The 1,150,916-nt window shown below is 42.3% G+C and overlaps 5 protein-coding genes, 2 long non-coding RNA genes, 4 other non-coding genes and 1 pseudogene across 18 annotated transcripts; 5 read left to right on the forward strand and 7 right to left on the reverse strand.

Annotated features, from left to right (window-relative positions):
* Positions 1-5,609: 5,609 nt before the first annotated feature.
* On the forward strand, positions 5,610-5,684 carry Trnas-cga. Its single transcript has one exon. It is a non-coding gene; the product is annotated as a tRNA-Ser (tRNA).
* A 94,803-nt stretch (positions 5,685-100,487) lies between these two features.
* Positions 100,488-104,429, forward strand: LOC124546774 (X-box-binding protein 1). Its single transcript, XM_047125062.1, has 4 exons — positions 100,488-100,890; positions 101,081-101,177; positions 103,582-103,916; positions 104,301-104,429. Exons 1-4 carry the CDS (start codon positions 100,628-100,630, stop codon positions 104,383-104,385), a joined length of 780 nt encoding a protein of 259 aa, XP_046981018.1. The 5' UTR covers positions 100,488-100,627; the 3' UTR covers positions 104,386-104,429.
* A 57,006-nt stretch (positions 104,430-161,435) lies between these two features.
* On the reverse strand, positions 161,436-644,004 carry LOC124613439 (leupaxin). 5 transcript variants are annotated; one of them, XM_047142165.1, is made up of 10 exons: positions 643,870-644,004; positions 319,574-319,827; positions 171,801-171,972; positions 171,560-171,680; positions 171,128-171,275; positions 170,004-170,273; positions 169,734-169,907; positions 169,404-169,634; positions 162,660-162,780; positions 161,436-162,509 (listed from the first exon to the last, which is right to left on the reverse strand). In XM_047142165.1, the coding sequence occupies exons 1-10, from the start codon at positions 643,880-643,882 to the stop codon at positions 162,364-162,366; spliced, it is 1,650 nt and encodes a 549-aa protein (XP_046998121.1). In that variant the 5' UTR covers positions 643,883-644,004; the 3' UTR covers positions 161,436-162,363. The 5 variants fall into 5 exon arrangements, with proteins under 5 accessions (XP_046998121.1, XP_046998113.1, XP_046998100.1 ...); XM_047142157.1 differs by lacking the exon at positions 643,870-644,004 and adding an exon at positions 583,792-583,919; XM_047142144.1 differs by lacking the exon at positions 643,870-644,004 and adding an exon at positions 409,055-409,544.
* Positions 204,618-205,633, forward strand: LOC124613481. Its single transcript, XR_006979636.1, has 2 exons — positions 204,618-204,936; positions 205,043-205,633. It is a non-coding gene; the product is annotated as an uncharacterized LOC124613481 (long non-coding RNA).
* Positions 331,539-331,611, reverse strand: Trnaa-agc. Its single transcript has one exon. It is a non-coding gene; the product is annotated as a tRNA-Ala (tRNA).
* On the reverse strand, positions 357,508-357,625 carry LOC124552421 (annotated as a pseudogene).
* Trnas-cga lies at positions 456,591-456,665 on the reverse strand. Its single transcript has one exon. It is a non-coding gene; the product is annotated as a tRNA-Ser (tRNA).
* Positions 644,005-644,011: 7 nt separating the features above from the next.
* Positions 644,012-683,142, forward strand: LOC124613488. Its single transcript, XR_006979637.1, has 3 exons — positions 644,012-644,230; positions 667,633-668,045; positions 682,705-683,142. It is a non-coding gene; the product is annotated as an uncharacterized LOC124613488 (long non-coding RNA).
* A 1,632-nt stretch (positions 683,143-684,774) lies between these two features.
* On the reverse strand, positions 684,775-758,710 carry LOC124613474 (RING-type E3 ubiquitin-protein ligase PPIL2). The gene is made up of 11 exons (XM_047142183.1): positions 758,562-758,710; positions 758,244-758,454; positions 757,971-758,114; positions 757,656-757,821; positions 738,272-738,408; positions 732,409-732,532; positions 731,930-732,078; positions 702,329-702,480; positions 701,925-702,114; positions 693,604-693,740; positions 684,775-685,113 (listed from the first exon to the last, which is right to left on the reverse strand). Exons 1-11 carry the CDS (start codon positions 758,591-758,593, stop codon positions 685,029-685,031), a joined length of 1,527 nt encoding a protein of 508 aa, XP_046998139.1. The 5' UTR covers positions 758,594-758,710; the 3' UTR covers positions 684,775-685,028.
* Positions 692,599-692,673, reverse strand: Trnal-caa. Its single transcript has one exon. It is a non-coding gene; the product is annotated as a tRNA-Leu (tRNA).
* A 29,327-nt stretch (positions 758,711-788,037) lies between the features above and the next one.
* LOC124594647 (probable cytochrome P450 49a1) lies at positions 788,038-930,535 on the reverse strand. The gene is made up of 11 exons (XM_047133020.1): positions 930,341-930,535; positions 905,801-905,891; positions 896,843-897,086; positions 891,685-891,801; positions 872,235-872,311; positions 859,497-859,698; positions 848,919-849,090; positions 827,574-827,743; positions 816,487-816,565; positions 792,381-792,590; positions 788,038-788,151 (listed from the first exon to the last, which is right to left on the reverse strand). Exons 1-11 carry the CDS (start codon positions 930,533-930,535, stop codon positions 788,038-788,040), a joined length of 1,671 nt encoding a protein of 556 aa, XP_046988976.1.
* A 52,871-nt stretch (positions 930,536-983,406) lies between these two features.
* On the forward strand, positions 983,407-1,030,845 carry LOC124613496 (ubiquitin-conjugating enzyme E2-24 kDa). Of its 4 annotated transcripts, none has more exons than XM_047142207.1 (6): positions 983,407-983,489; positions 984,166-984,300; positions 985,900-985,950; positions 986,021-986,153; positions 1,005,375-1,005,522; positions 1,029,008-1,030,845. In XM_047142207.1, the coding sequence occupies exons 2-6, from the start codon at positions 984,170-984,172 to the stop codon at positions 1,029,103-1,029,105; spliced, it is 561 nt and encodes a 186-aa protein (XP_046998163.1). In that variant the 5' UTR covers positions 983,407-983,489; positions 984,166-984,169; the 3' UTR covers positions 1,029,106-1,030,845. The 4 variants fall into 4 exon arrangements, with proteins under 4 accessions (XP_046998163.1, XP_046998169.1, XP_046998185.1 ...); XM_047142213.1 differs by having other exon boundaries at positions 983,436-983,525; XM_047142229.1 differs by having other exon boundaries at positions 983,464-983,485.
* The last annotated feature ends 120,071 nt before the right edge of the window (positions 1,030,846-1,150,916 follow it).

Below are 1,150,916 nucleotides of genomic sequence, written 5' to 3' on the forward strand. Positions count from 1 at the left end.
ACTTTCTTTAAAAAATTGTATAAAATGCAAAATGTATTGTTTTAAATGATTTTAAAATAAGGTACATTAGGTTACACTACAAGGTGTTTCTTTACCACTTTAAGAAGTGTTTCCTTGTGTGCCATTATTTTATAGAAGTTGTTAAACATTAAGTATCCCGTTCCGCCCCGAGTTCCCCCACATTTAAACCATTCTGAAGCTGCCCAGGTATGTTGGTGACACGACTGTGAAGAGGAAACCCGAAGGAGCAACCGTAGCTGAACCAAGACGAGGCAAATATCATATACTGACGGACAGAGACCGTCGAACATTGCCGAAGGTGATTGGAAAAAATCGCATTAAATCAGAGGAAAGAAACTGTCGTCAGTTCTAAAATGCTAACAGCAGTCCAGCTAGCACAGTGACTGTGGGTAGGGACTTAGAAAGAATGAAGTGCAATGGGCGAGCAGCTCCTCACAGGCCACACATTTCTGTAGTCAGTGCTAAGCGACAATTGTTGTCTGTAAAGAGCGACGCCACTGGGCGTCGGATGACTAGAAACGAATGAATTGGAGTCATGAATCATGCTATAACCTGTGGCTATTCGAAAGAGGGGTTTGGATTTGACGAACGCCTGTAAAACATTCCCTGCCATCACGTGTAGTGCTAATAGTGGAGGAAATGCCATTACGATAAGAGGCTGTTTTTCTTGGTTAGTGTGTGGTACTATTATTGCGCTTAAAGATACTTACATCCGGAAGTAAATGAACATACTTTTGCACCATGGTGTGCTGCGTCCAGCAGAGGGATAGTTCGGAGACGATTATTGCATGACCATGATAATACACCCTATCATATATCAGCGTCGCTAAAACAATGGTTAGTGGACAATAACATTCTTGAAATGGACTGGCCTGCCCAGAGTCCCGCCGTGAACCACATGGGATACCTGTGGGATGAGTCAGAACGTCTGCCTCTCTCCAGACCTCATCGTCCAACGCCACTACCTTCTCTGGTTTCGGCTCTTGACGAAGAACTGGCTGCCGATAGTCCAGAGACATACACACACCTCACTGAAAGCGTCCCGAACCATCTTAAAGACGAAGAGTGGAAACACCCAATATTAAAGGCCACTAATATGTGTTCGGATTCTTTTGATCGGAAGGTGTATACTAGAATAGAGAATGTAGACGAAGATGAAATGGGAGATACTACACTGCATGAAGAGTTTGACAGAGCACTGAAAGACCTGAGTCGAAACAAGGCCCCTGGAGTAGACAACATTCCATTAGAACTACTGACGGCCTTGGGAGAGCCAGTCCTGACAAAACTCTACCATCTGGTGAGCAAGATGTATGAGACAGGCGAAATACCCTCAGACTTCAAGAAGAATATAATAATTCCAATCCCAAAGAAAGCAGGTGTTGACAGATGTGAAAATTACCGAACAATCAGTTTAATAAGTCACGGATACAAAATACTAACGCGAATTCTTTACAGACGAATGGAAAAACTGGTAGAAGCCGACCTCGGGGAAGATCAGTTTGGATTCCGTAGAAATGTTGGAACACGTAAGGCAATACCGACCTTACGACTTATCTTAGAAGGAAGATTAAGGAAAGGCAAACCTACGTTTCTAGCATTTGTAGACTTAGAGAAAGCTTTTGACAATGTTGACTGGAATACACTCTTTCAAATTCTAAAAGTGGCAGGGGTAAAATACAGGGAGCGAAAGGCTATTTACAATTTGTACAGAAACCAGATGGCAGTTATAAGAGTCGAGGGGCATGAAAGGGAAGCAGTGGTTGGGAAGGGAGTGAGACAGGGTTGTAGCCTATCTCCGATGTTATTCAATCTGTATATTGAACAAGCAGTGAAGGAAACAAAAGGAAAATTCGGAGTAGGTATTAAAATCCATGGAGTAGAAATAAAAACTTAGAGGTTCGCCGATGACTGTGTAAATCTGTCAGAGACAGCAAAGGACATGGAAGAGCAGTTGAATGGAATGGACAGTGTCTTGAAAGGAGGATAATAGATGAACATCAACAAAAGCAAAAGAAGGATAATGGAATGTAGTCGAATTAAGTCGGGTGATGCTTGGGGAATTAGATTAGGAAATGAGACACTTGAAGTAGTAAAGGAGTTTTGTTATTTGGGGAGCAAAATAACTGATGATGGTCGAAGTAGAGAAGATATAAAATGTAGATTGGTAATGGCAAGGAAAGCGTTTCTGAAGAAGAGAAATTTGTTAACATTGAGTATAGATTTAAGTGTCAGGAAGTCGTTTCTGGAAGTATTTGCATGGAGTGTAGCCATGTATGGAATTGAAACATGGACGATAAATAGTTTAGACAAGAAGAGAATAGAAGCTTTCGAAATGTGGTGCTACAGAAGAATGCTGAAGATTAGATGGATAGATCACATAACTAATGAGGAGGTATTGAACAGAATTGGGGAGAAGAGGAGTTTGTGGCAACTTGACAAGAAGAAGGGACCGGTTGGTAGGACATGTTCGTAGGCATGAAGGGATAACCAATTTAGTACTGGAGGGCAGCGTGGAGGGTTAAAAATCGTAGAGGGAGACCAAGAAATGAATACAGTAAGCTGATTCAGAAGGATGTAGGTTGCAGTAAGTACTGGGAGACGAAGAACCTTGCACAGGATAGGGTAGCATGGAGAGCTGTATCAAACCAGTCTCAGGACTAAAGACCACAAGAACAACAATACTATGGTGAGAGGAGATTTACCACACAGACTTCCTAGAATACTGGTTCTACAAATCTACCCACAAAATTCCTCCAAGAACGACGTCGCCTTTCTCCAAGGCCTCCCATTTACATTGCTCGAGAATCTCTCTTACCCACACTCTTCTGAATGGGCCGTAGCGACTCATTTTTATCCTAGCAGTGTGCCAGAATCCGTTCGACGTCTGCAGTCATGCGTACTTGATGGCTCCAAACGCCGGAGAAATACTTCATAACGTAACGCTCTAGCGTCTTATAAGCGATTCCCTTTAGATATGCGTTGTACTTTCCCAATGCTTTTCCAACAAATGGTCTTTATCTCAGCTTCTGTAATATCGATTTTACGTGTTCGTACCATTTCAGGCAGTTTCTTGGTGTTATCGAAAAGTATTTAAACGATGTAACGTAATGGCGCTATCTTGTTCTTATCACCTTAAAAGAGAGCTGCCAGATATTAGCGCGAGTGGAAATTATGTCCAGGTCTTTCTGGAATTCTTTACGATCGTCCTACAACTATACTTTTCTGTAGATAATTGCATCTTCAACGAACGATCTGATAGTGACGGGTCTACCTTGATGATGCTACAAACTTTCAGGGATAATAGAGAAGGCTAGATGTATCAACCTGGAGTAACCAACACTGCTTCGGAAACAACAGAGTAAGAAGTTATAAGCGAAATCTTTCTGGTAACTCTGATAGTGAAATACATGTAACGGAACTGTTGTCGGTAAGATTGTAGGGTAGGTATTTCCGACGAGCATTTTGGTGAAGAAATTACGGTAATAACTTGGCTAATCCAATGCAGATGGCGGACTGTGTACTGGCATGAGCAGTCTTGGTGCATGGTGTCTATTCTGTAGTTTAGCGTACTGTAGACTGAAGTACTGAGGTCGACCAACTCTAGCCAAATGGAGTTTTACCCGGCGACGGAACTCGCAGACACGATTTTCCGTGTACGGACGAGTGAATTGAAGCAGCATAAAAGCAGAAAAGTTGTTTCTGGACCAAATGTCCGAGTAGAAGACATCCGGCTGATACCATGTTTGTAAGACTGTTCCAACGATTAAGTGAAACAGGGCAACTGGTACCAATGTACAACGACCGAAGAAGATAACAGACTACACGGACGCACAACTTGGAAAAAGCAGTGTTTGCTTGAGTGAACGAGGCGCCTGAAATCAGCAATCCATCAATCGCACGTGAAATGAATGTTTCGCAGAGTACTTTGAAGTGAGTATTACGGGAAATACAGCTACACCCGTACCATCCACAGAAAGTGCGTGCTATGACTGCTGCTGACTTACGTCCTTGCGCCGTGTTCAGCCAATGGTTCTTGGGGCGCCTTGCAGTCGATTTTCACTTTCCTTTGTATGGACTTTTCACGGATGAAGCCTATTTCACCAGAGACGCGATGCTAAATAGCCGCAACAGTCATGTTTGGGCCGATGAGAATCTCCACGCTACAGCTGTGCAGAGCCACAAACACCGACGAAAATCCCCAAGCAACAGTTCTGAAGAGCCATAAATACAGATTATTAATCAGTAAACTTGTAGGCAGGCGTAGTCGATGATTAGGTACTAGACCCGTTTCTTCTTCTTCCCAGCTTAAATTCACCACTGTGCACAGTGTTTATAAGAGACGTACTACTCAGGGTCCTGGAACATATCCCACTTATTCGTCAACGGTTGCGGTTCTAACTCGATGCAGCCCCACCTTACTTTGGAGTGAGAGTTCGTCGACACCTGGATCAGACATTCCCTGAAAAGCGGATTGGCAGAGGAGATCCTGTTTCGTGGCCAGTACGTTCACCTCATTCCACCCCACTTGATTTCTTCTTGTGCGGCCATGTGAAAAGTCTTGTGAAGGAGATGCCTGTCGAGACTGAAGAGAATCTTCTAGTAAGAACTCTCGCCGCTTGCAGCACTGTTCAAATGACACCGTGAATATGAGAACGGATACAGCAGAACTTTGTGAAGCAATGCCATGCCTGCATTGACGTTTGGGGACGTCATTTTGAACAATGTCGTAAAGATAGCAGCTTGTGAAACTTGTGCAGGAGAATGCAGTTCTTATTACTGTACCGTAGACAGGATTTTCGGCCACTGTAACATTAAGTTACGTGCGCTGTTACTAGTCCCTCAACAGGGGAAAGTGTATTGGATTGTGTTCAGCCGGAATTCTGTACGTCATAATCAGGGATCGGAAGTTGGGGCCCTGAGTTAGAAAGCTGCATGAGGCTAAAGCGGAACTCGAATCGATTTTCGCTTTCGCTATCGATTCGGTCGTTTCTTGACTAGGTCCCCTTACTTCAGATTTATACATTTATCTTTTGCCATCGTCCATGGAAGTTTATAACATCAGTAGGAAATCGCCCACTTAATGTTAAGGACGTCAAATCTGTTCCTTCTGACACACTTGACGCTACTTTCGTTTCTTTTGAACATTCGCTGCTCAGTATAACGTACTGGTATCTTTTATTCAACAATTTGTCGAGTAAATCGTATATCTTAGGAATAATTGGATCAAGTTTGTAATTGGATAGAAGATTTTCTAGGAAAGGGCCGCAGTCGGTCGTACGTAATGAACAGACACTGGTCAGGAAAGATGGTAGCGGCTAGCATATCACAACGAAGTATGGCGGCAATGTTAACGTTTGCGATACATACAAATGAACTGGAAGATAACGTTTGCAGCTCTCTGAGTTTGTTCGCAGACAACGCTGTTTTATGAAACTTCCTGGCAAATTAAAACTGTGTGCCCGACCGAGACTCGAACTCGGGACCTTTGCCTTTCGCGGGCAAGTGCTCTACCAACTGAGCTACCGAAGCACGACTCACGCCCGGTACTGGCAGAAGTAAAGCTGTGGGTACGGGGCGTGAATCGTGCTTCGGTAGCTCAGTTGGTAGAGCACTTGCCCGCGAAAGGCAAAGGTCCCGAGTTCGAGTCTCGGTCGGGCGCACAGTTTTAATCTGCCAGGAAGTTTCATATCAGCGCACACTCCGCTGCAGAGTGAAAATCTCATTCTGGAACGCTGTTTTATAATGGTAAGTCACGTCTTAGACCACTGTTAAGAAATGTAAGAACAGTTCCAGGTTGTAACCACTTGTTAATGTAGCGCAAATGAAGTCAATCACAAGTGTCAAGTACGTGGAATATTCAGAACAATTCCAACTGGAAGGTGCACACAACACTAGCCGTATGGAACGCAGATACCACGCCTCCCATCCTAAGGAATACCAATCAATTTAAGAAGAATATCGCTCACAAATCCCTCCTACGACCTGTGTGTGGTGTTCAGTGGTTAACCCCAACAAACTGTTTTATGTTATGGCCAATCGTAGCTGAAGTAATCCATATTTGACAATCAATCACATCCAGTTGAGTGTGAACCTTTATTTAAAGGAACATGACCGATTTAGTGATATCACTGAGAAGGCTGAGTCCCCCTGTTTCCCATATTATGGGCTTCCTGTTTTACTGAGGTATGCACACCTGACGATATGGTTTGATACCCAGAAACAGGTCGCGTCCCTGTAAAAACAGCTGGAAGCAGTTTACTTGCCGAATAAGGGTTAACACCAAGATGGGTTAACAGAAAAGAGAGAGAGAGACTCCGCAAGAACAGCGCTGTTCAGTGCTGAGAGCCTTACTCTAAAAGTCCGAGAGTCTGCGTCACAACACAAGAACAAATTACTTCTTCCGATCACATACTGTCTAACATTCTGCGTGGTGTTGTTTGTTCTATATCGTGTCTCCCTACCACTTTCGCGCAACGACGCTCTGAGCGTGTTTTTTAGGGAATTGACTAGTTTGAACCTGGGACCTGTTGCTGGTAAGGAGACGCCAGACCACACATGACATGTAGAATTCAGAAGAGTTCAGTGAGACTAGCGATGATATAACCAAATACTTAATGATTTCAGCGTCAGCTTCACCGGACTCCCTGTAAAAGAATCTTAATACTAACTAAATTTAGTGGAAGGGGTTCAAGGCTTTCCTATTTTTAGTTAGCTGGTTAAATAACGTCGAAAAAGCAGTTAAGTTTACCATTGGAAATTTTATTCTACTCACAAAACATTGTTTATAAATTGCACCATTGATAAAAGGAAATGTTTTAATACAGGATGGTAAAAACCAACTGCGTTCAACAAAAATGTGAACGAGTATTCCCTGAATGAGTTTCCAAGTTCTAAAATGGATCGAAGGATGACCTATGCCATATCACATCTATAATCTAGGTTTAAATTAAGTTTCACAAAAGAGAAAACTATCAAAATGGTCTACAGAGACCCTCAATTATCTTTAATTACTTATCTAACTTGTCGTAAATTACAGTGGTTGATGTGGCTTCTCAATAACTATATAACAGAAAAATCATCGCGTTTCAGATTTTTACTTCAAGTGGCAAATGTGAACACCATGAGCTTTAATTGACGATCGACACTAGTATTACACAAAAAGGGGGTGTAACAGATGGGACTTCTGCAGTTCTGAGTGAAGCTTTATCCGCTGTTATGCGGCATCGCGTGCGTTCATTATCTTGTCGGTGTTCGTCAGGGGGCGGCGGACAGCACAGCTCCGCTCACCTCGCCGTCTCGGAAGCAACTCTCTCCTAACTTTTCCTTACTACAATTTACCGAAGTTGGTTTAAAAAAACTATCTGGCTGTGTTTTCATCTGACCGATCAGGGTCTCAATGTTAACAGTAAGCTCCGCCGACAAAAATTTTGTCTATCCAATGAGAAGCGTTATACTTTTCGTGGTGGGGCAATGTTTTTAAAGTTTGCAACGTAACAGAGACGCGAAAAAGTCTCACGCCAAAATTGCAGCTGGTGTGGTCCTTTTAGCGTTATCGTAAGATTTATACTGTTCTTCTGGAGGGCTCTATCTTTTAACATGGGCTGGGGGGTGGTTCTGACGTAACAGAGACGCGAAAGAGTCTCACGCTAAAACTTGCGGGTGGTGTAGCCCTTTTTGTGTTATCGTAAGATCTATACTGTTCTTCTGGAGGGCTCTAGCTTTTAACATTGGCTGGGGGGTGGTCCTGACGTAACAGAGACGCGAAAGAGTCTCACGCTAAAACTTGCGGGTGGTGTGGTCCTAGCGGTTAGCTGGCGACGTGGGTGTCCGTCCGTCCCTTCTCGTAGGGCCTTCCAGCTTAACACGGTTCTGCTCTCGGCTTCTGTTCTCGTTCCTCCCCTCGGAACTGCGTCTGTCTCACGGTGGGAAGGTATGACATGCATTTAGGCATTCTTGTGTTAGTCTGTAGTATTCCATTTGCTCACTCGTTGCTCGTATTACTTTGGTTAATTTAATGTCACGATTTATTCGGAGCTATGTGACATACTACTGGTTTTGCTTATCATGTCAGGGTTTTCATGGAAGGTGTTGGATTTGCTGACACCTTACAACTGGCCTGACTATTTCTCTCTTCTTATTTTATTGCTGTCGTACCATATGATTCTCATCACATTTTTAGCCTTCTCATTTTCACTAATACCAATCTCCTAGGTAGAAGGAGCCTCAGAGGGTCAGCGGGGATCTCACGAGTCCTGAAAGACTTCTAGCCTGCTTTTTGACCTACATGCCGGCCCGGTTCATATACCTTTTACCTCTGTTTAAATTATTGTTCATCTCTCTCATCAACATCATTTTCGATAGCCCAGTTCACCACTGCTACGTACTATTACAATTCGATCAAATTTCTGGCTGACGACGCTAACTCCAGATAGACGATCTCTTGAACAAGGGACTGGTGACTACGCTGCTCCGTCGGCTAAGCCCTCCAGAGTACCAACAGTCAACCAACCAGCCTACCAAGGAACCAAGCTACACTACTGGCAATTAAAATTGCTACACCAAGAACAAATTCAGATGACAAACGGGTATTCATTGCACAAATATGTTATACTAAAACTGACATGTGATTACATTTTCACGCAATTTGAGTGCATAGATCCTGAGAAATCAGTACCCAGAACAACCACCTCTGGCCGTAATAACGGCCTTGATACTCCTGGGCATTGAGTCAAACAGAGCTTGGATGGCATGTACAGGTACAGCTCCCCGTGCAGCTTCAACACGATATCACAGTTCATCAAGAGTAGTTACTGGCGTATTGTGACGAGCCAGTTGTTCGGCCACCATTGACCAGACGTTTTCAATTGGTGAGAGATCTGGAGAATGTGCTGGCCAGGGCAGCACAGCATCCAGAAAGGATGGACCTGCAACATGCAGTCGTGCATTATCCTGCTGAAATGTAGGGTCCGCACGGATCGAATGAAGGGTAGAGCACAGGTCGTAACACATCTGAAATGTAACTTCCACTGTTCAAAGTGCCGTCAGTGCGGACAAGAGGTGACCGAGACATGTAACCAATGGCACTCCATACCATCATGCCGGGTGATACGCCAGTATGGCGATGACGAATATACGCTTCCAATGTGCGTTCACCGCGATGTCGCCAAACACGGATGCGACCATCATGATGCTGTAAACAGAACCTGTATTCATCCGAAAAAACGACGTTTTATCATTCATGCGCCCAGGTTCGTCGTTGAGTACACCATCGCAGGCGCTCCTGTCTGTGATGCAGCGTCAAGGGTAACCGCAGCCATTGTCTCCGAGCTGATAGTCCGTGCTGCTGCAAACGTCGTCGAACTGTTCGTGCAGATGGTTGTTGTCTTGTAAACGTCCCCATCTGTTGACTTAGGGACCGAGACGTGGCTGCACGATCCGTTACAGCCATGCGGATAAGATGCCTGTCATCTCGACTGCTAGTGATACGAGGCCGTTAGGATCCAGCACGGCGTTCCGTATTACCCTCCTGAACCCACCGATTCCATATTCTGCTAACAGTCATTGGATCTCGACCAACGCGAGCAGCAATGTCGCGATACGATAAACCGCAATCGCGATAGGCTACAATCCGACCTTTATCAAAGTCGGAAACGTGATGGTACGCATTTCTACTTCTCACACGAGGCATCACAACAACGTTTCACCAGGCAACGCCGGTCAACTGCTGTTTGTGCATGAGAAATCCTTTGGAAACTTTCCTCATGTCAGCACGTTGTAGGTGACATAACCGGTGCCAACCTTGTGTGAATGCTCTGGATAGTTAATCATTTGCATATCACAGCATCTTCTTCCTGTCGGTTAAATTTCGCATCTGTAGCATGTCATCTTCGTGGTGTAGCAATTTTAATGGCCAGTAGTGTACTTCGTCCAGCATATATTTCGCAAAGTGACCACGAGGTAAAATCAGATAAATACAGGATTATCTCGACAATAAAATAGTGATTATTTTCTTCCTGCGTACCATACTCACATGAAGTATGATGGAAGGAACTTTACTCAAGTCCACTGTATACACACATCGTGTAGTGGCCAATAAAGTCCAGATATAGATGTAGAGCAGGTATTCCTATATCTCAGCTCGGAGGGGAAGGGGGAGAACTTCCGCACCTGTCTATGCAGCTAAGCTTGGTTACATATACTGTGACCAAAAATTTACATTATCAGAGAGAGGAAATATGTTCCTGATTAGTCGGTGGACAAGTCAGACCCGGAAGAGCTTCGACACTTTCTAGGAGAGCAGGCCTACAATCTTAGAAAATCAACATTGTCGGATGGTTTATATACACTCCTGGAAATGGAAAAAAGAACACATTGACATCGGTGTGTCAGACCCACCATACTTGCTCCGGACACTGCGAGAGGGCTGTACAAGCAATGATCACACGCACGGCACAGCGGACACACCAGGAACCGCGGTGTTGGCCGTCGAATGGCGCTAGCTGCGCAGCATTTGTGCACCGCCGCCGTCAGTGTCAGCCAGTTTGCCGTGGCATACGGAGCTCCATCGCAGTCTTTAACACTGGTAGCATGCCGCGACAGCGTGGACGTGAACCGTATGTGCAGTTGACGGACTTTGAGCGAGGGCGTATAGTGGGCATGCGGGAGGCCGGGTGGACGTACCGCCGAATTGCTCAACACGTGGGGCGTGAGGTCTCCACAGTACATCGATGTTGTCGCCAGTGGTCGGCGGAAGGTGCACGTGCCCGTCGACCTGGAACCGGACCGCAGCGACGCACGGATGCACGCCAAGACCGTAGGATCCTACACAGTGCCGTAGGGGACCGCACCGCCACTTCCCAGCAAATTAGGGACACTGTTGCTCCTGGGGTATCGGCGAGGACCATTCGCAACCGTCTCCATGAAGCTGGGCTACGGTCCCGCACACCGTTAGGCCGTCTTCCGCTCACGCCCCAACATCGTGCAGCCCGCCTCCAGTGGTGTCGCGACAGGCGTGAATCGAGGGACGAGTGGAGACGTGTCGTCTTCAGCGATGAGAGTCGCTTCTGCCTTGGTGCCAATGATGGTCGTATGCGTGTTTGGCGCCGTGCAGGTGAGCGCCACAATCAGGACTGCATACGACCGAGGCACACAGGGCCAACACCCGGCATTATGATGTGGGGAGCGATCTCCTACACTGGCCGTACACCACTGGTGATCGTCGAGGGGACACTGAATAGTGCACGGTACATCCAAACCGTCATCGAACCCATCGTCCTACCATTCCTAGACCGGCAAGGGAACTTGCTGTTCCAACAGGACAATGCACGTCCGCATGTATCCCGTGCCACCCAACGTGCTCTAGAAGGTGTAAGTCAACTACCCTGGCCAGCAAGATCTCCGGATCTGTCCCCCATTGAGCATGTTTGGGACTGGATGAAGCGTCGTCTCACGCGGTCTGCACGTCCAGCACGAACGCTGGTCCAACTGAGGCGCCAGGTGGAAATGGCATGGCAAGCCATTCCACAGGACTACATCCGGCATCTCTACGATCGTCTCCATGGGAGAATAGCAGCCTGCATTGCTGCGAAAGGTGGATATACACTGTACTAGTGCCGACATTGTGCATGCTCTGTTGCCTGTGTCTATGTGCCTGTGGTTCTGTCAGTGTGATCATGTGATGTATCTGACCCCAGGAATGTGTCAATAAAGTTTCCCCTTCCTGGGACAATGAATTCACGGTGTTCTTATTTCAATTTCCAGGAGTGTATTAAGAGAAGTAAGTTACTCATCTGGAGACCTAAATATCAGCAAAGGAAAGGCTCGAGAAGCTATTCTCGGTGACACGCATCAGAGTAATGGCCTTCTAAGTCTGTGGCAATCGGACGCTGGCAATCCACTTGAAAAGCAACTTATCTTTCCGTAAAAAACTGTCCTTATCGGGATAATTTAAGTACTTGAGATCAGATATAGACATGAAAGATCTCCACAGAATGTGCACATGGTCGCCAGAAGAATTATCCTGACGTAGACTTCGTCTGAGATGTTTTCTAAGAGAAAATGCACGGTATATGTGTTTATACAGGACGAACATTAATAAAACGGACAAACCACAGGGATGGATTCCTGACTGGAAATGGATCAAAATAGGTCCATCGACATGTATACGGAAATAGACGGTGTGCGTGCAAAACAACATATTGCAACAACAACAAAACGTCCCAGAACACAGTACAGAGCTCCATAGTTTCCACGTCACAACAGATGTTGCAGCTGACAGGGATAACAGCTGTTGCTATGCAGGATACACATAATCGTACTGTGGCTTACACCACGTTGGCGGATCTCTTGAATGGAGCTTGTACTACGTCTCAATATGCTGTAAAACCTGGTACTCTAAACCCGATGTACGCACAGTCTGCCGCCTATTTGCACGTCTGTCTGAAAGGACCCATGATCACACAAACGCCCAGAAAGGGCTTGAAATGTTGTGTGGTGTGGATGGTATCTGTGAAGGTACTTGTTTTGGTATAGCCGTTCTGCCTCTTGACCGTTTCCATCCGTTTGGCCGCACACAAACACCATCTCAGCTTATTCTCGACATGGACACGGGACCATTCTGCTGCTTACATTAGGCTGCAACAGCTACAACACACAAGGAACACGCGGCAAATAGTAAGAAGAACCTTCATACGTCAGTGCCTTCTACCTTGGCAACGATGCACTTCCGGACGCATGTTCATTGCACCTTTTTTCCTCCACTTACAGTCGGGACCCGTCCCAGCAGTTTGTCAGTTTTATTAAGTTCACTCTGCATAAATAGTTTGTATTCTTACGGCTATTATACATTAAAATACACGGACTGCAGTTGGAATCCGCTCCTAATGTAGAATGTCTCCGTGATGACGATACAATTTTCAGAAGTGGTGAAATAGGAAATATGTGCCAGCGTGAGATACAGTCAGAAAACGAGTGATTCATAAGTGATAAGAAAATATCAAATCTACTACTGCTCTGCTGACGATGACAAAAATCAAAGTAGACATTTAACTGCCCAAACTGTTGCATTCATAATATTTGTAAGGTTTCCTATCTTGTATTCATCCATTACATTGTTGCGCAAAGTTCTGTCATACCTCTTAGAACAATCCAGTTTTGTTCCAGCAACGTCACAAGCAACGGGAATTCTTGCCAGGACATCCCCTTCAATCTCACCATGTGTTTTACGTACGGGACACTTCCAAGAACTCAAGTTCAGTCAGATTAGGGGAACTAGCTGGTCACCTTTCAGATACCGTCTGACACAGGTGTTCACGGGCAAGATGCGAAGATTGAGCTGGGGCACCATTAGGTTGCAACCAAATACATTCAGATATATCGAACAACTTGGAGGGTGTCTCCATCCGAAACAGTGCATAGTGGTGCAGTTAAGCGGGATGCAAGCAGTTTCGGACCCTTTAACCGATTACTAGCTGTGCCCAGTCATAAGTCCCTTGCAAATCTGTGTCGACGGCTCTTCACAAATCTAGCGTGGGGATGCTTTGCGGACCATAGAGAACTAATGCGAGTATTAGGCATTCCGCCTCCGGTGAGACACGCTTCATCCAAGAAACATACATATGAAACAAGCGAGGATAGACCGTACAACGCTGCAACACCCATTGGCTCAACACGTCTGACTTTAGCAGGAGCTAAAGCTTACACTTTCAGTGAAGGGTAGTGGTGTAACTGCTGTTCTCGTATTATACCCAACATCCATACATGTCCAAATGATGGACTGCTGATGAAAGGCCCTACAGCCACATGAGCTAGCAGTGCTTCTTCAGGAGCGGAAGCCTGAACTGTTCGTTGTCGTCCGTCGTCTTTGTATTGATTCTCTTCATCATTGGAACAGTTCCAGACATGTCTCCCGTGTAAGTATTTGGTCCAATAAAACCTACAATTTCAATTAAATCACCTGTACACGGAAATCACTTCTGCTACTTCCGTAACCAGTTACAGTGCTATTTTACTAGCGCTATTCAGCTGTCCACTTCACTTGTAGACACAGACACTGGTCATTCAGACTTTTATATCAGTGTAGACGTCGTTCCATTTGCAGCGCATAAATCGAGTATCTTGGCTCCACGGCTCATGATATACGCCTACATGGTGGACGGTCTACCTACTCCCTAACGTTAATTTACTGCCCAGCACAAGCAACTAACCGTAGGACCTCATATTTCGCGGCAGTGTTATCTGTACCTCGTTTGCCTTTGTAGCTTTCTAGTCAGTCGTTACTGAATGAACGTTCCGTAGCTCAGATTAATACATTTGCTCTCCTCCGCCGTCCTTAAAAGCATGTGTCACTGTAATGAAAATGTCCTATATAGCTAACGGATAAAAATTTCCCAAAAGAATATCTCTTGTACATTCGGCCCACTCGTAGTCGCACCCAGATTTATATAAGTAGAGACTGGGAGTCTTCAGAGCTATAGAATACCAACTTTGATTCGCAAATCTCTACTTTGTAAGCTGTGTCACTTGAACACTGACATCTCTTCACCTCAGTTAAGGTAGAATTATTTCTAGCGTGGTACCGAGAGTGACGTTACCATACTGTTGAAAGTTATGAAGGTGATGCACTTTGCTGCAAGTCAGATGAAACCAGTTGTTACACTACTGGCCATTAAAATTGCTACACCAAGAAGAAATTCAGATGATAAACGGGTATTCATTGCACAAATATATTATACTACAACTGACACGTGATTACATTTTCACGCAATTTGGGTCCATAGATCCTGAGAAATCAGTACCCAGAACAACCACTTCTAGCCGTAATAACGGCCTTGATACGACTGGGCATTGAGTCAAACAGAGCTCGGATGGCGTGTACAGGTACAGCTGCCCATGCAGCTTCAACACGATACCACAGTTCATCGAGAGTAGTGACTGGCGTATTGTGACGAGCCAGTTGTTCGGCCACCATTGACCAGACGTTTTCAATTGGTGAGAGATCTGGAGAATCTGCTGGCCAGGGCAGCAGTCGAACATTTTCTGTATCCAGAAAGGTCCTACAGGACCTGCAACATGCGGTCGTGCATTATCCTACTGAAATGTAGGGTTTCGCAGGGATCGAATGAAGGATAGAGCCACGGGTCGTAACACATCTGAAATGTAACGACCACTGTTCAAAGTGCCGTCAGTGCGAACAAGAGGTGACCGAGACGTGTAACCAATGGCACCCCATACCATCACGCCGGGTGATATGCCCGTATAGCAATGACGAATACACGCTTCCAATGTGTGTTCACCGCAATGATGCCAAACACGGATGCGACCATCATGATGCTGTAAACAGAAGCTGGATTCATCCGAAATAATGACGTTTTGCTATTCGTGCACCCAGGTTCATCGCTGAGTACACCATCACAGGCGCTCCTGTCTGTGATGCAGGGTCACGGGTAACCGCAGCCATTGTCTCCGAGCTGATAGTCCATGCTGCTGCAAACGTCTTCTAACTGTTCGTGCAGATGGTTGTTGTCTTGCAAACGTACCAATCTCTTGACTCAGGGACCGAGACGTGGCTGCACGACCCGCTACAGCCATGCGGATAAGATGCCTGTCATCTCGACTGCTAGTGATACGAGGCCGTTTGGATCCAGCACTGCGTTCCGTATTACCCTCCTGAACCCACCGATTCCATATGCTGCTAACAGTCATTGGATCTCGACCAACGCGAGCAGCAATGTCACGATACGATAAACCACAATCGCGATAGGCTACAATCCGACCTTTATCAAAGTCGGAAACGTGATGGTACGCATTTCTGCTTCTCACACGAGGCATCACAACAACGTTTCACCAGGCAACGCCGGTCAACTGCTGTTTGTGTATGAGAAATCGGTTGGAAACTTTCCTCATGTCAGCACGTTTTAGGTGTCGACACCGGCGCCAACCTTGTGTGAATACTCTGAAAAGCTAATCATTTGCATATCACAGCATCTTCTTCCTGTCGGTTAAATTTCGCGTCCGTAGCTCGTCATCTTCGTGGTGGAACAATTTTAATGGCCAGCAGTGTACATACAGTGTGAGTCCAGTTAATACGCCACATTCGGAAAGTGAAATTACTAGTAAGACAAAGCAAAACGAGTCATGTTAAAATATACAACATTCTGTTAGTGAAACTTACTGAGATGTTCTGATAGTAATATAATTTCCTTACAGGCTTGAAGTTAAAACCAATTTCAGAAAATATAGTCTGATTTGAGTATTATGCAAACCGCTTTATGCGGAGGAGTAACAGAGCAAGCAACATTGTTGAGAAGTATAACTATTATCCATCTAGAATCTCGAATTGTCAGTCCATTCTATGATCAAAAAATCGCAGTACTTAGTTAAATCAACTCTTTAAGAAATATTCACAAAATATTTTTTCTCCATGACACCAAACGCATGGTGTGTGCAGCCTTAAATTACAGACACTCCCTTGCCCCTGGTGCGCAGTCGTTATTCTTGCTTCCCAAGTAGGTGTATCACACATACTAAAAGTAAACCCAATGCTAAGCTTTAAATACACGCAAACTGCGGCCAATAGTGATAAAGTGTGTCCCCCATGTTCAGAGTTTCTTTTCCCATCTTACAAAGTTCACAATGTATAGTATACAAAACACGTAAATAGATTGAATACGAAATTTAAAAAGACAAATAAGAAAACAGTGAATAAAACAGTCCCCATTGTAATAATATTAAAATGAAAATCGCGACTACACACCAGTGGTTCGCAACTAAGAGACCATTAACTCTGAGTGCAATCAGATATTAACTGGTCACCCCTTCTTCACCCCGCCCCCCCCCCTCCAATACCATCACCATTAGTGCCTAACTATAATTTACAATCTAAAACAATTCTCTTTAAACACATTCATTTTTTAAATAAATTATATTTAGTTTTTGTATGTGTTTTATTAAACCATGAACAAATGAGTCAGTGAGACAACTGGTACTGTTTGTTTCTAACAAGCGTTTTTCATAAAATGATGTAACAATTTCAGTGCATCGCGAATGCTACCTACAATTCGCTCTCATAAAAAAAAAAGCTAACTATCCACACTGAAGGTTGGCACTTGTTACAAGTGTCCTCTGCATCATACCTCTCCTTAGCGACTTGCTTCACCGTCACCCTGTACACCCATTTAAAATCAACCAAATTAAAATTTGTGTATTATACTTAGACCTACAGTTTGTAAATCACTTCATTGCTGGACTTCTTACTTCTGAACTGGCAAAAGCTGGAAAACTTAAGGCTGCAAATGCTTCGTGTCTGACAACATTAATAATAATACAGTGCAGGCCATAGAACAATGCAGTAGCCGTTAAATACACTGAAGGAAAAAAAATCGCAACTCCGAGAAGGAGTTGTGCGACATGAAAGAAAGTTGGTAGGCGAGTTTCTACATCTCAAAAATGATGTCTATTCAGTTTTCGCGTCAGTCGCGCAAATTTGAGGATGCAAAGCAGGTTTGCTTTAAATACACGCTATAACGGTCGTGAGCGTTACTTACGTTTGAGATTGGACGTGGTGAATTGATGTTTGTCAGCGACAATGACGCCATTATCAACATCTCACTCAGCTTGAACGAGGTCGTGTAATAGGGCTACGAGAAAGTCGATGTTCCTTCTATGATACTGCAGAAAGACGTGGCAGGAATGTAGCCATTGTACATCATTACTGGCAGCGGTGGTTACGAGACTGTACAGTCCGAAGAAAACCGGGCTCCAGACGTCCATGTGCCACTACCGAGAGGGAAGACCATCGTGTTCGGCGCATGGCTCCGGCGCATTGAACTGCATCTGCAGCAGTAATTGGAGCAGCAGTTGGCACTGCAGTGACACAACGAACTGTTGCAAGTTGGTTACTTGAAGGACACCTCCGAACCTGACCCCACACCGCCGCCGTTTGCGACTTCAGTGGCGTCAAGCTAAAGCTCAGTGGAGGGCAGGGTGGATGACAGCTTTCTGTTCTGATGAAAACTGGTTCTGCCTCAGTGCCACTGATGGTCGTGCGTTGGTTAGAGAGAATTGTACGTCAGTCTGGTGATTTGTCCTGTTGTGCTGCCATTCATGAACAGCTTTGCAGGATGTGTTTTCCAACAGGATAATGCTCGGTCACATATCGCTGTTGTAACCCAATAAGCTCCACAGAGTGTCGACATGTCGCCAGGACCTGCTCGATCACCAGACGTGTCTCCTAGCTACCACACATGGGACATCAGCAGATGACAGCTCCAGCGTCATCCTCAAACACCATTAACCGTCTCTGTATTGACCGACCATGTGCAAGGGGCATGGAACACAATCGCACAAACTGAATAATGAAGACATTTCTAGTCTATTGCAGGAACTACCTACATCTCGGAGAAAGTATTTCGACAAAATAGTTAAGCATATGTGACGCATATGTCTCAGTTTTGTTGTCATAGCTGCATGGTACTAAAAATTTGTGTTATGGGTGGACTATATGAGAATGTAGGAAAGATGATGTTCATACATTCGTCTCAAAAGCTGTAACCTCTACCACTGTGTCGTGCGTTGATGCTAGAACCGTATTTCAAACAAATGCAATTACTCATAGTTACGTAATTAATATTACAGTCTTACGAAATAGTGATAATAGTAATGATCCTTTAAAACAGTTTAGTTTCATGACCTAAATGCAACTGAAATCTTTAGCTTTTACGCCTTAAAAAATTACATGTTACCCCTCAGGGTGTAATTATCCCCAGGATGAGAATCTACATCTACATCTACATCCGTACTCCGCAAGCCACCTGACCGTGTGTGGCGGAGGGTACCTTGAGTACCTCTATCGGTTCTCCCTTCTATTCCAATCTCATATTGTTCATGGGAAGAAAGATTGTCAGTATGCCTCTGTGTGGGCTCTAATCTCTCTGATTTTATCCTCATTGTCTCTCCGCGAGATATACGTAAGAGGGAGCAATATACTGCTTGACTCCTCGGTGAAGGTATGTTCTCGAAACTTCAACAAAAGCCCGTACCGAGCTACTGAGCGTCTCTCTTGCAGAGTCTTTCTCTGGAGTTCATCTTTCATCTCCGTAACGTTTTCGCGATTACTAAATGATCCTGTAACGAAGCGCGCTGCTCTGCGTTGGATCTTCTCTATCTCGTCTATCAACCCTATCTGATGCGGATCCCACACCCGTGAGTATTCAAGCAGTGAGCGAGCAAGTGTACTGTAACCTACTTCCTATGTTTTAGGACTGCATTTCCTTAGGATTCCTCCAATGAATCTCAGTCTGGCATCTGCTTTACCGACGATCAACTTTATACGATCATTCCATTTTAAATCACTCCTAATGCCTACTCCCAGATAATTTATGGAATTAACTGCTTCCATATCTGTATATTGAGCAAGCAGTAAAGGAAACAAAAGAAAAATTCGGAGTAGGTATTAAAATTCATGGAGAAGAAGTAAAAACTTTGAGGTTCGCGGATGACATTGTAATTCTGTCAGAGACAGCAAAGGACTTGGAAGAGCAGTTGAATGGAATGGACAGTGTCTTGAAAGGAAGATATGAGATGAACATCAACAAAAGCAAAACGAGGATAATGGAATGTAGTCAAATTAAGTCGGGTGATGCTGAGGGAATTAGATTAGGAAATGAGACACTTAAAGTAGTAAAGGAGTTTTGCTATTTAGGGAGTAAAATAACCGATGATGGTCGAAGTAGAGAGGATATAAAATGTAGACTGGCAATGGCAAGGAAAGCGTTTCTCAAGAAGAGAAATTTGTTAACATCGAGTATAGATTTAAGTGTCAGGAAGTCGTTTCTGAAAGTATTTGTATGGAGTGTAGCCATGTATGGAAGTGAAACATGGACGATAACTAGTTTGGACAAGAAGAGAATAGAAGCTTTCGAAATGTGGTGCTACAGAAGAATGCTGAAGATAAGGTGGGTAGATCACGTAACTAATGAGGAGGTATTGAATAGGATTGGGGAGAAGAGGAGTTTGTGGCACAACTTGACTAGAAGAAGGGATCGGTTGGTAGGACATGTTTTGAGGCATCGAGGGATCACAAATTTAGCATTGGGGGGCACCGTGGAGGTTAAAAATCGAAGAGGGAGACCAAGAGATGAATACACTAAGCAGATTCAGAAGGATGTAGGTTGCAGTACGTACTGGGAGATGAAGAAGCTTGCACAGGATAGAGTAGCATGGAGAGCTGCATCAAACCAGTCTCAGGACTGAAGACCACAACAACAACAACTTCTTACAGTTGCTGACCTGCTATATTGTAGCTAAATGATGAAGGATCTTTCTTTCTGTGTATTCGCAGCACATTACACTTGTCTACATTGAGGTTCAATTGCCATTCCCTGCACGATGCGTCAATTCGATGCAGATCATCCTGCATTTCAGTAGAAATTTCCACTGTTACAACCTCTCGATATACTACAGCATCATCCGCAAAAAGCCTCAGTGAACTTCCGATGTTATTCATCATTTATATATATTGTGAACCGCAACGGTCCTACGACACTCCCCTGCGGCACACCTGAAATCACTCTTACTGCGGAAGACTTCTCTCCATTGAGAGTGACATGCTGCGTTCTGTTATCTAGGAACTCTTCCATCCAATCACACAATTGGTCTGATAGTCCATATGTTCTTACTTCGTTCATTAAACGACTGTGGGGAATTGTATCAATCGCCTTGCGGAAGTCAAGAAACACGGCATCTACCATGGAATCCATGTCTATGGCCCTCTTGAGTCTCGTGGACGAATAGCGCGAGCTGGGTTTCACATGATCGTCTTTTTCGAAACCCATGCTTATTCCTACAGAGTAGATTTCTAGTCTCCAGAAAAGTCATTATACTCGAACATAATACGTGTTCCAAAATGCTGCAACTGATCGACGTTAGAAATATAGGTCTATAGTTCTGCACATCTGTTCGACGTCCCTTCTTGAAAACGGGGATGACCTGTGCCCTTTTCCAATCTTTTGGAATGCTAAGCTCTTCTAGAGACCTACGGTACACCGCTGCAAGAAGGGGGGCAAGTTCCTTCGCGTACTCTGTGTAAAATCAAACTGGTATCTCATCGGATCCAGCGGCCTTTCCTCTTTTGAGCGATTTTAATTGTTAGAGAAAGAACTACAGTGCAGTCTTCCTCTGTGAAACAGAATCACTGCTATAGACTAAAGCAAGCAATTTTTTCCTGATTTTTTTGGTCGCTGCTCCAACCGACAGCATGTCGGAAATTTGTAATCTTGAATTATGACGACAGATTGAACACATTCTTGTCGTCCGTAGTGCACCGTGGTGAAGTAGCGTCTAGTTATAGACAAGAGTACGCCCAATAGGCTATTAAAATCGCACATTTCTTAACAATAATAAAAGAATGAATCACATGTCAATATTTGGCTGCCCTGTGATCCTTTAGATACTCAGACGGAAAGGCGTAAGCGGTGGAACAAGAGTAAATGACGGACGGTGGTATCGGAAAGCTCGTGCAGGCAACACCGCCGAGAATTAATGAGGGAGATAAGGCGGGCTAATGCAGTACAGGATAACGCGTGCCGCCGGCGGAGGCAGCCACAGATAACGGCGGCGAGCCCCCAACACGAGGCAAACTCACAGCGGGCAGCCAGCGGCACTCGGCACGTGGCCGCCAGCTCGCCGTGTTCACGCTGACAGGCACGGAGCCGTTCAGTTCTGCCTTTGCTTCCGTTTCTTCAATTATTTACCAAATCAACAAATATACGAGGGTCACTCCAAAAGAAATGCACACTATTACTATAAAAAACAGTTTTCATTCTGCATGAAAGTTTTACAGTGTGTAGATACATCCTTCCCGTTTGTTTTCAAACTTAGTTCAACCTGTTCCCGTGAGTGGCGCCGTCACAGCATGTCTTCTAGATGGCTGCTCACTTGACGTTCGTCAGAAGCAACGTGCTGTCATAGAATTCCTGTGCTGTGGAAACGAGACAGTGGGAAACATCCGCAAGAGGTTGAAAAAGGTTTATGGAGATGCTACTGTCGATCGCAGTACAGTTAGTCGGTGGGCAAGCAGGTTACGAGATGAAAGCGGGCACGGCAGTATTGAGGATTGTTCTCGCAGCGGCAGGCCTCGTACTGCACACACTCCAGACAATGTGCAGAGAGGTAACAAATTAGTGACTGCTGACAGACGCATCACAGTGAACGAATTGTCACGCTACATTGGGATAGGGGAAGGAAGTGTTTGCAGAATACTGAAAGTGTTGGCGTTAAAAAAGGTTTGTGCCAGCTGGGTTCCCAGGATGTTGACAGCAGCTCACAAGGAAACAAGAAAAACGGTATGCAGCGAACTTTTGTAACAGTACGAGAATGGTGGAGATGAATTTCTTGGAAGAACTGTGACAGGTGATGAAACATGGCTCCATCATTTTTCACCAGAGACGAAGAGGCAATCAATGGAGTGGCATCATGCAAATTCACCCAAGAAAAAAAATTCAAGACCAGACCTTCTGCTGGAAAAGTTATGGCTATAGTGTTTTTCGATTCCGAAGGACTCTTGCTTGTGGACATCATGCCAAGGGGAACCACCAAAAATTCTGATGCATATGTGACGACCATGAATAAAGCTTGACTGAGTCGTATTCGACCACATCGGCAAAAGCAGGATGTTTTGCTGTTGCACGACAATTCATGGCCACATGTCAGTCAAAAAACCGTGGAAGCAATCACAAAACTCGGATGGACAACACTGAAACACCCGCCTTACAGTCCTGACCTGGCTCCATGTGACTATCATCTCTTTGGGAAACTGAAAGACTCTCTTCATGGAATAAGGTTTGAAGATGATGACTCCCTTGTGCACACTACCAAACAGTGGCTCCAACAGGTTGGTCAAGAATTTTACCGTGCGGGTATACAGGCGCTGGTTCCAAGATGGCGTAAGGCAGTTGAGAGGGATGGAAATTATGTGGAGAAATGAAAATATTGTTCCTAAATAATGTGTCTACACACTGTAAAACTTTCAAACATGTAGAATAAAAGATGGAATTTAAAAAAAATAGTGTGTACATCTTTTGGAATGACCTTGTATATTTCTTTCTTTACAGCGTTAAAATGTGCAAGGCTAGCCCTATCAGGCCATCATCCATTATTCAAGAACAGAGCAGTATGATAGCTAGAATCAATTCCGTATTACAGCGCTGTTGGGTTAAGTTATAATTTTTGCCAATTTCTTCAAATTGACAGGAAAGTAATCACTCTTGTTCGTCTTCATTTTCTCCTTTGTGTTGTTTCACAAAACGTATTATGTAAAGTGTACACTGAGGTGAGATACGTCCTAATATCGTGTCGGACCTGCTTCTACCCGGCCTAGTGCAACAACTTGACGTGACATGGACTCAACAAGTCGTTGGAAACCCCTGCAGAAGTACTGAGTCATGCTGCGTCTATACTGTCGATAATTGCGAAAGCGTTGCCAGTGGAGGATGTTGTGTACTAACTAATACTTCTGTTATGTCCCATAAATGTTCGATGGCATTCATGTCGGGTGATCTGGGCGGCCGAATCATTTGCCTGAACTATCCGGAATGTTCTTCGACCAATCGTGAACAACTGTGGGTCGCTGACTTGTTGCATTGTCATCCATAAAAACTGTTTGGGAACATGAAGTCCATGATGGCTGAAAATGGTCTCCAAGTGACCGAACATAGCCGTTTCGAGTCAATGATCGGTTCAGTTGGCCTGAAGGACCCAGTCCATTCCATGTATACACAGCCCACACCATTATGCAGCCACCACCAACTTGCACAGTGCCTTGTTGACAAGTTCGGTCCCTGGCTTCGTGGGCCTTCGCCGTCAGCTCTTATCAACTGAAATCGGGACTCACCCGAACAGGCCACGTTTTTCCAGCCGTCTAGGGTCCAACCAATATGGTCACAAACCCAGGAGAGGCGATGCCGTGCTATTAGCAAAGGCACTCGCGTCGGTCGTCTGCTGCCATAGCTCACTAACGGCATATTTCGGTGCACTCTCCTAACTAATACGATCGTCGTACATCCCTCATTCATCTCTGTGGTTACTCCACTAAGTGTTGCTTATCTGTTAGGACTGACAACTACACTCAAACGCCGCTGCCCTCGTTCGTTAAGTGAAGGCCGTCGGTCGCTGCGTTGTCCGTGGTGAGAGGTAATGCCTGAAATATGGTATTCCCGGCACACTCTTGACGCTGTAGATCTCGAAATATTGAATTGCCTAACGATTTCCGAAATGGAATGTCCCATGCGTCTAGCTCCAACTAACACCAACTACTACTCCGCGTTCAAAGACTGTTAATTCCTGTCGTGCGGCCGTAATCACGTCGGAAGCCTTTTCACATGAATCACCGGAGTACAAATGACAGCTCCGCCAATGCACTGCCCTTATATACGTTGTGTACGCGGTACTACTGCCACCTTCATATGTGCGTAGCGCTATCCAATGGCTTCAGTCACCTCAGTGTATGTGCGGCAGCACTCAAAAATTTGGTGCAGAGCATAAACGTAAGAAAAGATGCGCAACACATAAGGAACAACAACTAAATATCCCCATTAATGCACGAACATGGGAAAGGCTAACGAAAGGCTTACCCAGCTGGAAAAAAAGGACAATAAATATTTATGATACATGTGACTAACAATCATACAAAAATACTAAATTTCGGACCAATAAAACCACGTTACCCTAAAAAAAAAGGGTGTTGAATTATTCTATCTTAAAACAGAAAAAGATCTTGCTTCGAGACGTTAGAACGGATACATATCTGATCTCTCTCTCTCTGAGGAATTAATCGCAACGTTTTCTTCGAAGCGTGCTCGAATACACCTTACTTCTGCGACACACTTTTAGATCACTTTAAGAAATGATTTTCTTCCAAGAATTTCACGTTAATGCCAAATTAATTAAACAGTCAAACCAAGAAAAAAGGTTTCTATAGTGTAGTGGGAAAGCATTCGACATCCTGTGCATGAAATGATTGGACAAAATCAGCTTACTATCTACGATTAGGAATGCTTCGGATTAAGATGTAATATTTTCTCAGATTATGAATGACTTTTGGGTTCAAATGGTTCAAATGGCTCTGAGCACTATGCGACTTAACTTCTGAGGTCATCAGTCGCCTAGAACTTAGAACTAATTAAACCTAACTAACCTAAGGACATCACACACATCCATGCCCGAGGCAGGATTCGAACCTGCGACCGTAGCGGTCACGCGGTTCCAGACTGAAGCGCCTTTAACCGCACGGCCACACCGGCCGGCTGACTTTTGGGAACAACTGAAATTCGTAGCAGCCAAAATTGCTGCTGATTTACTCGGAATAGTGTATCGAATAGAGCGAAAGATAAGACAATTGTCATCACAAATGTGCACTGGAACCTGGGTAGTCGGTTGACAGTGTCATTAGTATTACAACCAGTTTTCCCAGTTTTGCAGAAGCGTATCACCATCAGCTTTCCGGTGCCGCACTATCAAAAAAGACGAGTGTATAGTTTACCTGAATTTTTCAAGAGAACTTCTTCTTCAACCTATCCGCAAAAAAAAAAAAAAAAAAAAAAACCAATAGCAGGGCCATCCTCTCAAAGGGCCTCCGTGCATAAATATGCATGCATCCACGCTGCAACAGCTGTTGGAACGGAAGCCCGGCCCAGTAGGGAGTGTGTTGCAACAGACTGTCACTCACTCTCCCGTGAAGCTCCAGGCTATAAAAAGAACCGCATCCGTCACCTAATGCGTGGACGCCGGAAGAAAGACCCCTCTGTATCACAAAAATAAACCAAAGGCTGCGTAGTCCGAACTCGGTATTACATAAATATGGCACTCCAGAAATCTCTAACATCAAGCTGGGTGGAAAATTCATTCGAAGTCCTTTTACAATATCAGAAAATTTCATTTAATTCTTTGTAAAACAGACGGTTATATATATAATTGTTTCAGTGACGCAAGTGTCTTTGTTTTCGATCAGGATCATGGCGAAACACTTGCTGAATTTGAGAGATGATAGCAAAACCTGTAGAAAATGTGCTATTGACGTTTAAAACTTTTAAAAACTCCATAGAATACCCATCTGAGTAACTAACGCAGTTCCCGTGATTACAACAGAATCCACGTCCGCAATGCTTAATCAGTTATTTGAACAAGACACTCTAAATTGTGTAAAAGGAAGATCTAGAAATGAATAATTCCGTTCCTGTTTTTCCAGTACATAAAAACTGTGAATTCTAATTCAGATTTTTGTACCAAAATTTAATATCATAGCAATTAACAATTCTGACTTCCTGGAAGCAAGCGTGTCTGTGATTTATGCCATTGTGAATTTTTAACAAAACAGTATCTTATAACGTGAACTACTCTCTTTTACACTGCAAGTTACAAATCTACTTAATCGTGACAGTCTTCTGACGTAGTTTATGTTGCATTTAACAAAATGTAAGCAAAGGATAGTTATAATACCACTTTCAGAAAATTATTTAACAGCTTGGAGAAAGATATTGCGAGGATAGCTACGAGGCTTCATTTTTGGTCCAGTCCTGTCTTTTTTATATATATAATTTGCTCTGAAATATAAAGCAATTCTGTTTTCTGTAAAAACACCTGTTTACTTAAAGAGAATGAAACTATAGCTCAAATTCTCACATCTACAGTGATAATGAGATTCAGGTTAATGTTGCAAAGACACAACTACCGCAAATTAAGACCAAACAATCAAAATTAGAAGGCTGAGCACACAGGATACACTCAGAAATAAAATTATCATGGTCTTTATGTACATAATACCTGGCAAAATAATTAAATGGTTTTCCGATTGCAATGACTATGGAAATGGAAATGCCGTGTGGCTAAGGCCCCCAGTCGGGTAGACAGTTCGCCGGGTGCAAGTCTTTCGAGTTGACGCCACTTCGGCGACTTGCGCGTCGATGGTGATGAAATGATGACTATATGGACAACACAACACCCAGTCCCTGAGCGGAGAAAATCCCCGACCCAGCCGGGAATCGAACCCGGGCCGTTAGGTATGACAATTCGTCGGGCAGACCACTCAGCTACCGGGGGCTCAATGAAAATATTAAATCATGATCGAAATTAGATGGCTGCGTACTGATGACACAGTCGAAAAAACTTGTCATTGTCTTCATATGCACGCAACCTGCCAAAAGATTGAAGCAATAGTCTTATTTGCAACGACAACACTGTTCTGTGCATCTGAAAATGACACAGGAAAGGTAATCAACATCTACTTCTGAGGTAATTAAAATTATTTAAGTATACTATTAACGTTACGTAGTACAATTATTTTGAATATGTATAACACGAAGACTCATGCTGACACTGTTTAGAGGTAGAGATGTGTTTACTATTCTCTCTCTTTATATTCATGAACACTTTGCTTTAACAAATAACAATCAAGAAATATTTGCAGGAAATATTTTGAACTTGTGACAAATACAAAAAAGTTAGTTACATGTTCCATAGATCATCTTCACGGTTGGCCGGCCGGTGTGGACGAGCGGTTCTAGGCGCTACAGCCTGGAACCGCGCGACCGCTGCGGTCGCAAGTTCGAATCCTGCCTCGGGCATGGCTGTGTGTGATGTCCTTAGGTTAGTTAGGTTTAAGTAGTTCTAAGTTCTAGAGGACTGATGACCTTAAAAGTTAAGTCCCGTAGTGCTCAGAGCCATTTGAACCATTTCTTCACGATAAATGTATTTGCGTGGATCGTGTCATCTGGATAAACATAGAACCCAAAAAAATTAGAAAAATATTTTTATGGCTACATGCTTGCCATTTTCAGGATTTGTTGTCTCTGTAAATGGCTAATTAATTCTACATAAGAATTCCTCTGTGGTGTAAGGGTTATCAAGGAGAAACATCATTAACCTACATTAATTCTGAACACACTTCCGCTATCGGTCGGGCAGTTAACTTCCATACATAGAATGTTAATAGCTACATGTCTCACTGCTTTTTTTGAAAACGTTAGATGCGTTAAAGGATAATGCAGATCCCTTTTTCTTCTAGTTTCGTTTTTGTGAATTTATCTGTTACTCTCCAACTAAGATGAATCGTTGATAAATTTCATAAGCAAATAAAAGTGCACTGCGGCTACTTGTTATTATACGAAACTAAGAGAAGGTGGGATGTTTTTAACAGCACAAAGATGGAAGAGCTGTGTTTTTCCATGTTTAAAGCGAGCTCATTTGTGCAAAACCAATAAATAACTTTCACAAAACCATATTTTACTATTTTCCCTGTTGATGCATCTAGTAGCACTAGCAATCAGGACCAACTTCTCCTGTGTCAAATAAAATGATAGATCATTACGGATGATGCGGAGCCCTTCTTTGTACTACACAAACAGCCTAGAGTAACTTTCTGTGCACTCTCTCTTAAATAAGAACTTAACCACGTAGGTTCTGAACTATGTATCCCACAAAAACTTTGTCAATTGCATTTGATAAGACATAGAAGATCTCAAGTGGCGATATTTTAGCATTTAAAATTTTGTTAAATATTCGGTAAAAGACAAATAGCTGTCTCCATAGAGGGCTCTTCTGATATCCGAACTGTGATTTTCTGTGTATTCTGTTACTACCGGCTGTTTATAATCAAAGTGCAGCTACTCACCGACGTCCAGTATGGGTTGAAGTAGGGTATTTGTTTTCTGAAAATCGTCGTAAATGGTTAATTATGTCATTTTATGCTCATAACATGCTTTTTTTCCTTCTTGAATTTCAGTATTCTTTCGTAAAAACGGAAATGAAATTCATTTAATTTGAAAGCCCGCTAAAACGCTCCATTCGAGCCATGTAATGCCTGTGATGTCACTGGTTAGCTCACTGGTCCCACTGTCATAAAGCAAATTCACATTAATGGTTTGTTTTGGAACTTACGTTTAGGAAAATGGAACACAAATTGTGTGTAGTACTACACTGTGCAAATACCAACATAAAAACTCTTGAAAAAATGTTTTTGAGGTTTCAGATAATGAGAAAAGTGCGTGAAAATTGGGTACACAGTACTGGCGGCCGCGCGGGATTGGCCGAGCCGTCTCAGGCGCTGCACTCATGGACTGTGCGGCTGGTCCTTGCGGAGGTTCGAATCCTCCCTCGGAGATGGCTGTGTGTGTTCGTCCTTAGGATAATTTAGGTTAAATAGTGTGTAAGTTTTGGGACTTATGACCTTAGCAGTTAAGTCCCATAAGATTTCACAGACATTTGAACATCTTTTTTTTCTTTTTTTTTTTTTTTTTTTTTTTTTTTTTTTTTTTTTTGTACCGGCAAAATGCCACCACGTCGATGCCTAAGTTCGCTTACTTAATTAAAAATGTCTTACTCTCTAAAGTTAACATTAATTTACCTCCGAGATACGCTTTCCCACAGTTACAAAGAAGGATAGCGTCCGTCGACGAAATTTAACTGTTAGTAAAACTTATCGTTATCTGGTCACTTGTACATCATTGGTAGCTCTGTTAATGGAGCGCTGGACTGTCATCTATTACATGTACATAACTATACGTCGCTCGTTCGAATCTCCCCTGCAAAAATATCTGAACTTATTTAGAAAACAAGCCGATTCTCCTTTCAAATGAAAACCAAATCACAATAACAAAACTTCACCACACAGATTAGAAACAGAGCGCTATTGCGTTTCCTTGTCGTTTACGTGCACTTACATTTGCAATAGCTGTTCACACGCGTCACGTTCAGAAAGATATCTTCTAGTTAATGTGACCACACACTTTTTACTCTATTAGAAACAATGTTTATATTATCTTCTTGCTGTCCAGCTAGGATCCTTATTGTTTAAGCTTTTGAAGTTTCATCGTTTACATAAGATGAAGTTCAGTCTGTTTCAACCGCTGACGTTAGCTTACACTAACAAACGGCACTGCCCTTACGTTTGTCTTCCTTTCATGTTGTACACGGTTTATACGTATCTCTCCAAACACAAAACCTCATCGTCTTAACACCTCACTGTGCAGTGGGAGTATAGTGAATCTTCACTACTAGCAATACTTTTCAAAAAAAGATAGTTGTTTGTAAGCAAAGTAGATTCATTTATCCTCAGCTGTACATTTCTCAGATCACTGCAAGGTTAATGTGAAGCTATACACAATACATCCCACCATCGAAATAACTGCTACAATGAGTTCTTGCTAACGCTATTTTCGTATTTCGTGTAAAACATTTAAAAATTTATGATCGTTTTAGGATTCGAACCCGTGTTCTTCTTATCTAAACTCTTTGCAGGAAAAGTGCGGAAAAACCTAGTAACACAGGTATAGCTTTGTCTTACTCTTAGTCTATGACGTCACCAGAGCTTCAGCCAATAACAGAGCGTTTTCGCTCACGTGGCCAAATTCCGATGTTTAATGTTTTTTTTTTTAACTTTAATTATATAAAATAAGAAATATTTTGTGAGAATATTGACCGTAAATGCGATTTGAATGTTATAATCATTCAGAATAACGACAATCCGAACCATATCTCTAACATAGGAAAATAGTGAATATCGTTTGGCAGCGAAACTTGGTATATATATATTAATGCGGAACCGATTTACGCCGGTAAAAATTAGTTCCTATTTTGGCCACCAGGTGCAAATATGGCGCTGTACAGCTTCTCGTCGACATCTCTGATGCTCAAATTGAACAGATTGTGCAATTTTGATGTAATCAACATTATGTGTTTCTGTTTGATCTTTTCTGCCCACATCCTGTTCTTAATCCATTACATATGGAAACATTTCTATACGTTACTTTTGCAGTCATACCGCCAAATTAGCACCTGCTAGCCAAAATTCGAACTAACTGTTTTCCACCGTAAATCGGTTCCGCATTAATGCACTGGAAAACCTACCAAGTTTCGCTGCCATAAGATAATTACACCTCACACTGGACCTCTGTGAATAGCTGCACTTCAATTGTAACCACCCAGCACACAGGTCGGTAACAGTCTTGGAGTACATCACCTCTTCAAAAATTTTAGAAAATTATGCAAGGAGTGGTAGTATTCGGGAGTGAACGACATCTGTGGAGTCATCTTTCTTATAGAGATGCCTAACAACAGCAAATTGTAATATGTCTGGTAGAACATCCTGACTAATGACGCAATAAGTATGTGACATAGACTTTACATATTACAGGGCAGAACTTTTTGTATCTACTTGGAGATATTATGCACCCCATTTGAACTTCTATTCCTTAAAGTCATGATGATCTTCCTTACTTCAGAAAGGTATGTAAAGGTAATTTTTATTTCACTACATCTCCTCTGTATCGCTTCTTCAGTCTAATGTTTTGCTTTCTGTTTTGAACTATTTGCATCAGTGTTCTCATTTATTTTAAAAAAGAAATTATTAAAAATATATGGTGCGCAGGAAATCTCTGGTACTTTCACATATATGTCATCCTCTAATACTCCGTACTGATTCGATTTTACTGTCTGATCTGTTAATTTCAAACTAGATATGCAATCCTGGACTTTTTGTACAACGTTTCTTAATGTGTTACAGTACAGTTTATAACACGAAAGTATTTCTGGATCATTACGTGTTCCAGCTATTTTGTACATACTCCCTTTTCGTTGTGAAAATACTCTGACACCTTTAGTGATCCAAGATTACTTTAATGACATTCCAGTACCGCATTTAATTGTCTTTTTAGGAAAACTACTTTAAAAAATCATTATAGAGTCATTAAGAAATATGTTGATTTTAGGGCCAATATTAGGCTCATTTTTAAGCTTTCTTTAAAATCTTCAGTTGATTTGTAAATAATCAAGAGTCAATACTTCCTTTGAGTGTTTCTGAGCTCCACATGGGGCCAAGTTACGTATTAATGACTAACTATGCATCATGATCTGATAATCTGTTTGCCACAGGGTAGGCATGGGTTTGCTTAACTTCTGCTTGTTGAAGGAACAAATTATCTACACGATCATTACTATATTGAGCGACTTCAGTAAGGAATTAATTCGAAATAAATTCAGTTAGCTATAGATGTTCAATCTATTAGTGGCATGAGAAAATTTGTTCCAGACTGGGACTCGAACCCCGATTTCCCGCTTACCGCAAGCCGTTGCCTTAACAACGTCAGCTATCCGTGGACGCTTCCTGGACCGAGCCCAGCTTCCGAACTTGCGACGATGTCTACATTCCTATACCATAATCCCCTACATTCATCGCTTAATGCTCACAGCTATGCTCTGTATTTCCGCATCAGTGAAAACGAGATTATGAGAAACTGACATGTTGACATTATCGTCTTGTGCCCGCCATGTAATATTTACTTGCATGTGTGGATGAACAGACATTAATGATGATTGGCACACCTCTGAAATTAACTGAAAATAAATTCAATGAATGAGTATATTTTGGCATCAGCTGTGTTAGGTGTAGACGTATTACCTATTAGTGGCATATGAAAACTTGTGCTGGAGCAGGACTCAAACCCGGATTTCCCGCGTATCGCAAGCGGTCACCTCAACCACTTCGGCTATCCGTGCACGATTCACGGACAACCGAACAGTGGTCATACGGAAATCTAGATCGATCGGAAGGCATGCACTGACATCTGAAGATGTTAAGGCGACCGCTAGCAATAAATGGAAAATCCGGATTCGATTCCCGATCAGGCAAAAATTTTCATGTCTCAGTAATAGGTAGTACACCTATACCTAACACAATTGATGCCAAGACAGTCACATTCAGCGAATTTATTTCGAATTATTTTCGGACGGCTGTCACTCGTCATTAATGTCTGTCCATCCAGATTTGCAAGAAAATCCAGTAGAGACAGTCATTGCTAGTACTATATAAGTGACTAAAGCGCTTCTAGATCACTTTTCAGTTCCTTGAAAAAATTCACTCAAAAATCACCACAAATTTAAAATTCCTTCCTCCTGCTTGGTAGACAACATAATAAAACATCAAAATTTTTCAAGATGTTCCAGTTACCCAGTGGGAAACTGTATACTGCAACATTCAGAAATACTACCTATCTTATTATTAACTCACATGCTTCTATATACTGATCAGTTACTACTTTCTTGTATTATATACCCTTTTTATGAATGTTACAACTGGTTTATCCACTTGCTGCATGAATACGCAGGTAATTTATCACCACTTAACTTAGGAATTTAATGTTTCTACTCCACAGGTTAAAACTTTATTTCCAGACTCCGCAGAAAATAACCATGAGTATCCATAACAAATTCAAAGGGAGAAACTTCAACGAAGTCAATTTGTGTTGATAAAAAATTATTCTCTATTCCTGCGCATAAATGTTATTATTCGCTAGATCAGTTTTTTTTGGGAGTGATGATGAGACTATCGTCACAGAATAAAATAGAAATCTTCTGTGGCAGTTGTCAATTAACACTGTATCTAAATTTCAGTTCTTACGTTTAAAAATAATGTAAATTATCACATTATGCATCTTGCTGTTTGAACTTTATGAGTCTGCTCCTCATGAAATCGTTGGTTTAAATTTATATGTAGCGAGAGAATAAAATTCTTATTCTACTTCTGTTCAGATTGCTTTCTCAATTGTACAGAATCTTTGCGGAATTCTTCTCCTTTCTTTAAATAATGTAGAATCAGAAATATTTTGAAGTGGAGGAGTTGGGATTTCATCTGGTGCGACTTACGTGAGAAGTAACAGTTCAGTTTCGATTAATTTGCCTTGAAATGAGCCGTCAAAAGGTTGTGCAAATAGGGAAAAACTGTCCTTCAGAAACCGCCTTCTGCTTTCCATACAAATCGTTTAATCGTATCACGTAACTTTCTCGAAAGTCAGCGGTTCAGAGGTCATGGCCACTGATAACTGGTGATTACTCCAACAGTCTCATTATATCTGGACTGTTCGTCCTTGACTGGTATACAGACACATAGCGCAACTCAACCACGTGTCAGGATCAGCATGAGGTATAACATTTTGTGCTCATGAGAGACTTCTTAGCATCTCGTTTTTTTTTTTTAATGCTACACGTTATTATTAAAAGGTAGACTACCTGCTTCCTGTTTTATGAAGATCAAGGAAACGTGCGACTCGAAGGTTGGGCAGTTAACAGAAGGGTAGAAGTAGAAATCTGATCTCTGGTCTGTGATAGAACACTACTGACAAATTTTTATCTTACAATGGCACGAAAGAAAGGTGGTGTAAGGCGTTCCATGTGTAGCCAGGCGAAAGTGTCTCCGTGGTTCGATGTTTTCAAAAGTTGATGATGTATCAAAAAGTCAGCCGCAAGGAATTTTCATGTCAGTGTCAGGTACAACTAAAGAATACATGTGACAAGTATTCGTCTCAGAAAATAATACGAATATTTTATAAACAGAAACGACATAGGTAGAAACTAAATAATAGAAGACTAGAGATCCCTGTAGTGGTAGAGTAATTATAAGTACTTACCTGTAGTGTTGAAACAATAGCTGCAAAAATGTAAAATATGAAATTAGGACCCACTAATGTATTTAGGTAGTGGGTTAACATGTATAAGTACAATAATTGAATAAAGAATTTTTTTAAAATACAAAAAAACAGAAACGATACAGATGCTCGTGAGTAACTTGTCATTAAGAAGAAAACAAACACGCTCTGAAACACAAATTGTTCAGCAGAACTACTTGTACGCATTATTTACGTTTTATACAACAGATACTAATGTTCAAAATGGCTACTTTTACAGTAAGACAGAAATGTCATCTATATGAAGAAGTAACGTAACTGAAAGATAAATATCGTTTATTAATGACTCGACACAGAATCAATGCCTGATTTTTCGTTTATTTTGACAATTGCAAGCGGTATGGAGTCATTTAAAAAAATTAGTAATAGTCGACCTATGGTCAAAGTAAGTAAATTACCCTGTAAATAACTATGGAAATTATTCTGCTATACCCACATATAAAGCACGCGATACACTATACATTATATGGCGGACGATATCTTATACCACCATTAGCCACTCGTGAATAACAACGACAAAAGTATGTGGCTCCGTACGTGTCCGAATTTCTCTTTATCCAATTCTTATGATCTCCAAGTGAGATATGATATCGAGACAGAAAAACTGTTGCACAGTCTACCTTAAAACTCCGGTTCCCTGTATCTAAATAACAGGAATTTATGAAAACAATATCACCTTTCTTCTATGTTCAAAATGTTTCAAATGGCTCTGAGCACTATGGGATTTAACTGCTGAGGTCATCAGTCCCCTAGAACTTAGAATTACTTAAACCTAACTAACCTAAGAACGTCACACACCTCCATGCCCGCGGCAGGATTCGAACCTGCGACCGTAGCGGTCGCGCGGTTCCAGACTGTAGCGCCTAGAACCGCTCGGCCACCCCGGCCGGCTTCTTCTAGGTATTCCCATTTTAGTACCATGAGCTTCTCTGCGGCACTTTCGTATACAGACCTGTTACGATCATTGCCGCACGGCTCTGAATTCATTTGATATCTTCTCTTATTCTTACTTAATAAGAACTCCAAACACTGGAACAGGACTCTACTATAGACCGCACTGGTGCCTTGTATGTGGTTTGCTTTCTCTTATCTGCGAGAATCATTCAGTATTTATCTACGATTAAAAAGACCTGACGTTAAGTACATCAAGTGAAAATACTGTCTAAGTCGTTCTACATTTCCTTACGACCACTTAAAAAACAGAGAGAGAGAGAGAGAGAATCTAGGTGTTTCATTCAAGTAGTTATTTCGTGCTGACTGTTTGGGAGAAATCTCTCTTACTCTATAACTGCCATAAGGTTAATACTTACAATATATTCTGGGATCCTGCAACAGGAGACGTTAAGGGTATCGGCAGGCAACTCAATGGATCCGACCCTTTGTCGTCCTTACAGACACTAGTGACCGGTGCTCTTTTTTAATAACGACGATCTGTTCGAAATCATGGAGGTTTTCCACAGATATGAGCTAAAGAGTCTTATTACCCAGTGAATTCAGGGTAAAAAGTAATGAGAATTCCATTAAGTGCATGGGATCTGGGTCCCTTGGAGTAGCTGCAGTTGGTTTCCACTAACGGGTGAATTCAAGGAGGTCCTACAGAAAGATGTTCACAGAACTGGATCTGCTAATTTCTACTTCTCAGTACATTTATTTCTTAATGAAATTTGTCATAAACAACATGTGTGTCTTAAAAAAAAACAAGCCACTTCACGTAATACCAGGAACAAGGACAATTTACCTAAAAATTAAGATAACTTACTTCGGTCGAGAAAGGTGTCCATTATTAAGGGACACACAGTTTCAATTAAGCTTAGTACTAACGAAATGCAGTTTAAGCGGAGCTCAAAGAATTTCTTAGCAGCCAACTCTTCTAATCGACTGACGAATTTCTTACCAGCTGCAGCTGTCGTAAATATCAATAATAGTATCACATAAACCGAGTTATACGTAATATTTGATTTCTGCACCTCTTCATGTCACTAATGCTACCTGTATAAGTGTAACATCTCACATGCTTTACGCGTTCCACCGTGTGTCGGGACTACATTTGCAAAGATTTTTAAAAAAATTAAAGCAAAAATTCAGTGATTAATCTCGGCCTGAGATTACCTACAGATAAGATGAAATGCACATGTCTGCCTACTTTCTTATGTTTCTATCTTCCGAGTGGAAGACGAGAACTATAAATCATTGGACTCGAATACCAGCCTTAATTAGCAGTCTGTAGAAAGCGAAAGCGTAACAGAGGTTCTTATCCGTCATTAGGTAAAGCAAACGCCCCCATTATAACAATTAATTATCAGTCCTAATAGTCATAACTGTGAACGAATCTGAAACAAACTAAGAAGTTTTTACACCACCTACTCGAACATATTGTGCGAGTTTACAAAAGGAAAAAAAATAAGGTACATTTAATATTTTATTCTTTATTTTCGTGAATTTTAAGTTTTGTTCCCATATCCCGTGCAACTCCGCAGTAATTTTTTTTGTGTGATCTACTCCATGTTTAATTGTCTTTCCATTCTGGATCGTAGAGGATAATCCGTTATTGTGCGCGAAGGGACTCGTATATAACAAAGCCATATAAACTAATTTCGTTTTAATGTTGCGTTGCTAAAATATCTAGCAATTATCTTACGCACTTTAGTGTAAATACATTTCAATGTTTATGATAAGCACTGTATTAAACTGTAAATGAAAAAGTATACCTAATTTTTTATATATATATAAATTGCGTGCACTTTGGATCGTTGGGTTGGAGAGGGGGACATTTTCATGTTAGTTATTTTATAAATATACATTAGATATTTCGTTTTTCTGACATGTTCCATATCTTCGATGATCTCGTAAAGCTTTGCGCCCGTACAATGAGCAGTGTATCTGATATGATCTTATCTAAAGTAGGAACAGAACCCCCAAAGATTTCCTGAAGGATTTGACTGAGTCTTGTCGTCGGCTATAACGACAGTTCTTCTTACGACAGCATGAACTTCAATTAAATTATATCTGACAGGTGCTGTTTATCAGCTTGCTCATGCAAAGACGGAAATTTGGCCACCAGTTTTGTCGTTTTGTCTTAGAGCACGCGGTAGACACACATCCGGATCTTTTAATCTCGTTAATGAACGAAAATGTCAAAAATGTCATATGATTGTTGAATGATCACAGTTTATCACATTTGACAATACTCGGATGCACTGAGTGTATCATCACAAAGCGGTTAAACGGTCTTCCAAGCCCATAGATCCTCCTGAGTGTGAAGAATCAGTCATGCGAAAAGGAGCCTCCTTGAAATGAAAATACTATTTTCCTGCCATAGCAATCTCCCCACACACAGAAGTTTCCAGCCACTAATGCCCCTGTATTGTATAACGCGCCACTCTACTTTCTATGTCCACAACAGCTGGTACTAATCTGAAATGTGCGAAAACTCAGTATGTAACCTTAAACTTCAAATAAAAATTGAGAGTCAATAAGTACTCTCGTCGCAAATAGTTTGCCTAAATAACAAAGAATAACGCAACGCACTTATGCATCAAAACAATACACCCTAAGACCAAAAAAGGACGTACTGCGGAGGAACCACCCATGTGGGACGGAAATCTGTAGATGTATGTACACATATAGATAAAAAAATTATTTCAGTTTCAGAACAGTTGGCTCATTTATTCTATAGAAACAGCTTCACTAATTGAGCAAGTCAATTACGCGTTGGTCCACGTCTGTTCCTTATCCAAGCAGTTATTTGGATCGCATTGATTGACAGATCTGTTGGATGTCCTCCTGAGTAATATCGCGTCAAATTCTGCGCATCTGAGGAGTTAGATCGTCAAAATCCTGAACTGGTTGGAGGGCCCTGTCCATAATGCTCCAAACTTTCTCAATTGAAGAGAGATCCGACGACCTTGCTTGTCAGCGTCTGGTTTGGCAAGCACTAAGACAACGCTCGCCGTGTGCACGATCTTGCTGAAATGTAGGCCCAGCTCGGCTTGCCATGAAGGGCAACATAACAGGACTTGAATGCCGTCGGCGCACAGCTTTGATGTAATGGCGCCGCGGATAATAATCAACAGCATCCCGTTGTGAAAAGAATGGCACACCAGACCATCACTCCTGGTTGCCGGGCCGTATGGAGGGGCAAGAGTGAAGTTGGTATCCCACCACTGTCTGAGACGTCTCCAGACAAGTCTTCGGCCTGGAATCTCATTGACGGGAACAGAATGAGTTCGGCTTTGAATTGAGCCCCGATGATATCGAAGACCTGTCTGCAGACGGCCCGAACAGCTTGTGGCGTGTCGTAGAGTATTTTTCTATTTCAGCAAGACTACAAGAAAACCAGTTACTTATTATTAACGTAACATGAGGTTTTATTCAGTTACTGCTTTTCCCGGCTGTGATTGTTATTTTGTTAAAGAAATCTCCACCTAGGAACGTTTAGCAATATTGTCTGTCAAGCAGTGTAAATGGCACTAAGTTCATGCACAAAAATGATCATACATAACCAGCAAACAAGCTAAATGTATGATAAGTAATCTCAACTATACAAGAGTAATGATGATTAGCAATCTTCAGTGCTGTTGCATAATAGCCTCATTACTAGTTGTAGATCGTCTACCGAATTTACCGCTACTTTCATTCGAGGTGGCAACACTTTTCTTTAAGAGAAATGAACAGTTTTGTCACACAATATCACACGCACACAACACTAATGTATTTTGTCCTGTCAAAATACTTTAAAAAAGTCGTTATGAAATACAGGCTTTCATACATCAGCAAATAATAATTGGTATCACGTAAGATGCTGTTTGCATTGACATAAGTTCACTATATTTAGGGATTATTCAGAATCTAAGCGGAATTTATTACCTCAGAGAGGGTTCTGGGCCACCAATACACAATAATGACCAACAACATTTATGTCTGTTTAAAAATTCACTTTAAAACTGCCGCTGCAATATTTCACTAAGATGGCGCCTAACATAAGAGAATCACTTATCGATTCTCCTTCAGACACTCTTTTACTACTAACGAATAAGATATATTAAATCTTTTTTGTACGTTCACTATATGCATTACTATTTAAAAATATTTTTCAATGTTATTCGCTTATTATTCAGCATTTACCAATAAACCGCTCTGTAGATCAATAGCGCTAATGGATGCGCTCCATTATAGCTGATCAGAAAACTTGACGTTTATACAGAACGAGAATCGTAAGGAAATAAAACCCCAAATAAAGAAGGTTCATTTCAATGACACATCAACTCTATTTTTCAAATATTAAATTAACAACGTAATACAGTTTTTTACAGACCTCTGTGTTACGAGACATCAATCACATCCGATCAGAACAAGAAGAACAACAAGAAGGATTATTCTAAAAGACTCATAGATAACATAAGACGGAGATTTTCATTATCTTTTTCCATGGGTATTGTCTGAGATTTCTTACAGAATACTAAATTATGCAATTGACAATAATTATTTATTATTTTAGTAACGATGAAGTCCTTCTTATTGATATCACGAGAATGTTCATTCAGATTCCACACACAATGATATCGCAAATATTTTTCTGAATAAAATACAGGCATGGATATTACAAGCGGGAGGATACCAACCTAACTATCGCCTACCATACGACCCGACAACCAGCAGTGATGTTCTGCGGTGTTTCATAGCAGGACCCCTGTGGTTGTCCTCCGTGACATCCTTACAGTACAGCGGTACGGCTACGATATTTTAGGTCCCGTTTTGTTGCCCTTCATGGCAAGCCATCGTGAGCTTACATTTCAGTAAGATGATGCCGACCCGCACACGGCGAGAGTTTCTACTGCTTGTCATCGTGCTTGCCAGACCGTACTTGAGCCAGCAGGACCGCCGGATCTCTCGCCAATTGAGAATGTTTTGAGCAGGTTCCTCCAACCAGACCGAGATTTCGACGATCTAACGCGCCAATTGGACAGAATCTGGCACCATACCCCTCAGGAACCCACCCAACAACTCTACCAATCAGTGCAAAGCCGAATAACTGCTTGCATAATGGCCGGATGTGGACCAACACGGATTTACTTGCTCAGTTGTGAAGCTCTTTCTCTTGAATAAACCAAACAATTTTTTAGAAATTATAATCTTTTGTTTGTCTGTGCATGTTCGTAACATTTACCGATTTCCGTCCGATTCGGATAATTCCTTCGTGGTGAGTGGTTTTTTCTTCTTTTTGTTGTTGTTGTTGTTCTTCGTCTTCTTCTTCTTAGAGTGCATATCAGTACCTCAAAATGGTTCAAATGGCTCTGAGCACTATGGGACTTAACATCTGTGGTCATCAGTCCCCTCGAACTTAGAACTACTTAAACCTAACTAACCTAAGGACATCACATACACCCATGCCCGAGGCAGGATTCGAACCTGCGACCGTAGCGGTCACGCGATTCCAGACTGAAGCGCCTATAACCGCACGGCCACAACGGCCGGCCATATCAGTACCTACCATTGCCAAGAGAGTAACTGTACAGTGGAACATTCTGCAAAAAGGACACAGCATGGAATATCAGTGCTTGTTTACTTATGTCCTCACGATACATGACAATATAGCTGAATACTCGTTGCTAGTTGCAGTGCAGAAATGCTGCCTAAAACCGGGCACCACGAATGCCGTGTCACACTCTGCTGTTTCTTAATATAACATTTAAATCTACGGAACGGTGGGACTGAAACATAGTGGCAACCGTTGTTCATGAGACTAACCGCATTCCAAGTGGGTAGTACCGACAGTCGCCAAGTTGGTGGAAAAGGGCTAGGACACTAATACATTCAACAGACTGGGCTAGCACTGTCGTCACTCACGCTGTGCTCCATGCAGAGTCTAATTATCACTTAAAACATGTCCATATGTTACAGATTTTAATAAAGAAAACCCAGTGACGATGGCACAAAGGTGCTGAAACATATTTGGGTCTGTATGAGAAAACAATGTTTTGCGTAACAGGGGGTTCTTGTAGCCGGTAATTTAATCCATATGCACAGCCAACGAAGGGCTGCAAAACAATGATGAATAAGTTTGTGATCAATAAATAGCGTCGGTCTGGACTAGCTTTCCTCATGTTCGTCCCAATCCCATATGTGGTGAAAACGGCTTTACAAATAGCTGACTGATCACAGCTATATTTTTGAAATATTGGAATTATAGTAATCCTATTTATCACGAAAATAAGATGAATAGCATTGTATTGTATGTTAACTGGGGACCTAGAAACGACGGAGAGGCTCCGTCCCCGCCGCAGCTGCAGTGGTCTATAACCTCACGACAACTACCACAGTCCACTTCACCCTTCCGCCGGCCCACGCCAAACCCAGGGTTATTGTGCGGTTCGGCCCCGGTGGACCCCCCAGGGGACGTCTCACATCAGACGAGTATAACCCCTATGTTTGCGTGATAGAGCAATGGTGGTGTACGCGTACGTGGAGAACTTGCTCGCGCAGCAATCGCCGACATAGTGTAGCTTAGGCGGAATAAGGGGAACCAGCCCGCTTTGGCCGAGGCAGATGGAAAACCGCCTAAAAACCATCCACAGACTGGCCGGTTCACCGGACCTCGACTCGAATCCGCCGGGCGGATTCGTGCCGGGGACCAGGCGCTCCTTCCCGCCCGGAAAGCCTTGCGTTAGACCGCACGGCCAACCGGGCGGAGATGAATAGCATACATAAACACGCTATCGCTGCGGCAGGTAGTATTTACCGAGAACACGAAGAAAGGAAGGAGGATCAGGGTTTAACGTCCCGTCGACAACGAGGTAATTAGATACGGAGCATACGCTCAGATTGGGGAGGGATGGCGGTATCAATTTCCAAGGAAACTTCTAAGGACAACGCGAAACAGAACTGCAAAATCACGAGGCACAGAGAACGAACAGCCGGTGTAATGGCGCGGACACCGCTTCAAAAGTGTCTTCCTGGACTAAGGATGTCGCGGAAAGTGGCCTTTCCGTAGTCTAGGAGTTGTTCCGAGAATTAATCGTTCACTCTGCTGTACTTCTCCAATATACTTTTAATTTGTGTGCAGATGATGTATCGTGATAGTGGATGCAGAAGACTTAGAGCTACACACATACAACTTACCTAATAACAAACAGACTGATGAACCAGAACGTTATGACCACTGTCCACCATGAGCTTAAATGCCGCCTGGTGAAGCATCTGGCATGTGACGCGACAGGGAAGAACTCTGTCACATCAACATGACCATCTGTCAGAAGTCTGAATAGCCCCCTCCGCAGCGCGGGCCGCTGCAGGAGAGTCAGTGAGGTACCGACAGGAATGTGCAGCAATGCCGACACTATTGCCGCGGCCAGTAGCGCTAGGTTGAGGATCTATGGAGCGAACAGTCTGATCGAGGTGGTCCCACAGATTCTCGACTGGGTTTAAAATGACGACTAGGGCACAGTAAACTCATGCTGGTGCCTTTCAAACCACGCACTTACGCTGCGAACTGTGCGACACGTTTCATTGTCCTGCTGGTAGATGCCATCGTGCTGAGGAGAAACAAAGTGCATGTGGAGGTGAACATGGTCCCCAACGGTAGATGCGTAATTATGTTGATCCATTGTGCCTTCCACAATAACAATATCACTCAGAGAATGTCTCCGGCCACAACCCTTCTGACGATTGTTGTAGGGTGTTTCGTTTCAGATGTTTCACGATGTACACGCCAATTGCCATCTGTCGGATGGAGCATAAAATGTGATTCATCTGAACAGGCCACCTGCTGCCACACGCTGCACATTTAGTTGCGGTATTGGCTGGCTCTGAGCACTATCGGACTTAACATCTATGGTCATCAGTCCCCTAGAACTTAGAACTACTTAAACCTAACTAACCTAAGGACAGCGCAGTTGCGGTATTGGCGAGAAAATTTCTGCCTACGTCGCCGATGAGTAGCAGTCAGGATGGATGTATGAACCAGGCGCCCATACGCAGCAACGTTCGCTGAAGGGTCGTTAAGAGGACATTGTTAGCAGTCCGCTGGTTCATCTGGGGGTCAGTTGCTCAATAGTTGCACGTCTATTCGCCCGTACACATTTATGCAGCTGTTGTTCATCCCTGTTATCTATGACCCATGATCACACAGTTGCCTCGGCGCCGGTTTTGAATAGCGCCATTTTGCCGCCACGCGAACAATTTACAAACTTAACCGCTTCGGAAACGCTTCCACCCTTGGTCAGTAAGCGAATGATCATGGCCTTTTGGATGCAGATACATCTCCCCGTTTCCGCATTACGATAACGACTGCATTGTTCTCCTCTTCTCCCCAACAGGTTTTATACACTAATCAGCCAGACCGTTATGACCATCTACCTAGTTGCAGGTATGTCCACTTTTGGCACGGATGACAGCGTCGACGCATCGTCGCATGGATGCAATGAGGCCTCGGTAGGCAGCTGAAGAGAGTTGGCGCCACCTGTGCACACCCGCCACTACATTCCCGTAAATTCCCGGGTGGGGGCGATAAGGTCTGACGCCGATTTCAATCACATCGCAGATGACATCGATCGAGTTCATATCTGATGAGAGTGGTGTGTGTATGTGTGCATGGAGGGTGGGGGGGGGGGTGGGGGGGGGGGGGGGGAGGCCGGCACATCAACTGGAACTCGCCATTGTGTGACTTGTACGAGCTCTACAGGACCCAAGGATGCCCACGCGAATGTTCCTCAGGGCATAATAGAGCAGCCGCCAGCTTTCTCCATCCCACAGCGCAGGTGTGAAAGAGCTCTTCCCCTGGAAAACGACGGATTTGCGCCTTCCCATCGGCATGATGAAAAAGAGGTCGTGATTCATCAGAACACGTAGTGCTCTGCCACTGCGCCAACGTCCAGCGCCGATAATAAAATACCCATTCGAGTCGCAATTGCCGATGTTGTGGTGTTAAAAGTGGCACATGCACGGGTCTTCGGGAGCGGAGGTTCATCGCTAGGAGTTTTCGGTGCACTGTGTGTTCAAACACTCTTTTACTGGGCACAGCCATAGTTCGCCGCCTGTCCTATTTTAACGGTCTGTCAGCTTACGACGCCCGACATCTGTAATAAGGGTAGGCCGCCCAACACCACGACATCTGGACGTGGTTCCACTTTGGTTTCGCCACGTGTTGCGGACGCTCATCACAGCACTTCTCGAACACCCGACAAGTCGTGCCGAGCCCCCGGGCCATACAATCTGCCCTCGGAAAAACTCAGATAGATCGCGCACCTTCCCCATTCGAACAGCATGCTGACTGATACTACAGGGTGGCGCATGAAATGTGTTACCAATTCTTTCTTTCAAAATTTGCGACGCACATTAGATATCCCGCTAGGATCTCTACAGCAGTACTAGCAGAGCTTGGAAAAACAAATGAGTTACGAAATGATGAGTAATTCACGATACTGCCACTAGGAGACTAGTAAGCGGCAATGGCTGACAATGGAAGACTGACGACACAGCAATGATCGGCAATTGTGTTACTTTTTCATGAAACGAAAAGCCTGGTTGTGACTCAGAGGCGTTTTTGACAACACTTTAACACACGATGGGTCCCTTGCAAGAAGACCATTCACAGGTTGTACGATAAATTTGTACAGGAAGGAACAGTATTGGAAGCGAAACGACCTCGGCCTAAGCCTGTTTGTTCGCCGGAGAATATTGAAGCGGTACGAGTTGATGTATAGAGAAGTCCCGGGAAATCGTGTAGAAAGGCAGCAGTGCAACTGGAAATATCCAGGCGCTCCGTTCAACGCATTCTTAAAAATGACCTCCATATGTACCCATACAAGATGACCTGTGCACAGAAGCTCACTGAAGAAAACAAACAGCAGAGACTACTGTTTGCTCAGTGGGCGGAGGATAGGGAAGAAACTCTCAACAACGTTTGGTTTTCAGACGAGGCGCATTTTCATTTAGACGGTGTGGTTAACAAACAAAACGTACGCTTTTGGGCCACTGAAAACCCACAAGTTCTTCATGAATGACAACATTATGCTCCGAGGATTACATCGTGGGCAGCAATTTCCAGTCACAGACTTATTGGACCCTTTTTTTTTTTTTTTTTTGAAGAAACTGTGAACAGCGAGCGTTATTTGAGCATGCTTCGCAATAGCTTCATTCCACAGCTTCTTGCTACTGCCTTGCCCTTCAACACGCAGTGGTTCATGCAAGATGGAGCAAGGCCACATACTGCAAACACTGTGTTGGAGTTTTTACACGAGCATTTCGATATGCGGATCATTTCACTCAGATTTCCAGGTCGCTTCAATGACGGACAAAATTGCCCCCCCTCCCCCCCCCCCCCCCCCCAGTAGTCCAGACCTCAATACATGTGACTTTCTTTGGGGGTACCTAAAGGAAAAAATTTTCCCGAAACGTCCACGTGATTTAATGGAGCTCAGAAGACTTATTCTTCAAGCTTGCAGTGAAATTACGGAAGACATGTGCTGTAGGGTAATCACTAACTTCAGTGTTCGTTTGAAGGAAGTTAGGAAACGAAATGGTGGACATATTGAGCATGTACTGAGTTAGAATAAATCTCCATGGACGGCTCTTCATTGTAGTATATGTTCCTTTCAGATTGTATTGACAATAAAGTTTATATTCAAAAACAAAATGGTAACACGTTTCGTGCGCCACCCTGTATATACACTATGCGTGTGTCTAAATAGCAGTCATTCCTTTCCAGGTGACGCTGCTATCGCCTCGACGGGTTTATATAGATAGTAGTTCGATGGTCATAATGTTCTGGCTGGTCAGTGTATACCTTCCATTGTTAGCGCTGTCACGTGCCGTCTGTAAATGGTTATTGCACGTTGACGTCGAAACGTCGAACATAGGCACTGGTCACATTAATGTGAATTGACCATGTATATTAGCGATGTAAGTGGAGCAGAGACGATTAAGGAATCATTCTAGCGACGCCACAGGCCGAAAAGAAGGAGAGACACTGTCATAAGCTACTTACACTATGTGATCAAAAGTATCCGGATACCTGGCTGAAAACGACTTACAAGTTCGTGGCGTCCTCCATCGGTAATGCTGGAATTCAATATGGTGTTGGCCCACCCTTAGTCTTCATGACAGCTTCCACTCTCGCAGGCATACGTTCAATCAGGTGCTGTAAGATTTCTTGGAGAATGGCAGCTCATTCTCCACGGAGTGCTGCACTGAGGAGATGTATCGATATCGGTCAGTGAGCCCTGGCACGAAGCTGGCGTTCCGAAACATCGCAAAGGTGTTGTATAGGATTCAGGTCAGGACTCTGCGCAGACCAGTCCATTATAGGGATGTTACTGTCGTGTAACCATTCCGCCACATGTCGTGCATAAGGAACAGGTGCTCGATCGCGTTGGAAGATGCAATCGCCATCCCCTAATTGCTCTGCAACAGTGGGAAGCAACGTCAATCTAGGCCTGTGCTGTGATAGTGCCACGCAAAACAACAAGGGGTGCACTCCCCCACCATGAGAAACACGACCACACCATAACACCACCGCCGCCGAATTTTATTGTTGGCACTACACACGCTGACAGATGACGTTCGCCGGCCGGTGTTACCAAGCGGTTCTAGGCGCTTCAGTCTGGAAGCACGCGACCGCTACGGTCGCAGGTTCAAATCCTGCCTGGGGATGGATTGTATGATGTCCTTAGGTTAGTTAGGTTTAAGTAGTTCTAAGTCCTAGGGGACTGATGACCTCTGATGTTAAGTCTCATAGTGGTCAGAGCCATTTTCTTTTTAGATGACGTTCACTGGGCATTCGCCATACCCACATCTTGCCATCGGATGGCCACATTGTGTACTGTGATTCGTCACTCCACACAACGTTTTTCCACTGTTCAATCGTTCAATGTTTACGCTCCTTACACCAAGCGAGCCGTTGTTTGGCATTTACCGGCGTGATGTGTGGCTTACGAGCAGGTGCTCGACTATGAAATCCAAGTTTTCTCACCTCTTGCCTAATCGTCAAAGTACTTTCAGTGGGCCCTGATGCAGTTTGGAATTAATCTGTGATGGTCTGGATAGATGTCTGCCTATTACACATTACGACCCTCTTCAACTGTCGGTGGTCTCTGTCAGTAAACAGACGAGGTCGGCCTCTACGCTTTTGTGCTGTCCGTGTCCCGTCATGTTTCCACTTCACTATCACATCGGAAACAGTGCACTAGGGAAGTTTATGAGTGTGGAAGTCTCGCGTACAGACGTATGACACAAGTGACACCCAATCACCTGACCACGTTCGAAGTCCGTGAGTTCCGCGGAGTGCCCCATTCTGCTCTCTCACGATGTCTAACGACTACTGAGGTCGCTGATATGGAGTACCTGGCAGTAGTTGGCAGCACACTGCATCTAATACAAAAAACGTATGTTTCTGGGGGCGTCCGGATACTTTTGATGAAATAGTGTTGAACCTTACGTCCCGGCGCCTCCACAGAAGCATCTCGAAAACGGTGAAACTGATCGGCTGTTTGTCTGCTACTCTTGTGAACACTTGTAGAAAGGACGGTTAGAAAATGGTTCAAATGGCTCTAAGCACCATGGGTCTTAACATCTGAGGTCAGCAGTCCCCTAGACTTAGATCTACATAACCTAAATAACCGAAGGACATCACACACATCCATGCCCGAGGCAGGATTTGAAGCTGCGACCATAGCAGCAGCGCGGTTCCAGACTGAAGCGCCTAGACTGCTCGGTCACAGCGGCCGGCTAAAGGACGGTTAGAACAACGAGTGCGACAGAGTGCTGGTTGTCCATGTTTTAGCACACAAGGTAGAGATCGGAGTCTTGCCCGCTCTAAACAGCTGGATAGGGGGCAATCTGTGGCAGATCTGACGACTCAGTACACTGCTAGTGCAGGCACAAGTGATCCGGAGCAGACCGTTCAGCGAACATTGTTGAACATGTGGCTCCGCAGCAGACAAACCCCATGTGGTCTCAAGCTGTCACAACGACTTCGCCAGTTACGATTCCATTTGATACAGGGTCATCGAGACTGGACCGTGGGTCAATGGAAACGTGTCGCCTTGTGGGATGAGCCACGCCTCAGGTCGACGGACGTGTACTGACACAACGTCATCCAGACGAACGGCTCCTCGAAATATGCAACGCGACACAGACGCAGCGAGTGTCGGCAATATTATGCTTCCAAGGCACCTGTGGTAGCAATCGTAGGCATCGTAACAGCTGTGAACTACGTGAACAGTATTACAGGCTACCTGCATTCCTTGATGCTTGATATGTTCCTCGACATGATTACAGCTTCCAGCAGGATATCTGTGTCGCAAGACCAGAATCGTGATTTGAAGAACAGGACAGTTGATCTTTTGGGCACAAAATATGCCCTGATCTGAAGCCGATGTAACATATGTGGGGCGCAGTCAGATCCGAGTCCAAAAACCACCGTCCCCTTAATTTGTGGGTTTTGCGTGACCTGTGCGTAGACACCTGACGCTACATATCGAATCCATGCCAAGAAGAATCACTGCTATATTGCGTTTCAAAGGTGGTCCAACAGACTACTATCAGGTGGCCATAACGTTCTGGTTCATTACTTTTTATCTGCTGGACTCCAGGTTCATGACTGTGAAAAATTATAAAAAAGCTTTGTCACGAACGCCACTCGACAGCTAGAGAGCATCGTCGTAACACTTCAAGCAGTTGTACTTTTAGAGAGTCAGAACTTATTAGGTTCAAAATAGTAAATAAATAAATCAAGACTGCAATTCATTAAAATTTCTTGACTAAACCCTACCAAGAAGAAGGAAACACTGGAAAAAATAAGAGGAATAATTTACATTAATGGCAAATTTTTGAGACGTTTAGAAAAAAGGCAAAGTAAGCAGACTGTCCATGATGAATTTCTTATAGACCGTGGCTGTCCTCAGTGTATCGTAAAGAAGGGAGTTATGGGTTCAATTGTAAGAGATGGTGAGAAGATTATCTATAGAAAGCAGAAATGTAGCTTTGAAAAGGAGAGTGAGGTACTCAAGAATAGATAGGAAACGAACCGTAGAAATAAGGATATCATAAAAACTTCCTGTAAGAGTAAAAGTGTATACTGGACTGGTACTCGAACCTGGGCCCTTTGCCTTTCGCGGGCAGGTGCTAACCGACTGAGCCGGCAAACACGACTTACGATCCAGGTTCGAGTATCGGTTCGGCCCGTAGTTTTAATCCGCCAGAAAGTTTCAAATTAGTGCACGTTCTGCTGCAGAGTGAAGATTCATTAAGGATATTATGTGATCCAGTGTAGGAAGATGGCTCTGAGCACTATGGGACTTAAAACATCTGAGATCATCAGTCCCTATACTTAGAACTACTTAAACCTAACTAACCTAAGGACATCACACACATCCAACCCCGAGGCAGGATTCGAACCTGCTACCGTAGCAGCAGGGCGGTTCCGGACGGAAGCGCCTAAACCGCTCGGCCACAGCGCCCGGCAACGTAGAACGAACTACGGAAGAAAGTGGACAGATCGCTTAGGTGAAGGGCATCCATTTTCTCCAAACGATAAGATGAGTGAACACATCAGCCACGAGACGAAAGTCTACGATCTCTGATACACGAAGAAAGGAAAAGAAGAGGAGCATGCAAAGGAGAACGTACTCTCAGACAATTCGCTGCCTTGATACAAATTTTCATTCATCTTCAGTCTGCATACATACGTCGTAGTTGTTTGAGACTTGAAAATGTCTCTGGAACCAAATAGTCTCATTTGATTAATGCACCTACGCCTAGGTTTCAGGCAGGATCCCCCGTTTTGTTCGATGCTGAAGAGCTATTCCAATAGCCGGCCGAAGTGGCCGAGCGGTTCTAGGCGCTACAGTCTGGAACCGCGCGACCGCTACGGTCGCATTTTCGAATCCTGCCTCGGGCATGGATGTGTGTGATGTCCTTAGGTTAGTTAGGTTTAACTAGTTCTAAGTTCTAGGGGACTGATGACCTCAGATGTTAAGTCCCATAGTGCTCAGAGCCAATTGAACCATTTTGCTATTCCAATAAAGTTGGTGAGCCTCTGCGATGCTGTTCGAGTTTAGAAGGAATACAGGTGGGCTGAGGCGTGAGTGGCAATTGGATTGGGGGGGAGGGGGGAGGCAGACGTGCTTTGTTAGTTCGTGCGGTTCTGCAAAGCCCCTGGGCCAGCGTGGCGTTGCGGTTAGCGCAACTGCCTGCTGACCAGCAGACCTGCATTTGATACCTGGCCTTGGTACAAATTTTTATTCATTGCTTCGGTCTGCATATGTACATCATAGATTTTTGAGACTTGGAAAGGTCTCTGGGACAATGTAGTTTCGTTTCAGTCTCCAGTTTTATAAATGAAAACCTTTCGTAATTCTTGCTGAAAAATTCTTTGTTGCAAATAACCAGTCGAAGTAGTGCAGTGACGAAGACACTGGAATCGATGAGGTGGGGGGGGGGAGGGAGGAGGGGGTTGGGCAGGGGGGGATTAAGGAGACGAGGCTTAAAGCACTGTCCAGTTGTGCTGACTTAAGCTTCCTATAATTTCCATAAATCAGTATTCAGAAATGCCACAATGGCTCATAAAAAGAAGTACAGCATCCTTGACTAATGGGTAGTGTTTGGTCTGCAATGACCTAGAAGTCATGGAATGTTAAACTTTAGCTGCCTTTTATCTCTTCGTCTAAAAACCTCCTTGAAAACAAAGAGCATTAAAATACCACCGAGCTCCAAACTTTGTTTATGAAATAGTTTTATTGTGAGAATAGTTCTCCTTGGTTCTACATGATCTGCGAGAAGGCACTGTTGTAGTTGCATATCTGTTGTGATGTAAAAATCAGTCTAGTACAACGTGTTGTATTGTTCTTCCTCTTATTTTCAGCGAGCTTTTATTTGAAATTTCCAGCGGCCTTGCGGCAGTGGTAACACCGGTACCCGTCAGATGACCGAAGTTAAGTGCTACAGGGCTTTGCCAGCACTTGGACAGGCCACCGTCTGGGTCTGCAGAGTGCTTTTGGCAAGCGGGCTGCACTCAGCCCTTGTGAAGCCAACTGAGGAGCCACTTGATTGAGATGTAGCGGCACTGGTCACAAAACTTACATACGGCCGGGAGAGCGGTGTGCTGACCACATGCCCCTCCACATCCGCATCCAGTGACGCCTGTGGGCTGGGCTGAGGATGACGCGGCGGCCTGTCGGTGCCGTTGGGCCTTCATGGCCTGTTCGTGAGGAGTTTAGTTTAATTCATTATTGTTTTATCTTAATGATTCATTGAACGCGTATAGTTGATTTGAAGCACATAATATGTAAAACTGACTGAAGAAGTTAACAAACGGTTTTTATTCAGCAATATATGCAGTTAACATATCTGCATATATTATAAAAATGGATATATGTGTGTGTGTGTGTGTATCTTCCATATTTCCTCCTTAACCACTGACCGAATTCAATCTAACTTGGTACACGTATCCCTTATTTTCAGGCAACAATCGCTGTTGAGGTGTGAACCACATACCTATCATATTCCATGAGCTAAGACGTCGTAAACAATGAGATGCGTGAAAAATTGCATCATGCATGACGTTTAAATTTATTACTTCTTTGCTACTAAATCTATTGGCAACACATTTTGCACACAGTAGCCACATATGTCGCTGAATGTACCTACCCAAATATATCATTGCACGCCTCATGGTTCCGGAGATATGACGTCATAAACACTGAGATGCTTGGAAAAAAGCAGCATAATGCGTGAAATTTTTATACATTTATATTTGCCACTAAGACACTCCGACAATTGAATCAGCTTAAGGAAATCCTTGACACCTAGCAGCGCATTTGACAGCTTTCAACCGCGAAACGCCAACGGCTGTACATACGTGAAAACAATAGCTTTAAAGCGCAGAGCTACGCCGAGGCGTTGCCATAGAGACGGCTACAAATTCGCGTTGTAAATACGCGAAACAGCTGTGCTCATACCGAGTCTAATGCAGGTGTTAAATAAACATTACAGAGAATTCGTTCTTTACACACAAAATTCCTTAATTTGGATACCGTACATACACATTTGTGAATTATGTATATTTCTTTGTACGACTGTTTTATAATATCAATGATATTTTCACGAATACATGTAAATGGCACAGTGGTTAGACACTGGACTCGCATTCGGTAGGACGACGGTTCAATCCCGCGTCCGGCCATCCTGATTTAGGTTTTCCGTGATTTCCCTAAATCTCTCCAGGCAAATGCCGGAATGGTTCCTTTCAAAGGGCACGGCCGATTTTCTTCCCTAATCCGATGAGACCGATGACTCGCTGTCTGGTCTCGTTCCCCAAAAAACAACCCAACAACAACAACAACAACATGTAAATGAATTTTATACTACAAACACAGTTCATTTTTTTTGTTTTGTTTTCGCTTCCAACAGAAAAATGGCAAAATGATTACTCGGACAATAGTCGGGCTGACAAAAACGACATCCTTCCAAAAGAACGCAGTGATAAGCGATGCCGTACTGGCTCACTGCCCGGACAAGGGTGACGCAACATCGGATCGAATGCAGGTCATAGCGTGCCGGCTCATCCGTGGATCGAATGCGGGCGACAGTTTGGTGTGGCTGATTACTGTCGTCTGCTGGTCGACACTCTCCGTTGTCTCCCTCGCTGTGTCTGTCTCAAAACGCAAACGCAGTTGATACGGTAAACACGAAGTTTGCCTACAGATATGGGCGTTATCTTCTTAATTTGAGTTATACTAAGCCGACACAAACAAAGTTTATGGCTGGTGTAGCTGATGCGGACGTCTTTATGTGCGTCCGGCCGAGGTATCTTTTATCTGAAAAAGGGAAAAAAACGCGATTTCGGCAGGAAATGGAGAAAAATCAATGGTCAGCAGCGACTTGTAAACAGTCGCCCCTCTAAATGAGAGGAATAGTTATTTAACTGTCACGAACAGACGTTATTCTGCATGAGCGTGCAGGCTTAATCACTAAAGTCTGATCAGGAACTTAAATTAAAAATAAAAAAAAAACGAGAAAGCAAAGAAGGAAGTGAAAGTTCCCGAAAATGGATGAGGAGCATTGACTGTAAATTGTTGCACCACTTTAGGTTTCGCTACACGAGTGCAGTATCCAGTATAGGAACTAACTGTTGCCCCTACCAATGCCGTTTTGCGCAACCTACGTTACCTAACAACATGCGCCACGCAACACCGCTCGGAACATGCTTGTATTATGAATAGATTAGAGTGCATTCCCCATCAGTTCGGAGTTTAACACATCAATTACTTCACTGTTAACTCGTTTCAATGGCGGCCGAACTCCCCCGCGTGGTACCTCCCGGCCAATAACGCCATAAGATCATTTCATTTTTTCACCTCATTTTAAGCATTAATTTCTCTCTTTGTTAGAGCAATTCAGTTGTCCTTATTGAAATTGTCTGATGCAGCCCAACAAATGTGTGAAGCCGTCATAAAGTCGATACTCCCCTGCTGCTTTACGGTATAGCAGTAATATCCATTAATCTCATGTTGCAAAGGACTGTGACCACACCTGACAGACGGTATAGCCCGTTCGCAAAATATCTATCCTTTAAATGATTTATCTACGTCTGTCTACCTTGCAACTATGTTCCTATGCCGTACCTAGTGGCTGGGTGTAACAAAGAGCGAAAGCAATTTGCATAAATACAACGTTCCACGTACTTCGAGACAGCAATTCAGTTTTAGATTTTGATGCGAAAAGAGACAGCCAGAGTTGCAGTTAAAATGAATGTTTATTTAGTCGACTAAATAAAAAAAATGGTTCAAATGGCTCTGAGCACTATGCGACTTAACTTCTGAGGTCATCAGTCGCCTAGAACTTAGAACCAATTAAACCTAACTAACCTAAGGACATCACACACATCCATGCCCGAGGCAGGATTCGAACCTGCGACCGTAGCGGCCACGCGGTTCCAGACTGAAGCGCCTTTAGCCGCACGGCCACACTGGTCGGCAAAATTCCGACTAAATAAACATTCATTTTAGTTGCAACTCTGACTGTCTCTTTTCGCGTCACAAGCTAAATTAATGCTTAAAACGAGGTAACAGTGAGGTAAATACCGTATTAAACACTGAACTGACGGAGTGTGTAACCTAATCTATTCGTAATACAAGGATGTTTCCAGTAAGGTATCAGGGTGCATGTGGTTAGAAGCTGAAGGGTGTATAAAACGACATCGGTAGGCGCACCCGAATCCCTATGTATAGTGGACTTAAATGAGACGCTAGCTCCCATATATTATTATGTTCAAACAAATTTATATAAAAAAAGAATAAAGTATCTCCAAATATGCCAACTCTCTGATGCTTATGAAGGCTGAATGTAGTTAACTATGTCCTGAAAGCCGGCCGGAGTGGCCGTGCGGTTCTAGGCGCTACAGTCTGGAGCTGAGCGACCGCTACGGTCGCAGGTTCGAATCCTGCCTCGGGCATGGATATGTATGATGTCCTTAGGTTAGTGAGGTTTAATTAGTTCTAAGTTCTAGGCGACTGATGACCTCAGAAGTTAAGTCGCATAGTGCTCAGAGCCATTTGAACCATTTTTTATGTCCTGAAAGCAAGTTCGGAAGTAATGATCCGTTGCTAACGCTTTTGTCGGCTTTAGTTCTATCACAGTCACAAATAATAATGTTGAACTTATATATCGTGTGGGTCAAAGTTTAATGTTTGCCACGAGAGACATTGTAGGGTCTTTTTTTTATTATTTTTGTAAATGGGGTGTCTGAACCACTATCGGCAATGTAGTCCGTTCTGCGTTTCCCTATTACTATTTCCCGTAACTGCCTGACGATGACTGCACGATATACTGTCGAAACATTGTGTGTTGGACAGAGAGGTGTTGCACTGGCAGATTCCATCTCGAAGTTTTCTCCAGCTGAATAGAAATCTTAATGGTCCTCAACGCAAATTATAATTCAGATTAACGGTTTCGATTGCTGATGAATATCTTCAGATCATAAAAATCTTAGCTACTACAGGCAACACATTCCTTGTTGAATATACGCTGCGGGCCGGCCGAGGTGGCCGAGCGGTTCTAGGCGCTACAGTCTGGAACCGCGCGACCTCTATGGTAGCAGGTTCGAATCCTGCTTCGGGCATGGATGTGTATGATGTTGAAATAGAAATATGAAGCGATCATTAATAATTCATTCGACAGAATAAAAATTGAAATAAAATAAAATAAAGGAGAATTTACATAGTATAACCTACCAAACGGACATATTTGGCTTGCATTCATAACTTGACGTTGATAATACATTGTTCAAGTGAGGCTAGGCGGCCAGATCTGCAATGAAATATGAGTAGAATTAAAAAGTGGTCGACATTATAATAGGGGATAAGTAGGACACCTTGTGGGCAGATGGTCAGAGCCAAAATTAAGCGGCAAGATGTCCTCTTTGTGTCGTACAAATGTAAGTAATCTTTGTTTGTCTAGGAAAGTGATACAGCACATGAATGAATTTCTTTATTCTGGTTGCAGGGCTCAAAGGGTATTTACATTTACATGTATCTTAGCATAAAAGTGACTGGTGGTGTCGTGATTACAAACTGTTGAAATAGCAATGAAATTTGATAACATTAATGTGACAATTTTGTTTTAAGCGATATACTGTAACAAGTAATACAGTTTCAATCACAGCTGCCAATCTTCTTTTTCTAGGAGTATCAGCAGTGAATATCAGTATCAAACAATGAATAATAACAAAATATACCATTTTTTCGTGACGTATTGTCTTATACAGTACGCTACAGTACATACAAGATATGTATACATGCAGTCTCTTGTTTTTCTTCATTAACGAAGGCAACCCAGAGAGAACTTCCGAATAAAATGAAAAGATAATAAGATGAGTGGTTAACATAAATCAGGAATCTTCTTATATGTACATAAGACGGATTTAGGTGCACTAGGGGACACAATAAAAACCGATGACTGTGCAGCAACCCAATATTTCTGCTTGCAGTACTTTTAGAATGCAGTTAGGGCAATTTTGAAAAGTTAGACAAATGCAAACACATCATACAACATTCTTCGAAATCCGACTACTTAACTAAAAAAGAAATAAACTATCACGTCTCATAAGTGAACATCAGTTAAGTGTAGAAATATCGATCTTCTGATACCATGTTGCGTCAGGATAACAATGATAATAATAGTAGTAATAATAATAATTGTTGTTATTATTGTGAAATATCAGTGTGATAGTTACCCATGTGGCTGCTACTGTTGTCCGGTGATCTTAGATTCATGATAATCCTTTTGAAATTTGTCGTAATTGCCGTGAACTCTGCGATTTTACGCGTCGGACCGCGCCATCGTTATTAATATCTACATATTGATAAGCCTAATGGCCCACAGCCTCGTGGGCTTTGTCCAGATAGCAAAAATCCAGATAAAATTACGTAAATTACGTTCTACACAAAATCCTGACTTCGTGTTGCCGATGTGCTTTGTCTAGAACTGGTTATTGAACAGATAATGGCTACCTTTACCCACTATTTCGAGCAGAATAAACAGGTTTTGTTTACTGTAAACCCTAGGCGGAAGCCGTATACCAGAACAGAAAGTGATACACAAAGGAGTCCAGCAAATGCAACAAATAATTCAGGAACGGGAAGTTCCAAGTGATCAATACGGCACGTAGCAACTGCCGCCCCCGTTTCCCGCCGGAGTTAACGGCCAAGAGGCGGACACAAAAAACGGAAATCTATTAGCTATATTTTTATCGTGTTCAGCAAGCATTATGTTCTTTGTTCTATCCGCGTCGTACATACACTTCAGTAAGAGTCATAGTTCAACGATGACATCTTCCTGTCGGTCTGAAGAGTGCTAAACTACGAACATCCAACACTCACGTAATAGAGAAACGTTTATTTGCTCGAATTCGATGTTAGGGCAGCAAATACATTACAGAAGTGACACCATGTCCAACAGATTTGATATACTTGGACATACATCCATTCTCGCATCTTAAGAAAATAATTGAAATAAAGCGTTTTGAGTCCCGTGTCAAGATTACGACAGCCGCAAATAATTATTTTCGCAAACCTCCTAGAATCACATTTGAGAGATAGAAATTACTAATTGGAAAAACGTTGGGCAATATGCATTAATGTAAAAGATGACTGTGCCGAAAATAAGAGTGTTTTTGGCCTAAGGATCAAAGTTTTTTACTGTCAAACAAACAAAGTTCTTCTTTGCCATGGTACATTGGCCAATTGCTGGTACTGCCTTCTGAGCAAAGACAAGGTTCTTTGTAATATTAGTTTCCAAATAAGTAATGTGGTAGTAAATGTCCATGTATTTCTGAGCTCTGATTGTTGCAATACATATTGTTCAAAAAAATGGTTCAAATGGCTCTAAGCACTATGGGACTTAAAATCTGAGGTCAACAGTCTCCTACACTTAGAACTACTTAGACCTAACTAACCTAAGGACATCACACACATCCCTACCCGAGGCAGGATTCGAACCTGCGACCGCAGCAGCAGCGCGGTTCCGGTTTGAAGCACCTAGAACCGCTCGGCCACACAGGGTTGTTACTGTAGAGGAATGTGACTGTTTGCTCTCTGCTGCAACGGAAATCTGAAGCATAGCCAAAAATTGTAGGTCTAGTACGTAATTAAACCCCGTAATAGCCTAGCATTTTACCTTCTTAGGAAGTGACGACTGTTTTCAGAACAGGAAAAGAAAGAAAAAAGTCGGAGGGCATCGGCAAGTATGTGGTACAGTCATTATAAATTAAAAAATAAGGCACGCAGAGAACAAATAGGAAATTATGCAAAACAATAGCCATACCGGCATTGAAATATCGCACTGAGACTTGACAATAGCGAAGAAAAAGAAACGACGTACAAGTTGTTTCGAAGCTTGACGGCAAAACTTCAGGAATGGATTCCTCATACTGCGTGAAGAAAAGAAGTCTAGTAAACGTGGGCTCTGAAATTCATACGTTAAGAGCTAAGAGCACTTGTTGATTTCGCCACTGAAACACATTTTTTTTATTGAACAACTTCCTGTAGCTCTTAAGGTACGCATTTTAGAGCCCATGTTTACGGTTTTTTTTCCACACTACCTCCTCCAAAAATAAAGCAAAGAGCTTGCAGTCGAACAGATGTGTTTTACAATATCGAATATGAGCAAGTGCTCTTAGCTTTTAGGATATGCATTTACGAATCCATGTTTACTAGACGTTTTTGCTTCTTGTTACATGAGGAACTCAATCTTGAAGTTTCCCCATCGTTTACTGAAACTCCCTGTATACAAACTTCTGAAATGAGATGCCTAAGAAGAATTAAAGGCAGAAGAAGGCTTTATCGACGAAAAACGAAGGTACAAGAAGGTAAATTCTTACAACTTTAGTTAAGAATATAACAACGAATTACAGGGAGAAATGGTTGGCGCCTGTGTAAAGGATGAAAACTGACAGATAACTGTTAGAGCTAGTAGACTACAAACTTCAGGGAAAACGTAATACGAGAAGACCGAGACTACATTGGGAGGATCAGGCGCTAAACTTAATTCATGACTGATGATGATGACAGTCCATTTTACATATACTCGTTGTCTTTCAACGGATATTGGGAGCTTCTTAAATGCTTCCTATGGCAGAGCTGATGCTGTTGTTTCCAGTAGTTGATAAATCCGATCAGTGTGGATCGCCATCGTTCCTAGTTGGATAAATGTTGAATTTCTTTTCTTATCGCGTCAGTTTGGTTGTATACTCAGGCTATTAACGAATTTGTTTACTCAACCTTTCAACGAATTCAGCCAACTATCAGAACTGCCTTGACGACAATGGAACTCGTTGCAATATTGAGTTTACAAACAAATCTGACGCTGTTGTTGAACCGGAAAATATTTATCAAACAAAATTACGTTGTCATGTTATAACAGTTGTTATAATTCTTATGGTTTCTTACACTTATTGTTGCTGTTCCCAAAATAAAGAGGAAATCCTAGGTCCTCTGCGGCACGGCCTCACATCATTCAACTTACATTACGTGCATCTTTAGGTCGTCCACAACACCGAGGGAATTGCTAATAATCCGACTAACCTGCAGCCATTCATATACATTGAGGTGACAAAGGTCACGGACAGCGATATGCAGAGAGGGTGGTACTACCGCGTATACAAGGCGTAAACGGGCAGTGCAAATGTTCAGATGTGCGTGTGAATTCCTAAGGGATCAAACTGCTTAGGTCATCGGTCCCTAGACTTACACACTACTTAAACAAACTTAAACTAACCTATGCTAAGAACAACACACACAACCATGCCCGTGGGATGTCTCGAAACTCCGACGGGAAGGGCCGCGCAGTCCGTGACATGACGCCCTAAACCGCGCGGCCACTCCGCGCGGCACAGGCAGTGCGCTGGGGGAGCTGTCACTTATACTCTGGTGATTCACGTGAAAATGCGTCCGTCGCGATTATGAGCGCACGACAGGAATTATAAGACTTTGAACGCAGAACGTAGTTGGAGCTTGACGCATCGGACTTTCCATTCCGGAATTCAGTATTCCGAGATCCACAGTGTAAAGAGTGTGCCGAGAATACCAAATGTTAGGCATTACCTCTCACCACGGATAAAGCAGTGGCCGGCGACCTTCACTTAACAATCGAAAGCTGCGGCGTTTGCGTAGTTATCAGTGCTAACAGACAAGCAACACTGCATGAAATAACCGCAAAAAATAATGTGCGATGTACGACGAACGCGTCTGTTAAGACAGTGCGGTGAAATTTGGCGCTAATAGACTCTGGCAGCAAAAGAACGACGCATGTGCCTTTGCTAACAGCACGACATCGCCTGCAGTGCCTCTCCCGGGCTCGTGACCGCATCGGTTGGAACCTAAACGACTGGTAAACCGTGGCCAGGTAAAATGAGTCCAGGTTTTAGTTGGTAAGAGCTGATGGTAGGATACGAGTGTGGCGTAGACCCCACGAAACCATGGATCGAAGCTGTCATCGAGGCACTTTGCAAGCTGGTGGTTTCTCCATAATGGTGTGGGCTGTTTACACGGAGTGGACTGAGTCTTCTGGTCCAACTGACAGATCACTGACTGGTAATGGCTACGTTCGGACACCATTTGCAACTATTCATAGATTTCATGTTCCCAAAGAACGATGGAATTTTTATGTATGGCAATGCGCCATGTCATCGGGTTAAAATTGTTCCCGACTGGTTTGAAGAACATTCTAGACAATTCGAGCAAATGATTTTCCACCCAGATCTCCCGACATGGATCTCATCGAACATTTATGGAACATAACCGAGAGGTCAGTTCGTGCAGAAAATCCTGACCCGGCAACACATCCGCAGTTATGGACGGCTATAGAGGCGGCAGGCCTCATCATTTCTGCAGGGGCTTCCAACGATTTATTGAGTCCATGCCACGTCGAGTTGCCGCAGTACGCCGGGCAAAAGGAGGTTCGACACAGTATTAAGTATCCCATGACCTTTGTCACCTAAGTGTACCATAACCATCGTTTGGAGGTTACTTATGTTCACATAGGGCGCTTCTAACACTGTTTTCTACAGTAGGGCACCAAGACATCAACAATATTTCGCCACAGTGGAAGAATAAAAATCGAAAACTGACGATTATGTAAAGTGCATCTTGTGAACACTCCAAGAGAGGAACGTTACAAAATGCTCTGCAAGTGGAGTCTCACTATCGAGACAGGAGTCAGGCGATGCGTGTAATGGACAAAGCAAACATTCTACTCGAAGTGGTAATACAATCAGAGATACAACTTCTGGGAAAATACGATTTACCACAGAGTAATGGATGTGGCAAGTGATATACTACGAAGTATTTTAGTGCTAACACACAGTTATGAATGCTACAACATTACATCAGTAATGACACGTGCTATGAATTAGTTAATCATATAGACGAGTTGCACCGCTGAGTGGCGATGACATAATGCAATAATTTTTGAGTTATTGTTTGTTAACATTTTTGTTTTCTTTTTAATCAGTATTGTTTCATTTAGTTTGAAGAAGTCTCGTGTATGTTTTCAGCTCTATATGCTGTAACCAATAATTTCAATAAATCCTGCATTATATGCCAAAATCTTCCTGTCTCCCTCTTCTTATACCCTCTTTCACCTCATTCCATTCCTAAATAAAAAAACTGCCTAATCTTGGATTCTAACCACTTGTTCTTCTAACTGGATCGTTCATCCTATACTGGTTTTGTAGTACCATTTGTGATACCATTCCAGATCTAATTTCAGATTCGCTCTTAATATATGTGTCATCTCCACTTACTATGTAGTTGTTGTTGTGGTCTTGAATCCTAAGATTGGTTTGATACTGCTCTCCAAGCTACTCTATCCTGCGCAAGTCTCTTCATCTCCGAATAACTATTGCAACCTACGTTCTTTTGAACCTGCTTACTGAATACGTTCTTTATCTCCCTGTATAATTTTTACCCCCCGAACTTCCCTCCAGCACTAAACTGGTGATCTCTTAATGTCTCCTATTAACCGATCCCTTCATTTAGTCCAGTTACACCACAAATTTCTTTTCTCCTCGATTCTACCCATCTAACCATTAGCAGTCTTCTGTATCAGCACATTTCAAAAGCTTCTATTCTCTTCTTGTCTAAACTGTTTATCATCCACGTTTCATTTCCGTACAAGGCTACACTTTAGGCTATCACTGAAAACACATAAATCTACATTCGATGTTAACAAATTTCTCTTCTTCAGAAGCCCTTTTCTTGTCATTGCCAGTCCACATTTTATATCCACTGTATTTCGGCCACCATCAATTAATTTGCTACCCTTGTAGCAAAACACGTTTATTGCTTTTAGTGTCTCAATTCGTATTCTAATTCCCACAGAATCGCCTGGTTCTTACTACATTCCATTACCCTAATTTTGCCTTTATTGATATTCATATCATACTTTCAACATACTGGCAATCCCGTTCAGCTGCTCTTCCAAATCCTTTGCTGTCTGTGACAGGAATACTACGTCAGTGGCAAACCTCAGAGTTTTTATTTCTTCTCACCAAGCTTTAACTCTTCTCCATTTTTTTGGGTTTCCTTTACTGACAGTTCAATGTAGAGATTGAATAACATCAGGGATGGGCTACACCCCTGTCTCACTCCCTTCTCACTCTGTCACTGCTCCCTTTCATTGTTGTGATTTCCCTAAATCGTTTCAGGCGAATGCCGAGATGGTTCCTTTGAAAGGGCACGGCCGATTTCCTTCCCAATCCTTCCCTAACCCGAGCTTGCGTTCCGTCTCTAATGACCTCGTTGTCGACGGGACGTTAAACACTAACCACCACCACCACCTTTCATTGTTTTCAACTCTTATAACAGTCGGCTGGTTTCTGTGCAAGTTGTATATAATCTTCCGCTCCTGGTATTTTACCCCTGCTACCTTCAGAATTTCAAAGAGTGTATTCCAGTCGACTCTCTCAAAAGGCTTCTCCAAATCTACAAATGCTATAAACGTTTTGCGTTTTCTCAACCTGTTTCCTAAGATAAGTCCACATATAGCTATGATGAAAAGCATCATTTTTGAAATTTCTGTCCCAAATTTAGAAAGATGCCACAGAATAGAACCCCTTCTTTTAATGAGAATAGACTATTTCACTCTTCTGTGTTTTACATTTTATTGGGTACACCTATTTTTGGTAATATTTCTTTCACAGAAACATTTGGTTTTTGCAGTTTGTTCTGTTTTTTATGAAATTTGATTTAGGACGTTATTAATCGTTTTTCTGCCGCTCCACAGTACTTTTGTCATTATTGTATTTTCTTTTAGCCTAAATCGAATAGGAAGCAACATGCCAATGACGTCTGATAGCTTCCCCAACACATTTCCCTTGTTACATACATGAAAATTAATTGATAAACTGCAGTTATGTACAAAGATTTGATTTCTTATTGCGTTTCATTATTTTTCCTCAATTCTCTTCAGAATTCATACCAGATCTACAGGGAGGATATAATTAAATTTTCGCTACTTCACAGGCCCCCCATGAAAACGAATTATCGTAAGACAATGAAGCTTTTTGGAAACATTTGTAAGGTCACGCGGAAGAGGAATAACGAATAAACGATTGAAAGATGCACATTTGAATTTCTACATGTGAGGGCAACATTGTCAGCAGCGTACCATGTTTATGTTCCAGGTGACAAACGTTGCTCATTGTAACGATCATCCGCATCCACGACAGCCTGGAACAGCATTAGAGATTGCTCTACTACTGCCCGAAACATCTCAGATGGGATGTTGGCTACCTGCTTCGCTATGCTGGCCTTCAACCTTCAACACGTGTTGGTGTCCCGTTGGTAAACCCTGTCCTTCAGGTAACCCCACATCCAGAAACCATATGGGGTCAAACCTGGTGATCTTGGTGCCCAGGCATTTGGAACGATCGGCCAATGATTTGGTTTTCTCCAAGTGTGTTGAGGAGTAACCGTGTGACCTCAAGAGGAGCTTGAGGTAGACCCCCAACGTGCATCGGAACAGTTGAGTCCAACGCACCTCTCCTCGTAGAACAGGGATCACATGTTGGCGAAGCATATCACAGTAACGAGGGCCGTTCACGTTGCATGTCGTTGGTCACTGTGGTCCGAGCTGCCCCTACATCGCCGTACCAGTACCGACGTCTAAGGGCAAGTCATCACACTAACACCGCTAAAAACCACAATGCTGCATTGCATAGTCTGGACGTCATTCTTATAAATCTGGGTGCCCGTTCGGTGAATAACTTTCCGTCTACACTGGTTGAAGTAGTGACAGTTTAATTATAACCGCCCTGTATATTTGAAATCCTTCTCTTTGTCACCCTGTCTCAGGAAAAGTATTTCTTCTTCATATCACCGTTACAAAATGTAATTTCACAATTGGCAAAAATCATTTGTTTTTGAGCCAACTGATGAAAATCTTAATTTTCAGTTCTATCTGCAATAATTACTTTGATCCATAAAACAAAAGCTTGACATGTCAAAAAGGCATAACGTAACTGTATATCGTTGTACTGAAAGTGTATGAAACTGTCTTTCTCTAAGCTGTTAATGAATATTACTGACTCTGTGTGCTCTAAGATATGTTGTACTCAAATATTTTACGGCAATTATGTTTATCATGTAGATAAGAACGAACGTTATCCGTTTTATTTTTAACAAAAGTGTTTCACCTACTGATATTAGGCGTCACCAATGGACTATAAAATAACTGATAATTGCTGAACTATAGCCTACATATTTTGATATGAGACGTGCAGTTTCCCTGGCAGCACATTTAAATTATATAACTATTTACAAGTAAAGGATTATGATGTATCACGTTACTTTCGTGTTTCCTGTTCATTCTGTAAGTCCATTGGTTATTTTGAAGGAGCTAGATGAACACAATACAGCTTTTCAATTGATAGAACGACATAGTCATGCATTTCATTGTACACCAAGTTTGTTCCTGCACATTGCATGACATTGTTGTAGGGCTGACTGAGGGATCGTCGTAATTGTAAAAGGTGACAGCGGCGTCGTGTGTTGTGTTGAGAGCGGATGCAGTAGTGGGGTCTCTCTCTCTTTCTCTCTCTCTTTCTCTCTCTCTCTTTCTCATGTACGAGTTGAGGAAGAATGGGTATAAATGTTGACAAACTATACAAAGTATGCTTATTTTCTCTCTATCGATAGCTGTTTTATTTCAAAATGATCGGTTTTGGACAATGTAGCCCATCTTCAGATCATATCTCGTAGTTACAGAGCAACCTGTTTTAACGGAATTATTAGCTCAATGTCATATACGCTGAGGATGGCTGCACGGGGACCTGAAACACCAGCTGTTCTCACAGGGCTCAAGAGTGTTGGCACTGCGTGATTTTCAAGAAAATAAAAACATTTTCCAGCAACAAGGTAAGAACTATTTGGCACACAGTATAAATAAAGCAAGAAAATGTAATCAGAATAATGGAAAAATTCTTTAATGATAAATAATGAGCTGATCAAATGTAGTCGTAAATTTTAGACACTTCCAATCATGTTTTCTTTTAGAATGGTTAAGTCACAAATAACCTATGTCTGAAAGCTTCCTTATTGGATATATCACTATCCACGAAAACCGTTCCAGAAGTAAAAAGTAGCTACTAAACACAGAAGTAAATTTTCATAACAAAACTTTCCAACACAGTGCTGTTCAAATTACTGGTTTAATCCCCACGGTAAATACCCCAAGTGTGGCATCGTCGATGAGAACGACCGACTGTGGGTGATATTGCTGTCGAGACAGCCAGCGACGCATCGACCGTGGGCCCTTAAATGAACTCACCGCCGATGGAACTACTTGATATATCAGACCACAAACGCTGGGTCGTAAGAGGTCATAAACAAGTGATATTTTCTGCTACAAATTATGTTTCACTGAAACGGATCGTAGCGTTAAGCAACGACGACTTGTTGTCAGGCCTACTGCACGCAATACCGTTTGAGCGCCAAGGAAATGAGACGAATTAAAATATTATCAGCCTGAATTGCAGCGACCTCTATCGATTCAATACCAGGAAGACGACAAGCCAAGTGTACACAGGCGCGCTGTACTTGTATTGAGGAGTCAGTCAGCACAAATGGGATAAAGCTGATTCACTTTATTTAATTAAGAACAATGTTAAAAAGTATTACGTTCGGTAAATATCCACAGTTTTTATGATGCCTGTGATTTAACTGACAAATTAGTTTTTTGATTTAAAAAAAGGGAGCAGCTTAATGTATGAAATTTGTCTACAATGGGAAACGTTTATTCATTTATCAGATGGCAATACATACACAAAGATTACAAAACTACTGCACGTCAACATTTAAGCACAGTTCTCCAGCATAAAATAACAGCTACAGGTGGATATCAAGGATTTTTATGCGGTACAAATTCTTATAAAAACGTGTTATTTGTAATGGTTACGAAATACCGGTGTGAGCTCTCTACTCGATCTGCATCATTCAGTCTGCTGAGCGGCAGATCGCTCCCCAAACGCAAATGCTTAATACAAATTACGCAACGGATCTGATTAACGCTATCAGTGAAAAACAGGGTGGACCCTGCATTGAATTCCGGATACCCGTATTACCACAATTTACTGCTTGCTAAATTCATAAAAGGGATTTGCTAGTTACAACTGAAAACCTTTGCCCAGGTAAATCCCAATATTTATTACGAACTGGCTGCGCCCGACCACACATTGCTGTGGCTCAATCTGCTTAAATGGAAAAGAAAGAAAAGTGAAAGCAATCGTTTCTAATATGTATGGGAATTGGACATACGTCCTAATCTCCTTCTCTCCTCTATTTTGCCATTCTTCTCCTCCCCTGTCTTTGTCCATCTCCTCCTCCCCCTCTCTTTGTTCTTTTTATCGTCCCTCCATCTCCTCCTTCCCTTTTTCTTTGTTCTCTTCCTCTCATCCCTCTGTCCATCTCCTCTTCCCCACCGTTCCTCTGACCCGGAGCCTTGTATATTGTTATTGCAAAGTCAGATTCTGTAGCAGTATTCTAATCATAAACCAATAAGCCATAAATACAACTTTCCTATTTGTTGACAACGTTTCACCATTTGTGTATACAGGGTGGTCCATTGATAGTGACCGGGGCAAATATCTCACAAAATAAGCATCAAACGAAAAAACTACAAAGAACGAAACTCGTCTAGCTTGAAAGGGGAAACCAGGTAGCGCTATGGTTGGCCCGCTAGATGGCGCTGCCGTAGGACAAACGGATATCAACTGCGTTTTTTAAAATAGAAACCCCCATTTTTATTACATATTCGTGTAGTGCGTAAAGAAATATGAATGTTTTAGTTGGACCACTTTTTTCGCTTTATGATAGATGGCGCTGTAATAGTCACAAACGTGTAAGTACGTGGTACCACGTAACATTCCGCCAGTACGGACGTATTTGCTTCGTGATACATGACCCGTGTTAAAATGGACCGTTTACCAATTGCGGAAATGGTCGATATCGTGTTGATGTATGGCTATTGTAATCAAAATACCCAACGGGCGTGTGCTATGTATGCTGCTCGGTATCATGGACAACATCATCCAAGTGTCCGGACCGTTCGATGGATAGTTACGTTATTTAAGGAAACCACGACCTGCAACAAATTATGATGCCCAAGTAGGTGTTTTAGCTGCTGTCGTGGCTAATCCGCACATCAGTAGCAGACAAATTGCGCGAGGATCGGGAATCTCAAAAACCTGCCACTGGGCACAAGAGAAATTACGGGACGATGACAGATTTTTTGCACGCGTTCTGTTTAGCGACGAAGCGTCATTCACCAACAGCGGTAACGGAAACCGGCATAATATGCACTACTGGGCAACAGAAAATTCACGATGGCTGCGACAAGTGGAACATGAGCGAACTTGGCGGGTTAATGTATGGTGCGGTATTATGGGAGAAAGTATAATTGGCCCCCATTTTATCGCTGGCAATATAAATGGTGCAATGTATGCTGATTTTCTACGTCATAACAGAGGAAAGTAGTCTACTTCGTCACTGCATGGCAATGTACTTCCGGCATGGTGGATGTCCGGCACATAGCTCGCGTGCGATTGAAGCGGTATTGAATAGCATGACAGGTGGGTTGGTCGTCGAAGCGACATACCATGGCCCGCACATTCACCGGATCTGATGTTCCCGGATTTCTTTCTGATCTTGGCGGGTTAATGGCGATGTACTTCCAACATGATGGATGTCCGGCACATAGCTCGCGTGCGGTTGAAGTGGTATTGAATAGCATATTTCATGACAGGTGGATTGGTCATCGAAGCACCATACCATGGCCTGCACGTTCACCGGATCTGACGTCCCCGGATTTCTTTCTGTGGGGAAAGTTGAAGGATATTTGCTATCGTGATCCACCGACAACGCCTGACAACATGCGTCAGCGCATTGTCAATGCATGTGCGAACATTACGGAAGGCGAACTACTCGCTGTTGAGAGGAATGTCGTCACACATATTGCCAAATGCATTGACGTTGACGGACGTCATTTTGAGCATTTATTGCATTAATGTGGTATTTACAGGTAATGACGCTGTAACAGCATGCGTTCTCAGAAATGATAAGTTCACAAAGGTACATGTACCACACTCGAAGAACCGAAATAAAACGTTCAAACGTACCTACGTTCTGTATTTTAATTTAAAAACCTACCTGTTACCAACTGTTCGTCTAAAATTGTGAGCCATATGTTTGTGACTATTACAGGGTCATCTATCACAAAGCGAAAAAAGTGGTCCGACTAAAACATTCATATATCTTTGCGTACTACACGAATACGCAATAAAAAATGGGGGTTCCTATTTTAAAAAACGCAGTTGATATCTGTTTGACCTATGGCAGCGCCATCTAGCGGGCCAACCATAGCGTCATCTGTTTTCCCCCTTCAAGCTAGACAAGTTTCGTTCTTTGCAGTTTTTTCGTTTGACGCTTATTTCGTGAGATATTTGATCCGGTCACGATCAATATATATATATATAGTGTTACAATGTTGAATTGGAATACGCATGTGTTTTGTATACCTATTTTTAATATACGTAATATATATTTTTTTATAAAGTGAATAATAGGGAAAAAGTGTTACAAAAAATCTCAAAAAGTTACATATATATCATATATTAAAGAAATAGGTACATAAAAACACGCCTATATCAGAATGCAACGTTGTGTCAAAGTTTCAAAGCAATCGGTCAAGAACTTTCGGAGATACACGATTTCTAACAAACGAATATTTACATTTTTTTTTATAGAGATTCTTGGTGTGCACAAATCGGTAAAGGATATTACAAAATTTCTAAAGCAGTACACACCAAAAATATCAAAGTGAAATATGTAACTAAGTTATAATAGGCAATGATATAATTATTTAACAGGGAAACGTGTTTGATGCAAATCAACATCCTGACGTACCAATACTGCAAATTATAACCGGAAAGAGAACATGACAATACATACAACTGTCCGCTTGGTCATGAAAAGTCTGCGTGAATTTACTGAAACGGTAGCAGACATTTAACTCCGTTCCGCCCTAACCAGGCGATGCCGCTAGATATTCTCACCGTTATGTACGTACGGACGACTAGAACGAGTGTTGCATTTAGATGTCTCGCCCCATTCTCTTCACCAAGTGAACTCCGTCTGTCTACTTCGTCACTAGAGATAACTGCAGGACGTCTTGGTTCTGTGACAACAGGAGCCTGCCACTGAAGAGAGTTGCGGCGAGAATGATTGCCTGCTACTAGAGTGACACTGTCTTCTCCCACGGCCTTGAAAAGAACCCGTATTCTGTGCGTCCTCTGCTCAAGAATCTACCAAAGAGCACAACTCCAATCGTTCGTTCCCTGCTCGCATACTTCCAATAATCACAGGCAAGCAGGCTACGTCAGAGCCCGTTCCGATTCCTACCTGCGGGCTTTGAGCAAGACGTCATAACAGAGGAAAGTAGGCTGCTTAGAGGCACACTTTGAAAGCAGCGGACGATATCCGCAAACAAAGAAATGCAGCATACGGTAAATTTACAATCACAATTCACGCGGTTATTTACTTAGACACGAAATATATTGAAACGAACTGAAGATAACGGAAATAAATAAGAACAAAACATAATTAGTGGAATAAATTACTGTCGTAATTTATGCGCGTAATAAAATCACAGAGAACCTTCAAATTCAATTATGGTATAGCGCCTGGTGAATTCGCAATATTGTGAAACAGCATACATTTATAATAATAACTACTAAATCCTACGGGACTACCGCGGAACAGTGAGCGGGGAGAAAGTAAGATGTAACACAACAATGAGAATATGGAATAAATAATAACATGTATTAAACAACAGCTTGAAATGTGGTAAAAGCGACAGAGAAATTTAAAAAAAAAATCAGTACACTCTTAACGGAAATTCACAAAAAGAAACATATACTGAAATTGGTAACAAGAGCTGATTCTATGCCTTAATTCTAGTTACCGATTACAAGATTTGCCGTTTTTTCACAGCAGTTTGGAGAACAATTACAAATGCATGAATCCTATTACATTTCGTAGTACACATCTGCCGGAAAAACAATGTAAATAACGATCCATGGGATTGTTGGAGTCGGTAAACTGACCAAATGTTCAAATGTGAGTGAAATCTTATGGAACTTAACTGCTAAGATCATCAGTCCCTAAGCTTACACACTACTTAACCTAAATTATCCGATGGACAAACACACACACCCATGCCCGAGGGTGGACTCGAACCTCCGCCGGGACCAGCCGCACAGTCCATGACTGCAGCGCCTTAGACCGCGCGGCTAATCCCGCGCGGCCCCGGTAACTAGAATTAACTTTTAGCATCATTTAATTAATTTTGGCAAACTGAAGGCATAATTTGGTACAAACTGTCGGCATAAGTACAGTCACAGACGGTTTCGTCACTCAGGTTGCCACATAAACGTGGGTTATTTAGTTTCATAATCAAAATATTTGTACCATGTTTACAGCTTCATTGTGATGACATGGAAATTCTTCCCAAGGGAAACAACGTAGAACTCCTGGACAGTTCTAACGTGAAAGAATTTGTGCTTTAAATGGGAATTACACTGCAGATCGATCCCTTCCATCTGCAGTTGCATAGTGTATTGTCCCTCCCATACTAGTTGCTAAAGGCCGCCATATTGAGGATACTGACGAATTTGTAAAATAAGTCCGTACTGTGGATTTCCGAGAGTAAAACTAAGAATTTTTATTCATATTATATGGAAATATAAATCAAATTTATCTAAGGTACAAGTTGTACATCATTTACGAACTATACCAATTGTCATATTCGTGGCCGCAAGGATCAGATGGATGTGTATGTAGGAGCTGTCGTCTTTAAATATCCCTATTTGGGGAAAACCTCTTTTTTCGATTTTCATTGTAATTACAGTACAGCGATGCTTCGCTGAGAACACTATACAGGCACGGTGCAGCTTCCTTGCCATCCGAAAATGTTTATGAAAGTGCTTTAAAAATTCGCGCGATCACAATTAATGATGATTTGTGTTGAAGTCTTTCTACAGCCTAGCAGCGAAACCAGCCAATACAAATAAGAACATTTGATTATCCCACAATACCATCATCTATCATACGAGAAAGTATCATTCAGAACAACAATATTTCATTATGGTTGCACTGGCCACAATTGATAACAGAATCTGGCGTATATTTAATTCATATATAGTATAGGCTCTCTTAATACAAACTTTTACATGACATGATAGCTGTCATAACTATTACCAAAAGCCGGCCGGTGTGACCGAGCGGTTCTAGGCGCTTCAGTCTGCAACCCCGCGACCGCTACGGTCGCAGGTTCGAATCCTGCCTCGGGCATGGATGTGTGTGACGTCCTTAGGTTAGTTAGGTTTAAGTAGTTCGAAGTCTAGGGGTCTGATGACCTCGGATGTTAAGTCCCATAGCGCTCAGAGCCATTTTTGATTATCAAAGACAAATTAAATATTGTACGGAAGTTATCGTAGTTCACTGTAAATGGAGTACATGTAGAATACATTAAAACATGGGCACTTCCAATTGAAATGGCAAACGTTCTCGAAAATAACTGAAAACCCGACGTTAAGTTGGCAGTGTCCTCAGATGATTAAACAGCTGTTCCTGGAATTCTTTCAGTGGCAGACTGCATTGCTGAAAATCCGCGTTTTCTTTAACGCCAGTGAATTTAGGGAAAAGTTGTCCCGTCCACAACGCGTTTTTTTTTTTTTTTCTTTCATACTTCCACTTTTACGAGGGTGGTTTGAAAAGTTCTGGGAATCACCACGAGAGGTCAGTGCTAGCGGAAAGAGTTGTTCACTTGATATTCATTGGACTGTTGCGTTTTAAAAAGTGCCACGTCATTGCTCTTGGAAGAGAGCTGTGGCGGTAGTGGAGCTGTGTTCTGTCCGCGCAGTGATTTGCGAAGACGGAAAAAATCGAGATTCGAGCAGTGATTAAGTACTTCGTAAAGAAAGGTATGAAAGCAAACTACATTCATGCCGATTTCCAGAATACACTGGGGGACTCTGCTCCTTCATATTCAACTATTGCCAAGTGGACAAATGAATTTAAACCTGGCCGGCCGCGGTGGTCGTGTGGTTCTGGCGCTGCAGTCCGGAACCGCGGGACCGCTACGGTCGCAGGTTCGAATCCTGCCTCGGGCATGGGTGTGTGTGACGTCCTTAGGTTAGTTAGGTTTAAGTAGTTCTAAGTTCTAGGGGACTTATGACCTGAGATGTTGAGTCCCATAGTGCTCAGAGCCATTTAAACTTGGTCGGGAGAGCTTAGATGATGATCCGCGCAGCGGTCGGCCAAGGTGTGTCACTACTCCAGAAATCACTGCAAAAGTGCACAAAACTGTCATGGAGAATCGCCGCCTGAAAGTGCGTGAAACTGCTCACGCTTGCCAGATGTCATCTGAAAGGGTATATCACATTTTAAGTGAAGAATTAGAAATGAAAAATTAACTGCAAGATGGATGCCGCGACGACTGGACATATCAGAACAATGTTTGGCCCATTTTAGGAGAAACGAACAAGAATATTTGCGCCGGTTTGTGACTACAGATGGAACTTGGGTGCACTACACCCCAGAGACAAAACAACAGTCAACGCAGAGGAAACATGTTGATTCTCCGCCACCAAAGAAAGCAAAGACAATTCCTTCGGCAGGAAAGGTCGTGGCATCAGTATTCTGGGATGCGAAGGGGATTCTGTTTGTAGGTCATCTCCCCACTGGGCAAACAATTAGTGGAGAGTACTCGCTAACCTTCTGGACAAATTGCAACAAAAGATACGTGGAAAAAGACCAGGTTTAGCAAAGAAGAAAGTCATCTTCCATCAAGACAATGCGTGCTCGCACACATGTGCCGTCGCCATGGCAAAATTACACGAACTAAGGTATGAACTGTTGCCACAGCCGCCTTATTCACCTGATATGGCTCCATCAGACTTCTGTCTCTTCCCAAAACTGAAAATTTTTCTTGGTGGACGAAGATTCACTTCAGACGAAGAACTGATAGCTGGAGTTAACAATTATTTTGCAGGCCTGGAGGAAGCTCATTTTCGAGATGGGATCAAAGCACTGGAACATCGTTGGACGCATGACGCATTAATCTACAAGGTAACTACATTGAAAATAAAATAAAAATCAGTGATGTAAGTACTTTTTTCCTATTCCGTTCCAAGAACTTTTCAAACCACACTCATACTATGAAATTGGAAATAAGTTCCTTCCCACCTTGCAGTGTCTTACTGACGGCAGTCTGCAGTCAACTCTATTTTGATATGCAAAGTCTGCAATCCATTCCGGATCCTGTAGTTTCCTTTCTTGCTTTCCTTTTTCCTTCATAAATTCAACAATAGCGGGTCTTAATTCGAAAACTCGTTCCAGACATATCTTTTGACTTAATCGACGTACTTTGCAGTAATATATAATGCCTCCATATTCTTCGTTCAGTTGCATCAAAACCTGTTGCACTGACGATGTAATAATGAGTGCGACTTCAGAAAATTTACTAGTTGCATCGCCAATTCCACCACGTGTTCCATGCCTGCAAATTTAACCCAAAGTGTTTTTAGTGTACAGAACAATTATCTAGTTACCTCTATGCACGCACCTCGACAAAATAACGATGACTAAATATACGGTAACTTGGATATTAGAAACCCAACTCTTCAGACTATTGTTTATTTAGGGACAATAAACTGCAGAACTTCAGGATCTGAAGATTGGCTAGTGGAGTTGAACGAAACCATATGGGTTAATTGGGACTGTGAGAAGTACGGCGAGAAACGAATAGCGAAAGAATTAAAATCAGGACATACGGTTTACCACAGAGTATCAGAGCAGAGGGGAAATTTAGGAGTGGGCTTTACGAAGGAACGAGAAAATATACAGAATATCAAGATTTGATTTAAAAATAAGCAAAATAACTTCCGTGGAAGTCACCTGTACTAATGCACCAACTTACTCAAATTCTGATGTGGCGGTAAATGATATTTACGAAGATTTACAGATAAATAAAATATTTCACGATACGATGTTTATGGGAATCGTAAATGCAAAAGGACAAAAACTGAAAACGATTGAGTGTAAAAAGATTCTTCTAGGAGAAAACACATGGAAAATAGACCTGCTGCTAACCAAATGGAACCAAAATGATATTTATATTTTGCCCAATAGTAAAATACAGTAATTGTTTAGGGTATAACAATTCCAAACCGCTTTCAAATCGCATGTGATCATAGACTCATAAGGTTCAGAGCAAAAACAGAAACATCAACAAAGAAGAGGACTCATCGGACAGGATATCAGAAATGTAAATTATTTGAGTTGGTGGAAGTGGGAACGTATACCGGATTAAATTAGTAAACAAGATCACCAACTTAGAAAATGAAGATTATGCAGACAGAAGAATGGGACCATAATTTAACAAACGTACTTAAAAAAAAAAATCTGCAGAAGCGACCATGTCAACCATTAAAGAGAACGCCAGAGTTTCAAGAAACAATAGATAGAACGTGTTCAACAGAAAAAAGTAGTCGGAAATATCGTTATCAGGATATGAGAAGATACTTTAAAATTTTTGTCAACAAATGCTTCGAAAGAAGAAGAAGAAGAATGAGAAAAAAGTTAACAAACGGCACTGTAATCACAGAGGAGAGACGATTGTGTAGCATGACCTTTTGAAGTACATACAATCAGTGTGCTTTGAACCTGTACATACAGCTAACCATAACTAGAATCAATTTTGAAAAAGTATATGAGTACGCCTAGTTCACAGAGCGTAATAAAACACAGAAGGACTCCTTGAATGATTTGTGCAAATAAACATTAGTAAACGTGGACTATTTCATTTTATACTTGTGACACACCCGTTTGTAGGCTAAAAGTCGTATAAACAGTATCCTTCAATCTGGGCGCCTTCTCCCGTAATGAAATTAAGATCATTGTTTATTTATCGTATCCAAGACATCACCATTTTACAACAACAAAAAAAAAAAAAAAAAAAAAAAAAAAAATAAAAGCCTTGTCATTTGCTTCAAATAGGTCTTGAGTCGAACACGGGTTGTTTAGTTTCCTGCAGACCAGTAGGTGTTGTGGGTCTTGCTGTTCTCCACACTCGCAGGGCTCGTCTGCACTGATGTAGCCCCATTTTTCCAAGTTTGCTCTGCATCTTCATACGCCTGTTCGTAGTAGTCAGGGCTTTCCAGGTCGTATATGGGAGTTCAGAGCCAGCTGTGGGTTCTTCCCTGGGGCTATTCCCTGGTCTTCCTGGGTCCACATTGTACCACAGCTCTTCTCGTCGTGCTCTAGGCGATAAAAGAGTTGCTTCAGTTGTTCGTAGGAAACTCTTCCTTGATTTAAGCCGGCGAGGTTGAAGATTGTATCCGAACATTGGATGCCTGGGATCTGTCTCCTGTTTATGTTTCTCGATTTCTGCGGCAGTCCTTCTTCTGATGTCTGGCGGGGCTATGGCCATGAGGTGGTACAGCTGCTTTGTGGGAGTTGGGCGGAGGCATCCTGTCACGATGCGTCCAGTCTCATTCAATGCTATATTTACTTGTTCAGCGTGGGTGGAATTTTGCCAAACGGGTGCCGAGTATTCCGCAGAGGAGAAACATAAAGCTAAAGCTGACGTGCGGAGAACTGTAGGTTGCGCTCCCCATCTGCTATTTGTTAGCTTGCGGATGATGTTGTCCCTGGCACTCACTTTCATCTTTGTGGCCAAACAGTGTTCCTTGTAGGTGAGAGCACGGTCAAGTTTAATCCCAAAATATTTTGGTGTGTCGCAGTGAGATAGATGTTGTCCCTTCCAGCTTATGTTGAGTTTCCTCCTTGCTTCCTTATTACGTAGGTGAAAAGCACAGACCTGGGTTTTTGCTGAGTTTGGCTTGAGGTGGTTATTATCATAATAGTCACCCAGCTTCTCAATCGCTAAAGTTAATTTACTTTCTACCTCTTCAAAGGTTTTTCCCTGGGTGGCAACGACTGTATAGATGAAGGAGCGAGCGTCCATGCTGATCGGTTGGCCATTGGTATAAATATTATACAGCAATGGGGCGAGGACGCTACCTTCAGGTAGGCCGTTTTTCTGGATTCGCCATCGGTTCTTCTTCGACTGCAGCGTGACAAAATACCGTCTATTCTGCAACAGGCACTGGATGAATTGCGCCAGTCGGTAGTCTTTTGTGGTGTTATATATTTTTGATACTAACTTACTGTGGTTTATGGTGTCGTAAGCTGGTGTAAGGTCGATAAAGGCTGCACCTGTAATTTGTTTCCGCTCGTATCCATCTTCTATGTACTGTGTAAGGTTGAGGATTTGTCCACAGCATGACCTTCCTCGGCGGAATCCTGCTTGCTCTTTAATTATATTCTTGTCGACATGTTCTGAGATGCGGTTAAGGATCATTCTTTCTAAGACTTTATAGAGCTGGCAAAGCAGGGAGATAGGCCGAAAATTTTTAGGGTCTGTGGGGTTTTTTCCAGGTTTTGGTATAGCTACTATATTTGCCTTCCGCCAAGTCTTGGGGATTTTCATTTCAAGAACACATTTGTTCATCATATCTAGTAACCACCGTCTGGTAACAGGTCCGAACATTTTTATTTGTTCTGGGCGTAGATCATCTAGGCCAGCGGCTTTATTAATTTTCATTATGGAGATGGAATCTTCTAATTCTTTCAGAGTAAAGGGGGTGCCTAGGTGGTCTTTTTCTTGAGTGCCTCTCTGTAGTTTCTTTCTTGGGTGCTTCCTGTTGGTTTTACCATTAAATAGATTTGCTATTTGATTTGGTGTGACCTTATACAAATTTTGTGTATTAGATGAGGGGTCATTATTGATGTTTTTAAGAAGTTGCCAGGCCTTTCGGCTATTCTGTTTCATGTCTAGGTTTGTGATTAGATTTCATTGTTCTTGAGGCTGATATGGCCTGGAGGAGTTCTTCTCCCGCCATAGTTGTTTCCTCTGAAAAAGGGTTTTCCTCGAAGAGCTGTTGGTAATGTTCCAGAAGAACCTTTGAGTTTCCGTCAAGTCCAGGGATATAACTAGTTCTGCAGACTCGGGGGATATTTCTTCGGGAGACAGTTTTAACTAATTCAATGAAATTGTCATATTTTTCCGGGCTAGCATCAAGGTTCTGCACCTCTTTGTCAAGTACTTCAGAGAATTTGTCCCATAGGGCACGTTAAAAATTAAAACGTCTTTGGAAATGGGTGGTTGCTGGTTTAACAACTGCTTCAACCAGACATAATATAGCTCGGTGCTGTGTATGTGGGAGGGGTTCTCCCACATCCTTCCTGGTTTGATGTGCTACGTTTTCACTGACAAAGATGTTATCTGGATTGTATCCACGGTTCCACCTGATGCTGTTGAAGGAATATGGAAGTTTGGGGTCGTGTATTAATTTAAGGCCAGTTGAGTCTGCCCAGGTTTCTAGGTCGTCCCCACTTTTGTCTATGTGCCTGTACCCCCAGGCTGATCCATGACAGTTGAAGTCGCCCATTACTATTTTCGTTGGTAGTGAGTTGAAGTTGGTTGGCTCACTGAATCCGAACTCCCTGCTCGGTGGCTTATATATAGACGTCACAGTGCAGGACTGTAACTCTACAGTCAAGATTTCGATGTCTTCTTGAGATGTCAGTTCTGCAGATATAATACCCAAGCCCATTTTGGCGAAGATTGCACTGCCATATTGCTCGTGTGGTCTTTCAATTACTAATTTCATTCCGTGGATCTTTGGTCTTGTATTTGTGGGGCCAATGTGGATCTCTTGGGTTAGTAAGAGATCACAGTTGTGAGTTTTACATGCTACAGCAAGTAGCACTTTTTTCTCATGAGAGAGCCCTTCAATGTTTATGGACATTATATTTAGCGCTGGCTTTGATAAAAGCCTTTATGTGGTGTCTTGGTGTTGAAAGGATTGTCCGTTAGGCACAGACCTAACGTTGCCCAGGGTACGCCCGATCGTTGTAATGATCTTCGGGGAGGCTCCTTTCGTGTACCCCATTCAAGAAGTGTCAAATTATGATATGTTGTTTTAGGAAGTGCTGGAGCCAAAAATTTTGTTTATACAAATAAAAGGAAGGCATCTGAAACTAAATGGCCATGATTTCAAACATAGTAATTTTACAAAGGATCATTTTGAAGGAGAAGTGACAGGCAAAATGATAACCTTGGAAAAATCGCAATGTAGCTCTAAGGTGCAACGAAAGTTGGGAAAAACAACAGAAGACGGAAGACCTGGATAACCCTTAGATCATACCGATGGTTTTCAAATAACAATATATCATCAACGTTAAGGGACTTCCTAAATCGAACCAACTCTCACATTAAAGTTTTAAAGTAGCTTTTTTACATCTGTACTGTTATGAGAATCGTGAAGGTGATCCGACAAAAGCTTTATGAAAACTATCAACCGTGACAGAAGGCTATTACAAAAGAGTAACGGCGGGAAAATATACACTCATCACTAACAAACATCGAGCTACAGAACGCTGCAGAAAGTACAAAGTCGTTCCACAAGTAAGACTATAAGAGTTAACGTTCTGTTGGGCTGAAGACCCTTTGAGACGGCGCTCGGCAGATCGGTTGCACAACAGCGGTGTGGCCGGGGGGGGGGGGGGGGGGGGGGGGTGGCGCGAGGAACGGGAGGGGAACAGACAAGGGACAAGGTCTACAGTGCTTAATGAAAGCGTAGAAATCTACATGACAATAGTTGTATGGAGAAGTAATCCTCGGTGTTCGTAAGCATGGGTAGGATTAATGGAGGAAACAAATAATATCCAAAGAATATCAGGGCGTTTTATCAAGAAGGTTTCTTTTAGCAAAGACGCAAGTGTTGCGGAAATGCTCGTCTAACGCCAGTGGTCGATACTACAAGTGGCTAAAGTTGAAATTCAGAGAACGCAGGTTCCAATAAGAGCGAAGTAACGTGTTTACTTGGTCCCACATATATCTCGCAGATTTCTCCATGGCGTTAAAGAAGTATTTCCCTGTAACTATCTCGAAAGGCACAGGAAAGGGAAGACTTGTGGTAGTGGAGTAAGAAGTAAATTTCATTTCATATCATAGCTCACTTCCGAAGCATAGAATATGTAGCTGGAGCTGTGGAGTTTACTGTTGCACCACCTCACTCGCTCTGGAGTCATAAGAAGAATGCTATAGCGATACGCTCATTTTTATGGGCATTTAAACCGCAATAGGTCAGAGACAGAATGTTGTGATAAACGTTTGTTTCGGTGGGACCATTAAAGTAATGTTAGAGAGACAATGGCCTATAAAGAATGTACGCCGCATACAAACCGACGTAGGCTCCACTAGCCTGTTGCAAGCCATTTCGTCAGCTCGCTATGTTCGGACTTGCGGAAGGCGTTTCAGGTTCTGCGTTAACCTTGAGGCGCTTGCCCCGGGTTGCGATGGGTTAATTGCACAACGTTTTCATTTTTGCCTTGTTTTACATATGGGCAAAAATCGGAGTGCAGTAAAACGTGATATGTCACGCCCTCGTTTCTCTAGTAGTAAGATGAGTAAAATTTGGATTAATTTCGTATGCCGAATGGAAGGGAAATGAGGGGCAGCTTTAAGCAGATTTGCTCTTCACATGGTTGTGAGACTGAATTCCTACTCCCACCAAAGAAGACACGGTAACCAAACAATACTACAAGAAAATTTCGCGGTGTAGTAATACATAGAGGGGTGGTATACAAGACCACTTAAGACGGCATCGCCATCTTGGAACGAGAAAAACAGTAGGAAATGAAAGATGTGGGAAGGAGGAGAAAGATCAAGGATTAATTTAAATAGAAGCAGAAGAGCTGCACTAGAATCATGACTATCTGCGTAGAATTAGTATTTTCATCTGTTGGCTGGTTTACATTTATCATGACTCTGTTGCGAAACGAACGATCCCAAGTAACTATAAAGAGCACAGCAAAAGTAAGGGAATGGAATCGCAACTGTGATCGTGAAACTGCGGCCTGAATAAAGTACTGGTACGGCCAGCGGTTCTCGGCTGTTATTTTATAGTAACAAACATACAGCAACTAACAGACGAGTCCAAAAACGTCAACTAAATGGTTCAAATGGCTCTGAGCACTATGGGACTTAACTTCTGAGGTCATCAGTCCCCTAGAACTTAGAACTACTTAAACCTAACTAACCTAAGGACATCACACACATCCATGCCCGAGGCAGGATTCGAACCTGCGACAGTAGCAGTCGCGCGGTTCCGGACTGCGCGCCTAGAACAACGTCTACTGACGTTAAGAGACTCTTAAGAGTGTAGTATTCCTGCTCAGTCTAAAACAGAGACAACAGTATTTTAAGATGTACTTAATTTTAAGCGAGTTTGGTGAATTCGGGTAGGAGTAAAGCAAAGTTGACCGCTTACATCAGGGGCAGCACGGCCGCTACAGGGTTACAGGATGTGACAGGCGGAATGTATTATTGTTTGTCTTCCAGTGCTAACAACTCACAGGAGTGCGCCACTCGTACTGATTAGTTGCTGCGGTATAAATTTTGACATGGAAGTAACATGTATTGGTGAATGCGCATTACACAGATGACCCTCTTCAAATGTAGTACGTATTTGTAGCAAAGAATATAAATCAAATTAAGACTGTTGTAATGCAATGGAACGAATAGAAGAAAAACGATATTCAAAACATTTATGATCGTAATTCACACTGTATGATGCATTTAAATATAGGTACAATTACAGTCTCACAACTCTGCGGTCCCTGAGGGTGGCAGCAGTGTGAAACAGAGAACAGCCGGCACGAAGTATTCCAAATTGTACCGACTTTTAACGGTCAGTTTTTCGGGGTTAGCGGCCAACTTACCGGGCTCTTACAGTAGCTAGTCTACTGCGGGGTCGCAACACATTAATTTTTGTAGCTTACCAATTAATAGTAAGATCGATATGTGTGCGACCCGAGGTGCCGCCACACAATGTCAGTATTGGCTCTTGAGCGAAAAAGCTTGACGACCACTGTGCGATATCGTTGGCATCTGTATGGAGCCAAATCCTTGATTGTATGCTAAACTGTAATATGGTAATTTCTATGAAAACGAAACTTTTCTCAAGAAATCAGCACGAATTTAAGAAGACTTCCTCGCGTGAGATGTATTTCACTATCTAGTCTCGCAGTATCTTTCAAATCGTTGACGCTGGCCAACCGGTAGATTCTGTATTTTGTGCACTCCGAGTGGCAACTGCATTTTTCCGCACTGCCTAAGAGAGAGAAGTTGGAACACCCATTCGAATTTAACGTCACGCAGATGAAGAGAAGTAGTAGAAGCTTGGTTGGAGAAGTCCACTGTTTTTTGTTGTTGTTTTCAGAGGGAACACTTTGACATTTGCCTCAAATGATCTAGAGAAAATACGGAGGACCAAATCTGGGTAGGTAATAGGATAGGTATTTGAATCTTTCTCCTCAGATGTGCCAGTCGAATGCCGTAATTACAGCTCCACCTCAGCTCGTGGGAAATGTGCGATCATATTTACTATCATCTTGAACGATAGAAATCTGTTCGTTATCGTGAGAAGCGAACGTTTTTCAGAAACAAGATGTACCTCGCGTGTGGCCCAGGACGACAAACACAGAAAACACCAAACACTGATTGAGTGCTGACGATAACGTCGCTTACATAATGCTTGTCATCTTCCAATAGCAAATGCAGAACAGCATACAACAGACCATGTCCAGATTTCCTTAGAGTATTAAAGGACATGTTAAGCGTGGATAACTGGAGTGTAATGAACAAAAATAGGAAGAAACATCCAATGGCACTCTATAGCAGCATTAATAATGAGCGTCTTGACTCGGTCACACAGTTTAAACGTTTTGCGATTATGTTACGAAGTCCTTCGAAGTAAAACGCGTAGAATTGTTTGTGGAGAGAACGAATGGAAATCCAATATTTATTCGGAGATTCCTACGAAATTGTAGCGCACGTGTCGCACATTTCTAGCGAAGTACATGTGTGTTTGAAGAGATTAGGGAACAAGGAAGTAACTTCTGCCTGCTGCGTTGTTGATAGAGACGGTAGAGTGACAATCATCGCGTTCCTAACTCAGAGGTTTCATTTCTGCGTAGTTAACAAAAGTAACACTACAGGGGCGATTAATTTTTCGGATCCTGCATGGCGCTGCTGATTACCAGTCTCAGGATTATACTCTTTAACAATCCCGCTCCAACACGTGTCCCGCCTTGACAAAGCTGCTCGAAATAGACGTTGGACTTTATCTATTCAGCAGCTCGTTTGGATCTCCATACCACACACACTAAACGAGTTCCACAGTTCTTTTTCTCTTTCTTTCCAACGTTCCACAGTACACTACAACGATACCGTAAGTCTTCAGATCGATACACATTATTTGGGCGTCCGGTTAGACCGATCATAAACTGACAAATATACCCAAAAGAATGAAAATGTCTCAGAAGCCAGAATTACGGAAACCGAAGCGATGGTTGAGGCTATCATCTGAACTGTTGACTCCAAGTAGCTCAAGGTGGACTTTTATGATGGAGCCATCAGGAGTACCCCACAAGGCGCGCTTGAGACTGTAACTACAGTAAGAGTCTGGCAGCGTGGGTCATGCAGATGGCTGTGCAACGCTGTTTCAGACATGGGACGCAGGAGTCTGAAGGACCAAGACAAGGACATGGGGTCTCAGGGTACAACAGACCAGTGTCAGCGCAACATGGACTGGAAGGAGGCGAGATTAGAGGTAAAAGTACCGTCCGTGTCGATATAAGTTACTTCAGGTAATCTGGGGAAACCACGGAAAACCTAAGGATGGTAGTTGCCCTCTCTTCCTAATAAAAGTACCATCGTTTAACCATTGCGCCACTTCGGAGCATGGTACATTGTGGAATGTATTTAGAGGCAGAGAAGAAAAATGTCGAGATGACTATGCCTCAGAGTACAATAATTAGTGATAAGGGGAGCAATAATATGTTGTTATATAATATTCTAAATCTGTAGACATGCTCTGTCAGTCACTGTGAAGTGCGAGGCAGAGGGTACTGAAGCGTTCCCCCCAGTCTCTAAATGAGCGACAGATGAGGCGTTACTCAAAGGGGCGACTAGAATAAAATTTAACAGTTTACAAATAGGACAATTTAGAATAATAGAACAACCGCGACTTGGAGCGAACCTTCATTGAAGACAGATAATTTTACTAAAAAGTGCACGATGTGAGCCGGCCGCGGTGGTCTAGCGGTTCTAGGCGCTAGGCGCTAGGCGCTCAGTCCGGAACCGCGCGACTGCTACGGTCGCAGGCTCGAATCCTGCCTCGGGCATGGATGTGTGTGATGTCCTTAGGTTAGTTAGGTTTAAGTAGTTCTAAGTCCTAGGGGACTGATGACTACAGATGTTAAGTCCCATAGTGCTCAGAGCCATTTGAACCATTTGACTCACAAGGAAGAATCAGACTGTAATGGCGCCAGTGCGTAGATTAAGGTACAGGCTTTCATGTAAAAATAAAATTATTGAGATATCTTAGCACGTCTTTTTTAAATTGCAAAACGGTACTGACTTAAAAAACACGCCTCGTATCTTTGGCAGGTTCGGACACTTAACTGTAAAGTATTTAAAACGAAAGGACGCTAAGTAATCGGAGCAATCCGCCGACAACCTCGCCTGTTCTTCCCTGTAACATGGGGAGATAACAGCATAAATGATTAGAAGATAATGTAATGGCTTGAATTAATAACGGAATCGACACAACAGATAGATTTAAATAGCTTTACGAAACTTACATCCGCTCAGATAGAGGTTCATACGATGAAAAGTGTTAGTACAAGAACCAGATAAAAGAAAATGCTGTTTCATTTATTTTCAGTGGCTCTGCATTCACCCCTTTTGCAACTTCTCGAAGTTTCGGCACGTTAAATCCATTGACTGAACATACATCAAAATCGTAGCTTCATCATTAAAATATAGTTTTCCTTTTCTACGCGTCGCTACATTATTAATTATGAGAATAAAAATTAGGGCAAAAAATAATAAAATGTTTTAGAACTTTCCATTGCCCTACATAACAGTTCTTCCCGACCGTTCCCCGTACGGAGGCCAAGAAAAACGGCTGCTTCGATGTCCCTCTGCGTGCTGTGAGTCACCTAATCTTGTCTTTGCGCTTTTTACGGGAACGTACAGAGGGGACTGCCTCATATTCCTAGACTCACTTAACACTAGCTCTTGAAAAGCCACCTCTGTAGGGCAGGTCACACGTAATGTTTTGTGAGACCCTCTGTAGGGTCATTCTTGAGTGGCGATGGGCCTCATCAGGCCGGCATGGAAGCAAGCAGCGGAAGGATTCACAAACTTCTGCTAATGGTGTAGCCTAGCTGTTTAGTAAGCACTATAATGTTTCATTAATTTGAAATTACTGGCAGAGAGAAAAATGTTTACGGGTATATTAGGGTGTTTCGTTTGAATATAGTCCGTAAATTAGTGAAATTTCTTCGTCGTGTATCTCCTGTAAGGACTTAAATTTATGGGATGACAGCGCAGATCGCGTATGGAGGCGTACAGATATTTTCCGCTCATTGTTTTGCGAGTGATTCAGGAAAAATAATGACTAATAATGGTGCAAAGTACCTTTCTACCATTCAGAGAAAAATAGCTTCCCTAGTGAAAGTTTAAAGATGGAACTAGGACGTTCTAAGCTGAAGAACCTTACCAAATTTTATTTGATGTAAGACGCTTAGTCACATGGTAAGCAGAAATGGCATAAAAAAAATTAGCGATGAGTTGCACACGTTATTCAGGTTATTCCGTATGGGTGGGGGAATGCATCTTGATGCTTTTATATACGGTAATGGCACCTGAAAGAGTGATACGACTAAATACTTTTCTTATTGTCACAAAACCGAGCGAGGTGGTGCAGTGGTTAGACACTGGACTCGCATTCGGGAGGACGACGGTTCAATCCCGCGTCCGGCCATCCTGATTTAGGTTTTCCGTGGTTTCCCTAAATCATTCCAGGCAAATACCGGGATGGTTCCTCTGAAAGGGCTCGGCCGACTTCCTTCCCTAATCCGATGAGACCGATGACCACGCTGTCTGGTCTCCTTCCCCAAACAACCAACCAACAACCAACCAACTGTCACAAAGCAGCTTTAAATCCCCCGTTGGAATATGTGTAGTAGTAGTAGTAGTAGCTTTATTCATCCGTAGATCTCTTTTTACAAGGATATAGGACATGTCAAAGTATTTACAAATTTAGATCAATTTAAAATCAGCTAATTCGTGCACACATATATTTACAGACTTCTTGTTAGAGACAATCATTAGATTTACTCCTGGTATACAATACTTTTTTTTACAAATAACTTATTAAATAATTTAATGCCACATTGTTCACTCATATCTCACTATCAGTCACTGCACACACTATACACACATTGTTTCATATCACTTCACTCACTACACACACACACACACACACACACACACACACACACACACTGGTGATCTCTGGGCCATTTTCTGTACCGCAACTTCCCATCTGCTATGCTGAAAAACTGAGTCAGCATCCCTCCATAACGAGTGAGATGTTGAGCTCAGAAAGAGGAAGAGGTGTTAGTACTGTGTTATGCATAGCTTGGAGGGTAAGTATTTCTAGAAAGTAAAAAAAAACATAAAGTGAAAGTGTTATGTGGAATGTTGGATATTTTATAATCATCATTATTATTATTTATTTATTTGTATAACATTTTTTATCAAACCCCTACTCTGTTTTATCTAAGTAATCCTTCAATGTGTAAAATGTATTGCATAACACGTACTTTTTAGCTGCCTTTTTAAATAAGTGTATTTTAGCAATTTCTTTAGTCTCTTTTGGTAATTTATTCTACAGTTTTATTCCTTGGTAGAAAATGCTGTTTTGAGTTTTATGTTTATTTTTTCTTGGTAAATGTAAGTTGAGTCTATCTCTTGTTGCATGGTCATGGACAGAGCTGTTTGTGTAGTAATAACCAATGTTATTTTTTATGTGTACAGCTGACTGGTAAATGTATTCACATGGAGCAGTTAAAATCCCCAGTGTTCTGAACAGATCTTTGCAATGAGCTCGACTAGTATTTTTGGTTATTATTCTTATAGCTCTTTTCTGGAGTTTGAAAATTGTGTTCATATTTTGTGCATTTGTTCCCCAAAAAAGAATTCCATAGCTAAGAATTGAGTGTACATATGTATAATATGTAACTAAAAGACACTGCATGTTACACACTGCTGATAGGATTCTAAGGGCATAATATGCTGATGACATTCTGTTTGCAAGTACCTTTGTGCGTTCACACCACTTCAACTGAGAATCAATACTCATTCCTAGAAATTTTGGATTTGTTACACAGTCTATAAAGGTGCCATTTGCATTTAATTTAACATTGTCATTTTTCATCTTCAAAGTGAAATTCATGGCATTAGTTTTCTTTATGTTCAATGTCACTTTATTACTTATTGACCAATCATAAACTTCCTTGAGAGTTTCATTTGCTTTCTCGGCAAGGAGTTCTCCTGTTTTCTCAGTGATTATAATATTGCTATCATTAGCATGTTCCACGCTGTATATCCTTCGACTTTCCTTCTATGAAATGAAAAGTAGTCGATGGTCTTTCGTGTACTTCATTCGCGTTTCGCGTTCAGTTTGAACGCAAAGAAGTAGAGGTTTTAAGTTATTCAGTTTCCTCCAGCAGAAGTTTCATATTGCATAACCTTAACCGCGAGAAGCGGATTTTCCGCTTCTTCTTCTGGCACGAGGTGGAACTTCCCGGCTAAAACTGGCTCCCCACCACAACCCGCAATACTTAGGCTGATTTTGATTTCGTCATTGTAAGTTCTTTCCTCGTAGTCGCCGTGGTTCGCGGGTTTATTTTGTCTGTGCAATCTTGCACGAGAGATGTCTGATTTAAATGTGGCGCTTTTCTCACAAAATGCACTGACATGTTTAGTTGTCCGTGGTAAATTTGGGAACGAGATGGAAATGTCATCTTCGCTATGTCCTACGAAAGCTTAGTGGGATCATTATTATTCGCAATACACTGTAAATTGGTCACCAATGTAAGACATAACTACAGATTTTTAAAGGATGACAGTATTAGCTATAAAGCAATGTTATCCCAAAACAAAACAAAAAATTAGTTAATAACCGATAACACACTGCATTCTTGTAAAATAGCGCTATAAGTATAGAGAAACTGATAGCTGTGCACTTGACTAAAACGTATTCTCCTTTAACGACAAAACTAATGAGACTTAAGTTTAGTCAGTGTTGTCACACAAGTATCTGCAATCGCAATACCTTTGATAAGATATGAAATTATACGGTCACATAGGTTCGTTTATGATTAAAGAAAGTGAAATGATTCTTTTAATCGGTGTGATATTAAGAAAATGCGATCAATCTACCAAGAGATTACTTATAAAACGATTGTACGGCGAATAGTGGGGAAACTGTTTAAACGTCCACATCAGGTTGAGCTGACATGGGCGATGTTCAATACAAACAAAAGTACAGAGCAATCGCTCATGTGTTTGCTTCACAGAAATGCCGAGAATTATGATCTGACAGAGATGGAAGAATGACACAGTCATCCCGCGCATAGCTGCGAAGTAACAAAAACCTGTTTACAGTGTCGGCTGGAGGAATACCTGCTGATCCCAAATACTTGACAAATCCACCATCAAGCTTCAGGCGGCAAACGAAAACAGTAAGAGTGGGTAGCGCTTCCAAAGATTGCCGTACACTGCATTTTTCTCTTCAGTGCAGTTGCGTAATATTCCTGTAAGAGTATTCCGCACAACTAGACTGCTGGAGGTGAGCTGAGGAGGCAGTGTATTTATGTGAAATTGCCAGACAAAACCACATTCGTTGTCGACTCTAAATAATAATAGCACTGTTAACGTCCAGTATCATTGACATCCTGATGTTGTAGAATCTTCGGACAAATCCTGAGCTCAAACCTAACCATGTATTTCGAAGAGAATTAACAGAATTACTTCATCCAGGCCACCCAGGATGGATGTAAAACCCAACTATGAGTAAGGGCAGCCCATTCTTCCTCAAGAGCTGAAAACAGAGAAGATAGTGATGTTGGACGCTGGAATCGCGAGCGAAATCGACGTTGTAACTCATAAAAAAATGTACTACATTTGGTTCACGTCGAGACTCTGGTGCAGGTCAGTCCATTTCAGGAATGTTACTGTTCACAGACTATTGCCTCACATATGCTTTTTTTATGACTGGGTGCATTGCCATCTTGGTACAAAAAGTCATCGTCTCTGAACTGTTCATCTACTGTAAGTAGTATACAGTGCTGTAAATTGAGTACATACAAGGTGCGACAATAAAGTAATGAGACTGATTTTCTTTGCAAGATGTGGCAACCCTGAAAGCTTGCGTAGGCACAATATCTTTGACCTTGGTCTATAAGCTGCTTCTAACCCAAGCGGCACATCGATGCAACTGCTCAGTCATGAGTTGTGCTGTAATAACTTAACACGTGTTTGTGTTTCTCTTCATGGAAATGGAACCGCATAATACTGCACAACAGTATGCCATTTCTTTTTGTGTCAAATTGGGTGAAAACGCGACGACAACTTATAGTAAGCTTCAGAAGGCTTTCGGAGAGGAGGTTATTTCAAGATCTCCAAGTTTTTCGTTGGCATAAAATGTTTGGTGAAGGCAGAACGAATGTTGAAGATGAAGACCGCAGTGGACGACCATCAGCCTCACAGACGGATGTCAACTTGGCCAGGGTGTGTGAATTCGTACGATCTGATCTAAGATTATCCGTGAAAATGATTGTACAAGAACTGAAGATCAATCGAGAAACGGTTCATAATAATAACTGAAGATCTTGGTATGAGATAGATTTGTGCAAAAATGGTCACCAAAAATCTCACACCACAACAGCGAGAAACACGGAAAAATGTTGCAGCCGATCTGTTAGAGCAAACGGAAATCAACCCAAAATTGTTGAGCCATGTTGTCACTGGTGATGAAAGTTGGTTTTTTCAGTATGATCCAGAGACAAAACGCCAAAGTTCGCAATGGTGCTCAAATGGATCAACCAGGCCAAAAAAAGCTCGCTTGTCAAAGTCAGAAGTGAAATGCGTGCTTGTTTGATTCCAAGGGAATTGTTCATAAAGAATGAACGCCTCCTGGACAAACAGTTAACCAATAGTACTACAAAGAAATGTTAGGAAGACTTCATAAGAGAGTTCTTCATGTCCGTGCCAACATTGCTGATAATTGGATTCTGCATCACGATAATGCGCCATCCCATAAAGTTCTGTCAGTACAGCAATTTTTAACCTCAAAACAAATTTCAGTACTATCACAGTCACCTTATTCACCAGATATCGCTCCGTGAGACTGTTTTCTACTTCCAAGAGTCAAAACCGCGGTCAAGGGACAGTATTTTGAAGCGACACAAGATGTCCAGAAAGCTGTGACGAGGGTCTTGGAGGATATTACAGAAGATGAGTTCCAGAAATGTTACCATCAACGGCAGAAGCGCTGGAAAAAGTGTGTGCAATCAGGAGGGAATTACTTTGAAGGAGACAACACTAAATTTGACTAAAACAGTAAGCAACATTTTTTTCACATCAGTCTCATTACTTTATTGTTGCACCTCGTACCCTTCTGTATTTATCTTTATCTGAAACGCAATCGCACCGTAACCACGAAAAACAGCACCAAACCGTAACAGTGCCTTCTCTGTACTTCACTGTTGCCACTACACATGATGTCCGAACGTTCCCCAGGCATCCGCCAAATCCAAACTCATCCATCAGATTTCCAGAGGGTACAGAGAGATTCATCACCCCGAATTACTAGTTTCCAGTCATCCACTGCCCAATGGCGTCGCTCTTTACACGACATCAAGGGTCACTTAGCACTGACTGCAGAAAAAATGGTTCAAATGGCTCTGAGCACTATGCGACTTAACTTCTGAGGTCATCAGTCCCCTAGAACTTAGAACTACTTAAACCTAACTAACCTAAGGACATCATACACATCCATGCCCGAGGCAGGATTCGAACCTGCGACCGTAGCGGTCGCGCGGTTCCAGAATGAAGCGCCTAGAACCGGCCACACCGGCCGGCCACTGACTACCGAACTACGAGGTCTATGAGGAGCTGCTCGATCATTGTACTCCATTCTTTTCAGTTTCCTACGTACACTCACTGTGCTACCTGGGCCGCTGATAACACTCTGGAAATCATGAATGAGATCTTCCACTGATTCCACGCGATTTTTTTTTTTTTTTTTTTTTTTTTTTCGCAACCATCCTCCGCGACGTTTGACCGTCTCTGACCGTCAGTACATATGGTCTGCCCGGTCTTGGTTTAGTTGTGGTTGTTCCTTCGAGTTTCTACTTCACGACCACCACATCACCTACAGCTGACCCGGTCAACTTTGAAAGAGTTGAAATGTCCCTGATGCATTTCTTACTCAGGTGACACTCAATGACTAGTCCACCTTCGAGGTCACAAACCTCTCCTGATCGATCCATTCTGCGATTATTGCTTCTCTACTGTCAACACACTACTGCCCGTCTCCTTTTATACTTGACTTCTAGTGGTCAGTTCTGCGTTACGCAGGGGTATCAAAAATGTTCAAATGTGTGTGAAATCCTAAGGGACCACACTGCCGAGGTCATCGGTCCCTAGTCTTACACACTACTAAAGCTAACTTATGCTAAGAACAACACACACACCCATGCCCGAGGGAGGACTCGAACCGCCGGCAGGAGGGGCCGCGCAATCCGTGACATGGCGCCTCAAACCGCGCGGTCACTCCTCGCGACTATGAACTATGAACACTTTTGGGCAGAAAGTGTACTACCAATTTTGAGGATATAGAAATAAGTAAGCTAACATACTTTGCACACTTTCACTCTCTGATGTCATAGGGAATAATATCTTGTGGTAACTCAACATTTAGACAAAAAGTATTCACTGCTCAAAAGAAAGTGGTTAGAATAATGTGTTGGGTTCATAGTCGCATATCTTGTAGGCATCTTTTTAAAGATTGGGATTTCTGACAACAGCCTCACAGTACATTTACTCACTAATGAAATTTGTTCTCAACAACATGGACCAGTTTAAAAACAACAGTGACATTCATGATTATAATACCAGAAAAAAGAAAGACTTACACTATCCTTTACTCAACCTATCTTTGGCACAGAAAGGAGTAAAATAAAATTTTAAGACAAGTTACCAGATGAAATAAAATGTCTGACATACAGCAAAAATAGCTTCAAACATAAACTGAAATCATATCCCCTTGACAACTCCTTCTACACCATAGATTAATTCTTGAATAGGAATAAATAAATCTATAAATATAGTATATGCATTTTGTACCATTTAAGGGAATGGGGTAAATATTAGAAATATTAATCCTTAACTATACATTGTAAAAATCTTGTTTCATATGTGCATTTATTGTGCGCTTGACACGTTCCACATCATAACGGCTACCGTACCGTGTTATTGATCAATGGAACACGCAACCAACTAACTAACTAACTATAGAAGTGCTCGCACTGATGAGATCGTGCTGTTTGCAGTCTATATTTTTCATATGGCATTTTATGACAATTTTTTTCAATATATAAAGTTACTTAAATGTGCAGTACTTCTGCTGTATCGAACGGTAAAAGAGGAAAAAATACCGAGCGTAGAAAAAATAAAGTCGTCAGAAAGTATGCCTTAGTGCGAAGCGTTTTCTCTGTGATACCGTGAAAGCACAACGGCAGTTCCTGTTTACTCCCCGCTTCCGCGAGGAGGTCACGTGTGATATGCAAACAGGAAATTGTGGTCGGAAAGAGTTAATTAGCATACTTCGGAGCAGGAACACACAAGTGTTCCCATACCGACTGTAGTGAAGGGTCACTACTACGACCAACAAGAATTACTCCAGAAAAAAAACCAGAATAATTCGGTCCAGAGCTATTCTGCATTAATTATGTCTTCTCTGGTATTAAAAGCAGTGCTTGGAATTGCATAGAAGCCTGCCGCACGTCGTTTGTCAGTAAGGCCAGGTCATCAGCGAAAGCCAGGCATGGGATACTTAGGTTGTCTGTTTGTATCCCAATCCTCAATCTGGTGTTCACTGTTAGAGGTCTGATTCATCCCCTGACGATTTTTTGCGAGACAATTGAATAATATCTAAGTAGCAATCAAAAAGTTTCCATTTGAGGATGCTGCTGCAGCGAATATGCAACATAGCAGGTACATCCGATGAGAGCATATAGCACTGACATGTAGCCAAGGGATTAGTGTAGCATTTGTGTCTTCCCAGCCTGTAAATGTGGAAACGTGAATTATGGCGCCGTTAATAGCAAATACTTCAAAATAGGATCAACGTGCTGCTATTCCTTTCTTGATTGCCACAGGACAAACACGAGTAGACATGTGCTGGAGAATGAAGAATGTGGGGCAGTACTGTTATGGAATGGCGTGCCAAGTTTCATGCGACAAGGGTTGCTGCTGCTGCTTCGTGATAACGCACATCCCCATTTCGCAAATGGTTCAAATGGCTCTGAGCACTATGGGACTTAACTTCTGAGGTCATCAGTCCCCTAGAACTTAGAACTACTTAAACCTAACTAACCTAAGGACATCACACACATCCATGCCCGAGGCAGGATTCGAACCTGCGATCGTAGCGGTCGCGCGGTTCCAGACTGTAGCGCCTAGAACCGCTCGGCCATTCCGGACGGCATTTCGCAAATGTCGTAACGCAGAAGTGGGAGACATTCGAGCACTTTCCCTATAGTGCTCTTCCCATGCGATTACCACACCTTCAATGTCTTAAAAAAGACCTTGAAGGCTGGACGGTTTCTGTCGGTCGAAAATGTGAAGCAGGCTGTTACCGACTTCCTCAAGCAGCAGAACACAGTGTTTTATCGTCAACCTGGTGCGACGGTGGGTTGGTTGTCTCAATGCTCATGGTGGTTATGCCTGCCTGGGATACCGATTCTGGACCGTACGACCTTCGAACGGGAATGTTCTGAACGTCCCATATACATGAAATACTGTCTCCTTGCCTCAACCCTGAAAGTTACGCTTTAAACATTACTTTGAAGAAAAAGGAAACTAAGGTTTAAAATTCCGTCAACAAGGTCAATAGGGAAGGTGCAGAAGCTCGGAATGTTTCACGGATAGGGAAGGAAATCGGCTTTGCCCTTTCAAAGAAACCACCCCACCATTTGCCTGGAGCAATTTAGGGAAAACATGGAAAACCTAAATCTGGATTGACGGTTGCAGATTTGAACTTTCGTCGTCTCAAATGCGATTCCAGTGTGCTAACCACTGCACCACCCCTCTCGATGCCTCTACTTTGGATTTGGTGTAGTGGAGGGTGACCTGCACCAACCTATTGAGTTTTCCGTTGGGTCCCAGTTCTCTTCGTATTCCAAAGAGAGATGTTCTGTCCATGGAGTCGAATGCGTTTTCTATCCTTGGGGTCGAATGCCATTTGGAAGTCTAGGAAGGTAGCTCCTCACTGCCTGCCGGCCGCGGTGGTCTTGCGGTTAAGGCGCTCAGTCCGGAACCGCGCGACTGCTACGGTCGCAGGTTCGAATCCAGCCTCGGGCATGGATGTGTGTGATGTCCTTAGGTTAGTTAGGTTTAAGTAGTTCTAAGTTCTATGGGACTGATGACCACAGATGTTGAGTCCCATAGTGCTCAGAGCCATTTTTGAACCTCACTGCCTGGTTCGTCTCTTACTGTGTTTGAGGATGGCCTTGAGGTTTTGTATTTGTTCAGCACAGGACCACGGTACTCTGGAACCTGTTTGATAGTCCACTGACTCATAACTTGTACTATATAGTCAACTGAAAACCTTATTTGTGCATCATAGACACTTTCGGTCACAGTATCCTCGTCCGGATCCAATCATTCCCTAATTTCATTATATCTTAGCATAAAAAGAAACACTTTTGAGAATTTACGGACGCTTGCAAACGCTTATTCTCGAGAATTTTCGTCAGTTGTGCATAACCTATATTATAGGGAATCGACGTTCATGATTTACAGTTACCGTAAATAACAAACAAATCGTGTCACATTCGTTTTCTCTTGTCACGGACATGTACATTGTCTGCAGGTAAAGTAAATTACCGCTATAGTCGAATTTGTTAGTGAACATAAAAATGTTTCTAAGAAACAGCAAATTTTGTACCAAATTTTTCTGTTGTCATGATATGTGTCTCGTTACGGCTCTTAATCGCTTCAGTTCTAAATGGCTACAAGCAATACTTGTAATAGATCAGACTCATGAATTTAAAGATAATGAGCATGCATAATTTAAAGATGTTTGTTTAGTAATCTGTAAAATATTGTACCTGTCAAAACGCAGCCCCACCGTGTATGCTGTTCTCGGGCAAAGGAAGAGTTTGTTGCTGTTCTTAAGCAGCTGGAAATAGTCCTGACAATTGTCAAGCGATTGGAAGCTGCTGCGAACGAGTGTATTGGGGGCACCAAAGATTTATGTGCCAGGGATACCAGAGGTATCTCAACTAATATCATCCATTCCTGTGGATGCTTTCTATTCCATAGAAATACAGGATCTGTCACTAGTCAGCCACTTGACTGGAAGTGGCATGTGAATGGTAGGTCTAAGTGTTCTATGAGACAAGGACAGGGAGAACTCAGGGAGTTTCACCCATCCCCCTAACCAACAAATTCGAGGGCTGTCTTCCACTGAAATCGCAACTGAGCCGATGAGACCCATTCCACGTGTTGGAAAACCTGGTGAGTCCCATGTCAAGGGAAGACAAATACAAAATGGTAGGGGGGCATTAATCGTCAGCAGTTCAGACGTGTGGCAAATAATGGTACCCCTTACGGAAATACAGGGTCCGGCATAAAAAACTCCCCGATTACAAAGTAACGTGCAGCGGACAGTAGAAGGAGCAGAGTGGTGGGGGGCGCGTCGTTAAGTAGCTGCCTACGTGCCGTTTTCAGTGTACGCCATGGCGTGGTCTGGTGAACATCGTGCCTTCGTAGTGGAAGATTTTATTCAAAATGGCGAATCGCCTATTAATACTCAACGTGCTTTTCGCGTTCGCTTTGCGCTCGGACGACGGGACCCTGTTCCCGATAAGAAAACAATTTATTCTTGGGTTGCTAACTTTCGTGAGACAGGTTCCGCATTAAAAAGGAAACCACCTGGACGACCACGGACTGCAACATGCCCCGGAAATGTTGATGCAGTTAGAGCTTCAGTTCAACAATCTCCTCGACGATCCGCTAAAAAGCATGCGGCAGCATTACGGATATCTGATCGAAGTGTGAGAAGAATCTTGCATCGAGATCTTAAAATGCATCCTTACAAACTTGTAACTACGCAGGAACTGAGTGAACGAGACTGTGGTGTCCGTGTAAGTTTGTGCCAAGACCTTCTTCGGAACATTCGTCCCAACGATATTGTGATTTTTTCTGATGAAGCACACTTTCACCTTGCCGGAACAGTGAACAGCCAAAATTGCAGGTACTGGTGTGAACACAATCCCCAAGAACTTCATCAACGACCACTTCATAGCCCTAAAGTAACAGTATGGTGTGCTGTTTACAATTCCGGAGTGATCGGTCCCTACTTTTTCGAAGAAAATGACAGGAATTTAACCGTCAACAGTGAACGCTATTGTGCCATGCTCCGCGACTTTCTCCAATCGCAACTAAGGGAGCTTTTTGGTGAAATAGAGAACGTGTGGTTCCAGCAAGATGGTGCTACAGCCCACACAGCGCGGCAGTCACTGGCATTGGTGAAGGAAATGTTTCCTGGACATGTGATCTCGTTGCGTGGAGACATTGGCTGGCCCCCACGATCGCCGGACTTAACGCCCTGTGATTTCTTTCTTTGGGGCTATTTAAAAGCAAAAGTTTATGAACAACGTCCACAATCTTTACGAGCCCTGAAAGAAGCAATTACACAAGAGGTTGAAGCTATTCCACCTGAAATGACTCAAAGAGTAATGAATAACTTCAGGGAAAGACTCAATCAGTGTGTCGACAGTGCAGGAAGCCATTTAAGGGATGTTTTATTTAAAAAGTAAGACCATAAGAGTATTTTCTAAAATGGCATAATATGTACTTTTATTTAGTATAAATAAAATTGTTCTACCTTATTTGGTTTTGTTTTTATTAGCTTTCCTTAAAGGGGAGGTTTTTCTGCCGGACCTTGTAGCAGAGAGGGATGGAAAGGAACACCATGTGCACTCAGTGTTTGTGACTGAGGACCTTATTCAAGACGTTGAAGAGGCTACTCCAGCAACCATTGAGGGAACAGGATGTAAACAACAACAGATTGTGGCACACGTTGGGGTAAACGATGCCTGTCGTCTGTCCAATGTCATACTTGGATCATTCCAGCGAATGCCAGATACGGTTGAGAGTGCCAGTCCTGCTCCTGGAGTTACAATGAAACTCACAGTCTGCTGCATTGTCCACAGATCAGATTGTGACCCCCTAGTTCTGAGTGGATGGGTTGAACCAGAGACTGCGAAGGATCTGTAACAAGTTAGGCTGTGACTTCCTAGACTAGGGCCGTAGGGTTGAAAACTGTAAGGCTCGCTAAAAGGGTCAGGTGTGCACTACACATCACAGACTGCAACTCAAGTAGCTGACTGTGTGTGGGGTGCACACAAGATCTAGTGAAATCCCCCCCCCCCCCCCCCCACACACATACACACACGCAGGTGACAGAACTAAAATCCTAACAGTTAACTGGGGAAGCTTCTGTAACAAAGCCGCGCGGGATTAGCCGAGCGGTCTCAGGCGCTGCAATCAAGGACTGTGCGGCTGGTCCCGGCGGAGGTTCCAGTCCTCCCTCGGGCATGGGTGTGTGTGTTTGTCCGTAGGATAACTTAGGTTCAGTAGCGTGTAAGCTTAAGGACTGATGATCATAGCAGTTAAGTCCCATGAGATTTCACACACATTTATATATTCAAATGTGTGTGAAATCTCATATATATATATATATATATATATATATATATATATATATATATTGTAACAAAGTTCCAGAGTTAGAAGTGCTCCTAAAAGGCAGTGAAGCTTACATAATACTAGATACAGAAAGCTTGTTAAAACTTGAAGCTGACAGCAATGAGATTTTTGGGGAAAATTTAGGTGTGCGTAAAGAGGATGGTGTATTTGTCACTGTAGACAAGCAGCTCTGATCTGCCGAAATAGAAATTGAAACTGTATGCGAGATTGTTAGCGCAACGCTATCAGGAGTTGGCAGACAATTATAACTGGATGCTTATATCGACCAACAGATTCACCTCCTGATGTAATCGAATGGTTCAAATGGCTCTAAGCACAATGGGACTTAACATCTGAGGTCATCAGTCCCCTACAACATAGAACTATTTTAACCTAACTAACCTAACATCACATACATCCATGCCTGAGGTAGGATTCGAACCTGCGGCCGTAGCGGTCGCGCGGTTCCAGGCTGAAGCGCCTGGAACCGCTCGGCCACTGTGGCCGGCTGATGTAATCGAATGTTCAGGACGTAAGTACCCCATTCATACTGAGATCATCAGATGAAACTTTCACAGTCCAGTAGTCAGATGGGATAATTACAAGGCGCCAATCTTGATCTTAGCGTGGAACAAGATGTATTTACAAATTTTTCTCTGTGGGAAATCTGTTTTAAAATTGTCACAGAGAATCATATTACCACATTAATTTTGAATTTCCCTAGAGTAAGGTTCGGTCGTTTGAAAGACACTTACGTTGCTATCAGAAGATATGTACTTCCATAAGAATTGTTTTCCTGCTTCTGACTCAGAAGCTGACACTTCATAATCTTTTACGCGACTCAGATTCAGAACAGCGACTACATACTTATACTTTTATATAAATGAAATTTCCTTTGAGTTTTGATTCTAATCTACAGAAATAGTGTGTAAGGTTAAAATCCAATATTTATCAAAGCTCAGAATACTCGTTCATTGAGCAGAGTTCATAACAACGTAAAAGTGAAACATGCTTCCACTCATTGCTAAGAAATATGTTTATCTCATCAACATCGTTAGTTCATGACTGCAAATTTTGTTGTACAATTTTTAACACCCGTTACATGCAGTCCACAGGCGCTAAGACCTGTGATTCGCCCGCCGCATAGCTTTGTTGCCACACTGTTAACAGTGCCGTAGTTTAGCGCCGGCTGAATATTCAGCGTATCCGTGCGATATCGTGTGTTCACATGTGGTTTCAGTCTTCCGTGGAACGGTGCATTGACTTGTGTTTTGATTCTCCAAGAAAGTATACAGATGAAAACGGAAATCTAGCGAATTTGTCGATTTTAGCTTTAAGTTCAAATGGCTCTGAGCACTATGGGACTTAACATCTTAGGTCATCAGTCCCCTAGAACTTAGAACTACTTAAACCTAACTAACTTAAGGACATCACACACATCCATGCCCGAGGCAGGATTCGAACCTGCGACCGTAGCAGTCCCGCGGTTCCGGACTGCAGCGCCATAACCGCACGGCCACCGCGGCCGGCTAGCCTTAAGTTAACGCGTAGAAATGTATTTATGTACTGCGGCAGATGAGAATATCCGGCGTCTAGAAAATACAGGGTGACCTTGGTGAAAAAAATAATTACTGTGACCAGAGACCTCCGTTCTTTGTCGTTTCCGCTCACTTCGTAAGAGAGCCTAATGAAGGACGAAAATTTTTAATGAAGTACAGCGACATTGTCGCAGCAAGAACGACGTTTTTTGTACAATAAACATATTGCGTCCTGAGGACGATAGTCTTATAGTATACCTGGATAAAACTTGTATTTCATAGTGCGCACAAATGTATTTTGCTTGACTTCAATGGAATTAGTGGAATGAAAACCTATAGTTACTTTTGTGTAGCGTATATCGGTGATCTGGATGATAGCTGCAGTGAAGTGACGAAGGACAGTAAGAATCCCAAATAAAAAATCTTCGGGAGGTAGGGGGTATTCTAGGTCGTATTAAGGCGAGCCGTCGGAACAAAAATCCTTGTGGCGACAAAAGTACTCGCGGGCTGCCACGCACAGTCTCCAATGTGACCAAAATTAATTTTACAGCTTTCTCGCTGTAATGGTGTACAAGGTCCAACAGAACAGAAATTCATCCGCGACAACATTTTTCGTTGCACACGAGAAACAGTTTCACACCTCTTACGGTTATTTTTATATCGGTATACTTTAATGTCTTCACTATAAAATGTATATCACATGCATCTATAAACTTTCAGAATGTTCATATTTTTTTCAGTCCGAATATGTCAGTAGGTCTATTTTATCAACAGGTTGAAATAACAAATTATTTTTCTTCCATATTTCTTGTAACGTTAATTTTGATTTTTTTCGTAGCAGCTGGCAGGTATTTTCTTTTGGAAAATACTCCACCATGAAAATACAGATGTCTAATATTGTTTTCGCAATTTTTACCAACATTTGAGATTACCACTAACTAACAATGCTGTGAGACGGTGAGATGACCTTGAAGTACCTATTTTTTTTGTGACGGCTCCTATTTTGGCGTGTTATTACGCGAAATATATAGTTTACTTGAATATAGTGACGCAACTTTGATCTCTCTTGAGAAGTGCCATTATGTGCCATCGACTCGCGTGTAGACTGCAGTTTATAGTAAATCACTGGATGACGTAACTCATTGTTTTCGCTTATGACAATCAGTTGTTCCATAGACATTGTTTGAGCATTTTAGCTGTGCGCCGTGTTCCGGGCAACTGCTTGAACTCTTGCATCAGTACATTAATGGATAATACACCTGGCACAAGGATCCCACGTGACTGTGACGTATACAGCTGGCGGAGGCACTCTGGAAGTTTCATCAGCCGGTGGGTGGGTACCGCAAGCAACGATCGAAACGCAGTAGTGTAAGCGTGGCAGTCGGTGGTGGAGGTTAGGTGTGCTGAGTGACGTTTGGCTGGGCCCAAACTTAATAGTGCTGTTTCTAGTGTATCTTTGTTTTGTGGAGTGGCTTTCTTACGAAGATGTCAGCGACACGGACAATTGTTATACCATCATTGTCAAATTGTATCGGCAAACTGCCTTCGGTAGTTGCGCCGAGAAACGTTATATGTACAAAACCAGAAGATGCGATGCTTTTCACAAATTCTTCTCCATTGACGTGCATTAGCACATTTGAAAAAATTCCACGCATTCCAACTACCAACATAAATGTGGAAGAAAAGCGACAGCCTAGCAGAAAACGAAGACTGGACCACTTAACGCTAGAAGAAAAACTTCAGCGGAAGTAAGTAGGCCTATATGAAATTAAACACAGTCTTGTTGCTATTACGGTAGTATTAATTCACGAACAAAGCTGATTAGTTTTAAAGTGAAGCCACATATTTCGTAACATGACCGTAACATTGTAAGAGGTGTATTTTGCGATGTTCTGGATTGTTCGCTTGCGTCTTATTCATGTGGTCTCCATTTTATAGGAAACTGAAAAACAGAGTTGCTGCGCAGACGTCGAGAGACAGAAAAAAGGCTAAAATGGACGAACTGGAAACAATAGTGAAAGACCTAAGAGAAAAGGTAGGTTGTTCTTAGGACAGCACTGAAAATTAGCTTCCAGAGATAACTGATTGTTCTGTTAGATGTTTGTACAGTTCTTAATGGGCTTCATACCCTTCTGTTAAAAACATGTCTGCGTAAAACATTCATTTTATAAAATGTTTGATATAATAATACTGACTTAAGTTTCCTTACGTCTATTATCAATATTCTGTTAACGTATATTGTTTGTTGTGTAGGTACGTTATTTTCTTATACCTCTGAATACACTTTTCAAATTGGATCCCTCGTGCTACGGATAAGTCGTGCCTTCACAACCATAATCTTTACCAATTTTTTTATAATTGTCCCTCTGTCTGACCCCAGTTCGGTATTTTTGTATATTTTACTGCCCCCCCCCCCCCCCACCTCGTTCAGAAACCTTGGTTGTGGTGACAAAAACTGATTGCAGTACAGTATGTAGTTCAGTGCTAAAGTAACACACTCTGATGAAGTCTCAGAATTTAGTTTCAGAACATGAATTAATTAGGTTATTCCCGTCATCCCATTCATGTCTCCATTTCTTTCCTGCCGTGATGTGAATGTCAGTGTTTTAAGTTAAATAACTTGTCACATTACTAACATTTGTTGGTGAAATTGGATAAGATTGATTTGATAAGCATAACGAATGGATCACATAGCTTTACTATGTTGAAGAAGCATATATTTATTGTCTTCAGTAAAAGGGACAGTTCACCACAAAATATTTCACTTTGAATGGAAAAATAGAGGCAGCTCATGCTACAGCATGTGTAGCGTACAAAAGGGTGACAGTTACGAATGCCATTAGAGGCAGATGGAATGAAAATATAGCCTTACTAATAAAACTTATATGCGGCAAACTAGATATGTGAAGTTTTCTAGAAAAGTTTGGCTTCTACCTTATGAAGCCATTTGTTTCACAAAAAAATTTTTTTTTACTTCTCCAGAACTCACTTCCTCTCATCTGTACCTTAAAGTTATAACTAATGAGGATCTCATAAACTGAGGGCAAGATAATCAATTGAGTTCTATGTTGACAAAAAATTGTCCTCTACGAGGAAATACTAACCTTAAGTTACATCAAAGCAGTAAAAGGGCCAGAACTTATAATGCACTACAAAGTTCCAATCAAACCCTGTGCTTACATTGGTTAAGCACTGGACTTGCATTCATGTGGAATGGGTTTTAAATCTGCTAGTCACCCAAATTTTTCACTAAACTGCAATGATTAAATATCGGAAGGATTTCTTCAGAGTGATGCTAATCAAATTAGTTCATTGTAGCCAGTCAAAGCTAGAGTTGCTTCTAATGCCATCCACATTAATGTGACACATGGTATAATAATATGCCTTCAGAATTTTCCTCTTTACTGTTAGTGGCATTGACAGTAAGGTCATAGCCACTGTCAAATTTCTATAAAGTGAAGCCACGTGTCTTTTATTAGGACATCTTGTACACCATTGGCCTGACCAGTACTTAAACTTATTCGTCAGTGGCACATACTGTGCCTGGTATACACTAAATGGGATGAGTATGACCATATCTTTAAAATACATGTACACACAATCACCACACAGTTTCTGCTGTCGGTTGTATGTGTGTAATGCAGTGTACAGAAATATGCCCTTTATCATGTACATAAAAGCTGTTTAGCAACCACCTTGCTTTAACTTTTCCAGCAATTGAAAGTTTCTAGAGTGGAAACAGATTTGGCTCTATGCCAGTTCTAAGTCTGAAAGCTGATTCTGTGTTGGTTTTACTGGCAAACTGTTGTATTTAAAATGTTTAGAGCAATAAGATAGATATAAAACTTTTACCACATGAACTGTTCCTCTTGATGGTTAAAACCTTACCAGATGGTGTAGTCATGTTTTATATGAGTTTATTTTAATATGCAGTTCATGATATACTTACATATTTGAGACGATATTGACAAGGGATTCCTGAAGACATGCATGCCTCCCTCCATAAAGTTACTCAAACGTAATTTAAAGTACATTGTAATATAAACCTAAGATCTTAAGATGAAGAACATAGGGAAAGATAAAGCTACTTACTGTTAAGATAACACACGACGTTGCAGACAGGCATAATTAAGATGCTTACACCTAAGCTTTTGGCCACAGCCTTCATCGCAAAAAGAGAAATGTCATTCATTCACACAAGCGCCCCCCCCCCTTTACACACACACACACACACACACACACACACACACACACACACACTGAGCGAGTCAATTCTGGCAACTCGTGCCAGATTCTGACTGTCTGCAACTTACCTTGTCACCTTTATGGTAAGTAGCAATCTAGCTTTTCCTGCATTATTGATATGCCTACCTACTATCCTATGTTAGACCTTAAGATAAATTATTTGAAATTCTGTCAATTTTTTTTCCTTCTTCTAGACAAACCAGTTGTCAGCACAGTGTGAGAGGTTACTTAGAGAGAATCAGCGGTTATCTGAGCAGAATGAAGAACTGCGTAGACAACAGTGTGGTTGCCAGGCGCTCGGAGTCAGCTGCAGACCTGCAGTTGCTGGACCTGCAGTGTCCACCTCCCCTCTGCCGCAGGGGCAGAGTCTGCAGCTGGCTCAGGGCCTGGGACACCTGATGACGACGCTTTTCCTGCTCTTCTCGCTGATATCTCAGATGACTACCTTACCCAGCTGGAAGAGTTGGCAAACAGTTTGTTGGGAGAAGGAGATAGTACAGTGGATGGAGAGAAGAAGGATGTCTGCAAGGTAATTTCTTGCTCAAAAATGAATTGTGAAGAATGACTTAATGTGAGGCAGCAAAAAGTTCATAAGTTAGGTTGGCCTTTGTAGATAATGGCAGAATACTAGTTGAGTTGATGAAGAGCTATCAATCTCGCATGCGAGTTGATTATGTAAAAAAGGTGGTTGCATTTTGAAAGTTGTGATAGCAGTTGTAATAGAACTTGGGCAGATAGTTACTGTATTGAAACTTGGGCAAATAGTAATCATAAGTTTCTTGTTATCTGGGGCTCAAGATGAGCTATGTTAAATGATTACCTTTATTAGGTATTGGATATAAGTATGTGTTTAGCTATTAAGACATATTGAAGTAATTTGATTTGAACTGTAAAGATATCATTTATTTTTCAGGCAAGGGAATCGGGGAAAGACAATTGTGCTGCTGAAGTGGTGGGGCAGACACCAAAAGACATGGAAACCACTGGAAGATTACTAAGTAATCCTATCCAGTCATCAGAAACACACAGTCAGTCACACAAAGAACCATCCCTTGAATTTGTGAAGAGTGAAGAAGTTGTCAGTGTACCAGAAACAGTGTATGGCACTTACGATGAATCGACTCAGACTGTAACCATTATAGTACCACATGAAGGAGGCATGCTTGTTGAAGAAGCTGTTCAAGAAGTTGTCACAACCGAAGAGGATACAGACAGTGAAATTTTGATTAATGACTGCAAAGACGAACCAGTTTCTCCCTGTTCCAGTAACTCATCTGAAGTTCTGTCGTCGGACTCCTCGTTTTATATGCAAACAGAGTCTCCAGCAGTTTGTCATACAGAAACACCATTGTCAGATTGTGGATATGAATCACTGGATTCCCCACAAAGTGAAATATCAGCCACTGAATGTGTATCAGATCTTTGGAATGAATGTTTTACAGAATTGTTTCCCAATCTCGTTTAAATTTGTCAGTCTGCATTTAATGTTAACATTAACTTATTTAAGTATTTTATGTTGTACATATAGCTTTTTGTACAGTTTGAGTCGATGATTCACATTTCATGTATTCAAGGATTTGTCTATGTGTGAATAAACTGTGTATATAAATGATGTAATTTAACTCTGTTTCTGTGCAGTGGGTTCTGGAAAGCCCTGTGCTGTGCATGGTAAAATGACCATTGTTGAAGGATGTCAGAATTCAAGAAAATGAAGTTAGTTACTTTCAGGATGCCATCACTTCGTTTCCTTGCTGTCTGAAGTCAGTCCCCCCCCCCCCCCCCCCCTGCTCTCTCTCTCTCTCTCTCTCTCTCTCTCTCTCTCTCTCTCTCTCTCTCTGTCTGTCTGTCTGTCTGTGTGTGTGTGTGTGTGTGTGTGTGTGTGTGTGTGTGTGTGTGTGTGTGTGTGTGTGTGTGTACACGCACGCTTCTTTCCACACTTAACTCACAGCAATTTGTTAGGAAGATGCAGGAATCAAAAAGTGTAAACCAAAGGAGAAAGCTCTTACTTAAGTTCTGAAGTGCTTGTGTTTGAGTGCAGGAATTTTATTTACAGTACTCTCTCTTCTTATCCTTTATATTTGCTCCTCCCTCCCAGCTCAAATTGCTTGCTAACCATTGTAAAGAGTACAACACATTTAATTTTCAGATCAGTACTGACATTTTGACTGATGTATATTTGTGTTAGTTATTCCTTCAATAACTGCTTGCATGTTTAGCAATCTTGTATGTTGTGCTTATCTGCGAATTGGCATCTGTGCCTTATGGTGAGTAGCAATCTGTCCATTTCATAATATTGTCAAACTTCAGAATCTGATGGTTATGCAATAGTCTTATATAAATCAGTGCAAGAATTTGAACTGTTGAATGCTATCTCTTTACATAAATAACATTGCTGCCAACAATTGGCAAAGGCTGTGAAAGCATTATAAATACTAGAGTAAAACAATGCACTGATGAAACAATCTTAATACAAGGCCAGGTTCGATTCACAAAGGAAAATTATACCATCGATGCAGTTCTGAAGATATGTTGTGGCATCACACAATGTCTTAAACTGTGACTGTGTAGTCACAATTTTGTATGTATAGATAATGTGGTGCAATGGATTATACTCAAAGCATGTGTGCTGCACCAGTTTGCACCACTGCTGACACTTAGATTAGTCAATCATCGAGGTTGCAAATACACCATGCAGGCCCAGATTTTTTCATGCCTGAAGCAGACGTACAGCAGTACGATATGCAGAAGTTAAGCCTCTTTTCAAGAAGGGGGAAAAAAAGATGCTGTAAAACTATTGACCCATTCCACTCTAGCCAGCTATTTTCAAAAATATTTGAAAAGGGTGTGTTTGGGTGTCGCCTTAAGCATCTGCCCATGACTAACATAATGTCAAAGTTTTTTGAGGGTCCCAATACAGAGAAGGCTGTTTACATGTACAGTGAGGATGTACTTAATTCATTAGATAACAAATCAGAGGCTACTGGCATTTTCTTTGTCCTGTCAAAAGCCTTTGACTGTGAATCTCAATATTCTCTTGAATAAATTAGAATATCGTCATGTCTGGAGTTGCTGCAGTATGTTTAGAGTCTTCTGTAACAAACTGGAAACAAAGAGTGTCATTTCAAAATCCCTGTGCAGTAAGCAATCTGTCTTCATCTGATTGGGAGTTAATTAAATGTGGTGTTCCCAAGGTTCCATCTTTGGTCTGTTGCTTTCTCCTGTGTACATTAATGACCTCTTGTCTGTTACATTGGCAGATGCTAAGTTTATTTGCAGATTATACGAACATTGAAATAAATAGCAAGTTAAGTACAGATACATAATTGGCTGATAAATTTTCACTGACATTAATAAGTGGTGTAAACCTAATTTACTGCCATTAAACTTTGAAAAGACTCACTATATGCAGTTCAGAATATGTGATTTCCATCCAGCATGCGTATGAAGACATGCAGATGGAAGAGACTGACTCTTAAATTTATGGGATTACAACTTAATAATTCAATTGGGAAGGGCGTACTACAGAATTGCTGAAGTGCCTAAACAAGTTTGTATTTTGCAATGCGAATGGTTTCAGATGTAGGAGATACAAAAATTAAAAAATGTTTACTTTCACTCTATTACATCATAGGGCTTCATATTTAGGGGTAACTTGTCAAACAAAGAAAAAGTTTTTTTTGAGTGCAAAAGCATGTAAGAAGATTCATTTGTGATGTAAATTCAAGAACATCGTGTAGAAACTTGTTCAAGGAACTGGGTATTCTAACCACTGCTTCTCAGTATATTTATTCTGTGATGAAATTTGTTGTAAATAATGTCTCAATTTTTGACCAATGGCACAATATGTGGTACCAATACTAGGAATAAAAACAATCTTCATATAGTAAAATCACTTGCCTTGGTCCAAAAAGGTGTCTAATATTCAGGAACACGCATTTTCAATAATTTGCCAGCAGTCATTAAAAACTAGGTTTCAGATAAAGCTCAGTTTTAACAGAAAACAGTTTGAAAGGGTTTTTGGTAGGCAACTCCTACAACTCTATATATGAATACCTTAATGGGATTATTACAACAGCTTAAGTAAAATTATTTGTTAGATTTCAGTTTTGAGGGCACTTTGTCACAAGTCAAGATTAGGTATTTTGTGTTGATAAATTTAGGGGTGTATAACTATGTTTCATTCTAATAGTGTGTTAATTTCGTAAATCTTAGCAGTTCCAGTTTACTGTAATGTATCCAAATAGTCAGATAATCTCGTGATAAATGACCATGGAATGGAGTATTATATTCAAAAGTTGTATGTCATACTTTTTGACTTGTTCCACACATGTGAGAATCATCTCTTTTTGGATCTATGGAATGAAAACTGGATCTAATCCAAGGGTGCAACAATCCTGCATTCATATGTACCTTATACTTTATGTATGTCAGATGTTCCCTTTCTGACGTAGTAGAAGAGAAGACTAACTCCCCATGCTGATGAAATGACGGTGCATTGTGCTAATTGTTGAGTACATCTGTACTCATATAAATAAGTTTGAACTGTAGCTCAAAGGTTTCAATATAAAACCAAATATGCAAAAAATACTCTATATTCTCCTCCTCATACTCTGTCAGAAAAATATGAAGAAGTGAATTAAGTAGTAGTGTTTCTTTGGAATTAAACAATTACTGAAAAGACTGTTAACATGTTAACTGCCACATGCTTAGTAACAGATGTTTCACCGCCACCAGGCCAAACCAAGTACGTATTGTCAGCTGTGGGGCTCTGTTGTGGCCACTTGCCCGTATGAACAACGTTAGACCAAACACTGTGGTGGAACCACAAGATTTACAATGCCATTGACTAAGTGAGAAAAGTACTTGTCCTTTGAAGGATGTTACAAAACCGAACAAGCGGTTTGAATGACCAAACTGTCATATACATATGTAATTCATTTGTTGGTGCCATCTTAGATTACATTGCACCAGTCTACAAACACTAAAGATGGTGTCTGCATAATAATAAATGGTAAGAATAACCGGAAAACTGACAGAATACCTAATGCAAGAGGCAGGACTCCTACCACAATGAAACTATGAGAAACATTTCACTTCAAAAATCAGAAAGGACAAATTCAAGCAGCAGATTTGAAGAGGTTCACTCCAACAAAAACCAACTGAATTTAATTATGCAAACTTCAAAGACCAACATCTTTGGAATCCACAAATGTGCCAGAGGTAGAAGAGACAGATAATGTAAGTCATTACCTTTGCTGAGGTTTCCTTCCGTACTATAGTGAATTCTAAGGTCAATACACTCCCATCAAAGATAGAGAAATTTTTAATGATAGGAATATTTCCTATAAACTAGAAATTATAAGAGAAAACTTACTAGAAAAGTGCAGTAATCAAGAACCTAAACATTTCAATAAATGGAGCCACTTTAAAATAACTTAATGTTATACATCAAAGGCTGATAGATTACCCATATCTCTCCTCAAGAGAATGAAGGATAAACATACAAAACTGGCATTTAAGAAGCAGGATACTTGTTGGTTAAGCATCAGGTGGTTTAGTTTTGAACATAGCATTAGTCTGCGTAATTTGCAGTGCAATAGGATTTTGAATTTTTGTGGCAAATAAGAGAGCCTCGAAATTATATAGTGGTGAAAGTGAATTCAGAACTTGAGCTGTGAACGGAGTGCTATTTACGAGTGAAATATTCTGCTTCAGTGATACGTATTAGTGTTCCAGGCAGTAGGATTAGGGAACATTAAACCAGTGATAGGATAGGTTTGCTCACTTTGTGGGTTCATTAACTGTGAACTGATGTTTAATAAACTCAGAGATGATTAAATATTTTAAATTTAAATCTTATAATTAACCTTTGCCATTGTAACTGATTTACATGTACTTTTAAGATCATGCAGATAAGTGATTAATTAAATTAAACATACCTCTGCATAATTAGATGAACGTCTGTATCACTAAGGAATTGGCAGTGTTGTGATGGTAAACAGGAAAAGTAACCATTACATTATTCTTACATTACACACTGGACTTCAACACATCCTCTGCTATGTAGAACCTTAGATAATACGAGGGTTGACTGAAAAGTAATGCCTCTACGTTCGTAATTCTTCAACTGTTGGCAGCATTGGTATGCAGCAGGTTATGGCTTGTTTTGTAGCCTCTTTACAGCTCTGGTTGGCAGGAAGCCTTAGCTTTGAACGGTTGTGTTGTTATTGTGTAAAGTATGGACCCCAGGTACTAGCTTGTTCTGTAGCCTCTTCTCTACAGCTCCAGTTGGCAGGAAGCTTTAGCATTGAACGGTTCGGTTGTTACAGTGTAAAGTATAGAACCCAGCACAGACGGTCGCTCAATGCGATTTCAGCAACGTGCAGTTAGTGATTTCTTGACATCAGAAGGTGTCACTCCAAAGGAGATTCATCAGAGAATGAAAGCAGTTTATGGTGATTGTGTTGATGTGAGTACTGTACATCATTGGGTGAGTAAGTTTAAAGATGTTGAGGCGGGAACATCTGACCGGTGTGACGAACAATGAGTTTGACGTCCTGTGACAGCAACCGCCGAGTTTCACAAGAAAAATGTTGACAGATTTATTCAGGACAATCGTCGTATCACTCAGAGAGAAATTGCAGGCACAGTTGGCATTCCACAAGAACGTGTGAGTCACATTATTACTTTGCTTAGTAAACCACACACTTCACATGCCACAACAGTAGGACTTCAAGAGACTGAATCTCACCACCGTATGGCATCCTCCATGCAGTCCACATTTAGCACCATCTGACTTCCATCTGTTCCAGATAATGAAAGACGATCTGCGGGGACATCATTATGCTTCTGATGATGTTGTTGAGAGAACTGTAAGACTGTGGTTGCAGAAACAGAGTGTCGACTTCTTCCGTGATGGCTACAGAGAACTTGTTCATCGGTTGCAGAAATGTATCCAGTTGGCTGGTGATTATGTGGAAAAGTGAATATTGCTAATTAAAGATCACATTCTAAGGATTATTACTGCATTTGATTTATTAAAATATTCCCATCCAAACCCAATCGTTTCTCACACTGGTAGAAACTAATACCAATTCTTTATTCCAGATCACAATTTCCACTGAAGAGAACAATGTGGTGCCTTACAGGAAGGAACAGCACCATCTGCAGAGGTCGAATAAATGGAAATCACCCAATACAATGCTGTGTTTATCCAGGAATCAGGCAGTTCACTGAACAAAAAATTCCTGGGTTGTTGCTATAAGCCCAAAGTTATCACTGCTGATCTTCAAAATTGCATGTCATTACCTTGTACCATGCCATAACTAGCCATCCCAAAATTTCCCTCCTCTGCTAGCCATATACATGACCATTGTCATGTACCATCTGCTGTGATGTGGTACTAGCCCTCTTCTTGCCAGCAGTCATTGCACTGTCCGTGGCTAGATATCTATGTTCGTGTGTCAGTCCCATTATTTAAATCATACTGGCAACCGACATACCACACAGCCAACTGCCTAGCAGTGACCTTCCTCTATTGTTAACTTGTCTCACAGCAAATGGATAAATAAACAAGTGGAGCAAACTTTGTGCTATACTGGCTTTCGCCAGGAACAATACAACAAATTCTTGAATAGGTCAGTATAGCATTCCACATTCCTTTCATAAAAGTAATAATTAGAACTATAATAGGAATCTTGTATTCCACATAAATGAAAAGCCTATAATAGAATGTAATGCTTAGTATGATCACTTACTTTGGAAAAGTCTCAATTGGTGATACTTTATCTTCCATAAAAATATTATATGCTAAGTAAATGAATAGCTGTTTTAGCAAATGAACATTTTGGGAGCCAAAATGTTTGCTAGCTGAATATCTCATTATTGCACAAGCAGATGACAACTCTTGTGTGTGTATTGCCTTCTCAAACATTCTGGAAATTATGCACCATTAAAGACTGGCCAGTATTTATTGACACACTGGAAACATTTTTGTATCAACAACATTTTTAATGTCTTGCCCACCATTAATGCCGCATGCCAAAAAACATCCCATATCACGGAGAAACAACATTTTAGTGTGTTATTAGAATTATCAGCATCATAAGAACTTCTACCATTGAGGGACTCAATGTTATTTCTTCCCCCCATGAGCTGTCGACCTCGCCATTGGTGGGGTGGCGTGCATGCCTCTGTGATACAGATAACCATACCATAGACACATCCACATCAGAAGAGTGTCTGTTGTGGGGCCAGACAAAGATATGATTCCTGAATCAGGACAGCAGCCTTTTCAGTAGTTGCAGGGGCAACAGTCTGGATGACTGACTGATCTGGCCTCATAACACCAACCAAAATGACATTGCTTTGTTGGTACTGTGAACAACTGAAAGCAAGGGCAAACTAGACCCATAATTTTTCCTAAGGGCAGCCATTTCTTCCAAATGGTTAAATGGTGATGGCATTCTCTTGGGTGAAATATTCCAGAGGTGAAACAGTCCTCATTCAGATCTCCACGCGGAGACTACTCAGGAGGATGTTGTCGTCATGAAAAACAAAACTGCCAGTCTGCGGATTGAAGTGTGAAATGTTAGATCCCTTAATTGGTTATTCTTACCATTTACTGCTTTACAGACACTATCTTCAGTGTTTCTTTTTCTGACATCTAGATTGGTGCAATGTAGTCTAAGATGGAACTAACGAATGACTTGAGATGTATACAACAGTTTGTTAATTCACTCCGTTTGTTCTGCTTTGTAGCACCCTTGAAAGGACAAGTACTTTCCTTGCTTAGTCAGTGGCATTGTAAATACTATGGTTCCACTACAGTGGTTGGTCTAATGTTACTCACATAGGCTAGCGGCCACAGTAGAACCCCATGCCTAACAATGTGCACCTGGCCTGGCCTGATGGTGGTGAAACATTCATCACTAAGCATGTGGCAGTTAACATTTTAACAGAGTCTTTTGAGTAATTGTTTCATTCCAAAAAAATGCTACTGCTTGATTCATGGAAGATGAATTTGCAGGCAATATTATAGAAATGGGAGAGGATGTAAATGAAAAGAAAATGGGAGACATGACACTGTGAGAAGAATTCGATTGAGCACTGAAAGACCTGAGTCCAAACAAGGCCCCAGGAGTAGATGACATTCTGTCAGACCTACTGACAGTCTTGGGAGAGTCAGCCATGACAAAACTTTCCCTCTTGGTGTGCAGAATTTATGAGACAGGTGAAATACCATCAGACTTCAGGAAGAATGTAGTAATTCCAATTTCAAAGAAAGCAGGTGCTAACAGGTGTGAATATTACTGAACTATTAGTTTAATAAGTCATGATTGCAAAATATTAACACAAATTCTGTACAGAAGAATGGAAAAACTGATAGAAGCCAACCTCAGGACAGATTAGTTTGGATTCTGAAGAAATGGGGGGACAAGCGAGGCAATACTGACCCTACAACTTATTTAGAAGATACGTTAAGGAAAGGCAAACCTATGTGTATGGCATTTGTAGACTTGGAGAAAGCTTTTTACAATGGTGACTGGAATATTTTAATTCAAATTCTTAAAGTAGCAGGTGTAAATACAAAGAGCAAAAGGCTATTTACAACTTGTACAGAAGCAAGATGGCATTAGGAGAGTCAAGGGGCTTGACAAGGAAACAGTGATTGAGAAGGAGTGAGACAAGTTTACAGCCCGTCCCTCATTTTATTCAATCTGTAACCTGAGCAAGCAGTCAAGGAAACCCAACAAAAAATTGGAGAAGGAGTTAAAGTTCAGGAAGAAGAAATAACTTCGAGGTTTGCTGATGACATTGTAATTCTATTGGAGAAAGCAAAGTACTGGGAAGGGCAGATGAATGAAATGGACAGTGATCAGCAAAAGCAAAACAAAGATAATGGAGTGTAGTCAAATTAAATCAGGTAATGCTGAGGGAATTAGATTAGGAAACGAAACGCTTAAAGTAGTGTATGAGTTTTGCTATTTGGATAGCAAAATAATTGATGATAGCTGAAATAGAGGGGATATAAAATGCTAACTGGCAATTACAAGAAAAGAATTTCTGAAGAAGAGAAATTTGCTAACACTGAATATAGATTTATGTGTTAGGTAAGCTTTTTGAAAGTACAAGGTGTACAACTTTGCTTCCGCCATTTGACGATAGGTTGCAACAATGGTAAGTAGTGATCGAAAGAAACAGATTGCAGACATCAGGCAGTTAGCTTGAACCTTGGTCAACATAACCTCATTCAAACATTAGTCGATTTGTGTCTGAATCATACAGTTGTTCTTGATTGAAAATGTTAGTTTATGAGCCTAATTCTCGTCATTTGCGGGAGGTGTTAGTGTTTTGTTTCAATATGAAGAGAACAGTGGCTGAGTCATCGAATGCTCTCAAGTATGTATGGTAAGGACGCTATTAGTGAAAGAACATATCATGAGTGGTTTCAATGCTTCAAGGTCGGTGATTTTAACGTTGTAGACCAGCATAGTGGTGGAAGAGGGAATGTTTTCGAAGATGCAGAATTGGAGACATTGCTGAATGAAGACTCACGTCAAGCTCAAGAAGAATTGGCATGATTAGTGGAAGTGACACAGCAAGCCATTTCAAAACGTCTCAAGGCTATGGGCATGATTCAGAAAGCAGGAACTTGGTTGCTGTGTGAGCTGAAACCAAGAGATGTTGAACAGCATTTGTGTGTTTGTGAACAGTTGTTTCAGAGGCAAAAACAGAAGGGATTTCTGCATCGCATGGTGACCAGGGACGGAAAACTGGTTCATTATGATAACCCTATCATTATGATATCCCGGCCATGCTTCCACGTTGGCGGCCAAATTGAATATTAATGGCGTAAGATCATGCTCTGCATTTGGTAGGACCAGCTGGGTGTCATGTACTATGAGGTGGTAAAACCAAGTGATACAATCGCAGGTGCTTGTTATGGAACGCAGTTAATGCGTTTGAGCAGAGCAATAAAAGACAAATGGCCGCAGTACAGCGAGAGGCATGATGAATTGATTGTGCAGCTCGACAATGCTCGACCCCAAGTTACAAAAGAGGTCAAACGTATTTGGAAACATTAAAATATGAAGTCCTACCCCACTCGCCGTATTCTCCAGACATTTCTCCCTCTGACTGTCACCTGTTTAGATCAATGGCGCATTGCCTGGCTGACCAACACTTCTGATCTCATCAAGAAGTCACAAATTGGATTGATTCATGGATCGCTTCAAATGATGAACAATTTTTTCGATGCAAGATTCATACACTGCCCGAAAGATGGGAGAAAGTAGTGGCCAGTGATGGAAAATACTTTGAGTGGTACATGTGTAACTAATTTGTTTCATTAAAGCCTCAAATGTTGGGGAAAAAATGGCAGAAGCAAAGTTGTACACCTTGTATGTCTATATAGTGTGGCCATGCATGCAAGCGAAACCTGGATGATAAACAGTACAGACAAGAAGAGCATAGAAGCTTTCGGAATGTGGTGTTACAGAAGAATGCTGGAGATTAGATGGGTAGATCACATACCTAATGAATATCTACTTGATATAACTGCAGAAAAAAGAAAGCTGTGGCACAACCTGACTAGAAGAAGGGATTGGTTGATAGGACATATTCTGAGACATCAGGGGATCACAAGTTTACTATTGGAAGGAAGTATGAGGGGTAAAAACTGTAGAAGGGCCAAGAGATTAATACAGTAAGTTGATTAAAAAAGATGTCATTGCAGTAGTTTTTTGCAGATGAAGAGGTCGAACTGATGACCACAAAAAGAAAATGGTTCAAATGACTCTGAGCACTATGGGTCTTAACTGTTGAGGTCATCAGTCCTCTAGAACTTAGAACTACTTAAACCTAACTAACCTAAGGACATCACACACATCCATGCCCGAGGCAGGATTCGAACCTGCAACCGTAGCGGTTTCGCGGTTCCAGACTGTAGCGCCTAGAACCACTCGGCTACCCTGGCCGGCTGACCACAACAACAACAACAACAATGATGAAACTTCCTGGCAGATTAAAACTGTGTGCCCGACCGAGACTCGAACTCGGGACCTTTGCCTTTCGCGGGCAAGTGCTCTACCATCTGAGCTTCCAAGTTTGGAAGGTAGGAGACAAGATACTGGCAGAAGTAAAGCTGTGAGGACCGGGCGTGAGTTGTGCTTCGGTAGCTCAGATGGTAGAGCACTTGCCCGCGAAAGGCAAAGGTCCCGAGTTCGAGTCTCGGTCGGGCACACAGTTTTAATCTGCCAGGAAGTTTCATATCAACGCACACTCCGCTGCAGAGTGAAAATCTCATTCTGCCAGCAACAATGTTGTTTCTTATTTCAAAAGGAAAAGTGAGTCGCAAATAGGTACAACAAAAAGACTGTTGCAAATAAAGCTCTTTGCCACTAAGGCCTACATCAACAATAGGCGACACACACACACACAGGATGGCAGTCTCAGGCAATTGAAACCACGCTGCGAGCAGCAGCATCAGAGCATGATGGGAGTGGCGACTGGTTGGAGCTAAGGAGGAGGTTGGGGTGGGGAGGGGGAGGGATATTAGGGTAGGGTGGTGGAGATTGAAGTGCTACAGGTTAGACAGGAGTTGGTGAGGAAGTAGCGGAAAAAAAAGACTGGGTGTGATGTTGGAATGGCAGTTTTTTAGTGCTGGAATGGGAACAGGGAAGGGGCTGGATGGGTGAGGACAGTGACTGATGAAGGTTGAGGCCAGGAGGATTACAGGAACGCAGGATGTATTGCAGGGAAAGTTCCCACCTGCAAAATTCAGAAAAGTTGATGTTGGTGGGAAGCAGTCATTGAAATGAACGATCATAACGTTTTGGCAGTGTGTTCTGCAAAAGTGTCACCCACTTGTTTCTTGGCCACAGTTTGTCGGTGGCCATTCATGCGGACAGACAGCTTGTTGGTTGTCATGCCCACATAGAATGGTTGCAAAAGTGATTGCAGCTTAGCTTTTAGGTCACATGACTGGTTTCACAGGTAGCCCTGCCTTTGATGGGATAGGTGATGTTTCTGACTGGACTGGAGTAGGTGATGCTGGGAGGAAATATGGGACAGGTCTTGCATCTAGGATTCTGGGTTTTTAGGAAGGATTCCTCTAGCTGGCCCATGAATAGATTGACATAGGATACTGCCATTAGGGTACCCATAGTTGTAACCCGTATTTGTTTGGAGGTAATACTTTCAAAGCAGACGTAATTGTGGGTGAGGATATAGTTGGTCATGAAAACTAGGGAGGAGGTTGTTGGTTTGGAATCCATCAAACATTGGGAAAGATATTGTTCAATCCTTTCTTTGAGGAGTGCTAGTTCTGCAGGTTCGCAGGAGAGCTTCTGTAAAGTTTGGAAGGTAGGAGATAGGTATTGGCAGAAGTAGAGCTGTGAGGACGGGGCGTGAGTCATGCTTGGGTAGCTCAATTGGTAGAGCACTTGCCCGCGAAAGGCAAAGGTCCCGAGTTCGAGTCTCGAACCGGCACACAGTTTTAATCTGCCAGGAAGTTTCATATTGTTCAATAGTGATAAGGCCATGGGCATTAGGAATGTTAGTGTAAAGGGAGATGGCATCAACAGTGATGAGTAGGGCACTGTGTGATAAAGAGACAGGAACTGTGGAGAGTCAATGAAGGAAATGATTGGTATCTTTCCAGGTTGAAGCTGTTGGTCTACAAGAGCAGAGATTCTCTCAATTGGGGCACAGTAACCAGCCACAATGGAGCGTCGTGGGTGATTAGGTTTATGGGCTTCAGGAAGCATGTAGAAGGTGCGAATGTGTGGCATGGTAGAGGTGAGTAGAGAGATGGACTCTGGGGAGAGGTTCTGGGATGGGCTTAAGAATTTGAAAAGCAACTGCAGATCCTGCTGGATTTCTGGAATAGGGTCACTGTGGCAAGGTTTGTAGGTGGAAGTACCTGATAGCTGGTGGAGTCCTTCTGCCAGGTGATCCTTGCGGTTCAAAACAACAGTGGTGGGGCCTTGGTCTGCAGGTAGGATTATAAGGTTGGGATACCTCCACTCTGATAGCTGCCACCAGTTCTATACCAAGATGTCCCTTCCATATAGCCTAGCCACCTGTGGTCATCACATCTACAGTGACAAGCGGTCCCTCTCAAACATACCGAGGGTCTCACTGAAGCATTCACAGAACGTCATTAGCCTCCCAACCTTGTACAAAAACAAACCTCCCATGCCTTATCTTTCCAGTCTCCACCACCTCCGAAAGTCCCACCGTCCGGCCACAGAGGAGCATTCCCCTCATAACTCAGTACCACCCAGAACTCGAGCAACTGAATTACATTCTCTGCCAGGATTTCGATTACCTCTCATCATTCCCTGAACTGAGAAATGTTCTGCCCATTATATTTCCCATCCGTCCCACAGTGGTATTCTGCCTTCCACCGAACCTACACAAAATACTAGTCCATCCTTACACAATCCCTGCTCCCAACCTCTTACCTCATGGCTCATATCACTGTAATAGACCTAGATGCAAGACCTGTCCCATACATCCTCCTACCACCTACTGCAGTTCGGTCACAAACATCAACTATCCCATCAAAGGCAGGGCTACCTGTGAAACCAGTCATGTGATATACAAGCTAAGCTACAACCTCTGTGCTGCATCTGTGTGGGCATGAGAACCAACAATCTGACTGCCCACACAAATGGCCACTGGCAAACTTTGGCCAAGAAACAAGTGGAGCGCCCTGTTGCTGAACATGCTACATTCCCATAATTCTCCTGGCCTCAACCTTCATTAATCACTGTCCTCAACCATCCAGCCCCTTCCCTGTTCCCATTCCAGCACTACACAGTCTCTTTATTTCTCTCCTTTTCCACTACTCCCCCCCCCTCCCCCCAACCTCTCCCCTGCCCACCGTCTAACTGCCCACCGTCTAACCTGCAGCACTTCACTGTCTGCCACCCGCACCATACTCCTCCCTGCCTCAACCTCCTCCTTACCCCAAACCAGTCGCCTCTCCCATCATGCGATGGTGCTGCTGCTCACAGTGTGGTTTCAGTTGCCTGAGACTGCAGTCTCGTGTGTGTGTGTGTGTGTGTGTGTGTGTGTGTGTGTGGTCTATTGTTGACGAAGTCCTTAATGGCCAAAGCTTTATTTGTGACAGTCTTTTGGTTGTGTCTACCTGCAACTCAGCATCACTGTTATATGGTGAGCAGCAACTTTCCTTTTCATAATATTGTTACATTCCATCCTGTGTTTTCCATTGTTTGAAAAGGGGAAGTGAGAGAGGATAAAAATCTCAAAGTGCGTATTTGTATTTTTAGATTACTTTTTTGTAAGACTCATTTAAGAAATACACATTAAAATCACAAATGATCAATCATCCTTTCTTTTCATCTAGTGGAAATTCAAATAAGGTGTCAAATCCATTAAAGAATTTTTCAGTTACTAGTGAGAACCTGTTACAAGTGCTTCGTTTTGCAGTAGTGTCTGACAACTGCTTATTTCTGTTGCTGAACTATGCAGAAGTCACTTATTTTTATTTTTTAAATTTGTACTTATTTTATGAATGTAACAAATTCTACTTTACACATACCGGAGTTACATTGGTTTGCAACTGGTTAGCTATTTATATCACGATTTTCTAGTCCTCTGGCTAAATGGTATTCAGACAAGCAAACAATATCCATTTCCACGTCTACCTCTATGTTTACACTCTGCGAGCCACCATGAGGTTTGTGACAGAGGGTACACATTTCATTCAGCATCTTTCTTTCTATAGCCCTACACTTTGTTTTACACATATTATGCAGTAATCTCTGTTTCTTTACAGTGACTGTATACCATGAAGTTTCCCTCCCATTATGAACTGGTCCGCTGTGTACATATCTATCCAGTCCATGGCCAACCATTTTTTTGAACTTGAGTCATAGTTTTTCTACATGCTCCTGCCCTGTGCTGAAAATTTCAAGTTCCTCCTTAAGACATGACACTACTGACTTTTTATCTAGTTTACTGAACATATATATCTTTCTGCTTGTTTTAGTTATTCTTTGTTCTTTGGTAATCATTGTTGCCACAACTGCATCATGGTCACTGGTATCATTTTGATGTGGACATCCTCAAATAGGTCAAGTCTATTTGACTTCATTAGACTGAATGTATTTCCATCATAGTGGGGTTCTTAACTATGTGTTTTAGGTAGTTTTCAGGGAAGGCATTTAGTAATGGTTCACAGCACGTCTTACTGTGCCCACCACTAATGGAAGTGTAATTTTCCCCATTAATTGTTGGATGATAAAAGTCTCTGCCAACAACTGCAGTATGACTGGGGAATTTGCATACAAGTGAACTGAGCTTTCTCTAAAGTTCTCAGTTACATCGGGAGTTGAGTCTGGTGGGTGATAGAAGGATCAGTTATCATTTTTGCCCACCTCTGATACTGGGTCTTGCCCAAAGAATGTCACATGTAACTTCAGTTTCTATCTCAATGGATTTGAGTTTCCTTTCTACTGTGACAAATACACTCTCTCCATTTCCCACTTGCCAACTTTCTGTACCTAACATTGTGCAAGCTTCACTGCTTTTCAAAAGTGCTTCAAACTCTGGCATTTTGTTGCCAATGCTTTGGCATTTAACCATTAGGATTTTAATACTCTCACCTGTGGGGAGCATTTCTTTCGATTTTACACTCATACTTTTGGATTTCCTACAGCTATTGTTATACATTCACTTTATTTTTTGTGGTATAGCACTAAAACTGTGTGTTGACTGCATATTTGTTGGTATGTTTTTGTATTATTCTACTTTCTTTCTACTTAATGTTTCCTGTTCCTTATTATCACAATTTTTCATTCCGGTACTTTTTTCTCCTGTTGAAATTGGTAAGGTCGAGTAATAAAACTTCCCTAAATCACTTAATATAGAATGTTCCATTGCGAAATACCTGACCAATGCCTTTCCATAATCCAAGCTCATGCTCCACCTATGATGACCTTGTCATTGGTACAATGTTAGAAACTAATCTTCCTTTCAGATTTGCAGTGAATTTGGGAGAGGGCAGGCAGATAGCCAATGTACAGTTAATAAATCCATATCTACTTCCTCCTCACTTAACTGATTCAATGTAAACATGTTTCTGAGAAGATATCCCATGTGATGTTCGTTCCAGTATAATGATGTTCCAGCTACATAGCACATCTTACTTAGAATATCTTCATCAGCACAGTTTTATAGATAAATAAAATTATTACAGGAAATTTGTTCACTTTGATTTGTATCATTGACACCAGTGCAACCATAAATTTAATTTGCAATTACAGCTTTCAAAAAATTCATTTCTAGGCCAGGGCTCCCTATCTCAAATTGATACCTTTACTCTCCTGCATCATCCCTGAAAATTTGTGTCATAATCAAAGTAGCCTTTATAATATAGCAACTCATGTTGAATATGGAATCCTGATAAGTATAATAAGCACTGTATAGTGAAATTAACTATGTGCACTTGAATGACATACTGAATTCTCTCCTCCACTGTAATTTCAAACAAATCCCTCTCTGATAACAGCTCTATGGTGGTCTCAGTTTTGCATCAGGTACATACATTTAATCATTGTCTGTTTGGTCTTTTGTTTTATTTATTTTTAAATTTCATTTTTTCATTTAATAACTTCATGCCTCTGGTGCCCATGCAGATTAAATACTTATATTGTCTTACAAACAAGTAATTTAAGATCTTTTGTCAGCCCATTTGAAATTTCCATGTCATTTAAATTCATTAAATGAGAAATAAATGTGGGAGAATGCTGCTTTTTGTTATGAGAGACAGCTGAAAGATCCTCAGATCCATACAAAACAAAATATTTGTTGTAGCATACATACATCATTTTGAACTAGATTTCCTTGCAAGAACATCCTCCCCCAGTCACAGACTTGAATTAATGGTAGTATAGTTGTTAAAACTGGCCATTGGATATATTTGTCATTTACAGGGCTGTTACAAATGATTGAAGCGATTTCATAAATTCACTGTAGCTCCATTCATTGACATATGGTCACGACACACTACAGATACGTAGAAAAACTCATAAAGTTTTGTTCGGCTGAAGCCGCGCTTCAGGTTTCTGCCGCCAGAGCGCTCGAGAGCGCAGTGAGACAAAATGGCGACAGGAGCCGAGAAAGCTTATGTCGTGCTTGAAATGCACTCACATCAGTCAGTCATAACAGTGCAATGACACTTCAGGACGAAGTTCAACAAAGATCCACCAACTGCTAACTCCATTTGGCGATGGTATGCGCAGTTTAAAGCTTCTGGATGCCTCTGTAAGGGGAAATTAACGGGTCGGCCTGCAGTGAGCGAAGAAACGGTTGAACGCGTGCGGGGAAGTTTCACGCGTAGCCCGCGGAAGTCGACGAATAAAGCAAGCAGGGAGCTAAACGTACCACAGCCGACGGTTTGGAAAATCTTACGGAAAAGGCTAAAGGAGAAGCCTTACCGTTTACAATTGCTACAAGCCCTGACACCCGATGACAAAGTCAAACGCTTTGAATTTTTGGCGCGGTTGCAACAGCTCATGGAAGAGGGTGCGTTCAGTGCGAAACTTGTTTTCAGTGATGAAGCAACATTTTTTCTTAATGGTGAAGTGAACAGACACAATGTGCCAGAACTGCGAGCTCGCATCAACGATGCTTTCGAACTCATTGATGGGCACATGCTGCGCTGAGTGTTGGAGGAACTTGATTATCAGCTTGATGTCTGCCGAATCACTAAAGGGGCACATATCGAACATTTGTGAATGCCTAAAAAAACTTTTTGAGTTTTTGTATGTGTGTGCAAAGCATTGTGAAAATATCTCAAATAATAAAGTTATTGTAGAGCTGTGAAATCGCTTCAATCATTTGTAATAACCCTGTACTTAGTCTTTTGTGCACTGTGATTTATTGATCATATCAAGGAGAAGAACATTTTTGTGGATGCATAATAAGTTACAATACACATTAACAAAGAGAAGCAGCTGTAAAAATCAAATCCTGTATGCTGCATTTGTAATTAGCACTGTCTCTAATTACATCATCATTAATGAACTGATTAACACTACTCATCCTGCATTCCTTTTTATAATTAGTTATCATTAAACTGCTACATTATATGCCTCTTCACAAAATCTAGAAGTGATCACAAAATTAATAGGAAAGCCTCTACTTTGCAGGAAAGACAAAGAAAAAGCCATGTTTTTCCCTCAATTACACTAAGTATTTTGTAGCGCCTGGAGAACTGTTACTTGTCACTTGGGCATAATGGGGTGTTACTGTGACTGGTCTTTTGAAGGTTAGGTTACTAGGCTTGTTTGGGTGGCAACTCTCTGAAGTACATGACAAATTGGTGTCCCTCCTTGACTGTCTGCCCTTTGGTCATATTTGAACATTACGACTCCAAGTTTTAAGACAATCCACCAGCTTAAGGGATTTTAATATTAATTAAATGGCGAATAGGAAAGATATTTACCCCTCCACCTTACAGTTTACCTTGCCCGAATAATATCAGTGTTGTTTGTTGTTGGAGAAAATTAGTTTTAAAACCCAAACAGAATAATTTAATTAAGAAACATTTTCAATTAATCACTTGATAGGCTCATACTCAGTATCAATCAACTCATCATCTCACCAGCAATGTGTATCTGAAATTGGATTTTCTAAATTAATTTTGTGCCACTTTCTTTCTTTGTTTCTGGCACTGGGAAGTGCAATCTTGATAGCCTCTCCATGTGCTATATTTACCCATGAAAAGTCTACAGGCTACTGCCACCCACTCCAGAATACCAATTTGGGTAACAACTGTTCTCTATGAGGAATCAGAAACCTTCACTAAGCAATACATAAATCAAAATTTATAAAAACAGTAACAAAATTGCAATTGCACATTCATGAATGAAAAATTACGAAGACAGTGAAGTTCAAATATTCTTTACACCATTTACAGTCAACAGCTACTCAGGGATGATCTCTTTACAGTTTGCACTATACAAGAAGCAAAACTTAATTCTAATTCGGAGCTGGAGCCAAGTTCCAGTGGTGGCTCTTATAACTTTGTGAGGATTTACTTTGCAAGAGAAATTTTAGATTAACAACATAAACCTTTATCAAATTTTATAGAGTCTCCATTGGTTTATGAACTTACTATCTGCCAATTCGTTCTATTCTTTGATGACAGCTTGTCCCAAGAGGGACCCTCATTACTAAACCTTAAATTACACTGGTTCTGTCAGTAGCTGTACACTATGCTTATTGAACTCTGTAGACTTTTCATGCTCCATAGACTGACTGTGCCGTGCCTGGCATGGTTGCTTATTTATTGGTTGAGAGGGCTTTAACTTTCACTTTCTGAAAAGGGATACTGTTTACTCACAACACTTCCTTCAGATAGGTGATGGGCTTGGCCATCACAGTATCATCAACTGTGTGGACTCAGCAGAGACGGGAAGGATACCAACAGGTACAAGGGTTGCCCAGAAAGTAATGCACCACATCTTTTTTCTCAGCTGAAAACAATGCTATGAATGTGAAATGTTACATATGTATTATTTGAAGTCTCCTGAGTGAGTGTGCCAAGTTTCCGTTACTTCTGACAGATTGTGTAGCTGCAGGACAGTTTCAAAATGGCGTCTGTAGGTGATGTACATTACAAGCAACATGCTGGCATTGAATTTCTCACTGCAGAGAAAGAAACTGTGGGGAATATTCACAAGCACTTGTGCAAAGTCTATGGAGTATCTGCTGTTGACAGTAGTACATTTAGTCACTGGGCATTGAGGGTGGGGTCATCAGAAGGCGGTTCAGCAGAGCTCCACAATTTGCAGCAGTCAGGGACACCATCCACAGCTGTCACACCTGACACGTTGCAGAGAGCTTCCGCTTGTTTGGGCCATTAAAGGATACCATTTGTGGGAGACATTTCAATGACAATAAGGAGGAGAGTCACACAGTGAAGCAATGGCTCCACCACCAGGACAAGAATTGGTACCAACAGGGCATACATGCCCTTGTTTTGCACTGGAGGAAGGCTATAGAATGGGATGGAGTGCAGATAAAACACCATTCTTTTGTGTGTGTAATTCTCATTACGTTCAATAAAGAATTGAAGAAAAAAATGCGGTGCATTACTTTCTTGGCAATACTCGTATTTGGTGCAACCCAGCCTCTAGACTGGGGACAGGTAGCAGCAACCAACCTTCAATCCATGGATGGGCCCACCCACACAGCCAAATGGCAGCAACTGGTTCCTGAGGATGGCCACTATCTTTAGTCATATGAGAGCTTACTACCATGGTGGTAGTCACTGTAACCCAACACTTCAGTTCCTTAGTATACTGTCTACACTTCACCTGTTGACTAGGAGGCATCCACTCACCACTAGCTGTTATCACCTGAACTAACCAGTTATTATCACTGCCTCAGTCCTGCTTTGTCTGACTGGGGGCATCTCAGAAAGACAGTCTTGTGACACAAAGCTGTGACAGTTCAGTTGCAGACCAGCCTTGATCAGGTTACAGGTTTGTTTACATTACAATTCACCTTATTTATACAAGTTATGTAACTATGTAAATTGTTCTATATTAATAATATTAATTATACAGTTGGTTACATCTAAAAACAAAGATGATGTAACTTACCAAACGAAAGCATTGGTATGTTGATAGAGACACTAACAAACACAAATACACACACAAAATTCAAGCTTTCGCAACCCACAGGAAAGAGGAAAGGAAAGGAAAAGACGAAAGGATGTGGGTTTTAAGGGAGAGGGTAAGGAGTCATTCCAATTCCAGGAGCGGAAAGACTTACCTTAGGGGGAAAAAGGGACAGGTACACACTCGCACACACACACATATCCATCCGCACATATACAGACACAAGCAGACATATGTAAAGGCAAAGAGTTTGGGCAGAGACGTCAGTCGAGGCGGAAGTACAGAGGCAAAGATGTTGTTGAATGACAGGTGAGGTATGAGCGGCGGCAACTTGAAATTAGCAGAGGTTGAGGCCTGGTGGGTAACGGGAAGAGAGGATATATTGAAGGGCAAGTTCCCATCTCTGGAGTTCTGTTAGGTTGGTGTTAGTGGGAAGTATCCAGATAACCCGGATGGTGTAACACTGTGCCAAGATGTGCTGGCCATGGACCAAGGCATGTTTAGCCACAGGGTGATCCTCATTACCAACAAACACTGTCTGCCTGTGTCCGTTCATGCGAATGGACAGTTTGTTGCTGGTGATTCCCACATAGAAAGCTTCACAGTGTAGGCAGGTCAGTTGGTAAATCACATGGGTGCTTTCACACGTGGCTCTGCCTTTGATCGTATACACCTTCCGGATTACAGGACTGGAGAAGGTGGTGGTGGGAGGGTGCATGGGACAGATTTTACACTGGGGGCAGATACAAGGGTAGGAACCAGAGGGTAGGGAAGGTGGTTTGGGGATTTCATAGGGATGAACCAAGAGGTTACGAAGGTTAAGTGGACGGCAGAAAGACACTCTTGGCGGAGTGGGGAGGATTTCATGAAGGATCGATCTCATTTCAGGGCAGGATTTGAGGAAGTCATATCCCTGCTGCAGAGCCACATTCAGAGTCTGATCCAGTCCCGGAAAGTATCCTGTCACAAGTGGGGTACTTGGGTGTTGGGGTTCTTCTGTGGGAGGTTCTGGGTTTGAGGGGATGAGGAAGTGGCTCTGGTTATTTGCTTCTGTACCAGGTTGGCATCCTTTTGTCTTTCCCTCTCCTTCCCTCTTTCCTGATGAAGCAACCGTGTGTTGCAAAAGCTTGAATTTTGTGTGTGTGTTTGCGTTTGTTAGTGTCTCTATTAACATACCAACGCTTTCGTTTGGTAAGTTACGCCATCTTTGTTTTTAGATATATTTTTCCCACATGGTATGTTTCCCTCTATTATATTCTTATATAGTTGATTGATATTTATAATTTATATAACTAATATATAATTTATAGAAATATTTGATTCAACAATGGTAATTGACACATACTTAAAAGCTACATTTTTTAGTTTAGTGGCCTTCTTCCACACATAGGCACTTCCTCATTTAGCGAGTGGCTCTCACCTTTTTGCGTTTCTATGTTTAACAGTATAAGTTTCCTTCCACTTTGACTTGTCAACTACTTCTTTGCTAATTACTGCACAATCACATAAATTCTTTCCCTGGGTAACTTTCATCCCAAAAACACTCTGGTCTCATCTCCTCAGGGTGAGATTTCATTTGAAATTTTTAAATTCCAGAATGAGAGTACTGTGGACAAAGTGCCTAAGGGATCATAAGGGTGTTTTCGTTCCATTTTAGCTGTTCAACCCTGCCCCCCCTTCCTCCCCCCCCCCCCCCATCTCTCACTCTCTCTCTCTCTCTCTCTCTCTCTCTCTCTCTCTCTGTGTGTGTGTGTGTGTGTGTGTGTGTGTGTGTGTGTGTGTGTGTGTGAGCTCTCTACCCATGGTGGCAGACATGACTTAACTTACATCTTCCTACTTTTTCTGAACTGGACTTCACTACACCCATTCAGGAGGTAGTCCTTGCTGTTCCTTCCTCTTAACATCCAGTGCCGGATGATTCCTCACTCAGCTATATGACTCCACATAAATGACAACAAGAAAATTAAACACTCTATCCTGAATAGATACACACATTGAAGCACCCAGATTAATACTCACTCTTTCTCTTTCTGTTCATTAAATCTAATATCCATATGACATATCTATTGGTCATACAAGCACGTAAGAACAAAATACTCCAAAATGACAGTAGGACATAAATCTCAAAGGGTGAAACTTATAGCTGATAAATACCTTAACATTATCAACTGTATCCAGATTGATGAATAAATATGAGTGACTGACCAGTACCTTTTTAACTATATAGGGACCATTGTAATTAGACAAAACTTGGCAATTTTCTTTTCAGTCAGGTCCAATTTGTGGTGATTTCTCACCGGCAGTAAATCACACTCCTTGGTAGTAGGTTTCTTAGTGGTTGTATCATGTTCCACCTTCCTCAAATCTTCCTTTATCCTAATCTTTCTTAAAGCCGTTACTGGTGTGGTTTGAAGATCTTCTACGGGGAAAGGGGTAGTCTTGCTGCCACTCTAACAGATGTAACTTCTGATCGTGATAGCATCAGTTCAGCCAATCTATACCCAGCGGAATTGTGAATCAGGTTGTTTATTATCTCCTTGAACTGAGGTATATATTTGACCCAATGAGGATGTTCGGTTGAACACTATAGTCAGGCCTGGTTTCCTTCTCTGAAGCAACATTCAAATGGTACACATTCATCTGGTGTATTGTTACTCCTTGCTGCCACATCTCAAGGGCCCAAGTATAAAAAGTGAAACGAGGATCATTGTCAGAAGGGGCACCTTTGGGGTTGCCTAGAGAGTCAGAGTACTTCTTAAAGTATCTCACCATAACAATGGCTGATGTGGTCCTTACTGAAAAGAACTATATATATGTGTGCACAGAGTTTCCCTCTCTCGCTATTCTAGTGTGTCCAAACATACAGCATTGCACCCAGCAAATGGTAGTACATTCATATCATCCCGCACGCTTGATCTTCGAGTACCTAGTTCTTAATAGCCAGAAGTTTGGTGTCATTCGACTAGTAGGGAGTTACATCCTGAAGCTTATGCCTCAATTCAGCATCACCCTCTATGTTCTTGACCCATAGGATATCCATTTCCTTGTTTTCCAGGGGGTCCAGATCCTCAGTGGACATTCCCAGAGGAAGATGGGGTAATGCATCTGTAACTAAGTCATCCTTGCTGAGCACATACTGGACAGTATAACTGAACTCCTGGAGAGCTAGAGCCCAGTACACTAATCTGGCATTCAGGTGCTGACAGCTGTTCAGGAATGTTAATCCCTGGTGATCAGTCACTATCATTTCCTGATGATCTAGAATCTAGATATTACTGCCAGAACCAGTGTAAACTCCAGATTACTGATGATAACTCCTTAGTCACACTGTACCTTCTTCCACAATCACTCAACATCCTACTTGCAAAGAAGACAAGTAGTGCTCTTTCTCATCCCCCTTGTCCTGCTCTTGATACAACTCTGAACCCATAGCATAGTGAAATGATAGAGGCAAGGAAGAACTTTTTGCTGAAATCAGGGTGGCAGAGTGAGGTGTCTTTTGCCAACAAATTCTCACATCTTTGTTCATGAGACTGACAAAAGGGAATGTTCTTCTTTAATAGTCCAGTCAGATTGGCACTGTTTCCAGCATTGTCATTCACAATGTCTCTGGTTTTTGGGTGAAGGAAATTGGCAGATAGTTTCCAACCTTTCTTCACCTGCACGCATACCCTTGCTACTCAAGGTATGACCTATGAAGTGTACTTCTTGACAGGCAAACCTACACTTTCCTAGTACCAAGGTCATACCAGTTCATGCCACAGCTCGTATTACACTTTGCAATGTTTTACAATGTTCTATGAAACTCTTTGAAGTGACCATTATGTCATTGTTACGTGGCATGAATCAGCTGGGCAAATCAGTACCAAAAATCAAATCCAGAGCATGAATGAAAATAGAGACACTTACATTTAGCCCCAATGGCAGAACTGTGTATTCAAAGCTCTTGCTGTTGACTATAAATACGGTATATTTCATGGACTGCTCTGAAAGTGGAATTTGCCATTATGATCAGTGATATTGAATCTGGTGAAATACTTTGCCCCCTCAAACTGAGCCAGTAAGTCCTCCACAGCCTCTGGATGATCCCTTTCAGTAACTGACACCTAATTAAGATACCTAGCATCCAAGATCAGTCTAATTCCCCCACAACCACCACTTGTTTACTGCTAATACTGCATTATTGTATGTACTATTGGAATGTTGGATAACTTCCTATTGTAATGCTTGGGGAACATTTTTTTCAATAGTGTTCTGTTTGGGCAGAGGGATGGGGTTTGGAGATGAGTAAAACTGCTCTCCTTTCTTAACTTTAGTGTGACAAGTGTGTGATGGAAGTCAACCAAGTTGGACTTGAAATACCATGGCGCATGGCCTCAATTTGAGGATAAGAATAATCTGCTGCTATAGTATCAGATTACTCCCTTCTTGAATATTCATGTATAATAGTGCCTCCTGTAGATTAAGTGTGAGAATGTCTGTCCTGTTGGGCCAGCACAGGTATCTGCTTGTCCCTCACACCCATCTCTGAACAAGTTTTGCTGGTTAAGCCTTATGGACAGTGGTTTCTCATCCCTCCCATCACAAAAAATGGTGTACAGAATGGAAGAACCATGCTGTGTTCATTTTTGCTAATATTTACTCCCGCCTTCTCACAATCGATGATAGCATCTGTGCTGCTCAGCCAATCAACAATGAGAATTATAGGTGGCTAACAACAAATTCTGACTGATACCAGATAGGTCACAGCAAAGACAATTGCAGCAATACTTGTTCAGTGACAGGTTTGGGCTGACAGTCAGTCACTGCTCTGATCTGTACCACTGTTTTACCTTGTCCTTAATTGTGGTAAAGTGAACCTTGGATATCATAGAAAAGGCTGCCAACAAATCTTCTAAGCAATTCTGTGGGCAATTCAGCTCCCTTCTCAAGTCAGTGCACACACTCAGCAGGGATGACTGGTTTGTGCTGTTAGTTTTCTAGATTGATCTCAGTGACAGCAGTGGTCATCACTGGCAGCACACTTACACTGTTGTTATGCGGGACATATGCCTGCAGTTATTTGCTTTACGATTTCATCCTATATTATTCATAAACTGTATTGACATGATGTTCCCGTTACTCTGGTTTGTCGACAAGTTGTTTCCACTTTGGTTTCGTGCTGGATGGTCACTTTCTCAACCTGACTTATTCTGATTATGACAGTGACTTGTTTGTGACTGATTGTTTGTTCCCCCTGATGGCGAGGCAATTGATGATTTCATTCCTCTTGAAAGTCATCAAGACACAACAAGACTTTGAGTGATTGCTTGGTACTAATAATGGGAGCAGTAAACAGCTACCGATATGGCCAGTCTGGCATCTGGTAACAAATTAGGGATATCATCTCCTTGGGATCTATGGGAGGCCCCAGGTGATGCACTGTTGACACCTAACAAAGGAAAAATTCATGAGTGTTCTGCTGCTGCCAGGGCTGTATGATGGGCCTTTTGTCAGAGACTGCCTAACACTGTTGACATGCCTGATTCCACTATTGGGCCAAAATCTCCCTGTTTGGCTCTGTAAAATATGCACAGTATTGTCCCATTATCTGCCACCACAGACTGTCCTTAGATATGAGATGCTGACCAAAGGCTTCCATGAATTGATGGTGACTGATACTCACAGATCCAGTGCTGCAAACTCTGTAGAAGTCCACAGGGTGAATTTTTGAATTTTAAATCTCTAGAACATTCCCAATTTGTGGATGAAAATTGGACTAAAATGTGACATGATTAAGTGTTTTTCTGGTGCAGAATTTACTAGCTCTCCCCTGAAAAAGTTTTGTAAATAAGTTCTCTCAGGAAACTTTGTTACCCTTTCCATTGTGGTGAATGTATTTATTCAAGTCGTTTCTCCTATCCCTGTAGCTACGTTAGTAGTGAGAACAAGATTTTGTGGGGCTACCACATGCTGTGCCCAAAGCTAAACTGCACAATCGCCAGCACCTGACAATGAAGCCACCTGCAGTACTATCAATTCCAGAAAATCGCCTGCACAATTAATGTTGCCACCTGAAGAGACTGCTCAAGTTGGGGAGAGCACTAGAATGTTAGGCAGCACAGGGATTTCCACATCAGAAACAGAATTCTGTCAGCCGTCTTGCACTGCAACTTATCACTAATCTTATTCACTAGTCTTACCTCTAGTTTGTCATACTATGCCTTGATCCTTTCAGTAACTCCTGACTGAATCTGTTCTAATTTTCCCTCGCTCTTCTATACTCTGTTTTCTATAGCTGAGAATAATTGTGTGTGTTCAGAAAGGATGCTACTATTTTCCCCCTCTCGCTAAGTGACTCGAGTGCTGTACCCTGTCCATATATTTGATTGGCAATGGTGATCACCTGTCTGTCTATGCCCAAAAATGTTTTGTCTATGGTATTTAATTTTGATTCAATATTCTCTCACACTTCCTTACTATCTGTAATCACTTTGACCAAGCCCTCCCTCCCCAGACTCCTAAGGTCCATAGCCTGAGCATTTAGGCAGAAAGTGTATTCATTGCTGTACACCTGAAAGGCTGCTACAAATGTCTTTTACAGTTTCTAGAGCTCAAGACTGTTGACCGACCTTGGTATTAAGTTCTGCACTTAATTTATTACTTAGAGCTTCCAATGTTGCCCATAACTCAGTGTTCTGAGATTCTAATTTAGCATCTGGAGGCTCTAAAGGTGCCTATAACTCAGCATCTGAGAACCTAATTTTGCACCTATGCCAGCCAGCAACCAACCAGACAAATTGTTGTGGACAACAGACAGTTGTAAAGTGGTACTTGCTGTTGTCTATAGTTGTTTCTGCGGTCAGCAGCATTCATTGCTGTGTGATGACTCCTTCAATGTCATCATGCTCTCTTTAAGTGACAGCAGTGGTGTTGGAAGCTGCGGGTGCAGGTATGTCGTCACCCTCAGAATGCCAGGAACACTGTAGATGCTCATCTCAGACCACTGTGGTGAGATGTCACCAACCATGGGGTGAGAAGGAACACCACCCTGGCCCACTGGGACATCAGAGTTGTCTGTCCACTCCTCTGCACAGGCAGAGTCTGGAAACACTTCTGGCCAAGACAGTAGTATCAGCTTCCACAAAGGCCAGGACTTGCAATGGCATACCACAGCATGCATCAGGCCAGTCCCTTTCATAATCAGCTGGGCCGCCAGTCCTGCTTCACAACCTCTCCCTGATAGCTACAGTGTATGGATAGGCATGCAAGAAAGAAATAACTATCTCAAGTAATTTTGGGTTGATTCAATAAATACGGTTCTCACCTGCAGTGTGATTAGTGGCGTACAGATTCCTCTTTCATTACTGCAACCAAATCGGTCAATTATGGTCAACCACAGACTAGATTGCTTTTAAAAGAGACAGAGTCTGCATGAATAATACAGCCTAGTAAATTTCGCAAAAAAGGAAACCCGGACAACTGAAGGGTCCTGTCACTATTGCCACATTCTGTAGAGACTGTAGAATTGTTAATCACTTGGACAGAACGGCGTGTTACTGTGATCAAGGCAATCAATGCAGCTGCAGTGACTGACTTTAAAGATTGATAAATACACTCACATGTTTTCCCTCTTAGAAATACAGTCATTCATCTGCTGATGTTTTGTCTTTTTTATCACAGAAGCATCCAGATTCTTCTCCATGTACTAGGTGTGTTGGTTATCTAAATATTTGTAGAGTTACTAAAAAGAAGACAGGAGAAAGTTGAAGTCAGTGATAGGCCTTTTAAGACATTATTTTGATAATATATTGTAAGCAAAAGAGAACAAAAACAGAGGTAACCATGTTATAAAAGTTACTACATTCCAGTCAAAAATATTGGCATGAATTGTGATCTCCAGTCAAGTTGTGGAGCAGGTAATATACAAGACAAATTCATAGAAAGTTTAATGATGTCAAGAACTAATCTCCTCAAAAGTGAGAGTGATTATAAAAGTATTACTTCAAACATAGTAAAAGGAAACTGTGGAAGTTTATTTCACTGCAGAGAAACTCCTAGTATGCAATGCAAGCGTGGTATTTGCTTAATGGCTTATTAGCTATCACCTTTGTTGTCACTTGTTCATGACTAGTAATCATGGGACCCTTTAGCAATAGAAGACTGCTTCTAAAGTGATGAAAAGTCAGCCTTGAACTAAGATGACTGCAACTTCCACTTAACGGCTACTCATGAAATGACACATCTAACATTTTCAAGCAACTGAATATGATGGGGGCTGAGAAATGGTCTCACAGGACTTCTGTTACCACGGGCAACTCTCATCAGTGCACTTTGAAGATACACAAAACGGTGACAGTATTCAACAGTATTGGAGGAGGAGGTGCTAACAGTTCCTGTCTCCTGGACTGGAGGTGCAAGTCAGCTGTTTGGAGACTATGGTACCGAGCGTACTTGGGTGCCATCTCTCCAAAGCACATGATGAATTGGTGTCCCTGTGTGCTCGTTTTTCCTCTGACCATATTTGAATTTAAAGGCTCCAAATTTTAAGAAACCCACCATTTTGAGGGATTTTAATATTAATTGAGTGGTGAACAGGAGAAATGTTGGTACCCTCCACCCAAAAGGCATGATAAAATTAAGGAACATTGTAATTAGTCACTTTGTAGGTTTTGTCTTCAGTATCAATCAACTCATCATCTCACCAGCAATGTGGATCTGTAATCAGATTTTCTGAATTAATTTTATATCGCTCTCTGTTTTTATTTGTGGCCCTGGTAAAAACACTTTTGGCATGTGCTGTGTCTGCCCATGAAAAGTCTGTGTGTTACAAATTGCTATTTATCTAATACTGCTTGCTTAGTATTCATGTGACTGTACATATATCAAGAAATAAATGTCATCAACATGTTGTTAGAGAATTGGATAATTTATAGAAGAATTGGCTACTAAAACATATTTTTAATTTCTTTTTGAATTTGTAGGTATATTAAATTTCTTACTTTTCATCTGCCAGCAAGTAATTAATGTACATTGCACCGGGACACAGGATCTCATTCTGAATTGCAAAAAGGAAAGCAAAGTCTCCTACAAAATATTTTTGTGTCTAACGTATTGTCATTATGTAAATCACAGTTAATCTTACATGTTAAGGATCAAATGCCATCAGTGAGTAAAAATATTGGAAAGTGAGTTTAATAATTATAAGATCTCTAATGACAAAAAGTACACAGTTATCTAATTTACACATTATGGACATTGCTCATTTTTTGAATAAATATTTTATTTACTTTAACTGCATTGCCCCAAAAAATGTTACCAAACGACAACTGGCAATGAAAATACAAAAGATAAGTTAGTATGCATGTCCTCAAGTCATCGCAATCAAATATGCCAAACTGAGTTTCTTGCTTATAATCTGATGAGCGTCAAGAAATTTTGATGTGGAATCAATAGCAGTAATAGACTGAAATTAAACGATATGGCTCCACACTAGGTGCCAAACTGTAGTAACGGATTCAAATTAAATGAAATGGCCCAACATTGGGCACCAAAACATAATACAGAGTATGGAATTCAGTTAAGAGAGGGGTATGGAGAACAACAGTTGTGTTTATTCATTTGCACAATAACATATAAATTATAAATACAAAATTCTCAAGGTCAATTTAACTGGGCATATAGGAAGGGATTATTCATTTGGTTTTACTACATGGTATCGATGGAATCAGTGGTGTGTGAGGATATAGGCAGCTGATGTAGTGACGACATGACATGTTGATGTCAAGACAGGCTGACAACAGTTGTGTGACTATTGACTGGTATTCAGTAGCTTCATCTTCACATCTCATGCATTACTCAGAGCAGATTAATCTGTGCTCTGCCTGCTGCTTCCTGTTTAACTGCTTGTGCAGTTTGTCAGCCACCCCATTTCGACAGTTAGCACTGCTCTATTTTCTGGGCAGCAGAGAATGTTAGTGTGTCCTGATGCTCATATGGTATATTATGCCTGCTGTAATTAGACTGCAGATGCAGTGTCCGAGTTATATTTGGGGGCTGAGATCAAATAGTGGATACACAGTCAAATGCCCATGGACCTGAGTATTGGACTAAATCAGGCTCAGAGTCTGAAAGTCAAAGGGAAAAGAGATTGATACACTTCCAGAATGCGAAGTCAGAATGAGGATACACATACAGGATTCAGAATCAGGGGTGACCTGAAGCATCACAATCCAAAACCAGCATGAGAATGAGCATCAGCTCCAGAGTCAGTCTCAAGATCAGAACAACTCCCTGACTGCTCCTACTCAGGAGTTGTAATCTCCTTTTCCCACTCTTATCCTTCAGGGTGCTGAATTTCTCATCATATCATATTGTCATTTGTAGGCTCAATTTGCAGCATGCCCACCCCCCTCCAGTGAATGATTGATACTGGATAATACTGCTCTGCCAGTCTTGTTTGCAGGGTGCTGACTGTTCTGATCCTATTTTGAAAAATCCCTTGCTTCTCCTTTGCAGGTGGATAGGCTTCACATTATCAGTGGCCAGCATGGTGTATCAAAGCTAGACAGCACTCTCTGCAGCTGGTCTCACACTGTCTGAAGGCATGGCGCCATCCTGTTGGCCTGTATTCCTTAGCATATTACATGTCAGATTTTCTTAAGAAACATTTATAAATATGTCCAGGCATTTGTTCTCTACAATACTGAGTTTCATGTGTGTGCAACTTAACAGCTGGTCTGTTTGTAATGGGGAGACCTTTAAGCTCTCTGCTCACATGTCCCTGGTACCCAGGAAAGCATCATTCAGGTGACAGTCAGTCTCTAAACAGGACACCCTCTCCTGATCAAATTACAGCACTTTTACACTGCACCTATACATCTTCAATGGATTTGAGAAAATTGCACAGTAACAAGGCTTGACTAAGCTGGAACTCTTTTGACCAAAATATTAGACCATTTTTGCTTGTGATTAAGATGGAAATCAAGTTATTTTATGTATAATGAAACTGGGAGGCATGTTCTTTTAAGGAAATTAAGACGGTATCTATTGTGGATAGTTTTCTGAATTTTTTAGACCCCAGTTACAAAATACTGTTGCATATTTCCTATATTTACTGACTGGTTATTAGACAGTCCTGAATATAACACAATGTAATGCAGGGGTGGTGACTGGAAGGGCATCTGGCCACCCTCTACCTCTAACATAGCCAAATTCAGATTAAAATTCTGACCCCATAAAGATATGGAATAAGGCCAGGAAATGAGGAAGAACTAAAGAATTAAGAAAATTCCAAAAATGGTGAGAGAGTATTCAAATAAATAATATATTATAGCTGTGCATGTTAGCCCACTGATATCAGTTTACTGTATGCAGCTTGCTCTGCCTGACAAGACAAGAAGCGAATAGAAGTTTTTGAAATGTGGTGCTACAGAAGGGTGCAGAAGATTAGGTGGATAGATCACGTAGCTAATGAGGAGGTACTGAACAGAATCTGGAGAAACGAAATTTGTGACACAACCTGACTAGAAGAATGGGTTGTTTGGTAGGACATATTCTAAGACATAAAGGGGCCACAAATTTAGTATTGAAGGGAAGAGTGGAGAGTAAAAATTGTAGAGGGAGACAAAGAGATGAATACAGTGAGCAGATTCAGAAGAATGATTCATATGAATTGTGTTCATCTGTAAGATTTTTGCTGTGCAAGAAACATGTAGATTCAATACCATTACTATCAATATGATGATGATGATGATGAAGATGATGCACTATTTGTTTAAATTGCGTTATTTCACAAAATAATGTAGTATAACTGTTTAAGTATTACTTAAATATGAAGTAGAGATTGAGCTGAAGGTCATATAATTATATGTATGTAAACACTCAGGTAGAAAGTACACTGAATGTGCAAGTACAATTATGCTGTTAAGGTATCGAGTACTCTAGCTGAAATCAAATTGATTAATTTAGTAATTCAGTGTTAGCACATTCTTCCATGGTCTCTAAAAATTAGTAGTGATGTTGCTTCTAACAGAATACTAAAATATTGTGTTGGCTTCATAAAATTACTCTTAAGCTTTTTTTGTAATCAGGTAATGACTCTGGGGCATATTACCTGACAGACATAAATCTGCTCTAGCAACATCCATCTATAAAACTGAAGATAAGCAAGTAGATAGTTTCGAACCCCACTCATGACAGAAATGCATTGGATCTAATGGCAACAAATAGATGGGATCTCTTCGATGATGTCCGCATTGAAATTTGTATCAGTGACAATGACGCATCTGTAGCAACAATGATCACCAAAATACAAAGAGCAACTAAAGCAAGTAGAAAGATTTGTATGTTCAGTTACAGCAATATGAAATGGATAGAGTGCTACTCACCACAAAGAGAAGGTGATGAGTGGCACACTGGTCACTCAATGCCTCCTGTATGTGGTGAGTAGCAGTCTATCTATTTTCTATTGTTGTTTTTCCATTCCAGATTTTCCATTAGATATTTAGTTAACTAGATAAAGAGGCAATTGTGATGCATCTCAATAGTGAACTTCAAACATTTAGCTTCACACAGGAGCAAGTAGAAGAACTTGGTTCAAATCGAAGAGAATAGTTGACCAAGCATTGGATAGTTGTGTATCTAGCAGAGAAGTTCACAATGGGAGGTGTCCTCTATGGCTTATGGTCACTGCAGATAAACTTCTACAGAAATAGAGCCTACTGCATAGTGGGTAGAGAAATGCTGAAGGAAACACGTTTGGCTGTCAAGAAGCCAATGCATGAAGTCTTCAGCTACTACCGTAGCAGAATATTCTCAAAACGTCTATCACAAGACGCAATGAAATTCTCACCATATGTAAGGGCTGTTAGTGGCACCAACAAAGTTAGTGTCCAGACATATATGAGTGAGACAGAAACTGATATTGAGTAGGACTAATAATGAACAAGAAAACAGGAATACTGGTACGCTACTATGAACAGCTTAGTGAAAACATATCGTAGACATGACAGACATGAAGCCAACACCCACCAAAGTAGTACAGTTTATATGCCAACTAGCTCCACAATTAATGAAGAGATTGAAGAAATGTATGATGAGATAAATTATTTAGATAGTTAAGGGTGGTATGTGGCAGAGGACTTGAATTTACAGTAAGTGAATATGGATTAGGGAAAAGGAATGAAAGAGGAAGCCACCTGACAGAATTTTCCACAGAGCATAATTTAATCATCACAAACACATGGTTTAAAATCGTGAAAGAATGTATACAGGGAAGTGACCTGGAGTTACTGGAAGATTGATTGATTATATAATGGTAAGACAGAGATTGATTGATTATATAATGGTAAGACAGAGATTTTAAAGTGTAAGACATTTCCGTGGGCAGGTTTGTTGGTTATGAACTGTTGTTTAAAACTAAAGAAATTTAAAAAAGTAGGAAATTAAGGGGATGGGCTCTGGATAAATTTGGAGCATTAGGCAACAATTAACTACAACAGGGAAAAGCAATACATTATAAGATGAATGGGTAGCTTTGAGAGATGATTTAATAAAGACAGCAGAATACCAAATATGTAAAAAGACCAGGTCTAGTATAAATCCTTGGATATCACAGGAGATAATGAATTTAACTAATGAAAGGAGAAAATATAAAAATGAAATGAAAGGCAATACAAATGTCTTAAAAATGAGATTGACAGGAAGTTCAAAATGGGTAACCAGTAATGGCTACAACACAAGAGTGAGGATATGGACGCATATATCACTAGGGGAAAGATAGATAGCACCTACAGGACAATTAAGGAGGCATTTGGAGAAAAGAGAAGCTGCTGTGTGAACACTGGTAGGAACTGAGCTCAGGGAAGATTATTTTGGATTCCAGAGAAGTGTAGGAATGTGGTGTGAGGCAATACTGAACCAACAACTTCTCTTAGAAGATAGGTTAAGGACAGACAAACTTGTGTTTATGGCATTTGTAGACTTACATAAAGCTTTTGACAATGTTGACTAAAATACACTCTTTCAAATTCTGAAGGTAGCAGGGGTAAAATACTGGGAGCAAAAGACCATTTACAACCTGCAAAGGAACCACAAGATAGTTAGAGAGTCAAGAGATGTGAAAGGGAAGCAGTGGTTGAGAAGGGAGTGAGACTTGATTGTAGCCTATCCCCAATGTAATTTAGTCTGTACACTGATCAAGCAGTAAAGAAAACCAAAGAAAAGTTTGGAGAAGGAGTTAAACTTCAGGGAGAAGATATAAAAACTTCAAAGTTTGCTGATAGCATAGTAATTCTGTCAGAGACAGCAAAGGACTTAGAAGAATGTTTGAATGGAGTGGACAGTGACTTGAAAGGAGAATATGAGAAGAACCTCAACAAAAGCAAAACTATGGTAATGGAAAGTAGTCAAATTAAATCAAGCGATGCTGAGAGAATTAGCTTACCAAATGGAACACTAAAAGTAGAAGATGAGTTTTGCAATTTGGGCATTAAAATAACATGATGGCTGAAGTAGGGAGACTATAAAATTATAGACTAGCAACAGCAAGAAAATATTTTCTGAAGAAAAGAAATTTGTTAAAATCAAATCCTGATTTAAGTGTTAGGAAGTCTTTTCTGAAGGTATTTGTCTCGAGTCTGGCCTTCTATGGGAGTGAAACGTGGACACTGAATAGTTCAGACAAGAAGAGAATAGAAACTTTTAAAATAAGGCGCTGCAGGAAAATGCTGAAGATTATAATCAAGAACAACTGCCAACAATAGTAACTTAGAATCAGATATCCTTGGCGTTGTGAAGTAGCTTAAAACACTTGAGAAAGGCAAAGCTTCCAGTCCAGACTGTATATAAGTCAAGTTCTTTTCAGCATATGCCGGTACAATAGCTCCATACTCAGCAGTAATTTCTAACTGCTCGTTCATAGAAAGGTCCATACCCTGAGCCTGGAAAGTTGGATAAGTCACACCAATACCTGAGAAAGGAAATAAAAGTAATCCTTTGAATTACAGACTTATATCACTAACATCAATTTACACTAGGATTTTGGAAGATATACTGTGCTCAAACATTATGAATCACCTTGAAGAAAACAAATTATTGGCAAATAGATGACACTGATTCAGAAAATATCATTCTCGTGAAATACAACTAGCTCTTTACCCTCAAGAAGTAATGAGTGCTATCGACAGAGGATGACAAACTTATTCCATATTTTTAGAGTTCCAGAACACTTTTGATACCATTCCTCATAAGTGTCTTCTAATTAAATTGTTCCTTATGGAGTGTTACAGTTATGTAACTGGATTCATGATTTCTTTCAGAAAGGTCACATTCTGTAATAACTGATGGAAAATCATTGAGTAGAATACAAGTAATATCTGGCATTCTGCAAGGAAGTGTTATAGATCCTCTGCTGTTCTGATCTACATAAACAATTAAGGAGGCAATCTGAGCAGTCTTCTTAGAAGGTTTGCAGATGATACTGTCATGTAATGTCATCAGATGTTCAAAACGAACTGCAAAATGATTTAGACAAGGTATCTGTATGGTCCCCCCATGAACCATGGACCTTGCCGTTGGTGGGGAGGCTTGGATGCCTCAGCGATACAGATGGCGGTACCGTAGGTGCAACCACAATGAAGGGGTATCTGTTGAGAGGCCAGACAAACATGTGGTTCCTGAAGAGGGGCAGCAGCCTTTTCGGTAGTTGCAGGGGCAACAGTCTGGATGATTGACTGATCTGGCCTTGTAACACTAACCAAAATGGTCTTGCTGTGCTGGTATTGCGAACGGGTGACAGCAAGGAGAAACTACAGCCGTAATTTATCCTGAGGGCATGCAGCATGAGCACTAAAAGGAATCCACTGTACTTCAGTTACATGATAAATCACTCAAATCTAAAAGTGTAAATTCAAATAAATATTTAAGTATTACAGTTGCAAATATAGGAAAATCCAGGATAGAATGTAACACTATTGTGAAAAGGAAAGATGCTACTCACCATATAGCAGGGATGCTGAGTCACATATAGGCACAATGAAAAGACTGTCACAAATAAAGCTTTCAGCCAGTAAGGCCTTCATCAAAAATAGATGACGGAGACACATGCACACACTCATGCAAACGCAACTCACACACACAACTGCAGTCTCAGGCAACTGAAACTACACTGTGAGCAAGAGCAGCAGTGCATGATGGGAGTGGCAACTGGGTGACAGTAAGGAGGAGGCTGGGTTGGGGAGAGAGAGGGATAGTAGGGTAGTGGTGGTGGACAGTGAAGTGCTGCAGGTCAGACGGAGGGCTGGAGAGAGGTGGGGAGGGATGGGTAGTGGAAAAGGAGAGAAGTAAAAAGACTCACTGCAATGGTGGAATGAGGGCTGTATAGTGCTGGAATGGGAACTGATAAGGGGCTGGATGGGTGAAGACAGTGGCTAATGAAAGTTGAGACCAGGCGGGTTATGGGAACAAAGGATATGTTTGGCAGCATGCTCAGAGCAGGACGGTCCACGTGTTTCTTGGCCACAGTTTGTCGGTGGCTATTCACGTGGACAGACAGCTTGTTGTTTGTCATGCCCACATAGAATGCAGCACTGTGGTGGCAGCTTAGCTTGTAGATCACATGACTGGTTTCACAGGTAGCTCTTTCTTTGATGGCATAGGTGATGTTTGTGACCAGAATGGAGTAATTGTTGGTGGGAGGATGTATGGGACAGGTCTTGCATCTAGGTCTATTACATGGGTATGAGCCATAAGGTAAGGGGCTGGGAGCAGCAGTTGTGTAGAAATGTATGAGTATATTGTGTAGGTTTGGTGAACAGCAGAATACCAGTGTGGGACAGTTGGGAAGGATAGTGAGCAGGACATTTCTCATTTCAGGGCATGATGAGAGGTAGTCAAAACCCTGGTGGAGAATGTAATTTGGTTGCTCCAGACCTGGGTGGTACTGAGTTACAAGGGGAATGCTCCTCTGTGGCCTGATGGTGTGACTTTTTGAGACAATGGGAGTCTCTAAATATATGGCACGGGAGGTTTGTTTTTGTGCAAGGTTGAGAGGATAATTACAGTTTGTGAAGGCTTCATTGAGACCCTCCATATATTTCAAGAGGGCTTGCTCATCACTGCATATGCAATGACCATGGGTGCGTAGGCTGTATGGAAGGGACTTCTTGGTGTAGAATGGGTGGCAGCTGTCAAAATGGAAGTATTGCTGGTGGTTAGTGAGTCTGATATTGACAGAGGTACTGATGTAGCCATCTTTGAGGCAGAGGTTGACATCTAGGAAGGTGACTTGTTGGGTTGAGTATAACCGGGTTAACCAAATGGGGGAGAAATTGTTGAGGTTCTGGAGGAATGTGTTTAGCGTATCCTCACCCTTGATACAGATCGCAAAGATGTCATCAGTGAATTTGAAGCAGGTGAGGGGTTTAGGCTTCTGGGTGTTTAGGAAGGATTCCTCTAGCTGGCCCATGAATAGTTTGACATGGGATGCTGCCAAGCATGTGCCCATAGCCGTACCCCAGATTTGTTTGTAGGTGATGCCTTCAAAGGAGGAGAAGCTGTGGTGAGGATATATTTGGTCATAGTGACTAGAAAGGAGATCATTGGTTTGGAATCCATTGGGCATTAGGGAGGGAAGTGTTCAATAGTGGTAAGGCCATAGGCATTAGGGATGTTGGTATAAAGGGAGGTGGCATCAGTAGTGATGAGCAGGGCACTGTTTGGTAAATGGACAGGAACTATGGAGAGTCAATGGAGGAAATGGTTGGTATCTTTTATATAGGAGGGTAGTTTCTGGGTAATAGGTTGAAGATGTTGGTCTAAGAGAGCAGAGATTCTCTTGGTGGGGCCACAGTAACCGGCCACGATGGGACATCCTGGGTGGTTTGGTTTATGGATTTCAGAAAGCATGTAGAAGTTAGGAGTGCAGAGAGTGGTAGGGGTGAGCTGAGAAATGGACTCTGGGGAGAGGTTCTGGGACAGGCCTAAGGATTTGAACAGTGGCTGGAGATCCTGCTGGATTTCTGGAATGAAGTCACTGTGGCAAGGTTTGGTAGGCGGAAGTATCTGACAACTGGTGGAGTGCTTCTGCCAGGTAATTCTTGCAGTTCAAAACAACAGTGGTGGAGCCTTTGTCTGCAGGTAGAATTATAAGGTCGAGATCAGTTCTTAGATGTTAAATCCAGTTCTTTCTGCGAATGTAAGGTTAGTTTGCATGCTGAGAGATTTGGGGAATGACAGTGAGGCAAGGTTCAAGGTTAAGAAATTCTTGAAAGTTAACAGGGGTGATTTGGGGGCAGTGGGAGTGGATCATGGTTGGATGACGGAGTGAACTGTGTTAGGCAGGGTTCAGCATTGGTCTTTGGTTGAGTCTGTTTGGTAGGGTTGGTGGCAAAAAAGTGTTTCCACTGTAGGGTCCAAGAGAAGGTCTGATCAAGTCCTGCATCACTGAATTTGGGAGTGGGGCAAAAGGTGAGGCCTCAGGAAAGGACTGATATTTCTGTGGAGCTAAGGCTTCTGGAGGAAAGGTTCATGACTATGTTATGGGTTATGGGTCTGTTTAGGTTCTGGATTCTGTGTGGTGGTGGGATGGAATTTAAGAGGGTGGGGTAAGTGTAGTAGGTCTGCAAGACAAAAAGGATTGGCGGAATCTGAACAAGTGGAGGTCATTGTGGGAAGAGGGGTGGCAGCTGCAGATGGGTAATTTGATGGTAAGGCCATTTTGGGGTATACCACGAGCCAAGAAACAACGTAGGAACATTATGTGGAACTGGGTTCTGGTTAGAGATAAGGAAACTTTTCTGTATTGATGCAGATGGAAGAAGCAAGGATCCATGGTGGTGAAAAAAATGCGAAAAATTACGTAAATAGTGTAGAATTACGTCTTAAAAAATTGGCAAAAATACACCAAAATAAATGTGAAAAATCATGAGAAGGATGAAACGGATGTAGAAGGGTGAAACAAGGTGAAATCTGGGGGAGGCAATGATAGCGAAAGGTGAAAACTCACTTAAATTGGCCTGAAGCCACAAATATATATATATATAAAAACAAAGATGATGTGACTTACCAAATGAAAGTGCTGGCAGGTCGACAGACACACAAACAAACACAAACATACACACAAAATTCAAGTTTTCGCAACAAACTGTTGCCTCATCAGGAAAGAGGGAAGGAGAGGGAAAGACGAAAGGATGTGGGTTTTAAGGGAGAGGGTAAGGAGTCATTCCAATCCCGGGAGCGGAAAGACTTACCTGAGTGTATACCCGTCCTTTTTTCCCCCTAAGGTAAGTCTTTCCGCTCCCGGGATTGGAATGACTCCTTACCCTCTCCCTTAAAACCCACATCCTTTCGTCTTTCCCTCTCCTTCCCTCTTTCCTGATGAGGCAACAGTTTGTTGCGAAAGCTTGAATTTTGTGTGTATGTTTGTGTTTGTTTGTGTGTCTGTCGACCTGCCAGCACTTTCATTTGGTAAGTCACATCATCTTTGCTTTTAGATATATATTTCCTATGTGGAATGTTTCCCTCTATTTTTTTATATATATATATAATTTTTCTGTTTTATTTATTTATTTATTTATTTATTTTTTAACTGTGGGTAGCAGGTCTGAGGGTGGAAATTGTGAAGAAGGCACATGGCAGATGTGACTGGATGAGGTGGAATTAGTGGGTGTGAACTGGGATAGAATGGAGAAAGAGTGGGGAGGGCATCATTGGATGAGATACATGATCGTGTGTCACAGAAAAGGTGTTGGAAATAACATGCGAAAATATGGGAGAGTGATGCAGGGAGAGTGAGCAATTCGAAGGTATAGGATTAATGATATTGGTGGGAGTAATGTGGCACATAAGATGCTGCACCAATAATCAGCATGCTCTTGTAGCTGTCTGTTGTGCGTAGCCAAGATGGTTGATGCTTTATGGCTCGTAAGTAGAGAGTGCAGTGCAGTTTGTAAGGTGACAAGAGAAACACAAGAAACAAGAGAAAGAAGAACAGACATGGAGTAGAGTAATGCATTAGAAAATAGTAACAAAGGAAAACAGCACTGGGTTAGAATCGAAGAAAAGCCATCAGGCAAAAATCAAACAAAGGAAAAACCAGGGTGGAATGTAACAATATTATGAAAAGGAAAGTTGCTACAGAGGAGATTCTCCTCCTAACTCAGCACCACCCAGAACTGGAGCAACTGAAAAACATTCTCCTCCAGGGTTTCGACTACCTCTCATCGTATCTTGAAAAGAAAAATGTCCTACCCACTATCCTTCCCACCGTCCACCAAACCTACACAATATACTCATCCATCCCTACAACCCCTGCTCCCAACCCCTTACCTCATGGCTCATACCTCTGCAATAGACCTTGATGGAAGACCTGTCCCATACATCCTCCCACCATCACCTACTTCACTCCGGTCACAAATATCACCTACCCCATCAAAGGCAGGGCTACCTGTGAAACCAGTTTTGTGATTTACAAGCTAAGCTGCAACCACTGTGCTGCATTCCATGTAGGCATGACAACCAACAAGCTGTCTGTCCACACGAATGGCCACCAACAAACTGTGCCTAGCAACAAGTGGACCACCCTGTTGCTGAACACGCTGCCAAACATGACATCCTTCATTTCAATGACTGCTACACAGCCTGTGCCATATAGATCCTTCCCACCAGCACCAGCTGCAATACGTCCTATGTTCCCATAACTCTCCTGGCCTCAACCTTCATTAGTCACTATCCTCACCCATCCAGCCCTTTCCCTACTCCCATTCCAGCACTATACAGCCCTCATTCCACCATTGCACCCAGTCTTCCTATTTCTCTCCTTTTCCGCTACCCCATCCCTCCCCACCTCTCCCCAGCCCTCCATCTGACGTGCAGCACTTCACTGTCCGCCACCACTACCCTACTATCCCTCCCTCTCCCCAACCCAGCCTCCTCCTTACTGGCACCCAGTCGGCACTTCCATCATGCACTGGTGCTGCTGCTCGCAGTGTGGTTTCAGTTGCCTGAGACTGCAGTTGTGTGTGTGAGTTGCATTTGCGTGAGGGTAAGTATGTGCATCTGTTGTCTATTTCTGATGAAGGCCTTACTGACTGAAAGCTTTATTTCTGACAGTCTTTTTGTTGTGCTTATCTGCTACTCAGCATATCCATTATATGCTGAGTAGCAACTTTCCTTTTCGTAATATTGTTACAGCTACAAATAACTTCAATTGGAACGATAATATAGATAACGTTGTGGGGAAAGCAAACCAGAGACTGTGATTTATTGGCAGAACAATGCAACAGGTTTACTAAAGAGACTGCTTACACTACACTTGTGCACCCTCTTCTGGAGTACTGCTGTGCAGTGCGGGATCTGCATTAAATAGGATTGTTGAAGTTCAAAGAAGGGCAGCTCATTTTTCATTATTGTCAAATAGGGGAGTGAGTGCCATGGATATGATCCCTGAATTGGGGTGTCAGTCATTAAAACAAAGGTTTTTTTGCTGCGGCAGGATCTTCTCACAAAATTTCAATCACCAACTTTCTCCTCAGTGTTAGAAAATATTTTGTTGGTGCCCACCTACAAAGGGAGAAATGATCATCATAATAAAATAAGAGAAATAAGAGATCGCATGGAATGATGAGCATGTTCATTTTTCCTGTGTGCTGTTCAAGAGTGGAATGGTAGAGAAGTATCTTGAAAGTGGTTCAATGAACCCTCTACCATTGCTGAGTAATCCTGTGGATGTAGGTGCAGATGGTTAGATTGCATAACTAATAAGGAGTGGGAAAAAGTAATTTGTGGCACAACTTAACAGAAAGAGGGATCAGTTGATAGGACACATTCTGAGACATCAAGGATCACTAATTTAGTATTGGGAGGAAGTGGGGGGGGGGGGGGGGGGGGGGGGATTAATAATTGTGGGATGAGACCAAGAGATGAATACAGTAACCAATTTCAAAAGTATGTAGGTTGCAGTAGTTATTCGGGGGTGAAGAGGCTTTCGCAGGATACAGTAGCATGGAGGCTGTGTCACACCAGTCTTCACACTAAAGACGACAACAGTAACAACACTGCAAAGATCAGTGAAATTGATATTAATGCCAGTGGCACTGAGAAACAACTGAAATCATTAAAACTGAACAAAGCTCTATGGTCTGACAAGATTAGACTAATCACAGAGAGCATAGAGGTATTTAAGTAATTATTCTTCCCATGCTCCATTCATGAAGGGTTGAGAAAAAGCTCTAACAACTATTACAATGGTAAGCAGCTGTTGCCATGTACTTCACAGCTGAGTTTGGATGTATATTTAGTTGTTCTGTCATTCTCTGACAGCTGCAACTGATCCCTGATGATATGTTTGCAATGTGGGAGTTTCAGAATGACTGTATACCATATGTCCTACTGACCAATATTTGCTGTTGTTACACTTCAGAGCAACAAAACTTCACCCTTATTGTAACCACCATCTAATCTTGTTCACCATAAATTGAGTATTTGGAGAAGACATGACAAAATGTTCATTAGATTTCAAATTAATTGAGATTCATGCATGAGACCTGTTTAAATGGAAAGTAGATGTGTTCCAATTTGGCTATAAGATGGACTTCATTATAATCCAACGAATATTTGTAAAACAGGTGTGTCCCATCAGGCAGTGTCTGTGTATAGCAAGGTACATTTTGGGTGGATGTGAAGATCTTTACGTCTTGCCCCATGGGAATGTGACTGTGAAGGTATATGGAGATGATGTCCATAATGCTGATGTGCATCACTAATTCAGCTTGAAATGCAGTGATTTCCATCAAACAAGATGACAGCAGCTCACCTAATGTGATTCTCCCCAAGGATGAATATCTTCAACACCAAGCAATTGAGCACACAGTCTGGCCAGTGTCATATCTCCTCTTGAGCTCATAGCGTAAGTCCACAATGCTTGTGGCTGGTGCACTACTGGTAGCAGCTCTCTTTCTCATATCTTTGATATCTCATACCTTTGATGAATGATACATCTGAAACAGCTCATTAAATACCATTGTAATAATATCAAGTGGTGTATTGTTGCTTCATATATCCTCTTCAGTCCCTGCATCAGGCTGGCTGGATGTTATTTCTCTATTTTGCTTTAAGTGAAATTACAGGTTTTTTTTCAACACTATAACCATGTGTTCGGTATGCTGGACATTTTATCTGCCTCCATATATATATATGTCAGTGATATTTGGTTTCTGCTGTTGGCTACACTGAGGTGTTCCACTCACTGCATCATGGCGGCTGCTGGTGGTGATCTCTCTGCAATGTCTTTCAGAAAGAAACATAATTACGAATGTCATACTCAGTTTTCTGTTATTATTTATTGTTGCTGTTGTTTGTTGTAAATAGCCCAACAAATTATGTTACATCTATGTAGTAACCTAACACCATCACTACTTCATTATTTACAAGAGTAAAGAATGAAGTCCAACCGGCTGCATAGATGGTCACAGCTTTGTTCATTTTTGATCACAGACTAATTTCCTTGACCACAGTATCTACTATAAAATATGTCTGTGCTTCTTTTTACATTGTGAGATGTATGAAATTAACTGTTCACAGTAATTATCTCATAAATATTAATTTTCAATTGCCTTTAGTAGTTCACAACTTTTTTTTCTCCCAACTTACACAGGATGAAGCAGAAATTGAAAGAGAAATGTTAAAATTAATAGAAGAGGGCAGTGATATGAGTGACATAGGGGACTTTTCAGATGAAGAAGGCCTTGACATTACTGCGAATACAAACTAATGTGTGCTTGAAGCAGGAAATGACAGTTTGTCTGAACCGGTAAACTTTACATCATTCTTTTCATTTGTTACAATATATGCCTTCTGAGATATATACTCAAAAAGCACTGAAAATAGGAAAAGATATTGAATTTATAATGTTTCATAAATTACTCAGTTTTTTAACTTTTACTTTCTTCTTCCTGGATGAAATCAAAGGCAGGAATCTATGTCCAAACACATCAGCTACAAGAAAAGGAGCTGTTGGTAAATCATAGGTCATACCTAGGCAAATGCTTTGGAATAAAATGATCTGTTACTGATTGAATAGCTTATATTGCCAAGAAGGAGTGGTCAGTGTTAGGCAGGGAACTGTAGACACAACTAAGATATTCTGAATAGTATTTTGGATGTGACACGTGACATCTCATTGCTGAGCTGACAAACATAAAAGCTCTTCCTTTAAATACAACAGCTACTGAAATTAAGAAGCTTGCGGGTGCACACATAACAACAGGTTGTTTGAAACTACCAAGACTGAAATGTATTTTCGCAGCAGATTCAATGTCCCTGCTGTAACTGTAATACCAAGGAATCATATGTTCAAATTGAGGAACTACTTGTACTTTGTAAATAATCTGAGTGTTTTTCATGAAATCAAGGTAAATAATAAATTTTGGAAAGTGCAGCCAGTTGTTGGCAGTGTTGAGAGAAAATCTTTGTCATTGGCATCTTCTATGTAGCATTCAATAGGTGAGCAAATGATTCCTTTCCATTACAAAACATCTCTTAGACAGTATGTACAGAATAAGCCAAATCCAATTGGTTAAAAGAATTTTGTGCTGACAACAGCTGATGGACTGATACTTGACTTCTTTATTTATGAGGGAACTAGCACATGGCCATCTGGGCAACCAGAGCCATAGGTCAGCTTAGGAGGTTCTGTGGTGAAGAAGCTGCTAGAGAGCAAGGTTCCCAGTGAGTATGTTGTGTATTTTGACTGATACTTCACATTCATTCCACTACTACAATACATGCTAGAAAGACAAATATATGCAGTAGGAACCATTTTAACCAGCCTTATTCCCTCTTGTCTGTCAAAATTCACTGGAGACAAGGAACTGATGAAGAGAGGTATAGGCTCCTTTGATGAGTTCATCAGAGAAGATGAGAACATTTCTATTGCTTCTACCACTAGTATAGTAAAAAGATGGGACAGAAAAGCAAAAGAATTCATTGGAGTGTCTCAACCCTAATGTATCTGTGGTTACAACAAATCAATGGAGGTGTGGCTCTATGTGGCGGAATGATTTCTTTTTATCTAATATCCATATGCACAAAGGAGTGGCCTGTATGAGTCTTCCATTTCAACAACTTGCGATTATGAACTCATGGATTAAGTACAGAAAGGATCAAGAGGCACTTGGTGCTAGCAAGAAATCAGTTATGGATCTATTATATTTTAAAATTTATATTGGAGAATCCCTGAGTTCAGCTACAACTGCAGCATGACAGAACATTTACTCTTCAGACACTGTATCTGACTCTCATGAAGTAGCTCCCTGGAAATGCACAAAGATAATTAAAGTTCCAAACAGAGATGTTAGGAAAAGTGGGAGTACATATTTGCCTCTCTGCCCAATTACAGACATAAATAAGATGCCAAAACAAGGGCTGCAGAGTAAAACCAAGTTCATATGCTCTGAGTGCAAATATATCTGTGTATCACTAATGAGAGAAAATGTTCCTTAGACTTCAACAGCTGAAAACTTATTCTGATGTTCTACAACAATTTCAGGATTATTGATCACTGTAACTGCTTTTCTTGTGTTGTACTTTTGTAATACTCTGTAAATAATGTATCTAAATGTTATATACAAGGTGTGATTGGAAAGTTTTAAGAATGGGCTTGTAATTGTAGAATGGTGGTACTTCCATGCCACTGTGATGCATCCCCTTCAAAATAGTCCCCTTCTGACTGAACACATCGACTCCAATGGTGTTTCCACTTTTGGAAACATTCCTGGAATTTGCTTTCCTGAAGTGTGTTAAGGATGCTCTGTATTTGCCTGGATGTCTTCAATCGAGTCATATCGCTTCCCTTTCAGTGAAAATCTGTTTAGGAAACAGGTAGAAGTCCACAGGGGCCAAATCAGGGGAATATGGCGGTTGTGGAAGCACAGGAATTTTGAATTTGGTCAAAAATTCAACAATGGAGAAGGCACGATGAGCCGGAGCATTGTCTTGGTGTAGCACCCAACTCCTGTCTTTCCACAATGCAGGCCTTTTCACCCGCATCTATTCGCGCAAATGCTCAAGTACACATTTGTAGTATTGCTGGTTAATTGTCTGTCCTCCAGGGGTAAATTCATGATGCACAATACCAGTAGAATCGAAAAAAATCACCAACTTTGTGTTCACCTTCGACCAACTTTGCCATGCTTTTTTTGGTCATTGTGAACCTGGAGTTTTCCACTGTGAAGAGTCCACTTTGGTTTCAAGGTTATATCCATATACCTATGATTTGTCACCTGTAATTACCCTATTTAACAAATCTGGGTCATTTTAAGTCCGATTAATCAGATCTTGGCACACTTCAAGTCAGTATTGTCTCTGGTCACTTGACAACACTTTTGGAATGAATTTTGTGGACACTTGACTGAACTGCACAGAAACTTAAATTAAGTTCATCAGCCATCTCCCTAATTGTAAGTCTATGATCAGAGTGCACTAAGTCATGAACTTTCACAACATTTTCATTCGTTTTTGAAGTGGAAGGACGGCCAGACGTGGTTCATCTTCAAATGATTTGCGGCCATTTTTAAATCTGTTGAACCAGACAAAAACATTTGACAGGCTCATACAGTTATCTCCAAAAGCTGTTTTTAATAGTTTATAAGTCTCAGAAGCTGACTTCCCAGTTTTAAAACAAAATTTCACACAAACTCGTTGCTCCATTTTTATGTCCATTTTCATGCAGACAGAATCCGGAAACAAGCCCTAACAGACCCACACTCAACCAGCTGCCACAACGAACTGAGTAAAGGAAATGCAGTCTCCTGTCAGAGGGTGTTCAAGGGCAAGGCAATGACTCACTCCCCACCCTCCGTGTGCCTGCCTGAAAAACCAGTAAGCAGCAGCGGATCCATTCTTAAAACTTTCTATTCACCATATAGTGGAGATGCTAAGTCGCTGATAGGCAGAACAAAAAGACTCTCACAGTTATAGCTTTCGGCCATTAAGGCCTTCGTCAATAATACACACACACACACACAAATGACTGCAGTCTCAGGCAACTGAAACCACACCAGTTGTGTGGTCCATCTCATCTCTGCTGCATGGTGAGTAGCAACTTTCCTTCTCATAATATTGTTACATTCCATCCTGGATTTTCCATTGTTTGATCGTGACCATGTATGATGAACAGTCAAATTGACAACCAGTGTCCAGTCAGCTGGACTTAGGTAAATCTCCAGCTGGATGAGCAGTAAGAAAAAACTACCACTACAATGCTCATGTGCTCCATGTGCCATACCCTTTTCAAAAAATATTTGAGCTAATAGAAAAATTTTGCTTAGGTCTGAAGAGGATATTGACACTTTCTACTTATGTTACTTTTCATACATCTTTTTTATAAAACTCAAACATATTATAATTTTTAATGTAATTCATTTTCCTAAGCAGTGTTTTCACATTTTGCTTATGTGGTGTCATGAATTCTACAATTTAACTACATTTCATCACATTTGCCATTTAAAATTTCAAATTGTTAAGATTTATGGAAGCCAGTGTACTTTATTGTTCTTAGATACATTATCTGTGAAAATTACCCAGAAAGATGCCAAATACACTAGCAGTTTTGTCTGGATATTAAATAAGAAATACAAGGGTTGAATTTTTTTTAAGTATGAACACCTGTGTAAACACAGCACTTAAAGAAAACCTGTCATATACTCCTGCCTTATAGTGGTCAAGAGTACCAATCTACAGACAAGAATGTAATTGTAGCAGTCTATTGCTAGCAGTGACAGCAGTCACACATTAAATAAATTGCAATGTTAAAAACATGTTGTGAGTGAGCCCTCATAATTCGAAAGATGCATGATCAGTGGGACCTACCTTGCCAAAGCTTTAGTATTGAAAGTGGTAACCACTATAGGTGCCTGTAGAAGTGTGATGTCAGCTGCAGTGACAGGGCACTCACTCATTTGACTCGCACAACTGTGGTCGAAAGTCACAGCTGACTAACAGAAACAAAAGAGCATTGAAGAAGATCGTGACCAGGAAGTGCAAGACAATAGCATCCCAGATAACATCCAAGATGACCAAACAGTGACAGAAAGCTGTGTCCTCAAAAATATCTGGCATGAACAACGTTCAGCGAACATTCACAAAACAATACAGTTTACACCATGCATTGCCTTGATACAACAAAACTGTTGCCACAGACAGACAGATTAGCCACAGACAGACAGATTAGCCACAACAATACTGGAAACTGACAGACTGATCAACAAATTGCCATTCACATCATTCCCCACTAACTGATGTGTTTGGAGAATGCCTCCAGAAGCCTATACTCTTATTGTCTTGATGTAAATATGATGGGGGTTTAGTGATGCTGTGGGGCACAATGTTAAACTCTGATCATGGCCCACATGCCATCTTGTATGAGTGAGTTATAGGGCAGGACTAGGTTGATATTCTAGATGTGTTCATCCGATACTGCAGACTGTCTTCCTTAGTGAACAATCTGTGTATCAAGACAATAATGTTCCTATATCAAGACAATAATGTTCCTATTCACACTTTCGGAACTGTCCAAGACTGGTTCAATGAACATGATGATGAAGTACAATACTTTTGATGCCCTCTCAGACCCCTGGTCTGAATATTAATGAAGCTTCTGAAGGCTAAGTTGCACATTTAATTTCCTCCTTTTCTACTTTCTCAGTTTTCAATATTTTTGAGAAAGGAATAGATACGTACTCCTGTGTGTGTTCTGCTTGATCTGTAATTCATGCTAAAGGAGGGTCAATGCTGTAGTAATAAAGGTTTTCTTTCTTTTTAGGGGTGTTCATATTATTTTGTCCAACTCATTTACTTCTCAGCATGAGAAGTATGAACTGAGTTTGGTGGTAAATGTGTTGTTTCGGATTTAGTATATTGTCAACCTGGACAATGGGGAATTTCACACATTAACTTTAATCCTTATGAAGAGGGTAAATTATTGTTAGTAATTTGGAATTCTGTAAGGCAGCTTTCTGTGGTATTAAAGTGTTAAGCTGTTTCATATCAACCAGTTATAAGGCTGTTCATTTACTGTTTTGGCTGTGCCTGTTAAGTTTACTTTGGGACTTTTATTAGTATATTTACATCATCAGTGAAGATAATAATTTTCACTCTTCTTATGCATTTGGGCTCAAATTAGAATACATAAGAGCTGTGTGGGACACTATATTTCATTTTTTATTGTAGAAGCATTGAGTTATTGGCAGGCACACAGAAAAGAATGTGCACACCTGTCGACGACTCAAAGCTTCTACTGTTTGGTGAGTGGTCTCCTTTACTCCTAAATTATTTACAATATGCACCATGTATTGAATACAATAGAACCCCTCTAATCTGACCTTGGATGGTCCATCATTCCGGTTAGTCCAACCATGCTCAGGCTCGCGAGCCTGTGCCAACTTGTCACTGACTGGACGCCTGTCGGGCCATTGGTGCGATGTCTATCGCTGTGCATATTGTTATACTGTACGTTATTGTGCAGTTTTATCCTTTGTTGGGATTAAAAAACATCATTGTTTGCTTTATTCCATGTTCTCTACAATACTTATTACTGTAGATTCATTGTGTGTACAGTTGTCTGTTTTTCAACATGTCTGGATTCAAACGTAAACACGTAACTCTTTCACTAAATGAAAAATTAGCAGTGCTACAAAGACTGGACGAAGGAGAATCACTCCAAAAAATTGGAAAGAACTGAATGTAGGTGTTACGACAATTAAGGATTGGAGGAAGAATAAGAAAGGGTACAGGGTGCACCCATCTGCAAGTGGTCGCTCATGTCGGCACCAATGATGTGTGTCGCTATGGATCAGAGGAAATCCTCTCTGGCTTCCGGCGGCTATCTGATTTGGTGAAGACTGCCAGTCTCGCTAGCGGGATGAAAGCAGAGCTCACCATCTGCAGCATCGTCGACAGGACTGACTGCGGACCATTGGTACAGAGCCGAGTGGAGGGTCTGAATCAGAGGCTGACACGGTTCTGCAACCGTGTGGGCTGCAGATTCCTCGACTTGCACCATAGCGTGGTGGGGTTTCGGATTCCGCTGGATAGGTCAGGAGTCCACTACACGCAGCAAGCGGCTACACGGGTAGCAGGGGTTGTGTGGTGTGGACTGGGCGTTTTTTTTTTAGGTTAGATGGCCTCGGGCAAGTACAGAAAGGGCAACAGCCTCAAAGGGTGCGGGGCAAAGTCAGGACATGCGGGGACCCAGCAGCAATCGGTATTGTAGTTGTAAACTGTCGAAGCTGCATTGGTGAAGTACCGGAACTTCAAGTGCTGATAGAAAGCACCGAAGCTGAAATCGTTATAGGTACAGAAAGCTGGCTGAAGCCAGAGATAAATTCTGCCGAAATTTTTACAAAGGCACAGACGGTGTTTAGAAAGGATAGATTGCGTGCAACCGGTGGTGGCGTGTTTGTTGCTGTTACTAGTAGTTTATCCTGTAGTGAAATAGAAGTGGATAGTTCCTCTGAATTATTATGGGTGGAGGTTACACTCAACAACTGAGCTAGGTTAATAATTGGCTCCTTTTACCGACCTCCCCACTCAGCAGCATTAGTGGCAGAACAACTGAGAGAAAATTTGGAATACATTTCACATAAATTTTCTCAGCATGTTATAGTCTTAGGAGGAGACTTCAATTTACCAGATATAGACTGGGACACTCAGATGTTTAGGACGGGTGGTAGGGACAGAGCATCGAGTGACATTATACTGAGTGCACTATCCGAAAATTACTTCGAGCAATTAAACAGAGAACCGACTTGTGGAGATAACATCTTGGACCTACTAATAACAAACAGACCTGAACTTTTCGACTCTGTAAGTGCAGAACAGGGAATCAGTGATCATAAGGCCGTTGCAGCATCCCTGAATATGGAAGTAAATAGGAATATAAAAAAAGGGAGGAAGGTGTATCTGTTTAGCAAGAGTAATAGAAGGCAGATTTCAGACTACCTAACAGATCAAAACGAAAATATCTGTTCCGACACTGACAATTTTGAGTGTTTATGGAAAAAGTTCAAGGCAATCGTAAAATGTGTTTTAGACAGGTACGTGCTGAGTAAAACTGTGGGGACGGGAAAATCCCACCATGGTTCAACAACAAAGTTAGGAAACTACTGCGAAAGCAAAGAGAGCTTCACTCCAAGTTTAAATGCAGCCAAAACCTCTCAGACAAACAGAAGCTAAACAATGTCAAAGTTAGCGTAAGGAGAGCTATGCGTGAAGCGTTCAGTGAATTCGAAAGTAAAATTCTATGTACCGACTTGACAGAAAATCCTAGGAAATTCTGGTCTTATGTTAAATCAGTAAGTGGCTCGAAACAGCATATCCAGACACTCTGGGATGATGATGGCATTGAAACAGAGGATGACATGCGTAAAACTGAAATACTAAACACCTTTTTCCAAATCTGTTTCACAGAGGAAGACCGCACTGCAGTTCCTTCTCTAAATCCTCGCACAAACGAAAAAATGGCTGACATCGAAATAAGTGTCCAAGGAATAGAAAAGCAACTGGAATCACTAAACAGAGGAAACTACACTGGGCCTGATGGGATACCAATTCGATTCTACACAGAGTACGCGAAAGAACTCGGCCCCCTTCTAACAGCCATGTACCACAAGTCTCTAGAGGAACGGAAGGTTCCAAATGATTGGAAAAGAGCACAGGTAGTCCCAGTCTTCAAGAAGGATCATCGAGCAGATGCGCAAAACTATAGACCTATATCTCTGATGTCGATCTGTTGTAGAATTTTAGAACGTGTTTTTTGCTCGTGTATCATGTCGTTTTTGGAAACCAAGAATCTACTCTGTAGGAGTCAATATGGATTCCGGAAACAGCGATCGTGTGAGACCCAACTTGCTTTATTTGTTCATGAGGCCCAGAAAATATTAGATACAGGCTCCCAGATAGATGCTATTTTCCTTGACTTTCGGAAGGCGTTCGATACAGTTCCACACTGTCACCTGATAAACAAAGTAAGAGCCTACGGAATATCAGACCAGCTGTGTGGCTGGATTGAAGAGTTTTTAGCAAACAGAACACAGCAGGTTGTTATCAATGGAGAGACGTCTACAGATGTTAAAGTAACCTCTGGCGTGCCACAGGGGAGTGTTATGGGACCATTGCTTTTCACAGTATATATAAATGACCTTGTAGATAGTGTCGGAAGTTCCATGCGGCTTTTAGCGGATGATGCTGTAGTATATAGAGAAGTTGCAGCATTAGAAAATTGCAGTGAAATGCAGGGAGATCTGCAGCAGATAGGCACTTGGTGCAGGGAGTGGCAACTGACCCTTAACATAGACAAATGTAATGTATTTCAAATACATAGAAAGAAGAATCCTTTATTGTACGATTATATTATAGTGGAACAAACACTGGTAGCAGTTACTTCTGTAAAATATCTGGGAGTATGCATACGGAACGATTTGAAGTGGAATGATCATATAAAATTAATTGTTGGTAAGGCAGGTACCAGGTTGAGATTCATTGGGAGAGTCCTTAGAAAATGTAGTCCATCAACAAAGGAGGTGGCTTACAAAACACTTGTTCGACCTATACTTGAGTATTGCTCATCAGTGTGGGATCCGTACCAGATCGGGTTGACGGAGGAGACAGAGAAGATCCAAAGAAGAGCGGCGCATTTCGTCACAGGGTTATTTGGTAAGCGTGACAGCGTTACCGAGATGTTTAGCAAACTCAAGTGACAGACTCTGCAAGAGAGGCGCTCTGCATCGCAGTGTAGCTTGCTCACCAGGTTTCGAGAGGGTGCGTTTCTGGATGAGATATTGAATATATTGCTTTCCCCTACTTAAACCTCCCAAGGAGAGCACGAATGTAAAATTAGAGAGATTCGAGCGTGCATGGAGGCTTTCCGACAGTCGTTCTTCTCGCGAACCATACGCGACTGGAACAGGAAAGGGAGGTAGTGCAATGGCACATAAAGTGCCCTCCGCCACACACCGTTGGGTGGCTTGTGGAGTATAAATGTAGATGTAGATGTAGCTGAAAGTCATTGAATCCTATACAGTTACGATTGATGGTGAGAACACTCTGAAGAATTGCAAAACATTAAAAAAGCCTAAACCTGAACTGCTTGATAACACATTGTGGATGTGGTTTTGTCAAGAAAGAAGGAAAGGAACTCCAATATGTGGGCCAATTCTTAAAGAAAAAGCAATAGTTTTGCACAAAAAACTGGAAGCCGAAAGGAAATTTGCTGCCAGTGAAGGCTGGTTTGAACATTGAAAAACTCGTCATGGTGTCCAATTTGTTTCTATTTCTAGTGAAAAACTATCTGCCAGTGTCGCAGCTGCTAAGGAGTTTTCTGTTAAGTTTCAAGAAATTGTAGAAGAAACTGAACTGTTACCCTGCCAAGTGTATAACATCGATGAGACAGGGCTGAACTTTAAAATGTTGCTAACAAAAATGCTCGCAGCTTCAAATGAATCCATGGTGGGAACGAAACTTATAAAAGATAGAATAACATTCATTCCTTGTAGCAATTCAGATGGTACCCACAAGATCCCCTTGTTCGTCATTGGCAAATTTAAGAAGCCAAGGGCATACAAAAATATAAACTTATCTTCCTTGCCAGTTTATTACCGCAATCAAAAATCTGCTTGGATGGACTGCGACCTTTTTAAATCCTGGTTTTTCGATGAGTTTGTGTCATCGGTCAAAAAAACACTTGAAGCAAAAAAATCTGCCTGTTCGTACTATACTGCTATTGGATAACGCACCATCACATCCATCGGAGGAAGATTTGGTGAAAGGGGACATAAAAGCTCTCTTTCTGCCTACTAATGTGACCTCACTCATCCAACCAAAGGATCAGGGTGTTATCGAATGGTTAAAAAGGCGATATCGCAGAAAGTATATCAGCTCAATCTTGGAAAAATCTGAAGGAGGTCATAACTTATTTGAGGCAATGAAATCCCTGAACATCAAAGATGCTATCTACACAATCACTGCAGCATGGGGTGAACTGAAACCTGACACACTGCGGAAACCATGGCGTAAGCTTTGGCCACAAGTTATGACTGAAAATGAGCACACCGAAGATGAGCAAAACAATGACGTACTGGAAATCGTTAAAAATCTACAACCTCTGGAGCCGAATGTCCCTGCCAATGAAGATGAAGAGTGGATCAACAAATGTGACGAAGACTGTGACCCTTTTGAAGAGCTCAATGATGACCAGATTGTTGCCGCTGTTAGCCAGGAAACTGTGAATGAGGTCTTGGACGGCGAAGACAAACCCCCCCACCTGGATTTCACACAACGATGCAAAAAATGCTTTTGACATCGCCCTTCAATACATCAAGCAGAATCCAGCTTCAACTCCAATGGACATTTTGTGGATAAAAAAATGGAGGGACACTGCAGCTAAATCTAGAATAACATCTGCTAAACAAAAACGTATCACTGACTTTTTTCCAAGTAATTTGTTTTCGTTTTTACTGTTGGTTGGTTGGTTGTTTTGGGGAAGGAGACCAGACAGCGTGGTCATCGGTCTCATCGGATTAGGGAAGGATGGGGAAGGAAGTCGGCCGTGCCCTTTCAGAGGAACCATCCCGGCATTTGCCTGGAAAGATTTAGGGAAATCATGGAAAACCTAAATCAGGATGGCCGGACGCGGGATTGAACCGTCGTCCTCCCGAATGCGAGTCCAGTGTCTAACCACTGCGCCGTTTTTACTGTAAAAACAATGCATACAGTATAATCATTTCTTAGTTTATACATACAGAAGTTTATTTCTTTGCAAAAAATTTTTTTTGTATATACAGTGCTATAAACATTTTTTAGTTTACAGTATATATCATTTATACATTATTAAGTACAGTACAGTACTGTAATTTGTTTGTCGTTTATTCTTTAAAAACCAATACATACTATAGTGTGTGTAGACTTTTTTAGTTAATATATTATTTAACACTGTATAAAAAACATCTTTTTATATTACTGTAGATGTCTTTTAGCTCTTAAATCATTTAATTTTTTGTACTAAATGTCTTTTTATATTTTTTGCAATAAATATTAGATTTTTCGGATAATCCGATCTTTTTTACGTTCCGAACATGGTCCCGGTCCCGAAGGTGACGGATTAGAGGGGTTCTACTGTATGAACTGTATTCACTATTTCAAACCTGACTTGTCCCATATTGTATGTGCAAATTAAGCACTAAATCACAATTTACAGGAGCTACACAGAAATACAAATACTAATATTGTTCATACACATTATTAAATTGCCATTTTCTTAAAAAGTTCAGTCTTTATGTAGAAATCACTCAGCGAGATCTCTTGAACTTTAGCTATGACTTGAACAATCTGACGAATGCTTTTGGCACCAAATGCCCTGCTTCTCTCAGAATAAAGCCAAATAAATGTTTTGCGGTTGACATCTACTGTCTTGGTCTTTCTTCTATATGTATGCATGCAGTATTGCTTTCTACATTTAGTCAGTTGCCCTATCTCTTGGTCTATCATCATCAAGCATGTCAATTACCCTCAGTATTTATATGTAATGATTATTAAAAATGTTCATTATTTTTTGGTAAAATATTTCTCATATTGTTTTTATTTTACAGCTGTAATTGTTAATTTCAGATATTATGTACATCAGTTTTGTTTTTTTAAATTGTTTCTAATAAGAAATAAATTCCGTTCCCTTGCTAGTCAATTAATACAATTAGAGTTAAACACCATTTGGACTAAATGCCTGGGGTACAAACAGCACATATACACAGACACAGAAAGAAGAGGTTGATCGTTTCATGTGAATATGAAAAGTAAGTCTTTATACGAAATATGATGGCAGCTAAGCTAAGAAACTATAGACTATAATAGGGAGTTCAGGCACTTAGGCTTGTGGGAAGAACTTCACGACTTTGGAGACTAGCATAAATTACTACTTGTTCCATAACTTCATAGAAGAATGTAAAAACCTTCTCTACTTAAACTGTGTTAGCCTTTAAAAAATTATTTAATCGAAATAGTTGTGTATGGAGTCCACTTTTCCTCTGAATTATATTTTGTGTGTTTGATTGAGTCTGTTGTTGTCTCTTATTATTTATTTGACAATAGATATATCCTTACTGTCACTTCACAGAAGTCACTTGCATATTTGAAGATAATTTTCATTTCTTAGTTCAACACAACATGAAGTGAGAAACAGCACAGATTTCTTTCTTCCTTTTGTCCAGTCTATTTCTTTAAGCTGAAACCCAATTTCAAAAATTACACATCCATTTTTCACACATTACTATTGCTATACTTTCTCTTAAAAGTTTAGTACATAGGAAAAAATTAGCATTATTTTGAGGTTTCTCATAAAAGGAGCAATTTAAGACACTGAATAAGATATTATATTTTTATTGTGTTCAAGTGATAGTAACAAAATATAATTTGAAGCCACTTTAAATCATAGATGTCATAAAAGAGGATAAATCATATAAAAAAAGGCAGTTTGAAAAAATTAATATGGCAAACTGGAAACACAGATACATAATGACTTATACAAAAATAAATTTGCAGAAATATCTATTACACTTAAAACCAAACAGTTCTATATTTTTAATGTATATAAACTTTATTGTATTTTCACTCACATATGAGAAAAAGAAACATGATAACAATACAGTATACCTGTGTAGCAGGAGGAAAGGGAGATGATAAACAACAAATACATTTTCACATCAACTGGCTGCTATTCTCTGTACATTCATGAGTCATACATTGTCTGAGTACTTGCACACCTCTATCAGCATTTTGTAGAAACAGGAAAAGAGGTAAAACATAAAATAAATGATGCGAGATAATATATTCTTTCCAAAAATTTCTTAGACTAGTAATACAATTCACTAACTCCTGTCTACCATAATCTTACAACTTTCATAAAAATTATAAAAATGAATTACAAAACCTTTATGTTTTCAGAAAAAAGGTAACTGAACTGCCTGCAAAATTAGATGGCTGTAATTTAAGAAGTAAACAATAAAATTATGTCCGACATATTTATATAACATAAAATGAGAAGAAGCAATGCTAAAAATCTTACTAAATGGTGCAGTGAGACCGAAAAACATATTTGTAGTTATTGGCAAGTAAAACAACATTACATTTTAGAAACGTCTATCTCTATACACATAAGAAATACAACTGGAAAAGAAAACAGATTTACACAATAATACATACAAAGAAAAACAAAGTTAAGCTTTCTGCAATTACACATTTTAAAAATAAAAATAAAAATTATTCTCTCCAGTTATTGATTTTTTAAATTTCTCAGCCAAACAACTTATCGAAACAGCTGTGGCAGTATGGTTTGTCATTTTGTTCCTTAAATGTGCCTTTATTTAGTTGCTTCAAGCAGAAGGCACACACAAAATGCTCTGGATGAAACTTGCGGAACATTGCTGTTATGCAGCGACCTGCAATGAATAGAAGAAGATATGAATTATGTCCTGTAACTCTATGAAGCTGTGATAAGTATATATTCATTATAATGATTTTGGAATGTAATAATATTTTTGCCCATGCATGTCTCTATAACTGTGAATTGTATAATACAAAATATTGACCTGTTATTGGTTTGTGGCAACCAGCGCAGAGAGAACCTCTCTTGGCATGATAGTGAGTCTCACAGTATGGTAGACCTTCATGATCAAAGAATGATCCACCATGAAATGGCTGTCGACAGTCCTGCATAAAAAACACAAAAATAATTAAATCTGATCATTCTTCATACGAAAATCATTGACACATTAAGTGTTGAACAAAAATACAGAAAATTACTGAAAATCACATTTAAAGTCTTGAAATATTAGCATTTTGTTTTAACTTTAATGCCATAAGATGTTAATAAGAACTTAGAGATGATGAAAATTTTTATAAAACATAGACAACAAAACAACAATGGTACACATAAGTATAATGTGAGACACTTCATAAAAATATTTAAACAAACTTGCAAGAAATCCTTATAACACCAGAAAAAATAGCAGTGTAATGAGACCTATGAAAACTGGTTGTGATATAATAACACTACAATAAACTATAATGCCAGGGTCTGTTCACTTATAGAAATTTATCTGACAAGAGAAGATAAGTGCCCAATAAATACTATGACAAGGCCAGTGTCATTTAAAGAATTTACAGAAGCAGTGCATATGCATTACAAGAAGTTGCAGGTACAAAGAATTTTAATGACACAGGAAGATAATTTGTGAGACAAAAATGTCCACACATTCACTTATCATTCACATACCAAAAAATTTCTTCAGGTAAGCTTCAGCCAAAAAAGGAAACCTAATTTTCATTATTCACTGCTGACAGGAGTTGTAAGTGTAACAGATGATTTCTTCTCGGGTTATCAGCCGAATGTTGGTGTCGTCTTGTCGCAACATTACAATGAGTTTCGTACCCATCATCTTCTGGTGAAGTCAGAAGACTGCGCCAGAAGATGATGGGTACAAAACTCATTGAAACGTTGCAACAAGACGACGCCACAACTCGGCTGATAATCCGTGAAGAATTCATCAGTGGAATATGCTGAGAAAGACTGCAGTTGCATATAAGTGTATCAGTAATGAAGAAACATGAAAAAAAAATATGCCGAGAAAAAATTACCCACACAGGCAAAATAAAATGTACTGATTGAGCCAAAATACTTCCCAGATAGTCATCTTGTTGTTATAAAGGGAGAAAGAAAGAGCAACTCTGACTGCAGAACACCAAACAGAATATTACCAGCCTTCATTATTGACAGATATATGCCACAACTGTTGAAAACCAACTATGTCCCTCACACCAGTCATCTAGAAGGGTCCTCAACTGATCTTTTAAAAAGCACTGACAATACAAATGTCAACTTACACACTTTATCATGTGCACACATAGTCTATTATTTAATAGGGTTTTCCAAATAGAATACAGAGAAAGAAAGAAGATTACGGTTTCATGTCCTATCAACTGATACTGTGTGTATAGTGTGCCATGACAATGTGAGAAATGAATGAATAATGAACCATTAGACTTTTACAACATTAAACAACTTCTTTGGAAAACAGTATTATACCCTAGGGACAAACTGGACGAGTTAGCATTGTTTTAAACAGACTGGCTTTATATTCAGGAAGATAGGAGTTCCATTCTTCATCCAATCACCCTGATTTAGGTCTTCTGCGGTTTCCCTAAATAACTGCAAGAAAAGAAGAGGGATGGTTCCTACTATAAGGCCATGGTCAATTACATGTCTCATCCTCATCAAATTAGACTGGCTGTGTGCCTGGATTGAAGAGTTTTTAGCAAACAGAACACAGCATGTTGTTCTCAATGGAGAGACGTCTACAAATGTTAAAGTAACCTCTGGTGCGCCACAGGGGACCATTGCTTTTCACAATATATATAAATGACCTAGTAGATAGTGTCGGAAGTTCCATGCGGCTTTTCGCGGATGATGCTGTAGTATACAGAGAAGTTGCAGCATTAGACAATTGCAGCAAAATGCAGGAAGATCTGCAGTGGATAGGCACTTGGTGCATGGAGTGACAACTGACCCTTAACATAGACAGATGTAAAGGATCCTTCTTTCTATGTATTCGCAATACATAGAAAGAAGGATCCTTTATTGTATGATTATATGATAGTGGAACGAACACTGGTAGCAGTTACTTCTGTAAAATATCTGGGAGTATGCATACGGAACGATTTGAAATGGAATGATCATATAAAATTAATTGTTGGTGAGGCAGGTACCAGGTTGAGATTCATTGGGAGAATCCATAGAAAATGTAGTCCTCCAACAAAGGAGGTGGCTTACAAAACACTCGTTCAACCTATACTTGAGTATTGCTCATCAGTGTGGGATCCGTACCAGGTCGGGTTGACAGAGGAGATAGAGAAGATCCAAGATTTCGTCACAGGGTTATTTGGTAAGCGTGATAGCATTACGGAGATGTTTAGCAAACTCAAGTGGCAGACTCTGCAAGAGAGGCGCTCTGCATCACCGTGTAGCTTGCTGTCCGGGTTTCGAGAGGGTGCGTTTCTGGACGAGGTATCGAATATATTGCTTCCCCCTATTATACCTCCCGAGGAAATCACGAATGTAAAATTAGAGAGATTCGAGCATGCATGGAGGCTTTCCGGAAGTCGTTCTTCCCGTGAACCACACGCGACCGGAACAGGAAAGGGAGGTAATGACAGTGGTACGTAAAGTGCCCTCCGCCACACAGCGTTGGGTGGCTTGCCGAGTATAAATGTAGATGTAGATGTAAGTATGCAAATGCCTGTTATATGAATTATGTTATTTTTATCATTCATAAATTGCAATACCATGACATGTTCAATATTCTTGTAAAAGTGAGCCACAAATGAATAAAACAACAAACCTAAATTTGGGTGACCGGACATGGTTTTGAACTTCCACTTTCCCTGAATGAACAGGAGGGAGCCGTAACTAGTCTATCTCATTTCTCATCTGTAGCAACCACTGAATTACTACAATGTGTCCTTAAAGTGACCCAAACCTCACTCATTGATACATCATATTCGTACTGTGCTGCCTCCAAACAACAAACTTCATCTGGACCTCATTTTATTGCCCTTAAATACTTGATGAACTTCTAACATCTGTTTATATTAGCATATAGCTACGTCCAAACATTCCTCAACGCAGTAAGTGACAACCAACAAAGTTTGAGGTTACAGCATATGTAACCCACTAGAATTTCCATCTAACACTGTTACTTGATATACACAGTGCACACTATTGTGAAATATCGAATACAGATTAGCATAAAAATTTCATAACACCACACTGCAGCATCAGTATAAATGACACTACCATTACATCACCATTCACAAATCCCACAAGACATACTAACAATAGTCTAGAATTCAGTGCATTTATCAGACAAAAACACTGCAACTATTAATTACCAAAATGTAAGTCTGCATGGTGGGCTAACATCTTGTCTCAAACATTTGCATCTACCTCTACATCTACATGACTACCTGCAATTCACACTTAAGAACCCGGCGGAGGGTTTGCTGGACCACTTTGACACTGTTTCTCTAGCACTCCATTCTCTGACAGTGCATGGGAAAAACAAACACTAAAATCTCTCCATGTGAGCTCCAGTTTCTCTTATTTGATTACAATAATCATTTCTCCTTACGTAAGTGGGTGTCAACAAAATATTTTCACATTCAGAGAAGAATGTTGGTGACTGAAATTTCATGAAAAGATCCCAGAACGAGAAAGGCCTTTATTCTAATGATTGCCAACTCACATTTCGTATCCTTGATACCCTCTCTCCTATTTCGCAATAATACAAAATGAGCTGCCCTCTCTGAATTTCTTCGATGCCCTCTGTCAATCCAGTCTGGTATGGACCCCATACTGCATGGCAACTCTCTAGCAGAGGATGGACAAGCATGGTGAAGGCAGTCTCTTTAATAGGCCTGTTGTGCCTTCTATGTGTTCCATAAATAGAACAGTGTCTTTGGTTTACCTTCCCTCAACACTATCTATGTGATTGTTCTAATTTAAGCAGTTCATAATTGTAATTCCTAGGTATTTAGTTGAATTGGCAGCTTTTAGGTTTGTACGATTTATCACGAAACCAAAATTTAATACATTCCTTTTAGTATTCTTGTGGATGACCTCACAGATTTCATTATTTAGGGCTAGTTGCCACTTTTTACACCATATAGATATCTTGTATTAATCATTTTGTGATTGGTTTTGGTCTTCGGATGACTTTACTACATCATCCGCAAACACTCTAAGAGGGATGCTCAGATTGTTTCCTATGTCAGTTATGTACATCAGGAACAGCAGAGGGCCTAAAACACTTCCTTAGGAAACACCAGATATCACTTCTGTTTTACTCCATAACTTTCTGTCAATTACTATGAATTGTGATCTTTCTGACAGGAAATCACAACAAAAATTTACAGAACTCTTCCATGGTTACCTGTACTATAACTTTAGCACATCATCAGTTATGAGGACCAGAATTATCTTTTAAGTGTGTAAAAACTTGTTTCCAAATGTAGTAAATTTACTAACAGACTGTCTCATAATTAATACTTTGTATTAGATTGACACATGAAACTGTTATGGAAGTGTGGAGTACTGCACCTCTAATTTTTCTCCCTCCTTTTTCTCTGACATTATAAAGAAGTTTAGAGGCATAAAATATCTAGAAGACATTCATCTTTACTATTTATAAATCTGTTCATAATATTTCAACATGGACTCTCTCATGCAGCAACAGACAGCACACTGTTTCAGAAAATTCTTAAACCATTACAATAATTTCACAGTCCATCTTTCAGTAAGCTGAAATAGTAGAGTTGCAGATTCATTACAGAGAATGCAAGTTGTGGCAATGCTTGCACATATACAACAATTCATTTTCATTCTCAACTTTTAGTGAAAACTCTGATGAATTACATTCAAGACTGGCAGAAGATACATTATCATATTTTTATGTAGACTTCAGCTGGACAGCAAAAGAATCATGTGGTTTACTCAAGTGATATTCAAAGAGACAAAATGCTTCAATTAAACATTTCACAAATAGTAAAGAGAGGAGAAAGAAGGAGATAGGAGAGAAAAACTCAGTAACTGTTGTTTTGGATGCAGTATTCCTCATTTTATTTATTGTTCAAGTCTGGGTGTTCTTTCTTGAACATGCGGAATTTACAACACCAAACAACAAAATTTCTATCTTGGCAACAAAAGAAATGTAATCAAAGTTTTAAAATTTTCAGTTCAATGAAGATTAAAAACTGACTACTTGTAAAATAATGATAACCTTAGCATTTCTTTCAAGTTTGTTGCTAAATACAGAATTATCATTAACTGAATCCTTCCTCTTATACAGTCTAATAGTTTCATAATCGTTTGCCATAAAGCAACTGGAGCTCACAGGATGAATATAAATATCATGTTTTGTATACAACAAGTTGCTGAATAAGACATTGATGTTTTCTGTTACTTAAATCCATAGTACAATGCCTAATATTCCCTGAGCAAAATCTCAACGTATGTTACGATATTTTAAGGTAAAAATCATTTTCCTTTTGTTTTATAAATTTTAATCACTGTATAGATGTCAAAACTGAAAACAATTTAGTGACACAGAAGATTATGAGATTATATGCAGCCTTGAAATATAGTGCTTAGTCAGTTCTTACAAGGGCATGTCCGCAACTAATGCTACCATATACACAAAGAGGAATGTTTGTCTTTCGTGACCTATTATAGTACCCCCAAAACAGATAAAAACCACTGCATGCATCTGAAGATAAGTTTTTGTTTGCTTGTTGGTCAGAGCTACGGTATGTACTGAATAGAATTTTTTCCTTGTAAACAGTAACATGCATAGCACATGCCATTACATGAGCTGCTAATTAAGTAATAAATCAATAAAAGGAATGATAATACACATGAAATTAGGTAACATGCGTGTGGCACATGGCCGTGTAACAAATAACTTGTACACGCACATGCTAGCCATAAGACTTTCTTGAATTTGTTTTGTTTATTTTTGGTTTTTATTTTGTGTTTATTTTCTTTTTAAATTCTATTTATTTTTTCTTTTCTTTTGTTTTATTTCATTTTATTTCATACAAATACATGATATCTGTGTAAGTAACTACAACATAAAACTCAGGATAAGAGATAATAGGGATACTAGGTGCCTTTCACTAAAAGAAAAAAAAATGCTGCATTCTATATGGAAAGTGAGATGACAGAGTGGTAATCAAATGATTTGTGTGTGGAGTAACGGGAACTGTTGTGTGTCAATGTATCTTCTTTTATAGTACACAAAATGTAGAAAGGAAATGGGATATTTCACTTTATTTAACTTTTTATTGGTTTCAAATAAGATGGGGGGCAAGAATGGCACTTCATATGGGTATGACATTTAGTCTTCTTCGTCATCTTCCTCATTTCCATCATCTTCAACGCCAACACATTTGGGACAGACAGGTTTTCCTTCCATTGCATAGAAAGATTTACCAGTAACTGGCTTCTTGCAATCCTAAGCATCAATAGAAAGACACATGAAAAAGAAGATACAAAATTTACATTTAATGTGCATGCACTGCAAGTTTTCCTTGCCATTCAAGTGCGCTAAAGAAAATGAGAAAATGAAAAGCTGTGAAAGGTATAAATAATAATTATGAGTATTTTCAAGCTAAACAAAGCTGTTAAATAAATGTCATTTTGATTTATGGATTACAGGAACAATAGAGCTACTGACAAAGAATTAAAGAATGAAATATTTTTATACAGGACACTATCTTACCCGGCAAACAAAACAGTCAGAATGCCACTGACTGTTCAAAGCTGAGATATAATTTTCCATGATTGGGCGATTGCAGCCACCGCACTTTGGTGCAAACATATCAAAGTAGTCATCGCGACAGTAAGGCTTTCCATCACGTTCATGAAATCCCTCCTCACCAAACTGTTTCCCACACTGAGCACAAAAGAAATGTTCAGTGTGCCATGTTTTCTCCAATGCAGTTACACATTTCTGGAAGAAAGATTACATATATATCAAATTCTTCCTTTTCTGAATATTGCACCCTTTACTCTCAACTAACTGTAATGAGACTGATTCAGTAATACTTACATCAAGAATTGGGCCATTACAGTAAGCACAACGAGGTGAAAAGAGATTGTGATAGTCAGGTTCACAATAAGGATGACCGTCTCTTTCAAAAAAGTTCCGTGTTCCAAGTTCTTGGTTACAGTGTGTACAGGTAAAGTGCTCTGGATGCCATGTCTTACCAAGAGCAGTGATAACCTGAAAAATATAGCATGTAGCATAACATAACAACATACACAGGATTTTCTTTAATTGCAAAATAGTAGTCCACAGAGCAAAAATTTAGGGACATACCTGTCCAACAATAGGTTTATCACAAGCACTGCAACATCCCTTTTGAGTCGTGTTGACCCCCTGACGGCTCATGTCTGCCTGAAGGTTTCCAAGCATAGAATCAAGTTGATTCTGTTTGGAGCTACTAACAGTTGTGGCAGAAGACGATGTCAGCTGCTGGGTATGAATCTGGGGAGAAGCTTGGGGTCCTGGAGAACTTTTTGTAGCTTTGTTTGGTTTGGCGTATGGTGAATCAGTTACTGTCTGATGCTGATGTGTGCTGGCATTGATCTGTGGAAGATATTTAATGAAATGAATTACCCATCTGATAAAGTAATTTCTAGTTAAGCTACTAGTGTTTCACATATTACAGAGAAAGACAGCCACACTCATAATTAGGCTGAACTGAACTTTCTAACTAATTTGAACAGATTTCATTTATATAAAATAATTAAAAAAGTAGCAACAATTCATTTGCAAGGCACTGCAGAATTCCTGGGAAACGGCAAAGACTGAAGTTAAATGAATTTCATCGGTGAAAAGCAGCTAAAACTTTCTGTAATATCTGAAAGCTACATGCTAGGAAGATGCCACAAGAGAGAGACCTGAGAAGGTTGCTCGTTGGGAGTGGACTGAACACTGGAGCAGAGCTGAGGGCTTGAGCTCGTGCCTCACTTCTCCTCCTCTCCCTCTTCCCCTCACCACATGGCACCCCCTCCCTACCCTCCCAGCCCCACCCATGCTTCAAACTATTTCTAGCTTTCAGCAACAACATGAGCCAAGAATGGATACGCTCACACCCACAAGAAACTGTGCATATGTGTAAAGGAGGTCACACAGGTCTCTGATAGCTGCAAAATTAATAAACACAGTACATTAATCAGTACTTTGCAGTAACTAAAGTTGTTGTAAAATTTGAGATGATTGAATTTCACAACTTAAGAGACACACTGATTAGACAACTCAGCCTCAATGAACAACATAAAGAAGCATTATTGATTTAATTAATGTAATGTGAAGACTTATGATTTTACAGTGTGTGTCTGACTCTATGTTGAGATAATTAATTCACAATGACAATAATTGACATAATTTCTACCAATTATGACAAATGTAAAAATGGAAATATAAGTTTAATAGTTCACCTTGAAATCTGCCAATGATGCCATCAGTATATCTAATTCTTTTGTGGCAGCAGATGCACCAGCACTAGATGTCTTCGGATAGTCGATATCTGTCCTGACTTCCCGAACTATCGTAGAACTTGTCTGCTGATGTGTGTCATTTACATCACTAAAAAGAAACACAAGTGAAAATCATCTTTTTTTCTACAACTTTTAATATTCTCATTCTTTTTTCTGTGAAACAGAGCAGATTAAACTTAATACAGTTAGAATATGGGACACTCTCAAAACGAAAAATAACTGCAGTCTTTGCAAAATGTTCAAGTAAGATATAGCATCATTAATTACAGCTATTTTGCTAACTTAGTTGTATTCCAACCATTCTTCTATTCTCGTTATTCATATTAATGCAACTGTGTATACAAATACACAATATTTTCTGTTCTGACATACCCATTTGGGACTACAGTATTTAGTTCATCAAGTAGGCTATCAACTGATGGTCTGACTCTAGTTTCTTGTGAGCTTGAAGGTCGTCCAGTTGGTGTTGTTGAACCATTTACTGTGCTCATATCTAGAAAGCACAAATTTTAAAGAAGTTTAATTATATTCAATATGTTATCATACTTTGACAAGGCACAAATATTCCACCATATGTAGAACAATAGGAGAATGGTACACAAATGTTGCTTACCTCTTCTTTCAGTGTAGCTTGAATAATGAGCATTGCTCAAATCTTGAAGCAGTGTGTCCAGTTCAGAAAGATTGTTATTCAGTGATGGCATTTTTGCAGGAGTGCTTTGTTGATAGGCTGTCTTACTGGTCATTACAGAATCATTAATCAGTCGCTGATTCTGATATGTCGGCTATAAAGAAGAAAAAATTATGATAACTATTTGCATAAAATTGTATAGTATGCTGAGATTACACTGATCCAAATCTTATCCGCTTGCTTTCAAAATCTAGTAATCATATTTTCAACCTAATCTTAAACTCATAAGATGAATCATGTGCACAAAAATGCATATGCTTGTAAGCAATGATTTCATAACTATTTGTCACAATGATAACTACTACAGACGAAAATTAAGTGAGTAACTTTTCCTTCATCACATTTTCCTGTCTTTATTCCATCATGTGGGCATTTCTATGTTAATTCAACAACCATACATCAAACACAAAACTCAAATCATGAAAAATAACAATAATGAGTAAATGTTCTGGTGTGCACTCCGACTGAACATATACTCTACAGTACCACATTTATTTGATAGATAATTTTTGAAACTTCAGCCATTGTCTTAGATAAATTTTCTGCATTTCCTGCCTTGAAAGACTTAAGACACTATAGAGACTGGTGTAATAATAAAATAAAGCAGTCATTAATCCAAGATTGTTTTGAATGTCACAGTGTTTTACTAGGCATAGTACTGTTGGGAGGTGGTACCTCTTTACCTTCCTCTGACCTCTGTGCTGATATACCCAGCCTGTTACATGGGAACCTAACATTCTCTTGTGGACTCCAAACTATGGTGCAACTCAGCTGTTTTCATATCAACAAACATTGGTAGAGGTGAAAGAAGTGAAAAGTGACGGATAAAAATCCTAGAATTGACCACAGATCAAACCCAAACCATTGGATTTCTGTTCTGGCACTTCACCACTGAGTCACTAAACCAATATAAATGTATAAATTCTCTTAATTCTGCAGCTATAATCTGCTATACTATACGTTTACTGTGACAGCAACAATGAAAAAAATTAATTTCACGAGTTAAACACTTATGGCTACAAGTATCAACAGAAAACTCTCATCACATAGCTTTATAAGTACCAGCAGTAATGGTTAAACTTCTAAGGTGTCTACCAATTACAGGTGGAATAGACCATGCAATTCAGAAGTACGTACTCATTGTTTTAAATAGATGCATGTAAAGTGCTGCAGGACTGCCTGTGCATAGCACTGACTGGAACACAACAGTATGCCTGTGACTATGACCAAGATGCTCTGTCACTACGCTTTGTACTCTTCAGTCTCTGATGCCATTTGTGCAGCTTGTTCATCAACAAACAGAAATGGTCTTCATGTACTCCAGTATTTAAGAAACAAAATAAATCTAAATGGAATATGGCACAGATATGCCACTTGATGGAAGACTTCCAGAGTGGCAGAGTTTCATGCATCAATGCGCCTCAAGTCAGGGCCCTAGAAACATATAATGAACTCAACAGGATGCATGATTTGTATTGTAAAACTGTTGACAGGCAACACCACTTAAATATACCACAACAATGCCATTTCCAAAGTCCATCATTTATTTTGGAATAACCATTCAAAGCAATACAAGAAGGGGGGGGGGGGGGGGGAGACATTAATCATGTAGTGAGAAAAGCATAAAATACCATGATTCATTAGGACAGTTCTGAAATATGTCAGTTTCATATGAAGTGCAAAATTCTTTTCAGTTGCATTACTGTGTAGTGTGAAGTCTGTTAGAAATCTCACATGATAAGAATGATGCAACAGACTCAGATAGTGAGCACTACAGAGGAGAGATTATGCTTTAAGCAAAAAAACTGCTCTTGTTAACTTTAGTGGAGGGTAAACCACTGGCTATGAATTGGCTACATCCGTGAAATGTAAGTTGTAAATCGGTGAATAAAGAGACTGAACTGAATTGATATTTCTTGTAACAACATAAACACTGCACATGAGCAATAAAAATTAAGTTAGAGGAAAAACAGACATATGGATGTGCACATACACATTATTTCCCCATGGTTTCTATGACTGGAGTAACATCATCTACATGTTGTACTGCTATTAATTCTGTCACAGTATGTAGACAGTTGCAGTAGATGTAGCTTATGAAGATGTCACATTTCACACTTGGTTTCTTACAGTCTGAACAGTAGTAAAGTGCTGGGAACTTCAGTTTCAGAGTGATTGAAATGAAAGGTGATGTGTCTCAAGCAGGGAGTCAAAAAAGTTTGTTACATGGTACAAAAAGAGCCTGGAAAATAATACCAACTTTGAGAAAAAATGGTTGTGGAGCTCATAATAAATTTTTATCTGATCTTCTGCTCTTTTCTTTTCAAAGTTCATCTCCTATAGAAAAAGTAAGGATGGTTAGAGTTTAGTGTCATTTCATGACACTGACCTTGCCTCACTGTGTACTCACCAGAGCACATAAGCTAAGCAATGTCAGGTGTACTTGGATGGGTAACTGTCTGGGTATGCCATGTACTTTTGCCTGCTTTCCCTTTGCCTTATGGCAAAGGGGAGGAGGGGTGTGGCGTAAAGTCCCTGATCATTGGTCTTTGCACCAATGCCCTGGATTAAATTCCTAAACTCTTTGCATCCTCTCATGAAGTGAGGGCACCTGACACTGTCAACAGTGATTTGTCCATCATCTTCGTTCTTGTACTTGTTATCATCAGCATCATCATGACCATCTTCATTATCATCATCTAGCATAAACATGAGAACACTCTACATCTACTCATTACAATCACCTAACTTACCAGATACAGTTAAAACACTCGACTCTCAACTCTGCTATGGAAAGGTGTCATTGTGCATGAAACATAGCAATTCCAATTAGGTAGATGAACCTACTCTTTGTGCTCCCAGTCGACAATGCCATGTGACTTTACTTCAGGGAGTTTTCAGCGCTGTTGTCACTAGAGATAGAGAACTAGTTCAGTTGGAGAAAGATGGGGAAGGAGTGGCCACAGCCTTTTCAGTCAGTCGTCCATAATTTGTATGAAATAATTCGTGGAAACTGCATAAAATCTAAATACGAGTGGTGAACCGTAATTTTAAAATCACTGATACCATATAACAACCCAGAGCATAACTTTATTAATAATATGAACACCCTCGTTTAAATACCACATTTTTCGAGCTTGTTTCCTGAAATATCTGCATTGCACTGAAATATAATTCTGTTTTTATCAGCTTATGGAACTCTGGCCCTGAAGGTAGGAAGAAAGATTAGGGTTTAATGTTCCGTCGACATCGAGGTCATTAGGGACAGAGCACAAGCTCGGGCTGATTCTGAGGAATGGGAAGGAAACTGGCCGCGCCCTTTCAAAGGAACCGTCCTGGCTTTCACTTTCAGTAGTACAGGGAAATCACAGAAAATCTAAATCAGGACTCTTATATACAGATTTGAACTGTCATTCTCCCGAATGCAGGTCCAGAACACTAACCAATGTAGCACCTCAGTCGGTCTCAGAGCCACCAATACGACAGCTGTTAGTATGGTGTTGCATTTATCTCCAGTCATGACAGAAGTTACAAGAGTTTTAATGAGAGAAAGCAGTTTTTGTCTGCAGCATATTGGTGCTTCATGGTGTAACGCTTTCATTTCCGTTATGGTGAACTGAGGTGACAAACTTCATGGGACAACGATATGCACATACACAGATGGCGGTAGTATCGCATACAAAAGGTATAGAAGGGCAGAGAATTAGTGGAGCTGGCATTTTTGATCAGGTACTCCATGTGAAATGGTTTCTGACGTGATTATGGGAGTTAATAGACTCTGAATGCGGAACGATGGTTGGAATTAGATGCATGGAACATTCCATTTCGGAAATAGTTAGGGAATAAAATATTCCAAGATCCACAGTGTCAAGAGTGTGCCGAGAATACCACATTTCAAGCATCACCTCTCGCTCGCCACGAACAACGCAGTGGCTGACAGTCTTCACTTAACGACCGATAGCAGTGGCATTTGTGTAAAGTTGTCAGTGCTAACAGACAAGCAACACTGCGTGAAATAACTGCTGAAATCAATTTGGAACGGATGTCGAATGTATCCGTTAGGACAGTGCGGCGAAATGTGGCGATAATGGTCTACAGCAGCAGACGACCGTCGCAAGTGCCTGTGCTAACAGGACAACATCGTCTTCAGTGCCTCTTCGGGGCTGCTGACTGTTATCGTTTGGACTTTATACACTATTGGAATTTTCTCGGGCTTCTAGGCGTGTCCAGTGGTTTAAAATCCACGAGTTATCGGCCGAGTTCTCCTCGGCCATTGTCAAGTGGTGACTGTCAAATGATTGATGCTGCTGCTGCTGCTGCCCTTATATAGTTGCGCTGTCTTCAGTGACGTCACTGGTGCTCGCTCCAGCGCCATATATGGTAATGTTTTCATTGCGCACTTGCCGTGCCCGCTTCAACCTTCCGATGGCCGGGTTCCAAGCTGTGCTTAGCTCCAGGCCGCCGTCTTTATTGAGGGTGTTGCCAGAAATTTTTAACTCGATCGCTTCTTTTATAACACTGCCCGCGTAATAACAGATGTCTCGGCAAATGCAATACGGTGAATAAGGTGAAAGGTGTCTGTATTTGGCAATGAATTGCCGCTGAGTTAAGAAATTCATTGCTAAATACAGACACCTTTCACCTTATTAGCGACCCAATCACCTTCACTATTGTTGTGACTTGGCAAGACAGCCAAGCCACTAGGAGGTGAAGCCGAAAGGTACGTGTTTAAGCTCACGCAGGCTGGCGTGAGGTCTGGAACAGTTAAAGAATTTGAGTCTAGCAAATAAAGTGCGTAGCTGTCGGAATACTTAACTTTAATCTATAATTGGTGAACATCGGTCTGACGGTACATGCATCACAAGATAAATAGCAAATGATAATGGCGCCTTGCTAGGTCGTAGCAAATGACGTAGCTGAAGGCTATGCTAACTATCGTCTCGGCAAATGAGACCGTAATTTGTCACTGAACCATCGCTAGCAAAGTCGGCTGTACAACTGGGGCGAGTGCTAGGACGTCTCTCTAGACCAGCCTTGTGGCGGCGCTCGGTCTGCAATCACTGACAGTAGCGACACGCGGGTCCGACGTATACTACCGGACCGCGGCCGATTTAAAGGCTACCACCTAGCAAGTGTGGTGTCTGGCGGTGACACCACAACCATCATTGATAAATTGGCCAGCGAGGTATCCGCCAAGGTCCTAAGAGAATATCGTAGGGAGATTGAGTAGTTAGAGAACCAATATGTGACATCACGCACCATCCCATTCTACCAGGATGCGTACTGGCCGACCGCCGTGACGATCGGGATCCGACGCACCCAGGACTAGGGGGAGGGTGCGAACACACCGATGATAGACAAAGCACACTGATTAAGACCCAGTAGCTAGAATTACCTGTAGGAAATAGTTAGTAGGATACTTTTTAAAAACCTGCAGCGATTTGCGTTAAGGCCAGGCCACTGCTAGGGGCACGCACACTGAGATTAGCTCGGTGGGCATGGCCATGAGATAGTAGGTTTATATCTTCTTACTGGCACACCTGTAACGCTGCAGGATGTAATTGTTTGTAGAGTAGGATTGAGTAGATAGCATGGTACACTAACAGTAGATCATTTAGATACCCATAGAACTAACTTCCTATCCTGTAGTTGATACTAATAATAGAAAATAGAGTTTTGGTAAATGCTGCTGAAATGTAACCTTGTATTTAATTTCGACCCACTAATGTTTTTAGGTGGTGGGTTATTTTGTATGATATTGGTTTTGATGAATAAAGATTTTTAAAAAATGCAATACGGTGTCCGTTTTCTAAAGCATGTTCCGCCACCGCTGATTTTTCAGGATACCGTGGGCGAAAACATCTCTCGAGTTCCAAACTGTAGCCTAGTCAGAGGAGTCCCGATTTCAGTTGGTAAAAGCCAATGGTAGAGTTCAAGAATGGCGCATATCTGACGAAGCCATGGACCCAAGATGTCAACAAGTCATTGTGCAAGCTAGTGGTGGCTCCATAATGCTGTGAGCTGTGTTTACATTGAATGTACTGGGTCTTCTGGTCCAACTAAACCGGTCATTGATTGGTAGTGTTTATGTTCGGCTGCTTGGACACCATTTGCAGCAATTCACGGACTTCATGTTCCCGAGGAATAAGAACATTTTGACAGTTCGAGCAAATGATACGGCCGCCCAGATTTCCCGACATGAATCCCATCGAACATTTTTGGAACATAATCGAGAGGTCAGTTCGTGTACAAAATCATGCACCGGCGGCACTTTCACAATTGTGGACGGCTACAGAGGAAGCTCGGCTCAATATTTCTGCAGGGAACTTCCAACGACTTTTCGAGTCTATGCCACGTTGCGTTGCTGCACTGCTCTAGGCTAAAGGAGGTCTGAATCGTATTAGGTGGTATCCCATGTCTTTCGTCACCTCACTGTAATGAGGTTCAAATGGCCCTGAGCACTATGGGACTTAGCTTCTGAGGTCATCAGTCCCCTAGACCTTAGAACTACTTAAACCCAACTAACTTACGGACATCACACACATCCATGCCCGAGGCAGGATTCGAACCTGCGACCGTAGCGGTCGCGCAGTTCCAGGCTGTAGCGCCTAGAACCACTCGGCCACCCCGGCCGGCTGTAATGAGGTATTGCGTTTATCAACTATCATTATGGAAGTTATACAGTTTTAATGAGAGCAATCTGTTGGTGTCACTCCAATATGTGTGATACATACTGGACTGGTGCTCGTGATGTAACATTTTCCATTCTCGTTAGTATATTTTGAGGAATAATAGAACGATTTGTTCACGATAAATGTTTTCCTTTCATTGTTTTTACAAAAAGTTAAAACTCGCGGCGGACGAGTGTGGGGCGTGAGTCGGGCCCGCGGCTGGAGCGGTCGCCCCCGCGCTCTATTTGCGTCTGCCGGGCGTCGCGCCAGCCGCCGCGGCGGCCTGTGTAACAGTACCGGCGCTGCAGCGCGTCTTCCGCGCCGGCCGGCCGGCCGGCCGGCCGCCTGCCCGTTGCATAATGTCAGCGGCCCCTCCAGGGCCGACGCCAAGAACTGGCCGACGCCGCCGCCGACGCCGCCTCCTCGCCGTAGCTACAGTTTTCTGGACCGCGGCTGACAGCGCAACAAGCCTAACGGACACACGCCGGCCACTGCGGCTCCGCAGACAGCTAAAAATGTCTTGTCCTCGACACAGCCGGTGCGAAGACAATACCGTCACGGACAGGTAAGTGCCGTAGCACGTGTCACCACGACGGTCGGATAGTAAGACGGTTACAGTGACCAGAATCCCGCGTTCGCCTTCCAGTGGTGGGAGCCGGTGAGGGAGCTTCGTACTGTCGTTCTATTCCACCAACAGAGGTGGTTCGTTCGCCGTCGCCTGTCAACGACCGTAATCACTGGTATCTACACGGGGTATCGAACCCAGGAAAGTTCCATGCGGAGCTCTGCCGTTTCAACTTAGCAAACAGGAACAAACGAAAGCGCTCACATACAGTCAGTCGGGATAGCTTCGTGCCACTTTTTACCATTTTTTGGCAATACCGGACACGAAATAGGTTGCACATCACAGCAGAAATTGTAACATTTTACATCTAAAGTTACTGAGTACTTGGGGAAGCGAAAACATACACTATGCCCTATTAGAGTAAAAATCTCTATTTTAATACTGGTACAATGTTACATTGCCACTTAGGGTAACTTTATACCAGTCTTAAAGGACTTAGTAATTTTGCTATATCTAATTCTCTGGGTAAATTTAGAACGTGCCAAAAGGAAATCAGGTGTTACTAAGAAGTGAAAACAAACAGGGTTAATTCAGTACTGCAGGTACATTTTGAAACATCAAGATGTTTGTATCGACCTGTCATTGATCAACATAAATCACTGTGGCCGGGAAGCTCTCTTCACAGCCAATGAAATTAAAGCACAATCACAACAGCTTTTAGAGCCACAGTACGACAGCTCTTAGTATGGTGTTGCATTTATCTCCCATCGTGATAGAAGTCACAAGACTTTTAATGAGAGCAAGCAGTTTTTGTCTGATACATATCGGTGCTTCATGGTTTAACAATTTCGATTTCCGTTACTATTCACTGAGACCTCATAAGAAAATGGAAAGAAAACCGAAATACTAAATTCAAATCAAAGAAGTAATAAAACTGTTACTTTAGCACGAAATCATGCAAGGTGGTGGAGTAGAAGCCACTTGAAACAAAAGTAGTATGTGGTACAAATATACCCCACTAGCAAGAAAGTTACTCTGATTGACTGTATTGCAGCACAGAGGTATCGGCTCTGTTTTCAACGTACCTACAGCGCATTTTAAGTTCTGCGAAACAGAAAAGAGTAGAGAAATACGCAGTGGCATCTTCACATTGTTAATAATTGGTACGATGATCAAACGCAGACGTACAACTTTTTCTTTCTTTCAAAAAACTGACTTTCGGAACGTGCCCACACAGCCATCTGAAAGAGTGGAAGATACAACTGCGGTTCGACGATTCGGAACATTCCTTTGGGCCAGGCAAAAGACGTACAGTTGAGAAACATGTTATCTACAACGTAGCAGCAAGAACCTCAAGCTGAAACCGCAGTGCTACTTTCGTCTGCGTTAGCAATGTAGACAGAATGTTACCATGCTCATTATGAAGCTTTAGGCTGAAATCAGTATGAGCCAAACTGAGATTATTGATACCAGAATTCGCGCCAGGATTGAGAGCAATAACACAATTTCAGTGTCGAATAATATTCACGATAGTGTTCTTTTTTTCTTTTTTTTTTTTTTAAGTCAGTTTAAAGATTTACTTTTTAATTATGGCGCTCGTATGTCAGGAATTATACTGCATCAATGCTCTAACGCCTGATATGTTATTCACACTTTCGCGATTCGCTATTCTTTACCACTTTTCCAGTACTGAACATGGTTTTTACCTCTGGCAGTACTTTGTGTACGTGGACAAAACCAAGTGGTGCTATGGTAACGATTCCATGTTGAATCGTAGGGCGCCCTGTAACTGACTGAGTAAGAGGGTCTTCGGGTTGTATACATATAACGATATTCCACCTCAAAGACGCACTACGGGTGTCACACTCTGCTGCTTTACCTTTCCTTTAATTCTCACTAGGAAACTAAATAGATTTTATTAGCAGTCCCTCGCTCTTACTGAGCGCGATGGCGCAGTAGTTAGCATAATGCACGACGGTTCAAATACGCGCCTGGCCACCCAGATTTAGGTTTTCCATTATTTCCCTAAATCGCTCCAGGGAAATGCCTGGATAGTTCCTTTGAAAGGACACGGCCGATTTCATTCCCCAGCGTTGAAGCAATCCGAGCTTCTGCTTCGTCTCTAATGACGTCGATGTCGACGTGGCACTAGACCCTGATCTTCCTTCCTTCCCTCACTCCTGTATCGTCACTATTGTAGATACTACTCGTTCCTAACGACTTGGGGCGTGGATTAAGAGAGTGAACTAGTTTCTTGGAGCAGTCACATTCGAATATTCGAAGTGCCATCCAGATTTCGCTGACTCGCTAAATCTTCAGGCTAGATGCAGCTGTTGATTTCTTTCCCTGTCCTTGTTTTATAAGCACAGTGCTGACGAGAGAGTTTCTTAACTTTCTCCCTTTCTTTTTTGTTTCCTTTTGATCTATTCTGACACGACTGTAACATCAGCCGTTTTTTTACAACTTTCTGACATTAACTGACGGAAAGGCGAGCCTTAGACGGTTCCAGCACGGAACAGACAGACCGCCGATTGCCGCACTGCAAATGATCGGAAAATATTTTCAGGAACGGTGCAGACGCTCTTTGAAACGAGTGTAAGAGGGAATAAACGGATGCAGTCTTCGTGTAATTTCTGCTCGTCGCGTAAAGAATATACAAACAACAAATAAACTACCGCCATCCGTATTGGCAACAATTGGCAAAGACGAAATTCTGACTGATAACAATTATTTGGAAGAGGGTAGGATGTGAAATGGTCGCCATTCCCTACGTCTACAGCGATATGAGAGGAAATCGTTGATGGTTCGCAGTCAGGAAACCGAGGTTCGTCTCCAATTCCTCCCGAATAGAAAATTTTCAACTCCTTTGGTTGGATATATTATCGCCTTTTCCTTCCCTAATTGTTGCGCTATCTCACAATCACAGAAGAACTGTGCAATCCAAATTAGAGACAGCTTCTCTCGTACAAATCCCCACGATTAACACACCCCTAACTTCCTTTTACACATACGTTACCTGTGTGTCTTTGACATCTTATTAACCGACAGCATTCAGATATTGACAGGATTGTAATTAAATCCCCCTCCCCCATCCCCCGTGTCTGCATTTTTTTCAAACATCTTTCCTCGGATGAAGCAAGATAGTTCTAGAGAGGTTGTCGCTCACTGTCACAGAAAGAAATATTGGTTCATTTCCATATAGGAGCGACATTCTTTTTGCAATGGAAACTAGTTGACTGACGACTAAAATATAAATATAGCCAACTTCAACATGTAATACGGGATGATACTAGCCACAGATATAAAAGTACGTTTCTGTTGTTAACTTGCCATGCACTGGTGGAACGGAGGATAAACAACACTGATTCTAACGTCACTATGATTTCGTGCCTTTCATATTATCCGAATTCCTCTGTTGCTCGTGGACAAACAAGCAGAGCAGTAGCTCTCACAATCCAGCGGAATGGAAAAGAAATCTGCTGGCGCTTATTTAAGGAATCGCCTAGCCGTTAATCTTAAGTTGTTTAGGAAACGATGCAGCACAAGCCTCATGGTGCTGGGACCGGAATAGGAGGACGGGAATTCTGGTTACGTAGAGTGTCGTATCTAAGAATTCCCTCGTAGAGATCACATACTTCAAATATGTAATGAATTACCGTTTGACTGGAAAAACGTACGAACACTGCAAGTAAGTTGAAGAGACTTATGTTGTAAAGACACTTCCGGACAGATTACGATTCTGTACTAGACCTGAACCCGAACCCAGGCGGCCGGCCGAAGTGGCCACGCGGTTCTAGGCGCTGCAGTCTGGAACCGCGACACCGCTACGGTCGCAGGTTCGAATCCTGCCTCGGGCATGGATGTGTGTGATGTCCTTAGGTCAGTTAGGTTTAACTAGTTCTAAGTATTGGGGGACTTATGACCTCAGAAGTTGAGTCCCATAGTGCTCAGAGCCATTTTGAACCGAACCCAGGCCCTTGCTTTTAAGGGCAATGATCTTACCGACCGCGGATCTCATGAGCGCCTCATGATCCGGTTAAAAAGCTTCCATCTATCAATTCCCTTCACACTGCCTTTCCTGCATACCTGAAGCCCCTAATTCGTCCGCAGCAGGAGGACGATGACGACATAATATTTGGGCCACGGACGCAAAATGGTTCAAATGGCTCTGAGCACTATGGGACTTGACATCTATGGTCATCAGTCCCCTAGAACTACTTAAACCTAACTAACCTAAGGACAGCACACAACACCCAGTCATCACGAGGCAGAGAAAATCCCTGACCCCGCCGGGAATCGAACCCGGGTACCCGGGCGTGGGAAGCGAGAACGCTACCGCACGACCACGAGCTGCGGGCCCACGGAGACAATCATGGACTCTAAATACACTCAATAGTCTCTCTCTCTCTCTCTCTCTCTCTCCTCTCTCTCTCTTTCCCCGTCCAGTACAACTCTGCAACACCTGCATCAATTTCAATCAACAGTGATTACCATCTGACATGGACCAGTACACAATTACTGTGGAAGAAGACAACCCTTATACCCTTAAGGATGAAGTGGGGGTGTGAAACTTGATGGCATGCAAAAATAATCGAAAACCGATATTAGTGTCGAGTCCATAGTTTTCTGGAATGCTTGCCTCATGAAATTTAACTCTTAAGGCTAGAGGTGGCTGTAGAAAACGGTAACACATAGCACATATCTCTGGAATACTGGAGTAAATCCTATCGAAGTTTGTACCCGCATGTCTCACTATCTCGGGAAAAATTACTTTACGACAAAACATTATATCACCTATATTTACGAGTTGGGTGTGGAGAAGTGGGTATATACACACAAATTTGGAACGCCTATGGTTATTTCAACGAAATTTTTTAAGTATATGACTCACTTTGTGGAAAAAACATACTGTTGAGGTAAGCCAATCCGAAACACCCTTAAGGATGAAATAATCACGCAACACGCTGTAATCAGATGGCAATATAACATCGCATCAGAGGATAGTATATGGATGGTGGTGGTTGTAATGAATTCAATTTATGGGGATCCCACCTTACAAGGAAAACCCACGTTCCTTACGATTTTTTGTGAAACATGAGCAGTTTCTAAATTCGTACTTGGCGCATATTGCTCACACAAGGCCACACACGGCCTGGAATGTTCATTTCATTGCAATGGCTCCTTGCTTAAAATATTCAGTCTAGTGTCTTCTATCATCTACAGGTCTGGGCACCTTGCTTTATAGAATGCACGAAAAGAAATCTGGTGACTATTCATACTTTAACGTGATGCGTGAAATACTAAGTTTTGCTTTTATTCAAAAATAATTGGCTAATATGATTTTATTTAGAACTTACGAATGAAAACACAACGATGCATGTTCTGCAACATTAATTAATGTTAAAACTTCCTGGCAGATTAAAACTGAGAGCTGGACAGGACATGGGTTCGAGTCCCGCTCCGGCACAGTTTTAATCTGCCGGGAACTGTGCATCAGAGCACACTCCGATGGAGAGTGAAAATTCATTCTGGAACTTGTTTATCTTGTTTATTGTTAACAAGGCGATCATGAGACATATCTATCTTAATGGCTTTCATTCATCGATTGTTTTATTTATTAACTATGAAACTTTTCAAGTAAGCAGCGAGCGGACGAAAATATGGCAGTGAACTTTACACCGAAATATTTGTTACTGTAAAATATTTAAAACCTACTCATAAACGAGAAATCAAGTCGATAAGTAATTCGTGATAAGGAATAGGGACGTACCTATCAAGTGAAACAGGAATTTTTATTTATTTATTGATACACCTTCCACAACCGTCCTTATAATCTATCGAGCTTGGTGCTTCAACATTCACTACGTTGCTGAGGTGACTAAAACGACTTTTAACGTTTTCGTTTCGTAACTTCAAAAAATTCTAGCTCTGACTGCAATATGACTTTTATTTATGTTTAGGGTGCGTTTCGTCTTTTATTTTAAAGGTACCTTCAACAGCTTTAGGATTTATTCGTTCGTCTTGCCAAAATCTGTTTTCCCTCTCGTGTGGCTATAGGTCAGAAGGCACAATTACAGCACATTTATGTGCCGATTTTACTTTAAGTCTGGAAGGTAAATAAATACTATATTGCGACAAGGGGAAGCGTGTAGTTATAAAACGAATATTTATATACTTGCTGCAGAAAGTGACCATACAAACGAAACTTGATCTTTAACATGATTTGGCTTTACTTACGCTTCTCTAAACTGATGAGCCAAAGTTGTATGACCACTGCCTGCCGCGGGGTTGCATGCTGCCGGATGGCGCTGAGGGCACGTGACGCGGTAAGAGAAGTATATGAGTGGAGCAGAGACAAATGGGGAATCATTCTAGCGACAATAAGTGGTGCAAATGTGAAAATCCGCCAATTTAAGCGACTCTGACAAAATACAGATTTTTGTGGCCCAGTGCCTGGGAGCGAGCATCTCGGAAACGGCGAAGCTGGTCGGTTGTTCGCATGCTACTGTCGTCAGCATCTGTGGAAAGTGGTTGAAGAATGCTGAAACCACCAGTAGGCGACAAGAAGTTGGACGTCCATACCTCATCACACAACATAGGGATCGGAGGTCTGGCCGCCCTCTAAAGCAGGATAGGCGACGATCTGTGGGAGATATGGCGATAGAGTACAGTGCTGGCGCAGGCACACCGTTCCGTGTTGAACATGGTGTTCTGCAATAGAGGACCCCTCTATGAGTTCTCACATTGATCCGACAACATCGTCAGTTATGATTACAGTGGGTACGGGATTAGTGGGTCGAATTAAGTCGGATGATGCTGAAGGAATTAGATTACGAAATGAGACACTTAAAGTAGTAAAGGAGTTTTGCTATTTGGGGAGCAAAATAACTGATGATGGTCGAAGTAGAGAGGATATAAAATGTAGACTGGAAATGGCAGGAAAGCGTTTCTGAAGAAGAGAAATTTGTTAAGATCGAGTATAGATTTAAGTGTCAGGAAGTCGTTTCTGAAAGTATTAGTATGGAGTGTAGCCATGTATGGAAGTGAAACATGGAGGATAAATAGTTTAGACAAGAAGAGAATAGAAGCTTTCGAAATGTGGTGCTACAGAAGAATGCTGAAGATTAGATGGGTAGATCACATAACTAATGAGGAGGTATTGAATAGAATTGGGGAGAAGAGGAGCTTGTGGCACAACTTGACTAGAAGAAGGGATCGGTTGGTAGGACATGTTCTGAGACATCGAGGGATCACCAATTTAGTATTGGAGGGCAGCGTGGAGGGTAAAAATCGTAGAGGGAGACCAAGAGATGAATACACTAAGCAGATTCAGAAGGATGTAGGCTACAGTAGGTACTGAGAGATGAAGAAGCTTGCACAGGATAGAGTAGCATGGAGAGCTGCATCAAACCAGTGTCTGGACTGAAGACCACAACAACAACAACAACAACAACAACAACGGGATCATCGACATTACACTGGATCAATGGAATCATGTCGCCTGGTCGGACGAATCCTGTTTATTGTTAAACTAGGTCCATGGTCGTGTCATGATACGCTATCATTCACCTTGGCTTCCAAGGCACCTGCAGTAGTAATCGAAAGCACCATGTCAGCTGTGGACTGCATGAACATTATCAGGGACCGTCTGTAACCCCTTACACTTGATGTATTCCCCAACAGCGACGTCATCTTCCAGCAGAATAACTGTGCGTTTCACAAGGCAAGAATCATGCTGCAATGGTTTGAGCAGCACGGTAGTGAAGTCACGTTGATGTCTTGGTCATCAAATTCGGTGTATCTGAATCCAACGAAAGCCAACTGGGACGGCGCCAGCTCCGCGCCCACAAACTAACCGACCATAAATTATGAGATTATCAGTGCGTAGGCGTCTGGTGCCGCAAACCTCTGGAAGCCTATCGAGTACTTGCCGTGGGGCACGCAGAATCACTGTTGAATTGCGTTCCGGATGTGACCGACACGGTTTAAGTAAGTGGTCTTAATGTTTTGGCTCATCTGTGTAAAAGAACGTTATACCTATCTACTGGGTATTAGGGAGATCGATCGCTGTTTTCCCTTTCGTGAGTTGCAGGCAGGATCGGTTATCGTCTCATCACGCAGGTGCTTTAGAGTCAATGTCAAGACAGTCCAGTACTAGTAACGTGGCGGCACGAGTAGGTGAAGAAGTGAAAGACATCTACATGTATTCTCCGCAAGCTAATGTAGAGCGCATCATACCAATCTTATCGATTTCCTTTCCTATTCCATTCGCGTATTGAGCGAGGGGAAATGACCAACTATATACCACTGTAGGTGCCCTAACATCTTATATCTTACTCTAATGATCCCAAAGCCAAATATTTGCACAGTCTACTTCGAATACAGATTCTCTAAATTTACCAATAAGGGTTTCGTGAGATCTATGTCATCTTTCTTCCAACGATTTCCACTTAAATTCCCAGAGCATTTCTGCTACACTTCTGTATGGGCTTTACTGATCTGTTCCAATCCTAGCACTGACGGCGATGAAGCATCGTGCCACACACTCCACGAGACGCCATCCTAATCAACAACTGCTCCACTGCTGCCCACAACTTGCGGAAATTGATGAGAACTATGTCCAAGGCGCATACGTGTCGGTTGATGACGTCGCAGATACGCCGAATTGGAATGAAGTGAGATGGCATGAGAGGCGACACTATCACCCTCAAATCTGAGGAGCGTTCTGACATTTCGGGAGAGCATGTATTGTCTTGGTGAGGGTACATGTTGCACGCGAATAAACACGAGCAACGGCCAATAGCTTTCTGTATCGTTCGCAATTGAGACCCTATGGAAGGTCTCTCAAAGGCAACATTTGATCAATCCCACATGAACATCACCATCACTAGAATACCTTCACTGTCCGCCAGAACGGCGCACTGTTGAGAAGTGATGTCCACCGCCTCATTTTGTTTTCGACGAACCAACGAGTTCCCATACTCTTAATCCCAGGTGACGGTGACTTCTGAGCCCCACGGCTCTGGATGATATGACCGCCACAACGGCTGTTGATGACCGCCACGGAACTAGTGAGTGTTTGATGCAGGGCGGGTCGTCTAGCTGTTGTTACTACTCGCGATAGTCGATGGTGACCGCTGTCACTTCATCGACCCCGGAAACAGGATGTCTCATGCATCGGATGCCTGCGACCTGCTCACGATAGAAAGCGCCGAAACGGCCCACGTTGCCCTAGCTGCTGTCTCCTGCCACGTGGACGGCCACGGCAAACCCTCATCACATCACCGTCGCGCGACACACCTCTGAGCGAGGAACGCCTTCTCTCTTCAACATAGTGGATATCTCCAATTATTCTTCAGTCTCCGTTTTCAGTGGTTTTTGCTCCATACAACTGCTAAGGTGCCTCATTTGTCGAAATCGGAGGCGACACTTGCCGCTGTCCGTATCAAAACATAACTGTTAGTCTTTCGCAACTACTCCGTTGTCAAGAATGCAATGGAAGAATCTGTGGATACTTGCTAAGGTTAACTTAAGTGAGCCGTAGAGTATCAACAAACGACGTTCTTACTGTAATGTAAATGGTAGAAGATAAATAGGCCAAAAACAATTCCTATCCTGGCTTGACATGTCTGTGGATTCGAAGTAGGGCGTGCAGATTATAAATATTGTGGACTGCAAATGTTACTGTGAATGGCTAAGCGTGCCCTGAAGAATGGCTAGGCTTACTTCCCATGGACTCCATCTTTTGTCTAGAGGGATTTTCAGCCAGTTTCGACCACCCTTACACTCACAGAGCGTATTTTGAAAAAGTCCCTGAAAAAGTCCCTATAGCACGCTGTAGACTGGTAGCGACGTCGCTAAGGCAAGCAAGTACAGGGTGATTATAAATAATGTGCACCTGGTCACAGAAGTCCAAAGTGGGCTGTAATTATCGTATGGCAGCGAAACTTGGTAGATACTCTAATACGTTAATGCGAAACGGACTTACGCTCAAAAAACTTGTTCAATTTTGGCCACCAGGTGCAGATTTGGCGCTGTGAATGCAAGAGAGACGTGTAGAAATGTCTCCATGTGTAATAGAATAGGAATTCGAGATGGGCAGAGAAGGTCACATAATTGAAAAAGCCATAATGTTTATTACAAACCGCCGCTCACACAATTTGTTCAGTATGAACACCGGAGACGTCGACGAGATGCTGAATCGTAAAACGATGTGATCAATAGTTGCCCGCAGCAGTTCCGGTGGAACCTGAGCAACGTGTTCCTGTACACTGGCCTTCGTATCAGAGAGAACCCGAACGTGTCCTCGGTAAACGCGTTGTTTTACGAATCCCAGAGCCAAATTCACATGGATTCAGGCGCATCTGGGAAACCACTCCAGACAACAAGCTGTCGGAAGGTTGCACTAAGCAGATCTTTCACTAGACGGCCGGGAAAAGGTGTTGCCAATCTTACCTGATAACAGTGGTTTCCATACAGTTGCGCTCTTCCAAAGCGGAAATCACATGCTGTACAAGGTGGTCTCGATAACGTGCTGAAGCCACGGCTCACCTACAGGACCCCTGGGTGTATTCTTTTCAAAGAAGAACAGACCGAGAATAAAGGTGCTTGTGAATCCACATCGCAGACTCTTCGTGCTCAACACGCGGTTCAACAGTACCCCGACTTCGCAGTTCTGTGTATTCGATGCAGCCTGTAGTGTAAAATGTGCCTCTTCACACCATACAACATTGTCCGGCCACATGTCATCAACTTCGATCCGCGCCCGAAATCGTAGTGTACGTTCAGGAACTTTGGCACAGATCGTGAGGTTTTAGCTGCTGCACAGTCTGGATCTTGTACGGGTACCAGTGCAAAACTTTCCGCACTGTTCACCACGGGATGGACAATTCTCGTGACACTGCTCGAGCACTAGCAGTACCTGGGGCGCGTGCTGCATCGTCAGTTACAGCAACAGCAACCTCGTCAATAACTTCCACCGGGATAGGACGTCTTCCTGTTCCAGTTGCCACACCAAACTCACCCGTGTATCGAATATCGTTATCACCTCCTTTAAACTATTTAATGACATCGGGCCTCTCCACAGATCTTTTTGTCGGCGATACTTTCTCAATGTTGCACTGTAACTGCTGCCGTCCACATAAAACAGTTTCATTAACAGCGCATTGTCTCTTCTCGATAGCCATACTGTTCACTCACGTTCGGCCTTGTCAAAACACAGCTCGGATGGCGTGAGGGGGTTGGTTGGTTGATTTGGGGGAGGAGAGCAAACACTGAGGTCATCGGTTCCTTCAGATTAGGGAAGGAAGTTGGCCGTGTCCTTTCAAAGAAACCATCCCAGCATTTGCCGGAAGCGATTTAGGGAAATCGCGGGAAACCTAAATCAGGATGGCTGGACGCGGGTTTGAGCCATCGACGTCCCGAGTGCGCGTCCAGTGTGCTAACGACTGTGCCACATCATTCGGTCCGGATGGCATACTGTCATACACTGTACAGCGCTGTACTTGCATCTGGTGGCCAAAACGGGAACTGTTTTTTTTTTTTTTTCAAGCGTAAATTAGTTCCGCATCAATCAGGTTTCGCTGACCTACAATAATTACTGCCCACACTGGACCGCTGTGGGTAGCTACACTTCAATATTATAACCACCTGGTATTTAGCCGGCATGTGGAATAGAAGTACTGCCGTAAAGTATCGGATAAAAATAGAGTATGTACCGACATGGTAGAACAAAACGAGAACCACGGTGTGAGGGCATGCGGCACTATGGACAGTGATTCTTCCGTTTCCATGTGTACCTTAACCTAGCAGAACCAGAGAGTAGGTTATACGACCAATGCGGGACTTATTTCTTTCACTGTACTCATCCACAGCAACACAAACAGAATAGTGTACAGCGCTGGACTGAATATGGCACAAACGCACAGCTGACATACTACCGACGACAAAACGGGGAGCCTAAACTGATATTTTGGCTGATGACAACAACCGCCAAACTAAGTGAAGTGTACGCATTCCAACTAACGACAAGGCAAGTATTATTCTACCGACAATTGCCGAGTCGGTCCGCATTCAACACGAATGAAATGTACTGAAAAAGGAGTTCCACTCGTAAAATAAATTTGTGGGAAATGATTTGGATGAAAGACAACTTGGTACACACGCTATCTAATCAAAGATAGTAAGTATCAAGTTGTCTGAGCACCTATTCGTGGTCATTAATATGATGAGCATGTGCACTGTCTTTATGACGGTTTGTGCTCTGCTGGGACGCATTCATTGACGTGTCTAAATGACTGTGGAGGAATGGTAGCCCATTCTTCTTCAAGAGTCGAAACCGAAGGTAGTGACGTTGGACGCTGGGGTCTGGAGAAAAGTCGACGTTCCAGCTCATCCCCAAGGTGGACTCAGATCGGGACTCTGGGCAGGCCGGACCATTTCTGGAATCTTGTTCTCCACAGACCATTGCAGCACACATGCTGCTTTATGACAGGGTGCATTGTCATGCTGGTAGGAACAATGATCGTCACCGACCTGTACCTCTGCTGAACACAGTACACAATGCTCTAAAACATGTTTATATCTTTATGCATTTAGAGTTCTCGTAAACAGAACAAGGGTAACACAACTGAATTGCTTGAAACATCCTCATATCCTAGCACCAGATGGCAGGTAACGTTCTCCAGACATTCGCCAGACACAGGACATAGAGTGATTAATCTCTCCACATCACTCGTTTCCAGCCATCCTTTATCCAGTGAAGTCGCTCTTTACGCCAACTCTAGCGCCGCTTATCGCACACTTCAGAAATGCGAGGCTTATGAGGAGCTGTGCCTCATTCCTTTTAACTCCCTACACACAGTCGTTACGCTAGCGGTAGCGCTTTGGAAGTCACGAGTGATTCCTCCCTCTGATCTCAAGCGACTTTTTACGGTCACCCTCGACAATGTTGGACGGCCCCCGTCCGTCAGTACACGAGGTCTGTCTGGTCTTGATGTAGCTGTCTTTGTTCCTTCGCGTTCCCGCTTCACAATCACATCACTCGTGCAGCGTCAGAAGGGGTGAACTGCCGCTTGCAAGATCCCCTCGCTCCTAAACTGATACTGTTATTACCCAGCTTAGCCGCGAGTCCGTAGAGGGTGGTATATGTGACGTACAGTATAACTGGTCAGCATTTCCACCCGGAATTTGCGAGTGTAAGTCGGTCCTTCCTTGATCCGCCTTGGTGGGTCGTGTCGTCGGATTTCCTCCTACCTGTGCGCGATGCAAAAATGGTTCAAATGGCTCTGAGCACTATGGGACTCAACTGCTGAGGTCATTAGTCCCCTAGAACTTAGAACTAGTTAAACCTAACTAACCTAAGGACATCACAAACATCCATGCCCGAGGCAGGATTCGAACCTGCGACCGTAGCGGTCCTGCGGTTCCAGACTGCAGCGCCTTTAACCGCACGGCCACTTCGGCCGGCATGCGCGGTGCAACTCTTGTAAATGTCGTCCCGTGCAGGTTCTTCATTCGCGTATCGGATGTCTCTGGCGATGGAAGCTAATTATCTGAAGCTGCTGTCGATCAACTTTGGTGTATCTATTTACTCGAAATTAACATTCAGTATGCCGTAATATCACTTTTATTCCTATTAGATCAATAATGAAACACTCATGTCACAAACTACTCGTAACCGAGAGCATGGCTACCATCGAACAAGACAGGAAGAGCTCTTAACGCCGACTGCAGACTATGGCGTGCAGTCCGTATCTCTTACTAGTTTCGTCACAGTTCGTGGATTTCCGATCAAATTCATACTTACTAAGATATGCATTTGTTAATGAACGGGTGTGAATTTTAACGAGGCAAAATTATGATAAATAGTTTTCAACATCCAGAGGCTCCTCCTAGTACTCATGTTGTCATAAATGACATTAATTATTAAATATAAATAAACAAAATCGGTGACTTTGGCGCCAAGATGGCGGTACTTCCCGTCATGTATATTTCCCAGGCTGACGCTTGTTGCTACGGTCCAGGGCCGAGCCCCACCCCACTACGCGCGACATATGGCCGCTTCGTCACCTAGCCAGCCAGCGAGGGAAATGCTCTCCGACTCATGGCCCGCTACAGACTACAGCACTTCCTAACTATCGCGAATACATCAATAAGAGACTGTAATTTATTAAAACTGGTAAAAATGTCTTCCTCACGTAAGAGGTACCTTACACGCTGTTGGATTTGTTACTCAGGCGACATCCAATCAGTAGCCCAAGTTGCCGGACACTCAGCTCTCTTGACCGACCCATACCTTTGTTTGTGCTTCTCTGCAGACAACACAATTCTCTCCGCCTCCCTTTATACCGGCGGATCCGTCTCTCATAACATCTAGTGGTCAATTTCGCTCTATACCGGCGTGTCTGGACGCTTTTAATCAGATAGTGCACTTTCAAGATTCTTGGAATATGGATAATGTGAGAAGGCATGATGAACCGAAATTTCATTTTATACAATGTATCAGCAACGTAGAAGTTTGACAGTTCAGCAGCTATGCCGGTATCTCTCAGTCTGCCTCCAACACTACTTTTTCTCAATTATAATTAATGTCTCTTACGTTAATCTACCTGCGCACGTTATCTTCTGCAGCAGCCTATTGTAAGGTTCGTTTTACGTGTATGTTATCAGGTTTTCAACTTCATTGGTGCCATCTTACTATTTTTCCGTTAATCTTTTCATCCTTTTTTTACTTAACACACCCAGCATTCTCAATAATCGCTTACATATTTGAATCTTTGTCCGCCCATACAACTTTTCCTTTGCGCGATAATTATTGCCTTAGCACAGGTCCGGCTAGCGTTTTCTCCTGCACAGTTCTTGTTCAAAGTCTTCGTTTCGTACAGCATTGCCTAGTTACCTACGTATTTCCTTCTTATTAAGCTTACCAGTTATGGATATTGTAGGACACTGTGATCGTACATTAGTTGAAGATAAATACGGATAACTGCAACTAGTAACTTCTGAAATATTTCTTTATTTCTATTAGCTAGTTTTCGATCGTTTTCAGGATCCTTTTACGGTATTAATAGCAACACCAGTACCGCCAATACCGCCGCTACAAACATGAATATGTAACTTGTGCAGCGTCACATATGAAGCAGACCATTAAAAGGCTCGAAAACTAGAAAATGGAACTAAACAAGTATTTCTTAAGTGGATGGTCGCAGTTACATGTATTCATATAGTATGAACATGAAACTAACAAACTGCAATAACGGCTTCTTGAATGGAAATGGAGGAAAAAGTACTGCAGAAACCACATAACCTGCCGTATTACCAAAGGCATATTCCAAAGAAGCCCAGGCAGAATATTCGATAGGAAGTCCAGGTACGTTCCTCCGTTGAGGCGTTGTGGAGTAATAACCAGTCCAAACATGTGCTCGCCAAGAATCCCTGTCCACACACTGATGCTGAATAGATGCTGATGAGACGCCTCGACCGTTCCCCGAGGGTTATCTGTAGCCCACAGACTACGATGGAAATGGAAATGAGCGTTTGGCGACATTGGCCGGGAGGCCCCTTGCGGGGCAGGTCCGGCCGCCTTGGTGCAGGTCTTATTACATTCGGCGCCCAATCGCGCCGGATGGGGAGAAAATCCCCGACCCAGCCGGGAATCGAACCCGGGCCCCTTAGGACGGCAGTCCGTCATGCTGACCATTCAGCTATCGGGGCGGACACAGACTACGATTATGCAGATTGATCATGCCAGTTTTGGTGAAAGTTGTTTCGGCGGTAAAGAGGACTGATGACAAAAATCCTTTAATTTTGATAGTCTGGTGCTAAAACCACCGACAAAATACTTCCCTTAGAGGGAAATCCGCTGCTGATAATTCTTGCACTCGTTGCAGATGATAGGGGTAGTTGCGGTTGTCGTCCAGGATACACACAATCGTATTGTGGCTTACACCGTGTTGGCAGGCCACTAAACGGAGTTTGTACTAGGGTTCGTCTCAGTATCCTGAAGAACTCATCCTTCAAATCAAGTGTGCACACAGTACGTCGCCTGTCTGCACTTTCGTCTGTGTGAAAGGACCCACGATCACACACAAACGCCCAAAATTGGCTTGAAATGTTGTGTGATGTGGTTGATGTCTGTGAGGGTACTTGTTTTGGTGCAGCCTTGATGCCCCTCGACGGTTTCCATCTGCTTGGCCGCACACAAACACCATCTCGATTTGTCCCCGCATGAACACCTACCGGACCATTCTGCTGCTTACAGTACGCCGCGTCAGTCACACAGCGTGCAGCAGACATGGGTCACACGGCACATGGTCACAGGAACTTCCATTCGTTAGCGCCATCTACTGCAGCAGCGATGCGCTTCCGGATACACGTTCACAGAACCTTTTTTCCTCCATTCCCAGTTAGGAAACTGTACCTGCAGTTTGTCTGTTACATTAATGGCCACCCTGCATTCAATTAATTCCTTATGTAGCGCAAATTACAAAAGCTTTGAATTTCCTCTTCTATGGTTTTACCCATTGCGCATATTTCACTGACCTCCGTTACTGTGCATGAAAAGTGCAGTTCAAAAATGTTCAAATGTGTGTGAAATCTTATAGGACTTAACTGCTAAGGTCATCAGTCCCGAAGCTTACACACTACTTAACTTAAATTATCCTAAGGACAAACACACACATCCATGCCCGAGGGAGGACTCGAACCTCCGCCGGGACCACCCGCACAGTCCATGACTGCAGCACCTGAGACCGCTCGGCTAATCCCGCGCCGCAAAAAGTGCAGTTAAGGATATCCTTAATGCCATGTCAATATTTGATATCCCTACACCACTTCTGTTAAATCTGACTTTCATGTCGCCCTTACTTCGGCCGGAAAGTGCAGCACTCATTTCTGGACGAAAAAATTGTTTCACGTCTTTTTATTAACCTCCGCCTTTGTTTGCTTTATTGCTCCTTACGCTTTTGCGTTATTATATTCAACAGCTTTTAAATTGGGTATTAGTTCGTTACAGCTGCAAGGGCTTTGTCTCCTGCGATCAGTGGTTCATATTTTCGCTGCACTTTCATTAGTGTTTGCAGTATTCACGGACCAGTAGTGTGTGCCTTCTGGATTCCCGATGAACAGAAATCTAAGCGACAGATGACCAAGTAGTAGTATGCAGATTCTTTTTAGATTTTATTACACTACTGGTCATTAAAATTGCTACACCAAAAAGAAATGCAGATGATAAACGGGTATTCATTGGACAACTATATTACACTAGAACTGACATGTGATTACATTTTCACGCAATTTGGATGCATAGATCCTGAGAAATCAGTACCCAGAACAACCACCTCTGGCCGTAATAACGGCCGTGATACGCCTGGGCATTGAGTCAAACAGAGCTTGCATGGCGTGTACAGGTACAGCTGTCCATGCAGCTTCAACACGATACCACAGTTCATCAAGAGTAGTGACTGGCGTATTGTGACGAGCCAGTTGCTCGGCCACCATTGAACAGACGTTTTCAATTGAAAAGAGATCTGGAGAATGTGGTGGCCAGGGCAGCAGTCGAACATTTTCTGTATCCAGAAAGGCCCGTGCAGGGCCTGCAACATGCAGTCGCGCATTATCCTGCTGAAATGTAGTGTTTCGCTGGGATCGAATGAAGGGTAGAGCCACGGGCCGTAACACATCTGAAATGTAACGTCCACTGTTCAAAGTGCCGTCAGTGCGAACAAGAGGTGACCGAGACGTGTAACCAATGGCAGCCCATACCGTCACGCCGGGTTATACGCCAGTATGGCGATGACGAATACACGCTTCCAATGTGCGTTCACCGCGATGTCGCCAAACACGAATGCGAACATCATGATGCTGTTAACAGAACCTGGATTCATCCGAAAAAATGACGTTTTGCCATTCGCGCACCCAGGTTCGTCGTTGAGTACAACATCGCAGGCGCTCCTGTCTCTGATGCAGCGTCAAGGGTAACCGCAGCCACGGTCTGCGAGCTGATAGTCCATGCTGCTGCAAACGTCGTCGAAATGTTCGTGCAAATGGTTGTTGTCTTGCAAACGTCCTCATCTGTTGACTCAGGGCTCGAGACGTGGCTGCACGATCCGTTACAGCCATGCGGATTAGATGCCTGTCATCTCGACCGCTAGTGATACGAGGCCGTTGGGATCCAGTACGGCGTTCCGTATTACCCTCCTGAACCCACCGATTCCATATTCTGCTAACAGCCATAGGATCTCGACCAACGCGAGCAGCTATGTCGCGATACGATAAACCGCAATCGCGGTAGGCTACAATCCGACCTGTATCAAAGTCGGAAACGTGATGGTACGCATGTCTCCTCCTTACACGAGGCATCACACCAACGTTTCACCAGGCAACGCCGGTCAACTGCTGTTTGTGTACGAGAAATCGGTTGGAAACTTTCGTCATGTCAGCGCGTTGTAGGTGTCGCCACCGGCGCCAACCTTGTGTGAATGCTTTGAAAAGCTAATCATTTGCATATCACAGCATCTTCTTCCTGTTGGTTAAATTTAGCGTTTGTAGCACGTGATTTTCGTGGTGTAGCAATTTTAATGGCCAGTAGTGTATTATTATTGTTGTAATGTAGTTATTCTATGTAGATTCCCCCCTCCCCTCCCCCCGCTTAGCGTAATTCTTAGTTATTACCACACTTTTGAAATTATGTTAAAACATTATGTGCTTTCTTCATGTCAGTTCATGTGGAACAGTCGCTCTGTTCTTTCACATAGATAACAGACTGAAAAAAAGTATTCATAAACAGGGCGGTAAGAGCGCGCAGCGGTAGCTCGCAGGTGCCTGTGTGTCCACCCCGAGACGGAGAGCCGCCACGCCCTTTCGCGGAGCGTGCGAGGCGCTGGCAGTGGCGCTTGTGCGGAACGGGGGCGAGGCGTCGTGAATTTCCGAGAAGCGGCCGTGTGGCCTGCAGACGGGCGTACGTGGGCCGCCGCCGACGGCGCGCCGCCAAAATAGAAGGGCGGCCACCGCCGCCCGCCGCTGACCACGCGCAGCTGCCTGCCTCCTCAGAGGCCGGCCGCTGGGCTATCGATACGGGTTTTCGTGAGTCTCAGTCAGCAGCAATTCTTCTGTTCTGTGCCATTCTCATCATCTCTGGATACATCGCTTGTACAAAATAATTGGAACAGACTGCTCTAAACACCGTACTTCCGCAGCTCATCTAGTAAGTATCAGGCCCAGTCAGTTCTAATTATCACCTCGAAAAAATTAAGATACGTAATCAATTTTTTGTTTGCAGCTACATGTCTGCAGTGCTGGCTCACACCGAAAGCCCCGCCACAGAGTAACCTGTGGCTCCGCGCTATAGTACTGTACCACGCTCCCTGGGCGCGCCACAACACAATGATGCAGCCCATTGAAACATGAGATGGGCTGCGAGGGTTTGTTTTGGCTCCACTAGCGGCGTGCTACGGTACTATTGCCCGCGTATTTCATTGTGTACCAGGACTACAGGCGTGCCCGTGTACCTGTAAACCACAAATTTATTACACACCTTCAATTTTTTCGAGATGATAATTACAATTTTATGACTACCCGTAGTAGTGCGCTGACACTATTTTCTGTTTTCCCTTCACACTGCAACATCTCTGCGAGTGACCTTTGAGCTGCCAGTACGTCTGTGATCTTTGTGGTGTTGGTTCAACCTAGAGCCGTGCCAGACCTTACAGATTTTCAAAAAAATGGTTCAAATGGGTCTGAGCACTATGGGACTCAACTTCTGAGGTCATTAGTCCCCTAGAACTTAGAACTACTTAAACCTAACCTAACCTAAGGACATCACACACATCCATGCCCGAGGCAGGATTCGAACGTGCGACCGTAGCGGTCTCGCGGTTCCAGACTGCAGCGCCTAGAACCGCACGGCCACTTCGACCGGCCTACAGATTTTCAATGAGGTTTCCTGTAAATCTCATGGTCACAAGGAATAAAGGAAAGCTAGGGCAGGCGCTGTTCGCATGTTCCAAGAGGATAGTTAGCCTACTCATACAGTGGAAACAAGCCACTAATGGTTTAACGAGCATGATGACCAAATTCTGGTCTCCCTGGCGTTCACACTGCTTGAATTTGACGTCTACCGTCAGCCCTGGAAAAATAAACCACACTGATGAGCCAGCCGGCCGATGTGGCCGAGCGGTTCTAGGCGCTTCAGTCTGGAACCGCGCGACCGCTACGGTCGCAGGTTCGAATCCTGCCTCGGGCATGGATGTGTGTGACGTCCTTAGGTTAGTTAGGTTTAAGTAGTTCCAAGTTCTAGGGGACTCATGAACTCAGAAGTTAAGTCCCAAAGTGCTCAGAGCCATTTGAATCATTTTGATGAGCCAAAACATTACGGCCACTGCCCATGGCGAGGCAAAATGCCACCTGGTGGCGTTGCAGACACGCGACGCGAGCAGGAAAGTACAGCAGGTGCCTCACCTAAGAGTCGTCATGCGCATTTTCTGTCGATTTTCGGAAGTTTACCTGTAGTTTCATTTTCGCAGTATGTAGCAGGAGTCAGCCCAAACAAATACTGCTCATCTCGTTTTGGTGCGATGTCAGTGCAGACGGAGAGGGTAACTTTGTTTTCCGTTACAAACAAAATGATTTTTAAAGCGGAAGTTAACATGCTTTCACTTTTCCCTGTACGTTTCACTTACAATTTAACTGGTGTATGAGGATGTCTGCTCTTCATCATTGGTTACACAAAAAACTTCTCCGACTTATAGTTTGGGGGTAAGTCTTTCAATTTCAGAAAGGAGAGAAGGTTATAATTCAACTCTCATTTGTAATCCAGTACATTAGCGATGGAGAACGTACTCTGCTCCTGTCAAACTGGGAGCCTATTCAGAGAACTATGCCGTTATTCCCCTTAAACGATTTCGAAAACGACTGAACAAATAAATCGGGAATACCTTAAGGGGATTTGAGCTGCTAACCACCCGTGCACGGGCCCGCTGTCTATCATCGCACGAAATCACTTCGGTCACATGATTTGAAAACAACCCCTCCATTTAAAAGGAAACATCACGATCTCGAGCTCATATTCTAAGGTGAAGAAAGCACACTTGCAACATATCAGTCCCAGAAATGTATCCCGCGTGAAAATTCGTAACGTTACTCTGGTAGTACTCAGTTATGACCTCCTGAAAGTCCAGCTTTTGAACTTCGCGCACCGGCTGTTTGACGCTCGCTGCGCCCCACTGCAGCCGCTTAACGGCCAAGCGCCAAGTACTGCACAGCGGAGTGACAATCAGAGCCCTTCTATTCGCGGGATTTGAAGGCGAGGGAGAGGAGGGGAGAGGTGAACACTTACGTCCAATGTGTCCTGAAATCTCGTTTGAGAAAAGTCACGTTGCTCTCCGCAAAATACAGTAATACGAGGAGGTGCCCTTACGAGGCCAACTGAGGGTTGAGAAGTAGCGGCGTGCTGACCATATGTGCCTCCAGCGACACCGATCGTCTGAGGATGCCATGACGGTCGGTCCTTCCGTTGGGCCTTCCGAGGCCTATTCGAACGGACAATAGGAGTAGGTAATACGTCAACCCCACCCACTACGTTCAATACTCGTACTGATATTCTGCTGCTATACATATGCTTAAAAATCACAATTCATCAACCCAAGTCACTGAAGAACATGAAATGAAGCTAATTATTTTCGATTTACAACTTAATGATGCCAATCAGGTTTAAGAATAGCGCACCTCCTGCAAATGTACTTCACTTCATCAGCGCCCAGCTTTAGAACCCAAGAAAATGACGCACAACAGCGATGTTAATAATTAAATAGCGCTATGGTACTTCTTTAACGACACACTAATTAATTTCATCAATGTACAATGCATTTGTGAATCGCAACATTAAAAAAATTCAAAGCAAAGAGATCTCTGGCACCAGCTACTGCATAGAAAACGCGCACTTTGACGCGCTGAACATGGCACGTTACGAGTGTCAAGATATTTCACAAACGCCGCCGTACGTAACTTCGCGCTCGGTCATTAGGCGGCTGCAGAGGGGCGGAGCGAGTGACAAACGGTGCGAGCGAAAGTTTGAAAGCTGTACTTTCTGCAGGTCATAACTGCGTACTTTCAGAAATATAGCCCAAATTTTTTCGCGGGATCGAATTCTGAGGCAGGTATCTTTTAAGTGTGCTCCTTTCTCTTTAAAATATTTGGTTAAGTTGGTGATGTTCCGTTGTTAATGATGCGGCTCCTGAAGCATATCCGTTACAGGGAAAACTTTGGGTAATACCACGAACCGAATCCACGACCTCAACATTATGAGCAATCAGCACAACTAGCAGATCACTTCAGCCCTCTAAAATCTGCTGAAATAATTTCTAACATATGTCTGGTTTAATTAATAACTCTTCCATACTGTGTTTTTCAACACTTTGTGACCTGCACTACGGTAACATTGAAATGATACAACACTACACATGGTCTTACTATCACTCTGACGACGCTTATTTGGAGTTTTCACACTAACCTTTGCTGTACTCGATATCGCTTGGGAAAGGTACAAAACTCGTGTACTTGGGCTGCAACACTAGACCTCTATGAAAGCGGAGTTTCTCTGATAGTTAAATAAGGACATTGTGCTTACGACCATTTCCAAATAAATTAAATGTCGCTTCAACAATGATAACAATTAGTACTGGCAAGGCATCATACTGTTCACAAATGCTCACCCCTTTGTTTTGCCAGTCTTCTGATTTCCTATTTATTTAACTCATATTACTTACATTGCTGTGTTCCTGTCTTTCACTGAACATATTTGTACTTCGTTCTTTCGTCGATTAATCGAGGTATTTTTTTTATGTTACTCAAGGTTTCTTCGCGATTACCTTCCTTGTATATATGTTTGTGTGTCCAAATTCTGTGACCGCCCTTTCTAGAGATGTCTATTCCTCTTCAACTGACACGGGGTCCCGTGTTCGATTCCCGGCGGGGTCAGGGATTTATATCTGCCTCGAGATGACTGGGTGTTTGTGTTGTCCTCATCATTTCATCATTATTCATGAAAGTGGCGAGATTGGACTGAGCAAAGGTTGGGAATTTGTACGGGCGCTGATAACCGCGCAGTTGAGCGCCCCACAAACCAATCATCATCATCATCATCATCGACTGAACTGCTGACTGTGGTGTTCATTATAGCAGTACCCACAGCCGAAAACTTCAGACGCTTCTTGTCATTCCTCAGTACTTCGTATCGCAATTATTTCCACATTGCTACTTTCGGACGACACTCTTAAATTCCTGCCTACTCTTCATCATCAGTAAAATGTGATCCAAATCTACACCTGCTCCTTGGTACGTCTTAAGATCCAATACCTGATTTCGGAATCACCGCCTGACCATCATATAATCCAGCTGAAATCTTTCCGTATCTCCAGGCCTTTCCTAAGTACATCTCTTCCTCTTGTGATTTTTGAACAGTGCATTCGCTATTGCTAGCCGAAATTTACTGCAGTACTCAATTAGTCTGCCTGCTTTCTCACAACTCTACTAGTGACCCCAAATTGTCTCGTAACTCTTTCTTCTGTTCCTTCCCCTAATACTGCTTTCCAATCCCCCATAATTATTGGCTGTCATCTATCTTTACGTTCTGAATTACCCATTCAATATTCTTATACATTTTCTCTATCTCTCTGTCTTCTGCTTGTGACATTGGCATAAACGCCTGATAAAAGTCTTATAGAACGCCTGTTTCCAGGATCACTGGGCTGCAGTTTTGTACGAATTTAAGTTTAAACGAGTCGACTGAAATCTTTTTTTAATGTAGTTCTTTGTTGGTGTTGGTAAACGCGATCTAAGTACGAAACCTGCACGCAATCCATTTGCAGTATCTTCATTTACACACTGCTTCCCTGTTACTCTGAGACTGTCGTCACAATAGGATCACGTCCACATTGCCCCCTAAATGGGCATGAATCTCCAACAACACTACCTCTTAGTGCGTATTAAACACACATCAGCTATTATCTTTCGCTTATATTGCAAATATTATCAAGAATGTATAAATTTGCTGCTAGGTGACGCTGCGATCAAATGCCAACACAAAAATTTCGAACTTTCGGCTTGGAGATGGGTAAAATATTATGTTTACGCGCAGTGTTGTTGGAAATATAGTATTGTAAAATCGACGAACGATATGTAACCATCCTGAATTTGTGTTCTCTATTCTTCAGAGCAATATGCTTACCGCTATATGTTCTTTAAGCCCCCTAAAATCTTCCCGGTCACAGATTCACTACATCCCAAATGCCCTGCTATTTGAAGAAGCCCCCAGCGCCTGGATAGACAAAAATAAAATGTGCCGAATGAAAGCGCCGTACTAGCTGCAGCTGGAGGGTGAAATGCAGTAGCCGTTTGTAACTATTGGATTCACAGCTTCAAGAAGGCGTAAATACATTTGGGGGAGTGATGTACTGGACGACACAAACGCCATCAGCCTTAATTTTAACCCGTCATATGCAGCTGCGAGCTGTCACAGCGATTTTAATCCGCTCCACTGGCTCACATTTCTAGCGATCGAGCCTGCTTCGAATCGGAACGGCCACAGATGATATAAATACCTCCGCGACCGTGACGGTAATAAAACGGTCAACGTAAACGGCGACGGTCCGGAGCGAATGCCTGCCGAGATTTATTTGTATGTCTCAGTGCTGCCCAGACTGGACAGCCTGCAGGCCGGGCGGAACGCTGCCTAATTGAACAACACGACCATTCAGCGCGGCGCCCCGGCGCTCTTTGTAGCGACGCGGTGTCAACACAGCAGCCCACACTGCGCCACAGTCGCAAATTGTCGGGCTATTATTGTCGCTCACCCAGTCTGCGACAACACGTTTGTCATTTCCGACTCGACAATGGGGCTGCATTAGGTTCATATGCGTACCACAGTTTCACAACGGACACCACCACAGTTTCACAACGGACTCTCACGACGCGAAGTTCCACAGTTGCAATGTTCTAATATGCACGATACAAAATGATAAAATCTGCTCTGATTATCAGCCGGGTGGTTGCGTCGTCTTGTCGCAAATTTTCAATGAGTTTTGTACCAGTTATCTTCAGACCAAGTGTCGGGATATGTTTATCACTGGAATACGACGAGAAAGCTCCCAATCACGAGGCAAAATATTTCAGTGCGTAGTCGACCACGGAGTCGCTATCGCTGTTACAGTCAAGTAAGGTTCGGTTCTAAAGTCACGGCGATGTCGAAGGCGTTAGGGCTAAACAACGAAAACCGAAAATCTGGATGAAGAGAGTAGAGGTCTGAACTCCGACACTCCCGAATATGAGTGAAATGTTTCAACTACTGCACCACCCAATCGGCACGTTTGCTATTAGAATTCACAATATGATTCCGTCTTTTAATTTGCAGGTAAAATGGAAATGATCGTCTGGCGCCATTGGCCGGGAGGCCTCTCACGGGGCAGGTCCGGCCGCCTTGGTGCAGGTCTTATTACATTCGACGCCACATTGGGCGGCCTGCGCACCGGATGGGGATGAAATGATGATGTAGACAACACAACACCCAGTCCCTGAGCGGAGAAAATCCCCGACACAGCCGGAAATCCAACCTGGGCCCTTTAGGACAGCAGTCCGTCACGCTGATCATTCTGCTATCGGGTCGGACAATTTGCAGGTGAAGGACATTGCAAGACTGAGAAGATCCAGCTATTACCACTAAGCAGACCACGACCAACTGATGCAACAGTGAAGTTAGCAAAGTTTAAATCTCTGCAGATATTAACAACGAATATCCACTGCAAGAGACAATCATGACTCTACGATCAAAGTAAGTAATTTTGAAGTTAGAATTAAACAGTTACTTCATAACTATTGTATTTCCAAACGCTGTATCAAAAAGCTCCATACATATTTGGTTTACCTACCGTTTCCAGGCTCATGGTTACTCAAGACGCTGTCTTCATAAACGCACAAGTTATGTGGATCAAGAACTGTTCGCAACAAATGTGGAAACTAGCAAGAAGATCAGCCTTCTGTTTTGTTGCTAGCCCTGGCGAGAAGATCAGCCTTCTGTTTTGGTGCTAGCACGGGCGAGTCTATCTTCCAGCAAAAAATTAAATCTGCAGAAAGCGTTAGAAAATGTGAAAATGGTAACCCTACAAAGAGCAGTTTCTGAAAGCCGTCATTCGCTGATAGAACTGGTAGAAATCAATATTTAATGCAGCCATGCAACTTTAATTCGTCAACCAAAGTGGGAAAGCAACGGGCACAGCTATTTTGAAACAGAATACTTGATAATGTACTTTCCAGAAATAATTCTGGCAACTTACCCGACCACAAAGAAGGTAAGAATGCCTTCCCCAGATAAAAGCGTCGTGTGTAGCTCAGGGATGATTCGTTGTGTGGAGGAACACCTACTCTGTTACGGCGGCAGTCTGCTAGTACATTTGAGATGATACAGCCACGTCCGTAATATGCTGTAGTACTGAGCCATTTTTATGGGTAATAAATACCAACTTTAAGTACGAAAGCACAACTCAAACGAACAAGTCCGATTTGGTCATGTTACAGCTTCAGCACTTTTACGATAATACTCTCCCTATCAGCAAACCGAACCTACTCGCTCCCTGTGTAAATAGCTCTACTGTTTATTTCTAGTACTATAAAACTATTGTCTTTCCAGCATACATAATGCTGGGAAATGGGCTGGAAGGAAGAACGAACGATTGAGGAAGGGTGGGGAAGACAATCGGTCGCGTTCCTCATCTCAGCATCTGCTTTAAGCGAGTACGCGGAAATTATATCTGAATGGCCGGACGGGAAATTTAACATCAGTTCTTGCGAATGCGAGCCCAGTGTCCCAAGTAATTCTTGAGTCAGCGGATCTTTTTAAGGTGGCTGTTTCTCCTATGAACTCACGGTAATGTCACTGTCTTCCTAGAGGACGCCCTTGGGGAAGATCAGTTTGAGGTCGGGAGAAATGTAGGGAATCGCGAGGCAATACTGACTCTACGATTTATTTTAGAAGATAGGTTGAAGAAAGGTAAACCTACGTTCATAGCATTTGTAGATTTTGAGAGTTTTGAGAGTGTGGACTAGATCAAACTCTTTGAGTACTTTAAGCAGAGATAAAATACATAGACCGAAACGTTATTTACAGCTTGTGCAGAAACCATACTGCAGTTTCGTTAGTCTAAGGACATGAAAGGGAAGCCATACTTGAAAAGTTAATGAGATAGAGTTGTCGCCTGTCCCTCGTGCTACTTAATCTTTATACTGAGCAACAGCTGAAAGAAACCAAGGAGAAATCTGGAAAGGGAATTAGAGTTCGCGGAGAAGAAATAAAAGATTTGCGGTATGCCGATGATATTATAATTCTGTCACAGCTGCTAACGACTTGGAAGAGCAGTTCAACGTTATGGATAGTGTCTTGAAAACAGCTAAGATGAATACCGATAAAGGTAAAACAAGGATAATGAAGTGTCGTTGAAGTAAATCAGATGATGCTGAGGGCCTTAGATTAGTAACTGAAAAACTAAAAGCAGTAGATGAGTACTGTTGTTTGGGCAGTAGGATAACTGATGATTGGCTGACGTTGGAAGGCGTAAAATGCAGACTGGCAATTGCAAGAAAAGTACTTCGGAATAAGAGAAGTTTGTTAATACGTAATATAAATTTAAGTGTTAGGTTTTGTGAAGGTCCTTTATCTGCAGTATAGCCTTCTATGGAAGTGAAACAAGGACGATAGATTATTCAGAAAAGAAGAAGGTACAGGCTTTTGAAATGTGGTACTGTAAAAGAAAGCTGAACAATAGATGGGTAGATCTAATAACAAATGTGAAGGTACTGAATCGAATTGGGAAAAAGGAATTTTATGGCACAAATTGACTGAAAGAACAGGAAAAACCCGTCTCCGGGCTGAAGACCACCACAAGAATAACAATAGACTCCCATCTAAGAGATAAACTTGGAATGAACCCATAACGATATCAGTTTCAGTTTCCGATTATGCACTGTAGGGAAAACTTTCCACGTGCCCAGGTCTATTTCTGATACTACTACGCTGCTTCCATCTTTAATACTTTAGTAAGAGTGTTTCTTACCCATAAGGGAAGTGCAACCTTTGGAAATAGTGTGTTATCTCTGTTCCAAGCTGTAAAATAGCTTCTAAATAAGTGGTTTGCAACTTGAGGGTAATTACCTTGTCCTGGATAAAATTAAATTTCTGAGGAGTATGCAAATAGAAACACGAGAAAGAATGAACAGTTACATTTCAGAGGTAAGGACGACGACATCACGTGACTGTTCAAGACACTGTAGGCCTATGTTGGCGACACAACTTCTGTTTTGCGAATCTGAATGGTCAGTCCATAGATATTTCTACTCGATGGCCCGACTTCTCGCTAGTCAGTTTCATATGTCTTGACAGCTCAACGACACTATCTGAACTGCGAGCATAGCTGGTATCTCGAGCTGGTATCTCGGCTGTCGGTGCCTCGTCTACGCATTCTGGACTGCCTCACGAGAAACAGAAGCAGGTGAGTAAAATATTTTGCTAGTGAAGTGGCTAGCATTCTGCAAGAAATCGATAATTTTGGCATTGCTTGGCTTCATCATAAGACAAATAACGGTATCATATCTCGTCGATAGATTGGAAGACGGGGGTGAGGAGGGGGGGGGGGGGTAGTCGTGTAATTGTTGTTTGTTTGGTGTTCGCAAAGGACGAATACGGCAAAAGGAAAGAGACTTATGTGCCAGAATAATTATTGTCAGTTTTCTTCGCAAGTTAAAGCTTCGCCAAGGCCGGGCTGAAGTTGAAAATATTTCGATGCCATCAGAGGCAATAGTGACGCTCGACGGAACCAGTGAATAATCTCTCGTCCACAGGTAAGTCGTGAGGAATAAATTTTATTGGCTACTATTTTTTTTATTCGGGAAATCGACATGTACATTCCTGAATTGTAAGACCAATTCCAGTGCAAGAAGGAATATTTTGAGATAGTGAAATCGGTGCCACAGTACAACTTCTTTGAGTTTGCGAAGATAAAACACTGAAAACAGATTCTGGTAAAACAGAACTGACATTTTGGCAAAAGGTTAGCAGCGAATATCTTTTACTATAGGAAAAGCCTTAAGAATACTTACTCCACGGGCCGGGTTTGAACGTTATTTGAAGAATATGGTACAAGTGTGGTACCATGTGTGTGAGAAACACAATGAGCTCTGAGCAAGACATTTAATGTACATTAACGAAACCAAATAGAATATGATAAAGATTGCTAGAAATAAGCAGTACCAAGCATCTCGAGACATTATTTCTTAGTTTACCGAAATACTTACAAAACGTGGGTACCTTATTTGTTAAAACGTTAATTACATATTAGTTAACTACGTAGGCTTCCGCGGCCAGTGTCACAGTGATTAAAATTCTCCTGTGTGTTGTAACACGTCATTGTATAAAAGCTTTAATTGTAAAATGTAAAACCGACGTTACGACCTAATACAACGGCATTCCGCAGAGTACGTCTTGCCATGAGGAAGGTCATTCTAATACGGTAGTAACATCAATTTTACATGAAACTTCCTGACAGATTAAAACTGTGTGCCGGACCGAGACTCGAAGTCGGGACCTTTGCATTTCGCGGGCAAGTGCTCTACCAGCTGAGCTACCCAAGCACGACTCACACCCCGTCCTCATAGCTTTACTTCTGCCAGTATCTCGTCTCCTACCTTCCAAACTTTACAGAAGTTTCATATCAGCGCACACTCCGCTGCAGAGTGAAAATCTCATTCTGGATCAATTTTACAGTTTATAATTAAAGTCATTATACATATTATTTATCTGTCGTCATTTTAAAACTAAATGAGTTCAAAAACGAAACAAAAAATTTCAGTTCAAAGTTTAGTTGGATTAACTTTTGCTGCGTTTATTGTCAAATGTCTGATTCCGTTCTGAGGTAATGGTCTCGGAAAGCTAGTAATCCACCGTTCTAGATGACTACTTTGTTTTGAAAAAAGCTACGAAAACAGCGGCTGCCGTAAAGCTTATAACAAAGTAGAATATTATTATTATCGTATAGAAGTTCAATAGACAGAAAGAATGTACTTTTCATATTCGGATATGTCACAGCAGTGCAGTGTGGAGTCGTGTATAAAAGTTGTGGCTATTAAAATTTCAGTAACTGCCTATCCAGCTCACCAACCAGAGAGTACTTATTTGTGGGGTAAGATGGCATTGTGATTAGTGAGCTGGATTCGCATAGGAGCAGGGTTCAAATTCTCTTATGCCATCCTGACTTGGAATTCCGAGCGTTCCCGAAATCCTTTTACGCAAATGCTGAAACGGTTTGTTAGAAAAACGACGCCGTCTATTCTGTGTCATATCTTTTCTTAATTTAACTTTGTGCTCCGCCACTAATATCCACTGTCGAACGGGACGTTATATTCTGAGCCTCTTCTTTTTTCCTTCGCACTGACGTCACAGGCTAGTAAAACGTTTTGAAATGAAATAAAAGAAATACGATGATGAAATTAGAGCAATAGCAATTAGAATAAATAAACACACCAAAAACGAGAAAAGACTGATACCGCTTTTAGCCGGACCGTGAAGCGTGGCAGGTACGGCACGGCACGGAGCGGAGCGATACGAGAGAGACAACCAGAACAGCCCAACTGTTGGTCCGACAAAAAGAGTTAATCTGTAACGTAGCAGTATCGTCCATGGTGGATTCGTCCGAGAAAATAATTACGAATCGGATGCAACTTGGTGACTCTTTCCTAATGGTTACCAATCTAAGATTCGGCCTGATGACTCCTTGGAAACGGGAGTGATCGGTGGATACTACTCAAGTATGATGTAAATTATTTTCTCACCGTTGTAAAAACGACTAGTACTTGGTAAAGAGTTTTGTAGTCACATACGAAGATAGATAAAAAGGACTAACAAATAAAAAAGAAATAATATTCGATGACATGAATGTATTTCAAATATCTTGATGTCTTATTCGATTTATACGAAGTTGAATGGATCCTTTGTAGTTTGTTGTATTAATGGTTTTTAAGTGTCGTTTTTGCTCTATCGTACTAGAACACATTGCGCAGACACACTAGGCAAGATGACTTAGTGCGACTTTGCAATGCTACCCTTTGGACCAGAGTTACCTAGCAAGAAAGCTCCACAGCACTTATAGTTAAATAGTTTGAAAAACACCTCATACGTATTACTGTTATCCGAATTCTTCTCTCCAGTAAAAACAACTAGAATCAATTCCTCGGCAGGTATCTGGAACGCCCAGCATTTGGTTACGTCCACTACGTGGCTCCGTCCGAAATTCTCTTACTGGAGGAAAGCAGACATATAAAAAAAAAAGACGCCCTCATACTCGCAATCAGGGACGTTAATCGTGCACAACTACCATATGTGTCACCACGGAAAGAAGCTGGTAACAATGAAAATTAGTCTGTGCGCCGTATTTCCGAAAAATCGTTTCGTTGGCTGTCTAGACTCTCGTGCCCTCGTAACCACTATAACGGTAGACGACGGTTAACATTAAATCCTTCGAGATTCTTATACAAACAGCAGCTTCATTCCTAGTATTTTCTTTCTACAGCAATCATGTTTTCAAATTTGTGTGTGTGTGTGTCCCACGCTAAGCGCTATTTTTTTTTTCTTCCAACGGATACAAATCAGTAAACCGCAACATCACAAGGCTGTCACAATACCGGTAAAGACCACAACACATCTGCGTAATCAAATGCAGGCATATTGTGTTTTACTGACGAACAAAGTAACCCATGGCGTGCAACATGATCTAACAGCCGGCCGGAATGGCCTAGCGGTTCTAGGCGCTACAGTCTGGAACCTCGCGACTGCTACGGTCGCAGGTTCGAATCCTGCCTCGGGCATGGATGTGTGTGATGTCCTCAGGTTAGTTAGGTTTAAGTAGTTCTAAGTTCTAGGGGACTGATGACCACTGCATTTAAGTCCCATAGTGCTCAGAGCCATTTTTCTATCTATCAAATAAGATTGGCCAAGAGCAGCGTTGGAACAATAACAACAAAACAGTAGTTTGAGTGTAAGGTGGAATAACATTTTTCAGGTATGTGGAGAACTATATCTCACGAAAGCTGAAATCCAAAGCGAAAATTCTCAACAGGGTAAACTAAAATTAGTATCCAAATAGAATATAATTTTTATTACCAGGGGAAAAATGCTCCTATCGGAATACAAAAAAGGTGAATATGCCCCTGCTTAAAATATCTGACTGAACAGTAGGGTACCACATGCCTCACAGTACCTTCCTCAGCATCTTTAAAAAATTTTCCAAAAATTTTACATCTGAACATATTCGCGCTCTTTTTAGCATGCAACTCACTTCTCACTCCCAAAAGGTCCCCTAATTGTAACTCGCTCGCACCCGCTAGTCCATCGCTTGACAGAGTTTAACAGAACCATACCATAGGTCATTAAAAAAAGATATAAAGTTTTCCGAAAGACTAGTGTACCCTACTAACATAAACTTGACACGTGCTGAATCGACGTTGCTACGTAAAGGATTAAGTATAATATTTCCCCCCCCCCCCCAATCAATGCAGAATTGATTAACAGCACAAGGGCGGCCGCCCAGTTTGGCCTATAGTAAAGATCTGCGAATTTTAAAGTGAACAGGGAATGCAATAAAAAAATCAAAACTGGCACACACCTTCCAAAGCTCCTTCAATGATAAGAGCTATTGACTTAGCGTCATTTGTAATTCAAATTGAAACCCCAGAAGGGGGCAATGCTGGCATTGTTTGTTATTATAAATCTTTATACAGATACACCCAATAATGACTCTGTTCGACTAATGGTAGAAAACAAAGTATCAGAAGATTGGAAAGAGGGAATGTATAAAATTAACAGGAAGATTGGAGTTAGTGCTTTCTTTTATCTTCTTTAAGTAAAATGACCATACATATCAGCAGACAAAGGGATTATCAAGGGCAACAGTTTCTCCGGAACATTGTCAGAGATTTTTATAGATGACCGAGAGAACAGATTTTTCAAGCAAACTAAGACGAAGAACTTCGCTAAGATGACGAGTGCCGTGCACAAGGAAATTTACTTCACAGTCGAGCTAGAAAAACATAAATGCACAACCGTTCTGGACCTTGTAATTGCTAACAATATTGGCAGGCACAAAAATAGCTATACACAGGAAGGCAACCTGCACTGATATGATCATAAATACTAAATTAGGTCACCCCCCAAGGAATTAGTACACCTTCTTCAAGTTACCTTTGAATGAGGACGAGAGTGGAAAGAACTTCAAGTAACTACGCAGCTATGTCATTCAAAAGTGTACAGAAATAGCAACATCGCCATGATGTACGAGAAAATTAATTGCAGAAAAAGTACTCAAATAAGGAATGCATCAGAATAATAAACAACATGCAGCATTAACATTTAGTGGTGCGCATTCTGAAAGCGCTGCCCACAGCTTCAAGAAAGTTGTCAGCACAGGCTGACAAACCGGAGGAAAGAGGTTAAGTCACATAACTGAAAAAAAAAAAAATTGCGAGAAATACGGAGACTCAGGAGTGCATAACCTAAGCTGCAACGATTGCGAAAAATTTTAGAATAAATAGGGAACAAGTTCATGATAAGGTGTGGGGTGGATTCCTACGATGGGAGTAGTAGTGTACTGACGATGCACTTAAAAACGCAACACCAAAGGTTAGCTTGGGCAAGCGAAAACTTGATAGTATTGTACAGTGTCCCGAAAGGGAATACCTTCAGCGTATTGGAGGACCCGTAAAAGTAGAGCTCCACAAACAATTTTGAACGAACAGAGTGAATTTCGCTCTAATTGCTGTCTTTGAATTTTTTCGAGAACTGCTGAGACATATGCTAACTGCGGCATAGTCTCCTGCTGTTGGTGAGCTGGGCCACCACACCTCGCCTCGCTTCTGCTGAGCAGGCGCAGCTGCCGCTGGTTGCACCCCAAGAGACCTGCCTGCCCCCTTCGATTCTGTGTACAGAGCTGACCTGACCTGGGGAGCAAGTTACTGGTTCTTCCGCTCTCCGAAATGTTTTAATTTAATACTCAGATGGTTCCCTACTTTGAAATCTGTTTTACAAGTAATCACAGCTTAGTACATTGGTCGGCTAGTTTTTAGTTCATAGCACACAGATTTTATTAATCGGACACAGGATAAGAGCAAATACAACTTCTATTATCACAACATCATGTCAAGGCAAAATGTATTTAATGCTACAGTTTATGCGGCTGCTGTATAGATATTATGGTAAAGCAGATTCATTGAATACTTGCTGTTAAATTCAGCTGAATCCCACGTGGACTAAAATTGCCGTCATTTGAAAAACTACTTTTGTGAATGCGCCATTATACTCATTTATACGGTGTTTTATAATTTGACTTTGAATGCTTGTAGTTTAAAGATGGTCCGTATTTTTTACAAGTATGAAGAAAAAACAAATAAGGCAAAATCCGCACACTAACTCAACCTCTCGGCTAGCACTTACATTACTGAAAATTTTTTGAGCCAACATGACAGCCCGCATCTCGTGGTCGTGCGGTAGCGTTCTCGCTTCCCACGCCCGGGTTCCCGGGTTCGATTCCCGGCGGGGTCAGGGATTTTCTCTGCCTCGTGATGGCTGGGTGTTGTGTGATGTCCTTAGGTTAGTTAAGTTTAAGTAGTTCTAAGTTCTAGGGGACTGATGACCATAGATGTTAAGTCCCATACTGCTCAGAGCCATTTGAACCATTTTTGAACCAACATGACAGTTGACGCTCCGATTACACATTGGTTGTATTGATAATGACAATGATTCTTTTTTTACAATACTGAGTATTGGTGAGTGAACTTTTTACAATTTTTTAACTCTATAATTTTTCAACTTTAGTGGCCTGATCATGTATAATAAAAGGCTCTCGTTCTTATAGTCCTTTAATTACAGATCTTGTGATAGCAGTAGCCGAAACGATGCTACAAGTAAACACATATATAAGCGATCTAGACGGCTTTATTCACAAAATACTCACTATGATTGCTGACTCATTCAGGAAATTTATTTTCTTTATTAATAAGGATTACGTTACAGTTCCGTTGCTTATTTTTACCCTGACAGTTTCACATTTCTTCTCACAAGACTGAGTGTTCCCCGTCGCAGATCTTCGAGAGATTAACACGTCTAGTGAGTGAACACTTTCGGGTGGAAAACTTGTTCGAACAAAGTGTGACAGCAGTTTCTTTTGATGGGAACTCTATACGAGTGCTACCACACACTGTTCGAACTAGCTGTCCGTCTAAAAGTGTTGTTAATATGCGCAAACTGGTCATTCGTGGGACACTGACTTTTTACAACTTATTAATTCAATTAACTGCTCTACTTCCATCGTCCCTGTCTCCTACGGAACACTAAATTCCACATATAAAATGTTTGGCAGAGGTGGGCAATGACTGAATCGTGTGGAGCGTTCGATCCCTACTACCTAGTGCTATATACAGTAGACGAATAATTTAGTTATGTCAAATGTACAAAATGTGCAAAACTTTAAATTGAGTTGACCGCACCGAGAAGAGATCCTGAATATGAAACGAGGGACTCCAGTTGAACCACTTCGCCAGGTCCTGCACATTAAACAACACCCCTCATTTCGAGATTAGGGGCTATATGAAATAAAATGCGCTACAGCGAGACTATGCAAATGTACCTTATCGAAAGCAGACAGCCTGTGACGCCATACAGTTGCCATAACGACGGGGCTATCACATATGCTTCGCCAAATACAAAGCGTTAGCGATTTACAAGTCTTTATACGAAGTTACACGCGGTGGCTGGCAATTGTTCCCTAAAATTTAAAATTCATCTGGAGCATGCTCTGAATGTACAGTCAACTTAACATGAACAAAACGGCTATAAATAGGGAACATAAAACCGCTTCCCCCCCCCCCCCCCCACCTCATTTTACTTCATCTGCACACATAATATGAAATTGACGGTTTATCGGGTGATCTACGTAACGGTTAGTTTTTACTGGTAATGACGGAGCTTATCAAAGTTTATCCAGTCTGTGCTTGCTTACTTTTTATTTCTCACTTCACTTTTCAGAGTCAGTCTTTGATATCCTGAAGATACACAAGTATCTTTCTCGGTTCGCCTGCTTCAGTTTTTGTCAATATAACTTGACCAAATTTCTGCTGGTAGCGACAAATATTTTAAGAACGTAGAATAACGTCTGAGGTTTTTCCCATCTTCAAATCATTGGAATTCTTTCAAGAGAAAAGTAGGCGTGATACGATGGAGAAAAGAAACTACTGAAGTGGAAAATGTGACAGAGGCGCAGAGAGAGAGAGAGAGAGAGAGAGAGAGAGAGAGAGACGTTTGGTTACTGCCAATCATATTAAAGGGTACAAGAAGACTGATTAGCGTCGATTATATTAATTTGTAGATGAACTACACGTAGTTCTGCCGAAAATACTCATTCAACGCCACAGGTCTTGTAAGGATAGACTCAAGCGGGAGCGTTGCCCCCCGATGCGTCGTCTCTAACACTTGGAAGGAACTGCACTCACTGCGGACTAGTTGGAAAATATAGCATTCAACCTCTACCTCCTTGCAACGCGACGGCTACCATATCTAACCTGGTCTGCTCCTTACGACTTCACACGCTGCTTCCTTGCACCGTCTCATACGTTTCGCAGACGCTTCTGGGGTTTAACACGAACCGTCAAAACATGAAATTTGGAGTCACCGGAGGCGACAGGAAAACGAATTGCACGCGCTGAGTACGTATTTCGTGTCGCGGCAACGTAAAGCGACACGGCTGCCAGAAACCCGAGAGCTTTTTCCGAGGATGGCTATAAATAGAATAGGGTCGTGTGAAACGAACTTCAAGGTCCCGGCGGCTCCCCGCCAACCACTGTGCATTGCAGTCCTTTGACGCTCTGCCGCGGTTCACATTCATTGTTATAGTTACCGCGCGTCGGCAGCCATCCCCCCTTAGAGCGCGAACAATCAAGTTAAATGTGTAAAACATTCGATCGATAAAAAATGTTATGGATGCATTTGTGACGATATTGATGTGCAAAGAAGCTGTGAAAGCGAGTTCGGATGGCCTTCCTCCAACTTTCTATGCTGACCAAGTCACCACGGCTGTGCCCTGTGGTGCACAGTAGGAGCACACCAGAGACACACTTTCCAAGTCATGTTCTTTTCGGTATTTACGGCGAGTGCCGACAGGGGCGTTGCATTGGAATTCCTCTGTCATCCGAATGTCGTAAACGTTCTATGCTCCTCTTGTTACTTTACATCCATGAGACTAAGGTAATTAGCGTAGCCTTTATATGGACTTTTAAGCAGAATTTTATTGATAGAGAGGAAGAATAGGAATATGGTTTCCAAAAGCCACCACAATTTGACGAAAGCCAGTGGTTTAAAACTTCAAATGTCGCAGATAACGATTTAAATTGTGCCGCTTAGGAATACAAGGAAGATGAACTATGAGGAAGTGAATAAACACTGTCGCATTATTATTTTCTAATTAATTTTCCAGAAGGATAAAGCACCGTAGCAAACACGACACCGAAATCGAGAGAGCAGATAAATTTTCACGTCAGTACAAAATACTTTGTTGAAAGCATATGGAGGTCATATGGCTTCATGCGAAAGGTTAGAGTTAGAACTCTGGATTGAAGGCGCAGCTGTTTGATTGAACTGAAGGCTCTGGCGCTAGGATATCACAACAAACTGGGAAGATATGCGCCTCACGTTAACAAAATACGCCAATAATTTTTTTCAGTAGAGACAAGCGGATATGGGGTAGCATGTTACCTCGAACCTGTAATATGTTTAATGCTAGAAAATGTTAAACCACCTGCATACAGTTTCACTAGTTATTAACAACCATCAGGCGGAGTGTGGCTCGGTTACTCTAAAATCCAAATCAAGGTGCGACTTTTCTTTCGTAGTGAGCCAGGAACTTCGGCTGATGTGAATGTTACTTTGATAGAGAAATGGCTGGGAGTGGTGGGGAGCTGTACCTAAGACCATCAGAGTTAAGCCTTGCACTTAACTATAGGTACAGCAAATGTATTTATAAAACACGAATTGTAGATTGCTTCCTTGTATAAGACAAAAAAAGTCATCATGAATTTTACGCCACCAACCGTTCCTCATTGCGGAGCAAGTACTGGTGATGAAAATTTCTTCCTCCGCCAGGATTCGAACCGAGAAACGTCAAGTCGAGCACGACGATACCTAAGTGAGTCAATGCGAAGACTGACACAGTAAGGACATTGCATGCTGTTTGCGTCTATCCAAATAAATCGACAAGTAATACGGAATGTCACTCATTACGGTAATTTTATTCGACCAAACCAGCTTCATCCAACACGACCACTTAGGCGACTTCACAAGTTTAGGGGAACAAGAACCATTTCTAATTAGTGGCTGGTTCCTACTATTTCTCCTTCATTTCCTATGCTACCTGGTCGTGATACATATAATACTTGTCAGACTCGTTCTGAATGGTCCCAAAACGACAAGAAGTCAGACTAATGGGAAATGATGGGTATGACCCCTGTAGCAGTTAGCTTGAGTTTTTCCATCAGTTTCACGTGGTTTACGTACCGAGAATGTTTTATTAGCAACATGTTATCTCTTCTGCAGGGGAAAACGGAAGGTTACATCCTCACAACATATATTTAACGGTAAATAATAAAGTAAGTTCATTTCTTTTTAAGAATACAAGTTTTCTCCCTTGCAAACAGTTGTCAGTGGATGGGTTACAACAGGGGTAGTCAACCTTCTTTTATCTACAGCCTAGTTTTCTAGCTCTGTTAGTAGTAAAACTTTCTAACCGCTCACCATTTCCACAATAATGGTGATTTATATAGTAGAGAAGCAATTCTACTTAAGAAAACTTATAAAGCAGATTTACAGCAAGATAAAGCACATAACAATAACCACTTAGCAAATACTTTCTGTCAACATTTTATGAAAACTTAATGAATTTTTTTTTAAAAAACACACCGCCTGCCGTCCACAGTGGAAGCTGGAACGCCAGCCTGAGTGGCCGTGCGGTTCTAGGCGCTACAGTCTGGAACCGAGCGACCGCTAACATCGCAGGTTCGAATCCTGCCTCGGGCATGGATGTGTGTGATGTCCTTAAGTTAGTTAGGTTTAAGTAGTTCTAAGTTCTAGGGGACTGATGACTTCAGAAGTTAAATTCTATAGTGCTCAGAGCCATTTGAACCATTCAGTTCCAGTCATTACACCAGGAAGGAGGTACACGGCTCGTGTTGTCTGTAGTTCAACCATGCCTAGACGGTCAGTACCGCGGTATGATCGCGTCCGCATTGTTACTTTGTGCCGGGAAGGGCTCTCAGCAAGGGAAGTGTCTAGGCGTCTCGGAATGAACCGAGCTATGTTGTTCGGACATGGAGGAGATACACAGAGACAGGAAATAAGTATGACATGCCTCGCTCAGGCCGCCCAAGGGCTACTACTGTAGTGGATTACCGCTACCTACCGATTATGGCTCGGAGGAACCCCGACAGCAACGCCATCGTGTTGAATAATGCTTTTCATGCATCCACAGGACGTGTTACGACTCAAACTGTGCGCATTAGGTTGCATGATGCGCAACTTCACTCACGACGTCCATGGCGAGGTCCATCTTTGCCATGCAGTGCGGTACAGATAGGCCCAAAAACATACCGAGTGGACCGCTCAGGATTGGCATCACGTTCTCTTCACTGACGAGAGTCGCATGTGCCTTCAAGCAGACAATCGTCAGAGACGCGTTTGGAGGCAACCCGGTCAGGCTGAACGCCTTAGACACACTGTCCAGCGAGTACAGCAAGGTGGAGGTTCCCTGCTGTTTTGGGGTGGCATTATGTGGGGCCGACGTACGCAGTGATGGTCATGGAAGGTGCCGTAACGGCTGTACGATACGTGAATGCCATCCTCCGACCCATACTGCAGTCTTATAGGCAGCATATTGGCGAGTCATTCGTCTTCATGGACGGCAATTTGCGCCCCCATCGTGCACATCTTGCGAATGACTTCCTTCAGGATAACGGCAGCGCTTTACTAGAGTTAGAGTGGCCAGCATGTTCTCCAGACATGAACCCTATCGAACAGCCCTGGGATAGACTGAAAAGGGCTGTTTATGGACGACGTGACCCAGCAACCACTCTGAGGGACCTACGCCGAATCGCCGTTGAGGAGTGGGACAATCTGGACCAACAGTGCCTTGATGAACTTGTGGATAGTATACCACGACGAATACAGGCATGCATCAACGCAAGAGGACGTGCTACTGTGTATTAGAGGTACCGGTGTGTACAGCAATCTGGACCACCACCTTTGAAGGTCTCGCTGTATGGTGGTAAAACATGAAATTTGTGGTTTTCATGAGCAATAAAAAGGGCGGAAATGATGTTTTTGGTGATCTCTATTCCAATTCTCTGTACAGGTTCCGGAACTCTCGGAACCGAGGTGATGCAAAACTTTTTTGATGTGTGTATAAATAAATACTGCGGAACATTAACACCTACTTTTTTATTACCGTGTAGTTCAGTTTTAATAATGTACGCGGCGATGAAATTATTAATCTCGAAACTTACCGTAGACATCTAACGCAGTAGGGTGTGAGTGCTTACGGCAAGAAAAGGTAATGTTTGTGCCAAAGTAACAGGATACTCCGCGAGGCCGACGGAGTTGGCCAGTGTGGCGCTAATGACATACAGCGGAGCACCTGCGCATGAGGCGCCAGGGGGGCAAAGCAGCGGAAGGCATGGCACAGCAGTTTGGTTCGCCGCCTGCCCGCACGCGCTGGCTACTGGCTGTGCGCCCCGCCACGGCCACTTTGCTGTGGGACGCCGAACTGTTTGTCACCAGAGCTGGCGACAGATGGAGGAGGGCAAGGGGAGCCTTTGGCAGCGGCCACTTTCTGGGTAATTCATTAGTCCACGGAAGTTTCTGACTATTCCAACCAGACTGGTGCGAAACGTCAAAGTTGACAGTACATCTGTAGCGGAAAATGTGATGCGTACGTTCCGCTCCCTGTCAAGCATGTAAGAACTTTTGTGACAGATTAATATCATGCCAGATGAGAAACTGAATACCGGCGCCAGCCTTTCGTAAGAAGCGCTCTTCCCGTCCACAAGGGTCACAGATTTAGCTCATTCGAGTCCCATAGTGCTCAGAGCCATTTTAGCTCATTCGATTGTTGTGCGTACTAAGATGCAAGAAATGCTGCTCAAGTACGATGCGCTTCAAGTATTTTCGACAAATCGAACTTCAAGGTTTTACGAGCCTGCATTCGAGAGCGCCAGGCGCCGAACGAAAAAAAAAAATGAGAGACTCGAATACAGTACAGTACAGCAATATGTCTGTCTGGCGCCTTAGAGAAGCGCATCGTACTAAGACAGCACTGTCACATAAAGCATGCACAGTGACATTGCGAGCGATGTGCAAATTCGGTGACCAGCTGCTTGTATGCATACCCTGTTACACGCTTTCTTCCACGGCATTCATATAAGGATTTAGTGGAAACAGGAACATTTAGAGCGCGGACGGTGCATCTGGAAGAGCACTGTCCACGGAAGACAGGTATTCGTCCGGAATATGAGGGGTTGGGTTGTTTTGGGGAAGGAGACCAGACAGCGAGGTCATCGGTCTCATCGGATTAGGGAAGGACGGGGAAGGAAGTCGGCCGTGCCCTTTTACAGAAACCATCCCGGCATTTGCCTGGAGCGATTTAGGGAAATCACGGAAAACCTAAATCAGGATGGCCGGACGCGAGATTGAACCGTCGTCCTCCCTAATGCAAGTCCAGTGTTTAGCCACTGCGCCACCTCGCTCTATCCGGAATATGAGGCAAGAGACTTGGACTTATGCGTTCTCGATAAGACGTATCCTTGGACACCGCACACTTGAGCCATAAATCAAGGAAAGAAATCGTGAATAGTATTCCACATGAAACTATGTGCGAGTTCGCCAACAGTGGATCACCAGAGGAAGTAACGCCTACATTACGATTAGATCTTGCAAGGGCAGAAGGAGGAAGGGAAGGGGGAAAAGAAGTCAGATTTCCGCAAATGAAAGCTTCTGTTTGCCGGGGTGTAAGTCTTAGTTATCAGTCTGTTATTATACGTGTCACTTGACAAAGTGACAGGCTTTCTCCTCAAACAGTCTGCGGAGGAGTATGTTCATGATGCAAATCACGCCATATACAAACACAACTCATCAGACAAGAGGGTAAAACGTCGTTTTTTTCTGATTCTGATATGTTGGGCAGCACCCTCTGGGACATCCACTCCGGTAAAATATGACAGACTACCTTAAGGGGAGGTTTACTATCTTTTCGTTAAAAAAATCGATTTTTTTAAAATTGCATTTTTGGATCCATAAAAGTGTTTAGAGACCCCTGAAACGGTTTTACCGAATACGGAACTGAAATGTTTGTTATTCGCGGTTGAACAAAAAATGCACCTGCCTAAAATCGGCCTTTTTCACGCACCAGTTTTTTTTTTTCTTTCTTCGGACGAGTTATTGTACCAGTGCTTGGGAGGAAACACACAAAATTCAGATGAAAGTTTGAACGCGTGGGTTTTGTAGTTAGCCCCCAAGCATTTGCATTCAGGTGCGAAGACTGTGGAGATTGCGACTTTCCTGGCAGTGAGCAGCTTCAACGAAGGCTATTCAGCAATTCTGAAGACCATGACAACGATGGACGTCACCCTGGGACTCTATTCGGCGCAGTTCGCCAAGCATTCGGACGACCACCGGATTCAAGCGGCCGAAAATCGCTTGTCACCGGCCGTAAGAGCGGCTCTGGAGAAGCGCAGGATGGCCCAGATCGAGCAGAACGCCTCTATGAGGAAGAGGAAGGACTAGTTTATGAACCCGGAATAGCAGATTGAACTCACGTTGCATAATATTTCATTTATATGTAGTGAAAACTTCAAACGCGTTTTTCTCGAAATGACTTTTTTTATCGAGCGGTATGGTAACTTCAAATCTACTGAACCGATTGGCATGATTCTTTGTTTCCGACGAAGCTAACTAAATTGTCTAAGCGTTGTCCCACTTTTATTCCGATCCATCAGCTATAAAAAAAACCAATTTTTTTCTAATGGCCGCCATTTTGTTTTCTATGGTCCAAATAACTTAAGCGAGGTACAACTTCCTAAAGAATCTTATATACTCCGCTAACGTCAACTCAATTTTGATTTCAGACGAGCCGGCTGACCTGTAACATACCGCGCGTGGAGGTCTACATCGAAATTTTGTTTCGTTCCGACGGCACTTCCGACTTTGCTCTTCGACATTTCCGGTCGAAAAAATTCCAGTTTGTAGCGGAAATATCAATAAACATTTTGACCAAATTCGACATTGATATCTATAACACATCACGAGAAAAAAATTCTCAAAGAACATGTTTTTTTCGGGCCAAAGATAGTAAACCTCCCCTTAAGGGGTGAACGCGCACACAAGACCAGTTGATAAAACCGTGCGGCAAAATTTCTGATCGCACAAAGCTAACGTCACAGATGTTGGCTGCATCCTACAATAACTGCCAAATGTTGCCTTCAGGAATCCTTCAAATTTAATGGACAATCCTTATTCACTTGTGTTCCAGTAATGCGCATTAATACACCACTTACAAGAAGGCTTATGTTAACGGTAACGGTTAGACTTTAAGACAAACGGCAGGAAAATAACGTAATCTGATCTCTGTCATCGACTCATGCGTGGTAAGTAAAATCGCATGTGGTGCTACAAAAATAATGAGTTACGCTAGAAAATAGCTCAAGAGGTGTTTTCGTGTCAAGGACGTACAGGCAATCAGAAAGCTGTGAACTGTAAAAGTAAACAATAAGTTTTCTTGGAACGTTACAAGAATTGTTGATGCAACCAAGCAATACATGGGGAATTTGGCGTTCTTCGGGCGCTTTCTAAGAGATATCATTGTAAGATCACAAGCAATAATCGCAAGATATTACGTTCTGGTTGAAGATTTTGCTTCTCACCTGCTCCGCCTTACACCACCTCCTGCCGCACATTGTGTACGGTTTCATTATGAAACAAACTCTAAGGCTGGTCTGTGCAACAGTACGGCTAAACGAAAGACTCCTACATCTACAGAGACAACTAAGTTACTAGCACTCGCAAAGACTCTTCGGCGACTTATCACGAACCAAGAGATTCGTTCCGAGGTATTCAGCAGGAGAACCACGGAAGTCGTCGTAAAATCTGTATTCTCTGTATACGTCGAAGACGACTGCTGTCGATACTGAGGTGAGTTTTTCAATTTCAGCTAAGTACCAGGAAACAACAATGGTCACCTTACGATTAGCCACGATCGCACATGCAGATGTTCACAGAAAAAGCAGAATCCAATGTGGTAAGCTGACACGCTGAGCCGGCCGTTGTGGCCGAGCCGTTCTAGGCGCTTCAATCCGGAACCGCGCTGCTGCTACGGTCGCAGGTTCGAATCCTGCCTCGGGCTTGAATGTGTGTGATGTCCTTACGTTAGTTAGGTTTAAGTAGTTCTAAGTCTAGGGGACTGATGACCTCAGATTTTAAGTCCCATAGTGCTCAGAGCCATTTGAACCATTTTTTGACACGCTGATTTACAATGCAACCATTTTCGATAAGGCACTTTCGTTGAATGCAATTTCATCGGCAACTCTCGGACGTCATATCTCCTGTTTGATGAACCGCAGTAATCATGAATGAAATAATGCCTTCTTTTCCTTAATATTGTGCCATTCCTCTGCTGAACATCTCTGAAGTATACAACATAGCCAGCAGGACTGAGGGCGGTAGACATCGGCTAAAATACCTGCTAGGTGACTGAACAGGTGGGCCGTGTCCCGCAGCTTCATTGCGAAAAGTGATTATCTCTGACGGAGCGGCGCAGTTTATTTTGGCTGGGTCGTTTATGATGTTTGGCAGTACTGCAAAGGCAGAGCATAAGCCCCACGGTCTTGGTACCAGTCACAGACTGCCGTGTAACAGGGAACAATGCGGGATCACTAAAATGTATTGGTAAGTGCTCACACGGCAATTGGTGGAATGGCACTGTATGTTCCTCACATCAGAAAACTATCCGATGACTGTGTAAATAATTCATAAATATCTGTTTATCTTAAACTTGATATCAATATGTCTTTTTACGAATTCGAAAAATACGTTGTCTGAGAAAAAGTGAAGCATCCAGAAGGAGAGGAGGAAACGAAATGAAACATCACGGGCTGAGAGGGTGTGTGATGTTATTTGAGTGATTACAAAGTCGAGTCAAATTTGCAAAGAGCTTGACAGTATGGGCCATTTATCAGTAAGAGGTTGGACCCCTCTAGCCTGGATACATGCCTGGTTCAGTTGGGAAGAGTGTCATAAAACCATTCTATCCCGTTCTGAGTCAAGATGGCCTGCGACTGTTGTAACTGGTCTTTAATAACCTGCATGTTGGCACTGGGCCGTATTTGACAACTGAGATGATCCTAAATATGTTCTATTAGGGAAAGATATGAGGACCTTCGTGGGTACGGGAGTGCTGCAACATCACGCAGACAGTTCACTGAAACAAGTGCCGTGTGTGGGCAAGCACTGTCCTGCTGAAACATGGCACCACGAAACTGTCGCATCAGAGGCAACATATGGGAACGCGGGATGTCCGTGACGTACCATTGAACAGTTTGAGTTCCCTCATCACTACCAGTGTGATGTAAAGTCATACCCAATGGCTCTCCAGACCATGACGGCAGAAGTAACACGCTGTGCCTCTCCGAAACATTGTAAGAATGGTGCCTCTGCCTAGCCCGCCGCCGTATTCGCCGTATTGTACATCGCAACGCCATTCGTCAGGAGTCCCGTTCACGGTACCACTTCAACCGCAGCCGTTCGTGTTGTGGCGTTAACGGCAGCCTACGCATTGGACGGTAACTGCCTAGTTCGCCTGTCGCTAGTCTCTGACCAACGGTGGAGGATGACACAGAATGTTGGTGGGAGTATCGGGTGTCAGGCGGAGATTTGAAGGGTTACTTTGTGCTTGGTACACAATACGATCCTGTAGACCGGAACCATGACGAGTATGTCCATCTTCACGTTTGTATGCAGTCCAACATCGTGCCACTGCCACATTCGAATGTCCCACAAATCTGGGTACTGGACGATTCGACCAGCTGGCCAAATGGAGATCCAAAATTAAAGCCTTTTCAAACTATCTCAGTATCTGAGTATGCGGCATCTCCATGTCCTTCACAGTGATCACCCAACATCTGATGCTTTCATTCCCCATATATACCCCACCAGGGAAGGTACACGAAAAAGACTGGTTGGTTGATTTGGGGGAGGGGACCAAACAGCGAGGTCATCGGTCCCTTCGGTTTAGGGAAGGGGAAGGAAAAACGGCTGTGTCCTTTCAAAAGAACCACCTCGGCATTTCCCTGACGCGATCTAGGGAAATCACGTAAAACTTAAATCAGGATGGCCGGAAGCGGGTTTGAACCGTCGTCCTCCCGAATGCGAGTCCAGTGTGCTAACCACAGCGCCACCTCGCTCGGTCTGTACAACACTAATGCACTCTGGCGGCCGCCTCTACATGTTACAGAGGACTGCATCTCTAATCATCTACATAAATGCTGATGGTGTGCATGTATACGAATTTACACTGACATTCGACTATGTCTTCTGGGTGCTTCACTTTTTCTGTAGACACGTGTATATTGGAAGAATCGTCAAGTGTAATTCGCGCAAGATGGATTCGTACTGTTCATCAGTCTTTCACCCATACGAAGTTGGATTAAAGCCAAGTTCCAAACGAGCAAGAAATACACTACTTCCTCCAGTTCCCTTTGTTTCCTGGGAGTGTCTGACGTCGGAATAAGAACGAACGAGGACGTACAGGCTTGTGGGGCGATTTAGCGCAGTGACACTTATCCTGCTCTTCTACTAAAAGAGAGATCTGCATACGCCTGAGAGGACTTGTTTGCACGTTCTTACCATAGGTAAGTAGCACTGGCAGCTTCAGGCCAATGGAGGCGGATCACAAGCTCCGCAAGACAAGGTAAGGCACTACAACGGGCATGGCCTGGTTCAAGGAACCATTCTGGCAAAGTCGTTGGAGAGTCTCAGTTTCAAGAATTGGAATTGGCCTTCTAAGAAACCAGCATGGTGTTCGTCCACAGTCATAAAGCAAAACCATATAAAACCTAACTGTCAATGGCCAGACCAATTCCTCCCTGATATGAGGACGCGTTCAACAGATTGTACCGCGCTTTTGAGTGAAATACTACGTTGGTTTTCCATACGACGATAAGGCTGATTTTTGCATAGATTTCTGTCTCACACATCACTGAAACGTGCGGCACACAACGTACTTTTTTACTGTACTATACAATAAAATATCCTCTAGTTCCAATCAGGAATGGAGCTCGGGAGCAATTATTGATTGTAAGCCTCTGCTTGAGCCCTTATTAGTCTTATCCTATCTTTATGGTCTGTAAGGAAACAATATGGCAGATTTGGACAGCATTCATAGATTTTACTCAAGAAATGTGGACGACACGGAGTTCAGGCAAAAATGAAACAAGCTTTTTGAATTATGGATCTATAGAAAAATGTTGACAATTAGATGGGTAGATGGAAGAGCTAATGAGGAAGTGCCAAATAGAATTGATTGTTTGATAAGACAGGTACTGCGGCATCAAGGAATCAGCTAGCTAATGGAAGGAAACATAAAGTTAAAAATTATAAACACAGACCAAGGCTTGAACACTGTGAGGAGATTCAAATGAATGTAGGTTGCAGCAGCTATACAAAGATGATGAGGCTTTTACATACGATAGATAGCGTGGAGACATGCGTCAAACTGGCCTTCGGATTGAACACATCAACAACAATCAAATTTTCTACGCAGTGTTTTGTAAGATAGTAAATGGAGTATGCAAAGCATTACCACCGCCTTTTTTGTAGGTACTCAAAAATTCTTGTTAGTCCATGCAACTGCATTTTCACAGTATTCTGTCAATGAGTCAGCGCATTCTATTTTCTTCCCCTTCAACTGAGCCTATGTACTCGTTTCCCTTCACATCCCTGGAAGTACAACAGAGGCTCATTACTCGATTAGTCAAAGTTTAACACATTAGTGAGCCGCAAAAAGTTACATTTCTCTCTGTTATAAGCTAGTTGCTACTCTTTGCAAAAGGCCGATGCTTTGTCAAGGTGTGAATGGCAAACACTAAAATTTTAATTGCATAACGTGTGCTCTCAGATTTTCTGTGGACATGGCAGAATGCAGCTAAAACTATCTGCAAAGGGATTAAAAGTGAAGGCACTGCACCAATCACACATGCTTCAGGCACAAAGGACTTCTTGTACAGAGCTTTACTGATTAGGTTTCTCTGTTCGTTCTGTAAATCTGTAACGAGAAGATCATAAACTGGTCTTGCTCAAAAATTCGCCAAGATGGTTACTTACACATTTTTTACGCTCCTCTTAAACAGAAATTTACTAGTGGCTAAACTTTTTATGGTTATCGACAAGTCATTGAAAATGTGTTCCTGAGTAACGAACGTCCTTTTGGCCCAAATTAAGTGATTTTAAGTATTATCCAGTGTTGTCTTATTTCTGCTACTGATTCCGTGAACTAAGATGTTGGTTGCAAAGATAAGTACATTGTTTACGACAAATTTCATTAAGGAATAAATACAGCTCGTAGCAGTATAGAGATTTTTTCTCAGAAGGATCTGTAATACGTCCCTGAATTCACACCATATACAATTAACATTAGGAACTTTCGGATTACGAAAATTAAGCTGGTGTCGATGAATTACCAAAAATATGATACATCACATTACGGAACCAAAGTAAGCAAAATAAATAAGTTCTTTTTTATTCTTACTTGATGTACGTCTGCCAAAATTAGCATAGCAAATAAAGATTTGCTTAGTCGTTTCAGTTATTTGTTTGGTATGTTCCTCCAAAGTGAATTAATTATCAAGTTGTAATCCTCTCAACTGAATCTATTATCAAGTCGTAACCCCCAAGAATTATCATGTGAACCTCTTATATCTGCGTCTCCTCATGTCTAATGCACACGGTCAGTGGAAATTTCTTGCAAGTTGTGAACTCCATATAATACGATTTTTTTTTTAAGTTTAAGACAGTAAATTGGTTAGCAAGTATTTATTTATGTCAAATAACAATTCAGTAACAACTTATTCAAAAAATATACTTGATTCGATACTTTTAGGAACTTCTGTATCGTCTGCAAACAAAAGAAACTTGTTATCGGATAATGTTGCTGACGATAGGCCATTAAGACACAGGGAAAAATAATCTTGAGGGACAACACAGGCACTAATTCCCGGTCGGCTAAAAACTTTATACGTTACTACGAAACTTTCTACTAAAGTTACAATCGTGAAGTCTTCAGTCTAACCGCACAGCTGCTTGTATATACGTTGGAATGTATTTTCGCTAACAGGAATCGATGCTATAATCAACGCTGCGTTAAGGAACATCGAGCCGACTTGTATGTATTATGCAAGGTAAAGAAAACAACCTGATCAAGGGCCAGAGCTGGAAGTGGGACGTCGAATCGAGCAAAATTTTCCTGGTTACCATGTCAGAAATACCGAGGCCTTTCTCGCGGGCCGCGGGAAATACACCGTTATGGAGCTATGAACAAATAACGACAGCCAATCAGCGAGGAACGCGCGGAAGTGTGTGCATTTAAGCTAACATTTCCCAGGTAGTATCTGTTATGCTAAAGAGTGCAGTTATTAATTAGCAGAGCTAAATAACATAATTTCAGCTAAGTAGTAAAAGCGAGGTACAGTTTAAATTCCCATCCATGACGCACATTACTTGTGATGTTATTGTTTGGACATTGCTGTTTATTGCTTGGCTATTAAGTCAACTACCCTGAAAGTACCACAGTGCCATCGATTTGTTAAGGTAATAAGCTGCACTGCAGTGACGTAGCTGACAAGTGCTACTGTAAAGCTGCAATGTTATTAACCCTAGAACAATAAAGGGATGAAAATGTTACACTGGTTCTAAACCATTATAAACTTTGATACTTCACATTTTATTCAAAGGAAGCCATAACGTATAGGTCATGAATTAGTTAATTACCATTATTAGATGACCAAAGGTATTTTACATACCAATTTAAACACAAAATGTCCTGTTTCATACCTTACTGTAATCGTAAATTTTACGAGGGTTCAGCAATCTAAGGTGAACAGTTGAAACTTAAGGACGCGTATTTGAATTCGTGCTAAAGTACTGAGAGCAAGGACGAACTTTTATTCTAATGAGTACAGTAAAACAAAGAAACGAAAACATAAATTAAATTTTAAAAATCACGTTTTGTACAGTAAATGCTCGAAACTCCTGCTACGAACACCGATACAAAATTGACAATGTCGAAGAAATGATTGACGCACCCTCTCGAAAATTGCTGGCATGTTGGGAATAATTGTGTCGGCCTCAAAACAAGTCTGCCTATCAACAAACAGCCGAATCCTCGTCGCTGATTGGTTGTCGTTGTAATTGGCCGTAGTTTCATAACGCTGAATTTCCACCTTCGACAATATGGAAAATTTTGCACGATTTGACGTCCTCTAGCGCGCTCTGATCCTGTTATTAGGTTGTTGCTCTCCGCCATGTAGAATATCATCTGAGAGTCGTAGTTAGTTAGCTATATATTCAATAGATTATTTGAACGAATTTTTTTTATCAAAATGGTATTGAATGACTCAGTTTACTGGACATGTATACATGCTTAGTGTTAACATTAATTAACAAATTATTGTTTTTAGTATACTCATGCAACTAGCTTAACTGTTTCCATTTTCTATTGGCTATCAGTTTTTAAGTATCAATTCATCAAAGGAATAGGGGTTGTCTAGGGGAAACGATTTTAAATTAGATTTAAAAGTTGCTTCGTTACGTGTCAGGCATTTTATGTTATTGGGCAAATGATCGAAAATTTTTGTTGCTGCATAGTGAAGTCCTTTCTGAATCACTGATAGCTTTAACAGTGGGTAATAATGGTCATTTTTCCCTCTAGTTTTGTGGGTAAGTAGATCACCGTTCTTGTCAAATTGCGATAGATTATTTGTGACAAATTTCATCATTGAATATATGTATTGTGACGGCGCAATTGAAATGACTAACTCCTTGAAGACGTCCGTCCGTGAACACTGCTATTATTCATACTGCTCGATTTTGTGCAATCAATACTTTCTTTCTGAATGAGACGTTACCCCAGAAAATTATTCCGTACGACACTACTCAGTGGAAAAATGAAAATATGTCACGACATTGATAAGTTTGTTTCCAGCATTAGCAATTATACGAAGATAAAAAATATTTAAACTTAATTGTTTGTGAAGCTCGGTGATGCGCTTCTTCCAGTTCAAGTTTTCATCACTACGTACATTCCAAAATTTGGAACATTCTACGCAATTTACTAACTCCTTCTCATGTGCTACATCAGTTGTTGGTATAAATATTTCCTGTACAGAACTGAATGTAAGGTAGTTTCTTTTTAAATTTAGGGACAATCCATTTTCAGGGAACCACTTAATTCTTTGAAAAATATCATTTACGAACTCTTTGTTGCTTTCTCTCTGATGGGATTTATTATAACACTAGTGTCGTCAGCAAAAAGTACCAATTTTGCTTGCTGAATGTTAAGTGGCAGGTCATTCACATATATAAGGAATAGGACCCAAAATTGAAGCCTGTGGGACTCCCTTTGTGATGTTTAGCCAGTGATTAAAATTTTCTGCCGTATGATTGCTGATTTTAGAAGCTAAGCGGTAGGTGATTCTGTCGCAGGTAGATTACCGTGTGGCAGCTCAGAATATGTTCCGGAATTTAGCTACAGGTAGGACTTTTTGTAAGTTGTATTCCAATGGCTAGGGAGGGAGCAGTTGTCTACAAATGTTGGTTCCTGCTTTCATGCGGTGTGGTCAGCTGCAATTGGACATCTCTGTCAGGAAAGTCATTATGGCGTTAGATCAGCTGCTTTGGGCGGCTACATTATTCAAATGGCTCTGAGCACTATGGGACTCAACTTCTGAGGTCATTAGTCCCCTAGAACTTAGAACTAGTTAAACCTAACTAACCTAAGGACATCACACACATCCATGCCCGAGGCAGGATTCGAACCTGCAACCGTAGCGGTCTCGTGGTTCCAGACTGCAGCGCCTAGAACCGCACGGCCACTAAGGCCGGCGGCTACATTATTAGTCATGGGTTTGGATCCTGTAGGATACTACGGGCAGATAGGTCTTCACAAGGCGTTTTATACCTCTCAATAGGAAAGGTAAGGGTAAACTGGTCAGGATGAAGGGAAAATCTTTAGGGGGGGGGGGGGGCACTCAAACTCATCGGCTAAGATCAGTGTCCAGTGACTCAACACTGAATGAAATTAAGCTTAATGAGAAGCTCAAACAGGCAGGTACTAGGGATGTTAAAATATCACAAGGTGTCCATAAAAGTACAGTGAAAAATATATACTGATATTATCACGAGAGTACCATAGAAGTACAGTGAAAAATAATGTCAGTATACTGAATCAGAATTTCATGGGATTTAAAAACAGTTTACATGAGTTTCTTGAATGAAATTTTCACTCTACAGCGGAGTGTGCGCTGTTATGAAACTTCCTGGCGGATTAAAACTGTGTGCTGGACCGAGACTCTAACTCGGGACCTTTGCCTTTCGCGGGCTAGTGGAAGGTAGGAGACGAGTTACTGGCGGAATTAAAGCTGTGAGGACGGGGCGTGAGTCGTGCTCAGTTAGATGAGCTTCTTGTTTGTTTAGAAGATTTAGAAACTAAGGGTAGAATAGATGCACTATGCTTGTCCTAACAGTATCAATATGCTAGTCCAAACATAATATAGTCACAGATATGGAAAAGGTAAGTGTAGATGGATATAAGCTTTCAGCACATGTGAGTAGAGACTCAATGAAGAGAGCAGGAACTGCCTCGAATGTTAAAATTTATCAGAGTTTGAAACATTTAGAAATTCAAAATTTTTGTTTAGAGCAACATACAGAAGAAAGTGCCTGTCAGATTAAACTAAATAGCGGCACTTTTATAATTGCAATTGTGTATAGCTCCCCAGTGCGGAATTTTCAGCTTTTTCTGAAAACCTTGAGGATTTCAATGTAGATTTTCTGAGAGTCTGACAGAAAGCATGACCCTGAAGCATTACTTGCTTCTTTCAATTTGACATCGGTTATTTATTTTTCTACCCGGGTTGTACAGGAAAGCACCATACTGACAGATAATATTTTTATAGACCAAGATAAATCTAATCAAATAAAAACTTTTATTGTTAAGAATGGTCCTTCTTATCCTGATGTGCACCTAGTTACAGTATATAACATAGCTCCACACTGTAACACAGAACAATCCTCCAAAATAGTGCATTGAAGTAAGATTTAGCAACTGCAAATTTTAGGGAAAGCTTGCAACAGTTAGACGGAGAAGAAATGTATACGAAACCTCATGCTAATTTAAAATTTCACCTGTTTCATGATACCTTTGTCAGTATATTTGAAAACAGTTACCCTAAGCAAACAGTGAAACATAACTCTAAGAAACCATCTAAAAATCCATGGCTTACTAAAGGGATAAAAAATCTTATAAACTGATCTGGGAAATGTATCTTATAGCTAGAAAAAATAATGATCCAGAAACAGTCGAACATTACAAAAACTACTGCATTGTATTAAGAAAAGTTATTAAAAAGTCCCAAAGTCTATGCATTATGTCTGAGATTAGCATCTCTGATAATAAAATTAAAACAATTTGCTTTATTGTTAAAAGGGAACAGGGCAGCCGAGAACACAGGATGACTGTATTTCCATCAAAGTCAATGAAAAGTACGATGTTACTTATAATCCGTCTTGATTGCAAAAATGTTTATTCACATGACCGGTTTCGGTTCCTGTAGGACCATCTTCAGATCTGCAATTTCGGTTACAGGAGTAACCCATCCACACACAGCAAACTCGACATGCTGTTGTGAAGGTTGCTGTGTATGAACGGGTTACTCCTGTAAACGAAATTGCAGATCTGAAGATGGCTGTAGAGGAAACGAAACCAGTAATGTGAATAAACATTTTTTCAATCGAGATGGATTATAAGTAACATTGTATAACTAGTGATTGCAGTATCCCATCAGACATTATGTCTGTTTTTGCAAAATATCAATGAAAAAAGTTTCTTAACAAAATGTCAGAAGTAGAAAATATTTCTAATAGCCATTCTTAGGTGTCGTAGAGAAAACAGGATCCAGCTGTTCATTAAAAAATGCAGGGCTGTAATGGAAGAGGCAATACCTATGCACTTTGATAAAACTGAAATGCAACCCACCCAAATTTGTTATTAATAAATGTTGTGTACATAGTTCTGTGTAGTCAGCGCGTACACAACTTTCCCACTAAAGCGCGCCCCGCTAAGCACAACAGTGCAGGCGCAGCGCTCGTCCGTCTCCACACTACGAGATGGTGCTGCCTTAGAGACGGGCCAAATTCTCCTTCCGCCGATCCGCGTATTAATATGTAACGCAGCCAATGAGATTGCTGCTAACGTAGAACTTTTTCTCCTCGCGGATCACACTCGCGCAGTGATACATGAACGTGCAAGGTATTATAACGAGTGTACAGACCTCCGAGTAGTCAGTCTGCAATTGTCTGCACCAGTCTGCATTAGTCTGTACCAGTCTATAGTCAAGTTTCAGTCTGCACCTAAGAAGCTAATCATATTCCTGTACATTGCCATGAAGATAAATGTATAGACACTTCGTCAAGTATCACAGATATGTGAGAATAAGATTAACGTACCAAGACCAAAGGAACTTCAAATTGTCAATTGTAAATAGCATCCAGAATCAAGTTAAGTAAGGTTTATGCTTGTTATTATTTTAATAAATGTGTGTGAAAATTAATCAAGTTCTGTTTAAAGTTGGTCACCGTCAATCTGCTACTCTAAGCGTGAAAGTGGCCTTTCTATCGTCTGACCTAACGGCAGAAGGTAAACACGCCACGATAACACCACGAGACATATTGCTGACACTCACCTACTTCGTTAGAGCGGCAAGTCAAATAATCTGATGGTGTATGTACCGAAGGTCTTACAGTACGCACACCACAATAAACCACCCCAATTCAAAGATAAGAGCAAAGAGCATAAGTAAAATACTAGAAGAAAGGATATATTCTGGGTTAAATCTGTCTTTGGCCCAGACAGGGGTGAATTATGTTGTCACAAAAATCTCTGGTCGTTTACCAAATAGCACTGAAGGGTAGCAATATGAAATTGTAATAAATAATAATAATAATAATAATAATAATAATAATAGTATCGTGCAGAGAAACCTTATGTTAAACTGACACGTCCTACTTCATCACGAAATGTCGTATTCACGATCTGTGGAACAAGTATTATTTTAAAGTAATGTAACTGCTTTCCCGGGCGCGTTCCCTGCCACGGCAACCACAAGACCGGAGCGACCCCGCCCCGCGGCGAGCAGCGGCAGTGCTGGCAGCGAGTCGGCTGGACGGCTGGCAGGCTCTCAGGCCGGCGCCCACAGCCCACCTCGCCGCGTTATCTATTGCCGCCGGCGCGTTATGGCGCCGCTCGCCCGTGTATTTCGGCCCGCAGATAATTCTGGTGGCCAGCGCCAGCGCTGCGCATTGAGCAACCGGTTGAGTAACTTGGTGGCCGACGCCACCATTACTGTCATCGGCCGGCCGCCGATGAACACGTCTTCCGCGGAAGGAGGTTGCCACCACACTAGCGAAATCTAGCGGTCGAGAACTTCTCTCACGGCGGCTGGCCAACACTCTGAAATCGTACTCGGGTGTAACGGGATACCCACCTCACCGTCCTACACTGCTGGCCATGAAAACAAGTACAAAGGTCAGCAAGTAACAACATTTTACAACATTTCACTTATTTATTATTTTTTCTTTCTTTTCCTTAACATACTCTCCTAGTGGAACCGCATCCTATTACTCAGTTACTCTCTCTCTGACTTTCCCTCTTTTTCCCCTGATGAGTACATATATATATATATATATATATATATACACAATTATATAGGTAGATATATAACACGATACACACATACATGAAGACTGATTCTACTTCACCACCTGACTCTAACTATATATCAAGACTTATCTTTTCTAGAGCAACATATAAGACGCAAGAATGAGATCAGTGTGCGAATCATCGAACCTCGATTGCGAGACTAAATGGACAATTGAGGGAAATAAGAGGAGCTCGCACACGTCTTCACAAAGGAAATTAAGTGTAGAGTCGTTTCGCATATGCATGATGCAATGCAGCTGATAGGAAATTGGCAAAATATTCATGCTGTTTTTCACTGTTTTTGATCTTAGAATGTTGTTCCCAAATGTAAGTCAATAACGCAAGTCCATCGTGAATTTGCCGACCGATGAGGGCGTAGACAGTATAGCCCAACAACCACACAGCAGTATTGTGTTTTGCACATGGGAAATATTTAAAATCCGGCACAATGACGCTGTCAACAATCTTTAGATCTTAATTACATATTCCCTGAGACATTTAAGTCTCTAATTTATCTACGATAACGCTGGAAGCTGAAGAAGTGAATTAAAATTTGTGCTGCGGCTGGGTCTCGCACCCAGGTCTTCTTACTTACTAGGCAGATATGCTGACCATTACACCACAACAGCATTATGGCCAACTAAGCTGCACGAACTACTCAAGTCAAATACCCTCCCTAGCACAAACTCCAATTCACATTTCCCCTTATATTGTCACTATTACCAGAGCTCTCCGACATTGGAATAGCCCCCCAGCACTGGACGTAATAGTGGCAATATAAGGGGAGATATGAATTGGAGTTTGTTGACCATAATGCTGTGATGGTGTAATGGTCAGTATATCTGCCTAGTAAGTACGAGGACCTGGGTTAGTGTCCCGGCCGCAGCACAAATTTTAATTCACTTCTCCGGCTTCCAACGTTATCGTATTTATTATTAATTTGTAGGTGGTTTGGGAGTATACAAATTGCGAAATTAAGTACAAAGAACCGCCACCTCTGGCAGTAACAACGGTTCTACGAGGATCAGTATCGAGTCGGCTGAGCCTGGATGATAGATGTGGGTAAGCCATTCCATGCGGTTTCAGCTCTATGTTCATCGATCTCAGCGACTAGCGCTTGGTGGTGTGCCAGTGTCTTGGCAACCTATGACCAGATGTTCCCAGTGGGCGTGAGGTCTCAACAATGTGCTGCCAAGAGCCACATTAGCATACCTTCTGTGTCGACGTATGTCAAGAAAGCGCGAGCAACATGAGGGCTTGTGTTATCTCGTTGAAAGATCACGTCACGGCGACTTCGAAGAGAATGTAACGCAAACTATGCGAAATACCGGTTATGCGAACCAGTGGTGATTACGTTGACTATCCAATGGCAACCCATTCCATCAAGCCAGTTGCTGATCCTGATGAAAACTTCGAATGTAATACACACAATGACAAACAAAAAACAGCGCACTACAAAGGAATTATCCAAATGGGACGGAAATCGATAGACGTGGTGTACAAGTAAAGACAAATTATTTCAGTTTTAGAAAAAAAATGTATAATTTGTTCAAGAGAAAGAGCTTCACAAATATTGAACACGTCAATAAGGCGTTGGTCCGTCTCCGGCACTTATGCAAGCAGTTATTCGGCTTGGCATTGATTGAGTTGTTGGATGTCCTCCTGAGGGATATCGTGCCAAATTCTGTCCAACAGGCACGTTAGATCGTCAAAATCCAGAGCTGGTCGGAGAGCCCTGACAGTAACGCTCCAAATGTTCTCAATTACACAGAGATTCGACAGCCTCGCTGGCCAAGGTAGGGTTCAGCAAGCGCGAAGACAAGCGGGAGAAATTGTTACGTGTGTGCGGGCATTATCTTGCTGAAATGTCAGCCCTGGAAGGCTTGCCACCAAGGGCAACAAAAAGAGGCGAAGAATATCGTCGGAGTACCACTGTTCTCTAAGTGTGGCGCGGATGACAATGAGACGATATGGCACCCCTGACCATCAGTCTCGGCTGTCGGCTGTATGACGAACGACAGGCAGGTTGGTATCACACCGTTGTCCGAGACATCTCCAGACACGTCTTCACTGGTCATCAGGGCTCAGCTGAAAACGGGACTCGTCACTGGTGACGGCTCTACTCCAGTCAATGAGATTTCAGGTTGAAGGCGTACGATCTGGAGACACACTGGACAGTGGTGTGATGCTAACCTGACTGTCGTCCAGTATACCAGCCTGATAGCCAGGAGTGATGATCTGGGGTGCCATTTCATTTCATAGCAGGACCCCTTTGGTTGTTATTCGTGGCATCACTTGCAGCACAGCGGTATGTCGACGACATTCGACGCCTCGTTTTGTTGTCCTTCATGGCAAGCCATGCTGGGCTTACATTTCAGCAAGACCATGTCCGTCCACACACGGATAAAGTTTATGCTGCTCGTTTTAGTGTTGCCAGACCCTACCTTGGCAAGCACGGTCGCTGGATCTCTCCCGAACTGAGAACGTTTGGAGCTTTATACGCAGGGCCACCCAACTGTCTAGGGATTCTCACTATCTAATGCGCCAGTTGGACAGAATTTGACACGATGTTCGTCAGGAGGACACCAAAAAACGCCAAGTCGAATAATTGTTTGGTTAAGGGTCAGAGATGGACTCACTTGCTCAATTTGTGAAGCTCTTTGTCTTGAATAAATCATCCAATTTTTCTGAAACTGTACCCATTTGTCTGTCTGGTCGCGTACATCACATCTGCCGATTTCTGTCCTATTCGGATAATTTCTTCGTGGTGTGTCGTTTTTGTTGTCTTATGAGTGTATTTTCATGCTTCTCGGAGCCTTCACACACGGGTACACGCATTGTAACGCTGTATGCAGAAGCGGCACTCATTTGACGAAGACAGTGTGGTGCCACTCCTGTGTCTGGTACTCTCGTTGGGCGCATCATCGTTCTCACGGCTCTCTCTGCTCTAATGTCAAAGGATGCCGCAACAGTGGTCGTCGTACGCACTGTCAGTGGTGATGGAGGTGTTATCAATCTGTGTAGATACTTGCCTAGGTGCAAATGTGCTGATTTTCTGATACAAGGTACATGACGTGACTGTACGATCCTGTCTCCTCGGCCGTGGAGACCGCGCGTGTTGCTCAAGCCCTGTTTACAAGCTCAAGTGACACTAGCAGCTGCTTGCGCGCCAAGAAGATACGGGCGCCATATGCAGCCCGAGTGTGAGATTTTCATGTAACGGAGTGGTTAACATTTAGTAGCGGCCCCTTGAGGTGCATACCTTAGAGGGGCGCTCAAGTCCAAGATTTGCACACAGTGCGCATAACAATGAGCAGCAAAAACCGAGACGGCTGAAAGTGTACGACGGAAATGGGGTCACCAAATAATGAGTGTTCTTGGACCAACCCTGGAGGCGGATAGTACGACTCACCTAAGCCCATCGATTCCATATTCGCACGAGTCATCGGAACCGCAACAATATCGCGGTACGATAAGCGGAAATCTTGATACCCTGTAATCTTGATACCCTGTAATCTTGTCACTGCGTAATCTTTCCCTATATACAGAATGTAGATGGCGTTATTCCTATTTCTATCGTAGCACGTAAATGCTAATCATTTGCACATCCCAGCACGTTTTTTGCATACAGTCTTCACAGGGTTGCACTTGGTTCCGTAAATCAGTTCAAGCTAATGCTACGTTGGTTCTTCCAACGAAGTCACTACCGTTTCGTCACACCACCCTCGTCGAACCCAAGCTGATACTCCGTTTCTCGTTACATAGAATACAATAGGAAGTTGAATCTTGATACTTTCTTTTTTTTTTTTTTTTTGCAACTTCAGGGCGTTTCCATTCCAGTTCACGAATGAAATTGGAAATATAAGTCCCTAACATAGCAGAACATCATAAACTGCAGTTTTTAGCTGTTTGCTACCTTAATTTCTACTAATAACACAAAAAACAATTTTTTTAATTATCGCCTCCCGCAGCACTCGTATTGGTTAGCAGGTATTGTTATTCTGTTCCACTACCACGCAACAGGACATAATCTCCGGAACAGTCTCTAAATAAAATATGAAGTTAAATGAATATTTATCCGTGCCGCACGTGCGCTTTTATGTTTGGCTCTTCGGACGCCAAGTCCAATTATTGGTTTATCTGACGCTCGTTTTCACGCGTCACTCTTCATTTATGATGGCGGATTGGACAAGCTTAGAAAAACTGTATGCCGACATCCGGGGAAAACCATGAATAGACAGCTCGCAAGGACATAGCCACGGAAGCCTTCATGATTACTATACATATTTTTTTATAGTCTGTAAGGGCTTGCTCACATTATTTCAATAAAACTCGGGAAATTGTATTATTCAGTTTGAGTACTATGTGTTATACGAATAAAATCACTGGTAAGTTATTATCTGAGACTGACGTATTTTGAAGAAAACCAGCTGGTTGTTCCAACTGTATAGCGAAACATGTCAGTAGATCGAGAAAATATTTTAAGTAATACTGAGAGTCGAAATTTGTGAGGTTACACCTTCCGAAACAGAACCAGTTTGAAGAACACATCACATAAATCGTTATTCCATGTACCCTGTGGAGACGAGTCTCTGGAATGTGTGAAGTTCTCAAGAGTGTACTCCTTATTTATTGATGCTTCTTGTCAACACTGTGATAAGCATCGCTCGGATGATCGCTTAACCAGAGGATGCAGCACACGTTAATGTCTTGTAAGGCAGAGTCGCATTAAATAGAGACTGGTTTTCAGTACCAAAAATCGTACTGTTTCATCATCCTCCTCCTCGTCCGTCCGAACAGGCTTCGGAAGGTCCAACTATACCGACCGACCGTCGCGTCATCCTAAGCCCAAAAGGGTCATCCAATCTGGATATGGACGAACAAAGGGTCAGCACACCGCTCTCCCGGCCGTTGTCAATTTTCGTGACCTGGAGCCGCTAGTTCTCAACCAAACAGCTCCCCGATTTGGCATCACAAGGACTGAGTGCATCCCGTTTGCCAACGGCACACGGCAGACGGCAACGCCTGTCGATGCTTAATCTCGGCAATCTACTGGAACTGGCGTATCTGCAGCGGCAAGGTCGTTATCACTGTCTCACGCAAAATCTACGAAATACCATCTATGTTTCTTCAACATGATACCTTACCACGCCTGTGATTGAAATAATTTAAAAAATAATTTAAATTCGATATTTAGCAGTAGGTTCCACTAATAATGCTTCAAGCAATCTGATACTATCAAAACGTTGTATAATGTAAATAACTACACTGCAACATAATCAACTTTTTGAATATTAGCGATAATTATAATCTAAATTTCTTAAGACTTTAAAACCTATTGCACGTTAACAGTCTGCTGCTTGCTACTTAGTTCTTAATCATGTCGTCATTGGAAAACTGCATTAAGGCACTGCCTTGCGTTTCTTATCCGTTCACGTAGTCGCAACTTGAAGTACCGTAATCCCACACAGTAGAAACGAAAATTATGTTCGAATCCCCGTTCAATCCAGACTTTCAGGAGATCCCCAACATGGCAATTAGTAGGGAGAGAAGCAGCTAGAAAAAGAATTAAGTTACGCAAGAAGTAAACTGCATGAAATTTTTATCTGATACTGCGATGCCTTTGGTGGTCATTACCTAGTTCACGCAGATAACAAAGGAGGAAGACAACGGCGAATCACATCGAACACGCAGCGGCCACATACGGCATGTGTTCTCGCTGTACCTGCAACGCACCACGCTAACAAGCATCCTGCATACGTTACTCTTCGTCAGGCCATCTGCAGCAGACTGCTGTGTGTCTATATCACAGATCTCTCTGTCCGAAACTCTACTCCATACATACGTAACGGGCAGATAACACAACAGCGGTGCTGTTTTATGTCTTCAAAAGCATGCAGGATACTAACTGAAAACTTCTGCCTAAGCATGAACAGTAACAAGTGAGTGCGCAACCACATTTGCCCAATTACATAGTGATTCTAAAAGTGTAATGAATGATAAAAATCATTTATAAACCAAACTAAGAGCATATATTTTTGTCAGCTTCTTTCAGTCAACAGCACAGGTGACAAGACACAAGCAGTTATTTTCTGTAATCACAAATCTATAACTGATTTCAGTCAATGGTGGCCAGACTGCAAATCCAAAGCTTCGAGGTTCGTATCCTGGTCAGTCATCAGATTTTTTTCCTGTTCTCGTCGCTTCTTCCAGCTCCGGCAATGCACTATGGTACGTACAGAATGGCCAGTTGCACCGTAGTATTGATTCTACGTTGAAATTTCGCTCTTCATATTGGACTAAGTGTCGTAAAGCATACTATGTTCGGACAGTCATTCGGGTTCACGAAAACGTTATTTTCGTCATTATATAAGATAAATAAGCTCAAGTACAACATTATTAGTTACAGTTATGTAGCTGAAGATGCAACCGAAACATTTGTGACACACACAGCTAGTAACAAAATGACAGCGAAAAATTCAAAACGTTTGTAGAAGGCGTCGTGAGGAAAAATTAAGGATAAGAACCCATGTCCGAGATCATCATCCTAGAGAATCCACCCAGCGTCGAAGCTATAGGGGTTAACGGCCTGCCTCTAGGCTACTATTGTATTCTAATCTCAGTTTTACAGTCTCCTGAACGAACACTATAAATGTTATAGTTTTATTTAAGCTATGCACGTAAAAATGTGTAGGTATAAATACTTAGGCATCACTTGGGGATGCATAACAGTTGTAGTCCTTCCCTTAATTTATCTGCTGCTCAGCACAGGCTGCACAACTACCTTTATTATTTCGGTGAGTTCAGTTCTGATGGTATAGATTAAAGAAACAATGGGGAAAGAAGAAAATGAACAGTGAATTCAAAAGTCAACGGAATACATTAGTTACATTAAACACGAGTGCACTGCTGATAATACAGGGTGTCCCAAAACGAATGACCCGATTTTAAATAGAATTATTTATAAGGAAGAAGGACTTAACAGCAACAAATTGCACACTAAATTACTCAGAAAAGACAGAAGTTTATAAAAATCTATCATACCGGGTGATCAAAAAGTCAGTATAAATTTGAAAACTTAATAAACCACGGAATAATGTAGATAGAGAGGTAAAAATTGACACAATTGCTTGGAATGACATGAAGTTTTATTAGAACAAAAAAAAGTATTGCTAGACGCGCGAAAGATCTCTTGCGCTCGTCATTTGGTGATGATCGTGTGCTCAGCCGCCACTTTCGTCATGCTTGGCCTCCCAGGTCCCCAGACCTCAGTCCGTGCGGTTATTGGCTTTGGGGCTACCTGAAGTCGCAAGGGTATCGTGATCGACCGACATCTCTAGGGATGCTGAAAGACAACATCCGACGCCAATGCCTCGCCACAACTCCGGACATGCTTTACAGTGCTGTTCACAACATTATTCCTCGACTACAGTTATTGTTGAGGAATGATGGTGGACATATTGAGCATTTCCCGTAAAGAAGATTATTTTTGCTTTGTCTTACTTTGTTATGCTAATTATTGCTATTCCGCTCGGATGAAGCGCCATCTGTCGGGACATTTTTTTAACGTTTGTATTTTTTTGGTTCTAATAAGACCCCATGTCATTAGAAGCATGTGTATCAATTTGTACCTCTCTATCTACATTAATCCGTGATTTCTTCAGTTTTCAAATTTATACTGACTTTGTGATCACCCGGTAAATGTTCAATATGTCCTCCACTGGCTGCACGGACGACATTTAGCCGATATCCGAATTCATCCCAAACTGAGCGTAAGGTGTCGTCTGTCACTGAAGCTACAGCAGCTGATAGTCTGGTTTTTAGTTCATCAATGTCACGAGGTAAGGGAGGAACGTAAACACATTGTTTAACATATCCCCACAGGAAGAAATCGCGTGGTGTCATGTCAGGGGACATAGGAAGCCAAGAGTGTAAAGCCTGGTCTCACGGTCCGGTAAGCCCTATCCAACGTTGAGGCACGTTGGCATTGAGGAAACTGCGCACATTCTTGTGCCAGTGCGGTGGTGCTCCATCTTGCTGATAGATGAAATTGTCTGAGTTTAGTTGTGGGAATAACCAGTTCTGTAGCATTGCAATATATAATAGTCCTGTTACGGTTTCTTCCTCAAAAAAGTAGGGTCCATAAACCTTGCTTTGAAAAAGAAAAACACAAAAAACATTCACTTTTTGTGAATCACGTACGTGTTCAATTGTTTCATGAGGATTTTCGAGCCCCCATATACGCACATTATGACGGTGAACCTTACCGCTAATATGGGAAATTACGTCATCGCTGAATATCAACCGTGACATAAAAGTGTCATCTTCCATGTCGTCTAAAATAGCATTGCTGAAGTCCACTCGCTTCACTTTCTCAGCATCTCGAAGAGCTTGTATCAGTTGTAACCGGTATAGTTTGAGGGCTAAACGACGCCGTAACACACGCCACACTGTCATGCGCGGTAATGCAAGTTCTCCGCTAGCACAATACGTAGAGTCGCGGGGGCTCCGCTCTAATGCTCGTCGGATTTGTTTCACTGTTTGTTCAGGAACGTGTGGCCGGCCAGGACTTTTGCCTTTACAGGGACACCCTGTTTCTTCAAACTGTTTATACCACCGTCGAATGTTCTTTGGTGATGGTTTAGCACGAAATCGAATATGAAACGCCCACTGAAGTGCGATCACTGATTGAGTACGACTAAATTCAATAACATAATACGTCTTCTGCTGCGCAGACGCTATATTGCGCGAGACTGGCTGCAAGCTCCAGGTCAGCGCTCGTAGCGACGTCTAGCCGATTTTTTCTGAAACTCTACACCATGCCGATTACATCTAGCGCTGTTTCCGTTACCTAGTGACATTTGTCTCAATATTATTACAAGTTAAAATCGGGTCATTCTCTTTGGGATACCTTGTATTATGATTGAGAAGTGCTAGAAAACTATCGACAAAGATGTTAACCTATTAATATTATACGCTGGTCTGAAAAACCTGTGGACAAAAGTAGCTTCCGCATGATGCGGGACTGTTAAATAACATAGACTGATGAAACTTCACCCATACACAGGATGAACTGCCACAGTATAGTACAGAAGACAACTGAAAGGAATCCGCAATCAGACGAACATAAATGACACTTTTACCTAAAGATAATAAATACAGTGATTCAACACGATTATGATAGCGCCTGGACATTGCAAAAAGCGGGACACGGTTCTTCGTAAGGTGTATAATCACCACGGGCAGCAGTGCACGTTCTACAACGCGCTCCCATGCTGGCCACAAGATTGGTAAGGACTTCTCCTGGAAGCGCTCGGCTGACAACTGCTGTCTGGTCGCTGGTGTTTGTGGACGTGCTGCAGTACGTCTTCCCAAGGCATTCGGCACGTGATCGATGGGATGTAAGTCGGGGGAACTGGCAGGTAGTCCATTCGCCGAATGGTTCCTTGAACTCCTCCACCGGCGCAGTGCGATGCGGTCGCACGTTGTTATTCACGAAAATGAAGCCGGGGCCGAAAGTACCCCTGAGAAGACGCATATGCGGAAGAAGTTCACTATAACGCTGACTTGCAAGTGCACCCCATGCAACATTATGCCTCCCCACACCATAAACATCTGGACCACCAAAAGATCGTTTTCGACAATTATGCACGTATCTTCACATGGGGAGAGGGGGAACAGGTAATGCGCCGAGAAACTCTGATCGACATGATCGATCTGGTGATCTAGGCATTATGGAGCGAGGAGGCTTAATATTTCATAGCCCTACTGACCTCCAAATCTTTGAACACGGTACACTCGAGGTAACTTCATTGTAATTATCTTTGGAAAAATTGTCATTCCTGTTCGTCTCAACGCGTATTTCTTTCAGTTACCTTCTGTGCTAAACTGCAGCTGTTCTTTCTATGTATGGTTCAAGTTTCATACAGATATGTTACTTGGGAATGACACACCATGCGAAAGTTACTTTCGTCCGTAAGTTGTGCGTACGGATGTACAATTTTACTGAAAACGTTCTCCAGGTCAGTAGAGATTGCTGAATTCTTTACATATAATTATGCCTGGCAATATAAGAACAGTACTGTGTTATCTTACGTGGGAAAATTGATAAACACGATTAAGACAAGCAATATTTTCTCTCCTCTTTTAGAACACACTAACTTCCATCCAGATATTTATTTTGGCCTTTTTAAATGTAAATATTGTAAGAATATACACGCAGCCACTGGTGACTGATGCTACCAAAGAACGGCTGTCGACCCACAAATTCACTTATGAGTTTTTAGTGAGCATTGAAAACTGGCACTCGAACGTGAAGTCTCTCTTACATTTCTCCTCAAACATTAGAATTAACCTGCCTCAGCCTGCCTCCAGGCCTCACTCATTGTTCAAGTACAGAGCGAGCCAGTCCAATAGTCAAAGTGGAGCAGCTTCTGAGACCGTTAAATCAAAAGATACATATTTTTTATGAACAAAAAGGAAGTTCACTCTTTATACGGAGTACAGCTGGGCGTGTCCAGGTTAGTTTGCATGGCGGCAGCTAATAACGGCGGGGCCAAGACGTGATGCTTTAGAAATGTAAGTTAGCAATGGCGGAACTGAAGTCAGCAAAGGAGTTGAGAAGGAAACACGTCGTAGTTAGTGAGTTGGTGCATAATTTCGTAGCTTTTCTCCATAAGTTTAATAAACACATCAGATACACGCAACTGAGACTTTCGTTATCAGTAGCATTTTCTCCTTCACTATTTACAACAGTCTGCCAACGCTGGTGTAACTTTTCGATTCCGTGACTGTAGAAAGTAGGTGCTTTTTAGGCGACGAACTCGTCAAGTCATATTCAGAGTGTATTTTCATCCGGTAAGGAAGTCGCTTGAAGGTTGTTGGATAGTGGTGTAACGTCTATTAGCAAAAGACATATTTTGTAGTAAAGAGAAAATATTGTGTATCATGTTTTGTCATTGTATGGAATTATGTATTTTTTTATTATTATTTATTTTAGATAATATCTGTGTCGGCGAGTACTGAAACCGCACAGACGATAAATATCATACAAAGATGAAAAAATACCACTAGTATAAATAATGCAGAACGAACATTAATTTCTCTGTCTTCTTCTTGGAGTTGTACGAGTAAGATAGCCTGTGACGTTGCAGTAAATGCTAATGTAGTCTTCTTTTGTCATGGTCAACAGATGTACGCCATTACGTAATCATTGTAAAAGGTGTGTATTAGTTAACATATTTGAATGTTTTGAATAGAGTTATTTAATGAAGCCTTGCATTATTATTTGTAGTAGCTTGCTTGTAATATTATCCCATCCTTTTGAGATATTTTCAGTTATTTAAATATTATCCGTGGTGCAGAGCTGCGCTACGAACGAACGAGCCGCTGCCGCGGCGCATTCAAACTGCATAAAAAGAAATCGATCATACCGCAAAGAAGCGGGAAGGTAATAGTGAAATAAAATCATCTCTTTCAGCTTCCGGACTTGCAGAGCAGAGCAGCAGATTTTATGATGTGTTTTGCAGGTTGACGCGGGCTGCTGATAATATATTACTAACAGTACAAAAAGAATAATTTACCTTCGTAACATAATAGGAATTTCGCTGTGCTTAGTTCTTGTCTGGCAAACCTTATAGTGAAAACGTATTTTTCTCCGACAATAGTCTCATGTTCTTGTGCTAGTCGTGGTAATTATTGGTGTTTTATTCTTAACAAAAATCCACTGCAAAATTTTGATGTTGAACAATCTTCGTGAACTGTAACATCAGTATTTCATAAAAAAGTAATTTTCATTTTCAATAACTATAAAGTAGGGAAGATATGTTGACTTTTATAGTGAGTTACAGTAATGGTAAATGTTCCTTTAACAGAAAGCCAGATACAGAACAATAAGAACCCAATATATTCAGTTTTGTTGAAAATTAATGATTATAAAGAAATTCAAGGCACAGCATTATTAAAAGGTATTTCGCGGCTCTTTTCGTATATGCGTTATTACGCAAATAATAATAATAATAATAATAATAAAACAAAGCAAAATAAGAGAAAAGAGTTTTTACGAAAAGTGAAACTGACGCGAAAGTGGCTCTGAGCACTATGGGACATAACATCTGAGGTCATCAGTCCCCTAGAACTTAGAACTACTTAAACCTAACTAACCTAAGGACATCACACACATCCATGCCCGAGGCAGGATTCGAACCTGCGACCGTAGCAGTCGCGCGGTTCCGGACTGAGCGCCTAGAACCGCTAGACCACCGCGGCCGGCCTGTTGGATAGTGAGCGGAAAAGGTGAAACTCTGAGGGCGGAAGATCAGCTGAGTAAGGTGTGTACGGAATGACTCCCCCCTATCCACCTCCTATATAGCGCTTTTGTGAGTCCAGCAGAATGCGGGCGGGCGTTATCGTGGAGTATCATCACTTCACGCAGCCTTCTGGTTGTTGTTCTTGGACTGCGTCTGCAAGACGTCTCAGTCGTTGACAATAAGTGTCAGCAGTGATGGTTACATCTCGGGGAGGAAATTCGTAGTACACCACGCCGTCACTGTTCCAACAGATGCAAAACATTATCTTTTGTGGATGCGCGCAGGTTTTTGTACGGGGAGGTGCTGCTCATTTTGGGCTCAACTATTCTCTTTTCCTTTGTGCTAGCATAAAACCATTTCTTGTCTTGTAAGAATTGAGGATAGGAATGGTCGGTGCTGTTCACGAGCCAATCGATGACGAGCAAGCAGAGATGCGTATACAGCCAACTGCTGATTTCTGTGAATTTGGTTTAGAGCATGCGGTAGCCATATACTCGATTTTTGAATCTACACCACTGCATGCAAATGTCCCACGATGATGGAATGGTCCCAGTTCATCACATCTGCCAGTTCTCGAGTACACTGATAAGGTCTTCCTGAACGTCTAGAGTCATTAATGTCCAAAGCGATTGTCGTTAAAACGAGAAAACCATTTTCTTGCCGTTCTCTGTCCAATCGCTTTACACGGAGCAAATGTTTCTGTCTGCCTAGCTGCTCTTACCCCTCTACAACATTCAAACAGAAGAATATTTTGGAAACGTAGCGATTTCTCCACTTGCCACTCCAATTTCTAGCGTACACAGCTGCAGTCACTATCTCCAAATGATAAAATGACAATACGTAAACGCAAACAAATAAAAAGTTACAATAGTTAAATAAACCCATAGCAACCGGAATACCAACATGCAAAACAAAAACGCCACGAACTCATACACCAACCCAATAAATGGATGGATGGTTGGATGGATACCGGCGCGGGAGCGCAACTGTGGCTAGGAGCCGACGCGGCCTGCAGTCAGCAAGTGATCCCCCTCCCACGATCCCTATTGGCTACGCACAGCAAGTGCATAGAGGAAAGACTGATACAAGTTCACGGTTCACGCAAACAAAGCCTCTGCCGACGCGACGATCTTACCTGTCACGTACCAAGCTATTACACTTGAACTACGCAAGAAAATATTTTGGTGGAAAATTCGAGATAGTTATTAGACTGAATAAGCGTCTTGAATATCGTACATGAAATGAGGGAAATAAGTGGATCAATGTGGATAAACCAATGAAGAGGCAATGGCAAGAAATGATGTCGCAAATGTATAATATAATCTGTACGTAATAATAGCCATCCGGGATTCATGAGATATTCATTAAATTACGTATTCAGCGTTTCCCAGCTATTTCACAGTTGTATCTGTAACAAAGCGAACAGATACTGCGACAGTTCTTATTCGAATCTACAGCTGGCAAAATAAACCGTAAAACGTGAGAAAACATGAAAATAAATTGATTCACAAGAAAAACAATATTGTGGTATTCATGGGGACTTATAGCGTAAGTTCAGAGAACTCCAATTTTTCTAAGATTGGCTTCACTTGGTAAATCCTCAAGATTACGCTTGAAAAAAGACAGCTAGAACACAAGATACATAGCGCCAGACACACTTGTAGAAAGCACGTCGACACGAGAACTGCTTCAGTGTAGTTGCATAAGGAGAAGCAAACACCGACACTAAGATGACATTCTCTGAAGACGTGGTCTCGTTCGACAGCCAGGTGTATGCATTTGGGAAATGGAATATCTGGCAACAGTAAGGGCAGGTAAGTACATACAGTAAAAGGTACAGCATGGATGCGTCCATCACCTCGTGTTTTTATTTTGCGAAGATATAAAATCAGTAAGAAACATTTTAATAAGGAAAAGTAATTCATAATGTTCTGCAAAATTATATTTATTTGATCACGAACCGGCTTTCGCCTTCTCAGGCCATCTTCAGGTGACAACTGAATGTCGCAAACAGAGATAAACATGATGTACGACTTACACAGATAGTATTAGTGCAGGAGACACAAAAACGATTAAGTATTTACATAGGAAAAATCACAATAATTACATTACCTGAAAAAGGATGTGGAGATATATATAACAAATTACGAGAAGTTAAATGAATTTACAATTTGAATCTAGTATTTGCAACGGAAACGTATTTAACTGTAGAGGGAAATGGAAACTGAGTCTGATCATTTAACACTAGGCTGGCATTCTGTGTCATGTGTTTGCTGATTTCCATTTTTCCGGTAAGTTCATCTTGCTTTTTTTGTCAGTATGTGAAACTTCACATTGTGTATCATAAGGATGATTTTCTGCAAACAATACTCGGCAAAGTCGAATCTTTCTTCCTTAACTCCCAGCTTCTCTCACGTTCACATAACCTAATAACCACAGCTCTGTCTGATTAACCAATACAAACTTTTTCACACTGCTTGCAAGTGAGTTTACATACACCAGTCTGTACCAAGTGTCGCATTTTGTTCTTAGTATGGAATACGAATTTTGATATGTTCTGGTATTATAAACTGCAGATCTGCAATTGCGAGACTAACTTTCTTGCAAGATTGTCTGAAATGTTGCTAGTATGCCGAATTTTTCACCAGGCTTTGAAACTATCAAGTGACTGCTGTTGGCAACGTACAGAAGTGGTGTAATTTTATTCATTTTCTTCTTCCGTAGAATATTATCAACTACAGCCATTGCTGAAAGTGACTTGCTTGATTGTTTGTAGTTCTGTTTGAACGGCTGCTTTGGATAATGGAACAGATATGAGGCGATGTAACATTGAATTGAAAGTTGGCTGTGCGGTTGGTGGGAGCCTGCAAGGATTACTGTATCAGTGTGTGAACATGAGAGAAGCTGGCGATTTAAGAAGAAAGATTCGACCTTTGCTGACCATCTTTTAGGAGAAAACCATCCTTATAACGTAAAAAAAAAGAGAAAGAGAGAACGAGAGAGAAAGAGAGAACAGGAAGATGACCCTACTGGAAATAATGGAAATCAACAACCACATGACACAGAATGCCAGCCTAGTCTTAAATGATCAGACCCAAATTCCATTTCCCCCAACTGTTAAATTAAGTTTTCATCACAAATGCTTGATTCAGACTGTAAATTCATTTTATTTCTTGTCAGTTGTTGTATGTATCTCCACATGAAAACCCTGTTTACCCTTTATAGTTACTGTAATATTCCCCTATGTAAATACTTTTTTTTGTATCTTCTGTGCTACCATATCTGTGTAAGTCGCACATGTTTATCTCTGTTCGCGACATCCAGTTGTCACCTGAAGACGGCCTGAGAAGCCGAAAGCCTGTTCGTGACCAAATAAATATAATTTTGCAGAACATTAGAAAGTGTTACCCATTTTTAATATTATTATCATGTTCTGCAAGCACCATCGGAAAATTCAGTTAATATTGGACACAAATTACGTACCTCCTATCGTCACAAACGTTTCACTGATACTTTCAGTCCCCGACAGAAAAAAGGGCGTAACCAGAAAGTCGCAGGTGATTAAATGTCTATGTACATAACTAACTACACATATAGACTATACACCCTTAACTGTACGATCGAATTTTTAAATTTACACAAATGATAGGTAACCTGTAATGAAAGTTCATATTAACTAGTCTAGATACGTTTCAGAGGTTTGTCTTTATCTCTGTGTGACTGTCGTGATTTTATTTCATTAGCAAGGCTCACAGCCATGAGGATCTGTGCTATATTTTCATACTGGGCTCTCTGAATCAGAATTTTACACAGTTTACGTACCAATAACGTAAACAAATTCACAGTACCAGTTTTCGTTAATCGAACAGGACAACTTCTTTCGCCGCAATTCATGAAAGGAAACGAAACTAGGGCCTGGCCATGTTTCAGCAGAGCCAGAAATTCTCATTTATTTTTAACACCTTGGCACAAAAACGGACACAAACAGAAAGTGACGCAATCAGACAGCGCAACGGGTAGAGATTATAGACAGATGGCCAGCATGATCCGAGAGAAACAATGTGCATATGTTTGCTCAACAAGGGATCTGTGTCCGCGCGACTGACCTCTATTGTCCGACATTCTGAACGAAATAAAGTAGTCTCTCGCAGGTGACGCAGCCCACGCGATTTTATTTGTGCCTTGTGGAGCAGACGTTAATTACGGCAGCTGCTGAAATGCGCAGTTCCACGAAGTTGAAATGAGCCAGCTGTGGCACAGAAGCATGCCGAACTGTTTTGTAGCCCTCCGTTATGGCCCTTCACACAAACCTAAGCCAGTCCTTGGTTGCTTATCCTGCTTTAATCCAAAATGGACAGCACAGGATACACTAAGATTACTTGCATGAAAAATTTGACACTAATCTGTGCTTCGAGAACTATGTGCTTCGAGAACTATACAAACTAATGTTTCCGCTATGCGTACATGAGGTAATATTCTAAGTTTCTTTTAAGTTTCACCTCCTAATGCTGGTGACATCACCAGAGGCTATAATGACGGATTTAATATTTCAAAAATTAAACATGTTTAGCTATCCTACTTTCTGGTTTCGGTACGTTAATGACTTTACATGACCTGACGAAGACTTAACTCCCACAATTTCTAAGTTTATTGAATGATTTTAATTTTAACGTAAAGTTCATAACGCAAAAGGAGAAGAAATGGTCAATTTCATGTTTGGATGTACAGATACTTAGAGAAAGTGACAAGACCTTAGGGCATGAAATCTATAGAAACCACACTCACTCGAAAAGATACCTTAAGTTTCAACCCCCATGCCAAGAAGAAAAGCAAAGCGTTTAAACCATTGCTGAATAGGGTTACAAGAAACCGTAAGAGAGCTCAATCATATAAGAAACAATTTCACTCCGACAGAGACGTAAATCTGGCACTACTTGGAGCTTCCAGCGAAAGAGAACCAGCTAAGGGAAAATTTTCTTTTCATTCGTAAAAACAGTCACACATTAGATCAGCATAGTGCTAGGACGACACGGTATTGACACAATGCTTAAACCGATACGAAAGGTGCATGAATATTTGAAAACTGCAAGGAACTGCACCAGCCGCTTGCTACCTCGAGTGTATACAAAATCTGTCAATTGCTATGAAGTGTACACAGGAACTACTAAGCATTAACATTCGGTTTAAAAAACACAAAGAGCGACTGGCATCCAGAAAACGTGGGAAAATTGGGAGTAGCAGATAATGCACTGGAACCCGGGAACCAGCAAACCCTGCTGCCATATAAGGTGGATAAGAGCGCTCTATCGCGCCAATCCAAGGCTCGTTCCGAAGACGGTGGAACTAGCTTGATGCTTAAGTAAGTAGCGTTTTTGTTTTGCATGTTGGTATTCCCGTTGTTGTGGGTTTGTTCATCGATTTTCAATTTTTGTTTGCAGTTCACTGTTGCTCTTTGAGTTACCGTATTCTCATTTTGTCATTCGGAAATTGCGAGTGGAGCTGTGAACGCTGGAAAATGGAGTGCAAAGTGGAAAAATCGGAACATTTTCCGACGTATTCTTCTCTTTGAGTTCAATACGGGGGTGGTAGCAGCGGAGGCAGAAACATTTGCGACATGCATGGGGATAACGCCATTGGACAGAAGACGGCAAGAAAATGGTTTTCTGCTTTTAAAGAGTATTGTTTTGACAAAAGTGACTATCCACGTTCAGGAAGACATTCGGGGTTTGATATAGAACGTTTAAACGCATTAATCCACAATGATCGACGCCAGTATACTCGAGAACTGGCAAATGTGATGAACTGGGATCGTTCCACCATCGTGCGACATTTACATGCAACGGGGAGCGTTCAAAAATTTGGTGTATGGGTACCACATTCTTCTTCTTCTTCTTTTGCTTCTGCCTTTGTCCCACAGTTTTCGCGTGGTCGGAAGGGTTACAAACGGATTTGGCATGGTTAATTGAAGGGGTGACGGGATGCGCTTCCGGCCACCACCCCCTACACCCCGGGACGGAATCAGTGTACCCCAGCTGTCTGCATCTAGTGTAAACCATGAAATAGTGCGAACGTGTTTCAAATGTCTGTGAGTCGTGTAAGTGAGGCGGGACGTGGGGACCAGCCCGGCATTCACCTAGCGGGATGTGGAAAACCGCCTAAAACCACACCCAGCCTGGCTGACCCTCGTCCTTAATCCGCCGGCAGATTCCAACCGGGGCCGGCGCGCCTACCCGAGCCCAGGAAGCAGCGCATGAGCGCACTCGGCTAAACTGTGTATGGGTACATTCTCTAAGCCAAAATCACAAAAATCAACAGGTGGCTATATATGCATCTCTGCTTGCTCGATATCAACTGGCTCGTGAACAGCACCGACCGTTCCTAACCTATATCGTTACTGGTGACAAGAAATGGTTTTAAGATAACAAAAGAAAAAGAGGAATGGTTGAGCCCTAACTAAGCAGCATCTTCCCATACAAAGACCTGCTTGCTTCCACAAAAGATAATGATATGCATCTGTTGGAACAGCGACGGTGTGGTGTACAACGAATTTCTTCCCCGAGATGTAACCATCACTGCTGGCACACTGTCAATGATTGAAACGTCTTTTGCCGGCCGCGGTGGCCGAGCGGTTCTAAGCGCTTCAGTCCGGAACCGCGCGACTGCTACGGTCGCAGGTTCGAATCCTGCCTCGGGCATGGATGTGTGTGATGTCCTTAGGTTAGTTGGGTTTAACTAGTTTTAAGTTCTAGGGGACTGATGACCTCAGATGTTAAGTCCCATAGTGCTCAGAGCCATTTGAACCATTTAAAACGTCTTGCAGACGCAGTCCAAGAACAACGTCAGGAAGGCTGCATGAAATGATGCTACTCTAGAATTACGCCCGTCCGCATTCTGCTAGATTAACAAAAACACCACACAGGAGGTGGGTAGGGGAGTCATTCCGCACCCACCTTACTCAGCTGATCTTCCGCCCTCACAGTTTCACCTTTTCCGCTCACTATCGAACAACCTACACGGAACTTCCTTTCCGGAACGAAATGCGCTCCGAAGATGGCTCGAAGAGTTTTTCGCGTTAAAACCACGTGATTTGTACATCTCGGAATCGGAAAAGCTACTCCAGCGTTGGGAGACTGTTGTAAACAGTGAAGGAGAGTACATTACTGATGACTAAAGCCTCTGATACGTGTATCTATTGTGTTTATTAAGCTTAGGGAAAAACGCTACGAACTTTTGCATCAACGCAATATCAGCATTCGGCAATGTATAGTTGCGACTGAATTCCCGCAGTTTTATGCATCACGTAATACTCCATGAGAACATGAAGATTCAGAACACGAATAACTGCAGTATATGTGCCAGAATATCACCATTAGAACACAACAGTCAGGTTTTCGGCTGTAAAACGCACACTGAATATTTCGAGTAGTCGAGAGTAAGACGCAGAAAAAAAAAAAAAATACAGAGCGGCGCTTCCAACACAGCGGTTACTAAACTAGCGGGTCTGGTTAACGCTAAGCGACAGCGACGAGACACGGGACGGCAGTTACCGCGGATGAAGGCAGAAGGCTGGGCGTCGCCAGGTTGAGTCTGTCTGAAGGCGTTCCAGCTGTCGCCGGGACGACCTTGCGCAATGTTTGTGGACGCGTCCCTAACGGCTGATGACCGAGTACGCTAATAGATGAGCTATCTCAGTCTGACGTCTATTCTTGACCGCGCGTGCATGGCATTGTCGGGCGATTTGGCATTCAGAACGGAATGGCACAAACACACACACACATCCTGAGCGACGCGAGCGATATTTTAGACGAGAAAGCCTCTGGGCACGCAAACACCCCGCCCACCGACACCGCAGCGTCCATTACTCTTCGTGTCGGTGCAACGGCTACCCTACCAAGCGACGCACACAAATCGCAGGTGGAAACACATTGCGAAGACGTTGCGGAGCTGCGAAGCACTGAGTAGCAAGTGCCAGGTCCTAGCTGTCTGCATATTAGTTCTCTTTGAAGTTGGTGAAACAAGCTAACTGAACAACTGCAACAACGGATTCCGCAACATCTTACCGATACAGATGACCGGCTGTTAAGCGATCTCTCTCCACTGCGTCAATAGACGAAGCGGAAAGCTCCCATTCACTGACTAGCAGTTTCGATCTAATGACGTTGCCTTGCAGCCATTTGAGAGAGGCCGCAGGTTGTCGGTCTACGCCATGAGATTGGCCGGAAGCCGACTCTAGTAGTGTGATCTCGCTGAGCTTTTTGTTATATTGAGATATGATGAGTCACCTAACGAGGCGGTCTCGCTTTCTGAAGGGGTGGAGTTCAAATCCATGATAACCTTGCCTCGATTAAAGCAAATGCAGGGACGATTCTCAAAGAAAGGACGCGGCCAATTTCTTTCCTTGCTTTACAGAAGATTATGCTACGTCTCCAATGACCTCGTTGTAAACTGAATTTTAGAAGTAAATCTCGTTTTTTTTTCTTCAAATACAATCCCACAAACAACAAAAACATAGGTAATTTATAAGAAAATATCAGCCTCGATTGCGGTACTGAAACCAACCTTTACCAAGGTTTCAGCCCAAGTAATTGAGCCTTCTTCAGAAGTTATACCTGAATCTATAATATGTCTAAGGGGGCATGGTTTAGAAATAAAACTAAAACAGCCAGAATAGGCGTAGTCACATTTTAAAAATGCGGTAGATAAGTATTAAGTAACGCCATACACAGCATTAACGTGAAAAGGTGCCATTTTCTGCGTTCTAGATACTGTTTAATGTGTTTGCAACAATGCATTTATTTGCACAAGAAAATGTACAGGATGTCTCTTGTAAGAGTGTAATCAGGCGCATTTTCTCTGGTGTTTCGGCATATATCTGCAATTTAGTTTTTGCAACGTGTATCTACGGTCAGCCCTGACAGATAGCGTCGGTTAAAAGCGTCCGTTTGCAAACAAAATAATTTTTAAAGAGAAATTTTAGGTGCCCATTCGTCAGAGCGGTCCCACTTAAGTGTAGTGCGATATCCCTTTCATCTACACATAGTAACAGTCGCTGCTGGAGTTGATCATTCCTTGTGTTTTACTGTTCCTGTTAACACATACCGATAAAACGAATAACGCACTACATTAATTTGTAGCCGTTCTATCGAATGGACACACAAAATTCCGATTAAAAATAATTTTGTTTGTAATGAGAAACAAACCGACGCTTCCCGTCGACGCTGGACGTCGTATGAAAGACGTGATGGGCAGTATTTGTCTGACTCCAGCTACACATGGCAAAAATAATACTACAATCATCTGCCGAAACAGCAGAGAAAATGTCCCTGACGACCCATAGGAGACACACCGTCTATATGTCTGAAACATACCTTCCCTATTCTTTCAGTTCTGAGGAGTGATGACAATTTACCACACGACCTTTGACAAGGACATCTACTATGAATTTTACTCTACCATCATCACTCGTTCCTACATTTTGCATAGTTTCGACACATAATGTCATACGGTACCACATTATGGAGTAACTCCTCATTTCAAACTAAAGTTTCTCAAATCCAAAAGTGTGTAATGAACACGATTTGAAGTATGAATTCAAGAATAATATGTAGGTGTACGCCAACTGTTGTTACTCTGGACAAATATTCAAAATAAAATTCGTTGTAAATAATAGGTCCTCCTTTTTTTCCAACCAATATTCAGTTCACAAAAGTAACGCTAGTACTAAGAAAACTTTAAAAAGACATTTAAAGGTACTTAGGTCCAAAACGTATCTTGTATTTCGGAACAAACATTTTCAATAGCCTGCTAACAAACTTTAAAAAAATGGTTCAAATGGCTCTGAGCACTATGGGACTTAACATCTTAGGTCATCAGTCCCGTAGAACTTAGACCTACTTAAACCTAACTAACCTAAGGACATCACACACATCCATGCCGGAGACAGGATTCGAACCTGCGACCGTAGCAGTCCCGCGGTTCCGGAATGCAGCGCCTAGAACCGCAAGACCACCGCGGCCGGCAAACATAAAAAACTTTAGAATACTAATGACAGTTTAAGGGATGTCAAAAAGACTTATCGCTGGCCTGAAGATTGAACTCCGTAGATGGATTTGTAATGAAGTAAATTTTACCAGTACTACGCGCTGCGTAGTATACGACCACTCACATTTTAAGAACAATAAATAAGAGTATAGGTAAGAGCACTAACATTTTTTCGTTTGATGAGGTTTCGCTAAAATAGCTTAGGAACTATTTCATACATATATTTCTGGCAATAAAAATAAGATTTTTTAAAATGGCTCTGAGCACTATGGGACTTAACATCTATGGTCATCAGTCCCATAGAACTTAGAACTACTTAAACCTAACTAACCTAAGGACAGCACACAACACCCAGTCATCACGAGGCAGAGAAAGTCCCTGACCCCGCCGGGAATCGAACCCGGGAACCCGGGCGTGGGAAGCGAGAACGCTATCGCACGACCACGAGCTGCGGACAAGATTTTTTAAAAATTGTTCCACACCGACGAGGACTTCCTTATTCTGGATTTATGAAACAAACATATGTAGCGAAACTTAGTTTCCTTGCTCGGGTCAGTGAAAAATAAGTGCTAACAGGACACGAAATGAAGGCTTCAATTTAAAAATCTGATCCTGACAGCTGTAAAGGATGAAAATTTAATTCCAGCAATGTTATAAAGGGATTAACGGAGCAGAAAACGAAAATTTTGGCAGACTTCCGAGAAGTGACAGCGCAGTGACACTGATCGTTTGAACTGATAAAGACGCGTAACTTGTAACTGCCGGTAAAAGCACCCGTGACGTTGGGATGTACATGAGGCGACGGTGGAGACAACATAATAATACTTTACGTACACTCAGACATCGCTTCTTCGATCGTTGGACATCACTAACTGCAACACGTCCTTTTATTGAAAGGTTTCTCAGCGCAATATACCAAACATAGTTTTTTTAATACTTGTACGACTTTATAGGGTTCCATTATAGTTATGACCAGCCCATCAAGTCGCATGATGCTTGACTTTAACGGTTTGTAAATTTTCGTTTCGAAGTTGGAGCTGTCAGTTAATCCATAATTATTGCGAATACTTTAGTTGTCCTTTTTATTAAACTTCACAAAAATTATACTTGACTTCCTGGTCATGAAAATGTTAATTCAGAGGGCAGTTGTGTAAACAATCTGGGCGGAAGAGGAGCAAACACAGTGTCTAGTCCTGAATTACGTGCTCCCTTTTTCTGGTTAGCGTAATGGAGCGTCCCGTGTGCAAACAAGCAACGCCAACGCAGCCAATAGCCACAGACATGTGCGTCACGCACGGTCGTTCCCCTCCACTACCTACGACTGGCTTCTAGAAGATTCTTGCCCAGCATCTTCAAAGAGGCGAGAGGCAAACGACTCCCAACTGTCACAGAAAACAATTCTCTCGACCCACAAAGTACGAAATGAGACTGTCTTCTGTCTGATCTAGATCAAAGACTGGCAATCGTCTGGTTTAGTCGTGTATAAATGAATTAACGCTACTTCGTCTCTTTTCGTGATACCACAGTATTGCATTTCCAGGCACGTCGCCATGAGTTCTTCACCAAGTGTCTTGGTTTTTTCGTTGAGCACACGTCACGCATTGCTCTACTGTTACGACGATTTCCTTTCCTTGCCTTTTCTTTTTATAACAGTACAATATTCATAATCAATTTGCATGGAATATCTTTTGAAGCTTAACTGATTAATATTTACACACTAATGCTTCGCTCGACATGTATAGCGCGCAGTACAACTCCACAGTACATATTTTAAGACGTGAGCGCTAACGAAATCACAGTAAAAATACTTTCTGAGTAGACAGTGGATGTGTCACTGAATGCAATACCGTGCCAACGAGCTGCTGTAGTAACCAACATCCTATTCATAGATACTGTGAAAACAAATCTCACACTTACAAGCTCTCAGGCTGGTTTCAAAAACAAGAGTCATAAAGGAATTCGCTGTCGACAGTTGACTCTGGGAACTCTTTACACAGAGATTTTACTGAGATCAGAACAAATTTATGTCAGATTCTCACTTCAGCTAGCGTTTACTGCCGAGTTTACGGTTTCAAAGATACGTTTCGCCACCACTTATCCGCTTAAAATTGTTTGAGAAATAAAGTTCATCCACTCAGTATACTGCGAAGTTCGTCGTGACCGCGGCTCTTGGAAAATAAAGCAGTTAATTCATTGCCATTCAATCCTAAAGTAAGGCTTTACAAGTATCGCATGAAATCAGCAGTATGAAATATTACGAAAATGCTTGCGTTGTTGACTTTAAAGTTAATGAAAGTGCAGATTTTAACAGAACTACGTTTTAGCATTTCAGCTATTGTGGTGCACAGATTTCTTAAACAAAAAGCTTCTCTTACAATCTGACAAGAAATTAGTCTTAGTGTTTTCTAACACATAATAATGTTTCGTATCACAGCGTTTTCATAAGCACGCACTCCTATGAAGGATCCATATGACTGCCTCTGTGACAGATGTCGCTATATCTTTCTGAGGTCGTAGACGCTGACTTTGAGCTGTGTGGTTCGAATCCTTGTTGGAAAAACAGAATTTGGTCGAAAAGAGCCAAAAAAGCGGTAGCGTATGCTCTCTGATTGCCAGACTGTGCGCCGTTGTGTGAAGTGAATTCTAAATCTCTGAGTGTCCTGTGCACCGAGGGCACTAGACCGGCTCGAGTAGATCGGTCCGCCGGATGTGGACATTAAGTTCGGCGCGGATCTTCATGTTACTCGAGCGGAGTAGGGGCTAGGGCAGTTGCGGAAGTGTTTGATATACCATAACAGTATTCGCCTTTTTTTGTCATCAGTATTCCGACTGGTTTGATGTGGCCCGCCACGAATTCCTCTCCCCTGCCAACCTCTTCATCTCAGAGTAGCACTTGCAATCTACGTCCTCAATTATTTTCTGGATGTATTCCAAGCTCAATCTTCCTCTCTACAGCTCCCTTTAATACCATGGAAGTTATTCCCTGGTGTCTAACAGATGTCCTATCAACTTGTCCCTTTTTCAAAAATGGTTCAATTGGCTCTGAGCACTATGGGACCTAACTTCTGAGGTCATCAGTCCCCTAGAACTTAGAACTACTTAAACCTAACTAACCTAAGGACATCACACACATCCATGCCCGAGGCAGGATTCGAACCTGCAACCGTAGCGGTCGCGCGGTTCCAGACTGCAGCGCCTAGAACCGCTCGGCCACTCTGGCCGGCTGTCCCTTTTTTTTTCCTGTCAGTGTTTTCCAAATATTCCTTTCGTCGCCGATTTTCCGGACAACCTCCTCATTCCTTACGATATCAGTCCACCTAATTTTTAACATTCTTCTATAGCACCACATTTCAAATGCTTCGCTCCCTTCTGTTCCGGAATTAGAGTCCATTTGCTTACACGCTGTACCACTCCACTCGGCTCCAATGAGGCTTAATATAAGAATAACTTACCATCCAAGCCAACATAAGTGTTCATTTGGCGACAGGCAAACTAATAATGCGTGAATGGTATTCCCAGGCTGGTCATATGCAGCCTTTTCAGGCAAATACTTCCAGATCTGGCAGATGTGTGCTGAGTTTCGCTGCCCTACTTCAGTTGCTTTGCAATGAACATGAATTGTTTTAGCGACATCAAGTATCCTTGAAGTGAGGTGATTTGAGTCCGAGTTGTAGTCCATAAGAACAATGAAGGGTAAAAAATTCAGCCTAGTCACGTTGAAAGCATCAATGTGCTGTTTGCCTTTTTTTCTTTGCCTCAACTTGCTTTGCTTTGTAAGAACAGCAGCGATGAGACCGCTTTTTTGCCTATTTTCGGCCAAATTCTGGGGGTGTACACTTCTTCCATGACAAGGATTCAAACAGGACAGCCCAGGGTCACACCCGACAACCTCAACACGATCTAGTAATATTGGACGCAGTGTAGTTATACCTATTCTTCACAGGAATCAATCTTTAGGAAAACGCTGTGATTTGATACGTTAATTATACGTTATAAAACAGGCAGGAAGACCAATTTCTCGTCTGACTAACAGAAGCAGTTCGCTTAAGATATCAGTGGATCATAATAGCTGAAGTGCTAAAATGCCCAGACCAATACCAGTGATGAAATTGTTTTTTATGCCATCAATATTAGAACCAGAAACTTCCGGGACGATAGCTACTGTGCATGTGTCCCTTTAGGAAGCTCGAATAACGAGGCCTGGTGCTGACAACACACAGAGTTGCGTCAGTGCCTAGTGTGGTACTGTGTGCGCCGTATCCTTTGCAGTATTATGTACGAAAGTTGTTTGATAAATATGCTAAAAATTAAAAAAAGTGTTTGTTCCGTAAATATTTCACCTTAAATCTAGTGTCCTTTCAGGGATATACCCTTGGTCCAGCGATCCTCCAGCTTTTTCATCGTATCGGAAAAATACGTTCCGGCAAATTCTGCAAAATACACTTTGACTGCAACTATTACCTCCTCGTTTGATGAAAATTTCTTCCTAGCAAGCCCAAGTTTCAAGTTAGGCTGTGTCCTGCGTGAGCGACAGAGGCGAGCGACATCGCGCGACAGCTTCAGGCGACATAACACAACCGCACAGGTTGCCCTACGTGAGCGACATCTGCGTCGCTGCCTGTCTCCCGCTGCAACTGGCGACGTCAGTCTTGTCGCTGCAGCACGCGCGTCACAGAGCGACAGCCACGTGTCTTCTTGGCAAAGCACTGGGGCGGACGCGACGGCAGCTATGAATTGCTTAACATCTGATTTTAAGAAAACTATTCGATGAAAATATTTGATTCTTCCGCAACCTATAGCTTGATATCTTTAGACGATATAGGTCTGAATTTATTTTCGTTATTCGCCGTAGTTACTGTGCTGCACGAAACTGAGTACATGGCTTCACGAAATTTTTAAGAATTTGCAGAGGTAAAATCACACTGTGTAGTCTTTTCGTATAGTTCATTTACGGCTATACATTACTGCGTATGAAATGTAACCAATATATCTAAATTGTATTTAAAGTTGAGACCGGAATTATCTCTTTTCATTCTTGAGATATTGGTTGTTACATCCGCGGACGGGTCGTTCGCGGTGCGTCCAAACCTTTCCTGCGCTTCGGGAATCAAGTGGTCGTAAAAATCGTCGTATCTCATAAAAGGTTCAAGATATCGGAACGACGAATTTTGGAAATGACAGCACGCAGGAAAGACTGTTTTATCATATGGCTAACACTCGATACGTTTTTGTAAACGCTTGAGTAGAGCGAAAACAAGACTCCCTATAACTTACACCATGAGGGGTTGTCCAAATTTTCATAGCCAAACAAAGGGAGAGAAACGGGTAAACGGGGTATCAAAGTGACCAGCATGAGGTCTAGTTTGGCATGAAAATATTTAACTGCTTGAAAGTAATCAAGGTAATTAACGCAAACTTAATTAATAAGCTGAGGAAAAATTGAAATATTTCACGAGAAGCTGCTGTCAAGCTGTGTAAATGAAGTGTCAAAAATTTCATCTGTTCAAGACCTAGCTATTTTGAGCATAAAAAGATACATTGGTGTGGTATTTAAATGTCAAAAAGGCTTCCTTCGAATCAAGTACTTTAGGAAGGCAAACGAGGAGTCAGTAAGATCATACTTTCTGAAATTAAAAAATGAAAGAAATCGGTCAAATATTTTATGAAATGATTTGTCTAAAAGAAATAAGTAGATCAGAGAAACGTTCTACGTGCCTTTGAATGATGCTCGAAATCATGAAGAGAAAATGAGGTGCACTAAACGTTTCCCTAATATTTTTTATTTCATATTTTTAGACAAATCATTACACACAACATTTGACTTTCTTTTCAAAAATTTTGTGAGCTTTACTTTTAGATAATATTTAGAGTAATTGAAACGCCTGGCCTTAACATTGACTGCTGATGAATTACGTTCGCAACATCAAATATCTGTAAAATTTCATGGTACATTGTAATTTATTAGGAATTAAATGTGTGTGATACACTGGGATAGGTGTAAAGATCTAGTTCTTTGACAAGACCTTAAAAATATGCTTAGCGATGCAGTGTAAACAGTATACATAAAACTTAATATACAGAACTGTAACATAAGATTGGCCTGTAATCGAATCCAGGACGTTCTCCTACCACATCACATCACAGTTATTGATGCTGCCCCCTTTTCATTTTGTTTGATATAGTTCGTTGAGTTTGGTCTGGGCAGACGTCACAAGACTTCCATTCAAGTTGATCGTTGACTCCTTGACTCAGAGAGCACGCAGCCCTCTGTACTCCTAGACCACAGATAGCCTCTGTTCAATACTGTCAATCTGAATATTTATGTTTGTTTTTAGCATAGTTAGTCACGTAATATTCATTGCTCCGCATTTATTGTCTGTTAAAAGTTCTTGATTATGTAAAAAAAAAAAAAAAACATTCGTATTTAATTCATTGATGCAATAGCCGAATGCTCCTCTGCTCATTCACGCGTATTTGAAAAATTTGTCCGGTGATCTTCGTAGTTGATGATATTTATGAAATCCTCCGTGGAGATTCCTCCCTTTGTAAATTTCATGCACAGCTTCCTTTTCGCTTTATTTTCTTAAGTAAACCTAATTCTGTAGCCTTACTCTCCAGCTACAGTATCCTACAGGTTAGGGACGCCGTTTTATAGAAACAGCTGGTTGGCTCTAAGCAAAGTAAATCTAATCTAAATCAAAGCCATCTTGTAGCGCGACATGGTCGGTCGCATGCAGGACACCGAAGCTTTTCGTCTGGTGTTGCTGCTTGTCGCTGGAGTGTCGTGTATCCATAAGTCGCTCGCTTCTGTCGCTCACGTAGGACACGGCCTTAGAGAACAGAAAGAAGTCACTTTGGACTAAGCCTGGTGTATAGGGTGGATAAGGAAACAATTCAAAGCCAAATTCATGCACTTTCTCCACTGTTATTACTGATATGTGGGATGCTACATTATCCTGGACAAAGTGCACTTTTTTGCGTGCTAACTTTGGGCTTCTTTCAGCCACCTCAAGTTTCAAACGATTCAACAATGAAGCATAATAGGGTCCAGTTATGTTCTTCATTTTTACAAGAGACCTATGAGGATTATTCCTTGGGAAACCCCGAAAACCGTGGCCATCACCTTCCCAGCTGACAAAACGGTCTTTCCCTTTTTTTGTGCACTTTCACCAGCCTTTGTCCATTGTTCTGACTGTCGTTTTGACCCTGATGAGTAATGAAGGATTCGAAGCTTCATCAACAGTCACAAATCGGCGCAAAAAGTTTTTCGCATTGTGATTAAACATCGCCAGACATTGTGTCGAAATGCGTGCGGGATGCAGTTTTGATCGATTACGAGCAATCGCGGCACCCGCCTTGCAGACAGCTTCTTCACAGTCAATTCTCCACGCACGATATTATGCACTCCCTCAGCTGAGATACCTACAGCCTAAGCAGTCTCACGACGTTTTATTCGGCGGTCTTGCATTACTGTATCATGGATATTGGCAATTGGCGAAGAGTTCTCGGGCTTCCAGCCGGGTGGCGGTGTCTTCAAACAGCGACGTTTCGACGAGTGACATACTCATCATCTTCTGGCGAAGTGCCGAGACTTTGCGGATGCATACACTCACATTTACGATATTGGCAATGTTTCCTTTGTGCTGACCTAAACTGGACGGATGAGCAAGCTTCGTCTTCGGCGCTTGTCCAACTACAATTAAATTCATTATTCCAAAAGTAAATGGAATTGAATGATGGTACAGAGTCCATGTAAACTAGTCCGCTGTGGCCGAGTGGTTCTCGGCGCTTCAGTCCGGAACCGCGCTGTTGCAACGGTCGTAGGTTCGAATCGTGCCTCGGGCATGGATGTGTGTGATGTCGTTAGGTTTAAGTAGTTCTAAATCTAGGGGACTGATGACTTCAGATGTTAAGTTCCATAGTGCTTAGAGCCATTTGAACCATTTCAACTTCATCCAATTCAGTTTTTATTTGTGCTACAGCTCAATCCTACAAATGAAAATGTTTAACACCAGCACGGAACTCGGTTTTCTCCATTTTCAATCGAAGTCAACACACTGACCAATTCAGATTAGGGATGGCGAATACCGCTGGAAAAAACCCGTTTTCGGTTATATCGTTTTTTTTTTCAACGCCAGTTTAAACGGACTATTAAAACCGCTGAAACTAATCGGTTTTTTTGTTTCAACAGAAAACGAACAAAAATGTTGATACCCTCTTTCAAGAATGATTTAGAATCAAAATATTAAACGAAATATGCAAATTAAAGAAAATTTAGTCCGCCCACCGTTCGCTGCTTTTCTCGAAGAGTGATAGGTAGGTGACTACTACAAAAAAATCAGCAGTTCTCACCTACTGATTCTAATTTTTAAGAACTCTGCTCAAAAATCGTATTTTAATCGGCGTCCATACCACTACTTTTACATTACGTATAGTCAGTATTAACAGGCGAAAACTGAGGGCGAAGAACTACTGTTTGTGTTAATTTGACTGTTTTCGAGGGCTACCAGCAGATACAGATCTGAAACTTCCTGGCATATTAAAACTGGATGTCGGACCGAGACTCGAACTCGGGACCTTTGCCTGTCGCGGCAAGTGCTCTACCAACTGAGCTACCCAAGCACGACTCATGACCCGTCCTCACAGCTTCAATTCTGCCAGTATCTCGTCTCCTAGCTTCATTCTGGATAAAGGTCTGTTATGTAGACACAGGGAGCAGATCAGCTGCTTTCTACTTTTGCTGTAATCTATGGATGAACTGCTACGTTTCAAGATTATTTTTTCTTGTATTATGTCACAAGTTGGTTATGGTTCCCCCCATTTTTAATCTTTTAATCTTTGATAACACATTTCCTAAAGTTATTGCCGGCCGGTGTGGCCGAGCGGTTCTAGGCGCTACAGTCTGGAATTGCGCGACCGCTACGGTCGCAGGTTCGAATCCTGCCTCGGGCATGCATGTGTGTGATGTCCTTAGGTTAGTTAGGTTTAAGTAGTTCCAAGTTCTAGGGTACTGATGACCTCAGAAGTTAAGTCCCATAGTGCTCAGAGCCAGCCTAAAGTTATTCCAGACTTGTGATCTAGCTATTCTGTAACACAACTGACGTCTGACGACGATAGTGAGAAGCTACTATACAGACGATACGGGTCATGTCTCGCACACTGCATGCACTCGCGTACCATCTAATAGGTCACACTACATGATAACAGGTACATAAATGTCTCAGCAAACCTGTACCAGTTCTTATGTCATACGTTTGTTGCTCGCTTCTGTCGGCATTGTTATTAAAATAGCACTGATCGCTTTTCCCTTTTTCTGTGATAAAGCGCCGGCGGCTGTGGCCGAGCTGTTCTAGGCACTGCAGTCCGCAACCGAGCGACTGCTACGGTCGCAGGTTCGAATCCTGCCTCGGGCACGTATGTGTGTGATGTCCTTAGGTTAGTTAGGTTTGAGTAGTTCTAAGTACTAGGGGACTGATGACCTCCGATGTTAAGTCCCATACTGCTCAGAGCCGTTTGAACCAGTATTTTTTGTTGTTGTTGTAATAAAGTAGTATTTCAAAGCAATTCAAGTTTTACGAATAAAATTATTTGTTCCTTAAAAACGGTTTATCTAAAAACCAAAAATTGTAGCAATCCTGCTACGGCTAATAGAGATTTCGGTTTTTTCACCCGGTTATTACGAGGATAATCCCAAAAGTAAGGTCTCCTATTTTTTTTATAAGTATATATTTTATTTCTACAATGGTTTACATCAGTATACAGTTTGAACATTTAGCTATTTTTCGACATAATCACAATTTCTGTCGATGCATTTTTGTAGACGTTGTGGCAGTTTTTGTATGCCCATGTCATACCAGATTGCCGCCATGCTGTTCAGAAAGTTATGAACCTCTTTTTTCTCCTCGTCGTCGGAGCGGAATCGCTTTCCGTCCAAATGTTCTTTTAACCTAGGGAACAGGTGACAGTCACTGGGCACCAAGTCAGGACTATAGGGTGGGTGGGTGATTATGTTCCACTGAAACTGTTGCAGGAGAGCAACGGTTTGCCGAGCGATGTGTGGACGAGCGTTGTCATGGAGAATGTGTACGCCCTTGCTCAACATTCCTGTTCTCCGATTCTGAATTGCCCGTTGGTGTTTTTTCAGAGTCTCACAGTACCTGTCAGCGTTAATTGTGGTCCCAGCGATTCAGCTCCTACAACGAGGTGAAAGAAGAGGTTCATAACTTCCTAAACAGCATGGCGGCGAGGTGGTATGACATGGGCGTACCAAAACCCTCACAGCGTCGACAAAAATGCGTCGACAGAAATGGTGATTATGTCGAAAAATAGCTAAATGTTCAAACTGTATACTGATGTAAACCATTGTAGAAATAAAATATATACTTATAAAAAAAATAGGAGACCTTACTTTTGGGATTACCCTCGTAGTAAAAAATAAAAACACCGGCTCTTCAGAACTGAAATATCGGTATCCGTTTTAACCGGTCGGTTTTTCCCACCCCTAATTCAGAACTTTACACTGGACATTGTACCAGTTGTGCCCAACATTTTAGCTTACCTGCGCCATTTTGGAAGAAGACGAGTAATTTTGGGTCGCACAAGGAAAAAAAGAAAAAAAAAGGAAAGAAAAAAACTAGATACAGAGAGAGAAACCGGGACAGACCAATGAGAGAACATCATCACGTGGCGGGAGTTTCAGACTGAAAAATATTCGCCGGCCGGAGTGGCCGAGCGGTTGTAGGCGCTACAGTCTGGAACCGCGTGACCGCTACGGTCGCAAGTTCGAATCCTGCCTCGAGCATGGATGTGTGTGATGTCCTTAGGTTAGTTAGGTTTAAGTAGTTCTAAGTTCTAGGGGACTGATGACCTTACAAGGGAACCTCCCCATTGCACCCCCCTCAGATTTAGTTATAAGCTGGCACAGAGGATAGACCTTGATAAACTGAACACAGATCAATTGAGAAAACAAGAAGAAGTTGTGTGGAACTATGAAAAAATAAGCAAAATATACAAACTGAGTAGTTCATGGGAAGATAGGCACCGTCAAGGACACTGGGAACGCAGGAGCGCCGTGGTCTCGTGGTAACGTGAGCAGCTGCGGAACGAAAGGTCCTGGGTTCAAATCTTCCATCGAGTGAAAAGTTTAATTTTTTATTTTCATTTTATGTGACAAACTCTTACGTTTTCATCACTTTTTTGGGAGTGATTATCACATCCACAAGAAAACCTAAATCGGACAAGGTAGAAGAATCTTTTTACCGCTTCGCCAAGTGTACAAGTTAGGTGGGTCGACAACATATTCCTGTCATGTGACGCACATGCCGTCACCAGTGTCATATAGAATATATCAGATGTGTTTTCCTGTGGAGGAATCGGTTGACCTATGACCTTACGATCAAATGTTTTCGGTTACCATTGCAGAGGCACGTCCTTTCGTCTACTAATCGCACGGTTTTGCGATGCGGTCGCAAAACACAGACACTAAACTTATTACAGTGAACAAAGACGTCAATGAACGAACGGACAGATAATAAGTATGCAAAAATAAAGAAATTAAAATGTTCACTCGTTGGAAGACTTGAACCAAGTACCTCTCGTTCAGCAGCTGCTCACGATACCACGGGACCACGACGCTCCTGAGCTCACTTTGTCCATGATGTTGCCTATGCGACCCGTGGACTACTCAGTTTGTATATTTTGCTTATTGTTTCACAGTTCCACACAACTTCTTCCTGTTTTCTCTATTGATCTGTGTTCAGAGTATCAAGGCCTATCCACTGTGCCAACTTATAACTAAATGTGAGGGGGGTGCGATGGGGAGGTTCCCTTGTTAGTAGTTAAGTCCCATAGTGCTCAGAGCCATTTGATCCATTTTTGATCCACCCTCGCATTCGCGTTCCTCGCGAGCAGCGTGCAGCACAGCTGCGGGCGCGCGCTCTGGGGGGAAGGCGGCGCAGCTGGCAGCCGGGGCGGCTGCGGCTGCGGCTGCGCCTGCGGTGGGCGTCGGCCGTGCGATGTGGGTCACGCGTGTTTCCACAGGACAGGTCATACTCGCCTTTAGCCAGCCCGAAATACGTCCCGCTGCCGCTCCTAAACTTAGCGCTGCGTATGCGAGGCGCGGCCGGGCTTTTACTATGGCGCTACGACACGCCCGCTAGAGCACGTCGGCACGACCCTCACGGTTCCACTTCCGCTACCAAGCTCTCATTCCAAAAAAAATTGGCCGGATACCCTTTGCACACTCCCAGAACCTGCATCTCATTTGGAGGAAAATGCCCTATGCGCTTTTTCATTAGTGCAGGGATTCCGGCTTCTAATCGAGTGACTGATTTCCATTTTATTTATTTATCCTGATCTGATTAGGGCTATCAGGCCCTCTCTTACGCCGTACCAAAGTTTCATACATACATTACCTTTTTTTATATCATAACTCTGTTGTAGTTGTTGTGGTCTTCAGTCCTGAGACTGGTTTGATGCAGCTCTCCATGCTACTCTATCCTGTGCAAGCTTCTTCATCTCCCAGTACCTACTGCAACCTACATCCTTCTGAATCTGCTTAGTGTATTCATCTCTTGGTCTCCCCCTATGATTTTTACCCTCCACGCTGCCCTCCAATACTAAATTGGTGATCCCTTGATGCCTCAGAACATGTCCTACCAACCGATCCCTTCTTCTGGTCAAGTTGTGCCACAAACTTCTCTTCTCCCCAATCCTCTTCAATACTTCCTCATTAGTTATGTGATCTACCCATCTAATCTTCAGCATTCTTCTGTAGCACCACATTTCAAAAGCTTCTATTCTCTTCTTGTCCAAACTACTTACCGTCCATGTTTCACTTCCATACATGGCTACACTCCATACAAATACTTTCAGAAATAACTTCCTGACACTTAAATCTATACTCCATGTTAACAAATTTCTCTTCTTCAGAAACGCTTTCCCTGCCATTGCCAGTCTACATTTTATATCCTCTCTACTTCGTCCATCATCAGTTATTTTGCTCCCCAAATAGCAAAACTCCTTTACTACTTTCAGTGTCTCATTTCCTAATCTAATACCCTCAGCATCACCCGACTTAACTCGACTACATTCCATTATCCTCATTTTGCTTTTGTTGATGTTCATCTTATATCCTCCTTTCAAGACACTGTCCATTCCGTTCAACTGCTCTTCCAAGTCCTTTGCTGTCTCTGACAGAATTACAATGTCATCGGCGAACCTCAAAGTTTTTATTTCTTCTCCATGGATTTTAATACCTACTCCAAATTTTTCTTTTGTTTCCTTTAATGCTTGCTCAATACAGAGATTGAATAACATCTGGGAGAGGCTACAACCCTGTCTTACTCCCTTCCCAACCACTGCTTCCCTTTCATGTCCTTCAACTCTTATAACTGCCATCTGGTTTCTGTACAAATTGTAAATAGCCTTTCGCTCCCTGTATTTTACCCCTGCCACCTTTAGAATTTGAAAGAGAGTATTCCAGTCAACATTGTCAAAAGCTTTCTCTAAGTCTACAAATGCTAGAAACGTAGGTTTGCCTTTCCTTAATCTTTCTTCTAAGATAAGTCATAACTCTAACATGACAAATAGTATTTTATGAATGCGTGGGGTCTGTGCTTTTGGAACTGTCGAAAGAACAGACATCATGCTTTCATATACTTGATCTGCCTCAATGGGCAATGAATCCACTACCTTCAGCGCGGATTCACAGTTACGCCCGACTTCCAGTGGCAATCTCAAATTAGCGAGCACGGAGGACTTGGATGGGGACTGCGGATAGGTGGCGTTAGGTGGCGATGCGGGGAGGCGTAACGAGACAGTCCGCGCAATTGCGATAAACACTGTGTCGAGGTGGCACAGTGGTTAACGCAACTTGGCTCAAATGGCTCTGAGCACTACGCGATTTCTGAGGTCATCAGTCGCCTAGAACTTAGAAGTAATTAAACCTAACTAACCTAATGACATCACACACATCCATGCCCGAGGCAGGATTCGAACCTGCGACCGTAGCAGTCACTCGGTTCCAGACCGTAGCGGTCGCAGGGCCACTCCGGCCGGCGTTAACGCAACTGCCTAGTAAGCAGGATATGCAGGGTTCGAATACGTATCCGGCACAGATTTTCACTCGTCGCCGCTGATTCCGCATAAAGCCCCTTTACTTTCTCCCCACTCTGCCTTCAGTTCACATAACAAATAGTATTCACGGATTTGATTGTCTAACAAATAAAGTGGGAGATACAGGAGAACCAGGGTGAAGAAGCAGAGACAATAACTACGGAAGTATAAAAGCCGACTATACCAATGAAAATAGAGAAATTACCAGGGCTTAGAAACGTACTAACAGAACAAGCGAGGTATGGCCCGAGTATTATGTATGAATATCTAAGCAAGAATGCAGCCGAGAAAGTACTTTCACAGCAGTCGACTGGGCGGAGAACAAGATGAAGGCCTAGGAAAGTGTGGCTAAGTTGTGTCCAAGAAGGATGGGGAGAAGAGGAATGGAAGAGGATGAGGAGGAATGGCGAGATCAAGGCGCCTGGCGACAGCTGTAGGACTCCCCGGAACAACAAAAAGAAGAGTGTCTATAGCTACAATGTTAGAAAATAATACTATGAACTAATAAAGTTAATACTGGCAGTACTTGTATTACTGCGGCTGCTAGCACTAATAGCGATAATAGCAATAAAAAATAATAATGAAGATAGTGATAGAGGCAGATACAAAAAGAATTTATAGATGCCCAACATAAATGTTTTCTGATATAGCGAGTTATGGGGAAACTAAATTCAACGAGATTGTAGCAGGTAAGAAAACGGGGAAATGAGAAAGATATGGTTGGAAAGAAGGTTGTGCACGAGTATCGAGTGTGTAGAGGGACAATTGTAATTCTTATTGTTGCTTTAGGAGAGACGTCATTAACTGTCTTCTGAAACTGGAAATGTCACTCCGTTGTCCAGTACAGTGCGGGAGATTATTCCAAGTCGGCTTCCTGCTACTGAGAAGATCTTCGAGAAAGAGGCTGAACGATAACGGGTGTTTCTGTGCTGTTGTTCATGTAAGAGTGTTAAGGTCGAAGAGAGGTATGAGCGACAGTGTTCGTTGGTAAGATCACAGAAGAGACAGAATGTACGGAAATCTCTGCCGCTGTCTGCACGCAGCCTCGTTAGCCGTGCATATGATGGTGAAATATGATCAAAGAATCGAACATCACAGGTGTTCTGTATGGTGGCACGGTTTACAAAGCGTACCTACACCCTTGCTGTGTCAGCGCACTAGCTCGTTAGAACAGGCGATAATGCTGTCACTCCAGTTCATCCGTGTCATCGGAAATCGAATGAGATGCAACTACAAGACACCCATGGGCCTCTTTTCTATGCCCAGGCAAAACCAATTATCGTCATCTGCAGCGACATATTTTATTTAATTGAAAAACCATATTGAGGCGATTATCCAAGGTCGAGCGGTTCTAGGCGCTTCAGTCCGGAACCACGCGGCTGCTTCGGTCGCAGGTTCGAATCCTGTCTCGGGCATGGATGTGTGTGATGTCCTTAGGTTAGTTAGGTTTAAGTAGTTCTAAGTCTAGGGGACTGATGACCTCAGATGTTAAGCCCCATAATGCTTAGAGCCATTTGAACCATTTTGATTATCCAAGGGTAAACAGGAAAACACTATAATTTGCTACATCCTCGGTCCCGTTCCGTTCGTGTATGGTACAGGAGAAACGTGTATATGATCGTACCGTCACGGTCATTTCGTGAGGTCTACACCACCTGACAAAAAACGTGAAGCACCCAAAAGGGGAGGATGAAACAAAAAGCAACGCCAAGGGCTGAGAGGGTATGTAATGTTATTTTTTTATTACAAAATCGAGTCAAATTTACTTGACAGTATGAGTCCACTTATCAGTATGACGTTCCACCCAGCCTGCCGGGATACATGCACTTATTCAGTTGTCAAAGCTGTCATTAGAACGTTATATCCCCTCCTGAGGCAAGATGGCTGACAGCTGTGGTAACTTGTCCTTCATGTACTAGTTGCGGACACTGGAACGAGGCCACGTCCGATCTGGTCCCACTTACGTTCTATCCATATACCCACACAGGCTCCCCATAGCTTGACGCCAGGAGTAACACCACTGCGTCTTTCCGAAACATTGTAAAAACGGGACCCCTCCCTACATCGCCGCAATACTCAGCGACAATGACCATACAGGGAAGCACAAACGTTATTCATCAACGACCAGCCGCGCGCGGTAGCCGTGCTGTCTTCGGCGCCTTGCCACGGTTCGCGCGGCTCCCCCCACCCCCTTCCCCGTCGGAGATACGAGTCCACCCTGGGGCATGGGTGTGTGTGTGTGTGTGTGTTATCGTTAGTGTAAGTTAGTTAGATTAAGTAGAGTGTAAGCCTAGGGACCGATGACCTTAGCAGTTTGGTCCCGTAGGAACTTATCACAAATTTTCAGCCGCGCGGGATTAGCCGAGCGGTCTCGGGCGCTGCAGTCATGGACTGTGCGGCTGGTCCCGGCGGAGGTTCGAGTCCTCCCTCGGGCATGGGTGTGTGTGTTTGTCCTTAGGATAATTTAGGTTAACTAGTGTGTAAGCTTAGGGACTGATGACCTTAGCAGTTAAGTCCCATAAGATTTCACACACATTTGAACATTTTTTGAACAAATTTCCAAAATTTCGAGCACAAAGAGACGCCATTCACTAGCAGTCCATGCGTCCCAGTTACGGTAGCACCCCAAACGCAGCCGTTTGTGTCGTGGTGTTAACGGCAGCTGCGTCGGTTAATTCCCTAGTACGGCTGCTGCTAGTTTTCCACCACTGGCGGTGGACGACACAGACCGCTGCAGGGAGCCCGATACTTTTTCTCGTATGAAAGGCACAGATGTGAAGGGGTTACTATGTGGTTGGTGCACAAAACGGCGACACTCTCTTGTCGTGGTCAGACGAGGTCAGTCAGAACCTCACAATCCCGCGCAGTCCAACGTGGAGCCACTTTCACTTCCTAGTGTCCGATAAATCTTGATATTGGGCATTGCACCATCTGACCAACTGGCCAAATGGAGACCCACAATAAGGACCCTTCCAAACACTACCAGGGGTTGGTAGCGTTGTCTAACCCGAGAACGCGGCATCTCCGTGTCCTTCACAGTGATCACCCAACATCTGACGCTGTTCGCGACCCTTATACACGGAAGAATTAAAGAGACTGATACACCTGCCTAATATCGTGTAAGCATTGCATTTGGGGGGGGGGGGTGTTTGGGGGGGAAGAGTCCAAACATCGTGCAGGCCCCCCGCGAGCACGCAGAAGTGCTGCAACAGGACGTGGCATGGACTCGGCTACTGTCTGAAGTAGTGCTGGAAGGAACTGAAACCATGCATCCAGCATGGCTACCCATAAATCCGTAAGAGTACGAGGGGGTAGAGATCTCTTCTGAACAGCACGTTGCAAGACATCCCATATATGCTCAACAATGTTCATGCCTGGGGAGTTTGCTGGTCAGTGGAAGTGTCTAAACTCAGAAGAGTGTTCCTCGAGCAACTCTGTATTAAATTCTGGACGTCTGAGGTGTCGCAAGTCCGTCGTAATGCACGTAATCAGACAGGATCATTACGTACGTGTCACCTGCCAGAGTCGTATCTAGACGTATCAGGAGTCCCATATCACTCCAATGGCACACGCCCCACACCTTTACAGAGCCTCCACCAGCTTGAACAGTCCCCTGCTGATATGCAGGGTCCATCGATTCATGAGGAGGTCCCCATAGTCGTACACGTCCATCCGCTCGATACAATTTGAAACGAGACTCGTTCGAACAGGCAACATGTTTCCAGTCATCAACAGTCCAATGTCGGTGTTGACAGGACCAGGCGAGGCGTAAATCTTTGTGTCGTGCAGTCATCAAGGATACACGAGCGCGTCTTCGGTGCCGAAAGCCCATATCGATGATGTTTCGTTGAATGGTTCGCACGCTGACACTTGTTGATGGCCCAGCAGTGAAATCTGCAGCAATTTGCGAAAGAGTTGCACTTCTGTGACGTTGAATGATTCTCTTCAGTCGTCGTTGGTCCCGTTCTTGCAGGGTCTTTATCCGCCCGCAGAGAAGTCGAAGATTTCATATTTTACCGAATTTCTGATATTCACGGTACACTCGTGAAATGGCCGTACGGGAAAATTCCCACTTCATCGCTAAATCGGAAATGCTGTGTCCCGTCGCTCGTGTGCCGACTATAACACCACGTTCAAAAAAGCACAAATCTTGACAACTTGCTATTGTAGCTGCAGTAGCCGACCTAACAACTACGCCACACACTTGTCTTATGTAAGTGTTACCGACCGCAGCGCCGTATTCTGCTATTTACATATCTCATTTGGCGCTTTAGTATAAATATCCTACCAAATCTGGCAACAACACTAATAAATACGGGTAACACTGATGCACTCTGGTGGCCGTCCTGCCAGTCGCAGAGAACTGCAAACCTAATCTCTTACATATCGGCTGATGGTGTGTGCTTATAATAAATTGTATTAACATCCCATCATGTCTTCTAGGTGCTTCACTTTTTTTTGCTAGGCAGCTTATATATACGTAATATGTTGCACTAATATTGCTGCTCTCGGAATTTTAACAGTGAGGCTCTACTTTATGCTTAACCCTTTTCTTACGGGGTCTGTATTAGTATAATAAAAATCCTTGTATCGCCCTCGCCCTAATGATTGAAGAAGTGGTGAGATGCAGAAATTATAGTTGAGTTTCCCTTATCTGTTCTATTACTGCTACTGAGTAAGGGCCCAAAGTTTATGATCAGTACTCACGAGCCATCGAAAACAGCTTTGTGAGTTACTTACTTTGTGACTGAATTACATCTCATTGGAAATGGTAGGCACTTCCTTTGTAAGTTGGAACGTTGCAGAGACATTTTAGAAGGATAAATAACATCGAGTAGTAGCTTTGAGTCTGTCCGTGAGGTGTGTGTGGATGGCACTATATGACTCAATTTTAACGTGATTCGTTGATTGTTGTTGATTTGTGGGAGCGGACCAAACAGCGAGGCCATCGCTCCCATCGGATTACGGCATGATGGGGAACGACGTCAGCCGTGCCCTTTCAAAGGAACCATCCCGCCACTTGCCTTGAAGCGATTTAGGGAAATTACGGAAAACCTAAATCAGTATGGCCGGACGCGGGCTTGAACAGTCGTCCTCCCGACTGCGCTCGGTTTTGATTCGCCTAACAAACCCTGAGAGAACAGGTTTTTGACAGACAGACAGACAGACAACAAAGCGATCCTATAAGAGCTGCGTTTTTACCGAATGAAGTACGAAAGCCTAAAAGATAGTTATTTTTCTCTGTCAACTCTATGCATACGAGAAAACATAAGAAGTAAAACGAAAATGACTTTTCACACCGATTAAAATGGTTCGTCAAACTGGATAAAATATATAGTGCAAATGTTATATGAGGACTCATTGTGCACATGTTGGGCGACATCTAGTCGCACTTAATTCCTGAAATATTTTTCGTTTATGCCAGTTAATTGATCCATTATCAGCTATTATGTTCTCTGAATGTCGTGTCACATTTTTCTTTTACTGCATCATAATGTGTATACTTTTTAAGAAGGTAAGGTGCTACAAACGAGCCGGTGTGAAATTGGACATCCTGGGGAATCATCGGCGGCAAGTGAGAATGCGTGCCGGACTGGGATCCGAGCCCGGCATTTCCTGTTTACTTGGCAGCTGCGTTAACCACTGTGCCATCGGGACACACATTTTGTTGCAATTGCACGACAGGCTACCTCGGCACGCCTGCCGACCTATAGTGTCCCTTTCCATATACACTCCTGGAAATTGAAATAAGAACACCGTGAATTCATTGTCCCAGGAAGGGGAAACTTTATTGACACATTCCTGGGGTCAGATACATCACATGATCACACTGACAGAACCACAGGCACATAGACACAGGCAACAGAGCATGCACAATGTCGCCACTAGTACAGTGTATATCCACCTTTCGCAGCAATGCAGGCTGCTATTCTCCCATGGAGACGATCGTAGAGATGCTGGATGTAGTCCTGTGGAACGGCTTGCCATGCCATTTCCACCTGGCGCCTCAGTTGGACCAGCGTTCGTGCTGGACGTGCAGACCGCGTGAGACGACGCTTCATCCAGTCCCAAACATGCTCAATGGGGGACAGATCCGGAGATCTTGCTGGCCAGGGTAGTTGACTTACACCTTCTAGAGCACGTTGGGTGGCACGGGATACATGCGGACGTGCATTGTCCTGTTGGAACAGCAAGTTCCCTTGCCGGTCTAGGAATGGTAGAACGATGGGTTCGATGACGGTTTGGATGTACCGTGCACTATTCAGTGTCCCCTCGACGATCACCAGTGGTGTACGGCCAGTGTAGGAGATCGCTCCCCACACCACGATGCCGGGTGTTGGCCCTGTGTGCCTCGGTCGTATGCAGTCCTGATTGTGGCGCTCACCTGCACGGCGCCAAACACGCATACGACCATCATTGGCACCAAGGCAGAAGCGACTCTCATCGCTGAAGACGACACGTCTCCATTCGTCCCTCCATTCACGCCTGTCGCGACACCACTGGAGGCGGGCTGCACGATGTTGGGGCGTGAGCGGAAGGCGGCCTAACGGTGTGCGGGACCGTAGCCCAGCTTCATGGAGACGGTTGCGAATGGTCCTCGCCGATACCCCAGGAGCAACAGTGTCCCTAATTTGCTGGGAAGTGGCGGTGCGGTCCCCTACGGCACTGCGTAGGATCCTACGGTCTTGGCGTGCATCCGTGCGTCGCTGCGGTCCGGTCCCAGGTCGACGGGCACGTGCACCTTCCGCCGACCACTGGCGACAACATCGATGTACTGTGGAGACCTCACGCCCCACGTGTTGAGCAATTCGGCGGTACGTCCACCCGGCCTCCCGCATGCCCACTATACGCCCTCGCTCAAAGTCCGTCAACTGCACATACGGTTCACGTCCACGCTGTCGCGGCATGCTACCAGTGTTAAAGACTGCGATGGAGCTCCGTATGCCACGGCAAACTGGCTGACACTGACGGCGGCGGTGCACAAATGCTGCGCAGCTAGCGCCATTCGACGGCCAACACCGCGGTTCCTGGTGTGTCCGCTGTGCCGTGCGTGTGATCATTGCTTGTACAGCCCTCTCGCAGTGTCCGGAGCAAGTATGGTGGGTCTGACACACCGGTGTCAATGTGTTCTTTTTTCCTTTTCCAGGAGTGTATTTGACATGAACAACATAAACAACGACAAAAGAACTATACATACGTAATGTTGTGTGAACTTTAATGCCTAATTTTGATACGGACAAAGTGACAAAATAACTTTAAAGACAATTTATCGAGTCTGATAATAGAAAAAAGACATTATTCTCCGTGATATAAGACCGTATGTGTAAACTAAAGAACTGAACATTATAATCTTTGTTTGAGTGCAGAAGGTACGATAGTATTGCGATAGCTTTTGTCTTGCTCTCGTTTAATTACTAGAACATAATTGATGTGTAAAAGAGTTACGAAAACATAATAAGCTAATCTGGAGTGCAGAGTAATCATTTAAGGAACCCACGCCACATTTGTTATAACGCATGAGTTTGTGTAGTATTTTTTGCAGCTGCTGCGGAGCTAGCTGAGAAAGTTGGCCGCCATTACGCGGCGCATTTAAACTTTTTATTTCCATAGGAAATACGACGAAGCCGGAGCAGAAAAACTTCTTTAAAAATACTATCAAAATTAATTAGCATCAAATCACAAGATTTATTTTATCGTAAAGTGACTATTTTCAGTGATACAATTTATTGTAGGTCAGGTGCCTCTTTGCATAAATTTTATTACGCTATTTGTAGGGAGCCTGGCGCTCATTGTCGATCAGAATTTAAAGTTTAATTTGGCAACCTGCAAATATAATATTGCTTATTTGTAATTGTTTCTTACGTGGTTTAGCCGGCCGTTGTGGCCGACGGTTCTAGGCGCTTCAGTCTGGAGCGGCGTGACCGCTACGGTCGCAGGTTCGAGTCCTGCCTCGGGCATGGATGTGTGTGATGCCCTTAGGTTAGTTAGGTTTAAGTAGTTCTAAGTTCTAGGGGGCTGATGACCACAGATGTTAAGTCCCATAGTGCTCAGAGCCATTTGAACTATCTTACGAGGTTTTATGAAAGATACCTTTACGAAATTTATAGCTGTATGAAATTTAACTTCACGGACTTAATAGAATCCTCATATAACTTATAGCAGAGTCCGCCCCCGGTAGCTGAGTGGTCATTGCGACAGAATGTCAATCGTAAGAGCCCGGGTTCGATTTCCGGCTGGATCGGAGATTTTCTCCGCTCAGGGACTGGGTGTTGTGTTGTCGTAATCATCATCATTTCATCCCCATCGACGCGCAAGTCGCCGAAGTGGCGTCACATCGAAAGACCTGCACCCGGCGAACGGTCTACCCGACGGGAGGCCCTAGTCACACGACTTATAGCAGAAAGAGACATTACAGACCGACCCACATTTCCATCTTGCGCCACTTATCCGCAGCTCCGACCGTGTCCTCCATCCTCGCAGGAAGTCGGACACAATTGTACATCTGCACTATAAGTTGTGGGTTCATTGGGCATCGAAACGAATCAATTACATGAATGAGTGGCGTCTGCTCCTTCGGACATGTCTCAAAACAACTGAGGCGAAGCATTCGTATAACGGTGTGAAACTAATAGTGCCTCACAGATTCGAATGTCTGAGCAACTCTTCATTCGTACGCAACGGACTGTGTGATAAACGTATCAGTCTGGCCACGTTAAGTTGGTAGCAGTGGATGGTGGAGAAACTGGACGTGCACCTGCCGCTGGACCTCGTCGTCAACAGCAGCACCACACGGTACGTCGGATAAAAGGCGCGAACTTAATGCGCGCAGACGCAAATAATTACCGGGGAGCGGCGAGGGGCGTACACACAAACTGCGAGGGGGGCGACGGCCAGCGAAGCCACCGGGCCGGCTAATTTTAGCGGCGGGTCGCGCTTTTAAGGCGGCGGCGCGCAGACCGCCGGCTCGGACTGTGGGCGGGCGGCGCAGCGCCGGTCAGCCGGGCGGCGCGCGACTCGCCTCGCTGCCACAGCTGTGGCGGGCGCTGCCTGCCACCAGCCGTGCCCCACGACTCCGCGCCGCTCCTTACTCTCGGCCGCTGCCCCTCGATCTGTCCTTCTGCAAGTAGACTGCGACGAAATTTACTGTTTGCCGGACCAGGACTCGAAGCCGGACATGTGCCTTTCACCGACGATTCTCTTACGGTGGGCACAGAAGGAAAGCGGTTTCTTTGCGCAGGGGTGCCCAGCGCGATGCGGCTTGAACCAGCGCTCCGGCCGGTGTGGACGAGAGGTTCTAGGCACTTCAGTCTGGAACCGCGCGACCGCTACGGTCGCAGGTTCGAATCCTACCTCGGGCATGGACGTGTGTGATGTCCTTAGGTTAGTTAGGTTTAAGCAGTTCTAAGTTCTAGGGAACTGATGGCCTCAGATGTTAAGCACCATAGTGCTCAGAGCCATTTTTTTGAACCAACGCGGAAAACAGGGTCCTGTTCTTTACTGAGGCAGCATACAACGGCAGCCGACTGGCTCTGCCTCACGCCTGCCGGCGAGCCGGAATGTACGAGACTCTTCGCCTGTCACCGGCTGATGACGCGCAGCGCTGGCAGAATAGAGGCGCGAGTCCGGCAATCTTTCTCAAACGAGTTTACAGAGACTATTCGGTAAAAAAAAAACCTAATTTTTACGTTGTACGTATTGTATTGTATTGTATGTTATCCGGGGACCTAGAAACGACGGAGAGGCTCCGTCCCCGCCGCAGCCGCAGTGGTCCACAACCCCACGACGACCACCGCAGTCCACTTCACCCCTCCGCCGCCCCACACCGAACCCAGGGTTATTGTGCCGTTCGGCCCCCGGTGGACCACCCCAGAGAACGTCTCACACCAGACGGATTGTAACCCCTATGTTTGCGTCGTAGAGTAATGGTCGTGTACGCGCACGTGGAGAACTTGTTTGCGCAGCAATCGCCGACATAGTGTAACTGAGGCGGAATAAGGCGAACCAGCCCGCATTCGCCGAGGCAGATGGAAAACCGCCTAAAAACCACCCACAGACTGGCAGGTTCACCGGGCCACGACACAAATCGGCCGGACGGATACGTGCCGGGGACCAGGCGCTCCTTACCGCCTGGAAAGCCGTGCGTTACACCGCACGTCCAACCGGCCGGGCATAATTTTTACGTTACTAACAGCTTTACATGTCAGCTTCACGGTGAAATGCCCATCATCTCCATAATTGTCATACATATTGTGATATTTTAATAAGAAACTACGTGAAATGCGCAAAGTTTGCAATGCAAAATACGAGTCGCAATGATTTTGCGTTTGGTGCATATTACACCGTATGTTGCTGCGTACGAAATTTAGCTAACATTCATCTGTCTCCCATCTCGATAACCTGCATCGTATGTAACGCGTTCACTCCCGACCGCACGCGCTCTAAAATGAAGTATTCATAACCTACCTAATATCTCCTAACCCGTTCGAGAGAACGAAACGAGATTTTGTCAAATGATAGCACACACCGAGGAGACTATTTTGCCACATGGTTCACATACGAGCTGACAGTCACATCTACGTCGATATAGCCGAAGCTATAGTTCCTCTTTATTCCTTTTTTTCTCAGTCCAGTACTGTAATTTTTAAACATTCATCGACAGGTACTGAAAATAGAATTTGTTGGTATGAAGATACACGTGACATTTCTTCTTGTATGCTACTGGAAACCGGCACAAGAGGTTTTCCTCTCATGCCGCCTATTGCTTGTTTAATAACACACCCTATTTGAAGATTCTGTCGCGATGGCTGTTGCAAAGCGAGTTTGTGCAATTTATACTGTCTTTCGGCAAAAGAAGCATAATTAAACTTGTCAATAAGAGAAATGTAGGTTCATTCATAACTGATGATGCTTCTTCAAATGAGAAATGTATAACACTTCAGACAACAATATATCGCCAATTCTGTTGCAACTTTGGCGGAATCCCGTAACCCACCGTATTTTTAATAGTCATCGACTGGAATGAAAACTTACCAAAGTATTTTCTCGCTGTTCTTCACCTGAGACATATGAAAATAATTCGCAGCAAATAGTATACCATATTTTTGTTCCTACCCCTACCCCTATTCAGAGTGAAGCAGTGAACAAAAAAAAGTGTTGAAATGTGTGTGAAATCTTATGGGACGTAACTGCTAAGGTCATCAGTCCCTAAGTTTACACACTACTTAACCTAAATTATCCTAAGGACAAATACACACACCCATGCCCGTGGGAGGACTCGAACCTCCGCCGGGACCAGCCGCACAGTCCATGACTGCAGCGCCTGAGACCGCTCGGCTAATCCCGCGCAGCGCAGTGAACTTCCTCACCACAATTATCTTCTCATGTGTTTCGACAGGTTAGCCGAGAGAGCTAATGCACTGCTTCCTGGACTCGGGTAAGCGCGCCGGCCCCGGCTCGAACCCACCCGGCGGATTAACGGCGACGGCCGGTGTGCCGGCCAGCCTGGATGTGGTTTTTAGGCGGTTTTCCACATCCCCCTAGGTGAACACCGGGCTGGTCGCCACATCCCGCCTCAGTTACACGGCTCACAGACATTTGAACACTTTCGCACTACTCCATGGATTACACTAGTCGCAGACAGTTGGGGTAGACTGATTCCGTCCCGGGGGCATGGTTTGGCGGCAGGAAGGGCACTGGCCACCCCTTCCACTAACATTGCCAAATCCGATTAACCATGTCGACCCTGCCTAACTGCGGGAAAAGGCACAAGCGAAAGAAAGAAAGTCTTTATTTATTTATGCCACGTTAAAGTTTGTTTCTTTAGCCAAACCAAAACAGATGATAAAACAACTTATTGATTATAGGCCGAAACGGAAAGTAGTTGATCATCAAAGCCACCCAGTGAGGGTGCAAATATTTTTTACCAACTTGTTTGTATAAAATTGCAAGAACAAAGTTTTGCGGTAGTTCTTATTCAGGCGCCTGCCATTCGAAGAATGACCTAATTATGTATTTCCGGCACTGCCAAGGTGCTCCTGCTGCGACAGGAGTGGGTTCACCCCTTTGTTTTGACAGTCATCTCTTGTGTTTAATTTTTGTTATGTTTTGGCCATCTGCTGTTCCCGCCAACAGCGCTTCTGAAAGGCACTGATTCATGGCAGTGCTTTACGAGTTTCTCTGCCATGGATGTTGGAAATACGGGCTAGCATGCTCAAGTTACTCGTCCTTAAGAACCAGCGTATTCGCTTCCAATCACCACCCATTTAGGAGGACTAGGGAAAGAGTGGAGCATCATCTCCAGACAAAAACCTCCTCCCCCCTCTTTCTTTTACACTAAGTCACTGCATTTTAAACCGGCGATGCAAAGTAGCTTAAACCTAGTACCTACGTGTGGCGGACCACTGAAGGGCGACAACAACAATACAAAAACCCTATATTCAGTTTTTTCCTCCGAGATATCTTGTTAGACGGTATGAAATAGTTATATCATGAATCAGATTTGCTTTTCTGTACCTCGGTTACTAATGAAGTTTGAAAGCGCATTGTTGTTTGTTTTATGAGCCGGCCGGCCAGATTGGCCGAGCGGATCTAGGTGCTACAGTCTGGAACCGCGCGACCGATACGGTCGCAGGTTCGAATCTTGCCTCGGGCATGGATGTGTGTGATGTCCTTAGGTTAGTTAGGTTTAAGTAGTTCTAAGTTCTAGGGGACTGATGACCTTGGAAGTTAAGTCCCATAGTGCTCAGAGCCATTTGAATCATTTTTATACAATAAAAGAAAGAAGTGTAGAAAGAATCTGATCTGCCACCTGTGTCTGCATGCCTTTACCTGTTTGTAGCTCTTGAAAACGGACAAATTCTTCAACCTCAGTTTTCACCTTTTAGCACTGACTTCTCTTAATGTCCAAATAGTGGTACGATCCCTGATTACAGCATGATTTTTGAACCGAGTTGCGAAACATTACAACCCATGGAGAATACTGGTGATATTTTGTAATATTCAACCACTTATAACTTTTCTAGAATACCGGCGAACAGTGGACGGACTAAGGTTTCTTTTATTTGCCTAGTTAATTTAATATTTTGATTCTCTGTACATTGAAACTGAATCAAAATGTTTCTATCTACGTTCGATTTCTACATTTATTGCACAAAATAACAAGAATAAAAAACTAAAAGTCGGCTGTTTCATAAACCGGCTATTTTGAGCGGTTTTAAGAATGAGGTTAAGCTGGTGTGGGAAAAAAAAGTAATCGAAAACCGATTGTTCCAGCGATTACCACCATTCCTACGCCTCACTTCCATGACTGCATCTGTCCAGACGTGCGTGTTGTACTAATTTACTACATCTACATCCACATATATACTCCGCAATGCACCATACGGTGCGTGGCGGAGGGTACCTCGTACCACAACTAGCATCTTCTCTCCCTGTTCCACTCCCAAGCAGAACGAGGGAAAAATGACTGTCTATATGCCTCTGGACGAGCCCTCTCTCTTATCTTTGTGGTCTTTCCGCGAAATATAAGTTGGCGGCAGTAAAATTGTACGGCAGTCAGCCTCAAATGCTGGTTCTCTAAACTTCCTCAGTAGCGATTAACGGAAAGGACGCCTCCTTTCCTCCAGAGTCTCCCACACCCGAGTTCCTGAAGCATTTCCGTAACACTCGCGTGATGATCAAACCTACCAGTAACAAATCTAGCAGCCTGCCTCTGAATTGCTTCTATGTCCTCCCTCAATCCGACCTGATAGGGATCCCAAACGCTCGAGCAGTACTCAAGAATAGGTCATATTAGTGTTTAATAAGGGGTCTCCTTTACAGATGAACCACACCTTCCCAAAATTCTACCAATGAACCGAAGACGACTATCCGCCTTCCCCACAACTGCCATCAATTACATGCTTGTCCCACATCATATCGCTCTGCAATGTTACGCCCAAATATTTAATCGACCTGACTGTGTCAAGCTCTACAATACTAAAGTAGTATTCAAACATTACGGGATTCTTTTTCCTATTCATCTTCAATAATTTACATTTGTCTATATTTAGAGTTAGCTGCCATTCTTTACACCAATCACAAATCCTGTCCAAGTCATCTTGTACCCTCCTACACTCAGTCAACGACAACACCTTCCCGTACACCACAGCATCATCGGCAAACAGCCGCACATTGCTATCCACCCTATCCAAAAGATCATTTATGTAGATAGAAAACAACAGCGGACCCACCACACTTCCCTGGGGCACTCCAGATGATACCCTCACCTCCGATGAACACTCACCATCGAGGACAACGTACTGGGTTCTATTACTTAAGAAGTCTTCGAGCCACTCACATACTTGGGAACCAATCCCATATGCTCGTACCTTAGTTAGGAGTCTGCAGTGGGGCACCGAGTCAAACGCTTTCCGGAAGCCAAGGAATATGGCATCCGTCTGATACCGTTCATATATAGTGAGTCCTGCCTCATCTAGACATTACTCGTCACCAGTAAAACGGCCCATATTTCAACAGCTATTGACTTTAGGAGTTTTTTTTTTTTCAAGTTTTGGCCAATACTGCAGTAGCTCCTCTAGGAATATGAGACAGCTCTTCTTAAACGCCCTGTGTATCTCAATGCTTCCGAAGAAAATGGTTACCGAAGTGCGAGGACAAACGTAGACCCGCTTCGGCGGGGCGTGAAATCGGCGGAGTGGCCTTGAGCCGGGCTGCGGCACGGCCGCCGCGGCGAGAATGCGGACCGAGCCGTGCGGGGGGCGGCGTGTCTGGCGCGCCCGGCGTGCCTTCGGCGGTCCGCGTGTCACCTCCTGCACGGCCCATCCGGGCCAAACAAATGCCGCTCGCTGCAGCCACGCGGGCAGCTCGCCCCGCCCCAACCCTTGCCAGCCATTAACACTGTTTGAGTCTCGGTGTGGGTCGACTGAGGGCCTACTGTCACAGCAACGAAGGACAAATACAGCTCTTTCTACACATGTGAAGCGGCACGTGGAAGGCCCATGACTCGTACCTCGATTTCCCACTTTTCACGATGGGCCGCCACGCCCCTTAAGCCGTCGGCACGCGGACCGTGCTGTCGAACGTCAACGTTGAGCGTGCCAAGTTCAACGTGTTGCTGAACGCTCAGGAACGATGCGACTTGTGCATACGGTACGTGTGCCCCAACGTGGTATACGCGATCGCAACGCACTCCAGCGGCAGTTTGAGGGATGTTTCTAGTTCGTAAATCACACTGTTTACTCAACGGATCCGCGTAAAATTCGCACGTTAGCTCTATTAAAACGCAAATTTCCTCCATCGTCCACGAAAAGGAAAATACCATGTCCAATCAATAACGACACAGGTTTATAAAAGTTCCATTACAAACAGTGCTGGGGGACTGATGACCTTCGCTGTTTAGTCCCCCTTAAACATCCCAACAACCACCACCACCACAAACAGTGCGGTACAAATCTGTAATACTTCTCCGCATAAGATAAACATTATTTCATCATTCCCACATTTTAGTAAAACCCCAAGGCCAGTCTTACTTGATCACTATTCCTACCCAGCAGCAGAATCTTTTGCAACATGTGAATTACGAAGCGTAAAAGATATCTTTATACAAGTAGCGCAAGCTGTCCTGTAGATTAAGCCAATCGAACAAAGTCACGGTTCTAGGCGCTACAGTCTGGAACTGCGCGACCGCTACGGTCGCAGGTTCGAATCCTACCTCGGGCACGGATGTGTGTAATGTTCTTAGGTTAGTTAGGTTTAAGTAGTTCTAAGTTCTAGGGGACTCATCACCTCAGATGTTATGTCCCATAGTGCTCAGAGCCATTTGAATTTTGAACAAAGTCACCCCTCAAAAAGAGGTGAACTTATATTTACATAACATCAAATATTATAGCATATACTTATATTAAACTAATAATAAAGTATCAGAACCCAACAAAAACGCGAATGTAAGGAAAAAAGTTTTGGAAGTGTTAAGACGCGAACCATCACCTTAACGGAGCCTCATTACTGGACAGAGACGCTACTTATTACGCTAATCCAACAACATGCTCCTTGTATATAATCATATTGCGTTACGCCTTGCTAAAAACGTTAATCGTAGATAATGATGTTACTAATTGAAATTTAATTATAAGAAATTATACCAAGAACAATGCGTTTTTGGTGGATCTTCAGTGTGTCGCTGCCTTCAAATAGCCGACTCTCATAATACGCAAGTTACAACAATTCTTTTGCCACGAATATGATGTTTGTCATTATTTTATGGAACGAATCACACAACTAACAGCGGGTTTTCCAGTGATTCTCAATTTGCTGGTGCTCAGGAACGGCATATATACATATAGACTTGAAATGAATGCCAATATGACGCCTCACAATTCAGTACTGAAGGCAGACGGCGTGCGTGTGACGTAGGTGGCGTTGTGTTGGTCAATGCTCAGACGCACGCTCAGAATATCTGACATGCCAGATATTGCTCTGCACGTTTGGAAAGACTCCCGAACGTGCTATTGCACGCTATGACTTCAGAAACTCGGCACGCTCAACGCTCGAATGCACGGTCCGTGTGCCGACGGCTTTAGGCATCCGAGCGCACCTCCTTGACTGGCTCCTCTTTTCTTTTTTTTTTTTTTTTTTCACTCGCTGGATCACTACAAATTTCGAAACTCTCCTGCGCACGGGTTCTCCCATACTGATCGTCCTTGTCCCAATTTTAATATATATCCATATTTAGCAATTATATACAACCACTCGCTCACAGAAAGATCCAGTCTTTACTGGAAAATTGCTCAAGTCACACCAATACCCAAAAAGGGAAGTAGGAGTAATCCGCTGAATTACAGACCTATATCACTAACGTCGATTTGCAGTAGGGTTTTGGAGCACATACTGTACTCGAACATTATGAAGTACCTCGAAGAAAACGATTTATTGACACACAGTCAGCACGGTTTCAGAAAATATCGTTCTTGTGAAACACAACTAGCTCTTTATACTCAAGAAGTAATAACTGCTAGCGACAGGAGACGTCAAATTGATTCCATATTCTTAGATTTCCAGAAAGCTTTCGAAACCGTTGCTCACAAGCGTCTTCTAACCCAACTGCGTGCCTACGGATTATCGCCTCAGTTGTGCGTCTGGATTCGTGATTTCCTGTCAGAGAGGTCACATTTCGTAGTAATAGACGGAAACTCATCGAGTAAAACAGAAGTAATATCCGGCGTTCCCCAAGGAAGTGTTATAGGCGCTCTATTGTTCCTGATCTATATTAACGACATAGGAGACAATCTGAGTAGCCGTCTTAGATGATGTTGTCATTTACCGTCTTGTAAAGTCATCAGATGATCAAAACGACTTGCAGAATGATTTAGATAAGATATCTGTATGGTGCGAAAAGTGGCAATTGGCCCTGAATAAGGGAAAGTGTGAAGTTATTCACATGAGAACTAAAAGAAATCAGCTAAATTTCGATTACACGATAAGTCACACAAATCTGAAGGCTGTAAATTCAACTAAATACTTACGGATTACAATTACAAATAACATAAATTGGAACGATCACATAGATAATATTGTGGGTAGAGCAAACCAAAGACTGTGATTCACTGGTAGAACACTTAGAAGGTGCAACAAAGAGACTGCTAACACCACGCTTGTCCGCCCTATTCTGGAGTATTGCTGAGCGGTGTGGAATCCGCATCAGGTGGGACTGACGGATGACATCGAAAAAATACAAAGAAGGGCAACTCGTTTTGTATTATAGCGAAATAGGGGAGATAGTGTCACAGACATGATACGTGAAGTGGAGTGGCAATCATTAAAACAAAGGCGACGGGATCTTCTCACGAAATTTCAGTTTTCTCCTCCGATTGTGAAAACATTCTGTTGGCACCCACCTACATAGGGAGAAATGATCATCACGATAAAATAAGAGAAATCAGGGCTCGCACAGAAAAATTTAAGTGCTCATTTTTCCCGCGTGCCGTTCGAGAGTGGAACGACAGTGAGACAGCTTGAAGGTGGTTCATTGAACCCTCTGCCAGGCACTTTATTGTGAGTAGCAGACTAATCACGTAGATGTAGATGTAGATCCCTTCAGTGGGAATTGGCCGGCCGCCGACCGCAATAGCGCTAATGGGCATCTGTAGTGTGTGGAGAATCCGGGTCTGACGGCGAGACGTGCTAAGGTCGTCCGTGCAGTTGCGACCACAACTGTGTCCGAATGGCGCAGTGGTCGGCGCGTCTGCCAAGTTAAGTGGGAGACCCTAATTCGAATCTTGGTCTGGCACTAATTTTCAACTTTCTCCATTGTTTTTATCAAACCCCACTGGCAGCTAATGTCTTTATTTCCTTTGTGTCTTGATTGATATTTATGTTCAATGATGACTGATATTTACAGAATATCTATGCTGGAAGTTTAAGCAACGAAGTTTCAAAATCGATATGAGATCTTTGCAACCAGTAACAGTGATATTAAAGACAAGATATCGGCCCTCCTTTCGTCACTTTAATGAATCTTTTTTTTTTAAACACCTCTCAAAAAATTGGTTCAAATGGCTCTGAGCACGATGGGACTTAACTTCTGAGGTCATCAGTCCCCTAGAACTTAGAGCTACTTAAACCTAACTAACCTAAGGACATCACACACATCCATGCCCGAGGCAGGATTCGAACCTGCAACCGTAGCGGTCTCGTGGTTCCAGACTGTAGCGTCTAGACCCGCTCGGCCACTCCGGCCGGCAAATACCTCTCGTAACGAAATCAGTGCACTGATTAAAGGAGCAAAAACGGCATTTGTAAGAAGAAGTCATAGATTGCGTTTTGCCCACATGCTCAATTTGGTTGCAAAAAAGTGCAATGAAAAGACTGAAAAGCTGCCTGAATTGATTGCTGCTGTAAAGAGAATTGTACTGTGGTGCATACGGAATGAAGCAGCAGAGTATTGCGCTAAGAAAACAATGAAATCTCGAACTAATTCAACAAGTATCCACTAGGCGGAATTCAACGTTCTTTACGAGTGAAACATTTCTGCAACTGCGTCCAATGATTAACAATATCTTTAATTGCCACGCTAGTCCGCCACCAATGCTAACAGCGGCAGATAATGTGTCGTTAGCAGATGGTCCTGACATTACACGGCCTATAGAAAGGCTACTCGTGAAATTTGCCTAGAAAATTATATTACAAGCAGTGCAGTAATCCCCAGCAGCTACTATGTTGAATATCAAAATGTCTGGCTTGCAACCAACTGGGGTGACCCACCCTCCTGTATTTCCTGGGATTTCCAGTATTACAGCAATTTTTATAATCCTCCTGACTCCCTTCTTGAACGCATGTTTCTTCCGTGTACTTCGCCAGTGATCATTCTTATAAGCGTTAATGGCGCGAATTAACATTCATAGTTCAAATTCCCTGGCCAATAGCTCTAAAAATTTTCGTATTATAATCGATACTATTGTCGATATATAAGCTTTTTACTGTTCGTGCTTCTATGGAAAGAAGACGGTTTCACTCCAGGGAATGCGAGGGACGAAGAAAGAATGACAACTCAAATTTCTAATATTTACATAATTAATACAATGTCATAAAGAAATATAAATATGCACCTTTAATATGCTAGTCACACACCATGATTTGACTATTGCTACTAAGTGGCAAAAAAAATCTAATGGACATTTTTACCTTAATTGGTCTAACAGTTTCTGTTAAGTAATTCACCTATGGAGTAGGAGAAGTTGGACACCAAAAGTCTTTCAATGTCTGTTTCAAGTGTGCTTTGTCTGAAACTAAGCTGTTAATGTTTACTGACAACTTATTGAAAATGTGTTTTCCTGAACAATGGACCCCATTTTTGGACCAAGGAAAGTGATTTCAAGTATTTATATTGACTGTTTTTATTCCTAGTGTTGATATTGTCTACTGAGCTATTGGTTGGAGGAAAAGGACATATTACTTACAGTGAACTTCGTTAATGAATAAATATATAGAGAAGCAGCAGTTAGTGTATCCAGCTATCTGAAGAGCTTTGGCACGCTGTTCTTGAATTTACACCACAAATGAGTCGTATCACTCGCCTTTGCGCTCTTAAAATTGTTTCTCGCTATATGGAGTTACCAGAAAATATGGTACTGTACAAGATAACAGAGTAATAATAATCAATGTATGACACATTTTTATATTTATATTTCCTTTGTCACACATTCCAAGAAAATGCGATGTTGCTGTAGCTGTGCAGGTGAAATTTACTGCGACTAAACTTCCTTAAAATCATAGAAATGTGATCAAATGTTGGCTGACCTGCAACCAATGACCTATTGGAGAGAATCTGAAGAGTAACGTCATAATAGAAATCAAAAAGTGCTTACTACCAACTGAACATGTTAACGTATTAGCCATACTGACATTGCTCGATCCTAGATTCAAGAACATATACTTTCCAAATGCATTAGCCTCTTTGAAGGCCTTCACAACCATCAAGAATTTTCTTGTAACTGTTGAAATTGCCGTCAGTAAAAAAAAATAAAGAAAAACACCTCCGACATTGCCAGCGTTTGATAGACAGTTATGAAAAGCAGGAAATGCTCTCTTTCAACAACTGAAAAGAAAAAGCTTTGTTTTTATAGATTATGTATAAAAACTAGTGTGATATGTAAAGCTAAATTTTGCTGTATTTATTACCTAACAAATACGCTGCTACGTGTACTTGTATTTTCCTTTTTAAGCCATCTCATCAATTCATCATTTACCACTGATGAAAAACATGGATGTTTTGGGCTGACTTATTATTGGCTCTACTATAGTGAAATCGAAATCAGTATTAATGATTTGCCAACATCGAACAACTGTATTCACCAACTCCAACATGTTGTCGTGATAACTTGCTCAGGTTTTAGACAGAAGCCATCAGCCTACAGTTTCCTTGCAGTTAAAGTCTGCTTGCGCGGCTGCTTCGCGCGTTAACCACACCCCATCACGTGGCATGTTTTGTTTCCTGTGTTAGTGTTGCTGCAATTCTAGGCAGCTATGGCTTTCACGCAATACCGACAGATTTTTACACCTCACGCTTGAAAAGTGGCAATAATGGTGCAAGATGTCAGAAATCTACTTTTGTACCTATCTGCAAACTGTGGATGAGAGAATTGTCCTCTACTATTCATTATTGTCGATACTTTTTCCATTTCCTATTTGTGCAGATTTTCACTAGCATTTATTCTCTGAAACTACACAGTACTAAACAGCTAACCCGGGGCACGATCCCATTTGCAGGTCCCTATCTAACTGCTTCCACTGGTAAAAAAAAATTCGTTTTCCATATTTCACGCACCTACTTACCAAGTTTAAAAAAATTAAAATGCTGTCATAATCTGTTCATTTAGAGCCATAATCTCATGTTAAAGGCTTAACACAACAAATCGAACACTACAGACACCGTGTACATATCTTGAGGCAACGTAAATCACGGCGCGCAAATGACGCAGATTATATGCGTCCAGTATTTGAGAATGAGAATACTTAGCGACTTACAACGAACTTCATAACAGCTAGCTGACAAACCCAGCATAGCCCAGGTATTCACTTCGCCAGTTTTCTATTAGAAACGGAAACAAAAAATGAACTGCTTTGGAGTGAGGAATCGAAAAAATTTCATGTCCATGTATTCATGTATACATCTTCGAAATTTTGAAACAGTCGTAAAAGAAATATGCATAACGAACAAATGTATAAATACAGCACCCAAATTAAGAAACATGATCCCGTACAGTTCCTGTACGCTGATAGAAGATGCTTCGCGTGTCTCCAACGCGATTTTGTAAACGTATATATGGCAGCACCTCTTCGCAGCTCTACAGACGGCTATCGTTTTCGCCTACAGCAGTTTGCGCTGCGCATTGAAAGCTGTCAAATGGCTGCGGGGTGTCACGGATTTCCTTAGGTTGACTTGACTGTAGGAGTGTCTCAATAGTAAAAAATGAATGTATTAAAACTTCATGCATTTTGTTTATGACATATTTCTTGAACTCTTGTTTCATACACGACATTTTCGTGTAGGTAGGTACGTTTGGCAGCATATGTATATACTGTCTGCGAAATATGCTGCGAATAGATTTAGCAGCAAAGAAGTAATACATTTAAACGTCATTCATGATGCAGCAGTTTATCACACATCTCACTATTTCTGACGTCATTTCTCTTGAATTATGATAAGTAGGTGACTCTTACCCCGACTGCGATTGTTACCTGATTGTAAGGGACATGAGTACCGTGTTTGGTTGAAATCGGCCCAGTGGTTTAGGAGGAGATGTGCAACACACACACACACACACACACACACACACACACACACACACACACACGTACGTACGTACATACATCCATTTTTATAATATGTATGGATTTCAAACCTTTACGAAACTTTCTTACTGACACTCCCTACATAATGAAGAACGGAAAAAAAATTTACCAGTAGCTAATTTTCACCGTTCATGCAATAAAACTGCAGCATCAGACATTGCTTCTTAATTTATAATCTATTTACTACTAAATCAATTCCTAACTCATTTTGCACACCCCACTGAATACTCCTGAAAAATTATATCACTGTACGACACATAGTTTGGGAGGTACGACGTTTTATACATGGGAGTTCCATTCTCTATATAATCGATGATGAGAGCTTAATGGTGGTTCTCCTGAAACAGGTGAGCAACTAAATGGGCCATCAAAAATATCTTAAATCAACTATACATTCGAATCAACGGTATTCCAGATCTCCTGCGGTACTAACTATATTTAGTATGAAATCTAGCAACGTACATTCAACTTTCCCGTCGAGATGTCATTAGAGACATGTCCACAGCCCAGTTTCACGTGCAAGTGGGAGGAATCCGGCCATGACCTTATCGAAGAAACTACCCCGATATTATACTTACATTTTCTAACGAAAACATGGAAAACCTAAATCAGAGTGGCTGGTTTGTGATTTTAACCCTGTTGCCTCCGGAATACACGCCCGATACTTCATGTATTGTACCCTTTCGCTTGGAAACGTCAACAGTATGCCAACATTCCACACTAGATTGTAAATGCATTAATCATATTCAATCATCCTTCCAGTAACCGTGCTTGAAATACTGGTTATACGAGGGTTGGAACTTTAATAGTGGCAACTATTTGCTTACAGCTCGTACAAAATAGATACATGTTTCAAAGTTTTACTGATCTTCAAACTAGTCAACAGCATTGTGTGTAACCCGTTGCCAGCGATGTGGAAGTCGTAGGATACTCTCAGCAGTGCCAGTTGTGTTGATAGTTCGAGCGGCGCTGTCTATTGCCCGACAAATTTGTAGCAGTTCTGAAGCGAATCCCGTGAAGTGTTTCCTTCAGTTTAGAAATCGAGTTGAACTCACGAGGACTTAAGTCAGAAGTGTGCAGTAGATGGTATAGCACCTAGCAGCTCCATCAATCAAACAAATCAGTAACAGATTGTACTGAACGTGCTTGAGAATTGTCCTGCAAAGGATGGTCAGGTCCAGCAGAAAGTGTCATCACTTCTGTCTCTAAGCTGGTCGTAGGTTGTGTTCCAAAAATGAAATGTCCTGATTCCAGGCCAACAGCAGGTACCTCACAGGTACATGAGTTCGCAAATACCAAAAGATGTATCTTAATGGCCGTACCTTTTGATTACAATGACTTAGAAGCTTACATTTATTACACCGCCATGGAACCATAGACCTTACTACGTGACATAAATTCTCTCTTGATCGTCTGCCCATTTCTAAGAAAAAGGGGTCTTAACAGACGGACGGACAGAAAGTCAGTCGTACAATAAATGACGAAAAAAATACTTTTTTCTTGTGATATAATTACAAATTAACACTTTCCGGATCTTTTTCCTTGTCTTGTACTGTGAAACCTTGCTTTCTGCCCTCCCAAATTTCATGATTCTAGGTCAACGCGAAGTATTCAACAGTTTCTGATGAATGAGTTTGAGAGTATCAAAATATGTGACATAAATGGCCGTATCTTTTGATTAGTATGACTTAGAAGCTCCAACTTCTTACAACTCCGAAGGACCATAGTATATGATATAAATTTCAACTTGACACCTCTACCCACAACTGAGAAAAATGGGTCCTAGCTGTCGGACGGACACACAGACAACAAAGTGATCCTGGAAAGGTTCCGTTTTCACCGACTGAGGACGGAACCCTAAAAAGCTCAGGATAAACAAAAGGGCCACAGAAAAATTAATTGAAGACTGCATCTACCAGGCAACTTGCGGTGCATACCAAGCAGTGCACAAAGGACACAACTTCTGGAACGTTATAAAAAGCGTCTTATGATCTCAGAGCACAAAAATTCTGATAGTTATTTCACAGCGCATCACAGCCTCACTATAGATAATATAAACCATACGTATAGCTTGAGGGAAATCAACCAGTAAATAAGGATAAAAGGGACTCGTCACATCTAAAAATGAATAATAAAAATGGCATGGAAGCAATATTCTCTTCATAAACCATTTTTACGGTGATACCTTCAGAACGAGCACATAATTTCAAAATATTGGCTCCATACCTCCTCATGTATATATATACGAACACACATATTTTACGATTTAGTGTCTACTCGCAAGTCGTAATAGGTTCCAACAGGATTGCTACCTGAAACTATGGTGATTCGGGTGACAACGAACAAGCAGCTGCAGTATAAAACAGCGCTTAGTTTTAATGCTGGGTTCATATTTAGAACGCACGTTAACGAAACTTCTGTCACTTTGTAACAATATAACTAGCAACGAAACGCTAATAACATGTAATATAAGAGATATGATAAAAAATGTCATGTAGGAAAGTCTTTAGATAAAATTAATACAAAATTTTCAGCAGAAAATCTATTTCGAGAACACAAGCAATGAGATATCAGTTATTCAACGGCCGGCCGGTGTGGCCGAGCGGTTCTAGGCGCTTCAGTCTGGAACCGCGCGATCGCTACGGTCGCAGGTTCGAATCCTGCCTCGGACATGGATGTGTGTGATGTCCTTAGGTTTAAGTAGTTCTAAGTTCTAGGGGACTTATGACCTCAGATGTTAAGTCCCACAGTGCTCAAAGCCAGTAATTCAACGATTCTACAAGTAGAGACCAGAGATGATGGCCAGGTAATGAAACGTGTCCGGACGAGTACAAGAACGGAAAAGAAACTGTTTCGCGAAGGCAAACCTGCAAAAATTCGGGGCAGACAATCACGCAGTGTGAAGGTGAAGTCTTGTTTCTGCAATATCTGTACGATACGGCCACGGTGAAAGGAATCTTTCAGTAACAAATTATCGGAAGTGCAACTGTACACAGTCCTTCTTTCTGGTCGGATTCGTCAATAAAAGCGAGCTCCTCGCGCTCGTTGTTTCCAGATAACAGCGAGAAATATATTCAAGAATTACACATGAGATGCGTCAACAGCTATTCTATATAAAGATGAGGAAATAATTAATGGTAAGTAGCTCTTCCTCAAGCATGCGTTACGCATATGAGGTAACTAAAGACAGCACTGTCGGAATACGGGGATATGATCGACCGATTTACTCGTTACTGCAAATGGCGTCTCGCAGGTAAGCGCGAAATGAGCGTAAGATAAGAAACGGAGAGTGAAGGAGGTCTTCGTACGCGACAAAAATCGGAAATCTCTCAAACAACAACTAGGGAAGGAGGCCGAGGGATTTTACATGCCAGTATCAAGTATCCATTCATATCAGTTACAAAAACGGGAAAAAACCTCGATGTAGCAGTGAGTGTGATTATGTCCACCCATCACCGCAAGCATGCAAGCAAACATGGCGCTATACCTTATCATTAACATGGACGCAGAGTGTTCTGTCTCCTGTATCTATCAGATCGCAAAAACTTTTGAAATTTGGCGGTACCGTCTGACGAAAAAATGTCATTATTGCCACAACACCAAGCGGAAGGACACACTTGGCTGTCTGGGGTTAGGTGACTGCTAGTGAAGTCCCATCCGATATGGACTCCAGGGAATATGCTCATAAGAACGAATACTACCAATTGTTCAGTTGCTGTATCATGTAGAAGACATACCTATCATTCACTCCGTGCGCGGTAACAGTAACAGCGGAGTCCACACATCAAAAACATGCAATAATTGGCTGAACTTTAATACACTAGAATCTGCGCTCGAAAGGCCGGCAAGTCGACAGGACTTGGATTCAATAGACTTGGTTTTAAAAGACCTACTTTTTTGTATATTTAAATGTTATCATTTATATTCCGTTTTTTATGCGTTGTTCGCATATGCTCATAAGAACGAATACTACCAATTGTTCAGTTGCTGTATCATGTAGAAGACATACCTATCATCCACTCCGTGCGCGGTAACAGTAACAGCGGAGTCCACACATCAAAAACATGCAATAATTGTTAAGAACCACATCGATATTGAGAGCGCTTGAATGCCGTTCAAATTGTAGCCGACACACTAGAGGTCGCAATCACTCCCACATCTATTGATCCACAACTGTTTCAGCAGTGAAAATTCGTAGTGCTCACATGAACAAGGAAATTGACATAATTTTCAGTTTCGTTTTAATTATTTTTATCATTGTTTTCCCAGAATGATAGGTCATTAAATCAAGTCGAAAACTACCTTTTTGTTATATTTCGACATATCTTTCAATAGTGACAAAATACTGCTCACTGTGCTATCATTTTCGCTTTTCATTTAAATATAATAAGGCCACCAACAGGAAAGTGCCTTGATTCAGTCTGCATAGAAATCCAGGAGCAAATAACTTTTAAGAATTATTTATAACAAAATCACTATAAATTTTAAGGACTTGCGACTGTAACGCCATTAAAAATTCAAAAGAATGCCTGTATGTATGCGATTCCTCATTTAATAAACATGTTATTACGTGCATATTTGATCTTGACATGTCATTCTCTGATTTAAAAAAAATCAACGAATTAGAATATGTTAGGTCGTTTTTTCGTGGCCATGTCCAAAATCAGTAATTTAATAAAATATTACGACGTGCTCGCCTTAAATTCAAACACTTTTTCTGTTTGGAAATTACCGTAAACGAACGTTGTTTCACGACGAAACAGCACCACGAAAATTATCATCACCAGATCTTATATACTGAGATGATTCGTTATTTTTTTTTAGTGACGCATTTTGCGGTATTAGTTCGGTCTCTTATAAATGCAATACGCAGAAATCCCTCGCTAAAATGCAGGAAGCAGACGCGCACATTCTATGATAGTGACAGCTTTATTCGACTACACAGTCAGATTGCGAATTGGTACTGTCTCACAGTGCAACACAATCACCTGCCCACCATACCATGACCTGGCTTTGGTTAGTTAACACCAAAGCGTAAGTACTATATTCGAAAACAAATTAAGGCATTCTCTGTTCCTCCAACAGTTTGCTGCCAAGCAGTGTACACTTCCGATGAACGGCAGAATTGCTGAGAGATTCGTCACGTATTTCGATATTCTGCAAATATCGTGGTCGTAACAGAATATATAAAGCTTCGTTTGTTGAATTTCAGACGTAAAAATTACTTTAAACAAAAGTGTACAAAGTAGAACAAAGCTAGCGTATTTATAATGCTTCACAGATTAACTACACCAAACGCGTCAGTGAACACGTCCAATATTTCAAGAAAATTGGGTTTACCGGCCTGTTGGTAAACACAACAGCCATTGTTTATGGAACAGGGAAGCACTGCTGGGACGGGGCCGGCCCGTGCCAAATCGGGAAGGTGACGCTCGGCAACCTGTTGCGAGAGAACCGCCGCTCCGCCTTCGCTCTGGCACAAGTCCAGCAGAGCTCCCTACAGCTCGCTCTGCCATCTACTCGCCACACGCGATACTACATGTATGACCGCAGTTCCAAAGTCTTCCACTAGATAGCAGATGGCTAACTCTGACCATCCTATAGCACGGGCGTACCAATGTCAAACTATTCGTCTTATAGCTCCCTAACAAAGTACAAACATGTTAATAATATATGCCTATGTGGAGTACGCAATTTGCTGCCAGTCATTGGAAGCACCACTATGAAACAAAATTCTCAAACTGTCACCTCTACAAAAACACTATTGTTTCGCAGAAAAAGAGAGGGAATATGCTCTGTAAATGCAGGTTTCAAATGACGTAGTTTGTTATATGATCAAAACCTTAACCTGAAGTTCAGAATATCAACAATTGCGACAGCACAGGCAATGTGTTGGCTGTTCTGTTGACGACGAGTACTCTGGAAGATATTCAGTTGCATTGAAAACACTCCAAAACTTTCACGATGTTGACACCCATACCTCAAAGCGCGCTTGCCAGGCGACTCATCTCGTAACTATAATAGCCAATTCATGTAGCTCACTATTCTTACTAGCCAATGGCATGCAAGTTCTACTGAAGCTTGAGAATAAACTATAGAAGAACAGTGTCCTGATTTGATAAACGCTGTCACAAGTGAATGTTTAATTGCACATGTTCTCTTTAGCACGATAACAACATTGCATAAGTAGTGCAGCTACTGTGCCCCGAATAAAAGCCGAATTCGATTTTACGACTGACAGCATTAATGTTTGGCAATCATTTACAAAAACCACACGATGTTTTCAAAGCGAGCAATAAACGGTTGATACCTGTCTAGGTACGTTGATAAATCTTTTTAAGCAGCAAGTTGATGAAGCTGGGCTTTTTTAACATACAGTTGTATCCCGACAAGACATAACATCACCAGATTTTTGTATGGCTCTCTGGAAGGTCATATATAACACTTTTCTCGGAAAATTATTGGAATGTAAATTATTATAATGTACACTTAAACTACATGTAGTAGGTAAAACAATAATATGCGTAATAGATGACGCCAAGTTAGATATATAGCATTAATAGGTACAGAATATAAACTAAGATTTGATGTAAAAATAGATGAAATTTTGTGTTTGTTGATATTCGCGAAGCTTAGAACTGGTACCGTTCTCTACTGAATAAAATACATTCCACTGTAAAATCTAGGCATCTTTGCAATGGAACAGAGGGAGAATTTAAGAGTATATTGAATGGATACCCTACTTGCAAATGGAGTTCGCGAATTTGTGGGACTAGACAAGTAATTCGGATCCACGGAGCTAGAGGTTGAAAGTGGATACTGCACTAGACGTCTGGGCAAACTCAGTATCATGGATGACTACAATTGGTAATGGGATCTATCTGTCAACCACCAGACTCACATCCTATGTTCCTGAAAACTTTAGAGGAAAAAATAAGTTTATTAGTCCCTGCTCAAAGTGTCTTCACTGGAAGAGAAAACTTCAATCATACAACTATCAACCGGGAAAATTACATTTTGGTAAGGTGTAAGTAACTTTTTTTGAGTACGTCAACATACAGATTGGTATCAGTGACCATGAAGCAGTTGTAGCAACATACAAAGTCAACTAAAACAAGTAGAAGGATTGATATGTTCAGGACACTAAATAAACAGCCAGCAGTGTAGTATCTAAACATGGGGCTCGAAACATTTAGCTTGTGGAAGGAACATGTAGAAGAATTGTGGGAAATTTGTAAGAATAGTTGACCATGCACTTATCAATACCTATTAGAACAGTTCGTGACTGGAGAGACGATTCACCGTACAAAGTCACTGTAAAGAACTTCTAAAGAAACAGTGACTACTGAATAATAGGGATAAAACAAAACATAGGGCTCCAGATAGAGAGATGCTGAATGAAACGCGTTTGGTTGTAACGAGAGAAAAGAGTGAAACCTCCAACAACTACTATAGCATAATATCATCAAAGGATTTCTCAAAAAACTCGAAGAAATTGTCAAATGTAAAGGCTGTTAGTGCTATCCAAGTTTTTGTCCAACCGCTCATGGACGAGACAGAAACTGAAACGGAGAGTAGCCAAGCAAAGGCAGAAACGCTGAACATAATATTGAAATATTACGTTACAAAGGCAAATCTAGGGGCCTTCCCCTAGTTTAATTCTCCTACCACTGCAAAGATGAGTAAAATACACATTAGTGTCAGAGACGTTGAGAAACAGCTAAAAACACTAAAATTGCGTAAGCTCCAGTGTCTGATGGAATCATTATCCGATTCTACAACGGCTGAGACAGCCCCTTTCTTTTTAATCATAATCTACTGTAGATCCCCGAAACACGAAACGGTCCCCAATAGTTTGAAGGAAGCACACAAAACCGTGCCCAGTAGTTTGAAGAAAGCACAGTTCACATCTGACTACAAAAAGGGTAGCAGAAGTGATGCACAAAACTACCGTCCAATACCTTTGACATCGGTTTCTTGTACAATCATAGAGAATATTCTGAGATCAAGAGGTGTCTCGAACGGAATGACTAATGGTGGGACAACCGACTGGTTTCAACAACCGATTGATCAGTCGTTTTTTTTTTTCGTTCAGTAGGTTTTTTCAGCCGAATGAAACAACCGAATGTAACTACACGATCCAGTCACATTAACGTGACCAGTGCCTATGTTCCACGTCAACGTGTAACAACAGCTCAAAGGGAGAATCTACATCTACATCTACGTGATTACTCTGCTATTCACAATAAAGTGTCTGGCGTAGGGTTCAATGAATCACCTTCAAGCTGTCTCTCTACCGTTCCATTCTCGAACGGCACGAGGGAAAAAAGAGCACTGAAATTTTTCTGTGCGAGCCCTGATTTCTCATAATTTATCGTGATGATCATTTATCCCTATGTAGGTGGGTGGCAACAGAATGTTTTCGCTGGCAGCACTGGTAGTGGAGGATATCTAAAGCGCGTCGGGTGAGGGAGAAGGGGTGGGGGGGGGGGGGGGGGGGGGCGGAGGGGGAGGGGACGTGGAAGACAGCGCAGTCGTCGTCGTAATGCAGAAATGGAGCGATTTGTCTGAAGTACAAAAAGGCATCATCATCCGCTGTCGAGCAAAGGGGGAAAGCGTTTCCGAAACGGCTAATTTGTAAATTGTTCGCCCGACGCCGTGGTTAAAGTATACCGCGCATGGCAAAATGGCGCCATCCAAAAGAACTTTGCCGCGTATGGGCCTCCGCAGCAGGTGGCTGGCTCATGCACCCAGGCTGACGTGACAAAGGCTGAATCTGCACGCCTGTACTGCAACTGGACGTCCACTGAGAGGTGACAGGTGGCCTTTTCATACGAATCACGTTTTATGCTGCATCGGATGGCCGTTGGTAAGTAGGGCGTGAAACATCCGAAAACAAACACACAGCAAAACCTTCAAACTGCCTACGAGCACTTCTATTTTTACGGCGGAGACAGTGGCAGTTTTGGATGCACTTGAGTTTGTCTCTAGCACTTCCTTCCCCAACATATTGATAGTATCTGACTCGCAAAGCGTTCTTAAAAACATTCAGTACAGTCGATGGAACAAAACAACCAACAGTTATATCTTGGATGTGATATATGAATATATTCGCAGCACACGCACTGACCGGACGATCCATTTGTTGTGGGTACCTTCCCACTCTGGTATCCACTATAATGATGAAGTTGATGCATTAGCCAAACAAGCGGCGACCTTAGGCACCGTCCTGGATCTGCACCTTCCTTATACAGACTACTTACGTGACGTCAAGAATCACGCAAGACAACAATGGCAGGAAATGTGGAACGTTTCTCAACAGACAAAAGGCAGTTATTACGCAGTGCTACAACCTCGGATTCCTTCACAGCCGTGGTTCATGAGGACACATCTGGACCGATCCACGATTTCTACCATCATAAGACTCCGCTTCAATCATGCCTCTTTCCCACAACATCTACATCGGATCAACGTTTACAGTTCACCAGCATGTGAGTGTGATCCTGAGTCGGAAGCTGATGTCAACCGCATCTTATTTATGTGCCCCAAATTTCTGAAGACATTGCTGAGTATGGGCTACCATCTTCCTCAATCAGCTTCTTCTCTTTTGTGTACTAAAGACGTTCGTCTATATAAAGTGATAGTTAACTTCATCAAGAGTACTGGTTACAATCTGTAGGTTTTAATGGTGTACGTAAATTATAAATATGTCTTGCTGATGAAGATATTTCAGAATTGGTGCGAATTGTAAGCCAAGACACTTTTAATTATTTTCCAATTCAATTCAATTCCATTTTTAAAACATTATGTACAAAACTGTATCAGTTAAGCTGTTTATTCTTGTAAATATGCATTTCTGTATTTGTTCATTCAATTATGTGTGCATTGTCACTATGTGTTGCCGATGGCTAAATTGAGTACACACTCAAAGGCCAAATAAACAAAAAAAAAAAAACAAAAAAAAACACAGCAACAATCGTTGTGGTCTGAGGAATGTTTTTGTCACATTCCGGGACATTCTCTGTGTGATCTTGTCATTATGGAAGGCACAACTGATCAACAAAAGTACAGTATGTTTCTATTCTCGTGGAACATGTCCACCCCTACATGCAGCTTGTTTTTCCTCGGCGCTATGGTATCTACCAGCAGGACAATGCGACGTGTCACACAGCTCCCACTGTGCTTACCATTCCGTCACCTAGCTCGGTAAAACGTTTCAAGAGTCAGCTTTAATTGATGACTCTACGAACATACTACAACTCCCCATGTACCCTTTCATGGGGATCATGAGGATAAGATTAGATACGCCACGCACATAAGGCATTTAAACAGTCATCGCCCCCTCGCTCTACAGGGTGAGTCACCTAACGTTACCGCTGGATATATTTCGTAAACCACATCAAATACTGACGAATCGATTCCACAGACCGAACGTGAGGAGAGGGGCTAGTGTAATTGGTTAATACAAACCATAAAAAAATGCACGGAAGTATGTTTTTTAACACAAACCTACGTTTTTTTAAGTGGAAACCCGTTAGTTTTGTTAGCACATCTGAAAATATAAACAAATACGTAATCAGTGCCGTTTGTTGCATTGTAAAATGTTAATTACATCCGGAGATATTGTAACCTAAAGTTGACGCTTGAGTACCACTCCTCCGCTGTTCAATCGTGTGTATCGGAGAGCACCGAATTACGTAGGGATCCAAAGGGAACGGTGATGGACCTTAGGTTCAGATGAGACTGGAACACCACATTACGTCCACATCCTAACACCTTTTTATTGGTCTTTTTCACTGACGCACATGTACATTACCATGAGGGGTGAGGTACACGTACACACGTGGTTTCCGTTTTCAATTACGGAGTGGAATAGAGTGTGTCCCACTGGAAACGCGTCGACGTATGTGGTATCAGCATGATGGTGCACCTGCACATTCCGCAATTAACACTAGGCTGACCCTTGACAGGATGTTCGACGGGCGTTTCATAGGACGTGGAGGACGCATAAATTGGCCAGCCCGTTCTCCTGATCTTACACCTCTGGACTTCTTTCTGTGGGGTACGTTAAAGAAGAATGTGTACCGTAATGTGCCTACAACCCCAGAGGATATGAAACAACGTATTGTGGCAGCCTGCGGCGACATTACACCAGATGTACTGCGGCGTATACGACATTCATTACGCCAGAGATTGCAATTATGTGCAGCAAGTGATAGCCACCACATTGAACATCTATTGGCCTGACATGTCGGGACACACTCTATTCCACTCCGTAATTGAAAACGGAAACCACGTGTGTACCTGTACCTCACCCCTCATGGTAATGTACATGTGCGTCAGTGAAAAAGACCAATAAAAAAATGTTAGCATGTGGACGTAATGTGCTGTTCCAGTCTCTTCTGTACCTAAGGTCCATCACCGTTCCCTTTGGATCCCTACGTAATTCGGTGCCATCCGATACACACGATCGAACAGCGGAGGAGTGGTACTCAAGCGTCAACTTTAGGTTACAATATCTCCGGATGTAATTAACATTTTACAATGCAACAAACGGCACTGATTACGTATTTGTTTATATGTTCAGATGTGCTAACAAAACTAACGGGGTTCCATTTAAAAAAAACGTAGGTTTGTGTTAAAGAACATGCTTCCGTGCATTTTTTTATGGTTTGTATTAACCAATTACACCAGCCCCTCTCCTCACGTTCGGTCTGTGGAATCGATTCGTCAGTATTTGATGTGGTTTACGAAATATATCCAGCGGTAATGTTAGGTGACTCACCCTGTATATGTGACTGGAACGGAAAGAACTGGTAGAATGAGAACTACCCCCTGCCATGCACTTCACAGTGGTTGTAATAGAGCATGGATGCAGATGTGGATTTCACTGTGATAGAACGTATGTCACTAAACGATGTATAATGTCTTCATGCTTTTAGCACGTTTAGCAAGGTACGAATGACTACTACAGCTCACAGACAATTATTTCGCACACATTATTAACCGTATCCTAAAACTCTTATCTTTTTGTCTGACACCACGTTGCGGAAAGATAATGATACCAGGTATGACGTCGAATGAAAACATGCGCCAACTGCTAATGCCAAAAGTAACTGTTCTGAAATCGTCCATGATGGGTTAAAATCTACGAGCAGTACTGCGTGGGATATGAAATAGACGAATCACATGAACTCAACGCTCTGAAAAACTGTCTGCAGACATACGTCAGCTAGTAGCGCACGAGGAATCAGACGGTGCCGTAACGAGAATGATTACAATGAACGTGTTCATAAAAAGACACGTTGACACAGAGAAATGCAGCATGAATTATCATGGACTTTTGATACTGAAAACAGCGTTCTAAAGTTGTTAAAAATCGAAAGTGGCACACACTCAAATGCCACATGACACTTGTTGTATCTGTTATCAGCACAGAATCTACTCGTTGAGCTGCTCCAGCGCATCGGGCACTTAAGGACTGTGTAGAAAACGTACGAGCGATAAAATGTCCATACCAAGACTGACAATTATTCGTCCAGTGATGGGCACGCGAATGCAGAGGGAAGCACTATGCGATGACTTGTCGTGTAGTCGTCTACCATCCGGACCGCCACAGCCAGGGAAGAGCAACTGGGTCAGCCAGCAGTCGTGCACCAATATGGGCCAACGAAGCAGCAGCGGCTTCCATCTTCAAACTCTTCGGTGGACAGAGAAAGCAGGACTTGGCACCGATATCTGGGCGACGGAAATCCGTATGGGCGAAAGCTAGCTTGCCTCTATCGGCGTCGTACAGCCAAATGTTAGCAATGGGTGCTGCGAAGCCTCAGCTTGAGCGGCAGTGCTTACGGATTCGGTAATTTTTACAAGAAGATTTAATTGGCAGTGTAGTACGCTTGGCGCAGTTGTAGCTGACAGTTCTTTAGCGTAGGAGGCGGAAATTTGCTTTTTGAAGCCTGTACGTAAATTATTACTCCAGAGTCACGAACACTGTAAAGTGTCTGTATGAGGAACTACGAGGGACATTTAATAATTAGACAAATTGATGTAGAAATGAAACAGTTTGTATGAGTAGTTCTGTACTTTCATAACCTTAGGTTGGCATCACTGGAATGAGCTCAGAACAGATGATGGATAAAACTTGTTTTGTTTATAACCTCATTCATTCTCACATTAGTTGGATAACATTCAGTGATTCGTTGTTTCCTTTATGAAGGTGAAAAACGGGCTAAAATCTTTTGTTGAATCATTTTGCACTACGGTGAAAGTTGTACGAAACGCGGAGACGTTAATAAGTGGGTAGAACAGATCAAAAACGGTCGAACCTCAGTGACATGTCGTTTGTGATGCCCGAGATGTCGTCTTTTGTGATTATTTAGATGATCGGCGTACAGTAAACAGTGCCTACGACATGCTATTGAACAACGTAAATCCAGCAACGAGAGAAAAACGTCGGGGACGTAAAAAAAAAAGCGTGTACTACTACACGACAATGTTCGTCCCCCTTCACACCGCTCAGCTGACCGAAGAAACCACTACACTCCAGATTTAGCTCCCTCAGATTTTCATTTGTCTGGTCCACTGCATGACGTGGAAAACTGTTCAGTAACAAAGAGGAAAGTGGATCAAACAACAAGACAAAGACTACTTTGCGTCCTTTATTAAAAAACTAGTTCATCGTTGGAATAAGTCTATTGATATCGTTGGGAATTATGTTGAGAAGTAATAAAAGCCTCATTTTGTAAAGATGTAGATCCTTTCTTACACCAATTTGTCTCTTTAATTACTGATTTACGCTGGAAAATATTGTATTCCAGTTTTGGCCACCAGGGGTAAATTTGGCGCTGTGAATGCAAGAAAGACGTGTCGAAATGTTTCCATATGTAATGGATTAGGAGCGGGATGTAGGCAGAAAAAGTCAAACAAGTTAAAAGGGCATAATGTTGACTTTATTATTAATAGCCACTTACACAAATTGTTCAATGTGACGTCTACGAGATGCTGCATCCGTAAAACGCCGTGATCAATAGTTGCCCGCAGCAGTTCAGGTGGAACCTGAGCAACGTGTTCCTGTACACTGGCCTTCAGATCAGATAGACACCGAACGTGTCCCTCGTAAAAAGTTTTCTTTTAGATATTCCCAGAGTCACATGCACGGAGATCAAGCGATCTTGCAGGCCATGCATCTGGAAAACCTCTGGAGATACCACGTTCGTGTACGGCTGCATAAAGCAGATCTTTCAAATTGCGCTGCTCCAAAGCCTGACAACCCCCTGGGGGTATTCTCTTCAAAGAAGAGTAAACAGAGAAAACGAGATGCTCATGAATCCAAGCCACAACTCATGCACGGCGAGTGCAGTGGCTCTTCGTGCACAACACGCATTTTAATGGTACCCCAAATTCGGCAGTTATGTGTATTCACTGTGTCCTGTAGTGTAAAATGTAGCTCGTCACTCCGTAGAATATTGCTCGGGCACATGTCATCAACTTCGATCAGTGTCAGAAACCGAAGAGCAAGTTCAGAACGTAGCTGCGGATCATGAGGTTTCAGTTGCTCCATAGTCTGGATCTTGTATGGGCACCAGTGTAAAACAGACTGGACAGTTTTCATGACACTCCACGAGCACCTGGGGCGCGTGATGCATCGTTAGTTACAGCAACAGCAACATCGTCAATAACTGCCAACGGGGTAGGACGCCTTCCCCTTCCGAGTGCCACACCAAGCTCACCATGTTTTCGAATTTCATTATCATCAACTTTAAACCATTTAATGACATCGGGTCTCTCCTCAGATCTTTCAGTCCGCCATACTCTCTTAATGCAGCACTTTAATTGCCGTCGATCACATAAAACAGCTTTACTAACAGTGAACGACCCCTCTCTTCGATATATAATACTGCTCTCCCACGTTATGGCTTGTCAAAGAACAGCATGAGTGTCATACCGGCATACAAACTTTCTACAGCGCCGTATTTGCACCTGGTGGCCAAATTTGGAACCAATTTTTTTCCAACGTAAGTCGGTTCAGCATTTAGGCATTAGCGTATCTAACAATTTTCGCTGCCATACGATAATTACAGCCACACTCGACCACCGTCAATACCTGCACTTTAATTCCAACCATCCGGTAAGTTCTGAGTGATTGCCAGTCTCTTTAATTTACTATATTTTTGGTCCATGTAAGTGTTAAAGAAAAATGGTAACTTGAAAGAATCGATGATCATTCACATTGCATTTTTTAAAATTATTATTGTTCCTTATCGTAGCCGCATCAAACAACGCACACGGGAGATATGACACTTCGCTTTCTTGGCACTTACAATGGTTCGTTAGGAGTATTGGAAATAAGCATGTGAAACTTCCTGGATTTATTATCATCTGAATCCGTGTCCGTTCAAATGGTTCAAATGGCTCTGAGCACTATGGGACTTAACAGCTGTGATCATCAGTCCCCTAGAACTTAGAACTACTTAAACCTAACTAGCCTAAGGACATCACACACATCCATGCCCGAGGCAGGATTCGAACCTGCGACCGTAGCAGTCGCGCGGTTCCGGACTGTGCGCCTAGAACCGCGAGACCACCGCGGCCGGCCCGTGTCCGTGGGTCTTCAGTCGGAATGAGTGACTGCCATAGGGAACACAGTATCTAACTCTCGGTATCAGAAAGGTCTTTTTCTTTCGTACGAGGAATGGAACAGGATTCCCTCACCGCTTGAAGACAGCTGAGAAGCTACGTGAAGGCTCAGATTTCGAAAGCCCACATCGACCACCAGGAATGAGCGGCAGTATGCTGACCGCTCGGCCCGTCCAGTGACACAGAGAACGACGCAGCAGTCGGTCAGCACGCCTGTGTCCTATTGGATGACAGCGCCACAGAATTTAGTTTGATATCATCCGATGATGATGATGATGACGACTGGCCCCGATAGCAGCGCGCGTTAGCACGCCGCTTCCGGGATTCGAGAAAGCGTGCCGGTCTCGGATCTAATGCGCCCCGGGGATTAACAATGAGAGCCGGTGTGCCTGCCAACCTCGACGTGGTTTTTAGGCTGTTTCCCACACCCAACTAGGTGAATACTGAGCTGGCAATCACGTCACGCCTCAGTTACACGATTCGCAAACACTTCGAACACGTTCTCAAGCTTCCACAAGGATAACAGAAGGCGCGGGATACACAAACACTGCAATGTTTGTACACTATCAACAGTTCTTCGTTTGTTCTCATTCACTATTATAATGGACACTCGTTCATAAAGGGTCCAAAAAGCTTCTGTTATTATTTTATTTTAAATATAAGCAGTTTTTCTTTACATCAGTTTTTGAAAGTTAATAACGCTGGTACAATGGCTGGCTGATAGGAGGTAAGTTTTTAAGTTTGAAGGGAGTGATCTTTTTCTCAGAAAATTCGAAAAGCTGAAGATTGCCCTGTTAACAATCGCTAAGCTTCCATTACTTTCTATTTCATCTCAATTCTAGTTGCTGAAAGGACTTGTAAAACATTTAAAACAAACAGCTGAGAGAAGATGAAATTGTCTACAAAAATGGATTATCTGTTTGGCGTAAGCTATTTTCCTTATAACAACGCATTCCTTGTTTTCTTTAGTGACACAGAAACCAGCTATCGGGGCACTTTTGTAATAATTTTCTCGTTTCCATCTTAACGCTATGTAGCCCAGATCGGGGTTTAGAAAATTAGTACGATAGGAAGAAATGCATTCAAACTGTAACTATCACAGCTCGGAAAAAAAAAATCATCGCCCTCATCACCGATGTCAGTCTTTTCCTACGTTCTTATCTCGTTAATAGTGTTAGCGTGTTCTGACATATCCCCACTTTTTACAAATTGTTTTGCTCGGTTCTTTACTTCACTTTTAATCACGTACACTGCAGTTGTTTATCTGCAGTACAAATGTTTATCCACGGCTTCAACGGTTTTTCTCTTTCAGATGATCAGGTTCAAATGGCTCTGAGTACTGTGGGACTTAACAGCTGAGGTCATCAGTCCCTAGAACTTACAACTACTTAAACCTAACTAACCTAACAACATCACACACATCCATGCCCGAGGCAGGATTCGAACCTGCGACTGTAGCGGTCGCGCGGTTCCAGACTGAACCGCCCAGAACCGCTCGGCCACATCGGTCGGCTCAGATGAACAGGAGTTATGGACACCAAATGTTTGAACTCGAAGATGTTACACATCATAATGCGAGAGGCATAAATATCACACATATGAAAAGTTACGTGGCAGCCGCAGAGATGGAGATCGAAGTAACCAATGACTTTCAATATGTTATTTGATCAAGTTTGCGAAGCTCTACGACGGTTAGAAAATAAACGGTGGAAAAAAGCATACCAAGGAAGTTACTTGACCGCATGGCTCAGGTGAAGTACACCCCAGGGCACCGATTTCAGGAAACGCAAAAAGGAAACAGCACGCAACTCCGTATCTGAGATTGCGCAAGTGGCTGCACGGGTACCAACATTCAGGGCAAGTGCACACGTTCTGTCCTTCGTCATAAGGCTATAGCAACTCTCATAGAGCATGTAAGTTTTATATTAAAATAGGTGAAAGTCTGATTACTTAAAATAGTATAAAACTTAATATTTCACATAAAAATTTGAAACTTGCCTCTGATACAGCTGCCATTCGCCGGTCCTGTAACCTACTTTATCTCTTCGCCGAATTGACAGACCTACATCGGTAAATCTAGCGGTAGCATGCGAAAACTGATTTCCCCGCTCCCCATCCCACCCCTTTCCTGCTCCTTCCCAAGACATGCTTTGCGTGAAAAGCGCGAAACAAAAGTAAAAATAGATCTTCAATAAAAAAGGATGGAACTTGATTTCCTCAAAACGACTTCTAATTGATTCAGAATTGATTTAAACAACTGTTATTGAAATGGGATGAAAATTCGCAAATTAGGTCTAGATTATGTCGCTGATTTGCTGAGGCCGAGTGGCTGAGGTAAGTAGGGTAGGTTCTGAAGGAGTCTTTCATGGACGTCATATCAAACATGAAACGCTGTTGAATCATATGTTTCGCCTTTTATGTCTTTGTCGGAACGAAACATCAGCAACCCTGCTCGCACACTTGTGTTGGACGACAACATAGTCGCCGATTCAAGGGCATAGTTTTAAGTCTGTCCATCATTTCCCAGGTAGTCTCCTGCAGACTGAACGTTTAATAGCAGACTCGTCCTCAGGCTACGCGATACCCTTTGCTAAATGAGACGTCGAGTACCAAAAGTTTACTCCTCTGTCCATCGGGGGGCCAAACATCACGATCGCTTGCCTCGGTGGCGCTACTTCCTGTCAAAAGTCGCGGGTATTTCCGGCCGGTGCGTCATCAAACGGCAGCCCACAGCAGCACAAATCCCCATATTCAGCGTACACCTACCAGGTTATTTCTTGCAGACCAACAAAAAGATATAGCTGATTTTGTGTCATACTGACGTGCTATATCGACGAAAAAAATGGCACAGTTATGTTCCGGCGTAACGACAGGCGACGGCACGGAGATGAAGAACGCAAGAGCAGAGAAGGCTGTGAGACGACGCCAGCCAGTAGCCCGCTGGCTAGGACCGCACACCACGACAGGAGCGGCCTCTAGCCGAAGAGAATATAAATGCCGCTCCTGCCAGGCTCGGCCGGGCAGTAGTATGCGCGTAATACTGCATTGCCATACAGTTGTAAGCTATGTTAAAAGTTCCAAGTCTAGCTCATCAGGAAAAGACCCTCGTAAATAAAGTACCCTCCGCCACACTGCACACAACAAAGCGAGTTAATATTACATTGTCATCCAGTTCTGAGCCACGTTGAAAGTTTCTAGCTCATCGGGAAGTTGGTTTAAAATCATTTGCAAAATTTGTACTGGAAAGTGAAGGAGACAGACAAGAGAGCGAGTTAATAAAAACAGAAGTAAACCGAGTCACATACACTCCTGGAAATGGAAAAAAGAACACATTGACACCGGTGTGTCAGACCCACCATACTTGCTCCGGACACTGCGAGAGGGCTGTACAAGCAATGATCACACGCACGGCACAGCGGACACACCAGGAACCGCGGTGTTGGCCGTCGAATGGCGCTAGCTGCGCAGCATTTGTGCACCGCCGCCGTCAGTGTCAGCCAGTTTGCCGTGGCATACGGAGCTCCATCGCAGTCTTTAACACTGGTAGCATGCCGCGACAGCGTGGACGTGAACCGTATGTGCAGTTGACGGACTTTGAGCGAGGGCGTATAGTGGGCATGCGGGAGGCCGGGTGGACGTACCGCCGAATTGCTCAACACGTGGGGCGTGAGGTCTCCACAGTACATCGATGTTGTCGCCAGTGGTCGGCGGAAGGTGCACGTGCCCGTCGACCTGGGACCGGACCGCAGCGACGCACGGATGCACGCCAAGACCGTAGGATCCTACGCAGTGCCGTAGGGGACCGCACCGCCACTTCCCAGCAAATTAGGGACACTGTTGCTCCTGGGGTATCGGCGAGGACCATTCGCAACCGTCTTCATGAAGCTGGGCTACGGTCCCGCACACCGTTAGGCCGTCTTCCGCTCACGCCCCAACATCGTGCAGCCCGCCTCCAGTGGTGTCGCGACAGGCGTGAATGGAGGGACGAATGGAGACGTGTCGTCTTCAGCGATGAGAGTCGCTTCTGCCTTGGTGCCAATGATGGTCGTATGCGTGTTTGGCGCCGTGCAGGTGAGCGCCACAATCAGGACTGCATACGACCGAGGCACACAGGGCCAACACTCGGCATCATGGTGTGGGGAGCGATCTCCTACACTGGCCGTAAACCACTGGTGATCGTCGAGGGGACACTGAATAGTGCACGGTACATCCAAACCGTCATCGAACCCATCGTTCTACCATTCCTAGACCGGCAAGGGAACTTGCTGTTCCAACAGGACAATGCACGTCCGCATGTATCCCGTGCCACCCAACGTGCTCTAGAAGGTGTAAGTCAACTACCCTGGCCAGCAAGATCTCCGGATCTGTCCCCCATTGAGCATGTTTGGGACTGGATGAAGCGTCGTCTCACGCGGTCTGCACGTCCAGCACGAACGCTGGTCCAACTGAGGCGCCAGGTGGAAATGGCATGGCAAGCCGTTCCACAGGACTACATCCAGCATCTCTACGATCGTCTCCATGGGAGAATAGCAGCCTGCATTGCTGCGAAAGGTGGATATACACTGTACTAGTGCCGACATTGTGCATGCTCTGTTGCCTGTGTCTATGTGCCTGTGGTTCTGTCAGTGTGATCATGTGATGTATCTGACCCCAGGAATGTGTCAATAAAGTTTCCCCTTCCTGGGACAATGAATTCACGGTGTTCTTATTTCAATTTCCAGGAGTGTATATGCCATATTTGATTGCAACTGCTCCAGGTGACCCTGAATTGTGCTTTCATATAACCCATTTTTACCCCCACCTTCAACCGTAGGGTTGCTTAGGGGTGGGGGGAAGGGGTTTCTTAGCGTCACAGTAATTTTTTCCAGGTTGCAAGTAATACGTGTGCCCAGTTTGGCAGAAACTGCTTAAGCCGCCGCTACAGAGGTGCACCTACTGGTATAAATACAATGAGTTGTCGCAGACTCTTTCTGTAGCGGTCGTATACACACACTGCGCCCGTAGCTACTGTGACCCAGTCTGTTAAGCACAGCCTTCGTGCAGAGATCTTGCGCTATGCTCATCGTCATCCCTTTTTCACCAACACCCCTTCGCCTATTATAGGCAAGTGGTTCTTACCGCCACACTACTGCATTGCCATCCATTTCATGTCATAGCTGATTAGGAAGTTAGTTTTAAACCAATCGCAATTTTTTTTACCGAACAGAAAGACTGACAAGAAAGCGACTTATTAAAAACGTATTACAAAAACGGAGCACCGCAATTTTGGGTCCACTGAAACACGGTTTGTGTCATTCTGACAAGTAGTGTGTATGTATGAATAACTGTGCACTTTTCCACATGTTTCTGTGGTAGACACGCTAACAAATAAATGTAGCACCTGACAGCTCTAATGTACCCCTTGGAGAAACGTAAATTCATTTCACAACAGTCGCTAACAGATGCGCTACCTCCAAATTGCGCAATGGCATTGGTTGTGAAAGATCTTGCGCCCACACAGAAGCACCACGAACGTAAACAGACTGCACAGGAAATGCCTGCTGAGACAAGTATTACCTGCTAAAGCGAACTTAATCCCGGATAGGGTGCTATCAGAGTGGTGCTTACGCTTGAGAAACAGTGAGGTATGTAGCAATGATAGACTTCAAGAGTTCTTAGCAGTGCGATGCTGTCACACGCTACCATGCCAGTGCCCCAGATAGCACAACTGAACGATGGCCGCACTTCTTTACGACGGTACTTCTAGGACAGTAGGACTGTATTAAAACAATTTTCGGGCTTACTGCAGGTCGTCGTTACCTACAGTCCACAATGTTTCGACCGGGCGCCTGCCAGTCATCTTCTGTTGAGCAATCGAAGACTGATTAAGTCTTCCCCCCTTCCCACAATTTACTACTGTGCTGTGTTTACTCAGCATGTACGTTAAGATAGTAGTGGCAGACGGACCACACTATCTTGCGGGCAGCGCCATCGGTGGAACAACTGCGGAATTCAATTGACACTGTTGTTACTTGCCATCATCGGAGTCCCTTGACGTTCTTCGATTAGAGCAAATCGTGGAAATGATGGGATTCGGTGCATTATCCAACAGGTAGCCGCTATCATGGTTCATCAGATTTTCAAGCATCCATACTTCCACCGATTCTTTAATAGTGGAGTCGGAAAATGATGTTACCTCTGGCCAAAATCAGTGTTTTATCATCATTAAATGTCCGGCGAAGATGCAGTTTTTCATCCCCTTCCCCCACCTCCTCCTTTTCCTTGAAAGGATACGGATCCTGTACACCTCCCGCAAACTCGATCCTCCTCATACGCTTGTCTCACCCATCCTCTCCCACCCCCACCCGCTGCCGCGCCTGTATTCGCTCGTCCCACCCGGTCTCCATCTCTCCTCCCTCCTTACCCTCTCCCAAGGTGGCTTCCGCCAGCTCCTCCTCCCTGATGATGTCCTCCTCCCCTCCATCTACCCCTCCTATCAACTTTGATCCTTCCCCCCCCCCACACTTCCTGTGTCCTTTCCTTTAGGCACCCTCCCTCCCTTCCTTTTCCTTTTCCTTTTCCCCTGTCCCCTCCCTCCACCCCTCTTCCCTCGGGCTTCCCTTCCCCCTTCCTCCCTACCCCGTCTCCCCTGCCCATGGCATCTATTCTCCCTCCCTCCCCCAATCCTCCTCTCTTGGCAGGTCCCCGGACTCGTACACGGTACACGGTTAGTGAACATTCGCGCGTCGGAGATCAACGCCTCGTGTTCTGTGTGTGCCGTCTTTTTGTGCTTAAGTGGTTCAGTGTTATTCGTTTTGTGCACCTACATTCACGTGTGACAATTCTCGTTTCTGTCTGTGTCCAAGTGTTTGAACAATTTTATCTTGGACTCTACGCCCGTGAACGGCACCTTGTATTTTAAAAAGTGTTTGTCTCCGTTTATATGTCCACCATGTTTTTTCTCTAAATGTCTTCATTTGTATATCTGTGTTTCTCTGCGGCCAAAGAGCGGCGTCGTATGCTGCTGCAGGCCTGCCTGTACTACAGGTTTCAAAATAACAATAAAGAAGAAAAAAAAGGATGCAGTTCTCAGTCATAGCAGAATTGGTTGGTCGCAAAAAGCGAGTGCAGCGTTTATGTCAATGCAGCGTTCTACCATGATGCGTGTGGTTTGGCCTATGTAAGCCACAAGACACTGGAAATATATTTTGTAAATTCCCGCCATCCGGAAGAACAAACCGTCCTTCACTGATCCCAGGAGGAATGAAATTTTAGATAGTGGGAGAAAAACCACTTCAACCTCAAATCTCCGGAGTTTATGACTATCTTGAATGAAATATTGCCAACAAAGGGAAGATCAAATGGTTCAAATGCCTCTAAGCACTACGGGACTTAACATCTGAGGTCATCAGTCCCCTACAGGGAAGAAAAGCTAGAGATTTTGCCAGCGTGCACTGCTCTTTATCCACTTCCTGGTTTTTGGTTTTAGCTGATAGTGTTGTGTTAATCTGCTGGCTAGAATTTCTATTTTCTCAGAACACTGTCTTTAGGTGGGCGAGTTCTTCAGGCAAACATCCGGATCTGAGACCTTGTAAGCTTCGTGTGGAAGTGTTTCAAGCCCACTCAAGAGTTTTTGACAAGTGGTGACAATTCGGCGACTGCAAATACAAATTGCTATGAGGGGGCTTTTGATACGCCGAATGCCCCAGCGAGCCATTATTATTCAGTCTAACCGAAACATCCAGGTAGGGCAGACAACCGCCTTTCTCTGCATCCACAGTATCATTCTGCCGGCAATTATTTACAGTGTAGTATGTATGACTCCATGTTTTGCCTAAACAAACCACTGGCTACTTTACTTCTGATACTTCCTTTTTCTTATGTAGTTTACCTTTTTTGAAACACACAATTTGTTGTTTATTTTGGCAAACAATTGTTCTCAGGGTCTCTCTGCTAGACCTGAAGTTCGGTGTGGCGTTCTATCACGCTGTGGTCAGGCCTATGTAAACCATAACACATTTGGTACTTCCTTGTATTGCTCATAATATCGCAGAGGCTGGTCGCGGCGGAGGTTCGAGTCCTCCCTCGGGCATGGGTGTGTGTGTGTTTGTCCTTAGGATAATTTAGGTTACGTAGCGTGTAAGCTTAGGGACTGATGACGTTAGCAGTTAAGTCCCATAGTACTCAGAGCCATTTGAACCATTTTTGAACACTTTTTTCGCACATTCTATCACCTTTTCGATCAGCGATACCGCTTCTTTCTCCTTGTCACCATCAATAAAGTTAATGACGTTAAAAGCAACAGGCCGCAGTTGCATGTATTTTCCAATACAACTTTCATTCTATGCATTGCGAGCTAAATGTAGCGCGACTGCACCAACGCTATGTGATCAAGGGTCTCCGCGCATCCCCCCGTAATGCGAAATTGACCACGAGATGCAGCGAGAGTCGGACCCGTCAGTATAAAAGGAGTCGGACAGTACTGTGGTTGTCAGCAGAGAAGCAGTAACAGCACAGTGATTCCGTGAGCAGAGCTCAGTGACTTCGACAGTCATTTTGTATCACACGAGTAAGAAGTCTATCAGCGAAATTTCAACCCTTCTAAAGCTGCCGCCGGCCGAAGTGGCCGTGCGGTTAAAGGCGCTGCAGTCTGGAACCGCAGGACCGCTACGGTCGCAGGTTCGAATCCTGCCTCGGGCATGGATGTTTGTGATGTCCTTAGGTTAGTTAGGTTTAACTAGTTCTAAGTTCTAGGGGACTCAGCAGTTGAGTCCCATAGTGCTCAGAGCCATTTGAACCATTTTTTTCTAAAGCTGCCAATTCAACTCTTAGTGATGTGATTGTACTGTGGAAAGGCGAAGGGAGAGCCATAGCTAAACCAAGACCAGACTGGCGAAGAGGGACCATGGAGCATTGCGGAGGGTGGTTGTAGAATATCGGATGAAATCAGCGGAAGGAATGACTCCAGAGTTCCAAAGTGCTACCAGCAGTCCAGCTAGCACAAGGACTGTGCCTAGGGAGCCAAACAAAATGGGGTACAACGGTCCAGCAGTTCCTCATAAGCGACACTTGAAGCGGTTCAAGAGCGACGGCACTGGACAGTGCGTGACTGGACACAAGTGATGTTTGGCGAATAGCGTAAGAAAGTGTAGTACCAACAGTGAAGTATAGAGTATGTGGCCATAGAGTTTTTTGTGGTTAGGGACTGGTCCCCTTATCGCGGTTACGAAAATGGTAAATGTGGAAGGATATAAACACATACTGCTGACTACAGAGGAACTGTTCGGAGACGATGATTGATTGTATCAGCATGCAAAGCATCGTATCATAAAGCAGCATCTGTGAGGTTTGTGAACAATAACATTCCGAAACGGACTGGCGTGTTCAGAGTGCCGACCTCAACCCAATGTAACACACTTCGGATGAGTTAGAACGTCGACTTTTCTCGAGACCCCACTCAGACACATCACTGATAGTGTTCTGAGGAGAGTTGATATGTCGTAAAGGCGAAGGATGCACACACTGCACATTAGTGTCCACTAGTATGTATCTGGAACTTCTGCTGAGATAGTGTATGGCAGAATCGGCGAAAGAAGATCCCTGACAGTTGCACGGATCTTAGCGAGACTACGTCAACCAGTCACTTAACACGATTTTCCATACTCTCTATGGCACCTCCTCAGCTTTGTTGCAGCTCTATAGATGACTACTGATTTCCCCTGCGGGCCACTGTGTTTTGCAGTTGAAAGCTGGCAATAGCGCTGCCAGTTGCCAGCGATTTTCTTTCGCTGACTCTCATAGGAGACACGTGCCCAAATTCTCACTGTGCCGGGTCTACATTTCGCTTTGTCGAGTAGCAGATGGGGAATAGAATGGAGCTGGTTCTTACCGAGAGCGGCGGCTCCGGGTGCGGCGCGGCGGCGGGCCGGTACTCAGTCGTGGTGGTGGTGACCGTTTCGCGCACGTGGTGGCCGCGGCCGCTGAGAGAGCCGTAGCCGCCGGAGGAGTGCGGGGGCGGCGTGGGGCTGGCCGAGGCGTGCGAGCCCGGATACGTGCCGCCGTGGCCGTGGCCGAGGGCAGGTCCGGGGCCGGGTGCAGGAGCGCCGCCCAGGGTCGTGTTCTGTAGGTCCGCCAGCAGCGCGTCTGCAACAAGCAGAGAGGCTCGTCAGCTGCTGCCTTACACACACACACACACACACACACACACACACACACACACACAATTAAATTTGAACCAGGCGTCCAAAGCAGACACTGTCACACACTGAAGCGCCAAAGAAACTAGTATAGACATGCGTATTCAAATACAGAGTTATGTAAACAGGCAGAATACGGCGCTGCGGTCGGCAACACCTATATAACACTACAAGTGCCTCGCGCAGTTGTTAGATCGGTTACTGCTGCTACAATGGCAGGTTATCAAGATTTAAGTAAATCTGAACGCGGTGTTATAGTTGGCGCACGAGCGATGTGATACAGCATCTTCGAGGTAGCGATGAAGTGGGGAATTTTCCGTCCGACCTTTTCACGAGTGTACTGTTAATATCAGGAATCTGGTAAAACATCAAATCTCCGACATCGCTGCGGCCGGGCGAACATCCTGCAAGAACGGGACCAACCACGGCTAAAGAGAATCGTTCAAAGTGATAGAAGTGCAACCCTTCCGCAAATTGCTGCAGCGGTTGCACGCGTACGGGGAACTAGACAACCTCATGAATACATGAACCCTGCGTGTCAGCAGGGGACTGTTGAAGCTGTTGGAGGTTCTGTAATGGTGTGGGGCGCGTGCAGTTGGAGTAATAGGGAACCCCTGATACGTTTAGATACTACTTTGACAAGTGATACGTACGTAAACATTGTCTGATCACCTGCATCAATTCATGTCCATAGTGCATTCTGACGGACGTGGCCAACTCCAGCAGGACAAAAAAATGGCTCTGAGCACTATGGGACTTAACATCTGTGGTCATCAGTCCCCTAGAACTTAGAACTACTTAAACCTAACTGACCTAAGGACGTCACATACATCCATGCCCGAGGCAGGATTCGACCCTGCGACCGTAGCAGTCGCGCGGTTCCGGACTGAGCGCCTACAACCGCTAGACCACCGCGGCCGGCTCCAGCAGGACCATGCGATACTCTACACGTCCGGAATTACTACAGAGTGGCTCCAGGAACAATCTTCTGACTTTAAACACTTCCGCTGGCCACCAAACTCCTCCGACATGGACACTATTGAGCATGTCTGGGATGCCTTGTAACGTGCTGTTCAGAAGAGATCTCTATCCCCTCGTACTTTTACAGATTTATGGACAACCTTGCAGGATTCATGGCGTCAATTCCGTCCAACACTACTTCAGACATAAGTCGAGTCCGCGCAACGTTGTGTTGCGGCACTTCTGAGAGCTCTCGTGGGCGACATCAGGCAGGTGTACCAGTTTCTGTGTACATATGAATCGGAAATGTAGAAAAGCAGTACATTATATCTACTGCCACAAATCATAAAATGTGCCATACCGAACACTGAAAATTATACGCCGCCTGCAAAAATGCAAAACTCTCAACGTCAATGTCCTTTTATTAACTACTGACGTGAGAGGTAGGTCATCATCGTAGATGTATATCATAAACTCACGCCAAACGGAACACACACGTGTCGTCACAGTAAACGGTGCCCAGAGAGTCGAACCATTACACAGTGTACGCCTCTCTGGCGGCAACTCAGGCGTGTTTTCTCGCATACAAACGATCAAGTTATGCGAATGGAACCTCCGATATATCGTCCTAAGCAACTTGAGCCTTTTGTTGCATTTCAGCACTGGTCTTCGAAGGCCCTCCACAACGAGTAAATTCCCGCTTCATCGTGTCCTGTATATCTTCAATTGGGGAGAGATCTGGACATGTTCCTGGTCAAGGTGGTGGTTGACACTACCACGAGCGCGTCGCGTCGCACCTGACATATGTGGACATGCTCTGTCCTGTGGAAAAAGCCCTTCACCTTCCAATCGACGAAATGGGCGCATCAGGGGGATAAAGCCTGCGCAGTGTAGTGAGCAATTGTTACTTTACCCAACAGCAACAGCAAATGTTCTAACTTGTGCCCCCAACCCGCATCACCACCAAGAAGGCTGTGATGGGACATGTGCGTCGTGGGCGAATGCAATCTGGAATAGGCACCTCGCCAAGTGTACACCATACACTCGTAAAGTGAATCAATACCGTACAGAGAGACTCTTCTCTCATCACTGATGAGAACAGAGCGCCATTCCACTCTCCAGTCGAGTCTATCGCGTCACCAGGGTAGCCATGATCGGCGATGTTGTGGCGTCAGTGCTAGCCTGGCCAGATTCACACGTGTTATTAGTCGTGTTACAAGCAGAACACTCCCAAAGCTTCCTGATGACACGGCAATTCGTCGCTGGATGATGTTCCGCGGGCCATCGCTGCTCACAGAAGGGTTTGTACTACGTGGACGACCATAACTTGGTCTACAGGTGTGGGAATGTTCCACAGAGACCTGTTCAAAGCAGCCAAACACCACCGATACACTGCGCCCAACATATGTAGCAATCACTTGATGCATCCTTCCGGCTCGCCGCAAGCCCACAGTGTGACCCCGTTTAAATGGCTGAAGCTGTTCAACAGAGTATGTACTCGGCGGTAGGCCATGGTTGTGTCCTAAATGAATGTTGGAAGCACTGTTCGGCTCTAAACTCAGCAAAGTTTTTGTCTGAAGAGAAAAAAATAAAGGTTGCACACACAGACCTCTTGAATGCCCTCTGATCGCCGATGACCATCGCAAATAAGTCACGAACACTATAATCCTCATGTAATCCACATATTAGACCCTTGTGCCATTTAATACACACCTTGAGGGTGTTGCATTTCTTCCGGTAGTGTAATTTAAGGAAAATGTGCGAAACACGCGATAGCAGTTGCTAATGAGAGAAAATGAGTGGTTACATAATACAGCGGAACCATCAACAGGATTATGTTTGGTAAAGATCATCATGACGAAGATACATGGTGGCATAATGAAATACAAAAATGTTTGGCATGATATAGAGTAGAATGTGCAAATAAATTTAAGATGCGCTCTGATGTCCCAACCTACTAAACCACCAGGTCGGAAATCACAACTGATTTCGAAAAAAAAAAAAAAAAAAAAAAAAAAAAAAAAAAAAAAAAAAAACAAACAACCTGTATGTCATATATCACGTAGTAAAGTCTTTCTGCAAATCCGATGATTTGTTAATCGTTAATCGACTTAAAAAATAAAAATAAGGGAATTAAAAAGCCGAGATAATATCCGAACAAATCCCATCTAGTTAATTTATTATCCCCAAATGGCGTCACATCTGCGACGATTCGAAAATAATTTCATTATATCCATTTCGATGATGAACTGCAAATAATTTAAATCGGTGTTTTATGTAGGCTAGATAACTACTTTCGCACTTTATCCGAAGTGCTGCGGCCACTGCTGTTGTTTACAGTCGGTTTTCCCGATACGACGTATGCACAAGTGCGGTCATACCAATGTTACAACGCCGTTAATGTCTAATGCTACGTTTAGTACGAAACATTGCAACAGGGGCGTAAATTCAAAAGTGATACACTGCCCTCGTTTGACTTTGTCATCATTCCGGATACTTAAGTACTGGTGAATAGTGTTTCGGTTGTGGCTCGCAAAGCCGCGCGGAGTGGCCGCGTAGTTTGAGGCGCCATGTCGCGAATGCGGGGCCCCTTCCGCCGGAGGTTAAGAGTCCTCCCTTGGGCATGGGTGTGTGCGTTGTTCTTAGTGTAGGTTAGTTTAAGTAGTGTGTAAGTCAAGGGACCGAGGACCTCAGCAGTTTGGTCCCTTAGGAATTCACACACATTTAAATGTTTCGCTCGCAAACACCATTGCCTCTCAGGGCCCTCGATTTAAAGCAGTCAGATTTTTGCTTTGATGCATTCCAGCCCTGTTGATAGTGTGAATGACCTTCGCGAACGCATTGTGGAAAGTTGTCAATGCGTTTCGAACACACCTGGGATTTTTTAACGTGCACGCCGTGATGAGGAAACATGCTGAAGTCTGTGTACACATGAATTGGGGACACGTCGAACAACTATAATGTGTTTGAGTGAATATCGGCAGTCTGCGTCCTCAGGGCTTCCATCTGCTTAGTCGTACAAAGTCGTTTCTCGGGTTTCCAGACCTAAGTTTATTAGGATTATTTGCTTGTTTCATTGTCCCGTTATGTTTTTACCTACAGCAATCACATATCTACAGAGACATGTAATTTAAACAATTTCTTCCCATATAAAATGGCTATCGCAATATTATGCATGTTTGCAGTTATGTAAATGCACCTTTCCATGGCCATGAGGTTTTATCAAAATTAAACAACCTCCCGGAAAAGCATAAACCCCTAGCTCTGGACTAAGAGTGTGCTCATTATCCGGATTGAGGTTTATCCGTGCAAAGTTGGGAGATTTAAAAAATAAAGGCAGAAGTATTCTGTTATAATTAGGAACAACATTTTCGTTTGGAATACACCATTATGCATGTGACTGAAATTTTACAACCAGAAGACCATCCCTGAAATATTTTTCTGTTGTTTTCCATTTCATCGTGAGGTAAATTTGGTGGTTCTGCCCTTGCAATTATGTTGTCAGTTTCCGGGAAATAACGCGTAAATAATGCAGTGGACTTCCAAATGTGAACTGCATCATGTTTTGTAAATACAGTAAATAGCAGTTTCCGGTATAAATATGGGTATTTTGGATTGCCCGTGTTTTCCGATTATCTGTGCAGTCGTGGGTCCGCATTAACTCTGGTAATCTGGAGATAGCTGCACATTAAATAACGGCAGAAAGCGCTGATGCACACCAGTACAAGCTGTTCCAATATGCACAAGGGAACCTCTACTTTTCTATATGCACAGACGTGTGTCCGACTGTTGTCTAAAACAAGTTGTAATCAGCGTTATATATTCCAATGCTCTTCGAGCCAAAGCGATCAGTGTCCATACCAGCAGGTAAATAGAACCGTGCAGTGCTAGGTGCAACTGGGAAGGGTCCGAAAGGAACATGTATGACACTTTGATGCCTACGTTGGCGGAAATCTGAAAAAAAAAAAAAAATACTGGACACATTGTCTGCTCCAAATATGCCAGTCTTCCGCAACAGATTTCCGTGGAAAATATTTAGAATTATCCATATTCTCAGCGACAAACAGTACCTTAAAATTTTAGAAATCATTCTTGACTGAAGCACAGCAATCGGTATAAAACTTTAAAAATCAATAAAAAAGTCTCGATCACGTTTTCAGATTTTTTATTTGTTGCCAACCGGTTTTCGGTACTTTCCTCGGACCATCTTCAGGCTTAAAGCGCCATTACGGCTGCTGGTGGCGGCAGACGGAATGAGATCCGTAAAAGTACGGTTGTCACATTCTCGTACGAAATAATATAGGAGTAAAATGCGTAACATAAGAGGGAGATAAATGAAAATGAGACACGTGAGGAAAAAAAAAAGTAAACAGTTTATTATTTTATAAGTAACAGCCATAACTGTTAAAACATTTATCCCACTGAGAGACAAGGCGATCAGCGCCTTCATGGAGAAATGAAGGCACTGCCTAACGAACCACGACAGTATCCAGGGGTGCACCTCATCGTCCGAAACGAATCGACGGTCACGAAAGCCGCTGTTCAGGGCTCCAAAAATATGGAAATCACATGTGGAGAGATCGGAACTGTATGGAGGGTGTGTAAGAGCATCGTATCGAAATTTCTGCAACGTACTCCAAACACCTGGGTCCGCCCACATGTTGCGAAGGTTGTTTCAAGTACACTGCAGGAGTTTCACTGGGAAGCCGTTACGCATATCGTGTAGGGGCCACTCGTATTACGACAGTACCACGTCAAAACGGAATCGATTCTTCCTAAACACGCAATGAACATTTGTCGAAGAACATCACTTTAGAACATTATCGTACCTTGGTTTCTCATCATAATTGATGAAATTCAGTCAAGTGTATTATTATTATTATTATTATTATTATTATTATTATTCAGACTGCCACATGGTCGAAAACCACAACAAATTGTTTAAAGGATAACATTTCTTCACATCCACAATGAGGAAAACATTATTTATAGCATCGCTGTTTACTTTCTCCTCTTCTTGTTGCGTCTTAGTTAACTTTGCTGTGCTGTGAAGATTTATTGTAATCGATAATCGGTAAATGGCCTTAGTTATCGATTACTGAAGTATTTGAAGCTAAAACTGGACAATAGTTCATGACAGAAGCAATTTCTGAGAGAGAAAAGTAGTCGTGAACCAATTTAACTTTTTTTAATTTTAAAAGAATTATATATGGTCATTAGCTTACGTGACACAGTCATCCTTCCTCCTGATTTAAAATCGGAACTGTTGCTTGATATGTGTACGGAAGCAGAAGTGGACGACTTTGAGCGAACGTTAGGAAATAACATGAAACTAAGAGGATTCGCAGTTGACAGTACTCGACTGAAGTCAGAACCCTTCTGTACACAAAATAAAGACTGGGTGCAACCAAAACAAAAGTAATGAACAGGAACAGAAAATAGAATAACAACTGACTACACATGATGCTGAAGTAACCACCGTGGAGTAAAGCTAGTTCCTCCGTCTGGGAAGCACGATTACACAATACTGTCGAAGCAATGAAGCCACAAGGAACAGGTATATGTGAAGAAATCCAACAGAGTCAACCAGGTGTCTATAATACAGGAGGCTGTAATGTAACCATGTCTCGATGACAGTACTGCGTAGACCTGATATGACGGTGAAAACACAGTCGTACCAGAAACTGGAAGATTCTGAAACGTGATGTTTAAAATTAACAGACCACTTCTAAGCAGAAAAGCGAAGTGTAACATCTCTGTAACACAAGAGGAAGCTAGGTTTGGCAGAAGAGTATCTGTAAGCTCGCCAGAGTACGACAGAGAAACTGGAATGTTGAAGCTTGAGGCACGAGAGGCTCAGCCGGCGGGGCGTTGACAGCGAAAGGCAAACATCCGGCTTCGATTGCAGGCTGTTTCACAGTAACACAGGTGACCGGGAAACTACGCTGAAGGGAGTGCGCTTGTGCCGTGCCCTGCGCACTGTCTCAGTTTGGAGCACTGAGTCCTGCCTCAAGCACGAGCCTCTGTCGCAACGGCAGGTGTCCTTCGGTAAACAGCCGGCACTGAAGCTTCGCCTCTGGTGACCTCATGCTTTGTACTCCAAAAGGAAATGCAAATGTGCGGCGATCCAAATGACAGCGCGGACATTGACCTGTGGCTGGCGGCGGTTGCGCGGGTTCTCCCGGCAAGGTAAAGAGTACGGAGGCCGCAGAAGGCAGCTGGCTACAGGCAGCAGCAGCAGCAGCAGCAGGGATCTGTCATCGCGACTGCGTGGACGCATACCTCAGCCACTACACCTGTTGCAAAGCTGTTCCAGGGTCGCGCACGCCGCCGCTGTAAGCACAGTACACTACTACCCCAGCAAAGACTCCGAGATGGACGTAGACTCCGAGGTGCACAGAAGTCACTGTATTCTATGGTCATTTCGCTGTCTGTACACTTGCCTTAAATTTTATATCATCATCATCATCATCATCATCATCATCATCATCATCACAAGTCACGGGGACCACGAAACAAGATAATTAATTTTTTTAAGTAGGGATATACAAGAAGACATACATTTAAATTTTTAAAAATAACTGGAACTGGTCTGAGCTACCAAAAAAATGGTTCAAATGACTCTGAGCACTATTGGACTTAACTGCTGTGGTCATCAGTCCCCTAGAACTTAGAACTACTTAAACCTAACCAACCTGAGGACATCACACACATCCATGCCCGAGGCAGGATTCAAACCTGCGACCGTAGCGGTCGCGGGGTTCCAGACTGTAGCGCCTAGAACCGCTCGGGCACTCTGGCCGGCGATCTGAGCTACAGATCCAAAGGTTTAATGTTCGGCCCTCCAAAGGACTCTGGTTTTTTACTGAAATTAGAGATTTCCAGTCCAGTCAGTGCTTTGCGTATCCGTATAAAGTTTCAACTTTCTCTACATTTTCCGTTAAACTTTTGCTCTCCTCAAGATCAGCAACGTGAGACCAACCTTCGGCTGATGACTGCTAAAATTTATGAAGCTTAAGAAATCCCTTTACACACACAAACACGCAAGCACGCAGGGTACTTGATTTGCTTGGCAGTCCAACATCATGAAAGAGTTCGCAAAGGAAAGAACCCTTTATTGAAATATTTTCTTTTGAGGCCTCTTCAGCAATTGGTCTATTAGTTTACATTTGTGTGGTCACCAGCAATCGAACCCAGGATCAACAAGTAGAGTGTGAACGGTACCAATTAGAGAAGTAGCGGCTTCAGGGTCTGGAAAGCCAACAGCAGCCGAGAGAGCGGTGTGCTGAACCCTGACTCTCCATACTGCATCTGAGTAACGTCATGTGACAGAGGACGACGCGGCGGCCGGTCGGCATCGGATGGTCCTCTGCCGCTGATCGTGGGGTTAAGGTTCTTTTACCCTCCTACAGGAGAATCGCCAGACTGGTGAGCCACAGGGACGGCGAGCAGGAAGACAGTGCTTAAAGCAGACACAATTCGCGAGATTAGCGATAGGATCACAGTAGCACGGAAGGGTAGCAGTGCTGGCGGTATAACTGCAGGCAATCGGGGGACCAGTACCGCAGGGGATTACGCGGGGCAGTGCTTCGGAGCGCTTAAGCGCTGCAGGGCACATTCCACAGAGCACGCCGCGCCTCTTATCATAATGTCGCCTGCGGCTCAATGACGGGGATCACAACCACCTATTCTAACGTCTGAGGTATCTACGAAGGGAGCACTCGCATTAGAATTACTCAGCTTAAAAGGTGCGAACTATGACAGTTATTTTTTGATGACACGAAATGAACAAAAAACACTGGCCGTTTTTCACGGGCACGACACTTCCTATAAGCGACCAAGCATACAATCTGCCAGAACAAAGAAAATCAGGAATAATCGGCGTAGTCATAAAGTTCGCCAAGTCGAAAAAAAAAATCCTATCTTTTTTTTCCAGGTACATGTCCAGCTCTTCCGGTACGAGGAGCCAAAACGAAATGGTGCACACCGTCTGATAAAGTGAAGTATCGCGCGGTGATTCCTTTTTCGGCAGCAGCGGAAACGTTGTAGCTGCGTCAGGCTAATCCAGTAGCCGTTTGGACTGGCCCGGCACAGTGACTTGCCCAGATCGGTCAAGGCAAAAGTCAGGACGGTTCTTACGGAAAAGACAAGGCTGATTCCTTTCCCTACTCCTCTGCAATTACAGGTCGGCCGTCTCTCACGACCTCGTGATTTTGTCGTGAAGAACCGGACATTACTGCAGCAGACAGTAACCAGCTGCATACTGTGCACAGTGCAGTGGTCTCGTGGCCGGATGGAATGGGATTCGGTTTTCTGAATTAGGTTTTTTGTACTTTTCCTAAACGGCGGTTGGTATGCGTGGGAGGTCACGACGATTCTTCTGTTTCGACACACTGACTTCGGCGTTAACACTAACTTACATCCAGAACTTGCATATTTTGTTTCCGATCTAGTCTTCACTCGTGTATTGTTCCGAAGCAAGTGGTTATAATAATACGCTACTCAGACTGTCCAGTCACTTCATACCTTTTATCAAACAAAAACACAGATTTAATATCACAGCACCAGTCGTATTTATCATTCATAACATTTAAAGTTGTTCTTTAGCAATTTACGTAAACGTCATGTGCTAAAAAGGAGTTTTCCTATCGGATATTTATTAATCTTTTATTATTAGTTTGTACTTCAATATCAGTATTTACACACTGCCTTCGTATGAAGCAAAATACGCACATTGTTTTAGAGAGGCCAGGAAACCTTGAATTTACAGGTCAACTTCACACAACAACTCTGTAGACACAACAATCGAACAGAAACACACTGAATATCATATCTGTCTCTTGCTTAGAAGTGGATTTACAAATACTAACTTCGTCCTTTTACGTTAAAAAGTGTGTGTATGTAATCAACGTGATATTCAATGTTTAGAGATCACCACTGAAAATCGTAGGTGTACTGCACACAGGGCGAAGAGAAGTGTAAAAAATGTATATTCTACATTTTCTAAGAGTCTGTCTAGGAAAGTAAAGTGCACAGTTATATGCAAGAAATTCAGCCTTGCACAAATACGTGGCCGACGGGACTTACAGACCAACGAAATTAAATGTCTGGAACGTAGTGTTAGTACTATAGTCTTACACACACATACACACACACACACACACACACACACACACACACACACACACACACACAAAGACATAATCCATAACGGCAGAATATGGAACAGAAAAAAATGAGAACGATGTTCATGGTCGTTGCCCAGATTATTACGAAAGATTGCGTAGTCCAAAATATATATTACAACGTTCCAGTATTCGTAGTATCGAAATGCGGTGGCTGTTAGCCCTGCCAGTGAGCTACTAGCGGATTCTATTGCACTGGTTCAATGAAATCGATAATGATTTTCCATCTGACGTATATAGTCGCTGTCAAGTATAAGAATTTGTCTACCATGCTGAGACGAATGGTTTTCAGCATGTGCAATAGGTTGCATCACATCAACTGTAAGGCTGAATAGCATGTATCAAAGCTCTCGCGTTTGTGATAGTCCCAGAGCACTGTGGTCTCATGTCCCATTACACGCGTACATATTATCCCAGGCTTTTTGCATGTGGAACTGCGCGAAGAATATGCTATACGGAAACTAGCCGCATATGTTACATAATTTCAAGGACAACATTATATTGAAATCTGAGAGCCCACAAGAGAAACGCTGCAAATTACTTCTCTAAACGAACCACAAGCAATTTCAGTATACTCTAAAGTAACTTTTCAAGCAACGCCAATTGTCCTCCATGTGCACGGATGCGTGTTTCTTTTTGATACGGCTTGCCGTGAATCCCTCTCTTGTGCCAACCTCTTCATCTTCATCATTTCTAACCAACGGCCTTAATTATTTGTGGATACACAATATTCCAATCTCTCACCTACAGTTTTTATCCTGTACCGCTCTTTTTCTCCGATGTCTTATCACGTTTCCTATCATTCTGTGTCTCCCTCTTGTCCATTTTTCCTTTTTATTTCATTTTCCTCTTCATTTTCCTCTCCTCGGCGCTTGTGCGAAGAACCTTATCATTTCTTATCAGTCCAACAAATTTTCAACATCTTCCTATAGCACCACGTGTCAAACGCTTCGATTCTCTTGTTTTCCGATTTGCCGACGGTCCACGAGTCACTTCCATTGAATTCTGTGCTCCAGAAGTATGCTCTCAGAAATTTCTTCCTCATATTAAGGGCCAATATTTGATACTAGTAGACTTCTTTTGGACCGTCTGTTCTAATACGCACTTTTTGTCCTCTCTGCTTCGTCCGCCATAGGTTATTTTGCTTCCAAGACAGTACAGTTCCTTAACCTAGTCTACTTTGTGGTGACCAGTTTTGGTGTTTTCTTTCCTCTCAGCGCATATTCTGTACTTAGTGGACTGTTCATTCCATTCAGTATGACCTGTAATTCTTCACAGCTTTAACTGAGGATGAAGCTTGTAACGGGTATCCTTTCACCCTGAATTTTAAAGCCACTGCTCAAGGTACCTGTTATTTCCGTCATTGCTTCTTCGATGCACAGATTGAATATTATGGATAAAATACTCCAACCCTGTCTTACATTTTTTTTACTCCGAGAACTTCGTTATTGATCATCCACTCTAATACATATTTACGACAATGATCGAAGCAGACGCAATGAATTACAATTTGTGCTGCGGCCGGGACTCGAACCCGCGTCTTCTTGCTTGCTAGGCAGAAATGCTAACCATTACACCACCGCAGTACGATGGTCAACATTGCTGCACGAACTACCTAAGCTGAATGCCCTCCCCAACACAAACTTCAATTCATGTTTCCCTTACAGATGTCACTACTGCCAGGGGTCTCCGATATTGGCAAGCACCTCAGCATTGGACGTAATGGGACGTCCTTGTACCATTGGTGATCTTATAGATCTTGTAATTAAATGTTTCTCTGAGACATTTAAGTCTCTTTATATTACCTACGATAACGATCCAAGCAGATGAAATGAATTAAAATTTGTTCTGCGGCCGGGACTCGAACCCGAGTCTCCTTGCTAGACAGAAATGCTAACCATTACACCACCGCAGTACGATTGTCAGCATTGCTACACGAACTATCTAAGGTGAACGCCCTCCCCAACACAAACTTCAATTCATTTTTCCCTTACATATTATCATTACTGCCAGGACTGTCAAGGAAATATTTAACTATAAGATCTAATACATATTGGGTATTATCCTTTCTTCTCTACATTTTCCACGTACCATCTCGAGACTTACGAACATCTTGCACCATTTTACACTGTCGAACGCTTTTTCTACGTCGACTCTGTTGTACGGTATCTGCAGCTTTAAACTAGGCAACAACAATCCTCCCCGTGCGCGTCTTCACTAATTAATATAATCGCAGATTTGTATGTTCAATGCTGCCTGAAGCACGCCTATGTTCGTCGTTTAAAAACTCATTTAAAATTTCAAATCCACGTGGCCCTCTCAGTAAGTCCCGTTTCGATGCCAGAGAGAGACTTCTGACGCGATACCTGAGAGCCTGCGGTTAGAGGTTTTACTGAACGAAAGCAGGCGATACGGGAACTCCATACATGTTAAATTTGAAACTGCGGCTAAGGACGACAACCGCACGGGCACCTTCAGAAAACTGGATGTTCCAAACCGCAAATACGCAGAAGTCGCGTAGGCTGCTCACGATGTTACGCTGGTACTAACAAAATACCTGTAATTTTAGAATACACGATCAAAAGATGCAAAGATAAACTACTGACAGCAGGATTGCCATGTGGACTACTGGGCATCAACTAACAATAGTAACGATCATATCGTCTTTGTTTAAATACTGGCGACTCTGTTCACTAATGGGTGAAGACCAGGATGGCTCACGAAACAGAGAGTCCATAATCTCTGTTGAATATCACGGATCTGGAGGAATAGCGATTCTCCTGCAGTGTCCTGGGTACACAACGGATCTCAAGAAATAACAGTGCGTACTTCACTTCATTAACGCTATGTATACCACACTAATAATTTTATACTGTTACCTCAATTTACTTCCAGATCTTTGCTTCATGCAAAACTTATGATATTTCGTCAGCAATTCGGCTATAGTAGGTATTTTAAATGATTACCAAAAACGTTACATAAATTCAAACCGAAAGGGCGAAAACAAATCCAACGGATAGGACATCAATTGAATAACAACACAAATAAACCCACTCTCTGCCTCCATTTTACACATTAAAAGGGTGGACTACAAGACTGTGCAGAGATATGAAATGTTCATAATCTTATCCGGTTTCAGATAGAAAAAAGGTTTGACAAGGTAACTTCCTACAATAAGCTTTTGACAGTTTCCACGGCACCTTATGAAGGTAACATGATTGTTAGGCGACATGTTGGATATCTTTAATAGCCTGAATTCCCCTGAATGAGAACAGATTGTGAATAATTAAAACAAAACTGGTTTGGATGAAAACCTGCAGCTACATAATGATAAAGAAAATGCCTTTCTTTCAGAACTACAATGCGCTGCGTACTCTCCAGCGTATACTCCTTATCTCTCGTTGTCTACTTGTTACCAGTTGTCACACACATAACACAAAATGTAAGAATCACAAGCTCCTGAAAGAAAACCATCGTTCAGCTTCCTAAAAGGTTTTGCAGGTATTGTAGAATACAAGCCTGAAATATGAGATGTCGCATTTCTAAATACAAATCCTTCGAATCGGTATCAATTCAGTAGTTCACGATTAAGAGAAAAGCTGTACTTTTCAGCTTGAAACGAGTAACGCTGTAGGTAAATGCGTGAGATGACTATCTTACTGCTTTCCTTCATATCACCGTTACATCTTAAGAGTCTTACTGATAACATGTGCCGGCCGCTGAGACCGAGCAGTTCTAGGCGCTTCAGTCCGGAACCGCGCTGCTGCTACGGTCGCAGGTTCGAATCCTGCCTCGGCCATGGATGTGTGTGACGTCCTTAGGTTAGTTACGTTTAAGTAGTTCTAAGTCTAGGGGATTGGTGACCTCTGATGTTAAGTCCCATAGTGCTTAGAACCATTTGAAGATAACATGTACGTTTTCTCCTGAAAACTGTAGTTATCACCGCAAGACAATGAGACACAACATGAATCTACTTTCCAGTAAAAATTTACATTCTCTTCTGATACGGAAATAATACTGATGAAACTGGTAACATATTCCCCGACACTAAAACGATGACTGTTACGGACACCACAGACGAGCGATTTACCAAGCAATTTCAACCAGTATTTCGAACGCTACTGTGTCGTGAAATTCTGCTATGGCAAGTGAACTGCTATATTTAGTAGCAATGGCAGTGCATTTCCGTATGGCTACCAAAACCAGAAAATCAGTAAACGGCAATTAAAATTGATTTGACTTGTTCTGAAATTCCTTTCTCAGTATGTGTAATGTTACAGAAAACTTCACCATGCGTGTTGTGCGAATCTTTCCAGGGTGTATTTCGCAAATAAATCTTAGTCGTCAATTCCTTTTTTATTTGGTAGTCATGTAGTTTACCTGCAAGTATTCGCGCTATGCTTTTATAATCTCGATGTATGTATAGAAATGTTAGCAAAAGCAACACTGCTGTTTCACGTAATTCTTGTTGTAAATTGGTCGAGGCAAAGTTAGATTATATGATACGAGAAGGGATTTAGCTATAGAATAACTATGTCCCATATATTTCAGTCGAAACACCGGCTTAAAATTTCCTTACTGTGTTTAGAATTTCAAAAAACTTAATAATACTTAAAGTTGTGCAACTTAAAATCAGAAGATAGAGCCGCGTGTTACGTGACTACTGCTACGAACTTCTCATGAATTTCTATATCTACGCCGCAAGCTGTCAGTCACTAAGCGCCAAAGAAACTGGTATAGGCATACGCATTCAAATACAGAAATATGTAAACAGGCAGAATACGGCACTGCGGTCGGCTACGCCTATATAATACAAAAGGTGTCTGGCGCAGTTGTTAGATCGCTTACTGCTGCTAAGTGGAAGGTTATCAAGATTTAAGTGAGTTTGAACGTCGCACGAGCGAAGGGACACAGTGTCTCCGAGGTAGCGATGAAGTGGGGATTTTCCCGTACGACCACGAGTGTACTGTGAATATCAGGAACCAGTAAAACATCAAATCTCCGACATCGCTGCGGACGGAAAAAGATCCACCAAGAACGGGACCAACGACGACTGAAGAAAATCGGTCAACGTGACACAAGTGCAACTCTTTCACAAATTTCTGCAGATTTCAATGCTGGGCCATCACCAAGTGTCAGCATGCGAACCATTCAACAAAAACGTCATCGATATGGGCTTTCGGAGCCGAAGGTACACTCTTACACCCTTGATGACTGCGCACACAAAGATTTATGCCTCGTCTGTGGCCGTCGACATCCACATTGGACTGTCGACGACTGGAAACACGTTGCTTTGTCGGGCGAGTCTCGTTTCACATTGTATCGAGCGGATGGATATGTACGGGTATGGAGACAAACTCATGAATCAATGGACTTTGCCTGTCAGCAGGGGACTGTTCAAGCTGGTGGATGCTCTCAATAGTGCGGGGCGTGTGCAACTGGAGTGTTACGGGACCCCTGATGCGTCTGTATGCGATTCTGACAGGCGACACGTACGTAAGCATCCTGTCCGATCACCTGCATTCATTCATGTCCATTGCGCATTCCGACAGACTTAGGGAATTCCAGCACGACAATGCGACACGCCACACGTCCAGAATTGCTACACAGTGGCTCCAGGAACACTCTTCTGAAATAAATGATGACTAACTGAAACCCTCAGCTGCCTACAGGTGTTGTTGATATACCTCGATGTGGACAGTTGAAAATGTGTGCCCCGACCGGGACTCGAACCCGGGATCTCCTGCTTACATGGCAGACGCTCTATCCATCTGAGCCAGCGAGGACACAGATAAATAGCGCGACTGCAGGGACTTATCCCTTGCACGCTCCCCGCGAGACTCACATTCCCAACTGTCCACAATTCTACATATGTATTATACCTTATAGACAGTTGCTCATTCACTCATTACTCGCGCACGCTTTGGCGATTCCCGTAAGAGTTTGGGCAACCTGTGCGCATTCGCACAGGCGAAGGTCAATGGCTGGGTAGCGTTTAACTATATATACAGGGTGTTACAAAAAGGTACGGAAAAACTTTCAGGAAACATTCCTCACACACAAAGAAAGAAAATATGTTATGTGGACATGTGTCCGCAAACGCTTACTTTCCATGTTAGAGCTCATTTTATTACTTCTCTTCAAATCACATTAATCATGCAATGGAAACACACAGCAACAGAACGTACCAGCGTGACTTCAAACACTTTGTTACAGGAAATGTTCAAAATGTCCTCCGTTAGCGAGGATACATGCATCCACCCTCCGTCGCATGGAATCCCTGATGCGCTGATGCAGCCCTGGAGAATGGCGCATTGTATCACAGCCGTCCACAATACGAGCGCGAAGAGTCTCTACATTTGGTACCGGGGTTGCGTAGACAAGAGCTTTCAAATGCCCCCATAAATGAAAGTCAAGAGGGTTGAGGTCAGGAGAGCGTGGAGGCCATGGAATTGGTCCGCCTCTACCAATCCATCGGTCACCGAATCTGTTGTTGAGAAGCGTACGAACACTTCGACTGAAATGTGCAGGAGCTCCATCGTGCATGAACCACATGTTGTGTCGTACTTGTAAAGGCACATGTTCTAGCAGCACAGGTAGAGTATCCCGTATGAAATCATGATAACGTGCTCCATTGACCGTAGGTGGACGACGAAACTAAAATGAGCTCTAACATGGAAATTAAGCGTTTCCGGACACATGTGCACATAACATCTTTTCTTTATTTGTGTGTGAGGAATGTTTCCTGAAAGTCTGGCCGTACCTTTTTGTAACACCTATATATATATATATATATATATATATATATATATATATATAGTAACTGTTCTCGAAAGAACAGATTACTGTTGTTGACCGTGCAGCTTTTCCCTGGAATAAATGATGACTAACTGAAACCCTCAGCTGCCGACAGGTGTTGTTGATATACCTCGACGTGGACAGTTGAAAATGTGTGCCCCGAACATCGAGGTATATCAACAACACCTGTCGGCAGCTGAGGGTTTCAGTTAGTCATCATTTATTCCAGGGAAAAGCCGCACGGTCAACAACAGTAATCTGTTCTTTCGAGAACAGTTACTGTCTTCATATACACTGCTGGCCACCGTAAATGCAACACCCTGAAGAAAGCATCCGAATCGAGTGAAATTTACACCATGAGTTTGCAGCGATGAGATATGCAACTGATTAGAATTTCAGCGCAGACGCACATCACGCGCGCCTGTGGAGCCACCTAATAGCGCCATTTAAGGCTTGGCGATTTCGACGAGTGTACGTTCGGCATGTGTGTTTACCTTGTGGTTGTTTCACAAGACGATCAGTTATGCCTCGTAGACAACAGCGCACATCTTTTGATCAAGTATCCGAGTTCGACAGAGGAAGGATAGTGACTTACCGAGATTGTGGATTATCATACAGAGAAATCGCTAGTCGTGTTGGACGAAACCAAACAACTGTAATGCGGATATGTGACCGTTGGATGCAGGGGGGTACGACGGACCGAAGTGGTCGATCGCATTCACCTCGGTGCACCACTGCACGTGCTGATAGGCAAATTGTGCGCATGGCAGTGACGGATCGCTCAGTGACATCCCGAACCATAGCACAGCACATTGCGTCTGTAACGCATCATCCAGTGTCCGCGCGTACCATTCGACGCCGTTTACAGCAGAGTGGTCTGTCCGCAAGACGTCCATTGCTTCGTCTACCATTGACGCAGAACCACAGACGTCTCCGTCGCCAATAGTGTGATGACAGACGGATGTGGACGGCAGAAAGGAATGACGTTGTCTTTACTGACGAGGCACGCTTCTGTCTGCAGCACCACGATGGTCGGATTCGAGTGTGGAGACACCGTGGAGAGAGGATGCTGGACAGCTGCATTATGCACCGCCACACTGGTCTTGCACCGGGTATTATGGTATGGGGCGGTATTGGATATTACTCTCGCACGCCTCTAGTACGCATTGCCGGTACTTTAAATAGCCGGCGCTACATATCCGAGGTGCTGGAGCCAGTTGTCCTTCCTTACCTTCAGAGCTCGGCCACAGCAATATTTCAACAGGATAATGCGTGACCACACGTGGCACGCATTGTCCAAAGGTTCTTCGTCAATAACCAGATTGAATTGCTTCCCTGGCCGGCTCGCTCTCCGGATCTTTCGCCGATAGAAAACATGTGGTCCATGGTTGCTCAACGAGTGACCCAGATTACATCCCCAGCTGCCACGCCAGATGATCTTTGGCAACGTGTGGAAGCTGCTTGGGCTGCTGTACCCCAGGAACACATCCAACGTCTCTTTGACTCAGTGCCGAGACGTGTGGTAGCGGTGATCTCCAACAATGGCGGCTACTCTGGCTATTGATTCTGGCAGGAACCACATGTCACAGACGTCTGTAAACGTAATCATTTGATACTTGGTCAACATGTTATCTACAAAATAAATTTTGTTGTGCTACCTCTTGTCTTTCTTGGTGTTGCATTTACGGTGGCCAGCAGTATATATATATATATATATATATATATATATATATATATCTTCTGAGTTTAAACACTTCCGCTGGCCATCAAACTCCCCAGACATGAACATTATTGAGCATATCTGTGGGTGCTTTGCAACGTGCTGTTCAGAAGAGTTATCCATCCCCTCTACTCTTACGGATTTATGGAATGCCCTGCAGGATTCATGGCGTCAATTCGACATCGGTCGAGTCTATGCCACGTCGTGTTGCGGCACTTCTGCGTGCTCTCGGGCGCCCTACACGATACTAGGCAGGTGTACCAGTTTCTTTGGCTCTTCGGTGTACTTATCTCCCTTAATATAAGCCGCACCTCCCGGTTCACCTCCATTATATAGTGTGAATTGAACTCCCTGAGTAATTATAAATTCTAATGTGAACTTCTTAGTCCAGGTGAGCACAGTGAAATGAAACAGAACCACGCAGTCAGACTTAATAACCACACAAACGATGCGCAGTCACTTAGCCATATTGCCACGCATGGCAGGTTCGTCGCGTGCGATTAGCAATTTGCCCACAGGAGTGCGAACAGCTAGTGATAGATCGGAGGACCTGGCGACCGTCTGCTACGCTCGGTCCCCCATGTGTGGAAGGTTTAAGGGCGCACGAAACAAGTCTCAGCGATGAAGTAGGTATATCTTGCTACACGGCAAGTACAGAGAAAGCACGGAACATAAACTGTTCGCACCAGTAGCTAATAGAGAGAGGCCTACAGCCCTCATTTCTGCGTCCTGACATCGAGGCGGCGAGGGCGGGTGAACAACTCCATCCAACGTTACGCAACGGCAATGATGACGTGGCCGGCGCGGCGGCTGCAGTGGCCTTCGTAACTGCCAGCAGCCCCATAATATACAGCGGAGTCTGGCATTACTGCAGGCCGCTGTAATGGCTGGGCCAACAGCCGAGCTCACAGGGACAACACCTGCGCCAACTAGGACGGGATCAACAAGGCGCTGGCGGGGTGTCGCGGATATCTAGGCCCATACTGCTGGCAGCCAACGGCACATCTACTGGAAAAAGCGGCCAACGAAACGCTCAACCTGAATAAAACCCTTCCGGGTGTTTGACTGGTTCAAGTTTAGTCATTCTGAAGAGGAGGCTCCAAATACGGTCGAAATGTTAAGAAGTCGTTTCTGAAGGCTTCAAATGGCTGTGAGCACTATGGGACTTAACATCTGAGGTAATCAGTCCCCTAGAACTTAGAACTACTTAAACCTAACTAACCTAAGGACATCACACACATCCATGCCCGAGGCAGAATGTTTCTGCAGGTATTTGCATGGAGTGCAGCCCATGGAAAAGAAAAACGGACGCTAAGCAGTTCAGGCAACAAGAGATTAGATGTTTTTGAGATACAGTGCCACAGAAAATGTCGAAAATCAAATGGGTAGATTCAGTTACTAACGAGGAAGTACTGACGGGGAAAAAAGAAATTTGAGGCACAAGTAAGATTAAAGAAAGGATCGTTGATAAGACATTCTGAGGCATCAAAGAAACGCCAATTTGGTACTGGAAGGAAGTGAGGGGCGGAGGGCTTAAAATTGTGGAGGGAAACCAAATCTTGAACATATTACACAGGTTCAAATGGATTTAGGCTGCATTAGTTGCGCAGAATCAAGAGGTTCAACAGCAGATTAGTGTGGAGAGCTGCATCAAACCAATCTTAGCGCTGGAGACAAAAACAACAACGACGTCACGTTCTGATCCCAAATGATTTGATTATAACTTGCATTGGTTGAGAGGTATAGACAGTAACAGAAATGGTCGACTGTCTGCATCGTTAGAGACGGAACACGAGCTCTGCTATGACGAGAAGAATGAAGCAATTCGGCCGTGTCCTTTTCAAAGGAGCCATTCCACTATCTGCGTTAAGTGATTTACAGAAACCACAAAAAAACCTACAGGGATTTCCTGTCAGAAAGGTCACAGTTCGTACTGACTGACGGAAAGTTATCGAGTAAAACAGAAAATATCTGGCGTTCCCCAACATTCTGTTATAGGCCCTCAGCTGTTCCTGAGCTACATAAACGATTTAGGAGACAATCTGAGCAACCCTCTTACATTGTTTGCAGATGGTGCTCTCATTTACCGTCTTGTTAAATCAGATGAGCAAGATGAATTGCAAAACGATTTATACAAGATATCTGTATGCTGCGAAAAGTGGCAATTGACTCTAAATAATGAAAAGTGCTCAGTCATCACATGAGTCCCACAAGGAATCCGCTAAATTTCGGTTACACGATAAATCACACAAATCTAAAGGCTGTAAATTCAATTCAATATTTACAGATTACAATTACGAATAACTTAAATTTGAACAAACACATGGACAATGTTGTGGGGAAAGCAAACCAAAGACTCTAATTTATTCGCAGAACACTTAGAAAACGTAACTGATTTACTGAAGAGACTCCCTATACTACGCTTGTACGTCCTCTTCTGAATACTGCTGTGTGGTGTGGGATCCGCATCAGACAGGATTGACGGACGACATCGTAAAAGTTCAAAGAAGGGCAGTTCGTTCTGCAGCATCGCGAAACAGGGGATAGAGCGCCACTGATATGATACGTAAATTGGGGTAGCAATCATTAAAACAAAGGCGTTTTTCGTTGCAGCAGGATCTTCCCACGAAATTTTCATCTCCAACTCTCGCCTCAGAGTGTGACAATACTTTGTTGTCGCCCACCTACATACGGAGGAATGATATCATAATAACATTAGAGAAATCGGAACTCGCACAGAAAGATTTGTGTGTTCCTTTTTCCCGCGCTGTTCGAGAGTGGAACGGTAACGAAATAGCTTGAAGGTGGTTCGATGAACCTTCTGCCAGGCATTTAACTGTGAACTACAGAATAATCATGTAGATGTAGATGTGAACCACCGACCTACTGAACGCGAATCCAGTGTATTACCACAGAGCCACCACGCTCGGTCGCTCCGAAAAATGTTGAAACATCATGATGCTGATGCTTCTCGGAAAAAGCTAAGAAACCTGAAGCGATTTTGCGTGACTACAAAGATTATATATTATGCATCCAAATTTCAGATGTTTAGATATTTATAAAATAAATATAAAACTAATACTAAAATGTAGACTTTCACGGCCGGAAATATCATGTCCATTATAATTATCCGGGCTGTTATGCCGTGGTCGGTTGATGAATTCTGTGTCAATTCCCAACGTTTCGTCTCCGACTGCGGGAGACATCTTCAAGGGGGTCCGTAGCTCGATGGAAGGTCCAACACACCCACTGGCTCGCTACTGACTGAGCTAGTGGGTGTGTTGGATCTTCCATCGAACTACGGACCCCCTTGAAGATGTCTCCTGCAGTCGGAGACGAAACGTTGGAAATTGACACAGAATTCATCAACCGACCACCGCATAATAATCCGGATAATTATAATGGACAAAATATAAAACTGTGTTGCAAGAGCTCCAAGTCGCAATGGGAGGAACTACATAATAGGTGTGCAGTTTCTTGTCTACAAAGGTGACTAGTTTCCTTCGCCGCTCTAATTCTGCCCTCAGGATTTCATTCGATAAGGACGTGTGACGACAAAGAGTGCTGTTCGATAACATTCTCTCACAAGTGCAATTCGGATTGCAAAAAAGAAGGTTTTTACAGCCAAGCGTTGTCATACCTTTCTTAAAACTCGCTTTGTGAACTGTTTTCTCCCTGTTTTAGCTATCTAGCGAGAGTCGTAAGAAAATTTATCTGCGGTACTGTCCATTGCTAACCACCACCATCTCTCTCTCTCTCTCTCTCTCTCTCTCTCTCTCTCTCTCTCTCTCTCTCTCTCTCTCTCTCTCCTCACTCACACACACACACACACACACACACACACATATTCACTGCTTAGACAATGCCAGACATGTCAAAAGCTCAGTTTACCTAATGTAAATGCCTCTCACAACTGAATACCTCCACCACGTGGCTGAAGAGAGCACTGCTACCGAGTTGGATACATTGCATCATGTGGTTTTCGACATTCTCATCTCTTGCGGGAAGCGTGCATCCATGACTCACAAGTTAAAGTGACTTTTTGCCATGCTTCGAGCTCCACTGTCTATTTCCTCCAGCCACGCTCATCCCTACGCCCTGTGACATCATGCTGTAAGGTAAACGTACGAGCCTTTTTTTTTTTTTTTTTGCCCACAACTGAACTGCTGAGTAATTCGTTCCACTGTGGCCCATATTTTCGCTATAGGAATCCGGAGGAATTCCTGTAATCAACACAATGTACACATCACTCGATTCTGGCAGCAGCGGTCTTCCCCACATTGCGGTAATCCGGAACGGAACGTGGAAAGCCGAGGGTCTCCATCACTTCGCAGATGGGGGGAGTACCCTACGCGTCAGACGGCCACAATCTGGCCGCGATCAAATGTATTAAAATAGCGCTCTCGTCCATACTGCGCTCGACTTTCACGCCGACCGCCACTACAAAGCCTGGCGACACTCCCGTTACGTGACGCGTCGAACTATTGCATTCGCGTGGCGAAGTGTAAATGACTAATACTGGTAAACGCATATCACAAACATTCATACCAGTACGAGGAAATAAATGGCATATAATCAGTATTTCTTGTTGCTGTCATGGAGCAGAAACAGCTTTCGCAGACAAGCTTCGCGAGTGAATCGTGTTCGCGCAGAATCTTGCCAACCCTTTGCTTGTCAACCCTTTGCAGTCCAAAATTATACGTTCACTGGTACTAACTGAAGCGAAACTCACGGGCAAGTTGCTGTGCACCCATTGGATGATACATTTCCAGTCTGGCTTACTCTTGGGAAGAAAAAGGCCAAACAAAATGTACTTCCAATTGCGCCACGAACAGTTGTGGGTATTCTGAGCTTCGTGTGGTTGGACGCTGTGTTATCGGAATTCAGTGTCGGCTGTGTGGAGAGGGAAGGGGCATGGCGAGCGCGTCCGCAACTTCCGTGATGTGGATTGTTGACGTTCAGCCTACCTGCGATTTGCAGCATTCGTCAACGCCGATCAGTCGTTCGTCCAAAATAAAGTTCCACAATTTACTCTACGGTGTGAACCTACATCGTCAACGACCCTTGTTGCAATGGGTACATGAGTGAGCACAGGCCATGTCGTACGGTATTCTGATACAATATGACAAGACTGTATCTTGTTGACATGAATATCCCAGTGATACTAGATACACACCAGTCTTTTATTCTGTAAAGCGCTGACGTTCCAAATACATCCTGAACCATATCTGTCAGTTTAAATGTATGTCGCATTAGAACTGCGCTTGCGTAAGCTGTAGGTGACGGCTATAATTCCGAATGAATTTGGAGCGCCTTAGAAGGCAAAAGGCTGGACATAAAGTACGATGTTTATCTGGTATCTCCGGCACAGTCATGGGTACCGATGTCAACTAGGTAGAGTCATGACACATTATATGAGAGCTATAGAAACTCTTCCACGGCAGCTGGCCTCTTTGGCCGAGCAGTTCTAGGCGCTTCAATCCGGAACCGCGCTGCTGCTGCGGTCGCAGGTTCGAATCCTGCCTCGGGCATGGCTGTGTGTGATGTCCTTAGGTTAGTTAGGTTTAAGTAGTTCTAAGTGTAGGGGACTGATAACCTCAGATGTTAAGTCCCATAGTGCTCAGAGCCATTTGAACCATCTTCCACGGCATATATCGTTTCTTCATTATCGAGTCTGTTGTCTTGGTGTGTAGATGATTAAACACATTCACATTAAGATGACTCAATACCAAAATCATCATTATTTCCAAGAAATCAATAGACTACGAATAATCCGTTGCCTCCTATTGGTAACACGTGAAATTGTTCCTCGACAAAATGCACCGACTCAAATAAGATATTTTGCAAAATGATTCAAATGGCTCTGAGCAATATGGGACTCAACATCTGAGGTCATCAGTCCCCTAGAACTTAGAATTACTTAAACCTAACTAACCTAAGGACATCACACACATCCATGCCCGAGACAGGATTCGAACCTGCGACCGTAGCGGTCACGCGGTTCCAGACTGAAGCGCCTAGAACTGCTCGGCCACAGCGGCCAGCGATATTTTGCAGCTCGAAGTTGCATCACCATCAATCGTGTACCAATAAATTGCTTGTTTTGTGCCGATTTCTAGGTGCTACTTCAGTTTCATTTCGTTCACTGGTATATTACTCGAAACTAAAAAAAACTTCACATATTTTCCATGACACAAGTTACTGATTCGCAAAGGGTGGTCAGAGACAGTCCGAAAAGCTTGTAATGGTGTTGCAGGTAAGATGCACCGAGGAATAATTGCTAAGAAAAATATTCGATACTTTGCACCGTTTCCTAGTTAATTAGCAGTGCAGTTAGGTAATTGTCCGCAGCTCGTGGTCGTGCGGTAGCGTTCTCGCTTCCCGTGCCCGGGTTCCCGTGTTCGATTCCCGGCGAGGTCAGTGATTTTCTCTGCTTCGTGATGACTGGGTGTTGTGTGATGTCCTTAGGTTAGTTAGGTTTAAGTAGTTCTAAGTTCTAGGGGACTAATGACCATAGATGTTAAGTCCCATAGTGCTCAGAGCCATTTGAACCATTTTTTTAGTTAGGTAATCAGGCCATTGTGGGCGTAAATTCAAGCGCTCCGCCACATACATTAAGTGTCGGTTGTTCTCATAGCGTAGATGATGGCGAACGAGACTGCGTTAGATCCTTGTCGCGGTTCCGTGATTTTAGGAAGCCAAATGAAGAACACGTTTGGCTGCACCATCTCTGGCAGGCCATTTTATTTCCACGCGCAGCGATCTGACTGATCAGCTTCAATGCTCATTAACTCAGAAACGGCGCAACGTATAGATTTCGTTTTTCTTAACAATTGCTTCTCAGCACAAAAAAAAAATTGGTTCAAATGGCTCTGAGCACTATGGGACTTAACATCTGTGGTCATCAGTCCCCTAGAACTTAGAACTACTTAAACCTAACTAACCTAAGGACCTCACACACACCCATGCCCGAGGCAGGATTCGAACCTGCGACCGTAGCAGTCGCGCGGTTCCGGACTGAGCGCCTAGAAGCGCTAGACCACCGCGGCCGGCTTCTCAGCACAACTTACCATGCAACAGCCTTGTAAGATTTTCAGATTTCTTCCGACAATCCTGTACAAATATACTGGGTGGACCATTTTAACCAATAATGGGGAATAAATCAGGATGGAGACGAGATACAGCAAGATGTTGTACGTAAAAGTTGTAAATGGCAAAGAGGGTCATGCATTGTTACTAATGGCCGTGACCTCGAACGTGACTTTCACTATGATTTGGAACTTAAAGTAATTTTTTTTAAACATGGAAACCCTAATATTTGATTTAAGATTTGAAAACACAAACACATTTTAAGTACAAAAAAATGTTCAAATGTGTGTGAAATCTTATGGGACTTAACTGCTAAGGTCATCAGTCCCTAAGCTTACACATTACTTTACCTAAATTATCCTAAGGACAAACGCACACACCCATGCCCGAGGGAGGATTCGAACTTGTAAGTACAGAATGACACATTATTTAAGGTCATGGCAACGTTCAGTCAAGGTCAAATACGCAAATACGTTTTTAGTTCTAGTAGGGATTAACGCGAAATTGAGGAGGGGTACAGCAAAATACAATGTTAGATCCAAAATGGAACGGGCATAAGGGCCACGTATCATTACCAGTAACCATGATTTCAGAGGTAATTATCGAAGCTCATTCGAAGTTGGAGTTTTGTTTCATGGAGACCCTATTTGTGAAGTCGGATTTGGAAAGGGGAAACAGAGATTTGAAGTTTGAGTTTTATTTAACGTGTTTATTGTCAAAAATAAATACATCACAGCGTATAAATATTGTGGCATCTGCAAGAGAGAACCACAAATAAAACGAAGATATTGATTTACAAGTCGTCTAATGAGTCCCCACGCCTCCCCTTCCTCGATATGTCCCTTCCAGTTTGTGTCTAACATTTCATTTTGTTATTTTGGTGTGTCCCTCCCCTGTTCTAGACTAATCCCAATTATAACTAAAACATATTTACTTATTTAACCTCAATTTAACTAGCCATGACATTCAACAATGTATCATATTATACAGAAAATGCCGCCCTTTCCAAACCTTGAGTAAAATGTCAGAGTTCCCACTTTAAAAAATCACTTTAACCTCAAAAGCACATTGTAAATCTCGTTCAAGGCCACTGGTAACAATGTGTAACCTCTTTGCCACCCAGACTTATATCTAAAACATTCTGCTATAGCTCACCTCCATCCCGAGTTATTCCACATTGTGGATTCAAATGGTCCACCCTGTAGGTTCACATACATCAGGGCTTATACGTTAGGGAATTATTTTTCGAATTCGTATAACTTCACAATAACTTTAGACTACTTTGCACGAGTTCCTCTTCGGGATAACAATTACTATGCACGCATTCTACACAAGGAGCGCCAGTAAGGTAGTACGCAAGATTCTACTCGTTGCATTTTAAGTTTGGATTCCCGCAAAAGACAATCACAGTGTCCTTAACTCAATCGCTTCAAATGACGAGATATAGCCGTATCAAGCTGCTGTGGCATTTAAATCATATGAGGAGCTCAGCTAGTAAATGCGCGCTTACTATACGGATACATAGAGTTTACTTACTTAAATGTGCTATATTTATCGAAACCTAAGTTGCGTTACGCACGTTTTCCAATTTACCACCTTAGTGGGCTTAAAAAGCTTTTGAGTTTTCCTGTTGATAAATGAGGGAAACACTTCTCTATAGAGGCAACCAACAAATCGCGTCACAGCCTGTTACTGGAAAAGGAAGCTCCCTCCAAGCGCTCGACAAGCGTCCTCAACCGCCTGTGAGTAGAAAGACGCCCTCAGGACGTAAGTTGGGCAGACAGAACATATTTAAACAGGTGTGACACGAATACGTGGCTCCCCAAATCACACAAGTCAGCACAACTGAGTAAGAATACTACTGACTGACTGTATGGAAGACTTGTCTACCTGAAGACGAATTAATTCTCCTTGACATGATTACGTCCACCGTGTACAGAAAAGGAACGAACGAAGAAATGCGTAAGACTTTATAAACTACAAACAAAACGCTCAAACTGAAAGTGAAAGTCACACGTACACTTGTTGCCGACAAACACAAATTCATTATTTCACAATCTGTCCGTAATTTGCTTCAGAATGACACATGGTTAATCATCTCCCTGTCGATGATCATTCTAAGACAAACAGAAAGCACAAAATTTTAGACTTGGATTCTTGTCGTGGGCTACCAGCAACAGATACTCCAGGAAAAATTATAATTAACTTTCGTCTAAATTTCATTATCATCCATACAAATAAAAATTAATGTTTCGTTGTATGTTTCCCCTTTATGCGTTCCAACACAATTCATCCGATTGCGATGAAACTTTGGTGAGTTGTTCTCTGTATGCCCACGAAGGCTCAAAAACAAAAAAGCCATAAACAATGGGATGTCACCGCGAGAAAATACCCAGACTTTCCATCTGCTATTTGAGGATGAGAACGCTTAACGATTGGCAACAAACTAAACATAATTTATAATTTCAAACCTTCACGAAAATTTTACTCGCTGACACCCCCCACAAAACGATGCATGAAGAAGAGGTACCGCTTACTGCATTTTCGGTGTATATGCCGTAAAACTGCTGCATCAGGCATGACTTTTTAATGCATTACTTCGTTACCACTAAATCTATTCGCAATATATTTTGCATACAATATCCACATACATCGCTAAATGTGCTGCCATATTTACATCACTCTACGAAATATAATTCAGAAAATATGACGTCATAAACATCGAAATGCGTGACACTACAGCATTCCGCATGACGTTTTGTTTATTACTTCTTTACTGTTAAAGCTATTCATAACACATCTGGCAAAAATAAAGTATATAAAACCACGGGCGTATTCCAATGCAACGTTGAGTTAAGATTTTAGATAAATTGGTCAAGTACTTCCCGGATTTGCGATTAGAAACATTTACATTTTCAATTCGCTTGTTCTTAATAGCAAATCTCGGAGGTATCTTTACCGATTGATTTGAAATTTCGACACAACGTTGCATTCTAATACGTGGCTCACTGATAACGCTATATTAGCATCTAAAAACAGCGATGACCGTGCGGCTAAAGGCGCTGCAGTCTGGAACCGCAAGACCGCCACGGTCGCAGGTTCGAATCCTGCCTCGGGCATGGATGTTTGTGATGTCCTTAGGTTAGTTAGGTTTAACTAGTTCTAAGTTCTAGGGGACTAATGACCTCAGCAGTTGAGTCCCATAGTGCTCAGAGCCATTTTTTTTGAACAGCGATGACAATGCCATCAATTACAGTATTCAAAACAAAATATCACGCGAGACGACAACTTATAAGTCCATCGATACTGTAATGAATTAAGACGAAGCTGTAAACTATACGACTGAATTCTTGGATTCATTTGATTTTCCAGGCGTGCCGCCGCACGTGTTGATATTAAAAATTGGGGTGGCGCGTCTCATTCTTCTCAGAAACATCAATACAACACGGCTTTGCGACGAGACCAACGAGAAGATGTGGTATTACCACGCATCCGAATGATTCTAGTAGATATGCCGTTCCAGTTCAAACGTTTGCAGGTCCCGGTGTGACTTGCACTTGCAGTAACCGCCAACAAAACGCACGAACAAACTACAAGTGTGTAGAAAAAATCTGGAAAATCCATGCTTCTCACACGGAGAACGTTACGTGGCTTGCTCACGCTTCGAGAAACCGTCTGACTTATTCGTGTACGCACCAAACGGAAAGAAAAATTCTGTGCATCCAAAAGCACTTCAATAAACAGATTATAAAACCAAATACTTTTTTTCTTTCCCTAGCGTTGCAACGCAGGTCAGGTACAATTAGTAATGAATATTATTATTAAAATTTCAACAGTTTGATGAAAGAAATATCACACCAGCTCAGCTTACAGCGTAACGGAGTGGAGGTGAACTCCTTTTACTCAAAGCGCCATACTCACTGTATTCAACAAGTTAACACTGTATACAAATCTGATACTGAATTCCATATACTTGCTTTTCAAAAAAAGAAACCATTCTGCCACGAGCAACAGAACTGAGTCTAGGGAAGTCTTTCGATTCAGCAGTACGGCAGTGTAGTCTATATTCTTTACCCCAGAGGTCTGAAGGCGAGTCTGTGCAGACACTAGAGTAGAAGGACAGGCACAGTGACGACAAAAAATGGTTCAAATGTCTCTGAGAACTACTTAAACCTAACTAACCTAAGGACATCACACACGTCCATGCCTGAGGCAGGATTCGATCCTGCGATCGTAGCAGCAGCGCGGTTCCAGATTGAAGCGCCTAGAACCGCTCGGTCACAAAGGCCGGCTGAAGAAGCAGTGAGGGACCGGAGTTCGGTCTGCGATTAGGTGACAGAATTACGGCCGATGGACAGTGGTGGCCGATGGACAATGGCGGTCGATGGGAAGAGTTATGGTCACTGGAGGGAATTATAGTCAATGGAGAATGCTGGTAGTCATTTACATAGATATCTCTATGTGTGTGTGTGTGTGTGTGTGTGTGTGTGTGTGTGTGTGTGTGTGTGTGTGTGTGTGCAAGCGAAATTTTTTAAATTTAGGGATTCGAACCTGCGACCGTAGCAGTCGCGCGGTTCCGGACTGCGCGCCTAGAACCGCGAGACCACCGCGGCCGGCCCGCATTAGGGAGTTCCTGTTAAGGTAAAGAGTACGCTGACAGATTTAGACGGAACACGCCCGTTTCGTAGCAGGAACGAGTTTGCGGATAAGCGGAAGGCGACAACGATGAAGATTGTAGAACCAGGAAGCGAGCGCAGTACTCGGTCAATAGCGGCGTGTGGCACGCCTCGGGATAGAAGGGTTGTTATCCGGCGCAGCTATCTGGCGTAGGAGGAGGAGGGGGAGGGGGAGGCGCCCTTGTCCGGGGCATGACATCAGCCGCGCCCAGGCCCAGATAACACATGCTGCAAGTGCGTGTGTCACCCGCTGCAAGAAATGTGCGAGCCGAGGCGAGCCGAGCCGAGCCGACACGTCACACCGCGTCCTGTCCTGTCGTGTCGTGTCGGTGCTTCCTGTATAACAAGGCCGGCCACGGCCCGGCGCGGCGCGCGCAGCTGCACCACACCACAGTCCACACCACACCGCAGCTGCTGCCCTCTTCTGAAGGCCGCGGCACTTTACCGGCCATCCCAAAAAAAAGTTTTCTCTCACAAAGAAAACATATTACAACACTGGGCCTTCGTTTTACCTTTTATCTGTTGTATTAAAAAAGGCAAACCTGCGTTTATAGCTTTTGTAGACTCAGAGAAAGTTTTTGACAATGTTGACTGGAATGCACTCTTCGAAATTCTTAAGGTAGCAGGGGTAAAATACAGGGATCCAAAGGCTAGACACAACTTGTACCGAAACAAGGTGACAGTTATAGGAGTCCGAGGGAATGAAAGGGATGCAGTGGTGAGACAGGGTTGTAGCCTCTGCACGATGTTATTCAATATGTACAGTACAGGAAACCAAAGAAAAATATGAAGCAGAATTAAATACAGTTCAAGGAGAAGAAATAAAAACTTTGAGACTTGCCGATCACAAAGTATTTCTGTTAGACAACGAAGGACTGGAATGTGCAGTTGGACGGAAAGGGCAGAGTCTTTAAAGTAAGATATAGGATGAACATCAACAAAAGCAAGACAAGGGCAACGGAATTTAGTCGAATTAAATCGGGCGATCCTGAGGGGATTAGATTAGGAAATTAGATATTAAAAGTGGTAGGTAGGTTTTGATATTCAGGCAGCAAATTACTGATGACGGCTGAAGTAAAGAGAGTATAAAATGTAGACTACCAATGGCAAGAAATTCTTTAACATTGAATATAGATTAAGTGCTATGAACTCTTTTCTGGAGGTTTTTGTCTGCAGTCTAGATTTGTACGTACGTCAAATGTGTAGAATAGAAGCTTTTGAAATGTGGCGCTTCAGAACCATGTTGAAACTTTTATGGGTAGATCATATAACTAATGAGAAGGTACTGAACAGAACTGGGAAGGAAAGAAATTTCTGGCATAAATCGACTAAAAGAAGGGTTCGGTTGATAAGACACATTGCGAAATATCAAGGTTCCAATGGCTCTAAGCACTATGGGACTTAACCTCTGAGGTCATCAGTCCCCCTAGAACTTAGAACTACTTAAACCTAACTTACCTAAGGACATCACACACATCCATGCCGGAGGCAGGATTCGAACCTGCGACCGCAGCAGCAGCGCGGTTCCAAACTGAGGCGCCGAGAACCGCTCGGCCACACCGGTCGGCAAACATAAAGGAATCGTCAATTTAGTACTGAAGAGAAGTGTGTGTGTGTGTGTGTGTGTGTGTGTGTGTGTGTGTGTGTACGTGCGCGCATTCCTTTTGATGTCAGATTTCTCTCATTTCACCTCCTTCCACTAAATAAATGCAAACCTAAGAACAAAAGCGAAGTCAACGAGCGCCATATTTTTGTTAGTAATGGACGGTGTTATCATGAACAAGTTTTAAGTGTATGACAGCACTGAAAAATAAATAACTATATTGATTCTGCACAATAATTAGCTCAAATTTTAGCTTAAGGGAGATGCAGCTTAAGAAACACAAGCCCCGGGGAGTGGCGGCGCGGTTTGAGGCTCCATGTCACGGACTGCGCGGCCCCTCGCGCCGGTGGCTCGAGTCCTCCCTCGGACCTGGGTGTGTGTTGTTCTTAGAATAAGTTAGTTTAAGTAGTGCGTAAGTCTAGGGACCGACGACCTCAGCAGTTTGGTCCCTTAGCAATTCACACACATTTGAACAATTTTGAAGAAACAGAACAGATCAAATAGGAGTAAATTTCAGTTTACTACGTCCTTGCTCAGAATGTGAGACATCATCCGAAGAAGAAAAATAGCAACAAACAAACGGAACTGATGTGTAAACAAAAGTTATACTAGCAGATACATATAAATACACGGGCTGAAAGGAAGAGAAAACTCAGTCTTTCCAATGCGACAATTCATTGATTTAGCCTGAAATTATGTCAGGTCACAAAATTTTAGGGTGCATAAAAAAATTACTGATGGTACAAGCGTTGCTGTAAAACTTCGACATAACTGGCATCACTTAGCCACGGATCCTGAGCGCTCTGCAAAATATGGATCCTTAGCGCTCTGCAAAATATGGAGTACACGTAAGTGTATCGACAGAAAAGTGACTCCCATTAGGAACCTGAACACGAAAGTAAGGGTAGCGCAGAGACGGATAACGCCGATAAAAGTCAGGAAGAAATTTCGCAGCGTGACAAGAACGAAAAAGAAAAGTAAGGTAATGAAGAGCCATGTTCAGTATGCCAGCTGCAGACATAGCTAGTGACGGGGTGTATTGCAAGGGAATGAAGAAGAGCAATACCCGCTTTTAACAGCAACTACTGCCAAAAACAAATATGACCATTTACCTTTTCACATAGTTCCAGTACCCCACAGCAGCCACATAGGAACAGGGGAACATTAATTTGTACATCGTTATCTCTCGCAACGGTTCAAGCAAAGTCGACCAACCAGATTAACTTTTGCGCTTAAGGAGCACGCTGTGAGTGTAACTCTACTGAAATTGACACGTTGTTTTCTATAGCATATTCATACTTAATAATGAGATTTCATTTTATCTTTTATTTTCATAGACCCTTGAATTCTGTGGACAGGTACCTCATTACACTAGTGTTAATCAGGTGAAATCCAGTTATGAAAGATTGGACCGATATAACGAGAACAAAAAAAGCACTCGTGACTGGAGACCGTTAGCTGGACGTTAATCTCAGAGCTCCGTCTTCCCTGAAGAGCTGTGGCTGTCCGTCATCGTTCAACCTACTGGCCGGCATGACTTCCTCTGCGGCAAAGTAAGAGCGATGCGAATAAAAGTGGTATTGCACGTGATGCAGAACACGTGCCACTTCCAGAGCGGTTCACAGAATAGGCATACTTGGAATCTATCAACACTACGTAAAATATTAGAACAACTGTCTTAAAAAACTGTTTTCGCTAAGAGTAATTATTTGTAAGAAATGTAGGATGAACGTGCGGCATCGTCTGTAGCGAGTACTGAAAACTATGTCCCTTAATTATATCTCGAAAAACCCCATCATCGGCCATGATTTTAAATGAGTCTCTATGGCAGAAGAACTGTCAGTTCAAGAATACCACACTATCTAACCCAGGAACATGAGGCTCTGTGTTTGGGGTTCAGTCAACATTATGTTCAACAGATTTCATTCCAGACGGGCAACATCGACATTCAACACGGTAACCGGCGAAAAAATCGTGGCTGTGACAGAAATGAGGAGAGTGACAAGCAATGGTATGCACAGCAGCAAGCAGGCACGTCGTTATAACCACAGCATCATTTAGTAGGCTAAGTTTTTGGAAAAATATACAGAGCAAGCGGAGAAGCGCAAACATGTGTCCGACCTAGTCTCACTATGGCAAGCAGGGCTGTTTACAGGGCGATCAATACCAGCCCCTCAGAAAAATAATTCGTATCGGGACAACGTTTCAAAACGTGAAATCACAGTGACAGCTGAAAATGAGAACTCGAACCTATATTTGCTGCTGATCACGAGCAGTCGCCTTAACTATAAGGCAACCTGAGTACGCCTCCAGACCTCACTCAAAACTTGCGCACTGATTTTCCTTCTATGATTTTCGATGCATCTTCACTGATTATATCTCCATCGATTCATGCATTTAATTTCAGAGCAGTTAATTTATTTCACACACACTGTGGAAGAAACTCGGTAGTAACATTCGGAAATCGTAAGTAGAAAAAGAAATAATTACGAAAGTGTGAATCAGGCATGGAACTCGGATTCGCTTTCCGGCCCGGCACACATTGTCGCTTGTTACTACATATTTATTACATTACAGGTTACGCACGTCGAGCAGTTTGTACTGGTAACATTTCATGTCATTGCACCTTCACTGAGCCGAGCGGTCTAAGGCGCTGCAGTCATGGGCTGTGCTGATGGTCCCGGCGGAGGTTCGAGTCCTCCCTCGGGCATGGGTGTGTGTCTTTGTCCTTAGGATAATTTAGCTTAAGTAGTGTGTACGCTTAGGGACTGATGACCTTAGCAATGAAGTCCCATAAGATTTCACACACATTTGAACATTTGAACCTACACTGATTTCTTTCTCATAGATTCATTCATTTCATTTCAATAGAGTTAATTCGTTTGGGGTACTTAGAATTAACCGTGTCTGGGTACGAAGTATTGCTGAACGAGTTTCCCAATGAGGATTAACATCTATTATGGAAGCCAACAAAGGGTTTGGTCTCTTACACTCTGACAGCATGTGTATCAAATTGCGACGGCATGTTGGCGTGTGATGCTTGTCGTCTGGTTGCCTGTCTTCACTTGTTACCGGTGGCAAAGTAGGTACGGACAACCTCCGTGCGTTGTTTTATTACCAGTATTATTACCAGTATACACGGCGCATGTAGAGTATCTGTAATAATTGTAATGTTCAAACCCTAGCCCATACTATAAGCCCAACTCAGTAGTGGAGGACCAAGGCTTGAATTACCGTTCCGATACGCAGATTTACGTTTTCTGTGGTTGACCAAAATCGCTTAAGGCAAATAAATGCTAGAGTGGTCTTTTTGAAAAGGACGTTGGCGATTCCTTCATCTTTCCAAACAGAGCTTGTTCTGAATTTCTGATGATCTCGTCATCGATGGGACGTTAACAATCTCCTTTCCTTTACGTCCGTTTGAAAGCTGAATGGTCCCAAGTAAGTACTCATTATTCAGATGTTGACATAAATTCTTCGTGATTATACTAACTTTTGTACCTTGTTAGTGAATCAGAAGTAAACGTTAGAAATAGTGCTACGTCTTGACGCGTAAGCCGAAAACGTGGTGATTGAACAGATTGTGATCAGTGAAAGACGGACGAGACCAACGGCAATAGTACGAGACTGACGCTGATATTAACTGAACGAATATTTGGCAAACACGAAAAGACATCAGCTTTTCACATCCCGTTCAGATCAAACCCGTAAAGAGTTCTAGACCAGGTGGACAAAGATGGGGAGGACGGAGGCTATAGCCCTTTTCAAGAAACCTCGCCAGCATTTTCCGTAAGCGATTTAGCGAAACCGCTGAAACCTCGCTAAACCAACGTGGGCGGAAAGGTCAATGATCCACGCTACAGGAAATGTTTCGACAGAAACATTTTTTCCTCAAAACGACGAAACGACCCTACTACAGTAGTACTTGCGGCATCGCAAAATAAAGACTACAACAGTGTTCATTCACTAAACAATAAAAGGAAAAATAATAATTTCATCAAGACGGTACGAAATCCGCGGTATTTCAGCATTCCTCTAACACAATAATCACCTGTTCTTCCAATTGTGCAGCGATTCATTAAAAACTAAAAGTGAACAATTATGCCACGAATGCCGGCAGTAATTTTCAAGCCTTTCTGTTTGTAATCTGACGGTCAACTCACTGAGCTACAAATGTAATCCAAGAATGACAAGAACGTTGAAACTGTGGCGGGGTTATGCCGTAGAATATTTTGAGAAACCAGGAAAAACAAAACAAGAATGTGAACAAGGCGGAAACCTTTTTCTGGGCTCAGGTGAACTGCTTCTATTTTACATTCTGAAGCGGTGGCAACGCGCGGCAAGTTCGCTCTTTGGGTTTCCTCCTTCCGCTCTCCATATCGCGGGATATGCCTGACAGGATAAGATGTGTATCGCCCGCACGTGACCAGCGGACTGCTAGCGCAGACGTCGGCAACGTCCGCCAAGCCACTGGCGAGGTGCGTGGGCTCTTCCCAGACTTCGCCTTATGGGAACGCCACGCAAGCTCTCGCGACCGTATGGTTTGCGACCGAGACAGCACAGCGAAGAACGGAACGTGCATCAGAGCTGTCCGTCAACAGACGGAACGCTCGTTCACGTCGGCGATCGCGAGGAAGATTACACGGAAATAAACTCTAAAGCGAACCGTCCGAGGAACACATGAAGTGTGCGAGAACGTAACAGTTTAGTTCTCATTTCAACCGCATCTTTCCAAAACAGCTATGTTTCCAAATCATCGCCTCTACCGCGGCGTCGCCGTTCTCTGTTCTTTACCAATATGTGACGCTGGTGAATAGATGTGTACCAACCGAGACCGAAATGCTTTTACTTTAAGATTCTGCTGATTGTACACATCTGCAGAAAGCGAAGTGTCAATGACACTGATTACGACCCACAGATGTCCTGGTCCACAGCAGGGGATGTCTTTTTTGTTTCAAAGGCTCCTAAGGACAGCTTTCGCTCCTGTAAATTCTCACCAATGAACGTGCTAAAAGTACAAGGTTGGCTTTACGACGCTAATTTAAAAGGTTGTAAGACTCATCAGGAAGTCTCTAACAGCAGCCCCAAGCAGTTTTTTTTTTTTTTTTCTTTGGCGCTGTTCAAATGAATCAGTTCAGAGTTTCTAACGAGCCTTCCCTATAAGGGCGTTTAACCAGCAACAAAAAGTGGCGATATATTAACTTATGTTCAGAGTAATATGAAATGTTCAGTCACATTTGCAAGCTAACCGAAAACTTCTTGTAAAACTACACCTATTCTTTCCAAAATTCTACCTCTCTGCAACTTGCAGTGAGGAGTCATATTTGCGGACCTGTGACCGTTTTATACGAAGTTAAGGGAAAAATTTGTGGTAAAGCTGTAACAAGCCCATTGCAATAGCACTCCGTCTTCAGGCCACAAGTGACCCATCGGGACCATCCGACCGCCGTGACATCCTGAGATGCAGAGAGGAGGGGCGTGTGGTCAGCACACCGCCCTCCCGGTCGTTATGATGGTTTTCTTTGACCAGATCCGCTACTATTCGGTGAAGTAGCTCCTCAATTGGCATCACGGGGCTGAGTGCACCCCGAAAAAACGGCAACAGCGCACGGCGGGCCGGACGGTCACCCACCCAAGTACTGGCCACGCCCGGCAGCGTTTAACTTCGGTGATCTGACGGGAACCGGTGCATCCACTGCGGCAAGGCCGTTGCTTAGCAAGCCCATAATGGAACGGAAATGATACACGACAGCAACAATTCCCAACAAATAAACCGAAATGTATACAGCGGCACCTTAACTGTGTTATAGTATGGAGATTAATAGCTTTTCTTACTGTATTCTGGGAGTTATTAATCTCACAAAATAATTATGAAACTCTAAACATACTGAGGGTAATTTGCTGGATTCCCGGGCCGACACTGTGTTCTCTACTGCTTGATCAGGGCAAGTGGCTACCACTGCCGCCCTTCGTCACGAAAGTTGATATACATCAAAATTTGATACCAATGCGCTCAAAATGTTATAACAAGAATTTCTAACCCACGTCGAACCGCACACATTATACGTCGGTTTATAACTGCAGCAGTATTCAACAACTGCGACAGCCTCGCCCAACGTGTCTGCGGAATTGCGAAGTTGTATTAATAGCAGCGGCATAAAGGATTCAGGGAAGAGCGGTACGATTTGTCAGGGTCTGTTTAGTCAGCGTGTGAGTGTCATAGAGATGATCAGCAAACTGCTGGGGAGCGCAGCCTTTATGCTCCACGGCGGCCTTAGCCACAAATTTCACAGCAGAGTGCCCACTATGCAATGCGACTAGAGAAACGTACAACTTTCGCCAACATACGAAGGTGTGCTGAAAAGAAATGCCTATGAATTTATGTGAAAACGGTTAAAGCTTTTTAAATAAAAGAAACGTTATTAACATTTTAGATTTACTCTCCATGTCTGCTGCTTTGAAGCTCTTTGCCGCTAGAGGGCTCCGAATTGGAGAGTGTGGCATAGCAGTGTAAAAGTAACTACGTCGGTGCGTGAGAAATTGCGAGCTATATAATCAAGTATGGAATTACGTCAGTGCGGGAGAAACTGTGTGCTGCGAATTCGAAGAGTCCGTCCTCACGTGGAGCACCCTCTCCTTCAGCACGACAACGCCAGACCACGCACGATCGCTGCCACATGTCCAACAATCCGACACTTTGAGTTTACTGTCATCGATCATCCTCCTCACGGTCCCTATCCGATTTTCATGTGTTTCCAAAGCTTAAAGAACACCTTTGCCGACTTCACTGGATAGTTCTGAAGCGGTGCAAGCAGATGTGAGGTTGTGGCTCCGTCAACAAAGTGAAACATTCTACCGTGACAGTATCAACAAACTGGTCTCTCGTTGGCAGAAATGTGTTCGTCGCCAGGATTACTATGTTGAGAAACAAAATTTGTAGACTTTAAGAATAAATATGTAGAATGTTAATAACGTTTGTTTTATTTAAATATCTTTAAGATTTACACATAAAATATTAGAAGGCATTATATTTCAGAACGCCCTCGTGTATCTCACGTCATGCCGGCCGGAGTGGCCGAGCGGTTCTAGGCGCTTCAATCTGGAACCGCGCGACCGCTACTGTCGCAGGTTCGAATCCTGCCTCGGGCATGGATGTGTGTGATGTCCTTAGGTTAGTTAGGTTTAAGTAGTTCTAAGTTCGAGGGGACTGATGACCTCAAAAGTTAAGTCCCATAGTGCTCAGAGCCATTTGAACCATGTCATGTAATGTGCGCAACAGTGAAATTAAAGAAATTCGGGCTCATACAGAATGATACGCTTGCTTTTCACTGTGTATAGGTACATGAGCTACTTCGATAACTTCGGAATTTGCATGAGGGTTTCGTGGGTGATACCCTGTTGTGTACAGAGAAGTCACAACGCTACAAAATTGTAGCGAAAGAAAGGAGGGTCTATGGAGGATCGACGCTTGATGCAGATAGCGCCAGTTAATCCTCAACAAAAACAAATGTAAAGCATCCATAAACAGGCAGAAACAGCCATCACCGTATGATTAAGGGATTGTAGAACGGCAACTGGAAGCAGTCAGATGCATAAAATATCTAGCAATATGTGCACAACCGGCTGCTGTGGACGAGCGGTTCTAGGCGCTTCAGTCCGTAACCGAGCTGCTGCTCCGGTCGCAGGTTCGAATCCTGCCTCGGGCATGTATGTGTGTGATGTCCGTAGGTTAGTTAGGTTTAAGTAGTTCTAATTCTATGGGACTGATGACCTCAGATGTTAAGTCCCATAGTGCTTGGAGCCATTTTTGAATATGTGCACAGAGCTGTCTGAAGTGGAACGACCACACACAGGTAATCGAAGGTAAGACAGATGAGAGAGCATGGTTCATTGAGAGAATGCTCCAAATGACTTTGGGACTTAACATCTGAGGTCATCTGTCCCCTAGACTTAGAACTACATAAACCTAACAAACCTAAGGACATCACACACATCCCTGCCCGAGGCAGGATTCGAACCTGAGACCGTAGCAGCAACGCGGTTCCCGACTGAAGCGGCTAGAACCGCTCGGCCACAGCGGCCAGAATTGAGAGAATTCTCAGGAAATATAGTCCACTCACAAAATAGGTAGCCTATAAAACGCTCGTACGGCCAATGACTACATTAAATGTATTCGCAAATGCGAATAAGGGCAACTATCAGCTGTAGAATGGAATGACGGACTGGGACTCGAACCCGGATTTCCCGCTTATCGCGAGCTCTCGCCTTACCATTTGGCTATCCGTGCACCACTCACCGCCAGTCCCAATCTTACATATGTCGTCAGCCATGCGTCTACGACCTGTATTCGTACATCCATTATGTACCGGGTGATCAAAAAGTCAGTATAAATTTGAAAACTGAATAAATCATGGAATAATGTAGACAGAGAGGTACAAATTGACACACATGCTTGGAATGATATGGGGTTTTATTAGAACCAAAATAAAATACAAAAGTTCAAAAAATGTCCGACAGATGGCGCTTCATATGATCATAATAGCAATAATTAGCATAACAAAGTAAGACAAAGCAAAGATGATGTTCTTTACAGGAAATTCTCAATATGTCCACCATCATTCCTCAACAATAGCTGTAGTCGAGGAATAATGTTGTGAACAGCACTGAAAAGCATGTCCGGAGTTTTGGTGAGGCATTGGTGTCGGATGTTGTTTTTCAGCATCCCTAGAGATGTCGGTCGATCACGATACACTTGCGACTTCAGGTAACCCCAAAGCCAATAATCGCACGGATTGAGGACTGGAGACGTGGGAGGCCTAGCATGACGAAAGCGGCGGCTGAGCACACGATCATCACCAAACGACGCGTATCTGTCGGACATTTTGTGAACTTTTTTTTTTTTGTTGTTCTAATAAAACCCCTTGTCATTCCAAGGATGTGTGTGAATTTTTACCTCTCTATCTACATTATTCCGTAGTTTATTAAGTTTTCAAATTTATACTGACTTTTTGATCACCCGGTATATTCCCGTACAGGTCACACGCAGTACTTCCAAAGAAGAGGAGCGCCTTTCGTTACAGGTTCACCTGCTAAAAGCGAAAGCGTCACCGAGATGGTCTGCCAACTTCAGTGGCAGGCGTTGCAAGAGAGGCGTTCTGCATCACAGCGTGGCTCACTGTTGAAGTTCCGAGAGCGTCCGTTCCTAGAAGAGACAACCAATACTTTGCTTCCTCCCGACTACATCTCACGAGAGAACCGCGAGGATAAAGTTAGAGAGATACGAGCTCACACGGAGGTTTATCAACAATCGTTCTTCCCGCGAGCGATTTGGGACTGGAAAACCAGAAAGCGGGAAGTGACAGTGGTACAAAAAGTGCCCTCTGTCGCACATCGTAAGGTGACGTGTAGATGTAGCGAAAGTTTTTCTTTCCGCACAACGTGAATTTCTGTCTTAATGGTTCAAATGGCTCTGAGCACTATGGGACTCAACTTCTGTGGTTATCAGTCCCCTAGAACTTAGAATTACTTAAACCTAACTAACCTAAGGACATCACACACATCCATGCCCGAGGCAGGATTCGAACCTGCGACCGTAGCAGTCCTGCGGTTCCGGACTGCGCGCCTAGAACCACTAGACCACCGCGGCCGGCTCTGTCTTAATGCATGTAAGATTTAGAGGGTAATCCCAAAAGTAAGGTCTGCTATTCCTTTTTATAAGTAAATAGACCTGTTTATTTCTACAACGGTTTACATCAGTATACAGTTTGAACATTTAGCTATTTATCGACATGATCACCGTTTCTGTCGACGCATTTTTGTAGACGCTGGGGCAGCTTTTGTACGCTCATGTCATACCAGCTCGCCGCCATGCTGTTCAGAAAGTTATGAACCTCTTCTTTCACCTCGTCGTCGGAGTTGAAACGCTTTACAGCCACATGTTCTTTTAACCTAGGGAACAGGTGATAGTCACTGGGCGCCAAGTCAGAACTATAGGGTGGATGGGTGATAATGTTCCACTGAAACTGTTGCAGGAGAGCAACGGTTTGCCGAGCGACGTGTGGGCGAGCGTTGCCATGAAGAATGTGTAAAAAAATGGTTCAAATGGCTCTGAGCACTATGGGACTCAACTGCTAAGGTCATTAGTCCCCTAGAACTTAGAACTAGTTAAACCTAACTAACCTAAGGACATAACAAACATCCATGCCCGAGGCAGGATTCGAACCTGCGACCGTAGCGGTCTTGCGGTTCCAGACTGCAGCGCCTTTAACCGCACGGCCACTTCGGCCGGCTGAAGAAGAATGTGTACACACTTGGTCAACATTCCTGTTGTGAGTTGGCCGTTGGGGTTTTTTCAGAGTCTCACAGTACCTGTCAGCGTTAATTCAGCTCCGACGGCGAGGTGAAAGAAGAGGTTCAAAACTTTCTGAACAGCATGGCGGCGAGCTGGTATGACATGGGCATACAGAAACTGCCACAGCGTCTACAAAAATGCATCGACAGAAATGGTGATTATGTCGAAAAATGTTCAAGCTGTAAAGTGATGTAAACCATTGTAGAAATAAACAGGTCTATGCACTTATAAAAAAAATAGCAGACCTTACTTTCGGGATTACCCTCTTAGTTAGGCTTGTCAAATCGGATGAGTCATGAAACTTCCTGGCAGATTAAAACTGTGTGCCGGATCGAGAGTCGAACTCGGGACCTTTGCCTTTCGCGGGCAAGTGCTCTGCTGCAGAGTGAAAATCTCATTCTGGAAACATCCCGCAGGCTGTGGCTAAGCCATGTCTCCGCAATATCCTTTCTTTCAGGAGTGCTAGTTCTGCAAGGTTCGCAGAAGAGCTTCTGTAAAGTTTGGAAGGTGGGAGACGAGGTACCGGCAGAAGTAAAGCTGTGAGGACGGGGCGTGAGTCGTGCTTGGGTAGCTCAGTTGGTAGAGCACTTGCCCGCGAAAGGCAAAGGTCCCGAGTTCGAGTCTCAGTCCGGCACATAGTTTTAATCTGCCAGGAAGTTTCATGTCGAAAAATGTTCAAGCTGTGAATTGATGTAAACCATTGTAGAAATAAACAAAATAGCTCTGAGCACTATGGCACTTAACTTCTGAGGTCATCAGTCCCCTAGAACTTAGAACTACTTAAACCTAACTAACCTAAGGACATCACACACATACATACCCGAGGCAGGATTCGAACCTGCGACCGTAGTGGTCGCGCGGTTCCAGAGTGTAGTGCCTAGAACCGCTCGGCCACCCCGGCCGGCTAGAAATAAATAGGACTATGTACTTATAAAAAAGTAGGTGACCTTACTTCGGGATTACTCTCGTAGTTACGCTTGTCAAATCGAATGAGTCATTTTCGGAAACGCTGCCTATTAGTAATCGGAAGTGTTGTTACATTTGCTGGTGGCCAGGAGAGAGACACACTTTTCAGCTGACCCACAGTTCGGAGGCAACGGTGCCTGCAGTGACTATCTAAACGCACAGAAGCGAGAGCACACGGGCCAGAGAGAGCGAGAGAGAGAGAGAACACTGGAGAAACACACCGAGGCTGAGCATGTCGTCGACGGAGACGAGGTGCACCTCCGAGTCGAAGGAGTCGCACGTGTCGAGCTGGTCGTGGTGCGGCTGCACCTCCATGGCTGGCGGCGGGCGGCGGCGGACTGGCGGCTGGCGGCGGCTCGGCGGGCAGCGCGACGCGGCGGGGCAGCGGGGCAGCGCCGGGGACGCCGCGCCTCCACGGGCTGCGCTGGGGAGGAGGACGACCGGACCCAGCCGCGCCGCGCCGCGCCGCGCTCAGCCGCAGCAGATAACGGCGTCGCGCTTCCGCGTCCCACGGAATGCGACGCGACGCGCCGCGGACGCCGTTCTTACAGGCGCGCACCACACTTGTCCGGCAGCCGTGTACACGGCATACCCTCGCAGTGCTCTCAGATTTAGCCGGTTACCGTTCTGCACGAAACGGTAGCTTCCTTCATGCTTTTCGCTCCCAGTCTCACAGGGGGACACTATCAACTTCCCTTCGCCGATTTCATTCTTACTGCGTGTGTAGGCAACACCGACTCAAAGGAAGGCCTCGGCGCTTGTTCGTGACGCCACGTCAGCTAGGCACGGCGAACGCCAGGTCTGTTGCAGGCATACTCATAATGGTGGTGTCTCCCTCCCTGACAGGGAAATGTGAAACTGTTGGCAGTAGTTGACCAACACACAGAGAGATTTCTGCAATCCATTAATTGTGCAATTCATTACACTTCTTAACAAATAGTGTACTCCTGTACTTAAATTTCCACCTGTTTTAAGGATTGACATACAAAAACAACTTTATGGTCCAGCAGCAACAGAATTCGTGGTTCTTTATCTTATTTGTAACTCTGAGGAAGTTACGTTTGTATAGGGTTGCTTTTACAAGAACCTGTGAACTTATTGGTGCTCTTCTTTAGGTATCTTGATTGACTATGGGGTGAGGAGCACTGAATGTTAATGAAACATCTTGCGATTGTACACGTTGGGGGAGGCGGTGGGGCACAGAACAAAAGGTAAAAGAGAGATACATGTTTCATCAAATACATTTTTTTTATCTTATAAAGTTTCTCCTTTCGGCTGCAAGAGGGGAATATTTATCTTTTCTAATGTGCATCTTTGAAAAAGTTTAAGCTCAGCAGTATTTTCGATGTATGAAGCTATTTTGTCTCCTGTTTAGAATTCCTGTCGTTGAAAACGACTGTAATCTAATGACTGGCAACAGTTGGACATTTACACATGTAAATTAGTTCACATTTCCAGTGACGATGTCAAACGAAAATAAATAAATAAATAAAAGAAACGAGTTCATTGTAAGGGAGTTGGGGTAAGTTTCGATAACAAAACGGATCAAGTAAATACAGTTAGTTGAATGTAAACTTTCCGAAGCTTGCAATGGGGCAAAGCGTCTTCTCATATTGATCTACGTTTCTTTCGACAGGATTCAGTAATACACAACTATGAACTTCATTTGTAGCTTTACGATAGTAAGAAAATAATTCATCTAAATAAAACTGCAGAATCCAAAACAATACCAAACATTTTGTCCAAAAATAAGAGATTTCAAGTGATACGCACGCCCAGGCGTTTCTGCCTGCAACAGACCTGTCGTTAGCGGTGCCTAGCTGACGTGACGTCACCAACAAGCGCCGAGGCCTTCCTTTGAGTCGGTGTTCGTCTAGGGCACGACTAGGACTTCAACATGTTTAAACACGGAGACGCAAAATCGAGTCAGAAAATTATAGGCGTCCTTACGCTGTATGATCTACATCTACATTTACACTCCGCAAGCCACCCAACGGTGTCTGGCGGAGGACACTTTACGTGCCACTGTCATTACCTCCCTTTCCTGTTCCAGTCGCGTATGGTTCGCGGGAAGAACGACTGCCGAAAAGCCTCCGTGCGCGCTCTAATTTCTCTAATTTTACATTCGTGTTCTCCTCGGGAGGTATAAGTAGGGGGAAGCAGTATATTCGATACCTCATCCAGAAACGCATCCTCTCGAAACCTGGCGAGCAAGCTACACCCCGATGCAGAGCGCCTCTCTTGCACAGTCCTCCATTTGAGTTTATTAAACATCTCCGTAACGCTATCACGCTTACCAAATAACCTGTGACGAAACGCGCCGCTCTTCTTTGGATCTTCTCTATCTCCTCTGTAAACCCGACCTGGTACGGATCCCTCACTGATGAGCAATACTCAAGTATAGGTCGAACGAGTGTTTTGTAAGCCAACTCCTTTGTTGATGGACTACATTTTCTAAGGACTCTCCCAATGAATCTCAACCTGCCACCCGCCTTACCATCAATTAATTTTATATGATCATTCCACTTCAAATCGTTCCGCACGCATACTCCCCGATATTTTAAAGAGGTAACTGCTACCAGTGTTTGTTCCGCTATCATACAATCATACAATAAAGGATCCTTCTTTCTATGTATTCGGAATACATCACATTTGTCTATGTTAAGGGTCAGTTGCCACTCCCTGCACCAAGTGCCTATCCGCTGCAGATCTTCCTGCATTTCGCTGCAATTTTCTAATGCTGCAACTTCTCTGTATACTACAGCATCATCCGCGAAAAGCCGCATGGAACTTCCGACACTATCAACTAGGTCAGCTCCCGTCTGAGGCTGATATCATTTTTATGTTAATAATTGGCAACCAATGCTGTACAATCGCAATAAAGTCGTGAGATGTTCAGTTGACTCTTTTACTACAACATGTTACGCGTTTCGGGACAACACAAAAACTCCTTCCTAACCAACTAGGCGTACGGCCTTGACAATGCAAAGAAAGTGTCCAATAACATACGACTATAACTGCGACACAAGCTCTGCTTCAAAACTGCTTGTGTTGCAGTTACAGTCATAAGTCACTGGACACTTTCTTTGCGTTGTCAAGGCTGTACGCCTAGTTGGTTAGGAAGGAGTTGAAGTTTGTGTCTGAAGATGGGTGTAATCCCGAAACGCGTAACATGTTCTAATAAAAGAGTCAATTGAACATCTCATGACTTTATTGCGATTGTACAGCATTGGTTGCCAATTATTAACTTACGCTGTACACTTTGTAGGGCCGCTAGTGTCCACAGAGTCAGCAGCAGAGTGAGTAAGCGCTTAATTTCACAAGCGCGAGGTCTCGCACCAATATTCGGCGCTATGCTTTGATAATGTGTGGCGACTGAGAACCGTTTATGATTGTAAAGCAAGTCTGTTCTGCAATAGGTGCATTCAAAAATTCCACGGCTATGCAAAAATTCACTACATCAGCTGTATATCGTGATAACTATTCTTTTCCATGTCTCTATGGTCAGTATCATCCTGATCCGTGCAGTGCTGCGTAGGTTACATGTTATACTTGTCACAAATGTCGATGCAATAATATAAACAAAATCACTGCACTCATTTTACTGAAAGTTCTCGTGTATCCTATCTTCATTTCCAAATTCTCCTTTTTTGATGTTAAAGATTAGGAAAGTAGTAAATGAAATATTAAATATTTATACACTGAAGCGCAAAGAAACTGGTATAGGCATCCGTATTCATTTACAGAAATATGTAAATAGGCAGAATACTGCGCTGCAGTCAGTAACACCTTTATAAGACACCAAGTACCTGGCGCAGTTGTTAGATCGGTTACTGCTGCTACAATGGCAGTTTATGAGCTACAATGGCAGGTTATCAACATTTAACGAAGTTTGAAGGTTGTGTTATAGTCGGCGCACGAGCGATGGGACACTTCATCTCCGAGGTAGCGAAGAAGTTCGGATTTTCCCGTAAGACCATTTCGCGAGTGTACCGTGAATAACAGGAATCCGGTAGAACATCAAATCTCCAACATCGCTGCGGCTGGAAAAAAGATCCTGCAAGAACAGGACCAATGACGACTGAAGAGCACCGTTCAACGTGACTGAAGTGCAGCTCTTCCGCAAATTGCTCAAGATTTTAATTTCGGGCCATCAACAATCGTCAGCGTGCGAACCATTCAACGAAACGCCATCAGTATGGGCTTTCGGAGCACAACACAAAGCTTCACGCATCGTCTGGGCCCGTCAACACGACATTGGACTGTTGATGACTGGAAACATGTTGCCTGATCGGACAAGTCTCGTTTCAAATCGTATGGAGCGGGTGAACGTGTACGGGTGTGGAGACAACCTGATGAATCAACGGACCCTGCATATCAGCAGGGGACTGTTCAATCTGGTGGAGGCTCTGTAATGGTGTGGGGCGTGTGTAGCTGTAGTGATATGGGCCCCTGATATGTCTAGGTACGACACTAACAGGTGAAACGTAAGTAAGCGTCCTGACTGATCACCTCGATCCATTCATGTCCATTGTGCATTCCGACGGACTTGGGCAATTCCAACAGGACAATGCGACGCCACACACGTCCAGAATAGCTACAGTGTGGCTCCATGAACTCCCCAGACATGAACATTACTGAGCATATCTGGGATGTCTTGCAACGTGCTGTTCGGAAGAGATCTCCTCCCCCCCCCCCCCCCCCCTTGTACTCTTTGGGATCTATGGCCAGCCCTCCAGGATTCAAGGTATCAGTTCTCTCCAGCACTACTTCAGACATTAGTTGAGTCCATGCCACGTCATGTCGCGGCACTTCTGCGAGCTCGAGGGGCCCTACACGATATTAGGTAGGTGTACCAGTTTCTTTGGTTCTTCAGTAAATTTTGCACGGTCATAATAGACCTCTTGTTGGAATTACATGAAAAAAGAAAACAAGCAGCAAGATTCGATCCAGAGACCTCCCGCTTAGGAAACTAAGTGGTTACTCGCTCAGCTGCTGACTCTGTGAACATTAGCGGCGCTACAAAGCAAACAGCTCAAGCACGCCCCACAATTTTCAAACTCGGTTTTCCCAAAATTTCTTGTTTACACATGTTGAAGTCCTAGTCCTGTCCAACACACACTGTCAATATGAATCAAATCGGCGAGGGGAAGTTCGTACGATCCCCTTGTCAGCCCAGTCCCACCCGAAATGGAACGCGAACAAATGCTAGCATGGCTTTTAGATTGTCGTCGCTTAAAAATACTGATACGAGTTAAGAAAGAGAACATCAAGATGGTGAGAAGCGTGAAGCGTTCCCCAGACCTAACTCCTCTGGACTTTTACCTGTGGTAAACACTAAAGGACGTCGTTTATCCTCAAAAGCCATGCACATTGAATGAACTTTGAGAATCCCCCGCACATTCATGTGCAAATATCCAACTGAACACGTTGCAGTCAGTAGTTCGTGCTGCAGTTCGGCGGCATCGTTTGCGTGTGGATGTTAATGGTGACCATTTCGAACATCTACAGTGATATCTTTAAGTTGGACTTCAAGCTACACTTTCACCACAAATGAGACAACTCCGTCAATTAGTTTGCAAGTTATGGACTTTTAAACAGTGGATACGTTTTTTTGGACCCCTATGTAGATTAACAAGAAGTAATTATGATACGCTATTAAGGGAGACAGATCATATTATTGCATTATTAAGTGCTACAACAGCTCAACACGCCACGTCTCACCAACGCACAGAAGCCCCCGCCTCGTCCACACACACACACACACACACACACACACACACACACAAAACAATGGCTTTAATGTTTCGGGAAGTGATACTGTATAATGAACCAGCTGAAGAAACTTTGCCTAGTACCGTACGTACAGCCCTGTCCTCTCCTAGTCATCTACGCGAACCAAAGGGAAGTACGGACAAAACAGTCACGTCTCCTCCTCTCCTCCTTCCTCCGCCGCGCGGTGCTCCACATCAGTTTACAAACAACGAAAGTAAACAAGGACGCCGTATCAGAGAGTGCTTTATCTGTTGAGACAAGCTTACGCTAAGTGCCTGAATTCCCCGAATACCAACCACCCCTTGTCTTGTCCGGGCGCTGTTCGCGGCGAGCGTTTGAAGATTCCGTGCCGGCCGGAGCGGCCGTGCGGTTCTAGGCGCTACAGTTTGGAACCGAGCGACCGCTACGGTCGCAGGTTCGAATCCTGCCACGGGCATGGATGTGTGTGATGTCCTTAGGTTAGTTAGGTTTAATTAGTTCTAAGTTCTAGGCGACTGATGACCTCAGAAGTTAAGTCGCATAGTGCTCAGAGCCATTTGAACCAGTTTTGAAGATTCTGTAGCAGCGTGTAAGAGAATTTTCCAGGACAGAGAACTCTCCCTTCGTCGTTTAATCAATCCAAATAACGCTGCGTTACTGTGTTTTTTGTGCTTATAATCACCATAAACGTTTCACTCGATACAACACTAGTAACAGCCATGATGCAAAACTGTGACGTTCAGATATGATTGGTTCGCATGAAGAGTGCGTTGATTTTGAGAAAACAGACAAAATGATGTAGGAAAAGAAGAATGTAGTCATGTAAATAGATCTCTTACAGTTGCAAGGTGGTTGGCGCGGCTGCTTCGTGTGTCTACCTCAACGAGTCACGCAACACTGTTTTGTATTCGTCTCTATGGCAACGCCTCCTCATACTTGTCGCAGGTCTACAAACTACTGTTTTTTCGCCGAATCTACGACAGCTGTCTGCATTTGGACGCCAGTGTGAAGAAGTTCGAGATAGTGCACCTGACAGTGAACTGCAGCTCCAGCATTTATTAACATCATTTCCTAAGTCTGCACATACCTTAGTTGACGCCCTTCGTTGGTTTCTCATAAAAACTGAGCGGGCAAATGTAAAATCAGTGCCGGCCGAGGTGGCCGAGCGCTTCTAGGCGCTACAGTCTGGAACCGCACGACCGCTAAAGTCGCAGGTTCGAATCCTGCCTGGGGCATGGGTCTGTTTGATGTCCTTAGGTTAGCTAGGTCTAAGTAGTTCTAAGTTCTAGGGGACTGATGACCTCAGAAGTTAAGTCCCATAGCGCTCAGAGCCAGTTGAACCATTTTGTAAAACCAGTACATCTGTAACCGACGAGCAATATAAAAGGAAGAAAGACTAGCATTTACTCTATGGTTAATACCAGCTGGAGACATTTACGTTAAAAACGTTTCGCACTTGAATAAAAAAAAATGGTTCAAATGGCTCTGAGCACTATGGGACTTAACAGCTATGGTAATCAGTCCCCTAGAACTTAGAACTACTTAAACCTAACTAACCTAAGGACATCACACAACACCCAATTATCACGACGCAGAGATAATCCCTGACCCCGCCGGGAATCGTACCCGGGAAGCACTTGAATAGCTGCTGTATCCCAGATAGTTCCTGATGTCCGTAGTGATAAGGGAAGAATTTCTATGATTTCATTGAAGCACATGTACGGAGGATAATGACAATACAGTATGATTAGTGAAATATGATAAGCATACAACCTGTCACATATGTTCTTGATAATATCTGCTATAAAGTTTGTCAGAGGGCAGATTTTTATTATTTATTCGGCTATTATATCAAAAACCTCTAAAATAGCAGTGATACATGAGGCATGTATTTAGAGATACAACGAATATCAGCAACGCAGTTGGTCATGTCTTTCACATATTTTTAATTTTGATCAGCATAATAGACACATACTCGTACTTCTTACATTCAAGTAAATTTAAAGCGCTGTTACGTTTTAATAGAAATAAATGCAAAGCTTGTGCTTATTCACTTCGTTCCTGCCTGATAGACGCATCTAATGAATTTATCGCCTTTCTCGTCTCTGAAGGTGAACCACTGAGTGCTTCGGATGTTTTTCGCCAATCGTATTTCTTTTTGATCGGCATTTAAGTTGTGCATTTTACAAGTACCTATAACATCTATATTCTGCTATCAGAAACATTACATTCTCTTCATACCACTTCATCATTCACGCAAATCGTGCAAACGACGAAAGCTTACCCCCCGAAATACAAGACGAATGCTCTTCGCCAAAGCGGAAGAGATGCTAACTTCCTTCATGATGGTTCGCTGAAAGACCAACAACCAGAGCCGGCCGGTGTGGCCGAGCGGTTCTAGGCGCTTCAGTCTAGAACCGCGCGACCGCTACGGTCGCAGGTTCGACTCCTGCCTCGGGTATGGATGTGTGTGATGTCCTTAGGTTAGCTAGGTTTAAGTAGTTCTACGTTCTAGGGGACTGATGACCTCAGATGTTAAGTCCCATAGTGCTCAGAGCCATTTGAACCAACAACCAGAGGAACACGAACGAGCACCGATTGTTTATGTTCGCTCCGATGTGAAGCATGCTTAACAGTAAGTGTTATAATAAGCCTCGACGCAGCTAGCGCGATGATGATGGTTTGAGTGGGTTATTATTATTAAAATACAGTTGCTTGTTGGACGTAAGAAAGTTATGCACTAGGTTGGGTATTGGAACTGGTGATGACACTGGAGCGCGAATACAATTAATTTCATAATAATTAAATTTCATACAATTCATGCGGAACAGCGAAATTTAACTTCAAGGTCAAGAGAATTAATGCAACAGTACAACGCAAACTATGATAACATGGAAATCGTTTACCACGTGGTATGTCATAATTTCTTGTTAAAACCCTATGCGACTGAACAATCTAACAATGGCCACACTGATGCAGTCGACCACCTCCCTGACCCACAACGACGCTCACAGCAAGCTCGATGTCTTAACTGCTGACTCAATTTAGGTCACTGTCACCAGCAAGTTGGCTGTTAGGATACTGATTTAAAAATTGTAACTTTATGTACACTAGCGCCTGCTTCACGCAGCAAGGAAAAATGTGTTTTCTGTTGCTATCTCCTTTTGATAGCTGGTGCCTAAGAACACACCGCCCAAGCATACATAACAGTAACAACAGCTGAGACGGTAATATATCGAGCTAGGCAATGAATACCTCTATTACCAAGAAGAGATTTGAAAGTGCTTGGATTTCTCTAATCTGTAAATAACTAGGCTTCTACTATATACACTCCTGGAAATTGAAATAAGAACACCGTGAATTCATTGTCCCAGGAAGGGGAAACTTTATTGACACATTCCTGGGGTCAGATACATCACATGATCACACTGACAGAACCACAGGCACATAGACACAGGCCACAGAGCATGCACAATGTCGGCACTAATACAGTGTATATCCACCTTTCGCAGCAAGGCAGGCTGCTATTCTCCCATGGAGACGATCGTAGAGATGCTGGATGTAGTCCTGTGGAACGGCTTGCCATGCCATTTCCACCTGGCGCCTCAGTTGGACCAGCGTTCGTGCTGGACGTGCAGACCGCGTGAGACGACGCTTCATCCAGTCCCAAACATGCTCAATGGGGGACAGATCCGGAGATCTTGCTGGCCAGGGTAGTTGACTTACACCTTCTAGAGCACGTTGGGTGGCACGGGATACATGCGGAAGTGCATTGTCCTGTTGGAACAGCAAGTTCCCTTGCCGGTCTAGGAATGGTAGAACGATGGGTTCGATGACGGTTTGGATGTACCGTGCACTATTCAGTGTCCCCTCGACGATCACCAGTGGTGTACGGCCAGTGTAGGAGATCGCTCCCCACACCATGATGCCGGGTGTTGGCCCTGTGTGCCTCGGTCGTATGCAGTCCTGATTGTGGCGCTCACCTGCACGGCGCCAAACACGCATACGACCATCATTGGCACCAAGGCAGAAGCGACTCTCATCGCTGAAGACGACACGTCTCCATTCGTCCCTCCATTCACGCCTGTCGCGACACCACTGGAGGCGGGCTGCACGATGTTGGGGCGTGAGCGGAAGACGGCCTAACGGTGTGCGGGACCGTAGCCCAGCTTCATGGAGACGGTTGCGAATGGTCCTCGCCGATACCCCAGGAGCAACAGTGTCCCTAATTTGCTGGGAAGTGGCGGTGCGGTCCCCTACGGCACTGCGTAGGATCCTACGGTCTTGGCGTGCATCCGTGCGTCGCTGCGGTCCGGTCCCAGGTCGACGGGCACGTGCACCTTCCGCCGACCATTGGCGACAACATCGATGTACTGTGGAGACCTCACGCCCCACGTGTTGAGCAATTCGGCGGTACGTCCACCCGGCCTCCCGCATGCCCACTATACGCCCTCGCTCAAAGTCCGTCAACTGCACATACGGTTCACGTCCACGCTGTCGCGGCATGCTACCAGTGTTAAAGACTGTGATGGAGCTCCGTATGCCACGGCAAACTGGCTGACACTGACGGCGGCGGTGCACAAATGCTGCGCAGCTAGCGCCATCCGACGGCCAACACCGCGGTTCCTGGTGTGTCCGCTGTGCCGTGCGTGTGATCATTGCTTGTACAGCCCTCTCGCAGTGTCCGGAGCAAGTATGGTGGGTCTGACACACCGGTGTCAATGTGTTCTTTTTTCCATTTCCAGGAGTGTAGTTATACATGCAGCAACATTATCAGTATCACTTTATATATTTCTTATGAAATCGTATATGCTTCTCTTGCAAAATCTAGCAAAATGGCTGTTACGAGGTTTTCACTGACTAGCATTGATAGACAACAATTATAATTTTGTACTTTTATTGCTAATGCACGGCTCTTCTTACAGACCAGCGTCGAATTAATTAAAAAGCTTAATTCCAGAAACGCGCTATATTTTATCATTTATCTACCACTCAGCAGGCGAGAAGATCCATTTGATCTTTGCTTGCATGATTGCAACATTTGTAATAAACTTCTACGCATTGCTTCAGTCAAGCAGCGCAACTGCGAGGTCCCGTGGTCGTCTCTGACGACTCGCACAAAGCGCATTGCTCAATTGCGCTGCGTCTTGGTAATTACGTCACGCACAAGGCCACTGACGTCGGTTCAGCAGGTTCGTATACAGCAAGGAGTCGTCTGTAGCATCAGACAGCCTAACTTCAGATTATGTTCTGCAGACGGAAGAGGCTTTCCTACCGTTGATAATTGCAAATAAGAGCAACGTACGGCTAAAAGAAGCAGGAAAATAGGAAAACGGTGTTAATTTAAGATTGTTAAGTAAGATCGTGACCGGGTTAATGGCTAGAAAAATTTATTTGAAGTAAAACCTATACACACACCATATATGAACAAAAGAAAAACGCAGTTACAGTTAATAATACGTCCGCCGGCCGAAGTGGCCGTGCGGTTACAGGCGCTGCAGTCTGGAACCGCAAGACCGCTACGGTCGCAGGTTCGAATCCTGCCTCGGGCATGGATGTGTGTGATGTCCTTAGGTTAGTTAGGTTTAACTAGTTCTAAGTTCTAGGGGACTAATGACCTCAGCAGTTGAGTCCCATAGTGCTCAGAGCCATTTGAACCAATAATACGTCCAGTCAGCCGCAGCATCGATAACTGCTTGGCAGCGCCCAAACCAAGCTCTCCATGTATTCACGTGGAATACACCTCCAAATGAGTCGAATTGCTGTTGACAGCTCTTTCAAAATGAACTGTGCTTGCGCCTGACGCCCCGGAAAAAGGTAAATAATCATTTTTTCCACTTTTGGAGTCACGTAACCGATTGAGCCACATTCTTCACAATCATCCACTTTTTAACCAATTTATACCATTTTACCCACTTCTGTACAAATGGCTTTGATTTCCCCATAGAAATAGTGTCTCTTCTTGTGTATCTCAGACAAGAAATCAAAGTAAACTATTGCTTTATGGACACTGCATGAAGGACAAAGGCTCCCCATATTGGGCTGTGAAAGAACTAAGGCGATATCTTTTACCATCTGTGTGTAACGCCGACCACGCTCTTACTTAACAGACTGTGCAAGGTGATGGCTACTAGCATGTGGTGTCGGTGGTGGTGGTGGTGGTGGTGGTGGTGGTGGTGGTGGCGGCGGCGGCGGCGGCGGAGGTAGCTGTAATAGTTGAAAAAAGAGACAGCATTGGTCGTATATTTTTTACTATTGCAAAATCGATTTTCTGTCACTGAGTGACCATCTTCAGTGCTATATTGTATAACTTAAATTGGGATGCACTGTTGTCACTTAACTTACGGCAATCACATAGAGTCTATGTGATTGCCGTAAGTTTAGTGACAACAGTGCATCCCAATTTAAGTTATACAATATAGCACTGAAGATGGTCACTCAGTGACACAAAATCGATTTTGCAATAGTAAAAAATATACGACCAATGCTGTCTCTTTTTTCAAGTATACCTGTTACCTGGTTGTAGTGCACAAGACAACATGGAGTCGCCAATTAATAGCTGTAATAGTGTTATTTACCACTAGACAGCTATTATAAGGATACTGGACAAGTCTTGATGTTACCATTTAGAACGAAAATAAAGAAATTCAAATATATAAAAATTTACAGTCTTACACGTTTAGAATGACAAGGATGACACAGGTAGTCGGCTGTCGCCTTCTAGTAGGAACCACCACGGCATTTGCCTGAAATAATTTAGGTAAACCACGGAAAACTTAAATTAGGATGACTGGATGAAGACTGGAGCGTCCACCGTCCCGGTTACAAAGCCACTCTGTTTAAAACAGCGCTACCTGATTCGGCCTAGTTCGCAATGTCCCTTTACAAATAAATTATTTAGTGATGATAAAAGGTTAATGCTACATTGTTCATTCATCTCATTTCCAGTCACTGCATGCACTCCATACACTTTGTTTCACAACACTATACAAACTATCAGCTGACGTCTGTTCCATTTTGTGCCTTGACATTTGCTACCTTGTAAAACTGAGTCAGCATCCCTCTATCACGACTAAAATATTGAGCTCAGAAAGAGGATAATGTATTAGTATTATATGTTGCATGACTTTGGGAGTAAGTATTTGCATAAAAGGAAACAAAAGAAAGAAAAAAAATATAGTGTGAAAGGGCTATGTAGGATGCTGGATGTTTTACTATCATTATTATTTGTGTTACTTTTTTACCAGATCCCTACTCTGTAGCTATTTAGCACGGTAAGTAACGTCACGAGACATGAATCGCATAATTTAACCCTCTTTCATCACGTTGAAGTTACTAATTTGGATAAAACCAAATTGCTTGACCAATCAGCGCAGGCAACGAAATAACACAATAATCGTGTGGGAATACCGTGGCTTACAAAAATTCATCCGGTAATGAACAACTATATCACCGTAAAGGGAAGGCTTCTTGTAAAGTGATACATGTTCGCGTGACAATGTGTGATTGAATACAGCTAGTAACGCAGCCAGCATTCGCCAACTCTGGTATGTCTTGAAATAAACATACACGGTGTATGGTCAACACCTTTAAATACCACGAACGTCTACGAGGTCAAAGCACAGAAGCGTATTGTTTTGATTTCAGGACATTATGTCAGCCTACTTTAATATGCTTTGCGGGTTGGCACGGTGACTAAACCCGCATATGGGACGGGCATTATTCTTTGCAGATATGGACCCTCAGATTTGTGACTGTGTGATACTACGCCAGTCAGAGACAATATAGGACGCCTTTACGAGCTGATCTTTCCACAATGCTGTGTGTATAACGACATGCGGACAAATGGAACCACTTAACAATATTTTTGTATGATCGTGCTTGATAATACCCAATGGAGTACGGAACGATTTTAACTAATTCCCAATGAAATATTTTTTTTACTCAAATAAAAACAGCCTCGCGACGGAAAAGGACTTCATTCAAGACACTTGATGCTGTTGCAGACCAATGCATAAGACAGACTATTCAAGGTAATTGTTAGCACAGTATTCATGCTCTCCGAACGATACCATATAACTGAACATACTTGTGCAACAACTTTCAGTCTTTGAAGTCATTACAAATGCAGAAAAAACAAAGTAGCATCATCCTCATTTAACTGCTCAGTGTGAGTGCTTATTGTGTACATCACGTCACTGATAAAGTAGTCGGTACGATAAACACGGACTTTTACATATCGTGGAAGTGTCTCATGTACAGGGAAAAAGAAAACAATCAAAATTCTTTAGCTTTTGAATGAGGTTGCTAAATCTTTGAACAGGGTACTGCTGAACCTGGAGGCCGCTGGCTCGAGCCTCTACGATGGAAAACACTTTCATCGCCAAACGGTGTCCGCCATACAACTGTTAATAAGATATGCCCTCTGGATTATATTTTTGTCTTAATGAGAAATGGCTTACACGCCTTTTATGGTCACCCAAATCCAAGAGGTGTCATCAAGCTCAGCGCCGTATTCCGTTCCTTTCAATTCCATATTCATCAGTCGCAACAAACCAACAGATCACACGATAAGTAACAGCCGGCCGGGGTGGCCGTGCGGTTCTAGGCATTTCAGTCTCGAACCGCGTGACCGCTACGGTCGCAGGTTCGAATCCTGCCTCGGGCATGGATGTGTGTGATGTGCTTAGGTTAGTTAGGTTTAAGTAGTTCTAAGTTCTAGGGGACTGATGACCACAGATGTTAAGCCCCATAGTGCACAGAGCCATAAGTAACAAGATCTTGTTACAGCCACGGAATACCTTCTTAGTTACCAACTGACCTAGCGGTTAGAAAACGCACGTCTAACTTACAGTTTCGATCTGGTTTCCATCTCACTAAATGGCAGTGCACAGATGTTACGTATGTGACGCTGATGAAGAAGTAGAGTGCACCATACTAGGATGGCTTGTTTATTACTTCTGACACAGGTTAAGTGAAATACAATTCATGCTCACTGTCATGCGTTCGACACTATTGGCAAGTATACTGGAAACACATAAACGACTAACAATAAAAAATAAAGAAAGAAATAATAAAAAAGAGATTCTTTACAGAAACAGGATAGTTCAGAGACAGGGAAAACTGCAGGCAGAGAAAAACTGTTGAACAGCTGCAACGTCACATGCAGGAATTCCGGTCCACGACCGCAGGATTAGCTAAAGCAGCCACAAATAGACATCTCGCTGCAAGTGTCTTCCGTCCTTTCCAGCGATTTTATTTTATTGAAGTCCGATGAACAGAATACGCGCCACCGACACGACTAGTGATTACGTAAGCGAGGGAACTGGGACTGCGCTGTCAGGCGCAGGAGTTCCCAGTAGGGACTGACAGTTGGAAATTCCTGTAGAGAAAACTCATCGCGAGGTGAGCGTACCCCCTGACTCACCGTGTCAACTCGTGTCCGCTTGTAGTGGGGCGTCACTGCAAGGCCGCTTACGCTTCAAGCGGCTCTGGTGGGAGTGACCATTAGCCTAATGACCGATTCTGGTCTTCGTTAGCGTTGCGTTTATGTTTCGCGAAAAGTAAGGTGTGTTAGTATAATACAAGAGATTCCATAACATACCAGATCTGTATTCTACTTCTACATCCTTCATATTCTACACAAACCACAACAATACCTAATGAAATGATGAACTTCAATAATAGTTAACACTGTCGTAATATTAACTGTAAATTGTTTCGAAAGTTTCTATATTCCTTAAAATATGTACCCCCTTGCGGCTCTCGTAATACGACACAAAGCTGAATATTTCAGTTGCGTAAGCTGTAATCACTTCTCACACATCTTTTCTACGAGCATGATTTTCGTTACTTCGTCACCCCAGTGGCTATGACAGCACAAAGCTGGCGAAATAATTGACATCTGTTCACAAAGAAACACCGGATGGTACTGAATGAGATCTCCGAACACTCAGCAGAAAAGAGGTTCGAGTTCAACGCCTGACACATCGAACGCATGATGATTAGCTCCATGTCGGAGTGATTTCCACGCTGCCTGGAGACGAATCAGCGTCTCAGAGAGAGAGAGAGAGAGAGAGAGAGAGAGAAAGAAGAAGAAGACGATAGAAACTGAGGTAAGTAACGTAGCGTCAAATAAAATAACCAATATTTATTAACTAAGGACATTCACGATATGAAGGGCATATGAGTGCGCATACTACACCGATTATGTTCTCAAAATAATGTCACACAATGAGCACAGATGCAGACATACCTCCGCTCGCTGCAGGACAGCAACCACTCGTAACACTGCGCAGCATCTTCAATGGAATGCGCTGTACTGGAGCTCGTGTGGATTCCAGCAGCTCTCGCAGTGCTTGGGGTCATATCGCGCAGACTTCCTGCTTTAATTGTCCCCATGAAAAGGAAGTCGCAAACAGACAAGTGCAGGGATCGTGAATGCCGGGTCACATTCCCGCTGCAAGACGTAATCCACCCTGGAAACACGCTGCTCGCATTCCTCGTTATTCTCTCGTTGTACACACAGTGCAGACGTCACCTAAGCGACTCGTGAATCGGAAACGTTACAGAATGGCCACGTAGTGTATCTATCGATAACTGTGTGAGCAAAAATGAGTCCAGGATCCCAAAGCAACTTCTAATACTCCGTATGATACGTTACGGACCCTTTCTTCTTCTTTTCTCATCAGTCTTCTGAATGGTTTGAAGTAGCCCTCCACTATCTCCTGTTCACACAAATCTCTTCATGTCAGAGCAGCATTTATACTCAATACCCTCAATTACATGTAGTACACATTCTAATCTCTGCCTTCCCATACAATGTTTTCCTTCTAGTGCTACGGAAATTATTTCCTGATGTCTTAACACATAAGCTATCATCATGCCCCTGCTTCTAGTTACTTTTTTCACACACTCCTTTCCTTGTTCATTCTGAAAACTTCATTTCCTATCTTTCTTACCTTGATGACTATGCACTGTCATCTCTGATTCCCGTCAGCCTAGAGTCTGCAACTGTGTCAGTTACGCCAACCGGAAATCTGCGTCTTTGGGCTTAATTACTTTCTCCATGGCGTCCGTTTACTGTTGAACGATAGTCTATACCAGTGGCTCTAATCCTGGATGTTATAGCGCTCTGGGGCGTGGTTTCACTGCTCGAGGTGGCGAAGGGAAAAAAAATGGGGCAGGAGAAGGCCGTTGTAAGGAATAGGACACTGCAGTATGGGGGCGGAGGGGAGGGTAGGAAATGGGGGTAAAGAGGAACTCCAGAGCCGAGTGTTCTACGTTTGCTTTGATATTGTTATCTTAGTTACTGACATATACGTACGTGAATTCACTTTCCCACTCGGCGTGACGCAATAGCTCTGGCAAGGAAACTCACCAAACCACCCATTTAGCAGTAGCGAAGCGTCAGTATCCAAACTGCTGATGCTGAGCGTACTGTGTGGTTTACTGTGTCTACATCAGTGGCCTCTATACAACCTGGATGTAGAAGTGTGGTCTCTGAATATAGAACTGCAGCGTGTCTGCAAATACATGGGCTTTTGCATCGTCCGCCATATTGTAGATTGGCAAACAAATTTGCATCGGTCTGCATGTGACAAAGAATTGCAGACGGATTTCTTGTTTTGAACTTTATGTCAACATATGAAGTAATACGCTTATGAGGGAGAGAAATTCAAAGGTATTTTCTTTTCGTGTTCTAGTGACATTTCCTAGCAGCCATGTTGTAGTTTGGCAAGAAACGAAATATGAGCATCTATGGCTGGCACGATAGAACGGCTGAAGTTCAACATCCAGGTAGCATAGAGATCACTGGTCTACATTCAATAACGTCTCGTCAAGCGGCACAGCCAGTGCGTTATGGGCGAATATTTTCTCGAAGTGGCTGAGAAAAGAAGTCGGCACCAGTATCCCATTGCACACTTGAAATGCGGGTTCAACCTCGCGACTAGAAAGGGTGTATTACTCTTGTGCGTTATTTGTAAAAACATCATCTTCAAATCAAGATATAAAGAATTCCACATTAAATCATCACCTTAGAAAAATACATCCTAACAAAGAGAGCAACCCAATTTTATTTTTCCAAGATTTGTATTAAAAGTTTCAGATACGCAACAGTGTAGCCAAGTTTTTCGGATAAAACAACTCTCAGCGCAGTCAAATCCCTCCTTATTTTCTATAAAGCCTCACTGCCAATAGCGAAATGTCAGAAACCAAACACTCACGATGAAATCTATTCCTTTAACTAATGACACAGTTTCTACAATAACTGACGAGACGGCCTTTGATATCCTAGAAAAAGCTTCCGATGTTTTGAAATAAACAAAATTTGTAACGTAAATTAATCAATCAGCAGCTACAGACGATACAGCACTGCTGCTAGTGGTTCATTATTAAAATTCTGCACGTGCACCATTCGAGATTGGAACAGGAAAGGGGAGGGGGGGAGGGGAGGGAGGGGGATGAGTGACAGTGGTACACACACCGTAAGGTGGCTTGCGGAATACAGATGCAGATGTAGACGTCATTCGCAGAATGAAGAGTTACCGAAGGAACCGTTGTAGAAAAACAGTCTCCTTTTTCTTAAAAAAAAAAAAAAAAAAAAAAGAGAAAACATTCCTCTTGGAAACGTACTTGCTTGAGTAACTGATGCAGCTGATCACCTACTGCTGTTCGATACCGTCGATTAATAGCAATTATAAAATTATACCTGTCATTATGATGACTCGTATTATCTTTAGACAGCTTCTCATGGCAAAAATTTTACGTAAAGGACACGCTGAATCGAAAAAGGCCGATAATGACGGACTAGACATCTGATATACAACTATCCCAGCCGTTCAAATCTTGATGTCACCACTACTGCAGAAGCTGCATTTAATACGGATGGAAGTGCCGACGCAACTGCAGCATCCTTCGGACGTACCCTTTGGACATGTGCAGCGGACGGGCATGTCGAAGAGCAGAGCGTCGGGGATTACCCGGTATTGCTTCTCCCTTTCACTCCACACTGTCTCGATTTCGCATCGGTGGAGGATGTAGAGTTGGATAGGGTTTGGGAGAGGGGGAGGGGGAGGGGGAGTGAGCAGTGTCTAGTTCAGGGCTCACTTCATCCACCACAAAGTGTTTTGTTGTGCTTGGAATTATTTTCCTCTTCCCACAATGCCGAGCTGGAAAGCGCATTGCGTCAATGCAACTGAGAAACTTTCCCCTTTCTTCAGGAAAAAAACTCCTGCTGCGACGTCATGATGGGTATTCGAACATCGTTTCATAGCTAAGACTATGGACTGCTGGACACAACACAGCGTGAACTGACATTATGTCTGTCGTGAGTTCTCTGCGAACATTTCTGCTGCAATACATGAATACTCACTGCAACGTTTGAGTACCTCAAAATATTTTCCACCTTACTAATGAAGAACGCTTCTTTCGTAGACATAGGGCAAAAAACTACATTCTAAGAATTGATATATCAAGGCTGAAAATTTGTACTTTTCGTAGACGTAGCGCAAAAAACTAGATTCTAAGAACTGATATATCGAGGCCGAAAATTTTTACCTGAACCATGAAAGAATGTTGCGTACTTAGAAGAAATATGGAACACTGAGAGGTTTCAAGTTGATTATATAATGGCAAGACAAAGATTTCGGAACCAGGATCACGGTACTGTAACTGAAGGATAAAGCTAAAGACACAGCACAAACGTAGGAAATTAAGGAGATGGGAGCTGGATAATATGAAAGGACCAGAGGTTGTTGAGTGTTTCGGAGGGAGTAGCAGGCAACGGTTGTCGGAAACGGGGAGAAAGGAATATAGTAGAAGACGAATGAGTAGCTCTGAAAGATGAAATAGTGAAGGCAACACAGGATGAAATAGGTAAAAAGGCAAGGCCTAGTAGAAATACTTCGATACCATAGGAGATACAGAGGGTTGGGTTGTTTGGGGAAGGAGACCAGACAGCGAGGTCATCGGTCTCATCGGATTAGGGAGGGGTGGGGAAGGAAGTCGGCCGTGCCCTCTGAAAGGAACCATCCCGGCATTTGCCTGGAGCGATTTAGGGAAATCACGGAAAACCTAAATCAGGATGGCCGGACGCGGGATTGAACCGTCGTCCTCCCGAATGCGAGTCCAGTGTGCTAACCACTGCGGCACCTCGCTCGGTGTGGAGATACAGAATTTCACTGTTAAGAGAAGAACATATAAAAATACAGCACACGAAGCTGGCGAAATTGAATAGAAACGTTTAAAAAATAAGACTACCAGGAAGTTCAGAACGACTAAGCACGAATGGGTACAGATCAAATGTAAGGATATAAGAACATACACCGAGTGGCAAAAGGCATGGGAAACCTCCCAATGTCGTCAACTCGACGTGCCATGGACTCCACAAGCCGCTGGAAGTGCCATGCAGAAATATTAAGTCACGCTCTCTCTATTGTCGTCCATAATTGCGAAAATGTTGCCGGTGCAGGAGCCGCCCGGGGTAGCCGCACGATCTAGGACGCTTTGGACACGGTTCGCGTGGCTCTCCTCGTCGGTTGTTCGAGTGCTCCCTCGGTGTGTGTGTTGTCCTCAGCGTAAGTTAGTTTAAGTTAGATTAAGTAGTGCGTAAGCCTAGGGACCGATGACCTCAGCAGTTTGGTCCCACAGAACTTACCACAAATTTCCCGGTGCAGGATTTTCTCCACGAACTGACCTCTCGATTGCGTCCCATTACGGGCGATCAGTGCGGCCAAATCATTCGCTCGAATTGTCCAGAATGTTCTTAAGGCCAATCGCGAACAACCGTGACCCGATGACATGGCGCATTGTTCAAAAATAAGTTCAAATGGCTCTAAGCACTATGAGACTTAACATCTGAGGTCATCAGTCCCCTAGAACTTAGAGCTACGTAAACCTAACTAACCTAAGGACATCACACACATCCATGCCCGAGGCAGGATTCCAACCTGTGAGCGTAGCAGCAGCGCGGTTCCGGGCTGACGCGCCTAGAACCGCTCGGCCACATCGGCCGGCCATGCCGCATTGTCATCTATAAAAATTCCATCGCTGTTTAGGAACATGAAGGCCATGAACGGTTGCAAATGGTCTCCAAGTAGCCGAACATCACCACTTCCAGTAAATGATCCGTTCAGTTGGACGAGACGACCCAGTCCAATAGAGACAAACACAGCCCAAAGCATTATGGAGACACCACGGCTTGCACAGTGCCATGTTGACGACTTGGGTCCATGACTTCTGGGGTCTGCACCATACTCGAACCCTACCATCAGCTCTTCCCAACTGAAATCGGCACTCATCTGACAAGGCCACGGTTTTTCAGTCGTGTAGGGTATAATCCATAAGCACAGAAGGCATTCGCGTCGGTCGTCTGCCGTCATAGACCATTAATGCCAAGTTTCGCCACGCTGTCCTAACTGATACGTTCGTCGTACGTTCCACATTAATTTCTGCGGCTATTTCACGCAGTGTGACTTGTCTGTTAGCACTGCCAGCTCTACGCAAACGATTCTGCTTTTGCTCGTTAAGTGAAGACTGTCGGCCACTACATTGTCCATGGTGAGAGGTAATGCCTAAAATGTGGTATTCTCGACACACTCTTGACTCTGTGGATCTCGGAATATTGAATTTCCCAACGATTTCCAAAATGAAAAGTGCTATGTGCCTTGCTTCAACTACATTCCACGTTCAAAATCTGTTAATTCTTCCCGCCAGCCGGGCATCGTGACTGAGCGTTTCTAGGCGCTTCACTCTGGAACCGCGCGACCGCTACGGTCGCAGGTTCGAATGCTACCTCGGGTATGGATGTGTGTTATGTCCTTAGGTTAGTTAGGTTTAAGCAGTTCTAAGTTCTAGGGGACTGATGACCTCAGATGTTAAGTCCCATAGTATTCTGAGCCATTTGAACCATTTTTTTCCTTGCGAGAGGTTCGAGTCCGCCCTCGGGCATGGGTGTATGTGTTGTTCTTAGCATAAATTAGTTTAAGTAGTGTGTAAGACTAGGGACCGATGGTCTCAGTAGTTTGATCCCTTAGGAATTCACACACATTTGAACATTTTTTCCTGTGACAGCTCCGCCAATGCACTGGCCTTCTGTATCTTCTGTACGCGATACTACTGCGATCTGTATATGTGTACATCGGTATCCCATGACTTTTCTCACCAAGTGTATGCAAGTAAAGGAACGACAGATACGGCCTATTGTGCAGTTAAAGAGACGTTTGGAGAAAAAAAAAGAGCAGTTACATTAATATCAAGAGTTCCAAAGGAAAACTAGTTAGAAACAGAAAAGGAAATCTGAAAGGTAGAATGAGTATATAGAAGGTCTGTCAAGGGAAACCAACTTCCAGACAATATTATAGAATGGGACGAGGACGTAGATGATGATAATGATGATGAGACAGGAGGTATGATACTGCGAGAAGAATATGACAGAGCACTGAAAGACCCCTCGTGTAGACGACATTCTCTCAGAACTATGGATATCCTAGGGAGAGCCAGCCATAACAAAACTGTTTCTCTTGGTGTGCCAGACGTATGAGACAGGAGAAATACCCTCAGACTTCAATAAGAATGTAGTGATTCCAATTCTAAAGAAAGAAGGTGTTGACAAGTGTGTATATCACCGAACTATCAGTTTCATATGTCATCGCTGCAAAATGCTAACACGAATTATTTACAAAAGAATGTAAAAACTGGTAGAAGCCGACGTCGGGGAAGACCAGTTTGGATTCCGGAGACATGTAGGAATACATGAGGCAACACTGATGCTACGATTTATTTTGCAAGATAGTTAAAGGAAAAGCAAACCTATGTTTACAGCCTCTGTATATTTGGAGAAAACTTTTGATAATGTAGACTGGAATACATTCTTTGAAAGTCTGAAGGCAGCAGGGGTAAAATACAGGCAGCGAAAGGTTATATATGCAATTTGTAAAGGAACCAGAAGGCTGTCATAAGGATCGAGGGTCATGAAAGGGAAGCAGTACTCGAGAAGGGAATGAGATAGGGTCGTACACTGTTCCCGATATTATTCGACCTGTACATTGAGTAAGCAGTAAAGGAAACTAAAGAAAATTTTGAAGAAGGAATTAAAATTCAGCGAGAAGAAATAAAAACTTTGAGGTTTGCCGAGATATTGTGATTCTGCCAGAGACGGCAAAGGACTTGGAATATCTGTTAAACGTAATTGACACTGTCTTGAAAGGAGGATATAAGTTGAACATTAGCAAAAGCAAAATAAGTTTAATGGACTGTAGTCGAATTAAATCAGGAGACGCTGAGGGAATTAGAATACGAAATGAGCCACTAAGAGTGGCCTAGTAGATGAGTTTTGCTATTTGGGTAGTAAAATAACTATTGCTAGCCGAAAGATATAAAATGTAGACTGGAAATCGGAAGAAAATCCTTTCGGAAGACGAGGATTTTGTTAACACTGATTATCAATTTAAGTGTTAGGAAAGTATTTGACTGGAATGTAGCCTTGTATGGAAGTGAAATGTGGGCCATAAGCAGTTCAGAGAAGAGGAGTATAGAAGCTTTTGAAATGTGGTGCTGCAGAAGAATGTTGAAGATTAAGTGGGTAGGTCATGTAACTAATGAATTACTGAATATAATTGGGACAAAATAACTTTTTGGCACAGTTTGACTTAAAGAAAGAATCGGTTGATAGGACACATTCTGAGGCATCAAGGGATCACCAATTTACTACTGGAGGGAAATACTAGGGGGGGGGGGGGGGGGAGAATTGTAGAGGGAGATCAAGAGAAGAGATGAATACAGTCATCGGGTTTAAAAGGATGTAGGTCGCAGTAGTCGGAGATGATGAGGCACGATAGAAAGACTACAACAATAACAACATGCTATCGCTGACCTGTAAGAAATAGTGCTTAATGACACTCTGCAGAAGAGTATGCAGTAACGCTTACCGCTTACTAGTTTTATATAATGGTTTTCTGTCTACGTTCAGTTGATGAAAGCGCAGCGCTTCCTTTGGGAAGCCAGATCCTCTCACACAAGCACACGAGGTCTCTCTACTGTACCGTCTGGGCGCTGGCGTGGCTACGTGCACTCTCACATGCTCTCACTGAGGAATGACGTCACTCTCACAGCAACCGCAGAGACCTTTTTTCCCCTCTGACCGTCTTGTGAGGGATGGGTTTAGTTACCGTGGTATACGCCACAGTTGTGCTAACGTACACGAGTATCACACGCTATATTCTTGTGGCAGGTCGGTAAGCTACACGACGACACAATTCAAGATCTCTCTCATTTGTGAAGTTTCAGGAAATGCCACCGACCATACAGGTAAAAATCCACGTAGCTGCGACGACAGTTGTAGAATACATACAGCCTGGACATTGCAACAGCTGCGCTAATGATAGTAATGAAAGATCAAAGCTACATTAGTAAGTTTTTAAATCTACATCAGTACCCGGCAAGTCGTAGTAAGAAACTTTGGCAGATGGAATATGAAGTATCAGTATTTTGAGGATGGTGGGTCGGAAAAAACGACATTAGGCAAGTGCTCGTTTATGTTTCGATTTCTGTAATTTTTCTGCCATGGCCCTTATGAAAAGTGTGAAGAATGACTTAACACGGGTGGCTTACACATATTTTCTCCTACTCAGGCTTCAACTATGAAGCGTTTGCTGATCGCGCGCCAGTGCAAGTGTGGTCCACCGTAGTGGCGTGGCGGTTTACTTACGCGTGAAGCCTATCTTGTAGCTGGTCATATACACACATTGTAGATGAGTTTTCGTGCAACGGGACAGCTCAAGTCTGTTGTGGATTGCTACTTCCTCTACGGATAATCGTGTTGCTGTTCTTGTCTAGCGAATGGGCTTAACTTCTAATGTACTCCCTTTCCTTGTTGTATTGCTGTATTGCAATATGCCCTGGTTTCATTTTTGTGTTTGGTCTTAAACATCAGATTTGTTCTCAGCAGGTGAAGCGTATCTAACTCTCCGTCCGAACAGGCATTGCAAGGCCCAAAGGTACCGACCGACCGCCGTGTCGTCTTCTGCTGGTAGATGTCACTGGATAAGGATTTGGAGGGGCATGAGGTCAGCAAACCGCTCTCCCGGCCGCTGTCATTCGTGACTAGAGCCGCTACTTCTCAATCAAGTAGCTCCACAGTTCTCCTCACAAGGGTACAGTACACCCTGCTTGCCAACAACGCACGGAAGACCCGGATGGCGACCCATCGCAATGCTAGCTCAGCCCAACAGCGCTTGACTTCTGTGATCCGACGGAAACCGGTGTTAACACTACGGCAAGGCCGTTGGTAAAAGAAAAAGTACAATGATTAAATGAACGCAAATCCACCCCGTCTATTTCTACCACTGCATTTACACAACCTCATCATTAACCACACACGTGTATCGACGTCTCGTAATTTAAATATGTGTTGATATGGGTGATACCTGTGGTTTTATTGCATGGTTTGAGATCTTCCCTTTTTTGAGATCTCCCCTTTCAATACGGGAAACAACTGAAATCATTCACCATCTATTGCAGCATTTTGTACTGCATTGTCAGGTGATCCCCCTGTGTACAGCTGTGCCAGTGATTTCTAGTGAGGTGCACCCATGGCAGTTGTCATTTGTGGACGTTATATGCAGCTAAGCACGTGCAATGCGACGTATTAATGTAGTGCAAGTTGCAACGGCGGTCTGTTTGATTCAAAAAGGAGGGACTTTCGGCTGTGTTGCTGCAGATGCCAATCGTCTGAACATGTCATCCACACGTTGTGGGCACGCTACTGGAGGACGAGTCAGTAGAGAAGGTGAGTTGGACAAAGTCGCCAACGCATTACAACCCGACATGAAGACCGATCTCAGAAGGGCCACTAAAGGCGCTGAGTCCGATCAGATTGTAATGAACAAATTAAGAAAAAGGACCGTGCGACCGGGGCGTCCTGTTCGAGGACACCAATTGACACGACAACGTCACGCAGCACGTCTTCAGTTCTGTCGTTCCCATGTCAACTGGCAACTTCGTCCCTGGCGAAAAGTGTTATTCAAAGACGGGTCCATAAATCCTGTAGCACAAGGTGATGGCAGTACCCATATGCGGAGACCCGTAGTGAGTGGCACCTGCCAAATGTTTCCAAGGAAATCGACAGATTTCCAAGGTTCTGTGGTGTTATGGAGAGGCTTCAGTTCAAATGGCTCAGGGCACTATGGGACTTAACTGCTGAGGTCATCAGTCACCTAGAACTTAGAACTACTTAAACCTAACTGACCTAAGGATGACATCTCGTGGAAATCGGGTTTTCTGCCGGATATCAGCGTCTTCCAAACACGATATTTCGACGTCATTACTTGACGTCTTCATCAGGTGTGACCTGATCGCCGGGAAAGTCTAAGATAACCTAAGGACATCACAAACATCCATGCCCGACGCAGGATTCGAACCTGAGACCATAGCGGTCGCGCGGTTCCAGACTATAGCGCCTAGAACCGCTCGGTCACTCCGGCTGGCGAGGCTTCAGTGTTGACAGCCATACGGGTCTTGTGTCCATGATCGCCTTACCACCAGACAGTACATCGAACACACACTGTTGACCAAGTGGTGGCTATTGCACACTGTGGTGGTCCTGAATTCCTCCTAATGCCAGGGCCCATGTGGTGAGCGTTAGCAGAGATGTTTCGCGAACCTGGACACTGATGTAATGCAACGGCCTGCGGCGAGTCCCGACCCCATCTCGCATATGTGGACATGATTGTCAGACGGGTTCGTGATCGTCCTGTTCCACCACACACTCTCCAGGAAGTTCCATGGGCACTCATTGAAAAATATGAACGGATACCACAGGGTAACCTCCATAGGCTTATCTGGAGCATGCCACGTAGGTGACAGGCACTGATAAACACCCACGGAGGGTTTACACGTTACTGAAGTTCTTAAAGTCCAATGAAAAGCACCCAGGATGATGGGATGAATGTTTGCGTCTTCGGTACCTGTCGAACATTTCAGTTCTTTTTATGAAAAAGATGAGCAAGCACTAAAGGAAACAAAAGAAAGATTCGGAGTAGGAAATAAATCCAGGAGAAGAAATAAAAACTTTAAGGTTCGCCGATAACATTGTAGTTCTGTCAGAGACAGCAAAGGACCTGGAAGAGCAGTTGACGAAATGGACAGTGTCTTGAAAAGAAGATATAAGATGAGCATAAAAAAACGAGGATAATTTAATGTATTCGAATCAAGTCGGGTGACGCTAAGGGAATTAGATTAGGAAATGAGACGCTTAAAGTAGTAAAGGAGTATTGCTATTTGCGGAGCAAAATAACTGATGATGGTCGAAGTAGAGAGGATAAAAAATGTAGACTGGCAATGGCAAGGAAAGCGTTTCTGAAGAAGAGAACTTTGTTAACATCGAGTATAGATTTAAGTGTCAGGAAGTCGTTTCTGAAAGTGTTTGCATGGAGTGTAGCCATGTATGGAAGTGAAACGTCGACGATAAATAGTTTGGACAAGAAGAGAATAGAAGCTTTAGAAATGTGGTGCTACAGAAGAATGCTGAAGATTATATGGGTAGATCACATATCTAATGAGGAGGTACTGAACAGAATTGGGGAGAAGTGGAGTTTGTGGCACAACTTGACTAGAAGAAGGGATCGCTTGGTAGGACATATTCTGAGGCAGCAAGGGATCACCAATTTAGTATTGGAGGGCAGCGTGGAGGGTAAAAATCGTAGAGGGAGATCAAGAGATGAATACACTAAACAGATTCAGAAGCATGTAGGTTGCAGTAGGTACTGGGAGATGAAGAAGCTTGCACAGGATAGAGTAGCATGGAGAGCTGCATCAAACCAGTCTCTGGACTGAAGATCGCAACAACAACAGAAGATGCATTGATGTTTCGTGTGTACTTAATTTGTGAAAGATAAAGACATAATTTGGCAACATACCCAGACCTCAATTACTGCTCAGTGGAGTACGGCAGACGCCCAAATTCAGCAGTGTATTTCAATACGAACAGCGATCACGACACAGTGTACTATCCTATCTTAAGAGCCCAGCTTATTGCTTACGCCATATCTGACTAAATTCTTCGAAGGCACCGATATTGTTATAGACTGACACACAGTCTGTTCCACTGTAAAGTGCACAATTCCGATTTTAGCTCTAGTTCAAGTGCCGAAACGTCTGGAAGCATTCAAGAGTTGTTCTGGTAATCTCCGAGATTCTACGAAATACCCTAGACCGCGCGGCACACTTTCCGGAACGCAGACGGCGCAGTATTAGCACACAAACGGTCCGTCGCTGCCCCGCCTAACCCTGCAGTCCAGGTCGTGCGAATGGCGCGCGGGTCGCGGCTCCGTCCGCGCAGTTTCCGCCGCCTCGACGCCTCGCCTGTGCAAATAACTGCAGGCCCGCCGGGGCGTCGTCGCGTCGCTCAGCGGACCCATCTCACACAAAAAGTGACGGCTGGCGGCGCGGCTCAGCGCGTGCTGAGCGACGCGTGACACACGCGGTAACGGACTGCAGAGTGCCGCTAAACAGCGTCACTTCTAAAAATTGCGCGAGCTCGCGTTTTCGGGATACCTTGCAGTACTCTGCGTACATGCCAAATGAGGACGCTCTGAATCTCATTGTCTTCGTTTGTAATGACGGCAACATTTAAACTAGCCTGCATGGGAACAGCGGCCAACGTTACTGAGTCCGTAGCACAGAGCGAGTCAAAAACAACTTAACAACTTTGGAATGATATAGAAATTTGTTCAGATAACTAGGTAGATGTGTCATTTTATAGCAAGCAGCCTCAGGTTTCACATAAAACTGCCAAGTGTCATTTTTGTTCGATGCAGCTACCGTTTGCGATGCGGCAAACATGCCACAGATATTCAATTTCTTCCCACACTCGTTGCAGCAGCTCGGGTATAACTTGTGAAACGCCGGCGCACATTCGATTTTTCAAAATGGTTCAAATGGCTCTGAGCTCTAGGGGACTTAACAACTGATGTCATCAGTCCCCTAGAACTTAGAACTACTTAAATCTAACTAACCTAAGGACATCACACACATCCATGCCCGAGGCAGGATTCGAACCTGCGACCGTAGCACTCTCGCGGTTCCGGGCTGAAGCGCCTAGAACCGCTGGGCCACCGCCGCGGCCGACTCGATTTTTTAGGTCGGCTAAATTGTTTGCTAGGGCATGAACACACACACGGTCTTTAATAAAAGAAATATAGGATTGTCAAGTCTGGGGAGCGAGGTGGTCATGCGATTGGCCCTTCACGGCCAATCCATGGACCTGAGATGCGATTACAGAGGAACCCTCGAACTTCCGTGAGGAAATGAGGTGTACACCGCCTTGTTGGTAGTAAACCATTCCATTTCGGTCATCATCATCGATCAGTAGATTAAAAAGTTTTGAATAACATCCAGATACACGATACCAGTGACCTGGTGATTTATCATGTCACAATCAACAATCAGTCTCAACAAAGTCCTTGTGCCAACAGTAAATCGTTGTTGGCCTGATCGGAGGTTCTTTAGCGTATTCTGTGCAAAATTTACGTTGAACAGTTGTTGCGGGGTTCGTTTCATAAAACCAAAACAGGCAGCGAACACATACCGCGCCAGTGAAAGTAGCCTTTTGAACTGTGCATTACGCTGGCGCTCCTGGTGGCGGAATGGGGTACTGATGATCTACGTGAATCTAACTTGAGGTTGTTCCTGGGCAACAATCATACAATAATTTTTAAATGAACACACCGCCATTTGACTGTATTGTTAATGGCGGTGCGTTCGTCAAAAATAAATAAAAACACTTGAAGTTCTTTGCTACAAAATGACATACCTACCGACTGTGTAAGCTATCTCCATAAATTTCTATATCATTCCGAAGTTGTAAAGGCCTTTTTGACTCACCCTGTATTATTAGCTTATGACACACGGATTGTTGGCTTCAGTAAATCAGTTGTTAGTTTTAATACAGCCGGCGAAAGAAGCTCGCTGATAAGTGGCAACACTAGCCAGCTTTCAACTGCGAACTGCAAATGACTGCAGGCGAAAACAGTAATCGTCTACAGAGCTGCGACAAAACTGAGGTGTTACATGGTGACGTGTAGAAAATAGCGTTACTTGATAGGTTGAAGGAGACGTACGAGCAGCCGTACCAAGCCCAATGCAACTGTCAGGGATCTCCTTTCGCCGGCTCTACTGTTGGTAGAAAGGCATGGTAATTAGCAAAACAAGTGACATTCCGCCCTGTATACTGCTTCCAGCGAGGTATTAATGCAATGACGTTCCCCTTCCATACGAATTCGCTATTGGGAAGTATCCCTACGGGGCTTTATGACAACTAACTCAATATTAGATTATATCTATGGTACATAAGGACATCTCACTAAACGCTAAATAATAGTAATCATAAACACTAATCACTCTGACATGAAGTGGTTGGCACAGGAGAGGAATTCGTGGTGGGCGCAATCAAGGCAGTCAGAAGACTGATGACTGAAAAAAGAAACCGAGCTGGATCAATAAATAACTTATTATTATTGACATTGTTCCTTATTTCTTAAGTCGTAAGATTTGATGCATTTCGGCATTATCTGATTCACTAACTTTGTAGAACGAATGTCATCAAAGCTGCCTCATCTGTAACACTACAGAAACGTGCTGGAAACCAGCTAAAAATTAACGAAATCATCGGGCTACATATCCATTGTTGGTAGTCGTGTAACTTATTTTTGAGCCTCCTTAGATTGTTTTGTAGATGTTTTTGCAGGTGCTACCTAAATTTTTAGCTCGTTTCCAGCACGTCCTCTTAGAGTTTATATACAGGGTGGTCGGAAAGAATCTGAAAAGCATGTAAAGGTGTTGCAGGTTAGGCTGTGCAGAAAAATAATTGTTAAGAAAAAAATTCAATACGCTGCACCGTTTGCGATTTCATTACCAATGAAGTTAGCCAATCAGGTCGTTACGCGCGCGGATTCAAGCGGCCCGCCAGATACAATAAATTAGTGTCAGTTGTTTTCATAGCGTAGACGATAGCGCACGAGACTACTCAGGTTTTGATTCGGGTTGGATCATTACGACCGTCCTGTACCCAATTTTTGTATCGATTTATCCGTTTTAGGAAACCAAATAAAGAAAATGTTTGACGACACCGTCTCTGGCGCTCCGCTTGCATTTGGGGACGCGGCGGCCTGATTGACTAACTTCAGTGCTAGAACTCGTAAACGGCGCAGCATGTCGAATTTTTTTCGTAACAATTATTTCTCAGCAAAACCTACCCTGAATACCTTTACCTTTCGTATAATTACACCAATATATTGCTTCCAAAATCTCGCGGAAATACGTCGGAGGTAAAATGAGAGGAGTCTCACGCACAGACTTACAGACAATTGTTCTTCCCGCACACAACTCGCTGCTGGAACAGAAAAGGGAGAAAGTGACAGTAATGCACAAACTACCCTCCGCCATACACTATAAAGAGGCTTGCGGACTATAGATGTAGATTTAGAAGAGAGGTACGTGCGACTGGCCTATCAGGTCATTATGATCACCGTCCATTCAAACTTGTAAACTCTGATTTGACTGCGAAATACGTACAGGTAAATAGTACAACGAAACAGCAAATGTCGACTGCAATGGGCACGGGATAACCGAGACTGGACCGTGCATGAGTGGAAACGTGTCGCCTTGACGTTACTTGTTATCCCCCCCCCCCCCAAACCCCCGACCCTCCATCCCCCCCCCCCCCCCGTCTATGGTCTTGTGAGGATATATCTTCATACATGCGAACAGCTGATCGAATCATGCACTGCGCCACAGACGCATACTGGTGGGTGAGTATTACACTATGGGGGTCATTCATCTGGGCTTTCATGGAATCTGTCGTAGTAAGCGAAGACATCTTGACATATGTTGACCATGTGAACCTTATGGCAGATCACCTGTATTCCTTCACACTCGATATCTTGGAGATGGCATGTTCCAGAGCGATGACTGTCCATATGACAAGGCCAGAATCGTGCTACAATGGTTTGAGAAGCCTGGTTGTGAACTCATGTTGATGCCTTGGCCACTAAATTTACCTATCTCAACCCGGAAGAATGCGCCTGAGACCCTATCGGGTACAAAATTTGCGCCAAAAAACCACCGGCCCGCGAACTTCGTGACATGTGCGTAGGCCCTGGTGCCGCATACCTCCGGAAACCTACCAGACTTGTCGAATCCATACCATGCAGGATCGCTGTTGTATTGGGTTTCAAAACTGGCCAACGCGCTATTAAACAGATGGTCATAATGTTTTGGCTCATCCATGTATGTTCCACCGTCTATGCCACAAGTGAAACCATGACGGATTTCAAGGAACAGTCGTCATATAACAAGCAGTAAACCTTTAGAGGACACATGGCACTCGTTTCTCTCATACTGGCTTCCAACAATGGTCCCAGATCTGCAGGTAATCTTGAATTTAGACTAGCGTAACAACACAGCATTCAGTTACAGTGCAGTGAGTTACGTGGTGTGTATGGTAAAGGTAAAATGCCCCAATCCGCAGCCTAGATTGAAATCATAGAGCTCTACTAGACACGGTGGTAACCCCTTAACTTGCTCCGACATTCGAAATGATTTGTCCAGCCAGTTATGAAGCAAAGCAAAGCTCCACGTTCTGGCATTGATGGGCGAATGGGAGCCAATCGATCGCCCTGTCATGCTCTGCCAATAGTGTCACTGGCTGCGGTATGGAGAGGCGTGGGGTCAGCTCAGCTGTCTCCCGATCGTAGTCGGTTTTCTTGACCTTGGAGACGCTACTTCTCACTCAAGTAGCGCCTCAGTTGGCACCTCGAGGTTGAGTCACCCTGTTACAGCCCTCCCAGCAAGGAAAAATGTCTGGCACTATCTGGAATCGAAACCGTGTCCTCCGCCTAGCAGCCAGAAGTGCTGACGACGCAGCTACGGAGGCGGACAGTTTAAAGTTGTCTCCGAACACTGGTACAACCTGACATTTTTCGCTTTCAAATAGTGTACTGGAGTGATATTTAAGTACGGTGCGAACATTCCCATTCAACCATTCCTACCGACGTTTCCCGTTACTTCCATGAAGGATTTGAATATATTTCATATCCATACCTCCGTCGAACTTGTGGCTGCTATTTTTTCCCCATTCTTGCGCAGTTTAGGCAGCGTTCTTCTTCCATTATTGACGCGGCTACATAATTCTCGGGCAGATACGATTTCCGCAATTTAGAACAGATCGAAGTGGGTCCCACTAATCCCCGCACCCAAATTCCACTACTGCTCTTAAGGTAGGACAGCGCGCACATACGACGTGCTTCCGATAAGTAACTCAAAAAGAGTAACTTAAAGGAATATTTATTTAGATAGGTAATCGTAAGACACCTCACTCTTTCTGTGGAGTAATGAACATAATTTTGTTCGGTTACTTTGCAGAGAGTTATACAACGAGTTATTAATTTTTTAAGCAGCATCTCTTTTTTTATCATGTAGCTGATGTATTGCAATCAATTACCTACAAATAAATTTAAATCTAATTTCTATTAATTTTAGTTTTCGAGCTAAAGACGTTCAAAGTTCAAGTGGTTTCATGTAACATGCTGTATGTAAATGACTATGTTCAAATGGATGTTCCGGAGCCGGAATTTTCATTTAAATGAGATATTCAAACTAGTGCTTATATTCCTGAATTCACAACGTAATGGCTGATGCAGTTCTTCGACTAGCGTATCTCGTGGCATAAGCCATGACTGTCATTGGCATCGTGTCAAATGGTTCAAATGGCTCTGAGCACTATGGGACTTAACTTCTGATGTCATCGGTCCCCTAGAACTTAGAACTACTTAAACCTAGCTAACCTAAGTACATCACACACGTCCACGCCCGAGGCAGGAGTCGAACCTGCGACCGTAGCGGTCGCGTGGTTCCAGACTGTAGCGCCTAGAACCGCACGGCCTCCCCAGCCGGCGGCATCGTGTCGGCATTCGCCGAGCGTCAGCAACATATCAGTGTGTTCGATGGATCTGTATGCCATGTTTATTTCACGTCAATATCCGTGGCAAACCGAGCCTCGTTTGTTTGTGTATTTCGCCCTGCCCTGTATACAACAGTGTAAATATTCATTCAACAATCTAAGGGAACACGACTTCAAACAGCGCATCGAGGAAACTTATCGCTCCGTGACAGAAGCAACAACTTTACATCTCGTCCGGAGGTCGTTTAGAACGCGTACTGACCTGTGCATTGAGTAAAATGGCCACTCGTTTGAATATCTCACTTAAATGAACATTCCGCCTCGGGGACATCCAGACAGTTATGTAAAGCATGCTGCATCCGTATCTCTAATCTTCTGAACGTTTCTAGCTCCCTAAGTAAAATTGACAGAAATGAAATGATTCGCACACAGTTGGTTTAAATACATCAGCTACGTGATAGGAAAAAGATGCTGTATTTAAAAATAACTCATTGTTGTTACTCTCTTACGTTCACCTAACTAAATAAATATTTATTTCATTTATTATTTTGTACCTTACAGAGAAAAATACCTTATCTGCAATACCCTGCATAATTAAGCGGGCAAGTTCTCTGCGCTTTGAAGAACCACGAATGCGAGAAATGAGTTTTAATTCTCGTTTTCAACTCCTGTTTGGATCTGCTCTCCCTAATATTTATACTCTCGTGAGTAACTTGAGAAGAATACATACAGACTCTTATATACCACGAAACAGCGTCGGCGACAAGAAAAACAAAGACAAGCATTCAAGCACAAGAAAATTGTGCAACGACAAAATGATGAAATGGACAGTCGGGAAATTAAGAGTTTACTGTCCCATCGGCGGTAAGGTCATTAGAGATGGGTGAAATGAACAGATTGCATTTACTGAAATGTCTTTGGTACAGAACTTCTATATTATAGCTAGTTTTAAAGTACTTTCTGAATAAAATTTCATTATCTTTTTTTAAAGACATTTTCGTTCCTCTCCTGTCGGGGTAGTTAAGATAATGCTTTTCGATGGCTGAATTTTTTTGTAACAAATTGTCGTACAAATGTCTTCAGCTCAAAACCGCCACACTACTACAATATTGCTTTTGACGTATTGCAGGGAGCGAGCAAGAGAAAATCAGAGGTTGCTAGTTGCAGAGTATGGCGGTATGGGCAGTTCTGGATAAGTGGCAGAGTTCAGGTATCGAACAAGTAAAAGTTACTAAAAGTAGTAATTATCGACGTTGGCTACTGCCTGTGGCGCCTTTCAAGCCCTGTAGTTGCCAACACAAAATGTTACATACCAAACAGAAGTTGCGAAATAGCATTATCCACAGAATGTCTTCTATATTCTTTATGTTTCGAAACGTCCGCACAAAATCTAACGCTCTGTTTTATCGCCTACATCTGTAACACTACCGTGACTCTTCTACATCAGTTTTCTAATGGTTCAAATGGCTCTGAGCACTATGGGATTTAACGTCGGAGGTCATCAGCCCCCTAGAACTTAGAACTACTTAAACCTAACTAACCTAAGGACATGGATGTGTGTGATGTCCGTAGGTTAGTTAGGTTTAAGTAGTTCTAAGTTCTAGGGGACTGATGACCTCAGGGGTTTTTTTTTTTTTTTTTACTCCGGCCGGCTCTACGCCAGTTTTCGCTCGGCAACAAAATGTGCCATAAAATTCCTGGGATGTGTCCTCTTCTTCCTCTGACCTCCTCAAGCTGTCTTTAGCAATAAAACGGTCATTATTCTTCTGCAACACTATTGTCTCGTGATGGTTGTGCACTACACACATTTGCACACGCGAATGAAGCGTCCAGAATTCCCTAGTAAGACAAACACGGACGGCAGATCACAAGGTCGTGAACCGTACACGTCAAGAAACGTTTCGGTCTGCTATCAAACTGGAAACGTTTCGGTCTGCTATCAAACTGTCTTTATAAGCCATCCAACCGTTAACACCGTAAAATGGAGCAAACCGGTCGAAGGAATGTACAAGGCAACTCGGCGCCACACAGCCCGCAGCACTGCAAGAATGTGCCCGCTTCGCCTAGTGCGCTGCGACGGCCGAGGCGCGTACGCGCACACACAGATGTGATTGTGCTGGCTGTGCAGAGCACAGCGGCAGCAGGTGTTGCGACCTTGCCGCCGCCTCCGCAGCGGTGGCTGGGCTGTGCCGTGTGCTGTGCTATGCTGTGGCCGTGCGTACTCTTGAGCAACGGGCCGGCCCACGCCTTATAAATAAACATGCGGCCGGCGCACGGCGCAGACCACCCTAGCGCTCGGGCGCGTCCCCTCCGCGATATCTACGTCAGCCCTCGCGCGCTCGCAGAGGCCATTCTGGACAAAGTACGGTATGCGCTTACGATGCAAAACAAGGCCGAGATAAAGTACTTCGTGGAATTTTCTTGCTCCTCTATTATGAGACCCGACTTCAGAGCACCACGGCCGTGTTGTAGTCTACACTGAAGGGTTTAAGTAAAAGAACAGGTTAAACCGTCTCGAGTTTACCCTGAATGTTTACGCAAGAGACTGCTGCCAAATAAGTCTCCGTAGTCGATGCAGAATTAAACATGATCACGAAGGCACTGGAGCGGATGACGTGTAATCACGCGATGGCGTTCCGCATCTGCTCCGATCACCTACACTGAAGCGCCAAAGAAACTGGTATAGGCATGAGTACTCATATACAGAGATATCTAATTAGGCAAAATACGGCGCTCTGGTCGCCAACGCCTATGTAAGACAACAAGTACCAAAAAAATGTTCAAATGTGTGAGAAATCTTGTGGGACTTAACTGCTAAGGTCATCAGTGCCTAAGCTTACACACTACTTAATCTAAATTATCCTAAGGACAAACACACACACCCATGCCCGAGGGAGGATTCGAACCTCCGCCAGGACCAGCCGCACAGTCCATGACTGCAGCGCCTTAGACCGCAACAAGTATCTGGCGCAGTTGTTAGATCGCTTACTGCTGCTACAATGGCAGGTTATCAATATTTAAGTGAGTTTAAACGTGATGTTATAGTCGACGCACGAGCGATGGGACACACCATCTCCGAGATACTGATGAAATGGGGATTTTCCCGTACGACCATTTCACGAGTGTACCGTGAATATCAGGAATCCCGTAAGAGATCCAATCTCTGACATAGCTACGTTCAGAAGAAGACCCCGCAAGAACGGGACCAACGACGACTGAAGAGAATCGTTCATCGTGATAGAAGTGCAACCCTTCCGCAAATTGCTGCAGATTTCAATGCTGGGCCATCAACAAGTGTCAGAACCATCCAAGGAAACGACATCGATATGGACTTTCGGAGCCGAAGGCCCACTCGTGTATTCTTGATGACTGCACGACACAAAGCTTTACGCCTCACCTGGGTACGTCAACACCGACATTGGACTGTTCATGACTGGAAACATGTTGCTTGGTCGGACGAGTCTCGTTTCAAATTCTATCGAGCGGATGGACGTGTACAGGTATGGAGACAACCTCATGAATCCATGGACCCTGCATGTCACCACGGGCTGCTGAAGCCAGTGGAGCCTCTGTAATGGTGTGGGGCGTGTGCAGTTGGAATGATATTGGACCCCTGATACGTCTAGATACGACCCTGACAGGTGACACGTACGTAAGCATCATGTCTGATCACCTGCATCCGTTCATGCCCACTGTGCATTCCGACAGACATGGGCAATTCCACCAGGACAATGCGACACCCCACACGTCCAGAATAGCTACACAGTGGCCCCAGGAACACTCTTCTGAGTTTAAACATCACGCTGGCCACCAAACACCAACATTATTGAGCGTATCTGGAATGTGTTGCAACTTGCTGGTCAGATCAAATCTCCACCCATTCGCACACTTACGAATTTATGGATACCCCTGCAGGGTTCATGGTGTCAATTTCCATCAGCACTACTTCAGACATTAGTCATGTCCATGACACGTCCTGTTGCGGCACTTCCGGGTGCTCGCGGGGGCCCTACACGACATGAGGCAATTATACCAGTTTCTTTGGCTCTTCAGTGTAACAGGCCGGGTAAATAAAATCAAGGATCGGACGAAGGTGAGTGTATGTGCAGTGGCGTAAGCAGAGTAAGTGGCGGCCAGGGCAATCAACGAGTATCGACGAGTATACCGCCCCCCCCCCCCCCCCATTCCCGACATCTCCCTATTTTTTGGGTTCCGTATCTCAACCGGTAAAAACGGAGCCCTTATAGGATAATTTTGTAGGCCGTCTGTCTATCCGTCTATTAAGACTCATATCTCTTAGGAACAAGTAGAGGTATCAAGTTGAAATTTGTGCCAAATACTAACGTCTACGGTCTCTTTGAGGTGAAAGAACTTTAAGCTTCTAAGCTAATGCAATCAAGCTCGTTTATTCATTTACTGACATCAACAATACTTTGCAATAACGTAAAAGATACACATTTATATACTTTTTTATGAGGTAGTTCGAAACATCATAGCACACAATCCAAAGTCGCATTTCTTGCAACAATAACGCCATTCCGTTGTCCTTTCTTTACCGATTATGGAAAGCCGTAACAGAAAACAACAAACGCAAAATAGACTTTTTACACTTTCGATGAGTTGGCCCAACTGGGACGACGAAAGCGGCCTCGTGTGCAAGCCGAAAACGAGGAAGAATGGTCTCTGCACTAGGGAGAAGTAGATCTTATGGAACTGTTGTTCAACACAGTCCAATCACCCTTCCATACGTCTCTGACCTCTTTCCAATATCGTGGCATCAATTGTCTCCCAGAGCACGCACGCCGGTTTATACCCTAGTAACACCACTCCCCATCTACTCTTGAAACAAAAACCGTAAAGCTGTACAAAGCAGAATACTGGTTTGAATACCGAAATTGTTTTACTGGGCGTGGTCCTATAGCCTTCATCAAACCTTTAAACCGAGTGCAAACCCAGTTATAGGGAGTACCTACAATTCAATATCAATGCAGTACTAAGGTGTAACCTGGATTTTTTCACTGGTAGACCAATGCCAGAGGTAAAAGAAGTGGAGTGTAGCAGGAAAAAATCCTTGGACTGAGGGATCATCTGACATCGGGCTTTCGAATTTGCAGTCTCACACTTTCCCTCTTTGCCGCCAAGCCACCTATTCCACACATGTACCTCACAGAAAAGCAAATGCAAAATATTCAGGTTTGCTACTCTTCTTCCCCAACAAACGCAGGGAAAGACTTTGTCTATCTGTTGTGCGCCATGGCATCCGGGATTTCGTTGAATGTAATTGGGGCACTGTACCACGACGTATTTTATTGCTATCCTCAGTGATCCCGCTGTTGACCTAGTCATCCAGTATTGGTTGAGGGAAGGGTGACACCGAGTACTGCCCAAGCCGCGATCGACTATTATGTGGCTCTTTCTGATCACTATGGCCGGACGAGCTTGTTATAACCTGGCTTCTGTCTGGACACTGATTAATTTTTGTTGTATGGGGTTCACAGTCATAGAAAACTTTTAAGAGACATAGTCGTCGCTTTTGACTATTAAAATTATTTATTTACGTATAATATCCGTTGTTGCAGGTACAGCCTTCAACCATTTTTACGTCGAACATAGCGAAAATTTTGTGCATTTTAAAAGGCTGAATCGTTATAAGGTATGAATTTTCGTTCTTTCGAACAGAAAGCTTAACGACCAGGAAACTGTTTCGCCAAAATTTGCACAACAACATCTTTCGATCAGGCCGCTGTCAAACACCTCTCAACGATGCGAGGAGTCGCCGGAAACGACACGTGGTTCGGATTTCAAGTTAAACTCTCGGTCCCATTTCCCCGGTTGGATAACTGGGGTACGTCAGGGACACACAAATCGCGAAGTGGCGTCCAATTGAAAGACTCGCACCAGGCCAGTGAGCCACACGAGATTATTACTGCCGCTGTATTACTGCATAGAGACAGGACGGAAGCTCGCAGTATTCTCCACAGCACCATCCCCAATACTCCGCTACCGTTGTCAAAAAAACAAATGTAAGATGTTGATATCGAGGCGACAGCTAACTTCCACTTGCCATAATCTAAGTAATTCAGTATTGTTATTTCATTGTTGATTTACTTTCCAATACTACATCTAACGGGCTACATATCAAATCAGCAACTTCTGCGCGATCAGTGGTAACAATACAGTGATATTTTGCAAAAGAAATGTTGTGTGCGGATCAAATTCTATCCAAATTCAAGGCAACGGATGCTATTAAAATGTTTGTACTACGATATTTCAGAAAGGTGTAAGACTCGCAAGTAGGAAAATGTAAGGATTAAAAGGAAAGAAATCAGATATATGCTCTCGGTCAACAAAGAAACTGCTTCGGCAGCTATTGGATAAAATGTTGACAACGAAGTATTTACACCGACAAAAATGTAGTGCCACAAGCGAGGAAGACGTTGCTATTGCGAAGCTACTTTCAAGTAACAATCCATAATTTTTTTGAACTAAATGTTCGCGTTTAACTCTTGCAGCCGCTAAAGATGCATCAATACAAAAGGAACTTATATGCTCTTCTCTCCTGCACGTCACGGAATCACAATGTGAACGTTGTGTCGTTACGGAGTATGGTAGAGTTACGTACTCGGTAGTAGTTCTGCTTCGAAAGCACGCAATGCAAACATTAATTTCTACGTCATATTCTTCACAACCTAAGAACCTTGGTTTCTGATGTGTTAGTGCAGAACAAAATGCTTTTGTTTCCTTTTGGTGTTGCGTCTCCGCGTCGTCATGGCTATAAGAGAAGCTGATTTAGTTTATTGGACCACACTGCAATGAGGTAATGTTTATTTACGGTTATACGACGCTGTTTATAACACAACATATAAGCAAAACTGAGATCAAAACGGAATATGTGTGTTAGGTGTGGACTTCTCAGAGGTTGACTGGTACATCGATACCTGGCGGATCGGATAACCTCGTCCAACACCTGCAGTACGTGGTCGCTCGATGATTTTTCTTTTGCAGAGCTTAAGAATTTATGCGCATTTCTAGGCGCGCGCGCTGCTGTGTGTGTGTGTGTGTGTGTGTGTGTGTGTGTGTGTGTGTGTGTGTGTAGCACAAAATTACGTCAAATTAATAAAGCTGAATCACAGCGCCAACATTCTGATTGCGAATTCAACTTATATTTGTAATTGTAAGTCGCTTTTTACAGTGCTGTCAGGTTAAAATTGCTAGGCCACTTTCTTTTTCAATAATTCACGATTTTCAGGAGGAGCAGATACCAATCCTAAGGTTATCAGATGCTATACCGCTTCTGCTAGTATCTCAGGAAGAAGACTCACTGAAAGGAATGTACCCACCCCTAGCACAGAATATGGTGATGTGATGAAGAGCATTTAAAACGGGAGAGACGAATTTTTAACATAAAAACTGGGAACGACACTGTAATGGAAGAAGTGTACGAATTCTGCTATCTAGGAAGTAAGGTTACACTGGATGGCCGACGCAAAGAAGGTATCAGAAATACATCACCACAGGCGAAGGAAGTCTTCTTCATTAAAAAGCTATACTGACGTCAAGACATTGACATGAAGAAGGGAAATTTCTGAAAGTGTACATCTAAATAAAGCATTATTTGGAAGTGAAGTGGGGAGCGTCGGAAGATCTAAGGGGGAAAAAACTGGACGCATTTGACAGGTTGCGCTATCTAAGAACGTTAGAAATTACGTGGAGTGATAAAGTACTGAAAAGAAGAGGTTAAAAGAAGTCTATGGAAGACCAAGGAGAAGGATCAAGTTAATGGGACGTCTGCCAGGCATCATGGAATAATTTACTTGGCGCTGGAAGGAGCGGTAGAGGGAAAAGATAATAGAGACAAAGACTATACTTACAAAAAGCTGTAGACGAATTTGATTGTAGTAGTTATGTAGCAGTGAAAAGCACACGACAGGAAAACAGGGAGAGTAGCACTCGAAAGACCGATGACCAGAGACAGGAAGAGAGAGAGAGAGAGAGAGAGAGAGAGAGAGAGAGAGAGAGAGAGAGAGAGAGAGAATTTGACACGCAGTAAACTCCCAGCTTGACAAGGAAAACTGGTTCCTTTTCTTGGTGAAGATATGCAATTCACATGCAGAAACAATGTTAAATGTCAACAGGCCGTTACATTCTGTGCTAAATTCGCGTCTCTCTCGCCACTTCACTATGCAGATTAATTTCATTTATCGAAGTTGACAGTAAATTTTTCGGATTGACGGACGTTTCGTCCAGAGCTGAAAATCGTTCTGGACGAAACTGTAATGGAACTATTACGAACGAAAAAGTTTCATGCAGGATGGCCATACAACCCGTTATTTTTTCCACCAGCTACGACATCCGGTTGTGAGAGCCTTCATTTTGTGTTCATTTGTTGATTTGGAATGGAGAGCGGACTCCCAAAACAGGTGATGAGGCGCCTATTGCGACGAGCAGCGCAACGCTAAGACAGCGGCTGGGTCGTCCTTTTACTGGAGCAAGGAGAGCACCCTGCACGACTCTGAAGTCCGCACCTCTCAGCCTCCTTCTAACAGGTTACAGCGATATCAGTTCCACGGCACTTACAGAACAGATGTAACTGAGATCAACATACAAAATCTCTAGAAACTGCACCCACAACAATCGATGCATCGTAACCGTGTGGCTCATTCCGTATACCGTCCTCCACGCAACTCTGGTGCGGAACACAATGCGATTCAGTTGACAACAACAGCTCGAAACAAAGAGTCGACTGAATTAACTATCATTAACGTGAAATGAACGGAACCACTGGAATGAAATCATAGAACTCAGAGACATGAAACACTATCAGTTTAATTCGTTAAAAACTGCTGTCTGCGATAAATGAAATATGTCAGGACAAATGAAAATATGTTTCAGACCAGAATTCAAACCCACACCTCCTGTAAATCATGGGTATGCCTACAGTACGACCCTACCTTACTGTTAAATTCGCTGCTCGTTTCCCCTATTGCTTCTGCACACTACAATCAATAGGCCTCCCACGGTGTGTGTGGGGGTAACAGGGAAAAAGTCTTCAGTAACACTGAAAGGATAAATTGGTCTTGCAGGGCTGCTCAGATGGTCTACAAGGTTAAAACGATTACTAGGCATAAGCGAGAGACCTAAGTTGGAATTTTCGTCCGGCACCAATTTACATCTGTTACAAAATATTCCTTACAAAGTTTAGAGGTTGCTTCATCAGCCTGAACGACTCATACAACTAAACAACTACACTACCGCACGCTGAAACCATAATACAAATTTTCGACGTAACCAGTTCCACACAACTATCGACGCTAAAATGTAGGTAATTTCAATGATACAAGATACAGAATGGTAATATGGTGTACAGGGAGCAAGTCGGTTAATATCGGGAGCCGGCCGGAGTGGCCGAGCGGTTCTAGGCGCTACAGTCTGGAACCGCGCGACCGCTACGGTCGCAGGTTCGAATCCTACCTCGGGCATGGATGTGTGTGATGTCCTTAGGTTAGTTAGGTTTACGTAGTTCTAAGTTCTAGGGGACTCATGACCTCAAAAGTCAAGTCCCATGGTGCTCAAGGCCATAGTTAATATCGGGAGAACAACAACCACGTATGTTTTGATCGCCTTAATCGTCAGCTTACGGTCAAAAATATTCCTTTACATGACACAGAGTCGGGAAACAGCACATCATCCTCAGATACAAGAGAACGAGGCCGTAACGTTACAAAGAACATATGCCTAGATGACTTAGGTCACGCGAACCATTCATTAGCAGTCACGCCAGAAGCACAATAGGCGTAGCAGAAGTTGTATTATTCGAAGTGCAGTGGATTAGAACGGTGCTATATCCAGGCAGATACGGTAGTTAGCGAGCTTTCACTGCATTTGTTGGGTTGGTGCATAATGGTTCGAATGGCTCTAAGCACTATGGAACTTAACGTCTGAGGCCATCAGTCCCCTAGAAGTTAGAACTACTTAAACTTAACTAACCTAAGGACATCACACATATTCATGTCCCAGGCAGGATTCGAACCGGCGACCGTAGCAGGCGTGCGGTTCCGGACTGAAGCGCTTAGAACCGCTCGGCCACAGCGGCCGGCTGGTGCATAATTTCGTAGTGTTTTTCCGTAAGTTAAATAAACACAACAGATACACGTAATTGGGACTTTCGTCATCAATAGATATTCTCCTTCAGTATTTACAACAGTCTGCCAACGGTGGGGTAACTTTTTCGATTCCAGGACTGTAGAAATCATGTGCTTTTGAGGCGAGGAGCTAGTCGAGTCATATTAAGAGTGTATTTTAATCCAGAAAGGAAGTACTTTGAAGGTTGTTTGATAGAGAGCGGAACAGGTGAAAATCCGGAGGCGCAAGACCAGGTGAATAAGGTGGGTACGAAACCCAACTCCTGTATAGTGTTTTTCGTCAGTCTAGCAGAATACGGGTGGGCGTTATCGTGGAGTAGCATCGCTTCAGGCAGTCTTTCTGGTCGTTGTTCTTGGCGTGCGTCTTCAAGACGTCTCAGCTGTAAAAAATTACAGTGAACGTCAACAGTGGTGACTACGCCTCGGGGATGCAATTCGTAGGACACCACATCGTCACTGTTCCACCAGATGCATAACATTATCTTCCGTGGCTGTGCGCAGGTCTTTGTATGGGGAATTGCTGCCCTTTTTTGGCCCATCCATCCTTTTCTTTTCCTGATGTTGGCATAAAGACACCATATCTCGTCACCAGTAACGGTGTTCTTCACGAGCCAAGTGACGACGAGCACGCAGAGATGCAAAAATGGCCACCTGCTAATTTTTGTGATTTTCGCTTATAGCACGTGGTACCCATACAGTCAATTTCTAAAACTGCCCCAAGCATGCAAGTGGCTCACAATGGTGGAAGGATCACAGTTCATCATATGGCTAGTTCTCGAGTATTCTGATGTGGATCATGGACGATTCATGCGTTTAAACGATATTCATCTAACACCGAAGGTCTTCCTGAAGGTGGACAGTCACTAATAACAAAACGATCCTCCTTAAAACGAAAAAAACCATTCTGTTGCCGTGCTCTATCTAATCGCATTATCCCCAAACACGGCCCAAATGTTTCTGGCTGCCTCCGCTGCTGTCACCCCTCTATAGAACTCAAACAGAAGAACATGTCCGAAATGTTCAGATTTCTCCACTTCGCTCTCCATTTCCTAGCGTCCACAGCTCCAGTCACTATCTCCAAATGACAAAATGACAACATGTAAACTCAAATAGCACCGACAGTGAACTACAAAGAAAATGGGAATGGATAAATAAACCCACAGCAAAGGGAATATCTATATGCAAACCAGAAAAGCTACGAACTTATGAACGAACTTAATACTGATGGAAACTCTGGGCCTCAGCCATATTATCCATGATGGTGACCTATTGTACTTTCTATTTTTGAGTTCACTGTCTAGGAAACCCTGTCGCTAGGGACAAAAATTACGACCCAACGCATCTCTGGTTACGCCCGTGCAATAGTTTGACGTCTTTCGTCATTCAGTGTCGGAACAATAATCGAACTTACACATCAGTATGATTTACCAATCAAAATTGCGAAAAGAAATCACCACGATAATCTGATAAAGTAACTCAGTTGTAAGTTTAAAGGAAATAATAATGACTAAATGACAATAGCATGAATACTGGTCTCTTGAAGAGAAGCATACATGCGCCAAGAAGTTTCACCTTCTTTCTAAAATGCCTCACCAGATTCATGCTAGAACAGACACTGGAACAAGTGCTGAGTCAATTACATAAAACAAATGTGACTTTACTACGACACGTTACATCAGTATTTAATAAACGCCCACTCTGAACGTTACACACACGGTCGCAGTGCACGAGTGGTGATTCACATAAGAAAAATAAAGCCATAACAGAGGGGCCGGTCACAACACTGGCCATACATCAGGCGCCATTTTCCGCGGCTGGCGGCGCCCCATCAGTCGCAGCTGACGCCAGCCGGGTGTTGGCAGGGCACCATAACGACCCCCTTATGCCGCGAGTGAGCTAACAAGTAGCCAGCGGGGAAGCAACAAGTAGGAAGCGGCGCGGCGGCGCGCAGGCGCACTGCCCTCCAGCTTACCCAGGTATCTGTTCCACTCGGCGAAGTCCCGGAACGCCGACTTGACGGTGGTCGTGGTGGTGGTGGTCGCGTGGGAGTACCCGCGGGGCGAGGCGCCCCTCACGGCGGCGGCCATGTCGCTCGCTGATGGACTGTGCTGCCCGCTCGCGCGCCCGCTAGGGATTGTCTGCGGTGGGCCCCGCTGGCGGTCCGCAGCACCTTGGCGCCGTGTTTTTCGCTAACCTAGTCTCGGCGCGTGCCAACTGCTGAGTCGCGCCGCCCAGAATAGCCGCACTACAGCCGGGGGCTACCCCGCTGTATCGCCTCGCTTGTTGCTCTACGGCTCCCCCGCCGTTATTTCCGACGCTGCCGCGTCCCGTGACCACGGTAAATGCCGCTTCCTCCCTCCCCCTCTGACGGCGCACGACCTTCGGCGCACATACGCACGCTGACAGTTCGCTCTGGCGCGCGTCTTTAAAGAGCTCGAGGGACACGCCGATCAGTAGCCGCGGAGGTCCTGGCGCTAGCGGCTGATTCTTGCTTCTACGAGGCGCAGGTGTTGAGGCGTGTGCTATATAGTGACTCCCACAGAGACGGGTCGCCCACGGGCAGCGCCGTATACAGACACGGTCGGTCGCCCAGGTCAACTCCCACTGCTGCCTGCCACTCAGTCGGTTGTTCTGAAACGCACTGCCGCTGGATCGCTCCACTACGTATCGGACCTTTAAAAAACACGCGGTGGTTGGTCGCTCTCGAAGGGAAGGGTGGTTGAGAGACACAGAGGGAGTATTCAATAGCCTAAATTCAAAGGCAGATTGGCACCACTGCCTCACTTTCTTGTGCTCGACGTGTCTCGTTAGGGGAGTCCCCAAAACTGTGAGACCGAACAAGGTGGCGCAATGGTTAGCACACTGGACTCGCATTCGGGAGAACGACGGTTCAATCCCGCATCCGGCCATCCTGATTTAGCTTTTCCGTGATTTCCCTAAATCGCTCCAGGCAAATCCCGGGATGGTTCCTCTGAAAGGGCACGGCCGATTTCCTTCCCCGTCCTCCCCTAATCCGATGAGACCGATGACCTCGCTGTTTGGTCTCTTCCCCCAAACAACCCTACCCCCAAAACCGTGAGCTCATTTTTTGGTGATTTGTGTTGTGCGGGCATTAGGCCGTAGTTCAAGGCTAGCTTCTGTGCCTTACATTTCATCATCAGAAGCTGTGAAGTGTAGAAAGCCAAACTGTTTATACAAGTTGTCCCAGGAGGAATAGTCAATATTCAAGGACATGACAGAAATGCTCATTTGAAACTGCATATGGACCTAAGCCCTACTCCGAATGATTTCTGAGATAGAAAAAATGTAACATACATTTGTTTTTGAGCTAGTGGCGCGCAAGTACGTATCCTACGGGCCCAGCCTCTTTGACGTTTTGTTCTAGCCCAACCTACCTCGTTGTTTCCGACTACTTACGAGTAGTCCGTACGGCCTTCCCCTCGCTGATTTCAGTCGTATTGACAGAATGTGTACAGAACGACTAGGACTTCAGCATGTGTAAGTAAGAAGACGCAATTTCAACCTTTCTCGAGAAATTCGAGTTTGAAAATTTTTGGCACCCTTAGATGCTTTCTATGCGTCGGTAATATGCAACGAGTCCGCAGCCGAGCCAGTCAGCGCTTAGTTCCATATGCGCGTGACTCTGGAGCGAATCTCGCTGCTGGTTCACAAATGATTCAAATGGCTGTGAGCACTATGGGGCTTAACACTGAGGTCATCAGTCCCCTAGAACTTAGAACTACTTAAACCTAACTAAGCTAGTGACATCACACACATCCATGCCCGAGGCAGGATTCGAACCTGCGACCGTAGCAGCAGCGCGGTTGCAGACTGAAGCACCTAGAACGGCTCGCCACAACGGCCGGCTCGCTGCTGGTACAACTACTTTTTGTGAGTTATCTGCATCAATATTTGCTGCTATGCTTCGATGTGCGTGGTACGCCTTGAAATTGTGTGACGACCGAGAACCGTTTATGAATGTAAACAAAATTAAAAAAAAAAATCATGGACTTGCACAGATTCGGCGTTCCTTATATCTGCTGTATGTCGCGATATTTACTGTTTTCCACGTTCCTACGATCAGTATCGTCCTGATTCGTGCAGTGCAGCATAGGTTACACATTATATTTTTCACAAAAAATGTGGTCACAATAATGTAAATAAAATGACTACACTTATTTGATTGAAGGTTCTCGTGTATCCTTTTTTTTATTTACAACATCCTTACGAAAAAAAAGAACTTTTCCTCGTTTTTTCATGTTAAAGATTACGAAGAAAATAAATGAATGATTAGAAATTGAAACAACATATTTCATGCTAATAATAAATCAGTTGTTGGAATTACGTGGGATTGAAAACTAAAGTATCGGCTATAAGATTCGACCTCGTGCATATGAAACTCAAGTGCTTATTTGCTCGTCTCCGGATCCCCTAAACACTAGCGGCTCTACAAAGTCTACAGCATACGCACGCCTATAATTTTCACAGTTAAATTTCTCAAGAACAGTTCAACTTCCTGTTTACATGTTAAAGTCTTGGTCGTGCCCTACGCATCGAATCAACATGAATCAAATCTGTGAGGTTAAGTTCGGGATGTCTTTTTGCGATTAAACTAAATCGCTGAACGTGCGTTTGTCCATGGCGTGTTGTGAGTGAAGTAGTGGGAGGGTTTGAGAGTGTAGTCTATCGGAGAGAAGCGTCGGTTACCTGCGTTTGTAACGCGCTGGATACAAGGCAACACATCTACACTAATGAAGAATATGCACCTATGGTGTATGTCTACGTCTTCTGCGACAGTGGTGCTGTTGCTGTCGAAGAATAGCGTCTGACCTTCCCGACATGTCGAATTCCTGAACGTAATGTGTTTACCAGAGTTTTCAGCACATTGCGTGAAACAGGTTTTCTTCCAAGCTCCCATTTTTCTTCTGAACGCGTAGTTCAACAACCTGCGCAAGAGCAACAATAATGCAGCGTAGTCCTACTACCAGCAAATGGTGACTTTCTGCACGTGTCAATGTCCCACGAACAAGCGTATGCCGAACTTAACATGTGGAAAACTTTTACCTATTTCATATAAAGCGTGCCCACAATCTTTGCGGCAATGCCACACGACTTGAATTTTGTCCTGGTTAAATGGCAATCGTCATTTGCTTCCGTTAATAATATTCACGTTTACACGGAATGCTGCAATCGACTACAAGTGTAATAATCATCGCTGGTTGCAGGAAAATCCAAACGCTACAGGGGAAACCAATAAGTTCATTTTACGATCAACGTTTGGTGCGAAATGATCGGTAACATACTGATAGGTCCACTAAGTTTTGAAGAGCGAATGGTGGGACAGAATTACTTGCATTCTTTTTTTAAACTTTATGTTTTAAACATCTTGAGAACGCTACTTTGGGCACGCGGAATGTAGTGTGCTTCCAGCATGACGAAGCCTCTCCACATTTTACCACAAGTATGAGGGAACATCTCGACTGCATTTAGCCTAATCGCTACATTGTCGTGGTAGTACAATAAACTGTCCATCAAGATAAGATTTTTGTTTCTATGGTCGTATGAAGTCTGAGGTGTATAAAGGAAATGTGAGAAGGTGAGATGACCTGCTTGGTCTCATCATAGACGCTGCTGACGTCATTACGGAATATGTCGAACTTAACTTGTGGAAAACTTGCACCTCTCACAAGTGATACATGTTTTCCCAAGAGTGCGCATTCGAACATTTATTGTGAACTGTACAACTGGTGTAATGTGACTTGAGCCATAATGCTTAGAGGTCAATATGTTAAGAATCCGTATTTTTTAAATTGGCACTTTGTGAAATGCGTGTTGTAATGTTCACTAACTAGAGCATATGTGTAAACCTGACAATGTAACAGAAAATAAATAATGATATAAATTAAATGTGCTCTACATCAAAAACTGTTCGAAATAGGGCGTATGTCCATATCAAGCTTTTTTTAGCCGAGCGGTCTATGGCGCTGCAGTCATGGACTGTGCGGCTGGTCCCGGCGGAGGTTCGAGTCCTCCCTTGCCATGGATGTGTGTATTTGTCCTTGGGATAATTTAGGTTAAGTAGTATAAGCTTAGGGACTGATGACCTTAGCAGTTGTCCCATAAAATTTCACACACATTTGAACATTTTTTTCCTGTCATATCACTGCATACTGACCGTTCCTCCTGGAAGTAATCTGAAACTACTATATAGCCTTTGTAGCACCTGGTAACGTCTACACCATTAGGAGACGGTTCTTGGACTACGGCCTAAGGCTCGTGTAACAAAAATCAACAGGAATGCAAATACCGGCGGTGAAAGCCAGCAATGTATACACAGGGTGGTCCATTGATAGTGACCGGGCCAAATATCTCACGTAATAAGGATCAAACGAAAAAACTACAAAGAACGAAACTCGTCTAGCTTGAAGGGGGAAACCAGATGGCGCTATGGTTGGCCCGCTAGATGGCGCTGCTATAGGTCAAAAGGATATCAACTGTGTTTTTTTTAAATAGGAACCCCCATTTTTTATTACATATTCGTGCAGTAAGTAAAGAAATAGGAATGTTTTAGTTGGACCACTTTTCTCGCTTTGTGACAGATGGCGCTGTAATAGCCACAAACGTGTAAGTACGTGGTATCACGTAATATTCCGCCAGTGCGGATGGTATTTGCTTCCTGATACATTACCCGTGTTAAAATGGACCGTTTACCAATTGCGGAAAAGGTCTATATCGTGTTGATGTATGGCTATTGTGATCAAAATCGCAACGGGCGTGTGCTACGTATGCTGCTCGGTATCCTGGACGACATCATCCAAGTGTCCGGACCGCTCGCCGGATAGTTACGTTATTTAAGGGAACAGGAAGTGTTCAGCCACATGTGAAACGTCAACCACGACCTGCAACAAATGATGATGTCCAAGTAGGTGTTTTAGCTGCTGACGCAGCTAATCCGCACATCAGTAGCAGACAAATTGCGCGGGAATCGGGAAAGTCAAAAACGTCAGCGTTGAGAATGCAACATCAACATCGATTGCACCCATACCATATTTCCATGCACCAGGAATTGCATGGCGGCGATTTTGAACGTCGTCTACAGTTCTGCCATTGGGCACAAGAGAAATTACGGGACGATGACAGATTTTTTGCACGCGTTCTATTTACCGACGAAGCGTCATTCACCAACAGCGGTAACGTAAACCGACATAATATGCACTAGTGGGCAACGGAAAATCCACGATGGCTGCGACAAGTGGAACATCAGCGACCTTGGCGGGTTAAGGTATGGTGGGGCATTATGGGAGGAAGGATAACTGGCCCCCATTTTATCGATGGCAATCTAAATGGTGCAATGTATGCTGATTTCCTACGTAATGTTCTACCGATGTTACTACAAGATGTTTCACTGCATGACAGAATGGCGATGTACTTCCAACATGATGGATGTCCGATACATAGCTCGTGCGGTTGAAACGGTATTGAATAGCATATTTCATGACAGGTGGATTGGTCGTCGAAGCACCATGCCAAGACCCGCACGTTCACCGTATCTGACGTCCCCGGATTTCTTTCTGTGGGGAAAGTTGAAGGATATTTGCCATCGTGATCCACCGACAAGGAATGACAACATGCGTCAGCGCATTGTCAAGGCATGTGCGAACATTACGGAAGGCGAACTACTCGATGTTGAGAGGGATGTCGTTACACGTACTGCCAAATGCAGTGAGGTTGACGGGCATCATTCTGAGCATTTATTGCATTAATGTGGTATTTACAGGTAATCACGCTGTAACAGCATGCGTTTTCAAGTTCACAAAGTTACATGTATCACATTGAAACAACCGAAATAAAATTTTCAAACGTACCTAAGTTCTGTATTTTAATTTAAAAAACCTACCTGTTACCAACAGTTCGTCTAAAATTGTGAGCCATATTTTTTGTGACTATTACAGCGCCATCTATCACAAAGCGAAAAAAGTGGTCCAACTAAAACATTCATATTTCTTTACATACTACACGAATATGTAATAAAAAATGGGGGTTCCCATTTAAAAAAAAAAACGGAGTTGATATCCGTTTGACCTATTGCAGCGCCATCTAGCGGGTCAACCATAGCACCATCTGGTTTCCGCCTTCAAGCTAGAGAAGTTTCGTTCTTTGTAGTTTTTTCGTTTTACGCTTATTTCGTGAGATATTTGGTCCCGTCACGATCAATGGACCACCCTGTATATGAAGATGGTATCTGTTCTTTCGGACATGTCCGACTGGCTGAGGGCGGTTCAGTCAGGCCATGACGTCGGTTTGGGAGACAGTATGGAGCATACCCAACCAATGACAGAGATATACGTGTATGCTTAAGGCTCGTTTTGCAAACAACTGTCAGGTGTCACGAAGGTTATTCGTGCTTGCTGTACTGGGACAATTACCAGCTTTCGTTCTCTGTTCTCTTGACTGCACGTTCCATTGACGATGTAATTAGAACTAATTTAAGTACAAACTACAATTTCTGCTATCAATCTGGAGCTAAAATGGTAGTGACAACACGAACTCCAATCACGAACAAACGTGACTTGAAGGTAGTATGATATTTTGTTTTATAGTCACTCGGACGCAGAGGTGAGTAATTGCATGCCGAGCATAGCCCAATAATTCCTTCTTTCATCAGCATTAGAATGTAACGACATAACACTGAGTAAGGATGCCATATTTAACAGTAGGGCAGAATTTCCGTTATTCAACGTTAAGTAAAAATTTTGCGGACTGTGCTACTGCTATTCGTTGCAATGTCCTCCAACTCGAGTTCGCTAGTCTGGCAACGCCACTGGCTCTTCTGCTGTCGAAGTTGAAGCTGTATTTTACATTCTTTGCCGTGGACGCTTTATGCTAAGCTCCCCGCCACTAATAGAGCGCACTGGTCACTTTGGAGTGCCATAAATGGTGTAGAGTTGGTGCCAAGCTGCCACGTGGCCGCCCGACGCTGACATGAATCATGAAAGCGGAGTGGTGTGTATAACCCAGTCGGATGAACGAAATCAGTGCAGTAAGATGGGTCGACACGGAGACGTGACATAATGATAGCAAGGAGTTTTCGTGTTTGTCCCTGTCCATCACCAGACTGTGAATGAAGTTGCCCGATGTGTTGGTGTAACACTGCAGAATGCCCGCGTGTCTACATGGACCGGTACTCCATTTGCACCCATGTATAACACAGCATAAGAACAGTGGCGTACGAAGACCCAAATGGATAGGGCTAGAAAGCGAGGCAAGAGCAAACGGTTTCAAACCCAGCAGCAATTGCTTGCTGTCAGTGAACACAAGCCCATCTCAACCGGTTCCCGAGCGAACGTCACGAAGGGAACTGCATTCAGTGGGTATACGGAGTCGGGCGCCTCGCAAAAGGCAGTTTCTCACAGTGGCATATAAAGCTGTAAGTGTTCAAAGGGCCAAACAACATGGACAGTAGCTGACTGGGGGAATGTAGTGTGGTTCGGTGAGCAGCGATTTTTCCTCTATTCAAATGATGCAAGGCGTCGATGCAGCGAAGGGCCAACGAAGCGTTTAAACCACAGTGTGTGGTCGCTGTAATTCAGGCAGGATATGCTTCAGAGATGTTCTAGGGGTGGTTTCGTACCGTGACTAGGAGGAACCCACACACAGAGGTTAGCACTAACATAAACCATGATGTTTATTTCAACGTCCTCAGTCACCAAGTTGCAATTTCTTTTTCATCGTCGTAATTAGTGTGCTGTGGATACTCTCATCTTTCAAGATGAGAACAGCAGTGTTCAAAGAGCATTCGAACACCCTATCGTATTCTACATCTACATCTACGTTTATACTCCGCAAGCCACCCAACGGTGTGTGGCGGTGGGCACTTTACGTGCCACTTTCATTACCTCCCTTTCCTGTTCCAGTCGCGTACTGTTCGCGGGAAGAACGACTGCCGGAAAGCCTCTGTGCGTGCTCGAATCTCTCTAATTTTACATTCGTGATCTCCTCGGGAGGTATAAGTAGGGGGAAGCAATATATTCGATGCCTCATCCAGAAAGGCACCATCTCGAAACCTGGACAGCAAGCTACACCGCGATGCAGAGCGCCTCTCTTGCAGAGTCTGGCACTTGAGTTTGCTAAACATCTTCGTAACGCTATCACGCTTACCAAATAACCCTGTGACGAAACGCGCCGCTCTTCTTTGTATCTTCTCTATCTCCTCTGTCAACCCGACCTGGTACCGATCCCACACTGATGAGCAATACTCAAGTATACGTCGAACGAGTGTTTTGTAAGCCACCTCCTTTGTTGATGGACTACATTTTCTAAGGACTCGTCCAATGAATCTCAACCTGACACCCGCCTTACCAAAAATTAATTTCATATGGTCATTCCACTTTAAATCTTTCCGCACGCATACTCCCAGATATTTTACAGAAGTATCTGCTACCAGTGTTTGTTCCGCTATCATATAATCATATAATAAAGGATCCTTCTTTCTATGTATCCTTCTTTCTATGTATTCGACTGGCCCACTAAATAACACGATTTTCATATCATAGAAAATATCTGGGACTATTTAAAACGGCGAGCGAAATGTAGCAATTAACATACTTGCAATTTGGGAGTTCCACGAGATCAAATCACCAATGAGTTGCTCCAGCCGAATATAGAATATCTGAAGAATTTCTTGGACTCTGTTCCTCTCCAAATTGAGGCTGTTCTCAAACTCAGAGGCACTGCTAAGCCGTATAAGCGTGACATCTCCTGGAGGTTTTGCTTACTTACAATGTGTTTACATAGTTGTAGTTTCTAAGCAAATTCCGAAAAATATAATCGCCACTAAAATAATTATAAAATATGAATATATTAAACAGAATATTCGAAAATGTATTCACCAAGTAGTCCCTGTTGCACCTTGTCGCTAACTACCTTCAGTGCTATTGTCAGACAGTGTACACTACTGGCCATTAAAATTGGTATACCACGAAGATGACGTGCTACAGACGTCAAATTTAACCGACAGGAAGAAGATGCTGTGATATGCAAATGATTAGCATTTCAGAGAATTCACACAAGGTTGGCGCCGGTGGCGACACCTACAACGTGCTGACATGAGGAAGGTTTCCAACCGATTTCTCATACACAAACAGCAGTTGACCGGCGTTGCATGGTGAAAGGTTGTTGTGATGCCACGTTTAAGGAGGAGAAATGCGTACCGTCACGTTTCCGACTTTGATAAAGGACGGATTGTAGCCTATCGCGATTGCGGTTTATCGTATGGCTCTCGTTGGTCGAGATCCAATGACTGTTAGCAGAATATGGAATCGGTGGGTTCAGTAGGGTAATACAGAACGCCGTGCTGGATACCAACGGCCTCGTATCACTAGCAGCCGAGATGACAGGCATCTTATCCGCATGGCTGTAATGGATCGTGCAGCCACGTCTCGATCCCCGAGTCAAGAGATGGGGGCGTTTGCAAGACAAAAACCATCTGCAAGAACAGTTCGACGACGTTTGCAGCGGCATGGACTATCAACTCGGAGACCATGGCCGCGGTTACCCTTGACGCTGCATCACAGACAGGAGCGCCTGCGATGGTGTACTCAACGACGAACCTGGGTGCACGAATGCAAAACGTCATTTTTTCGGATGATTCCAGGTTCTGTTTACAGTATCATGATGGTCGCATCCGTGTTTGGCGACATAGCGGTGAACGCACATTGGAAGCGTGTATGCGTCATCGGCATATTGGCGTATCACCCGGCGTAAATGTATGGGGTGCCATTGGTTACACGTCTGGGTCACCTCTTGTTCCCATTGACGGCACTTCGAACAGCGGACGTTACATTTCAGATGTGTTACGGCCCGTGGCTCTACCCTTCATTCGATCCCTGCGAAACCTACATTTCAGCAGGATAATGCACGACCGCATGTTGCAGGTCGTGTACGGGCCTTTCTGGATACAGAAAATGTTCGACTGCTGCCCTGGCCAGCACATTCTCCAGATCTCTCACCAATTGAAAACGTTTGGTCAATGGTGGCCGAGCAACTGGCTCGTCACAATACGCCAGTCACTACTCTTGATGAACTGTGGTATCGTGTTGAAGCTGCACGGGCAACTGTACCTGTACACGCCATCCAAGCTCTGTTAAAGCCCAGGCGTATCAAGGCCGTTATTACGGCCAGAGGTGGTTGTTCTGGGTACTGATTTCTCAGGATCTATGCACCCAAATTGCGTGAAAACGTAATCACATGTCAGTTCTAGTATAATATATTTGTCCAATGAATACCCGTTTATCATCTGCATTTCTTCTTGGTGTAGCAATTTTAATGGCCAGTAGTGTATTAGGCAGTTTCATTGCTACACCGGGCTATGAAGTGCCAGTGAGACAAGCACGGTTCCTGGATTTCTTGGTTGGCTTCCAAACGCGATGGTTACGTCAAAGCAAAAATAAGCAGGGGCGCCCCGCCCCGCCCTCACTACGCGTTGCGCCACTCACAAGCCGGCTGCAGCCTGCGCGCCCTGTCCCTCACACTTACCGCCCCGCCCCGCCACTGCCACCTCCTCACAGCCTCCACACTGCGTAATTGCAGCATCCTCTTTATAGCTGTATCAGCGCTTCTGTCTGCGAAATTGAACAAGGGCGTACTTCTGGAATACGAAAGTCCTTCAGCGACGTGCGAAGGGATACATAAAACGATAAAAAGGAAGATTCACATTATTTTCGTGTAATAAGCTAGCTTGAATATCAATCTGACAAACCACTACCAGTCGCCCGTAAATTTCTTTCTACAGGGTAGCCCTATATTAAAAGGTACGTGCCGTATTTTGAACATCCACTATGTGTAGGCGTAGACAGCGCCTCTATTTCCAATATTTTATACGTAACTTTGTGCCTGGTAGCTCTTCGCTGCGTCCTGGTGCCTGTAATGCGGAACACCCGGGCTTGGAAATGTTAATTCCCTACCATTCTTCGCTCCTCAGCAGCATCGTCAATGACGTTTGCACAGGATGTTTAATAATAAAACAGAAAAAACTATTTACAAACGTGATCCAAAATGACATACTGAAATCGATCGCCACACGGTTACTAGATCCGCCGCCAAAGAATTGTTCTAAATTGCATCAAAAAATGGCTCTGAGCGCTATGGGGCTTAACTTTTGAGGTCATCGGTCCCCTAGAACTTACAACTACTTAAACCTAACTAACCTGAGGACATCACACACATCCATGCCCGAGGCAGGATTCGAACCTGCGACCGTACCGGTCGCGCGGTTCCAGACTGTAGCGCGTACAACCGCTCGGCCACTCCGGCCGGCGTCAATTTTTAGAACAGCAATATCTTAAACTACAACAACTAAAAGTAACAACTCATATACTTACAAAATATTTTCAAAGATGCTCCTTCTCCACAGACACTGGACTTACATCCGGCAGCTGCTACTATGATTCTCAAGACTTACTGTTCAGTTCTTGTGGTCTGTATCTCAATTGAATTAGTGTTCTACGTGTTGCCTCCTTCGAGAAATGATTTGAGAGGTATCTTCTGGTAGACCTTCCGGGATGTAAGGTCGTGGTCCATGAAACTCTTCAGCTCCTAACGTTTCGTCCAGAGCTGCGCTGGACATCTTCAGAGGGGTGTTTCTCCTCCGATGAGTCTTGCCGACGAAACGTTAGGAGCTGAAGAGTTTCATGGACCACGACCTTACATCCCGGAAGGTTTACCAGAAGATATGTCATCCGGTCGTGAAAGCTTCCATACTATGATTTGAGAGGTGTTACATAAAATCGCACGTAGTATTTGAATAATTAGGAAGTGAAAGAATATTTCTAAACTTCTTCTTCTTCTTCTTCTTCTTCTGCTGCTGCTGCTGCTTCTCCTATTTCCTTTACAGCCTCGTGTGGGGGCTTACGCTCTTCAACAATTTTCTCCATTCAGCCTTCTCCAGTGCGGTTCTTCGCCATCCTCTTCCACTTCCTCTATCCATCGCACTCATGTTCTTCCTGCTGACATCTATTCAGAAACCTTTATGTTGTACTTTCACCGTCCATCCTAAGATAATGTCAATGACCTCTGGCAAGCCGGCAAGGGGGGGCCGTGACACCCCTCCCGCCCCCCCCCTCCCGCCGCCCCCCCCCTTCCGGGCACAATCAGGTGTTTTTCTTTCAAGAAAATGACTTAAGGGTCCGTATTACGAGGGTTTCGAACAGAGACGGAACTCAAACTTTTTTATAGTTATTTATAAGTCACCATTCCTCTTCCAGAATATTAAAAAAACTTCATAACCCCCCTTCCCCCGCCTCCAACGCTACAAATCATGGTACGGACGCTCTTGACTGGTTGGTTGGTGGTTAGCGGCAGGAGACCAAACAGCGAGGTCATCGTCTCGGCGCTTTTGACCGTGCCAGGCTATCCTCCTACTGTTTTCATTGATCTTACAGCGTCAACTCCTTGTACAACGAAGTCGAACTCAGTTTCCAAGCTTGGTACAGGAAAATGCGATCAAGAAGTTAACAGCAGGCTTAAAAAAATGTTCAAATGTGTGTGAATTCCTAAGGGACCAAACTACTGAGGTCATCGGCCCCTAGACTTGCACATTACTTAAACTAACTTATGCTAAGAACAACACACACCCATACCCGAGGGAGGACTCGAACCTCCGGCGGGAGGGACAGCGCAATCATTGACATGGTGCCTCTAACTCCGCGCACCAGGAGGCTTATTCAAATACCTGTGGAACCATGGAGAGCAGAGAGCAGGTAGGGACGCTTATGGTGGGTGGATAAGTCTCTCTGCATGAGAGCGACACTGTTCCTTCGTTAGCAGTACAATTACTTCCTAATATGTAACCTAGCCTAACCTGCAAGACATTGTTATCTGATTTCCTTTTAGTAAATGTATCAAATCCACCAAGATTTTGAACATATTCCGTGCACTATTAACGGATATTTTTGTGTCATTAAGCTACGTATTTCACTACACCAAAATATTTACAATGGTCTTGATGGTATAAAGAGTTACAAAAATCGGCCGTAGTCAAGCGATACTACATTACAGAGAGAAGGGGATAAAATAAATCTAAAGGTGGCTCAATACAACCACCGGCAGAGTAACTTTAATATAATTACAGAAACAAACGGCACAAACAATTCATTCATTTTCGTACTAAAAATCTCTTTCGGCTGTGATACAACTGTACCGTGGATTCTAATGCCGTGGCAATGTTATTACCAACGTTTCAGGCCTACGGCATAGCAATTCTTTCAACACGGTCAGCGTCAGTTCTTTAGTTCACGGAACTGAAGTAGAGCTCTTTCCTTCACTGTCGGAAGGTTATCTCGACGGTGATAATGGCAGTTCGGAAGGATTAAAAAGAGAGACACACCCACTGTGTATCAAGTGTTGGGACGACGTAGACTTGGAGTCATCTACGGAGGCTAAATAGCCATTAGTACGAAATTTATGCAGGCGCCATGTGGGGAAAAAATGGTTATGTCTTGGATAAGTGGGCGGACGGTGGTAGAGTTAAAGACGGATAAGAACCGACAGAGAATGTTTACACTGTTGTAGCTTTCATGTTCTCCAAATTAGTGCTGTCATATTTTCTTGTGCATCCGCATAAATATTTCAGGCGATTGCGGGAAGTGTAATCCTTGGATAAACCATTCTCTCAGGACAAAAACTGTGATCGACGATTTTTCTTCAAGTCGTCCTACCCAGTGACAATCCTTTGATCATCTCCATCTACAACTACAATACGCACCGGCAACTGACAGGTTGTATAGCAGATCTCTGGTCTGTGGTTCTCTCTGGTCCGTGGTTCTCAACCTTTTCGATTCAGCGTGCCCTTGTCTATACACGTAGAGCCACCTACGAATTACAGAGTGTATTACCATAACGACACGTATGGCGGATTACCTATGGGCTATTAATCACCGGTACCAATAAACGGTGGATGCTGTTCCATACTCATGCACGCACCGTTTCTAAGGGAATGTTTTTCCTTTGAAAAAATTGGCCTTTTTCTTGTGCAGGGGGGAGCCTCTCGTGTCGCTGATCACATTTGTCCACTCTCTCTTCATTTACAGTCCGCCCCGATAGCTGAATGGTCAGCGTGACGGACTGCTGTCCTAAGGGGCCCGGGTTGGATTCCCGGCTGGGTCGGGGATTTTCTCCGCTCAGGGACTGGGTGTTGTGTTGGCTTCGTCATCATTTCATCTCCATCCGGCGCGCAGGTCGCGAATGGGGCGTCGAATGTAATAAGACCTGCACCAAGGCCGGACCTGCCCAAACGCTCATTTCCATTTTCTTCGTTTAGATAAATGAACAGCACGTAAGCTAAATCTGCGTCTACATCCCGCAAGCCACCTTGCATGCGTGGCGGAGGGTACTTTCTGTGCGACGGTCACAGCCTCCCTTTCCGGTTCCATTCGAGAATGGTGCGCTGCAAGAACGATTATTTGTAAGCATCCGTGTGAGCTCTAACATCACCTTCATGGTCTTTTCACGAGATATACGCAGGAAGACCCAATATATTTGGTGAATCTTCTAAAAACGTACACCTTCCAAATTTTAACAATAAATCACACTGATGTACAACGCCTCTCTCGCGACGATTGTCGATGGAGTTAGATGAGCATCCCCCTGACCCTTTCTCGCTTACTAAATACTCTTATTCTTTGGATGTTCTCCATTTCCTGTATCAATCCTATCGGATATGGATCTGAAATGGACGAGCAATACTTAGTTATCGATAGACTGAGGGTTTTTTACACTACCTCCTTCGCTGGTGGAGTATACACTTACTGAGGATTCTTCCTGTAGTGACGTATAGCACTTACCGCGAGCGTATCTCTCGCCTTTCCGCTCGGGTACTCTAGAGATTTAGCTTGAAAGACCCGCCGGTTCAATCTGTCACGCGCACGGTAAACAGGCAAATGCCCTCTTGCGTAAGGCAGGGGCGTGTGGAGCTTCGGCGGCGGCAGGGAGGCAAGAGGTTGCCGGCGAGTGTGCTTCGGTGGGTTGTGCTGATTTTTGACAGTTGTCTTGAGTGGCTTTGGACTTGGGTTCAGTTATGAATTCGGTTTTAAGTGTTGCCAGCATCAGGTAGGCAGGTATTGAATCCTTTGGGTTGTTGGAGTTGTGACTAAGTTTCATGTGGTTTTAGGTGCTGCTCATTTCAACTTGACACCTGTTGAGCACATTTGAGTTGTAGTTGTCGACTGGATTTTCATGGGTTTTGTGTGTGTGAAATCTTATGGGACTTAACTGCTAAGGTCATCAGTCCCTAAGCTTACACACTACTTAACCTAAATTATCGTAAGGACAAACACACACACCCATGCCCGAGGGAGGACTCGAACCTCCGACAGGACCAGCTACACAGTCCATGACTGTAGCGCCTGAGACCGCTCGGCTAATCCCGCGCGGCTTCTTGGGTTTTAAGTGCTGCATTGATTAGCCAGGCAGCTACAGGCATAGCTAACGTCGCTGCATAATTTGCTTTTTATATATTGTAGATTTAATTGCTGTGCAGCTCAGGCTAACAGCTTTTGAGTTTATTAGCAAGGCAGCAGGTTGACGTTGGTGGTCCTCATGGCAGTCGTGAATTGAGGGAGCTATTGCCGATGTTTACCATTTCTGGCGTTGCACTCCACGGGGATTACACTTCGGCGATTAGGTAATTGTCCGTTATTAGCGGCATGAAATCCTTTCGCGTCGGAAAGCATCGACGATAATAGTTTCAGGACGTCATGAAAGAAGTATATCCTTCAGGCTTGCACAACTGCAGTTAGTGTGCCCCCTAGTGGCCCAAGTAGGTTCTCGGTTCTGGCCATTCATTTCTTTGCTGAAATAAGTGGTTGTTAAGGTAATGTAATTGGGATAATTCCCCACCCCTCCACTCAAGAATTCCTCGTGGGATCGTGCTCGGGTTACACATTAAATCTCAGTCGGGCATCTGCCGTCTCTGCGATTACTTTCATGTGGGTGCTCCGCTTTGAATGGGGGAAGATCGATTAGTAATCAGAACACAGAGACTGACCACAGATTGTGGACTTCCTGTAGAATTCTACAGGAGTGAACTACCAAAAACATAGCTGTTCTTCCCAATTCTGTGCACTGAAAAGAACGCCGCCGGGTACTGGAGCAGATCAAGAGGAGGGACATCGCAAATTGCCTGTCACAATTATTGTGACGATTGCCACTACTGACAATACTATGAAGTAGTACGCCCTCAGTACTAGTGGTACGTGGGCGACCTCGAGCGCGGCGCTGTGCAGAGATGCAGCTGATGAGGAAGCCGCGCTGGCCTGGGCTGGGCTGGCAGAGTGGGCGGGAGCGCTGGCCGCCCTCCAGGCGATGACGGCCGCTTCCTGGCCGCGCTGAGCCCCGGGGCGCCACGGCTCTCAAAGCCCTCCCACACACGAGCGACGGATCACAGCGAGCCGGCGAATGGGCCACCGAACGTTTTGCACATCGCACCTGTGCGAGCAAATCGCAGCAATCCAGCACTGATCGTTGCTCGCGTGGAAATGCCAGACAATCCAAGGGATAGCTTGTGATTCGCGCTTGCAATATTGCTGCCTGTCTGGTTAGCAGCGACATGTGGCAATATGGCCCCGACTCGTTTCTCTAGTTCAGTGGTTCCTACCCTTCGTCGGAGGAGGAGATTAGTGTTCAACGTCCCGCCGACAACGAGGTAATTAGAGACGGAGCACAAGCTCGAAGTAGGGAAGGATGGGGAAGGAAATCGGCTGTGCCCCTTCAAACGAACCACCCCGTCATTAGCCTGAAGCGATTTAGGGAAATCACGGAAAACGGAGTAGGTATTAAAATCCATGTAGAAGAAATAACAACTTCGAGGTTCGCCGATGACAATGTAATTCTGTCAGAGACAGCAAAGGACTTGGAAGAGCAGTTGAACGGAATGGACAGTGTCCTGAAAGGAGGATATAAGATGAACATCAACAAAAGCAAAACGAGGATAATGCAATGTAGTTGAGTTAAATCGGGTGATGCTGAGCGAATTAGATTAGGAAATGGGACACTTAAAGCTATTTGGGGAGCATAATAACTGGTGATGGTCGAAGTAGAGAGGATATAAAATGTAGACTGGCAATGGAAAGGAAAGCGTGTCTGTAGAAGAGAAATTTGTTAACATCGAGTATAGATTTAAGTGTCAGGACGTCGTTTCTGAAAGTATTTGTATGGAGTGTAGCCATGTATGGAAGTGAAACATGGACGATAAATAGTTTGGACAAGAAGAGAATAGAAGCTTTAGAAATGTGGTGCTACAGGAGAATGCTGAAGATTATATGGATAGATCACATAAATAATGAGGAGGTATTGAATAGAATTGGGGAGAAGAGGAGTTTGTGCCACAACTTGACTAGAAGAAGGGATCGGTTGGTAGGACATGTTCTGAGGCATCAAGGGATCACCAATTTCGTATTTGATGGCAGTGTGGAGGGTAAAAATCGTAGAGGTAGACCCAGAGATGAACACACTAAGCAGATTCATAAGGATGTAGGTTCCAGTAGGTACTGGAAGATGAAGCAGCTTGCACAGGATAGAGTAGTATGGAGAGCTTCATCAAACCAGTCTCGGGACTTAAGACCACAACAACAGCTACAACAACAACAACAAGGGAAAACCTAAATCAGGATGGCCGTACGCGGTTTTGAACCGTCGTCCTCCCGAATACGAGTCCACTGTTCTAACCACTGCGCCACCTCGCCTGGTAAACTTTTGTGAAATCGTTACCTCTGAATGCAGTCAGGTATTAGCTACTAGCCCCCCCCCCCCCCCTACCCACTCATTATCATGGTTAGCACTTAACTAAACTACGAAACGAAACAGATACTGATTATTGAACCATGGACTAATGAGTCAACGAAACAATTGGTACTGCCTATTTCTACCAAACTTTTTATGGAATTACGGAGCAATTCTCACTGCATCGTGAGTGCTACTACAACTCCGTCACTTCATTTGAAAACACCCAAGTTAAAATGTGTTCACTGTACTTACTGCAAGTTAATTGCTTGCTGGACTCCTTATTTCTGAATGGCAGAGACTGAAAGACTTCAGACTCCCAATGTTTTGTGTGTGACCACTATCACCAATAATAATAATAATAATAATAATAATAATTCGTTTGCTCTAAGGCGCTGCAGTCATGGACTGTGCGGCTGGTCCCGGCGGAGGTTCGAGTCCTCCCTCGGGCATGGGTGTGTGTGTTTGTCCTTAGGATACTTCAGGTTAAGCAGTGTGTAATCTTAGGGACTGATGACTTAGCAGTTAAGTCCCATAAGATTTCACACACATTTGAACAATAATTCGTTTGGGCCCAACGGTAGTGTAGTACACATTTTATAGTTGCTTATGTCTTTTGCTGTCAGTTCGTTCGTTTATTGTTGCGAAGTGAATAATAAAGCAGTTTCTGGCCCACTGAGGGACTACCTGCAACTCGGAGAAGTAATTCTTCTGAGATATTTAAGCATGTGTGAAACACACCGTTCTGTCCCAAAAGTTCCGACACGGACTTTATTCCTGTCGTACAAGCAACATCGGCACAGTAACTACGGTGTCAGCTTGAACTAACAAGTGTAAACAACAGATGTGCGTTCGACCAGTCAGCTGTGAGCAGGAGCCGGCCGAAGTGGCCGTGCGGTTAAAGGCACTGCAGTCTGGAACCGCAAGACCGCTACGGTCGCAGGTTCGAATCCTGCCTCGGGCATGGATGTTTGTGATGTCCTTAGGTTAGTTAGGTTTAACTAGTTCTAAGTTCTAGGGGACTGATGACCTCAGCAGTTGAGTCCCATAGTGCTCAGAGCCATTTGAACCATTTTTTTGTGAGCAGGCGGTGTTTGTAGTAGACGTGCCGCGAGTTGACTAATGCGCAATACGCATACAGATCTTTTCTGGAAAAAATTATCCTAGGTAGCGAGATTTGGCGATATCAATACATAAGTAGCTCTACAAACTGCACAGATTCACATGAAGGATCTGCACTTTGATTACATAACCAGCATTCAAGCCATCGTGGGTTAAACAACAAGGATTTTTCAGACTGTTTCAATTGGCCGAATGAAACTTCTTACTTAAGAGCAGGGGAGCAGGTTGTTTATGTAGGCACCTGAAGCAGTAAAACCATCTTCTTAACATTTCTCTATTTAATATTAATCTAGCCTCGGTTTTGTTGTCACAAATGTATGCTGCAAACTACGTGTGTAGTGGGTGGTATATATGGTGATGATGATGATCATATATTCGTTTCACAAGCTGCACGGCCACCACACTGTGTCATATGTAAGTGCTAGTATTTGAAGGAAAAAAGTGCTTATCGGTTACTTATGTAATCGACATCAGTCTTTCAAAAGTGTCTTGGTGGTAATGAGCTTTTAAAATAACTGTAACACTCTCTCCCCTATTTCTCGATAATACAAAACGTGCTGCCATTCTTCGAGTTCTGTCGACGTACTCCGTTAATTCTATCTGGTAAGGTTTCCACACCGCGCACCAGCACTCCTAAAGAAGACGTACAAGCGTAGTGTGGGTAGTCGCTTTAGTCGATCTGCTGCATGTTGTAAGTGTCTTTGGTTGGCCTTCCACACAGCATTTTCTATGTGTTCTTTCCAATTTAAGTAGTACATAATTGTAATTCCTAGATATTTAGCTGAATTTACAGCCTTTATATTTGATTTATCGTGTAACCGAAGTCTAAGAGCATCCTTTTAGCACTCATGTGGATCATCTCAAACTTTTCTTTTATTAGGAACAATTGCCAGTTTCCGCACCATATAGACATCTTATCTACAACGTTTTCTAATTGGTTTTGATCTTTTAATGACTTTACTAGACGATAAACGACAGCATCACCTGCAAACAACCTAAGACGGCAGCTCAGATTGGTTCCTAAATCGTTTATACAGATAAGGAACAGCAAAAAAATGGTTCAAATGGCTCTGAGCACTATGGGACTCAACTTCTGAGGTCATTAGTCCCCTAGAACTTAGAACTAGTTAAACCTAACTAACCTAAGGACATCACAAACATCCATGTCCGAGGCAGGATTCGAACCTGCGACCGTAGCGGTCTTGCGGTTCCAGACAGCAGCGCCTTTAACCGCACGGCCACTTCGGCCGGCTAAGGAACAGCAAAGGGCCTATATCACTACTTTGGCGAATGCCAGAAATGCTTCTGTCTTACGCGAAGACTTTCCGTCAATTACTACGATCTGTGACCTCTCTGACAGGAAATTACGAATCCAGTCACATACTGACGATATCTCATAAGCACGCAAATTCACTACAAGCTGCTTGTGAGGTACAGAGTCAAAAACCTTTTGGAAATCTAGAAATATGGAATCAATTTAATATCCCTTGTCAATAGACTCAACACTTGGTGTGAGTAAAGAGCTAATTGTGTTTCACAATAACGATGATTTCTAAATTCGTGTTTACTGTGTGTCAACCGATCGTTCTCTTCGAGGTAATTTATAATATTCGATCACAATATGTGTTCCATAATCCTGCTGCATATGGATGTTAACGATATGTGCCTATAATTTAGTGGATTACTCCTATTACTCTTTTTGAATATTGGTGTCACCTGTGCAACTTTCCAGTTTTGGGTACGGATCTTTCGTCGAGCGAGCGGTTGTACTGTAACTGATTGTTAAGTATGGAAGTATGGAGCTGTTCTACCAGTATAGTCTGAAAGAAACATCAGTGGTATACAGTCTGGACCGGAAGACTAGCTTTTATCAAATGATTTAAGTTTCTTCACTAATAGGAGGATATCTACTTCTAAGTAAAGCATGTTCTTGTTCTTGATTCGAATTCTGGAATATTTACTTTGTCTTCTTTGGTGAAGGATTTTCGGAAGGCTGTGTTTAGTAACTCTGCTTTGGTAGCACTGTCGCCCTTAGTATTTCCACTGCCATCGCGCAGAGAAGGCATTGATTGTGTCTTGCCGCTAGCACACTTTATTTACCACCAGTATCTCTTTAGATTTTCTGCTACGTTTCGGGACAAAATTTTGTTGTGGAAACCATTATAAGCATCTCGCATTGAAGTCTGCGCTAAATTTCAAGCTTCTTTATAAGATAGCCAATCTTTGGGCTTTTGCGTTGGTTTAAATTTGGCATGTTTTTTCCATTGTTTTTGCAACATTGCTCTTACCTGTTTCGTGTTTCATGGAAGATCAGCTCCGTCCTATGTTAGTTTGTTGTTGTTGTTGTGGTCTTCAGTCCTGAGACTGGTTTGATGCAGCTCTCCATGCTACTCTATCCTGTGCAAGCTTTTTCATCTCCCAGTACCTACTGCAACCTACATCCTTCTGAATCTGCTTAGTGTATTCATCTCTTGGTCTCCCTCTACGATTTTTACCCTCCACGCTGCCCTCCAATACTAAATTGGTGATCCCTTGATGCCTCAGAACATGTCCTACCAACCGATCCCTTCTTCTGGTCAAGTTGTGCCACAAACTTCTCTTCTCCCCAATCCTATTCAATACCTCCTCATTAGTTATGTGATCCACCCATCTAATCTTCAGCATTCTTCTGTAGCACCACATTTCGAAAGCTTCTTTCTCTTCTTGTCCAAACTATTTATCGTCCATGTTTCACTTCCATACATGGCTACACTCCATACGAATACTTTCAGAAATGACTTCCTGACACTTAAATCAATACTGGATGTTAACAAATTTCTCTTCTTCAGAAACGCTTTCCTTGCCATTGCCAGCCTACATTTTATATCCTCTCTACTTCGATCATCATCAGTTATTTTGCTCCCTAAATAGCAAAACTCCTTTACTACTTTAAGTGCCTCATTTCCTAATCTAATTCCCTCAGCATCACCCGACTTAATTTGACTACATTCCATTATCCTTGTTTTGCTTTTGTTGATGTTCATCTTATATCCTCCTTTCAAGACACTGTCCATTCCATTCAACTGCTCTTCCAAGTCCTTTGCTGTCTCTGACAGAATTGCAATGTCATCGGCGAACCTCAAAGTTTTGTTTCCTTTACTGCTTGCTCAATATACAGATTGAACAACATCGGGGAGAGGCTACAACCCTGTCTTACTCCCTTCCCAACCACTGCTTCCCTTTCATGTCCCTCGACTCTTATAACTGCCATCTGGTTTCTGTACAAATTGTAAATAGCCTTTCGCTCCCGGTATTTTACCCCTGCCACCTTTAGAATTTGAAAGAGAGTATTCCAGTCAACATTGTCAAAAGCTTTCTCTAAGTCTACAAATGCTAGAAACGTAGGTTTGCCTTTCCTTAATCTTTCTTCTAAGATAAGTCGTAAGGTCAGTATTGCCTCACGTGTTCCAGTGTTTCTACGGAATCCAAACTGATCTTCCCCGAGGTTGGCTTCTACTAGTTTTTCCATTCGTCTGTAAAGAATTCGTGTTAGTATTTTGCAGCTGTGACTTATTAAGCTGATAGTTCGGTAATTTTCACATCTGTCAACACCTGCTTTCTTTGGGATTGGAATTATTATATTCTTCTTGAAGTCTGAGGGTATTTCGCCTGTTTCATACATCTTGCTCACCAGATGGTAGAGTTTTGTCAGGACTGGCTCTCCCACGGCCGTCAGTAGTTCCAATGGAATATTGTCTACTCCGGGGGCCTTGTTTCGACTCAGGTCTTTCAGTGCTCTGTCAAACTCTTCACGCAGTATCATATCTCCCATTTCATCTTCATCTACATCCTCTTCCATTTCCATAATATTGTCCTCAAGTACATCGCCCTTGTATAGACCCTCTATATACTCCTTCCACCTTTCTGCTTTCCCTTCTTTGCTTGGAACTGGGTTTCCATCTGAGCTCTTGATATTCATACAAGTCGTTCTCTTATCTCCAAAGGTCTCTTTAATTTTCCTGTAGGCGGTATCTATCTTACCCCTAGTGAGATGTTAGTTTATTTGGTGCAAATCTCTCAGTTGCTGTCGACACTGTTTCTCTGAATTCAACCCATATCTGGTCTACATTTACATTGTAATTCGGAAGGAGCAGGAATGCTTGAAGCAAATTTATATCTGCTTTTTTGAATAGATATATTTTCGTTTATTTTTGGTAGATTTGGGAGTTACGGTATTAAGTCTCGCTAGGACAACCCTGTGTTCACTTATCCCTAACCCGTTTGGATGCTCGTTAGTAGGTCAGGGTTATTTGTTGCTAAGAAGTCAAGTGTGTTTTCACAACTGTTTGCTATTCGATAGGTCTCATGAACTAAGTGCCCGAAATAATTTTCAGAAAAAGCGTTTATCATTATTTGGGATGATGTTTTATGACTACCTCCGGATTTAAACATGTATTTTCGACAACATATCGAGGGTAAATTGAAGTCACCACCAACTATAACTGTATGAGGTGGGTACCTGTTTGAAATTACTCAAGTTTACTTTAAACCTTTCAGCGAAGTTCATGTTAATATTCACGATACACTGGACCCAATCTGAAGATTTTCAGTTATTTCTGACACAATTACAGGTATTATTGTTTATAACTTATAAACAGAAAGACCTCCAGGTGCAGTAATATTGTCATTTTAATTTAAATCTATTGCAGCTGTGCTCGAGTCCCGTATCGTTTCTTATAATCAAACTCTCCCTTTTTCATTTTAGAACAAGTTACTCACAGCATTTATAAAGACACATCGAAATGGAAAAACAAATTGTGCACTACAACTACGATAAAGTGACACTATACGACCAATGAATACACAAGGAATTGATGACTAACGAACGAAATACGAATTGTATTAGCACACTAGAAAGATTTGCACAAAAAAAATTGGCATCGGTGAAAGATGCAATATATTTCGTAAAGTAACCTACAGCTCCCAAGAAAAGTATTTAAAAACAAGTGTAATAAATTACAATTCACGTTTATTTTTTTATTCTTTGCAAGCGATATCGTGGATATACAGGGATCAACTGCGAATGCTGCTAAACACAGCAGATCCTTTTCCATGGCAGAACTTCTCGACACAGTGACGTTCCTAATACTGGTTGAAAATGCTACGCAAATCGCTCATGTATGGCGAGGGACCGAGTGCGGCGATATCGCACGCGACCCTCCACACCTTGTTTGTGGCGCTTTGCACACAATAGCTGCACCTTTCAGACAGCACGACACGTCTTCAAAAAACGGACCCACACAACAGTGCCTCCGCTCATGCGTCCACCTCCTGCGTTCGCGTTCGGTAGGAATTGTGTCCATTATAATCGTCCTTTGGACGCTGTAACTCTTGTCACTTCCCTCGCTTACAAAGACAATTTGGAAAGAAATTCCGCCTTGTACAAGACACCGTTTGTCTATTTATACTTTACTCAAAAATGACAAAGTAAACAAGATTTTCAACGCGCCTAAAACAGCAGGAAACAGGACTACATCAGAAATCGGAAGGAACACTCCAACAATGCGTTTTTCAGTCATAAATTGACGAAAAACATAAAACTGAAAATGTCGTGTTCTTCGAACATAATACGCTGTATAATGTATGACGCATATAAAACTAAGACCGCAAAATAATTACACTCGTTATGAGAGCCTTATGAACAGTTGTACCTCTATCTCATTTTTCAAATTAGTGTTATGGGCATAATTCCAGTGTAGCACAAACGTACAACATGTCATGGCTCAACAGTGTAATATGAGTATACAACTATATATGCAAACCAACGTAAAATTTAACGGCTAATTATGTCTCCCATAGCAACATGAATAACTTAATGATGAAATTCATACAACTTCTACAAGATGTTATCATGTGATATTACTTTCCAGAGAGAAAACATACAAAAACCAACCGAGGATTACACAGAAAGCGCTGAAATAGGCTTGGGTAAAGAAAAAATGAACTAATGGTGTCTTGCATAAAGCAAAATTTCTGCCCATTTTTGTACATTCTTAACGATGCCGTGATAGCGGATCACATGGGTGCGGTGTTGAGAAAAAAGTACACTATTTCTCAAGAAATTCAGAAGGTTAGAAAGTCGTTCCGTCCATGACTGGACTGAACAAGGAAGTCGATAGTATCCTTTCAGAATGGCCTAACTTGGCATAAGCACAAGTGATTTAGGTAAATCTGAAAACCAAACCGAGGATGACCGTTCCGGGAGTGGAAGTCAGCCCCTCGAGAATACGAGTACAGCGTTTTAAGCGCTGTGTCGCTAAGCTCGGTTGGACGGTTAATGTGTAATCTCCTGTCAATAGCACTACCTCAACTAGTCAAGGATGGAAGAGAGAATCGTCTGTGGCCTAAGTGAAGAGACTAAACGCCGACGTTTTCGTCTGCTAAATGATGTAAGGAGCGCACGAAAATCTAAATATGGATGACTGGACGAGGAACTGAACCCCGATCTTCCAGTATAGGTAGCTTATGAGTCTATGCAAAAGAGTGAGAAAAACATGTCCTATCGACGTTGAGTCAGTTTGGTGTATGAAATTCTGTTCCACACTGCTTGGTCGTCTTTCGGGGAATTTGAAATGAGGTAAACGCTATCATGCGTGAAAAAGAATCTGAAACGCCTCCACCACTATTACAAATTTGACATTTGGTCGCTGCGCAGTTGTTGAATTCTTAGTAATGGGAAAATAAAAATCCAAATTTTGTGTCGATAGTAATTCCAAACAGCACAGACCTTTCATTTATTCGCCTTCTGTATTTGTTTCTTCCTCTGTATACTGTACCACGAAGTACAAAAAAAAAAATACATCCATTTAATTCATTAGATACGCCTAAAACAGGGATCGAAAGGTATTCACAATCATTCCGTAACAAAATTCATCCGCAGCTGCATAAAAAACACAAAACGTAATAATTATAATAAAAAAAACGACTACACTGCAAGACATCGCATATTTTACGAAAAAGGCGACAGTGTGCGCCCGCAGGTGAGGTCAGCAGCGGATATCCGACAGCAGGTTATTGCAAACACTGCGGGAATGGAGCCTACAGGATGCCGATTCAGCACCGTGTACGTTTTAGAAAGATTTAGCGAAACATCCGCGAGATACGATATTTTCGAGTATTAGCAGTGTTGAAAAAGGACCCCGAAATTATGCCTTCCCTGTTTACAATCACAATATCTTTGAGATCATTAGCAAACAGAAAATTTTCGAACCACTTTTTCCCTTTTCTTCATGCTTGATTCTTCCGTTGAGACGGTTAAAACGATAGGCTGATTCACTAGTACCCACTGACAAGCTGTTACCAATGATTGTGGCAGAGCGTTCGCAGCTCTAGCAGCAAAGATGATTATCGCGCAGCGCGAAGAAACGTTTCCTTGTCTAGTGGTGGACACACGTGGGCGAAGCGTTAATTGGCTCTTCATCGGTGAGAAGTGTGACGTTCACTTTTTCTCGCAATGTCACTGCAGTTTCGCCAGTTAAACCTTCATTACAATCATAAAACTCTACTTCAGGCCTAGAAGATTACTTTCTTAATTATTTGTCATTGAAGTTGTTAAGATCCCTACCTAGTAAGGACATCTGTTACTAGGATAACCATTAAAGACGATTCTACGTTACATACTGTCCTACTTAAGGAACATCTGACGAGCTCGTATGTAGGAGACAAGTTTCGGTCACCTTACTTCTCTGCAGTGTTAAGTTTGTATGTTTTCCAGTCTTCCTCCGGTTCAATCTAACCATGCAGTCTGTGCAACTAGACGGAAAACCAGTTCCAGAATGTTATTATGAACATGTATTTACGTTCGTTTTACAATGATCATCTCAGAAGGAAATGGCACTATAACAATTGGTAAGTAAAGTTAACCATCTTGGCTACATAAATTTATAAGAGAGAAAATGTAAATTCATGATAAGATATTCTCCATTTTTAACAATTGTTCCTAACGCTATTAATCATTCTGCCTGAAACAACAATTTTGTTAAAAATGTTCAAATGTGTGTGAAACCTTATGGGACTTAACTGCTAAGGTCATCAGTCCCTAAGCTTACACACTAATTCATCTAAATTATCCTAAGGACAAAAACACACACCCATGCCCGAGGGAGGACTCGAGCCTCCGCCGGGATCAGCCGCACAGTCCATGACTGCAGCGTCCTAGACTGCTCGGCTAATCCCTCGCGGCAACAATTTTGTTAACTTGGTTGGAAGTACCAGTGTCTTTACCATGAAACCACCGATGTTACTCCAAGACAGGTACTCCTAGTGGTACACTGAGATACTTCTACGAATGTAGGGCGATGCACCAGTCACTTAGAGCGCTCAAAGCAGCAGTTAGTGCGGGGCTTATGCTACGCGATTGTAGGAGATGGTGACATGCGTTTTTAATAAATCTTAGGACCATTTTTTCTTGTTATTTAGAACTATAATTTGTTTTTGGCACTGTAATTTCACGGAAGTGAATGTCTTGACGGTGACAAAGATGCCGTTATCAACACCTCACTGAGCTTGAACGAGGTCTTGTAACAGAGCTACGAGAAGGTGGATGCTCCTTCTGCGATATTCCAGGAATGTAGCCACTGTACATGATTGTTGGGAGCAGTGGTTACGCGAATGTACGGTCGCAAGAGGACCAGCCTCGCGACGGCTACACAGCACAACCGAGAGGGAAGACCATTGTGTTCGGTATAACGCTCTGGCGCATCGTGCTGCATTTGCAACAATTTGAGGAATAATTGGCATAACAGTGACACAACAGACTCTGTCACTTCACGGACGGCTTCGAGCCACACGCCCGGTAGAGTGCATTCAAAAAAATGGTTCAAATGGCTCTGAGCACTATGGGACTTAACTTCTGAGGTCATCAGTCCCCTAGAACTTAAAACTACTTAAACCTAACTAACCTAAGGATATCACACACAGCCATGAACAAGGCAGGATTCGAACCTGTGACCGTAACAGTCTTGCGGTTCCACGCTGTAGCGTCTAGAACCACTCGGCCACCTCGGCCGGCTAGCGTGCATTCCACTGATCGCAAACCACCGCCATTGGCGATTTCAGTGGTGCCAAGCGAAAGCTCATTCGAGGGAACGGTGGAGATCTGTCGTGTTTTCTGATGAAAGCTGGTCTGCACTAGTGCCAGTGATGGCCTTATGTTGGTTACAAGGAGGGCAGCTGAGGGCCTGCAGCCAACCTGTCTGCGTGCCAGACGCACTGGACCTACACCTGGAGTTGTGGAGCGGCTTTATATGACAGCAGGAGCACTCTAGCGGTTGTCCCACGCACCCTGACTGCAAAATTGTATGTGAATCTGACGATTCGACCTCATTCATAAACACCATTCCAGGGGGCGTTTTCCAACAGATTAACGCCCGTCCACATACCGCTGTTGAAACCAAGATGCTCTACAGAGCGCTGACATGGTGCCCTGGCCTGCTCCATCATCAGATCTGTCTCCAATAGACCACATACGAGACATTATCGTACGACAATTGCAGCGTCATCCACAAAGAGCATTAACCGTTCCTGTATTGACCGACTATGTGCAACAGGTATGGAACCCCATCACACAAACTGACATCCGGCACCTGTACAACCGAATGCATGCACGTTTGCAACATTCTAGCGGCTACACCGTTTATTAACGTACCACCATTCCACATTTGCAATGGCTTATCTCGCGCTTACTTTAACCTGTGACCTTGCAAAGCTAAACACTTAATTATGTTACCGAGAAAAATGTGTTACAGAAATTTCATTACTCTGCATTATTTTCTGGGATTCGATTTTTTCCGTCAGTGTATTTCGAAACAAGACATAACCCAAAGTCCCACATCACACTGTTCACAGCAGTAACACGACTCCTTTAGATTGTTGTTCTTGTTGCATATGGTTAAAATCATTAAATGTCTACTTAGTTTCACTGACGATTCAACAATGCTTGGAAAGCGATTTTCTCAAACTAGCAATGGATTTTCTTCGTCTGATCGACTACCTCCTGATGCTTTTTCTTGGTGTCCCTCACGAATGAGGATGAATAAAATTCGGTGACAGGAGAATTTCTTCCGGTATGAAACTCGTAAACAACGAGAGAATTTAGCAAGCACATGTGATGTGTGAAAAAGGAGTTTTTGTACCATTTCATTATTTCTCGAACTTATTCAGTTCCGCTAAGAAGCTTGTCGTGTTTATCCACTGCACCCACAGACTCTTTGTAATGTAGCACACATTTAAGTTCAAATTTTTCGGTATTAGCTTTGCACTCCATTTTCACAGATGAATACAGTGCAACTGTGTGGCTTGTCATTGACAAACATTCGACATTCCTTCTTGCATTTTGGTTTCCCTTTCCTGTTCATGCGAACTGTGCCTTCTGCGTCTGTTCTTTTTTCACGTAAATGACGAAGAGAGATGTATCTGTGGCCATAACACACTATTTGTAATGCTACATGTATGTAGTGTGTGTGTATGTGTGTTTTAAAGTTTGAGGCCGGCCGGAGTGGTCGAGCGGTTCTAGGCGCTACAGTCTGGAACCGTGCGACCGCTACGGTTGCAGGTTCGAATCCTGTCTCGGGCATGGATGTGTGTGATGTCCTTAGGTTGGTTAGGTTTCAGTAGTTCTAAGTTCTAGGGGACTGATACCCTCAGATGTTAAGTCCCATAGTGCTCAGAGCCATTTGAACCATTTTTTAAATGTTTGTACAGAACCATGTGTTGGGGGGGGGGGGGGGGGGGGGGAGCTGCCAACCTAGACGCTCCCATCCGATGAACGGATCACCGCCAACAGTGTCACATGCCCTCATTTCATGAGACACTGCGGAGAAGTTTGGTATTTAAACTAGGAAGTTGGCGCAAGTCTGGTAATTACGAACTTTACCCCACCACCTCTCCTCCCCTTGTCTAACAAATACTGGCACAGAAACTTTTTTCCACCACCAGGATTCGAACCGGCTTACCCCCAGGTCGAGCGCAACAGCACAACCGAGAGTTAGCGACCTCGGCCACGGTGGCGGGTTTGCGTATCACGTGTCCACATTTAGCGTGTGTTTCACAGTGAGAAATTCTTACGAAAACCTCGAAACGTCTATATATCTGACAGGAGCACTCCTGGCACTTTCAGTTGCTGTCGCATATACTGGGTGGTCCATTGATAGTGACCGGGCCAAATATCTCACGAATAAGCGTCAAATGAAAAAAAATACAAAGCCGAAACTTGTCTAGCTTGAAGGTGGAAACCAGATGGCGCTATGGTTGGCCCAGTAGATGGCGCTGCCATAGGTCAAACGGATATCAACTGCCTAGGAACCCCTATTTTTTATTACATATTCGTGTTGTACGTAAAGAAATATGAATGTTTAAGTTGGTCCACTTTTTTCGCTGGTGATAGATGGCGCTGTAATAGTCACAAACGTATAAGTACGTGGTATCACCTAACAATCCGCCAGTGCGGACGGTATTTGCTTCGTGTTAAAACGAACCGTTTACCAACTGCGGAAAAGGTCTATATCGTGTTGATGTACAGCTATTGTGATCAAACTGACCAACGGGCGTGTGCTCTGTATGCTGCTCGGTATCCTGGATATCATCCAAGTGTCCGGACCGTTCGTCGGATAGTTACGTTATGTAAGGAAACATGAAGTGTTCAGCCACATGTGAAACGTCAACCACGACCTGTAACAAATGATGGTGCCCAAGTAGGTGTTTTAGCTGCAGTCGCGGCTAATACGCCCAGTAGACAAATTGCGCGAGAATCGGGAATCTCAAAAACGTCGGTGTTGAGAATGCTACATCACCCGTACCATATTTCTATGTACCAGGAATTGCATGGCGACGACTTTGAACGTCGTGTACAGTTCTGCCACTGGGCACATGGGAAATTACGGGACGATGACAGATTTTTTGCACGCGTTCTATTTACCGACGAAGCGACATTCACCAACAGCGGTAACGTAAACCGGCATAATATGCACTATTGGGCAACGAAAAATCCACGATGGCTGCGACAAGTGGAACATCAGCGACCTTGGCGGGTTAATGTATGGTGCGGCATTATGGGGGGAAGGATAATTGACCCCCCATTTTATCGATGGCAATCTACATGGTGCAATGTATGCTGATTTCCTACGTAATGTTCTACCGATGTTACTACAAGATGTTTCACTGCATGACAGAATGGCGATGTACTTCCAACATGATGGATGTCCGATACATAGCTCGCGTGCGGTTGAAGCGGTATTGAATAGCATATTTCATGACCACGACAGGTGGATTGGTCGTCGAAGCACCATACCATGGCCCGCACGTTCACCGTATCTGACGTCCCCGGATTTCTTTCTGTGGGGAAAGTTGAAGGATATTTGCTATCGTGATCCACCGACAAGGAATGACAACATGCGTCAGCGCATTGTCAATGCATGTGCGAACATTACGAAAGGCGAACTACTCGCTGTTGAGAGGAATGTCGTTACACGTATTGCCAAATGCACTGAGGTTGACGAACATCATTTTGAGCATTTATTGCATTAATGTGGTATTTACAGGTAATCACGCTGTAGCACCATGCGTTCTCAGAAATGATAAGTTCACAAAGGTACATGTATCACATCGGAACAACCGAGATAAAATGTTCAAACGTACCTATGTTCTGTATTTTAATTTAAAAAAAAAACTACCTGTTACCAACTGTTCCTCTAAAATTGTGAGCCATATGTTTGTGACTATTACAGCGCCATCTATCACAAAGCGAAAAAAGTGGTCCAACTAAAACATTCATATTTCTTTACGTACTAAAAGGAATATGTAATAAAAAACGCGGGTTTCTATTTTAAAAATAAACGCAGTTGATATCCGTTTGACCTATGGCAGCGCCATCTAGCGGGCTAATCATACCGCCATCTGGTTTCCCCCTTCAAGCTAGACAAGTTTCGTTGTAGTTCTTTCGTTTGACGCTTATTTCATGAGATATTTGGCCCGGTCACGATCAATGGACCACCCTGTATGCGTCGTTAGCACTGGAGACACGACGACTGTGCAGGGATACAGTCGCTGGCAACTGAAGGGTTAACGTGTTGCTGCACTTCCCAGAAAACACATCTGCATGATACTCTTATTCTGATAGCCTCCCTATACTTCAAGTTCCACTGTCCAAGCATAGGACACAGGAAATACTGCCGGCGGAACTTCGTCACCGCAGGAAACCGCAGCTCTTGGTTCACTGAGGCAGATTTTGTAGTACAGCGTTACACGGAAATTCCACTTCCCTCGAGCGTCATACGATACTGGAACAGAGCTCGGCATTACTCAAAAGACTCACAGATTGAATAAAACGGTCTTTTTCCTACTCAGGCTGTCATTTATTCAAAATTTTCCTTAGTTTCACAACCGGTTATGGCTTTTTAAGCCATTATCCAGTGACCAGCTGCGTATTAACCGATGTGAAATGGAAATGCAATCGTACGACAGTAATTTAATGTACAGATAGTTACCTTGAAAAATCTGCTACATGTAAAAAAACGAAAGTATTCATATTTTGTTTTTCCAATGCTTTCTCTTTACAAAAAATTAACTGTCCTGATGTTTCGACGTAGTTTGTGCGCATGAGGAGGGAAACCGTTCAGAAAAGAAAAAAAGTGAGAGCGGTTAGCAATTTCAGAGTAGAGATACTAAAATAATTTATTCTTAAACAAGATGAAACAAAATGGGAAGTTCTAAAATTTAAAATTTCACTTAGTAGGTATGGTCTTATTTGCTAGTGCAGAAACTATGAACAAGTAATTCTACCTGTCTTTGTAAGAAATACTAATAGAAGTTATATTGGTTTTGATTAGCTGTAAGCAGAATACCAGTAAAATTGTCGAGATACCTTCCGTTTTACAGTAAGTTTGTTCGGGTGCGTGGTTGATTTTTAAAATGATTGAAAATTTCGATTTCTGCAAGATTATTCATTTTCTTCCTTTTCTTTAGATAATGAAGAATTTCGTGTTTATCGTAAATGCTTCGCCACATGCGTTTGTTGTGTATGAGATGCATCGCGAATTCATTTGGATTATTTTCGTTAGATTTCGTGTTTTTCCAAGAGATTCAGAAAATTCTTTTCAGTTTGCCGAATGTAACGGGTGTCCCCGGAAGGTACTTAACAATTTAAGTGTCATATAACTCGACCTGTAATTATCTTACGCAAAAAAAGTGAAGTTTGTCTGCTGCATCAACTCAGTTTTATACTTAAAGTAATTAATAAATGTTTTGCCTTTCCAAGTGACAACTTCAACGTTACTTAAAAAACGTTTTTTTGTTGTAGGGTGGTAGGAGCATCATAAATGAATCGCAGAAGTGATTCAGCACAGAAAAAGCCACAGTGTGTCGTTTAGTTTATTGGCATGCAGTCAGACACCCCAGTTAAAAGAACTTTCAGAATGCAATGCACAAAACCACCACCCTCTCGGCTATCCATAAGAAGATGGTAGAGGAACTTCATGCAAACATGGAGTGTGGATTTGACGCGCTATGCAGGCAGGCCAAGGAGAAGAAGATACAAAGACAATTCCAACAGTTTTCCAGCATTCGCCATAGAAGTCTGTCAGTAGGGCATCAAAAGAACAGTGAATCCCTCGTACCACAGTGCATCAGGTACTGCAAAAGCTGTTTACGTAGAAAGCACATGTACAACTTGGTTGAAAAACTAGAATTAAACTTTTTGAGTTGGCACATGAGACACTATTCTTTTTTCTTCAATGTAAGTTAATCAAAAGTCGAATTCCAAGACACTGAAGTTGTACTTTCTGGGACACTCTGACTAACACGTCAAAATCATAACATCTAATTTTACATACTCCTGATTTAATGCCTGGTTCTGTTCTATATGAGGTGTGTCTTACAGTTCTTTTAATACTGCACTTGATGCGAAATACAATTTTTATTTTTATATGTTTAAAAGTTTGCTTAAAATGCTTCCCTTGATACGGAAGAAATGTGAGATTAGTCCTTTGCTTAGCCAACCCTCTTTCTAGAGAAACATAATTGGTGGTGGACTTTTTCTTAATTTTAAATATTTGTTTATACAATTCTTAAACATTTGTGCTTCAAAATCGTCGACTTTGGCTAAATTTTACCATTTCTTTGTTAATCTAGTATTCAGCAAGCTGCAACTTTATCATGTCGATATCAATGTGTAAAAGTACGGTTTTTATGGATTACTAGGTGCAGAATTCAACATTGATTAATGTGTCTGTAGCTTTTGGTTTCCAGAAAATTTCGTAATTTGTGCATTAAATCCTTTTTCTTTATTATAACACCCAAAAAGTTACTATTGTTATTCACTTCGACTTTACTGGCGAATTTGACCTTATTGTGCATCAGGGTAATGCCATGAAAAGTGAAGGGTTGTTACTTCTGTGACACCACCGTTTTCATGTTACTACTTCTTTGTCAATTATACAAATGTTATATCCGTACCCATGGATTGACTCATTAGCAATGTACTATTCAAGACAACTAAGCTGTCTGTTTTAATCACTCAAAAAATTTTCTTCAGTATGGCTAATGAATACTTGTTACAAACCCTTCAAAGGCCAAGATAACACTTTGTTTTATTCAAGATAGCCAATTTTAACAGTCTTAGCTGTCTTTGATTTTAATTGATGAAAGGAGAAAATATTAAAATGCAGTAAATGAAGCAGGCAAAAAGGAATACAAACGTCTCAAAAATGAGATCGACAGGAAGTGCAAAATGGATAAGCAGGGATGGCTAGAAGACAAATAAAAGGATGCAGAGGCATATATCAGTAGGAGTAAGATAGATACTGCGTATAGGAAAATTAAAGAGACCTTTGCAGAAAGGAGAACGACTTGTATGAATATCAAGAGCTCAGATGGAAACCCAGTTCTAAGCAAAGAAGGGAAAGCAGAAAGGTGGAAGGAGTATATAGAGGGTCTATACAAGGGCGATGTACTTGAGGACAATATTATGGAAATGGAAGAGGTTCAAATGGCTCTGAGCACTATGGGACTTAACATCTGTGGTCATCAGTCCCCTAGAACTTAGAACTACTTAAACCTAACTAACCTAAGGACATCACACACATCCATGCCCGAGGCAGGATTCGAACCTGAGACCGTAGAAGTCGCGCGGTTCCAGACTGAGCGCCTAGAACCGCTAGACCACCGCGGCCGGCAAATGGAAGAGGATGTAGATGAAGATGAAATGGGAGATACGATGCTGCGTGAAGAGTTTGACAGAGCACTGAAAGACCGAGTCGAAACAAGGCCCCGGGAGTAGACAACATTCCATTAGAACTACTGACAGCCTTGGGAGAGCCAGTCCTGACAAAACTCTACCATCTGGTGAGCAAGATGTATGAGACAGGCGAAATACCCTCAGACTTCAAGAAGAATATAATAATTCTAATCCCAAAGAAAGCAGGTGTTGACAGATGTGAAAATTACCGAACTATCAGTTTAATAAGTCACAGCTGCAAAATACTAACGCGAATTCTTTACAGACGAATGGAAAAACTGAAAGAAGCCTACCTCGGGAAAGATCAGTTTGGATTCCGTAGAAATGTTGGAACACGTGAGGCAATACTGACCCTAAGACTTATCTTAGAAGAAAGATTAAGGAAAGGCAAACCTACGTTTCTAGCATTTGTAGACTTAGGGAAAGCTTTTGACAATGTTGATTGGAATACTCTCTTCCAAATTCTGAAGGTGGCAGGGGTAAAATACAGGGAGCGAAATGCTATTTACAATTTTTACAGAAAGCAGATGGCAGCTATAAGAGTCGAGGGACATGAAAAGGAAGCAGTGGTTGGGAAGGGAGTGAGACAGGGTTGTAGCCTATTCCCGATGTTATTCTATCTGTATATTGAGCAAGCAATAAAGGAAACAAAAGAAAAGTTCGGATTAGGAATTAAAATCCATGGAGAACAAATAAAAACTTTGAGGTTCGCCGATGACATTGTAATTCTGTCAGAGACAGCAAAGGACTTGGAAGAGCAGTTGAACGGAACGGACAGTGTCTTGAAAGGAGGGTATAAGATGAACATCAACAAAACCAAAACTAGGATAATGGAATGTTGTCTAAATAAGTCGGGTTATGCTGAGGGAATTGGATTAGGAAATGAGACAAAGAAGTAAAGGAGTTTTGCTATTAGGGGAGCAAAATAACTGATGATGGTCGAAGTTGAGAGGGTATAAAATGTAGACTGGCAATGGCAAGGAAAGCGTTTCTGAAGAAGAAAAATTTGTTAACATCGAGAGTAGATTTAAGTGTCAGGGAGTCGTTTCTGAAAGTATTTGTATGGAGTGTACCCATGTATGGAAGTGAAACATGGACGATAAATAGTTTAGACAAGAAGAGAATAGAAGCTTTGGAAATGTGGTGCTACAGAAGAATGCTGAAGATTATATGGGTAGATCACATATCTAATGAGGAGGTACTGAATAGAATTGGGGAGAAGAGGAGCTTGTGGCACAACTTGACTAGAAGAAGGGGTCGGTTGGTAGGACATGTTCTGAGACATCGAGGGATCACCAATTTAGTATTGGAGGGCAGCGTGGATGGTAAAAATCGTAGAGGGAGACCAAGAGATGAATACACTAAGCAGATTCAGAAGGATGTAGGCTGCAGTAGGTACTGGGAGATGAAGAAGCTTGCACAGGATAGAGTAGCATGGAGAGCTGCATCAAACCAGTCTCAGGACTGAAGACCACAACAACTACAGCTGTCTTTTCAGATCTGTGAGAAAATCCAATACATGGAATATTTCTCATAAGTTAAGCTGTAACATTTGGTATAAAAGTTTTAGTTTGGTATTATAAAACAACCGGAAATGGACCTGTACATTTACGTATCTTAAACATTTTTCTGTAGTAAAATACATTCATTTTATGCTGAACCTGAAGCACAAGATGTCATGTGGATAAAACTCAGCATATTATAAACGTTTGTCATCGCTAAAATATTTAAAAACACACGGCACCTTGTCCAAAAGGCCATACCTATAGCTCACAGATGATTGTTATATGATACAAATATAGTACACAAAGCACATCTGTTTACATATGCTGCACACATACTAAACCGTGTTATTCCACTTAAAAACAGATCGCCCTTCAACACTCTCATAATGTGAAAATTCAGTTAATGAATACGTCAGCCATGGTTCCCGCCATGATGTAGCTCCCCACGGTCGAACTGTACAGTTACGTGTATATATCATTCCGAAAGCTGAAGTAGTCAAAAGAAGCAGTAAGTTGCTAAATAAGCTCAGAGATTTCACGACTACATAATTTTTTATGTTTGATTAAATTATTTTCAATTATATCCGTAGTTTATTTAATATCAATATTTGTATAAAAATAGTAATATCAAAAGAAACAAGTTTGCTGTTGTTTTTACTACTAGTATTTGTGATATGTTCAGCTAATTATAGCATATTCTTTATTGTGTATTTTTTCTCGTACATATAGAATGTGTTGAGTAAATGATTGAGTTTTTTGCATTAAATGTAGGAGGAGCTGTCAATACTATTAGTAGTATGTCGGATAGGTATTTTTTTATGAATCTTTGGTTGTGCATGTAATGTTTGAGCTCTGGGTTTTGTAATCATGCATACTCTTCCTTCTTTACCTATGAAGGACAAACTGTGTTTTTAAGGGCTTCCCTGATTTGTGCATTAACTTTGTTTGTAAGATTATGTTTTTGCTTAGTTTCATTGTTCCTTAAAAAAACAATAAACTTTCTTTTTAAACTCCCCAGTTTTTATTACAATTAATGTGTTGCCTTTGTCAGTTTTAGTCCTATTGCACCATGTGCTTTTAATTTCTTGTTAATATTTCACGGTGTATATTGGTAATTTCCTGCTGTGATTGTCTTTGTTGCCACGCTTCATTTGTTCAGAAATGATTTTGGAGATTTCAGAAGTAATTCTGTTTTGATCTACACTGGGGAGTTGTGTCATGTCGAAGGTTCTTTTTCTGTTAAATATAAGATTTTTAATGATACTACTTTGTAGTTTGGAAAGAATGTTAAATGTTACGCCTTTATTCATAAGGTACTGCTCTGCCTTTGTGAACTGTTTGTGTCTCAGATTTTCTACACGTTGAAAGTATGAAGTTATTGTTCAGCATTTGGTCAACTTTGTGTATTCGTTTCATTCGATTGTGAACTACGAGATCTTTTATGTTCTTTATAGACTTCTCTCTAACTTCTTTATTTACAACATGTGCTTAATCGTTGACAATCCTATTACGTCTCACTGCATTGGAGAGAAAGTTTTAGTTAGCTGTATGATTCTCAGACACAACTGGCGGTTGAGCCACATATTATGTTTAAACACGGCTCTAATTCCATACCTGATCCGTGTAATTCCACTGTACCTTGTCACTTGTTTAGCACCTGGTGTAACCAGCTTAATATTCATATTCACAAATTTTGTGGTTATTTGTTGCTTGACAAACTGTTAAATTGCTGACTCTATCGAGGGAGGGGTCAGTAACAGCTGTGGCTCTGACTCTACCACCTTAGATCGTACAGCAGGAGTCGCAGCGCAAAGCAGGCTCGGGCGCGCAGTTCATCTCACCAACACCTGTACATTCACAACTGCCCCTCATAAACAATCTGGCCGTATTACAGCAACGCTAATTCTTTTATCGGTTAAAGTGCACTTACTACGTCCGTGGCTCTTCCCTTGCGTGCTGCTATTGACAATTTGTTATCACTGGTCGTAGCCAACTGGGTGGTAGTATATGGTAGCCTGTGAGAGTCGTCCAATCTTACGAGCTTGGTTGTCACTCAAAAGAACAGTAGTCCAGTATCTCTTTACATCGTCACATTCAATAAAATGATGATAAACTGGTGAACACTGATGATCTGTAACGTCGGGTAGTCGCTGGCGTACTGTCTTACAACTATGGTGGAGGCAGCTGAGGAGGCGTGACCGCTAGATGTTGGCACGTGTCTCCACAATAGTTTTAAGACAGTAAGTGCGCCAGCGACTACCCGACGTTACGGATCATCAGTGTTCACCAGTTTATCATCATTTTATTGAATGTGACGATGACATTTACGCCTATAAATTTTATTTGGTTCCGGTTCGATTCCCGGCTGGGTCGGGGATTTTCTCCGCTCAGGGACTGGGTCTTGTGCTGTCTTCCTCATCATTCCATCCCCACCCGGCGCGCAGGTCGCCCAATGTGGCGTCGAATGTCATAAGACTGCACCAAGGCGGCCGGACCTGCGCCACAAGGGGCCTCCCGGCCAATGACGCCAAACGCTCATTTACATTTCCACTGTCACTTTCATAGTCACTATGTCATCCCTCGTCTATATCGTCGACTGACAACAAAGATACATGTCTGAGAAGTAATTCTGTATGGTTGTGACTGGCTCAAAGAACGTCTGATGACAGAACTGACTGTATAACGGACAATAAAATGAAAACGAGACAGATGGAAAAAAGTAAGTAAACTGTGTATTATTTTAAAAGTAATCGCCGTAACTGCTAGTACACTCATCCCACTGTCAATAACGTCATGGAAAAATATCTGCGGTTGCCTACGGGATGATGATTGTACTCAGGTGTGCACTTCTTCGTCCAAAGCTAACCGACGGCCACGAATGTTCTTCTTCTGAGCTCCAAAAATATGGAAATCGCATCGGCAGAGGTCGGCACTGTGCGGAAAGCAACATGGGGGTGGGCATTGTACTGCAACATAATGTTGCCGTCCGTCAGCATCCACGGGCGTTTGGACTTGATATTCCTCTTCAATTTCTGCAAAGTGTTCACGTACTTCTGCGCGCGCCATCAAGTCGAAACGCCCAGGAATGTTCGCGGACGGTATCATTCTCTTGCAGGACAATGCCAGCCCACATGTTGCCAAGGTTGTTTCGACCACCCTGCAGAAGTTTCGCTGGGAAGTCCTTATACACCTTCCACACAGCCCCGATCTCTCCCCGTATGACTTCCTTATTTTGGGGGTCCTGAACAATGACATTCGTGGCCGTCTAACTGTTTCGAACAGGTGCTAGTCTGGGTACAGTCATGGTTCCGTAGGCAACCGCAAACATTTTTCCATGAAGGCAGTGACCGTCTTGTCTCACAGTGCGATACATCTGTTAACGGTTATGGGGATTACGTTTGAAATAATAAACAGCTTACTTACTTTTTCCATTTGTTTTGTTTTTATTTGACTGATACTTATATAAGAGTAATTTATCAGTATGGCTAACACAGCACTCTCGGATTGTTCGCAGGCAATGCTGTTGCATACATGAAGGTACCGCCGCATGGCGTTTGTGATAGAATGTAGAACGGCTTAGACTATTTCCATTTCGTGTTTTGGCTGTCTGTTCTCTTGAAAAATGGATAACCCAAAGGTAATGTCCACAATCAAGTGAAGAACACTGTAATATCTGAAGACAAGATTACAAGTTTGCCGGTGAACTTCTGCAGTGTGTCTCGTCATTTAAATACCTGGAGGTAATGCTACTATGCGGCGGGAAATGCAAAGACGGCCTGAAATCAGTCGTAATACATCAAATAAAACATTTAAATCGTCGCAATGTCCCAAATAAAAGATTTAGATTTGGTGGAAGGGATTTAGGAAAACTGGGTGCATCGCGAAGGAAATCACAAAGGAGACGCATGAGCGGCGAATTCTAGAATTTGTTCCACTCGTTGGATACCTTATCAAGTAAGGAATAACAGAAATCGAAGGAGGACGCGCTGCCAGGATTGCAACAGGTCGGCATAGCCATACAAAAATATAACCCATGATGCCAGGGGAACTTCAACAGGAATCTCTGAAAGAAAGGGGACGCATTTCTCTAGATACCCTATACGGTAAAATTCGAGATACAGTATTCAAAGATGACTGTGGAGTAACTCCACTACAATCATCTTTCATTTCTCGTAGAGATCTTGAGAATAATGAAAGAGATTACGCCTCGTACAGAGGTGTACAACCAGAAATTTTCCCCTCGCTGTATTCATGAATGAACGGGAAGGCGGCTACCATAGTACGCTCCGGCCATGCATTTTTCGGTGACTTAAGCAGTAAATACGTAGGTGTAGAGAGAAGTCCAATCCAATACGTTGTCGGAAAAAAAGATGCGTGGAGCCGGAGCACAATGAACAACAAGGGTGGGCAAGGAAATCGGTCATGTTCTTCCCAAACAAACCACCCTGGCAATCACATTAAGTGGTTCAGTGGAACCACAGATAACCTAAATCTGGGTGGCAGAATGGGGATTTAAACCCCACTTTTCCAGAAAGCAAACGTATACAAAGGAGGACAGAAGGAATTGTCACAGATTTGTTTGACTCATGGGAGAGCGTCAGGTAAACGCTCCTTAAAACCCCGAATTTGCAGACTCTTGGAAGACAGACGCTAACTATTTAGCGAGGACTCTAGAAATACATTACATCCCCTAAGCACCGCTCCAGTATGGTGCCAGAACACCTGCACAAAGGCTTTTAAGCAATTCCTCTTGCCGCGTTCCATACGCTAATGGAAATGGAAAAAACCGTATGTGTTAACAGTGAGAAGTGTCCCCTGCCATACACTTCATAGTGATCTGCGAAGTATAGATGTAGATTGGAATTCCAGTCCAGAATCTCTTAGCCTCCACACAACCTTGCTGTTCCTGACGCTTCAAAACTAAAAACGAATAGAACTGCTGAAAATATAAGATACAGACCTGTTAAAAACCAACCTTTTCTTTTCTTTTTTGATCTTTCCTATTTCTGACATCAGCCACATGCCATATGCAGTTTTGCCAGCGTATAACGAGATCAAAATATACAGGATGTCATAGTCAGTATTGAGGGATATGACAGACACGATCATTCGAAGCGAATATGTCTAGCAAACAGGGGGTCTAAATTGCATACCTTAAGAGCTACGAGCACTTGTTCATTTTTGATGCTGCGTAACCCATCTCTTCTCCTGCAAGCTCTACGCTTTTCATATTTTCGGAGGAGGCGGTATGGAACAAAACAAGAGAAAATTATGTACTAAACTTGGGCTGTAAAATGCATACCTTAAAAACTATGAGCACTTGTTCAATAGAAGAGATGTGTTTCACAGCAGCGAGACGAACAACTGCTGACATCTCTTCAGGTATGCACTTCTGAGCCCATTTTTACTGGACCTTTTTTTCTTGTTTTAGTCAATAGTACCATCTAAAAAATATTGAAAGCTAAGGGCCTGAAGTGGAAGAGATTCGTTTCACAGTATCGAAGAGGAACAAGTGCTCACAGCTCTTGAGGTATGCATTTTAGAGCCCACATGTACAAGACTCTTTCGCTTTGAATGATCGTTCCTGTCATATCACTGAATACTGACTAATCCTACCGGGACACCCTGCAGAACATGATAGAGAAGTTGAGAACAGGAATAATATAACTCAGATAATACCTTTCAGTGTGAAAGTACAAAAGTGTAAAAAACTTCTGAAATTAATTAATTAGTTAATTAGCCTTACGCAAAAGAAAAAAGATGAGTTTACACGATTAATAACAAGAAATACATGGTACTTATGAAATAAGAAATCCCATTAAACAAAACAGGACACATGGTTTAAACACAAAGACGGGAGAAGTAAGGGGATACATATGAGGAAGATCGGCAGAAATGATACTGAAACTTAACCCTTCAGACTATCTGACTACAATTGTGCACATTAATATTTAGTGTGTATTATATTTTTCCTCAATGGAAATCTCAAGTACACGTCTGTGAATGTTCATTCTTTTAGTGATGCAAAAGTACTCCCACCTATTGGGCATCACTGTAAAAACATCAGCAAGTGAATGCAGCAGTGCGCAACAGCTAGTGTGACCAACAGAATTCAAGGAAGCTGTTTGTTATACTCCACTGTATAATTGAAAATTTTTACAGTTACTCTCCTTGGTAATTATTGAATTATCAGTTTATTTATTACAACAGTGAATATTTCAAAACTTCATATTTTCGTCCATAAAAAGAAGCCAAATATTCAAAGTATGTATTGAAAACGGGTGCATCCTTGGGTAACAGAAGAGATACTGAATTTAATTGATGAAAGGAGAAAATACAAAAATGCAGTAAGTGAAGCAGGCAAAAAGGAATACAAACGTCTCAAAAATGAGATCGACAGGAAGTGCAAAATGGCTAAGCAGGAACTGCTACAGGACAAATGTAAGGATGTAGAGGCTTATCTCACGAGGGGTAAGATGGATACTGCCTACAGGAAAATTAAAGAGACCTTTGGAGAAAAGAGAACCACTTGCACGAATATCAATAGCTCAGATGGAAACCCAGTTCTAAGCAAAGAAGGGAAAGCAGAAAGGTGGCAGGAGTATATAGATGTTCTTGAGGACAATATTATGGAAATGGAAGAGGAGGTAGATGAAGATGAAATGGGAGATATGATACTGCGTGAAGAGTTTGACAGAGCACTGAAAGACCTAAGTCGAAACAAGGCCCCGGGAATAGACAACATTCCATTAGAACTACTGACAGCCTTGGGAGAGCCAGTCCTAACAAATCTCTACCATCTGGTGAGCAAGATGTATGAGACAGGCGAAATTCCCTCAGACTTCAAAAAGAATATAATAATTCCAATCCCAAAGAAAGCAAGTGTTGACAGATGTGAATATTACCGAACTATCAGTTTAATAAGTCAAAGCTGCAAAACACTAACGCGAAATTCTTTACAGACGAATGGAAAAACTGGAAGAAGCCGACCTCGGGAAAGATCAGTTTGGATTCCGTAGAAGTGTTGGAACACGTGAAGCAATACTGGCCTTACGACTTATCTTACAAGATAGATTAAACAAAAGGCAAACCTACGTTTCTAGCATTTGTAGACTCAGAGAAAGCTTTTGACAATGTTGACTAGAATGCTCTATTTCAAATTCTGAAGGTGGCAGGGGTAAAATACAGGGAGCGAAAGGCTATTTACAATTTGTACAGAAATCAGATGGCAGTTATAAGAGTCGAGGGACATCAAAGGGAAGCAGTGGTTGGGTAGGGAGTGAGACAGGTTTGTAGCCTCTCCCCGATGTTATTCAATCTGTATATTGAGCAAGCAGTAAAGGAAACAAAAGAAAAGTTAGGAGTACGTATTAAAATCCATGGAGAAGAAATAAAAACTTTGAGGTTCGCCGATGACATTGTAATTCTGTCAGAGACAGCAAAGGACTTGGAAGAGCAGTTGAACGGAATGGACAGTGTCTTGAAAGGAGGATATAAGATGAACATCAACAAAAGCAAAACGAGGATAATGGAATGTAGTCGAATTAAGTTGGGTGATGCTGAGGGAACTACATTACGAAATGAGACACTTAAAGTAGTAAAGGAGTTTTGCTATTTGGGGAGCAAAACAACTGATGATGGTCGAAGTAGAGAGGATATGAAATGTAGACTGGCAGTGGCAAGGAAAGCGTTTCTGAAGAAGAGAAATTTGTTAACATCGAGTATTGATTTAAGTGTCAGGAAGTCGTTTCTGAAAGTATTTGTATGGAGAGTAGCCATGTATGGAAGTGAAACATGGACGATAAGTAGTTTAGACAAGAAGAGAATAGAAGCTTTGGAAATGTGGTGCTACAGAAGAATGCTGAAGATTAGATTGGTAGATCACATAACTAATGATGAGGTATTGAATAGAATTGGGGAGAAGAGGAGTTTGTGGCACAACTTGACTAGAAGAAGGGATCGGTTGGTAGGACATGTTCTGAGGCATCAAGGGATCACCAATTTAGTACTGGAGGGCAGCGTGGAGAGTAAAAATCGTAGAGCGAGACCAAGATATGAATACACTAAGCAGATTCAGAAGGATGTAGGCTGCAGTAGGTACTGGGAGATGAAGAAGCTTGCACAGGATAGCGTAGCATGGAGAGCAGCATGAAACCAGTCTCAGGACTGAAGACCATAACAACAACAACATATTTGTGTACATCATGCATCTAAAATCGTTAAAAAATTACCTAAGAACACTAAATCATAAAGAAAAATTTTCCTTCCGCAGAAAAAATTCAGGTCTGAAAGGGTTAAAGTATGTAAGAGACTTCTGATATTTGTCAGCGCCACAGCACAACTGCAATATTCGTAATCATTAGCTAGCTATACATGATAGTTAATACAGTAATGAATAGCCGCACGATTTGTGACGAATTTGTTCAGCTGGCGTGAGAAAGTCACAGAAATGCACAAAATGTTCAACGAACTGCAGCAGGAGACGCTACTAGACCTTGTCCATCGCGGAACGCCTTACTCACAGGATTCCGAGAGCCCACGTTCCAGAATGAGTCAAGAAGCATGCCGACACGTACGACACACATTTCGCGCCATGACCACGACGGCAAAATTAGAGAAATTTGGGCTCATACAAAAGCCTGTCTACAGTCTTTGTTCCAGTGTAGCATACGCGAACTGAGTAGGTAGTAGGGGGATTGGGGATGATACTGGTAAACTACCCTCCGCCAGAAACTGAACGGTGGCTTGCGAACGCAGAAGTAGAAATTTTTCCCTCATCTCGTTTTCTGCACTATCAGCAGAACTTGGTTAATCATTCGCCTTAACAGAAGCTCGTCATTGAATACGTCGTGGTTGGAAATTGGCAACGGATTGTCAAAGGAACCATTCCGGCATTTGGTGAAATTAATACGCTCCTGCCGAATGCGAACGAGACCCGAGACACTGCACAATCTAGTCGGAGTAACTGACCGCAGGTGTCGCAAAGCGTGGGTCATATCCCGGTGTACTTAGGATACGACGACACCGTGATTCTAGAACAGGAAAGGGAAAGTCATAAAAGAGTGTAATATATCATACACAAATATAAAAAACAGAGTTTGTTGAAGCTAACGATAGTATTGCGTCAAAGAAAGGTAAATGGTATACTGCGTACGACGAATTGAAAAACTGTATGCTTATCGCAAAATGAAAAAATAAAATTTGATTTACACTGTACGGAACCTAAACCTCGTCCACTGACGGAAACCGCTCGGTAAAACCGTTTCACAGTGTTATGCTACAGAAACTACTTCTGGTTCCATTCATCGATGAGAAACGGGCAGAAGAGCTGTAGATAACCTAATATTATCTTCAATACTTACACGTTCGTGGGACCATTTTTAGATTCGCCTGTCACCCATTCTATCCACATGAAAAGCAGTTCTGGGCGTTCTCCTAATGGACAGAAATTCCATCCTTTTTCGAGTATGTATCCAAGAAATGACTATTTTACTGAAAAGATTGGCGTCTAGCTATGAGCGGCATATTTTCTGATCTTATTCATCACTTTTGCCACTCTTCTAGAAATAAGTAATCCTGTAACGATGCGCGAAGCGTTAAACTGTCTATTTTCCTCATACACAATTAATGCAACCTCATGATCGCAATACCCCACGAAATACCAAACAAGATTTTCGGAAACGAAGTGCAGTGTTTTAATTTCTTACCACTGAACGCAACCTTTCCGCTTGCTTTACACTACACTTTGAACAAGAACTTTGTCCCATACGATTGTTTCATTGCATGCCCCAGTAAGCTGTTAATCCCACGATGATTACGCAGTCCTGACCCAAGAGTTGTTACATGTTTACGGTTGGTAGAACGTTGTACCATTCTATGACGTGGGACTTCTGGGGCATTTTTATTAGGTGGCGCGTTCTCGGAGAAACCGCGACATGTGCGAAACGTCTCAGAAAGAATATCGTCGTCTGCTAGGTCTTTCATAAATAACACAAACGAGAATGGTCCTACTACAGGGTGACGCATAACCCTTGCTCTGTACAGAGCAAGGTACTGCGCTCTCTCTGACAGAATCTCAGCTTTCCACAAACTTATAGACGTCCACGCGGAAAAATTACATTCCAATGAACCATCGTCGCGGTACTTAATTTCTGATGCGTCTACGAAATCCGACAGAAAACCCGAGCGCGGCAGGCGCGCTGGCAGCTGCGGTGCGACTTACCGTCCATGGTGCGTTTTCGCCGGCCGCCAGTGGCACGCCTTTCTGGACCGCGGAGAATATACCCACTGCGCGCCGTGGCGGCAGCTCGCGACCGTGACGTCACTCACAGCCGGGCTGGGAGCGGCCCGCGTGGGTGCGTCACGCCGCAGCGGCCGGTATGCAGCGCAGCGGTGCGGTGCGGGGCGAGGCGCGGTGCGGTGCCATTCATCCCGGCGCGCGCCCTGCCCCCCATCCCTACGTCGCTTTTCCATTCACAGCGACAGCGTCAGACTAGCGCTGGTTTCTAACATTGCATCTCTCGTACCGTGGAGAAGACAGATTCCAAAGACAATAAACGCAGTACAGGACTTTCCTTACAGGGATGGACTCAAGTCCCATCGGAAATCCGGCCACATATATTCGAAAGAAGAGAAATCAGGGTTTTCTGCCGCGCTACTACCAACACATTTCCTTGACCTTATTGCTGCACACTCCACATCCTTTCCCAACGAAACGGTAATCGCTCCGCCCCCTCCTCCCCATATGACTATGAAGTTCGCGCAGAGATCCATCCAGAATGAGATTTTCACTCTGCAGCGGAAAGTGCGCTGATATGAAACTTCCTGGCAGACCAAAACTGTGCGCCCGACCGAGACTCGAACTCGGGACCTTTGCCTTTCGCGGGCAAGTGCTCTACCAACTGAGCTACCGAAGCACGACTCACGCCCGGTACTCACAGCTTTGCTTCTGCCAGTATCTTGTCTCCTACCTTCCAAAGGTATAGCGGATTATTCCTACTACTACTACTACTACTACTACTACTACATTGTAATTCTGTCAGAGACAGCAAAGGACTTGGAAGAGCAGTTGAACGGAATGGATAGTGTCTTGAAAGGAGGATATAAGATGAACATCAACAAAAGCAAAACGAGGATAATGGAATGTAGTCGAATTAAATCGGGTGATGTTGAGGGAATTAGATTAGGAAATGAGACACTTAAAGTAGTACATGAGTTTTGCTATTTGGGGAGCGAGATAACTGATGATGGTCGAAGTAGAGAGGATATAAAATGTAGACTGGCAATAGCAAGGAAAGCGTTTCTGAAGAAGAAAAATTTGTTAACATAGAATATAGATTTAAGTGTCAGCAGGTTTAGACAAGAAGAGAATAGAAGATTTCGAAATTTGGTGCTACAGAAGAATGCTGAAGATTAGATGGGTAGATCACATAACTAATGAGGAGGTATTGAATAGGATTGAGACACAACTTGACTAGAAGAAGGGATCGGTTAGTAGGACATGTTCTGAGGCATCAAGGAATCACCAATTGTATTGGAGGGCAGCGTGGAGAGTAAAAAATCGTAGCCGGCCGCGGTGGCCGTGCGGTTCTGGCGCTGCAGTCCGAAGCCGCAAGGCTGCTACGGTCGCAAGTTCGAATCCTGCCTCGGGCATGGGTGTGTGTGATGTCCTTAGGTTAGTTAGGTTTAAGTAGTTCTAAGTTCTAGGGGACTTATGACCTAAGATGTTGAGTCCTATAGTGCTCAGAGCCATTTGAACCATAAAAATCGTAGAGGGAGACCAAGAGATGAATACACTAAGCAGATTCAAAAGGATGTAGGTTGCAGTAGGTACTGGGAGATGAAGAAGCTTGCACAGGATAGAGTAGCATGGAGAGCTGCATCAAACCCGTCTCTGGACTGAAGGCCGCCACCACCACCACCACCAACAACAACAACAACAACAACAACAACTACTACTACTACTACTACTACTAATACTACTCTTCTTCTTATCAGGACTCATCTTTGCTCCCCCCCCCCCCCTCAACCTCCTCTCCATTCGGTCCTCTTCCGCACGCTTGGAGCTTGGATTGGCGCCCTTGATCCCAAGACTTCAGTCACATTCTTTCCAAAACATTATTTCTCCAATACTTCTCCTCACCTACCGTTCATTCCCTGTACCTTCAATAAAGCGAAATGCTCCGTTTTTACAAAGGCTACCGTCAATTAAAAAAAAAATACATTTTATTCAACACCTTGAACGGCCTAGCGCCTTTTTTTAATAACTTACAAAACATATGCATACTTGATATTTTTTTAAAGAAACTATACAAAATAAAGCCATCATTAGCCCGAAGATTGGTCTGAACACCACAGTGTTGTACTAAGCAACTAGTGTTGCCCTGTTGGAGACGGTACGACACTATCTTCCTCTGACTTACGTTAGGAAGACCTACAGTTTCACGTAGCTTACTAACCAGAGAGGAACGACGCCTTTTTCACATTAAAAAACAGTGCCAGAGGTGACAGAAGTGATACGTGATAGATAAAAAAACCCTAGACCTGACCTGCGGTCGGATCCGAGACCTCTGGATTAGCAGTCTTGTATTTTACCAATGAGACACACTTTTTCCACTTTCAACTAGAAATCTTTTACTCCACAGCAATACAATAAATTATAATGTTGAACGAAAGCTGATGCGAAGCTTAACCATTATTATCACATCTTTCAAATTATTTACATTACACAAGGAATTAATTAATCAAAAATGGGCAACAAAGTAGACATACCATTTGTATCCACAAACATATAAACTTGTTTCAAAAAACAAACAAACGAAATTGATTTTAAAGTCTTCTTGCAGAACATTTTCTCTGTATTATGTTGCTATATTGTTTGAACTGTTTTTAGATGTAAATTAGAGCAATTAAGCAGCAGAATTGCAATAACTGCAACAGGATATATGTATGTGAGCAATTATAAATCATTATTCCCAGTGACAAGCACAGAGTTGCAGGAAGTCAGAAAAAAAATTGATGTAACTGGAAGAACTTGCTCTGGAATCAAAAGACATATAAGTCGAACATAAAATACGCTGTACTTGTAAATAGAAGACTGACCTCTAGTTCACATTCGGATTCACCGAGAGCAGCAAGCTGTTTATTTTGGATGATGGTTTCGAGTACGTAACTCATTTTCAAACACATCGAGTATAGAAACCGTCCCCAACTGACCCTTCACTTGCTATCTCTTCGTGCAGTTCCATTTCATGAACACTGAAAACAGTAACCAATAACAACACTGTTCGTCAGACTCCAGTGGAATCGTACCGACTTTGTTTCACACGAAATGCCTGGGCGAACAGCAGTAAACGTGATTACATTACTGCTGAGCAATCACGATATGCAAAGAAACGCTGGCAGGCTATCTGAGTTGGAACTACCTACGGAATAACCAGAACTTGGGACAGTTTTGTATACGGGGAAGGCCGGCCGGAGTGGGTGTGCGGTTCTAGGCGCTACAGTCTGGAGCCGAGCGACCGCTACGGTCCCAGGTTCGAATCCTGCCTCGGGCATGGATATGTGTCATGTCCTAAGGTTAGTTAGGTTTAATTAGTTCTAAGTTCCAGGCGACTGATGACCTCAGAAGTTAAGTCGCATAGTACTCAGAGCCATTTGAACCGTTTTTTACACGGGGAAGCCACGGTATTTCTTCTAATCGACCATTGCCTATTCTCGAAACAGAATGGTTAATATTAAGCTCGTCACACAACAATAAGTGTCACTGCTGTGCTGTATACACACAAACAGTGATGAGATTAATCCAGACTCCGCCGGGAAGTCGCATCCTCTGTTGCAGTTCCATGCTGAGGGACTCTACACATCCTTCTTTTGCTATGTAAACAACATTCACAATTCGGATGACTCCGCATATTCGTGATAAAATTTTTTTTTTTTTTTTTTTTTTTTTTTTTTTTTTTTTTTTTTTTTTTTTTTTTTTGCTACGACACACACTATAACTATGTTGACAGTGTGCCAGACTACGATGACCCCGACAAAACATGTAACTACCTACAGAAACAGCACCAAGAACTGAAGCTGTGGCCACAGCCGCAGTTATCATCAATGTAACAACAGAGCCGGTCGTAGATTACCAGATGCGGGTACAGTTATAAATATTGGATATGGCAGTGGATTTATAGCATGCGCTAAGAACGAAAAGGAGAAATTCACTCCTTCCAATACCCCTAGCATGACTTCTGAAAGAACAAATAGCTCTCAAAACACCTTTAATGTAGAAACTGGGTGTAATGTGTGTGCAAAAACTGGCAGTTACGTAAAAAAAATATATTTACAGTGCCGCTAGCTTAGCAAGGCACTACAAATTTGGTCCATACGTTCTGTTTGCAGAGTGGGGGAAAATAAGATTACAAGCACATTATACCCACCGCCAAATTCGGCACTGCTCCGTACTTCTATTCTTGAAGCTAAACGTAACGTAAAATAACGTGCTTAATACTATCAATTCAAATAATAAACATGCTTAAATATAGGTAAAGATATGTATAAAAGCCGAAGTACTCCAAGCTAACAATTGGGGCCCCTGTTATTTAACCTCCACATTGACGATATCCCAACGACGTGCAACACTTTGGTAGCCATCTACGGTGATGTCACCGCCTTCCTGGAGCAAGACTTGGAACAATCAGACATTAACTCACTACTACAGACAGCACTCAGAAGTGTCGAACCTCTGCTAGAAAAATGGCGTCGTCGGCAAATGCGAGGCAACTCGTAGAGAACATCAACACCGTCGACAAATGACAGTACAAACACGTCCAATGCAATTCCTTAGGGAAGTCAGGTACCTCGGTGCCTGGATGGATCCGCAACTGACTTGGGGAGAACAACAGTCAATGCACTCGCAAAGTTCAAACAATTCTATCCAATGCCTAACAGGCAAAATAAATTGAATAGGACTGTGTCGAGGTTCATGCACGTGACTCTTTTTAGGCCAATGAGTTCAAATGGCTCTGAGCACTATGAGTCTTAACTTCTGAGGTCATCAGTCGCCTAGAACTCAGAACTAATTAAACCTAATTAACCTAAGGACATCACACACATCCATGCCCGAGGCAGGATTCGAACCTGCGACCGTAGCGGTCACGCGGTTCCAGACTGAAGCGCATAGAACCGCACGGCCACACCGGCCGGCGCCAATGATGACAAACTCAGCTCCAGTTTTGGGGTGATGCAGCTCCAACACATCTGCGCCGCCTGCACGTCACAGAGAGCAAAGACCTACGAATCATAAGCACTGCTACACGATATTGGCGCAGCGCGGACATGCACAATGAATGCCATCTCGAGGCCCTCATGGAGGTATTCAAGAAACTCGCCACAAGAATGTCCAGGAACTCGAGACACTCGAACAAATCCTTCATCCTAAATCTGGTGAACTACGATCATAACCACAGGCAGAAACATAACCGCCCCAAAACGCTTTTCCTTGGGGATTCTTAACCGGGTATAGAAAGTTAAAACTAAACACAAAGACAACTCAATATCGGCGAGACACTGTATCACAGCAAATCTGACTGGCACTGCTAGTTGTGCTCATACATGCCACAAGTTGGCAACGACAGGGAAGACTGACACACACATAAGCGTAAACAAAATCCGCACGTAATCCTGCGATGAGCGTTCGAGTTTTTGATCAAACTGACCTCTCAGGTGACGACGTTGGCATCTTACAAATACGCTGACATTGGCGCAGAAGACATTGTCGGCGCCCAGAAACGGGGGTAACCTACCCTCGTTAACATATCCTCGCACCTTGGAATTAACTATCGCTGGTGCCAGGGTAAATCCGCCAGCAGCCCTACTACCCGCTAAGACTACTGCACAGGTTTCCTTCCCCATGGCGACTGCCGTGTTACTTGTTTGTCTCTGCCGAAAGCCGCATTCATTCTCTTACCTCCTACAAGAGACCGTATTAGTGGGTGACTGCACCCAGACACACGGATAACATCACAGTCCCGCGTCCTGTGACCCATCAATAAATGCTAATCCTTTCGCAGAAGTGACAGCAGCACATTTTGTTAAGGCCACGATCCGAGTGCGGGAGCGGAGGAGCTCCACTTCTTCGAAAAAAAAAAAAGTGTTTGCAGATATCACAATTTCAAGACAATAGTTACTTGTAAGTAAATAGACCGATATACGAGGGTTGGAACTTTAATAGTGGCAATTACTTATTTACAGTTCGTTCAAAATAGATACGTGTTTCAAAGTTTTAATGACCTTCAAAGTAGTCACCAGCATTGTCGCAGGTTGTGTTCCAAAAATGAACAGCATAGAGACAGAAGTGATGACACTTTCTGCAGGACCTGACCATCATTTTGCAGGACAATGCTCAAGCACGTACAGTGCAAGCTGTTACTGATTTGTTTGACTGATGGGACTGCTGAGTGCTATTCCACCTACTGCACTACCCTGATTTAAGCCCTCGTGAGTTCAACTCGATTTCTAAATTGAAGGAAACACTTCACGGCTTTCGCTTCAGAACTGCTACAAATTCGTCGGGCAGTAGACCGCGCCACTCGCACTGTCAACACAACTGGCTCTGCTAAGAGTATCCCACGACTTCCACATCGCTGGCAACGGGTTATACACAATGCTGGTGACTACTTTGAAGGTCAGTAAAACTTTGAAACACGTATCTATTTTGTACGGGCTGTAAATAAATAGTTGCCACTATTAAAGTTCCGAGCTGTCATTTGTACTGAGGTGATTCGTGTGAAAAGGTTCCCGGCGTGATTACGGCCGCACAACAGGAATTAACAGACTCTCAACACGGAATGGTAGTTGCAGGTAGGCACAGAGGAAGTTCCATATCGGAAATCGTTAGGGAGATCAATACACCGAGGACCACAGTGTCAAGAATGTGCCGAGACTACAGAATTCTCGGCATTACCTCTCACCTCGGGAAACGTAGTGGTCGACGGTATTCACGTTCACTTAACGACCGAAAGCAGCGGCTTTTGCGGAGAGTTGTCAGTGCTAACAGACAAGCAACACTGCGTGAAATGGCCGCAGAAATCAATGTGGGACGTACGACGAGCGTAAGCGTTAGGACAGTGTGGCGAAATGCGGCGTTCATCAGCAATGGCAGCAGACAAACGACGCTAGTGCCTTTGCTAACAGCGCAGCCTCTACCGCAACGCTTCTCCCGGGCTCGTGGCCGTATCAGTTGGACCATAGACGACTGGAACACCGTGGCTCTTGAGTTGTAAGAGCTGGTGGTAGGGTTCGAATGTGGCGCAGACCCCAGGAAGCCGTGGACACAAGTTGTCAACAAAGCACTGCGCAAACTGGTCGTGGCTCCATAATGGTGTGTGCTGTTTTCATGGAATGGACTGGGTCCTTTGATCCAACTGAATCAATCATTGACGGGTAAAGGTTATGCTCGGTTACTTGGAGATCATTTGCAGCCATTTATGGAGCTCATCTTCCCAAACAACGATGGATTTTTTATGGATGACAACGCGCCATGTCACCGTGCCGCAATCTTCGTGATTTGTTTGAAGGACATTCTGGACAATTCGAGCGAATTATTTGGCCATCCAGATCACCCAAGATGAATCCCATCGAACATTTATTGGGACAAAATCGAAAGAGGTCAGTTCGTGCACAAAATCCCGCGCCGGCAACACTTTCGCAATTATGGAAGGCTATGGAGGTAGCGTGGCAAGGGACTTCCAACGACTTGTTAAGTCCATGTCACGTCGCGTCGCTGCACGTCACCGGGCAGGAAGAAGTCCGACGCGATATTAGGAGATACACCACGCCTTTTGTTAGGTTTAAGTAGTTCTAAGTTCTAGGGCACTGATGACCACAGATGTTAAGTCCCATAGTGCTCAGAGCCATTTGAACCAACCACGCCTTTTGTCACATTACTGTGTTCACCACTAGAAAAAAAAGCTAACTCGGCGAAAACATTTATCTTTTACAGAAGCATAGATGAATACATCGACTGCAAAACAGAGCTTCTGGTCATCCAATCTTCCTCCCACCTCAAACTGTGACGTATTGATGGTGTCGAATACAACAGAAACAAAATTATATCAATTTTAGCACTGTACTGAGGTAGTACAATCCGTAACACAGAAAAGCTATTAAACCATTCAATGACATGGCCACAGTGGATTCGAACTAATGAACCTCAGAATAGGTAAGCCTACTATGTTATTTATCAATGATTCGCACGGATAGTCGCGTGCGTTAGCACACCGCTTCCGTGATCCAGCGCGGTCCGCCGGCCCACATCGAATCCGACTGGCGGATTAACAATGATGGTCGGTGTGCCGGCCAGCCTGGATGTGTTTTTAGGTGGTTTCCCAACCGAATATGTGCGTAGGTCCCCCCTCAGCTACACGAATAGCAAACATTTAGAAAACGTTCGCACATTTTCACACGGATAACGTTAGGCGCAGACAACTGGGCTACACATATTACCGGGAAAGGGGGGGGGCAAGGGATGGCGACACGAAGGGCATCCGGCCACCCACTACCACTAACATCGCCAGATCTGACCCCGTGAAGGTACGGGATAAAGATAAGGAAACAGAAGTAAAAGCTATGCTATATATCTGCAGAACTTCGACCAGAGTTGTCTAGTAGTACACTGTACAACAAGAATCAAACCTTGTCACCCTCCAACTCCGAAAGATAACCAACCATACACACCAAGCTGCATCACTTAACAGTCATCAAGCAGGACGTAACTATTCGGTTCGTGCACAAGTTCGTAGCGTTTTCCAATAAGTTTAATAAACACAACAGATATACACAACAGAGATTTTAGTCATCAATGACACATTCTCCTTCACGATTTTCAACAGTCTCCCAACACTGGGGCAACTTTTCTATTCCGGGACAGAAAAAATAACGTGGTTTTGAACCGAAGAACTAAGCGAACCAAGTTCGGAGCGCATTTTCATCCCGAAAGGAAGCTCCTTGATGGTTGCTCGACAGAGAGCGGAACAGGTGAAAATCTGAAGGCGCAAGATCAGGCGAATAAAGTGAGTACGGAATGACTTCCCAACCCAATCTCTGTAAAATGTTTTCTCAGTCTAGCGGGGGTCATCGTGAAGCAACATCATACAGTTTTCTCCTGGTCGCTGTTCTCGGATTGCATCTGCAAGACGTCTGAGTGGTTTACAATAAAGGTCCGAGATGATGGTTACACCTCGGGGAAGTAATTCTTATAGTACACCACAGCGTCGCTGTCGCACCAGTTACGTAACATTATCTGCTGTGGATGCGTGCAGGTCTTTGTACGGGGACTTGCTGCTTTGTTTGGGCTCAACCATTCCTTTCTTTTCCTTATGTTAGCATAAAGACATAATTTATTTTCACCCGTAACCATACAGGATAGGAACGATCGGTGTTATTCACGAGCCAACTGATGAGGAGCAAGCAGAGATGCACATACGGCCAACCGCTGATATTTGTGATTTTTGATTAGAGCATCCGATACCCATGCACCAGATTTTTGAACCTTTCACACTACATGCAAATATCGCACGATGGTGGATGAGCACAATTCATCACATCTGTCAGTTTTCGAGTACACTGACGTCGAGTATTGTGGATTATTGCCTTTAAACGATCTTCATCAAACTCCGAAAGTCTTCCGGAAAGTGGAGAGTCACTAACGTCAAAACCATTCTCTTGGCGAGGCGTTATCCCCATACACGGCGCAAACGTTTCTGGCTGCCTCCGCTGCTGTTATCCCTCTACTGAACTCAAATAGGAAAGTGTCTCCGAAATGTTCCGATTTTTCCACTTGGCATCCCATTTCCTAGCGGCCACAGCTCCACTCACTATCTCAAAGTGACAAAATGACAATATGTAAACTCAAATAGCAGCAGTCAACTACAAATAAAAAATGACCATCCCTACATAAATCCATAGCAACTGGAATACCAACAGCAAAACAAAAACGTTACGAACTTTTGCATCAACCTAATACAATCGCAACAACAGTGGAACAAACAGAACTTGGAGTTGATATTAAGGTATGACGTATACAGTAGATGTTAGGAAATATAATTAATCTCTGCAATGTCTAGTAGAGTTTCAAAAAAACGTGAACGTGGAAAGACACTCACACGCTCACCTAAAGTTGGTTGAAATCTCAGTTAAATTTTCGCTAAAGAGGAGAACTCGCTCTTATGATACACACGTCCGCTATTTGACTTCATCGGTGGGGCGGAAGAATTATTATACTACTAAAATCAGGAAAAAATCGGCCCTGCACAAACCTCCTTGTGCATGAATAAAAACATATTTTTTTATTATCTCTTCAAACAAGTTGCCACTTCCATTATTGCAATGTGGAGACATCAATTCGCAACAACATGCGTGCGGGAGTAAAATGAACTACATAGGTGGAACGGAAATATTAGGATCTACAAATGACAAAAGTCTGATACTCGTGAATAATGGATCAGTGACAGCTCGGCTCATGCAACTCTTACCTCTTCCAGTTGCAATCAAACTGATTATTTACACGGAATATACAGTAGTACACTAATACAGAAACAAACAGTAAATCAAAAAAGCGTATTGGTCTGAGTATTCTTCAACCGTTAAATAATTATTACGTCGGATAGGTGAAGTTCATAGCGTTTGAAAAAAAGTATTATACCTTACTCAACGTAAAAATTGCCGCGCAATGTACTCCATTCCACAGAATGCAGAAAAAAATAACAAATAAAAATTTTCCAAATGTTAGTTCTAAGAAAATCAATTGCAGTATACTGTTCACATACTTAGCGGAAGTTACGGCTTTGCGGAAAATTATCGGTACAATAACGTGTGTTGCACCGACTGCTCACCACAGCTGGCCGGAGTGGCCGTGTGGTTCTAGGCGCAACAGTCTGGAACCGCGCGACCGCTACGGTCGCAGGTTCGAATCCTGCCTCGGGCATGGATGTGTGTGATGTCCTTAGGTTAGTTAGGTTTAAGTAGTTCTAAGTTCTAGGGGACTGATGACCTCAGAAGTTAAGTCTCATAGTGCTCAGAGCCATTTGAACTCATTTTTTTGCTCACCACATTCCTGTTTTCATATCACGCAGAAACTCTTGATGTAACCGAAGAGAATTTCCAGAACAGAGCCAAGCTTCATAAGAGAAAAAGTGCAATGCATAATCTACCCTCGTAACCTCCCCCCTCCCCTTCCCCTTAGTGCACAGACTGGAACAGGCACTCGCAGTAGTGAAGTCGGGAACCAGTATCAAAATTGGTCAGTTGATGCACTACCGTTCCATTACTTTGCTGTGCCAGTTACATAGCTGAGCACAAAATCATAATGAGGCGCCAAATGGCGCAACTATTTCCTCGATCTTTGTTCCTGGGTCAGTCTCAGCTCGTTTTGTATTTTTTCTCTATGATAGAGACCTGCCACATTGTCCGTGCAAGAATATCGAGTGATAGACGTGCTGTAATCGTAAGCATAGAGTCATTCCCCATTGTGATCAAAAATGTCTGTAGAAGAACTATCACCCCAGCCTCATCCAACAGTCACAAATTACGGATTTATTTGCAAATGAAAATCCCTATCACAGAAATCCCTTCACTTCATGAACGCGACTATTCCACCATAACATACCATTTATCTACAACTAAAAGTAATGTGCACTGTCTGATCAATAGTATCCGGATGCCACTCTCAGTAGAGAAGGAGTAATAGCAGAATGGGTCGGTTAGGAAAGTTCACAGTTCAAAAGTGGACTAGTCACTGGATGCCACCTGAGTAACAAATCCATCAGCAACCTTTCAATCCTTATAAAGCTGCCCAAGTCGATGGTGATGTGATTGTGAAGTGGAAACGCAAAGGAGCAACCACAGCTACACCGCGAGCGCGCGGATCTCATGTACTGGCGGATAGCAAACGTCGAGTATTGCTGTGAGTGGTTGTAAAAAATAGCATGAAATAGCGGAAGTAATCACTCGTAACTTCCGGAGTGCTAACAGCAGCCCAGCTAGCACAATGAGTATGCGTAGCAATTGGAAACAATGGGGCTCCTAATAAGCCGCACATTTATGAAGCGACGTTTGAGGTGACGCAAAGAGCGGCGCCACTTGACAGCGGATGACTGGAAACGGATGATCTGGAATGATGAGTCACGCTGTACCCTGTGGCAATCCGATGGAAGGCTTTGGGTTGGCGAATGCTCGTAGAGCGTTACCTGGCATCGTGCGTAGTGCCAGCAGTGTATTACGGAGAGGGTGGTGTTACAGTATGGAGGTGTTTTTCGTAGTTAAGGTGCGGTCCTCTTAGTGTTCTTACAAGGGAACCCCCCCCCCCCCCATCGCACCCCCTCTCAGATTTAGTTATAAGTTGGCACAGTGGATAGGCATTGAAAAACTGAACACAGAGCAATCGAGAAAACACGAAGAAGTTGTGTGGAGCTATGAAAAAAATAAGCAAAATATACAAACTGAGTAGTCCATGAGCAAGATATGCAACATCAAGGATAGCGTGAACTCAGGTGCGCCGTGGTCCCGTGGTTAGCGTGAGCAGCTGCGGACCGAGAGGTCTTTGGTTCAAGTCTTCCCTCGAGTGAAAAGTTTACTTTCTTTATTTTCGCAAAGTTATGATCTGTCCGTTCGTTCATTGACGTCTCTGTTCACTGTAATAAGTTGTGTGTCTGTGTTTTGCGACCGCACTGCAAAATCGTGCGATTAGTAGACGAAAGGACGTACCTCTCCAATGGGAACCGAAAACATTTGATCGCAAGGTCATAGGTCAACCGATTCCTCCACAGGAAAACACGTCTGATATATTCTATACGACACTGGTGACGGCATGTGCGCCACATGACAGAAATATGTTGTCGACCCACCTAACTTGTACACTTCGCGAATCTACATCTACATTTATACTCCGCAAGCCACCCAACGGTGTGTGGCGGAGGGCACTTTACGTGCCACTGTCATTACCTCCCTTTCCTGTTCCAGTCGCGTATGGTTCGCGGGAAGAACGACTGTCTGAAAGCCTCCGTGCGCGCTCTAATCTCTCTAATTTTACATTCGTGATCTCCTCGGGAGGTATAAGTAGGGGGAAGCAATATATTCGATACCTCATCCAGAAACGCACCCTCTCGAAACCTAGCGAGCAAGCTACACCGCGATGCAGAGCGCCTCTCTTGCAGAGTCTGCCACTTGAGTTTATTAAACATCTCCGTAACGCTATCACGGTTACCAAATAACCCTGTGACGAAACGCGCCGTTCTTCTTTGGATCTTCTCTATCTCCTCCGTCAAACCGATCTGGTACGGATCCCACACTGATGAGCAATACTCAAGTATAGGTCGAACGAGTGTTTTGTAAGCCACCTCCTTTGTTGATGGACTACATTTTCTAAGCACTCTCCCAATGAATCTCAACCTGGTACCCGCCTTACCAACAATTAATTTTATATGATCATTCCACTTCAAATCGTTCCGCACGCATACTCCCAGATATTTTACAGAAGTAACTGCTACCAGTGTTTGTTCCGCTATCATACAACCATACAATAAAGGATCCTTCTTTCTATGTATTCGCAATACATTACATTTGTCTATGTTAAGGGACAGTTGCCACTCCCTGCACCAAGTGCCTATCCGCTGCAGATCTTCCTGCATTTCGCTACAATTTTCTAATGCTGCAACTTCTCTGTATACTACAGCATCATCCGCGAAAAGCCGCATGGAACTTCCGACACTATCTACTAGGTCATTTATATATATTGTGAAAAGCAATGGTCCCATAACACTCCCCTGTGGCACGCCAGAGGTTACTTTAACGTCTGTAGACGTCTCTCCATTGATAACAACATGCTGTGTTCTGTTTGCTAACAACTCTTCAATCCAGCCACACAGCTGGTCTGATATTCCGTAGGCTCTTACTTTGTTTATCAGGCGACAGTGCGGAACTGTATCGAACGCCTTCCGGAAGTCAAGAAAAATAGCATCTACCTGGGAGCTTGTATCTAATATTTTCTGGGTCTCATGAACAAATAAAGCGAGTTGGGTCTCACACGATCGCTGTTTCCGGAATCCATGTTGATTCCTACATAGTAGATTCTGGGTTTCCAAAAACGACATGATACTCGAGCAAAAAACATGTTCTAAAATTCTACAACAGATCGACGTCAGAGATATAGGTCTATAGTTTTGCGCATCTGCTCGACGACCCTTCTTGAAGACTGGGACTTTTCCAATCATTTGGAACCGTCCGTTCCTCTAGAGACTTGCGGTACACGGCTGTTAGAAGGGGGGCAAGTTCTTTCGCGTACTCTGTGTAGAATCGAATTGGTATCCCGTCAGGTCCAGTGGACTTTCCTCTATTGAGTGATTCCAGTTGCTTTTCTATTCCTTGGACACTTATTTCGATGTCGGCCATTTTTTCGTTTGTGCGAGGATTTAGAGAAGGAACTGCAGTGCGGTCTACCTCTGTGAAACAGCTTTGGAAAAAGGTGTTTAGTATTTCAGCTTTACGCGTGTCATCCTCTGTTTCAATGCCATCATCATCCCGTAGTGTCTGGATATGCTGTTTCGAGCCACTTACTGATTTAACGTAAGACCAGAACTTCCTAGGATTTTCTGTCAAGTCGGTACATAGAATTTTACTTTCAAATTCACTGAACGCTTCATGCATAGCCCTCCTTACGTTAACTTTGACATCGTTTAGCTTCTGTTTGTCTGAGAGGTTTTGGCTGCGTTTAAGCTTGGTGTGGAGCTCTCTTTGCTTTCGCAGTAGTTTCCTAACTTTGTTGTTGTACCACGGTGGGTTTTTCCCGTCCCTCACAGTTTTACTCGGCACGTACCTGTCTAAAACGCATTTTACGATTGCCTTGAACTTTTTCCATAAACACTCAACATTGTCAGTGTCGGAACAGAAATTTTCGTTTTGATCTGTTAGGTAGTCTGAAATCTGCCTTCTATTACTCTTGCTAAACAGATAACCCTTCCTTCCTTTTTTTATAGTCCTATTTACTTCCATATTCAGGGATGCTGCAACGACCTTATGATCACCGATTCCCTGTTCTGCGCTTACAGAGTCGAAAAGTTCGGGTCTGTTTGTTATCAGTAGGTCCAAGATGTTATCTCCACGAGTCGGTTCTCTGTTTAATTGCTCGAGGTAATTTTCGGATAGTGCACTCAGTATAATGTCACTCGATGCTCTGTCCCTACCACCCGTCCTAAACATCTGAGTGTCCCAGTCTATATAAAAAGATTCTTGTACCTTCCCCGATTTAGGTTTTCTTGTGGATGTGATAATCACTCCCAAAAAAGTGATGAAAACATAAGAGTTTGTCACATAAACTGCAACAAATGACTGCAACAGTTTCACAGTCGCACAGTTTTCCCAGTGCTCTGTCAAAACATATGTTTTTAACGTTTTCAAATTTTTCCGTGTGTAGACCGTCAAACCCTGCATATGTCCAAGCAAATCTGAACATGTCCTGGAATTTTGGAGAGCGAAGTTGATTATGTGTGAGTTCCTGAACTTTGATAATTGTCTGAAAATAAAAAATTAAACTTCTCACTCGAGGGAAGACTTGAACCAAGGACCTCTCGTTCCGCAGCTGCTCACGCTAACCACTGGACCACGGCGCTCCTGAGCTCACACTATCCTTGATGCTGCTTATCTTGCCCGTGGACTACTCAGTTTGTATATTGTGCTTATTTTTTTCATAGTTCCACACAACTTCTTCGCCGGCCGGAGTGGCCGAGTGGTTCTAGGCGCTACAGTCTGGAACCGCGCGACTGCTGCGGTCGCAGGTTCGAATCCTGCCTCAGGCATGGATGTGTGTGATGTCCTTTGTTTAGTTAGGTTTAAGTAGTTCTAAGTCTAGGGAACTGATAACCTCAGATGCTAAGTCCCATAGTGCTCAGAGTCATTTGAACCATTTTTGAACAACTTCTTCCTGTTTTCTCGATTGATCTGTGTTCAGTTTTTCAAGGCGTATCCACTGTGCCAACTTATCACTAAATCTGAGGGGGGGGGGGGGGGGGTGCGATGGGGATGTTCCCTTGTTAGGAAAATGCTACATACAGAAGGATATAAACGGATTTTACAGCACTGTGTACTACTTATAGTAGAGGAATAGTTGGAAGACGATGACTGTTTGTATCAGCACGAAAATGCACGCTGTTGTAAAGCAGCATGTGTGAGGCAATGGTGTCAGGACAATAACATTACTGAAATGGATGGCGTGCCTAGAGCCCTGACCTGTTTCCCATGGAACACCGTGGAGATAAGTTCGAACTTACGCCAGCGTCCAACACCACTGGCATCTCTGGTTTCGGTTCTTGACGAATAATGGCCTGCATTCCTCCACAGATCTTCATACACCATACTGAAAGTACCCCAGCCAAGTTCACACCGTCATAACGGCGAATGGTGGAGGTACCCCATAATTACGTCCATTAGCAGGTATCCCAATACTTTTCGTCGGATACTGTATATATTCAGTGCGTGTTTATAAACAGCGTCTGGAGACATACGAAGCAAAATAATGCAAGTCGTCTCCTTTGTCAAAATAATGATTCTAGTGGCTATGACGTGATACACTACCCATAGTTATAATTATGCCCTCTCTACTGTAAGACTCGAATTTAAATGGTCGTTGTTATTACATGATCTGTTTAATATCTTAAATAAATTTGTCACGTTCAGTCGTTATTTTCTGTAAATGGTTGGTTGATCGAGCGACCGAACACCAATAAAGAACAAATGAATCAATGCATTGCTCTAATTGTCCGCTTCCCTCTGGCCGTCGTTACTCGTTTTCTAGTTATTACCGTTTCGGTTTGCAGTGAAGCCTCTATGTAAAGTTTTATTTCATAAAACGACTTATATAACATTGCGAAAAAATTTCGTCTTATGCCAGAATGAATTCTCTGGTAATAGCCATGCTTGACATGTCGTAAACTAAGAACTTCATTAACACGTTGACTGCTGCACGCAGACAACGTGTTATAGCACACTTATAGGCTCTCATTTCCATTGTTTTTACTTATCCTTTGGAATGGACACGCACTAACATATAGTAACGGCAAGCTTAAAACCTCCACCCATTAACCAGACGGGATTAGAACTCGTGGCTGCGTTTTGCACCGGAAATGCGCAATGTTAATTACTTGTGACCGTATTCATGATATGTGCATTTCTTTTACTTGCGGTTCTTGTTATCCCACGATGTACAGACGCAACTGTTCGAGTTGGGCGTTTCGTGTACCATAAGAAAAAGGTGTGATAATAGGTGAGAGCGCCGCCAACACATTCTCGTATAGTCAAGTAGTGGGGTCGGCGGTGGTTAGAGCTGATGCGGGACCTGCAGTGCCGCTGTGTGACGTGGACCAAGGCCTGCGCGTCACGACGCCATCTGGGCCACACATCGTGACGTCACGCACTGCCGCCGTACCGGTCCTAGGCGTTCCTAAATACGTCGCGGCTGGACCCACGAGCACACGTAACGGAGCGTCTCCGGACTTGTTTCCTTCGACATGATTTGTCTTCTGTCTCTACATACTGGCAAAGGATCTACTTACTCGATTCAATTTACCTTTACGCATACAGTAAAATTTACATTTACACATACTGTACAGCACATGTCTCTTCTTGTAGTGGAGGTCACTCATAGGCGATTATACGGAGGCACTCGACACAGAAGTCAGATTTGCTGTGATAGAAAACAATTAAATCGCCAGACTAGAACAACAAGGACGACACAGAGACGTGTAGTGTCCCTCTTGCAATATTCACCATTATCGAGGTGAAACATAAATAAAAGTGACTGTATGTGACTCAAAATGAACTGCAAACATCGATTTATCTGCGAAAGGTAATAACACTAACTGTAAAAATATACAATATAGATCGATAGATGCAGAAAAGACATTTTTATTGTATGAGATTATAATGTGTAAGTAATTAAAAGAAGTATTATTATCTTTGTAAGAGTATAAAACACAATGCAATGCTCATTTTTCTGTCTAGTCTGTTTTGTTCTGTTCGTTCTGGTGTTAGCTGGAACAAGGTACGCAAGCTATTGTGCTGCGCTAGCATTTGTTTCTGTCGTAACGTAATTGCAATTATTGAATGGTGTAAACTGTTTCCTAGTAAGAATATATTAGTATAAAGCGATCTCCGTGCGTTATTTCAAGAACCTACGCCACATTTATCTTATGAAAAGAATATTTAATGAAAATTATTTAGCATGTTTCCAGCTGCTGCGGAGCGAGTAACAGTGATCTCTGACTGTTAACAATTAGCCGCCATTACGCGGTACATTAAAAATATTTTTTCACAGCACAATGTCTGATAACCGGGGCGGAAGAAATTATGTAAAAATATTCAGTGAGATTAATTGAAGGAATCCAGTGAAATAATTTTATTAAAACTTGTCTATTTTCTGTGATAGTAATAATTTCAGATCAGTGAACTGGAGCTGAGTAATGCTACACTATTGCATTTACAGTAATTTGTAGGGAGCCTGGCGCCCGATAAAACCAGATATAATGCGTAATTGGCAACCTACGAAGTTCATTATTTTGCTTATTATCTCTCTTTTGTATTTTTTTGAAAGCTAAACGTAAAAACTAACTTCACTAAAAATCAGTAACAGATAACGATAAATCAAAGGACAAACAAATTTACTAGGATAGTGTTTCCTCTAAATAAATAGTTACATTATTTTTTAAGAGATATAATAGACCTTATGCAGTTCCTGATCATAACACACGTAGCGTTTTACGACCTTACCTACAGACTTTGATAGACTCAACAGTTGGTTTCTTATTTACGTTTCGAAACCTCTGAAGCGACGTAGATAACGGCGAGACAAGTAATTTTATATAAGACACACGGAGCCGCATAAGATACCCTTTAAATGGATTAGAAATGTTGACTGTGTGACGTCAGCACATGACGTACATCGCCGCACGTGCAGCGTTTGGGCCTGTCGAGCTGTCGCACCTATTCGTCTCAACCCAAGCTGTTGCTGCGGGCCTCAGTGTGCGACTTTAGAGCATGCTACTCAGAGTTCGAGTCTTCCTACTGGCTGGCAGTATTTTTTTCATCGACTTGGACAATCATGTGTTCACAGAGAAGTATGATTTGTTATTTTATTTACCGATCTCGCGGTCTCCGTTGGTTTATTGCAAAATACATTACAACAAAAATCTCCCATACTGCGTCACACGTAAATGAGTATAAGCTTCTGAATTGTGTCATTACCAGTAAATCACCTACTTTTTCCTTACTACATAATGCATATAAAGGAAAAAAAAGAGAGAAACGGAAAGAAACACAAAATACGAACAGCTTTTCCTTGGTTACACCGGGGGCAATAATTTTGTAACGTCTATGTTTTCAACAGATCACATTTACAAAAGTGTTCGAAATTTGCACCGTTTGCTCGAATGCAACCAAGCACAACCGTTCCACATGTGGCGAAGTACGTCATCTGCTGACGTCACATGTTCAACATTTCTCATCCACTTTCAGAGTATTTTTCGACATCTACGGCGCCGTGTGTCTTATATTACATAACTTCTCTGAGCGTCATCTACGTCGTTTCCGGATTTTTTTTTTAACGTTTATGAGGCTCACACTGTAGAACACACATACGATGAGCGAAGTGAAAACATCGTGAAACTGACTAGCGTAGGTAAAGACAGTATTCCTAGCCAAAAGAAGACTTCTAGTGTCGTAGGTCTTAATTTAAGACGGTACTTTATGATAATGTATGTCTGCAAAACAACTCTGTATGGACGGAGGGAAAATCGGAAACAAGAGAGTCGAACAACTTGACATGTGAAGTACAGAAGCATGCTAAAGATTTCTTACCGTAGTAGAACTACGGTTCTCCGCAGTATCGACAAGGAAAGGAATATGACGAAAACCCTAACTAGAAAAAGGAATAACTTCCATCGTACGAGAGTGAGCTGCAGAGGGCGAAAATTTTAGAGTTTAGAACAAATACAACAAATAATTGAGGATGTTGAATGTATTGCTAAGCTGGGATTTACTGACTGACTGCCATTGGAATCGCGGTGAGCCTCGTAAGCCGGCCGAAGTGGCCGTGCGGTTAAAGGCGCTGCAGTCTGGAACCGCAGGACCGCTACGGTCGCAGGTTCGAATCCTGCCTCGGGCATGGATGTTTGTGATGTCCTTAGGTTAGTTAGGTTTAACTAGTTCTAAGTTCTAGGGGACTTATGACCTCAGCAGTTGAGTCCCATAGTGCTCAGAGCCATTTTTTGAGCCTCGTAAAATCATTCCTGAAGGCTTATGGAAATTCCTACCCCCTGTTCTTCCCCACACACATAGAAACATGAATGCGTGCGCGCGTAAGTATTCTTTTCTGTTATTACTAAGGGAACGCGTGTTTCTTAATCTCGTCATTTGTACATTTACATGCACAAGTGAGGCGCATTGCTCATGGCACCCAACACAGCGCAGTAAACTCGTAGCTGTTCCGCTCTTAACTCACTGGCGCGCCGTACCAGTCGCTTACACGAGAGATCCTGGGCCCAGCATGCACAGATTATTCGAGCTCACTGGCTGAGTTGGGGTTGTGTGGTGAGGCGAGGGGAAACCGAAGAAACGTTCGTCGCACTTACGAGAGTCGATTGCCTAGGAGACAGCCACGTCACAGAGCCTTAGCTGTAAGTTATCGAAGTCTTCGAGAAATGGAGAGTCTTCGTCCTGTATAATCTTATTGTAGAAAGTGTGTCGTGAGAAAAACGGATGCTGTAATAGTGAGCTTTAATGAAACACCTTCAATCAGTACTCGTGTTGTGGGCAAAAGTCACATATCATTTACAGCAGGGGTGTACAAACTTGCTAGCATCTTCGGCAGGAAATCCATCACTGGGATTACGTAAGGGCCGAAAGAAGGGGAAAAATAATTACGTAATTACTTCTCATCATTTGTTTCATACGTAATTACTTATCATATGTTTCACAAACATTCACTTTATTTGACAAGTATACCTACATTAATTTACTCTCAAAAGAATGAAGTTCTACACAGGCCAGCCCTCTACTTTCCGAGAATGGAAAGATGAGTAAAACACAAATTTAGACCAACGAAACATTAAGGGCTGGACACCATTAGATCAATGACGGGACGCAGTCTGTGCGTCCCTACTTTAGTGGGTACTGCAAGAGTGCAACTAACCTGACGACTTCGGGATATGCAGTATAGGTCGAACAGGAACTGCTGCGTGAACACGGCGTTTAGTTGATTTAACGTTCCTAATTTTTATATTTAGGGTCATGTCAATGCTGTTGTGTTCATTAATATTACTCTCATTACCACCACAGAATACAGAAAAAAAATCGTCGATATCCGACTGAGTTCGACTTTCTTTGTTACAAAGATATTGGGCTTACAACAACCCTCAAGGCAGACTGTTTGAATACCTCGTGTAAATTTATTGCGTTTAATAAGAAGTATTCAGTGTACATACAGGATATTTCCGTAAGAGTGTGCAAAAATGCAACATAGCGTAGAGAATGCTCCACTGAACAATCTGAGGTACGGAACCTGGAGTCGAAGAAACAAGCTTAAGGAGACATGGAAGTAAACTTGTGTACCGATTTGTCCAGCATTACTGTTTTCCAGCCTATTTGCAACTAACATGCGTACAAGTTTACTCGTACTGTGCTGTTTATTTACATGTACATTCTTTATTCCCTGCAAGGCAACAAGGAGGACGAGCCTGAATACTAGGAAGTAATGATGCAGGTTTTGTTTACTTTACTTGTCCATAAGGTGGCTCTGTTGTATCGTAATTACACTGACGCACGACAGAACGTGCTACGAATCATCGACAGACCCATTCATTACTCAGTGCTAGTCAGAGACGTACAGTACATTATGACGGAGCAATACCGGTACAATTTCGCAGAACTCACTGACATGCAGATTGTGTATGGGGAAGTACGTTGCAATACTCTCGCTGCTGAAAGCCTGTACAGGGAACGAGTTCCTAACAGACATCATCTGTCGCGATGAGTGTTTATTTCTCTCGGTCGACGAATGCGGGAGACTGATTCATTGGAAAGAAGAAACGAGGGACCTGGCAACATGGGGGCCACTCACACAGCCGATTTTGAAGAGGAGGTGTTGGAAAGTGTTGCAGCGGATCCCACTACAGGTACACACGGTACAGCACGTCCAATTGGCGCTGCACATGCTAGTGCGTGGCGAGCACTCCACGAACAACAATTACACCCATATCACTCACAACGAGTCCATGCAATTCGTGTGACTGACTTTGCACCAAGGGTCGCATTGTGTCAGTGGTTGCTCCAACAATGGATTGCTCTACCAGATTTCCTCCAGATCGTGCTGTTTACTGACTAGGCCTCATTTGATCGTGACGGTATTTCGAACAGCAGGAATAGCCATGGTCGGGATGAGGGAAACTCTCACGCTGTAGTAGAGTCACACCATCATTGGTGTGAATATCTGGGCCGACATATAGGCGACAATCTCAGTGGGCCATATCTTCTACATGGCCGTCCGAATGGCCACATGTACTTAAGGTTCGTGCAAAGAGTTCTACCGGAGTTGTTGGAGAACGTACCTTTGGCTGCTCGTGAGAGAATGTGGATACAACATGACGGCGCACCGCCTCACTTCAGTGTTAATGTCAGCAACCATCTCATGCTCTATTTCCTGGTCTCTGGATTAGAATGGGAGGTTCTAACACATGGTCTGCGAGGTCATCTGACCTGATTCCCCTTGATTATTTCCTATGGTTCAAATGGCTCTGAGCACTATGGGACTCAACTGCTGTGGTCATCAGTCCCCTATAACTTAGAACTACTTAAACCTAACTAACCTAAGGACATCACACACACCCATGCCCGAGGCAGGATTCGAACCTGCGACCGTAGCAGCACCGCGGCTCCAGACTGGAGCGCCTAGAACCGCACGGCCACCGCGGCCGGTGATTATTTCCTATGGGAATATCTAAAGTCATTTGTGTATGTCGCGCATGGATGTGTGTGATGTCCATAGGTTAGTTAGGTTTAATTAGTTCTAAGTTCTAGGGGACTGATGACCTCAGATGTTAAGTCCCATAGTGCTCAGAGCCATTTGAACCATTTGAACTTGTGTATGAGACCCCTGTGGATACGGAGTTGGAATCAGTTGCCAGAATTGTAGCTGCCTGTGATGTGATTTCAAACGCACGAGGAATATTTGTCAGGATGCGTCAGACTCTTGTTCGCCGATATCATGCTTGCACCGAGATTTATGTCCGTCAGTTTCGGAACATTTTGTAAGATACAGTACAAATGGTACGTTCACTGCGTTAGTGACGATATTTGCAGTTAACTGCAAGTAATGTAAATAAAAAATACACAAGTAATCTCATTTTATTTGTATTATCTCCTTGGGTTGGCTTCTCAGACCTCCGGTAGACTACCCTACGTGAAATTGTTCAGTGGAGCATCCTCTACGTCCTGTTAAATTTTTGCACGCTCTTACGCAAACACCATGTATATTATTATTCACTCTCAGAAACTCTCGAATTTTTCTTGCTCAAAACTCATAAACGACACATGAAAAAGAATACAATGCTGAATAAAAAATGATCTTCTGTGGATGAACTACTGTTCTCCAATGTTTTGTCTGCGAGTTACCGGGAACAGCTTAGTGTCAGAAAATCAAGGATTACATCCTTCAGCCCGCATCTCGTGGTCGTGCGGTAGCGTTCTCGCTTCCCACGCCCGGGTTCCCGGGTTCGATTCCCGGCGGGGTCAGGGATTTTCTCTGCCTCGTGATGGCTGGGTGTTGTGTGCTGTCCTTAGGTTAGTTAGGTTTAAGTAGTTCTAAGTTCTAGGGGACTTATGACCACAGCAGTTGAGTCCCATAGTGCTCAGAGCCATTTGAACCATTTGAACATCCTTCAGTGCCCTCACAGAGAGGTGAAATAAAAATTATTGATAATCATTAGTATGTTGGTGAATATTTCAGTTCTCGTGGCCCGGTTAATGCAAACTGGTAAGGAAATTCGGGGAGTGCGGATTGTCTGGAATGAACGTACTGGTATCAAATTTCCACTTCTCCTTTACCTCATTTTCCTCTTTGAACACACAAAGATACCGTGGCATACAGTACGCGATGTAACGGTCCAGTTACATACTTTTTTTTTTATTCCACGGCAAAATACTAATTTCAAATATAAGTTAGGAAAGGTAGCAAATTTAATATTGGTGCTGAGTGATGGGAGGACGGCAAGTGGTTAAAAATCCTTTTATTTAATATTTTTGGAAAAAAATCTCACCAAAGAGCTTCCGAGCCGCCATCCAGCTTAAGAGTTACGGAGAATTCAGTAGCCCGGTGTCGGATGCGAAAGCGGCGTGGGCGCAGCACTGTGCTCTTACTCGTGCGCCTACTGGTCACCACTGATTCCATCCAGATTACAGTATATACAGTGTTTAGGCACAAATGAAAGTAACAGAAAATGGACCTCCTGATAAGCGTTTAGAAAAAACAGCATTTTTGGTCGCAGGTCGGACAGGGCATGACCTCCTTAGCGATAGCGTAGTTTCCACGCAACGGTGATGCACTGAAAACAGTACAGAACGGTAACCATGGGTCGTGGGATCGAGGAACCATTTTCAAGTTTTACGTTACTTACACAGCAATGCTCAACATACTGTATTTTTTAATACTTTTATAAAAGGCGAAAAGTAAACGTCAATGAAAATTTGGGATTGCAAACAAACTGCCAGGAAGGGATTGTAGAGCGTACACGAGAACTTCGTATTTAAAATTAGATGCTTTCATTATTTTACTGTTGATGATCTAAACATGCTGTGGTGATATTCATCGTAAAAAAGGGAGGGGGGGGGGGGGGGAGAACTAAGTTTGATATCTTGTACACCTCATAAAAGCCGCATTTTTACAATTTCATGGTGGTTTTCAAGTTTCTACAGAGAAACAAACTCCGTTTTAATTCATAAAAAGCTCTCTTTCATTGTACAGTGTAACCGCGAACCATACGTATCGCATCATATCATCAAATATTGGCCATTGATTGTATTTTGGTACAGTCTTCTCTGATGCGATTTCTCTCTCAATGAGGTAAGGGCAGTTTTGAAGCTTTTTGAACGAATTCTTTACCAGATGATAAAGGGAGACATCGCAGGTTTGCATTAGCGCATTGCGCTCGTGCCGAATCATCTTAACACTGCTTGATGGCAATCCTTGTTCATCTTGAAAAATCTCGTCGTGTAATTGGTGGATTTGTTTGCCCTGCCCACTAGTCAATTACAAAAGAAATTTGTGCAACACGTAAGGTTGCATCACATCACTCAAAAAATTTTAATTTTATGCCATTTTCAGTAGGTTCTTGGAGGAACATAGAGACATTATAACCTAAATATAAAGTATTAATGTTCCACAATAATTTTTATTAGTTCTTTATAAACCTGCTTTCGGTTTCTTAGGCCATCGTCAGATTACGTAGCACTAAACAGATAGCCCACACATCAACCAGAGTTAATAGCTGTACAAAGATATTTGACATTTTATGACTATACCGACATATTTTATGACTATGTCGATACAGTTATAAAATGTCACATATGAACCATCGCTGATGATTTCTGGACTGTCTCTTTAGTATTAAGTTATCTGACGATGGCATAAGAAGACGAAAGAAAATTCATAACGAACTAATACAATATTATTTTTGAGCATAAATCCTTTGTACTCACGTCATTAAAACATTTTTATATAAGATTTTTATAACTTTCCAAGATTGTGATGAAGTACAGACGACACTACTATATTTTGCCGCGTGCTCATTCACCAAATTTTGCTTTGCCTTTCCTTTTCATGCCTTTTATGAAAACATTAATGACCACAATATATTGAGCAATATTTCGGTTTATTTGCAGTGTAAGTAACGCAACAACTGAAAGCAAAACTTTCACGTAGGGACTCGATCCCACTACCTTTAAGTTTATGTTTTGTACTCCTTCCCCTGCGCCAACTGCTGTCTGCAAAATACCGTATCCTAACACAAAAGGGCCACGCCCTACCCGACTAGCACGAAAAATGATGTTTTTTCTAAACCTTTGGCTGTATGAAACTTGCACTTCTGCCACTTTCATTTCTGGCCAAGCCCCGCGTGTACCATAATGTTGGATGAAAGCGGTGATGAAGAGCAGGTGTGGTCCCCTTGCAAGAAGCGGCATCTATAATCCAGCATTGTCACAAAAAAGATTTTTTTAACTGTGTGTTCGCCAGTCGTTTATTTGTATCAATTTCGGGCTGACATATTTACGTTTGTGCCAAGCTAGGACTGATTAAGTTAAAACTAATTGATTTTTTAAAGGCAGTGATCAACAAATTACTAAGACGTGCAGTGCCTGTGATTTCCTTTACAGAATATATCATTTTATTTATTATCAGTAGCTCATAGTTTCATTTACAGACAAAATGAAGGGAAAGTGAGATTATCTTATTTTCAATTGAGTGCAGAATGCAATTTTTATCAGCATGGTGGTTGCTTGTGGGATTACGACATTTATTTATTCCATGTTTTAACAGTTAGTATTCTTTGGAGTTGAGTCACACCCGGGGCGGCAAACCATTTTTCACAAAGTCATACGCGTATTCTAGTGACCCAGTCATAATTTTTGTGCTGGAACGTTAATATTTTCAGGGGATTTTTATGTTACATCTTTAATAGCGGGGGCTCACCCGAGTCAAGCTGTATAATAACTTCAAATTTTAGCGCGGGTTGCAAACTGTATTCAGATTTATTACAAAAGGGAGCCGCCATAATGCATTTACCGTGGTCATTTATCCCGAAAGTTGCGCTTAAGATATACACTCCTGGAAATGAAAAAAAGAACACATTGACACCGGTGTGTCAGACCCACCATACTTGCTCCGGACACTGCGAGAGGGCTGTACAAGCAATGATCACACGCACGGCACAGCGGACACACCAGGAACCGCGGTGTTGGCCGTCGAATGGCGCTAGCTGCGCAGCATTTGTGCACCGCCGCCGTCAGTGTCAGCCAGTTTGCCGTGGCATACGGAGCTCCATCGCAGTCTTTAACACTGGTAGCATGCCGCGACAGCGTGGACGTGAACCGTATGTGCAGTTGACGGACTGTGAGCGAGGGCGTATAGTGGGCATGCGGGAGGCCGGGTGGACGTACCGCCGAATTGCTCAACACGTGGGGCGTGAGGTCTCCACAGTACATCGATGTTGTCGCCAGTGGTCGGCGGAAGGTGCACGTGCCCGTCGACCTGGGACCGGACCGCAGCGACGCACGGATGCACGCCAAGACCGTAGGATCCTACGCAGTGCCGTAGGGGACCGCACCGCCACTTCCCAGCAAATTAGGGACACTGTTGCTCCTGGGGTATCGGCGAGGACCATTCGCAACCGTCTCCATGAAGCTGGGCTACGGTTCCGCACACCGTTAGGCCGTCTTCCGCTCACGCCCCAACATCGTGCAGCCCGCCTCCAGTGGTGTCGCGACAGGCGTGAATGGAGGGACGAATGGAGACGTGTCGTCTTCAGCGATGAGAGTCGCTTCTGCCTTGGTGCCAATGATGGTCGTATGCGTGTTTGGCGCCGTGCAGGTGAGCGCCACAATCAGGACTGCATACGACCGAGGCACACAGGGCCAACACCCGGCATCATGGTGTGGGGAGCGATCTCCTACACTGGCCGTACACCACTGGTGATCGTCGAGGGGACACTGAATAGTGCACGGTACATCCAAACCGTCATCGAACCCATCGTTCTACCATTCCTAGACCGGCAAGGGAACTTGCTGTTCCAACAGGACAATGCACGTCCGCATGTATCCCGTGCCACCCAACGTGCTCTAGAAGGTGTAAGTCAACTACCCTGGCCAGCAAGATCTCCGGATCTGTCCCCCATTGAGCATGTTTGGGACTGGATGAAGCGTCGTCTCACGCGGTCTGCACGTCCAGCACGAACGCTGGTCCAACTGAGGCGCCAGGTGGAAATGGCATGGCAAGCCGTTCCACAGGACTACATCCAGCATCTCTACGATCGTCTCCATGGGAGAATAGCAGCCTGCATTGCTGCGAAAGGTGGATATACACTGTACTAGTGCCGACATTGTGCATGCTCTGTTGCCTGTGTCTATGTGCCTGTGGTTCTGTCAGTGTGATCATGTGATGTATCTGACCCCAGGAATGTGTCAATAAAGTTTCCCCTTCCTGGGACAATGAATTCACGGTGTTCTTATTTTAATTTCCAGGAGTGTATAACTCATCGGCAAAGGTATGAAGTGTGATCCACGGTCTACTACAATCTTGCAGAAACATCGAAAATACAACTGGATACTGCTAAGAAACACTCCACCGATAATATAGAAGCCGCAACACATTTTTCTTAGTCTTACGCTGTGATATTGGCGTAAAACTGAAACTAGTATTGTAATATTAATCACAAGATTCATCGCTGTATGTGACTGGCAAGAGCCCATTTGTTGTTACTTTAAATACTTGTTACGGTTTTCCCACAATGCTCGTCATTGAAGGCGCGTTCCTCATTAGTAATCCATTAGTTATTCAGGAGTGAGAACTAGAACTCATCTTGCATAAAATGCTTCAATTGTATTATATAAACGCTGTAAGAGATCTGTGTCGTGTATGCGCTTTGTCCCGTTGCCAGAAGCTGCGAAAAAGTGCAGTGGCTGTACGGTTCACACGCCCTACTTCGTTCCTGTTTGCGATACGTGCGCGGCATGAAGCTGAACACCGACACCGGAGAGAATATGAAACACCGCGGGACTCATCCAGTGAGCGCTGTGCCTCTCCGCAGGCATGTGACCTTCCTATCGATAACATTATTCTAGTTGGCCATGCAAATCAATTTCGACAGAAAAATGCTCCAACTTTGCGATGGATCATTTCCTTTTCTGTTTCTGATCTGGCTGCGGGTAGCAAGGTGGACAGATTGGCAGCTTGAGGGCAAACTTAACGCATCTCAGGATGAAGTTTAGGTATGTTTCTTCCTCAATACTACACCTTCTGCTCGGTGGAGAGACAACATAACTTTTACACCTGAGAACGGATAACATGAGTAACCTAATAACGTTGTAAAGATGATAGCTGAACATCACCCTGTAAGCGTTGTACAGCTGTACTAAGCCTGAGAACGAACGAACTTGTTCTGGGCAGGGAACGTACTGCGTTGATTTGTTAATGTACCAAGGCTGTCCAGTCATATATATAAGCTGTATCCTGTGTCTTAGATCTGAATGCGCTTTCATAAGCTGTATCCTCTATCTTCGATGTGGTTGAGAGTGACGGTTTGCAGTTCTTGTTATTTATTTTACCTCGTTGAAATTGCGCTACGCAATAAAAAAAAATCTACATCGCAAGCTGTTGCTACATTGGTTTTCGCGCTTGATATTTACCGAAAAAATCCTTTCGGACATAGTGCCGCGTCATACCGCAGAATAAATAAAATACAAGGAGACATTTGAAACGCCCTTTAGTTGCCATCTTTCGTGGCCTTAGACTCCTGCTTCTTTAGGTGACTTGATGCCTTAATGGCGTCTAAATTCGGTTGCATCTGATTACCTGCTTCATTGTTCCCAGACGACACCAGACATCTAATCATCATCATTTCATCCCCATCGACACGCAGGTCACCGACGTGGCATCAAATCGAAAGACTTGCACCCGGCGAACGGTCTACCGGACGGGAGGCCGTAGTCACACGACATTTATTTACCAGACATCAAGATGTGTCCAAAGACGGATCTGAAGAATGGGGGGAGCAGAGGTCACAAAATGTACGGAAGAAGAAAGCTAGGAGACGATCGCACTATGAGTCGGCTAAGCAGACACGATGTTTTCAAATTAAGTTACATATTTGCTATTTTTGTATCATTTGTTGCGTCCTTTTCGTGAAACTAACATTGGATTCGACACGCAATCAACTACAAAATCAAGAAATACGTAATTACTTTTATCAACAATCAAATTTTTAACGCAATTGTGATCAAATCTGATCAAAAATATCTGGGCAGTCCTATGTAATGTGGACCTGACCACTAAATGCCACGAGAGGCGGACTCGCCAGTATATACGGAGGGGGGAAATAATGTAGTGTCTGTACAGAAGCAGTCAGGAGAGCTTAAGTTGGGTCAGGAGAGCTCACTGACTTCGAACGTGGACTAGTCATGGGATGTCAGCTGAGTAACAAATCTATCAAGGACACTTCGGCCGGCCGCTGTAGCCGAGCGGTTCTAGGCGCTTCAGTCCGGAACCGCGCAGCTGCTGCGGTTGCAGGTTCGAATCCTGCCTCGGGCATGGATGTGTGTGATGTCCTTAGGTTAGTTAGGTTTAAGTAGTTCTAAGTCTAGGGGACTGATGAACTCAGATGTTAAGTCCCGTAGTGCTCAGAGCCATTTGAAGGGACACTTCAACCTTGCTAAAGCTGCCCAAGTCTACTGTTTTGCTGATGAGAAGGGTGAAGTCGAAACACGGAGGAACAACCACAGTTACACCAATACCGCGCAGACCGCCTGTACTGACGGACAGGAATCGTCGAGCAATGCGGAGGGTGGTTGTAAAATGTCGCACGCCCTCAGTGGAAGGAATCACCAGTGAGCTCTGCAGTGTTACAAACAGTCCAGGTAGCACAGTGACTGTGCGTGGGGAGTTAGAAGAATGGGGTTCAATGGTCGAGCACTACTCACAAGCTACACACTTTTGTCGTCAATCGTAAGTGACGCTTGAGGTTGTTTAAAAAGTGACGCCATTGGACAGTGGGTGACTGAAACGGGTGATATGGAGTGATGAATGACGCTGCACCCCGCGGCAACACGATGGAAAGGCTTGGGTTTATCGAATTCTTGAAGAACGTTACCTTCCCTCATATGTAGTGCCAACAGCGAAGTACAGAGAAGGTTGTGTTACAGTACAGAGGTGTTTTTCGTAGGGTATGAACGCATTTTGCAGCACTGTGTAGCGCTTACAGTAGAGGAACAGTTCGTAGAGGATGACAGTTTGGATCAGCATGACAATGCACCGTGTTATAAAGTAGCATCTGTGAAGCAATGGTTTGCGGTCAATAACATTCTTGAAATGGACTGCCCTGCTTGTAGTTCCAACCTGAACCCAATGGAACACCTTGAGGATGAGTTGGAACGTTCAGTCCGCTCCAGACCCGAAGCGTCCAGTTTCACTGACATTCCTGGACAGGTATTCAGACAACTGACTGAATGTGTCTTCAGCAAAGGTCAAGCCGTCATAAGGCGAAGGGTGGACATATGTACATATCTACACCTACATCTACGTGATTACTCTGATATTCACAATAAAATGCCTGGCAGAGGGTTCAATGAACCACCTTCAAGCTGTCTCTCTACCGTTCCACTCTCGAACGGCACGCGGGAAAAATCGAGCACTTAAATTTTTCTGTGCGAGCCCTGATTTCTCTTATTTTATCGTGATGATCATTTCTCCCTATGTACGTGGGTGCCAATAGAATGTTTTCGCAATCGGAGGAGAAAACTGGTGATTGAAATTTCCTGAGAAGATTCCGTCACAACGAAAAACGCATTTGTTTTACTGATTGCCACTCCAATTCACGTATCTTGTGTGTGACACTATCTCCCCTATTTCGCGATAATACAAAACGAGTTGCCCTTCTTCGTACTTTTTCAATGTCATCCGTCAGTCCCACCTGATGCGGATCCCACACCGCACAGCAATATTTCGGAATAGAGCGGACAAGCGTGGTGTAAGCAGTCTCTTTAGTAGACCTGTTGCACCTTCTAAGTGTTCTGCCAATGAATCACAGTCTTTGGTTTGCTCTACCCACAATATTATCTATGTGATCTTTCCAATTTAGGTTATTTGTAATTGTAACCCTTAAGTATTTAGTTGAATTTACAGCTTTCAGATTTGTGTGACTTACCGCGTAATCGAAATTTAGCTGATTTCTTTTAGTGCTCATGTGAATAACTTCACGCTTTTCCTTATACCAGGGTCAAAAATGGTTCAAATGGCTCTGAGCACTATGGGACTTAACATCTGTGGTCGTCAGTCCCCTAGAACTTAGAACTACTTATACCTAACTAACCTAAGGACATCACACACATCGATGCCCGAGGCAGGATTCGAACCTGCGACCGTAGCGGTCACGCGGTTCCAGACTGAAGCGTCTAGGGCCACTCGGCCACACCGGCCGGCCTTATTTAGGGTCAATTGACACTTTTCGCACCATACAGATATATTATCTAAATCATTTTGCAAGACGTTTTGATCATCTGATGACTTTACAAGACGGTAAATGACAGCATCATCTGCAAACAATATAAGACGGCTACTAAGATTGTCTCCTATGTCGTTAACATAGATCAGGAACATATCCCTTTTAATGTTCACTAATAGACGTCCAGATATTTTGGATCATCTAGTGTATGTATAATCTTATCAGCTAAATGAATAAATTTAAAAAACACTCAGAACTTTTAATTTTGCAGCATCAGCTCGCAAGTGGGGAAGAATTTTATTTTATTAAACGATATACGGCTTCACGTACTGATACTCATCAGGTGGTCGTGCTTTGAATAATCTGAAAACGAACGAGAATATTTGAAAACTGTTGCGTGTCTAAAACGTACAAGTATTTCCACACATGGGGCCGGTTCCTGTTAGAACAGCCGCACTTGTGACTGAGCCGAGCCCTCGCCCTGAGTTTACGAGGCTACCAGCAGGCAGTGGAACGCAGATGGCGTTTCCTGGCCAGATGCTGGCAGGGCGGCCTGAGCGTCAACACAAGAGCGGCACGCGACCTCTGGAGGCCGGAATGGCGAGGCGCTGGAATGTCGCTGTCCGGACCGGTAGCTCCGGTGGAGGGGGGAGTGGGTAGGGGAGGGGAGGGGCGAGTGGGAGGGCCAGTCGGCCGCCCCACGCGCCGGTGCACAGTTCGAGGCTGCCTACGTGCACGTCCTGCTTATGCCTTCTCTTATCTCCGCCCTAAAAGGCCGCATACACAGTCCCATCGCGTGTGTGGGATGTACGGCGCACTGAACGATTATTACGAACCTATCCAGTGAACGCATTTCGTAGCGAGATCTTTAAAAGACACCAGAGACTATAAACTAGTGCGGCAGAGGAATTCGATCTATTTCGCCATGTTCATATTTCACGTTTAAGAACAATGTAACAGTATCCGGGAAGCAACCACAAGACCCAAAAAAGCGATCTCACTACTATCCATATTCCACAGCACGGTCGTAATTGAGGTTAATTTAATTTTACTATCCCACCAGCTGTGCTCCTCTGATCACCGTCTGTCCCTGCAGTACAGTGGTCAGGAAGAAGCAATGGCCATCACAGACTTATGCACCAAAAAACAAGAACGTATTGCACTGCTTTGAAAACGAACACAGTGACAATTTCGTAACTGGTGACGTAGAAGCAGTGTAAACCTCGCACGTTGCTGCAGGGAGCACGAGATTTCATCGTCATTTTCCCCTTTTGTTTTCGCCATTTGAGTTGGGGCTCTACAGATTACTAGTCAACAATGAGTATAATTTTCAGTGCTCAGATCTTGTTCTCTCGCTACCAGTATCTCTCGAGACCATCAGTAAATGCTTTTTATCGTTTCTCTCTATCTGAGTTCTGATCGCACTTTGAAACCTTGGTAGATCGGTATATGAATCTGTTTTCCGGAAGACCAGTCCATTCTGAGGTATTTATTATTTTGATGGTTTTTTGTATTTACTCTGAGCGGTCGTGGTGGTCTAGCGGTTAGAGCACGAGATTCCGACCCTGGAGGTCCCAGGTTCAAATCCATATAGGAAGCCCTCTAGCATGGCACCAGGTTCACTCAGATGAGTACCGGCGATCTTTCCTGGAAGTAAAAGACCACCGGGGCGATGGGCCCGTCATCCTAGCACCTCCTATTGCTGCTACGGAGAAAGACCGCACTAACCAATAGCCTAGTCACTGGCTCGTGCAACATGCTTTACTTTCCTTATTTATTTTGTTCTGCACGTTACTGCTTAACGACGTATTTTTTACTTCCATGTCTGGATGAACATGCATTGCTGACGATAGACAACCGTCCGAAATTACTTCGCAGTCCCTTCAACTGTGTTAAGTATAGATGTACTACCTGTTGGTGACGTATGTAAATTTCTGCCGGACACTGGCCCGAACACGGATTTTCCGCTTAACACGAGCGGTCACCTTAAACATTAGGCTATCCATGCATGTCTCCCTATCGACCCAAACTTCCGTTTGTCACACGGTCTACATCCCCATACCATAGTATCCCCTACATTCATCACGTAATGCTCGCAGCTACGCTCTTCATTCCCTCAATAGTGAGAATGGATGCAAATCTAACATGCCGAGGGGGCAAAAGACGATAACAGCAACGATCTCGATTTCTCATAGTCTCTTTCTCACTGGTGCTGCCAGCATTAAGTGATGAATGTACGGGGACTGTGGCACAGGAATGTAGACAGAGTGACGTATGGAAGTTTGGGTCAGATCGGGAAGCATACAAGGATAGTCTAATGGATAAGTTGACCGTTCGTGATAGGAGGGAAATCCGGGTTCGAGTCCCAGCCCAGCACAAATTTTCACGTGTCACCAATAGATAGTACCTCTAATACAACTGAAGCCAAGTTACATTCAGCGAATTTATTTCGAAGTAATAAAGTGTTTATTTTCGCAACCCGTTTAAGTTATTTTGCCATTTTCAAGTGATCACATGCAGTTATCACAAATTAATTGTCAGTTATAACAGCTCAAGTGGCAAAAATATTTGTGACAGTAAATATATTGGTATGCTGCCGGAGATGCTACTGAAACGCTTCTACGTTTTCTTCTCTGTGGGCTTATAAATTTCCAGATCGCATTAGACAGTCATCGGCCGTTTGGGGATGTCCATTAATTATGTGCGTTTTTTTTTTTAATTTGGACCCTTTCCCCCGTTTTGTAAGAGTGGTCGAATCCCCCCTCCCTCCCCACCACTTGAGGTTAACCGCACAATCGGGTAAACACACGACGTAAAAATTATTTTTCTTTGTTTTAATCACTGACTGAAACACGTTAACAAACCAAGTTTTATTTATAAAGTGTATTAAACAGTTTTTTAACAAACAGTATTTACCATTTTGACGAATCCTAAAAGATTTAACTTTTATTGGTGTATTTGTTACACATTAAATGTCATTGAACCCTTATTTACTTTGCAAATGAATCACAACATTGTTTGTACCGTCCTTTGAACCTTAGATTACGTGTCTTTTTCAGTCTCTTGATTAACATGATTATTAAGAGAATTCTTGTCGGTAAACTTCAGCTTAGCTTCCTTCCACAAATATTGTAACTTCTTGCTCGCATGCGTGCTTGGACTTTGTCAGTATGCCACTTAACATATGCATTGTAAAAGTTTTGATACAAATTCATGATGGACACGACAATATCAGCTTTATATGCGTTGCAGAATACCACGAATGATTCACTGACATGGAGTTATTTCGACCGGCGCGGCAGAGAACTCCCCAAATGAAATCTAACGTTTGGGTGGCACCTGTTTCAAGTTAGGGAATACTGGTGCGAGTACACGTGCAAAACGTTCAGTTGAGAAAGGTCATAACGATTGGTAGACACTTTAAAATTGTCTATGCTCGGGATTAGTTACACAGAACAAAGTGTTATCCGTTATAATAACATATATTCTACGTATATTCTCTGAACTAACAAAACTAACGCGAGATTTTCATTGACCTCCTCCCCCCTCCCACACACTATCCCATTTCGAGCTCATGTAACTGATGGACGTCCCGTTACGAGTACGTGGCCTCCTCTCGATATCCAAATATGTAACTGCTTCCACTTTGCCGTACAAATCTCGTTAGACGTATCTCAATTTAACCCACTTATTGTCAGAAATCTCTCTTTCTATCCTACATTTTATTTATACAAGACGGATAACGTCAACTACAAGTCAGTCTTCTACACATATAATCCTTCTAGTTTGCTAATCATGTTACACTGCTTGAACTTGGCTCCAGTACTCTGTATATTCTTAGCACCGAATTTATTCTGTGTAGTGTTCGACTGCCAGGATTGTGGACCACTTCGCGAGAGCTACTATTCTTTATTTTTGTATATAAAGTTGAACTATCAGTTATAAGAGCTGCTCCTTCTCGATAATTGAGGAACATAGAATGACACGGAACTCTTCGTGTATTTCCTTGCATCCGGCGATACTTGACATTTTTCAGATGTATGTTCCCTAAGAACTAACTTACGTAGCCGTCGTCGCTAAATCGTGAGGTGAGGAGGTGTTATGTACCCGTAGGCAGCCCTTTCCAATTCCGGCACTCGAGTAAATCTCTATGATAATTTGACTGTAACGACAGTTCGAAACCATTCCACACTGACTTACGGAACGTGGGAACAACGTTCTTCTAGGGTACTGGACTGTCAGACAGAATCAGTACCAGGAGGTGCCATCTATACTAGCGAGGTAGTGCATGTCCCCCGCTGGCTTCTAAAGTCACACTTCTTTTCACTCTGTCGCAGGTCAATCAGTGTCATATCGTCAAAAAGCACTAAGCACAATGAAATAAAAAATATATATATACGCGTTTTTGTTCTCTGCTGGTTTGTTAGTGACTAGCCTATAACTGAAATTATGGAATATATTTTTACAAATGTAACCTATCAGACTTTTAGTCTTCAATTAATGACGCAGCTAGGCACGCACAATGTTCTACGTAACTATCCTGACGAACAATATTACTTTCTTTTAAACATACTCACACGTGCTACTGCTCTGCGCTAGTACCATCAAAGTAGTATATCACCCACTGACGAAAACTAAACAACAGTCGCTATACACGTGCCCTCTATGTAACGTGAGTCGCAGATTGCAGGAGGGAAGAGCGAAGCACGAGCTGGAAGCGAAAATCCCAATTGTTACACATTGGTAACATGCTAGTGGCATCAAAGTGAACCCTTTCAGGACACTGTTTATTCTACACTGCTACACATTATAATAGCAATTCGGCGTCAAAAAAGTAATGAAATAGCTGATTAAATCACGTCGAAAAAAATAAGTAACTTGACAGTATTAAGTGGTTTCCGACAATTAACGGACAGGTCTGAAGACTTTTTAACATACGAAGAACACCTGTCAACAACTAAATGCTCATCAGTCAGCGTGTAACTAACAATGAATTGCTTGGCGGCCGCCTGTTCTTTCCAGTCATGTTAACCGAAGCCCCGTCGTGTTCCTGAGATCACTCCGCCATCTCTGGGCGATGCTACGAACTTCGTGCTCACGGAGGCGCGCATTTTAAAAAACGCCACAAGCGTGGACGGTGGCGAACGGACGTGTACAGAGCCACTGGATAAGGAATTGCGTATACGTAAAAATCCCTAACAACAAGTCAGTCATCGGTAATATAGCTGCTTGTGCTAGAGTCCCTGACAACTTTTACGAGAAAACACTGACAAACGAAGAAGAAAACATAAAACCTAAAATATTATGTCCCAACGACAAAAACATAAGAGAACGTTGTGGAAAATGATAAAGTATGATAATATATATTCCATCAGCACCAAAATGTAATATCTTGTTGTTGTTGTGGTCGTTAGTCCAAAGACTGGTTTAATGCAGCTTTCCATGCTACTCTATTCTGTGTAAGCGTCTTCGCCTCCAAGTAACTACTGCAACCTACATCTTTCTGAATCTGCTTAATGTATTCACTCTTGGTCTCCCTCTACAGTTTTTACCGCACACGCTTCCCACCGGTAATAAACTGGCGATCTCTTGATACCTCAGAATGTGTCCTACGAAACGATCCCTTCTTCTAGTCAGGTTGTGCCACAAATTTCTCTTCTCCACAGTTCTATTCAGTACCTCCTCATTACTTACGCGATCTACTCATCTAATCTTCAGTCTACAAAGTGAAAATTAGAAGTGCTATTTTGGAACACTTTGTTTTATGAAGAGCAGGCGGAATGATATTGAAACAGAAGCAGAGGATTTGGTAAGAAGCGAGAAAAAGGTTTGGGACACCGAACAGTGACTTTGAAAGAGGGGTAAAAGGTCTAGAATTCAAGAAAAAGCCACTGCACATAAAGACACGTCAGCGGTTCTGATGAAGGAAACGGAGGAAACTCGGCTAGTAAAGATAGCTAACTCCTAGAAGGTATAAGAAACTCGAAAGTAATCTGAAGAAATCATTCCCACAAGGCATTGCAGTGATCTGATGACACTACAGATGCCTAAATAATAGTTGACTGGGGAAGGATTTGAACTAAACTTCTCCACGTAACGCGCCTAACGTTTCCCAATGACCGTCCTGATTCATTTTACGAATTCAGAACAAAAGATAAAATCAATTGCTATTAAGGGAAAATACCCTCTACGGTCAAAGTTTGAGACAAATAACAGAATAACAGAACTGGTCAACCACTTAAGTAATTAGGTTGCAACGTCACGTGTATAACGATGGCAGAAGAAATTAGCACAGTTTGGGAAACTGTGGAACAGATACCTAAAAAATAAAACGAGGAAATAATCAGGACTGAAAATTCTGGAAGACAATGGCAGTTCCAATGCTTGTTTACGAAAGTAAATCGTGGATCATAAATAAACGCCCAAGTGGTCTCATACAAGCGACTTTGAAATTCGGAAATTAGGGAAGAACTGAATGAGTGGAGAAAGTCGAGAAAACGAGACTGGATTTTCGATTTTCGGCGAGAAGAAAATAAATAAATACAAGACGTGCACCAGCCATCTGCTGAGTTCTAGCGCGACCTGTTCGTTGGCAGTGCACACGAACCGGAGTTTTCCCTAGGTCGTTGAGGCGTATTCGACTGTAAGCTCGATTTCACCACTACTAACAGCAATGCTATGACTGGCTTGCCTGTTTTTCCCTGAATTTGTATTTCATAACCATTGTGTCATAAGGTCCGCAGCTGTATGAAACACCTTCCTTCACTCAAGTGGTTGAAAAAACGAACTACGAACATCTAGATAAACAATGTGCTTTAAAATGTTTAAAGATAAAAGGTGTTCATTTATATTTAGACGCAAATCAGATGATTTACAATGACCTTAATGAAAACAAGACGATGTTGTTACTTACAAGATTTGACAGTAATAATGGTTGGTCGTACAGGATTTTTTATGAAAAACCTGACCATGGGATGTAAATTTTTGAAAAAAATGTGGCAAGAAGAAACGATTTGGGTGGTTGAATATGAAAGAACAGTGACGTGGGTAGCCCAGCTTGGGGCTGTGCGTCCGATCGAGAGATTCCGGAAGTGGGATTAGTGGCGTGAGAGTTTAATACGGATCCCGAACCCCAGACTGAAGTGAACTGACTTCTTTCGAAGAGGCTATCAGTGTTTGCCTAACTGGCTTAACGTAACACAACAAGGTGGTAGAATTACCGGTGTTAGCCGTTCTAGAGATTTGGTCCGCTTAGAATCACACAGTAATCCTCTGCAAGGTCCGGGAATGGTGTAAGTAGGCTGTTTAGGTTTTCTTATTGGTAACGCCACGTAGCGCTCTGTATGAAAATCACTGGCTGTGCTGTGTGCAGTCTGTGGCTAGTTTGCATTGTTGTCTGCCATTGTAGTGTTGGGCAGCTGGATGAACAGCGCATAGCGTTTGGCAGTTGGAGGTGAGCCGCCAGCAGTGGTGGATGTGGGGAGAGAAATGGCGGATTTTGAAATTTGTAAGACTGGATGTCATGAACTGCTATGTATATTATGATTTTTCAACACTATTAAGGTAAATACATTGTTTGTTCTCTATTAAAATCTTTCATTTGCTAACTATGCCTATCAGTAGTTAGTGCCTTCCGTAGTTTGAATCTTTTATTTAGCTGGCAGTAGTGGCGCTCGCTGTATTGCAGTAGGTCGAGTAACGAAGATTTTTGTGAGGTAAGTGATTTGTGAAACGTATAGGTTAATTTAGTCAGGGCCATTCTCTTGTAGGGATTACTGAAAGTCAGATTGCATTGCGCTAAAAAAAATTATTGTGTGTCAGTTTAAACACAGTCATGTATAATTGTTCAAAGGGGACGTTTCATATGTCGACCCTTAGCCGAGGATACCTCACTGGAATATTCTGATTTTTTCTTGTAGTTTGTGTAATTAGTGTAGATTTTGTTTATTGCTAGCGCATAATTGTAGAGAGAATCTCCTTTGTAGTTGCAGTTGTACAGTAAAATAGTTGTGACATGTATGTAGATTTGCACCAACTATTTCGCACCTGCGCTTGCAATTAACGAGATATTATTTTCAATGCTATGTTAATGTGTTTTCCTATTTTGCTCTTCAAATTGTAGTTTTCTGTGTTGTCATGTGAAATATTGTGACAATAATGGCGTGTGAAAAACGTAATACTAGGCTCCAAAGTAAACTGAGAAATGACAATGAAGACGAAAGCAGTGTGTTAGCTCCACCGTGTAATGAATTAACTAATGTTCAACATAGTAATTTGGAGGGAAATGGAGCGGGCGGCAAACAATGGTGTAGGCAGTGAAACAATTAGTGAACAGGGAAGCATTATCGATCGATCGCTCGGCAACAGCTCGCCTCAGGAATCCGAAATGACAGGACACAATTTTGCAAATACTGTAGATTCAGGTTTTGCGTCCTCACCGTTTTCTCATATAAGTCAAGACACATTTTCTGCTTGTCAAAATGTGAATGTTGCCGGTGCAAATGCACTGCCGAAAAGCGAAGAGGAACAGATTCCAGACACTAATGCATTGTTATTACAGTTAATGCAACAAATGGGACAAAGGCTACAAAAGTTAGACACAACGCTCGAACAAAATCAGAAACAAATGGGGCAAAACCTTCAAAAGTTAGACACAATGGAACAAAATCTTCAAAAGTTAGACATAATGGAACAACACCAGAGACAAACACAGCAACAGTTAGACACAATGGAACAAAATCAGAGACAAACACAGCAAAAGCTTCAAAAGTTAGACACCACACTTGAACAAACACGTGAAGATTTAACTACTGAGTTACATAACATTGAATCGAAATGTCAAAAAGTCTGTAATGACGTAACAACACAAATTTGTGAGCATTTTCAACCTATTTTTTTGTGGCATGAAAATGCATTACAGAATCACGAAGCAGCCATAAAAGAACTGCAAACCATTGTTCATGAAAATCACAACACCTTGCAAGCTAAAATTGACTCAGTTGCATCTACCGATTCGGTTACGCAACTCGCAAAAACCCAGGAAAACTTAAAGGACACAGTAGATACTCTGAAACTTGGTTCAGAAAAACACACGAAGGAAATAAGTACACTATTGGAGAAAGTAGCCAAACTTTCGGATCAGTTCACTAACTTATCTACAAAGGTAGATGATGATCTGAATGACACAAGACCTGTAGCCATCACTGGCACAGAAGAATATGAACAAATTAAGAAATTCAAACAAAATCAGAATCAAATTAATACGCAACACAAAAGAGAAATCCGGGAAGTACAAGATCTGTTGGCACAAGTAATACAAAAATTTCATATTTCAGAGGACACTCGCGCTCCAGTACGGGAAGAGGGACATAGAAATACGGAACAACCACAAAATAATAACACAGGTCATTTCGGAAATTATGAAAGAAATTGGCAAGATGCATCGAATTTTGAAATGGAACCGCCGAAACGACGTAACAACGACCGATATGCGACTCACCGACATGATGATTTTGACTATAAGCTGTTCATTACTACACGTAAATTCAAAACATTTAAGAATTCTGGCAACGACATTCATCCACAAGCATAGCTCCATCAATTCTCTTATTGTTTTCCTCCCAACTGGTCGTTAGAACACAGATTAGAATTTATGTGTGGCTACTTAGAGAATGAACCAGCTGTAAGAATGCGATCAGTCATTCACGATTGTCACAGTGAAGGAGAACTTTATCATGCCTTCCTCTCAGCATATTGGTCTCAAGCTACACAAGACCGAGTAAAACATACCATCGTAATGATGAAACATTTCGAACAATCTGAATTTTCCAGTCTTGTGAAATATTTTGAAGACATGTTGCACATGAATCAGTACCTGTCAAACCCATACAGCCCCTCAGAACTCATCCGCATTTGCTTAATGAAATTGCCTGAACATTTAAGAAATATTATTTTGGCAGGGCGTTGCAAAGACGACATTGAAGCATTTCAGGGACTGTTACATGAATTAGAAATTGACACTGACAATCGCGGAACGTGAAAACAGGAACACAACAATTACAGGTCACATCCGTCGCAATTCCGTGACGACAGAAACAATAACTGGACACGACAAGTCTATTCTTACAACGTAAATCGTGACCAAAACAGACACTACCCGCATGACAACCACTGGCAGCGTAATAGTTACAGAGAAAGATCGCATTTCCGTAGTAATGAATATGACAGAGACAATCATAGAAACAGACAATTTGGCAACCAGAACTATTATTATCATGGGAAACAGAATAACTTTAGACGCAACGGTCCAGCGCGCAGTTACGATTCAGGGAGAAATTCTCCACCATGTGACCGACAAGAAAGAAACTATGGAATCTACCGACATGACGACAGACGATATGATCATAACGACAGACCTGAATTGCATCAGAACTGGCGGGATTGAAACAGAGGGGGGCCCTCTTGACAAGGTGAATTTGTAGAAGTTAGGTCTCCAAACCCTAATAACGACGCGTGCCAACAAAGAAACAGACAATGACTCGCACCGGCAGGCAGCCATGTGCGCCGCTGGGCTTGAGAAAAATAACATAAGCTAACCTTGAGAAAAATTCCAGTGTTTCTTACCGACGTAACCACATGATAATTGCGTCGAAGTTGAAACACTGCGTACTAGAAAGAGTAAAGGTTTACACCACATTTCACATGTAAAATCATTTATTGAGAGATAATCTGCTTTTTAACTTAGTTTTGGCTGTAAAATTTTTCACTTCACGCTACTAGTACAATTTGTCAGACTTAGAATCCGTTAACATGCAACAATGTCTGAAGTTAAATGCCGGCCGCAGTGGCCGTGTAGTTCTAGGCGCTCCAGTCCGGAGCCGCGCTGCTGCTACGGTCGCAGGTTCGAATCCTGCCTCGGGCATGGGTGTGTGTGATGTCCTTAGGTTAGTTAGGTTTAAGTAGTTCTTAGTTCTAGGGGACTAATGACCACAGCAGTTGAGTCCCATAGTGCTCAGAGCCATTTTTAAAGTTAAATATCCAGTCAAGAACCAAGAGAACTTATTTAAACAGAAATTACCACTGCATTGTGATAGTGAACAGAGGACACAGTGTTACTGTGTGTGTACATTCTTGCTTGTTAGTTGCACGATCACATAACGACTATAAGGCTCACAGAACATATACCGGCACTGCTAATGAGATTTACATGCAACATTTTGGTTTACTTGAAAATACATTCCGGATTTAAAGTACTTTCTGTGGGATACCAGACGACACAGTGGTTAGTTTATGTGACAACTACATGGTTTTATCACGACGCTAGTAATGAGTGACAATTTACAATGTTGCTTTTGCGGTGTTTCTGTTTTATATCTGCACAGTTTTTCTGCATTATTCTGGAAAGTAAAACATGTTTTAGTAGTAACTTTAGTGGTATAGCAACAATGAGACAGCCTTTTTTGTGGCACAACAATACGTTACTGTACAGTACTTTCTTCATCACGCCAATAAGCATAATAACTACGATATCTATAAGCAAAGCATTTCACTTTTGTTTATCATGAGGTAAGTACATTGACTTCTGCAGAACTTAGCTTTCGGAGGATGATACCTATGACACTTCCACAGAGATTATGTTGCAACAAGACGCACAGTTTAGCGCTACAGTACACGTATTTGAGTGATTAATTTTATACTTAAAACATTTATTTTTAAAGATTTTTGAATTACGAAGAAAATTTTCCGTGATATATTTCATTCCATTGCTGTAATCTGTAACACCAGAGGGTATAATTACATTAATCCTCAGGGGGGTACACACTTACTTTGTGTACCATGTGTTTGGCAAGCACAAGGAGCCCTAGCTAATATGGTATTTGCTTACACAACTTTATACATCGGTACCATATTTCTCTAACACATAATTACACAGCTATCTGATCATTTAACTGAGAGAGATAAACATTTTTTTTTTACTACATCAGTGACATGTTTACGCAATTACACAGTTGGGTAACTTCACACTTATGAAATTGTATTTTGTCTGTACTTTGTGAACTGTTCATATTTTTTTGGAACCATTGTGATACTATGAGAGCTTTGAATGATGTATTTCGTAAGGGAGCATGATTTTTAAAGTACGTTTGAGGTAGATGACACTATTGAAATGAGCAGAGGATTTTTTTTAGGTTTTGACATTATTGCAGAAAGCTACGCCTTTTTTGAGATTTGGCTGAGGTTTTATGATGTTATGATGATGATGTGTATTACGCTGTTGCGGTATGTTAATGATCAATAAGCTGATGCTATATGAGGAATTTGATTATGCTACGTATTTATTATGATGAAATATTGAAGAAGTGTCAACGACTTGTGAAAAAGAATGTTGGAAACCAAGAATCGTACTTTAAGAGTTATGAAATGTGTCTAAATGCATGAATGTATCACAATGCCGACGAATATTTTTTGGACACTGTTATATTTATAGGATTTTGTTTCTACAGATTTGCAACGCAAATTCTCGAACCGTGAAATTTTTATATGAGACTGTCACAGTAGTGCAAACTGGTGTCATAAATATTTCGGCAAGAAAGCCAAGTGACCTTGACGTAATGCGTCTTGAGCAGCCAGCTGTGTCAGATGCCTGGAGAAAAAGCCATTAGTGTGTGCCTTTTCAGAGGCACAGGGGAAAAAAAAAAAAAAAAAAAAAAAAAAAAACCAGGGAGGCCATTATCCTCGCTATTGACATTCCTTTGTAGAAAGCATCGTAAATACGACACCCTCAAACTTGAAAACATGATTTGTAGAGTTCTTAATTTATGATATTTACTGAAATGAAATGATAAGAAACATTTCATGTCAATTGTCTTGCTAGTTGAAAGATTGTTTACTGCATTACGAAATGCCATATGGCTAGTGAATGACGTTTCATGCCTTGCTTTGCCTATTTTGTTTAATATCTAGTTCCTAGCTGCACTCCAGCATTGGTTAAAATAAAATTTTATAGATGTACTAATATAAATATTTTATGCCTACGGATCCAGTAAAAAATAACTTTATGATGGATGTATTCCAAAAAAATGAGGGAGCACAAAAAGACATTTCCACTTCACAGGAATTGCATACATAATTTTTGTCAGTGACTTAGTAACTTGTCTGCTAGAGCAAGTTACAGTGATGCAACACTCTAGTGTTAAGATGTGACATAGGTATTAAACATGGCCATTTTTACTGTAATATTTTTTCTGCTTGAGCTTTCTCATGTTTAGATATAAGTTATTGCATTTGCTGTGGCTGTTTGCCAGGCATAGTGCTACTAAATTTCACTTTACATTACTCTGTTAAGCCAGTTTTACTACGGATTTATTTTTCTTGTTTGCTGCACAGTGCCTTATATTAGTTGTAATATTGCAATTGTTTTTCCAATTTGAATTTTTTTATTGATGTTTGTGTTAATTGTTTTGTACTGCTGCATTGCCTCGTCCCTTAGTTTAGCATCTGAGCTCAGTAGATTTAAGTTAGCTTAAGATGGGGTAGGCCATATAAGAGAACAAGTTGTGATGAATTGGAAGAAATGCGTTGAGAAGCTATAAGAAAATGGTTTGGCCAAAAAAGTATTTTGAAAGAGGATATGAACAAAAAAGTAGGGTTTAGGGACAACCGGTTTAGGTAGGACTTTCTTGGAAATAAATGATGAGGTAAGATAATGGAAAATAAACAATGAGGTAAGAAATGTGTGAACATATAAATACAGAAAGCATGCTTGGAAAGAATTTTTTTGGTGGAAACAAATGTTGAAATAAGAGGAAAGATATATGGAATGAAGTTTTGGGGTGGACTGCAGTACCAAATGTCACACTGAAAACAAACCCTGTCCTGTATTTTTGTGTTATTACACTATGTGAATTTGTGTTTTTCCTGTCTTTGTGTGTTTAGCTAATAAGATTTATGTTGTAGAATTTTTCAAATACCATGTTATTTTCTTTGTAAAGATGTTTAGACATTATTTATTCTGTTCTGTTATAATGCTCATGTGTGAAGTTGATGTTTCGAAAGTTATTCTGATCTTTTATGTATGTACTCATGTCATAATTCCTGTAACATTGATGTATATGTTATTTCGATTCTTTTGTAAAGCCTGTCCTACAAATGTTATCTGTATTGTTCTGTTCTTTAATGATGTATTTTGTACCTTTGTAATTGTATTCTTATGTTATAAAATTGTAATTGACACTAGTTCATCATATTATTAACTTGTAAGTTCCATTTCACTGCACACGTTTCTGTTGGTCATAGTATATGGACAATATGTGAGAAGTAGGGATTGTTAGTGTTTGTACGTGTGTTAATAATTCAGCGAGGGACTGGATAACAGCATTGTTGGTTCTAAGGGTATTTCAAAAAAAATTTTGTGAGTGCACAAGTGGTGGTTCATGGACTTGTTATATTCTCCGCAAGACTCTTCGATGGTGATTGGGCACCTGCACAGTCGCAACAGATGGCTGCTGGCCGTCTCTACAAGCACTACAGTGGGTCTGAATCTTTGATGATCCACCAATACCATTATTTCTACAAGGACGGCAGTGGGTCTGCACCTCTGGTGGCCCACCAATACCACAATCTCTACCAAGACTATAGTGGGTCTGCTCTGTGATGACCTACCTACCAATACTCTTCAAAATTTCGACTGATTCTGCTGTGGGTTTGCTCTGTTGTGGCCCGTTACCTGTCTGCACGTCTAGAGTCAGCACTGTATTTTCGTTGGAAGGACAACACTACTTCTACAAGACTGCATGGAAATGCACTACTTCTGTGTGCATTTTCTTCTACTGCTCAGACTTTGAGAAAAACACTGCTATTTTACTGTGATGATCGATCAGGACTGTCTTTATGGACTGTGAGAAAATTGTAGCTTTTGACCAACATTGTATCAATAAGTGTGTGCATTTGATTTCTTTGTTATTGTAATCATGAAAAATTTTATCAAATCATTATTGGCCACTGCCCAAAAAACTTGTAAAATTTTTTGTGGGGAGCATGGGGGCTATGTAAGTAGGCTGTTTAGGTTTTCTTATTGGTAACGCCACGTAGCGCTCTGTATGAAAATCACTGGCTGTGCTGTGTGCAGTCTGTGGCTAGTTTGCATTGTTGTCTGCCATTGTAGTGTTGGGCAGCTGGATGTTGACAGCGCATAGCGTTTGGCAGTTGGAGGTGAGCCGCCAGCAGTGGTGGATGTGGGGAGAGAAACGGCGAATTTTGAAATTTGTAAGACTGGATGTCATGAACTGCTATGTATATTATGATTTTTCAACACTATTAAGGTAAATACATTGTTTGTTCTCTATTAAAATCTTTCATTTGTTAACTATGCCTATCAGTAGTTAGTGCCTTCCGTAGTTTGAATCTTTTATTTAGCTGGCAGTAGTGGCGCTCGCTGTATTGCAGTAGTTCGAGTAACGAAGATTTTTGTGAGGTAAGTGATTTGTGAAACGTATAGGTTAATTTAGTCAGGGCCATTCTCTTGTAGGGATTACTGAAAGTCAGATTGCGTTGCGCTAAAAAAAATTATTGTGTGTCAGTTTTAGCACAGTCATGTATAATTGTTCAAAGGGGACGTTTCAATGGATACTAGTACACTGTAGTCTCGAAAGACGCCATCGACGTATGGGAAGAAGTGCAGCATTGTCGGAGGTACCCTACCGCCTGAGAAACCTACGACACTCGTTATAAGTCGTGTGCTTCGTCTCATAACTCGAAAGGTTCAAGTTCGTGCGTGTCAACATGTTGCATACAACACAATTTATTCTGTGGACGCAATCGTCAGGTCAGCGTGGAGTAACAGCGATGACTAGGAACAAAAATACATTCTTTATGCTCACAAACCGTCCAATTACGATCTTTTTGTACTGTCAGACCTACTTTTGAACCAGGTCACGAGCAGGTTTTAAAACTGGTGTTTGCTAAAACAGCCCAAACGTGGCAGTTTGCGCCGCATAATCATCGTCATCATCATCATCATCATCATCATCATCATCATTAAAGTGTTGTCGGTTGAGCGAAATTGTGCTGGCTGACAGTCAGTCAGTCGCTCAAACTGTCCAGAACGTTCTTAAAACCGATGGCGAACAATTGTGACCCAGTGACATGGCGCATTGTCATCCATAAAAACTCCATAGTTGCTTGGGAACATTAAGTCCACGAATTGACTGTAAATGGTCTCCAGGTAGCGAAACGTAGCCATTTCCAGTCAATGGTCGGCTCATTTGGACCATCGGACCCAGTCCATTCAATGTAAACGCACCCACCACCAGTTTGCGCAGCGCCTTGTTGGCAACTTGGGTGCATGGTTTCGCGGGGTCTGCGCCCCAGTCGAATCTTACCAGCAGCTCCTACCAGCTGAATTCGGGACTTACCTGACCAGGCCACGGCTTTCCAGTCATCTATGGCCCAACTGAGAAGGTCACAAGCCCAGGGGAGACGCTGCAGGCGATGTCGTGCTGTTCGCAAAGGGCCTCGCTTCAGTCGTCTGCCGCCATAGCCCCTTAACGCCAGAAGTCGCTGCACTGTCCTAAAGGATACGTTCGTGGCATGGTCCACATCGTTTTCTGCTTATTTCACGCAGTGTTGCTTGTCTGTTAGCACTGACAACTCTACACACACGTCGCTGCTCTCGATCGTAAAGTGAAGAGCGCGTTGTCAATGGTGAGAAGTGATGCCTGAAATTTAGTATCCTCGGGAAACTCTTGACATTGTGGATCTCGGAATATCGAATTACCTAACGATTCAGGAAATGGTATGTCTCATGCCTCTAGCTCCAACTACCATTCCGCGTACAAAGTCTTTCAATTCCCGTCGTGCGGCCATAATCACGTCGGTCACCTTTTCACATGAATCACTCGAGTACAAACGACAGCTCCGCCAGTGCACCTCCCGTATACAGGGTGGTCGGAAATTCCCGTTACAAACTTTCTAGGACATGTAGAGTGTAGTGAGTACTGAATAGGAACCCATGTTCGGAAACGTATCATTTCCGTTCTACAGTTTCAAATGGTTCAAATGGCTCTGAGCACTATGGGACTTAACTTCTGAGGTCACCAGTCCCCTAGAACTTAGAAGTACTTAAACCTAACTAACCTAAGGACATCACACATCCATGCCCGAGGCGGGATTCCAACCTTGAACCGTAGCGGTCTCGCGGTTCCAGACTGTAGCGCCTAGAACCGCTCGGCCACTCCGGCCGGCGACAGTTTCAATGCAGATGATTATTATCTCATCCACACCCACGTGAGGAATGTAATTAAGCGTGATCCAGTACAATTGTTGCAATCCATTTGAAAAGAATAGTGACTCGTTCCGTTATTACTTTCGCATTTGCGTTACAAATTACACCTTACGGTTTACATTAGTGGAAAACAACAAGAATTCAGCATCTACAGCACCAGCCGCAACGTACCGATGCATTACAACAGCGGCTCGATGTGGCAACCACCAACGTTGTTACACACACTGTACCTCCGAAGCATGTTCTGGTACACTCTGTCCATCCTACCTGGTGTCTCTTCAGTGTCTTGTGCAGCGGCCAGAACTCGTACCAGCAGATCTTCCTCTGTCTCTAAAGGTGTCTCATAGATTAGGCTCTTCATACGACCCCACAAGAAGTAGTCCATAGGGGTTAAATCTGGCGATCGTGGCTGTCACGCGGTTGGACCACCATGGCCTATCCATCTTTCACCATACCGTCTGTTGAGATGTCTCTGGACAGCCAGTGAAAAGTGAGGTGGTGCTGCATCATGCGGAAACCACATTTCCTGACGGACATTCAATGGCACAGCTTCCAAGAACGGGTCCATTGCGTATCGTAGGAGGACTAAGTATGCGGGACCCGTGAGCTTGGACGGAAGGAGATACGGTCCAATCACATGACTGTCCAGAATACCTGCCCACACGTTAATTCCAAACCTGTCTCGAAATCACTGAACATGTGTGGCATGGGGGTTTTCGTCCGCCCAGACATGGCTATTTCGAGCATTCAGAAGACAATCTCCTGTGAACCTACAGTGGAAACAGGGGCGCGTCGATGCAACGGTGCAGGAACCATGTGCAGAAGACGACGGTTGTGCAAAGTCTGCTGGACCCATAGCGTGTACCCTTTATAAGTGGTACGGATGTAATTGTTGCTCATGCAGGACGTCCAGGACGGTACTGTGACTAACAGCCATTGCACGCACAATTGTTCGCGAACTCGTCGACGGGCTATGTCCAATGCGACGCAGTACACCTTCTTCAAATTCGGGAGTGCGGCGTCGCCGTGGAGCACCACAGTCCTGCCTCCTCACGGTGAAGGTACCCACTTCTCGTAGCCGCTGTGTAACTTGGACAAACAGTCTGCGCCATGGAGTGTGACGGTGTGGAAAACGTTCGTGATACAGCCGACTAGCGGCTCTTCCGTTACCTCCAGCTTCGCCATACACAAGGAGCATGTTTGTGTATTCCGCAAACGTGCACTGCACCATGTTTCATCTGTCGGTGATGCACGGGTATTGACTCGGTCTCTCAGCAAAGCAGACAATGAGTGACATCTGGGGATCGTTGGACGTAGTACACGTCATCGTGTCTACCCTGTTGCATACCAGGACAGGGAACTCTGAGACGTTTCTCTTGCCCTGCGCAGGCGTTTACAAGGTACGCATCTGAATTGAAACTGTCGCAGAAACGGAAACGATACTATTCCGGACATGGTATAACACCCCCCGCTTCCTAGGATTTGCGAAATTACAAGTTGACAATGACCGTGAATTATGAATTTTGACCTGCGTCGGGATAAGACATCCGAATCCGAAGTAAATAATGATTATTCCGCGGGAAACAGGAGACGTTATAACTTGATCGTTATTGATTCAAAAATGGCTCTGAGCACTATGGAACTTAACTACTGTGGTCATCAGTACCCTAGAACTTAGAACTACTTAAACCTAACTAACCTAAGGACATCACACACATCCATGACCGAGGCAGGATTCGAACCTGCGACCGTAGCAGTCGCGCGCTTCCGGACTGAGCGCCTAGAACCGCTAGACCACCGCAGCCGGCGATCGTCATTGAATGAGTAATTTCATTCAATAACAATCGGTAAATGAAATAATGGAAGTAATTTGGAAATAAATTTTGCCAGTGGAAATTTTGCCGCAAGAAATGATTAAGTTGTAAAAGCAATTAAAAAATCGGTCGCCAGCTCAACTGATGAGCGACAGTACTCTTCAGTACGTGAATAATTGTGTCAAAAATAAAGTTTACATGTTTGTAGCGCAGCATGTGAAACGGGAACTTTTACGTAAGTGCTGTGTCAGGCTCAGCAGTCATATAAAACAATGTCATAACAATCTAAGTACACTTATTTTGTTCATGATTTGTCAGCTAAGTGCAATGCTGACAACACAGATAATTATCTATCAAGATTTTGAATAATGGACTGTCATTCTGTCTTTAAAATTAGGTACTTTGCACAGTTTAATCTACTGATAATGAAATATATTGCCAATAAATGATTAACTATGTTTAGAATGATAATAATTCATTAATTGGGGGATTGCCAGGTGGAATAAGCTTTATAGTTTCATGAAATATCCTTGAATTAACTTCAGCTGAATATGCATTGAAATAAATCTTAATAATCAAATTTATTACTTCAGTCTATTATTAAGTTACTACAGTTGGCGTGAGCTTATTAAGTGCAACAATTAACTACGATAACCAGTCTGAAATTTACTCTTCACCGTCTATGCAAATAATTTGATAATTAACATATTTTCTCTTAATAATGGCGTGACACACTCGGTTCAATATGGTAAGGATTGGAAGGAACCTGCTTGGCGTTATTGTCGGGTGGAATGTAACTGCAACACTTCGATTATAAAGTGCTTGTTATTAACTGTTCAACTTCAGAGAAAAGCACAGTCACTGGCAAGTCTTCTACAATTTTATCCTACGAAAATTACGTAGATCTTACTTCCCTCGTTGTCGGTGGATCGACGGAAGTCCACGGCAGCGACACAATGTGGCATCGGGCTTTTATTGTTGCGACTTGGGCCCACAGTGCACTTCGCATTTAAGTCCTCGTTTCTTCAGCACTATGCTCATTAATCAATAATAACTTGCCCGGCCATGCTTCCAGATATGCCGACCATTACTTTCCCGTCATTCTTAGATCCACACACTAGCCGTTAGATGCAACACCAGCACTCGACTGTACTTCTTACTCCGAGCACGGCGTCACTGCTACTACTACCCGCTGGCGCGCTCCCGCGCCCAGAGGCGCGACAAAACAACCTCTCTGACTCAACGTTAACTAAATATGCCCTGACTTGCCAGTGTTAAATATTACATAATGTAAACATAGTATTTACAATACATATTTACACTACACAATACATCGTATACAAACAGTTTCATGTGTTAAGTAAGCGAAAAAATTCATAGCAAGGACTGCGTTGTAGCGTCACAATGGGTTCCTATTCAAAATGTTCTGTACTGACTACCCTCTACATGTCCTAGAAGTTTGTAACTGGAATTTCCGACCACCCTGTATACATTGCGTACGTGATACTACCGCCATCTGTACATATGTACATCACTATCCCATGGCTTTTGCCACCTCAGTGTACTTGTACGGCAGTGGGACTCGGCTGCGCGGCAGCGGCAGCAGTTTCCCGGAGGCGGGCCAGCCGCACGCGGCAGGACGCGAGGCTGGAAGGTCGGCCGCGCGGCGCGCGCCCCTGGCGCCGTGACATCAGCGCCGCTGCGCTCGTTTGTATTCCCATCCGGCCGCGTTGCATCACGCGCCGGCACTCACGCGAAACAGCCCACAGCGCAGCCCGAGGGTCGCCTACGTGTGACTGTTCCTGGCGCATCTGATGACACGCAACCACGGGCTGCAGCGGCTGGGCTCACCTTTCTACTTAGTGGCGCTTCATCTTTATTGATCTCCAACAGTATAAACATCTGAGGATGGGCGCAAGCCCGAAACCGGTCGTGTGACGAATGAAAAACCTTTTATTGTGACTGGTAGCGGATATTTTTCTACACCCGATAAAGGAACAGTCACGGAGTTCGACAGCATCCACTATGGATAAAATTCACTTAGTGGAAGGTCGCTTTCGATGAGCCACCTGAGGAAAATGTGTAATAAAATCCTCGTATACTGTAATAAATGTTTTATATTCACGCTAACTTGAACACTATCCATTGCATTTCACTGTAGGAGACACAGAAGTCATAAATACTCGGTGTGAGCGAAATATCTGGGAAATAAAAACGTGTATCATCGGCTCAATCAAGGCGACCGGTTGCCTTCATTGGCCTAGGCAGTCTGCATGAATGGCCTATAATGTAATAGCTGTTCGATATTATACACATCTAAAGAAGTGTCAATATATTTAATATTTTTTCTATTTTTTGGAGTGCTTTGTTCGCATCTGGAATCGAATAAGATGTATTCGAAAACAAGGAGGACGAAAGTAGAAATATCGCCGTGGAAGGTAAAAAAACACATTTGAATCATTACCAAAATACTTACAAACCATTAGAAAACATATAATAAAAACCATGACGTAAATTTTGTTCATAGTGACCTACTTAGGCCTGAGATCAGATATAATTCCAAGAGGCTCGTTCAAAGCAAATCGCACGGCTTTGCTTAACAATACCTAGTTCCCTCCACAGCACTTTACTGAGATGCTTTTCAGGCTCGTATTTATGAAAGGACATTTTGTGCACCACGCAGAGAAGGCCAACTATTTGACAGAAAAAAAGAGGAGATGTGATTGTAGAACATGTACGAGAAAATAAAATAAATGCCTATGCGGCACGACAATGAATCTTGACGGCATTAACGTGAAACGAACTAATGTGGCTGTTTTTATTTTTTCACGCGATGTAACGTTGACACTGTGAGTATGTGTTAAATGGCTACCGCAGGGAACTCAAATGTCAGTAAGCCCGTTTCGGCGGTTACACGCTACCTTCAGATATCGACTGGTTGCCTGCAGTGTAACAGATCATATGCGCTGTCGTGAATTGCTACGTCGATATTAAAATAATCTCTTATACGTTCCCCCAGTTGTGACGGACACAAGTAACCAGTCGACGCATCGATACCAACCCTGCCCTATCCATTTCTGTATGTAGCACGAAATGAAACGAAAGGACTTTTATATATGGATGAATTACGAGCAGCAGCGATTTTGATTTTAAGCCAGCACTGATAGTATGAACACGGATGAACGTGCGGGACTGAAGGAGTATATGGAGTAGAGAAGTAGAGGTTTCGGACGCAGTGTCTGCAGTAACCGCAGAGAAGCTTGTGTTATCAAAACTGTGGGTCCTACAAGATTTGACGAATTAACAAAACGTAAAGAAGATTCTCGGTCATCGCGCAGAAGCGTCAGGAAGACACAGCATAACGGGAAGTTGTATTTTCTTCTTATTCTATTCAGCAGTCATTAACTTCCTTATTACATTATTTAACTCGGCGTAAACATTAGACTTCAGTCACTGTATTTCAAGATTTCTGAACGTCTACCAAAATAACGGACGAAGGTACAGAAGGAGAAAAGTGGGAAAGGAAACAAATTCTGAGTGCGCAGTTCGGGTGAGCGCTGTAGTTTTTCATGTAAAGGTCGGGATAAAATCATAACAAGTGTTTCGTATTAAGATGTAATTTAATTATCAGTGTATTTAATTACCAATGTGTAATTTAATTATTATCTTACACGGAGTATTATAATGGTTACAGAATAGATAAGGCACAAGTATTCTTAAGTAGGCCACAAAGAATACTCTTCCGCATCGAAGAAAACTGGTGGCGCAGTTAAATTTTACCAAACACGAAATGCGCTGGATAGGCACGGCACGGCACGATACACATTGAATATTAAAATTACTGATTTAATGCAAAACTTCAGTCTAAGTTCGCAAAGCAATTTCACTATTTGCTATAGGACAAAACAGCACTTGGACGCGCTCGAATATATCCTGTTTTAGAAGAAACCGGGTAACGGGTTGAACTGAAAACACTATCTGGCTCTAGTTGGAAACATTTCGAACGACGTTCCGTATGCCAACGGGTCAAATGCAATAGAAAGGCGAAGATAAGGGGGACGAGCTGTCGATCACGAACACGAGGTCACATTCCGGGCAGAGGTCTGATTAAGATGTGGACGTCAACAAACACATACGCGGCGCAGCCTTGAAGACTTCCTCACGAGTTGCGTGTGTCTCTGGCACCCTCTCACAAGGCGGCTGCTTTTGGAGACAAACGAGCTTGCCTTAAAAAGTCTCCCGCCTGGAAGAATTCACTGCTCTTAATGTCCTCAAAAATTTTGTTGCATGGGAAAATATGTTCACATTTTTATATAAACATTGTTTTAAAGTGTATTAAATGGATAGACAATAATCAGAACGTATTCACGATGAACAAGAGAGTTGTTCAAATACGATTAGAGCATAAATGAGATACTGTGCTGATAGTATTTCTTGCATGAGATTGGAAGCTTTTTATGTTTCATTGCAAGTCTAGCATGGAATTCATAACTACTTTTCTCACAAAATATTGCCTTTAGAAATAACGCTATTAATCCTACTTGACAAGTGTGTCAGTTAGACAAGCCGTACTCAAGAATTTGTCAAAACAGTGTCTTCTTCGCGGACTGGATCTCACCCGTCTTTGCTGAATGCGTAAATTCGCTGAAAACTGGGGAAGTGGCATGTTCCCAAACAATGGTACTGGACTAACAGCTTAGAAATGACGTGCCTATATATTAAAAGTGCTGATGCGGCAATGTCCGGAAGGAAGTTTCAGAACACGGATGCAGTGTACATGTTTTACAGTTTAATGATGGGCAAGACGCGCTCAACAGATTCATTAATTTTTGTCAGTATCCTCGTTTTAAACTAGCTGCTGTTGGTGCTATAGTCTCAAAGTTAGTTTCAACCAATTTGGTCTGTTTTAGTGGAATGGGTGGTGAAAACGCGCGACAATATAACTATGCAATATTCAGTAATGTTTCGCAACACTCTCCACTCAGTTATATCCTAATATCGGGTATCCAGAAGTCTTTCCCTAATTACAAACACTCATAAGGCATAAAATGTGACACGCGAACTAATACCTTTTATCTTGATATGCATGTGTTCAAGCTTTTGTGTACATACATTCTTACTGTCACTTTGTCTGTCGCAGGGCCCACTGACGTAACAACAACCGAATCGGACATGATTTGCAAACATATACTCAAACGAGGAGAAAGTCCAATGTGTCGTCTGGTAACACGACACACAATCACCAAAACAGCCCAGAGAAAATTCCAGATAGCATGAAGATGTGGTATGCGGTGTTTAAGGGAACAGGGAGCGTCTGTCATCTCCCTAAACAGGCGGGCCTGGACCTACCGCGCAGACAATTCAGACAATGAGAGACTTCTACGCGAGAAGTCTCAAGAAATCAGTCCGCAGAGCCTCATGCGAGTTGCAGATTTCGAAGACATCAGTGCCCCGTTTGCTACATAAACAACTTCTTTCACGTGCGTACGAACTGCAGATTGTGCGGTGTGGTCCCTCCAACCAACGGATTGCAGTGCTAGTTATGATTTTGTTGTTGCCAAATTTGAACGGTGTTTGAGACCGTCGGAGACAGTCATAAGCTGAACGTGTAATGCAATCTTACGCACAATAAAATCATAGGACTTCTTTTTGCAATGAAACGACAATCACAATCAATTCATATCTAGATATGTTGCACGTATTAGTTGCGCCACAGATTCAGGACATTCCGGACTTAATTTTCCTACAAGATGGTGTGCCACCTCAAATCAAATGGCTCTGAGCACGATGGGACTTAACTTCTGAGGTCATCAGTCCCCTAGAACTTAGAACTACTTAAACCTAACTAACCTAAGGACATAACAAACACCCATACCCGAGGCAGGATTCGAACCTGCGACTGTAGCGGTCGCGCGATTCCAGACTTTAGCGCCCAGAACCGCTCGGCCATCCCAGCCGGCTGTGCCACCTCACTGAGGGTTAGATGTTCAACCCTATTTGGATACATTTCCGGGAAGATGGATGGTGGCCCCATCAACTGGCCTCCACAATCACCAGACATAACACCACACGATTTCTTCCTTTGGTTTTAAGTCAAGGAAGGGGTTTACCAAACACCAGTGAACGACATCGCAGCACTACGGCGCAGACCGGGCCTTGCAACGAACTTGTGATGTCACGCTATTTGGCTTGTCCGCCACACTTCGGCAACATTCAGCTCCGTGCACGGGTCACGGGAAATCGAAATTTAACTGAAAAGATAGCCACTAAAGGTCTAAAGTTTTTCATGTGCTATCAAGGGCTTGCATGCGTTTAACACACAGTTTAGAATCGCGCTGGAGACGGCTGCTGGCACTCGTAAGACCTGCAGTGTCACGTGCTGTGACGTATGCGCCATGTCCTGTCTTTCTCGTGGGCCTCGGGCGCAGAATTACTAACGTCATAACATCCATCCCTCACAAAATGTTCAGCAACACATTGGTGTAATTGGAATGTCGCCTGGATAACCTTCGGACAACGAAAGCAGCAGATGTCGAAATTTATTAGTTGGGTGTGTCCACAAAAACTTGAATATCTTACCTGCTCTTCAAAATAAAAGATATGTGTCTATAGTCGGCCGGAGTGGCCGAGCGGTTAAAGGCGCTACAGTCTGGAACCGCACGACCGCTACGGTCGCAGGTTCGAATCCTGCCTCGGGCATGGATGTGTGTGATGTCCTTAGGTTCGTTAGGTTTAAGTAGTTCTAAGTTCTAGGGGACTTATGACCACAGCAGTTGAGTCCCATAGTGCTCAGAGCCATATGTGTCTATATCTTATATAACATGTCTTATGAACGTTTGTAATGAGAGAAAGACTTCTGAGATGTCCTGTATTACCGGTCATTGCACGAAGTAGGCCGTTAGTGTGTTTCCATCGGACTAGAGACAAAAAATGCCAGTTCGTACCGGGTGCTCTTATGGAGAAATTATACACACCTCCTATTTATGGACTTAGTTGCTGATACAACGTTACAGTTTAGTCTATTGTATGATGTAAGTATGATTTACAAAATGCGCCTGCATTAGGTGCTGATACAATGTTACACTTCAATCTATTGTACGATGCAAGTATGATTTACAAAATACGCCAATATTAATCATAAATTTGATTGCTGGATTACTGCTTCTTCATTTTATCTACATCACTCAAGCATAAAGCAAATACTTTGGTTGCCGTTCAAACAACCAGTTTTGATGGACGAGGTTACTAAATAGCGGCGATGATCGAACAAGAGAAACCTAAATCGAATGTACGTGAAATTTACTTCACCAGAGGATTTCCCGCAAGCACCTGAAAAGCGAACGTATCGTGCAGCTCCTGGTCCGCATAATGGCCTGGCTACCACAGTCTCTTAAATTATAGATACAGAGGAATGAATGACAGCAACGCCCAGAGGGCACTGATTTAAATCAGTGGCGAAAATTCAAAAATTTTCCCGCGTCGGGATGCAAACCTGGGTCTCCTGCTCACTAGGCAAATGCGCTGATCACTGTACGGCCCAGACACAGCAGTCATTGCAACTGATGGACCACCCCAGCACACTTCCCGTTAGATCCAAACTCTCAGCTTACCCACATACTTCTAATGTAGAGCCCCTTGCCCATTATCCTCATTATTCGCGGCATTTCACCAATTTCTGTAAGAGTTCGAGCTTGATGTGCATCGCCGCGCGGGATAGCCGATCGGTCTTAGGCGTCTGGTCACGGTCCGCGCGGCTCCCCCGTCGGAGGTTCGAGTCCTCCCTCGAGCACGGGTGTGTGTGTTATCCTTAGCGTAAGGTAGTTTAAGTTAGATTAAGTAGTGCGTAAGCTTAGGGACCGATAACCTTAGCAGTTTGGTCCTGTAAGTTCTTACCACAAATTTCCAATTGATGTGCATCTGCACTTCCCCACTGTTATAAATCAATGCCCACTGGTAGTTAATGTCCTTAATTCCTTTGTATTTTGATCTATAATGGCTGAAGGCTCAAAACGGTATCTACTCTTTGGGATATGACTGAAAGAACAGACACGACATATATACCTAAGGTGGGGGTCGACAATGATCACTTCTGTGCTAACATGTTGAGAATTTGGGTCTGACAGTAGACGTGCTTGGATAATCCGAGCAGTTGCGATGACCACTGAGTCCATATGGCGCAGTTGTCAGCGAATCTGCCCACAATCAGGAAACCCGGGTTCGAGTCTCAGTCCTGCAAAATTTTCAACTTTCCTCAGATGTTTAAATCAAATCCCGCTGGCAGCGAATGGCTTTAATTCGTTTGCGTCTTAATTCATTTTGGTTGCAGGATCAAAATGATATCTGTTCTTTCAGGCATATCCGAAGAAGAGACACCACGTATTATTTTTTAAACTATAAAGTGTTCCGTCTGTCGAGTGCGCAACTATTCTCCACGCAACGCGTTTAAATCAGTGCCATCCGTCATTCCCATCATTAACGAGTATGAAACATTACACGATATCGTAGATGCATTTTCAGTGTCATTCTCATGAGAGCCAAGGAAGCAAGGTGGTGCCGTTATTAAGACATTGGACTTGCATACCGAAGTTGCCCACTTCAAACAGCCTCGTTTCAGCTGCGATAAATTATATTTTTCAGGAGCAAACAACTGCTGATTTATATGCGTGGTAAGCTAGTATCCGTCCTTAGTGACCGCAATGCCGAAACGACGTTAACCGCTACCTTCCATTCTTTTGCTGAACATCAAACGTGTCAACGGTTTCAGACGTCTTCGAATACTGGAAAGTAACTTTAGAGTAGAGAGTACGATATTTTTTTGCAATACCGGCGTTCAAATGCTTTGCGTACCAAACCAATCAGTTTAGCATGTTTTGATATTATTTAATACGTACGTAACGTGAATTTAGTGCTTGATGATATCGTCAACAGGATGTTAAGCCCCAAACTTACTTCCTTTTCAAATAACGTGATTTCTTCCAATCAGGATTCATATGTATAATAACAGATTAAAGTCTGGAATCTTAATACATCGAACATAAGAGAGCGTCCCGCTACCGCTAGGTAACTGTTCAGGGGTTGAAACTTCCTGGCAGATTAAAACTGTGTGCCGGACCGAGACTCGAACTCGGGACCTTTGCCTTTCGCGGGCAAGTGCTCTACCATGGTAGAAAGACAAAGGTCCCGAGTTCGAGTCTCGGTCCGGCACACAGTTTTAATCAGCGCACAGTCCGCTGCGGAGTGAAAATCTCATTCTGTTCAGGGGTTACTCACATTCCTAACCGCCAGCACACTTTTTGTTTACAAGTATTAGTCCTCTTTTTAGGCTAGACTTAGGATGCCATTTCTGAAATAACACTGCCGCTTAAACTGAAATAGAATATGTTTGTGTGTTGGGCTTCCGTTAGTGTTTACATGCGTCAGGAAACGCTAAAAATCTAACATACAAAGACTCATCTAAACTATTGAAGTCCCTCTGTTTTCGACCATACAGTGATCCGTCATACCAAAAAGTTTCGAGGTTGGATTAAGAAAAATCGAGCAAAGCTAAGGCGAAGGTTTTAATGCTTCAAGTGTTCCGCACAGACTTCTCCCGCAGGAGTACAAGGCACAGGACGGTCATACAACCAAGTGAAACTGCCAGAGTAATTTTTCTTTGGGATGACATTCAATTCGCGCTTCAATCTGGCTTGAACGTCGGTTATGTCGTCTAAACATACACCGCTATGTGAATTTCTGAACTTAGTCGTTTTATGGTAGTTTCGTATTGATAACACCGATTCTCGTCACCTGTGATGACTTTTTTTCAAAAAAGAATTCCCGCGTTTTGCATTTCAATCAAGTCGCGTCGTTGTCTTTTTTCAGGAGTCCAGGTGTGCGGAAGAAACTTCGTGCACAGTTTTTTCGTCTTCAAAACATTCTAGACAATGTCTTAAACACGCGATTTAGAGATATTGCTCCATTGCGATTTGTGACACAACAACGTTGACACTATGGCCGCACGTCCACTGCAGTACACTGCCTGCTCAAAACTGACTGGTCGAATGCACATCTGTTGTTTACAGTTGTTATTTCAAGCGGCCACCGTAGGTATTGCGCTGACGTCGCTTGAACGCCAGAAATAAACCCAGTCTCGGAACTTTTCAGACGGGCAGTGTACAATTAGCCCCTGTGGTGCGCTTCGCATCCGCTGTACACACTGAAATACGGCAGTGTATGAGGTATAAGGGGCTGAAGAACAGTTGACACTGCCGGCCGGTGTGGCCGAGCGGTTCTAGGCGCTCCAGTCTGGAACCGCGTGACCGCTACGGTCGCAGGTTCGAATCCTGCCTCGGGCATGGATGTGTGTGATGTCCTTAGGTTAATTAGGTTTAAGTAATTCCAAGTTCTAGGGGACTGATGACCTCCGATGTTATGTCCCATAGTGCTCAGAGCCATTTGAACATTTGACACTTCATTACGGATATATTAAACGAGGGCAGTCACTGCTACAGATCTGAAGTTCCGGAAAATCTCAAAAATATTAAGCTCGTTTCAAAAATACTGTTCTGATTACGCCAGCTCATAAACAAGACCTTTTTTGCGTGAAATCACGCCTTCGTAAACTGCGCTAAGTGAAACAGTGCTCCCTCAAGTTGACTGGTACACACCCATTCACGAATTGCTCTCCGATGTGACAATTTAGGTCGACGCTCGACGCTTTGTCATAGCAGCCTTCCGACGTTGGACGTTCAGTAAGCGGTCCTTCCTGGCAGATTTAAGACCACTTCACACACACCAGTGACGCGACAATGCCGTGACCGACCCGTGATTGTACCGGCCGTGATGCCGCAGTGACGCCTTTTCACAGTGGCCAAAGGTTTTCCGACTTTGGCGGTGCAATTGAGCGGCCTGGGTGGCAAAATTCTCGGACGACGATCGCGTGCTGATTGCTGCGATTCTGGATCAAGAAAGGAAAAACAAGTGAAAAAACGTAGAGCAGCACACGGTGGGTTTGCGGCTCTGTACAGTGAAAACATAGAGCAGCACACGGTGGATTTGCGGCTCTGCACAGTGAACTGATGGATGATGGAGCAAAGACTTATGAACATTTCAGAATGTCAGATAATTCATTCAGCTTATTTTTGAACAAATTTGAAGTTCACCATAAAAAGCAAAACAGACATTACAGAAAAACCATCGCACCAGGAGAACGTTCTCCGTGTGCTTGAAGTTAGTTAATATATAATACAATTAACACACACTTTGAACTTTATTAGTAATTAAGTATATGTATTATATTGAAAGTTGTAAATTTTAAAAAGACGTACGGAAATCTGTGGAATGCCATTTCTGACAATAACAGTATTCTGGTTAAGAAAAAAAAAAACAAATTAATAACTCTTCCCACAAATGATACGAAATCAATTCTTAAGTATCTGACTGCGAGCTTTAAGATATTCTCTTATGTCTCCTGACAACTATACTGCAATGCTCCTGTACACAGCAGACAAGTTGTCTCGTCTTGCCGCTGCAACTATGTGACCAATAACATGCTAAATTATTTCAAAAGAAATACTGCGATCCATGCAGAGTGCAATGCGTGGTCATAATTACTGATACAACTACTGCCGTATTTTACATAGAAATTGAATTAGGAGGGGTTTGGTCAACAAGCTCAAGCGGTTTAAAAAAAATGAAAGAAACTAATAGAGACTTTAATTTACTATATTCATAATATTGACGATTTAAACACTGACAAACTTTAAACAGATCTTTCCTTTTGCTCTATTGCATGATTAGCAACATCTTTAATTACGCCACAATGTCTTATCAATAATCAAGACTCTGGCCACAAAGATACGAATATTACTCCCAATGTATACATACACAGATCTGACAAAATGCCTCCATTGCGCAAGCAATAACTACGTGCAGCAAAAAGACAAATTACCAAAGAGTCCTCAGTTAATATACCAAAGTCTCCTTCGGCGCTACTAGCACGATCATGGCAGTCTGCGATCTCTCATGTATGTTGCGCGGCTTCCGACTTGTCTCAAAAACTGTTTGCTGGCTAGTATTCGTGACAATAATATCTCAGACTCAGAGTCTGTTTATGCACACCTTAGCAGAATCAGTGGCCAACTTTCCAAAGAAATATTAACATCCAATTTTCAAAATCAAAATTCATCATTATTAGCTACTGTTGCATAGTCTTCAGTGTTTTCTTGTGTTTCGTGCGATACTGATTCATTACACCCAAGACCACCAGTAAAATCTTCGTTTGTTATATCCCTCATGTCTACCAATTTCTTTCAGATATTTGGCCACCGGAGATGCGCTAAACACGATTTTATTTGGCTATCGCATGGCGCATAGCGCAGTTCCCAAGATCGTACGAGAAACCTGCAAGGTTATTACAGATAATATGTTCAAATGCGTGTGAATTTCTAAGGGACCAAACTGCTGAGGTCATCAGTCCCTAGATTTACACACTATTTGAACTAACTCATGCTAAGAACAACACACACACACCCATACCCGAGGGAGGACTCGAACCTCCGGCGGGAGGGGCCGCGCAGTCCGTGACATGGCGCCTCTAACCACTAATAATATGATGGACAAACTGATGCCTACTCCGACTGAAGAAATGTGGAAGAACATCGCTATGGTTTTTGTGAAATGTGGCACTTTCCTAATTCTGTAGCAGCTTTGGAGGGGGAACACATGTCTATCCAGGCTCCTTTGAACACCGGATCATTGTTCCTTTAATCACACAAGTACATTCTCCATAACTTCGTTGCCTCTTGCAGACACTCAGTGTAACTATATTGCTATTGATTCGGGGCGTACGGAAAGTCAATGTTACAGCTATAGCCAACACTGTCAAACAAAACCTTGTACCTAGCTGGTCGTTTTCACTGATGTTAAAGTCAGAAATACACACATATGTACTTACAATTTGTTTTATTTCTTGTGGCAGAGTGCATTCTTTAGCTCTTTGCTCGTCTATTTGGAGTGGAGATATCAACAACACAGGGTAGTTGCGCACTAATTCACAAAGTTTTTCGCCATTCACGTTTATTGTGATACACTACTGCACGATATCTTGCTGCTGCCGTGAAGTGAGCAAATATAGGCCACAAGAAATACGGCGATCACGATACGGCGTCGGTGGGAGCACGGTCCGCATTGTTAACGGTCACGTCACGGGCGAGTGTGAAGACTACACCCTTTAAATTCCTAGAACAATACGGTCAAACACGTCGGCGGTATAACAGGCCGGTCACGGCACTGTCGCGTTACTGATGTGTGTGAAGCGACCTTAATAACGTCTACTGGAACGTGAGCAAAACCCGGGACCTTGCCTTTCGCGAGCCACGCTCTTACCGTGTGAGCAATCCAGGTACGACTAACGTGACCTAATTTCACAGTTTCAGTCCAGTTAATGTCTCTCTTCCTATTTTCCACACTCCTGGATACCTTGCTGCAAAAGCGCCCCTAAAAGAAATGACTCACCCACAGTCTAGCATCTAGGGGATTGTTTGCGGAATAAATCTTTCACCCCAAAAAAAAAAAAAAAAGTTCAAATGGCTCTGAGCACAATGGGACTTGTTTGAAGTCACGCTGGTACGTTCTGTTGCTGTGTGTTTCCATTCCATGATTAATGTGATTTGAAGAGAAGTAATAAAATGAGCTCTAACATGGAAATTAAGCGTTTCCGGACACATGTCCACATAACATCTTTTCTTTATTTGTGTGTGAGGAATGTTTCCTGAATGTTTGGCCGTACCTTTTTGTAACACCCTGTATACCCGCATCGGAGTCGCGGTACGTTGCATAGACGCTGCAGCAACGCCTTCAAACGGAAACTTTTTGAGCGCCCCTTATACAAATATTTTCGCTATACTGCAACGGCCTTCAGGGATGGAGGACAGGAGAGCTCTGGCTGTGACGATGTGCAGCGGCTCTGCAGCAGCCGTCTGGCCAGAGCGCGGTAGTTCCGTAGCCTGGCCGGCAGGGCGGCCGCGTCCCACGCGTGGCGCAGTTGGCCGATGCCACCGCCAGGACTCCACGACCTCGGGTCTCCCGCGTACCCTGGAAACTTCCTGCTAAATTCTCGCTGTAGGAAGATTCCTGTCCTAGAAACCACCAGGTCACGCGACCGCGACACTAAAGAGGCGGTGAACACATTTTACGGCAACCGCTACAGACACGTGTTATTTTGCAACGTATTGCACCACTCACGTTACGAAAACACTGAACTCGGTCACGTTCGCAACAGAAATGTTCGTCCACAGACTCGAGAAACTTCTCCTGTTAAAACACACACACACACACACACACACACACACACACACACACACACACACACACACACACACAAAACAACAATAAAATGAAGGAATTACTTGTTTCTTTTTACAGTTCCATGGACGTACTGTATCTTTAATTGCTGTAGCTTGTGCTTAAGACATAAACATCGTCAATAATTCTCCTAATTAAGTTTCTAAAACTACTTACGTAACACTCTTTTTCTCTGCTTTATGAGTATGAAACTTACTACATATACATTTAGATTATTTTTGTACGAAAAGCTTACCTCAAGAACACAGTGAGTCTTTCTTTCCCCCTTTTGCTTGCGGCGGCGGAGATGGTTCAAATGTTTTCCTCTGAGCACTATGGGACTTAACATCTGAGGTCATCAGTCCCCTAGAACTCAGAACTACTTAAACCTAACTAACCTAAGGACATCACACGCATCCATGCCTGAGGCAGGATTCGAACCTGCGACCATAGCGGTCGCGCGGTTCCAGACTGAAGCGCCTAGAACCGCTCGGCCACACCGGCCGGCAGGCGGCGGAGAGCGTGGGACATTACAGACTTCAGCGAGTCACAATTACCTCGTGGAAATTATTGCGATCTACACGGAATAGAAAGTCAACTGCTTTCCGAAAACTCAGACGTTAAAGCGAGTTCACTGTGAGTTTTTTCTCTTGTTCATTTACCCGCTTTTTCATTCCGATTTCTTCCGTTTTGAAGTATCGTATAATTACATCAGCATATAAATATCCTCATCAGAATCCGACTCTGAACTACGAGCATAACATTCGCCGTTGCTTCACAAGGAAATATTGCGCGATATTGGCTGAGAAACTGTCTCCGAATGCCCCCTCTTTCCGCGTCGCGTAGATTTTCCTGCTCTGTGCTGACCTACCCTATGTTCCAACATACGCCCGGCCTAATACACTGGCACATTTCAGGATGGCAAAGATATTCCTAGAAAAAAACGCTAGACATTATATTCACCCTCACAACGGCTAATATAAATATATGATACATACACGTCCAAATGTGAGCATTACACACAACCTATTTCTCTAAGGGTAGTGTTCTTATAGTTCAAAAGACAATTAGAAACGCAAAATATCATCAGCAGAATAATAAATTCAGAACCGAAAGTAAAAACACGCAAGGAAACTTCATTTCAGCAGAACTACGAGAAACTTTCCGTATCCTTAAATTGGGAACACAGAGGAATACTATGTGCTAACGGAACAAGGTCGAACCACCTTTGTTTTGCTGTTGACATTGTACGCTTTACCCCTAGCAGAGATGAACCTCTACAACTAATGGGGTAACTTAATTGAGCAAGTTTGAAAATACGTATGAAAATAAATTACAGTGAAGTATAATCAATACATGAGGACAAAATAGTATAATTTAACAATAAAGTCATAGTACAAGTTGAAGAATTATGTTTAAAGCAGTTTCAGACAATATCCAAATTGGCTTTGTCAGAAAACTACAATTTTCAAAACTAACTAAATCTACGACGTGCCTGAACGATAAAATATACAATAAGTGGCTATTCCCAGATTTCCTTTGTGAAATTGACGCATGATCTTAACGAAAAAAAGGGAGGAATAACACTAAGAGTTGCTCAGAGAGTGATGGAAAGATGCATGATGATAATATCTACATAGGCAGGAAAATAAATACATGGATCAGAGTACGGACTGGCGTGGACGACGTAGTTATAGCCGTAATGAAAATGAACTGAAAGCGGACGGGACATGTATACAATCAACAGTAGATGTCCGATGTTCGATGACAATGCTTTTCCTGTGGAAGACCTCTGTCGATTTGGAAGCCATCAGAGATAGAGCTCAAGCTCGAACGAGGGGCGGGGGGGGGGGGGGGGGGGGGGGAAAGATTGGGGAAGATTATCGACCGCATGTCTTTAAAAGGGACCATGGTGTCATTTGCCCCTGCAATATAGGGACACCACGGGAAACGCAGATCAGGATGTCCGTACGGTAACTTCGAGTATGGTGACCTAACCTCTGCGTCACCTCACGCTGTGGGTCCACGCTTTGGCAAGCATTTTTACCTTTATCAAGCCCTCGAATGCTCTTCCTCTTGTCATAAACGTCACTTACCCTGAGGAAGTACAACAGTGTGGACCACCTGCCCATCAGTCACGTGACTTCCTGGACATGCGTACTGATTAAATGTTGTATTTCTGTGGCACTGGTGAGGAAACAGATCCCAGCAAGTGTGGAAATTTGTATGAAACTGTGTATTGAACGTACGGCCCTTAATCTAGTAGGCGACTATGAGCCCAAATTATGGATATAAAAATTTATTGTACCTCCTAGATTCTAACTGGCTACCTTTGAATCGAGAGCCACCGAGTCGACGTGCGTCAGCGATCTTGGCTGCGAAGGCGTGTCCACTGTCGCATAACTAATCTCACTGCACGCAACAAGGATATTTTTAACCCAAATGAGAGCCATCTGGTTCAAATGATGTATTAATTCACGGCGCTCATACAGATCTGCATTTAACAAGTGCTACTTCTCACAAAAATATCGCACTACGTCCATTCGTTTGTGAGATTGACTGTTGGCGACACAAATTTGGTCATTATAAATCAAAATTCAACAGCATCAACTAGTCTACCGCATCTACTGATGTTCAAACAAGTCTCCAGCCCTCTGCAACAACATTCCCAATACCCTTCCATCGGAGTTAGCGATAAACCATATATTTTAAACCCCGATTTGAAGATTTTTTTCTCCAGAAAAACTAGTTTTACTTCCGGAAAGTGCACGTTCTACTGTCGCCAACGTACATTTCGCGTAAGAACTACGAAGATAAAAGAAATTTGGGCCATTTAGACAGACTGTTTTCCCTCGTTCCATTTGGGAGTGGAACAGGAAATGAAATGAGCAGAGGTATAAGGCACCCTCCGCCATGCACCGTACAGTGCTTTGCGGACTATTTATGTAAACGTAGATGTAGATATCGTTCATTCATGTGTACTTCTGACACGTTTGATTATGATATTACATTTGAAAGTCATTAAAATGCTCTGGGATGTTACCGCATCCAACAAGCCGTCCTTGGGATCAGCGTTGGTTTTCCCAAATTATTCCAGGTGAACGTTAGGATGATTCAGAGTATTAAACTATGACCTAAACCTTCCCCTTTACTTGATTATGGGCAAAAATTAGTGTTATGCTCTTTTGCTTTATTTATTTTTGAGTATGTTACAATATTTTCTATCAATATATCACTGGTAAATGGCCAATCGAATGACGAATAGATTTTAAAAAAATACAATTATACTCGAAATACCACTCCTGCCATATATTTTAATTTTTTTTAATGTCCACACAGTAGTCCTGCTGTTGCCACGACCCTCTCGTGGAAGGCTTAAGTAGCAATATCTGTAGCTACAGGCGCAGCATTCCAAAGTTCCCATTAACGTTAGAACTGTGCCAGGAGAGTTACTCAAGCCATATTTGGTCCAGTAGATGAACCACACACAGTGTTGCCAGAACATACCAATACTCACAAGGACCATCTGTTAATGGTACACCCGCACAGTAACCGCTTCACGGAGGGGTATAGGTGCGACCGAGACTGGTGGTTCTAACCTTTCTCTCTGCACCTGGGACGCAGGTCCTGTGGCTATTGTTACCGTGGCGGCCGCCCGGTAGGTTTTTGTTGTGCGTCCCTAACGTATCGTGTTCGGCAGGACTGCGCTTCAAATCCTCGTGCGGTAATCCATATCCAAGTTTTCCTTGTTTTCCTTAAATGCTGTGATTGTTCATCTGAATTTCGTTTCCCAGTACGTGGATGTGCTTCTTCACTAATAACATCGTCGTCGACGGGATGTTAAACTTTAACCTGTTTTCTTTAATGTCGACTTCATTAAGTTGAAATCTTTTTGCATAACTAATATTACTGTCATAAAGTCTGTTAATTAGCGTTTTCCCACTACTATGTAATTACGCCGGACTCTTATGAAAATTAGCGTATGTCGAAAAGACTGAGATTGGCATCAATCAAGATATAGTATTGATAAAAGGCAATACCCAGATTTGAAAATGTTAGATAGTATCGTATATGTATGGCATTCACTGCGTCTTTATGCTACGTCTCGGTATCTCGTTCCTTCCCTTTCGTCTTACATCGAGAAATCAAGCATTAGTACCCATGTTTCCGAACTGTTCCTAGTTGCACGAAGACTTAGTTGCGAAATACACATGAGCGAAAGTTTCGCACTCCTCCTTGCGTTCATCTGGCCTGGCTTCATGTTAGTCACATCCATACAGCTGTCACCATTAACCAGGAGCAAGTAGGTCAAATCATACGTATACGGCTATGGAGTCCACCTCATCGCGTAACGTTGCGAAACTCTCGATCGTCGGGAGCTGCGAGAACGAACGACTCTCACGCAGCATTTTCTGTACAGCCATTATCTCGTACAGCATCCGAAACAAGCCGCGACAAGTAAGCAATAACCGCACTGTTTATGTAATCTGTCTCTCCCCTCCCTTTTTTTCCTCTCCCACCTTCTCTTTTTCTCCGTCTCCCTTTTTTTTCAGCCCGTCTTACTTTCTCTCTCTTTCTATTCTCCCCCCCCCCCTCTCTCTCTCTCTCTCTCTCTCTCTCTCTCTCTCTCTCTCTCTCTCTCCACCCCTGACCGCAAAGTAGCACCACTCTTTTATGCGTTACTGCGTCTCATCAACGTATGACATGCCATCAAATCGTAATTCTCACAGATACTTTAGACACTACTCAACATGCGATCCCTTTTCTTGCCTTCTATTGCACTTTACAACTGCCATTCATTTGCGCTCAGCACTAATGTGTTTTTGATGGGTTCTAATTTGCTAACATCTTTGTACCAAAGGGCCCAGCATAAGCTGCTGTTAGGCTGAAGAGTGGCTGTGAAACTAGTAAAAAATTTACTCCCATTTGGGAGAAACAAGGTTCTGGCCTCTGTTCACTTCCGATAAAAATCGGGATCGTTTTTTGTCAACAAGACCACAGCCACTCCCAAATTTCATCCTTCTTTAAGTACGCTAGTGTTTCACTTCTACTGGCCTCCCTGCAGGGGAAGGATTAAGTTATCTTACTGCCTTCTGTCTGTCTACTGCGGCTCGTGATACCGTTTCAACCCAGGTGACTGCATGTCACACCAGTAAAGGTCTAATGGTGTATCAGTGAAAAGTGTCTAGCCGAAAAATGAAACCAGTAATTAATAATGAACAACATTCCTCCTTCCTATTTATAGAATTGTGTATTACCATTTAAGATCTACGTGTCATACTTCTGTAATTGTATTTATCAAGTCCTAACGCGAAACGCCAATAACCCACAAGTATAGTTTAGATTACGGCTGTCTTCTCTGAGGTGGAGTGAAACGAGGCAGATATATTGCCTCATTTTCTATTATGAATACGCGAAACACGTTTGGTTAGAAACCAACAGAAACTCAATTGCAACAGACGCACTTTTTTATCTATATGATAAACTTAAATGAAGTACCAACTGAGGAAGAACAGCTGCTACTGTTAATAGTTATATCTTATCGAGTAGGAAAAGCGGTTTCTTATTCCGAAGTTACAAGATAAACTATAGAAAGCGGACACTCCGCTTCTTCTTTTGAGTAACAGTGGTCCATTTGTTTTTTTCATATTGGTCTCTACATATAGCATGTTTTCAAACGGATTCTTCCAGAGATGACACAATGTGAATGTGAAAAATTTTCTAGAAACGAAAGAATTTTATTCTACATCTACATCGATACTACGCAAATCACACTTAAGTGCCTGGCAGATGGTTCATTGAACCATATTTTTATCACATGCGTTAGTTTTTTTCTTTATTTTTAGGGCTTACTGATGAGGAAATTCTGATGTTATTAGATGAATACAAAGTGGAAGACTTTAGTGGATTTCCAACAGGTGACTGGAGAAGCGCTAATTTCTTCATACTTTGGTGAAGAACACGTAAATGGATCTGATGAAGAGCCACCACACAAAATATATCAACCACGAACTGCACAATTTGATAACAGGCTAACGGACATTAGCTCTGGCCTACTGTTGGTGATTTGCACTCCATTCATTGCCGCAGTCAATATAACCGCAAGAAGTGTAATACTTACCTAGTTTGTCAAAACAACAAATGACTTAAATATGTAAGTTAGTCCTGACCCATACAGCTGTGTGGGTCCTAAGTTTTTGTGAAAAAGAAAAAAAAATCTTTCTTATCTATTAATATATCAGTCTATTATAGTTCTGTTATGTAAACGCGTTGTTTTCTTGATTTACATTCCAAATACAACGGTGAGTCTCGAAGGGACATTGTGAAGGTGCACTTAAAATCCCGAACATGTTGTTAACTGCACCCACAGCCATCTCTGGTAGACAGTTTTTGGCTAAAACTGCGTGGTTCCGTTGCTCCACGTACCTTATATGCCTCACCTGGCTCCTTGCAACTTTTTCTTTATTTCCAGGCATGAAAAGGGGCATGAAAGGACACAGATTTGACAACACTGAAGAAGTCAAGAAAAAAACGAGGGAGGAACAGCCAGCCATTTCTAAAGATGCCTACAAACGTGTTTCGAACAGTAGAAGCACTGGTGGGACAAATGTATTGGCTGTGCTGGTACTGCGAACGGCTGAAAGCAAGGGGACATTACAACAGTACTTTTTCCCGAGGGCACGCAGCTTCACTATATGGTTAAATGATGATGGCGTCTTCTTGGGTAAAATATTCCAGAGGTAAAATAGTCCCCCATTCGGATCTCCGGGCGGGAACTACTCAGGAGGACGTCGTTATCAGGAGAAACAGAACTGGCGTTCTACGGATCGGGGCGTGGAATGTCAGATCCCTTAATCGAGCAGGTAGGTTACAAAATTTAAAAAGGGAAATGGATAGGTTAAAGTTAGATATAGTGGGAATTAGTGAAGTTCGGTGGCAGGAGGAACAAGACTTCTGGTCAAGTGAATACAGGGTTATAAATACAAAATCAAATAGGGGTAATGCAGGAGTAGGTTTAATAATGAATAGGAAAATAGGAATGCGGGTAAGCTACTAAAAACAGCATAGTGAACGCATTATTGTAGCAAAGATAGACACGAAGCCCACGCCTACCACATTAGAACAAGTCGTCCGCAGATGAGGAAGAGACTGAATAAATGTATTGTGAGATAAAAGAAATTATTCAGGTAGTGAAGGGAGATGAAAATTTAATAGTCATGGGGGATTGGAATTCGACAGTAGGAAAAAGAAGAGAAGGAAAATTAGTAGGTGAATATGAAATGTGGGTAAGGAATGAAAGAGGAAGTTGCCTGGTAAAATTTTGCACAAAGCATAACTTAATCAGAGCTAACACTTGGCTTAAGAATCATGAAAGAAGATTCTATACGTGGGAGAGGCCTGGAGACACTGGAAGGTGTCACATATATTATATAATGGAAAGACAGAGATCTAGGAACCAGGTTTTAAATTGTAAGACATTTCCAGGAGCAGATGTGGACTCTGACCACAATCTGTTGGTTATGAACGGTAGATTAAAACTGAAAAAAACTGCAAAGAGGTGGGAATTTAAGGAGATGGGATCTGGATAAACTGAAAGAACCAAAGGTTGTAGAGCGTTTCAGAGAGAGCATTAGGGAACGATTGACAAGAACGGGGAAAAAAGAGGAAAGGGTAGCTTTGAGAGATGAAATAGTGAAGGCAACAGAGGATCAAGTAGGTAAAAAGACGAGGGCTAGTAGAAATCCTTGGGTAACAGAAGAAAAATTGAATTTAATTGATGAAAGGAGAAAATATAAAAATGCAGTAAATGAAGCAGGCAAAAAGGAATACAAATGTCTCAATAATGAAATCGACAGGAAGTGCAAAATGGATAAGCAGGGATGGCTAGAAGACAAATAAAAGGATGCAGAGGCATATATCAGTAGGGGTAAGATAGATACTGCCTACAGAAAAATTAAAGAGACCTTTGCAGAAAAGAGAACCACTTGTATGAATATCAAGAGCTCATGGAAAACCAGTTCTAAGCAAAGAAGGGAAGGCAGAAAGGTGGAAGGAGTATATAGAGAGTCTATACAAAGGCGATGCACTTGAGGGCAATATTATGGAAATGGAAGAGGACGAAGATAAAGATGAAATGAGAGATATGATGCTGCGTGAAGAGTCTGACAGAGCACTAAAAGATCTAAGTCGAAACAAGGCCCTGGGAGTAGACAACATTCCATTAGAAGTCTTGGGAGAGCCAGCCATGACAAAACTCTTCCATTTGGTGAGCTGTATAAGACAGGTGAAATTCCCTCAGACTTCAAGAAGAATATAATAAATCCAATTCCAAAAAAGCAGATACTGACAAGTGTGAAAATTAATGGGTTTCATAAGTCACGGCTGCAAAATACTAACACGAATTCTGTACAGGAGAACGGAAAAACTGGTAAAAGCCGACCTCGCGGAAGATCAGCTTGGATTCTGTAGAAATGGTGGAACACGTGAGGCAATACTGATCCTACGGCTTAACTTAGAAGATAGATTAAGGCAAGGCAAACCTACGCTTCTAGCATTTGTAGACTTAGAGAAAGCTTTTGACAATGTTGACTGGAATTTTCAAATTCTGAAGGTGGCAGAGGTAAAATACAGGGAGCGAAAGGCTATTTACTATTTGTACAGAAAGCAGATGGCAGTTATAAGAGTCGAGGAACATGAAAGGGAAGCAGTGGTTGAGAAGGGAGTGAGACAGGGTTATCCCCGATGTTATTCAATCTGTATATTGAGCAAGCAGTAAAGAAACAAAAGAAAAATTCGGAGTAGCTATTAAAATCCATGGAGAAGAAATAAAAACTTTGAGGTTCGCCGTTGACATTGTTATTCTGTCAGAGACAGCAAAGGGCTTGGAAGAGCAGTTGAACGGAATGGACAGTGTCTTGAAAAGAGGATATAAGATGTACATCAACAAAAGCAAAACGAGGATAATGGAATATAGTCGAATTAAATCGGGTGATGCTGAGGGAATTAGATTAGGAAATGAGACACTTAAAGTAGTACATGAGTTTTGCTATTTGGGGAGCGAGATAACTGATGATGGTCGAAGTAGAGAGGATATAAAATGTAGACTGGCAATGGCAAGGAAAGCGTTTCTGAAGAAGAAATTTTGTTAACATTGAGTGTAGATTTAAGTGTCAGGGAGTCGTTTCTGAAAGTATTTGTATGGAGTGTACCCATGTATGGAAGTGAAACATGGACGATAAATAGTTTAGACAAGAAGAGAATAGAAGCTTTCGAAATGTGGTGCTTCAAAAGAATGCTGAAGAATAGATAGGTAGATCATGTAACTGATGAGGAGGTACTGAATAGGATTGGGGAGAAGAGAAGTTCGTGGCACAACTTGACTAGAAGAAGGGATCGGTTGGTAGGACATATTCTGAGGCATCAAGGGATCACCAATTTAGTATTGGAGGGCAGCGTGGAGTGTAAAAATCGTAGAGGGAGACCAAGACATGAATACACTAAACAGATTCAGAAGGTTGTAGGTGGAGTAGGTACTTGGAGATGAAGAAGCTTGCACAGGATAGAGTAGCATGTAGAGCTGCATCAAACCAGTCTCTGGACTGAAGACCATAACAACAGCTTTTACAAAATAATTCTCTATTTTTTGGCGAGCACACGGCGACACAGATGAGAAATGGGCATCAATCAAAAAATGTAGTTTTGAGATAATCCATTTCTAAAAATCGGGCCTATGAAAGCATATAGAGGCAATGTGGTGTTCCAGAAGCTTGATTAGCAGGAAATATTGCCTTTGAATTGACAGTTTTTTCAGAACAATGGTTGGGGCGGCAGGGACTGTCTGCTCTAATGTAAGTAATGCAACACATTTTTTCTCGGCCAGTTTCGATTCAAAAAATGCGAAATTTGCTTTGAGACATTGTGGAATATTCCCGCTTCAGCCCCTATAGTTTCATGAAGTTCCGACGGGTAGCAGCGCTGTACGTAGCCTTCAAATTGGCGCCTGGACGGAGAAGCGTTCCAAGCGGAAAACCAGATACTCATAATCGCTTCCAGAATGTCTGCCGAGACCTGTCAGTGAACAATAGCACTGTGGGTCGTTGGGTGAACTGTCTGTCATCATTGCAACAAGGTCGCGCAAACCTGTTCAATCTCGCCGGCACGGTAGCTCAGCGTGTTCGGTCAGAGAGCCGGTTGGCCTCTGTGATAAAAAAACTGAGTGGAAGGATCAACCACCGAACTTGAACAGGATGTCATGCGACGTCCGCAGCGACCAAACACAACGATAAAAAAGATTTTTGCAACCAAAATAGTGGGGAATAAAATGGATGTATCAAAATCCTGAATAAAACATTTTGTATACCCTCGTCCCCCGTTTTGTAAAGGTCTCGTCGCTGCTGCTGTGGAGGTCGAGTTGGCACTGTTGTTACGGTAGGCCGAGTTTGTAAGTGCGTGAAACGGCTTGTGGTGCGGAACACCGGTAAGACAATTTCTCCCTGCTACTATTACACAGCTATGCCCCGGAGTTAGGTAACAGGACAGGAGAACGAAGGTTCTACAACACTCCAACAAATTAGTGACAAAGTCACACAAATGAGTTAAAAAGGTTTGTGTGTGTGTGTGTGTGTGTGTGTGTGTGTGTGTGTGTGTGTGTGTGTGTGTACGTATGTATTGAACCGGGGACCTAGAAACGACGGAGAGGCCTCGTCCCCGCCGTAGCCCTCAGTGGTACACAACCCCACGACGATACCGCAGTCCACTTCACCCCACCGCTGCCCCACACCGAACCCAGGACTATTGTGCAGTTCGGCCGCCAGTGGACCCCCCGGGAACGTCTCATTCCAGACGAGTGTAACCCCAATGTTTGCGCGGTAGAGTAATTATGGTGTACGCGTACGTGGAGACAGTGTTTGGTTCAAATGGCTCTGAGCACTATGGGACTCAACTGCTGTGGTCATTAGTCCCCTAGAACTTAGAAATAGTTAAACCTAACTAACCTAAGGACATCACACACATCCATGCCCGAGGCAGGATTCGAACCTAGCGGTCTCGCGGTTCCAGACTGCAGCGCCAGAACCGCGCGGCCACTTCGGCCGGCGGAGACAGTGTTTGCGCAGCAATCGCCGACATAGTGTAACTGAGGCGGAATAAGAGGAACCAGCCCTCATTCGCCGAGGCAGATGGAAAACCGCCTTAAAAACCATCCACAGGCTGACCGCCACACCAGATGTCGACATTAATCCGCCGGGCGGAATTCGTGCCTGGGACCGGCACGCCGTCCCACTCGGGAAGCAGTCCGTTAGACCGCACCGCTATCTGGGCGGGCAAGGTTTACTTATCTGTCGAATAATGAAGTCTGCAACACTGCATGTAATATAACACGAAATAGGCTCTCAATGGCTAAGTTGAAGTAATAGTGGGAAGAGTTCACTAAACTACGTTCCCTGTCTCAATCAGCCTTGGATGATGATCGATGACCAAGTGCGCCAGAGTTGCCGTTCTATCTTCAGAGTAGGCTTCTGTCCGCTGTCGTCCGGTCATCGGTGGATTGTACTCGGTGGGCAATTGGCCGAGGCGAAGTCGACTTCTTCATCCTCAGCGCCGCCTGCGGCGTTGATAGAACTCGCGCAAGTGTCGGGTCTTATGGCAGTGGCACCAGCTCGCACCTTTGCGTCTGTGGCACTTTGGCCCTGGCTGTGTCTTGTTCGGACGACATAGCAAAATCAACATGATTTCAGAAAAAAAGTGTTGCATTAATTATTGAACGCCCTTCGTATATGAAAAATAATAATAGGCAAATCAAGGTATCGATACGTTCCTTTCGAGGCTTCGACGAGTACGTTTCTTTTCTTGTGATACTAACGATGAGTAAAGTATTGATAGTTTTCATTCGACACCGTGTCGCTAGGCGTCCGTTCCTTCTGGAGGAAAGGCCGCATCCAGCGCGAGCTGGCGGCTGCGGTGCCTCGCTGTGGGGGCGGGGCGGCTCTGGGCGGCTCATTACGCGCCCGGCATGACGGCCGCAATTAGGGTCGTGCGGGGTCTGCGACTGCGGCTGGAGCTGAGCCTGGCCTCGCGGAGCCCGCCGTGATTTACCGCCCAGCGGCCAGCGCCGCCCGCGTTCCCACTGGCCGCGACGACGCCGCCAACACGCCGCCTCTTGTTCTGCACCAGCGGCGCGGACTGCTCAGTGGAGGGCCTACAGCAAAGGCGCGTGCACACTAGGCCAACGAAGGTCAACACGCCACACACACTGTATTCGGCCGAACATGTCCGCAGCTCGTGGTCTCGCGGTTGCGTTCTCGCTTCCCGAGCATGGGGTCCCGGGTTCGATTCCCGGCGGGGTCAGGGATTTTCACCTGCCTCGAGATAACTGGGTGTTTGTGTTGTCCTCATCATTTCATCATCATCATGGAACTGGCGAGATTGGGCTGAGCAAAGATTCGGAATTTGTACGGGCGCTGATAACCGCGCAGTTGAGCACCCCACACACGAAACATCACCATCATCATCATCATCATCATCATCATCACAGCGGCCGAACATCGGTCGCCAATGCATTGCCGTTAGGCTTCTCATCCACTCCAAAAGAAGGGCTTGGGGCAAAGGGATTCGGCTGTACGAAATCGCAGTTGGCTCTGTTACCGACGTTGCTTCCATTTTGTTATTGTTATAAAGTAGCGATTTAATTACAGTTTGATCGTCGAAATTATGTGGGAAGAAGGGGATTTAGCAGTCGTCGCGTGTGCAGCATTTATTTTGCTTTTTTAAAAAGTAGGGACCAGTGTAGTGGGACAAAAATTAATGTCTGATCTTAAAGCTGAATCGGATTAATAAAAGCACTCCGTCTTCAGGCCATAAGCGGTCCATCGGGACCATCCGACCGCCGTGTCATCCTCAATTGATGATGCGTATGGAAGGAGTATGTGGTCGGCACACCGCTTTCCCGGTCGTTATGATGGTTTTCTTTGCCGGAGCTGCTACTATTCGGTCGAGTAGCTCCTCAATTGGCATCACGAGGCAGAGTGCACCCCGAAAAATGGCAACAGTGCATGGCGGCCCGGACGGTCACCCATCCAACTGCCGGCCACGCCCGACAGCGCTTAACTTCGCTGATCTGACGGGAACCGGTGTATCCACTGCGGCAAGGCCGTTGCCCGAATTGGAATAATAGCTATTTCACAATTTTCTCCCAAATGAAAGCTACCAATTTCGAATTGTTTTTGAACTGTGTAGGTCCTAAAATTTCCAAAGACGACACCTCTTTCATCAGAGGTGTACCTGCAATTCCGTTTGTTATTTCTCGTCGTTCACGGCAGAAAGGTTTTCTTTTTCACTTCGTGCACATTTGTTCCCAACAGGTCACTTATTTCCCTCCAAGCGTCTAATCTTTCCGATTTGCTTTTGTAATCACAGTTCCTAGGGGGCCATAACCATTGCCATTCACGATGAAACTCTACCGGTTTTAATGCTCTCTCCATATTCCACTCTATACTCCAGTACTCTTAACGATAGCAGGGGAAACAGCGACTGTTGAAGTTAAATTTTTCCTGACAACCACAAGTCGCACTCAGTATGCTTTACTGACTTTAGTTTAATAGCCAATTACTGTACTTTAAATTGTAAACTCCAGAGTTTCTGATGATGCTCTAGTTCAATTACACAGCGAATTCGATCAATAAAACGTACTAAGTGCCACTTGTGGCTGTCCTGAAAAACTTAAATACACACCCTTTCTACAGACACAGCATGGTTCAAATGGCTATGAGCACTATCGGACTTAACATCTGAGGTCATCAGTCCCCTAGAACTTAGAACTACTTAAACCTAACTAACATAAGGACATCACACACATCCTGTCTGAGGCAGGATTCGAACCTGCGACCGTAGCGGTGGCGCGGTTCCGGACTGAAGCGCCTAGAACCGCTTGGCCACAGCGGCCGGCCCAAAATCGTTACTGAACCAACCGACATTCGACCCAGAGTCCACAATAGGAGAGAGGTCCCAATGTCAACCAGCCGCCAATGCTTTGATGTTATGTCCAGCGGACGAAAACGTCTCCGTCTTCCCGCAGGTACAAAGCAAATCTCGGAAAACGAAGCGATTGGTTGTCGTTCGTTGGCCTAGTGCGTAGACGCCTTACGGGACAACGGAATCTATTCTCTCTGCTAACCTTAACGCCAAGCGAAATATCTACGAACACACTGAGTCTTCCCATTCGTTTCAACTGGATTTGTGGTCCCCCGGGAAGACCACGAAAGTGAACAAGAGCAGATCCAAGAAAGAATGGGCGGGTGAAGGGGGGGGGGCTGTAATGGAGTCAATGACACCCCCCTCCCCCTCCAAAAAACACATTCCGGTAGGAGCTTTTATATTTTTACACATTACGATTTCCAAAATTCACAGATAACTTTCGGAGAATAAAATAGAGTTACAACTGATAGTTGCGAAAACTACAAGAAACGACGTTAAACGCAGGATATTGTTGACCTAGCTGTGTGAGGGCCTGCCCTCGTAGATGTTACAGTGTGGCTGGTAACATTCTACCCAGCTGACGACGCTCATTTCCATGCTGACCCTATCTGGTCAACAACAAATCCGACACTATTCAAAGTTTTTCAATGTTTTCAATGACATCAGCCGCACTTGGGTATCGAAATGAATTGTTAGTAATGCACGAAAATTTGTGAACTCGCTATTTCGGATTCCCGCAATTGAAACCACACTGAAAGAACGCGTCTTTGGTTCAGACACGGTTCGGAAATCCACAGGTAGAGCCGACAATCGACGGGAAGTCAAGGAAGTGAGAAAGTCAGAAAAGGAGAAACCATAAAATACAGTACATCCATCCACACTCCACACCCCTCTAATCCCCCCCACCACACACATACACACACAAAGGCATGCGCGCGCACAAAGGGAAGTCTGACGTTCAGAACGTAGGTGGAAACGATTGAAACAAACGGCGTTCCCCTCATTTAAACTCTCACATAACCACGATAACCATGGCTTTCATGCCTGGGTCTACAGTCCTAGTGCTGAACCAAATACTGGTAACGGAAATGCACACTTCGGTTTTATAATATGTGAATTACGACGCTTTAAAAGTTCTGAAAGTTGATTATTATCGCATTTATTTATTTAACCTAATCGGACAGTTGACTTCAGATCCCCTTTTACATCGGAACATTGTTTGACACACACAGTATTTTTTTACGTCATACCTATCCAAGAAATAACAAAAATTTTAACGTGACAAATAGTAATAAAATAGTATTAACAGAATAAAAAGTATTCCAATGTGTGAGAGACAATGTGAGTAAATAGTAATGTCTAAGAATCAGTAAAGTTAATATCCGTTGCTGCCAGTAATAACAATAATAATAATAATAATAATAATGTTAGTGACAGATACAGAACGTTCCTGAATTAATTGTGTGCCATACGTCCTTCACACATTTTCGAACTAAGACTTTTCAAATGCTATATTTCTCTGAATTGCAATTTCTTGAGTGTTTTGTTAAAGCGATGCACTAAGTATTGAAACAAACAAATTATTATTACTATCATATTAAAGCATATTATTGTCATCTATAACATTTTATACATTTTGTAGCTTTATTATAGTAGGCCTCTAGGGCACATGTGGCAACTGCGGGTGACCACAAGTTAACATCTGCGTTGGTGGGGCGGGGAGGAGGGAAAAAAACGGACACCCCAGAACCGACAGCTGCATCCGCTCCTGAAGGTATCGACCTTATATATGGAGACTTACAAACAGTCCTTTTCCCGCGCATCACTGGCGGCTGCAAATGGAAAGGGAGGTGGCGGAGTATAAATGTAACTTTTAGATGAAACGTCGATTGAAACCGTGAGCGAGACATACTGCATATCCTACTTAACCTCATAAAGAGAAGCTGAATAGTGATAAAGTAACATTTGCATTGTCTGTCACTGCCAAGTAACACAGCTCGACGAAATTTGGACCATACACAGAACTAACTGTTACAGTATAGTACAGAAGGTAATTGAAAGAAATACACAATGAGACAAACAGGAATAACACTGTTATTCAATGACAGTAATTACACTGATATGACCGCGATTTATGATGATCTCCTGGACATTACAAAAGGCGGGACATGATTTTTAACAACAGGATGTGTTATCACTACGGACAGCAGTGCAAACTCTGGAACAATCCTGGCACTAGCATTAAGCGATCTAGGGAAAACATGGGAAACCTAAGTCCGTATGGACGGACCGGAATTTAATGCGCCACTCTCCCGAATTCGAGACCAATGTCTTGCCAATGAGCGGCCTGATTGAAAGCTGTGTTTTCCGGGAGTCGCCAGTAGCTGGTCTATTTCTGGTGAAGAAAACTTTGGACTTTTATTGTTCCACATATTACGTACAAAAACTTAAATCAACTACCAAAGATTCAGCGGGGTAGGTGGTTGAGGGCTGGAGTAAGCACTACGTACCTTTTGCCATGGCACGCCCTGACGGTCAGTAGTGAGGAAGCATCACAACACCGAGCCGCTAAGTTTCGTTCCATACGGATCATAGTTCTCATAACCGCAATTCTTAGCGAATCCAGAGCCGCTATTGCATAAGGAACGATTCGTTACCCGGCCTGATGAATGATTGCAGGAATGCTGGCTGCCATGACGAAGAAAGATCGGAACCATGTCGCATTAAACACTACTGTAACAGATGTGCCGTGAGCGAATTTCGAAATAAATGTCAGGGGAAAAGGGTGCGTGAAATGGAAGGGGGGGGGGGGGGTTCTGAAAACGGAGTGTGCAAGCAGTGAGTGCTGCCCGCCGACTCATGTGTCTCAGAGCTGCTTGTAACTCGGCGCGCGCACACAGAGTACGAATATCAATGGAGTGAGCATTCAGACGTGCATAACATACTTTAAGGTCACGTGATTATCATACGGCTTAAGGTTTGCCCTGTCGATTTTGAATATCGTTATATCATTAGAACTGACAGATCCTGTTCATAAGGCTTAAGTGTTTGCCCATAAACGCCCTGTAGATTCTAAACATTGTTACATCATTAGAACTGACAGATTCCGTCCAAAAGAATCATGGACACTGTACGTGCGACTCTTAGGCATCTTAATTATTTACATTTGATGCATGGAACTACCTTAGCTTAAGCCGTGGAAAGATAAACGGAAGGGCAGATGGCTTGTTTGCGAAAGTCACACACCTCAGATGTAGCTTCTTTTTACGGTGCAGAGACAATGACTACACCTGTTTTTGTTTTGTTTTGTGCTCCACTTTTTCGTATTGCGAAGTCTCTGTTTTAACATATTATGCTACAGGGCTATTGCGCAGTAGCTTACTAGTACGGCAAAGTGAAAGTGTACTGAAAACAAAATTGTACTTGAGCTGTGACATGCAGCAAATCAGCGATTTATCACACTCTGAAATATTTTCAGGGACGCAATCCTTCCGTCCTTACTTAATTTGACTAACCTTTGTTCATCTTTAGGGAAACTAAAATATTAACCCCCTTGTCGTATTTTGATGAGCCCGAGTCGTGGAAACAAATGCGGACCAAACATCACGAGTCACACTCGTGGGAACGAAAGTCGGGCCAAACTTTTTTATGTGACCGATATGGATGTATTCAATACGTACATCGTCCAAAAAACAAAACAGTCAGAGAATGCAAACATACGTCGATTGACGAATAAGCATAGTAATATTAAAAAATGTCCAATTGCCAGACTACGAAACGTGTGGACAACCATCACTAAATGAAACGCCTCTTGGACTCGAAGCGCAATATTTGGCCCATTTCCGAAAACATATCGGTGCGGCAACGAGTTCTCCGTACCATAGGCACCAGTAATAGGATTTCCTGCTGTAACCATTTTAAAACATGCATAATGGCTTGGAGATCTGTGTAATTCGGAGGAAATGACTCAGACTGTCATATACAAATCTTACATGCTGGTGAAAATTGTGAGAAATGTTAGTACTGACAGGCAGCGCATGGCCACACAACAAATTTTATATAGCACGTATCTCGTGAGTATCTGACCATGCTCCCACATAAATTAGCGTACATTTTTAAATTTTTATTGCTTGGTGTCACAATTTCTTTCCACACACGAAGTGCGTCTTACTGGTATGGAAACCACGATCAGACCTTCGTGGTACTTACCTGTGAAAAGCAACTCTCCTCCTCTTTTGAGGATATACGATTTGCATCCGTAGTAGCAATAATTATTCACCATCGCCATTCACGGGGCAAGTAGGTGTGATATTAAACTTTCGGGTTAAGATGAAAACGTCAACAAACAGTGTTATACGGAAGTCACGTGACAATTACGGTGTGATGGTGATGACAGGTCCAGTACGGCGCGCTCGCTCCATAGACACTGTTGCCCTGTGCCATTACCAGCAGATGTACACACGGGCAGAGTCTCGCCACACGCGGCGTGTGGCCCGGCCTTGAACTTTGCGTGACGCTCCGGTCAAACGCGTCCGGCACGCGGCGCAACTGGCAGAGGCGAGGCCGCGTAATGCTTATAAATATACCACACGCTGCCCACTTGCCTTTCTACGGCCGCTTATCACACTGTATAGCAGGACTATAGAGATCTAAGTGACAGCAGTAAAAACCGCTCAAGCAAACTCATTCTCATAATGCAGGGCACAGGCAGAATCAAAATACCATGCCAGGCAAATACACGGCTGTTTACATGGTCTTGACCGTCTGCTACCAGACGGATAACACAGAATTTCACGCCTGTGGGATTTCCGTTCAAAATTTTCTGTACAAATACATTCCATTCCTACAGATTAAGATGGCTGTTGGGTGTGTTTAACGTTACTGGAATTTGGAGGTGGGATCGCAACATAACATGTCAAGAGGAGGCGTACGTGCGACTTAGCGTCATCTTTAGGTCTCTGAGACCGGCCAGGGTGGCCGAGCGGTTCTAGGCGCTTCAGTCTGGAACCGCGCGACCGCTACGGTCGCAAGTTCGAATCCTGCCTCGGGCATGGATGTGTATGATGTCCGTAGGTTAGTTAGGTTTAAGTAGTTCTAAGTTGTAGGGGACTGATGGCATCTGATGTTAAGTCCCGTAGTGCTCAGAGCCATTTGAACCACTTTTTAGGACTCTAAGGAAGATCGAATAACTGCCAGGAAGGGCATGGGGCATCAAACCGAAATATCGCACATAGTGCTGGCTAGAGTGTAGAACGGAATGTGACCTGGTGCCCTCAGGACCACAGTGTGCCAAGTGGAGAAGGCACTGGCGTTTTCGGAAGGACTACACCACAATAAGATCGTAAGATAGTTCGGCTGGCTATGACGTATAGACTAATGACAACAGCTGAAATACGACCAGAGATTACAGATAGCGCATCACCACGAACTGAAGGGAACAGATTACTGAAAGCTGCGTTTGAGATTTCGAGTGGCCGTGCATCGTTTATCGCTGACACCATACTGCAACCAACGGACTTGCCTGGTGTGGAGCCAGAGACAACTGGGAATGGCATTGTGTAGTGTTGAGCGATGGGCCGTGGTTCTATTTGTGGTGGTCAGATCGACGCCAATTATTTTACAGATGACCTAGTGAAAGGTCACAGAAGTAGCGATTCTCGAGATACAGAAGTCTCCAACTCGCGGAATCATGGTGTGGAAGAGTTATTGAATATGCCAACAGGATTGATTCGGTAAACGTTGAATGGAGACGGAATTTAGCTCGTATACTGCAAGAATGTTAAACCCTGTTGTTGTACCATTCACGTCCATGGTACCAAATGGCACTTTCCAACAGGATAATGCAAGGTCACACACTGTAGTTCAAGCCACAAGCGCCATGACGGATGAACAGATCCTTGACTGGCCCTATTTTGTCATCCACAGAGCGTATCTCGCGAAGGGCAAAACATATACTTTCATGCTAGCCTCCAAACAGCAAGCTTCATAAACAGACACAGCATGTGCTTCAAACATTGTAAGAAATTCCTCAGAACATTCGGAGATTGTGTGCGTCTATGCCACAACGAAACAAGAGGTTACTGGTGCCCGTAGTATCATGCCTCATACGGGTGGTGATGACTGATGTTTGACACCACTTTCGGGTGGAATGAAAATGTAATACTCGTTATGTCGCGAACATCTCCATGAAGTTTGGTACATATCGGACAGATGCTTCGTGGTGTAACACTTTCCCTTTACGTCAGTATATATCTGATATGATATGCCCAAAAGTATTATTTAATTGTTTTACACACTGAGCGGTTTATCATCAGTGAGAAATTTCGAAGAATGCTCAGCTGAAGTGAGCAAAGCAGAAATTTATCACAGCAAGAGCAATATTATCGGTATTGACTATCACGACTATAGCTGGTGCCGAGCGTACACACCACGTAATTTCATCATACCATTGCTGTCCGTGCAATCAGTATCAGAAAATATCCCGAATGAAGTGCCCTTGGCCCCTGAATGGTGCATGGTAGCAGTTCTGAACAACAGCGATCGATATTGTATTTGACCACTAGTGTCACGGTGCTCGTCTCATAGGTAGCCAGTTCGAATCCGGGAGGTGGAAGAACTATCTCCAATGATATCTGATCATCAAGGTGACGGAAGGCGGTGACATAAAATTTCTCATAGCAAGGCTAGCACTGAAATCTTCTGTTACATTCCAAAATTTCTCCTCAGTGTTTTATGCAGCGAGACAATGTGACACAATCCGCCTGTCTAGGGCGTAAAGATCGGCCATTCTTTGGTGGCAATAATGCTACCTGCGAGAAGCGGGTTTCAAGGTCTTCTTTCCTTTCATTCCATGCTTTTTTGTCCATAACAACATAAACACGACACTACATTATTATTATAATAACAGGCATATTAGCTTTTCTAGTAGGTTTAGGCTGTATTGACGGTAGAACGTGTTATGGTGATAGGAAATGGTACTGTGTTGGACATAATAATGTATAATGTTATACAATTAGTTGCCAGTGTTGTTGATAGTAATAATTTGTGTAAGAATGAATACAGCCAATGTTTAAATTGCAGATAAGAAACTATAATGGCTGGCCGGAGTGGCCGTGCGGTTCTAGGCACTACAGTCTGCAACCGCGAGACCGCCACGGTCGCAGGTTCGAATCCTGCCTCGGGCATGGATGTGTGTGATGACCTTAGGTTAGTTAGGTTTAAGTAGTTCTAAGTTCCAGGGGATTGATGACCTCAGAAGTTAAGTCGCGTAGTGTTCAGAGCCATTTGAACCGAACTATAATGTGACAAATAAATAAATACTACATTGCACGAGCACTCGGTACAATCAGCCGCATGTAGATTCTCATCTGGCACAGGACGGAGGAAGGCAACGGCAAACCACAACTCGACGACATTGCTACCGTACGGTCTTCAACACTCACTGCTGAATATGAAATAGATTTTGCCATTGATTCACTTTGCTGGTAAAAAATATGCAAACCTGATACGTGACACAGATCCTTCTAAAAGCTATATTTGAATTCACATAACCGCAAGATTATTAGTGCAAATGTTGAGGAAAAGAATAGTGGTAACAAAATAATGACATTGAAAAAAGTGGTAAGCAACTGCGCCTGCATTTGAACAGACAAGTAAATCGTCTGAAGTCTATTGAGATACTTTTATCCGGAAAAGTACAGACATGCTTCATGTTCGAAAAAGACGAGTACAGAGAACAAATGCTATAAGCCAAGTACCTAAATACGCTGCCAATAACAGTAAAAGAAGATTAGAGAGAGGTAGGTCCTTACGTAACTTTCAAATGTGTGAAATCTTACGGGACTTAACTGCTAAGGTAATCAGTCCCTAAGCTTACACACTACTTAGCCTAAATTATCCTAAGGACAAACACACACACCCATGCCCGAGGGAGGACTCTAACCTCCTCCGGGACCAGCCGCACAGTCCACGACTGCAGCGCCTGAGACCGCTCGGCTAATCCCGCGCGGCTTTACGTAACTTTGCAAAAATTGGTAGAAAAGTAAGGTTCATTATCATTCAGTATAATGGAAGTAAGTGAAAGTGAAAGTGACGATAGTTGTTCATATACATTTCTCCCTATGCGAACCAACAGAATTTAGAACCGGTTATGGAGCAACTGTTATGCATCCACTAAGCCGCGTAAGAAATACTGCCCTCAACATTGCGAAACAGCTTTTAAGCACCATTCAACGTACTACGCACAACTTGTCGCTAGACTAATACTCTTCTCCCTTGCTTTCCCCTTTGACAAACTCTCCCCGTCATTTGGAAATAGACGACGAGCTGAACAATATTTGTTCCGTGCCGGAAAAAGCTGTTTCTGTGTTGTGTAACATGAGTTAGCTTTTATGTCATAAGCTATATTTTATATCATGAGAGCAAGAAAGTGGAAAATAGAGCATAGCCCGAGGCAGCAGTTGGTCGCGTCCTGCGTTACGTCACTTGTTAAACACCGCAGTCACAATGGGGTCAGCTGAGTTTTACGTCTGCCCATTTAACAGAGATTAAGCCCACTCCAACGGTCAGAGTATCAACACCCCACACAGACACACACTTCTGCCTGGGAACACTGCACGACAAAAACCGCACTGACTGTATTTTGCACACGGATACTGGAGTTTTACACCGCTGCAGGTGGAACACAGTTTCAGGACAAATAATTCACAAATGTACACCGAGAAAGACTTCCGCTGAGGCGGACGCCTGCAACTAAGGTAAAGCCGCCATCTTCTCCTGTTCCATGGCCTGGAGAATTCTCACCGAGGTCTCCAACTCTGTCGGGAAAACGACGTTTTGTTCCAGGGGTCCGACACATAAGCACCATAGCCACAGACTCCTTCGTGCCAGAGCGAAACAACTGCCGAGCAAAAATTCGGCATATGTTTTGAACATTATGTGTTTACACAGATCCCAATTTTTTTTCTATTGTACCTGACACGTCAACAACGTGGCTTCGCGAAAACTGCACTTCTCAGGCAACAAGTAAGCGTACAGGTGTAACTGCTATGGCAGCAGCTTATTAACAATCATATGTGGCATCCGCAGTTCCTAGGAAGCCCCGTGAAATGAATACTTCCCAGTAGTGCGCCATCAGCACGTCGGCGGCGTTTTCAACCTTTAAAAACATTACCTATGGTCAGATGCTCATTATGCCGTGACATCTATCCGTCTGTATCAGGTGATGCCTATTGATATACTAGTCGATAAACCATTTCCAGCTTGAATATCTACGCATTGATTGATAACATTGTTCAGCGTCGGTCGGGATGTGACGAAAGCTTAGCAGAACTTTGGACCTCTGCCTAACACAAGGAAATTATCATACTAAAGAAAATCGCATATTCGGCAACAATCTAAAACAGGATGATTCCTTAAAGACATCTTGGAATTCATTAAACAACTGAGCAAGAAGTTCTCAAAACCAGTAAGGAAATGAAAATATTCGACGATGTTGGACTTGCTTTTACTAAGCATCACAATCAGAAGATGGAATTAAAACAAAATGCGTTTCTGTTATAGAGCAATACTATTAGTTGGGAACTTCAACTAGCCAGTAAGTACCAAGACATCGAAGCTGGGAAAGACGAAAAATAGTATTACGTGTCTAGACAGGCTGCGACAATAATAAATAGGTCTCATCCTGTGCAGGAACCACAGTAAGTGTGCGAGTGCAGCAAGTGGACACACAGTGACATATGAAGGTTTGGGTCGGTCCGGCAGGCGTGCTCGAATAGCCGAAGTAGTTAAAGCGACGGTTCGCGTAAAGCGGGGAATCCGGGCTCGGGTGTCGGTCCGGCAGAAATTTTCATATGTCGCCAATAAATTATTCAGTCTAATAGTATTTGTAATTGCGAATAAATTTCTTGTATACTTATAATAATTGCGGCTGCCTAACTGCACCAAAAATACGTACTTTACAAAAATAAAAAGCCATTTTCCAAGATAGGCATGAAATCCGATTACAGGGTGGTTTGAAATCCGATTACAGGGTGGTTCTTCTGACATTCAGAAAAAACTTTCTTTGACAAAAAAAAAAAAAAAAAAAAATCCAATGGATGTACTGTTATGCACAGGAGGCAGTTACGCGTTTACACTTGTGGGTCCAATGATACGAGCTACTGTTACGTCTGGTAAGAGATAGTGTTACGTCTGGCTGAAGGTGGGACCGACAGAAGTGCTCAGGAATAGCAACACGCAGAAGACCCCTCGGCAGAAGGAAAGAAAGAGCTTATTCTGCGGTCAGACTCCTGCAGAGGACACAACGGGAACATCAAGGTGGACCTGACGATGAAGGGAAAATGCAACCATCAATAGGTACGTAAACCTTATGTGACTTCTACTCAATGTTTCAGAGTTTCGTGATACTGAAAGGGTTGTAAACGCGCAAACATTTTTTTGATAAAAACGTAGTACAAACATGGGATGGTTTGCAAAACACTCACAAAATCTTTAAGTTTCAGCTACGCTATTACAAATTATCTTTGTGTCCACCAGCAGCAGCACGAACAACACGTAGACGATAGCTAAATTCGTCATAAACGTTACAAAATGCATCTGCTTTTACAGAAGTTATGACGACTTTTATTCTGCTTTTCACTTCTTCTACGCCACGAGCTACAAGGTAGATGAACACATTTTCCTTCACATATCCGCACAAGAAAAATTCGCCTGGGCGATGAGGCCTGGCGATCTTGGAGGCCAAGAACGCAGGGCAGTTTCTCATGGTCCAGTGCGCCCTATCAGCGTAGGGGCAGCGTGTCACTGAGAAACTGACTTACGTCGTTGTGACAGTGTGGTGGAGGTCCATCCTGTTGGAGAATGAAGTCATCGGAATCATCGTGAAATTGTGGAAAAAGCCAGTTCTGTAGAATTTCAAAGTAGTTCATTCCAGTCCTTGTGTTTTCCTGGGAAAAAAAGAAGGAGGGACCGTACACTCTTTAACAGGGAACTGCACAAAAAAATCACTTTAGGTGAGTCTCCTTCGTCCTCAATAACGTCATGAAGGTTCTGGAGTCCCACGTTATGTCGGTTTACTTTACCGCAAACGTAAGCTGTCGCTTCATCACTGAAAATTAACCACGTTAAAAATATACCGTCTTCCACGTCCTCTAGTAGGGCAGTGATGAAGTCGTTTCATTTTATCACCAATCCCGAAAGCTTGCAGTAATTGTTGTGTGTATGGTTTATACACCAAACGACGCACTGACACTCGCCAGATAGTCGTATGAGGCACTGCCAGTTCCCTGCTTCTGGGCGAGTAGACTTTCGTGAACTCCGCTCAAACTTTGCCGAATGCTTTCCACCATGACATCAGAAGTGCGAGGCCGACCTAGATCTTACCTTTCCATAAGCTTCTTGTCCCTTCAAATTGACGATACCAACGACGAATGTTTTCGGGTGCAGGCGGATCAATCTACATCTACATCTACATCCATACTCCGCAAGTCACCTGACGGTGTGTGGCGGAGGGTACCCTGAGTACCTCTATCGGTTCTCCCTTCTATTCCAGTCTCGTATTGTTCGTGGAAAGAAGGATTGTCGGTATGCTTCTATATGGGCTCTAATCTCTCTGATTTTATCCTCATGGTTTCTTCTCGAGATATACGTAGGAGGGAGCAATATACTGCTTGACTCTTCGGTGAAGGTATGTTCTCGAAACTTCAACAAAAGCCCGTACCGAGCTACTGAGCGTCTCTCCTGCAGAGTCTTCCACTGGAGTTTATCTATCATCTCCGTAACGCTTTCGCGATTACTAAATGATCCTGTAACGATGCGCGCTGCTCTCCGTTGGATTCTCTCTATCTCTTCTATCAACCCTATCTGGTACGGATCCCACACTGCTGAGCAGTATTCAAGCAGTCGGCGAACAATCGTACTGTAACCTACTTCCTTTGTTCTCGGATTGCATTTCCTTAGGATTCTTCCAATGAATCTCAGTCTGGCATCTGCTTTACCGACGATCAACTTTATATGATCATTCCATTTTTAATCACTCCTAATGCATACTCCCAGATAATCCCAAAATGCCGACAAAAAGCACGCTAGAATGAAAGCACGGCTCACCCTGATTTTCTGAAACTCTACGCCACGCCCATTTAAATAACATACATGACCTTGCCGGAACATCCCACATGACAAGGGCGCCCATACCTATGGCCAAGAGGGGCCGTGCCTCCCAGCCCCGCGACCGCTACGGGCACAGGTTCGAATCCTGCCTCGGGAATGGATGTGTGTGATGTCCTTAGATTAGTTGGGTTTACGAAGTTCTAAGTCTAGGGGATTGATGATCTCAGATGTTAAGTCCCATACTGCTTAGAGCCATCTGAACCATTTGAACCGCCACCCCCAGCTCTCAGGGAAAGGAAAAAATATAGCGAATTCAGATGTTTTTCTTTCAAGAAAACGATTTAAAACTCAGTGTTACACGGGTTTATAACACGGCAGGATGTGAAAAAATTTTACGGCTACTTAAAGGTCGTCATTCGTCTTCCAAAATATTAAAAATACACCATTCCCAAAGATATAGCCCCCCCCCCCCCTCTCCCCTTACAAAGTATCGTTTGGGCACCCTTGCCATGTTTCGTAATTTTTACCGTCAAAAACCAGGTCATTCTTTTTGAAACACCCTGTATTGTAGAGTATAAACTGTAACTTCCAGCCGGCCGAAGTGGCCGTGCGGTTAAAGGCGCTGCAGTCTGGAACCGCAAGACCGCTACGGTCGCAGGTTCGAATCCTGCCTCGGGCATGGATGTTTGTGATGTCCTTAGGTTAGTTAGGTTTAACTAGTTCTAAGTTCTAGGGGACTAATGACCTCAGCAGTTGAGTCCCATAGTGCTCAGAGCCATTTGAACCATTTTTGTAACTTCCAGGTTTCAATGTGAACTTCTCTTTTATGAATGTGCGTTTGGTCGTGTTTCTTGGACTTCATTAATGGTTCGTTGTTGCGTAACGCATTCCAGTTGTCCGTAGAACACGCGACTGGTGACCAAACTCGCAGAGCAACTTAACTCTGAAAGCACTCGAGCCGTGGCACAGAGCAGCCGAGCCTCACAACAGGCACCGCCTTTCTGCTGGTCCCGCGGGGCAACAGCCGGCAGGCAGACCGGCCGGAGTTTTCTTTGGGGAAGGCGAGCAGCCTCTCGGCTCTCAGCACAGGGCGCGGCGCGGTGCGGCGAGTCGCGCTGGCGAAGCACTTCCGCCAACCCTGGCGACGCGCCGCGCCGCGCCTAAAGATACCAGCGCCGCTTTTTCTAAGCCCCGGAAGTGGGTCTTTGCTCTTCGCTTCTCTTATAACTCTTCTTTTTCCAACCGCTAAGAAATGGATAGGCTTTGAATATAGCTCCAGTTCTTCAGAAGAGGTATTTCTATAACAAAGCTAGTCTCCAGCAGCTTCGTTGAGCCTCTTTTAACCGTAATTCATTACTCCGAATGGTCGACATTAGTCTCTGAAACAATAAAGAGTTGAATACGAGAACGTACTTCTTTCCGGGCACATTCTTGGATAGATCATCAAGCTCTTGCTGGGTCGGATTTGTACACTACTGGCCATTAAAATTGCTACACCAACAAGAAATCCAGATGATAAACGGGTATTCGTTGGACAAATATATTATACTAGACCTGACATGTGATTACATTTTCACGCAGTTTGGGTGCATAGATCCTGAGAAATCAGTACCCACAACAACCACCTCTGGCCGTAATAACGGCCTTGATACGCCTGGGCATTGAGTTAAACAGAGCTTGGATGGCGTGTACAGATACAGCTGCCCATGCAGCTTCAACACGATACCACAGTTCATCAAGAGTAGTGATTGGCGTATTGTGACGAGCCAGTTGCTCGGCCACCGTTGACCAGACGTTTTCAGTTGGTGAGAGATGTCGAGAATGTGCTGGCTAGGGTAGCAGTCGAATATTTTCTGTAGCCACAAAGGCCCGTACAGGACTTGCAACATGCGGTCGTGCATTATCCTACTGAAATGTAGGGTTTCGCAGGGATCGAATGAAGGGTAGAGCCACGGGTCGTCACACATCTGAAATGTAGCGTCCACTGTTCAAAGTGCCGTCAGTGCGAACAAGAGGTGACCGAGACGTGTAACCAATGGCACCCCATACCATCACGCCGGGTGGTACGCCAATATGGCGATGACGAATACACGCTTCGAATGTGCGTTCACCGCGATGTCGCCAAACACGGATGCGACCATCATGATGCTGTAAACAGAACCTGGATTCATCCGAAAAAATGACTTTCTGCCATTCGTGCACCCAGGTTCGTCGTTGAGTAAACCATTCGCAGCGCTCCTGTCTGTGATGCAGTGTCAACGGTAACAGCAGCCAAGGTCTCCGAGCTGATAGTTCATGCTGCTGCAAATGTCGTCGAACTGTTGGTGCAGATGGTTGTTGTCTTGCAATCGTCCCCATCTGTTGACTCAGGGACCGAGACGTGGCTGCACGATCCGTTACAACCATGCGGATAAGATGCCTGTCATCTCGACTGCTAGTGATACGCGGCCGTAGGAATCCAGCAAGGCGTTTCGTATTACCCTCCTGAACCCACCGATTCCATATTCTGCTAACAGTCATTGGATCTCGACCAATGCGAGCAGCAATGTCGCGATACGATAAACCGCAATCGCGACAGGCTACAATCCGACCTTTATCAAAGTCGGTAACGCGATAGTACGCATTTCTCCTCCTTACACGAGGCATCACAACATCGTTTCACCAGGCAACGCCGGTCAACTGCTGTTTGAGAAATCGGTTGGAAACTTTGCTCATGTCAGCAAGTTGTAGGTGTCGCCACCGGCGCCAACCTTGTGTGAATGCTCTGAAAAGCTAATCATTTGCATATCACAGCATCTTCTTCCTGCCGGTTAAATTTCGCGTCTGTAGCACGTCATCTTCGTGGTGTAGCAATTTTAATGATCAGTAGTGTACATAAACTAACGCTTCAGACGACTTCCTCTGTCATCATCGTCGGGTGTTATCTGCACTCCCTGCAGTTCTTTATTTATCTGGTCGAACAATGAAACGTAGACGTCAGGAATTCTTGGAACTTCCATATGCTATCAGAGATTACATCGATGTCTGTGATGAAGGAACAATAGCAATAGCGATGTGGATTTCATTTTATAGTGGATGATTCAACTTATTTCTCTTTAGCTTTTCAGCACAAGGCACCCGTTCCCATGCACCACTAGGGGCTTAGCCGCTGTCCGAGGTAATGACATAATCCCAGTAGGCAGATGCATGGGATACGAGTTTCATTTCATCAAGTAAAATCGTATGTTTGTGTATGAGGTCGTGTTCGGCAACAACACATTTATCGAAATTGCAATAGTTGGTGTAGCATAGGTGCCCTGTGCAGCGTACTGGGATCGTTCTATTGACTGACCTTGTGAATGCAACTACCTGCTGTGATTCCGACAAAAAAAGAAGCCTTTTAGATGAGAATGTACAACAAAAACTGCAAACGGGACAATGGCTATGAACTCGGTGGTTATTATTAACTAGTTACTGCTAAACGGGACAGCTCGGTGGCTCTGTAATTAAGAATCCGACTTTAAAGGCCAAAGTTCGATTTCCAATCAAGTCCTAGGAATGTTTGTCACTCTTTGATTGTTTCACCTCTGGCAATTAGCTTGTAGTGAGTCCAGGTTAAACTGTATGCGCCCATATACACTGAAGAGCCAATGAATCTGGTATAGGCATGCGTGTTCAAATACAGAGATACGTAAACAGGCAGAATACGGCACTGAGGTCGGCAACGCCTATATAATACAAGTGTCTGGCGCAGTTGTTAGATCGGTTATTGCTGCTACAATGGAAGGTTATCGAGATTTAAGTGTGTTTCAAGGTGGTGTTACAGTCGGCGCACGAGCGATGGAACACAGCATCTCCGAGGTAGCGATTGAAGGGGGGATTTTCCCGTACGACCATTTCACGAGAGCACCGTGAATATCACGAATCCGGTAAACCATCAAATTTGCAGCATCGCTGCAGCCGGAAAACGATCCTGCAAGCACGGGACCAACGACGACTGAAGAGAATCGTTCATCGTAAGAGAAGTGCAACTTTTCCGCAAATTTACGAGATTTCAATACTGGGCCATCAACAAGTGTCAGCGTGCGAACCATTCACCGAAACATCGTCGATATGGGCTTTCGGAGTCGAAAGCCCACTCGTGTACCGTTGATGACTGCAAGACACAAAGCTTTACGCCTCGCCTGGGCCCGTCAACACCGACATTGGACTGTTGATGACTGGAAACATGTTGGCTCATCGAGCGAATCTCGTTTCAAATTGTATCGAGCGGATGGACTTACATGGGTATGGAGACAACCTCATGAATACATGGGCCTTGCATGTCAACAGGAAACTGTTCAAGCTGTTGGAGGCTCTGTAATGGTGTGGGGCGTGTGCAGCTGAAGTGATATGGGACCCCTGATACGTACGTAAGCATCCTGTCTGATCATTTGCATATATTCATGTGCATTGTGCATTCCGACGGACTTTGAGATTCTAGCAAGATATTGCTATTAAAACTGGTACCAGAAACAGGGACTCGTGTGACATCATTGTGAATGTCTTGTCCGAAAATTACTACGAGCAGTTAGAGAACATATCATGAAGGTAACGTCTAAGACCTCCTCGCAAAAGCAGACCTGAACTTACCGTATCGGTTAACGCACAGAAAGGTATCAGTGATCGTGACTGCGGGTATTACAAGGAATATTAAGAAAGATAAGAAAATATTTTTGCTTACTGAGAGTGACAAGATACAAAATGTATCTGAGTAGTCAGCATCATATATTCAGTGCTGACGATGGAAATGTGGAGCACAGAAAATCGTTCAATATGGCTTGGACAAGTATGCTCGAAACAAGGTGTTAAGGGATGGGAAAGACCTCCAGTTGTTCCATAGCCGTGTTAAAAAAACTGCTACGTAAACGAAGAGCATCAGAGAGTCAAGACAAGTCAAATCTTAGCTGACAAACAAATGCTGAAAGAAGCAAAAATGAAGTAAGAAGACACTAGTGTTAAATGACTGTTTAAGCAAGATTTTGTCAACCGATCTGACTAAAAATCCTAAGAGGTTTTGGTCTTACGTAAAATCAGTAAGCGGTTCGAAATCACCTATTTAGTCACTCAGTGATCCTATTGGCACTGAAATAGAATGTGACAGAGAGAAGAACGAAATACTAAATTCAGTTCTCCGAAACTGTTTAACTGCGGAAGATCGTAATACGGTCCCTCCTTTCAATCATCTTACGAACGTCAATATGGAAGATACTGAGATAACCGATCGCAGAACAGAGAAGCAACTGCAATCGCTTAGCACTGGAAAGGCATCAGGATCAGATGAGATACCTATAAGATTCTACAAAGTGAAAGAACTTGTTCCCTTCTGGCAGCAGTTTATCTTACTTCAACGGAGCAAAGATGGGTACCTAGCGATAGGAAAAAAGCGCTGGTTATTCTGTTTCCAAGAAGGCTCGTAGGAGAGATGCACATAATTATAGGTCTATATTGTTGACGTCAGTCGTAGAATTACAAGACATGTTTTATGCTCAAGAATTATTACTTTTTGGGGGACAAAAATCTCCTCTAAACATCAACACGTTTCCGCAGGGATCGTGCGAAACTCGGCTGACTTTGTTCCTCAATGAGATCCATAGCGCTGTAGATAACAGTGTTCAGGTTGCTGCCGTGTTCGTTGACTTACGAAGCATTTGGCATCGTCCCGCACTGCCGTCTAGTGAAAAAAATTCAAGCTTACGGAGTATCGGACCAGATTTGCAATTGGATTCAAGACTTAACTACAGAGAGCTCAGCACGTCGCTCTTAACGGAACAAAATCGACAGATGTTACGGCAACTTCCAAGTTCCCGAAGGGAGTGTTATAAGACCGTTACTGTTTTTAATATATAAAAGTGATCAAGTAGAAAACGTCGGAAGCTCTTTAAGGCTGTTCGCAGATGATGCGGTTGTCTATAAAAAAAAGTAGCAACGCCAGAAGACAGTATAGATTTTCAGAATGACCTACAGAGTAATGATAAATGGTGCAGGCTCTGGCAGCTGACCCTGAACGTAAATAAATGTTACATATTGCGCATACAGAGGAAAAGAAATCCACCAATGATGACAAATTTTTGGAAACTACTCATGCTCATAAATTAAGGATATGATGATACATGGTGAAACAACGCTCTAGTGGGCGGTTTGCGGGTTTAAATCACCTCGCGGTATGACCATGCGGTGCATTTGACCTGCGGTCGTCGCACGGTGGCACTGGCACCAGTCCACATACGCAGAGGTGTGTTGGTGCATGTTAGAGTACGGTGCAGCGAGTAAGTGTGCAGACGTTTTCAGACGTGTTAATAGTGGCTGTGTGTCGAAAATGGCTTAAAGAACACATATTGATGATGTTATGAGGGGTAGACTACAAGGGCGACTGGAAGCTGGTGAAACACAGTAGGTCGTATCACGAGCTCTCCGTGTGCCACAAAGTGTGATCTCAAGATTATGGCAACGATTCCAGCAGACAGGAAACGTGTCCAGGCGCTACAGCACGGGACGTCCACAGTGTACAACACCACGAGAAGACGGATGTCTCACCAGCAGTGCCCGCAGACGGCCGCGGAGTACTGCAGGTAGCCTTGCTCTGGACCTTATCGCAGCCACTGGAACAGTTGTCACCAGACACACAGTCTACAGACGACTCAACAGACATGGTTTATTCTCCCGGAGTAGATGCAGTCCACTGACCCCTGGTCGCAGGAGAGCCCGTAAAGCCTGGTGTCAAGAACACAGTACATGGTCATTGGAACAGTTGTCCCAGGTTATGTTCACGGACGAGTCCAGGTATAGTCTGAACAGTGATTCTCGCCAGGTTTTCATCTGGCGTGAACCAGGAACCAGATACCACCCCCTTAATGTCCTTGACATGGACCTATATGGAGGTCGCGGTTAGATGGTGTGGGGTGGGATTATGATTAGTGCACGTACACCCCCGCATGTGTTAGTGAAACAGGCCAGGTGTACCGGGAAGTCTTTTTGCACCAGTATGTCTGCCTTTTCAGGGGTGCAGTGGGTCCCACCTTCCTTCTGATGGATGATAACGAACGGCGCCACCGAGCTGCCATCGTGGAAGAGTGCCTTGAAACAGAAGATAACTGGGGAATGGAGTGGCCTGCCAGTTTTCCAGATCTAAACCCCATCGAGCACGTCTGGAAAGCTCTCGGTCGGCGTATCGCTGCACGTCTTCAAACCCCTACGACACTTCAGGAGCTTCGACAGGCCCTGGTGCAAAGAATGGGAGGCTATACCCCAGTAGCTGCTCGACCACCTGATCGAGAGTATGCCAACCCATTGTGTGGCCTGTGTACTTGTGTATGGTGATCATATCCGATACTGATGTCGGCCTACATGCGCAGGAAATAGGGGCGTTTTGTAGCATATATGTTTCGGGACGGTTTTCTCAACTTATCACCAATATCGTGGATTACAGATCTGTGTCGTGTGTGTTCCCTATGTGCCTATGCTATTAGCACCAGTTTTGTGTAGTGCCACGTTGTGTGGCACCACAATCTGCAATTATCCTTAATTTATGAGCATGAGTGTATATTTACCTCAAAACATCTGGGAGTAACTATTCAGAACGACCTCAAGTGGAATGACCACATAAAACAAATAGTAGGAAAAGCAGATGACACAGACTCGTAGAAACAGCCTGAAGGAAATGTAACTCATCGAAGAAAGAAGTGGCTTACAAGGCCTTGTTCGACAGATTCTTGAATACTGCTCATCAATTTGGGGCCCTTAACAGGTAGGATAGAAGAGGTGGGGGAGAGAGGGGGGAAGGGAAGGGAAGGGAAGGGAGAGGGAGAAGGAGAAGGAGAAGGAGAGGGAGAGGGAGAGGGAGAGGGAGAGGGAGAGGGAGAGGGAGAGGGAGAGGGAGAGGGAGAGGGAGAGGGAGAGGGAGAGGGAGAGGGAGAGGGAGAGGGAGAGGGAGAGGGAGAGGGAGAGGGAGAGGGAGAGGGAGAGGGAGAGGGAGAGGGAGAGGGAGAGGGAGAGGGAGAGGGAGAGGGAGAGGGAGAGGGAGAGGGAGAGGGAGAGGGAGAGGGAGAGGGAGAGGGAGAGGGAGAGGGAGAGGGAGAGGGAGAAGAAAAAGAAGAAGAAGAGAAGATCCAACGAAGAGGGGCGCGTTTTGTCACGGAATCGGCTGGTCGGTGCGAGATCTGTACAGAGATGCTCAGCTATAGCTCCAGTGGTACATGCTACAAGAGAGGCGTTGTGCATCACGGAAATGACCACTATTAAAGTTTCGAGAGGGTACTTTCCGGGCAGAGTCGGTCAACAAGTTACTTCCTCCTACAAACATCTCGCCAATTGAGCACAACGAGAAAATTCGAGAAATTGGAGCTAAAACAAAGGATTACCGACCGACAACCATTCTTCCCACTTGCCGTACGCGAATGGAACAGGAAAGCGCGGATCAGTTGGTGGTAGCAGAAGTACCATCCGCCACACGCCGTCAGGTGGCTTGCAGACTACTAATGTAGATGGGTAGATATTAGGACGTCGCATTATGCAATTCTTTACTTCCCGCTCCTGTCAGCTTTATATTGTTTCCGTCACCTTTGAGTCCCAATTTCAAGCGAAAGATTACAAGAGCAAGCTGCCGATTTACGGTGCTCGCGGATGGCGCACGCAGCCCATCAGATGCGTGTCATATGACGCGCGCAGGCTGCGAGCTGCGGCGGACAGATCGGGGTCAGCGAGAGTGACCGCGCGGCTCGGCGAAACCTCAGGCCAAGGGTTACGCAAATGGCGCGCCCGCCGCCTCTACAATGGCGCGCACGCACTACCTGCTGCAGAAAGAACTCCCTGCAGCCGCAGAAGGGCCACACACGATTTCCTACTCCGTCAGTCTATAAGACCTCCGCACTTACGGTTCAGTCACAGTGAGCTGCCATTAAACAAGAATTAAATGACACGAGCAGCTCGCTTAAAGATTAGGTTGCCCTCACGTGAATGTTTTAAAAATTTAAAATGTCACGAACTCATGAAGCCCTTCGATTTCAGTCCACTGTGTTGAATGTTCGCTACTTATTTAACCAAACAGGTACAAGTTAACAGCTCAAACGTCGCTTCCATCCAACCACTACATTTTTTTACGATTTTCATTCGTTTACTCTTCACCTATATCTGTACTGTGAAAACCACTATGAAGTGCATGACTGAAGGTACGTCTCTTTGTACAAGTTATTAAGGTTTCATCCCGTTCCATTCACGTATGGAGAGCGGGGAGAATGATTGTTTAAATGCCTCTGTGCATGCTGCAGTTAATCTAATATTGACCTCATAATCCGTATGGGAGCGATACGTAGAGGGTTGCAGTATGTTCCTAGAGCCATCATTTGAAGCCAGTTTTTGAAATTTCGTAACTTGGCTTTCTCGGGATAGACTACGTCTGTATTCAATAGTCTGCCAGTTCAGTTTCTTCAATATCTCTGTGACACTCATGCGTCACAGACGCACGGCCTAGGGCGCCTTGTCACGGTCCGTGCGGTTCCCCCCGTCGGAGGTTCGAGTCCTCCCTCGGGCATGGGTGTGTGTTTTGCCATAGTTTACGTTAGATTAAGTAGTGTGTAGGCTTAGGGACCGATGACCTCAGCAGTTTGGTCCCATAAGACCTTACCACAAATTTCCAATGTCCACGCGTCAAACGAACTTGGGCCATTCGTGTTGCTCTTCTCTCCTTCCTAAAACTATGATTAGATTGATTGTCAGGCTCGTATTATAATTCTGTAAAATATAAGTACGACCTCTGATTGTATCCGACTGTTACACAGGCACAGGACCGCCATCATGAGGTAAAACACGATATAAGAGTTGTTACTAACGGTTCGCCAGTGAAGTTAGAAACCATAACTGTAACAGTGGAATGCCTGATGAAAATTAAAGCATTTGGCACAGTCTTTCTCGGCGCAGAAAAATAGGAAAACGTGAAGCTTATGTTGGCAGTGCTGCAATAGCAGCAGAAGTAGTAGTAAAAATAGGAGAAAGGTGTCAAACCGTAGAAGCGGCGTACACTTAGTTATTTGGGAACACTGGAGCGGTGCAGTGGGTACAATCGCTGGAAGTGCATGTTACCGACTTGCTGCCGTTGTCAAGTTCTTTTGTTACAAGCAATTGCAACGTGCGTTCACAATTCTGAAGAAATGGAGTACCGGTGTAAAAAAATCTGTACGAACTCCTGACAATAGTGTGCCGCGTCAACTGTCATCGAAGCAGTTATCTACTTTTGGTGTGAAAACTTGCCTTGTCGTTGCAGCTTTAATGGATCTGTACAGACTTCAGATCGTCCACAAATCGAATGCTAACAGCTGTGTTGAGCCTGTAAATTTTGTAAACTACAGTTGGCTAAAGTCAGTGAAAATCTCTGGATGTTTGATGAAACTATTTTTAGTTTAGTCGTTACATGCACAAGAATTTCGGCTGCTGGGTTCATTACACACAACTGGGTTACAACTCGACTTGCAGTGTCCTGTAATGTAGTGTGAGGCCCTTAGTTTTGTGAGGGTGAACAAGGCGCTGCTGTTATAATGCCGCCTGAACGTTAGGCCAGCACGTTAGGAACACACATTTCCGAATTTAGCACTCAGCACACTTGGTTTCAAAAAGTTGGAGTTATCTTGCACATTGACAGGTAATTTGCGGCAGCAATAAATTGTTTGCCTGGGGATCGCGTAATTTCAGCGAATGCTAACGCCACTTGGCCGCCACGGTCTCCAGATCTTTCGGCCTATGACTTCTTTCTATAAGAATGTCTGGAGAGTGTCGTGTACCAAACTATGCCAAGAACACTAGTTACATTAAGATAAAAGAGTGAAGAGAACGTCACCAACACCCGATATGACACGTGCTACGATGTGCGAAACCTACAGCAAAAACTTACTGAACGCGTCATGCAAACTAGACAGCGTATGATGTCATTTTTTTTAAACGTGATGCCTAATGAAAATTTCCGTCCTATACGGCGTATTTTGAACGTGAAGTAAACTTTCATAACGGCTTCATTTTTTTTCTAATTATTTCAAGTTTTTCCGTTTTTCTGTGGTTACACTTCAGGGATTCAGAAAATAACCAGAAAATAAATAGTGCAATCACCAATTTAAAAAAAAACATGAAACTGTCGCACATGATGGTACATTACTAGCTGATACTACCAAAGCTAGGGAGGCAACGGGTAATATACGCGTACGAAATTAATTCTTTTATGGTATTACAGTTTTATCACGATTTTAATGCTGTTTATATTGGGTAAAGTGAATATACTAAATGAAACTAAAAATACTAAACGAAGAAAAAGTTTTCGTATTGTATATGAGTGAAACTGACTTGCTCTGTCAGTACAAGTGATTTTAACAGGTGAAGAGCGCTTTGGGATCAGTCCAAAGACGCACTCGGTGTAGCCAGCGGGTCGTTGTCCGCGCTGCCCCTCACCAGGGGAAAAAAAGATCAAGGCTATTCTCACATACGGTACAATGCTGGCACTGAAGAGAAATGTTAACAGATGTAATAAATTATTTTATTAACGAACATTCTGTCCAGTACAGTGTCCCCTACACGTGCAGTATAGCGATGGACAAAATAAGACTGTGTTAACGTTCCCCATGGGCTTCATCTAGAAAGTGAACTGCTGGCAGGGAACCAGAACTTTACTCACTACATACTTGTCACAGCTGGTTACTGTCTGGCAGCGGTAATTAATTGTAATACTGTGCTAGGAAAGTAGTTAGTTGGCAACATTTTCTTCGGTCGTTCTTTATTGCTAGTCGTGAATAAGCAAGTCCTTTGGCACGATGACAGCCTATTAGGGAAAGTCAAATGAAACGAGACAGACAATATAATGAGAACGGGGAGAACAATGATAACGCGGGCGGTCTATGTATAGAACTGTTCTTTACTAGGGATCTGGAAGGAACTTTTACCGCCGTGCCATTTGTCTGGTAGACGTGCTCGAGGTGAGTCGTGTGCCTGAGTCCGACTTCACTACGGAGGCCGAGAAAGAGGAACTACGTGGTGTAGTGCAGTTTCTGACTGTGAAAGGAGTGCCAGGGAGTGAAAACCAAGCCCGAATGTCCGCTGTGTATGGCGAACACAGTATGTCAAGTGCGCGAGTGTTACGTGAAATAAAAGACTTCGAGAAGGTTGGGCATCACTGCAAGACAGCTGTCAGCCAGGACAGACTCATTGTGCCATTATCCCTGCTGCCGTCAGAAATGACAGACAGAGGACGGTGGAAGACACGCTGGCCATCAGTCACGGTACCATTCACGCCATCATCATAGGGCATTTTAAGTTCTGGAAAATCTGTGCGCAGTGGATTCCCCACAGCTTGACTGAGGAGTAATAGTTGAGCAGAATATCGACATCACTGCAGCACCTAGAGCGGTACCGCAATGAAGAATTTCGTTTGCTGTCTACGACTGTCGCAGATGAAACATGGTGTTATCATTCTGAGCCGGAGAGCGAGCGTCAGAGCCAAAAATGGAAGAACACGGATTCACCCTCACCGAAAAAATCCGAAGCCGTTCACGCCAGCTCCGGGAAAGTCATGATGACCTTTTCATCTGACTGCAAGAGCCCACTGCTCACTGACTTTCTGAAATACGGCACCACAATTACTGCACAAAGGTACGTGTACACACTGCGGAAACTGAAGCGCGCCATCAAGTCCAAATACCCAGGAATGCTGACGGACATCATTCTGTTGCAGGATAATGCCCGCCCACATGTTGACAAGACCGTTTCGACTACGCTGCCCAAGTTTCGCTGGGAAGCCCTTACACATCCTCCCCATACGATTTAGATATTTTTGTGGCCTTCAAGAGCGGCATTCGTCGCGTCGATTTGCTTCCGACGTAGACGTGCACGCCTGGGTTCAACCATGGTTCTGTAGGCAACGCAAACATTTTTCCATGAACACACAGACCGTCATGTCGCACTGCAGGACAAAAGTATTAACAGACGTCCATTATCTTTGAAGTCCGCAACTCGTGGTCTTGCGGTAGCGTTCTCACTTCACGCGCACGGGGTCCCGGGTTCGATTCCCGGCGGGGTCAGGAATTTTCCCTGTCTCGAGATAACTTGATGTTGTTGTGTTGTCTTCATCATCATCATCATCATTCATCCCCATTACGATCGGAGGAAGGCAATGGCAAACCACCTACGACCTTGTCTAGTCGGCGGTGCGGGTATTATCTTTGAAAGAATACAATTTACTTACTTTTCTCCATCTGTCGCGTTTTCATTAGACTTCCCCTTTTATTTTTGTAACACCTAAAGTAAGTTGCTAGCTTCCTTTTGTAATGGTTTCATTATGTCGTTAATAAATTTAATACTACAGTCAGAACGCCTTATGACATCATGTGAGGATCGGAAAAAAATGAGCTAGTGTCTTGCTTTAGAACATTATCTGCACCCATATGAAGTGGTTAACAGAAAGCATTCAAGACAAATCAAGATGACTGGAACTGCTACGTGCTCGCGACGTCTTTACTTCGTGTGGTCGCGGCCTCCAGATCGTTTCACGCAGTTCTGTTTCTGCCTGTCCCCGCCCCCTCTCCTCCCCCCCCCCCCCCCCCCCATAGGAAGTCGTATACTAGACAGATGCTGAGGAGCACCGGAATTAGCAACGTATCGGGACCATGTGACCACACTGTCGCCATCTGCAGGGGTGAACTGTGTGTACAACAGATTTGGAGGACCGGGTTCTACAAGAAGTTTGTCGGTTTTCCGAACCTGGTGTGCGCACAGCCCGCCGCCTCCCTGCACATTCGTCTGTCTGAAAGGACCCATGAGCAAACAAACGCCCAAAAAGGGTTGAAATGTTGCGTGATATGGGTGGTGTCTGTGTCGGTACTTCTTTTGGAACAGCCGTGCTGCCTGTAGACCAGGGCCGGCCAGAAATTCTGCACGCGTGCGGTGCTCCTGCACATGTGCAACTTCCGGGTCACAGCGTGCACGCCGCAGCCGTCAGCGTTCATGTAGTGCATGTTTCTACGCACAGATGTCGCTTTATCCACTTGCTGGGATACTCTGTACCGGCGCAGTCTAGTGCTCTTTCCACAGCTTGCAAGCCAACCATGGGAAAGTATTTGGCGTATTAAACATTTAAAATACTGTCACAGTCTACTCATTGAGACGTCTACTTTTATATTAACGGTTTAACCCAGTAAGACAAGCAATACAGTTAACACTCGTGGGTTTTTATTGAGGCAGCTTGACTGACGGCACGTAAATACGCGTAATGCTTTTGATCTAGTATTTAAGAAAGAGAGCACTTAGCGACTTCTAACGGACCTTATTCATGATTTCAAATAACATTGAACTAATGCAGGGTTTCCTATAACTAATTCTCGGTGTCCTCAGTTACACCCACATAATTTCTGTCTCACTGACCTCTGAACAGAATGATAACCGCAGGCCTCTCGATGATCACCTGTTATTTCAATACCATTATTGCTACATCTTTCATCAGCCCCGTCTGAAATCTGCATAATAACCGACAATTAGATGAATGTTATGTTTTATCGACTTCAGCTGAGCGTAGCCCTTCACACATTAAAAAAAACCCTAATGTAAGTGTACATTGGAACAATCGGTGTAATGACCAACTTTCCTGATAATAATATAACATGGAGCAGAATGGGGCAATAATGCACAGTTAGTAAACAATAATTTTTAATTGTGAAAGGAATAAATCCAAACACGTTTATCAGTTGTCATTAGAAATGATAATCGAGTAGATGTTCAAATGGTTCAAATGGCTCTGAGCACTATGGGACTCAACTGCTGTGGTCATAAGTCCCCTAGAACTTAGAACTACTTAAACCTAACTAACCTAAGGACAGCACACAACACCCAGCCATCACGAGGCAGAGAAAATCCCTGACCCCGCCGGGAATCGAACCCGGGAACCCGGGCGTGGGAAGCGAGAACGCTACCCCACGACCACGAGATGCGGGCGAGTAGATGTGTCTCATCCATTTTCTTAAGGACATTTAATTTTGCTTGCCGTTCTTCACTGTTGAGTACACTACACTCGTCTTTGTGATATGTATTGTAGGTCTTTCAATTGAAAACTTACGCTGGCCGCCTATTATTCGGCGGCACAGCAAACACTGTGAGTTTTCATCAACGGCTACAAAAAAGAATCGCAGTTCCCAGTCATTTTTAAACAACTGAGAACATAGATCTCCCGTCCTTTGCTTTTTCACAGGACCTGCCATTTCTCAGTACTTCTCTGTTGAGGTTACGGTTACCAGGGGTAAACGAGACTGGATATATTGCGCTCTTGCTTGTACCACATAAACAGGGAAGTGGAGAGGCCGCCGTTCATTTAGGACACATGTCTAATAACAGATGTCGCTGTCGCTCGCCGTCGCACACGTACGCACATGTGCAGCACTTCCGCACGTCTGCACAGTGTGCAGCGTTTGGCCGGCCCTGCTGTAGACCATTTCCATCTGCTTGGCCGTACATAAAAATACTATCTCGGCTTGTTCCGGATATGAATACAGGACCATTCTGCTATTTACAGTATGCTGCATCAGTCACACAGCCTGCAAGACACAAAAGCACACGGCACGTGGTCAAAGGAACTTTCACTCGTCAGCGCCATCTGCTATGGCGACAATGTATTTTCGAATACATGCTCATGGCACCTTTTTTCTCCCATTTCCAGCCGGGAATCCGTCCCTGCAGTTTGTCCGTTTTGGTAATGTTCACCCTCTATACAAAGGGTACTGCAACAGGTATCACCGTAGTGAGTTGGATGGACGTCAATACCGATAATAAGTATTTTTTAACAATATCACATCAAAGACACGTATTCAGAAACAATAAATCGCAGTTTGGTACGTAGGAGAACGACGCGTACTAGAACTGGCACAAGGAATTTAAATGACCTGAAACTGTAGCGTTGTCTCTGGCAACGAACGTGACAGACTTAAATACTAAAAGTTTTTCGTACAACAGGCGCTTCCGGCGGAATGATCCTGGAACGACTGGAGAATTAAGGTGCAGGAATTGTCAGGTGCGACAAACAATTCTGGAAGTATTGGAAGGGGCAATGACAGCGTGAATAAATCGGTTTTTCACACTGGTGATTTCGACCTCGGTTCTTGAATGATGACTAGCGCAGGAGCTACAAGGTTCACTTCCCTTTCGGCCATTGTGATTTATACACCGCAGTAAAATATGCAACCCCTCAAGGACTACGTTCAGTGACATTACACTGTAATTGTTAATACTGACGTCTCGTATTAGCAGTCATTCATTTGACACAGTCATCGGCGATCAAATGGCGCTCTGAAGTCCTGACTATGCACTCTGACTCTGCAGTCAGTTAACTGTGCTGAGTTTAGTGGTGAACAGTGACGTACTCCTGTTGAACGGCTTCTGCCATTTGAAAGGGGTCGAATTGTATGCCTGCGGGGAGCTAGATGGATGTATCGACTAGTTGCTACATATGCTGGGCACAATAAATGGATGGTGTGTCGCTACTTCCAACAGTTGTCTGTGGAACATTCCCACGCTTGAACACCAGGTTCTCGACGTCCGTCTTCTGCGAGCAGCGGTGGTCGACCGAACATCATTCAGGGAAGAGAACCGGACACACGTTGCACCTCCTGTGTCACCAAGGACCACTGTAACCACCTTCTTGCAGCAGATTAAGATCACACGTGCCTCTGGCCAGGTAACGCTGACACCACGACACCGCCAAGCACTGCTACTCTGGTGTCGTTAAAGAGTCGGCAAGAGTGATGACAACAGGTTCTGCCATTATGGGAATGGTGGACGTACATGTGTACGGAGCAGATCTGGTGAGTGGTCTATTCCGGAATGTCTTCGCCCACAACAGACAGGTCTGACTCCACGCTTCACATTGTGAGGGCCCATTAGTTGGAGCTCGCTGTCAGCTTTGGTTTTTCCAGGGGGTAAGGTAACACGTGTCTGCCACATTGCAAAGTTAGTTATCCCCGTGCTACTTTTTTTTTTTCTCCACGCACGACAACGCACGTCTAAGCACAGCTGCCGCGATGCTATGTGTTCTTAATAATCGTGCATAACAACTGCCTGGCCAGCAGTTCACCAAACCTCTAGCCAACTGAACACGTCAAGAGGGAACATACTCGTTCTTCAAAGTCTACAAGAACCATTGCCGAACTGCAACAGATGGTGTAAGATGCTTGGAACAATCTAGTGCGAGATGCCATTCGGCTCCTTCATATTCGTTTGCCTGCGAGATTACACGCCGGCGTCGACGCGAGAGCGAGGATCCACTGTGTATTGATGCGACTGTTCGGGTACCATTAACTATGACATGCATATTTCACTTTGTTTGAATCTGATATCATACACTCGTACGATGGTGAACTATATGTCACATCAGTGCTCAACGAAATGACCTTGTCCTTGAAGGCGTTGCATTTATTGCCTGTATTGTATTCCCCCCCCCCCCCCTCCCCCCCATGAACCATGGACCTTGCCGTTGGTGGGGAGGCTTGCGTGCCTCAGCGATACAGATAGCCGTACCGTAGGTACAACCACAACGGAGGGGTATCTGTTGAGAGGCCAGACAAACGTGTGGTTCCTGAAGAGGGACAGCAGCCTTTTCAGTAGTTGCAAGGGCAACAGTCTGGATGATTCACTGATCTGGCCTTGTAACAATAACCAAAGCGGCCTTGCTGTGATGGTACTGCGAACGGCTGAATGCAAGGGGAAACTACGGCAGTAATTTTTCCCGAGGGCATGCAGCTTTACTGTATGATTAAGTGATGATGGCGTCCTCTTGGGTAAAATATTCCGGAGGTAAAATAGTCCCCCATTCGGATCTCCGGGCGGGGACTACTCAAGAGGATGTCATTATCAGGAGAAAGAAAACTGGCGTTCTACGGATCGGAGCGTGGAATGTCAGATCCCTTAATCGGACAGGTAGGTTAGAAAATTTAAAAAGCGAAATGGATAGGTTAAAGTTAGATATAGTGGGAATTAGTGAAGTTCGGTGGCAGGAGGAACAAGACTTCTGGTCAGGTGACTACAGGATTATAAACACAAAATCAAATAGGGGTAATTGTGGCCAAGATAGATACGAAGCCCACATCTACTACAGTAGTACAAGTTTATATGCCAACTAGCTCTGCAGATGACGAAGAAATTGAAGAAATGTATGATGAAATCAAAGAAATTATTCAGATAGTGAAGGGAGACGAAAATTTAATAGTCATGGGTGACTGGAATTCGAGTGTACGAAAAGGGAGAGAAGGAAACGTAGTAGGTGAATATGGATTGGGGCTAAGAAATGTAAGAGGAAGCCGCCTGGTAGAATTTTGCACAGAGCACAACTTAATCATAGCTAACACTTGGTTTAAGAATCATGAAAGAAGGTTGTATACATGGAAGAACCCTGGAGATACTAAAAGGTATCAGATAGATTATATAATGGTAAGACAGAGATTTAGGAACCAGGTTTTAAATTGTAAGACATTTCCAGGGGCAGATGTGGACTCTGACCACAATCTATTGATTATGACCTGTAGATTAAAACTGAAGAAACTGCAAAAAGGTGGGAATTTAAGGAGATGGGACCTGGATAAACTGAAAGAACCAGAGGTTGTACAGAGTTTCAGGGAGAGCATAAGGCAAAAAGGAATACAAACATCTCAAAAATGAGATCGACAGGAAGTGCAAAATGGCTAAGCAGGGATGGCTAGAAGACAAATGTAAGGATGTAGAGGCTTATCTCACTAGGGGTAAGATAGATACTGCCTACAGGAAAATTAAAGAGACCTTTGGAGGTAAGAGAACCACTTGTATGAACATCAAGAGCTCAGATGGAAACCCAGTTCTAAGCAAAGAAGGGAAAGCAGAAAGATGGAAGGAGTATATAGAGGGTCTATACAAGGGCGAGGTACTTGAGGACAATATTATGGAATGGATGAGGATGTAGATGAAGATGAAATGGGAGATACGATACTGCGTGAAGAATTTGACAGAGCACTGAAAGACCTGAGTCGAAACAAGGCCCCCGGAGTAGACAACATTCCATTGGAACCACTGACGGCCGTGGGAGAGCAAGTCCTGACAAAACTCTAGCATCTGGTGAGCAAGATGTATGAAACAGGCGAAATACCCTCAGACTTCAAGAAGAATATAATAATTCCAACCCCAAAGAAAGCAGGTGTTGACAGATGTGAAAATTACCGAACAATCAGTTTAATAAGCCACAGCTGCAAAATACTAACACGAATTCTTTACAGACGAATGGAAAAACTAGTAGAAGTAACCTCGGGGAAGATCAGTTTGGATTCCGTAGAAATACTGGAACACGTGAGGCAGTACTGACCCTACGACTTATCTTAGAAGAAAGATTAAGGAAAGACAAACCTACGTTTCTAGCATTTGTAGACTTAGAGAAAGCTTTTGGCAGTGTTGACTGGAATACTCTCTTTCAAATTCTAAAGGTGGCAGGGGTCAAGTACAGGGAGAGAAAGGCTATTTACAATTTGTACAGAAACCAGATGGCAGTTATAAGAGTCGAGGGACATGAAAGGGAAGCAGTGGTTGGGGAGGGAGTAAGACAGGGTTGTAGCCTCTCCCCGATGTTATTCAATCTGTATATTGAGCAAGCAGTAAATGAAACAAAAGAAAAATTCGGAGTAGGTATTAAAATCCATGGAGAAGAAATAAAAACTTTGAGGTTCGCCGATGACATTGTTATTCTGTCAGAGACAGCAAAGGACTTGGAAGAGCAGTTGAACGGAATGGATAGTGTCTTGAAAGGAGGATATAAGATTAACATCAACAAAAACAAGACGAGGATAATGGAATGTAGCTGACTTAAGTCCGGTGATGCTGAGGGAATTAGATTAGGAAATGAGACACTTAAAGTAGTAAAGGAGTTTTGCTATTTGGGGAGCAAAATAACTGATGATGGTCGAAGAAGAGAGGATATAAAATGTAGACTGGCAATGGCAAGGAAAGCGTTTCTGAAGAAGAGAAATTTGTTAACATCGAGTATAGATTTAAATGTCAGGAAGTCGTTTCTGAAAGCATTTGTGTGGAGTGTAGCCATGTATGGAAGTGAAACATGGACGATAAATAGTTTGGACAAGAAGAGAATAGAAGCTTTCGAAATGTGGTGCTACAGAAGAATGCTGAAGATTAGATGGGTAGATCACGTAACTAATGAGGAAGTATTGAATAGGATTGGGGAGAAGAGAAGTTTGTGGCACAACTTGACCAGAAGAAGGGATCGGTTGGTAGGACATGTTCTGAGGCATCAAGGGATCACCAATTTAGTATTGGGGGGCAGCGTGGAGGGTAAAAATCGTAGAGGGAGACCAAGAGATGAATACACTAAGCAGATTCAGAAGGATGTAGGTTGCAGTAGGTACTGGGAGATGAAGAAGCTTGCACAGGATAGAGTAGCATGGAGAGCTGCATCAAACCAGTCTCAGGACTGAAGACCACAACAACAACGACAACATTGTATTTTCCGCGGTTTCTGCAAATCGCTCCATAATTAAGCCTGGATGGTTTCATGAAAAAGATGACAGCTGATTTACTTCCTTACTCCCGATTGCGTCCCAAATCAGACCGATGTTCACGAGAGTCTTTAATCTTCGTTCTTGGAATTACGACATAACAGTATGTAGAAGAGGAAGAAATGGTCCCTTTTTGCGCAGGTGCAATACAATCTGTGCGAGAAAACCCTAAAAATGGAAGGAAGATTAGGCTTTAACGTCCCGTCAACGACGAGGTCGTTAGAGACGGAGCATAAACTCTGAGCCGGCCAGTGTGGCCGAGCGGTTCTCAGCGCAACAGTCTGGAACCGCGCGACCGCTACGGTCGCAGATTCGAATCTTGCCTCGGGCATGGATGTGTGTGATGTCCTTAGGTTAGTTAGGTTGAAGTAGTTCTAAGTTCTAGGATACTGGTGACCTGAGAAGTTAAATCCCATAGTGCTCAGAGCCATAAACTCTGAACTGGGGCGTGGCAGGAAAGGATATGGGCCACGTACTTGTTAAAGGAACCCTTCCGGAACTTGCCTTCGCGAATTTAGGGAAACTTAAATCTGCGTTCCTGGACTATGCGAGTACACTATATAACCATTGCAGCAGTTCATTAGATAGAAAGCAGTAGAAAATACATCTGCCTTGTCCAATAGTGCGCCCCGCCTAACTTGCGTGCGGTCTTAGCACAGGTTTAAATGGACGTGCCGCACAAGTCAACTACAAACAAGTGGTGAGCAATTTGTTTTGTCAGCACTCAGAGGGTTGAAACGAATTGTTTTGATGCTGTCTGAATGTATGTGGCGCTTAACTGTTACTTACAAGATAGACGTGATTGTTGTCTAGGGTTGTCAGGTAGTATGGAGTAAGGCTTTCTATTTGATGCCACTTGGGCTACTTGGTAACGATGAGGACAACATAAAGAGCCAGTCTCCGAGAGAAAACCACCGATTCAGCCGGGAATCGTACCCGGGAGTCCGTGATCTACAGGCAGCGACGCTAACCACTGGGCCATCAGCTTTGGTCCGTGATTGTGGTATAACGCATCCCCTCCCCCCTCGTTCTCTAAAGGAGCAGAAAAGAGAAGCTTGAAGTACAAAGATCGCAGCCGCTTCGAGAAAGACTGTTCTGTGCAAAGATCGCAGCCGCTTCGAGAAAGACTGTTTTGCGCCTTGTCGAGGCGGACTTTGGGTAGACCGAATCGTTACGACGGGGCTCAACGCGAAAACTGGGCGCAGGGGCCGGGCGGTCCGCCAGCCAGCCAGCCAGCCAGCGGCAGGACCTTTACCTTCCCCCAGTTTCGCAAGGAGCGGCGCCACGGCCCACGCCGCGGGGCAAGGCCGGCACGCAGCCTCCTCTCCCAGAACGCCGCCACGCCGGGGAAGAACAACGCTCACAGCACAGTGGTGAGCAACTAATGCACCTAGCGGCATCGTAACTTAGCTCTCTGCCTCTGTCCCACTCTGCATGCTCCAACCTTGCTCCCAACTGGAAACTGGCAACGGTTTGGTACGCTCCACATACGCACAGGACGGCCGTTTCTGCATCTTTACGTTAAATTGCCGTGTCATCACTGTCGCTTGTTTCAGCTGCCGAGAATTCTTCCGGGATGTATGGCCGTGGTCCATGGAACTCTTCTATCCCTGACGTTTCGTCAAAAGCCACGTTGGACGTCTTCGGAGGTGCTCCTGGTTGTGCTGAGTCTTGGCGACTGACGAATCGGACGTCGTGGAACGGCCTAAATATCGGGGAAAGTGCGCGTGGTCTGGATTCCACGTGATAGCAGAGGTAAACCTTGTCGGTATTTAGGCCGTCCGACTCGTCAGTCGGCAAGACTCAACACAACCAGGAGCACCTCCGAAGATGTCCAACGTATCTTTGGAGGAAACTTCAGAGATAGAAGAGTTCCATGGACCACAGCCATACAACCTGGAAGAATTCTCGGCCGCTGAAACATCCGATCGTAAAAGCCTTCATTGTAGCTTGTTTATCTAATATTTGTAGTATTTCCTTTATGTCACTCATCAGTATAATACACACATACAATCGGCTAAACCAATTCATCAGTCGCGCATCCAGTTCAGTTTACCCAACTGACAGCTTCCAGGGGCAACAAAAATTCGATTTTCAATATTTCATGTAATTACTGACCGAAATTGAAAATTTAAAATGCTGTCACAATCAACTCATTAAGAGATGTAATGTAATTATGTTAAAAGTTTAACAAAATAAGATAAGTATTACGGTTAGAAACTGTGTATATGTCTTGCGGCAGAATAATTCACGGCGCGCAAAGTACTCCGACTATATTAATCCAGATTTGAGAATGAGACTACTTAGAGACTTCCCAGAAACTTAAAACACCATTTCCAACCTTTCCTAAACGTTTGCGCACTTACATACTTACTGTTAAATATTGAACTCACTCGTAAGGTAGTCAGACGTTTGAAAGCTCCTTCAGAACTGGGGTCCAACTGGGTAATACTGAATGTCCAACGTGCAACCCGAAACGCACGTGACAGAGAGAATGGGCAGAATTACGGTATTGGTTCGCGCTTCACGTGGTGCAATCCCTTTTGCTACATCGCAGCTCTCTACCACCTCCCTTCTTACATGCTCACTACTTCCAGGATCAGACGTGACGAAATTGTCACTGCTTATCCTTTCGTTGACATAAACCGCATACCTACATTTATCAACACTACTACGACGAGGGTATATTTTAGATTTCGAAATTAGCTTTAGACGACAGAAATACATTACGCAAGCCACAACAGATACGTATTTATTTTCCTCATTGTCATGGGTTTTACTGATTCGTTAACATGTGAGACATAAGAGCGACAATTCACTGCCGTTAATACCTGGGGATCCGTTATAAACTACTTATCTAGACCTGTTTCGTTTAGTATGACGTATGGTTTTCCCCCAGTTTCCGATTTCAGCCGCGCCGTCTAGGGCGCTGCAGTACAGGACTGTGCGGCTGGTCCCGGCGGAGGTTCGAGTCCTCCCTCGGGCATGGGAGTGTGTGTGTGTGTGTGTGTGTGTGTGTGTGTGTGTGTGTGTGTGTGTGTGTGTGTGTGTGTGTGTGTGTGTGTTTGTCCCTAGGATAATTTAGGTTAAGTAGTGTGTAAGCTTAGGAACTGATAACCTTAGCAATTAAGTCCCATAAGATTTCACACACATTTTTTTCTCGATTTCACCTGCAATATTGTTTGTGGGTCGTCAAATCTGGCGTCCAACAGTGCTGACAGTCATACTGCAGATGGTCACGTTGCCACACACCGACAATGGTTTCACTCCTTTTTTTCCGTTCAATGTCAAATGCATCCATAACGAAACAAACACTAGCAGAGAACTCGTTACACGCAATTTATGCAAAAGTGATAAAGTTTCGCTTCTATTTTTGTTAATTTCAATGCGTAAAGAAGCACAATTACGTATTTGTAATACGTATAATCCAGAACTAGTTCACGATACACTATTTAATTCGCCACATCACTTACAAAACTGTAAGAGCTAACACAAATAAAGCGTCTAAAACGATGAAAATCTGTAGTCATATAGATTGAGCCCTGCAAACTAAAAGACTAATTTTTATGCAAGGCAGTAACCAGTTACCCACAGAATTTAGCAGGTAAGTTTCTGAAATTTTTGTGTGAATTTGCGAGAGGTGGAATTCTGCGACTAAATCAGCTCCTTACACTGAAATCTGTTGAATTTTAACTAAAGTAAATTGAAGTGCTTACGATGCAAATGGCTCATATTTATCTATGACTACATAATACCTGCTGGTTGATAATGGGGTTTGCAGTTTCACTGGTTGGATAAAAGCGGAGACTGACAAAGTTGTTACTAAGTATTGAAACCACCGACTTAAATTATCATATATAATAATAAAAAAAATTTAATGACGTCGACAAAATGATGCAGGAAGTCGAACTTTGGATTTATGTTTTCGCCATGATACTTCTGCGTGTCTACATTTGCCAATACGTGTTGTGCTTGGAAGTAGATATCACCTCAACTCGTTGCCATGAATGTTTTACGAGATTATAATACGCATATGCAGAGTAAGTGAGTGTATTTACAAGGACAGTTTGTGCTCCGCATGTCATTACATTTTTTTTTTTACCATGCGATTTACAAGTAATGAAGTGTGATCAGGTTATACTGGGCGGTTCAAAAATAAAGAACATATTTCAGCTGTTTATTACAGACAAACTATAAAATATAGAAACACATTGCGCGTATCACTCGATAGAGGAAGATTAAAAGTTTTGACACATCTGCGCTAGTGTTTATTTGTAGCAAGATATAAATATTTTTGTGTGTGCTACAATTTTCCCAAAGTCACTCCATTGTTCAAGTGCAACGTGCTTTCCGCCGTCGATTCAGCAAGAAGCCGCCTCTGCTCAAGCAGATTTATCACTAGCATAAACATTTCTTGGAAGTTGGCTGCATATGCAAAGGGAAGAGCGCTGGTCGACCAAGACCATGTCGAGGGTATCCGAGATGCGTTCACACTCAGCCCTCTGAAGTCTACAAGACGGGCAGGCCAGGAACTTAAATTTCCTCAAGCAACGGTGTGGCGTGTTCTGAAACGACGCCTGCATATACAGCCTCACAAGTTGCAGCTACTGCAGCAATAGCGTCCCTGCGACCATATCAGAAGATACGAATTTTGCCTTTCAGATCTCCACGATATGGCACAGGACACTTCTTCCGAACAAGTCATCTTTTCGGACGAATCGACGTGCCATCCATCGGGTAAAGTACACCACCATAATGTAAGAATTTGGGGTCGCTAAATCTTGGCGTCGTCGTGAACATGAAAGAGACTCTCCGAAACTGGGCGTGTTTTGTGCCGTTTCTGTTCACAAAGTTTATGTTGCTTTTAGTTTTTGCGGAGGACTCTGTGACAGGAAAGTCAGCCTGCTGCAAAATTGGTTGTTTCCTCAACGTTATGAAGATTCCAGTGATTTCATTTTTATGCATGACGGCGCCCCGACTCACTTTCACCTTAAGGTGCGGCCTTATCTGAGCAACCCGATCCCACAAGATTGGGCTGGAGGAGGTTGGACAAGATCTTGTTCGTTGCTTTTGGCCTCCCGTGTCACTAGGCCTCACATCTTGCGATTTTTTTTTTTTTTTTTTTTTTTTATGGAGCTATATAAAAGACCGAGTCTTTGTCGCACCCGTGGCAGCTACTCTTCAGGAGATGTGAAATAGAATTGTTGAAGATGTCGGTTCAATAAACAGGGACGTGTGCGGAATGAAATGGACTACCTTTTCGCCGTTTCTCGAGCAATGCATTGTGCCCATGTTGAGTGTATGGTATAATAGTGTCTGTACGAAACTAAAACTATGAAGCTTCCTCTGACCAGTGACATGTGCAACGTGTTTCTATATTTCATAGGTTGTCTGTAGTAAAAAACTGAAATCTGTTCTTTCCTTCTAAATCACCCGGTATATCCCGTCAGTCCAAAACGTTTCGGGATTAAAATGAAGAAAAGTTAAGATGGTGGTTTTAACGCTCCAGGCGACCTACATAGCCCCTAGAACCTCCCCCCCCCCCTCCAACTTGAGTAAAACGCATACAACGTTCGTACAATCAAGTGAAATTGTCAGTACAGTCCTCCCTTGGGATGTTGTTGAACTCGCGCGTCACATTCGCACCTTCTTCGGGGCGTTGGTGAACCGTCAGAAAGCCATTGTGTAGTTTGTCATCTGTGGTAGCTTCAAACTGATATAGCCGGCCACTGTGGCCGAGCGGTTCAGTCCGGAACCGTGCCGCAGCTACGGTCGCAGGTTCGAATTCTGCCTCGGGTATAGCTGTGTGTGATGTCCTTAGGTTAGTTAGGTTTAAGTAGTTCAAGTCTAGGGGATTGATGGCCTCAGAAGTGCTTAGAGCCATCTGAACCATTTACATACTGGTAACACCAAGTCACGTGATGCGCGATTATTTTTTCTACAAAAGGACTGTCCGGGCTTTAAATTTCAACCAAGTCGCGACAGGCGACCAAGCGTCTTTCTTTTTCTGGGAGCGAAGGTGCGGGATGAACTTTCCACGCACCTTTCTCTTCTTCAAAACAATCTGGAAAATTTCTTGAACACTTGATTTCCGGATGTTTAGTTCGTTGCTCCATTGCGAATGCTGACACAATGCCGTTGGTTGGCACATCACGGTCACACGTCCACTACTTAAAACTACCCGCTCACAACTGACTGGTCGAACGCACATTTGTTAGTTGAAGCTGTCATCACAGTTACTGCGCAGACGTCTTTTTACGCGAGAAAAAATCAGTTTCGGTACTTTTTGGACCAACAGTTAAAAAGAAAATGGCTCTGAGCACTATGGGACTTAACTTCTAAGGTCATCAGTCCCCTAGAACTTAGAACTACTGAAACCTAACTAACCTAAGGACATCACACACACAGCCATGCCCGAGGCAGGATTCGAACCTGCGACCGTAGCAGCAGCGCGGTTCCGGACTGAAGCACCTAGAAGCGCTCGGTCACAGCGGCCGGCAGATTTGTTGTTGTTGTTATCCTAGTTCTTTGTTACCTGTTAATAAATCAGTTGGACCATTTATACCGTCTGTTGTTCAGTAGCATAATAACGTACAGTGGTACACTAATTGTCAAGCACAAACTTAGTTTGGTTGATTTTTGCGTGCATAATTTCTGTGGGTAGATCTGTGTCACTTACACAGCAGACAACGAAACGATACCGCCAAAATTGGAGGAATTTGAGGCTTTGTCTAGAGAAACAAATTGGGGAATTCACTCCCGAAAACGTCATCCAAATATGCTACACAGAGTCAAAATGTTTGGACGTTAGATGGTGTCGAATGCGTCCGCCCTTGTCACAGCGATGTTGTGAGCTCGCTAAGCGCCGTGGCGTCAACAGGCAAACTTAGTTCCTCAAGAACAATAGAGAATCCCTTGAAGTTAGTTTGTACCGTTTTGTTACATCTCTTATAGCTGAAATGTTTCAAACGCATCAAGTTCCAGATTTACACTGATTTCGGACAAAATATGTAACTGGTGTTAGCATATTTCAGGCTTTTATTACTAGTGATCAGTGAATACGTAGCAAAAAATTGCTGTCGAGGCATATTCAGATATTTTTCAACGCCAACAAATTTTGGACGCAACTGCGGCAGTAAGCGTCAGGAGTTCAACTTTTAATCAAGTGTGAAAACTCTGTGAAGATCATGTCGACAGTCGACGAAGGTATCTGTCAAAATGTAAAATTATAAAGAAAGAGCTTAAAACCTAAATTTTCAAGAGAATCAAAGTTCAAACCCCGATTGGGCTTTACAGAATTTAGTTGATCTTAAATTTCCTAAACCAAGGGTTAATGGGAAAAAGCTCCCTTCAGTAAGGTTAACGAACCCTGTGTCCCTATCAAAGCGAACTAATGCTCGATACTTGTATAGTACCGAGACCCTAAGGAGTAGATCTAGCTGCTTAATTGGAAAGATATCCCTCATTTCATTAAACAATCTTAATCCCAGTAGTGTCACTCATCTACTTTAATGTGGAAGGTAGCTCATCCGTAGCAAAATGGTTAGCGAAAACCGAAAGCTAAGATAAAGTTTGGGATTTTTCCAGAACTTTTGGAGAGCGGACGTAGCCTAGCATAAATACACAGTCTGCAGCATTAAAAAATATTTCGTCTCCGTCGGATGGGAACGCTATGGGTCCGGCAGCACGAGGCGCAGCCAGTGGCGCGCCGACAGACTAGCCACTGTGCTGGCTGGCAGTATCTCTATTGACAAACACTCCAGACTCTTACGGCCTCAACGCGGAGCATGTGCGCGCCTCCACGATAAAGCGGGCACAGCCGCGACAGCTGCTCGTTTTCAGCGCTTCTTGCCTCGTCCCTCAGCCACGAGGCTGCTCAGCCCTCGGTTCTGTCTCCCGAGCAGCAAACCTACGCGTCACACACTACACATCCTCAGAACCTCCATTACATGTCCTCTGAAGAAGATTCAGCAAGTACGAAGGAAGTGCATTGCGGTATTATTTCCGCTGACGGTACCTTCGATGTCTACAGAGCTGTCAGTCACCTTACGAAGAAGCAACTAGCGTCGCACGTGCAGCTTAAATTTGTTCTTTGCCGTAAACTAACGCCCAACACATACACAGTGATACGTTTGTTCTGCGCTGCCAACAAGTCTGTACACAAAGATGACGCCAGAGCACGCTTTTACTGAACCACCTCACAATGCAATGTTTATACTCCGAGTCAGTTCCAGAGACACGAAACCGTGAAAGTTCTGTTCTTTCTCCGAGAAAGGTGTTACTGTTCGAAAGGTTACAAAAACATTATAAAATAACACCTAGGGAAATGCAGTAACATTTATTTTTCAAGAATTGCGTAATAATTTTGTCGCAAAAAGTAACCGGCGTTCGCATCCAAAGTAACTAACTTGATCTACTGCTCTCAATCTGTAGGTAGCTGATTCGAACCGCGACGGTGAAGGAAATTATCGTTATCCTAACTTGGAGGAGGAGAGAGCTTGTGATGAACATATCCTAAACCGGATTACATCACAGACCTCCCCGCTTGTCTCACATAGCCTAGATAACAGGACGCAGCATGTCATTCTCAATGGAGAGAAGTCTTCCGAAGTAAGAGTGATTTCAGGTGTGCCGCAGGGGAGTGTCGTAGGACCGTTGCTATTCACAATATACATAAATGACCTTGTGGATGACATCGGAAGTTCACTGACGCTTTTTGCGGATGATGCTGTGGTGTATCGAGAGGTTGTAACAATGGAAAATTGTACTGATATGCAGGACGACCTGCAGCGAATTGACGCATGGTGCAGGGAATGGCAATTGAATCTCAATGTAGACAAGTGTAATGTGCTGCGAATACACAGAAAGATAGATCCTTTATCATTTAGCTACAAAATAGCAGGTCAGCAACTGGAAGCAGATAATACCATAAATTATCTGGGAGTACGCATTAGGAGTGATTTAAAATGGAATGATCATATAATGTTGATCGTCGGTAAAGCAGATGCCAGACTGAGATTCATTGGAAGAATCCTAAGGAAATGCAATCCGAAAACAAAGGAAGTAGGTTACAGTACGCTTGTTCGACCACTGCTTGAATACTGCTCAGCAGTGTGAGATCCGTACCAGATAGGGTTGATAGAAGATATAGAGAAGATCCAACGGAGAGCAGCGCGCTTCGTTACAGGATCATTTAGTAATCGCGAAAGCGTTACGGAGATGATAGATAAACTCCAGTGGAAGACTCTGCAGGAGAGACGCTCAGTAGCTCGGTACGGGCTTTTGTCAAAGTTTCGAGAACATACCTTCACCGAAGAGTCAAGTAGTATATTGCTCCCTCCTACGTATATCTCGCGAAGAGACCATGAGGATAAAATCAGAGAGATTAGAGCCCACACAGAGGCATACCGACAATCCTTCTTTCCACGAACAATACGAGACTGGAATAGAAGGGAGAACCGATAGAGGTACTCAAGGTACCCTCCGCCACACACCGTCAGGTGGCTTGCGGAGTATGGATGTAGATGTAGATGTAGATAGCGGCAGCATCTGACGCCACCGATAGTTTTCCGCCTCTAAGATGAGGACACCAAGCTCCGCGACGCGTGTGCTGCTGCTGGAGAGTTATGGTTTATGTACCGGCGTCCTGTTTCCCTATCTCTCTCCTTCACTGGAAACAGAAACAAACCACTACACCCTATACGCACTCATTCACTTCATCTACACTGAACTGCTACACTTCACACAGCATTCACACACACCGTGTAAGAGAGGTATCTACGTGGACGATGGAAGAAACACTTGCAATTAGGCGCTCTCACAACCCTTCTGTGTCTCGCAGTTAGCGATAGCAAAGAATGAATTTTACTGACGACTAATCGTCTGAGGAGTACTACAGGAATATCAAGTGTAAACTGTGGACTTAATTCGATGTTCAAAGCATTCTTCAACAATTGTGCTACTAACATTATGAGTTCTGTTGAAAATTCCCTGATTCAGAGGAATATGCCTTGATGGCGCGCTTGCTGTACAGCAACAAGTATCCATGCCCTTTCAATAGGAAGATAGATCTTTCACCGTAAAATAACACAAATTTCTGTCGCCCACGAGAACAAACGACTAATATTCTTCTGCACAAACCGCTATTTTCATTTTACAGCTAGCCATAACCGTACTATCTATTTTGCTACGAATGGTCTACCTCTCACATTTAAGTCATGCGGGCGACACTACTGGGATTAAGATTGTTTAATAAAATGAGGGATATATTTCCAATTAAGCAGCTAGATCTACTCCTCAGGGTCTCCGTACCATACAAGTATCAAGCACTAGTTCGCTTTGATAGGGACACAGGGGCCGTTAATAGCACTACTGAAGAGAGGTTTTTCCCATTCACCCTTGGTTTAGGAAGTCAAAAATCTGTAGAGCCCAACCGGGGTTTGAGCTTGGGTTCTCTTGAAAATTTAAGTTTCAAATTCTTTCTTTATAATTTTACATTTAGACAGATACCTCTGTCGACTGTCGCTATGATCTTCACAGAGTTTTCACACTTGATTAAAAGTTGAACGCCTTCTGAGACGCTGACTGCCGCAGTTGCGTCCAAAATTTGTTGGCGTTGAAAAATATCGGGATACGCCTCGATAGCAATTTTTTGCTACGTATTCACTGATCATTAGTAATAAAACTCTGAAATGACCTAACATCAGAAACATATTTTGCCCGAAATCAGTGTAAATTTGGAGCTTGATGCGTTTGAAACATTTCAGCTATAAAAGATGTAACAAAACGGTACAAACTAACTTCAAGAGATTCGCTATTGTTCTTGAGGAACTAAGTTTGCCTGTTGACGCCACGGCGATTAGCGAGCTCACAACATCGCTGTGACAAGGGCGGACGCATTCGACACGATCTAACGGCCAAAAATTTTGACACTCTGTAGCATATTTGGATGAAGTTCAAAAAAATGGCTCTGAGCACTATGGGACTTAACATCTATGGTCACCAGTCCCCTAAAACTTAGAACTACTTAAACCTAACTAACCTAAGGACAGCACACAACACCCAGCCATCACGAGGCAGAGAAAATCCCTGACCCCGCCGGGAATCGAACCCGGGAACCCGGGCGTGGGAAGCGAGAACGCTACCGCACGACCACGAAATGCGGGCCTTGGATGAAGTTTTCGGTAGTGAGTTCAACAATTTGTTTCTCTAGACAACCTCTACAATTCCTCGAATTTTGGCGGTATCGTTTCGTTGTCTGCTGCGTAAGTGACACAGACCTGCCCACAGAAATTATGCACACAAAAATCAATCAAGCTAAGTTTGTGCTTGACAGTTAGTATAACACTGTACGTTATTATGCTACTAAACAACAGACGGTATAAATGGTCCTATGATTTATCAACAGGTAGCAAAGAACTAAGATAACAACAACAACAAATCTACCGGCCGCTGTGACCGAGCGCTTCTAGGCGCTTCAGTCCGGAACCGCGCTGCTGCTACGGTCGCAGATTCGAATCCTGCCTCGGACATGGATGTGTGTGATGTCCTTACGTTAGTTAGGTTTAAGTAATTCTAAGTCTAGGGGACTCATGGTCACAGAAGTTAAGTCCCATAGTGCTTACAGCCATTTGAACAATTTTTGAACAAATCTTTTATGTTCTTGAGGCAACTTCTTGGTCATGTCTCTAGACCTAATACCAAAACATCTTGCAGATTCAGAGACTGTAAGTTTAATTGTTAACTGGAAAGTTTCCATATCATCTGAGCTCTCTTCGTTGTTTACAAAGTCATAACAGCATCATGATGGTCGCATCCGTGTTTTGCGACATCGCGGTGAACGCACATTGGAAGCGTGTATTCGTAATCGCCATACTGGCGTATCACCCGGCGTGATGGTATGGGGTGCCATTAGTTACACGTCTCTGTCACCTCTTGTTCGCACTGACGGCACTTTGAACAGTGGACGTTACATTTCAGATGTGTTACGACCCGTGGCTCTACCCTTCATTGATCTCTGCGAAACCCTACATTTCAGCAGGATAATGCACGACCGCACGTTGCAGGTCCTGTATGGGCCTTTCTGGATACAGAAAATGTTCGACTGCTGCCCTGGCCAGCACATTCTCGAGATCTCTCACCAATTGAAAACATCTGGTCAATGGTGGCCGAGCAACTGGCTCGTCACAATACGCCAGTCACTACTCTTGATGAACTGTGGTATCGTGTTGAAGGTGCATGGGCAGCTGTACCTGTACACGCCATCCAAGCGCTGTTTGACTTAATGCCCAGGCATATCAAGGCTATTACTACGGCCAGAGGTGGTTGTTCCGGGTACTGATTTCTCAGGATCTATGCACCCAAACTACGTGAAAATGTAATCACATGTCAGTTCTAGTATAATATATTTGTCCAATGAATACCCGTTTATCATCGCATTTCTTCTTGGTGTAGCAATTTTAGTGGCCAGTAGTGTATTACAATGTATATGGACGATAAGTAAGGAACTGTATTATATGACGCGACTTAAGGGAAGAGTAACGCGCTGAGGATCAAGGACCACGGCCGTGCAAGTAAATCGCGCCGCAAGAAGGAATAGTAAAAACGGAAGCGGAAACAGAGCAGACAAGAAGGATTCAGAGTGAAATTAGCTGATTGCAGGTACAACAGCAACGAGTTCGTGCGTTACTGACAACAAAGAGCGAAATCTAAATAACAACTGTGGAGGTCCCTGCAAGCTTAATCATTTCTGTAAACCTAAGGAAGCATGTAGCTTCGTTATGGCATGGTAATTTGTCACACACGATCGCGTATTCGGTCTTGCCAACGTGGAAATTTCCATCACGGGCAGGAGTTATTTACAGGGGCGAGAGGACACCTGAGGCAGGCAGCGACGCGCCGGCCGACGTGAGGCGAGGGCGTGGCAGCGCCGGCTTTTGTTTGCGTGTGCTTTTTGCCGCCGCGTCATAATGAGTGTAGCGCGGCGCGGCGCGGCGAGCCTCAAAGCGTCCACTGTGCTGTGCTGTGCGCCGCTGAGCGCCACGCAACAGGTCCGCGGGCCCCTGCTCACCCTCGTCCAGCGGCTACCTCTCCTAACGCGCATACGTCTGTACATTCTTTAAAAAAAATTCAACATCGCACTGTGTCACAAGGATGTACATTATCGTCTCCAACGGAAAAAGTAAGAACGTCAAAACTGTACGCTGTGTCCTTGCTCCCATCATCCTCTCACTGCTGCCTTTGAGGCGACAATTGTAAAATGTGGAAATCGACAAGACAGTCTATTTCTGATTCAAAACAGCTCAGGCAGAAATTTTCAAACAGTTATTTCATATACATTACATGTTGCTCACTACCTTTCTGACGATTTCAAAATTTTACGCAAGTTTCTACAGGGGTTGTTGTTGTGGTCTTCAGTCCAGAGACTGGTTTGATGCAGCTCTCCATGCTACTCTATCCTGTGCAAGCTTCTTCATCTCCCAGCATCTACTGCAACCTACATCCTTCTGAATCTGTTTAGTGTATTCATCTCTTGGTCCCCCTCTGCGATTTTTACCCTCCATACTGCCCTCCAATACCAAATTGGTGATCCCCTGATCCCTCAGAATATGCCATACCAACCGATCCCTTCTTTTAGTCAAGTTGTGCCACAAATTTCTCTTCTCTCCAATTCTATTCAATACCTCCTCATTAGTTATGTGATCTACCCATCTAATCTTCATCATTATTCTGTAGCACCACATTTCGAAAGCTTAGCACCACATTTCAAAAGCTTTCTACAGGGGAAAGTTTATAATTTAATAAGCAGCACTGCACTGCCTTGCTCTTCGTGCGGCGTCAATCCTAATGTGGTACGAACGCTTTCTGTAAAGTTAATCCGTAAATCATGTAGCAAAAGGCCGTGCTGGGTATCGAGGGTAAATCGAGATTTAGCTGTCAAAGTGTGCCAAAGTTTACTACGAAGACCGCACATATCATTGGGGAAAGCCGATAAACAAATGAAGTTACCAACATCAATAAATATGAAGATTCTAAAGATTAAGGATGCGATTCCAGTCGATCCCTGACAAGCTGCAACATGTACACAAACTGCAGAATATCCAACCAAGAAAAAAATGCAGAGCGCTAAGATATAAACATAAGAACGTCGCCGAGGACAGTAGACACCAATGCTGAAATAAATATCTTCACAGACCATCCACAACTACGGCGCAAAATTGTATATCGGTTAACTTTATAACATTTAACGTTGGAATTAACGAACTACGTGCAGATGCTGAGCACATGCAAACTATTCCGAGAAAGCCTGCTTGTAAAATTTCAAGAATCGGTTTTAAATGGTGACTCTAGGATTTTACCACCGTATCGCTACCGCGGGAATCGTGAGGACAAGACTAGATTAATTACAGTACGCACGGAGACATCTAGACATTCTTCCCGTGCTCCATACGTGAATGGCACAGGAGAAAGCCCTAGTAATCTACCCTCTGCCATGCACTTGACAGAGGCCTGCTGCGTAAGGATATAGATGCAGATGTGTGAGGACTATTAAGGCAGGGGAGCAAACAAAATTCATTACCGAAGATAAACTTCTTTTACAAGATCGCTAATGGTAACCTTTATTCTAACTAGTTTCGGTAATCAAAGTTACCATCTTCAGATGCGAAAAGCATTTATAAGTGTGACTACATAAAAAAACAGCCATAATATACAATATCGGGTGCAATATAAAAGAAATAACAGATAAACATCATACCTCCACAAACAGGTTATTGCATAGGTCTTAAAATAGCAGTAAAATTAGTTGTATGTAGTCACACTGTGTAAACGGTTTTCAGATATGAAAATGGTAACTTTGATTACCGAAACCGGTTATCGAGAGTAAAGATTATTAGCGACCTCGGCAAAGAAGTTTATCGCACTGGAGTGTTATCATAGATCGCCCCTTGTTTCTCAAAATGAGTAAAGCAAAATTCATTTATCCCGACGCTACTCATAAGAGTGGTCTCAACCTTCAAATAATTGCGTAACTCCAACATGCGAACCTTAACCAACAGCTGGGATTAGAAGCAGATTTATTAACGAGACGTCTGTAATGAGGATGTGAACGTAAATCCTACACTCAAGACAGAGGCAATCAGACGTCCATTGATTTATATACAGTACAGAAAGTAATTTTCTTTCGCCATCTTCGTGAATCAACCTGCTTTTTAATTACTCTTCTGTCAGCACTGAGAGGAAGAAGGCGCCCTACGATCACAAAACACTACTTTGGCGCACTCAATACGCGTTAAGTGTGGTAGCAAAATAAAAGCGTGACTTACGGAGAGTCTGAAATAAAAACAGAAGTGTTAAAATACTTAACTAGCAACTATCCTCTCGGAGATAACGATGCACTGCTTTTTTCTCTGTGAGCTGGCAGGATCCTGCCAGTACCGGTAGCTATTAGCTCTTGCGTTAATTTAATTTGGCCGAAACGCTAACAGGTGAACGATGGCATCCCGCCTGCAGACGAATGTCGGAATGTACGCTCCATCCGTCACCACGGGCTCGCGTGTTTCTGTTGATAAGCGGTGGAGGTTACCATCGGAGCACTGGGCCAATGGCGGGGCTATCGATAGCGCGAGTCGTACGAGGAAACGTCAGTGGCGCGGCAGATAGCGGCGCTGGCGATGAGGCAGTCAGTCGGTACTCACATCCGGGAGGAGAGCCGTTCTTGAGCGTGCACCTGTAGGGGTAGTAGGTGCCGGGCACCACCTTGCCGTACATCGTGCGGTCCATGGCGGCGGCTGGCTCGCAAACGTCAGGCCGGGCGCGCGTGCCTTGTTGTCTAGACAGCAGCGGCCGCGTATTGTCGTCGTTTTGTGTCGGCCGTTTCCCCGGTGTCCTTTATTTCGGGTCCGCGCGCGTCGGCTGCGTCGGCGGCGCAGTGCGCGTGCGCGTGGCTCCGGGCACAGACTGAGGGCCGCTCTGTTGCCGGCACGGGCGTGAGCAGCTGGGCGGCGCGCGGGGGCGGCGGGGTGGGGGCGGGGGCGCGGCCAGCAAGCGACACACGGCGCCTCGCCTCGCGTCACGTCACGGCAGGGCACGGCACGGCACGCCAGGCCGCTCGGCGTCGTCGGCGTCGGCGTCGGCGTCGAATGCCGCCGCAGCAACAGGTCCGTGGCCCGCAAGGTCGCGTCGCACAGCTGTTTCTGTGCGTGCCGCGAGCACAGCACGCCGCCGCACTGACAGCTGCGGCGGTAACTCCGTGCTCTGCACAGTGCCGGAGCTGGTAACTGGGCGCGCCCCGGAGTGTAAGGCTGCGTGTAGGGAAAGTATGGCCAACTCGCCGGCGGCGACCATATCGGGTCTATCGGGCTTCCGGTCATACATTTACCGCTGCAGAATACCGTGCTCCGCATAACTTACGGACGTGCTAGATACAGTAATGTACCATACTCGGCGAAGAAGGAGAAAAGGGATAAGATAAGGGAGATACTTGGGGTTTACGCTGGGGATAAAAATGCATTTAAAAAGAGAGGGATCGAACTATGGCAGGAACAGTGGATTAACGAGGATACGGGGCGCAGAACGTATGAGCTGTTACCGGACTAGACGAACGAGTAAAGCTTACGTACGTACTTCATGCCTACAAGAGGAATGCTGCACTTTCTTACTGGACATAGACCCTACGCGACATATCTATGTCGGCTGGGAAGCAGGCTACACCCGCGTGCGATAGTGGTGCTGTGCAAGGCACGCCAGAACATGTGGTCTGAGTGCCACCTCTTCGATGTCGTTGCCAACGACCTACGACAACAACTTCCGCATAACGACACGTACCATCTGCTAAGACATGACAACACCTTCAATGTCTTGAACAAACTGACAGACGAAATTTCGAAAAAAGTCCTTAAGAACTTTCCAAGGGACAACCATTAATCAGTAAAAATTACACCAACTCAGACTCCGTGCACCTTTCCCGTTCCGCTGGGCCAGGACTTGGCCAACCGCTTCACGGCTGGAATCCGCCTTGCTCTGGACTAGAGGGGGGGGGGGGGGGGGGGGGAGGGTGTACAATAACCGTAAAGGACTACGCACCAATTATGACACTAGACGTAAAATTAGGTTAGATGTAGAAGACAGGACAAGGCTTTTAGGATAGACTGCCGCGATACCAAGTTACTGGCCGGCTGAGTGCCAGGGGCATGCCCACTGGGATTAGCTCAGTGGGCCTGGCCAACATCCATCAGGTTTACAGAGCACTGGCACACCTGTAACGCTGCAGGTAGCATAAGTTTCCTCGTAGATTAAGTAGAATTAGGAACCACACAGCGATAAGATCATATCTAAGATTACCTGTAGTGTAGAATAGAGAGCTGTATTTTTGTGTATGAAAATAGGACCCACTAATGTAATCAGGTAGTGGGTTAATATGTATAATGTAATGAACTGAATCAAGAATTTTTTTTTAAATAGTTATGTACCATACCGGTGATTAAGTGCAGCTACTCACAGAGCTCCGGTGTGGGCTGTAATTACCATATGGTAGCGAAACTTGGTAGCTATTCTTATGCGTTAATGCGGACCCGATTTACGACAATTTTGGCCAAAAGGTGCAAATCTGGCGGTGTGAATGCAAGAAAGGCGTATGTAATGGACTAGGAATGGGACGTGGGCAGAAAAGATTAAACAAGTGAGAAAGGCATAACGTTTATTTTATTGTTACCCGCCGCTTACGCAATTTATTCAGTGTGAGCACATCCGTTAAACGACGTGACCAACTGCTGTCCGCAGCAGTTCCGGTGGAATCTGAGCAACATGTTCGCGTATATTGGCCTCCAGATCAGGTAGAGATCGACGATGATGAAAACGTGTTGCTGATGAACGCGTTCTAAAAGATGTTTCCAGAGCCAAAAGTCACATGGATTCAAATCAAGTAATCTCGTAGGCTATGCACCTGGAAAACCTCTGGGGATAACACGTTCGTGGAAGATTGCATTGCCGGCCAGAGTGGCCGTGCGGTTCTAGGCGCTGCAGTCTGGAGCCGGGCGACCGCTACGGTTGCAGGTTCGAATCCTGCCTCGGGCATGGATGTGTGTGATGTCCTTAGGTTAGTTAGGTTTAATTAGTTCTAAGTTCTACGTGACTGATGACCTCAGAAGTTAACTCGCATAGTGCTCACAGCCATTTTTGAAGATTGTATTAAGCGGATCTTTCACTGGGCGAGCGACATGAGGTGTTGCCCCATCTTGCATCAAAAGTGGTTTCCACACAGTTGTATTCTTCCTGAGCAGGAATCACATGCTGTGCAACGAGGTCTCGATAACGACAGGAGATCGGACCGAGAGTAAAGGTTCTTCTGAATACACACCACAGAATCACATACGGCGAGTGCAATGGCTGTCCGTGCACAACACGAGGTTTAACAATACCCCAAATTCGGCACTTCTTTGTATTCACGGCACCCTGTAGTGTAAAATGTGCCTCGTCAATCCACAGAATATTGGCCAGTCACATGTTGTTGAACTTCGATCCGTGCCAGAGGCCGAATAGCAAATTCAGAACAATGCTGTGCATCACGAGGTTTCAGTTGCTGCACGAACACTAGGACCATCTGGTGCAGCCGGCCGCTGTGACCGAGCGGTTCTAGGCGCTTCAGTCTGGAACCGGGCGACCGCTACGGTTGCAGTTTCGAATCCTGCATCGGGCATGGATGTGTGTGATGTCCTTAGTTTAATTAGGTTTACGTAGTTCTAAGTTCTAGGGGACTGGTGACCTCCGATGTTAAGTTCCATAGTGCTCAGAGCCATTTTTCAACCAGAGCTCGCGTCTTCGATAGCAGCGCGTAAATACACTGGTCTGCAAAACTTAACGACGAAAGTAACTTTCGCATGATGTCTTACTGCCAAGTAACATTGCTCAATGAAACCTAGACCGTGCGTAGAATAAACTGCTACAGTATTGTACTAAAGGTAATTGAAAGAAATACGCAATGAGACAAACAGAAGTAACATTCTTATTCAAAGACACTAATTACACTGACGCCACCCCGATTTATGCTGGTCCTCTAAGACCATTTCAGAGCATTCACACAAGGTTGGCGCCGGTGGCAACACCTACAACGTGCTGACATGAGGAAAGTTTCCAACCGATTTCTCATACACAAACAGCAGTTGACCGGCGTTACCTGGTGAAACGTTGTTGCGATGCCTCGTGTAAGGAGGAGAAATGCATACCATCACGTTTCCGACTTTGATAAAGGCCCAATTGTAGCCTATCGCGATTGCGATTTACCTTATCGCGACATTGCTGCTCGCGTTGGTCGAGATCCAATGACTGTTAGCAGAATATGGGATCGGTGGGTTCAGGAGGGTAATACGGAACGCCGTGCTGGATCCCAACGGCCTCTTATCACTAGCAGTCGAGATGACAGGCATCTTATCCGCATGGCTGTAACAGATCGTGCAGCGATGCCTCGATCCCTGAGTCAACAGATGGGGACGTTTGCAACGTTCGACGTCGTTTGCAGCAGTATGGACTATCAACTCGGAGACCACATGGCTGCGGTTACCCTTGCCGCTGCATCACAGACAGGAGCGCCTGTGATGGTGCAGTCAATGACGAACCTGGGTGCACGAATGACAGAACGTCATTTTTTCGGATGAATCCAGGTTCTGTTTACAGCATCATGATGGTCGCATCCGTATTTGGCAACATCGCGGTGAACGCACATTGGGAGAGTGTATTCGTCATCGCCATATTGGCCTATCACCCGGCGTGATGGTATGGGGTGCCATTGGTTACACGTCTGGTCACCTCTTGTTCGCATTGACGGCACATTGGACAGTGGACGTCACATTTCAGATGTATTACGACCCATGGCTCTACCTTTCATTCGATCCCTGCGATACCCTAAATTTCAGCAGGACAATGCACGTCCGCATGTTGCAGGTCCTGTACGGGCCTTTCTGGATACAGAAAATGTCCGACTGCTGCCCTGGCCAGCACATTCTTCAGATCTCTCACGAATTGAAAACGTCTGGTCAATGGTGGCCGAGCAACTGGCTCGACACAATACGCCAGTCACTACTATTGATGAACTGTGCTATCATGTTGAAGCTGCATGGACAGCTGTACCTGTACAAGCCATCCAAGCTCTGTTTGACTCAATGCCCAGGCGTATCAAAGCCGTTATTACTGCCAGAGGTGGTTGTTCTGGGTACTGATTTCTCAGGATCTATGCACGCAAATTGCGTGAAAATGTTAATAGATGTCAGTTCTAGTATAATATATTTGTCCAATGAATACCCGTTTATCATCTGCATTTCATCTTGGTGTAGCAATTTTAATGGCCAGTAGTGTAGCATCTCCTCTTAACTAACATTCATTTTCGTTAAGTTTTACACACATATTGTACCTATCACGTACGTTTGAGATTGTTTACTATAGCATACATGCAGCTATAAAATACCGAGAAATTAAAAAATCGGCTCTACTATTCCCACCACATTTGCATTCCTTATGCTTTTCATGCATTTTTAAATTCTTTGTTACCTGTAGTGATACACAAAACGCACGTAATGAATGAGAATTTGTTACGTTGCTTCAGTAATATAAAGGTCAAAACTGCGGAAGGTATCACGTGACTCGATTTCAAGCAATCAGTAATTCGCAACTGTGGCAAGCGACGGGGAAAGGGAAACCCATACTTCGCCTGTACGGAGTTTTACGACTGTTTGCTAGGTGCGCCCCCCTCACTGCCCCGCTTTAAACCATTTCACTACATATTTGCAAACGTTATCTGCGCGAACAATTAAAAAATAAGACGCTCCTGCACAGTACCAGTTACCGGACATGTCGGCGGTCGCCTCCATGAATGTCGGTCGTTAGTTCTACAGTCCTTGTATCACCACACAACTTCCGCAAGACGAAAACCTTATTTTGGAAATCTGATTTGGTTGCTGTATTTACATGTTACGTCTAATTCGATTTTGTTGGCCTACATGAAAGATGCACTTCTGTTACCGTGATGAAGCGAGATTATCAGAACTTTCGTAATTTATTTGAATCAACAGAGTCGAAGATATGCTTATGGATATCTGTGAACTCACGAGAAGGAAGAAGAAGAAGAAGAAGAAGAAGAAGAGGAGGAGGAGGAGGAGGAGAAGAAGACTGTACAAGGACGCAAGTTAAAAAAATTTGCCTACACTACTTAACGTACTCGAAATTTATACCCATTTATGTTGTGACTTGGCAAGACAGCCAAGCCACTAGGAGGTGAAGACGAAAGGCACGCGTTTAAGCTCACGCAGGCTGGCGTGAGGTCTGGAACAGTTAAAGGATTTGAGTCTAGCAAATAAAGTACGTAGCTGTTGGAATACTTAACTTTAATCCATAACTGGTGAACATCGGTCTGACGGTACATGCATCACAAGATAAATAGCAAATGATAATGGCGCCTTGCTAGGTCGTAGCAAATGACGTAGCTGAAGGCTATGCTAACTATCGTCTCGGCAAATGAGAGCGTAATTTGTCAGTGAACCATCGCTAGCAAAGTCGGCTGTACAACTGGGGCGAGTGCTAGGAAGACTCTCTAGACCTGCCGTGTGGCGGCGCTCGGTCTGCAATCACTGATAGTGGCGACACGTGGGTCCGACGTATACTACCGGACCGCGGCCGATTTAAAGGCTACCACCTAGGAAGTGTGGTGTCTGGTGGTGACACCACATTTTACATCACGCCCATTGTGGAAAAAATGCGAAGTGGTAGAAATCTATTGTGCTGCAGCATTTTCAGGACATGGAATAGCGAGAAAAAGGTTTCGAATGAGTGAAAATACATTACTAGTCTTGCGCACAGAATTAGCGAATGTTTTGTTAACAGCCATTCATTGTGTAGAAGAGTTTTTTCCACTAAAGAGATGGGGGGAGAGAGATGGAGGACATTTGAAAAATCAGCCAGGTTTGTAAAATTGAGAGTTGTTGCAAATCATGTCCATTTTCTGTTTTCAGTAAATATATATGAATTTACATATTTATTTTTAGTTAAAATACGCTTCTCTTCAGTCACATAAAGGAAATGAGTAACTTCCTGGTCACTGGAATAATACTACTTTTCCTTCATTCCACTAAAGATCGCGTCGCCCACATTAATCAACATTTTGAAAAGCAAATAGGATCTTGACTCCTAATTATGACTCAAAAGTCGTGCTGTGTTTATATGGCGTGGATGCCGACAGTGGAAGCTGAAGTCCGGCAACCAAACCTGCATTTTCAGAACTGGAGTGGTTACAGAATCAACTGGAAGCGGTGTTGAGAAATTGGTTTATGGAAAATGGAAGTTAGTAGTTCATTAAACGCAGTGCGTGTACCTGTGTGCGATTGAGGATTGTGGTTCTTGAAGCGATTCTGCTCTCCGAAATACACTATTCGTAAACATTTTCGCACCACAGACATACGTATGTGCGAAAGTGCGTGGGCTTATGTTCAAGAGGAACGGGGAATAGAAGTACAAGTTTTATGCATCTGAAAGAAAATATCGTTACTGTAAATAAAAAAAGGGCATTTTTGTTTGAATTGGGGGCAACATTTCATAAACGGGGACGTAGGTATAGATAAATCACTAACTGAATTTTCGCACGTATGAGGCGATAGTGGTTCCGATCCAAAGAATAATTGATGTAAACTCACCTGTTTGTAAGGAAAAAGACAGTAAATTTTTTAAAGTCCCAGTGCAGTCTTCCTGTATAATCCTTATAACCGAGACTAGAAACTACATGATTTCTTTCTTTCCCAAAATCGAAATAAACCGTCCATGGGCACTGATGTGACTCTCTGGATGCAACGCTGAAAACCTGCGAAGTGAAAGCCAACAGCCTTCCAAAGGGCTACGTGGAGTATTCGCAAAGTGCTTCAAGGATGCAGCTATATCTACGACTGTAACTGTTGTTATTCTGAGAAAATGTGAAGGTCGTCCTCTACTTGTTTCAAGCAGTAAGCGACAGTCATGTTCGGCCACAGAAAAAGTTTGTGCCAACATTTCTTTATTCTACCAATGTCTCGTATACCATTTTGTCTATATGACAAAACTCCTTGTGATATTCTTCCTTCTTGCTTTTCTTTCAGGTGTGAGAATCTTTTTCTTATTTTCGTTGATTCTTCCATTTTAAAAATATTTAGTTATTTCACATCGCCGTTTTTAAATCCACCCAGTTTCGTACAGCCTTTCAGGGATCTCAGGAACCTCAGTTCTGATCCATGTACGTTATTGAGATATTCAGTATTCATCAACCATGTCTGTATTACAGCAAAGACTTACAGGCATCACTTTAAAAAATTTCACTCTTGTTTCTTTCCTAGTTTTCCACGAGAAAGTTCTTCGAACTATACCACATATGACGTGCTACTTGTTCAGTGATCGATATCAGGCTCAATATCGTAATTATATCACAGCCAAGGTATTAGAAAAGCAGGAATGTGCATTCCTTTCCAAAGTTTTCTGATCGATCTTTGCACAGAGGCTGGCGTAGTTTTGACATAAGTATTGTAAGAATTCTGATCAGAATAAACATAAAGAGCCCCAGAGCGAGATACATTATAGCACAAGCTCCACGAGACACACTCTGGACCGAGCGAGGTGGCGCAGTGGTTAGCACACTGGACTCGCATTCGGGAGGACGACGGCTCAATCCCGTCTCCGGCCATCCTGATTTAGGTTTTCCGTGATTTCCCTAAATCGCTTCAGACAAATGCCGAGATGGTTCCTTTGCAAGGGCACGGCCGATTTCCTTCCCCACCCTTCCCTCACCCGAGCTTGCGCTCCGTCTCTAATGACCTCGTTGTCGACGGGACGTTAAACACTAATCTCCTCCTCCTCCACACACTCTGGAATCATTTCTGCTACTTCATGCATTGAAATTGTTTTGAACTGGATGTTAAATTGAAAACGACGCCGTCCACTTTCGCCAAAGTCCTATGACCGAAAAATCCGGCAACCTCGCAGAAGCAGCCGCCGCACACGTCGTCTTACTCGACAGATGCTCTCAGGCGTTGACACCGCTCCTTAAACTGCGAGGTCGCCTGCTGATTCCTGCTACCCACAAGCATGAGCTCTGACGTCTCGTTGCTCTTCCACCGCACAAACATATGTTACATTGCGTGTGCTGCTGTAGAAAATGCGCCAGGGAGCACCTAAATATTACCATATATTTCTGTTAGGACAATTACATCATACGGCTATCGCTGCTAGCATACAAAGAGACTGAATGTTCATGGGTTCTACTTTTACACACACATCTCATGTAGAACGGAAAAATAAAGAGTTTTTAACTTTCATATCCGATTCAAAGCCAACGGCTTTGCCGCAGTGGTAACATCGGTTCCCGTTACCGAAGTTAAGCGCTGTCGGGCTGGGCTAGCACTTGGGTGGGTGACCATCCGGTCTGCCGAGCGCTGTTGGCGCGCGGGGTGCACTCAGCCCTTATGAGGCAAACTGAGGAGCTACTTGATTGAGAAGTAGCGGCTCCGGTCTCGGAAACTGACATACGGCCGGGAGAGCGGTGTGCTGACCACATGCCTCTCCATATCTGCATGCAGTGACGCCTGTGGGCTGAGGATGACACGGAGGCCAGACGGTGCCTTTGGGCCTTCATGGCCTGTTCGGGAGGAGAGTGGAGATACCCGATTCAAAGTGGTGGTGGAACAAAATTTTCAGTGGAAATTGGAAATTTGTGGCAAGTTCTTATGGGACGAAACTGCTGAAGTCATCGGTCCCTAAGCTTACACACTACTTAAACTAAATTAAACTAAGGACAACACACACACACATGCCCGAGTGAGGACTCTAACCTCCGACGGGGGAAGACGCGCGAAACGTGACTAGACGCCTCAGACTGCGCGGCTACCCCGCGCGGCAAAATTTTCAGGGCCAATATCTGGTTGAAAAGGGGAGGAGAAGTGGTGGCGTAAAGTTCTTGATCACCAGACTTGGCACCAAGGTCCTGATTTAGATACCAAACCCCTCTGTTGTGTTTCATGAAGTGAGGGCATGTGACACTGTTGATGATCCGTCCGTCGGATAAGGACGTTAAGCTTGGCGGCCACCTTGGTGCTGTTCGCAAGGAATAGGCTATGTGCCGGCACCGATTTCACCCTCTCCCTTCTCTCCTCCTACTCCTCCTCATCATCATACAACACAAACATTGCACTCACTCCACACACACACACACACACACACACACACACACACACACACACACAATACATCATGTACTATCTCAAAAAGTTGCAATGGAGCATGTTGCAAATAAACAAACAAACAAACCTGATTCAAAGGCTGAGGTTCCTAAATCCCCATGGCGGTGTAGTTCTCAGTTCGGGGGAAGCCAATTCTGTTCAAGTAGCGGGATAAAAACATACGTTACCAGAGCGTCGGGAGGAGAGACGACAAAGCGGAGTTCCTGATCACCAGATTGTGAGTCAGTTTCCTAGATTAAATACTAATCTCTTTCGAAGTGTTTCTTGGAATGACGTGTCATACAGTGGACCGTTGGCGCCATTAGAGAGAAATAGACTACATGGCGCCATCGAGTTACGCCCTGGCCATTCTCTCTCATCGCCTTCAGAAACGTAAACACTACATGAACTCATCAGTCACCTACGTTAACAAGCTCACTTGATAAAATACACAAAAAGAACGCAACAGAAGGAGTTATGCAAATTGGTCGCAAATTGCCATTCATAAATATATCGACAGAAAATGCAACATTGAAAACTTCGTCCGCTGATGGATGGATGAATGTGTAGCCGGCCGGAGTGGCCGTGCGATTCTAGGCGCTACAGTCTGGAGCCGAGCGACCGCGACGGTCGCGGGTTCGAATTCTGTCTCGGGCATGGATGCGTGTGATGTCCTTAGGTGAGTTAGGTTTAAGTAGTTCTAAGTTCTAGGCGACTGATGACCTCAGAAGTTAAGTCGGATAGTGCTCAGAGCCATTTGATGAATGTGTTGCGCTGCAGCGCAATTTCGCCACGCAGCTGGCAAGGATCGTAAACAGGGGGCATGTCGGTAGCAGAGTATAAAGTCTTTTCGAATTTCATTATTCCGTCTACTCCGTTTGACAGTTAACTATGCCTCGCAGACAGGCGCGTGAACAATATGTCAGCATCTGAAACAGGACTTGTAGTTGTGGTCAAAGAAGCCGGTTTTAGTAATTGGCGAATCGCTCGACATTTGAACAGGAGCGATGCCACAGTTCGACGATGCTGGCAGGAATGGATCAACCACGGCCGAATACCACATCAAGAAAGAAGCGGTCCACCCAGAGAGACGACAGAACGTGAGGACGGAACCACAGTCAGAGAGTTACTGTCAAAGCCCTGGATGCATCATTATCATCGATCCGACGTGCAACTGGTATTTCAGTGACCACGAGGACCACTAAATAGGCGGCTCGCAGAAAGGGGGCCGTGCTCAGGAACCCTTTGCGCGGACTGTACACCAACGAGCCCATTTGCGGTGGTGTCGGGCACATTCGGGGTGGAATCTCATTGACTGGAGTAGAACTGTCTTCAGTGATGAGTCCCGCTTTGAACTGAGCCGTTACTGGAGACGCCCCAGACAGCAGTGGCATACCAACTGGACTGTCGCCCGCCATACGGCTCGGCAACCAGAAGTGATGGTATGGGGCGCCACTTCATTTCATGGCAGGAATCCTTTGGTGGTCATCCGCGGTACCCTTACAGCACGGCGGTACGTCGACGATACTCTACGCCCCGTTTTGCTGCTCTTCATGCCACGCCAAACTGGGCTTACATTGCAGCAAGACAATGCCCGTCGGCACAGGGCGAGAGTTTCTACTGACTGTCTTCGTGCTTCCCAAACCCTACCTTGTCCAGCAAGGTCGCCTTAAGTCTCTTCAATTGCGTACGTTCGGAACATTATGCGCTGGGCCCTCCAAGTAGCTCAGGAATATGACGATCTAACGCCCCAACTGTACAGAATTGGGCATGCCGTCCTTCAGGAGGATATCCAACAACTCTGTCAATCAATGCCAATCCAAATAACTTCTTGCATAAGAGCCAGATGTGGATCTACGCGTTACTGACTTCCTCAATTTGTGAAGCTCTTTTCCTTGAATAAATCACTCAGTTTTTCTAACACTGTATACTCACTCGTTTGTCTGTGCATGCACATCACATCTACCGATTCCTATCCCATTCAGGTAATTCCTTCGTGGTGCGTCCCTATTTTGTCTTAGAATGTTTAGTTATCCCGTTGTAAGAGCTCACTGGTCACCTTGAGGAGCTGTAGACAGTCTAGAAATGGTAACAGGCGATCATGTGAACCTCCACCCCTGACATAATTCAAGGCAGTGAAATGGTTTGTATGTGACAATCGACTGTCCATGACCGAGTCATGAACAGAGTTGCCCCATTTGCGTTGGTGTATCAACACGGATTGTCCAAGACGTCTACGAAGAGTGATGTACCACTTCGCAGCCATATAATAGGGCGTAAGAAAAGTGATCATAAAAAAGGTTATTACTGACAGCGACCGTGTCAGTGACAACCAGTTTCAAATCCGACAGGAATAGCTGCAGTCAGTGAATGCAGGACCATCTCAAGCAATTTCTGAGTGAATTTTGCGAAGGGAACTGCAGGCAGTGGACGTTTGGAGTCGAATATCTCGCAAAAGATCACTGCTCACAGCAGCAAATAAGGCTACCTGCACGTCGTCAGTAGGCCGAACCACACAGAAACTGGACAGTAGGTGACTGTACTCGTGTAGTGGAGTCCGACCAGGCGCGATTTTCTCTCTTTTCAAGTGATGCTGGCTGCTGCTCCACCGACAGCACAATGAGGCGTTTAACTCGCAGTGTCTGGAGTACACAGTTCCAGCCAGAGACGGTTTGGTGCTATTCCGGGAGTCTTTTTCGTATCGTGAGCGATCCAGATAACCGTGAACATGAACCAGAATATTTTTTTCATCCTTCTGATGGACCACATGTTTCCATCTTTTACATATTCATGATGAGTATCCTCTTCCTAGATGACGACAGCCGCGTTCAGTGATTTGTTTACGAGCGGCTGTGCACAAGACAGCTCAAAACATACAAAAGATCTGATTATTGTAGAAAAATACGCTTTTCTCCCACTGGCACGAATACGCAATACGCGTTACCATGTTTTCGTAGAACGCCATATTACGCAGGATGCCAAGAGTGTCCCCTTTTACATATTTTAAAAGGCGTAACACTACGCTAAACAAGCATTACTGGCGGCAAACACGCTTTGGTGTGGCGCCAGAACACTGAATATTCATGCAGCGTTGCGTAGGGCCACGGCAGAATGCAAATGTCAGCTTTTTGTACGATGACGGCATGCATGCCGTAACAGTACCCCGACCCACCTCAATAGCCCTGTACACCAGAGTCACTTTTGTATTGGATCTCATAACGTCTCAATTCGATTTCCCTCAGTCGATCTGTTTTAACCACACATTTCATACACTTGACAGAAGGTTCGTCCAATTGCTCATACATTGCAAGTACAAGAAAACGATTTCGACCGAGGCCGAAAATTTCAACCGCGGCATGTATAAAGGATATGATGAAGTGATAAGCCTATCTTGTGGATAAGAGAAAGGTGGCGTCAAACCTGGGTAAGAATCCTTATTTCTGTTTAATGCTGTTAATCAGATTTCCACAACGCTCCCATTCCCAATGCCAGGGTTGAAATATTCACCAACACAAATATAATTACAGAATATACTGTGATAAAGTAATAGCACTACCAACGGAATTTCAGCTCAAACTAGAAATCTTCTTCCTTCTTGTGCCGATGTCCCATCGACACGCGGTTCGCTTTCCACAAATTAATGATTTTCAATTCTTTATTGTATCTTTGCGGCGAAACCCCTTCTTCTCGCCACACTCTTCATTGAGCTTACGCGAGACGGGTCTTGCCCGTCATCTCTCTATGAATCGTGTACGCTTCGTTCTGCGTTACCGTTCCTTAAATTTTTGTTTTCTGTTTCGAAGGTCGAGACTGGGAGCCACCCCAGCATTTGCCTAAACGAATGTGGAAAAGCGACTAAAAACCAACCTCAGATCAACCAGAGCAACGGTCACTAAGCCGACGTAAGAATTCGATCCATGGCCAACTCGGCTCCTTGTATTGCAGTCTAGCGCCCTATGAGTTAAGCCACTGGGGCAGATCTTCAGCACAAATCAAGAAGAATTATCTAGCGGAAATCCGCACTGGTTATAGCTCTATATCCGCTTTCGAAAGAGGCAATCTTCAAATTAGATTTAACTTGTTGTTGTTGTTGCTGTGGTCTTCAGTCCTGAGACTGGTTTGATGCAGCTCTCCATGCTGCTCTATCCCGTGCAAGCTTCTTCATCTATCTCCCAGTACCTACTGCAACCTACATCCTTCTGAATCTGCTTAGTGTATTCATCTCTTGGTCTCCCTCTACTATTTTTACCCTCCACACTGCCCTCCAATACTAAATTGGTGATCCCTTGACGCCTCAGAACATGTCCTACCAACCGATCCCTCCTTCTAGTCAAGTTGTGCCACAAACTTCTCTTCTCCCCAATCCTATTCAATTCTTCCTCATTAGTTATGTGATCTACCCATCTAATCTTGAGCATTCTTCTGTAGCACCACATTTCGAAAGCTTCTATTCTCTTCTTGTCCAAACTATTTATTTTCCATGTTTCACATCCATACATGGCGACACTCCATACAAATACTTTCAGAAATGACTTCCTGACACTTAAATCTATACTCGATGTTAACAAATTTCTCTTCTTCAGAAACGCTTTCCTTGTCATTGCCAATCTACATTTTATATCCTCTCTACTTCGACCATCATCAGTTATTTTACTCCCCAAATAGCGGAACTCCTTTACTACTTTAAGTGCCTCATTTCCTAATCTAATTCCCTCAGCATCACCGGACTTAAGTCAGCTACATTCCATTATCCTCGTCTTGTTTTTGTTGATGTTATTCTTATATCCTCCTTTCAAGACACTATCCATTCCGTTCAACTGCTCTTCCAAGTCCTTTGCTGTCTCTGACAGAATTACAATGTCATCGGCAAACCTCAAAGTTTTTATTTTTTCTCCATGGATTTTAATACCTACTCCGAACTTTTCTTTTGTTTCCTTTACTGCTTGCTCAATATACAGATTGAATAACATCGGGGAGAGGCTACAACCCTATCTCACTCCCTTCCCAACCACTGCTTCACTTTCATGCCCCTCGACTCTTATAACTGCCATCTGGTTTCTGTACAAATTGTAAATAGCCTTTCGCTCCCTGTAATTTACCCCTGCCACGTATGCCTATGTACAACATCACCTGACGAAAATTACGCTGGTAATAAGAAGGTGAAAAGGAGAGTATTTAACATTCAGTCAAATAGGAGATCATTAGGAATCGAGCACAAATATGGATGGAACAAGGACGGAGCGGTAACAGGCAGTATCCTTTTAAAGGAACCATTTAGGGCTACCTAAGAAATTATAAATGCGGAATGCTGGATAGCACTTCGAATGTCCACGCGCAGGTGATTTCAGTGTCTTGACAACTGCGCCATCTCGCTCGTTTTGTGCCACTGAACCCTCCAAAAAGTCCTCTTGGATATTTTTCCCGTACAGCCATTCGCTCCAGTAAACTATCGCTGGACGTTGGAAGAACAAAACTGTACGATATTGAATCGTCTGATCACGAAGAAGTCGGTACTTCAGTCAAACTTATCGGTGAACGAGTGCCTGTCGACTGGAGTTAACACATTTATTTCTACTGTTGGCGTTAGTCAGAATTTCTAAACAGAAACGGAGTTACTCTAACCCAACTGCAGTATGTCTTTCGTGGCTCATACAACAAGCGCCAACCGCGTCATGACACTTCGCAACTATAACAAAGCACTCTTAAATGAATCCGGAACGTCATATAAAACTATGAACAGTTCAACTTAACACACCCACATGGCCTACATGTCTGTCAGGAATTACTGACTCAAAACAAACAATTTTCGAAGATTTCCATTCGTGCAAATCAACCTAAATTGCTTATAATCAGTAATTACATTTTCGTAGCCGTGTTATCGCTTCGGTTGTTGAGGGTACTGGCGTGTCAGCGTGTCTACGTGACAAATCTAAAGTCAGACATCAGGCGTGAGATTAGATAAATAAGGAACAGATACTTGGACACATATCAGCTCTGAATGACAGCTTTGTGGCACGGAACGTGAACGTTATTGCACTCCCCTCCTTATCGGTCCTAGGTACACGACCGCCTCGGTACTGCCTCTCATGAAGAACGGAATTGTGTCACAAGATGTAAGCGAACGGAAAAACTCGGAAAAACGATTTGTGCAGAGACTGATCACGGTATAATACGAGGCATTCCGATGGAGAATGTGTGGTGACAGTCGGCTGCCGACATGGCTCATGTTTAGGCTGAAATTTACGCTAAAAACATGGCTCTGTCTCTCGCAGTGAGGTCTCGGGGCACTACGTACTTGTTATATTCAGGGTGTTTCGCAATTCCTAATAGAGGCTTCTAGGAGATGCAAAGGGGATTTATTAGATGTTTTGGTAAGGAACTGTCATTCAGAAATGCGCCGTTTGGAAGTAAAAAAAAAGTTTGAAGACGGGGTCTGTATCAAATCTCCCGCTTCGCGGCACGCACATACCGGAGATAGTGAGCTCTGACCTGTGTGCCCTACACGAACTGCTCCTGCTGTTGGCTAAACAAGGTCTATCTGCAACGCAAGCTTTCATACACACGGCCCCCACACCTTGGTGCGCGTCTGTGGAGCACCACAGTCAACCCACTTTTATAGTTGAGAACGTACCAGTTTCTCACAGCCGTTGCTGTAGTCGGGCGAAAATAGCATGTCATGGGCTGAGGCGATCCTGGAAATTTCCTCAATAGTGGATACATCTGTTGTGCATCTCTACCATTATTAGCGTACCGCAAAGCGGGAGGTACGAAGTGAGCCGATTTTGAAACTTGTTTAATATCCTCCTCCTTTCTCCTAACGTTGGATTGTATCTTCACCGGATCAGCATGTTGTTACATTGTTCCGGATTTAGCAACCTTAGTGGTTGAAGGAGCCTGAGGACCTTCCTACTGCTACCTCCCCCCCCCCCCCCCCCCCTCCAACGCCTGGAATTGAATTTGTGTACCCCATCTATCTGCGTATAGTATTCTCCCATGTGAAAGTGTGATGATGCTGATGTTTTCGAAATGTTTACGAATCATATAACTGAGGCGGGATGTGGGTACCAACCCGGCATTCACCTATTCGGTTGTGGGAAAGGCCTAAAAACCACACCCAGACTGACCGGCAAACCGGCCGCCGTCGTTAATCTGAGCGCGGATTCTATACGGGGACGGCGCGATACCCCGAATTCCGGACGTGGTGTGCGAACGCGCGCGGCTATCCTGCCGGGTCAACTTATTTCATATCCAAATGGTACGTTTTCGGACATGTATTCCTTACCAAAACTTTATCAACTAAGTTCCATTTTAACCCCTTGAAACCTCTAATAACAATTATGAAACACCCTGCAGCGAAGACACGTGCACAAATAAACACAAAATTTGATGGGTTACGAGTCTTTTCTATTTTAATTGTTATTCAGCACTCTATGGTACATCTAAAAACAGCGACAGGTAAAAGAAATTCGCCTTTGAGAGTATGGGTGGCAGCTGTTGGTGAACCGCGAGACGAGGTTCAGCTGGCAAAAACGCTGTTAGTGAAACTTAAAACTACGGGTTCGAGTCCTGCTCTGCCGTAGTATTTTCACCGGTAAAGAAGCATTGTGTATCAAAATCCAGGAGCAAGAAGTTATCAGCAACCATGCAGGGAGCATTGCCTCAGACAGATATGCTATCGAAGGTTGCAATGGGTATGTCATTTCCGCAAAAAGCGTTCTCTGACGATATAAGGAACATAAGCGTGCAGTATTATGGGGATAGTTCTGAGAGGCAACCATGCCGAAGCCATCAAAATCACGTCTGAACCGTTGCATGTAAAGGTTCCTTTTGGCACATTGACTACATCTTCTCTAATGAACATGTAGGCGACTAAAGCTCCATTCGACATTCGCCCCTGTGTGTTATCAGTACCGATTGACTGTGGCCTCTGGTCGGAGCAACGTGGCTTGAATGCCTCTGCAACGCCTACTAGATGCAATGATACCACGTACATAACCTACTCTAGTGCAGCTTGTAGAGACAGAGCAGAGAAGTAATGTTTAGATTGTAACATATCCGAAACTTGCCTCGTAACAGAAACCCCTAATTAACGCTTGTGTGGTGGTAGTGGTTTTGAATACGGTTCTAAAAGAAATTTTCATTATTAGAAATTGCGTGAAAGGGAGACAATGGAGTAAAGCTCCGGAGTTTGGACATGTGACACTGTCTATAACAATTCGTCCGTTGAAAGGTTGCTTCAAGGTCGGTGGTCTCCTTGGCACTGTTCGAGGCGGTGGTGTTATGGTGTGGTCGTGTTTTTCATGAAGGGGGCTTGCACCCCTTGTTGTTTTGCGTGGTACTATCACAGCACAGTCCTACATTGATGTTTTAAGCGCCTTCTTGCTTCCCACTGTTGAAGAGCAATTCGGGGATGGCGATTGCATCTTTCACTACGATCGAGCACCTGTTGATAATGCACGGCCTGTGCCGGAGTGGTTGCACGACAATAACATCCCTGTAATGGGCTCTCCCGCACAGAGTCCTGACCTGAATTCTATGGCACACTTTTGGGATGCTTTGGACTGCCGACTTCGTGCCAGGCCTCGCCCACTGACATCGATACCTCTCCTCGGTGCAGCACTCCGTGAAGAAAGGGCTGCTATTCCGCAAGAAACCATCCAGCACCTGACTGAACGTATGCCTGCAAGAGTGGAAGCTGTCATCAAGGCTAAGGGTGGGCCAACACCATATTGAATTACAGCGTTACAGATGGAGGGCTCCACGAACTTGCGAGTCATTTTCAGCCAGTGTCCGAATACTTTTGATCACATAGTGTAGCCTGTGTAATTTTCGCTCCACTTCAAGCAAGTTCAAGTTTTTCACGCATCTCAATATCAATGACGTCATATGTCCCCAACTGTGTGTCGCACAGTGATATAATTTTGCAGTTCCATTCAATGGTATATACTGACACAGTCTGCAGAGTGTGTTGCGAATGCAGTCGGTAGTAAAGAAGTAAACAGTTAAAACCTCACGCCTGGTGCGCACCGTTTTAAGCAAAAGAAAGTTTTCACGAAACTAAATGTCTATGACGTCATATCTCCTAAACTAAGTGACATGTAATAATATAATTTTAAAGGTGCATTGAGTGGTATATGTGGATACTGTCTGCGAATTGTGTTGCGAATAATGGTGACAGGAAATAAGTAATAAATTAAAAAGTCATGCCAGAAGCTCAAGTCTGACTGCAGGAAGAGCGAAAATGAAGTAAACGAAAACTTCCTCCTTTTTATCACTTTCTGCTAGGAGTCAGCGAGCAAAAGTATTCTAAAGATCTGAAATTACGAGTTAAAAGTTGAAAGTTGCTAACTGCTCTCATTCTCAAGTACTGGATGGATAAATGCACAGTATTTGATCGTGTCAGTTACGCTCCCTCAAGACAAACACACAGTTTCTAGCTGTGATACTTGTCTTATTGTGTTAAACAAACTTTTCACAGGAGATTAAACATCTCAATGAGTAGATTACGATGATGATCCTGATCATCATCGTCATCATTTACTTCAACACACAGGCCTATTAGGCCCATGGGAGAAGACAAAAACACACAAGTACAAGACATACATAGATAATAATGAAAAGATTAAAACATCAAGTCTACGAATCATGACAAAATAGTTATAACGTCGCAGAAATTTTTTATATATGTTTCCCCAATTACTTCTGTCTCGGGCATCTTCAGTGCTGGTTGTTGTATTGCTTCTCCCAGTGTCACTAAGGTCCTGTCTCTCCACTTCGTTCGTGAATGACCTCTTGGACGTCTACCAGTTGGCTGGGGAGAGTACCCTCTGCTCGTAGAACATCTCCTGCCAACTGTAGCCTTCTGCTGGCAATCACACCCCGATTATCAGCTTTCTTAAACCGCCGATACAGATCTTCATTGTACCTTCTTTCTCATCTTGCAGTTTCTGCACTGTAAACCGGGCCATAAATTTTCCTTAAAATCTTCCTCTCAGACGCAAGGATGCGCTCTTCCATTGTCTCTGTACTTGCCTATGTCTCACAATCATACACTACAACCTGTCGCACTAGTGACATGTAGGGCTGTACCTTTCTTTCCTGGAATACGATGCGTGACATGTATACGTGGTTTAAATTGTAGTACACCCGCTTCGCTTTTATTATTCTTTGTTGAATTTCCTTCTCTATCTCACTTTTATTCGACAATATTGACTCCAGGTACGTGAATTTTTCAACTCTTTCAAAATTGTGACCGTCTATACTGACGGCGTCCATATAATTTTGTCGACAAGAAACTATCATATACTTTGTTTTCTAATCGCTGACCAGTAAGCCTAGTTTTCTCGCTTCTAGCATAAATCGAGAAATCAAAAATGGTTCAAATGGCTCTGAGCACTATGGGACTTAACTTCTGAGGCCATCAGTCCCCTAGAACTTAGAACTACTTAAAAGTAATTAACATAAGGACATCACACACATCCATGCCCGAGGCAGGATTCGAACCTGCGACCGTACCAGTCACGCGGTTCCGGACTGAAGAGCCTAGAACCGCTCGGCCACCGCGGCCGGCTTAAATCGAGAAATATCTGCTGTCACCTCATTCAGAATATCGCCCACAATCACCATATCATCTGCAAACGCAAGGATCGTATCACTCGTAACCCTCTCCATCATGCACGTCTCACCATTTTAAATTTTTAAGTTCGAGCAATAATTTAGGAAATGTTGAAAGCCATATTTTTGCTGCTTCTGGAAGCCGTTAGAAAGGCAACAGAACCTACAACGAATTCGGGTTCCGGTACAGTGGCTTAGTAAGTTATACCACGGTAAATACAGACAAGTCCTTATTTAACGTTGGTATAAAAAATTTCGAAAAGTACTAAACCGGTTTACTTGAAATTTTTACGTGATAACCTAAAGAACATTCGGACGGACAGAGATATATATATATTTTAATACATAAATGTACTGTATACGTACTATATAAAGTGGGAACGTTCTTGACCGATTAATTCAAGTTCTTACACTAATAAACATTCAGACTGACAGAGGCCTTTTTTTTAAAGTACTTTTTTTTTTGTTAAAACCGACAGCGTTGCGAGAAAGAAAATGCTGTGGCGTGAAAATGCGCGGTTTAGTTTTCTTTCTTTCGGTCAGTTTCAACTAGGATAGCAACTCTTATAAATCATTAGACAAAATGCTTCTCATATATATATATATATATATATATATATATATATATATATATATATATATATATATATATATATAGGGTGTTACAAAAAGGTGGACATGTGTCCGGAAACGCTTAATTTCCATGTTAGAGCTCAATTTAGTTTCGTCAGTATGTACTGTACTTCCTCGATTCACCGCCAGTTGGCCCAATTGAAGGAAGGTAATGTTGACTTCGGTGCTTGTGTTGACATGCCACTCATTTCTGTGAACGTTTGGGCAGACATTGTTGGTGCTGTCTTGATTGGGCCCCATGTTCTTCCACCTACGCTCAATGGAGCACGTTATCATGATTTCATACGGGATACTCTACCTGTGCTGCTAGAACATGTGCCTTTACAAGTACGACACAACATGTGGTTCATGCATGATGGAGCTCCTGCACATTTCAGTCGAAGTGTTCGTACGCTTCTCAACAACAGATTCGGTGACCGATGGATTGGTAGAGGCGGACCAATTCCATGGCCTCCACGCTCTCCTGACCTCAACCCTCTTGACTTTCATTTATGCGGGCATTTGAAAGCTCTTGTCTACGCAACCCCGGTACCAAATGTAGAGACTCTTCGTGCTCGTACTGTGGTCGGCTGTGATACAATACGCCATTCTCCAAGGCTGCATCAGCGCATCAGAGGGTGGGACGGAGGGTGGATGCATGTATCCTCGCTAACGGAGGACACTTTCAACATTTCCTGTAACAAAGTGAAGTCACGCTGGTACGTTCTGTTACTGTGTGTTTCCATTCCATGATTAATGTGATTTGAAGAGAAGTAATAAAATGAGCTCTAACATGGGAAGTAAGCGTTTCCGGACACATGTCCACATAACATATTTTCTTTCTTTGTGTGTGAGGAATGTTTCCTGAAAGTTTGGAGTTTGGCCGTACCTTTTTGTAACACCCTGTATATATATACAAATGATTGAAGCGATTTCATTAATTCACTGTAGCTCTATTCATTGACATATGGTCACGACACACTACAGATACGTAGAAAAACTCATAAAGTTTTGTTCGGCTGAAGCCGCACTTCAGGTTTCTGCCGCCAGAGCGCTCGAGAGCGCAGTGAGACAAAATGGCGACAGGAGTCGAGAAAGCGTATGTCGTGCTTGAAATGCACTCACATCAGTCAGTCATAACAGTGCAACGACACTTCAAGACGAAGTTCAACAAAGATCCACCAACTGCAAACTCCATTCGGCGATGGTATGCGCAGTTTAAAGCTTCTGGATGCCTCTGTAAGGGGAAATCAACGGGTCGGCCTGCAGTGAGCGAAGAAACGGTTGAACGCGTGCGGGCAAGTTTCACGCGTAGCCCGTGGAAGTCGACGAATAAAGCAAGCAGGGAGCTAAACGTACCACAGCCGACGGTTTGGAAAATCTTACGGAAAAGGCTAAAGCAGAAGCCTTACCGTTTACAACTGCTACAAGCCCTGACACCCAATGACGAAGTCAAACGCTTTGAATTTTCGGCGCGGTTGCAACAGCTCATGGAAGAGGATGCGTTCAGTGCGAAACTTGTTTTCAGTGATGAAGCAACATTTTTTCTTAATGGTAAAGTGAACAGACACAATGTGCGAATCTGGGCGGTAGAGAATCCTCACGCATTCGTGCAGCAAATTCGCAATTCACCAAAAGTTAACGTGTTTTGTGCAATCTCACGGTTTAAAGTTTATGGCGCCTTTTTCTTCTGCGAAAAAAACAGTACAGGACACGTGTATCTGGACATGCTGGAAAATTGGCTCATGCCACAACTGGAGACCGACAGCGCCGACTTCATCTTTCAAGAGGATGGTGCTCCACCGCACTTCCATCATGATGTTCGGCATTTCTTAAACAGGAGATTGGAAAACCGATGGATCGGTCGTGGTGGAGATCATGATCAGCAATTCATGTCATGGCCTCCACGCTCTCTCGACTTAACCCCATGCGATTTCTTTCTGTGGGGTTATGTGAAAGATTCAGTGTTTAAACCTCCTCTACCAAGAAACGTGCCAGAACTGCGAGCTCGCATCAACGATGCTTTCGAACTCATTGATGGGAACATGCTGCGCCGAGTGTGGGAGGAACTTGATTATCGGCTTGATGTCTGCCGAATCACTAAAGGGGCACATATCGAACATTTGTGAATGCCTAAAAAACTTTGAGTTTTTGTATGTGTGTGCAAGGCATTGTGAAAATATCTCAATTAATAAAGTTATTGTAGAGCTGTGAAATCGCTTCAATCATTTGTAATAGACCTGTATATATTCTTTCTCCTTACATGTAATTTCATACAGAATTTTATGCACAACAGAGTGCTGTTTTGTTTTCTGCCTTGTTGTCAGTTTTACGGAAAACAGAAAGGCATATTTATGGCTTATGGTTAGAATACTACTACGGACTTTGAATCGTCCAAAATTTGTAATCCTATGCATTCGCAGATGAAAACTACACGAAATACTGTCACTGAAGCTACTACCATCACAGATTCAGCACCTGGTGATGTCTGTCATTCCCAGTGTACCAGTGGTCCCAACTCATTCACCTATTCATTTTAAGCAATTTCAATTCCCAACGAAGAATTCGTTTGCAATAACAATAAACAAGGTTCAACGTCAGAGAGGCGTAAGAGGAGAGAGGGCGGGGGGCGGAGGAAATGGTCATAGAGAGGGAGGAGCACTAGATGGGAAGAGAGAGGGGGGCGATGAGGTGATACACAGAATGAGGAGGGGAGGAGTAGGACACTGACAAAGAGAGGAAGGTAGGGGGAATTTGGGCAGAGAGAGAGAGAGAGAGAGAGAGAGAGAGAGAGAGAGAGAGAGAGTGGGGGGGGGGGGCTGGTTCAAATGGCTCTGAGCACTATGGGACTTAACATCTGTGGTCATCAGTCCCCTAGAACTTAGAACTACTTAAACCTAACTAACCTAAGGACATCACACAACACCCAGCCATCACGAGGCAGAGAAAACCCCTGACCCCGCCGGGAATCGAACCCGGGCGTGGGAGGCGAGAACGCTACCGCACGACCACGAGATGCGGGCGGGGGGGGGGGGGGGTTGGGATGTATATCGAGCTCCCATACATGTTTGGCAATTGTAAAGCATTGCTGGGTTTTCTAGATATAGTACATACAATAGATACGTTTGTGTTCTACTTGGTAACAATACAAATAAGAACTCGATGCCCTAACTAAAACAATTTGGGTTCTTGAGATATGGATCCAGGTATCACAATGTATTAATCTCATTGTAATAACGTAATTAAAAGAACTATTTGTGTTTCACATGCTGCTGCGCGTATAAAGAACAAATATGAACTCAAGAAACTTTCAGAGTGTAACCAGGGGTGTCTGCTGCGTTAATATTAGGAACATGCTGTAAGGATTTGGTCAGATACAACTTGCCATACAAATACAACGAAAATTATACAATTCAAATTGAGCGACAATTCAGTTCTACAACTATGCAACAGAGATTATGATATAGGTGTCGGATGTCATCTTGGGAGATAGTATTATAATGTATTCCGCACCAGAGTCTATCTCATTATGTCTTGAAGGACGGGAGTGTTTATCCTGCTGGCCAAAGGAGTAAACAAAAGTACTGAGGAGCGCAAAGACTTATTTGAGAAGTGCCTGGATGAGCAACTCTTCTAAACGTTGTAGGAACGGTGACGTAACTGCGGGATGGTGTGTATGTCTTGTTCTGTGTGGTATTTCCTTAACAAACATCAGATGTGTCCGCCTACAGTAGGTTAACAGTCACTACATCACGAGGCCTGGAGCTAGTTCTGTGCTTTTGTAGTTGCCCTCGCAGTCGACCCCACACTAGTAAACAACCATCAATGACGCCAAGACACACCCTGCTCCCGTCGCTGAACACAATTTAAAGGTATTCATTTTTCAACCAGGCTGTTTTACAAAACCATAGTAGGTGAGCTACAAGGTGATGAGATGTGAATGGAGGGAGTTCGTAGTACCGCCACCTGCAAAAGTAGTCAAGTTTCCATCAAGAGGTTCGTACGGGTCCTAACAGATATCCTGGTGGTAACATTAGTCCTAATTTGTCCTGAGATGTCACCGAATAGATTCACGCAGTAGTAAGACACAGGGCACGTATTCGACAGGGCGGCGGCTCAAACCCCTGTACCGGACCGTATATGTGGTGGTCCTATTCGACCAAACTGCTGAGGTCATCGGTCCCTAGGCTTACATACTACTTAATCCAACTTTAACTTACGCTAAGGACAAAACACACACCCATGCCCGAGGGAGGACTCTATCCTCTGACAAGTGGGGGAGGGCGGGGGGAGAAGAGGGTGAGCGCACGAACCGTGGCAAGGCGCCCTAAACCGCGCGGCTACCCCGCCCGTCTGTACAGCCGAGTGCGTTAACGCGCTGCTTTCGGGACACAGGGAGATGAGCCTGGCCCGTATCTAACGAGGGCTAGTGAGCCACCCAGCCTGGATGTGGTTTTTAAGAGCTTTCCACGCCCCATTAAGTAAATATCGGGCTGGTACCAAAGTCCGGTCACAGATATACGCTACGCAAACATTTGAAAAACGTTCTCACACTTGCACATGAAATTTACTCTAGACACAGACAGACGAAGTAAACCATAGATGTTTAAATCTCTTTCAACCCGTAATAATCATGGTCAAATTCCCGACCGGCCATCCAAAGGTAGATTTCTGCGATTTCCCTACATCGCTTAAGGTAAATGCCGCTATGCTTCCTATGAAAGAGTTCGGCCGCGTTCCTTCGCCAATATGAGCTTGTGCTGTCTCTAACGATCTCGTAGTCGACGGAACGTAAAATCTTTATCTTCTTCCATCTTTTTGTAATTTCCGTGCGACCAGCAACGACTGCTTCGTTACATGCGTCGGTCCGACGTGAATTAGTATGTCGCTGCTATCCGGAACCACTACAAAGGTCTTGGCCAATCCCACGTTTTAATTCTTGCTGTGTGATCTCGATGAAATTCAGTTAACTACCGCACAAAAATATGGTCTTCGGCACTATCCTGACATATCGATAATGTTCACTCACCATAAACGATGTTATAAAAAAGACTAGCCTTTTAGCAATTAAAAAAATGGTATTGGAATAGTGTTCCATTCGCAGTAGGAACCTTCACTCCAATCATAGAAAAGCAATCTGCATGGTTGCCTTTACTGGCCTTTTCCAGTGCCTGATGAAAATGTTATGGTTCTATGTCACGTCTTTACAGGTGTTCAATTTAATTTTCCAATAGCGTACAAAGACCACCGAAGTTTCGCAGATTAAAGTTCTACAGTGTCCAGTGTTAGTGTAGTCCAGTTTTCTATGAAAAGGTGTTAATTTTTTCCATTATCACACTAAAAGTTCTACAGATAAATATGTTTCTGTTTGCACTGATAAATCACTGTTTGTACCTCAGGTTTCGTTTCATTCTGAGGTGACAGTACAATGTAACACGCACCTTAGACGTCCAGCAGTAGGAAAGCATGCTAGGAAAACTTTTAGTAAATAGTTACAGCTGGTACTGCATAGATCAAGTAATTTTATAGAACTTTTTTTGACATATAGTTCTGGTGCCTTAACAAACTGTTTAAATGAAGTCACAGTGCACTACTGGTGGGTGTTGGGTGATGTCCTTAGATTAGTTAGGTTTAAGTAGTTCTAAGTTCTAGGGGACTGATGACCATAGATGTTAAGTCCCATAGTGCTCAGAGCCATTTGAACCAGCTTTTTAGCACTACTGGTTGCAAAATCTTTATTTTAATCTGCTATCGACAAGATGTCATTTTGGAAAGAGCGACTTGTAATGTGTTATTGCATATAGGGTGGTCAGAAATAGTCTAGAAAGTTTGTAAGGGTGTTGCAGGGTGAGTTGTTCTGTGGAATAATGAAGAACACGTCTGTCGACACCGTCTCTGGTGGGAGGCTTGAGTTTGCGCCCGCAACGGCCTGATCAACTCGGAAATGACGCTACATATAGAATTATTTTCACAATTATTTCTCAGCACAGCCTACTCTGCAACACCATTACAAGCTTGTTAGACTGTTTCTGACCATCCCGTATAAGACAGCCACACATAATGTGTGAAAGCATTGTAAAATAATTATTGAACATAGTCGTAGACGGTCAATAGTACGTTATACTAAAGAATTTGGAACCGGAAGCGGAAACTGATTTCTCTTTGTACAATTTGTTTTGTACAGCGAAGATTATGGATGTGTACTGCGTCACCTTTACGCATAGGTTGCCATGCAAAAGAAACAGTACTGTCTTGTACAGTAAAGCCCATAGCCCTCGTGGCTACTTTACAAACCAGTCATTTCTTGGCCAGGTGTTGGAGACGCGCTGTTCTTCTGCGGCAAGAACGCGTGACGCAACCATGCGAGAAAAGTTGCCTGCTTCGAGCCTTGACACGCTGCGCTATTAACAGAGAGCCACTCTAGCAACCATGTGCACAAGGATTGAGAACGGAAACCGACACACGCAATCCTGAAAACTTGGCGTTCACAGAAATGAACATCGAGGAATGTTCGAAACGCATACAAGAGTGCAGCATTACTAACTAACCAGGTTAAACCTAGGAAAAAATCGTCAACGATACAGTTCCCTTCACTACTTTCTTTTAAAATTCGAAGACTGCATTTAGTTATACCACGAGTGGCGCGTACATTTGCAGTATGGAGTAGCACCGTCTGTTGGTTTCAATTAGCAGTTAGAGAAAGTGGCCGGGAGTTAAAGCGTACATCAAATTGAGACTTTAAGTGGTGAATGGCAGCTGAAGACGCAGCCACGGTGCTCCCATACCACCGTAACGCTATGAATTTCCTTTCCCGTGAGGTCTTCCTTGTACCCCTTAACCTCCTCCTACAACCTAACAGCTACCTTCCCGGCTCCTTCTACACTGGACTACAATTTTGTACAAAGAATTCGCCCCAGAGTACGCTACTGTCTTCTGTCCCATCACAATACGCTGGGGGAATGCTTTAGCCTTGCTGAAGGTTCCGGTGGGCCACCAGGTGCGCTCGCGCGTGTAGGATCATTGTCAATGGGCATTCATTCCTCAGAATGGGCTCTGCTGACCTAATGATGACCAGAGCCATAGCATATTGTAACCTAAGATTCTCGGCGTCCTGGAATGTACACGCGGCATTACCCTATAAGAAGCTCTTGGACCTCCACTGAAGGCAAAGGACCTTCAAATAAAGTTAATTGCATACACCCAAGGATGCCTTGAGTCTGGCTTGGCAGTGATGGGAAGTCTCAAGGTTTCTGGGGGTCTTTTGAGAGCATAGGGCTGCGTAATGCACTTTTCGCTATCCTTTAACGTGATCCTGAACCTGAAGTTGGTATGTCGCCGTGATAATACTGGATAATGGGTATATATTAATGTTGTCACCTTCACTAGTGACCTCTTCGTGGTTGCTGAAACTAAGGGCAGTTTGTAGAAACTGATAGCAAGAGAGTTGGACCCTAGCGACCTACGTCTCCATGTCAATGCATCAGATGTCTCCCCCTTCCCCCGGCTGTCTCAGTGCGGGAAAAGAAGGTGAACGTCGATTCCAACGTTACCACCAAGGATCAAATCACTAACATTTCAACGTTGCCTACGGGAGTCTCGTGCAGGAAAGTCGGCCCTAATCAGCACTTGAATGCTCCTCCAACTATGATGAAAGTCGGCAAATTCGGTTTTAAGTGGGAATGTTTGAAGTCACAATAGCAACTTCATGCCTTTTGATCTAACGTCATTACATGGGAAACTTTTGAGGGCATTTCATCACTTAATGCCTCGTGTAGGAACGCCTTGCATCTACACTCCTGGAAATTGAAATAAGAACACCGTGAATTCATTGTCCCAGGAAGGGGAAACTTTATTGACACATTCCTGGGGTCAGATACATCACATGATCACACTGACAGAACCACAGGCACATAGACACAGGCAACAGAGCATGCACAATGTCGGCACTAGTACAGTGTATATCCACCTTTCGCAGCAATGCAGGCTGCTATTCTCCCATGGAGACGATCGTAGAGATGCTGGATGTAGTCCTGTGGAACGGCTTGCCATGCCATTTCCACCTGGCGCCTCAGTTGGACCAGCGTTCGTGCTGGACGTGCAGACCGCGTGAGACGACGCTTCATCCAGTCTCAAACATGCTCAATGGGGGACAGATCCGGAGATCTTGCTGGCCAGGGTAATTGACTTACACCTTCTAGAGCACGTTGGGTGGCACGGGATACATGCGGACGTGCATTGTCCTGTTGGAACAGCAAGTTCCCTTGCCGGTCTAGGAATGGTAGAACGATGGGTTCGATGACAGTTTGGATGTACCGTGCACTATTCAGTGTCCCCTCGACGATCACCAGTGGTGTACGGCCAGTGTAGGAGATCGCCCCCCACACCATGATGCCGGGTGTTGGCCCTGTGTGCCTCGGTCGTATGCAGTCCTGATTGTGGCGCTCACCTGCACGGCGCCAAACACGCATACGACCATCATTGGCACCAAGGCAGAAGCGACTCTCATCGCTGAAGACGACACGTCTCCATTCGTCCCTCCATTCACGCCTGTCGCGACACCACTAGAGGCGGGCTGCACGCTGTTGGGGCGTGAGCGGAAGACGGCCTAACGGTGTGCGGGACCGTAGCCCAGCTTCATGGAGACGGTTGCGAATGGTCCTCGCCGATACCCCAGGAGCAACAGTGTCCCTAATTTGCTGGGAAGTGGCGGTGCGGTCCCCTACGGCACTGCGTAGGATCCTACGGTCTTGGCGTGCATCCGTGCGTCGCTGCGGTCCGGTCCCAGGTCGACGGGCACGTGCACCTTCCGCCGACCACTGGCGACAACATCGATGTACTGTGGAGACCTCACGCCCCACGTGTTGAGCAATTCGGCGGTACGTCCACCCGGCCTCCCGCATGCCCACTATACGCCCTCGCCCAAAGTCCGTCAACTGCACATACGGTTCACGTCCACGCTGTCGCGGCATGCTACCAGTGTTAAAGACTGCGATGGAGCTCCGTATGCCATGGCAAACTGGCTGACACTGACGGCGGCGGTGCACAAATGCTGCGCAGCTAGCGCCATTCGACGGCCAACACCGCGGTTCCTGGTGTGTCTGCTGTGCCGTGCGTGTGATCATTGCTTGTACAGCCCTCTCGCAGTGTCCGGAGCAAGTATGGTGGGTCTGACACACCGGTGTCAATGTGTTCTTTTTTCCATTTCCAGGAGTGTATCATTTAACAAGTCCATGGACCACGTCCATACATCCATTTCACATGGGGCTGGGATTCTCGACAAAGCAGTCTTGGCCGGCCGCAGTGGCCGAGCGGTTCTAGGCGCTACAGTCTGGAACCGTGCGACCGCTGCGGTCGCAGGTTCGAATCCTGCCTCGGGCATGGATGTGTGTGATGTCCTTAGGTTAGTTAGGTTTAAGTAGTTCTGAAGTTCTAGGGGGCCTCAGCGGTTAACTCCCATAGTGCTCAGAGCCATTTGAACCAAAACAGTCTTGATTTATGACTAACTGTGATCGCTCTTCCCATCATGGCTGCAAATGAGACCACATTTGGTTCCATAAAATGGCGATGTGTCTTACCGCCTGCATCCGCGAGGGTACTCTGAAGCTGGGCTTCAGTAACCGCGACCTCACAAGATGATAAAAATGTTCTGGAGGGGGGTAATTTCATGCTGAAGCTTGCACAGTATCCCAAAGAACAATTCTGGATGACAGTCCATATATGTTTAGCACTGATGTATCGCACCTACCCCACAGATATAATATGCTAATCACATTGCCGGCCGGAGTGGCCGAGCGGTTCTAGGCGCTACAGTCTGGAACCGCGCGACCGCTACGTTGCAGGTTCGAATCGTGCCTCGGACATGGATGTGTGTGATGTCATTAGGTTAGTTAGGTTTAAGTAGTTCTAAGTTCTAGGGGACTGATGACCTCAGAAGTTAAGTCCCATAGTGCTCAGAGCCATTTGAACCATTTTGCTAATCTCATTACTCCTTTTTCCTCATTTAAACCTCTCAGGAAATTTTTAGCGCCACCCTTTGGGTTTTTATAGTTGGTGTTATTTCGACCAGAAAGTGCTTTCTCAATGCTCTTTTGAGCACAGGAAATCAGTTAGTCTGTGCGGAAGTAAAAGTAAACCTGCGTTTTTACAGCTGTTGAGCAGAGCGAATTTTGTCTCTGATCTGGAACAGTATCTTCCGACATGAACCCTAACAATCACGTTTAAGACCAGTTGAGACTTGCAGTCGGTCATCGCAGGAACGGTCCTCACAGACCAAATGACCTCAGGTGCGTTGCCGTCGAAGGGTGGGGTAGGTTTAAGCAGCGACATATTATTTAAGCCCAGTATTTTGCCATACGAATATAGTTTTGACTGTAATTTCTTAATATTTTCTCTCCCAGAGTAAAAAAATAATAAGATGACACGTGTATTTTGTTGGCGCCGACCTACGTAGGGAGAAGTGATCATATAATAAAAGAAGAGAAATCCGAGCACGTACGTAAAGGTGAAAGTGTTCGTTTTACCCGCGCGCTGTTCGAGAGTGGAACGGTACAGACGTAGCTTACAGGTGGTTTGATGAACCCTCTGCCAGGCACTTAATTGTGAATAGCAGATTAATCATGTAGAATTATAGATGTAGATGTGAACAATAACGCCATTCTGGCGAGTGAAACAAAATCTCAGCTTATCTAATGTGGTAAGCATTTGCGTTTACTTGAAGTAATATTATAAAGTGTTAAGCGTTATAAAAAGGTTACCAGTATTTACGGTGCAATGTAGATGATTGAAATTTAAGTGTCAAAAGTTTTATTTTTTATTTTTTTTGTAAATTAAGGCACTTCGACACTGTAAATAATTTTTGTTTCAGGAACTGTCAGTTTCGAACCCAGCATATGCTCCAACAAAGGGGAACAGATCCTTTAAAATAAGGAAACTCCATTATATCAACAAACATATCAAAACAGAAATATGTTTATTACGTGCATATAATATCCTACACATTCCCTTACAGCGATTTTTTGGAAATGATGAAGGATAGAAATTATGACTTTCCGACCACAACCAGAAACTGTCAGTGCAGTGAAGTATTTAATTAATATTTACAGAGAGCTGAAAAAAGAAAGGATTGATATGCAGGCGACAAACTGTGATTCACTGAGTAATGATGGAAGGTAAGGATTTAATGTTTTGTCGACGACGAGGTCATTAGAGACGGAACACTGCAAGTGGTATAACACAAGGGTAGTGAAGACAATCAGAGGTGATCTTTTCACACAAACCACCCTGCAGCCGCACGCAGAAGCCAAATCTGGATGACCTGAGGAGGATTGCCCCCCAACCGGAACTTGATGCCAGCGGCATTACTACAGTGCTACACAGCTCTGTGGTGCTACACGTTTGGATATTACTTTTTGCAAGAAAAGTTGTACCTAAAATCGTCTCAACCCAGGTTCATACATTCGCAATTGCGCACAGGAAATTTCTATTCGGTTGGAAGTCACGCTGTTCCTGCATTATTGAAAACGACTTTCTACAGCGGTTGCTTCCTTGAAAGTTGTGTTCTAACAGGTTTAATGCTACTTGATAGCTTCTCCGGAATAACGTCGGTATCACCGTAGTACCACGGCATCTCACGTCACTGACGCACACCAAATGTTCAGTTACACCATTACCTCGGGAAAGCGTTTTCAGAGTGGCTACCCATCTATCAACATTCGTTAATACCGTGCACAGGCACATTCAGCACTACTCAGATAACACCAGAGGTAAAAATATAGGGCACAGTTGGTAACGATGCCTCCGAACGTTTGCGACTTTTCCACTTGCCATGAAATTTCGTTTCTACGAGTAATATCAACTTATTTGCTGTCAATACAGTTGTGAATACTTGTGTCATGTTTATTTTCAGTAGAGTACCATCCCGAACTCGTTTAGGAAATTCCTTCTTTTATATGCCGCTGAGTACTTTTTCTATCAGAATTCCGCACCTTGTGTAACTGTTGAAACTTAGTTTGAAAGAGTTTATATGGAACTTAAGTTATTACCAAAACAACTTGTTAATTTGCTTCATAAATAAGGTACACAACTCCAGAATGAGATTTTCACTCTGCAGCGGAGTGTGCGCTGATATGAAACTTCCTGGCAGATTAAAACTGTGTGCCCGACCGAGACTCGAACTCGGGACCTTTGCCTTTCGCGGGCAAGCGCTCTACCATCTGAGCTACCGAGGCACGACTCACGCCCGGCACTCACAGGTTTACTTCTGCCAGTACCTCGTCTCCTACTTTCCAAACTTTACAGAAGCTCTCCTGCGAACCATGCAGAACTAGCACTCCTGAAAGAAAGGATATTGCGGAGACATGGCTTAGCCACAGCCTGGGGGATGTTTCCAGAATGAGATTTTCACTCTGCAGCGGAGTGCGCGCTGATATGAAACTTCCTGGCAGATTAAAACTGTGTGCCCGACCGAGACTCGAACTCGGGACCTTTGCCTTTCGCGGGCAAGCGCTCTACCATCTGAGCTACCGAGGCACGACTCACGCCCGGCACTCACAGCTTTACTTCTGCCAGTACCTCGTCTCCTACTTTCCAAACTTTACAGAAGCTCTCCTGCGAACTATGCAGAACTAGCAATCCTGAAAGAAAGGATATTGCGGAGACATGGCTTAGCCACAGCCTGGGGGATGTTTCCAGAATGAGATTTTCACTCTGCAGCGGAGTGTGCGCTGATATGAAACTTCCTGGCAGATTAAAACTGTGTGCCCGACCGAGACTCGAACTCGGGACCTTTGCCTTTCGCGGGCAAGTGCTCTACCATCTGAGCTACCGAAGCACGACTCACGCCCGGCACTCACAGCTTTACTTCTGCCAGTACCTCGTCTCCTACCTTCCAGAGTGAAAATCTCATTCTGGAAACATCCCCCAGAGTGCTAGTTCTGTATGGTTCGCAGGAGAGCTTCTGTAAAGTTTGGAAGGTAGGAGACGAGGTACTGGCAGAAGTACAGCTGTGAGTGCCGGGCGTGAGTCGTGCTTCGGTAGCTCAGATGGTAGAGCACTTGCCCGCGAAAGGCAAAGGTCCCGAGTTCGAGTCTCGGTCGGGCACACAGTTTTAATCTGCCAGGAAAGTTCAAGGTACACAACTGTTCGCATTCTTCTACGAAAAATGGAACAAAGTACCTGCAAAATTTTGCCGCATCTTATGAGAAAACAGAAAACTTCTACTATTTGCGCTCCGTCATTAATGGCGATATAATGCACGAGTTCCATTTTGTTATGAGAAACGTCTCTAATTCCCTTTGAAGCCCGATGCCTGCATCTTCAACACACCATGCGTAACTACAGCAAATATTGATCGAGTTCCTCTGAACTGGATGAAGGATAATTCCAAGTCCATAAAATGGAAACTACCTTGTAGCTTGCTACGCTACAAGGCGTTGTGTCTTCGAATACTCGTAACATTTTTGAACGGAACATGCATTCTGTAGCAAGAAAGGTGTTTTGCCACCGATGTCCAGGACATTCATACATTAAACCTAATTTAAATGCATGTACACTGCTTATTTTTATCCTTTTGAAAAACTTAAGTGTCTTCGTAGAAGAGGTCGTTGGTAGAGTCCTCTAGATCTGTGCGAAAACTGGATAGAAGTGAACCTGACCGTAAATAAGGACAAACCAGCGTTACCGTTAAAACAGCAGCGACAGGCGACGCCTGTAACCAGGACACTTTACAATTCACCCTTTTCTGCTTGTAACTGGACTTTTTCACGCCAGACTGCATCTTCGTTCGTTGCACTTGGAGATACATACCTGAAAAACAAAAAGAAACGTTGTAAATACTTCGGAACAGTTTTTATGACTCAGTTACAGAAGATTATTACATCATCTAACACATATTACCTACTATTTACTAGCTGTCAGCGTAAAGTTCCTTAGGGCGCATGGTACTGAGATAAGAGTCCTTAATTATTTCTAGAGTATGTTGTCGAAAATCGTCGTAAATAAAATTGTTTACTGATTCAACTTACAAAATAATCTCGTAGGGAATGTCAAGTGTATATCAAAAAATGGCTCTGAGCACTATGGGACTTAACTGCTGAAGTCATCAGTCCCCTAGAACTTAGAAATACTTAAACCTAACTAACCTAAGGACATCACACACATCCATGCCCGATGCAGGATTCGAACCTGCGACCGTAGCGGTCGCGCGGTTCCAGACTGAAGCGCCTAGAACCGCTCGGCCACTCAAGCCGGCCAAGCGTATATCAAAAATTAGGTAGCGTGATAGCGCGGACAATATACTCAATTTAATGCATAAGGTGTAGGAAAGAGTATGTATACAAATTTATAGACTTAATAGAGGAGATAAAAAGAAACAGTTTCCTTTTGTTATACGAATCTATTGGTGCAATGGTTCCTCGTTAAGTGCTCTTAAAGGGTTTGACGGTGTAATTCCCTTAGGCGAACGTTCCCAAATGTTTTGATTACTGCGTCTGTAGCGCGTTGGCATTCGAATTTGATTTACAACACAATTACGTCTTACTGCAAGGAAGGGTAAATGTTCATCATTGCTAATAGTATCCACGTCCCTGAATAAATAACTGCATTATTATTGTACTTGTTATGTTTACATGTAAGTTTTTAGTGATGTTTACAAATGTTTGATGGCGTACTTCCCTTAGGCGAACGTTCCCAAATGTTTTGGCTACTGCGTCTGTAACGCGTTGGCATTCGAATTTGATTTACAACACAATTACGTCTTAATGCAAGGAAGGGTAAATGTTCATCATTGCTAATAGTATCCACGTCCCTGAATAAATAAATGCATTATTATTGTACCTGTTATGTTTACATGTAAGTTTTTAGTGATGTTTACAAATGTTTGATGGCTGATTACGCTCTTTCCGAGTTAGCTGACGCTCGAGCAGTTAAACTTCTGTATACAGAAAGAATTCGAGGGCGGTCACCAAATCATATCACATTTCGACAACTTGATGGTTGCCTTGGTGAAACAGGATCCCTTACACCAGACCAACGGGAGACCTCACGCCAATAGACACTCCAGCGGAGTTGGTTGCCCGTGTGGTTGCAGCTACAGCCATTATTCCTGAAAAACCTGGTCATTTTGAGCGTGTTCGACAATCATTAGCAGGCGCATGCCACTCGTGCCTTAATGCAAACGGACGACATCTCAGCAACATCTCTAAAATAATACTAATCACGGCAGTTTAAACACTGTCTCTACACATAGCTAGAATCAGAACGTTCATTAATTCCTAGCGGTGACACGATGTACCTACGACATTTTTTCACGTAAAGTCTTATCTTCTCTAAACGCTCAAAAATTTTGTGTAGGTAGTTATTTTACACCCTGCATAATCTATAGACGTTTTTAAGGCACAGTGACCAGGAATTTCTGATTATTTAGTAATGGTATTGTTCCCAGAATGAGATTTTCACTCTGCAGCGGCCGGCCAGGGTGGCCGAGCGGTTCTAGGCGCTACAGTCTGGAACCGCGGGACCGCTTCGGTCGCAGGTTCGAATCCTGCTTCGGGCATGGATGTGTGTGATGTCCGTAGGTTAGTTAGGTTTAAGTAGTTGTAAGTTCTGGGTGACTGATGACCTTAGAAGTTAAGTCCCATAGTGCTCAGAGCCATTTGAACCATTTTGAACTCTTCGGCGGAGTGTGCGCTGATATGAAACTTCCTGGCAGATTAAAACTGTGTACCGGAACGAGACTCGAACTCGGGACCTGCCTTTCGCGGGCAAGGTCCCGAGTTCGAGTCTCGGTCCGGCACACAGTTTTAATCTGCCAGGAAGTTTCAACGATATTGTTGTCTATAGAGTGATTTCGATATAACATCTCATTTAGAGCAACTAACATGAAATTACATTGTTTGATTTAACGTTAGATAGAGCGCCTACGATGGGAGAAAGTCCCGTAGCATCCAATTATAAGCTACATCAGCTTCTGTACCATTTCACTTAGGTTACATATTTAGGTGTTGAGAATACAGAGAAGAGGAAAGTTGTTCTCTGGGCATGGGTAATCCGTTAACCGAGCTGTGGTCTTCATTACCCGCAGTGACAGACACCGTGGTCGACGTGATTGCGGAATCCAGGTGGAAGATCAGATCTGCTTCATCTACTCTACCCTGAAATTTAAGGCGATTTACACTTCAACAGTCTGCACGATGCGTCTGTTAAGTTGTTTAAGTCGTCTTAAGACGTGCCTTACTATCTCGTTTTCTATAAGATTTTAGATACTGAAATAAAGCAGTCTCAGCCAATAATTCGGTCGTGTTCTTCAGCATGGCTTCCCAAACTTATGCTCTGACGGAACACTTAGAGAATTCTGATACTTTGATGGAGTACCTCGTTTATTTTAAAGGTTAATAAAATTTTAAAAAATGATAAAAAACATGTGATTACTTCGATTTTACGTCATAAGTAACAATTAAAATTTTTAAAAATAATGAGTATAGTCAAAATATCGAATGACATGCAATGTTATTAATAGTTTTTCGTGGCGCACTTCGCGCGTAACATCAGTGTTCCGCGGAATACAGTTTTGGAAACCTTGTCCTACAGGGTGCGGCACAATGAACTGTAGGATATAAAAAAGGCAGAACTTCGAAATAAATTGACAGATTCATTGAGACACACACTGAAAAAAGAAAACTATATGCCATTACAAATCATATGTGCCCTTTACTTGTTTCTGAATATAACACCACAGAGATGGTCGCCATCGCGTTCCATGCATTTCTCCAGCCGGCGGACGAAAGTCTGCATCACCCGCAAGGGTATCTCATACAGCCGAGAAGGCTTCCTTGGTTACCTGGCACTACCTGTAATTCTGTCTGTTTACACTACCGTCTAAATGAAAAAAGAGTCGGCAAGTTCCAGGCAGTGCAAGGTCAACGTTCGTCGGCCAACTTTACTTCATTTAGTTTTGCACGACCTGCAATTTGTACGGGCGGAAGTACAGGTTATCACGGACGATGCGCCGCAGGGAACGACCCGACAGTGTGAGCGACAAGGCACGTCTGGCAGCGGAACGGTGAAGACCCCGGATGAGTGCTTGACGCGCCTCCTCCAGTCCATCAGCGGCCCGCCGTGTCCTTCGTCGCCCTGGAATTTCATTCTTCGCAAAGGATGACGTACAGAGGTGGAAATATTTATTGCACCACCTCTTACAATTAACAATTTTTGTTACAATCATTGAATAACTCAGCTAAATCTGCCTGATTTCTCTTAGAAATGAATATACACAACGATTTTCGTCAATTTGTTTTTATCATTAATTTTTTTTCTATAAAAATGTTGGTTTTTTATAATTTAACACTTTCTTGAAAAATGAGTGTAAGTGAATATGCCAGCTATTCTGTTTGCTATTCTGAAATATGAATACTAATGTTGAAAAAAACACCACATATTAATGTTGTAACATAACACTGATAGATTTTAGTTTTTGTATTGCCTCATATGAACACAGTGTTGCATTTAATACTTTTTTGCTCCACCCGCCTTAATCACCGCTCGGCATCGTGAAGGCATTGAAAGAATTAACTTTCTAATGTACTCCTAAGTCATGAAACCACACACGCACGAGGGTCTCCAACAGCTCCCGTTTATTCCATGGCTTCTTTTTGGTGATAGCATTTCCCATAACCTTCCAATAGTTCTCAATAGGATTGAGATCAAGGCAGTTACCAGGCCACTCTAATACTCGAACCCCATTTTGTCGAAGGAAAGATTTTACCTGAAATGTAGAAGTGCGTGATAATTAACCATCAAAGTAATCTGGTTCGTGTTTGGTACAAGTAGTAGTCATAGGGCTCAACTTCAAAGCTCTATGGCAAGGAGCGGAGTCATCCTGAAAAATGCAATTGGAAACATCTCCAAACTGGTCTCTAATAGTTGGCATAAGCTTCCTTTCAAGGACGCTTATGTAGGCATCTGCGTTGACAGTGCCATTGATGAAGTCCAGATGACCTACTCCGTGACTGGAAATGCACCCCCAAACCATCTGTCCTTGTGGGTATTTGACTGTATGTTATGCATGATGACAAAAATTCTTCACCTTTTCTTCGGCGCACGAACACTTTCCATCTGAGCCACGCAGATTAAATTTGGACTCGTCTGAAAAGATCACTTTGTTCTACATCTCTGGTGTCCATGTCGCATGTGCCTTTGCCTATTTTAGTCGCTGTTGTCGCATTATCTTGATCAATAAAGGCTTCCTTCTAGGACGACGGGCTGAGAGTCCAGCCTCCGGTAGTCTATTTCTCTCAGTTCTACTGGTTACTGAGATGTCGCACATTTCTTCCCACTCTCGCTTTAGTTCAGTTGATGACAGGCGACGATCGTTGAACGAAAGCCTTTTAAATACCCTGTCCTGTCTGGCAGTAGACGCCCTTTTCCGACCTCTTCCTTTCTCACGATCAACATTTCCTTTAATCCTGTATTTTTTCAGCAGCCTCGAAATCGTAGACTGGTTAAATCCTGTCTTAGAGGCTATCTCTCTGGTGCTGATACCAACAGACGAATAAACAAGTATAGCAGCTTTCTTTTCTGGCGTTAATTCAAATGACCTGCCAATCTTCTCACTGCAATGTCTCAACTGAAAATGGCAGTATAAGCACTGGTTTCAATGTAAAACCAAACGACAACAACAAGGAGTTGTGTTTTGTTGGAAAACATGCGTGAAGAAGTGAGATTATTTAGGCAAGAATATTTCAACAAAGTTTAGCAACAATGGGACTGGTATAAACTGAAGCAAACTGCTGCAAAAGACAAAAAGACGAAGTAATTCATGGTGATGCAATAAATATTTCTACCACTGTAGTTCTGAACTACTGCACCCATCCTACAATCGTTCGATGATCCGGCACTTTCATGTCATTTCAATTCGAAATGACGACGAAAGAGTCGCTGAACTGAGATGGAAGACTCGTTATTTTTGAAATAAGCCTCGACAACGAATGCTCGATAGCCTGAACTCCACAGAGCCATAACTACAACTAGCTTCCTCCCACAATGCAGCTTGCACATACTTGTTTCGCGCAGGCGCAACAGGCACGCAGTACTGCAGGACTGAAATCCTATTATTCATTCTGTCGGACTCTATACATTCTACGCAAGTGGCACGCCCTCGTCTTCTTCCAGCTAGTGAACCGACTCAGCCAGGTACACAAGCGGAAGAGGAGGCGGTACAGATTAACGTGTCGTGCAAGTCACGGTTCAACACGTCAATTTTTCCCATAAGCAAAGCACCTCGTTACGCGGTAAAAGAGTGTGTGACCTTGAGGAGTGCCCAACAGATTTCAGTTTCGCCGTTTCAACTCTACGGGGGCGGAGAGTGGGGGAGGAATAAGCGGGAAAGAACTATGACACGACGATAATGGGAAGAAGGGTTGTGACCACTTTTCGAATTTGACTGAAGATCTGAGGTTTATACATTGTCACGTTTACCACATTCACATCCCTGGTTACGAGCGGGCGGCGCGAACAATATTAATAGCTCTGCGAAAGTTGTCTCGCCTTCAAGGCAAGTGCCCGTGGGTGGTGTTATTAAGAAACGTGACGCACCTTTCCGCTAAGAAGCCTAGTGTCACGCCGTCAACGTAATTTCTGGATTTACGATACTGCTGCTTACAGTACATGAAACAACACGTCACGAGAGCTGTATTAGCTATACCTTTATTTTTACTTTTACGAGTACTACAGTCTGTGCCCATTAAAATGCAACATGACTGCATGTTATTCTTGTTGTTGAGATTTTTTGTCCGAAAACTTGTTTGCTACAGCTTTCTACGCTCTTAAAGTCTCTTAATATCTGTGCAATTACTGCAACCTGCTTCCATCTGGACCTTCTAATTATTCTACAGCTTTGGTTTGCTTCTGAAACTTCTACACACCACACTTCCGTTCAGTATCAAACCGATGAGGACTTGATACTTCAGGACCTGTCCTAATGAACTGACCCATTCTTTTGGAAATTGGGAATTTTCGGTAAGGTCTTATGGGACCAAACTGCTGAGGTCATCGGTCCCTAAGCTTACACACTACTTAATCTAACTTAAACTAACTTACGCTAAGGACGACACACACACACACACACACACACACACACACACACACACCTATGCCCAAGGGAGGATTCGAACCTCCGACGGGGAAAGCTGCACGAACCGCGACAAGACGCCCCAAACCGCTCGGCTACCCCGCGCGGCCCCATTCTTTTAGTTGGTTGTGTCATAAATTTATTTTTTCTCCAGTCTGATTTAGTACATCTTCATTAGACATTAGACCTATCCATCCAATGATCGCCCGGGTAGCCGCGCGGTCTAACGCATTGCTTTCCGGTCCCCGGCACGAATCCGCCCGTCGCATTAGTGTTGAGGTCCGGTGTGCCGGCCAGTCTGTGGATGGTTTTTAAGTCGGTTTTCCATCTGCCTCGGCGATTGCGGACTTGTTCCCCTTGTTCCGCCTCGGTTACACTATGTCGGCGATTGCTGCGCAAACACTGTCTCCACGTACGTGTACACCATAATTACTCTACCACGCAAACATTTGGTTCAAAAACGGTTCAAAACTGTGTGAAAACCTATGGGACTCAACTGGTAAGGTCATCAGTCCCTAAGCTTACACACTACTTAACCTAAGTTATGCTAAGGACAAACACCCTCCGCCGGGACCAGCCGCACAGTCCATGACTGCAGCGCCCCAGGCAGCTCGGCTAATCCCGCACTTCAAAAATGGTTTAAATGGTTCTGAGCACTATGGGACTTAACATCCGAGGTCATCAGTCCCCTAGACTTAGAACTACTTAAACCTAACTAACCTAAGGATTCGAACCTGCGACCGTAGCAGCAGCGCGGTTCCGGACTGAAGCGCCTAAAACCGCTTGGCCACAGCGGCCGGCGTAAAAATTTGGGGTTACACTCGTCTGGTGTGAGACGTTCCCGGGGGATCCACTGGGGGCCGAACCCCATAATAACCATGGGTTCGGTGTGGGTCGGCGGTGGGGTGAGTGGACTGCAGTAGTCTGTTGTGGGGTTGTGAACCATAGAGGGCTACGGCGAGGACGAAGCCTCTCCGTCGTTTCTAGGTCCCCAGTCCAATACAATACAATACCCATTTAATTCTCACATTCCTTTGCAAAAACACTTCCTAACAGTTGAATTTATATGTTACAAAATTCCTCATTTTCAGAAACGCCCTTCTTGCTTGCCAGTCTGCATTTTTTATTGTCTCTACTCTGGCCATCACAAGTTATTTTGTTGCCCAAACAGCAAAAATCATTTACTACTTTCAGTATCTCGTTTCCAAAACTAATTCCCTCAACACTGCCTGATTTACTTCGATTACGTTCCATTACCATTGTTTTAAGTATGTTAATCTTATAACCGTTTTTCAAGACATTATCCGCACCTTTCAATTGTTCTTCTAAGACCTTTGCCCTCACTGAGAGTATTACGAAGTCTTTTGGTTCCTTCACTGCTTGATCAACATCCACATTAAATAACATCGAAGACACTCTCACTCCGTTTTTAAGTACTAGTGCCATTTCATGTACTTTGATGCTGATAATCAAAGTCTGGTTTCTGTACAAGTTGCACATAATTCTTAGCTACCTATATTTTATGCATATTAATATCAGAATTTCAGAGAGCATATTCCAGGCATCACAGTCAAACGCTTTTTCCAAATCTATAAATAGTATAAACAGAGGTTTGCCTTTCTTTAACCTGTAGACATATATATTTCGAAAGCTATTTTACGGGTATGGCTGTGGGTACTTTGTGTATCACGGTCACTTCCCCCCCGTTTATTGTTCCAGTCGCGAATCGTTCGAGGGAAGAGCTACTGTTAGTAAGCCTGTCTGTGAGTTCGAATCTCTCCAATTTTATAATTTTACTCTCATGGCCTTTTCGCGAGATATATGTAGGAGGAAGCAATACAGTGGGATTACAGAACTCATGGAACACTTCCAAATATCGTACCCGACCTCCTTTTGCCCGACGTAGTGCAGTGGTTCAACGTGAGAAGGACTCAAGCAGTTGACAGTCCTCTGCAGAAATACTGAGCCACGCTGCCTCTAAAGCTGCCCATAACTGCGAAAGTGTTGCCAATGCAGGATTTTGTGCACGAACTGACATCTCGATTATCTCCGATAAATGTTCGATGGGATCCATGTCGGGAGATCTGGATGGCCACATCATTCGCTCGAATTGTCCAGAATGTTCTTCAAACCAATCACGAACAACTATGGCCCGGTGGCATGGTGCATTGTTATCCATTAAGAATTCTATCGTTGTTTGGGAACGTGAAGCCCATGAATGGCTGCAAACTGTCACCAAGTAGCCGAACATAACCATTTGCGGTCAATGACCGTTCGGTTGGACCAGAGGACCCGGTTCATTCCATGTAAACAAAGCCCACGCTATTATGGAGCCACCGCCAGCTTGCACACTGCCTTATTGACAACTTGGGTCCATGGCTTCGTGGGGTCTGCGCCACTCTCGAAACCTGTCATGTGCTCTTACCAACTGAAATCTGTATTAATCCGACCAGGCCACGGCTTTCCCGTAGTCTAGCGTCCAACCGATACGGCTACGAGACCGAGAGACGCGCAGCAGACGATGTGGTGCTGCTCGCAAAGGCACTGGCATCGGTAGTCTGCTGCCACAGCCCATTAACGACAAATTTCGCCACACTGTCCTAACAGATACGTTCGTCGGACATCCCAAATTAATTTCTACGCAGATTTGCTTGTCTGTTACCACAAACAACTGTACCTAAACGCCGCTGCTCCCGTTCGTTAAGTGAAGGCCGCCGCTCACTGCGTTGTCCGTGGTGAGAGGTAATGCCTGAAATTTGGTAATCTCGGCACGTTCTTGATACTGTGGATCTCGGAATATTGAATTCCCTAACGATTTCCGAAATGGAATGTCCCGTGCGTCTAGCTCAAATTACCAAACTACAAAGTCTCTTGATTCCCGTCGTGCACCCATAATCACGCCGGACACCTGCTCACATGTATTATCTGGGTACAAGTGACGGCTCCGCCACTGCACTGCCCTTTTGTATCTTGTGTATGCGATACTGCCGCCAACTGTATATGTGCATATCGCTATCCCATGAATTAAAAGTCACCTCTGTGCATACTGGTTGACTCTTCCTACGACGTAAACTCTCGGAACTTTGTAGTTACACGTCAAGTTCAAATGGCTCTGAGCACTATGGGACTCAACATCTTTGGTCATCAGTCCCCTAGAACTTAGAACTACTTAAACCTAACTAACCTAAGGACATCACCCAGTCATCACGAGGCAGAGAAAATCACTGACCCCGCCGGGAATCGAACCCGGGAACCCGGGCGTGGGAAGCGACAACACGTCAAGTTCCGTAGGATCAAATCGAGGAGCAAATCTCCAAAGTCATGGAACATGTCAGTACATGAAATTACAACATAAAAGTAATAACAGATAAAAACAAATGTCTATGAACCCGAAAAAAGTCAGTCCATAAATTTAAGTAAACGCAATCAACAGTGCAACAAGAATCAGCTTAATTTTTCAAAGAGCTCCTCGACAGAGTACAAAGAGTGATCCATGAGGAAACTCTTCAGTTTCGGCTTGAAAGCGCGTGGATTACTGCTAAGATTTTTGGATCCGAGTGGTAGCTTATTGAAAATGGATGCAGCAGTGTACTGCACACCTTTCTGCACAAGACTTAAGGAAGTCCGATCCAAATGCAGGTTTGATTTCCGTCGAGTATTAACTGAGTGAAAGCTGCTTATCTTTGAGAATAAACTAATACTGTTAACAACAAGTGACAGTAAGGAATACATATATTGAGAGGTCAATGTCAAAATATCCAGACTCGTGAACAGGGGTCGACAAGAGGTTCGTGAACTTACATCACTTATTGCCCGAACTGCCCGTTTCTGAGCAAAAAATATCTTTTTAGAGTGGGAAGAGTTACCCCAAAATATAATACCATACTACATAAGCGAATGAAAATAAGCAAAGTAGGCTAATTTTCGTGTCGAACGCTCACTCACTTCAGGTACCATTCGAATAGTAAAACTGGCAGCATTAAGTCTTTGAATAAGATCCTGAACGTGGGCTTTCCACGACAGCTTACTATCTACCTGAACACTTAGAAATTTGAACTGCTCAGTTTCACTGATCATATACCCATTCTGTGAAATTAAAACGTCAAGTTTCGTTGAATTGTGTGTTAGAAACTGTAAAAACTGAGTCTTATAGTGATTTAGCGTTAGTTTATTTTCTGCAAGCCATGAACTTAAGTCATGAACTGCACTATTTGAAACCGAGGCAATGTTGCACACAACGTCCTTTACTACCAGCAAACAGAAATATTTTAGATTTACCCGTAATACTAGAGGACATATCATTTATATAAATAAGGAACAGGTGTGGCCCCAACACCGATCCCTGGGGCACCCCCCACTTGACCGTACCCCACTCAGACCCCACTCCATAGCCATTCTCAACATTGTGAATAATGACCTTTTGCTGTCTGTTGCTGAAGTAAGAGGTGAACCAATTGTGAGCTACTCCCCGTATTTCGTAATAGTCCCACTTCTGGAGTAATATTTTGTGATCAACACAATCAAACACCTTAGTTAAATCAAAAAATATGCCTAACGTTCGAAACCTTTTGTTTAACCCACCCATTAACTCACACAGAAAAGAGAATATGGCCTTTTTAGTTGTTAAACGACTTCTACTGCCGAACTGTAAATTTGATAGCAAATCGTGTCATATAAAATGATCAATTATCCTTACACACACAGCCTTTTCAATAACTTTAGCAAACACTGGTGGCATAAAAATAGCTCTAAAATTATCTACATTATCCCTTTCTCCCTTTTTATAAAGCGGCTTTATTACTGAGTACTTTAATCGTTCAGGAAACAGACCATTCCTAAAGGAAAAAGTACAGATATGGCTAAATACAGGGCTAACATGTGCAGCACAGTACTTTATTTCTGCTAGGCACTCCACCATAACCACGAGAGTCCTCAGTCTTCAGTGATTTAATTATTGACTCAATCTCCCTCGTCTGTATCACAGAGGAGTATTTCGGACATCAGTCTCGGAAAGGCATTTGCCAATAAAGTTATACGATTCCCTGTAGAAACTAAATTTTTATTTAATTCACCAGCAATTCTCAGAAAATGACTCTTAAATACTGCACATATATCTGATAAATCAGTACAGAAATATTTTTACTGCGAACTGACTTTATATCGCCGACCTTGTGCTGATGACCAGACACTGCCTTAACAACTGACAATATGATTTTAATTTTATCCTGTGAATTAGCCATTCTATTTGCACACCACATACTCTTTGCCTTCCTAATAATGTTTTTAAGCACCTTACAATACTGTTTGTAATGGGCTACTATAGCTTGATTGTGACAACTTCTAACATTTTGATTTAATTTCCCCTAGTTTTACATGATATCCTTATTCCACTAGTCAGCCACCTGGGCTGCCTATTACTGCTAGTACTCCGCTTAGAACGTTCTAATGGAATGCAACTCTCAAAGAGCATGAGAAACGTGCTAAGGAAAGCATTACATTTATCATTTATGTTATCGGCACTACAAACATCCTGCAACTCTTGTTCCTTGACAACGTTTAAAAAACTCTCTATTGCTGCTGGATAAACTTTCCTACACAGTCCGCAATGAAATGTGACGTTTGTTGTAGTACTAAACCCTTTTAGTGTTAAAATTTGTGCATCATGGTCTGAAAGGCCATTCACCCTTTTCCTAACAGAATGACCATCTAGTAATGAAGAATGAACAAAAATATTGTCTATGGCTGAGCTACTGTTCCCCTGCACCCTAGCTGGAAAAAACATAGTCTGCACCAGATCATATGAATTTATGAGATCTACCAACATCATTTTTCTTGCCACTGGAGTCGGCTGAGTACCTACGTGACGCTTTCGCGCTTTCTAAATGAACCTGTTTCCTCTACCAATTCTATCTTGTACAGATCCTAGACCGATGAGCAATATTCAAGTACTGGTCAAAAGAGGATTATATAAGCTACCTCCCTTGTGAATGGACTATACATCCTCAGAATTCTTTCAATGTATCTCTGTTTTCTGTGGTCGCTCCATTTTAAATCGCTTCGTACATACACTGTGCCGGCCGAAGTGGCCGCGCGGTTCTGGCGCTGCAGTCTGGAACCGCGAGACCGCTACGGTCGCAGGTTCGAATCCTGCCTCGGGCATGGATGTGTGTGATGTCCTTTGGTTAGTTAGGTTTAACTAGTTCTGAGTTCTAGGGGACTAATGACCTCAGCAGTTGAGTCCCATAGTGCTCAGAGCCATTTGAACCATTTTACATACACTGTGATCAAAAGTATCCGGACACCTGGCTGAAAAGTTAGTGGCGCCCTCCATCGGTAATGATGGAATTCAGTATAGTGTTGGCCCACCCTTAGCCTTGATTACAGCATCCACGCTCACAGGAATACGTTCAGTCAGGTGCTGGAAGGTTTCTTGGGGAATGGCAACCCTTTCTTCGCGGAGTGCTGCACTGAGGAGAGATATCGATGTCGGTCGGTGAGGCCTGTCACGAAGTCGGCGTTCCAAAACATCCCAAAGGTGTTCCATAGGATTCAGGTCAGGACTCAGTGCAGGTCAGTCCATTACAGGTATGTTATTGTCGTGTAACCACTCAGTCACAGGCCGTGCATTATGAACAGGTGCTCGATCGTGTTGAAAGATGCAATCGCCATCCCCAAATTGCTCTTCAACAGTGGGAAGCAAGAAGGTGCTTAAAGCATCAATGTAAACCTGTGCTGTGATAGTGCCACGCAAAACAATAAGGGGTGGAAACCACCTGCATGAAAAACACGACCACATCATTACACCACCGTCCCCGAATTTTACAGATGGCACTACACTCGCTGGCAGAAGACGTTCACCGGGCATTCGCCATACCCACACCCTGCCATCGGATCGCCACATTGCGCACCATGATTCGTCACTCCACACAACGTTTTTCCACTGTTCTATCGTCCAATGTTTAAGCTTCTTACACCAAGCGAAGCGTCGTTTGGCATTTACCGGCGTGATGTGTGGGTTATGAGCAGCCGCTCGACCGTGTCATCCAAGTTTTCTCACCTTCCGCCTGTCATAGAACTTGCAGTGGATCCTGATGCAGTTTGGAATTCCTGTGTGATGGTCTGGATAGATGTCTGTCTATTATACATTACGACACTCTTCAACTGTCGGTGGTCTCTGTCAGTCAAGAGACGAGGTCGGCCTGAATCCTTTTGTGCTGTACGTGTCCCTTCAAGTTTCCACTTCACTATTACATGGGAAACATTAGACCTAGGGATGTTTAGCAGTGTGGAAATCTCGCGTACAGGCGTATGACAAAAGTGACACCCAATCACCTGACCACGTTCGAAGTCCTCGAGTTCCGCGGTGCGCCCCATTCTGCTCTCTCACGATGTCTAATGACTACTGAGTTCGCTGATATCGAGTACCCGGCAGTAGATGGCAGCACAATGCACCTAATATGGAAAACGTACGTTTTTGAGGGTGTCCGGATACTTTTGATCACAGTGTATACTCCTAGAATTTTATGAAAGAAATTGCTTTCAAGTATGGATATGCTATCGTGCTATCATACAATAATGGATCTTTCTGCCTATTTACGCGCAATAAATTACACTTCTTTATGTTGAGAGCCAACTGAAACATCCTGCGACAAGCGTGGATCCTCTGCATTTCGCTACAATTTTCTAGCGTTGCGGCTTCTCTGAATAAAACAGCATCATCCGTGAAATGTCTCATGGAACTTCTGACTTTATGCACTAGGTCAATTAAATATATTGAATATATTATGAACAGTAATGGTCCTGTAACACTCCCTTTTGTTACGCCCGAAGTTACCTTTAAGTCTGGAGATTTCTCTCTGTTGAGAGTGGCATGGTGTGTTCTGCTTGCTAAAAACTCTTTAGTCCAATAATACAGTTGATCTCTTACTCCATAAGCATGTATTTTTTTACTAGGCGGCAGTGCGAAATTATATCGAATACCTTCCGGAAGTCAACACCTACCTGAGCGCCTATATCTACTGCTTCCTGGATATCGTGGATTCGACCTTCACAAATGTCTTAACACGCGAGAATAAAATATGTTCCAAAATTATACAACCGACGTATTTCAGAGAAATGGGCTTATATTTTGTACGTCTGTCCGACGACGTTTCTTGAAAATGGCAATGGAGTGCGATCTACTGTACACAGTTGCTACAAGACAGGCAAGTTCTTTCGCTTACTAAACGTAGAATCGTACTCGTGTACCGTCAGGTTCAGCGGTCTTTCTTCTGTTGAGCGATTAAGTCGCTTTTGTATACCGTGGTCACTTACGTAAACACCTGCCATCTTAACGTTCGTGAGACGGTTTAACGGAGGAACAGCAGTAAGATGTTCCACAGTGAAAAAGTAACTTGGTCGTGACCCCTGGCAAGCGAACAGAATAAACACTGACTTCCCGACCAGTTCGCTATTTCCCTACGGGGATGCACAATCCGACTAACGTTTCATCTGCCACAGAGAAGCAGTTCCACACTCTGCGCTTGTTCGGACCTTTATCTTCTAAGATACGTTGCAGGGTCAGCATTGCTCATGTGTTCCTATATTTCTCCGGAACCCAAACTGATCTTTCTCCGAGTTCCCTTTTCTCCGATGTTCTAATCATTTTGTTTGCGGCACCTATCTTTCCCCTCGTCATACATGCTTCTACAGCCTTACATTTGCCCTCCAGCCATATCTAGTTCGCCACTTTGCACTTTCTGTCAAGCTCATTTTTTATGTGTCTGTAATTCTCTTTTAACTGCTACATTTTCTGCATTTTTATACACTGACGGAAAAAAATCGCGACACCAAGAAGACGTTGTGCGACATAAACAAAAGTTGGTGGGCGTGTTCCTACATGTGAAAGATAATGTCTATTAAACTTTCGTGGCTGTCGCATAGGAGTGGCACTACTAGCGCCACTATGAGAGAGACAGCAAAGGACCTGAAAGAGTAGTTGAACGGAATGGACGGTGTCTTGAAAGGAGGATATAAGATGAACATCAACAAAAGCAAAACGAGGATAATACAATGTAGTCGAATTAAATCGAGTGATGCTGTGGGGATTACATTAGGAAATGAGACACTTAAAGTAGCAAAATAACTGATGATGGTCCAAGTAGAGAGGATATAAAATGCAAGCTGGCGATGGAAAGGAAAGCGTTTCTGAAGAAGAGAAATTTGTTAACATCGAGTATAGATTTAAGTGTCAGGAAGTCGTATCTGAAAGTATTTGTATGGAGTGTAGCCATGTATGGAAGTTAAACATGGACGATAAATAGTTTAGACAAGAAGAGAATAGAAGCTTTCGAAATGTGGTGTTACAGAAGAATGCTGAATATTAGATGGGTAGATCACATAACTAATGAGGAGGTATTGAATAGAATTGGGGAGAAGAGAAATTTGTGGCACAACTTGACTAGAAGAAGGAATCGGTTGGTAGGACATGTTCTGAGGCATCAAGGGATCACCAATTTAGTATTGGAGGGCAGCGTGGAGGGTAAAAATCGTAGAGGGAGACCAAGAGATGAATACACTAAGCCGTGAGGTGAGATGTTCGACGACAGAGGGAAATCAACGAGTATTACGTACTCGCTGAAGACGCCTGTGTTTCGGTTTGTGTGCAAGAGGAGTCACTGTCTTGACGGCAGACTCCGCGCACGCCGGTGTGGGCCGCATGACGAGAGGTTAAATTGCCAAATTGCAGGCGCTCGCGGCATCAGAACGACGCTCTCGTTACGAGGAACGATCGCAATTGCAGCCTTTTAACCGGCTTTACTGCGCAGTACCGCCTCGTGCAGGAAGCCGCTGTTAACGAAGCGAGGTCGGGCAAATATCCCCTGGGGCACGTCCGTTATAATGTCTCTGCAGTATTGGAGATTTCCACAACTTATCGTAGTAGCGACACACTGACACAGAAGCAAAATGTCACTCTCGCTGTGTAGCTGCAAGATTTCCTTATTGTAAATGTCGAGAGTCCTAGTTTTAAACCCAGATGTGTATACGCAGACACAAATGAACTATAGTTGTTCCGATGTGAACGCCTATCACAATGAAATGTGAATTCTGTAATCAAGTGCACGAAATATTTGACCTGTAAGACACGTCGTTTATAGTGTGACATTGTTGTCCTCAACAGTTAAAACATAAAAAATGGGGCCTTTTTACAACAGACAATGTCACAGAAAGAAAAGCCCCTGTAAGAACAGAAGAAGCTACGAAAACCGACACGATAGAGTGCAACTCAACGTCGCATCAGACAAGCAAATGGGTTCCTCAATGGTGTATCAAAAAATTTTGTGTGAGGCTTGGTGGAACACCGAGTATGAAAGACGAATAGCCATCTCCTCTCGGGTTAACCTCGACGACCGCATCTAACAGACGGATCATCATCAACAATGTCTTACTGCGTCAGTCGATGACACAGCAGAGACAGACAGAGCTGAAATTTAATCCAAGATATTACACCATCTCTCTCTCTCTCTCTCTCTCTCTCTCTCTCTCTCTCTCTCCCCTCACCACCACACACACACACACACACACACACACACACACACACACACTTGCCGCCAGGCCATATAGTGACGGTGGAATTTCTTTCATCACCAGGACTCGAACAGGTTGCCTCCGCGTCGAACATCACTGCAAAATAGCGTGCGTATGCGACTGGCTGGTAAACAATGAGTGGAGTTCTTAAATATGGCTACACAGCCAAACAAGCACGCGTGATCAAGCCGTTTGTACAAGAATGTTTGACAGTTTGGAGGATAGTTTTACGCATGCATTCGAACTGTCCTAGGTGTTTGAGGCTTGATCGTTTTTCAATCATGCAGCTTGTGCAAGCTTACAGTGTGCACGTGTACGAGTTTCTAACAAGCATAGTGAGGCAACCTTCGTAGTGCCACCATATCGAGCGACATGACACAAGTCGGCCGCTAATTGCTGGTAATGTTTATTCGAAAATAATTTTATAACAGCAGACGTATAATTTTATAACAGCAGACCTTGTTTAAATAAACGCTAAATAAATTTATTAAAAAAACATAAAAATCCGCTTGACGCCTTACCAAGAAGCACTCTCCATTGCTTCCAATCCATCTAAGCGTAGACCAGTAGTGGTTTAAACTCAAAGAAATAATGACGACGGCAATTGAAAGATATATACACACACCAAATAAATTAATAATAGATGGTACTAGTCCCCCATGGAACACAAAACGTCTGGAACCGCAAGACCGCTACGGTCGCAGGTTCAAATCCTGCCTCGGGCATGGATGTTTGTGATGTCCTTAGGTTAGTTAGGTTTAACTAGTTCTAAGTTCTAGGGGACTAATGACCTCAGCAGTTGAGTCCCATAGTGCTCAGAGCCATTTGAACCATTTTTGAACACAAAACAGGTCAGGTCATAAGACTGTAACAGAAGTAAAGAAAAAAGCATGCCAAAATTTAAAAGAACGCAAAACCCCCAAGACTGGCGAAATTTTACAAAGCTCGAAATTTAGCGCGAACTTCAACGAAACTCTGTCTTGAAATCAGGCAGAAAACCCAAAGAGAGACTGATCGTATGTAAAGTACACCAGCGGCAAGATGCAATCAGCACCTTCACAGCGCAATAACAATGGTGATGTTACTGACGACAGTGCAACTAAGGCAGAGTTACTGAACACAGTTTTTCGAAATTTTTCACCAAAGAAGACGAAGTAAATACTCCAGAACACGCACCAACAACAACTGGAAATGTGAGTAACTTCAAAGTTACACATCTGTGTAGCGAAGCAGCTTAAATCACTTAATAAAGGCAAGGCCTCAGATCCACGTTTATAATAGCAGTCAGGTTCCTTTCAGAGTATGCTGATAACATACTTAGTAATCACGTACAATAACTCTCTCGTTGAAAGATTCATACCTAAAGCCTGGAAAGTTGCACAAGACACGCCAATACCCAAGAAAGAAAACAGGTGTAATCCGATGAATTACAGACCCATATCGCTAAAGTCGATTTACACTTGGTTTTTGGAACTTATTCTGTGCTCTAACATTATACGATGATAATCCCAAAAGTAAGGTCTCCTATTTTTTTATAAGTACATAGATCTGTTTATTTCAACAATTGTTTGTATCAGTTTAGAGCTTGAACATTTAGCTATTTTTCGACATAATCACCATTTCTGTCGATGCGTTTTTGTAGACGCTGTGGCAGTTTTTGTATGCCCATGTCATACCAGCTCGCCGCCATGCTGTTCAGATAGTTATGAACCTCTTCTTTCACCCCGTCGTCGGAGCTGAATCGCTTTATGGCCAAATGTTCTTTTAACGAAGGGAACAGGTTATAGTCACTGGGCGCCAAGTCAGGACTATAGGGTGGGTGGGTGATTATGTTCCACTGAAACTGTTGCAGGAGAGCAACGGTTTGCCGAGCAATGTGCCGGCGAGCGTTGTCATGGAGAATGTGTACGCCCTTGCTCAACATTCCTCTTCTCCGGTTCTGAATTGCCCGTTTGAGTTTTTTCTGAGTCTCACAGTACCTGTCGGTGTTAATTGTGGTCCCAGCGAGTCAACTCCGACGACAAGGTGAAAGAAGAGTTTCATAACTTTCTGAACAGCATGACGGCGAGCTGGTATGACATGAGCATACAAAAACTGCCACCGCGTCTACAAAAATGAATCGACAGAAATGGTGATTACGTCGAAAAATAGTTAAACATTCACGCTGTAAACTGATGTAAACCATTGTAGAAATAAACAGGTCTACGTATTTATTAAAAAAAAAAAAAAGAGACCTTACTATTGGGATTACCCTCGTAAATGACCTCGAAGACAACGATTTTCTGACAAATAGCGAAAACTGATTCAGAAATCATCACTGTTGTCAAACACAATACTTTTTATTCTCATGAAGTAATTAGTGCTAGAGTTCTAGATGGCTTTCGACATAGTTCCTTACAAGCGATTTCTAATCAAGCTGCGTGCCTGTGAAGTACTGTCTCAGTTGTGCGACTGGATTCGTGATTTCCTGCCAGAAAGGTCACAGTTCGTAGTAACTGACGGAAAGCCGTATCGATTAGAACAGAAGTAAAATCTGGTGTCCCACAAGGAAGTGTTGCAAGCCCTCTGCTGTTTCTGATCTACATAAACGATTTAGGCAACAATCTCAGCAGCCCACTTAGACTGTTTGCATATGATGCTTTCATTTACCGTATTGTAAAGTCATCAAATGATCAAAACCAATTGTAAAATGATTTAGACATAATATCTGCATGGTGTGAAATGTGACTCTATATAATGAAAAGTGTGCAGTCATCAACATGAGTACAAAAAGTAAGCCGCTAAATTTCAGTTACACGATATATCTCACAAACCTAATGGCTGTCAATTTAACTAAATACGTAGAGATCACAATTAGTACTGGAACGACCGCATAGCTAATATCGTGGGAAAAGGAAATCAAAGACTGCGATTTATTGGTAGGACACTTACAAAATGCAACAGGTCTATTAAAGAGATTGCTTACGCTACGCTTGTCCGCTCTCTTCTAGAGCTTTGCTGTGCGGTGTGGGATTCGCATCAGTTAGGATTCACCGACGACTGCGAGAAAGTCCAAAGAAGGGCAGCTCGTTTTGTATTATCGCGAAACAGAAGACTGATATGATACGCGAATTGAGTCGTCAGTCATAAAAACTTCTTCCATGAAATTTCAATCACCAACTTGTTGGCACCGACCTACATAGGAAGAAATGATCATCGTAATAAAATAAGAGAAGTCAGAGTTCGCACGGAAAGATTTAAATGTTCGTTTCACCCGCACGCTGTTCGAGAGTGGAATAGTAGAGAAATAGCTTGAAGGCGGTTCGATGAACCCTCTTCTAGGCAGTTATCAGTGAACTGCAGGGTAATCATGTAGATGTAGATCTAGATGACGTAACACTGTGTAGCAAAGAAGGACGTACTTTAAACAAAATGGAAAGCAACTGCCCTGTCACTGACAAACGTGTTGTTTTTAAACAACACTGAAGGAAAAAAGGAAGTTTGTTTTTACTAACCTCAGGCGGAAAGAAATGTAGTACATCAGTCATAACCCGCGTATGGCATGTGTGTATACATGCTTATCTGGGATCTTCAGGCCATTTTTAACTACCAAGAAATCGTATTATTGGCATGAGTGTCTCTTATGATTGTACATAACATTTTCATCAAAGACGTTAGGAGCGATAGGGGTTTTCCCACAGATACAGAAATTATTATAACAGACATGTGGATGTATTTTCAACTCACGGAGTAACTTAATCTGATAACATTTTATTCTTTTCATTAACCCGTCTTCAAGCCACACCTCACGCCTCCTCTCTATTTTTCCCGCATCACAATGGGAAAGCTGATCAAAACGAGATCGTTTGAAGAAATCACTCGATCACGCATATCTGTCAAGCCTTCGATTACGTGTGCGACCGCCTTAAAAACTGATCATGACTATATGGAATCGCCGTACTATTTCATGCACTGCAGTGAGCCGTTCCGATATGCTAAAGAACGGATTTTCCCGTATAAACTGATCACAGAAAACCACGAAACATTTATAGAAGGACGTCTGAACGGAGACTAACCCCACTCCTTCCTAATGTAAGTCTAGTGACAAAAACTACAATATCCCACTTACTGTATACGGAAAGAATAGTGGCTGAAAATAAATGCCGTATATAGAAGCACTTCAACTTAGGGTGAGATAACATTCTCTTGGTATAATCTATACGGTGTCGAGCATTTGTAACAACTTAAGAGCACCTGTACCAAGTTAAAACTGCGGAGTGGACCAGGCATCGAATCTCAGCCACCTTACTGGGCGGTGCTCTATCAGCTGAGGCCTAATAAGACTCTGGTTACCCCATATCTGCCCTTATCCATTCTTCTGAGGCCGCTAGTCGCATAGTACCGTTAGGAAATGCAGTAGATTTTCGAAAGAATGGAAAAGAGTAAGCGACAGGACGAACTGTGTCAATCCGTGTGAAGTGACCAGGTGGCACTGTCGGAAGTACACTGCGAAATGAAAGTTGTCTAGGTCTGAATCAGAGTCTGTAGAACAGTTTTATCTATTCGTAAATGGGTGGTGCTTTGGGTGTTTAGCTTAACTGGTTACGTAAGCGGATACACTTGTGCCTTTAAAATATCCTGTTGCCAACAATACCATGATTACTGTGAACAACAAGTTGACTGATGGTAATTCATTCGATACATTTCTAGTATAAGGGGTGTCACTTTGAAAATTATCCTGTGTTGTTAAGGAAGAAAATTAAGAGTGATTAAAATATAACGTTCCTGTCGACAGCCCACATGACTGAAATCTCGGCAGGATTTTCATTTCACAAAAACTGGTGGTATCCCTAAATTTACGCCGGCCGCGGTGGCCGAGCGGTTCTAAGCGCTTCAGTTTGGAACCGCGCGACCGCTACGGTCGCAGGTTCGAATCCTACCTCGGGCGTGGATGTGTGTGATGTCCTTAGGTTAGTTAGGTTTCAGTAGTTGTAAGTTCTAGGGGACTGATGACCTCAGATGTTAAGTCCCATAGTCCTCAGAGCAATTTGAACCATTTTGAGCTAAAATTTACGTAAACAGAAAGCATTTGCAGGCCTTCCGCTACCAGAAAACAATTGCCAATGATTCCGAAGATAACCTAATACAGACAGCCAACTGGAGAAAGAATTTTCACTCAATTTACTTGCAGTTGTGGCTGCATGCAGTTCACTTCTGCAACGTAGCCGTTAATGTGCCCAACTGTCAACAGAAATCACTTGACCAAAAGAAAATACAATTGTACTTCGTACACAAAGTGCACTGCAATTAAAGTGTATCGAGGTATTTAGAATACAAGGAGTGTGTTAAGCTATACCGTGATTTTTTTATTTGTCATTCCTCTCATTTTCCTGTGTAAGATTTTGTTGATATATTACCAAACAACTGAGAGCCTCAAACATACGTGTGCAGAACGAACACGGCATGCCATACTTATAAGAGGGTAGTCTATTGCAAGGAAAATATTGTGAAAATAAGTATGGTGATATATTATATTCTATTATAGACATACATAAATAATATCTCGGAATGTCAGCATCCACAGAAATTTATACGCGGTGTTTGTGTGTTGGGAAAAGAACTGGGGGGGGGGGGGGGGGGACTCTAAAATTGATATAAATGTGATACGAATGAATCCGTCAGTTTCGAGACGTGTTATGCGACAAGACATACACAATTTTATAGGTGACACAAAAAAACTTATTATATCCCAGAGAAATGATGGGCAACCATTGTGTGTATGAGAATTCTGTAATGAATAAAAGCTCCGTATCCCAGATTCCATCAGAAGGAGGCAAGTGCTCCACGTTATTGCTGCTCCTTTGCGGACGTCCATGAATGTGAGTCAGGTATGAAAGGTGAGAGTACTAACCATGAAAAAGCTTAAGCATAATAATTCGTTAACAAGCCATAGACTACGGAATGTGTAACACTAAGGGGTATTCTGCTCACACTTAATGCAGATAAACCCAGGGCCTCACAAAAGAGTGCATTTTGTTTTCTTTTAAGTATCGACCATTTGCGTCTGTTGTGAAAGCTTCCAGTGATAGTAAAGGAAAATCTCTCATTCCTCTTTCCACTATTTATCAAATCCAAGCGTGATTTATCATATCTTATTAAATATATTTAAGTTACCGGTAATAAAAACATTTTTACTTAAAAACATATTTAATCACTGTGTACTTCAAGCTTTTCGGAGATCTTCTGCTGTTACTGTAAACAACTTGGGATATAAAGGACTATAGTGATTTACTTAAGAAGTAGAACCCTGTTCATAGAAACCTAGTAACAATGATATTTTCTTCCATCACCTCTACTATAACATTCCACTCTACACCATCAGCCATTATCACTGCATTTCAAAGCCTTGAAAGGAGCTGCGACTTATTCTGAGGTCACTTATCATTAAGGAAAAAGTGTCTGATGTGCAGAAGTGTGTAATAAGGATTATATGTGCTGTCCCTCTACAGTCTCTTGTAGACTTTTCTTCACAATACATTTATTTCCTTAAGAACTTTGTTGTCAAGGACCAACCAGTATGAAAACAGCAGTAACATGTTTCTTAATGTGTAATAACAGAGAGAGAGTAGTGTGTGCTGTTCTCTATTGTGTGTTTCTGTACTCTTTATCATCCATGCTTCACTTTTGTACAAGCACAGTCTCCACAAAATTATCTTCAGAAAAGACATACTAATACTTAAATTTGTATTCAGTGTTAACAAATTTCCCCTTTTTTTGGATGTTTTGATTGCTGTAGCCAGTCAGTGTTTTATGTCCTCTCAACTTGGGCCACCATCAGTTACTTTGCTGCCCAAATAGCAAAGCTCGTCTACAACTTTCAGTGTCTCATTTTCGAACCTGATTTCTTCAACATCACCAAACGTGCTTGTACTACATTAACTTACCCTTGTTTTACTTTTTTGGTGCTCATTTTATAATCCATCTACAAGTGAGTTGTTGCCTTTCCCTTATTTTATGTATTGCTCCTTCCAGGAATTTCTATTATTATTCAACTATAAATCACTGTAAGCATGTGGGGGGATTGGCAGGGTGGGGAAGGAGGGTGGAGGGAACAGAGGGAATAAACTACAGCAACTTAAGACATCATGTAAATGACCAGCATGTTGCCTAGTTTTTTTCAGTGGGAAAGTGTACCATAAATTCAAAATTAACTTCTTCGCACAACACAGCAAGAAATAAAGCAATTATGACCTACAGAACTTCCAGATAACTATAACCAGAACACTGTAGCAATACTATCAGAATTAATCAATATTTATCTTTCACTTTGAAACCTTACCATTGATATACACATCCACGCACATCCTCAAACTTTACGATTCATGGTGAAAGGTAGTGAATATAATATGACAATACAAGCTGAAGATCTTGGATTTTGGAGTTTTATGATAACAAACAATGTTCTACAACCTAATGGTGTTGGAAAATAATGAAACAAAAGCCATGTCGATACAGGATTGTAAATAAATAAATAATTACCACTAAGAATCACATTAGAAACAATATACAAAACAGAATACTCAGAAACAAATATGTAAATGAACAACAGATAAGTAAGATGAAGTAAAGGTAACTACAGTATCATACAGAAAGGTGAAACAGAAATCAGATTATACATAATGGTTAACTAAAATATGAGCCACACAAACACTTGGCACAGAATCAAAGTAGAGACGGGCGTTGAGAAATGAAAGGTATAGAAAGCGCAACGCAGATTATGTAATTGAATGACGGTTTACACAAACTAGATGCATCGAATCTGTGTGTGTGCGTGTTTTTTTCACAGACTGCCAAACTTGCCAAATAGCTGAGAAGCTACAAACGGTTTTATTTATAACACGTCACCACTATACAGTAAACTGGAAAAAAAACCTGCCGTTACAAATGATGTAATCTTCATGGAGGAAGAGTTATACATGATTGAACAAGTCAGGCGTTAAAGTTCAGTAGAAGTAGGCCTAAACCTCTATATGACAGACTACAGAAAACTCTTTGAACACGCAAATGGTTTTAAAACCGTTATAACGACTCACATTGCACTTTATAATATTAAAATTTGAACAATGTAGTAAATTCGGATCAATCGTGTAGTGTGATAAATCTCATTAATGAGAATTTTTTATTGTTAGCAATTTCCACAGCGTTGAAATTCGTTAGTAACAAACATCTACACATGTAAAAAACAAGAGGGAGGTGTCAACAGATGACATGAGGTCGATTTTCAAAATTATTTATTGATGGCAATATGAATAATCTTGATATATCAACTTTACGCACAATCATCAGATTCTTGCATAATTGTAACGCAAAGAAAAGGTTGGTTACGAAATTTGATGTGGCTCAGTTTGTTCCGCATGCGAGATCTGTTTGTCCACCTGTCACATCAGTTGGTTCCAAAACCACGGCTGTTGACTCGGAAACACGCGGAAATGACAGAACTTCCGAGCAGCAAATTTCTGTTTCCACAGTTGGTAATATATTTTTTGTTTGCTCCGCCACCTTTAGGTTATGGGAACAATCTAGCTGTTTAATTTATACCAATACTTCCCTACATAAGCACTAGTTTTAAATAAATTCACCTAAACATCAACACTAGTATTTACCTAAATCATCCATTCCAGATCTGTGATGGGGACGGCGATCACGCGGCTTTCAGTTGTATTCAGGCAGTAAGCTAATAACACCCACTTCTCGATTGTTTTTGTACCATACACAAAAAGTCACAAATCGCAAAGTTCACCGAAATCACGATACTTGTGCTTCTCTGTGAGCACAAATATTGCGCTGTGCAGTTTGCACACAATCAAGATTGCCAACGTTTGCGAATGTACACCACTGTGTCAAGTGTCAAATCAACTTATGGTGTAAAGTGTTTGGTGCTAGTAAACTTATCATTGAACTTTTGACGAGCAGCGAGTCTTCCAGCACGTAGTAAATATTACCTGACGCGGTGTTACAACAGATGTACGTGACTATGAAAAGAATTTGAAAGCATGTACACACGTTTCACATACGGGAAGTTTCAGAATGTTAAATTCCACAAGTTGAGGCAAATGTGCGGGTGATTATAAACATAAACTGCAAATAACCTCAAATTAGCGTATTATGAACACTACCATCTCATGTTACTGTTATTCTACTCTTGCGGCATGCGATAACTACCGATACGCCATAGCATATGACATGACACTCTCCACTAGGGAAAAAAAAAAAAAAAAAAAAAAAAAAAAAAAAACCTTGTCGAAATAAGTTGCGTCGAGCAATTGCTATGCTCTTATTATTGGCACAGTTACTAATGTTTTGGAGGCTACAAAATGAAATCGCACATTTTGCTTAGAAAGAGGATGATAGTGCAATTATGTAACTGACTTTAATTTAGGATTTTCAAAATGAACTTAAATATAAATTTACACTTACAGGAAAAGCGATGGTAGATCTACATCATGCCACCCTCCCAGAAGGTAAACTAGGAAGTGCTTCAAAGGCAGTACAGAAAGTGACATATTCTTGTGTGTGTGTGTTTTAACTTCAATTTCTCATGTAACTTTTTTTAAATTCTACAGCACCATAAAATTTGATGAGAGTTGTTAAATCCAGTGAGATTCACAACTTATTTTCATTCATTACATCTCACAATCTTGCCCCTCTGCCAGGCGTAGTATTTATTTATTTATTTATTTTAATCACTTCCTCCACTCTTTTTATGATTGAGTCCAGTGTGAACCTAAGACATGTCACCAAGATTTATAAGTGCATTTCACCATCACATAATAATACTATTTATCTATGTAATCGTTCATACCATTTCATTCTGTAGTCTGCAGTGCTATTTTCGATTCCTTGTCAATTATGTTCTATGCAGATAGCATTTGATTTATTTATTTGTTCATACAGGGATTGTCTCACAATGATATAGCAGTGATCATCACAGTACAATGAAAAATAAATGACTGGAAATATACATAGGATATATACATATGTTTATATGAGGATAGGACAGGTGGTCAGCTGTGGCCTTGCTGAATGAAGCTGCCTCAGTCGGTTAGTCTACTTTACACACCATTTGCATCAGATAACTTACAAGATAAGTACTGCATCACTGCACACAGTAAGGGCACACACACTCATGTTTGTTTAAAATGTCTTATTGGTCTTAGCCCCTAGCATGCTTGTTTGTTGGAATATAAACCTTTGAGAGAAATGCATATATGAACAATAAAACAAGATGTAAGAGCTTTCTGACCATACCACTTTATCTATGATTTTTACATACACTCACTTCTAACACTCAGGCTGTACAGAATAATCGTTTGAAAAGAACTTGTGTCATAAACCATACTACACACCAACTACTTGTTTTTATTTTATTATCAATAAAAGGTTGCAGGCGTTTTGATTCAGCCCATATTCAATTGTACAGAATCCTAACAGTCAATAAAATCATAGGTTTTGTAGCTTGGTCCATTTGAATAAAATTATGGGTGTATGACTATGTCAAATGTGTTAAAACTACCTATATTTTGGCTGTTTTTGCATGCATCCTACATCAGAATGACAATTTGAGTGTGATGGTTACTGCTTTCTACATGTACATCCATACTCTCCAAACCACCATGGAGTTCAGGGCAGAGAGTACCTCCCATCATACCAGTTATTAGGGCTTTATCACTTTCCATTCAGATGATTTAAACACCTCTATGCAGGCTTGATCCTTAAGGGAGCAACATGTAGGGGGTTGTAGTAAATTCCGTGACTCATCACTTAAGCTTAGTTCTAGAAACTTTCCAAGTAGGCTTTTGCAGGGTAGTTCGTGTCTACCTTCCAGAGTCTGCCAGTTCACTTCTTTTAGCATCCCTGTGTGTCTCTCCCATGGTTTGAACAAACCTGTGACCATTTCTGCTTCCTGCTTCCCCTTCTTGTTAGTCCTATTTGGTGTGTATCCCACACACGAGCAATATTCTAGGATGGGTCGCAAAAGTGTATTGTATGTGATCTCCTTTGTGGACTGATGATGTTTCCCTAGTATTCTAGCAGTGAAACATAGTCTGCCTTCTGCTTTTCCTGTGACTGAGCCTATATGATCATTCCATTTCACATTTCCTCAAATTGTTACACCCTGATATTTGCAGGAGTTGGCCAATTCTGTTACTACTCATTGATATTGCAGTATAGGATGCTACAGTTTTACACTTTCTGAACTGCACACCTTTAAATTTCTAAACATTTAGAGCAAGTTGCCATTCTTTGCTCTACTTTGAAATCTTATCAAGATCTGATAATATTTGTGCAGCATTTTTGAAACAGTATTTCATTATAACTAACTGCATAATCTGTGAAAAGTCTGAAGTTACTATTAAGATTGACTGCAGACTCATTAATATACAACTTGAAAAGGAAGGGTCCCAACACACGCTCCTGGGGCACACCTAAAGTTACTTTCACGTCTGTCAATGACACTCTGTTCAAGATAACATGCAGTGTCCTCCCCACTAAGGAATCCTCTATCCAGTCACAAATCTCACCTGATACATCACGTGATTGTACTATTAATAACACGTGTACTGGCAAGTGAGTCAAATGCTTGCACTACCTGACTGTCTTGATCCATGACTTTCAAGATGTCTTGCGAGGAAAGTAAAAGTTGGATTCCATGTGATCGATGCTGCTGGAACCTATGTCCATTGGCATGGAGGAAATGATTTTGTTTGAAATACCTCAATACATTTGTGCTCAGAATAAGTTGCTACATATTACCTGAAAATGCCTGGGCTTCCTGGCATACTATATTGCGACTGGGTGATAGGATTAAGGGGAAGGGATGTAAGATCCTTACTGTCGAGAATACACGGTATTAATTTTTATTGGTTGTCATCAACGAACATGATGGAATCTGCCAATGTGACTTTATGCTGCTTAGTAAGGAATAGTCACACTGATGAAAGCAGCTTGTAACAATAGCTGATACATTGGTAGTTCATCACAAATGATGCAGACACACATTTGGAAAATTTTTATTGATACTAACAGTTAATCTCCCTTAGTGCATACAGTGTATTTCTGCTTCAAGTTCATTGGTTTATTTGTCTTGATTTCAGCCTCATCTAATTTTTATTGTTTGGATTATTATTAGTATTTCTTCCATCATTTATAGTTACATGTATAGCTACAGCTACATTCTGCAAGCTGTTCCAATCGTGACTGGTTCGTGGTAAGAATGATTGCTGATGAGCCTCCTTGTGGCCTCTAATATTTCTGATTTCATCTTCATTGTCTTTTTGAGAGATGTGACTAGGAGGAAGCAATATACTGATTTACTCTTCTAGGAATGTATAGTCTAGGACTTTTTTAACAGTAAAGCACACCATGTTGCAGAACACTGTTCTTTAGTGTCTGTCACTGGAGTTGGCTGAGCATCTCCATGACACACTTTTTTTTTTAACAAATGGACATGTAATGAAATGCGCTGCTCTTCTTTGGATCTTTCCTATTTCTGCTCTCAATCTGTGATTAGGATTCCAGCCTGTTACAGGTCCCAGACTGATGAGCAGTGTTCAAGTTTTGGTCGAACAAGGGTTTTGTAAGCTATCTCCTTTGTTGATGGATCACATTTCCTGAGGATCATTCCAATGAATCTTTCTGGCATCTGCCCTACCTGTATTTTATCAAAGTAACCGCTTCCAGTCATCATTCTGTAGCCATATAGTCATACCGTAATGGGTATATCCGTATATGTATACACATATGTTACATTTGTTTACATTGAGGGTCAACTGCCACCTTCTGCAGCAAACATCAAGGATCCTCTGCAGGCCTTCCTGCATTTTCCTGCAATTTTCTAGCCATGTGACTTCTATGTATACAACAATCAAACAATGGAAAATCCAGGATAGAATGTAACAATGCCAGAGGAGGGAAGTCTGCAGTGACTGCAGACGTGTGTGCAAGATGCGTTTGTGTGAGTATGTGTGCGTGTGTGTCTACTGCTGACAAAGGCCTTAATGGCCGAAAGCTATAATAGTATGAATCTTTTTGTTGTGCCTATCGTGACTCGGCATCTCCGCTATGTATACAACAGTGTCATGTGCAAAAAGCCTCATGGAACTTCAAACATTGTCTACTAGGTCTTTTATATTTATTATGAAAAGTAAAGGTTCTATAATACTCACTTGGGCTATGCCCAAAGGTGACTTTTTCCACCTGACAATTTCTCTTTCTTGAGAATGAGATGCCATGTTATGTTCTCTAGAAACTCTTCAGTCCAGTCATACCATTGGTCTGATATTCTGTATGCACTTATTTTGTTCACTAAGCAGCAGTGTGCCTTCTAGAAGTTGAGAAACATGGCAACTTGGGTGTTTATATCTACTCCTTTCTGGATGTTGTGGATGGACAGAACAAGTTGGGTTTTACAAATCGTTGCTTTCAGAACTCATGTTGATTCCTACAGAAGACATACTCAGTCTCCAGGAATTTCATAATACATGAGCATAAAACCTGTTTCAGAATTCTACAGTGGACCAACGTCAGAGATACAGGCCTATAGTTTAGTGTGTCTGTTCAGTGACCCTTTTTGTAAGTGGGAATGATGTGCTTTTTTCCAGTCATGAGGAGCTCTTCGTTCCTCCAGAGACCTACAGTACACTGTTGCTAGAACAGGTGCAAGTTCTTTTGCATGGTTTATGTTGGTATCTCTTCAGATCCAGTGGCCTTTTTCGGTTAATAGCTTCAGTTGATTTTCTGTTCCGAAGTTACTTATTTCAATATCTGTCGTTTGTCATTTATGCAATGATTTAAAGGAGAATCACAGTGTGTTCCTATTCTGTGGAACAGTTTTAGGAAAGGACATTTAGGATTTTGGCCTTTTCTATGTCATTTTCTGCTTCATTGCCATTATGATTATGGTCACAGACTGTTTGGACCATTTATTGATTTAAAATAATACCAAAACTTCTTAGGATTTTCTGTAAAGTCAGTATACAGAATTTTACTTTCAAGTTCATCGAATGCCTCATGCATGGCTCTTCTTATGCTAATTTTGGCTTCATTTGGCTTTTGTCTGTGTGTGAAGCTTTGCCTACATTTAAATTTGCAGTGAAGCTCTCATTACTTCCGTAGCATCTTTCTAATGCGTAAGCAAAGAGAAATACACTGCAAATTTAAATGAAGTCATCAATATTAGCTGATTTGCTTTGTTTATTTATCCAAGGATCGTTGCACAATGATATAGGATTTGTCATAATAATATGGTGAAAATAAATACCACAAAATATACATACACACACAATATATAAATATGCTTATACAATGACAGGAAAGGTGGTTGGCCATGGAGTTGAAGGAACAATCTATCTTGGCATTTGCCTGAAATATATAAGAGAACCATGGAAAACATATATCAGAATAGCTGGATGGACCAATCTACATCCTCCCAAATATGAGGTCAGTGTCTTAACAACTGCACTGCCTCATTCGGTTCATCCCTATTATACAATGTTCTCTGATTTACACAGTTAACTTATACTGTAAAACATAGTTTTGCACTTCATCACTGCATACAGTAAGGATATCCATTGGTGACTCCTGGACCCCAAACATGTTGCTATGCCCTTTGCATCAAGTCCAATCTGTCTGGAAAACTGACTTAGGGCTTCATAACATGCAGCTATTTCCAATGTACATCTTGATGTCCTCCCCTCAGTCCACCTGAAAAACTGAGTCAACATACTCCCAAGATGAGCGAGACATTGAGCTCAAGAGAGTAACACGAAATTACTGTCGTGCACTATTGATATTGGCATCCTATCTTTGTTGACACATGATTGCCTTGTAAAATCATAGGATTGTGATTAAACAGTGGAAACTCCAGGTAGGAATATCAACAGTGTACGAAGAGACAGATTGCTACTTATCATAAAGAAGACACATCAAGTTGCAGACAGGCCTCTCAGGTCAAAGACACCAACCACTTCCTTCACCGACTCTCCACTATCCCCACCCCTTTACCTCCAGGATCCGTACTCCACGCCACCTCCCGATATACCAACATCCCTCATGCCTATGGTCTTATCACTATTGAATACTATCTTTCCCAATGTCCTTCAGACTCCAAACCCACTACCTGATTCGTCATACACGTAACTAACCTTATCCTAACCCCTAGTAATAAAGGCACTTTATAAAAAGGGATAATGTAGACAATTTTAGACCTGTTGATCATTTTGTTTCACATAATTTTCTATCAAATGTGTGTGTGTGTGTGTGTGTGTGTGTGTGTGTGTGTGAGAGAGAGAGAGAGAGAGAGAGAGGGAGAGAGAGAGGGAGAGGGAGAGGGAGAGAGAGAGAGAGAGAGGGAGAGAGAGAGAGAGAGAGAGGGAGAGAGAGAGAGAGAGATGTGTGCTTGCTTGTGTGTGTGTTTTTGTTGCTTTTACTGATGAAGGCTGTGGAGTATCTTTTAATTGTGCCTGTCTGCAGCCTGATGAGTCTTCTTTATGGTAAGTGGCAGTCTGTCTTTTCCTACATTGTTTAGATTGTGATTGCGTATTGTAATGTGACAGGGTGTTGCAGCTATCCCCTTTCGTTATTAACCACTGCCCTGAGTCCTTTAAGTCATCTTTAATTGTGCAGTGTAACTGACTTATGAAGACTGTATCAGCAACCTTTTTAAACAGATATATTTTAGTAATCTTTTTCATCTCTGTGTCAGTTTTGTGCTCAGTTTTATTTCCTGATAGATAATGCTGTTTTGAGTTTTTGTTTGTTTTTCCTTGGTAAATGTTAAGTCCAAACTGGCTCTTGTTCATGATTATGTATGGAACTATTAGTGAGATACTTCCTAATGTTTTTCTTGATTTTCTCTCACTTGGTGCAGTAAGGCTATCCAGTTTTTTTTAAACAGTTCTTTACAATGAGCATGACTACTGCTCCTAGTATTTATTCTAATAACCCTTCGTGTGGTTTAAAATTGAGCCAATGTTTTGTGTCATCAATCCCCAGAAAATAACCCCATAGCTAAGAATTGCGTGTACATATGAAAAGCATCTCTAAAAACAGTTTATAAATTTATCACCTATGCATAATGTGACAGACTTCTATTCCCTCTTTATGCTGAAGTACACACCATTTGTTTCCTTTATGTTCAGTGTTAATTTATTGCAGACTGTTTCATTGTAAACATCCTTGAGGGTTTCATTTATTTTCTCTAAGTAGGAGTTCATGTTTTCAATCAGTGACTATGAAGATGTCATCAGCAAAGAGTAAGAGTCTTTTTCTCCATGTCATATACTGCCTGGGTGGTCTTATGTTACATATTGGAACTTGTCAGGATATGAAATTTATTAAATCTGAGTACGGGAGGGTAATAAATTAGTCAACATTTGAGAGTTTTAGGAGACTGAGCAAAGACATGAACTTGATGTTAGCACTGTAATGCAATACAAAGAATATTGCAAAATGCTGAAGCAAGTAATCCAGAAATCTACGCAGCTTTATTATCAGAAAAAGATATAATTACATCAGGCAACAAAATAAAAACTACATGGGATACAGTCAAGACAGAGACGGGTGGGGCCAGAAGGGAAGAGGAACAGACAACTCTAAAAATAAATGAGACATTGGTAATAAGTGCACATAGTGTTGCAAACCTCTTAAACTAGTACCGTCTGTTACTGACAGCTTGGGGTTATCAGGTTCAGTAAAAAGTGCAATAGAATATCCAAAACCAGTCTCTAAAAATAACTTCAGTAAATTGAAAATGACACTCACTTCTCCCAAAGAAGTGGCATCCATCATAAAAATCCTTAAAATCAAAGTATTGTAGTGGTTATGATAACATATCAACAAAGTTAATCAAAGAGTGTTCATGTGAGTTGAGTTTGATTTTAAGTTATTTGTGTAATCAGTTTCTTGTCAGTTGAACATTCCCAGACTGGCTAAAATATTTTGAAGTTAAGCCTCTTTACAAGAAGGGGTATAAAGACATACTCTCAAACTATCAACCAGTTTTGCCTTTGCAGGATTTTTCAATAATATTTGAAAAGGCTATTTACATGTACAGTGAGACTGTACTGAATTCATTAGATATCAAATTAGAGACTACTGGCATTTTCTGTGATCTGTCAAAAGCCTTTGACTGTGTATGATCTGCCAAAAGCCTTTGACTCTGTGAATCACAGCATTCTCTTAAGTAAATTAGAATATTATTGTGTCACTGGCAGTACTGCAAAATGGTTTGAGTCTTACCTTACTAACAGGAAACAAGGGCTGTTGTTGTGAAGTACCTGTGGAGTAAGCGATCAATCTTCATCTGACTAGGAATTAGATTAGATTAGATTAGATTTACTTTCATTCCAATTGATCTGTAGTGAGGAGGTCCTCCAGGATGTAGAACATGTCAGAAAAACAACAATACATGACAAATATTTACAACTTAAACAAATAAGCTAATGTACCATTCCACAGGTCTCAAGTGGAATGATCGTCATTTTTTAATGAACACTATATGAAAGAATCATTTTACAAATACTAATGCACTGAATTTAAAATAAAAAAGTTTTTATTTATTTATAAGGTAATAAACATGTAATATAACTACTATAATACTTATTTACAGTGAACACATTATTGCACTGAAATGGTGCAGAAGTTAGATTGTACTCACACACACACACACACACACACACACACACACACACACACTTATTTACAATGAGCACATTACTGCACTGAAATTGTGCAGAAGTTATATAGAGAAATTCGTCAATGAAGTAGAAGGAGTTGGCCACCAATAAATCCTTTAGGCTTCTCTTAAACTGAATTTCATCAGTTGTTAAGCTTTTTATGGCTGCTGGCAAGTTATTGAAAATGTGTGTTCCTGAATAATGCACACCTTTTTGTACAAGACTAAGTGACTTTAAATCCTTGTGAAGATTATTCTTATTTCTAGTATTGATTCCATAAATTAAGCTGTTGGTTTTACAAAGTGATATATTTTTAATGACAAATTTCATTAAAGAATAAATATATTGGGAAGCAGTAGTTAGTATCCCTAGTTCCCTAAACAGGCTTCTACAGGATGTTCTTGAGTTCACACCACATATAACTCTTACTGTACGTTTTTGTGCCCGGAAAACTTTAGCCTGGCTTGATGAATTACCCCAAAAAATAATCCCATATGACATTATGGATGAAAGTAAGATAGTATGCCAGCTTTTTCATTTTTATATCCCCCGTGTCTGACACAATTCACATTGCAAATAGAGATTTGTTAAGACGCTTCAGCAGTTCTGAGGTGTGCTTTTCCCAGTTGAATTTATTATCAAGCTGCAATCCCAAGAATTTAACACTGTCCACTTCTTCTATCTGCTTGTCATCATAGGCATATTAATTACATATGGTGTTCCTCAATATTCTGTCTTGGGTCTATTGCTTTTTCTTGTGCACATTAATGACCTCTTGTGTGTTACATTTCCAGATCCTAAGTTTGTTTTGTTTGCAGGTTATACAAACATTGCAATATATAGCAAGTCAAGTACAGATTTAGAAATGGCTGTTAATCAAATTTTTCAATAACATTAATAAATGGTTTAAAGCTAATCCATTGTCATTAAACTTTGAAAAGACCCACTATATGCAGTTCAGAACCTGTAAGATTTTCCTTCCAGCGTGTGTATAACATATGAAGACATGCAGATAGAAGAGGTTGACAGTGTTAAATTTACGGGATTACAACTCGATTATAAATACAGTTGGGAAGACCATGCCATAAAATTGCTGAAGCACCTAAACAAGTCTGGATTTGCAATGTGAATGATGTTAGATTTAGGAGACATAAATATAAAATAACCTGCATAGGTTCATCCTATTATGTTATGTGGAATCATATTCGGGGGTACCTCATCAAACCCAGCAACAGTTTTTAGAGTGGAAAAGCTTGTAATAAGACTCATTTGTGGTGTAAATTCAAGAACATCATGTATAAACCTGTTCAAGAAACTGGGCATTCTAGCCACCGCTTCTCAGTGTATTTATTCCTTAATGAAATTTGTTGCAAATAACATGTCTCTGTTTCCAATAAATACCTCAATACTAGGAATAAGAACAATCCACACAAAGACCTAAAATCACTTACTTTAGTCCATAAAGGGGTCCAATATTCAAGAACACACATTTTCAATAAATTGCCAGCAATCATTAAAAAAGTTTTTGGTGGGGAACTTCTTCTACTCTATAGATGAATATCTTAACACAGACTGTTAGGCCAGCTTAAGTAAAAATGTCTGTAAGGTTTCAAGTTTTGACAGCACTTGGTAACAATAGCAAAATTAGGTATTTTGTGTATGACAAATTTTTTAAAAATGCATAACTACATTTCGTTCTGACAGTGTATTAATTCTATAAATATTAAGAGTTCCCAGTTCACTGTAATGTTTTCACAATCTTGACAGTCTCCTGACAAATGATCAGGGAAGTGAGTACTATAGTCAAATGTTGTATGTTTTGTTTTGTTATGCTTTCTGACTTCTTCCACACCAATGAGAGTCATCTCATTTTTGGGTCTACGGAACAAATGCTGAATCTAATCTAATTGGTAAATGGAAATGAGAGTACGGGATTTTTGGCCGGGAGGCCCCCATCCGGGGAAGTTTGGCCGCCGAGTGCAAGTCTTATTTCAGTCGACACCACATTGGGCAACTCGCATGCTGGTGATGAGGATGAAATGATGATGAGGACAACACAACACTCAGTCCACGAGTGGAGAAAATCTCCAACCTGGCTGGGAATCGAACCCGGGCCCACTTGCATAGGAGGCAAGCACTTTACCATCCAACTAAGCAGGCGGTCATCTAATTGGTATATATTAAGAACAGAATTCAATCAAATACATTACCCTAAGGGACACATTTTTTTCTTATCTGAAAATTGTTTTAGTAATAATTTTACATCAGCAGATGCATGAACAAACTCTACCTCTTGCACCTGTTTTCCAGATAAGATTGGAACCACTCTTTTGTTACTCCCGTTACAGCTAGCGTTTCTAGCCTGTTTAGTAATATTTCATGGGTAACTGTGTCAGAAGTCTTGGCGAAGTCAAGAATATGCCTGCAACACAGTCATCCTCATCAAGAGCCTTAAGTACCATTTTTGTGAACTCTGTAATGGCCAATATTGTATTTCTTCCATTTTGGAAACCAACCTGTACTTTGTTAAAAATTTTGTATTTATTCACCTGACTGATTAGTCTGTCTTTCATGTTTGATTCAACCATTTGTGGAAATGCAGACATCAGTGAAAGTGGCCTGTAGTTTCAGTGCCTTCCGCATTACCTTTCTTTAATAAGCGCATAACTCGTGCGATTTAGGTTCTCTACAAATATACAGAAGTAAAGGGCTCATTTATTATATTTGTTAATGAGGCTTGCTTGCCTTCAGAATTTATGTCTGCTGACTTCTTATTTTTTAATTTCTCTATTACACTTTTGCTGCAATTATTGTGATTCTGCTGCCTTCTCCCCTGCTATGTCTCATCACTCTGCTAATTTTGGTCTGTCTTCATTTCACAATTCTGCTTTTTCATTCATTTTTGCTTTTCTTCATGCCATATACTTTATCTCGTGACTTTATTCAAGTTTACTGACAAATTCTCACCTCTGAATTGCTGTAATTGCAGTTCATGACATTCACAATACAATGTCTCTGAAACACACACTCTATCTGAATCCTATCAGCTAGTGTCTTTGAGTTTTGACAATGACTGGATTAATTCAAGTACCAAACCTTGAACCTTGCATGCCAATATATGGTATATAGATAATGATGTAACAGTCTTCTTTCCTGTTCAGTGTGTGCATGTTACATGGGAAGAACAACTACCTACACTAAAATTCAGGAGCCCAAACTCTGCTGATTTTTCTACAGTAGTCAATTCACTACGTATGTACTGAGTGTTAATTTATGCCTGAACATTCCTTGGAGAGTACAATCTCAGAATTTTAGGAGTAATGCTTTGTTAAATTAAAAGGAAGGTCAGTGTTGGCCGTAATATTGATGTTTTATTGATAGCAGAATCGATTTTCGATCACATAGTGAAGTTAAAAATTTTTACATAGCGATCAGTGAGTAAAAACAAAAAACCACAAATACACCTGAGTATAAACCAATTGTTGGAAAGAACATACCTGTACAAATTAAACTCAGACACTGAGAAGCGATCACAATAACTGAAGCCACTGTTTAAATTCACCTATACAGCAGACCTCGGTGTGACAGGGTCTTGGAATGCCCTCTATGTGGCGTTTGTCACGTGAAGACAACAATTCTTTATTTGCCAAGAGATTACTACAAAATACCAATGTGCACTTGCAAATCATTAATTGAATATTTCAATTTTAAAATTGTACATCTCTGCATCCACAATGTGCTTTTAAAACATTCTGCTTTCATAATTATGATGACTTTTTAATTTATGTATATAAGACACTAATGTGTTCCTGAGGCAGTTAGACTCTGTCTTATCCCAAGTGTACTCAAAATCTAAGGATCTAATAATTACAGGTGATTTCAATGTAGATTTCCTGAATGAAAGCAATGTTAAAGCAGATTTAGAACATCTAGTTGATTCTTATAATCTGATGACAGTAGTAAATTTTCCAACTAGAGTTACCGAGAACTGTCAAAGTCTGATTGACAATATATTTATAAATAAGTCAAGAGTCACCAATATCAGTGTACGTCCAATTCTTCGCCTTTCTGATCATGGAGGTCAGTTGCTTACTTTCACTGGCATCAATCTGTGCAACAGTTCTGAGAATTCTTGGAAATCTTTTAGGATAATAAATGATGAAACCATCAAATATTTCAACAACAGCCTGCAAGAGATAGATTGGAGTCCAGTTTTCAATGAAGCAGATGTGAACAAGAAGTATAATACATTTCTAAATGAATTTATGTCTATTTTTGAAGCCACTTTTCCTAAAACAGTAATTAGAAACAGTCATGTAAACACTGATAAGCTATGGATCACTGCAGGGATAAAAACATCCTGCAGAACAAAGAGGGTGCTATATAATTCCCTCAGAATTTGTAATGATAAAAAAAAGGTCAGCACTACAAACTTTACTGCAGCATCCTAAAGAAGGTAATAAGTAAGTAAAAAAATATGTGCATCAAGTCTAAATAATAAGTCTGACAGCAAAATAAAAACAATTTGGAATGTAATAAAGCGGGAAACTGGCTAAAAAAACAGGGAACAGGACACCAATAGAACTTAAACAAGGTACCAATATTGTAAAGAAACCTGAAATGGTTGCAGCAATCTTCAACAGGCGCTTTTTGTCAGCAGCAGAGAAGACAGGCTGTAAAGGTTCTGTGGATGAGTCATTGGTTCTCCTACAAACTTCTACAGAAAGCTATCAGTAATAGACCCCCACAGGCATCCTCATCTCATGTTACAGTAAAAGAGATTGAAAGAATTATTACCTCATTAAAAAATAAAAAGTCTGTAGGTGTGGACAATATTTCTTGTAAAATATTGAAATGGTGCTATAAATATATAAGTCCAGTCTTATTCAACATATTCAATGCTTCGCTGCAAGAAGGCATTGTCTCTGACAGGCTAAAACTAGCTGAAGTGATACCATTCTTTAAAAAAAGTGAGAAAGACAATGTTACAAATTATCGCCCAATCTCCCTTTTAACTATCTTTTCAAAAATTCTTGAAAAACTGATGCACAGGTTGATTGTCAATCATCTCAGCTTCCACAATATCCTAAAAAAAAGTCAGTTTGGTTTTCGTGCAGGTCTTTGTACAGAACAAGCAATGTTCTCTTTCACCAATCAAGTTCTGGAAGCCACGAACAAAAAGATGTCTCCAGTAGGTATTTTTTGTGACCTCTCTGAAGCCTTTGATTGTGTAAACCATCTAATTCTTTTGAAAAAAGCAGAATATTATGGTTTGGGTGGTGCCACTGGTTCGTGGCTCCAGTCATGCCTAAAGGACTGAAAGCAGACTGTAATGGTGAATGGCACATCTGGAGAACCTGCCTGATCTGAGTGGGGCACAGAAAGTTGTGGTGTGCCACAAGGCTCTGTTTTGGGTCCACTGCTGTTTCTCATCTTCATTAATGATCTCAAGAGTAAATTTACTCTTTTTGCAGATGACACTACAATTCTAATTGATGATTTTACAGACAACAATCTTGAACAAACTACAAATGAAGTTTTCAATGATATAGTAAATTGGTTTTCTTCAAATGGTCTCTCACTCAATACAGATAAAACCCATTATACACTCCTGGAAATGGAAAAAAGAACACATTGACACCGGTTTGTCAGACCCACCATACTTGCTCCGGACACTGCGAGAGGGCTGTACAAGCAATGATCACACGCACGGCACAGCGGACACACCAGGAACCGCGGTGTTGGCCGTCGAATGGCGCTAGCTGCGCAGCATTTGTGCACCGCCGCCGTCAGTGTCAGCCAGTTTGCCGTGGCATACGGAGCTCCATCGCAGTCTTTAACACTGGTAGCATGCCGCGACAGCGTGGACGTGAACCGTATGTGCAGTTGACGGACTTTGAGCGAGGGCGTATAGTGGGCATGCGGGAGGCCGGGTGGACGTACCGCCGAATTGCTCAACACGTGGGGTGTGAGGTCTCCACAGTACATCGATGTTGTCGCCAGTGGTCGACGGAAGGTGCACGTGCCCGTCGACCTGGGACCGGACCGCAGCGACGCACGGATGCACGCCAAGACCATAGGATCCTACGCAGTGCCGTAGGGGACCGCACCGCCACTTCCCAGCAAATTAGGGACATTGTTGGTCCTGGGGTATCGGCGAGGACCATTCGCAACCGTCTCCATGAAGCTGGGCTACGGTCCCGCACACCGTTAGGCCGTCTTCCGCTCACGCCCCAACATCGTGCAGCCCGCCTCCAGTGGTGTCGCGACAGGCGTGAATGGAGGGACGAATGGAGACGTGTCGTCTTCAGCGATGAGAGTCGCTTCTGCCTTGGTGCCAATGATGGTCGTATGCGTGTTTGGCGCCGTGCAGGTGAGCGCCACAATCAGGACTGCATACGACCGAGGCACACAGGGCCAACACCCAGCATCATGGTGTGGGGAGCGATGTCCTACACTGGCCGTACACCACTGGTGATCGTCGAGGGGACACTGAATAGTGCACGGTACATCCAAACCGTCATCGAACCCATCGTTCTACCATTCCTAGACCGGCAAGGGAACTTGCTGTTCCAACAGGACAATGCACGTCCGCATGTATCCCGTGCCACCCAACGTGCTCTAGAAGGTGTAAGTCAACTACCCTGGCCAGCAAGATCTCCGGATCTGTCCCCCATTGAGCATGTTTGGGACTGGATGAAGCGTCGTCTACGTGGTCTGCACGTCCAGCACGAACGCTGGTCCAACTGAGGCGCGAGGTGGAAATGGCATGGCAAGCCGTTCCACAGGACTACATCCAGCATCTCTACGATCGTCTCCATGGGAGAATAGCAGCCTGCATTGCTGCGAAAGGTGGATATACACTGTTCTAGTGCCGACATTGTGCATGCTCTGTTGCCTGTGTCTATGTGCCTGTGGTTCTGTCAGTGTGATCATGTGATGTATCTGACCCCAGGAATGTGTCAATAAAGTTTCCCCTTCCTGGGACAATGAATTCACGGTGTTCTTATTTCAATTTCCAGGAGTGTATGAGATTCCATACTCCGCAAAGAAATCTGGAAGAAATTAACAATAAGTGTAGATTTCAAGCAATACAAAAAGTTGTGGTTACAAAATTCCTGGGTGCTTATATAGACAGCAAATGTAATTGGTCGACACACATTCTTGATCTTTACAAAACACTTAGCTCAGAAATATTTGCACTATGGGTTACACTTAGCTCAGAAATATTTGCACTATGGGTTATTGCTTCAGTGGCTGATGTAGATATCATTAAGGCTACTTACTTCGGCTATTTTCATTCATTAATGTCATATTCTATTATATTCTGGGGGAACCAACGTTTCACAAAAAAAATTTTCCCTGCACAAAAAAATGCCATCAGAATAATGAGTGGTGTCCATCACAGACACTCTTGTAGATGCTTGTTTCGAAAGATGGGGATCCTTACCACTGACTCACAGTATATCTTTTCTTTGTTGACCCTTGTCTGTAATAACCCTTCTATCTACAAAGATAACAGCCAATTTCATGACTACAACACAAGGACCAAAAACAGTCTGCACATTGAATTGAAAAGTCTCACTATGGTTCAAAAAGGAGCTTACTACTCCAGTATTAAGCTGTTTAATGCTCTCCCACCACACATCAAATGCCTTAACAATAGATTTCCAGCATTCAAACAAACACTCAAGGAGTACCTTTTTACAGAATTGATGAATATGTGAAAGAAAATGTATATAATCACTAAACTTGCAAGTGTTGTATAAATAGTGTAATTAATTTTGTTTTGAATAGGCATATGAAAATTGTTTATTGGTATTTCTGTATTTCCCTTGGACTAGTGAACTTATCTTGATTCCTGTATATATTACTCATCCTTAACATGTCAAACAAAAACTTTCTGTTAGTGGCTGTGTGCTTGTGACTGTGTATGTGCGGATGGATATGTGTGTGTGTGTATGCGAGTGTATAACTGTCCTTTTTTCCCCCTAAGGTAAGTCCCGGGATTGGAATGACTCCTTACCCTCTCCCTTAAAACCCACATCCTTTCGTCTTTCCCTCTTTCCTGATGAAGCAACCGTTGGTTGCGAAAGCTTGAATTTTGTGTGTATGTTTGTGTGTCTATCAACCTGCCACCACTTTCGTATATATATACATATGTGAAAAACAATTTTCTGTTTATTGATTGTGCTGTTATCTATTGATTATATTTGCATTGTATCTTTATTGTACGTATTTATACAAGTTATGCTTGAACTATGTACAATTTGACACGTTTCACATCCTTGCAATTCACTCGCTTCCAGGATCTACGGAACATGAAATAAATAAATAAAAATAAATAGACAACTTTTTGTGAATGTTCATATATACAATCCACATCTACACCCTGCAAACCACTGTGAGGTGCATGACAGAGGGTATGTCCCATTGTACCAGTTATTAGAGTTTCCTCCTGTTCCTTTCACCTATGGAGTGCAAATAGGGGTAATGCAGGAGTAGGTTTAATAATGAATAGGAAAATAGGAATGCGGGTAAGTTACTACAAACAGCATAGTGAACGCATTATTGTGGCCAAGATAGATACGAAGCCCACACCTACTACAGTAGTACAAGTTTATATGCCAACTAGCTCTGCAGATGACGAAGAAATTGAAGAAATGTATGATGAAATAAAAGAAATTATTCAGATTGTGAAGGGAGACGAAAATTTAATAGTCATGGGTGACTGGAATTCGAGTGTAGGAAAAGGGAGAGAAGGAAACATAGTAGGTGAATATGGATTGGGGGACAGAAATGAAAGAGGAAGCCGCCTTGTAGAATTTTGCACAGAGCACAACATAATCATAACTAACACTTGGTTTAAGAATCATGAAAGAAGGTTGTATACATGGAAGAACCCTGGAGATACTAAAAGGTATCAGATATATTATATAATGGTAAGACAGAGATTTAGGAACCAGGTTTTAAATTGTAAGACATTTCCAGGGGCAGATGTGGATTCTGACCACAATCTATTGGTTATGACCTGTAGATTAAAACTGAAGAAACTGCAAAAAGGTGGGAATTTAAGGAGATGGGACCTGGATAAACTAAAAGAACCAGAGGTTGTACAGAGTTTCAGGGAGAGCATAAGGGAGCAATTGACAGGAATGGGGGAAATAAATACAGTAGAAGAAGAATGGGCAGCTTTGAGGGATGGAGTAGTGAAGGCAGCAGAGGATCAAGTAGGTAAAAAGACGAGGGCTAGTAGAAATCCTTGGGTAACAGAAGAAATACTGAATTTAATTGATGAAAGGAGAAAATATAAAAATGCAGTAAGTGAAACAGGCAAAAAGGAATACAAACGTCTCAAAAATGAGATCGACAGGAAGTGCAAAATGGCTAAGCAGGGATGGCTAGAGGACAAATGTAAGGATGTAGAGGCCTATCTCACTAGGGGTAAGATAGATACCGCCTACAGGAAAATTAGAGAGACCTTTGGAGATAAGAGAACGACTTGTATGAATATCAAGAGCTCAGATGGAAACCCAGTTCTAAGCAAAGAAGGGAAAGCAGAAAGGTGGAAGAAGTATATAGAGGGTCTATACAAGGGCGATGTACTTGAGGACAATATTATGGAAATGGAAGAGGATGTAGATGAAGATGAAATGGGAGATATGATACTGCGTGAAGAGTTTGACAGACCACTGAAAGACCTGAGTCGAAACAAGGCCCCCGGAGTAGACAATATTCCATTGGAACTACTGACGGCCGTGGGAGAGCCAGTCCTGACAAAACTCTACCATCTGGTGAGCAAGATGTATGAAACAGGCGAAATACCCTCAGACTTCAAGAAGAATATAATAATTCCAATCCCAAAGAAAGCAGGTGTTGACAGATGTGAAAATTACCGAACTATCAGCTTAATAAGTCACAGCTGCAAAATACTAACACGAATTCTTTACAGACGAATGGAAAAACTAGTAGAAGCCAACCTCGGGGAAGATCAGTTTGGATTCCGTAGAAACACTGGAACACGTGAGGCAATACTGACCTTACGACTTATCTTAGAAGAAAGATTAAGGAAAGGCAAACCTACATTTCTAGCATTTGTAGACTTAGAGAAAGCTTTTGACAATGTTGACTGGAATACTCTCTTTCAAATTCTAAAGGTGGCAGGGGTAAAATACAGGGAGCGAAAGGCTATTTACAATTTGTACAGAAACCAGATGGCAGTTATAAGAGTCGAGGGACATGAAAGGGAAGCAGTGGTTGGGAAGGGAGTAAGACAGGGTTGTAGCCTCTCCCCGATGTTGTTCAATCTGTATATTGAGCAAGCAGTGAAGGAAACAAAAGAAAAAATCGGAGTAGGTATTAAAATTCATGGAGAAGAAATAAAAACTTTGAGGTTCGCCGATGACATTGTAATTCTGTCGGGGACAGCAAAGGACTTGGAAGAGCAGTTTAATGGAATGGACAGTGTCTTGAAAGGAGGATATAAGATGAACATCAACAAAAGCAAAACAAGGATAATGGAATGTAGTCTAATTAAGTCGGGTGATGCTGAGGGAATTAGATTAGGAAATGAGGCACTTAAAGTAGTAAAGGAGTTTTGCTATTTGGGGAGCAAAATAACTGATGATGGTCGAAGTAGAGAGGATATAAAATGTAGGCTGGCAATGGAAAGGAAAGCGTTTCTGAAGAAGAGAAATTTGTTAACATCCAGTATTGATTTAAGTGTCAGGAAGTCATTTCTGAAAGTATTTGTATGGAGTGTAGCCATGTATGGAAGTGAAACATGGACGATAAATAGTTTGGACAAGAAGAGAATAGAAGCTTTCGAAATGTGGTGCTACAGAAGAATGCTGAAGATTAGATGGGTAGATCACATAACTAATGAGGAAGTATTGAATAGGATTGGGGAGAAGAGAAGTTTGTGGCACAACTTGACCAGAAGAAGGGATCGGTTGGTAGGACATGTTCTGAGGCATCAAGGGATCACCAATTTAGTATTGGAGGGCAGCGTGGAGGGTAAAAATCGTAGAGGGAGACCAAGAGATGAATACACTAAACAGATTCAGAAGGATGTAGGTTGCAGTAGGTACTGGGAGATGAAAAAGCTTGCACAGGATAGAGTAGCATGGAGAGCTGCATCAAACCAGTCTCAGGACTGAAGACCACAACAACAACAACAACATGGAGTGCTGGAAGAATGATTGTTAGAATGCCTGCCTTTGTGCGTGCAGTAATTATTCTAATCTTATCTGCATGATCCCTTTGTGATCAATACGTAGGGGGCTGTAGTACATTCCTAGAGTAATTATTTAAAGCCTGTTCTTGAAACTTTGTTAATAGTCTTTCTCGGGATAGTTTACGTCTATCTTCAAGATTTTCCAGTTCTGGTTCTTCAGTATCTCTGTGACACACTCTCATGGATTATGCAAATCTCTGACCATTCATGCTGCCCTTCTCTGTATACGTCCAATATCCCCTGTTAGTACTATCTGGTATGGGTCCGACACACTTGAGCAATATTCTCAAAATGGTTGCACGAGTGATTTGTAAGCAAGCTGCTTTGTAGACTAATTGCACTTCCCCAGTATTCTACCAATAAATCACAGTATACCACCTACTTTACCCATGACTGAACCTATGTGATCATCCCATTTCATATCCCTACACAGTGTTACACCCACGTATTTGTACAAGTTGGCCAATTCCAACATTGACTCATAGATATTATAATCATAGGATACCACATTTTTTTGTTTTGTGAAGTGCGCAGTTTTACATTTCTGAACATTTAGAGAAGTTGCCAATCTCTGCACCACATTGAAATCTTATCAAGACCTGACTGAATATTTGTACAGCTTCCCTCAGATAGTACTTCCATTGTAGAAACGCAAAAAGCCTGATTTTACTATTAATATTGTCTGCAAATCATTAACATACAATATGAACAGCAAGGGCCCCAACACACTTCACTGGGACACACCTGAAGTTGCTTCTACATCTGACGACCCTATTCCGCCTCCTTCGATAACTCCTTTGATTGCCAGTATGGGGCACATCCTTTTTCTCTGTTACTTCCTGGAGTTTGCTTTTGGCTCTTGCTCTGGCAGCTTGACTTCACGCTACCTGCACTTTCCCTGTGCATGTCAACCCTTCGCCACCTTGGCTTCGTATGACGGCCCATGTTCACCTTGACCTTCATTTGCTTCCTAAGGACACAACTCCAGCCTCACTTTATCAACTTAAGTTTCATGACCTTCGCACGGAACTTCGCGATAGTACCTTTGCGTACACTGATGGCTCTCTGGCTGACTGTGGTGTCGGGTGTGCCTTCATTGTTGGTGGCGACGTTTTTCAGTATCGGCTTCCAGCACGCTGCTCAGTATTTACAGCAGAGCTCTTTGCCCTGAATAAGGCCACGGAGTACATCTGGCAACAAAGGCTTTTCAACTGTGTCATCTGCTCTGACACTTTCAGTGCCCTTCAATGCCTCTGTGCACTGTACACTGCCCATCCCTTAGTGCAACGGGGCCAGGAAAGCTGTCACTTGATCACTCTTGATGGAGTCACTGTGATGTTTATGTGGGTTCCTGGTCATGTTGGTCTGACACGAAAAGAGGCTGCGGACACGGTTGCAGTCCTCGTACCTCAGCCAACTAGTTCTTGTATTCCCTCCAATGAACTCCGTGTTGCCATCTGTCAGGTGGTGGTGTCACTTTGGCATCACCACTGGTCCTCCGTTCATGGGAATAAGCTCCAAGTTATTAAGCTTCTCTCAGCAGCTTGGACGACCTCCTTTCGGGCCTCCTGCTGCAAGGTCATTTTAACTAGGTTGCATATTGGGCACTGCCTTTTTAGCCACTGCTATTTGTTAAGTGGCACATTCCCTACCACTTTGTGCACATTGCGCCATTTCCTGTTGGATGCCCACATTTTAACTGTTTATGTTCGCACTTGGGTTTGCCGTCTGAGTTAGTGGCCATTTTAGTGGACAACATGCAGGCTGTCGATCGAGTTTTACTGTTTATCCGTAGCAATATGGTGCAGGCCATTTATTTTTTAGTTCTGGACCTCCGTTTCTCTATGGCATATTTTATAGGCCTTTCTCTGTATCCCTGTTTTTAGCTGTCTTCTCTTCCTTTGATTGGGATTGATGTGTAGTTGTTTGTAACTCCTCTCTTTATCTTCATGTTTCACAGTTTTGACATGGGTGCGTATGACCGTAGATGTTTTTTTCGCACTAAAACAAAACAAAGACCTGACAATGACTGTCCACCCAAGGGAACATGCTGTGTCTCACCCTTAAAAAAGTCCTCAATGCAGCCACAAATTTCACTTTATACCCCAACATGATCATGCTTTTGACAATAAGCGTAGGTGCGGGACTGAGCCCAATGCTTTTTGGAAATCAGGAAATACTGCATTTACCTGGTTGCCTTGATCCAAAGCTCTCAGTATATCCTGTGACAAATGTGCAAGTTGGGTTTTATATGATTGATGTTTTCGGAATCCATGCTGGTTGGCACTGAGGAGTTTATTCTGTTCAACGTACCTCACGATGTTTGAGCTCATAATATGTTCTAAGATTCTACAACAAATCGATTTCAAGGATATTGGATGGGAGTTTCCTGTATCACTTCTACTACCCTTCCTGTAGATGAGTGTGATCTGTGTCTTTTTCCGAGAACTGGGCACGGTTTTTTGTTTGAGGGATCTATGATAGACTATAGTTAGAAGGAGGGCTAACTCAGCTGCAAAGTCAGTATAGAATATCACAGGGATTCCATCAGGGCCTGGAGCTTTGTTTAATTTTAATGATTTCAGCTGTTTCTTAACACCACTGACACCAAAACTTATTTCATTCATCTTCTCAGTGGTGTTAGGATTAAATGGGGCAATTCTCCTAGTTTTTCCTTTGTAAAGGAACATTTGAAAACAGAGTTAAGTATTTCAGCTTTTGCTTTGCTATCCTCAATTTAAATTCCTGTCTCATTCGCACTGGACACAACTTTGGTGCCACTAACAGCCTTTACATGCAACCAGCATTTGTTTGGTTTTTGTGAAAGATCACCCTACAATATTCTGCTACAGTAGTCATTGAAGGCATCATGAATTGCTCTCTTGTCAGCCAAACACGTTTCATTCAGCATCTCTCTGATTATAGCTCAACATTAGAAGTTTCTTTAGTGTGACTGTATACCATGAATGGTTCTGCTAGGTACATAGTCAATTATTCTTTTAAACTTGAGCCAGAGTTCCTCTGCATGCTCCTGCCCTGTGGTGAAAATTAAAGTTCCTCATTGACATATGACACTACTGATTTTTTTATCTAGTTTACTGGACATATATATCTTTCTATTTGTTTTAGTTGTACTTCATACTTTGGTAATCATTGTTGCCACAACCGTGTCATGGTCACTGATACCTGTTTCGATGTGGACATCCTCAAAGAGGTCAGATGTATTTGTTGTCATTAGATCCAATATATTTCCATCATGAATGGGGTTCCAAACTATCTGTTCTAGGTAGTTTTCAGCAAAGGCATTTAATAAAGTTTCACAGATTGTCTATATCATGCCCACCACCAACTAAAGTGTAATTTTTCCAATTAATTGTTGGATAGATAGGCTCCACCGATGATTTCATTATGACAGGGGAACTTACATACAAGTGAACTGATGATTTCTCTTACAGGTTTCACTTACATCAGGAGATGAGTCTGGTCGGCAATGGAAGGATCCAATTAACATTTTATGCCCACCCCTGATACTGAGTCAATGATACACCTGACCCACCATAAGATCAACAGATATCAGAAGCATGAAGAAATGTTACAGTCTCAAAATTGATGATGATGTTTTCAGGGCCTCAAATGCATTAATGTATGATAAAATCCAAAACTTAATATACTATACATCATTCAGAATCCCACAAATTAGGTTTCACTGTCAGTATAACTACAACATATTTTGATGTCCGACCTAATTTTACTGTATAGTGAGTGAACTGGCATATGTGAGGAGTGTGCTACCATCTAGTGGGATTTATGGCAAGTGAACACGGATAAAAGTCTGCTGCAGTGTGCTACCACCTGGTAGTATTGAATGGTAAGTACTAGTCGTACATGCTGTGAACCTTGCACATTATTTATCAAATCCGTCTGTATTTGACCCGTAAGGCAATTACATCACGCCAGTTGCGCATGTGCAGAAGCTCCTTAAAACGTGCACAACTGAAAGTGCGCTCGCTACCCTGATGCCAAGTTTCATGGAATCAGTAGCAATGCAGCATAGCATGATAGATTTAGTGTCCTGTATTTCAGATTCCACAGCTACATATATTGAACAGCATTCCAATAAATCGGAAATGTGTCAAAAGTCATGGTGTTCATGCACTCTTACACAACAGCCACCACTGCATATATTTGTGATTAAACCAACAAATATTGGTCAGTGGAAGTTTTGTATGCACTATCCTTAGTAAATCCATTACATTTCCCAAAAACGTCCCATGAATAAGCTTAATGATTGATTTTGTATGGTACAGTCAAATGATGTAGGAGCTTTTGTTTATTCACATACATTGTATAACATTTGTAAAGAAAATTAGTATTATGTCTGCCATCTACACATTTCACTAGGCACCTTATGATATGTAATGCAGGATACTTAAGTGATCTACCATCATCTGCCCTCGTTTTCTATGTCCCATTCAAAATGGTAGACAGGAAGCATGACTGTCAGTAATCTCTTTGACTTTACTGTCACATTCATTTTGTGAGATATAATTATGTGGCAGGCAATAATATGTTTCCTAGCTCTCCTTGTTAAGGGTGTTCTCAGAATTTTAATACACATCTGACTGTGATGTACGATTTCTCTTGTGTAGCATTGGCCACTGGATTTGGATAAGCATCAGCATGATGCACCCATGCTTACTAAACAAACTGATGATGAAACATGTTGTTTTTCTTATTCTCGTTATGTTGCTCTATATGATAAAGAATCCAAATTGATGAGCAATGCTCAAGAAACTACTTAAAATTTTGTATGATAGCTATTTTGTGGGTACAATTAGAGTTTAATTTAGTTTATTTTTGGCCACAGATCACATTTTACGATGATATTAGATGTATCGTGTTGCAAGTCTTATACAGAATAAACAAAATTTATCACTGATACAGAAACACAAATTTTTAAGTAATAATGGTTACAGATAATCAAAAGTAACCAGATATGTAGGTAATGCAAAATAATAATGAATAGCAATAGCTTGCATTAATTTACACGGTAGTCTTGCAGACATAAGGAAAGTAGACAAAGTTATACAGGGTGTCCATAATTAAAGTTCCAGTTTCAGAATGCTGTAGAAAGAAGAATGACACAAAATTTGAACAGCATATTATTGATGTAGGCAAAGTGTCATGGGAAAAAAAATTTTAACAAAAATTTTACCACTATATGGTGTGGTAAGCAAATTAATGCAAATGGTATTTGCTACTAATGACAGATGAATCACAATGCCATGGCTGTGGTTTGAGATGCACATTACACCATTTGTACTTTTCATTGTGCACGACTGCACAAGCTCAGCACTCAACAGTTGTGGCACTGGTAGTTAGGCAAGCCCACCCACCAATGCAAGGTTGCGCCACACTGGATGGGAAAAATCTTTTTTTCTGTCCTTAGGCCAAAACCTGCATAAAAAGGCAAAGTAACATTTTTATTTGTCCTAGAGCCAAAAACTGCATAAAAAGTGATATGGCATTGGTTTCTAATTGTTGTGAGACTGGTGCAAGACATGTTCAGTATGCTGTCCGTCATTTTCTGCCACAAGTTGAAACTGAAAAGTAACATGTTCCACAACATATTTGACAGTAATTATATTTTTCCATATCTTTCTTTTCTATATCTACTTATTTTGTGCTGTTAGCTGTAGCATTTTTATTGCTGTCATTATTTTTTTAACCTTCTATTTTCTTTGTCTCTCCTTTCTTTAATACCCTTTCTACTTTAAGCTGATTAAACTTAAAATTCTATTCATTCTTTTATCACGTTCTGTTGATCACATTACAATGGAAAATCTTTAGGTATATTTAATGAGTTACTGAATAGAGTAGGCATAGCAGTCAGATAGTAGTTCTCTAGGCTCTATAAATAGTTACCAATTTAACTGCTACAAATCAACATGAATGTAACTGACGGGAATGACAATACAGGGTGTACATAAAGTCCGATAACACTTTCAATTATTTATTGCACAAGAACCAAACGTTGCAAGATATCATACATATGTCATGTTGAAGAGAAACTCTGAAAGTTTTTTTTTTTCCTCATGTAGGCCGCCACAGCGTAGTTTGATAATTTGCCAATAGTTAGCGCTAGCTGCAAACATGGCGAGTTCAGGTGTGGAGCGAGATTTCTGCTCAGGTGTGAAGCGAGATTTCTGTGTGTTGGAATTCGACAAAAACAAGTGTGCTACAATGGATGTTTAGGACCAAGTACAGTAAAAAGCCACTAACAAGGAAGGCCATTTACAATAAGCACAACAGATTCGTTACGACGGGTTGCTTGTGCCTGGCAAAGAGAAGTGGATGTCCCAGTCTGAGTGAAGTGAATGTGGACCGCATACGAGAGACATTCATAAGGAGTCCAAGGAAATCGGTGCATCGTGTGTCCCGTGAACTTGAAATGGCTCCAATGACAGTGTGGAAAGTCCTGCGACAGAAGCTATCTATGAAACCATTCAAATTGGAGCTAGTGCAGAAGGTCAATGTCGACGACAAAGACAAGGGTTTTGAGTTTTGTTTGCAGTTGCAACAATTGAATGAGGATGGGGATGGCATTTTTGAGTACTTAAGCTTTTAGCAACAAAGCCACTTCTCACTCTAATGGCAAAGTGAACAGGGATGATTGTCAAATTTGGGGTACAAAGCATCCACATGAAGGCCTCGAATTTGAGCGTGATTGCCCATAGGTAAATATTTTTTGTGCCTTGTCATGTCGAAAACTGTACGGGCCATTCCTCTTCGCCGAGAGCACTGACAATGGATATATGAAGATGATATCTGTTCTTTCGGACAAGTCTGAAAGAACAGATACCATCGGCGACCGTGTAGCTCTCTAGAATGAAATGATAATTAAGTCAGGACCCTAAGCTGCCGACTGGCATTGAAATACATCAACGGGGACAGTTGAAAATGTGTGCCCTGACTGGGACTTGAACCCAGGATCTCCTGCTTACATGGCAGATGCTCTATCCATCTGAGCCACTGAAAGCACAGATGATGTGCGACTGCAGGGCTTATCCCTTGCACGCTCCCCGTGAGACCCACATTCCCAACTTAATGTCCAAACATTACATTTGTAGTGCCCCTGCCCATTACACTCATTACTCATGGCTAACAATCTGACCAAGTCCCGTAAGAGTTCGGGCAATGCGTGTGCATCCGCACAGGAGGTGGTCAATGGGCGCTTAGCCTTAACTATATGAAGATGGTATCTGTTCTTTTGGACACGTCCCAAAGAATAAATACCATCGGTGACCGTGCAGCTCGCTAGAATGAAATGATAATTAAATCACGACCCTAAGCTGCCAACAGGGTTCGAGTCCCAGTCGGGGCAAACATTTTCAACAGTCCCTGTTGATGTATATCAACGCCTGTCGGCAGCTTCGGGTCTTGATTTAATTATCATTTCAGTCACTGGATATTTCTGCTTGGACATGTTGCAGCAATGGCTTATGCCTCAAATGCAATTGGACTCTCTGTTCATCTTTCAGTAGGATGGGGCTCCACCCCATTTTCATCTGAAGTTCATGGGTACCTGAACACGAAGCTGCTGCATCGATGGATCAGCCGTGCTACAGAAGGGGAAAGCTGTTTAATGAAATGGCTTCCTCAATCACCAGATCTCACTCTGTGTGACTTTTTTCTGTGGGGACACATTAAAGATCTGGTGTACGTACCGCCTCTACCACGTGATGTAGCAGAGCTCTGGGAGAGAATATGGGAAGCGACTGCCACGGTTGATGATACCATGCTGGGACGGGTATGGCAAGAATTAGATTATCGTATTGATGTCTGCCGGGTCACTCATGGTTCACATATCGAATGTTTGTTAAAAATACTTCGAGTTTCTCTTCAATATGCAATACGTATGACATCTATACAATGTTTAGCTCTTGTGCAATAAATAATTGAAAGTGTTCCCGGACTTTTTGTACGCCTTGTACTTTGGACAAAAAGCTGCTACTCTTTCAGTTATATTAAGTAGCTTCAGTTTGTTTGCTGTTCTTACTTAATACTTATATGAAAGCAGTAATAACTGTTATAGTAACACAATTAGCTACATGGAGTAAGAACCATCTTAAGACTGGAACATTGTTACTTGTCACATTGCCAATAGCATCTTTCAGTTATTGAATACAGATGAGAGGATGTGTTGAACCAGTGGATACCGAACTTCATCTCTGACCCTTGGCATAATTATGTTGTCACACATGGCACCGTACACACAAATACAGATATATAACAGAGAACTGACAACATTTATCTTGCTTCTATATTGTTCTGTAGCATATCCAGAGAGAGGTGTGTAGGTTAGGCTAAAAGATGGCAGTTTGTTTGTGAGTTGTTGAAGCCAACAAATGTTGTCATGATATTCCCGTTATGGCATGTATTTCAGGCATATTTGTTTTTTATGAATGGTAAACCATGGTTTGGGACACTTGTATTGATGTAATTAAAGAGTACCAGTACAATGTTGTTGTTTGAACATCTCTACAATCAGAAGCATTTAACAACAAGACTTGCAGTTAGAATTTTTAAGAGTCAAATGTTACCACTCTCTGGGGATCTTCCATGCATCATAACTGTATGGAGGAGTACTGGGATGGTGGAATTAATACATAATAGAAGTTGAAATGATCCACACTTCAAGAGGATAATTAATAAAAGCCAACTATATTTGGAAATCTGTTTTACTATCTCACACATCTCATGTAAGCAACATATCCATGTGCTATCCTATTTATCAATTACGATCTGTGCTATGTCATAATAGACTCCAATTCTAGGCTTTGCTATTCTGAACTCAAATACCATGAAAGTATATGTTATGACTTCAGTTCAACAAATCCACAACTTTTCTCTCTCATTGTCTTCTTGTAATGTTTGTATGAATGAATATATTCTTACTGTCCTTGGTAAAAATAACTTTTCAACATTTTCATTTGCAAGTACAGCTCTAATAACATAAATAACAAGAACCATCTCTATGGCGAATCAACATCAAAGCTAATCAATGAATACTTTTATGGTGCAAAACCATATTCTTGTTTGTTTGCCTATTACATTCAGGATACAATTTTGGTACAGTACAATTCTGTTGGGCGTGTATGATAGAAGAAGAAGGCTGTGAGATACAATTGGCTACTAGGAGCACTGACCTAGATGATCATATCTGTTGAATGAATCACCATGAAAAATTTGTTACACCCTTACCTGTGAGATAGGAAAGAAAATATTTTATACTGAGCCCATTATACTTCTGCACAGTTTATTAATGAAGACCAAAACACATCATCTCTCCTAACAAGCACCCATAAACAGAATGCTCTGGTAGAAAGAATAATGTACATCAGAGAGCCTACAGCTAAAATAATATGATAGTTTAGTGACCTTGGTAATAGAAACAGAAAATGAATTAATTACACTAAGAAAATCTACAGACCATTTCTTTATATCAAGCAAGTGAGAGACAAAACAGTGGGTATGACTCCTAGTCAAATAAGTGTTTCCCCACTAACAGAATAAATGAAGGAAGAATAATATTTCGATACTTTTAAAAATCTAGAAAAATTGTTAACTTGGTAGTGCTTTTCCTGGATATAATGCGCCTGAAAACGGGTGGTCAGACACGTTTTTGTCACCATAATTTGACTGGAAAGGAAAGCAGAAGTGGGGATGTGCATGAAAATGTATTTCATAAAAGCCACGGAGCACAACTTACAGAAAATTTAACGATCTAGATTAAACCAGTAACCTCCATGTGATACTGTTGATGATGATCAGTCCTTTTGATATGGATAGAAAGCTTGTCAACCCTCTTGGTACTATTAAAGAGGAACAGAGTATGTGTCACCACTGTTTTCCTCCTGTCATTTGAAACTTATAAGAGCAGAACAAACATGACACAACACTGTGCAACACACACAGACATCAACACAAAACAGGTACACACCTGACATTTTGATGACATTAGAGGATGATGATGGCTAACCATTATCATTATGATTATCCCTATGACAGACGTTAACCACTAATATTCACAGGACTTTGGTTGTAAGTGAACAATACAGAGACTTGATACTAAACGAAGATCACAGCTCACTTCTTGCCCTATTAATTGTAATCTGAACAAAAAATGGTTTAGAGTTGTATGAAATGCAAATGTTATGCAACATACAGCTAATGCCTGTGAAGATAAGAGCCCATATCTCTAACAAAATTATTGTTAATTTTTTCAATAAAAAGTCTGGCAGAATTCGACTGAATTCATGTGGAGATGACGTGAAAATTGTGGAACAAAAGATGAAACTACTGACAAGTGTAAGTGACAATTACCACAAAAGTATCACTTGGAAAATGAGAAGGAAGAGAAAGAGCGAAACAAGAGAAGAGTGGCTGAACTTCAGGAACTGTAAGATTTTCTAAATGACTTTTTCTCTGGTACTCCAGAAAGTTGTAAAAAAGTTTCCCAAAACACACACACAACAAGCACAACGATGATGTTTCCCAAAAACAAGCTTGAAATCATGAAGATGGTAAAGAAAATCAAAAATAAGAAATCATCCAGTATAGATGAGGGTCCAGTTTCTGTTCTGAAGGTATACATAAACAGCATAAAAAAACTCATTAATGAGTGTTAGTTAAAATATTTTAGCACAGTGACTGAAGCACACATCAGTTATGCTCTCACCAAAGAAAGGTGATGCAGACAGTGCTGAAAACTACAAGCCAACTTCCCTACTGTCTGCAGAAAAAAATTGAATCAACCATGAAAGATAAGCTATGAGTTTCACGAATAAATACAAACTTTTTAAAGAAGTACAGTTTGGTTTCTGAAGTGGAAGTAGTACAATATCGGCCATTATGGAATTCACAGAAGTAGTACTTGAAGCTCTTGACTAATATAACGGTGTTACAGGCATATTCAAAGACTTGTCCAAGGATTCTGAAATCCTGACCATAAAATACAACTAAGCCAGCTAGAAGCATTACGTGTATGAGGAATAGCAAACGAGTGGTTCCAGTCTTACCTGGAAAACAGAATGCAAATGGTGGAGGTCAATTTTTTTCTAAACCTGTCAGGCAAGAAACATACAGTTGTCCCTCAGGGTAGCATATTTGGTCAAATTATGTTCTTAATATACTGTATATCAATGACTTCCCAAATAGTATTAGACATGAAGAAAACGTTCTCTATTCCGATAACACACACACCCTAGTTACAGAAAGCAATGAAACCATTAAGGCTGTTTATGATTGGGCAGCATGTATTAAATTAACATTTAACATAAAAACAAATAGTACTCACTTCAGTGTAACGAGGGAAAACAACTCTGTCACATTAAGCATAGATGATAAATCTATATAGTCTTATGAGACTAAAAGTTTTGAGGTATAAATATGGATTGTCAATTAATATGGTAAAAACACACAAAGACACTGACAAAAAGAATGATATCAGCATCTTATGTTCTTACGATTCTATCATCAGTTTGTAAAAGCAAATCTGCTGTGGTGACATACTATTTCTAAGTACACTCAATTCTTAGCTAATGGTTCTTTTCTTGGGGCACAAAACACTGACACAATTTTTAAACTGCAGAAATGACTGAGTATCTCATGTTCATTGTAAAGAACTGTTTAAAAAACAAAGTATCCTTACTGCACCAAGTGAGTACACCTACGAATCTTTTGTGCAGATCAGGAAAACATTAGGAAGTATTTCAATAATAATTCTATACATAATCATGGTACAGGAGCCAATTTGGACTTACATTTACCAAGGAAAAACAAACTAAAAAAAACTCAAAACAGCATTGTCTTTCAGGGGGTGAAACTGTATACTAAACTGCCCATGGAAATGAAAACGATTACTTCAAATACAAAAAAAATCTCCCATGCCTTATCTTTCCAGTTTCCCACCACCTCCCCAAGTCGCACCGTCACCACAGAGGAGCATTTCCCTCATAATTCAGTACCACCCAGGACGGAAGCAACTGAATTACATTCTCTGTCAGGGTTTCGACTACCTCTCGTGCCCTGAAATGAGAAATGTCAGCTCACTATACTTTCCACCCCTCCCACAGTGGTATTCTGCCATCCACCGAGCCAACACAATATACTCGTCCATCCTTACTTCCAACCCCTTATCTCATGGCTCTTGCCCCTGTAATAGACCTAGATGCAAGACCTGTCCCATACATCCTCCCACCACCACCTACTCAAGTCTTGTTACAAACGTCACTTCTGAAACCAGTAATGTAATCTACAAGCTAAGCTGCAAACACTGTGCTGCATTTTATGTGGGCATGACAACCAACAAGCTGTGTGACTGCATGAATGGCCTCCAACAAACTGTGGCCAAGAAACAAGTGGATCACGCTGTTGCTAAGCACGGTGCCAAACATGACATCCATTATTTCAATGACTGCTTCACAGCCTGTGCCATACGGATCCTTCCCACCAACATCAGCTTTTCTGAATTCTGCAGGTGGGAATCCCTGCAATACATGCTATGTTCCTGTAACCCTCCTGGCTTCAACCTTCGTTAGTCACTGTCCAAACCCATCCAGCCCCCTTCCCTGTTGCCATTCTAGCACTACACAGCTGTCATTCCAGCATCACACCCAGTCTTTTTACTTCTCTCCTTTTCCACTATTCCCACTCCCCCCTTCTGCCTCTCCCCTGCCCTGCATCTAATCTGCAGCACTTCACTGTCCACCACCCCAGTCTCCTCCGTACCCTCACCCAGTCATCACTCTCATCACGCACTGGTGCTGCTGCTCGCTGTGTGGTTTCAATTGCCTGAGACTGCAGGTGTGTGTGTGTATGTAGTCTATTGTTGACGAAGGCCTTACTGGCTGAAAGCTTTATTTGTGACAGTCATTTTATTGCGCCTATCTGCAACAGCATCTCCGTTATATGGTGAGTAACAACTTTCCTTTTCATAATATTTTTACTTCAAATACATCTGGTTAAAAATCCAGCAAAAACATCTTCATAAGTAAATCATACTACATGATTAAATATTACTTCACCCTTTCAGTTCCATATTTTTTCTCAAGGAAGAAAATTTTTTCTTTAAGTGATAACGCTCTTAAGTGTTTTTTTAATGATTTTAGATGCAAGATTTATACAAAACTATGTACCCATTTTCAAAGCATACTTTCTACACTTGGCTCCATTTTATATACTAAAATAACTAATTATGAAATAGCCTCTATTACAATAAATAGGGAAATGATCATTCAGTAGCTACCATGCAAAATAATAATAATAATAATAATAATAATAATAATAATAATAATAATAAACCCTGTGGAGGCCCGGGAAAAGAATAGGCCTCTGGTATGTTCTGCTAGTCGTAAATGGCGACGAAAAGAACAAACCAAGGGCTAACCCCCCTTTTAGTGTGATTAGTTGGTTCAGGACAGAACTAATGAAGCCTCAGACAAGCGCAGTCATGGTCGGGGACGACGCTTGAACCTTATGCCTGTCCCCAATGGTAAAGACACAGCTAGCCACACGGAAAATGATTTAAATCCAAATAGAGGTGTTTTGCAGGATATGCTTCCTGCAACCACTCCAGAAGGAAAACAAAGACGGAGGATGAGATGGTCAGATGAAGTTAACCGACACCTCATGTTCTGTTATTACCAAGCAACAAACTTAGGAACCAACACAACTGGATACAGATCACAAGTATATACAACATTTATTACCAGATACTCAGAAGTAAATTTTTTAACAGAACAACGACTAGCTGATCAGATCCGTGTAATAATCAAAAATAACAGGATACCCCAGTCAGAATTAGAAAACATCAAACAACAAGTACAACAAATACTGGAACAAAATAATGCACAATCAGAAGAAGAAGAAGAAGAAGAAGAAGAAGAAAATACAGTAATGGACTCAAACATCCCAGAGCAAAAAAACAAAGAACAACACACATCAATTAAACAATCAGAGAAAAACGAAATCTTAAGACAGCCACCAGAACAAGCACAAAGAGAACATGAAGTGACACACATAATTAGATATAGAAAAAAATTTCAGTTGACATATATAGAATACAAAGACACAAATACAGACATTAGACCATTCTTGCATAGACTACCAAATAACCCACAAGTCGAAACAAGAATAACAACTATCAACAGTCTGCTTGTATCTGTGTATGTACGGATGGATATGTGTGTGTGTGTGTGTGTGTGTGTGTGTGTGTGTGTGTGTGCGCGCGCGCGCGGTGTATACCTGTCCTTTTTCCCCCCTCAGGTAAGTCTTTCCGCTCCCGGGATTGGAATGACTCCTTACCCTCTCCCTTAAAACCCACATCCTTTCGTCTTTCCCTCTCCTTCCCTCTTTCCTGATGAAGCAACCGTTTGTTGCGAAAGCTTGAGTTTTGTGTGTATGTTTGTGTGTCTATCGACCTGCCAGCACTTTCGTTTGGTAAGTCACATCATCTTTGGTTTTAGATATATTTTTCCCACGTGGAATGTTTCCCTCTATTATATTCAATCATACACAACAAAATAAATGAAAATACAACTATGGAAGAGTTACAACTACTGGTTTATATAGGAGCACTCACTACACAAAATATACACACTAGGCAGAGATCAGAACCAACCAACACACAGAAGAAACCCACAAAACCAGCATGGTAACACAGGCTACAGATCAGAATAGAAAAACTGAGAAAAGACATCGGACAGCTAACACAATTTATAAGAAATGAAATATCAGACAAAAAATGAAAAAGGGTAGGTAAAATCTCACAACAATAAGCGATAGAGCAATTAGATGAAAAGAAACAGAAATTACAAGCATTGGCCAAACGACTTAGAAGATACAAAAAAAGTGAAAATAGGAGGAAACAAAACCAAACATTCAACACAAACCAAAAGAAATTTTACCAGACAATAGGTAACACACACATTAAAATAGACAATCCACCAAACATAACAGACATGGAACACTTCTGGAGCAACATATGGTCAAACCCGGTACAACATAACAGACATGCACGGTGGATACAAGCAGAAACAGACACATACAAGATGATACCACAAATGCCTGAAGTGATAATGTTGCAGCTTGAAGTCACCCGAGCAATTAATTCTATGCACAATTGGAAAGCCCCTGGAAAATATAAAATAGCAAATTTCTGGCTAAAGAAGTTCACCTCAACACGTTCACATCTAACTAAATTATTTAACAGTTACATTGCAGACCCATACACAGTCCCTGATACACTTACACATGGAATAACTTATCTGAAACCTAAAGATCAAGCAGACACAGCAAACCCAGCTAAATATCGCCCCATAACATGCCCACCAACAATATACAAAATATTAACTTCAGTCATTACACAGAAATTAATGACACATACAACACAGAGCACAATTATAAATGAACAACAAAAAGGCTGCTGCAAAGGAGCACGAGGCTGTAAAGAGCAACTAATACTATATGCAGAGGTGACGTATCAAGCTAAAACTAAACAAAGGTCGCTACACTACGCATACATTGATTACCAAAAAGCTTTTGATAGTGTACCCCACTCATGGTTACTACAAATATTGGAAATATACAAAGTAGATCCTAAATTGATACAGTTCCTAAACATAGTAATGAAAAATTGCAAAACCACCCTTAATATCCAAACAAATTCAAATAATATCACATCACAGCCAATACAGATTAAGTGTGGAATATACCAAGGAGACTCATTAAGTCCTTTCTGGTTCTGCCTTGCTCTGAACCCACTATCCAACATGCTAAATAATACAAATTATGGATATAATATTACTGGAACATACCAACACAAAATCACATATTTGCTACACATGGATGATCTAAAACTACTGCCAGCAACAAATCAACAACTCAACCAATTACTAAAGATAACAGAAGTATTCTGCAATGATATAAATATGGCTTTTGGAACATACAAATGTAAGAAAAATAGCACAGTCAAGGGAAAACACATAAACAAGAAGATTACATATTGGATAACCACAGCGACTGCATAGAAGCGATGGAAAAAACAGATGCCTATAAATATCTAGGATACAGACAAATGGTTCAAATGGCTCTGAGCACTATGGGACTCAACTGCTGTGGTCATAAGTCCCCTAGAACTTAGAACTACTTAAACCTAACTAACCTAAGGACAGCACACAACACCCAGCCATCACGAGGCAGAGAAAATCCCTGACCCCGCCGGGAATCGAACCCGGGAACCCGGGCGTGGGAAGCGAGAACGCTACCGCACGACCACGAGATGCGGGCTAGGATACAGACAAAAAATAGGAATAGATAATACAAATATTAAAGAAGAACTAAAAGAAAAATATAGACAAAGACTAACAAAAATACTGAAAACAGAATTCACAGCAAGAAACAAGACAAAAGCTATAAATACTTATGCTATACCAATATTGACCTACTCATTTGGAGTAGTGAAATGGAGTAACACAGACCTAGAAGCACTCAATACACTTACACGATCACAATGCCACAAATACAGAATACATCACATACATTCAGCAACAGAAAGATTCACATTAAGCAGAAAGGAAGGAGGAAGGGGATTTATCAACATAAAAAACCTACATTATGGACATATATCTAAAAACAAAGATGATGTGACTTACCAAACGAAAGTGCTGGCATGTCGAAAGACACACAAACATACACACAAAATTCAAGCTTTCGTAACCATCGGTTGCTTCATCAGGAGAGAGGGAAAGACGAAAGGATGTGGGTTTTAAGAGAGAGGGTAAGGAGTCATTCCAATCCCGGGAGCGTAAAGACTTACCTTAGGGGGAAAAAAGGACAGGTATACACTCGCGCGCGCGCGCGCGCGCGCGCGCGCGCGCGCGCGCGCGCGCGCGCGCACACACACACACACACACACACACACACATATATCCATCCGCACATACACAGACACAAGCAGACATTTGTAAGGTAGACAATTTAAGAAAAATCTTTACAGAACAAGCAGAAACTAGCAAAATACACAAAGCAATCACTCATATAAATACATCGGCTACACCATTGCAATTTCATAACCATTTCTACAACCCTTTAGATCACATAACATCAACAGATACGAAGAAAGTAAATTGGAAAAAGTAAACACTACATGGCAATCATCCATATCATCTAACACAGACACACACCGATCAAGACGCATCCAACACATGGCTAAGAAAAGGCAATATATACAGTGAGACGGAAGGATTCATGATTGCAATACAGGATCGAACAATGAACACCAGGTATTACAGCAAGCATATTATTAAAGATCCCAATACCACAACAGATAAATGCAGACTTTGCAAACAACAAATAGAAACAGTAGATCACATCAGAAGCAGATGTACATTACTAGCAAATACAGAATACACCAGAAGACATGACAATGTAGCAAAAATAATACATCAACAACTTGCCACACAACATAAACTAATAAAACAACACGTTCCCACATACAAGTATGCACCACAAAATGTACTGGAGAATGATGAATACAAATTATACTGGAACAGAACCATTATAACAGATAAAACAACACCACATAACAAACCTGACATCAGACTCACCAATAAAAAGAAGAAATTAACACAACTAATCGAAATATCCATACCCAATACAACAAATATACAGAAGAAAACAGAAGAAAAAATTGAAAAATACATCCAACTAGCTGAGGAAGTCGAGGACATGTGGCATCAGGATAAAGTTGACATTATACCAATTATACTATCAACTAAAGGAGTCATACCACACAATATCCACCAGTACATCAATGCAATACAGCTACATCCAAATGTATCTATACAACTACAGAAATCTGTAATTATTGATACATGTTCAATTACCCGAAAGTTCCTAAATGCAATGCAACATATACCGTACGGTTAAAAGGAAGTCATGCTTGATCAAGGTCCGCGTCACTTTCCTTTTTTAACCAGACATAACGTCTGAGAAAGGAAAGAAGACAATAATAATAATAATAATAATAATAATAACAACAATATTCAATTGTACAGTGCAATGTAGCAAATCAACCACATCCATGTATTCTGGTGGTCGTGATCTGCTGCCCTGTGCTATACTGACTTGCTGATATTTTCATAGAGATGCTCAACAGTTGGCAGCACTTGAACGTGATGGAAAATTTAGATGTTCGCAAGTGTTTCCACTGGGATGAAATACTTCCATAGCAGCTAAGACACAGTAAAAGTTAATGTACAGAATTGTAACCAGAGTGTCTGAAATGATGCAGTGGTTAATAATGAAAGGGGATACCTACAACATGCTGTCCCATTACAACACATGATCACCATCTAACAGTTTTATAAGGAAATCATGTGCCAAGATCAAGAGCGTATGATAGAAATTTCGTGTTATTATTTTGAGCTCAACATCTCACTCATCTTGGGGATATGCTGATTCAGTTTTTCAGATGGGCTGAGAAGAGGACATCAAAATGTGTGTGCAGCATAGTTGCATGCTTACAAGGCCTTGAGTCAAGTTTTCCGGACAGACTGGAATTGGTGTAAGGGGTTTGTGGTCCAGCAGTCACCAGTGGATATCGTTAGTGTGTGCAACGATGTAGAGAAAAACTATGTTTTATAGGATAAGTTATATGCACCAAATTGTGTGAAAATCAAAGAACATTGTGTAGAGATCAACCGAGTGAGGCAGTGTAGCTGTTAAAGATACTGACCTTATAGTTGTAAGGATGGAGTTCACTTCCTCAACAGTGCCACAGCCAAGTGACTGTCCTGTCTTCATGAAAACGTATACTCTATGTGTATGTATATTTTGAGCTATTTGTTTAAATTGTATTATGATAACAAAACTTACATCTTCGTAAGATAGTCCCTGGATAAATAAATAAAACACATCAATCAGTTAATGACCATTTAATTCCTGTAGGGTCATAAGATGATGTGGTTGGTTACATGATCAGAAGACTGCTCGAGAACAAAAAGCAGGACGACTGCTTTCATTACTAAGGACTATTTTTGAGGTGTTTTCATACACAACTATTGTTAACCCTTTAACAGTGTCCTTGTTTTTTTGTTGTTTTATCAAAAATAATTAATTCAGTGGTAATGGAGAGACAATTTACTAGAAGTGTGACCACACTCTCAGCTGGAAAATTCCATTTACAAGATGTGACAAAACAGTAGAACCCAGCTCAGACCACATGCCTGCATTTGTTCTTTCTACAGGTTAAAACTTTTCTGCATGTAATCTTTTTGTGAGGCTACACTGGAATGTTGCCATTTTTACCTACCAGAGGAGTGTAAGAACACATTTTTAAGTCACTGTCTGATGACTGCCAATGAATTGTTTGAGCAAATCGCAAGTTGCTACAGCGAAACGACAAATTTATAGGTAAAAAAAATCGGACACTTCATTCTTTAGTACTGCAAGCATTCTCACTCCTGTATCAACGTAGCACTAGGCACAATGAATTAACATGCTCATAGCAAAAAAATTTAATTTTTCATAAGAATAAGTGTACACAATGGTTTCATGACAAAACAGAAAATATAGCTTACAGAAGAAGCCACATTTTATGAGTGGTTGTAAAGAAATATGCAGGAAGACTTCTGCTTGCCTCTACATCCTCCAGGAGTGTTGAATCATATTTGCACAAGATATAAAACATACATTTGTGCAATCCCCCATTCTGCCAAACTTCCACTATTGAATTGAAAGTAGTGAAAACACTAGATGGTTAGAACTAACCATGAATGCTTGTGCGTGTTACATATGCAACGTCTGTGTATTCGGTCATGTCACTGTTTCATAATTATATTAGGATAGTTGCAGGCAGACTAGCTATGCAGCTACCGTGTGTTATGTCTACCTGAGCCCTTCCTAATTGTGAATGAACCCCAGTGTCTCTCATCGAAGCCAAATATCTGTCATGTCATCATAGGGTCTGACTTACCTAATAACCGGGCTGTGACCATGCACAAAACAACAGAATTCACAGTTCCTCCTCTGCTACTGCAATCACATCTGGAACAAGCTACGTGCACTCTGTATGCAAATCAGTCCTCTGCTGCATCCAAGAGAAAACTGCAGCACTTAATCTCTTCCGTCTCTCAACAATTAACACATATAGCCAGTTCTCTCTGCCAAACAGTAAAACAAAAGCTCCTGTCTTATTTCCCTTACGTTTCTTTCTCTTTATATATCTCAAACAGCAACACCACTTTCTTTCCACTCTCTCTTCATTACCTGGGTTCTATCACATTCCTTTCTCTCCCTCTCCTTCCCCTTCTCTCAAATATATTAGTGCCAGTACCTGTAAGTTTAAATCTGCCCAATTGCCTTTGTTGTTCTACTTTTCATGAATGAATGCCAATTGTGTTTTTTGCTTTCTGCTGTGTCTACTACAGATCCAGTATCCATGTCATATTTATTTCTATGTGTAGGATACCACATAAAATGTAAGACCTTATAACTAATGCCTACAGTTCATTACTGAGAATTAGATACACATATTCAAAACAAGTAACATTTCATTTTTATTTACACATAAACAGAAAATAAATATTTTACACAAATCATATGATTGTAAAAAAGAGCATGAAAACTACAGGGGAAAACAGAAAACTTCTGCTGTTTGAAGTCAAAACATTTAAAACATTTTTGCTCATAAATTGTCCTTACAAAGAGTGTTGGACCCATCTCTCAGAGTGAGCTTCGGTGCATACTGTACAAATGATCCACCTGTCTCCAACCCATTACTGCTTGATCACCAACTGCTGAAGTCACCAAAACTATAACCAATGTTTTTCTTCTTCTTTGGAGGACCCCCAGAGTTTTCTGCAGCATCATTCCTTTGAAAAAATGTAAAAATGGAAAATTTGAGGGTTGCCACAGTTACATTAATCAGTAAACTGGTAGAAGAAATGTCTTTTTTTGCGAGAGTTTAATATCCTATTGCTAGGAAAATAAGTACAGACAACAAAAGAAGGATCCAGAATGGAATAATGATAATATTATGAAAAGGATAGATTGCTATTCACCATATAGTGGAGATGCAAAGCCACAGACAGGCAAAACAAAAAGACTGCTTTTGGCTAAAAGGCCTTCTTCTGAATTAGATAACATATACACACACATATTCTACAAACACACCTCATACACACATGAGCACGTCGCTGGCTGCCGAGGCTGACCTTGGCTGCCAGAGACAGAGGTCTTGTGTGTATGAGTTGCTTTTGTATATGTGTCTAATGCAGGAAAAGACCTATTGGCTGAAAGCTTACTTGTTTAGCACTCTTTTTGTTTTGCCTGCCTGCGACTCAGCATCTCCACTATATGGTGAGTAGCAATCTATCCTTTTCATAATATAGTCAAATGAACAATATATAATTTTCTTCCAAAGATTTAAATTTTGTTAAAATATTACATTATTGTTTTGATTGGAATTAAGTTGTATATACAGTGCAATACTGAGTACAATCTAGGTCAAGCACTTTGCACTTAAAAGCAAAGGTCAGACAGTGCATCCCATTGATTTCCACAAATTTTGGCATACTAGTTGGGGATCAATCAAAAGTAGTATGGTTTCGGCCACTAGCATCCTTTTTGAAAAATTTGAGGTCAAATGTAACAATGTATGATCTGTTCCTAATCAGACAGAAGTGTTACGACACTCGAAAATCCATTTCATATTCCCTCATATAATGAAAGTCATCAACTAGTGATGTTGCTTTTTTCCTCAGCAATGCTCAATCATCATGTCTGAGGAAAAACGTATTGATTTTGCCAATAAAAACTGAATTTTTATACTAGATTTGTCATGATCAGAAATCAGAATAATTTTTTTTAATATCTGGATCTCTGACTACTACCATAGATAACTATTTGAGCATGCACAATGTAATGATTTTCAAGATACACTGATGTAGTGCTCCACTTTTTTCCATCATATACTTTCACTTCTTAAATGCTGTTATTTCAAGTACTTGATTTTTTACACCAACAAATCACTTGTATTGCAGGTCTTTGCTTTTTTTCCACCAAGTTACCACCTCTTTTTCCTGTTTTGTCTGTTTTCTCATTGGACATTTATGCACACAGAAAAACTGTTTACTGACAACCAACAAATTAATGGAGAGCATGAATGGACATAAAAGAACTGTCTTGTTCTGGGACCTCAGTATCCAGTTGCTGAACTAAAATATGAGTCAAAGGAGATGAGTGCCTGGCACACCACTCAGGACATTTGGATTCTCCTATCTGCTGGAGATGGAAACTCAACCTTCATAATATTCTCACATCACGACATTCTCCTGGACTCAATGTCCATTAACATACAATTCTCCTTCCCTCTTTTTTCTCTTGATTTTTTGTTTATTATGTCTTATTTAAATATTTTTATTGCTTTTTACTTTTTCATCTTCAATGTCACCTTCTCAATTTCCCTATCTACTTTACCTCTAAGTTTTTAATCACATTACTGATTTCATTTCTCTTCCTCTTTATTCATATTCACTTCTCACTATCATCATCATCATCATCATCATCATCATAATCTCCGGACTGAAGCTGGAACAATGCTTACCAATTTACTGTCTCTGATCTCTTATTCTCTCAACACTTCCCCTTTCATCTTTGCGTCTCCTTGTTTTCACATCAGGTGGGTCCCTTCCACCCCTAATCATCCTACCACTCTTAATCACCCTATCCCTATTTCTTTCTTGAGAACCAATGAATAGTTCTGAATGTTATGAGAGTTTCTTATATTTTTATGTGTGTTTATCAACAGTACTAAGAATTTTCCCACTGGAGGACTCCAGCCATTCTTTCTTAAATGAATTTTCCTTTGTTATTAAAGCTGAATGAACAACTAAATATCTGTGCTTCACCTTAAAATGAGAATAAAATGCATGTCAATATATTTTTCCCCATTGTCAAATGAAAAATTATTCTCTAACATTAGCCATGACAATTTTGTAATGGAGAAAAAAAACCACCAACAGTTATGTTCAATTATTTATGTGGGCTAACTGAACAGCTGAAATGTGATTTATTAGTCTCATTACGTACAGTGCCAGATCATTAGATCTGCTGTACAGGACGCACATCAAATTTGAAATGAATATAATGATTTACAAAAATACCTTTTTATATATGGTTTTAGAAAGTTATGAATAATAGATTCATAATTATGCAAGTGCATCTAATAAAAGTACATATAACACTAAAATATTTGTTACATATTAACAGTTTACAATTAGGAGTCTATATCTTTCTTCCTATTGTTACGACTGCAAAACTGTCTTATATGAATTCTTCAACAGTGTAGTAACACTTTTCTGCTAAAATGTTATGGAGTAATCTTTTCAATGAGCCAAGGTCCATGTTTAATATGATCCTACACTGTAGTTTGTTATATATTTTTAGCCCTATGCACAGTGGTGTCTGAGCATAAAGCTTTTAATTGATGTGAGGGAAGTTCAAAGTTCTCCTTATGATGAGTACCATAGCTATGGTTGAAGCAACACTTTTTAAGTTTACATTGGTGGTTGTACACAAAAATTAAACTTTGAAATGTTTGCAATGAAGGAATGGTTAGTATTTTTAATTACTTAAATAATGGGCAACATAACTCATTTTTATGGGCAGCACACGTTCCTAATGAATTTCTTCTGAAGAATTAATAGCCTTGTGCTGTTTGTAGAATTTCCCCAGACATTTATCCCAGACTGAATAACCAAACTGAAGTAACTACCATAGACAGTCTTCCTTGTGTCCATGAGTGACACCAGATAAAATAAACATTACAAAAGCTAGAGAATTTAATTTGTCATGAGGTATATAGGTGTCTTCCAGTTAAGACTTTTGTCAAGGTCTAGGCCCAAGAACTTCACATGACTTTTTTTTGTCACCAACTGACTATTATTAGCTATGTTTACAGGCCCATTGCTGCAGATTTAGAGAAAACTGCATTATCTGGGTCTTTGCAACATTCAGTTTTAGTCAATTTTTATGGAATCAGGATTCAAGTTTTTGTAGAATATTTTGTACTCTATATGGAATTCTTTCAATAGTGTTGTTTTTTCTATCATGACTGAATGAGCATCGATATCAAATGGTAAATCATTGACATACGACAAGAACAGGTATCAACTTAGTATTGAATCCTGCGGGATCTTTTGGAAAATTGTTTTCCATTCAGAGTAGCCGTTGACTGAATTCAGTGTTAAAATAATTCTCTGTTTCCTTTGTGTCAGATAAGAATTGAACCACATTAATGCAGTATCCTTGTTACTGTAGCTCGTAGTTTGTAAAGTAGTAATGAGTGGTTCGCTGAATTGAAGGCTTTTGCTAGATCACACAATATTCCTGAAATCTTTTTGCCCTGGTCCAAAAATGTGCTTATGTTTTCTGTGAATTCTCTGATGGTGTTTATTGCACTAAGCTGATTTTTAGATATAATGTTATTTTCAAGTTGTTTTGACACAAGTTTTTCCATTATTTTAGAAAAGACGGGGACAAGAGATGGAGAAAAATAGTTCCCCATATTTTCTGGGGATCCCTTTCCAAACAGTAGCTTTATCTCAGCATATTTTAGCACATTTGGGAGACACCCTTGTTCAAAGGGGTTGGGTTCTATGTGCCTGAATTAATGTTGTCCTTATGGGCTGTCATATTTACATCAGACTTTGCTGGCAGGTCGACAGACACACAAACAAACACAAACATACACACAAAATTCAAGCTTTCGCAACAAACGGTTGCTTCATCAGGAAAGAGGGAAGGAGAGGGAAAGACGAAAGGATGTGGGTTTTAAGGGAGAGGGTAAGGAGTCATTCCAATCCCGGGAGCGGAAAGACTTACCTTAGGGGGAAAAAAGGACGGGTATACACTCGCACACACACACATATCCATCCACACATACACAGACACAAGCAGACATATTTAAAGACAAAGAGTTTGGGCAGAGATGTCAGTCGAGGCAGAAGTGCAGAGGCAAAGATGTTGTTGAATGACAGGTGAGGTATGAGTGGCGGCAACTTGAAATTAGCGGAGATTGAGGCCTGGTGGATAACGGGAAGAGAGGATATATTGAAGAGCAAGTTCCCATCTCCGGAGTTCGGATAGGTTGGTGTTAGTGGGAAGTATCCAGATAACCCGGATGGTGTAACACTGTGCCAAGATGTGCTGGCCGTGCACCAAGGCATGTTTAGCCACAGGGTGATCCTCATTACCAACAAACACTGTCTGCCTGCGTCCATTCATGCGAATGGACAGTTTGTTGCTCGTCATTCCCACATAGAATGCGTCACAGTGTAGGCAGGTCAGTTGGTAGATCTTGTGGGTCCAAATCCCATGCCACTTTCCTTGATGTTGACCTCCACCTGTCCAATGGCCAGCTTCACACGTCCGTCCACATCAAACCCACCAACAAGCAACAGTACCTCCATTATGACAGCTGCCACCCATTCCACATCAAACGGTCCCTTCCCTACAGCCTAGGTCTTCGTGGCAAACGAATCTGCTCCAGTCCAGAATCCCTGAAGCATCACACCAACAACCTGACAACAGCTTTCGCATCCCGCAACTACCCTCCCGACCTGGTACAGAAGCAAATAACCAGAGCCACTTCCTCATCCTCTCAAACCCAGAACCTCCCACAGAAGAACCACAAAAGTGCCCCACTTGTGACAGGATACTTTCCGGGACTGGATCAGATTCTGAATGTGGCTCTCCAGCAGGGATACGACTTCCTAAAATCCTGCCCTGAAATGAGATCCATCCTTCATGAAATCCTCCCCACTCCACCAAGAGTGTCTTTCCGCCGTCCACCTAACCTTCGTAACCTCTTAGTTCATCCCTATGAAATCCCCAAACCACCTTCCCTACCCTCTGGCTCCTACCCTTGTAACCGCCCCCGGTGAAAAACCTGTCCCATGCACCCTCCCACCACCACCTACTCCAGTCCTGTAACCCGGAAGGTGTACACGATCAAAGGCAGAGCCACGTGTGAAAGCACCCACGTGATCTACCAACTGACCTGCCTACACTGTGACGCATTCTATGTGGGAATGACCAGCAACAAACTGTCCGTTCGCATGAATGGACACAGGCAGACAGTGTTTGTTGGTAATGAGGATCACCCTGTGGCTAAACATGCCTTGGTGCACGGCCAGCACATCTTGGCACAGTGTTACACCGTCCGGGTTATCTGGATACTTCCCACTAACACCAACCTATCCGAACTCTGGAGATGGGAACTTGCTCTTCAATATATCCTCTCTTCCCGTTATCCACCAGGCCTCAATCTCCGCTAATTTCAAGTTGCTGCCACTCATACCTCACCTGTCATTCAACAACATCTTTGCCTCTGCACTTCTGCCTCGACTGACATCTCTGCCCAAACTCTTTGTCTTTAAATATGTCTGCTTGTGTCTGTATATGTGTGGATGGATATGTGTGTGTGTGTGTGCGCGAGTGTATACCCGTCCTTTTTTCCCCCTAAGGTAAGTCTTTCCGCTCCCGGGATTGGAATGACTCCTTACCCTCTCCCTTAAAACCCACATCCTTTCGTCTTTCCCTCTCCTTCCCTCTTTCCTGATGAGGCAACAGTTTGTTGCGAAAGCTTGAATTTTGTGTGTATGTTTGTGTTTGTTTGTGTGTCTGTCGACCTGCCAGCACTTTCATTTGGTAAGTCACATCATCTTTGTTTTTAGATATATTTTTCCTACGTGGAATGTTTCCCTCTATTATAACCATTACATCAGACTTTGTTACATTTAAAAAGAATTAACTGAAGGAATTTGACGAATGAACAGGGTTTACAATAATATCATAACTAATTGTTATCTGTGAAATTTCAGAACTTCTAACATTTATTCCCACCTGTGGCTTCACAAGAGAGCAGAATGCCTTTGTTTTATTTTTTTTAATTTGATTATAAAAATACTTTTTTGCCAGTTTCTTTGTTGCAAATAGAACTCTATTAAAGACAGTCTTGTAACGTCTAAGATAAATTACAAAATCAGGTTTTCTATTTACTTTAGGCTCGTTGTGCAGCTGTCTTTTTTTCTGGCACTAGGAACTCTTATTCCTGGTGTAAACCAATTCAATTTACTCTTTACTTCTGAACAACGAAAACCCCAGGTAGGAATATTAACAATGTAGGAAAAGACAGATTGCTACTTACCACAAACAAAACACATTAACTTGCAGGCAGGCACAATTTAAGGACACTTATTAAAGCTTTTGGCCAGTAAGTGTCTCTCAATTAAGCCTGTCTGCAGACACTTATCACAAAAAATTCTAAATATTATTTACTAAAATTCCTTGTCACATACAATTCAGAGTTCAGTTTCTATGTTTCTGGGAGCTCTACAAACAAAGCAGAGTGATCATATATTGAAGATCTAGGGAAAACTTCCTAGTATCATGAAACTGGTAATTTGGAAGAGTATTATCTATGCAGGTTGCTGATTGCAATTTTTTGTCTAGTGCACACAGTAAAGTTTACGTTAAACCCAGATTTCTGGATTAAATCACAAAATGTTACTGTGTCACTGCATTCAACTAATGTATATAAATTTGCAATCTGCTGCGATCACAATCTTTTACTTGCTTTCTTTATTTAGTTTTTCTAAAATAGAGTGAAATTTGTCTACAAAAAGTTTATTGACCCCAGTGTGGCTCAACAGCAAACACACACACATGGTAGATAGCCAACTTAATGCAACAATGCGTATTATATCAGGCACAATCAGGCCAACTCCTACAGTGTGGCTGCCCGTTCTCAGTAACATAGCCCCTCCTAACCTGCGCCGTGAACACGCTCTGGTTAGAGAATTTCAAAAAATCATGACCAACCCTCAATTACAAATCCATGAAGATACTCATGACATCCAAGGAAACCGACTCCGGTCTAGGCATCCTCCACTAAAGACCGCACAGGCTCTGCACCAAACCAACTTTACTGTTATTTATTGCTCTGTTTATACATATGTGATTTTTTTTTAAATCGTGTTGTTTCTGTAATTTTTACTGTGATGTTATGAGCCATACTCTAAATAAATAAATTATTGACAGAAATTCCAGGAATTTTGTAAACTGATATTATCAGAGTATATAAATCATATAGCTCTACACAACAACTTTCAAAAATATATTTTTCAATTGGACAACTGAAATACAGGAGTCTCCACGAGATGTGTTGTTTCTACAATAGCTGCTGGTAAACTTAAAATTTTTGATTTTATTTGAAACCTCTATGCATTCTTTTGTAAACCAGTGTCCATTTAAGCATACTACCTTTATGATACTTCCTGGCAGATTAAAATTGTGTGCCAGACCGAGACTCGAACTCGGGACCTTTGCCTTTTGCGGGCAAGCGCTCTACCAACTGAGCTACCCAAGCACGAGTCATGACCTGTCCTCACAATTTTACTTCCTCCAGTACCTCGTCTCCTACCTTCCAAACTTCACAGAAGTTCTCCTGCGAACTGGCAGAAGTAAAATTGTGAGGACGGGTCGTGAGTCGTGCTTGGGAAGCTCAGTTGGTAGAGCCCTTGCCCGTGAAAGGCAAAGGTCCCGAGTTCGAGTCTCGGTCTGGCACACAGTTTTACTCTGCAAGTTGTTGTTGTTGTTGTTGTCTTCAGTCCTGAGACTGGTTTGATGCAGCTCTCCATGCTATTCTATCCTGTGCAAGCTTCTTCATCTCCCAGTACTTTCTGCAACCTACATCCTTCTCAATCTGTTTAGTGTATTCATCTCCTGGTCTCCCTCTACGATTTTTACCCTCCACGCTGCCCTCCAATGCTAAATTTGTGATCCCTTGATGCCTCAGAACATGTCCTACCAACCGGTCCCTTCTTCTTGTCGAGTTGCCACAAAGTCCTCTTCTCCCCAATTCTATTCAATACCTCCTCATTAGTTATGTGATTTATCCATCTAATCTTCAGCATTCTTCTGTAGCACCACATTTCGAAAGCTTCTATTCTCTTCTTGTCCAAACTATTTATCGTCCATGTTTCACTTCCATACATGGCTACACTCCATACAAATACTTTCAGAAACGACTTCCTGACACTTAAATCTATACTCGATGTTAACAAATTTCTCTTCTTCAGAAACGCTTTCCTTGCCATTGCCAGTCTACATTTTATATCCTCTCTACTTCGACCATCATCAGTTATCTCGCTCCCCAAATAGCAAAACTCATGTACTACTTTAAGTGTCTCATTTCCTAATCTAATTCCCTACTATGACTATTCATCTATGGAAATGTGTGCTGATTTTTATCAATATAATGTACAATAAGTAATACTGTTACCGAAAAGATTACTTACTTTGAAATTTCTTCCATGTTGATATATTTACCAACACCTTCTCTGAAGACTTTAAGATTCCCACCTGCTGATTTTTTCTTCAGCTCTTTAGCTGCGGCTTCTGCCTTTCTGGCTTCTTCTTCTCTCTCAGCAATCAGCTGAAATAACAAAAACATTCTCAATGTTTTAAACCAATTTTGAGTTTAGGATAAATATTACACATTCAGTGTGCAAAGTTCGGTATGACCAAATTCGTCCCAGCAGATAGAAACTGAGAAGCTGAATCAATTTCTAGGTCAAGGCTAGTCATAGAATACAATTCTCCTCTTCTTCGGTGTTGACCAACGCCTGGGTTTATACCAAACCTATATTGACAAGCTCTAACAGTTGTTGCTGAATATTTAAAAGGGGCGATCAGTTTGGGCACCTCATAAGAGATATAAAAGGCAGGCTTCTCCAATAGGATCATACCTAGTACAGTACTGTGATGCTCACACCAACCTACAGAGTGAGGACAATTTTACTTAAAGGATAAACTCTGACGAGGCACACCCTTTCTAGCACTTGTGTATCATAGTCTCTGCTTCTCTCCTATCTTTCAGAGAGAGAAAAAATAAGGATGAGTCCATAATGATGTTACAAACTTTCAGAGCTGATACAGAAGGGTAAATGTATCCGTTTTTAAATATATCAGTTTGAGGTAAGGGACTCTGGTCTGGAAACAACTGAGTTGAAAGTTGTTTTGATACCTCTAACAGCTGACCTCTTCTGCTGCAAGCTCTTTGCTTTCTGTATTTTTGCAGGAGGTAGTATGAACCAAAACAAGAAAAAATTGTCTATTGAACATGGGCTCTAAAATGCATACCTTAAAAGCTATGAACACTACTTCAGTAGAAGAGATGCATTTCACAGTTGCAAAGATTCATAGCTCTTAAGGGATGCAATTTAGAGCCCATGTTACTGGAATTTTTTTCCCCTTGTTTTAGTCCATACTACCTTCTCCCAAAATATGGAGAGCAAAGAGCTTCCAGTAGAAGAGATTGTAACATTATGTGATTGCCTTATCATTTTAAATCATTCACTAATCGAGCAGTCGCTCGGCAACAGCTACAGCTAGCAAATAATGTTGCGAGAATGTAAAAGGTGAACGACCTGTGACGTAACTTGTTTATTGTCGAAGCGCCGTCAGAGATGCAATGAGTTATTGACTTTGAAAACCGTGGCGCGAAAAAAGGACAGAAGAAGAACACTTTTACACATTTTTTTTTTTTTGAGGTACGAGATATTCTCGATGAACAGTTACTCATTCTTCTCTTGTCTCCTGTAACTTGTGTCGGACGCGCATGTCTTGCCGCCGTATTATTATTGTTAAAAATAATATTGTTCTAATGTAAAGTAAATGTGTAATACTAAAAGTGCCTAGCAGTAGATTTATTGTGCGACGTGTATGTGAAAACGTCAAAGGAATTGTTTTCATTACGAGAAGTGCCAGTCAAAACGGCATCCATGTTAAACCCTTCATTGCAGTGTAAGTTCGTCTATTAATTGCCATAAATTCAGAGTTAAATGGAACTGGTGTATGGACTATTCATTTACTATAGAATCTTCATGAAATTATTTAATTTTCTATCTGTTTCTGCCAAATAGAGAGTTCACAGTCACGAATTCTTTCGTCGAGTTCGGACGGAAGTTGCATGCGGCGAAATATTTTCTCCGCGCCATATTCTACTGGTAAATGCATGATAAACTACGGTCCCTTAGGAAATTCATGTTGAGCTATCCAAAATAATTATATTTTGAATAGGCATTTACTCTCCTCTGCAATGCAACTTCCGACTGATCAGACGATCCAACAAGAAACAGCCGCACACGGTCGGCGTTCGCAAATATGTTTCCACCGCTGATTATAGCTATATGTTACAGCGCAAAAGTAACATATTGTTATAATTAGCGACTACGAACGGGGACATTTATAACTGTATGTTTATGTATACACATCATGTAAACATATCGTTATAAGATTCACTGTCAGAGGTGTTGTTGTTGTTGTGGTCTTCAGTCCTGAGACTGGTTTGATGTAGCTCTCCATGCTACTCTATCCTGTGCAAGTTTCTTCATCTCGCAGTACGTACTGCAGCCTACATCCTTCTGAATCTGCTTAGTGTATTCATCTCTTGGTCTCCCTCTACGATTTTTACCCTCCACTCTGCCCTCCAATACTAAATTGGTGATCCCTTGATGCCTCAGAACATGTCCTACCAACCGATCCCTTCTTCTAGTCAAGTTGTGCCACAAACTCCTCTTCTCCCCAATTCTATTCAGTACCTCCTCATTAGTTATGTGATCTATCAATCTAATCTTCAGCATTCTTCTGTAGCACCACATTTCGAAAGCTTCTATTCTCTTCTTGTCCAAACTACTTATCGCCCATGTTTCACTTCCGTACATATACATACAAATACTTTCAGAAACGACTTCCCGATACTTTTTTTTTGGGGTGGGGTTTAAGGGCGCTCAACTGCTGAGGTCATTAGCGCCCAGTCACTGTTGTTAGAGCACATGGAATCTAGTAAAACTCAAGGGCATTGGGGGGAACACCAGAAGGACCTGACAAGGATGCAGATAAAATAAGTAAAAAAGGTTAGATGTCTTTGGACAAGCCAGTTAAAGTTATAAAACGCAGAATACGAGCAGCTGCTCGAGCGTCATCAGCTAAAACATCTGGTAAAGTAGATGGCAGGGACAGGACAACACGAAATTGACTAAAACGGGGACACGACAATAAAACATGGCGCACTGTTAATGCCTGACCACAAGGGCACTGCGGGGCTGGGTCAGCGGAGAGCAGGTAGCGGTGGCTAAACCGGCAATGCCCAATCTGCAACCTGGTCAGAAGGACCTCCTCTCGCCGAGATGGTCGGGAGGAGGTTGTCCAAGCAGTTGGGAGCGGTTTTACTGCCCGGAGCTTGTTTCCTTGGAGGGATGACCAAGCATCCCACCACAACGACACAAGCCTCTTACATACATCCCCACGAACGTCAGATGACGGGACACAATGGGAGGCTGGCTGAGGCAGGAGGACTGCAGCCTTGGCTGCAGCATCCGCAGCCTCATTCCCAGGCACTCCTACATGTCCGGGAACCCACAGAAAGCTGACAGAACCACCATTATCAGCGAAAGAATGGAGGGACTGCTGTATCCGTTGAATCAAGGGATGGACCGGATAGGGAGCTCCAAGGCTCTGAAAAGCACTGAGTGAGTCAGAGCAAAGGACATACGATGAATGGCGGTGGCGGCGGGCATACTGAACGGCCTGATGGAGAGCAAAAAGCTCGGCCGTAAAGCTCGAACATTGGTCGAGGAGCCGGTATTTAAAGGTGGCGGCCCCGACGACAAAGGCACTGCCGACACCATCGTCAGTTTTGGAGCCATCGGTGTAAATAAAGGTGTGACCAGCAAGTCGAGCACGAAGTTCGACAAACCGTGAGCAATACACTGCAGCCGGAGTACCCTCCTTCGGGAGTGAGCTGAGGTCGAGATAAATATGAACCGGAGCCTGGAGCCAAGGTGGTGTCGGGCTCTCACCCTCTCTGAAGGTGGTAGGGAGGGCAAAACCCAATTGCCGAAGCAGGCGACGGAAGCGGACTCCGGGAGGCAGCAGGGCAGACACATACAACCCGTACTGACGATCGAGAGAATCGGCGAAGAAGGACTGGTAAGAGGGGTGGTCGGGCATAGACAACAGCCGGCAGGCATACCGACACAGCAGTACGTCGCGCCGGTAGGTCAATGGTAATTCGGCAGCTTCAGCATAAAGACTCTCCACAGGACTAGTGTAGAAGGCTCCGATCGCAAGACGTATCCCCCGATGGTGGATGGAGTTGAGCCGGCGTAAGAGGGATGGCCGAGCGGACGAGTAGACGAAGCTATTCCTGATACTTAAATCTATACTTGATGTTAATAAATTTCTCTTCTTCAGAAACACTTTCTTTGCCATTGCCAGTCTACATTTTATATCCTCTCTACTTCGACCATCATCAGTTATTTTGCTCCCCAAATAGCAAAACTCCTTTACTACTTTAAGTGTCTCATTTTCTAATCTAATTCCCTCAGCATCACCCGAGTTAACTCGACTACATTCCATTATCCTCGTTTTGCTTTTGTTGATGTTCATCTTATATCGTCCTTTCATGACACTGTCCACTCCGTTCAACTGCTCTTCCAAGTCCTTTGCTGTCTCTGACAGAATTACAATGTCATCGGCGAACCTTAAAGTTTTTATTTCTTCTCCATGGATTTTAATACCTACTCCGAATTCTTCTTTTGTTTCTTTTACTGCTTGCTCAATATACAGATTGAACAAAATCCGGGAGAGGCTACAACCCTGTCTCACTCCCTTCCCAACCACTGTTTCCCTTTCATGTCCCTCGACTCTTATAACTGCCATCTGGTTTCTGTACAAATTGTAAATAGCCTTTCACTCCCTGTATTTTACACCTGCCATCTTCAGAATTTGAAAGAGAGTATTCCAGTCAACATTGTCAAAGCTTTCTCTAAGCCTACGAATGCTAGAAATGTAGGTTTGCCTTTTCTTAATCTAGCTTCTAAAATAAGTCGTAGGGTCAGTATTGCCTCACATGTTCCCGTATTTCTACGGAATCCAAACTGATCTTCCCCGAGGTCGGCTACTACCAGTTTTTCCATTCGTCTGTAAAAAATTCGCGTTAGTATTTTGCAGCCGTGACTTATTAAACTGATAGTGCGGTAATTTTCACATCTGTCAACGCCTGCTTTCTTTGGGATTGGAATTATTATATTCTTCTTGAAGTCTGAGAGTATTTCGGCTGTCTCATACATTTTGCTCACCAGATGGTAGAGTTTTGTCAGGACTGGCTCTCCTAAGGCTGTCAGTAGTTCAAATGGAATGTTATCTACTCCCGGGGCCTTCTTTCAACTTAGGTCTTTCAGTGCTCTATCAAACTCTTCACGCAGTATGATATCTCCAATTTCATCTTCATCTACATCCTCTTCCATTTCTATAACATTGCCCTCAAGTACATCGTCCTTGTATAGACCCTCTATATACTCCTTCCACCTTTCTGCTTTCCCTTCTTTGCTTAGAACTGGGTTTCCATTTGAGCTCTTGATATTCATACAAGTGGTTCTCTTTTCTCCAAAGGTCTCTTTAATTTTCCTGTAGGCAGTATCTATCTTACCCCTCGTGAGATAAGCCTCTACATCTTTACATTTGTCCTCTAGCTATGCCTGCTTAGCCATTTTGCACTTCCTGTCGGTCTCATTTTTGAGACGTTTGTATTCCTTTTTGCCTGCTTCATTTACTGTATTTTTATATTTTCTCCTTTCGTCAATTAAATGCAATATTTCTTCTGTCACCCACGGATTTATACTAGCCCTCGTCTTTTTACCTACTTGATCCTCTGCTGCCTTCACTACTTCATCCCTCAAAGCTACCCATTCTTCTACTGTATTTCTTTCCCCCATTCTTGTTAATTGTTCCCTTATGCTCTCTCTGAAACTCTGTACAACCCCTGGTTCTTTCAGTTTATCCAGGTCCCATCTCCTTAAATTCCCACCATTTTGCAGTTTCTTCAGTTTTAATCTACAGTTCATAACCAATAGATTGTGGTCAGAGTCCACATCTGCCCCTGGAAATGTCTTACAATTTAAAACCTGGTTACTAAATCTCTGTCTTACCATTATATAATCTATCTGAAACCTGTCAGTATCTCCAGGCTTCTTCCATGTATACAACCTTCTTTTATGATTCTTGAACCAAGTGTTAGCTATGATTAAGTTGTGCTCTGTGCAAAATTCCACCAGGCGGCTTCCTCTTTCATTTCTGGTATCTGAATGGTATTCTGTTATAACTTTCAACCTGTTGTTTCTGGACCGTGTTCCATTACCTCATACTGGTATAATTACCCTTTTCCATCATCCCTGAAAGTTTGTAACCTCATAAATATATATTAGCATAAAATAGTTACTTCTTATGTTTCATATGTGAATGAGAAAGGAAATGGTTCTTTCCGTAACTTAAATCACAGTCTTTCCTTTGCATAGTGCCCAGTGTAGCTGTCATTTCCATTTGTGAAATACAGCAAAATATGATATTTTGTTAACAAGGGGTAAAAAGCCAGTCAGTATAACAGTGTTTCATTAACATTCCTGATGATTGCTTCTTTTGTGAACTTACATGAAACTTGCTATGTACTATGCAATAAAAAAAAAACATGAGATGAATTAGTTGATTACTTAATCAGGTCAAATTAGGGTTTACTGTCCTATTGATGATGAGGTCGTTAGAGACTGAGCACAAGCTTGGCTATTTCTTTTTATAAGAACCATGCTGTCCTTTCATAAGTAGTAGTTTTGGGAAACCATAAAAAACCCAAATTTAGATGGTCTTGCTGGATTTCAGCTCTTATCCTTCCAAACGCAAAGTCCAAGTTTTAACCACTGTACCATCTTACTCAATGACTCTGGAATAAACCATTCAAAACAGCAGAGGTTTTTTTATGTATTTCTAAAGTGTGTTACTGCTGTGTTGGGATCAATAGTTCTGCAGCATAACATATATTGTCTTGCCACACTCACCAAAAACAGTTTATTGGATGAGTCAGGGTATGTATTTTAGGAATAACTATGTGTGTCTGTGTGAGTCTAGAGTACAAGTTTTCAGCATTATTACAGAAAATGGGAAAGGTCAGTTTACTTACATATGACTGTGTTTGTAAGTGGGACATGGATTAGTTGTTGTAACTCCAGGAATGGTTGGTGTTGTCTCTCCTTCTGCTACAAAGCATGAGGCAGTGAACACCGTTGGGACGTCCCAAAACAAATTTTTGAGTCTGGACTTCCTATCAAGTGACAGGAGACATTCAAATACAGGGAAGAGGTTGTTCTCTTAGTTACATCCAATTAGAATTGGCAGTAGTAAGCAAATCTACTGCAGTGAGATTCTAAAGGATAAAAGAACAGTTCACAAATATCTTCATGGCAATGACCATGCACTTAGGCCCATGGCTTGTTACGCATGGTTTTTGTGAAGGTAGAATGTTGATATGCATTGGTGGTAAAGGTGAGGAAGGAAAAATATTTAGCTGAAAAATTCTGTGACATCACTAAGGATATGAGCAGACTTTGTAAGTTATGCTGCACTTCCCGAAGAGAATCAGCATGTTGTTGAAAATGATGTGGTCAACTTCAACTTGTGAATTACAACTCATACAAAATGTTACCCACCTCTCCTTTCCATCTCTCAAAACCAGTTAATCTAAATTTTTTGTGTGGGAAGTATTCCTCCAATACACCCTTTGGCCCAACAATCCCTCTGACATCAATCTCTACTAGTTCCCATTCTACAAGCAGCTCCATCCTTCTTCCCCTTCCCCTGCTGTCCCCTCACTCATCAATATTTTACTCCTCACTGCTTCATCCTGACGTTCTCATTCTGACTCCATTCATTATTCTAAAAGTCTATGAACCACTTCCACACAGTGTTTTCAGCTGTCATTCTCTCTTTACTCTATTCTGTATCCCCAACAGCTCTTACATCACTTTGTACAACACACTACTACATCGGCCTCCACCAGGCTGATCTTGCTAGTGCCATAATCCTTCTCACTGACATTGCCATCCCTCCTCCTCCATACCACTGTTACTCCCTTCCTTTTGAAGAGACCCTTGTTAATTTATACACTACAATGAGACACTGTATCTGTGTACCTGAGTGTTATGAATAAAAATGTGAGTTCCTAAGCTGAGTTATCATGTTCCAGTTACTTCTATATGCTAATGTACAAATCAGTGCCTACACAATACAGTCCTCATTTATTCCATTGTTTGCATTTTCAGTACAGTGTAAAAATAAAAGTATTCAACACAAAGGTTTATTAATATTATGAAGAGTATAGATTGTTATCCACAATAAGGATGACACACTGAGTTGCAGACAGGCACAACAAAAACACTGTTACATAGTCAGCTTTCAGCCAAGCCTTCTTAAGAAAGGAACACACAACACAACACAACACCACACACACACACACACACACACACACACACACACGACCACTATCTCTGACTTCTCCACCATGTAACAATCTTTTCTTCGTACCTGTCTGCAACTCAACGTGTCATCTTTATTATGATTAGAATCTATCCTCCTCATAATATTGTTGATATTCTATCCTGGACTTTCTTTTTTTTTGAATACAATGGTTTAACATCTTTGGTAAATCTAAATAAACACTTACAAACTAAGCAAGCTAAAGAAATACTGGTGAAACCAGAATACTATTACTTCTTTTACAGTAATATACCTGTTCGTCTGCTTCTTGGTAAGGGTCAACAAATACTTGTGCCTTTTCAATAATAATATCTTCAATTGGTCTGTCTTTGTTATCCGTTTCAATGCGTTCCATAGCAGTCAAAGTATCAAGTCCACCAACAACTCTTCCAAAGACACTATGCTTACCATCTAAGTGCCGGCAAGAACGGTATGTGATAAAACTGTAAAACAAAGCATACATGTAATAATTTTAATTTTTTAATAATGTAACAAAAATTTAATTTACACATGTTTCATAACTCTACTAAGTGATCCTTGTCACAAGTGATGCTAATCCTTCCTGTTTCACATTCTGTCATTTCAGTCCACTGTTAGTGCGGGGATTAATAGTTTTAATGGTTTACTGCAGATACTCTGTGTAAAACTTGTACTTACAACTGTGATCCATTTGTGTTTGGGCCTGAGTTTGCCATTGACAGTATTCCTCTACCAGTATGCTGGAGATTTGGTTTAAAATGATCTTCAAATGGCTTTCCCCAAATAGATTCACCACCTTGGCCAGTTGCTGTTGGGTCACCTCCTTGTATCTAAAAAGAACATGATCATAAATACAACTGTGACATGTACAGTTCCTCAATCCCTTAATTGAAATATTTATCACATACTGAAACAACAACAGAAAGAAAAGAAAAAAACTCTTAACAAGTGGCTTTTCTTAAAGTTTAGGTTCCAAATGGACTTTATAATGTGTGAAAACCTTTGGGCTAGAAAGATGTGTAGGGACAAAAAATGTCACTAGGAAACGCATTCTGAGGGGAGGAGAGACACAAACATATGCCAAAGTGTGTGCAACTAAGTTTCAAGTTAAATATTCAGCAGCAAAGGGGTTGTAGTAGCTGCTCCAACTTTAACTGTGACTTCTGTGTACTGAACCTGACAAAACACATCCAGCAACATGTCTGTGTGATTGGATAGTGAGAGGTATTGAGGAAAAACGAAAACAGATTTTTCAGTGTATGACTGATAGAATATCACAAACATTGTTTTAGAAGCAACCATAATGTATCAGGACATGACATATTAACTTGACTTAATAAAACATTGCAAAGTGCAGCCTTTTTGGGTAAATTCAAGAGGCTTGTTAATGTGTTTCTGTAACTTTGCTCAGTTGTCCATTTTATACAATCACTGTATTATTTAATCATAAGGGGAGTATTACAGTGGTTATCATGAACATGAATATTTGAAAATGGTTTGGAGCTCTTACTGAGCAAATAAAGTAGTTAGAATAAGTAATATTGGAAAATACTAATGAGTTACAAGAATACATCTATGAATTATGAGAACAAAAAGTAAAATTGGGAAAGGTAATGATGGAACTAAAGACTGATTGAGCACATTTTTCAGTGTGTTGCAAATTAACATACAAAATTACTTAAGACCAAATGCAAAATTCTAACTGAGAAGTACGGCAAGAAAGAAATGAAATAATATAAAATTACATAGTGTTTTCTCATCCACAAAACAAGTGGGTCTATCACACCATGAGGTTTAAGTTACTTGCCCTTCCTTTTTAACACTTCCAGCCTATTGCTCTCTCCTTTCTGAGGAACGAACTACTAGTTCCAAAAACTTCTATAGTGTCAAGTACTTCTCTCTTCTATTGGCACCACTAAATATTTCACTTTCTGAAACTCAGCAATGGCCAGCAATTATGTCTCGTATGTTTATAATTTTTAATTATTAGAAGGGTTTGAAAATGCTAGTATCAGTTAATGATTAAATGAAAGAATAGTGGCAAATATACAAGGGACATTTTTCTCAATTAGAAAATCAATGGGACACAGCCAGTTCCATTTGCTATACTGCAACTTGGCACATGAGGAGAGAAAGGTGTCTCACTTTGAAAAAGTGGAGTTATGTGAATTGTACCAGTGTGACAGCCCTTCAATTAAAACAGATACTATTCTTTTTGAGACACATCAGATGGACATATGGTTAACAGTGAATAACGTGATGGAAAAGATTCTGATTATAGTCTATCATTCTGCTTTCCTCAATCTCCGCCAGCCCCTGTCTCACTCACACCAACCTCCACCCCTGTCCCTGTGACCCCCACTTATGTCATTTTACACTCACACCAACCTCCACAAAGTCTCTCTTTCCTCTGTTATGTCATTCCCTCCAAGCCCACTCCTCCACATCAATGCGCACCTCATGCAACTCCCCCTCCTTGCGCCAGCCTGAGATCACTGGTGCCATGCTCCTGTTCTGTGTGCATGTGGGTTGTGGCAACAATGTACGTTATGTGATCAAAAGTACCCGGACACCTGGGTTAAAATGACTTGTTAGTTCATGGTGCTCTCCATCAGTAATGCTGGAATTCAAGTGGTCTTGGTCCACCCTTAGCCTTGATGACAGCTTCCACACTCGCAGGCATATGTTCAATCAGGTGCTGGAAGATTTCTTGGGGATAGGTAGCTCATTCTTCACAGAGTGCTGCACTGACGAGAGGTATTGATGTCAGTAGGTGAAGTGTGGCACGAAGTCGGCATTCCAAAACGTCCCAAAGGTGTTTTATAGAATTCAGGTCAGGACTGTGCAGGCCAGTCCATTACAGGGATGTTACTGTCGTGTAACCATTCCACCACAGGCCGTGCATATGAACAGGTGTTCAATCGTGTTGAAAGATGCAATCGCCATCTCTGAATTGCTCTTGAACAGTTGGTCTTTAAAACATCAATGTAGGTCTGTACTGTGATAGTGCCACACAAAACAAGGGGTGGAAACCCCCTCCACGAAAAACATGACCACACCATAACACCACCACCATAGTTGGCACAACACATGCTGGCAGATGACATTCACTAGGCATTCGGCATATCCACACTCTGCCATCGGATCGCCACATAGTACACTGTGATTCGTCACCCCACACAACGTTTTTCCACTGTTCAGTCGTCCAATGTTTACGCTCCTTACACCAAGCGAGGTGTCATTTGGCATTTACCAGCGTAATGCATGGCTTATGAGGAGCCGCTCTCGGCCATGAAATCAAAGTTTCCTCACTTCCCACATAACTGTCACATTTCCACTTTACTGTCACATCAGAAGCAGTGGACCTAGGGATTTTTAGGAATGTGGAAATCTTGCATACAGATGTATGACACAAGTGACACACAATCACCTGACCACGTTTGAAGTCCGTGAGTTCCGCGGAGTGCCCCATTCTGCTCTCTCATACTCCCAAATGACTACTGAGGTCGCTGGTATGGAGTACCTGGCAGTAGGTGGCAGCACAATGCACCTAATGTGATAATGTGAAAAACATATGTTTTTGGGGGTGTCTGGGTACTTTAGATCACATAGTGTATCTAACAATGAAATTAAATGTCCAAGTAGCTTTGGACAGAAAGATTAGGGTTGTAGGTCCTGTTAATGATGACATTACAAATGGAGCACAAGCTCAAAATGAATAAGAATGCGGAATTCAATTTTTTTTTTAAAGTAACCATCTCAACATTTGTCTTATGAGATTGATGAAAACCACACACAATCTATATTTAGTTAGCTGGATGGAGTTTGAATCCTGCCATATGAGAGTTAAGTGCCAATGGCACTGGAGCGTCTCTCTTAGAGTGGAGGGGGGAAGAAAAGCACATCCAGGATGGAAGACTAAAAGCATCTTAAGCGATGGCAATGGTATTGTAATGCTTCTGTTTGTAAATTTTGGTTTTACAAACAACAGGTGTTTATGTAGTTAGTGAGTTTGATAAACAGTGCAACAGAAGACTAGAAAACTGCGTATCAGTGTGACATGCTGAACCTCAACTAGGCACTACAGAGCAAATGTATTGGTGGATTTAGACATGGCATCAATTTTATGTTGAAGATGAGTAGACTTATCAAATTTTTGATGAGTCAATCGGACAGAACACGTAGGGCATATGGAAACCACTTTGAAGAAAGAAATGGCTTCAAAAGAAATATCATCAGGCTGGCCTCAAGTTTAATGAGAAGATGAATAATCTGCTGACTATCTTGCACAACTAAATTTCATTCAGTCAGAGAAAATCCATGACAGCTAAAGTGGGCCTGATGCAGCTGCTTTGTGTGTCCGACATGACTAAATAATGTAATATTGTGTATGTTTCCATGGCAACACCTCAATGTTGCACAATTCTAGGCAACTACGAGGGTAATCCCAAAAGTAAGATCGCTTATTTTTTTATAAGTACATAGACCTGTTTATTTCTACAATGGTTAACGTCAGTTTAGAGCTTGAACACTTAGCTATTTTTCGACATAATCACCATTTCTGTCGATGCATTTTTGTAGACGCTGTGGCAGTTTTTGTATGCCCATGTCATACCAGCTCGCCGCCGTGCTGTTCAGTAAGTTATGAACCTCTTCTTTCACCTCCTCGTCGGAGGTGAAGTGCTCGGACCACAATTAATGCCAATGGTACTGAGAGACTCTGAAAAAACTCAAAACGGGCAATTCAGAACCGAAGAAGAGGAATGTTCAGCAAGGGGGTACACATTCTCCATGACAACGCTCGCCCACACATCGCTCGGCATACTGTTGCTCTCCTGCAACAGTTTCAGTGGAACATAATCACCCAACCACCCTATAGTCCTGACTTGGCGCCCAGTGACTATCACCTGTTCCCTAGGTTAAAAGAACATTTGGCCAGAACGCGATTCAGCATGATGGTGAGCTGGTATGACATGGGCATACCATGGGCATACAAAAACTGCCACAGTGTCTACAAAAATGCATCAATTATGTCGAAAAATAGCTAAATGTTCAAGCTGTAAACTGATGTAAACCATTGTAGAAATAAAGAGGTCTATGTACTTAAAAAATAGAAGACCTTACTTTTGGGATTACCCTCGTATGTTTCCAGCTAGTGTTGCGACAGAATTTTGCAATTCACAGTTCAAAGCTGGCAACAGTGATACTGCCTGTAAGGGATCTTCTCTCACTGAACTGAATATATGTATGGTACTACGCAGTAATTTACCCAGCATGGATTTTTAGAGGAACCTACAGTGTAACATGGACTCTGAAACGTTGCACAACTTAGCATATGTTACATATACAAATAATTGCCAGGGGTGAGAGAAGTGACAAATCCCAAAGAAATCTAAGGACCAACTGAGGAATGAATCCTGAGCATTTGAACTTGTAGTCTGACATTTACCAATTAGCCACTGAAGCATTATTTACAACCATAGTATCATGCAATAAGATTTGAGGCAACTGACGAAAAAAGTATGTAAAAGTATTTGTTTGCTTTTTCAACAATCTTTCTCAACAACAAAGGTTTTACTGAACACAAATTAAGTACAAAAATAGCACACAGAAAATAACAGATCATGATTGTTCTTGAGCTTAACAGAAACAAAAAAACTTCTAAAGGCTGATATGTCTTAGTAATGAAAGTACTCTAAGAGATTTACAGAATAACTCAAACATCGGTGCCGGAGAAAACTGTAGCTCGGTCAGGCTAGGGAGCACTCTTTAATACGAACCACATGCCACACACATGCTGCTGATGCACTCACGTCAGGCACAAGATGTGGCTGAACGGAGAACAAAGATGGAACCACATTAGGAAAACAGCCATGTTCATGCGCAAGACAAAAGTCGACAACTGGGAATAACAGGTTACAAACCCATGTCTGGGACGTAGTCAGTTATCACAAGATTGTAATAAGTAAGTCCATTGGAGAGGACATAGTACATATCATTGAGCTGAGACACAAGAGGCAAAGACAGTCCATGATACTCCTTAAGCCTGCCTTTGTTGTTTATCTATGTGACATGACACCAGGATATGTATCACTCCATGCGATGCCTAGAGACCAAGCAGGGCATATGCGTAATTATATCAATGGAATGACTGATACGACTGGCAGGATGACTGGAGTTTTAGCCCTTGTAATTGCCATCATCAGCCACATCATCGGCTACACTTGTTGCAAATATAGTCACTTCTGTGCTGACTATTACTAGAGGTCATTTGAACTGATATTGCTCAATATTTGGTACATAGGACATCTGCAACTGAAAGGCATGATAATTTGGAGAGATCTGCTTCATTTGAATTAATTATTTATTCAAACCATGGCTGGTTTTAGGATTTTAAAATACCATCTCCAGGTGTATGAAATTATTGTATTTGGTAACACACAAAATGCGCTCAGGCCAGTCAGTGTAAGAGATCCAATCACTGTACGTTGGCATAAAACGTCCGCCACCGAGCAGCCGCGTGGTAAGGACACCAGCCACTACTCATATGATAGATAGCCCTTCTTGCACCTCAGATAGGTGACCTTTTACGTGTTCCTTTATCTGATTTGTTCCTTCTGTATTCAACTCACTTGATGCAGTAGCCATAGCTGGAAAAGCTGCTAGATCATTCTATCCTATGACCGAGAATCAAAACACAAATTTTTTCGAAAATGCGCTGATTTTATCACTTGATGACATCACTGATTCACACCGTGTCTGTGTATTTGAATTCAAAGCATTCAGTGTGTTGAAAATATTGGGAGAGGTACACCAGCTCACCACACCAAACAGGATTATTATGACATTCACAATAATCAAACTTATTGTTGTCAGATTCAAAAAATTCAAGTAATTAGTCTTTGCTCTAGAATTATGGTAAGTATTTTTCCTTTGGAAAGCCAACGGACCTTGCTGTGGAATAACACCACTTTATGATCTGCACCCATTTCTTTGCACAGTTTCTCAAATACTCATGATTTTACAGGATTAGTTTCTACATAGTTGAGCACTGAGAGATAGATAGATAGATAGAGAGAGAGAGAGAGAGAGAGAGAGAGAGAGAGAGAGAGAGAAAACAACTAACAACAGCATTTGAATGACATTAACTGAAAAATTTGCGTCCACAGTTCTCATCGTCAAAGCCTCTCTATGTAAAAAGCAATGAGTAGTTACTGCTGATTGGTTTTTATTCCACAGAAAAGTTAGAAACCTTTTTATATTTCCTGTTGTGGTAGCAGCACCATCAGTACATACAGCAATGCCATTTGTCTGTTATCTTGAAATAAACACTAAACTGCAGCAAATCAACTTTAGTGGTGACTGTTTTCAGTTCTTGACAAGACAGGTATTGCTCAATAATTTCTGATTCTAAATCTCACAGATGATAACTGAGCTTTCCCAGAAATACCGGTGCTTTCATCTAACTGGAGAGCAAATTGCGTGTTTGTTAAGATTTTTATAATGTTACTTTGAAAATAAAGCGACAGGGCCATGATGTGCTGATGATTAACTGTATCATAAGATGGAGGTAGTTTTGAAATCTGATCAACTGCCCCCCCCCCACCCCCCTCCCCCCCCAAAAAAACATAGCAACACCAATTTATTTACACTCATTCTCAGAAAGAAACAGAACACATCAAACAATTACGGGTAGGATGTTCATATTCGCAGGACATGCACATTAGTATGATCTGCAGAAATGATTAGCATTTGAACCATGTCGGCCCGTGGGTTCAAGGTCAACACTGACATTGCAGTGCAACACCACCTACCAGTAAAACACACCTGCAGCTCTCGTTGTTACTATAAACCAAATTGAGCAGACATGCAGGATGCCTTGCAGATGTATGTGTGAAACATACCATCAAATCAGTGTTTCAAGATGGCGCATTATTGGCGTGAGACAGTGCGATGCATCCATCCGAGAAATAGCTGCTTGTGTAGGACAAAGTGTTTCATCAGTGCAAAGGGTGTGTGTAGAATAGTTCATGGAAGGCTGTAGAACAAGACGAGATGGGCCATGTCGAAACACACAAACCATCCCCGAAAAGTTCGACACCTTATCCAAATGGCATTCCAGGACAGATGCGCGTCCTCCTCAGCTCTGGCACAACAGTGTAACATATTGTACACTACCAGAGATGACAGTCGGTCACCATTTATTACGGCATGGGTTACGTGCACGTTTTCCACTTTTCCACCTACTTCTGATGAATGTGCAGGAACATGCTAGATGGCAAGGGTGTGTGGAACGACATCACTGGTGACAGGAATGGGATCAGATAGTGTTTTTGGATGAATCCATGTTCTGTTTGTTTGAAAATGATGGCCGCATTTTGGTTAGTTTGCTGCAGACAGAGAGAGCGGCATCATAGTGACTGTCTTCACACAAGACATACAGCACTAACTCAGGCCTTATGGTGTGGCGTGCTATTGGGTGCAACCACAAATCACAATTGGTTCCTGTCCAGGGATTGTGGCCAGTGTGATCTACATGAATGACATCCTGCAGCCCATAGCCATACTCTTTTTGCACAACACCCCAGATGCCACTTTTTAGCAAGACAATGCACAACCACATGTTGCTGCATGAGTACTTGCCTTCTTGATGTCACAGGATGTCAGTTTTTTGCCCTGGTCTGCCAGATCACCGGGCTTGTCACCAACTGAAAATATGTAGGGTATGATCAAATGACAAGTGCAATGCTGTGACCCAACGCCAATCAACACAGATGAACTTTACAACCAGGTGAATGCAGCATGGATGGGCATAGCAAAGGACACCATTCATGCCTTCTACACATCAATACCATCAAGCATGGAACATGTTATCAGGGCCAATGGCAGACCCTCTGTCTACTAGGCAACAGGACACACAGAACCGAGGTGACTCAAATGCTAATCATTTCTGAAGAACATATTAATGTACATGTCCTTTGAATATGAATGTCCTACCTCTAGTTGTTCAAGGTGTTCTGTTTTTTTTCTGAACATGTGTGCACATGCTAGTAAAATAACCTCTTCACTGATGTTATGGGTTTTCTGTTTGTTAGCGATCATTTCAGAAATGTTATCACAATAATGGAAATTTCTGAATGGAACAATATGTAAAATAAGGTAAAGGCAACCCCACTCACCTACTTAGGTCCACATATGGAGCACAGTAAAACGTAACAGAAAACAGCAGTTTTCTGTCATGTTTTACTGTGCCCCATGCACTGCTCCACTACAGGTGACTGGTTGCCTTTCCCTTATTTTACATATTTCAGAAATTTCGAATTATACCAGAAAGGCTTTATCTGAGAGCTTTATTCATTTTTCCATCATGACAGGAGATACGTGGATGGAAGTACACATATGTTGAAAATACTCTTGTGGTTTTTGAGAGATGCTGTGATGGTTTCATTCCAAATGCCTTTCCACTTTGTTATGTAACTTGGGCCCATTAGACAAGATTTTGCCGCACACCAAACATTTCAGTACAGGCCTGCCCTCCTCATCTGTCCACGTAAATCTGAAATTTATATATTCTCCTTTATAGTGGCTCTTATGTTGAACCTAGCTTGATCCTTGTTTTACATTTTTCTCATTAGTAGACAACAACGATGGCACAATTTTTGTTTTCTTTTGAATATTAGTATATTCATCTCCATTATCCTCAGATGTAGAAGAGCTGTTGACCTCTAAGACTTACTTTTCCCTTATTACAGATCTGCCCACAATAAAAGAGTGCACTAGCTACTAGCAAATATCCAAAAACTACTGAAACTAGTATAAAGTTGTACTGAGCACTGAAACGGATGACACATGATGACTAATTACCAAAAAATAAAATGACTGGCAGTTAATGTCAGCCCTCTTATATACACAGCGAACTGAAAGAGGAATAATCCAGAATTTACAGAAATCCATTTTGAGAAGCACTGACATTTTACTGACACAGCTGACAATGCTCACAATTAGTCAAAGATAACAGGAGCCGCAGCAGCAAAGGATCAAATGACTTTTTTGGAAAAGACTTGGAATAAGGGAGTGTTCATTTTACGGTTGAATGCATAAAATATGTAATTATTATGATATGATACATGTTCAAATGCATATAATCACATATAATAATGGACGATTTCTTGCAGACTGGGCTACTCCAAGAAACAATTTGTTAATAATTTTTTTATGATTTGGATATTTTATCTATGGAGGATTAAAAGACTTTAAAAATCTCAGGACGCACCTGCTATGTATTCGCGATACACCAATGTGTCACGACACGGTGATTGAAAAATGTTGTCTTAAGCATTGAAGGTAACCTGGAGGAAACAGGGGTCTGTGTAGGTTTTACAGTGCCATGACCAACCTTGGGTTAACATAGTTTTCAGTCATGTAAACAAAGAGCTGAGTAGACTGCTTTCGACTAAAAGTCTGATACATGTGCTGTGTCCATTGCTGCAATTGTAAGATGTGGATACAAAAATCACTGAATGCACCTGAATAGGATGAACACCGCGTAACCACAGAGATGGAGAAGTTAAATATCAGGGATTATAGACACTAGCATCATTTCCACTTACAGTTAACATGAAGAATGGAGTTGCAATGTATGGATAAGTTGGACAAAAGTCAAAAATATTGAAACAAACAGTTTTTATGTCGATCAGAACCTAGAAGCATGTGGTTGTGAGATGTTACTGCAAAATATTTCTTTGGTAATTGTAACAGCTGGATGGTTGGTTTGGGGGTATAAATGGACCAAACTATGGGGTCATCAGTCCCTTGATCGTAATAGTCTACAGATCTCCTCTAGGAGACTTTTAGCTATTTATAAGAAATCTAGATGCATTATTCAGCTACCTGTCAGACAAGAAGAAATAGTTAATAGTTTGTCGAGATTGCAATGCAGACTTCCTAAAAGATATGGCGAGGAAAAATAAACAAATAATTATTTGGGTCTTTCAATCTAATTTCAGTAGTCAACTGTTCCACTTGTATACAGCAAGACAGTAAGACACTGACTGCTAACATTTTTATATACAGTTCTCAGGCTGAAACAAATAATGTGTACGTAATTGTTCATGAACTGAATATGATGCACAATTAATGAAGAACAACAATATAGCATCTTAGAGCCCTGAGTCAGGTTCATACAAAGCAGCGAGGATTATTAATGAGAACTGGATCCAATGTTTTAAGAGTGAGCTAAAACAGGTGGTATGGGATATGTATAGAAGGAGATGCTAATGTGAACTTCAGTTTATTCCATGAAAAATTTGTGTCATACTTGAGAGTTACTTTTCTAAAAAGTTATCCAGAAATTCCTTAAAAACAAACAAACAAACAAGTAAGCCATGGATAACTAAGGGTACTAAAATCTCGCATATGAGGAAGACAGAAATTTATATAAAGGTGGCATTACTTGTATACTACAAAAAATACTGTAAGATTTTAAGGAAAGTCATTAGAATGTCAAGAAGTAAGTATGTCTTGACAGAAATTAATCCTTTGAATGCTGTAGATGAGTTAACTCGTCATGCTCCACTGCTCCCTGCTGAGGGCATGGTTAAATGCAGCCCCTCGGTTTTCCTCGAGCACTATTGATGTGTTTATGTGTCCTGTTCTGTACACCCTCTCACAGCTGCAGATGCGTTACTTGCATATCTTGGCAAATAAAAAAGTTTTGAATATATCTTACAACTTATATACCTCTTTGCATGCTATGCAAAAAGCATCATTTCGGTATCTTGAAACATTTATGAAATATGACGATGGTTACGACCACATAATTCCTGATGCACAGAGATGGAAATGGGTGCATTGCATGTGACCGTCCATCGGATATAAAAACCAGTAACTCAGGAACGAAATGATGTATCATTCTGCTCTCAATTTTATATAAAATTTTGATATCTTATCTACATTTTGCACACAGCAATGTATGAGCTAAAATCAATAATAAATAACGTTTATGTAATGCATTTTTACCTATGCAAACTCTTTAAAATTTTGTGCAATGGCTTTACTTAATTTGACACAGCACATTAACTATAACAAATTTCAAAAAGAAATTCAGTCTTTTATTGAGCGAAGATATCGGGCTGTGATATGTACAAAAATCAAATTTTTTTGCTGAATAGTTTTCTCAAAATTGGATCATAAGTAGCTCACAGCAGCTGGAATGCCATCTCTCAGCACAGGTAGAAGCATTAGGTAAGCAGTATAGCAACAACAAAGTCGCTCTCAGCACGGAATGTAGAGAGCACATCTGTAGCAGTCAAAAGGTTAATAATCCATATAATAAATCTATATGGGACATTGTCAAACACGAGGCAGGACAACTAGTCCACGTACAAGACACCATAACAAACTAAGTGACAATGGTGTGACTGATAAATCAGAAGCTGAATAGATGTGAGGGAGTTGGAAAATAAATTTCCCCTGTCGATTGTGGTCAGAATTGTGTGTGAAAGGAAAAAAAAAGAGAATGAGACATTTAAGATAAGACATATCTTTATTTTTCTACATAATTTCCAAGTACACTGAGAAATTTGTCATACTGCTTTATAAGCTTCAAAAAGCCTTCCAGGAAAAAATCAGGGTGTTGCATACGGAAGAAGTACTGAATGGCTTGTTTGACATCAGCATTGCTGCCAAAGCACCTTCCACCGAGAGTCTTCTTCAAAGCAGGAAACAGATGGAAGTCACTTGGTGCGAGATACGGACTGTAAGGCAGGTGGTGTAGACATTCCAAACCAAGAGTTGCAATATGGTTTTGCGTTGCCGTCACCGTGTGTGGTCTCGCACTGTCATCCAACAGCAGAACGCCAGATCTGAGAAGGCCAGGCCACTTTTTCTGAATCATCTCTTTCAATTTTGATAGAGTGGCACAGTACCGCGCAGCATTGATGGTTGCATCCTCCAGAAAGTCCAGCAGCAAAACTCCTGTGGCGTCCCAGAAAACAGTGAGTAGCACTTTACCTGCAGACGGAGTGCTCTTGATCTTCTATCGGACAGGTGGTGATGGATGTTTCCACTCCATGGATGCGGCCTTCGATTCGGGCCTGTAATAGTGGACCCACATTTCATCCCCTGTCACAATCCAAAACAGGTCATTGCCAGATTCATGGTAATGCACGAGCTGTTCCAGGCTGAACGCCATGCGTTGTTCCATGTGTGTCGGGGTCAGTTGGCAGGCCACCCATTGTGCTGACACCTTCCTATATTAAAGAATGTCATGGATAATCCTGTGAGCTCACTAATGGCCGATTCCAAGTTCTGCTGCTACTCCATCGATGGTGATACGCTGGTTCGCTTTAATCATGTCATCCAACTTCCTGACATTTGCATCTGTAGTGGCTGTGCGCGTCCGTCCAGGTCTCTTTATGTCCTGCACTTGCTGACGTCCGTCACTGAATTGCTGGCACCGTCTCCGCACCATTTGCCCCCTCAAGATCACACCTGACCCATACACCTCAACAAGGCGGTTATGAATTTCTGTGGCTGATACTTCACGTGCCCATTCATAGCAGATAACAGCTCTCACTTCCGCTTTTGACCATGACTCCAAAACGCACCTTTTCTCCATAGCTCCGGGAAAAGACTGAATGGCTGGCCTGCGCTTTGCACAGGCACTGCGACAGCACCATCTGCTTGATCGCGATCGACCTCTACCCAATGCTGTATCGGTGTCTTGCATGTGCACGTTCACCTGCCGTGTCGTCTTTCGCCCATATCACACAACTCTACACACAGTCGACAGGGGAAACTTATTTTCCAACTCCCCCTCGTAGCAGCAAACTGAGATTAAATGGTTCAGTTGAAGAATCAAGTGAATATATTAAAAATTTCTTTCCACAATTAGCACCAAGGTTCTTCACCAAAATTAATAGAATTATAAAGAATTATAAAAATTCTAAAAAACCAATTATGATATAATGTTGATGGAATTTCAAACAGAATTCTGAAAAGTTGTTCGAACTTAATAAGTAACGTTCTTAGTGATATGTGTAATGCATCACTGACATGGGGTACTTTTACAGACAGATTAAAATATACAATTGTTAACTATCTCCATAAGAATGGTGACAAATAAGAACTTAAATAATTATTGTCCAGTTGCCTTATTGACATCTTTTTCCAAAATGTTTGAAAAAGTAGTATACGCAAGAACAGTCTCACATTTAAGTAGAACTACAGAAATGACTGTATATATACCTCCGTGCAAGCCCCAATGTCAATTATCTTAAGCTCATGGCTGTTATGCCAAATGTACACTGGTTTCATTCTGCAATCAGCTTTAAATGCCAGTTCCCTAATTTTCTCAACAGAATTCCCCAAAGAGACTGTCACCTTCCCTCCAGGGATTCCCATTTGAGTTCCTGAAGTATCTCCACAATACTTGCATGTTGACTGAGCCTAACAGCAACACATCTAGCACCATGTCTCTGAATTGCTATGATGTCTTCCTTTAACACAACCTAGTCGGGATCCAAACAGTCGAGCAATAATCAAAAATGGGTCACAATGGTGTTCTATATGTGGTCTCCTTTGCACATTAATCACACTTCCCGAAGACTCTCTCAATAAATCCAAGCCAACAAATCACATTTCCCATTACAATCCTTACACGCTCATTTCATTTCCTAACTTTACATTATTTTGCAGTGTTACACTTAGATACTTAACTGACCTGACTGTGTTAAGTAGCACAATACCAATGCTGTATCCGAACATTATGGGACTGTTTTTCCTACTCATCTGCATTAACTTAATATTTTCCTACATTTAGAGCTGACTACCGTTCAACACACCAACTAGAAATTTTGTCTAAGTCATCTTGTATCTTTCTGCAGCTACTGAACAATGACAGCTTCCCATATACCACAGAATCACGAACAAACAGCCGCATAGTGCAGCTCATACTGCCCATAGTTCATTTACGTATATAGAGAACACAGCACTCCTATCAGATTTCCCTGGAGCACTCCCGATGATACCCTTGTCTCTGATGAACACTTGCCATCTAAGACAATGTACTAGGTGCAGGAAGTGACATTTGCAAATGGCAGGAGACCAGGTGGGGTGACGCAAAATCACAGGAGATTAGTGACAAATATAAACTTATTTATAATTGCAGCCCAAACACAGTTAACGAAGCTTAGATCATTGTTAGCACAAGATTTTGTAACTCTGTTGCTATCCTCTCATGTTGTGCTCGGCAAAAAGGCTGCACAGAGGACAAAATGTGACTTCAGTATGACGCTCGATGAAAGGATTTTGAAAGTGCCATCTGATGATATTCTTATTGTCTCTGGTGATCTTGGTGGTCATGTTGGTTCAAACAGGGATGGATATCAATGCCATAGTAAAAATGGTGCTGGTCACATGAATGAAGATGAGGAAAGAATACTGAAATGACGCACGATCTGCTATCACAAATGCCTACTTCAAGAAGTAAATGTCCCAGCTTTACTTACTACAGTGATAACAAAATGAAACCAAATAGCTTCCGTTCCTGAACAGTGATGTGGATGCAAAAATCATTCCAAGTGACACATTTGCTACAGAACAGTGCTCAGTAGTTGTCCAAATGCACATCCAACTTCCAACTCATCCTGTTTCTGCAGGAGTACATGAGGGACCTGCTCTCTCACCTCTCCTCTTCACCATAGGCATGCCTACAGTCACAAGAGATCTACAGAAAACTACATCCACCTTGCACATTACTGTATGCTGATGATGTGCTATTGGGCTCTAAGGATAAGACTGATCTGTAGTGTCAAGCCCAAGGTTGGGACAACCACCTCGCTGAAGTAGGCCTGAGACTTAACATAAAGAAAATGCAGTATTTCACCACAGATATAAATAACACAGATTGACCTTCCAACAACAAGGGCTTTTGACTGCATAGGCTCAACAATTTCTGCTGCTGGAAATCTCTGTGTACGAACACAGCAGAGTGTGATTCAAATGACATTCTATGACTGGTGTACTCTGTGACTGGAAGGTTCCAGAAAGGCTCGAGTTGAAAGTATTCTGATCTGTAATATGTTAAGTTTCGCTGTATGGTGCAGATTGCTGGCCTTCAACAAAAGAAGCAGAACAATGTCTTGCCGTCACAGAAAAAGATTCTCATGTAGACACTGGGATTAACACTGCTTGATCATGTCACAAATGAGGAAGTTCATAAGTTATATGGGATAACACCAATAGTAGACAAGATGAGAGATGATGGTTCACGCATGTTCTTAGAACAGATGCAATAACAGTGGCAAAGACTGGAGTTAGTTTGAGAGTAAATGGTAAATGGCCAGTAGGATGACTTAGGCAGCAATTGCTTGACATGCTGCACCAAGATCACAAGCTGTATCCTGATCAGGTACAAGATAAGATAAAAAGGTGACAGAGAGCCAATGCAGCAGACCTCACCTGTATATGGGACAAAAACTAAGGATGAATAAGATGGAGGAGGAGGAGGAGGAGGAGGAGTAGAAGAAGAAGAAGAAGAAGAAGAAGAAGAAGAATGGTGAACTACTTGGTAACAGTACAGAAACTAGATTCTTAGGCTTACGGTTACAAAGCAATTTAAAACGGAATTGTGTGTGTGTGTGTGTGTGTGTGTGTGTGTGTGTGTTTGAGGTTTACGGGCGCTAAACAGCGGGGTCATCAGCGCCCAAACGCATAAAAACAGGAACACATGCAGTGAAGGGACTAAGACGAACAGCGAACAAGGGGAACAGCTAAAAGACACAGACCTGATGCAGTGCCAAATCCTCACATACAGAGGCAAAGCAAGAGGAGAAGGAGTGCACTAAAAAAGGAAAGGAAACACAAGGAAGGGAGGACAGAAACCGAAGGGAAACAAGGAGGTATTCGTGACTGGCGGACCTCTTACCTAAAATCTGGGTGAGCCAGTCATCCAGCAGCACATTAAAACCCTCTCCCTAAAATCCGTGGCAACAAATTGGACAGGACACAAAATCGTAAAACCTTAACCACAGACGTTGCGTCGTCTTGCAAAATAGAGGGCAAATCCGGTGGCAAAGAAACCACCGCCCTCTGGTCAGAGAATAAAAGACAGTCAAGTAAAATGTGGCGGACAGTAATCTGGACGCCACAAGCACTGCAGATTGGGGGATCCTCCTGCCGGAGTAAAAAACCATGTGTGAAGGGACTGTGCCCGATGCGGAGGCAAGTGAGGAGAACCTCATCCCGCCTGCATGACTGGTATGACTGGTAGGACGTACGCCATGGCCGCGTGGTGGCCTTGACCAGACGCAGCTTATTTTCACCGACTGCCAGCCACTCCTCTTCCCACTGACGCATAACGCGAAAACATAGGAGGGAGGTAACAGCATGGAGGGGGACGGCACAGTCAACAACGTGAGGGAGGGAACATGCATCTTTGGCAGCCACATCCGCCAGTTCGTTTCCCCTAATGCCCACGTGCCCCGGCACCCAGCAGAAGGAAACCTCCTTCCCCTGCCGCTGCAGGTAGAGTAGGGCATCATGGATGTTCTGGACGACCGTATCCGCCGGGTACAAGTGTTGCATGGTCTGAAGGGCACTCAGGGAGTCAGAACAGATGAGGAACTTACGACTGGGAACACATCTCATCTGCTCCAATGCCCGCAAGATCGCAAACAATTCGGCATCAAAGATGGTAAACGCCGCAGGAATCCGTAACTTGACGAGTCGATCAGGGAAAACAACAGCACAACCAACAGAGTCCCCCTGTTTAGAGCCATCCGTAAATACTGGTACATGGTCGGGATGCTGGTTTAAAATACACTCCTGGAAATTGAAATAAGAACACCGTGAATTCATTGTCCCAGGAAGGGGAAACTTTATTGACACATTCCTGGGGTCAGATACATCACATGATCACACTGACAGAACCACAGGCACATAGACACAGGCAACAGAGCATGCACAATGTCGGCACTAGTACAGTGTATATCCACCTTTCGCAGCAATGCAGGCTGCTATTCTCCCATGGAGACGATCGTAGAGATGCTGGATGTAGTCCTGTGGAACGGCTTGCCATGCCATTTCCACCTGGCGCCTCAGTTGGACCAGTGTTCGTGCTGGACGTGCAGACCGCGTGAGACGACGCTTCATCCAGTCCCAAACATGCTCAATGGGGGACAGATCCGGAGATCTTGCTGGCCAGGGTAGTTGACTTACACCTTCTAGAGCACGTTGGGTGGCACGGGATACATGCAGACGTGCATTGTCCTGTTGGAACAGCAAGTTCCCTTGCCGGTCTAGGAATGGTAGAACGATGGGTTTGATGACGGTTTGGATGTACCGTGCACTATTCAGTGTCCCCTCGACGATCACCAGTGGTGTACGGCCAGTGTAGGAGATCGCTCCCCACACCATGATGCCGGGTGTTGGCCCTGTGTGCCTCGGTCGTATGCAGTCCTGATTGTGGCGCTCACCTGCACGGCGCCAAACACGCATACGACCATCATTGGCACCAAGGCAGAAGCGACTCTCATCGCTGAAGACGACACGTCTCCATTCGTCCCTCCATTCACGCCTGTCGCGACACCACTGGAGGCGGGCTGCACGATGTTGGGGCGTGAGCGGAAGACGGCCTAACGGTGTGCGGGACCGTAGCCCAGCTTCATGGAGACGGTTGCGAATGGTCCTCGCCGATACCCCAGGAGCAACAGTGTCCCTAATTTGCTGGGAAGTGGCGGTGCGGTCCCCTACGGCACTGCGTAGGATCCTACGGTCTTCGAGTGCATCCGTGCGTCGCTGCGGTCCGGTCCCAGGTCGACGGGCACGTGCACCTTCCGCCGACCACTGGCGACAACATCGATGTACTGTGGAGACCTCACGCCCCACGTGTTGAGCAATTCGGCGGTACGTCCACCCGGCCTCCCGCATGCCCACTATACGCCCTCGCTCAAAGTCCGTCAACTGCACATACGGTTCACGTCCACGCTGTCGCGGCATGCTACCAGTGTTAAAGACTGCGATGGAGCTCCGTATGCCACGGCAAACTGGCTGATACTGACGGCGGCGGTGCACAAATGCTGCGCAGCTAGCGCCATTCGACGGCCAACACCGCGGTTCCTGGTGTGTCCGCTGTGCCGTGTGTGTGATCATTGCTTGTACAGCCCTCTCGCAGTGTCAGGAGCAAGTATGGTGGGTCTGACGCACCGGTGTCAATGTGTTCTTTTTTCCATTTCCAGGAGTGTATCATAAAATAAGGAGGTAAAAACAAACGCAGGAGTGCAGCTCCTCCAGTACTCCGACAAGTCTAAAAGGACGCTGGGCCTCTGGAGCAACCAGGGAGGCAGGCGAGTAAAACCTTGTCGTTGGGGGGCCACACGCTCCACACTAAGGGACTCAAGCAGATGCTTGGCACGAATCCCGAATGGTCTCGTTGCCCTGGGACGACTGGAAAAGAGACGTCCCATAGGCGGTCGGGCAACGGTAGGGTACGCAGGGGAGGTAGGACAGGCAAGGAATTGACACACCCGTCGCACCATGAGGAGTTTCCGCTGGATGGCGAGCGGCGGTTCCCCTGCCTCAGCACACAGGCTGGAGATGGGACTGGTACGGAAGGCACCAGTGGCCAGCCTGATACCCTCATGGTGTACTGTGTCAAGTATCTTCAGATACGAAGGCCTTGCTGACCCATACACGGTGCAACCATAGCCAAGACACGTTTGGACGAAAGCCCTATAAAACTGCAGCAGACGCGCCCGATCTGCTCCCCAGGACCGATGGCTCAGACACTTCAAAATATTCAGTGCCTTCAGGGCCCGCACCTTGAGGTCTTTAAGGTGAGGCAACCACGACAGTTTGGAATCAAAAGTGAGGCCCAGGAACCGCATAGTGTCGCTAAAATGAAGAATGGTGTCCCTCAGACGCAATTCAGGGGACGTAAAAAGACGTCGAGAATGATTAAAATGAACACACACACATTTGTCTGCAGAAAAGGTAAAACCCGTCTTCGCAGTCCATGCCTCTAATCGCTGTATCGTAAGCTGCAACTGCCGACTAGCAGTGACAAGACTGGAGGAAGAACAGAAAACAGCAAAATCGTCCACAAACAAGGAGCATTGGGCAGGACTCCGGATAGTGGACGTGATACTGTTAATGGCGACGGCAAAGAGGGTGACACTTAAAACGCTTCCCTGAGGAACACCATTCTCCTGCACATACAAATCAGATAGCACATTACCAACCCTATATCGAAAGAGGCGGTGGGAAAGAAAGGACCGAATGAAGATGGGGAGACGGCCACGAAAGCCCCACTCATGGAGTTGATTGAGGATATGGCGGCGCCAAGTAGTGTCATACGCCTTATGAATGTCAGAGAATACACCTAGACAATGCTGGTTACGCAGGAAGGCCTGTTGGATGGCCGCCTCAAGCAGGGTCAAGTTGTCTATAGTTGAACGACATCTCCGAAAGCCACACTGAGAAGGGCTAAGGAGCTGCCTGGTCTCGAGCAGCCAAACCAGGTGACGGTTGACCATGCGTTCCAACGTCTTCCCGACACAGCTCGTCAAAGCAATACTCCAATAACTACTGGAACGCATCCGGTCCTTCCCCGGTTTGAGGAGGGGAATCAAAATCACCTCCCGCCACGAGTCAGGGTACGTGCCGGATAACCATATCATATTAAAACAATTCAGGAGAACTTCCTTGGCAGGCAGTAACAAGTGCTGCAGCATGCTGTACCGGATTTGATCATGACCAGGCGCAGTATCATGAGCCACAGACAGCGCCGAATCCAGTTCCCACATTGTGAAGGGGCAGTTGTAGGGCTCAGAATTTGGAGACTGGAAGTCCAAGTGAGCCCTCTCGATACCAGTGCGGTAGCGGCAGAAATCTGGATCACAGTTAATAGTGGCGGTACATGCCGCAAAATGCATGGCCAGTGTCTGGGCAATGTCTCTCAGTGCCGTGAGAAGACTTCCCTGATGCAACAATGCCGTGACAGGTAATTGGCTGCATTTCCCGGAAATCCTCCTGATGGCTTCCCATACTTTCGTAGAATGAGTGGAGCGGGAGATGGAGTTCAAGAACGAATGCCATGACCGTCGTTTGCTCTCTTTAATCACGCACCGCACTTTGGCCCTTGCCACCCGAAAGGCCGCAAGATTGTCAGCTGAGGGACTGCACTTGAAGTGGCGCAGAGCTACACGGCGGGCTTGGATAGCTGAGCGGCACTCAGTGGTCCACCAAGGGACAGGACGCCTCTTGGGATGACCGGATGACCGTGGGATTGACAAATCAGCAGCATGGGAGATCACGGCTGTAACATGGTCTACCCATTCGTGGACACTGGCACGGTGTTCCAAAACAGCCAGTTGGCTGAAAAGTGTCCAGTCAGCTCGGCAGAGGTGCCACCAGGGCGACACTGGTAATGCCATAGCCTCATCCAGGAGGCGAATCCAAAGAGGGAAGTGGTCACTAGAATGGAGGTCAGCAGCAACCTCCCACAAAGCAGAATCCGCGAGTGCTGGAGAGCAAAAGGAAAGGCCAATAGCTGATGACGACCCAGAAGCAGTACAGAAATGAGTGGGAGCACCAGAGTTGAGGATGCACAGTTCTTCAGACATCATGAGGCTTTCCAGAATGCGACCCCTGGAGCAAGTAGTCGAAGAGCCCCATAAGACATTATGAGAATTGAAGTCCCCCAGAAGAAGAAATGAGCGGGGGAGTTGGCTAACAAGGTCTGCGAGAGCCTCAGAGTCTATCGCATCCTGAGGTGATAAGTAAAGTGAACAGACTGTGAGCCTCCGACCCACAAGAAGGTCAACTGCAACTGCTTGCAAGTCTGTAACGAGAGGGAGCTCAGATGAGGGGTGCATGTCACGGACAAAAACCGCAACACCACCCTTTGCCCTTTCCCCCGTCAGATCATCTTTCCGATAGACGGTATAGCCCCGTAAAGAAGGAGCATCAGTGGCCCGAAAATGTGTCTCTTGGAGACATAAGCACAAAGGGCACTCTCGTACAAGGAGCTGTAATTCGGCCACATATGTCCTGAACCCATTCAGGTTCCACTGTAATATGGGAGCCAGTGATCAGGGGGGCTGAACTCTCACCCTGCCTCTGTGCTTTGGAGGAGAGCCCGTACTGGCCGGAGATTTATTCCTGGGGCGAGAAGATCGCCCCCGGTCGACGTCAATGTCCATCAGCTCCGATGACGACCCATGGGAGACGTCAGACAGTACGATGGCCTCGTCATAGGACCGACCCTGACTAGTCTCCGCAGGTGGCAAAACCTTCAGCTTCGGCGTCTTTGTCTTGGGGGGCTTAGAATGCAGAGCCTTGTCAACAGGTGGAGCATTACTCGCCTGGGCAGAAGGCCCCATATGGGGAGAGGGATGAAGTACCCCAATGTCAGCAACCAAAGCCTTGTCCGACGTTGCGGGGAGAGCCGCAGGTTGCAAAACAACCGCAGCAGCACAAGTGCACTGGCAAACACAGGTATTAGTGCTAACACTAGCAACCTCCGTTTGCGTAGCAACAGTGGCCATTTGTACTGGTTTTTTCAGAGCGGAAGCGAAAGATGTAGTAAACACAGGAGGTTGCATGGCCTTAAAGAGCTTCTTGGCCTCACCATAGGGGATGCGCTTAGATGTTTTAATCTCCTGTATCTTCCGTTCGTCGAGATAGATGGGGCAGACCCGGCTCCAGACAGGGTGATTCCCAGAGCAATTCACGCACTTCACAGGCGATGAACAATCAGCTCCTTCATGGGCAGGCTGACCACATTTACCACAAGTGGCTATCCCATTGCACCCCAACGTAGTACGCCCAAAGCGTTAACATTTAAGGCAGCGCATTGGGTTGGGGAAATATGGCCTTACTGGCAAACGTAAGAACCCCGCTTTAACATGCTCTGGGAGTCGTGGGCAACTGAACGTGAGAATAAACGAGTCTGATTTGACTAGGTCCCCATCGACTCGTTTCATAATATGCTGCACGTCAACAATACCTTCATCAGCCCATTCAGATTTTTGCTCGTCTATGGGGATATCCACCAAGTCCCTACATGTCACAACACCCTTACTGTAATTCAGAGTGGAGTGGAGCGGAGCTCGGTCTCGATAGCGTACTCACCGAGACAGGTTGCTTTCCGTAGAGAAGCGACCTGACGGGAACTAGATGTCTCAACTAACAGTGTCCCATTGCGCAGTCGCTTCACAGATTTAAGTGTTCCTGCAATTCCCTCAAGACCCTTGTGGATGTAAAAGGGAGAAACCCTCTCAAAGCTACCCTCCTTCCATTTAATAATCAAAAACACATTCTGATTATCAACATGTGCTCTGTTACGACAGTCTGACAAATCTCGATCAACACTAGGTGCTGGAGGACTCGCAGCACGAAGTCGCTTCTTCGATGGGGTGTGTTTTCCTACCAGTGGCCCACCCAAGCCACTGGTAGGGGGAAATGTAGAGGTCGAAGGGTCCATTGCGGTCCCACGAGCAGTTAGGGAACTAAAGGTCCGCTCAGACAGAGCCCCGCGTGCCTGAGTAAGCCTTATACAACTGGGGTGCGGCAGGTGCCCCAGAGGTTGCCCGCTTGCGACTGTTCCACCTCAACAGCCATGCATCTCATAGGTGCGGAGCACACCGGAAGATTGAGGGGTTTTTATAGAGGTCGGCCTTCCTCGCAATCCAGGCGGTCAAGCCAAGATTACCATTCCCCGCAGCACACAACATTCCACCGCCGCGCTATACGGTGGTCGCTGAAGCATGTCCGGGGGTTACGGTGACAGGAGACTGGCGGCGCCGACCAGTCCCCAGCTCAGGACCCCGGGGTCGCCAAGCCCGTACTCAGCAAATGAATGCTGAGCCCCTGGGGGCTTAAAACGGAATTAGCACATAAAATATTTGAATGCAAAATTAAGCAAAAGCTGCCACCTATACATCACAATTAAATTCTGTTGTAAGAAAACAGTAAAATGTACTTATTCTGTCTACTTTCACCATCATCTTCAATATGTTGTTGTATAACTGAAATATGGCAGTTGAGTTGCACTGTTGGCTCAGTGTACTTGTGAAAGTGTGTGTGTGTGTGTGTGTGTGTGTGTGTGTGTGTGTGTGTGTGTATTCTTTCCATTATTTAGGACTTTCACATCTGTTTGTCAACCACTGGAAATTGAACATGTTCCAAAAGCTTCAGATCCAATGTACGTATCTTACATTAGCCTCACCTGGATTACCACTATTATTCAAAATATTAATTTTCTGATATACAATTCAACTAACTACCACATCATCAACAAATATTAAAGAAATGGAACATTTAAAATTCTTAGAACATAAAACTTGAGGAAATGTTTTGCAAAGGGATAGTATAGATTTATAGAAGTAACGGAGTGACATTTTAACGATTAAAAGCGTCATCTAAGCAACACATCATATCCCTGTGCACATTGTACAAATGCCTGGTTAGTAGACAAAGTGCCAATTACATAAAGCAGATTACAATAAAAAATGAATTTGGATCACAGTGAACTTGAATCAATAATGTAACAAAGTTCAAATTGACAAGAAGTAAATAATAAAGAAATCTCCATACACACAAAAAATTGTAAGTAAATAAAGTGAGTATGCACTCCCATACTGCTGATTTGTTTGATATGTAAGGTAAATTAATAAAATTATCGGCATTGCAAGTAATGAGTGCTCCATACAAATTTTTGGAGATGTTTCATAATCAATGTGAAAAGGTTTAGAAGCATTTCACAGACACTTAATGGGAGCATATGAAAGCAAAATTTGAACTTCTTCAGTAAACAGTAAGCATGTTGAGTTCAACAGTAACCAATAATGATTGGGAATCTCTTACAAAAATGCTCTCTATGACCAAAAAGTAGTAACTGTATATTTTTATTAAATTCTACACATGGCAGTGTTCACAGGAGGATAAGAATATAGCTACTGAACACCCACACTGCATGTGTGACAGCTGTGTCTGTGTTCAACCAACATAGTAGGTACTGTAAGTCTATCAGCAATGAAATCTGTAACAATAAGCAGAAAATGCAGATGTATACCTCTGCCTCCATCATCATCAATGGTTTCTTTAGGATTGAATAACAACAGTTCTAAAATACGTGAACTGTTGAAACTTTAGTCCACACACATAGTTACCTAAATCCATTGCCAACAAATTGCAATAAGTACGTTGAATCATGCTCAGCAAACAGCTAAAAACATATCACAATCACATAGTTTGCAACAGTATGTGTACGAGGTCAAATCAGCCACACCACCTGATGTCTGGACAGAATCTATCAATTTCTGAACAATGTATTTTCTACGGTATTGGCTGTCCAGATAATTATGAGAACATAAATGTTTTAAAACAGTACCACCTGAATATTCCAAATGCTGTTTCCCTACCATTCTGGGCCATGACGGTGAGCAGCATTCTGTGTGCGAGAGCCTTAATGGCCCAGAATGGTAGGGAAACAGCATTTGGAATATTCAGGTGGTACTGTTTTAAAACATTTATGTTCTCATAATTATCTGGACAGCCAATACCGTAGAAAATACATTGTTCAGAAATTGATAGATTATATAGTTTCTATTTATTGATTTTACAGATACTATATGCTAATTTAAAACCTTGTTCATGCAATCTAAGTTTAGTACTGCACAACATAGCAAATTCATGGGCTGGGATTATTTTCTGAATTAAATTCAAAATTAACTTCTAGTCAGTGAAGTTTCTACAAATAGCCCTTGGTATTCTAAAATGATATCCTTGCATATTTTTTCCCCACACTGTTGCCATCAATATAAACTTGTTCATAAGGAACTACAACACTGACTAAGTAAATGTATTAAAGAAAATGAGTGTCTTACCCTGCAGCACAGGTTTTCAGTTTGTTTCCAGGTTATGTGATACTTTGACAAAATAGGTCAGAATTAAATACGAGATTAAATATATGCTGTATGAGATTAAAATTTCTTCTGTGGACTCAAGAATATACAGTTGTGTAGTGACATTTTCTATTACCACGGACATCTGACTTCCTTCTTTATGGCCTGAACTTTTTCTTTTTTGACTTTGACATTTCGAAATTTTTCTGTGGTATCCTAGTTGTTAGGAAATAAGTTTAGTCAGTGGCAGATTTAAAAATTTTATGCCCCTAGGCACACCATTGCCCCCCTTAAGGTGCCGCCCCTAGGCCCATGCCTAGTGGGTCTATATGTAAATCCACCACTGGGTTTAGTATAAAGAAAAACCAGACCGAATAATATTATGCAAATTTTATTAATTTTTTTCAAAAAAACTGTACAGACAGTAACAAACATTACTTCATAAAAAGTGATACTCATAGAAATCGTTTTTTCTTTCACTGACACACAAAAATACTCTACAATGAGAACATTCAGAAGGAGGCCTGATTCTACATTATGAACAGCACAGTTTTCACAACTACCACGACTTGCAACAAAATTTGGCCAATGAGCTCTGAGATTTTGGGTTCGAATTTCATTTGAAGGTGAGAAACCTTTCTTTCTTCTTTCCATATAGCGGAGATGCTGAGTTGCAGATAGGCACAACAAAAAGATTTTCACACTTAAAGCTTCCAGCCAATGGCCTTTGTCAACAAGACACACACATACGCACGCAAGTGTGCGTGCGAGTATGCGTGCATGCACACCCATGAAAGCACGCGCGCACGCACACACGCAAACGTGCGCGCACACACACACACACACACACACACACACACACACACACACACACACACACAACACACACAAATGCAAAAGCAACTCACACACATGACTGCAGTTCCAGGCAACTGAAACCACACTGCAAGCAGCAGCACCAGTGCAGTGGCAACTGGGTGTGGGGAAGGAGGAGGCTGGGACAGGGAGGGAGAGGGACAGTATGGTGGCGATGGCGGACAGTGAAGTGGTGGAGGTTGGGCGGCAGGCAGGGGAGACGTGGGGAGAGGGAGAGGGAAGTAGCGGAAAAGGAGAGAAATGGTTCATACCCCTGTAATAGACCTAGATGCAAGACCTGTCCCACACATCCTCCCACCACCACCTACCTACTCCAGTCCGGTCACTAGCATCATATATCCCATCAAAGGCAGGGCTATCTGTGAACCAGTCATGTGGTCTACTAGCTAAGCTGCAACCACTGTGCTGCATTCTATAGGCGTGACAACCAACAAGCTGTCTGTCTGCATGAATGGCCACCGACAAACTGTGGCCAAGAAACAAGTGGATAACCTTGTTGCTGAACACGCTGCCAAAAATGATATCCTTCATTTCAATGACTGCTTCACAGCCTGTGCCATATGGATCCTTCCCACCAACACCAGCTTTTCTGAATGGCACAGGTGGGAATTTTCCCTGCAATACATCCTATGTTCCTGTGACCCTCCTGGCCTCAACCTTCCTTAGTCGCTGCCCTCACCCATCTAGCCCCTTCCCTGCTCCCATTCCAGCAACCAGTCTTTTTTTTTAATTTCTCTCTATTTCTCTCCTTTTCCACTACTCCCCCCCCCCCCCCCTCCTCCCCACCTCTCCCCTGCCCGCCACCCAGCCTGCAGCATTTCCACTGTCCACCATCCCCACCGTACTATCCCTCCGCCTCCCCACTCCAGCCTCCTCCTTTCCTCCCAGCCAGTCGCCACTCTCATCATGCACTGGTGCCACTGCTCACAGTGTGGTTTCAGTTGCTTGAGACTGCAGTCTTGTGTGTGAGTTGCATTTGTATGTGTGTGTGTGTGTGTGTGTGTGTGTGTGTGTGTGTGTGTGTGTGTGTGTGTGTGTTGTTGACAAAGACCTTAATGGCCGAAAGCTTTAAGTGTGAAAATCTTTTTGTTTTGCCTATCTGTGACTCAGCATCTCCTCCATATGGTGAGTGGCAACTTTCCTTCTCATAATATTATTACATTCCATCCTGGATTTTCCATTATTTGATTTCTGCCTTCTTTTACGGAGTAAAGAGCTGGGAGACGTTTCTTGCTTTGGTCTTCCTCTTTTCTTCAAAACTGTTTTACATTTTGTCAGAAATCCCTGAGTTACCATACACCCGAATTGAAGGAAAGCTATTCGTCCATTGAAATCTGACTATATAATTTATGAATTCACAAGTGTTATATCGATGGCAGCAAAACACAGGTGGTGCCACCATTTTTTAGCTTTACGGTCTGTCATAAATGGATTGAAGCATATCTGCTTTATCAATTCCATCCATATGTGAATTATAATCTCTAACCATAACTGGGGCTGTCATATCAACTTTTGTACCATCTTTTTGTTTCCGTTTTATGTTGGCTGTTTCAGTTCCATGAAAATTAGGTAAAAAATATGCACTCTTATTGTATTTCCACCTGAAAAATGTAATTCCTTCTTCCGAAGTTTGAATCTCTAATTCACCTCTTAGCAGCTCTTGATAATTCTTTAGTTTTGGTAGGCAAAGTCTATTGGGATGCACTGTTCCACTTGCGTATACACCATGACCTTTTAGATATTCAAAAAGATCCAAAGAAGAGAAGTAGCTGTCCATCACAACTACATAATTATTGTAGTGAAGGCAGAATGTCTGTTTCTGCACCACATTTCCACCAAGTCCGAATTTTTCTTTGCTGCTATCAGATGTTTCACCCTGGTAGACATCAAATTCATAGATTTAACCTGACATATATGCATGACACCAAAACCTGTACCCACATTTCACTGACTGTATTGTTTTCAGGAAGATCGTCCTTTGAATTGAACAATACTCTCATTGATACTCTGAATCTGATATGGAAGCCGTAGTTTCCGAAAGTTTTTGTTCAACGCTGTAATTAGCAGATGTACTTTATACAGTTTGTCTGTGTTGTTCTTAGGTATAGAAAGGGGATAAGCACATAATGGTTGATGCCAACATGCAGATGGTATTTCTTTCCCCATACATCAGAAGACAGAGACATAGTAAAATTTTACTGAGTTCTCTGTCAGATGACATTAGAGAGAGTTTCTATAGTTTGTAGTTGTTTTCAGTTGTGTGTTACTTATCAATCGGGTGAATCACAGACTGAAGTTGTTTGTGTCTCTCTCTTGTCATTATTTGCGTGACAAGTGGAACATTCAGATCACTATCACAACACCAATAATGAAGTTTTTGTGGCAAATGATGATAACAGCAGAAGAATTAAAGACCAAGAAATCCGTAAAGCTCTTTTTCAGTTATAGGCTGAATCTGTTTCCCCTTTTGCACAATATATAGATTACTTTTAAAAATAATATTTTCAATCACTTTGCTTGACAAAACAGTCAAAAAGATATGTTGCAGAACCCTTTTGGGAAAAGTATTGCTCAATCACTCCCTTTTGGAGTATAAATTTTGGAAAATCTGTTACAAACTTTTGTCTCCTAAATTTGCGAGAAACTTTCAGATTGTGATTCACAATTTTGGCATTTCTTTCAGTTTCAGCAGAGGGAGAGTCTGTATTGTCTTTGTGACTAGCAGCTTGCTTTTTGCTATTTCCCTCTTGTTGTGCTTGTATATTGCTGCGTTCTTGTTCGCAGTGTCAGGTCATTTTCAAAATCACTACCGTCCTCAAAATGGGTTTATTCAGCTTCTCGAGAACACATGGAAATATTCTGTTGTTGACTGGTGGACAGTGTGGCAAGATTTTTTTTTTTTTTTGCACTTGTACGCTGCTGCGTTTGAATTTTTCTAAAACCTATTATTTATCAGAATCATGGCTTTCCTTATCAAGTGTACTGATGTCAGATGGAAAATCCTCCAGTAGTAATTCCAGTATCTCTTCATCTTTCAACTTTCTCCTCATAGCCTGTCATGCAAAAACACATATCTATAGGCTTGACAGGACTTACAAGTACCAAATTATCTTTACAAATTTATAATATATTCCGCTTCTAGTCAATTATTAGCATAAATCTACTTGCCGAATAACAGGGAAAAAAAATTATGAAGATTGGATTCTCACAGTAAATGCACGGAGCAAAAACTGAATGATCATCCTGCAACTGCATATAACCAAATACAGCGAGGACTGCGGGCGCTGAAATTCAAATTGCTTTGGTAGAACAGATAACACATCCATGAAAGAACTGTAATGCATTAACAATGTACCAAAGCAAGAATAAGGGGAGTGTTACATTTGTGTGCCAATTCAAATGACGAAGAATGTTTTACACTCATTTGTCTAAAATGGGACTTTGAAGTCCTGTCAGATCATAAACGATTAAATAGAAAAAAGATGTTTGCACATACCATGAAATTACGAATAGATCGATGAAACTTAGTGCCATCGTAATAACCACGGTTGGCCAGTTTCAGGAAGTTTTCACAGACTTTTGGCACCATATCACAATGAAGTTCCAAGTTCAATGGCCCCAGATTTGTTACTAATCGAACATAACCTTAAAAAAGAAATTTGTTCAGCTGAATTACATGCACAAGAAAAATTTCACAACCAGAAGTCTTACGCGCTGGTAAATCTTCCAGGTTGTATGGGCATGATCCATTGAATGAAAAAGTTGCATGGACCACAACCATACAAGATGAACAATTTACATTTAAATACAAACAATACTTAAATTTCAGTGAATCATACTTTATCATATTTGAAGACAAGAACTGAAGCAAATTACATCTATATGATCTAGAAATACATGAAGTTACTGAGCATTTGCTTAGTTCTTCTATTTAATTTTCCCTTATTCATTGGGGAACAGTTCTATTACACTTACCTTTCTTCTTAACACGCTCATAACGTACTACATCTTCATCAATAATAGCAGCTTCATGTACTGTTGTTGGGGCTATAGTAGTTGAAGTAAAGCCTGCAGCCACTGCACCAGTAGAGTAATGTGCCTATGAAAATATAACAAAATATAAGTGATATCAATATAATGGAAGGAAACATTCCACGTGGGAAAAATTATATATAAAAACAAAGATGAGGTGACTTACCGAACAAAAGCGCTGGCAGGTCGATAGACACACAAACAAACACAAACATACACACAAAATTCAAGCTTTCGCAACAAACTGTTGCCTCATCAGGAAAGAGGGAAGGAGAGGGGAAGACGAAAGGAAGTGGGTTTTAAGGGAGAGGGTAAGGAGTCATTCCAATCCCGGGAGCGGAAAGACTTACCTTAGGGGGAAAAAAGGACAGGTATACACTCGCACACACGCACATATCCATCCACACATACAGACACAAGCAGACATATTTAAAGACCAAATATGTCTGCTTGTGTCTGTATGTGTGGATGGATATGTGCGTGTGTGCGAGTGTATACCTGTCCTTTTTTCCCCCTAAGGTAAGTCTTTCCGCTCCCGGGATTGGAATGACTCCTTACCCTCTCCCTTAAAACCCACTTCCTTTCGTCTTCCCCTCTCCTTCCCTCTTTCCTGATGAGGCAACAGTTTGTTGCGAAAGCTTGAATTTTGTGTGTATGTTTGTGTTTGTTTGTGTGTCTATCGACCTGCCAGCGCTTTTGTTCGGTAAGTCACCTCATCTTTGTTTTTATATATAACAAAATATAAGCTTAGAAAATAACCTGTAACACAAAAAAACCACATACATTAAATCTGGTAGGTGAGTGATGTTGCTCTGGAATGTTATGATGAACTGTTTGAGTAATTTCTAATTTCTTCCAACACATTCTAAAAATGTAGGCCCATTGATATACAGAGTGAACGAGAACTCCACCGATAAACTTTCAGAGGTTGTTCAGGGATACCTTCTGAGTATTTCGGTATAATGGACCCATCTTCTCCAGGTGCTCATTGCAGAGTAATAATGTAATTATGGTTTATTTGGTTTGTTACCACAGTCATTCTTGTTTCTGTAAAAGTACCTTCACAACACTGATGAGGTACATGATATACAATAACCAAAACACACAAGACAAAAAATATGAGTAATGCAACAACAGTCAGAAGCAAAAGCACCATGTGTGATTGGGCATTGGTGCAGTAACAGCTCAATGTAGTGTCGTGCTGATCTTCCATTGCATTCTGTGAACCCATACACAAGGTATACATCAGCCAACTCTTCATCAGTAAACCTTCTATAGTACTGCTGTCTATCACTGTTAACATAGACTAGCACTGCCAGAAAACAAAACCCTAGACAAAACCGAGCAGTACTGAATGCAAACTTGAGGGCAACAAGTTGAAGAGAGCAATACTGTTGTCAACATCATGTAACACGGGCAAACGGAAACAAGATACACAGCACATATTGTCAAAATTTGCACTGCTGTGCACTATTTTCAGTGCAATACAGATAGAAAGCTAATTGGGGTAAGAAACTAAACAAAATGCAATAATTCCATAATGAGTTGACAGAGACTGTACGTCCTTTATACCAAAATACAACAGGCTCTGAAAGTTTTTTGGTGGAGTTCTGTTTGACCCTGTACAGCTATGAGTTATAGAAGTTTCACAAAATTTTTATCAAATTACTAAGTGGATAAATAGGTATCTTCAAGTGAAAAGAGACTTATCCAACATATCAGCCTTCAGTTTCTTGCAGAGGAAGATTCAGAGCCAGCAAGGCTTGCCTCAACAGCACACACATGTAGCAATTCACTAACATGATAGCATGTCTTGAGCATCATTTTTAGAAGTTTAAGAAATTTTACTTTCTATGAAGTACTGATTCAATATAAGTGAATATTTGCATCTCACAAGAAATGAGTTGATAGCATCTGAGATGTCATTTTCTTTGGTATTTATCAGTAAAAGCAGAAAACATGTGTCAACTTAGTTGCCAAAAAATACAATTGATTTATAATGATAAAAAATCAGGACAGAGTACGTGGAATGCAGGTAATCTAAGTCATCGTACATTTTTAAAAAATTGAATGACTCAGATTACCCAATTCAGATGTAAGCACACAATGAATGTTTTGGAATGAAGCATAGTCTCTAACTGGATTTTTAGCTTAAGCAAGGTACTTATTGACTTTGTTCAGATCAACTGTTGTGTTTTCAAAAATTATAAGTAGCACCAGCAATCTAACGTACCATTAAAGAGATTCAATATTATGAAATGGATAGTTGTTACTCACCATATAGCGGAGATGCTGAGCTGCAGGTAGGCATAACAGACAGACTGCCACACAATAAGCTTTTGGTCAGACTGTCTCTGGCAGCTTCAGCCAGACTACCAGAGATTGTGTGACAGTCTTTTTGTTGTGTCTATCTGCAACTCAGTATCTCCACTATATGGTGAGTAGTAACTATCCTTTTTGTAATATTGTTAAATTCCATCCTGGATTTTTTCATTTTTTGACTAAAGAGTTTCAGTAATGTACAAGTATTAGAAATGGTGGAAAAGGCTCTACTGTCATATTTGGCTTGGTATTCTGTGACTGTCACAGGAAAGTATAGCATTTTTACGCTATCTTTTTATTTTTTATTCTGGACGGAGATAGCAGTCATGTACAAGACGTGTTGCTTGTGTGAACATGTTGCGTTTTTAATTCTGAAGAAAGCTTTCACCAAATGCTACATGTATACAGTCTTTTCATTGTGCCTTTCTGCAACTCATGTGTTATCTTTAAGGTGAGTAGCAATCTATCCTTTTCATAATATTGTTGATATCCTAACCTGGACTTTGATCTTTAAATTAATTGTGTGGTTTTAAAAAATAACAACAAATCAATTTACTACTTTATATGGGTAAACCTTACAGCATAAGCAGTGGCAACTCTCCCAAGTTTTAGATGCATTAATCACAATCCTTCAATATGTGCAACCTTGGTCACACAAAACACATCTACATGGTAATCAGATTCTTTCCACACTCAGTGTAGCATGTCCTCCGTGATGGTCTGCAGTGCATGCTTTATCCAATCGCACACTTTCTCAAGGGGCACGGGCACTGGCAGAACATAAACTCAAACCCCCACAGAAAGAAATTGAAGGGTGTTAAATCTAGCAAACAGGGTGGCCACAGGAGAAGGCTGTTGCAGCACATCCAATCCAGCTTTGGTGAAGAACACGATTAAGAAGATCTTTTACATTCCTGTGAAATTGGGGCAGAGCACCGTCCACTTGCAAAATGTATCACCGTAAAGGGTGTTCTGCTGGGTTAACTATTAGGTTTCCAAAATGTCTTAAAATGAATTATTTGTCACCACTTGTTTGGAAAAAAAAGGGGCCATTGACTTTATCACATGCTACCGCACAGAAAATGTTCACTTGTGGAGAGTCATGCTGATGCTCTATCAGCATATGTGGTTTCTCACTTCCTAGATATGGACATTGTATGTGTTCACTTTGTCACTTACATGGAAGATAAGTCTTTCTACAAAACCAATATCCTCCATTTTTAACTGCAACTCTTCACAAAAGTCATGCCTTTCAACTTTGTCTGCCACTGTAATGGCCTGCACTAATCCCACTTTGTACAGTTTATAACATAGCCACTTACACAAAACCATAACATTTGGCATTTACAATTCCCTACTTGTTTTACCAAATGACCTGTGACGACTTAGATGAAATGCCTAGCACACTTTAACACCTACCTACGTTATTCTTGTGTATGTGTGTGTGTGGGGGGGGGGGGGCGGGGGGGGGGGGGGGGGGGGCTTTCCTAAACTGTGCACAAAACTCTTGCTGCACTATGAACGCAGACCTGGTCACTTCAAAATGGAGACAACCAAAAGTCTTTTCCTGTTGCAATGCCATCCTGGAAATAGACGCTACATCTTTGTAGTAAAGACAACATGCAAACAGTGGGTAGCACACCAAAAGCTTGGACAATTGCTGCTGTTTATGATGTAAGGTTTGCCTGTATAAAGTAATAAATCAATTTATTATTAATTTTTAAAACTGCACCATTCATTTTGAGAGAGAAAATCAGTACAGACATAGTGAAGGCTGCTACCTAAAATGTATTATTTCATGTTCAGAGAATAGCTGAAGAAAACACCATCTATCTACCAGCCCACTCAGTATATTTTTGGGAGTGGATGAACAACCACATCTAAGATCTTACGTAAGTCAGTAGCTGTTGTTCTATAATCCTCCCAGACTGGCACATGTGCCAGGCCTGTAAAGCCCTGGAAAAATGTACTGCACTGCTTTGTAATCAATCGTCACAAGACTAATAAATGAAAAGACAAATTTTGATTCCTACTGACGATTACAAATGTACCTACAAGTCTGTCACTTCCTCCTGTAATTTTACAGACAAGTCATGGCTTACTTGCAAAAACTGTCTCGCAACCTATAGAAGGGGTTTCAATAGTGGCTTCTTAAGAGTTTCTTGGAGACATGTGGAAGGATTATAGAAGAATAACAGAGGTTCTGCACTTTAATTCAAAATCTGCATACACACCTATTGGGGCAAACAAGATACATAAATAAGCAGTTACTGAGCAATAGCAGTTAGAGAGATAACAACAAGGATGGGGGCCCAAAAGCACCACTACAGCATCAGTGCACTGGCGGTCGGCTGCTTGCAGAACTGGACACAGGCACACATTGCTACAGGGACTTCTGAAATACTGCACATCACCTACAGATGCGATCAAATCTCATCATGAGTTTCCTGTGCACACCAGACTTCAAGTTAACAAGTCCAGTGTATGTTGCAACTACAATGGCGGCAGACTTGCACACCAATCACCACAGTGGACTGAAGCCAATACATTGTGATTAACACTGCAGAGTGACTCCACTGGTAAAAAGTAGTTCCTTGTAGCCACCTTGATTAGGGGAGCAGTGCTGACACTCCAGCAGCCTTTCAGGGAGAGTAGTGGGGAGTCTACTGCACTTGTAAGTTGGTCATTCTGCGTTAACTCCAGCCCAATGCTCCCACGAGAAAAAGGTCTCTTTTCATGGAATCAGAGCAAGTTTGAATGCAGTGAACACTGACTTGCTTTCCAACGAACATATCATCTTGAAACTATTTTACTAAATTTATTTCCAGAAACCTAAAAATTATGCAGACCTTCTCATGCTGTGGTCCTTTACTTTGGCAACACACTGTTCACTTTGGAATCATGGAAAAAATTACTTTCGTGGAGGAAATTTGCCTATAGAATTTAGCAGTTCATTAATTACATATGCAATCAAACTGTGATTGCAGTTATTTAGTTCATAATCTCTTTTATAGTTTGATTCTGTGCTTGGATACCAAATTAATTAAATATTTTTAACTCTCTCTTACAAAGGGCTGGACACTAGAAAAGTCTCCATGTCATGCTGGTTTGCAAACAGTGGATGTCAATGCCTCCTAACCTAGAAAGAGTAGCTTCAGCATTTGAAATATTGGAATGTGCTTTACAGATCAAAATCTAAATTCAGTATCAGAGCTAGTGGTGAAACAAGACTGCATCAGTCTCTCTGCGAGACACAGTTGTGCTGCTGCATAATTGCCTAAGCTACTCATCCAATGAAAGTGATGAAGGCAAGGATTGTTGGTGAAATAGTGCCATGTGTGCTTCGGTCACTTCAAGTGAGTATTTCACAAAGAGTCATGTCTGACTGTTGCTGATGGCCTTTTTAATTCATTAAACAAGAAGAGTACGATACAAACATTTCTACAATCACAAAATTATTGACACTTTACATGCACTCTATTACCGCATTAAATTTGTCAGCAACTTTCTTTTCTTCTACTTTAGTTTCAGGTGCCTTGTATTCACGATTCAGTTCATCCAAAATTGCCTGTGTTTCGGCATTTACAGTTTTCAGGCGTGCTGATGGGTCATCGTCTGGATCTGGAAACCGATAACAATAAAATAAGCAATTTCATATAATGCTACAAAATTTAAATTCAGGACATAAAAATCAATATTTTCAGCCCATTTTGATATCAAAAACAGTTAAAATACCTAAAATTTGAGATCTGTATCACAGCCTGCTAGTAGTTCTATTAAAGAGGACATCATACAAGGGCATGTTGAAAAGTAATGCATCCGAATTTTTTATGAGAAAACTCTTCAAGCTTTCTAAATAAAACAAATTTTATTCACATTCTACATCTTTATTCTTCTTGTCTACATATTTGCAGCCCCCTGCCACTAGTGAACTCCCAATTGTAGTGTGTAACATGGTAGAGTCTAACATAACTATGTGGAAGTGTGAGAAACAATGTATTATAATCTAGTTTCAAATTCGAAGAGCTAGTCCACACATGGAGCACCTTCTCCTTCAGTATGAAAATGCCAACAGTCCGACGCTTTGAGTTCACTGTCATCAATGATCGTCCACACAGTCTCTACTTGGCACCATCTGAGTCTCATCTGTTTCCAAAACTTAAAGAACAAGTTCAAGGACATCGCTTTGATAATGATGAATTGGTGCAAGCATAGATGAAGTGAAGGCTCTGTCAATGTAGACAAGAATTCTACAGTGATGGTATCAATGAACTTGTCTCTTGATATTCGTATCAGGTCTCCAGCCAGAACATAACATCATCTTGACAATATTTCGGGGGTTCACTTGGCCGGCATCTTCAGGTGAATAAGCTGTCACACTAACTCACTGGAACTGAAATCGAAGTGCAACAACAGCTCCTTTATACACCATCTGTAGGTCCACCCCGCGTGCCTAAACATAACTGCTCTCTAGTACAAAGCACGACAGCACACCAGTGGTGAAAACCCATGGAAACAATAAATCAATATTCTCGCAGAATAAGCTGAGTAGCACAGTCACCGTGGTGTAGTGGTTATGATACTAGACTGTTGCATGGAAGGTTGTGGGTTCAATACTCACCTGAACTGTAAAATTTTGATTTCCATATGCAGTTCAAGTACATTCTAGAAGTATCCACAAATGTCAAGAATCATTGTAGTGGAATGTTCTATAACTATATATATACCGTAAGTGTTCTGACCGGAGGCAGTTCGCTCCGCGCTCTTGTATGTGCAAGTGCTGAATAAACCTTCGTTAAGTGAAGTTAGTGTTTGTCTTTCATCTAATTACACCTTCTTCTACGTGACATTATTCTGATGGAGGCACTGTGTATTGGGACTTGTGATAGCGCACATTATCGATGACCCAGTGGCTTCCATCAGGCCACGACAGAAGCGCCGTTTACATGGCTAGAAACCCAAGTTCGAGCCATATTCAACAGATCACAATCTATCGGAGACAGAAAAGAAGAGGACATTACAATACAGCAACTGTGTGCCACCACATGAGACATCCTTCCGGGTTCTCTGGTGACGATGGCCAACATCCAAACAAGTGGCTGAAGGTATAGGCAAATTTAACAAATGAGATGACACCGTCTGTTTGGCTAACACATTTTTCTACTTGGAGGGCACTGCCAAGCAATGGTATGAGATTAACAAGGAGAAGTTCACAAGCTGGGAAGTATTCCAGGCAGAACTGCACTAGTATTTTGGCGACACACAACGACAGAGGTGCAAGGCTGAAGATAAATTAAAGTGCAGGGCACAGCATCCAGGAGAAACTACAGCATCCTACATTCAAGACATCTTGGAGCTGTGTAAAATAGTGGATCCTAGATTGGAGGAGGAAGATAAGGTTGCACATCTCATGAAGGGTGTTGCTGAGGACATGTATCAAGCCCTACTCCTGAAGGAGGTTTTGACAGCAGACAACTTCAAAAAATGGTGCCAGTATATCGAGACAATACAACAAAAAAGAATTACATGCAAGAAGTGATTCTTCAGATTCTCCCGGCGTATTTGTTGCTCGAACAGTCCATGGGTATACTGCCGGATCATAGTGTCCAACGGGCACAATATTTCGGCAATCAGACATGTCGCCATCGTCAGGTGCGCTGACGAACTGAGTTTTAACGGCTTCCAATTGTCGTATCGATGTCCGTTACGGAGGAAGAAACTGATTTCACAGGTGTTCTTTGTCAGATAGTGAGAGAGGAAGTTCAGAAGGCACTTGGATTGCATGGCGAGCAAAAAACTGAGACGCTTCAAGAAGGGAGGAAGTGGAACAGACATTGAACCCAATCTCTCGTTCTTCATTTCCCTCTAAAACGGTGAAAAAGTCAAGACCCAGGTGAATTTACATTCCTACAATGCCGCATGAGGGACCTGTTTGGGCACCAAGGAAGACTGACATCTGGAGGACCCAGGATAACCAACCAGTATGTTTCCACTGCAGACGACCGGAACATGTGTTGCGCTATTGTCAAGAAAGGTGGCAGATATTTGATGACAACTGCGCCAGAAGACAGCACACCGATCTTAGCCCACGCCAACTCCGGGACAACAAAGATGACCAAGAAGATGTGGGTGCAGGACAACGTAGGTCACCGTCGCCCCAAGATAGCCACTGGAGAGGACGCTCCTCAACACGCCAATCACGGTCTCCATCGCCACATAAAAGCTCCAGCCGACCACCTAGCTGCTGCAACCTGGAAAACTAAAGGGTGTGATCTGCCTTGGAGGTGAGGCCACCGAAGAGAAAAATTCTCCGCTGTCGATCACTACAAAAATGACAGGAAACTACATTGGTATCCTTATGGATGGCCGACCAGCCCAAGCTCTTGTGGACTCTGGAACATCATATTCAGTCATTTTGGAGAAATAGCATCACCAGTTTGCAGAAAACCGTATTCCTCAACAACAAAACATATTTGCTGAAAGTGGCTAATGGGAAATATGCAAAACCTACAGGAGGATGTGTCATTCATGTGGGTACAAGTGGCCATACACAGCCCTTAGAATTTATCGTCTTGCAAGAGTGTAGTCGTGACATTATTGTGGTCACTCAAAGATTATGCTAGACGAGATGATATACTGTGGACAGGAAGATGCGCATCCGAGTGTGTGGAGACAATGTGTGCTGGATGAAGTGATCATTCCTGCAGTCAGCACTAGAAAGGTAACTGTCATGTGTCATGCCATGCATCAACCCATGGATGTTGTCGTGGAATGTAAGAGAAGCATACCACTGAAGAATAACTTCATCATCCCAGCCTCAGTCGTCTCGTTTAAGAACGGATTCGGTGAATTGTGGGAAGTTAACTGTCGCCATGAACCGCAGATCCTTCCAAGACGCATGTGCGTAGCAAATGCTGAGCCATTAATTGCAGAACAGCTGAGTGTCGTAGAAACCTCCCATGCCGAGTCTGTGGGCGAAATTAGCGCTACCATTACGAGACAAAATCTTCTAGCTAGACTATCTCCAGATCTCACTAAGGAACAACAGAAGAAGCTACTTGCCATTCTTCAAGAGTTATCTGAATGGTTCAATCCAAAGGTGAAGAGCAAATTAGACAAATCGACAGTGAAGCACTGGATTAGCACTGGAGACCATCAACCAAAATGCCAGAGAGCATACCATGTGTCAGCAACAGACGTCGAATAATTCGCGTCGAGGTAGAGAAAATGATGAAGAATGACATCATTCAGCCTTCATAGAGCCCATGGTCATCACCAGTAGTTCTCGTCACGAAGAAGGATGGCAGTTGGAGCTTTTGTGTTGATTATAGGAAGCTTAATAAGATAACTAAAAAGGACGTTTACCCTCTACCACGAACTGACGATACACTAGACTGTGTGAAGGGGGCTAAGTTTTTCTCAACCATGGACATGTACTCAGGACACTGGCAAATCGAAGTCGATGAGGCTGATCGTGAGAAAACTGCATTCATCACCCCTGAGGGACTGTGCGAGTTTAAGGTAATGCCGTTTGGTTTGTGTAATGCACCAGCAACTTTTGAACGGATGCTGGATAATCTTCTACGTCACCTGAAGTGGATGATGTGTCTTTGTCATTTAATGACATTATAGTGTTCTCAGAGACATCTGATGAACATATAAAAATACTGAAGACTGTCAGTCCCTACCTTTTGCAGGAGGCATATCTTCAAAAACAGGAAGAATTTTAATGAGCTTTAATATTAAAAGTGTATTCCGTCCACCAGCTATGACTAGAGTACTGCTGGACTTGATGAAGGATGATTTGGTTTTGAGGACGTCCAGTGTCTACAAAATTCCCTGTGACTGCCGGGAACTCTACAGTGGACAAAAGATCCGTACGGTCCAGGATCAACACGTGAAGCACCATCACCACATGTGTTTATTTCAGTCAGAAAAATCTTTGGTTGATGAACATTGTCTTACTGAAGGAAATAAAATGCTGTGCGATAAGACACAAATGACTGCCCCTGTGTCACGTTACTGGGACTGTGTAGTGAAACACGCTACTGAAATCTAGCTATCTGACAATATCAGAAACAGAGATTAGGGGTATCCTCTAAGTAGGAGTTGGAACCCTGTTTTGTTTTACATTAAAAAAAAAAAAAAAAAAAAAAGCTTTGTTTTAGTCGTCAAAAGATGTCAACAGTGTTGGATACAGATTTTATCATTTCTGTGAGTTTCCACCACTGGTGCGCTGCCATGCATTGTGTTACAGGGCAGTCACGTTCACGCACGTGTGGTGGATGGTGTGTAATGGAGCCAGCACTGTGGTTTGATGTCAGTTCTGGCAAGTTAATGTGACTGCTTACTCACCTGAAGATGGTGGCCAGGTGGACTGCTGAAATTTTGGGTCAAGATGACATTATGTTCTGGCTGGAGAACCAATATGAATATCATCAGTATCATATCAACTGTTTGTCACCAGGGTGACTATGTTGAGAAATAAATATGCATACATAAAGAATACTGATGTAGAATGTTAACTGTGGTTGTTTTCTTTAAAAAACTTTTAAGAGTTTTCGCATGAAAAATTCAGAGGCACTACTTTCTGGCACATGCTCGTACAAGATTAAAGTGTCTCCAAATCATTATCAAATACACTGTGTAACAGGATTGTCAAAGAGTCATTAGTTTAATTTTTTAGCATTATAGAAAAATGACATAGGAACTTATTAAGACACCAGTCCAGTGTTTGCCTGGAATGCTTTGAAAACATAAATACACATGTTGTAGATGAAGGAACATCAGATTTCATATGGCTATGCAAGCAAACAAATATTTTGTAGCTACAAACCATGGTGGAACATCTGTGGATATTTTAGTTGGTAATAATGACAGCCATGTTATGTTACTCAACCCATGAATAGTGCTGGTTATTAAAAATAGTAATGCCTGTACAGAAAGTTTTCTGTGTACTGCAATTCATAAAATGCAATTTGGTGGTTATGGTTCAGTACAGAATTGGGTGTCACTTTGAAAATGTTCAAGTCTTCATCTGGCAACAACATTGGGGCATGGTATAAACAGTTTTAGATCACAGAATTGTGTTATTTAGCTGATCTGCACATGAACTTAGTGCTGCCCACAAAACCTAATTTTATGAAAGTGCTACTGTACTCATTTAAATTGTGTTTTATAATTTAATTTAGAATGTTCATAATTTTAATGATTGTCATTTTATAAGTACGACATTAGGAGGAGGTGGGACAAAGGCAACATAACCCACACTAGCTCCAACTCTCGATTAGCACTTGCATCTTTGTAATTTTTTTACACTGAGTTGACACCTCATGACAATCTTATTTATAAGTTTAATGATACGTTCACTGAATTTTGTTTTACAAGTTATAAGTTTTAGTGAGTGAACTTTCTACAAATTAACTTTTTAATTTTTCACCTTTTATAGCCTGATAATATGAAACAAAAACCCCGCCTTTTATGTTCATTTAACCTTTATTACAGATCTGATGAAGGCAGCAGTTGAAACAGTGCTATAAATAAAAGAAAAATATTAAGCAACATAGACAGCTTTATTGACAAGATACCTGAAATGATCACAGATTTGTTCAGGAAATTTATTTACTCTATTAACACAATCTTGGCAGAGTGTGTGTTGTATCTGTGTACATTTTGCAAAATAAAGAATGCTGGATGTGTACGATGACAGTTTTGTTACAATACGAGCACAGAATAATCACATACATCAGTTTGGAAAATCACAGTAACTTCTGACTATAATCCTAAAAAATCAGTATCAGACTAGCTGAGAACTTCAATCATCATTAATAACAGTGTATTAAGTATTAAGGGAACAAAAGTACACACATTCATTCAATCTGCAGTTGTTGTAAGGCTTTCAGCTGTTATTGCATGTGATAGGTCTGAAATTTGCAGGGACATGTAAGGGTGATTAAGGATTCGTGGCTCATGTTATTTTTCTAACACACTAAAAAAAGTCAACACCCATAATGTTTATCCCTAAGAGACGGAGAGAATGCATACTACATAAAAAGAAATCCTTGAAAGTTAATGTCTACAGTAACTTTTTGAATAAAAAATGTTCTTCCAAGAAAGTGATTGTTGTGTGTGTGAAATCCTATGGGCTTAACTGCTAAGGTCATCAGTCCCTAAGCTTACACACTACTTAACCTAAATTATCCTAAGGACAAATACACACACACCCATGCCCGAGGGAGGACTTGAACCTCCGCCGGGACCAAACGCACAGTCCACAACTGCAGCGCCTTAGACTGCTCGGTTAATCCTGCGCGGCGAAAGTGATTGTTAAAGGGCATGTCTACCATCCGATGCTTCAGTATTCCTCAGAAATTGGATGCATTAAAATTAACCCCTCTACTATGGGTTGGATTAAAGAATATGATCTGGCAGAAGATGATGCTTCCCCTTGACAAAATTAAGTTTCTTCTTCCACTTGGATAGTCACCATAATTCAAACAGAATACCTATATGGTGCTGGGCCCTTGAAATCTCATTACTCAGTTCCTCTTTGTGGGTTACATAAAAGGTATGATTTATTTATCAGACAAACATACGGTTCCTGAAGAGGGGCAGCCTTTTCAGTAGTTGCAGAAGCAACAGTCTGGATGACTGACTGAAATGGCCTTGTAACATCAACCAAAGCGGCATCACTGTGCTGGTGCTGCAAATGACTGAAAGCAAGGTGAAACTACAGTCATAATTTTCCCGAGGGCATGCAGCTTTACAGTGTGGTTATATGATTATAAATGATGATGGTGTCCTCTTGGGTAAAATATTCCAGAGGTAAAATAGTCCCCCATTCAGTTCGCCGGGCGGGGACTACTCAGGAGAACGTCAGTTATCAAGAGAAACAATATTGGTGTTCTACAGATCGGAACGTGGAAAGTCAGATCCCTTAATCGAGAGGGGTTAGAAAATTTAAAAACGGAAATGGGCAGGTTACAGTTACATGTAGTGGGAATTAGTGAAATTCCGTGGCAGGGCAACCAAGACTTCTGGTCAGGTAAAAACAAGGTTATAAATACAAAATCAAAAGGGGGTAATGCAGAAGTAGTTTTAATAATGAATAAAAAACAGGAACACAGATAAGCTACTACGAACAGCATAGTGAACGCATTATTGTAGTCAAGATAGATAGGAAGCCCATGCCTATCACAGTAGTACAAGTTCATATGCCATCTTGCTCCGCAGATGATGAAGAGACTGAATAAATGTATGATGAGGTAAAAGAAATTATTCAGATAGTTAAAGGAGACAAAAATTTGATAGGCATTGGGGGCAGGAATATGATAGTAGGAAAAGGAAGAGAAAGAAAAGTAGTTATGTGAATATGGACTGGGGGTAAGGAACGAAAGAAGCCGCCTGGTACAATTTTACACAGAGCATAACTTAATCATAGCTAACACTTGGTTCAAGAATCACGAAAGAAGGTCGTATAGGTTGAAGAGGCCTGGAGATGCTATAAGGTTTCAGATAGATTATATAATGTTAAGACAATGATGTAGGAACCAGGTTTTAAATTGTTAGACATTTACAGGGGCAAATGTGGACTCTGACCACAATTTATTGCTTATGAACTGCAGATTAAAACTGAATAAACTAGAAAAAGGTGGAAATTTAAGGAGATGGGACCTAGATAAACTGAAAGGACTAGAGGATTAGAGAGTTTTAGAGAGAGCATCTGGGAACGATAGACAAGAACGCAGAAAAGAAATACAATAGAAGAAGAATGGGTAGCTTTGAGAGATGAAATAGTGAAGGCACAGAGGATTAAGTAGGTGAAAAGACAAGGGCTAGTAGAAATCCTTGGATAACACAAGATACTGAATTTAACTGATGAAAGGAGAAAATATAAAAATGCAGTAAGTGAAGCAGGCGAAAAGGAAAACAAACGTCTCACAAATGAGATTGACAGGAAGTGCAAAATGGCTAAGTGGGAATGCCTAGAGAGAAATGTAAGGATGTAGTAGCATATTCACTAGGGATAAGATAGATGCTGCATACAAGAAAATTAAAGGCACCTTTGGAGAAAAGAGAACCACCTGTATGAATATCAAGAGCTCACATGGAAAAGCAGTCCTACCAAACAAGGGAAAGATGAAAGGTGGAAGGAGTATATAGAGTGTCCATACAAGGGATGTACTTGAGGGCAATATTAAGGAAATGGAAGAGGATGTAGATGAAGATGGGAGATATGACACTGCATGAACAATTTGACAGAGCACAAAAAGACCTAAGTCGAAACAATGCCCCGTGAGTAGACAACATTCCGTTAGAACTACTGATAGCCTTGGGAGAGCCATCCATAACAAAGCTCTTCAATCTGTTGAGTAAGATGTATGAGACAGGAGAAACACCCTCATATGTCAAGAATATAATAATTCCAATTCCCAAGAAAGCAGATACTGACAGGTGTGAAAATTACTGAACTGTCAGTTTAATAAGTCACAGCTGCAAAATACTAACGCGAATCCTTTATAGAGTAATGGAAAAACTGAGAGAAGCCAATCTCAGTACTGGAACTTATCTTAGAAGATGGGTTAAGGTAAGTCAAACATATGTTTATAGCATTTTTAGTGTTATAGAAAGCTTTTGAATATGTTGACTGGAATACTCTCATTCAAATTCTGAAAGTGGCAGGTGTAAACTACAGTGAAAGACTATTTCCAATTTGCACAGAAACCAGATTGCAGTTACAAGAGTTGAGGGGCACGAAAGGGAAGCAGTGCTTAAGAAGGTAGTGAGACAGGGTTGTAGCCTATCCCCGATGTTATTCAGTCTGTATATTGAGCACGGAGTAAGAAAACAAAAGAAAAATTTGGAATAGGAATTAAAATAGAGGGAGAAGAAATAAAAACTTCGAGGTTTGCCCACGACACTGTAATTCTGTCAGAGACAGCAAAGGACTTGGAAGAGCAGTTGAACGGAATGGACAGTGTCTTGAAAGGAGGATATAAGATGAACATCAACAAAAGCAAAACGAGGATAATGGAACGCAATCAAATAAAATCAGGTGATGCTGAGGGAATTAGATTAGGAAATGGGACACGTAGATGAGTTTTGCTGTTTGGGAAGCAAAATAACTGATGATGGAGAAAGTAGAGACAACATAAGATCTAGACTGGCTATGGCAAGGAAAGCATTTCCGAAGAGAAATTTGTTAACATCAAGTCTAGATTTAAGTGTCAGGAAGACTTTTCTGAAAGTATTTGTCTGGAGTGTAGCCATATAAGGAAGTGAAACATGGACAATAAACAATGTAGACAAAAAGAGACCAGAAGCTTTTGAAATGTGGTGCTACAGAAGAATGCTGAAGATCAGATGAACACACCATGTAACTAATGAGGTGGTCATGAAGAGAATTGGGAAGAATAGGAATTTGTGGCACAACTTGACTAGAAGAAGGGATCGGTTGGTAGGACATGCTCTGAGGCATCGAGGGATCACCAATTTAGTACTGGAGGGAAGTGCGGAGGGTAAAAACTCCAGAGGGAGACCAAGAGATGGCTACTCTAAGCAGTTTCAGGAGGATGTAAGTTGCAGTAGTCACTTAGAGATGAAGAGGCTTGAACGGGATAGAGTAGCAAGGAGAGCTCCACCAAACCAGTCTTTGGATACCACATGTATCAGTAATACCAAGGAATCTCCTTGGTCCAAAGTCTGGATTTTTGTAGCCGTCATAGCTATTAAACCTAAAATTCTGAGCATATTTGGCATGAACTCAGTTACTGGTCAGTATGTCATAAAATTGGTAGGTGTGCTATAAAACATTCGCATGCGAAACACTAGCAGCACAGGCAGTATCCTATGTGAGCAAACTGTTCTGAACACAGTGCAGCGACTTTGTGAAGACAGCAAACTGTCACCAAAATTTGAACTGTCCTACATCAGCACACATGCATGGGATATCAAGCAATGCCTGATGTGGCAAAGCTGATGCGATCAACTGGTGCGACATTTTCACGTGAAGTGGACGCTGTTTGCGTTTCAGCTTACAGCGTCTGAAATTTTGGTCAGTGCTGTTCAAGAACATTGTGTATTGTGGGATCAAAGAAATAAAAACTATAATAACCATTTAATATCATACCATGAATGGCAGGAAGTCAACGGGTTTATGAAAATTTCTAAATTCAGATGTTATACAACCGAAAGAACATTCGATCACCATTCTTGCCAAAGATAACCAATAGCTGTATCTATCTTTAATGTCACCTACAGTGTTTGTCCTTTTGGATCTTGGTACATATTATTCTTTAAATATATTTAGTCTTTCTGTTTCTAATGCATGTTGAAAGGAATAGTACTCAAAAACTCCTGAGTCTTTCGGTTGCATTCACCATAACAAACCAATAACTTGCATCAGTGACAGTTAATAATCCAATCAAAAAGAAGGATGTGTGGTAATAATACATTGATCCAGATTTACTGTTTGTTTAATGTGAGTGTGTTTCCCCCCAAATACTTCCCAAGACAGAGAATTGCCATCTGACCCAAAAAGTTTGTGCTATTATTTTAAAGTCATCTTCTATTGGCTTGGGCTTGCGCTTCATTATCGATACTGTCCATCTAGCTTTACAAACTTCTACAGGGTGTTACAAAAAGGTACGGCCAAACTTTCAGGAAACATTCCTTACACACAAATAAAGAAAAGATGTTATGTGGACATGTGTCTGGAAACACTTCATTTCCATGTTAGAGCTCATTTTAGTTTCGTCCACCTATGCTCAATGGAGCACATTGTCATGATTTCATACGGGATACTCTAACTGTGCTGCTAGAACATGTGCCTTTACAAGTACGACACAACATGTGGTTCATGCACGATGGAGCTCCTGCACATTTCAGTCGAAGTGTTCATACGCTTCTCAACAACAGATTCGGTGACCGATGGATTGGTAGAGGCGAACCAATTCCATGGCCTCCACGCTCTCCTGACCTCAACCCTCTTGACTTTCATTTATGGGGGCATTTGAAAGCTCTTGTCTACGCAACCCCGGTACCAAATGTAGAGACTCTTCATGCTCGTATTGTGGACGGCTGTGATACAATACGCCATTCTCTGGGGCTCCATCAGCGCATCAGGGATTCCATACGATGGAGGGTGGATGCATGTATCCTCGCTAACGGAGGACATTTTGGACATTTACTGTAACAAAGTGTTTGAAGTCATGCTGGTACGTTCTGTTGCTGTGTGTTTCCATTCCATGATTAATGTGATTTGAAGAGAAGTAATAAAACGAGCTCTAACATGGAAAGTAAACGTTTCCGGACACATGTCCACATAACATATTTTCTTTCTTTGTGTGTGAGGAGTGTTTCCTGAAAGTTTGGCCGTACCTTTTTGTAACACTCTGTATAATAGTGGAAATAAAATTTTTGAAATTCTGGAAGGAAAAGCGAGTTAGCAGAACTGTATTAAATGAATTCAATTGCAGAACAGGTTTTATAGCATCCACAATATAATACACATTGCAGGTAACATTCGAGCGTATTCCTCGAAAAGCAAAGGCTGACATTTCAATTCTTCATACAAATCATGAAATCCGCCATGTATATGCCTTTCCAAATGCAGATTTTTAGTTGCACTTCTTTGTAGTACACAATGTTTCTTCAGTATTTGATACTTAAGATATCAGTTTTCCATTAAAAAGTCTTTCCTCTGTCCATAATAAATGTACTGTGCCGACTGGGTGGGAATGCTGACAGTGGAATATTGCATCTATTTCCACAAATGGCTCACGACTGATTGTCAGGTGCAGCGAAGTTGCACATAGCATGCTCAGGCAGTGCACTTTGCACTAGTGCACTCGGGTAAAATACTTTAACTTTCATTTACTCCATGTCACAGTGAGATAATGTTTTCATCTCTGTTTTAAAAACAATTCTGATATGTTAGCTACCTTTAGCACACACCAATACAACATCTAAAATAAAGCAGCCAGTGACCATACGTTTCATTGTAAACCCTTCAAAGTTAATGTGATACATTGTTTAGAAATTAACTGTCACAATATGTATAACCAATATCGAAAATAAAACACTTCATCATCAAGGTGTGATGTGAAACTATAACAAACAGAAATCGATTTTGTGAGCCAATTACCTTCCTTAGAATTGGATGACAAGCTATGTATAGTGAAGAAAAAGCACAAAACTGAAAGAAATGGTTTAAATTTTTTAAAAGAAAAAGATTCTCAAAAAATAATAATGGCCCTTGCTTCAGGAGCTGATGTAGCTTTGTTTCATTATTGTACAGTACTTTTTACAGCAAGAAAATGGGAAAACTAATTTTTCTCATATATCGGTAACGGCCACAGTGCGAATGGGCTGTGCACGTAGGACAGAGGCACACCATACCACTTCACATCGGATTGTTTGCCTATTCGTGCATTCCTGCACTGGACTGCATTCACTTCGGACTGTTGACACAGAACAAGGTGATACATATAGTGTCATATAAAACATCATGTTAAATCCCACTGACTTATTGTTTTAATTAATTATGTTATGCAACAAAACATCACATAAAACCCCCGACATTACCTTGCAAATCAAAATTTGAAACCTATACAATGAACATTCATTCTGTGTGATGAGAGCAGGGAAGGTGGATTAAGTCTGGAATTTGGGAGTCAGAAGACAATGATGAAGAACAAAACAGATGATTTTACTTTACTGATGTTTTCAGCAGAAAGCTGTCATAGAAAGAAAGGCAGAGCAAGTTACATCTACAAACATTTGGAAGGACCGGGAATCTCCACTGAATAATGAAACTAAAAAAAAACAACAACAACAACAACTATTGAGCAAGAATCACTTTAGGTGAATAACACAGTGATTCATTCAACGAAATCTTGGCTGATGTCTGCCCAATTCTTGGCCTAATCAGCTAAAGCGCTATTGACATTACTGTACATTCTCACTTTCCTTCCTTCCATTAAGGGGAAAACCTACTGTGTTCTCACGTGTGCCTCTGATGCTAACAGCTTGCCTTCTCATTTAATTTCAACTGAATTGAATTTTCATAATCATATCACCCACTCTACCTACAATTATTTTCTTGTCCTTTCTCCTTATTTATCCACTGGTGGGCAAATTTTTACTTGCTGCACTTCCAGCTGAATTTTCTTAACAGCAACCAATTGATTTTAGCAGTATTTTCAAATTCATTTCAGTGTTACTTAATGATCTATTTCCTCATACCGTGTTTTCGTTTGTATTCTTTTGAATATCAAAACACTCTCACAAATTAATAAGTTCCTGTCACCATTCACAGTTGAACCTGGGCTTAATTTGTAGGCTAGTATCTGGTTCCTAGATTTCGGTCTCAAGAGGCTTTTTTGCTAATTTCCTCTGCTGTCTAGAATTTTAGTTTAGTAATAGAGGCAATTGCTTCCTCTATTTATTTTTCTTTCCTATCTTACTTTTTTGCGCAGAGTCAGTATCAGAGATGGCATACATTTTAGTTATTTAATGCAATTATTTCTATTGCCTTTTGTACTTTAATGCTGTTGATCACTGCTGATTCTTGTCTTCTGTGGTAGTCAGTCATCTCATGGGTGAAAATGTGTGCTGTCTCTTTTTTTTCTCCCTCTTCCACACAAATTACGTGTATGTAACCAGAATGAAAGTGAGCCCATACCCATGAGGGAAACCTTGAGACTTTTATATTTTGAAATGTTGGTAGTATTTGAGATCGAGAATGGGGCATTTGGTTTAGTAGTCAATTATGCTGATCATCATACCAATGGAACACCTGACAAAAAAAATTAAATGGGCACTACACAAATATGACACTCTACATACTCTGGGCAATATCAAGGTGACAAAAAAAAAAGAAAAAAGATTCATGCAGAAGGTATTAAGAACAGGTATCAGAAATACAACTGAAATGAAGGCTGGTCATTTAGAAAGCTATTCACCACATACAAGCAAGGCCAGTTTTTACTGAGGTACATGAAAATGTTGATTATCCAAGATATGCGCTGACACAGGGAAAGTATGATACAGTGACAAGTGATTTTTTGGGAGAATCAAATCAACACAATGTGAATGGCAGCCAGTTCCTTTTGTTACTGCCACATCAAAGAACAAAGGCAATTTTTACATATCATCATGAACAACCAGCAAGTAGCTGACAAGAAGCATCACTGGAATACATGCACAAGCGAAATGTCATTTTCTGGAAAGTTCTTAATAACAAATCTTGCTTACCCAATTGTAGAATTGTTAGGATATGTTTCTATAAAAATGAAGATCATCAAAGTTGAAACTACAGAGAGAATGGACAATGTAAAGAGCACAAGCACAGGGAAACAAATTTGCACATACACAATAGGTAAAATACACACATAACAGATATACCTCAAACATAGTGAGCATACTTAAGTCCATCAACTGTAGCATCTGACAAACATAATGGCGTTAGATTTATATACACTCCTGGAAATTGAAATAAGAACACCGTGAATTCATTGTCCCAGGAAGGGGAAACTTTATTGACACATTCCTGGGGTCAGATACATCACATGATCACACTGACAGAACCACAGGCACATAGACACAGGCAACAGAGCATGCACAATGTCGGCACTAGTACAGTGTATATCCACCTTTCGCAGCAATGCAGGCTGCTATTCTCCCATGGAGACGATCGTAGAGATGCTGGATGTAGTCCTGTGGAACGGCTTGCCATGCCATTTCCACCTGGCGCCTCAGTTGGACCAGCGTTCGTGCTGGACGTGCAGACCGCGTGAGACGACGCTTCATCCAGTCCCAAACATGCTCACTGGGGGACAGATCCGGAGATCTTGCTGGCCAGGGTAGTTGACTTACACCTTCTAGAGCACGTTGGGTGGCACGGGATACATGCGGACGTGCATTGTCCTGTTGGAACAGCAAGTTCCCTTGCCGGTCTAGGAATGGTAGAACGATGGGTTCGATGACAGTTTGGATGTACCGTGCACTATTCAGTGTCCCCTCGACGATCACCAGTGGTGTACGGCCAGTGTAGGAGATCGCTCCCCACCCCATGATGCCGGGTGTTGGCCCTGTGTGCCTCGGTCGTATGCAGTCCTGATTGTGGCGCTCACCTGCACGGCGCCAAACACGCATACGACCATCATTGGCACCAAGGCAGAAGCGACTCTCATCGCTGAAGACAACACGTCTCCATTCGTCCCTCCATTCACGCCTGTCGCGACACCACTGGAGGCGGGCTGCACGATGTTGGGGCGTGAGCGGAAGACGGCCTAACGGCGTGCGGGACCGTAGCCCAGCTTCATGGAGACGGTTGCGAATGATCCTCGCCGATACCCCAGGAGCAACAGTGTCCCTAATTTGCTGGAAAGTGGCGGTGCGGTCCCCTACGGCACTGCGTAGGATCCTACGGTCTTGGCGTGCATCCGTGCGTCGCTGCGGTCTGGTCCCAGGTCGACGGGCACGTGCACCTTCCGCCGACCACTGGCGACAACATCGATGTACTGTGGAGACCTCACGCCCCACGTGTTGAGCAATTCGGCAGTACGGCCACCCGGCCTCCCGCATGCCCACTATACGCCCTCGCTCAAAGTCCGTCAACTGCACATACGGTTCACGTCCACGCTGTCGCGGCATGCTACCAGTGTTAAAGACTGCGAAGGAGCTCCGTATGCCACGGCAAACTGGCTGACACTGACGGCGGCGGTGCACAAATGCTGTGCAGCTAGCGCCATTCGACGGCCAACACCGCGGTTCCTGGTGTGTCCGCTGTGCCGTGCGTGTGATCATTGCTTGTACAGCCCTCTCGCAGTGTCCGGAGCAAGTATGGTGGGTCTGATACACCGGAGTCAATGTGTTCTTTTTTCCATTTCCAGGAGTGTACATTACGCAGAAAGATGCCATGGTGAACATAGCTGAAAAACTGCAAGTATGTCAATGTGGAAAGCAATTTTCACATGCTCATTTAATAATCCTAACAAGATATCACCCACACCTAGGAGGAGATTCTTGAAGTGCTTCATTAAAATTTTCCAATGACAGGAAATAAATGTTGACACGCTGCTTATCTTCAACAGAATTACTGAATACAATTTTGATGCTTTCCAATCTTCTTTCTCCTTACCACAAATTACTCAACACGAAGATCAGTAATCAAAGCCAACTTTGAAGGTCCATGGAGAACAGTTCACGTAATATGCTTAGATTACGATTCAGTGATGCTTCATGCAACACAGACAAGCCTGCAAGAAATGATTGCTGCATTAGCCACCAAAGTCTAGAGTGGCTTAATTACAAGTACTGAAACTTTAACTGCAACTAACTTCTCCAAACACAACATACAGGAACAGAACTATAGCGGGGAAATAGGCTGACAGTACCTGTAAAATGTCGGCATCTGTATCACTGACAAACCAAATGTAAACAGTTGTCTTCCTGCAATGCCATCATGATGATTATGCACTAACCATCTGTTTATGTTTACTTCTACAGATTTTTTTAACATCTCTCCTTCATTTGGGTATCTTCATATTGTACGAATCAACACTTAAAGTGGCTCTCCTTCCATTTCACTTGCAACTCTCAAATAGTTCTAATTCTAGTTAGATGCACCTGACTTACATGGCCAACATAATAAACTTTACACGTCTATGCAAACATCAATTGTAGAAACTAACATTCATATTGTGCAGCTTGGACAATGTAGAAACATTATTCACTAGTATAAAAATACATCAGCAATGAACTAGGGATGCCACAAGTTTCTCCAAGTGAAATTCCATGATTTCCAGACAAGTTTTAGTATTTTTCATTGATAAATTTTGAGATCTCAAATGTAAGTAAAGACATAAGTTCAAAAAAATGCAAAGACTTTTGTATTTCTCGCCCGTGTGAGCAAAAATCTTATGTACTAATATGAACATATTTTGTAATGAACTGTCTTTAGATGGAGAAAGCAAGCCAAATAGTGTGTGTGTTTCATTAGGGCCACTGATGTTATTTTATTTCAATAAAACAAAACACATTTGGTGACAAAAATACGCATTTCCTTGGAGTCGGAAGACAGATTTAATACCTTCACTGATTTCAGAAATAACCTCAGAAAAATGTATGTGTCTTGAAAGAAGTGTGTAAGGCAGGGAAGAGTTGAGTAAACCAACACTATAGGTGACCACCAATAAAATTTTGGTTCTACTATTTTCATTACTGTCAGTTATTACGTACCTGTGTTATGTCTATTATTTTACAGGTATTGTGTGATTTTTCTTTCAGGAAATATTTGAGTATGTATCGTACAAACTGCCAGTGACTGCCACAATTTCCTTCTTATTGTTCATACTTTCTAATATATAAACTACTTTTGAGGTGCCAAAATGTACTAGAATAAATAAAATGTCTATAAAATGCCGCACTGTGCAATGTGCTTGTGGTGAGACAGTCGCAATTCCTGAAATCCATTGCCTGTGGCCTCTAGCCTGCCGAGGAGCAATGCAATCCCACGTCCATGGATAAACTATGAAAATCCACTACATTATGCCACACACAAAACGATCCAGCCAGAAGGTATATCAGCAGGACCAGATCTGATGGGCAGGGCTTGGACATGATGGGCTTCAGACTCACAGAAATGGTCTATATTTTTGGCCTGTCGTGGAAGTCAACTCGTGTGGCCAGCTATTTACGTGTCACAGACACCACGTTGACAAAATGAGACCACAGTGATAAATCCATGCAATAGATAACTTGTGCAAATACTCTGAGAAACAGTGGTAATGAGGATAGGAAGCAACTCACCATAAAGATGATCGCTGATCTGCAGACATGCCTGTAGGAAAGACAAGCACAATCCCACAACTAAATTTTTGGCCACAGCCTTCATCAGAAAATGAGAACACATACACAATCTCTCAGACACAACTCATGCACACTCGACTGCCTTCTCTGGCCATTGCATCAACAATCTCCGAGAATCAGAGCAAAAAAACCATTCCTCACGTCTCCATGCCTCTCATCGGCGGCTGCTGGGCTAGCGGCCAGAAGTGGTGGCAGCACTGACTGCAAGCTGGAGTAAGTGGTAGGAAGGGGACAAGCAATAAGAATGAGGGAGTAGGTAGTAGCCAGCAATGATGCATGACACCTCATAAACAAACCATTACATCTACTGAGACAAAAAAAGAGAGATTTTTCAAGTGTTTTATTCAAATTTCCCTGACACGTTTGAAATTCCCTGATTTCCAGAACTTCTGGCAACCCTGTGAAACAAAGATCAGATGAAATCCCACAATGCTCTACAACGTATGATCCTAGTGGCGGGGTTCTCTTACTCGAGAAGTGATTCACATAGCCAGATCCACGTATAACTGAACACTGAAACTTGGATTTAGTGTATAAACAAGCAGTCAGAAGTGAAAATGATGTTGTTGCTTACTGCTAATGGCAATAAGAATATTTCCAAAACACATGTGTATGGGTATTTCTCCTTTTATTCTGTCTGGATGGAATATGAGAATGTTAATTTTACCTGAATGTCTGCTCAACCCACAGTTAACACCATACTAAATTTACAACTATGTGAGGCACAGCAAGAAGACAGCACAGATGTTTAAAAGGGCCTTCAAGTGATTAGTATGGAAAGTGTACTGTTTCTGTTTCAGTCTCAAACAGAAAGTGCACCATATTTACATTTCAGCAGCTATAAAACATGCTCTATACCTAAGTCATAGGGCTTGGTAAGCAACGTGTTCCTTTAAGAAACTATTCTTCCATAAGCATTGATTATAGTAGCCATAAAAACAAATGTAAAGAGTTAAACTTTGTATTACAATTAAGAATGGGTAACTATACCATACCTTCATCTTCCACACTCAGATTTTTCTTAACATGGTAAAATTCTGCTATGTTAAATTTTTCAAGGTTGTTGGGATCCTGTATAGTAATTATATCCTTCCTCTGGAAAGCCTCATCAGTCAACAATTCCTTCCAGTTTTTGGCTTTGATGTTTAACTGTTCCACTGCCTGTTTATTTTATTTTATTTTTTTTTTTTTTTGAAAAAAAAGAAAGGAAGATATTCCCTCTTGTGCACGTTATGTTTGAGTAGTACAAAAAAAAAAACTTTTTCTGAATTTCAATTAAAGAGAGAAAATGAATTACAAATCAAACTTACCTCATGGGAAAAGACGTTTCCTGTTGTAGCAATAGCGACAATATGCGATTGCTTTGTAAAAGTCTTAAACAAAACAGGGCAGTGGTATTCACCCTTGGCATTTTTATGAAAATTCAACTTGACTAAACTTTTTGGGTCCAATGGCTGAAATCATAACATTAGTTAGCAATGACGATAACTGACAAAACAGCAACATAACAACTGCATGGTGTAAATATATATCACAATACCTAAGAAACAGTCTGAATAATTTTGTGGTATATAGAATAATACCTTTCCTGTAACAGGATTACATTTAAACTTCTTTATGAAATCAACGATTGCCTGCAGCTCAAAAACGTTCCCGTCCTGATCACAATAAGGGTGTTCAAATGGCTGCAAACACAGGCAACAATGATCAAATGGTAATCGTCTGAAATTAGACGTTTCTGGACCGGATCGTTTTCCTCCATACAGAGTTGTCCATTCTGTATAGGTAATGTACCTAGAAAATGTGAACAATTGACCTCAAGATAATATCGTGATTAACACAGTAAGTTTTCCAATTAGAAGGTTTACATTTGATTCTGAGTTTAATAAAACAAATATTACATCTTATCTTTTTGGTGCTGTCTTTTCCCCATTTTGCTTCAGTTCTTGTTTACGTCCGACCACAAAAACAACAACTTTATGAACAGTAAACACTTTTGACACAATTGATAGTCTATTGCGTGATACCAACTTTACAATACCTTACTAACTTCAGGATTTGACAAGCGACAATTTAGTGTCGACCAACATGGCATCTTTCGCAGCAAATTGTAAAGTATCAACTACTATTATCGTGACTATAGGAAGTATATTCAGTCCAGCGACTGAGAAGGCATTCAAAGGCCAACCCGAGTTCCCTGTCCACGTTGTAACGTTTGAGAAATTTGTGTTGTAGGAGGAAAACGAGAACTTGTATGTACTTTCGGTCTCATAATATACATGGTAAACTGTGTTGGCCTCCTTGTGCAAACTGTTTGCTGATAACTTAAAAATGAATGGACCGAACTGAATCTTTCCTCCTGACTTTCAGTTATCAGTGATTTCTGTGAATGCTACTTTTCGGTAATTTTGATTATTAGTTCGATTTATCACAGTTTATAATCGCAAGTAACGAATTCACAACTTGCACTCCTTTGCAATGTTGAAATGCTATTTCTGCGATTTAACATCGTATATTCGTATATGTTTCATTATGATTAGCCGGAAGTAGCACCTATGGTGACTCATTGCACTTTAACGTAGCGGAGAAATATAAGTAGGCCTATATCTGCTAACTGGTATTTATAGCCACGAAAGTCACAAATTTGAAGACTAAAAGTTTGTGAATAAAGCCTAGTTCACACACTCAACAAAAGAGTCACCACAGCTAGTGGCATACTGTAGTTGCATGTGTGAACTCCCAGTATGTAGTGGCGCAACTTAAGAGACGCAACGTTTGTCATGCGACAAAAAACTAGGCTTGGTTGTGCCATAGGCTTCCACCACTACTCCCTGCTGAAAGTGTTTAGAAACACAAGCATTCTGTCACAGTTATAGTGGAGCAATTGCAGCTGTACTTCATTAGTCGATTTCAGTGTGCACGTGTGTGTGTGTGTGTGTGTGTGTGTGTTGTGCGGGAGGGGGGGGGGGGGGGAGCAATATTTGCAAACCAGTGACCTTTCCCACACTCTTAAAAGATTTTTGGATGTATAAATAAATGAACTTAATATGTGTAACCAAAACAGCGAGACATATAAACTTGGTGATTTGTGAGACCAGGCATTATACACATTGTGGATTATATGCGAGAAATAGATCCCAAGTGTGATGTGGCTGTTGTTAAACTAAAAATTAGTTATTCGAAATGCCTATATCAACGAATACAATTAGATTTTAAAATCTGGGAAGAGTGGTGTGTATACAGATGATATTTCCATGCCAGCTGTTGGTTAGTTTGCCATTGTACACAGAATTTTCGTTTCCGAGTGTTATTTCTTTTGTAAATATGTTTTCGGGTCCTGATTTATCACTGTGAGAAATCTATTTTCGGATTCAACAGTTGAGTTTTGTCTTCCTTGTATCTAACTCTTGTCGCAGCCGTAATGCCATTACCCACACTACAACATTCATATCCGCACATATGATTTCAGTTGATGTCATACTGAAATTAGTGCAAGCACATAGAATTTATGGCGTCCTGTGTGAACGGTAGCTCACGATGCCACCACACAAAGCCGCAAACTGTTTCGTCATATTAGTTGCCTGTGTGAACCTGGCTTAACATGATAAGATGTTTACCATACGTCACCAAAGTTACCTCACATTTCTTTGATTACCATTTGAATTTTTCCCTCAGAACTTTAACACTACACCACAGCAGTAGTGCACCAGCGATATATCGTTACACCACCAGTACATAAAAATCATGGGCACGAAAATATATTCACTATGACATGTAGTAGTGGAAAAGCAGTTTGTGATATGGTAGAACTGCAGCATATTGGCAGAATATAGTTGGTACTTGATAAGTGACACTGCAGAACATGAAATCAAATGAAAACTGTGAAAAAGTCTTTCTTAACTTATCCTTGGGTGAAATATTTGTCTTGGACGTTTCAAAATTATTTATTTTTCATAAATTAAAACCTCTGCTTTTGCTAAACGGCATGTGATAGGAATTTTTATTTTCTAATCCTTATCCCCAATAACCAAAGCAAGTGAAAAACCATAATTTTATCCAGAGGGCAGACAAAAAGTTAAAATGTGTTGCATAGTGTAATCTACTACACTGTAGGCCAAGTGCAGACATAGGGGTTTGTTTCTGTGGAGGGTCACCGTTTTTTAGTGTCTCCTCTGCAGTTTCACAAATTTAACGTACCACCACCCTCGCTCTTATTATGGCACATTTGCCTACAATAATAATAATAATAATGTTGTTGTTGTTGTGATCTTCAGTCCTGAGACTGGTTTGATGCAGGCCTCCATGCTACTCTATCCTGTGCAATCTTTTTCATCTCCCAGTGCCTACTGCAACCTACATCCTTCTGAACCTGCTTAGTGTATTCGTCTCTTGGTCTCCTTCTACGATTTTCACCCTCCACACTGCCCTCCAATACTAAATTGGCAATTCCTTGATGCCTCAGAGCATGTCCTACCAACCGATCCCTTCTTCTAGTCAAGTTGTGCCACAAATTTCTCTTCTCCCCAGTTCTATTCAATATCTCTTCATTAGTTATGTGATATACCCATCTAATCTTCAGCATTCTTCTGTAGCACAATGTTTCGAAAGCTTCTATTCTCTTCTTGTCCAAACTATTTATTGTCCATGTTTCACTTCCATACATGGCTACACTCAATACAAATACTTTCAGAAACGACTTCCTGACACTTAAATCTATACTCGATGTTAACAAATTTCTCTCCTTTAGAAACGCTTTCCTTGCCATTGCTAGTCTACATTTTATATCCTCTCTACTTCGACCATCATCAGTTATTTTGCTCCCCAAATAGTAAAACTACTTTACTACTTTAAGTCTCTCATTTCCTAATCTAATTCCCTCAGCATCAGCTGACTAAATCGACTGCATTCCATTATCCTCGTTTTGCTTTTGTTGATGTTATCTTATATCCTCCTTTCAAGATACTATCCATTCTGTTCAACTGCTCTTCCAGGTCCTTTGCTGTTTCTGACAGAATTACAATGTCATTGGCGAACCTCAAAGTTTTTATTTCTTCTCCATGGATTTTAATACCTACTCGGAATTTTTCATTTGTTTCCTTCACTGCTTGCTCAATATACAGATTGAATAACATTGGAGATAGGTTACAACCCTGTGTCACTCCCTTCCCAACCACTGCTTCCCTTTCATGCCCCTCAACTCTTATAACTGCCATCTGGTTTCTGTTCAAATTGTAAATAGCCTTTCGCTCCCTGTATTTTACCCCTGCCACCTTCAGAATCTGAAAGAGAGTATTGAATAATAATAATAATAATAACTAAAATATATCATATGTTTTAATATAATAATTTGCTTATATTAGCACTCAATACATCCCTTTAGCATAGATTCCAAGAAATTGCAACTCAAAGAAATACAGTTTGAAAAACATTTGTCTGAAAATTTCAGTTTTACATTTGGCACATAATTTAAGAAGTACAGATGTGTTCAGATTATTAGACTGAAAATTATTTTTGATACTCTTAAATTTTCTGGCATAAAATAGGAGGAAACGGGTAATAATTGACTTGTTTCCATCATAATCTAATAGAACAGTCGCAACACTTCATCTCGATTTTGTTGCCTGCTGCTTCAGCAGTGCACCAAGTTGCCAGTAAGTTAAACAGTTGAGATCGGGGCGATCATGAAAGCGAAAGCGAATGGTAGTTGTTTATTTTAGTCTGTACAATGGTTTTTACAAATGGGAGCATAGCGCACCTCAATAAATTGTAGCAAGAAGGAGAAGAAGATACGACATCTGTCTTTTTTTAGGTTTCCTAAGGACCCTGTGAGGTATATACCATCATGTTACTAAACTGTATCGTTACAATTTGCTGCAAACTAAATGTATATTGGTGATTAATGTTTCGTTGTAGGAGCAGAAAATGATTAGTGAATAATAGAAGAGAAGATCTTATCTCTATAATAATTTTAGGTTTTGTCTCCTACTCGTCGAATAAAACCACTTCATGAATGCAGACAATAATAAACTCGTGTGGAATGCAGTTCACCAAATTGTTCTACATTCCAAATAAGTCACATCAACTCATGATGAAGAGGAAACTGCCAGAAAGATTCGACAATCCGTCTAAACCTGCAAAACAATCTATGGTCCAGAAACAGCCAGTACAACTCTCCATATATCAGTGCCAGGTTCATCAGAATCGTCAACACCGACCTGCTTTGACGATGAAGTGGTAAAATTAAGTGCAGTTATCTGTGTCTACAAAAAGCGTGTGGAGTGTCAGAAAGTGCAGATCGCTAGACTTCGTGCAAAACAGTTACAGGTCAAGGAAAGTGCCTATTATTTTAAGTACAGACAGCAACAGAAACTGTACCAGAAGGATCAGAAGGACAAACCAATTTTGAAGAACTATAGGATCACCATATTCAGAAAAGGTGCCCTTGACTTGTTGTTAAGCCAGATTAGGAGCCCATCTGCAAATTGGAAATTTATTACATTACAGCACTCAGGCTTACAGGTTTTGTGAGAACGTTTTATGTTTCCATCAGTGCGTTCATTGCAGAGGTATGTGGAAGGCATACAAATAATATGTGGGATTGGAAACAATATGTTCCGCCTTTTAAAGCAGAAGGTACAGCGCTTCTAAATACTGATAAACTAGTGCATATGTCATTGGATGAAAAGTTTCTAATGGCAAATTTATCGTGTTACAGCACTTCTGACAGTGTTATTCGCTTTGAGGACTTTCGTAAGTCACGTAGGAAAGGGATACAAAACAACCATTATGCTTATGATGCATCTGAAGTTCTCCTTTATCGCCGCTTAGAGCGCTAGTGTCACTCCAGCTGTCAAACGGTAACAACTTTTACAGCAGCGAGTGTCGTGACTGTTATGTTAGACTGTGATTTTAATGGTCTGATTTATGTCACGAAGTTTCTCATCCAAGCAACTCACAGATCACTGAATTTTTCACAGTTGGTAACATTTGTCATTTTCCCTCCAAATCGTGGTGGTGTTAGTTGTCTGTGTATATGTTTTGAAACTGCGTTTACGGTAATGTTTTATGTTTCTGTGGTGTACTTCATCTTGTTATTTTTCCTGTCAACTTATTGCTACATTAACAAGACATACATACTATAGCTTGTGAAGTTGCATGTTGTTAGTTATAGGAATAAATCGTGGAGTTTCAAGAGAAAGTGAGGTTATGGGGAAGACAAAAGATGTTTCACCTCGGAAGTTTCGGCTGTGGTAGCACTTCTTGCTGAAAATCGTTATGCACAGCAAGGAATTTCTGACAGAGTGAGAATATCGCAAAAACTGTCAGCAGGATCAAACTTTCCATGCTGACAGGTGGGGAATACAGGCCAAACAGGAATGGAAAATGTGGACATAAAAGAAAACTCTGTTCTATAACAATGAGAAGACTTACGAACATGGCAACAATGAACCATAAACTTACTTCTACATTCATGAACCATCAGCTGAAAGGTTTGGCTGTTGAAGTTTCCCTGGTGACAGTGAGGAGACTGAATGTGGTTTAAAGGCATGCCAACGAAGGAAAAAACAGAAAATCACACCTGCCATGAAACCCAGAACACTGCAGTGGGCTAAACAACTTCAGGAATGGACGAGTGAGGACTGGGCTAGGGTATGTGCAATGACATGGTAAATTAAGTGGGTATGATCTCAAAAGTTATGAGTTTCGACTTGAAATTATGATATTTTATTGATACTGAAGAAATGCGCATTTGAATTTTGGGGCTGTTGAGGTCTCCTATGCTCCTATTCCCAACTTTTCAAACTTGCGAGTTTGTACTCATGCTTCAGTTATGCTTCAGTGATGAATCTGTATTCACTGTTATGGAAGAAAGCAGCCAGTATGTTCGTCGCAGAACTGGAGAACATTTCAAAGCTGAGCTAGTGCAGCAATGTGTGATGCATCCAACTTCCGTTATGGTCTGGAGTGTGATGCCTGTGAAAGATCCTGGCAGATTAAACATTTTTGAAAGGACAATGAGGCAAGACCAATACAGAGAAATCCTTGGAAAGGAACTTTTCCCCCAAATAAATGAGTGGTTTCCTAAAAAAGATGCCATTTTTATGCATGATCTTGCCACAAAGCCAAAACTGTTTCCAGGCACTTGGATGAAAAGCAACTGAAAGTGTTGCCTTGGCCAGGGAATAGCCCTGATATGAACCCAACTGAAGGTTTATGGGCTTTTGTGAAAGAGAGGATAAGGAAATTTACAATAACTACCAAACAAGATCTCATGGAGAAACTAGAGTAAATCTGGTACCATGGCAATGATATTAAATTTCATGGGGAAAGTTAATAAAAACTATGCCAAACATAATAAAAATGTTGATTAAGAACAAAGGCATACGTACAAAGTATTGAATGTATAAATATAATCTGTATGCGGATGTAAATGTGTAATAGATGTAACGTTTTGAAAAAATGTCTTTAGTCCAATAATTTGAACACATCTGTATAAAAGCAACAAATGTTCACTACTTTGACAACACCACAATTTACATTACACAAAACTGAAGTGAGAATGCACCATTACGAATATTTCCGTTAGCATTACGCTCATGGACATCGATTTCCAGACAGTGGCTTTTCGAGAATATAAGTGAGAGGGATAGTGGTTCTTCCAGTCATTTTCACAGTGGGAATTCAGTCTTTCTACCTTTTGTATTTTTGTTAGCAGGAGCAGGTGCAGTCTTGTTCTTTATGTTTTGGAGTACTCAGCTGCCTGTTGCTTGTTGGTGCAAGCTGTGGACTCATAAACTGTGCTGAGCTTGCTGATGACAGGAACCAAGTTCAGCCTGCGAAAAGACGTCTTTATTTGGTTGGAATGTTCTCTACACAAAGGCAGGATGCAAGCCCATACACATGGAATAATATTCCATGTTACACAAACATGGTAATTTACTAGTAACAAGATTCTTTTATTCACAACTGGAGTTCATCAAAGTGCTTTCCCAAAATATTATTCTCTAAAAATTAACTGATAAATTTGGACATAGATACATGTAAAAATATAAAATCATATAATTTAAAAGAGCATCTTCCCCAATTGGATGATTCTGAGTTTGCTAGTACTCCAAATACTATCTTTGTACTGCACAAACTGACATTTTAGGGGTATCAGTCCCTCAGTTAGCATACATTCTACAGGGTTCTGAAAAACACTGTTATTTTTATACGCACCTGTCAGTCAATGGCTCATGTCATTTTAAAAGTAATTAGACATTAGTAGTAACTCACGTCTACTTGAAAAATAAAGGTTAGGTAGGGGCACTGACGGTGCTGCATATCATTTAATACTTTCTACTCGTATCCATAAATGACATTACCAGTAGTCTATTTTTGGAAAACAATATGCTGCAATGGTTTTGACTGTTGTCCATTGTTGTCTTTGTTGTCCACAAAGTTAAATGTGCACTGCATTATACATTGGCAGTAGTGCTTACTTACTATCTGTAATACAATGAGTGCTTCCAAGAGTATGCCACAAGACTACAACAAATTTCGTCCATTCTCTAAAAACTGCTAGGCTCAGAATAAGAATCACACTCTCAGTAGATTTCTGTGTTACCTAACCAATTCTCGGAAATTTTATAAAATTCAACATTAATTTCCATTGAGTCTTTTTAGCCTGTGTCAGAGATTTCGCCACTGTAAAAAGGAAACTAAGGAAACAGGACAGCACTTCTTGCAAGATGTCACAGAGGTTGTTATTACCAGTTCGAAATGAGGTAAATTTCTCATTAGAGAGAAATGCTAGACTTCAAGTCATGATGGCAGCTGTAACACAGGGGAACCAGAGTTTTTGAAAAAATTCAAACCAGTGGAAGGCAAGGGAATATGACATTCTCTGTCAGCACTTTCTCACATTCTGTTTTCTATAACACAAGAAAGAGTTGGATAACAGCTTCTATAAAGATCAATGGACTGATTAGTCACGCTTTCTGTATGAACTGTCTATGTGATCCATTGACTGCACCAGAAAAACTAGGTTATTCATCAGGAATCACAATCACATTTGAATCTTGTAACATAAAAATGTCAATAAACATATGTGTGTGAAGTTTTACAAATTACAATGTCTTTTTTAAAAAAATTCTCACAAATGTGCATCAGTAGACTTAAGCCCCCTTAAAAATATACTTTAGAAGTGCTTTTACTAAAATACTATTTTAGGAATCATTACCCTATAACCCCCCCACTTCACTGTGCTCTTGGATTTCTGCCTGCAATTGGACACTGATAATCACGATTTTACACATCAGGGCTGAAGTTTGGCATAAGATCAGTTCCAATAAATAATTTACTGTCTTGACTATCCCTTCTGTTAGAATCACAATTTTATTTGGTGCCTGAATGTCAGGCACTAACATGAGTTGGTGATGACAAACAGTTACAGTATTGTTATGTTGTATAGTTAACTATATTTGCATATAGCCCTGAATCTCATTATTAGACATGTGTCTGCGGTGAGTCACACATTGAGGTCTGTGTCCTTTAGATATTATTTAATGTCCAGTAAGTGTATACATATATAATTACACAATATTGAAATTCCAAAATAATATTTTTAACAGCTCATTAAAAATGGTTTTCAGCTTTATAGGCTATCCTTAGTTAACTTAATACTAAACAGACAGTCCATACAACATTGGAGACAGTTCATTGGTGTACAGAGACTGTTTTTGAAAGATATGTGACATTTTACAACTACACATCTATGTGTCTATGTTCCCCCTAGTACTGACAGGATAGTCCATAAACGGTATGTAGATGAAACTTGCGATATGCAGTTTTGCATTCGATAGCTATCCAGCATTTGCTACGGTGCTCATGGTGAAGGCAAGCAATGTATCTCAGACTGAATGTCATCTTTAGATTGTTTTGCTGTATTTTGTGCTATTTTCCTTTTGATGGTGTCATAGGTTTAACAGTTGTGGTCATCATTTCTTAACAACTTTTCATTCAAGAATTTTATGATTCTGAGAAGCAGGCAGGGCATACAGTCTTGATTCTTCCGCTAGTAGATATTTCAACAAATAGATACATTACAGTTAGTTTACAATGGGATGGGGTTGGGTTGGGTTGTTTGGGGGAAGAGACCAAACTGTGAGGTCATCGGTCTCATCTGATTAGGGAAGGACGGGGAAGGAAGCCGGCCATGCCCTTTCAAAGGAACCATCTAGCAATTGCCTGGAGCGATTTAGGGAAATCACAGAAAACCCAAATCAGGATGGCCGGACGTGGGATTGAATCGTCGTCCTCCTGAATGCGAGTCCAGTGTGCTAACCACTGCGTCACCTCGCTTGGTACAATGGGATGCATAGAATGAATTATGATTAACTGAAGGCAGCTGTCAATGACATTGTTTTGTAAGTGAGAACATATAATGTATTTTATAATATACTGTCATATCAGTTGTTAAGAAAGCTATGAATTAACAGTGTAAAATAGCTACTCTATAGAGTTTTATTTTCAAAATATGTATTTTATGCCTGAAAAAATGCATCTTAATTTTTCTCACCACATATAGAATAGAACTCTGGAATTTATCAAGTATTTATTAAAACCTTTCACAAAGAAAGTCTACAAATTTATTTTGGAAATATGTTGTGTAATAGAGAACAATTACCCTCACAGGTATGATGTTAGACAAATAAACCTTGATTTCCATATGCAATGAAAACTTATGCATGAATACATCACACACAGTTTTGTCGGCTGATGACAGTCATATTATATGTGGAAACATCTTATTGACACAATGTGTAGCCAGCTGTCATAACAGTCAGAGAAGCTAGATGCTGTTAATTGCCTGGCATCATGTTATTTCCTCCACCATTACCAAAGAGACTGAAGAATGACCATTAGATGTTACCAAGGTTGAAGAACAACCAGTAGATATTACCATTTGTAAATTCCTTTATTCTCAGTCCATCGACTCAATGGCTAGGTTATCAAGTACTTTAGTCATTTACTTAAATAACTAGATGTATGGCAAAGTAATGGACTGCTACTGTTCAGTTATGTAACATATGTGAGGAAAGGACATCCCTCTAGCATCAGATGTGTGAGTTTTAGATGGATATAATTAAAAAAAGACAAGACATTACTAGAGATTGTAGATACTATATGAATAAAAATATATCAGGGTTGATAGTAAATATGATATCTCCTATATGTTAGCTTCCTTCATCATTTGTTGTAACTAAGAGCCAAAGTGTCAACATGTACATAAACATATTAAAATGCATTTTTGCAATTCGTTTCTTTAATTAATGAAATAATGTACATAACTATAGAGCTGATGGGAATCTCGTTCTGTCTTTTTAAAGTTTCTTTTTATCACATGATTTACTGGGATCAGCTTATTATAAAATTTGTAAAGACTTATCAGTATTTTGGAAGTACTGTGGTATTTGCACAGTGTGTTTTCACTCACAGATTTGAAGCTATTCTTCATCCACATTCATTCATTCAAAAATGATTTTTGAATGCCTATTCATCATTTGCACACAATACTTTCATCATGGTTTTAATGTTTTTGAGGTAAATTCAATGTTGAGCTCAATATTTATGTGTACACTACATCTTTGTAAAGTAACTTATCTAAGCTCTTGAACTAAATTCAACACCATTGGTATTCCCAGATGAAATATTGATCTGACATGGCCATACTCGTAAAATAGCAACTGTCCTCTGAGGCTGGCGGTGGAGATATGTACATATATGTTTTTAATGAATTTGAAAAGCCAGCTTAACCCATTAAATCACAGTGCTTCAGTAGTGTCTTTGAATATTTCATACTTATTTCAGTATTTTCAAGAATATAAAAAGTTTCACTTGTAATCCTGAAGATTCTTTATATTTATAGCCACGTTACTTATTGAGAGAGTGAAAAATAGCGTATGAAATCCCAGACTCTCAGTTTTCTTAGTGTTTAAGTATCTGTTTACTGTAGTTAATACAGACTACAGCTAAAATTTTTAGTTCTTTCATTTTATATCTGATGTGACTGCACATGCAATATGTAATATGGACAGGTATATGTCAAATTGTTATTTATGTGAAAGTCCAGTTAAAGCCTTAGATGCATTTTTTGTTTATCCTCTTGATTACAATGAAACATTTAGATTTACTGGAAGCTCAGGCAATTGAAAGTTATCGCTAACTGAAGTTAGGACAACCCAACATAATTTAAAAAAAACATTTTGAGGTTACCAAGGGCAGAGGAGATATTGTTATAATTCATTCTAAGGCAGAAATTCCCAGTTTTCTGGTTGTTTGTTGTTGTGGTCTTCAGTCCAGAGACTGGTTTGATGCAGGCCTCCATGCTACTCTATCCTGTGCAAGCTTTTTCATCTCCCAGTGCCTACTGCAACCTACATCCTTCTGAACCTGCTTAGTGTATTCGTCTCTTGGTCTCCTTCTACGATTTTCACCCTCCACACTGCCCTCCAATACTAAATTGGCAATTCCTTGATGCCTCAGAACATGTCCTACCAACCGATCCCTTCTTCTAGTCAAGTTGTGCCACAAATTTCTCTTCTCCCCAGTTCTATTCAATATCTCTTCATTAGTTATGTGATATACCCATCTAATCTTCAGCATTCTTCTGTAGCACAATGTTTCGAAAGCTTCTATTCTCTTCTTGTCCAAACTATTTATTGTCCATGTTTCACTTCCATACATGGGTACACTACATACAAATACTTCCAGAAACGACTTCTGAGTTAACAGTAAGATGGCGGCGCGCGTTGATGTAGTAATAAATCGCTCGGTAAACTATGAGTATTTAGCGTCTACAAAGTGCATATCGTGTGATAAAATAGTAAAAAGCGGTATTAGAACTTGCCCAGTGATGCATGTGTGGTACCATCCACACTGCTTTGCGAAAGTAAATCTCGAAAATATATCGTGTGCTTGTGGAACAAAGTGCAACGGTTATCTAGATGCGACTGGAATGTATCGTGAAAATCGCGAAACCAATGTATTAGAAACACTGCAGAAAGAACTTCAAACCGCAAGACAACATGCTCAGCTACTGGAAAGCATGATCAAAAACCTTTCTGAACCGCCACATAAGGAAAAAGTTCGAAATTTGTACAGTGATGTTGTTTTAAATACTTGTACTAACGAAAGAAATGACGCTCCATTGAAGAAGAGTGAACATGAAAAATGTGAAACACTAAACAAAGGTAAGAGTGAACATATAAAATGTGAAACAGTAAATAAAGGTAACCTACAAAGTGCTTCTGAACACTTCTCGTGTAATTTAAAAATGGTTAAGAAAAATGACTGCAGTAAGTTGAAAACAAACACGAACATGAGTCAGCTTACAAATAACAAAAAACAGGTACTGTTACTTTCAGATAGTCACGGTAGGAACTGTGCAGAAGTACTGAACGAAATTTCAACAACCAGCTATAAATTTACATCTTTGATAAAGCCAAATGCTATATTCAAAGAAACAACATGCAATATACAAAACAAAACGTCTAGTCTAGGACAAAATGATTATGTTGTCGTCTTAGCTGGTGCAAACGATATTAATGGATCAAAACGTGGTTTTATGACATCACTAGATGAAACGATCGCAAAAACTAGGCACACACAACTAATTCTATGCACAATACCGTACAGATATGACATGCGAAATGAAAACTGCAAAATCTACCAAATGAACAGTTACTTGATGCAGAAGGCATCTTACAGTGAACACATCAGAGTTTTAGATGTAAATAGCTTCCTCCAACGGAAAGACTTCACCAGGCATGGGCTTCACTTACATAAAAATGGGAAAAAGAAACTGTGTGTTAATCTGCTGAATGCCATCAAAAGTCCACTGGTAACAAGAAGTGCCATAAAACGTGTTACACCAGGACATCAAACATATTCGTGGTCCAATGAAGCTAATTTGGTGGACAATCTCAGAAGAATGAGCAATACTACAGCTGAACCAACAGCAACACCAGGAGCTGAAGAGCCATCAGTAACAACAACAAAAGTGAATATGCAGTCAGGGTCATCAAGAAAAACACCAGAAACAGTTTTAGAAAAGAAGAAGGTATCCACAGTCAGCACTAAGTCACCAACAACATCCTATGCAAATATCTCGTCAAGTGCCACAAATCAGTCAGCCCACGACATCCAAGTGGAAACAGCAAAAAATGTGCAGCCACACTCCAAATCAGCACCACTGGAAACTGTGACAAGATCTTCAACACGAAAACGCAGACCTCCAGTCCACAGCCAGGATTTTTTATGGGCAAGAACACCAGTAGCTCCCTGCCAGCAGCAAACCAAAGGAAAACAGGTGCAGAGCAAAATTTTCATGAACCAAAACTACAAGAAAACCCGGTGAGTGGTGTCAAAAATCATTCCATTGGAAAACAGTCACTATTATCCTTTAAAATATTACACCATAATGTGCAGTCAATGTTTAATAAGTTACTAGAAATAGATCTCTTCCTAAAAACAAAGCCACACTTAGATGTTCTCTGTATTACTGAACACTGGTTAACAGAAGACAAAATTAAAAAAACCCCACTTGGCGAATTTACTCTAGCTGGTTATTCTTGTCGGAACAAAAGTAAGGGAGGTGGTACAGCAATCTATGTCAAAAAATATTTAAGATACAAAAGCCTCACAAAGTACAATAATATGCAAATAGAAACAGACTTTGAATTCTCCTTAATTATCTTAACAGACTATAACCTATTGATACTGAATATATATAGAGCCCCTGATGGAAACATCCAAACCTTCAAACACTCCCTCGAAGCACTACTCACAAAAATTCACTCACTAAACAAAAATCTATTAATAAGTGGAGACTTTAATATTGACTTCCTCACACCTGGAAAAAACAAAGACAAATTGTTGAATATTACAAATTCATTCAACCTATCCCCAACTGTAAACACACCAACCAGGATCACAAAAAATTCAAGAACAACTCTAGATCAGATTTTCATAAACACAGACAAACTGCACCACTCAATCGAAGTCATCAGCACAGGTTACAGTGACCATGAAGCCCAAATACTAACAGCGAATTTAAATTACATAGGACAATATCCCACAATAACTAAAATGCAAAGGCAATTTAATGATGATAATATAAGGCTTTTTAACTATCTGTTAAGGGCTGAAAACTGGGCAGAGGTCTATAAAGAAAATGATGTAAACTACATATTTAATTCCTTCCATGAAACATTTCTCCAACACTTCAATACTGCATTTCCACTGAAATCCAGGAAAATCGGAAACAAACACACAAACTCATGGGTAACAAAAGGGATAAGGATTTCCAGCCAAAAAAAGCGTGACTTAAAAAATCACATGAAACACCATGACGTCGATGATCAGTTTAGGTCATATTGTAAGACCTATTTTGCAATCTATAGGAAAGTTATCCAACAAGCAAAAAAATTATACAATGATAAATTTATAAAGGAATCTAACAATAAAATGAAAGGCTTGTGGACGGTTGTAAAAAATGAAACAAACAGTAAGCAGCATGTTATAAACAAAACATTAAAACTAAACCTAAATGATGAAGTCACATCAGATCCCCAAAAAATAGTAAATGGTTTTAATGACTATTTTAGCAAAATAGCAGAAAACCTGATAAAGAACAACTGCCACAGACCAAATGCTCAACACCAAACACTAATAGAAACCGCACCGGTACAGGCATCAATGTTTCTTCACAAAGTCTCCAATCCTGAAGTACTTACAGTTATAAAAGGACTAAAGAATAAGTACTCCAGTGGTAGTGACAATATTCCTGATTTAATTGTTAAGAAATGTGGAGAATCCATTGTAGAACCCCTAACCCACATAATAAATGCATCCTTTACAAACGGAGTTTTCCCTGACCTACTAAAGACTTCTAAAATTACCCCACTTCACAAAAAGGGCTCTAAAAATGATGTAGCCAATTACCGTCCCGTAGCACAACTCAGCTCATTCTCAAAAATATTTGAAAAATTATTTTACACCAGATTGGAAGACTTTACTAATAAACTATCCTTATTGACAAAACACCAGCATGGTTTTAGAAAGCAAAAGACAACTACCACAGCTATTTATGAATATCTCAACGAAACCTTAAAAGCACTGGATAATAAGGAAATCACTACTGGTATCTTTTTAGATTTATCCAAAGCGTTTGATGTAATTGACCATATCATACTCCTTAAGAAGTTAGCAAATAAAGGTATAAGAGGAATTGCAAACAAATGGTTAGAATCTTACCTGTCAAACAGATTTCAAAAAGTTGAAATTAATTTTGAAAAAAAGAATACAACCACCCATCAATCTACTGTCCACTCCTCTGACACAATGCCTATTAGGTATGGTGTGCCACAAGGCTCAATCCTGGGACCCATACTGTTTCTGCTATACATTGATGATATAAGCACAAATCTTGCTACAGGACATACCACACTATTTGCCGATGACACAAGTATTCTAATAACGGGTACTGATACAGAGGACCACAACCAAAAAATTAAACCGCTTATGTCGTCACTCAGCAAATGGTTCAACGAGAACAAACTGATTATAAACATACAGAAAACAACCTACATCAACTTCAGACTCTCATCCCAAAAACAAGAAATGCATGATGTGATTCTAAATAACCAAGAGCTTATGTGTGTGGACTCTGTCAAGTTTCTTGGCATATGGCTTGCAGAAAATCTTAAGTGGGAGACACACACAAATTATATCTCAAAAAAGCTCTCAACTGTGTGTTACATTTTAAGGATACTCAAAAAATCAGTCACAAAATCTGTTCTCATACATGTATATTATGCTTACTTCCATTCTACATTACAGTATGGAATCATATTTTGGGGGAACTCACCTGGAGGTAGATATATTTTCAAAATGCAAAAAATGGCAATACGCATAATATGTAATCTAAGACATAACGAATCATGCAGACAACATTTCAAAACAAATGGCATTATGACACTGCCCTCTGCTTACATTTATAATATCGTCTCATTTGTCAAGTCATACCTGTTAAACAATGACTGCACACTAAAATTCAATGGAGATATTCATAACTATGCAACAAGGCAGCAATCTGACCTACATATGATTCAGTCCAGAACTACCTGCTACCATAAAAGTGTTTTAAATGTTGGGATAAAAATGTATAATAATTTACCCAATGAAATCAAAGCAACAAAGAACCCAAGAGCCTTCACACATAAGTTAAAAAAATATCTCTTGGACCATTGCTTTTATGCAGTTGATCATTTTTTTGAAAGGGGTTAAAAATGTAAAAAATATGATAAATGTTCAATTAGGTCTGAAAATTATATACTGTGCATGTCTATGAAATACACTGGACTACTTTACTATTACATTTGTATTGGCTGTTTGTATTTTACCATACAACATTTGCATTTACTGTTTTGTTAAAGATAGCTGACTTCCTCATTGCAAAATAATGTAAAAACAATTTATTAAATATTACCTGCAAATATGTTCCCTTGCCCTATCCAATATCGTATGTAAAACCTTACATCTCTTTGATTTGTATTAACTGTTTTGTTGAAGAAAGATAATTTACTTGCTACAAAATAATGTAAACATCAATTTGTAAAAATTACTGTGAATAGCTCTCTTGACCTACCCAATATCATATGTACAGCTGTACAATACTATGATTGCCTGGATCAATAAAAATACAATACAATACAATACATAAATCTATAGTCGATGTTAACAAATTTCTCTTCTTCAGAAACGCTTTCCTTGCCATTGTCAGTCTACATTTTATATCCTACTTCGACTATCATCAGTTATTTTGCTCCCCAAATAGCAAACCACATTTACTGCTTCAAGTCTCTTTCTTAATCTAATTTCCTCAGCATCACCTGACTTAATTCGACTGCATTCCATTATCCTCGTTTTGCTCTTGTTGATGTTCGTCTTATATCCTCCTTTCAAGACATTGTCCATTCCGTTCATCTGCTCTTCCAAGTCCTTTGCTGTCTCTGACATAATTACAATGTCATCGGCGAACCTCAAAGTTTTTATTTCTTCTCCATGGATTTTAATACCTACTCTGAAGAAAAATTCGGAGTAAATTCGGAAAGAAATTTCTGCTAACGTATTTTAAATTATCTGAAACAAATTAAGTTATGAAATAATTGACAGTAAATGTGTGGACCCTCATAATGTCGATTGCCTTGTGTACATAAACGTCTGCAAGATTCTGAAGTTTGACTATATATTTTTAATGTTATAATCTTTCTGGATCAGAAAACACCTCTTACTAATTAATTCAGCCAGTAATTAAGATTCTTAATAATTTGAGGAATCAAAAAAGATTTATTTCAAGATGGATACCATATTCGTAAGTAGGGGATTTCAGCCTATTGATGAATAATAATGTTACATATACTGTTATAATTTACTAACTTGGAAGATTTTTCATGAATTAAATAACAGTAAATTCTTAGAGTCCATGTAAAACAGTAAGATCCAAACCAGCTCATATTCAAATCATTAAGTATTTTCTAAAATCACATCATATTCTTACACCAGTCCATAAGCAGCCACCCCTTCCCCAGAATCGCCAGTTTTCAATTGGCGGGCAATGATGTAACTTTACAGTGTCAGCATGAAAGTGCTTATGATAGGCAAGCATTCAGGTAACATCATCGCGTTGGTTTGAATGACAGTCTGTGACCAGCCAGCACACAGACAACATCTCTATGTCTAAGCATGTATTAAATTCATGGTCAGAAGCTCTCCTGTGCAGGAGAGCTTCTGTAAAGTTTGGAAAGTAGGAAACAAGGTACTGGCAGAAGTAAAGCTGTGAGGACAGGGCGTGAGTCGTGCTTGGATAGCTCAGTTGGTAGAGCACTTGCCCGCAAAAGGAAAAGGTCCCGAGTTCGAGTCTCGGTCCGGCACACAGTTTTAATCTGCCAGGAAGTTTCAAACCTATGACCATTCACATTGCTCTTCCCAGTACACATCCAATATCCCCATCAGTCCTGCTTGATAAGGGCCCAACATACTTGAATAATATTCTAGGATGGGTCGCAGAGTGATGTTTAAGCAATCTTAATCATAGACTGATTGCATTTTCCTAGTATTCTACCAATAAACTGAAGTCTGCCCCGATTTGTGTATATTAGTCCTTCCTTTTTTGCCAACTAGTGTTTAGATAGCAGACAGAAGGGAGTTAATGATGAGATTCTCTGAGCATTTTCGGTTTCAGAAACCGATTGTAGCTAGTCAGTGCTTGTAATTGCAGAGGAAAATGTAGACATGTTGATGGATATGAATTGAGTGGTCATGAATAGAATATTTTACAGTGAAGTAAAGAATGGATAGATATAACAAACAAAAACAGAATAATTAGTTACTCTCAAATAACATAGCAGAGATGAAGTCATAAAAAGTGGCAGATAGTAACAGAAATGGGATTAATCAAAGGGGAAAGAAATTTTAGAGATGTTGGCTAGTAGACTGTAAACAAAAAGGATGAATGAAATGATGGCACAAAGAGAAAATGCAAGTAAACTGCAAGGTAAAAGTAGAAAATTTTTTGTTAGGACATGATTATATGTTTTGAAGTGGGCCAGGAGTTAAAAACATGCATATCTGTCTATTAAAAGGTGAAGGAACATATCTTACTTTATAAAACTCTGTGTACAGTACAGAGGATGGGGTGAAATGAAATTGATGCTGTTGACTGAAGTAAATCCTATGAAATGGATTCCGTAAAATGTTAGCTTCAAACAAAATTGTATGGTGCACACGGTAGCCTACTTGTAGTTCTGTGAAAGTGAAATAGGTAAATAATGTTAGTACTTGATCATTCACTTAATCTCATTGTAGAAGTAGAATAAGGTAGGACAAATATGCTACTGAACAACTGTCTCATGCATTTGGTGCTCAACAGCTTATAAATATTGCAAAGTATGTGATATGCTTATGGAGTCTGTCTGACTGGGTGTCAATGTGGACACTGCCGAGTTTGGATTTTCCTTGTCCAAAACTGTATGGACTTTTAGCATATCTTGATAGAATATATCACCTGATTACCAGAAGTACTACAGCGAAGAAATCACTGTTTTGCGCTAGGCAATGTCTGCTTCTTGGTGGTATTGTGAAATCAGAATTTTGTACATGAGAGAGCATGTATGAGAGGACAGCAAACTTGCTTTGTATCTCCCATGGAATATAGAAGAGACACTACTCATCTGAGACCAATCCCTTGTATTCTATTGAACTAATAATTTTTGCCTTTCTGCCTCCATTTTCTGGTTTTAAATACCCATGTGCATCCTTCTAAGTGGTCTTTGACATCTTTCAGCTGCTCATATTGCAACTGGAGAAATTTTATTTTCTTATTCCATTTGGTTAATTTGAGAGAAGTTCCTCTTCAGCATTAAATAAGTTCAGGAAATAACTTGTTTGTATTGATTTAAAGGAATTGTGTTCCCTTCTTAATGATGTGTTAGCTGTGGCTGTTGTGGTAAATGTTTTTATGACAGACTAGATGGATCTGCAAGGCACCTTTTCTGCAAAACTTCTGATTTCTTTTCACAGTGTGGCCACACCCTAGAGTTCAGACCCATAATAATACAAGTAGAAGAACCAATTTCTGCAGGAATAAATTTGCTGTTGTGTCCCACTTTTTACTATGAGCATGGGTTAATTCTGAAAGAAATTGATATAACTACAGCTATACATGTCCTTTAATTGCAGTTCCACTAAAGCTGTGAGAAGGTGTGAGAAGAAGACATGCTGGGATGCTTCCTCCCATTTAGTGAAACTCAGCGGTGTGCATAACTGCAAAAAATTTCTCGAGACTAATTTCAATTTGCCATCGAGAAATTTCGACAGTGCCATTTAGTAAACTCATGGCTCATAAATTACGTGGAGACAGCCTGTGTAAACAACAATGTCATCTGGGAAGAGTGCAAAGTGAATACTGATACACTTAGGTTAAGTCATTTGTGCAAATAATAGTACTTTCTGAGCCCTGTCCAACAGAAGAATCTTTATTTCCTGGTTTTCTGGGCTGGTATAAATACAATTTGAAAAAAGTATTTCATGCTTTGAAAGGTTATTGTATGGACAAAAAAAAGAGAACATGAACTCCCAAATGCATACCTTAAAAGCTATGAGAACTTATTCATCTTCGCTACTGTGAAAAACATCTCTTCTACAGCTAGATCTTTGCTATTACGAACGACTACAGAATGCAGTAAACAAATAATCAAACATATGAGAACACATTATTCTGTTGCTGTGAAACAGCAAAGCTTCTCATATAATGTGCTTGCCATTGCAAACGACCTGCACTAGTGACCCTTCGCTAAAAGTGGTGCTCATTATAGTGTCCATTCATAAGAAGAAATGATTCTAGCAAACGTTTTAGGGAATCATACAATCTGTGAAAAACTCCAGGTTGGTCACAGATGCACTGCCAGGCACTGATGATGTGCTACAATAGTGTTTGTATATCATTAACTGAGTAGCCTACACCGAATATTTCAAGAGTCCCCACAACCAAAAACAAGGGTTAAGAATGGGGGAGTAAGCTGGCCAACATACAGGACCTTCCCGACCAATTCATTCAACATTAAATGTCTGTGTGAGGTATTCCCAGACATTTCTGAGAAAATGGGCTACTGCTTCATCACACATGAACCACAAAATCAGCCTTTGATGGAATGGTACCTGCTCTATCAGAGAAGGCAAGTCATTTGATGCCTTGCACCAGTCAACCTGTTTGGCAATATGCAAGGTCCTACCAGTCTATGGATGTGTGTGATGTCCTTAGTTTAGTTAGATTTAAGTAGTTCTAAGTTCTAGGGGACTGATGACCACAGCAGTTGAGTCCCATAGTGCTCAGAGCCATTTGAACCAACCCCCCAGTCTATTGCAAATAATTTCTGGCCATGCATTCACTGAAAATCAGCACTCACAGTTTGCTTCTCCGACTGTATGTGGATTTGCACCACACATGCTGATAATGAAAACTGACAGTCTTGACTCGCAGGAAACCAGACTCATTTATGAATTATATCTTTGTTGGGAAAAATGAATCTGCACCACATCTTTGCAACACCTATTGGCCAAATTGCAGTTTGGCAGGGTGATCTGACGATCATATGGTCTGCACAAAATACAGCGGCTGGTAGATACACAGTCAGCAGCGCATGTGTGGGAAAAGCAGTAGTGGTGGGTGTTAAGACCCGTCCACACGCAACGAACTGTCTGCGCAAATGTCTGCGCACATCGCATCTGCACAGACAGATTGTTGCGTGTGGACAAAAGATTTGCACCAACCTGAGGTGTGTGCAAACCTGGAAGTTGGAGTTGGAGGTTTGAGCGAAACCTCTCAAATCTGTGGGTTCAAACCACATCTGCACAGACAAGTTGGAGCGTGTGTACAGGAGATCGCCGCAAATCTGGCGCGAAACAGCTGTTTACTCAGTCTAGTGTTTGTATTTGTGCGCACAGGGCATTAAAATGGCTGATACTCGTCAGTGTTCTCGAGAGTTTGTAAGTGAATTCACTGAAATATATAGAAACCACCCATGTTCATGGAAGATTAAAAGTAAAGAATATAGTGACCGAGGCAAAAAGACAGCAGCTACAATACTCTAATTGAAATATTGCGGGCAGTTGACGCCTCGGCAAACAGAGAAACGGTAATAAAAAAAAATTCGTTGCGAGCTGGCGAAATTATTTGCGGATGGATGTCGAAACTTATAATTATCTCTTAAAGCTTGTAACCCCTCATATTATGAGAAAAAATACTTGTATGAGAAGGGTAATTTCTCCTCATGAACGGCTGGCGGTAGCATTAAGATTCCTAGCAACAGGAAGGAGCTACAAGGATTTGGAATTTTCAACTGCAATATCGAAACAAGCGTCAAGTAAAATAATACCCAACACATTTGAAGCTATTTACGCTCTCCTGAAGGATGATCCATGAAGGCAAGTCAAGTAAATTAAGTCTGTCAGCGAACTGTTTACCGAAAAGAGTTATCCAAAGTTCAGAAATCTAGAAGATCTGGTGTAAGAGTAGATCAAGTATACCAGCCAATGTTATGGTATTTTGATCTGCTTGGCTTTCTTAGTGATCAAGAAACGCCAAGACCAAGCAGGAGTACAATTGAAGATGAAATTGGAGTGTCAATGTGCCAGGAAATGGAACACGAAGTAATGTAAAACAAAACAGGTTCGCCCTGCAACTCTCGCAATAAATGTACGTGAGAGAACTGCTATCGCTTTAGCAGCCACTGTCTACACCATTTTGACCGCTTTCTCTGTTTCCTGCGGTTGGTCTGAATGTTTTTTGCAACACAAGCTGCGAACACAGACCACAACAGAACTTCCTCCATTTCTATATTTCAAAATAACTGAATTAAATTTTTGACGTTTACGGTGAGCGTAGTCGTTTGCCACTGATATTTCTTTTCTACACCGACAGATGGCGGGCGAGTAGTAGAGTGAGGTTTGTGTCGTGTGAACACACCACATTTGCAGCGATCTTTTGCATGTACAGACATCTGCGCCGATGTCTGCGCAGACAGATCGTTGCGTGTGGACCGGGCTTTACTGGCAGGCGCTGTACAGGGAATGCCGAGCGCTGGAGGGGAAGTGCCGTTCTAAACTAAGATTCAAATTTTTTGTAAATATTATGTGGAGCCCCACCACGTCAACACTTGCATGGCAACCATTCAAAAAGATAAAAAGATCTGTCGTCTCTGCTTTGGTTAGTAGCTAAAGAGAACTGCTCTGAAAATGCAGCCATTTATTTTCACTTGAGTAGGTAACCATTTGTAACGTTCAGAGAAGTGTCATGAGTGGCGAATTTTGAGTAAAACTCACTCATTTCTCTAGTGGCCATGTTAAAATTTACTTCTCTTTCCAAAACACAAACGAGTTTACAAAATGTCATCTCACAAATGTGTTGTCCAGATACAGTTCCGAGAGAATTCTGAAACAGTGATTTATTAAGTGAGGAACTGAAGAAAGATAAGGTCGACAGGTCATGAAAAACCAAATCTTCGGTACAAAATAAACGTGTAATATATTCAACTTTGTTGTTCCCAAATCCATAGCACATCTCGTTTCACCAGATATTGATGGTCCTTAAGAATTAAATTCTGTAGTTAATTGAATAACATGGTAGATAATGAAGTATTGCATAATAAACACACGGAAAAATACTCTCCTCTTTGCGCGCTATCATTTCCCAAAATCTCTTTTCGATATCTCAAAACGCTAATGAAATATGAGGAACGTTGTGGATATTTAATTCTGGTTTCATCGCTCGCGCCGCGCGATCATAAATGAGTGTGCTACATTATGTCAATTGGTGACAGACTGAGACTTTCACCCAAGCCTAAAGAAAAATTAGATATCTTAGTTGAATTCCATAGGCAGTAACATATTATGTAATATGCACCAAACGCAAAATCGTAGCGAATGCTATTTTTGATTGCAAACTTTCTAGAGTTTCGCTAAGTTTCTTACTTCCATGTAATTGTCACAGTAGCTATGGCCATTTACAAAATGATAGTCACATCCATGAACCTGACATGTGAAGCTATAAGTAAAGCAAAAACGAAATTTTTTACCTAATAGTTTCCATAAAATCATTTGAGAAACACTGCAGACTGTGCGCCTCGATTCTGTCATCGCCGATCACCCGAAAAGTAGCGAACACTTAACAGTCCAGAAGTGGCAATCATTAACAGGTCCCTTTCTGAACAAAAGAATGAACTGGCCCAGCGCTTTCGACGAAAACTGGCCACTGCGTATCAATCACCGTATCCTGCGTGATCTCTGCCTGTGTTCTAGATATTTTTCACCATATGGAACATGGATTCGACGGTTGCTTTCATTTGTGAGACCATAACAGAAGACCATGCCTATCCTTTTTCATGTGGAATGATAGGCTTCAATTATGCTGCTAAGAGCAAAGATAAAACTACAATGTAAAAGCATTTCAAAAACCTATCTCAACTCAAGCTGGTTCCACTAGAACTCGTGTATATGCTGCAGTTACTCAGAACTGGGAATGGGGTTGACAATTACAACAGTAAGAGACTATTACTGCGTGCTGTATCCAATAACTGTAACAGAGGAATGTGTCCTCATTTGTTTGGCACATACTTAATAACAAAGAGCCTGCAGTGGAAGAGATGTGTTTTTCAATAGCGATTATGAAAGTGCTCATAGTTCTTTTTAGGAATGCATTTTAGAACCCACATTTATTGGACATTTTTGACTTATTGTGGGCCATACTACCACCTCTCCTAATGTTGTTGTTATGGTCTTCACCCAGAGACTGGTTTGATGCAGTTGTCCATGCTATTGTATGCTGAACAAGCCTCTTCATCTTCGAGTAACTACATCACCCTACACTCTTCTGAATTTGCTTAGTATATTCATCTCTTGGTCAACCTGTACGATTTTTACCGTCACTCTTCCCTTCAGTACTAAATCGGTGTTCCCTTGATGCTTCAGAATGTGTCCTACCCATCGATCACTTCTCCTAATCAAGCTGCGCCACAAATTCTTCTTCTCCCCGATTCTATTCAGTACCTCCTCATTAGTTACATGATCTACCCCCCCCCCCTCCCAATTTAAACATTCTTCTGTAGCACCATGTTTAGATGTTTAGAAAGCTTCTGTTCTCTTCTTGTCTAAACTATTTATCGTCCATGTTTCACTTCCATACATGGTTACACTCCATACAAATACTTTCAGAAACTGACACCTAAATCTATACTCCATGGTAACAAATTTCTCCTCTTCAGAAATGCTTTCCTTGAAATAGGTAGTCTACATTTTATATCCTTTCTACTTTGACCATCATCAATTATTTTGCTTCCTCGATAGAAAAACTCATTTACTACTTCAAGTTTCTCATTCATTAATGTAATTCCCTCAGCATTAATTCGACAACATTTCATTATCCTCGTTTTGCTTTTGCTGGTGTTCATCTTATATCCTCCTTTCAAGATACTGTCCATTTCACTTAACTGCTCTTTCAGATCCTTTGCTGTCTCTGACAGAATTTCAGTGTTGTCGGCATACCTCCAAGTTTTTCCTACTCCAAAATTTTTTTTTTTTGCTTTCTTTACTGCTTGCTCAATATACAAATTGAATAACATCAGGGATAGGCTACAACCATGCCTCACTCACTCCTCAACAACCGCTTCCCTTTCATGCCCCTCGACTCTTATAGCTGCCATTTGGCTTCTGTACAAATTGTAAATAGCCTTTTGCTCCCTGTATTTTACCCCTGCCACCCTCAGAATTTGGGAGAGAGTATTCGAGTCAACATCATCAAAAGCTTTCTCTAAGCCTACAAATGCTATAAACGTAGGTTTGCCTTTCCTTAACCTATCTTCTAAGATAAGTAATAGTGTCAGTATCGCCTCGCGTGTTCCAACATTTCTATGGAATCCAAACTGATCCCCCCAAGCTCGGCTTCTACCAGTTTTTCCAAATGTCTGTAAAGAATTCGTGTTAGTATTCTGCAACTGTGACTTATTAAACTTAATTTTCACATCTGTCAACACCTGCTTTCTTTGGGATTGAAGTTATTATATTCTTCTTGAAGTCTGAGAATATTTGGCCTGTCTCATACATCTTGCTCACCAAATGGAAGTATTTGTCATAGCTGGCTCATCCACGCTATCACTAATTCTAGTGGAATGTTGTCTACTCCCAGGCAAGTACGTGTCTCCCATCTCATCTTCATCTATGTAATCTTCCATTTCCATAATATTGCCCTCATGTACATCGCCCTTCTATATGCTCCTTCCACCTTTCTGCTTTCTCTTCTTTGCTTAGGACTGGTTTTCCTTCTGACCCCTTGATATTCATTCAGATAGCAGTATCTGTCTTACCCCTAGTGATATATGCTTCTACTTCCTGTCGATCTTAGTTTTGAGACGTTTGTATTCCTTTTCACCTGCATCATTTACTGCATTTTTATATTTTCTCCTTTCATCAATTAAATTCAATATCTCTTCTGTTACTCAAGGATTTCTACTAGTCGTCATCTCTTTACCTGCTTGATTTTCTGCTGCCTTCACTATTTCATCTCTCAATACTACCCATTCTTCTTCTACTGTATTCCTCTCCTCTGTTCTCGTCAATCGTTCTCTAATGCTCCCTCTGAAACTCTCTACCACCTCTGGTTCCTTCAGTTTATCCAGGTTACATTTTCTTAAATTCCTGCCTTTTTGGTGTTTCTTCAGTTTTAATCTGCAGTTCATAACCAATAAATTGTGGCCAGAGTCAGTTTATCCAGGTTCTATTTTCTTAAATTCCTGCCTTTTTGCAGTTTCTTCAGTTTTAATCTACAGTTCATAACCAATAAATTGTGGCCAGAGTCCACATCTGCCCCTGGAAATGTCTTACATTTTAAAACCTGGTTCCTAAATCTCTGTCTTACCGTTATATAACCTGCCAGAAACCTTCAGGTGTCTCCAGGTGCCTCTGGTGTCTTCCATGTATACAACCATTTTTCATGATTCTTAAACCAAGTGCTAGCTATGATTAAGTTGTGCTCTTTGCAAAATTCTACCAGATGGCTTCCTCTTACATCCCTTACCCCAGGTCCATATTCACCTATTACTCTTCCTTCTCTTCCTTTTCCTACTATCGAATTCCACTCCTTCATGACTATTAAATTTTTGTCTCCCTTAGCTATCTGAATTATTTCTTTTATCATATCATTGATTTCTACAATCTCTTCATCATCTGTGGAACTAGTTTGCATATAAACTTGTACTACTGTGTTAGGCGTGGCCCTCGTGATATCCTGCCTACAATAATGCATTCACAATGCTGTTCATAGTAGCTTATCCCCATTCCTATTTTTTTATTCATTATTAAACCTACTCCTGCATTACCCATATTTGATATTGTATTTATAGCCCTGTATTCATGTGATCAGAAGTCTTGTTCATCCTGCCACCAAACTTCACTAATTCCCCTTTTTAAGTTTTCTAACCTACCTGCTTGATAACGGGATCTGACATTCCATGCCCTGATCCGTAGAACGCCAGTTTTGTTTCTCCTGATAACGATGTCCTACTGAGTAGTCCCTGCACTGAGTTTTGAAGGGGGAACTATTTAACCTCTGGTGTATTTTACCTAAGCGGACACCATCATAATTTAACCATACTGTAAAGCTGCAGGAAGAACTATGGTTGTAGTTTCCCTGTTTCACTACAAATGTACTGTACTTTTTTTGAATATCCCATATATATTTTCAGTTCGATGCAATGAATTTTAAAATATATGTACGCCACTAGTTTTGGTGGAGTTTTAAAGTGATTGTATTAATGCATCACAGGAGATAGCATACGCCTGGGTTAGTGAAACTGTTCACTGGACTATAAACATACGCCTGGGTTAGTGAAACTGTTCACTGGACTATAAACTATATTCAGAACTTGTGACATGGTCGGTTGAGTCATGGTTCTTGTTGTTTTGAGCCGATGCTTCAACTTGGATTTGGTACATATTGTATGACACGGTGAATCTTGGATGCTAAGACACTATACTGTCTGCGATTATGAACACTTGTGGAACACTTATTCGTAATGTTTCTAATCAGGTCATATGGTGGTTGCAGATATGGAACCATACTCCATAACCATTTTTATCTTTTCCTCACAGCTCACATTTCCTCAAGACCATATGACGTTCTAGCTGTGTAATGCATGTGCCTGTAGCAGAACAAACGCTTAGGCCAGACATGATTTATGAGTATTTTTGGATAATAACCTGTACATGGAATTCGTCTAATACAAATTGTATAGAGAATTTGTGATCCACCATAAGCACTTCTTTATTCCAAATGCAACATGTCTACTGAACCAGAGCAACAAGAAGCTTCTCTGGGCAGTCCCACATACTTGTTGAATTGAAACCACATACAGTTGTTCGAGGTCAGGGACCTAGAGGGGTTTCTCAGTGAGATACTTTCTCTGTATTTTTGTTTTTTGGCTGCATTTATTAAGAAAAACGAGTGTAGACTTTTTGTTACAATTATCATCTACAGTGAGTTATTTGGAAGAGTAAATTCAGACCTGTGAATGTGTGCTACATAAAAATCAAGAAATCGTGAAAATATTAAGTGAGAGAACTGTTTTCAGAAAGTGAGTTGTGTTTTAAGTGACTGTAGGGCTGCAAGGAGAGGCTTCTTAGTATTAATGTAGGAAGGATGATCTTGCAGAATGCATAGATCTCAGGGACAGCATTAAAGGTTAAGAATTAACATACATTTGCTCTCTATTTTGTCTGAGATGTTCAATTACAGAATTACTACTATAATACAGGAAATCACAATAAATCTGGGTTCCAGGTACCCATCTCAGACGTATTATTTGGTAACCCTAAAAGCAGACAAGCAGTCAGGGTAAAGGTCATTTGAATAACTGTGCTTTTCCCAATGTTACTATATTTGCAGTGATTAGTAGTGTTTTATCGAATTTTTCACTATACATAAAATGGAGCGAGGAGGACTATAATATAACGTCTGGTCCTTGTCAAGGTCATTAAAGACAAAGCTGCATTTTAGCTGGAGAAATTGGAGCAAGAAATAAGACTTGGTCTGCCTGTCTTCCATTAATGTTATTTAAGGATATGACCAAAGCGTAAGTTATAATTGAAGGGTAAGCACAAATACCATTGAAGATGAAATGGTTTCGAATATGTAAAAATAAAGGAAACGAGATGGCTCAATTATCTGATATTTTGCTCTGAAGTAGTTATGGTAATTTTCCCCCTTCAGTCATCTGTTCACATAGTATTAAAAATACTGTGTCATTTTCTTGCATTCAGACAGAATACCAATCCTAAGATTCAGAACAAAGAAAAATCATTGTATTTCTTTATGGTAATACATTTATTCTTATATACAAATAATGTAAGATAGACAGGAATTGCCATCTTGAATTTGAAAAAGATGACAAACTGTTCTTTTTAATATATTTTCATATAAAAATGTATGATTATACTTAAAGCAATAAGGTCTCAAAATTATAAAAATTGAAACATTTCTTTTTGAAATATATACATATCACTTTTAAGTTTCTATACATATGCTGCCTTTTAAAAAGTGCAGGACTTGATATGCACTGTGCACTGTTATTAATTTTAGCAACAACACAGTATGTCAGATCATTGCATGTTTTCAACTGGTCTTAGATATATTGACCAGCAGTTCTAAAATAGGTATTAGTGAAATAATATTAGTGTATGCGGTTTGTGACCATTGCATGTGAAATACATCTTGCAGCAGAGAAGTTTCTAGTTTGGCCTTGACACAAGTCTGAACTTGAGTGGGCTCTCAGGTACATATGTTGGATGCACTTTGTATTTGATTTCACCATAATGATATTCAACCTGGTACCTGCGTACAATCTGGAACAGTGGATAAAACAATGTTGGTGTTAGGCGAGAAAGTGGCAACTTCAGCTGTCATGGTAATAAACTACCATGACTCAGTGTTACAATTGATTAATAGAAATATCACATTTACTTCCATAGATTAATGTTAAATAGACCCTGGCCAGGACAACAACAGAGTATTTAAAACTTTACAGATATATTATTGTTGTTTTAACTACATATTCGTAATTTTATGTGGCATCTAAGACGAAAAGCAGCTGTAAGAAATTTTATTATGTTTTGTTCAATACAACTTTGTTTGGAACATGTAAGGTTGAAGGTTGTTCAGCAAATATTATTATCGAAAATAGAATGTTCTATATATGATCAGTGACATGAATTAATCATTGAAGGCAAAGGACTACACTACATTCAACTTTATAATTGGTTTTATTCAATGTGTCTAAATGTATTAGACACTATGAAGAGTTTTTTTTGTGGTTGATTAAGTTACAAGGAATCTGTTACAAGCATAATATCTTCCAATTTACCTACTTGGATACATAAAATAGAAACTTACAAAGTGTCAATAATATAACTTTTTAGAGTTGATACTCTTCTGTGTACTGTGTAATTTATGAGATAATCAATACCATTATAATTAATGCACAGAAAGATTGCACATTTTAATCAGGCATGGGACTGAGTGAACTTTAGAAGTGCGTGTTGCACAATGGACCATTCAAAAGTTATTAATGAAATTATAGAATGCAGCAATAAATTTTGATCCAGGAAGTGGAACAATGGCTTCATCAGTAGCAAGTAAGGTACTCATAAGATGTCATCAACACGAAAATTAATTTGGAAACCACACTGTTTTACTAGGCTTGCTTCTACTGGAGGTGGTACACTGTTGCCTTGCTAATGCAGCCTCCTCCTCCCCGCCACCCCTCCCCCCCACTACTGGTGGATCTGCAGTTTAATGTGGACTCCAAACCACTGAGCAGCTCGTCAGTTCTTGCACTAACGAACATTGCTAGAAGTGAAACAAGTGAAAAGTGGTACATAAAGCTTCGATGAGTGTGCAGGTAATCGAACCCACAACCTTTAGGGTCTACAGTGTGACACTTTACCAGTCAGGAGTTTTTTAAACTAGAATTCTTTTTTGTTCTGAAATTCAACGAAATACTGTGTTGTACAAATATTGAAGCAAACCTCTATAATTATCTCTGAACCACACTGGCAACAATTAATAAAGCATATTTTAAACTAGAAAGCTCCAGAACTGTTTACAACCTTTAAGTACAGTATGAGAACATATAAAAGAAATAATTACATGTAAGTGTAAATGTAATTATACATTGTGCCATTGAATATGCTTGTAACCAAATTGATACACAACATATGCCTTGAAATACAAACTGCATTTATTATGCTCCACACTGTACCTGAAACTAAGGAGTGACAAGTCATATTAAATGCATTGAAATATTAAATGTGTTAACATATTTTATTTGTAACTATTTTTGGATCCAGGTATTTCTGGGACCATTTTACCATGAAATGATTACTAAATTTTGTTTTATCAAAATTCTACATATTTTTTGCATGAATAAATGTTTTCATAGTTTTTTAGACGATTTATAACTTTCTAGCCACAGTTTGAGATTCTCTCCTCATGTTGTAACTTAAAAAAATAATGTTTTCTGTTAGGCAAAGTTAACTTGCAAATATTAAAAAAGTCTCCCTTGCTTTAAAAATATAAGTTAGAAGTTAGTATTACAACATGCTGATTCTTAAAAATGTAGTCAGCAAGTGACTTAATGTTAAAAATCAAATTTTGTGATGTCTTTTTTCAAAAACTAATTTCAGTTTCAGTTTCATGAAAATCACAAATAGACCTTTCCAGGAAAACATCATCCAATATCAAATAAACCACAGAGATGTCTCTGACACTGAGGGAGGTAGTGTAGTGTTAAAACACAGGACCTGTGTTCAGTAGGACACTGGTTCAAACAACTATTCAGATTTTACTTTAACATCATTTCCATGAATAGCTCAAGATAAATTCATAGACAGATCCTTTGCAAAAGACATATCATATTTGCTTTGCCTAACCAAGATTGTACTCTGTAATTATCATATCATCAATAGGAGATTATAAACCTCTCATCTTTCCATCTGCCTCTGGTTGCAGTTATTGTAACACCATTCTTTGATGAACACATCAGTTTCTAGTTAACAATAGAAAATTGTTTCTGAGTTTATGAGTACTTTAGCAGCTTAGGTAGTTTAGGAGCATTTGGTCAAGTCTGGCCACCATTAATTTTGGTACATGAGACAGTTTTTTGCTTTCTTAAAACTGGATGTCTCACACATCTAATCACTTCTCATGATTTTCTCTGTAGTCCATTACTTCATAAAATGTCCCAACTAGTCCCTCCAGTGATTTTGTAGGTAAATTTTGATTTAATGTAAGGATACTTAGGTTTTTTTTCCATACATATGTTTTTAGTTTGGTTAATCACACAGCACTGTTATTACTGTCATTAATCGATTATGGTCAATCTTTAGTGGTCAATAATGTTATTATGCTTAAATTTTGACTATCCTCACTAACTCTACATGTAGGGTCATTCATAAAGTGAATAATTTTGGATTGTACATTTTGTAGATTGTCCTGCTCAGCGTTTGGTCCTTAAGAGAATTATGACTCCCTGAATTTCCTGTTAAGTCATTCTCATAACTAGTGAGCTATTATGCCTCAATTCCTGAAAGGAGACTAGTACTTTATACAATGTAGTCTTACTACTTGTACATTTCTGTATCGACTAAGGTTGCAGAGCCATAAAAACTACAGATCTGAGTTGTATTTGTTAATATCTTAGAATTGTTTACTGTGCAAATGGTATTGTTTTCTAGTCCTAAATTTTATTATTGCAACAAGAAATTAGCGTATGACAGAGGAGGTAGGAACCATAGAAACGCTTTTTCAGAACCATGTAAGGAAGTAGACGATGGTGAAACATTTTGTAGATGACAAGTTCATTAGATTTTGAGTGCTACTTGATTGGGACCAAGTACTCATCATGTAGAGTTCCATGTCAGTCACCATTATGCATAACTAGATGTTTGAAATCAGTCCATGTCTAGCATTCAAAGAGCACAAACACTATGTTACTTTCTGTGTCAAGATACGATTTATTGTATTGGAACAGTGCGCTATTACAATATGTTTGTATATTGTGGTCTATGTGAATTTACTGAACAAAATTGTTGCAATAGTTTTTGAGAACATGACCGCAATAAAATATTTATTTACAATGATTACTGTTTTCCGAAAGAATGCGACCATTTTCAGACAATTTATACCATGATGGTGGGCAGCGGCGGTGAACAGAGCAGGTGGTATGACTCCATGAACGTCAGCTGCTTGACATTATCGCAAAAGTGAAGTTTTACAATATAAAAGTCCATCATTGTCCAAACAGACAGTGAAAATATGTGTCAATAAACTTGACAGTCTACTTTAATGGTGTCTGATAAGTTATTTATAACTCAATTTAAATTTCTAACAAAAAAACAACTGAATTTTGAAAGAAGAAGACGACTACCAATGAACACCTTAAGACATGTCTGTAAACTTTAACCAGATTTTCAAGATCGACTCTCTTGCAAAATCGACTACTCATTATGCGTATGTGTCATGTGCTTGCTTGTAAATCAGCCGAAAGTTCTCGTCAATATTAACATAAAAAAATTTGGGGATTCTACCCTACTCACTGATTCCTGCTTATGTTCTGCATTAGTTGTTGGTATTGGTTCTATTTGTTGTATAGAAATGAATGTAGTGCACTTTATCAAAATTTAGGGGGATTCAATACTCAGAGAAGCACTTAATAGTTTTTTGGAAAATATCATTTACTAACTGTTCTATTGCTTTCTGTAATGTGATTTATTATGACACTAGTACCATCTGCAAAAAGTAGGCTACCAATTTTGCAGCATATATGTAAAAGAAAATGACCACTTGTGTCAGGCGAGACTCAGAAGAGGAATAAAAGGCCAGTGGCGCTCCAATGGACTTATTGACTGTGATTAGCCGTTTGAGACAAGCAAGTTGCTCTTCTAGAAGGGGCTTTACACACAGTGCGAATCGATCTTACAACAAAAAGGCCAGATAGTGATGAAAAAGAATTAAATGTCAGTTTATGGCATTTTCGTGCTCTGGACTGCTGGAGGTGCAGGCACTGCCATCTTACCTTGGCGATGAGTATCTGCAGCTCGGCCTCAGCAAATCGTCTGCCGACACACATGCGGCGCCCGTGGCCGAAGGGCAGCGAGGCATGCTGGTGGTCTGGCAGCCGGCCTCCTGGCCACGCTGCCGTCCAGCGCTCTGGCAGGAAGGCGGCCGGCTGTGGGAAGTAGCGCTCCGAGCGGCCCAGGCACAGGTGTGGGAAGATCACATGTGTCTGCTGGCACACAGCACATGCTGCACAGGGCACTGTGTTAAGCCTGGTTCACACATGCAACAAAAGTGTCGCCACAGCTAATGGCATACTGCAGTTGCGTGGGTGAACTTCCAGTTTTCTGTGGCGCAACTAAAGACATGCAACTTTTTTAATTTATTTTCGTTCATCATATTTGATGTTTCAGGAAATCCTACAGCTGTGTCATTCATGATTTAAATAATGAAAACTGCATCAATTACTTATTTTTCGATGCTTAGCACAACACTTTTCTAGAATTTATTCTGTTTTTCAAGTGCATTTATGTATTTCTTTACACGAATATTTTTGGTGATGTTTGCATGTGTGATTTTCGATCTCTCCTGCTTCTTTTTGAGGGTATAAGGTATTGTGCCTCCTCTGTTATACAGAATATCGCACGTAAGCAGATCATCACCTGTACTGTTTGCTTACAAAACATGCCACAAATATATATCTTTGTAGCATGTTTTGTAAACGCACAGTATATGTGATGATTTGCGTCTGTGTGATATTCTGTATAATGGGGAAGACACAATATCTTATAGTCTCAAAAAGACGCAGGAGAGACTGAAAATCACACATACAAACACCATCAAAAATACTGATGTAAAGAAATGCACAAATGGGCTTGAAAATGAGAATAACTTCTCGAAAAGTGTTTTGCTAAGCACCAAAAAATAGGTAACTAGTGCAGTTTTCATTATTTAAATCATGAACATTCGTCATGCCACGAAAAGTTCAACTTGGTTGTACAGTGTTACACCACTTTTCTTCCACCAATGCTCACTGGTGGATTTATTTCAAAACATGGACATTCTGTCAAAGTCATCATGGAGTAACTGCTGCTGTATTCCATTCGATTTCAGTGTGTTTTCATTTTGGCAGATACACTTTCTCAGCTTCTGGAACTTCAGGAACAACAGCCTACGTTTAATTTTCTCTAGGCAGCTATTAAATTAAAAATTAGTTATTCGAAATGCCTACATGAGCGAATACAATAAGATACTAAAATACTGGAAGAGTAGCTGTCTGCAGATGATATTTATATGCCAGCTCTTGATCAATTTGCCATAGCAGACAGTATTTTCGTCTGCGACTGTTATTTCTTTTATTAATATGTTTGTGGCCCCTGAGCGAAATCTGTTTTCAGATCCAGCACTGGATTTCGTCTTCCTCATATTAATTCTTGTCACAGCTGTAGTGTCGTAATCTCCACTAAAACATTATTATCCACCGATATGATTTTAGTTGTTGCCATACTGAAAGCTATGCAACCATGTACAATTTGTGGCATCCTGTGTGAACGGTAGCTCATGGTGTCAATACAGAAAGCCACAAGCTATGGCGTCACATTAGTTACTTGTGTGAAAGTGGCTATATACATCAGATACATTGTGACTTCCTGATATGTGTGATTTCTCTTGATGCTACTTTTCAGTAACTGTAATTTTCGATTGTGTCTTATCACAGTTTAAATCGCAGTTTACCAATTCACGCCTTATATGTCTCTACAACATTAGAATCCGATTTCAGCAATTTATCACAACAGGTTTTGCTCTGTGGTTAGACACAAGTAGCAACTAACAGTCGCCAGTAAGCATATCTGCTAACTGGTATTTATGGCTAGGTGAACTGCCTAATGAATGGAAGTGATACGTTCTTACCTGTGAAGTGTGCAGACTGAGTATTTCAACGATGTGTCATTGAAGTCATTATGCAGTTTTGATAGGGATGCTAAGTAAAAGTGAAATATAATTGTAGGCCTCCATTTCCCTGTAACTGTCCATAAAATTCTTCATGGTAGGTGACTGCATTGTCAATAAGTAAAATTTCCCCAATGTTTTCGGCCAGTGTTGCAAATGGCCTTCCTCACTGTGTTGGAGGAATTTTATTTATTGATCAACTGGTCACCTACCCTGAAGAAACTTATGGACAAATGTGAAATATGCTGTGAGAGAACAATGAAAATTACATTCTCCTCTAGTTAAAGCTGCATCTTAACCCTACATTTTATGCCATGTAATTACTGATAAAATCTTGGCTATGTGAAGAGAGTGGAAAGTATGGATCTCCAAATTAAAAGTTCACATCGGAATTGTTTTAAGTGAAATACTTGAAGATACACAGAAAACTTAACCTGTGAACTGTAGAGTTGAATATTCATTTTGTGAATGAATTCAAGTAAATGCATTTGTTAAAAGCTATATAGTCGCCCTGTCCCTGCCCCGCATTTCAGTTTTCGTCGTTTACGTGGAATATACCTAGTGGTTATAATTAAACTTTCCCTATTTAACACATTATAACACAGATACTAATTACTGTACAACTATCAGACTTGGTAGCAGTAATGTCCAGAGTATGGGGTGCATGATTTCCATGTGTCACAGCATCACCCTTCAGTTCCAACTATGGCCATCAGGTACCATGATCAGTCATCATGATTCATATTCTCATACAACTGACCAGTTGTAGTGCACTTGTTGAAGTGCCAACATGAGCTTGGACAAAAGAAGTAGGGTATTATTGGTGAAGCTCTATTATAAAAACAGCAGTAATGCTGCAACTGCCCTTCGAGAATATCACTGGCTGAAAGTATTATGGAAGGGTCCTCTTTCTCCATCTGCTGTGTGAAGCATGATGACGAAGTTCGAATCAATTCGAGAACTGGAGACTTTATACCATTACACACTGATACCATTACTGCTACAAAAGAGGCTCAATATGGCGCTCATCAGTATCCAGAAGAGTCTGAAAGTGCAGGATAGTATTCTGCACAGCAGAACAAAGCATGTCGGTATGTATGCTGGCTACCTCATTTGATATGCTGTGCTTCAGATCAGCTCATGGATGAATGTTCCTCTAGTAAACCCTGTCCGTCAGGTACCCCACAACCAGAAATCACAGGGAGTGAGATCAGGTGACCATGCTGTAGAACGGGTATGACATGCTGGCGAAGCATATCACAGCAACGCTGGCCAGTCTCACTACACCTTTAGCGCCAACCTGTTCAAAAAAGAGTGGGCCAATGATGAATGTAGCCATGAAGCAACACCATGTGGTGACAAGTTCAACATACAGAGGAACTTCATGCACAGTGACTTGAAATGAAGATCGCCCCACTCAGCAATTCTGTGTGTTCACCTCACCTGTCAAAGAAAAATAAGCTTTGGGTGTCCATAGGATGGTCCAGCACCAGCCCACGTCAACTTCAATCCTTGTGAGAAAATGGATAGCAAAGTCAACACATAGTTGTGCATCCTGTGGTGCAAGCTGCTGTACGGTATGTGTCTTGTACAGATACTACACTCCTGGAAATGGGAAAAAGAACACATTGACACCGGTGTGTCAGACCCACCATACTTGCTCCGGACACTGCGAGAGGGCTGTACAAGCAATGATCACACGCACGGCACAGCGGACACACCATGAACCGCGGTGTTGGCCGTCGAATGGCGCTAGCTGCGCAGCATTTGTGCACCGCCGCCGTCAGTGTCAGCCAGTTTGCCGTGGCATACGGAGCTCCATCGCAGTCTTTAACACTGGTAGCATGCCGCGACAGCGTGGACGTGAACCGTATGTGCAGTTGACGGACTTTGAGCGAGAGCGTATAGTGGGCATGCGGGAGGCCGGGTGGACGTACCGCCGAATTGCTCAACTCGTGGGGCGTGAGGTCTCCACAGTACATCGATGTTATCGCCAGTGGTCGGTGGAAGGTGCACGTGCCCGTCGACCTGGGACCGGACCGCAGCGACGCACGGATGCACGCCAAGACCGTAGGATCCTACGCAGTGCCGTAGGGGACCGCACCGCCACTTCCCAGCAAATTAGGGACACTGTTGCTCCTGGGGTATCGGCGAGGACCATTCGCAACCGTCTCCATGAAGCTGGGCTACGGTCCCGCCACCGTTAGGCCGTCTTCCGCTCACGCCCCAACATCGTGCAGCCCGCCTCCAGTGGTGTCGCGACAGGCGCGAATGGAGGGACGAATGGAGACGTGTCGTCTTCAGCGATGAGAGTCGCTTCTGCCTTGGTGCCAATGATGGTCGTATGCGTGTTTGGCGCCGTGCAGGTGAGCGCCACAATCAGGACTGCATACGACCGAGGCACACAGGGCCAACACCCGGCATCATGGTGTGGGGAGCGATCTCCTACACTGGCCGTACACCACTGGTGATCGTCGAGGGGACACTGAATAGTGCACGGTACATCCAAACCGTCATCGAACCCATCGTTCTACCATTCCTAGACCGGCAAGGGAACTTGCTGTTCCAACAGGACAATGCACGTCCGCATGTATCCCGTGCCACCCAACGTGCTCTAGAAGGTGTAAGTCAACTACCCCGGCCAGCAAGATCTCCGGATCTGTCCCCCATTGAGCATGTTTGGGACTGGATGAAGCGTCGTCTCACGCGGTCTGCACGTGCAGCACGAACGCTGGTCCAACTGAGGCGCCAGGTGGAAATGGCATGGCAAGCCGTTCCACAGGACTACATCCAGCATCTCTACGATCGTCTCCATGGGAGAATAGCAACCTGTATTGCTGCGAAAGGTGGATATACACTGTACTAGTGCCGACATTGTGCATGCTCTGTTGCCTGTGTCTATGTGCCTGTGGTTCTGTCAGTGTGATCATGTGATGTATCTGACCCCAGGAATGTGTCAATAAAGTTTCCCCTTCCTGGGACAATGAATTCACGGTGTTCTTATTTCAATTTCCAGGAGTGTATTTGAGAATGGTCTGAAACACCTTCTGCACAATGGACGTTCAACTGTTCAACTGTCATGACACAGCGCTCGCACTGCCTGACGATCGTGAATTGCGGGCAGCGTTGTCTTCCACAGCAACAGCGATTTCATCATTTGCAATGTGGTGCAACCGGTCGTCAGCCTCTTCCTGGAGCGTCTCCAGTTCTCGAATTGATTCGAACTTCGTCATCATGCTCCACACAGCAGATGGAGAAACAGGACCCTTCCATAATACTTTCAGCCAGTGATATTCTCGAAGGGCAGTTGCAGCATTACTGTTGTTTTGATAATAGAGCTTCACCAATAATACCCTACTTCTTTTGTCCAAGCTCATGTTGGCACTTCAACAAGTGCACTGCAACTGGTCAGGTGTTTCAGTTGACCTGATTCTGCATTATTCCTCGTACTGATGTCCTTGCTCTTAATACTACCAAGTTTGGTTTTCATACATAATTAGTTTCTGTGTTAAAACGTGTTAAATAGGGGAAGTTTAATTACAACCAAAGAGTATGTGTATAAAACGCACCAAAAACCTGTCAGGGTCCTGTCCACTATCTAATACACTTTTCCTGAATTTACCTTGCAGAATTAATTTTCACCATGAAAAGTACATTAAGTGTACTGACACAAATATAAACCAAGATTTGGGGGGGGGGGGGGGGCGGGGGGCGGGGGTTGGTGATCAATATCACACTTTACTCAAACATATCAGTGCTGCTGCCAGGTAAACCACCAAGTGCAAAATTTTTCTCAGAGCAAATTAGGTTCTTGGTTCACTTCGACTGGAGGTAGCTTATACATCCATAGCATGAGACACAAGGTTATTAGAACGAAGTCCTAACGTTGGTCGATTTGTGGCAAACAGTATTGAATGTTAAATGCTACTTTTAGTTGCTACTTGTGACTTCTAGTTGTGAGTGAAATAGCAAGTAGACTCGATAGCGTGACACAAAGCTTTTAGAAAGATGTATGAACTTCAGACATTGAATGCTGAAAACTACTTTTGGTTGCTACTCGCTGATTGTGATTTTTACTAGTGACTAAAATCACAGTCAGATACCATAAAATTATTATTGTGAAACTGTATAATTACTGTGAACTGTAACAGATTAGTTGCCTGCTGCTACGCTTCCTGTACTGTAACTGTACCACTACACTCAACATAGCAGTCTATAGCTGCAGCTTGGTTTGGTTAAAATGGAATACTCATAGTAGGTGCATGTCACATGCCTGTGGTACATCAGCTGTCAATCACATAGCTAGTGGGTCGGTGACTTCAATGATCAACTGAATGCGCCAAGTATATAAAATCCCAAGTATGCTAAGCACCACATACGCACAGCAACAAGGGACAGCAGTGATGTCTGCTAACACTGGAAATTATAACTGTTTCTCGCCATGTTCACTCACATTACAGTAATGGATTTTGTGCCTTCTCAATCTACATTTCATTATTTAGTTTGTTTTTGTTATACATTCTGGAGGTTAAAAGAGGATTTGATATTTTTCTATGAATTTTTCCTATAAGAAAGATTAAATATCGGAAACCAGAAGTTTTTTAGATTTTGCAACACTTGGACAAAGCAGAAACCCACAGTACACATAGACAAGAAGGTAAATACATAAAAAAATTGAATTTTTTAGCGGTGAAAAAGTTAGCACTACTGAAGCAGAAAAGTAGTTTCTGATGTTATTTGGTATTTACAAAGAAAATAAGATGGAAAAGCTGAAGTAAAAAAGCATTGTCTTCTGTTTTCTAAATATTGTTTGATGTGTTTGTATTACTTAGGTCTATTTTCTCAAGCAGATAAATGGTGTTATGTAATTTTTGGACCACATTTTTCTTATTCTTCCACTTTTCTACTGTGTGAAAAATTTACCACACACCTTTGTAAGGAACAGTCACTATGAATTTGGCTTTGGTTATTATTAAACTATACTGTCAATGCTAGTTCTTTAATGATGTTACTAGACTATATTCCGACATTTTGAAATAAGGAGGGTTCCCCATAACCTCACTTTCACTGTAGACAGCACGCAGAACGGTCGCCAGTTTCGTGCCATCATCTAAACAAAAGGACCAATCGTCACAAGGGTGTCTCAGTATAGAAATAAATTGCCAGGGGCGCTGCAGTAGACTCGTTTGCCATGAATAGTCGATCGAGACAAGAAAGTCGCTCATGTACAAGGAGTCTAAGTTTACTAGGAACATGGAACAACCCTCACAACCGTCATCATACACTTTTAATTTCTCTTTTAGAGTACATTCTGTTGAGACAGAGATTTAGAAACCAGATTTTACACTGTAAAGCATTTCCAGGAACACTTACGCACACTAACTATAATTTATTAGTTATAAAATGCAGACTAAAGATGAAGCAGGTACAGGAAGCTATGAAATTAAGAACATGGGTTCCGGATAAGCTGATAAACGAGAGGTTGTTGCGAGTTTCAAACGGAGCATTAGACAACGATTGACTGAAAAAATACAATAAAAGGTGAACGAGTAGCTTTGAGAATAGTAAGAGAGCAGTGGAACAACTAGGCAGAAAGACAAGGTGCAGCAGCAAGTATTGGGTAACATACAGGATATTAAATGTATATAATGAAAAAATAAAATTGAAAAAAAGCAGCAAATGAAGCAGGCAAAAGGAAATACAAACATCTGAAAAATGAAACATCTGGTAAAGTGGGAATGGCTAAAGGAGAAACTCGAAGATGTTCAAGTACGTATGAGTTTGGGAAAGATTTATGCCACCTACAGGAAAATTAAAGAGATGTTTGCAGTAAAGAGAAGAAGCTGTTTGAATGTCAAAATGTCAGGTTGCAAGCCAGTACTAAGCAAAGAAGGAAAAGCTGAAATGTGGAAGGAACAGATTGTAAACCATACAAAGAAAAGAAAATTGATGAAATTATTGTGAAAAGGCAAGAGGAAGTGGATGTGGCACAGCAAAAAGAATCTAACAATGCAAAAACTGAGTGAAAATAGGCACCTGTAATACACAAAATTCGAATTGTTGAGTTCCTTGGGAGAGCTCTTCCATCTGGTATGTGAGATACAGGGTGATAATTATTGAACTATATGAAAAAACCTAAATAATTTACGAACTATGGTGTGTACACACTTTATTCAACATGTAAACGTCACTACAGATATTCGGATTTAGGTTGTGACATGTTCGATATGCCCGCCACCATTGACGATGATGTGGCGCAGACGAATAGCGAAATTCTGCGTGACCTGCTGAAGTGTCGCAACGTCGATGCTGTCGATAACCTCCTGAATGGCTGCTTTTAGCTCAGCACTGGTTTTGGCGTTATTGCTGTACACCTTGCCTTTACCATAGCCTCACAAAAAGGAATCGCACGTGTTCAGATGCGGAGAATATGGCGGCCTATCGTGGCCCGTGCTAATGGCCTCTGGGTATCCCAGAGCCAGAATATGGTCCCTAAAGTGCTCCTTCAGGAAATCACTCTCCTGCTTCGATGGGGTCAACTTCCGTCTTGCCTGAACCACATATTGTCGAAATCAGGGTCACTTTAGATGATGGGGATGAAATCGTCTTCCAAAACCTTCACGCGCCGTCACTGGGCATTGTACAGCACACAGTGACCCGTCGAGGGTGAAGAGGATTCTCGAGCGCGAAATGCGGATTCTCAGTTCCCCAAGTGCGACAATTTTGCTTAATGACGAACCCATCCAAATGAAAGTGGGCTTCGTCACTAAACCAAACCATACAGCACGTACTAATTCCCATCATGTCCAGCAGCCAACCGTGCAGTTTGAACGACCTAATGCAAACCGTTCAGACTTTATGACGATTTTATTTCATACAGTTCAATAACTGTCACCCTGTATATCAGACTGGTGAACCACCTTCAAACTTCCCCAAATTGGATAACAATGTGGCACTCAGGAAAACTTCAACGTATAGTGAATATTTTCTAGACTTTTGAGACTAACCTTGCGGTGACACTTATTCAGAGAATTTTCTGTGACGTCACGTGAAGTCCTGGTCATTAGCTCGTAAAAGTGCATTATGAGTGATCCTGCTAGGCGACAGCATTGTACAGAGGGTTGGTATTAGTTGAAGAAAGGGTCGACTCGATAAGAATTCCCGTGGGTGATAAAGCTGCCAATGATTTTTCTGAACGGTAAAAGACAGCAAATGGTTAACAAATTTCGACAATTGCTCTGAACTCAGTAACCCAGGGAGTGCATGGACCGACTTGAAGAGAAGGAAGTGGGTCCGTTGGGGCCAGAAAAATGGTTCAAATGGCTGTGAGCACTATGGGACTTAACAGTTGAGGTCATCAGTCCCCTACTACTTAAACCTAACTAACCTAAGGACATCACACACATCCATACCCGAGGCAGAATTCCAGGACTCGAACCTGCGAACGTAGCGGTGGCGCGGTTCCAGACTGAAGCGCCTAGAACCGCTCGGCCACCTCGGCCGGCTGTGGCCGGAAAGCAGAGTGTTATCGGCAGTCTTGAGTTAAGAAGACAAACTGTCATTTTAGCGCAAGAACATGTGATTTTACAGTGACAGCTTCGCTTTCATGACAGATGATGGTTGCGTCTTTCTGGGAACATTGTACAGCAAGTTATCCCAATCAGGCGCTTTTATTCGGCAAGATCGGGGAGCTAAGAGTTAGCTGGAAGAGGTGCATGTCGAATAAAACAGACATGGAGAATAAATCTCTCAGTCTGCAGCTGAGATTGTGCTGGTTTGAAATTAACTGACCGAGACTCTAGTCTTGAACCTAAGCTATATTGGATAATGTTCTTACCGTCTCACTTGTACTGCCCTCACAGCTTCACGCCTGCCACTACCTCTTTCTGTTTACCAAACCCCAAAGAAGCTCTCCTGGGTACTAAACTGCTGGGTACTGCAGTGAGTGGTATACTTCGATTCAAATACATGATTGCTTGACATTTCATACAATGAACCGTTTTCGTAAAATACACGTGTTAAAACTATTAAAATGAAACTGAATGAAATATCCAATGTTCCGCTTAGCTGTATTTTTTTTTTCAGGTCACTTATAAACCCGAACAACTGGATTCATAACTTTTGAGTTGCATCTCCGGTGCAAATATCTGTACAAAACAGATTTTAAAATTATTTTAGTTATCTAAATATACCTAAAATACTGAATGAGTAGATGTATACATGGGAGAAAATATTAAGCATCAAGCTAGGAAACGTGTGGATCACATACGCCCCACAAGAATGGGCATATATATACACTCCTGGAAATGGAAAAAAGAACACATTGACACCGGTGTGTCAGACCCACCATACTTGCTCCGGACACTGCGAGAGGGCTGTACAAGCAATGATCACACGCACGGCACAGCGGACACACCAGGAACCGCGGTGTTGGCCGTCGAATGGCGCTAGCTGCGCAGCATTTGTGCACCGCCGCCGTCAGTGTCAGCCAGTTTGCCGTGGCATACGGAGCTCCATCGCAGTCTTTAACACTGGTAGCATGCCGCGACAGCGTGGACGTGAACCGTATATGCAGTTGACGGACTTTGAGCGAGGGCGTATAGTGGGCATGCTGGAGGCCGGGTGGACGTACCGCCGAATTGCTCAAGACGTGGGGCGTGAGGTCTCCACAGTACATCGATGTTGTCGCCAGTGGTCGGCGGAAGGTGCACGTGCCCGTCGACCTGGGACCGGACCGCAGCGACGCACGGATGCACGCCAAGACCGTAGGATCCTACGCAGTGCCGTAGGGGACCGCACCGCCACTTCCCAGCAAATTAGGGACACTGTTGCTCCTGGGGTATCGGCGAGGACCATTCGCAACCGTCTCCATGAAGCTGGGCTACGGTCCCGCACACCGTTAGGCCGTCTTCCGCTCACGCCCCAACATCGTGCAGCCCGCCTCCAGTGGTGTCGCGACAGGCGTGAATGGAGGGACGAATGGAGACGTGTCGTCTTCAGCGATGAGAGTCACTTCTGCCTTGGTGCCAATGATGGTCGTATGCGTGTTTGGCGCCGTGCAGGTGAGCGCCACAATCAGGACTGCATACGACCGAGGCACACAGGGCCAACACCCGGCATCATGGTGTGGGGAGCGATCTCCTACACTGGCCGTACACCACTGGTGATCGTCGAGGGGACACTGAATAGTACACGGTACATCCAAACCGTCATCTAACCCATCGTTCTACCATTGCTAGACCGGCAAGGGAACTTGCTGTTCCAACAGGACAATGCACGTCCGCATGTATCCCGTGCCACCCAACGTGCTCTAGAAGGTGTAAGTCAACTACCCTGGCCAGCAAGATCTCCGGATCTGTCCCCCATTGAGCATGTTTGGGACTGGATGAAGCGTCGTCTCACGCGGTCTGCACGTCCAGCACGAACGCTGGTCCAACTGAGGCGCCAGGTGGAAATAGCATGGCAAGCCGTTCCACAGGACTACATCCAGCATCTCTACGATCGTCTCCATGGGAGAATAGCAGCCTGCATTGCTGCGAAAGGTGGATATACACTGTACTAGTGCCGACATTGTGCATGCTCTGTTGCCTGTGTCTATGTGCCTGTGGTTCTGTCAGTGTGATCATGTGATGTATCTGACCCCAGGAATGTGTCAATAAAGTTTCCCCTTCCTGGAACAATGAATTCACGGTGTTCTTATTTCAATTTCCAGGAGTGTATATGTACTTAATGAATGCAACCTGTAAGTTCGTACCAAAAGAAAGTACTTACAAATGCTATGTCACAGGTTACAGGATGCCGCAGTGTAACAACTGGCGTCACTAGGCAAAGATTTCAGCACTCCTCAGTTGATAAAAAAAACCCATCGCCAAATGCTAGAAAGACTATCATCAATGATAAAAATTAATTATAAAACGAATGAATAGAATTAGGAATCAGAACCGATCATTAATTTAAAAAAAGTGAAACGGTAACTCACATGTAGATGGGGACCATCGCCATGTGATGTTGATCAATTGCCATAAACGAGGCTGACCTGTGTTAAATTCCGATTAAAATATACTATTTTCGGCCTATGTCAAGCAACGAAATGCCCCTCATAGATGTTATTCAGGGAAGTACTGGACCCTGTAGTAACTGAAGAATAAAAGTTACTAGTTTTCATCACTAACTTCATTTCATTCTTCAGTCACTATAGGGCCCAGTAGTTCCCTGAATAACATCTATGAGGAGCATTTCGATGCTTGAGGTAGTCCGACAAGAGTGTAAATTAATCGGAATGTGTACAGTTCGCAATTTAACACAAGCCAGTCTCGTTTTTGGCAATTAATCCACATCACATGGCGATGGTCCCCATCTACTTTTCGTTCGAGTTACTGTTTCACTGTTTTAAATGAAGGAGCAGTTCTGAGTCCTAATCCTTCATAATTGACGATGGTATTTTTATCATTTGACGATGGTTTCTTATCAACTGAGGAGTGCTGAAATCGTTACCTAGCCACGCCAATTGTTACACTGTGGCATTCTGTAACCTATGGCATAGCATTTGTAAGTACTTTTTTCGGCATGAACTTACAGTTTGCATTTATTAAGTAGGCTATATATATGGCCGTTCTTGTGGGGTGTATGTGATCCACTTGTTTCCTAGCTTGATGCTTAATATTTTCTTCCATGTTTACATCTAGTCAGTCAGTATTTTAGGATATCTCAGATAACTACACTAATTTTAAAAATTATTTTGTACGGATATTTGCACCAGAAGATGTGACTCAAAAGTTGCGGAACCGCTTGTGTGAATTTATAAATCGCTTGAACAAGTACAGCTACAGTGGACCATTGGACATTCTATTCAGTTTCATTTTAATAGTTTTAACACAGGTATTTTAAAATAACTGTTCACTGCATGAAATGTCAAGCAATCATGTACTACTATTTTAGCTGTGGTTGCCCTAGTTTTAAAATTATCTATTCAAATAACTTTGTAATAGGCGCTATAGCTAGTCGTCTAGTATGGGTAGCCGCCAGCCAGTCAACTTTCTTTCATAGGTACCACGTGCTTGTTGCACAGCCTATTTTGTATGCACAAGCAGAGGCTTCCCTAGTGTGGTTCGCTGCACTCTATCTTGACTGCCCCATGCCACTGCAATCTTCCAGTCACAAAGTTATTTTATTCAATCTACAATCTGGCAAGCTATATAGGACATCTTTAGCTTCTGTGAAGTGTCTGAGAGATATTGGTAGAAGTGGTGGGGTGGGTCATGAGTTTGAAAAGTAGGAGGAGGCAGCTAGTTAGTAGTCCATGGATCAACCAATAAGAGCATCCCCTGTGAAAGTAAAGGTTCTGGGCTCGAGTCCCGCTTCTTAATCTACCAGAAAGTTTTAAGAGTAAACCCTATTGCTGAATGTAAATTGAAGCGTTTCTTTTTTATCTTTGAATTGTCATTCAGACTCTTTTCTTTGTTGAGATTGGTGAAGAAGATACAAGAAGAAAACTGAGGTCTAATAGGAGACGTTTCCAGTGAAAAGGTCTCATCTTGGAATTTCTCTGAGTGCAGTTTGGTTGGCGACCAGTAGTGCCGAAGCTATGGTCTTCCAAACTTATATCGTGAAATGAAACAAGGCTGACGACCGTTTATTTCAATAGACCTCCAGTCGGCTTCTAGTGTACGTACCGTTAGTCATCACAGCTTACGAGCTTCTACTAATACAGTAAAGTAACAACTGTTCATTTTGATACAAACAATAAAGAGTGCGCAAACACATTTACAGAGTGTTCTAGATTTAAGTTGCTTAGCTTACAGTAAATGTTATTACAATTAGATCTGCTATCAGGCTGAAATTATTACATAGATGGGCATAAATATCAATGTATGTGTAGTTCGTTTCGGATCTATCGTTAAATTCGTCATCCATCTATCCTTCTGGATTTTTATGTCTTCCTTTTGTGTGGACCTTGTTATAAAATCAATTACAGTCCATACCGGATCGCCAAGAGGTGAGTCAGTCCAGAAACGGTAGACGGTGACCAGTGTTCAAGAATTCGTTTAAAACGTTAGCTGTGCATCTCGTTTAACATTTGTTATGAGAGACAATGTGATTTACATCACTGTTTCGTCATCACATTGGCAATGAGGTGTCCAATACGCCAACTTTGTGCAAACGGACTCGAGAAGATCTGTTAGTATTCGAAAAATTGACCGTATTATCTGCCTCAGTTTTTTAGAGTTTGTAAACAATATGTGTCTTGGTGTAAACTGCTGTAAACCTGCATAGAGCTTAACCTCTATATGTTTCTTTTGTTTCATACAGCTTTTCCTGAGACAAATTTATTTAACGATTTTTCTTTGCTAGTGATGCTGAACTACCAGGACCACAACGTACTAACTTGTACTTTTGCTCCAGTTTCGTACCAGATTGCCTTCAAGCGCTCTGTAAACTTGTTAGGCTTTGCGTAGTTTCAAGAATATTTTTATTTTGCAGCCTCCACAAGTATGAATGTTTTGCTCAGAGCAAACATTGGGACTTCCCTCATAAATTTTTAGGCTGTCTGCCCACTTTTCTCTTAGGTGCGATGTGTGTGAGAACCACTACAGAGTCTGTTCTATAAGTAATGCGACTAATTTTTTTCTGACGCAACGGTACAACACAGCATGTTGTAACCGGCTGGGCTAAGTGGAGGGGGGTGTTAGCTTCAAAACGCTCTTTGTCTCATTCGGCTGCGAGCTGCCGTATAATCAGGACGTGCGTTTCCGTCAACCCCGTTTTGAGTTTATGTAACACGGCACAATGGATCATTCTGTAGAGCAACGGTGCGCTATCAAATTTTGCGTTAAACTTGGGAAGTCCGCAACCGAAACGTTTCCATTACTTCAGCATGCCTTTGGGAATGAGTGCTTGTCCAAATCACAAGTTTTCCGATGTCACAAGCCGTTCATGGAGGGCCAAGAGGAGATCACCGGCGAACCTCGCAGTGGATGGCCATCAACCGCACGAATCGGCGAAAATGTGATGCGTGTGGGCGATTGTTTGAACTCTGACAGATTGCTGAGCCTTCAGTTGATAGCACAAACTCTAAACATGTCAGAAACAACCGTTTTCCGCATTGTGACCGAAGATTTGAACATGAGAAAGGTGTGTGCTAAACTCATCCCATGTGCGTGCTTCAATGCCGAGAAATGATGGGATTTGTGTGAAAATGATCCTCATTTTTTAAACTCAGTTATCACTGGTGATAAGTCGTGGATTTTTCGTATGACCCTGAGACAAAAAGGCAGAGTTCAGAGTGGCACACCCCATCGTTGCCACATCCCAAGAAGGCATGCATGAGCAAGTCCAGGATCAAAACCATGCTAATTGTCTTCTTTGACGTCAGAGGCATTGACCACCACGAATTCATACCTACCGGGACTACAGTGAACCCAGCTTTCTACCTGGAAGTGCTCAAACGACTGTAAAGGAGGGTCTCCCACTGTCAAAGCGACATCAAGGACACGTGAACAGTTCACCATGACAACATGCTGAGTCACAGTGCTTTCATTGTCAACGACTTCCTGGCCAGGGCCAAGACCACATTGGTTCCCCAGCCTCCCTACAGTCCTGACCTGGCTTCCGCTGACTTTGTTTGTTTCCACAGTTAAAAGGAGTCATGAAATGAAAACATTGGGACACAATTGAAAGCATCCAGCGCATGTTACATGAACTCAAAAGGACATTCCAGAAAAGGCATTCCAGGATGCCTTCCTGGCATGGAAACAACGCCTCCACAAGTGTATCAATGGAAGAGGATGCTACTTTGAAAATTTTTGATTATTTGTATGAATATATTCAATAAATGATATTTTATGAATTTGGTCACATTACTTATGGAACACACCTTGTATATCTATTATATTATTGGGATCTTTTGACTGGAGTGGTGATTGTCATAAAGAAACATTGGACGGATCACAATTGGATGTATTTTAATATTCAGATGTTTGCTGCGTTTTTGACCTTTGTAGATGTATCTTCTCGCAGATCTGGAGTTCTCAGTTTGAGAGTGGATTTCGCACTGTTCCACCAATGGACGATTGGTATCTGCCACGCTGGATAGCAAAAAGATCGTTAACATCGTTCCATAGATGTGTAATAGCATTCATTTTGTCGTAGTGTAATGTCTCTTGCAGCGGTCTCTCCGCGATATTTTCAGAAATTTTATAAATTATATAACTCAGTACATATCTCGAAATATCTCTTCTTATCTTACCGATTATCAATGCAAAGTAGTTTCAAGCCCAATTATTCCTTGGAGCGTCCATTTACTCCATGTAATAGCTTCTCTGCTGTCTATGTTTTCTCTTATAAAAAGAATGAAGAAATGCTTGCCGTTAGTCGTGAAAGAACGAAGATGCATATGTATTTACTGTTGAGCTAGTCGCCATCTTGATGAGATTCTGAATGAGAAGGAATTTAATACATGAACTAAACTGAAGTAAGTGTGTTCGCGTATTATTTAACTTATTATTATTGACAGTGTCTGCTTACTACGCTGTGTTGCACGGGATCAGTGGGGAACGTCTGATTTACACTGGACGAACCTGCCGTTTTGTATGCTCAAGATATCCAGTTATTTCAAATAAATAGGCTAACACGGTCTTACCAGCAGATCTCCGGTCTTCCCCGTGTGATCACCGAAAGTTACTAATTATTACAAATGTTTTCAGGAGATCGACTGACAATTTTCGTCGCACCAAGACTTAAAAATGGCTTCACTGCCTTATGGAAATTAAGTTCAGCTCAATTTAATCAGGATAGAACAGTATTGAACTGTGTGAATGTGATAAGCCTGCTTTGTGAATGAAAATTCCCTTAACGTACGCATGTTTTTACTATCCTGATCAGTGAAGCTAAATCAGGCCGGTGTGAGAGAGGTTTTTAAATTTTAGATCCCACAAAAAATATATATATATTAAATTAGGAAAAAAGGCATTTATGGAGGAAGAAAGCAAATGCGAAAACTTTTGCAGTTAGTTGGTCCAGAGGTGTTTGGTAATTTTTGGAGGCGATATGATAAAATGGTTCAAATGGCTCTGAGCACTATGGGACTTAATTTCTGGGGTCATCAGTCCCCTAGAACTTAGAACTACTTAAACCTAACTAACCTAAGAACATCACACACATCCATGCCCGAGGCAGGATTCGAACCTGCGACCGTAGCGGTCGCATTGCTTTCCAATTTCAGTACATTTCTAGGACTCTTTGGTGCAAGCTTTTAACATCAATACTAACAAGTGAAATATCATTCTAGACTGTAGCGTCTAGTACCGCTCGGCCACCCCGGTCGCGATATGATAGTCCAAGCAATCGTCATCATACATGAACGTATCAGAGTGTTGTAAATGTTGGCGGCGAGCTCGCCATCACGCTCTTGCCAATGATCTCACGCTGTTCAAGGCTTTTACTCATGAACTCACTACATTCTTTTTTTGACAACCACAACTCAGTCGTGAACGAATTATAAGTTCCAGAAAGCTAGTATATTATTTAGTGTTATTTTGTTACTGGAAAACTTTACGCTGTTGAGCTGGCGAGTACCAACAAAAACTATTTCTCTCCTACAGAACTGCACCAACGGGCTTGCCGCAGTGGCAGTCCTGTTCTGGTCAGATCACCGAATTTGAGCACTGTTTGGCTTGGCTGGCACTTGGATGGGTCATCGTCCAGGTCTGTCGAGTGCTGTTGGTAATGTGGTTACACTCAGCCCTTGTGAGCCCAATTGAGGAGCTACTTGACTGAGAAGTAGCGACGCTGGTCACAAAAACTGACCATGGTCGGGAGAGCGGTGTGCTGAGCACGTGGTCCTCCGTATTCGCATCCTGTGAGGATGACACGGCGCCCGGTCGGTACCGTCGCGCCTTCAAAGCCTGTTCGGATGGTGTTTTTCTTCTTCTATAGAGTGCAGACAGCCGATCTGGGTCTGCCGACTGACGATTCCTTCGCCATCAGAAGTGCAATTACGTCGAGTATAGCGACTGCATGCATAAAGAAGTATATGTGCTTCTACGACCATACACAGACAATAAGAGGAGAAGAGAATAGTTACATTCTTATCAAAGCGGGTAACACTATTATTAATATACAGGGTGAGCCACGTAAGATGTAACATTCATTTTATTTTCTGAACGAGGTTTTCCACAGTTGATGGTATGCTAAAGGGCATATAATGTTTTCTGTAGAAAATCCTATGAATAGCCCGCCCGGCTAGCCGCGCGTTCTAACCCGATGCTTCCCGAGCGGCAAGGCGTGCCGGTCCCCGGCATGAATTCGCCCAGCGGATTAGTGTCGAGGTCGTGTGTGCCATCCAGCCTGTGGATGGTTTTTGAGGCGGTCTTCCATCTACCTCGGCGAATGCGGGCTGGTTCCCCTTATTCCGCCTCACTTACTCTAAGTCGGCGATTGCTGCACAAACACTGTCTCCATGTACGCGTACACCGTAATTATTCTACCACATAAACATTTGGAGCTACACTCGTCTGGTATGAGACGTTTCCAGTGGGGTTCACTGTGGGCCAAACCGCACAGTAACCCTGGGTCCGGAGTGGGGCGGCGATGGAGTGGGTGGACTGTTGTGGCCTGTTGTGGGGTTCTGAACCACTGAGGGCTACTGCGGGACAAAGCCTCTCCGTCGTTTCTACGTCCCCGGTTTAATACACAATGCACACGCAATCCTCTGAATTCTGGTGTCAGCTGAGATACTGAAACAAGTATGTTTTTTAATGGAACTGAATACGTCTCACAACTGCGTTCAGCAGTTCTTGGAAAGACAATGATATTGCGCTTGTTAGTATTGATGTTAAAAGCTTGCACCAAAGAGTCCTAGAAACGTACTGAAATTGGAAAGCAATGCAGCTAGAGTCGGCTACTGTGGGACGGAGAGCTCTTATAACAGGCTGGCTCCGTAGTTATTTGCACCAAGGCAGCTTCCCCCCCCCCCCCCCCCCCCCCCCCGCTCCCCTGCCACACCTTTTAAGATAAACCTCATTTCCTATACGACATAGATACAGGGGCAGCTACAATTTTTTTGTAAGGAACTATGGCATATGGGACTTAGGAAAAGTATTTCATATGTGTCTACGCTTCCAGGTTTTTGTGGAAACAACAACAGCATCGTCAGGCAGTTTTCCATTACCATTCCGACAGCATTTGACATTCGCCCTATAAGGACCTATATAGTATCGACAGCAGTTGAGAGATATATACCACATAAAGTAATAAGTGATGGTACTGATCCCACATGGTACACAAAACGGGTCAGATCGTTGCTGCAGAAGCAACGAAAAAAGCATGCCAAATTTAAAAGAATGCAAAATCCCCAAGATTGGCAAAGTTACACACAAGTTCGAAATATGGCGCGTACATCAATGCGAGATGCTTTTAATAATTTCCGCAACGAAATTCTGTCTCGAAATCTGGCAGAAAACCCAAAGAGATTCTGGCATACATAAAGCACACCAGTGGCAAGACGCAATCAATACCTTCACTGCGCGATAACAACGGTGAACTCACTGATGACAGTGCCACTAAAGCAGAGTTATTAAACACGGTTTTCCGAAACTCCTTCACCGAAGAAGACGAAGTAAATATTCCTGAATTCCAATCAAGAACAACTGCCAAGATGAGAAACATAGAAGTATATATCCTCGGAGTAACGAAGCAGCTTAAATCACTTAATAAAGGCAAAGCCTCCGGTCCAGATTGCATACCAGTAACGTTCCTCTCAGAGTATGCTGATACAATAGCTCCATATGTAGCAATTATATACAACCACTCGCTCACAGAAAGATCCGTACCTAAAGACTGGAAAATTGCTCAAGTCACACCAATATCCAAAAAGGGAAGTAGGAGTAATCCGCTAAATTACAGGCGTATATCACTAACGTCGATTTGTAGTAGGGTTTTGTAACATATACTGTATTCGAACATTATGAAGTACCCCGAAGAAAACGATTTATTGACACATAGTCAGCACGGTTTCAGAAAATATCGTCCTTGTGAAACACAACTAGCACTTTATACTCATGAAGTAATAAGTGCTATCGACAGGGGATGTCATATTGATTCCATATTTTTAGATTTCCAGAAGGCTTTCGACACCGTTTCTCACAAGCGTATTTTAATCAAACTGCGTGCCTATGGAGTTCGCCTCAGCTGTGCGACTGGATTCGTGATTTCCTGTCAGAAAGGTCACAGTTCGTAGTAATAGACGGAAAGTATGGAGTAAAATAGAAGTAATATCCGGCGTTCCCCAAGGAAGTGTTGTAGGTCCTCTATTGTTCCTGATCTATATTAACGACATAGGAGACAATATGAGTAGCCGTCTTAGATTGTTTGCAGATGATGCTGTCATTTACCGCTCTGTAAAGTCATCAGAGGATCAAAACGAGTTGCAAAATGATTTAGATAAGATATCTGCATGGTGCGAAAAGTGGCAATTGACCTTGAATAAGGAAAAGTGTGAAGTTATTCACATGAGTACCAAAAGAAAACATCTAAATTTCGATTACGCGATAAGTCACACAAACCTGAAGGCTGTAAATTCAACTAAATACTTAGGGATTACAATTACAAATAACCTAAATAGGAACTATCATATAGATAATATTGTGGTTAGAGCAAACCAAAGACTGCGATTCATTGGTAGAACACTTAGAAGGAGCAACAGGTCTACTAAAGAGACTGCTTACACCACGCTTGTCCGCCCTATTCTGGAGTATTGCTGTGCGGTGTGGGATCCGCATCAGGTGGCACTGACAGATGACATCGAAAAAGTACAAAGAAGGATAGCTCGTTTTATATTATCGCGAAATAGGGGAGATAGTGTCACAGATGTGATACGTGAATTGGAGGCGTTTTTAGTTGCGACGGAATCTTCTCAGGAAATTCCAATCACCAGTTTTCTCCTCCGATTGCGAAAACATTCTGTTGGCACCCACCTACATAGGGAGAAATGATCATCACGATAAAATAAGAGAAATCAGGGCTCGCACAGAAAAATTTAAGTGCTCGTTTTTCCCGCATGCCGTTCGAAAGTGGAACGGTAGAGAGACAGCTTGAAGGTGGTTCATTGAACCCTCTGCCAGGCACTTTATTGTGAATAACAGAGTAATCACGTAGATGTAGAAAAGTAGCAAGTCTAACGTCTACTCATTGGTGTACAAGCCTGAATGTAAACAGAAATGACCTACAGGTACATACGTCTTCTTTTAAAATAATTTATACGCAGTAATAAGTATTATCATGGAATATAAATTCGAAGAGTCGTTACTTATAGTCCGTGAGACGAGTGATTGGTACTGACAGTTCCGGCGGGCAGACGGCGCTGTTGCCGAACGTGGCTCACAGCACGCGGCGCCCTTCTGCTACACGCATTCTCTAGCAGCAGAAATAAAAGCGAGACAAAATACAAGTCGTATTGGTACGCGTGAATTTATTTAAAGTTGATGCTTGAAATATATTGACTCGAAAACTGATAAGAGCTATTTAGTACAAGTATCTAAGATGCTGAAACATAATAAAGTTATTTGTTAAACTTCACAACTGAAATGGAAACTATTTTCGCAAGTTGTTGAAAATTAGCAGTTTTGGTTTCCATTGTTAAGTATTAGCATTATTAATTTGTTCTACTATAAGCTACAGAATAATTGGTCAGTGTATTAAGAGTTATAATCTGAAGAAAGTACTAACAATATGATGATTTGGTTGTAGATCGATAACAAACTCCCTCCTTACATTCCTGAATGCGTTGTAGTTACTGTAATGGAAAAACACCACTCACACATCACTGTCGGAATCTGATTTGACATTGTCTTCCCCAGCACTACTCGAACTATCACTGCTCTCTCCCAGATGTATAATTAAATTTTCGATGCATTCTTCCACAACCCCTTCGGTTTTGGCCGCCTCTCTGATGGAACTTGCAGTGCTGTTTACAATTTTAGCCCACGTCTCGCTTGTTACTTTATTGATACCTGCTGGAAGGAGAGTTTCCACTTCAGAGATCGTGAATTTTTTTATTGTTTGCAGCAATGTAATTTTTTATCTGCGCCCACACTTCTTCAATTGCATTTAAGTGACAGTGGTATGGAGGAAGCCGAACGATTTCATGCCCGTGCCTTTCAGCAATCTCGTCAATTACATATGTTGGAAATTGGGGTTTCTTTTGTGCCACAATTTCGAGCAGTTCCGCCTTCCTTAAATCTTCTCTGAAATCTAATTTTCGCCGTTTCAACCACTGAATGATATCGTCTTTTTTTGTTGCCAAGGTTGGTGCCTTATCGTGAACAACGGAATGATAAGGCGCATTGTCCATAACAATCACTGATGGACTTGTCAGATTCGTCATAAGCGATGTCTCGAACCATTCTTGAAATACTACACTGTTCATTTCTTCATGGTAATCTCCCGTCTTTTTTGACCGAAACATTTTCAAGCAGTTTGGCACAAAACCTTTCGATGTTCCTGCATGTAAGACAATAATACGCCCTCCTTTGCCAACAGGCACTGCCATTGTCCCCTCGGGCGTTCCATCATTCCAGCCTCTACGTAAAGAATGGCTGGCATTGACCCAAGTTTCATCTAACCACACTATACTTTCGAATTCCACACCCATGATCCTGCGCAGAAATCTGCACCGCCATGCAACTACATCTATCCTTTCCATTAATATTTTGCGTCCGTTAAACAGTGAATAGCTGAAGCCTATGTCTTTCAACACTGTACGCAATGAAAATTTGCTCCCTTTAAAAAGATCGTCTTTCTGAAGCGACACCTGTAATTTAGATAGAGTGGGATGTTCCCTTCTCTTATAATAGCTGTATATATGACGACGAATAGCGTCTTTCTGAAAATCGTCCAAAGCTGTCACCTGCTTATTTCTCGGTCGCTTCTTTCCTGGTGTGTGGAGCTTTGTTGTGCCACTCTCGTCACAATCTACACTATACTGTTCTTTCCCTATCTTTACAACAGTGTTCTTACTTATTTTCAATGCTGCTGCAGTTCTCTTCACAACCTGAACAACAGGAATTAAGGGCCCACCTTTGTCCTTTTCTTTCTCAAAGTAATTCCTCACAGAGCACACGAATTCACGAGCCTGGGTGTGTAGCACACTTTTCTTCCTCCGTTTCACTACTTGTGTTGGGCTGGTGCTACCCGCCGCACTAGACATTGTTTACAACGAAACATAAACAAAGAAACACTAAAAACAACAAAAACGAAATAAACTGCGAATTCAACTTCAGACAAACGACGAACGACCGCACCGCCTGCACGCGAGACACTGGTAAGTTTCATAAGCGCGCGCGACCGGGTTTCAGAGCGGCAACGTGGCCCTTGCTACCCGCTCAAAGTCAGGCCGTCATTGGCTGCCTGCCTGCGGTCGCTAGGCAACGGAAAGACGCTACCGAGCTGTCAATACCAAAGACTCGTCTCCCAGACTATAGAGCAGGGAATGAACCTCGTTTCGGGAAAAGGGATACTAGTTGCAAGAATCTGAAGCAGAAATGACTTACCGACAGACAACGCAGTTTCTGCTAATTCTGCAGTGCAGATAAGAAAACAGTCGAAAGGCTTCATACAACGACGCAGCGTGGCATGAGCGTGTTTACAACACAATAGCTTAGCGTGTTTACGACACAACGGCCGACAATGGCCGACGTGCGTTTCAGTTTTAGAATATTTTTCAGATTCTTTTGCGAAGAGTTTCAACCTCAGAATTAACAATCATTATATCACTGCACTCGTCTTTTCAGGTGCTTTCGGATGCTGTTAAGAAAGTATATCATTCTACTTCAGTATCTCGATCGATACAAGAGTTAAAATTCTTTATTACGCACCAAAGTACTTGCTTCTTAGCGTACTATCATCTACCAAAAACCTCGTTCTGATACCTGAAACCGATCACGAAATGAAAGGGGTTTACGTCTTACGTGACTCACCCTGTGTAAGTGCGATTCCTCGATTTCTGTGAATCGTTTGCGTTAAAATGGCATACTAAGCGTTTACGCGGAGTGGAAGGACTACTTTAGTCAACAACTGCAACAAGACTTCTGTATAAATGGTACCCCGATACGAAGTTTTTATTCTGCTCCTGCAGCTGTGCGTAGCAGCAAATTTGACCTTTGGCATAGTTGATACCTTACCCCTTTAGGTATGTGGAAATCTTCGATCACAGCATCAGACTGAAGACATCTGCCATTTCCGATTATAACTGGATACATTCTGAAAAAAGAAAAAAATAATATATACCTCTGTAAGTGGCATAACGTATTCTTTTAAAATATACTTAGTAATCAGCATTATCGTGGAATATAAATTCGAAGAGTTTCGGATGACAGTCGTTACTTAGAACAGGGAATGATCCCGTTTCGGGAAAAGTGATACCAGTTGCAAGAATCTGAAGAAATTTAAGCCACTGATAGAAGCTAAAGCGGATTCGGACGATCAAATAAGTCTCGAGAGCCTAAGATAACATTGTTGGCTACGGTAATAGAATAACACCAAGAAAACTGAGAAGACAGGAGACGATAGCGCTAGGCTTTCAGTGACGGTTAGAAACGAAGACATAGACGAAAGTTTCGATTTTACAGAGGTAGAAAAATTTCGAAATTTGTGGTAAGGTCTTTTGGGACCAAACTGCTGAGGTCATCGGTCCCTAAGCCTACACACTACTTAATCTAACTTAAACTAACTTACGCTATAGACAATACACACACCCAAAAAAAAAACTTCAGACGTGATATGCACAAACTTATACTAACAAGGGAACCTCCCCATCGCACTCCCCTCAGATTTAATTCTAAGTTGGCACAGTGGATAGACCTTGAAAAACTAAACACAGATGAATCGAGAAAACAGGAAGAAGTTGTGTGGAACTATGAAAAAATAAGCAAAATATACAAACTGAGTAGTCCATGCGCAATACAAGCAACATCTAGGAAAAGGTGACCTCAGCAGCGCTGTGGTCGTGTGGTTAGCGTGAGCAGATGCGGAACAAGAGGTACTTAGTTCAAGTCTTCCCTCGAGTGGAAATTTTAATTTTTTGTTTTCAGTTTACGTCACAAACTCTTATGTTTTCATCCCTTTTTTGGGAGTGATTATCACATCCACAAGAAAACCTAAATCGGGAAAGGTAGAAGAATCTTTTTACCCATTCGCCAAGTGTACAAGTTAGGTGGGTCGACAACATATTCCTGTCATGTGACGCACATGCCGTCACCAGTGTCGTATGGAATATATCAGACGTATTTTCCTGTGGAGGAATCGGTTGACCTGTGACCTTGCGATCAAATGTTTTCGGTTCCCATTGAAGGGGCACGTCCTTTCGTCGACTAATCGCACGTTTTTGCGGTAGGGTCGCAAAACACAGACACTAAACTTATTACAGTGAACAGAGACGTCAATGAACGAACGGATAGATCAAAACTTTACGAAAATAAACTTATCACTCGAGGGAAGACTTGAACCAAAGACCTCTCGTTCTGCAGCTGCTCACGCTAACCACGAGAGCACGACGCACCTATGCTTACATTATCCTAGATGTTGCCTATCTTGCGCATGGACTACTCAGTTTGTATATTTTGCTTATTTTTTCATACTTCCACCAACTTCTTCCTGTTTTCTCGATTGATCTGTGTTCAGTTTCTCAAGGCCTGTCCACTGTGCCAACTTATAACTAAATCTGAGAGGGGTGCCATGGGGAGGTTCCCTTGTAAGAATCCATTGCCGCTAATTAGTATAAGAAAAAAGGATGGCTACAGTCGAGAGTCCTGTCAACATTCTTTTCGTTCCAGGTCGATAAAGTAGAATAAAATGTTAAGAATTCCATGGATAATGGGGGTGAATTAGACGGGCAATTTGTACTCCACGGTTGTGTTGATTACTGTGAAAAGCGCCTCCATGTCAAATTATAGCCATTTGAATGATTTCATTGTAATAAGAATTATAATCTTCCGGTAATTTGGGTATCCAGCGTCATGTTTCACTGTCAGTGTTGTTCTTTTTGTTCTTCTCTCTCTCTCTCTCTCTCTCTCTCTCTCTCTCCCTATATATATATATATATATATATAGGGTGAGTCGCGTAAGACGTAACACCCCCATTATAACGGGGACGATTGCACGTATCGACAAGCGGTTGTAATGTCCCCACAGAAAATACCCTCTACCACGCACCAATTAATCATTTTCAATCAAACCATCCACATTCATTCACTTTGGAAAAGTTATCTGATCTGATTTTCTCGTAATATATGCGGCGACAGCTCGACAACGCCAAAGTATTTTCTAGTCCGTTTATTCTTTGAAATAACAGAGATGCATATATGCATTCTCCATGGTTGTTAGAGTGGTAACTAGGACAGCTTCTGGAGTATCTGTTGAGGGATTGACGTGTTTTTGAGAGATACATATTCTGCTTTTCTTCTCGCTAGAGCGAGCCAATTACCATTTGTGCCACTAGCGGTTTGTTTGAAGAGAAGAGACTGTAAAAGGAAAATAATTAAGGCGTGTAATCACCGGAGATCTGGACATGTAATGTAGATGGATTTAATACACCATTTCCTCCATAAATAAGGTTTGTGACTTTTTTGTTCTGGAGTGAAGGAACGAATGAGATTTTTCTGAATCATTTGATGATCACGTTGGCCCTGTAATTAGTGGGGAAGTTTCAGCTGTGTCGAAGAGAGCCTGCATTCACTGAGTCTGTGTTAAATCGACCAAAAAGGCTTCGTACACATCTGGAATTCGCAATCTTTCGTAAAAGGAACAAATTGTCCAAACGATTGATTCTCCCGAGTGACTCCAGTGTTTAACAGTAATAATAAATGTAAAGATCTCTTACAGCAAGCCAGCCGCTGTTTACCAAGACGAAGGACTCCACCAAAGATCCTATTTTGCTGATTTCACGTAATGAAATATTATATTAAAAACTGTACACAGATAAAGGAGAGAAAGAGAGAGAGCGAATGAAAATAGAGATAATACTAATAATCCTCCATTAGTCTAATTTTTCGCCTGTCTTATCACGGATCAGCCAAGAACTGGGAGGGCCTTATTTTACTGTATAGATTTATGTGTGAAGGTGAAGGGATCTTAAAGGCAACAGATACACGTCTATACAGACAAGACATTACACAGAGATAGCGGCTAGCTGCATTCATGATCTATTCTTAGATAAAGAGACGGCAACTTATTATCCGAACATTAAAATGTTAAACGGTGTTTGGCGAATCATAGCCAACTATGGGGCACATACTTTGGTGCATGCACAATAATCACAACGTTTATATTGACCGAGATAATGAGGCAAGTACATGTTTTTTAAATGGGACGCTGTACTTTTTTTACCATCATTCGAACGCTCTGGAAAAGACGCGTACAGTGAAGTAACGCATGTTGCTATTGTGATTCAAACTTCGCTTAAAAGACGCTGGGAAATATTGTGCGATTGAAGGTCGAGGCGGTCGGAAGCGGCTGCAGACTGTAAACACGTCTCGCGCGACCCACAGGCCGAGTTGCCGTGCTCTATGCATGCAGCATGCACGGCCTACGCTACGTAGGTACATCCTCATCCGCCCTCTTTTAAGCAAAGTTTGAATCACAATAGCAACATGCGTTACATCACTATACGCATCTTTTCCAGAGCGTTCGAATGATGGTAAAAAAAAGTATAGCGTCCCATTTAAAAAACGTATACTTGCCTCATTATCTGGGACAATATAAACGTTGTGATTATTGTGCATGTACCACCGTATGTGCCCCATAATCCGCTATGATTCGCCGAAAACCGCACGCCGATACGTGCAATCGCCCCCGGAATAAAGGAGGTGTTACGTCTTACGCGACTCACCCTGTATATACACTCCTGGAAATTGAAATAAGAACACCGTGAATTCATTGTCCCAGGAAGGGGAAACTTTATTGACACATTCCTGGGGTCAGATACATCACATAATCACACTGACAGAACCACAGGCACATAGACACAGGCAACAGAGCATGCACAATGTCGGCACTAGTACAGTGTATTCCACCTTTCGCAGCAATGCAGGCTGCTATTCTCCCATGGAGACGATCGTAGAGATGCTGGATATAGTCCTGTGGAACGGCTTGCCATGCCATTTCCACCTGGCGCCTCAGTTGAACCAGCGTTCGTGCTGGACGTGCAGACCGCGTGAGACGACGCTTCATCCAGTCCCAAACATGCTGAATGGGGGACAGATCCGGAGATCTTGCTGGCCAGGGTAGTTGACTTACACCTTCTAGAGCACGTTGGGTGGCACGGGATACTTGCGGACGTGCATTGTCCTGTTGGAACAGCAAGTTCCCTTGCCGGTCTAGGAATGGTAGAACGATGGGTTCGATGACGGTTTGGATGTACCGTGCACTATTCAGTGTCCTCTCGACGATCACCAGTTGTGTACGGCCAGTGTAGGAGATCGCTCCCCACACCATGATGCCGGGTGTTGGCCCTGTGTGCCTCGGTCGTATGCAGTCCTGATTGTGGCAATCACCTGCACGGCGCCAAACACGCATACGACCATCATTGGCACCAAGGCAGAAGCGACTCTCATCGCTGAAGACGACACGTCTCCATTCGTCCCTCCATTCACGCCTGTCGCGACACCACTGGAGGCGGGCTGCACGATGTTGGGGCGTGAGCGGAAGACGGCCTAACGGTGTGCGGGACCGTAGCCCAGCTTCATGGAGACGGTTGCGAATGGTCCTCGCCGATACCCCAGGAGCAACAGTGTCCCTAATTTGCTGGGAAGTGGCGGTGCGGTCCCCTACGGCACTGCGTAGGATCCTACGGTCTTGGCGTGCATCCGTGCGTCGCTGCGGTCCGGTCACAGGTCGATGGGCACGTGCACCTTCCGCCGACCACTGGCGACAACATCGATGTACTGTGGAGACCTCACGCCCCACGTGTTGAGCAATTCGGTGGTACGTCCACCCGGCCTCCCGCATGCCCACTATACGCCCTTTGCTCAAAGTCCGTCAACTGCACATACGGTTCACGTCCACGCTGTCGCGGCATGCTACCAGTGTTAAAGACTGCGATGGAGCTCCGTATGCCACGGCAAACTGGCTGACACTGACGGCGGCGGTGCACAAATGCTGCGCAGCTAGCGCCATTCGACGGCCAACACCGCGGTTCCTGGTGTGTCCGCTGTGCCGTGCGTGTGATCATTGCTTGTACAGCCCTCCCGCAGTGTCCGGAGCAAGTATGGTGGGTCTGACACACCGGTGTCAATGTGTTCTTTTTTCCATTTCCAGGAGTGTATATACTGAAAAGTCAAAACATAATGATTATTTCCAATCCCCATTGCGACGTTGGATGCCGCCTGGTGGCGTCGCGGGCACGTGACGCTGTAACAGTAAGTGGTGCAAACACCGACGGGGGATCACCCTACCAAAGGTATGGGCTACAAATGGGCAAATCGACTGAGATATGAGACTTTGATAAAGTGCAGATTATTATCACGCAGAGACTGTGAACTAGTATGTAGAAAACTGTGAAGCTGGTCGCATGTTCACGTGCAACTGTCGTGAGCATCTACGGAAGGAGGTAGAGGGACAGTGGAACTAGCACTAGACGCTAAATGGTTGGACGTCCACGACTCTTCACAGAACGTATGATTCGGAGGCTTGAGTGCTCTGTAAAGTGGGGTAGATGGTGATCTGTGGCATCTCTGTCAAGAAAGCACAGTGCTGGTGTACGGACAAGTGTTTCGGAGCATACGGTTCATCGTACATTGTTGAACATGGATCTCCACAGCAGATCACCGCTATGTGTACCCAGCGATATCGTCAGTTACGATTATAGTAGGCACGGTAGCATCGGGAATCGACCGTCGACCAATGGATACGTTTCGGCTCGTCGCGGGAATCACATTTTTGCTACACTACGTCGACGGTCGTCTCCAAAGACGCTGTCATCAAGGTGAAGGGAAGTTCCATACGTGCAGTGCGCCACGGATGCAGGCTGGTGGGAGCAGTATTATGCTATGGGAAACATTCTTCTGCTCTTGCATGGGACCTGTGGTAGTAATCGAAGAAACACTGACAGCAGCGAACCATCTGCATCCCTTGCCCGTCCGGCTAGCCGCGCGATCTAACGCGCTGCTTCCCGAGTGGAAAGGCACGAATCCGCCCGGCGGATTAGTGTCGAGTTTCGGTGTGTCAGCCAGTCTGTGGATGGTTTCTAAGGCGGCTTCCCATCTACCTCGGCGAATGTGGGCTGGTTCCCCTAATTCCGCATCAGCTACACAGTGTCGGCGATTACTGCACAAACACTGTTTCCACGTACGCGTACAGCATAATTACTCTACCATGCAAACATTTAGGATTACACTCGTCTGGTATGAGACATTCAAGGGGGTGTCCGTTGGGGGCCGAACCGCACAAGAACCCTGGTTTCAGTGTGGGGCAGCGGTGGGGAGGATGGACTGCTGTGCCCTGTTGTGGGGTTGTCAACCACTGAGGGCTATGGCAGGACGAAGCCTCTCCGTCGTTTCTAGGTCCCCAGTTTAATACAAACATACTTCTGTATCCCTTCATACTTGAAGACTTCCCCGACAGCGATGCCATCTTTCAGCAGCTTAATTGTCCTTGTCTCGGAGTTAGGACCATGCTACAGTGGTTTGAGGAGCATTATAATGAACTCACGTTGATGCCTCGGTGGTCAAATTTGGCTATTGTAAATCCTGTGGAACCCATTTGGGCCGTTATATCAACGACAAAAGTGGAAAGATAAGAAAAATAAAACTATATTCAAAACAATAGCTGTCGCCGTTGCCTCGCAAGATGTAGGTCGAAGAAGAAATGGAGGATGTGAATGAAAACAAATGGTGAAAGTATGCAGTGGGACCGGATACAAGGGCTTAGGTTTGTACATGCTCCTTCAGAATAATGCCTGGAAAGCTACGTTACGAGAGAGGGATGTTAGACAGATGCGGATCGTATTTATCGTGCGAATTACGACTGCTGGTCTGGTGCACTGACCAACGTGAGTAATAGATTTGGTCTGTTTTACAGGCTCATTTATGCGAATTCTGTGCTTGTTCACCGTTTTTCATATAAAAACAGACCACACAAAACGAACAGACCACAATACTGAGGTATACCGAACAGATTTTACGTTTCTAATGAAACGACAGTACTCGAAAGAGATTTTTAATTTTTATCTTCAACTTTGAGACGCATGCATTCTGGTGCGTCTATCGTATCTTCCGCGTGGCGCTAGTAGTGCAACAGTGACCTCTGTAGTCAAACTCGTAAGCTTCGAAAACATCTACATAATTTTAGGTCAATCCACCAGACATGTTACATGAGCTCTCAGTTCGGAATTATTACTGTTGTTGCTAGGGCCACCTTAGAATCTGTTGGTCCAGGTTACTCACATTAACACAACGTAAAGTCGACTAAAATGATATATCTCCCACAATGACTCTTGTCTGAAACTCCCTGGTAGATTAAAACTGCGTTCTGGTCCGGGACAGCTCAGTCAGTAGAGCATTTGCTTCTGAAAGGTAACGTTCAGTTATGTCAGTGAAGGGAAAGGAGTTGGAAGAACAGTTGAACGGAATGGATAGTGTCTTGAAAAGATATTACAAGATGAACATAAAAAAAAGTAAAACAAGGTTAGTGGAGTGTAGTCGAATTAAATCAAGCGATGCTGTGGGAATTAGATTATGAAGTGAGACACTAAAAGTAGTAGATGAGTTTTGCCGTTTGGACAGCAAAATAACTGATGATGACCGAAGAATATAGAATGTAGACTGGCAAAAGTAAGAAGTATTTCTGTAAAAAAAGAATTGGTTAACTTTCATACACATTATAAAAATGTACGTACGTATATGTGTATGTTTCACATCTCCACCTAAAACACTGGACCCATTTCAACCAAAATTAGTACACATATCCATTACTGTCAGGCAACAATCCCTGTGCTGTGGCGGTATGAACCACCTACCTACCATAGTTCAGGAGATATGACGTTATAAACATTAAGATGCGTCAAAAATTGCTGCACCATGCTTGTCGCCTAAATCTGTTGCTTCTCTGCTTCTAACTCTATTTGCAACACATTCTGCAGACAGTATCTACAAATACCGTCGAATGTACCTAGATAAGTATATCATTGTACGACACATAGTACGGGACATATAACGTCATAAACACTGAGATGCGTGAAAAAATGCCACATCATGGGTGACGTTTTAATTTATTGTCTTTATTTCTAAAACTACTCGCAACGAATTTCGCAGGCAGGGACGTACAGGAAGAGGTGGAGGTGGGAATGGACAGAGAAAGGAAAGAGGATGAGATGGACACAGACAATGGGGAGGAGGAGATGGACAGACGGAGGGGGAAGAGGAGATGGACAGAGGGAGAAGGAGGAAATGGACTAACAAGATTGAAGTACATACCTGGGATTCTGGGTACTCAGTTAGTCTAATATACACACATTAAAAAAAGTTTTGCATCACCTTGGTGCCGATAGTTCCGGAACTCTTACAGAAAATTGGAGTAGAGATCTACATGAACATCATTTCCACCCTTTTTATTGCTCATGAAAACCACATATTGCATATTGTACCACCATACAGCGAGACCTTCTGAGGTGGTGGTCCGGATTGCTGCACACATCGGTACCTCTAATACCCAGTAGCACGTTCTCTTGCATTGATGCGTGCCTGTATTCGCTGTGGCATACTATCCACAAGTTCATCAAAGCACTGTTGGTCCAGATTGTCCCACTCCTCAACGGCGATTCGTCGTAGATCCCTCAGAGTGGTTGGTGGGTCACGTTGAGTGGTTGGTGGATCACGTCGTCCATAAACAGCCCTTTTCAATCTATCCTAGAGATATTCGATAGGATTCATGTCTGGAGAACATGCTGGCCACTCTAGTTGAGCGATGTCGTTATCCTGAAGGAAGTCATTCACAGGATGCGAACGATGACGTCGCGAATTGTCGTCCATGAAGACGAATGCCTCGGCAATATGCTGCCTATATGGTTGCAGTATCAGTCGGAGGATGGCATTCACTTACAGCGCCTTTTATGACCACCAGCGGTGTACGTCGGCTCCACATAATGCCACCCCAAAACAACAGGGAATCTCTACTTGCTGCACTCGCTGGACAGTGCGTATAAGGCGTTCAGCCTGACCAGGTTGCCTCCAAACACGTCTCTGACGATTGTCTGGTCGAAGGCATATGCAACACTCGTCGGCGAAGAGAACGTGACGCCAATCCTGAGCAGTCCATTCGGCATGTTGTTGGACCCATCCGTACAACGCTGCATGGTGTCAGGGTTGCAAAGGTGGACCTCACCATGGATGTTGGGAGTGAAGCTGCGCATCATGCAGCCTATTGCGCACAGTTTGAGTCCTGTGGCTGCACGAAAAGCATTATTCAACGCGGTGGCGTTTCTCTCAGGGTTCCTCCGAGCCGTAATCCATAGGTAGCGGTCATGCGCTGCAGTAGTAGCCCTTGGACCATCTGAGCATGTCATCGACAGTTCCTGTCTCTCTGTATCTCCTCCATGTCCGAACAACATCACTTTGGTTCACTCCGATACGCCTAGACGCTTCCCTGGTTGAGAGCCCTTCCTGGCACAAAGTAAAAATTCGGACGCGATCGAATCGCGGTATTGACCGTTTAGGCATGGTTTAACTACAGGCAACAACCGCAATGTACCTTCTTCCTGGTGAAATGACTGGAACGGATCTTCTGTAGGACCCCCTCCGTCTAACAGGCTCTGGTCGTGCATGGCTGTTTACATCTTTGGGGCGGGTTTAGTGACATCTCTGAACAGTCAAAGGGATTGTGTCTGTGATACAATATCGACAGTCAACGTCTATCTTGAGGAGTTCTGGGAACAGGAGCGATGCAAAACTTTTTTGGTATGTGTAAGTTTAAGTATTCGGAAGTTTTTTTATGACATTGTTTGTCTGGAGTGTAGCCTTGTCTGAAAGAGAATCGCGGACAGTAAATGTGATGGTAAAGTAGAATGCTGAAGATCAGCATTAGTAGATCCAATAAATGATGTGGAGGTACTGCATCGAATTGGGGATAAGAGAAGATTATGGCACAACTTGACTGAAAGAAGCGGTCGGTTGACAGGACACAACTGGGGATACCAAGAAGTGGTTAACTCTGTAATTTTTTTGTTGGAGCGGTTGGGGGCGAAGGGTAAAAATTGTACAGCTACCAAGGCTTGACTTCAGTAACAAGTTCAAGTGGATGTAGGTTACAGTAGTTAATGAGAAATGAAGAAGCTTGCTCAGCACAGCCGGCCGGGGTGGCCGAGCGGTTATAGGCGCTACAGTCTGGAATCGCCCCACCGCTACGGTCGCAGGTTCGAATCCTGCCTCGGGCATGGATGTGTGTGATGTCCTTAGATTAGTTAGGTTGAAGTAATTCTACGTCTAGGGGACTGATGACCTCAGAAATTAAGTCCCATAGTGCTCAGAGCTATTTGAACATTTTTTTTTTTTTTTTTTTTTTTTTTTTTGCACAGCACAGACTAGGGTGGTGAGCCGCATCAAACCAGTGTAGGAGACCACGACAGCAGCATCAACAAAAACTGTTTCTCATCGGTGAATACGCACGAGAATGTACATAATTTGGTCCCAGAATGCACTGCTGGTGCGTAGCACTTGCATCTTGTAACCAGACACACGGAGTGGGAAGAAACACTGCGTGAGGTGCTGGACTCATTTTCGTGTGGAACGGCGTTCAAATTTACCATCCGGCCGTCCTGATGCACATTTTCCGTCGTTTCTCAAAATCACTGAGACGAATGCCGAGCTGGCTGCATCATTGCCTCTGCCTTCCACGCCTTCAACAGTGCTGCTTTTCTATTGACCTGGTCGTCAAGAACCTAACTTTATCCCTGAAAGCACCATCGTAGCTCAATAGAATACAGGTGTCCAGTGCTCGCGGTCTTCCGGTTACCATCGCTGCCTCCGGATAGCGGACTCCCAGCTACGATTCACAGACGGCTGTAAGATTTTCTTCGCTTGGAGAATGGGTGTTTATGTCGTCCTAATCATTTCATCTCAGATTCATCACAGTTCAGATAAAAAGACTTGCACCAGGTGACCAGACAGCTCGAGGTGGCTTTCCAGGCCAATAATGCCATATGATAATTTGATTTCGGAATACTGCAACAGTTCAGGGCAGGGAGCTACACTAGGTGGGGGAGGCGGGGAGAGGCGATTACCTGAGCGTCTCCTTGATGCAGGCCTTGAGGTAGGGCAGCCCCTCGAGGTGTGCGGCGGAGAGTGGTGAGCGCGGCGTGGGCAGCGCGCGCCGCAGCTCCTGCAGCAGCGCCGCCTGCTTCTCCGGGTTGCGGGACAGCTGGTACAGCGTCGACGCCGCCGCCACGGACGTCTGCACACGCAGCCCACGAGGACAACATTGAGAAAGAAGAAAGACGAGCTCTCACGTCACTAAATGAACATCACGTGACATTTCAAGAGGTGAAGTCGTCTCCTCACTTACTTCCGTCAAGTGGCGATTTCTTACAAGTGCAGACAGTTCTTGTAGCGACTAAGCGAAGTTAATTTTTTCGGTATAATAGTAGAACTGTGATGAACTGACAATATTTACTTTCTGATAGTTTAATTTTTGTGATATACACTACTGGCCATTAAAATTGCTACACCACGAAGATGACGTGCTACAGACGCGAAATTTAACCGACAGGAAGAAGATGCTGTGATATGCAAATGATTAGCGTTCCAGAACATTCACACAAGGTTGGCGCCGGTGGCGACACCTACAACGTGCTGACGTGAGGAAAGTTTCCAACCGATTTCTCATACACAAACAGCAGTTCATCGGCGTTGCCTGGTGAAACGTTGTTGTGATGCCTCGTGTAAGGAGGAGAAATGCGTACCATCACGTTTCCGACTTTGATAAAGGTCGGATTGTAGCCTATCGCGATTGCGGTTTATCGTATCGCGACATTGCTGCTCGCGTTGGTTGAGATCCAAAGACTGTTAGCAGAATAGGGAATCGGTGAGTTCAAGAGGGTAATACGGAACGCCGTGCTGGATCCCAACGGCCTCGTATCACTAGCAGTCGAGATGACAGTCATCTTATCCGCATGGCTGCAACGGATCGTGCAGACACGTCTCGATCCCTGAGTCAACAGATGGGGACGTTTGCAAGACAACAACCATCTGCACGAACAGTTCCACGACCTCTGCAGCAGCACGGACTATCAGCTCGGAGACCGTGGCTGCAGTTACCCTTGACGCTGCATAACAGACAGGAGCGCCTGAGATGGTGTACTCAACGACGAACCTGGGTGCACGAATGGCAAAATGTCATTTTTTCGGATGAATCCAGGTTCTGTTAACAGCATCATGATGGTCGCATCCGTGTTTGGCGACATCGCGGTGAACGCACATTGGAAGCGTGTATTCGTCATCGCCATACTGGCGTGTCACCCGGCGTGATGGTATGGGGTGCCATTGGTAACACGTCTCGGTCACCTATTGTTCGCATTGACGGCACTTTGAACAGTGGACGTTACATTTCAGATGTGTTACGAGCCGTGGCTCTACCCCTCATTCGATCCCTGCGAAACCCTACATTTCAGCAGAATATTGCACGACCGCACGTTGCAGGTCCTGTACGCGCCTTTCTGGATACAGAGAATGTTCGACTGCTGCCCTGGCCAACACATTCTCCAGATCTCTCACCAATTGATAACGTCTGGTCAATGGTGGCCGAGCAACTGTCTCGTCACAGTACGCCAGTCACTACTCTTGATGAACTGTGGTATCGTGTTGAAGCTGCATGGGCAGCTGTACCTGTACACGCCATCCGAGCTCTGTTTCACTCAGTGCCCAGGCGTATCAAGGCCGTTATTACGGCAAGAGGTGGTTGTTCTGCGTACTGATTTCTCAGGATCCATGCACCCAAATTGCGTGAAAATGTAATCACATGTTAGGTCTAGTATAATATATTTGTCCAATGAATACCCGTTTATCATCTGCATTTCTTCTTAGTGTAGCAATTTTAATGGCCAATAGTGTATGACCATAAACTGAAATATTACAGTTTGCCGCTGTAGAGTACCGTAAGTAAGCGTAAACTACGGTAGTGTTCCTAGTTCTTTGGGTCAGTTACGGTCGTACATGTGAAAGCTGCATGTTGTATGTGTTGTATACCAATCGGTTGTTACCTCATAACGATAGATTTCTTTACATATGTAATCAGTGTATTACTACATCCTCTACAAACTGAAAGCAGTGAACCGTCAACAAACTGAGTGAGGATATAAACTGACGAAAAAAAATTACAGCACCAAGAAATAATTAACGCAGAATAATGAAAATGCGGGAAGTCATTTGTCTGGGTAACATATTTAAGTGATTAACATTGCAAAATCACAGGTTAATGTCAGCGCAAGATAAGTCATTCCAAATGTGGAATGCTGGTACACTAATAACGAGTTAACCACCGGAATGTTAAATGCAAGCATGCAAACATGCATTTATTGTGCTGTACAGGTGCCGGATGTCAGTTTGTGGGATGCAGTTTCATTCCTGTTGCGCTTGGTGGGCCAGTACACGGAGGGTTACTGCTGTTTGTGGATGACGCTGGAGTTGTCTGGTGATGTCCCACATGTGGTCGACTGGAGACAGATCTGTGATCTCGATTGGAGACAGATCTGGTGATCGAGCAGGCCAAGGCACCATGTCAGCACTTTGGAGAGCATGTTGGGTTACAACAGTGGTATGTGGGCGAGCGTTATCTTGTCGCAAAACACCTCCTGGAAAGGTGTTCATCAATGCTAACTCAACAGGTCGAACACCAGATTCACGTACAGTTTTGTAGTCAGGGTGCTAGGGACAACCATGAGACTGCTCCTGCTGTCATATAAAATCGCACAATAACTCCAGGTGTAGGTCCAGTGTGTCTGGCACACAGGCAGATTAGTTGCAGGTCCTCAATTGGCCTTCTTCTAACGAACACGGAGCTGTCACTGGCACGGAGGCAGAACCGGCTTTCATTTGTGTAGTGTGCCAAAACAACTGAACCGTAGTTATGGAAGAGCGCAACTCTAATTACTATCGATATTTTGGTAAGCTAGTTAGTGTGCCTTGACTTCAGGTGTCTATTGTATTTTCACCCTGCCCTCCTATGAGCTCTCGCTTGACGCCAGTGAAGTTGCAAATGTCGGTGGTTTGGGATCGATGGAATACTCGCTGCAGGACATCTGGCTTGGAGTTGTCTTTGAAGTAACCGATTTGTAACAGTTCGTTGTGTCACTATCGTGGCAACTGTTGCTCAGATTGCTGCTGTAGATACAGTACGATGTGACAGAGCCAAATGCCAAACACGATGGTCTTCCCTCTCGGTAGTGCCACTTGGTCGTCCGGGGCCCGGGTCAAAAGTAAACCTGATTTACATCCTCATAGTGGCGCTACTAGCGCCACTCTCATGCGACTGGCGCGAAATTGGAACAGACATCATCTATCAGATGTAGAAACATGCCTACCAACTTTCGGTTACGCGCACAACTCCTTCTTGGTGTTGCGATTTTTTTGTTCCGTCACTGTACAAGAGGCCAGGTAACATTGGGAACATTTTTGTTATGCATGTTATCAGTAGGGGAACAAGGGGGGTACCAGGCCACTCTGCACTGTTGCCAAATATATTCATCTTCTCAAATTCTGACTTGATCACCAAAGCCGCCCAACACATACTATTACTTCACTATTCGGTTGTCTAGTGGACATCAAAGTTCGCTCTTACAGATCCATACACTCCAATTTTCAAATGATCGTTTTAGATTGTGAGGGGAGAGAAGCGCTGGGATGTGTGTGGACGGTGTGTGTGTGAACTGGCTCTCGGCTGTTCTGACAACGGATATGAAGGTGGAGGTGTGTCACATATAGGCCGGCAAGCAATGGAATGCTACCTTAACATGTGTGTTGGACCGCACTGAGTTAGGACGGTGACAGACGACGCGCGTGGCCTGGCTTGGATAGTCATGTTCGGCGTGTAGGTGATATGAATTACTCAGGTGTTAGCTGTGAATGCGGCTGTCATCAAGTCATGTTTGAGGGGTCGAACAGAGGCCTTTGAACGAATTGAGAGCTGTCAGACGTGTGACTTAGTGTGGGACAGGTTGATTGCGCGCATCTGTTGAGTTATTTTGCTATGCGTTATTTGGACAGATTACGAGTACTGATGGTGTTTACAGTTATGTGTACTGCATTATTTAGGAGCAGTTTGATATTGTGCACTGAAATTAGGAGCTGTTTGCGTGTCTGACGACTGTGCAACATGATACCAGGTATATCAGGGCGAGTGTTTTTTGTATGAGAGTGATAGGTATACTCGATGCGCAAATAAAATGTGTGTTTAGTATTTGTGGGACGATATAGAATATGAGAGAGTTCGAGTTGGTTGTTATTTTTTCTACTTGGAGGGTTTGTTAGATCGAATTGCTGAGGTGAGTAACTACGAAAGCGCGAGGGATGTGATTGCAGCATATCTCCGTCTCTCAGCGGTTACCTAAAGATGGGGCGAGCAATGTTCTCGGCTTAGGTACTGGGGGTGTGCTCTGGCCATATGCTAGACCGTGTGGATTGAACAACAGTATTAGGGTCATAGTTTAGCTAGAATATTTATAGAGGAGTATATCCGACGCGAGTATAAAGGCCCAGTATGTGATGTGGGCGGTCTCGCGCTCGTGGTGTGTGAGAGAGGCAAAGCAGACGATTTTGAGTCATCACAGGTGACTTAGGTTAGTGGCTTCGTTTGCCACAATTTTCTAGTGTTTGGTAGCGAAACACGAACTGACAATCAGAATTGAAGCTTGGCTTATTTGTATAGACAGAATGTGTTATAAGTTAATGTAGGTTAGTACACGTTAGTGCACGTTAGTAAACGGAAGCAAGCAATAGTACATGTTAGCGAACGAACACGGGTCGGTAAAAGGACGTGGTGGTCGGTATTTCATTTCAAGTCCATGTAGGTGTGGCAGTGGCGAAAATTGATTCCAAGTCTAGGTGGACGTGGCAGTTTTCCGCATCAGAGAGGTTAATTAATTGATCAGATTAATTAAATAGTCATGCGGACTTCGTTACATTCACTTGCGGAGGTACTAAGCTAGGTGCGCGCGATGGCTCATGTGTACGGACGTGTGTTTTCGCCAAGATCCTGAATTAGATAATCGAAGCATGTGGGCTGAATAATGAGAATCATGTGATCAGTTAACTTAGTGAGAGCGTTCTTTGTCTGACAGAGCCACGTGGTAGATCGCTCGTTGTGACGTCAAGGAAGTCTCCAACTCGTTAGAAAAAACATTCCAGTTCGAGCGTGTCGGTTCCTGTGTCTATCGGTCTTGAATTGCAAAGTTTATGGGGATGAGGGCGTCCTTTGTGCTCCATCACACGTGCCGGTGGTGCGGTATGTGGCGTGAGGGTGGTTTGGACAAAGCAAGCGTGTCGGTTCCTGACCGTCGGTGCTGGGAATTTGCGAACTTTAGGACCGATATAGCTTTTAGCGTGTCACGTGATAGAACTTTCCAAACATCTCGAGCGGTTGTGTGAGGTAGGTATTGGCAGGTTCGAACCTGTTCAAAAAAATAAATTTGGCGTGGAACGTGTCCTTTGTCCAGCACGTGGTCGACAGGTTCCATCCTGTCCAGTGTTAAGTGCTCGCGGGCATGGAAAGATGTTTACGTAGCCGGACTCTGAGGCGAGCGCGGCTGACCGTTTGTGGCTGGACCCTGAGGCGCCGCTCGCCGCCTACGTGGCGCGGTGCCCGGGGGCTGGGCTGTGCGGGCACCGCTGGTCGCTTGACGTCAGCCGGCCAGGGAGCTGCCGATGGAGCGGGCTCAGCCGGCCGCATGTACGTCAGCTGCGCTCTGGAATTCGCTGTGTGAGCATGGAGAAGTCAGTTGGGACACACCTGCATGACCGTAATGCCTAAAATAAAAGAGTCATTTTCCCACCTTGTGACTTAGCGTAGTACAAGTGATGAGATTTTAATAATGTATGTCCGGGTGCTGATTTAGAAATACGTGGCCAGATTTGACTGTCCAGAAAAGCAGGTTGCGACTGGCCTATCGACGGGTGTCACGTCAGGGCAGATTCCCCTCTCGAACAAGCAACTTTGGCGACGAACGTGTGGCGGGGCGTTGCTTGTTCCACAAAGCCGCGTGGTGGATCGCGAACCGACCGGCCGATGTTTACGCCAGCCGAGTGGCGCTTGTGACGTCAGCGGTGGCTTGCTGGCTGGACCAGCGGCGCGCGTGGGCTATCGCCGACCGACCTCTGCTGGCGACGACGTGAACTAAACCATTTGGGCTCTGGAGTTCGTGGTGTGACCATCTCGAAGTCAGTTGGAACACACCTGCACGACCGTAATGCCTGAAATAAAGAGTCATTTCCCCACCTGGTGACTTAGGTTAGTACAAGTGGCGCGATTTTCATAATTTAGCGGCGGAAGCATAAGCGACCGCGAAAATTCAAACTTGGTGGACATGACCCAATTGGCTTTCTTGCCGCCATCTTAAATGACGTCACGGCGACGTCCTCGGGTGGCTGAGATACGAACTAACACACAGTTGGACTCCAGACCTCGTAGCGAGCACGGTGGATGCTGCTGCGATCTCGAAGATGTGATGTTGGAGAACTAGTGATGACCATACTGTTTGAAATAAATACCTCAGTCCATCTCCCACGAATTCACAGGAATTGACTTAGAGTAGTGGAAGTGCAGTTTATTATTATTATTTGACGAGATTTTGATAGCTTATGAGTCAAACAATAAGTGACTGTCAGAAAATTCAAACTTAGTGCGATGAGGTGACCTATTTAGTATGTGTGACCGATTATCGTGTTGGAATTTGAACTTGTGACCGATTTTTTGTTATGGTTGTAACGGAAATGGCTTTCTTGCCGCCAAAATCAGGCGTATTGAATAAATAATAATAAATGATTGAACTTGGCGCGATTTTCTATGTTAGTGGAGATATGCCAATAATAATAATAAATAATAATAAATGATAATAAATGAACATAAATAATAATAAATGATAATAAATGATAATGAATGATAATGAATGATAATAAATAATAATGAATAATAATAAACAAAGGTGAGGTTTTGCGGCCATTATCAGGTTGGAATTTGAATTTGGAGGTAATTTTCTAGTGGAGGCAGGTCAATAATAATAAATAATAGTAAATGATAATAAATGATAACAAATGATAATAAATGATAATTAATGATAATAAATGATAATGAATGTTAATAAATGATAATCAATAATAATGAATAATAATAAAAGACAAGTACAGTTTTGCATGCATTATCCTGTTGGAATTTAAATTTCCCGCCATTTTTTCTCCTGGAGGCTTGGGTTAGTGGACCTAGCACAATTGGGCTATTTTTCCGCCAAAATTCAAACTTCTGGCCATTTTTTCTTGAGGTTAGGTTAGGGGACGTAGCACAATTGGGCTATTTTCCCACCAAAATCCTCCATCTTGGATGACGTGATGCGCTGTTGCCAAGTCTACCTGCTGCCATCTTGGATGACGTCATCGCCGCCATCTTGAATATATTTGGCAACAATGCAGAGTGGCCTGGCACCCCCCATTGTCCTCCTCTCTTTTACTTAGTAATAAACGATATTTATAGCAAAACTGAAATTTTGACTTTTAATTCAGGTTTTATTCGAAAATTGTCGACTTATACCGCGAAACAGAGGGATGTTGTAGTAAAAATAAAGAAGACAATATGATTTTCTATATAGAGCTAGAAAAAGCAGTTTACTCAACAAAAAGTATCGAACATAGCCTAAGTACTTAGTCCAACTTACGTAATACATGTTTCTGTTTTTCATAAACAACTTCTGTATTTACCAATAATAACAGGAAACTCTTGATGGTTATTTGTTTTGCACATAATTAGAACCGCACCTCATTCAGTGTTAGCCCATTGTGTATTTTATATCCTTTCAGAATATAAACTGCATTTTATAAGTAATAAAAATTAGTTGACGACGTAACTTCTGTGATTATATACATTAGACTAACACTGAAAGATGTGCAGTTCTAGTTATGTGCAACACAAATAACCAGACAAACAAACAAACGAAGAGAAGTCATCGGCCCCCACATTTATTCAGTTGTCTTACACAGTCATTCATGTTCCTTTCCTTACCAAGTCTACCGATAACCCTACCATTTACTAAGTCATTTGTGTATTATACCAAAACTGTTAAACCGTAGTTGTGGTAGAGCGCAACTCTAATTACTATCGTTATTTTGGTAATCTAGCTACTGTGCCTTGACTTCAGGTGTCTGGAATTTCTTTGTCATGGCGGGAGAGGGTGCGACTTCCGCAAGCGCCGGTATTAACCCCTAGCCATTCTTTGAGGTGTCTGACTCGTTATAACAATTTTGAACCAAGCATGAATATTTCAAGTCAGACTCGTGGAAACGAATGAAGACCAAATGTAAACATAACGAGCCCCAACTCGTGGGAACGAAATCGTTTCAAATGTACACATAGCGAGAGAAACTCATGGGCCAAACACTTGTCAGTTACAACTGTGATTTAGTTCTTACCGTTACGCCAAGAGAACTGGTCACATTTTGGTAAATCTACGTTACAGAGCAAGCATGCTAATGGTTTTGTACTTTCGCCATTGAAGAAAAATTTAATAAACCCTTACACAATGTTCAGAGATGGGCGTTTACATGGACGTAGTGATGAAGAATCCAGCGATAGCGACGTGGCTGTACAAAACAGGAAACATGCGAAGCGTTAAATTATAGACGACGATAATGCATTCAATACTTAAATCAAATGTATCATTGATTTAGTGGAAAGCGAAAAACACATCATCGATTTGGAAATATTCTGGGACTTGTTGCCTAAAAGCACCTGTTTCAAATCATTTAAGTGAATACCCAGTAATATTACAAATATATTCTCTTATGTTTGATGACAGATATTGGGAAATACTTGTTACAGAAACAAATCTCTTTGCACGATAGTAGACAACAAATGGGAAAACGAAAAGTGAGTGACACTTGGCAGCCTGTTACTTTCGACGAAATTAAGGCCTACATGCACTGTGCATTTTGATGGCGCAAGCCAGAAAACCAGATATACAAATGAATTGGTCTAAAAGGCCATTAGTAGAAACGCCATTATTTCAAAAAGTAATGTTTTTTTTAGACTTAAACAAATTTCGAGATCCTTACATGTTTGCAAGTAATACATCTCTATTTTCAAACAATAGCTCAATACATAGTATCAATACTAGGAATAGGGACAATCTACATAAAGACCTAAAATCATTTACCTTGGTCCAGAGAGGGGTCCAACATTCAGGAACACACATTTTCAATAAATTGCCAGCAACCATTAAAAACTTGGTTTCAGATAAGTGTATGATAAATTTATTAATAGTTCATTAATAGTGCATAACAATGTTTCATTCTGACAGTGTGTTAAATCTGTAAATATTAGCTGTTCCAGTTTACCGCACTGTATTCACCTATTTCGACAATCTCCTGATAGATGATCAGGGTAGTAAGTATTATTTCAAATGTTTTATGTTTTTATGTCATACTTTCTGTTATGTTCCATATCCACGAGAATCATCTCTCATTTTTTGGGTCTATGAAACGAAAACTGAATTTAATCTAATGTAATCAATAATGAAACGCCTTATAAAAATCAAATTAAACAAATTAAAAGAAATTTACAAACAGGACGAAAATGTCTTTATAGACAACTCCTTAATGCATATGAAGGGCGTTTAGCCTATAAACGATTTAATCCATATAAAACAGCGATATTTGAATTAAAAATTAATAAACTATGTGAGCAAGCAGCGGTTTATAGGTTCAGAATATATACTGGCCAGGAAAAAACTGATCAGAATAATAATTCATCAAAGAATGGTGTCATGAACTTGTCAAACTCGATACTGAATAAGGAATGTGCTTGATTTCTTGACAACTGATACTCCTTCCCCAATCTCTCTTTAAAATTACACCAGGAAAACAGTAGTGTTATCGAGATAGTACTCAGAAATAGGCAAAATGTGAGAAAAAATATGCAAAAACAAATTTTAAAGAAAGAAGTATGTTTGTGGAGAAGCTGGCTTTGAGATGGAACGACAAAGAGTGACATGTATGTGATATGAACGGAACACGAAACTGTGGTGATGGTTTAACACATAGGAAAACGGTTTAGAAAAACAATGAAACTGAAATGCATTCTCGAATACATTACGGAATGGGTGAAATTGATCGTTAAGGTAAGATGTTGGCCTGTTTCCCAGTCACGAGAAAAATCTTCAAAGGATACCGAGAACTTATTTTGCATATTTCGGACATGGCTCTGTTCAATACATACGTTATCTATAAAACAATACACATTCAGAGATAGGAAACGTGTTTATTAACGAATAAACATAGCGGAAGTAATTTAAAAAAAATGTCCAATTACCGGACTGCGAAAAGCATGGAAACCCTTCATTAGGTGAAACATCTCTTCTACTCCAAGCGTAAGAGCTCATTTCCCAAAATATATCGGAAAAAACCGACAAGCATGTTCAAGTGGAGCATTTATTTTTGTAATTAAATTTTTTGTTGAGAATATCTAATTTTAGGCGTTGAATAATTACAGTCCTGCTGAAGAAATCGTATCGGAAGACTATAATTTTTGTTAAAGTATTGTAAATGTATATATTTTTGTTCCGAAGTATTGACTGAAATGGTGCATTAAAAACTATGTGTGTCACAACTAACTCTGCCACCTCATATATTTCCGAAACGAAAGGAAATGTGAAAAATACAACTGGCCACGGATGCACCTATGTCAGGGGCTTACACAATGGACAGGAATACACAATTCTTCGAATGTAAACAACGTCATCTTCAGCACAAAGTTATGTTTTATTTTAAATGGCATGTGTACAGTTTTTCTGCGGAAATGAAAAGTAGGGGTGCCATTAGTGTTGGCAGGCTTGTTTCCACTGTTCTAAATCTCATACCTCCTGAAATACGTAGACATTAAGGGACGGCAACCGCGCCACAGCCTTTGTCGTTGCCTGCATGTTTCCCAACAGCATGCTTCAAGACAGTGCAGGCAACCCGCATTACGGCATTACAGCATTACTGCAGAAACTGTGGCACCGTTTCCATTATTTAAGGTTCCAAAAGGTATAATGTTCAGAGTAGTGAATCCAAATCTGCCATCACTAATAGTACCTCTAGCTCTTATTTCTGTGGAAAAAAACGATACATGTGCCATTAAACAAACGGAACTTTGTACTGAAAGTGATGTTTATTTACTTGCAGGGATTGTGCATCCCCGCCCACAGTGTGAGCCCCTGACATAGGTGCATCCCTGGTCAATGGCATTTTTCACGTTCTGTTTCATTTCGGAAATATATGAGGGGTGAGACAGCCTGTGTGTATATAGTGATCAGCCAGAACATTATAACCACCGACCTACCATCGACATAAATCTGTCCAGGCGATAACAGCGTCACCTGGCAAGGAATGGCTGTTAGACACTCGCATGGTGTATGTAGTGTCAGTGGACACGTTGTCCATGCGTGGAATGGGGAACGTGAGCGATCTATCTGACTCTGACCGAGGACAGATTGTGATGGTCCAGAGGCTCGGCATGAGCTTCTCAGATACTGCACGACTTTTCGGGTGGTCGAGGAGTGCAGTGGTGAGTGTCTTCAACACGTGGCGAAACCAAGGTGAAACCATGTCGACACGTCATGGGGTCGGGCGGCCACATCCCGTTGCAGATGTCGGTGGTTGTAGACTGGGCAGACTGGTAAAACAGAACAAGCAGCAAACTGTGCGGAACTAACATCAGATTTTAATGCTGAGCAGAGCACAAGTGTCTCTGAACACACAGTGCACCGAACATTCCTAACGACGGGCCTCCGCAGCCGACGGCCCATGCATGTGCCAGTGTTAACACCACGACATTGGCAACTACGACTGAAATGGTCACGTGACCATCGGCACTGGACACTGGCGCACTAGCAGAGAGCTGGATGGTCTGATGAATACGGATACATTCCTCATTATGCCGATGAGAGGGCGCGAATCCGTCTTCTTCTCGGGGAACAGCTCCATTATGCCTGCACTGTGGGCCGGAGACACGCTGGTGGAGGCGACACTATACTCTGGGAAACACTCACGTGAGCATCCATGGATCCAGTGGAGCTCGTGCAAGGCACCATGACGGCCAAAGAGTATCGTACACTGGTTGCAGACCACGTACACCCCTTCATGACGATCATGTTCCCTGATGGCAGTGTCACATTTCAGCAAGATAATGCGCCATGTCGCAAGGCCCGGAGTCTGATGGAGTGGTTCCTAGAACACAGTGGCCAGTTCCAATTGGTATGCTGCGCTCCCCCCCCCCCCCCCCCCCCCCCAACTCGCCATATCTGAATCCGATGGAAAACGTTTGGGATGTGATTGAACGTGGCGTCAGAGCACATCGCCCCCCTCCCCGGAATTTACGAGAATTAATTGACTTGCATGTGCAGATGCGCTGCCAACTCCCTCCAGCGATATATCAAGGCCTCACTGCTTCCATGCCACCATGGTCTCCGCTGTTATCGGTGCCAAAGGTGGACATACCGGGTTACTAGGTAGGTGGTAATAATGTTCTGGCTAATCAGTATAAAGGAACAAGCATTAAATTAGTGTTGATGTCTACAAGAACAGTATCGCGCGAAACAAATAAAAGTGTAGCTACATAACAGAATTCCACATGTCGGCTTGTATAGCGATTGACTGGCGCATCACGCTGGTCCATTTAGCACACGTCGTCTCCAACCGCACGGGTTTCGTCGAACTAAATACTCTCATGCTCATAAATTAAGGATAATGCTGATATATGATGAAACAACACTCTGGTGGGTGGTTTTCAGGTTTAAATCACCTCGGGGTATGACTATGCGGTGCATTTGACTTGCGGTAGTCGCACAGTGGCGCTGGCAGCAGTCCACATACGCAGAGACCGAGCGAGGTGGTGCAGTGGTTAAACACTGGACTCGCATTCGGGAGGACGACGGTTCAATCCCGCGTCCGGCCATCCTGATTTAGGTTTTCCGTGATTTCCCTAAATCGCTCCAGGGAAATGCCGGGATGATTCCTTTCAAAGGGCACGGCCGACTTCCTTCCCCGTCCTTCCCTAATCCGATGAGACCGATGACTTCGCTGTTTGGTCTCCTTCCCCAAAACAACCCAACCCAACCCACATACGCAGAGGTGTGTTGGTGCATGTCAGAGTATGGTGCAGCGAGTAAATGTGCAGACGTTTTCAGATGTGATAATGGTGATTGTGTTTTGGAAATGGCTCACGGAACACATATTGATGACGTTATGAGGGTTAGAATACTAGGGCGACTGGAGGCTGGTCAAACACAGCAGGTCGTAGCACGGGGGCTACATGTGGCACAAAGTGTGATCTCAAGATCATGGCAACGATTCCAGCAGGCAGGAAACGTATTCAGGCGCTACAGTACGGGACGTCCACAGTGTGCAATAACCACAAAAAGACCGATATCTCATCATCAGTGCCCGCAGATGGCCATGGAGTACTGCAGGTAGCCTTGGTCAGGACCTTACTGCAGCCACTGGAACAGTTGTCTCCGGACACACATTCGACAGACGACTGAACAGACATGGTTTATTCTCGCGGAGACCTGCAAGGTGCAATCCACTGACCCCCGGTCACAGGAGAGCCTGTAAAGCCTGGTGTCAAGAACACAGTACATGGTCATTGGAACAGTGGTTCCCATGGACGAGTCCAAGTGTAGTCTGAACAGTGATTCTCGCCGGGTTTTCATCTGGCGTGAACCAGGAACCAAAGACCAACCCCTTAATGCCCTTGAAAGTGAACTGTACGGAGGTCGTGGTTTGATGGAGTGGGATGGGGTTATGATGGGTGCGCGTACACCCCTGCATGTCTTTGACAGAGGAACTGTAACAGGTCAGGTGTATCGGGACGTCATTTTGCACCAGTATGTACGCCTTTTCAGGGGTGCAGTAGGTCCCATCTTCCTCCTGATGGTTGATAACTCATGGCTCCACCGAGCTGCCATCGTGGAGGAGTGCCTTGAAACAGAAGATACGAGGCGAATGGAGTGACCTGCCTGTTCTCCAGACCTAAACCCCATTGAGCACGTCTGGGATGCTCTCGGTCGACGTATCGCTGGGTGTCTTCAAACCCCTACGACACTTCAGGAGCTGTGACAGGTACTGCTGCAAGAATGGGAGGCTGTACCCCAGCAGCTGCACGACTACCCGATCCAGAGTATGCCAACCCGTTGTGCGGCCTGTGTACCTGTGCACAGTGATCATACCCCATATTGATGACGGAGTACATGCGCAGGAAACAGTGGCGTTTTGTAGCACATATGTTTCGTTACGGTTTTCTCAACTTATTACCAGTACCGTGGACTTACAGATCTGTGTCGTGTGTGTTTCCTATGTGCCTATGCTATTAGCGCCAGTTTTGTGTAGTGCCACGTTGCGTGGCACCACATTCTGCAATTATCCTTAATTTACGAGCATGAGTGTACTTTGAGGCAAGAGATTAGGTCCATGCGCAAGCGCAGTATGGATAGAGCAACGTGAGAAATGCAATGGGCAGACGGTGTGCTGGAGCGGCGAGCAGCTCAGCATTGCCCATGATGGTGACGACTACCGACCTGGAAAACTAGCGGCTTTTTCTGTCTGGGGGTGACTGATGAGAAGTCACAATAAAGTCGTTGGTTCCCTCGTGGTATTTCTGCTGCTAATTTGGAGTCTTTCCATGCAGTGAATCCAGGGTTTACTTCTGCCACGAAGATACTTCATTAAGTGTACCTGCTGCTAGACTGTTGTGGAAGTCATTATCATCATACAACGGAAGTTAATGGTGAGCTCCCATCTGCTGTACTACATCGTAACGGGACTTTGTTGTGCCAAAAGCGAGTGATATATGACTGGTGTGAGACAATATTGATAGTGCTCGTGGAAGTTCGGCTGCCTTTTTATGTATATTTCTGTACGGTATCGATCATTGGGGTACAATGTGACAGATTTATGAGGTCTTTTGTTTATTTTTAAGGGTAACCTATGTGTGAGATTTAAATTTGTGTGTGAGTATTGTACCTCTTGGGCAGTATCTCGCCGCAAACTACATTGTGTTATACCACCTGAGCTGGCGCTTGTTTTAAATGTGTGCGACTCAGGCAAAGTGACAGTGTACTTCACCGAGTAATGGAACGTAGATTTCGTAAATCCGTTTACAGTGTTAAATTGTGGGAAAGTTGCTACACTGACACCTTTTTTTTTAATTATATATAATTATATTAAGATATTATAGTATGTGTAGTAATATTGTGTTTTTTCTCTGTTTTAGACCTTTAAAATCTGTATCCGATGGGTTGACCTGTCGGTACATGTACTGAATGTAAATATTATATAAACTGAAGATGGAGAAGGAAAGGAAAGGGAAGTAACTTGTGATATCATCTGAATCGGGACTTTATGCAGAATTACAACTGTATATTTCGTCCGCAAGAACAGACACGACGCATTCATAGAATGTAAATGTTCATCACAGATTCTGAACGAAGCGTGTCAGGATGAGGTCTGGCCTGCCTTTTGATATAGTAAAGAAACTGTGCGTTATGATCTACGTCTTATTGTTCGAATTCCGTAAGTTGTTAAGTTTACTAATTGCTCAAAAATGGCTCTGAGCACTATGGGACTCAACTGCTGAGGTCATTAGTCCCCTATAACTTAGAACTACTTAAACCTAACTAACCTAAGGACATCACAAACACCCATGCCCGAGGCAGGATTCGAACCTGCGACCGTAGCGGTTTTGCGGTTCCAGACTGCAGCGCCTTTAACCGCACGGCCACTTCGGCCGGCTACTAATTGCTCATCCGCGCCCTTAATTAGAATAATTTTGCTGAAGTTAGGTTATTGACACATTTAAACTACCTTGATGTTAATTATGTTCAAATTAATTAGCGGAGCTTAACAGTGTAATACCCATTTTATCAGAGCTTAACCGAATAATCAGATGTACTCAGTTTACTAAAGAGTTCCTTATTAAATCGTTTATATTTAAACAATTTGTGAAATTTTTCAGCTGTCACGCGGGCATGGGTGTGTGTGTCGTCCTTATCGTAAGTTAGTTTAGGTTAGATTATATAGCGTGTAAGCTTAGGGACCGATGACCTCAGCAGTTTGGTCCCATAAGACCTTACCACAAATTTCCAATTTTTTTTCAGCTGTGATTGGGCTCACTCAGTTGCTACTCCCGAATCCCCGTATCCTTAAAATATTTCAAAAACTATAGTGATATGTAGATCTCCAAAGCCTCCTTTGTGAGCTGTTTTATGTTGCTAAACGTAATTCCCACTGTACAAACGAAGCACTTTTTTTCCACTCACAAGTGACACCAGTAGCGATGTCATGACAAACTGAAACTGACGGTTTATACACCTGGTACAGTGTACAAGGTGTCATGCACAGCCAGAGGTGGTAAGACATACCAAAAACGAATAAAATCTTCTCGTGCTTCTAGTGGTGTCAGGCGGTTAAAATTCAATGATCTGTCGAGCAAGCTCTCCTCGACCATTGTCAAGTGGTGAATGACTGCCGTGTAGCCATTGTATAGCCGCGCTGCTGGTTGTGAGGTCACTGGTGCTCCCTTCCTCTCCAAATACTTTTCCCTGCAGGAACACCAAATGTGAGCGCGAGTTGTAACTGATGGCCCCCCAAACTGATGGCCCCCCAAACCATGATACCTGGGAGGAGAGCTGTGTGTGGTGGCTGCGTGCACTCTGGAATAGGCATCTCACCAGGTCTATGCCGTACACGTATATGTCCATCACTCGCATGCAGACATTGAAGATAACAGAGCGCTGTATCAGTCTCCGGTCTACTCTTTCACAACACCAGATTAACCATACTTGGCGGCGTCGTGGTGTCAGCGGGAACCTGGCCAGACGCACACGTTATCTCAGCCCTGCTGCAAGCGGACGGTTCCCAATGTCCCTGATGACTCAGCAGGTGTAACTTGTATCTGGATTTCTTCCCTGGATGATGTTCGATCAGACGCCGCTGGTAGCACAATGCGTCTATCTTGACGTGCGTCTGTACTATGCGGACGTCCACAATCTGGTCTTACAGGCGTAGGGATGTTTCACACCACTGTTAAAATCAGCGAAACACCATCGATATATTGCGCCCACATGTGCACTAATGCACTGATACACCCGTCCAGCTTCCTGCAAGCCCACAATGCGACCCAGTTCAAATGGCTGAAGTTGTTCAACGTGAGTACGTACTTGTTGTAACGGGCAGAGTTGTAACCTAGATGAATGTTCCACACATTGTTCACCTCTAAACTCAGCACTGGTGCTACCTGCAGAGACAAAATAGAGAGTGCACAGACAGGCCTTCTGAGCGTTACCTGATCGCCGATGGCCGTGATGATTGTGTCAAATGATTCACTAACACTACAACCCCTCACTCTGCACTGGTGCCACTCAACACAATACTTGAAAATCTTGCATTTTTTTCAGAAGTGGACGTCAGATTGTATGCAGCGTTGGGTTGTCTTGCAGTCAATACTATTATTTCGCGGGACTGTGCTTCTACTTATTAACAGTTTCTCAAGCGGTACAGTACTTTTTAGCCTATCCATTGCAGACGACATCCGCGAAATGGATATTCAGGAGATGAGCATTCACTGCGCACGATGCCTCGACTTTGTTCCCACAGGCTTCGATGCACTGTTCTGGGCTGTTTCTTCTGGACCAGAATCTCGTAGGAAAAGTTCGATATTCAAGCAATGGATGACTCATCTCGCATCTTGCCGCCACCTTTTATTGTATGTATGGTGGTGCGACACCCGTCAGGAAAAAAGTTTTTCAGTTCGTGTTGTTCTCGTAACCACCCTATAAGTTTTAATTAGAGATGTATCCAACAGGATATTTACCGAGTTGAACTAGAGAATGTTTGCACTGTCTGTTGCAAAGTGGGAGCAATAAGTGAGGTTCCTAACCAAGCTGAACGAGCTCTCCACTTGGTAGGAATGATATTTCGCAGAATGTTCTTTCGGGCTGAGATCTCCTGTTCGATGTTAACACCGCAGTTTTGTGTGTTAGAGGACGACTCATTATAAAGGTAAAGAAGTGTTCAATAGTCCATTCGTGTACACCATAGGCACATGATCAGTCGTCTCTTGTCTTCTAATTTGGAATATATACACCTGCGTCTTCGGAAGATTCTACAGTAATCAGTTCTTCTAGTAATAAGATGCTGTATCATTATGTTCCTCAGCAAGTAGTATTTCAAATGGTCTAAAAATTTCTCAAGCTGAACGGCTGATACCAATTCGTTTCTGATGAGCGGTGGTCCTGGCTGGCCGTTCGTGTGGATGTAGAATGGCTTAGACATATGGATTTTACATTGAGAGTGTTCATTTCTTTGACGTCGATATGCTATTCGACAAAAACTGACTATTCTTCAAGGGAGTATCTGTGATACTCGTGAAACAACGACTTCTTAACGACGTTGCAAGGCCTGAACAACAGCCACTGCTGTGCTCTTTGTCGTAGGCCGCCGTGATGTGATTTTCAGTCCCTCGGATGTACCCTTAAATGCTCGGATAGACTGAGTACCTGCGAAGTACAGATCGTTCCAGCTTTATAATCTACCGTTTCTGAAATACGAAGACCTTCCACTTTCCTTTGCAGACACTTGTAGCCGAAACATTTCTACATCAACATCTATTTCTATACCCTGTAAACCACTGTAAAGTGCATGGCAGAGGGTATGTCCCAGTATACTACATTTTAGGGCTTTTCCCCGTTCCTTTCACATATGGCTTGCGGGCAGAATGATTGTTTAAACGGCTTTGTGCGTGCTGTAATTAATCTTATCTTGTCCTCTTGATCCCTACAGCAGCGATACGCATCGGGTAATAGTATATTCCCAGAGTCATTTAAAACCGCTTCTGGAAATTTTTAAAGTAGGCCTTCTCGGGATAGTTTAGGTCTATCTTCAAGAGTCTGCCAGCTCAGTTCTTCGGTATCTCTGTGATACTTTCCGACGGATCAAACAAACCTGTGACTACTCGTGCTGCCCTTCTCCTTATAAATCAATATCCCTTGTCAGTCCTATTTGATACGAGTCCCACACATATTTATGCAGCTTCTTTCAGACAGTACTTCGTTGTAGATAACTGCATCATCTGCAAAAAATCTGAGCTTACTATTAATATTGTCCGCAAGGTCATTAATATACAACATGAACAGCAAGGGTCGCAACACACTTCCCTGTGGTACACCCAAAATTACTTCTACTTCTGTCGATGACTCTCAATCCAAGATAACTTGCTGCGTCCTGCCTACCAGAAATTATTTCCAATATCATATTTTCGTACGAATGAGGTAGCTACGATACAAGTCTCTATGTTTTAGAGACAGAGAGGTTTCCACCTTCCAGAATGAGACTTTCACTCTGCAGCGGAGTGTGCGCTTATATGAAACTTCCTGGCAGATTAAAACTGTGTGCCGGACCGAGACTCGAACTCGGGACCTTTGCCTTTCGCGGGCAAGTGCTCTACCGACTGAGCTACCCAAGCACGACTCACGCGCCATCCTCACAGCTTTACTTCTGCCAGTACCTCGTTTCCCTACCTTCCAAACTTTACAGAAGCTCTCCTGCAGCTCGCACACAGTTTTAATCTGCCAGGAGGTTCCAGGTTTCTACCTGGTTTTCGAAGGACGATCATTTGATATTTTTTCCACATCATGGGTTTTAAAATAAGTTATGAAAAATTCTTTTCAGGACCACAAGTAACGATTGTGTAAATTAACACAGAATGAATATCTCTCTGTAAGAATAATTTGTAGCAATGAATTTCAGAGCCGAATTAAAATAGCGTGACTGCATGTAAAATGTCTCGCTTATGCAATTCGTTAATATAAAGAACTTACCAGGTATGGAAGTACGAAACCGATATTTGGTTGCAATAATAACACGTCTGTTGTTTGATACTGATAAACAATATTTTGTTCAAAATTATCTCCATTGCTATTTACACATTTCTCCCACTTGTCCGGCGGGCAATGAATCCCACGCCAAAATGAAAAGAAAAAAATAGTTCTTCTTTTGAAGCGAACTATTCAGCGAGCCGTTTTCGTATATTTTCACACGAATTGAAGCGTTGTTCAGCGACAGCTTGTCCCAGCGAAGCAAACAGATGACAATCTGACGGAGCCAAGTCTGGAGAATAAGCCCCATGCCCCAGTATTTCCCAATTGAACGCCTCGATCGTTTCCCCGACCCGCTTTGCTGTGTGGGATGGGGCGTTATCACGGAGCAATATGACTGTGTTGCCTTTTTCCATATTCCGATCGTTTTTCACGTGATGCTCGAGTTAAATAGGTCATATCCTGTTGGTAGGGATTAGTGATAACGGTTTCACCAGGATTTAGCATCTCGTAATAGATGACAGGCTTCTGATCTCACCAAACACAGAGCATTGTCTTCTTTCCAGAGCGATTTGGTCTTGCAGTGGATGTCGATGGTTTGCTGGATTCACCCATGAGTTACGACGCTTAGGATACTCAAAATATACCCATTTTTTATCGCCTGTCACTATTCGATGGAGAAACGAATTTACTTTGTATCTGACGAGCAGCATTCACAAGTACTCTTTAGATTTGCTTGCTGTCTTTCATTCAATCTTTGCGGACCCATTTTCCCACTTTCTGCGCCTTTCTCATAGCTTTCAACCGAAGAGAAATGGCTTTCTGCGTCACATTCAATTGTTCTGCGAGTTCCTGTTGAGTTTGAATATCATGTCCATCCAATAAGGCCTGCAATTCGTTGTCTTCAAACTTTTTCGGTGGTTTCCTGCGCTCGTCGCTTCTCACTTCAAAACCACCACTTTCGACAAGCATTCGATGCGATTCTGCAGCAATTTTCTTCAAATGATAAGAGAAAAAGCAATGCTGTCCGCAAATGATAGTTCGTAGGCACAAAACTCGACATGTTTACGGGTTTGAAAGAGATACCGATGTATGGAACTTGGGTTGTTACTGTGTGTCGACATTCGTCGTCAGCCGTTATAGGAAGCAGATGGCGCTGCAAACGTCGTCTTACGGGCCCTACAGTGACGGCTAGCACAATCTATAGGGAAATTCCGATTTCATACTTTCATACCTGGTATCGTTGCTCTGGAAACTGTATTTTCTCTTATTTTTCCTCATTTTTGGAAACACTGTAAAGTTTGAAACCTAAAGAGTTGTTCGTTTGATCATTCACACTCTGCGTGATACATTATGTGGTTAAATAATGGTTGTTTCTTGCTTCATAAATATGTCCAGTTGCTGAAAAATTCGACGCTGAGGGACATATTGTGTCAAAAACGGAAGCAGATCTTCATTTCATCTAATTTGGAATCTAGATGGAAAAGAATTATGTATTAGCATAGGAATGTACTTAATACTCACAGTATCGACGCCGACGAGAAGCATATCCAGCGCCAGGATGGCAGCCACTTTCGGATCTGACGTCTTCTCTAGTATTTTCTCGATAATGGATTTCTCCCTATCGGCCCTGTCTTCACTGCCAGGCGTGTCCCTTATCCTCTCTATAGCCTCGTTTATATATTTCAGACACACACTGAAATGTAAAGGGAACGAGTTATTAAATGACGTAACAGACACAGACACACACACACAATATGACTGCTGCTGATACACAGATGAGCCAAAATTTTATGATCACTGCCTGTCACGAGAATGAATGCACTTGGTAACGCTGCTGTCACTTGACGCGCATGGGAAACGATAAAAGTGGAACGGAGACGAATGGTAATCATTCTTGGGACGATATGGGATGCTAATGGGGAGATCCACTGACATAAGCGACTACGATAAAGTGTCAACTGCTACGGCCCTCGGAAAGAACATCACGGAAACGGCGAAACTGGTCAGTCATTCGCGCGCTACTGCCGTGAGCATGAATGAAAATTGGTTGAAGGACAGCGAAACCACGAGCAGGTGACGAGGTGATGGATGTCCACGACTGACCAGAGAATGTGGAGGTCGGAGGCTTGTCTACTTTGTAAACCAGGATAGATGGCGATCTGTGGCAGATGTGACGATAGATATGCAAGCTCAAGTGTTTCTGAGCGCACTGTTTTGGGCACATTATTAAACATAGGGTTTTGCAGCGAACGAACCGTACACGTTCCCATGTCGAACCAATAACATCGTCAACTACAGTTGAAGTGGATTGTCGAGTTTGCACCGTGGTTCTACGAAACGTGTCAACTAGTACCGAATCACGTTTCTTGCTACGACAAGTCGATGGTCGTATCCAGACATGCCATCATCAAGGTGAATGGCTGCTCGAAATCACGCACATCGTCACGAATGCAGGCTGGTGGTGACAGTATTATATAATGGGGAAAATTCACCTGGGCTTCCATGAGGCCTGTGCTGCTAATGAAAGGCGCCTTAACAATTGTGGTTTGCGTTAACATTGTTCTGGACCACGTGCGTCCCTTCATGCTTGAGGTCTTATCCGAGGACAATGGCATCTTCCATCAAGATAGTTCTCGACGTCCCTCATGTTACAGAGATTTGGGGAGCATGAAAGTCAGCTCAAGTCGTTGTATTCGTCATCCAACTGACATGATCTGGGACGCTATCGGATGTCAGCTCCGTGCCCACAAACCACCAGCCCGTAAATCACAGGAACTGCGTGACCTGTGCGTTGACATCTTGCGCCAAACACGTCCACAGACACACCAAAGACCTGTCACGTTCCAAAGGTAGTCTACCAAGGACGTGGTCATAATGTCTTTGCTGGTCAGTGTATCAATAAATCCATTACAGACGTACAGCTGATCATCCAGTCGAATGAGTGTTGCATCATCCAAGGCATAACTTCCCATGTAACTGGAGAACGTTGCCTGAGCCGAACGTCAGAGGGCGTGTCACCAGCAGAGAGCGACGCAAGACCAGCAGTGTCATTTGCGGATACCACGGAGATGATTCAGCCATATGGCGGATCGCTTCCAAACAGTGAAACTGGATCAGCATTCGTAGCTTTGATCGCTACACATGAAGATAACGTCCATGTGCATTTAGCATCACCATGAAATTGATGAACAACGCAGTTTCATTCTTATGGTCGTACACAGAGTGTCCCAAGAGGTCAATATTCAAAGATACACCAGAACGATCATTTGAAGCAAAAAACTTCGTATAGTCGTATGCCCTATTCCAAATATCTTCCAAGATACAATACATTTAAAGTGTATGAATAGCAAAATGCAGAGACGAGTGTTCAGTTATTTTAGAAGAGCGAATCAAGATGCAGAATTACTTGCACGGTTTTGGAAATTAATTTCTTGAACACCTTGAGAACGTTCCTTTGTCCACGCGGACAGCAATGTTCTTCCAGCATGATGGATACACTCCACATTTTACCACGCATATGAGGGAACATCTCAACCGCACTTACCCTATTCGATGGATTGGTTGTGGAAGTACGATTAAATGGCCACCAAGATCGCCAGACCTTACGGCTCTAGATTTATGTTTGTGGGGTTGGATGAAGTCTGAGGTGTACAAAAGAAAGATGAAAACGCGAGATGTACAGCTTGGTCGCATAATGGCCGCTGCTACCCTCATTAGGGAATGTGTAGAGGTACTCATACAAGCAACACAGCTTTTTCTTCCAAGAGGGCACGAATAAGTTGACTGTGAGACGTTCGCACATTTGTTGTGAACTGTATAACAGTTATAATGTGTCGTGTACGATACTATTAGGTGAATGTGTTAAAATACGTATTTTTCAATTGATACTTTGTAAAACGCATGATATAATGTTTAGTAATTGTTGTACATATGTAAACATGACATCGCATTGAATAATACAGAAAATAAATAATCGTGTACTTTAAACGTGTTCTATCACGAAAACGATTCGGAATAGGGCATATGTCCATAGGTGAAATTTTTTGCTTTAAATGATCGTTTCTGTCATATCCCGGAACACTGACCATTCCTCCTGGGACACACTATAGCGGGACACGTATCTAATATTTGAAAAACAACCTTAATTCGAATAGCATCATTGCTTCGGGGCCACCATTTTTAATCATCGCCGGTTGGAGACAGAGAGTTAAATTCAAGTACGATTTGCCAGCACAACAACCAGTGAAGTGAATAACACAAGCTCTTGAAGGTGACTGTTGATAAGCTGAATAGTTACTAAAACGTTTACTTCAAATATACAGATGGAAATATTTTCGAGAAGCTAGAACTCCAGTAATGGAACGACAATATTATCTACTGAGGGGAGTTTACTGTTACGCATCAAGGTCGTAAGGGAACAGGAAAGACAAAATTTTTCTTAGTCGCTACAGCCCGGGATTGTTCAGGCACGCGGACGTATCAACACGAGCCAGCCACTAGAAGTAAACATTTCGACACGGTTAGTCAGTCACCAAGAATGTGGCAACAATACTTATGTGTGTCAGTCCATATCAGAAAAATGTACGACAATTGCACATCAACCTACCTCCGTTATGCTCGTAATATTACGTAAGAAGCACTGGATAGGACGCAGCAATAGCTGTCAAGGCTTTCATGAAGCAGCTATGACACTGAAACAAATTGATAGCAGAGCTGAAGACCGCTCATGATGAGTGAGACCGATTCAGTCACTATAAATTACATCGTACAGTAAAACCACTCCTCGACACCATAAATTCTCCACACCGCTAGCCTACAGCATTCGATCAGTGAAGTTGGTGACATTCATGTCGTTCGCAATCGATTCTCAGAATATTATATTGTAACATCTTGTGTGAGATTGTTCCAATATTGGTCATACTCTTCCTGCCTCTGAGGAACAACGATCCGTAGAAAAAGATGACAATGAATCAGCATCCGGTACAGAAGCCGCCACTGATGGGTAGTCCACGAGTCTACCAACACCATTCCAGTTCAGGGCACCAACTGCTCTGAAACTTTAGCATCATTGAGGACAGACGGCCTATGAGACAGGTGGACCAGGATGAGCATTCAACATGGCGCCACAGCATTTGACATCACGGTCCATCTGGTGGGACAATGTGGGCAGTGACGTGAGAAGGGCAGAACACTCCCAGGACGGCATGTATACTAATCACACACGCACCGCTATCAGTGCCTTATCCGACCTCCATAGCAGACCGGCAGAGGAGAAGCACCTTCCGAACGAACCGGTAGGCAACCCGTCACACTCCGAGTCACCTGACTGCGCCCAGAGCTGATGCAGCAATCTCAAGATGTATTCTGGGGAATAAAAGAAATACCATTTGATTTTGTTTTATTGCCTGTGACGATGTCAAACACGTTCCTCGGCCTCCATCCTGACAAAGCAGTATGGGTTTCCAGCCCAGGAGTGGGCGACCCCTACAGCACTATTTTTTGATTATTCCATGTCTTGGTCATTCTACAGGCAGCAATACACGTAAATTCGCTGTATAGTCGGAATGAACTTTTTAACGCAGAAACTACACTGAAGCACCAAAGAAAGTGGTATAGGCATGCGTATTCAGATGTTGTTGTGGTCTCCAGAGACTGGTTTGATACAGTTCTCCATGCAACTCTATCCTGTGCAAGTTTCTTCATCTCCTACTACCTACTGCAACCTACATCCTTCTGAATCTGTTTAGTGCATTCATCTCTTGGTCTCCCTCTACGATTTTTACCCTCCACGCTGCCCTCCAGTACTGAATTGGTGATCCCTTGATGCCTCAGAATATGCCTTACCAACCGATCCCTTCTTCTAGTCAAGTTGTGCCACAAATTCAATACCTCCTCCCTCATTAGTTATGTGATCTAGCATTCATATCTTCAGCGTTCTTCTGTAGCACCACATTTCGATAGCTGCTATTCTCTTCTTGTCTAAAATATTTATCGTCTACGCTTCACTTCCACTCCATACAAATACCTTCAGAAACGACTTCCTGACGCTTAAATCTATACTCGTCGTTAACAAATTTCTCTTCTTGAGAAACGTTTTTCCTTGCCATTGCTAGTCTACATTTTATATCCTCTCTACTTCGACCATCGTCAGTTGTTTTGCTCCCCAAATAGCAAAACTTGTTTACTGCTTTAAGCGTCTCATTTCCTAATCTAATTCCCGCAGCATCACCCGATTTAATTCGACTACATTCCATTATCCTCGTTTTGCTTTTGTTGATGTTCAACTTATATCCTTCTTTCAAGACACTGTCCATTCCGTTCAGCTGCTCTTCCAGGCGAACCTCAAAGTTTTTATTTCTTCTCCATGGCTTTTAATTCCTACTCCGAATTTTTCTTTTGTTTCCTTTACTGCTTGCTCAATATACGGATTGAATAACATCGGGGATAGGCTGAAACCCCGCTCACTCCCTTCCCGAACACTGCTTCCCTTTCCCGCCCCTCGACTCTTATGCCATCTGGTTTCCGTACAAATTGTATATACCCTTTCGCTCCCTGTATTTTACCCCGGACACCTTCACAATTTGAAAGAGAGTATTCCAGTCAACATTGTCAAAAGCTTCCTCTAAGTCTATAAATGCTAGAAACGTAGGTTTGCCTTTCCTTAATCTATTTTCTAACATAAGTCGTAGGGTCAGTATTGCCTCACGTGTTCCAATATTTCTATGGAATCCAAACTGATCTTCCCCGAGGTCGGCTTCTACCAGTTTTTCCATTCGTCTGTGAAGAATTCGTGTTAGTATTTTGCAGCCGTGGCTTATTAAACTGATAGTTCGGTAAGTTTCACATCTGCCAACACCTGCTTTCTTTGGGATTGGAATTAATTATATTCCTCTTGAAGTCTAAGGGTATTTCGCCTGTCTCATACATCTTGCTCACTAGATCTTAGAGTTTTCTTAGGCCTGACTCTTCCAAGGCTGTCAGTAGTTCTAATGAAATGTTGTCTACTCCCGGGGCCTTGTTTCGACTTAGGTCTTTCAGTGCTCTGTCAAACTCATCACGCAGTATCATATCTCCTATTTATTTTCATCTACATTCTCTTCCATTTCTATAATATTGTCCTCAAGAACACCGCCCTTGTATAGACCCTCTATATACTCCTTCCATCTTTCTGCTTTCCCTTCTTTGCTTAGAACTGGGTTTACATCTGAGCTCTTGATATTCATGCAAGATACAGAAATATATGAACAGAATACTGCGCTGCGGTAGGCAACGCCTATGTAAGACAACAAGTGTCTGGCGCAGTTGTTAGATCGGTTGCTGTTGCTACAATGGCAGGTTATCAAGATTTAAGGAAGTTTGAAGATTGTGTAATAGTCGGCGCACGAGCGATGGGACACTTCATCTCCGAGGTAGCGATGAAGTGTGGATTTTTCCGTACGACCATTCACGAGTGTACCGTGAATATCAAGAACGCGGTAAAACATCAGATCTCAGACTTCCTGTGACCGGAAGAACGCTGCAAGAACACGACTAACAACGACTGAAGAGAATCGTTCAACGTGACAGAAGTGCAACCCTTCCGTAAATTGCCGTAGATTTCAGCGCTGGGTCATCAACAAGTATCAGCGTGCGAACCATTCAACGAAATATCATCGATGTGGGCTTTCGGAGCCGAAGGCCCACTCGTGTATCCTTGATGACAGCACGGCACAAAGCTTTACGGCTCTCCTGGGCCCGTCAGCACCGACCTTGGACTATTGATCACTGGAAACACGTTGCCCGGTCGGACGAGTCTCGTTTCAAATTGTATCGAGCGTAAGGACGTGTACGGGTATGGAGACAACCTCATGAATCCACGGACCCTCCATGTCAGCAGGGGACTGTACAAGCTGGTGGAGGCTCTGTAATGGTGTGGGGCGTGTGCAGTTGGAGTGATTGGGACCCCTGATACGTCTAGATACGGCTCTGACAGGTGACACGTACGTAAGCATCCTGTCTGTTCACCTACATCGATTCATGTCCATTGCGCATTCCGACGGACTTGGAAAATTCCAACAGGATAATTCGACACCTCAACGTCCAAAATTGCTACAGAATGGCTCCAAGAACACTCTTCTGCGTTTAAACACTTCCGCTGGTCACCAAACTCCCCAGACATGAATATTATTGAGCATATGTGGGATGCCTTGGAGCGTGCTGTTCAGAATAGATCTTCACTCTCTCATACTCTTATGAATTTATGGACAGCCTTGTAGGATGAATGGTGTCACACTACCTCAGACAATAGTCGAGGCCATGTGTCGTGCCGAGGCACGTCTGCTTGCTTGGGGTGGCCCGCACGATATAAGCAGGAGTACCAGTGTCTTTGCCACTTTTATGAATTAGATTGGGAGGGTATATCCCTATAAGAATGACCGCAAAATGTAAAAAGCAGACACAGCTATGAGAGAGCGTCTTGTTGTGATGGAGAATGGCTGTGGCTGGGCAGGAATGTATATTTTAACAGCTAAATAAGAGGTGAGGCCATACTGGAGCTGAGCTTGGAGGAGCCATGCAAGTATCGCCGTGTCATCAATAGATGGCGGCACCTTTGAGCCTCCATGATTGGTGGACATTGTGGGTACAAGAAATAACACGTCCTCAGAACAGCGAGCAGGTAAACTTATGCTTGACATGTATTCTGGAAAAAACCCATGGGTTAAAACCCTCGGCGAGAAAAGTGAAAAAGGAAACCGCCACTGGTGAACTGAGTGGCCAGCATAAATATTACATTAGACTTAATTCAATAAAAATTGAACTCGACTATTTACAAAGAAGACAGCTACATAATTATAAAGCCAAAAATAAGACAATTACATGGATAAAAACGCGCCCTCGATCGGAAAAGTAATTCTTAAGTTATTTAATACCAAGGGATTTGTAACAGAGACGATTTGAAATCAATATCTTAACAAGCGGTTTTCGCAAAGTGGGTACAAATAGGGCTCATCGAATGCTATCATAATATCGTAATAGATCTCTTATAAGCGTCACATAGTTTAAATTACTGGCTAGAAAGTGCGTTCTGAGCGTAAAAACCTGAATTGTTACCAGAATTATTAACAGAACATTGAAAGTAGCGGAATCATTATGAAGTAAGTCCAAAATATTGATGTATAAATGTATTTAGCTTAGTTTTTATTTATTAGCAACAAAACGGCGCAAAACAGCGCTTTGCATAACAAAATCACTATTACTGAACAAAACATTTGACCTGAAAAAAAACAACAACAATAATGGAAGGCTGAGATACTTTGCATGTAAAGTGATGCAAAACACACGCACATACACAAAGACACACACTCATACACATCCACGCGCGCACACGCACGCACACACACACACACACACACACACACACAGTAAACATCAATAGTTCTTAATTATATTCAGGGAGCCGAAAGTGTGTTAACATGATTCGTGGTAACCCTACAGCTTAAGTACCTGGCAGTCCTCTTGCACCTGGTCAGTTGGTCAGCTGGACGTATTCGGATTTTGATAAATAGGAGAAGTAACACATATGTATGAGAGCCGAGGAGGTCGAACGGACCTGTGATATTCACGCGTGACGATGGCGAACACTTCGAAAGTTTGTGAATTCATAATAATTCGCACCAGGCGAACTATAGTCCGATTAAAATTACTTGATAGTTGACACATCGGCTGCTGGTTACCGCTCAACACACAAACACGGCGAGTCACTTTATAAATGCTGTTCATGTGCAACGCGGAGCAACGCTGGAAGTGACCGTAGCGAGTTACGTCGGAAATGCGAGGTGCTCAGTCGACAGCTGATTTTAAACGACCAATGATTGAACTGCGTCAGACGACACATTTTGTAGCACTGAATTTAAACTCCTGTTCCAAGCTAACTACAAGCTAGTGATGATGTGCAATGCATCCGAGAAAACGGCGGTCTACAATATACGGCAGAACTAAAATCACCATCGCTTTGTTCACGGCGATTAAAGCTAACCTCTACGAGCAAACTGCAGACAGAAAAAAATTCAGTTTCAGCGCTAAGAGCAAACTGTTATTTGTCGCTATCAAGTTACCTGAAACCATCCACACACTGGCTGTACAAGCTGCGCGTTACCAACCGATGGGCAGTACATGTTGGCACTAGGTTGCAGAATATACGGGCCATAGACAAATTACAAACGTACAAGGGTGACAGCAAGAGAAATGAGAGCAGATAAAAAAGTCAGTATGATGATGAAAATGACACGCCAAAGAATCAGAAATAAAAAGATTACGTTTAAACCTATTAATTGCCTAAAAATAATAATCAAACTCTTTTGATTAGAGTTAAAAATGAAAAAACTTCGAACACGAGTTTCAAACCTACAATCTTCTAAAAGGCAGGTTATACGCTAACTATTGTGCAACACCACAACACTTTGTTAAGTGGTTATACACTATTGGCCATTAAAATTGCTACACCACGAAGATGACATGCTACAGACGCGAAATTTAACCGACAGGAAGAAGATGCTGTGATATACAAATGATTAGCTTTTCAGAGCATTCACACAAGATTGGCGCCTGTGGCGATACCTAGAACGCGCTGACATGAGGAAAGTTTCCACCCCATTTGTCATACACAAACAGCAGTCGACAAACGTTGCCTGGTGAAACGTTGTTGTGATGCCTCGTGTAAGGAGGAGAAATGCGTACCATAACGTTTCCGACTTTGATAAAGGTCGGATTGTAGGCTATCGCGATTGCGGTTTATCGTATCGCGATATCGCTGCTCGTGTTGGTCGAGATCCAATGACTGTTAGCAGAATATGGAGTTGGTGGGTTCAGGATGGTAATACGGAACGCCGTGCTGAATCCCAACGGCCTCGTATCATTAGCAGTCGAGATGACAGGCATCCGCATCGCATGGCTGTAACGGATCATGCAGCCACGTCTCGATCCCTGAGTCAACAGATGGGGACGTTTGCAAGACAACAACCATCTGTACGGACAGTTCGACGTTTGCACCAGCATGGACTATCAGCTCGGAGACCGTGGCTGCGGTTACCCTTGCTGCTGCATCACAGACAGGAGCGCCTGCGATGGTGCAGTCAACGACGAACCTGGGTGTACGAATGGCAAAACGTCATTTTTTCGGATGAATCCATGTTCTGTTTACAGCATCATGATGGTCGCATCCGTGTTTGGTGACATCGCGGTGAACGCACATTGGAAGCGTGTATTCGTCATCGCCATACTGGCGTATCACCCGGCGTGATGGTATGGGCTGCCATTGGTTACACGTCTCGGTCACCTCTTGTTTGCATTGGCGGTACTTTGAACAGTTATGCTACGACCCACGGCTCTACCCTTCATTCGATCCCTGCGAAGCCCTACATTTCAGCAGGATAATGCACGACCGCGTGTTGAAAGTCCTGTACGGGCCTTTCTGGATGCAGAAAATGTTCGACTGCTGCCCTGGCCAGCACATTCTCCAGAAAAAAAATGGTTCAAATGGCTCTGAGCACTATGGGACTCAACTGCTGTGGTCATAAGTCCCCTAGAACTTAGAACTACTTAAACCTAACTAACCTAAGGACAGCACACAACACCCAGCCATCACGAGGCAGAGAAAATCTCTGACCCCGCCGGGAATCGAACCCGGGAACCCGGGCGTGGGAAGCAAGAACGCTACCGCACGACCACGAGATGCGGGCATTCTCCAGAACTCTCACCAACTGAAAACGTCTGGTCAAGGGCGAGCGAGCAACTGGCTCGTCACAACACGCCAGTCGCTAGTCTTGATGAACTCTGGTATCGTGTTGAAGCTGCATGGGCAGCTGTGACTCAATGCCCAGGCGTATCAAGGCCATTATTACGGCCAGAGGTGGTTGTTAAGGGTACTGCTTTCTCAGGATCTATGCATCCAAATTACGTGAAAATGTAATCATATGTCAGTTCTAGTATAATATAATTGTCCAATGAATACCCGTTCATCATCTGCATTTCTTCTTAGTGTAGCAATTTTAATGGCCAGTAGTGTACTTCAGTTGAGTAATAAATGATCATTAAGGTGTTACACTGACGCGCGGTACTGACCGTGTGAAGGTGTCGAGGGCGGTGATGTAGCGGTTGAAGGCGGGAGTGGCGACGAGCCTCCAGAGCGGCAGCCGCAGCTCGACGTGCGCCACCAGTGGGAAGAAGTCCTTGATGGCGGCCAGGATGGCGCGCGGCTCCTCGCGGCTTACCGCGTCCGCAGACAGGCAGCCCAATCGGCGGTCCAGCGCCACGCGCGCCACCGCTGCGCGCACACACTTCACCTGTTTACTCAGCCACACTTCATTGTACACTGATGTGACAAAAGTCATGGGATACCCCCTAACATCGTGCAGGACCACCTTTTGCACGACATAATGCAGCAACTCGACGTGGCATGGACTCAACAAGTCATTGGAAGTTCCCTGCAGAAATACTCAACCATGTTGCCCCTACAACCATCAATAACTGCGAAAGTGCTGCCAGTGCAGAATTTTGTGCACGAATTGACCTCCCGAATATGTCCCATAAATATTCGATGTGATTCACGGTGGGCGACCTGGGTGGCCAAATCGTTCCCCCGAACTGTTCAGAAAATTCTTCAAACCGATCGAGAACAACCGTGACCCGGTGACATGGCGCATTGTCATCCACAAAAATTACATCGTTATTCGGGAACATGAAGCCTATGAATGGCTGCAAACGGTTTCCAAGCAGTCGAACATAATCACAGTCAATGATCTGTTCAGTTGGACCAGAGGATTCAGTCCATTTCATGTAAACACTACTCACACTGAAAGTTCCTGGCAGATTAAAACTGTGTGCCGGACCGAGACTCGAACTCGGGACCTTTGCCTCTAGCGGGACAAGTTCCCTAACAACTGAGCTACCCAAGCACGATTGGCGCCCCGTCCTCGCAGCTTTACTTCCAGCACCTCGTCTCCTACCTTCCAAACTTTACAGAAGCTCTCCTGCGAACCATGCAGACCTAGCACTCCTCAAAGAAAGGATATTGCGGAGACAAGTTTGGAAGGTAGGAGACGAGATACTGGCAGAAGTAAAGCTGTGAGGACGGGGCGTGAGTCGTGCTTGGGTTGCTCAGCTGGTAGAGCACTTGCCCGCGAAAGGAAAAGGTCTCGAGTTCGAGTCTCGGTCCGGCACACAGTTTTAATCTGCCAGGAAGTTTCATATCAGCGCACACTCCGCTGCAGAGTGAAAATCTCATTCTGACCACTCACACTATTATGAAGCCACCACAGCTTGCACACTGTCTTGTTGACAACTCTGGTCCGTGGCTCTGTTTGGTGTACGCCACACTCAAACCCTAGTATCAGATCTTACCAAGTGAAATCTAGACTTATCTGGCCAGGTCACGGTTCTCCAGTCGTCTTGAGTCGTCGATTACGTCACTAGCCCAGGAAAGGCGCTCCAGGTGATTTCGTGCTGTTATCAAAGGCACGCGCGTCAGTTCTCTCCGGCCATATCCCTTTAACGACAAAATTCGCCACACTGTCCAAACGGATACGTTTGTCGTACATTTCACATTGATTTCTGCGGTTATTTCAACCAGTGTTGCTTTGTCCGTTAGCACTGACAACGCCACTAAAAGCCGCTGCTCTCGATAGTCAAGTGAAGACCGTCGGTTTCTGCGTTGTCTGTAATCTTGTATTCTAGGCAGACTCCTGACACTGTAGATCTCGGAATAATGTATTACTCAATGATTTCCGGAATGGGATGTCCCATGCGTCTAGCCCCAACCACCATTCCGCGTTCAAAGTCTGTTCAGTTCCCATCGTGCGGTCATAATCACATCGAAAACATTTTCGCATGAATCACCTGAATACAAATAACAGCTCCATCAATGCACTGCTCTTTTATTCCTTGTGTACGCGATATTACCGCCATCTGTATACAGAGTGTTACAAAAAGGTAAGGCCAAACTTTCAGGAAACATTCCTCACACACAAATACAGAAAAGATGTTATGTGGACATATGTCCGGAAACGCTTAGTTTCCATGTTAGAGCTCATTTTAGTTTTGTCAGTATGTACTGTACTTCCTCGATTCACCGCCAGTTGGCCCAATTGAAGGAAGGTAATGTTGACTTCGGTGCTTGTGTTGACATGCGACTCATTGCTCTACAGTACTAGCATCAAGCACATCAGTACGTAGCATCAACAGGTTAGTGTTCATCACGAACGTGGTTTTGCAGTCAGAGCAATGTTTACAAATGCGGAGTTGGCAGATGCCCATTTGATGTATGGATTAGCACGGGGCAATAGCCGTGACGCGGTACATTTGTATCGAGACAGATTTCCATTACGAAGGTGTCCCGACAGGAAGACGTTCCAAGCAATTGATCGGCGTCTTAGGGAGCACGGAACATTCCAGCCTATGACTCGCGACTGGGGAAGACCTAGAACGACGAGGACACCTGCAATGGACGAGGCAATTCTTCGTGCAGTTGACGATAACCCTAATGTCAGCGTCAGTGAAGTTGCTGCTGTACAAGGTAACGTTGGCCACGTCACTGTATGGAGAGTGCTACGGGAGAACCAGTTGTTTCCGTACCATGTACAGCGTGTGCAGGCACTATCAGCAGCTGATCGGCCTCCACGGGTACACTTCTGCGAATGGTTCATCCAACAATGTGTCACTCCTCATTTCAGTGCAAATGTTCTCTTTACGGATGAGGCTTCATTCCAACGTGATCAAATTGTAAATTTTCACAATCAACATGTGTGGGCTGACGAGAATCCGCACGCAATTGTGCAATCACGTCATCAACCCAGATTTTCTGTGAACGTTTGGGCAGGCATTGTTGGTGATGCCTTGATTGGACCCCATGTTCTTCCACCTACGCTCAATGGAGCACGTTATCATGATTTCATACGGGATACTCTACCTGTGCTGCTAGAACATGTGCCTTTACAAGTACGACACAACATGTGGTTCATGCACGATGGAGCTCCTGCACATTTCAGTCGAAGTGTTCGTACGCTTCTCAACAGCAGATTCGGTGACCGATGGATTGGTAGAGGCGGACCAATTCCATGGCCTCCACGCTCTCCTGACCTCAACCTTATAGGGGCATTTGAAAGCTCTTGTCTACGCAACCCCGGTGCCAAATGTAGAGACTCTTCGTGTTCGTATTGTGGACGGCTGTTGATACAATACGCCATTCTCCAGGGCTGCATCAGCGCATCAGGGATTCCATGCGACGGAGGGTGGATGCATGTATCCTCGCTAATGGAGGACATTTTGAACATTTCCTGTAACAAAGGGACAACGTGTTTGAAGTCACGCTGGTACGTCCTGTTGCTGTGTGTTTCCATTCCATGATTAATGTGATTTGAAGAGAAGTAATAAAATGAGCTCTAACATGGAAAGTAAGCGTTTCCGGACACATGTCCACGTAACATATTTTCTTTCTTTGTGTGTGAGGAATGTTTCCTGAAAGTTTAGCCGTACCTTTTTGTAACATCCTGTATGTGCATATCGCTATCCCAGGGCTCTTGCCACCTCAGTGTACGGCACAGCTAAAACTCAGCCTGTGCCATAGCGGCAAATGAGGACGGCTGTATCTGTTTCTCTAAGAAAGCATCTAATTCAAGATATTATTCGCAGTTGTCAGGTCAGAAGAAGATGTGCGCTTTGAAGAAATGAATCGTCAAATCGTGCCGCAAATGTAACTTATATTTGCATGGCAAGTGCTTTGTGCAGTTTAATACACAATTATTTTATGTGTTATGTTCCTTTCCTACCTAATATTATTATTCCAGAATGAGATTTTCACTCTGCAGCGGAGTGTGCGCTGATATGAAACTTCCTGGCAGATTAAAACTGTGTGCCCGACCGAGACTCGAACTCGGGACCTTTGCCTTTTGCGGGCAAGTGCTCTACCATCTGAGATACCGAAGAACGACTCACGCCCGGTCCTCAGAGCTTTATTTCTGCCAGTATCTCGTCTCCTGCCTTCCAAACTTTAGGAGACGAGATCCTGGCAGAAGTAAAGCTGTGAGGAACGGGCGTGAGCCGTGCTTCGGTAGCGCAGATAGTACAGCACTTGCCCGCGAAAGGCAAAGGTCCCGAGTTCGAGTCTCGGTCGAGCATACAGTTTTAATTTGCCAGGAAGTTTTAATATTATTATTGTTCATAATCTGTTATAACAAAGTCTGATTATGAAGTTGATTAGCGTGACATTTTTTATTTTGATAATTCTTGTTCCATAGTAGTGTACAACTTTATGTGCCCATTGGTCATTGTTGGCCAACAGTGAAAACCTCCTTTCAGAACTGACAACTACAAATGAGTGTTACAGTTGTTATCTGTGGCCACTAATAAATGATACACTCCTGGAAATTGAAATAAGAACACCGTGAATTCGTTGTCCCAGGAAGGGGAAACTTTATTGACACATTCCTGGGGTCAGATACATCACATGATCACACTGACAGAACCACAGGCACATAGACACAGGCAACAGAGCATGCACAATGTCGGGACTAGTACAGTGTATATCCACCTTTCGCAGCAATGCAGGCTGCTATTCTCCCATGGAGACGATCGTAGAGATGCTGGATGTAGTCCTGTGGAACGGCTTGCCATGCCATTTCCACCTGGCGCCTCAGTTGGACCAGCGTTCGTGCTGGACGTGCAGACCGCGTGAGACGACGCTTCATCCAGTCCCAAACATGCTCAATGGGGGACAGATCCGGAGAACTTGCTGGCCAGGGTAGTTGACTTACACCTTCTAGAGCACGTTGGGTGGCACGGGATACATGCGGACGTGCATTGTCCTGTTGGAACAGCAAGTTCCCTTGCCGGTCTAGGAATGGTAGAACGATGGGTTCGATGACGGTTTGGATGTACCGTGCACTATTCAGTGTCCCCTCGACGATCACCAGTGGTGTACGGCCAGTGTAGGAGATCGCTCCCCACATCATGATGCCGGGTGTTGGCCCTGTGTGCCTCGGTCGTATGCAGTCCTGATTGTGGCGCTCACCTGCACGGCGCCAAACACGCATACGACCATCATTGGCACCAAGGCAGAAGCGACTCTCATCGCTGAAGACGACACGTCTCCATTCGTCCCTCCATTCACGCCTGTCGCGACACCACTGGAGGCGGGCTGCACGATGTTGGGGCGTGAGCGGAAGACGGCCTAACGGTGTGCGGGACCGTAGCCCAGCTTCATGGAGACGGTTGCGAATGGTCCTCGCCGATACCCCAGGAGCAACAGTGTCCCTAATTTGCTGGGAAGTGGCGGTGCGGTCCCCTACGGCACTGCGTAGGATCCTACGGTCTTGGCGTGCATTCGTGCGTCGCTGCGGTCCGGTCCCAGGTCGACGGGCATGTGCACCTTCCGCCGACCACTGACGACAACATCGATGTACTGTGGAGACCTCACGCCCCACGTGTTGAGCAATTCGGCGGTACGTCCACCCGGCCTCCCGCATGCCCACTATACGCCCTCGCTCAAAGTCCGTCAACTGCACATACGGTTCACGTCCACGCTGTCGCGGCATGCTACCAGTGTTAAAGACTGCGATGGAGCTCCGTATGCCACGGCAAACTGGCTGACACTGACGGAAGCGGTGCACAAATGCTGCGCAGCTAGCGCCATTCAACGGCCAACACCGCGGTTCCTGGTGTGTCCGCTGTGCCGTGCGTGTGATCATTGCTTGTACAGCCCTCTCGCAGTGCCCGGAGCAAGTATGGTGGGTCTGACACACCGGTGTCAATGTGTTCTTTTTTCCATTTCCAGGAGTGTATTTATGTGAAAATCATATAACATAAAGACAAAAAAAAGGTTCTGGACATATAATGGTTAAAGAAGAGCCACAGCAAAAATTGACCACGCAGAGTGTTATCAGAACTACGACAGTAACCCAGAGTCTCAACTGCATTGTTTGTGTATTCCCACGTGTCTGTCTGAGAAAGCGAGTCACTATTCCTCCAAATGAAGTATGTGTTGAACTCAGAAAGATGAGAGGAGGTTAGCAATTTCCATCACAGATCTTGAGCAGTTGGAGGGATTCTACTCTGAAAGTTTTTTGTGGTACGGCAGAGTCATATTTTTAAATTTTTACGAGCTCTATCTTTTTATCAACCACTAGTTTATATCGCTCACATAATTCTTTACTGTCCTGTTCGTTTTGATTAAGACAGGTATGTTTTAACAGCCTTCTTAAACACAAAAAATTATTTACTTTAGTTTATAGTCGCAATTTTTTTGTTTTGGCTACTGGCTTCTAGTTTCGATACCAACCAGCGTTATCAAGACATCAGAACATCCTATAAACAAAACATTTCCGTACATAGTCAAAATCATAATGTACTAATCATTTATCATAGTAAATGTCTGGTACAGATTGAAGCCTTGAAATACAGACAGTCCCTTGTCCCTGTCTTGCACTTGTCATGCCCGCTTCCCAAGTAGCTGTGTCACGTACTAAAAGTAAAAGCCAATGCTATACTTTAAACAGGTCTAAATTGCGGACAGAAGTGATAAGAATACCCGATATGAATAGAATTTCTCTATTCTTCTTGAAAAAGAGTTGTTGTTGTGGTCTTCAGTCCAGAGACTGGTTTGATGCAGCTCTCCATGCTATTCTATCCTGTGCAAGCTTCTTCATCTCCCAGTATCCACTGCAACCTACATCCTTCTGAATCTGCTTAGTGTGTTCATCTCTTGGTCTCCCTCTACGATTTTTACCCTCCACGCTGCCCTCCAATACTAAACCTGTGATCCCTTGATGTCTCAGAACATGTCCTATCAACCGATCCCTTCTCCTAGTCAAGTTGTGCCGCAAATTTCTCTTCTCCCCAATTATATTCAATACCTCATTAGTTATGTGATCTACCCATCTAATCTTCAGCATTCTTCTGTAGCACCACATTTCGAAAGCTGCTATTCTCTTCTTGTCTAAACTATTTACCGTCCATGTTTCACTTCCGTACATGGCTACACTCCATACGAATACTTTCAGAAACGACTTCCTGTCACTTAAATCTATACTCAATGTTAACAAATTTCTCTTCTTCACAAACGCTTTCCTTGTCGTCGCCAGTCCACATTTTATATCCTCTCTACTTCGACCATCATCAGTTATCTCGCTCCCCAAATAGCAAAACTCATTTACTACTTTAAGTGTCTTATTTCCCTCAGCATCACCCGATTTAATTGAACTACATTCCATTATCTTCCTTTTGCTTTTGTTGATGTTCAGCGTATATCCTCCTTTCACGACACCGTCCATTCCCTTCAACTGCTCTTTCAGGTCTTTGCTGTCACTGACAGAATTATAATGTCATCGGCGAACCTCAAAGTTTTTATTTCTTCTCCATGGATTTTAATTCCTACTCCGAATTTTTTCTTGTTTCCTTTACTACTTGCTCAATATACAGATTGAATAACATCGGGGGTAGGTTACAACCCCGTCTCGCTCCATTCTCAACCACTGCTTCACTTTCATGCCCTTCGACTCTTATAACTTCCATCTGGTTTCGATACAAATTGTAAATATCCCTTCCTTGCCTGTATTTGACCCCTGCCACCTTCAGAATTTGAAAGTGAGTATTCCAGTCAACATTGTCAAAAACCTTCTCTAAGTCTACAAATGCTAGAAACGCAGGTTTGCCTTTCCTTAATCTATCTTCTAACATAAGTCGTAGGGTCAGTGTTGCCTCACGTGTTCCAACATTTCTATGCCATCCAAACTGATCTTCCCCCAGGTCGGCTTCTACCAGTTTTTCGATTCGTCTGTAAAGAATTCGTGCTAGTATTTTGCAGCCGTGACTGATACTTCGGTAATTTTCACATCTGTCAGCATCTGATTTCTTTAGGATTGGAATTATTATATTTTTCTTTAAGTCTGAGGGTGTTTCGATGGTCTCATACACCTTGCTCACCAGACGGTAGGTTTTTGTCAGGACTGGCTCTCCCAAGGCTATCAGTAGTTCTAATGGAATCCTGTCTGCTGTCTACATCCGTGGTCTAGTTTCGACTTAGGTCTTCCAGTGCTCTGTCAAACTCTTCATGCAGTATCATATCTCCCATTTCATCTTCATCTACATCCTTTTCCATTTCCATAATATTGTCCTCAAGTACATCGCCCTTGTACGGACCCTCTATATACTCCTTCCACCTTTCTGCCTTCCCTTCTTTGTTTAGAACTGGTTTTCCGTCTGAGCTCTTGATATTCATACAGGTGGTTCTCTTTTCTCCAAAAGTCTCTTTAATTTTCCTGTAGGCAGTATCTATCTTACCCCTAGTGATATATGCCTCCACATCCTTACATTTGTCCTCTATGCATCCCTGCCTTGCCATTTTGCACTTCCTGTCGATCTCATTTTGGAGACGTTTGTATTCTTTTTTGGCTGCTTCATTTACTGCATTTTTATATTTTCTCCTTTCATCAATTAAATTCGGTATCTCCTCTCTTACCCAAGGACTTCTACTAGGCCTCGTCTTTTTAGTGCCTTCACTATTTTATCTCTCATAGCTACCCATTCTTCTTCTACTGTATTTCTCTCTCCTATTCCTGTCAATCGTTCCCTAATGCTCTCTCTGAAACACTCTAAAGCCTCTGGTTCTTTCAGTGTATCCAGGTCCCATCTCCTTCAATTCCCACATTTTTGCAGTTTCTCCAGTTTTAATCTGCAGTTCATAACCAATAGAGTGTGGCCGGAGTCCGCATCTGCCTCTGGAAATGTCTTACAATTTAAAACCTGGTTCCTAAATCTCTACCTTACCATTATATACTCTATCTGAAACCTTCCAGTATCTCCAAGCCTCTTCCATGTATACAACCTTCTTTCATGATTCTTGAACCAAGTGTTAGCTATGATTAAGTTATGCTCTGTGCAAAATTCTACCAGGCGGCTTCCTCTTTCATTCCTTACCCCCATTCATCTACTACTACGTTTCCGCCGGCCGGTGTGGCCGTGCGGTTAAAGGCGCTTCAGTCTGGAACCACGTGACCGCTACGGTCGCAGGTTCGAATACTGCCTCGGGCATGGATGTGTGTGATGTCCTTAGGTTAGTTAGGTTTAATTAGTTCTAAGTTCTAGGCGACTGATGACCTCCGAAGTTAAGTCGCATAGTGCTCAGAGCCATACTACGTTTCCTTCTCCTCCTTTTCCTACTATCGAATTCCAGTCACCCTTGACTATTAAATTTTTGCCTACTTTCACTATCTGAATAATTTCTTTTATCTCATCATACATTTATTCAGTCTCATCATCATCTGCAGAGCTAGTTGGCATATAAACTTGTACTAATGTGGTAGGCGTGGGCTTCGTGTCTATCTTGGCCAAAATAATGCGTTCACTATGCTGTTTGTAGTGTCTTACCCGCACTCCTATTTTCATTCATTATTAAACCTACCCCTGCATTACCCCCATTTGATTTTGTATTTATAGCCCTGCAGTCACCAGCCAGAAGTCTTGTTCCTCCTGCCACAGAACTTCACTAATTCTCACTATATCTAACTTTAGCCTATCCATTTCTCTTTTTAAATTTTCTAACCTGCCTACTCGATTAAGGGATCTGACATTCCACGCTCCGATCCGTAGGACGCCAGTTTTCTTTCTCCTGATAACGACGTCCACCTGAGTAGTCCCCGCCCGGACTTCCGAATGGGGGGACTATTTTACCTCCGGAATTTTTTACCTGAGAGGAAGCCATCATCACGTAACCATACAGTAAAGCTGCATGCCCTCGGGAAAAATTACGGCCATAGTTTCCCCTTGCTTACAGCCGTTCGCAGTACCAAAACAGCAAGGCCGTTTTGGTTAGTGTCACAGGGCCAGATCAGTCAATCAACTAGACTGTTGCCCTCCAACTACTGAAAAGGCAGCTGCCCCTCTTCAGGAACCACACGTTTGTCTGGCCTCTTAACAGAAACCCCTCCGTTGTGGTTGCACCTACGGTACGGCTATCTGTATCGCTGAGGCACGCAAGCCTTGCCACCAACGGCAAGGTCCATGGTTCATGTAGGGCGGGGGGGAGGGTGTAAAAGAGTAACAGTGTAAAAGACGTTTAAAAAATAATAAAAATATCATAAAATTTGAAATGGAAGGAAATCCAGAACAAAAGAATTATTAACTGTCTCCGCTCTAATAAAACAAAAAACTCTTTTACATCGTGCCCTTTTTTAGAAGAAAAAAGAAACACTGCCGATAGGGGGACTCGAATCGCTACTGGACGTAATTTAGATCTATTTAAAGCATAGCATTAGCCTTTACTTCAACTACATGACATGCCTACCTGGCAAGTGAGCATAACGACTCAGCACCACGGGTAAGGGGCGTCTATATCCTGAGGTTGCACTCTGTTCCATGCGTTTGTTGTCATAGATGTTTCGTAAATTTTGATTTTAGCTATATACCGTAATTATTTGACCATGCAGTGGCCTGATGATGATACTTTGTACCGAAACCGGTAGCCAGTAGGCAAAATAAAAGTAAACTGTAACTATATTCTAAGGCAAATATTTTTTTTCTCATTGTGTTGGTCGCTGTTCCATTTCCTTGAGCAATTCATAATGTAGTTTGCTTCTACGTTTACTGGAACATTTTTGCTTCTATTGTGGTATATTTTCACTCCTATTACTTCGCTATTAATTATGATTCGCTATTAATATTGCACAACCTGTATACGTAGGCTGCATCTATTGGAATGTTTTTAAATTCGTTGCTCCACTTTTAGTAACCCTGTTTACACTAAGTGATCAAAAGTATCCGGACACCTGGCTGAAAACGACTTACAAGTTCGTGGCGCCCTCCATCGCTAATGCTGGAATTTAATATGGTGTTAACCCACCCTTAGCCTTGGTGACAGCTTCCACTCTCGCGGGCATACGTTCAATAGAAGGTTTCTTGGGGAATGGCAGCCAATTCTTCAAGGAGTGCTGCACTGAGGAGAGGTATCGATGTCGCTCGGTGAGGCCTGGCACGAAGTCGGCGTTCCAAAACATCCCAAATGTGTTCTACAGGACTCAGGTCAGGACTCGGTGCAGGCCAGTCTATTACAGGGATGTTATTGTCGTGTAACCACTCCGTCACAGGCCGTGCATTATGAACAGGTACTCGATCGTGTTGATAGATGCAATCGCCATTCCCGAATTGCTCTTCAACAGCGGGAATTAAGAGGATCCTTCAAACATCCATTTAGGCCTGTGCTGTGATAGTGCCACGTAAAACAATAAGGGGTGCAAGTCTCCTTCATGAAAACGCGACCACACCATAATACCACCACCTCAAAAAATGGCTCTGAGCACTATGGGACTCAACTGCTGTGGTCATAAGTCCCCTAGAACTACTTAAACTTAACTAACCTAATGACAGCACACAACACCCAGCCATCACGAGGCAGAGAAAATCCCTGACCCCGCCGGGAATCGAACCCGGGAACCCGGGCGTGGGAAGCGAGAACGCTACCGCACGACCACGAGATGCGGGCTCCCGCCACCTCAGTATTTTACTGTTGGCACTACACACGCTGGCAGATGACGTTCGCCGGGTATTCGCCATACCCACACCCTGCCATCGGATCACCACATTGTGTACCGTGACTCTTCACTCCACACAATGTTTTTCCACTGTTCAATCGTTCAATGTTTACGCTTCTTACACCAAGCGAGGCGTTGTTTGGCTTTTACCGGTGTGATGTGTGGCTTATGAGCAGCCGCTCGCACAAGTTTTCTCACCTCCCACCTAACTGTCATAGTACTTGCAGTGGATCCTGATGCAGTCTGGAATTCCTGTGTGGTGGTCTGGATAGGTGTCTGCCTGTTATACACTACGATCCCCTTCAACTGTCGGCGGTCTTTGTCAGTCAACAGATGAGGTCGGCCTGCACGATTTGTGCTGTACGTGTCCCTTCACGTTTACGCTTCACTATCATATCGGAAACCGTGGACCTAGCGATGTTCAGGAGTGTGGAAACCTCGCGTACAGACGTATGACACAAGTGACACGCGATCACCTGACCACGTTCGAAGTCCGTGGGTTCCGCGGAGCGCATCATTCTGCTCTCTCACGATGTCTTATGACTGCTGAGGACGCTGATATGGAGTACATGGCAGTAGGTGGCAGCACAATGCACCTAATATGAAAAATATATGTTTTGGGGGTGTCCGGATACTTTTGATCACATAATGTGTGAGTTTCAGAAGAACATTTGTGTCTGGGACTAGCGAGTCAAAAGGTTCTTTGGATTACAAACAGATATGCTGCAACAAAAATTATTATTTTTGGTGTGTGTGTGTGTGTGTGTGTGTGTGTGTATGTGTGTGTGTTGGTACGTGCGTGCGTCCTTGCTACTTGCAGCTCTTATCATTGTCTGTATAGTTCATTCAGACTGCGATTATTTTCGTGTCGTGAAGATATTCGCTTCTTATCTACAGTAGGAGCGATTTTGCCTGCCTGTATGTTGTACAGCAAGTACAACGAATTTTACTGACTGCCCGAAAACCTTGATAGTCTTCATCTGAATATTAACAATGTTTTATACAATGCTGTGAAATATTCAAAAGGTTACATATATTCTTTTTGTCTCTAAGATCAGAATTTGGTCCGATCGACGTTGAAATCTGATAATTTACAACGCTAGTTTTCTAGAAAATGAAATCTATGTTACCATGTTTCTATTTGACAACTGGTAATGTAGCTGTTTAGCAGTTGCTTGGGATCGCAAAAATGCACAGTAATTAACAGGATTCAGTTCTGTAAGACAGATTACACGGAAATAAACTAAAAATGCGATGTCAAGTTTAGAAGTTTTGGTGTACTTACATTCCAGGGCCCAGGTATAAAGCTCATCAATGAAATCAGCTGGTAACTCCTGATTTTCATCCCTCATTTCATGTACCCTGCGAAAAGAAGAAATGAACAGTCGCAGAAATGACATGAACTGCAGCAAACGAAAATGTGCACGTTGTTTCCGGTGATTATATCAAAAGAAGAAACATTATAATTTAATTATATAAAAACTGAATGCAGTTTAGAAATCCTAAATATCACCTTCTGAGTGTCTCCACAGCACTTATTAAAAGGAATGTGTTCACGGAAACGCTGTAATACAATCACGCTTAAAGAAACCGTCACCGTCGACGATATTTTAATTCATTCTGTCATGGGGTAGTCCACGGCGCATAATAAAAGGCTATGCTAAGAGAAAGACGAGGTTAGGCAAAAAATAATGCAGATGATGGCCAAGCCTGCAGGTTGCGCCGTCGTATTTGACCACGAACGGCACATTTGCAATGTCCTTAATACGTTGCAAGTGTCGGTCACGGCCAGAGTTGTGTTCTGTGTAATTGGAAGTGCATTACGATTGAGTTACGTGAATTCGAACGTGGGAAAATTGTTGGTGCTCATATGGTAGGTGCTTCATTAACCAAAGTAGCCGAAGTGTTTGGTGTTTCACGAGGCACCATATCAAAGATGCATATCGCATACACGGAAAGCGGGAAAATCTCAACCACTAAGTAACGACCCGGTCGAAACTGAGTGTTGAGTAATAGTGACAGACGGTCATTAAAGAGAATTTTGACGAAAAATAAGATGTCGACAGCTGCCAAAGTGGCTACAAAGCTGAATGTTACACTCTCGAACCCTATCAACATCTGAAGAACACGAAGAGCTTCACAGGCAGGGAACTGCAGGGCGAGCTGGAACACATCAGTGATGCAAATACTCGTAACAGAAAAACGTGGTGCCGAAGCCATAAAAGCTGCAGTATGGAACAATGGAAGAGAGTAAGTTGGTCAGGTGAGTCTTGTTTCACTCTCTTTCCAACTTCTGGCCGAGTTTAAATCTCAAGAGTCAAACATGCAGGGACTGGGTGATGATTTGCGTAGCCATATAGTGATATTCCATGGGCTCACTGTTACTCTGCCAAAGATTATGTGATCATTTTAGCTGTTCAGGTCCATGCCATGGTAGAATGTTTGTTCCCGCAATGGCACTGCTACTACCCAAGACGACAGAACTGCTGTTAATACAGCTTGCATAGTCCAGCACTGCCTTTGTGGGCACGAGGATTAATTGTCGCATCTCCCCTAGCCTCGACAGTCACCAGATCTTTATGTTACTGAGCGGCTGTGTTCTACTTTAGAGAGAAGAGAGTGCGGTCGCTATCCACCTCCATCATTTCTATCTCAACTTGCCACTATGTGGCAGGAAGAACGGTATCACATCTCTCTTGAAAAACATACGGTACCCGAGTTTTCTTCGTTCCAAGATGACTGGAAGCTGTTTCGACTGTTGACGGGTTCCCTCACCGTGTTAGGCATGGTAATATGTTGTGTTTTTGGTGTTTTCATAATTTTGTCTAACTCTTATATATTTCTGACATCATTTCTTCGTATTTGAAGACCACTTTCCCATTATAAGTCTGCCCCGATAGCTGCGTGGTCACCGCGGCCGCCTATCACGCCAAGAGGCCCGGGTTCGATTCCCGGCTCGGTCGGAGATTTTCTCCTCTCAGGGACTGGGTGTTGTGTTGTACTCATTATCATTTCATCATCACCAGTGGAAGGCAACGGTAAAATACCACTGGATTCACTTCCCTAGACGCTCATGCAGTGGACCTCTCTGACGAGACTTCCCCCATAACAAGACCTGCCATAAGGCAGAACACAAAGATTTTTCCATTATAAAGCCTTGATTAATTTTCGGTTTATAGACCTAACAGCAGGACAGTAAGTCTCTTAAATGCTAGAAGAAAATGGATGTTTATCATGTAAACACAACAACAAAAATTGAGTGGATTTATCTAGTTCATGTTGCAAAAGTGATTTTAAAAAGTAAAGGATGAACAAGAAAACACTTTTTTAGTTTAAGTTTGGAAGGTAAGAGACGAGATACTGGCAGAAGTAAAGCTTTGAGGACCGGGCGTGAGTCGTGCTTTGGTAGCTCAGATGGTAGAGCACTTGCCCGCCAAAGGCAAAGGTCCCGAGTTCGAGTTTCGGTCGGGCAGACAGTTTTAATCTGCTAGGAAGTTTCACTTTTGTAGTACTTACAAAAATCTACAAAATCTTACTGAAGTTGAGAAAACCCTAAATGCGGATGGATATGGACGCATTTTACAGCATTGCGTACCAAGTGCAGTAGAGGAACAGTTAGGAGATGGTGATTCTTCGTATCTACATGGTAATGCATCCTGTAAAAAAGCAGCAACTGTGAGGCAATGGGTTATAGATAATAATATTTCTGAAGTGGACTGGGCTGCCCTGACTCCCGACCTAAACCCAATGTACCACCTTTAAAATTAGAAAGAACATCGACATCGCTCTAGACCCCAGCATCCAACATGACTACCTTCTCTGGTTTCGGCTGTTGAAGAAGAATCGGCTCTCATTTTTCCTATCTTTATTGTATTCGGTTGGTGTGTAAGTATGTAGCCTTTTCCCATAAGTTTAATAAACACAACAGATACACACAACAGAGACTTTAGCCATCAGTAATATAATCACTATTTACAGCAGTCTGCCAACGCTAGGGTAACTTTCCGATTCCGCGACTGTAGAAATCACGCGGTTTTGAGGCGAAGAACTCGTCGAGCCATGTTCGGAGCGCATTTTCATCTGGAAGGAAGTTCCTTGAAGGCTGTTCGATACAGATCGGAGAAGGTAAAAATCAGAGGCCGTAAGATCAAGTGAGTAAAGCGAGTGCGGTATGACTTCCCAACCCAACTACTGTACAGGTACAGTGCTTTTTGTCAGTTTAGCAGAATGCGGGAGGGTGTTATCGTTGAATAGCATCGCTTCACGCAGTCTTCCTGATCGTTGTTCTTAGACTGCGACTGCAAGACGTCTCAGATATTGACGATAAATGTGAGCAGTGGTGGTTACACTTTGGGGAAGCAATTCGTAGTGCACCACACTGCCGCTGTACCACTAGATGCATAACACTAACATTTATGAACGCGCGCAGGTCTTTGTACCGACAGTTGCTGCTTTGTTTGGGCTCAACCATTCCGTTCTTTTCCTTGTTGTTGTTGTGGCCTTCAGTCCGAAGACTGGTTTGATGCAGCTCTCCATGCTACTCAGTCCTGAGCGAGCCTCTTAATCTTCGAGTAACTACTGCAACCTACAGCTTTCTGAATCTGCTATATTCATCTCTTGGTCTTCCTCTACGATTCTCCCCCCCCCCCCCCCCCCCCAAAATAATAAGTTGGTGAGCCCTTGATGTCTCATAATGTGTCCTACCAGGCAATCCCTTCTTTTGGTCAAATTGTGCCACAGAACTCTTGTCTCCCCAGTTCTATTCAGTACTTCCTCATTAGTTACATGATGGATCCATCTAATCTTCAGCATTCTTCTGTAGCACCACATTTCGAAAGCTTCTATTCTCTTTAATCTAAATTGTTTATCGTTCATGTTTCAATTCCATGCATGGCTACACGCCACACAAATACCTTCAGAAAAGACTTCCTATCACTTAAATCCATTTTCGCTGTTAACGGATTTCTCTTCTTCAGAAATGGTTTTCTTGCCATTGCCAGTCTATATTTTATATCCTCTCTACTTCAGCCATCATCAGTTATTTTGCTGCCCAAATAGCAAACATCCTCTATTACTTAACGTGTCTCGCTCCCTAACGTAATTCCTTTAGCATCACCGCACTCCATTATCCTGTTTTTGCTTTTGATTATGTTCGTCTTACATCCTCTTTTCATAGGACTGTCCATTCCTTTCAACTGCTCTTCCAAGTCCTATCTGTGACAGAATTGAAATATCACCATCAAACCTCAAAGTTTTTATTTTTTCTCAATGAATTTTAGTTCCTACTCCATATTTTTCTTTAGTTTCCGTTACTGCTCGTTCAATGTACAGATTGAATAACATCGGGGGTAGGCTACAACCCTGTCTCATTCCCTTCTCAACCACTGCTTCCCTTTCATGCTATTGGACTCTTACAACTGCCGACTGGTTTCTGTATAAGTTGTAAAGAGCCTTACTCTCCCTGTATTTTACCCCCGCTACCTGCAGTATTTCAAAGACAGTATTCCAGTCAACATTGTCAAAAGCTTTCTCTAAGTCTACAAATGCTATAAGCGTACGTTTGCTTTTCCTTAATCTATCTTCTAAGATAAGTGTTCCTGTGTTTCTCCGGAAACCGAACTGATCTTCCGCGAGGTCTGCTTCTACCAGCTTTTTCATTCTTCTGTAAGGAATTCGTTTTACTGTCTTGCAACCAAACTGATAGTTCAGTAAATTTCTCACTTGTCAGCAACTGCTTTCTTTTCGAATTGGAATTACCACATTTTTCTTTAAGTCTGAGAACATTTCGCCTCTCATACATCTTGCACATCAGATAAAGGAGTTGCCTCATTACTGGCTCTCCCAAGGCTATCAGCAGTTCTGATGGAACGTCGACTACCCGCGGGGCCTTGTTTCGGCTAAGATCTTTTACAGCTTTGTCAAATTCTTCTCGCATTACCGTATCTCCCATTTCATCTTCATCTATGTCCACTTCCCTTTCTATAATACTGCTTTCAAGTTCATCTCCCTTGTACAGACCCTCTAATATATTCTTTCCACCTTTCAGCTTAGAACTGGTTTACCACCTGAGCTCATACAACTGATTCTCTTTTCCCCAAGGGCCTCTTTAATTTTCCTGTATTCAGCATCTATCTTTATCCTAGTGAAATGTGCTTCTACATCCTTGCATTTGTCCTCTAGCCATTCCTGCTTAACAATTTTGCACTTCCTGTCAATCCCATTTATTAGACGTTTCTGTTCCCTTTCGCCTGCTTCATTTACTGCATTTTTTTGTTTTCTCCTTTCGTGAGTTGAATTCAGTATCTCTTGTTTTATCCAAGGCTCCCTCTAAGCCTTGTTTATTTAGCGCTTTGATCCTCTGCTGCCTTCATTCTTTCATCTTCTACTGTAGTCGTTTCCCCTGCTTTACCAACCATTACCTGACGGTTCCTCTGAAATTCTCAGGAACCTCTGGTTCTTTCAACTTATCCAAGTCCCATGTCCTTAATTTCCTAGATTTTTGGAATTTCTTCAGTTTTAATCTACAGTTCATAACAAATAAAGTTTGGTCAGAGTCCACATCTGCCCCTGGAAATGTCTTACTACTTAAAATCTGGTTCCTAAATCTATGTTTACTCATTATACAATCAATCTGAACCTTCCAGTGTCGCCAGATCTCTTCCACGTATACAACCTTCTTTCATGATTCTTAAAGCAAGTGTTAGTGATGATTAAATTATGCTCTGTTCAAAACCCTACCAGGTGGCTTGCACTTTCATTCCCTTCCTCCGTTCATATTCACCTACTATTATTTCTTCCCTTCCTTTTCCTACTACCGAATTCCAGTCCCCCATCACAATTAAGTTTTCGTCTCCTTTACTACATGAATAATTTCTTCTCGTTATGTTAGCGTAAAGGCACCACTTCTCGTCACCAGTAACAATGAATGATCGGTGCTGTTCACGAGCCAATTGATGACGTGCAAGCAGAGATGCATGTATAGCCAACTGCTGATTTATGTGATTTTGGCTTAGAGCATGCAGTAGTCAGACTCGCGGTTTTTGAATTTTCCCTGCTGCACAAATATCGCACGATAGTGGAATGATCGTAGTTCGTCACATTTGCCAGTTCTCGAGCACGCTGAAGTGGAAAATTGTGTATCAATGCGTTTAAACGATTTTTATCAAACCCCAAAGATCTTCTTGAACGTGGTGAATCAGTAATGTCAAAGCGATCCTTTTTAAAACGAGAAAACCATTCTCTTGCCGTGCTCGGTCCAATGGCATCATCCCCCATACGGGGCGCAAATGTTTCTGGCTGCCTCCGCTGCTGTCACCGTCTATTGAATTCAGACTGAAGAATATGTCGGAAACGTTACGATTTCTCCACTTGGAATTCCATTTTCTAGCGTCCACAGCTCCACTCACTTTCTCCAAACGACAAAATGACAATATGTAAACTCAAATAGCAACAGTAAACCACAAATAAAAAATGACATTTGACAAATAAACCCATAGCAACCCGAACACCGACATGCAAAACAAAAACGCTACGAACTTATGCACAAACCTAATACAACGTGTCAGTACAGAACAGGTTTCAGAACAGAGAGTTTCATTATCAAAGACGTATCGTTCTGTTTAATGTAGCTAAGGAAAATATTATAGTACTGTTACTTAGATCACAGACCGTTTATGTGTAGTGTCATGCCGTCTGTAAGCTCATGTCTACAGCTTACAGGGTAATCTATACATTATTCGTATACTGTAGACCCTGTACGGTTGATGCAGAGCTAACACTGCGTTATTGTCATCACCTCTGTGGATGTCATAAAGCTAAAAGCTAGTTGTACACCCGTAAAATCTCTGCCTAACGAGATTTTTGGATGGTGCCGTTAACATAGTGAAATTCATTCTGTAGCTAGAGATATTTAGCCTTTATCCATTCCACAGGAACTACAATATACGAAAGAAGTGTATATTATCCTATAAACTGCAGTCTTGCACAAGTCAATGAGAAACCGTCTTTAACCTATGAAAAAGACAATAACATTTTATTGGGGCTACAGGACATATGACAGTAACCGTTTGATAATGTATACGTATTATAAATTAAAGCCTCCCCCCCCCCCCCCCCTGGTTTTTCGATCAGTACTTCAAGGCTTTTTTGTGGTAAGTTCCAATGGGACCAAACTGCTAAGGTCATCGGTCCCAAGGCTTACACACTAATTAATATAACTTACGCTAAGGACAACACGCACACCCATGGCCGAGGGAGGACTCGACCCTCCGACGGGGGGAGCCGCACGAACCGTTGCAAGGCGCCCGAGACCGAGCGGCTACCCCGCAAATTTCAGGAACTATTGCAAGGATTTTTATATGATCTTTACTTATAGATACATTGATTCATGAGGAAGGTTTGTGTATATAATTTATCGCTGCTACGCCAGACAAGTAGTTCTGTCTTCGATGCTTACAGTTTGTGGTAGCCGTGAGAAGTCGGGGAGGGTTGCTGTAGGCCTGCATTTTCCAACACCGCTTATGCTCTAACAGATGATACCGTAAAGTTAACTATTTAGAAAATAGTTTTTCCCATATAGACTAGTTTATACAACAGCAGACCGAAGCCACTGCATGATCATAATGAAGAAACTGAAGTAGATAAAATCAGGATATTGTTAACGACTAATTTTAACCCATTTTCCCACATCTGCGCCTTCGGGTGTCCTTCAGAACTGTAAGTGTCCCAGAGTCGTCGACAACGATAACAATGTCACGTTGAATTGAAGCACCTTTCAAGAAATGTAAACTGGTTGCGATTGGAGAAAGTGAAACAAATGTAGAGCATAAAATAATGACAGCAGGAGGTCCCACTACAGCAACTAATGCCCTCCCATCGAATCATCAGAAGGAATTTTCGGATCAGAATACGACACTTCTCTTGTGGACCCTCGGCCCCGTCTTCATCGTTTTTCATGACAGCCATATACATTTCAATGGAAGAAACTGCTTATCGCTCTTTGAACGAGTGTCGTTCAGTAAGTAATGCAACACATTTCTTTTTTCGGCCAGTTGCGTGTGAACAAAAGGAGAATTTCTTGTGGTACATCATGAAGTAGTCCCCCTTCAGCCCCTACAGTTTCATGAAGTTCCGTTAGGTGGTGGCGCCATATGAATGCATTCAAAATGGCGTCTGTATCGGTGATACGTTCCAAGCAGACGGCTGTCACTGAGCTTCTTTGGCGGAAAACCAGTGCACCACAGATATTCATAGGCGCTTGCAGCATGTCTGCGGACATCTGGCAATGAACAAAAGCACGATGAGTCGTTGGGCGAGGCGTCTGTCACTGTCACAAGAAGCTTGTGCAAACCTGTCCGATCTGCCACGTGCTGCCCGGCCGGAAACAGCTGTGACTCCTTCATTGTTGGATCGTGCAGACACTCTCATTCGAGGTGAACGGAATTCACAGTCAAACGCCTCGCTGCGCGACTGGGCGTCGCTCGCTGTTGGTAGTGCCAACACACTCGTCGGTCAGTTGTGATACTGTGTTTCTGGCCGCCTAACAGAAGACCATAAAGAGCAACGAAGGACCATCTGTGAGGGATTGCTTGCGCGTTACGAGGCTGATAGTGACAATTTTTTGTAGAACATCGTCACAGACGATGAAACAGGGGACAATCACTTCGAACCGGAAACAAAACGGCAATTCACGGAGTGGCACCATATCACCTCTCCTCCGCAAAAAAACCTTCAAAGCTGCAACCTGAGCCGGTAAAGTCATGCCGACTGTCTTCTGGAGCACTGAAGGGCTTATTCTGTTCGACGTCCTCTCTCATTGAGCAACGATCAACTCTGAAGTATATTGCGTTACCCTCAGGAAACTGAAGAAAGGGCTTTTGCGAGTTCATTGTCACAAAATTGCTAACGAACTTCCCCTTTTCCGCGACACAAGGCCTAGAGGAGCTCACAAGACTTTATAGGACTGTTCTTCTTCATCATCCACCCTACAGCCCGGATCTCGCACCTTCCGACTTCCGTCTGTTTGGCCCAATGAAGGACGCACTCTACAGGCAGCTGTACGTGCGTGATTGGGAGGTGACGGGTGCAGCATACCAGTCCCAGGCCCCAGTAAGTTGGCGTAAGGCTGTCGCACTGAACGGAAATTATGTTGAAAAATAGGGTTTGTCAGCGAAAAAAGGTGGGGAATAATATGGTGTTTTGGAGTCCTGAATAAAACAGACCTGCTTTCAGAGAAAAACATGTCGCATTACTTACTAAATGCCACTCATATCTTTACATTTATCTGGGAAAAGAATTATTGATTACAGATAACGAAAGTACAAGGAATAGTAACGGCGGGGAACAATGGTCGCAAATATAAGATGCATAGCTATATTTATAATGCTAGTAATAGCTTTAATTGTTTTACTGTCGTCATAGCAATGTGGTGTTAATACTGTGGCTGGAATAACATGCTGTCAAAATCGCAGTGCTATCACCAGCTGCTGGTGTCTAGAATATGTCGAAGCGGGGAATGACTTACTCAGATGCTGGCGGGTCCAACACCATTGGCAATACTTCCTTCAGACCTATAGTTACTGAATGAAGGGTGAACGTCAAGCACAGCGTGAAACTCAGGAGGTTCTACACAAGTTCAGTTGGCTTGAGATAAGGGGCACCTATTTTCATGTTTCGATCGCATTCAGCAAGCCGTTTGCAGACATTTTTAACTATGTCTAGAGACGCATCACCTTGCGGAATACACGATCCTACACAAGGAATACAGCCACCACGTACGTGATTTCTGAAGATGGATTTATAAAACAAACAGGTGAGTATTATTTTCTGCATGAATTAATGACGATGTGGCGGACCACGTAAACGTAGCGCTGCCACACCGACCGGTGCCCTTCCTGCAGTAATCGCAGAATGTTCGTTCTCCGACGTTTCTCGCCGGAAAAGCCGACGTCCGCTTGAGAGGTTCCATGTCCTCTTTTGCATGTCGCCACTCATTTTCAACAGTTTTATTAATGTTCTGTGTCATTGCACGGTGGTAACAGATCGAATAAGGTTGTTGTAATGAATTTGTACTGAGAGCTCAAAAATACTTTTCACTTGAATTCCTATTCCTGTTGGGTTACTTCCCTGTGTGGCCTGTGCGAGGCGAGCGAACATCGGAGGACGCGGTACACTGCATTTCCGGTTGGGGGCTGCACTCGCCCGAATTCTGAGGGGTTCGTACAATGGGGTTAAGCGCCTGGCAGAACGACTGACGTCGGTCGAGTTTCGCCTGTTGTATGCAGGGCGAAACGACCTGCGAGACGTCTGAGTGTCGCCGCAGTTTGTGTGTTTACCGTTCCGGCGCGTCCGACTGACTGCATTGTCCTCTTGATTCTGAAAATACTTGTGGACTGCGCCCTGCTGGGTGCGACTGTCTGACGTCAGATGGCTGCTGGTCTACGCACGTTGTTTTCGTAGCCGGTTAAACGGCAAGTTCAGTGCCCTCAGCTGAATAGCAGAGGCATGACTGGTCAACTTAAACTGAGGCTAGCTGACGTCATAAAGCCCTGATCGAAATTGGAGGGAACGGTCGCTATTGGCGCGAATGATGTTCTGAGACAGTGTGGGGGAATTTTGAAATCAGAACTGAATGCTGATTCGCGGTTTTCGAGGATGGTAGGGAGTTGAGCAATGTTGGCGTTGCGTTGCGTTGCGCGGGCGCAGTAGAATTCGGGATCTGATCTTCGTCGGAGTCGGACTGTTATGCGACTTAGTCGCACTTTTTCGGCAGAACTTAGAATTCTGGACAACCTTCGAGGCAAGGGGTTGAAACAGAGTTGCTGCACACTAGAAGTCGGCGCCTATACCATCAGAAAGCTGCCTCGCGACGACCTGCTACAAATTTCAGGATTGGTAAAGTATTTTGCGGCTCCGGCATTGTAGGACCTATCAATTTTATACTGAAGTCGTCAGCAGCACGCGCGCTCGCTTTGCCACAAGTCCACCTTGCTTGTTTCTCCATGTGATCCCATGTGAGCTCTCACTACTAATCGCGATACTGCAATATAGTCGAGAGAGTAATATTTGATTGGTTAGGACCTCCAGTCATTACCGTCAAGCTATTGCATCACAGAGAGTAGGAGCCCTTGTTCTCGAATCAACTCTTATTCGCATAATAGTTCAGAATACCCTATCCTTTAACATACTGTATGCATCGATAATCATGTGCCTTTATGTTCTGATGTATAATAAATATCATTGTAATATTTAAGCCGCATATCATTTGTAGATATATGCAGAATCCCATTTGCTGTTGTTTATTATGATAAAGTTCTCTTTCTTTCCCTCTGAGTAGATTACGATTTTTATTAAATTATTATGAATGTGCACTTCTTATTTTACCATTAGCAGGGTCCTCCATCATCTCCCTTCGTGACCGTTGTGTGCATAGTTAATTAGGTGGTAGGTAAGGAGGGGTCGAGTGCATGTCTCGTTCTCATGCAAAATTCGTCAGAATTAAAGAGGTACAAACTCTTCTCCACCCGAGCACCTCACACATTACGTCCTGGGAAGCAGGAATCGGTTATTCTTTTCAACCAGCATCAATCCAGCTTCCTTAATGCAGGCCCACCGTCGTAAGAATTGGAGAAACTGTTATGCATTTATTTCGAAACCGCGTATGCACTGGCGTAGGATGAACGTGTGTCGCAGATATGAGTCTGCCTGACGTTTTATTTATTGGAGCTATGAGATGTTCCACTGCAAAATGTCGACATTGACCCTCGTACTCGACATTCAACTTGGAAATCAGCTGCATGTGAGCTGCACAGCTCCCCAAAAAATTTATTCACAGGAATGCCATGATATGCTTTCCCAACAAAAGTGCTTAAACAGGCGGCCCGGGTGGCAGAGCTGTTCTAGGCGCTACAGTCTGGAACCGCGCGATCGCTACAGTCGCAGGTTCGAATCCTGCCTCGGGCATGGATGCGTGTGATGTCCTTAGGTTAGTTACGTTTAAGTAGTTCTAAGTTCTAGGGGACTGATGACCTCAGAAGTTAAGTCGCATAGTGCTCAGAGCCATTTTTTGCTTATACATTTCAGTAATTCGCAGGTCCACAAGTACTGCTTTACCTTGACACGAAGTAAAAAAAAAAAAAAAAATAAATAAATAAATAAAACAGGAACTCTGCTACTAGGCCTTGAATAATGCATCTATGTCTACATGATAACTCTGCAATTCACAATTAAGTGCCAGGCAGAGGGTTCATCGAACCACCTTTAAGCTACTTTCCTAATGTTCCACTCTCGAAAGCGCGCGGGAAAAACGAACACTTAAATCTTTAGGTGCGGAATCTGATTTCTCTTGTTTTATTGCGATGATCATTTCTCCTTTTGTAGGTGAACGCCAACAAAATATGTTCATCCTCTAAAGACAAAGATCGTGACTGAAATTTCATGACAAGGTCCTGTTGCAACGATAAACATCTAAGTTTTAATGATTGCCACCCGAAGTAGAAATCGTTCCCGCGGCACACTCTTCCCTATTTCGCAAGAATCCAAAACGAGCTGTCCTTCTTTGCACTTTTTCGACGTCTTCCGTCAATCGTAACTGACACGGATCCCATACCACGCAGCGATACTCCAGAAGAGAGCGAACAAGCGTAGTGTAAGCAGTCTCTTTAGTAGATCTGTTGCATTTTCTAAGTGTTCTGCTACTAAACAGCAATCTTCGGTTTGATTTCACCACACCATTACCTATGTGATCGTTCCAATGTAAGTTTTTCGTAATTGTAATCCCTGAGTATTTAGTTGCGTTCACATCCTTTAGATTAGAGCGATTTATGGTGTAACTGAAATTTAGCGGATTCCTTTTAGTGCTCTTGTTCATGATTTCCCACTTTTCATTACTTCGAATCTATTGCCACTTTTTGCAGCATACAGATACCTTGTCTAAATCATTTTGCAATTCGTTTTGATCATATGATGATTCTACATGACGGTAAACGACAGCATCATCTGCAATGTAAGAGGGCTGTCTCCTAAATCATTTATGTAGATCAGGGACAGCAGAAGGTCTACAACACTTCCTTGGGGAACGCCAGATATTAGTTCTGTTTTACTCGATGACTCTCCGTCAATTATTACGAATTGTGATCTTTCTGACAGTAAATCACGAATCCAATCGCACAACTGAGGCGATATTTTCATAGGCACGCAGTTTGGTTTGAATTCGGTTGTGAGGATAATTGTCCAAAGCCTTCTGGCAATCTAAAAATATGGGATCAATTTAAGGCCCTTGTCAATAGCACTCATTACTTCGTGAGAATAAAGATCTAGTTGCATTTCACAAGAACGGTGTTTTCTGAATCCGTGTTGGCTATTTGTCAATAAATCATTTTCTTCGAGGTGGTTCATAATGTTCGCGTAAAGTATAGGCTATGTTCCATAATCCTATTGCAAATCGACATTTCTGATATGGGTCTGTTCAGCGGATTACACGATGCTCACTGTTATAGAATCCCTATATTAATGACATATTAAATAATGTAATATGTTAAACGCATCAAGGTGAAGAACATTACGTGTAAAATATGATAGGTGTTACGATACAAATGCGGTAAATATTGTTTATATGAGAATAATTGGAAGAGAATTTTAGTTATCAAGGTAAAGAATAAACAGTGTGACGGTCTGTGAATAGTTCTTTGAGTAATAAACTCTTACGTCTTATTGGTAAACGATTAACAAGACCGGACAGCAGAGTACTATTTCTGTGGATATAAAGCAGACGATTATTCCAGAATGAGATTTTCACTCTGCAGCGGAGTGTGCCCTGATATGAAACTTCCTGGCAGATTCAAACTGTGTGCCCGCCCGAGACTCGAACTCGGGACCTTTGCCTTTCGCAGGCAAGTGCTCTACCGTCTGAGCTACCGAAGCACGACTCATGCCCGGTCCTCACAGCATTACTTCTGCCAGTATCTCGTCTCCTACCTTCCAAACTTTACAGAAGCTCTCCTGCGAACCTTGCAGAACTAGCACTCTTGAAAGAAAGGCTACTGCGGAGACATGGCTTAGCCACAGCCTGGGGGATGTTTCCAGAATGAGAGTTTCACTCTGCAGCGGAGTGTGCGCTGATATGAAACTTCCTGGCAGATTCAAACTGCGTGCCCGACCGAGACTCGAACTCGGGACCTTTGCCTTTCGCGGGCAAGTGCTCTACCGTCTGAGCTACCGAAGCACGACTCACGCCTGGTCCTCACAGCTTTACTTCTGCCAGTATCTCGTCTCCTACCTTCCAAACTTTACAGAAGCTCTCCTGCGAACCTTGCAGAACTAGCATTCCTGAAAGAAAGGATACTGCGGAGACATGGCTTAGCCATCCTTTCTTTCAGGAGTGCTAGTTCTGCAAGGTTCGCAGGAGAGCTTCTGTAAAGTTTGGAACGTAGAAGGCGAGATACTGGCAGAAGTAAAGCTGTGAGGACCGGCCGTGAGTTGTGCTTCGGTAGCTCAGACGGTAGAGCACTTGCCCGCGAAAGGCAAAGGTCCCGAGTTCGAGTCTCGGTCGGGCACACAGTTTTAATCTGCCAGGAAGTTTCAGACGATTATTATTCACGCTTTTGTACATAGACGGTTGTGAGAAATGAGAATATTATATGTATTAAGCATTACTTTTGTAGTTGTCTGCTTAATAATAGGACCATTCATGTAGAATATATAAGTATTTTCAGATTTTACTTAAGATCGCTGCTTCGAGAAATAACATTGCTGGCGCGCAACAATACGCCGCCATTACGCTGCAGATTTAAATTTCTTTAAATTGTGAGACAGGCGCGCAGTTACACATAAACTAAATTATATATTCCGATTTTCAGCATATTATTGAATGAGAGTAATATAACTTAAAGTCAGCTTTCAGTTTTTAATGAGCATTTTTGCAACGTAACGATAGAAATCACTGGTGTTCAAAATTTAAGCAACAAACAGAAATTTTGCTAGGTTGCGTTTATTTTGCAACAAAACAATCTAAACTGGTGACGATAAAGTAAAAACAATGTAAAGAACACAGAACATAAACAAGTGCCCTATGCGTAACGATAGAGAAAAATGTTCTTCGTTTTTTCCAACTTAACGGATTTGCACACACATTCCGACTACTGGTTAATGCGCTCAGCATGGGGTGTTACCATGTCTGGCTGCAGTACAGGCCTGGCAACTACGGGGCATGCTGTGAGTCATGTCATCAGTCTCATGCTGAGGCAATAACGCCCATTCTTCATGCAGAGCTCCTCGCAAGCCCTGGAGGGTGGTTGGTGGATGCTGGCGTGGTGCAGCCCGTCTGCCTAGCGTACTCCAGACATGTTCTATGAGATTCAAGAGGCAGCAGACCAAGCCATGCCTGCAGTATATTTCGTTTTCAAGACAACTGCAACCACCCGTGTGGGCTCACACCACCTAGCAACAACCGAACATGAGGTTTCAAGATCTCGTCGCGATACCCGGCAGCAGTTAAACCTTGCCGATCTGAGGCGTCTTGTCACGGAGGAGGTTCGAGTCCTCCCTCGGGTATGGGTGTGTGTGTCGTCCTTAGCATAAGTTAGTTTAAGTTAGATAAAATAGTTTGTAAGCTTAGGGACCGAGGACCTTAGCAATTTGGTTCCATAAGACCTTACCACAAATTTTCAAATTTCCACACCATGATATCGGTCTCTTTCCACAATGTGTCCCACGTTCCCTCCAGATGCGAATGCGTCGAGAATCACTCTGCAGATCAAATCGAGACTGAGCTGCGGAAAGAACATTCGACCGTCCAGGTGGCATGTTGACGAATTCACTGTAGGCGCAGAGGTACACAGACAGAAGGTCTCCGACAATAAAGGCTGTTCTGCAGAAGCCTTCTGAGCACCGCTTGTTTCGATTCAACACGTCCACTGGGCGCTGCGAGCTCAGATGCCAGCTGTCGTGCAGTACTAAGGCAGTACTGTCGTGTCCTTACGGCCAGGTAACGGTCCTCTGCTTTTGATATCACACGTGGTCGGCCCTGCCCCGGTCTTTGGGATACAGTTTCGGTCTCTGTAAGTTGTCGCCACATCCGACGAACAACAGAACGATTCACATCAAGCCTTTGGGTCACATCAGTTTCCGACTGTCCTGCTTCCATTCGTCTTATTGCTGTCAACCGCAGAGAGTCTGGTATGATTCTTGTTTTTGCCATCTGTGACTGTATACACAGCGATTATGGATGTGGGACTACCTGACAAACACCGGCCCGCTTGATAGGTGCCCTGACGTAATTGTTGACGTGGTTGTCCATTGACCGGAATGCCATCTTCCGTGCAGAACATGACTGTGCGGACATTTTGTATGATTACACCGTGAATTAGACGATAGCATCCAAGAAAAGGTCCCAGAATTAGTATTGCTTACTGAAGGTTATAATGCGCAGATAGTATTGGGAACAGAATGCTGGTTGAAGCCAGACGTCAATGAAAACAAAATCCTAAGTTCAGACAGGAATGTTTATCGTAAGGATGGCTTAGTCGCCAGTGGTGACGGGGTGTTTATTGCAGTAAAAGATTTGATAAAATCTAGTGAGGTTATCACGGATTCCGAATGTGCATTAAGCTGGGTGTAATTGAGTATCAGAGAACGGTCAAAAATAGTGATCGGATGCTTCTATAGACCACATGGGTCAGGATCTGTAGTTGTACAGCGCTTCAGACACAACTTGCAGAATATCATTACCAATTTTCTTGATCATGCCGTTGTAATAGGGGATGACTTCAACTTGCCAGGTATAGATTGGGAGTGTTATGCCATCAAAACTGGTGCCAAAGACAGGGAACCGTGTGGCATTGTTCTGGATGTCTTGTCCGAAAATTACCTTGAGCCGATAGTTAGAGAACCAGCTCGTGAGAGTAAAGTCTTAGATCTCCGGACAACAAACAGACCTGAACTTATCGAATCAGTTAACGTAGAGGAAGGTATCAGTGATCATAAGGCTGTGACAGCATCTAAGACGGCAGGTCCTACAAGGAATGTTAAGAAAGGTAGGAAGATATATTTGCTCAGCAAGGGTGGCAGGATACAAATTTCAGAATACCTCAGCAGGCAGCATCAAATATTCGGTGATGAGGACGAAGATGTGGAGAACAAATGGAAAAAATTCAAAGGCATTGTTCAATATGCCCTAGACAATTATGTTCCGATTAATGTTTTAAAGGACGGGAAAGACCCACCATGGTTTAATAGCCATGTTAGAAAAGCGCTACGTAAACAAAGAGCACTTCATCTCAGATTCAGGAGAAGTACAAACCTAGCTGACAAACAAAAGCTGAACGAAGCGGAAAAGGGCATAAGGAGAGCAATGAGAGAAGCGTTCAATGATTTTAAAAGTAAGACGTTGTCAACCGACCTGAGTAAAAACCTAAGAGATTTTGGTCGTATGTAAAATCTGTAAGTGGGTCAAAATCTGCTATTCATTCTCTCAGCGACCACACCGGCACCGAAACGGAAGATAACAGAGAGAAGGCCGAAATACTGAATTCGGTCTTCAGAAGTTGTTTCACCGCGAAAGATCGTAACACTGTCGCTCCTTTCAATCGTCGTGCGAACGTCGAAATGGCAGATATTGAGATAACCGATCACGGAACTGAAAAGCAGTTGCGATCACTTAGTGGAAAGGCTTCAGGACCAGATGAGATATATATGTCATTGTATAAAGATTATGCGAAAGAACTTGCTCTCCTTCTAGCAGCAATTTATCGTAGATCGCGTGAGCTACGAAAGGTACCTAACGACTGGAAAGAAGCGCAGGTCATTCCCATTTTTAAGAAAGGTCATAAGACAGATCCACGCAATTATAGACCTATATCGTTGACGTCAATCTGTTGTAGAATTATGGAACATGTTTTTTATGCTCAAGAATTATGGCGTTCTTGGAAAATGAACATCTCGTCTATAAAAATCAACATGGATTCTGCAAACAGAGATTCTGCGAAACTCAGTTCGCCCTTTCCTCCATGAAATCCACAGCGCAGTGGACAACGGCGCTCAGGTTGATGCCGGGTTCCTTGATTTCAGTAAAGCATTTGACACCGTCCGGCATTGCCGTTTAATGAAAAAAAAAAACGAGCTTACGGTGCATCGGAGCAGACTTGCGATTGGATTCAAGACTTTCTTGCAGATAGAACTCAACACGGCGCTCTTAGCGGAACTAAATCGACAGATGTAAAGGTAATATCCGGAGTACCACAGGGAAGTGTGATAGGACCGTTGCTGTTTACAATACATATAAATGATCTAGTAGGAAGTGCAGGATGCTCTTTAAGACTATTCGGAGATGATGCAGTTGATTATACCAAAGTAGCAAAGCGAGAAGATAGTAAGAATTTACAGACGACGTGCAGAGAATTTATGAATGGTGCAGGCTCTGGCAGTTGACCGTGAACGTAAATAAATATAACATATTGCGCATACATAGGAAAAGAAATCCCCTACTGTAGAGCTACACTATTGATGACGAACAGCTGGAGACAGCGTCTGCGGTGAAATATCTAGACGTAACTATCCAGAGCGACCTTAAGTGGAATGACCATATAAACCAGATAGTGGGAAAAGCAGGCACCAGACTGAGATTCATCGGAAGAATCTTAAGGAAATGTAACTCATCCACGAAAGAAGTGGCTTATTAGGCTCTTGTTCGCCGGATTCTTGAGTATTGTTCATCTATCTGGGATCCCTATCAGGTAGGACTGATAAAGGAGATAGAGAAGATCCAACGAAGAGCGGCGCGTTTCGTCACGGGATCGTTTAGCTGGCGAGAGAGCGTTACGGAGACGCTAAACAAACTCCACTGGCAGACGTTACAAGAGAGGCGCTGTGCATCACGGAGAGATTTACTATTGAAGTTTCGGGCAACAGTTTTCAGAAGGAGCCAGACAACATATTACTTCCCCCCACATATATCTCGCGTATTGACCACGAGGGGAAAATTCGAGAAATTAGACCCAATACAGAGGCTTACCGACAATAATTCTTCCCGCGCACAATTTGCGAGTGGGGCAGGGTTGAAGGGATCAGATAGTGGTACCGAAAGTACCCTCCGCCACACACCATCAGGTGGCTTGCGGAGTTTGGATGTATTATGTAGATGTAGATGTAGACACGGGGAAATAGCGATTTGTTGCTTTAATTTTAGACCGCCCATTTGAGGCCCTATAACATTACAAGTAAGGTAGGAAAAATTTAAATAAGATATTATGAGCTCAAGTAACAGAAAGAGCATTTAAATTTTTTATCATTTTTCGCAATTGACTATACTTCTGTCTCTCTCTGTCATGTACGTGCGTGTACGTTAACACATAAAGATTTATTTCAAAAAATGAAAAGAGATAAATATTTAATAGTAGGTGGCGGGAGGGGCAGTATACTGGTTACAGCGTCGGCTTCTACTTATGGCGTTATTTGGATGCAGTGTGGAGGGACATGTAGTCGGTATTCGATTCTCCCAGGCGTAGTCAGGTTTCGTAATTTTGGAGCCACTATTACTCATTTAAGCATCTCCACTGTTGATCTAAGGAGATGAGTTCACACATCGGTGAAAAATGCCTGGCAGTACCAGGTACTCGTAGTAAAGTACCCAGGCCACTTAGTTTAAGAGCGGAATTGCTTGACCCAGGCGCCGTTCGGATTTTCCTTCTGCAAGTGGATTTATATCGACGAACGTGGGTGCAGGGAAGTGGGAGTGGGCCTACCTGTGCAAGAAGTCGTCAGCCACTTGCTGCAGCGCGGGCACGTAACGTCTGGCGGCTCCAGCCTCCAGCAGCGGCTGCTGCACCTGCGCCCGGAAGCGCTCCCACGGCTCTCCGTGCCTGCAACACACCACCACCAGTTAACACCAACGCCGGTCGTGGAAATCTACATACTTAACGCCTTTAGCATTCAGCCTCATGTTCAAAATGATACGCTTTTGTCTCAAATGTGAGCATTCTCGTTCATCATCCCATTTCTACCTTTAAAAGCAGTTCTCTGGCCATCGACTCTTACCAGAGAAACAGCTAAACACCACTAGTCTATGGTTTGGCTGAAGCTACGACTAATTTTCTCGCCTCACTTTCAGCTATAACCAGATCTGAAGATTCAATCATTCGTCAGGGCAGATTCAAACGAACGTAAAATCGTTGTCCCAATTAAGAACCAAATTGGGTAATTAGTCGGAAGAAGTTTCATCTTCACAGGATGCCTAATATTTTTAGTTTAGGGAATTAAAATCTTTTAATTTTTGTTTTCATCTCGTACTGTCAACAATTTATATGGTTTTTACTTCGTTTGTGGGATTAGATCCCGCTTCATGAAGCAGGCAAAAAGAAATAAGAACGTCTCAAAAATGAGATCGACAGGAAGTGCAAAATGGCTAAGCAGGGATGGCTAGAGGACAAATGAAAGGATGTAGAGGCTTATCTCACTAGGGGTAAGACAGATAATGCCCACAGGAAAATTAAAGAGACCTTTGGAGAAAAGAGAAGCACTTGTATGAATATCAAGAGCTCCGATGGACAACCAGTCCTAAGCAAAGAAGGGAAAGCAGAAAGGTGGAAGGAGTATGTAGAGGGTTTATACAAGGGCGATGTACTTGAGGACAATATTATGGAAATGGAAGATGATGTAGATGAAGATGAAATGGGAGATATGATACTGCGTGAAGAATTTGACAGAGCACTGAAATACCTGAGTCGAAACAAGGCCCCCGGAGTAGACAACATTCCATTAGAACTACTGACAGCCTTGGGAGAGCCAGTCCTGACAAAACTCTACCATCTAGTGAGCAAGGTGTATGAGACAGGCGAAATACCCTCAGACTTCAAGAAGAATATAATAATTCCAATCCCAAAGAAAGCAAGTGTTGACAGATGTGAAAATTACCGAACTATCAGTTTAATAAGTCACAGCTGCAAAATATTAACGCGAATTCTTTACTGACGAATGGAAAAGCTGGTAGAAGCCGACCTCGGGGAAGGTCAACTCGGATTCCGTAGAAATGTTGGAACACGTGAGGCAATACTGACCCTACAACTTATCTTTGAAAATAGGAAAGGCAAACCCACGTTTCTAGCATTTGTAGACTTAAAGAAAGCTTTTGACAATGTTGACTGCAATACTCTCTTTCAAATTTTGAAGGTGGCAGGGGTAAAATACAGGGAGCGAAAGGCTATTTACAATTTGTACAGCAACCAGATGACAGTTATAAGAGTCGAGGGACATGAAAGGAAAGCAGTGATTGGGAAGGGAGTGAGACAGGGTTGTAGCCTCTCCCCGATGTTATTCAATCTGTATATTGAGCAAGCAGTAAAGGAAACAAAAGAAAAATTCGGCGTAGGTATTAAAATACATGGAGAAGAAATAAAAACTCTTAGGTTTGCCGATGACATTGTAATTCTGTCAGAGACAGCAGAGGACTTGGAAGAGCAGTTGAACGGAATAGACAGTGTCTTGAAAGAAGGATATAAGATGAACATCAACAAAAGCAAAACGAGGATAATGGAATGTAGTCAAATTTAACCAGGTGGTACTGATGGAATTAAATTAGGAAATGAGACAATTAAAGTAGTAAAGGAGTTTTGCTATTTTGGGAGCACAATAACTGATGATGGTCGAAGTAGAGAAGATATAAAATGTAGACTGTCAATGGCAAGCAAAGCGTTTCTGAAGAAGAGAAATTTGTTAACGTCGAGTATAGATTTAAGTGTCAGGAAGTCGTTTCTGAAAGTACACTCCTGGAAATTGAAATAAGAACGCCGTGAATTCATTGTCCCAGGAAGGGGAAACTTTATTGACACATTCCTGGGGTCAGATACATCACATGATCACACTGACAGAACCACAGGCACATAGACACAGGCAACAGAGCACGCACAATGTCGGCACTAGTACAGTGTATATCCACCTTTCGCAGCAATGCAGGCTGCTATTCTCCCATGGAGACGATCGTAGAGATGCTGGATGTAGTCCTGTGGAACGGCTTGCCATGCCATTTCCACCTGGCGCCTCAGTTGGACCAGCGTTCGTGCTGGACGTGCAGACCGCGTGAGACGACGCTTCATCCAGTCCCAAACATGCTCAATGGGGGACAGATCCGGAGATCTTGCTGGCCAGGGTAGTTGACTTACACCTTCTAGAGCACGTTGGGTGGCACGGGATACATGCGGACGTGCATTGTCCTGTTGGAACAGCAAGTTCCCTTGCCGGTCTAGGAATGGTAGAACGATGGGTTCGATGACGGTTTGGATGTATCGTGCACTATTCAGTGTCCCCTCGACGATCACCAGTGGTGTACGGCCAGTGTAGGAGATCGCTCCGCACACCATGATGCCGGGTGTTGGCCCTGTGCGCCTCGGTCGTATGCAGTCCTGATTGTGGCGCTCACCTGCACGGCGCCAAACACACATACGACCATCATTGGCACCAAGGCAGAAGCGACTCTCATCGCTGAAGACGACACGTCTCCATTCGTCCCTCCATTCACGCCTGTCGCGACACCACTGGAGGCGGGCTGCACGATGTTGGGGCGTGAGCGGAAGACGGCCTAACGGTGTACGGGACCGTAGCCCAGCTTCATGGAGACGGTTGCGAATGGTCCTCGCCGATACCCCAGGAGCAACAGTGTCCCTAATTTGCTGGGAAGTGGCGGTGCGGTCCCCTACGGCACTGCGTAGGATCCTACGGTCTTGGCGTGCATCCGTGCGTCGCTGCGGTCCGGTCCCAGGTCGACGGGCACGTGCACCTTCCGCCGACCACTGGCGACAACATCGATGTACTGTGGAGACCTCACGCCCCACGTGTTGAGCAATTCGGCGGTACGTCCACCCGGCCTCCCGCATGCCCACTATATGCCCTCGCTCAAAGTCTGTCAACTGCACATACGGTTCACGTCCACGCTGTCGCGGCATGCTACCAGTGTTAAAGACTGCGATGGAGCTCCGTATGCCACGGCAAACTGGCTGACAATGACGGCGGCGGTGCACAAATGCTGCGCAGCTAGCGCCATTCGACGGCCAACACCGCGGTTCCTGGTGTGTCCGCTGTGCCGTGCGTGTGATCATTGCTTGTACAGCCCTCTCGCAGTGTCCGGAGCAAGTATGGTGGGTCTGACACACCGGTGTCAATGTGTTCTTTTTTCCATTTCCAGAAGTGTATTTGTATGTAGTGTAGCCATGTATGGAAGTGAAACATGGACGATAAATAGTTTGGACAAGAAGAGAATAGAAGCTTTCGAAATGTGGTGCTACAGAGGAATGGTGAAGATTAGATGGGTAGATCACATAACTAATGAGGAGGTACTGAATAGAATTGGGGAGAAGAGGAGTTTGTGGCACAACTTGACTAGAAGGAGGGATCAGTTGTTAGGACATGTTCTGAGACATCAAGGGATCACCAATTCAGTACTGGAGGGCAGCGTGGAGGGTAAAAATCGTAGAGGGAGAGCAAGAGATGAATACAGTAAGCAGATTCAGAAGGATGTAGGCTGCAGTAGGTACTGGGAGATGAAGAGGCTTGCGCAGGATAGAGTATCATGGAGAGCTGCATCAAAACAGTCTCAGGACTGAAGACCACAACAACAACAACAACAACAATGGGATTAGATCAACAGAAACTTATGTGGAAGAATCTTTCAATTTTTTGGTGGATAAAGATATTGAAGTTAATGACGAAATGTGTTCTAATCAGTTTTCAAAGTTTAAAAAGAAAAAATACACAGCGACATCTGATGGTCAATCTGAACGAAGCCAGAAGAAATGGTACAAGTACATTGAGTCGTGCAGTAGTGAAGAACAATTTACTGAAGTAACTAAAATAGCGCAGTTCTCCTTGGCAGTGCCAGTCCAAAGCGCTTGTTTTGAGAGTTTGTTCTCCTTAAAACACACGCAGCGGGCAAGGGAGAACATAGTTTGACAACTGAATCTGTGTAAGAGATTTCAATGGTAAAATTTAATTTGTATCAAGTTTTATTTGTGTGAACAAATAGAACTTTTAAACAAGATTCACTCCACTGAAAAATTCACGCATGACATTGGTTCTAAAGTGAAAAAAGTATACGTGATATGTATAATATCTTTTAGTGTTTCTTTTCATATGACATATAGCCATTTGAGAACATAAAATTCAACTAATAATTTTCCATTCGGCTCTCCTAATGGAATTAGTCCAGCTCTCAAAATGAAATTTTCACTCTGCAGCTGAGTGTGCGCTGTTATGAAACTTCCAGGCAGATTAAAACTGTGTGCCAAACCGAGACTCGAACTCGGGTCCTTTGACTTTCACAGGAGAGCTACCCTGAAATTTATAAGGTAGGAGACAAGGTACTGGCAGAAGTAAAGCTGTGAGAATGGGCCGTGAGTCGTGCTTGGTTAGCTCAGCTGGTAGAGCACTTGCCCGTGAAAGGTAAAGGTCCCGAGTTCGAGTCTCGGTCCGGCATACAGTTTTAATCTGCCAGGAAGTTTCAGTCCAGATCTCGATAGAAACTTCACAGACACTATTTTACGGCAATCGTAATTTCTTATTTAAAACAAAACAAAAAAAAGCATCCCAGCCTAGTAACGATCATGTGGACCATGCGAAAGATAATAGGTATGGCAATCACACTTTTTTATTTAAAACAAAAGAAATGCATTCTAGTACCGCTATACATAATATGACGTCATCAGTGTTTAGCTTATCCTACCCTCTTGACGAGATCAGGACTAGAACTGTCCTAAAAGCGTGTTGATAAATCCCTTTGAGGGTTTACTCGTTTTGGTGTTTCACAATATGGTAACGGTATTTTTAGGAAATAGACGTATCTGCAGGCTTCCTTGTGGAGCCGTGCCGTGCGCAGTGTGTCGGTCGGCTGACGCAATGGTATATTGCTGTACTCACACTCCGATGAGCCCCGGTGTCTCTCCGAAGAAGTGTTTGCGCATGCGCGCCTTGTAGTGCTGTATGGAGGGCATGGCGGGCCGATGGGGGCAGGCGTCCTCCCTGCGCAGCACTTGCGCCACCAGCCGCGCGTCGAACAGGAAGACCAGGTCTGGGTGGCCCACCAGCCCCGAGAAGCGCGCCAGCCGCCCGTGCCGGCCCAGCGATACCATCACCTCGTCCAGCCGCTCCACCGCGTACTGGCCTGCACAGGCACACCCACACGTCAGGCAGCGTGTCCCCAACCACGACGCACCTCGTTAGAGGTGAGTTTTCTGGTCAGGAACATAATCACACCGGACAAAAAAATACTCACCCTCCGGAGACCTAGTACCAACAGTGTCTGGATAATGGCCTCAGTTCAAGAGACTCCAGATTTTCCTACTTATGTGCCATACACACTGATCAGTCAGCAAGAACGTTATAACTGCCTACCTAATAGCCGGTATGTACAGCTTTGTCACAGATAAAAGTGGCAACGCGTCTTGGAATCTACATCTACATACATACTCCGCAATCCACCATACGGTGTGTGGCGGAGGGTACCTCGTACCACAACTAGCATCTTCTCTCCCTGTTCCACTCTCAAACAGAACGAGGGAAAAATGACTGCCTATATGCCTCTGTACGAGCCCTAATCTCTCTTATCTTATCTTTGTGGTCTTTACGCTAAATTTAAGTTGGCGGCAGTAAAATTGTACTGCAGTCAGCCTCAAATGCTGGTTCTGTAAATTTCCTCAGTAGCGATTCAGGAAAGGAACGCCTCCTTTCCTCTAGAGACTCCCATCCGAGTTCCTGAAGCATTTCCGGAACACTCGCGTGATGATCAAACCGACCAGTAACAAATCTAGCAGCCCGCCTCTGAATTGCTTCTATGTCCTCCCTCAATCCGGCCTGATAGGGATTCCAAACGCTCGAGCAGTACTCAAGAATAGGTCGTATTAGTGTTTTATAAGCGGTCTCCTTTACAGATGAACCACATCTCCCAAAAATTCTACCAATGAACCGAAGACGACTATCCGCCTTCCCTACAACTGCCATTACATGCTTGTCCCACTTCATATCGCTCTGCAATGTTACACCCAAATATTTAATCGACGTGGCTGTGTCAAGCGCTACACTACTAATGGAGTATTCAAACATTACGGGATTCTTTTTCCTATTAATCTGCATTAATTTACATTTATCTATATTTAGAGTTAGCTGCCATTCTTTACACCAATCATGAAAGCAATGAGGCTTTGGTAGGTCATTGGAGGAAGCTGGCACCACATCTGCACACGCAAGTCACCTAATTCCCGTAAATTCGGAGAGGGAGCAATGAGCTCTGATGCCACATTCAATCACACCCCAACTGTGTTTGATCGAGTTAAGATCTGGCGAGTCAAGGACCCATCACATCAACTGGAACTCGCCACTGTGTTCCTCGAACCATTCCATCATACTCCCGGTATTGTGGCATGGCGCATTACCTTGTTGAAAAATGCCACTGCCATCAGGGAACATGATTGTCATGAAGGGGTGGACTTGGTGTGCAACCAGTGTACGATGCTCCCTGGCCGTCATGGTGCCTTGCACGAGCTCCACTGGTCCCACGGATGCCCACATGAATGTTCCCCAAAGCATAATGGAGCCGTCACCCACTTCTCTCTATCCTGCAGTACAAGTGTTAAAGAACTATTACCCTGGAGGATGACGGATTCGTGCCCTCCCATCGATATGATGAAGAAGATGTTAGGATTCATCAGACCATGTAACGCTCGGCTGCCGCGTCAGTGTCCAGTGCTGATGGTCGTGTGCATATTTCAGTTGTAGTAGCTGATATTGTGGTGTTAACATTGACACATGCATGGGTTGTTGGTTGCAGAGGCCCACCATTAGGAGTGTTCGGAACACTGTGTTCAGACATACTTGTGCTCTGCCCAGCATTAAAGTCTGATGTTAGTTTTGCACAGTTCGCCATCTGCCCTGCCTTACCGTTCTGCCCAGGCTTCAACGTCCAACATCTGTGATGACGGGTGAGCACCCAACCCCACGACGTCTGGATGTGATTTCACCTTTTTTTCGCCAAGTGTTGAAGACACTCACCACAGCACTCCTCGAACACCTGACAAGTCGTGTAGCTTTCGAAATGCTCGTGCCAAACCTCTGGACCATCACAACCTGCCCCCAGTCAAACTCAGATAAATCGTGCGCCGTCTCCATTCTCCACTCGGCCAGCACGCTCACTGGTACTACATGCACCGTGCATGCAACTGACTAGCAGTCACTCCAGTCCAGGTGACGCTGCTATCGCCTGGGTGGTTTTATATCGATAGTAGGTCGGTGGTCATAATGTTCTGGCTGATCAGAGTACAGCAGAAGCTGTTCGTTGGTCGCTAGATTCCACAGAGCTACGAAACTTCAGGGATATTGATTGCAGTGCTTCACCCACTGGTCCAAATAGTCCCAGACACATTCTTACAGTATTAAGATCGGATAATCGTTGTCCAGTCGATATACTATAGGGTGCCTGGGTGCTCACTGAACAGTTGTTGCTGTCTTGAGCGATGGGAGTGTCCACTGTGTCGTGATTATGACGACATAGTTGAGATACAGCCCTGCTTAGAAGGTGGCGTCAAGGCAGCTAACAGTATCCTCGTTGCGAACGAGAGAGCGCTAGAACCATCAAAGATGCCACAGCTAGCACCACGGGTATCCTCTACAGATCTGTGGCTCTGCGCTCGCATCATAATCGTCGACTCGTTCTCTCTTACTGAAGTATGCGGAAGGCTAGTCGTGATTATGTTAACATAGAATATGAGCACACGAATTGGTGTTGTAAAGTAGCGCTGACATGGTGAAATAACCGATTGTCGGGATCAGGTGGCCTTTAATGAATCTATGTTTTCTGAGACTGTGCAGAATGTAACACTAAAATTAACTGATACAAAGTACAAATTGGCATATGTGTTCCATTACAGGAGGAGTGATATCTGGAGTAAGTTTCACGCTATAATCCACCCTTCAGACGAAAACATACAAATTTCGTCCAGTGCAAACAAGATAATTGTATTCTTGTTTATTGCAGCTCCACCATGATAAAACATACGAACTGTGTCGAAAGAAAGCTGGTTGTAGAGCAATGTGATTGTTATATCCTTGCGACAAAAAGCGTGCTGTTTCTGTGTTCAGTTGGTAAAGGCATCTTGCGTTTATGGGCTAACAATGAGCTGTGTAGCTTATCGTTCATTTCTTCAGTTTACTTTAATAATTAATCACCATTTAGAGCTTGCACTTCATCCTCATGTCATGTTTTCTGGTACTGTCACTATACAGCCAATAACACATCAAAAGTTCGCATGTGTCGACGTAATTTTTAGATATTCTCTGAATAGATGTTAAATATTAAAACGAAATTACAGCAGTTCTAATGTTATAATGTGTGTGAAATCTTATGGGACTTAATTGCTAAGGTCATCAGTCCCTAAGCTTACACACTACTTAACCTAAATTATCCTACGGACAAACACACACACGCACATGCCCAAGGGAGGACTCGAAGCTCCACCGGGAACAGCCGCACAGTCCATGACTACAGCGCCCAAGACCGCCCGGCTAATTACAGCAGTCTTCGAAAAAGTTTCATCTATATAAATGGATGCATAAACATAACAAAATTCACTGATATGTAACTTTCTACTGTCATTTAAGCAGCTCCGACGTTTTGTGACATTCAAATTGCACTTTAGAATGGCTATAAAGCCTAAATCATGATTGTGTGAAATTACTGAATAAGTAATTTACAGTTTAATGGTGGAAATTTCTTTCAAAAAGTCGCTTATACTTTTGAAATAAGCATTGTAAACAACCAGCTGAAACAATACCTGTTTCCCGTTCACGAAACTATCATCACTGGAGGGAAAGCTGGACACTGACGATTTCCACATATGCCGGCCGAAGTGGCCGTGCGGTTAAAGGCGCTGCTGTCTGGAACCGCAAGACCGCTACGGTCGCAGGTTCGAATCCTGCCTCGGGCATGGATGTTTGTGATGTCCTTAGGTTAGTTAGGTTTAAGTAGTTCTAAGTTCTAGGGGACTAATGACCTCAGCAGTTGAGTCCCATAGTGCTCAGAGCCATTTTTCCACATACATATTAGTACAATGGTGCCTCAGTATACACTTAGCTGACAAAAGTCATGGGATAGCGATACGCGATAGCTGCAGTACGTCGTACACAAGGGATGAAAGGGCAGTGCATTTGTACTCAGGTGTCTATGGCCGCACGACGGGAACTAACGGACTCTGAACACGGAATAGTAGCAGGAGCTAGAAGCATGGGAGATTCAATTTCGAAAATCGTTAGGGAATTCAATATTTCGAGATCCTCAGTGTCAAGAATATGTCGAAAATACCAGATTTCTGGCACTATCTCTCACCAAGGAGAAGGCAATGGCCTCCGTTAGGACAGTGCGGTGAAATTGGGCGTTAATTGGCTATGACAGCAGACGGCCGAAGAGAGTGCCTTTTCTAACAGCACGACATCGTCTGCAGCGCCTCTCCTGGGCTCGTGACCATATCGATTGGACCGCAGACGAATGGAAAACCGTGGGCTGGTCAGATGAGTCTCGATTGCAGTTGGTTGGAGCTGATGGTAGGGTTCGAGTGTGGTGCAGACCCCACGAAGCCATGGACCCAAGTTGTCAACAGGGCGCTGTGCTAAATGGTGGTGGCCCCGTAATGATGTGGGCTGTGTTTATATGTAACGGACTGAGTCTTCTGGTCCAACTGAACCGACTGATGGTTATTTTCGGCTAGTGGGAGACCATTTTCAGTCATTCATGACCTTGATGTTCCCAAACAACGATGGAATTCTTATGGATGACAATGCACCATGTCACCGGGTCACAATTATTCGTAATTCGTTTGAAGACCATTCTGGATAAATCGAGAAAATGATTTGGCCCCCCGAATCGCCTGACATGAATCTCATCGAACATTTATCGGACATAATCGAGAGATCAGTTCATGCACAAAATGCTGCAGCGGTAACACTTTCGAAGTTACAAATGCCCATAAAAGTAGCATAGATCAATACTTCTGCAAGGACCCCCTCTCCCCCAACGACTTGCTGAACCGATGCCACGTCCGGTGGCTGCACTACGCAGGGCAAAACGAGGTCCGACACTTTATTAGGAAGTATCCCACGACTTTTGACACCTCAGCGTATTCTGAGGAATGTGGAAATTTGAGATCGGAAAGTAAAGAACATTGATTTTTTTTAGTAGCGACGATACCACGATCGTAAAAGAAATGAGATTCTGAATGAAGGAGATATCCGGTTTAGGGTCTCCTGGATTCAAAAAAGGGTTTTTCCACAAAATGTGTGGCAGAATATACGAGTATCTATCGACCTTAGTGCGTTAAATTATATTTTCTTCAGGTTATTTAGCCGGTCGTATGAGTTTACAACAAAGACACAGCTGTTTCGCTTGTAAAATTATGTAATTGCAATAGAACAGTCCTGGATTCGGTGCTCTTTTCAAAACTATTTTACGTTTTTTAATTATTTAATGCAAAGAGAAGAGTATTCGCGTCACATGAAAATGCCCCGAGAGATTTTTCTTTTGCCTATTCTGAAACTTCCTTCTGCAGTGTATTTTCTTGTATTGTCAACATGTCTGAAATAGTGTAATTTGAATCATTGCTGGTATTATGGTTTCACTTAAAACTTCCATTACTAGACATCTGACCCAACGCGAGTGTTCGTGAGTTACCGTGCGTGGTCCGACATGAGAGAGTTTTCTACCACAACATATAGGCTGCAGAAGATCGTATAAAATAGTTATCAATCTGTACATAAGTAAATGGAATTACTTACGAATGTTTCTTTGTAATTCATTTTTTCTTCTCGTAGTGTCAAGGATGGTTTTTAGGGATTTCGTTTTCTTGATATAAAATGTGTCGTTAAAAGCTCATATTGTACAAACTGTAGTTGACAGTTACACTGAGATTTCTTGCAAAAGTTTCAGTCATAAGGGACATAGTTCCAAAAGAAGAGCCTCTTGTTTCGAGATTTTTAAGATTTTTACAGTTTGTGTTCTGTATGAATTTTCCAGATTTGTTCATTTTGGTGGTAAGATTTTTCTTAATTTTATGTGTTTCGTTAGCGTCATCTGATTAGAATTTTTTTAAACTCAAACTAATCAAGAATTATCTTAGGTCCACTCTGTCAGTTTTGTCAATCGGAAATAGTATAGCCAAAAGTATTGATTTGCATGACGCAACTTTAAGATTTGCAGCAGAAAAAGTTCAGAGGAAGCGGTTCTCAGCTAAGTGTTAAAATCACAAAGAAGATCTTTGGTTATCTGTAAAGCTTCTTAATAACCAACTAAACTGTGTTATGTATAAATATGCGTTTTAGGCCGATCTTTACATACTGTTTGTCGTGACAACTATCGTGTATCGTAATCGCAGTAATTAAATTCGAAAGCCCGCGTCAGCTAGTACCAAAGTAAACCAACAGATTGCGACCACATACGAGGATGGCTCGGTACCAGCGCCTGAAACATTCAGTGTGAGCTTGGCCGTACTACGAAATGGATGTAAGCAGAGTGGAACAGCGATCATACGTGAAAATTGCCTTTCTCGCTGTTAGAAATGCTACTCAGTGTCATGCGGAACTATGAGCAGTTGTGGGAAACAAGAGTATCACCTGTGGAAGACATACTCATTCTGGCATATGACAGCCACGAGTTTGTGGAGTGTCACCCTATTAGGGACAGCCACGCTGTCAATGTCCAATACTAGCACAACTTTCTGCTGAACCATCTTACATGTACACTTCAGCAAAAACGTTCGCCACTGCTGGATAATGCAGTCATACTCCACAATAACACTACAGCCCTCGCCACAGGCGTCATCAACAACTGTGTACAGTGGTGGGGGTAGGAAATTCTCCACCACCTACCCCAATCACCGAATATCAATCCGTGCGATTTGAACTCAAAGCACAACGGTAGAAGCCATTGCGTGGGGACGCTTCATAAACAGGGCGGATATCGTCACGAGATTTCAGCGACATGTGGCACACATTGATGGCAATGACAATGGCATTCAGCGCCTTCCCGGTGGCTGGCAACGCTGTGTGATGCACTTGGGGAGTATTCTCAAGGGCGTTAGTTGATTTTGATTCATTTTTGTTCGATTTGTACTCAGGCACAACAAATTTACACAGAGTCCAATGTGTGTGTTTTATTGCAACCTTTGTCTTGACGTCCTGTACTGGAATCCTGTGTGTGTTCCACACATTGGTTCAATGCACATTGTGGAATTCCCATGTTGTCACAACATTGCAGGATATACTGCAGTTGCCACGACTTACAAGATGCGTCAATAAAGTATTGAGACAGATTTTCTTTGCAAGATGTGGCAACCCTGCAGGCTTGCATAGGCACAATATCTTTGACCTTGGCCTATAAGCTGCTTCTAGTCCAAGCGGCACATTGATGCAACTGCCCAGTCGTGAGTTGTGCTGTAATAAGTTAACAAATGTTTGTGTCTCTCATCACGGAAATGGAACCGCATAATATTGCGCAACGGTATTCCATTTCTTTTTGCGTTAAATTGGGTGAAAACGCGACAACTTACAGTAAACTTCAGAAAGCTTTTGGAGAGGAGGTTATGTCAAGAGCTCGTGTTTTTCGTTGGCATAAAATGTTTAGTGAAGGCAGAACAAATGTTGAAGATGAAGACCGCAGTGGACGACCATTAACCTCACAGACGAATGGCAACTTGGCCAGGGTGATTGAACTCGTACGATCTGATCGAAGATTATCCGTGAAAATGATTGCAGAAGAACTGAACATCAATCGAGAAACGGTTCGTCTAATAATAACCAAAGATCTTGGTATGAGAAAGATTTGTGCAAAAATGGTCCCCAAAAATCTCACTCCACAACAGCGAGAAACACGGAAAAATGTGGCAGCCGAGATGTTAGAGCAAACGCAAATCAATCCATAATTGTGATGAAAGTTGGTTTTTCCAGTACGATCCAGTGACAAAACGCCAAAGTTCGCAATGCTGCTCAGAGGGATCACCCAGACCAAAAAAAGCTAGCGTGTCAAAGTCAAAAGTGAAATGCATGCTTGTGTGCTTCTTTGATTCCAAGGGAATTGTTCATAAAGAGTGGGTGCCTCCTGGACAAACAGTTAACCAATGTTACTACAAAGAAAGTTTAGAAAGACTTCGTAAAAGAATTCTTCGTGTGTGTGCCAAAATTGCTGATAATTGGATTCTGCATCACGATAATGCGCCATCCAAAACTGCTCTGTCAGTGTAGCAATTTTTAACCTCAAAACAAATTTCAGTACTACCACAGCCACCATATTCGCCAGAAATCGCTCTGTGAGACTTTTTTCTGTGTCCAAGAGTCAAAACGACGGTCAAGGGACACCATTTTCAAACAACACAAGATGTCCGAAAAGCTGTGACGAGGGTTTTGTAGAATATTACTGAAGATGAGTTCCAGAAATGTTACTATCAATGGCAGAATCGCTGGAAAAAGTGTGTGCAATCAGAAAGGAACTGCTTTGAACGAGACAACACTAAACTTGAGTAAAACGGTAAGCAATCTTTTTTTTCTTCACATCAGTCTCATTACTTTGTCGCACCTCGTATGCAAGAAACCTCGTATTTACTTGTTTCGATTCTTAAAAAGGTTTAAAAAATTGTTAACATTATACTTTGCTAACTCAAGCACTTGTGTCTAAAAGTTGCTCCACCCAAAAAAATTATTTGATGTTTGTGTGGGATTAGTGGGGGTAAGGGGGGAGGTGACAAGTTAAAACTCTGCACCGGGTGCCAAGCTACCGAGCCTCGTCCCGTGATAGGACGACTCAGGACTGGAGTGGGTGGGCTGCCTGCAGCTGCCGCGGCTTACCGACGAGCGGCAGGAAGCGCCAGGCGTTTCCGACGAGCGGCAGCGCGCGCGGGCCCGGGATCTGCGCGAAGGGCCGCGCGCCGCCGCCCAGCTGCGCGCTCGCCGCCCCCGCCGCCCCCACCACCGCCTGCGCCGACGCTCTGGAGCTCATGCCGACCCGCCGAGACGCTCGCAGGCACAACCCGGCTCTGCCGACGAGTACAGCCGCCTCGCTAGGCTGCGTCCTTCCTCCACTCACGTGGCACTTATCCTGTGAAGAAACGGTGAACAGTGTCCTTAAAAGTACCACTGACTGGTTTTCTGCGAATGGTCTCACCCTCAAATTTAAAAAGACGTAACGTATTCAGTTCTGTATATCTACCGGTAATATGCCAATGGTAACACATGAGAATGAAATAATAAATACGGTAGAATTATCAAGATTCTGAGGTATCCTTACTGATGTCAACATAAACTGGAAAAAGCGCTTTTTGGAACTCCTAAAACAACTTCATTCAGCCACATTTGCACTTAGAATCATTGCAAATCTTGGGGAGAGACAAACCCAGTAAATTACATATTTTGCATATGTCAGTAATGTCATAATGGGATAATGTTCTAAAGTAACTCACATTTTAGAAAGAAAGTCTTCATTGCTCGAATATATGCTGTAAGAATAATATGTGGCGCTCATCCGCGATCATCTTGTAGACATATGTTTAAGTAGTTGGTCATTCTGACTATTGATTCACAGTATATTTATTCCCTCGTGAAGTTTGTTGTGAATAATCCACTACAGTTCAAAGGAACAATGATGTACATAATTACAATATCAGAAGGAAAAATGACATTCATTGGTCTACGTTGAGATTGTCTTTAGCACCAGAAGGGGTGCACAAAGCTGCATCAAAACTTTTTGATCACTTATGCAATGATTTAAAATCACTGACAGGCAGGAAAGCAAAATTCGAAAACAAACTGAAAAAGTTTCATCTTGACAACTCCTTCTATTCCGTAGAAGAATTTCTATCATTGTAAAACATGGTCTGTAGGAATTACTGCCTGCCGTATGTAAGTAGGCTGTTTAGGTTTTTACGTTGGTAACGCGACGTAGCGCTCTGTATGAAAATCACTGGCTACGCTGTGTGCAGTCTGTGGCTGGTTGGCATTGTTGAAATATTCTGTATTGTAGTGTTGGGCAGCTGGATGTGAACAGCGCGTAGTGTTGCGCAGCTGGAGGTGAACCGCCAGCAGTGGTGGATGTGGGGAGTGAGATGGTGTTTTGAGAGTGGATGATCTCGATGTGTGTCCATCAGAGAGAGTAAATTTGTAAGACTGGATGTCATGAACTGATATATATATATATATATATATATATATATATATATATATATATAAAATGACTTTTGAACACTATTAAGGTAAATACATTGTTTGTTCTCTATCAAAATCATTCATTTGTTAACTGTGCCTATCAGTAGTTAGTGCCTTCAGTAGTTAGAATCTTTTATTTAGCTGGCAGCATTGGGGCTCGCTGTATTACAGTAGTTCGAGTAATGAAGATTTTTGTGAGGTAGCCTAAGTGATTCATTAAAGGTATAGGTTATTGTTAGTCAGGGCCATTCTTTTGTAGGGTTTATTGAAAGTCAGATTGCGTTGCGCTAAAAATTTTGTGTGTCAGTTTAGTGATGATCAGAATAAGTAAAGAGAGAAATGTCTGAGTACGTTCAGTTTTGCTCAGCTGTTTGAAAATCAAATAACGTAAGGGGTTTACCAGCACAGTAATTCATTAATTTTTCTAAGAGGACGTTTCATATGTCGACCCTCAGGATAGGATACCTCACTGGAATCTTCTGATTTTGTCTTGTAGTTTGTGTAATTAGTGTAGCTATTGTTTATTGCTAGAGGGTAATTGTAACGAGAATTTCCTTTGTAGTTGTAGTTTTTCATTGTTGTACAGTAGAACAGTCGTGGCATGCATGTAGATTTGCACCAAGTATTTCGCAGCTGCGCTTTCAATTAACGAGATATTATTTTCAGTGCTATGCTAATGTGTTTTCTTGTTTTTGCTCTTCAAATTGCGCTTTTCTTGTTACCGTGTGAAATACGTGATAATTATGGCGTGTGGAAAACGTAATACTAGGCTCCAAAGTAAACTGAGAAATGACAGTGAAGACGAAAGCAGTATGTTAGCGCTACCGTGTAATGAATTAACTAATGCTCAACATAGTAATTTGGTAATTGTGCATAGGGGAATGGATCAGGCAATAAATAATCGTGTAGACAGTGAAACAGCTAGTGAAGGGGGTAGTATTGTCGATCGGTCGGTCGGCAACAGCTCGCCACAGGGATCCGAAACGACAGGACACAATTTTGCAAATACTGTAGATTCAGGTTTTGCATCATTACCCGTTTCTCAATTAAGTCAAGACACATTTTCTGCTTTTCAAAATGCTAATATTGGCTTTTCAAATGCACTGCCGAATAGCACTGAGGAACATGTTTCAGACACCAGTGCATTGTTATTACAATTAATGCAACGAATGGGACAAAAGCTTCAAAAGTTAGACACAACAATGGAACAAAATCAGAGACAAACACAGCAACAGTTAGACACGATGGAACAAAATCAGAGACAAACACAGCAACAGCTTCAAAAGTTAGACTCAATGTAACAAACAGGTGAAGGTTTAACTGCTGAGTTGCTTACCATCGAATCTAAATGTCAAAAAGTCTGTAATGACGTAAAAACATAAATTTGTGAGCATTTTCAATCTATTTTTTCGCGTCATGAAAATGCATTACAGAATCACGAAGCAGCCATAAAAGAACTGCAAACTATTGTTCATGAAAACCTCGAGACCTTGCGGGCTCAAATTGACGCAGTTGCATCTACCGATTCGGTTACGCAACTTGCAAAAACTCAGGAAAACTTAAAGGACACAGTACATACTCTGAAAATTGGTTCAGAAAGACACATGGAGGAAATTAGTTCATTATCAGAGAAAGTAATCGAGCTTTCAGATCAGCTAAATAATTTATCTACAAAGGTATACGATGATCTGAATGACACAAGACCGGTAGCCTTCACTGACACAGAAGAGTATGAACAAATTAGAAAATTCAAACAAAATAAAAATCAAATCAATACACAGTACAAAATAGAAATCCGGGAAGTACAAGATCAGTTGGCACAGATAATACAAGAATTACATATTTCAGAGGGCACTCGCGCTCCAATACGGGAAGAGGAACATAGAAATACGGAACAGCCACAAAATAATAACACAAGGCATTTTGGAATTTATGAAAGAAATCGGCAAGGTGCACAGAATTTTGAAATGGAACCGCCAACACGACGTAACAATGACTGATATGCGACTCGCCGACACGATGACTTTGACTATAAGCTGTTCATTACTACACGTTAATTCAAAACATTTAAGAATTCTGGCAACAACAATCATTCACAAGCGTGGCTTCATCAATTCTCTCATTGTTTTCCTCCCAACTGGTCATTGGAGCAGAGCACAGATTAGAATTTATGTGTGGCTACTTAGAGAATGAACTAGCTGTAAGAATGCGATCGATCATTCACGATTGTCACAGTGAAGGAGAATTTTATCATGCCTTCCTCTCAGCATATTGGTTTCAAGCTGCACAAGACCGAGTAAAACATAGCATCATAATGATGAAACATTTCAAACAATCTGAATTTTTCAGTCTTGTGAAATATTTTGAAGACATGTTGTACAAGAATCAGTACCTGTCAAACCCATACAGCCCCTCAGAACTCATCCGCATTTGCTTAATCAAAATGCCTGATCATTTACGGCATATTATTTTGGCAGGACGTTGCAAAGACGACATTGAAGCTTTTCAGGGACTCTTACAACAATTGGAAATTGACATTGACAATCGCGGGACGCGAAGACAGGAACGCAACAATTAAAGGTCACATCCCTCACAATTCCGCGATGAAAGAAATAATAACTGGACACAACAAGGCTATTCTTGCAACGCAAATCGTGAACGAGACAGTTTCGAAAACTATTTTCATTCTTTTATTTATTTACTTATGTTATAATTCCTGTAACACTGATGTATCTGTTTATTTCTATTCTTTTGTAAAGCCTGTACTACTACAAATGTTATCTGTGTTGTTATATTCTTTAATGATGTATTTTGTACCTTTGTAATTGTATTCTTATGTTGTAAATTTATAATTGTATAGACACCAGTTCTTCAAAATAAGTTGCATTTCACAGCACACATTTTTGTTTGTCATAGTACACCCAGAATACGCGAGAAAAAAAAGGGGACTGTTAGCACTTGCACGTGTGTTGATAATTCAGCAAGGAACTGGTTAACAGCATTGCTGGTTCTAAGGACAATTCTAAAAACTTTGTGAGTGCACAAGTGGTGGTTTATGAACATGCTATATTGTCCACAAGACTCTTCGATGGTGATTGTGCACCTGCACAGTCGCAACAGATGGCTGCCGGCCATCTCTACGAGGACTGCAGTGAGTCTGCACCTTTGATGACCCACCAATGCCATTATTTCTACAAGGCCTGCAGTGGGTCTGCACCTCTGGTGGCCCACAAGTACCATAATCTCTACCAGGCCTAAGGTGGGTCTGCTCTGTGATGACCAACCTACCAATATTCTTCAACTTCGACTGACTCTGCTGCGGGTTTGCTCTGTTGTGGCCCATTACCTGTCTGCATGTCAAGAGTTAGCACTATCTTTCTGTTGGAAGGACAACACTACTTCTTCAAGACTGCATGGAAATCCGCTACTTCCGTGTGCATTTTCTTTTACTGCTCAGAATTTTGTGCATAAAATTGTAATTAATACTGTGATGAATGATCAGGACTGTCTTTATGGACTGCGAGAAAATCTTTGCTTTTGACTAACAGTGTATCAATAAGTGTTGCATTTGGTATCTTTGTTACTGTAATTATGAAACATTTTTTTCAAATTTGTATTGGCCACTGCCCAAAACAATTTGTAAAAATTTTGTGGGGAGCATGGGGGATATGTAAGTAGGCTGTTTAGGTTTTTATGTTGGTAACGCGACGTAGCGCTCTGTATGAAAATCACTGGCTATGCTGTGTGCAGTCTGTGGCTGGTTGGCATTGTTGAAATATTCTGTATTATAGTGTTGGCCAGTTGGATGTGAACAGCGCGTAGTGTTGCGCAGCTGGAGGTGAACCGCCAGCAGTGGTGGACGTGGGGAGTGAGATGGTGGAGTTATGAAAGCGGATGATCTGGATGTGTGTCCATCAGAGAGAGTAAATTTGTAAGACTGGATGTCATGAACTGATATATATATATATCAGTAGTTAGAATCTTTTATTTAGCTGGCAGCATTGGGGCTCGCTGTATTACAGTAGTTCGAGTAATGAAGATTTTTGTGAGGTAGCCTAAGTGATTCATTAAAGGTATAGGTTATTGTTAGTCAGGGCCATTCTTTTGTAGGGGTTATTGAAAGTCAGATTGCGTTGCGCTAAAAATATTGTGTGTCAGTTTGAAACACGTATGTAACGCAGCAGCGATGGCGAGGCATTGTAGCATCTGTGACCAGAGAGTATGCGCTTGACCGCGCGAGTGTTGCGAGCGGTTCTGTCAGTCAGTCTGTCGTTGCGAGTCTGCAGCTCTGTCTAGTTGAGAGCAGTACTCAGTCTGTAGTCGTCATGCAGAGCGGTCGGTCAGTAGTAGCAGCCCAGTGCGGTTGTATGATGTAGGCGGTCGGCAACACTGGTCAAGATGAGGAATAAGGTATACTGTTAATTAATATAATCATTAGATAATGAAAAATTTTATTTATTGTAATTATTCTCCAACAAGTCTCCCAATAATAATTTTTTTATTTCAAAAGCATTTTCTCAAAAATTTAATTTTTTATTGAACTCAAGATTTCGTTGCACTTCCCATTTCATCGCACTTCTTTTGAAGAAAAATTCCACTAAAATCACAAAAAAAAGAGAATATTATTATTTGGAATGCAGTTCCTCCAAGCGGTGCGCAACAACAAGAGCAGATATGTGACATCCATTTATTCTGAGGTAAGACTTTAATTCTGATTGTTTTACACAGGGCCAAAGACCGATATTTCGGTTTTATTGAATTTTCTTGTCACTGAATGGACTTTAATTTTTTTGAAGGATTTATATTTGAGTCAGATTGCGAATTTCACATTTTTGTTGCCATTGTCAGTACATTTCATTGTGGGCAGGTTACGCATAGAGCCATGTCCATCAGCATTTCTAATTAGTATCGTCCTTTTTTCTTTAAAAATTTTGTGGGGAGGTTACACTTGGCGACCCTGCCAGGATCGAATTTCGTTGAGAGTCTTTTGAGCAACAGTCAGACATCTGCTCTTGTTTGCTTAGATATAATTAGGATTTAGCGCAACGCTTTTAATAATATTGTGACTTTCTCTCTACAGGTCAACGGCAATTTGTTGCTTTGTTGTATTTGTGTGTTGCTTTTGCATTGTGCTTATTTATTTTTCTGAAAAATTGTGACTATTGTAAAAATGCCGCGAAAGACTGTGAATAGTGTATCGCGAGGTATTTTGAATGAAATTACCGACTCAAACAGCGTGACCGATAGTAATTATGACACGCAGTGTGATGATGACAATCCTGCGTTCACTAACAATCAGTGCAATACAACCATTAATGATGACTTTCACCTTAATGATGAACAAACGAACTCAATTGTCTCGTCTGTTAACTTGACGACAATTGATGACGCAGAACGCTCTATTGTAATGAGCGCTGCAGAGCTTAAATAAACACACCCGATTTGGAAAACCCAAGTAACAAACAGACAAATTTGTCTAATGAATATGAACAGATCACACAAAGTAGGGCGGATTTATTTAATTCCGGAACAATGACTGATAGTGTACATCCGACTGACAAACCTTTTTGTCAATCGCAGAATAACCAAATGGTTACGGAAAATGAGACAATTCCAGATCCAGTATTCATTAGCACAGAGAACAGAAATGCTAATTTTCTATCGGATCCAATTATGGCATTTTTGCTACACAATTTTAAACGACTTAGTGAACAGAACGAACAATTGAATAAAAAAATAGACAGCACTTCAAAACGGTCGGATGAAAAACTTGACAATAATGACGAAAATCTCAAACAACTTAGTGAACAGGTAAGACAACAGAATAAAAAATTAGACGACAATTCCAGACAGCTCAGTGAACAAATTAGAGCCGTTGCCGCGCAGTGTCATGACACTAAGGAACAGTTGCGCGTGGAAATTGAGGCTTGTTCACAAAAAAATAGCGAAGAAATAAAGTCTGTTGCGCAAGAATTAAGGGAAATGCAAACAGCCGCGACAGATACACTCAGAGACGAAATTAGCGGAGTCGCCAAACAGTGCTCTGAAAAAGCTACACAATTACGGGACGAGTTTAGAGCAATGACGGTAGAACTTTCGCGCACTATGGACGCAAAGATAGACGCGAAATTCGAACAGCAGAACACTCAGATTAACGAGCGCTTTAGTCAGCACATACAGAACAGTAATACGCGTTTCCGCAGATTTATTCAAGATCAAAACAAAGTAAAACGACAAGTCATGGAAACAATCACTGCACAGAGACAAGAGGACAAACGTAAAATATTCGCGAAAGCGAAGACGTATGTAGACAATAATATTACTACAGTGTCCGACAAAATTAATACCATAGAACAATTGAACGCGGAATTACAGGATGAAATTTCTGACCTTAAATCAAAAACAGATACACACACAGTAAATATTCAAACAGTGACAGATAGATTCGAACAATTAGATCTAACACAGGATTGTGATGTTATCAAAGGTGATGTTAAAAAACTGAGCGAAACTACGCGCAAGTTGCAAAAACAGATTAATGCGTCTGATTCTAAAACCGATGATCAGGTTAAAATACTGACTGAAAAATGTGATGAATTGGCCAGTCGTATTGATGTTATCGAAAATACTAATGACAATAAATCAGACGATACTGCACCGGTTTCATTTATCCAAACGCCTGAATTTCAAAATTTACAGCAGACAATTAATGAGATCGATTCATCTAACAACACGTTACGTAGGAAGTTGTCAAATCTACAACAAGAGGTAACAGAGATGAAAAACATGTCAGTTAATAACATACCACAACAGACGCCACGTTACGAACATTTGTCAGAGTCACGCAGCGCGTATCATGTGAGCAATTTACAGCAACTACGCGACTTAAAATCCGAAAAGCCACGCGACTTAAAATCTGAAAAACTACGTAACTTGAAGTACGAAACGACACAGACGAACAGACTTTCACACAAACCTGAACGTGTTATAAAACTGAGTGACGAGAACGTAGATTTCGAGCAATTTGCATTTGTAAGAAAATGTAAGGAATTTAATAATGACAGCGTACAGGTACACGCTTTCCACTGTATACGACAATTTATCTTTGTACATTCACCGCTATTACCTGTAATGCAAAAGCTAGCTTTGAACCAGATGCGACAATTTATTTTCGTATTTACAACAGCGTTGCGTGTAATGAGGAAACTTGAATTAACATGGTTACAACAATTTGGTTTTGGAATTTTACCGGCATTGCCTGTAACGCAAAAACTAAAAATTATTTGCAGTGCGTAATTGACCTCAGGGGATTCATTACGCTTTAATGAATATGTGCCGTAGCGAGCATAGGGCCCCGAGCTGTAGTAGTGCTGTTTCATCTTTAGTTTTCTGCACTGCTGCCTTCTCTTCTACTATCCTTTATATCTATCAAAACTGCTCTTTAACTATTGCTCTACCTAGAATTAAGAATAAGTAATGAAAACCGGATATGACAAATATTTTACCGAATGTGACAATTTTCAGTAGGCACTCCCGTAATGACAACTACCGCCGTAACTTTAATTACAGATAAAATCGTAATCATCAGTATGTGTAACATTTTGAGCAATCGGAACCATATTTTTGTAACAATAGATGTTTTTCACCACAATAGCATGAAAGTCAGCCGCTTAGAATACCTAACCAACAATGCAGTCTACAAGGTCAACCAAACTTTAATGTTTCGCCGCGTGCACGTAAAGTCTCAGCTACAACAAATAGTAACGCACGGCAGCAAAGAAATAACTACGTACAGATAACACACTATTTCAACTCGTATCGCAATGCGCCGTATAGAAATTACTATCATGACAGACGTAAAAAAAATAACGAGCACAATTTTCAGCGTACATTTAATAACAGTCGATCTTATGAGCAGCAACAACATCAGCAACAACATATTATCATGAATGAAACAGACAATAGGTGTCATCCATAGCGTAACACGTCAGTGAGAAATAACAAAGCAGTTCATATAGTGGATATGCCACAATATTCTCCCGTAAATAACAGCACGTACAATAGATTTTAACCAGATACAGCACAGATTGCATACTACAGTAACGCAAACATTACTTTTGACACGCAGAATTTTGTTCACGAAAATGTTATTAATTTTGACGCCATCCGACACAAGTTTGCATTAAGGACAGAATTACGACGTATGTAGACGATATTCTTATTGCAGAAGCTAACTGGTCCGAACACAATCTGATTCTTGAACAACTGTTACAAACTTTCCATGCACAAGGACTTACAGTTAATCTTAGTAAATCGCACTTTGGCAAAACTTCTATAAAATTTCTTGGACACGTGATTTCAGCAGAAGGCATTGCGCCTGATCCAGAAAAACTTCAGGCTCTACGTGACATTAGTGTTCCTACGACGAAGAAACAATTACGCAGTTTTTTGGGCTTAATTAACTTTTTTCGTAAATTTATTCATCATTCTGCTTTAGACACACCCAGATTATGTCAATTAACAGGTAAAAACAGTATTTGGTCTTGGGATAAGCAAGCACACTCTGAATTCATGAACCTGAAACATGCTCTGTTGAATGCTCCACTGTTATCGCACCCCGATCTTACTAGAAATTTTTCCATTGCTACCGACAGTTCCAACACCGCTTTAGGCGTACATATTTTCCAGGAAATAGAAGAAGATGGTTCAACAGTTATTAAAAACATCGCATTTGCAAGCCGCATTTTGTCACCTGCTGAGCGAAATTATTCTGTTACAGAACTTGAAACATTATATGTTGTATGGGCTTTTACGAGATTTAGGCATTTTCTTTATGGCAGACATACCACTGTTTACACAGACCACAGAGCAATACAATTTTTGCTTTCAGCTAAATTTACTCACGACAGATTAAGCAGATGGAAACTTTATTTGCAAGAATTTAATTTTACGATTGTTCACATTCCCGGCACACAAAATGTTATAGCAGACGCACTATCGCGTTCTCTCGGCAACAATCAGCAAGACGTAGCAACCAACTTCTGCAAAACAAATTTCAGTGTCATGTACATTCAGCAAGTTGCATTTGAAAACTTTATTTCATCGTCATTACAGGACATAGCAAAGGAGCAAAATAAAGATAATGTGTGGAAAGAAATTAAACACCTTTGGCAAGATAAGAGTAATGTTACGATTAGGAACCATTACACTGTACGCAATGACATTTTGTTTCGCCGCTCTCATCCTGACAGCAACAATTGGTTATTATGCATACCTGACGAACTGGTCAACAAATTAATTTGGTACACTCATTTAAGCTACGCACATTACGGAGCACGAAAATGTTTTCTTATACTGAGACAGAACTGTTATTTTACTAACATGGAAAAACGTATACGACGAGTTTTAGCGTCTTGTAAAATTTGCCAGAAAGCTAAATCAGACACCACTTCACATATTCCTCCTTTATATCCCATTATACCTGTTAAATTAAGACACATGGCCGCAGTAGACATTTTTGGTCCGATTCCGAGAACTAACAGAGGTTTTTGCTACATCTTTGTCGCTGTTGAGCTCACTTCAAAATTTGTTTCTTTCACTCCATTACGCAAAGCTACTGCTAAAACTGTTTCAAATGCATTTATAAAACATTTTCTATCTCATGTAGGGCATGTAATGAAAGTAATTTCTGACAATGGATCTCAATTTCGTAGTAGCGTATGGACACGCATGTTACGAGCCAGAAACATTTCTCCGATCTATATATCCAAGTACCACGCTTCTTCGAACCCTTGTGAAAGATTAATGAAAGAAATTGGTAAGCTGTGCCGAATATACTGCCACAAAAGACATATTGATTGGGATACACACATACTCTCATTCCAAGATGTAATTAATTCCATTCCAAATGAATCCACTATGCTATCTCCGACTGTTATACTGAAAAACGTTGAACCACCGAACAAAATTAAAGAATTAATAGAATTTCCCAAAAGTCGTCGCCTACGACACCACGAAATAATTGACATTGCGCTGAAGAACATCAAACGTGCCGCAGAGCGCCGGAGAAGACAGCAAAAACAGGTTTGTACACGCCGCGACTTTCACGTTGGACAGAAGATACTAGTACGTACACACTATTTATCCAGTAAATTAAAAGGTAAGTGCAGTAAATTTGAACTTCTATACGCAGGTCCATATCGGATTCGCAGCATCCCTCACCCCAATGTTGTACACGTCGAAACTTTGAGAACCAGAAAATCGAAAGGCAATCACCATATCTCAAACATTAAACCGTTTATTGAGTGAAACCACTGTATGATTCAACACACTATGATGTCATTTACTAATGCAATTAATTCACCGGACTAATTACTGATGATTATCGTATTTTTTCTTGGCAAGTGCCCGGCAAGGTAAGGTTAGCAGGTCGCTTTTCTTGTTGTTACACACCAGACCGTGCACATTTTCCATTTTTTTTGTGTGTATGATTGTACTCCAGTTTTGTTTGTATGCACTATGAAATAGTTAAGATATAACACACACCAGTCGACTCTGACATTTTTTGCCTTATGACATCTCAACATCGTGACTGTTTCACATTTTTTTTTTTGCTGCTGCATTGTATTATTCTGTGTATATTTTTGCATTTGAACACTGTCAATGTTTTTGACATATTACGTTTTCTGTCATGTTATGCTGTATGGCTAATTATGTCACCATAAACCAGTCATTATTTAGTGGGTATATGATTTAAATGCAAGACATTAATCTCTGTCATCAATTTCAGAAAGAAATGGTGCGTGTAAGAAATAAATTCAACAGAAATGGGAATTTCACCTACGGAATAAACGAAAGAAGATGCAATAACTTTATGAGGAAGAGTAAATGGATCAGGATTAACAAGCATTAACAAGAATATACTATACTCATCGTAGAATAGCAGTCTTAACTAATTATTTCTTTCAGAATACAAGGTGATTGATGCAGGCTGTCAGACTGAACTACACATCTTAGTTTTAGTGATGAAATATGCTAGAGATAAAGAATAGTTGTATAATGAGTAATGAAGTGATTTTTTGCAGATGATATTTAGTGCTGATGAATAATGATGAAGAATATGCTGATATGAATAATGAAGTTTTTCTTTACAGGTGATGATGATAATGGTGTTATGATGAGATGTATAATGAAGTTTTCTTTACAGATGAGGATAATGTTGAAGTTATGTATTTATGTTATGTAGTTATTTAAGTATTTGTTGCAGTTTGCTTTGACAGCAGGTGTTACATTGCATAGTAGGATGACTGAAAGTTTTGGAAAGGACAGCTATGGAACACATTTTTATACACATTTCACTGCCTGTTAATTCGAAGTTCACTACTTTTCAGCATAGTGTGCGTTTCTTCTTTCAGGTCAATAATCCGTTTTTGTATTTTTTCCAGGAGAAGCTTTTCATGATACTTACTAAACCTGTTAGTTATTATACCTGTTCTAGTACTTGCATTTTTATATTTTTTACCCATTTGTGTTTATCATTTATAAATGTGATCACATGTACTGCCTTGTTACATAATCTTGCTACAGCTGACTCATGACGAATGACGTTACCTATCCTCATTTGCAGCAATAGGTCAAAAGCAAAAAGTATTATGCCTCAGCAATTAATTATCGATCCCAACGCAATGCATTGCTAACAAAAAACATGTATTACCAGTCGCACATAATGTCACTAGTTTATGATAATTCTGAATAATACTGATCAACTCTGAATAGCATGTCACTTGATTAATGACCTCTTAATGAGACTATATTCAAAATAATGCTTTGTCACTAGCTAATAACTGCCACTTTTTGTTGTAATGATACTACTTATAATGCTTGTGATTACTAATGATTTGACTGTAATTAACTGATTTTAATAATGCCTTTGTAATGATCTGAATACTACTGAATGAGGAACACTGTTTATTGTAATGAGTACTTGTAATGCCCATGATTATTAATGCTATGACTGTAATTAACTGATTTTTAATAATGACTTCGTAATAATCTGAATAATACTGAATGATGATTTTATTCAATACTTGCTGGCCACTGAGTGCCAATAATTAATGTCACTCCACGAATTGTTATTAATTATGCCATTGATTAGCTCTTGTTTCCAATGTTGATACTTTGTAATTTGAAATGAATGTGACTGTTTAATAATGCCTTGTAATTAGGAGAAGGCTAATAATTCTTACTATATTGGAATTTCAAATGATTAATTAACGATGCCATACTTTGTTGTTGGAAATGAATGTGACTGTTTAATAATGCTTTGTAATTAGAAGAAGGCTAGTGATTCTTAATAGATTGGAATGACACATAATTAATTAACTATGGTACTGTTTAATAATGCTTTGTAATTAATTAAGGCTAATAATTCTTACTATATTGAAATGACAAATGATCAATTAATTAATGGTAATTAGACAAATGATTAATTAACGACAAATGATTAATTAACTGTAATTAGACAAATGATTAATTAACTATAATTAGACAAATGATTAATTAACTGTAATAAGACAAATGATTAATTAACGACAAATGATTAATTAACTGTAATTAGGAAAAGGCTAATGATTATTGGAATGACAAATGATTAATTAACTGTAATTAGGAGAAGGTTAATGATTCTTAATTATACTCTGTAACTGAAAAGAATGCGATTATTTCATAATGCTTTGTAACCAGGAAAAGAAGGCTACTGATTCTATGTACAACAATTAATGAACATTTTTCTGTAATACTACATACTTCGTACAGAAATGTTCAATAACTGGGCTATGAATGCCACAAACTACTAATTAAGTCTGTAATTGTCAATATTATGTGACTTGATGTCCTTCACCTCATAAGCTGACTACCCTGAATTATTGCAATGTCCATTTGTCCTGTCTATCCCAGTGATCATGGAGCACTATATTTGGTTTTGCACTAATTCTACGTTGGTGTGCCTTGTAAGAGTGTGGTGTTGACACGACATGCTGTCCACCACCATGAGCGATGAAGACATTATTATGGTCCCACTGTTTGGTGTACCTAATGTACTGCCAAAATGAAAACATGGAACATTACTACGACAGTTCAGTGTCTTGGCTACACTGATAAATTCTGATGGGAAAAGAACTTCAAGTTGTGTCACTTGGTGTTGTACTTCTGTGGAAAGATATGGACTTTCAGAGCAGCTGTGTGCAATCTAAAGTGCTACAACCATGATGCAATCCTTCCCTTTCCTATCCTGATTCTTGTCACATAAAGAAAAAATTTTTTGGTAACATCATTTATGTTCATAGGTTATACATTTTTCGATTCGCTGAACTCCAGTGTGAATACACTTATTTTGCCAGTCTGTTTATTTGTTCTGCATATGCTAAAGAATTTTTTCAGTGCCTGTGCACTTTGTTATCTGTCAAATAATTTGTATATACTTTTCTGATTTGCTACTATGTTTTGTACTCACATTTTGTCTTTGTCTGATATATTTTGTACTTAGTGCGTGTGCACAACATTTACTTTATGTACTACATCTAATTATTCTTGCCAGTCTGTTTATTTGTTCTGCATATGCTAAAGAATTTTTTCAGTGCCTGTGCACTTTATTATCTGTCAAATAATTTGTATATACATGTTTTTCTGATTTGCTACTATGTTTTGTACTCACATTTTGTCTTTGTCTGATATATTTTGTACTTAGTGCGTGTGCACAACATTTAAATATTCTGTAAGTTGTAGAATTTTGTTAATTAAAGAAAAATTTTGCCGCGCTTGGCAAGTCCAAATGACTCACCATCGCTGCCAAATTTTTGCCCCCCCAGTGGAGGGTTATGAAACACGTATGTAACGCAGCAGCGATGGCGAGGCATTGTAGCATCTGTGACCAGAGAGTATGCGCTTGACCGCGCGAGTGTTGCGAGCGGTTCTCAGTCAGTCAGTCTGTCGTTGCGAGTCTGCAGCTCTGTCTAGTTGAGAGCAGTACTCAGTCTGTAGTCGTCATGCAGAGCGGTCGGTCAGTAGTAGCAGCCCAGTGCGGTTGTATGATGTAGGCGGTCGGCAACACTGGTCAAGATGAGGAATAAGGTATACTGTTAATTAATATAATCATTAGATAATGAAAAATTTTATTTATTGTAATTATTCTCCAACAAGTCTCCCAATGATAATTTTTTTATTTCAAAAGCATTTTCTCAAAAATTTAATTTTTTATTGAACTCAAGATTTCGTTGCACTTCCCATTTCATCCCACTTCTTTTGAAGAAAAATTCCACTAAAATCACAAAAAAAAGAGAATATTATTATTTGGAATGCAGTTCCTCCAAGCGGTGCGCAACAACAAGAGCAGATATGTGACATCCATTTATTCTGAGGTAAGACTTTAATTCTGATTGTTTTACACAGGGCCAAAGACCGATATTTCGGTTTTATTGAATTTTCTTGTCACTGAATGGACTTTAATTTTTTTGAAGGATTTATATTTGAGTCAGATTGCGAATTTCACATTTTTGTTGCCATTGTCAGTACATTTCATTGTGGGCAGGTTACGCATAGAGCCATGTCCATCAGCATTTCTAATTAGTATCGTCCTTTTTTCTTTAAAAATTTTGTGGGGAGGTTACAAGTTTAGTGATGATCAGAATAAGTAAAGAGAGAAATGTCTGAGTATGTTCAGTTTTGCTCAGCTGTTTGAAAATCAAATAAGGTAAGGGGTTTACCAGCACAGTAATTCATTAATTTTTCTAAGAGGACGTTTCACATACAGATGCATGGCGGAGGTGTCCAGTGACCAAACGAATGGACATTTCTGGCTTATGTTTGTCACGAGCAGCAGGTACAAAGAAATATTCCTGCTGGCCAAGTAGTCGGCTCTTGTCCACAACCGCATGGGACAAGTCCCAGTGGTGGCCGTCACAGCATCCTCTGGGTTGTTGAATAGTGAACTAATACTCAGCATGTGTTTGGCAACCCTCGTGGTCGTGTGTGTTGTGATTATTCTCTGAATTTTTCTTGGATATTTGAGAAGATTCAATATGATAGATGTTTGCACTGGGTGGTTATTCCCTTGATGTAAATGGATCGGTTGATTGCTTGGTGACAGCCCCTCTGACCTCTGAGCATTTGGTACAGTGAGTGTGTGTATGCCAGGTGTTGGACATGCAGCTACCAGCATGGCTGGAGCTGGTGCAGCTCTCTCCCAGATGGCACGTGCACAGCTACCCACCTATTGGCAGCCAGTGTGCGGATCAAGATTGTGAGTGTGTGTATGTTCAGAAGGAATTAACTAGCAATACACGACCTCTGGCCTAGGGTGCTGTGTGTGGACATTGGAACATAAGCACTTGCGATGTATGGGTCTTTCAGTGATCTCTGACGTCTAACCGTGGCGACTACAACTATGGAATGGAATGTGGTTTAAGTGTGTGATATTTACTGCTTCTGAATACAGTCCAGTGGACTCTGTTTTACATTGGAAAGGTGGAAGTTGTATTCGTTGTTGTTACTGTACTGTCATGTGGTAGACCCTTCCTCTTCCTCTCATCTTTGTCCTGGTGTAGCCGTGAGACCATTTTAGGGATCACACAGTGCTTTAAAAACCCAATTGCAACATCAAATACCCGAATAATCAATTTATTTTTGCATGTAGTGGTGTTGCATGAACACACAACAGTCCAGCCCCTCCGCAGATTGTTTAAGGACAATAGCATGCAACTGTTTTGAAACTTGTAATTTTCAGCTACCTCCAGCATATGGACTTCCTACCAAATGAGCTAACTGTGCCAGTGTCCACCAATAGGAGGCAAGGGAAATAAAGTATCGAAGAGGGAAGAGTAGGGTTTGGAAACCAAGCAGTTGCAGAATCAAATCCCACCAAATATTCCAGCCCTTTTATCCACCTATAGAAAGGCAGGGAAAACCATCCCACACAGAGAGTATCAAGTTAATTAATTAGTCACTCAAGCTGATAGAGTGAGGGAATATTTCCAAGATGTCCACAGCCTTACATTTTCTGAAAGGCTGGAAATTTGCCAGATATCTGCTGCTTTGTTCAGGACAAAGGAGGGGTTAGCATGGCACTTGACAGACGCTACCTACTCCTTGTCGAATGTCTTAGTTCCATCTGCTACAGGTTTCTATAGCAGTAGAAGTGTGAGAACGAAGGGATATACCGACTACCAGCGCTTTGTCTGCATTAGCTATGAGGGAGGGGGGAAGGGAGGGGGATGGAATCGAAGACAGTTTGGGACGGCATTTTTGTCTATGTGTTTTTTGCAGACATTGGTTCACATAAACAGGAAGTGACCACTTGAGACAGAGAGAGAGAGAGAGGGGGGGGGGGATATATAGATTCAGGAAGTGAGTCTGGTATAAAATTTCAAAGTCATGCTGCTTCCTGATGCTTTATTTTCGGAGGATTAGCGGTGTCCAGCAGTTGCAGTGGTCCCTGGCCAGTGGCATGCATGGTGTTATGTGATCGGCCTGGCAGTCTGATATGATTGCTCCACCAGATATGTTTAGCGCTATCTGTGACAGCGTAATTACTTGTGGTGAGTGTATCACGACAGTATTCCTTACATGATCAGAACAAAAAAGCATCTCACTTGTTTAATATTCCATAATGCCTAGCAACCACAAAGTTTTTAAATAAACATTATTCCACACACTGCAGTCAATTTCCTGACAAATTATTTAAATAAATGAACTATATCCTGTACTCTGCTTTGTATCCCATAAATTACGTAAATAAACGGTAGTCCACACATTGACTAACCTAACACAAATTGTTTAACATAGAACAGGATAGGTTTGGGATACGATCAGGATAGATCTCTTAGGTGGATCCACTGCAGTGTAATTATGTAATTAGGACATGTAGTTACTGAATGTGAGCCTTTCCCACCAATCGAAAGAGAGATCCCTCCCCTGCAAATTGAATTTTATAAATAAACAATATATCCTCTGTTGTGTAATTGACTTTGATTTCAATTTCGTATTGTGAGATCCTTCCTTTCCAGCAGAGGTTGAGTCTTTCTCCCACCAGGTTCGATATGGGGAGGGGAGAGGTGGAGTGGGGTAGGGAAGGGGTGGAGTGGTGTAGGGGATTTCTCAGAGGGTGAGGGAATAATTAATTTATCAATTTAATTAATTTGTCAAGGAATTTGATATGAAAAGTGTGCTTGTATCGGCGAATGAGAGGTTTGGGGATTTTACAGAGGGCTGAGGGAGGGCAAGGTTGAGGGGAGAAGGTTGAAGATTTCTCAGAAGAATGGATTATCCCCAGGTTGAAGATTTCTCAGAAGAATGGATTATCCCTATGGGGTCATAAATCAACCCATAGGGGGTCAGAAATCAATTAGCATAACAATAGCTTAAGGGGAGTAGGAGGGAGCTATAAATCAATCAAGGTTGTCCTGAAGTAGGCAAACTACAATGTAGTGATTAAATGCTGAACCTAAACTGCACTTAGTAAAATTGCAGTCAAGTATTAAATAGTTTATATTTTTATCATATTTTAAGGTTGTATATTATCACTGTGCAACAATGAAAATGTGAATCGAATGAAAATAGCCATTTCCTATCAATTCCAATGCGCTGATCGTGAATATCACAAAGACAATTTAAAATTAGCTTTAGTTTCCATTTATACTCTTTTATTATGGTGAGATAATTATATATGGATTTTTATGTTAAGTTTAAAATCAAATATTATAATGGTTTGTCAAAGTCATAATAACTAGTAGCAATGGATTGTATTATTGTCCCTGGTCTTACTTGTATGCAAATTTTTGGATATGAACATTTTGATACCAATTTTAGTGATCTTCTTGTCTCCCTCAACTCCAGTGACTTTATTAGTGCATGTAATAATTATTGCACATTTGTTTCCAGATTAACTACCAGTTGTTCAAGTTGACTGCTACTGAAGTGAACAAAAATGCCATGAGTTTGTGTTAACAGTGCTGACACATTTTGCTATGAGTGTGGGGAAGTGACATTTGCTTCACAAAAGCAGTAAATAACTCATTTGATAAAAAAAGCTTACAGTCGTTATTTTGGGTGAAAAATAGGTTATCAGGATAGACCCTGGGCTCCACATGTGACTGCAACACTTTTTCCAGTAACCTCAGGAATTGGATGTATGGGAAAGGAAGTTCAACGCTCTTTGCAGTGCCCATGATCTGCCATGAGCCAATTAACCATGTCAGTGACTGCTACATTTGTATGGTTTCTCCTATCAAGCAGGGAATATCTAAGAAGAAGAAGTGGACAGTGATCTATCCTAACATTCCATCTGCCATACGTCTAGTTTTTACATGGGGAAGGATTGCCAATACCGTAACTATCGACAGAGCACGAGATTACTCCTGATGGGGATTCTGAATGTCCTGAACGACGTACATCACAAGATCCAGAGTCTCTTCGAAATATATCATCCACTGATGGTCCACAAAAATTGTCTCAAAATGAGTTAAGTGATCTCATTAGAGATTTGGAGCTCTGTAAAGCTAAGGTTGAGATTTTAGCATCAAGATTGCAGCAGCACAATTTTCTGGAAAGCAATGTAAATGTTTCATTCTACCGCAAAAGAGAGCTAAAATTCACTCCTTTTTTAACATTCAAGATAGTCAAGATAGTGTTGTGCTTAAAAGCGGTGCTTTTACATATTCGTAATGAACTTCCTTCTATTCCTGTTAGGCATAGTGTGCATATGAAAAAGTCATACCAAAACTTGAAAATTGTACTAGAAACCATCAAGTATAATGACTCTCAATGGCAGATTTGTGTTGACTTGAAAGTGGTTGCACTGCTATTAGGTATGCAGTTAGGGTATACTAAATGTTGCTGCTCTCTCTGTGAAGGGGTAACAGAGCTCGTGCATCTCATTACAGTAAACATGAATAGCCCACCAGAAAATCTCTTCAACCAGGTATAAAGAACATTAAGAGTGAACCTCTAGTAGATGCTAAAAAGAATCTGCTCCCACCTTTGCACATCAAATTGGGTCTCATGAAAAGCTTTGTTAAGGGACTGAACAAAGATGGTGACACATTTAAGTTCTTAAGGCAAAAATTCCCTTACTTAAGTAATGCCACAGTAAAGGACGCCATCTTTGTAGGCCCACAGATTCGAGGGCTTTTTAGAGACCATACTTTTGATGGTATCATACAAGGTGATGACAAGCACACATGGGAATGTTTTTAAGACAGTATGTTTACAGTTCTTTGGGACCAAACGAGAAATAAATTACAAGGTGATTGTAGATAACATGTTGTCATCTTATGAAAAACTTGGTTGCAACATGTCATTGACAATGCATTTCTTACATAGTCATTTTGACTTCTTCCCCAAAGATTCAGGTGCAGTAAGTGATGAACATGGGGAGCGATTTCATCAATATATTGCCAGATTTGAAAAGTATGCCAGAAAGTGGAGCTCTATTATTTTAGCAGATTACTGCTGGATTGTCATAAGGGATGTTCCAAAGTATTTGTATAAATGTCAAGCCAAACGAAAACGGTCATCTTCGGAATTTATCTCTGAACAAAACATGTATTTGTATATACTGTACATATGGATATTTAACATTTGTAATCCTTTATATACATTTGTGACCAGTTCATTTGTATATTTCCTTTTCTGCTTTACATAGTTATGGTACAAAGTAGACTTGCAAAGTATTTTCATTCATGTAATATTATCTTCATTTTTTTCTTAATATTATACATTTGTGCTTTGAGAATGGCACTGAAATTTATCAATGAATAACAGATAATATAATTCAAGTAATTATTCACTTAAAATTTGTTGTGCTGAATCTTGGAACATGAATGCATATTTAGTTAGTGAGGTATTTATGCAAAAATGTAGATTACATTATTTAAAAAACTAGAGCTAAATATTTATGAAGATGATGATTTTGTATCAGTTTGTATTGGAATAAAAATAACTGACTGAAAATCATGCAATTCACACACTTTCACTTCAAATTTATTGTTTAGTGTTATTTGAGATATACTCATTTTTAAAAATTCTGTAATTAAATTTTTAAATTTTTTAAGCTCTCTATAGTATCACTTTTCTCCATTCCTGGTATTTCTGTTTCATGTTTTATTAATAACGATTGATGTTTCAAGTATTACCCATAAACCTTGTGACCAGACTACAGATTTTTACTGCAGTCTGTTAACCTAGTAATCACCTCTCAATGAGTCAGTAGTAGTAGCGTATCGACAACTGCAAATAGCAATTGTAAATTTGTTGTGCTGAATCTTGGTACATGAATGCATATTTAGTTAATGAGGTATTTATGCAAAAATGTAGATTACATTTCCACTTCGATGCCTGAAATAGTGCTAGTGATGTGGGTCAAAAACGCCTCCAAATCATGAACGTCATATTGTTTGTACTGGTAGATGTGGCTAAAATGTTTCACAAAGCCAGCCACAATACCAGCCTGGTTGGTGGCCCGTTGCCCCCCACGAGTGACAAGCTCCAAGACCAAATGTTGCCTGTGGTGCTTCCTTTCAATCACAATCTGGTGCATTGAGGAGTCTCCCTGCCAAGCCATATCTTGACAGTGAGACCTGAGGACCACTGCCTGCAATCTGCGATGGGTCAGCGCAATTATGTGAGCCTTTATTCTGTTGTGATTCAACTTAATAACTGGAGAGGGTGGTTGCATATCAAGGTCACGAAGCATAGTGAAGCAGAAGTCTGTTGTATGGCAGTTCCGTGCAGACACTTCCCTACCACACTGCATCAAGACTCGCCGCATCGCAGGCTTGGTGCAGTACAGCCACCGAGCCATCATTGTCATATATACTGGACACCGGCGTTCGCACACTGTCCAAACCTCCGCTACACGCTGCCAGCAGACAGAATTGGTAAGGTGTGTGGTGTTTAATTTATATGGCACACGACTGCACCACACCACCTTCTGTGTGAGGAGGATGGTGCCGACGTATGCACAGTGGTTCAAAAAATGTTCAGATGTGTGTGAAATCTTATGGGGCTTAACTGCTAAGGTCATCAGTCCCTAAGCTTACATGCTACTTAACCTAAATTATCCTAAGCACAAACACACACACCCATGCCCGAGGGAGGACTCGAACCTCCGCCGGGACCAGCCGCACAGTCCATGACTGCAGCGCCCCTGACCGCTCGGCTAATCCCGCGCTGCTATGCACAGTTGTCTGAGAACGCCAAGGGGCAACGCTAAGCATCGATAAGACCCTGGAAGACGTAAATCGAGTTAACCCGCAGAGTGACCTGTCTGATATGTATAGTCTTGTGCATCACCATGGCGAATCTCCCACGTGTCACGCAGGGAAAGGTCTCGGACGACAAATCGCTTTCCCTGGCAGGAGTTGAAGTGTTGTTGTTGGCCGTTACAATTTAAAACACAACTGAAGTCACCGCCAAGCAAAGTTCATAGCGGCCAAGAAAGGGCGGAATGGTCTTCTATGGCCAGAGCCGGACAGGGCATACGTATATACACTACTGGCCATTAAAATTGCTACACCAAGAAGAAATGCAGATGATAAACGGGTATTCATTCGACAAATATATTGTACTAGAACTGACATGTGATTACATTTTCACGCAATTTGGGTGCATAGATCCTGAGAAATCAGTACCCAGAACAACCACCTCTGGTCGTAATAACGGCCTTGATGCGCCTGGACATTGTATCAAACAGAGCTTGGATGGCGTGTACAGGTACAGCTGCTCATGCAGCTTCAACACAATACCACAGTTCATCAAGGGTAGTGACTGGCGTATTGTGACGAGCCAGTTGCTCGGCCACCATTGACCAGACGTTTTCAATTGGTGAGAGATCTGGGAATGTGCTGGCCAGGGCAGCAGTCGAACATTTCCTGTATCCAGAAAGGCCCGTACAGGAGCTGCAACATGCGGTCGTGCATTATCCTGCTGAAATGTAGGGTTTCGCAGGGATCGAATGAAGGGTAGAGCCATGGGTCGTAACACATCTGAAATGTAACGTCCACTGTTCAAAGTGCCGTCAATGCGAACAAGAGGTGACCGAGACATTTAACCAATGGCACCCCATACCATCACGCTGGGTGATACGCCTGTGTGGCGGTGACGAATACACGCTTCGAATGTGCGTTCACCGCGATGTCGCCAAACACGGATGCGACCATCATGGTGCTGTTAACAGAACCTGGATTCATGGGAAAAAAATGGCATTTTGCCATTCGTGCTCCCAGGTTCGTCGTTGAGTACACCATTGCAGGCGCTCCTGTCTGTGATGCAGCGTCAAGGGTAACCGCAGCCATGGTCTCCGAGCTGATATTCCATGCTGCTGCAAACGTCGTCGAAATGTTCGTGCAGATGGTTGTTGTCTTGCAAACGTCCCCACCTGTTGACACAGGGATCGAGACGTGGCTGCACGATCCTTTACAGCGATGTGGATAAGATCCCTGTCATCTCAACATCTAGTGATACGAGGCCGTTGGGATCCAGCACGGCGTTCCGTATTATCTTCCTGAACCCAAGGATTCCATATTCTGCTAACAGTCATTGGATCTCGACCAACGCGAGCAGCAATGTCGCGATACGATAAACCGCAGTCGCGATAGGCTATAATCCGAACTTCATCATAGTCGGAAACGTGATGGTACGCATTTCTCCTACTTACACGAGGCATTACAACAACGTTTCACCAGGCAACGCCGGTCAACTGCTGTTTGTGTATGAGAAATCGGTTGGAGACTTTCCTCATGTCAGCACGTTGTAGGTGTCGCCACCGGCGCCAACCTTGTGTGAATGCTCTGAAAAGCTAATCATTTGCATATCACGGCTTCTTCTTCCTGTCGGTTAAATTTCGCGTCTGTAGCACGTCATCTTCGTGGTGTAGCAATTTTAGTGGCCAGTAGTGTATAATGGGAGTGCCCATAATGGCAAACGCCATATCACTCGCAAATGGCAGGTACATGACGTCTTCAACTGATACGCCCTCACGAACGCCACTCTGCGTCCAAGGTCGTCACCAGGAGAGGCGTAAGAGGAGTAATCGGCCACATCCGGCAGGGCGGCGAAATGCATCTCCTGGAGCAGCGTGACGTCAATGTCGGAAGGCCAAATCATTTCCCGCAGAAGGTGAAGGTACTATGTTGTTACGATTGAAGCTGTGGCCCGCCATGTGGAGGAATCTCGCCGGTAGCCAACAGAAGGGTCAGCCGACAGCGCCGCTCGCAGGGTGTCCCTGGAATCCACAGCTGCTAGCGCAGGCACGCGCGCGGGGTCCGATGCTTCCTCGACGAGGTCGCTCCATGCCGATGTCGTCGGCGCCTCAGATTTGTCCATACTATCCATCGCAAGCACTGCCTATGGTGGCAGGCTTCGCTCTTGTCACTGCTTGACCGTCTCAAAGTAACATCGCAGTCCTCATCGTCTTCAGATGTCACCAAGGTGTCATCAGGGCTATCGGTCACTGAATCACAGATGGAATGTGAGGCGTCCCGGTCAGAGGTCGTGCAACACCGCTGCTTGAACTTCTTTGGTGATCGCTGCTTGCTTCATTATCGGAAGACAGGAGAGATTCCCGACGTTCCGGCACAAAAGCCGTCGTAGGAACGATGAGTGTTGAGGGAGCGCCCGACACGGCGTCAGCAGGCGTCGATGTTGTAGGAGTTGGGTGGGACGCAGGCGCCTCCGTTTCTTCGGTCGCAGCATATGGGTGTATACTTGGCGGCATTGGCTCTGTTGCCCGCCGTCGCCAACCAGTAGGCGGCGAAGTGAGGGCCGTCGCATAGATGACAGGCAGTACTGTTCGTGGTGTCTCTCTAGGCGTCTCAGCGGGCGGCTGGCTGGTAGTGATGCGTCGTTGTAGGTACTTCGAGCGTAGATGACCCTCTTTGCGACACCCAGAGCAGGTCTTGGGCTGACCGTCGTATGTAACGTTCGCGCGACACCCATTGCAGTTTCCGTAGGACAGCACGTGACATCGAAGGTTTATCGTGATCTGATTCACCTCGATTAAAGTGAGGTACGCACTGAACTGCACCCAGCATTCTACGATGTGATCGTAAAGAAGGAAGGCCGCTATGATCTCTTCCCTCGGCGGCTCGAAAAGCAGCTGAAACACGCGTATGGTATGCCATACTCTCAAGCTCACATGTGCCACCGTTTCCTCGCCGACGTTTCCGTCAACGTGACAAAACCGTAAACCATGTTGAGCAGGTTTGAAGATCCTGCCACCGGCCGCATTTTCAACGACCTTCAGCCGGCCGGGGTGTCCGAGCGGTTCTAGGCGCTACAGTTTGGAACCACGCGACCACTACGGCCGCAGGTTGGAATCCTGCCTCGGGGATGGATATGTGTGACGTCCTTAGGTTAGTTAGGTTTAAGTAGTTCTACGTTCTAAGGGACTGATGACCTCAGCAGTTAAGTCCCATAGTGCTCAGAGCCATTTTTTTTTCAACGACCTTCAAATGTACGACACTGCCGAGAATGGAAAGGTATATTCCCAGTATGTCCGATGGTGGTATCTGAACCTCACCTCGGAAAAAGAGTTCTATTTCCAGCGCTTTGGATCGTGTATATTAACTGTTATAGGAGAATGGAAGTGTTCTTTCCTGAAGCGGTTGGCCACCATCCTGCTCACAAGCAAGCGGAATGTAAGTCCGCAAAGTATACAAGGTAGGCTGTGCGCTTTGCAGATGGAAAAACAGCGTGCGTCCGCGCTGCTCGGCTTCTAAAGCCAAACTGCTGAGCTAATGGGGCAGCGCTGGCACAGTGCAGAGTTCATGTTACGTGTTCTTGGCCGCGCTGCACGCAGCTACACCCTTGCCAGAGCCTTGTTTGTAAGCTGCATTTTCTATTAAACCTATTGGCGGAACCAAGTTTTGCTTTTATATATATATATATATATATATATATATATATATATATATATATATATATATATATATATATATATATATATATATAGTTCCCTGCTCGCTTCTGTCTTCATATTCGGCTTAATCTTAGGAACTACCGTGTGGATTTTGATCCGCTTTTCACTAATAGGAAGGTTAATTCTAGGGAAGAGGGGTCTGAGCGCTAAGGGACTTAACATTTGAAGTCATCAGTCCTCTAGAACTTAGAACTACTTAAACCTAACCTAAGGACATCACACGCAGCCATGCCCGAAGCAGGATTCGGATCTGCGACCGTAGCGGTCGGATTCTAGGAAAGCTTTATGTACACAAGTTATAAATATTTCGTGGAAAAAGCGCTGAACTATGATGATTTAAAATCCTCTACTAATAAAGCGGCATAGTTGTGGCAATTCCAGACAGCAACGAAACATGAGAAGAACGCGAGTCGGGCCTGGTGGTCTAGTGTGAAGCGTGTGACTGAAAACCCCAAAGTCACGGGATCGAATTCCGGTCAGTACACTGATTTTTTACTTTTTTTAACCTAATATTCACCTCTCAGTGTTGCAGACATTCTCCAGAAGCTAACCGTGGTTCGGCTTCCATGCTAAACTATAGGTCTCATTTTTTCATAGTAGAACCTAAGCCGGGCCTGATAGTCTTATCAACCGGCCGCTGTGGTCGAGCGGTTGTAGGCGCTTCAGTCCGGAACCGTGCTGCTACGGTCGCAGCATCCTGCCTCGGGCATGGTGTTTGTGATGTCCTTAGGTTAGTTTTCTTTTTTTTTTTGGTCTAGCAGTAAAGCGCTTGTTTGGTAACCGGTCGGACCCCGGGCTTTTATCACAGTTTTTCATTCTAGCAGTCACTTCTCAATGATGTGAAGATTCGCCAGAGACGAAACGAAAAAGAAGAAAAAAAACAAAACGCGAAGAATGTCACCCATGGCTGACCGTTCAAATGACAGCCCTCTTTGTCCACATCATTGTCTGATCCTAACTAAAACACTTTCGTAACATTATTAAAGCAAAATAGATACTTGGACCTACTGTTTAAGAAGGAAATGGACAGAGTGGAATAGGAAAAGGGGATTAATGTGACGTGGCCAATTCGATGGAAGTGTTTCAGTTGACAATCGCTGAACATCATGTCATTGTCGTCATTTTTACGTGTTTTTTTGTTTATTTGTGTACTCTGTGACTTACAAATAGTTCATAATAGCTTAGTGTTTGGTCTAACGGTTTTATCCCTGCGTGTATACTTGTATTTGGGACTTATGAGTAATATACGAAATTGCAACCACAATAACTAAAAAATAAAATAATTTTTAATAGCCATAAGCGGACACGAACATATTTAATATACGAGGGTTGGAACTTAAATAGTGGCAACTACGTATTTACAGCTCGTACAAAATAGATACTTTCTTCAAAGTTTTACTGACCTTCAAAGTAGTCATCAGTATTGTGTGTAACCCGTTGCCAGCGGTGTAGAAGTCGTGGGACAGTGCCAGTTGTGTTGACAGAGCGGCGCGGTCTATTGCCTGACGAATCTGTAGCAGATCTGAAGCGAATTCCGTGAAGTGTTTCCTTCGGTTTAGAATTCGAGTTGACCTCACGAGGGCTTAAGTCGGATGAGCGCAGTAGGTGGTACAGCACTTAGCAGCCCTATCAGTGAAACAAATCAGTAACAACTTGCACTGTAGGTGCTGGAGCAATGATGGTCAGGTCCTGCAGAAAGTGTCATCACTTCTGTCTATAACCTGGTCGTAGGTTGTGTTCCAAAAATGAACAGCATAGCGAAAGAAGTGATGACACTTTCTGCAGGATCTGAAAATTATTTTACAGGACAATGTGTGAATGCAAGCTGTTACTGATTTGTTTGACTGATGGGGCTGCTAAGAGCATCCTACGACTTCCACATCGCTGGCAACGGGTTATACACAATGCTGGTGACTTCTGCGAAGGTCAGTAAAACTTTGAAACAAGTATCTATCTTGTACGAGTAGTTGCCACTATTAAAGTTCCAACCCTCGTATGTTAAATCTATTTATTCGCTTACACAATATACTTTCGACAATATTTTCAAACCTGCTACCAAATTTCCTAAATCTATTTATTCGCTTACACAATATACTTTCGACAATATTTTCAAACCTGCTACCAAATTTCAAATGGTTCAAATGGCTCTGAGCACTATGGGACTTAACATCTGTGGTCATCAATCCCCTAGAACTTAGAACTACTTAAACCTAACTAACCTAAGGACATCACACACATCCATGCCCGAGACAGGATTCGAACCTGCGACCGTAGCAGTCCCGCGGTTCCGGACTGAGCGCCTAGAACCGCTAGACCACCGCGGCCGGCTACCAAATTTCACTGAAGCCTTAATTTGTTAGTCTTTTTTACCCTTAGTATAGTCATACATCATTTTCGACTGATGTATTTGAGTTTTAGGGCATATATGACATGGAAGCATGTTCCTAAATCGTAATATGAAGTATAATAATGAAACAGTGCAGTCTGAGGGATTAGGTCAGTCAGACACCGTAACAGGCATGCCGCTAGCAAATTTGCTCATCAGTTCGTATAGATTTACCAGACTTACCGTCCCACCTTCGTACATTCGTTACTTTCATATGAATGTCAATGCGTCGCGTTAGTGCTACAACTGTCAAAAATTCTAGATTTCCTCGTTTTAGCGCGCGAGCGCACACACACGCACATACACACATTGAGAAATACAAGTGAGATTCGCATAGTCAACTCCCGAACAGCTGGAAAGAGGTACATTTACTGCACGTTACGTACGTCGGAGATGGGAGCTTATCGTATGTTACCTGTACTCGCCGCGACGCTCTAGACGGTGCCGTTCCATACAATGCCAACAGGCTCAGTGCGCAGCAGATACAAACAGGAAGAACGCAAAGGAATAAGTGACAAGAGAGAGTCCACCGCTGTTGTCTCATTTGAACGGAGAGATTGTTTGCTGTTACGCTTTGCCTTATTGGCACTTCCCTTTTCTTTTTTAGCGTGAGAGCTCCCAATAGTTGCGAAGCCAGTCAACGGCTGCTTTCCGTCACACTCAGCGGCGCAGTTCCGCCATTCGCTTTCGCAATGTGTGCGTTTCTATTCGATCGACACACCGGTACGAAATTCCTGCCGCGAACGTCTGCCACTTCTATTACTTACATAACTGGCAAAGCTCTCGACGGAAATAAGTGTGCCTTGCATGTACTGTGTCCTGGCTACAAGTAAATGTAAATAAAGGGTTACAAAGGGAGTCTCTGATGCGTTAAGCGGAGATGCTGAAGTGAGCTCCATTGTACCCGAATACACTTTTACGTTTTTCCTCCGCAGAACTGACGTGTATCGGCCGTTACTGATTTCACTGCGACGAAACTGATAGCATTTTTCTTGCCTGACCCAATCTGCTGCGCTCCTTTCTGCACTATGAAACATGACACAGTCTTGAAATAAGTAATTTGAAATTTCTTGGCAGATGGAAACTGTGTACCTGACCGGGAAGCGACCCTGGGAACTTTGCCTATAGTGGACACGCGTACTGCAGAGTTTTAATCTGCCAATAAGTTTGAAAGCAGCGCATACACTGCTGCAGAGTGGGAAAATTAATCCGAAAAGAAGACATTTTCTTTCATGAAGCTGTTTTTTATTTTTTTTCCTCAAAACATGTGGCCATTTGTGTCGTATATTTTGAAACTCGCAAACCTACTCATTAAAACCCATAGGGTAATTTCTGTTGACCTAGAATTATGAAGTTTGGAACAATAGAGGTTTTACAGTACAAGTAAAGCTCTCGACGGAAATAAGTGTGCCTTGCATGTACTGTGTCCTGGCTACAAGTAAATGTAAATAAAGGGTTACAAAGGGAGTCTCTGATGCGTTAAGCGGAGATGCTGAAGTGAGCTCCATTGTACCCGAATACACTTTTACGTTTTTCCTCCGCAGAACTGACGTGTATCGGCCGTTACTGATTTCACTGCGACGAAACTGATAGCATTTTTCTTGCCTGACCCAATCTGCTGCGCTCCTTTCTGCACTATGAAACATGACACAGTCTTGAAATAAGTAATTTGAAATTTCTTGGCAGATGGAAACTGTGTACCTGACCGGGAAGCGACCCTGGGAACTTTGCCTATAGTGGACACGCGTACTGCAGAGTTTTAATCTGCCAATAAGTTTGAAAGCAGCGCATACACTGCTGCAGAGTGGGAAAATTAATCCGAAAAGAAGACATTTTCTTTCATGAAGCTGTTTTTTATTTTTTTTCCTCAAAACATGTGGCCATTTGTGTCGTATATTTTGAAACTCGCAAACCTACTCATTAAAACCCATAGGGTAATTTCTGTTGACCTAGAATTATGAAGTTTGGAACAATAGAGGTTTTACAGTACAAGTAAAAAAAAAATAAGGAAACTGTTAATCTGTAATTGTAGCAGACGGAAAAAATATTTCTATATCTACATCTGCATGGATACTCTGCAAATCACATTTAAGTCCCTGGCAGAGGGTTCATCGAACCACCTTCACAATTATCTATTATTCCAATCTCGTATAACGCGCGGAAAGAATGAACACCTATATCTTTCTCTACGAGCTCTGATTTCCCTTATTTTATCTTGGTGATCCTTCCTCCCTATGTAAGTCGGTGTCAACAAAATATTTTCACATTCGGAGGAGAAAGTTGGTGATTGGAATTTCGTGAGAAGATTCCGTCGCAACTAAAAACGCCTTTCTTTTAATGATGTCCATCCCAAATCCTGTATCATTTCTGTGACACTCTCTCCCACATTTCGCGATAATACAAAACGTGCTACCTTTCTTTGAACTTTTTCGATGTACTCCGTCAGTCCTATCTGGTAAGGATCCCACACCGAGCAGCAGTATTCTAAAAGATGACGGACAAGTGTAGTGTAAGCAGTCTCCTTAGCAGGTCAGTTACACTTTCTAAGTGTCTTGCCAATAAAACGCAGTCTTTGGTTAGCCTCCCCACAACATTTTCTCTGTGTTCCTTCCAATGAAACCCTCCAAATATCGATTTTTCGGAGTAAAATAAAAAAAATGAATAATGGGAAAAAGTTTTATTATCAGTTAAACACATATAATATTTGTTATAACAACAAGTTTTTTTTATTTTTATAGTCAATAAGTAAGAATATAAAGTACTTTGGAAAAAATAGGAACTTGATTACAAAAAAATACCTTAATAGAAATATTCTCTATAAAATTATTGAACACATAGTAAAAATCAATAGATTCAGTCATCAACTAGGAACTTGAGTGCTTTAGAAATTCTAAAGATAGGAACTAAATGAGAAACATCTCTTACTAATTGTAGAAAATAATTATAGTGTCAGCAGTTTCGAAATATAAAGTTCTCAATAATAAATGGCTTTGTACACATAATGTAACAGGAACAAATAATAAATGTATAATATTTTCCTGGAAACGATCACATACAGCCCTGAAAATACATATTTGGCTCAATTTATCACATCTCAGTTTCTTTACAGCCAGGGCATATAATAACTTTATGCTCCCCACATATAGAACGATTACACTTACCACAAAACGCATTCCCCTTCCTATCTTATGATCTGTCACAAAAATCACGTCTTCTTTTCTTTAGTGGCTGTGCTTGGGTAGGCTTGTCTAATTCGATTGGTTCGTTTTCTAAAAGTTTTCAGTAGACGCACGAAGCTCACGGGGAAGCTGTGTGTTATTCAACCTCTTTTCCATAAGAGGTTTTGTCAAAGATAGCGCAAGATTTTTGAGAAATGATATTCTCGCATCATTTGAAAAGCTGTTCATTTGGTATTGTTTTTGTAATTGATAAAACTTTTTATAGCAGCGATGTCTAAAATAGCATGAAAGTACCGCATGGGCCATTTTCTCTATTTTCTTTTTGTGGTCCTGCTGTGGCAAAGTGTATCTAATACAACGACCCCTCCTTTAGTTAGATTGTAGAACTCCACAATTTCAGGCTTATTTGATTTTTCATTTATCTCTCCAGAGAAGTGCATAGACGACATCAGTAAAACTTTTTTCTTTTTCTTTGGGGTAAATGACACCAAAGTTTTGTCGTCCTGGTACATAATTGTTGAAGAGCCTATTGGAGCGGAAAGCAGCATTGATGGTGGTATTTGCGGTTTGTTCCTCCTGAATGTACCTACAAATGTGAGTTTGTTTTGGAGGAGGGCGTCAGTTTTCTGCATCGATATTGTCGCCATCCTCTGACTCAGCCTCCTGTCGGAGGAACTCGTTGCATATCTCCTCAGGAGTTCTAAGGAGTTGATGCGCCATTTTAGTAAGATACTAGAAGAGAAAACAAAACTTAGATCTAAAATAAACATCAATATGGAATTGAATCCTCCCCACAAAAAAAACTAATAAGTGTGACGTAAACAGTAAGGTGGGGTCGGATCCAACCGGAGCGCGGGTAATGTAGGTTTCGGATAGAGAGGGTAGCTGCAGGTCACTCACCAGACTGACGTGGCCTCCTCGGCGTTCTCGGGCCGACTGTCTGGTAGGGTAGCTGGAACCACAGCGCTCTCAGAAAAGGGAGTGGGGAGTTATAAACAAAACAGACTCGCTGGGGTCGGATCCAACCCCAACCTTACCCCTAGAGGGTTAAGTTGTTCGTAATTGTAATACCTAGGTATTTAGTTGAATTTAGGGCTTTTAGATTAGACTCATTAACGTGTAACCGAAGTTTAACGAGTTCCTTTTAGCACTCATGTGGATGACCTCACACTTTTCGTTATTTAAGGTCAACTGCCACTTTTCACGCCATTCCGATATTTCTTCTAAATCGTTTTGCAGTTTGTTTTGATCTTCTGATGACTTTATTAGTCGATAAACGACAGCGTCATCTGCAAACAACCGAAGACGGCTGCTCAGATTGTCTCCCAAATCGTTTATATAGATAAGGAACAGCAAAGGACCTATAAGGCTACCTTGCGGAGCGCCAGAAATCACTTCTGTTTTACTCGACGACTTTCCGTCAATTACTACGAACTTTGGCCTCTCTGACAGGAAATCACAAATCCAGTCACATATCTGAGACGATATTGCATAAGCACGCAATTTCACTCCAAGCCGCTTGTGTGGTACAGTGTCAAAAGCCTTCCGCAAATCCAAAAATATGGAATCGATCTGAAATCCCTTGTCAATAGCACTCAGCACTTCACGTGAATAAAGAGCTAGTTGTGTTTCACAAGAACGATGTTTTCTAAACCCATGTTGACTGTATATCAAAAAATGGTTCAAATGGCTCTGAGCACTATGGGACTAAACTTCTGAGGTCATCAGTCCCCTAGAACTTAGAACTAATTAAAACTAACTAACCTAAGGACATCACACACATCCATGCCCGAGGCAGGATTCGAACCTGCAACCGTAGCGGTCGCGCGGTTCCAGACTGGAGAGCCTAGAACCGCTCGGCCACAACGGCCGGCCAATTGTGTATCAATAGACCGTTTTCTTCGAGGTGATTCATTATGTTCGAACACAATATATGTTCTAAAATGCTGCTGCATATCGACGTTAACGATATGGGCCTGTAATTTAGCGGATTGGTCCTACTACCTTTCTTGAATATTAAAGTGACCTGTGCAACATTCTAGTCTTTGGGTACGGATCTTTCGTCGAGCGAACGGTTGTATATGATTGTTAGGTATGGAGCTAATGCATCAGCATACTCCAAAAGGACTCTAAATGGTTTACAGTCTGGACCAGAAGACTTGCTTTTGCCGGCCAGAGTGGCCGAGCGGTTCTATGCGCTACAATCTGGAACCGCGCGACCGCTACGATCGCAGGTTCGAATCCTGCCTCGGGCATGATGTGTGTGATGTCCTTAGGTTAGTTAGGTTTAAGTAGTTCTAAGTTCTAGGGGACTGATGACCTCAGATGTTAAGTCCCATAGTGCTCAGAGCCGTTTGAACCACAAATAAGTTGAATGATGAGAACATGTGACGAAGACATGAAGCTTGCTCAAGATTACTCGATGCGTTTGTGACGCACCCACAGCTGGGCAAAGTCTTCTTCTGAGATGAATGTGCAATTTATCGAGCTTGTTGGAATACGGATATTTTTCTGGAGCAAAGAAAACCCGTATGACTGTGAAGAGTTAGAGAATAATCGCCCTCGTGTTATTATATAGACTGGAATGTCCAGCAGACACCTCAAAGGACCGTGTTTCTTTGACGGTGCTATGAATCAACATTCTTACTTGCAAATGTTGCGTGAATGGTTTATGCCAGAGCTCCAGGGACTGAACATTTTTCATGACAGTTGGGTTCATCAAGATGGATCGATAGCCTGCTACGCTCTGTGTTCGAGAATTCTTGGATGACGTGTTACCGCAGAGGTGGATAGGGAGAGTATTAGTGCATTTGCCAGTGCCGATCAAGTGGCCTCCGAGGAGTCCAGAACTGACATCATGCGACAGTTCCCTGCTGGGAATAACTAAGCAGCGCCGGCCGGGGTGGCCGAGCGGTTCTAGGCGCTACAGTCTGGAACCGCACGACCGCTACGGTCGCAGGTTCGAATCCTGCCTCGGGCATGAGTGTGTGTGATGTCCTTAGGTTAGTTAGGTTTAAGTAGTTCTAAGTTCTAGGGGACTGATGACCTGAGCAGTTAAGTCCCATTTAATTAAGCAGTATGTTGCGATATAATGACACCAGAGAATTGACGAATAGAGGCAAGCTCTTATGGAGGCATTCGAGGAAATCGCACTGTCTATCCTTCGGAAAATTGCACACGTGACCTGGCGGGTTACCATTTTGTGCTTGACAATGGTGATATCCATACTGATATTCTGCATCACTAAATAAGGTGGAACTTAAAGTATCAACGTTTGTTAGACATCTGATGTCACACGTTCGAAATAAATAAACAAATAGATACACGTCATGACCAAAAAAGAGGGAGTAACAGGACTTTCGAACCAGACTGTAAGTGCACAACCAACATGCGCGTTTAGTCACTGTACCAACTTACATAATACATTGAAATATGTCAGAGTATCTCTTGAAAAAAATGAAATGTCGTGTGACGAGGGCCTCCCGTCGGGTAGACCGTTCGCCTGGTGCAAGTCTTTCGATTTGACGCCACTTCGGCGATTTGCGCGTCGATGGGGATGAAATGAAAAGGAAGCACACATGTTGTGCTGCATTTATCATGACGTGCTAGAAGCATTTACCATCAACTTGATTATTTCTAATAAAAGACAGAGTGATGCTGGAAAATACTTCTTTCAAGGAATTTATAGCTGCTATGGGCTCAAAAAAGACTGTTGAAGACTCAAAGCAGCAACCAAATTAGTGGAGAATGCTTCCAGAGGGCGAGCTGAAGATTTCTTGGCTTGGCAATGACAGGACTGTTTTTTGAGTAAAACCACACTCATTCTCTGAGGCAGTCCCGTTTTACGACAGTGTGGTTTGACCTACACCTCCATCCATGAAGAACCATTCTGGGAAGTCCACAGATTATCCTTCAAAGGGTGCCACAATTTCCTAACTGGACCAAAAGGGTTTCCCAGCCACAAACCACGTTTGTGTGTGGAAATAGGTGAAAGCCGAAGGGTGCCAAATTAGTGAATAGAGGGTATGTTTAAGAATATTTACTTAAAGTCCATTAAATTTTCAGCTGGCTAGGTGGCTTTGTGCACAGGCTTATCGACCTCTGCTTTTTTTTTCATGTATTTTTGCTCTCCAGAGGACTTGCTCAGAATCTGGCATCTGCCATTCTTTGAAAGACACTCTTTGAGAATAGTCCCTTTTACATACTAGAAAAAACAGGCCGCAAGCTTGCAGGCCTTTTTTCGCGTAGGGCTACAGGCCTTCACCGACTGCTTTGATTTTGTTCAGTTTCTAGTATGAACTGACCTGCCGAAGTGGTGCAGTGGTTAAGCACCATGGACTCGCATTCAGTTCGTTAGTAGTCTGTTACAAAGAAACAAATAAACACACTCACACGTTTCCAAAACAGCCTTGGAGAAGGGCAGAATCCACGAATGAAGATCTGAGCAAAAAATGAAAAGAAAAAAGACATATTTTAAAAGTCAAAGAATTGTGGCTAGAAACACGGCATATAAAGACACTCAGTTTGCAAAGAAGATTCCTTACAAATCATTCGTGCGATCCATCCTAGAATATTGCTCAAGTGTGTGTGACCCTTACCTGATAGGACTAACAGGGCATATTGAACGTATACTGACAAGGGCAGCACGAATAGTCACAGGTTTGTTTTATCCATGCAAGAGTGTCACAGAGATACTGAAGAAACTGAAACGGCAGATTCTTGAAAATATATGTAAACTATCCAGAGAAAGCCTGCTTACATCGTTTCAAGGACAGGTTTTAAAATATGCCGCTAGGAATATAATACGACCACCTATACAGTACAATAGTATAGCTATGTGTTTTTATACTCCATATATTTTTAAAGATGTGTAATCTATGTCTGTCCGAATATTTGTTAGACTATCACGTAAAATATGAAGCAAATCAGTCAGGAACATTTGGAGCTTTTTGCTAATTACATTTTCCCTTTAAGCAGTATACATGTATTAAAATGTATATACTCCATAAAGGGAAAATGTAGTATGCAGTATATATTTATATACCATATGTATTAAACTCCCCCATGAACCATGGACCTTGCCGTTGGTGGGGACGCTCAGTGACATAACCATAAATGACGGGTATCTGTTGAGAGACCAGACAAACGTATGGTTTCTGAAGAGGAACAACAGCCTTTTCAGTAGTTGCAGCGGAAAATGTTTGGATGACTGACTGAACTGGGTTCGCAACGTCAACCAAAACAGCACTGCTGTGCTGGTACTGCGGACTCTGAAGGCAAGTGGGAAGTACAGCTGCAATTTCTGCTGAGGGCATGCAGCTTTACTGTGTGGTTAAATGATGATGTCGTCCTCTTGGGTAAAATATTCCAGAGGTAAAATAGTCCCCCATTTGAATCCCTAGGCGAGGGCTGCTCAGATCGAAGTCGTTATCGGAAGAAACAAAATTGGCGTTCTACGGATCGGAGCGTAGAATGTTAGATTCCTTAATCAGGCAGGTAGGTTAGAAAATTTAAACATGGGCATACAAAAACTGCCAGAGTCTACAAAAATGCATCGACATAAATGGTGATTATTTCGAAAAATAGCTAAATGTTCAAGCTGTAAATTGATGTAAACTATTGTAGAAATAAACAGGTCTATGTACTTATAAAAAAATAGGAGACCCTACTTTTGTGGATTATCTTCGTTATTAGGCGAATAGAATGATTTATATTAGATACATCTTTTTGTAATATAGTGACAGGTCATTAATTTATTTGAGTCTTACATCGTTTTTTCATATACACATTGGTTTTTCAAGAATTGTCACAAACGATTTTCATGGTGGAATAAGTGACGCCATCTCGGGCCTCTGTTCCCGAGCAGGGAACACTAGGAAGAAACAGACCTGATGCGGCCCAGGACAGCACTTGCACATGCAAACACACCGTGACAACAGCCACACTCCTCTGTGCCACTAGGCCGGCTCCTAGCACTCCACTAGAAAAATGCTGGCACGCCTTCCGAAGAATATATTGCTTCCCCCCACTTATACCTCCCGAGGAGATCACGGAGGTAAAATTAGAGAGGTCCGAGCGCGCACGGAGGCTTTCCGGCAGTCGTTCTTCCCGCGAACCATACGCGACTGGAACAGGAAAGGGAGGTAATGACAGTGGCACATAAAGTGCACTCCGCCACACACCGTTGGGTGGCTTGCGGAGTATAAATGTAGATGTAGAAACAAGCATGTTGGCCCTTGTACGTCTGCTCACATCGGCTGCACAGCTTCGACTTCCCATTAGTGATGGGGAGCTCATGAATGAGTCGTTCAAATGAACGCTTCACTCCAGTGAAGTGTGAACTAACCACTCAGTTTCAATGAACTGGTACTTCAAACTCTTCACAGATAGCACACTCCACACTTTTTTCTAGTTCACTCACTCTCTTCCGTTCTCCCTCTCCCGATACATCGGCGCTACGTCACTCATCCTCCCTTCACTTCAGTCCTCCCTCTACTGCCTGTCGACGAATCGCGCGGTTTTTGTGGGGAAGGGGAGGTCAGGGGCGAGGGGGATGCAGCGTCAGCTGTTTCCTGCAGTGCTGACATCATTACCCGTGACTATTTGTGCAGTTAAACTTTGCGTCTACGGGTAGCCTACCGTTGGCAGCGCTTGCAGACAAATGAATATTAAAGATACAAACGAAGAGGCTGGCTGTGTGAACACGCACAGCCAACATGAAAATAAAAGGTTTGTTAACAACATTGAAAGAGGGATTTTACCTGAAATCGTACCTATGACTACAGGTGACAGTTTATGTTTTGAATCTGGAGGGTTATTATTCTCAACAAAAATAAAATCTACAGGAAAACTTCTGAATAATTAGTTAACGTAGGTATATAGACTTTGTGACAGTGCTAAACATACTCATTCTATTTTGGATTAAATCTTAAAAGGAACATAAAATTGGACTGCATTTCATTGGTAGCCCTAGTTTTCAGTCCATGAATACAACAAATAATGTTTCATTTGGCATATAAAAACTTTTTTGGGCGCTTCATGAGAAAATGTCGAGCAAGATCAAATGTAATACCTTCTTTATATGTGACAGGCTTCTCTGTTTATCTTTCCTTTGTCCCCTTCGACCATGCTATATTTAAGTTAACTCAGACGCTGTAAGAGCGTAAAACGTTGCGTGCACGTTACTGCATAGTTCGGCCATCTGTTGGTAAAATTATGAAGTATTACGAAGCTTTATTGTAAGAGCGAGGCGAATCGAGCGTAGCCGCGGCTGAGTGGCGAACTGGGCAACTTCGCAAGGCTTCCGTACTTCATGAATGAACTACTTCATTTGAACGCTTCACGGCAAAGAGTGAAATGAATGAAGTAGTTCATGGGAATGAACGAGTTCGACCCATCTCTACTTCCCATCCCCTTATTGCAATCTGTTTCTCCTGCCCAGAGTGCGCCAACCAAAGACCCTCTCGTGAACGAAGACTGTGTACAGCTCGCTGGGAGCGAGGTATCGACCACGCCTCACTGCTCAATTTCCTCAACGACTACAGCTTGTGTTCCTGATTCAGCCATTGTGTAACTTGCATCCAAATAAATACAACAACAAAAACCGGGAGAAAACAACAAATGCAAATGCATATAACAAAAATATAGTCTATTGTAACACCGAATACCATTTCCAATCGTTATATTTAATCATCAGCCATATGGACTCACTACATTGCCTCACGTAATGGCCATACCTACTGCATGTATCACACATCACTGGGTCTGATCCTACACAGCGCGCACTGTGGTCTCATAAATGAATTGTGCACACCTTCCTTGACAAATTAGGTGGCAGCCCCCTTAAGAAGGTATCTGATGCCCTGTGTCCTCCCTCCCACAGAATGACACTACTTATCTCGTCATTATCTGTCAACTGGTCGGTATTTGCATTGAATCTCTGTATTCTGTCAGCAAAGTTTTCGACAAACTCATCCTGCCTTTGTGATACATCACTCAGTCGCCAACGATATAATCTACAGCTATTCTGATTTTTTAAACGTTGAACTAGGTCATCTTTGAGTTCTTCGAATGTCAACACATTTCTCACGTCGTCATGGTATATAACATTCTTCTTTGCTTTTCCCTTTAAGCAGAACTCGGTCATTTGTAACATTTGTCCATCAGACCAGAACTACAGCATCTGAAACCGTTTCCAGACTGTCTACAAATGCCAGCACATCGTCTCCTGCCTTACTGGAAAGTGGATTAACTACACTGAAGAACCATAGAAACTGGTATACCTGCCTATTATCGTGTAGGACCTCCGCGAGCACACAGAAGTGCCGCAACACGACGTGGCGTGGACTCGACTCATATCTGAAGTAGTGTTGGAGGTAACTGACACCATGAATCCTGCAGGGCTATCCATAAACCTGTCAGAGTACGAGGGGTTGGAGCTCTCTTTTGAACAGCACATTGCAAGGCATCCCAGGTATGCTCAATAATGTTCATGTCTGGGGAGTTTGGTGGCCAACGGAAGTGTTTAAACTCAGAAGAGTGTTCCTGGAGCCACTCTGTAGAAATTTTGGACTTGTGGGGTGTTGCATTATCCTGCTGGAATTGCCCAAGTCCGTCAGAATGAAAGGATGTAGGCGATTTTACAGGATTATTACGTACGTGTTACGTGTCAGAGTCGTATCTAGACGTATCATTGGTCACATATCATTCCAACTGCACACTCCCCACACCACTACAGAGCCTCCACCAGCATGAACAGTCCCCTACTGACATACAGGGTCCATGGATTCATGAGGTTGTCTCCATACCCATACACATTCATCCGCTCGATGCAATTTGAAACGAGACTCATCCGACCAGGCACCATGTTTCCAGATATCAACTGTCCAATGTCGGTGGGGACGAGCCCAGGCAAGGAGTAAAGCTTTGTGTCGTGCAGTCATCACGGATACATGAGTGGACCTTCGGCTCCAAAAGCCCATATCGATGATATTTCGTTGAATGGCTCGCATGCTGACATTTGTTGATGGCCTTTCATTGAAATCTGTAGCAGTTTACGGAAGGGTTGCACTTCTGTCACGTTGAACGATTCTCTTCAGTCGTCGATAGTCCCATTCTTACAGGATCTTTTTCCGGCTGCAGCGATATCAGAGATTTGCTGTTTTACCGGATTCCTGATATTTACTGTACATTCGTGAAATGGTCATACAAGGAAAATCCGCATTTCATCGATACCTCGGAGATGCTCTGTCCCATCGCTCGTGCGCCGACTAAACACCGCGTTCAGACTCACTTAAATCTTGATAACTTGCCATTGTAGCAGCAGTAACCAATGTAACTAATGCGCTAGACACCGACCACAGCGCCGTATTCTGCCTGTTTTCATATCTCTGTATTTGAATTCGAATGCTTATACCAGTTTCTTTGGCACTTCAGTGAATTCAGATATAGCTGAATATAAGATGAATCTGGACGAGGCGCCCTATCCTCCATTACAGCATTCAGCTTTTTGTACAGTTGCGAATAATATGCTTTTTAACTGTAGTAAGTACTGAATAGGTTTCTTTGTGGTGTTGCACCATGGCCACTCTTGGCTTGGCCATGGAGACCCATGACGAAGCTAGCAGATACCGTCACTGAAGGCTAACACAAGAGGTGTTAGGGAGTGAAGCAAACAGGAGCCAGATAGGCATTCTTTCACAAGAAACTCCATACCGACCATGCTGACATCACAGGCTTCACTGCCCATGCCATGCAGGAGGTGAAGTTATTATGCATTCAAGCCCCAACGCCACAGCCACAACTGTAACAACGCTTTTGCAGTGGGAACACGGAAGCCAGGCGATGGCGAAGTTGACCTGATAGCCACACGGCCAAATCTCGCACCACGACTCTATTGTGCCCCATGTGGAGGAAAGTCATGACCTTTGAAAATATTGTTGGGTCAGGCTCAAATAAGTATTGCCCATTTTGGCCATTCAGTATCAGTAATCACCTGCAGCAACGTACCAGCAGTACTGTAAGCTTGTCATCATCCTGAAACTGTTCTAGCTGCCACTACTAGATGTCGCTTCCTCTAGCTGCTGCAAGCTGCTTCTAGGCCTGGTACTGCAGGAAATCGAACTGGTTTCTTCCATTCAGGGAAGCCACCTACTGACTGACTGCTGATGGCACTGGGACACCTGTACGAGTGTCCAGTGTTCTCACCTGGGCCTGACCAGCTGCCATGTCACTGCTTGTCTTGCATAGTCACACTCTGCTGCTGTTGGCTTACCTTGCACAGACATGCATTGCTTCTGCAGGTCACTGCCACTGCTGCCGAGGCTGGGGTCATTGGTTCAGCTATGCATACTCGCTGCACTGAGCAATGGCCCTCACTGTTCATGTGACTGGCTTCAACGGATGTCGCTATAGCAGCCTGCTTCTAGCCCAGACGCCTGATATCTTCACCTGCTGTAGTTCTGACACGATGTCTCCGCTTCGCTGCCACCTACGAACACAGTGATCCATCTGCCAAGCCTGCAAAGGCTGCTGGCTGACATGTGACACTGGCAGCTGAGAGCAACAACATAACCACTGTGTCTGATGAAATAACTAAATGGAGCAGTCTTTCTCTCATCCCACTGTCCAATATGTGCGGCTGAAAAAAATCACCCTATCACCATAACTCATAGTGGGGGATCTGAATAAGCACCATCCTGACACTCCACTAAAACTGGTGACAGAAATGATTTCTGCTGAGTACAATCAGAAGAGGTCAATTGGATTTGGGAGACATAAACAGCTGCAATGTACATCGTCGTCACCGCAGTAGGGTGAGTGCAGAGACTTTTTTTTCTCCCTCGTATGTTGTGTTGGCAAGTACGATGTCATTGGAATTTCGATACAAACTTACAATCAGTTTCAAGGAATACTAGCGGGACTATGTAGGCATGCGTCCAGTAAGATGTAATTTATTAGATCATAGTGCGCCCTTTACAGAATCGACCCCAATGATATGTGGTACATGCTGTAGATATGGCCATTGTGCGAGGAAGAGTAGTGAGTCCAAATGGCTGACTATTAGATGTAGGGATCAGAAGCAGTGTTCACTGTTGCTATTGGCTATACTTTTGTTGTTCACATTTGTATTTGCTGTTTTCTCCTTCCCTTTTTGGTTCTATTTTCTTTTATAGACGCTACACAATAGCTGAGTCATGAAACCAGACTGTTATCACTCAGGAAGCAGCTATTAGAACAAGTAGCTCAATTAAAAGCAAAAGGTATTGAACTATGTAAACAGCTGAAAGCGGTAAGGGAGAATAGGGCCCTGTCCTGTTGACTGTTTCCATATTAGATTCCACTAGCACTGGACTAAATCCTTTTTCCAGCAAGGCAGGAAATGATGTGGTGGCATTTGTAGACAATACGTAAATGGCTGTAAGGCTGGGACACTGGACAGATGAGCAGTTGTTGCAGATGACCAAGTTGTACATAACAGGAGAATCAAAAACGTATGTTAGGTTACCATGAGGGACTGACTAACGCACTGACATTTGAGGAACTCGAGAATGGGTACAAGACTGGAAGAAATAAACTGAGCTATGAAAATCAGCGACAGGTGGAACATATACTCCAATAATGTGAAATACGGTCAGTGTGGATGTTTGGGGCACATATGGAGGGAATGTCATGAGGCACACTGTAATAACTGTGGAAAATTGGGACACCAGGACTGAGATTGCAGGAGTAACGGATGTCATGGTAAAATTATTTGTTCTTACTCCATCACCACTAATTATATGTTCCACGTAATTCACTCCTTCCAACGTAAAAAAGAATTTTTCTGTTCTAGCGGTCAGATGTGCTGAACACAACCTTTCAAAAACTTTTTTCAACCATTGCACGTGTTCTTACACATCTTTTATAAACACAATAGTATCATAAAGATATACTATAGACTGTTTTGGCTTTAACCTTCTCAAAATTCCATGCAACAACTGTTGAAATGCGGTTGGAGCATTTTTTCAAAACAAACACTATATGCTGATACTGGTGGTGAACCCAAGGAACTGCAAATGCAGTTTATTTTTGGTCCTCTGGTACTACCTCTAATTAATGACACCCACTCCTTACATCCATTGTGGAAAATATTTACATCATCCCAAATTATCAAGGGTTTCCATAATATTTCGTATTGGATATGTATCTCTAACTGTATGTGCACTGAAATACTTGTAATTGCAACAAAATCAATATTTGCATGTGTGAATGCTTCTCAGCCACTACTATGATGTGTGCACCCCACAGACCAGTAGTTTCCTCAGTGATGCCAGACGTAATTGTTGAATAATGAAGTCTTCCATTACCAGCTTTAGGTGCTGGGTACCCTATCTAGCTTATGATACACAGATACTTGGTTTCCATTTGGAACCCAGTGCAGTATAGCTGGGGTTTCTGGTAACGGCTCCCATGGATTAAATAGATCTTAAAATCCGGATAGTAATTTTTCCATTTCTTCTCTTTCTGTTCCTTCTAAATGTTCCAGTTTTGCTTTTGCTGCAATTAAACTGGCGGTTTGCTCATAGGTATAGTCTGAATTTATCCTGTACTGCTTATCCTCATCTATGAAAACCTTAGATAACCTTAAGTACTCAGTAGCAATATCCACAATGAAAGGCACAAACCTCTATTTCCAGCAACCATACAGCACTCCTGCATACAAGAACCTTGGTATAGCCAGTTCATCACTGTTCTGCAATGGTTCTACCACACACAATATGTTTAGAGGAAGTTTTCTCCATTCACACAAAGTAGCTACTCTATGCTTCCCCTCAGCCCCTCCTCTTTCTTTATGGGGTGCCGACTTCACTGTTGGTAATGGACAAGTCTACCTCCAAGAGGACGAATCTGCCCAATATGTACAATGGCTGTGCGAGTTGGTAGTTGTAGTTTAACACTGATGAACGAAGTCAATTTCAGCAACCTGACATGGACCTGACAAACTCTTTCGGTTTACCCTTAGGGGTACGCAGGCTCATTAGCATCATGCACCGATTTACATGAAACTTTGGCAATATAGCATTCGTTGTCCTGTTCCATCTAGTATTGCTCCAAAACTGAGTGACATCTAACTCTGTATCTAGGGTAACAAATGTAATCCTCAAACTCCTATGACAGTCGAAGTGACCTCCCAATGTACTCGCCAAGATGTAATGAGAAGGAGAAAAGAGACAACTCTCTACGCTAACAGTACTGTGGTGATGACGGTCAACATTGTAGCTGTTGGAGTAGACCAAAATCTAGTTGGCCTCTTTCGACAATAACATGAGGAAAACACGTCTGTCACCAGTTGTAGCAGGCCACCAGAATGGCATTTAATTCACGTGCCCTGCCACAGGTTATGGTGATGGGGTAAACTGTTCAGCTGGTATGTCAGTAGAGTGAGACACATACAGCTTTTTTTAGTTACTCCGTTAGATACAGTGATTGTATTGTCACTGTCAGTGAACAAAGTCAGACATCGACCCTGGAGTGTAGGGAAGGTATTGAACTTCGCAAGTTGCCTTTGTGGCTGTGCTCACAGTGTTAGTAGGAAGTAGCGAGATGGAGACATGACGTCAGCACTTCGGCAGGTGTGGAAGCGTCAAGTTCAGCTCAAGAGCTAGAAGCAGGTTGCTATTGTAGGGTCCATTGAAGTTGATCACATTGGCAGTGAGGGGGCATGTCTCAATACAGTGAGCATGTGGAGTTGAACAACATTCCTCATCATGAGCAGCAGCAACGGTAACCTGCAGAAGCAGAATGCGCCCACACAGTGCAAGCCAACAGCAGTAGAGAATGGCAACACAAGACAAGCGGCAGCTCAGTAGCTGGTCAGGCCCAGGTGCAAAACCTAAATTCCCAGTTAGGTGTCCCAAAGTCGGCAGTGATCAGCCAGCAAGTGGCCCCTCAGCTGGAAGGCACCAGTTCAACTCACTACAGCATTAGGCTCAGGTGCAGCCTGTAGCAAGTAGTGGAGGTGGCGTCTATTAGCGGCAGCTGGATGATCCAATTCAATTGGGGACAATGAATGGTGTGGAGTATTTATGGTAAGTAAGCCTATGTGGCAAGTGATGCTGCATGGCTAAAATGGACAGTATTTGAGGGCCTTGTCCCAACACTGTTTGGAAAAGACAGCAATTTCCATCCTATAGGCCACAACTTTTTGTCATGTGGCAAAAAGGTCAACATCGTCATCTGCCTTCCGATTTTCCACTGCGTCAGTGGAGTTACAGTTCTGGTTGTGGCGTCAATGGCATGAACATGTAGTAACTTCACATACCGTGCAGCCTGGGCAATGACTCTTTCGGTGTCAGCATAGTCCACATACAGTTTCCTGTGAAGAATGCCTAGCCAGCTTCTGTCTCCTTTACTCTGAGGCCTCTTGCATCTGCCTGCTGTGACGTATCTGTTAACCCTGTCGTAAGGCCAAGAAAGGCAGTGATCCACACACATGTGCCCCTTCAACAACATATGGTGCCACACCATCATCTTCATCAGAGCTCTGAGATGGTATGAGTTGGCTTACCCAGACATTGTGGCATACAATGTAAAGAGGCTGTAAGCTGGCGTTTTTTCACCTGAAAAAATACTGTAAGTGCACATACACACACACACACGCACACACACACACACACACACAAACATATTTGTGTATATATATATATATATATATATATATATATATATATATATATAAAGTGTGTGTGTGTGTGTGTTTATATATATATATATATATATATATATATAAAACACACATCAAAAAAAGTTTTGTATCACCCCTGATCCCAGAACTCTTGAAGATAGATGTTGACTGTGGATATTGTATCACATACATAGTCCCTTTGAATGTTCAGAGATGTCACTAAACCCACCCAAAGACGCAAAACAACCATGCATGAGAGCGTCTATTAGATGGAGGGCCTCCGACAGCCCATAAGTTCCAATCATTCCACCAGGAAGGAGGTACACAGCTCATGTTGTCTGTAGTTCAGCCATGCCTAGACGGTCAATACAGCGGTTCGATGGCGTCTGCATTGCTACTTTGTGCCAGGAAGAGCTCTCAACGAGGGAACTGTCCAGGCATCTCAGAGTGAACCAAAGTGACGTTTCTCGGACGTGGGGGAGATACAGAGAGACAAGAACTGTCGATGATATATCTCGCTCAGGCTTCCCAAGGGCTGTTACTGCAGTGGATGACCACTACCAATGTATTACGACTCAGAGGAATACTGACAGCAACGTCACCATGTTGAATAATGCTTTTCGTACAGCCACAGGGCGTTGTGTTATGACTCAAACTGTGCGCAATATGATGCATGATGCACAACTTCTCTCCCGACGTCCATGGCGAGGTCAATCTTTGCAATCACAGCACCATGTAACGGGGTACAGATGGGCCCAACAACATGCCAAATGGTGCACTCAGGATTAGAATCATGTTCTCTTCATCGATGAGTGTCGCATATGCCTTCAACCAGACAACTGTCGCAGACGTGTTTGGAGGCAACCCGGTCAGGCTGAACGCCTTAGACGCACTGTCCAGCGAGTGCAGCAAGGTGGAGGTTTCCCACTCTTTTGGGGTGGCATGATATGGGGCCGATGTACACCGCTGGTGGTCATGGAAGGCGCCATAGCAGCAGTATGATACGTGAATGACATCCTCCGACCAATAATGCAACCATATCGGAAGGACATTGGCAGGGCATTCGTCTTCATGCACGACAATTCGCGCCCCCATCGTCCACATCTTGTGAATGACTTCCTTCAGGAAACGACATCGCTCGACTAGAGTAGCCAGCAAGTTCTCCAGACATGGACCCCATCGAACATGCCTAGAATAGATTGAAAAGGTCTATTTATGGACGACGTGACCCACCAACCACTCTGAGGGATCTACAACGAATCGCCATTGAAGAGAGGGAGGATCTGGACCAACAGTGCCTTGATGAACTTGTGGATAGTATACCATGACGAATACAGGCATGCATCAATACAAGAGGACTTGCACTGGGTATCAGAGGTACAGCTGTGTACAGTAGCCTGGACCATCACCTCTGAAGGTCTCGTTGTATGGTGATACAACATGCATCGTGTGGTTTTCATGAGCAATAAAAAGGGCAGAAATGATATTTATGTTGATCTCTATTCCAGTTTTCTGTACAGGTTCAAGAACTCTCGGAACCGAGGTGATGCAAAACTTTCTTTGACGTCTGTATATACAGGGTGGTCCATTAATCGTGACCGGGCCAAATATCTCACGAAGTAAGCGTCAAACGAAAAAACTAAAAACGACGAAACTTGTCTAGCTTGAAAGGGGAAACCAGATGGCCTATGGCTGACCCGCTAGGTGGCGCTACCATAGGTCAAACTGATATCAACCGCGTTTTTTTTAAATAGGAACCCCCATTTTTATCACATATTCGTGTACTACATAAACAAATATGAATGTTTTAGTTGGACCAATTTTTTCGCTTTGTGATAGATGGCGCTGTGATAGTCAAAAACATATGGCTCACAATTTCAGACGAACAGTTGGTAACAGGTAGGTTTATTAAATTGAAATACAGAATGTAAGTACGTTTGAACATTTTATTTTGGTTGTTCCAATGTGATACATGTACCTTTGTGAACTTATCATTTCTGAGAACGCATGCTGTTACAGCGTGATTACCTGCAAGTACCACATTAATTCAATCAATGCTCAAAACGATGTCCGTCAACCTCGATGCATTTGGCAATACGTGTAACGACATACCTCTGAACATCGAGTAGTTCACCTTCCGTAATGTTCGCACATGCATTGACAAAGCGCTGACGCATGTTGCCAGGCGTTGTCGGTGGATCACGATAGCAAATATCCTTCAACTTTCCCCACAGAAAGAAATCCGGGGACGTCAGATCCGGTGAACGTGCGGGCCATGGTATGGTGCTTGGCGACCAATCCACCTGTCATGAAATATGCTATTCAATACCGCTTCAACCGCACGCGAGCAATGTGCCGGACATCCATCATGTTGGAAGTACATAGCCATTCTGTCATGCAGTGAAACATCTTGTAGTAACATCGGTAGAACATTACGTAGGAAATCAGCATACATTGCACCATTTAGATTGACATCGATAAAATGGGGGCCAATTATCCTTCCTCCCATAATGCCACACCATACATTAATCCGCCAAGGTCGCTGATGTTCCACTTGTTGCAGCCATCGTGGATTTTCCGTTGCCCAATAGTGCATATTATGCCGGTTTACGTTACCGCTGTTGGTGAATGACACTTCTTCGCTAAATAGAACGCGTGCAAAAAATCTCTCACCGTCCTGTAGTTTCTCTTGTGCCCATTGGCAGAACTGTACACCACGTTCAAAGTCGTTGCCATTCAATTCCTGGTGCATAGAAATATGGTGCGGGTGCAATCGATTTTGATGTAGCATTCTCAACACCGACGTTTTTGAGATTCCCGATTCTAGCGCAATTTGTCTGCCACTGCTGTGCGGATTAGCCGCGACAGCAGCTAAATCACCTACTTGGGCATCATCATTTGTTGCAGGTCGCGGTTGACGTTTCACATGTGGCTGAACACTGCCTGTTTCCTTAAATAACGTAACTATCCGGCGAACGGTCCGGACACTTGAATGATGTCGTCCAGGATACCGAGCAGCATACATAGCACACGCCTTTTGGGCATTTTGATCACAATAGCCATACATCAACACAATATCGACCTTTTTCGCAATTAGTAAACGGTCCATTTTAACACGGGTAATGTATCACGAAGCAAATACCGTCCGCACTGGCGGAATGTTAAGTGATTACCACGTACTTCTACATTTGTGACTATTACAGCGTCATCTATCACAAAGCGAAAAAGTGGTCCAACTAAAACATTCATATTTCTTTATGTACTACACGAATATGTAATAAAAAATGGGGGTTCCTAGTTTAAAAAAACGCAGTTGATAACCGTTTGACCTATGGCAGCGCCATCTAGCAGGCCAACCATAAGCCATCTGGTTTTCCCCTTCAAGCTAGACTAGTTTCGTCTTTTTAGTTTTTTCGTTTGATGCTTATTTCGTGAGATATTTGGCCCAGTCACTATCAATGGACCACCCTGTATAATCTATCTATATATTTATGTATGTATATGATACATGCGCTGAGATGATGTGGCCAACGTGTCACTATACCTATTCATGTCTGGCCACCAGCCCTCTGACAACGCTGATACTGAGAATTGTCTATGGTACCAGGATCATATAACAATTCTAGAAAAAAGTACTCAGTGTATGTATACAGCCATACACTCACTCATTTAAGAAATAACTGGTATTTGTGCATAAGACCTCCTTCTCAAATACCAAGCCATCACTCATCTTCCTAAGTGGCTATCTGTTGCATTAAAAATGCAACTGTAGTGTCATCCACCAGGTGGGATATCATGCTACTGCTACCCTTGAGATGCAATTTTTTCTATCGGTGCTGCTACTACTGCTGTCGGAACTGTTATGATGCCAATGATACTGATGTTACGAACAAAGTGAAATAATACAGGGGATTATGTGGAGAAGTGGTGGGTGTGAAAATTGGCCAGTCACAAGCCAGCTTCAACCTGCCACGCATGTGGGACTCTATAGTTTTGGGGGTGGCTGTGCATTGCAACTCAGGACACGAGCTATAGAAGTGCATGTGTGAAACAGTAAAACAAGAGGCTATTTTAAAAAGTCATTTATTTGTCATCCAACTTAGTAGCAGTTTATATTATCTAACGCAAACATCTCCATCTTCTTCTTCTTCTTCTTCTTCTTCTTCTCATTCATACTACAGAGCATTGAGCAGAGATATCTGTGTGTAGTTGTTGGGAGTCTGTGAAGCATCAACGACACCAGTAAAACATTTTTAGAGTTCAGGTACTTATTCAAAATGTTTACATGTCCCTGTTCTCCATGCAGCAGCCTCGGCTGTTGCTAATTCATCTGCATGTCGGATTCTAGCTGACAACTGTTGACTCAGCTCAGCGTAAGCATGCCAAGGAGGTGATGTCAGCGACCCTGCAGCGCGGCAGCTGCCGGCGAGTGGGGCAGCGGCTGCCCAGCGCACGAAGTGGTTCTTACACTGGCTGCAGAGTGTATTTGGTCCAACTCCAGATTCTATGATAAACCTTGATGACCCGTTTGTGACACCTGGTGTCAGAAGTCATGTGGTCAGTTGATCTCCCTACTCCAGGTAAGTTTCAGCAGCCGAAGGCACCTCAGTATTGAACAGGAGTGTGGGCCTAAGAGGCCCTGTTCCTGGCTCCCACTTTCAAGTCAGCTATTGGCAGCACTCTGTGATGTGGTGTTGTTGGAAGACAGTCAGTTTCTCCAACAGTAGATGGTAGGCAGTGAGCAGCATGGAGTTCACCCAGTAAAGACTATCATCTTGAGTATCTCTCTGGCTAGTTCATAGATTGTGCTGCAGCATCTGGGACATACATTCACTACACTACTGTAATCATGGTATTGAGTGCTATTACTGTGAATGCCATCAATCCCAATTATCAACTTATGTCAAGAGATGGAGAGCTGGAGAAGTTAAGGAAAGAGGAACGGTAGTATGAGGCTACGACACGAAGTTCAGTTCTTAATGACTGAGTGCGTTCCTTGTTCTGCTACATTCACTTAACATGCCGTTAACTGGTGTTTTGGTCCCTCGTTATTTACTCTTGTGAAACAGATCAATTTCTTGCAACATGCCTTATGAGCTAAAGAATATGCTTGACTCACATCCTTTGGTTTTCCATCCTCTTTTGTGCTAAATACTCATTTCTTACTCAACAGAAAGTGTTGCTGATCTGACCCACTTACAACATATGGGTCGCTTCCTGCTTCTGTCTGTATCTCTGCCATGACTTGAATTTGACTGGAGCAACATGAATGAGTTTTAAGAATTTCGTTTTAAATTTGTTCCTCATACTATTCTGAGCCATAACAATTCTAAGGAGGTGTTGCAGACTTTCATGTGATTCTAGATTTGTAACTGCAGGTTTGTAAATATCATGTTTCTATAACGATTTGTTATTATTAAAATCTCAGAGTAATGTCACCAAATCTTCGAAAGTCGTTCCAGCTTCATCCAAGTGTACTCTGTGATAATTATGAGTTAACCATATCCCAACTTTACTTCTATTGATGCATCTCACATCTCTGAAAAATTTTCTCGAAGCTACAGTTGTGGCGACTGTTCTGGTAACGCATCCAGCAATTATGAAGGCGGTGAAGATAACATCTTTAAATACAAACTCTCCATATTCGTTGAGGAAGGCTTGAGCATTGATTATGAGGTCTGCAGTTGGAGGTGCCATGGAGAAATGATTTAGATACGACACTGCACCTGTTAGTTTTTAGGAGTCTCTTCACAATTCTGGTGATCAGAAAGCAGTTAATGATGCGATCATGCAGCAGCATTTGGTGAAAAGTTTCCACAGGTTTCAAATTCAACATGTATGTCATGTCTTAAAACTCTCATTCTATTTTGAGCAATTTATAATCACACCTGGAACAAACTACTTTAGTTCTTTTGGGTTGAACAAACACACCCCATTCTCTTCACTTTCATAGTATGCAGGACAAAACCTTGCATACATATTGAAAACCAGGCTGTAGGAAGTATCAGACCAATCTTGCTGTAAACTATCCTCTGGGTACAACTCTAAATTAAGGTATACTTCAGTATGTATTAAATTTTAAATCATCTATTTCACATGCATCGAGCTTCATATTTGAGTTCCTATTCCTTTGAAATGCAAGTATGGTAATTTGGTGTGTTTCTAATTGAACTGATGTTTTAATAACCCATGGCTGTCAAGATGTGCTTGGGAGCAGAGAATATTCAAACAACTCCCATGATTTGATATTTAAAGGCAACTGAATGCCAAAACAAAGTATTTTTAACAGTTATAAGCATTCCTTATTGCTTACAGAGATATGGGTCCTTTTCCAAATTATTTTATTAAGTACATTCTTATTCTCTTCAGGACTGACATCTCCCTGGATATACATATAATGGTCTGTTCCACTTTGTACTGAATTACGTTCTTGCTTTACATAACGTATGACCCATTTTATGTCCTTGAAATGCCTCATCAGCATCTTGAGAGGTATGCATGCACTACATCGTTGTATTTCTGTGTTGATATTCGTCATGATAAAGATCAATATAGTTGCTGATTTCTTTCTTTATGAATTTTTCAGCTATAGAGAAAATCGTGTACCATACTAGCATAGGAAATGTTACATTTACAGCACCTGTGAACTATCAGAAGCTTGACTAGCTCTAAAAATAAAAGCAAGGTAGAGCTGTTGAGACAAAACCCTGTAATGGCATGGGAAAGAAATAAAATGTTGATGTTGGTCTGAAAATTAAAACTGATGGCTATTGTGAGACCTTGACTTTTCCCAGCGAACTGAATGTTCAAATAACTTACGGGTTTGCTGCTGGGTGACGTCGTCGAACTCCGCCAATATTTCGACAGGAGCACACCCTGCCATTCTCAAGGCACAAATGCAAGGAAGAAGAAATGTACAAGCTAATTTAATACCTAGGTTCACAGAGGAGAAACAAGGAAGACACTGGTTTAGCTCTTGTTCGTGGGAATTATTTCCTTCATTTAATGATGGCGTCTAATGTTTCTGAATTTTCTTGGGATTGTGTGGACGGTGCCACTTGGTCGCAGTCTGACTGGGAATTTCAATCTGTAACTGCTCGTCATTCGGCGAAGTTTGAACGTTTCCTTGGCTCAGTGTCTAATTCTAATTCTCGACGTTCTGTGATCAATCTCATGGAGAAAACGTTTGACGACGCAGCTTTGTCTGTGCTGGAGAAAGGTTTGAACTTCGCACCGACGCCTAAGAGTTTGCCAGTCGCTGATTTTATTAGTTCTATCGAACAGGCTGTTTATAAACTACCTTCCGAGGCTGCGGAAGAGGTTAGGAGGGATGCTTGTCGTGTGTTGACTGGGGCCTGTCCACCCAAGTGTGATATTACAGCAGCTGAGGCGGCTGCTTTACGTTCACTTAGAAATGATCCTGATATTGTTATTTTACCTGCGGACAAGGGAAACGCCACCGTTTTGTTGAACAAGCACGATTACATTCAAAAGATGCAATGTCTGCTTTCTGATTCGGCGTATCGCAAAATCGGTGCTGACCCTACTAAGAGTGTTGAGAGAAAGACAAATAACCTCTTGAAGAGAAGTTCTTTGTCACAGGAGACTGTTAAGACTCTTCATTCTTACTGTGCTGTACCACCTAGATTATATGGCCTCCCTAAGGTCCATAAAGAGGCTGTCCTGTTGAGGCCTATTGTTTCTAATATTGGTGCTCCGACATATCGTGTAGCTAAACATCTTGCTAGTTTGGAGGAGGAGGAGGAGATTAGTGTTTTACGTCCCGTCGACAACGAGGTCATTAGAGACGGAGCGCAAGCTCGGGTGAGGGAAGGATGGGGAAGGAAATCGGCCGTGCCCTTTCAAAGGAACCATCCCGGCATTTGCCTGAAGCGATTTAGGGAAATCACGGAAAACCTAAATCAGGATGGCCGGAGGCGGGATTGAACCGTCGTCCTCCCGAATGCGAGTCCAGTGTGCTAACCACTGCGCCACCTCGCTCGGAGCTAGTTTGTTAAGCCCACTAGTAGGTAGGTGTGAACACCACATTAAGAACTCTGCAGATTTCTTACGTCGATTGCAGGGATTGCGTTTGAATGACTCTGATATTTTAGTTACTTTTGGTGTGGTTTCTCTTTTCACTCGCATTCTCTGATTCGTTGCAGCTAATTGAGGTTAAGTTTGGTGTCGAGTTAACAAATTTGTTTCGACATGTGCTGACTTCCACTTTCTTTTTATTCAATGGTCAGTACTACGAACAGACTGATGGAGTTGCAATGGGAAACCCATTGTCACTTATTGTGGCCAATTTGTTTATGGAGGACATTGAGGAACGTGCATTTTTCAGGTATGTAGACGATACTTTTGTTGTTTGGCCTCATGATAGTGAGAATTTAAACCGGTTTTTGGAACATCTGAATTCAATCCACTCGAATATTCAGTTCACTATGGAGGTGGAAAAGAGTGGATGCCTTCCCTTCCTTGATGTGTTGGTCGAAAGGAAGACTGATGGTACGTTGGGACATTCTGTTAAAAGGAAGCCTACCCACACTGACTTGTATCTGTGAGCTGATAGTTGTCACCATCCAGCTCAGCGTGAAGAAGTACTTCGCACCTTGGTTCACAGGGCCCACGTTATCTCAGACCCTGGAAGTTTGGCAGCTGAGTAATCACATTTCGAAGTCACCTTTCGTCAGAAGGGTTATAGTGAGAGGCAGATCAAACGTGCGTTGCGCCATCAGCCTTCTGTGCAACGGGTGAGTGACGATAGCAACGAAGTGGCACCTAAGTCTACAGCCTTTTTGCCTTTTTGCCTTACGCCAACAGGATTGGCCGTATTTTGCGGAAATATGATGTGAAATGTGTTTTTCGACCACTTTATAAAATTAAGGCCCTGTTGGCGTCCGTAAAAGATGATCATGGTTTGCGTAAGGCTGGGGTCTATCGTATTCCTTGCAGTTGTGGCATATCATATATTGGTCAGACAATCAGGACTGTGGAAGACCGGTGTATTGAACATAAGCGTCACACACGCTTACAACAGCCGAGCAAATCCGCTATTGCAGAACATTGCCTTGACAGCGGTCATCCTATGGAATACAACAACACGGAGATTCCAGCTTGCACGTCCAGCTATTGGGATATTGTTATTAAGGAAGCTGTTGAAATCAGACTATCAAGCAACCTTATTAACAGAGATGGTGGATTTTGTTTAAATGCTGCTTGGAATCCGGCTCTGTCTCTTATCAAAAAGCAGAGGGACAGAATTAGTGCTACCTCACCTGTTGATTAATAGTAACTATCAATATTTCTGATGTTGGTTATCTTTGTTTGTGTTGACACTTGTTCTGTGTGTGGTGTCTACCTTGTTTCTCCTCTGTGAACCGAGGTATTAAATTTGCTTGCACATTTCTTCTTCCTTGCATTAGTGCCTTGAGAATGGCAGGGTGTGCTCCTGTCGAAATATCGGCGGTGTTCGACATCACCCGGCAGCAAACCCGTAAGTTATTTGAATACTGATGACTATTGTTGACATAACTGGGGATGACAAATTCAGCTTCCATTTCCGATGCACATTAGTAATTGTAATGATGGAATAATATTGCTTCTGATGCTATTAAGCAGTAAGACAATTAATTGCTAGGCATGATCAGGTTCAAATTATGTTAAATCATGACCCACAACTACAGTATTTCAGTTTTCACTAATAAACGTTCATTGTTTTTAAAATTTTCTGTGGTTAAAAGTGACTTGAGCCCCAATATAGTGGCAGGTAAGATCGTTATATAAAATTTAATGAATTGAAAAACTGCTATGAAACATTAACCCATTACCTATCAACTTATTTTTTTAGGAAATGACAATGTTTCCCAATATTTATATAATAGCAGTGATGTTCAATATGGTAACATAAATAAATCCTGAACAGAATTGCCTGATTTTTATTCAAACATTTAGATTTGGTATTTCTGTCGACTGTCCATTTTCATAAGTAAATTATTACAGCTTTATTATTTGCAAATGTAAATTACATGTACAAAACAAAATTGCGTATACTAAATATGTTATTCGTTGTTGTTATATTTTTGTGTTACCAATATGTTTCAGTTTTAGAAGAAAAAGCTTTGTTACGGTACATTCAAAATTTACTTTACATACAGTTATCATTGTAAAAACCAATAGTTTTCATTTCTAACCACGGGCGCTAATGACCATAGCAGTTTTGCGCCCTAAAACCAAAACAAAAAAAAATTTATTTCTAACCACCTTTTTTGTTTCTACATTGTTCTGTCTAACTTGTGTGCTGAAGTTCAAAGCAGTTGTGACAAAGCCTAACGTTACATTTCTTACAAAATATCAGTGGTCTGCCTTTGCAACCAGCAAATTGGCAACACCTTTGGGGATCATTTGTTGACATAATGTAGTCCTTTCCATTATATGATACATCATGGAATGGTCTTCTTGGTGTTGATAAGGGACATCTCGTTCTGCAATTGGCAGCAATTTTCAGATACTGGGCGGCAAGGAATCGCCTTCAAACTAATAAATCTAGAAATCTTTGCTCCATGTAGTATGCGGTATATGCTCCATCTGGTCCAAACACCCATATCAATTATTCTTGTAAAGAAAGACCAATACCATTTCTTGCTGCATAAGGAAGTGGCCAATAAGCCATTCATAATGGTCTACTTCTCTCATATTTATATTTTATTTCTTTACAAGCTGCGGCTGTTGAACGTTAGTTTCCTACTTAGTTATTCTAGTCCACTTACTTGTAGAAAGGAGTGGCTCCACAGTACCAAACTGGTCCTAATACAGACGCATTTATTATCATTTCATTTGACAAACAAGATTTTACCACTTCTCTCAAAGTCATAAGTGCCACAAGGAAATTTTTCCAATTGCTTTGTTTCTTGAAGAAAGCAGTTTTCAGTTCTCTTTTCTCACAATATGCCTGTTTTACAGATGCAGCAAAACATCTCGACTAGCGAAATATTTAGTGATGTAAATACGAGCATCATCCTGAGGATGTCCAAAACACTCAAGCATATTTAACACTACTCTAGATCCAGTACCAAGTTCAGTACTTTTATTTGTTACTTCCTCATCACAGTACAAACCAAAATTGAAGCGGTAATTATTAAAAGTGCACAATGCCCATTGTTTTAGGCTTTCCTCAAATGAACTGTTTTTGTGTCTGATGGTCATAATATTTCACAAACATTTCATCGACATTTAAGCTGCTGGAAGGACTCGTTCATATTTCTAATAACTTGCCTAACCTTGAACCCTCTACCACTTTTGTTGTCTTGAGCTTCGTCTTTATCATTGAAGTAAATAAGAGATTTTCTATCTTATTTAATATTTTATCTTGTTTATTTATCTATTTCGTGACATAGCTTTCTCGACGATTTTCAGTACTAAGCCATCATATTCAGACCAATAATGGGTTTCTAATGGAAGTCTGTGGAACCCTGAAACAAGCAGTAATTCTAGGCATACTCTCAGTTCTTCCATATTGAAAGAGATATTGTATATGTTTTTAGAACAACTTACAGATCACACTGATTTTCTCAGGATATTATCTAATGGATTATCGAAATTCAAGATATTTTCTACAACTTCAAATGGTGTGAGACGCTTAACTTTGTTTTTCCTTTCTTATAGAGCTTCACCTGATGAAATATCGTTTCTAGGAGTTTCAGTATACAGGGTGGTCCATACTGGGCCAAATTTCGCACGAAATAAGCATCAAACAAAAAAACTACAAAGAACGAAACACTTCTAGCATGAAGGGGGAAACCAGATGGCGCTATGGTTGGTCCACTAGATGGCGCTGCCATAGGTCAAACGGATATCAACTGCGTTTTCTTTAAATAGGAACCCCCATTTTTTATTACATATTCGTGTAGTGCGTAAAGAAATATGAATGTTTTAGTTGGACCACTTATCTCGCTTTGTGATAGATGGCGCTGTAATAGTCACAAACACATAAGTAAGTGGTATCCCCTTACATCCCGCCAGTGCAGACGGTATATGCTTCGTGATTCATTACCCGCGTTAAACTGAACCATTTACCAATTGCGGAAACGGCCGATATCGTGTTGATGTATGGCTGTTGTGATCAAAATGCCCACCAGGCGTGTGCTATGTAGGCTGCTCGGTATCCTGGACGACATCATCCAAATGTCCGGACCGTTTGCCGGATAGTTACGTTATTTAAGGAAACAGGAAGTGTTCAGCCACATGTGAAACGTAAACCACGACCTGCAACAAATGATGATGCCCAAGTAGGTGTACAGTTCTGCCACTGGGCACAAGAGAAATTACGGGATGATGAGAGATTTTTTGCACACGTTCTATTTAGCGGCGAAGCGCCATTCACCAACAGCGGTAACGTAAACCGGCATAATATGCACTATTGGGCAACGGAAAATCCACGATGGCTGCGACAAGTGGAACATCAGCAACCTTGGCGGCTTAATGTATGGTGCTGCATTATGAGAAGAAGGATATTTGGCCCCCATTTTATCGATGGTAATCTAAATGGTGCAATGTATGCTGATTTCCTATGTAATGTTCTACCGATGTCACTACAAGATGTTTCCCTGCATGACAGAATGGCGATGTACTTCCAACATGATGGATGTCTGGCACATTGATCGCGTGCGGTTGAAGCGGTATTGAATAGCACGGATTGGTTGTCGAAGCACCATACCATGGCCCACACGTTCACCAGATCTGACGTTCCCGGATTTCTTTCTGTGGGGAAAGTTGAAGGATATTTGCTATCGTGATACATCGACAACGCCTGGCAACATGCGTCAGCGCTTCGTCAATGCATATGCGAACATTACGGAAGGCGAACTACTCGCAGTTCAGAGGTATGTCGTTACACGTATTGCCAAATGCATCGAGTTTGACGGACATCATTTTGAGCATTTTTTGCATCAAGGTGGTATTTACAGGTAATCACGCTGTAACAACATGCGTTCTCAGAAATGATAAGTTCACAAAGGTACATGTATCACATTGGAACAACCGAAATAAAATGTTCAAACGTACCTACGTTCTGTATTTTAATTGGAAAAAGCTACCTGTTACCAAGTGTTTGTCTAAAATTGAAAGACATATGTTTGTGACTATTACAGCGCCATCTATTACAAAGGGAAGAAAGTGGCCCGACTAAAACAGTCATATTTCTTTACGTAGTACACGAATATGTGATAAAAAATGGGGGTTCCTATTTTAAAAAACGGAGTTGATATCTGTTTGACCTATGGCAGCGCCATCTAGCGGGCCAACCATAGGCCATCTGGTTTCCCCTTCCAAGCTAGACAAGTTTCGCCGTTTTTAGTTTTTTCGTTTGACGCTTATTTCGTGAGATATTTGGCCCGGTCACAATCAATGGATCACCCTGGATACAGGGTGACATTAATAAAACCAACAAACTAGGGGGACAGATTCCTGACTGAAAATGAAACACGTATCTGGAAAAGTATTGTTGCCACGGTAGAGGGTGCTGACGAATGAAAGTTCCTCTGACCAAGTGACATGTGTACCTTGTGTGTTGCAGGCTGTGTGACTGACACAGCCTACGGTAAGCAGCAGAATGGTCCGGTATTCATGTCAGGAACAACCGGAGATGTTGTTTTTGTAAAGCCAAGCAGATGGAAACGGTCGAGAGGCAGCATGGCTATACCAAAACAAGTATGCTCACAGACACCAGCCACGTCACACAACATTTCAATCCCTTTTTGGGCGTTTGAATGATCATAGATCTTTCCAGATCCACAAACGTGTAGGGTTTCGGCAGATTGTGCTTACACCAGGTTTGGACGATTGGGTTCTGCCTCTCTATCGTTTCCATCTGCTTGGCCATACATAAACACACGGGTGTCAGCAGATAATGCTGTTCCCTCTCAGTCATCTAGAAACAGATTGTTTGTCTTTACACTTGCTAAACAACAGTATTGGTTATTAATGGCAAATAATTTATTTACAGTATAATTGTATAAACCTTTTCCTGCAGAACCGGAGTCAAAAAGTACTAAGAAGTGTTTGATAAACATAGAGAGGATATAAAAAGTAACATGCTACATTTGTGGCTATTGTGGTCTCATTTTAAAATACGAGAAAAATCCCATTGTTGGTATGTTCACTAATAAAAAATTACAACAATCACTGCCAACAATGTAAATTTAGAACATAATCAATGGAATTCAATATAAATTATCCCATTAATAGTAATAAAACTAAAAACAGTATAAACTAGATCACTGGGAGATAATGGCTTAACTATATTCACTGCTAATCATTAAAGGGGAACAAATCAAAGACTAACTCACACCTGATTAGAATCAAACTGACATACAATGCTCAATTCCAAGTGCTGGTGCTAATTTGTAGCAAAAATCACTAGCGTTCCTTTCAGGTAACACTGAGACAAAGTGCAACTTAAATGTTCAGAAACAGAGACCAAAACGCACTTCACATGAGAATCACAAGTCCTCACAGTCACCTGCCAGAAAATAATCAGGCACTTGATTAGGTCCTGAGTTTTCTATTCCATCTACTGCACTAGCCGTAAGACTTTCCTCTTCCTAAAGTGTGCACAGCTGGAATCACTGCTCAGCCTGACCGAGATATTGCTTCAGTGAGCTCACACAGAACACTCCCTGATCAGCGCAGGTCCAGCTGTAACCAGGTTGTAGTGAACTCTCCTCACATGATAATAGCCATCGCCCTTATACAGTCCAACCCCTCCGCAAAATTTCCGTATTTCTCACTTAATGAGGTTTGCAGTTTCACCAGACTCACTTATATCTTTCTATACAGAGTATTTACGAACGATTTGACTGCGCCATTAGCTGCACACTGAAATCCTAATCTAAAATGATATATTAAGCTGTATGTGTAACAGTATGTACAAAAATTAAATCTGAAATTGAAACTTTGTTACAATTCTCCAAAAGGGTTCTTTCACTTTGTGCCATTAAATATTATTACAATCATTAATTTGGCATCACTTCCTTTACAGCTTTTTTTCCATCCCACTACTCAGAATTTACCTATATTTAATAGTTTGTTACTTATGGATGATAATATGCAAAGTCATAAACAAATAAAAACGTACAATGAAAATAATAAATCTTAAGAACTAATTATTATAAACTGTGTGTACGAACTCCTCCAATGCATACTGCCTTGCTGTCTGCATAGTTGTTTTGCGGTAGATTTCACATCAATTGTCAATTAATGTCCAATTAAAGTGTGTCTCACTGCTGAATTAATATGTCATAACCTGTGCGAATGTACCAGACAAAACACCTCACCAAGAGCTGCAAATTGATTGTCTGATCTTCATTGTATATTAATTAGTAAAAAATCATTATACTGGTGCTGATTGACACTCACAAGCAGACTTCTCAATTCTGTACCTTTGTACATGAAATGACTACAAATAGATCTGCACACTGGAAGAATCGTAGTGCTTATCTCTTTCATGTGAGGTATCGTCCTTCGTTCCAATGAGTTGCTGAAACAACAGTTTCATTTTACTGTGATACAAACTGAAATCGGTATTACAGAACTTGTCAACTTACAGTTAAATAAAACTAAGCTAAATTTTTAAACACCTTATTGATGCAAGTATAAGAATTTGAGACAAATAAGCAAATATAAATCAAAGTTTTGGATACTGATCCTGTGGCATGACAAAAATGCTGCATCTCTTTCTGTTCTGAATAGCTTGAATGGATCATTTTGTAAACTGCACACTTACTCTTGAAGATCGCTCCTAACACTTTCAAGCCAAATTTTCAGTGGATTATTAAAGAAAATGACATTCAGCTTGAGAGACTTGTAATCTTTAAAACTACTCTGAAACTCGTTGGAGACTTCATCAATAATGCAAGTAAATCTTGAAAAGTTTGCTTCCATGTATTCTTTTTTCATTTGACAGCAACTTCGTAAATAACACAAATGTTTGCTAATAAGTTGCAATTTAGACAAGGTAAGCCTACACCAGAATCCATTAATATTCATAAACATTCAGAAGTAGCATGTTCCTTTCCTTACAAATGTAAATTAAAGTCATTTAAATTAGTTGTAAAATCTCTTAGAAATTGTAATTCTGATAAAGCAAGTGATCTTTCGGCTTATTTTCAAATTCTGTAGTATCTGAATGTACATTTTTATTCAAAAAATTGAAACTTTGTTTTTTTAAGTGCAAAAAAAGAGCTAAGCATTTTTCTGCACGCAAACAACGTATTTTGGAATGAACGATTATGTCACTGTATTCTGGGTAAACTTTTCTCCTCATTATATTTGTGATTTTCGTAACAGATTTCATTGCAGATAGAATTCTTATACTTTTCCAATATAGTGCTTCCTAATGAATAATAGAATCAAAAGTTAAGCAATTTATTCAATTTTTTACTTAATTGACCAACGAAACTATTTTTGCTAGCAGTAGTGAGTATAACTGGGGCACAATTTGTGCAAACTGCAGAACAACTTTTCTGAAACACCAGTTGTGCCAACGTATTGTCTTATTGCACTAATGGAGCACTTCATGGAGCATAGAGAAATGTCATACAAGATCACTTTCTTTCTTTTGAATTAAGGATTTTTAAACATGGGGTTTTTCACCGAAATTGTATTCAAATAAGTAGTTAATCTCCCACTCTTCGCTCTAAACTCAGATTCTTATATTTCACCTTTTTGACATTGTGTGTTACTGTAATAGGAAATAACTACAGTGATAGAATCAAAACCAGAATAATAGCCGTAGTAATAACCAAAATGATGCCCACAACGAAAGCACAATGTTAAGGAGAGTAAATCTGAACACAACACCAAAAGCAACTAGACTAACGAAACAGCGATGCCTCTTCGAAGTTGGACAGCCAGTGAACGTGCAAGAGCCTATGCTTTGAGGAAACAGTTGAAGAGAGGCCGCCCCACTTGACTGCTGATAAACAAGTGAACCACAGACTGTAGTGTGGCCATGAAGTCACCTAGCATGTAGAGTTGGAGAAGGAAGTGATTGCTGAAGGGGAATGGTTTGTGATCCAAGTTCTGCCACGCCTGTAGCAAGATCTTCAGCTAAGAGTTGTGAGACCATATTAACTCCTGTATAAGTAACAGGTGATTCACACTACTGTCATGCAACAACCCATTATGTAACGTCAACTACAGGGTGTATTCTGTAGTCACATCACGTCACAGCAATTCGTTTAGACCAGTAATGAGTGATAAAAGTAAGACTGTCAGTTACAGTACTGAACAGTGAAAGTGAGGTTATCTGTGTAACAAAAAACCAGAGTATAGTATCAGAACTGAGGAACTAACAAAGTTAAAGTTTATTAATGGCCAAAGCAAACTTCATAACGGATATTCTTGATCAATTTTATATGACAAGTTGCTGAGAAGTAATACAACATTTCAAAACAACGACATTTTTTTACTAGCGAAAATATATACATACAGTCCTGTCAAGCAATATTTATAGGGAGCTACACAGAGCCTGTATATCTTACACATTACTTCTTTTGTATATAGACAATAACATCGTAAACATCTACATCTTTTTCCTCAATAGAGCTGAGTTTTTCAGTTATGAAAGGTTATCTAATGAAAATTGTTTCATCAATTTATGTTCTTATCATACATAATGTATGCATGAGCTCTGTTCTGTTATTGTAAAGACTAAACCATTTTTCACTTTCAGATGTGTGGCCTCACCTTTGGAAGAAACCTATGCATAACCCCAAGTGTACGAGAAAATGAAGTTAACTGAATCAGGCCTGATCATGATGTCAGCACACCTTTAAGACCAGTGCTGTAATCAATATATACGATTAAGCGATTGACTCTATAAAAGATTGTGGTCCAGCAGTGAATCTTAAGGTGGGGAATACACATTTTATCACTGAAAAATTTTAAATATGGTCACGGAAGCAACATCTACTCGAATCAAATTCATGCTATGAATGAGCTCTTTAGTTTATTGCAAAAAGGCATGAGAATGGATAAGCATCTAAATAAGTCATGAAATCACAAGAGTTACAAGTCTACAAAATTAACTATGCGAAGTAGGTAAGTTAACTGTCAGTTGGCAAACTTACACAGTGATGTGAATTTGTGAAATTTAGCTGGACCTGCCTACAGATCAGTTGCAGTGGATGTTTGTTTCATCAGAGAAACGAAGAAGCCCATGCAAATGAGAATGTGCTGATAAACATGAGAAAGGGAATCCCAACATCATTATGAACTTAAAGCTCACGATTGTCCTAACATGCCGAAGCTTACAGTTATGCTCACAATTATAGGCGCTGTGATATGAGTCAATTGGTGATACTGTGTCTGGCTGCCATCAAATAAGTCGCTAGAACTGCTCTACCAAAGACTTCAACATTGGACCCACTCTCTTAATGGAGTCTGCTGTTCCAGTTGATAGTGAAGCTTGCAGAGTACCAATGCATTTAGTGCCAAGATCAGAGACGAAGTCCAAATCTCTAATCCACACAAAATTGACTTCACCATTATTCCTGCCATGAATCTTGGCAATTAACCTTGTTAAAGGTATATCAGTCCGCCAATGGAGAAATTTTTTCCTAGTAACAAAATCTCTGTCAAGCAGATGTGAAACGTTAAAAAGCAGTAATCTCGCTTTTGTGCTACGTCCAGTTGCCATCACATCAATTTCATCACTCAGTGCCCTCGCAACCAGTAGCTAGCCTTGCAACACAGGCCATGAGAAAAGCTAGGAAACAGTGCTCGAGGCAATTCATCAACTCTCCGGTTTCTTCTGAACCTGCAACAAGTCAGAGGTGTTTTGCCATGTTTTCTGGACAGCCAGGAGATGTTTATCATTTGAATGCATTTTTTTGTAGCATGGTCTTAACGCTTACTTCCTGCTGGTAGATTTCCATCGTCCACAACAAAAGCTTTCAGCTCCCTCATTCTAAGTGGATATGTGCAATAAGCTGCTCAAAACGCCAGGTGCCAGTATGACTCTAGCTGAAGTGACTTTCCCCAAGAAAACACAGGGGCAGCTTCTACCCATGCATCCCCTGCCAACGCCGAATTCCCCTTTCACCAGAGGTGGGTGGTTCTGCCATGTCACACTTGTGATTTTCCGTCGTGTATCGTCAGTGCTTCTCAGTTGTGATGTTAATCCAGAAAAGAACTGAAATAGCCAGCACTGGGCTAAGTTAAAGAATGTAAAAAATGGAAATGTAATCAGCTCATACAACCGCTGTAATCTCAATAATCCACGTACACTTTTATATTATCAGACCCTGTCTGACTCAGCTTGTGTACTATCGAATTATTTTGTAAAATACCAATGCAAATATACCAGCCAAATGGCTTGCCACTTTTCATCACATCCTGTTTGCACAAAACTTTTGTGCAGGAGGGGCTCCACAGAAGAAAGGTAGTGGGGCATAAATGAGCAAAATTTTGAGTGAGCAGTTCCCAGTAACATAGACGAGTTTAATTAGATTACTCTCATTGACAACAGCTGAAAATAAGGTAACAAACAAAAGGTATCTTCGTCAACCAGAACAAGGAAATAAAGGCCCAAAAAAAAAAAAAAAAAAAAACACACACATTCATCTACAGGGAAACCACCTGACACATTCATCCTTTAAGCTCGCCATGTTGCTGAAAGTCATAACTTGGTGCTATGGCAGATTGAGGCTCATCTACAACTTTACAAACTAATCATCAAATGCCCAGCTGCTATAATCATTCACCCATTCACCAAGGCTGGAGTTGAAATTATGTTACAATATTGTTCTGTTACTCCACCCTTTTTCAAACTTTGGTTCCCTGATTAGTCTCTATGTGACATGACAAATCAGCAATGGACTAAAAGTCGATTCATACCAGTTATATACAATATTGATCACTACTGCAGAGTAAACGTTTATTAAGGAGTACGTGTTTCACATTATAGATCAAGAGTGACCGGAAACAAAGGTTAGTGATTATTACATTCTTATATCATGAGAGGAAGCACTAGATAACGATTGACTGAAACAGGGGGAAGGAATACAGTATATGACGGATGAGTAGCTTTGAGAGATGAGATAGTGAGAGCAGCAGAGGATCAAGAAAGGTAAAAAGACAACATCCAGTAGGAATCATGAGTGAACTGATGAAACACGCAAATATAAAAATGCAGCAAATAAAGAAACGAAAGGGAATATAAAGGTCTAAAAAATAAGACTGCGAAAACACGCAAAATGGGTGCACAAGAATGACTAGAGGACAAATGTAAGCGTTTAGAAGCAAACTGCACTAGGGGAAAGATAGCCTACAGAGAAATTAAAGAGGCCTTTGGAGAGAAGAGAAGCAGATGTATGAATATCAAGAATTCAGATGGGAAACCAGTACTAAAGCAAAGAAGGCAGAGCTAAATGATGGAAGGAGTACACAGGGCGAATTATCTATAACTTGGACTGGGAATATTGCAGAAAACGCTAAGTGCTATTGATATGATACTGTTATGTTTGCTTACAGTCTGCTTGCGTGTTCCTTGAGTGTACTACGACTCATTAGTCAGTTAGAATATGACATTCAAGTAGTAGCTCGTGAGTGGACGATGGGATTTACCAGTGCACAAAAAAGCCGACATATTCATGATGGTTCAAATGGCTCTAAGAACTATGGGACTTAACATCTGAGATCATCAGTCCCCTAGACTCGGAACTACTTAAACCTAACTAACCTAAGGACATCACACACATCCATACCTGAGGCAGGTTTCGAACCTGCGACTGTAGCAGCAGCGCGGTTCCAGAGTGAAGTGAGTAGAACCGCTCGGCCACTGCGGCCGACTGTTCATGATGTATGGAGAATGTAGGAAGAACGCAGTTCGTTCTTGTACGGTGTATGCTGCAAGATCCCAATAGACATCAACTGCCTCCACAATTATTCATCAACTTCTTCAACCATTTACGTGAAAGTGGCAGTGTAACACCTAGACAACGTAACTAAAGGAAACAAGCGACTGTTGCAGCTGACACCACACGTTAGCTCCTGCACAATCACAAGAAAAAGTGGCATGAGTCAGGTAAATGTCCTACGCATTTGCCATCGACGTAGGTTCCATCCCAGTCACATATCCGTCCATTAAGAGCTGCATGGAAACAATTATGAGAATCGTAACAAAAGAAAAAAGTGACTGTTGCAGTTGGACTGTTGCAGTTGACACACACGTTAGCTCCTGCACAATCACAAGAGAAAGTGGCATGAGTAAGGCAAACGTCCTACGCATTTGCCACCGACATAGGTTCCATCCCAGTCACATATCTCTCCATCAACAGCTGCATGGAAACAATTATGAGAATCGTTTTAATTTCTGTACATGGGCATTAAGACAGGATACTCCATATGTACTATGTATCTTGTTTAGTAATGAAACCACATTAACCAGTCATTGTCACCGAAACATGCACTATTGTTCTGATGGCAATCTTTGTTGCCTTCGTAGGTTGAACGTCAGCGTCCATGGAGTGTAAACATATGATGTGGGATAGTGAACCATCAGCTCATAGGCCTGTTTTTCATAGACAGAACACTGAATGCATATTGCAGCCTCCTAACAGTCCATCTTCATTGGTAGTAGAGGACATTCTGCTGCAGGCTAGGAGGAACTTTTGCTACCAACATAATGGGTGTGCAGCCCATAGTGCACGAAGTACTAAAGCATGTCTTGATAAACTGTATTCCAGTCATTGGTCTGGATGAAGGGGACGTGTACCTTTGTCGGCCCCTGCCCTGGATTTCCTGGATTTGGCGCCTGTAGACTTTTTTCTGTGGGGGAAGCTGAAAGATGCTGTCTGTGAGGACATACCGACTACACCCAATGATATGTAACGACGCATTACTCAAGCCTGCACAGACATCCAGCTGAAATGCTAGCACACGTGCAGTAGTCGTTCCATACCAGACTAAGAAAGCGTATATTGCCACTGCCATGGTCATTTTAAACACAACCTGTGATGATCAATTGCCGTGTTACTGGTGAGAATCCACATAACTAGTGAATGCCCTCGTGTTGTTCTTTAGTAAATGCTACTACAGGTGTTGTATCCAGGAGTCAGTGTAGCAACTTTTTCAGTCTGGAAGCGCACTGCTGCTACGGTTGTAGGTTTGAATCCTGACTCGGGCATGGATGTGTGTGATGTCCTTTGGTTAGTTAGGTTTAAGTGGTTCTAAGTCTAGGGGACTGATGACCTAAGATGTTAAGTCCCATAGTGCTTAGAGCCATTTGAACCATCTTGTAGGAACTTTTCAAAATACCATATCTCGTAAACGACTCATACTAGAATCCTGCAACAAACTCTAATGACATTCTAATTTACCTTACATTTCATTTGTTAATGTCAACAGGCATTGATCCATTTTAAAAAGTGTATGTTTGCACAAAAACACACTTTGATAGTGTTATCACCGTCTGTTTATTGGCTAACAATACAAGCCTCTGATTGCCAGTCCATTCTGTGAAAACCGCGCATCAATAGCAATATCCATTTCCACAACACTTGCGGTGCAAATTTTAGGTGATTTATCCTGTGTAGATGGTCTCTACAAGGGAAATGAACTTGAAGGCAATATTATAGAGAGAGACGGGGTAGTAAAGAAAGATGACATGGGAGATATAACACTGGGAAAAGAATTTGACTGAGTACTGAAAGACCTACGTCGAAACAAGGCCTTTGGAACAGACGACATTCCACCAGAACTACTGTTAGCTTTGGGTAGCCAACCATGACAAAACTATTCCACCTCGTTTGCAAGATGCATGAGACAGACGAAATACCCTCAGACTTCAAGAAAACTGCAGTAATTCCAATTCCAAAGAAAGCAGGTGCTGTCAGATATGAGTGTAACCGAAATATCAGTTTAATAAATCATTGTTGCAAAACACTAGCTCGAATTTTTACACAAGAATGGAGAAACTGGTAGAAGCTGACCTCAGGGGAAGACAAGTTTGGATTCCTGAGAATTGTAGGAACATGCGAGGTAATACTGACCCTACAACTTCTCTTAGAAGATAGGTTAACGAAACGTAAACCTATGTTTATAGCATTCGTAGACACAGAACTGGTTTTTGACAATGTTGACTGGAATACTCCATTGGCACCCATAGAATAGTTTCTAGGGGGGCTAGACCTGTGGGTACTGAGTATTTTTTATGTTTTTGAAGCCAAATGATGACTTGTAAGAAACCATAAAGAAGTTCCAGTTGCCAGCCGAAGTGGTCGTGCGGTTCTAGGCGCTCCAGTCTGGAACTGCAGGACCGCTACAGTCGCAGGTTCGAATCCTGCCTCGGGCATGGATGTGTGTGATGTCCTTAGGTTAGTTAGGTTTAAGTAGTTCTAAGTCCTAGGGGACTAATGACCTCAGAAGTTGAGTCCCATAGTGCTCAGAGCCAAGTTCCAGTTCCAACCCTGTTAAATCTGATAATATCGACTTTCTTGAAATAAAAACAAGTGACTATATTATATTTTTTTCCTTTCTCTGTGAGCTCAGAGGGGGGAGGGGGGGCAGGGACCGCCCATCCTTCCTTGAGTCCTGGGTGTGGGCAGAGACTTGGAACAGTCTTTTTGAATATCTGGAGGTATAAGAGTAAAATAAAGGAAGAAAAAGGCTATTTACAACTTGTACAGAAACGAATGGGCAGTTGTAGTAGTCGAAGGGTTCGAATGAAAAGGAAGGCAGTGGCTGAGAAGGAGTGAGAGAGATTTGTAGCCTATCGATAATGTTATTCGAATTGTAAATTGACCAGGTAGTAAAGGACACCAAAGAAAAAACAGGAGTGCTAATTAAAGTCCAGAGAGAAGAGATAAAAACCTTAAGATGTGCGAATGACAATGTGATTCTGTCAGAGATAGCAAAGGATTTGGAAGAGCATTTGAATGGAATGGACTGCATCTTGAAAGGAGGATATATGATGAACACCGACAAGAGGAAAAGAACGATAATGAAATGTAGTCGAATGAAATCAGATGTTGCCGAGGAAATTACATTATGAAAAAAGATGCTGAGAGTAGTATATGGTTCTGCTATTAGGGTGGCAGGAAAGGGAGGTAATGACAGTGGCACGTAAAGTGCCCTCCGCCATACACCGTTGGGTGGCTTGCGAAGCATAAATGTAGATGTAGATGTAGATGTGGCAAAAACTGATGGTGGTTGAAGTAGCAAGGATATAAAATGTGTACTGGAAATAGCAAGAAAAATGCTTCTGAAGAAGAGAAATTTGTTAACACTGAATACAGATGTATGTGTTAGGAAGTATCCAAGTTCCATGTGATTGTGATGTATGTTTTCAACATTCTCATACGACAAACAACACGCCAGCACCTAAATATCACTAAAAAGTATGTGAAAACATGGTATGTGCTTCTACTTTGCTGCAACATTCATAAAGTAAAAGATAAACAGGCACTGAACACGGAATGTTATTCTTAAGTAATAATCATATGACAGACATGCGATATATTGATAGCGCCAAGTGTGATAATTAGTGTAAGCATAAAGAAAAAGAGCCATGTCCTAATTTGAGGTTCATAATTTATAGTAAAAAATAATATGTACATGTGGCATCATAACGGAAAGTGTTGAGTACCTGGCGTTATTCACTGCTACAGTAAAAATAATTAAGTATATATATCGTCTGAAAAAGAAGATAATAGACATAAATGAATAATAATATTGATTTATAACCTGATCTGTGACAGGTTTCTACACTATCACACGAGAAATGTGGAGTGATCACATTGACACACAAAAGTGGTGGGGATGCGCTATCACAACAACTATTCTGGAGAGATGTGAGGTTAATCTTGGTGGGTGTGAGTGTGGCTTCAGTTCATACAGTGGGTGTGGTGCATGTGACAGATTCATCTCTGGCTGGAGACGTCAGGTAGACCGTCGTCTCCCAGGCCAGGAACCATTAGGAACAGGGTGAGACTGAGTCTATCAATATGGTGGCACTAAGTGTCTAAATGATCACAGGACTACAGCTTCTCCTCTGTATAGTCTCGAACTCAACATGCACTTTTGCTGAAGGAAGAATCTGTTTGTAGTCCTTCTCGAAGCTCGACCTATTACTAATATATTTTGGTCAGTCTGAGATTGTCAACTCGACTTTACAATGACAGTGATGTGGTAATGGGTCTATCGAGTCCAGAACAGATTTCAGTTGTGGAGTAGCGTGAACAGGTAGGTCCTTGCTGTCCATGGGTTTAGCCGGCCAGAGTGGCCGAGCGGTTCTAGGCGCTACAGTCTGGAAGCGTACGACCGCTACGGTCGCAGGTTCGAATCCTGCCTCGGGCATGGTTGTGATGTCCTTAGGTTAGTTAGGTTTAAGTAGTTCTAAGTTCTAGGGGACTGATGACCTCAGAAGTTAAGTCCCATAGTGCTCAGAGCCATTTTTTTTGTCCATGGCTTTAGACTGAAGTGGGTGTGTTGATCAATGCTGTTTACCTTGGTTAATAGGCTCTGGGTGTTCTCCCCAGCGGATTGTGGTAATCTAACAGCTGCCTTGTAATGCAGTTCTGCAAAGTGGTACAGACTGGTTGTGCAACATATCTTCCACAAGGAAAAAAGGTATGTCTATCGATCACTTTAATGTAGTCTCTCTGTACCAGAAGAGCTATAGGGAAATGTTCATATCCTGTTGTACAGAGAGACAATAGTACAAGTAATGTCAAATTGCCAGAGTAAACATCAACAGCTGCAGTGTCCTGAGTTACAGAATGCTCTGTGTTTTGATGGGAGCCACTTCTCTGTTCTGCAGGAGCTCAGACTCTCCTGGGATCATCCTCCAGCGAAGCCTCTGTCCCAGTGTTCCACCTTTCATTCTCCAGCTGACAGTGAAAGTAAATGAGCCACAGTGACTCGTTGCTAGCTGTTGTTCCATCAGCCCTTCCAGCTGGGCTGGGTGTCAGCTGCTATGTCACCTGCGGCCGGCTCTCCCCGCTCCCTGTCTGAGATGCTAACACGTCCATCCTTTCACACACATAACTGCAAAATTTGCGAAACTAGATCTTGGAACTTACCCTACACCCCGCCTGGCCAGCCGTGCAGTCTAGTGTGCTGCTGCTTTCTGAAACTGGAAATGGTCAGTCTGGAAAGACTAGATCTCTCCGTAAATGAGGGACTGTGGTCCCTACTAGGTAGATGTTTTTTACTGAACAATGCTTCCCTAGTTAAAATCTTCTTTTTTTCAGACAAGATAGTTTGAGTCGCTGACTGGCTCCTCTCAGGATATGCAGAACGGAGGCTTGCTCTTCCAGCCTGTAGGTCAAATTGATTTGGCCAGAACGGCGAACAGGTGCACTCCACACTAAAATCAGCAGGAATTTCAGGGCTCTGATAGAGAAGTTTCCCACATTCTAATAATCAGGGTACCAGTTGGCATAGTTTGCAAATTTTTGTGAAGGCGTAAGAACATTACAGCTGCTGCAGCGCGCCCTTCCTCGCTCACAGGATTCCATTTTCTGCCGCCACCTGAATCAAGGTGAAAGGGTAAAGTATTGCTGCACCAGTGTAGGGTCGTCAAACGATATTAACAGTTCCCTGTTCTCTAGTGAGCCACAGTTTGAGATCCTCCATTCTCTATCCTCAGTACTTCTTATTTCTGAAGTTGACCCAGAGAGTAACTGAAATAGCCAGCACCAGGGTGAATTAAAGGATGTTAAGAAAGGAAATGAAATCAGCATGTAAAACCACTGTGACCTCATCAATCCATCTAAACTTTTATATTAACAGACCCTGTCTAGCTCAATTTGTGTGTGATCGATTTATTTTACCAAAAATGAATGAAAAGAAACGAGCCAAAGGACTTGCCACTTTTCAATTCAATGAAAAGAATATACAAGTCGTCATGGGACATTTGCAATTTGTCTTGAAAACAACGAAAACTGATAAAATAAAGATTAAGAAGACATGAGAGCATGAAATACAACTGGTGCAAGGGGAGTAAGTACCGAGAAAATAGGTTAATTTAGCAGATGACATTGAAGTTCCACCACCAACTACACCATCAAAACTTTCTTCTCATGGTACCTTGATGTGATGTGATGGGACATGACATAATGTTGATGGCCTGTGTGAATTCCACCATTTGAACCTCATTGTGGAATGTTTTGATATCATCTGACATGGTGTGATGGCAAGTGTGAATTGGCTTTAATTTCACTTGTTGGCCTCTTGAAAGTCATGTAAGTAGCTTTTCCAACTTCAGCATGTGGAAAAGCTTGTTTGAATGAAAGGGTAATGGTTGGGGCGAAGGGGAGGACTATGTACAACAATTCATACTTGTGGAAATCTGGATTAAGGCTTTTATCTCAACATTTCTACTTTGGCAAAGTTCTGATAGGTGATGAGTACTTCAAATACAACGTTTTATTTACTTTATTTATCAACCAAACTTTTGACTGCTATACAAAACAATTATCGTTCAGTTATTACACCATTGAGAACACTATTTTATTTACATGGGGCTTCAATCAAGTCAAGAGTTGCTTTAAATCTCTGAAGGTGTAAATAGATTTTATATTTCCATGTTATCATAATATTTACACTCAATGACTAATCCAAATATTATCATTGTACTGAAATTAAAAATGTTTACAATATCAACTGTGCTGCAGTAACATGCACCTAAGCAAGTCCACACTCTCAGTTACAATACTTTTGGAATATGTTGCGTCACTTCAGGCGATTTTGTGTTACTTTATTATAAATAAGTGGTTAGAAGAAATTGCTTATGGCTAGTATGATATTCCTAAATCTGACTAAATCTGAAACTTTTTTTTAAAAAAAGGAAATGCTACAGAACTGTTGAGATAAAAGCTTTACATTCTAATCCACCTCATGCTTGTAGAATGCAGTAAGCCTAGACCCTCTGCAGATATAATAAAGAAGTTTCCAGTTGCAGGTATCTCAGTGTTACTTGTATCTGAAGGAGGTCTGCACATGTTCAATATTTATTTACAACACTGGTTTGTTAAATATTCAGTATATTGAAGTAACATCACATTATCAATAATACTGACAAAAATTGTCAGCTGACAACATCGTTTTACAAGGTTAAGACGTCGAATGCCCAAGAGAAAGTGTGTGCTGCAATTATATTAGCTAGAGATTGCAAGGAAGAGAAAATAATGAAAAAGAGGAAATGGATCCGACAATGGTTGAAAAAAATTAGCAGCTCATCACATGTTAATTTAATGACTGAAATTAGAATCACAGACCTGAAAGATTTCGTGACATACATTGTGATGAGTCGTGCATCATTGACAAGTTGTTAATGTTGGTATCAAATAATACAGAGATTCAAAACACGTTAATGAGAGAGGCAGTCCCAACTGATTAGAGATTGGAAGTTACTTTGAGATTCCTGGCTACAGCAGGCTGTTCAAGTGATCTAAGTTTATATCTGTAATATCAGCAAACACAATTAGCTATATTCTACAGAAGCCTGTGAAGCAATTATATCTAACTAACAAGGATATGTTCAGACAATTAATGTTTGTGGCAATTTTGTGAAACTGAAATTCATTTCGACCTCTTACTTTTCATTGCAGATGTAAAACGCATTTTTCGAAGCTGAAGCGTTTTTCCAAACTGCTATGTAGTTCACCAACCTGTATTATGTTTTCAAATTAATAATTTCAGCAGTGTGGTTCTAGGATGCTCTGTTGACATCCAAAAATGTTATTTACAAAGATTGTCCTTGTATAGGCCTGTTAAAACTGTTTTGTGTCAAAAGACTACTAAAACCTGAACCTGTAGTATAATAAACACAACTGTGAATTGAAAACATAAATAGTGCACAATAACGCTATGTGGCTGGTTTATGAAGCTCCATAAACATTTGAATGGAGAGTATTGTTAAACCATCCATACTTGATCTTAAATGTTCAGTATGTATTGGAAATACTGAGAATACTTATACAGACATCACCCTGCTTGTAAATCCTTTTAGTATTGGCAATAAGTCAATATGTGCTGCCAGACAGTCAGTGTATCGACGATTTGACAATATTATTGAATGCATGAGGACCCCTTAAGACGAACAGCCATGTCATCTTATATACAGATAAATCACCTGATTTGTTTCATGAATAACACATTTGATGTTGACAAGATTTGTAAATTATTGATGTAAAAGTAACGAATGCAGCTTGGAAATACAACCTAATGAATATCATCTTCAATATGACTGCCGTTTTGGTTTACAGCTTCTTCAAGTCACAGACGTACATTGGGGACGACTCTCCAACACAAATCTTCTGGAATGGCGTGGCATAACTCCACAATGATGGCCCTAAGTTGCACTGCATTTTCGGGTTTTCTGCGGTACACATACTCTTTAAGGAACCCCCAAACAAAGAAGTCACATGGGTTAATGTCTGGGCTATGGAGTGGCCACATTTCTCCTCCAGCGTAACGTTCTGGAAATCTGTTTGACAATACCCTGAGGCCAAGTCTTTCGTGCAGTAAATAAAGCACAATGTTGGCAGTATGGGGATGTGATCCATCCTGCATGAACTATTGTGTCTGCAATAGAAGACATGAATCCATGAGTTGAGGAAAGAACTGGTTTCGCAGCATGTGTTCACTGGTTACTGTAGCATCGAAGAAGAACGGACTGATGATTCCATGGCTTGACATCGTGATCCACCCCCCCCCCCTCTCCTAGGTGTCTTTCGTGTGCATTATTCGCGGAGGTTCACGTTCCGTTTGTTCACAACTCCGTTCACATAAAAATAAGGTTCGTCAGAAAACCACGTTTGGTGTAGCACTGCCTCTTGGTCTTGCTCGATTGCCCATCTGGCAAACTGCAGTCTCCGCTCCTTACCTCTCGCAGTAAGCTTATGCGCCACAGTCATCTTTTGTGGATACAAGCGAAGGTCGGATTGAATCACTGTTTGTACAGGTTGGCGTGAAATTCCCAACTCGGCACTGGCTCTTCTTGTTGATTTATCGGACTATGACTCAAAGCCACTCGAACCGCTTCAATGTTTTGCGGCAAATGTACAGTAGTTCATGTGGCCGCTGACACTCCAAAACAGATCCAGTACCTTCAAATTTTTGATGTAATCTGCGTAGTGTCTGTGGGCTGGGAGCCCACCGTGCGCCGAAAAGAGCACGAATCCTTTTCTGTGTCAATGTAACACTGTTCGTTGTCGCGAACAGTAACACAAACTTTGTCTTTTGTGCGACAGTCAACTGTCCTTTGGCCGCCATCGCGGAAAACTGAAATGGCGGGCTCACAACAAAAGCGATGAACTCGCAACGACATCTGGCGTAATTTCCATGAAGTGCACGAAGTTGAGCGCACAATTTGAAAACTTTTGCCCCAGTTATATACATGTAGGATCAAAATTCCAACGAGTGACTTTTTGTGCCTCACCCTGTATATGCACCTGACTAGCTCAGAAAAAATACATTAAGTTATTTTGCTCATTCGAATACGTATTGAAGAACACTTTGTCCTTTTTCAATAATGCTTTTATTAACGTGTTCAATATTCTCAAATTATTTCTACGAGAAATCTATTTGCATAAACAGTATTTAAGGGTGTGTTTTTTTCTGTTAACGTTTTTACGAATTTACACCTACACGTCTTATTTCAATTGACACTCTATTGAATACGCTGCCAATAGAAAATACGTTTATACTGGCCACCGAGGGAAATAGTGAAAGGATTCATGTACGACTTGTGGTTGCCTATGGAAGGGCGGCTTTATGCTGCTCTTACTAATAGTAGATGACTGAAAATTCCAGACATGAGTGTTGTGTTAATCTTTACTTTAGAAAGTTATTAACTTAATTTAACCATTTGTTTATGCGCATAGTGGCTGCAAAAGATATCAAACAAGTGCTGAATAACTTGGAAAGAAGTTTCATTTTAGAGTATATTAATGTGCTCCTTATAAAATACTATTGTATTTTAATTAGTTTCAAACATCAACTTTATAAAAATTATGTGCCCCCTATGTTTTGCCATCTTTGACGGAAGAACTTTGCCTTCAAACTAGTCAAAGATATCTTTGAACAGCGATTGGGCCGAAAGCTTTGTGATCGGCAAGCCGATCCTGTTGGTAGATATACTTTGTAATTTGTGTTTTGCAACAAAAGTACATGATCTTTATAGCCTCTGCCTCTTCTTTCTCGCTATTAGTATACTAAAGTGTTGTATAGGAGATACTTTCTTTTTGGGGAAGGATACTGTTTTGTAGATAAATTTAGTGTAATGAAATAGCGCACTGTACCTCACGTTTCGGTTATTTTGTGTAAATTGTGTGTTTGTTGGGGTTGTTAAAACAGTAGCAGTTTATGTATTCAAAACAAAAAGAAAATCGTCGTAAGTGCTAAAGAGTTGAGTGACTTTGTAATGATTTTTTTTTTTTAATTCCCTTTAGGTTCGGTAGCCCTCTTGTCATTTACCTCGTATCTTTGTTCGTTTTGCTTCAATTCACCTGGTAACTAAGTTGCGTGCTCTGATTTTGAGACATCAGTTCTTCGTTATCAGAGTAAGCCCGTGAGAAAATCGAAGGAGTAGGTGTATTAATAAAATTTCTCCAAAATGGCGGATAATGTGTAATCCTTGTGGTATTGAACTGTTGCTGATAGATGTTTGCACCCCTGGATTCTGCTTTGTTTTATTTACTTTTCGGGTTTTTGTTTCTTTTTAGCATCTTTATAACTTGTACTGCAGTAAAGATTGGTAATACTTATACCAAGTCTCATTCTTTAAAATCATACATTTCCTTTCAGACTGATGTCAGGGGCAGGATCTAGTGGAACAGGGCGGGGCCGTGGCACAGCCTCATTGACTGACAATAAGACTGATAATAAAGATACTAAGCCAAATCCAAAGATGTCGAAAGCGCTTAGTACTTCAGCAAAAAGGTAAGTGATGTAAGGATGTTTCTGTGGGATAGAGGGACTGGAGGTAACAGCAAGAGTGCCTGTAATTTATGTGACCCAAGAACTTTTATTTCGTTTAGGTTCTCTTGTTAGGCTGTGGGATGTGTGTTCTAGCTTAAGGAAACTCGTTAGTATGAAGTGTAACTTAAACCACAGATTTATATTGCTGGGCCATTGTGATTATATGCCAAGTTCTCTTTGCATAGTTTCGAAGCCTGAGTCTTCCCCAGTGTTTTGCAGAATAGTACTGTGTATTTCATGTGCATTCTCGTTCTGTGGGCAAAGCAAGGAATGATTAAAACTAACCGTTAAGTATAAAGGTTTTAAGATGTTATCTTGCCATTTTGAAACAATGAAGAAAAGTCATCTTAATTTTCGTCGAAGCTGCTAATTATATATTGGCCGGTTAGTTTTGAACTTTGCCAATTTTCACAAGCCATGTATTTTATATTTAGGATATGTTTGTTGTTAACAGTTCTATTTATGTCATCACATTTACAAGTATCTCAGAGCCTCATTACCAGAATGATGTGGTCTGTGTGACAGCAATATGTTATGTACGTTGGAGATTTGTCCTAGTTGGATTACAATGTGCCTGGCTTCTTTTTTTTTTTTTTTTTTTTTTTTTTTTTTTCTCTCCAGGTGTTACTGTAACTTTTTACAGATGTTGATGCAAAGAGTGTTATAACATTCTTTGTATCAACAAGTGTCAAGGTTATAAAATGTAAAAAATATAAGTGAGTGCGGTACTCTGTGTAATGCAGTAAGAAAAAATTTCTCCATTGTACATGAAATATCAGGTGGATTGTATCATGCTGAATAATAAAGATCTGAAACACATTTGTGATGATATAAACAGAACTGTTTGCAACAAACATATCGTAAATAAAACGTGGCTTGAGAAAATGGGCCAAGCCCAAAACTACTTGCAGCCAAAAAATAATTGACAGCTTTGGTGACAACATTTAAAAATTTATTTTCTTCAAAACCAGTAAGTTGTTTAGAATGAGAGTTGCAGTGGCAAGATATTTGGGAAGTAATTACAGATCTCATATGAGTAGGCCGTAAAGATTTTACTGGTGGCCAAGAGACAAAAGAGAACCAAGTATAGTTCAGTATTTGAGATTATTTAAAAGTAGGCTAAGTATCATTTACCAAGTAATCAGTATTACTAATCCCACAGATATTTCTGTTTTTCATATTGAGCAGTGTTGCAGCCAAACATTTAAGAGAAGATGCATAATCTAATTTCCTATTGCTGTTCATATTCTGGACTTTCCCAATCAGGCACTGCAGCATAGTTCAATATTTGAGAAGAGCCTTACTGAATAGTTTGTCAGAATAGATTCAGTGATGATGATAATATGACGAGGATAGATGGCTACTCAGTGAATAGAGGACGCAATCAGTGGCAGACAGGCACGTTGTGATCAGATCACTAGATACTACCAGCTATTGAATGGAGTCCTTCATGAGACTAGGGGAAAAAAGACACATGCACATGCCCACTGTTGTCTCTAGTTGCTAAGCCACAACAATAGTGTGTTTTAAGTGGTTTCTAATTCTTGTTCACTGTTTCAGGATTCAGAAAGAATTAGCGGAAATCACACTGGATCCACCACCGAACTGCAGGTATTAACATGCACCTAAGAAGCCAAGTTTCGTGTTGTTTTGCTTGCTTTACAAAACTTTATTTTTCCAGTGCTGGTCCAAAAGGTGATAATTTGTATGAATGGGTGTCAACCATATTGGGGCCACCAGGATCAGTCTACGAAGGGGGCGTATTTTTTCTGGATATTCATTTTTCTCCAGAATACCCATTCAAACCTCCAAAGGTTTGTAGAACATGTTTAATAATCCTATGCCTATCAAAACTCAAATGAATTGGTACATAGTTGATCTTGTGTTAAGATTGTTGAAGTTAAAATTTCATCAGTGTGGCAAGGTTCAACTGCCATAAAGGAGACAGAAATTCTAAAGTTTGAAGTCTAGTTGGAATTATTATGCTTTGTGCCAGAGCAAAAGTCATTAATGGGATAGTACAACGAAATGTTGCTTGTGGTGACACTTTAATATAGACAGGCTGAAAAGTGACAGTTTAGTTGTTAGTTGGCAGTCAGTGTGATTGCAAAATAAAGGTCATGTTAATAGGTTAATCTGCAGCATTGATAAAAGTTGATGATAATGGATTTGTTACTTAGCAGTTAGGTATATTAACAATCCCTACATGAAAATGGAGCTATAGTGCAGTTGTGATAGATATTTGGGGCGGAGTGTTCTCCATGGATTGTGTTTAGTGGGATACTTTTCCACACATGACCGTAGCCTCAGGTGTACATGGGGTTTTGAGAAGATAGATGAGTACCTTGAAACAATGAAGTGTTTGTCTCCTGTTAAAATAAAGATTAATCATGGTTTGATTTCCGTCAGATATAAATAAGCTTAAGTGGAAGGCACACAACATAAAATTGCATATAGGTTGCAGAGGTTTGGAATGTTAGATATTAGATACATATTGGTTATTAGTAAGCAACAGAGGATAGTGTTTTGGAGGGTGCTGATACTCTCTTTGAATGACATAATGTACAGGGTGCAATCAGAAAGTAGTAGAGCTGATTTTATTACACATATTGGCGCACCTCCTGTAAAACCGTTTGAAGTAGGACCCTTGGGCTTCAGCACTCTTTGAGTGTAATGTGTGTGCCAATCTGCAAACACCTTCTGGAGGTCACTGGCCAGAACGCTGTTGAGAGTCTTCGTTACAGCCACCTTGACATTGTCGATGAAGTCTAAATGTTGTCCTGTTTCAGGTGAGGGAAGAGTAAGAAGTTAGCAGAGTCATATTTCATCTGTCGGCAGGGTGGGGCAATACGGCAACACTGTACTGAGCCAGCTGCTACTGCATCAACTGTGCGATGTGGCATGGCACATTGTTGTGGTGGAGCTTCCAGGAATAGGTGATGCCTGTTCACATGCAGCTGACTCATTTTCACAGCCTCTTGAGCACTTCCATGTAAAACTGCGCATTCACCAATTGCGCAGTGGGTACAAACCCCTTTTAGAAGATGCCTCAATACAAGGAGACATGTTCGTGCAGTGTTCCAAACTTTTTTCGTCTCCAGGTAATACTGGAAATACCTGGTTTTGTCTCTGGTAACCACATTGTTGAGAATATGTGGGTTTTCTTGAACACACTTCAGAATTTTCATTGAAGTTAGCACACGATTCACATTTTGTTCACCAGTCAAGAACCTTGACACAAATTTTCGTCATCTCCGTATCGTGTAAGGATAGTTTAAATATTTCTGTAAGAAAGTCTTAATGCTTAGTAATCATATGAATTGATAATCACTGATCAGATTCCAAAAGTTGAGTGTGCTCACCCTCCACTGCCCCACATGTGGCTGTGGTGAGTCTTGTTCTGTTCACGGATGTCCCCACCCCAGCCTCCACCATCAACCCTCCCCAAAATACTGGCTTGCTGTGCTTCATCCTGACCAAAACCTAGACTTGTGTATTACTCACCAATTGTGGAAGAAGCTATTCTCGTGTAACATACTACATAACATAATTAGTATCAAATGGAGATCTCACAGAAATCAGTGAAGCTGTCTTAGTAGTAATATACATCCATTAGAAGGTAAATGCTGTATGTAACTTGAATTTACCACATCAGAAGTGATAAAACATTTGTAAAAAGAGTGAAATATTGCTGTAAATGGGACCAGTGGCATATTTCTGTGTCTTGTGCAGCAGTGTTGTCAGCTCTTGCCATTAGGTATTATAGGAATAAAGTGGAGTGTGTCATCAGTTGCTGCTTAACTGCAGATGCAAGAGCAGAGCGTGCAGGAACGTGCATGGATGTAAGGCACTAAGAAAACTCAAATTCTTGTGTGAATTTACCACAATATCGGAAATGCTAACACGTTCCTAAAAAGAGTCAAATATTGCTGTAAATGAGGATTTAAATTTTAATTCCTTGTTGTGTGACTTGCGGCTATGTAAAGTGTGGTAGTATCTGCTACCATATAGACACTATTGTAATGCTTGAGTGACTCAAAGGGAAAAAAGTAAAATGTTTTTAAAACACATAATAATTGCTAGTTTCAGAACTGTGCATTTATCTCCAGAACTAACGGCACCTCCTAATTCCTTATATATTTGAGAAGGACCAATGAAATACTTATAACAGTGTAGTTTATTAATGTAATTCTTACTAATTTCACACATAATAATGTATGCCGTGCTATTAGAACACAGCCTAACCACAACGTTGTAATTCTTGACACATTAAGAAAAGTGGAAATATTTGTCACAACAAAGGTTATTAAATAATAAGTGAACAGCTCACTGGCAGAAAATGAAAATGTTTAGAGAGATGCTTATGTAAGCACAGTCAACTAGTTTTTAATATGTTTGGAATATTTGTCACAGTGAGTTTCATTAATGTAATTCTCTTCATGCAGTAAGCAGTATAAGTTCCATTATTCAACACAGTGTCATAATTCACAACATGGGGGGGAGGGGGGGAGAGACAGTGAACTATTCATGAATAGTAATATTGTAAATGTAATTGTTGTGTCACGGCAACCAAGTCTTTTAGTTTTCACATTTGTTGGCTTTGCCAAGTCACAACCATACTGTCACATCCCAGCCTAACCTAGACCTCAGGGTAAGCTACAGATCAGTCTGTTACGAAAACAGGTTTGTTTATAGATGCAGTGTCTTTGCCAACTGGAAAGCAGTCTTCACCACTGGAATTAACAAACATTTTGTAGTAACTGACATAATCATGAAAAATAGTTATTTGTTGCAACCAATATTATTAATAGAACTGCTGTTTGTATAGTTAGAAATAAGTTACCACTGAAAAGAAAGAAAAGATGAAACTACAACAGATTTTATTCTCTTCAAGTATACACCAATCCAACAGCCCACAAAAATATAAAAACAGGTCTGACTCATTTCTTTCCTCCACATATTCGCAGAGGTCACTATTGAAAAATGTCTTCCACTGCTTTGTGCCATGTAGGGACCATTTAATGGCACTCCGTGTGCCCTATGTGATATTTGTATGGGACCTGTCTCTGTATCCTTGAAATTCAATTTGTGATTTACAGTAAGGTGCTGGAAACGTTTGGTTTTTAGACATGTGTATTGGAGAAATGGTCTGATGATACTATTATCCTGGGCAAAATATTCCCTTTAAGAATTTTCAGTGTAACAGGTTTTGGAAACCTAGACACAATGCAAAAAATATAAATAAGTTGCATTTGCCTCTTTGGGTACCACCAAAAACATCTCTTCATGTTTGTTCTCCCTCCCTGACTACCACTTGCCAAACTGAGATCTATTCATCTCAACAGTCTGCCCTTCGCCACGAAGTTTCTTGTTCTGTCTTGTGCGAACTTCCACTAGAACTTCTGTGCAAAATTATCCCCAATTGACAATAGTTTGCTTGGCTGAATCAAGTTCTTCGTATATAAACTTTTGTTTACACTCGTAAACCCATAAATATGTGTTCTGCAGAAAGATACTAATTTTCATATCTTTCAGAAAACCAGATATTAATTCAGATAGAACACTTAAAAATTGGAGGCTTTTTCTGTGCTTTCAAATTATTTCATTTCGCACAAACTTTCAACTCTTAAAGAGTCATTTCACTCCCACATTTGATACATTTTCGTGTCTTGACAATTAATCCACAAGACATGCACCAACAGATGACATCACATTGCAGGTCCAAGTTAGTTAAATCATTCCACTTTATAGAATTCATTGCAGTAATAATAAAAAATTTCTCACGAATGCTCACCGAAAACCAACGAACAGGACAGTGACTTCAATTTTACCACTAGAAGTACATTGCCTCTTTTCTCACTCATTGGTTATGTGAAAGCATAATCCCGTTGGTTATGGGAAAACTGATGTGTTGTTAATCCTTGAGAATGCTGCTGACACTGATCTAGACTTCAGCCATTCAGTTGTATATGACCAATCTGTGAAAATTGTCTTTATACATACAAAGATGACTTACCAAACAAAAGTGCTGGCAGGTCGATAGACACACAAACAAACACAAACATACACACAAAATTCAAGCTTTCGCAACAAACGGTTGCTTCATCAGGAAAGAGGGAAGGAGAGGGAAAGACGAAAGGATGTGGGTTTTAAGGAAGAGGATAAGGAGTCATTCCAATCCCGGGAGCGGAAAGATTTATCTTGGGGGGAAAAAGGGACAGGTAGGTATACACTCGCATATGCGAGCGCGCGCACACACACACACACACACACACACACACACACACACACACACACACACACACAAAAGCAGACACATATCTAAAGGCAAAGAGTTTGGGTAGAGATGTCAGTCGAGGCGGAAGTACAGAGGCAAAGATGTTATTAAATGACAGGTGAAGTATGTGTGGCGGCAACTTGAAATTAGCAGAGGTTGAGGCCTGGTGGGTAATGGGAAGAGAGGATATATTGAAGGGCAAGTTCCCATCTCTAGAGTTCTGTTAGGTTGGTGTTAGTGGGAAGTATCCAGATAACCCGGACGGTGTAACACTGTGCCAAGATGTGCTGGCCGTGCACCAAGGCATGTTTAGCCACAGGGTGATCCTCATTACCAACAAACACTGTCTGCCTGTCTTCGTTCATGCGAATGGACAGTTTGTTGCTGGTCATTCCCACACAGAAACCTTCACAGTGTAGGCAGGTCATTTGGTAAATCACGTGGGTGCTGGCACATGTGGCTCTGCCTTTGATTGTGTACACCTTCCGGGTTACAGGACTGGAGTAGGTGGTGGTGGGAGGGTGCATGGGACAGGTTTTACACCGAGGGCGGTTACAAGGGTAGAAGCCAGAGGGTAGGGAAGGTGGTTTGGGGATTTCATGGGGATGAACCAAGAGGTTACGAAGGTTAGGTGGACGGCGGAAAGACACTCTTGGTGGATTGGGGAGGATTTCGTGAAGGATGGATCTCATTTCGGGGCAGGATTTGAGGAAGTCGTATCCCTGCTGGAGAGCCACATTCAGAATATGATACAGTCCCGGAAAGTATCGTGTCACAAGTGGGGCACTTTTGGGATTCTTCTGTGGGAGGTTCTGGGTTTGGGGGGATGAGGAAGTGGCTCTGGTTATTTGCTTCTGTACCAGGTCGGGAGGGTAGTTGCAGGATGCGAAAGCTGTTGTCAGGTTGTTGGTGTAATGGTTCAGGGATTCAGGACTGGAGCAGATTCGTTTGTCACGAAGACCTAGGCTGTAGGGAAGGGACCGTTTGATATGGAATGGGTGGCAGCTGTCATAATGGAGGTACTGTTGCTTGTTGGTGGGTTTGATGTGGACGGATGTGTGAAGCTGGCCATTGGACAGATGGAGGTCAACGTTGAGGAAAGTGGCATGGGATTTGGAGTAGGACCTCACCTGTCATTCAATAACATCTTTGCCTCTGTTCGTTCCGCCTCGACTGACGTCTCTACCCAAACTCTTTGCCTTTACATATGTCTGCTTGTGTCTGTTATGTGCGGATGGATATGTGTGAACGCGCGAGTGTATACATGTCCCTTTTTCCCCCCAAGGTAATTCTTTCCGCTCCCGGGATTGGAATGACTCCTTATCCTCTCCCTTAAAACCCACATCCTTTCGTCTTTCCCTCTCCTTCCCTCTTTCCTGATGAAGCAACCGTGGGTTGCGAAAGCTTGAAATTTGTGTGTGTGCTTGTGTTTGTTGTTGTTTCTATCAACGTACCAACACTTTCGTTTGGCAAGTTACAGAATCTTTGTTTTTAGATATATCTTTCCCACGTGGAATGTTTCCCTCTATCGTATAAGCAGCTGTGAGCTCTTTAATGGAAGGTTTTGCTATTACTAGTCCGTTAGAAAGTGAATATCTAACACTCAAAGTTAATTTGCTTCACTTTCTAACTGACTAGTAATAGCAAAACCTTCCATGAAAGAGCTCACAGCTGCTTCAATATTGGAACAGTTTATGCTTGAGAGTTTCTTAACCCTATGGCAGTCATTCACCTCAGGGCACTTTGATGCCATCCAACCAAGTGAATGCAATGCAGTTCAGCATGTTTCTGCTGTTGTATTGTTAGCATCAAATTGCTTCTTACTGCATTTTGATTTTCTATTTGAAATAACATCAATAAACAGTGTGAACACACACTAGTTTAAGAAGTGTCATTTTTTCATCTAAAGATTTAGTTTCAGATATGCAGTTACATATTGAATTCTCATTTTTCAGTCTTCCAAAAGTTGTATGTGACATATTGTTCACTGTGAATTTAATGGGCCGGACATCTGAAGCAGCTTGAAACATTTGTGTCATTTGTGATGGAAGTGCTATCGTACAAATAAAGTCAAAAAAAAGATTTTCTTGTTTCAGTGAAGATCCTCCTGGTATGTGATCTTCTACAATGTGGATGTCTCGAAAATTGATGGGACGAACTGCAACGTTCAGAAGTTAGGTGTAGTAGTACGTACAGCCACGCTCTAATTCAGAGGAACAAAAATAAAGGGGGTAACTATTACTGACTTTTTGCCTAAACATCAGCAGTTTCCTCATTGAGCATTCCTCTGCAGCATTGTTACTGGTGGCAAGTTATAGTGCCCACATGTTAAACTTCTTAAAAAGAAAATGACAGCTGATTTCCTAGAAGAGATGTCCTCAAGAAAAGGGCAGTGTGAATATACAATATTCTGTATTTTGTGGCACAAAAACATTGTGTTCTACAAAGTCCTGTTTGGTGTCTTTTCCATTGCAACTGGCCTTTTTGCCAACAACTGAGACACCTTTTGGTTGTAGAATGAAAAATCGACCAACAAAACTGCATCAGGCGTTGCCATTACACCATAACTTTGCTGATTTCACAAGGAAAACTATCAAGGAGTTCATATTTGGAAAGATCCCTCATTTGCTTATACATTTGATCTTCCATCCTCAAATGTTTATCTTTCTCTCTCCCATTGAACATCCATCAAGAAAATACATTTGCAGACGAAAGTGCACTTCAAACCTGGCTTGACATCTTAACTTCGAATGCATATGTTTCTACAGGAATGGAATCAGTAGACTACTTGGGATGTTGTCAGTCTTAGATGAAGTTAAAGAACATACTGTTCGTGATTAATTTGTCTCTTATGTTTACTGTTATTTTCAATACACTAATTTCACCATTAAAATACACACTGTACTAATACAAGTGAATGCAAAGTCACTGTGATTACCTTGAGATGAAAGTGTAATTAAACAAAATGTTAATTATGTACTAACACAAGTGTGCCCCAAAATTGGCATGGATTAGTAAGTTATTAATCGTTTTGCACTATGAAACGGTCTGTGTTTGTGTTCTGTGCCATACTCAAGTAGTGTGGAGATTCAGCAATGGGAGTAGACCCTCAGATAAGCCTAGTTAAGAAGTGATTCAGTACCACCACTTAATAAATAAAATTGTACGTTCACAAAAACCAAAAATGTCAGTAGAAGTAGAAAAAGACGTTATTATCAAGTTTGCAGTATCATAAGTTTCTCATCCTGGGTTACTGGAAGTAGCAAGAGGTCTTAAGATTTATGTATTGTTTTTCAATCTTATCTGATGGAAGCTCTGCCACTGAATAGCTGGAAATGAAACCAAACACAGAATTTACTTCAGAGAGTGACCTCATTACCCTAGAGTTAGCCCAATTTTTGGCTAGAACATCATAATGCAAAAGAAGAATTTAACTGCAATATCTGCCTGGGTTGGTTTCCTTGGTCTCAAAATCATAAATTGATAACTCGCTCTCATGCCTTTAGTGAAAATTGCTCAGATTATTCAAAGAAAATGACAAGCAAAAATCAAGTGAGTTAAGCAGGATGTTTCTGCATCATCAAGGAAGTAACTCTATGGTCGTGCAGTTAAAGAACATATTTGTTGTTGTAGCCAAGTTATTTTACCAGCAAGAAGAATTAATTTCAACAGCTGATATTTTCCTTGAGCAGACATGGAAGTCACTACAGCTTCAATATGAAATACACTGCCATCGAGGGCCTGAATACCAAGAGTAAATGTCAGTTATTTTTATTCATGTTTCTGTAACTAGGTTTGGAGACCACAGTGTAGATACTAAGATGCACAGAGTGTTGGCTAAACATAATAAATCAATAACTGTAACAAGTATTTTTCTTTTTGTGTCTGCAGTTAACTGAAAACTGAAAAGCTAATATGCCAGACACAAATCTGAGTTTGAAGAGTCTCCAGTTGTTATACTGTAAACATTATGATAGGCGACATTTCTTTTGATCGCTTAAACTGGGAGAAGTTTCTCTTAGGAATGTGGTCATTGATACTATTCCAAAAACAGAGGAAAGCATGTGAAAAGACAACACAGTCTTGATTGCAGATTGCAATCATCCACGAAGACACTACATGAACTACGAATAACAGAAAGTTCCAAATCAAGAATTATCAAAAAAGCTGGCACAAAAGGTCATCGAGAAAATGAATCCAGTGAATGTGTGCTGTGTATGCTTCATTCCAACTTCTACTAACATGAAAGGAGAAGTAGCTGTCATCAGAATGTTGAACAAGGAACACAAAATGCCAGCATTGATGTGTGGGAGGAGTCAAACAGATCTGTCATTCAGGCTGTAAATACCGAAAGGACGACGACTATTATCTGTTCCCATGAAATTTCATGTGAAGTGCTTGATGTCTGCAACTTTGTGTCACGATATTCTGGCACAGATTCTTCTGCCCGTGTTCCAGTGAATACTGGCAAAAGTACATTGAGTCCCACTTGTATGGAGTACCCAGTTGGCTTTGTGCAGACTTTCACCGCTACCAAATCACTCTTTTTTTCTTTTTTGTAGAACACATTGAAGATAAGTTTGGTGAAGTTCACTCTTGTAGCAAGATGTGGTTCCGTACTGATTAAAACATCATCTGTCAGTCAGCCGGCTTCCCTTTTTGCTTGTCAGTGAACATTACTCCTCGCCAGTCCTTAAATATGATCCAGGGCATTATTTTCGGCAGTGATTTTCTCCTTAAATCTAATGAGGGACTCTGGACTAATCTGGCATGGTGCGGCATTCATTTCGTCCAGCGAGTCCAGAGAGCTCCTAAGGACAATCATGTTGATACTGGCACTTTCATCCTGGTTTTTGAAGGTTGGAGGGAGTCCTAGTTTACTGTTGTGACATGAAGCCCTATATCGCATCTCTCAAGTGCTGTTCCTGGCTTCTCTGTCTTGGTCATGTTTTCACACTGAGGCGACTCCTCCTTGTGGCGACTGTTAACTCTCCCATGTGGGGAGTCCTTCCACCCCACTGCCCAAGTGTGTGCAATGTACTGGCTCACATTTTCCTCACTCACTAGATTAAAAGGAAGATTAAGGAATTTAAGTCTCTCGACCGTCTATACTCTCTGTGGCCTGACAGAAATTTGACTGTCTTCATCCCGTATCTTCAACACCTACCTTTGCATTTGTGGTGTCCTTTCCTCCTCCACCTCCCCATGCCTCCTTACCTCTGCCCTGTCTCCATTCTCTTTTCCTCCTCCCTGGCAGTTCTGGTTCCCTCCCTTCATGGAGCTGCTACTTGCCCTTCTGCTGGCCCCCTTCTCTAAATTCCATCAGGGATGGGGCTCCCTCCAGGAGCCCCCATCCCCTGTGCCTTCAGAACACGAAGCCTTTTATTTAGTCAGATGTATGACCGATGCTCTGTGGGCTTCAAGGCTACTCATCCTATTTTGGATCCAAATACTACTGCGACTTTCTCTCTTCGTGACCACATCTACTCTCCTCCGCCAAAGGAGAAGGAGAAGATTCATAAGTCTCGGAATGAGGCCCCCCTGACATCCCAGGGAGTGTCAACCCCTCCCTTACAATCAGGGTCTGATCTTACATTCATGGATGTCACTTCGTCCTTATTGGTGATGCACACTGCTCAGAACAACAGTCAGTTCTGGCCCATACATCATCTATCTGGGCTCTTGTACTACTCTCCTTCAATGGAACTGGAATAGCTACCATCATCACCTTCCTGAAGTGGAGTCTCTTCTCTTTTTGTACTCTGCAGCTTGTGTTGTATTGCAGGAATCTCATTTTGTGGCTACTCATCCATTGTGGTTTTCGAGCCTCCTGTAGGAGTCATGTTGGCCCATTGCGAGTGTCTGGTAGTGCCTGTACGTTGAACCACGTGGACATTATTAGTTCCTGGCTTCTTCTTCAAACCACACTGGAAGTGGTGGCTGTTAGGAACCATTTACACTCTGGTGTGACAATACGCAATCTTTATCTTCTCCCCAGACCGACCTCCTACACTTTGTGCTCTTTTGCCCTCCTTTGACAGTTCCCACCTCCCTTCCTGCTCCAAGGGGATTTAACACACACACAACCCTCAGTGGAATGGCCCTGCAACAACTGATAAGGGCAGGATTGTTGAGGACCTGTTATTAAGGCTTGATCTCTACTTCTTCAACTGTGGAGCTCCCACATACTTTATTGTGCCACATGGCACTACCTTGGCCATTGATGTTTCCATCTATAGCCCTGGATTCCTCCTCTCTGTTAGTGGGGAGTTCATGACAATTAGTATTACGCGATCATTTTCCAGTTGTCTTTTCTTCAGCATCACTTGCCTGTATGCCCTTCCAGGTGGGCATTGCTTTCATGCCCAAGCTCGTTATCTAATTAAATGCCAGAAGTGGATTTGTTGGGGATGATACGCTGCTATATAGGTGTGGACAAAGATGGGGCACATTTTGGGTGCCGTTGTCATGCAGGTGTCCCGACAGTTTCCTTGAATGGTGTTATTGCCACCAGCCTGGACTCTTTATCACCTAGCATTTTGCCCAGATCTCTGTGTCAGTCCACTGTCCACCTGCATTCCATCTTCTGAAACACCATCTGGATGAATTCCTTTATCTACTGTTTCCTGTCGCCTGGGGTCTTATAACGCCCCTTTATTAAGTAAGAATTCGCCAGTGCTCTTGATCTCTGCCCCAATACAGCTCCTGGACCAGACTGGGTGCACAACCAAATGCTTAAACATTTACTGGTGGCTACGCAACATCATACACTTGCCTTTTCAGCCGTCTCTGGAGTGAGGGGGAATTTCTTTCTGTGGCAAGAAGGTGTCATTATGCCAGTTTGGAAATCGGGTAAACCCCTGCTTGAGATGGACAGCTATCATCTGATCATTTTAACCAATGCCCCCTCTGTCACTTGAATATATGGTTAGTCGAAGGCCGTATTGGATCCTTGAATCCCAGAAACTTTTGATTTTGACCCAGTGTGGTTTATGCTGAGCCTGTTCTACTGCAGGTAATTTAGTCCACGTGGAGTTTGCTGTCGGAATGACTTTTGCGTGGTGTTGTCAACACCTTGTTGCTGTCTTCTTCGATCTGCATAAAGGTTATGGGGCCTCCATGGCCTGCTTCCAATTTTTATCCGGGACTTTTTTTCATCTCGCATTTTTCAGACACAGATTGGCACTTCCCATAGCACTTCCCATCTGCAGGAGAATAGGGTTCTGCAGGGTTCTGTTTTGAGTGTTCCCTCTCTTTTTAGTTACTGTCAGTGGTCTGGTGGCGGTTGTGGGACCTATGGTGTCCCTCTCTTTGTATGCTGATGACTTTTTCATTTATTGTTGGTCAACCACGATGAGCGTTGCTGAAAGCAGACTGCAGGGAGTAATACAGAGAGTGCAGTCTTGGGCTGTTACACATAGCTTCCAATTTCCAGCTGCCAAACTTTGTGGTAGGCATTTCTGTCATTGCCGTACAGTGCTTCCCCATCGGGATCTGTACCTTGACGACCAGGCCTCCAATGTGGTGGACTCTCATTATTTTTTTGGGACTGGTCTTTGATGCCTGATTGACACGGGTTCCCCGTCTTAGTCAGCTTGTAACTGAACCCGCCTATTCCATGTGTGACCAATTCATCTTTGTATTTTAAATGTCTGAATTGCATGTTATCAAACCAATTTTGAACATTACATAGCAGGGAAAGGAATGGTTTTTAACTATGAATGTGACAAAATTTAGCTGTATGGATCACTAATATTGCATAATATGCAAGTAATAATGTACAGAATAATTTCTGCATTGTTCTGCAGAGCTGGCGGCACTACGGAAAGTGAATCCATTTAATGCTCAGGTTTACAGCCCCCTGTGCATGTGCCGCTACCTGCTGGGACTGACTGACAATAAAAAGAATCTTCATCTTTCCCATGCTGACCATACGTTGCATCTCAGAAAAATACAGCTTTTAGTTCATTCAGTAGAACATTTTTCTTAAAAACTGCACAATATTGCACTATCATTATTAACTTTAACAACAATCTAACACAAATTTTGACATGTGTTACCTAACAGAATACTATTATTTGCAAGGCACCTATTAATGCTTTAAACTTCTCTCCAAAGTGAGGTTTGGATAATGGGGTTAGATTTTTCAGGATTTGTGCACCACACAAGTTACTATACACACAACATTTTATATGGCCTACCTGTATTTGGTTTTATCTGCATCCCTGTAGCAAACAGCTTGTAGCTATGTAGTCTTAACCGTGCGACAGGTACACTGAAAGAAAGCCATATCTATGAAGACTGTTGTGGTTGCCAGCTTTGAAGGAGCAATTTCAATACTTTATTTCAGTTTATGTTCTTTTAATGTGCCAGAAGTAAATTTACTTTAATGATTTGTGGCAACAATTTTACTTGGAAACATGATGGAGGCAGACTGAGATATTCTTATGTGGCTTAATGGCTGCCAGCTTTACTTTGAATAATTAGATAAGTTAGTTTTTTGATAAAGAAAATTTAAAATTAAGAAAGCTCATTAAATTGAACTATACAATGATTTATCAAAGTCACCGCAGTTCTTGTCTCTTTGATTTGAAAGTAAACAGTTATTATTGGAAGTTACTTTTGTATGAAACTGTAAGAACATTATAACATCAATCACTACAATATTTTGACAGTACAGAGTGACACAAAGTTTACCCTTATTGAAATGGACTGGGAACTTCTGATTGGTATAAGACTTTGAAACAGTGATTCTAACATATACCTTTAACAAAACTATATTAGAACTTTAGCAAACCTTGAGGTTGACTGTAACATTATGATACACTGTTACAGACTGTTAATACGAAAATGTCTTGCCTCGTTCATTGAAGTTGTGTCGATATTGAAGTTAGTGGTTGCTGTGTGCAAATTTGGGTGGGGTCTTCATGTCTCTAGTGGTGGTATTAATTTATAACTTATACCGACTTGCGGTAACCATGTTAACTTGCTGTATCATCGGCTTCATATTCCATAATATAAAACCAGTTGGATTTTCTTGCTTTTCGACACAAAATAAACTGGAGATGCACTTTTACTACAAATTGTTATTGCTTAAGGATCACATCACCAAACATGGCATGCCCGATTGTACACTGTTAAAGCTCGGCTGCTTTGGTTTTCCGTTCTTTCCTCCCTTGTGGTGCTCACACCAGGGTCGTCCAAAAGACTGCCGGTCAAAAACCCATAGCTGATTCCCCACCTTTATATTTCATTTTGTTTAAATTAATTACGTGTTCTAATACCCTTAGAATGTTACAGTCAGTACATTTATAACTTACATTTATTTCTGTGTTTTATTTTTTATAAAATTATTAATTTTTCGCAAAAATTCCAGTGAATGTTTATCACAGACATTACACTTGTGCTTATTGACATAATTATAGAGGTTTCCGTAACACTACTCTGTTGATTTTCTTTCGATACTGTTCAAATAAATAAAAAAATTTTGACATTGCAATTTGATTTTAATTGCATCATCATAGACTGAAGCAGATATATCAGCCGCACCTTGATAGTCTTTGATGTCTCAGCAGTACCAATTGGCGTGTGGACTGCTCTTCTCTGCTAAGGCCATGCGAAGCACTGGTCCAGTCCTGTCTAGGTTATGGAAGGCTTGCATATGGCTCAGCGTCACCTTCAATGTCACAGATTCTGGACCCATACACTGTTGCGGGATACAACTTCCAACAATGGCCTCTCTGAGTAGCACCACGATCAGCCTCCTAGCGGAGATAGGATTTCTACCATTGTGGGTTCTGTGCCAACAACAGCGTAATTGCTTATGCGTTCCACATCTGCTGCTCCCCAGAGCCGCCGAACTACCATCTTCTCTTTCCAGGTACAGAGATCTCCCCCCCCCCCCCCCCCCCCCCCCCCCCACACACACACACACACACACACACACAGCAGCCCAGGTTGGGGCTTACGATTGCCATCTGCAACCGCTCCTTTTCTTCATATCTCCATTACCTCTTCTCTGGCTTGCTCTCGCAAACCTCTGTGGTGCATCCCCCGTCCACAGCTCTGTCTTGACCTACAAGTCTGTAAGACTTGGCTGCGTGTGAGGCATTCCACCACCAACTGTGCTCCATTCTTAGTGTGTTTCAGGGTTCAGATATAGTATATACAGTTGCTGGTTCACTGGCATTGCTTATATTCGTGCAGGATGTAATGAACTCCACTCCTTGGTGGATGGCTGGAGTGTTTTCACTGTGTTGTTGGTACCCATCTATTGTGCTGTTGAGTGTATCTGTTCCTTCACTGGTGAGTCCTTCCTTATGTGGAAGGACTCCTTGAGTGGTTTTCAAACTCTAGACCAGTGTTACCTTCGTCATCCCATGATTCTGACTATCCAGGATTTCCTTTCTGGTCTTAAATAGTGTGAATAGTCAGTGGTCTCTGTCTGGACCGCGAGTCGTAGTGGTGTCCCAAGGAATGAACTCTGGCAAATTGGCTTATGGCAAGCTGCCTCGTAAGATCGATATTCCAGTACCAGACTTTCAGTTAGTATTATGCCGCCAAGTTCTAAGAATTTTGAATATGGAATGGCATATTCTAACTTCGCCAAAGAAACTATGGATGATAATGGAGACCAAGTTTTCTTTCTATTTCTGTGTGTCTGTTGATGACCTAACACTTCTGCTTTTCGGTAAGTGGCTTCTTTGCTCCTAAATTACTTACATAGATGTGTGTCTGCATTTCTTCCACCTATGCTCAAAACATTTCAGTGTGAGGCTGCACAGTGGCTGAGCTGGTTTTGATTTCCAGCTGAGCTCAAACATTCGCCTGTAGAAAGCCACTCGTTTACTTGTATTGAGTTAATGAATTTTATGTAACTTGGACACTGTAAGGATCAAGTCAAGAAACTGTTGTGCACTAATGTGTTACGACAAGTGTGTTCTCAGTAATCCACACAATTTCATTTATTTTCTATTGATGTGTAGGAGGAGCAAAAAGATGAACAAAGAAAATGGAAACAAACTGGTAATTGAAGCAGTGATACTTCAAAATTTAAATTCGAATGATGTAGAAAGAAATTCATGAGAGAGCATGCAGAAATTGGAAGTTAAAAATAAGATCCCACAAATAGAGAGTGCAAAGTATTTTTTATAAGCCAAGTGCTGGCCGGGGTGGCCGAGCGGTTCTAGGCGCTACAGTCCGGAATCGCGACCGCTACGGTCACAGGTTCAAATCCTGCCTTGGGCATGGATGTGTGTGATGCCCTTAGGTTAGTTAGGTTTAAGTTCTAGGGGACTGATGACCTTGGAAGTTAAGTCCCATAGTGCTCAGTCATTTGAACCATTAGAAGCCAAGTCCCACCTCTGGAATTCTGTATAACTTAAATGTCATGCCTCTAAAGCACTGCTACATGTCAGCCTTTGAGCTGTTTCATTCTCATACATGCCTGATATACTTAAGGAATCCATTCTGTGACTGAAACTGCTTTGAGGTGTAACCTTTTGGGCTGTAGTTCTAAACTCAAACAAAATGATCCAGAGTGAAAGTTTCACTCTTCAGTGGTGTGTTTGCCTGTAAGGAGGCTTCATTAAGAATTCAAATTGTGAGCCACACTGGAACTTTCACTGCGCATGTTGCATTTTGTCAGCTCTTAAGGATTGTTTGTTTTGTTCAGCATGCTCATCTTATTGGAACCAAAATCATGCGGGATTACGCCGACTATAGCAAGTGTCCATGTAATACAGAACATACCAAAAAAAAAAGAAAATATGCATCATTTATTTTCCAAGGAGCAATCATTTTGGTTGCATCCTCTAACACAGTTGATTACAAGGAACAATATATATTAATTAATAGGTACTCTGTAATGCCATAAAATTCCTTTTCCCTTGTGTAGTCTAAGAGTTTAGACAAAAGGCATCCACAGCTGTTGTCAGCGTTATTTAGTAGCAGCCTTTGTTGTATCAAAAAGGAAAAAAGAGAAGAAAAAGCTTATTGTAACTCCAGGCATACAATGGTATATATATATAATAGAGGGAAACATTCCACGTAGGAAATATATATCAAAAAACAAAGATGATGTGACTTACCAAATGAAAGTGCTGGCAGGTCGACAGACACACATACATACACGCAAAATTCAAGCTTTCGCAACAAACTGTTGCCTCATCAGGAAAGAGGGAAGGAGAGGGAAAGACGAAAGGATGTGGGTTTTAAGGGAGAGGGTAAGGAGTTATTCCAATCCCGGGAGCGGAAAGACTTACCTTAGGGGCGAAAAAAGGACGGGTATACACTCGCGCACACACACACATATCCATCCACACATATACAGACACAAGCAGACGTATTTAAAGACAAAACTCTTTGTCTTTAAATACGTCTGCTTGTGTCTGTATATGTGTGGATGGATATGTGTGTGTGCGAGTGTATACCCGTCCTTTTTTCCTTTTTTCGCCCCTAAGGTAAGTCTTTCCGCTCCCGGGATTGGAATGACTCCTTACCCTCTCCCTTAAAACCCACATCCTTTTGTCTTTCCCTCTCCTTCCCTCTTTCCTGATGAGGCAACAGTTTGTTGCGAAAGCTTGAATTTTGCGTGTATGTTTGTGTTTGTTTGTGTGTCTGTCGACCTGCCAGCACTTTCATTTGGTAAGTCACATCATCTTTGTTTTTTGATATATATTTCCTACGTGGAATGTTTCCCTCTATTATAACCATATCATTAATTTGAACCCAACAATTACGTTTGTTATTGTCGCTGTTGCATCTCGAAATCTTTCCTGTCGTCTTATTTTCTCTTTATTTTCACTTTCTGCTTTTACCAGTAGTCTCACTTTCTATTCACCTTCCCTTTTTACCGTAATACAATTTTATCCCGCCTATATATACTCTATAATACGTAACCCACTTGCAAACCATAACCAAAAATTTTTATTTTGCGCTTTCAACAATACCGCTGCTATAAAATCCACCGTTTCTAGTTCAATAACAGCTGCCTTCACGTATTAAACAACCATTTCGGCTAGTTCTAATAACTTTTACTTTATTTCCACTTCCGTTTTTCGTACATCACTGATCATTTTTAGCCGCTCTCCACAGGTTTTAACGTCATTATTTACAATTGTTAGCCCCATTTTCGTAATCTTTCACCACAACACCACGCCTTTTAATACATTTACAAGTTTTTTCGAAATTTTCCCGAATTTCTCCGTCCTTCAACGTGTTTTAGCGGCAACACAACCACCTAACCTTCATGCACATCGCTGTCTACCAACCCAAGTTCACCACAGGATCAACTTAACCAACACTTTTTCGCATTTTTTCATACCAGATCTCCAGTTATTTTCTAGTTCACCCTTATCTCTCCCCATATATTTTTATCTTTCATTTTCATTTCAACCTCATGTTACACTTTCCACCTTCTAATACCATGTCACCCTCACAACACCTACACAACGGCCCAAACTCTTTGTCTTTAAATATGTCTGCTTGTGTCTGTATATGTGTGGATGGATATGTGTGTGTGTGTGTGCGAGTGTATACCCGTCCTCTTTTCCTTTTTTCGCCCCTAAGGTAAGTCTTTCCGCTCCCGGGATTGGAATGACTCCTTACCCTCTCCCTTAAAATCCACATCCTTTCGTCTTTCCCTCTCCTTCCCTCTTTCCTGATGAAGCAACAGTTTGTTGCGAAAGCTTGAATTTTGTGTGTATGTTTGTGTTTCTTTGTGTGTCTATCGACGTGCCAGCGCTTTCGTTTGGTAAGTCACATCATCTTTGTTTTTAGGTATACTTTTCCCATGTGGAATGTTTCCCTCTATTAATCTGTAGCTGCTATTAAATAACATTTGCACATGGTTATGCAAGCTTGATTTGTGATTGCGTGCTCAGCTGCAGAATGAATGGTTCATTTTGCAAACTACTCGCATGTTGTGACTAAGCAAGTTTGCCACTATATCCCTTCTCTCAAGGTGATATTCAAAATAAAGGAGAGAGGTAGTGACAAAATTGAAGATGGGAAGATGCACCAAGAGTCTTATTTGTATAACTGTCAGTCAGATAATTGTCTGCAAAACCAGATTAGAGTTCTGGTTGGTCACACAGCTTTAATTTGCGAGGAAGTTTCAAGTCACTGCCACTTCACTTATGTTCGTAACCACTTAAACAGTTTCCTTTTAGTCTTGTTGGAGGAATAATCAGTAGTTTGTATCGTGGCCCACTAGACTTGGTTTGCAGATAATGTTCCTCTGCAGTTGCATACTCTTTTTACAGTATATTTTGTAACCTTAAACAGAAATATTTGAAGACCATTAAAGTTTTTATTTCAACAATTTTATCTCATTACAACAATTTGGTTTCGCATTTGGTGGAGTACCTTACTGTAAGTTATCTTTTTTTATATTGCCTTGCTTATAAAGTCATTAGTACTAGATGTGGTTTGCACACAGCTCTATGTGTTGGAAGGTTGATTGTGATTGACAGTGAGGCTTAGAAGCATGACCTGGTTACAAAAAAGATAGTTTTTTTTGTTTGATGAGCTCTTACAGCTTTGTGTACAAAGAGTGCACTGAGTTACTTTTTGTGACTGAGTGTGCCCAACAGTTGTAGTGTTTCTTTCATTAAAGAGTGTGAATTGGAACAGATTACCTTATGTTATTAATGTAATTGCACTTCTGTTTTTAATTTTAAGAGAATATTACTCATTTTTGTAGGAACTTCAACAAATTGCTACACTCTTTGAAAGATTTTTTCTCCCTCTTTTTCAGGTGACATTTCGCACTCGTATTTATCACTGTAATATTAATAGCCAGGGTGTTATCTGCTTAGATATATTGAAGGACAACTGGTCACCTGCTCTTACAATATCAAAAGTATTACTATCCATTTGTTCACTGCTTACTGACTGCAACCCAGGTAAGTTTAAAAGCGAATTTTAATTCCTTATATTTTGAAATGCAGTATGTCCTCTCTGTGATAACTAGTTTAAGCTTTTAGACTACCGTCATGTTTCCTTTGTTTAATACATTTGTAGACAATTTTGAAATTGAATACGTACCTGAGAATGAGAATGTCCATGTAATACGCTAGAATAGTCATTTTTAAGACAGGTATGAAATTTACAAAGTAAAACCTACAGATTACATTTATATTGTAAAGTACATCAGGCAGTATATAAATGACTGTTCTCGTCTCATTTTGAAGTATCTTAAATATTGAGTACAATGTGATTCAGTAATATGGAATTGGTAGCAGAGATCATCTTTATGAAGGATGCCAGTTAAAAGTTTTATGGATAGTGGCCCAAAAGACACTTTAGGATACAGAAAGGTATAGATAATGGTGTGAACACCATTATGTAGTTCCTTATGTGTACCTCTACAGTTTAATTCTTTAATTCCTTCAGAGTTAGTGCAGTAGGGTGGATGGGGTACATGCATCATGTGCGCAGACACAGGAGGAGCTGGTCGGAGTTAACGAACAGCTGAAGATGTTGCTGATAGTGCTCAGTCTTCTGAAGGCTGCTGTCTTGGGGTGTAGCAGTGGCAGAGAAACTGATACATTACATAGGACACCTCAGACATCACTTCTTTTGCCCAACTGTCCGGTCTCACCCATTCCCCCTGTGAGTTGACAAATGGCACTCCTTCACCAGAGTCTGTGCAGGTATATGATCAGATGGGTTAGCTATTTATTGGTAGCTTCAATGTCAGGCATGTTATGGAATCACTTAGGAAAATAGCTTCCAGAACTGAGAAAAGCCAAACATGTGCTTTGTATGTCTGCTCATGTGTGTGTGTGGAGGGGGGGGGGGCACATCTGAAATGTTCAGGCAGCCCTGCCAGCAGCTATACAGTGTGCGAGTTGGAGGTTCTGTTTGCACCAATGATGTCTTTTGGTTGGGGGTCCGAGACCGACCTCAGTTTGTATGGGGGAGGGTGAGTGGTGAAGACTGCTGGCCTTGTTTGTGGGGTCCAAGTAGAGCTTAGAATTTGCAGTGTCAGTCCCAGTATTGATCAGGGTTTTTGGTTTGGAACTGGTGAAAGGTCTGAGCTAGAGACTCCATTGATTCTGTGACTATCTTGGTTACAGATGTCTGTACCTGTGTTGTACGTGGGGAGCTTTATGAATCACCTAGATAAAGTCATGCGTGCATTATAGAGGAAGGCAGCAATTTGGGTAGCAGATTACTGAGAGTGCAAATCCCCCCGCCCCCCCCCCCCCCCCCTTACATTAATACTTGTTCCCTGGATCATGGAAACGACATTTCATAATGCTGTGGAAAGTGTTAGTTTAACATAAATTTTCTTTACGTAATATAATTTTTTTTTTTTTTTTTCAATTACTACCTCATATCTCAAAATTCATCCATTGAGTAGGAGGAATTGCCATTCAGAAATTCATTTAATTTAATTTTATTTAAGTGTCAAACTTTTAATGCTACGCGGTAGATGACCAGAGATTTTTGTGGCATCAGAAGTCACCCCTTTCTGTGCCAAGTCGGATTTAACCCTTCCAGGAAGCTGTTGCACTCAAATTATGCACGTGACTGAGAGCCAGATGAAACATGAAGTAGAAAGACTTTTAAATATCTAATGAGGTGTATGGAATGTACATCAAAAAGATATGTTAATTTCATAAGAGGGGAAGTGTTCTTTACAGTCAATAAAAATATTGCAGCTTCTGAGGTCGAAATTGCAAAGTTATATAGAAACAAATAAGTGGCCTAGGTGACTCAATTTAATCGTCAGTTGCTTTCATCAGCCATCTGTTGAAGTCGTAATAATTGTAGAATGATTCAAAGAAATTCTACACACAGTAGCATGGAAGTACCCTGATCAAGCAGTATTAGTTGCAGGCAATAGCATAGCTATTGTGTGTAGACTGGGATATCAATGGATTTGTTGCAGGTGGTATGGGCAGTAAGTCTTGCAAAGTAGTTCTGAACACAGTTTTCCAAAATCTCTTGAGCATCTAGTGCAACAACCCACATCCAATGAGAGAATTTTTGACCTTCTAGCCTGATTTTATTGACATTGTCATTATAGAGGCTGAGCTTAGTAATCATGATTTCAAGCTTAGTATTATGATTTCATCATAGGGACAATGACTACTTTTATTTTTTTATTTATTTACACGTCTACTAGTTCTGTAGGACCAAATTGAGGAGCAAATCTTGCAGGCCGTGGAAAGTATCAGTACATGAAATTACAACATAAAAGAAAATAACAGATAAAAGAAAATGTTTATGAACCCAAAAAAAAGTAAACACAATCAACAATATAACATAGGGATCAGCTTACAAGTAACGTCTCAACAGAGTAGGAGGAGTGACTCACGAGCAAACTCTTTAGTTTCAATTTGAAAGTGCGTGGTTTACTGCTAAAATTTTTGAATTCTTGTGGTAGCTTATTGAAAATGGACGCAGCAATATACTGCACGCCTTTCTGTACAAGAGTTAAGGAAGTGCAGTACAAATGCAGATTAGATTTAAGCCTAGTATTAACTGAGTGAAACTGCTAATTCTTGGGGATAAGTTGATATTGTTAACAAGGAATAAGTTGATATTGTTAACAAGAAACAACAGTAAAGAATATATATATTGAGAGTTCAGTGTCAAAATACCCAGACTAGTGAACAGGAGTTGAAAAGAGGTTCGCAGACTTACGCCACTTTATTGCACTAGCTGCCTGTTTCAGAGCCAAAAATATCCTTGGAGAATGGGAAGAATTATCCCAAAATAGAATACCATATGACATAAGCAAATGAAAATAAGCAAAGTAAACTAATTTTCGTGTTGAACGATCACTTTATTTCAGATACTGTTTGAATAGTAAAAGCGGCACCATTAAGTTTTGGAACAGGATCCTGAACATGGGGTTTCCACAACAGTTTACTATCTATCCGAACACCTAGAAATTTGAACTGTTCAGTTTCACTAAACATATGCTAATTCTGTGGAGTTAAAATGTCGGTTTTTGTTGAATTGTGTGTTAGAAACTAAAAACTGAATCACTGTGATTTAGTGTTAGTTTATTTACTACAAGCCTTCAACTTAGATCATGAACTGCACTATTTGAAACAGGGCCAGTGTTGCACATAACATCCTTTACTACCAAGCTAGTGTCCTCAGAAAACAGAAATATTTTAAAATTACCTGTAGTACTAGAAGGCATTTCATTTATATAAATAAGGAACAGGAGTGGTCCCAACACAGATCCCTGGTGCACCTCCCCCCCCCCCCCCCCCCCCACCCCTCCCCACTTTGATTGTGCCTTGTGCCCCACTCAGACCCCACATCACAGCCATTCTCAACACTGAGCAGTGACCTTTTGCTGTCGTTTGTTAAAGTAAGAGGTGAATCAATTGTGAGCTACTCACCATATTCTGTAATGGTCCAACTTCGGGAGCAATATTTTTATGATCAACTAAATCAAACACCTTGGTTAAATCAAAAAATATGCCTGGTATTTGAAACCTTCTGTTTAATCCATCCAGAACTTCAGGGAGAAAACAGACTGTAGCATTTTCAGTTGTTAAACCTCTTCTAAAGCCAAACTGTACATTTGATAGCAAATTATGTGATACAAAAGGATCAATTATCCGTACTTACACAGCCTTTTCAGTAACTTTAGCAAAACTGATGGCATAGAAATAGGTCTAAAATTGCCTACTTTATCCCTTTGTCTTTTTTCATAAAGCAGCTTTACTACTGAATACTTTTAATTATTCAGGAAACTGACCATTATTAAAGAAAAAAATTGCAAAGATGGCTAAGTACAAGGCTAAAATGTGCAGCACAGTACTTTACTATTCAGGTAGGCACTCCATCATATCCATGAGAGTCCTTAGTCTTCAGTGCTTTAATTATTGACTCAATATCCCCCTTGTCAGCATCACAGAGGAGTATTTCAGATATCAATCTCGGAAAGGCATTTTTCGAGAGAGTTATGATTCCCTGTAGAAACAAAGTTTTTATTTAATTCACCAGCAGTGCTCAAAAAATGGTTGTTAAATACTGTACGTGTATCTGACTTTATATTGTTGACCTTGTGCTGCTGACAGACACTTCCTTCACAACTGACCATATTGTTTTAATTTTATCCTGTGCATTTCCTATTCTATTTGTGTACCACACACTCTTTGTTTAACTAATAACATGTTTAAGCACCTTACAATACTATTTGTAATAGCACCTTACAATACTGTTTGTAACGGGCTACTGTAGGTTGACTGTGACTACTTCTAACATTTTTGACATAATTCCCACTTTGTTCTACGTGATATTCTTATCCCACTAGTCAGCCACCCAGGCTGCATTTTACTCCTAGTACCCTATTTAGGATGTTCTAATGGAAAGCAACTCTCAAAGAGTTGAAATATGTTAAGAAAAGCTTTATATTTGTCATCTGTGTTATCGGAAGTATAAACATCCTGCCACTCTTGTTCCTTAACGAGATTTAAAAAACTCTATTGCTGTTGGTTTAGCTTTCCTGCATAATTTGTAATTATATGTAACATTTGTTTGAGTACGAAGCATTTTGGTGTTAAAATTTGTGCATCATAGTCTGAAAGGCCAATCACCCTTCTACTAACAGAATGCCCATCTAGTAATGAAGAATGAATAAAAATATTGTCTATGGCTGTGCAACTGTTCCCCTGCACCCTAGTTGGAAAAAATACAGTCTGCATCAGATCTTATGAGTTTAGGAGATCTACCAACATCCTTTTTCTTGCACAATTATGTACAAAATTAATGTTGAAGTCACAACATTTAACTAATTTTTGGTACTTCATATAAAGTGAACCAAGAACCCTCTCTAGCTTGAGCAGAAATGCTCTGAAGTCAGAGTTAGGGAACTTATAAACAACAACAATAGAAGTTTTGTTTCACTAAATTCAAATGCCCCTGCACAACATTCAAATATTTGTTCAGTGCAGTGCTGTGATACGTCTATGGACTCAAATGGAATACTGTTTTTTACTTACTGGCCACTCCTCCACTCCGCAAGGAACTCCTTGAAAAACAGCCTGCTAATCTGTATCCTGGTATGATGTCAGTCAACATCTACAGACAGTTCACTAACTTTATCTCTAATATCTCTTATATTTTGATGAAATAATGCTAATTCCTTTTAAATTTAATAAAGCAATTGAGAAAGATAAGAGGGTTTTGAAGCTGGAAAGAGCCTGTAAACAGTTGTTAGCATTATACAGTGAACGGCCGTAATTTAGTCCCAATGTGATGAACATAGAGGAATTGGGGACAAAGTTTAAAATGATAGCAAATCACACTTTGGAGAAATACTTGCCAAGTGCATGAATTAAAAATGGAAAAGGCCCAGCATGGTTTAATGACAAAATTCCGAAAATGCTTAGGAAACTGTTTTATTGTTACTTCAAAATAGACTGCGGAAATGTCAGCAGCCAAAGTTATAGGAATTCCTCTGTCTATAAAAAGTTGATCCACGAAGCAAATAAATACCACCATTGTACCTAAGGAAAATATCTTGCCGAGAACATAAGATAATTCTGGTACCACATAAAATCACTTAGCAAGTTGAAGGCTTCAGTCCAGTCACTCATCCTCCTGTCAGGTGTCAGTAGAAGACAGCAAATGGAAAGCAGAGGTTTTAAATCTTGCATTTAATGATGATTCATGTAGGAGTATTGTAAAGGCATACCTTTGTTTTACCATTGTGCAGAAAACCAATACAGTATAACCCCACTTTTGTGTTCCCAGAATTAACGTTTTCCCACCGTTTATGACATTTTTTATCGGTCCCGTCAAATTTCCTGTGCCCACAATGTTAATTTGCACCTGATTTTGCATTAACGTATTTATAATTTTCCCCCGATTTATGCATTATGAAAAAATGTTTGTGGAGAAAGTATGATGCTGTCATAATGTTGATCGTCCAGTAGTGTTTACAAATATTAAGTGGTTAAGTTTCTTGACATCAGGCCACTCACTCAGTGGATTTGAACGGGTAAATGAGTAAAAGTTGTAACAATTCGTGCCGTATCTCCCACCGCTGCCAAGCTCTATGTGGCTTGGTGGCTGATAGGAGTAACAAGGTTCGTTCGAATGAAGATATCATGATAAATCACCACCATTTCCAAACTGTCTCTAATGCACAAATGCAGTTTTGTGATCATTGTGATCATCGTGACACCTACGTCAAACCATATTTAGCGTGTTACAGCGTATGGCCACATGGAGCGCTAGTTGACAGCATCATTCACTTTGTGTTGCTCAAATGTTTCGCGTGTAAACACAGTGCCAGTTACGTATTGTATTCAAGCGAGCAAAACGTGTTTCGAGACTTAATTCTCATTGTCAAGTTCAGTACTTATGTATATATTTTTTGTGATGTTACAGAAAAAAATAATATGAGTGATTGTGTGTGTGTGTGTGTGTGTGTGTGTGTGTGTGTGTAGTGGGGGGGTCTACATAACTGATGAGGCACAGTACCCGATAACCTCAAAAAGACGAGCACAGTGCAAGAGATCCATAATAACACACATTCAAACACGATACAAAATACTTATTTACTTATTTGCACTTGACAATGAGAAAAAATTATCGAAACACATCATTAAGCATGACAAAATACGTAACTAGTGCAGTGTTTCATTATTTAAGTAATGAATGACGTTTGAAATTAAGTCAAACGTTTTCACTTTCGAGACAGTTATCAATTCCAGTTACATCAGTGGTTTTTATTAGATAATAAAGAAGTCCTTGACAAGTGATTTGATGCCTGTACATAAAGTGCAAGGGGATATGTTATACACAACTTTTATAGCTTAAAACCTTACTTCTTGAATTTTACACCATTTTTTTCTGAAGTCCTTGAAAAGTGTAAAAGTGGGGTTTCACTGTAAGTTCAAAGGTCCGAGTGGAATCCCAGTTCGGTTTTACAGAGACTACACTTTGACATCGGTCCCTTACATACTGAGCTTTCATTTATCACGAATATCTCATCCAACATAGCCTCGAGTGATTAGTAAAATGCATTGGTGACTCCCATATATAAGAAGACAGGAAGAATGGGCCACAAAATTACGGACCAATATCCTTAACATTGGTTTGATGCAGAATTTTGAAGCATATTCTAAGATCAAATATAATAGATTTCCTGGCGAGAGAAAAGCTTCTGTCCAAAATCAGTATGGATTTAGAAAGCACTGCTCGTGTGAAACTGTTTGCCTTTTTGTTGCATGATATTTTGTGAACTGTGGATGATACAAAATAGGCAGGTTCCTTGTTCCTAGATTATCAAGAAATGTTTGGCACTGTGAAGATCTGAGCACATGGAATAGGTTCCCAGGTGCGTGAGTGGCTTGAAGACTTTGTAAGGAATACAGCCCAGTATGTTATCCTGAATGGCGAGTGTTCATCAAACATAAAGGTATCATCAGGAGTGTGATAGGACCACTCTTGTTCTCCATATAAATTACCGATCTAACGAAAAGGCTGAGAAGCAGTCTGCAGGTGATGACGCTATAGTGTGCGGAAGTACGAGGTGCATTCAAGTTCTAAGGCCTCCAATTTTTTTTTTCTAATTAACTACTCACCCGAAATCGATGAAACTGGCATTACTTCTCGACGTAATTGCCCTGCAGACGTACACATTTTTCACAACGCTGACGCCATGATTCCATGGCAGCGTCGAAGGCTTCTTTAGGAGTCTGTTTCGACCACTGGAAAATCGTTGAGGCAATAGCAGCACGGCTGGTAAATGTGCGGCCACGGAGAGTGTCTTTTTTGTTGGAAAAAGCCAAAAGTCACTAGGAGCCAGGTCAGGTGAGTAGGGAGCATGAGGAATCACTTCAAAGTTGTTATCACGAAGAAACTGTTGCGTAACGTTAGCTCGATGTGCGTGTGCGTTGTCTTGGTGAAACAGCACACGCGCAGACCTTCCCGGACGTTTTTGTTGCAGTGCAGGAAGGAATTTGTTCTTCAAAACATTTTCGTAGGATGCACCTGTTACCATAGTGCCCTTTGGAACACAGTGGGTAAGGATTACGCCCTCACTGTCCCAGAGCATGGACACCATCATTTTTTCAGCACTGGCGGTTACCCGAAATTTTTTTGGTGGCGGTGAATCTGTGTGCTTCCATTGAGCTGACTGGCGCTTTGTTTCTGGATTGAAAAATGGCATCCACGTCTCATCCACTGTCACAACCGACGAAAAGAAAGTCCCATTTATGCTGTCGTTGCGCGTCAACATTGCTTGGCAACATGCCACACGGGCAGCCATGTGGTCGTCCGTCAGCATTCGTGGCACCCACCTGGATGACACTTTTCGCATTTTTAGGTCATCATGCAGGATTGTGTGCACAGAACCCACAGAAATGTCAACTCTGGAGGTGATCTGTTCAACAGTCATTCGGCGATCCCCTAAACAATTCTCTCCACTTTCTCGATCATGTCGTCAGACCGGCTTGTGCGAGCCCGAGGTTGTTTCGGTTTGTTGTCACACGATGTTCTGCCTTCATTAAACTGTCGCACCCACGAACGCACTTTTAACACATCCATAACTCCATCACCACATGTCTCCTTCAACTGTCGATGAATTTCAATTGGTTTCACACCACGCAAATTCAGAAAACGAATGATTGCACGCTGTTCAAGTAAGGAAAACGTCGCCATTTTAAGTATTAAAACCGTTCTCATTCTCGCCGCTGGCGGTAAAATTCCATCTGCCGTACGGTGCTGCCATCTCTGGGACGTATTGACAATGAACACGGCCTCATTTTAAAACAATGCGCATGTTTCTATCTCTTTGCAGTCCGGAGAAAAAAAATCGGAGGCCTTAGAACTTGAATGCACCTCGTATAATCGTTGACTGACTGGGAAGATACAGGATGACGTAGATGGAATTTATATTTGCTTTGATTAATGCCAGGTTGTTCTAAATATAGAAAATGTAAGTTAATGCACGTGAGGAGAAAAAACAATCCTGTGCTGTTTGAATACAGCATTGCTTCACACAGTCATATAATTAACTATCTAGATGTAACATTGGAAAACAGTATGAAATGGAATGAGTAGTAGCAAAAGTTAGTGGTCATCTCCAGTTCATTGGGAGAATTTTAGGAAAGTTTAACTGTGGTGACAGGAGACCACTTTTAGATCACCAGTGCGACTCATTCATGAGTACTTCTCAAGTGCTTGGGATCCCCTCCAGGTCAGATTAAAAGAAGACATCAAAGCAGTTCAGAGGCATGCTGTTAGAGTTGTCCCCAGTATTTTTGATCAATCCACAAATGCTATAGAGAGGCTTCCTGGACAGATGGGGGAATCCTTGATGGGAAGACAGTGTTCTTTTCACAAAACACTATTGAGAAAATTTAGAGAACAGTTATTTTCAGCTGACTGCAGGAACATTCTACATGGCATCACCAAACTGGTCACTTACATGCCAGTCATGATGTTTATTATTATTGCCAAGCTAAAAGTTTTATTTTGGTACTTCAAAATTGCATTTGATTCTGAAAACCAGTTGGAATTAAAAATGCTCAGATGCAGTAACAATTCACAGTATAATTCATGATCACCTTTCAGCACATCAGGCAGTGTTTTTATGCGTACGGTATGAATCAAAGCTCATCCGTCAACAAGAAATATTTTTCATTGTCAAGGACCACACTTTATTAATAATTATAGTACAAAGCAATATCTCCAGTTACAGTTAAATTTTCAGCAAGTACACCAAGTCCTTTCATCCATACATGTATTTTTTCATCATTAGAAACTTTTCTACAAGAGCGTGGATACAATGTAAATGGCATATTACTATAAACATAACTAGGTCTACATTGAGTCTTCACGTCAATTGCACAATGCCAGGTCTTCTAGGCGATGACATCTCTGTCGACAAAAGATTCAAGTCCAGGAAGGGATGTGTTTTCACAACAAACTATGGCTAGAGAAATGTTGTTGTTGTGGTCTTCAGTCCTGAAACTAGTTTGATGCAGCTCTCCATGCTACTCTATCCTGTGCAAGCTTCTTCATCTCCCAGTACCTATTGCAGCCTACATCCTTCTGAATCTGCTTAGTGTATTCATCTCTTGGTCTCCCTCTTCGATTTTTACCCTCCACGCTGCCCTCCAATACTAAATTGGTGATCCCTCGATGAAATACTCGAAAGAAATCATGTAGTTGTATGAAGATTGCATTTAATTGATGATTTTTTGTACCGTGAGTATATTTGCTTTGAATGTTTGCCTAACAAGTACCATTCATCTAGCTGTTCAAAGGAAATTGAGGACATTAACAGAGTGGCCGAAAGAACAATTGTAAAGTGACCAGCATTAAAATTTTTAATTCTTTAATAACTGCAGTCACTGGAGAAATTTATGTGCCATTCTTTATTCCTTATTGATTTACTCGCTGTATTAACCTCTCTGTTTCTACCACTTTGAAAACAATCAAAACAAAAATATATATTTAAAAAAAATGCATACTGGATTTGGTAATCGCACACAGGTTTTGTGCTCCACAGCCAGATGCCTTGGTCGCTATGCCAGCAGTGCTTTTCTTAAACAGCTTTTACGTTATGGGTATGTGAGTGAGTGTCTTGAAAGTTACTTCCCCCGATTTCTAGAAAAATATGCAATTGCAGACACCACATACAATGAAGAAAAATGCTCAATTTTCTATTGCCTGTTGATCCTGTAAGTCTCAGGACGTACACGCAGACCAGCCCCCATGAACCATGGACCTTGCTGTTGGTGGGATGGCTAGCATGCATTAGTGATACAGATAGCCATATTGTAGGTGCAACTACTCTGGAGCAGTATCTCTTGAGAGGCTACATAAATGATGTATGATTTCTGAAGAGGGGCAGCAGGCTTTTCAGTAGTTACAGGACCAACAGTATGGATGAGTGACAGATCTGGCCTTGTAACACCAACCAAAACAGCCTTGTGCTGGTATTGTGAAAGGCTGAACGCAAGGGGAAACTACAGCCATAATTTTATAAATATTGTGGAGATGAAATAATCCCCTATTTGGATCTCTGAGTGGGGACTACTCAGGAGGATGTCACCATCAGGAGAAACGCATTTTACAGAACAGAGCATGAGATGTTAGCTCCCTTAATCTGGCAGGTAGGTTAGAAACTTTAAAAAGAGGAATGGATAGGTTGAATTTAGATATGGTGGGAATTAGTAAAGTTTGGGGGCGGCAGAAACAGGACTTCTGGTCAGGTGAACACAGGGTTATAAATACAAAATCAAATAGTGGTAATGCGGGAGTAGGTTTAATAGTAAATAAGAAAATAAGAATGAGTTTAAGCTACTACAAATAGCATAGTGAATGCATTATTGCAGCCAAGATAGACACAAAGCCCACACCCGCCGCAGTAGTAAAAGTTTGTATGCCAGCTAGTTTTGCAGATGATGAAAGAGACTGAAGAAATGTATGATGAGGTAAAAGAAATTATTCAGACAATTTAACATTTTGATGGGGGACAGAAATTCAATGGCAGTAAAAAGAAACAATGGAAAAATTGTAAGTTAATGTGGATTGGGTGAAAGGAAAGAAAGAGGAAGCTATGTGGTAGAATTTTTCATAGAACATAATTTAATCATCACTAACACTTGATTTAAGAATCATGAAAGGAGATTGCATAAGTGGAAGAGTCGTGGAGATACAGGAAGGTTTGAGATTGATTATATAATGGCGAGACAGAGATTTTGGAACCAGATTTTAAACTGTAAGACATCTCCAGGGCCAGATGTGGATTTTGACCACAATTTATTTATTATGAACTGTAGATTAAAACTGAAGATATTGGAGAATGATTGGAAATCAAGGAGATGGGACCAGGATAAGTTGAAAGAACCTGAGGTGTTGCAAGTTTCAGTGGGTGCATTGAGCACCAACTGACTACAACAGGGGAAAGGATTACAGTAGAAGATGAATAGATAACTTTGAGAGATGAAATAGTGAAGGCAGCTGAGGATCAAGCAGGTAAAAAGACGGGCAAGTGGAAATACTTGGATGACGCTGGAGATGTTGAATTTAATTGATAAAAGGAGAAAACATAAAACAGTAGAATATGAAGCAGGAAAAAGAGAATATAAATGTGTAAAAAATGAGATTGACAGGGAGTGCAAAATTGCTAAACAGGAATGGCTAGATGACAAATTTAAGGATAGATACTGCCAACAGGAAAATTAAAGACCTTTGGAGAAAATAGAAACAGCTGTATGAATATCAAGCGCTCAGGTGGAAAACGCAGCCCTAAGTAAAGAAGGGAAAGCAGAAAGGTGGGAGGCGTATGTAGAGGGTCTGTAGAAGGGAGATGAACTTGCATCCAATATTATAAAAATGGAAGAGGAGATGGGAGACATGATACTGTGAGAATAATTTGGCAGAACATTGAAAGACCTAAGTCAAAACAAGGTAACATTCCATCAGACATACTTAAAGCCTGTTCCATCTGATATGCAAGATATGAGTGAGGTGAAATGCCTCAGACCGTAGGAAGAAAGTAATAATTCCAATTCCAAAGGGAGCAGTTGCTGACAGTTTAAGATATGACCGAATTATCAGTTTAATAAATCATGGTTACAAAATACTAACTCAAGTTCTTTACAGAAGAATCAAAAAAGTTATAGAAGCCAACCTCGGGGAAGATCAATTTTGGATTCTAGAGAAATGTTGGCACACACTAGTCAATTAGTGACCCTACACCGTAGCTTAAAAGATAAGGAAAGGTAAACCTACATTTATAGCATATGTAGACTTTGAGAAAGCTTGTTAACTGCAATACATTCTTGAAAATTCTGAAGGATGCTGGTAAAATACAGGGAGTGAAAGGTTATTTACTGCTTGTATGGAAACCAAATGTGAGTTATAATGAGTCAAAGGGTTTGGAAAGAAAGCACCTATTGAGAAGGCAGTGAGACAGGGTTGTAACCTGATCCAAGTGTTACTCCATCTGTACATTGAGCAAGGAGTAAAAGAAAGCAAAGAAAAATTTGGAGAAGGGATTAAACTTCAGGGAGAAAAATAAAAACTTTTAAGGCTTGTCAGTGACATTGTAATTCTGTCAGACAGCAAAGGACTTAGAAAAGTGGTTGAGTGGAGTGGTCTTGAAAGGTGGATATAAGATGAACATCAGCAAAAGCAAAACAATTATAAAGGAATGGCATCTAATTAAGTCAGGTGATGGTGAGGGAATTAGGTTAGGGAATTAGGTTAGGGAATGAGATACTTGAAGTATTAGCTGAGGTTTGCTGTTTGGACAGAAAATAACTGTTAGCCGAAGTAGAGAAGATATAAAATGTGGACTGGCAATGGTAAGAAAAACATTTCTGAAGCATAAAAATTTACTGACGTCGAATATAAGCCCGCATGGTTGGCTGTGCGGTCTAACGCGTGGCTTTCTGGGCGGGAAGGAGCGCCTGGTCCCTGACATGAATCCGCCCGGCGGATTTGTGTCGAGGTCCAGTGAACCGGCCAGTCTGTGGATAGTTTTTAGGTGGTTTTCCATCTGCCTCGGCGAATGCTGGCTGGTTCCCCTTATTCCGCCTCAGTTACACTATGTCGGCGATTGCTGCCCAAACAAGTTCTCCACGTACACATACATCACCATTACTCTACCACGCAAACATAGGGGTTACACTCGTCTGGTGTGAGACGTTCCCTGGGGGGGGGGGGGGGGGGGGGGATTCCACCAGGGGCCGAACCGCACAATAACCCTGGGTTCGGTGTGGGGCGGCGAAGGGGTGAAGTGGACTGCGGTAGTCGTCATGGGGTTGTGGACCACTGCGGCGGGGACGGAGCCTCTCTGTCGTTTCTAGGTCCCCGGTTAAAATACAATACAGTACAATGTCGAATATAAATTTAAGTGTTAGGGAGTCCTTTTCTAAAGGTATTTGTCTGTAGTGATGAAGATGAGATGGGTAGATCACATAACTAATGAGAAGGTAGTGAATAGAATTGGGGAGAAAAGAAGACTAGAAGAAGGAATCGGCAGGTAAGACACATTCTGAGACATCGAGAGATCACCATTGGAGGGAAATGTGGGGGTTAAAAATTGTAGAGGGAGACAAGAGATGAATAAAATAAGTTCATTCAGAAGGATGTAGGTTGCAGTAGTTATTCAGAGATGAAGAGGCTTGCACGAGATAGATTAGCATGGAGAGCTGCACCATACTAGTCATCAGACTGAAGACCGCAACAATAATGTGAACAGAAGACCGCAACAACAATGTGAACAAAACAAAAAAAATGCAGTTTTTTCCTAGTTAAAAATAATTTTTTTTTCACTTTAAGTGACAATATACTTTTCCTTGGAGATGCAAAGCTTGTGAATCCTTTGATTGGTAAATGTTGTATACACTGGCTTAGAACTTCCCAGCATTTCAGGGAATGAAGCAAAACAAAAAAAATGTTTTGGTATTACGAAAGTGTAAATACGGGTTTCATCAAATACAGCATGGTACTTTCGAAGCACTGAAATCTAGATTGCTATGCATTTTTGGCAGCCAGTCATAGCTTCTCATGCGATCTCGCTAGGCAATGACCACAGATATTCAGAGCATAGGACATGTGATGTAGTCAGCCAATAGCAACATCACTATTAAGTAGTGTCGACACACAAACAGGAAAAGTTAATAGTTTAAATTAAAATACATACAGTGAAAAGTAAGCTTTCACATATAGTATTGGTTGTAAAAATAACAACAGTTGCTGTAGAATATTACTTTCGATACATCTCTGTCTAACACATTGTTTAGCTACTTCATCAGACACAAAGCAATTTCTTGGCTACCACGTTTGGCAATGGTTTCATCCCAAATGAAGCACATTTTTCGTTTTGGATTAGCTTGATTACATCTTGTCTCATATAGTGTGAGATTACAAGTCCAGAGCTGCTCTTGTAAAAAGATACTCTATTCACTGGAAACGGCGTAGCTAGGCACTTTTGCAAATCGAAGGAAATGACGGCTAGCTTTTTATCCTTCAAAGACAACTTCTTGTCTATATCCTTTTGTTTATACACAGCTTTGGCAAAGTCAAGGTGTTCATTTTTCAACCTTTCAGCATTTATTCACTCTTCTTCTTGGTCGGTAGATTTAATAATCATATCAAATTTATCACATTTTGTGCAAGTATCATTTTTGGGCTTTTTAAATTGATAGTTGAAATTTTTCACACACATCTGCCTGTAGAAAGACCTACTCTGAGGTATGATGATGATCTCTGTACAAAAGTCCACATATAGTTTGTACATTTTAGAAATTGACAGATCGGGTGAGAGGTACTTTCTTGCTGTATCTGAAAGAGAGTAATGAGATTCAATGGCAGGAAACATAAGTATATGATCGAGAATAATCTTCCGTGCCTCTTGAGACAAGCTGGTTCCCATGCTTTCCCCACAGATCTTCAGCACACATACCTGAGTTAGATTTCCTTTTTTTCTCCGTTACAACTCAGATTTTTTTAAAGTGACGTCAAGTGTATTTAAAAATATTTTTTGAGAAACTGCAGTATGCTCACCAGATTTAGGGAGTGAATAGAGGCGAGTGAATTTTCGCCTACTCTCCAGTTCTCTACCATCTCGTAATGTTTGGCGAGCTTTACCTTTTTCACAAACCAATCCTGCTATGAATTGGTTTTTTGCTTCCTTACTTAATGAGCAAATATAGTTTGTCTTTCAATTTCACTGAATTTTTCGAAACGCTTCAGCCTACACGTACAGGTTGCTTTAAGAGCTTTGGCCTTAACCGTTTTTCCTGTAGCATTTCTTCTTTTCTTCCTTATTTCTCTTGCCCACGAATTTGGGTTCCTCGTCCTTTTTCTGGTAATATATCCTTCAGCCTTCTTTCTTCCATGTTTTTTCGTTGTAGATGCATTTTGTTCCTGAAATAAATTGTCCTGTTCGTTCTCATCATTATTCAATTCACTCAAAGCATTTATTCCATTTGTTGTGTTCATGACATTCAGTTCATTCGCTTCATTCTGTCCATTCGCTTCATTCTGTCCATTCACTTTACTGCCTGTATCGCTTGAATTACCTTCCGAGGGAAAATACTCATCAGAGGAAAAGTCATTTACATCGCCACAATCAGGCGGTTAGCTGGTGACATTAATCTCATTACTAAGTTGTAAAAATTCTTCGTCAGTGCACGACAGTGCCTGTTGCTGGGGCTCCCGAGATGGACCTGAAGAGAATGCGTATGCTAATAATTTGTTTAAAACACAAATGTACTAATAATTGCTAATTTTATACTGATTATTACAGTGTAAAGCAAACAAAACTAATGCTTAAGAGTCAAGTGTAATAAAGTAAAGGAATAATACAAGTTTTCATTACCTTGGCTTGGAGTTTCTCTCAAACCCATTTGTAGCAGCTTTTTCCCGCTTGTTGCCATCTCGTAACCTTTGTAACAATGGTCTAACTGGCATTTAAATGAACACTACAAAGCAATCTCGACAAGCGATTTAGATACAGTGTCACACACAATTACACGACGATGTCAACACAAGGTTATACAACAATGTCAATACATGTTGTTTGACGGGGGCCAATGTCACAAACACACATGGGTTAAAGGGGCCAATGTGCACTTTGGCCCTTTTATTTATACAAAAATATATTTCAAATTGGCTTAAGTATATATTGGCCTTTCTTCCCATTAATGCTATTCTGACATTCTGTGTGGACATATGCCCGAAATGAATCTGTGTATCTCTGTTAATAAAGGAGCTGGACATTGGCCTTTTTTACACCAAAACAATGACCTTACGGACAGTGTCATAGAGCCAATAACTGAAAAACATTGATTTTGGGCATTGGTCCTTTTAGCACCAAGCCACAGAATTAAGGCTTCTCAAACCACCATTCACAATATTTTCATACAACCTGTTAGAAATTTAAACAGTTGTAACATCACGCTCATCAAAAGCAGTTTTTTGTTACAAAATATTACATCGTCTTCACCCTAAAGTCTTTGACACATTTGGTGTCAGGAGACGCTTGTGCGTGCACTGTGTTTTGTTTTTGTAAATGGCACATTTTCTTTGCAAGCAAAGCTTTGTTTTGGCGTTATTCTCTTACTATATTTCATTGCTGCAGTGTTATTCTGCAATAGCAGGTTAATGTTAAATTCTGTATTAGGATATCAGTTCTTACCAGCCAAAATTACAGAAATTTGACTGAGAACTAAAATGATGAAACATTGCTGGAATTCTAAAAAAATTTCTTGAGTTTTTCCTGGATTTCTCGGTTCTCCTTGGACATATACACCCTGTATTTTGAGATGATTGTGCAGCATGAGCTTAAGGGCTGGTTTTGTAGGGAAGGGCAAATAACTTAGAGCATTTCATTTTAGGTTGTACACAAGTGACTTGCTAAATATGTGCCGAGTTGTTTGGCTGTGTCTGAGGCACTCTATCTGTAAGGAAATGTTCTCTCTGCTACTCACTCACAATTTTTAACAAATAAGCTTTCTCCTTTTGGAGAAGCCATGATTTAGTTTACAGATAGTGGTGTGATGTAAGTGTTCAATAAAGTGCCACAACAAAATAATTCCCTTTATGATTACTACCCATTACTATTGTGAGGAAGCAAAAAAATCTATGAAAATGGTAGAAAATTCTTGGTCTGCTTGTTACCCTAGTAGTATTAGTTGACTGGACTCTGTGCCCTACCATGCCTGTGAAGAAAGTGGAGTTTTGCTGCATAACAATATTGGTCTGGCACTAGGAGTCTGTGAGAATCCACATCTCTTCAGGTTAACTCTATCCCTACTTGAGAAAACGAAATAAACCCAAATGAAATTTTAGAAAATGGTCCCTTATTGTAATTGCACAAATTTTTAAGATTTTTAGAAAATCTTGTTCCTTTCGATGATTAAAACAATCCCCAGTACATTGAATACATACACACACACACACACACACACACACACACACACACACAAATAAATTGTATCATTGTTAGTTTGAAAAAATTTGACAAACTGGATTTTTTGACATCCATGTGGGCTTGCTCAATTTTGGATGTACTCTTACCAGCACAATGTTGTTAACTTTGTAATTCTTAGAGAGTGTTGTTTGGTTGTGTATTTTCTTCGTAAATTCTGCTTTGCCTTCAGTGTTTCTCTCTATTACTTGAACCCTGTTTTCCCATAGCATGTCCAGTATACATTTTCTGAAAATGACATCTGGTTCCTCTTCTACCAAAATTTCACTTGATGTAAGCAGAGTATACATGTAAGGCATGAGATATAAAAATTGTTCAGTGGGTGCTATTCATTGCCTGTGGGTTTATATGGCTTTAATGATTCCTGCATCTGGCAAACAATCGACGAGAGTTTCCCAGAAAGTAATGAATCACATTTTTTTTCTTCAACAATTCTTTATTGAACATAATGGGAATTACACACATGGCAGAATGGTGTTTTATCTACACACCCTATTTTTCCATGTAATCTCCATCCCGTTCTGTGGCCTTCCTCCAGTGCGAAACAAGGGCGTGTATGTCCCTTCAGTACCAGTCCTTGTCCTGGTGGCAGACCCAGCGCTTCAGTGTGTGAATCGCCTTCTCATTATCCTCAAAGTGTCTTCCATGAATGGCGTCTTCCAATGGCCCAAACAAGTGGAAGTCCGAGAGGGCTAGGTCAGGGCTATAGGGTGGGTGGGGTAACACAGTCCAACCCATTTTTGCGTTGTGTTCAGCAGTCCTCAGACTTGCGTGGACTGAGCATTATCGTGTTGCAGCAAAACATCTCCTGGGTTGCTTTGGCACCAAAGTCGCAGGAAGCGCATCTTGAGTTTTGTTGATTTGTTGATATATGCTTCTGAATTAATGGTACCGCCTCTTGGCTTCACATCAATGAGAATGACACCTTCACAGTGTAAGGACACGGTGATCCATGACATTACTGGTGGAAGCAGTTGCTTTGACTTTTTTCTTCTGTGGGGACAGAGAATTCCATCGACTGTCGTTTTCTTTTGGGCTCAAAATTGTGGACCCAGGTTTCATCACCTGACACAATCCGGGACAAGGCGGCCTCCCTCTCTGCTTCAAAACATTGCAGCAAATCAAGACAAATGGTTTTTTTCTGTTCGATTTGTGGTCCACCGTTAGACACTGCGGGACCCATCTTGCACATACTTCTGAAAATCCTAGAGTGTGGATAATTGCAACTACATTTCCTTTGCTGGTTGGCAGATGCAGTGCCAACTGGCGAGTCATAATGTGTCTGTCCGGGCAAATGACATCATCAGCTCGCTGCAACATGCCAGGTGTGACAGCCATGCATGGTCTCCCCGACTGCTGGTCTCTGCCGAAGTGCCTTCTGATGACCTTACCCTCCATGCACAGCAACTGTCTGTACTTCTGTTGACAGCACATGCTCCATAGACTTTGCACAAGCGTTGAGAATATTCCCCACAGTTTCTTTCTCTGCAGTGAGAAATTGTGGCTACATTGCTTGTAACATATACCACCTACAGTCACCGTTCTGAAACTGTCCTGCAGGGACGCTATCTGTCAGAAGTGACAGAAAATTGGCGTGCTCACTGTGGAGACTTCATATAATACATATGTAATGTTTCACATTCGTAGAATTATTTTTGGTTGAGAAAAATAATGCAGTGCATTACTTTCTGGGCAATCCTCATATATCTTCTTTCCATCTTAACTGATATTGTATCAATTGTATTTTGCATATTCAGTTCTGCTCAGGTGTCATCATATCTCTTTTTGTTCATCAAAGTATATCCAGCCAAGTACCTGAAGAAATTCATTTCATATGCTTCTATTCTCTTTTCATCTCTCTTGTTAAGAGTCCAGTTTTCGCATCCATAGAGCAGTGCTGGTGTAGCCACAACCTTACTGAACTTCAGTAGTGTATCGCTGTTGGCTTTCCTTCCCAGTTAAATTGGTCTAACTTATTTTGTATTCCATTGTTCACCCTGTGTGTAATAGGCATCCTAAATATTATCTTGCTCTATGATACGCCTGTCAATTTCAATCTTAATTCGCATTGGCGGGTGTCCTAAAAAAGCTATTGCTTTTGTCTTTGCAATGGAGACATTCAGATTGTATTGCCTGACTATTTTACTTAAATTAAAGACAGCTTCTTGTAAGACTAACAGTTACTTGGTCATCAGGGAAAAGTACACTAACATCCCTATCATTTATTTTAAAATTTTTCATTGTCTGTACCCAAATTTTTGTTACCTTGCCAATATACATATTAAAAAAAGTGAGTGATAGGGGGCACCCTTGTCAACCCCATTGTTTATTTCAGCCATAACATGTCTGTTACCTGCTACCTTTATTTGTGTTTTGTTTTTCATAAATAAACCCTGTACAGCTCTATAAATCCTGTACAGCTCTTATGAGATGAAATCCCTCTGTTTCTTAAAATTTCCCATGATTTGTTTTGAGATACTTTATCAAATGCCATTTGTAGTCAATGAAGGCAAGAAAAAGTGGAAAATGGAATTTTTCTATTAGTTACATCATGGTGAAAATACAGTCCCAGCATGATCTGCCTGTTTGAAAACCGTGTTGGGCATCAGATAATACAGTTTCAGTTATTGGATAGTAGGTTTTTTTTTTTTTTTTTTTTTTTTTTTCAATTGTAACATAGTTTATAACATGATTTCAGAAGGCTAATACCTCTGTAGTTCTGACATTCATATCTGTTACCTTTCTTATGAATTGGGCATATCTGGGCTATATTCCATTCTTCAGGTATACAACCACTTTGCCAGCACATATTAATGAAATCAAATATTCATTATTTTTGCCATATTTGTTTCATATTTGATGAGCCCTGTATTGATTTTGTCACACCCTGAAGTCTTCCTCTTCATGCTAGGTGTTAATGCACCCTGTATTTCCTCCAACGTTATTAGGTCTATGTTCCTGTCTGGTTCCGACAGAACTAAGTGTTTATCGTGCACATCTGTCCAGTGTGTTTTGTAGTGTTGCAACCAATTAGTTCGATATTGTGTTTATTTGCAGATTGTCTTTATCTTCTTTGTTTAAATGTTGAATTATTTTCTATACTTTGTGTTGTCTTCCTCTTACATTATGTTCAGTATGTGTTATATTTTCCCAATTAAGGATTTCAATTTTCCTGACTTTCCTTTTGACTAGAGCTGATTTACTTTTATAATATAGTCTCAGGTCATGATTGTCTTGGGAATTAAACATTTTTAAGTAGGCGTGTTTTGTACCTTCCATTACATTAGGTATTCCATCATCCCAGTATTGTGGACCCCTTTTGAAAAAAAACTTTTCTTTCTTCTACCAAGTGCTTCTTTTATGTTATTACATTCCTGGTTGATGTTATCTGCTTTTATAATTAAACTTGTGTATTCTTCAATCCTTCTCTGATTTAGTAACCAGATACTCTCTTCTTGAAGTAAATGTATCCTAAATGCTGTATCGGCATTATTTTGTTTCTGTTTGGAAGATATCTTCTAAGTAGTTTTATTTTTTGAGACTGGCAAGAAATGATCTGAAGAGACATCTGGCTCTCTGAAGACCCTTGTGCCTTGCACTAGAGACCAAGCCTCCTTATTTACAATTATGTAGTCTGTGATTGTGGCAGAATTTCCAGCTAACAGTTACATTTGTTGATCACTTCATGCCTGAAGAATATGTTTGTTATGCTTAGCTCATTATTTAATGAGAACGCCTTCAGTCTGTATCCATTATTATTTGTTTTGTTTTTTCTTCACAATCAGTAACATTTGCCATGGGGGTTTTACCTACCGTTGCATTTAAATCCCCCACTATTATCAGACAATGATCTTTGTTTGTACAGAGGGTTCTTTGCAGGATGTAGTAGAAGTTTCCAGAGTCAGCATCCCATCCCTCTTCCAGGCATATACTCCAATTACTGACAGACAACCTCTTGATATCTTTATTCTGACCGCAATTATCATTTCATTAATGTCAGTGTAACAGGGTTTGCTCATCCTATTTATTTGTGCAGTTACTTGCTCTATGTGATGTTTTGCCGTGTGGTATCACAGGCTGTAACTGTCTGCCCTTACCTTTACTGGTGAGCATTTCCCTACAATCACGAGATGATAGTACTCTAATGCCATTCAAAAGTTTTTGGGTACGCATCATATTAAAATAATCTTTTTGTAAGCTTTTCTACCATTATAAGGGTAGTAGATTTTCTCAGGGGAAACTATTTTGAAGACAGTTCAAGTGCGGCCAGTATATGCTTTCTTCTGCCAGTTTACTTCTGCAGTGGGGCTGAAAATCCATTGCGACCACTGAGCAAAGTAGCACATTGGTAAGACACTGGACTCTCATTTCAGACCGTGACAGTTAAAATCCCTGTTCGGCCATTCAGATTCAGGTTTTCTGTGATTTGCTTAATGCAGGTGTTCGGATGATTTCCATGAAAAGCACACAATTAATTTCCTTCATAGTCTGAGCTTGTGCTCCATCTCTCTAGTGACCTTTCATTAGCAGGATGTTAAACCATCATTACTTTTCATTTGATGAAGTCGTGGGATGCACTATGTATTCAGCACAGTTGAAGGTATTTTAACATTAATTCATGGATGTAGCTTATGTGACCTACTTCTCTTATGCAATTGTAAATGTTGTACCATCTGATCCTTTCAAGTTGTTCTTGCAAACTTGTTACTATCTGAGCTTTGCAAGTTGTTGCTGTACACCCCATCAGGCATAAGAAAGAATGAATCTGGGATTATGTTCAGTTTTCTATGAATGCATGCAGTTTTAAAGATCCTTAGAAAGTTAGCAGAACCATTAACTACTGTGTGTCAACTCTGTATCAGAAATGATAGTGGCCCATTATAATGTGCATCACTCTTTCTGCTAAATAACATTTTAATTTTGTAAAACTGGGTAGCACTAGTATTCCCTCCTTTCCTATGATGACTTAACATTCTTCCCATTGGACCAAGCACCTACTAAGAAATGTTGTTTCAACGTACTACTTCATTTCTGTTTTAATCTACTTGATGCAATTGGGCCAGTCGATTCATATCTGTACTGTCACATCTTTTGCTAGGTATGCGTGTGCTAACATGTTTGTTTTAATTGCAAGGACTTTCTTTGATTCTTTTGAGTCATTTGACATTCCACTGTTTACTGATGTATAACTTTTCTTTAGCAATGAATGTAGCATGCAGTTATTCAGTACTTGTTCCTCCATGAGCTAAAACACTTTATTTGTGCCACTTTTTGCTGAAAAAATTTAAATGCCAAAATTTTCATTTTTGTCAGAATAATTTGATGTTTCAATGAATTTTTAGTTAATTGTATGCTTTTCTTGTAATTCTGCTGCTCACCGTTTGCACTTAATTTCATCCCTAATATTAAACATTTTTAAAATGTAATTTGGTTATCTTTTTTTCCAGCTGACCCTCTTGTTGGCAGCATAGCAACACAGTATTTGCAGAACAGAGAAGAACATGATCGTATTGCAAGGCTTTGGACCAAACGTTACGCAACGTGATGTGTCAAAAAAAAAAAATATTGCTCTTCCAATGACTTTTTGTAAAGACATAGTGATAAATGACAAACAGCCCTTATTCAGTGCAGCATTTGTTTCATTGGCAAAAATATAATTGTGTGTATGCCACAGTGTATGGGTGTTTTTCTCATTGTTTGGAACTCCTGTGAAAATGAGATGTTTTGAACATAGATAATCATTTATTCATAATGTAGTATCGAAACAAAGATAGGGAAAAGGATATTAAATGTAATGTGCGGCTTCAGAATAGATAGCTTTCTGTGGATTGTTTCCTGTTAAATGTGTTGTGGAAGTAATATTCAGATGGGTAACCTGGTGAAATTTCAAACCTGTACCTCATTACAGTAATTTACTTTTTTATGTGGTTAGCTCCCATCTGAGATAATTCAGTATGAAACATTGAGTGCAACTCTTTCTGTGCAGATCTGGCTGTTATTGTTGACTTTTCTATTGGGAGTGTCTGTTGTGCTCACTTGGAGGACAGCAGTTAATATTAAAAACAAATAACAAAGGTGTAAACTTGCCTGTGCATACAGCTGGTGTGCGTGTTGAAGTCAACGATGAAATAAATTTTGTTTGTAATCTTCATTACTTTCTTTGTTGGTAATTGAATTACTACATATTATGGTACTGATTCTGAAATCAGATGGTTTGTTATAATTTGAAAAATGTGTATTTGTAAATTCAGTTTTTCAAGTGTAAGTGGGTTGGTTTTGTCATATTTCCTTTTTTTAAAAAAATCTGACAAGAGTATGGAAACATTCTCAAATTTTCTATTTAGTGTTGTGTGATTAATCTGTGAAAGTCTCCCAACTTAGAACAATGCTGGTGGTGGCAACCACTCGTCAGTGTAAATTAAAGTCCACTGCACCTAATGTATTACTGAAGAGCAAATGATGTCACAGTTCCACATGTAAAGAGCATTTCAAATGAATGGATTTTTTTATCCTGTTCGCTGTCAACAGTTAATTATAATTTTGTATACCAGGGTTTTGTTGTGTTCATTGTTCAGTAAACAGCTTAAATGTGTTAGTATTTGTATTAAAATCGTGTACTTCATAAGAAAAATTGGTCATAGTGTGTGTGAATCTCATATTCAGGAACTTACTGTACAGTATATCTCTGACAGGCAGTGAATTGTAATGCCATGGTATGAGTGAGGCAAATCACTTATTTTTGGTTTCATGGAAGTGAGTGGTGTAATGATTTTTAAGAAACACTGCACTATGAATAGTTCCTAATCTCTTGAATGATATATTCTTGACAGCACCATAAATGAGCTGGTTCAGTAGTGCACCTGCAATATAAACAAGAAATAATTTGCTCAGACTTATTTTAATATTTTTTATCAGTGGAGTGCTTGAACAATAATAAGATATACCATACAATTTCTTCTTTTAGCATACTTTTCTCAAACTGTTTCTGGTAATTCTCATCTCTGGTGCTAAACAAAATTTTTTTGACTGCTGATATATTGTTTCAATAAGCGTTCCATGGAAAAAAACTGCTGTGTGAAAGGACACTACACTGCATGAAATGTTTTCTACATTATTATATGTTCAGAATTTTTGTACAACACACCTACCTGTCAGTGTGCATGATTGCAACCAGATATTGAAAATGTTTTTGGTGTGTACAGTAAACTTGAAAACAAAGTAAGGTAGTTGAAATTTGTGTACAATAATTTAAATTGATAATAAAGTGGTATTCTTATGTCAGTTATGTGGTTGGCAGTATGTTCATGAATTTTGTTATTGGTTTTGGATTCTGTCATAATTCAGAATTGTTGTTACCTGTTGGGGACCACCTAACATCTATAGTCTGCTTTGCAAACCCTTCAAAAATGCATAAAAGTAGTGTTTCATATCTTTTTTTAAATGTATCGTCTTACCTTAATGTAAGGATCTGATTCATTTTCCCTACACAGCCAGCTAATGAATTTAACAATTAAGGGAGAATGATGTAAAAGTCAATTAAATTTTGTAATTATCAGAAATTGTATAAAAGTTCTGCACAATTTCTTTCATTCTCCTTCTGATGAGGCTGGATCCAACAATAAAAAAATGCTGTAAAATTTTCCTGGTGATTTCTTCTGAGACACCTGTGGTTTACCAAAATGGTACTTGTGAGGTAGCTCACCACAGCTCAAGACTGCATTCATACTGCACACCAGGATGGGATGTACTGGACTTGGCTTGCTTAGCAGGCACACGTTGCCGACCAAGATGTTCACTCCGTTGCTGGGCTGTGACAGCAGAAACTCACTTCTCTGAGTTTCACATTGTAAAAATCTGGCAGTATATGAGAGTACCCCACATATTTATGAACTTTTTTCATGAAAAGCTGTCCTTTCCTTGTTAAAAAAGATGCTTGTTTTCTATTTTGGTATGGTTTTTCAGTTCTGTAACATTTCTCAATTTTGAAGGAAGTGTACAGTTAAAAAATCAGATTTGGTACAAATTATAGTGTAGTGTCTTCACTTGTTAATAAACCATTAACACTTTCATTCTCACAGTCGTCGTGAAATGACACTATTTGTCAAGCAGATGCACTTGAGTTACAAACCTTAGGTTGAAAAAGTCTTGATAGTGTCAAGCTCACATTTGGATATATTTTAGAACCTTATTATTGCGAGTGAAATATTGCTAAAAGTACAGATGGAATTTTCAAATGGCAATGACACTGACATGTCTCTTTTCACAAGAGTTGCTGAGTTGTCAATACCACAACTGCAAGCTGATGGAGTCTGCACACATTTGGTGTACTGACGAATACTGTAGGATACAAAAAAGAATTACTAGTAATAAGTGTAATCCTACAGGCTCACATGCGATTTTAATCATCCACGTTCAAAAAACTCTACATATGGGGTTTCCCCTCAGCAATGACTGATCACACTGGGCAATCATCTGTTATGGTTTTATAATTACGCTATAAAGGGCAAGAAATTACGTTGTCCACTTCCTACAATTACTAGAATGTACATTACATATTTGCAACTAAAAGAGAGGAATCAATCTGAGACTTTGCTGTGGATGGACTATATAGTTGAGTTGCTTTCTAGGTGGCATTGCAAAACGCAGATGCCAAAAAATAGAATTACTTTTGTAAATGCTTTTACAGCTAGGTTGACTAATATGCAACATATTCCTTCTTGAAATTTTCACTTTCGTGTTATACAGAGAGTGTAGTATCAGAAGTTGTAATTATTTTTATCAACCCTATCTTCGCTTTCAAAGAACTGTGGACAGCTCTTAGGAATAGGTTTGTTTTAGGAAATTTATATGAGGAAACAAAGAGCAAGTAGAACTGCAATATGATGGACTTTTCCCTCAATTGCTTGATTTCCCTTTGCCGAATTTGTCTAGATTTTCTGTTTCATGTTTTCTATTGCAACAGAAAGAAGGAAGCAAGATTAGAATTTAACATCCAGAGACATAGAGGTCATTAGGTACTTTAAACAAAAAGAACGGGCAGTTTCAGGTCACCCTAAAACACTGGAGGATAGATAAATAAGTTCCTACAGATCAGTGGAGGTGTGCATTGCTTTTTCTTTACCGTGCCGAGCTGAGCTGCATCAGCAGAGGAATCCCTTCTCTTCGAACAGATGACATACAAAGTCGTAGATAACACAGGTGCAGCCTGTGTTATTGGTATCATTGTGATAGTGCAGTGAACCTTTAACTTTTAAGTACAGAAGAAACACGAGGCTGATCTCATCCCTTAAATAGTGACAGGCATTTAGGCATTCTTTTTCTTCACGTAGAAAAGTAAAACATTCCTGAAAAATTTTACTTGTGTTGCAGGGTGAATCAATAAATTTCACTGTGTGCTGCAGAACATGCAAGACAAAATTTCAAAACAAATAATTTTTTCAGAAGAATGTATTAGCAGAAGAGGTCTGCCCGTGGCAGCTGAGTGGTCAGCATGACAGAATGTCGATCCTAAGGGCTCAGGTTCAATTCCCGGCTGGGTCGGAGATTTTCTCTGGGTGTTGTGTTGTCCTAATCATTATCACTTCATCCCCATCAACGCGCAAGTCGCCGAAGTGGCATCAAATCAAAAGACTTGCACCAGGCGAACGATCTACCCAACGGGAGGCCCTAGTCACATGACATTTACATTTTTTTAACAGCAGAAGAAAAATTGTAACGATAGAGGTAAGATAAACACACAGTTTTTAGTAGAATTTTGTACAGAATTCACTGTCTCCAGTTCAGTATAGGTACACCCTTGTATTTTACAATGTTTTTATTAGGTCGCTTTCTTGCCTGTATGCTTGGTACAAGTTTTGCAATTGATTTTGAACTAACTTCCCAATGAGCTAGAGATTTGAAATTTTCAACATGGTTCAGAACTGCATGACAATGCAGTATCAACTCACTTTCTTGTCTGGTGTGTGGTGGAGGGTACTTGTGTACCACTACTATATCCCCTTTTCCAGTTAAGATTGTTTCATGTTTTTCAGTTAAAAGCTGTTTAAACGCAGTTGAGATTGATACTGGGTTGGACTGTGAAATAGTCTGAATAAAGCTGTCAATGAGACAAGGACTGACCATTGTATTAGGATGTTTTTATAGACCACCAGCATACGCAACCAACACCGCAGAACGTTTCAGTGAAAGTTTTGAGTACCTAGGAAATACATATCTAAATTATCCTTTAGTTATAGATGGAGATTTTAATCTGGCATCCATTAACTGGGAAAATAGCACATTTATCACAGGGGACAGAAGCAAAGACTCGTGTGAAGTTATTCTAGGAGCACTCTCAACATACAACCTTGAGAAATTGGTTAGAAAACCCACTCGAGATGGGATCATATTAGATATCTTGGTGACAAATAGACCTGATCTTTTTGAGAAAGTTTATCAAGAAGAAGGTATTAGCAACCATAATGTTATGGCTTCTATGCCAGTGGAAGTTGCAAAAAGCCAAAGAAACAGTGTAGAGTTTTCTTGTTTGAGAAAGCAAATAAAAGTGTTGTTAATGAATACCTTCGTAGTCAGTTCCAAGCATTCACCATGGGGCACAAAGATATTGAGCATTTTGGTTGGAATTTAAAGGTATTGTCCACCTCGTGCTAGAGAAATGTGTGTGTAGCAAAAATATAGGGGAAGGGAAGAATCTACCTTGGTTCAACAAACATATTAGGAAGTTGCTGAGAAAACAGAGAATTTTGCACAGTCGTTTTAAATGTAGTCACTGCACTGCTGAGAAACAGAAATTATGCAAAATGAAAGCAGCTGCCAAAGGTCAATGAGAGATTCTTTTAATGAATTTGAAAGCAATATTTTATCTGCAGATTCTAAAAATAACCCCAAAAAATTTTGGTCGTACGTAAAATCTATGAATGCTACAAATATTTCAGTACCTTCTCTTGCTGACAGTGTGGGTAATATAACGGATGACGATAAACAGAAGGCCGAAATTCTAAACCAAGCTTTCAAAAACTCATTTATGGTAGAGGCCTGCTGCACCATTCCCCCTTTCAATTATTGAACAAATGCAAGGATGGTTGACAGTGTTTAGCGTATCTGGGATTGTAAAACAGTTAATATCCTTACATGCCAGGAAGGCATCTAGCCCCGATGGTACCCCTGTGATATTTTATGTTGACTGGTACAAATGTAGAACCATTCTTATGCGTCATCTACCAGAGATCATTGGAACAGGGGAAAGTTCCACAGGACTGGAAGAAGGCCTGTGTCACAGTAACCTATAAAAAGGGTAGAAAATCGGATGCACATAATTGCCGGCCAATTTCACTGGCATTGATTTGTTGTAGAATCATGGAACATATTTTGTGTTCAGACATAATGACCTTTCCAGACTCTGAGAGGCTCATTTGCAGAAAACAGCACGATTTTAGGAAGCAGCGGTCGTGTGAGACACAGGTGGCCCTCTTGTGCATGGTATACAACAGGATCTAGATGTCAGCTCCCAGGTTGATGCCATAATCCTCTACATTCAAAAGGCATTCGACTCAGTTCCACACTATTGCTCGTACCAAAAGGTGTGCGCTTATGGTCTATCCAATGACATATGCGGTTGGGATAGAAAGTTTTCTAACAGACAGAGCGTGAATGGGGAGACTCCAATGGAAACAAGTGTAACGTCAATTGTGCCCCAGGGCAACATAATAGGTCTGTTGCTTTTTACGATTTACATAAACGATCTGGTTCATGGTATTGACAGCAGCATTAGACTGTTTGCTGACGATGCTGTTGTCTAGAGGAAAGTAGTATCACATGAAAGTTGTGAACAAATCACCGAGGATTTGCAGGAAATAAATGTGTGGTGTAATGACTGGCAGATCTCTCAGTATTAGTAAGTGTAACCTACTGCATATAACAAGGCAAAAATCCCCATTAATGTATGAGTACAAAATAAATGCCCAGTCTTTGGAAGCAGTAACATCCGTCAAGTATCTGCGTGTGACTATTCGAAATGATCTCAAATGGAATGATCAGATACACAAGTAACGCGTAAGGCAAACTATAGATTGTGATTTATTGGTAGAATCCTGAAGCGATGCAGTCTTTCAACTAAGAAAATTGCTTACAATTCTTTAGCTTGTCCAGTCTTAGAGTATTGTTTGTCTGTATGGGACCCTTACCAGTTGAGCCTGATTCAAGAGATTGAGAAGGTCCAAAGAAGAGTGGCAAGATTCGTGACTGGTACATTTAGCCATTGCAAGAGCGCTACAAGTCTCATAGCAAGTTTGAAGTGGGACACACTTGCAGATAGACGACGTGCTAAACGGAAGGGGCTGCTCACTAAATTCCAAAATCTGACCTTCCGAGGATGTAGAGGATATAATATTACTGCCAAGTTTCAGATCACCCAATCGCCACCATTCAAAGATAAGGGAAATTAGAGCTCATACTGATTTGTTCAGACAGTCGTCTTTTCCTCGTGCGATCTGCGGGTGGAAGAGGTGGGGGGGGGGATATGACATTGGCACAAACAGTGCCCTTGCCACAAATCACTTGGTGGCTAGCGGAGTGTATATGTAGATAAGAAATTATAGCTGGCAAGCCTCTGTGTGAGCTCTATTCTGATTTTTATTTTCATGGTCTTGTCATAAGATATACGTAGGAGGATGCAATACCAGTATATTGGTTGACTCGAAAGGAGGAACTGAAGTTAACCTGAAATTTACAGGTTTTTTGTAATCTCATGAAAATGTTTAAAATCTACGAAAAGATTTCATGCGAGATAAAAACAAAAAATATTTAAAACTTTTCTAGTACAACACATTTTAAAGCAGACTCAAAAGTATAAAATATTTCCTTGTAGCTCCATACAGATTCCTAATCTCACATGTATAGTCCTGAAAATACGTGCTTATGAATTTGTGACATTACCGGTAATATTTCATGCAGTAGATAATAATGAGCATAGAGAGTAGCTTTCGTCAAGGAAAATCGCACAACAGTTCACATCATTGAATTGCAATAAAATTGTTAGTGACTTGGGTGAACTATTCATGAATAAATTACCTATTGCATGTGCTCCACATGTTTCATTTTAATTTGTGGCGTGAAGAGAAATTATTTTTAGTCTGTTTTAAAAATGTGTTATACTAAAAAGTTATTAAATAAGTTTTACAAATGTTTGCCTCTGAATGGGTAGAGGGTTTATTAGACTCTAGACACGTATCAGCAAGCAATTAGTATAATCTTAGGACTGTCGTGCTTGGCCTTCATCAGTGGTATTTTGTCCTTTCTGGGTTGCAAAAGTTTTCCTGTAACTTTTTTGATGATAATGCACTAAACGGCAACGGGAATCGATGGTGGTCTCTCAGAATGTTCGTTTTGTGACAGACAGACCGATAGCAAAAATTCTCTAGATAATGCCATCTGGCTCAATGATTCTGTTTCCACAGTCAAGGAACTGTGTGCATAGCTCTGGAATTAAGATATCTTTAAAATTCACGTGATTAAACCAAGGCCAAGTGGAACTACATTTTGATAGACTTTTCCCTGAGCCATTTGACATTTTGCCAAGTTTTCTTTTTAGTTGTTCTCTGTACCTATCCAAGGTTTTTCTGTTTGGATTTCACCACTTTAATTTGAAGAATATGAAAAGGATGTAAGGAAACAGGGCTCTTTAGTTTCCTATTATTAGATGTATGAAAATACATGGATTTGATAAATATAGATGAAGTATGTAATTGTGCATGTATCATTACAAAACTTGTAATTTTTCCTCACTAAATAGAGGAACATTTTTTACAAAACAAGTAACTTGTGCAGTCAAACTTCCGGTGAAAACAATGGGAGATGTGATAAATTTACTTCAGAAGCAGAGTATAGCTTGCTGTCTCGTACTGGCTGCCAGCAAACGCTGCAAATACTAAACTTACTGAATATTGCTGGCATGGCTCTTGCTGCCCTGTCATGACCCATCAGCCAGTGGGAACACCACAACACTAAACAATGTGTCTGATAGCCTGGTGCTTCACTGCCTAGCCCGGAATGTAATGGCCAAGCATGCAGTGTGAAAACAGTGGAAACATACATTTCCCCCACCGAAGGAATCCAAAGCTGTTTGTGAGGTCATGATAACCTCCTTCAACTGCAGGTGCCCTCTGCTTGTAAAGTTACTCAAGCGTGGAATCACAATGTGCAGTGTTATGAAGACACTTTGCAAAAACTGTGATGCACCACAAAATCAAAACGTCCTGGAATGCAGTTGAGCGGAATCACCCTGCTGCACAATAATACCTGCCCCCACACAACCAACCGAATGAAAGCTACACTTCAAGAGTTTGATTGGGAAACATTGCAACATCCTCCATACAGGCCGGATCTTTCACCTTGTGATTTTCACATCTTTGGCAACCTGAAGAAAGACTTACATGGCCATCTGTTTCAGTCGAACAGGGAAGTACAACAGTGGGTGCGGTTGTGGATCCATCAGTGGCCAATTGCAGTCTACAGGAATTTACTGTCTCATCGCCCAGTAGGATAGATGTTGTAACACAGTATGCCATAATCAAAACCCACTTGTATCACTGCAAATTTTATTTTATTATTTAATAGAAGCATTCATGGTGCCGTTGTGGCGGGTGTTCAGTTTTCATTTGACTGCCCCTTACATATTAATTAATGATGAAGTCAATTATAATTTATATTAAAAACAAATTATGTGATTTGATAATGGAATGTGCTATATTCATGGTTCCAGGTTCCTCAAACGCATGAATTTTATTTTATAAGAGCAACTTGTACAACACCTACTACTGTTTTTGTGGCAGATGAAGGTTTCAACCAAAACAGTACATTTCAAATCATATTCCTGAAAAACAGGAATTATTTTCTGCATCATAATTTCTGTAATGACAACATGTATTATGAACAGATAGTTGTAACGTAACTGTTTTTACATGGGGAAGGCAGTGACATTTTGCAGGGGCGAGAATTTTCAACATCAAAAAAGAGATTATTGGATTTAAACAAAAAAAAAATTGTTATTCCTGTGTTCCATAGACATCAAGAAATGTGTGATCATGGGGGTGTATCTTATTGATCACATTGGCCTCCATCACTCAAAAAATTACTTTGAGACAAATGCAAATGTTTACTGCTAGAACAGTTTCCAAAACATTACACTTTAGTAATTAGTTCTGCAGTGACACACATAGTTCAGCGGATTTCTTGTACATATCTTTGTTCAGTGTAACTCTTAGTAATCTGCTTCCTACTGCCGCTGAAGTAGTCATTGCCTCTGTCCATTTCATCTGCTAACTGGATCAAGTTACGTGAATTCCATGAAATAATCCAGGTACCATGTTGTTTTATAGTGGGTTATTTATGACAAGCTGCACCATTTCTTGTCAATGGGAGCCTACTCCACATAATGGGCTACATAGTCACAATACTGTATTACAACAATTAGATTATTGCACAGACGTGCAACACAGTGGTTGCGTCTTAAAACTGTCTCCAACTGACCATCCTTGAGCCTTGTTCTCCTTCTATTTGTGTGTTTTTTAACAATCAGGTCAACAAAACTAAAGTGTAAATTTATTAAATTAACAATTAAAAGTTTAACTTTTTTATGAGTAACTATCCACAAAACCTTGCTATTTTATGCTGACAGTGGCGTATACAATAAAAAAGACTTTTACATAGGACATACATCATATTATACAAAATACTGAAACATAACATTGCTAGCCTAAATTTTCTTAATTATGGCTTCATTTGTAAATGCAAAATATTGCGAACATATATTGGACAAGCACGACCTACTAGTAAACAAACGGCATAATAAATTTTATGAGATTTAATGTATTATGAGAAATCGCTTATTAGTTACCATTGGATTTACGGAACTTTCAAAACAGGGATGTAAAACAAAAGGGTTGCTTTATTTCATAGTACAAGTCAATGTGTCAATAAATGGTTTGTGTTACAATCATAGAAATGATATCTAAATAACTGTAGTTTGTGGATATTGTCATAAGAAACAGCTGGTTTCATGTTCTGTGAAATTACTCACTGTATGTAGTAAATGTTGATCTTATCAAAGTCACCTTTATAAACATGGAGCTACTTACTAATTAATTTTCACACATTTCTTGGGCAGTTACAAGATAGAATGCAAACCAGTCCATTCAAAAGTGCGAATGTATTTGAAATTTGACAAATGTGAATAAACTCATTGAAAATTATTGTTTCCTATGATTTAGGTTTTTGTTGTGAAAACGAAACTTTGTATGGAGCATTATGTCAGTCTTTGACTACTTTGATTTTTTCAGCTTCTTACTTTAACTACAATATCATAATAGTTCGAAATGCAAATGTTGACTCGAGTCTGCACACTTATTATTATGGGTAGTATTACAACAAAACCCTCCACTTGTAATTTGATTGATTAATGTTTTAAGGTGTTCCAATGTAGGAGACAATAATAGTTCGAAATGCAAATGTTGACTCGAGTCTGCACACTTATTATTATGGGTATTATTACAACAAAACCCTCCACTTGTAATTTGATTGATTAATGTTTTAAGGTGTTCCAATGTAGGAGACATCAAAACTGAAGTGATTCAGACCAGAAGTGTGCCTTTAAATTCTTTATTTCATCAAATACATAAATCTGACATTTATTTTAAATTTTGTGAAAGCAGTCCATGAATACTGAGCATCCAGTAAAACTGTGACTCCTGTTTCTACAGGTATTAGAACAATGAAATAAAATTAATACAAGTAAATTGGAAACATTGTCAAAAATATAACACTGTGTATAAAATATGATATGGCCAATGAGAAGATAAATGTGGAAATCTACTAAATGCTTGTCCATACTAAATATTAATCAAGATATGTACATTACAGTCTTATGAAGTAGCAGTGCATGTAAGAATTACATCCATTCAGGCTTCACAATTACATTTAGATTCAAAATATGAGATTCCAAAAGCACTATCTTAAAGATAAGCAAAACTTAAGAGTACCATTAAACAAATATGCACACAAATAACAATAATCACTAAAACATACTTAAAAGGACCATTCACTTCACAGAGCCTGGTATCTTTTTTTAATTGACTCTGGCAAGGAGCATGCTAGAATTATGCCAAAAAAGGTGAATCGGATTACCTTCCAATAGCAAGGACACAATCTAAACATCTACAAGGTACACACAGAAACTTGCTGTTTTACTTATCAAATGTGCCAGTTTCTTTCAGATTATACTCACTGTGACCTCTTTTTATTAAGTGACTATTCCATTGAGTGATGTAACTCATATCTTACATGACTACATACATAAGTGACACAGTTCAAGAGAAAAATCACAACAGTACGTGGAAGAAGTAACCCTCATAAAATTCAATCATTTGATTGTATCACCAACTTCTCCTCCTGAAATTAAGAAAAACATACGTTCCCTAAACAGTAAAAGCTCATCTGGTTTCAATGGTGTTTCCAACAGAGTACCACAGATTTGTTCCCATATAATAAGCCCAAACTTACTGGAAATATGTAATTCATCATTAACTCAAGGCATTTTTCCAGGGAGACTGAAATATGCCGTTGCCAAACCCCTCTTTAACAAAAGTGATAAAGAGAGGTGTCAATAACTACCGCCCTGTTTCACTGTCAGATCATCTTCCAAAATCTTTGAGGTGATGTATTCTAGAATAGTACCTCTGCTTGGCAACAATAATACACTGAACAAATAAGAGTTGTTCTACTGGGTGCCATTAACATCTTCACTCACCAAATTTTCCATCATTAAATATTCTCGCAAATACACTGAAGTTTTATGGGACTGATGGCACAGCCAACCAATGGATTAGGTCATATCTAGAGTGCAAGAAGAGTGCAGAAACGTTTACTTGGTAATTCAACCAATGAAGTCTGGGGGCATAATTCTGACTAGGGAGAAGTCACATATGAGGTTCCCCATGGCTCATCTTAAGTTCACCATTTGTTCCTCATCCACTATTGTTCCTCATATATGCGAGGAATCTTCCATCTAATATACAACAAGCAGAATTAGATCTTTTTGTGGATAACACTAGTATAGCAATCACTCCAAGAATACATGCAGAAACAGAAGAAATGGTAAACGATGTTCTTAAAACTATAATTGACTGGGTTCTTAAAACTATCATTGACTGTTTATCTGCAAATGGTCTCGCCCTCAATTTTAAAAAGACGCGACATACGCAGTTCTGCACATCTAGGGGTACAACACCAATGATACAGGGGATAGGCAAAATAATGTGAAAACCTGTACTTGGGAATGGTTTATTAATAAGGGCCTGGATCCCATTTCCCAGTAATACAGCAGCAATTCTTCTTGGAATACTGGCATATAATGATCGTATAGTCTCCCCACTCTTCGATCAGAACCTCTTCTAACTCCTGTAATGACAAGGGGGCAGAAATCTGCTTTGGAGTCTGCGCTCCAATACTGCTGAAAAGGATTCGATAATGAAGTCCAGGGACTGTGCTAGTCAAAGAAGGCACTGCAGTTCAGTTGCATGCTCCTCATACTATGATTTTACTATCCTGACTGTGTGAATGGGTGCATTATCATCCTGAAATATGGTGTCATTGTTGGGTAACAACATTCGAGTTGTGGGGTGCACCTGATCACCTAAAATGTCCACATAATCAGGCTGTAACACAGCCTTTGAGAGCAATGATGGGACCAACAGAATACCATAATATGACTGCTCACACTATCACACTTCCACCTCCATGCTTAAACATTGGAATCAAGCAATCAGGATTGTAGGTTTCTTTTGGCATTCTCCAAATGTAAACCCAACCCGATGTTGGAAATAACGAAATCGTTGCCTCATCAGACCGTATGACGTATTTCCATTGATCAGCCGTCCATAAGTTATGCTCCTGACACCATGTTTTAAGCTTCTTTGCATTGGTTGTCATCACTAATGGTTTCAGTACAGCAGTTCATCCATGAATATTCACTTTATGGATTTCTCAGCAGACAGTGTCAGTAGATACAGAGTCTCGAAGATGGCTATTGACCTCTGCAGCCACTTTAGCTGTAACAGAACAGCTGATACAGCAGTAGTGTTGTGTTCTGTTTCCACACGCTCCTTTCAAAATTGTCATGGTACTATTTTCAATATGACATCAGCTTGGATTATTCGTACGGACATTTGTGTTGTTATTCAGGTTATGGTATTAGGTAAGAACCAACCCAAGAATCAAACAAGAAGAAGAGTACACACAAATGTTGGATTTGGAAGTGGAATTAACATACAAATAATACAGAAGCATCAAACAAAGTAATGGATGTAGCACTCATAAATGAAGACAGACACATGAAACACTTTTGGATAATGAAAGCTAATTTCGAGTACCTGCACAGGTGTGATTCAAGCTCTATTAAAAAATCTGATATTCTGATTAAAGATGCAGTCCCAGCTCGAATAAAACTAGAACTGTCACTTTAATATTTTACATATGGTGACTACGTCTTTCCAATATTTAGGCCTATACCACGTTCTCAAAACTACAATTTCAAAGTTTTTATGTGATATGTTGGATGCCCTTTATGACACCCTAAAAACTAATGTAAATGCTATTATTTTCACTCTTGTCCACCACATAAGTTGAATATTACAAAATATTAAATTTATTCTGAAACTAATATTGGAGCTACACTCCGTGAAACACTAAGAGACACTGTAATATAGTTAATTCCTTTATTAACAGGTACACTCAGTATGAAAAACTACTGCCAACAGAAACCTTGTTACTTCCTTTCTCAAATCCCCCTAGGCAATTGGTTAAAGATCACTGAAGTTTCCAGTACTAGATTCTTACTATCTGAATGTACCGCCAGGATTGCATTTATTTTCACTGTTTTTAGAATAAAATGAGCTGCTGTAAAACCACAAACCATCCTTCACTTAATGAAATAATACTTGTGTAGTCACAAACAAGTTTGTTTCGGAGAGATTCTTAATATTACATACCACTGAAAGTACACATTTTTATAACACACCTGTATAAATATGAAAAAAAACAAATATGGCACATTAGTTTCAAATATGACAGTCCCTTGTAACTTATCAGTGGTGGGAGGAGGAAAGTGGTGCCTAAAGCATCTTTAACTTTTGTGGCTTAGCTAGAAATGAGTAACCTGAGTGGCTCCACTGGAATCTGGGCATTTCCACGTGCAACTTTGGTGCCACCATTCAAGTGATGGCCAAGTGGCATCATTTTTGTTGCATGTGAAACCCCAGCTTTAGGATTCACGTGTGGACCAATGTTATCTGGGTGGGCTGTAGAAATGGCCGTGTGACTTCCATGGAGCACTGGTACATGCTACTCTCCACATTGCTAGGTCCCACAGTGAGCAGAATGTGGTCTTGGTGTGAGGATATAAGAAGATAATTATTTTATTTTCTGGTGATATGGAAAATGTGCTTTTGGTTAAGGTGATTAACAATTACTTCTATGGTAGAAAGTTGTACGTTATCTCAATGCCGTAAAATGCTCTAACAGTTTGGAATAAACACTGTGCAGGTATTCTCTAGTTGGTGGGAAGGTAAGCATACCACGCAGAAGGCATGGAAACTCTAGCAGAGCAATGCCAGTGTGAATGTGCAGTTTGTTGGCTTCCTATTGACAGCTCTGCTGCTTGCAGTTTCCAAGAGACAAGAATTGGGGGGGGGGGGTACCTACACCTGAAATATGCTTCACAACTAAAATGAAATTATACATTCAATACTAACTGTATAACAGCAACGAGTGGTTCCCCAGCATGCAAATGCTGTATGTCATGTCCCATTCGTAAATGAAAAATCCCTTTGGAAAAGTGTTGGTTTCTGTGGCAGGGCTAATATTTACAAAGCTATTAGAAAACACCACCAGTCTCAAAACCATTTGCTCTCCGTAATCAATTGAAAACAAAATTATGTTTATGCAGATGAGAATTTATTGCGTGTTGGATAATCATAAAACAGCTTTTAATTTACAAGATAATCTCATGTGAAAGAGCAGGAACATAATGAAACACTTATGTGATATGTTACTTGTCAGTGAAAGAGATAACATGCAGAGCACGTGATGAGTCACATGGGTCTATGAATAAAGGAAATTATGCCCAACTTTTACAGCTTCTCACAGAATCTGATGAAAAGCTGAATCATCATTTAGAACACTCTTCGGTGTTTACAGGAGTGTCAAATCTAATACAGAATGACTTGCTCTGTTTCAAACATGCTCATGAATAAAATTAGAATGGAGATAAGTGAAACAAATTTTGTCTCATTTATTCTGGATGAATTATAATGTAAGTGAATGGATAAAAAATCTACTCAGCACTTGGTGGGAGAACACACGTGTAAAAGGTATTAAAGTTTGCAAGCCTTCAGAGCCAGTGGCTTCCTCTTGAAGAGAATGGAAGAGTGGTGAATGAAAAGGACTGGTGAGGTTTAGGGACAGGGGTAGAGTTTGGAGAAGTCACCCAGAACCCCAGGTCAGGGGAAACTTACCAGATAGGATGACAAGCTCACTTTAAACTTTTCTCTGCATTTGTTTGGCTTTCTGGCCAGTACATCCTGCTGCATCACACATTAAATGAATGATTGCAAGAAACGCTTTATCATCAACCACCCATTGGTTTGTTATTCCAAAATACTAGATTAAGACCATCTACTGTCTAATTCTGATCTAGAAGGTTTGGGATACATTACGATAAATCATTATCTACTCACTAAATGCAACTTATGTATTAAGATTCTTGTGGCATTCAAATAATGTCTTATCACTATTGGAATACTAAATTTTTTAACTGGTACAATGGCAAAATTGTTGCAAATTATATGGGAAACAGTTTAACATGTGAGATACCTGAATGAAAGCAATTCCTACTCCAACGCCACAAACAATTACAGCATGCTGACTGATGAACTTTTCAAGCAAGTCCACGCAACCTTTCTGATATACTGATTCTTTACATGGCTCATTAACATCATGGCCATCACAGCATGAGGTAGGTATCTTCAAACTTGCATTAGCCCAGTCATCAGGTCCATTGACACCACAACAATGGAACTGAAAGTATGAAAATTTAAGTTTTTATTTTTCTACTCTTTGTAACAGTAATCTTGAAACATTTCAACTGTACTTGAAAAGGTGCAAGGGCTTATACAAAAACTGCAGTTTTGTAAGTGTGGATTGTACAGTTTTGTAAGCTAAGGAACTCTGCAGATTACAAGCAAGAGATAAAAATAAAATGCTTGGAGAAGGTGAAGTGTTATAGAAAGACCACCTGAGGCGCTCTAACAAACTGCAACTATCACCTACTCGTACCCCATTGTATGGAGCGATAAAGAGACTGCTCTTCAATGCTCTGCAGACTCAATAACAACTACTCTGCCAGGGTCACTGCAACGCCAAGCGTAAATACCCCCCAGTAACGTGCACTTGCTGCATCACATCCCGGAGGCCACACACTTATTTCTCCTCGAGAGGATTCCCTACGTTATTTGACAGTGTGTAAGTTGCTCTTTGCACCTCCTGATTTACGTTCTGCTTCTGTGTATAATGCACAGTGGCTGCTGGAGTCCAGCAAGCATAATGCAGGTAGTGCAAGACTAATATTTGCCAGTACTCTGTACGTGTCCGTTGTCTCTGGCACAGCCTGCCTCGCTGGCGTTACTGATTGCTCAACACCATCATGTCATAAGATACAACTCCAGTGCTTGGCTTTAATTCACACAAAATGCTCTGAAGCTCGTGACACCTCACCTTCAATATATTCCTAGAAAGTTCTCCTTTTACCTTTACTTCTGGGGTAGAGTGCCTACTCAGTCATTTATTGCATTATTATATACATGACAATATTTTTACATAACCGTATTAGAAGTTTGTCGTAATATGACATATTTGATCTTCTATACATAAATCTTCTGTTTTATCATAACATATTTCATTGATTCCTGTAAGAGTTCTTTATAAAATAGTTCAAAAAATTGCTTGTCATTACATACATTGTACAAATTGTGCTGTACTCTTCATACACATTTTACTCTTTAATTTCGTATAAAAATTCAACAATTTGTAAAATTACTTATGCTACATACATCTTACATCTATGATGTTTCGTGGCCTTAATGCTTCGTTTACAGCCATCTTATCCCCTATACCTTCTCAGCAAAGGACTTATCTAATTCATAATTTTCTCATTTATGTGAAATAGGTTTTTAGCCTTGCACTGGTAATCTTGGGAGTATAATTTACAGGCACCAGTTCCTGTTCGTAAATGGCAGTCTATTCACCACCGCATTTTCACCTGGAGGGGTGACAACATACAGCTGATCTTTCACTGTATCTGTTAATCGTCGTATTCCTAATGCACACCTGGACACAGCAGCCATCACTAAAGTTCTCTGTACTAACCTAAAACAGACCCTACAACATCTATAATATCTGCATATACAACATTTTACTGTCATTGTTACTATGCCTGAGTGCATGTATCCCCAAACTGAGTAATTGATAAGTGGTCGGCTTCTAAACGTAGTTACCTGCTGGTACTCAGTCCCATACTGGAGTTCATCCAATTTATGGTCAGCACTTTCAGATCGTGCAGCCGCATCACTACATGTTCAACAGGTAAATTAAAATTAACCTGGGATATATTTGTCTTATTCCTATGTAGAATGCAACAGTCTCAATATAAATTTAAATTACGTACAATGCCATCGTTTTGCGTGACAATTCTAACAGTATATACTGACTGGTTAAGTATCTGGGCTCCATACCATCTAAATTTGTCTAAAAACTTAAATTTACTTGTATGTCTAAGTGCTATGTCACATAGTTTTTCCTCATTACATATTATCGTTAAGCCCCTATCTTTTGGAACGACAAGAGACCACTCATTACTTCGTATTTGTGTACACACGCTCTCATTCAGTGTAATTACTTTCGGTACGAAATCACGTGGAATTTCTCTGATTGATTATAACATTCTCGCCTGGCAGGTTTCGTGGTTCTAGGTCAATAACAACATGAAATTTTTCTCACACACCCTCTGTTTCGCAGGTATTCTTTTGCAATCTAATTGGTCATTACATAGTTCAGCGTACTGTCTTCTAGCAATATCCATAATTAATATTTCCTTTCGTAGAGTAATCTAAATTAACAAATCTTAAAATGTATTTCTATGGGTAAGGGCCATCCTTTATACATATTATAGGACCCACTATCGACAAACGGAATATTGAGGATATAACTCAAGATATTGCCCGCTATAAACACATCTGAATCAAAGCTTTACTTCTGCCAGTACCTCGCCTCCTACCTTCCAAACTTTACAGAAGCTCTCCTGCGAACCTTGCAGAACTATCACTCCTGAAAGAAAGGATATTGCGGAGACATGGCTTAGCCACCGGCTGGGGGATATTTCCAGAATGAGAATTTCACTCTGCAACGGAGTGTGTGCTGATATGAAACTTCTTGGCAGATTGAAACTGTGTGCCGCGAAAGGCAAGTTCGAGTTCGAGTCTCGGTCCGGCACACAGTTTTAATCTGCCAGGAAGTTTCATATCAACGCACACTCCCCCGCAGAGCGAAATTATCATTCTGGAAACATCTGAATCAATTAATTCCAACAACTGATACCTGCTGTCTTCCATCAGCGCAGTATGAAATCTTTTGTCTTCTATGCCATTCTCAATCAGCTCTAGGTAATTTATAATTCGGACCGGACTGATTATTTGAGGTTCAAGCATTCCCTTCTTAGCGTTAACAATGGCCGTGATAAACGAATCCAATCCTCTTTCTAATGTGTTAAACATAGCAGTAGGCTCGGTCAGTTGTTCATTAACTGTGATTAGTATGGTGGCCACTATAATTCTCCAATATATACTATTTTAGAATTCTGCTACACGCTGCCCTCACTTCTATTTCTCGTTTGATTCTATCGATCTCACCATATCAGTTATATCGGTACGGTCGTTTTCACAATTATTACTTGTTCCTTGTTTAATTTTAACAGTGTGTATTGTTGCTTTTCCAACACATGTATTTTGGCTTTGAAAGCTGAGGCATCCTCCTCGTTTAGCGACCCGAACAGCACGTTACTGGCCGCACTTGCAAAATTCAGTATACCTCGCTCGATTCTGCCCTCACGTCTGACTAATTGACAAATTATTTCCTGGGATCCTAAGCGTCACTGCAGCCCCTTCCTCACTCCGCTTTACCCAAACTAATGGCGTTTTGTTCAAACTTATCTTTTAGTTCCTTAAAATCAATGTAGCTAACTGCACTGAACTGCCAAAGAAACTGGTGCACCTGCCTAACATCGTGTAGGGCCGCCGCTAGCACGCAGATGTGCTATAACACGAAGTGGCATGGACTCGACTAACTTCTGAAGTAGTGCTGGAGGGAACTGACACCATGAATCCTGCAGGGCTGTCCATAAATCCATAAGAGTACGAAGGGATGGAGATCTCTTCTGAACAGATCGTTGCAAGCCACTCCTGACATGTTCAAGCGGAAGTGTTTAAACTCAGAAGAGTGTTCATGGAGCTACTCTGTAGCAATTCTGGACGTGGGGGTTGTCGCATTGTCTTGCTGGAATTTCGCTAGTCCTTCAGAATGCACAGTAGACAAGAATGGATGCAGATGATTAGACAGAATGCTTTCGTACGTGTCACATGTCAGAGTCGTATCTGGACGTATCAGGGTTCCCGTGTCACTCCAACTGCACACGCCCCACACCATTAAAGAGCCTCCACCAGATTGAACTGTCCCCTGCTGACATGCAGGGTCCATGGATTCATGCCGTTGTCTCCATTCCCATACACATCCATCCGATCGATACAATTTGAACTGAGGCTCGTCCGACCACGTAACATGTTTCCAGTCATCAACAGTCCGGACCCGGGCGAGGTGTAAAGCTTTGTGTCGTGCAGTCATCAAGGGTACATGAGTGGAACTTCGGCTCCGATAGCCCATATCCATGATGTTTCGTTGAATGGTTCGCACGCTGACGCTTGTTAATGGCCCAGCACTGAAATCTGCAGCAATTTGCGGAAGGGTTTCCCTTCTGTCACGTTGAACGATTCTCTTCAGTCGTCGTTGGTCCCGTTCTTGCAGGATCTTTTTCCGACTGCAACGATGTCGGAGATTTGATGTTTTACCGAATTCCTGATATACACGGTACACTCACGAACCGGGCGTATGGGAAAATCCCCACTTCATCGCTACCTCGGAGATGTTGCGTCCCATTGCACGTGAGCCGACTAAACACCACGTTCAAAGTCACTTAAATCTTGATAACCTGCATTGTAGCAGCAGTAATCGATCTAACAACTGCGTCACATACTTGTTGCTGACCACAGCGCCGTATTGTGCCCGTTTACATATCACTGTCTTTGAATATGCATGACTATACCAGTTTCTTTGGCGCTTCATTGCATATGCCATGTGATACTATATGTATTAATTTGTCCCATATCGTCAGAATACAGTCCAGGTGATGAACTGTTGCATCCCATGGGGTCTCTACAGTGCACGTAGCTACTGTAGCCATACCCTCACCATCATCATGACGATACACATTGTCGTTAGCATCTTTTCTGCAGTTAAAAAGAACTTCTTAGGGCGATTCACATACACCCTCACGTAATGCCTCCCTTTTGTACTTAGCACTACTTTAGGGCTGTTTACCTCTGTTACTGAGTATGGACGTGGACCTCCCCATAGGCTGTATAATTTATGCGATCTTCCTCTGCGTACACTTTCATCATACAACAGCACTCCATCTCTGGGTCTGAAATATACTGGGTGTTGGTTTCTATCATATTGCTCTTTGTATTTCTCCTTGCACCTCACATTTTTGTCTCCTGCAAACTGCTGCATGTACTACATTTACTGTTTCAGTTCTAAAACGTAATCATCGTAGTTGCACATTATATCTGCTGGATCCTTTTGAAATATCGCTGGTACATTACACTGTCGCCCGAAGAATAGTCCGTACGGCGTGTGACCGGTTGTGATGCGTGGTGTGATATTGCATACAAATACGGCATATGGAATCCAGTTGTCCCAGTCAGTTTGTGTTCTATTCACATAATGTCTCAAGATTTCCGTTAGCGTACGGTGAATTGGCTCCAATGCACCGTTCGTTTGTGGTGACAGGCTGCACTTCGTATTTTGTCCATTTTTAACAATTGGTAAACATGCCTCATAGTCTCTCCAATAAAACTGCTACCCAGACACCCAGCAGTAGGGGGGAAACACTAAATTTTAGAATTATCTTCCCTACTAGAACACGAGCTACAGTGTCAGCGTCCTGTCGTTCTGTCAGTTCTACTACTACAAAATTTCGTCAACACATCTTGGAATGTTAACAAGTACCTGTTTCCATCATTCATGATATTTACGTATCCGACAATGTCGACGTTTACAACGTTGAAAAACGTATTATCAGCTCAAAAAGGCATTCGTGTCTTTACTTGGGTGATTTTATCTTTCTGGCAACTCTCGCAGCGTCATGTATAGTCTTCAATGTCGGCTTTCATACCTTCCCAAGTCTAATACTTTCGAATTCTTTCGTAATTACGAACTACCCCTTAATGGCTACCTATGGGTAAGTTTTTGAGATTCTTTCAGAATACTTCTTTTTGCCTTGGCTATCTCTTGCATCCATCGTCAGCGCACATATCTCTCAGGTTTCTTTAACCAACTCTTCCGTTTCATTTATCTGCCATACCTTTCGTATTCTGGACAAAGCATCCCCTACTTGATTTCTTTTGCCCTCTTTATACAAAATTTCGTAGTCATACTTTAATTTCACACGAAATTTCATTAATCCTGACGAGGGATGGCAAACACTACTGATCCACGTCAGTGGTTTATGATGTGGAAATATCGTAAATTTTCTGCTAAATACATAGGGTCTAAAATTTCACTGCCCAGAATATGGAAGCATTTATCGGTCTGTTGTGCTGTTCGCACTTACTTAAAGTCATCTAAATATGGGCTGTTGGTAAATCATTGCCCAACTTACATTGACTGAGCACGGATTCTATGGCCATCTGGCTGGTGTCAGTCGTTATGATAATTCTTTACAGAAGGTCAGGTATTGCAGTACTGGTGGCATTATTAGCTTTTCCTTTAGCTGTAGAAATGCTTCTTCTTGTGTTGCACCTCTATAATCTGACTTCAGTACGTCTCACAATCGTTTTGTTACTTTTCTGCTATTACTGATCAAGGGCTTGTAATATCTGACTAGTCCGTCGTGCCCTTGGGTTGCAAATAGTTCCCTACTGCAGCAGTTTCACCGGGGTCACGCTTCAACCCTGCATCAGTCCGTATGTGACCTAGCCTTCACCTTTTTCTGCAAAACTTCGCGTTTGTCGACTTGCAATTTTAACTCCCATTTTTTCAATCTTTTGAATACTTCTTGTAGCTTGCTATTGTCGTCTTCCAGAGATAATGCAAGAACTACAACACAGTCAAGAGCAGTGAACACTTTTCTGTCCGGAGTGCAGTTAAAATAGAAGTCATCAATTTCTGAAGAGTGCTAGGCGCCCTTTTCAGCCCCATTGGCATGGAATGGTAAGCTAAATGCCGTCTTATCCGTGGCCCTTCATCTAGTAGCACTTGGTACTATCCTTTAGCAAGATCAATGGTCCAAAAATATTTTGCGTTGTCCAACCCTCTTAAAATTTCGTCGAGTCTTGATAATGGCTATACTTCATTTTTAAAAAATGTCGTTTAAACTCCGATAATCTGTTAATTTTTGTCATATGTGATTTCCGCTCGCATTGACATTTCTCGGAATCCCAATGAGTGGAAAATTCTAGATACTTTCACTGGGCACTATTACAAATGTTCAAATGTGTGTGAAATCTTATGGCACTTAACTGCTACTGTCATCAGTCCCTAAGTTTACACACTACTTAACCTAAATTATCCTAAGGACAAACACACACACACATGCCCGAGGGAGGACTCGAACTTCCACCGGGACCAGCCGCACAGTCCATGAGCACTATTACATCTTCCTTCAATATTTTGTCTGTTTCTTTGTGAAAGTCCTCTTTTTGCACGTGCAGCATGCGGTATGGTCACTTGCTGATTATAGTTCAGTCAGCCTCGGGCAGCAATGTTATTTGGTGTTTTACTGCATTTGTACAACTTAACTAAGGGACTGAGAGCGTTTAGGTCGTGCAAGTGCTTGCTGAAGCAAAGTGAGTGACTGCCAAAGTTAAATAGCTGTGCTCTTTTTAAAAAAAATTCATAACAGCGGGCCTATTTCGTCTAAAAAAATCGTCCTCTTATTTCATTGTACAATTATGTGAGAAATAGGTTTTCAGACTCTTACAAAACTATATTTTCGTAAGTTAACGGTGCGAGCGTTTTGGGTAGGTGATTTATCTCGTAACAGATCAGCGTTTGTGGTTTACAGTTCAGCCAAATAATATATCATCCCTGAATTTCATTGGATAGCAACGCAAATAAACGTGCGTTTTTGAGAATTTTCGAAAAGTATCATTGTCCCTTGCATTATATATAAACATTTGTAGCAAATCGGCGTTTGTGATTGAGTTACTGTAGCAGATTTTCTAAATAACTTACTTTGTTCCATCTAGTTTTCCATTAAAGAGGAGCAGACCTATATACTGTAGTATCCACATTGTCGCAAACTAACTCTGTTTTCGAACTTGTTAACAATTATTATTAACTGAAAACGTTTTAGGAAAATAGTAACTTTTACTACAGGTTTTCGTGTGGCCTTAACAGAAATCTCGTTTTTGTGTATCTGCTCAGTTCTTATAGCGAATTAGGAACTTTTTAGCTCAGCAGGTTAAAAGATAATCAACGGGCTTACATTACACCAGCCAGAATGCAGCCCCACTGTGAATGCTGTTCTGAAACGCGTTATGAGTTCGTTGACGTTAGTAAGCAACTGGAAATCGCCCTGACTACTGTCAAACGACCGACAGCTGCTGCGAATCAGTGTGTGGGAAGAGCTCCCGAGAGTCGTGCACCTGTAATACCTATGCCAGAAGTACATCAAGTACTACCCTCTCCTGTGGATTTGCCTTCTCTGCAGAAAGTGCAGGATCTGTCATTACCCGTCCACTTCACTGCGACTGCAGTGGTAGATCTAGGCCTCCTGTTCAAATGGCTCTGAGCACTATGGGACTTAACAGCTGTGGTCATCAGTCCCCTAGAACTTAGAACTAATTAAACCTAACTAACCTAAGGACATCACACACATCCATGCCCGAGGCAGGATTCGAACCTGCGACCGTAGTAGGCCTCCTGTACAGGGGGGACAGGGACCAGAGAGGACTCGGCGTGTTGCACCGATCCCCCTAACCGTCAAGTGTAAGGTGCTGTCTTTCACTGAAACTGAAACCGAGTAAGTGGGGCTCACTTCACCTGTTTTGGGGAAACCTGTTTTGTCCGGTGTCCGGATGAGGCAAACACAAAAGGGTCGAGGTCTATTAATCGTCGGCAGTTCAAACATACGGCGAATCATGGTAGCCCTTAGGGAAATGGCAGCAAAGTACAGGAAAGGACACCAGGTCCATTCAGTGTATATGCCTGGGTGCCTCATTCAGCATGCTGAAGAGGCTATTCCGGCAGCCATTGAGGGAATAGGGTGCAGCAAACTGTAGCTCACATTGGAACAAATAATGCATGTAGCTTGGGCGCTGAGGTCATTCTTGGATCATTCCAGCGACTGGCAGAGAAGGTTGAGAAGATCAGCCTCGTGCGGGGAGTTTCAACGGAGCTCACAATTTCCAGCATTGTCGTCAAAACTGATCGCGGCCCTTTGGTTCCGAGTCGAGTGGAACGACTGAAACAGAGACTTCAAAGGTTCTGTGACAAACTAGACGGGGCCGGCCGAAGTGGCCGTGCGGTTAAAGGCGCTGCAGTCTGGAACCGCAAGACCGCTACGGTCGCAGGTTCGAATCCTGCCTCGGGCATGGATGTTTGTGATGTCCTTAGGTTAGTTAGGTTTAACTAGTTCTAAGTTCTAGGGGACTAATGACCTCAGAAGTTGAGTCCCATAGTGCTCAGAGCCATTTGAACAAACTAGACTGCGACTTCCTGGACTTGCGCTATTAAGTTGAGAACTGTGGGGTTGCCCTGAATAGGTCAGAGGCTTCTACTCAGGTATCTGACTGTGTGTGGTGTGCACACAAGGGTTCTTTAGATTAGGCAACCCTCCATCCAAACCACATAACAACAGCTGTAGCAAACCCAGAAGTATCAGTGTAAGTTCGAAAGTAATGCCTCTCACAGGTGAGAGTATTAAAATCCTAGTGGTAAACTGCCGAAGCATTCGTTACAAAGTGCCAGCGTTTGAGGCGCTCATGAAAAGCAATCAAGCTGACTACTAGGTACAGAAAGCTGGTTGAAACCTGAAACTGATAGCAGTCAGAATTTGGGGGAAATTTAATTGTATATCGAAAGGATAGGCAAATGGAAATGGAGATAGTGTGTTCGTCGCAGCAGACAACCAACTTAAATCTACTGAAGTGGAAATTGAAGCTGCATGTGAGATTGTTTGGGCAAGACTCAGTATCAAGGGTGGGCATAAAATGATAATTGGATCCTTCTATCGCGCACCAGACTCGTCTCCTGGTTTAACCGAAAACTTTAGAGCAAACCTCAGTACACTTGCACGCAAGTTCTTCAGTCACACTGTAATCATCTATGGAGACTTTAATCATCCAACAGTTAATTGGGAAAATTAGTTTTGTTAGTGGTGGGCGTGATAAGACATCCTGTGAAACTTTACTAAATGCCTTCTCTGGAAACCAGCTAAACAGATAGTTACGAACCCCTCTCATGATGGAAATATATGTGAATTAGTAGCAACTAACAGACCTGACCTCTTTGCGGATGTCCACATCAGAATTGGTATCAGTAACCATGGCAAGGTTATGACAGCATTCATTACCAAAGTAAAAGAGGCATCTGAAACAAGCAGAAAGATATACGTGTTCAGTAAACTAGATAAAAAAATCAGTAAAGTCTTATCTCAATGAGGAACTTGGAACTTTCTGTACAGGGCAGGAGCATGTAGAGGAACTCTGGCTCAAGTTAAAAAGAATATTTGACCATGCACTGGATAGATTTGTACCCAGTAGAACAGTTCATAATGGGAGGGAAACTGTAACACTTCTAAAGAAACAGAGATTACTGCATAATAGGTGTAAAACAAAGCGTAGGGCTATAAGTAGAGAGGTGCTGAATGAAGTGCGTTTGGACGTCAAGAGAGCAATGCGTGATGGCTTCAATGACTACTGTAGCAGAATACTGTCAAGTGGTGTTTCACAGAACCAAAAGAAATTCTGAGAGCATGTAAAATGCTGTTAGTGGCACCAAAGCTAGTGACCAGTCTCTAGCGAACGGGACAGGAACTGAAATTGAGGGTAGCAAAGCAAAAGCTTTTCTTTACAAAGGAGAACCCAGGAGAATTGCCCCAGTTTAATCCTCGTACCGCTGAAAAGATGAATGAAATAAGTATTAGTGTCAGTGTTGTTGAGAAACAGCAGAAATCGTTAGAACAAACCTCCAGACCCCGATGGAATCCCCGACAGATTCTATACTGAATTTGCGTCTGAATTAGCCCCTCTTCTAACTGTAATTTATCGTAGATCCCTTGAACAAAAAACCGTGCCCCGTTCTTGGAAAAAGACACAGCCCTCATCCCCCCACAAGAAGGGTAGTAGAAATGATCCACAAGACTACTGTCCAATATCCTTGACGTAGATTTGTTGTAGAATCATAGAACACATTCTGCGCTCAAACATAATGCGGTATCTTGAACAGAATGACCTCTACAATGTTAGCCTGCATGGATTTCGAAAACATCGATCATGTGAAACCCAACTCGCACTTTTCTCTCATGACATACTGAAAGCTTTGGATCAAGGCAGTCAGGTATATGCACTATTTCTTGATTTCCGAAAAACTTTGACTCAATACAGCATCTACGGTTATTGTCAAAAATACAATTATATGGGGTCTCAAGTAAAATTTGTGTCTGGACTGAGGACTTTTTGGTAGGGAGGGCACAGCATGTCATCTTGGATGGAGAGTCATTGTCAGATGTAGAAGTAACTGGGGGTGTGCCCCAGGCAAGTGTGTTGGGACCCTTGCTGTTCATGTTGTATATTAATGACCTTGCAGACAATATTAATAGTAAAATCAGGCTTTTTGCAGATGACGTAGTTATCTGTAATGAAGTACTATCTGAGAGAAGTTGTATAAATATAAGATTTCAACGTGGTGCAGAGACTGGCAACTTGCCCTAAATCTTCAGAAATGTAAAATATTGCACTTCACAAAACGAAAAGACGTAGTACCCTGTGACTATAATATCAATGAGTCACTGTCGGAATCGATCAACTCACACAAATACATGAATGTAACACTTTGAAGGGATATGAAAGGGAATGATCACATAGACTCAGTAGTGGGTAATGCACGTTTATCGGCAGAATACTGGGGAAGTGCATTCAGTCAACAAAGGAGATTGCTTCAGATCAATCGTGCGACCGGTTCTAAAATATTGCTCAATTGTGTGGGACCCGTACCAGATAGAACTAACGGGATATTGAAAGTATAAAGAGAAGGGCAGCACGATTGGTCTCAGGTTTGTTTAATCCGTGGGAGAGTGTCACAACGAACTGAACTTGCAGACCCTTGAAAATAGATGTAAACTACCCCGAGAAAGTCTATTAACAACGTTTCAAGAACTGGCTTTCAATTATTGTTCTAGGGATATACTGGAATCCCCTATGTTTCGCTCACATAGGGATCGTGAGGATAGGATTAGAGTAATTACTGCACGCACAGAGGCATTCAAACAATCATTCTTCCTGCGCTCCATACGTCAATGGAACAGGAAGAAACCCTAATAACTGATACAATGGTACGTACCCTCTGCCATACACCTCACGGTGGTTTACAGAGTGTAGATGTAGATATACTCGTAAATTGTGTGTATTACTATCTAAACATGAGATATTTTTTTCTAATGGTTGGTTATTCCGTGTATAGTTGTACATACGGTTGAAGACTATAGGGCATCGACATTATTTTTATAATATAATAAAGTTGCTTATACTCCTTGAACCTTAAAACTTTTTACAGTAAAACAAGTAAAAGTATCTCTTGAAGAATGTACTTGCTGGGCCAACACTCATGCTGCACCATTGCGTTGTGCATTTTCAGCCTTCCTTGTCCCCTTCTTTAACCAAGTCCTCTTCTCCACCCACTGTTCTTACACCCATGGTAACCGTTGTCTGGGAACGGGATATATATTGTTACATTAGGGGGATGTAGTTCTTCCTCGAAGTTTTTTCCAGTTCTCAAATTTTGTATCTTACTCATCTTGATGCAGAAGAGGTATTGATGGGCTACCGATATTGTGCCTCGTAAAATCTACTTCAACATCACATTTTAGCGAATACTTGAACTGCAAGTTAGAGGATTTTCTTTTCTGATTCGGATTCTGACAATATTCCTCCATCATATTTTTTGTTCTTGTGCGTCTTTAGCAACTTTGTCCTTTACTATGGAAGCCATGTCTTTAACTGAATGGAACTTTTCTGTGTTCGTTTCACTACAGAAAACTTTAGGCTCGCCTTCTTCACTGTTTCCATCCTGTCTTGGGGAGAAAGTATGTTTCAAGTGTTTCTTTGCATTAATCACATTCATTGTTCAAGGAACTTGTCATCTATTATGTCAGTGTGCTGACTTTGCTTCAAGATATACATCCATTACTTTAGAACAGGGCCTATTGAAGCAAGCGTTAAATATCACTATGAGTTATCTTAAAAGCATACACATTACTTTTAAAAAACGCGTATTTGAAGCTTCATTAAAGATAGCAACAATTCTTTCTTCATCCGTCATTTCACTTGTAATAGTTTTATTCTAAATGCAATACAGGCATTGGTTAAGAGAGTAAACTTCATCATCACAGAGTGCAGAACCACGCAGGAAATCACTGGCACTTCTTTTGCTTTAGCTTAACAAATGTGCACATAGATCACTTTCTTGTGAATTGTCACTTGTACCATTTCCCTTCTCAGCTTCTCAATTGATCATTGTCTAAATGGAACACATCATTTCAAGCATTTACTATCGCCTGTAATTCAGACCTTTCCTCACTGTGAGGTTAGCCTCCTTAGTCTCCACTTACTTATAACTTTGTCACTTCTGACTGACTGGGCTGTCACGTCCTCCTTTTCCATCGGTGGCACCTCTTCTGCTTTTAGCATTAATGATTGAATATTGACTGTGTTCCCCCCTGTGTTCAATGCCCTTATGATACATTTTCCGTTTTCCACTTCACGTACGTATATATACTCCTGGCCGTACTTCTTGTCTGAGTATGATCGCTTTCGTTACCCGCCTAATTGCTACTTTCATCCGGCAATTTTTCCTTCTCATGGCCATGTATCTATTACGACATCTTCGTGCTTATAACTCTCGTTTTGCGTACCTTCTCGTGGCGTCAGCCACATCCAGTTATCTTTTTTTTCCGCAGCTCCAACCGTCTCTGTCCTGGTTCCTATTGTGGCAGTTTTTAACTTCTTCGGCTCCATGGCTCTGACTGTGTTTGACTTTACTTCAGTCGGTTTTGTGATGAAGGCTACTTTATATTTTACTACTTGGTGCGTCAAAATTTTGTTCTCCATCAAACAAGTCCCTACCATGTTCATACCTCTCTCTCGCGTGCTTATGGCTTCTACAGTCTTTTTGGCTCTGTGGTACCCACCGCACTCCCCTTCTACTTCTTCACATGTCCATCTTGTATTGAAGATTAGATTAATACTTGTTCCATAGATCATGAATATGACACTTCGTAATGATGTGGAACGTGTCAGGTTAATAAAAGAGGTCTGTACAAGATATTACATTACACAAAATATTGCATGACACTAATGTTTAAGTTGGTTTTTTTTCCTCCCTTAATTTATATCTAAAAATTCAGCCAATGAGTAGAAGGAGTTGTCATCTAGAAATTCTTTTAATTTTTTTAAAATGTTGGTTGACTATGTCAGGCTTTTGATGCTGTTTGGTAGGTGACCAAAGACTTTTGTGGCAGCATAATTTACCCCTTTCTGTGCCAAAGTCAGATTTAACCCTGCATAGTGAAGATCATCCTTTCTCCTGGTGTTATAGCTATGCACACTGCTATTACTTTTGAACTGGGTTGGATTATTAACAACAAATTTCATAAGTGAATATATATACTGTGAGGTTACTGTGAGGATCCCTAGATTCTTAAATAGATGTCTGCAGGATGACCGTGGGTGGGCTCCAGCAATTATTCTGATTACACGTTTTTGAGCGATGAATACTTTTCTACTCAACGATGAATTACCCCAGAATATGATGCCATATGAAAGCAGTGAATGACAGTAGGCATAGTAAGCTAATTTACTGAGATTCTTATCACCAAAATTTGCAATAACCCTAATAGCACACGTAGCTGAACTCAGACGTTTCAGCAGACCATCAATATGTTGCCTCCAGTTTAACCTCTCATCAGTGGACACACCTAAAAATTTTGAAAATTCTACCTTAGCTACAGACTTCTGTTAAAAGTCTATATTTATTACTGGAGTTGTGCCATTTGCTGTACGGAACTGTATATACTGTGTTTTATCAAAATTTAAAGAGAGTCCGTTTGCTGAGAACCACTTAATAATTTTGTGAAAAACATCATTTACAATTACATCACTTAGTTCTTGGTTTTTGGATGTTATTACTATACTTGTATCATCAGCAAAAAGAACTAACTTTGCATCTTCATCAATGTGGAATTTTACAGCACTAAGCGTTTCCAATTTCCAAACTAATACCAGGCAGCGCTTTCTCCATCTCTGCCCAGAGAACAATCCGTTTCCCATTGACACATATCTTTTGCTTTGTATGGTCCACTATGACTCTTGTGTTTTTGCAAAAATCTCGAGCGATCAATCTGGCAGATGAAATACCTACACCATTACCCGCTACTTGAAACAAATGCATCACTCAGAATTTTTCTCTTGTACCCATTTATAATACCACTGTGCCTTCAGTGTTAGCCACAACATTGTCAGTACCCTGTACCTTAATACGCTGTTATAAATCAATCTGAAATTCACGCAAACTACGCTCACTGACCAAACTCACCTGTGCACCACCGTTGATCACAGCTTGATCGGACTCCACTTACAAGGGATGGTCCAATCCGACATCTCAAAAACCCACCCTGAAATTTTTCTCGCAGGATAAATACATCGAAAGCAATGCACTGCCAACAATTTTGATTGCCAAGATGCACTGCAAGTACTTTTAAAAGATTGTTGAAGTAACTGATTTTTACCTCACGAGGAACCGCTTATAAGAGCGGTTTGTACAGCCCTTTCTGCCTAGTACGCGAATCGGTGAATAAGCAGGCTCAACCGTGACAAAAGAATGCAGCAAATTGTAGCGCGAAGTCCAAAGTGCACAAATGGGAATTTTAAGTATTTAAACAATATCAAAAATGACTCAAATAATTAATTTTTTTAAACCTTGCAGTTCATATCGACAGCTAAGCTGTTGTAGATGTAATCGTTACACAGGTGACTCGAAAATCAAGGCAGTGTATGGCGTCATATTACAGATCACTTCCATCAATCGAGACTTCAATTTGTTGACATGAAATGTTTTATAACAATTCCAGTAGTATAGTTCCTACGATAATTTTTGAACAATGTACATTTTGCTAACAATGAAACAGTTCTTTGTTTGTTCCCTGTACTCGTCGCAAAAATGCGAAATGTCTATTAGATGACAAAAAACATTTTCCTTACATCAGGCACACATGATAAAAGAAAAAATTAATGCATTTAGGCACTTCACTGTAATTATTAATTTTGCTTAGGCAGGATTGGGATGGAGTATGAAATGGTTGTAGCCATTTCACATATAGTCCTGCTTACCAGTCATACTTTGTCAAATTCGTATAGTGATGCAAACTAACAGTGCACAAATTAATGACATTTAACAATAGTATTAGAAATTATATTTCTCCAACAATTTCCTAAAAAAATGGTTTACCCGTGGAAACATTTCTTTATCGAGAGACTGAATCACACTATTAGTTCCAAGTAGAATCTGAATTATATTAAGTCTTTTCATTGCCCACCTAAAGACAGAGGTGGCGTTATGTTCGGGCCAAGAGTACAACAAAAGCAATGAATTAATTTCTGTAAGCGTATAGAAGACGCTTCGGCACTAACATTGAAAATTATTCCCTCCAATTTTTCCTGATTTTTTGCTACGTTGATTACTAGATATTTGCAACTAAATAGACCTTTTTTTAGTTTTTGATCCTTAGGTTCCTTGAAGTTCATAATTACAGATAAAGCTGTGGGAACATCAATCCACTGATACTTATCACTGGCACTGTGTATACGAATGTGTCATGCCGTTCATCGACTGCACAAGTGACTCTGTCTTTTTTTTTTTTTTATTAAAATTATAAATGGCGGTTTGCATTAGATCTTACATGAACCTGACTGATTGCCTTTATGTGAAGCATTTTAAGGGTTAACAAGAACCTTTGTCTTAATGATAGCTACTAATTTCTCCTATTAATGACATCTCTACACATTTCCTTTAAGTAAACTTAGTAATTTTGCGTCTTCATTTTCTGTATAATTTCCTGAATGTGTGTAACTAGAGGCAGAGTCTCGTAGATCTTCTTCAGTAATGGTACACTGACTCTCAGGAGTGGTTCTAAATCTTTTGAACAGTTTTTCTCTCACAATTTTACGAGTTTCATTTTGGCACATATTTCGTACTTCGTGTAAATCTTTCTTCCATTTATACAATTCGTGTTCAGACTTTATGAAACGAAACTGTCTTTGTACACTGCTTAACTTTAAACGCTTTCTCTCCCCTCATTTAACCAAAAAATTTACAGCCGTTTCTTTCTCACTGAAACATACGTTTCCTTTGGGCTTGGAAGGTACTGCATTTTTCTTCTGGACTTTAATTAGCACACCATTCATCGCTTGAACAACGGTTCACAGAATCATCAGAGTTATTTCCTGTTTCTTCTACTGTTTCCACAATTTCTAAAAAAAAATGTTGACATTATTCGAATGAATTTTCAAGAAATAACCTAATAAGTAACACATATGTAGGTCTTCAAAAGAACTGCGTAATTTCGATTGCATACCACGCTCTTCGTGTTTGATCTTTGCAAGGTACAAAACACTACTGCATTTCACATTACAAACTCTGGAACCTGCAGATAGATGCTATTAGCAAGCATATATGAAGAAAACACAAAGAAAATTAATTCAGTATCATCTCCATTGTTAACACTTAGCGAAACCACAATGAGAACTGCTAATTATTGTGGATATTAAACGAGTTGAGAATACTAGTGCATGGTAACTATGAGCAATTGTGACAGAGAAACTATCAACGGAAACTGAAATACAAACTACGATTGCATTGTGCTATGTTATGTTTTTACCAAGGCGCCAACACACTGTTTCTTTCGGTGTATTCATCCCATATAAAAAATTTCAGGGTAGGTTTAATCATGTCGAGTTGGGCGATTCTGTTGTTAACTTCGCTACAATTTACTCTTATGTACAGAATTTATCGTTTAAATACAGGGTGTACATAGAGTCCGGGAACACTTTCAATTATTCACTGCACAAGAACTAAACATTGTACAAATGTCATACATGCGAACCGTGAGTGACCCGGCAGACGTCAATACGGTAATCTAATTCTTGCAATACCTGTCCCAGCATAGCAAAGTCGACCGTGGCAGTCGCTTCCGGCATTCTCTCCCGGAGCTCTGCTACATCACGTGGCAGAGGCGGTACATACACCAGATCTTTAATGTGTCCCCACAGAAAAAAGGCATAAAGAATGAGGTCTGGTGATCGCGGAGGCTATTTCATGAAATAGCTGTCCCCATCTATAGCACGGCCTATCCATCGATGCGGCAGTTCCGTTTTCAGTTACCCACGACCTTCATGTTGAAAATGGGGTGGAGCCCCATCCTGCTGAAAGGTGAACGAAGAGTCCGATTGCATTTGAGGCATCAGCCGTTGCTGCAACATGTCCAAGTAGGAATATCCACCGACAGTGCTCTCGGCGAATAAGAATACCCCATACAGTTTTTGGCGTGACAAGACACAAAAAACATTTATTTTTGGGGAATCACGTTCAAATTCACTGCATTCGTGTGGATGCTTTGTACACCAGATTCGCCAAATATGCCGTTCACTTTCCCATTAGTGTAAAAAGTGGCTTTGTCGCTAAAAATTAAGCGATCAACAATGCCTTCAATTGTTGCAACTGCGAACAGAACTTGTCGTCATTGAACCTCTGCACTAGCTCCAATTTCATTAGACACCCCTTTCCGCAGGACTTTCCACACTGTCATTGGAGTCATTTCGAGTTCAAGGGATGCACTACGCAGCGATTTCTTTGGATTCCTTATGAATGTCTCCTACGCGCTCCACATTCACTTCACTCACACTGGGACGTCCGTTTTTCTTTGCCGGGCACATGCAACCCATCATAACGAATTTGTTGTGCTAGTGGTAAATGGCCTTCCTTGTTGGTGGCTTCTTACCGTACTAGGTTTTAAACATCCGTTGAACAGCTGTAGCACACTTGTTTTTGTCGAACTCCAACACACAGAAAGCTCGCTCTGCACCTGAACTGGCCGTGTTTGCGACTAGCGCTGACTATCGGCAGATTACCAAACTACGCTGTGGCAGTATACATGAAAAACAAAAACAAAAAACAAAAAAAAACTTTCAGGATGTCTCTTCAAAATGGCTATGTACGATATTTGTAGAATATTTGTTTCTTGTGCAATAAATAATTGAAAGTGTTCCCAGACTTTATGTACACCCTGTATAAGACGGCCGCTATAGCTTGATGTTTAAAATTATGTAATTCGTTCAAACGAATGGTAAACGAGCTCAAATCAGAAAGAAAGCCAAATAAGACTTATTAAAATAAAGAACTTGCTGTATCTTGAGGATAAATGTTCTGTGTCAAAGAATAATTATTGAGAGACAATACATTACATTCTAGAAGGTTGCACATGAAAGGCATATTATTACATGAAGTCTTAGCAACTGTATGTTGCATTATTTGAGTTTCTTCCATGAGCACTAGTGAATCTGCTACACCAAAAGTCACTTCTGAATAATAATAAAAATTATTGATCACAGGGTTGACAAATGTGTCAACGGTAATGTATCGCAGCTGCACCAGGAATACTGTTGCAAATGAAAGAAAATTTAGCTTGGTCCGTTTCTCAAGCAATGCTGAGAAGAAAACTTTATTTCTTTAAAATCTAGACTACAAGGTCAAAAAAGAAGAGGTGCAACGTCGTGGCTATAAAAAGACGTTGAAAGAATTTTCCTCACTCGCGAAAGTAAAATCACTGCCCAAGAGTTTGGAAAGAAAATATAAGAAACTTTACACACTTTTAATGAAACACGCGGATTCTAGAATTGAGTCAGGGATCAACTTTCCGAGGGCAATTACATCGTTACATCACTTTCTATACTGATAATTAGAGACCGGATTATATGCATTTGCATGTGGCATATGCATTTGCATTTTTGGCTCCTTTTCACCGGTTATTGCGTATTTTAACTAAACACTAGTGACGATGCATATTTTCGCTCTCTATGTTTACAATATTTTAAGAATTTTGACGGGCGGTCACTAGCTCGATCTAGTTTTGACGTCTCACAGACTGACCGCGACTTAGAACTGCTTGCAATCGCTAATTGAGAGGCCACTGCTTAGCGAAATCATTACAGAAGAGGAACAGGAAACAAGCACACATAGAGTCAAATGCTACTGCACCCGCGCCTCCGGGTAATCCCTCCGCTGTCATACTGTACGCGTCGGCAACAATTAAATTAAACTACGCAAGCTTTTAGTCGCACGTCCATCGTTTCAGTTTAGCTTTCTATTTACTTGTACACGCTTGAACGTGTTTACGGCGTGCAGCGTCTACGTGTTTATGACGTTTAGCATGTAATGTGTTGTGCTCCATGCCGCCCGAAAAAAAAAAAAAAAAAACAAAAACGTCGTTTCGTGGATAGCTGACGATCCTCGAACATTTACACATGATGGCATTGTTTTATATCGCCGAGTTGGTGAGAAAGTCGTTTCGTGCAAAAAAAAAAGTTTCAAATAGACCAGCATGTCAAAACAAGTATTCATATAGCAGGAATGCAGAAGAAGGACCACGACAACAACTTCTGACAACAGCAAATTGCAGTAGCAGGGATTTGTCCAAAGGCAACCAAAAAAGACGGTTTAACGTGGATCTATGTGAGGAAATTCATTGCAAGCAATATTCCTCTTCACAAACCTGCAAACCCTACCCTCAAAGGCTTCCTGCGCAAATTATAAATGGCGGTTTGCATGTAGATCTTACATGAAACTGACTGATTGCTTAAATCAAAATATACCGGATGAATCAACATTGCATAAAAATTACATACCAGCAATTTACCTAATTGTTCTGGATGAAATACGCAGTGAATTCAAGGACAGCATTATCTGGATTTCAGTTAACAGAATTACAGACACCTGTGGCTGTTACATTGCAATAATTTAAAAGAAGAGCCTTCTTCTTCCTATTCAGCAGCCTGCAAAGAACTTGAAAAAAGTAAATCATTCTACGATCGGCAGATTTGTGAATGGGGGTATCAAAAAAACTATTTCCAGTATCTTTTGCAGATGAAAGGGTGTTTGTGTTTATTTCAGATGTTACTCCCTATGTGATCAAAGCAGGAAAAGCCCTCCGAGTATTTTATCCCAATTTGATTGATGTGACGTGCTTTGCTCATGGAGTGCATCGCCTTGGTGAAGAAGTACATTCCAGTTTTGTGAATGTAAATAAACTGATTTCATCCACAAAGAAAGTGTTTCTAAAGGCTGCTGCTCGCATCAAGACCTACAAAGAAAAACTACAAAATGTGCCTTTTACGTCCCGAACCAGTGATAAGTCATTGGGGTACGGGTGTCGAAGCTTGAAACACGTATGTAACGCAGCAGCGATGGCGAGGCATTGTAGCATCTGTGACCAGAGAGTATGCGCTTGACCGCGCGAGTGTTGCGAGCGGTTCTCAGTCAGTAGTAGTCTTTGCGAGTTAGTTGTCGCTATGCAGAGTAGCAGTCAGTCAGTCGTTGCGAGTCTGTCAGTCAGTCGGTGCGAGTCTGTAGCTCTGTCTAGTTGAGAGCAGTACTCAGTCTGTAGTCGTCATGCAGAGCGGTCGGTCAGTAGTAGCAGCCCAGTGCGGTTGTGTGATGTAGGCGGTCGGCAACAATGGTCAAGTTGAGGAATAAGGTATACTGTTAATTAATATAATCATTAGATAATGAAAAATTTTATTTATTGTAATTATTCTCCAACAAGTCTCCCAATAATAATTTTTTATTTCAAAAGCATTTTCTCAAAAGTTTAATTTTTTTGAACTAAAGATCTCGTTGCACTTCCCATTTCATTCCACTTCTTTTTGAAGAAAAATTTCACTAGAATTACAAAAAAAAAGGAGAATATTATTATTTGCAATGTAGTTCCTCCAAGTGGTGCGCAACAACAAGAGCAGATATGTGACATCCATTTATTCTGAGGTAAGACTTTAATTCTGATTGTTTTTACATAGGGCCAAAAACCGATATTTCGGTTTAATTGAATTTTCTTGTCACTGAATGGACTTTAATTTTTTGAAGGATTTATAATTGAGTCAGATTGCGAATTTCACATTTGTTGCCATTGTCAGTACATTTGACTGTGGGCAGGTTACGCATAGAGCCATGTCCATCAGCATTTCTAATTAGTATCGTTATTTTCTTTTAAAATTTTTGTGGGGAGGTTACACTTGGCCCCCATTTCTATTAAGTATTGCTATATATATTTTCTTTAAAAAAATTGCGGTGGGGAGGTTACACTTGGCGACACCCAGTCCAGGATCGTATTTCGTTGAGAGTCTTTTGAGCGACAGTCAGATATCTGCTCTTATTTGCTTAGATAATTAGGATTTGGCGCAACGCTTTTAATAATATTGTGACTTTCTTTCTACAGGTCAACGGCAATTTGCTGCTTTGTTGTATTTGTGTGTTGCTTTTGCATTGTGCTTATTTGTTTTGTGAAAAATTTTGACTATTGTAAAAATGCCGCGAAAGACTGTGAATAGTGTATCGCGAAGTATTGTGAATGAAATTACCGACTTAAACAACGTGACCGATAGTAATTGTGATACGCAACGTAATGATGACAATCCTGCGTTCACTAACAATCAGTGCATTCCAACCACTAATGATGACTTTCACCTTAATGATGAACAAACGAACTCAATTGTCTCGTCTGTTAACTTGACGACAATTGATGACGCAGAATGCTCTATGGTAATGAGCGCTGTAGAGCTTAACACACCCGATTTGGAAAATTCAAGTAATGTACAGTCAAATCTGTCTAATGAAAATGAACAGATCACACAAAGTAGGACAGATGTATTTAATTCCGAAACAATGACTGATAGTATACATTTGACTGACAAACCTTTTTGTAAATTTCAGAATGACCAAATGGTTACAGAAAGTGAAACAATTCCAGATCCACTATTGAACAGTACAGATAATAGAAATGGTAATTTTGGCTCGGATCCAATTATGGCAATACTGATACAACTTAGGGAAGATAATAAACAACAGAGTGAAAATTTCAAACAACTTAGGGAAGATAACAGACAGCTTAGTGAACAAATTAGAGACGTTGCCGCGCAGTGCCATGACACTAAGGAACAATTGCGCGTGGAAATTGAGGCTTGTTCTCAAAAAAATAGCGAAGAAATTAAGTCTGTTGCGCAAGAATTAAGAGAAATGCAAACAGCCGCAACAGAAACACTCAGAGACGAAATTAGCAGAGTCGCTAAACAATGCTCTGAAAAAGCTGCACAATTACGGGACGAGTTTAAAGCAATGACGGTAGAACTTTCGCGCACTATGGACGCAAAGATAGACGCGAAATTCGAACAGCAGAACACTCAGATTAACGAGCGCTTTAGTCAGCACATACAGAACAGTGATACGCGTTTCCGCAGATTTATTCAAGATCAAAACAAAGTAAAACGACAAGTCATGGAAACAATCACTGCACAGAGACAAGAGGACAAACGTAAAATATTCGCGAAAGCGAAGACGTATGTAGACAATAATATTACTACAGTGTCCGACAAAATTAATACCATAGAACAATTGAACGCGGAATTACGGGATGAAATTTCTGATCTTAAAGCAAAAACGGATACACACACAGTAAATATTCAAACAGTGACAGATAGATTCGAACAACTAGATCTAACACAGGATTGCGATGTCATCAAAGCTGATGTTAAAAAACTGAGCGAAACTACGCGCAAGTTGCAAAAACAGATTAATGCGTCTGATTCTAAAACCGATGATCAGGTTAAAATACTGACTGAAAAATGTGATGAATTGGCCAGTCGTATTGATGTTATCGAAAATACTAATGACAATAAATCAGACGATACTGCACCGGTTTCTTTTATCCAAACACCTGAATTTCAAAATTTACAGCTGACAATTAATGAAATCGATTCATCTAACAACACGTTACGTCGGAAGTTATCAAATTTACAACAAGAAGTAACAGAGATGAAAAACATGTCAGTTAATAACATACCACAACAGACGCCACTTTATGAACATGTGTCAGAGTCACGCAGCGTGTATAATGTGAGCAATTTACAGCAACTACGCGACTTAAAATCCGAAAAGCCACGCGACTTAAAATCTGAAAAGCTACGCAACTTGAAATCCGAAATGACACAGACGAACAGATTCACACACAAACCTGAACGTGTTATCAAACTGAGTGACGAGAACGTAGATTTCGAGCAATTTGCATTTGTAAGCAAATGTAAAGAATTTAATAATGACAGAACACAGATACACGATTTGCACTGTATACGACAATTTATCTTTGTACATTCACCGCTATTATCGGTAATGGAGAAACTAGCTTTGAACCAGATGCGACAATTTATTTTTGTATTTACAACAGCATTGCCTGTAATGAAGAAATTTGAATTAGCACGAATACAACAATTTGCCTTTGAAATTTTACCGCTATTGCCTGTAACACAAAAGCTAAAATTTATTTGCAGTGCGTAAATGACCTCAGGGGATTCATTACGCTTTAATGAATATGTGCCGTAGCGAGCATAGGGCCCCGAGCTGTAGTAGTGCTGTTTCATCTTTAGTTTTCTGCACTGCTGCCTTCTCTTCTACTATCCTTTATATCTATCCAAACTGCTCTTTAACTATTGCTCTTTGTAGTATTAAGAAACATGTAATGAATATCCGATGTGACAAACTTTTACCGAATGTGACAATTTTCAGTAGGCACTCCCGTAATGACAACTACCGCCGTAATTTTAATTACAGATAAAATCGTAATCATCAGTATGTGTAAAAGTAAAATTAACAGCAAACGCATTTTTTGGTAACAATAGATGTTTTTCACCACAATAGCATGAAAGTCAACCGCTTAGCATACGTAACCAACAATGCAGTCTACAAGGTCAACCAAACTTTAATGTTTCGCCGCGTGCATGTATAGTCTCAGCGCCAACAAATAGTAACGCATGGCAGCAAAGAAATAACTACGTACAGACAACACTCTATTTCAACTCGCATCGCTATGCGCCGTATAGAAATTACTATCATGACAGACGTAAAAATGATGAGCACAATTTTCAGCGTACATTTAATAACAGTCGATCTTTTCAGCAGCAAGAACATTAGCAACAACACATTATCATGAATGATCCAGACAATAGGTGTCATCCATAGCGTAACACGTCAGTATGAAATAACAGAACAGTTCATACAGTGGATATGCCACAACATTCTCCCGTAAATAATAACACGTACGATAGAATTTAACCAGATACAGCACAGATTGCATACTACAGTAACGCAAACATTACTTTTGACACGCAGAATTTTGCTGACGAGAATGTTATTTGAAAAATGCTCTGTTGAATGCACCACTTTTGTCGCACCCAGATCTTACTAGAAATTTTTCCATTGCCACCGACAGTTCCAACACCGCTTTAGGCGTACACATTTTCCAGGAAATAGAAGAAGATGGTTCAATTGTAATCAAAAACATCGCATTTGCAAGCCGCATTCTGTCACCTGCTGAGCGAAATTACTCTGTTACAGAATTGGAAACATTATGCGTTGTCTGGGCTTTTACGAGATTTCGGCACTTTCTTTATGGCAGACATACCACCGTTTACACAGACCATAGAGCTATACAATTTTTTGCTTTCAGCTAAATTTACTCACGACAGATTAAGTAGATGGAAACTATATTTACAAGAAGTTAATTTTACGATTGTTCATATTCCCGGCACACAAAATGTTATAGCAGACGCACTATCGCGTTCTCTCGGCAACAATCAGCAAGACATCGCAACCAACTTCTGCAAAGCAAATTTCAGCGTCATGTACATTCAACAAGTTGCATTTGAAAATTTCATTTCGTCGTCATTACGAGACATAGTATTCTTTTTTTTTTTTTCTCTTTCACATGCTTTGGTCAGCTGCACGAGCTAATGCTTCTGTCCGTCAGCTGTGTTGTCTTCTGCTGTCACTACCAATTTACGACACTCACAAAACACAAACAAATGTTTTTCAGCAAATGATTAATTTTGACACGTGCAAACTATTACGGATAGTAACAAAGTAGAATCGGAACACAAAAGAACATGTCCGACCTCACTACCATGTTTTTGCTACATCTTTGTCGCTGTTGAACTCACTTCAAAATTTGTTACTTTCACTCCATTACGCAAAGCTACTGCTAAAACTGTTTCAAATGCATTTGTAAAACATTTTCTATTTCATGTAGGGCATGTAATGAAAGTAATTTCTGATAATGGATCTCAATTTCGTAGTAGTGTATGGACACGCATGTTACGAGCTAGAAACATTTCTCCGATCTATATATCCAAGTACCACGCTTCTTCGAACCCTTGTGAAAGATTAATGAAGGAAATTGGTAAGCTGTGCAGAATATACTGCCACAAAAGACATATTGATTGGGATACACACATACTCTCATTCCAAGATGTAATTAATTCCATTCCAAATGAATCCACTATGCTATCTCCGACTGTTATACTGAAAAACGTTGAACCACCGAACAAAATTAAAGAATTAATAGAATTCCCCAAAAATCGTCGCCTACGACACCACGAAATAATTGACATTGCGCTGAACAACATCAAACGTGCCGCAGAGCGCCGGAGAAGACAGCAAAAACAGGTTTGTACACGCCGCGACTTTCACGTTGGACAGAAGATATTAGTACGTACACACTATTTATCCAGCAAATTAAAAGGTAAGTGCAGTAAATTTGAACTTCTATACGCAGGTCCGTATCGGATTCGCAGCATCCCTCACCCCAATGTTGTACACGTCGAAACTTTGAGAACCAGAAAATCGAAAGGCAATCACCATATCTCAAACATTAAACCGTTTATTGAGTGAAACCACTGTATGATTCAACACACTATGATGCCATTTACTAATGCAATTAATTCACCTGACTAATTATTGATGATTATCGTATTTTTTTTTCTTGGCAAGTGCCCGGCAAGGTAAGGTTAGCAGGTCGCTTTTCTTGTCGTTACACATCAGACCGTGCATATTTTTCCAGATGAATTTACACATTTACGACTATTTCTGCAATTATATTTATGTGACTACTTATTGATGATTATCGTATTTTTTTCTTGGCAAGTGCCCGGCAAGGTAAGGTTAGCAGGTCGCTTTTCTTGTCGTCACACATCAGACCATGCATATTTTTCCAGATGAATTTACACATTTACGACTATTTCTGCAATTATATTTATGTGACTACTTATTGATGATTATCGTATTTTTTTTTCTTGGCAAGTGCCCGGCAAGGTCAGGTTAGCAGGTCGCTTTTCTTGTCGTTACACATCAGACCGTGCACATTTTCCATTTTTTTGTGTATATGACTGTACTCCAGTTTTGTTTGTATGCACTATGAAATAGTTAAGATATAACACACACCAGTCGACTTTGACATTTTTTTTTTTGCCTTATGACATCTCAACATCGTGACTGTTTCACATTTTTTTTGCTACTGCATTGTATTATTCTGTGTACATTTTTTGCATCCGAACACTGTCAATGTCTTGGACATATTACGTTTTCTGTCATGTTATGCTGTATGGTTAATTGTGTCACCATAAACCAGTCATTATTTAGTGGGTATAGGATTTAAATGCAAGACATTAATCTTTGTTCATCAATTTCAGAAAGGAATGATGATTCTAAGAAATATATTTAACATAAATGGGAATTTCACCTACGGAATAAACGAAAGGAGATGCAATAACTTTATGAGGAAGAGTAAAGGGATCAGGATTAACAAGCATTAACAAGACTATACTATACTCATCACAGAATAGCAGTCTTAACTAATTTTTTCTTTCAGAATACAAGGTGATTGATGCAGGCTGTCAGAGAGAACTACACATCTTATTTTTAGTGATGAAATATGCTAGAGATAAGGAATAGTTAGGTAATGAGTAATGAAGTGATTTTGCAGATGATAGTGAATACTGATGAATAATGATGAAGGAAATGGTATTATGAATAATGAAGTTTTTCTTTACAGGTGATGATAATGGTGAAGTTATGATGATATGGATAATGAAGTTTTTTTCTTTATGCCACGTAGTTATTTAAGTATTTGTTGCGGTTTGCTTTGACAGCAGGTGTTACATTGCATAGTAGGATGACGGAAAGTTTTGGAAAGGACAGCTATGGAACACATTTTATACACATTTCACTACTTGTTAATTCGAAGTTCACTACTTTTCAGCATAGTGTGCGTTTCTTCTTTCAGGTCAATAATCCGTTTTTGTATTTTTTCCAGGAGAAGTTTTTCATGACACTTACTAAACCTGTTACTTATTATACCTGTTCTAGTACTTGCATTTTTATATTTTTTACCCATTTGTGTTTATCATTTATAAATGTGATCACATGTACTGCCTTGTTACATAATCTTGCTACAGCTGACTCATGACGAATGACGTTACCTATCCTCATTTGCAGCAATAGGTCAAAAGCAAAAAGTATTATGCCTCAGCAATTAATTATCGATCCCAACGCAATGCATTGCTACCAAAAAAATGTATTACCAGTCCCACATAATGTCACTAGTTTATGATAATTCTGAATAATACTGATCAACTCTGAATAGCATGTCACTCGAGTAATGACCTCTTAATGAGACTATATTCAAAATAATGCTTTGTCACTAGCTAATAACTGCCACTGTTTATTGTAATGCCTGTGATTACTAATGATTTGACTGTAATTAACTGATTTTTAATAATGACTTTGTAATGATCTGAATAATACTGAATGATGAACTATGTTTTATTCTATTCAATACTTGATGGCCACTGAGTGCCAATAATTAATGTCAATCAACGAAATTGTTATTAATTATGCCATTAATTAACTCTTGTTTTCAATGTTGATACTTTGTTGTTGGAAATGAATGTGACTGTTTCATAATGCTTTGTAATTAGGAAAAGACTAATGATTCTTAATAGATTGGAATGACAAATGATTAATTAACTGTAATTAGGAGAAGGTTAATGATTCTTAATTATACTCTGTAACTGAAAAGAATGCGATTATTTCATAATATTTTGTAACCAGGAAAAGAAGGCTACTGATTCTACGTAAAACAATTAATGAACATTTTTCTGTAATACTACATACTTGGTACAGAAATGTTCAATAACTGGGCTATGAATGCCACGAACTATCAATGAAGACTGTAATTGTCAATATTATGTGACTTGATGTCCTTCACCTCATAAGCTGACTACCCTGAATTACTGCAATGTCCATTTGTCCTGTTTATCCCAGTGATCATGGAGCACTATATTTGGTTTTGCACTAATTCTACGTTGGTGTGCCTTGTAAGAGTGTGGTGTTGACACGACATGCTGTCCACCACCATGAGCGATGAAGACATTATTATGGTCCCACTGTTTGGTGTACCTAATGTACTGCCAAAATGAAAACATGGAACATTACTACGACAGTTCAGTGTCTTGGCTACACTGATAAATTCTGATGGGAAAAGAACTTCAAGTTGTGTCACTTGGTGTTGTACTACTGTGGAAAGATATGGACTTTCAGAGCAGCTGTGTGCAATCTAAAGTGCTACAACCATGATGCAATCCTTCCCTTTCCTATCCTGATTCTTGTCACATAAAGAAAAAAATTTTTTTTTGGTAACATCATTTATGTTCATAGGTTATACATTTTTCGATTCGCTAAACTCCAGTGTGAGTACACTTATGTCACTGGTCGACATGATGTTTGCCATTATGTTTATTTGTTGTGAAAATACTGAAGACATTTTTCAGTGCATGTGCACTTTGGACATGAATTTTTTTTGCCATTATGTTTATTTGTTGTGAAAATGCTAAAGACATTTTTCAGTGCATGTACACTTGTCAACATAATATTTTTTGCCAGTCTGTTTATTTGTTCTGAATATGCTAAAGAATTTTTTCAGTGCCTGTGCACTTTGTTATCTGTCAAATAATTTGTATATACTTTTCTGATTTGCTACTATGTTTTGTACTCACATTTTGTCTTTGTCTGATATATTTTGTACTTAGTGCGTGTGCACAACATTTACTTTATGTACTACATCTAATTATTCTTGCCAGTCTGTTTATTTGTTCTGCATATGCTAAAGAATTTTTTCAGTGCCTGTGCACTTTGTTATCTGTCAAATAATTTGTATATACTTTTCTGATTTGCTACTATGTTTTGTACTCACATTTTGTCTTTGTCTGATATATTTTGTACTTAGTGCGTGTGCACAACATTTACTTTATGTACTACATCTAATTATTCTTGCCAGTCTGTTTATTTGTTCTGCATATGCTAAAGAATTTTTTCAGTGCCTGTGCACTTTATCTGTCAAAAAGTTTGTATATACTTTTCTGATTTGCTACTATGTTTTGTACTCACATTTTGTCTTTGTCTGATATATTTTGTACTTAGTGCGTGTGCACAACATTTACTTTATGTACTACATCTAATTATTCTTGCCAGTCTGTTTATTTGTTCTGCATATGCTAAAGAATTTTTTCAGTGCCTGTGCACTTTATCTGTCAAAAAGTTTGTATATACTTTTTTCTGATTTGCTACTATGTTTAGTATTCACATTTTGTCCTTGTCTGATATATTTTGTACTTAGTGCGTGTGCACAACATTTAAATATTCTGTAAGTTGTAGGATTTTGTTAATTAAAGAAAAATTTTGCCGCGCTTGGCAAGTCCAAATGACTCACCATCGCTGCCAAATTTTTGCCCCCCGAGTGGAGGGTTATGAAACACGTATGTAACGCAGCAGCGATGGCGAGGCATTGTAGCATCTGTGACCAGAGAGTATGCGCTTGACCGCGCGAGTGTTGCGAGCGGTTCTCAGTCAGTAGTAGTCTTTGCGAGTTAGTTGTCGCTATGCAGAGTAGCAGTCAGTCAGTCGTTGCGAGTCTGTCAGTCAGTCGGTGCGAGTCTGTAGCTCTGTCTAGTTGAGAGCAGTACTCAGTCTGTAGTCGTCATGCAGAGCGGTCGGTCAGTAGTAGCAGCCCAGTGCGGTTGTGTGATGTAGGCGGTCGGCAACAATGGTCAAGTTGAGGAATAAGGTATACTGTTAATTAATATAATCATTAGATAATGAAAAATTTTATTTATTGTAATTATTCTCCAACAAGTCTCCCAATAATAATTTTTTATTTCAAAAGCATTTTCTCAAAAGTTTAATTTTTTTGAACTAAAGATCTCGTTGCACTTCCCATTTCATTCCACTTCTTTTTGAAGAAAAATTTCACTAGAATTACAAAAAAAAGGAGAATATTATTATTTGCAATGTAGTTCCTCCAAGTGGTGCGCAACAACAAGAGCAGATATGTGACATCCATTTATTCTGAGGTAAGACTTTAATTCTGATTGTTTTTACATAGGGCCAAAAACCGATATTTCGGTTTAATTGAATTTTCTTGTCACTGAATGGACTTTAATTTTTTGAAGGATTTATAATTGAGTCAGATTGCGAATTTCACATTTGTTGCCATTGTCAGTACATTTGATTGTGGGCAGGTTACGCATAGAGCCATGTCCATCAGCATTTCTAATTAGTATCGTTATTTTCTTTTAAAATTTTTGTGGGGAGGTTACACTTGGCCCCCATTTCTATTAAGTATTGCTATATTATTTTCTTTCTTTTAAAAATTGCGGTGGGGAGGTTACAAGCTATGTTCGTTTTACAATGAACATTTCGAGGCCATTAGAGAGGTGGAAACAGCTTGGATAGTGCTGAGGCTTTGACAGTTTGCCAGTGCAAGGAAGCTTTTAATGATTGCTGTATTAAAGACACTGCTGTGATTATCACTCATTTTTCCCATGTATCTGCAAGTATTAAAAAGCTTGAAACTCAAGGTTTGGCGTTGAATGAATCTACTCACTTAATGAATAAGATTGTTCTAGTGAACTCCTCATTACCGGAGGTATTCCCAACAAAACTTTAAAAAAAGTCTGAAATCATTTTAAACAATAACCCAACCTTTGAACCCTTGTGCCAAATTGATAGTTTTATTAATGGGATGGGTCAACATTTACAAGAAACAATAAGTGCCAACATATCACCCAAATTCAAATATTGCCCAGTTACCTCAGTTGAAGCAGGACAGTCCTCTTCTGTTTACAGAATTGTTTTGAGTGATCGAAGACACAATCTTACTACCGAACATTTGGAAAAGTACTTGGTCACTTATGTTTACAATAGTAGAAAAATCTAAAATAAATTGTAAATGATGCTTTGGTCTAATAGCATTAATTAAAAGTTAATGCTGTTCAAAAAAATTCATGATTGTAAGTTCTTTTTAAAATAAAATATTATGGAGTTTCTGAGCGTGCCTCCCCTGCGTGCGATATGTCTCGACGTTGGTCCTGTACATACTCGCATCACATCCACTTGTTAACGACAACAATAGCAAAGAAGGAACAATCCCTCAAACATGGTATGTGTTCCCACTTTGCAATTTTTTTGAAAATAATCCCAGAAGGCCCCATTCCAAACCTCTGCTAGAAAGTATTCAGAAAAAGATATCAGCATTCTAAATGTACCTATTTTTCACGTGCCCAGCGCTCTTCCTCGTCATTGATATGCGCAGGTTAGACCTTGAGCTATAATGCACGCAGTAAAAAATGGCTCTGAGCGCTATGGGACTCAACTTCTGAGGTCATCAGTCCCCTGGAACTTAGAACTACTTAAACCTAACTAACCTAAGGACATCACGCACATCCATGCCCGAGGCAGGATTCGAACCTGCGACCGTAGCGGTCCCGCGGTTCCAGACTGTAGCGCCTAGAACCGCTCGGTCACCCAGCCGGCTGCACGCAGTAACTACCTTATTTTTTATTATTTGATCTTGCATATTGCGACACTTTTCATGCATTTTAAGCATCTTTCATACCTATTTGCATGCATATTTTAAGATTTTTATAATGCATGTAATCCGGTCTCTACTAGTAATACAGTATACTGGCGCCTGTGCGTTCCACAACCTGCAGCATATTCTAATTTTTTACCTTTCGAGAATCACGCGAGAGTTTTGACCGCATAAGGATAGAAGTATTAACACTGTAAATATAATTTTCCGGGATGAATTAAATGTACATATAGTAATGCTGAAAATTTTTCATTTCACGAGTGTCCGTGAATATCGGGAATCCGATAAAACATCAAATCTCCGACATCGCTGCGGCCGGAAAAAGATCCTACAAGAACGGGGCCAACGACGACTGAAGAGAATCGTTCAACGTGACAGAAGTGCAATCCTTCCGTAAATTGTTGCAGATTTCAATGCTGGGCCATCAACAAGTGTCAGCGTGCGAACCATTCAACGAAACATCATCCGTACGGGTTTTCGGAGCTGAAGGCCCACTTGCGTACCCTTCATGACTGCACGACACAAAGCTTTACGCCTCGCCTGGGCCCGTCAGCACCGACACTGGACTGTTGATAACTGGAAATATGTTGCCTGGTCCGACGAATCGCGTTTCACATTGCATCGAGTGGATGGACGTGTACGAGTATGGAGATAATCTCATGAATCCATGAACCCTGCATATAAGAAGGGGCTGTTCAAGCTGGTGGAGGCTCTGTAATGGTGTGGGGCGTGTGCAGTTGGAGTGTTATGAGACCCCAGATACGTCTCGATACGACTCTGACAGGTGACACGTAGGTAAGCATTCTGTCTGGTCACCTGCATCCGTTCATGTCCATTTTGCATTCACACGGACTTGGGCAATTCCAGCAGGAAAATGCGACACCCCACACGTCCAGAATTGCTACAGAGTGGCTCCAGGAATACTCTTCTGAGTTTTTAACACTTCCGCTTGCTACCAAACTCCCCAGACATGAACATTATTGAGCATATCTGGGATGCCTTGCAACGTGCTGTTCAGAAGAGATCTCCACTCCTTGTACTCTGAAGGATTTATGGACAACCCTCCAGCACTACCTCAGACATTAGTCGAGTCCATGCCGATCATGTTGCGGCACTTCTGCATGCTTGCAGGGGTCCTACACCTTATTAGGCAGGTGTACCAGTTTCTTTGGCTCTTTAGTGAACATGTCGTAAAAAGAACTGGACTTTTGAAAAGAAGTATAAACAACTAAAGAATATAACAAGACATTTACAGGCAACAACGTTTACGAACGTACTCGTCTTTAAAATACACGAGTAAAAATTAAGGTAATAATATCAAATTAATAATATTAGGCTTATTTGCATCCACTCTGTACAACTCTTTCGGAAGTCTATTCTTAGTACTTCTACGAAAATAGTTTTTCTTTCTTTCGTAGCAATAATTTTGCTTATTAGGATAGTGTATTACACGTAGCGACGGTTGACGTAGCTGTTCGTATAGTTGCTACATTCCAGGTGGAGATAGAGGCCGTTCTACCAGTAGAATAATTGTATCCACAGTAATAAGTGATATCTCATAGTTTGACAAAAAACCGTAGACGAGCAGAAGAAAACCGATCGATCACTAGTTAGAAGAACCTACGCTTTTTTTTAAAAAAAAGACAGAACACGATAGCTTAGCAATGGTGGTATCTGTGGTGTAAACTTGCTTGTCAGACACAACAGATATGGTGACTTACCGAATCAACTACAAAAGATATCGGAGAACATAGTATTTCTCAAACTAGAACAGAAACGCATCAGTAATGTACAAAAATTAAACAATCGTGCTGAAGTTGGAATATTTGACAGTTTAACTACACTTGGAGAAAAAGTGCTAGAGCAACTCCACACTCACCTTGCGGAAGTGGAAAGGATAGCAACCGAAGAAGAGTGTAATATTGTTAACAAACTCGATAGCGATTTGAAGACTGCTGTTCAACAAACAGGTAATGAAGTAGGCGTAGTAGGCTTGAATTCAAGTGAACCGTTTGTCGTTAATTAAAAAAATGGTAAAACAGTAAATAAGTGAAACATCAATTCTCCGCCTAGTAATGCACGTAAAGTAAACCAAGGAGAGTATGGGGCATTTGGGCAGTTATCGGTACCTTATGCTCAGCAAGGAAACTATCCACATATGACATTGGTAACTATACCACATACTGAAGATAACACATCTGGCCTGTCGACGATTTGACAGGCGAAAGCCTATTGAAACATAGTCAGTTCCAGGTATTTTCTGTGGGAACAAAGAGGGTACACCCAGTTGAATTATTAGATCTTTTCGAGATACTCTACCACATAGTTGGAATTAACAGCAAAAGATTCTTTACGTAGTAGGATATACACAAGGAGATGCTTTGCTATGGGTTTTGAACATACCTGAGCGTTGTGAAACCTATGATCAATTTGATCAGGATTTTCTTGCTAATTTTTGGTCACCTTGAGTGCAAGAACGATTCAGACGAGAAGTTTTTGACCCAGAATCATGTTTTAATAACAGACAAGGTGGACCAAGAAAATATTTTCAAGAATAACTAAGTAAGATTCTTTATTGGAGTAACCTTATGTCACACGTATATATTCTTAAAATGTTAGATCGTAGGCTACCTGCACGCATTAAGGAGAAGTCTGTCACTATACCAGAAAATGATTTAGAGTATTTTCTATCCGTAATTGATGCCACTGGCCTAATTTATGAGGAGGAACATATGCAAAGAACAAACACTAATTCTTCACATAATTTTCATAATAGTACTATAGCAGGTCAAAGCAATAATATCAACTACCAACAGCGGTGCCAACATTCAGTTACACTAGATAACAGACCCGATGGCCATACGTTTAAAGCAAATGGAAAGACACAGAAAAGTAGGTGGACTAGACATAATCCTGAATACCCCAACGTGCAAGATAATGGTAATAAACAGAATAGATACAATTGGTATGGTGCACCCTCCAAAGGGAATATAAACAGTTTCAATGATTATCATGGAAACTCAAATGGTCACACGATCCCTGTCTCAATTAATAACGTTAGACAAGGCAAAACAACTTTTCACGATAAGCAAAACAATAACTGGTGTTCTCTTGAGCATGCAGCTCAAATATTTGAGGCTATTAATACTGATGGAGTATTCTGATTCCACAACCGGAAAACGCTAGCCCTCCAGATCTTGGATTTAGAAAAGGGCGTTCAGCAAGTCTTAAATTTTTGAGGTATGATGAGGTAAATGACTTGAGAGAGGAGTTAGGTTCCCACAAAACAAGAGGATGAGGAGGAAGTGGTACGAGCAATAATTTATGCAGATGTAGGAAATATACCAGTACATTTAATTCTGGATATACACTCCTGGAAATGGAAAAAAGAACACATTGACACCGGTGTGTCAGACCCACCATACTTGCTCCGGACACTGCGAGAGGGCTGTACAAGCAATGATCACACGCACGGCACAGCGGACACACCAGGAACCGCGGTGTTGGCCGTCGAATGGCGCTAGCTGCGCAGCATTTGTGCACCGCCGCCGTCAGTGTCAGCCAGTTTGCCGTGGCATACGGAGCTCCATCGCAGTCTTTAACACTGGTAGCATGCCGCGACAGCGTGGACGTGAACCGTATGTGCAGTTGACGGACTTTGAGCGAGGCCGTATAGTGGACATGCGGGAGGCCGGGTGGATGTACCGCCGAATTGCTCAACACGTGGGGCGTGAGGTCTCCACAGTACATCGATGTTGTCGCCAGTGGTCGGCGTAAGGTGCACGTGCCCGTCGACCTGGGACCGGACCGCAGCGACGCACGGATGCACGCCAAGACCGTAGGATCCTATGCAGTGCCGTAGGGGACCGCACCGCCACTTCCCAGCAAATTAGGGACACTGTTGCTCCTGGGGTATCGGCGAGGACCATTCGCAACCGTCTCCATGAAGCTGGGCTACGGTCCCGCACACCGTTAGGCCGTCTTCCGCTCACGCCCCAACATCGTGCAGCCCGCCTCCAGTGGTGTCGCGACAGGCGTGAATGGAGGGACGAATGGAGACGTGTCGTCTTCAGCGATGAGAGTCGCTTCTGCCTTGGTGCCAATGATGGTCGTATGCGTGTTTGGCGCCGTGCAGGTGAGCGCCACAATCAGGACTGCATACGACCGAGGCACACAGGGCCAACACCCGGCATCATGGTGTGGGGAGCGATCTCCTACACTGGTCGTACACCACTGGTGATCGTCGAGGGGACACTGAATAGTGCACGGTACATCCAAACCGTCATCGAACCCATCGTTCTACCATTCCTAGACCGGCAAGGGAACGTGCTGTTCCAACAGGACAATGCACGTCCGCATGTATCCCGTGCCACCCAACGTGCTCTAGAAGGTGTAAATCAACTACCCTGGCCAGCAAGATCTCCGGATCTGTCCCCCATTGAGCATGTTTGGGACTGGATGAAGCGTCGTCTCACGTGGTCTGCACGTCCAGCACGAACGCTGGTCCAACTGAGGCGGCAGGTGGAAATGGGATGGCAAGCCGTTCCACAGGACTACATCCAGCATCTCTACGATCGTCTCCATGGGAGAATAGCAGCCTGCATTGCTGCGAAAGGTGGATATACACTGTACTAGTGCCGACATTGTGCATGCTCTGTTACCTGTGTCTATGTGCCTGTGGTTCTGTCAGTGTGATCATGTGATGTATCTGACCCCAGGAATGTGTCAATAAAGTTTCCCCTTCCTGGGACAATGAATTCACGGTGTTCTTATTTCAATTTCCAGGAGTGTATGTGCGTCAGCAAATATCTTTTCCAAGAGTTTGTTAGCTGCGACAGAACTGCAAAATATTAACAGCCATAGGAAACAAAACATGAAGTGTCAAGCTGCAAGCTTGCATTCCTATTATTTAGATAATATTACAATCAAATACAATTTTCTTATGGCTGAGAAATTAATAGTGAAATATATTCTAGAAATGGAGTTTGTCAAACAGTTTAAGGTAAACTTCGATGAAGGTACTGGTAAATGCTGCTTGCAGGTTGATAGAGAGATTCTATCAATTAATTTGGTTACAAAAAAGGAAAATCATGCTCAGAATAGCAATAAAGTAAATTTTCATCTTATCTATCCTGGAATACTTTTAATAAATGAGCAATATAGCAAGGAGGTGTTGGATACCCCAGTACTGTACGAGGTTATCAATGGAAAGCTTGGCGATTCTGGTTATTCAGCTGAGACACAAAGGAAGCATTTAATGTAAATAATCCACTCAGTATGAGCAGGTGTTTTGTAAAAAAAAAAAAAAAAAAAAAAAAAAAAAAAAAAAAAAAAAAAACAGGTATTATAAAAGATTACATTTACAGATTGGACAGGTATCCGTATCAAACTTTCTGGCATAATTCTTACCCAACCCTTGAGTGAAGAAAGAGCCAGCGAATAAGGAAATAGAAAGATTGTTAAGTTGGCGAGTAACAGGACCTTCAAAGCCTCCTCCATATTGCAGCCCACTGTTGGTTGTCAATAAGGCAAGCAATAGCATTTGATTGCTACTTGATGCACGATACATTAATTAAATCATTGTTCATGTAAGGACCGAACCTGAAAATATCGACAAACAACCCTTGAAATGTAATGGTATTAAGTATTTAACTTCACTGGATCTGTGCTCTTCATACTGGCACATGTCATTGGATCTGGAAAGTAGGAAATACATCGTATTTGTTTCTTCTAGCCATAGTTACCATTTTTGTGGACTACTTTTCAGACTCGATGTTAGTGCAGGTGTTTTTATAGCAGCAGTGGACACTATATTGGGACCAGTGCTGTGTAAGAGAATCACCACATATGTCGATGATATATTGATTGCAATGAGTTCATGGACGGAACATTTAGATTTGTTAGAGGAGGTACTTGAAAAATTTCTAGAATATGGTGTTACAGCTGATTTGCAAAAGCCCAAATATGGAAGAGAAAAAACCAAATTTTTGAGTCTCATTATCTCTCTAAAAAACTAAACTTCTCCTGAACAGGCTAAGAAGGCTCAACGGTACTGACCTGCTGCCGTCTCATCCTCAACCCACAGGCGCCGCTGGATGCAGATATTGAGGGCATGTGCTCAGCACACCACTCTACTGGCTGTTTGTCAGTTTACAAGATCGGAGCCGTTACTTCTCAATCAAGCAGTTCTTCAGTTCGCTTCACAAGGGCTCAGTGTACCCCACTTGCCAACAGTGTTTGACAGACCAGATAGTTACCCATCTAAGTGCTAGCCCAGCCTGACGCACTTAGCTTCGGCGATCTGATGGGAACTGGTGTTACCACTGCGGCAAGGCCGTTGACTCATATTACCTCTCCCACAGATATTTTACCTGACCCTGGAAAGACTGGAGCTATCAAACACTTTTCTACACCACAGTAGAGAAAACAAACGCATTTCTAGGAATAACTTCATTCCTTGCGAAGTTTGTATCTAAACAACTGATAAATAGTGATCCCCACCTGAACTTGTCAAGAAAAATAATACATGGTTAAGGAGACTTGCAGGCCATAAAGGAAACTTTCGTAAATCCAAATATCGTACATCATCCAGACATGACATAAGATTTTTGTTTAAGCACAGATGCATCGTCCAGGGTCTTGATGTTTGTCTCTTTCAAATTAGAAAAATAGATGGAAAGAGAACAATTTGTGTAATCAGTTCTGTCAGCCAAACAAGCAACTTGTGAGGAAGATCATACTGAACTCAAAAGTGTTAGCCATGGTATGGCCTTTTGGAAGTTAGACTACTATTTCTGGGAAAAACACACGAAAGCTTGTTGTGACCACAAAGCTTTACCTTTCCATTTCACTACAAGTTTTTACGCAATCTAATTACTCAATGGTCGTTACTCTTACAAAAAAACAGTTTTGAAATAATATATATAAAAAGGGGGACAAAACATTATAGCTGACGCACTTTCTAGACTCCCACAAGGATCAAATGAATTTACAGAACTAAATGAACAGATCTCAGATTTCAGAATCTCATTAATACAAGCCGAAAATTATAAACTCTATTACTTAAAACTGTGTCAAGAAATGGGAAAGAAAAGATTTCGTTGGAGGAAAGTAAGAGAGAAAGTGTTACTCTCCGAATCTGTGCTGCAGATGGTGAAACAATCGATTCCGTCTCTGCTGAATGAATTATATCACAGCATTACAACTAAACCACTAGAATTAGTGTCACTTGACACAGCTGGACCATGTTCTAGAGAGAGGGAAGGTGTCAAATATCGGATTGCTCTATATGAAGTTTTCACAAAATACAGCGGTCACTCAATAAGAAAAGAGACAACTTTGTCTGGGGAAAAAACTGTCAGTAGGGCAAATTTGGTATTTATATGGTTTTCAGTTGGCATCACTGGGATGAGTCCTGAGCAGCTGAACTATCAACATTGTTTTGTTTATAACCTCAAAAATACATTTCAACAGGGCGAGTCCGCTTTAACGTCCACATGAGTTGAACAACGCTCTGTAATTCATTTTCTACTTGGTGAAGGCGAGAAACCAGTGAATATATACTGTATAATACATAATGTTTATGGTGAGGGTTATATGAATCGTGTAATTTTTTACAAATGGGTAGAGCAGTCCAAAAATGGTCGCGACTCAGTGACTGACGAACACCGTTCTGGCCGACCAGTTGCAGTTTCAACTCCCTCACTTGAAAGTCGAATTGATGACATTATTCTTCCCGACTGCCGTGTGACTGTCGAAATGATAGTTGACAAGGTTCAAGTTAGTAATGGTACAACTCATAACATTATCTGTAACAAGCTGAAGTACAGCAAAACATGTGCAATATGAGTCCCGAAGGAGTTGACGCGGCTACACGAGGAATCAAGGTTGAGAGTGTGGACAGAGCTAAAGGAACATTATGAAAGAGAATGTGACCTATTCCTCAATAAAATTTTAACTTGTGATGAAACTTGGGTTCACTATTATGAGCCAGAATTAAGAAGACAAAACATGGAGTGGAAGCACACCAACTCAGTTGTCAAAAAAAATTCAAAATCCAAGCATCGGCAGGAAAAGTCATGTTAACGGTGCTCTGGGATGCTGAAGGTCCAGCGTTTTGTGATTATCTTGAAGAGCAGCGTACAATCAACAACCAATACTACTCGGATTTGCCCTTGAAAAATGTGAACCTAGCCATGAGAGAGACGTCGTGGATCGCAGAGGAGAGGTGTGATTCTCCAGCTAGACAATGCACGTCCTCACATTTCCCAAGTAACCCGTGAAACCATCGGCAAAATGGGCTGGGAAATACCGCCTCATCCCCCTTACAGTCCTGATGTAGCACCTAGTGATTTCAATTTGTTTGGTGCACTGAGGAGGCATTACATGGGAAGAGGTTTCAGGACAACGAGGACATGAAAAAGTTAGTGGAAAACTGGTTCATACATCAAGATAAAGAGTTCTTTGCAGCCGGAATAAAAAAGCTTGTAGCTCGTTGGAATAAGAGCATAAGTGTTAAAGGGAATCATGTTGAAAAGTAGAAAAGTGTTGTTTTGTAAGAATGAATGCTTTTTTCTCCAGACCAATTTGTCTCTTTAATCAATTAATGAGCCTCGTATGTGTGTATGTATGTACGATACGAGAACCATTGTAACTAATACAGTTATTAGAAAGATAGTAGAGGAGTTTTTCCTAGAACAGGTTAACCTAAGGCCGTATTAATTGACAATGCGTCATATTTTATAACTCCTAAATGGAAAACTTTTCTTAAAGATTCAAAAATAAAACACACTTTATGTAACTCGATTTCACCCAGGAGCAAGTCCATTCAAACATGTATTTAAAGAGTTTAATCGCTTTATTAGAACTTATATACCAAACAAGCAAACGAAATGAATAGGGTACATTGCTCCCTCCCAACACGCAGTTAATAATTTATCACATCCATTCACAGGTTTTACACCTCCCGAACCACGTTTAGGGAAAATGACCTCGGAAACTGGTCACAACCTTTGTCGTGTATACCAGTACACGAACCTTCACTTAAAGAGAAAATAAGACAAACTGCAATTATTTTGAGTGAACAAGCACAAAAAAGAATGGCCAAGTAAGAGAAGAAATTGGCTGCACTAGCGTCTTCCAGTTAAGAGATCAGATGTTGTTACAAACGCATCCAAAATCTACTAGAGTTAAAAATATAAACACGAAGTGGAAGATGTTGCATTCAGGACCTGTGCTGATAATGGAAATTCCATATCGCATGATGCTGTTTGTTAACATCCCAAATCTGGAAAGATAAACAGACTGCATGCGCACAAAAATATGAAGAAGTTTGTTCAGTGAACGTGTGAACATATGAGGCTTGAGATAAAAGGGAGAAGAGTGTAAATTTGGAAATATTTAGTAATAAGTTTAAATTATGAGCATTGTCCTGAAAGAAGGCACGTGGATGAAAATCTATTTTGCATCATTACTAGGAGATATATTTGAAAATTATGCATGTAGTACATAACTTCACTATGACCTTACATTATCTGGGGGTGAGTGCTAAATAGAATACATATGCATAGAGCACGCTATTATGTTAGCACATGAAAAGAGTCAGAAATATTTTATGAGTGCCAATCGATGCACATAAATTGTGTGGTATATTTTAGGAAATGACACAGTGGATACCGTTCAGTAAAATAGCAGAATATGTGCGATATATACGTTAAGCTATAAGATAGGTACAAGTATATATAAATACATACGACTATGTACAACAATGATCTACGAATACATTCAGCTATGTATACTGCAACGACCTACAAACTAATTACATCTAGGTATATGCAACATGTATCCTATCTCCTAGTTAAGAATGACTAAGGCAACTACTACAGCTACAACTATAATCTACTATACTATACTATGTCAGAAAACCTAATGAAAAGACAATCTATTGTAATACTATGCTCTACGTTAAAGGAGAAGGCACTGCGTGGAGAAGAAACTGTATAGATTATTAAATGTATCAGAGAACAACCTTACACTCAAAAGACAACAGGCAAGAAGTATAAACTTAATTAAAAAACTAGTAATCCGAAAAGGTGCAAATACGAACACGTTATTTTGTTCGCAGAGATTCTTTTGACTGGAAGCCTTTATATGATTGATTATGAACGTATGAACAGCTGGCTGACCTGTAGGAAACCAGGCTCTAACTAGTTAATTAAGTATATTTTTCGATAAAGATGATGCAAATGATGCTGTGCACGTTCCACTTTTTCTGAAGGGAATTTATTATTAAGGCAGAGATACCGTTAGTAAGCCCTGCTTAGTTGTAAGTATTTTGCGTGAAAGTGTTTTATGAATGATTAATGAACCCTAGTATATCGGAATATTCTCTCTCAAAGGGAAAACAAATATGACTGCTAATAAAGGCAGAAAGAATATTCTACCCTTGAAGGAATACAAAACATCGTGACAGTACATTAATCTCACACAATGTTACGACAAGACGTTATAAGATGAAGCGTGTATGCATAGTTGCCTTAGTTTTTCTCAGCTACATTTGCGGAAAACACTGAATATATCAACAGTTACATGAATCAGTACTGTTTTGGACATTAAACTACACGAATCGGTACATAAAAGAGAAATAATTAATTGTTGGAGGAAAATACATTTGCATACCAGAACTCGTCACCAACGAATTAATAACGATATTGCTGCTGGACAAACATTTATTAAAAGCTAATTACCGACGTGCACCTGTGAAAGATGCAAGAAAATACTTATGTCAAACATTATTTCGTAACACAAGTTAACTGATATGCACATTACAGCAAAATGTACTTACAGGGTTGCCACTTGTTTCCCCAAGTGAAATTCCCTTATATTTCCCTGATTTCCAGACAAGTTTTAGAATTTTTCTCTGACAAATTTTGAGATCTCAAGGGTGAATAAAGATTCAAGTTGACAAACATATATAGAGACTTCTGTATTTCTAAACGCGTGAGCAAAAATTTTAAGTACTAACATCAACATCTTTTGTAATGAACTGTTTTTAGACTGAGAAAGCAAGCCCAATGGTATATGTGTTTCACTAAGACCACTGATGTTATTTTATTCCAATAAAACCAAACACATTTGGTGACAAAAATATGCATTTACTTGGAGTCGCAAGACGGATTTAAAATACCTTCACTGATTTCAGAAATAACCTCAGAAAAAAATAGGCGTCTTGGAAGAAACATATAAGGCGGGGAAGAGTTCCGTAAACCAACGCTATAAGTGAGCGCCAACAAGATTTTGGTTCTACTATGTTAGTTATTGTCAGTTATTACCCACTGGGTTAAGTCTATAATTCTATAAGTATTGGGTGTCCGCCTGCTTAGCTGAGTGTAGAACTGACAGAATTTACGTATCGTAAAATTTTGCAGACGAAGTTTGAAAACAGAAACTGTTGCCGTTAGTTTTCACGATCACAGTGCATTGTTAACCTGCGTGAATTTAACACCACAGCCTACCCGAAGAGTAAGAAGCCAGTGAAATCTAAATATATAGCTATTATCAGAAGAAGACTTAGAAGATTCCCTAACCAGAGATTGGGAAATTCTCCGTTCACTGGACAACATTCCAAGTGTGCTAGAATGGTGGACCCTACGGGCAAAATTGAAGCTAAGGAAAGTCTTAATATCTTTTAGTATAGATAAGGCGAGAGTAAGGAAACAGACTGCAGAATTCTACTATAGTGTGCTAAGGCACCTCTATGATCAGACAGATCCAATTCCTACAAGATTAAAAGAGATCAAGCAAATAAAATCAAAGTTTGAGTGCAAGAAACTGGACGGACTGACGATAAAATCCAAAGCAAAGTCAGTCATTGAAGATGATAATGTCGCATTGTATTATCTTGTCAGACAAGCCAACAATAGAACAACAGTCTTCACGGATGAGTTTCAAAGCGATGATGGTACCTAATCACCACCCAGATGGGAATAATTAAAGAAATATCAGCGTACTAAGAACGCATGTATGGATCAGGGGAAACAGATGAAGAAGAATATGTTGAGCTCTTTGGTGCATATCTTCCACGAATATCGCAAGATGATGATGAAAACATTTCTTAGGACATCACGAAGGGCGATGTATTTGAAATTGTGCGGAGCTCCCGCGCTAGGAAATCTCCAGGGTCTGACGGACTGCCCATTGAATTCTATAAACGCTATTAGACCCTAATAGGAGAAAAGTTCACCGAATTGTCAATGAAGTCTTATGGGGAAAGCCAGTGCCTGCAAACAATGAAAAATTGTGTCGATCCTAAAGGAGAGAGGCTGCAAAAAGTAAATAACCTACGGCTGATTTCGCTTTTAAATTCGGATTACAAAATTATAGCTCGAGTAATCAATAAGCGGTTTATACCATGCACCGCTGGCATCATGCGCCAACAACAGACTTGTGCTTTTAGAAGGAGACATTACAAACCGCGGCTTTGTAACGTGATGTCATTGAGCTAACACAGACAAGTAACATAATGTGGACTGCTTTCCGTAGACTTCTATAACGCATTTGATCAAATTAATCACAAATACCTGACAGAGACAAGGCATCTAATACACTTCCTGCCAAAAACCATCGACATCATCACGAACATGGCAATGGGTGTTACAGCACAAATCTCCATTAACTGTCAACTGACAAAACAAATTGAAATAAAAATGGCCGTTACCCAAGGAAGCCCCTCATGTATGCTTCTGTATGTTTTATCGCTGGAACCTTTCCTGAGATAGCTACAGCACAGACTAACAGGCATTACCGTTCAAGGAACATAGCATGGTTGGTGCTTGAGCGGACGATGCAGGCGTAATCACCAGAGACCAAGCAGATGTGATACAACTAGAGATGGTACTTGCAAGATATTGTTCTGCATCAGATGCGAGGGTAAATGAAAAAAAAGTAAATTTCCAACTGTGAAGGGGCTTGCTAACTTGCGCATTCAGTAGGCGAACCATGTCAGTGAATATAAGGCTCTTGAAACAGCACTGATAACTTCCCATTTAAAAATGATAGCAACAAATTGGCGGGATGTGGCAAGAAAAATCAAGGAAGCTTTGACTGAAAACTGTCAACTTAGCATAGACCAGTTCAAGAGAATACAGTTCATCAACAGGTATATTTTAACCAAGGTCCACTACATAGCACAGGTTCTCCGCATCCCACCATTGGTGGCGAATACGATCATGTCCACGCTAGCAAAGTTTTTATCGAAAGGGGAATTGTTTCGAGTGTCGGTGAAGACAGTAGTGTTGGATCCAAGCAATGGAGGGATGGGACTAACCCCGACATCAAGTCTAAAGCGATGGCGTTGTATATAAAACGAACATGGAGCATAATGTGTAACAATCCAGGAAGTGTTTCAGCAAAACTGTACGACATTGTCAGCCCACAAAGCGTACAGCTGCCGATCAATAAACAAAAAATAAGTTTAAACTAAAACCTATTAGGCAGTTTTATCTTGAATGAATACAGCAAAGGTGCTTTTAGCAGAAAGAAGGAAACGCGAAAGAAAAAATAACGTAAAAACTAAATATGCTGGAATAGCATGGAATGTAGTCTGGAAAAGCATCAGTAGTGGTGTTCTTTAGTCTGACGTGAGAACAGCGTGGTAGAAGGTAGTCAATAACATTATCAGCACTAACGGGCGCCTCTTTGCCATCGGTTTAAGTGAAACTATTTGCAGTAAATGCAACCTCGTTGATACTGTACCTCATCGGTACACGTGTGGAGATAGGATCATCAACTGTAAGAGGACCATGGAAAAAATTTCTCAGATAACAAGAACTTCAGCAAACAATGTAACGACTACCATTTTATTCAGACAGAAGAAACTTACTACTCTCAAGCAAGAAATAACACAGTGATTTGGTTAATGGGCAGATATAAAAGTTACATTTTTAACAACATCGGGAGTGATGAACATATTGAATACAAGACGTATATGGAAAATGAATTCGAGAAAACAGTTAAGTATCGCAACGACAATAAGAAATATGGTAACATGCTCCAAATTTCAGAATGAAATTTTCACTCTTCAGCTGCGTGTGCGCTGATATGAACTCCAGAGTTCGAGTCTCGGTCCGGCACACAGTTTTAATCTGCCAGCAAGTTTCATGCTCCAAATTGTCTTCAACAGAATGGGTATAGGTTAGGGACACGTGGATTCCTCGTGGAGAGGCGATGGGTTGGGCCACGAAGCACAGAGAGGCCCTCTACTTCTGCGGCGCGTTCCCGACCCTAACCTCCCCTACAAGCCACGCATGAAAAATAAATCAGTAGTACAGCAGATACAAGAATATGAAGGCAAACATTTGGTGTCTGGTATAAAGGAAGATATTGAGCTTCTTAATGGTACGGTTAGAAGACTAAAACTGACATAAATGACAAGGCAGCGAAGGACTTTGCGACGTTGCCGTTCGAGACTGTTCTTCTGTCCACGTAATTTACACTGGAGGAGACTTAAGAACATCTATCGAGTGTTTGCTGAATAAGTTGGGTCTGGGAAGTGATGAAGAGGAACCTCAGGCCGCAAAAGTAGAAAATGTGCATGCTGAACTGCCACCAGTTGTAGGTGGCAGTGAAGATGCTACATGTGTGCTACTGCTCATTCTATGAATGTTGTAATTTATGACTGCAATTAGCTGTCACCTTTATTAGTCATTTTTGTTACTGTTTTTGTGGAATAAAAAAATAAAAAAAAGTGGTAACGTGTTTGCCAAACAGGTAGTGGGCCCGGGTTCGATTCCCAGCCGGGTTGGAGATTTCCTCTGCTCGTGGACTGGGTGTTGTGTTGTCCTTATCATTTCATTTTACAGCTGTCTTTCGAGAGATATATGCGTACATAGTGTACAAACTGCCAGCGGCTGGCACAATTTTCTTCCTCTTATTGTCCGTACTTTCTAATGTATGAAGTACTTCCAAAGTGCCAAAATGTACTAGAATAAATCAAATGTCTATAAAACGCTGCACTGCACAATGTACTTGCGGTGAGACAGTCGCAATTCCTGTAATCCATCGCCCACGGCCTCTGACCTGCAGAGAAGCACTGCAATCCTAGGTCCATGGATAAATGACGAAAATCCGCCTCATTAGGGCACATGCAAACAGACCCGGCCTGCGGGCAGATCGGTGAGACTATATCCGACGGGCAGGGCCCACACGGTAGTGGGAAACGAGGAACTTCAGATCGGCAGTTCTGATCCGCTAGAGATACCCACTCATGCGGCCAGCTATTCAGTTTCACAGACACCATGTTGATGAATCTAGACCAAGGTGCTCAATCCATGCAACAGAAAACTTGCGCAAATACTCTGAGAACCAATACTAACGAGGATAGGTAACAAAACGAAAGCTGAAATTTTAGATTTAGCATTTGAGAAATCTTTCACGCAGGAGGATCGTACAAACATACCGCCGTTCGAGTCTCGTACAGATTCCCGTATGGAGGGCATAGTGATAGACATCCCTGGGGTTGTGAAGCAGCTGAATGAGTTGAAAAGAAATAAATTGCCAGGTCCTGATGGGATTCCAATTCGGTTTTACAGAGAGTGCTCTACTGCATTGGCTCCTTACTTAGCTTGCATTTATCGCGAATCTCTTGCCCAACGTAAAGTCCTGAGCGACTGCAAAAAGCGCAAGTGACGCCTGTATATAAGAAGGGTAGAAGGACGGATCCTCAAAATTACAGACCAATATCCTTACCATCGGTTTGTTGCAGGATTCTCGAACATATTCTCAGTTCGAATATAATGAATTTCCTTGAGACAGAGAAGTTGCTGTCCATGCATCAGCACGGCTATAGAAAGTATCGCTCCTGCGAAACGCAACTCGCCCTTTTTTCACATGATATCTTGCGAACCATGGATGAAGCGTATCAGACAGATGCCATATTCCTTGACTTTGGAAAGCGTTTGACTCGGTGCCCCACTGCAGACTCCTAACTAAGGTACGAGCATATGGGATTGGTTCCCAACTATGTGAGTGGCTCCAAGGCTTCTTAAGTAATAGAACCCCATTACCACACCAGACAGATCAACATATGAGTGGACTTAGGCCTTAGACTCGCTTAGCTATTTTACGTATGACCAGAATTTTCTCGGGATCTCGGCTAGATCCCAGTACGTTGTCCTCGATGGTGAGTGTTCATCGGAGGTGAGGGTATCATCTGGAGTGCCCCAGGGAAGTGCGGTAGGTCGGCGGTTGTTTTCTATCTACGTAAATGATCTTTTGGATAGGGTGGATAGCAATGTGCGGCTGTTTGCTGATGATGATGCTGTGGTGTACGGGAAGGTGTCGTCGTTGAGTAACTGTAGGAGGATACAAGATGACTTGGACAGGATTTGTGATTGGTGTAAAGAATGGCAGCTAACTCTAAATATAGATAAATGTAAATTAATGCAAATGAATAGGGAAAAGAATCCTGTAATGTCTGAATACTCCATTAGTAGTGTAGCGCTTGACACAGTCACGTCGATTAAATATTTGGGCGTAATATTGCAGAGCGATATGAAGTGGGACAAGCATGTAATGCCAGTTGTGGGGAAGGCGGATAGTCGTCTTCGGTTCATTGGTAGAATTTTGGGAAGATGTGGTTCATCTGTAAAGGAGACCGTTTATAAAACACTAATACGACCTATTTTGGGTACTGCTCGAGCGTTTGAGATCCCTAGCAGGTCGCATTGAGGGAGGACATAGAAGCAATTCAGAGGCAGGCTGCTGGGTTTGTTACTGGTAGGTTTGATCATCACGCGAGTATTACGGAAATGCTTCAGGAACTCTGGTGGGAGTCTCTAGATGAAAGGAGGCGTTCTTTTCGTGAATCGCTACTGAGGAAATTTAGAGAACCAGCATTTGTGGCTGACTGCAGTACAATTTTACTGCCACCAACTTATATTTCGCGAAAAGACCACAAAGATAAGATAAGAGAGATTAGGAATCGTACAGAGGCATATAGGCAGTCATTTTTCCCTCGTTCTGTTTGGGAGTGGGACAGGGAGAGGAGATGCTAGTTGTGGTACGAGGTACCCTCCGCCACGCTTCGTACGGTGGATTGCGGAGTATGTATGTAGATGTAGAACTCACAGTGAAGTGATCGCTGAGCCCCACGCAATCACACTGTCACAACTACGTTTTCGGGCATAGTCTTTGTCAGACAATGTGAGCACACGCACTTTCACATACTCACTCAGACCCAACTCAAACAAATATGACCGCCGTCTCCGGCTGCTGCGTCAACAGTCTCTGAGAATCAGATCCAAACAAACCACTCCTCACGCTTTCCTGACTCTCGTTGGCAGCTGCTAGGCTAGCGGCAAGAAGTGGTGGCAGCAATGACATCAAGCTGAGGGAAATGGTAGGAAGGGGAGAAGCAGTAACAATGATGGAGTAGGGAAGCAGTGCACATATTCAGCTGCACCATTTCATCTCCTGAGACAGAAATGAGGTTTTTCAGTCTTTTTTTTCAAACTTCCCTGATATTTCCCTGACACATCTGAAATTCCCAATTTCCAGAACTTGTGGCAACCCTGACTTACGACGAATAAATCCTTAAATCATCACATGGGCGCAGTGAGACTCTCTAGCACCTGCACGTGTGAAGTGTTGACAATAAGGTAAACCCTGGTTGATGATATGAGTAACTTCATGTAGAATTAGTTTTATTCACCTTTGTGAATACTAAGTCTTTCTTATCAATATATAGTCTCTTACATTGAAGTTCGTAGAAGTTGCATGCTCCCTAGTTACATATAATGGATGTAAATGGGTCTGTTAATTTTTCTGATTGGTACAGAATCTTGAGATAATGCGCAGATGTGACCAAAGGGATGGGGAAACCTGTCCTTGCCTATAAGGTGAAGTGTAGAATTATACAAGGGTCATTCACTAATTAAAGGGACAATTTGGTCTGGAGAAAAAAGCGTTTATTATCACAAAACAATACTTTTTCTACTTTTCAACAGAATCTCCTTAAACATTTATGCACTTGTTCCAACGGGCAACAAGCTTTTTTTCCGGCTGTAAAGAAATCTTTATCTTAATGTTTGAACCAATTTTCCACAAACTTTTTCACGTCCTCATTGTCCTGGAACCTCTTTCCACGTAATGCCCCCTTCAGTGCACCAAAGAAATGGAAATCATATGTGCTAAATCAGGACTGTAAGGGGGATGTGGCAGCCCACTTTGTCGATGGTTTCACGAGTTAGTTGAGCAATATGAGGACGTGCGTTGTCTTTCTGGAGAATCACAACTCTCCTCTGAGATCCACGACGTCTCTCTCTCATGGCTGGCTTCACCTTGTTTAAAAGCAAATCCGAGTAATATTTACTGTTCATTGCACGGTACTCTTCGAGATAATCACAAAAAACTGGACCTTCAGCATCCCAAAACACCGTCAACATGACTTTTCCTGTGGATGCTTGAGTTTTGAAATTTTTTCTTGACAGGTGAGTTGGTGTGCTTTCACTCCATGCTTTGTGTTTTTGATTCTGCCTCATAATAGTGAATCCAAGCTCCACCACAAGTAATAAATTTTATTGAGGAAGTGCCCACCCTCTCTTTCATAATGTTCGTTTAGCTCTGTGCACACTCTCAACCTTGTTTCCTTGTGTAGCTGCGTCAACTCCTTTGGGACCTATCTTGCACATGTTTTGCAGTACTTCAGCTCGTTACAGCTAATGTTTTGAACTGTACCAGTACTAACTTGAACCTTATCAACTATCATTTCCACAGTCACACGGCGGTCGGCACGAATAATGTCATCAATTCTACTTTCAAGTGAGGGAGTTGAAACTGCAACTGGTCGGCCAGAACGGTGTTCGTCAGTCACTGAGTAGCGACCATATTTGAACTGCTCTACTCACTTGTAAAAATTTGCACGATTCATACAAACTTCACCATAATCTTCAGACATTCTACAGTATATATTCACTAGTTTCTCGCTTTCAGCAAATAAAAACGAGTAACACAACGTTGTCCAGCTAATGTGGACGTTTCAAGCGGACTCGCCACCTTGAAATGTATTTTTGAGGTTATAAACAAATTAATGTTGATATTTCAGCTGATCAGGGCTCATCCCACTGATGCCAACTTAAAACCATATAAATACCAAACTTTCCCTGCTAACAGTTTTTTCCTCAGACCAATTTGTCTCTTTAATTATTGAATGACTCTCGTTGTACTGTTCTTACGTGACTGTTCGTAAGTATAAATCTACACGTAATTGCATTGAAAATATTATTTTGGTTGTAATTACTGTACTATATATGATACATTGTGGTGTGCTCGTGGGAAATTAATGTTCCAGAATCACGAAAAGTGCAAGTGATCGAAAGCTGTAAGCAAATGTTACGTGAAAAGACAATGTATAAATGTTGTAGTGCTATGTCAAGTGAAAAATGAGGGTTATTAAAAAATCAACAACGAACGAATACACATTCTAAGAAACTTGCTGAACACAGAAGACAATCATTAAAAAGGAAGAGGATGGTCTGGTTACTTACCAGACAGAGTTCTGCAGCTGGTATGCTGGGCGTTGGGTACTCTTCTTCGACTCTGCAGCCCCACGTAAGCTATTGTACGCCTCAAGACGGAATATTTCCACCCGCTGCCGACAAGGCACAAACTCGTATAAAATGTTCACTGTTAGTGACTGTTCTCATCGCTGGCTGCCGAGGTGACCGACATTGAGATCAGAGAGACCACACGCAACAATGAGTGTTGGGAAAGTAGCGCGGAGAACAATAATCCAGAAAGCGCTTGCAAAATGAAGAAACTTCTAGGAGATAAATATTGTATTAAACATACTGTGTAAACGTATGATGTGAGTGTTTAAACTTGGAAACGGACGAAAATGTGAATAGACAGTAACATATGTTCGTACTTAGCGTTCCTAATACCTGTATTTTTCTATATTTTTCTTCAGTTACTTATACGAAATTTTTGAACATACGCGTATTCTAAAAGGAATTGTCACTAATAAAGGATTCGTCCCCAGATCAAATGATAAAAAAATTTAGATACAAATAATTTTTAAAATATCCAAAAAAACCGTAAACGTAACAGTTCAAAATCTCAATGAAGTGTATGTATATAACAGACATATTGCTGTCTTCCGTAATCCGGAAGAACGCTAGTACAGTAACGTCCCGTTAATACGAACTAATTCGGACCGGACCGTATTCGGATTACCAATTAGCTCGGATTAGCTGGAATTACGGTGACGAGTTTCTAGAATAAAGTATACCAAGCAGATAGGTAGGTACACCATGGTAAAGAATGGGAACAAGTGTGGGAACAATGGCTCACTCTCATTCCCTGCCCTTATTGTTGTGCATTGTTGAGACCTTTGTAGTGTCTGCGGTCAGTGCACTGCCAGTTGGCTCGCAAAGCGCTTTGTTATGTTAGTTATCGATCGCTGGCAGGCGTAACAGTTGTACTGTATTCGTTCAGGTGTAGTGGTGTACGTATTTTCATCATGAGTAAACAGAAACATGCAACGTTAACTCTCAAAGAAAAACTTAACGCTTTGAAGCGGATAGACAATGGTGAAAATGTATCTAAACTGGCAACGGAACTGGGTGTTGGTAAAGCAACCATTTGTGATTCGAAGAAGAACCGAATGAAGCTGGAACAGTCCTGTGCAACGTCTTCTGGAAAAACACTCGAAATTCGGCAGACTTTGAAACAGTCCCAGTTTACGCAGGCAAGAGAAAGGGGAACTCTTTGAGTAGAGCACTGGTTCAGGAGAAGGCTGTTTACCTGAACAAGTTAATGAATGGTGATGAGTCTTTTAGCGCGATTACGGGCTGGTTGGACAGATTCAAAAAAGTCATGGAATACTTGGGTGAGTTTCAAAAAATGATGAGGGAGGGGAAAGTATTCTTCCCAGATGAGAATAGCCTTAATTTTAGGGCATTGCCAACAAAAAGCCTGGCATCAAAAGCAAAGACCAAGCTCCTGGTCTTAGAATATCGTGTGACTTTAATAGCGTGCTGCTGGTAATCACAAACTGACTTTAATGTTGATCGGCAAATCTGCTAGGCTCAGAGGTTTTAAAAACTGCAACATGAAGTCCCTGCCCGTATATTATCGCAAGCAGAAAAAAGCATGGGTGGATGGTAAGCTGTTCAAAGAATGGTTTCACAGGCAGTTTGTTCCCTCTGTTCGACGGTTTTCTAAGGAAAATCATTTATCTCCCCGTGCAGTCCTTTTGATTGATAACGCGCCATCTCATCCCAGCACTGAGGAATTACGTGATGGAGAAATTGTGGCGAAGTTTTTGCCGCCGAATGTTACACCACTTCTACAGCCGATGGACCAGGGCGTACTGAAAACATTAAAACTGATTTACAGGAAACAGTTACTACGAATGCTGATAAAAGATGATAGCATTCCTTTATTGGACAAAATAAAAAGGACCAATGTGAAGGATGTTGATTGGGCCGCAGGGGCATGGCAGAATATTTCAGAAAATACTCTGAGAAAATCGTGGAGAAAATTGTGGACATCTCTTGAATTTCAGGACAACCTAGTTGAAAATGAAGAATATCTACTACAAATGATACAGACAATCCCTGGATGTGAAGAAGCTGGTGAAGATGTAAAAGAGTGGATGACAGCGGATGGGGCATGTGTGGAGAACCTTACTGACGCTGATTTAGTTGCTGCTGTGACTCAAGACCAGGAAGAAGTGGACTGCTGTGACGGAAGTGACAATGAGCCTGAAAGCGACAAAATGGTTCAAATGGCTCTAAGCACTATGGGACTTAACATCTGAGGTCATCAGTCCCCTAGAACTTAGAACTACTTAAACCTAACTAACCTAAGGACATCACACACATCCATGCCCGAGGAACATCGAACCTGCGACCGTAGCGGTCGCGCGGTTCCAGACTTAAGCGCCTAGAACCGCTCGGCCACACTGGCCGGCTGTAAGCGACAAAGGACAGTTGGTGCCACACAGTGATGCAGCGGAATAGAGATGGGCAAACTGAAACAAGTAACTGTTTCGAAACAAATGAAACAGTACAATGTAATGTTCCGATACGCTGTTTCGAAACGGTGAAACAGTTTGTGTTTTGTAATCTAATAAACCTACACATTTTATCATCTTGAATGTCTACTGTATAAGTATGTCCATATAAACACAAATGAGGTGCGAGAGCGCTAATCATGTTACAGAAAGTATGAAACTATCACTTAGGCGTCTTGGCAGTTTCGTATTTCCTGCAGCAAATGCGCTGCTTTCATGTCGTGTGACTTTCATACTTTTCAATTGGCTGAGGACAGCCATAGCTGAAGACAGGACAACCACCACGAACGGAACTGGAGGTGGGAGCAAACTGCAGAAACAACGGATATTCTACTGGGACTCCCACATTTCGTTAGTATGGGTAATATACCCATCCTGCTAATTTCCATCTACACAAAGGGATCATTGCGGATAATAGGCACAGTGACTATGGACTCACAAATAATGCCAAATAATTCGAATAAATAACAAAATATAACAGTAAAAAATTTTGTCTTTCAAGGTGTTTCGAACCGTTACTATAAATTCACCATGCTTCTCAGACCTTCCCGTTCACCATTACACTATCAGTGATATGTCACACAGACTGCTTGCAATTATACCTACATCACATTTATGTATATGTCTAATAACTGTCACTTTACGCAATTTTTTATTCAAAATGTCGTAGTCTTACTTGCGTTTCTTAATATGATTACTGTACATGAACAGAGAAGAGTATGTTATAAAAAAAGTGTAAATTAACTGAATGATTTCACATATTTATTGTTTTGAATGTGACTAGTATTCGTTGTTTTATTGTTTGGTTAGTGTTTATAAATCAGATGTTACGCCATTTCGGAATAGGACAGTCACCTAGAAACGAGGCTTTATTTTCGGATATCTTAAGCTTCATGCTATTGCTTGTCAAAAAGATTTCGACACTCTTGAAAGAGTTTCATGAAGTGGTATGTTGTGTTTCAGTACCTGTGCCGAGCCCGAATCTCGTCCGACACAGAGTGGAATGAAACATCACTGTTTCGATACAATTAGTCCGTTCCAAGCACAGGTGGACTGAAACAGCCTTATTTTGAAACAACGATACAGTTTCTGTGTCTAGCTCGAGATCGAATCTGGTCCGGTTATCCGAGACAGGGGCGGAATGAAACACCACTGTTTCGAAACAGTGAACCACAGCCATTCCGAAACACTGAAACAGTTCCACGTATCGATACACTGTATCGAAACATAGAAACAGTGGCCAAGTCTACAGCAGAAGCCCTCGACCTCGCGCTACGTTATTTGGTGTAACAGCCCACTGCTACACCTGCTGATTTAATGTTTATGAGACGATGGCACAGCTGTGCGTCACATAACAGACTGTTTTCATTACGCCAAAAAACAATGACTGAGTTTTTGTCATCTGAAAAGTAGGGATAAAATGTCCGCTGTATTTTAGTAAGTTTGACAACTTTCCTTTCATTGTTATGCGTTGTTTAAACCTTATGTTTTCTTGCCAATTTTTGTAATACATGTTTACTGTATACTGTGTAAATTAAAACAGTAGTTTACCGCACAGTGTTCCATACTTAGACTAACATTTTTCCTGTCTGGATTAACCGAAAGTTCGGATTACAGAGGTTCGGATTAGCAGGACTCCGCTGCATTTCTTACGGCAGACATGGGGCAGATATAACACTTCATTTACGCGTACGACGCCTGCTATGTGCTGATGTTTAAAATTATGAGATTCGATCTAACGAATGCTAAAAGATCCCAAATGAGAGAGAAAATCAAATAAAAATATTCTAACTTTTATAAAATATGGAATTTGCTATGCATTCAGAATAAAATGGTTCAAATGGCTCTGAGCACTATGGGACTTAACAACTATGGTCATCAGTCCCCTAGAACTTAGAACTACCTAAACCTAACTAACCTAAGGACATCACACAACACCCAGCCATCACGAGGCAGAGAAAATCCCTGACCCCGCCGGGAATCGAACCCGGGAACCCGGGCGTGGGAAGCGAGAACGCTACCGCACGACCACGAGATGCGGGCACAGAATAAACCTTCCCTGTCAAAGAAAAATTATTGAGAGACAATACATTACATTGTAGACTGTTGCCCATTAAAGACGTGTTGTTACATGAAGTCTTATAAACTCTACATTGCATTATTTGAGTTTTACCGTGAGCTCTAGTGAAGATGCTAAACCAAAAGTCATTTCTGAATAATGAACAAAGTTATTTTATCACGAAGGTGATAAATGCGTCGACTGCAGCATATCGCAGCTGTGCTAATAGCAGGAATACAGCTGCAAATGAAAGAAAATTAAGTTTGGTCCATTTCGTGAAGCAATGCAATGAGAAGAAAAGTCCATTACTTTAAAATCTAGGCGATGCGGTCAAGAAAAAAGAGCTATAAAAAGGCATAGGAAGAAATTTCCTCCCGCGCTAAAGTAAAATCACTCGCAAGAACTTGGTAAGAAAATACAAGAAACTTAACACACCTTTAAAGAAATATGCGGATTCCAAAACTGACTCGGCGTTTAACTGTAATGATTTATGCAATTACAAAAATCATTTCAATGGACCCGTGAGTCAGTTTTGGAGTCCCTGTACTTCATTAAAGGTGTGTAAAGTTTCTCATATTTTCTTACCATACTCTTGCGCAGTGATCTTACTTTCGCGAATGAGGAAAATTCTTCCGACGATAGTCACGGTGTTGTTCATCTCCTTTCTTGACCTTGTAGTCTCGATTGTAAAGAAATGAATTTTTCTTCTCAGCGTTGCTTTATGAAAAGGACAAAACTTCATTTGATGCCTCTACGATAAAATAACTTTTATTTATTATTCAGAAAAGACTTTTGGTGTAGCGTCTTCACTAATGATCACGGAAAAAACTGAAATAGTGCAATGTAGAGTTCGTAAGACTTCATGTTAACAACAAGTCTTTAATGTGCAACCGTCTACAATATAATGTATTGTCTCTCAGTAATTATTCTTTTACCTGGAACGTTTATGACAGCAAATTTTATAATTTATAAAAGTAAAAGTTAAAATATTTTTATTTGATTTTATTTCTGATTTGGGATCTTTTAGCATTCGTTAAAACGAATTCCATAATTTTAAACATCAGTCTACGGCAGGCGTCGTACACTTAAACGATACGTTATGATGTGCTCACTCTTGCCCGTCTAGCTACTGTGTGAATGATACCGCGTGCGACGCTGTGTGGCTGCTTCGTTGCGCCTGAATTTAGTTTCCCCTCGGCTGTTGTTTTCTTAAAGCTAACCAGGGGCTCTCCCGATACTTTCGGACATTGCTTCTCGTTTGACTACCCATTTATTTGTTAATTCATTCGTCCATTGACAATTTGGTACAATAATATCGGACATGTCAGAAACATGCTGAAGTAATGCTTACATATAAAATATTAACCAAATAGGGTAGGATACGGTAAGGATGGAACAGGGAATCGGCCATGGTCTAATCAAAGAAAACACCCCAGCATTCGCCTTAGCACCAAGGGGAAACTATGGAAAACCCAAGTCAGGATGGCCAGACGGGGAATAAAAGTAAATGTGAGTCCAGTACATTAAAACCGGAATCATAAAATACACCGTCCACATTGTGAGAGCTACATGCATAATAAGCAAATAAATGAAAAAGAAATTTTGAAAATAAAAATACTACCGAAAAAATGAAAATACATCAATGAATTACGCAACACTGCACTGCAGAAAGTACAAAATACAGAGAAAATCGACCAATGATGTTGGTAAAACCTGAAACTTTGATTCAAAACACCCCTCAAAAAATAAAACACTGGAGCACATTATATAGCGTTGCTAAAAGGTATAAACCACGAGCACACGAAAACCTGCCGACAACGTAACCATCACAAAAAGGTTAGCACCAGATCCTTGCACAGCAGAGTGTCGTACTACATCTGAAACACAGGAATTGAAGGCCAACGGCAGAAACATTCTTTTCGAAGACAAAGACAGCACCGATGGTACATCAGTTAACAGAATCAAAAGAACGCAACAATGGATGAGAGCCTAGTAATCCTATAAGCTAGCATATGCATTTATGATGCAGAATAAGAAATGGTTTTAACTCTGGTCTGAAAGCCTTTTCCATTTTCAAGCTCTTTAAGTACGTTGGTAGCGCATTATAGAGAATGGCACCAAAGTGAAGCACATGTCTTTGGGATGTTCTAACATGTTCTATATGGAGGAACCCACAGTTGCTTGTATCATAATTGTGGTAATCGGAGTTGATTAGCAGGTCACCAAGTCTAGCTCTTATCATCAATACGTAATTGTATATGTACAAGGAGGGAATGGAATAGTAAGCATACACAGGTTTTCAAATAGGGAGCATACACAGGTTCTTAAATAGGGGCTTGCATGAGTCCTAGCCGAGCTGTGTAACAAGACTGGAATAGCTCTTCCCTGTAATGTAAAAATTTCATTTAATCGCCTATTAATTTTACCCCATAAAACTATTCCATAAACTAAAAGAGACTGGAGGTAAACAAATACAGCCATTCTAGCATAATCTGGGGAGAAAACTTCAGGAATAATTCGCAGAGCAAAACATGCAGAACAAAGTTTCTGGGAAAAGTTAGTTACATGGTCTTTCCAATTTAAGTCTTGGTCAACATACATTTAAAAGTTTTGAGCATCGTACCCTTCTAGACATTGCGAGGGTCAGTGAAGCGAAATGGAAAGAAGACAATGATTTCTGTTAAGACAGATGTAGGGTAATATCAACAGCAGCAGAAAATTGTGTAACGGGAGTAGGATTCATCATGAATAGGGAGGTAGGGCAGAGAGCGAGTTACTGCGAACAGTCCAGTGACAAGAGTTGTTCTTATCAGAATTGACAGCGAACCGACGCCGACAACGATAGCTTTATTTTCGCCAGACCGCGTCCCCTCACCTCCTAAACTTCACAGAAGTTCTCCTGCGAAACTTACGAGACTTGCACTTTTGGAGGAAAGGATATTGCAAAGACATGAATTACGCACAGCCCGGGGAAGTTTCTAGTATGAAATTTACTCAGATGAAAACTGTAGGCCATACCGAAACTCGAACTCAGTTGGTAGAGCACTTGCGCACAAAAGGCCAGGGTCCCGAGTTCGAGCCTCAGTCCGACACACAGTTTTAATCTGCCAAGGAGTTTCAACTACCGACAGATTTTGTAAGTTAAGGAACTCAGCATGTTACATTCAGGGGACGGACATAAACTCTTGGACAAGGTGAAATGTTATAGAAAGAACATCTGAGGCACCCTGCTGAACTGCGTCTATCATCTACTTCTACCTGATCGTACGGAGCGAAACAGAGGCTGCACTCCAATACTCTGAACACTGAAGATCTCAACAACAATTATTCTCCCGCGGCCGCTGCAACACCCAGTGTAAAACTTATAGTGCCGTGCACTTCTTGCATCGCATTCCAGAGTTCAAACACTTATTTCTTCTCGAGAATGTCCCACTGCACTCTCCCGTCACCTGCAAGTTGTCCTTTGACCCCAAATTGTAGTTGGACCTTGTGCTTTCCGGTTTGTTTTTGTGTGTACATGAGCGGTGGCCGCTAGTGTCCAGCAAGCATCACGCGGGTAGCATAAGACTAATATTTGCCAGTACTCTGAACACATCCGCTGTCTCTAATGCCGCCTGCCAAGCCGCACAGTGAGCCAGCTCGTATCAAAACCTGGGTATAACAGAAAAATGGATGTAATATAGACTTATATGAATCTATATGAATGTACAAAACTGTGTTCTTTTCTTGATTCTCTGGTCGCTGATTAGGAATCCGATGCCGGAATTACAAAATTCAAAATGGTGCATCCAATTTGGCGGTTCGAAAATTAGAAATGAAGCTGATTCCAATAAAACTTCCGATATAAAGTATTTTGGGTCACTGATAACGAACTGGAAGTCTAAATTACCATATTGAGACGTTTTGTGCGGTATTTTACATTTTTCAATCGAAAAAATAGTCAACATTCGTCGCTTGCGCCATTATTGCGTGCAGGAGGATTGCTATCGGGTTGTCCAGTGGGAGATGGTTCGAAAAGCAGGTCTTTTACATCGGGTGACTTCTGTTTGTCTTCTGTCATCTGGACTCTCGCGATGAATAGTTTCGAAAATGCCGGAAGCCGATGGAATACGACATGCATCGTTCTCTCACGGGAATATGTGCGAGTAAAATATTCCCAGTAACGCTAGGTACCCTTATTCGGAGCTTCCTACGCATCTTATACAAATGAAAGACGTTAGCTGCCAGTGGGCATTGTTTTGAATCAATAGGGTGAGTTGAAAATTTGTGTCACACCAAGACTAGAACCCATGCCTCCTGCATACTAGGCGGATAAGCTAACCACTACGCCGTCTGGACACAGTGGTTACAGCAACTGCATCGGGCTTTCCTGCAGAATACGAAGATCATTCAATAACTAAAGAGACAATCTGCTCTTGAGAAAAAAGTGTTCATTTTTACAAAACAATACTTTTTCTGCTTTTCAACATAATCCCCACGATCAGTTACGCACTTGTTCCAATGAGAATGACGGAGTAAGGAAGCAATGCACATACTCAGCTGCACCAGTTCGTCTACTGAGACAGAAATGAGGTTTTTCCAGCATTTTTTTCAAACTTCCCTGATATTTCCCTGACACATCTGAAATTCCCCAATTTCCAGAACTTGTGGCAACCCTGGCTTAATGACGAATAAATCATTAAATCATCACATGGGTGCAGTAAGACTCTCTAGAACCTGCACGAGTGAAGTGTTGACAATCAGGTAGACCCTGATTGATGATATGACTAACTTCATGTAGAATTAGTTTTATTCTTCTTTGTGAATAGTAAGTATTTCTTATCAATATATAGTAACTTATATTGAACTTCGTAGAAGTTGTATGCTCCCTAGTTACATACAATGGATGTAAATGGGTCTGTTAATTTTTCTGATTGGTACAGAGATGATGCGCAGATGTGACCAACGAGGTGGGGAAACCTGTCCTTGCCTATAAGGTGAAGTGTAGAATTATACGAGGGTCATTCAATAATTAAAGAGACAAACTGGTCTGAAGAAAAAAAACGTTTATTTTCACAAAACAATATTTTTTCTACTTTTCAGCAGAATCTCATTGAACATTTATGCACTTGTTCCGACGGGCAACAAGCTTTTTTATTCCGGCTGCAAAAAAACTCTTCATCTTGATGTTTGAACCAATTTTCCACAAACTTTTTCACGTGCTAGTTGTCCTGGAACCTCTTCCTACGTAATACCTCCTTCAGTGCACCAAACAAATGGAAATCACTAGATGCTAAATCAGGACTGTAAGGGGGCTGAGGCAGTACTTTCCAGCAAACTTTGTCGATGGTTTCACGGGTTAATTGAGCAATATGAGGACGTGCGTTGTCTTGCTGGAGAATCACACCCCTCCTCTGAGATCCACGACGTCTCTCTCTCTCTCTCATGGCTGGCTTCACCTTGTTTAAATCAAATCCGAGTTGTACTGGCTGTTCATTGTGCGCTGCTCTTCGAGATAATCACAAAAAAATGGACCTCCAGCATCCCAAAACACCGTCAACATGACTGTTCCTGCGGATGCATGGGTTTTGAATGTTTTCCTCACAGGTGAGTTGGTGTGCTTCCACTCCATGCTTTGTCTTTTTGGTTCTGGCTCGCAATAGTGAAACCAAGTTTTATTGAGAAAGTGCTCACCCTCTCTTTCATAACGTTCCTTTAGCTCTGTGCACTCTCAACCTTGTTTCTTGGTGTAGCCGCCTCAACTCCTCTGGGATCCATCTTGCACATGTTTTGCGGTACTTCAGTTTGTTACAGGTAATGTTATGAACTTCACCAGTACTAACTTGAACCTTATCAACTATCATTTCCACAGTCGCACGGCGGTCGGCACGAGTAATGTCATCAATTCGACTTTCAAGTGAGGGAGTTGAAGCTGCAACTGACCGGCCAGAACGGTGTTCGTCAGTCACTGAGTAGCGACCATTTGTGAACTGCTCTACTCATTTGTAAAAATTTGCACGAGTCATACAACTTTTACCACAAACTTTAGACATTTTGTAGTATATATTCACTAGTTTCTCGCTTTCAGCAAGTAAAAAACGAATTAACAGAATGTTGTTCAACTAATGTGGACATTTCAATTGGACTCGCCATCTTGAATTGTATTTTTGAGGTTATAAACAAAATAATGTTGATACATCAGCTGATCAGGTCTCATCCCAGTGATGCCAACTTAAAGCCATGAAAGTACCAAACTTGCCCTACTAATACTTTTTTCCCCAGACCAAGCTTTCTCCTTAATTATTGAATGACCCCTTATTATGAGTCCAGTGAAGTTGGCACCCAACTTTCGAAAAAGCATACATTGTTTCAAAGTTCTTGATAGATATGTTTTAGTTCTAGAGTTCTCTGTAGAAAGTCTTAATAGTTGTGTAGTATTTCGCGAAAAAAAATATTCAGGTTAATTTTAATTTTGCAAAAAAAATTATTCTCAAATATTTGCGAAAAAGATTATGGCCACAATTCAGAATAACTCCCCAAAAATTGCTAAAAAACTCTAATGACATTTTTTGTGGAGGTAATAGTTTATGGGATAACTGCAATACGCCTCGATAGCTGAGTGGTCTCTCCGGCACGGTGCTCTGCGTGTTCGGTCAGAGGGATAGCGCCCTCTGTAATAAGAAAACTGAGTGAATGGATCAACGATGAACTTGAGCAAGCATCATGGGACGTCCGACCCGAACAAATACAACGACCAATAACGAACAAAATGAGATTTTTTAAGAAGAAGAGTGGTCAGCGCGGCCGATCGCTCTGCAAAGAGGCTCGGGTTAGATTCCCGGCTGTGTTGGAGATTTTCTCCGCGCAGTGACTGGATGTTATTTTGTCTTCATCATTATCATTTCATCCTCATCGACGCACAAGTCGCCGAAGTGGCGTCAACTCAAAAGACCTGCACCAGGCGACCGGTCTACCCGACGGGAGGCCATAGCCACACACATTTCATGTCATATAACTGCAAAGACAAGGGTCCCATTTTTGCTGTGTAGCACTGACGCACAGTAGAAAAATGGCCATCCACTAAAAAAGAGCAAATACGTGCATGCAAACACATTCAAACCCGTTAACTGTATATTAAGGTCGTGGGAGAACCATTTACGAAAGTGGGGCCGAGCAGAGGGATTTTGTAGGATTTCGGATAACATATCTGAAAAATGCGTTGTCGTCCGAGTCACTGTCTACTGTCACGCCACGTGCCATGTCAACTTGAGGCTGGGATGGCACCCCAGCACTGGGCAACTGTACACCAGTGCAATGTACACAAGATGTCGTGAGCTGAAGTCAGAACACGCACCTATTTTTTTCTGCTCTGTCCAGGTTTTGAAGCTAGTTGGCCCAATGTTCGCCGGTGTTACAGATTACACATCCCCGGCCTGTCATAAGCCACAGCTCCAGTGCTTTTGGCTTAAATTCTCACAAAATACCCTTAAGCTTTTTTGCCTATACATGACACGTCACGAAACTTCCTGGCAGATTAAAACTGTGTGCCCGACCGAGACTCGAACTCGGGACCTTTGCCTTTCGCGGGCAAGTGCTCTACCAACTGAGCTACCGAAGCACGACTCACGCCCGGTACTCACAGCTTTACTTCTGCCAGTACCTCGTCTCCTACCTTCCAAACTTTACAGAAGATCTTCTGCGCAGAAGTTGTTTGATACATAGTTCTAATGAATCTCATTTCTGTTGCCTGAATAATGCTGATGTCTTTGTTTAGTAGGATAATATTTCTAAACCATATGTAAGGATTGGTACAAAATGGGTGTTGTACATGGTCGCTTGTGCTTTTCGTGGCTTTTTATCGTCCAAGAGAAGATTTCTGATTTGGCTGTAAAAATTGGATGCTTTCAGTGTTCTGCTGAGTACTTCCTGTTCAATGGTGTCTTTCGAGAGATTTTAAGTCCTATAGTTCTCAGAGCCATTTGAACCATTTTTGTCTTTCGAGATCACGCATCCTAGGTACTTGAAAAGGGAAACAGATTCTACTTTGACTCCTTCTAGAAATATACACTGAAGCGCCAGAGAAACTGGTATAGGAAATACAGAGACATTGAAACGACCCCTTAGAATAATTATACATGACTGTGTTTAAACTGACACACAATATTTTTAGCGCAACGCAATCTGACTTTCAAAAACCTCTACAATAGAATGGCCATGACTAACATTAACCTATACCTTTCACAAATCACTTACCTCACAAAAATCTTCGTTACTCGAACTACTGCAATACAGCGAGCTCCACTACTGCCAGCTAAATAAAAGATTCAAACTACTGAAGGCACTAACTACTAATAGACATAGTTAGCAAATGAAAGATTTTGATAGAGAACAAACAATGTATTTACCTCAATAGTGTTCAAAAGTCATAATGTATATAGCAGTTCATGACATCCAGTCTTACAAATTTCAAAACTCCGCCATCTCTCCCCCCACATCCACCACTGCTGGCGGCTCACCTCCAACCGCGCAACGCTACGCGCTGTTCACATCCAGCTGCCCAACACTACAATGGCAGACAACAATGCAAACTAGCCACAGACTGCACACAGCACAGCCAGTGATTTTCATACAGAGCGCTACGTAACGTTGCCAATAAGAAAACATAAACAGCCTACTTACATAGCCCCCATGCTCCCCACAAAAAATTTTACAAATTGTTTTGGGCACTGGCCAATACGTATTTGTTAAAATTTTTCACAATTACAATAACAAAGAAATCAAATGCACACACTTATTGATACAATGTTGGTCAAAAGCTTTTCCCACCGTTTATAAAGACAGTCCTGATCGTTCATCACAGTAAAATTGCCGTTCCTTTTCTCAAAGTCTGAGCAGTAAAAGACAATGCACACGGAAGTAGTGGATTTCCATGCAGTCTTGAAGAAGTAGTGTTGTCCTTCCAACGGAAAGACAGTGCTGACTCTTGACATGCTGACAGGTAATGGGCCACAACAGTTCAAACCCACAGCAGAGTCATTCGACGTTTTGAAGAATATTGTTAGGTAGGTCATCACAGAGCAGACCCACTGTAGTCCTGGTAGAGATTACGGTATTGGTGGGCCACCAGAGATGCAGACCCACTGCAGTCCTTGTAGAAACAATGGTACTGGTGAGTCAGCAAACGTGTAGACCCACTGTAGTCCTTGTAGAAATAATGGTATTGGTGGGTCATCAGAGATGCAGACCCACTGTTGTCCTTGTAGAGATGGCCAGCAGCCATCTGCTGCGACTGTGCAGGTGCACAATGACCATCGAAGAGTCTTGCGGACAATATAGCAAGTCCATAACCACCACTTGTGCACTCACAAAATTTTTTTTTGAAATGTCCTTCGATCAGCAATGCTGTTATTCAGTCCCTTGCTCAATTATTAACACACGTGCAAACACTGTCAGTCCCTACTTCTCACATATTGTCCATATACTATGACCAACAGAAACGTGTCCTTGTCATCTTCCTTGTTTGGACTTGTAGCAGCTGCCGAGAAATCGACGAGTTCTCTACATAGATCCACCGTCGTAGTTCAGCTCTCTCTCCCGAACTCGACAGTGTACTTGAAACGGATTATTTTTTTAAGGGGGTGTGTTGTTGTTGTGGTGGCGAACCCTTATGGCGGATGTTTGTTCTTACGATTTCGTTTGCAGTAATGGTTTGGTTGAGCAGGATCGAGTCTTTGGTGCTTACTGGTTGTTCATATGTTTTTTGTTTTGCGCTGTTAGTTTTCGTTTGCAGTTGTTGGTTTTTTAGAATGAATATTGTGTATTTGTCATATGTTTGTATGGTGTGACGCTTTGGAATTGTGTATGTATATTTTGCTGTTTGCAGCACAGTTTGTGTGTGTGTGTGTGTGTGTGTGTGTGTGTGTGTGTGTGTGTGTGTGGGTGCGTGTGGTTCATAGTATGTTTTTTGGCTAGCCTTCACTAAATGGGAGTTGTCTGTGGTTCGTAATTAAGGTTTTACGATCTTTTTCATTTATTGTGACATTTTAGATTCTTTATCGAATGGAAATCTCGTGGAAATTGTGGGGAAGCAAGCACTTATCGCCGGCCGCGGTGGTCTAGCGGTTCTAGGCGCTCAGTCCGGAACCGCGCGACTGCTACGGTCGCAGGTTCGAATCCTGCCTCGGGCATGGATGTGTGTGATGTCCTTAGGTTAGTTAGGTTTAAGTAGTTCTAAGTTCTAGGGAACTGATGACCACAGATGTTAAGTCCCATAGTGCTCAGAGCCATTTGAACCATTTGAACCAAGCACTTATCAGTATGTCTAATGTATTTTTCTCCCTCGCTCCGCCAAGGTCTACACGGCAGCGCCTAATGCTTGCCGTGCACAGAGGGAACAAAGAGATTGCCCAGTAATCTTATGTGAAATTAAATGTTGAAATATTGTTACCAGATTTCTCCAGATTATGTAACATTAAGCCAGTGTCGAAGGTTTCGAGTCCAAGCATGATCTGATAATTCTGCAAAAATCCAGTTTTTATCAACTTAGAAAGTTCTTTTGGAATTGGTTTCAGTTGGTTATAAAAACATTCTGTATAGGTTTTCATGAAGCTACCTTCTTTACTTCCTGAATTATTAAGTGAGAACCAATTTTTATGTCAAAAACTGTAAAAAAAAGCTAGTTAGATTAACTGACCTTAGTAGAGAAGATACAAAGCTAAAATGACAGTACTGTATTTGATATGAGTAAGAACGAAAAAATTAAAATCGAGAGCTGCATCAAACCAGTCTCAGGAATGAAGACCACAACAACAATAACAATAATGAAACTGTACCCACTTTAACTGTGATATCGTAAATCGACAAAGGTACAGAAATTAAAAAGAGAAGTTCAGAGGCCACTATCTACCCTCAATTCCGTTGGAAAAATTCTGTAGGTTAAATTTTAAAAGTTATCCAGCTGATATTTTTATACAATACAAGCAGAGTATAGACTTTGAGAAAAAATGGGATCATTGCAGATATTCAGATAACAACGACTTAAATAGTTTTCCAGTCAAAAGGGATGCTGAACAGCACTGCTGCCGACACTGGAAGCAATTTCAGAGCGAGTGCTTCCTTCGTCGTCCGCACCGAGATTACACAAAGGCCGACGCGTCTGCATCAGGGAGGGTAGAGCGAGTTATGGATGGTGATGCGAGGAGCGATATGTCGGCGGCCGCGGTTTTGGTCGCGCACGCAGACGACACGATCCGTAACTCAGCGAGTGTGGAGGGCGGGAACTTGCTCCCAAACACGCGCTTTAGACGTAGGGGGGAGGCCACTGACGCAACCTGGCCGTTTTCCGAAGGTACCTGCCCCCTACATCGTCAGTGCCAGCGAAAGCTGCGTCGCGGACGAGACACCTGCCTCGCACGCGAATGGCTCGGTTCCAGAGGCTTCTGCGACCACAGCTGTAGTTAGTGAAAGTCTGGCGTTTCTGAAGGGGTTAATCCAGGCCGGAAACCAGACAGAGACGGAGGTGGACGCGACCGCGAGGGGCAACCTGACGCGGTAGCATCCTCGAGGAAGCGTTCTGCGGCGTCTTTGGAGGAAATCTCCGCTAAGAAGCCTGCAGCCTCAAAAAGCATGGTGCCTAAGCTAAGGTGCCCACGTAGGCCGCCAAGGATGACCTCCCCACCGACGACAGTTTCCAAGTACCGAAAAGGAAGCACGGGCAGCTGCGCTCACACGGGCACAGCGTTACCGACTGCAAACAAGTACCCGTATTTATTCGAATCTAAGCCGCACTCGAATCTAAGCCGCACCTGAAAAATGAGACTCGAAATAGAGGAAAAAAAATTTTCCCGAATCTAAGCCGCACCTGAAATTTGAGACTCGAAATCAAGAGGAGAGAAAAGTCTTAGGCCGCACCCCCAAATCGAAAGAAAGGTCGAATGAATGACGATACAGCTACAGTACGTTCGAGTTAAGCTTTACCAGGTAGCAGTTGCTATGCGTCAGACGCTCCGTCCGTATTTATACGGGTACCCTTCCTTTTTCACGTGCTTCGTCTGGTTTGAATTGATTGCTTATTTTTCTTTGATCTGATAAGTGCCGTTCTCTTTGTTATAGGTGTTTACGTCACTCTAAGCTGAAAATGCATTACTGTACTGTGTCATGCATTGTTTGTCGCACTCTGATAATGAGTGCTTACGGCCTGTCCCCGCCCGCGGCATGGCTTGATTTTGTGAGCGCTACCGCCGCTTACAATACAAAAAAAAAGAGAGAAATCGTCTCATTAGCGAAACAATGGCGAGAGACTGCTATTTGTTGTTACTTACACTGCTGCTTTCTTTGATAATGATCAAGAAGAACCAAATAATAGACTGCGTATGACAGAAGACGCTCTGAACGAGAGCTTAGCGAAAATTTTTCTCTGTTTGAAAATCTTTGCAGACGCCTCTTTAGTACACTACATTCTGCACAGACTGTATCTCTATTAGGCATAAGAATAATACGAATATAAACATGACATGATATGTATATTCTTCCGCGTTTGCTGTTGTCTCACTCTAGTTTCGTAGTTTATTAGGCAGACAGGATTTAAATGAGATAGCAGCAAACATGAAAGAATACATTGCAAAATGTTTATATTCGTATTATTCTTATGGTGAAGAGAATACTGCATGTGATTCACAATTCATAAAAGTTCCTATTAGCAACCATCTCTTCTCACAGGTAGGAAAATATTCAGAACGTAGAGTTGGCCATATTGACAAACTTCCCAAACAGTCTTGCCAGTCGGATTTCCGTAGTACGTTGAAATGCTGCTACATTCGAAGATGAACAATACGGAATTTGTATTTACTTCGTTAGATAACGTATGAAAATGCAGTGTTCGAAACTCGGGGCGGAGGAGAAAGCTCGTCTTCCACCTTTTTTTTTTAAATTTATTTACTGACGCAGAGGTTTTGGCGGCAGTATTTATCTTTGTGCCTGCAAAGCATGCCTGTGCAGCGCTACATATATTCGACGACGGAAGTTAGTTGTGGCGGCACCTACCAACATTTTTCAGAACTTCCGCTTACTTTGCAGTCGATTCTAAGCTGCAGGCGGTTTTTTGGATTACAAAAACCGGAAAAAAGTGCGGCTTAGATTCGAGTAAGTACGGGTATGTCACTGACTGATGGCAACAATGCACAACCAAGTAGACCAAATACGGCCGCACTTCCTCCCATTGTTATGCAATGGTCGAGCTATTTTAAGAGTTTTCAACAGTTCTTAAATAGTGCGGTCCAGTCGCGGTTAGAACAACGGGCCGCGACACTTTTAAGATCACTGTGAAGTCTCGAGAGGATCACGATGCGATTATGGATGTGGGTAAAGCCCATGGTCTGCCATACTGCACCCACTCGTCTGAGCCATTCAAGCTGCTCGAGGGAGTGTTCCGGAAACTACCCTTCCAAATGGACCCAGACCATCTTGAAGAGGAGCTGGAAGAACTACGTTCCGTCGTCAGAGAGGTCTCCCGCATGAAAATGCCGTACACAAATGAACAGACCTCACTGTTTACAGTTATCTTGACCGACAACATAGAAAATACAGAAATATTCCAGCTGAAAAACATCGCGAACATCGCTGGAATACAGGTTGGAAAGTTTCGCAACAAGGGGCAGAGCGCACAATGTTTTCACTGCCAAGGCCTAAATCATGTAGCTAGGTTCTGCACTACGCCGCCCAAATGCGTAAAATGCGCTGGGCCGCACGAAAGTCGTGAGCTCAAAACAAAGCCAGAGGAAACACCCCAGGTGTAACACTGCAGGTGTAACACTTTCCGAAAAGCATACGCAAAGCAGCGCGCCAATAAAACTCCGGCCAGACAAGTTACTGCTGGCCTTAGTTTAAGTAATGAGGAGAAAGGATACCTTAAGCCCCCCCCCCCCCCCCCACGCCCCGCTGTCTTAGGCTGTACCGGCACAGCCTCGTATGGAAAAGCGGACAAATGGTCATTGCTCGCCCATCGACATAAATCACAGGCTGAAATGAATGCAGCGGACTCTTGAAGTCGTTACGTTATTCGATCGTCGTGTCATACGGAATGTGTTACGCTTTATACAGTATTTGCCGTGAGATTCTGTCCTCAGCACTGTCCTCTTAAGCCTTGGACGGCGTTAATGACGACTGACATGACATGATTGTTTTTTTTTTTTCGATCGAATGTGATATGGCGTATAGATTATGAAACTGTAAAAGTGACCTTAATTGGACTAATAATGTAGCTGGAAAGCCTGTGTTTCGTTTTCGATGTTCTGTTTCATGTGCCGCCAACTATATTATAGAAAACCGCGTGGCAAGTGTTTGAGGCTATTCTCTTCTTTTAAGGCGAGCAATTGACTTTTCGTAATTGGGAACAAAGAGAGGAAGTTGTCTCTGTATTGTCTCGAGTGCTGAGTATTATAGGACAAGCTTGAATGATTTTCAAAACAAATTCTTTTGCGTGTGAACTTTTGTCAGAATATACTGCTGAGTTAGACAGTAGACTTCCATATTTTGTCATTGTCGTTCCTGACCCTTGTGCACTATTCTTAGAAAGAACATTTTATTTCGGTTTTGTTGAGCTGAATTTTGGATCAGTGGACTGAAGGCTATGAACAGTAGGTTCTCTTCCTCGTTCTAGGTATTAGTCCAAATAGTTCTCAAGCCCTTGGGAAACGCTGTGCTATCCAAAAATCTCATAAGACTACCAAACATTAAAAACGTTCAGAAACGGAAGAGAACAAACATTTTTCTTTTTACGTGCCGCCCCACAATTTAAATGGCATCTTCCAACAATGTTATGATCTGTGGATCCTGTTGCTGTGACTCGGTGAGTTCATTATAATCCATACTGACAGTCGCTTCATTAATGAATGAGAGAATATCAGCCACAATGTTGCCAGCACCTTTGAGAGGTCGTACGTCTTTCGTAAATTGACCGATAAAATGAAGGTGGGAGAAGTGGTGAGAGTTACAATCCTTGCCTGGATTAAGGCTGGAGTATATTAATGGGAATGGTTCGTAAAAATTGTGAGTTTGCCTTTCATGTCTTCTCGAAAATTTTTGACCTCTTCGTAATAGAGTCATCAGTTACCCGTTGGGGGCTGGACATTTGTTCTTTTTTCTCTTACAAAAACCACAATGGTTGTTGCTGATCGCCGCTGTTTGCTGCAAAACTCCATCAATAGGGCTTCCCTGGTGTCTGTAGTAACATACAAAGGTGCCAGAGACACTGGATGTGCCTTGGTAACTGCTCAGTGTAAACAATCTTTCATTTGATGGAACGCATGTTGCATGTGGTTGGTCCATGTGCAGTACCTGTTTGTATCTTGTATCCTTTCCAATCAAAGTATCAGAGATTGTGCTTGTATTGCCACTGTCTATGGTAATAAGCAATGGTGGAAATTGACCATGCCGAAGAAACATCACAATTCATGGAAATTTGTTGGCCTAGACATCTGCCAGGTGAGGCCCATGCGTTGCTGTGTTGGTCTGATACCAGTTCCTGTCACAGAATCACCTAGGGACGTACTTCCTGATTGCAGAGTTGACATTTTTCCTTGCTGATATCTATATCGTTCCGGAGATTCAGAGAATTGGCAGAGGGGACTTTCGCGATGTTGGAAAGATGACGATAATACGAGGATGTCATCCTAATAAGAAAAAGGAAATCTACAGATAACTCCGCCAATAAAATGTTACCAAATCTGTGTGGATTATTCAATCTGAGGGGCATATAAAGAAACTCATATAGTCCAAACAGCATAATTACTGCAGCTGTTGTTATTTCTCCAGGACCCATTGGAATTTGTAAATATATGTCTTCTGGCAGTCCAATATGCAGAATATAGAGGCACCAGCTAAGGCGTGTGCAAAATCTTGATTCCACAGTATCAGGTATCGATGTCTGACACCTCTCTTTCCCTGAGGGACATTTAAGACAAACGAAACACCAGCTACACTTGGTGAGAGATCTGTGTACTGACGTCACCGTTACTGACATGGGATATTTAAGACAAATGGAACACCGCCTACACTGGGCCAGAGATCTGTGCACTGACGTCAGCGTTACTGACATGGGACATTTAAGATAAACGGAACACTGGATACACTGGGCATGGAGATCTGTGCACCAACATGGGCGTTACTGACCAGGGACATTTAAGACAAACGGAACACAGGATACACTGGGGCCAGGGATCTGTGCACTGACATCTGCCTGCCTGACCTGGGATATTTAAGACAAACAGGACATTTGCTACACTGGAGACAGAGATCTGTCACTGAAATCGGCGTTACTGAGCTAGGACATTGAAGACAAACGGAACACTGGCGACACTGGGGCCAGAGATTTGTGCATGGACATCAGCGTTACTGACCTGGGACTCTTAAGACAAACGGACCATTGGCTACACTAGGGCTGGAGATCTGTGCAGTGAAATCAGCATTACTGAGCTGGAACATTTAAAAGAAACAGAACATTGGCCATACTGGGGGCGGAGATCGGTGCAGTGACATCAGCGTTACTGGGCAGGAACATTTAAGACAAATGGAACATTGGCTACACTGGGGCCAGAGATCTGTGCATGGACATCAGCGTTACTGAACAGGACTTTTAAGATAAATGGAACGTGTGCTACCCTACGGTCGGAGATCTGTGGAGGGACATCAGCATTACTGAGCTGGAACATTTAAGACAAACGGAACATTGGCTACACTGGGGCCAGAGATCTGTGCATGGACATCAGCGTTACTGAACAGGACTTTTAAGATAAATGGAACATGTGCTACCCTGGGGTCGGAGATCTGTGCAGGGACATCAGCATTACTGAGCTGGAACATTTAAGACAAACGGAACATTGGCTACACTGGGGCCAGTGATCTGTGCATGGACATCAGCGTTACTGAACAGGACTTTTAAGATAAATGGAACATGTGCTACCCTGGGGTCGGAGATCTGTGCAGGGACATCAGCATTACTGAGCTGGAACATTTAAGACAAACGGAACATTGGCTACACTGGGGCCGGTGATCTGTGCACTGACATCGGCGTTACTGAACTGGGACATTTAAGACAAATGGGACACTGTCTACACTGGGGCCGGAGATATGTACACTGACATTGGCGTTACTGAGGTGGGACATTTAAAACAAACAGAACACTGCCTACACTGGGAGCAGACATCTGTGCACGGACATCAGCGTTACTTACCTGGGACTTTTAAGATAAACGGAACATTGGCTACACTGGAGTCGGAGATCTGTGCAAGGACATCAGCGTTACTGAGCTGGGACATTTAAGACAAACGGAAACCTGGCTACACTGGGGCCAGAGATGTGTGCGCTGACATCGGCGTTATCGAGCTGACACTTTTAATACAAGCAGAACACTGGCTACACTGGGATTGGAGATCTGTGCACTGGCATTTTCGTAACTGACCTGCATTAACATGTAAGATTCGTGTGCATATTGTTGGGAGAAACTGTGCACCTGTGGCTGTAACCGATGACGCTAGGATATCGATATGTTTCTGTATGGGAGGTATTGCATCATAGCGTGCATAGCTCAGTGTCGATATCATCTAGATTTAATAATTTTTTTTCAATATTTCATCCAGGTATATTACCTGCTTATCGTCTTGGAGTGTCCAGCAGAATTTTCAACCGATCCCTGAAGAGTTCCCACGTCCTTCAGAACTGTCTGAATGCGTGGAATCGGAACGTTAGGTTGCTTTACTAGATACTTTTTGTCTTCACACAATTTGCTTGTAGCTATTCACTTTATAGATATTCCAATTCTTTTCTTTTGTTAGTTAATTTTGGTTGTAAGTACTTGTTCTTCTCGTATAATTTCGCTTTTTCCTTCCTCGTGTCTTCATAACATTCAGTAACGGCTAATTTACGTCAACAGTCGTGAAATGCCAGGTGAAAGGATCTCGGAGTCCGAGGTCCACTGTGCAGGTGATTATGCTATGTAGGAGGGGCGGCCGCGCGGGATTAGCCGAGCGGTCTAGGGCTGCAGTCATGGACTGTTCGGCTGGTCCCGGCGGAGGTTCGAGTCCTTCCTCGGGCATGGGTGCGTGCGTTTGTCCTTAGGATAATTTAGGTTAAGTAGTGTGTAAGCTTAGGGACTGATGATCTTAGTAGTTAAGTCCCATAAGATTTCACACGTATTTGAACATTTTTTAGGAGGGGCGTTTAGTAAGTAATGCAACACATTTTTTTTTTTTTTTTTGCCGAAAGCATGTTGGTTTTATTCAGGATTCCAGTGCACTATATTATTCCCCACTCTTTTGGCTACAATACCCTATTTTTCAACATAATTTCCGTTCAATGAGACGGTCTTACGCCGCCTTACTGGGAGGGCCTATATGCCCGCATGGTACCACTCTACAGGTCGACGTCGGAGCAAAATCTGGCTGCATCAGTAACGTCCTCATCATTCACGTAATGCTTCCCGCGGAGTGCATTCATCATTGAGCCAAACAGATGGAAGTCGGAAGGCGCGAGATCCGGGCTGTAGGGTGGCCGAAGTGGAACGGTCCAATTAAGTTTTGTGAGCTCCTCATGGGTACACAGACTTGTGCGAGGCCTTGTTGTCATGGAGAAGGAGAAGTTCGTTAGCATTTTTGTGGCGATGAACACATTGAAATCGTTTCTTCAGTATCCTGAGTATACCGCAATACACATCAGAGTTGATATTGCACCACGAGGGAGGATGTCAAACAGAATAACCCCTTCAGAGACCCAATAGACTGTCGTCATGGCTTTACCAGCTTTCGGAGGTGAGGTAGTGTGGCGCCACTCCATGGATTTCCGTTTTGTTTCCGGTTCGAAGTGATGCACCCATGTTTCATAGCTTGTGACGACGTTCGACAAAAAATTGACTCTATCAGCCTCGTACACTGCAAGCAATTTCGCACAGATAATCCTTTGTTGGTCTTGATGGTCTTTCATTACACAACTGGCCATTAAAATTGCTACACCAAGAAGAAATGCAGATGATAAACGGGTATTCGTTGGACAAATATATTAAACTAGAACTGACATGTGATTACATTTTCACGCAATTTGGGTGCATAGATACTGAGAAATCAGTACCCAGAACAACCACCTCTGGCCGTAATAACGGCCTTGATACACCTGGGCATTGAGTCAAACAGAGATTGGTTGGCGTGTACATGTACAGCTGCCCATGCAGTTTCAACACGATACCACAGTTTGTCAAGAGTAGTGACTGGCGTATTGTGACGAGCCAGTTGCTCGGCCACCATTGACCACACGTTTTCAATTGGTGAGAGATCTGGAGAATGTGCTGGCCAGGGCAGCAGTCGAACATTTTCTGTATCCAGAAAGGCCCGTACAGGAGCTGCAACATGCGGTCGTGCATTATCCTGCTGAAATGTAGGGTTTCGCAGGGATCGAATGAAGGGTAGAGCCACGGGTCGTAACACATCCGAAATGTAACGTCCACTGTTCAAAGTGCCGTCAATGCGAACAAGAGGTGGCCGAGACGTGTAACCAATGGCACCCGATACCATCACGCCGGATGATACGCCAGTATGGCGATGACGAATACACGCTTCCAATGTGCGTTCACCGCGATGTCGCCAAACACGGATGCGACCATCATGATGCTGTAAACAGAACCTGCATTCATCCGAAAAAATACGTTTTCCCATTCGTGCATCCATGCTGCAGCGTCAAGGGTAACCGCAGCCATGGTCTCCGAGCTGATAGCCCATACTGCTGCAAACGTCGTCGAACTGTTCGTGTAGATGGTTGTTGCCTTGCAAACGTCCCCATCTGTTGACTCAGGGATCGAGACGTGGCTGCACGATCCGTTACAGCCATGCGGATAAGATGCCTGTCATCTCGACTGCTAGTGATACGAGACCGTTGGGATCCAGCACGGCGTTACGTATTACCCTCCTGAACCCACCGATTCCATATTCTGGTAACAGTCATTGGATCTCGACCAACGCGAGTAGCAATGTCGCGATACGATGAACCGCAGTCACGATAGGCTACAATCCGACCTTTATCAAAGTCGGAAACGTGATGGTACGCATTGCTCCTCCTTACACGAGGGATTACAACAATATTTCACCAGGCAACGCCGGTCAACTGCTGTTTGTGTATGAGGAATCGGTTAGAAACTTTCCTCGCGTCAGCACGTTGTAGGTGTCGCCACCGGCGCCAACCTTGTGTGAGTGCTCTGAAAAGCTAATCATTTGCATATCACAGCATCTGCTTCCTGTCGTTTAAATTTCGCGTCTGTAGCTTGTCATCTTCGTAGTGTAGCAATTTTAATGGCCAGTAGTGTAAGTAGTGAGGAATCCAGCAAGCACACACCTTTGATACCACAGCCGGTGGACAAATTTGTCAGTACTACCAATAGAGACATGCACTTCAGCAGCAAGGTGCTTGATTGTGATCCGTCGATCAGCTCAAATGAGTGTGTCTACACGTTCCAACACTGCACAAGTCACAGCTGTGTGCGGCCAGCCGGCAGGCGGGGGATCGAACAGGTTTGCGCGACCTTGTTGCGATGATAACCAACGCCTCGTGCAAAGACTCACCGTGCTTTTGTTCACTGCTAGGTCCCCGTAGACACACTGCAAGTGCCTATCACCGATGCTCTGGTTATCCGCCAAAAGAAACTAAGCGATAGCTCTCTGCTTGGAACGCACCTCTGCTACGGCCATTTTGAAGACTGCATACAGTGACTGTTAGAACATCATGAAATTATTGGAGCTGAAGCGAGAATATTCCACGAACTCCCACAACAAATTCCGCATTTTATCACCCTAAATTGGCTGAGAAAAAAAGTGTTGCATTACTTATCGAACGCCCCTCGTATCTGCTTGTCAGTGTGCTCCCTCCCGCTGTTGGATAAGCAGCTGCCAGCAGCAAGTCGTATACTCTTAGCTCACTTATTTGTTACATAGTTTAATTCTTAATTTCTTTACGTGTTTTTGGGTATTTGCATTGTTTAATTCATAAATTTAGGGCGTATTATAGTATTTGAGAATTGTAGCATCGCGTTTTAGTACCTGAATAGTGTAAAATCGCGTTGTCTCCTTCCGCCACCGAGCAGTGTGTCAGCAGTGCGCAAGAAGAAGCATTATTGCATTTACTAGGCAATCTTGTATTTTAATAACCGTTTAAATTTTATGTCGAATTGTTTGTGCTCTCTGTAGATTAGTTCAGACGTTCTTTGCACAACAGTTTTTAGCATGGATAGAGACAGCAACTGCTGTGTTCGGATGCGGGCTGAGTTGGCATCCCTTCGCTCCCAGCTTCAGGCAGTGTTGGCTTTGGTCACACAGCTTGAGGCTGTTGCCAATGGGCATCACTGTGGGGATCCGGATGGGGGTTTGTCGGGGACGGCCATCTCGTCCCACACATCCCCCGATCGGACTACGGCTGTGGTTGCCCGGGATACTGCCCACATTGAGGCTGGCCCCTCACCCGTGGTAGAGCGGGAGGTCGTCTCGAGGTGTGGCAGGGGGCGAAAGACATTCCGGAGGGCTGAACGGAAGGCCTCTCCAGTTTGTCTGACGAACCGGTTTCAGGCTCTGTCTCCAGCTGATACTGATCTTCGGCTGGACATGGCTGCTTGTCCTGTTCCAGAGATTGCCCCTCAGTCTGCAAAATCCGGGCGGCCGCAGAGGATGGGCTTACTGGTAGTTGGGAGCTCCAACGTCAGGCGCGTAATGGGGCCCCTTAGGGATATGGCAGCAAGAGAAGGGAAGAAAACCAACGTGCACTCCGTGTGCATACCGGGGGGAGTCATTCCAGATGTGGGAAGGGTCCTTTCGGAGGTCCATGGAGGGTACAGGGTGAACCCATCTACAGGTGGTCGCTCATGTCGGCACCAATGATGTGTGTCGCTATGGATCGGAGGAAATCCTCTCTGGCTTCCGGCGGCTATCTGATTTGGTGAAGACTGCCAATCTCGCTAGCGGGATTAAAGCAGAGCTCACCATCTGCAGCATCGTCGACAGGACTGACTGCGGACCTTTGATACAGAGCCGAGTGGAGGGTCTGAATCAGAGGCTTAGACGGTTCTGCGACTGTGTGGGCTGCAGATTCCTCGACTTGCGCCATAGGGTGGTGGGGTTTCGGGTTCTGCTGGATAGGTCAGGAGTCCACTACTCGCAGCAGGCGGCTACACGGGTAGCAAGGGTTGTGTGGCGTGGACTGGGCGGTTTTTTAGGTTAGATGACCTCAAAGGGTGCGGGGCAAAGTCAGGACATGCGGGGACCAAGCAGCAATCGGTATTGTAATTGTAAACTGTCGAAGCTGCGTTGGTAAAGTACCGGAACTTCAAGCGCTGATAGAAATCATCGAATCTGAAATCGTTATAGGTACAGAAGGCTGGCTGAAGCCAGAGATAAATTCTGCCGAAATTTTTACAAAGGCACAGACGGTGTTTAGAAAGTATAGATTGCATGCAACCGGTGGTGGCGTGTTTGTCGCTGTTGGCAGTAGTTTATCTTGTAGTGAGGTAGAAGTGGATAGTTCCTGTGAATTATTATGGGTGGAGGTTACACTCAAACCCAGAATCTACTCTGCAGGAATCAACATGGATTCCGGAAACAGCGATCGTGTGAGACCCAACTCGCTTTGTTTGTTCATGAGACCCAGAAAATATTAGATACAGGCTCCCAGGTAGATGCTATTTTCCTTGACTTCCGGATGGCGTTCGAAGAGCGGCGCGTTTCGTCACAGGGTTGTTTGGTAAGCGTGATAGCGTTACGGAGATGTTTAATAAACTCAAGTGGCAGACTCTGCAAGAGAGGCGCTCTGCATCGCGGTGTAGCTTGCTCGCCAGGTTTCGAGAGGGTGCGTTTCTGGATGAGGTATCGAATATATTGCTTCCCCCTACTTATACCTCCCGAGGAGATCACGAATGTAAAATTAGAGAGATTCGAACGCGTACGGAGGCTTTCCGGCAGCCGTTCTTCCCGCGAACCATACGCGGCTGGAACAGAAATGGGAGGTAATGACAGTGGCACGTAAAGTGCCCTCCGCCACACACCGTTGGGTGGCTTGCGGAGTATAAATGTAGATGTAGATTCGCAGCTCGCAGATGAAGGATGGAACCCGAAATCTCTACTTGAATACTTGAGACGCTGTTTTGGGAAGAGTGCTCACGTGAGAACCGTTGTCGATAAGGATATAGTGGTTCAAGATTTTGTCTAGGAAGAACAACCTGCAGCTATTTCCAGTAGGATGAGCTATGCTTCTTTGGCCAAGCCGTCTGTGGTGATGCTTTTTATATGTGCCGCGAACCGCAGCTCCTGAGGTTTGCATGGCGCACGTTATTTTTGTGACCTCGCTTCCAAAACTGTATGAAATCAACACCGAGGTGTCTGTTCTGGGTCTTGGACAGGATGCCTGTGTCGTCGAGTGCCTTCCGTGCGCAGCTGGTGTCTGGAACCCCCGTTAGGTGCTGCAGCAAGGGACTGCTGCCAGCTTTTGCTGTTCCTGCTGCCACAGCAGTGCTGCCGATGGTGCGGAGTGCAAAAATTCTAACTACAATTTGTAATCTGCCTTCCTGCATATCGTGTTCATACGAAACCGTTGCAGCTTGTATGTGAGGGGGAAACTCGCTTAACAAACCAGCACAAAGCATGTGGTCCTGTGTGTATGTCGGATCGATTAATTCATATAATGTCTCCAAGTGGTTTGCTTTCCAATTCTTTTTGTGAACATCACAAATTGTATTTGTTGTTCCGGTGTTTGGTTAAGCGTTGGAGTTGGAGGAATGTAGCTTTTTCTGTATGAAATTTTTACTGGTTAGTTTTACATTGGTAAAGTAATTGTCTCGATTTGATACGACAACTACAAAAAAAAAAAAAAAAAAAAAAAGAAAGAAACGCAACGTCTTGACCACTTGGTGAGTACACAATGACTAACGTAATGTTATATTGCCGGAAGTATTAGTTTGCACTGCGACAAACTTGCATAATTTGCTTGAGTGTAATTTACACGTTGTTGTTGCTGTTGTTGTTGTTGTTGTGGTCTTCAGTCCTGAGACTGGTTTCATGCAGTTCTCCATGCTACTCTATCCTGCGCAAGCTTCTTCATCTCTGAGTAACTACTGCAACCTACATCCTTCTGAATGTACTTAGTGTATTCATCTTTTGGTCTCCCTCTACGATTTTTATCCTCCACGCTGCCCTCCAATACTAAACTGATGATCCCTTGATGCCTCAGAACATGTCCTACCAACCGATCCCTTCTTCTTGTCAAGCTGTGCCACAAACTCCTCTTCTCCCCAATTCTATTCAATACCTCCTCATTAGTTATGTGATCTACCAATCTAATCTTCAGCATTCTTCTGTAGCACCACATTTCGAAAGCTTCTATTTTCTTCTTGTCCAAACTATTTATCGTCCATGTTTCACTTACATATATGGCTACACTACATACAAATACTTTCAGAAACGACTTCCTGACACTTAAAACTATACTCGATATTAACAAATTTCTCTTCTTCAGATACGCTTTCCTTGCCATTGCCGATCTACATTTTATATCCTCTCTACTTTGACCATCATCAGTTATTTTGCTCCCCAAATAGCAAAATTCCTTTACTTTTAAGTGTCTCATTCCCTAATCTAATTCCCTCAGCATCACCCAAGTTAACTCGACTACATTCCATTATCATAGTTTTGCTTTTGTTGATGTTCATCTTATATCCTCCTTTCAAGACACTGTCCATTCCGTTCAACTGCTCTTTTCTTTTGTTTCCTTTACTACTTGCTCAATATACAACCCTGTCTCACTCCCTTCCCAACCACTGCTTCCCTTTCGTGCCCCTCGACTCTTACAACTGCCATCTGGTTTCTGTACAAATTGTAAATAGCCTTTCGCTCCCTGTATTTTACCCCTGCCACTTTAGAATTTGAAAGAGAGTATTCCAGTCAACATTGTCAAAAGCTTTCTCTAAGTCTACAAATGCTAGGAACGTAGGTTTGCCTTTCCTTAATCTTTCTTCTAAGATACGTCGTGGTGTCAATATTGCCTCAAGTGTTCCAATATTTCTACGAAATCCAAACTGATCTTCCCCGAGGTCGGCTTCTACCAGTTTTTCCATTCGTCTGTAAAGAATTCGTGTTAGTATTTTGCAGCTGTGACTTATTAAACTGACAGTTTGGTAACTTTCACATCTGTCAACAACTGCTTTCTTTGGGATTGGAATTATTATATTCTTCATTAAGTCTGAGGGTATTTTGCCTGTCTCATACATCTTGCTCACCAGGTGGTAGAGTTTTGTCAGGACTGGCTCTCCCAAGGCCGTCAGTAGTTCTAATGGAATGTTGTCTACTCCTGGAGCCTTGTTTCGACTCAGATCTACATCTACATCCATACTCCGCAAGCCACCTGATGGTGTGTGGCGGAGGGTACCTTGAGTACCTCTATCGGTTCTCCCTTCTATTCCAGTCTCGTATTGTTCGTGGAAAGAAGGATTGTCGGTATGTCTCTGTGTGGGCTCTAATCTCTCTGATTTTATCCTCATGGTCTCTTCGCGAGATATACGTAGGAGGGAGCAATATACTGCTTGACTCTTGGTGAAGGTATGTTCTCGAAACTTTGACAAAAGCCCGTACCGAGCTACTGAGCGTCTCTCCTGCAGTCTTCCACTGGAGTTTATCGATCATCTCCGTAACGCTTTCTCGATTACTAAATGATCCTGTAACGAAGCGCGCTGCTCTCCGTTGGATCTTCTCTATATCTTCTATCAACCCTATCTGGTACGGATCCCACACTGCTGAGCAGTATTCAAGCAGTGGGCGAAAAAGCGTACTGTAACCTACTTCCTTTGTTTTCGGATTGCATTTCCTTAGGATTCTTCCAATGAATCTCAGTCTGGCATTTGCTTTACCGACGATCAACATTATATGATCATTCCATTTTAAATCACTCCTAATGCGTACTCCCAGATAATTTATGGTATTAACTGCTTCCAGTTTCTGACCTGCTATTTTGTAGCTAAATGATAAAGGATCTATCTTTCTGTGTATTCGCAGCACATTACACTTGTCTACATTGAGATTCAATTGCCATTCCCTGCACCATGCGTCAATTCGCTGCAGATCCTCCTGCATTTCAGTACAATTTTCCATTGTTACAACCTCTCGATACACCACAGCATCATCCGAAAAAAGCCTCAGTGAACTTCCGATGTCATCCACAAGGTCATTTATGTATATTGTGAATAGCAACGGTCCTATGACACTCCCCTGCGGCACACCTGAAATCACTCTTACTTCGGAAGACTTCTCTCCATTGAGAATGACATGCTGCGTCCTGTTATCTAGGAACTCCTCAATCCAATCACACAATTGGTCTGATAGTCCATATGCTCTTACTTTGTTCATTAAACGACTGTGGGGAACTGTATCGAACGCCTTGCGGAAGTCAAGAAACACGGCATCTACCTGTGAACCCGTGTCTATGGCCCTCTGAGTCTCGTGGGCGATTAGCGCGAGCTGGGTTTCACATGACCGTCTTTTTCGAAACCCATGCTGATTCCTACAGAGTAGATTTCTTGTCTCCAGAAAATTCATTATACTCGAACACAATACGTGTTCCAAAATTCTACAACTGATCGACGTTAGAGATATAGGTCTACAGTTCTGCACATCTGTTCGACGTCCCTTCTTGAAAACGGGGATGACCTGTGCCCTTTTCCAATCCTTTGGAACGCTACGCTCTTCTAGAGACCTACGGTACACCGCTGCAAGAAGGGGGGCAAGTTCCTTCGCGTACTCTGTGTAAAATTGAACTGGTATCCCATCAGGTCCAGAGGCCTTTCCTCTTTTGAGCGATTTTAGTTGTTTCTCTATCCCTCTGTCGTCTATTTCGATATCTACCATTTTGTCATCTGTGCGACAATCTAGAGAAGGAACTACAGTGCAATCTTCCTCTGTGAAACAACTTTGGAAAAAGACATTTAGTATTTCGGGCTTTAGTCTGTCATCCTCTGTTTCAGTACCATTTTGGTCACAGAGTGTCTGGACATTTTGTTTTGACCCACCTTCCGCTTTGACATAAGACCAAAATTTCTTAGGATTTTCTGCCAAGTCAGTACATAGAACTTTACTTTCGAATTCATTGAACGCCTCTCGCATAGCCCTCCTCACACTACATTTCGCTTCGTGTAATTTTTGTTTGTCTGCAAGGCTTTGGCTATGTTTATGTTTGCTGTGAAGTTCCCTTTGCTTCCGCAGCAGTTTTCTAACTCGGTTGTTGTACCACGGTGGCTCTTTTCCATCTCTTACGATCTTGCTTGGCATATACTCATCTAACGCATTATGTACGACGGTTTTGAACTTCGTTCACTGATCCTCAACACTATCTGTACTTGAAACAAAACATTTGTGTTGAGCCAACAGGTACTCTGAAATCTGCTTTTTGTCACTTTTTCTAAACAGAAAAATCTTCCTACCCTTTTTAATATTCCTATTTACGGCTGAACTCATCGATGCCGTAACCGCTTTATGATCGCTGATTCCCTGTTCTGCGTTAACTTTTTCAAATAGTTCGGGTCTGTTTGTCACCAGAAGGTCTAATATGTTATCGCCACGAGTCGGTTCTCTGTTTAACTGCTCAAGGTAGTTTTCAGATAAAGCACTTAAAAAAATTTCACTGGATTGTTTGTCCCTGCCACCCGTTATGAACGTCTGAGTCTCCCAGTCTATATCCGGCAAATTAAAATCTCCACCCAGAACTATAACATGGTGGGGAAATCTACTCGAAATATTTTCCAAATTATCCTTCAGGTGCTCAGCCACAACAGCTGCTGAGCCAGGGGGCCTATAGAGACATCCAATTACCATGTCTGAGCCTGCTTTAACCGTAACCTTCACCCAAATCATTTCACATTTCGGATCTCCGTCAATTTCCTTCGATACTATTGCACTTCTTATCGCTATAAACACGCCTCCCCCTTCACTGTCCAGCCTGTCTCTGCGGTATACATTCCAATCTGAGTTTAGGATTTCATTACTGTTTACGTCTGGTTTCAGCCAACTTTCTGTTCCTAGTACTATATGGGCGTTGTGACCGTTTATTAATGAGAGCAGTTCTGGGACCTTTCTGCAGACGCTCCTGCAGTTTACTATTAGCACATTAATATTGTTATTCCCTGTTGCATTTTGCCTACTCCTACCTTGCCGCGTCTCAGGAGGCGTCTTGTCGGGCCTAGGGAGGGAAGTGTCTAACCTAAAAAAACCCCATGTGCATTCCACACGTACTCCGCTACTCTTGTAGCCGCTTCCGGTGTGTAGTGCACGACTGACCTATTCAGGGGGACCCTACATTTCTCCACCCGATAGCGGAGGTCGAGAAATTTGCACCCCAGATCTCCGCAGAATCGTCTGAGCCTCTGGTTTAAGCCTTCCACTCGGCTCCAAACCAGAGGACCGCGATCGGTTCTGGGAACGATACTACAAATAGTTAGCTCTGATTTCACCCCGCGAGCGAGGCTTTCCGCCTTCACCAATTCCGCCAACCGCCTGTACGAACTGAGGATGACCTCTGAACCCAGACGGCAGGAGTCACTGGTGCCGACATGAGCAACAATTTGCAGTCGGGTGCACCCAGTGCTCTCTATCGCCGCCGGTAGGGCCTCCTCCACATCTCGGATGAGACCCCCCGGCAAGCAGACAGAGTGAACACTGGCCTTCTTCCCCGACCTTCCCGCTATTTCCCTAAGGGGCTCCATCACCCGCCTAACGTTGGAGCTCCCAATAACTAATAAACCCCTCCCCCCGTGTGCCTGCTCGGACCTTGCTGAAGGAGCAGCCACATGTCCACTCACAGGCAGAGCGGGCGACGCCACACGGCCAGCCTCCACATTGACCCTCCGCCTCGTGCGCCGCGAACGCCGCTGAACCCTCCACTCCCCTTGGGGAGAGGGTGGCCCAACCGCGCCCAGTACACGCGAAGATGTCTCGACAGCAGGGACAGTGGGTGAAGCATAAAACACCTGGGGTGTACCTTGCGACACACCAGACTCCCCACTGCCGCTACACTCCGAGGCAGCAGCCTGAAGACGGCTGACCGCGGCCATCAACACGTTCAGCTGTTCGCGAACAGTGGCCAGCTCCTCCTGCGTCCGTACACAGCAGTCACACATCCTATCCATCCTAAGGAATTAATTTACTGAAGAGATCTTTCAGTGCTCTGTCAAACTCTTCACGCAGTATCATATCCCCCATTTCATCTTCATCTACATCCTCTTCCATTTCCATAATGTTGTCCTCAAGAACATCGCTCTTGTATAGTCCCTCTATATACTCCTTCCACTTTTCTGCTTTCACTTCTTTGCTTAGAACTGGGTTTCCATCTGAGTTCGTGATATTCATACAAGTGGTTCTCTTTTCTCCAGAGGTCTCTTTAATTTCCCTGTAGGCAGGAGGTAAGCCTCTACATCCTTACATTTGTCCTCTATCCATCCCTGCTTAGCCATTTTCCACTTCCTGTCGATCTCTTTTTTGAGACGTTTGTATTCCTTTTTGCCTGCTTCATTTACTGCATTTTTATATTTTCTCCTTTCATCAATTAAATTCAATATTTCTTCTGTTACCCAAGGATCTCTACTAGCCCTCGATTTTTTACCTACTTGATCCTCTGCTGCCTTCACTATTTCATCCCTCAAAGCTACCCATTCTTCTTCTACTGTATTTCTTTCCCCCATTTCTGTCAGTTGTTCCCTTATGCTCTCCCTGAAACTCTGTACAACCTCTGGTTTAGTCAGCTTATCCAGGTCCCATCTCCTTAAATTCCCACCTTTTTGCAGTTTCTTCAGTTTTAATCTACAGTTCATAACCAATGGATTGTGGTCAGAGTCCACATCTGCCCCTGGAAATGGCTTACAAATTAAAACCTGGTTCCTAAATCTCTGTCTTACCATTATGTAATCTATCTGATATCTTCTAGTATCTCCAGGATTCTTCCATGCATACAACCTTCTTTTATGATTCTTGAAGCAAGTGTTAGCTATGATTAAGTTATGCTCTGTGCAAAATTCTACCAGGCGGCTTCCTCTATCATTTCTTAGCCCCAATCCATATTCATCTATTATGTTTCTTTCTCTCCCTTTTCCTACTATCGAATTCCAGTCACCCACGACTATTAAATTTTCGTTTCCTTTCACTACCTGAATAATTTCTTTTATCTCATCATACATTTCATCAATTTCTTATCTGCAGAGCTAGTTGGAATACAAACTTGTACTACTGTAGTACGCGTGGGAGAAACACCTTCCAGTACCCCATGCCAATCATTAATGTCTGCAAAGCGCAGTCGCAAGAGCCCTTAGAGTACCGGTATGCAACAACTGAAATCCAGGGAAGTTTATTTTATGCTTCCAAGGAACAAAATGTGTGAAATACGGAGACTAGATGCGCTGTTGTTGCTTAAGGTGACTGAGTACTGTTTACAAAAATGGTTCAAATGGCTCTGAGCACTATGGGACTCAACTGCTGTGGTCATAAGTCTACTGTTTACAGCTCGTAGAAAGTATTCCGAGGTTGTAGTGCCGCTTGCAAATGCTGCTAACGAATGTAACTTCCGCAGATTGGCGCTGCAGTAGCGATTTCTCAAAGAAGCATTTACTATTTCAGTTCTGCGGTAGTACATTTAGTAGCGATGACTCATAATAGTAATCCCGATCCATAGACACCCGTTCATCACCTACTCATTGAAAATTGTATTAGCACAGAATTATTTCAATTTAATATTCATTGTTAGACACAATAGAATATCATGATATCCATTGTTACGATAACATGGAAGTCTCTGCAATGTGACTTTACGATACTTAATACATTCACGCTCCATTTCAGGTACAAGAACATAAGCGAGCTACATGAATTTTCAGCAGAGAATTACCACGTGTAAACTCTCCCCCCCCCCCCCCCCCCCCCACTCTGTTTTCCTCACAGTCGAGAACACTGTGACATCATGTCAACAATAATTTACACATTTAGCTTTCCTGCAGTGTGGTAAACAAGTTTGCGATTATCAATTTTTCATGTGCCCAGCATGCTCTCGGAAACGGAGATTTTAACGTATAAATGGTAGTGCTAGATCACCAAGCAGTGCTATGACGTTACTGTAAGTGATTAACCACGAACAGTACGTACAATTCTTTATGTAGTGTTGCTGTTTTCTCCCCTAGTTCTGCGAGACACATTGTTGGGCATAAGATTCATTTGCTTCGTGACAATCACGTATTGTTTTCCACTTTTGACTCCCTTAGTGATCTAATAGTTATTGTAATTATTATAATAGGTTTAATATCATTTCAGTTTCGTACCAGCACATACAGTTTAGGACCACATTTGATCATGACAACCTCTTATAATAGTTACAATACGTTGTGACGTCCGTGTGTTATTTCTACCAAAACAGCTGATCAGTTGTGGAACAGGGTTGGTGGAAGAGAAAGAGAATCTCCACTTGTCTTTCCCTACCGCACGGTAGCAAACAGTACTCCTTCCTTCCACAAAGCAGAGGCTTAGAGCACTTAAAATTACTTTTGCACTTGACACTTGGTAGCGGGAGTGATTGTCAAGGGCAAAGTAGTTTTATTAGTACCATAGTTTGATATAGAGGGTTGAGGGCATCAAAATAATTCTCACAGTAATAATAACAATCTCGTGTGGCTCAAGACCGTCGTGCAAACGCTTTTAATTGGGCGCCTCGTCGGCATCTTGCGTGTGCCATTCTCACAGGAAGAAAATGAAAATACGCAAGAAATTAGGCAGACCACTTGCTAGAATAATTGAAGAGAAAATTCGACACCTGAGTCTGAGTCATGACATCACCATTTACATCTACATGGGTATTCTGCAAATCACATTTAAGTCCTGGCAGAAGGTTCATCGAAACACCTTCACAATATTCTATTATTCCAATCTCGTATAGCGCGCGGAAAAAACGTACACATTTATCTTTCCGTGCTGGCTCTGATTTCTCTTATGTCATTATGGTGATCGTTTTTACCTATGGAGGTCGGCTTCAGCAAAATATTTTCGCATTCGAAAGAGAAAGTTGGTGATTGAAATTTCGTGAGAAGATTCCGCCGCAACGAGAAACGCCTTTGTTTCAATGATGTCCACCCCAAATCCTGTATCATTTCGGTGACACTCTCTTATTTCGCGATAATACAAGACGTGCTGCCCTTCTTTACTCCTTTTTCAATGTACTCCGTCAGTCCTATCTGGTAAGGATCCCACAGCGCGCAGCAGTATTCTAAAGGAGGACGGACAAGAGTAGTGTAGGCAGTCTAGTAGATCCGTTACATTTTCTAAGTGTCCTGCCAATAAAACGCAGTCTTCGGTTAGCCTTCCCCACAACATTTTGTATGTGTTACTTCCAATTTACGTTTTTCGTAACTGTAATTCCTAGGTATTTAGTTGAATTTGCGGGCTTTAGATCTGACTGATTTATCGTATAACCGAAGTATAACGGATTCCTTTTAGCACTCGTGTGGATGACCTCACACTTTTCTTTATTTAGGGTCAACTGACAATTTTCTCACGGTACAGATATCTTTTCTAAACCGTTTTGCAATTTGTCGAATTGTTTATATAGGTAAGGAACAGCAAAGGGTCTATAACACTACCTTGGAGAACGCCAGAAGTCACTTCTGTTTTACTCGATGACTTTCCGTCAGTTACTACCAACTGTGACCTATCTGACAGGAAATCGCGAATCCAGGCACACAACTGAGACGATATTCCATAAGCACGCAATTTCACTACAAGCCGCTTTTGTGGTACAGTGTCAAAAACCTTCCGGAAATCTAGAAATACGGAATCAATTCGAAATCCCTTGTTAATAGCCCTCAACACTTCGTGTGTGGGTAAAGGGCTAGTTGTGTTTCACAGGAACGATGTTTTCTAAATCCGTGTTGACTGTGTGTCAATAGACCGTTTTCTTCGAGGTAATTCAGAATGTACGAACACAATATATGTCCCAAAATCATGCTGCATATCGAGGTTAATGATGTGGGCCTGTAATATAGTGGATTACTCCTACGGCCTTTTTTGAATTTTGGTGTGACGTGTGCAACTTTCCAGTCTTTGGTTACGGATCTTTCGTCGAGCGAATGGTTGTATATGATTGTTAAGTATGCAGCTATTGTGTCAGCACACTCTGAAAGGAACATAACTGGTATACAATCTGGACCGATAGAATTGATTTTGTTAAGTTGCTTCTCTATTTCGAGGATATCTACTTCTACGTTACTCATGTTGGCAGCTGTACTGGATTCGAATTCTGAAATATTTACTTGGTCTTCTTTGGTGTAGGAATCTCAGAAGGCAGTGTATTATAACTCTGCTTTGGTAGCACTGTCTTCGCGCACAGAAGGCATTTATTGTGTCTTGCCGCTAACGTACTTCACTTACGACCAGAGTGTCTTTGGATTTGCTGCCAGGTTTCGTTGTGGAAACTATTATAAGCATCTCGCATTGAAGTCCCCGCTAAATTTGGAGCTTCTGTAAAAGATCGCTAATCTTGGAGATTTTGCGTCCGTTTATATTTGGAATGTTTCATTTCGTTGTTTATGCAAACAGTGTTCTGACCTGTTTTGTGTTCCAAGGGGGATCAGCTCCTTCGTTTGTTAATTTATTTAGTATAAATCTCTCAATTGCTGCCGATACTATTTCTTTGAATTCAAGCCACATTTGATCCACACTTACATTGTTAATTTGGAAGGAGTGGAGATTGTCTCTCAGGAAGGCGTCAAGTGAATTTTCATCTGCTTCTTTGAATACGTATATTTTTCGTTTATCTTTGGAGGATTTGGGGTTACAATATTCAATCTCGCTACGACATCCCTGTGTTCACTGATCCCTGTATCCGTTTTGATGCTTGTTATTAGCTCGGGATTATTTGTTGCTAAGAGGTCAAGCGTGTTTTCACAACCGTTTACTATTCGCGTCGGCTTATGAACTAACTGCTCGAAATAATTTTCAGAGAATTCGGTTAGCACTTTTCGGATGATGTTTTATGCGAAAACATGTGTTTTGGCCAACATATCGAGGGTAAATTGAAGTCACATAACTGTATGAGTCGAGTACGTGTTTGAAATTAAACTCAAATTTTTTCTGAACCTTTCAGCAATTGTATCATCTGAATTGAGTGGTCGATAAAAGGATCCAATTATTATTTTATTCCGGTTGCCAAGAGTGATCTCTGCCCTCACTAACTCACAGGAACTATTTACTTCAATTTCGCGACGAGATAAACTACTTATAACAACAACAAACACGCCACCGCCAACAGTGTTTAGCCTATCCTATCGGGACAGCGTTAGGTTCTCCGCAAAACTTTGAGCAGAAGTTACCTCCGGCCTTACCCAGCTTTCAGGGCTATAACGATTTGAGCATCAGTGCTTTCTATTAGCGCTTGGAGCTGCGGTACTTTCCCAACACAGCTACGACAGTTTACAACTACGACAGTTTACCGATGGTTCCTGTATCTACGTTCTTTTTGTGGTTGGCCCTCATCCTTTGTGACTGAAGCCCTTTTTGTCTTTTCCTGAGAGCCTCCTGCGTTTAGTGGACTCCAGATCTATTCAGGCTAAGTCTATAACACTGTTTCAGGCACATGATAAAACCTTGAAATTTAATGATTTTCAGCTCTAATTACAGAAATTTAACAGGATAAGTGGGAACATGGAGTAAAAGTCTTTCAAGGTAAGAGCTTTCGAGCCACATTTTTAACACAGGAAAGTACTCTATTATCTGGAGGGATGAAAACAAATGTCAGTTAAATATAAATAAAACTTATTGAGTTACTTTTATTCAGTCATTGTCTTTTGCTATATCTTTGTATTTAACGTTATCTCCCCCCCCCCCCCACGCCTGCTTTTTAATCCTTTCTCCGGCAGCCATTAACGATACTACAGCATCAGTGCTCAGGTGATTTTGGTCTTCTGTTTTCGTGTTTTTAAGATCACTGAATTTTCTTTTGGCAGATGCATTTGAATGTGGCAGCACAAGGAATAAGCAGATGGCGATTTTTAAATTTGGAAACATACATTGTAGGCGCCGATTTTTCAACTGATCGCTTTACTCCAGTAACTTTCGACATCATCACATGCATCAAGTTCATGTTGAGCACAATCAAACATAGAGTGAGCTTGCCACTCGTCATCCAGTTTTTGTATTTCCACACACCCTTTCGAGCACAGGAAATCGCTTCACTACATGTTTCAGTGACCTATTTTTGAATAGTTGGACTTCTGTGAGCTCTACAATAGACATTATAGAAGAAAGAGGATCTCTGAAATCAAATCTCTTAGCAGTGCACGATGTTAACTTAATATAAAAATCTTGGTATGCTTTATAGAAATCTGTAATTGATTAACGGAATACATTTTCATCTTTTTTCAAATTTTCCATACTCTCTGTAGCCTTCACATCAATATATATGTTCTCCAAACCCTCGAAACCTTCTGTATTTCTAGATTCAGCGTTTAAAACAACACCAAACGATTTGACATAGCCAATTTTCAGGTTGTTGGCAGACAGTGTTTTTCAAAAATTTTTGTAGTTCCGGCATCAATCTTTGAAGAAGTGATGTTTCTGATTGAAACGTGATATTGACATCCGTTAGCAGTGAAATTAAGTACATGAGACATAAATTCCAAATATACTATAGTAAAAGGGTTGTTCATTGCAGCCAGCATTTGTTCGGTGGTTTTTGAAGGATCAGAAAAGATAGATTCAGTCAGTTAGGCTTTTCATGGAACGTACTGCTCTAATACACGATCTACACAAGCCTTCAACCAGAACTATCGCGTTGAGCCGGTGCGAGAGTTTTGTTTATACCAACGTGAAAAAAAAAAAAAAACCTCTTGAAACTCCTTAAATTTATGCCACCGGTGTAAACTTTTACTGAAGTGAGCTCCAATGGAGCGCAAAAAAATATTCAGGATTTCGTGGTGATTTGAGGCAAATCTTAAATGAAGATAGGTGTATCATACGACAGGAGCATTTTATATGACCGCGGTATGAGGCAAATCTTTGTTGAGAAAAGCAAAAACTGAGCGATGTTGACCGACAATCACGTTTGTAGTGTCTGAAGTACATTCAACCATGTTTTCAAAAGGGGTATGTATTTCTTTTGGAGCATCTGTTTTAAACAATCATATAGTCCAGATGCAGCTCCTGGTGACACTTCAGTCATAACCAGAAATAAATGCTCTACTTTATTAATCTCGTGATTGTATACAAAAGCTGTAAAACAGCAGCTCCTTAGAGCTCTGGTCCGTCCTTTCATCCATTATTAATGAAAAGAAGTTTCCTTTTATTCGCAATTTCTCATTAATGTCTTCTAGAAAAGGGACTTCATAAAACATTCTTTAAGATGGCTGTAGCTTTGGTTCTTCATAAATTAGTTATTTTAGCGATAGTTGGCTCTGAAAAAATGTCTTCACATAGTGGGCCCTACGAATCCATGAATGATGTTGGTATATTGTTTTCAGCTAAAGGCACCGCTAGTTTTAGTTCAACTCTTCCCACATTTTTTTCTAAATCCGTCGCTGGTAAATAAGATGACAGCTTTGGAGTACCCTTTGTTCCTAATGTTATTTTTTCTTCTGGCGATCTGAATTCAAGTGACGAATTAAGTCACTTTTGTGTGCCATAATCTACACGGAGTAGAAGGCTGCTTTCATTTCTGTCTTTCATATTGAATCTTTCTGTAGCCAACTTGAGAAGTCCAGTTCTTTGAGCTACAAACCGTTAAATTTATTCAGGCGTTTTACCTGTTTCGTTTGTGGGTAATTTGAGTCACTTGTCGTCGAGCTAGCTGAAGCAGGATAGTGAGTGGAAGTAGCATCTGCTTCCGCCCTAGAGGTTGGAGCCACCAACACTTTCTCTTCGCGTTTATTTTTGCATTCAAACTAAAAAAGAAGAAGATAATAAATGTAATGCAAGCCGCCACTGGCAACGTAACCATTAACGTACCATTAGAATTTTTAAAGTATTAAATTGACAAAAGCTTTAACTTCTTCGATATTTGTGGGGGACAGTCGTGTCTGTGGTTGGGGGATGTATAAGTTGTTCAGTTTTTAGTGATCCATGACGTGACGGCTGTGGTTGTGGAAGCGTGAGCAAAGCCGCTGCATAAATGAGGAACGCCGCAGGCTGAATAATTTTCGCCCACTTCCTCACTGCTGACAAAACATACATAGCTTTCGTGTCGATCAAAATGGTATGTGTAATAATAATAAGTCATGCGTGGAAGGAAACACGTTTTTGCTTTTGTGCGCATGACGTCGCTATAGTTGGAGTCTTGAACGATGGCAGTCGAGGTTAGGCTTGTTCTGCCCATCTACGTCACGTATTCTCCGGCAATCAATGAGCGCTCCCAGTAGTGTTCTCAGCGCTGTGCTGTGAATGTTGTAACTAACGCGACCATTAAAAGTGAGCGTAGGGGGTTATTTTCTGAATTTTTATTCCATTTGTTGCGAGTTGTCACTGCTGATGGTGGTGGTAAGCGACAAATTCTGTATAAGCAAGCAAAATTTGAGTATACACGCTTTCTAACGGCAGGTGTTATGGTCGAAATTGACGAGTCGCATTTTGGCAAAAGAAATTACAACAGGGATGGCGGAACATCCGGTGGGATTATGGATTTGGGGGCTGTAGTTTCGGGTCAAGAGTGTGATGATGTAGTGTTTAAAGTAGTACCCAATCGAAGGAAGGAAGTTTTGGTCAGCTTAATTGAAGATCACGTTGCAGAGGGTTCCACTGTAATTTCAGATAGTTTTTCCTCATATAGGGGTTTAGGGGAAAGGGGTTATCAGCATCTCGTAGTTAATCACAATAGTGAGTTCAGATCATCATCCACAGGGCTTGCACAAATACCATAGAGGGTTATAGGTCAGCTGTGAAATCTCTTGAAGGGAAGGGGAAACGCCGGATTTCCACGATTCAAAGTCATTTGGACGAATATTCATGGAGGTGTAGTATTCCCCAAACATATTGCCTGTTAAAACATCTTGTTAAACGTGTTGGACAAATGTACCATCTGAAATATTGTAGCTAATTTCACATTAGGGTGAGGGGGGTGGGGGGGGGGGGTGAATATATGTGTGTGTGTGTGTGTTTTCGTGATGTTTTGTTTGTTGTGTATGTGGGTATGCAATTTTTGTTGATATCTTTCTAGGCGAGCTTCAATTATTTTAGGAAGTTAGCGTGTGGTAAGTTTAGTTTTCCATTTGTTTCTATTACTGCATTTGACTAATTTATTGTTGTGTTACACCATTGCGTGTGTTTTCGTGTACTCCAGTACGTAATAGAAATTTCGCAGCTGTCATTCTTCTTTCGTTTCCCAGCACTAGTATCACGTTTCAACAGTAACAATATCAAAACAATGGATATGAAGGAAAGAATAGCGTCAGGGTCAAGATGTCTGTACTCACTAAGCAATCCACTAAAAAGTTAAGCTTCGTCAATCACCACAAAGATAGAGATAACACTGTCATCTGCCCCGTAGTACTGTACGATTCAGAAGGCTGGTCAAGAATGAAAGAGATAAACTGAATGTTTTCGAAAGAAAAGTAATGACAAAAATCTGGGGACCTGTGTTGGAGAATGGTGTATGGAGAATTCGAAAGAACAATGAAATTTATCAATTAATGAAGCAACCCACTATAATCCAGAAATTAAAAAGTAGGAGACTGCAATGGGCTGGAATGGAAAACAACAGACTCACCAAGAAAGCAATTGAAGGAACTCTCCAGGCAACAAGACCATTGCGCCGACCCCGTACAAGGTGGAAAGATGACACAGAGGACATCGCAGCCTTAGGAATTTGCACAGGGTGGAGAGAGGCTGCGAGAGATAGAAGGCGGTGGAAGCAGATCATTGATGCAGCGCGTGGTCTACAGGACCTGTGATTGCTGAGAAGAGAGAGAGAGAGAGAGAGAGAGAGAGAGAGAATCAGTACCATTTTTTCGAATCTGTTCTAGCAATATTACAGGCGAACGCCCGACACAACTGAAATTTGTATCTCATCCTTCAATTGACCGTTAAACTGACACATGTAACATTGATGAGATTTAGCTATATGTGTCAAATGGAGAGCGGGATACAAATGTTGTGTATAGCTATATAGCTCAACTAAAGAATGGGATAATATGGTCACTGCTGTGATCAAAACTATAACTTTCAGTCGATACTATTACATCGAAAACGAAAAAAAACTGTACCCCATAGTGAAGTACGGTATACAAATTATATTTGTGTCGTCTTATTGCCTCTTCGCGTAGATCAACTTAGGTGCAGGTTGCAAATGTTACGAACGTCCATTTCCACGTTTTCGTTAGGAGTGTACATATATGTAGGTCAACGGAAATATGGGATACAAGTATTATGTATATAGCTCCTCCTGCCATCAGTGGTACTACTATCTACGTAAGAACAGACTATTAGTGAAAGCGGAGGCGAAAGAAACAATACATGTAAAATTTGTATCCCGTGCTTCAGTTTACCTATATAGTTCAACTGAACAGCAGGATATTAATGCTAACGAAAACGAAGAAATCGATGTACGCTAAACTCGTGTCCTGTACTGCAGTTAACCAATACAGTTCGAATGAGGTTCGAGATACAACCCATATTAATGTGACGTGAGGTATTCTATGCCATCAATATTTCTATCCATTTTTCCCCTTCATTTTCCACAGAAATAATACGATATAAACACGCAATATCCTTAAGGTGAAAGTACTACTTGCTTTGATATACGAAGGGCTCGGAGAGATATAGTCATAAGCCACAATTTTCACGAAATTGAGTTTTTCATGTTGCGGCATTCTTAACAATGTCTTCTTCCAATGTGTTGAAAAAGTTCCGTGTTATTGCAACAGATGGCAGGCTATGACGGAGCGCAGTTCTATGCTGTGCCATCTGGTGGTAGTTCCAGAAGATACATAGTCACAAGCAACGGCAAAATGGGAGGTGGGTGAGGAACGTCTGAAGCGTCTTCGGGTCTTAAACACGTATTTGACGCAGAAGAGCTTTACCCTTGGGATCCCGACAGTGATGAATCTTGGCATCCATCGACCAGCAGTTCCAGCTCAGATGATGTTTCGGTAAGTATATAAAACGATTTATTACTGGTGATTAATTTCCTGTGGCTTGTGACTTTCCTTCTCTCAACATTTCCAATGCATTTGACAGCCATCCTGTGTGTTAATGATGAAACTTGATGGGCACATTTATATTACTGCTTAATGGTGCAAAAATGTAGTTTCAAAGGCAAAAGATGTGTAAAAAATATTTTCTCATTAATGTGATTTTAGCGAAATTTAATGTTTTGTGTGGCTTATGACTATATCTCACGCAAATTCTTAGACTATTTTGCTCTTCATATTATAGCTTGAAATAAGTAGAATAAATGAAGAATCACCCGAAAAACCAAAGCCTTCACAGAAAAGAAAGCGAAATATTGATCAGTGGAAGAAAAATAAAGCAAAACGTCGACGAAATGCTGGTCAGCAGTATAAATCTTTGAAAACCCACAAGACTGTTCAGGCTGCTACTGTAGGAAGTCCCTGTACTTGTTTAAATAAATGCTTCACAAAACTGCTTGGAGAGGAAGAAAACATTTTTCATTCATTTTGGGACATAGGAAACTTTAATGCCCAGAATACTTAGCTGATGAGCTGTATGAAAATGGAACCGAAAAAGCGGAGGTTTGTTCACTATTTAAATACAAATGGTTTAATATTTTGTATATTTATTTCATTATGTTATATTTGTCATAATTTCTTTCAAAGCTATCCAAAAAAGACTTCCAAGAAAATATCATCCAGGGATGTTACATTTTCTTATAATGTGAGGGTATGCGGAATAGAAGTCATGATCTGTAAGGAAGCTTTCCTAAGGGTTCATGGCTTACAGATACATGCACGAAGAGTGAGGAATTTGCAACATCAAATGAAGCAGGGATTCGCAGTGCCAAAAGAAGATGGAAGAGGTATGTATGTTACTCTGTGCTGTAAGTTGGGGATGTACTCAAACTGAGTACTATACAAATATTTCTATTAGGAAGAGGATATAAGCTCATCTTTTTTTTCTTTCAGGAAAACATGGAAACTACCCACATAAATTTCAAGACGAAGCTGTACAAAGTGTTAGAGAATTTCTCAACGCCATACCGAAATATAACAGTTATTACAGTGGGCAACAGAACCCCAATAAAGTGTATTTGGATTGTGATCTCACAATTGCTTCCTTATTTCGAGATAAATGCTGAGAATACTGCAAGGAAAAGCAGGTTCCTGCAGTATCTGAAAGTAAAATCAGAGAAATTTTTGTGTCTGAATTTAACATAGGCTTCAAACTACCAAAAAGTGACACCTGTTCAAAATGTGATGGATTTCTAATTGCAATAAATAACCCAGAATTATGTGCAAAAGAAGTCACAGAAAAGAAACAATAATATGAACTGCATCTCAAAAAGGCTGACAGAGGACAAAATATGATTGCGCCTTTAACTGCTCTGGCTAAAGAAAATTCGAAAGAGCATCATGTGGTAGCAATGGACATGCAGCAAACGTTCCCCACACCTAAACTAACAATTGGTCCAGTATTTTACAAGAGGAAAATATGGACATACAACTATGGTATCCACGACTATTAATTAAATAAGGGTTATATGTTTCTGTGGAGCGGGAAAAATGGCGGACGGGGTTCAGATGAGGTTGGGAGCTGCTTATTAAAGTACTTGGAGGTAACTAATCCTCAGACAAAACATCTCCACATAATCACAGACAGCTGCAAGGGTCAGGCAAAGAATTGGACTATTATTGCTTTGGAAAGGTCCATTGTTGCTACCAAAATATTTGATTCTGTCCAGCATTACTTCCCTGTGGTAGGTCACACCATGCTACCTTGTGATCGTGATTTTGGTGGCACTGAATGGTATGCAAGAAACGGACGTCCAATAGTGTACACTCCAGATGAATGGGGAGAAGTAATAAAATCTGCGAGCCCAAAACATTTCATTGTAACTAAAATAGAAAGAGAAGACTTCAGAAGTTTGGAAAGCCTGAAGACATTGATCTCAAAACGTACAGAATCCATGTCTGGAGATCCCCACCATTTCAGTGAAGCTACTCAATTTAAGTTTGAGTCTGAAGATCCCTTCAAGCTAAGTGTAAAGCACTCTTATTCAGACATAGGAGCTTTCATGTCAGTGGATATTCGTGTCAAAAACAAAGGAAGGCTAGTTGAACCAAATCTATATCAGCTGCCAATAAAGTACAGAAAGCGACTACCAATTAACCAGAAAAAATTGATGATGTACTGTCTCTAATGCCATGCATACCTGCAGCAAATCAAGATTTATTTCGATCATGTACTGGAAATAACGTGTACAATGATGAGGTAGAGGAACTTCCTTGATGTAACTGTATCAATGAAAAAGTAATTTATACATCTCAGATACCCGATATGTGCAAAAATTATACATTCTGCTTGCTGTGTAGGAGTAGTTAAAATAAATCCTTACAAATTCATGCTTTATGTTTTAAACAGTTGTTTGGGAGATGTATTCATAAGCCACTGTTGACTACATCTTAATTAGGATCATTCTAAAATTAATATTTTATAGCATGCAGAGAGTTGACTATTTAGCAACATGCTTCGCAAGTATTAAGCAAGTGTTTGCAGTACAAATAAGGTTTCTATTTTGTATTAAACATTTTCAGACCTCCATCGAATTTTAAACTTGCTGTATCTCAAAATTAGTTTGATGTGGCTTATGACTATATCTCTCCAACCCCTTCATATGTCAACTATATTTTTCATCTCTCGTATTCCTTTGTTTCTTAACAGTCTTGTCAGCTATTTCATCTGTATAATAAATGCTCTCTGGCCAGTTCTGACGTCTTTGGTCAAAGCCGACGGGTTGTATCCCATGCTTCACCAGACCCGAGCACAGTGACTTCCAGTGCCCCTGCTGGACAAAACGAGCCACGGGCTCCTCATTCAGGATGCGGGAAAAGCATTCAGGCAGAGTGTTGGCGCCCAATTTAAGTGTGTGGATTTTGATTCTCCATCTGTGTTGACTTGGATTTGTTCGCCTGCAACCGACAATGCCTTATTACTGCCAGCGCTGGTTCCCATACCTTGCTGCGTTGAAATACCCTGTCTCTATTGATAAGGTCGTTGCTTATACGAATTTCGACTGCTTCTTTAATGACGGCATTCCAGTACATGGACGCATACGAAGTGGTCTTTGTGTCTCTGTAGCTCATGCTGTGTCCTGTGTCAGGACAGTGTTCAGCCACAGCAGACTTTTCTGGCTGACCCAATCTGGTATGACGTCTGTGTTCAGCACATCTTTCTTTATCAGTGTGACACATCTGCGCAATGTATGATTTCCATATTGACAAGGGATTTTGTAGATCTCTGGTCTCCTTAGACCTAGATCCTCTGTTATAGAACCCAGCATTGTTTGCATCCATGCTGGAAGGCAGAAGACACATTTTATTTTATGTTTTTTGAGCAGCCTACCAATCTTAAAGGACACGCCACCAACATATGGTAGAAAAACCATCCTCGTGGAGTTCTCTGTTTCTTCTGGCTGTTCTTGAGATTTAATGCATGCAGGTTTAAATGCATCACGAATCTATTTATCAGAGAACCTGATTTGTACAAACACGGAGCAAAGATGGCAAAGGTCTACTGATAAGCTGCCTGCATCTGAAATAATTCTAGCCCTATGAACGAGAGTCCGCAACATGCCATTGTGTTGAGATGGGTGATGGCAGCTCGTAGATATAGGTCAGTGTGAGTCGGTGTTCGAAACACATTGTGACCCAAGAAACCATCTTTTCTGCGGACCAAGACATCAAGAAACAGGAGGTCTCCATTTTTCTCCACTTCCATGGTAACGCAAATGCTTAGATGGAGGGAGTTAAGGAGTTCCAGAAATGAAGGAAGGGTGCTCCGTGTAGCCAAACTACAAAAGTGTCGTCCACATATCTCCAGAAACATTTAGGTTTCTACACCGTTGACTTAAGTGCTTTTTCCTCGAAGTCTTCCATAAAAAAGTTGGCTACTATGGGAGACAAAGGGCTACCCATAGCAATACCGCCAGTATGCTCAAAATATTGTTCGTTAAATAAAATGTAAGTCGAGGTAAGCACATGTTTGAATATATGTAAGATGTCCTCCTCCAACTTACTTCCTATAAGTTGTAATGAATCCACCAAAGATACTCATGTGAACAAAGAGACCACATCGAAACTCAGTAGTATATTGGCTGGTTCGAGACGCAAAGTCTTCAGTCGTTGTATAAAATCTTCTGAGTTTCGAATGTGATTTTCACATTTTCCTACCAGTAGGCTTAGAAGAGCAGCCAGATGTTTTGCCAGATAATATGTTGGGGCTCTTATATTGCTCAGATCAGACGAAGAGGAACCCCTTCCTTATGGATCTTAGGCAGTCCATTAAGTCGTGGTGGAACTGGTGCTTGTACTCTTAAGCTCCTTTTAAGATGTTCAAGAAACTGGCTGGATTTGAGGAGCGCTGATGTCTTCCATTGTACTGCGTCAGTTGTATCCTTCTGTAGAAGGCGATATACTGAGTTCTGCAGTAAATACCGTCATCTTGTCGAAATAAGACGTTGCAGGCAAAAGAACAGTAGCGTTTCCCTTGACTGTAGGTAAAATCACTATTTATGTGTCTTCTCTTAATGAATGGAGAGCTTTCATTTCTTCAACGTTGATGTTCTGCTCCGTTGCAGGCTATGGCCCTGCAAATCTCTTACCTTATTTCTTCAGCAGTCTCATTCGGAAGTTCCAAGACACCTCGCTCAACGGCACTGATAGGCAAGATCTTTGGTGTGGGCGCAAAATTGAGTCCCTTTTCCAACACCGATATCGCAGCGTCACTCAATCGTTTATCTGTGAAATTAAAAACAGCACACCTGCATGGTTTACGTTCTTGCGATGTCTGGCGTGTAAGGCGATGGAACTTCAAAGTCTGACTCGCCACGGCCCGCAGCCGCGTCCAGTCCAGCCCCAAAGCGAACACGCAGATGACGAGCAGTTGTCTCGTCGGAATAATGTGCAGCTTCCACAACAATATGCGACGTGCCCCCCGTGAACCAATGAAGCAATTACTGCGTCGGGAAAATCTTAAACAACACTTTACATACAGGGTGGTCGGAAATTCCCGTTACAAATTTCTGGGACTTGTAGAGGGGAGTGAGTAGACAATATTTTGAATAGGAACCAATGTCCAGAAGAGTCATCCGACGAAGCCACAGAGCGTTGAAATTACAGACGGCGGCTCCTTTTAGTGTATGTATGTACAGGATGATTCTGTGGTGTCTTGCTGCTTCATTAAGTCCCTCGTTGCACAGTATTAGCGCTCAGTCGCCAGTTTCCACGTAGATGGTGATCCTGCTGAAGTGGAGTGTTTAGGGATGCCAGTTGTTAATTGTCAACGGCGTTTGTACTATACTTGTTTTAATAAAGAAACTGCTTTGTCACACACGCCACAGAATCAGAATTTGCAATATGGCGGCTCTGGGCTACGCCGTTATATTCGACCCTTTGCAATACATTAACACAGTGTTCTGACTTTACATAATGGTAGACACCGCCCACGACACGTGGCGTTCTGATAACTAATAACTTCACTTTCTATCTTGTTTAGCAGCTGGAATATGCACTCACGACCGTTCCCATAGAGCCGCCCTGGTTACTCGGCTGTGCGTTTTGAGTGGCTCCTCGCAACTGACTCACTCTGTCTTCCCTCAGCCAATAAGGACACTTCTCTCGTTTCCTACATATATATATACATCCAAACTTTCAGCCAATGGGCGTTCAGATCGCTGTTGTTAGGCGGATCTGACGTCACGTTTGCGGACATTGTGACGGAAGTTTGTCTCGAAACACTGTCTCAGATTCTAAGATCCTACTCCTGAATAGTCGGATCTTGTCCCTACTAAGGTTGCACAACATTGCCTCCTATGATTTCATCACTAATGCTCCTTGCTGACGCTTAATTGTCATATGTACATGTAGCCTGGCTGCTACTGAGGATTCCCGATCGCATAAATATGCATAATACTTGGATTAAACATGTCGAGGGAATGTACATATGCATTACAAGACGTTTGATTTTGAACCTTAAATGTCCTGACAATGCTCACAACTGTGATGCATGTAACGCGAGTGATGTGAAATACATACAGTGTCATTCGTAATACACTCCTGGAAATGGAAAAAATAACACATTGACACCGGTGTGTCAGGCCCAACATACTTGCTCCGGACACTGCGAGAGGGCTGTACAAGCAATGATCACACGCACGGCACAGCGGACACACCAGGAACCGCGGTGTTGGCCGTCGAATGGCGCTAGCTGCGCAGCATTTGTGCACCGCCGCCGTCAGTGTCAGCCAGTTTGCCGTGGCATACGGAGCTCCATCGCAGTCTTTAACACTGGTAGCATGCCGCGACAGCGTGGGCGTGAACCGTATGTGCAGTTGACGGACTTTGAGCGAGGGCGTATAGTGGGCATGCGGGAGGCCGGGTGGACGTACCGCCGAATTGCTCAACACGTGGGGCGTGAGGTCTCCACAGTACATCGATGTTGTCGCCAGTGGTCGGCGGAAGGTGCACGTGCCCGTCGACCTGGGACCGGACCGCAGCGACGCACGGATGCACGCCAAGACCGTAGGATCCTACGCAGTGCCGTAGGGGACCGCACCGCCACTTCCCAGCAAATTAGGGACACTGTTGCTCCTGGGGTATCGGCGAGGACCATTCGCAACCGTCTCCATGAAGCTGGGCTACGGTCCCGCACACCGTTAGGCCGTCTTTCGCACGCGCCCCAACATCGTGCAGCCCGCCTCCAGTGGTGTCGCGACAGGCGTGAATGGAGGGACGAATGGAGACGTGTCGTCTTCAGCGATGAGAGTCGCTTCTGCCTTGGTGCCAATGATGGTCGTATGCGTGTTTGGCGCCGTGCAGGTGAGCGCCACGATCAGGACTGCATACGACCGAGGCACACAGGGCCAACACCCGGCATCATGGTGTGGGGAGCGATCTCCTACACTGGCCGTACACCACTGGTGATCGTCGAGGGGACACTGAATAGTGCACGGTACATCCAAACCGTCATCGAACCCATCGTTCTACCATTCCTAGACCGGCAAGGGAACTTGCTGTTCCAACAGGACAATGCACGTCCGCATGTATCCCGTGCCACCCAACGTGCTCTAGAACGTGTAAGTCAACTACCCTGGCCAGCAAGATCTCCGGATCTGTCCCCCATTGAGCATGTTTGGGACTGGATCAAGCGTCGTCTCACGCGGTCTGCACGTCCAGCACGAACGCTGGTCCAACTGAGGCGCCAGGTTGAAATGGCATGGCAAGCCGTTCCACAGGACTACATTCAGCATCTCTACGATCGTCTCCATGGGAGAATAGCAGCCTGCATTGCTGCGAAAGGTGGATATACACTGTACTAGTGCCGACATTGTGCATGCTCTGTTGCCTGTGTGTATGTGCCTGTGGTTCTGTCAGTGTGATCATGTGATGTATCTGACCCCAGGAATGTGTCAATAAAGTTTCCCCTTCCTGGGACAATGAATTCACGGTGTTCTTATTTCAATTTCCAGGAGTGTATATCGTGTAGATTAATGTAAGTGTATAGACTCACGAAGTACTGGTAAATGCAAGAACTGTTCAAGTAATTTCGATTACGAATTAGTTACTTTAAATATGAGAGGGAAGTCCTTAATATGTATGTTTGTTCAAAATATTAATGCTTGCTACACTCCGTATGCAAGCGTGACGTGATTCGGTTCGCTTCTGTTATCAACACTTTTCTGTGATCAAAAATGTGTGCAAGTAAGCTGCACCTGGCATCCCGCGTGACTATGAAGTTGGCGAGTGATGTAGTACTGTTTTCAGCTGGACTGGATAATAAATTCACACAGACGTCGCTTTCATTAGGATAGGTTTGCTCACTCAGTTTTTATTTGAACAAATGGGCAATAATTTTATTGATTACGAGTCACATTACATCTACATCTACATTTATACTCCCCAAGCCACCCAACGGTGTGTGGCAGAGGGCACTTTACGTGCCACTGTCATTACCTCCCTTTCCTGTTCCAGTCGCGTATGGTTCGCGGGAAGAACGACTATCTGAAAGCCTCCGTGCGCGCTCTAATCTGTCTAATTTTTCCTTCGTGATCTCCTCGGGAGGTATAAGTAGGGGGAAGCAATATATTCGATACCTCATCCAGAAACGCACCCTCTCGAAACCTGACGAGCAAGCTACACCGCGATGCAGAGCGCCTCTCTTGCAGAGTCTGCCACTTGAGTTTGTTAAACATCTCCGTAACGCTATCACGGTTACCAAATAGCCCTGTGACGAAACGCGCCGCTCTTCTTTGGATCTTCTCTATCTCCTCCGTCAA

The sequence above is a fragment of the Schistocerca americana genome, chromosome 1 (genome assembly GCF_021461395.2).
Source record: "Schistocerca americana isolate TAMUIC-IGC-003095 chromosome 1, iqSchAmer2.1, whole genome shotgun sequence".
Classification (NCBI taxonomy): Eukaryota; Metazoa; Arthropoda; class Insecta; order Orthoptera; family Acrididae; genus Schistocerca; species Schistocerca americana.

Bases quoted from the DNA above. Each gene is read 5' to 3' on its own strand.
- LOC124546774 (XM_047125062.1), top strand. From the start codon at position 100,628: ATGTCAGCGACACGGACAATTGTTATACCATCATTGTCAAATTGTATC. The intron at 100,891-101,080 runs GTAAGTAGGCCT...TCCATTTTATAG, and splicing joins GAAGAAAAACTTCAGCGGAA to GAAACTGAAAAACAGAGTTG. The intron at 101,178-103,581 runs GTAGGTTGTTCT...TCCTTCTTCTAG, and splicing joins TGAAAGACCTAAGAGAAAAG to ACAAACCAGTTGTCAGCACA.
- LOC124613439 (XM_047142144.1), bottom strand. From the start codon at position 409,169: ATGGCCGCCGCCGTGAGGGGCGCCTCGCCCCGCGGGTACTCCCACGCG. The intron at 319,828-409,054 runs GTAAGCTGGAGG...TGCTTGTTGCAG, and splicing joins CGAGTGGAACAGATACCTGG to ACGCGCTGCTGGCGGACCTA. The intron at 169,635-169,733 runs GTAAGTATTACT...TCTTTCTTCCAG, and splicing joins GTAATGGCCCAATTCTTGAT to AAATGTGTAACTGCATTGGA.
- LOC124613474 (XM_047142183.1), bottom strand. From the start codon at position 758,593: ATGGGGAAAAGACAGCACCAAAAAGATAAGAT. The intron at 758,455-758,561 runs GTAATATTTGTT...CACATTTTCTAG, and splicing joins CAGCACCAAAAAGATAAGAT to GTACATTACCTATACAGAAT. The intron at 732,079-732,408 runs GTAAGTGTAATA...TTCTTTTTTAAG, and splicing joins TGAGCGTGTTAAGAAGAAAG to GTTATGTTCGATTAGTAACA.
- LOC124594647 (XM_047133020.1), bottom strand. From the start codon at position 930,535: ATGGATAGTATGGACAAATCTGAGGCGCCGACGACATCGGCATGGAGC. The intron at 905,892-930,340 runs GTAACAACATAG...GCGAGCGCGCAG, and splicing joins GGCGGGCCACAGCTTCAATC to CTGGGCGGCGGCGCGCGGCC. The intron at 816,566-827,573 runs GTAATCGCCTCT...TTCTTTTTTCAG, and splicing joins TGCATCAAGGAGACGCTCAG to AATGTATCCAGTTATAATCG.
- LOC124613496 (XM_047142207.1), top strand. From the start codon at position 984,170: ATGTCAGGGGCAGGATCTAGTGGAACAGGGCGGGGCCGTGGCACAGCC. The intron at 984,301-985,899 runs GTAAGTGATGTA...TCACTGTTTCAG, and splicing joins CTTAGTACTTCAGCAAAAAG to GATTCAGAAAGAATTAGCGG. The intron at 1,005,523-1,029,007 runs GTAAGTTTAAAA...CTTTTTTTCCAG, and splicing joins GCTTACTGACTGCAACCCAG to CTGACCCTCTTGTTGGCAGC.